At 36.7% G+C, this 1,153,433-nt stretch overlaps 3 protein-coding genes, 1 non-coding gene and 1 pseudogene across 24 annotated transcripts in view; 3 read left to right on the forward strand and 2 right to left on the reverse strand.

Annotated features, from left to right (window-relative positions):
* Positions 1–21,970, forward strand: part of Mecom (MDS1 and EVI1 complex locus) — a 544,883-nt gene extending 522,913 nt beyond the window's left edge. For 10 of the 17 annotated variants that reach the window (XM_071615485.1, XM_071615483.1, XM_071615487.1 and 7 more), the window contains 7 exons: positions 4,759–4,925; positions 6,018–6,095; positions 9,753–9,922; positions 11,931–12,093; positions 15,638–15,874; positions 16,719–16,902; positions 20,538–21,970. In XM_071615485.1, the coding sequence (XP_071471586.1) occupies positions 4,759–4,925; positions 6,018–6,095; positions 9,753–9,922; positions 11,931–12,093; positions 15,638–15,874; positions 16,719–16,902; positions 20,538–20,672 (1,134 nt within the window). In that variant the 3' untranslated portion in view covers positions 20,673–21,970. The remainder of the gene's footprint in view (positions 1–4,758; positions 4,926–6,017; positions 6,096–9,752; positions 9,923–11,930; positions 12,094–15,637; positions 15,875–16,718; positions 16,903–20,537) is intronic. The other 7 variants (XM_071615486.1, XM_071615489.1, XM_071615491.1 and 4 more) reach the window with 2 other exon arrangements.
* A 161,087-nt stretch (positions 21,971–183,057) lies between these two features.
* Positions 183,058–793,811, reverse strand: LOC114098059 (EGF-like and EMI domain-containing protein 1). The gene is made up of 25 exons (XM_071614923.1): positions 793,723–793,811; positions 734,630–734,764; positions 731,864–731,973; positions 730,312–730,416; positions 423,656–423,778; positions 347,086–347,208; positions 293,809–293,928; positions 291,977–292,099; positions 281,398–281,535; positions 277,331–277,453; positions 274,778–274,969; positions 268,777–268,905; positions 267,271–267,399; positions 263,684–263,818; positions 261,906–261,973; positions 259,992–260,123; positions 211,289–211,420; positions 209,071–209,140; positions 206,807–206,935; positions 204,427–204,552; positions 195,401–195,529; positions 192,762–192,890; positions 189,457–189,585; positions 187,505–187,633; positions 183,058–183,209 (listed from the first exon to the last, which is right to left on the reverse strand). Exons 1-25 carry the CDS (start codon positions 793,809–793,811, stop codon positions 183,058–183,060), a joined length of 3,099 nt encoding a protein of 1,032 aa, XP_071471024.1.
* A 77,597-nt stretch (positions 793,812–871,408) lies between these two features.
* LOC114098025 (sodium/myo-inositol cotransporter-like) lies at positions 871,409–873,328 on the reverse strand (annotated as a pseudogene).
* Positions 873,329–981,026: 107,698 nt separating this feature from the next.
* Golim4 (golgi integral membrane protein 4) lies at positions 981,027–1,056,935 on the forward strand. Of its 5 annotated transcripts, none has more exons than XM_071615500.1 (16): positions 981,027–981,862; positions 1,022,305–1,022,379; positions 1,023,648–1,023,697; positions 1,025,297–1,025,350; positions 1,027,275–1,027,425; positions 1,031,979–1,032,061; positions 1,032,563–1,032,646; positions 1,035,933–1,036,097; positions 1,038,222–1,038,551; positions 1,040,682–1,040,923; positions 1,041,388–1,041,470; positions 1,042,879–1,042,988; positions 1,046,019–1,046,186; positions 1,046,509–1,046,577; positions 1,054,763–1,054,843; positions 1,055,173–1,056,935. In XM_071615500.1, exons 1-16 carry the CDS (start codon positions 981,676–981,678, stop codon positions 1,055,320–1,055,322), a joined length of 2,082 nt encoding a protein of 693 aa, XP_071471601.1. In that variant the 5' UTR covers positions 981,027–981,675; the 3' UTR covers positions 1,055,323–1,056,935. The 5 variants fall into 5 exon arrangements, with proteins under 5 accessions (XP_071471601.1, XP_071471602.1, XP_071471603.1 ...); XM_071615501.1 differs by having other exon boundaries at positions 1,041,388–1,041,467; XM_071615502.1 differs by lacking the exon at positions 1,054,763–1,054,843.
* Positions 992,693–992,876, forward strand: LOC114098124 (U2 spliceosomal RNA). Its single transcript, XR_011708442.1, has one exon. It is a non-coding gene; the product is annotated as a U2 spliceosomal RNA (small nuclear RNA).
* Positions 1,056,936–1,153,433: the final 96,498 nt, after the last annotated feature.

Here is a 1,153,433-nt window from a genome sequence, read left to right on the forward strand (position 1 = left end):
AAACTAAATGTTAAAAAATCCTTATCTAACTAGTGAATAGATCTTTTAGCATGGAGTCTCAACTTCTAGTTACTATTTCCAGAAATGGTCAGTTTCAGTAAATGGTATGAGGGAACAGATTTATATTTTTAATGGTAAAGTCATTTAGGGTATAAAGAATCCTGCTTATTAACTTCTCACCTCCAAATACAACCTGGTCAGTGGAAAAAATATATATCTCAAAATTTTCTGTAAGTATATGTACGTTTACTTCTTTACTTAAAATTATGCTAATTTATGAGGAATGGGGAAAATCTTGGAGCATAGTCCAGCTGTCCTTTAAAAGCCACTATATTGTTATTATAAACTGAATTTAGTTGGAGCACTTTCACACTTTAGCACTTACCTATTTCTTCTATCTGGTGTTAGTTTTTTTCTTTACAAGGAATACCTCTAATTTCTCTCTTATGTGTAATATATGACAAATTGTCATTTTTCTTATTCTGGAGGACTTTAAAGGATTAAATTTATTTATTTCAAAAGTATGAACAATTTTTGGAAAGAGGAGAGAGAGAGAGGGAGGGAGGGAGAGAGAGAGAGAGAGAGAGAGAGACTCTGTGTGTGTGTGTGTGTGTGTGTGTGTGTGTGTGTGTGTGTGTTAGTTGTGCAGTCTATGGGCTTGTTCTTTGATTATCCTGGCCTATATCTCCAGGATCCCTCCTCTGTCTTTCCTGGCACGAGTCTGTCCTGAGTGTTATGCCTCATGACCCTCATCTTTTCTAAGGTGTAGTATGACTTTGGCAGTAGCTAAACTGTTAGTTACTTAAAGCTGAAGGTGTTAACCCCCTACACATGTGACCAACTATCAAAACCCATTCAGATTTTAAGTTAGATTCCCTGTTATAATATAAGAGCAAAGCAACTGCCATTGCAATGCTCTGGACAAATTTCCACTCCATCACAGATTTCTCAGGGCTGCGATTCACATCTGTGTTATAAAACAGATACTAGAAGGAAATATTTAAGATATATGCTTATAAATTTTAGGGGTAAAAAATCTCTATGTGATTTCATAATCATGACTGCTGAGTATGATGCATGGTGTGAGATAAACATGAAGTATGAATATTTACTTCTCCCTCAAATGACCATGACTTTGTGATTTCTCAAGATTATCAAGTGAATAAATATAGAAAGCTACCCAATCTACAAACTTTCCCATCATTATGAATAGTTATTTATGAATAGTTAGTTATTTTATGATAAAGACATGTGTAATTTAATTGTGAAACTTTGGGTCACATAATTCATGGTGCCTTTGGACATATCATTTCATATAATCAGGTTGTCATTTTAATAGTTTTAATGAGAAAATTTTTTTATGTCATCAGTTCTTGGCTGCCAGATAATAAATGTTAGGCTGAGTGCTTAGGACTCAGTTGATGATATCTTGCCTGCTGAAATGTTTTTAAAAATACTAGCTTTATTTGACTAGAGATATAGCTACATTTTTGGTAGGAGCTAGGGAATTGTGTCTAAATATTAGTTTGCGTCAGTATGAAGTTAATAGCCTCTTGGGGACTCGAAGGAGGTGAAACAACTTCCTCTTCCAGACATCTGGCTGCAGATACCATCAACAATTATTATATATGTAAATAAAAATTACTGTTCCATAGAAAAAACTGTCATTTACTGATCTAAGATTAGCCTAAGACATCAATGGGTCACATGGTAATTCATTTCGAAAATATATGATCTAAGTTCTCTCCCCTTCAATTTCCCTATGCTCAGCAAATTTCTTATTCATAGTGGTACACATTACATTTTCATTGGATTTTTTTCATAATTAGAAAATATAAGCTAGATCTGTCCCATCCATTCCAATTAATTGATTTTTAAAATACTAGTTAGACTTTAAAATGAAGGTCAAAACTTGTTATATATTCTGTGAGTCAGGCCCGATAGAAGAAAAGTTGGAGTTCTGTCTCATATGTTAGATAAAACCATCTTACCCCAATACCTTGATCTAAGGTATATACTATGGCTGACATTGGTCACAGAGTTGCTAAACTACCCCAACTGGCAGATGCTAAGTCACTTCTGTTTTGGTGGGGACACATTTTTTCCAACTGAGGTCAAGAGCTATAAGAGCAAATCTTAAGATGAAAGGAGTATTCAATGATAGGTTTTATGTCACTTCGGTTGTTGCTAGCTGAGCAGAATGTGTGTGTGTGCGTGTGCATGCACACGTAACTACATGTGGTATTAATAGCTATCCTTAGCTCACTTCCCATCTTCCTCCTCTCCCTTTCCTCCTCCGATTTAATCCTCTCTTCATTTGATATCAGAAGCCAAAGGTGGGGGTAGCTTCTAAGAGAAGCACTAGGCCATCCATATTCTTTCCCCTATTGTCTTTAAGAATGTCATTATTTAGCCATCATGTCCATAATATATTTTCTTGTGTCTTGATGGTTTTCTCAAATTGAAACAGTTTGAGATAAAGTAATCACAGTGATCTTTCTTCAAAGGAGCTAGCTATTAGCAGCTACTAAAGCAAGACACATTTCTCAACAGCCAATTGCTCTCAAATAACTTGAAGGACTTGTAGTTTATGTGTGCTAGAGATGAAAGCTGAGAATAATAGTAGTCATGAGTAAGCTATTTTCCATATAAAAGGGAAAGTGTTTCTATAAGATGTATTGCTGCAGGAATCTGAGTGTGTCAGCGGGACAGACACTCCAGTGATTTAAAACCACTTGATAATGAAACTTTGCCCAAATATTAAATGTACATAAATAAAACATTTATAATCATCACCCATGCACTTACTGTTCTTCCCAATAAATACATGTGATCATGACCCTTACCCTTGCTTGTTACTGCTAATCAGCTTGAAGGCCAGAGGTCATTTTTCACTTAGACAATGTATTCCACCATGGAGGGAATATCAAAATGATTTTCTGCAAGGAACAATTAGAAGGAATAAATGCAAATAAAATAGTATCATAAAATATTTCTGGATTGATTTTTAATAAATAAAATCCAAAGTAGTGTGGAAATGTTAATGCCCTGCCTAGAAGGGGATAATGACTGTATTCTGCAGAGACAGAGTTTCCTCCAACCTCTCTGAGCAACATCATCATTCCATATCTCTGCCCTGTGATCAGTATGTGTCAAAATCCTTCATAGTGACAAATGTGCTGTCCACTTGCATCTGTGGAGAATGTTTTAGCAGCTGAGTGATTATGAATCAAACCCTTGAGCTTATAGCCCTTACCGCCTCCCAATGCGTTCACATTTGTCGTCTGACAAGTAAATGTATCTTGACTTTCCTCTGAGATTTTTTTGCACTGTGTTTGATGAAAGACATTTGGCAAATTGGCAGTGGTACCCTGTACATTGCAATTTGTAGCTAGCATTAGGAGTCCGGGCATGAAATGAGAGGGCAGGTTTCAGGATAAAGAGAAAAGAAAGAGAGCTAACTAGAACATGAATAGGCATTTGAAGAATCAAACATAAAATATTTCCTTCATGAGAAGAGAATTGTGTTAGGGCCATTCTTGTTAGCATTTTGCTCTAGATTAAGAAGTTGATGTAACTTCATATTCCTTTTTTTTTTAGTAGGAAATGCTGTCTTTTATTTTTAACATGAGCTTATAAATTAGATCTCTGTGTCTGTCTTGCTGTCTCATCAAGGAAATAGTTAGCCTCTTGGGTTGACCAGTTGCCTGGATTTGTGGTTATTACCATCTAGTCCTTGTGTGTCCGTGAAAGCATACAGAATGCATTCAGAGCCTTTTAAGTAGGTATTTCCCCAGAGGTGTAAGGAGAACCAAAACTGTAAATAGTAAGTGATTCGATATAACAAGATGGCTTGTCTTCTTAAAAATTTGGTTGTTAACCTAGCTTCCGCATAAAATGCAGGCACTGAGAAAACTTAACATTTTGAGAGGGCTGAAGGAGAGGGGAATGTCCCACTAGCCGTAGACATTAAGGATCAAACTGACCTTAAAATGCCACCCTCTAATTGTGACTCTATCAACTGTGTGTGTAGGTAAACTAAAACTTTATTATTATAAGCAAAATCAATTAGGTTGTTAGAATTAGGCAAAGTTTTTATTCACGTATATTTCTATAAGAGTATGATTATGTGTCCCTCTACCCATCTTATAAAGTGCACATCAAGTTACATGAAAATCTTGATCAATTGTCATTTCAGCTCAAATCTTTATCCAGACAGATTAATATTTCATCAAAATTATTCATATGTGATCCTACTTAAACATTCAGATACTAATTTAACATACTCTTAGGCAATATATCTCTTGTACATTTTCTTTTTTCTTTTTGGATTACACATATTTGACTTAAGCTGAGCCTTTGGTCTCATGATTTTTATTACCTAGGCAAGACATATATCATCTTTCCCTAAAATTCCAGTTTTTTATTGACATCCATAACAGTGCTATTAATTAAATAAAATGTTGATTTGATTTGATTACGTCTTTTAGGTATTTTATCAGATTGTTATAAAACAGTTTAACTAAGGTCTTATGAATAAAGTTCACCTAGCATCATATAATCTTGGTTCTACCTTTATTTCCACAATCAATTATCTTGTGGTTTAATGTTGAGACCATACAATTTTTTTTTCCAGACTCATTTTATTCAGAAAATTTGACCCTTTCCCATTATTAATGGTTTTTATTTGCCAGTGATTAGTACAGAAGGAAAAATGTCTGATCAGACCCTGCATGGTCCTGTGCTTTTGCCTTTCAGATGTCAGCTATTGAAAACATGGCAGAAAAGCTAGAGAGCTTCAGTGCCCTGAAGCCCGAGGCCAGCGAGCTTCTCCAGTCGGTGCCCTCTATGTTCAACTTTAGAGCACCTCCCAATACTCTGCCTGAGAACCTACTGCGGAAGGGAAAAGAGCGTTACACCTGCAGGTAACTGCAAAGTTAATTATGGCTGACTTTCCAAAAATCTCCCCTCTGATTTCAAAAGGCCCTTTTGTTTTTTCTGGAAATTATTCTTGATTGGATGACTAATAGAAACCATGATAGATTTCAGGCACTTCAAAGTGTTCTTTATTTAGTGAGATATAAAAATAGTGGTTTTAAAAAATTATTATTAAATGAGAATTTTAACACAGGCCATTTAGTTGTGATGAATGAGGTTGGAAACAGTCCAACTACTATCTACTTGTCTCACTTTGATATTTATGAATTTTCTTTCACAGTTAATTATTTTCATCCAAAGGTAAAATACTACTGTCCTCCAGTATACATTTATTAATTGTCATGGCAATGGGGAGTAACACCATTCGTGAAGGATGAATAGTTCTTAAGGAAAAAAGAAAACTAGAGAATAAATTTTCTAGTTACTTATGAGTAGAAGAGTAAAGCTTGTCTTTATGTTTCTGTTTTTCTGAATTAAAAAAAATAAATTAGATGCTTATAATTTCTGATTTGTCCTCAGAAAATTGTGCTATCTGACTCAGGCATATCAATTTATCTGCTCTTAGGAAAATGTGTCGCTTTCTTTCCAGAAAGGCTTTTATGGGAACGTACCTTGATGGATGAAGTCTCAGGATCTTGTCTGATCTGATACCACTCAATGTGCAGAGAGTTGTCACTATGGCTGACATGTAAAATGAGTTGAAACCTTTGAAATATGTTTACATCCACCCAGAATCACAAACTCTCGTCATTTTTTTATCCCCTTGTCTGGTTCAGTTTTGTGAATGTAAAGATACGGAGTTAATAAAAGAGGCATATGGGGGTCATCAAAACTAAAGTCTATTTTCATAAACTGCTTACTTATGCACGAGCAAATTCAACCAGATCTCATAGTGCAGCCTTTATTTGTAGAGTTATTTATATCTGTAGAATGGCTTTGTTGCAAATCTTAAATACCAAAGACATGTGAGTTCCATGCAAGATTAATTAAATCAGGAATAAGCATCTGGCTGCTCTGCAGCGCGAGTGAAATAAAGTTGACTGTGCTGACTTTCTCTTATAAACATCTTTTCATAACAGATACTGTGGCAAGATTTTTCCAAGGTCTGCAAACCTAACACGACACTTGAGAACCCACACAGGAGAGCAGCCGTACAGGTCTGACAGTGATTCTTCTAAATATCTTGATAAATAATGTAAAATTCAAACTGCACTCCTAGGCACAAGTTTAAAGGAAGCTACTTTTATCTGTGGCTGAATGAATGTGTACTCAGTGCCGAGTCAAGGAAGAATTGTCTGATTGCTAGGATCTAAATTTAGAAGAGTCCCATATTCTTTAGCCAAGGCTTCCTACCTATCAGTTTAAAAGTTCTGGGTCAGAGTTTACTAAAGAATAAGCATTTAAGAGACGCTAGTCATTTAAAAAATTATTTATTATTACTTCAGTGCTCTTTCTCAATCCCTACTATTTTAGTTGACAAAAATTAAAACATTACATCTTCCATTTCCCAAACCTTGACTCTCTGCTAGGAATTAATAGTCTATACATACTTTGTTTTCCCAGCACAGCAAACCAGTGTCCTCAGGTCCCAATAGGAAGTTTAAAAAAAAAAAATCTTAAGCATCAGGAAGAGGGAAAAAAAAACATATGTAACTGGAGATAAAACAGATAATATAGAGTATATTATAGGAAAAGGGCCAATTCTATCAACAATTTCCTGAAGTACCTATTAGCTCATTCTATTAAATGTCAAAATTAGCAATATGACAAACACATCTAATTTTAATGTTATTGTTTACAAAAGAATGAAAATAAGCAACGTAGTCCCTTCCAGTTTTAAAATAAGACCTACATTTTTTAATGTGAAATTCTTCATGAACAGTATTAGGAACTCATATTTTTTCCAAGAAAGAATGGTATTTATCCCAAGTTATATCATAATTTCATTCTCCTTTGAAATTCTTTTGCATTTCATGTGTTTAAAATTATTTGGATCTGAATACTAACATTTTTTTAAATAAGTAAATTATACAGTTTCAGAGGTTTTTTGTTTGTTTGTTTGTTTTACATGCAAGAATGAGACAATGGGCAGAAGCCAATGCTCATTTGAAGATAATCAAAATTTTAGAACAATAGAAAAACTTAAACTCAAAAACATCACAGTGTTTTATAAATTTCCTTGATATCTTACATATTTTATAAATCACTGATCATACATGATGTTTTTACTTTACACATAATAGGATGTGCTTAGTCAAAAAGATCTTTTAGAGATATTAACAATGGGAAATTTTCGATAATTTCTCCTTAGGAGAAAATTCCATCTTCTGGGGATTCTGATTAAGGAGAAGAAAAGATTTGCGCCTTTATGTTTTGTTTTGGCTGAGGGTACTGGTATGCAATGGTGATACCATGCTCTACTTACTCCTTCTCTGTACCTGAATGCACTAGTTTTAATTTTTTCCTCATAAATTGTAGTATTATACATGTATTTTTAAAAGTACAAAACCCAGCAGAGCTGGAGATCTTAAACAATGATTTTTCCAGCCCTTCCCTCTGTTTTGCAAATAAAGAGAGGGAGGGAGGGAGGGAAGGAGAGGGAGAGAGAGAGAGAAAGCTAGGGTTGGGGGAGGGAAGGAGAAGGAGGGAAGGAGGGAGAGAGGGAGGGGGAAAGAGAGAGGGAACCAGGCAAGAGCTCACTAACTGCCTCTGTGAAGTCTGGTACCAACAGAGTCGAAATTAAAATCTGGGCCCAGAACTCTCACATCTGGGTTTTTCTCTTTCAATCCTCTTGACCACCTTATCTACATCTAATAACCAGGAAGGCCTGATAATATACTACTCATGATTGAATTATTCATTTTAAGAATTTCTGGAACTTTGATCTGATTTGAACTGATTATTTTTTTTAACCACCTATTAATTCATTGGAGTAGAAAGGAATGATTTTTTTAAAATAATTTTTATTTAGAGTGCTTACCTCTCTGGCCAAGATGTTAGCAGAAGAGAGATATAAGGTAACAGCTTATCATAGGATAAAACATCCCTTTGGGCCAATTTTATTAAGATTTGAGAAGATGATGTCTACTAGATTTGGAAGAGCCCCTTTTGCATATAAGCAGGAAGTCGGAAGCATGTCCTAAGACTATATCTCTCTTCCTCATGATTTGTGTAAAAAATGAGTGAAAATTTTTCTAAAATGTTTGATGGGAGTTTAGGTTTTCTCTGTCGGTATTGGCTAAGTCGTTCGGCTTCATACAACATAATCGTGTTCCATGTACCTTGCTTCTATTACAGTGGGCCTTTGAATAAACAAAGCTATTTCAAAGACAGCTGTGATTCCACGTACTTATTTTTCAGAAGTAGAGGCTGAAAGAGTACAACCACCATCAACATGGGGTTCCACACAGTTTATGTTAATATTATAAGCAAGAAAAGTTGAGGAACTTCATGAGGCCAGAACAGTTTTTAAGGGGGAAGAATTAAAGCAGTCCTTAAGTTGGTTTACTCATACTATGCCAAAGCGACTATTCAACAGATTTGTTTTTCCTACTGAACTGCCTAGACTTTTGGTATCACGTAAGGACAGCTGTAGAAGCCCAAGGACCTGGAGTGGAATGGAGTGATTTCTGATTTAGAGCACTTGAACTTGAGTCTGCAATCAGAAGAGGGAAGATAAGGGCCCTTCACACATGGAAGAATGAGTTAAGAATGTTCTGGCCACTGTTAGAAATTTTCACTTAAAAGTCACTTGGAAAAAGTCGGGTTTTTTTTGTTTTTTTTTTAAGCAACACACACACACACACACACATCACAGCACATAAACAAATGATGGACTCTTTATCTTCTAATGCCAGTAGAGAATAACTCCATTAATTACAAAACCCACTTTTCTTCCTCATTGATAAGAACCGGTGGGGATGCTGGGATCTTGCATTTTATATTTTTACTTGATACCAAAAAAATAACTTTAAAATGATTTTATTTTATTTTTTAAATCTAATGGAAGGCAAAAACAATTAACCAACCAATAATAAGTGCTTTCTTGAAAACCTGACCTCCTTTGAATCTGTACTGAGACTGCAAACTCTTGAAGAAACATTGAAATGGAAAATTAGGAGATAGGGAGAGGGAAGCTGATTGAAACCTTTGCTTTCATCTGGAAGAGAGTTAGTGGCAGCTTGACTTGCTTTTGCAGCAGTTTAAAGATTAATAAATGCTTTGGGATTTCCAGTCACCAAAGGTGATGAAAATCACTGTCTTTGGCATCAGACAACACTGTTCTCATTGTCTCCATTTTAAAGGCTTGGAATGTTTATTGCTACTTTGGAGAAGATAAGAAAATGTTTTTAGGATTAGCAACAGATTAGGTGAATTTGCTAATAAACTAATTAATCAGACTCTCCAATTTTGAATGAAGAAGTAATCTTTTACTTCAATGAATACATGAATTTGTTTCATGTTTGTTTAAAAATAATCCAATTGTATTTATGCTAAGCAGAAGATAAAAGATTATTTCATTTCTTGATGTCCTTAGTTTTGTGAGGTTTATTTAAAATATTAGAACTGTGTGCTGTAATAAACTTGGGAGCCATAGAATCACTAGTATATTGGTACTTTTTTTTCATAAAACCATGAAAATATAACCTTCAAAGTCTGTTGGAATTGAAATCTTGACTGTGTGAGTAGTGTTCTTCCCTGTGCCTTTTCTAAACTGACATTTCATGGGTGATAATTTTTTATCTGTGTCTTATGAGTCTTGAGAAATATCTTTTGATTTGCTTGCAAGTATTTTCTCTGTGCTTATTTTTCAGATGCAAATACTGTGACAGATCATTTAGCATATCTTCCAACTTGCAGCGGCATGTTCGCAACATCCACAATAAGGAGAAGCCCTTTAAGTGTCACTTATGTGACAGGTGTTTTGGTCAACAAACCAATTTAGACAGGCACCTAAAGAAACATGAGAATGGGAACATGTCTGGTAAGTATTTGTGTTACAAGAACAAAAATGACTTTATTTTTCACATTTTAAAAGATAATTGTGATCTTCTTTCTTTCCATTTTGATTCCAAAATCAGATCTTACTATAAATTTACAACCAAGAGTCCCTTGAGAATTTGGAATCATGGGAATGGTATGATCATTGGTTAATGCACAGGTCAATGGCCTTATTTGGACTGTTGTTGTTGTTGTTATTATTATTATTATTATTATTATTATTATTATTATTATTATTTTATTCTGCTAGATTCGTTTCAAAGGGGAATCTCAAGCAAAGAGAACCATGATTGTACTCACTGTAGACATCTGAGTGGAGGTTTCCTGAATCACGGGGAACAATCTTTCCACCTGTTGTTCAGAATGTGTCCCTTAAGCATTTCCAGAGGGGCAGCTCCAGAATGCCACACTCTAAATATTAACCTAGAAACTATGGCTGCATTTGCAGGAGGACTGCAGTTCAGGGAACCTCTCTAGGGTAACATTTTTGAAGTTTAGGGATAGAAAACTGTCAACATGATCAGAGCCACCCACAGCAATCCATGGAGGTGTCTTGTTTTTGTCACTAATTCTGATGTAAAATTAAATCAAAAGTAATGAATCAAAAGAAAAAAATAGCTTTCCCTTAAACCTACAAGCATATATTTAGTGGAAAGGACTGTAGGTCCTTTGTCTTTGGCTTCTAAGAGTCAGATACTAACTCAGTAACTAACATTGGCCTGGTGCATATGTGTGCAGAATCCACCAGTGCAGTCACAGGTTCTTTCTAGGATGTTAAGGAATGAGTTAGAAGGTTGAGAACCCTTCTGGGGTTCAGATGGGGCTCAGGAAAAGAGATTTTAGGTGCAAAAAAATATGGATTTACTACTGATATTTATTTAAAGAAATTTGTTTATTATCAATCTTTCATTTATTGATCATGGTTTTAAAATGTGCCTATAAAGGCACATGGTTTATGATTTGAATAGTGTGACTACTTATAGCTACATGCTGTTCATTTCCTGTACTATTCATTTCAAAGTAGGAAAAAAAGAAAGAAAGAAAATCTAACATTCATGGTTTTAAATATTAGATTTTAGTGCAGAAATCTAATCCAGTATCCAAAACAGGCCACACTTTCTAGCCATGTGTACACTTATAGCCTATTCCTGTAATTTTCTAATTAAAGCTATTTTGTAAAAAAAGAAAATCTAATGTGTAAATTTTCAAAGTTTTCATTAGATTAAAGTTCTTTAAATGGAAGGGACATTCTGATCTCTTGTTTTTGTCATATAGACTATTGTGATCAGCTATTAAATTGTAGATACTTTATGGGCAAGATAAACAGCATAAAGCTAATGTTGGTGTAAAGTTTGACCATATAAATAGTGCTTACAATAGTGCCAATGTATGTAAACACTAAAGTAGTCCTATGAGATGGGTATTGTGATTCTAATTTTGTAGGCAAGAAAAGCTGAGGATCACCCTGTAGCAGGCTGATTCAATATTGTTGTCTTCTTATTACATCAGTCCTTGGGCTGCTATGATCTGAGCCTACCCATGGCTTTGCCCAAGTCAAGATGCAGAATAGTCAGTATATTCTCAGTCCCTATTTTGTAACATATTTTAGTACAGCAGTAACAAATATGCATTGATTGTAATCAGGACTGGATACAGTTTCTTCTGTCTGAAACTATTTAAGACCTGTCTTTAATTTGTCTCACCCTATCTCTGCATTAGATGAATGAAAACATTTCCATGTGACAGTGGAGGTGGGGAAAGCTAGTGAAAGAAATGATATCCTTGGAGACTGTAACTCATGACTTTAATGGGTCAGAATATTTTCAAGGGATTTTGATGGGCATGCATATTTTGTTAAATTGGGAAGAATTCAACCTCCTAATGTTACTATTATTCAAAAGGTTGTGTTTTAAGAAACAACACTGATCAAATTAATAAGAAATGACGTTGAAAATAAGTTGCCACATCAATAATAATCTTTGTCACAAAAGGCTTTCTGCTCCATTCAGGTACAGCAACCTCGTCACCTCACTCTGAACTGGAAAGTACAGGTGCGATTCTGGATGATAAAGAAGATGCTTATTTCACAGAAATCCGAAATTTCATTGGGAACAGCAACCATAGTAGCCAGTCTCCCAGGAATGCAGAGGAGAGGTAAAGCTGGTTTTTGCTTTTTAAACTCCTCCTCTAGGTTTCTAGAGGAGGAGGGAGAGAGGAACTTTTTAAACTCTGTGACATCTAAAATGAATGTATTTCTAAATATATTTTCTGGGCTCACTTTTGTGGTACTACTATTACTCCTTCCACCAATGACTAGTATTTATTTAGTGCATATTAAATACTATATACACATAATACTTGACCCTTTGGGATTGTGCATATAATTTTAGCAGTGAAGGAATGGAGACATTCAAGATTAAATGACTTGCTGAGGTCACAGAAGTAATAAATGGGGTTCAACGTGATTTCTCTGGTTCCAGAACCCCTGACTTTACCTCCATTGTGCTTCTCTTGATAGCTAAACAAAATATTTTATCAAAATTTCAAAAGGAAGCTGGATGCGGTGGCACACACCTGTAATCCCAGCGGCTCAGGGGGCTGAAGCAGGAGGATCACGAATTCAAGACCAGCCTCAGCAACAGCGAGTTGCTAAGCAACTCAGTGCGTCCCTGTCTCTAAGTAAAATACAAAATAGAGCTGGAGATGTGGCTCAGTGGTCAAGCACCCCTAAGTTCAATCCTCGGTATGCCCCCCAAAAAAATTTTTCAAAAGGAGAATGGAAAATCCCCAGAGGGATTCAATGGAATCGCAGGTCATTATTAGCTACTATCATAGATCATATATTGTGTGTATTATACATAATTTAAAACTCTGAGTCTCTGTCTCTCTCCTCCCTCCCTCTCTTTCTCTATATATATGTAAATATATATATAGTTGTATATATTGATATGTATTTATATATGAAATACTCATTGAGTGTCCTTAAATATCTGAAATTAATTAAGATTCTATCACTACTTCATGTTCTTTCAGTTGGTGCACATTTAATTCTGGTGGTTTATTTCAGTGGACAAAATCCTTCTTATTTTTAGTGATATGGTATACTTCCTCCCTCTTGTCAATATCAATATCAAACATGTTAAAATAAATTTCCTTTATTTGAGTTAGTTTCTTCATTAAGACGTGCTTTAAATAAACATTTTTACCAAATGTTAATGCTATTTATAAGAACTAACACCTACCACATTACCTTGTATGCAAAGTTCATGAAAATTATTTTGCCAAAACTACTGGATGCAATTTTCCTTATCTATTAGTTATAATCAAGTATCTGAAATTGGGAAATACACTTTTCTGAACCTGACTATCCTGTGACTTTTTAAATTGGGATGCTGTATTGTAAATATTAATATAACATGAGATCTGTTAATGAAAATTCAATTATTTTTCATTACACCAATTCCACTGGGTTAGTATGCTTCATTTTTGATGCTGGTAAACATCAAGGTTAATTATTTTAGGTAGTTTCTTCATTAAAATGTGCTTTAAATAAAAATTTTTACCAAAATATCGCAAAAACATACGACCACTTTTGTTCTCTACCTTGTATAAAAGCATATCCAAGGAAAAAAGGAGGGAAAGATCTTTCTGGGTGTTCAAGACATCTGATAAGAACTATACATTGTGCTGTATCCTTCCTACTACTTGCTCCTTCGTGTGCATGAGTGTGTGTGTGTGTGTGTGTGTATGTGTGTGTGAGAGAGAGAGAGAGAGAGACAGACAGAAGGATACAGCAGATGATCCGAAAAGCAACATAGTAAAAGCAAGTAAGAAGCACAATCTTAAATTTTGATAATGATATTGACAAGATGCAAATTAAAAAAAAAAAAAAAAAAACTGAACAGAAGATACAGTTTGAATTCTGAGATGCCTGTTCAGATTTCCTAGCTCTTAACTGGAGATCTGTGAGTCTGTGTCACAACATCTGGCTTCAACATGTCTAAACAGCACACAAGTAAGAAGGTTGAATCATCCAGCTTTTCCCTCCTCTGCTCCTATCAGGCTACTTTTGATGAATAATTTATCCCCTATAAATTGCCACATTTGAAAGCATAATTAACAAAAAGATTGTCTTAATTATGTTGGCTTTTGTTACTTTTGGTTTTCATCCATGCACTTTTGTTCTTTTACTTATTCTTTCATTTGAAAAAAAAATAACAATTTTGATCTGTTCTAGCTAGCAAGTTGGCAGCGTATCTGGAAACTAATAATTTATGTCTGTGCGAAATATGTTTTCATCATTCTTTGATAAAAGAGGTTAAAAGATTGGTTATATAAAATACTTAATAATAATGATATGACTTTTTCTGGTCAAATGAATTTTTAGTATGTGCATCTGTCATAGCCAAGATTGTTTTATTTATGGATTAATTTTATTCTGGAAATCTAAGTACTAAGCTCTGCTCATTTTTATATGAAAAAATTATGGGGATAAATTACTGATACCCGATCTCCCATAATCTGAAAAATGTTTACATTACTTGTGAAAGTCATACATGACTATAACAGTAATTTAACAGTCTCTCTGAGTTTTCTGAATTAATAAGTAGATAAAAGAGCAAGGCAAAATGGGAAAACTGTGAATGGCCCAGAAGTTAGGATGTCTGGATAGCCATGATGTTTCCATCCCTAACAAGTGTTCTGAACTTGAGCAAAATATTCTCTAGAGCAAACTGTTTACACTTACTTTGTAACCAATTACAATTTATAAATTTCATGTCAAAACTGAAATCCAAATTACCCTTATTTTAATGTTCATTTGAGAGCCTGAGAAGCTTACTATAATTTCATAAATACCCTCAAGTATATTAAATTCCTGGGTAATTAATTTTTTAAATTATTCTTGATCTGCATATTATAACCTGTGTAAGCAAAATCTTGCATACGACTTTTTAATAAAAATACTATATTATTTTGCATCATTATATTAGACCTGCTTCTTAAGGAAAACTTCAGAAATCAGTACAATTCCATTTTTATTCACTTCCTACTTCAGTATTTTCCTGGGAAACAAGGAACTTTTTCACACTCAGACTATTAAGAATGATTTGGAGATATTACAAATAAATGAGGTATCCATCACTTTCAAGGTTGGGTGAAGTGTCCAAGTTAACCACTAATGTCACCTAGGAAGAGTAAATACCAGTTGGTCCTTGGCTGCTAGTTACACGTCTTCTTCGAATTCATAGATTTACTTCAAGTGGATGTGTAGAAGCTATTGTCAGTGTTGCCTGTTGTTATGAATTTTCCCCAGAAATCAACTCTTTTAAGTGGTGGGTACTTAAATGGTGATTAGGTACATTATGTAGAGAAAATATTTTGGGGCTTTTTATATTGTAAATAACAATATCATTTATAAGGCAAAGGTCTGATAAGAAATCAGAGTCTCAGATTGTTCTTCCGGTTCTGCCAGAAACTCCATTTATAATCTGAATAATCATTCAATTATTTCTTTTCTTCATTTTCTTATTTATGGAATTATATCATTTTCCCAAGGTTGCCACAGAACGTAAACAACAAAAATTTCCCTTTGTAAGTTGAGAATCTAAAGTATTGTCAGGGAAAAGATAAGAAAACTAACTACATGTTTAAAAATTAAACCAATGATTGAAGCTTTTTATTCTTATGCTTTTGAAAGAATGAATGGCAGTCACTTTAAGGATGAAAAGGCTTTGGTGACCAGTCAAAATTCAGATTTACTGGATGATGAAGAAGTAGAAGATGAAGTGTTGTTAGATGAGGATGATGAAGACAATGATCTGACTGGGAAACCCAGAAAGGAATCAGTGGCAAGTAATTTACATGAAGGAAACACTGAGGATGACTTTGAAGAAGCCAGTGGTCTGGAGATGAGCTGTAAGACATCCCCAGTGAGGTGAGCACCTTTGGTGACTTCAGAAGCTAAGCCAGAGTAGACCCACACACAGCTGCAACTCCTCCTGCTCTGTTTGTCCCTTAGAACATTTCAGTGAGAAGGAATTTGTGAGTAATGAATTTTAAAAATTAAATTTGAATCAGCAAGGCACACACAGTGTATTGGTTTTACATAGAGGAACATGAGGTGGCCATCAACATAATCTGAAAACATGAGTACATTAATGTTTGTGGAACGCTGGTTAACCCGGTAGGAAGGATAAGTGAAAATTACACAAACATGCAGTCATTTAATTTTAGACTTTACTTTTATGAAACCCAAAGGAAAATAGAGATTTCAGCATTATCTAATTCATTCAGTAATTCGGCATGATCATCAGTCAAGTGTTATTAAGATAAATTTCACTTCATTAGATATATATGTAATTTACATAGATGATAAATTTTTAAATGGAAAAAAATAACCAAACAGTTAAATTGATGGAGATATTATATTTTCATGAAGATAATGTGTGCTGACTGCATATTTTCATATCTAGCTTGGCTTTACATGGAAATTTTAAATGTATGAATTCTGTCTTCACACATGGCTGGCTTAATGTGTCATTGACTTTATGTCAAATATATGCTTGACTTCAGTCATTCAAAATGTTAAGGGAAATATATTTCAAGATATACTTGTAAGTATTTTAAAGAATCCAACCACCACGTGTGCAACTTTATACTGCAAATACAGTACAAAGTTCAACAGCTGTATAGGGTCAAATGAAAGTGATTTGATCAGATGACAAACTGAAAAAGGAAAAAAAAAACTTCTGTGCTTTCCCATTGGTTGTTCATTTTAGGTATAAAGAGGAAGAATATAAAACTGGACTTTCTGCTCTAGATCATATAAGGCACTTCACAGATAGCCTCAAAATGAGGAAAATGGAAGATAATCAATATACTGAAGCTGAGCTGTCTTCTTTTAGTACTTCCCATGTGCCAGAGGAACTTAAACAGCCGTTACACAGAAAGTCCAAATCACAGGTACATGTTTTCCTGTAGTAAAGCATCATGGTGATGTTGTGCATGAAAATGTACATTTCCTTTGATTAGCAAAAAGTTGATAGTCTTTCTTCATAATATTCTTGAATCCAAGCAGGTTCAGATGCTTTATCCCCAGGGTTCCTCGCTGTACACTGTATATGACAAATCCAAAAGAGTTCACCAGTGCAACATTTGACATGGCTACATTCTACACAGAAATTCCTGGGGCACACCTCACCCTACTGCAATCTCTCCTTTACTTTGCAGTCCCCTTCCTTTGGTATAGGTAGTCCGTAAGATTTGTTTTCCACAAACAAATTCTTCAGAACAATTTTCTAATTATTTTGTATTTGAAATTTTAATTTATGATTTTTTTTGTCCACATAATTATGTTGCAAGATTTGGGGAAAACAAATTTTATTTTTTCCCTTTCCTACAGGTAGTAAATTTTTATGTATTTTTCATGAACAATTCATCAGACTATAGAACTTAGGAGTAAACTGAAGATTAGAAATGAAATGAGATGTCAAAGATCTACGCTAACTTAGTGGCAGATCTGGAAATAAAACCTACCAGGTTTTCTTGGATGAATGGATGGTACTTCATTACAGTAACTAAAAGCAAATCTATTGGAGGATCCATAAACATCAACTAAAAGGGCCTCTGTTCTTTTACTAAAGAGTTAAGAAAGCCAATAGTTTCTTTTTGACATCTGTATTCAGCCACTATTCATTCAGGTCAACTAATGGTAAAAAAGAAGTAGAAACATCCTCTTACCATCTTTATTGATCAAATTGATTGGATTGTTTGATCCATTGTGGTCATTTTTGAAGTGACCCAACCTGTCAAACAATGTGACCATTATTAGCTTATATATTTGGAAATGATTTCCCTTTTTGGCTGAGATGTTCCGGGCTCGTCTTAAAAGACAAAACAGTAACATGTCAAGGACAGTGGGAAGGCATTGTGTCAATGTGATAATATAGATCTTCAAATGTTATTCAATTCAATGAAAGGTCCAAGGTATTATGTATGGTGATAGACCAGGTTATGGTTATGACCAAGTTAATGGTCTAACCGTACATATTGAAGTGAAGGCAGCCAGCCTCAACACTAGCGACTTCTATAGCCCACCCCCACTTCCTTGAGAGCATCTCTTAAGGACTATGCATGGGGACAATGTCCTCACTGTATGGGGGGCATATGGGGAAGATATTCCTTTCTTCTTCTTAATGGGGATGAAAGTGAACTTTTCAATTTTTAATATTAAAAGTAAACTAGCAAGAATAGACCTTTCATTTTCACTTGGAGACATGCACAAAGAGGTAGCTAGTATTATTTTAACCCCTTTACTTCCCATTCTTCCTTCTTAGCAGATCAGAGATACCAGGGGGGATTTGTGCTCTCTTTAAATTTCTTTTAGTTATTCTATTCAAAATACTTTTCATTATAATATACAATATCTAAAACTTTCAGAAATTGTCAGATGTTATAGAAAGCAAAAAGGCCTATATTAGAGATAATATATATGATATATATTTATGTACTAGCATTTTGATATCAAATCCCTGCTTATTTAACTCTTATCATCACAAGTAATGCTAGCATTCCGTAAACTAACATTCTGCAATCCTAGCTCATACTTTTCTTCTTACTTGATTATATGATATATATTGATTTATAAACAGTGAGGCTTTATGCAAATTGACTTTGTCTCATGAGACTCTTCATTCATTCATTCATTCATTCTTTTATTCATGGTTTATCAATTGTCAGTTATGTGCTAGACATTGATCCTTGTACATGAAAGTGTTCATTTCTTTTGATTATCAAAAGGTAGATATTCTATATTTGCCATTTTATTAGTATCTGAAGGTTCAGATACTTTATTCAAAACATTTATACATTTACACTCTGTGATTTTTATAGTGATTGAATCCAAAATAGTTGACCAATACTACAATAGCTGCATTCTGCATGGAATCTTCTCTGAAAAACCCTATTCTATAGAAACTAATTTTATGGAAATAGGTACTATCTATATAAGTGCGCTGAACTAAGCTCTTTATGTAAGTTAGAATGTGATTCCTTCATAACCCTTGGAGGCAAGTACTATTATTGTTATTGCCTTTTTGTATGAGGAAAGTAAAACTTCTGAGGTAAAGTAACTTGCCCAAGTTCACACAGCCGGGCAAGTAGAGGCAAGGTAGAATCCAAATTCAAACTCAGTATTCTAAAATTTTCTCTATACTCCCTTTCATCTTTCCCAAATACTGGAAAAAAACAGCTATTAAAACTATTCCAGAATATTCTTTATTATTTTGATCTCTAAAAGTGGGCGCATAATTTGAGTAATTTAAGTTTGATGCTCACTTACCACATACTTTAAACTCTACAAAGGACAAGGGCTCTATATTCTTTCCCTTGATTTCTTAGGGCCTAATACAGTGCCTGGCATTGAATACATACTTAAGCAATATGTGTTAAATGGATACTGTGGTTTTATACAGGTCCAGAAAGCAAATTGCATACATAAAAGTCAAATGTGTACATTCAGAGCAATGACCCAGCAAATCAAAATCAGCCTGTAAGGGCAGATTTCTAACTGAATGGCATGATTACAGAAGAAACCACAGACTGGCCACATGTCTCAGCATGACTCCCAGAGATGAAATTCTGCCTAACAACAGAGGCATTTTGTCTTTGTTTACAGACAGTGGAATGTCTTTGGCAGGACTTTAATGATTCCACTTCAACAGCATTTTGACAAGCAAGTTTAGCAATGGATGAGACCAACAATAGTAAATCAACAGTGAAAAGTTCACTCACAAGTCAAGACCAAACGTTTCATTTGAATATTTCACTTGGCAGTAAATGGGGGATTCTCTGAACAGTTATTTAGAATTTGACATGATAATAGGGAAGAAAGACTACTTCTTTACAGAGCACCTTCATGCACCTTCTGCTTGGCAGGCGCCTGCGCACAAAGCGCTCAGGACGTTGTTAGGTCTCGTGCTTCGTTTTATTTTTCTGGTGGAGCTGATTTGACCCACCCCAACACTCAAGGTCCTTGGGGGTTGGCTGTGACTGTTTCAGGCATGAAGAAAATTGGAGAAAGGACATTGGATTAAAAGTTGGGCAGAAGTCAGTTTTAGTTCTTCTATCTAGTTGAGTGACTTTGGGCAGGTCATTTCCCCTTTGGAGGTCACAGGTACTAGAGTCAGACTGCTCCATCAGACCACAGCTCTGTCAAGGCAGGTCTAGATCTATTAATTAGTGTTTTTAGCTTCAGTCTTAAGTACACAATAATCTCTTTGGTGAGTTGAACATATGTAAGATGGATGACTTTCCTTATGGTTATCCTGAAGGATGAAGTGCTGTTGACCTTTTAGGTAGAATAATTAATTTTTGTTTGGTAAGATGCATCCCATTTGTGACCCCTAGATACTGTAGATCAACAGTGATCCCATGTCATATGTCATTTTTAACAAAAATACATGCCCCCTTTACCAAACACAATCATGAATGATGCTCCTACCCAGGGTCCCCTCCCTTCCCAACATTCACCTACATTCTACAAATCAAAAGTGGTGTTTTTCAAAAGCCATTTACTGGGTCTCTCCTTTTTACTTCAGGCATATGCTATGATGCTGTCATTGTCCGACAAGGAGTCCCTCCATTCTACATCCCACAGTTCTTCCAACGTGTGGCACAGCATGGCAAGGGCTGCTGCGGAATCCAGTGCCATCCAGTCCATCAGCCACGTATGACATTACCAAGGTTGACCAGAGTGGGACCAAGTCCAACAGTAGCATGGCTCTTTCATATAGGACTATGTACAAGACTGCTGAGCAGAATGCCTTATAAACCCGAAGGGTCACTCATTTAAAGTCTGGTGACCTTAAACTGAAATGATTAAAGAAAAAAGAAAGAAAGAAAAAGGAAACTATTTATTCTCAATATTTTGTTTTGCACAGCAAAGGCAGCTGCTGACTTCCGGAGGATCAGTTTGGCTTAAAATGAGTCAAGGAAAACCTTGCTGGGCAGAAGGCACCTTCTAGTTCCCCCTGCCCTAGGGTGTGGATGGGTGAGAGGGGCAGTTGAGCTGGCAGCATTGATACGATGAACACTCCATAGAAACTGAATTCTTGTTTGTACAAGATCACCTGACATGATTGGGAACAGTTGCTTTCAATTACAGATTTTTAAGTTTTTTTTTTCCTTTGTTAAAGTTTTATGTAATTTAACCCTTTGAAGATGGAAGTAGTTGGATGAAATGCACAGTCAATTATTATAGAAATTGATAACAGGGAGAAATTGTTCCACAATTAACTTTTGCCTTCTTAAGTACATTGTTTAAAACTAGGGGAAAAGGGTATGTGTATATTGTAAACTATGGATGTTCATGCTCAAAGAGGTTAAGTCAGTGACCTAACCCATTCATCACCAATACCGCTGTACCACTAATAAAATGTTTGCCAAATCCTTGTAATAACATCTTAATTTTAGACAATCATGTCACTGTTTTTTAATGTTTAAATTTTTTTTGTGTGTGTTGCGTGTATCATGTATTTATTTGTTGGCAAACTCTGTTTGTTGATTAAAATAGCACTGTTTCAGTCAGCCACTATTTTATGATGTCTGAGGCACACCCCTTTCTGAATTTCAAGGACCAAGGTGACTCGACCTGTGTATGGGAGTGCCAAATGGTGTTTGGCTTTTCTTAACATTCCTTTTTTTGTTGTTGTTGTTGTTTGTTTTGTTTTTCATTCTTAATGAACTAAATACGAATAGATGCAACTTAGTTTTTGTAATACTGAAATTGATTCAATTGTATAAACGATTATAATTTCTTTCATGAAAGCATGATTCTTCTGATTAAAAACTGTACCCCCGTATTTTATGCTGGTCGTCTGCAAGCTTGTGCGACGTTATGTTCATGTTAATCCTATTTGTAAAATGAAGTGTTCCTGACATTATGTTAAAAGAGAAAAGTAAATAACAGACTGTATTCAGTTATTTTGCCCTTTATCGAGGAACCAGATTTGTTTTCTTTTTTTGTTTGTAATCTCATTTTGAAATAATCGGCAAGTTGAGGTACTTTCTTCAAATGCTTTGTACAATATAAACTGTTATGCCTTTCAGTGCATTACTATGGGAGGAGCAACTAAAAAAAAATAAAGACTTACAAAAAGGATTATCCTCTCCCACCGTGTGGTGTTTTCCTTCTCATGTGATTTTAGTTCTCCTTTGAGGTCAAGTGATTTAAAGATACAGTGTTTGGAACCTTGATGTCCTAACAAAAACCTGGAATCTGAAGCATGTCTGTGTTGTTTTGCGATGACATACTGATAGCTCTTGACCAGCAATGAGTTGTGTTTGCGGTGCTGAACTTTCCACCACTACCCATGTACCCATTCCTGGGTACTAGCATTCCATGTCCACAGCACCCATTTTCTCTAGGGCAGGAAGCAACTTAGTTTTTCTACTGGATTTTTCTGGATTTTACATGCCAAACCGAGCTTTCTTATTTTTGCGGCTAATAATACCAATACTGTTAACCTAATTCAAGAGGAGGGGAAAATACCTTTAACTTTTCTACATTCCTTTTAAGTTTTGGTCCACATGCAATCTATCTTTTTTTTTTTTATAGCTTGCAATCAGAGTGTAAACATGGTTTTGCATTTTCTTACTTGTGGCAGAAAAAAGAAAGAAAAGAAAATATCACTGCATGCTGCTAAAAATTGTGCAAAATAATCATTTAGTGGTTACTCAATGTTTTCTGTCAAGTTTGATCTACTATAATTTCTCCAAGAATTTTAATTATGTTGAAAATGTAGGTTGTTTTCTGTTTTCACTGGTATAAGCAAGGACATTTCAATTTCCATGAATATACTTTGTTTCTGAGTGTTCACATATGTATACGCAGAGCTGGAGTGTAATGAGCGGAACTTGCAAAGAGAAGTTATCCTGTGGGGGAGCCATTATGAATTTTTTTCTTTGCTCCTTTAATATAATGCCAATTTATTTTAGAATGGTTATTCCAATTTTGGCTGGCTGTAGGGGTTTCGCTTAACAAGTCCTGAAGAACAAATAAAGTTGACATGTGAAAATATATCCAGGGTAATTCCTTCCTTCATTTATTCATTCTTAGTCACAATATAAGAGAATCCCCTTGCATGGCTTCTGAGTGTTGTATAGGAATTAAAAACATGGGATAGATGTATTGATTTTTTTTTTTATTAGAAAGTATAGATAGGAAGAAGTATTCAGAAAATATACTTAAAGCTATAAGTCCATAAATGAAGGAGAATAGGAATCTAGTTTTAGGACATAAGAATAACACATTGGAGAAAGTAGAGATGGGGAAGGTCTACACATTTTTTTTTTTTGGTATTAAAAATATACCTATAAATTTCAAAGCAATTCAAATACTCCCAGCGCTTCTTACTTCTCGTTAGACTTTGATCATGTCATTTCGGTTGTTCCCTAATGCTTATTCCTCCAAATTCCAAAAAGGCTTTCAAGCCTTACATTTCTGCTTTTTTCTTTCTTTTTTTCCATTTATTTTGCCAACAGTTCACCACATGGCCCTGGGGGGAGGCAGTGAGTTGCATCGCAGACAATCTGAGACTTGGAAACGGAAGGCCTGGGTTTGAGTTCTGGCTCTACTGTTTACTGGCTTCAAAGTCTTGGGAAAGTCACATAGCTTCCAAAATCTCATCTGTGAAACCAGGATAATAAGCCCATTTCTGCTACTGCACAGTGTTTCTGTGAATGTTAAAATTCAAAATAAGGTTTTGAAAATATTAGGTCAAGGTTCTGCAAATGCAAGGCATTTTATAATTTTCATGGGAAGAATTAAAGGAATAGAGATATGTGTATGTATAATGTATACAAACACTATGCTAAGAGGAATGTTTTATAATATGAGGAATCTAGATCATGCAAAGGTAGATATGGAAGTTTCTTTAGAAGAATTTTTTTTTTTCTGGTGCTGGGGATTGAACTAAGGGCCTTATTCATATTAAGTACACTCTCTATTGTCAAGCCACATTCCCAGTTCCAAAGAAAGGTTAGCCCTTTGAAAACATGAAATATTCAATACAATTGTTATTCTTCAGTGGATAAATAAAAATGGTATTTATTTATGATGTGCAATATATTTTTATATATGTTGTGGAATGACTAAATCAAATTAATTAATACATGCATTATATCACATAATTTTTGTGGTAAGAAGCCTACTCTCAGCAAAATTTTCAAGTATACACATTATATTGTTAGTAACTCTAGTCACTATTATGTATTTAAATCTCTTGGAAATTTTTCCCATTATAATTCTAGAGAGCTCTCAAAAACCTTCAAGAATAGTCCAGAAAACACATTTGAAGAGTAAACACATTTATAATTTTATTTTCAGATAATGAATGTCTACCAATCTTATTCTGTACAGAATAAATAAAATAATAAATAAATAAAGTGAGTTATTCATTGTTATGGTTTAGATGTGGTGTCTCCCTCAAAAGCTCATGTATAAGGCAACACAAGAGGTTTGCAGAAGAAATGATTGGTTTCTAGCCTTAATATAATTAGTGGATTAATCCCTGATAGGATTAACTGAATAGTGACTGGAGGCAGGTGGGGTGTGGTTGGAGGAAGTGATTCACTGGGGGCATGGCTATGGGGTATATATTTTGCATCTGGAGAATAGAGTCTCTGTTTTCTGATCACCATGTGAGCTGCTTCCCTCTGCCATACTTTTCCGCCATGATGTTCTGCCTCACCCCGAGGCCAGAGGCATGAAGCCGGCTTTTTCTATGGACTAAGACTTCTGAACCTATGAGCCCTCAAATAAATTTTTCTCCTTTATAATTGCTCCGGTGGATTCCTTTAATAACAGCAGCAAAAAAAAAAAAGCGCTACATAAAACATTCATTAAACTGCTTGTTATGTCTATCATGCTGGGAACATGTATATCTATTATTCAATTAATCTTCACAATAGGACTACAGGCAAACAGTTTTATTCCTGTTTACAGAGGAGGACACTGGAGGTCAGAGAGTTTAAGAAATTTGCTCAAAGTAACCCAGCTGGGAAGCGGTTGGCAGAGAATTTCGGGAGGGAGGTACACTCAGTGTTTCAGACCTCCTGGTTCAGGTACAGTAGAACAAAAGCCAAAAAAGAATGTTCCAAAACAGGAAATGTACCCCGTGGAGATCCAGCCTGTTAGAGAGGTAAACATGCCCCTAGACATTTAGGCGACTAAGTTTTGGCTGTGAAGAGCTTGCAAGGTGGGTGCCAAGGTGGTTCCCAGGGTTTTAAAATTCAGGTTATCTCAAGTCAGAACCAACAACACCAGTGCTTTTGAAAGATCCTAATTAATTCCTTAATAAGGGCCTTAGTCATCTTATTTGCAAATTCCTTGCAGGTGGCTTGAATTTCTTTCTTATCCTTTATGAAAAAGAAAGATTTACCCCAAACTTATGTTTTTTAATTCAATAATATGGCATAATTTAAGCCCTTTCTGAAATGGTTAACAGACTCATCATGAGAGAAAGTAAATGCAAAATCAAGTGCAGTTTGGAAGTGTACTTATCAGGTTCAAAGGAATTGCTAATGGGAGAAAGGGAGGGGGAGGGAGAAGAGTGCAAGAAGAAATTTAGCTAACTGATTGGGCCCAGAGCCTTAAGGAGAGTTAAAGGAGCTGGCCAACTCTTTCCCAAGAGATGGGTTAGTATTTAACTGTTTATCATTTTTTTGTAACTATTTGTGAATAGGAGAGACTGTCTTTGGCACTATATATATTTTAAAAAATAAAAGAACTTCTCAGATCCATTAGTTGGTAGGATGGCTACTATTCAAAAAAGAAAATAACTATTGTTGGCACGAGCATGGAGAAATCAGAGCTCTGTGCTGTTGCTGGGAATGTAAAACAGTGCAGCCACTATGAAAAAGTGTGTGGAGGCACCTTAAAAAATTAGGATTCTAACTCTGGGTATATACCCAAAGGAATTAAAATCAGGGTCTGTAAGAGAGATTTATACATCCACGTTTATGGCAGCATTTTTTTCATAGTAGCCAAAAGATGGAGTATTACTTAGTCAGAAAGAAGAATGACTTCATGGCATTTGCAGGTTGATGGCTAGATCTGGAGATTATCATGTTAAGTGAAATAAGTCAGTCCCCAAAAGTCAAAGGTTGAATGATTTCTCTGATATGTGGAAGTTAATCCAAAATAAAGAGGAGGGATGAAAATTAAAAAGAATAGAAGAATGATCAGTGGAGTAGACAAAAGGGAATGAAGGGAGGGGAGGAAAGATGGGATAGGGAATGGAATGACATACCATTCCTGTGTACATATATGAATACACCACAGTGAACCTCAACATCATGTATATTCATCCACAAGACATTAATTTTTTAAAGTAAATAGCAAGTAGATCAGTAGAACAGAGGGAAGAGAACAGAGGGGGGTAGGAGGAATGGAGGGGAAGAGCAAGTGCTGGGGACTAAATTAAAACAAATATTCTGTGCTTTTATAATTATGTCAAAATGAATTCTATTGTCAGGTTTAACTAAAACATACCAATAAATAATAATAGGGGGGAAAGGAAGGAAATTTTGACATGCTGTAATATGGAGAAAACTTGAGAACATTTCATCAAGTGAAAAAGCCAATCACAAAAAGAGAAATAATCCCAAAATGAACCCCAATATTATGTATAACCATAACACACTAATAAAAGTGTAAACAGAGAGAAGTGCTCTGTGATTCCACTTATCGAGGCACCTAGAAAAGTCAGTTCCTAGAGAGAGCAAGTGGAAGGGTGGCTGCCAGGGACTGAGAGGTGAGGAATGAGGAGTTCATAGGTATAGAATTTAGTTTTCTAAGATGAAAAGAGTTTTGGAGGTTGGCTACACAGCAGTATGGACATACCTGTCACTATTGAAGTGTACACTTACAATAGCTGAGATAGTGCATTTTATGTAATGTCCCATTTGACCACTATTAAAAAGGAAAGAAAAATAATCCCTCACTATCTCTGTGGTTCCTCAGACTGAAAGAATCCAATTCTATTCAACTTACTCTGAGAAACAAATTACCAGGTGGAACTGGGTGGGCTCATTACAATTGATGAATAGATACGGAAACTGTGGTATGTATACACAATGGAATATTACAGGGCATTAAAATAGAATAAAATCATGGCATCCAGAGGTAAATGGATGGAGTTGGAGAATATCATGCTAAGCGAATTAAGCCAATCCCCCAAAACACCAAAGTCCGAATGTTTTCTCTGATAAGTGGATGCTGATCCATAACCGGGAGGGAGAGGCATGGGAAAAATGGAGGAACTTTGATTGGCAAAGAGGAGGGAAGGAAGGGGCAGTACATGGAGGCAGGAAATATGGTGGAATGAGATGGACATCATTACCCTAGGTACATGTATGACTGCACATTTGGTGTGACGCTCCATCGTGTACAACCATAGAAATGGAGAGTAGTGCTGCAATTGTGTACAGTAAATCAAAATGCATTCTGCTGTCATATATACCTAATTAAAATAAATAGATAATAAATAAGTAAATAAAGAAGGATCGCTGGGACACAACCCAGAACCAGTGGGTAAGCAATAGCAAGGACAGGTAGGCAGCTTCTTAGATGGTTATCAAGATGAATCTACCATATCATGTTTAATCTTTTATTGCAACTCTGGGTTCAGATTAAAATTCTAGGGTGAGAGCGTGAAATGGGCCCTACTTGAGACTAGGAAGCAGCTGAAGGCCTCACTCACCACAGAGCTGTGGAGGTGTGGCTTCTCTTGTTGCTGCTGCTGCTGCACAGAGGCTATCCTTACTGCTGTTGCTGAAACCCTGATGGCCTTCAGGGACCTTTGGCTACTACCACTCCCATGCCTCAACCTCACCTCACTGGGAACAACCAGCCAACCAGCAAGGGAGAAGTGAGATGGAGTGAGGTTTTGGTTCCTGTGGTCCCATCACATCATATCTGGCCCTAAAGCAGGCATGCATTCTAGAGCAAAGGAGAAATGCTCCCCACTGTGTGGAGTCTGGGACATGGGGTTCTTATTTTTTTTAAAGAGAGAGGGGGGTGGAGAGAGAGAGAGAGAGAGAGAGAGAGAGAGAGAGAGAGAGAGAATTTACTTTTCAGTGGACACAACATCTTTATTTTTATTTTATGTGGTGCTGAGGATCGAACCCAGCGCCCTGCGCATGCCAGGCAAGCGCGCTACCACTTGAGCCACATGCCTGGTTCTTGCTTAACTCTCTAGTGTCTCCTCGCTTGCCTGACTCAGATTTCCTTGGTTGTTATCAATCACTAAGTTCAAGTCTACTTTGGAGGACTTTGCAAGTGATACCCGGTGAACTTGGAGAACTCCCTCTTGTCTTCTTCTCCTAGAACCCCACCACCTCCTAAATATCCCCATAATCTTAGTTGACTAAATAAACTTATTTTTAGATTTTTAACTGATATGTTACTCTTTCAGAGAAGCTTTCCGTGATCTTTTCACTCTTTCCCACCTGTTAGTATTGATTAATTAGTCCTATTTTAGTCTCTCATAGAACCAGTACCACACATTCAACACACCTGTTACAATTGTGATGTTGTGTGTGTGTGTTATTTAGGATCTGCTTTGTTAAAATCTTGGGCTCCGTGAATGCACATACGGTATCTACTTTAATCAGAACTATATTCCTAGGGACAAATTGAGAGCTTATTCTGTAAAGTTTATAATCAATGACTAACTAAATATATTGTCTGAAAGGACACATACCAAACTGTCATCCATGGTTACTTCTAGGAAGTGGGGAGGCAACTTTTTATATTGTATGCTTTTGATTATGTTTTCTATCAGAACAAATTACTCTTATCTTTTAAAAGAACACGTATTTCTTTTTATGAGCATAAGTCATGATAAAGAAACTTTCAGTTTGGGAATTCATCCTAAGAAATTAGCATTACACATTAGGACTTGCATACATCAATGTCTGTTAAAACATTGGTAGTAAGAAATCAATGAAAGAGGCCCATGAATTAAGCCATGCTGTCTGCATGCCCATGTTCAAGAACATGGACAGACAATGTCCAAACATATCATTAACTGAAGAATCAGGTTACAAATATCTGGAAGCTATATATATATATACTATAATGTTTTCCTGGTTGGTGGGATCATGGATGGATTTTGTTTGCTCTATTCTTGTTGCTTATCTACATTTTTTTTACATTATCTAAAAATAAACATGTGTTGCTTTTTTTTAAAGAGAGAGAAAATTTTTTCATATTTATTTTTTATATTTTGGTGGACACAACGTCTTTTTTTAAAAAATTTTTATGTGGTGCTGAGGATCGAACCCAACGCCCCGCGCATGCCAGGCGAGCACGCTACCGCTTGAGTCACATCCGCAGCTCAACATGTGTTGCTTTTTAAATGAGAAAGTTATTATGAAAACACACAGAACAGTTCCTTTCAAATTAGATAAACAGTGCAGAGTGTCCTTTGCCCAAAAAGATACCTTGTCCACAAGAGTGAAAGGTGACTTCTGATCATCAGTTCTGAGAGCTGGATGAGCCCTACCTGCTCACTATGGATGACAGGGAGATTTAGAATGAGGCATGAGGGTTTTGTTCAAGGTCTGAGATCACACAGCTAATTTGTAGTTCAAACCTAAGTTTCTGCTTTCTAAGACACTGCAGTGAGGAGTGAGGGGAAGTCCTGGTGTCCAACAAGGGCACTCAGCCCAAAGGCTTGTATAATGAGCTCAGGAGTTGGAGTACCTTTAAATGTGTCCAAATTGACTATGCCATGGACACTGGACCCTATTTGTTTTATGTGCTATCAACTAAAAGAACACATGCCTTTAAGGCAACAAATTTATTGTTCATATGATAGAAGTAGAGTGCAGTACCCATTTCCCATCTCAATTCATATTGATTTCGTTCCACTTTGGAGTTCTAACTCCTCATCAGAAATGGGCTTCTTTAACCAACTGAATGGTATGAGCTTATAAAAGCATAAGAAAATTGGTAGAAAAAAATATTGTGTAAGGACTGTGACCCGATTTGACATCTCAGAAGGCAAAGCAAACTTTCAGTCCTTTCTCTCCAACATGTCCCTAAAGGATAACAGTCTGGCCTCTTTCAATCATGTCTTATAGGCAGCAGACTCTCTAAATCAGGTTGAATGGAAAGTAAGTAATTGGAGAGCCCCCAACCCCAAAGAAGCCAAGGCAGGAGGCCTGCTGTCTGCAAAGAACTTGTTAAAAAATATCTTCTAGTCACCACCACTGAAGCCGTCCTGGTCTGGGATAGTCAGATTCTCTTCACCTAAAATAATAACATTTCACTCTAGGGAGGGTGACATATTACATGCTTTATGTCAGCATTATTGTGATTTAGCAAATTCAATCATTTTCTCTGTGATAACCAGAGAGGGGAATTTTTTTTTAAACAATCAGAGAAGTGTGAAAATGAATGCAAGGGGACATATTTGAGGCAGCATCTGAATGAGCAAGCCTGGGATGTATGAAGCAGCAGATGGTGGCGGAGCCATCTGAGCATTCTGGTTTCTAGTTGGGAGAAGTTGCCTTGAGAGGGAGAGAAGGTGGCAGACTTTCCTATTGCTTTGCTTGCTCATTTTACTTTTTATGTTTTGGTGAGGAACCGTTCATTCTTCAAAATTCACTTGAAAGTTAAGGACTAAGATCTTCAAGATCTTCCACTTGACAGAAGAAAGAAGACATTATCAGAAGAACAAATTGTAAATATCAGTAAAGGATTTTTTTAAGTCATCTGCTGGGATAGTGTCAATTCAAAGTTTTGTTTTATAAACCTCCACGGACCAAAAATCTCTGACGAAAAGAGAATGATTTCAGTTCGGCACAGTGGCTCACACCTGCAGGCCTGGCTACTCAGGAGGCTGAGGCAGATTCCTGTTAGTCAGCTTTTTACCATGGAGACCAAAATACCTGACAAGAACAACTTAGAAGGAAAGTTGATTTTGGGTTCACGGTTTCCGAGGTCTCTGTCCATGGTCTGCAGACTCCATTGCTATGGGCCAGTGGTGAGGCAGAGCATGAAGGCAGAAGAACTTGGCAGAGGGAAACTGCTCCCCTCATGGGATGAGAAAGGAGAGAAGGAGAGGAAGAGGGAGAGAGGGAGAGAGCACAAGCCAGGGAAAAGATATAATCTCCAAGGGCATGTCCCCAGTAGTCTGCTTCCTCCAGCCACACTCCACCTGCTTACCCAACATGGTAAGTTGTCCCTTTGAATTATTAATCCATCAAATAAATTAATCCATTGATTAGATCACAACTCTCTGATCATTAACAGGATCTTTTGGGTGACACCTCATATCCAAACCATAACAAGGATGATTCTTGAGCTCAGAATTTCAAGGCTAGTCTTGGCCATACAGCAAGACTCCATTTCAATAACAAAACCCTCCAAACCAAACATCAACATCAAAAACCCCAAAAGATGATTTACATTGTTTTAACCTTTGAATTTCTTTATGCAGAAATTAGCATGAACTTTATAGAAAATAATTTCCTTCTTAGTATCACTAATTTAGTGCCAATGTTGTCGCCTTTACTATGCTTTCATGTACTTAAAATCTGTAGTTTCTTGTCTATTTTCTTGCTATAAATATAGTAAATTTTATAGAAGTAACAAAAAAGTGATTGTTGAGTCATTTCAGGTTTTCCTAATATGCCATCCAAACATACAAAAAAATTAAAGAATAATTAGTGGAATTTTCTCTCATTAATTTAGCAGAAGTGACTTGGGGCGATTATATAGGCAACAGCAATGTGGGAAGGGAACAGATGTAGAATCAAAAAAATCTGGAATCTTATTGGTTTTTGCCCCATGACCTCATGCAAGAATAGTGTTTCCCAGATTTTAATTATTTAGTTATTGCTGCAATGTTTGCATCTCTAAACCCCTCAAACCCACCCATATCATAATTTACTTAACATTTCTTTGTCTTCATTCATTGTTTTACATCTTAATAATTTCACTTTAAAAGAATATGCAAATAGAAATCCACCAGCCATAAGTACTATTTCTTCATGGGCATATGCACCATGAGAAACTACGATGCTATTAGATCCTAACTAGACAATGTGATCAGTGCTGTTGCTTTGTGGACATAGTGAAAAGAACACATTTGTGTTAGGGAGATATGTATGACTATCTCTGTCTACAAGACTTCTAAGGAGAAGTCCAGCCTTGCTGGACCAAATAATTTATTTGGCAATGCACAAATTTCTCTATTCTCTTTCCTGAATGTGACAAAAGAAGAAAGCTCTAGGTTTCAGATGATGGAGCTCTAGGAGGGTGCAGCCTCAGCCTTGGTCCCTGAATGACAAGGGCACATACCTGCTTCTATCCTGAACATCCATCCATATAGGGCATAGACCGGGAATAAGAGATAAACTTCTATTCAGTTCAGTCACTGAGACTGTGGATGTGCTTTATATTTTTTCCCTCAGTGAAACCTAAGTTATCCTGCCTCTGACTGTGGGCTTTTGCTATGTTTGCTTTTTGTTGACAAATCTCATCTCAGTCAGAATGGCAATTATCAAGAATACAAACAACAATGAATGTTGACGAGGATGTGGGGGAAAAGGCTCACTCATACATTGCTGCTGGGAATGCAAATTGGTACAACCATTATAGAAAACAGTATGGAGAGTCCTCAGAAAACTTGGAATGGAACCACCATTTGACCCAGCTATCCCATTCTTTGGTTCATACCCAAAGGACTTAAAATCAGCATATTACAGTGATGCAGCCACATCAATGTTTATAGCAGCGCAATTCACAGTAGCTAAGATATGGAACCCACCTAGATGGCCTTCAACAGATGAATGGATAAAGAAAATGTGATATATATATATATATATATATATATATATATATATATATATATATATAAATATGATGGAATATTACTCCGCATTAAAGAAGAATGAAATATGGCATTTGCTGGTAAATGTATAGGGCTGGAGAATATCATGCTAAGTGAAATAAGCCAATCCCCACAAAACCAAAGGTTGAATGTTTTCTTTGATATGAGGATGCTAATTCAAAATAATGCGCCGGGGTTGGGGGGGCCGCACTAGGGAAGAATTAAGGTACTTTGTATTAGACAGAGGGGAGTGAAGGGAAGGTAGGGGATTTGGGGTAGGAAAGTAAACAGTAGAATGAATCAGACATGATTACCCTATATACATATATAACTATACAAGCAGTGGGATTCTATATCATGTACAACCAGAATAATGAGAAATTATATTCCATCTATATATGATGTATCAACGTGTATTCTATTGTCATGTATAGCTAATTAGAATAAATAATAAGTAAATAAAGAAATATTAACACTGCTAAAGAAATATTAACACTGATTGGGGACTTGGTTTTTCAGTATGATAACAAAAATATTTAAAATGAGAACAATTTACTTTCAGGTACTTCACATGTATCCCCATTTCCTTATAACACATTGAGAACAATTAGTGAATTCTTTGATCCTTGGTTCCCTTATCAAAAAAAGTGATAGAAAAAAAATTAACTTTATGTTGATAAGAGAAAAATATATGCAGATGCCATTTATTCAGCATATGATGAAAATTTTTAGTAGGTTGTCTTAAAGTGGCATGAAGTTAAGCAACATAGCAAAATCTTGCTTTGGAAGGCAAATGTTTGTTTAACACTATTTTAGCCTCTTGGGGTTCTAAGAAGCAAAGACGATCCTTTGATTGGGTAAGCCTGTCGGTGCTGAAGTGTTCATGTGGAGGCCTGAATGTTGGAAAGGAATCCACTGTGAATGATCTGGCTAGGGTGTGGCAGGCAGAAGGGAGAGTGTTATAGTCCTCAGAGATCCCCGTGTATGCAAGAGTAGAATTCGGGATATCAGATACTCAGAAAAGGAGTTTCAGAAAAGAAGTGCCTCATTTGTGCCATATGGTTTGGAGGGAGAGCCAGTAGGACTTATTGATGGGTTGACTTGTAGTGTAATCAAATATTACCTAAAGCAGTAGTTATCATTTATTGAATCCTTACCATGTTTATAGCACTGAGGATAATACTTCATTTTATTTTTAACCCTCACAACAATCCTGCCCAGGAGATAGACAATATTATTATTCTCACCTTATGATCTGAGAAATAGAAGCTAAAGAAGTTAACAAATTTACCCAAGATTTCACAGCAGGTTAATAAGAAGAGTTGGGAACCCACTTGGCTATATCTTACTCTGAATTCTGGGCACTTAGTCACTTCCCTTCATCCTGATGATGAGGGATATACTTCATTTTTCCCCAGAATTAACTAGCAGCTCTACTTTTCTGTATCAACTGTGTCCTGCTCCTTGTCTTTCAAATATTTAGAATTTGGTCATGAAGACAGTCTACAATCTATCCATGTGCTTAGAATTTTGCCTGTGTAAACAAAACAGTTTGCAGAGGAATGCAAGGGTTGAGGACTGCGAGAACAGTCCAGTTATGCGGAGTAGGATGGATGCCACTTAACTTTGACCAATTACTCACATATGTCTCGAACATGAAAACTATTTGTTGGTTTCCTACAATTATTCATGGAACTGTGCAAGGTTCTGGGTCATTTCACAGTAGGTGGTTACTTTCCAAACAAAGTCATTTCTGTATGCACTGAGTTTGAGTGAGTGTGGGGGGTGGGTAGAGAGGGAATGTAGAGGGGCTAGTGAAGTGATAGATGGATTGCAAACTTGTCTGTGACTTCATCAAGCTGGCTTTACAGAGAATCTCAGTAAAAATGGCATAACAAGAGGAAGCATGAAATGACATGCTCATGGCTTGACCTAGACACCTCCAGTAAGGATAATGGTTGTTCTTAATGAATACATGACCATAGACAATTTTCTCTCATTAAGTCCCAGTTTCTTTAACTGTAAAATGGGGATAGTAATAACTACCACATTTGGGGACGATTACCAACACTGATGCATATAAAGAATGTGGTACCTAGTCTGTGTTCATTAGGTAGTACTAATAAATGATCAGTGTTGTGTTTTCATGATAATCCAATTTGACTTTAAAAAATCTATTGTTATTCTCATCATCTTTTGGAAAAAGATAATATCTATTAATTTTAAATTTCTGGGTTTAAAGAAAAAAGAGTAATATAAGAGGAAAGAAGAAAAAGCATGCGATCTCATTCACAATAACCTCAAAAAAAAAAAAAAAAAACAACCTTGGGAATCAATCTAATAAAAGAGGTGAAAGACCCACAATGAAAGCTACAGAACATGAAAGAAAGAAATGAAGAAGACCTTAGAAGATGGAAAGATCTCCCATGTTCTTGGATAGGCAGAATTAATATTGTCAAAATGGCTATACTACCAAAAACACTATATAGATTTAATGCAATTCCTATTAAAATCCTTGTGACATTCTTCATAGAAATAGAAAAAGCAGTTATGAAATTCATTTGGAAAAATAAAAGGACCAGATTAGCCAAAACAATTCATAGTGAGAAAAATAAAGCAGGAGACATCTCAATACCAGACCTTAAATTATACTACAGAGCTGTAGTAACAAACCAGCATGGTTTGGGCACCATAGGCATGAAGACCACTAGAACAGAAGACACAAAAACAAACCCACATAAATTGTCATCTCATACTAGACAAAGGCATCATAAATATGCACTGGAGAAAACCTAGCCCATTCAACCGATGGTGCTGGGAAAACTAGAAATCCATATGTAGCAGAATAAAATTTGATCTCTCTCACTCTGCATAAAACTCAACTCAAAGTGGGTCAAATACCTAGGTATTAGAACCGAAATGCACCTACTAGAAGAAAATATAAGCCCAACAGTCCAACATGTTAGCTTAGAAAACAACTTCCTCAATAAGGGGATGGTGTCAAACTAATATCTTCTTCACAGCAAAGAAAACAATCAAGAACATGAAGAGAAAACCTACAGAATGGGAAAACAAAAACAAAAACAAAAACAAATCATTCCTCCCCATACCTCAGCTCAGACAAGGTGTTATTTTCCAGGCTATACAAAGAACTCAAAAAGCTTAATGGCAACGACAAAAATAAATAAAAAGAAAAATACAAAAAAACAAAAAACAAGTAACCCAATCAATAAATGGGCAAAGGGACTAAACAGACTTCTCAAAAGAAGAAATATGAATGGCCAACAAATACATGAGAAAGTGTTCAACATCTCTAGCAGTTAGAGAAGTGCAAATTAAAACCACAATGAGATTTTACTGCACTCTAGTCAGAATGGCAACAATCAAGAGTAAAGGGCTGGGGTCATGGCTCAGTGGTGGATTGCTCGCCTAGCACATGCGAAACCCTGGGTTCCATTCTCAGCACCACATAAATTTAAATAAATAAAATAAAAGGTATTGTGTCCATCTACAACTAAAAAAATATTTTAAAAAAGAGAATTTGAAAAAATAAAGAATACAAGTAACAATAAAGACTGATAAGGCTGTGAGGAAAAGGGTAGACTCATATTGCTGGTAGGACTGCAAATTGGTGTAACCACTCTAGAAAGCAGTATGGAGATTTCTCAAAAAAATAAGAATGAAAACACCATTTGACTGGGTTATACTACTTCTCATTATATAACTAAAGGAGTTAAAAATCAGCATATTACAGTGACACAGTCACATCAATATATATTGAAACACAATTCACAATAGCTAAACTATGGAACCAGCCTAGGTATTCTTCAATAGAAAAAAAGATAAAGATAATATGATATATATATATATATATATATATATATATATATATATATATATATATGAAGAAATATTACTAAGCCATAAATAAGAATGACTTTATGCCATTTGCCAGTAAGTGGATAGATCTGGAGACTATCATACTAAGGGAAATAAGCCAATCCCCCAAAACCAAAGGTCGAATGTTCTCTCTGATATGGGGATGCTTACACACAACAAGGTATGGGGGAGGGGAAGAATAGATGTTCAGTGGATTAGACAAAGTGTAATGAAGGGAGGAGGGAGGGAGGATAGGAATAGGAAAGACAATGGAATGAAACTGACATAAGTTTCCTATGTACATATATGAACACACCACAATGAATCTCCACATCAGGTACATCCGTAAGAATGGGATCCTAATTAGAATAAGATATCCTCCTTTGGATAAATATGTCAAAATTGACTCTCTGTCATATGTAACTTAAAAGAAGTAATGAAAAACTGTAACTCCAAAAACAATTAATAACTGCAATTAAATGCAACAAAATGGATAAATCTCGCCAACACATTTGAAAGTGCAAGATCTTAGATGCAAAAGAATGCACACTGTGTTTTTCAGTTTATGTATTTGAAAAAGGCAATACTAATGTAAAATAGGAATGAGGATAGTGGTTACTTTGGCATAGGAGGGAAGAGTAATGACATAGATGTCATTAAAAGAAATTGTTAGTGTCGATTATGTTCTATTTCTCAGTCTGGTCATGGTCACACAGATGTGTTGACTTTAGGCCTGGAGACTGGGAAGTACAAGACAGGGGTGAGAGCCTTCTTGCTGCATCATTTCATAGAATAAGGGCAAAGAGAAGGGAAAAGAGAGAAAGGCTACCAGACTAATTCTTTTAATTTTATTATTTGTTAGAGATTGAAACCAGGGGTGCTTTACCACTGTGCTACATGCCTAACCCTTTTAAATTTTTATTTTGAGTCAGTGTCTCACCAAATTGTTGAGGGCCTTGCTAAATTGCTGAGGGCCTTGCTAAATTGCGATCCCCCTGCCTCAGCATCCTGTCAATGGTATTACAGGCATGTGCCACCACACCTGGAAAACATGTCCTTTTAGAAGAAACCCAGTCCAAAGTAAAAGAATCTATTACTGAGATAAAGGCGTTAATTCATTCATGAAGGCAGAATCTTCATGGCTTAATCATCTCCCATTGGGCCCCATCTCTCAGTACTGTTGTATTGGGAATAAGTTTCCAGTCTATCCTTCTGGGGTGGACAAAGTCAAACCATAGCACCCCCTAACCTGATAAAAATACCCCAACAACCATGTGGCAGAATAGACTTGAGTTGCAAACTTATGGATTTCTCAGAGTTCTTCTCTAGTATATGATAACTGGATAGATTAACTTCAAGCCCCTACAACACCCCTTGGAGCCACCTATGTTTTCTTCCCATTTCTGTAAACTCTCTGCCAAGAGGAGCTCTGCTGACATATGTGTGTGACAAGCTAGGTTACAGGTTCAAGATCCATCCACACCTGTTTCCCTGTTATGGTTTATTTATAGAATGTCTCCCTAAAAATCTCATGTTTTGAAAGCATGATTCCCCAGTGAAGCAAGATTCAGAGGTGGGGCTTTGAGGCAATGATTAAGGCTCTGACCTCACTAGTGGATTAATCCATTTGCTGGATTAATCCATTGATAGGTGAGTGAACTACTGGGTGGTAATCATAGGCATGCAGGGCATTGCTAGAGGAAGTAGGTCACTGGGGGTATGCCCTTGAGGACTATAACTTGTCCCTGGGTTCTATGCTCTTTCTCTCTCTCTGTCTGCTGTCTGGATGCCATGTGCTGAGAGGCTTTCTTCTGTTATGTCCCTCCACCATGATGTTTCTGCCTTGAAACCCACCGACTGAGGACTAAGACCTCTGAAACTCAGAGTTAAAATAAATTTTCCTCCTCTAAGTTGTTCTTGTCAGGTAATTTGGTCACAACAATGAAAAGCTGACTAGTATACTCTGTCAGCCTCCACCCTAGGCTCCTCCTTGATCTTTAGGTTGTGCTCACTGAAGTAGTGTATTTTGACTTCTAGAGAGCGGATTGGAGGAAAAACCCCTAAAAAATTGAGGATGAAATATATCTTTTCATGCTTGAGGGGGTATCTTTTTCATGCCTTTTTTTTTTTCACAGAGGGGATAGGCTTCCATAGGGAAGAAGGGAAATTATGGATCAATTTGTAAATAGAGCAGGAGTTTAGTATTCTCAGAAGTTTATATTTCACTTCTCTGTAAACTACGAAACTGTCTGGTGAGAGAAAGCAGTTGGGGTTGGGGAATGAGGAGAGTGATTGTGACAAATGCAGGGAATTGCATTTCTTAGGAAAAAAAAAAATCCTTTTCAGTGGTAGGAGAGGTGCTCAGAGATGAGTGGAAGTCCACTACATGGCCTTTAGGATCAAATTGAGTTTGGAGTTAAAAAAAAAAAATGTGGTTGCGACTAATTGTGTGATTGTGGGATTTTTCCTGACTGTGGAGGAATAGGAGACATAATGTTCACTACAAGGTAAATGCAGGATCACACTCAAAGGTGGTTTGGTGAACATTTAGTGGGTAATTACATAATTATTTTTGAGATTTTCCTTTCATATCAAGTCAGAGAAAATACAACTGGAAAAGATCTCCTTCCATTCCCTAAGCAAAATTGCTTGTTATAAGGGTCTCCAAGAATGCATGCCTCATTTCCAAAGTCTTGTTAGGGAAGAGATCTCCACTTCCTTTACGAATTATTTCATAGCCTAACAGTTATTGTAGCCAGGAGACTTATTTTTTCTCCTTTTGATATTTAGTCCAACTTATATTCTTCTTGATTTCAACCTATTATTATTAGTCATTTCCTCATGGTTAGCTTCGGAATCTCTATCCCTTCCTGGTATTTACACCTTCCAAATATTATGTCGACTTATCACCTGGCCTGGCAATAACTGTTTAATAATACACATTTTTGGTTTATGCATAGGATGATGGCTTTACATCCTATAAACACACTCTACATGGATGTCTAGGGACTCAAGAAAATATACTTTTGTGTGAGTGAAAATATGTAGGCCATATATACCTGATATATGTAGTTACAATCTTCATAATCATTCATTTTAGATTTGCCAACTTGCACATGTGGAAATGTTCAATTTGTAATGTGATTATAACACAAAAACAAAGCATGTTTGATACCTGTGGCTTGGTCGTTTCATGGTAAGTGCAGAAATTTCAAAAAACCGTGTTACATTTCATATTCCCGGCCAAGTCAAACTCTGAAAGTAGCTCTATAATGCTTGGGGAATCTCTTTAAGCAGACTTGTGTCAAGGCCAATTAGAATCCAAACAGCCTTTTTCTAATTGGGGTGAGGTATGCAGCTGAATAATTCTGTCATTAAGCAAACCCCTTATAAAGGTTACAACTCCAAGGCAAACCTCAGCCCCAGGCCTGAATAAACATGGGAGGTAGGAGTGCAGCATTCCATGCCTGGCACCTTCGCCCCATGCACCCTGGGGAGGAGGGTGTGGGATTTCTTCCTGTGCTATTGCATACATTTCTCCCTCCATGCCCTGCCATCTCTCATATGTAGCAAAGACATTACAGAATTAAGGGGGCAAATGTAACGTTCCCATTAGCTCTTGCCTTGTCAAGAAGCCATTCTGTATTTCCTTTTTTGGGATAAGAGAATAGTGGAGAATTCTTCAGCACTAGTTCAACTCAATTTTGTGGTAAGTCCATGTCTGCTATGGAATTCATGTCTTATCCCAACTTGAACTCTTCTGTCTTTTTCAGACTTGTTTCTCTCTAACACTCCTCATGACCCCGAACCACTCAGCTACTATCCTCGATGGACTTCTCTTTATGAGCAATCTATCTATCTATCTATCTATCTATCTATCTATCTATCTATCATCTACCTATCTTCTATCTATCTATCTATCTATCTATCTATCATCATATATCTACCTACCTATCAATCATCTAATCTTTGCTCATGTTTGCTACTGATAGCAATATTTGTTCACTGTGCTTCACAGGCTTGACAAGTTGACTGACCTGGCTCAAATCTTGACTGAATAATAGTTAAGGCAGTATGTCATATCAAGTAAAGTGTTAAATTTTTCTAAGCTTTGGCTTCCTCAACTTTACAGGTTTTACTTCAATACTGAACTCACAGTTTATCTTGGAGAGGTTTAATTATATTAACACAAGATAAGTACCCACTACTACTAATAATTAATAATAATCATATCTAATTCTATGGTGTAGGTTGGGATCCCAGAGAAAGAAACTTTGAAATGGAGACTTGTGTGCAGGAACTTTGTTGGGGAAAACCATGAGAATGTAAGAGGTATGATAGAGTGATAGCAAATACCTCAGTCCATTTGTGAAGAACTCTGGAACCAACAGTCTTTAGAGTTAACCAATAGAATAGAAAGAAATAAAAAAAATAATTACCAGAATTAACTAGTCATTGTACGAGGATTGCTTCTGGGTAAGGAGATCTTGGGTAAGGAGACTCTCTTCATCTGAGGGTAGTATCAATAGTTGAAGTTCTGAGCTGTTTAGTGGACAAGGAAAACATGGATAGTGCAACATGTTTCAATAGTATTCAATACAGTTCACTCTTGGTATTGCTTAACTTAAAGGGAGAAAAAAAAAAAAGCTCCATCATAATTCTGGATAATCTTAAAAGAACATGAGGAGGGGAGCTACAGCAACTACTGCTGTAGCTGATCTTGAGGCTGCAACTGACACTCGTCATCGCCCATCCTCTAGCATCCGTTAGTTCCCTTGGTTAACATATGTTCTGAGCTAGGTGACTTACCTTGTGGCTATAACACAGATTTTCATCTTTTAGATATCTGACCTCATGGTTACCATGACTTTCTCATTCTCAGTTCACGGCTACTTCATTTCTTAATTTACCATCGAAATCAGTGAGGGAGTATCAAGAGACACCCAGATGGATCCCATGAATACCAAATATATTCTTTCCTGTCCTCAATTTATAATAGTATCTCTTCATATTTCTGATGATCAGGGTTAACTATCTCTGCTTTTCTTTTCTTTTCTTTCATTCCCTCTATCTCTTTTCTCTTTCTTTCTTCCTTCCTCTCTTTCTATTGTTCTCTTGATACGAGGAGCCCAGGATGACCAGGCACCACTGAAATTTAGTATTATATAATGCTAGTGAAAGCACTTCCCAGGTGTGGGAAGCACAAATTCCCCCAAGTCAGTGGGAGTGATGGTAGTAAGATCACTCCTGTTTCCATTCCTTGGTTCTTGTTCTATGTATTAAAGACAGAGTTCAGTATTATGGTTATTTATTTTGGTTATATACCGCATTGTGAAGGATAAGGTCCCATCCTCATTATTTATCAGCTCTAAGCTGGCCCCTGACTGCATTCTTCCATATTCTATCAGGACAACTGAGAGGAGCATTATGCAAAAATGTTCAATGGATGCAGTGACATGTGCCCACTGCCATATTTGTTTTCTGTACAGTATCGTTTGGATCAATATGATGTTATATGGGGTCCTTTGTTGGAGATCAGACTCTATACATCCTCAGTTGATGGTTCTGGCAGGGTCTTCTAGGAAAGGCAAGTGCATACTTAAAATTCATGTTGATTTAGCTGAAGATAAATTGTTGCCCTTTCATGGGGCCCATTATTGTCAATTTGCCACCAAAACTGTTCTCCTTGAAATATGATGCCACATAAAAAACTCAGATTTGGTCTTTATTCCTGGAGACTTGGATGTTTGATAGTGGCAGCAGCTAGATAGTGTTCCATGAGGGTGAGCAGAGGCTCTTGATCTCATTCAGATCCTCCATTCCTTTCATCAGTCAACTGACTCATTCATTCTTTTTTTTCAGCTTTAATGAGGAATGACTGAAATAAAATTTAATATATTTAATTGTACACTGTGATGATTTGATATATGTCTACATTGTGGAATAATTATCACAATTACATTTATTAACACATTCATCACTTCACATCATAACCTCTTGTGGGTGTGTGGTTTTGAGACCATTTAAGATATACTTTCTCAGAAAATTTCAAATATATGATACACTATTACTAACCATAGTTACCACACATTGCATTTGAACCTCAGAATTTACTTATCTCATAACCAAAAGTTTACACCCTTTGGCCAACATTCCTCCTTTCCCCCATCCCCCGACCTCCAGCCTTAGCAACCATCATGGTATTCTGTATTTCTATGAGTTTATGAATCATTCTTTTTATTTTTTTGAGAGCCTCTTCTGTAACAAATGCTATCTTTAAGTGACATTATGTGACACGAAGATCTTACCCATGCATTAATCTGTCCAAATTCCTTTGTTCTAAACTTCCTTGTACCATCTAATTATTTTTTTCCTTCAGGTTGCAGAGTAAACAGCTTTGAGGCCTTATGCGCAATAAACTGGACTTTTTATTTTCTGTACAAAGTATGTAACATGATGCCAAGGATGACTATGTTCACTGCTCAGAGCTTTTTCCTTTAGGAGAATATCCCATCACTTCTCTTTCTTATTGGCCCAGAATGAGGCTACTGTTTGGTTACAGCTCATTTGTGACCTGCACACCCAGACCAGACCAACTCATCCATGAATGTACCTCAACACTTCCTCCCCTCTGTCTGGTTCCTTCTCCTCGCCATGTGACCATAGGTGTGAACTATGAAAGACAGTCTTGTACAATTGTGCTGAAGGCCACAGGGATCTGAGCCATCAGTGAACATAGACTAAAGGGTAGTTTTCTTAGGGCCTCTGGCCCTACTCACCATAATCCCAGGTATATTGCTTCCATTTTAATATAGATTGCTGCTAGACTCATTCAAATTTATGACTCAGTGACTCTGGAAGAGCCCAGTTTATGATGGGAACTTTTGGCCATGAGGTCACTTGGTAGTCCATGATCATGCTTTTGGTGTATATGATGGCTAGCAGCAAACCAAGAACTAGTATCCAAAAATTATGTAATTCTCATTTGCAATTCTCTGACTTCGCTCCACAACCTAATGATGTTGTGATATTCCATTGGAACTTTCCATAAAAGCCATATAGCATCTTTGCTTTCCACTGATACCTCCTATATCATAGTGTCTCCTGTCATGTGGCACAGTGAGCATGTAACCTAATCCCTAATTGTGTAATATGCTCTCTCCACAACCCAGGGAGACTCACCAGAAACATATTACTTCTTTCTTAGTGATGGGAGTTATTCAGTGCAAGAATTTGTCCTTTATATTGGATGGGATAACTATACTCCAAAGATCTTCAGTGATATGAAATTCTGAATTTTTTATTAGGTTTATTTATACCCACCCCCCACATTTTGAGAATACTTGTGTTTTACTAAGATCTCCAACATCCTTGTCATTTCTTGTTCATTTAGGTTAAATAACAGGCCCTCATCTATATATGGGATTGATATAATTTATGAAGAATATTTATGCAGTGCAGGTCCTTTGTACTATATTATGATAGGGGATGGGAAAGGGAAAATAGACTAGAGGGCAAGATTTTTCCTACTTATTCTTGTCTATCTTAAATAAATGTGAAGCATTCCTGATTTTTCTAATTAGACTATAAAAAATGCATTTACCAGATTAGTGGCTATATATAATCTGTCTGGGACTTCATTAATCTGCTCTAGCAAACATGTCATTTCTGGTTTAGCAACTACAATTGGAGCTGCTATTGAGTTTCTAATAGTCTATTGCCATATTTCAGGGCCTATTCCTCACTCAGTTTCCAGATCAGAGCCTCTATCATTCATTTGGAAAAAGGTAAAAAGCAAACATTTTAATAACTATTAGATATACTCAGAGCTGTCACTCCAACACTGCTGCTCCTGGAAACCATTGTTTCTACCTTACTTCTGTAATTATTCCAGCTTCTATCCCCCACTGCTGTCAGAGAGTTCTGTATAAGTATCTTCTGTTATTAGCTCTGACCTATCTGGGATATTCACCATAGAGGTTCTCAGTGATGCTTCTGTCCTCTGACGTGCAAGCTCCTTACTATCTTGGGAAATTATCTTTTGGCCTTCCTACAAAAAAGTCTAGTGGGCTTTCCAGTCTTATGAAATGTAGGTATTGTACTATGTCCCTTTTTCCTTGGTTTTATAAAGATTCTTTCTTTCTTTCTTGTCTTCCAGAGTACCCTTGTAAGTGTATTTCAGTTATAATGGCATTAATTTCCAACAAACATCCAAGAGTATACTAAAAGCACATTGACACTATCTCCTCGGCTCCTTTGCTGGAGCATTAAAATCCTGTATAGTGATAGAGTGCTCCCATATTAATAAATTCTTCTTTATCCAACATTGTTTCCACCATCCTGTTATTGTTGGTGCATGTTGATTAGACCCTGTTGTGATTTTGAAACATAGACTTGTTCTTTCCTTAGCGGGCCCTGGCCCTTTCCTTACTGGGTTTGTGTGGAGACTCCATTCCAGCTATTATATTAGAAGACCAATTGGGAAGTTAGATCCGGGAAGGGGGATGTTGCTCTATAAAGTAGGGACTTTGCATCATTTTCAGACAAAGGATAAGTATTGGCTTTGAACAGGGAGGGTGGGTCACTTATGCAGATTCAAAGATTTCATGAGAATGTAGGGATTCAAGATGTTTTAAGGGAATTACCCTGATATCCGCAACCTGTCTTGGTGTCTTACTGCTTCACACCTAGGGCTCTGACCCTGGTATTATAGAACTGCCATGTTTGAAAATTGAATTTCTTTTGGGGCTTTGTTACTCATTAAGTTCTTGATCTGGTCCACAGCTTTTTCTGCTCTAAAGCTGCAGGGGCTAAGAGGCTCTTCATTTGTTGTCACTTAGTCTTCAAGTAGTGAATGATTCTGTAAAACCTTTCATTTTCTTTCTCCACTGCATACACAGCTGACATTAGAAGACATAAAATTTGATAGTCTTGATAGTCTTTATCATTAGCACTTCTTCATTATTTCTTCAATGTGATATATTGCACCTTTTAGTATATTCCTTTCCATCAGTATCTATATTTGTTATCTATTATTACATAACAAATTACCGCCCCTCTCAATTTAGTGAATTGAAATAGCAATAAACATTTGTTATCTCTCATAGCTTCCCTGGGTCAGTCATGAGGGAATGGTTGGTTGGGCTGGACAGTTTCTAGTTCAGGGTTTGTCATGGGTTGAGTTACATTTCAACCAGATCTGTGCTCATGAGAAAGGTTTGACTGGAGCTATAATAGCTAGTCTCACATGGCTAGCTTTTGAGTTAGACCTCAGGGTTTCTCTACAGAGAAATAAGGACATTTAAGCTGCTCTTAAATGTCCTTATGACATGGCAGTTAGCAGCACCTGGAGAAAGTGACCTGAGATACTAAGATAGAAATTTCCACGTGTTAATAACCTATCCTCAGAAGTCATACATCATCACTTTGGTAATTTCTATTAAGTATATAGATCACCTTAAGGAGGAAATTGCTCAAGAGCATGCATTCCAGGAGGTGAGGCTAATTGGAGAACATCTTAGGCCTTTCACAGCATCACATTCAAGTTTAGAATTAGTGAAAACTTTAACAGTTGCCCCACTATGCAAGCCAATGATCTTAAATGTTCTCCTTAGACACTCTCCATGAGGTCTCCATTACTAATTGGCCGTCCATGATCTAGCTCCAAAATCCCATTTTGATCCTGCATCCTTTGATCAGTCCTAGTGTTCATGTGCCAGGTTTCCTGGGAAATAGACTCTGGAGATTTTCATGTAAGATGTTTATGAAAGGTGCTGTTAAAATTGACACTGTACAGAGGAGGGGCACAGGAAACAAGATTGAACAGAGGAATAACTGAGCTTTTATGCAGTTGCATCGAAGATGTCAGTGATACAAGAGGAACTCTGGAACTGAAATGCCCCTTTAGAGTAGCCCTGAATTAAGTCAAGGGAGCTGGATATTAACAGCCAGCATCCTATCCAACAGTAATTAAGTAGGTAGGTAGATAGATAGGTTGATGGATCAATCAATCAATCAATCAATCATCTATTTATCTTTATTTCTATCCACACATCAATTCACCTATCTCCTGAATTTGGCTATTTTCACAGCCAATTATTACTCTTGTCCAGGCCACACCACCAATTTATCATGGCCTTTGGTGTCTCTGTCATCTGAACCCCAGCTCCCTGTCCAGCCTCCTCTCTGACCATGCTTCTCCTGGCTTATCCTTCTGTAGCACAAATGTCACCTTAACAGACAGGCCACATCTGCACTCCTCATCGTAAGTGCCACCACCCTGCATTCTCTTCTCCTACTGCTTCTCTGGTCATCATCAGACATCACAACATAGTAGATATGTGATTGCTTATTCACTCTGTTTTCATCTTCCACACAATATTATTTGGTTCACTGCTTAGAACTGTGTCTGATAAACAGTGTGGGTCCTATAAATACTTGTAAAAATGAATACATAAATCCATTATTGACAACTTAGTGTTATCAGATATCACATTGATGACCTGTGTTAAAATATTCCTGGGCCCTGATTGAACCAATACAAACATGATTTTATAATCAGAATTATCATTTTGAGTTAAATTTGGCTTTAATTTTAAGGCAGAAGGCAGCCTTCTTCCTCCTCAGTGGCCTTATTTCTGTCTACACTATTGTACTGTGAACTTCATTCTTGCAGAGTCTATTGTTCAGCTTTGCACCAACATACAATCCCCTAAGAATCAGAATGAAGGGTTAAAAAGGATATCATATCACCCAATTTTCCGTGGCTTCTTTTAAATCTTAGCATCTAGATCCTCAGCATTCCCATGACCAGTCCGACCTGTGAGGACTGTGGAGATGTCTCTGAGGTTTCTCTGTCAACTGGCCTTGTCGTTGCTGTTCATTGTAAATTCTGAGTGTTTCAGGAAATAAAAAAGGGGCAAAATTACTACAATTAATTTATTCCTTGTAAACCTATTTGATGTCTGATATAAGAGCCTTTCTGCTGTTTTGAAATATTTAAGTTAACAAAGTTCAAGTAATATTTACCTATTTAAACATAAATGTCTGTAGTGGTAAATCCACAGAGCTTATATCAACTTCTGCATTTATCAAAGTGCCTCACCTTTGTGTCTTTCTGCAATATCTAGAAGATGTCTTAGAAAATCCATGGGTAGAATTAAAAAAACACTATCATTTGGTAGATCAAATTCAGAAATACTTAAGTGTTTTTATAAAATTTTGGCCAAGTCACAGTGGATATTGTCTCCATTTTTTTTCCTGTGTTTGTGTATTTGATTAGTCTTGCTGTGTTACTAGAATGTAAACATCATGAGAGAAGACATTAGTTTCTATTTTTTTTCAACTTATCTATATCTAAATCATCTAGAACACAGCCTGGCATGTATTAAACTCTTAATATATAACATTTCTTTTAAAAAATTAAGATCTGTTATTTTTTTCTGCTTATATGCATTTGACATCCCTTAATGCCAATATTTAGTTTTACCAACCATAACTTACATTAAGATTTTTGTTGCTTTTATTTTCTGTGGAAAAATAATCTAACCCTTTAAAAAATATGTTCTTGATTTTATAAGTTTTCACAAAGTGTCTTACTTTTCTTAATCATATTTTGAGATCTCAAGAAGTGTAAAGCTCTCATCATCTCTAAAAAAATGTAAGAAAATTAGAATTTTACCTCTTTAGAATGCCTGATATTTGATCTAGGTTGGCCATTAATTCATTCTCTCCCACAAATATGTATTGAGTCATATTTTATGTCAAGCATTAATCTTGCCTTGAAAACAGAAGTTGTCCTCATTGATCCTATACTTTGGAGGGAAAGATAGACACAGGACTAGTGAGTTCACCTGAGATGGATGTTGCAAAAGATTAATAATTATGTGCTATGGGAGCCAACATTGAGCAGGGTGATGTCCCTGAGGAAATAATGCATAATTTAAATGTGACGGCTGAGTTGGCAGCATTCACTGAAAGAGTAGTAGAACAAAATGTTCCTGGTAGAGGAAGTAGCAAGTTCAAAGCTCTTGAGGAGATGGAGAAGTTGTTATTCTAAGAACCAGGATCTATGTGGTATATGATGAGGCCAGAGAAACTGACAAGATCCAAACTATGTAGATTTGATTTTAAAATTAGAGTAAGTGTTGTTTTAAACAGGAAATGTCATGATCAGAGTTGGTTGGAGAAGTTCTTTAGCTTCGGTGTGTAGAATGATGTTAGAATTACCTTTTGCAAACGTTTGAAATATTGTATGTGAGAAAAAATGGTGAATTGGGGCTGAGGTGTCATAAAGAGAGACAAGAAAAATTCCATAGAATAAGGGCTTGTATAGGAGATGGAATTGCCAGGACTTGTTGAATGATGAATTTGGAAAGTGAAGGAAAGGATGGAGTCAACAATGACTTCTGGATTTTTGACTAAATCCATGAGCTGAATGGTGGACACATACACTAAGACGGAAGATACTTAGTTGGGTAAATGTTAGTATGATTGTGATCATATATTTCATATGACCAAAAGGCTTGCAAAAATCTCTCTCCTCCAAATCTATTTACTCTGTTGAAATTTTTAAGATTGAAATATAAAAATGTTGGAAGGGTTTTATAGATAATCTTCCTAATGTATCTCTATTGCCTTCATATAAAAGTACAGTAGGATGATTATTCAGTGTCTATTGACTTCCAGCAAGAAGGAGCTAACTTTTATCTTATAGAGATACTACTGATTATCTCTTCATATTCTCTCCTCCGGTCTCAGTACTAACCTGGAAGTCTTGACCATATTGGTAACTAGTAGACCCAACCTACTTGGCATAAAAAATTGAAGCAAATAGGTTTAACTAGATAATATTCTACTGGGAGAATGTGAACTACAAGACTCTGAAGTAGTGGAGAGATGCTGTTGGGTTTGGGAAAATACAAAAATGGGTATAGAGTTGTTCCTGTGGCTAGACAGAGCTGCATACAAGTTGAAAATATGGAGTCACAGAAGCCTGAAATCTCTCAAAGGATCATGCATTCCTTTGAAGAGAGAAGAATGTAACAGACTTAGAGAAAGGGAGAATAGGTATCTTATGGTTTATGAGAGAACAGGGTAGAGAGGAGGTGCCATATACTATTTTATTTTCCCTGAAGTGTGACTGCACTGACTGCAGTTTACAAGTATTTCCCTTGTCTTTCAATAATCTACTTTAAAAAATATATGCTAGAGCAAGGCTTTCATTGCAACCATTGGGTATCTGTCTCAGACACTGTCATAAAGAAGATTCCCATTTAACAGATGCAGTGAATAGAATTTTATTCCATACATGAAGTCATATCTTTCTTCCTGCAAATTATGTGATTTGGTCCTTGTGATCCATATTGAGTAAGTCCAATTATTCTATTCTATTCTATTGTTCTATTATATTCATGGATGCCTCTCTTCCAGGTCTTCTTTTCTTCACACAAAACATCCATTTTAATTATTCCTAATGCAATTTAATTTTCAGACCTCTACCCCATTCTGTTACACTCATCTGAATAGTTTATTATTTGGCAAACTTCTTAAAATAAGAGGCTCACAATTAAATATAATACTTCATATATGATCAGAATAAAATAATCTATCTCTATCCATTATAACTTTTTAGTAGCTAAATTTTTCTTCAGAAAATTCTTATATTGTGCTTTTACTCTTTAGCATAGAACATTTCCTAGGAAAAATCCCCCCCACACACACACAATTTATTTGGATTAAAACTCTATCACCTAGTAAAATGAAAATACAATTTTAAGTAAGGTAATGCATTTGTTATCACCAGCTACTTATATCTGAAGTAGTGGAAAGATGATGTTGGGTTTGGGAAAATACAGAAATGGGTATAGAGTTGTGGTCCTTCCAGTGGGTCCACTAAAGGATGCTAACTCCTATATTATCTATATTGAGAGAAGAATAAAGATTACTGGGCCAGAATATCCATGAATGTGTAGAAGTGGAGGGATTATGCTTCTAAGTCAATGAGAATATTGGGTAGATTGAATAGATTTGGAAGAAAAGTCAATGTAAGTAAAGAAATTAAATGAAAGGTGATAAGGTATGGTAAGCAAGTCAGTGACGGGCAGCACTTCTCTAATGATGAAGCATTCTCCAGATAGCTGCTTTCTTAAGATCAGTCCAGGAAGTAAAGAATCAAGAGCAAGCAGTTTCTGTTCTTCTGATCATGGGTGGTTGTCTATGACCAGTGAGGGTGATAAGATTAGCAAACATCTTTAAACTGTCATTAATCAGCTGCAGATCTGTTGATCTCTGCCGCCAGGTCCCACAAACTGGCATACCACCCTCAATATATCAGATTAGGTGATACTTTAATATCTGATCCTCATAACTCCTTATAGAAGAGAGTCAATGGTTGATTGTTAAATTTCGTTTTCTTTTTGTGTGTGTGTGAAATTGAGAAGCAAATGTAATAAGGCTTTTTACATAGTTATAGATGACTCCAGGGGCAGAGCCAGGAATAGACACCCCTTCTTTATACAGACTTGGATTTCCAGCCATGCAGAGCCCTGCCAATTGCAAACTGATCCGGTGTGTGCTGGCAATCTGTCCGTGCTCAGTAAGTGATCAAGCGCCACCCTTTCTGCAATAAGGCATTAACATGGACATCTGGCAAAGGTTACTTCTGCCAGGAGAATGCCTCTGCCCAGCTGTGGCTAGAGCTGCAGAAGATGAATTTTCTCACCGTCTCTCTGGGTCAAGTTTGCCTGAGGAGAGAGGCATTCACTCAAAATAAGAAATCAAAGTAAAACATTTTCTTGCACCTTCTCAGGTCTTAGAGATACTCTCTGCAGTGCAGGTTTCAGTTAGCTTTCATAAGATCACAATGCTTAGTCTCATTAAGGTTATCAGTTCTGTCATGTATTATAAACCCTCCAATCAAGGCAGTGGGAACCAGTGTTTCTATTTAATACCCGGAGAAATGGTGGAAGTCAGCGATTGATACCAACACAATGATGGGAAAAAGTGTCCAGAGGTGCTGCTCACATAATCTCATTTTACAACATCTTGAAAATTCAATAGGAAAGGCTCAACTAACAATACCATTACACACCACTGATTATTGTTCTCAAATGTTCCTAAAGCTCTAAAAGCATAACTTAACAATAAAAATGCTCTATAAATACATCCCAACAATGTAGGTAACTGTATTTTTTCCCTTTAAAAACAAAAGCACCCTGTGTTAGTCACAGTCATATAATTTTACTTAGGCAATTTCTTGGCTAAAAGTAGATTATCACTTTAAAAACATCTAAATCTAAATCTAAATAAATGAGCTGTTACTTGACATTATGAAGTATTTCCAAATGATTTAGAAAAGGTAAAGAATATTGTGCATTGTAATAACTGCTACCTATTTAATATGTGATATATATTAGGAGAAATATTTTGTTTATTGTGTATTCTGTCTTATTTGCAAAGATGTTTGTTGAAAATGAATAGAATTTCCTGGCAAAAATCATGTATGGTTTTAAAATTTCCTGCTAGAAATGTGTATATGATTCTTGATTTTTATCTTTGGCTATTAAGACTTTCAAAATACATATATATTTCAAATGAGTTAAAATGGTAGGAAGTTACTATAATATCCTGTCCAAAAAACAAACAGTTGAAAGCTATACATGAAATGCCAGCACTTGAAAAAAAAATTCGAACTCATTTAGAAAAATATATTTTGTGCTTCCTGTCTGTACTCACATCTTGGACCAAAAAAGGAGCAATACCAGTCTATAGGATCAAGGAAAACTTTCAATATTATTTTCCTAAGAATTTTATATTATTTCATTCTGCAATTGAAAGAAATAAGAAATAAATATTTTTTGTTTTAATGCTAAAGCTGTTAAAATTTTAGTTTGGCAAGTCTAAATTTTAAATAATTTGAATACTATTGAAGACCTTAAAAATGATTTTCAAAACCATTGGTGAAATCCATATGCTTTTAAAAATTCATATTTACATCAAAATTCACTTTCAAAGTGTCATATGGAATTCCTTGAAATTTGCTGACACAAAAATTTTAATGCAAATTAAAATATTCACAATAGCAATTTAAAAATGAATGTCCTAAACTGTTTTATATTTTTACATATTGTTAACTTATGGCATTGAGAAACCTGTACATTCTTATTGAAATACATCCAGAAAAATCATTTTCATAACCTATCAGGATAAATTTCAAAACCTGTTTTCTACTAAGAATTCACAAAACTATCAGCTTACATTTTCTTAAAATACTTTTAAAAATGATTATTTGAAGCTATATTCTTAGATGGTAATTTTATGTATTCTGCCAGATTTGTTTACAGTTTTTATAAACAACATTTATTGGAGAATGCAAGATCATCCGAAGAGAAAGTTTTAACTCCTTCAAACATAATAAAATGATCAAACGTTTGGAATAGAAGCAAATTGTAAAAATGTGTCTTAACTGAGACGCTTTGCCCTAAGGAATCATGCCTTTGTGTTTGATGATTCTTCCATAAACCTGAGTTTATTTTTAAAAATTGACCCTTTTAATGCAAGAAGGTTGATGGAGAAAGAATTCCTCTTACGAGTTTTTCCACTAGACACTATAAAACTCCATCATAGCACCTTGCATTTTTGGCATCTGTGGTTGAAACTCACAGCTGAATATTGCCAGACCTTATTTTGAAAAACGGGGTTGTCTGTAGAATGTAAATCATCTGGATGAAAATTCAAGTCAAATAAAACCTGTTTTTTTTTTTTTTTTTTTAATGAGGTTGAGTGGTGAGAAGACCCGAACTATCAGGACTTAAAGCAAATTCTCCAATATTTTAAACAAAATAATTGATTACAGTGTACTAAATGCTTTATGAAAACAACTTTGTAATGTCATGGATTAAAGAATACATTCTTGAAATTAACTTTTAAATTAATGTTTTAAGGGAGAAAAGAGTAAAAAAAGAGAGAGAGAGAGAGGAATGAAGGAAAGGCAAGTGTAAAGGTAAAAAGCAAAGAAAGCTAGGGTTGGCTTAGAAAGAGCCTTGGTCACATGCTTCCTGGTCTGTTGTGGTGTTACCATTTCCCCCACACACTGAGATATCTTGCCCATAGTATGGATTCTATGTGATCATATCAAATATGGAAATATTTGGTATTTGAGTAAATTTTAATTTTTTCCTTGGATAGCTAGTGATTTTTAAATTCTCTTTTCTTTATTGAAGAAACTCAGACTACATTCTTTACTGTTTTTGCATTATATTTATAGCTTCTGTATCAACCCAAATTCTCATTTTACAATGGTTTATATTAATACTCTAATGAACTATGTACTCACTTTACTGAACACTCAATCTAGAAAGTACAAGCATTTATTGAGAAGTCTATTTACATGAAGAAGTGGCTCATGTGGAATTCAGTATTGTATATGTTTTATCTTTCTCAGGACAATAGTTTAAAATAAGTGTTGCAACCAGGAAGAGCAGAGAGGAGTCATAAACTGAGAAATTCTAAATAATTCAAGGATGTGCATGGAAATAATGTTTCAAAACTGAAGTCAGAAGCAGCTGCTGGGGAAAAATTGTTGTGTGTTTTTTTTTTTTTTAAAGAGTCCCAGAAACAACAGTAGTATTATTTCAGGTTAGCTCACACCATTGTGTACATTTACAATGCTACATTTGTATGCTTACATTGATTGTGGAAAGAAAATTTAGACCACTTAAAACACATAAACACAGCAAATATAGAGAATCTTTCTAGTTCTTGCAGACCATACGTGTGACGCTATAGTAAGAAATACTGTTCTACTTGCAGAATCTATTCTAAAATATGATTCTATGTTTTTTAAAGATTTATATTACTTTTATTTGATGATACATAATAAATGTGCAAATTTATGTGATTTAAAATAAGTAGAAGAGAGGATTTAAGATGTTTCACCATGAAAAATGATAAATGTTTGAGGTAATGATTTTATACTTTTAAAAGTAAATCTAAACTTGAATCGTAAGCCAAAGAATCAGCCGTTCTAAAAGAAAGTATAAAAATAAGACGTTATTGTTTTTCTTTTCTCTTTTGTTTATTTCACAAATGTGCTGTATCTTGAGAGGATCAGGAAAAGGGACATTGGAGGTGGTTGACAATAAATGTGAAGCCAGTCATTATCCAGGCAAGTAGTTCCCAATTCTAAAATTGAACAAGATGTGGAAGCAACTTATTTATTACTCATAATCCCTAGGTTTGAAGTGTGAATGGAAAAATAGGAAAAGGAAAGTAATTGAAACCGTATGGGCATAAATATTCAAGTAAAAGAAGATATTCTTCAAGACATCTTTTGGAAAGAAGATAACTGATAATGATACAAGTAGAACCATTCTTAAATTTATTTAAATTGGTTTTAAACAGTTTCCTTTTCATAGCAAGAACTATTCTAGCTCCCTGGACTAATATAAAGATACCACAAATATATTTACCACTATATTTAAGTATTAAAAATCGAAATTTCTCCAATATCTTAAACAAAATAATTGATTACAGTGTGCCAAATGCTTTATGAAAACAACTTTGTAATGTCGTGAATTAAACAATACATTCTTGAAATGAATTTTTAAATTAATGTTTTAAGGTTATTTACAGTTACTTTTTCTTTGAGTGATGGTGATGTTTACCCTATAACTAACTGGGAAAAAACCCCACATCATTCATCTTTAAAATTTGAGAAAGAACAAGCCCTATATCTCCAATAACTTGGTAAATTTCAAATAACATTTCTAAATTTGTAAGCTGGTCTCTCTTCTTACCAGAGTGTACATTTGATCTATTCAAACCATGAGGCTATAAACAGTATATTTTGAGGAATTTTATTTTAGCTATTGGGAAAACTAAAATAATATATAGTATTGAATGCTAAAACATAACAATATTAATTACTCTAATTAAGAGACTTCTTAATTTACATTGCTAGTTAATTTTCAAATACTGATGTTATTTTAATCTGTATATATTTTTATTCATAAGAATGCAAATTAATGGTATTTAAGAAGAAACTTACTTTTTAAATGTATTCCTAAAATGACAGGGTTTTTTTTTTTTCTTTTGATTATCAAATGTATTGTTTCTTGTTTTTATTTGGTATTACTCCAATACCCAAAAAGAACTTTTATGCAGTTGATTCTCATTAAAGCCAAACATTTCACCTGCTATATGATCTCCCATAATCAACTCTTCCATAGAATTCAAATTAAGAACAATACTAAACCATGCCCCATCCCCGTGAATTACAGCTCACAGACAAAAGCTGTAATATGCTAAGACTTGGCCATAGAAACATGGTGAACTGAGTGGCGATGGACTAGATCCTGACTTCGCTGAGCACTTCAAATTTCCATTTTGACAATGCTGTCATTGACTTATTCTGCGTGGATTATCTTATTTAGATTACATGTGCAGGGCACACATGAGTTACTTTCCCTCTCCCTCCATCTTTTGGTCTTGACTTTCAGTACTTTTCAGTCCTGGATGTCTTCTCTGCTCTTTCCTCTGCAGTTTTCTGGAAAGTGTGACATGAATAAGAAGTTCTTTTTTATGTTCCTGTCATGTGAAAAAAAAAATACAATCCAAAACTGCACACTGGTCAAGAAGAGCAAGGAGGTTTCTTCTCCTCTACTATTTTCATCTTTTTGCAGTAGATCCCTGTGGATTCTGTCATGAGGTCTCATGCAGGTCTGAGAAAAAAGTATGCTGTGTTCTAGTGGAGATGTCTAGCCTTGGGCATAGAAGGGAAAAGTTTGTCATCCCAGATCCTGGTGTAAAGTTCAGCAAATGAGCAGCTATGCTTTTCTGAAAATCAGAAAATGATTTTGTGTTATTTATATGCCAATTTCAACTTATTGCTGGCTGGACCTGAGAAAAATAAATATCTAAAAATGGTTAATAATTGATGATAACTTCATTGGGGCTCAGTTATCTACAGTGAGTAATGTCTGAATTGAGGTTTCAGGTTACTGTAGACAAAAGTGTGAAGCCATAGTTAAAAACAAAAAAATTAAGAAAAAGGTTTATTCAGTTAAAAGAATCATTTGTTGGTTAAAATAAATTTTAGAGCATTTTAAGGAAACCCAGAAACTCATGCATATCTTAAAATGTAGTTATGATTGAATACTTTATTCAGTGAGATTGAAATGATTTTTTTTCCAGTTTTTTTCTGGTTAAGGTTCAAATGGGGAGAAAACCTATTGTCTCAGTTTCAAAAGTAAAGAGTTACCTACTTTTTCCCCCACTGTAAAACTTAAGAAATTATCCAGATATTCTGATTATATTTAATGGGTTAGAAACCTTTTCCACTCCAAGTCTGATTGATCTTAAATTGCTGTATAACTTTTTACTTGGAAGCATGGCTAAGCAATAGCCATTGTAGTCACTTTTAAAAAAAAATCTATTTTATAATTATATTCACAAAATGAAGGAGAGATCCTTTCAGAAGAAAAAATATGTAAATTTTGAAGTATGTTTTCATAAATTCCTTCACATGTGTACAGTAACTATTTCTCATCAATAGCATATGTACAGATACATCGGCCCACAAATGTGTCTGATTATTGGGCCATCAATTTCACTCATACTAAATAAAGTAGTTTGACTTTATTATTTACATGATTCTTAAAATATGCAGACCATTGACCACACAAATAAACATGTGCTTTTGGATCAGTATAAAGCCTGGTGTTTATGAACAGGGTTCTTTGTGTTTTTAACAATATCTGGCACACTTAAGCAAAACTCTTTACTGAGACATGGAGCTTGGGTAATTGTGTGCTTCGTGATCTGTGCCCCACAGGGGCCCCAACCTCTGCTCTTCAGGCAGACAAGAGTACAAAAATCTGTTACTACAGTTTGACATTTTCTTTGCATGATTCGGTCAGTTGGTAAATCTCCACTTCACAGTTCTTAGAAGCCCAGATTTCCCGTTATGAAGCAATGTGGTTCTGATTACAGCATTATTGAAATCCAGGCATAGTACCTGTGTTCTGCCAGCAGTTCTACCTCTCATTTCCCACATTAACATGAACAACTTGGGATCTCTGCCTCCTTCTTCTTTGCTGTAGTGGTTTGGGGAGGTTGACAATTCTAGGGGTTGCAGCAGGTGAGGATGAAGACAGTAAGCATCATCTACAATTCAAGTTGTCCTGCAATGATCTTGAAGTGGAGAAGAAAATCATGATGAATGGAACTAAAACTGAAAATGTTTTTTTCTAGGTAGAGCTATGGAGCTAGCACATCTGTTTCGGGCTCTAGTTCTGACTCTTACCAACAAGTTCAGTTTGTGAGACAATATGAATATCTTCCAAAGGAACGCTGCCAAAGACTTCTAGAGGCACCATGAAAAGCCAAGCCCCAATCCTACTTCATATTGCATGATAAACCTGGTACATGGCACCATCTTGGCTCTCCTGATTTATATAGCAGGTTCCGAACTCATCTCCTCTGTCCTTTCATTCTTATCATCCTATAATTATTTCCCCACAGGGGAGGCTGATTTTTCTTTCAAAAATGAGCATAGGTGACATAGTTCACCTCTTGCTGGAATGCTCCAGTGGCTTCTCACTGCACTCTGATCAACATCCAGGATCCTTTCTGTGACATCAAAAGCCAGACACTATCTGGGAGGAACCATTTTTCTGACCTCGTTTCTTACCAGTCTCTCTGTTCCATGCCTTATGGCTCCTTCCTGAAACCTTTGAGATGGCTATTCCTTCATTTTAAAAGGCTCTTTTCCTGCTCCATCTTACTACCATCCTCTCATTCATCCTTAAAGTCTCAGCTGGTCCCTCATGGCAGCTCCTTAGAGAACTCCTCCAGGAGCACTGTATCTAAAGAAATCCCTGAGGGAATCTCCATTCTACCTTATTTTCTTCACTGCACTCATTAATCCCAATATTATTTAGTTGCTTTATTAGTTTACTTGTATTTTTTTTTTTTTGTCTTTCTGTGCATGATGTGTGCTATCTAAGGAAAATGATTTCACCTTATTCCTGTTGGACCATAGCTTACAGAATATAGTCATCCAGTGGATGAAGACCAAATCATTGAGTTTACCTTAGTTTCTTCACTAAGAAGAAAAAGCTCAGGATGGGTTTCAGAGCCTCAGTCTACTACAACTAACACGGAGTTCACTGATTTTCATTCACTTTTCCCATTGCCCTAATTCTTGTCAGAATCCTACATTTATTTATTTATTCCAAGGATTAAACTCAGGGACACTTTACCACTGTCCAACATGCCCAGTCCTTTCTATTGTTTATTTAGAGGCAAGGTCTTGTTAAGTTGCCGAGGGTCTGGCTAAACTGCTGAAGCTGGCCTCAAACTTGCAATCCTCCTGCGTTGGCATCCCAGGTCATGTGCCTCCACATCTGGCAGAACTTTGCATTTATTTAGTTTCTATTACTGCCTAGAAATAGAACCCAAAACAGGTTCCCAGTCAGTATTGAAAAAAAAAATGGAATCTGATTTTTATTTTCAATAAGTTGAACAATCTCATACTTACCATATAACTCATTAACTCTACTAAAATAGCCAAATATTTACATATAAATAGAGAATAATTAGTGATAACACTCCCTCTTCTAACATCAGCAAGACAGAAATGTGAAGGCCATGCAAGCTAAGGAAGGGATAAAAATAATACTTTCAGTTTTTATAGAAACAACTTGTTAACAGTTTTTACCTATTACTGTGTCTGCTCACATAGAATGTCTTTAAGGAAGTGTTCTTACATGTCCCTATTCTAGATGGAGTTCATGTGAAGTGACTCATGCCAAGCAGAGGAAACACCACACGTTTCTGATCCCCACCCTACTCGATCGAGACCTTCTCTCCTTGCCTCCTGTGTCCCTACTTTCTGCCTATTTGCTGTTTGAATTTGTTTGCTCTTTTTTATTTCCCTTGGATTTATTAAAGTTCAAACTTATCCCCTTGTTTTTCATATTTTAAAGCATGCAGAAATGAAAGGTGAGGGAGTGGAAAGAACTGCCATTCAGGGAATGAGAAGGGTAGGAAGAGATTGTGGTAAGCATCGTGGGATCTTCGACAAAGAGAAGTTCAACAAAGCTTTTTAATAAAGAGAGGAAGACCAGTGCAAGGTTAAGTAATTCCTTTTCAAAGTTAGCCAGAGGAAGACTGGAAATGACTAGTGCATTTACTCATCCTTGACGGCAATGCTTTCCTTATTGTGCAACCAGAGCCTTGTGTCCTGTTTCCAAGTCATCCTGGGAGCCCAGCACTTGAGAGCATTTAAAGGCTCTGGCTCTCAAATAAAATTTGATTGGCTGCTAAACACTAGATTTTCAGTTGTGATGGATAAAACAGTGGCATTTACTTCCTTTTCTGCTCTCAAGTCTCAATGACACAATTTTTTTAAAACTTTTCTGGGAAGGATAAAATACATGCTGAAGGGGTGCAGAGTTGCAACCAGTTAATAAGGGTAGCAGGGACACCTGCTCCAATTCCACAAATGGGGAACAAAAAAGTGGATAGCAACTTCAAGGTGCTTTGGACCATCTGTGGTTAAACTATGACTTGTCCATTGGACTGCTTTGCCTTCTATCCACCATCAGAGCCTATCATTTCCCAGAAGCATAAACGGAGGAAAATCTCAGATACCTTTTCCATCTGGAAGGGTTCAGTAATACGAGGAAAACGAGCCCCAAAGTGTGAACAGTTGGGGAAAAGCTATCTTTTCTATTAAGAAAATAGATGCCAGGCTTTTGGAGGCTGCATAGTGTGTGAGATGCTTTCTTAGTTTCAGCAACACCATTTCTGGGCCAAGTATTGAGCCCAAGTTTAACATCTTAAATTGGAGATAATAATACATAGCTTGCAGTGTTGTTTTGAGGTCTAATCTAATAGGAGGTTCATAGGAGACATTTTGGTGGTGGATAACTTTAGAAAATATAGGGATAATTCAAACTCAGCCAAAATTAAATAATTACTGAGATCTTGTGCTAAGAAATGTAATATTCTTTACCAAATATGTAGTAATTGCAAATTCCCTATAAAATGATTTTTTATCATTGTGTAAGCTATCCTCAGCTATACAGAGGCCACATGGAGTAATAAAGGTTCTTTTGAAATATGCTTCATCATACTTGTTACAGATTAAATGTGGACCTGAAAATCTATGAGAATATGGTTCTTTAAAACATTCAGAAAAAAATCAAATAGTTTAAATGCCAGGATGCTGGGTAGCTCATGGGTAAAATGTAAGGAGGTTTTTTGTTGTTGTTGTTGTTGTTTGTTTGTTTGTTTGTTTTTCCCTTGAAATACAAAGGTATTTATGTTATGAAGTATGAAAATCTATTTGAGTGAATTTTTAAAAAATTGCTTATCTGGTTGTATTAGTTTCATTTAGACCCAACTTGATTTACCCTAGTAAATCAAGTTGTTATGTATTTTCTTTCACATTATTAAGAAAATGTGAATGTCACAGATTGTAGTTTATTAATTCATGGTTTCATTGCAACTTGATATATGGGGATTAAGCATCAAACCTCTCACAAATTCACCAAACTAATGTTTAAGATTATGAAGATTATCTGCCAACACAAAAATAGCTTTTTTATGTTTTTACAAATTTTGAAAGCAACATACACTAACTGTTAAAAAACAAAACCAACCTAAAAAAAAAAAAAAAAAAGCAAAAGCAAAACAAAACAAACAAACAAACAAACAAAACAGAAAATGAACTCAGACCTAAAGGAAGTTCTGAAAAAGAAAAACAAACATCTATAAGACCATTACCCAGGCAGACGGCCTTTTTGGTTTATATCATCCAGACATCTTTTAAAGCAGTCCTGGATTCTACCTAGCTGGATTCATACTATATGTGATGTTTTCAACCTCATTTTAAACTAAAATGGGCCGTGGAGTTCAATGTCAATGAACATGTATCTGTAGCATTTGTAATGGCTTTCATGAGAATCCATTTGTATAGGTATACCTTAATTTACTCATTTTCCTTTTTGAGACAATTCAAGTTCTTATTTTCCTAATTCTTCTTACTATTAAAACAAAGACATTTATTTGCCTGGTTGTCTCCATATAATTAATTACTATCAATAAAATTACTAGGTTAAAGGAAATTCACATTTTAAAATTTTTTGATATGAATTTTTAAACTAATTTTTGAAAGTTTTTCCCACTGTGACCTGTGTTTGTGTGTAGCTTTTCTTTCTTGTTATACCCAACATTGTTGTCCTTTTAAATCTGTGCTTATCTAGTAACATAAAATATGCTATTTCAACTTTCTTCTTTTTCTCCTTCTCCTTCTCTTTCTTCTTCTTCTATTGGAGTCTAACTCAGGGGCACTTTACCACTGAGCTACATTCCCAGCCATTTTTTTAAATTTATTTTGAGACACTAATCCTCTTATGTCAGCCTTCCAAACTGCTGGGATTACAGGCATGCATTACCATGCCCAGAAGTTTGCATTTTTTGTTTACTGATTACCATGAACAATTTTTGTCTGTATATTGACTATCATCCTACTTTTGCAAACTGCCTGCTTATTATTTATTATTTTTATGCTGGTCTTTAATGTTTTTCTAGACTAATTTCTAACAGTGTCTCATATATTAAAACTATCTGCTAGTCATTTTGCAAATTTATTATTTTTAAATTATTTTTTAAAATTAATAGCATCCAAGTTCTAAGTAAAAAGTAGCAAAGCTAATATAGGCTAAAAGGAGCAGGGGTGTGGGGCCAGGGTTGTGGCTCAGTGGTAGAGTGCTTGCCTAGCATGTGTGAGGCACTGGGTTTAATCCCCAGCACCACATAAAAATAGAAACAAATAAAATAAAGGTATTGTGTCCATCTATGACTAAAAAAAATGTTTAAAAAAAATGAGCAGGGATGCATAAAGAAATAGGGATGGGCATTAGAGAAAGATTCAGGATGTCCCTAGATATTTTTTTTTTTTTGAATAATGGTTAAATTATAACATGAAGAATAGGATTAGACATTTAAAAAATTCCTAATAGTTAATATTTTAAAAATTTGACTATGCTCTAGAAAGAGTCACAGAAGTCTTCTGGGGTACTTTGTAAATGGGTTACATACCTTTCTGTCAGGCTTGCATAATCCACAGGGATGGGCCAGATGACCTTTCAAGATGTCCCTTTGCTCTGGGTAATTATTTTCTTCTATTTTCACACATGAACTTGATTTTCTAAAAGCTTTGATTCTTTTCACTTAATTTACTCATGTTGTCTATATTTGCCTTCCTAAATAGCTTTTCAAGAAGAAAAAGTAAAGTGAATAAATTCTAAAGTATATTGCTAAATCCAAGAACAAGTATGAGTGGGCTTGTCTTTCAATCCTTCCTAATAGCAGAGAGCACACAGAACAGTGTGACTGTGAGTCATCTTCCTAAGGTTTAATTTCTTACTGCTCTCTTGTGGCCATTCAAATGAACTGTCCAGAGGCATTTTTTTTTTTTTTTTAAAAAAAACAGATCCTATATTAATAGGAAAAAGTTTTCCAAGCAGAGTCATCTGATTTTGTTTATGTAAGAAATTTGGAGTTTTTGACATTTGAACATCAAGGACGTAAAATAATTTATTTTATTATTATGCTCTGGGATGGAATTGCAGAAAAGAAATGCCTGTTAATTTCTTCCTACTTTTTTTTTTTAAATAAAGCCAACTACATTGTTATTCATCTGTGAAGTCATCAAAAGGCTGAAGTTTGAAATATTTCTGGCCATCCTGAAGATAAAATAATGGAATTCCCAGCTTGTTCCCTTACTGTGGTTTTGGGACTATCAGTAGGGTCTAAGTTTAGTCTTCATAATTTAAAACAGCTTCCTCTCAAGGGAAAAAATAATTAAAATACTAGTTATATGTTAGAGTACAAATAAGACATAACTAATACATAAAATTATGTTGTTATATTTTGGTCATCCATGAATACAGAGGACTCAGGAGTTGCATCTTAGCAATCTTAAGACAAACGGAATTGAAATGTTCTATTCTTACAGTTATGTTAGTCATGGAAATTATGATGTACTCTGACAGATTTCTAATTCATTTGTCCTCAATTTCTGGGACCACATGTACTCAATCATGCCAGGATTTAAGCAGAGTTGGTTGATACTGTAATTAGCACACATGTATTTTTGTACCTAACATTCCTGCAGAGATGCACCCAGAGTGCCAAGGGTTAAGTTTCGTGAACCAATGCATCTTGGAGGTGCATCTATATGCCAGATCCTGGTTAAACAGTGGAAATACCCACCCTGTAAGGCGTAGCCTCATTGAGTTTGTGTAGTTGACTATATGAGACAGACACAATCAAAGAATGACAAGAAGGTATGTAAAACTGCAACCATGGTAAGTGCTACAAAGAGGAGAGAGATGAAGATGTTATCAAGTTGAGAAAGTCAGATGAGGTTTTCCTGAGGATGTGATGCCACAGCCAAGATGTCATGATGAGTAGGCAAAGAGGAGAAGAACAGAAGGACCAGCATGTGCAACATCCTTGCTCTGAGAGGGAGCAAGGAGCTTTCAATGAAATGAAGAAGAGTCAAGAACTACGGTTAAGAAAAGTAGAGAAAGTACGGGATGATCTGAAGTTGACATTTGTAGGTTTTGTGAGTTGTCAAGTAGATAGTATGACTTTATTACGAGAGTGAAAGGAAGACATTGGCATGATTTAATCAGGTAATGCTAGGATTTCCTCATGTTTGAAAGGATCATTCTTTTCAATGTGTGGAAAATAGACATAAGTTAGAGCAGTGAGAAGAGAGTTCTTTTAAAGATATTGCATGGGTGTGAAGAATGTGAATCAGAGGATAAAGAATGTCTTATCCTTAGGGCTTGTATTAGATATCAGGGATGGGTGTGACAGAAGTAGTCTGGAAAATTCTTGGCTTAATAGCTTCAACAACACATTGAATGCTGGTTATATTTACTGAGGGGGGAATACCAGAAAGTGACTGCTTTGGGAGAAAAGTTGAGTTGATGTATGGGAGACATTGAAGTGGAGATGTCAAAAAGGCAGTTTGACATGTCAACCAAGAATTCAGAGGAGTAAGCTGTGCTGGAAAGAGAATTTGAATGAATTTAATATTCTAATGTGTGAATTTTGATGAGATTGTTGAGGGGTAGAAAAATGATATAAAGAGTAAACCTTGTAAGTAAAACTTGAAAAACTTAAATATTTATTTGTTAAATAAAAAATAAATAAACGAAGAACAGAGAGGGGGTGGAAATATAGCAAAGGAGAGTGAGAAATACGACTACAGCAGATAGTATAAAATCATGAGTACATGGTCCCAGAGAAATCAATGGACGATTGGAGTTAAAGCATAATGAGATGGGGGCTGGGATTGTGGCTCAGCGGTAGAGTGCTCGCCTAGCATGTGCGTGTGAGGCCCTGGGTTCGATCCTCAGCTCCACATAAAAATAAATAAATAAAGATATTGTGTTCAATGACAACTAAAATTTAAATATTAAGCAAAATAAAAAAGAATAAAGATGATTAATATGTGTGTTAGTCAGCTTTTCATTGCTGTGACAAAATATCTGAGAAATTAACTTAAAAGTTGTAGGGGTTTAAGTTCATGAGCAGTTGGCTGTGTTGTTTCTGGGCCCATGGGGAGGGAGAACATCATGGTTGGGTGCACTTGATGGAGCAAAGCTACTCACCTGGTGGTGGCCAAGAAAAAAGAGATACAGGAAGAAGAGGGGTTGGGGACAAAATATGACCTTCAAAGGCATGCCCCTAAGGATCAACTTCTTCTAATAAGGCATCATCGTCTAAACTTCTAGTACTTCTTAATAGCCCACTTTTTAAATTATAATTCTATCAATAGGTTGATCATTTCAGATCCAAACCATATCAGCATGTCAAACATCTGACAAAGTAATAACAAATAATAATATCTAATACCTATAACATTAATACGAGTCAGTTATTTTCCCAGATCTTTACATGTATGAGTTCATGGAATCCTCCCACCTGTACTATGACGTAGACACTATTGTCATATTGAATTTGGGGGTAGAGCAAGTGAAGCACAGAGAGTTTAAGTACCTTGCTTAAGGATGCACATCTAGAAAGCCAAGTGTGTAAGTCAGCCTTCCACTACTGCAACAAACACCTGAGATAATAGAATTAATACTAAAAAAAAGTTTGGTTTGTTTTATAGTTTTGGAGTTTTCACTGCATGATCAATTGGTTCCATTGCTTTTGGGCCTGTGGGAAGGCAGTACATCATTATGGGAAGAACATGGTTGAATAAAGCTATTCATTTCATAAACGGGACACAAAAAGAGAGACAGAGAGGAGGAAATGGGGGAGTCCATAATCCCCTTCAAGGGCATTCCCCCATCACCTGAAACCTCCCACTGGGCCTCAGCTCTTAAGGGACACTCTATGGAACCAGCATTTAACATGCGTGGCTTTGGGGACACCCAAGACGCGAACTATATCACCCAGGTGGTCTAACCTCAGAGTTCATGCTTTGTTTACCACTATTTTTTTGCCTCATGAAAATCCAAAGATAAAGACAGAAAAATATAGTTTTGACTTCAGTTACACGAAGGTCAACCATGACCTTCCCAGAAGCTGTTTGAGTGGAACAGCAGGGCCAGCAGCCACACTGGAGTGAATTGGAGAAGGGAAGGTAAGGAAATGGACATTGCATTGAGTACAGCTGTACACATAGACTTCAAGAAGTGTCGATCTGAGAAATGTAGCTTGAATCAGGTCCAAAGACAGACATGTGCCAGGAAGACTCCTGTGAGCTCCGGGTAGCGATGGAAGATGCCAAAGATTTGGGTCATCACTCTATGGAAATGAGGGAGCGGTTTAGAAATGTATTGGGCTCTCAGTTCTCATTTCAAATGAGACCAATTTATTGCATTACTTCTGATATTAAATTTTTGAGGTCAAAAACTATTTTACTCATCTCATTATCAATCCTGTTTCCAAACCCAAGTACTTATTACTGTGCTTTATGTGTAACAGAGAGAAATGTGGTGCTGGTGAAAGTCACTCTTCATTGGCTGTGACTTTGGACAAATCCCAATATCCTGGTTCTTTAGCTGTAGAAGAGGGAAAACACCTCCCTGTCAGCATTTTTGGAAGAATGAAGAATAAAAATACTTTGTTAACAACACTATTCCACATAAATGCTAGGTGTTAATATAATAACTGTTATTGAAAAAAACAAAGGAACGTGAAAGGGAGGGAGAGAGCTGTAGGTTTTGAGAGTTTCATTTGACTGGAAGAAACATAAGCCTATCAAAAAATGTGGGCACATAGTAGGTGCTCAATAACTACCAGCTGGTGGATTAATTGGTGTGTCCATTTGGAAAGGGCCAGAAGCAAAATACCCAACCACTGATCAGCCTGGTCTTTGCCTCAGCACCACTCATGTGAGCACCTTGGCCAGCAGAGGGGGCATGTCATGTCAGCAGTACTGATAGAAATGCATTTAACATAAATATTTGCTGATTGATTGATTGAACTGGACACATCATCAACATTGCAGCCCAAAACATTTCGACAAGTGATCTTGTGAGACTTGAGAGGCATAAGCCCGCCAGCACTATGGCAGCCAGACATTTCCTGAATAGTCACATTGTAGCGCCCCAGATGAATTGCCCACCAGCGCCAATTAAACATAGCTGTAGTTAAGCTTTCAGGGTGGTAGAAAATGATCTTCAGGACAGTTTAGGATTCACTGGGGAGCAACCAGTCTGCAATATTCGTTTCATACATAATTTGAGAAGGGAAGTGGAAGAAGATGCAAGGAGTGCTGTGCTGTATCTGCATAGACTAAAGATTCTTCATCCAGATCAAGTCTGAGCATGTTTCAATCTTTAGAAACAATAAGATTTGTGGCTCTTTCAGGCATGACACCATGTCCTCTGAAATTTTTATTCAAGCACGCATATTATTTGTTAAAATACTTTGTAAAAACGTTGACTTTTTAAACAAAACAAATAAGCCATAAGAACAATAGCAAACAGCAAATGAACCAAGGAGAAAAGAGTACATGTCTGTGTTTGAGTCCATAGGACCTGACCCTGTTAATGGGAAGCAAACTACTTAGAAATATTTTCTATGTCTCATCTCTAGAGGAGTCATCATTCCCTATACTAGTACACCCTGGAGCCCCAGCTTCTGTCCTTGACCAAACCAGGGGATGCTGGTAGGATCCGGCACTAAATCAGGTCAAGGTCAAATGCAGACTTCTGTGCAACCTGAAGGAGGGTTGTATCCCTTTTTAAACTTTCTTTTGGAGATGCTGTATTGGTGAGGTCCTTCAGGATAGGTGCTTTTTGGGACCTAGTGTTTCATTTGGTGCAAATTCCACTTTGTGATGAGACTTTCTATCTTTGGACATAAATTATCCCCCCGAATTAATCAAAGCCTGGAGGCCTGAGATTGAAATCTGGATTCTGCAACATAGTTTGAATATAGCATAAATGTTACTTGAAATATAATAGTTTGATTCATTTTAGCAATAAAATTTAAAAGGTCTAGTCTTTTGTTGATGGGTGGGCCATCAAGCCCCTAAATTCTCTTGTAAAAAACCCCACAACTATACCCACTTAAGTCCATGAAAATGGCTTTTGTATCCCTCCTTGCAGTTAACAGAAACTTACCTGGAAATGACATCTGCTGAAACCCACAGGTGGAACGGCTTTACCTCAAGATTGGAGGAATCAATGCAGTCAATTGTGAGCCACACAGAAGGAAAACTCCATTATTCTCCGCTGGTGAAGAATGGAGTTCTTCTCATCCCCAGGATTCCACGTTCCATATTCTCTTCATTTACGTGAAGAGGAAACCCCTCAGACTTCCATTTCTAAAGCCAAATTATCAGGTGATCTGTCACATTCCGTGTTCTGCTCTGCCATAGATTCACAATTTTTTTCCCACTCAAGAAAACATATCAGGTGGAACATAAGGAAATGGTGATATCAATGCTTTATATAGATGGCATTGAATCTAATCAATAAAAACTAATAAATGCTGGTACTTCATCACCAGTGATACACTGCAGTTGCAACTGTTGTTGAGTACTGTTTTCTAAGACAGACACCTAAGAGGAAGGTTTGACTTAGAATTAAGTGTAAAACCATCTGATGTTCACTCTCTCCTCCAAGTTCCCGTTGAGTAGGCCTTCAGGAATCAGATGATGCTACATATAGCAAGAGCTTTTTTTTCTGTGGCTGTACAGGGAAGAACCAGGCAAGAAAAAGAGCTCAGAAGTCACGTTGACTCTGACATTTCCATGACTGTCCTGACATCATTTATTTTAGTTCATTACTTTCAAAAACTCTTCTTGGATTATTTTTGTAAATAAAAATGTTCTCTAGGAAACAAAGTTAACATGTTCATCCTAATAATTATGTCAAGAACTCTTAATTGCAGCTAAATACTCTCATATTACTCTTGTTCTCATTCCAAAATATCCAGCTATACAAATACTAAATGAATATCTAATTAATATGTATTGAGATCTACTACATTCTAAACTCTTTTTATGTTCTACAGATAAAACAGAGAACAAAATAGCTTCTGTCATCACAGAGTTTACATCCTGGATGAGGAAATAAGTAACAAAAAAGCAATTATAACAAGGATTTAGGTCAACAATTATAAATGTTGATGGGTAAACACTAGATGCTAACAGACTAAATAGCAAAAGGCATTTAATCTCATGTTAGAGGGAGGGTTCTGTGCCTGGGGGGCATGATAATTCAGCTGCTGCCTGAGGATTGATGGGGAGTTAGTGACACACTAATCAGGCAGAAGAATCCGAGCTTAAGTAAGAGTTCTAGTCAAATGGAATGCCCTGTGCAAAGTAATCAAGACTAGGGATAAATGGTCTGTGCAAAAAATTCAGAATAAAGTACCTCTGGGAGTTGAAGTTTCATAGTGGAGTGGCAGGATTAAGAAAAATCAGACAATCTAACTCTTCTAAGCCAAGTTAAGACTTTGTGTTATCATAAGGACTGTAGGAAGCCATTGTAAAACTATCTAGGTAGTAGTGTTGTAGATTAGATTTGCATGTCAAAAGATTACTTGGGCATCACTGTAGAGAACAGAGGTACCCTTCACTATCCACATTTTTCAGTAGTAAAAGTTCACAGTGTCCCAACCCAGGAGTGATGAGACTTGAATAAACTTTTAAGTAACACCTGCCCCTAACCTCTTGCAACTTGCCGTACCAAATAGACTTGGATAACTTACTGTCCTGTCCTATCGGAACTCTTTCAGTTCAAGTTGAGGAAGCAGATTCAAAGAATTCCTGATTCAGGGAATGGAGAGTACCTGTAAGTTTCCGTGGGGAAAAGACACTACTGGAGACACTACTTTTCTTCATGGTGCTTTAGCTTTTACCCCAGTGACAGAGAATGTGTTAGATACACCAGGGAAAGAATGCAGAGTGAGAAAAGAAAGGCCAAGTGACCAATCCTAGTGGAACACCAATGTTGAAAGTGTATTTCAGAATCTTCAAAAAGGGGTGAGAACCTGAAGTAGAGGAGGGGATGGGGGGTGTCTTCCTGTGAGCTGGTGAAGATAGTTTCAGGAAGAAGTATGTGGTCATTGTGCCAAATGATACCGAGAGGTCCAATAAGAACAAGAGAAAAAGAGTCTAGGAGATTTAGAGTCAAGAAGGCCATGGAGAGTGAGTTCACTGGGGTGATGCAGTGAAGAGATGGCAGAGAAATGAAGACAAGAAGCCTGCAAATGCAGAGAGCATGTTAAGGAAGTTTAGTGTGGCAGAGCTATAGATGGAAATGAGATTGACAACTAATAATTAACATGTGGATCAGATACTTTTCTAAATGTTTTACATTTAATGTCCCATTCAATCTCCACAAAACCCTATTAAATCACTTCTACTAAGTATATTTCCCAGATAGAGAAACTAAGACAAAAAGAAAGGAAATAGTTGCCCAAGGGCCCACTAGGTTTTGAAGCACCCTTCATCACAGTTGTACTGCAGCTGCTGATCAGTCCAAGGAGGTTATATATGGGTGCCCTTTCTAGATGTATACCACTGGAACCCCTCCTACTTTATATTTGCTGTGTGAGAGTTCAAGTTAATCCTGCCCGCCTGCTCCAAATATTTAACTCCAAGGAAAATCACATTAGTTTTTCTACTTCAACAATTTGTCCCACTTAGCCCTGAAAAATGAAAGACACTTCTGGATTTTGTACATTGGTAGCGATTAGCACCATTTGTTAGTCACACCATGTATTATAGAGTTAACTTGTGGGTTCCTGTGAAACCATTTGGCTTGGATGCCAACATTATTAGGCTCACTTGATTATTTGAAATAAGTATGAAGGGATCTAGCAAATAAGCTAAGACAAGGTAGAAGAAAGTATTTTTTAAAAACATTTTTACTTGTTCTTTTTAGTTATACATGACAGTAGAATGTATTTTGACATATTACACCTACATGGAGTATAACTTCCCATTCTTGTGGTTGTACATTATGTGAAGTTACCCTGGTCATGTATTCATATATGAACGTAGGAAAGTTATATCTGATTCATTCTACTGTCTTTCCCATTCCCATTCCCCCTTCCTTCCCTTCATTCCCCTTTGTCTAATCCAACAAACTTCTAGTCCTCCTCCCACAACCTTATTTTGTATCAGCATCCACATATCAGAGAGAATATTTGGTGTTTGGTTTTTTTTGGATTGGCTTATTTCACTTAGCATGATAGTCTCCAGTTCCATCCATTTACCAGTACATGCCATAATTCATTAGAAGAAAGTATTTCTAAGAAGTGCTGAGAACCCAATGGCGGTTGTAGAGACCACGAATTTACTGTGGTATCTATCTACAAAATTATGTGATTTCCTCCAAATTATGTTCAGTTGCTGAGGTTAATGCACTGAGAAGGGAGTTGGTTGGATTCCTCTTGGCTTGGGCTTCTACCAACAGATGATGGAAAAATAATGAGTAAGGAAGTTAGGATATTAAAAGCAGAATAGTCAAAATAATGGATCATGGGATTTAAGCTGTGTAAGAAAGGAAGTTAGGAGAGACTTGGTCAGAGAGAAAAGAAGGGTCAGAATTTCAATGGAATCACCTTCCTTACCTGAATCACTCTAGAGATCCAATGTCTAGAACATTACCAGGTACCCAAAGGGCTTTCAATAATATGTTAAAGTGACTAAACAAATGAGATTAAGTAATTGGAAAGAACTGAGCAATTGTTAGAGAGAGTAAGAGTTTTATGTTAAGTAATTATAGAATCTTAATTTGAAATTTAAAAACCAGAGCTGTTTCATGAGGCCCATGTGTTGAGAGCCAGGAGTTGGTTTGGGCTGAGCATAAATCTTTTCAGGCCCTCAGGATGATAATAGAACCTGTGGAGAGAGTAGAAATGGAAACTCAGGCACCAAGGCAATCAGAGAGTGAGAGGAATCATCAGGGTGTTGGAAGACAATGCAGAGGGGAGGACACAGGATGGTATAACCAAAGGGCATAGAAGTCAAAGAAAATTATTCCAGTTAATTTCACCCAATAATGTTAATGGTTAATGTGATCATTTCACTTGGCTAAAAATTAGGCAACAATATAGGTTTTGTAGCCTTATTTACCTGTTTTCAAGGACCCAAATGAAACATTGATTGCCTGTCTGGAAAATTGTTTTATTCTGTGCCATAGGACATGAATCTTGTTTCTTTGTTTTTGGTATATGCCAACATTGGTTGAATCTCCAAGGAAAAATTTTATTTGACAGTAATAATCAATCAATACAAGAAAAAAAAAACATTCCAATGAGTTTAAGTTTTTGATAACTATCTTATAATGTTCACAAATTCTTATTATTCACTACTGTTTCTCAATAAGAATTATCTACTTACTCTTGGCTCCCTTTACTATGGTGTGCATGATTTAAAGCAGGGTATGTCAAATACCTTGGGTTGGCCAGGGCCTTTTAATTTTTGCAATTGTATACTGTTTATTTGATAGTGTAGGTTGAAATTTACTTCATTCACATTTGATAATACAGATATTTCATTTTCAGGTGATTTCTTTTTATTTAAATAATATTATGTAAAATGCTAAATGCTTTATTTTATGTCTTAGAACTAAAATTTATCTCAGCTAGAAACAAAGAAAGGTAAGTGGTTCCTTTGTTTCATACTTGGAGGAGAAAATGGAAAATCTCACCAACAATTTCAGGATAAAAAATGACTTGGCTATTTTACTCCAAAGAGTTTTTTTTCACTTGAATTATCTGAATATTTGTCTAATTCTACTCATCCATTTCTGTCAGGGAAAGACAGTGTCTGAATCAGAAACTCAAGAAAAACTTTCTTAGGCTTCAGTTCAAAAATAGGTGAAAATGTTCTGTTTAGGCTGTAATATGTAGAAATTCGAATGCCAAAATATTAACAACAACAACAAAATCTTCTACCTTGATGGCCAATACCTAGAATTTAGGAACAGAATCCAATCAATGAGTAGACCATTTCATAAAAGAGAGCTTTTGTGCTGAACTCCTTCCCCCCCCCTTTTTTTTTTATAAGTTGAAAGTCACCAGGCACTATTTGATAGCTTGTTCTACCATTTCATAGTATTCTTTTCTTTTCACTATTTCAGCTATGCTACTCAAATGAGTTTCCATAGCCTTGTCCTCAAACGTTGTAAAGGGCATGATGGCTTGTTTTGTTTGGCAAAATTCTCTAAAACGTGATTCATTGTCTGCAGGTGATTCATGGTTAGGAAATTAATTCTGAACTCTGCCAGTGATTGCGGTTGATTAAAGTCCAGAAGTCCCTGCCGTCTGTTCACTAGCACTCTTTGTCAACTGGAATATTTCTATAATAAAAAGAGCCGAAAGTCGATGTGCTTGATGCATGGAATTTACATGCATGTTTGCATCTTTTGAAACAGCTACTCAGGCCTACACAATTTTAACACTTGGCATGAAAATCATTCTAAAAGTGTCTGACTGAATGAATCACATTTTACAAATAAATATCTGTCAAATGGTGCAATTACTTCAGATTCAGTCATTAAGCCATAAAATAAAGAAGTAAATAGGATACATCTGCTGCAAAGTGCTATAGAAATGTGAGTTTCCTTCTCAAGTTTCTTGTCTTTAATATTTTAGACTAATTGGTAGAGTGATTCACGAGAAACATCTATCACTCGATCTCATCATGGCACCCCCCACCCCCCCCCAAAAAAAAAAGGAGGGGAAAAGACTTAGGAAGCCTTTTCATAGGAAATGAAAAACAAAATTTCCCTAAGTGAGAAAAGAAAGCAAAAAATGGGGATGGGCATAAAGCTTCCTTTGGTGTGTCACACTAAGGAGATGAACCAGACATCTCCTGAGAAGCACACCAGCAGCTCATGGTGTTAACCCATTTCCTCTCACAGCAGAACATTTAGCTGAGTGCATGCTAATAAAAGTCGAGGTAGAGAGATTGTTCTCTGTGTAAATGAAAAAAAAGTTCTTTATTTCCAGTGGATGGTTTTCTTAAATGAAGAAAGTAAATATACTGGGATGATGTGAACTTCATAATTCTCCATCTCTTTAACTTGGTCAGTGGCGTAGAATTTATATTTGCAGGCAGGTGAGGGATTACAAGTGTTAAGCACATCTGTTGATATATTAATAGACAATATAAAACAGGTAATCTTTCTCCACTTGGCCCCCTTTATGTTAATAAATGTAAAATAAATGGCATTGAGAAGGGAAAAATTTGTGAACATTTAGTTTGGTAAAATATTTAAAATATTTTTCATCGGAATTTGATTATAAAACAGTGCAATTTTATTGTTATTATAACATAAAAGTAGTATGTTATTAGTGTTAGAAAAAATAACAAAAAGAATTGAAAATTACACAGAATACTGCCATCCAGATAACTAATGTTGGAGTCTATGTATCTTGCGGTTTTTCTGTTTTTCAAAGAATAATTGTAAGCCTAGACCTAAAGAGATTTCCCTGTTTCTGATTCCTCTGTATCTCTGACTTGACCATAGAAGAACATACTCAGGCTAGTTTGATTCTCTAAAAGGGATGAAAGACTTCTGGAACATGTAGAGCAGAGCTGTCCCAGCTGACCACAGGCCTACAGTGATGCATGAGTGATGATAACTGTATGAGTGGTAATATGTGATTGTCATTTGGGGTTGACTCAGTATGCAGCAATAGCTAACAGATACAAAGTGTTTACAGATACATTTGTGTATATTAAAGGATATCATGCTTTGGAAGCACAATATCCTTAATCTTTTTTTTTAAGTCACTATATAACCACACTTAGCATAAATAAATATTTCCATTTTTGTCTTCCTGCTAGAATGTGAAGTTGGTGAAAACAGATGCAATTGAATGCCAATATCTGGCCAGGATCTGGCATTCTATAAGAACCTAAAAGGTGCATATAGACCAAATTAAAAATTTCATTAACAGCATTTTAATGGTTGCATTTATTTCATTATATATATATATATATATATATATTATAATGCATCATGATTTCTCTACTTTATTCTTATTAAAATCTTTGTGCAGCCTTTCAGTTCAGTCTCTGTGCACATGTATGATTACTTTCTTGGAAAAAATTCTGAGAAGTATAATTTTGGATCCACAGAAAGGACAGCAATTTAAATAAAAAACAGTTTATTAGCATCTTAGCCATCACAATTTGGCAAATTGTCTTGTTTTTCTTCTACTTCATTTGACTAATAATGTGGTTTTTCTAAGTGAGAAAAAGAATGTTTTCAGATTGTCCCAAGCACAAGGAAGGTATAATATTGGGAATTTTCCCCCCTAAAGATGAAGAAAATAGGCTTTAAGTACTTCTTTTTCTGTCGTTTTCTCTCTCTGCTTCTTATGGTTCCTTTCATTTGTAGTCCATGAAGCTCCTTTGAGGTTGTATGTGAGCAGAACTTTTTTCACCAGTCTCTTCTGTGAAAGGGCTGCTCTCCTCCATGGCACCCCAGCAGGCCTACAGAGTAGGTGAATGCAGAAACTGCAAATCACAGGCTGAAAATTCCAAAGACAGGAACTATCAAGACCAAAGGAGAAGCAGTCTTAACTGCCTTTGTGTACAACTCTATTATCTAGCTTGAGGGAACCTTTTGCACCTTTCAGTCTGGACAGGTTTAAAAGCAAAGGCCAGGAAGTTGACTAGAGGAGGAGAGAACTTATTAGCAACCGGAAGAGAGGTGTGCCCAGTAAAGGTGAGGGCCTTACACCCACAGCATTTGACAGAGCATAGCCTTTCAAATGGGCCATAATTGTGTCTGAGCCTCTTCCTTCCTCATCTCTAGGGATCATTCCACAACATAGACTTCACAGCGAACAAAGACACTAGCTTTACCGCTTTCTGTGTAGTACCTGTTGAAAGTACAATAGGCTTGTCAATCCATGGTAATGCTATTCCCACATTCTGCCAAACACTGTATTTATTATCCAACATAAATGACAGCAGGCTGACAGATTTTGTTAGCACGGACACTAGACGTTAACTATGCCCCATCTATTTTAATTGATGTGTACTACTATAGTTTAAGAAACTTTTGTTGGTTGTTTTCTAAACGAGACTAATTTCTGTTTTAATGCTGATATTATGTTCAGTTCAGGCTGAAGCTAAGGAAATATAATCAGAAGAATTTCATTCTACCTCATAGGTTATATGGTGTGTAAAGATCAGAAAAAAAATAGGGGGTGGGTTTTTTAGTTTCAAATAACTGTAATTTTAGCCCCCTTCTGATATCAGAATTGTCTTGGATGGATTGGAATATAACCCTTTTTAGCAGAGTTTAAACATTGACTCCAGGATCAGAACTCTACTCTGTATGTAGAATAAAAGCTGAAAAGATTTGTGTTTCCAACTGTGCCTCACCCCCAAAACTCACCCACAAAGAAAGCCATGTCTTGTCACTGTTGTAGGAAGTTGTGCTTGTAAGCAGCCTAATTCAAACCATTAAAGTTGAAAGTACCATATTTCAGTAAAGATTTTCCCATTTATCGATGAAGTTCAATTTAATAAAAAAAAAGCCTCTGAATTTTGAAACAAATTAGAAAGAGAGAAATGAAAAATGATACTCTCCATTTATGTTGGAAAATTGGAGACACAATTCAGGGCCTACCCTCACCCTCTCCTCCACAAAAAGACCAGATTTATATGTGTATTCAAAATGATATGAATAATTGGGGCAATTATTCAGATATTTGGACTGGAATATTCAGGAATACTACATAAAAGTGCTTCGATATTTTGGAGTTTGAATTATTTTGATAATGGGACCAATTCACCATTTCACGTTGCCTCTACAAGTATAGCAGTACCTTTATTAATGTCTAGTTTATAGACAATAATTCTCTCTCTCTCTCTCTCTCTCTCTCTCTCTCTCTCTTTCTCTCTCTCTCTACCCACTCCACTGCTCCCACAGGGGCACATTACCATTGAACTACTTCCCCAGAACTTTTTATTTTGAGACAGGGTCTATATTTTAGAGGCTGGCCTCCAATTTGAGATCCTTCTGCCTCAGCCTCCTGAGTCACTGGGATTACAGACATGCTCCACTGTGCCAGGTTCTCCATAGACACTTCAAGAATAGGGCTGTGGGGGGTGTGTCTCAGTGGTAGAGCACTTGCCTAGGATGTGTGAGGCACTGGGTTAGGTTTTCAGCACCAAATATAAATAAGTGAATAAAATAAAGGTCCATTAACATAATAATAATAATAATAATAATAATAATAATAATAATAATAATAAATACTTTATTTCAAATCAGGAGACCTAGGCTTGATTCTTTTTCACCCTTACTAGCCATGTGACCTTGGATGAGCCACTTTCCCTTTACTGTTCCTTAATCTAGATAAAGATTATAAAGCAGACCCTGCACATTCATGAAGTTGAGAAAAAGCTGAATAACTAACGACACAAAGATCTACTGTTCATTGGCCTCCAGTTATCTTATATATGTGATTTCATTTAATTTTCAATCATCACAGTTGTGTAGAAGAATTGATATCTAGAGAAATTAAGAATCCCCCAAATCACCCAGCTAGAACTGCATAGAGCCCATAAACACACCTCAGGCCTGCATGCCTCTCTAATAAGATAACTTTTACACAAACATAAGGGATCATTATTCCTATGATTCTAGGCAGAGCAATGAACCAAGCAACCTACAACAAGTTGAGCAAACTTCCATACTGGTGGATATTTAAAATTTGCAGATTTCTCATCTTTTTTCACCAATGATTCTAGGACACTGCAACAAATGTCTGTTCACGGTGTCACAGTTGGGGCTGTAGCTCCATGTTCATGAAGGACATGTGAAACCTGTTAGTGTTGGCACCATCATCAATAATAACTTTGCCATTTCCCTCAGCATGGGAATCAATCCCTGGGGTTGGATTTGCTAACACCAGCATGAGGTCTCTTATCTAATCAGAGCTAGACTTAGCTATATTTCAGTGCATTTGACAAGGAATGATGTAATGGTCTTAGTTGAAAATGAGATACGCAGTTGACATTTGAATATCACATGGTAATATGATTGTTAACTGAATTACCAATAATAGGCTTAGTAAAAGCGTAGTTTAAAATAGGTAATGGTTTTACTCTAGACTTTTTTTTCCCCTTGGTTACCATGCTACTTAACCACACACATGTACATATGTGTCGACACACATATATATGTACTTATCTACAAAATAATAATGATATGCCTGTGAAACCAGATTGTGTCTGTTTTAAATAAAGAGAAGTCACCATTTTTTCATCATTTAAAATTTTCCCACATATGGATGAGAAAAATAAAAATAAAAATCTTCTTTCTTGGATTCCAGTAGTGAGTTATTTTTTCCCATCTGTTCAGCATCTCTACCCTTCAGATGTTTTGAGGGTAACACAATAGTACATTCCATCCCTCATAAATTTCCACCAAAATTTCCATCAAGCATACTATACAACGAACATGGACTAGGCTGCCTACCACTTGCATAGCTAAAAAGAAGGAATATTTGCAATTAATAAGGAGATGATTTGATCTTTCTAGGAATAATGGATAAGATATAATATATAGCACAACTCCATAAAATATAGAGAGATGACAAATAGACTAATTTTATATTAAACTATTGCTAGGAAAACTGCAAATGGAGGTCAATCTTTGACAGATCTAAAAATACAACCATGTGGATCAAATTTTCCAGTCACAGTTTCATCTCCATAGATTTTCTTTCCTTTGTAAAAGATCTTGCTATTTCTGCAGAGGAGCTGATTAGACTGTCCACTTTAGTGCTGAGCATTGTGTTTCTGAAAATGAACTTCAGCCAACAATGCAGTCTATTTGCTGAGTGTTTTTTTAATCTGTCCAAGACCAGCCTTGTAGGCCCTACACTTCTATTTGACAGTTTGCCTTCGGCACAAAGTCTCTGCTAGTGGCAGATGCTTGAATTTTCACATAAATAGTATCCCAGTTGAAAACTGTACTAAAAGAGACATGTCATTGGAACATAGAATTTTAAGCATCCTCTAATGATTAACATCCATTTCCATGTATTGCTCTCACCAAGTTTTGGCTTGTACCTCAGGAAAAGTAAACAATATTATACATTTTCACCTCAATTCATAAACTTCAGAACAACTGAGCTAGAAGTTGAAATCATTCTTGGAATATTTTATTAAAATATCTCAGATAAATTTGTTTTTTTATGAACGCACTTATTCAACCCTAGGACTTTAATCACAATGGAATTGTTTTGTTTTTCTAGGCCACTTAAATACTGTTGCACAATTCAGTGCTCTAGTAATGCTAAGACATTCTGGGAAAAAGACTTTCACTAGAATGTAAGCTATATCCAAATCATTAAATGATGAAATATCCCAAATAAGTAAATCTAGATAATTGAAGATTATTCCAAAAAGCATCCACATTTTTTTTGTGTGTGTTTAAAATTCATAGTGTTTTGGTAGATTTTTCCCCAGAATGCACTTCATAACAAGCTATGAGCATTTTTTTTTACCTAATTCAGTTGGATGCAAATGCAATAAATATTACTAGTGGTGCCTACCTGTCTCATAACTTATCAGGAAGAAGCTCTATTCCCATTTTGATACTGTGTGAACCTTTCTCATGCATACATTTGATTAGCTTATGAGTAGACTCTGATCTGTGTTGCATAATTAGATTTCTTATTTTCAAATAAGACTAAATGAAGGGGCAGAATCTCAAATTTAGCTCTAGAATGTGATGCTAAGTTACTTCTGTCAGTCATATACCCAGCTTGCAGTAGGAGAACATGACATGGAGAGAGACCAAGGTGAACAGAAAGACAGGAGTCAGTGAGGAAGAGTTGGGGAAGATCAATTTCTTTGTCCATTTATCCTTGAGGCATAACTGTACTTCAGTCCTTCATTTTTTATAATTACAAAAGATAACTGTCAAATAGAGGCATGTATGTATTCAGAATTAGATTATCATTAGTGAATACAAGCTGCAGTCTAGTGTCCTCATGTATCAGAAAGGAAATTTGTTCACCATCAATAAAAGCTCAATATAGTATCTTTTTATTTTCCAATAAATATATACCTCAGCACCAATTATAAAATCTTACTTTTTTGGAAACTAGATATTTCCACCTCTTTGTAATTTTGCAAGATTATCACATGCTTCTGTCATTTCATTATAAATGTTTTTAGTACATTGAATTGGACGTATTTAGGACATTTATAATACTAGGTGTTCTTTCAGAATCATGATGGTCATTTTGATCTGACTCTAATCATTTCAGTTCTCATGCTACATTCTTTTAGTCTGGGAAGTTTTCAACCTTCAGAGAATTGATTTCTCTATGTCATTTACAAAAATTGTTCCATGTTGGAGTGATCCAATATTTTTCTTGATTTCTTTTCTCTCAATATCTTTGAAAACTGAAAAGTTCTTTTGGGTACTCTTTTCCTATATATGTGTGTGGAGTGTTAAGGCTCAGGTTATTTGGGACTTTAATACAATATGTTAATTTAAGCCAACTGTAAAAGTTTGTAGGGACCAGTTTCTGCTGAGACCACTGTTAAGTTGATAATTCACTAGAAGATTCACAGTACTCACTGAAAGCTATTATACTCAAGGTTACAGTTCATTACTAGGGAAGGGCACAGATTAAAATCTGCCAAGGGAGGAAGCACATGGGGCAGATCCAGGAAAGGTACCTGACATGAGGTTCCATTGTCTTCCTGTGGAGTCAGAGATGTGATACTTTTTTGGCACTGATGTTGGATAGTACACAGGGAGTGTTGCCAACTGGGGGAAATGGTCTTAGGCTTCCATGTTTCAGCGTTTTTACTGAGGTTCAATTATATACTGCCCACCTGGCTGCCTTCTTCTGGAGGTTGGACTGATCACTGTGGTCTTGATTCTTTTGAAGGCAAATCTGATGCTGTATGATCCACATACTTTATTATAAATCACATATTTCAGCTCTTTGGTGGCTAAAACCATGAGGCAAACAGACACTCCTATTGGACATGACATTTTTACTGTGGTAAGATGACCAGTAATTGGAATTCTTACTAGACACAGGATCTATGAGTTGATACTGTTCTGCCAGCCTCCAGAAATAGGAGAAATAAATGTTTGTTGTTTAAGTCACTTATTCTGTGTTTTTTTTTTTTTTGTTATAGCAGGGAAAGATTAGTTTAATCAATAGGAAGGGGATGGCATATTTGTTGCTTAGTTGGAAAATATAAAAATTTATTCCTACCTCGTAATGTTGAAAAATTGCAGATGGGTTGAAATGTTTAAAAGGACATAATTTTAAAGTCATAAAATATGTAGAAGAAAAAGATAAAACACTAACTTTGACGATCTCCGTCTCACATTTTAATATAGATGTTCTTGTTCTCACGGAGAACTCTCAGAATTCAATAAAATGTGCAAGCAGTCATACAGTGTGTTCAATATTTCTAATGATGAGTAATGCAACTTATCAGGGAGAAGCTCTATTCCCAATCTTTGGAATTTTGCCTTGAATACACAAAATTTTTGCATAAATCCTACTCCTTTTTATTAAGTAGAACCATATTGAATGCAGAACCATATTGAATGCATCTACACATACATAATTGCTTCAGCTGTATCTCTACTTGACACTTGACTCTCGCTTTGTGAGGAGACAAAATTGGACAAAGGTACAGTTGATGATGGGTCATCCTGAGCTGTGTATGACATGACGATTCTGCAGGCACTTATTGGCACCATATATTTATAAGTTTTGAAAATTAAAGAAGGCATGGAAAAGAGAGTGGGCAACTGATGGTGGCTTTTAAAAGTAAATTGACTTGCCACATGGAATATTTAAATTATGTATTCAAAAGTTAGGCCAATGGTTTAACACTGTTATGTTTAGATGTGGTGTTCCCCAAAAGCTCACGTGTGAGACAATGCATGAATGTTTGGAGGAGAAATGATTGGATTATAACCCTAGCCTAATTAGTGAATTAATACCTGATGGGATTAATTGAAGTGGTAGTGTTGTGGCTGGAGGAGATGGGAACTGGGGCATGGCTTTGGGGTTATATATTTGTATCTCTCTCTACTTCTTGAATCACTGTGATGTGAGCTGCTTCCCTCAGCCAAACACTTCCGCCATGTTCAGTCTTGCCTTCAGCCCCGAGAAATGTAGCCAGCTTTCTATGGACTTGGACGTCTGAAACCATGAGCCCTCAAACAAACTCTTGCTCCTCTACAGTGGTTCTGGTCAGTTCCTTTAGTCACAGCAGCGAGAAAGCTAATACAAACACATAATTTTTAAAGATGCTGTGATTAACCTGAGTGTTTCTGAGGTGAGAAAGCAGATTTGTTTAATTGCTTAATCCTTACTTATTTAATGTAAAATGCACCATGCTAGACTCTGGTTGTCTGGTGATTACTGGGAGGTTCTTCGCCCTTGTGGAGTTTATGATCTAGAAACAGATACAAATTTAAATTTTTCCAAAATATTTCACCATGTCCAATGCCATGACAGATTTTTCTGGTAGCCATGGAAACAAGATAAGTCTAATGGTGCCCAGAAAAAGTGATATCTAGGGTAAGAATTGCAGGATTTATAAGAAACAGTGACATTCATGAGATTGGGACAGAGAAGCATGTTGGGTGAGGAGGGAAAGCAAATTTCCATCAATCCCAGAGGTGAAAGGAAACATACCATATTCCCAAGAAGGCAGTATTCTATGGTGGAAGAGTCCAGAAATAGGATTGAAAGGGTAAGTAGGAAGAGTGTGAGTGGTCTTATTAGCCCATGCAAAATGATCACATTTTACATGATCCTGTGGGCAGTGTGGCACTGCTGGAAGTAAAAGTGACAAATCAGGTTGGAATTAGTGATCACAAAGACGAAGGGAGAGAGGGCCATAACTAGTGGAGGCAGAGCACATGGAGAGAAACGAGATTTCAAGGGTAGAGAAGACAAGACCATTTGCTGTGGATGGTTGAGGGAATTCTGGATTCAAGAGTGCTGTCAAAGGTTCTGACTTGGGTGCATGATGTGACTTAGGAAACCAAACGAACCCCAAAGAATATGTGGAAAAACATATGTTGGCTTGAAGTTGGATGAACTGGACTTAAAAAGCTCCTGAAGCTTCCAAGTAGAGATAGAGCCGAGACGGTTGCATATGTGTAGATGGAGGAAGAGGCATTATAAAAATGATTGATAAAATAGGAGAGAAAGAAACTTGAAAATTATAGGTTATATAATTTGAAATAAAAAATCTTTCTTCTTCAATCCTTAGTATGTGTGTTGTGCATAAGAGGGATTAAGTAAATATTTGTGAGATATAAATTTCAAACAACAAATTTTACCAAATTTGGCATACAATTTGATGATTTTTCCAAAAGTAGACAGTTGTGTAGCCACACGTCAATGCTGATATGTAACATTTTTGTCATTCTCAAAAGTTCCCCTGTGGCCCTCACAGTCCTACTCACCTAATTCCAGTCCATGACACTGATCTTTGTGTCACTGTATTTTTGCCTTTAAAAACTTTCATATAAAGCAAACTGTCCAGTGTGAAGACTATCATATATGGCTTCTTAGTTTTTTCAAAATTTAATTATTTACTTTTATTGATGTATTATAATTATACATAATAGTGGATTCATTATGTCATATTCATATATGCACATAATTTGATTAATCTCATTTCCCAGTGCCTTTCCTTTTTTGTCTCCTCTCTACTTCTGATGTACTTGCTCTACTCTGCTGATTACTGTTTCAAATATTATTGTTTTAATAAATGCAATATGTATGTGTATGAATGCAGAATTCATTGTGATATATTCATACATAGACATAGCATAACTTGGTAGAATTCATTCCCCAGTACTTTGCCATACCTTCCAATCCACCTTCCCTCTCAAACTCCCTCCTCTGCTCTATTGACCTTCCTTCTATTTTTAAAATATTTAATATTTTTAAATATTTAATCATTTTAAAAAATATTTAATATTTTCCTCTCTGTCTTCTGTATATGAGAGATATGCCATGAAAACATATTTTTTTTTAAAAAAACTAAAGTTTGACCCTTGACTTCTTGAATCTGGCTTATTTCACTTAGCATGATGTTCTCCAGTTCCATCCATTTACCAACAAATGATATAATTTCATTCTTTATGGCTGAGTAAAACTCTACTGTGCATATTTATCATATTTTCATTATCCATTTGCTTCTTGGTAGGCACCTGGATTGTTCATGTAACTTGGCTATTGTGAATTGTACTACTATAAATGTAGATATGCATGTATCAATATAGTATGCTGATTTTGATCTTTTGGATGAATATTGAAGAGTGAAATAGCTGGGTTTTGGGGTGGTTCTGTTACTAGCTTGTTGAGGAATCTCCATTCTGCTTTACAAAGTGGTTGTACTAATTTGAAGTCCCACCAACAATGTTTGAATGTACTTTTCCCTACATATTCTTGCCATCAATTATTGTTAATTGTGTTTTTTTATATTTATTTTAGTTGTAGATGAACACAATACCTTTATCGTGTTTATTTAGGTTTGTTTTTGTTTTTTTAATGTGGTGCTGGAGATGGAACCCAGTGCTCCACACATGCTAGGCAAGCTCTCTACCACTGAGCCACAATCCCAGCCCATTAATTGTGTTCTTGATGATTGATGTTCTAATTGGTGTGAGAGAAAATCTCAGAGTAGCTTTGATTTGCATTTCCCTGATTGCTAAAGATATTGAACCTTTTCTCCATGTATTTTTGGCCATTTGTATTTCTTCTTTTGATAAACATTTGTTTAGATCCTTTGCTTATTTATTGATTTACTTTGTTTGGTGTTAAGTGTTTTGAGTTCTTTATATATTCGACCTTCTATCAGAAAAGTAGCCGGCAATGATTTTCTCCTATTCTGTGGCTGATAGTTGTTTTTAAGTCTATAATATTATTTTTTGTCCATTTGTTTGTTCTATCAATTACTGAGAAAAGGGTGTTAAAATCCCTGAATACAATTATAACTTTACTGTTTATCTTTTTAGTTTTCTTTCCTTCAGTTTTTGCTTAATGTATTTTTAAACTCTGTTTCAAGGTACACACACACATTATATATATATATATATATATATATATATATATATATATATATATATATCCACACACCCACATATACATATATATACACATATGTATACATACACACATATGTATATATTTATATATATTTATATGTATGTGTACATGTATCATATATGTATATGTATATATGCTACATGCACACACAAATATAGATATACATGTTTATATATTTGTTCATTATGTCTATGAAACTTCTCTCTTCATTATCAGAAATCTTTCTTATTCTGAGTTCTTTTTTTAATATTAGTATGGTAACTTTAGTTTTTTTTAAAAAAAAATGTTTTCATGGCATATCTATTCTCATCCTTTTATTTTTAACTTATTGCTATATTTATGTTTTATGGTTAATTTTATGTATCAACTTAACAAATCATGATGTGCCCAGATATTTGATTAAGCATTACCCTGGGCAGGTCTGTGAGGGTGTTTTTAGATGAGATTAACATTAGTAAAGCACATTGTCCTCTCCATTGTAGATGGGCCTCATCCAATCCACTGGAGGACTGAGTAGCACAAGAAAGAAGGAGTAAGGGAGAATTCATTTATTTATTTATTTTTGCATGCCTTGAACATGTAGAAAAGCTGGGACATTGGTCTTCTTCTGCATTAGGACTGGAAGTTATTTCTTCCATTCTCTAGATGCTTAGGCACTCAGACTAGATCTATGACACAACCAATCATGGTTCTCTAGTTTGCAATTGTCATATTGTGATACTACTCAGCCTCAAAAATTATATGAACAAATCCATATTGTAATTTCTGTATCTATCTTTCATTGGATATATTTCCTAAGGAATCCTGAGTAATATGATTTTAAGTTGAGTTTTCTGTAAGAGACGATACTTTGGTTTCATTTTAAAAATCCAATGTGAATAGCTCTAAGTTTTTTTGTTTAGTTTTGTCTGACTTTTTTTCTCAATGATTTCTCTATTTCTTTGCTTGAAAAAAAATTATCTAGGTGGAACATTGACTCCTCTCTTCTTTCCTTCCCTCTGTCCCTCTCTTCCTTCCTTCCTTCCTTCCATCCCTTCTTCCTTCCTTCCTTTTTCTTTTTCCTCCTCTTTCTTTCTAGACCTGAAAGATTTTACTTCATTGTCATTTAGCTTGCATAGTTTTAAATAGAGTGTCTGCTGTAATTCTTACATTTGTTCCATAATACGTAATTTTTTTCCAGCATCTTTTAAGACTTTATTACTGTTTTAAAATAATTGATTATGATGTAGCTTTGCATATTACTATTCATTTGTTTTTCCTGAGATTCTTAGTACATATTGTATTGATAAATAGATCATTTAGATAAAATTAGCATTATTTATTCAATTTCTCCTCTCTCTCACTCTCATTCTTCTTTCTTTGAATCAAATAGCACAAATTTTATCAATAGATACTGTCTCATAGGTCAGTGATGCTTTGTTGATATTTTTCAATTATTTTGTGATATTTTGCACTCTAGATAGTTAAACTAAAATGCACCCATATTTTCTAATACAATAATTTTTAATAGTTTCTGTTATTATATTTTCTTTTGCAGTGACCAATAGGCTGCTAATCTCATCCAAATTATTTTATGCACTGTATGTTCTTCATTAGCGTGCTGCTGAGGGCCATTGCTAAGTAAGAATGATGCATGGCATGACCCAGGTCATTTACAGTGTCATTGCATGTAAGGTGACCTTGCTCAAGGACCAGGGCGGATCCGGGTTTAGGGCGGATCGGGGGTTTAGGGCCTTCCCTGGTTTAGGACAATCCGGGTTTAGGGCGGTTCCAGGTTTAAGGTGTACCCTGCTGGGAATAGGGCGTATCCTGCTGCCTCAGGCTGAGTTCCCGTTGAGTTCTCGTGGGATTCAGAGAGTATTTGGGATTTTGCCCAGAACGTGATTGGGGCCCAGAACGTGAATTCCCCCAGAACGTGTGTAGAGTGCCGGTGTGAGTTCGAGAATAAAGAGTTGCTGTTTGAATCTACAAGGTGTGTGGTGGCTCGTGATTTTGTGCCCAGCCAGACTGCGGCAGCGTGCCATTGTTTTTTTTTTTTTTTTTAGGTTTTTTAAAATTTTCCCTTCATTATGCCATTTCATAAATATGTGAATCACTTTTTTTATAACTGTTTCAATGTACTTTGCTGGCAATTCCTTCATCTCTGTCATATCTAGAACTGTTTCTATTGATTCACTTTTCTCCTGTTATAAGTGATATTATCCTGCTTATTTAAAGTATGTCTAGTAATTTGTAAATAAATTCTAAGCATTGTAAAATGTCCCTTATTGGTTGCAGGATCATACTGCATTTCTTTAAATAGTATTAGAATATGTTTTGTTATAGTGTTGTATTATTTGGAATAATTTGGGTCATGTTGAGACTTGCTTTTAAACTTTGAGCAGAAACAAAAGAGCCTTTAGTCTATAATTAATACAGCATCACACAAATGCTTGACTTTTTTGAGTTTTCTACCCTTTATTGTAAGATAAGCTCTTTTTACTTTTGCTTGTGGGAACACAAACTACTCTCTGATTAGCGTGACTATGAGGGATTGTTCTGCCTATTGCCTTCTGTTGATTGTTTCTTTGAACTTGGAAATTATTCTCTCAACATATGCTTATTAATATTAAAAAAAAAAGCTCAAAGTTTTGTCTGCAGATTTTTGGAGCTTTCTGCCTTTTTGTGCAGATTCCTGAAACTCCCTTCTCTCTGGTACTCTTCCTCTAAATTCCATTTGTCTTGACCTCCTGTATGTTTTTATCTCTCTCCTTAACTCTAAAGCACATTTTAAATTTTGTCTTCCTAAAGTGTAGCATGGATACTGCTTTCAGGCATGAAGCTGATACAACTGTATGTATCACCTTTTCTTCCCCTCTCCTCACAGAGATTATAGTTTTATATTGTTTGATTTTTCGATGTCTGAAAATTGTGTGTGTATCAATTTTATTTTTACATTTGTTTTAGATGAGGAGGTAATTCTTTATCTGTTACTCTATTTTGGCCACAAGCATAAGTCAATATATAATTGTTTTTATGATAGAACTGTTCCAATTTGGGAAACATATCTAATAAATGAATTAACCTAGACAGGTTACTTAACTCATGAAAACCTTAATTTCCTAGCACATACAATGTTAATAATAATGCTTCCCATTTTGATACTTGGGTTGTGATTAATATCCCATGTGACAGAGGAGGGATTTTGTAAATCATGAAGCTGTCTGCAAATGGTAAGATTGAGAGTTGTGGTGAGGGTGGTATGATTATAATGATGATGACTGTTCTCTTCCATACTATCTTTAGATAGTAAAACTATGTGTTATAGTTTGGGTATGAAGTATCCCCTAAAACATCCTGTGCTAATAAAGAAATGTTTGGAGGTGAAATGATTGGATTGTGAAAGATGCAAAAAAATATCAGTCCATCCTTGTTTTAATGGATGAACTGGGTTGTGACCGTAGGCAGGTGGAGTGTGGCTGGAGGAGGTAAGTCACTGGGAACATGGCTTGGCAGTTTGCATCTTCCCTGTGGCCCTTTCTCCCTTCATTCTCTCTGCTTCCTGGCTTCCACCATGCCATTCTCTCAGGATGTGGTGCCTCACTTAGGGCCCAGAGCAATGGACTTGGCTGTGATTAACCTGACCATGTGGTTCAGAAGTCTTTTGGAGCTGGCTTATGGGAGGAGTTCAGAAAAGTTTAGGATGCAAGCTGGAAAACCTTTAGAATATTGTAAGCAAAGCTTAATGGGTGACTCTGGTGGACGCTCAGAAGACCAGAATGCTGAATGGAATGTGGACTGTGCTAATGAGGTTCCAGAGGAAATGAGGATTGAATTGGGAATTGGCCATTCGTGTTTGCCCATGTCCCAAGATTTGGTGTGAGGCTGAATTTAAAACTGTTGGGCTAATTAATCTCATAGAGAAAATTTTAAGGCAGCACAGCATTGAGTCAGTGGCATGGACATGGTTGGCAGGTTTTAGCCAGGTTTACTGTGAGAATTGAGAGCAGAAAGCAGAGCTAAAAGATCTTAAAATTGAAGTTTGACCAGAAAAGTGTTTTTAAAACTGGGGGCAAGAAAAGTAAAGTCATTTGATTGTAATTACTAAAAAGATGCTAAATTTGATTATAGCAACACAAAGTTGACTAACACATGATGTTTTAGAAAGATTTACTTAGAAAAATTCTGTGAATAATATCAATAATACTAATAACATTTGTTCTATATCCTAGGTGTGAGGCCCCACATCTAAACTGGTTTTAAGCAAAGAACATATACTGGTTCATGATCTGGGAAGGTCAAATTGTAGGTCAAACCTGCTTGAATCCAGAGGCCAAATGTTGTCAGTATCCTTCTTTTCTCTTTCTGTCTTCAGTACTTTTGCTTCCCTTTCAGACTTTCTCCAGGTGGCAACAAGATGGTCATTGGCAACCCCATATTAGTATTCCAACAGCTTGGAAAAATGAGCAGACAGAAGGAAACTTTCAACAATTGTTTTGGCAGAAAAGTTCTGAATTTTGTTTAGAAGACTTTTCTCTTTTCTGAATCAACCACAGTGACCAGGAGAAAGTGCTATAACAAGGAGCCAGGTCTTGGAAACCAGGGACAATTGCCTAGATACTTGGGATTCAAAGCTCAAATAGGATATCATCTTTGATGTTTCTGAGTTAGTGAACTATTCTGTACAATGAGTCACAATACAGGGTGAGGCCAGTTCTATTCAGCTAGTGATCAGGAAGAAGTTCACAGTGTTTTCTATGTTTAGCACCCTTGCTTGCTACAATGGTACACTTTGATGCTTTGCTATGTGGGTTAATAAGAAAACAGGCAACTGGCAAGCAAGTTCTGAAAACAAAACCCTTCATAGCAACAGAAAAACACGAAACCACTTTAAATTACAGGATTATAAGTGGGAAATAATACTAGTATTGACCCACTCTGTCTTGTTTTACTTTCATATATAATATATTTAAGTGGTATGTTTTGATTATTATTCGATATTGTTGATATTTTTGTTTGTTAATTATTTTTGAGACTAGACAATTAATTACTTAAAGGCAGGAAAAAGACTATCTTTGCTTTATGTTCCCTTGAGGCTCAGGACAGTAGCCTACCCATATTAGAGTCTCTATTAATTATTTGTTGAATGTAAATAAATAACTAATAATGACTATAAATAACTAATGCTTGTTCTACATTTTGGTGTGTGAGATACATCTGAAGGGTTTACATATAATTATTTGTATTTATCTGAAAATCCTGATATGTGTTCTACTTATTTTTCTTTTGCAAATGTAGAAATTCACAAAAAAGAGTTGCTACTTGCACAGAATCTTGTAACTAAGAATGAGGTTTCAAATCCAGGTAACCTGATTCCAGATTATTCTAACATGCACTAAAAAAAGTTGTATTGAATTACTTTACTAGAGAATAGGAAACAAAACAGAAAAATGAATAGTCAATAGCATTTGCCACCCATGAAAGAAACAGAAAGATTATTATTAGCTTTTGTAGAAGTACAAGGAAATTATCCATTAACTAGATGAGTCAAGTGATGATCCAAAGAAAAACCTTCCCTGCTTAACCAATCATTTGGGTGATTGTTAGTATTGTAAGAGGGCTGATTCCCTCTTTGTTCTTACGTAGCCATGTAGAAATAAACAAATTTAAGCAACAGGTTGCTTCAACTATTGGTGATGCAAGAAACCACATTCTGAGTTCTTGTGACATCAAATTACTTGACTCATACAATAAAGCTTAATAAACCTAAACTATTGTAGAAGAAACCCAAGACTTTAGCAATAGCAATGGGAGATGAACCAAGGATTCCTATTTGCAACTGTATTGGAGACCTTTCTATTGATGAATCTCTTGATTTGTGGTGATTGCTATTTGTTTTAACTACAAATTGTGTAAAATCTAAATCAATAATCTTGGCTGGCTCCAGGAAACATTGCAATTTGAGTAAAGTCTCTGTTGTTTCTGTACTCTCCTTTGAGTATTGTCTTAGTAGAGCTTTGTCTTTGAGCAACTGAAATGCAAACTCAAACTAGTTTAAATAATAACAAAATTATCTTAAGTATGTTATAAGAGGTTCAGAAATAGGGCACCCTGGAGTTGACGAATAGCTCACAATGCTATCACAGGTCTGGTTTGTTTTTATCTCTTCATTCTGGTAGCCACAGTGCTAGCTTGTTTCTCAGGCTGTTTGTCCCCTTGGTCTCAAGGTTGTTACCAGTAGCAACTAGCATCCTTTATTTATACATCCTCATTTACATAGACAGGATGAAGGGTCTAGCTACCTGGGACAGCATCTTAAGAAATGGAAAGAACATATCATGTGGAAATAAATGATCAGAGGTCACAAATTTCTTGATACAATACTGATAAAATATTAGGTAAAGTCATGGACCACAAATTGAAAACCCACTTAATTAAAAACTTCAGTGACGTAACTACTGAAATAAGAACTTAGAACATACAAAGCACTGTATTAGCTGTTCATTTTTAAGAATAAAGAGAAAGAAATAATATGAAGAAAAGCTGATATACTTGCTACAATAAAATTTAAGTTATATCTACAGTTAATTTGTTGATAGACAAACATAGTTCCTTTCTAGTTGTAAGTAAAAATACTAGAGTTTTCATGTGATATCCAAAAGTTTATTTTAATTTTTATTTTCCAACCACTATTAACATGAATCATGGAGATATTAGTTAGAATGCTCTTCAGTTTGTTGTAGAAAAATTGCATTGGTTCCCTTAACATTGTAAATACTTTGTTATTAGAGGTTAATTTTCCCCACCAATCATGTGACCCATAAATAATGACTATAGTGTTCCTCCTGACAAATCAGTAGGTAAGAGTTGAACACTCTCTTATTAAGTCGGGGATGTATTTCAAAACATTTCTTCACATAAAGAATGTTCATTGAACAATTAAAGTAAGTGACTATTAACAGATTCATTTAAAAATATAGTACAATGCAAAATCTATGGTTCTGTACTGTGACGCCTTCAGCATGAACTACACACACACACAATTTTAATTCTGTGAGGTAAAAATTGTCATACTTTGTCAGTTTGTTAGTGAAATTTTGGACTAAATGAGATTGCTTTCAGCTCTTAAGTTGTGTTTAAAACTATACAGCTCAAGAGAGAAGCTGTGACTGATACATTCAAAAATTTTGTCATCCTTCTCCAAAAATGATACCCTCCATGAATAGTTGATAATAATGCAAAGCTGCAAGTCATCAATTCTCGATTTTGTGCTGGATATTTTAAGTACTACAGGAGCACCTCTCTAAACCGTTGAAGCTCAAATGGGACTAAGTGTCTCCTTTCGTCTGAAAACTTTTCCACCCAGGAGTGTCACAAAGCCCCTAAAGGAAAATAAACAACTAATTTATGTTGTATTTGACATTTACACTTAAGTTCACAAATGAATAAAGGAAATTTTAAAATTATATATTTAAATTACATCTAATGATGTTAAAAAGGCAGTGATTAGATTAAGGTTGAAAAAAGGAGATATTTAGCTTGTTCTAAAGATATTTATTGTTTGACTCAGTCCTATGAGTTTTATAAAATGAACATAAAATGTGCAAAATTTAAATATAGAATAAATAAAAAATTCCACATTTTAATTTTTTTTATAATTGTAATTCTATATTGGTTCATGCATATGCTGTTGTTTTGTTTGTTTGTTTTTAGGAGACAATAAGGAGAATTTCATACTTCCAGGAAAGAAAACCTCTTTAACTAATAGATTCAAATACTTCAGAACATCAATTAATGATGCTGGGGCTATGGGAGACAGAACAAACAGAACAGAAACTTTTGCTCTCAAAAGTTTATAATATAATGAGGGAGAAAATAATGAGGCTTTCGAACTGCCAGGAAAGCAGTAAGAAAAGGTAAATCACATTTTCTTGTGAAAATGTTTACTATTATAACATGGTTTTCTAAAGTAATTGTTCATGTAATTTGTTTCATTTACCTAATTACAGACACAGGATATCCCTGTGCTTAGGAAACCTTGTATTTGATATTATTTTCTAATGTTTATTTCTTCTCTTAAGTTTAGGAATTAATCCCATATCTAGGATCTGGGGTAAGCTTATAAGTCTTTCTATTGAGATTTCTGAGAAAATTCTTCAGGACATTTTTTATGTACTTGGATCCAGAGATCTTCAATTTCTCTTCACTTAGCCCCTGTTCCCAAGCTTAGAAGGTGAAATATAACCTCTTTTAAATTTTTACTAAGGTTACTCTTGCTTTGCCATTATTTTATAATGTTGCCATAAGGTCTATGGTAGAGCTCAATGATAGAACACTTGCCCAGCATGCAGGAGAACCAAGGTTCAACCCCAGCATAAAAACAAGCAACAACAACAAAACTATAAAATGTTTCTGTGATATAATCTTAAGAGACCCTAAAATAAATAAATATATAAATATAATATATATTTATATATAATACCAGAAAATGAACCCTGGGGCACTTTACTGCTGAGCCACATCCACTGCCCTTTTTGAATATTATTTAGAGACAGAGTCTCACTGAGCTGCTTAGGGCCTTGCTAAATTGTGGAGGCTGGGTTTGAACTCCCAATCCTCCTGCCTCAGTCTTTCAAGTCGCTGGGATTACAGGCATGTGCTACTGCATCCAGGTGCAAAGAATATATATCTCTTACACTTTAATCTCCCCCCAATTTTTAGTTGTCATTTAAAGGAAAGGAGAAAGGATAAATAATAAGCAAAGTGAGCCACCAGGTAAGTGCTTTGGACAGAGAAAAGTCTGTGCTTATGTTTTGGCTTTGTTTTCAAATAACAAAAAGAGAAGAAAAATTATTAGCTCTTCTGCCCAAATTGCATGAAGCCGAAAGCTTGTGGTGGTGGTAAACATAAGACACTTCTGATTCTCTGTCTGTGCTCTAACCACTAGACTGCCATTTCCTGCTTAGTTTTCTGAAATACATCTTATTGATCCTGAACTTGATTGATATATATAAAGTGAACTTAATAAACTTAAGGGTCATATAAAAATAAAATATGATTTATCAGTCGAAAGAATTTCCTGACCAAGGGTGCGCTTAGGAACATACCCCAAACCACAGCATTTCTCTAATGGTGTCTTTTAAAAATTCCTGACCTCCCACCACTTCTGCCCTGACAGATTTTTCCTGTTTTAGCAGTGCACTCTTACGCCATCAGGCAGCTTTCAGCGGCATTATTTATTCAGATAAAAACAACAGGAGTGGAGATGAGGGACTCATCAATTCCAAGGTAGACAGAAAAATGACTAAAATTATCTGGTTTGGAGTTACTTTCTTTTTCACCTCATAAAACATCCCACACATTCATCAGGCATCCACTTTCTGATTACATTTCAACCTGACCATTCTGTTTGTAGGTTCAAATAATTTTCACAGCCCTGTCTCAGTGTTTGTCTGGAGTTGCTGTGGTGCCATGGGTCTTTCTCCTTGGTCTTCTAGCTGTAGTATCAGAAGCTGAGACTTACTTCAAGTTCCTGCACCTCTTTTTACCTCAAGTCAGAAACCTATGAGAAACTCTGGGAGATAAGGGTTTGGGCCCCAAACCCTCAGTGCTAGGCTTTGGGTAAACTGAAAATGTACTTCAAGATTGATGTGTGTGACTCCAAGTGAAGGGGAGACAAAGAAGACACAAGGCAACAGGGGGACAGACCCTGTCTGGGACTGATTTATGTGACCTGAGCTAATTGCCTATCATCTTTGACACCCAATCCTTTCCCCCCACTAAAAGCAATAGCACAGAAACAATAATGTCCACCTTCTTTACCTAACATTCTAGTGATCAGATTTCATGATGGATTGCAGAATCCTTTTAAACTCTTAGCATGTCCCAAATTATTGGAATTTGTTAACACAAATTCCTTGAACTTTGTTACATGTTTCATCCCAGGTGTGTGACTGTGGAGGTAGCTTCATTGAGTCAATTACATGGCCCTCTTTCTCCATCCACTGAACTCTGTGCTAGCTATCTCGAGAGGTAGCACGGGATGACTATGGATATCTGAGAGAAGCAGGTTTCTGTCTAGTGCCCCACACCACATTTCCGGATCAAAACCAAACTCATTTGTTAACATTCCCTAGTTCCTTCACTCTCCTGTCTGTGGAGCGCTTTGTGATAGTTTATTCCTGGTGGTGTACAAAGAGTTATCTCAATGGTGTTTCTTTTACAGGAAAAGAATCAAGACATCAATGGCTGAAGCGCTAATGTAGTCATTGGCAACCTCTCTTCCATTTCCTGGTTGGCTCATTGTTTACCTAATTGCCAGTAATAATATTTCATTGTGTAAAGAATGTTGGCACCAGGGGCCCAGGTTCCAGTTTATTGATGGCTCAGAGTTTATGAATTGATGCCCTCAGCAGGTTGCTGCCCTGATGAATGGCAATTACTGTGGCTCCCACAGAGGCAATTGTAGCTAGAGCATTTACTCCTTTCAAATAATTGCCCCTGAGAAGCTGAACAGGTAATTGTAACATCTGAAAACCATGCTTTTGGCTCAGAATCAAAGAGCATTAATCTCCATAACAGAGGTGTTTTGGAATAACCCAAAAGAGTTGTTAAAGAATGGTCTCTGGAGTGTTTAATTTTAAGATGGCTTGGAGAAACCTTTGCAAGAACTCCCCTCCCCAATGCAAATTAAAATGCTGTAAAGATACCCAGGTAACAGTTAAGGGTGCCACCTTTTTTTTTTTTTTGAAGTTGTTCTATCTTTTGGGTGAGTGGGTGATTTTAGACTTTGTACCTATCTCTACCTCTCCTTTAGTGTGTTTTTAAAGGTTCTGTTCTGGCTACTTTAACCTTCTCATTAAGCACCCCTTCCCCAAAATGTTATGTGCTCATTCTCACCCCCCAGAGTACTTGTTTACACTGTTCTTTACATACATTGATAAATATAGGTCATGAAAAATGACAAATAGAATGATTTCAAATGAACTTTAATTTATACTGTGATTTTGGTGAAGTCAACTAAAATCGCTTTAATATTATAAGTATTGAGAAAATCTTGGAGGCATGCATATGTACTTTACAGAATCAAACAATCACCAGTGTTAAGCCCTCTCTGTTTACTTTGGTGTCCTGGGAGGAAATGGGAAATAGCCACATGGCATAATTTCTTTTTGCAAACTTTATTTTGGAGACAATATGAAGAGGGAGAAAAAAAAACCACAAAGAAACTAATTCATATTTTTTTTAATGGAAAAAAGAAAGTAAAATAGGGGGAAAAATGGTAATGTACAGTCACAGGTACAACTTTGAGGCCTTCTGTGTGAAATCAGGTCCAGACGTCTTTAAAGGATGACATTGGAGGAGAGAGGAAATAAGAAAAAAAGGAAGAAAAAACTATTTTTTTTTCCAAATAGATTAAGGTGTAGAAAGATCATAAACTCATTTCAAATCTGGAATACTTGATGTTTAAACATTTATTCTTCTCAAATTGTTGGAAATAAGGCAGTGTGCTGAAAAGAAAACTGCCAGGTATGTTCAATCAAAGCATCATCATTCAAAGTGCCAGGGCTTTAAAAAGTGTTTTAGTATCATCATATTTCAGACTGATTGGTAATGCCAAGAGCAATGATTGGAAGACTTCAGACTGAGTTATGAGTCAGTTCAGAAACACTCAACAATTAAAACAAAATCTATGAAAAAAGTAATTATGAACTTAGACAGATATGGGATAAAATTATAAACTTAGGTAAAATTAAATATGTAGAAATCCTATAAGCCCACACATGTATGCACAACTAGAAGGATCTAAAGCATGCCAAAATAAAGATAGACTTATCCATGCAACCCTAGACATAAATCATCTCGATCTGCATTTACCTCAAGGCTTCAATACTTGAATCTCTCTCTTATATAATCATGGCCTTGTTCTGCTAATTAGATTATTGGAACTGAGAGGTATGTAGCCTCATGGAACTGGCTGTGAATTTTTAGAGATCATCTGTTCCAGGTGCCTCCCTGAAGGCTGTTAAATACGTGAACTAAGGATGACAAACAGGTATTAACTTAAAGGCCAATTCCAATCCATTTGTAGTTGAGTGTCTAGAGCAACGTGTTGAGGGGAATTCTGAGGAAGAAGGGCCTTGTCTGCTTGTTAATGTCTCCCATGACCATGCAAGAAGCTTTTCCACTGCTCAGGAGCGAGATCCCAGACACATACTGGGGTGGAGGTGGCTTGAGTGTAAAGCACTTGTCCTTATTAGTCAAAGCTATTTAGGTTCAAGAACACCCAATCAAAGGGGTACTTGATGGGATAATTACTACTTAGCCTGGATTACTTTTCCCCACCAAATTGTTTTGGACATATTAGGAGATTCTTTTTTAATTGTTTAGGATATCTTGAAGAATCTGAAAATCATGCTACAAGTTCCTTGCTCTCCATTAGGTCTAAAATAAAAGAGGAAGGGCAAAAGGGACAGAAAGTAAGAGTCAAGAGCATTAAGTGATTGGCATGTACTGTCAATGACTATTCTTTTCCTCATGCTTTTGTCGTTCAGATGGCTATGACAGCCTAGGTCTCTGCCTAGTTCATCATTTTTTCCATAAGTAACTCTACCAAATGCTTGGTTGATCCACGTAACTGTGATGGTAATTGCAGACATTTATCCTAACTGCAAACTATTTATATCTAATAGCCATGCAGCATAAGAATTACTCACATTAAAGATGTGTCAAATTCACTTTGTGGTATGCCTTCAGTTAGCACAGGAATGAACCCTGTTAATTCCAGCTCATTTTTCATGAGGGCTCACCTCTTTGGCATAGTCTCCTGCCACAATTCAAAACAATCAAAGGGTGTTGACATCCTCCATTGATTCCCTCTACCCTGAACTATTTTCATTCTCTCCCAACCGCCTATTCTCTCCTTCCGTGTGTCCTTTCTCCGCTCTTTACCTTCCACCTCTACTCTGAGGCATCCATTCATAAATTCAGCAAATATCCATTGATAATTACCTCGAACCAGTTAACAAATGTGTGTGAGACAGTGCAGTTGGCACTGTCTTAATTCTTCACAGTATTCAAAAGAGTTCAACGTTGCTATACCCATTTTGTGCTTGGACAAGTTGAGGTTCAGAGATGTCAAGTAATTTATTTAACATACCAGAGTTAGAGAACACCTAGCAATTCTCTTTCCAGTGTTTCTCTTTTACTTGCAAATCACTATTTCATATGTGGCATCCATAATGGCAAAACATTATGTAAACTTTTATGGAACTTGTAGAGTAGAAATATACCAAATTAACTGCCTACCTTTTTCAGGTCTACTTCTCCTCAACCTGATGGCTCTGTCCTGTCCCCCATTGCTATTGCTAATATTGATCCTGTCCTTATCATATCATGCTCAGGACTAAAACCTTCTTTCTTAACATTTTTAGACTCTGTGGTACTTTCTTATATGTGATCTTCATGCAGATTGTTATTTCTGCTTAAGGACTTGGAGTGCTATCTTAACTAATTTATAGAGAATCACATGAGTGGGTACAAAAGCAACTATATCATTTATAATATATCCTCTATATCATTTATGAGTCTGTAACATACCCATTTATTCAACGAGTAGTCCTTGAATGTGTGGCTGTTTGTTATTAGGCTCTGTCAGAGGCAGAAGAATCAGACTTGGTCCTTTTGGCCAAAATGCTCTTAGGGAAAAGTGAGAACCCAAGGCTTACACACCAGAGCTATGATGCAAAGTGGGGAAAAAATGTCCTACAGAAAGAGAGGTGCTGTCTGAGAGTTCATGAAAGAAAATAGCTGGATAGAGCAGAAATCATTAAGGGACAGCATTTGGGGTAGACCTTGAGGGAATACATTTCAGGCTCATAGACGTGGAAAGAAGAGAAGAACTCATTGTAAAGACATGGCCAGTGGAACTGTATGGGGTGCGAGGAAATGCAAATTCTGCTCTCTTAGCTTTGGGCTTCTGCTCTGGGACACTCTCAGGTAGGTTAGTACTTCTTTTGGCTTTATAACACCGTTCACCTACTGAACCGTGCTTGTTCAGTTTCTAGAGTTTCCTAAAAATGAATTTCCCCCCTCACTTTTTGCCACACCCCAGGCCTTTTTTATGTTTTAAGCAGTTTGATTCTCTCTGGTCTAGTCAAAGATGCCTCTGTGTCTGTATGCCAATGGTGTCCCAACCAGATTACAGTCTCTCCAAGGCCAGCGATGCATTCTTTCTATGCTCACATAAAACAGAGCACACATCACACTCTCAATAAACACTGGATGCTTTATTAGGTCCTTAGTTATGAGTGAATGAAACTATCCACAGAAAATGTAGTTGAAAATGTCAAATGACTACTTCAGATTAATCTCAAATTGTCAGCTATGGAAAAAAGTATACATCAATTTAAGAAAGGGTACCACCAGATGATTCTTGCCACATTGCTTCTGTTAAAGGTATTTGTTCAATCAAAAACACTCAAGTTGGATGAGTATTGTGGTATGTATCTGGCTTTGAAGATCTATTTTTGGGCAATCTTAGGAAAGAAAAAAAAAACCTTACTTGCTTCAGTTTTAAAACAACATTCTCAAGTGTATGCTGAAATGATTCATATTTATTAACTACTTAGATTGAGATATGTGCTTTTCAACCAGAACTATTTTCTCAAGTATAATGTTTCTTTCTTTTTTCCCCATAGAAATTTGACTTTACTTATTAATGCAGAGTTATCACCAGGTTAAAATGCAGAGTCTAAAACTGATGGATAATTCAAACAAAATTCTATTATTGAAATCTGCCTATGGGGTTGCCATGGCATAATTAAACCCCACTTGTTAAAAAAATCACTTAAAAAAACTGTCAAAAATTTGAGAACCCCAATTATATACATGTACCATGAACATTCACTTTCTTAGTTGACATTGCAGCTGGTAAGTTTCACAAGTCCTACCATATAAGAAATTTAAAGGAAAAACTTATATTATTTTCTTTGGCTTCAACTTGGCCTGAGATTGCTACCACCTCCTAAGTGTATACAGTTCCTTCAGAGAATGATTACCTCTTGCTTCCCATTCTAGCCATTTGCTAAATCTTTTCTCATGTGAGAGAAAAGTCTTACAAACAACACATTTAGTTTTCATCTTTTCCTGTAATTACAGTTTCATGTCTATCTTGTTTTTTCAATTCAGCTATGACTTCTCCTATAGCAAAAGATGGCATTTTTCCTTGTATTTTGATTCTATTACAAGGTATATTGCTTTCGTAGAAGAGAGTACAGAATGAGATATAGAAACTCAACCCATCTTTTACAATTTATTGCTAGAGTCTGGGGGTTAGCTCACTGGTAAGAGCACATGATGAGCTTGTATAAGGCCTTGTGTTTGATACCCAGCACTCAAAATAAGTAACTAAATAAGGTAATAAATTAAATAAATAATATATATTTTAAATAAAAGCAACATTGTTGGTTGTCTATCTAATAACTTAGTCAAACCATTGGCCATTTAGAAATGTGGCCAGGACAAGATAAATCTATATTAAATGACACAAATTCTGGATCATACTAGAGTGTTTACTGCTCAGTTGTTGAACATATATATGCAACTATTGGGCATATGCCTGGATCAAAAATGCTCAGTGAGTTTGGATATTTTTGTTGCAGAGTATTTCCTTTGGTCGGGTAAGTCAGGTTTTCTGAGCACTCTACATATCTGCTTTAAAGTTTTTAGTTGACTGCTGTTCCCATGGCATAACCACATGGATCAGATTTGAAGTGTGCAAGTCACTTATTGTTTTCCCAAACACACTGTTAACCTTGAGCCAAAGCAATTTTGCAAAACTGTTGATTGAGGCTTCTTGGCACTGTCCTTCTATATTTTCCCTTTTGACTTTGTAATTTTGTGACAATCTTTGCCCTCAAACCCTTTCTTCTAAAATACATATATTAGTGTGAATGCATCTTTTCTCACACATTTTGGTTACCACATTTAGTCAAAACTAATTAAATAAACACAGGGTTGCACTCAAAGATGTTTTAAAATATGCTTCATAATGATACCAAACATATTTAAATATGGTTCAACTTTCAAATCACAAACTTAGGGCCAAAAAAAAAAATACCATGTCTTTGTGGAAAACCCTGTGAAGATGTGCTAGGGAGATAGTATACTTTGCATGTGGAATCAGAAACATAGCTCAGTGCCATGAAGGGAGGATTCATTGAGTAAATGATCCAAGGATTAGATATGAGAATAAGCCTGATTTTCCCACTGGGAGAGGGGCAATTTGGGCATAAAGATGAGCATGAACAAAATGTGTGGAGCTCACAGTCAAAGTCAAAAGGATTCAATCCATTGTATTATATATGATGTGGACTAAGAGTTGTGGGAAAACAAGGATGAATAAAAGATGGTACCTACCATCATAATTTAGAGAAAACCCAGTTTAAATAACTTTATTTTGAAAAAAGGTAAATGGAACAAGTGGATAATCATATAATAAAGGAGAACATTATTGTGGACTATAGAAAAGTGAAAGAAAATGACAGTGGGAATAATTTTTTTCACATAAAATGGCATTTGAGGTAGATCTTGAAAGATGAGCAGGAACATGAAAGACAGATTCAGAAGAAAGGGCCTTACTGGGGAAGAAAGTGTGAGTGTGAATTGAAGCATGCATAGGATGCTCATAGACTGTAACATGCCATTTGGACAGGAAAGTGAGACTCTTAGGTTGCAAGGTGGGAAACACAGGTTAGTGAGAGTGAATGCTGAAATAATCATTTATAGTTGATTGGCAGAATTCTGTGATTCATAAGTGGAGGAACTTGGACAGCAGAATGAGGTGAAAGTGTCATGATTTCATTTCTGTCTTGAGTTCAGTAGAGAAGCTAAGTTTAGAGATTTCAGGCATTGTCCCTAAAGAATGGCCAATTGTCACTGTAGGAAGGACATGGTGAAATATTGCGGTTATGTCAGTCGGGGTTTCTTCACTATGACCAAAATATCAAATAAGAACAATACAGAGGAGGAAAAGTTTGTTTTTAGCTGATAGTTTCAGAGGTTCAGCCCTTGGTTGGTAGACTCCATGGCTCTGGGACAGAGATGAGGTGGAGCATCCTGGCAAGAGGGTGTGGTGGAGGAGGCAGAAAGCAGAGAGAGAGAGCAGGAGGAGTCGAGGACAGAATATAGAATCCTCAAGTGACCATCCATCTCCTCCAGTCATGCCCCACTTGCCTGTAATCACCACCCAGTTCCATTCAAATTAAGCCATCAAGCTATCAAATGAATTAGTACTCTGATTAAGTTACAGAACTCAAAATCTAATCATTTCACCTCCTGTGTTAACATAGGGAATTTTGGGGGGGGGCATCTTATCTTCTAAACATAACAGTGTTTATATGAGCACACACGGATGAAGATGGAATTTGTGAAAATCTTTCATATCAATAGAGGAAGGAAATAGAAAAACCAGGAAAAGATTAAGAAAGAGACTACAGGGAGACAGGGAAGAATATTCTGGTGCACAAAATCTTCCATTTTTTCTTTTTCTTTGAGAACACACTCAGACACATCCCCACAGAGCTTGTGGGATTTTACTCTGTTGGACTTCATCAAATACCTGGCTTATATACTCAGCAAACCTTTAAAGTATTGAGATGATAGAGGACAAATCCTACAGTATGTAAAACCCTCAACTCCACTCTTTTTTATTCTGTCCTCCATCATGTAATCCAATCCAAATTCACTTATTCTATGAATCACCCTCTAAAAAAATCCCTATATATATAATTTTGGGACTAAAACCACAGGGATAATTTTGAACTATAATCATGAAAGGTTTTCCTATTGTCGTTTGCTTGTTATACGAGGGGTAAGAAATGACTAGAATGATATTCTGAATAGTCCTAAAAGACTTTTATAGACCCACACAAAATATTAACCCCAAATCTATTCCTTAGGGTACATTAGTATTAAACTAATAATTGATTTAGGACATTGCATTAGTCTACTCTTCACTATGGTTACAAAATACCTGAGATAATCAAATTTAAAAGATTTGAAATTATTTTGGCTCACAGTTTTGGAATTTTTGATCCATGTTTATGGACTCCCTTCCTTTTGGACCTGTGGTGAGTCAGCACATCATGGAAGGAAAATGTGCTGGAGGAGGTTCATTCACCTCATGACTGGGAGTGGAAGAGTAGGGTCAGGGTGGCCCCAATATCCCTTTGGAGGTCATATTCCCATATTGCAGAAAGCCTGCAAGCTAGGCTCCAGCTCTTTAAGGTTCCATCACTTTCCAATGGTGCCACAGGCAGGGGCTAAGCCTTTAACACATGAGCTGTGGCGTGGAATTTATTCAAACCATAACAGACACCATTAGGTAAAGTTTTTCTTCTAAGTATTTGTCCATTTATTGACATAAAGTAGTTTGCACCACTATTTTATTTTCTTTGGCATCACTGTAGGATTGTAGCCATAATACCACTTTCATTCCTGCCATTGGTAATTAATGCCCTCTCTCTCTTTTACTCCCTCTGCATTGATCAGTGTTGCTTATTATTAATCCTGTAGTCTTTTTAAAAATAATTATTTTTGCTTTTGTTAAATTTCTCTCTTGTATTTTTTATTTCATTAATTCCTACTATCGTATTATATTATGATATTTTTAGATTTTGTTGTTTTTTATTTCTTGTTTCTTTTTATTAGCTTTTGATTGGTATTTGATTTTTCATATTTTCTTCTTTATAAATAAATATGTGTATTCCCCAAGAAAGACTTTAGCTGCAACATCTCACAAATTTTGATTGCTATATTTTTATAACCATTAATCTTTTTTTCTAATTTGCCTTGTGATTTCTTCCTTGACCCACAGGTTGTGTAGAATTGTCACAAGTTTCCAAATATATGTAGACTTACAGATATTTTTAAATTATTGTTTTGTCACTTCATGCTCCTATGTCAGGGTAAAATATTTTGAATGATTTCAGCCTTTTACGGATAAAGATGCACTTTGTGGCTCAATATTTGCTCAATTTTGATGAATGTTTCAAGGGTACTTGTAAAGGATATAAATTCTGCAGGTGCTGAATGTGATGTTTTATATATGAACTTGAAATTATGTTCAGAGAATTTATTGCTGAAACAAAAATCAGGAAAGAAAGTGAAGGAAACAAGGAAAATAAGACAGGTTTTCAGAGGGATTGGAGGAGGAAGTTGAAAAGGAAGAGGAACAGAAAGGAGGAAGAGGAGAAGGATGAGGAAGAGGAGGAGGAAGAGGAGGAGTAGGAGGAGGAGGACCAGGAGGAGGAGGAGGAAGAGGACCAGGAGGAGGAGGAGGAGGAGGAGAAAAACCACCACCACCAAGGCAGAGCTGAGACACCATTATATGATCTCCAGATGTGTTTCATCCTGAGGCTACCTCTCTCTGTTTCTGGGGTTTGGGTTTTTTACATCCTGTGTCTTTCTTGTGCCTGTCATTTCTTGTTGCTTCAATCAACCTGTCTGAGAAGTTCATGGTGCACTCTGTCCTGGATGCATCCCACTACCCTTTCCTCAGACTCTTTCTTGGTCCGCACATCTAAGACATCCACTGCCTGCACTGCTTGTATGCATGCCAGCTGGGGCTGAGACTGATCTTTCCCCATTTTTCCTTTCCCACTCCTAACCCTCTTTTAGGCCTTTGTTGGAGTCCTTGGCCATCTGCCTGACATCCAGATTTGCCTCAATCTGACAAGACAGAGTGTCTCACCTAGCTTCAGAACACCATCATTGGTGCCAACCAAAGTAGACCAGATACACCTTCCAAAATGCCTCTCTGTGTTATTCCAAACCCAGGCTGAGGCCAGGAGTTGTTTCAAAAACACATCACTGTAATTTTGTGTTGGGTGTCATTTCCCTACTTGGCAAGCTAGGGCTAGAAAAGTTGGAACAGAGATTTCCTGTTCACATCGCTCATATTCTCTCCTTTCTTTCAGATATACATATCTTTTACTTATACCATCTCTAATAGGACAGAGAGGCCTCAACTTTTACAATGACTCGGTGCATATTAGAAAGCAATGAACAGTCTACATTTTGTCTCCAATCTTCTCTAAATGTTTAAGCCAGACTGTTGTCTCCCAGAACCAAATGTTTTTGTGTGGATAAATAACTACCTGAATCAATATTTATTTTATATTTCTCCTTTCATATTGTCGTTCAGCACTCTGTGTGTGTGTTTTCTCTTTTTCTAGACCTAGGCAATTATACTTATCCTATAGGGTCCTTTCAAATCTTGAAGCCTCTGCTCACTATTGGCCTTTTGATACCATTTGTAAACTAATTACTAAAATAGTTATTATTTTTAACCACTTACTGGGAACAGTTGATAACTTCATTTAACTAACACTATAACACATGATATAAAGATACTTTGCCTCCAGAAATGGTTGGATGGGACCTTCCTTTTTTAAGGAAAAAATTCCTGTCCTTATGATACCTATGTTGGCCCCATGTTTATAGTTCACAAAAAATTGTTACCTGTTTTGTATTGTCTCCTTTAATTCTCGAAGATCAGACTAAGGCAGGATAGTGTTCTTACTCCAATTTTAAAAATGAAGAGGGCTGGTGAGGTAGCTCAGTGATAGAGCACTTGCCCAACATGAATATGGCCCTGGGTTTGATCCCCAGCACAGCAAAACAAGTGAACAAATAAGCAACAACAACAACAACAACAACAGAGATGATGAGCCTAAAATGTAGGGAGAATAAGTGACTTGCTCAAGGTCATGTTCTTACTTGTGAAGAAGGAAGGATCTAACCAAATCTTCTTCCTCTGAGGGCTCTGACTCTTCTACTATAGCATGCTATTTTCTACTTTTTCAATTCCCCTTTGGCCTTTAGCAAAATCTTTCACAAGTCTTAAAAGACTCAACAAACAAAATGATCAAATAGATAAATGCCTTTTTCCTTTCCTCATTTAAATATTTATTCAGAAATAGACCTGGTTAAGATTTTCTTCAGAGTAAAAGAATTCCTCTATGAGTATAGAATATATATGGAAGGACATGGGCATTAATCAATATAAGAAATAACTAGTAATGATTAAAAGTTTCGAGACAGGCTATGGATTCTGGTTTGATGTCAATTTTTCTAAGTTCTAAATCAAGCTGTTCTCAGCACTTGAGTGAATTACTTAAATACAGTCTAACTTCTGATCTCATGCCTTAATCTCATCTTGGATTCACTATTAGGTTCTGTTTCTGTGTGGGCACCCTTATAGATGTCCAAAACACATAGGGATAACAGTCAAACTGATTGCATGATCATCTTCTCTGACCCTGCTCTCTTGGAGACACTGTGAGATATTTTGAGACAGTTCATATTGCAGGATATATATATATATATATATATATATATATTTTTTTTTTTTTTTTTTTTTTTTTTTTTTTTTTTTTTTTTCCAGGCTGGTACCAGATTTCATAGTAATTGGCTTCTCGAATGTCCTGGAAGCTTTTGAAAATGTTAGACTATCTGTACATTGCCTTTCTGACATGTCAGTAGAGATTATGAAGTATTATCATTCACCATTAATTTGCTTTTCTGAGAAAAGTGTACTTTTTTTTTTAAAAAAAAGAGGGAAATCTTAATGATAGGTTCTTGAATGTTAATCAGCATTACTATAAATTAGCTTTTGTGCTAGAACAGCCTGTTTGGTGCCAGGAACAATCCAAAAGCCTTACAATACAAAAAGGTGAGATTTTAACACAATACAGTCTAGACAGAATTGTGTGACAATACAGTCACATCATTACTGTGAAATTTAAAAACAAAATAAAATAAATGATGCAAAATTACTTTTAATTACTTCTTGGTGCCAGATTTTGCACCCTAGGCTGTTTTTTCTTAAACTGATTTTTTTTTTTTTCTGTTTCAGAAGTCTTCCCTGCCTGTACCTTGACCAGTAAATCCCCTGGCCACAGGCACTGATTTAAAATATGAAAGTTGGGGCTGCAATTTTACTTGTGCCCAAATTCTGCTTGGCCATCAGTTCTCAGCTCAGCCTGGCCTTTGCCAGTTCTTTGGTATACCTGTGTTGGGGAATGCAGACCCAGAGCCTTGCCAAGGCCAGGGCTAAGCTGGCAGGCCTGGAGTGCTGCTGCAAGTCAGGACAATGTCCTAGCAACCAAGTGACTCAGCTCTTCAATTATCTCATTATTCTCTTACCCTAAATTGGGAGAAAGCTCATAATTTCCTTCCAATATACTTTTTTGCCACAATCCACTTTCCTTTTTAATTATAGGCAGGAAAAGAGGTTTCCATAGTGTTGGTGAGTTTCTTTTCCTTACCACTTAGTCTTTTAAATGAGAATACATTCTTTGTGAACATATATGCATATATACATGCACACACATATGCATATAAATTAAAACTTCATCTGTTGCTTCCTTTAATCTCTATATTTTTAAAAATATACTTTCTTTTTTCTGTTAGCTTAGGATCAGTTCCAACTTCCAATCCCCAATTTAGATTACATGCTCTGAAACTAACTCCAAACATTTACTGAGTTTGAAGGTCACAGTGCTATTGATTGATTTCTAGTTATAATGTATGTTGTCCTAACATGAATTGTGCTCTTTTTTTTTTCTCTGTAACATTGGGCCGAGTCCAAAAATGCAAGGATCAAAGCATCTGGACTTGTTGCTTTCATGTTTGGCATATAAAGGGGCTGGCAGTCACCAATGTGGTCTTGGCTGGGCCCTCCTTGTTTTCATTCTCTGATGTGAAACAGTTGGGAATCACAGACCCTCCAACAGCTAGAGTGGACTCAATAAAAATTGGCTTAATAATCTGCCAAGCACTTGGAAGTGCCAGTCTCCAGTTTTTCAGGAGTTATTGGCCATGACATGTTCCTTTTTTTTTTTTTTTTAAGAAAAGAATTTCCTGGGAAATTGGTTTTGAGATCAACATGTGATAAAGGTAAACTATTCATCACAGTCAACCAACTTTATCATCTTTGATCTCATTTTCTTCATTATTTCATATGTTCCATTTTCCTTATATGATGGTTCCTTTCATCCATTTGTTTGTCTGCTCCTCTTGAAAAATCAAACCTGATATATAAGAAATAACACAAAGTGCTCCAGCATGTGACAATTCTATTCAGGGTTCACTCATTTTGAAAGATATCTAGTCATTTTAAAGTTTCCAGTTTCTGAGATGTAAAATGTTCTATACTAAATAATTGAAATTTGATTCCACTAAAAATGAACTGAACATAATTATAAAACACTGTCTTCAATGGGAACATCTATTTTCATTAAATGAGCAGGTTGCCTGATCATTTTTTAACATTAAACTCCAGGGAAATGTTATTATTTGTATTGAATTTTGTTATCAGAATTACTACTTAGGTGAAATTGTTATTTAAATTTGCATATATTTTCATTATTTAGAAAATTCCTTGGCTTTAGGTATAGTTTATATATTTATCACTATTTTTGTCTTTCTTTACCACTTTTGTTTTTCACCAAAATATAGTCACCATACACATTCTACGGATTAAGATTTTCCAAGGGAAGGCTGTACTAAGCCAGGTGTGGTGGTGTGTGCCTATGATCCCAGAGATTCCAGAGGCTAAGGCAGAAGGATTATAAGTTCAAGGCCAGCCTTAGCAACTTAGGGAGGCCCTAAGAACTTAGCAAGACCTTGTCTCAAAATAAAAATCAAAAGGGCTGGGTTGTAGCTCAGTAGTAAAGGGTCCCTGGGTTCAATCCCTGGTAGAGAGAGAGAGAGAGAGAGAGAGAGAGAGAGAGAGAGAGAGAGAGAGAGAAGGTTGTAGTAGCTAATGTAAGTTTAATAGTATTAGAAGGGGGATAGGGAGCAAAGTTGGGAGAGCAGATTAATCTGTGTAGTTAAACTGGAGCTCTATTATGAATTTAACTACTGGTTCTTTCCATTACAATTAGACAAAAGAAAATGATAGATAGCTTAAAAATTGGGGAGAAAGAAAATTACTGTTATTTGTTAATAATTATATTGTTCTATGGTGTGCATGTAGAAGTATGTAACAACGAATACCACAATTATTTATAGTTATAATGAGTCACTAAAAGTAGGATATATATAAACACACATACATATAAAGATAAATGTGTATATTTATCTAGAAAGCTCAAGAAAATGAATTAAAGATATCATAAATATAAACACATTTAGTAAATTTGTGGGGGAAATGTTAATATGAAAAAATCCCCTATCATCATATACTTTTTAAAAATGCTAAGAGGCAAAATGGATACCACTTTTTATAAGAGCAATTGAAGTTGAAATATGGAAGAATAAATTTAAAATAAATGCATAGATATATGAAAAGAAAATTATAAAATCCTTCTAAAGAAACAAAATAAGATTTAAATAAGTGCACATAATGTTTTTAACAGGAAGATACAAAACCAGAGTTTTTCCTTAATTAATCTATTTAATATTAAATTTTTAGAAAATAATTTTTTTAGGAAGCAGAATGCTGTTTCTAAAACTTATGTGGAAAAATAAACAAGTAAGCAAGAGCACTTTTGAAAAATGAAAGTATTAATGATGGAGGAAGTCCAATGTTAAACCACACTATAATGCTATAGTAATTAAAACAGTGTGGTGTCAGCATATGACTAGAAAGGCTGATTAATAGACCAAAAAGGCTATAAATAGACACCTAGATACACACACACACACACACACACACACACACAGAGTCATTTAGCATATGGTAAGGTGGCCTTACAAATAAAAGGAAAGGATTTATTTAATAAATATGTTGGAACAACTGTGTAAACATCTGTTAGAAAATGAAGTTAAATCCCTAACTCACATGCTATAGAATGAATCTCAAAATGGATCAGATGTGTAAATCCATAGGGGTATGTTCTTATTTAAATCCACAGGAAAATGTTTTTGTGATTCAATTGTGGGAGTCCTTTGTGAGTCAGTTGTGAATTTAGAAGCCACTTTAAATGAAAGAAACTCAATTGCATAAATGTTGAAGAATTCTGCATGGATTAAGAAACACCTAAAAAACGTAAAAGACAAGTTAGTAAATCCATAAATGGTATAAAAATAAAGGGATCATTTTCTTGGTATTTTAATATTGCCTTTGAGTAATTAGGTAAAATTTAATCCACTGAAATAGAAATGCCAAAATCATATAAAAGGTGACATAAATGGATTTAAAACAAAGGAAAATATTTTAACCACATTTAAAATGAAAGAAATTTTATGCCTTAACATATTGCATTTTGCTGTCATATATGACAAATTAGAATAAAAAATTAAATATATATATAGATGTAAATTTTTAGCTTTCAGTTTAGAAAAGAAAATGTAGGAGTTTGGCATATTATATTAATAAACGTATCTCCTTACCAGCTTTTCATGAATTGATGTCAATAAACTGGAACTTTCTACAACAAGCATTTTTGGAGCACCTAAACTTTTAAAGTGTGTGTACTCTTTGACCAAGAAGTTCCACTTCTAGGATTTTGTCTTGCAAATATGCTTGCTCATGCATAGAATAATATGTATCTGGGTATTTTTTTTTTGCAGAGTTGTTTTTAATGGGAACATTAAAACACCCAACTGGACTTTAATGAGAGTCTAGAAATAAATATATCATCCCCATAAAATAGAATATTACATTACAGTTAAGAGGATGCTGGAAAAGTTAGGAATTTTATTTTCTAACATAAAAGCAGTCTTGTGCTACCCTTGTGATACCATTATACTAGCAAGGAACCAGGTTCTTCTGTCTTTCTTTCATTAATTCTTACCATGTGGTTTGCCACTTACTTATTGCAAGATGCCTGCTCCATTTCCAACATCTTATTGACATTTCAGGTGAAGAAAAGTGGAACTGTACATTCTGTACCCTTTCAGAAAACATTCTTGAAAGCCCCAACAACCAATTTCTGTTTTCTTCCCATTGACCAGAACTGTGTTGAACAACCACCCAAATGGCAAGTTACCTTACCTTCTATTTTAGCTGGGGTGAATTTTTACCCTGAATAGAATGGACTTCCATGATATGGATCTGGTGGTTGCTGGGGAGAAAGGAAATATAGATGTATGTGTCTTTTGAGTATGTTCTTATATGTGAAAAGGGTATCTGTAAGGAGTGCGAAACTGATGTTCTTGGTTTTCTCCTCCAAGGAAAATCAAGAGTTTTGATAGTAAAAAAGTATTTTTTACTGTACTACCTTTGAATTTTATACATACATTACTTGTCCCAAAAATATTTTAATAAAAATTGTACTTCCTTTTAAAATACTTTTTCAAGGAAATTTCTTTAAACATTCTAATGCACATAATTTCTTAATCAAGTGCTCTAATATTAAGGAGATATTTTCTTACCATACATACAATTTGTCCTGTATAGAAACATATTAACTTTCTTTCATGAATTTTGGGTCAAAACTTCAGTTTTGTTAATTATGGGTTGTATGGACTAAGGCAAATTACATCTAATTTCTTTAAATATCAGTTTTTTTCATATGAAACATGGGGGGAAAGATTATTGATATGGCATTAAGCTAGATGAACAAGTGCAGTGCATTTAACATGGTACCAGGCACAGAGTAGTTGTTTCATAAGTGGGGCTGTACCATTTCTGTTTTTTTTAGAATTTTTAATTAATATTTTTAAAAAAATAAATGACAGCAGAATTGTAATGCATTACAATTCTTGTTACATGTATATAGCACAATTTTTCATATCTATGGTTGTATATAAAGTATGTTGACACCAATTTGTGTCTTCATACATGTACTTTGTATAATGATGCCCATCACATTCCGCCATCCTGGCTAATTCCCTGCCCCCTTCCTTTCCCTCCCACCCCTCTGCCCTATCTAAAATTCATCTATTCCTCCCATGCTCCCCCTCCCTACCCAACTATGAGTCAGCCTCCTTATATCAGAGAAAACATTTGGCATTTGTTTTTTGGGGATTGGCTAACTTTTACACTTAGCATTATTTTCTCCAATGCCATCCATTTACCATTTCTATTACAATTACAATAATTATTGTTTCTGACAACATGAACATGAAACCGTTTACTCTCTAAGTAGTATTAAAAAGAATAATAGTGCAAAGATTGCCAGTTCAACCAAATAGTAAGTAGCAGGGAGATCTGTAGTAAAGAATGGTAGCCTGGTATGTCTTAATCAGAGAGTGAGAGCATGACAATTTTATAAGCATCACATTGTGCGATATAAACAGTTGAGTCACCAGGCTCAGTACTGTCAAAGGATATATCCCCTAGATTGAATACTATAAATGGTAGCTTTTGGACACTACAAATGAACAGTCTTGAGCAGGTTTTTGCCAGATTAAAAGGAAATTGAAATTTCTGACCCAGCTATAAATTTGTATCACCCCCAACTTTCATTGGCGACTTGTTGCAAAAAGTGACTATTCAAAAAGTCAGAATGAATCAAAGTGGTAGTAGTTAAGTAAAAGACATATTTGAAAAGTGAACCTGTCAGAAACCTAAGATAATGCAACATGTCCATACTTTAAAATTCACAGTATTTCTAAATGACATTATCAGCATATGACCTACTGAAAACCAAAACCAAAAACAAAAATGAAAGCTAAGCTAAATGGCCCTTTCAGATTGCTAATATTTTTCTAAATAAAATACTAAAATCATTTATTAAGCAGCATGTTTTCTCTTGTGTACTATTTTCCCCAAAGAATCAAAGATTTTTTGTCTTCCATAGAAAGGCTTTGGTGCATATAATGTGAGACAAGAAAATTAGCTAGACAAATAGCTACTGGGTGATGAGCTAATAAGCTCAATCATTTTTCCATCATATCAGCTTTACAAGAAATCCACCCAACTTATTCCTCAGAAATAAAGTAGTAAAATATTCCATGTCCTGATTCTTACGGTTGCCTGCTACAGTGAAATAATTTTAAGTTTTATTTTTGAAATCCTGGGGTCAGATCTACTGCTACAACATGCAATAGTTTACATTTAACACAGCTCAGCATTAAACACAGTTGACTATTTCAGAATATTATGGCTTTCTTTTAAAATTAAACATATGTTGAAATTGAAGAGTTTCCTTCATCGATTGAATATTGTCTATATGCAGAGTTTCAGAAATCTTTGTAAATCAACAACATATTCAAAATTTCCACTTTATTTCAAAGTTGGATATAACATTTGCAATACATAGACAAGGCAACTGGAAAAAGAAAAAAAAAAAATTGATGTAGTCCAGGGCTCCTGAAATGCAAGAGCAACAGCCTTAAATAGTAACCAAGTTGTTAGTCAGTTATTCAAAAAGGTTGTCTTTAACCCTTGGCCAGAATATGCAAGTCTTGCAGTTTTCCAAACCATTAAGTATATCAGTAGCACAGATACACAGAGCAGCATGTTGAAGCCAAAGGAGCTGAATGTGTTCTTTGTGCTCCCTCATCCTGTGTCCTTCACCAGCACGGCTGTGTCTTACACATTTCAGTCTTTGAGATACTCCCTAAACATCTCCCTTCCTTCGCCTCAAAGCTGCTGAGGAGGGTCCTGAGGAGGGAAGGGACTACAGCAACTTGAATGAAGGTGGCACCGGGCCAAATGAAGAAAATGGCCCAATAATTACAGTCAGCCTTATAGAGTTGTATGTTAATACCCCTATTTCTATAGTAAACATTTTGGCATTCATTTCAGAACCTTTGATTAGTTAAACATTTTAAGGTGGGAAGCACGTCTTTCCTCGCCTCTTCAAAGCATCAGCAAATTTTCACATATTATATTTGCACATATAATCTTTACAACTTAAGAGAGGTGCCTCTATGAGGGAGCATATGCAAGACATCGGAAGGGGGCTGGGGAGAGAGAAGGAAAGAAAACAATGTTGGGTTATACAACTCTTGTATCCTTAAAGACAGCTTGGAGACATGGAAACCATATGTGAACTTTTAGCTAATAAAATAAAAATGCCAAAATGTGGTGGCTAAAGCTATTGCACCCAAAATGTAATTGGACATATGCTCATTTACTTTCTTATAATCAAAACATTAAAAAACTGTTTTGAACTCAGGCTAGGTGTAAGTATTGGACTAACTTGATTTATGTAATTATCTCACATGGAAAGAATGCATTGGTGCCATGATGTTATTATTATATTAAGAAAAGTAAACAATGTATAAGCTGGAATAGATAATACTTAAGCAAAACCAAAAAGTTCCTATTGCCCATGTTGAAAAAAGGAAAAAAGCTTATTAATTTCACACTGGAGCTATTTTCCAATGAACGTGCTGTTTGGCTAGTGTTCTCGCTGTAGATTTATCACATTCATGCAAATGAATGTCAGTCTGTTTGGGTAATCAATGCAAATTTCATTTTTTCAATCAAAAATAACAGCTTTTACTAGTCTGCTGAAATTGCCAGCATGTCAGGCTTTGGTTGCTAAACTCAGTTTATGCACTGGGTGAATCTGGATCTCACATGTGAGTTTGAAAATGTCAAGAGTATTGGGCTTCTCCTACCCAAAGGCTCTCTGCAGTTGGTTGATCTATTTATCTTCATTTATTGATTTGTTGGTTGGTTTATTGAACACTGAGCAAAAAGCAGTTGTTTAAAGAAGTGATAGCTCATATACAGCATAGTTAATTATGGCTTAAATATAGGAGAGAGAGCAAAATAAATTAGAAGATTTTTTTTAACTTAAACAATTTTGAAGGAAAATAAATGTGACTTATTAGTAGAAAATTATTGGTATGTTTTAATTATGTCAGATAGCATTTGAGTGGGAACTTGAGAGATTAGCTGTCAGAATTTAAAAAAAAAACTTAAAAATAAATTTTCCTTCCTCAAAACAAGGTAGCATAAAAAACAAAATAAACACAGATTAAATATGTAGAGAATATTTGTAAAGCAACATTTCAAATTATATAAGAGAGCATAATCTAGACATAGTAACATGGCAAGCTCTGACAATACATAAACATCTTGCAGTTAATGGTCTCATATTCTTACTAAAATTCCCAAGCCCTCTGTCTGCTCATACTTAACACTTACTGAATCATCATTCTACACTGAAGACACAAAGAATTATCATAAGGTAAAGTTTTACAGCAGAAGATATTTTGGGGCAAGGTTAATTTGAAGGAAAAATAACAAGAACCCAGATGTGTGATTGACATATAGAGAGTCACAAAGGCCCGGGGAAACAAGGCAAATTGGAAAGACAGACACCAGTGGGCCTGGAGAGAGTTGATCAAGTTAGATGATAATGTTGCTGAAAACTAAGGAACATTGTAAGATGCTTAGAGGGAAAAAAAAAAGTATTAAGTTGATTTAAAATATGCCAATAAAGCTAGTTAAATCAGTACTTTGTGTGTTGAGGTTTTAAAATTAATTCATTGATTTATCATTACTAAATTTGCATAGGCTTCTGGTGATGAAAGATTGGTATGAGGCTCAAAGAAGGAACAAAGAAGGCCCTGTGGTTAATTTGATGGGTTTATATTCAAGACAGATGAGCAGGGGACTACTATCATGACGAAGACCTGGCGTTGGTTTGTGTCCATGAGAATTGAAGAAAGGACTCTCCTGACTGTGTGTAACCACTGAGTCTGAACTCAGCCCTTGCCTGTGTTTTGAGCACAGAAACGCAGCCACTTAGAGTGACTGAAAGAAAGTATCAAAAAAACAAAAAAAAAACCAAAAAACTTTAGAGAAAAAGGAAGCATAGGTCATATCAATATAAGCAAAGTGAAATATGAAATGTGAGGGAATAATAGTGAAAATTAACAATATCTTCATTTACTTTCTCTTTTCTACAAAAGAAAACCAAATCCCAAGGAACAAAGGGAAAATGAAAAAACCCTTACCTCATATAGAGTAATTACAGAGCATTTCTTCAATTTTCTCTGTTTATGCTAAGTATGTAGAGGGAAAGAGATCCTCCTAAATCAGTAATCAGAATAGCTATCAATTCTAACAAATTCTCAAAACTCTCTAATTGTTTAGCAGATGAAGGTTTCTATATCTTGCTCAAAGTTCCAGAAACAAACCTTAAAAACTCATGAGATATATATTCAAATATATAAGTTATATATATAATAAATGAATAAATCTTAAAATATCTAATTATTAAGTGTTCATTATAGGCCAGGCCACATGTCAAGTGACTTTGTGACACCCCTGGTAGCCAAAAGTACAGACATTAGAGTCAAACTGCCTAAGTTCAAACTGTCATTACTAACTTTGTGACTAACTTTGTTAGCTTTGACAAAGTATCCTTTCTTTTAGTTTCCTCATCGTTTGATAATCCAAATAATAGTATTTGCTTCATACCTCATAGGAACACTGTGAAAATTAAATGGAATTTTGCAGGTAATGTGCTTAGAAGAAGGACCAAGCCTACAAGCAGCACACAATATACCTGAACCCTCACCACACTTAAAGGATGTGAAAACTGAAGCTCATGGATTTTAACAATTTTGTCTAAGTTCATGCCTCCAGCTAGCAGAGATTTACTTTCTCTTTTCTACAAAATTTTAACCCACGCTCGCTCCTCTGGCTAATCTGTCTTCACAGTGATTTGTCCCTTCCTATGCACAACGTGGCCCTCTGTCTTACCCTTTACTTGGCCCCCAGGTGTTGTTACCCTGAAAGGATCAGCCTCACAGCTCCATTTCCCTCCTGTCCAAAGACTGTCAGGCATTCCTCACTCTCCCCTGACCTCTGCAGAATTCAGTGAACCTAAGCTACAGATCTCAAAACTTAAATCATTCAAAAAGAAAAAAAAAAACAGTCTTAATTTCTTCAGAAAAGCCAGAATGGCTCTTCCGTTTATTTGTTTGCTTAGGATCGTGTAACTCTCCAAGGAAAACATTTAAGATTCTGGAGAGTAGTTGATTTTCAGTGTTGAAAAAAATGACATGATAACTGGACAGAGTTGGATCCAGAGGGGGCAGCAGCATATAAAATCAAGAGACACTTCAACCATCCTGTTAAAGTTAGAAAAATCCATTACCAAGTTGTAGAAGGAAAACAACTTGCGGAAATATCATCTAGGGCCGACCGTTTCCAATCACTGGTACTCCATTCATTATATGCTTGAGTGGTTCCAGGAACAACAGAAGACCGTGCGCTGCTACAATGCCAAGGACAAGAAAGGCAACCCAGTCTGTCGGGCTGACTTCCCCTCCCTGCAGTCCCAACATTTCAGGCTTCGCTTCCCTTGCCCAGAGGAGTTAGTCACTTGGGAAGTGGACTTGTAGCCAGTCATCCTCCCTGCTCTCTTGTGCACCATCTGCTTCTTCTACAGTCTTCAGGGGCCCAGCACACACACACACACACACACACACACACTCGACTTTAAAGGGGCAAGAATGGCTCCTTGGTGCATGCTCATCCTACCTGCCTTAGGTCCTCATTTTAAGATCTACTGTCTGTTGATGCCATCTTTTTTTTTTCTCCATTGTCTCTTTTTTACACTATGCCTAAAAGATAGTTTCATTTCTAGATGAGGAAATTGATGCTCGTGATATTCAGCTTAAAAGACACTCACTTAATAGACATAGGGGTTGTTCAGTTTTGTTGAGTTCCAAAATCTGTGTTCTTTCAGATGGCAGAGATTAGGATGGTCTGGAAAGATTTAAAAAAATGCAGTCGATAATATAATAACTATACTAGAGTATAAGGAAAAAGACATAAAACTTTTGTTTGAGCAAATTCAGAAAACTGTTCCTTGGAATGAAATGGAAAAATTTGGTGAAGAAAGTATCTGGTATGACATTAAAGAAGAGAATGAGGGCTGGGGATATAGCTCAGTTGGTAGAGTGCTTGCCTCACACGCACAGGCTTTGGGTTTGATCTTCAACACCCCTCCAAAAAAAGAAAAAGAAAGAAAGAAAAGAGAGAGAATGAGTTGTCTAATCAACATTCTGTCATAAGGAATGGGTGGGTGAGAGAAAGTTGAATTTTAGCTTGTTGAATATATTGTCAATGGCCAAAACAAAATATGCAGCTGTACTGGAACACTGTTTTAAAATTTCTTTTGAAGTCCTTGTTCATTTGCATCTCACTCAAACTTATATGCTGAAATGTTTAAATTCTTCCTGAGCCTAAACACATGCATCCTAAACCTACTTTGCAAATGTAGTCAGCAATATGCTTGTTGTTGAAGGCTTAAATGAGACCTTGAACTTGATGGAGAATCTCTAAATATTAACTTTAGATATTGTTTTGAAATTAAGACTCTGATAGTAACACTATATTAAGTCTAGATATTAAAATCATATTAATATATATATAAAGAGCTATCTCCTTCACCTTAACCTTGACGTGACATTATTTGATTCACAAAGCTAGTGATATCTGCTGTCAAACATTGGAGATTGGACCCTGGGGATTCCTTGAAAGGTCTCCCACTAGAGTGTTGCCCAGAGAATCTTTTAGAAACTATGTTTTATCATTGGTTCTGGATTGAACTGTGGCTAATTTATCCCTTAGCTTTTTTTGTTCTGCTTTTAAAAAGGTGTAACTTAAAATAATGAAACTGGCTTCACTGACTAACTTTCTATTTTCCACTCTCTGGAGAGTTTTGTCCTAATATCTTCAGCTCAGGAAAGAATAAATTTATGCAGGGCTTGGGTTGGGGAACAGCTGGTACTGGAAGTGTTTCTCTTCCTTAAGCCCTCTCCCCTCCTTATCCAAACAGAGAAAAGACAGATCTGTTTTCTCCTACTCAGATGGAGTGGAGTGAAATCCAAGTCCTCCAAAAAAAGAGATGGAATGCTGTTCTACCTCACCTTTCACTCCTACTTCAAACTCGACTTTTGGACTCATGTCATTTTTAAAATGGTAAACCATTTTTTTCTAAGACATTAGCCTCCCAGGAGGTAGGTGAGGATTCATTCCAGTTTAAGCAACATTTAAACACATTTTTTTTTAAACACAGCAAAACAAACAATTCAGACACCAACTTCTCTCTTTTTTTTTAGACAATGATGTTTTAACCAACAACACAGAGCGTTTGACACTCTTCAAACTGCATTCTTTGGACCCTCCAGTCCTCCAAAAAGGAGTTTGGGAAGACGTGCACTGTTGAGAAGTTGCCAGTTAAGAAGTCAGTTTGGAAGCCACTTTAAACCAAAGTTGTGTAATCAGAACTGTTGGTCTTAAGTATGTGTTTGAGTAATGTATTAAATGGCATTAACATGGACAGTAAAACTCTTGCATTATTTTCTTCCCTGGGGGCATATAATGCGAAACTTCATTGACTGGAGCCAGTTTGGTAAATGGGGCAGAAAATGCCTGTAGAACTGATGTAATGTTATGAAGAAAGTGGAGCATAAGATGGCATATAAACTCTTAATGGCATTGTTTCCTAGATTCCCCATGTGCAGCAAAGTGGATACTGTTGCTGCCTGTAAGGGAACAGCATTACAATTAAAACAGCAGCGTGTTCATTTCCTGGCACACATATGAACGCGAGGCACAGATTAGAATTTATTTCATCAAGTTTTAATTTCATTTTCAGCCCCTTAAAAGTTCCATATCTCTTAAATATGCTGCCAGCAACCTGTTATCTGGTATAATGAAAAGCAGTGCAGCCACTCACCAAATAAAACCCCACATAAAACCTAAACCTCAGTTTCACTTTTCAAGTCCGGGTTTCATTGCTTCTTCCACCCACCCTTTCTCTCTGCCAGAGCCTCTAATGAGCAGCAACGAGGGCCAAATCCTGCCAAGTGTGAGCAGGTGGGCTTAATGGGATGTGAGAAGTAGTTTGCTTATAACCAGACTGCCATTCACTGGCAAGATCACATGGATACAAGGGTGAGAGAGAAAAAAATTAAGCAAGGTGTTTACAAATATGAATGGAAATAAACCATACTGCTTGGTGTTAATACTTTATTCATTTGAATGATGTTCATCATATGTATGCATATTTAAAGAAAAGTTTCTGAAAACATTTCCCATCTTCTGTTAGATGTGACATAAATGGATTTCCAGTGGGGAGGAACAGATTCCTTACTATTTTCACAAAGCCCCAAGGAACAGAAGCTGTTTGGACCCTATACCCATCCATCCATTCATCCATTCATTCATTCAGTTGTTCTCCCCTCCCACCCCCCAAAATCAAGTTTTCAAACTAATTAATTTTGCTTATTTCTTAGATAAAGCCATGCATGTTACCATGGAGTTCATGAAACAAAACAGAATTATTTTATTGTAACTTTTGACCTGGTTATCTAGAAAAAAATTTTAACAGAAAGATTTTAAATGTTGATAGCCCAGTCCATGTTTGGTTTAAATTATGCTCTATGTATGTTCTGAGAAGGAAAAAATATACTAAAGAAACTCAAGGGTGAATGTGAGGATCAAAACATGATGATGTGGTATGGAAGGCATTTTGAAAGTGGTGAAATATTTTACAGACTTACAAGCTTATTATCTTTAAAGGTAAAATGGTTTAGGGAAAATAGTAGACAATGAGTTAGATTCAAATACAAATTATACAACACTGGTTGTATGAGTCTGCTTAGGTGACTTAGTCTCTTAAACACTTAGTTTCTTATTTAAGTACTTCTCCAACTATGGATAACAAACCATCCATCTAACCCTCAGGCTCACTGAGAGCCAAATGTACTTAAATACACTTTTCAAACTATAAATCACAAAAAGATTTGAAATTGATAAATTTCAGATCAATGCACCATAATTTACATTTGCATTATTCATGAGATTGAGCCTTTCCTAATTTTGTTTGGCAAAATATTACCTATTATGTGAAATTTCTGTTTGTACTTTCTGTCTAGTTTTCTATATGGTAACTGTATTATTGATTTGTGAGTTTTTTTTTTTTTAATTTGAGACAAAATCTTACGTTGGTCACATATTTTGTAAATATCTTCTTTGTGATTTGTTTTTGTCATTTTCTTTTGAGGTACAGAAGTTGTTAGTCAATCTTATTAATCTTTTCTTGTGGTTAATTTTTAAAAATTATTTAAGAAAGTTTCCTTTATCCTAGTTTCAGAGGAATTTATCCTATAGTTTCTTCAAAATTTTTTGATTTTATGTTTCACAGAGAAGACTTTAAAGCATTAACAAATAGCACAGAGCGTTTGACACTTCTCAAACTGCAAGGGAACAACAAGGGTCTAATTTATTTATTTTTTATGGATTGACATTTTTTTTTAGCAATGTTTCCTGGGTAGCCTTTCCTTTCCTCCATGGTCTGCCATGCCACTGTAGACAGTTTCTTCTCTGCCTGAACTTGAATTCTGTCTTATTGATCAATCTGTCTATCCATGTGACAATTATCACTTTCTTAACTACTATGGCTTTACCATAATTCTTAATACCTATTAGGATAAACATTGCTACTGGTTCTTCTTTCTTATGAATATCTTAGCCAATTTTAGCTCTTTTCTATACACATAGTAAGTTTGTATTTAAAAACTGCATATAAAACTCTGAATTTCTACTGCAGCATTAAAACTATAGATCAGTTTGAGGATAGAGCTATTGGTCAATTGAGCTATTGATCAACTTCGAGGACGTTTGATATCTTTCTAACTTTGGTACTCTCTATGTATAAAATATCACTCCATTAATTTAGGCCCTGATTAAATTGTTTGGAAAAAATGTTAAAATTTTGTTTTGTGTGCCTTTTATTAGATTTCCTTTAGTATACTAGAGTTTTTAACACTACTACTAGGTTATTTTTGAAAAATTATATTTTCTCTTTGTTGCTGTTCTATAAAAATGCAAATGATTTTTTGCATATGAATCTAATATTCTGCCAACTTGCTCTATATCCTCATGCTATGCTCAACTACTTGTACTAGATTCTTTGGTGCCGTTTCTTCCTTTCCAAGTTTGCTTTATTTTCTCAGGGTAGTTAGGGTGATGGTGACTTACCATATGGTCTAATATACATGTGATCAAATTTTATAAATATTATTAATCTGTAAAAGCAGAATGTAAATTATATATAGAATTCAATTAGATCAAACATGTAAAAACTTTTCTATATCTATATTAATTTTTCATCTGATTTATCTAGGAATAATTAAAAGATGCAGTTTTAAAATTCCTACTATGAAGAAGGATTTATTAATTTTACCACACTTACATTTCTTGAGATGGGGTCCTTATTGTGTTACTTAGGTTGGTCTCACACACCTGGGTTCCAGTGATCCCCCTACCTCAGTTTCCAGAGTACCTGGGACTAAAGGCATGCACCACCATGTCTGCTTTCATTTTTACTCTCTGTATTTTGAAGTCATTTTATAGGTTAATTCGAATGCTATCTCTATATAAATGGAACATTTATTATTATGAACTGATCCTATTTATATGAACTAGATTTTTTTTTGGGGGGGTACCATGGGTTGAACCCAGTGGCACTTAACCACTGAGCCATATTCCTAGCATCCCCGCTTTTGTTTTTCAGCAGTCACTACTTACTATTTTTTAATTTGTTCTTATTAGTTATACATGACAGTAGATGTATTTTCGGATATCATACATACATGGAGTATAACTTCCCATTTTTGTGGTTGTACATGAGTTGCACTGGTCCTGTATGCATATATAAATATAGGAAAGTTATGTCCAATTTATTCTACTGTCTTTCCCATTCCCACTGCCCTCCCTTACCCACCCTCCCCCATCATATCCAGTGAACTTCTCCACACACCCTCACAAGTTCTGAGTCAGCATCCTCATATCAGACAGAACATTTGGCCTGTGGTGTTTTGGGATTGGCTTATTTCACTTAGCAAGATAGTCTCCAGTTCTGTCCATTTACTGGCAAATGCCATAATTTCTTTCTTCTCTATGGCTGAGTAATATTCCATTGAGTACATGTAACACATATTTGTTAACCATTCATCCATTTAAGGACACCTAGGTTGGTTCCATAGCTTAGCTATTGTGAACTGAGCTATTATGAACATTGATGGGGCTGAGTCACTAGAGTATGCTGATTTTGAGTCCTTTGGATGTATGCCAAGGAGTGTGATAACTGGGTCAAATGGTGGTTCCATTCCAAATTTTCTAAGGAATCTTCATACTGCTTTCCAGACTGGTTGTACCTATGTACAGTCCCACCACCAATATATGAATGTACCTTTTTCCCCGATCCTCTCCAGCACTTATTGTTGTTTGTCTTCATAATAGCTGCCATTCTGACTGGAGTGAGATGAAATCTCAGTGTAGTTTTAATTTGCATTTTTATAATTGCTAGTTGCCGCAGCCCGGCTGGCTGGGCAAAATAACCGGGGGGTGACGAACAACTTGCTTACGTTGATACAGCAGGAGTAGGAGCCGTTTATTGTAGGACAGGAGCAGTATTTATACATTCCACACAGCTTATCTAATTAGCATAAACTAGATACAGCAGTCAACCAATCAGGAATCTCCACACTTAATGGCTCGCTTTTGTTACTTCTCAAACCACTCCCTCTGGCATTTTGCCAGGCACCATCCAGACTTGTTTACGAACTCTAACATTCCCCTGGCTAAATGCCAGGTGTTATTTTGACTTGTTTACAGACTCTAACAGCTAGTTATGTTGAATAATTTTTCATGTATTTTTTGACCATTTGTATTTCTTTTTCTGTGAAGTATCTGTTCAGTTTCTGTACCCATTTATTGATTGGGATATTTGTTGTTCTGTTTGAGTTCTTTATCCTGTTTGAGTTATATATCTTGGAGATTAATGATCTCTCTGTGGTACAGGTGGTAAAGATTTTCTCCCATTCTGTAGGTTCTCTCTTCACATTGAATAGGCTATTTAGTTTAATACCATCCCATTTATTGATTCTTGATTTCACTTCTTGTGCTTTAGGAGTCTTGTTGAGGAATTCAGTTCCTAAGCTGACATAATGAAGACTTGGCCTACGTTTTCTTCTAGTAAACGTAGGGTCTCTGTTCTAATGCCTAAGTCCTTGATCCACTTTAAGTTGAGTTACATGCCAGTTGAGAGATAGGGGTCTAATTTCATTTTATTATATGTGGATTTCCAGTTTTCCCAGCATCATTTGTTGAAGAGGCTATCTTTTCTCCAACGTATGTTTTTGGCACCTTTGTTTAGTATGAGATAACTGTATTTATGTGGGTTTGTCTTTGTGTCTTTTATTCTGTACCATTGGTATTCATGTCTGTTTTGGTGCCAATACCTTGCCTTTATATTATTATTATTATTATTATTATTATTATTATTATTATTATTTTACTATTGCTCTGTAGTATAATTTAAAGTCTGGTATTGTGATTCCTCCTGCTTCACTTTTCTTGCTGAGGATTGTTTTGGCTATTTTGGGTATCTTATTTCTTCAAATGAATTTCATGACTGCTTTTTCTATTTCTATTAAGAACATCATTGGAATTTTAATGGAAATTGCATTAAATCTGTATAGCACTTTTGGTAGTATGGCCATTTTGATAAAATTAATTCTGCCTATCCAAGAACATAGGAAATCTTTCCATCTTCTAAGGTCTTCTTCAATTTCTTTATTTAGTGTTCTGTAGTTTTCATTGTAGAGGTCTTGTCCCTCTTTTGTTAGATTGATTCCTAAGTGGTTTTTTTGAGGCTATTGTGAATGGAATAGTTTTCCCAATTTCTCTTTCAGCTGACTCATCACTGATGTATAGGAACACAATTGATTTATGGGGGTTAATTTTATATCCTGAAACTTTGCTGAATTATCTATGAGTTCTAGAGTTTTTCCTGTGGAGTTTTGGGTCTTCTAAATATAGTATCATGTTGTCAGCAAATAGGAATAATTTGAGTTCTTATTTTCCTATCTGTATCCCTTTAATTTCTTTCTTCTGTCTAATTTCTCTGGCTCAATTTTCTAGGACTATATTGAATAGAAGTGGTAAAAGAAGACATCACTGTCTTGTCCCAGTTTTGAAAGGGAATGCTTCCAATTTTTCTCCATTTAGAATGATGTTTGCCTTGGGTTTAGCATATATACCTTTTACTATGTTGAGGTATGTTCCTCCTATCCCTAGTTTTTCTAGTATTTTGAACATGAATGGATGCTGTATTTTGTCAAAAATACAAAATTTGTATTTTTCTGCATCTATTAAGATAATCATATGGTTCTTGTCTTTAAGTCTATTGATGTGATGAATTATGCTTATTGATTTCCATATGTTGAGCCAACCTTGCATCCCTGAGATGAACCCTACTTGATCATGGTGCACTGTTTTTTAAAGGTGTTTTTGTATGCTTTTTGCCAGTATTTTATTAAGAATTTTTGTGCCTATGTTCATCATGGATATTGGTCTGAAATTTTCTTTTCTTGATGTGTCTTTATTTGGTTTTCATATCAGGGTGATACTAGCATCATAGAATGAGTCTGGAAAGTTTTTCATCCTTTTCTATATCATGGAATAATTTGAGGGGGATTGATGTGAGTTCTTCTCTGAAGGGCTGGTAGAACTCAGCTAGGAATCTATCTGGTCCTGAGCTTTACTTTCTTGGCAGGCTTTTGATACCATCTTCAATTTCATTGTTTGAAATTGATTTTAATTCTATGTCTTCCTAAATCAAAGTCAGTAGGTCTTATATCACTAGAAATTCGTTGATATCTTCAAGATTTCCTGAGGGTATGAATTTTCAAAATATCTTCTGCTTATCATTTGTATTTCAGTAGTGCCCATTGTGATATTTTCTTTTTCACCATGAATTTTAGAAATTTGAGTTTTCTCTTTCCTTTTCTTCACTAGCTAGACTAGAGGTTTATAAATTTTATTGATTTTTCTTCAAAGAACCAACATTTTATTTTGTCATTTTTTGGATTATTTCTTTTGTTTCAATTTCATGATTTAAGCTCTGATTTTAATTATTTCCTTCTTCTGTTATTTTGGTGTTGACTTATTCTTCTTTTTCTAGGGCTTTGAGATGTAATTTTAGGTTATATTATGACTTTCTATTTTTTTAATGAATAACCTCAATGCATTGAACTTTCCTATTAACAATGCCTTCATAGGGTCCCAGAGATTTTGATATGTTGTATTGCTAGTCTCATTTACCTCTAACTATTATTAATCTAAATTATTAATTATGTAATCTAAATTATTAATTGTATTTTAATCCTATAGCTTCTGTTTTTAGTTTCTGTTTGGAGAATCTATCCAGTATTGAGAAAGGTTTGTTAAAGTCACCCAGTATTATTGTGTTGTCGTCTATTTGATTCTTGAAATTGAGAAGGGTTTGTTCGATCCACATTGATACTCCGTTTTTTGGAGCATAAATATTTATGATTGTTATATCTTGTTGATGTATAATTCCCTTAAGTAGTTTGAAATCTCCGTCTTTGTCCCTTCTGATTAACTTTGGCGTGAAGTTCACTTAATCTGATTTGAGGATAGAAACCCCTGTTTGTTTACTAGATCCATGTCAATGATATGTTTTTTCCCCATCCTTTCACTTTCAGCCTGTGAATGTCTTTGCCTATGAGGTGAGTCTCTTGGAGACAGCATGTTATTGGATCTTGTTTTTCAATCCAATCTGCCAGTCTGTGTCTTTTGATGGATGAGTTTAGGCCATTTACGTTCAATGTTATTATTGAGACACGATTTTTATTTCTTGTCATTTATTTATTTCCAGTTTTTAATTTGAATTAGTTTCTCCATTGATTCACTGTTTGTTTTGTTTTTTTGTGTAGTTCCTCCCTCTTCTGGTTTTCACTTTTATTTTTCATTTCTTCTTCATGAAATATCTTATGGTTTGTAGTATGTCATTTTAAACCTCTTAAACCTATCTCTTTGTGCATTAGGAGTGTCTCTTACAAATTATAGATAGCATCATTTCCTCAATTCAATGAAAGATCTGATTTAACTAAAGAATTAAAATTATCATTGACATGTTGATTAATATAAATTTTTACTTTCATGTTGTTTCTCCTTTCTTGTCTTCATATTATTGATTTATTGAGGTTGTTTTTGGCATTTTTTTCTTTATTGTATTGTTTTCTCTACTGCTTTGGCCTTTGTACCACATATTTTATTTTATTTATCTTTATTTAAAAAATATTTATTTTTTAGTTATAGATGGACACAATATCTTTATTTTATTTTTATGTGGTGCTGAGGATTGAACCCAGTGCCTCACATATGCTAGGTGAGCGCTCTACCTCTGAGCCACAACCCCAGCCCTACTTTATTTATCTTAAGTTTAAAGTTAAACAACATATAAATATCCTCAACCAAAAATCTCTTAAAGAATATGTTTCACAAAAATATGAAGATCAGTGGACCAGAATAGAAGACACAGAGATAAACCTACATAAATACAGTTATGCCACATTAGACAAACATGCCAAAAACATACATTGGAGAAAAGATAGCCTTTTCAATAAGTGGTACTGAGAAAACTGATAATCCATATGGAGTAGAATGAATTTGAACCCCTATCTCACACCCTGCATAAAACTCAAAGTGGATCAAGGACCTAGGCATTAGACCAGAGACCCTCTACTTAGTGGAAGAAAAAGTAGGGCCAACCCTCTATCATATTGGCACAAGAAATAAAATCAAGAATCAATAAATGGGATGGTATCAAACTAGATAGCTTATTCATAACAAAGGAAACAATAAAAAATGTGAAGAGAGAGAGCCTACAGAATGGGAGAAAATCTTTACCACCTGTACCTCAGATAGATCATTAAAATCCAGGATGTACCTTAGAAAATTTTGGAATGGAACCACCCTTTGACCCAGTTATCCCACTCCTCAGCATACATCCAAAGGACTTAAAATCAACATACTATAGTGATGCAGTCTCTGCATACATCCAAAGGACTTAAAATCAACATACTATAGTGATGCAGCCTCATCAATGTTCATAGTAGCTCAATTCATAATAGCTAAGCTATGGAACCAACCTAGGTGTCCTTAAATGGATGAATGGTTAACAAATATGTGTTATATATACTCAATGGAATATTACTTAGCCATAGAGAAGAATGAAATTATGGCATTTGCCAGTAAATGGACAGAACTGGAGACTATCTTGCTAAGTGAAATAAGCCAATCCCAAAACACCACAGGCCAAATGTTCTGTCTGATATGAGGATGCTGACTCACAATTGGTGAGGGTGTGTGGGAGGAGTAGATGTTCACTGAATATGACAGGGAGGAGTGTGGGTAAGGGAGGTCAGTGGGAATGTGAAGACAGTAGAATAGACTGGACATAACATTCCTATATTTATATATGAATATAGAACCAGTGTAACTCCATATCATGTAAAACCACAAGAATAGGAGCCTAATTAGAATATGTTATATTCCATGTATTTACAATATGCCAAAATACCCTCTATTGTCATATATATCAAATGAACAAACAAACAAAAAGAATGTACCTTACCCATGGTCTATCTGTTCTATAATATATATTATTTCTTACAAACATTTATCTATGTCTTTAATGAAAACCAATGTCACATTATGTAAATTATTTTGGAAAATAAATCATTACAATCATTATGTTCACTTTTAAGAACAGAAACTATAGCAAGGATTTGAATGAAAAAAAATGTGAGTTCAGGTTCTGGCCCCAGAATTTTTTAACCTTGGATATGTTTCTTATAATCTCTAAACCAAAGATATTTCTGTAAAAAAATAGATGTAACAATATATACCACACAGATATTTATTTATTTATTCTTTAAATTTACTGATTGATTTGTTGGGGAATATTTATTTGAACCAACATGGGACTGATTATGTACCAAATGCTTGCTATATAGTATGATAAACAAAATGTGTTTAGATTCTTCCCTAGTGGTTTTATAGTTTTTGGAATACTATACATTTTTAAAAATCATACATTAGCTGAGACAAATTCTCAGAAGAAAGAAATTGGTGTGAAATAATAGGCTGTTTCAATGATATCATTTATGAAGTATATTGGATATAATAAGTGTATTTATAAAGTGTATTGTACTATATAATACAATAACATAGTAATACAAGCATTTAGAAAGTGTATTGAATATAATATTGCATTTAGTGTTGCATTTAGTAATTTGTGTCCAACTCAATCACTGCAAACTATGACGTCAACTCACCCATTTTAAAGTAAGAGATCAATATGTTTTGTAAGCCAAGGGAAAGAAATCTTTGTGGATATCAAGTAGGAGTTAGAGCTTTAAAGCATTAGAAACTGAATCTGGTTCAGCAATGACCATATTCTTCAGAAATTAAAATTCCCTGGAATACTGAACACTTACCATTTACCAAATTTACCTCTTAAATGGAAAATTACAGGTTGGTCAAATAGTAATTAAATGAACCTAATAAAGTACGAAGAATTACTGGGAAGATAGAATAGATGAGTCCTTGTCAACTTATTGATCCTTTGCCTTTGGATACTTGACAGACATTTTTGCTGTTTGGTTTGCCACGAGTCTGTTCATAAATAAACTGTTTCTTCATGAGATCAGATAGAAATGACACTCTTGCTACAAAAATCTTCAAGTTCTGAAAAAAATAGTAGGATTGGCGATGCAGTGATTTGATATTTAGATCATTTAATTACTATCTTTATTGAATATGTCTACATTTTCATTTATAGTTTTCACTAAAAATGAGAAGGGGGGAATGTTTTTATGGAGTTATGGAGAGCTAAATCTTCTACCACCATTTTTTCCCTTTAAATGAAGTCTTCATTGTAGAAGAAACTGGTGGCTATGAAAATATAGTACTTTTACTTCTTACCAAACTGAAGAACATCAGGAAATAACTACAAACAGACTGGCATTTTTGTTGTTATTGTTTTGGATATTGTTGTTTACTTCTCTTGTACAGTGGACTATATTTCAAATAGTACCTCAAATTATTTGTTAAGTGATAGGTATCCTTCCCCACACTTAAAAAAGAAAAAAAGACAACAATTTTTTTTTTCTTTTTTGGTACTGGGGATTGAACCCATGGGCACTTTACCACTGAGCTATATACCCAGCCCTTTTAATTTTTTCATTATGAGATAAAGGTCTTGCTAAGTTGCTGGCCTTGAACTTGCAATCCTCCTGTCTCAGTCTCCCAAGTTGCTGGGATTCAAAATAATTTTTAATTAAAATGATAATAGTTGTAGAGACAGATATAATTATAGACTCCTTAGGCTGGGATGGGGGAAAATGTAACAACAGAGGCCTGAACAAATGCGTTTCGCGATGACCTGTAATGGATTTGGGGTAATACTTATGATCTCTGAGGTGAGAGAGGTGGTGGAGACTTGCTATTTGTTCACCAAATTGTGTACCTTTTTCTTTCTGGACACAGACTACATTTCCCAGCCTCCCTTTTACTGGAATGTGAATAGATCCAATGTGTGATATTTCCAGAGTTGGCTCATACAGTCTTCTGATGTGAGCCTCCATCTTCTCTCCACTTTGTCATTGAATAATTTTCAGGAAAAAGGCCATGTGAATTGTTGTGACTTTTGAAATATCAAATTTTTCTGTCACAAGACTACATTTGAGGGTAAGGATTGAACTCAAGAAGACCAGTTTGGAAGTTGTATGTGAAATCCAGATGATGGTGGCATGTATAAGCATGGTAGCCAGGGGGACAGAAGTTTGAAAAGCCAAGATGTATTTAGGAGGCAAAATCAATAGGAATGACTGGATCTGAACACTAAGAAAGGAGTGCTTGGAATAAGAGGATGCCCATCCAGATTCAGGATTGAACCATTGGTGTTTACTTTCTTTTTGTATTCCTTATATATTCTTCCTTCTCATAGATAACTCTGAAGACAAGAATTCCTTGTTTTCTAGGGTTTATCACTTGGCCATTTTGAGTTTTGCGGGCCTCTGATGTAAACAGGCAAAGAAGGGAGTTATCATCCTGGTTGGGTGATTGAGCCTAACTACCAAGAGGAGATTGGGCTGTTTTTTCACAATGAAGACAAAGAACAGTATGTCTAGAATATGAGTGATCCCTTAGGGAGTGTCTTAACATCAGACTGTGACTAAAATTAAAGGAAAACTACAACAACCCAATTCAGGCACTAATGGCTACTATTCATGGTTCAAACCATTCGAAATGCAGCTGTGGGTCACCCCACCAGGTAAATAACCACAACTAGCTGTTTGCTGAGATAAAAGGGAATATGAAATTATTAATATAAGAAGAGAGTTATAAATACCAATTGCAACCATGTGAACAGTTACTGAGTGTTTCTTCCTTATTTAGTTATGGGATTCTCTCTCTATACCAAATATCTGTGTTTACTTCCCTCTCTTATTATCTTTTAATGTAACATAAGAACTATTAGCTTTACATCACAGTATTTTAGTCATATGATACCAAGGAAAAGAGTAATTATTATACAATGACTTTGCATCCTATTTTAATGTGGTTTTGGTTAGAAACTGAATGGTTTTTATCATGTAAGACCTGTAATTGACTTCTTTGGAGATTAAATATGGTTTAAAGAAAATGCACATAAGTAATGATTGGACTTGTGATGGTTAATTTTACGCATCAAATCAACTGGGTTATTGTGTCCAGGTATGTGTTCAACCTCATTCTGGATGTTTCTGGGAGGGAGATTTTGGATAAAATTAACATTCAAATTGATTGACTTTGAGTAGATTCCCTCCATGATGTAGGTGGACCTCATCCAATCAGTTGAAGTCCTGAGTATACCAAAAAATAAAAACTTCACTACTCATGAGTAAGAGGAAATTCTGTAGAAAGCATTCAGTAAAATAAGCTCCTTTCTGGATCTCCAGCCTGATGCCCATCAGACTTGATTGGAAACATTGATTTTCTCTGTGTCTATAAGCAACTGACCTATCCCATAGATTTTTTAATTGCCAACTTCCACAATTACATAATTCAATTCCTTAAAAATAAATTTCTTTCTATTATTTACATGGTTCTATTTCCCTGGAGAACCCTGGCTAATATAGAGTCATTGGATGCTTTTGAAGAATGCTGTCTTAGTTATCTGTCTTATACTTAAAAATATAATTACCAATTAGCCATAATAAAGCTGCAGAGAGAACTCAGTTAAATTCAATTTGACAAACATTCACCAAGTACCTTTTGCAATAGTAGAAATTTTAAAATTGTGGGTTCAAATCTTAGTGGATAATTTTGAAGCTGTTATCTTTTGATCTCCAGAATATCATAGTGGAATAGGCTATAAGATAAGCATAGTGTTAACCTCATCAAAAGAAGAATGTGATGAATTTCATATGTGAGATCTTACATGCTATTAGAGTTCAAAGAAGACAAGCTAAATTAGTTTCACAAATGAGGAAGGGCTTTTTAAGTCTACTACTTTCTTTCTTTCTTTATCTTTTCTGCAATGCTTGAGATTGAACCCAGGTCTTCATATATGCTATCTATTGCTTTTCTATAGCTCAGGAAATTCAAGTAGGATTTGAAATTACAAACAATGCTATTTACAGTAGTACCATAAAATACAAAATATTTAGGCATAAATTATATATATATATATATATATATATATATATATATATATATATATATACACACACACACACACACTACATATATGTGAAAAAATATAAAACTCTGATGAAAGAAATCAAAGAAGAACTAAACAACTGGAGAAATAATTCATGTCCATTGATAAGAAGACCACATTGTCAAGATGTCAGTTCCTTCCAAATCGATCAATAGATTCAATGCACCACAGTCAAAAATTCCAGAAACCCATTTTGTAGATGTTGATGAACTGAGTCTAAAGTTTAGATAAAAAGGTAAGGAATCCAAAATGTCTAACACAACATTGCTACAGAAGAACAAAGTTGAAGGACTAATACTGTTTAACTATAAAACTATAGCATCCACGGCTGTGTGAATAAATATATCAATGGAACAGAATAGAGTTTAAAAATAGACTCACCTACAATAAATAGTTAATTAATCTTTGGTGGAGATTCAAAGATGATATGATGGGATATAGTTAGTCTCTACAAAAATGATTCTGGGTTATAGTAAGCTTGGTTGGTAAAGTGCTTGCCTTGCATGCAAAGGCCCTGAGTTCAATTCCCAGCATCACACACACACACACACACACACACACACACACACACACAAATGATTCTGGAGCCAGGTGTAGTGGCACACACCTGTAGTCCCAGCAGCTTGGGAGGTGGAGACAGGAAGATTGCGAGTTCAAAGCCAGCCTCAGGAAAAACAAGGCGCTAAGCACCTCAGTGAGACCCTGTCTCTAAATAAAATACAAAATAGGGCTGGGGATGTGGCTCAGTGGTTGAGTGTCCCTGAGTTCAATCTCCAGTAACCGTCCCCCCAAAAAACAAATGACTCTGTAACAATAAAACATTCACCTGCAATAAATTTATTTAATTGTAGTTCTTACATCCTCCCCAAAAATTAATTTGAAAAGTATCACAGATGTATATGTAAAACAAAACAAAACAAGACAAAAAACTAATAAAACTCCTAGAAGATAACAGGAGAATATCTAGATGAACTAGAATTAGGAAATGACTTTTGAAATACAACACCAAATCCATGCACAAAGCCAGGCACAATCCACAGAAGATAGACTCAACAATGCAGACTTCTTTAAAATTGGAAATGTGAAAATGTTTTTTCTTGGAAAGGCAGAAAAGACATAGCCTGAAAGAAAGTAAAAATCATAGCCTGGAGAGAAAATACTTGCAAAAGACAAATCTGGTAAAGGACTTTTGTCTAAAATATATAAAGAAGTCTTAAAACTCAGCAATAACACAACTCAAAAATGGCCCAAAAACTTTTACAACTCACAAAATATATAGGGATGGCAAATGAGCATATTAAAAGATATTTCACATTATATGTCATTGGGGGATTTCAAGTTGAAAACAATATCACTACATATCTGTCAGAATGGCCCAAATCTAGTACACTACAAACACCAAAAGATAATAAGGATGTGGAGCAGCAAAGACTTTGATGCATCAATGTAAGAATTAATTGCAAAGTGGTATAGGATATAGCTGGAGTATAATATAATTTGAAATATAATTTTGACAGCTTCTTAGAAAACTAAACATATTTTTACTATAAAATCCAACAATTCTTATCCTTGTTATATACCCAAAAATGCTGAAAACACACATCTACACACAAAAAAACTTCACAAAGAGATTTATAGCAGTTTTAGTCATAAGTACATACACTTGAAAGCTACCAAAATGTCTTTCAGTCAGTAAATGGATAAGTAAACTGTGGTGCTTACAGATAATGGATGTTATTCAATGCCAATAAGAAATAAGTTTTCAAGCTAGGAAAAAACATGGAAGATATTTATTTATTTATTTATTTATTTTTTTTTATTTATTTTTTTATTTTATTTTATTTTTTTTTTTATTTTATTTTTTTTATTGTTGGTTGTTCAAAACATTACATAGTTCTTGATATATCATCTTTCACACTTTTCTTCAAGTGGGTTATGAACTCCCATTTTTAGCCCATATACAGATTGCAGAATCACATCAATTACACATCCATTGATTTACATATTGCCATACTAGTGTCTGTTGTATTCTGCTACATTTCCTATCCTCTACTATCCCCCCTCCCCTCCCCTCCCCACCCCTCTTCTCTCTCTACCCCCTCTACTGACCTTCATTTCTCCCCCTTGTATTATTTTTTCCCTCTCCCCTCATTTCCTCTTGTATGTTCTTTTGTATAACCCTGAGGGTCTCCTTCCATTTCCATGCAATTTCCTTTTTCTCTCCCTTTCCCTCCCACCTCTCATCTCTGTTTAATGTTAATCTTCTTCTCATACTCTTCGTCCCTACTCTGTTCTTAGTTACTCTCCTTATATCAAAGAAGACATTTGGCATTTGTTTTTTAGGGATTGGCTAGCTTCACTTAGCATAATCTGCTCTAGTGCCATCCATTTCCCTGCAAATTCTATGATTTTGTCGTTTTTTAATGCAGAGTAATACTCCATTGTGTATAAATGCCACATTTTTTTTATCCATTCGTCTATTGAAGGGCATCTGGGTTGGTTCCACAGTCTTGCTATTGTGAATTGAGCTGCTATGAACATCGATGTAGCAGTGTCCCTGTAGCATGCTCTTTTTAGGTCTTTAAGGAATAGACCAAGAAGGGGAATAGCTGGGTCAAATGGTGGCTCCATTCCCAGCTTTCCAAGAAATCTCCATACTGCTTTCCAAATTGGCTGCACCAATTTGCAGTCCCACCAGCAATGTACAAGTGTACCCTTTTCCCCACATCCTCGCCAGCACTTGTTGTTGTTTGACTTCATAATGGCTGCCAATCTTACTGGAGTGAGATGGTATCTTAGGGTGGTTTTGATTTGCATTTCTCTGACTGCTAGAGATGGTGAGCATTTTTTCATGTACTTGTTGATTGATTGTATGTCCTCCTCTGAGAAGTGTCTATTCAGGTCCTTGGCCCATTTGTTGATTGGGTTGTTAGTTATCTTATTGTCTAATTTTTGGAGTTCTTTGTATACTCTGGATATTAGGGCTCTGTCTGAAGTGTGAGGAGTAAAGATTTGTTCCCAGGATGTAGGCTCTCTATTTACCTCTCTTATTGTTTCTTTAGCTGAGAAAAAACTTTTTAGTTTGAGTAAGTCCCATTTGTTGATTCTAGTTATTAACTTTTGTGCTATGGGTGTCCTATTGAGGAATTTGGAGCCCGACCCCACAGTATGTAGATCGTAGCCAACTTTTTCTTCTATCAGACGGCGTGTCTCTGATTTGATATCAAGCTCCTTGATCCATTTTGAATTAACTTTTGTGCATGGTGAGAGAAAGGGATTCAGTTAAAAAACTAGGGATAACAGGAACATACCTCAATATTGTAAAAGCAATCTATGCTAAGCCTCAGGCTAGCATCATTCTGAATGGAGAAAAATTGAAGGCATTCCCTCTAAAATCTGGAACAAGACAGGGATGCCCTCTCTCACCACTTCTGTTCAACATAGTTCTCGAAACACTGGCCACAGCAATTAGACAGACGAAAGAAATTAAAGGCATAAAAATAGGAAAAGAAGAACTTAAATTATCACTATTTGCAGATGATATGATTCTATACCTAGGAGACCCAAAAGGCTCTACAAAGAAACTATTAGAGCTAATAAATGAATTCAGCAAAGTGGCAGGATATAAAATCAACACTCATAAATCAAAGGCATTCCTGTATATCAGCGACAAATCCTCTGAAATGGAAATGAGGACAACCACTCCATTCACAATATCTTCAAAAAAAATAAAATACTTGGGAATCAACCTAACAAAAGAGGTGAAAGACTTATACAATGAAAACTACAGAACCCTAAAGAGAGAAATAGAAGAAGATCTTAGAAGATGGAAAAATATACCCTGTTCATGGATAGGCAGAACTAACATCATCAAAATGGCGATATTACCAAAAGTTCTCTATAGGTTTAATGCAATGCCAATCAAAATCCCAAAGGCATTTCTTGTAGAAATAGAGAAAGCAATCATGAAATTCATATGGAAAAATAAAAGACCTAGAATAGCAAAAACAATGCTAAGCAGGAAGTGTGAATCAGGCGGTATAGCGATACCAGACTTCAAACTATACTACAGAGCAATAGTAACAAAAACAGCATGGTACTGGTACCAAAACAGGCGGGTAGACCAATGGTACAGAATAGAGGACACAGAAACCAATCCACAAAACTACAACTATCTTATATTCGATAAAGGGGCTAAAAGCATGCAATGGAGGAAGGATAGCATCTTCAACAAATGGTGCTGGGAAAACTGGAAATCCATATGCAACAAAATGGAAGATATTTAAAAGTATATTAGTAAGTGAATTTATCCAATGTGAAAAGGTATATACATTAAATTCTCACTATATGAGAATTTAAAAGTTAAATTATTCTTAAAAGTCATCGGTGATTTCCAGGGAGAAGGAGAGAGGCTTTTAATGCCTGTGAAACTATTCTGTATGATACCATAATGGTGGATACATGTTATTATAAATGTGCTGAAACTCATAGAATGTAAAACACCAAGAATGGTCCTTAATGTGAACTATGGATTCTGGGTTATAATGATGTGTCAATATAGGTTCCTCAATTATAACACATATGTCACTGTGGTGAAGAATGTTGATAATAGCTACGATTGTGCAGGGGCTAGGACTATACGGGAACTCTTTGTATCTTGTGCCAATTTTGCTGTGAACCAAACTGCTCTAAAAGTAAAGTGTTATTTTGATATGGGCAAAAGTCTGGACTCTAAAATATAAACAACATTTTTAGAAGAAAATGAAGACCTAAATAAATCGAGTAATTATAATATGTTCACAAGTTGGAAGACTCAATGTTGTTTAAATTGATGTATACATTCAACATAATTTAAATGAAAATACCACTGGGTATTTTTATAAAAGTAGAAAATGATAAGCTAGTTACAAATCCATGTGGAAAATCAAAGGAGCTAGCCTGCCAAAAGAACATTGTGAAAGAAGAGCAATGCTAGAGAACTTAGAGTACCTGACTTCCAAACTTACCTACTGTAAGGTTATTGTAACTAGAACAGGATGGTATTGGCATGAGAATAGACAATACATTCAATGGAACAAAATAGGTATTCTAAAAATAAACCCACGCATTTATGGTCAATTTATTTTTGACAAAGGTGCCAATGTAATTCAGCAAAGAAAGGTTAGTCTTTTCAACAAAGTATGCCAGAAAATTGGATATTCATATGGGAGAAAGAAAACTGCAAAAAACAAAAACCAACCTCTCTCTTTAACTCAGACACATGTGCAGAATCTCTCAAAATGAATAATATATTTAAATGTAAAAGAAAATCTGATACAAATTTCTAGGGAAAAAAAGCATACACAAAAATCTTAGGCAATAAAATGCACAAATAATAATGTTTGATAAATTTGACTTCCTCAAAGTTAAAAAATAATGGTGATTCTTCAGAAGTCACCATTAAGAAAATCAATAGGTAATCCAAGGGCAGACAAAAGATCTTTCATATGCATATGAGAGATATATTTATATTTGTATATATATATATGTAACATATGTACACATATTCATATATACACACACATACATAGACATGTATGTGTGTGTGTGTGTGTGTGTATATATATATATATATATATATATATATATATATATATATGAAGAATTTATTTTACATGTCATAATAAGAAAACAAACTGAGTTAAAATGGGTAAAACGACTTAAGCAGATTATTTTACCAAAGATATATAAATGGTGAGAAGTCATGAAGAGAAGCCCAAACTCATTACCTCTCATCTGAACACAGATTTAAAGCACAAGAGACACCATTTTGTACCCACTGAAATGGTTAAAATTAAGATAATGCCAGGTAGTGGTGAGGCTGTGCATGTGGAGAACCTAGAACCTCAGAACTGGTGGAATTGTAAAATTGTATGAAGCTTTGGAAACATGTGTACAGTCTCTTATAAAGGTAAATAAATATATACTTACCATCTGACTCTGCACTTCCACCTTATAAGTTTACCTAAAAGAAAAAATATATACTGCCTAAATAAAGCATAGCAACTTACTCAGGTAATGTATAACAGCCATACAAATTAATACTGTGTAACCATAAGGAATAAGTTCTTTCTGCATGCAACAATGTGGATAATTGTGAAAAATGTTTTACCAAGAAAATGGTGCCAAGAACAAACTTCATTCTGAAACTCCAGTGCCTCATGATAGAATTCAAAGCAGAACTATCTGGTTTTGCGAGTAGGGTATAGGTTGGGTAGAATACAAGGAAATAGTTGCAGGCAGTAGAAATGTTCTAAATCTTCATCATGGTGATGGTTATGAGGGGTGTATGTATTTGATGTTGCATGGGAACATTTTTGTCATATGTAGATTATACCTTAATCAAGTTGACTTTTAAGATGCTCTCAGCCTAGTAAGAAAAGAGGCATGCATAAATCACACAGTAAATGCTAATATTGTATTACAACATGCCTCCAAAACCATAGGAGTTACTTATATATTTTATCAACTGTACCCTTGATTTTCTAGTTTCATAATTATTCTTTTCAAAATTCCTTCCAAAAATTATATTGAAAAATACACTAGAATTTTCTTACCACTTTCTCAGACCTCTCACCTTGGTAATGACAAAGTTATTTTTGCTCTTTAGAGGTACACTGGCTTCTGACCTAGTGTTTCATATCTAAATTAACCCAATTTTCAAAATTATTATAAGAGAAATTCAAGAGCTGAGTTCTTCACATCAGCTGTGAGGGGACAAGATGTGCTATTTTCAGCAATGTAGAGGAAAAGGAGTGCTTGGTGAAGCACCCCTGTGAACCACTGCTCTTGGATCTGGAATCAGACAACTGGAAGGAAAAGAAGGGCTCGATTGAGTGGATTCTATTAAAAGTAAACAGGTTTGTTTAAGGACAGTGAGGTGTGAGTTTTGACGGGATCCATAGTGGCAGAAAGTAGGAGTCTATACCTAGTGTGGCATCTGTCTTCCCTTTCACCTAAGTCTTTCAAAACAGGAAGTGAAGATGGCTGAAGTCATCATGAGAAGTATCACTGAGAACACAACAGTCTTCTATCTATTCTTTCATTGTGATAACATGCACTTCATTTTTCATATTCTTTTTAGTGGGGACAGAATACAGAATAAAAATCCCACTGAACCAGAAGTCATCTGCCAATTGATCTCATTTTATGAACCGGTTATTGTGACCTTGTCTTTCTCCTCTCAATAAATTCTCTGGCAAGATTACTACTCATTGTTAGTAATGTGTGCTAACCAGTCCTTACCTCTTCTATAGAAGTATTTTTTAAAATTCAAGGAAATGAAAAATATACAGTCTTCAAGACAAAGTTAGTGATGTTTGGAAATTGGAAAATCATACTTTCGCCATTTCTTATTTCCTATTAGATCCTTAAAAGAATCTTAGGTATTTGTTTTAGTCAGCTTTTTCACTACTGTGACTAAAGGACCCACCAGAACAATTGTGGAGGAGGAAAGGTTTATTTTAGGGCTCACGGTTTCAGAGGCCATAGAAGGCTGTCTGCATTCCTTGGGGCTGGAGGTGAGGCTGATCATTATGGTGGGAGAGTGTAGCAGGGAGAAGCAGCTCACATGGTGATCAGAAGCAGAGAGAAAGACACACACTCCACTCTCCAGATACAAAATGTATACCTATAGCCACGCCCCCAATGAACCACTTCCTCTAGCCTCATCCCACCTGCCTCCAGTTACCACTCGGTTAATTGCATCAGGGACTAATTCTCTGATTAGGGTAAGGTTATCACCCAGTTATTTCTCCTCCAAACCTTCTTGCATTGTCTCACACATGAGCTTTTGGGAGACACCTCACATGCAAGCCAAACATCATTTCTATTGACTGGTACAATCGATGCGTTAGTAATGCAGACTGGAGCACAGGAACCTGAGGAACAAGGTACTTGGGCCAAAAGTTTGAGAATTAGGCAGACAGGTTTACCTCCTGGCTTCCTTGCTTCTGATCTTTTGAAGCCTTCTTCCTCATCTTACAAATAAGAGTTCTAATATCTACCAAGTTATGTTTTGTGAGGATTCAAGGAGATAAGTTATGTAAGCAGTGTCTGCAGTTCCTGGTAAACTGTTCCATGGACAGCAGCTTTGATTTTCACCAGAGATTTTATTAGGAGTTAGGATTCTTGATTTCTGATCTTATGAAGTGTTTTAATAATGGGTAAGTATTAGTGTTTGTGCTCAAGTTTTCTTTTTTTCTAAATTGGAAAATCATACTTTCTCCATTTATTATTTCCTATTAGATCATTAAAAGAATCTTAGGTAAAGGAATTTTGAGAATGACGATGAGCTTATTAAGAACATGCCCAATCTCATTGTGTTTGTAGTAGGAGTAGACAGGTAAAAAGGAAATATAAAAATAACTGATTTTTAATTGGGTGAAAGAACACTTTGGAGAAATGTATATAATTGTGTAAATTATAGAATTTGAGTGGGACAAGAAGGTGAGAAACATGAGTGTAATAAAATCAGAATTGAAAATTGTGGATTATTTGAAAAGTGTAAACAAATGGGAAAAATGTTGGACTCCAAGATATTATTGCTTAAGACTCGTAGGAAGTAAAATTCAGCTTAGTTTTGTTTTTGGCATACTCCAGCACACACACACACACACACACACACACACACACACACAATTCCATGTGATTAAGAGCTTTGTTTTTGTCATTTTCAAGAGTCACTGCTTCCTAGCATTTGGGGAGGCTTTGCAGGATAGGGCTCCCTACTTCTTAAGTGGCCCTCCTTGCATAACTCTGGGTTTTGAAGAGGTACGCCAGAGGCAAAGTGCACATTGTGTCATTTCCAGGATTTATGGAGAACCACATGCTTGAGGAAGAAGTTGCCAAGTACACATTTCATTTTGATTTAAAAGATAGTTAATGTCTAAAATTGAAAAGACACCAGTGATCATTAATAAAACAGGTACCAGGAACAAACAATTTAGAAACAGATCTCTTTGACGCGTAGCAAATTTGCAATTCGGTGGCTAACGCAGGCTCCTAATAAAGCAAGAATCAGTTTTCTGAATGATGGTGTTCTGCGACTGAGGCATTGGGTCCTCTTTGATGATGAAGAGGCAGATGGGGCATGTTGATATGTCACTGGAAATATCATTTTCTCTAGCTGTGCCATAAAGTTCTGTTTATATCCTTGACTTCAATGCCACGATAAGTTGCAAGAAGCTCCAGTGTCTCACAAATGGATGCTTATGGAGGCATTAAATTGTCCAGGCTTAGTTGCCGTCTGGAGAAAATGAAGGGGCTGATGGTTACTGTAAATGTGGACCTTGCCATTGAAGGGTGATATATAAGACTGATGACTAATAAACATACCCTACATGGGAAACTTTTGAGTGATGACATCTTTTTTCTTTCACCCTTTTAACTAGCCACAATAGCTGGGATTGTACTTAAGGAATATATGGGAAACAGACTAAGCCCCAAGGCAGATCATCCTGGCAGCTGTAGAAAGAGAAGGCTATACTTTCCCATGTATGTTATCTGCATTTCTCTATTGTTTCAACATCTGCCAGGGAGAACAGCTTGGTGCCCTGCATGCTGCACATTGAATGTCCAAGTCTGATGGACAACTGTAGCTTCCTGCGTTAAGGAACACGACTCCTTGCTGCGTGGCCATGCTGCTGGGCTCTTTTGATAATCGTGCCTACAAAAATTCTAGGTAATCTTGGGCACAATCGATTTCTACATTACCTCCTTCCTGATGTCCTAAACAAGGAAGAGAGTTGCACTTCTGTGATAATAAAAGGGATATTGTGACAAGTGACAAAAATCATTGTAATTCTTCAAAGCACAAGATATCATATTATTTGGTAATGTCCGTTTAGACCAAAGAAAGAGTCCTTCACACCTTTTCCATGTGACTTATTCTATCTAGTTACCTAATTTTTTTGTCTGCAGATATGCATTTCTGGGTACAAAATTAGCCTGGTTGGCTAATTAGATATTATTGTGTCACTGGACATATTCCTACCCTTCCATCCTATGTTGCTGAGATTTTTCTATTAAGAAGTAAGCAAGTTGCGTAGTCTTATTTCCTCCATTCTTGACCCTGTTAGATAAATTAAAGCCTGTAGACAAATCTCTCCAGTTTGGGGAATACTTTCCATTTCTTGCTTTTCTGTCCCTAGAATCATCTGTTTAGAATGAAGATGAGTATCTGTCTGTATAAGGATCTGATCATTCTAGAATCACCTTACTGGGGACACAGTGGGTAGCATTGATCTCCTCAGCCACAAAATCCCTCAAATCAACATAAATGTCAATCTATGCCTTGATGTCTAGATTAACATCAAGGGTATCTCAAACTGCCTAGGCCTTCCTATATTGCTTGCATTGTAATTTAGATAAAGTAGACCCAAGGGTTTAGACTTTGAGAAGTGAATGGAAGATGTCTGAGGTCAGCATGACCTAACATGAGTAGCAGATAAACAAGACCAGCTTCCAGAGTCAATGCTAATCCTGTGAACAGCTCAAAGAACATTACTGCCCCTTCAATCCTTCCTTTTATCACATTCATTGCTAAGACCAAATGACAAAATATTGCATTTACAGTCTAGATTGCGTTTCTAAGATATGTGGTAAAACAAAGTATAAAGTTATTTAAAGAGCTTTTCGTCCCTACTCTCCTATCTCCACCCCCACTCTGCCCAACCACATAAAAATTAAAACGCTATCTAGACCTCATTGTAAGTTATCGGAAGGCTTACATGTTTCTATTGGCAACCCTGCTCCTTAACATCACTGTGCACCAAGAAACAGGACTGACGAAAACACAAAGGTAAGATTTGTTCTAGATGATTTATTCTGCTGTAATTTCTTCCAAGAGCTCCCTACCCCCAACACACACACACACACACACACACACACCCTTTTTTTCCTTAAATAAATAATGAGCTTTGGAAGTCCTTTAACCTGTTTTTCTTATAGACATCTTTCCAAAAGAAAATAGAGACAGTGTATTCTGGAAGTTTATGTAAGTTCCAAAAAAGGAGTCACTCTGGTGCAGTTTCAACCCTCAACTACAGCAGGTTTCTTTATGGTGACTATGACAAAGGGCAGGCTGTGCTGCGAAAATGCCAGCCATCTCTGTGTTCGAAAACCTTCTATCACTCTTCTTGATTTGACATGAAATATTAAACACCAGTTACCAGCAAAAAGTTATTGAACACAGATGTCCACTATCACTTTCAAATTGCTAAAGTCAATTTAGGTTTATATATTTTCTTTGCTTAAGCATTCACATGCAACGCAAATGTTCTGTGACAGTAATGATTTCACAATATACCCTTTCAATTAGGAAAGGACATCGTATATGTGTTTTCATTTTTAAAATGCCTATTTTTTTTTTCTTTTTTTCATTCAAAAGCTCTCGGTCCCTCACTAAAAATGGGACCTTGGATTGAAAAATAAATAAAAAGAAGAAAGAGCTCCACCTACTGATTCATTCTAAAACCTTTTTTCCCCCCTGTTCTCTTTTTTTTGAATTGAAAATGCTCTTTGGCACAACAGAGACCTTGTGAACGTGTAACTCAAACTGTTTGGTTAAAAAAAAGAAAAAAAGAAAGAAAGAAACAGGAGTTGCCCCCATGGAAAGGAATTGGTTAGAATGGAGCTCTGTCTCTGTAACTAAGAAAGCCCCCTCCTCCTTTCTGTGCCCCTCAGAAGCCCTAATTAATAAGTCTGCTTCAGGTTTAGTGCTCCCCAGGGACGCGGGTTAACTGTGGCATTCCCTTTGGCTGAGTTTAACAGAATCCTGATGGGTCACACATTTTGCTCTATTACAATAATCGTATTCATGTCACTGGCTGCCCCTTCTTACTGAAAGGGTTGGTGGGCGCTCTTTGAAAGGATTTACAGGGCCATTTCTCCCACCAGTGAAGTTGGAATTGTTCGGCACCTACCATACTACTCCCCACCCGCACCACTGGCCAGACTCAAGTGATTTCATAGGGAAGTGAGGAAAAACATCCACTGGGAACCTCCAGGTCCAGGAGGCCAAGAGTAATTACTTGAGGAACTGCCTGGGTTAGTACCCTGAGAGTGATGCTTGAGAGTCCCTCTGGACCAATGGCCCACTGTGACATCTGCCAGGTTTCCCCTGCTACTCTGTCTCTGAGACGCTTTCAGAACCATTTTTAATACCTGCCTTGAAGCTTCTTTTTCAAAAAGCACACTCCTAGGAATCTCTCCCGGTGTGTCAAACCCCAGAGTTTCTTCCTGATGCAGACGCATGTGACTGACTTCCTTGGGACTGGACTCTGGAAGGGTCACCGTGTCCTGGATCTCCCAGCTTCCATCCTGTTTCCTACACTACAGAATTTCTCTTAAGACGAAAGGACACTGGACTCAATTTGTCTCACACATTTGAGCAGGGGGCTATAGAAAATATTAGCAATCAGCAACAAGATGATATCTGGAAACCAACAGTGGAGTGATTTAAAGTTCCCTACCTTTGAACCTGTCTGCTCAGTCACGCATTCTGTAGACATGATTAACTCACCGTAGGACCCAGGTACTCCAAGTCTGAATCGAAAATGTTTATTCTTCCCCCAAATGAATCACACATCACCTATCACGGCAGAGTTGCCAAACTCTATGGTTTTCTTGTCGTACATAAATTCAATAACTGACCACAGCCAGAGACAGAAATTTCTTATAAATCAAATAACTACATACATTAAGAGGGAGAGGGAGGGAATGCACTGCCACATTTCAGTCAATCAAAAATATGTGTAGTGAGGATCTACTGTGTCCAAGGTGCAGTGCTTTGTGTGGTGGGAGTATTTAATAAAATATGACCCAGCCCTAACCTCATGCCAGGAAATACCTACCTTCCAGTGCTGCTCTGAAGATTATATACCATTACCTATCACAGTACCTGGTGTGAAGTTAGTGACAGATAGTCACTATTATCATGACTAGTCATATAATGTCATATCCAGACAATATAAATGATGAAAATAGAAGAGATGCCCAAAATTTACAATTGGTTACAGATACCAATTGTTCTGATGTCAGAAGAAGGGAAGTTCCTGGAATCTCTCCTTGGATAGTTTCATGTAGGTGGTTTCAGTCCCATTATCATTTACCATTTTGGAAAGCTCATTATGTTCAAAGCGCCAGGTAGAGCTCTTGAAGATTTCATCTCTTTTTAATTTTCACTATCAAATGCTGTGAATACTATCAACTCCATTTTACAGATAAGGAAAGGAGGCCCCGAGAGGCCAAGGAACATACTGTGTCACAAAGACTTGACACTGACGCTCAGGGTTTCCCCACTTACTCCAAATGTCTCCACCACAGAGTTATAGACTCTCAGAGTAGAAAGAAAGGCAGAGGCCATCTTGTCCTAATGGCTCACTTGAAAAGTAACAAAGGAAAAAAAGCGACCTGTATGCATTCACATACCCAACCAGTGACATCACTGAAATTAGAAACCCAGGCTTCTGGTTTCAAGTTAGTGACATTTCCAATATTTTCACGTTTTTCCAATAAATCATAAGCCAATAGTCAGTTTCTTGTTGTTGTACAAATGTAAAAAGACCATGATAAGAAAAATCTTAGCGTTCTTTTGTCAATTTTACATCCCCTTTCTTTTGATGAGTAGGCACTTAGTGATTTCCTATTATTGAGAAATCATTTGCTTTACATTCCACTCCCCAACAGGGCATGCACATTCACACCTACAGTATGCATACCCTGTTTTCACGCAGAAGGAAAACACAGGCTAAAATTATATCACAGCATGGGGGAGTTCTATTTCAGCCTAAACTTAGTTGAACCATTCCCTCTTCAAACTCACCTTTCAGCAGAATTTGGAGCTAATCTGTTTCCTAGGAACTCTCCATTTTAGGACAAGTATAACAAATATCCACCAATAGATATTAATAATTGATCACACTGTAGTTTCTTTTTTGGCTCATGAGTGGTCCCCAAATCAGTCAGAATACCAATGAATCAGATTGTCAAGTGAGATCAAAACTTTTCTTCATCATTACCTTTTTCTTGGGTGTACTATATCATTCTGTGTACCTCCTTTTTTTCTGTTATAGTACTCTTCCGATTCTAAAGTCACACCAAGTATAAAATCAAAAGCGGCATATGATATGACCCTGCAGTAAACAGCCTCTTTTAAAAAGATCTATAACACCAACAAAACAAACAAACAAAACAGTAGTTGTTTGCTTTCTCTTATCTTTCAGATCATGAATTCATTTTTTTAAGAATGTCATTATTTGTCACAAAGCAAACACCAGTGTTATTATCATCAAGACCATGGATTAAAATACTCTAAGTGCCCAAAATGACCCTCTGTGCCTTTTGTCAATCATTCTTTCCCTCTCAAAAATTACAATTACCTTGCTGGAATAATTAATATATTATTTTTTCTTTATACCATGTAAACGTGCATTGTCAAGCAATACATTTTTTTCTATTTTCAGTATATACAATATGTGTTTGTGTACCACATATGTACAATATACATATATAAATGTATACATATATATGAAATATATACATATATAATTTTCTTGACTCTTTTCACTCAACATTATATCCATCCATTTATGCATATGCCACAAGTTATTTAACCATTCCCTTGTTAAAGGACATTGGGTTGTTTCCAATTTTGACTATGGTAAACAATGCTGTCATGAACATTTTTGTGCATGCCTCCAGGAATGCATGATCTACATAATTTTGGGTATATATTAAAGAGTAAAATTATAAGTACATACAACATAAGTACAGTTTCAGACTTATTAGATACATCTCTCCAAGGAGTTGTAGCCATATTTAATCCTATTACCTCCTAATATCTATTGTCAATATTTAAAACCAGCCTTTCTTGAAGGTGGCTTTAATTTGCATTTCCTCATTACTAATTAGGTTAACTTTTCATGTATTTAGTATACTTACTACATATGTCAATCATTGTGTGAATGTGTGTATAGTACTTTTCAGTTGTTTTCTTTCTTTTTTTTTTTCTTTCTTCTTTTGGATTGTCTGTTTTTTTCTTGTTCCTATGTGGCAGTTCTTTATGTAATCAGGAAACAAGCTCTTTGCCAGTAATTTGTGTTTAAAGTATTATTTCTCTCTTGGTATTTTGCCTTTTCACTTTGTTGATTTGTATATTTTTTTTTTATTGGTTGTTCAAAACATTACAAAGCTCATGACATATCATCTTTCATACATTTGACTCAAGTGGGTTATGAACTCCCATTTTTACCCCAAATACAAATTGCAGAATCACATTGGTTACACATTCACATTTTTACAAAATGGCATATTAGTGACTGTTGTATTTTGCTACCTTTCCTATCCCCTACTATCCCCCCTCCCCTCCCCTCCCATCTTCCCTCTCTACCTCATCTGCTGTTGTTCAATTCTCTCCCTTGTTCCCCCCCACCTTTCCCCTCACAACCTCTTATATGTAATTTTGTGTAACATTGAGGGTCTCCTACCATTTCCATAGGATTTCCCTTCTCTCTCCCTTTCTCTCCCCCCACTCGTCTCTGTTTAATGTTAATCTTTTCCTCATGCTCTTCCTCCCTGTTCTGTTCTTATTTGCTCTCTTTATATCAAGGAAGACATTTGGCATTTGTTTTTTAAGGATTGGCTAGCTTCGCTTAGCAAAATCTGCTCTAATGCCATCCATTTCCCTGCAAATTCCATGATTTTGTCATTTTTAGTGCTGTATAATACTCCATTGTGTATAAATGCCACATTTTTTTTTATCCATTCTTCTATTGAAGGGCATCTAGGTTAGTTCCACAGTCTAGCTATTGTGAATTGTGCTGCTATGATCATTGATGTGGCAGTATCCCTATAGTACGCTCTTTTAAGATCCTTAGGGAATAGTCCGAGAAGGGCGATAGCTGGGTCAAATGGTGGATCCATTCCCAGCTTTCCCAGGAATCTCCATACTGCTTTCCAAATTGGCTGCACCAATTTGCAGTCCCACCAGCAATGTACAAGTGTACCCTTTTCCCCACATCCTCGCCAGCACTTATTGTTGTTTGACTTCATAATGGCTGCCAATCTTACTGGAGTGAGATGGTATCTTAGGGTGGTTTTGATTTGCATTTCTCTGACTGCTAGAGATGGTGAGCATTTTTTCATGTACTTGTTGATTGATTGTATGTCCTCCTCTGAGAAGTGTCTGTTCAGGTCCTTGGCCCATTTGTTGATTGGGTTATTTGTTATCTTATTGTTTAATTTTTTGAGTTCTTTGTATATTCTGGATATTAGGGCTCTATCTGAAGTGTGAGGGGTAAAAATTTGTTCCCAGGATGTAGGCTCTCTATTTACCTCTCTTATTGTTTCTCTTGCTGAGAAAAAACTTTTTAGTTTAAGTAAGTCCCATTTGTTCATTCTTGTAATTAACTCTTGGCTATGGGTATCCTATTAAGGAATTTGGAGCCCGACCCCACAATATGTAGATCGGAGCCAACTTTTTCTTCTATCAGGTGCAGAGTCTCTGATTTGATATCAAGCTCTTTGATCCATTTTGAGTTAACTTTTGTGCACAGTGAGAGAAAGGGGTTCAGCTTCATTTTGTTGCATATGGATTTCCAGTTTTCCCAGCACCATTTGTTGAAGATGCTATCCTTCCTCCATTGCATGCTTTTAGCCCCTTTATCAAATATAAGAAAGTTGTAATTTTGTGGATTGGTCTCTGTGTCCTCTATTCTGTACCATTGGTCTACCTGCCTGTTTTGGTACCAGTACCATGCTGTTTATTTATTTATTTTTTTACTATTGCTCTGTAGTACAGTTTGAAATCTGGTATCGAAGGAAGAGCAAAACAACAGCAAATGTAGTAGAAGACAAGAAATAATTAAAATCAGAGCAGAAATCAATGAAATTGAAACAACAAAAAAAAAACATTGAAAAAGTTGATAAAACTAAAAGTTGGTTCTTTGAAAAAATAAATAAGATCGACAGGCCCTTAGCCATGCTAACGAAGAGAAGAAGAGAGAGAACTCCATTTACTAACATACGGGATGAAAAAGGCAATATCACAACAGACACTACAGAAATACAGAAGATAATTAGAAAGTATTTTGAAACCCTATATTCCAATAAAATAGAAGATAGTGACGATATTGATAAATTTCTTAAGTCATACGATCTGCCCAGATTGAGTCAGGAAGACACACACAATTTAAACAGACCAATAACAAAGGAAGAAATAGAAGAAGCCATAAAAAGACTATCAACCAAGAAAAGCCCTGGACCGGATGGGTATATAGCAGAGTTTTACAAAACCTTCAAAGAAGAATTAATACCAATACTTTTCAAGCTATTTCAAGAAATAGAAAAAGAAGGAGCTCTTCCAAATTCATTCTATGAGGCCAACATCACCCTGATCCCGAAACCAGACAAAGACACTTCAAAGAAAGAAAACTACAGACCAATATCTCTAATGAACTTGGATGCAAAAATTCTCAATAAAATCCTGGCAAATCGAATACAAAAGCATATCAAAAAAATTGTGCACCATGATCAAGTAGGATTCATCCCTGGGATGCAAGGCTGGTTCAATATACGGAAATCAATAAATGCTATTCACCACATCAATAGACTTAAAGATAAGAACCATATGATCATCTCGATAGATGCAGAAAAAGCATTCGACAAAGTACAGCATCCCTTTATGTTCAAAACACTAGAAAAACTAGGGATAACAGGAACTTACCTCAACATTGTAAAAGCTATATATGCTAAACCTCAGGCTAGCATCATCCTAAATGGAGTAAAACTGAAGGCATTCCCTCTAAAATCTGGAACAAGACAGGGATGCCATCTCTCACCACTTCTATTCAATTTAGTTCTTGAAATACTAGCCAGAGCAATTAGACAGACAAAAGAAATTAAAGGCATAAAAATAGGAAAAGAAGAACTTAAATTATCACTATTTGCGGATGATATGATAATATATCTAACAGACCCAAAAGGGTCTACAAAGAAACTGCTAGAGTTAATAAATGAATTCAGCAAAGTGGCAGGATATAAAATCAACATGCATAAATCAAAGGCATTCCTGTATATCAGCAACAAAACTTCTGAAATGGAAATGAGGAAAACCACTCTATTCACAATATCTCAAAGAAAATAAGATACTTGGGAATCAACCTAACAAAAGAGGTGAAAGATTTATACAATGTAAACTACAGAACCCTAAAGAGAGAGATAGAAGAAGATCTTAGAAGATGGAAAAATGTACCCTGTTCATGGATAGGCAGAACTAACATCATCAAAATGGCGATATTACCCAAAGTTCTCTACAGGTTTAATGCGATGCCAATCAAAATCCCAGGGCATTTCTTGTAGAAATAGATAAAGCAATCATGAAATTCATATGGAAAAACAAAAGACCCAGATTTGTATATTTTGATAAACCAAAATGTTTGATTTTAATATATCACCCAATTTATCAATCTTTCTCTTATGACTAGCACTTTTATTTTCATTTAAGAAGTTTTGTCTATAGTAACATTATGATGATATTCTACTACATTATCTCCTAGATGCTTGTTTTACCTTGCACATCTAAATATACCATAACAATGAATTAATCTCTGTTACACAAAGTAGAGGTTGCCTTTTTAAAATCTTCCTAGGCATACTCAACTTCCACCAAATCATTTGTCGAGAAGAACATTATTTCTCCAATATTATAGTACCACCGTTGTTGTAAATATCATACCTACATATACATCAGTGTGTTGATGAGCTCTTGATTCTACTAATTTTATTTTCTTATGCCTTTATAAACCAATACCACCCTCTTTTAATTGCTATAGCATTTGAGTTTTGATATACAGAAGAACAATGCAAATCATTAATAATTAGTTAGAGAGAGATGAGTCTCTAGCACACACAAAGAAGGAACATCAAAAGAGGAATGAAAATTAAGATATGAATTATCTAGGGCTCAGTCTTTGGACCATTTCTCTTTTTTGCCTACATAGTCCCTAGGTTGTTTCATTATCTCAAGATCTATATGGTAATGGTTCAAAATTTCATATCTCTGGCCCAGAATTCTTCTCTGAACCCTGGACTAAATTCTATCCATGGAGCTACTTGATATATCCAGCTGAAAATCTAACATGGACCTCAAATTTAATGTGTTTAAAACTGACCTCCTCATAGCTTCGTCTCTCCAATAAACTTCTATCTCTTTATGACATCTTTCCCATCTCGGTTAAATAGAACCTCAATTCTTCCGTAAGCCTTGAGGTTATTCTTATTTTTTAATTGCTCCTCTTCTTCTCACACTGCACATTCATTGTATCACCAAATTTTCTTTGTTCTCCATGAAATTATATCCAAAATTAACTTCTTGTTCTCATTCCACTACTGACATTGGCCTAAACCATCATTTTATTACATGCCTGAATTGCAGTAACTACTAAGTGTTCTATGTTCTTCTGTTCTTATTCCCCATAATTTAGTCTCTATGCAAAAACTAATGATATATAATAAAAAATTAAAAATCAAACACAAAAAACTGTTATTTTCATGCTAATTATTCCTTTTGAACAAAGTTTAACAAGAATTTCCACATCATTCAGAGTAAAAAACAAAATTCTCACTATGTTAAATAACCACCTAAATAATCTAGTTCCATAATATTTCTCTGATTTCTTCTCAGTATTTTTCTCCACATTCTCTGTTTCAGTTACCTTGGCTTCAAACATCCCAGGCATGCTCCTTCCTTGGTGCTTTTACCTTAGCTGTTCCCCATGCCTGGAACATCATTTGTTGTCTCCCTAGGGACAGTCACCCATCTGTATTCCTCATTCCCTGTAGTCCTTCAAAATTATCTCCTCTGTTGGTCCATCCCTGGACACACTGCCTAAAGTTCCACATCCATTATTTCATATTTATTTTCCATACTTTATTTTTCTCCTTACCACTTGTCATATCTAACTTACTGTCTGGTATACCCATTTTGCTTATTTTATTGCTTACAGATCAGGAGGAGGATAGGAGAAGCCCACAAAGTGGGTTTATAAATCTAATAGGTTGAGGAGTCCACCTATCAGATGTACTCCGTGGACTGTGCCCCTCATGACTATATGTTATCTCAAAAGGCTTAATTAGGCTGATCATGTTTCTTTAAATCGTGTTTTGAAAAATTCTTTATGATTGATCAGTTTCTGTAATCCATGAACATGTTTGAACATTTTGACTATTAAATATGGTTGAAAGTGGAGAAGACAGAGAGAGAGAGTTGGGAAAATGTGCAAATCAAGTCTAATGTAAGCTCATTTCAAATTAAACATTGTTGTCAATTTTATAAGTAGCTGGTAGGTATGTCTGCTGTTTTAGCTATGATTTTGTCAGTGTAGATGTAATAAAGCCCAAAATCTGATTGGCCTAAGAAAGGGGACTGTTATTACTTAATTCCAAGATACCATGCAGAAAACTCAAGTTCTAGTGTGGAAGATAACAGGAGCTCTATCCAAGTACTACCACTATCACATGAGGCACCCAATGAGTGAAGTTATTATGTGCAACCTTCCCTTAAGTAATGGATGTCTTTTCTCTCTCATTTGTTTGATAATTTTTGTATCTATACAGACTCATGGATATTTATTTTATGCTTTAGGTCATAATTCAATATGAACTTTTTTCTGTTATAATTATATGCATTTCATACTAGAAATTTTCCTCTCAGCCTGCTTTTGCTACATTCCACCACTTTTAATATTTTATTTTTATTTTCCTTCAGTTAAAAATATTTTTAACTACTCTTGAGATGTCTTTGACTTATGTGTTACTTAGAAGTGTGTTCTTTAATTTCCAAATAGGCTGAAAATTTCCAATGGTCTTTCTGTCCTTGATTTCCGGTTTAATTGCATTGTGGTCACAGAATATCCTCATATGATTTCTATAACTTTAAATTTATTGAGATCTATTTTGTGGTCCAGAATATGTTCTGTTTTAGAGAATTTTCCATGTGGTCTTGAAAAGAATGTGTGTTCTATGGCAACATGAGGTATTCCATTGATGCCAGTTAGATTCTGCTGATTGATGGTGAGGTTCATGCCAACTTTATTTGCTTTTTGCCTGTTTGATCTACAAATCACTGATAGAAGTGTGGAGAAATTTTCTATCTTCGGAGTGGATATGTCTGTTTATCCTTGCAGTTCTATCAGGTTTTGCCTCCTGCCTTTTGATTATTGTTACTTGTACACAGGTTAAGAATTGTTCTTTCTTCTAAGATAATTGACAAGTAAGGTTTTCTTCATCTCTAACCGTTTTCCCTGTTCTGAAGGTGGCTCAGCCTGAAATTAATATAACCATTTCAGCTTTCTTTTGTTTAGTGTTATCATGGCATATCTTTCTCCAGCCTTTTTTTTTAACCAATCTGTGTTAATGTAAGTATAATTATTTTCAAGTAAGCAACATATAGTAGTGTCTTTCAAAAAACTAACTAAATAAACTACTCCAACAATCTCTCTTTTAACTGGTATATACAGATCTTTCATCTTTAAAATGTTTATTGATCTAGTTAGATTAGTAGCTACCCTGTTATCATTGTTCTCCATTCTTTGAACTGGTCATTTATTTTTTCATTTTTTAGAGCATCATAATTATACATAGTATTTGGGTTCATTTTGATAGAATAATACCTGCAATGAATTTTATTTCAATTCTGTTATGGTTTGGATGTTAGGTGTCCCCCAAAAGCTTACATGTGAGATGATGCAAGAGGGTTCAGAGGGGAAATGATTGGGTTGTGAAAGCCTTAAACTAATCAGTAAGTCAGTCCCCCTGATGGGATTAACTGAGTGGTAACTGGAGGCAGGTGAGCTATGGCTGGGGGAGGTGGGGGGCGTGGCTTTGGGGTGTATATTTATATTTGGTAGGTAGAGACCTCTCTATCTCTCTCCCTCCCTCCCTCCCTCCCTCCCACCCTCTCTCCTTTCCCCCAACCCCTCCCTCTCCCCCCTCATGCCACTCCTGCTCTCTGATCATTATGAGAGCTTCTTCCCTCTACCACACTCTTCCACCCTGATGTTCATCCTCAATTCAAGCCTGGATGAATGGAGCCTGCAGTCTGTGGACTGAGACTTCTGAAATCGTGAGTCTCCAAATAAATGTTTCCTCCTCGACAGTTGCTCTGGTTGGGTCCTTTAGCAACAGCAGCAAAAAAGTTGACTAAAACAAATTCCCATTCCTCATTCCCCTTTCCCTTCCCTTCTCACTCCACTGTTCTTTCTCCACTTCACTATTGATCTTCCTTCACTATTAATTTATTTATTTTTGATTTGTGTTGTGTGTGTTTGTGTGTGTATATACATATATAGTAAAATTCTTTTGATACATTTTATATGTATGTAACATGCTATTATTATGTTATGTAACATGCTATTATTATGCCATATTTCCACCCTTTTCCTTCTTTCTTCCCTCCCTGCCTTTCATTCTCCCTCTTCTTCTTCTGTACTGATCCACCTAAAGTTTATGATATCCAATCTCCTTTCCTGCCACTTTCTTTCCCTTATTTTGCTGTAGCTTCCATATAGGAGAAAAAATATTTGGCTTTTGATTTTATGAGCTTGGCTTATTTCCACTTAGCATGATTTTCTTCATTTTCATTCATTTATCAACAAATTCCATTATGTCATTCTTCTTTATGGCTGACTAGAACTCCATTGTGTATACCACATTTTCTTGATCGATTCATGTGTTGATGGACATCTGGGTTAATTCCATAATCTGGCTATTGTGAATTGATTATACTGATAATCTAATCCTCCTCTCCTTCTGGTTTGGTTGAGAATTGTATATGATTCCATTTTATCTTCACACTTTTCTAGAATTTGCAATAGACATTTTGAATTAACCTAGATTCTCCTTCAAACACCACTATTTCATATGTAGTGCAGATATCTATAAGTAGTTATTCTCAGTTCTTCATTTCATTTCTAATGATATTGCCTTAATTCATTTAACTTTCCTGTATGTCATGATATGTACCTTATTACATTACTATAATTAGTTATGTATATTTTAGATAAAAAAGAAACAGTTATCTTTTAGGCAAATTAAGACTAAGAAAAGTAAAAGATTTTAATCTTCTCTTAATTAATCCCTTCTCCAATGTTCTTTCCTGATGTTGTCTCAAGTTTCTGACTAACATAATTTTCCTTCTCCCTGAAGAACATCCTTTATCACTTTTTGCCTGGCAGAAGTTGTAGTGATAGATACCTTAAGTTTTATTTGTCTGAGAAATTCTTTATACCTCTTTCACTTTTGAAGGATAATTGTGGTGAATGTAGAATTGGATGTTAGTGGATTTTTTCTCCCAATGCCTTAAAAATTTCATTCTACCTAACTCCTGTTTACATGGCTTTGGGAAGAAAAGATCACTGTGGTTTTTTGTCCTTGTTCCTCCATAAGTAAAATTGTTTTCCCTGCCTCTGACATCTTTTAAGATTATCTCCCTTTGAATATGATCTATAGACTTATATTTGCTATTTATTTATTTAGTGCTAGGGATTGAACCTAAGGTCTCAGGCATCTGAAGACATGCTGTACCACTGAGCAACACTAATCTTATAATTGTCATTATTTATTCTGCTTGATGAATTTGTAGTTTTGTGTCATTAGTTTTGTAAAATTATCAGAAATTTTTACTTCAAGTAGTTCTTCTGCTTACATTTCATTTTTCCTCTCTTCTTCTGGGTATACTAAATATGTGTATGTTTTTAAGTTTTAAAAATTTCTCACCGTTCCTGGATGTTCCTTTTTGGTTTTCTACCCCAACCCTTTTAATCTTCTCTTCATTAATTTCTTCTCTAATGTTCTTTTTTTTTTGCATTTCAGATTGGGAAGTTTCTATTTACCTATCTTGAAGTTCACTAATTTTTTTCCCTTTAACCTCATTTGGTGTATTAATGAGTTCAACAAAGGCATGTTTCTGGTAGTATTTTTAAAGTAATTATTTACACATATTGATGGAATTCACTGTGGGATTTCCATGCACGTATACATCATGCATTAATTGTGTCTCACCATCCTTCTTCAAACATTGAACTCTCCTACCTCTTCCCAGTTCCTTAAAGTCCTTCCTAATTTCTTCCTATCTCCCATGGCTCTTCACCTTTCCCATCTGTAATGATGACTATTCCATTTTGTGCTTCTACTAGGTTGACTTATTTGTTTCTTTTAATAGGTAAGAACATGTGTCACTTGTCCTTCTCTGTCTGGCTTGTTTAACTCAACATAATGTTCTCTAGTTGCATCCGTGTTGCTGAAAATGACTATAGGTTTCCTTTTTTTTTCATGATGGAGTTGTATTCCATTGTATAAATATACCACATTTTTTTTTATGCACACATACACCAAAGGGCATCTAGGCTAATTCCATATTTTGACTATTGTGAATAGTGTAGTGGTTTGGATATTAGGTGTCTTGGTTGGCTGCAGGAGGTAGAATCATGTCCTGGAAAGGTGAATTTCCCTGTGACCCCTTTCGCTCTCAGTTTATCTGCTTCCTGGTATGCATAAGCAGAGCAGTGCTCCTCCACTGTATCCTTCCATCATGATATGCTTCCTAACATTTGGGCCCAGAGCAATGGAGTAAGCCCATCATGGACTAAATCTCTAAAACCAAGAAACAAAATAAACTTCCTCCTCTAAGTTGTTATTTTCAGATATTTTGGTTACATTGATGAAAAGCTAATATAGAAATTGATACCAGAAGTGGGGACATTGTTGTGACAAACCTGACTGTGTGAATCAGAAGTCTTTGGATCTGGTTTGCAGGAGGAGTTTGGAAATATTTGAAGATGAAGGTTGGTGAAGACTTAGAATTTTGTAAGCAGAGCTTAATGGGTGATTCTGGTAGAATCTCAGAAGACCAGAATGCAAGCAAAAAAGACTGTTCTTATGAGGCTTCAGAGGGAAATGAGGATTATGTTATGAATGGGACTAGCTAGAGACACTCATGTTATGTTATGGCAAATAATTTGTGTACATTTTTACCATGCCTGAGATTTTTTGTGAGTCTGAACTTAAAGGTAAGGCACTAAATAATCTGGTGGAAGAGATTTCAAGGCAGCAAAGCATTCAGGCAGCGAATACATGGATATTGCTGGTAGCTTTTAGCCTGGCTCACTGTGATAATGGGGGAGTAGAAGACAGAGCTGAAGGATTTCTAAAACTTTCAGTTTGGCCAGAAAAGTGTGTGTAAAGCTGGAGCCAAGAAAGTTGTGGTTGTTGAAGGGATTATAGCCACTGAATACACTGTAAGTACTTTTCACAGAGACAATAGGAAAGATGACTTGACAGTAACTCAGGAATTTGCAAGGTCACACCCATTTTAGTCTCAAGGGTATAGAAAGGAAAATTCTTTTGAGAAGAAATCATTTTCCTGCCTGTGGAATGATCCATGAGCAGGAAGTTTTTTCACCATGCTCAGCTCAGAGGCCACTGCAGCCACAACCCCAGCCATGGGTGAGCTGGTGGCAGACCTTGGCACCATCCACATGGTGCTGGATCTGTAGGAATGTAGGATGCAGGAGTTAGGGTATCATTAAGGCTTTCACCAAGATTTCCAAAGAAGGCTTGGGAGACTAGACAAAGTATTAGAGTCCTTGCAGGATGCCCCCTGAGAGTGATGTGTGTGAAGCTGCAAAAGCAAAATGTAATTATGGAATGAAGACCCCAGGAATTAAGAGATGCCAGTAAGGTAAACTATTTGAAAAGAAAAGCTGGGGGCCGCAGAGAGAGCTAGGCTAAAAGAGAAGCCTGTGCCCCCCAACTGGCAAGATCAAAGTGGTTGGACTACTCAAATGCATTGGATAATACACCTAATCATGTGTCATAGATGATGTGAGCAGAGCTATGGGATCTGTTTGCTCTGTTGAGTTTCAATCTTGTTTTGGTCTCACCCCTTTTTCTATGCCCCTATTCCTCCTTTTTGGAATGGGAATGTTTACTGTATACCACTGTATATTGGATGTATGTAACTTGCTTTTATTCTTTACAGAGGCTCATAACCAAGACTTTGATTTGAGTCTCAGATGAAACTTTGGACTTGAACTTTTGGTCAATCCTGGAAATATTATATTAATACTATGGAGGCTCTTTGAGATCAACTAAATGCGTTTTGCATTGGGAGATGGACATGAGCTTTTGGGAGCTCATGTCTGTCTCACGATGGGACAATGGGGTGGAATGTTATGGTTTGGATGTTAGGTGTCCACCCAAAACTCCTGTGTTAACATAGGAATATTCAGAGGTGAAAAGATGGGATTCAGAAAGGTGTAACCGAATCAGTCCATCCTAATTTGAATGGACTGACTGGGTGGCAGCTGTAAGCAGGTAGGATATAACTGGAGAAGGTTGGATACTAGGGGCATGCCCGGTAAAAGCTTCCCCCTTCACTGCTTCCTGGCTCCCATGAATGGAGCAGCAGTCTTCCACCACACCCTTCCTCCATGTGCTCCCTCACATTGGGCCCAGAGCAACCGTTGGCCCACTATGGACAAAACCTATGAAGCCATGAGCCAAAATAAAATTTTCTCTTTTTAAGTTGTTCTTCTCAGATATTTTGGTCATAGTAATGAAAAGTCAACTACCCATTAGGGCTGCAACAAATATCAAAGTGCAAGTATCATTTTAGTATAAAGATTTCTACTCCTTTGGGTATATATCCAGTAGAGGAAGTGCTGGATCTACTGGTGGTTCTATTTTGAGCTTTTGGAGGAATCTCTATACTGTTTTCCATAATTGCTACACTAATTTACATGTCTACCAATTGCATGTAAGTGTTCCATTTCTCCACATCCTCACCAGCATTTGTTTTCTTGTCTTTTTGATGATATGAACATTCTATATAGGGTGAGAAGATACTTTGTTATGGTTTTGACTTTCATTTGCCTGATGATTAGTGAGTAGATATATCTTATGTATTTATTGGCCAGTTGTATGTCTTTTTTGGAGAGTTTCTTTTTAATTATTTAGCCCATTTTAATTGTTTTTTTTTCTTTGTTTTTTTATGTTATCTCTTTGAGCTACTTATATATTCTGGATGTCAAAACATTGTTAGATGTACCATTTGCAAATTTTTTCTCCCATTCTGTAGGTTGTCTCTGAAGCCTGTGGAGTGTTTCATTTACTATGCAGAAACATCTTGATTTGATGTAATTCCATTTGCCTCTTTTTACTTCTGGTATTGTTTTCTATTTCTAGGGTTTAATTTTGATTAGTTATTAGACTTTTAGCTCTCTGCCTACTTTACAAATGTATTCCTGGCTGTTATTGACTTTTTTTTTCACTCACACCCTTAGCATATTAGGGATAGTTAATTCAAATTCTCTACTTAATAATTTTAAAAATCTATGCCATATTTGTTACTGATTGTGATGCTCACCTTGTCTTCTCAGACTGTATTTTTTTCTTGCATTTTAGCATGACTTATAATTTAAAAATTTATATAAGGTAATAGAAAGTAAGGTAAATGAGTCTTAGTGTGAGGATTAATGTTCTGCTTAATGTCTGCTATAGCTGTGGGTACCAGAGGCTTAAGATTCCAATAGTCTTGTTTTGTGTCTAAGAATTCCTCTTTGCAAAGAGTCTGCCTCTTTCAGTCCTTCAGCTATAATCCACTGGTTTTATACTGACACACAATGGTGGGGTTGGTGGGGGAAGTTGTAAAATGCTGGAGAGAGGAAGCTTTCTATAATCTTATGATTAAATTTTAGTTCTTTTAGTGAGCCTGTTAAAAGTGTCCTTCACAGGTGTTTCTTAGTTTTTTCATCTTTAGGTGATACAGGAAGTTGTGGAGTGAGTGTGTGCTGGAATTGGAGAAAGGCCATTCTTAGGATGGTTTTAGCAGAGCCATTGGTAGACAATTTTCACCTGAACAGCAGGTTTTTATTATGGAAAACACTGTGGGCATATTTCACAATGGTTACTTTCCCTCTTACATTTCTAGAACCACAAGGGGATATTTCTTGGGTCTTTACAATGAGAACCTGTTATGTTTCCTAGAGATATAACCCATGAAATTATAACTCTCCCCCACTTTAAGAGACCTCCAGAGAAGAGAAACAACCAGTCATAGTTTAAAAACTCCTAGGGTTAATTAGAACAACAACAACAAACTCCTAGGGCCAGGTCAATGGAAAAATAGAGTTTCATTCCCCACCAGGATTCAAAGTTTTATCTGCCTAGAAATTACTTTTTCATTTCAAGAATCTAGTCGGGCTCTTCTTCTGTTGTGTGTTATTGGCTGGCATGTGGTGCTAAGCATCAAACCCAGTGCCTCACATGTGTGAGACAAGTGCTCTACCATAGAACCACAGCTCTAGCCCCATATTTTCTTTAGAAGAGTTTCGGTTTACAACAAAATCTAATGGAAGGCAGGGACTTCTCATATACTCCCTTTCCCCAGCCATGCATAGCATCTCCTACTCTCAACAGTCCACCACAGAATTGCTCACTGTACAACTGATTGATCACATACGTAATATCAGCATGTCATTATCACCCAAAATGTATAGTTTATATCAGGGTTCACACTTGGTACATTCTGTGGGTTTTAGCAAATGTGTGATGACATAAATCCATCATTCTAGTATCATATATAATAGTTTCATTGCCCTAAAATCCTCTATGCTCCTCTGATTCATCCTTCTCTCCTCCCATTTCCTGGCAATCACTGATCCTTTTTGTCTTAATAGTTTTGCCTTTTCCAGAATGTTGTATAACTGTAATCACACAGTATTTGACCTTTCTCAGCTTTTTCCATTCAATATGCATTTAAGTTCCCTCCAAGTCTTATTATACCTTGACAGCTTGTTTCTTTGTAGTGCTCAATTATATTCCATTATATGAATGCACCTTCGTTCATTTATCCACTTACTTCCTGAAGAACATCTTAGTTGTTTCCAAGTTTTGACAATTATGAAGAAAGTTACTGTAAACAACTGTGTGCAGCTTTTTGTGTGAACATGTTTTCGGCTCCTTTGAGTCAATACCAAGGAACTAATTGGCTGCATCGCATGGAAAGATTACTATATATTAAAAGTAATTCTTCATGTCTGGTAGTGTTAGCCCTCCAACTCTGTATTCCTTTAACATTTTGTGTGGGCAAGTCTAACTCTTTTGGCTCTTTATACTTTTGCTTCTTTATACTCAGTTTGTCAATATCCACAGAATGATTTGCTGGAATTTTGACTGGCTTTTTGTTGAGCCTATAAATCAAGTTCGAAAGAAGTGATATTTTGAGAGTCTTTTCTTCCTCTTAACAGGAATACAAAGTATTTCTCCATTTGTTTAGCTCTTTGATGTTTTTCATTACTGCTATTCTTTTCCTCACATAGATCTTGTATATTTTTTTTGTTGTTAAATTTATACCTAAGTACTTCACTTTTGGGATGCTATTATAAATGGTATTTTAAAATTTCAAATTCCACTTGTTTGTTGCTGATCCATAGGAAAGTATTAAACTTTTGTATATTATCCTTGTATCCTAAAACCTTGCTATAATTCTGGGAGTTTGTTAGTTTGTTGATTGATTCTTTCAAGGTTTCTATATAGATCATTAGGTTACTTTAAACAAAGAGTTTTATTTATTCTTCTTTCTTGGTTCAACACTGATCTCTTCTAGTATTTTCCTGTCTCCTTGACTTACTATTTTCAGCAAAATATGTTTTTTTTCCCTCTGAAACTCATCGTGTAGAGCATATCTATTTTATCTGCATTAATAGGTTTTCTCTACCAGAATTTCTTTCCTACACACTCAACATTGAAATAAGTTTAGCCTCCAATTTCAACATCCTAGAGCCAAGTATAGGTTTCAAGGAATCTCACAGTATATTCCCTCAATCTCACACAATTAATATAACTAATGTTAAAAACAATCTACTCAAACCAAAGCCAAGGATGTTTCTGATGAAGAAATGAAAACTTAAAACTTACCATCAGGCACCCATGATCATGTGTCACATTTTGTGGTTCTAAGTACTCAACAGAACAGACTGAACTGTAATTACCTGTATAATTTCAATATACTGAAAGAAGAAAAACTATACCCAGAAGAAAATTAAATTGAAAAATAGCATAAATGAGTTTTATTTGTTTTAATTTTTAAATTGACCATTAAAAGTTGAACATATTTATAGAATACTGTCTGATGATTTAATATATGTATTTATTGTGTAATCAAGATAAGCATGTTTAACTCCTCTAATATTTATCATTTCTTTGTGATAAAAACTTCAAAATAATTTCTTCCGGCTGTGTGTGTGTGTGTGTGTGTGTGTGTGTATATATATATATATCCCGGTGCAGACAAACAAAAATATAGGTAGGTTTTACTAAAAGCATTCCTTTGCTCATATAACCTTTTCCCCTCTCTATTGGAGTATGTATTCTCTGTTCTTTAAAGCCTAAAAATCGTCTGCTGGCTGTAGGGATAAAAAAAACGATTATTAGATATTACAATGGCTTATGACCTGCTAAAGGGTTACATGATTTAAACAGATACAGGGTATACTTATAACATTCCCAAGAAAAACAACTGAAAAAAGTCCCAAAGGGTGAAAAAGGTCAAGGAAACTGCTAGAAAATTATTTCATATGAAATTTCTTCTTATTATTATTATTGTACTGGGGATTGATTCCAGGGGTGTCTGCCACTTGGTTACATCCCCAAACCTTCTTATTTTGTATTTTGGGACAGGGTCTCATTATGTTTTCCAGACTTGCCTGAAACTTTTGATCCTCCTGCATCCACCTCCTAAGTTATTGGGATTACAGGTGTGTGCCACTGTGCCAGCTTCAGATGCAATTTTTTTTTATTGATTCAACTGTGTCCTCCTGCCTCTAAAAAAAAGGAGAGAGATTAAAATCCTAACCTCTAGTACCTCAGAATATGATCTTATTGTAAATTGAATCAATAAGGATATAATTAATTAAGATGAGGTAAAATTTGTTGAGAATCTAATGGGATTATTTTTGTTTAACTAGTGTCCTTATAAAAAGACTGTCACATAATGAGATGGAAACACAGAAAGGATATCACATGATAAATCTACATATCAAGGAATGCCAAAGATTATCAGAAAAGCTAGAAAAAAATATGGTGAAGGATTCACCCCCATAGGTTTCAGAGGCTGCATGGGCCAGCTAGTATCTTTGGACTTTTAGCATATAGAAATGTAAGACACTTATATATTTTTTTAAACCATACAGTTTGTGGTGTTTTGTTATGGCAGCCCTGGGAGACCAATAAACATACTTTCACTAATTTATTCATCTTTGAACATACAAACATTTTTTTTCTCCTCTCCCAGTTGATCTTCTTATCAGTCCATCCCCTTCAGGACAGCTCAGGACATGGTGGAGGCAGTTTCTGTGGTGGCCAATTGGAACTTTCTGAACATCTTAAGTATTATGAGTCAGAAAATGGTAAAGCTTGTGTTTTACACATATTTTTTTTTGTTGTTGTTGTGATTAAAAGATCTGACAAGAACAATTTTAAAGGAGGAAATGTTTACTTGGGGGCACACAGTTTCAGAGGTCTCAGTTGATAGATGGCCGACTCCATTCCTTAGGGCTCAAAGTGAGATAGACCATCATGGTGGAAGAGTGTGGTGGAGAAAAGCAACTCAGGACTCACATCAGAAAGAAGAGAGAGACTCTTTTTGCCAGATACAAAAGTTATACACCAAAGGTACACCACCAATGACCCACCTCCTCCAGCCACACCCTACCCACCTTTGGTTACCCTTACCACTCCCTTAATCCCCATTAGGGGATTAATTCACTGATTGGGTTAAGGCTTTCATAATCCAAACATCTCATCTCTGAATGTTTTTGCATAGTTTCACACATGAGCTTTTGGAGGACTCCTAATACCTAAACCCTAATAGTTTGTGAGTGATATGTAAGGTCATTTAATCTAAGTACTACTTTTTCTTTTTTTTAAATCTGTGTTGAAACTGAATCTCGAATAGGTTAATGAGCTGGATGATTTAGAACAAAAGTTGTACTAAAGTTTGGGGCCCCAGACTACAAGTTTGGTTTTCTTTCCAATATGCTGGTTTTACAGGCAATCTGGACTTAATTTAACTTTATCCACTTCAAGAAAGGCAATTTATTATTTGCCTTACAAGTATTTATTTGATATTATGCCTTTATTATAAATGCATTTCCAAATGTGAAAATAAATCCTTTGTCAGGCTTTTCACACAGATTTTAAAGGATCAGTGTACATGATTATAATACATTTCCTTCTGGTCCAGTTTGTATGCCCTGCATGTTGTATTTAACATCAAATGATTTTTGACAGTGCTAAAAATGAAAAGAGAGTATCTTCTGTGAAATCTTATTTCCAAAATGCATTTCCCTGAATATTCATTTACTCATTTGCTGTTTTAATAATGAATTTTGTCCTTATCCCCAGAGGAGAGAGTCAAATTGACAAGCTCTGTTTAATCCTCTCAATGGGTCAAAAAGAATTCTTTCCAGTTACAAAGAAATCTTACTATGGGAACACAAGATGCTATAAACTCTTCCATTGTTACATGGAGGGTATCATATCCTTTTTAATCACCCAATATGGCCCCTGATTTATGTCTATACTCCTCCTGAGGCAAAACAGAGGTGAGAAAGAGAGAAGTACCTGAGCCTCTCCCAAGATGGCAGCCTGCCATTAACCCTGGTCATACTCAAGTCAGAGGTTCCAGATTTTCCCTTCCAAAGCAGAGTTGCACTCTTCACCTCTTTTCTCAGGTAAAACTAATAAAGCAGTATTATGGAAAAATTCATTTTCATTTTAAAGGAACACAAGACAGCATAATGAATGTGTTATTTTATTCATTCAGCAAATATTTATAGAGAAATGCAATGCACTATGTTTGATCCTAAGGAAACACCACTAGAAAAGCATAAGTAAAAAATATTTTTTACAAAGTTTTTTTTCTAACTTGATGAAGAAGACAGGTGTTGAATAAGAATTGAAAGTGTGCTGAGTCATATGAAAAAGTTTAGGGTGCTATGAGTATATAAAATGTGATCAAGTAGTGGGTTAGTATAATGATAAATTTAGTGCAAAGTAATAGAAGATTTTTTTGAGAAAGCTATATTTAAGCCCAAATCTGCAGGATGCATAGGAGTCAAGTAAACAACTTGAATAAACTTGGGGAGGACTATCATATTATGTGACAAGAGTCCTACTTTGAGTGAGAGTTAGGGTTCCCTTAATTTACAAAGGCAAAGGGAAACTTTAGAAAAGAATTTGAGTAAAGCTAAGACTAGAGCTTAGAATGTTTTTGGAAAATGAGTTGAAAACTCCTTATCCTGAAAATGTATTATGAATAACAAGGGATAACTCAAACTGGGATACTCTCTTCAAAACTCTCATGGAAATAGAAACAGTAAAATGCTTCCATAATGGATACAGCAGTTTACAATAGCCCACCTCCTAGTGCAACTACTAATACGTTGTGGTTGTCAGGATGTTTGCTGCAAAGGAAAAAGGCAATAGTTTTCCAAAATGTGGTGACAGCCTAGTCATAAAAGAACAGCCTGCTTCATCGTTATGAATATATGAATCATTCCAGTGGTTTACTGTGAATATTTTTTTACCATTTACAAGAAAACATCTGTGACAACTAAATGCATGATTAGCTGCAGAGTAGATTGCAATTTTGATTTTAAGGGTTGCTTTCCAAAGTACCCTGAATTCACCCTTCACTTCTTTCAGGTGCATGATGAAGAACATGGGAAGTCTTTTCCAGAACTTTCTGTGTTAGTAGGAACAAATTCTTGAAGACTATCCTAAAATAAAGTTTTTGCTTCTCTCAGAACTTGAGGATTTTGTCAAGATTATCCTATTTTCAAAGAAGTCCACACTCCCTTTCACTCTCTCTCCAACCCCCAGGACATATCTTCAAGGTTAATGTTTAAGTGTTAATTAAGCCTAGCCATCTCTGAAGAGATAAGTAAGTAAACAGGCTGGCCAGGATAACAAGGTTTCCAAGAGTGGACATAAAGGAATGTTAATGCGTCCTTCATAATGGAAACAACACATTTATAATCTCAGACTTAAAGTAACTATGGTTACAAAGCCTCCAGCTGCTTCACCTTCACTTGGTGCCTTTCACTGGGGATCCACCTCTGTCATCAGGAGAGAGTTTCCTTGTGCTAATGGCACTCAGTTTGTCACCATGAGAATACAAAGATTAAATACCTTATGAATAGAGAGTGCAAATTTCTTTATCTGCTTGAGAAGTGTCTTTTCAGGAAAGAAGACTTAGTCAACAAGAGGAAGTGTTCTCAGTTTAAGCTAACTCAATAAGAACCTTGGCTTTCTATTGTAGCTGAAGTGTTTTGTTATCCACGATTACCTGGCAAGTGCTTCAAGTCTTTGTAGGCTTCTTCCTGATGTTGACTGAGTGCTTCAAAAAGAATCTCTGCAGATACTTGGGGTGAAGGGGTCAAGAAGAGACTATCGATGTAGAATTTAGAATACTGGATTTAGGAGAAACTGCTGGAGTTATCTTCTCAAAGATGGTTAAATATGTAGGAAATTGTTCAAACCATAACATCAGAGACAAAGCAGGACTCAAAATTCTTCACATAATCTGTTTTTTTTAAAATGATACTAAACATATAAAAAAGAAAGGAGGCATATGAAAATGTAAACAGTGTTTATCTTAAGGTTGGTTGTAAGAAGGATTCACCACAGTAAACATATACTTCTAAACCAGGAGATATCCAATAAGTTTTATATGAAATGAATTTTAAACTCTATCCACAGTTTTGGCAACTACAAATAGGACTCTGCTAATTTGGAATACTTTCAGGGGTGATTGACAAACAGCCTGGGAACCTGGGAAAACACTAATGATTTTTTTACCTGCACTAGACGGGGTAAGGTAACATGGAAGCTAACTTCAAACATTTAAAGGATTTATTTTCCAAAGACTAGAGATTCTATGAAGAGAACCATTTTCTTAATTAAATAATTTTTTTTTTCTAGCAACAAAGGGACAGAATGATATTCCAGAATTACTGAGGACATTTAATACAAGTTTGAGTGGATATCAGTTTATAAAAATGATTGTTCCACTAGTTGAAAAATAAGATTTGGGGATTTTTAAAGATCCTTAAAAACTGCTGCACACTCCTATAATCCCAACAGCTCAGGAGGCTAAGGCAAGAGGATCACAAGTTCAAAGCCAGCCTCAACAATTTAAGGAGGCCCTAAGCAAATTTGCAAGACCCTGTTTCAAAATAAAAAAAAATTAAAAAGAGCTGGGGGATGTATCAGTTCTTGGTTTTTCTTTTCTTCTTTGTTCTTCTCCCCACCTGACTTCCACCTCCCCACTGCATTGACAGAAAGTGCTGACTTGTGCACTGGGGCAAATTGCCCTTGGATACAATGCTAAAAGAGCAGCAAATTGCTCATAAGAAAGCTTCTGATTAGTGTAGAATCAGAAGCCACAGAAAAGAATGACTTGTCTAATTTGCCCCCATTTGTTAATTATGTACTTTTAGCAGTAGGGAAATGGTCTCTTGGTTTGGGGCTTCCAGGGATGTAAGACAAATCATAGAAAATGGGATGGGCCCAAATAATGACTTATCTGATGGCACACTCCAACATGAGCATGTTGTCCATCCTTTCCTCCAGTTCATCAATTTTCATGCCGTTTTGCTTGGAAAGGGTCAAAGATATTCTTTGAACAACTTTTCCCACACATTCCAGACCCCTAATTATTTTATTTTATTATTTCTTTTGAGACAGAGTCTAGCTAAATTGCCCAGGCTGGTCTTGAATTTGCGATTCTCCTGCCTCAGTTTCCCAAGTCACTGGAATTACTGGCATGTGCCACTGCACTCACATTTCAGTCTCTGAATTCAGGGTGCTCCTAGTGTGATAATGTGTGTGGTACTTACCTCTCAATGGCCCAAGATAGGAAGAAAATATCCTTAACACCATTCATTCAGGAATCAGCTCGAGAGTACCAGAAATTTTCACAAATATCAATGACTATCTTCTAACAGAAAGAATTTAATATAGATGTTCAGAATTTTAGATAATTTGGATATTCAGCAAATTTCTTCCACTCAAAACATAAAACCTGGAGGAATGATTCAGTTATTCAAGTGTATTTCTTTGATAATATTTTTTAAAAAATATTTATTCCTTGGTTGTATATGTACACAATACCTTTATTTATTTTTATGTGGTGCTGAGGATCGAACCCAGGGCCTTGGATGTGCTAGGCAAGCACTCCACCCCTGAGCCACAAACCCAGCCCCTTTCTTTGATAATATTAAAGGTGTAGATAATTTGAACAATTCTAACTTTGATTCTTAGATAGAAGATCATTCTCATGGAAGGGAGACTATAGATGGTTCTGGGGATTGAACCCAAGGATGATCTACCACTGAACTACATCCCCTGCCTTTTTTATTTTTTATTTTGACACAGGGTCTTGCTAAGTTTCTGAGGCTAGCCTGAAACTTGTTATCTTCCTGTCTTAGTGTGCCAAATCAGAACTGAAATTCTGAGTTCTGAATTTTCTAAGTGAGCCTCTAATTTCAAATATTTCATGGTAAACTTTCCTTTATCACACCTTGTGTTCTGACACTTGGTTTGCAAAATACTGTCCCATGTTGAGAGCCACAGCCGAAGGGGCCCCAGCAAACTTTTAGACTGCCAGCTGATGATTGGCTCACAGTGGCCCCAGCAACTTCTAGCTGATTGGCTCCTCTGCGGTGATGCTCACTGGGCTGTTTCCCTGCCCTTTCAGACCACAGAGCTGCTCATTGGGGGACTTTTTTGGCTCCGCCCACACGACACAGCCAATCGGCCTCAAGAGCAGGAGGAGTGGGGGAGGTGGAGAGTCTTGTGGGAAGCCGGTGGTGGCAGTTGGGCTCTGAGGGTTTTTCTTGAGGAGCTGTTTTGTTTGGTGTGTATGGTTCTAAAAATAAAGTTCATTTCTTTTGACAAGTGGTTCCTGAATTGTGCCCAGCCAGACTGCGGCAGTCCCACACAAGTCAGTATTGATACCACACCCTATAAATGAAAGAATATATCAATAGTAACTTCCTCAGGGGCTGCCACAGGTGTTCAGTAGCTAACACACATGCAGTGCATAGAATTACATTCTGAGTTCAGTCATGAAGAGGAGACAAGGTTAGTAAGATCTTTTTCTCACTTATTACAAGTTTCATAACTAAAACTCCTAAAGAAATCAATAAGAGAAAAGCATAAAAAGTTCACTGAACCAAAGTTTTATGGGACACAGGCGTTTCATCAATGAAAACCTAGAAAACCAGTAAAATTATATCTTTTTATAGACTTGTGCAAAGAAAGAGTATGATTAGATAACAAAAGGATATGACCTAATGACAATGAGCTGGGAGGAGCTTAGCAAGGTCTTTTTGTTTAGATTCTTGTTGGACTCTCTGTAACATTTCTTTCCTTCAGGTATAGGGCAGGACACCTATGACATGAGAGTCTTCAGGGGAGGAAGGAGGTCAGAGAGGGACCTTCCTGTTTCTACACTTTTGTCAATTTCCTTTAGCTTAAAACCTGCAGTATGCCAACGTGTCATATTTGGGAATATTTTGTTCTGAACCCAACAGTATGAATGAAAAAAATCTGTGTGCCATTGTTATTGTTGTTAATGGGAAAAGCACATTTGTAGTCCAGATTCTACTGGGATTTGTCAAGCATTTATGTGTTCCAGGTATATAGATGTGCTTTTTGTGTTCATGTAAATTCCTTGCTCACTAGGAGAGAGAAGAATCTTGTTCCTCTTTGTTCATATGAGTAAAATGACATTCAAAGGATCAAGTGGTTGATTCTTTGCTGGAAGGATCAACTGGTTGCTTGAAGCACCTAGCTGCAAAGAGCTAAAAGCACTAACTAAATTCTCATGCCTTCAAAACTGAGGCAAAGCATTTTTATGACACCATCACTTGATTTATGTATAATTACCCAAACAACTTGTATTAATTTAATAATAATAATGTGAAAATGTACATAATCTGTAAGGTGCATACTACATATGACGAAAGATATTCCATCTTGAGTCAGATGTGTTAAACTACCTGCCAAGATCACTTTGTATAGGATAAATGAGGGATCTAAAGTCACATGTCTGGATCCACACTGCAGCGCAGGAGGAGGCTGTGAAGTTTATACCTCTCAAGAAGAACAATGGATCTTAACAACAAGAAGTCCCCAATTCTTGTTTTCAGTTCCTTGGTCTTTACATGATTCACATTATAATTAATTGTTTTGAATATAGAACTTTCTGTAGAAACATTTAATTCCTATGAAGGAGTTTTACTTTCAAAAAAAGAAAAGTATTCAACAAAATGGAAGACCTAAAATTGAGCCAGAAGATGCTGGTCCAAAAAGAAGAAATAACAGGTGTTAGCCCTTATTCCACACTCCTTCAGACTGGAATACAGTAGAGCAACTCTCTTGTTACTGTGAACATGTGCTAAAGAAAACATAAAAATTTGGCCAAGTTGTTCATGAGTCTCATGAATACAGGAAGAAATGTTTACTTGTCTTGAGAATGGAATTCTAGTCCCTGTAGACTGTGAGCCAACTTCTAGAAGGAGGCCAGCATAAGCCTACTTGTATTGTCTAATCATTCTCTCTTCTGGGAACACTCTAATTTATCTAAAACCAGGATTTGGATTTGGTCTCACTATAAATTAAAAGAATACTACATGGCTATGCAGCTCTGCTCAAGAGTTTATTTGCCCTTACATTAAAAAATAACTCAAGTTACTCTCGATGGATTCATTAGAAAACTGATTTTTTCACTTTATAGCTATTTTGCCTGGCAGATGGGATCTGGTTTTTTTCTTATGCTGCATTTTTTTGAACTAAGTATATATGGTGGGATAGCAATATACTCTGTCGCCAACAAAAAAGCCACATGCATATTTCAATAAAATTGCATTATTTTGGCATCTACTGTCCACATATGTTCATTTGGCTTTGGCTAGTCCAAGCCAATTATAGCCACAAGGGGAGTAGGTGTTTGAAATTTAAACAAAGAACTCTAAATTTTTGAAGGGAGAAGAGGCCTTTTGAAAGGTAGATCCATCTCTAACTCATTTTTAATGTAGCTGACAATGCCATAAATCATTTGTTTGTCTCCCATTACTTGTTGGCTTCTGTGCCGTAGAAACCTGAAAAGAAAGCTTCTTTATACTTTGCATAGAGGGCTTAAGTATAAGTGGGACTCTGAATGAGTCTCTGAGAATGAATGGCTTTGCCATGCAGAGAGGAGGGAGCATTTCAAGCAGAGAGAATGGCAGGGAGGTGTGGTGCATTCAGGGGGACAGCAAGTTGTCCTGTGTGGCTGGAGCACACATGGTGGCCTGAATGCAGACAGGATGGTGGGAAGGGCATGACAGGGAAGATGGACGTCCTGATACAGATAGTTGGATGATGACAATTCTATGAATACTGAAAATCAGAACAGTACATTCCCCAAAGCATGACAGGAAACCATGATGTGTCTTCTTCCAAACAAAGAACATCTGCAAATATAGGTTTGAACTTAACCGGACCAGTGACTAGGGGAAAAAATTAGCTAGAAGTATGGTTATAAAACTAAGAAGCAAAATATTCAATACTCTAGACAGATTACCCCATCATTTATAGTCATTCTGATTTTTAGAAATTTGTTTGGGGATTGATAAATAACAGGGTACAGATGGATTTACCATGTGACTATTGGGTTTTGATCTAAATTGAAGGTCACTCAGAGATACCCTTTGTTAAATCACTGCTTATCTATGTGTCAAAAAGAAAAGCCCTAACTAAAATGTAGTGTGTCATATATATTTTGTATGACACAAAATAAATGCAGTTGACAATATGGCTTTGTGCTCCTTTGTAATTAGTATCTGGAGTGTGACCGCATTCTAAGCTCGATTTATCCAGATTTTATACTTCCCAAAACATTTAGCTATGGACTTTTATTCTGTGTGGTAGTGTTTTAGATTTGCATGCATAGTGTAGTCAGGAGTTCAGTCACCAGAACCAAGGAAACCTGAGCTCTGCGCCTCTTAGGAGTCACATGACCTCAGCAAGTTATAAAATTCTTTTAAGTCTCAAGTTTCTCAACTGTTAAAAAGAAAAATCCGATGATTTCTCCTATCTAACAAGTAATTATTGTGAAGATTAAGTAAAAGTGTTTGAAAAATTCTTATTATGGTACCTGGTAGGTACTAATAACCTGATAAATGTCATTAGTCAATTAAATAATTATTATTATCACCCAAAGATAAACATGCATAATCAGTTTGAGAAAAAACATCTGTATAAACAACTTTATCTGCACACTCAAGCCAGTTGATTGAGTACATTTTGCTTGATTAAATTATGATTACAAGGGGTAATGATATTAACAAAATAAAATACTTCAGTGTTTAAGAATAAATAATTGTGTTTTTATAACAACACTATGAATCTTAAAATATAGAATATTCTTATGGATCACAAAGAAAAAAATCAGCATAAAACATTCAAGAAAAAAAATACACACAAATTCATGCCAGAATAGACCAAGGAAATGAAGGGAGAAGGGAAACCTCTCAAAAAGATTAATTTGTCACAACAAATACTTTCAAATAACCAGAGTGGAAAAAACATCATGTCAGCTAGTGAATTGATACTGTCAAATAAAATGATGGGGATCTAAAAATACCAGACTTACTTAACCTTTTTAAAAATAGCTATCTCCTTATTTCTCAAGTTTAACCATTCATCCCCAATGTAATATTTTAGATATGTTTGTGACTTTTAACACACCATATCACAAAGAATGCACATTGTAGATGTAGACACATTCAGTTAAAATAAGCACCATTTTCATAATACCTAGGATTATTTTAAAAGATGTGAATAATTGAGTAAAGCCTCATGTTCTCAATTTTTTTTTTTAAATATAGGGATTAAAATACAGTTGCCATACTTATCTTTTCACCAACAAACTAAAATATAGTCTTTGTAGTAATGGTCCTCAAATTATACAATGATATGATAAAAAACTTGGGAAAAGAATTTGTTCTACTTCAAATTTGAATTTGGCCAATCTTTCTCCAAGTTTACATTTGAATGTATTTTCTTATTTAAGAAAATATTTCTAAGCCAGGCACAACAGTCCATGCCTGTAATCAAATGGATCAGGAGGCTATGGCAGGAGGATTCCAAGTTCAAAGCCATCTTCAGCAAATTAGAGAAGCCCAAGCAAGTTAGAGAGACCCTATCTCTAAATAAAATATAAAAAAGGCTGAAGATGTGGCTCAGTGGTTAAGCACCCTTGGGTTCAATTCCCAGTACCAAAAAGAAAACAATAATATTTTTGATTTAAGAAGATATTGTTAAAATATGTTGGCATATTGAGTATTTTAAAGCAGAAGATATGGAAACGTAATAACATATGTCAAAGAAGATTTTAATTCAAACATTTCACCAATATTTAATATTTTCACCAATAAAACTTAAAAAAAAACCAGTAACCAATAATTGTGACTATACAAATATGGTAAAATATTTTGATGGAATTTCTCAGAAAGTTAACTGCCTGACTGATGATTTACTAAATTTCCATCATCATATGTATTCATGTTTCAGATTTTTTACTACATGTAAAACATATAGTTTCTCTATGTAGTGTCATTTCCAGCTCATATATGATTAAATATTTCAATAATTCACATTCCTCTTTGAGCACCATGATATTCAGAGGTGCTGACTCCTCATCATGTTTGAGAATCACTGCTGCAGTCCGGCTGCAGCAAAATAACCGGGGGGTGACGAAGAACTTGTATACATTGATACAGCAGGAGTGGAAGCCGTTTATTGTAGAACAGGAGGCATATATATACATTCCACACAGCTTATCTAATTAACATAAACTAGATACAGCAGTCAACCAATAAGGAATCTCCACACTTAATGGCTCACTGGCGTTACTTCACAAACCACTCCCTCTGGCAAAATGCCAGGTGCCATCCAGCCTTGTTTACAGACTCTAACATATCACCACTTTAGAAGGGCACACACATCTGGATTATCCATTTCTATGTAATTATTCTAAATTTCTTTGATTATATCTCTGTTGAGTAAGGAAACTATGAGGCAACATACATGGATAGTCACCTCCCTGAGGAATAGTTTCACTGATACTTTCTGGGGTGTCCATCACAAGTGCTCTCACTCTAATGATAAGATGATAAACTTAATGCAACTTTTCCTTATAGTTGCAAAGGGGTATTAACCACTAATGCTTCTCACAGGTTTCTTTAGCCCTTATATAATCAACATAAAGGAGGAATTCATGCTTATATAACATCTTTATGGGGGAATTGTGTTTATCATTCATTACAGGAACTATCAAGTTGAGACAAATGAAGATATTGTTAAAATATGCTGGAAAAAAGTATTTTTAAACAGAAAATATAGAGTTTGAATAATATATTTTAAAGAAGATCTAAAAATATTAAATGTAAAATTACTTTTCTTGGAAGACAATGAAATCATTACAGACCACTATCCTCTCATTGGCTTGAATTCTTTATATCTATATTTAACTGTTCCTCTCAGATGTAGTGTGAATATCTAATAAGTGGCGACATCACAAGCTTGAAATTCAGAAGGATTTTAGTAAAGTAAAGCTCACTGACTCTCCTTGCCAAAATAATTTTTCACATGTCAGAGAGAAGGGACAGATCAAATGTCACAAGATGAGAGAAATCAAGAGAGCAGAGATAAGACTTAGAAAGTCTTGGTTTTATAACTTGTTCATTGTAGGACTTGATCTCTTTGCTTTGCTTTCCTGGACTGTTAAACATAAGAACTGGGGACACCTTAGGTCTCTCCTTTTCTGCACTTCTGTCATTGCAAGCATTCAGGGTTCTCTGCTCTATAAGAAATGATTATCTGTTTTGTTGGGCTAAATAACATAGTATAGCAAAAATCAAAGATGAAGTATCCCAAATTATGAATTCAGGCTGCATTATAGCCTGGTCATGCACAAATTTAGATTAGGTTTATTTATTAATTTATTAATTTTTAAATTCAAGTGGATGTCTATAAAAACCATGTAGAACTAGAGGTATCTTTAAATCAGATTTTGTGAATACAAATGTGTACGTTTATCTAAAATAAATTGCATTTTTCTTTCTTTCCTTTTTTTTGGGGGGGGGTAAGTATTGAACCCAGAATCTCTTTACCTCTGAGCTACATCCCCAGTTCTTTTATTTTTTATTTTGAGATGTCTTACATATATCATGGTAAATATAACTCCCTTCAGAGAACAACATAAATTGTGCTCCGTATGTGTGTTTGGTTGGGGTGTAAGGGATAATTTATGTTAAATATTTTATTTAGTGAGCTGTAAGAAGTTCATGAGCCAATGATACACAGAATCCATATACTTCAATCATGATATGATAACAATTTATGTAACCATTCGGTGATTATAATTATAATCATTCTAGTGAGATATTTTAAACATTGTTTCTTTGGAGTTTTTAATGCATTTAAATAATCATTACAGGTTATTCAAAATATGGTATGTGAAACTGCTATAAAATGCCCAGATGTTAGCAAAAGTTTGGTCTTTTATTTTCTAACAACTTTTTCTAACACCTATTCCTGTATAATTTTAGAATATTCCATATAAATACAACACATTTCACATCTTCATAACAGTCCTTAGTGTTTCAAAAAGTACTTATTCAATTTTTCATATTAATCAGACAAGTAAGAGAGGAAGATTTTCTTAAAAGCCTTCATCAACATTCTGCTTTGTATTTCCAAAGCTCCATTTTGAGAAATATTTACTGGCTTATAGGGGATCCCTGGGAAACTAGACAGGTTTTACTTAAAGAGATGTCTCAGGAATTTACTGGAAACACCATAAAAATGTGTGGTTGGGGTGTCTGGATCAAGGATGTTTCTGGGCTTCACTTAACATTTATCCTTATTTTTGACTAAAAATATTACTTGGGACTCTAGGTTTCCAAAATATTACTCAAAAAAGGAATTTCTGGTTGAAAATTTTGGAATCTTCTTATTGGAAATTCACAGATCACAATAATGCACTTGAGTTCCCAACAGTTACCGCACTAAAATATATTATTTAGCTCTGTTTAAAGAGCATTTCCTCAGTTGTAGGTGCTGGTGTGGTCTATAAGAACCAACCAGATTGTTCCTTTTTTCTTTTTCCCTTTTATTAAATGCTACCAATTTGGAATTCCATCAAATACTCTTCAGGAAACACTGCTCCATTCCCCAAGGAAATCCTCTACATCATAATCTCAGTCTTGTGACTGTTGCAGGCCAGAGTATAGTCCTGGAAACAGGCATTTAGGAAAACAGTAAAATCTTAGCAATCCCTGAGTGTTGTTCAAAATATGATTCCAAGTTCAACTGCTATTTCCTAGGGCACAGTGAGTTGTTTGTTGCATCATGCTTTTCCAGTATGTTCAGAAATACTATAAGTAATGAGCTGTGACAATGATATGTTCACTAAAATGAGTGCTTTCCAGCCCCTGGATTCCCAGAAAATGGATAACTGCTTACCTGGAAAACATGTCTGTGTTGCAGAAATTGCCATAAAATATGGAAAAAATGATAAGAAGTTATACTTTGGTTATATGTTTGAATATAACCAAGCTACAAATAACCAAAATTTTCAATGATTATGAAAAACTTCAGATGAGCAAGCATGACATGGATTGTCCATTCAAGTGGACCAATAACTTGAACTTGAGGCCCTGCTTGAAACTCAATTGTCAAAAAGAAGTTCTTCCTTAATTTAAAAAGAAATCCTTTGTGATAGTAGCACAACAAGGTGTGCTACTATCACAATGGACTTAGTGGCACTGAATGGTACACTGAAAATGGCAAACTTTTTGCTACATGTGTTTTACCACAATTAAAAAAAATGAAATTATGCTTTGAGATACCACTTCAATAGCAATATATTTTTAGATATCTGTTAGAATTATATGCCTTGTAATAAAATCAGATTCCTAAAAGTATCTAAACCTAGCATGATAGAGGAGAGGCTGTCTCACTGGGAAACTCTCATCTCCACCAACAAAGAAGGCAGTAATGGATGTGGGAAAGCACAAACAGTGGTCAGAATTGGGGGGTATATTCTCTGCTTTCACCATTTAAATCCCATTCACATTAGGGCTACAACAGCTTTGAAAGTGAAACTCCCTCCTACATGGCCTTCTGTAAATTTGAAATGTAAAAAAAATGAATTTTTTTAAAAAAGTTATTTCACTTCCTCTAGTAGCATTAAGAGTAAAACTTGCTCTAAGGTTAGGTAGAAAACATTTGATTTATCATAGTGTGCATTAATATAGGAGAATTAACAAATTTGAGACATATTCCTAGGCAAGGATCAGTGAGCTCTAAAAGGATGGAGAATGGTAAAACTGATTGCATAGCCAAGAATATCTAAAACCTTTGTTCATGTTGGCTAAGGTAGTCTCCTGACTGTAAGTTTATGAGGACAGGAAATGTATCCATTCTGTTCAATACTATTTTTTTTTTTCCTGGCTAAAACAGTATCTAGTGTAATACGTACCTAGTAAAGATTTTTAAATGATTTAGTCAATTCATTATAGGGTTAAAATGCAAAAAATAAAAAAAAATAAACTAAAAACCTGCGTTTTTGGTAATGCTTAAAAAGTGACATCAAGTAAATTATTCTCAGTTAATAAATGATTTGAATTATCACCAATTAATCATTTAGATATCTAATCAGTCACAGGTTCCATCATTCACCAAATACTTTCTCAAATTCATTCAAATCTCACATATGGAATTTTATTCATAAGCCAATGACTACATTTCAAGAGACCAATATTGTCAACACTTAAGCACTTCGTATCCAGTTCTTCACATGAATCTTTTTGTCTGTTGGACTATTGTTGAACTTTCCTCATGAAATCTGAGCAATAAAATTACATTTCATAAATGTTTTTGTATCCTTTTAGAAGCATTAATATATAATTTCCTACATATTTTAAGATATTCCATGGAAGAAAAATACTTTAAAATATTAATATTATTTAAATTAATTAATAGTCCTCAAAATTTGAGCTATTTGCATACAAACATTAAAATGAGAAGTGATTAAATGTTTCATGTAATCTTGATATAAGATTTAGAGATGAAAAAAAAAGTACCAATATTTGGAAGAAAATGAAGAGGTGTCCAACTGTTTTTAAATATATATCCCAGATTTCAGTGATTGGTATTGGAGTTTTGGATTTAGAAACACTAAAATGTAAACAGGAAAAGTTGGAACATAGTTTCCACATGATTAGCTAAAAAAGGACAAAACTTTGGAATCGCTTTGAAACCTATTTTAAAAGCTCAGCTACTTTGATTTTTTTTTCTATTACAGAACCATGAAAAGTTATTTCAACTGAATTGCATACATAACTCCTAGAGTGTAGACAGTTGCTATTATTTGTTCACTTCATCAAAATGCTCTTTTAAATTCTTGCTACATCTGTATTACCAGGTCTTGGAGAAACCAAGGTGAAAGAGGCCCAGGAGAGGCCAGACCCTCTTTGCTATTTCTAACAAAGGAAATGCCATTCTTGCCACTAACTCTTGGAATGATTTCCAAGTTCTCTAAAAATAATTTAACCTGTGTCAAATAGCTGTCTCATCTGGAAAACTCAATAAATGAATGTAGAAGTTAGAAAGAGTAGGGAAAGTTAGGTGTTATACTGAAATGGTATATCCCAGGCATGTTGGGTTGGGACTCCAAATTAGCCAACACACTTCCATCCATCTGCTTACTTTTCTTTAAACTTGAACTATATTATTGCAGAAAAGCATAATAATCCCCACTCTGATCTTGTGTTTCAAATAAAAGTGCCTAAAGCATCACGGCACAAGCACTTTTGTAAAGAGGTTAAATATTAAGTGTGGATGAATTTCCTTTGGGGATCAGCAGTTCTATATTAAAGGACAGATTATTCAGAGATGAAAAGTAGGAGAAGCAATTTACAAACTATTCCTATTCAGTGACAAGGATTCAAATTTTGCATTGAACTGTAGCTTAAAGGGTACATACCTAACAATAGATTCTTTACAATTTTGTGCAAATTATTTCTTGGTAACTAAATCACACTTTACTCTACCCAAATAGCTAAACCTCAGGCAAATCCTTATATAATGTGAAAGTGAACAGTATGCTTTATTTGTTCTAAGCATGATGGCTTTATATACTATTTTCTTCTTTTGAAACATTTTTAACATGGCAGTTATTAGAAACCATATTTTAAAATGATGTTATATGATTTTGGAAGGAAATTATATTTTATACATTTTTGGCTATCATATTATTTGAGATTAACATTTATTACACATTCATCTACATGTGAAATATTGCCTCTAATGATTTTCAGAATGTGCTAGTATCCTCAAGCAAGAGAACTGGACTATTTTAGGAAGTCTGACTGCACTGACCATTAATTTTTGCAGGATATCGCTCTGCTGAAGTTTGGAGCCTAAGTTTCTCCCAAAGGTCTTTGTGGTGAAGACTTGGTCTCCGGCATGGCACTATTGGGGAATGATGGAATGTTCAAGAGGAGGGGCCTAGTGGGAGGTCTTCAGGCCATTTGGAGCTTGTCCTTGAAGAGGATAGTAGGTTCCTGACCATCTTCTCTTCTTCTTTCATATAGTGGCCATGAGATAAGCAGGTTTGCTCTACCATGTCCTCCCATGGTGATGTGCTGCCTGCATCCCAAGATGCCCAAAAGCAATAGGCCTAACCAGTCATGGACTGGAATAGTGCAAACTGTGATCCAAAATGAGCCTTTTTTCTTTAAAGTTGATAATCTCAGTTTTTGTTATAGTAATGGAAAGCTGACTAGTACATATACAAAGATAGTTTTTTAAGGTAACCAAAATGACAATGGAAACATTCTGGATTTTAAACATTTTTCTATTTCATTTTTAATATGAAAGAGACAAGTTGTAAAAATTTTTTAAAGAAAAGGGACTGTGGCAACTTTTATATTTGTTCTAGCTGACTATATCAAGATGAAAGTGGAACTCCACTTGTCTAAAGAGTCTTGTGATAGTGCAAATACAGGTTCATGCTATGGCTTTCTTTCTTGCTTTCATAAGTATGTGTGTGTGTGTGTGTGTGTTTGTGTGTGTGTGTGTGCCTGCCCGCTTGCCTCTACATGTGTATGTGCATGTCCAGGGTGGAAAAGATTATGAAATAAGATAATATATGGAATGTCTAACCCTTGCTGAAAACTGGTGCTCAACACTTGGCTTCTGACTTACAAAGAAATAGGATATATATATATATATATATATATATATATATATATATATATGAAAATATAAATATATATAAAAGAAAAATTTTGCCAAAAAAATCCATAATTCTTTTCTTTCTACTAAATCTAGAGTTGCTCTTACGTCTTACTGGAGATTCTCAGGTAAAGAAAAGAAATCTGATTTCTTGTTTTTTACCCTGTTTGAGTTACTGTCTTTAATAACTGCTAAAATAAAAGGAGTACACAGGTGGATATTAGCCCAAGAGAGAATGTTGATTTTATGCTGCTTAGTCTCTCTGTAGGTTAGATAGTTATAGTCGAGAGAAATGGAAAATGTTGACTAAGGAAAGTGGGCAAATGTTCAGAAAAAAACATGTTTTTTAATTGACTCCAACAAATAATTGGAATACTAATTACTATATAAATAGTTAAAATGCATGTAAATGTAAAACTTTAATTCCAAATATTGAATAAAAATTAAAAAGTAAATTGTATCTCTTTTAAGACTAAGCTAAATTATTTATAAAGAATCCCTGAGGAAATGCTCTCTCGTTAGAATCTTTATTTCACTTAATGACATTAATTGTGGCAGGCTTTCCATGCAGGTAGGCTGAAATAGAGGAAGATAAGTTTAAGTAAAGATTAACGACTGTATTGAATTGATAGAAATAAGTATTTTTTATTCATTCTGCCTTCAATTTATCCTGAATCAGTTTTGATTTAAAAGACTCTCTCATCATTTGTATAAATAACATCAAGTCATGTACTTTTGCTATTTTCTATTTTTGAAAAAGCATGAGAAACAGGTAACCTGAGTAACATTTCCAATCAAGAAAGTTATTGTTTGTTAATGTAAATTAGCTAGCAGTCTGAAAATCTAAATGTTTATAAAATATTTGAGAGCAAAAATAAAATTGTATTTATCATTGTGTTTTCTTGGGCTTTTCCCAGGGCCCATTTTATGCTTACAAGTGGCTGTAAAATTATCCTAAATGATGAGCAATTTGAGTCAAGATTACCAATCTGGATTAAGAGTCTAAATCCAATCTGGTCCTAATTTATGGGAAATTCATGTCCCCCAGAGTAGGCTAAGCACTGGCCTTAACCACTTCTATCTGCTTTTTTTTCCTGCCCCCTGGCCAGTGACAGGAAAAACAGCACTAAACATTTTGATGATTCACTGTAAATATGTATGTCATCCTTTTACCCTGATCTTTATGTGGCTAGAATCTTAAGAGTCTGCCACAACAAGAGTCATGTTTGAAATACAATACATTAGCAGTGTGAAGCAGAGTTAGCTGTGAAGCAGGATCCCCAGAATAAATAGATGAAATTCTAGACATTTCTAAAGAGGATCCAGCTCCTTAATGGCCACTGAGGTCTTCACTGAATAGGTGTGAATATTTCAGTGCAGTCCAACCTGAACTGAAAAGCAGTTCTTCCTTCCAAATTTAAATACCTCCTGTGCACATAAAAAAAGAGGTTCTTTTATTAGTCCAAATGTTACTATGGTTCGGATCCTGAAAAAACATTCTCTTATTCTTGGGTTATGTTCTTCAGCAAAGGGAAGTTGGGAAGTTAGGCAAGGGACTGGACTAATGAGTGGAAGTGATAAACTGGAGATGTCCCGTTTTCCCCTCATAACAAGTAAGGCTGGGAAGAAGATGGTTGAGAAAGTACATCTCTCTGCCAAGTTCAGATGATAAACTGTGGGTGAACTTCAACAAAAGTCTATTAGCCAACCAATAATCTGCTGGTATTTGGTTATTGAGGATGGTCCAAACCATTTTCCTCGCAGGTTGGACCCATCCTCCTTGAGGGGCAAGTGCAGTTCCCATTGAGAGGGTTGCAAGTAGCTCCCTGAGCACATTGGCACTCCAGAGCACAGTTCCATCCATACTGGCCTGGCTTGCATTCTGTGAGGGAAAATAAGTAAAAATGACAGCAATTCAAATATGTTTCTCAAGCACAGTTTTCTTCTCACTGTTACTTCTTGGAATATAATAGGATAATGATAGACTTGCAAAAAAAAAAAAAAAACTTTTTGTATCCTGTGGTATCTTTTTCCCATGCTAGAATGTTGTATAATGAAAGCAACTATTTCAAAAGCAACCAGGAGGAGGGTAGGGAGTAAGAAGGAAGTGTGTGACAAAATGGGAAGAGGAGAAGTCAGGACAGCCACTGATATGTTTAAAGTGCTTTCTCAGAATTAGATTATTCAGTAACATTTATAGAAGTAGCATTGTGAGGGACACAGGGAAAATGGATTAGTTGCCTGGAGGTCAGAAAAATGGCAAGATGCACCCTGAATACACAATACCTGAGATTTGTCTTCAGGTTAAAAACACGATTATTTGTGCTTCTGTTGTTGAAAGTGAAATGGCTTTAAATTCAACTCTTTCATCTCTTAAAATATGTCAAAGGGCCATAGATCCCCTGTGTGTCGGCTGCTGCAAAATCCTGCTCTATGCACTGGCACTGAGGGATTCAAACGATCTCTAAGTTGAATCGTACTATACTTACAACCAGTAGGAAAATGAAGGGAAGGAATTAAAAAGTGTTAGCTTTATAAATAACTAAATGTGGAATAAAAGGGAGCAGCCTGGGTGTTTGCTCTTAGTCTGGTATCCAGGAAAGAATTAGCAGAGTAAAAAAAAAAAAGGTTCATTTTTTTAAGGATTGTGAGGATAAGAAAGCCCAGCCCAGCCCACAGGAAAAAAGTAACCTCACATTTCCTGGCCAGTCAGGCAGGACTGGGAAGTCACTCAATTTACCAATGTTTAAGGACCAGAGAGACTTCGCTTTGCTTTCAGGACAATCACCTACTTTTGTCCAGTTAGCAAAGGGGGTTCTTCTTAATACATTATCTTAATTGATTTTAACAAATACCTTTAAGGTGGGCATGGCAGTGAGGTAAGCTCTCCCATTCTAGAGAGAAATAAACTGAGGTTTGATATGGCATAAGTGAACTTCTCAATTGTTACATCCTTGCTGAATGGCAGGGCTGCATTTCTGAATTCTCACCTAGTGTTCTTTCCTCTTCTTGCACTACTACAAAGAAGACATAAGGCATATGTAGAAGAAAGCTCAAAACAAGAAAGTAGCAGGTTGGAAAAAGTAAAAATTTCAGAAATATCATTATAAACATGAGGATATAGGTAGGATCGTTAATTTGAGCCCATGAGCAAAATGTTGTTGAATACATCTTTATTGCCTCAATATCCTCTTTTCTGGATTAGAGATTGGTTCCTCATAAATATTTCATGAGCAGTTGGATGCTTAGTTTTTCAACTCTCTTAAAGGTAGGCTGAGTTGTGGTCTACCTCTCTCATCTTAATCAACTAATTAGATTAATTAGATTTTAAATATGAAGCAAATAGAAACACAAACCAATTTTGTAACTTTTTGTTTTTTTAAACGGGGCTCAATGTTAGCAAACAGCAATTGAATATCTTCCTTCAGAAGAAGTTTTGGAGGCAGAGCAAATGCTGCTTTTAAATGATTCTTTTCTCTAAACCACTGAGCTTTGTGAAAAAAAAAATTAAGAAGTTATATGTTATTTCAAATTTAGCCCCACATGCCCACCTTGGTCCAGTGTACTGCAGGATTACTTAGTTTGGTGGTAAGACCATGTTTTCTTGTTTGAAGGAGAGTTATTAGTCAGGATCTCTCCTGAGCAGTACAGAATCTGATTTTAATTTATAAAAATACCACATTTTCATGTTAATAACGGTGTGTATTTAAGACATCTGTTTGAATGTCTGCAAATGTTAATTTACCAAGGGGGGGAATAATCCAATAAAAAGTTGTTACATTCTTTTATGAATTAATATTATGGCTGTTTAATAGGCCCTTTACCAGAGTTCAAGTTAAAATGAGGTCTTTTATCTTTATGACGACTGCGTAGACACAGCTGCTCACAGTTAATATAGCAGATGAACTGTGCCTAATTGAAAATAAAAATGCAAATAAAAGACCTGGTAGTGCATCTGTGTAGGCTGTGGGCACCTTCATGAGCTCATGACAAGAGGGACCTTGGGGTACCCAGAGATCCACAGTAATGTGGCAATTTGCTTCTGGATGGTGAGAGATATGTGATACAGGAATTTAGACTATAGAAGATAGAGGCTTCTTTAACTTACATCCTGTCCATAAGCTCTCTTGGTTTAGTGATTAGTTTTAAAACACTGCTGGGTGCTATCCAATAAAACATTCTGCAGTGATGGACATGTCCTATACTGTGCTATCCAGATTGGTTGTGAATAGCTTCATGTGTTCATTGGGTGCTTGAAGTATGTCCTGCGTAAGGGAGGAGGTGAATTTTAAGTTTTAAATTTAAATTGATTAGCAATATATGGTTAATGACTATCATATTGGACAGTGCATTTGGATAAGCAAAATCACTTCCTATTCTTTCTGTCCCCTGAGAGGTGATATAATGGGGATGGTGAAAGTTCAGCTCTGAACCCAGACTATCTATTTCACATTCCTAATCTGCCACTTCCTAGCTGTGTAACAGTGGGCAAGGTACTTAGCTGTTTTTTTTTTTATTTCAGCTTCCTCATCTGTAACACGAGAGTGGTGATGACAGGAAGGGCACAGAAAATAAACTAAAATGCACGGTACATAATGTGCACTCAATAAACATCTGTGGTTGTCTTCAGTGTTCAGGTGGGACCACAAATGCTATAAGCATTCTGCTTTTAGTGCCCATTCAATGAATGACGTATGTACTGCAGATATTTGTTCTGATAGATTTAGTTGTGACAAGGTTCAAGTCCTCTGTCCACTCTCACTCCTGAAGAATGCTGAGAAGAGAAGAATCCTTTCCACAAACATTTGCTGAAGCTTATCAAGTGTTAAACTGTGCTCTAAGCTTCTTTTCTGGTAAAAGAAAAATTTAAAAATAATATGGACTGGACTCTCAAAAAGCTTATAGTACACATGGATCAGAAATTTAAATGACACAGTTTTGAAAAAAAAGAAAAGAAAAGAAAGAAGAGGAAGAAAGGGAGGGAGGGAGAAAAGAAAGAGAGAGAGAGATAGAGAAAAAAAGACCCCCCCCCCAGGTTGGAAAAGCCAAAGGATTCCAAATCAATATTCATAACCTCCTGATCATATTAGACAAGTCTATGAAAAATGGAAGAAGAGATAATAAGGAATATAGCATTCTTGAGAGCCATTGGTGGTTTCTTATTCTGGAGTATATGCACACATTCACGTACAGTATTGTCTACGGATAGCCTTGCACAAAGTCTGGAACCAGACAGTCTGGGTTTAAATCTTGGTTCTGCCGCTTGCTAACTTTCTGTGCTCCAGCTTTTTCTTCTGACAAATAGGAATATGACTGACTAGTGACAACCTTGTAGGGTTGTGGTGAGAACAAAATGAACTGAGGCAAAATATTTAGGATAATCCCTGGCATTCAAAGAAAGCAGCTGTATTGCTATTGCTCAGAAGCAAGTGGGATGTACAGAGGTGAAAGCGCTGCTGAATAGCATTTTTTTTTTTTAATGAGCTAGAAGGTTACTGTGGCTTTCTTACCATTATTATAACCCCACGTTACAGGATCATAGATTATTAGTGCAGGAAATGATCTTAGAAATACATAGTCTTAGCCTTTCTCTTTTTGAAGATAATGAAAGTAAATTCTGACATTAAACACACTGTTTTGGGTCATATATGAGACAGGCTCTGTCTTTCAGGACTATTGTGAATTATTTAAAGCCTTTTGATCTGGCGAGCATTCATCGAGTCTAATAATAAATGATTAGTCAGCAATCATCTCAGTCTACTCTATCCTCTTCTTAGGATAGTTCCTGAAGAATTAGAGCTTTTCATTCTGGGTCATTCTTCCTATGATTGGAAAGGAAAATAAAGTATAGATTTCAATTTGCAGAGACTGCCTGGGAGCTTCAGTCTCAAAAATATTTCTGGGACTGTGTATGATAATTACTTTATTCTGTTGAATTCTGTGAATCACCTTTGTTATCAGGTTGACTATGTAGGTACTTACCTTATGCCCTCTGTCAACCAAATTGCCAGGGTGGGTGCCTGTGATGTAAGAATACAAACCTTGATTCATCTTGCTAAGGGCAAGGTGTAAAGCAACAGTGTTCTTTAATAGAATGTTATTTCTAGCATAAAGGTGTCTGCAGATCTCTGTGTGAACATGAATCCGAGGGGAGTTCTGAGGTGCTTTGGCTCATACCAGCTTCACATCGAGCTCCAGTTCTCCCTGGTGGGCAGAGGCATTTCCCAGTTACTGGGTGGCAGTAACTTTTTCCTTCACAGTCACAAAGTTGATGGCAGTTGTCTCCAAACATTCCCAGCAGACACTCTACAAAGGAAAGAGAAACGCTGAAATATGAACCCCTTGAGCTTTCACTGATGGAAATGTGCTATACTGTGCGTGTTTTAGTCAGCTTTTTCACCGCTGTGACTAAAGGATGCAACCAAAACAACTGTATAAAGGAGGAAAAGTTTATTTAAGAGCTCATAGTTTCAGAGGTCTTAGTCCAGAAAAGGCTGGCTCCATTCCTCATGGTGGAAGAATGTAGCAGAGGGAAGCAGGTCACATGGTGAAGAGAAAGCAGAGAGAGGGGTCTCTACTTGCCAGATACAAATATATACCCTAAAGCCATGCCCCAATTCCCACCTCCTCCTGCCACACCCTACCACTTTAGTTACCACTTAGTTAATCCTAATCAGGGGATCAATTCACTGATTGGGTTAAGACTCTTACAACCCAATCATTTCTCCTCTGAACTTTCTTGCATAGTCTCACATGTGTGCTTTTGGGGGATACCTCACATCCAAACCGTAACACTGTGCTTTCCAATATGGTAGTCAATAGATACAACTGGCCACTGAGTACTTGAAATGTGTCATGTGTGACCATGGAGGTGAATTTTAAGTTAAATTAAACAGCAACATTCTGTTAATGACTACCATATTGAACAATAAAACCTTTAAATTGAGATTAATGATAAAATCATCAAGATTGAGTTCCAAATAGCAAAGTGGGATGATAAAATGAGATTTGCTGGTCAGAAGAAGAAAGTTTTAGAATTCTCAGAAATAAGGTCCATTCTCATTTGATATTTAGGATTTAAAATTGACTTACTTTGACACTGGTTTATATTTTTGAGAAAATAAATAAACTGAAGATAGAAATTTAAGGAAGAATACCAAGTCTACTGGCTAAGTGTTATTTTTTAAAACATTTTCCCTCAAAGTGTTATTTATTGTGCATCTTTCTAGAAGATTATAAGTTCCATGTCTTCCATTATATTTCCAGAATTTAACACAGAAACAGGAATATAATAATTATCACTTTATTGAATTACTAAATAATATATGAATAGAGGATGAATAAGAGATAAAGTATGTAAAGCTTTAGTGACATCTGAGAATATGGTATGGGACTAATAGAGATGCTTTTAAAAGGCCACAGACAATAACTTGATTTATCACATAAAGTTAAATTTCTATTATCATTATATTATTAACATCATCATGATTGTTGTAATTCTGTGCATAAGAATGTACATAAAAATAGGTCAAAATGGTACTCCTAGTTGTTAACCCAAAATATGTAGTCTGCCTGGCATTACTTCTAATTGAATTGATCAGTGTCATTAAGGGGTTTCATAATATTTCAAATTGAGTAGCCTAAGTTCTTACCTTTATATTTTCATAAACACTCATAGCTGTGATCACATTCTAGTGATAAGTGCCTAAACACCTCTTTTAATATTTTCGTAGTCTTTGTATTAGTTTCAGTACCATTGAACTCAATATATAAGTCATATCTCTTCAAAAATATTTACTGAAATGTTTCCTTTCATTCAGAGGTAGAATCTTCATCTGTTGAAGACTAACAGCTTCAATTGTGTTCTGAGATGTTAAACAATTTTATTTAAGGGAAAATAACATTTTTGTGCACAAAAGTCAACAACAAATTAGAAGCCACAATGAAGCAGCAAAATCAGAAGGACCCATTAAATTGGTCACTGAGTGAATTCCTGTTACTTTGATGTCAGAAACTATGAGACTGTTACAGAATTTCAGTTTGGGTTTGCATGTCTGCCCCTAGTTGGGAAGATCTCATAGTCACACAGAATATTCATGTTCCGATACTTAAAATGGCTCTGGCTATACCTTTTTCACACTGGCTGCCATGAAAACCTGCTGGACAAATGCACTGTCCACTTCTTATGTCACAGCTGCCTCCATTTTTGCAGTCACAGATGTGAGCACAATTCAAGCCATAAAAACCAGGTGGGCATGCTGGAAAACAGAAATGTCAAAATGCTATTTTAACTCTTAAAAATAAATAAAGGAAAAATTAAAGAATATGCTCCAGATCATTTGTTTCTAAAGACCAAATAAGGAGAAGGAAAAAGAAAATTTGAAAATAAGAAAAAGCTATATGGAGAAGTACATTGACAATAGTTTACTCATGTGAATAAGTGAACATACAGATGCCATTCTCTGAAACTAGTTTAGAAACATCCATAAGATAATTTGAAATATCTTCATGTATGTGGAATTTAGTTGCTCTGATGTGCCATAGTTGGCAAAAACATCACTAAACCCTGTCAAACTATAAACACCTAAAAGAACAGTCTTCAAACTTCAGATTAAAGATAAATTTAATGATAATAATTTTGAATTATTTTTTCATAAGACAGTGTCTGTGGAAGATGATTCATATAGTGTTTTTAAGAGAGAGAGAGAAGAGAGAGAGAGAATTTTGTAATATTTATTTTTCAGTTTTCGGTGGAAACAAAATCTTTATTTTATTTTTATGTGGTGCTGAGGATCGAACCCAGTGCCCTGCGCATGCCAGGCGAGCGTGTTACTGCTTGACCCACATCCCCAGCCCCCCATATAGTTTTTGATATTTAAAATCCTGGGAATGGACAACAGAGGGGGTATGAAGCACAGTGGGAATGGGAATAAAGGAGAGAGAAAGAGGATAAAAAACAAGAAATATGGTGCACATCTTACATGGAAGTTGGAAGTTTTGGGAGGAGGGGTACTGGGGATTGAACTCAGGGGTACTCAACCACTGAGCCTCATCCCCAGTCTTATTTTGTATTTTATTTAGAAACAGGGCCTCACTGAATTGCTTATTGCCTTGCATTTGCTTTGAACTCTAGATCTTCCTGCCCTAGCCTCCTGAGCTGCTGGGATTACAGGTGTGTACCATCTTGCCTGGCCAGAAGTTGGAATTTATAGTCAATGAAATTTAATCATTGAAAATTTTCCTTACATCACCTATTAAATACAATATACAACTGCCTTCTGGTAAGTCCAGCATGTTCTATTTTTCCTCCAGAGTTGAAGATCACTACTTTTGTAAGTTACTTTTTGTAACCATTAGGAGTAATGGTTCACCTTTAGAAACCTTGTATCCAAGCAAATGTGTTTCTTTCTAAGCTAAATTGTTATCTGCCTAAGGAGATGGTCCTCCTGAGGAAGTGTGCCAGAACTAAGCCTGACTAGGACAAAGTATTTCCATTTCTTATCTCCAGGTTTCCCTAGAGATGTGTCTGCCGTCCACCTATGAAACAAAGTTTACTCACCCTTTAATTTCCATTATTTCCCCTTGTCTTTCTTTGTTTCCTTCTTTCCTACTTTCCTTCCATCCATCCATCATCCTTCCTTTCTACTTTTTATCTCTCTCTGTCTCCCCTGGTTCCCTACCCCGTTTGGGGCACACAGAGCTGAGTTTGCCCATGTTGATGGAGTGGACCCTTCTCATGTCTGCATAGAGTTACTCAGGACAGATATATCATTAGGAAAGACAATAATTAAGGAGTAGAAAAAGGAGGCAAACACAAAAGGAAATAACAAGAGAATATATATATATATATATATATATATATATATATATATATATATATATATATATATATATTGTTTTATATATATATATTCCTCCATTTACTGATCTTAAAAACAAACAATAAGTGGAAATCTAGTTCAGATTTTTCTGCTTTTCATTCTTATGAAATTAATTTTGATTGAGACTGCATACAAAAATCAGATTTTTTCTATATTTAATTATGTATAAAACTAGGATCATAAAGGTAGCCTTGCTTGACCTTTTCATTCCCTTAAATAATACTATTCTTCCATGTTTCCTGGTTTGGAAGTTTAGAACCATCTTTGAATTTTTCATTTTCCTTATATCCATGACCACCTCAATCACTAATGCAGTCAATAGTTTTCTCAAAATGTTCATTCATTTCCATTTCATTCCAGTCCAGATTTTTAAAACCCTGGATTATCATTCAAGTTTCCCAAGTGTCCTCCACTGATGAGTCCTTTTCCTAATAATCAATAATGTCCCCACATTCAGAGTTATTTCATCAGAGTGATATTTTTTATTTAATCAAAACCTTCTCTGATATCCCACTGCATGTAGGATAAAATCGATGGGTTTCAAATAAATATTTTTCTTTTTTTATCTTTTATTCCAATTTCAAAAACAAAACAAAGAAAGAAACAAACACCATAAGACATTTTTCCCATAGTCCCTGATCCAAAAAAACAAAACAACAACAACAAAAAAAAAAAACCCAACTTAGAATCATTGCCAGAGTTCTAAATTCTCAAAGGCTTGGTAATATCTGTTCCTATGAAATACATTTGTCAGGATGAAACAAAAAGGAACATAGTTAATATAATTTCAGAGACTTTAGAAAATGTTTTTCATTCTAAATAACTAATATTCACTGAGATTTTGCCAAAGTTCTCAGTGCTAAATGTTTTCAAGGTATCTTCTTACTTGGTCCTCATGACAACCTTAAAAGGCAGCTGGCTATTATTAGCTCCACTCTATAGATGGTGACAGTGGGAGAGGTGGACCACACATGACTAATTCTAGAGCCTAAACTCTCATATTTTAATTTCTTAACTGTCTTTCCAATAGAACTCTCTGATGCCAAAGACAAATTACTCTACATTACTTGCATTCCTAATTTTAGCTGAAAATATAAATTAAGAGACAATATAAATCAACGTGTTCAAAGAGAACTTGAAGGCAGATATTTCAGAGTCAAGTCTAGATTAACATGTCAGAAATAAGTAGCTTCCTCATCTGTTATTGCTTTTGGGCAGCTATCAGAAGAATAATTTTGTTCTGAAGGACTTGTGGTGGCTCTCAGGGCATATTATCTGCCAGTGTCTACTCCAAATAATCATGGGTGCATAGAACAATTTCTTGCAGAGAAGAACCAAAAAGAACTAAAAAGACCAATTTTTTTTCAACATGGCAGTTGTCAACGTGTAGAGATTAAATGTTAACTGTGAAATTAGCTCTAATTGCAAGAATATACACTAAAAGCTTTCTAGTTTGATATAATGTGAATATATTATTTCTATGATTTGAACTTATTTTGAAAGCATAGAAAAGTTACAAATACCATAGTATGACCATTAATTTCTCTGCTTACCATGCTCACAGCTTTGTCCATAATAACCTTGGAGGCATTCACAGCTTCCAGAAAACCTGTTGCAAATTCCATAGTTCTGACATGTGCAATTAAAATGGCAGTTTGGGCCATAATAACCAGGAGAACATTCTGAGAAAGAAACCATGAAGCCATTATTTTTAGTTAACAGACAACTGAATTTAAAAATGAGTTCAAAGGCTGGAAAAAAATGAAAGCACATGAACCATTGGCTAGCTCAACAAATTAAAATAAAGCATGCACATGTACAGAATATTTTTTAAAGGATGGAGGAAATAACCATCAAAAAAGATAAATTTCAAAATTATAACCAAATAGATTTTTTAAATGAAATAGAAAATCTTACAGAAAATGACTTACCAAAATTGTCCTAATTTGAGGCAGAAACCTAGATAAGTCAATTACAATGAAAAAAATATAAAATCGCTCCCATATTAAAAAGGGAAAGCATCAGTACTGGTTTACAGGGAAATTCTATAAATATTTACCAATGAGTTCATCACCTTGCCACTTTAACTATTCCAGTGCATTTAAAGGAAGGAACATTTCAAATATATTTTATTGAGTGATTATAATATCAATTCCAATACTGAACAAAATTGCATAAATAACTTCTGCTCAATTTCTCTTATAAATAACAATACAGATTCGGTTTTAAAGGTATACAGATTCCAAAGGCACAATATGAAATAATGCATTATAACCAAATATTTATTCCTAACATATAAGGTCATTCAAAATTTAAAAATTCATAATATATCATATTTATCAGCCTAAAAGGAAAACTCATATTATTAATTTCATATGTGAAGAAAAGAAAGCTGTAATACATTGAAACAATAAAATATTGAATAAGTTATAAAATTAATTAGTCACATTTTAATATGAATATTATAATATGGCATCATACTGAATAGGGAGCAAAATATCTGAACTAATGGAAAGATATACCATGTCTGTTCTTATAGGATGAGTTTATATAAGAATCTTAACTCTTCCTGAGAGAAAGTAGACAAAGGGACAATAAAACATCTGATTATTTTTTGTTTTGTTTTTCATTTAGATATTTGATTATAAATTTCACTTGGAAGAACAAATGAACAAGAATAGGAAGAAAATTTCTGGATAAGAAGAGCAATTGGAAGGATAGAACTTTCATATTAAACATATCTAATAAAGCCTCCATAAATTAGTGTTGCATTTGTACAAAGAGAGGCCAGTAGAATCTTAGATTTAGAAGGGCTATTGGGTTCTATTCAGCTCCATACTCTCTCACTTTAGGTGGGAAAAGTAGTCCACAGAGAGGCTACCCAAAGACAGCCTGCATGGTATTAGCAGAGTGGTGGTTAGCATATATATATTTATCCATTCAAGTTGCAAGGTGTTCTTTTCTATATATCATGCTGTCAAATTTCAGGACCATTAAATTAGAAGTGATGGATGGTGTATAATCACATTCATTGTGACCTAAAGAGCCATACACTCACAGTTGAAAACATCTAGATAAAAATTAACTGTAAATAAATAAATATACATGCACACACACACACACACACACGTATATTGTTTAAACTTAGGGCCCCCTAAGTTTAGGCTTCCAGCACACTTTCTCACAACAAGAACCATTGTTCTGTATTCTGCCAAAATACAATTTTTCTTCTATAATAGTTGGCTCTAACTGTAGTTAGTAGCTGCTCTCCAGTGATGAACAAAATAATAAATTGTGGTTCAAGAAGAAAGTAACCATTAATATTTATCTTTTTCCATTTAAAAAAATATTTATTTTTTAGTTGTAGTTGGACACAATACCTTTATTTCATACATTCACTTTTTTTTTTTAAATGTGGTGCTGTTGAACCCAGGGTCTCTCAAATGCGAAGCGAGAGCTCTACCACTGAGCCACAACCCCAGCCCAATCTTTTTCCATTTTTATTAATTAAAACTTTTATATATTATATAATATACATATGATAGACAATGTATCAAGAAGTAGAAGAATGTCATTGATAAATCAAAATATTTATACTAAATACATATATAACAATACAGGATTACATTTTTCCTGATGAAGTCAAGTTTGGAGACTTCTGGCAGGTCACTATCACTTCCTTGCATTGGGTCTACTACTAATGTGAACTGTTTTTTTTCAGGCCACACATCCTCCACCCTGCCTGCCTCAAGGCCTCAGTGATGACTGAGGTTCTCCAGTTCTGTGCCTAGACATTGAAGGTTCGGAGGATGAGTTTATATACACAATGGTTTTGAGCTTAAGAACTGGCTGAAGAGAGAATGAAATTTTGGTCTCAGAGGAGCTCTTGCACATTAATAATATTTCAATTACTTAAGAGGTTTAAGAGTTTTCATGTGATATTCCAGTAACAAGATAACAATCAATATTTACATACCTATTTTTATTGGAAATGCTTAAAAAACTTGCATGCACTTAATTGAAAAACAGTTTCTTCACTGGCCTCTATTATAACCAGTGATGATACACGCTAAAGGGTGTGTGTGTGTGTGTGTGTGTGTGTGTGTATATATATGTGTATATATATATATATATATATATATATATATATATATATATATATATGGAAACATAAGGTACTATAACAACTTGCCTTTTTCACAATAATTTCCTGTCCACCCAAGACCACAGGTACAGCTTCCATCCACGATATTACAAAGTCCACCATTTTTACAGTTACAGTTTAATTCACAATTTGTGCCATATCTTGTCTGGGGACATCCTGCAGGAATAAAAGTTTTTAAAATGTCAAACTGAATGAAAGTGTCATATGAGTAAACATCTTTCTTTACTCCAGATAAAGTAGCCATATCTGGACAGCAAAAGCATAACACAATTAAAGAATCCCCCAGATCTATCTGTACGCTCACAAGCACATCACTGTTATTCATTCACTTTTCATTCACCCCATAAATATTTACTGAGCTTGTACTATGTGCCTGGCACACTGTGAACTGCAGGTATCCTAATGAATAATCAGCAATAATTCCCAATTAGAGGAGGGAGTATTTTATATAGTTAGTCTCATAATTGTTGAAGAAGAAAGATGAGCAGTTTGCTCCTTAACATTTGTGTACTGAAATCAAAAGAGCATTTCACCAAAGAGCAGTGAAGAACACAAACTAAAATGCACTGCCAAGGGAAGTTAAGACAAAGGTAAGTGACAAGGACCAGACATAAGGAAAACTGAGACTCTCCTTCATGTGCAGGAGAAGCACCTGAAAGACGGGAAGTGCTACCAATGGGAGAGTGGAGCCCCCTAGCCTGAGAATAATGTTCACATTTAGTTGATTTTGTCATGAGGAATATGGGCCCAATATTGCCAGCTAATAGGATTTTTTTCAGGAAAACTGAAAATCCATATTTTATATGAAATTATCCAAACTTTGAAAGTTGGCAACTAATTAAAATAGTTTTACAGCACGGTGGAAGTCAAACTATGCCAGCCAATTCAAACACATTTGTGGCCAGATTTGGCCAAGAGCCTGCCATTTATGACCTCCAGTTTATAGTATTTTTACATAATGATATTTTCCACATGAATTATCTCATTTAATGCTCACAAATACCCCTGTGATGTGGGTAACAGTATTCTTATTTTACTCTTGGGAAAATCGAAACTCAGAGACAGCCAGTAAGATTAAGAATCAAGACTCAAATTTAGAACATCTGACTTCTAATCAACTATTCTTTCAATTCCAGCTAGCAGGAGAGACATTAGAGATTTCTTTATTTTTTTAATTCCAGCTAGCAGGAAAAACATTAGACAGGTTTTTTTTTTTTTTTTAAACTTGCCCAGAGGCATTGGTTAATACAAAGCAGAGCAGGTATTTGAATTCAATATGCATGACACTTTTCTTTATTTTACTGAATAGCTGCACTTAACTTTAGAACCAAATGAAAGAAGGGTTTTGATTTTGTTAGGTAACAGTTATAGTTGTATGATGAATGGTTGAATCTCCATTGCAATTGTAATAGGCTACCTTAAGTTCACCACCTTTAAGTTAACTTCCCTAAGTTAACGTTTGCCTTTAAGGCAAATTAAACCTTGAAATGCTTTGGTGGAACCCAGGGAACTGTGGAAATATAGAACTCCTACTACCACTACCTCTAACCCATGCTATCCCAAGATAAAAGTGAAGACTTAGAAATGTTTCTGCAGGCCTAAGTCTCAGGACAATATTTAGACAGAATTGTGAATAGAACTTGGCTCTTGTAGAGTTAAGGTGATTGCACAATTCTTTCAAACAGTACATAATAATATATATTATGGGATAAAGCATTCTATCCCTATTCCAGTCTCCCTGATTCTTTTCTTAAATACCACCACCAGGTTTTCTCCATAGCATAGTTTCTCTTCTTTTAATGAGACTTACCCTGTCCACTCTATTGAAATCATTGGTCCACCCCATGCTCTCTGGCCCCAGTCAGTCTCCATTTGTAATCTTACCACATATTTTATGCCCTCTAGAATACATGTAATTCACTTCCTAATTATGTTTATTGTTTATTATCTTCCTTACCCTTTAGGAAGCAATTTGCAAGAATATTGTCTATTTTACACATATTGTTCTGTATGCTTAAACAGGCATTGACTTCAATAAAAATTTGTCAAATTAAGTGGAGGATGACTGAATAGGTTCAGAAGTATTCCACATTAATGAAGTATTTGTAGGTGTATCTATCTTCCTCTTTAACCTTTTTTTTAGCAAAAGGTCAATAGAGATGAATAATAACATAAATTTTGCTTTATTTGATAAATAAAATTCCCCCAAGATTTTTCCTAATTAGCATAGGACTGACCAGTTTTTTAAAAAATAGATAAATAAAATAGGTGCATTGGAATTTATTCCATCACACAGAATTTATATTCCTCACTCCACTATTGATGGACAAGTAGATTATTTAAAATAATTTTAGTATAAACAATGCCATAATAAATATATTATGTGTTTATTCAAATATAACATTATATTGGTAGAGTAAATTACCTGAAGGTTCTTTGGATAAAACAGTATTTGCATTTTAAATCATCATTAACTTTATCAAATTTCTCTACAAAGAGATAAATACTAAGAAGTATTATCATGTGGCTCTATTTCAATGTTTAGTTAATGCAGCATACTATGAAAATCTGATGGGGAAGACAATGGGATGTAAATAGAACTTAAGTTTGAATTTCTCACATTAAGAAAGAGGCTGAACAGCTTTTGATAAGCTCTATTGAGCATGTGGATCCTTTTTTATCTACATATAATGACACTTCTTTATTAAGAAAGTTAGTCCTTTGTTGGTCTTTATTCTTTCAGAGTTTGTTTATCTTTTGATTTTGTGTGTGTGTGTGTGTGTGGTGGGGATATTTTATACTTTGAAGACATTTTTGGTTTCCCTTAAACCCAAAAGACAATGTTATTTCTTTTTCTTTCATGGTTTCAGATTTTTTTTCTCAGCTTTATATATGGTCTCATAATTTCTTTTTAAAGTCCTATGTTAATTCTTGTACCCTCATGGTTTTTGTCAATTATCTTTAAGTACTTTATACAACCGGAAGTAATGTGGAGAACAAAGTTATATAAGATTTCCAACTTTACTTTTATCTAGATTGGTGGTCAATGGTCTTAATGTAACTTCTTACCTAAGTCATATTTTCCCTATTTTACTTCAGTAATTTCTCATTTTCATTTTATTTTATTGTTTTATTGTTCTTTATTTTCATCACTTCTTATATAATAAAGTATTCTAGAAGATAAATTTTCCTCTAATTACTGAATTAGCTTTACCCCAAGGGTTCTAGATTTCATGATTGTTGTTTTTAAATTTCTGGAATACCAATTTTATTTGCTTCTTTTTAAAAAATCTACTAGGTATTTAAGAAGGTTATTTTTAAATGATGTGGTACAGTTTTTTTTTCCTGGAAATAGCATAAGTTTTGTTATTACTGGAATATGTTCTATGGACACTTGAAATAAAATATGTATTCTCTTATTATTGGATGGAGCTGTCCATACATGTTGATTAGATCATTTTGATTGCATTTTTCTATAGCCTTGCTGAATTTCTGTTCTATCAATTATTGACAAAGGGGTGTTGAAATCTCCAACTATAATAATGAATTTGTCTGTTTTTCCCTTTAGAAGTATCAAACTTTTCTTCGTATATTTGGCGGCTGTGATATTTGAAGCAGACACATTTAGGAGTTCAGTGTCTTCTTAAGGAATGAATTCATCCTTATAAAATGGCCCTCTGTCACTGGTAATTTTTCTCTGCTCTGAAGTCTACTTCATCACATGGTATATTGTTTTCCATTCTTCTATTTCCAACTAATCTATATGTATGTTATATTCTCTCTCCTTATATTTATGCATATATAGGTAGACTGAAAGGTAACATTGTATGTTTTTATTGTGTGGAATATGACATTTTGAAGTACATACACATTGCAGAATGGTTAAGAAATCTATCATCTCACATAGATTTTTTGGTAATAGCATATAACATTCCCAGTTTACACTGCTCAAGAACTGCATTTGCTTATTCACTTTAGTTTCCTTGCTGTACAGTAATCTCCTGAGATTCATTCCTCCTCTCTACCTGTAATTATGTACCTGCAACAAATATCTCTCAGGGCTCCCTCCTTCCAGTTTCAGCTACCCAGCCTCTAACAATCAATATAATATAAAATTCATCAATATAAGATGAATTTTTCTGGATTCAGCTTAGGAGTTAGATTATGTGTTGTCTTTCTGTGCTTGGCTTACCGAATGTCCTCTGGGTTTATCCATGTTGTCACGAATGACAGAACATATTTTGATTGGTATATTTAGATGATTTTTTATATTCAATGTAATTGCTAACATTTTAAGTTTGTCATTTTGCTTTTTAGTTTGTTCCATGTTTTTCATTTTCCAACTTCTTTTTAATTACTTTAGCATTTTGAATGCAATCTGATTTATCTATAGCATTTTCCAGCTTATCTTTCCATATAGATTGTTCCTGATTCCTGTAGATGTTACAGTATACATGTGTGACTTGTCATGCTCCACTGTGACATTTTTACCAGTTTGAAAGAAGTGTAGAAACCTCAGATCCTTTATGTGCCTTTACCCTCCCCATTTATAATGCAATTATCTTAAAATTTTCTTCTAAATCCATTGAGAACTACATTTTTGCTTCCTTTGTCAAGCATATTTTAGAAAAGAGAAGGAAAATAAATTTCATGTATCTGTAATTTATTCTTTCCTTTTTTTGCAGTCTAAATTTCCTAATATTCTTCCTCATTTCTTTCAGTTTCAAGATTTTCCTTTAGGTATTTCTTTAAGTTAAGTCTACTGGCAATAAACGTAATTTTCCTTCCTCTGAGGATATGTTTTTCTCCTTTATTCTTGGAGGATGCTTTCAGTGGATATAGGACTCTGGATTCAAAGTTTTTTGATTTTTGATTTTTTTTCTCTCAGCACTTGGGAAATGCTGCATCTCTCCCCAAGGTTTTAATGAGAATTCTTCTGCCATTTGATGTGCGCTTCCTCTTTAGCTGAGGTCTTATCTCTTTCACTGCTTTTCAGATATATATTTTTTTAAATTTTCAGAAGTTAAAATGTGTTTTTAAGATTTCTTTGAGTTTAACCTTTTTGGCAATCACTTATTTTCTTGACTTTGTAGACTTACCTTTTTTTGTTATATTTGAGACATTTTCAGTCATTTTTCCTTCAAATATATGTTTGGCCTTCTCCATTTCTCCTCTCTTCTAGAACTCACTTCTCTTCTTATGACATAAATGTTATATATTTTATTGTAGTCTCAAGGGCTTCTGTGATTCCATTATCTATTTGTTTATTTATTTGGGGGTTGTTTGTTATTTTTTTTCACTCTCTTGTTCAGTTTGGTAATTTCTATGGTTATATCTTAAAGTTCACTAATTTGTGGTTGTGTCCTGTTCATTCTCCTGCTTAATCCATCTCTCGAGCTATTTAAATTTTTGTTATTGCATTTTCCAGTTACAAAATTTCTATTTGGTTCTTCTTCATGTTTCTTATTCTTTGCTGAGTCTTTTATATTTTTATTGGTTTTAATCATGTTTGTTGTTGCTCATTGAATCATATTATGATGACTGGTTTAAAATACTTGTTAGACAAGTCTAATCTTAGTCATTGAGGGCTGATATCTATTGTCTTTTATCAGTTAAGTGGACCTTGTCTGTTGTTGGTATGATGAATCATTTTTATTGAAACCTGGACATTTTGAATATTGTGAAATGAGACTACAGATCTCATTTAAGTCTTCCACTTTTTAAAGCCTCCTATGACATTGTACTGGCAGAGAGAGAGAGAGAGAGAGAGAGAGAGAGAGAAGATTCAGCAAATAGGAGTTAAAGTCAAAGTTTCCTAGTTGGCCTTCAAGTGGGAAATCTGCTTCTTTCCTCCTAGGCCAGTTCAGAATCTTCACTAGGTCTCTGTAGACACCAACTCCCTGAGACGGGCAGAGGTGCTTCCATGTGGCTCTCCAGTGGACCTTCTCTGATACTGCATGGGATAGGCTCTTTGCTGCTTGGTGGTGATGGAAGTCCTACCCCTCCATTAGATCTCCCAGAGGGAAAGGCTGGTGACTCCTTACTGCCTGGTTGGGTGCAGGTTCTCATTCCCTATACTCCACACTGACAGCAAGGATGGGGGACTCATTACTACCTGGGCAGGCTATAAGTCCCAACTCAATTCCACTACCCCAGTGCAGGAGAAGGGTCGCTTTTCACATCCAGATAGGCTCAGGAAAGTGCACTCTTCATTCAGCCTTTACTGATAGAATCATAATTAGGGAAGCCGTTTTATTCTGTAGTGTTTGCAGAAGAAGACCAGTTATTGTCTAAAAGTTTTCTGTCTTGCTGAACTGCCCCTATTCCTAGTCCTTCAACTGGACAAATTATCTCTCTGAGTTGTAGGCTTCTCCGACACTCATTCCGGGATACAAAAGACAAAAAGAAAGGCCAGAAATCTTGCCATCATGTTGTTCCTTAGGTATATGAGGTCGCTAGCCAGTCTGCCTCTTTTTTCCACATTATGGTGATTTTTATGTTTGTTTTGTACATATGGTCTAGAATTTTAACTGTGCTCAGAGGGAAAACAGGGAAAAGTATGTGTATTCTATTATTATCTAAGTGAAAGTCTTATATAATTTTATATAATCTGGAGGATTTTCTTTAGACTGTGCATATAATATTATGTAATATAGTGAATTTCTTATTTAGTACACCTTGACTACACAGTATGAATTGCAAGGGGATTAATATGGTTCTGTTTTCACCTAATTTTTCTCATTTCTCTCCTCGATCTGATTTGAGTTGGCTATATTTTTGTTCTTAAATTCTCAATTACAGCATTCTAAATTCTAGAATTTATACATATAAACATACTTATTGAAGTAACATCTGATACATACTGGTCCTCCCCTACTTGAAAACCTTGAGTGAAGAAAAAAGATCCTTGTACTCCTTCACCTTCTCTGTTTTTCCTGTTTATAAAAGCTTGTTAAAGTTATGTTAAAATTCTGCACTGTTAGAATTTATAATACTTACCTTCTGTCACTTAGTCATATTCCAACCGTTGTTTTAAACTTGGCCCTAATTAAAATACGGTCTTTTAACTACAGAGATTTTCCATTTATTATTTCATTGCTCAAATTTACCTTTCAATTGTTTTCACAAAAATATTTTAAGGCTGTTAGATTTCCAACAACTTTTTATTTTTTTTAAAGTTGTTTATTTGCCACCATGTTATATTTGAGTAACGATTTTAACTGTGAATAAAATACTTGATTTACATTTTTTCCAAGAACTGAATAGGCATTGATTAATCACATGCTAGCAATGAATACTGCTGTGAGTTATAAAGCCAGGCTGATTTTACCCATTTTTAAGTGATCTTATATGTTCCTTTATATCCTCAACAGAGTTGCCCCTGGCCTGCCACCAATCATAACTATTATTTCCCAGAAATATAATAATAGGTAGCATCAGATCTTTTATTTCAGAGAAAAAAAATCTTGAAAATTATATTTGAAGGTTTACCTCTTCCACTTATCATCTCTGTTCTTTTCCATTCTATTACTTCACTTTCCTTATTTTCAGCATACTCTCCGGGTTCCTAGTTGTATCATCAGCAGATTCTGTCCTCCTGTTACCTGCTTCTAATGTGGCCTTCATTTGTATCATGTGAGGTTTAAAATTAATTTTACTTTTTCTCTGAGCTCTGCCAGCTTACTTTTTCATTTCCTTTTGTTGTCTTTTCATTTATTCCATGGACCCTTGTATCTCTGTACTGCACTCACATTTTTATGGAGAACTCTTTTTCATTATGTCCTTTGAATTCTTGGAAGTGATTCTGGGTAATACCTTCATGAGTTCCATAGCAAAATCTTTCTGATCTAGTTTCATCAGCTTTTCGTTTTTCCATCCCTTTTCTCCTTTGTCCTTCTTACAAAATTTGCACTAAAAAATGCAAGCAAAACTTTGAATGGTTTCATCTTTTTTGTTTCTAAAATGAGGGGAATGTTTTATTCACCAGCTTCATGTTTTTAATGCACCAGTTTTAAAAGTGTGGATCCAGGGCTAGGAAACTGACTTCAGCCATTTGGTTAGAATAAAGCTCCATATAATAGAAGTTACAGAATTTGTGTGTGTGTGTATGTGTGTGTGTGTGTGTGTGTGTACACATACATGTGTAGATGTATATGTGTATGTATGTATGCATATGTATATGTTTGTGTATATGTGTATGCTTGTGCAAGTGTGTATCTGAGGATGCATGTGGGTTTGTGTATGTGTATGTGTGTAGGCATGGGTATGTATACATACAGTTAGCCTTCCTTTAGCTACAAGGCTGCTAGTCACCCACATGGCTGCTTATGTTCTTGTCATAATACAGTGTAGAAAACATGATATGTCTGTATATTTCCTGTGCTTTTCTCCCATTTTCCTTCACCCTATGCTATCTCCTGTGACACACCTATTCACCGAGTCCTTGTTTTTCAACGAGGGGTCATTAGTTCTGCCCACCTGTGTGTGCCCAGGAGAAATAGCCGCTTTGCTATCCCCACCTAAGATTGGAGGGGCCCAGTATCCTCTCTACCTGTACTCATTGAACTGAATTTGATACTTCTTCTATTGTTATGATTATTATGATAACAATCAACATTATAATTTATAACAAGAAAGTTTTGTAGTTTTCAACAAAAATCATGTTTTTCTTTGTGTCTCCTGTTTTTCTTACCCTCAGTTGGCTTCTGAGGGTTGAAGAGGATATGCACTTCTTCAGTTCCCATTATTTGACATCTCCAACACAAAATTTTTAGCAATTTTACAAAATTAGCCACAGTTACTTAAACATTCCCTCCCAGTCAAGAAAATTCATAAATTATTCTTTGTTTCTGTTTTCTATTTTTTTAAACCTTATTTTGGACTGTTTCCTAAATAGTGCTACAGGAGTGTGAACCTTCATGTTATTAAAGCAGCATTTAGAGAAGAAAGTGTTGTAAACAATGCCCATGTAATTATATTCCTTGGCACCAAATCTGCTTTAATGGTTTGGCTTAGTGCTTGGATGGACAAGGTAACTCTGCAGTCATTGTTACCTTGCTGACACGTGACTCCCATTTGTCCAGGGGGACACTGGCACCCTCCAGTCACTGGGTCACACTGTCCTGCACCACAGGAACACCTTTGGACACAATCCTGACCATAGTGATCTTCAGGACAAGCTGCAGGAAAAAGCAAGACAAAATCGGACAAAACAAAACCACACTTTTCTTATAAATATCTTGCCAGTTGAGATTTTAAAAAAATGTTTAAATACATGGCCATTTCTCTTGTCAAATGGGATCTACTGTCTAGTTTTCAGTTTGGTTTGTAGTCTAAAAGTTTACTTTGAAAAAAACAGAAGGAGGAACTCTTCAAATGTCACTTACTTTAGTGCTATTTTAGTTGAAATTAGAAACAGAGAACCAAATATCTATTGTCAAAAACTTACATATGACTTTTAAAAATTTGGAATACCAGGCTAGGGATGTAGTTCAGTGGTAAAGCAATTGTCTAGCATGTATAGGGCTCTGGGTTCAATCCCCAATGCTGCAAAAAATAAAATAAACAAAACAAAATAATAAATAAGGAACACCAACTCTTCACAGCATGGATCCGGTCTCACTTTGCCATGTGGCACTGGCTTAGGGTGTGTGTATATGTATATATTTTTGCATTGCATATATATTATATTTGTAATAATCTTGACTATGTTTATTCTTAAAGTCCATTATGGAACCTTAGTTTACAATCCTAAACATCAGTAGAGGACCCATCATGTTTACATTCTCAAATACTGATTTATGTATTTGTACCTATTAATCTAATTAACTATTTATTTTGATTTATTCCAAAAATTCATTACAATCCTTACCAAAATGCAGTTAATACATAAGCAAAAATGACTATCTGTGAGAATCCAGGGAGGGGGAAAAATGGCAGCAACATAAACAGAAACCAACATCATCCATCCTTGACCTTGCATGAGAAGTGGGTTGAAAATTTGGCTCAAGTCTTCATAGTTAAGGCAAACAGAAGTGCTGATATAGGAGATCACAGCTTTCTAAAGACAATGTGTTCCTAATGTTCAGGGAAACCACAGTTTTTGAAAATGCTTTGGCATGAGCCTATTTGTCCATTGATTCTCTGAAGAACAAACACAAAGGAGTCAGCCAGGACCTTCCTTGGGAGATGTTTATGGCTTTGACTCAAAACTGAGCTGGCAGTGGAGACCTCAGAGGCTGTATCCATTAAGTGTCCATTGTCCCCTACCTGGATTCAAGACTTTGTCTTATTTGTTTTTTGTCCTCAGCACAGCAGAAAGAAAAATCAAACAGAGAAGTTACCTTTATACAAAGCAGACAGAACAGCTACCTGCCAGGGAAATACAAACATTTTGGGTATCTTCAGCACAGAATGACTTAGTCCTCTGTCCATGCACAAACTCAGCTTCCAAATAGGATCATGGATAAAGGAGCTTCACAATCCCATCACATAAGTTGAGGTGTGCATGCATGATAAAGCAGCTTTTCTATTTTGAAGATAGTTTCCAATGGTACTTTTGCCCTTTCACTGTGAGGTATGTGATAACAGAACACAGCCCCAAAACATCATGCACAGCTCAATGAATGATCACAAAATGAACATCCTCATCAAAAGCTCCAGGCCCCCAAATCGATAAGGCCAGGACTGACCCCATTACGTGGGCTCCTTCTTGTTGCCTCCTCTATGTTCCAAAAAAGATCATCATGATACTGACTTCAAACACTAGGGTCTCCTTCTGACTCAGAGTCACAGGGGATAAGTACATCCAGAGTTATTTGGGTTAAGCAAAAAACTACCCAAATATTTAGAAAATGAAAGATCTGATAACAATAAAATGTATTTGCTCTCTGTGTGTTCAAACCTGTACCTTTTTAAATGTTCTTCACCTTTCTGTCCCTTAAACTTTATGTCAATAGTTTTTGTAATATGCAGCTAAGGTCTTTGGGTTTTGTGGTGCTATTTACTTTTTGGTGTTTACTTTTTGCTTACTTTGGAGCTAGCAAATTGCTAAGGATAAATGAAACGGTGGGACCTGGACAATGAGGTTGACATTGTGAATGCAGGAACCGCCAGTTTGCTCTGTTCTTGGCAAACAGATTTTCTAATCTTGACTTGGGGCCAGCATGGCTGGAGTGGGAGGGATTATGACCAAAAGGATCTCTTTTGTCACTTTCACCAACTTTAGCTCTCAACCAGTCTTTCGTGAGTATTCCTCAACCATGAATTTAAGTCAGCTTGTGTTTGCTGTTGCTGCAGTAAATTATTAAGTGAATTATAACATTTACTCTTCTAACTGCAGTCCTTAAAAACCTTAGCTTTAGCATATTTGGTACCTGTATCCAGCATGGAACCATCAGTATATCCATTCCATAATAGGTAAGAGTAACTTACTTTGGCTGCAGTCTGCTCCGATGAAGCCAGGAGAGCAGTTACAGGTGCCAATCATGGTATCACAGCTGCCGCCATTTAAGCACTTGCATGTCATTTGACAATATGGGCCATAAGTGCCTTTTGGGCACCCTGTTAAAGAAATCCAAAACCATATGTGGTGGTATAACTTAAAACAGTCAGTGTTCAAACTTGTACCCATAGACATGTGGTTAACTCAGCATTCCAATTATTGTTCTTTGGTATTTTCAATCATTTCAAGCTACTGGTTCAAGGATGTGAGGATATGAGAATATGTAGAGATAGATGGATATCAGTACCTGTTGCTGCTTAAGAAAACATTAGACTTAACTTGAGCTACCTTGGAAATCTACCTCTAAAGAAAGCTTAGAATGGGAGACTTTTCCTAAACAAGAGTATTTCTTTCCAACCTAGATAGATAAATTTATTATTTTGCTTAATGTTTAAATGTTATAGTTTGTCTTCTCTGGAATGATCTAGTCTTCTTTAATAAATGGAGGAATTCCTAAGATACCAAATAAAGAATGCTTTTAATTTTCTGTTGTTTTCAATTGTCTATTTTCATATCCATAGATGTATGCTCTACCAGCAGGATACCTATATAAGAGAAAATTAAGCATTCAAAGAATGTTTTTTTTTTTCTTTTGAGATTCACATTTTTATAATCTCCATCCATGTCTTGTCTACAAACTCATAGTTCTTACCCGGAGTCTTAGATTTTGCTTATAGATTCAAAGAGTGGCTCGGTTTTCCTTCTAGTTTAAAAAAATGAATTCTTCTAGAATGGAAGTGGGAAGCCCAATATCCCAACATTGTTCAGATCAAGGTTTGTTTCTCTGGCATAGCTGTTAAGTTTCTTTATTTCTCTTCTGTGAAAAATGATGGAATCACTCTGCATTCTCTCCTGTCATACTCTCTTTCCAAGGGATATCATTTCTCAAAGCTAACTGACCTTTTTTTTTTTTTTTTTTTTTTTGGTGTAGAGCATCCTTTAGTATTCCCAAGTAGATCTTTATCACCAGCCCTTATAAAAACTTAATAGAGTGTAATACTCACTATAAAATTAATGATTTAAAAATGTGTCTTCTTCTCTTCTCCCATTCACTAAGACAAAAAATTCTTCTGGCACATCCAGCTGGGTTAGTACTGTGAATGTTTATAGTTTTTATCAAGTTACTAATGTAGTCAAATAAATGTATGATGCTGAAAAATAATATTCAGTGACTTGGTTTTAGGAAAAAAGACACACAAGCTGAAAATAGAGAGATGGAAGCCGGGAGTTGTGGTGTGTATTGCTGACATGTTGCTTCTAAAAAAAGAGGCTGAATTAACAACTGTTGATTAGTATGGAAAACTCTGGAGTCACATTACTGTGAAGTGAAAGATGGCATGAATTTCTGTGCAAGTAAAGAAAAGAGCAATCTTTATGAAATGAAACTGATGCTCTTATTTGAGGAAATGTTGAACTGAGGATATAATTCTGAGTAACAAAGAGTCAGTATCTCAGTTGAAAGGAATGAAGGGCTTATATATAAATATTTGATGAATTCAAACAGCTGATACATGTGATGGTCTCAATTTGAAGATAATTTTCACGTAAGTTGAAGTTCCTTGGGAAACATTAATTTCCCTTTGGCATATACCCAACTGCACACTATCTTAATGGTGGCTTTACATTTGATAGCATCATCCCTAAGTATTCCTTTATCATACAAAAAAACAAAAAAACAACAACAAAAAAAAAACCACCTCATTTATGGACTTCGACTTAATTATCCTTTCAAAATTGGGACACTGGATTTGATGAAATTAGCCTACTAATGAGAATGCCATCTTTCAAAGATAGTGTATGTGCTAACCTCTTAGTCCCCCAACTCATTAAATTTATATCAATACCACGGTACATATTTATAAAAGCAGTCTAAACTTTTTTCAAGAATAATTATTTTATTGATAATTCTACTTTCCCATTCAATTCTCTATTTTGTGAAAGTTGAATTTCTGGAATCATGCAAACAGGCTTTGCTCAAATGTTCACTGTATTTAACAAGGAAACACACCCAGGACATAATGATTTCATTTGGCTTTTCTGAGTAAAAGTCAGTCCTCCTCCCTCATCTCCTAATGTTCCATTTTGATCATTACTTGGCCTTTGCTTGATATTTTACAATTATTTCTCCCTGGAAATCTTGTCTCCCTGGCAAAGGGTATTTAGTTATTTTCCATTACAAAGTGATTTTTTTTACCCCATCCTTGCACAATCCCCTTCTCTCGCTTCTTCATTCCAAGAAGGAGCTTGGATTCACATTTACAGTTCTAATTTGTTTAAATATTAAAGATTAAGTTGCTTAGCATGAATGGCAAGTCTCGCTGTTACTGTATGCTCTGTTGCTGTGAATGGAATTTGGTAGTTTCGTTAGAAACCTAGAACAAACAAGACTATTACCAAATCCTTGATAGCTCTCAAGTAAGTAAAAAGCATGCATCAGCTTTCCACAGCCTGTTTTCCTAGTATTTGACCAGGTAATTCACATTAGCCATTGTTACACAGTATTGCTTTATTATTAAAAAGAGATACTAACATGTGATATTGCTGAATATTTATTGCTATGAACAACAACATTACAGCCAAGCATCCATGAATGACTTGATTTCTTCCTCTTGGCCCTGGTAGGCTATTTTGTGGCCCATATTTCTCAAAGCATTCTATACCAAGTGTGAGGCTGTTCTGAATACTTTCAAAAGAACTGACTATGGTTATAGGGGACCCCTTAACTTTTCTTGGGAAGAGTAGATATAAACAGCATGTACAGCAAGTTGCAGAAATAAAAGGTTTTCAGGGTCTGTGCTACTTTAAGACCTCTCATGGGTCATAAAAAAACATAATAGGGTGAGTTTGCCTCTACTGGACAGTTACTGTGTTTTTCCTACCTGTTATCCACATGCTGGGACTGACCTGCCTATGTGAATTAAGAAGTGGTGAGATTCTTACTGCAAGTTTCCCTGCTTCCTCTGACCTCTGCCGAGAGAAAATTTTAATTCTCTACTCTGAACCTGAGAACATGAAAGCCCAGTTGTTCTTGGCTGCGGCAACTTTTGCTTGGGAGCCAGCTACACCTTTTATGGATATTTTCTTGAATCTTTTTTCATAGTCCTGTAATTATAGTGGATGTTGCCAAGGAACCCTCGCAGCCACACTCACCACGTGTTGCTTGGAACTCAGCCCATTCCACCAGGCAGGGGAGTGGCTCCCTGACCCAGCCAGCCTCCTGTCGCAAGGTGAAGCCACCCTCCTTTATCCTGGGCTAGCTCCCCTTCTGAATGAAAGCATAACCTGGGTGTATGCAAACTGATCTTATTTTTATGAAGAGAAAGATGATATCCTGGATATCACGAAGGAAAATTTCTCAAGATAGGCATATTCCTTTTTTCTAGCAGAAGGGTGTTTGAAATTTGCCATAATAGAAAACTCATAGAGATTGATTAATTTTATATTTAAGTTCTTCAGCTTAAGTTTGAATAACTGTAATAGTTCTGGGCCTCCAACAAGATATTAATTGAAAACATTTTTGTGGGTGTTTAATTGTGTTTTTAGCCGGTAATGTTTACAGTTAGGAAAAATCAAGAAGTGACATTCAAAATATATATGTTCTATGGCTTGTAGAAAATTAAATAGCTTGATCATGAGTTTATGCTTAAGTGATATTTGGGGGGAAATAAATCCCCAAATCAGTTGGATTCTTGTAGAATTAGGAAAGGAGAGCTGAGGAATCTGCTATGGGAAGGACTAGGGAAGAAAGACAGTAGTCAGAGCCAAGTGGGGGGTGGGGGTGGAATGAAACTGAGGCCAAATCATTCTATTCTTAAACCAATAAAAAGTACATTATAAATAATTACAAGCTTAAAAATTAAGTAGCTGCCTGAACATTTTTATATGCTCCTTGGGATATTTTTTTTTTCTTGTACATTTTTCAGCAACCATTTTCAATGTTAAAATATCCTAACAAGTCAATATTAAGGTCTTGGTCTAGGGACTATTCTTTTTTATTACACAACAGGGAGCCAACTGGCATTTTGTCATCTAAGCGAGTTATCATTTACATTCCAGAATAAGAATTTGATTCGATTGTTCCTAAGCAGGCCCTGGAACTAACTTACTATATGAATCACTTTAACTACATTGTCATTTACCACATGTTGATTTATAATAATAATAAGTTCATACTTTCTTTTCTTTATCTCCTTCTTTTCTTCTTGGATATTTGTGAAGAACTAGGGTATATTTTGAATAGAAAAGGCAAATAAAGGAATGATTTGCACAAGAAAATATAGGTTTTTCAACTTCAAGGAAGAGATCCCACGGAATTTGGGATGAATTAACTTTTGCCTTTTCATATTCTGAGTGGTGACCCACCCTATTGGTATCCCCTCAGTAAATTACAACTAAGCAGAGCCCACACTTACGGAGATGACAGTGGTTTCCATGGTAGCCAGGCAGACAGGTACATCTCCCTGTGATTGGGTGACACTCTTCATTCTCAGCTGAACACTGACATACCTGGTTACAGTCCTTCCCGTATGTGCCTGGTGGACAAACTAAGGGGAGGAAATGTAAACCCAATGAATTAAATTTGTCTGTGTAAATATAGCTCTAAAAGTGAAAGCAGGGAAAAATTTATTAAATAAGACCATTGCCTACAGAAGTGTGCTGCCCTTCGGGATTTCGGTTTCATTAAATTTACTTGGGGATTACTTCACTGTTTGATTTTGTTTTGTTCAGTCAATTTGTGACCGACTGTCAAGGGCCAGCTGCAATTTTCTTGTCACTGAAAAAAATCATAGGGTGATGTCAGGTAAAATCAACTAAAATAATAGTATAATTCATGAGGGACCGCATATCTGGATAAAGATATTTTTTTCTGGTACAGCTGTTTTAAACTCTCAAGGTTGTTTCTCTCTGTACATTAGCATGTACTATATTTGTGTCACTTGTCAGCTGCTCTGCTCTGTTCTGCTGTTTCTTTTTTACAAACCAAACAGTAAAAGCTTTCCCTCCAACTTTTAAATAAAATAATGCCTTTTTTTTGGAGAAAATAAAAAGGTTTTCTGGGTATATTTCATCTTATAAAATGGAGTCAAGTAGACATTTTGAGTTTCATGGTTGTTTCACAGGAACATTCAGATGGAAAAAGTGGACAAGTTAAGTTGGTCATGAGGTTCTGCATGTCTAAAATTGAATAATAATAATTTCTGGACCAACCTTTCTATTTACTACTGAAAGATCTGGCATCAGGAGTATAAGAAAGAATTAAACTGTTTTGAAAGACCTGTGCTGGAGAAATTTTCGGTTGTGTTATTCTCTCCCTCCACATTTTTGTTTGTGGTTACTGTAAGTCCATACTGTACCTTGTTTTCTTAGCATCCACTTTTCTTAAGAATATGTCATCTTCCAGCTTTCTTTAAGTAACAATGATAGCAAGGATAGAATTTCTAACTATGGGTCAGTGGTTGCTTGCTCAGTACTAACATCAAAGACTGATAAAACTCAGGGTGAGTAACAACAACCACCAAACACACATGTATACACACAAAACACACACACACACACACAAAAAAAAAAAAAAAAAAACAAAATATTCACTAGAGGATTTTTCCTTTGATTTTTGACTGGGAAATTCACAAATGTGAGACCAATAAATGGGATCTGATTCAGCATCTGAACAGCCATTTATGTGCTCTGCTGTTGGTCTGGACATTCTTTTATCTAGAAGTCAATGATTGTTCAAATATCTATCAAAGACACATTTCATCCTGAATTTTCCACATACAATGAGAAGTACATCTGTATTTCCTGTCTAAAAAGCTTATTTAACAGGTTGATAAGCGACTGAATAAGAACTACCAATGATGGTGGTATCTCGGGGGGTGACAGGAGTAGATCTAGGATGTCCTTGCTCCGTTCAGCTCCTATCAGGAAGCACATGAGGGAAGGAACTGCTTAATGGGAGGTTTCTAGCAGGAAATGCTGACCAACAATCAAAACTGTCAAAATGTGTGTCATTAGAGACTTCTGAAAGCTTTAGAACCCCAGAGCTGAAATTACCAAAAATTGTTCCCATCATTGGGAAGAACCATTTTGGTCACAGGGATTGCATGAGCAAAAGCTTCTTCTCCCCACAGCAAATAATCCCACAAAAGAGTCCTCCAAAAAGATTAGTTACACTGAGAGATCCAAGTGGCTAGGCTGAGCACGATAGGGTTTGTGTAATAATTTGCAGTGTCATGATCTTCATACCCATTCCCCATCTGGCACAGGGCTTTGAGGGAAGTGACATTTGGGCTGCTGTGCTATGAGAGAGCCATAAAAAAAAAAAAAAATGTACAGGTCTGAAAGTATCCAGTGAAGAAGGTGTGGTCCAAGGTCAGGTGACCCTATGCTACCATTGACCTTATCTCTGGATTTGAAGAAGTTAGTTAAACTCTAAGACTTTCAATTATGTTTTCCACATAATGAGATTAATGGAATCTATCTCACAGATTGTTATTAGTAACACAGAGGACACAGTAACATATAGTAACATATAACTCTTAGTGCCTAGGCAACATGTATTCCCTCTCTACTAAAACACATTTAAAATCAGAATCAACTGTCCAAAAAAGGTGCTCCATGTAGACAAACCACAGAATAACTCTGCATAATTATGCAGAAACTTTGTCTAGCATTTAAAGACCATCTTTCCATGTATCTGCTATTCAGAGAAAATTATTTCTTAAAAACAATGAAATCACTAGATATGAAGTTTCTGTTACACATATAAATCAAACTTTTCCACATTCTCATTAATTTCTCACTTTTTGGGGGGCTTTATGAAACCATTCACAACTGTTGGCTACTTTTCTATCTTTGGAGAACCCCAGAGACATTTTAAGCTTGGACTATTGAACTCTGGAGAAATCAAATTTTAGAAGATATAAATAATTTGCTCATGAAAAGTTGACCTCTCTGTGCTCTTACAGTCAGTTCTCCAGTGGATGTTTAAACCTCATTAAAGGAATTTACAATTTGTACTGCAAAGTAATAAAATGAAAATGGAAATAAAGAAATGAAAGCAAGAAAAAAAAAGCATTCTAAATGTTATGCAAAAAGAAGTTTTGAGAAATACTATAGCATTTCTTAGGTTATACAGTCACTCTGAAATACATTATCAATTGTCACTTGGCTAAAAAATGTGACCAACTAAAGATTCAGAGGAAATAGAGTGAATGAATGCAAAGCCCCGTAGCCTTTGTTATTGGCAAGAGAAGGTCAAAAGGAACAAAAGCAATTCCTCTTGTTAGTTTATTTTCTTATGCTTCCAGATGTACTTCACTGCAGTGTGTGATTTAGGTCCATCTTTCAAAACCTGCAGAATTCTGGAATCTTCAGAATTTCTTTCAGTCAAGAATTACTTCCTGAATAACCCTATGGGCCAGGTTCTAAATACTGAGCAAAATCAGACATGATTTTTGTACACATCAAGCTCACAATACTGGGAAACAAAAACAATCAAATAGTTATTCAATCAAATATCTAATTTAAACATATTAAAAGAGTACAGGGTGCTATGAGGGGAATAATACCAGGGACCCCAATTTAGACACCAGGTGAGAAATGGGTGTTTGTTTGCAGATATGCTCTCTGAGGAGAGCAAGACTTAACTGAGAGCTGAAACATTAGAGAGTGGGTGTGTAGGGAGAAGTAGAGTGGGAGGAAAGAGTAGGGAGGAGAAGAAATTTCAGAGGGAAAATGCTGGTCATCTGCTGCGAGAACATGGGCAAGAGTATATGTATGAGCGACAATGATCATGCTCTCATCAACTTTGCATAGCCCATGGCTACTGTAACAAGTTTGCATTATAAATTAGTGACTTAAAACAACACAAAATCATTTGTCACTGTTCTGAAGGCCAGAATTCTAAAATCCAGCTGCTGGCAGGGCTTTGTTCTTTTAGAGATGTAAATAGAAATCTACTTCTTTATTTTATCAAGTTTCTGATTTATTTATTTTTATGTGGTGCTGAGGATCGAACCCAGGGCCTCGCTTGTGTGAGGCAAGCACTCTACCGCTGAGCTACAACCTCAGCCCCCTCTTTGCTTTATCAGGTTTCTAGAAGCCACCTGCATTCCTTGGCTTGTGGCACCTCCTTCCATCTTCAACCAGCTTAGGTTCTTACTTCTCTGCTTTATTTGTAAGAACTTTTGTGATGACATTAAGCCCACCCAGATAACCAGAAAACATCTCCCATCTCAAGATGCTTGACTTAATCACGTCAACAAAATCCTTTCACCATGTAAAGTCATGCTTCAGGAATTAGGACATGGGTATTTTGGGGACCATTATTCAGCCTACTGCAACTTCTGTGCTCTGAATAATTTCAGTTAACTTCTGGTTTATTCCATAGAGGCTATGTTATCATACAGGGTCATGTTCTGCATAGTAACCTGATATATAACTCTTTATAAAAATGAATACAAATCTCATATTCAACTATATTAGATTAAAATTTATGTGGAAAAACTATTGTCAATTATTTTAAAAGTAATTCTATTTATGGATCCAAAATAGGGGTTTTAATACAATGCCACATTGAAAATGACTTGGGGGCTGGAGCTATATAGCTCAGTGACAGAGTGCTTGCCTAGCATATGTGAGGCACTGGGTTCAATCCTTAGCACTGCAGAGAAAATAATGCTAAGTGAAGTTAGCCAATCCCCCCAAAACAAATGCCGAATGTTTTCTCTGATATAAGGTGACTGACCCATAATGGGGTAGGGAGGGGAGCATGGGAGGAATAGAGCAACTCTAGATAGGGCAGAGGGGTGGGAGGGGATGGGAAGGGGCAGGGGGTTGGCAATGTTTGTGGAATGTGAGGGACATCATTATACAAAGTACATGTATGAAGACATAAATTGGTGTGAACATACTTTATATACAAAAAGAGATATGAAATTGTGTTCTATATGTGTAATAAGAATTGTAATGCATTCCACTGTCATTTATTTAAAAAATAAAATCAATTAAGTATTAAAAATAAAATAAAAAAATAAAAGCATTCTGTCCATCTACAACTACAAAAAAATTAAGATTAAAAAAATGATGAGAATCTTCAGAGAAGATCAGGATTCAGGAAGAATCTTTGGAATTGACTTGGGATTCCCAAGATATGTAAAAACAGACCCAGGAAGAAGAACTGTACATCAAAAAAATATATATACATGTAATGTTATTATATATTAGATATATTATATAAAAAGATAATAACATTGTTGTGCCATTTAAAAAATATTTTAGGGCTCCCAACTATCTTCAGAACAGCATTTACTTTCTATATAGGTCTCCCTTAAGCCAGCATTATTGTGCACCTAATAAGATAAACTGACATTAAACCATGTGACCAAATGACAAAGCCAATAAGTGGTATACTGAGGAAGAATACCAGGTGTTCTCAAGATGAGCTCTGAGATTCCTCTTTCCCAGGGCTGCTCTTAGGAAATAAGATTAATGTTAATATTATTTAGCCTTGAAGACATCTAGTGTTTTAACTCACTAGATAGGAAAATCAGTCTGAAAATTTTACATTAAAATTTTTTCTTTGGGTGTGCTGGTGCACACCTATAATAATCCCAGCAGCTCAGGGGGCTGAGGCAAGAGGATCACAAAAGGCTGGAGATATTACTTTGTGATTAAATGCCCCTGGTAATAATAATAGTAATAATAATAATAATAATAATAATAATAATAATTCTCATTTACATTTTATTAGCCATTGCAAGAACTGGTCAACCCAGTTTGAGCTAATGTATCTGATGCCTCTTCTTAGTTGAAACATTTGGGCAACCAAGTGACCACAAAAATCTATGGATGGCTTCCACATAGACATATAAACCTACATTTTACTTTTTAAATTGACCAGTGAATATACTCATCAATAAAAATAAATGGTGATTTACTTTAATTTAGTATAACTTAAATCAGTTTGGCCATTGATTAACCTGGATATAGATAGTACCCGAAAGATTTTGGAAGAAGACAATTTGCTATTTTTGATTATGATTTTTATTAAAAATTGAGAAGCCAGCTTTACTAAGATTCAAATTGAGACAAAGTGAATTAGAGAGACAAGTTGGTTAATCCTGACAACCTTATAAACTCTGCACCTCAACTAGTTAGATATTAGGAAACATTTTCTAATTTAACTTTCTGTTTCTGAGGAATAAGAAGTGTCTTCTCAAAGGTAATTATCTACTTTTTCTATAAAATTTAAAGATAAATGAAATATCAACTAGAGTATTTAAAGAATTCGTTCTTATTTATCCGATCTATTGGTTTATATAATTATTGTACTGTCCTTGAGCAATATTTCTGCATGGCAAACATTTTATAAAATGGCATATAGAAACCATACCTATAAGAAAATGTAATTAATTAATTTTTGCTTGTTCAATCATGGCTGTTTGGCACGACATACAGTAACTTCTTTAGTAAAACCCTGTCCAGACTGACAAGAAGATCATTGTGCAACCCTAAGTTCTCAGTCCTTCTACTGTGGCAGTTACAAATTCCATACTATCTCCAGTAGCATAGTGTACCTGACAAGCTAAATAAGCATTGGCAGAAAGAATAGTGTTTTGGATGGTTAAAAGAAGTGCCTTTTACCCTGCCAATTTTAAAATAAAATAGCTTACACTCTCACGGTAGACAGAGAGGTATATTCAAATTTTGTCTAATACTTTGCTTTTCACAAATTGGGATTGACCTTCTGTGGTTTATGACAGCATCTTTTTCTCAGGTCTTTATCAAAGGCCTGGAACCACCAGGGTGATAGATCAGCTGTCATCCACCCGTTCCTCAGAATGTCTTTGTATTAAACTAATGGTCCAGCAGAGCAGCCAGTCTGACAGGAAGGTTATTTACTTGCAATCTGGTAAAAGAACTGACAACTTCATTGTTTTAATTGTTCATTTTTCATGGGTTGATGCATTAGCTCACCGGATCTTTGTGCCTCATTCAGAGAATAAATATATGGGAGTCAGGGCATCAGAATAACTGTGTCCATCTTAAAGTTCAAGAAGCTGAAGCTGTGGATAGCCTTGGCTGGGATGACTTGCAGGCATCTAGCATTATTATTATTATTATTATTTTGGTCTTATCTCTGTTCTGCATCTCTTTCCTCTCTTTCAGGAAGACCTATGATGTCAGCTACTGATCTGATTGTTTTTTGAAACAATGTTCCTGGTTCTCACAGCCTATTAAAGGAGAATGGCAGAAGGGGACTGAGAGTCTCTATAGCTCAATCAGGGTGGGGGGCCTGTCAGACTGTGTCATAAAATCACAGAGGCTCCAAACCTCACATATCATGAAATCATCAAGAATAGATAGAGCTCAGGTCAGAGTTTCTCAGAATCATGGGAAAGCCTTTTGCTAACCTCTATAGCCTGGGATCCTTTAAGAGATTCTAATTCAGTGAATTTTATATGTATAGTAGTATATTATGTATACATTTCATTTTTAAAAATCTAATATGAACTTGTGGTTGAGAACATCTAATCTCTAATCTAGACCAGTATCTTTAATTTATACATAAGGTCTCTGATAGATTGAGCCATTGAATTAGGGCCATATCTAATTAGTAGTAGAGCTAGAACTAGAATCCAGGGACCCAGGCATTCGGATAAATGACCTTTTAATTATCTCCCTCAGATACTATTCTCCACAAACCACTGAAGTAGATTTTGTCAATAGCTGCTGCTAATATGTCAGGGCACAATATGGAGGTGATCATTTGCACTCAAAGCTCAACTCAAAATCTGGCCTTTAGAGAGCAGAGGGCATCTCCACAATTCAGTTACAAACATGGTTTTGTAACTGCTATGCTGACGCCCAAATTATATTATTACTTACTCTTTTCCTTCACATTAAAATTCAGAGCACTTCTAGGGAGATGATATTTCATTATTTTCAACGTGTCTGATACCTCACACAGGATCCAGAACACAGAAGGGGCTCAGTAACTGTTTATGGGAAAAAAGGAAAAAAGGAAAGCAGAGAAAATAACTTTTCTAGCCCAATACTCTCTCTCTCTCTGTGTGTGTGTGTGTGTGTGTATAGGTATATGCAAGCCTACCTATATTGAATGCTTATACATTCAATTGCTTATTGAACAATTATAAACTGGAAGAGGATACTGTGCTTGGCATAGATGCCATAAAATTGAATGTGATTTGTGTCTATTTTCAAGTATTAAACATACCGATTTGGGGGCTGGGGTTGTAGCTCAGTGTTACAGTGCTTGCCTAGCATGTGTGAGGCACTGGATTGGATTCTTGGCACAATATACAAATAAATAAATAAATATGTAAATAAATAAATAAAAGGTCCATTGACAACAATAAAAAAAAACATACTGATTTGGGAAGACAGGTGAAAAACTGATAAAGAAAAATATCTAACTAGTACTATGAATAGAGACATGTAAAAGGAGCTAAGTCACCTAAATAAAAAATAGTCAATCTTATTAGGAGGGAATCAGGGTGTCCTCAGGAGGTAGCACCAGAACTGAGGCTAGAAAAATGAGTAGAAATGCCCTAGTCGAAGGAACGACAGGAAAGACTAGAGTCTTTTAATGAAAGGGATGGTTATTTTTGCTTCATGACTAGAGGACAGGATGTAGGGATAAGTTTGGTGTTAGAGTTGAACTGATCCTCAAAAATGAGGGTTTTTTTTCCCAATATCATGCTGAAGGTTTAATATTAGCCTGATGATAATAAGCATATTGAACTGGAAGATAGGAACCCAGTTTGGGGGACACTGGAGACATCCTAGCAAGAGATAACTGTTTTATTCAGCTTTTTTGCTATTGTGACTAAAAGATCTGACCAGAACAATTTTAGAGGAAGAAAAGTTTATTTGGGGGCTCATGGTTTCAGAGTTCCCAGTCCATCGACAGGTGGCTCCATTCCTTCAGGCTCAAAGTGAGGCAGAACATCATGGCAAAGAGAAGCAGCTCACAAAGTGATCAGAAAGCAGAGAGACTCATTCCCTAGATACAAATACACACCCCCAAGCCATGCCCCAATTCCCACCCCTCCAGCCCTACCACTTCAATTACCACTCAATTAATCCCTATCAGGGTCTTAATTCACTGACTGGGTTAAGACTCTTATAACCCAATCATTTCTCCTCTGAAACTTCTTGCATTGTCTCACATGTAAGCTTTTGGGGGCCACCTCACACCCAAACCATAACAGATACCAAGAACCTGAGCTACTAAACTGGACAGCAAAGGGGATAGGAGCTGCACCAAAAAAAAAAAAAAAAAAAAAAAAATTGAGGTGGAATGGAAAGTACTGGATGAAAGATTGCATGAGAGATCAGAGGATAGCGGATAGCATCTCTCACTTTCTAAACATTTATTCCATTGATTGTGTTTAATGTTTGCTTGCTTTTGCTTTGCAGCTTCTCTAATTTGAAATGGCCCAAGAGTCTTATATTCCAGTTACAAATCGACTTAAAAATATTAAGACATTGGCGTCAGAAGGTGACAGCAAACAAGGAAATCTGAACCGACATGCAAACATTCTGATACTTCTGATAACAGGTCTTGTCAGCTCAGCTTGGCAGTTGGAGCACTGGCTGGAGATGGTACAAGACAGGGTAGAGAAACTGAAGTCTTTAGAATGTGTCTACTCAGTGAGCTCAGGACTGGGAAGCCATATGAGCATGTGCATTTGGAGAGGGATGCTCCTAAGAGAGTAAATCTGAGATAGGTCCTGAAAGCAAGTTTTACTTGGCCCATTCCTTTTAGACTTCCTTTCTGAGTATGTGTTCATACAGGGCACAATTCATAATAAGTGTAAAGCTGATGGATTATATTAATGGCCACAGAACAAGTGCATCCATTCAGAAAACCAAGGGTTAATTTATGCATAACTGTCCTTTAATCTTCTCCTTTGTTTTGGTTAGTGACTAAAAGAAGAAAATAATTAGCACTGTTAAAAATATTTGTGGTTAGGAGACTAGCCTTCAGTAGATATTCAGTACACAGGAACTCAAGGCAGGAGTAATGGCAAATGAAAGAAAATTTTGCAGAGAAATAAGAATGTTAAAAAATGAATTTCATGGAAACTTGAAGAAAGAATCACAATTAAACAGGTGACATTTTCTGAGTACCTATATGTGTCAGACACTATTCGAAGCCTTCTAGCTGTATTATCTCATTTGATAACCAAAGCAACTTCTGAGAGAGCAACTACTATCCTTTTCATTTTATAGGAGAAACTAAGGAAACAGATGTGAAGTCATTTCCCTAGAGGCAGCATTGTTAACTATGATATACTACCTCCCAGCAGTTACTACACTAATGGGTAATATGAACATGCCATATTGGTTCATGGGCCCTTGAAGAAGGATCTGTAATCCATGTCCTTACCTCACTTCACAGAATCAATAAAGTTCAGTGAAAGAGATCTGTGCTGAGTATTGGAAGTTACCTATTCTTGCCTTTTGTTAGCCTGGGAGAGTTACCTCTTCCCTAAGACCCATATTGAATTCTGTAATTTCCATAGTTCCATTCAGTTTAAAATTTCAAATAATTTTTGTTATAAAAATGATCAACAAAGCACTTTTAACAATGAGATTCTGAGATTCTGATGCATTCTGCTTTGATATGAGTATATAATAAGTTGGCTAGACTATATTCATGACCATAGTGATTGTTATATTAGATTAAATCTCATAATTTTCTGTTCCTCTATTTTAAAAAAACCTTAAGCATTGAGTTTGAGATAGAATGTCACCAATGCTTTGAGGAAAGACCTACAGAATTCAGAGGAAAGGAGTTGTATAGAGAAAAAGGACCTCCTTGTCCAATGTGCTAAGTTAGTGGATCTCACCAATTATACTCAATGCAAGAATTGTCCTTTGGAATGGTAATGGAGGATGTACATAATATATATTTAGGACTCAAAGGCTGGATGGTGAGTGATATGATAATTAGACAAAGGACAGGACCAGAGAGAGTGCTGCTTACCCAGTAGGCAAAAATCCCTGGAATCCAAAACACTTGAGTGCCTGTGCTTCTACTCAAGTTCATCAATACAACTTAAAGGAACATGCAAGCGTGGGCCATTTGTTGATTGGGTTATTTGTTTTCTTATTTTTTAATTTTTTTGAGTTCTTTGTATACTCTGGATATTAGGGCTCTATCTGAAGTGTGAGGAGTAAAGATTTGTTCCCAGGATGTAGGCTCCCTATTTACCTCTCTTATTCCCCATTTACCATTGTAAATAAATTAGCAGCAAAAATAGAAATATAGGAATAGAAGTTAAACCAGGTGCAGTGGTGCATGCCTGTAATCCCAGCAGCTCAGGAGTCTGAGGTAGGAGGATTGCAAGTTCAAAACCAGCCTCAAAAATTTAGCAAGGCCCTAAGGAACTTAGTGAGACCTTGTCTTAAAAAATAAAAAGGGCTGAGGATATGGCTCAGTTGTTAAGCACTCAATCACTGATACAAAAAAAAAAAAAAAAAAATAGAAGTTAATTTCACTGCATGATGCAATAAAATGAAAAAACAATAGGAGAGTAAGTAGGTTTTTGTCAGCTTAAACCATAGAGTTGTTATTTTCAGGGCTATGAAATCAAATGCTCTTTTCTTAACACTGATAATTTAAATATGAATATAAACATTCACTCCAAAGCATCCATGATGGCTGAATTCAGTCAACTTGCAAATATTAATTAAAAACTTACTGTGCTATAGGGCAAGGAGGTTACTTGAGAAACACTTAAATTTGAACTGATCTCACCAGAGGTTTTTTTTTTTTTATGTGAGTCACTCATATGAATTTCTTAAGAATAAAAACAAGAAGATGCTTAAAGAAAACTGGCCTCTAACCTTCATAAATTGTGCATCTCTACTTTAGCTACTTTAACTGCCAACTCTCCAAAACAAACTCCAATTCAATTAGTAATAAAATATTACAACTCTCCACGAAGCTCTTTCCTTTCCTGGTGGCAATTTGCTTGGTCCAAAGTAAGGGACTGAAATCACTACTTCATTTTATCACTCTCTCCTTCCATATTGTCCTGAATAAGTCACATTCTTTCTTAATAATTTGAAAGCATTTTCATTTGTGCCCTGGGAATGACTAGAGGAGCTTTTAATATTATTAAGTCTAGATCAAATCAATCTAGTCTAAATAGAGCATGGAACTAATGCTTTCTAACCACACCTCCTTCTTACCAATTATTCATGACTATATTGGTGGCCTTGTTAAAAAATCCTTGACATCTCTGATCAGAGGTTCCAGACACAGGCCACTTTCATACATTTTTGCTGGCAACCTTTGAACCAATCTGCCAAGTCAAAGCTCACCATCCGGTCCTAAAATCCAAGTGGTGATTCATTGTTTACAAACAGAGAGACAGATTACCATTGTTAACTTGACCTTAGCCTCTAACTCCAAGTCACAAACACTTGAAGACCTGGGCATCTTAACTAGAGCAAGTCATAAATCAAATTACCTTCAGCACTACAAAGAAATGAATGGTTGGCATCTTATGAACTGTAAAGTGCTGTGGGTTTTCCCTGGAAGATGAAGTTCAGACTGATGACAAAAGACCCCATTACTTAATTAAGTTTAATAAAATATGGAGGAACAAACTTTGCCGCGGTTCCAAATAGTTTGATGAATCAATAGGCTTGTTCTGAGAATTAACTGCGTAGTTCTGGGGAGCAAAGTTTTTTTTAAGATTATGAACGAGACAACAAAAAGGAAACTATCCTGTGACATGGATAATACTCTCTTAATTTCCTTGCTGCCACCAAAGTAAATTAGTAAATTATATTCTATTAACAGCCTTTGCTTGCAAGCTTTAGAAGCAAGATAAGAGCAGAGAGGAAGGAGTAAAAAGGCTGCTAACAGGGAAACAAGGGGAAAATTTTTGCTCCAGAAAAAGACAAACGACTTTGGTAAAAGCAGAAGGTGTGGTGAGGTTGGTTAGGCGAGAGCTGAGTCCAGGCCAAACATGATCATCAAATAAGAATTTTACAAGTCAATTAAAACTCATCATGTCATGAGTTAGATGGCAATTTTATTAGATGTGGGTTGAACTGAATTGAAGCAGTATGGATCCACAATTGAGGCAAAGAGAGAGTTGGAACTTTAGATAATAATAGGTCATTATTATTCTTGGTTTGTGATATGAACTCTACTTTTTCCACTGAGTTTTGACTAGAAAATAGAGGTAGAAACTAAAATGTTTTTAATGATTTTTAAAAATTGCTGATAAAATTTAATTTTTAAAACCAAAGTCAAAATGGAAAGGTGAAACATGTCTAGTATTGATAAGGAACAACACGGATTCTAATATTTTAGGTTATATTTATTATTTACTTTTCTGCTTCAGATCTGGAAGGGGATAGAACTCCGCTTCCAGTCCGGAGACATGTGACCTGTCAACATTATTGCTCTTGATGTCTCTATAAAAGTATTGGTTTTCCAAAACAAAACCTTTTTGAAAATTGTTCTAGGGGGAAAAAATAGCAAATAAGCCCTGTAGAGTGTTCTTCCCAGAATGCATTGTAATCTAATGTTTCCAACAAAAGATGATACATCCCAGAAACACTGCAGACATTTCTTCTTTTAAGAGTTTGCCAAAGTGTAAGCTCTTGTGACATCTGAAGGTTTAAACATTGGCACAGCTAGTTACTTAGAAACACGAACATTTCTTTTTGCCTCTGGAGAATGCAACCAAATAGAAAGTGGCATTCCCACACCTGATAATGCCAACAGTGCATGTGTCCACCAAAAGTCACGAGCAAGGTGTGTGCACACTGGGGAGACTGATGCATCTGTGCACCTCTTTCTGTCACCTAATCAACCTCTGTCAAAAGTGCTGGTTAAAATATGAACAAGTCAATTACTCACCTGGTTATTTTGCCTATTCTAACTAGTCCAATTTTTTTTCCTTTTAAATTACTGGGCTATTATTCATGTTACAAAGCCAAGCCTATGTTATCTTCAGGGATTGGAAATGTATGGCTCCTTTTTCTATATATGAGTGTGTAAATGTTTTTAAAGGAGACACTTTTGCAAGTTGACTGTAAATAGAATGTAGGACAACTTTTTATTTGTGTGTATTTTTATGAACCAGAATTTCAATCATTTGTAACTGCAGGAATCTTTGGACCAAAAAGGGGTGAGAACTACAAGTGGGGCATCTGCCTGTGTAATAGGAGAATGGCTGTTCTTATGGCCAATGTCAGGGAGGTGTTGGGATATCACGGAGAGAGACTGGTAGTGTCATATGCTTGGTTGACAGTTCAACCCACAGACATCCATGTGATGAAGCTGAAACAGGAAAATAATAAATCAGTTTTCCCTCTGTCTTGTGCCTCTTCTATGAACTGCTCTATTGTCTGGTAAATGTATCAGTACTGTTTCTAGGTTTCTGGACATAAATGTTTCAACCACTGGGAAATCGTTTAATTTTTTAGTCATGTTTAGAAGAATTTGACCCTCTGTAAAATTATTCATTACCTTTCTGACCTGGAGCATGGAGAATTTTATGCATAATATGTGCTATGGAGAATATGCAACAATTTTAAAATATCTAGTCCAAAGGTCATTTTATACAACTGATAAGACATTACTGCACAGCTACAACTTCAGAATCCAAAATCATATTTTTCAACACAGAAAGTTATGGCAAAAGGCAGGAATAAATTCAAATTTATCTACACAAATCTCCTTTCTAGTTTCCATGAACACATTTTTATTAAATTATTATTTTTTTTACAACAACACTCCACTCAGGAATTCATCCCATATACATAACTCATTTTTCACAGACAAAAGCCATATCCATATACTAGCTAATTCATTTTTCCTGATTCATATATATTTTCCTTTTCTCTCAATGCCATATTTTTAGTTCAGAAATTGTCAGTTAATAAAAATCCTGGCTCATTTCACCCCCTTTATTTAATTAGTTAATCATTAGTTAATCACTAGAAATGGAAATTATATAGGACAATTAAAAAATCCAAAATAAGAATATATTAAGCCCTCAGGTTACACTAATTCTTATTTGTAGGGGACACAGTAGAAGAGGAGTATATTTCCTTAGCACCAGAGAAGAACAGAATCCCCAGACCCAGAAAGGCTGGAACATGGATGTAAAACATTCTATTCTTTTTTTTGTTTGTTTGTTTGATACTGGGGATTGAACTAAGGGGCACTCGACCACTGGGCCACATCCCCAGCCCTATTTTATATTTTATTTAGGACAGGGTCTCACTGAGTTGCTTAGCACCTTGCTTTTGCTGAGGCCGGCTTTGAATTCGTGATCCTCTTGTCTCAGCCTCCCAAGCTGCTGGGATTACAGGCATGCGCCACCATGTCCAGCAAACATTCCATTCTTAAGCTTTAGTATAAGTGACAACAAAACTAAGCAATGACAACAAAATGCCCACATAAAAATAAGTCAACCAGTATATTGAAATAGTGATAAGCCTGCCATGGTGGTGCATGCCTGTATTTCCAGCAACTCAGGAGGCTGAGGAAGAAGGATCACAAGTTCAAGCCAGTCTCAGCAATTTGGAGAGACACAGACTCAAAATAAAATAAATAAATAAATAAATAAAGCGGGCTGGGGATGTGGCTCAGTGGTTAAGTACTGCTGGGTTCAATTTTAACGAAGGAAGGAAGGAAGAAAAAAGAAAAAGATGCTCCAGGACACTAATGGCTCTTTGCCATTCAATGCTGCTCCATCTGGGAGCTGGAGCTGCCGCATATTAGGAAGCATAGGAAACACCTATGAAATTCTCCCTGCTTGAATACACCTCTCCTGCTCACCATTCCCTAATGCATCCCCTTGAGTGAGACTTTCCTTTGAGTCTCTGGAATGTCCTTTATTTAATGCTCTGTCCACGTTTTATTAGTTAATCTAACATTGAAGTTCAGGAACCTTCTTCCCTGTTGGGAACTACTTAGACAGAGCTAAACACAGGCAGGTGGTGAGTAGATGGAAGGAGTCAGATGGGGACAATGCTGGGAGGGCAGGTGGCAGCAGACAAGTCTTGCCTTCTTTGTTATTTCTTTAAGGTGGACTTTTCCCTGGAGATGTTATTTTGGGTCATGGAGAATATGCATGGCTATCACACAAAGAGCCAGTTTTCCCTCAAGGGAAAATGAACACATCTGGTACAACAAATAAGCCAACTTTTATAATTTTATAACCTGCTACTTTGGGGGCATAATTAACCTAGTAATAAAAATATTTTGTTAGGGATAAAAATACTTGACATTTCAATTCTGGGCATTTTATTCTTTGCTAAAAACTAAGAGGAAAGGGTGTGTTTGTAGCTGAGAATGGAAAGAATGGGCAAATGATAGTATCCTCTAAGGAGAAAGAAAGAAAGAGCCTTAGAAGGGTAAGTAAATTCAGATTAGAAATGTTGAGATTAATTAATTAATGATGGTGGAATGTGATGATCATTACTCTCCAAAGTACATGGGTGAAGACACGAATTGGTGTGATTATACTGTGTGTACAACCAGAGATATGAAAAATTGTGCTCTATATGTGTAATAAGAATTGTAATGCATTCTGCTGTCATATATAAATAAAAAATTACATAAAAATAAAATAAAAAGGAGGTTATCATAAAAAAGAAATGTTGACATTATTTGTCAAATTTTTAAAAACTGATAATTATAATAGTGATGAAGGAAAAAGTATTGTTTGAAAATTTGGTCTTAACTGTATAATAGAAATGATAATGTCTGACCATGTTATTTTGCAGTTTTCAAAATAATAAAAAATTTTCAAGTGAAATAAAGTATTTGGGGAAATAGTAATCATTTATTTAGATGTACAACTGGTTTTATTATCACTAATGTATGGAAGCCCTGTCAGTTTGCCTGAAGTATCTTTTCTAGTAATCCTGCTTCCACCTCCTGCTAAAATTTGTAAGATAATATTTACAAGTTTAAGACAATTTAAGTGGGACTAGTTAATTTATTGACTGAAGTAAGTTATTAAGGGTCTAGAAAATTTTAAAACTACCTACAAGATATTATTTTTCCTTTAGCAGTTCAGCAAAGATTACAAGGCTTTTATATTTCTAGTGTTTTTCAAGTTCAGGCCTAAAAAGCACTTTCACACACACAGTGTGTGTGTGTGTGTGTGTAAATCAGTGAAAACAACTTCTTGGGGTGGGAAAAATAGACCCAATTTACAAGAGTGATTCTATTTTTAAATAAACATGCCCTGAAATTAAACAGGAAATTTTAACTTCCAGAGAAATTCTCACAACTGTGCAAAGAAATAAATGCAAGAATGTTCACAGCAGCAATGTTTTTAATAGCAAAGTACTGAAAACAATCTACATGTCACCTCTATGGGATTTATTAAAGAAATCATTTTAGAGACAAGCATCAGAATACTCTTCAACCATATGAGAGAAAAGGCAAATCTGTGTACTGAGGTAAAAAGGTGCTTTCAATATATTGTTAAGGCATAAAAACTAAGTCAAACATAATAAGTGTTTAGCGCAATCACATTTTTGGGAAAAAAATATGCTTAGCTTTATTGTGGAAGGCGATGTAGAGCTCTCTCATGTGGTTAGGTGAGAGGGGTGAGCTTGGAGAGGAAATCCACAGAGAAGCTTCTTTCCTCTCTGCACATTTCTATATTTATTTTAGAAAACTTATTATCCCATGTTTGTGATATGTATGAGATATATAAAATAAAGACTTTGAGAGGAAATAATAGCATCTACCTTTTTCTTTTGAGTCTTGGTCCAGACTCCCAGTGAATGTGAGAGCTAGGGCCCTCTAGTGGACAACTTTAGCAATGCACTTCTCTTAAGGCTACTTAATACCACATTCCAGGAAAAGTCTCACCAAAAATCTTACATCAAATAATATCACAAAATTCAATGCTGTTGAATATATTTCTGACTTTAAAATTCCTGGAAATATATTGATAAAATTTGAATTCATGATGTATTTTCTGTGCATAACATGACAGCGTCCGCTTACTCAGTTGCATTTCATGGGAAAGCTCTGAGCACGTCCATTTGCTGTGAGAGTACATTTGTTAGCATTAAAAATGTTTCCATATAGGAAATTCTGACCTCCAGTAATTACCAAAGCTGGTTTCTAATTGAGAAGCAGCCATTGCTTATGCCAATCTCTAAAGTAGAATCTCCATAGGCAGCTGTCACCTCAAGACTGAATCACTTATGTGAATAATGAAGGTGCCTATGTTCATGGGCTAATCTAAAACATTTCTAACAAGAGAAAATATTTCAAAACTATATATGGTTATGTCAACCGCCAAATTCCCTCGGTTGGGTTGAAGGCGTGCGGAGTTTCCTGTCAACTTGCGCTCTGAAGCAGAACAGTCTCCAGCCCGACCACTGTGGTTTGCTCCGTATTAACTATTGGCTACCTTGGAAATGTACCGTCTCTCATTGTAAAACTCCCCAAAGGGCAATTCAAATCACATTTAGAATTTCCTATTTACATTGCAATGGCCATGGCAGAAGTTTGAATGTCACAGTACAAATCTGGTACCAAATGCTGAGCGTGTTCAGCGGATTCGGTTTCAGAATTCACTTCACATGAACATATTTTCATCAAGTAAAAGGGGGAGGGAATGTCATGGGATAAGGTCATGTTATGAACTCTAGATTTAACCCTTTATCATCTAGAACAAGTAAACTCGAGATTTTGCCCAGGCAAAAGAGAATCTACCAGACACATTTATATCATAATCTTGCCTTTTAAACTTGTAAGCAAAAAATGTGATGGAGAACAGGCCACTAATATTTCCAGTTAAACACCAAGTGTGGGAAAGGGAAATTTTGGTTATATTAGCCTAGAAAATAAGAGGTAACTTTCCTGGAAAGGCTAATATTTTTCTAAACAAGTAATAAGGATCCCTAATTATTTCTCTTTCTTAAGCTGTGTCATTTGAAGAGATGTGTATTTGGGCATCATTCTTATCTTCTGATATTTTTTTCCCTAGTAGGTGGATTTTTAGGGTAGATTGCAAAATGAATAAATTGATATTGTTTTTAGAAAGCTTTGTTTTGTGTGCTTTGTTTTGCCCTTTTGTGTTTTTGTTATAACAAATAAGAGGAAAATGTTATTCCACTGGACACAGTTACACACATGCATAGCATCTTAATCTCTAGATTCTTTGGTTCATGCAACTGAGGTGAACTTGAAAGATTTTTGTCCAAACAGAGCAGGTCGGTAACCATGACACTGAGCAGCACTGCTTCATGTCACTATGTAATGACTAGGTGGCTGAGTTCATCTCAGCCCAAAGTTCCCCATTTCAGACATGCACATTTATTTGCAGTAAATGATGATATGCCTACAAATTTATTATAATCCCACATTGAAATAATTTATTCTGACCTGTTTGTTTGAAGTTTGTTTAAAATCAACTGTACCTAAAGGCAATATGTGATTAGTATAGACTTCTAGACTCAAGAAAGAGACATATTATTTGGCTTTTAAATGGTTATAGGAAAATAACAGTCATCCCTTGGCTAAGACTGCCTTTAAACAGTCCTGACTTGGAAGACTTAAATTGCTGCCTTAATTTTAAAACTGATAGAACCCATTTGGGGCTTGGATTATGTGTGTTACCATCACATGAAGGAAAAGAATACATAAAGGCACACAGAGAAAGAAAGACCTGTCAGCATATGGCATATTCTCAAGAAAATAAGACATAGTTTGTTATTCAAAATCCATGGGGGTAGAAATTTGTTTTTCTTTCAAGATTTTGAATTTGTTAAAAATGCTTGGAACCAGTCACTTATACTGGGTTTTGATAATAAATTGCCATAACACATTACCATATTAGACTGACACTTATACTTTCTTAAAGAAGCAGAATAGATCTTTTTGGAGACTCAAAATTCACCCCATAAATTTTGGATCATTTCATGTATCAACTCAAATGAGAAAGGAGTAATGCAGTTCTTGTCAAAGAAGACAGAAACTGGATACTTAGAATATCATATAAATTAAAATAATTATGATTTTAGAAAATCTTAATGTGGCCTTAATGCAACCCTCAATGTCATTTTGTTGAAGCATATTATCTTAATCCTCATTGACAGCTAGTTTTAAAAATTCTATGACATCCTTACTACACTCAATGGACACTACAGTATAATGAAAAATGAAGGATTGAAGGAATATGGCTCTATTTTAGCTCTGCAAAATGAAGGTGACAGTATTTACACTTTGCACCATCAGGTGTTAGAGATAAAGCATAAAGATCAGCTGAGCCAGGGCCTGGCATACAACAGAAATGGGAGGCTTTATTCCTGAATGACAAGTGGGTAAACTAAGGGACAAAGGTCAAGAGCAGCTAGAACTCAAAATTCTTATCAAGTACTTAACTTTAACTGTTCATTCAAGCTCAAAGTTTCCCTATCTTCCTTGATGTTCTATTACGGGATAATCATATTCCCCCAAAGGAAGGAAAACCTTAGCCAAGTTGCTCATTCTGTAGAAACTACAGCAGGGAAGCACTTACTGTGAGTGGTCCTTTTATAACATAAGCCAGATCATGTCACTCTGCTCAAAGCCTTTCAGTGGTTCCCCCCAACTCAGTCTACTAAAAGCAGAAGTCTTGCACCGGCCCCTAAGGTGCTATAAAATAGGCCCTTCCTCCTGCTTTTCTGGCTTCATCACTTTAGCTCTTTCTGTTTCTCCACTCCTGACCCATGAGCCTTAGTTGTTCTTAACTTCCTCACCTTGACTTCTGTCTGGCCTTCTGTTGACCCCTGTGAACTCTGTTGCCTGCTCTGCACTCCTGATCCCTTTTGCTCTATTCTGCTTGTATTTGTCCAATAGCACTTACCTTCTATTGTGCTACCAAAGGTACTAGTTTGTTATGTTGATTGCCTATTGCATGTTTTCTCTTGCTAGACTGTAAGCTCTAGGAGGACAGTGCTCTTTGTTTCCTTCATGGGTACAACCTAGCTAATCCCAAGATTATTGCTTGCATATAAAATATGGGTTTAGGATGTTAACCAGCAATTCCTGGAACACTCCATGTGAAGAGACCATATAAAAGAAGGTGCCAAGCCACACCAGTAATCAGAAAAATAAAAAATATATCTTTTAAAATCTGATGCAAGGTAGACACACAGTAGATAACCTGCTTTGGCTGCGGTTGTGGCTCAGTGTTAAGTTAGCAAAGTTGATGAAGGAGTCAGTTTTTTGTCTATTCAGCAAATACCCGCGGATTACAAACCCCAAAGAAACGCTGAGACATGCACAAGCATATATGTAGAGAGATTTTTGTAAACTAAGCAGCCCAAATGGCCTTTGTCTTCCCTTTAGAAGAATGGAAAACAAAGTTGTAGCTCCTTCACATAACAGTGAGCTTTTACACACATAAAAGAAATGGGACACATTCAACATTCATCATTCCAAATGAACTCCTAAAGTAATGCTGAGTGAAACGACAAGTTTTCAGGTTGAGAGTCACAATATGATGCTATTGGTTCACCGGTGATTTCAAGCTTGCTTAATGATGCTACATGTTGTAAGCGGAACACGATTTGAGCTCCCTGCCTGCGGTGCTCTATGGAGCATCCAGTTCTGCCACAGGCTGTGCACACTCTTGCTCACACCAAGCACACCCTCTCACCCTGTTTCTGATTCTGCTCCAATTTTGAATGAAGTTCAGTGATTCTGCCCCAAGTACAAAGAATAGCAAGTTGTGCCCCTGAACTGTTTCCACCTAAACAGGCTTGTTTTAGTTTGACTATAGGGAGGGCTGTCCCCAATCTCAAAAGTTACGCAGAATGTTTGCATTAAATGATCTAGGTCCTGAGAGGTCAGCCATGACTTTTCTCGAGGGCTATTTTCATAGGCTTTATCTTGTTCCATGTGACATATCTCCAGCAATAGACCATTTGAGTTACTATTTGTAGACGTAGCTCTTGATTTTGAGGGAAATAGAACTATTGTGTGGTTTCCAAATGGAAGATTATCAGAAAGATACCAAGTTTTTAAGATACAATCTAAATTTGCAAAATTTTAAGAATATAAACAGTTAACTCATGCATTTTCTACAATGCCAGCAACATCATTTATTATTTGAAACAGGGCAAAACAGCATATCATTTTCTAAATGCTCAAGAAAGAAGACTTTTCCCCTGCTTTTGAAACATTCCAATTTTTCACTAAATGCTTTACTTAGGATGGAAATGACCTAGAAGATTCCTGGCTCACAGCAAGAATTCTTCTTTTTCAATGTGAGCATGTCTTTTTTTATGGTAAACATTGACAGGATGAGATTAGGCTGGTCCTGGACAAAATTCATCAGAGGAATCTATATGCTTCAACTTCACCTGAAAGCCTTTCTTGCTGTAACTCCTGGTAACAATGATTCTTATCTGACTTTCCATAAGTCAACTCTGTTTCAGGGGCTACTAGCTTGAGACCATGAGTTATTCACAGGAGTTTTGTGACCTCTCTGAAACTGTTAGCAAAAATGAATGCGGGGGCTGCGACTGTGGCTCAGTGGTAGAGGGCTCGCCTAGCATGCCTGAGGCACTGGGTTCAAGTCTCAGCACCACATATAAATAAATGAATAAAATAAAGGTCCGTCAACATCTAAAAAATACTAAAAAAGAAAAAGAATGGGCACATACATTTTCTAGAAAGAACCAGCATGGTTTTGAGCAGTTCCTCTAACATTCAGAGAACCACCCCCCAAGAAACAAAAAGTTTGAAAAATGATGTTTTAAGCACTGGGGGCATGGCTGCCAGCAGTGTTCTTTCACAGAGTGCTTAAGTTGCTGATTCCTTTGTTCAATCTTCAAGAAAGTCTGATTTAGTTGATCTGTGGTAAAGATCTGCCATTTTTATCATGTACCTATCAGATCCCGATCATGCAAGAGCCTACAGATACAAAAGATCACACCATTCCAAGGAATAAAATCACAGTTAAGTGTTGACTTCAAGGTCTTTGCCTCTAACCAATCTCTCTAGTCTTACTTCTTCTACTACTCTCGCTGCCCTACATAGAGACAAATAGTTCTTTTGCTCATTTATTCCTGAATTCAAAGAATAACTATTGAATTCATTATAGGAACCTGTGCTAGGTTTCAAAAGCAGAATGATTTTAGTTAACCCGAGTCAACCTCAGTTTGAAACTATTAACTGAAGAATTTCAGAAATAAACAATTATGAAGTTTTTAATAACTTTTATTGCTGTATCTATTATAATCGTTCCACTTTACTATTATCTATTATTGCTAATCTCTTACTATACCTATGTATAAATTAAACTTTATCATAGTTATGTACATAGAGAAAAAAACCTGTGAGCATGTGTGTGTGTGTGTGTGTGTGTTTGGTAGTATCTGCAGTTTCATCTATCCATTGGGGTCTTGGGTTGTAGGATAAGGGGTACTACTGTATCAGCTTCTTTTAGGGCTTCACTTTTATCTATTCCCCTTCACTGGGTAAAGGACTATTAATCCTGGGGTACTCAGTCTCAATATTAACCACTCTGTGTAGCCAACCTAGATCCCTTGGAACAGATTTATGATTGTTTCTTTTTCCCCGTAGACCCCAGATATTTTTTGTTTTGTTTTTCCACCACCCATTTGTTATGTTTTGGTTTCGGGTTTCTGGGCTCTTCCTGGCCAGAAACCATGTAAAAGTCTTAATTAGGCTGCCTCTAGTGCTAATGCTAGATTCCCAATATTTGCTGGACAGATGAAGAAATCACCATGTGTTAATCTCTACCAGTGAAATACTTCTGAAATTTAGGCATCCAGGAGGAGGATCCCCATGGTCAGGATCCTAAGCACAATGATGACTCTAGGACGTAGTAATTTGGTTAGAATCTCTTCACTTAATCTGGCAGTGTCTGAAGAATGAGCTTCCCCCGCCCCCCCCCCAAAAAAAAAAAAAAAAAAAACAGTTGCACAGATGGATGGGAACACATCCAGGCCGTGACCCCTCAGTGACCAAGGTGATTTTCAGCTCAGTGTGAGCCCCACAGCCTACCTATTTTATTCAGCTTTTTTGGCTCCTGTGACCAAAAGACCAGACAAGAACAATTTTAGGAGAGGAAATGTTTATTTGGGGGCTCACAGTTTTAGAGGTCTCAGTCCATAGATGGCCGGCTCCATCCCTCAGGGCTTTAGATAAGAAAAAATACTATGGTGGAAAAGTGTGATGGAGGGAAGCAGCTCAAGACATCACACCTGGAAGCAGAGAGAGCTCTGCTCAACAAGCACAAAATATAAACCCCAAAGTCACGCCCCCAGGGACCCACTTCCTCCAGCCACATCCTTCCTGCCTATAGTTACTACTAGTTAATCCCTGTCAGTGGATTAACACACTGATTGCGTTAAAACTCTTCTAACCCAAGCATTTTGCCTCTATGCGTTCTTGCATTGTCTCACACAAAAGCTTTTGGGGGACACCTCACAGCTAAACTATAACACTACCCTAGAGTTAAGTCCCTCTTTAGATGATCTCAAAAGGTATCAGTCAGTGCACAGTCAGACCAGACTAGGAAAGAAACCACAGAGCAAATCAAGAGTCCATCTAAAGTTGGCTTTACCTTTAAAGTCTTCCCAGAAAACTTAAAATTTGCAGTAAAATAAAATAGCATTTCCTGAATCTTGAATGCAGTGAGGACAGAGAGGGTCAAACCACAGTGAGCATGCCTGGCGAAGAAAACTTACTGGGTAACACCTGACTAGTGTTTATGCTATTAGTTCTGCAGCCATTTATTAAGCACTCCCTTCATAGCCAAGGATAAAATAAATTGATTAAAATATGATTTTCCCCCTCCAAATGAGTGCCTTAAATTTATTTTTGAGCTTAATATTTTTGAAGTATTTTATATATCTTTAAGAATAAGCTACACTACAAGTAATTTAGATAGCATCTGTATTTTTATTCTATATGTGTTGTGAAATTAGTAAGATTTTAAAATGTCATGAAAGCACATTTCACTTTAATAGAAATATCACGCTTCCCCCCCCCCCCCCCCCGCAAACATGGTACTTTGTGAACTCAAGTACCTTTTTTTGAACTCAAGTACCTTTCAGATTCTTGAACTCTGTTCAGGTTATTGCTGAACACGATAGCTTCCTTCATGTGTTGAGATGCTGGGAGCCTGTGCTTTGCATATAGATATTTACACATAGGGAGATGAGAACACGTGGATACAATTTGTTTCAGTACAAGACCTGTGAGGTTGATACACAAGTTTTAGTAGCTGTCCATTCCAGAAAGCACAACCAGAGGACAGTGGACAGAATCAAATTTATTTTTCAAATGAAACCTTCACTGAAAATTGAATTCACACTTACAAATGGAATATTTCACATGAAACCTGTGAGTTTTAGTTTTTTCATCTTAGTCATGTCAGGAATCCTGATTATAGGGCCATCCTTCCTGTATGGCTAGACTACAGACGGGAAAGATGGGAAGTAGTTTAATGAACAGTCCCTGTGACAGAAGAGGGGATTGTCAATTCATTCCACCCTCTATTCCAAATATTTTTCTAAAGCCTAGAGGTCTTTCACATTTTTAGTTTTCTTTCTCAAAACCATATTTTAATGTCTGATGTGTAATATTTGGTCATAATTGACTCCTGCTTCAATAATCCCAAAAGTCTGAAAGATTTATTCCCGATTGAGTGCAACAAATCTCTGAGGTGGAGTTAGAGAGGGAAGAGTTGGCACAGCCTTTAATGGGAATGAAAACACTCACAGGTACTCTGCTTCCCAAGGAGGGCTTTAGGTTGCTGGATGACCCAATTGAGGGCAATGGGGACCCTTGTCTTCCTTTTTCCTGTGCCCTCTTCAGTGGCCAGGAGCAGGGGGCCAAATTTAGCACTACCTAGGGAAGTATGTGTTTATCTACCCCAAGAAGGTGTGCTAGTCCATAACCATCATTCTGCAGCTTCAACTAGCACCAGTATCACCGGGAAGACTGTTAAAACACAGATTTCAGGGCATTACCTCTGAAGTTTTTGATTAGGTAGGTGAAATGGAGCTGGAAATTTTATATTTCTAACAAATTCACCCAGGGTGATGATGTGTTGCTGTGTGAACTGGCCAATGCCTAATAATAGAATTTTTCTAGATTTTCTAGACACTGGAAGTGTTCAGTTTATATAGAAAAAGTTAATTAAGGCAGCGTCTTTTAGCAAATGTCCTGATGGCATTCACTGGAAAGAAACTGAATTCATGAAGCCCATATTTCGAGCTCTTTTAAGGTCTCCTCTGCTCTACCTTCTGAAATAATCCATGCACTCTATGTGCCATTATAACACAGGGTAAACAACAAAAATAGCTAAAAATACTTGAATTATTATTTTTTGTTCTTTCTTTTTCTTTTCCTTTCTTTTTTCTTTTCTTTCTTTCTTTCTTTTTTTTTTTTTTGGTGAGACCATTTCTTTGATTTTCTTTTAATTGAAAAGATTCTTTAAAACCACACGGTGGCAGTGTAATCACATGAGTGGCAGTCTCAGGATTCCAGAACTGGGTCTCTGAACCCACTATAAATTAAGAGATAATTCTGAAAGCTAAGCATCTGCAATTTTGGCATAACAATTATTGGCCCATAAAGTATAAATGACAAGTTGTAGCTAGATACCTTTACAAAAACTTCAGTCAGAGCTTTCAATATTTTTACAATGCCTGAGACAGAATGCATTCTTCTCTGCCGTTTCACAGTGTGAAAACAACTTCACAAGAGCAAGCAACAGATCATTTTTTGCATGAGCCATGTAACAAATTCAATCCAAAATAACTCCCGCTTCAGTTTAGCAGATTACTGTGTGATAGCAAATTCACTTCTACACTTAAATCATTTTTGAAAAGTGAATTCTTTTCTCTAGCATTTTTAATTTTAGATATTTACATGCCTCTATGTTTCTTGCAAAAAGTAAAATTCAGCTTTTGATTTTTTTTTTTTTACTAAATTATCTACTTGGGTCCTTCGTATCTCTAAGTGAGATTTTAAGATGGCATTGAGTCTTTAGTGTTCTGATTTACTAAATTGCTGTTAAGGTAGACGCTATAATCCGTGCAACTGTAAGATAAGCACAGAATTCTTAGATCAGGGTACTGTCAAAGTGAAGTTAGAGAGGGAAGAGTTGGCACAGCCTTTGATAGGAGATTACATTTAGCGATTCCAATTCCTGTCCTATAACAGAATATTTGGTACTATTAGCAGAAATGGTAGTTTCCTGGAGTTGGTGGGCTGGCTTAAAATGCCAACTTCTTTGTAATTGCATCTTGATATAGTTCTTTGATCACCCAAGCAACACAAAAACCAAATAATACCGGTGCAAGTACCAATAGATAAGCATGTCAACAGAAGAGAACAACGGACCTAGAAGTTTGCTTTGCAATCCGGAATTCAAAATCTACCTTTGCCAAAGATAAAAGGACCCCCAAACACCCAGGCTAATAGCAACAACAAACAAAAACCAAACATCAGATGAAAAGAAAACAAAGGAAAAATGCAGAAAAGAGGGACATAAGGTGTCCCTCTCCATCCTCCTGAATATGTAGAGACTTCTCACATCACCACTGACATGGATTCTGGTTCTTGATGCTGAACTTACATTTTGGATCAAAGTTTCCTTCTGGGCATTCTGAGTCAGACAAAGTACTCTGGGAATACATGGAGACATATTTCCCCAAATGCAGAGATCTGAGGAGTAAAGTCTATTAACCTAGAAAAAGAGAAGACTTGAGGTCTGAAATCATCACCTCCGATGCAGATTAGAGATGTCATTACAATGTTATTTTGGGGATGGAGCTATTGCTCTGACATGGGTACTGTGTGCTGCACTTTATTGCCACGTGAGTTAGGTGGAATGGGCCTTCAGAGAGCCCGTGGGCACTGCAGTGCTCCACAGTACAGCAGCTGTGGCTACGGTCACAGAGGTTACAACTCCCCAGATCCTCATTGCAATTGATGGGCTGCACACAGTACTCAGAATTTCTTATTTACCCCACATTATCCAAGTTTGTCACCTGTTCTCCTGGTTGATCTATTACATATTCAGTTTGCTTACTGCATAGAGGTGTCCAGTTTTATTTTCTTCCAAATCTTGAAATCAAGTCTGTAAAGGGTGGGTATTAAAGTTTTTAATTACACTCTGCATAAAATCTGTATCATGTATACATTCAGCCATTTATAGCATCAAGCTTATATGAGGTAGATATTATTATCCCCATTTCAGATATAAAGCAACTGAATCTTAAGAAGATCATGTAACTTGCCCAAGACTACACAGTAGCAAAGCTGGGATTCCTGTGCAGGTAGGTCTAATAACTATAAATCCTTGTACATAGTTATCAACAGCATTTAAATCTGCTTTCTGTCATTTCACTCCTCACCTTCGAGATGGTTATTCCTTCCCTTCTATGTACTCTTTCCATAGGAGAAAGATATTTTCACATCCAGACAATGTTTCCTGAAAAGGAACACGCTATCTTTCTTTATCCAAATATATATTACATTCAGTTTATAAAAAGTCGGCTCTTTCTCTATGTAAATGCTACTTATTTTGAATACAGATGCATATGTTAACATTTAAAGAATATTCTATGTAATATTTATATGCATAATATGTATTAGCAATATGATGTTGGACAGTTATAATTTTATCAAAGCATAATTACTAAGATTACTATAGGCACTATAATTCTTTTTGACAATTCAATCAGGCTTCAAAATTCAAGAGAGGTTTAACTTGCCTCATTGATTGATTTATTCATTATTTAGCTCTATTTTAAAAATGATTAAAATAATTTACACAAGAAGGAGAGACCCATAAAATAGAATCTTTAAAGCATGTATAGAAGAACAATAGCCATGTAATAAAAGGAAAAAGAGAACAGTATCCAATAGTGTTTTTTTTTTCCACAGAAAACTGCTAAAATCATATGTGATTTAGTTGTATTTCTAGTCGCAAAAGAAAACAAATAAACAAATAAAAATCCAATTCTCTAACTAAAAGAATGCTAATTTTTAAGAAAAGACAAATATCTTTGACTTTTGTGTGGTATGAGGTAAGGGTTAAGAGAAATATCTTCCTCTGTATGAATATTCATTGGCCCCAGAACCATTAATTGAAAATACCTTCACATATTTACAGCACTGTAGGGTAATCTCTGTCATAAATCAACTAACTTATTAGTGGGTCATTTTCTCTAGTTTTTATTATCTTCTAGTAGTACATTTGACTCAACAGCAAATTATCTTAATCACTAAAGAATCTTACAGTAGTGTAATTTTGGTGGCTCTATTCTTATTCTTCAAAATTGTCTTGGCTCTTTTCGAAACTTTTCCTTTCCAAATACATTTTAGAGTGAGCTTGTTGATTCCAAAATACTGTGGGGATCTTGATTATGTTTGAGTTGGAGCTATAAATCACTTTGGATCAAATCTTCCAACCTATAACTATGGTATATGCTTCCATTTTCTTAGGGTTTCTTTCATGTCTTTCACTAATATAGTGTATTTTCAAGTTAGAGGCATTATGAATCTTGTATCTATTTTTTGACATTTGTTATTCTCTAATGTGATTATAAGTGGTATCTTAAAAAACCCCTTCTACCCATTTCTGATGTACAAATATTAGACTGTTTATTGACACAGTATCCAATGACCTTGCTAAAGTTACCAATTGGTTCTAATAATAAGTAGTTTCTTTTAGATTTCCTAGACAAATAATAATGTCATCTAAGAATAATGGTAGTTTTACATCTTCCTTTCCTGTAGGTCTCTTTTGTGACTTGCTCCACTAGATGTAGCACTGATGACCATACAATGGTGAAAAGAAGTGTTGGAAGCAGTCTCCCTGTCCTGTTCCCATTGTCTCAAGGAATGGTTTCAGCATTTTATTGCCAGTGTTTGCTGTATGTATGTTCACAGGATTTTTAAAATCAGAATTTTGTCCTCTAACAATGTGTTTTTTATTTGACTTGAATTTTATGAAATTTATCTATAAAAATCAGATTTATGAAGCTCTTTTCCTAATTTGCTGAGAGAATATATATGTGCATGCATGTATGGCTGTGTTTTATTATAATGAGTATTGAATTTTATCACATACTTTTCTGCACCTATTAATATGATCATATAATTTTGTCCTTTCCCCCCTAATAATGTAGTACTCTGCACTGATTGGTTTTTAATTGCAAGACCACATTTGAATTCCTATTATAAACCCTCTGAGGCAAGACATACTATCCTTCATATATGCAGTTCGATGGATGGTAGATGTAAATGTGAAAGGTAAGACATTATAACTTCTAGAAGAAAACATAAGCAAATGTGTTCTTTATCTTAAATAAGCAAAAGATTCTCAACAAAGCTCAAAATTTAAACCCAAAGAGAAAAGAAAAAACAATGATAATTTGGACCATATTATAACTAAGAACTTTTGTTCATCAAAAGATATGATTAACAAAGTGAAATGTGAGGACCATAATCAGAACATAGGAAGAACCTCTGTAGACCAATAATAAAAAATGGGCAGCCTACTGTAAACATGCTACTAGAATAGGGATTTCACAAAACAGAAAACACAAATGACATACACAAAAAAATTATCAGAGGAGTACAAATTGAAATCACAATGTGATACCGTTATAAAATCCCCATCCCCAGAATAGCCAGAATGAAAAATACACACAATATCAAATGTTTTCAAGGATGGAACAAGTTGTTTGTAAACCTATACATTTATAAAAGCACTTTTCTAAATCTCTTTGGTAGCGTCTTACTAAAGGTAGATTCTGTATAACATATGATGCAGGAATTTCACTATTAGGTACAGACCTAACAGAAATGCAGAATGTATTTATGGAATGTATGTAAAGGAATGTTCAAGGCAGCATTATTTATATCGGCCAAAAAACAAAATCTACTCTAAAGCCTCATGGTAAACCACATCATGAGAAGCCCTATGAAGAGGCCCAAGTGAAGCTGAAGCCTCTGGCCAACACCATAAGAGTGAAGCACATTGCCTCAGGCAAATCTTCAGAGACCGAGCCTGGTTGGTAACTTAAACATGATCTCATGAGAGACTGTGAACCAGAACCCCTATGGACCAAGCCATTCACCCACTCCTGACACTTAGAAGCTGTGTGAGATAATGTTCATTCTTTGAACAAATTTTGTCTCAAACTTGGGATACTTTGTTATGCAGCAATAGGTAACTAGTATTTTCACGAACAACAGAATGGAGCATTGTGGGAAAATCATAAGATGAAACACTAAATAGCAATGGAAATGAATAAATTACCACCACATGTGACATTATAGATAAATCTGACAAGGATGTTTAGTGAAAAAACCTGAACACTATAGAGCATATCATTATATACTAATTTACAGGGATCCAAATGAGGATGGTGGTGATCCTTGCATGAGGCCCGTGGGGCTTCTAGGAGTATTAGTAATGTTCTGTTTGTTGATCTGAGTGCTGGTGACACAGATGTTTTCATTTTGAAAATAAATTATCATGCTGTATGCTTCTGATTCATTCATCTTCTATATGTATGATATGATTCATTAAGCAGTTTATTTAGGTTGGAAAAAAAACTATTGAGAATTTTTGAGGGCCTCTGAATAACACAGTGAACTACTATTTTAGTTTCTTAAAAGCACAGATTCACTTTATATGTTGCCCTTTCTTATGCTGATTCTTTTTGTTTGTTTGTTTGTTTTCTTATACTGGTTCTTGATTTTAAAAAATCAAGTACAAAATAGTGAATCATTGTGCCATGAAGATAATTCTCTAAGGAATTAAATTAATGAGGACCCACTATTTAGTTTCCCAATAATTAATTAATTTTGCAATAAGCTTAGCAGTGTTTCTTGAACTTTAATATGTATGTGAAATACCTAGGGGATTGACTTAAAATGGGGAAACTCTGCCTCTACTCCCAGGGACTCTGATTCAGCAGGACTGTTAACAGGCCAAGAATATGTATTTTCAACAGGTATTCTGGGGATAATAATTTGTAAAACAAAGGAATAAAACCGCGGATAGGGCTGGGATTGTGGCTCAGTGGTAGAGCGCTTGTCTAGCATGTGTGAGACACTGGGTGCAATTCTTAGCACCGCATAGAAATAAATAAATAAACTCCACTGACTACTAAAAAATATTTTAAAAAATGCAGATACTTTTTGCAAGCTGGATAAATACTTTTGCTTTTGGATTCCAAATGGAAATCACAGTTTAATTGCATACACATAGGATATTTGGTGCTTTTATTAACTTCTCTTAAAATGGGCCAAACAAATAAAACTTAAATATAGAAGCTCTTATTTTAACTATCTTTAGAAAATAAAAATAAAGACTATAGTTTGCTGCCTTCAGCATATAACTTCTGCTGCAGGAAGAAGCGACACATCTATAGAAAACATAGCATATACGCTTGTTGCCCAATTAAATGTCATTCTAATGAAAACATGTCCCCTCCACACCCATGTACTTAAATCAGAGTCCAAATAGTCAATTTCAAATCCTCCAAGAACAGTACGCAAGTTTTAAAAATAAGGCAACAAAACAAATCCCAGTAAGATCACATTGGTTTCTTAGAACTTTATCTGTTTCTATGTTGCATCCCTGGGTACAGTTGGTTCGCAAATCTTCACTTGGTGTGGAAATGACTACAGCATGGAAAACATGATTCTGAGTTGGAGGGAAGAATAAGCAAGCGCTCTCAAAGGACAGATCTCCACATAACCTGTTTCCATGCAAATATACTCATAACAAACAGAGCAAGGCAAAAGGAATCCTGAAGACATAGACATATAGGCAGAATTATTTATAAACTGTATTATTCTGAAACTGCCCAAGAGGCATCAGCAAGTCTTTAAAGGTCCCTTATGATCACTGTTATAAGTACTGCCGGAAATAACATACAGCAGTAATAAACCACGGGTAGCTACAGAAGCAGGCATACCATTTACTTTACCAAATGGGGTTTATTTTTCCTCTGTAGTCTCCTCTTAATAATATGAGCCCCAAAGTGAAGTCTGTGTCTGGATTTATGAAGTAAGTAAACACAGGGAGGTCCCAGCTCTTTGCACACACCAGCAGCCCTGTAATCACACAGCAGCTTGCTGGGCAGAGGATGTGGCTACCTGTGTTCTGTGCATTAGGTAGGCCTGTGGGTGCTCATTAAATTCTTAATGGAGATGACAACACTCCACCCGATGAAGGATTATAAATGCAGCTACCCCAGGTGCAAAATTATGGGCCAGATTTCGAGTCCCCTAATGCTGAGGCACTGAAATTTCCCTAGGAACTACCACATGAACAGATGTGTGAACATACTTATCAACATCGCCACCTAGATTTCTCCTTTGTAAAATAACTAGCTGGCCCCTGTGAGGTAGGAAGCATGTCCTCCTCTGGGCAGAGACACCTTTAGAGTAATCAGCATCCTCAGAATATAACCATAATTTGGTAGTTCAGGGGACCAAAGAATAACAAAGACACTGGAGTGCTGGCAGAAGTGAACTAGAAAAATGGATATTATATAGACAGGTACATCCATATACTTAAAACACAAATGCATCTGTATATATCTATATATCTCTCTATATAATACACACATCCAATCACATATGCAAATATAAACACATGTATATGAAAGAAAATAGACAAGAAAAAACACTTTCAGAATATGCTATTATAAAAATCAAAGTTACATGAAATAGGAAAACCACAACTACTTTAAACCAAATGTTGCAAAAGTGTTTTAATTTGTGCAAAACAACAATATGAAGTTGTCTATTAATTTTTCTCAAAAGCAAATAGAATAATTCACTGAAGTTTAGAGATCATTCCAAACCTCACGTCTCACTTTTGACCCATGAAGCTTACCAAGAGTGTATTGGCAAGATTTGGTATTTGAAGGGCCAACAATACTGCTTTTCATAATCTGGGAAGCAATTGGGAAAATTGACTATAAAACTGGCCTCAATCCTCCATCCAGCCTTGTAATCCTTCCCTTTGAAATGTAACTTTTCAGCTCTTCCCTTGAAGTGCTGGAGTTTATTTCCCTACCCCTTGATCCTGAGATGGCTGACTTGCTTTGGCCAGTAGACCATGGCAGAAGTAACTGTGGGCCAATTCTGAGATAGGCCTTAGGAGGCCACTATGGTTCAGGCAACTACAGCCAACCTGCCAGCTGACTGCAGACATGAGAGAGTTGAAATGATCCAGGTCTACACCAACACAACTACCTAGTCTATCCATGTTCTCTTGAGAAATTACAGCTAGTATTTCATTGCATTACATTTTGGGGCAGTGTGAGACACAGTAATAGCTACAGTTCTTGCTTACTCTTATGGTGAGTCACCTATCTAAGAAAAGGATGTTTTTCACATTCTTTTTAAAATTCTGTATTATTGCCATCATTATCATTTTTGCTATATCATGTGATATGCAGTTCTTAGTACCCTGAACAATTACGATAAGTAATGGCTTTAGAAATCCAGGTTTCTGGTGTAGCCCTTTACCTAAATGAGAGGTCTGCTTCTAACCACAGAGACACTAGTTTCTAGCTGTTGACCCTCTGCATTAGAAACAGTAGTTCAAAGGAGCAGCAGTCAGTACAGAAAAGCAGTGGGAAGATTAAAAGTGATCTAGCATGGGATCCAGATGAAAAATGGGTTGCATCATGAATAGGCAAACCTCTATTCACCATTTCATCCTCAACTGGTACTTTGAACTGAAATCAATGTCAAAAGCTCAAAATGAATTGTGTTCAGAAAAATATGACTAGCATCTTTCAATCATCATGGTTAGGGACCAACTGTGATCACTTGTCTTACAACTTAAGTGAACAAAGACAGACACCTAATAGTCTTTCTCCCTGAAAAACCAAACTTTAATTGCTAAGCAAACAGACCTTTCACAAGCAAAGAAATCTGAAAATAACCTGGTATACAATCTATTACATATTTGAATTCAAATGATATAATGTTAAACATGGGCTCTCTAAAAACACTGGTGCTCACAACATATTGGAAAATCTACAACTTGGAAGAGATTGTAAAATATCATCAAGACAAAAAAAAAATAAACATTTCTATTCCCTTGACTCCTGCAGATTTACTGCTTTGGCTCAAGGGTAGCTTCCGCATGAAATCCTCGTCATGGAGACAAGCAACAGTGGGAAGGGTCACAGCTATTACTGCTTTTAAGCACTGTCACATGTGTTTCCATAGCCCAGTCCCCAAATACCAGCATCACTAGTTGCAAAGAAACATAAAATTTAAATGAGAATGAATTTCACACTTGAGGCAACAGGCAGCTTTACATTTGGATATGACATTCAGAGCTATGTAAAAATACTACTTTGCATACAGATTATTGAATGCTTTGCCTTGGAAACCAATTTATGTGCTGTATGCCAGGACCAAGGGAAAACAGGCGATGCTGACTGGCAGACTCCTTAATTCAAGTTCCAGGATTCCAAGAAGGAAGTGTAATTTCCCCCAAAGCATTATTTTATGTGTATATATATATATATATATATATATATATATATATATATATATTTAATGCCAAAAATAAACCAGTAAACCTTTCTGGACAGATGCATAAGCACCTACGATAAAAGAAATATACCCTTTGAAAGGCAGAGAAACTATAATTTCCTCCAAATTGGAAGTGAAGACAACTTCAGGAATTTACATAATCATGCTAAACCAAATAGTATAGTTCACTAGATTATCCTTTTTTAAAACTTAAAAGATCTTGGAAAATCATATCTAGATATTTAGAAAATTAAATGTCATTAACAGTTACTAGTTTTTGAGGATCTACTGTGCCAAACTTCTTTTTAGATAGTAACCCTGGTCCTCACAACAATTCATCAACACAGGTAGTATGGTTATGTTGATTTGAAAGATGAGGGAAATGTTATATAATTTACCAGAGATCACATTTGAAATACATTAATGATTTAAACAAAAAAACAAGAAAATAATTTAAATGTATCTCTTCTACTTCTTTCTGTTACCCACAGCCTAGCCCAGGGACTGCCTGGATTGGGGCTATTGGGATTGGGCTACCCGCCTACACAGGAAATAGACAAAAGATGGAAAAATGAATAGTGAACTTCAGGCAGTTTGATCAAACTGGGGAGAAGCAGTCCAGCTGCTTCTCCCTACTGGTCCCACAGAAGCGGTTACAATTTATAGCAACAAAAGCCAAATGATACATGTGTGTAGATTTTGTTGGCCTGAAAAAGGGCAAAATTAGAGAAGGCAGGAAATATACATAAGCAGATTTAGGTACCCTGTGTTAGGAGAATGGGCCATCTCCTTTCCCATCTTCTTGGGTGCCTCTCAGTGTGGGGGTACCAGCCCATTAGCTTCCTTCTCTTGGCAGGAAAAATGTGTTCCCAATTGGGAGGATGGGGCAAATTCAGTCCGTTTCACTTCCACATTTATCATTATTTTTTTGGTGGCTGTATGAACACATCCAAGTCAGAATTATCTAAGAATCAAAAAACTTCTCTGGACTTTCTTCTCATTCCCATTTCTCTTGCCCAGTTCCTTATGATTCTCAAAACTCCTCTATTCTTTATTTAGATATCTATTTTTAAATTTATCTTCTTATTCCCAGACTCTTGCTCAACTTACTTTCACGGTCACACATCATGACAGCCTTGCACAGATTTAGACTAAAGGCTTCTCAACTGACATGACTTCTGAGTGACCCTTGATTTACCCAACTAAGTTACATAAGGTTAAGGAGTGAACCTTGAAAGCATTCCTCCATACCAAAATTCTTTACCTGTATGCATCTTGCCATCATGTTTTTCATTTGTGAAAAAGTATTGAGTTAATGTTTCTGTGTGTGTGTGTGTGTGTGTGTGTGTGTTCTTAAGAATTTAGGGTTATGAGGAAGGCAGACAGCCTTGTACTATGTATTCTTATTAGAGCAGATGTATGCTAATTCAGATAACCAAAAACCACTCAAACTCTGTGACCTCAAATATGACATGCAATTAACCACTAATTAATATTAATTAATATTAATATTCTTTGCATAGTTTTAAAAGGGCTTGCCATGGACTCATAAAATTATTAAAATTTGAAAAATTATCCCTGAACAGGTGAGTGTCCTATTTTACTGTCTTGTCAGGAGTGTAATGTGCTTGAATATCAAGTATGTGAGAATGTGCAACTCTGTAAAGAGTAGCTTTTCAAATGTTTGCATGGCACTCAGTCTTGGAGCTATTCATGATCTAATACATAGTCTTTTCATGTTTTCAATTGATTTGTCTTATTTTAAATTTCCCAACACCTAGAAGAAGAAAAATGTATGAAATCCAAGATATGAAATCTTAAGACTGCACATTAGTTACCAGAGAGAACACATAATTCAAGATTGATGGAAATAATAAAGCATTTCAATAGTACTATAACACTGAAGTGGGCATTGTTGTTTTCCTTAGAAAAAAAAATTCCATGTTTGAACAAAATAATAGATGTGAAAATGTTTTGTAAAGTCTGAAGTATCAAACAATTCTTTACCTTGGTATGATTATAGAGATGTATATCAGACTGCTTAATCTTGGTTTAAATTGTAGACATCCTTTAATACCATGCAAACTTCTATGGATGCTACATATGAACGGGTTAGCATTCTCATTTTGCATTCTCTTAAATTTAAATTAATAATGAGCAACCTACAGTTGAAATAGGTAATGGGTATATTTCAGATTTTATCATATAATAAAATGTAATTTTCTGATGATAGCTCACACACATTATCCCTGAGGGAATATATCAGCAATTTCAATGACATGGCAGAGCTGCTTCTTCAAGATTTGAAAAGTTGCAGGGTGAGCTTCCAAAACACATTAATTATGTGGATACTCTCACAAAGGTAGACAAGCAGGAAGTCGGAGCACTTTGCCACTGCGCTAAAGGAAGGCACATTAAGTGGTCTGCAGGCTTCCTTCCCTTTCTTCTCCATATTCAGACAATTGATTAATGATGGCACAAAAACACAGTAAGATCGACAGCATCTTAAAATAGCAGAAGGATATTTTTTTCCAGTTTCTTGGACCTGTCATTTTTATTATAGAGGGGGAAAAAAAAAGCAAATACAGATATCTTAGACTGAGTATCACTATTGTCTCTGAAGCCAACAAGCAGTTATTTATTTCAACTTGAAAATAACTACTATGATCAATCAGGCATTTAAAATTGAGCCACTTCAAACTGTTTGAAAATTGATTAAATACACATACTTCAACTGATTTTCCCTTCACGTTCTATCTCCCTCTGGGCCCAGGAGATTGAAATTATTTGTAATGTAGTCATAAACACTTTCCTTCAAGGTATTCCTAGAAAATGGATTATATTGCTATCAGTTGTAAGACATTCTTTAATTTTAGAGACATTAAAATGACCAAAAGTTGTTACTTAGAATGCCTAATGTAAATATGACATGTGTGTATGCAGGGAGCAAATGGGGGGGGGGTGGGTATATTAAATGTGACATGGGGAGAAAAGTTCAATGGGTTGAAAATTATTTCTAGACATATCCATCAGTAGAATTATTTGAATATTTTCTTTGCAAGCTTCATGTAGAAAGAAATTTTTGAATATTTGACTTTATTTTAGCACTAATAACTCTCATGGCTTCTGAAACCTTCTGTCTATGATGACCTTCTAAACAAGAGAGATCCAGACTGAATAAGATTCATCAGTAGATAAGTGATGTATGCTGATGACCAGGAGGGATAATGTATCTTGTAGAGAAAAGAAAATTTTAAGCATTTTGTTAGTAGAGGAAAAAAAAAAAAGAATCAACCATTTTTATGGTTCACTATCAAACTTTCTGAAAGCGTAGTCTATTGGCGCTATTTTTATCTCTTTACTTTCCATTCATTCTTTAATCCCAACCTGCATTTCATGTTGTGTCTTTTGTTGTTGTTGTTCTTTTTTCGAAAACTACTATGTACTAAATCTCAAGTTCTTCACTTGTTCTTCTTTTTTCTTTTCTTTTTTTAAGCAATATGTGAGACTGTGATTGTAGTTTTTTCTTGAAAGGATTTCTTCTCTGGAATCACATCTCTGAGTTTTTCTATTTCCTCTTCCCTTTTTCTAAAGCAGGAACCACAAACACAGGTCCCAGGGGCCAAGTAACACATAGGAGTCAGCAGGGGAGTCTCAGCCTGTGAACCTGCCAGAGCACCTAGGGACTACCCCACCTGGAGAGTGCCCACCCCTAAACAGCTGGTTGAAAGGAGCTATTCACGCCCACCCAGGGATGAGGCCCAGTGTTCATACATCTTCTGATCTTAAAATAATGAGTCACCTATTTAAAAGGAATTTGCCTGCCATTTATAACACACCTGCAAGCCAAATTTGGCTTTTAGTTTCTTCTGCTCTAAGTAAATCTTAGTTTCATTCACTGGTCTCCCTTTCTGAGCATCATCTCAAATTTAGGAAGTCACTGAGATGGTGCTCACAGTCCTCTTGACTTCCCCTTAGAATTTTCTGCTTAGTCATCCCATCAAGCCCATCTCCATGTGGATAGTTCTCCTACCCTTACTTCTTGTTCTGTCTTTTCTTTCAAATTCTTAGGTTCTGATTTTTCCAACAAAATATTGTTCATACATGTCCTGTTAAGCATAACTCAAACTACATTAACCAAATATTTTTCATTTTTGGTCTTTAACATCACCTTCTTTGTTTGTTGTATGGCTTAACATTTTAGTCATTTTTCATCTTCTGTATGTATTCATTTAACTTTGTTTTTTCTCTCTTTCTCTCTCTCTCTGAATTTATAGGGTTTTTTTGATAGGTAATATTTCATAATAGTTAAAATTAGTCATTGGAATCAAACTGTTGGGTTTCAATCCCAACTTTCTTACTTACTTACCAAGTAGCCTCCCTGTGCCTCATTTCCCTTACCTGGAAATGACATCACAATATTATCTACTTTATGAGATTATAATGAAGAATTAAAAAGTAATGACTAGATGGCAGGCTAAAAAATGAAATTTTCTTTGGGCCCAGATTTGCATAAGAGACTTAATGTGTGACAGATCATTTATTTGGGTCTTACTAAGAAGAGCTAATCTAGTATTTTCTTTTCTATTTTTTTTGTGTCTAAATTATGTGCTAAATGCTCTTCCAAGGGTACAACATATATTAACCTATTTGATCTTTATGAGAATCTGATAAGTGCTTTATTAATTCCATTTTATGGATGAGGAAATTAAGACAAATTAAGTAATTCCCTAATGAAACAGCTGAAGTAGAGAAGCCAGGGTATAAGAGGTTAGGAAGTCTGGTTTCTAGGTGCAGGTGTTCATTACCATGCCAAATAGCATCATTCAGTTGTCCAAGGATTGCTACCTTCCTTCTCCGCTCTCCACACAGTACTTTCTTCTTGCCTTAAGCCAGGTGCAGAGGGTTTTGAGAAAACCACTTTGAAAACTTGGTCTATGCCTTCTGGAAACTGGGAGATCCATGAGCTGATATATAACTTTCATTTGAAGAGGACAGACTACAGAGTGTCACTTCTATCAACCACAGAACATTTTTAAAAAAATATATTTATTCACAATACCTTTATTTCACTCATTTATTTTTTACATGGTGCTGAGGATTGAACCCAGGGTCCTGTGCGTGCGAGACAAGCGCTCTACCGCTGAGCCACAATCCCAGCCCCCCACAGAACATTTTCTATAGGACAAATGTCACCAAAAAGGGTAGAGAACAAGAACAGTGAGAGGATAGAGTAAAGAGCCCCACCATTTCCCTTTCTCACTTCTGAGTATGCATTAGGCTTGCACTAGACAAGGAATAAGCTTTAAGTTAGATTTGAAATTAAAGTTTTGATCGCATAGTGGTAGGTAGGTAGTGAACCATGAACTGGTGAATGGGGAAAGTGAAGGAAGGGTGACTGAAAACCACAGGGAGCCTTATGGGACAGGCAAGTACCTGGAAGATGGGGTCCTGGTATGTCAAAATCTTCCCCAGCCATAATCAATTACATCCCCTTAAGAAAAACTATTGTTTCAACTTTATATCCCACCTTTCAGGTGGTCAGGATGCTCCATTATCACAATAATTATGTCAAAACCACCCCCAACCACTCTTTGAGTGATATCTCAGACCCTTATCAATAAAAAAAAAAAATAAAAAAAAGGTTTGCTGAGGGCTATTCAAAGGGCAATATATAGATTGAGGGTCTTTGAGAAATCAAGGCAATAAAAATGAGACCTAGAAATCCTTAAAAACCCCTGACTTGCCCTCCTCTCTGAGAATGTCCTCTTTCTCCCTTTTCTTATGTCTTCTAATAAACTGCTATTCTTTTACTAAGTGTCCTGTTTTGCGTGGAATCCTGTTGGCAAGACCACAAGGATCCAGAGTGGGGACCTCTGAGCTGCTTCCCTCAGGCTCCCTCAGCATGTCCCCTCTACAGCAAGAGAATTATGCTTTTTAATTACACAATCACAATTGAGAATTACTAGCAAAGTCTTGGTATCTTTCTGGATACTCATTCAGAAGTAGAGAAAAACGAATCCACATGGAGACCGGGTGGAGCAGATACACAAAGACAGGCTGCACACTACAACTTGAGGTAATATTGATTTATTTCTCCAAAGCTTTAGATTTTCCTTATTACTTCCTTAATTGCTCAGCACACTCAAACTTAGATCCTATCTTACTCTAACATCTGTATTATTTAACACCACTTGGTCTGTGCTCTTAGGACTGCCTGAGATGAACTTTATATTTGCCCACACTTCAAGGGTTTTTTTGGGGATATCAACTAAACCATAAACCTTTTCAAGAAAGACTCAGGTAGGATTGATCATAGCCTTCTATCACACATTTATTATCTTATCCTCTTTTACAGTACAATTAAAATTAGTAATTTATATATCTTTCTTATTCACTAAATTCTGCATAAATTCCTTGGGGGTAAGAAGATGTCTTATTGTTTTTAGTAATCCATATAGCACCAAGCAAACTACATGGATACAGAAGTCTCAATAGACAATCATAAAATTAAACCTTAATGAATATTATGACCAGAGACTTTATTCACTTTCAATGCATTCTGCAAAATTCTCCACCATATGGACCTTGTTAAAAATCTCTGCTTGCAAAAGAAACAATGATACTTGGATACAGTGGCAACAACAGCAAAACGAAAATCAAATTACAGAGAAAGAACTTTCCTCTAACGTTAGACTGGTCCTTATATATTTGCATACTAAGGAATTATAGCACAAGAATGAATACAAGCCAAAGAAGTAAAAATGAATATTCAGCCCCAAGTAGATAAAAATTGCAAGACAAAGTAGACCATGAGCCCAACTAAGAACACATAAAGGGTTTGTGCCTATACCCCTATGAAAGGTGTGTGCATTAGAGGGTAAAACTTCTGGATGACTCAGAACTTATTTTATACTCTGCCAGATATTCAACACAGGTCTCTGGAAGCCAGAAGCAAGAGTAATCATGGATTACTGGAGGCAGCTAGCCAACACTATTTACCAACACACAAAGAGAATTTTAAACACAGTTAAGATAAAAACAAAGAGAATCGGGACCACTCAGCATCTGCAGAATGTGGAGAAAATTCCTCAGGTAGTTATTTATGCTAGATGAAGAACAGGATTTATGATCAGCTCCTGATTTACAGCATCTGTCATCAGTCTGGGCCCAGTTGGACAGGCAGGTACACTGGCTGGCATCATGGTCCCTCTGAGAAGTGTCATTACCAGTGAGGTACAGTAGCAACTTTGGCTGTAGAAATAGATTGGGCATGCTGCATACAGACAAACAAAAGACCTCTCTCCTTCAGTAAACTGAGAACACTCTCTTGGCCCTTGACATTCCAACAATGCTCTGGACTGTGTCAACTTTTGGCAGCCTACATATGTGGGGTTCAAAAGAGAAAAACATTTGTTGAACTTCTTGACTACTCTGGTTTTTCTATGGAATATTTTCATGAAAATTTTTCTTTTCCTCTAAAATTCCCAAGCAGGTAGCTACAATATCACATGTTATTTCATTGCACAAATGTGTCATGTCCATATGTGCTTCTCTGATTCTCTAGTTCAGAATTACTAATTATATTATTGCAGCAAAGTCACTTAATGTTCCCTTGATTTGGATTCCTCATTCATAAAATGAGGGTAGATGAATGCCAAATTCAGATGCCTGTTCTGAGGATTAAGTGAGAAATCTAATGGAAAACACCCAGCACCATAGATAACAGAGTTGGAGCTCAGTTAACAAGAGCTTTGAGTAACGTATCATCACTATGCTACATGAGTTTCTGTTGACCATATAGTGTTATTATTTACTACACATTGAACTATATATTATATATATATTTTTACCTAACTGAAACTTTCCTTTCCTTTCTCTTCACTAAGAGCCAGAGACATTTATTCATTTGTCTAAGATGGCTATTTTATTTTAAAGAAGAGAATGCATACACTGAAGGTGTGTATAGAAGGAAATAAGTCAAGAATCTTCAGAGAAAAGCTAAGGGATCATAAAAACTTGACCACAAGCTGGGTGCAGTGGTACACACCTACAATCCCAGTGGCTCAGGAGGCTGAGACGGGAGGATTGCAAGTTCAAAGCCAGCCTCAGCAACTTAATGGGACCCTGTCTTAAATAAATAAATAAATAAATAAATAAATAAATAAATAAATAAATAAATAAATAAAAACGGGTTGAGGATGTAGCTCTGTGGTAAAGTGCCCCTGGGTTCAATCCCCAGTATAAAACAAAACACAACAAAAACAAACATCACCCTTGTCTGATATTGTAAGTCTTCTAAAACATTGAAAAAGCTTCTGCAATTAAAGAAAGGAAGTTGAATTCAGTGGAGCTGTGGTGCTGGGCATAAGCTACAACTTCCTTCTCCTCTCTCCCCTTTAACCATCTTAACAGGTCTAATAATTCAACCTAGGACATGTGATATCCAGAAGTACAGTAATCTCGGTGTTTCTCAGGTCTCCTTTGTATGGGATGAGTTATTTCTATGAAACTTAAAGCCCAACCTTCTTTACTAAGTTGTTAAGGATGTTCTTAATTGAATCAAGCCCATCAAATGAAGCATCTCATGTACAGAGAGAGCTGAAGATTATAAAAAAAATGAATGATAGCCTTCATCATGCACAAACAGACAACTAATTATCAGGCACTATGATCAGTGATGTTATGGAAGAAAGAAATTTCATGGTTTGGTTTGTTTGCACAGGACTAAAAAATAAAAATCCTTGAAGAAATTTAGCTAGCAATTATAATGGAAAAAAAGATATTTAGTAAAGAACAATGAACTATGGTACTATATTTTAAATGTACATGGTGTTTGGGGGGAATTCAGGGCTGAAGTATGAGGGTCATCTCTGGAAGCACAGTGGTGGGTCCTATGATTGAATAGGTGGGTTCTATGTGAGAGTGGTCAATGTGAGGTGAGGGACAGGTTGATGATGAGCCTTTAACATTATGGTATTGTCACTTCTTGTGTATAGTATAAGTCAATGAGGGTTATTAAGGAATGCCAAGATGAACTTTGTTCTTAATGATCTAACAGACAGGATGGAAGTTCATCCAGTAGGGGTGAGACTGCTCTTAGGTTGCATTCAATGTGTATATGTTAAAAAGGCAAGCTAATTTGAATATTAACTTTTTAAAAATACAGATATAAAGACAAATCTCCTCGAGACCAGCTCTACCACCCCTCAACTTAATGTCTGCACATCAGCTGCTCCAGGACTCCCTTCTCTGCCTCTTGATGATGGGGAGATGAACGCCTTGGTAATGACATACCCATCCGTCCTCAACCACATCCCTATTTCAAAACCGAATTTGTACAATAGCTTCTTGAAAGGCCTGTCACTGCTTCAGTGTCGCCTCTGTCGCACTTCTCTGTGGGAGCTGACATTTTGCTGATACTTCATCAGGCTGGCCCGCCTGCTGAGAACCAGATTGGTAAGGGAAATGCATCTCACTGCAGGAAAGGATGGGCGATGTATTATTTAAATACAATTTATTTTACGGCAACTTTAAAAATCAGATTTGCAATGGCTTCAGAGAAGGAGAGGCTTTTTGTTTCATCTCACTTCTTTGTTTTTGGAGGTACTGAGGACTTATAATTGTTCTTCTTAAGTTTTTCTTTTTATTCATCTACTTCTTTTCTTGATTTTACATATAATATTTTCTTTTTCTTGTACTTTAGATAACTGTCCTTTCTTTCTTCTTTTTTTAATAACAATGTGTCATAAAGAAAACGCCAGCCCTGGTTTGTGGTGGGTGTAGTAGAAATTGAAAATAGCTTATAGGTGGTTAAAAGAAACAAACGATCCCTCTAGATCAGAATTTTACATGAATTCTAGAAAAAAGGATAAATAAGGCTCTGTTTCCAGCTCAATATTTTTTTGGTCAGTTTTTTGAATCTTGTATGGGTTCAAACAATTGATTTTTGTCTTAAAAATAAACTAGACTGGCTAAATAGCCAATTTTTTTTTTTGTTGGTTGGAGCTATTTGTTGGTTAATTCAACCAGAAAGGTCAAACTGGTTAGCTGTTTAGAAAGAGCAATGTAAAACCACTACCTGAAAAGTAATCATTTCTTAATATCGAAGGAGAAAGTAAAGGTCATGAAATCATTTTGTGTATTCAGAACACAATGTTTGTCAGCCAGTGGTTTGTTGGAGCCATTACTACCAGCTTGGGACACCAACCGTTAAATTTTCAGGAATTTTGTAAGCCATTTGACATCACATTGGTTGCTTGAAATGACCACGGTGGGAGTATTACGCCATGGAAATAGGCGAACGCTACAACCCAGGTTTTTTATATTTCAGACGGCCAGTTGTTAAATATTTACCAGCTTTCCACTGGGAACTTAGACCTGTGTTCAATATGATTTCCATGAAGTTTTATTTAGTGGTGTTGGAAACATGGTTGTATTTGTTATTAGAATCTCCCTCCTTATATCTTTTCCCTATTCTCTGTCACTCCACTTTAGTAGTTCAGAGGCCTATTTTATAAAGGTTTATGAAAAACATGACAAAAATCAGAGATATATTAGCAAAATGACTAATAGATAGAAAATCGAATTTCTGAAGAAAGGCAAAGGAAACAAATGTTCAGGGACATACTACTAAGGTTTTTTTTTTAAGTTTTGGTAGTATTGATGGACTGTGTTCAACATTCACAACAAAACAGAGAAAATTGAACTTCAATTAAAAGAGCAAGTTCAGTGAGACTGGTATTCACTGTCATGGGAACAGTGAAGATTCTCAAAGGCTACTTTAAGTAACGACAAAAATTGGGCACTGGTATTCACTACCTTACTACTTTTTACATTAACAACTTTTCCAAGGAAAAATTGTAAGGCAGTAGATATGGAAAGGACAGAAACGTATAAAGGAGAAAAATACTCACCCACAGCCACTGTTAACAACAGCTGTCCTTTCTACTACAATTTTCCACGGGTTCGTGTTCTCATAAATTTGGATCATTCTCTATATACAGCATTTAACGTCAATTCTCCTGACAATAAGCATTTATCAAAAAACACGAATCCTAACTGCCTAAGAATAGTCCACAGATGTATTATATAATGGTTTGATCATTCTCCCCTTGGATGGATATTTAGGCTGTTTCCATTTTGTACTTTTGCTATGAGAAATAACGTCAGGATAAAGAAAAAGCTAGGACCACTTCTCTGAATATTTGATAAAAGGCCTGATAGAAAGCTACAGTGCCCTTCCCAGAGGTGGCACTTTTCCCAAGGTGTGAGGGCCTGGGAAGCCATCCACCTCCCTGTGCCTCACACACCATGCAGGAAGAAGAAAAAAACCCCACAAAACCCACACATTTGCATAAAACATTAACCAGCATAAGACATAATCTAGAGGGTTTCCTACCAGTAAAATAAAATATTTTTTTAAAAGAAAAAATTTCTCAAGTATGTGTATTTATAACTTCCAAACAATGGAATTTTTACAAAGCCAATAACTTTAGAAATAGCTTTTTGGTCTCTCCTGTCTATAAAAAATATTACTTTGTATCGCCTGTAAGTGTTTTTACAGTTCATTATGCAGAGTAAGTAGGTTTTAAAATTCTGTGAGCACCATACCAGGGTATTTAGAGATATGTTGTATGTTTTTCTTCAAATACAAGCCTTTTAAAAAATGCCATACATAGTCTTTGTGAAGTATGTGTGAAGCATTTTTTATGAGTTCTATCATTCAGTTTCACTCATTTTCCTAAATAACTTATTACCGTGATTATATAATACGTGTTTGTGTTTCTGTGATTAAAATCAGATAATAGCATGTCTCACTAAAACTTAACTGGACCAGGAGTTAGGGCACTTTTTGTCTAGTCAATTCAGTACATGTATCATAATCAGCTTGCCAATACAATTTAAACAACCATTGCTTTTCACCACAAATTTCTCAGGACTATCATAAAATATTCTCTTGGGGTTTGAAATACTAGGATGGAAGCATTATAACACAGCAGGACTATTAAAATTAATATTTGAGAGAATGAGCAGTTTATCTTTTCCTTGTTTTTAAATAATCTATTTATATCACCTGACAATTGAAACAATGTAAATTTTATTACTATCTGCTTAATAATAACTCCATTAATGTTGAGTTAGACAAGAGAAAATGTCACTGCGCTGTGGAAAGAGCAAGAAACTACCTTTTGAATATGTAAATTCTTACCTTTAAATCTTTTTTTTTTTTTTTTAAGCAAACAAGTAGGTTAGGGATAGTCAACTGCTGCTCTGGTAAACTTCTAGACTATTTGAGATGATTGTCAACAGTGCCAGAATGATGGTGCTGAAATAAAAACTGTCTAGATATATACAGAAAAACTGTCAGGCAAAGACCTGTCCTGTCACTTCTGCTTGAGGGTTATCCTTAGGGGTAGTAATGTATTTCCCCAAATGATCAGATGATTAGCTCTGTGCTAAATACTCTCCTGTACTATATTTTATATTTACAGTTTATATTTCTGGTTTTAATTGTTTATTTATAGAAAGTCCTAAGCACTCAGAACTCATTCAGATACAGCCCACACTTTATCAAATGATAGCTAATCACAAACAATAGAGTTTTGCTAATCTTTATTAGACAAAGTTGCAATAGTAATGTGGAAAACGCCATCATTATCATCCAGTCCACAGCTTTTCTCCAGCTACTCTGTTTCACTGCGGATGGGGCAGAGAAGATAAGGCAGTGGGGGTTAGCTTAGGTGTAGGTAAGAATCACAATCAGAAGAGGGTATGGCAGGATAGTAGTTCTATCCGACTCTTTTAAACAGGTTCAATTTAGTTAATCACTTTTTAGCAGTTTATAATCTGCTCCCATTCTGTCAAGAATGATAATCCTAGTCTAGAATTTCTTAAAATGCATTTCAGTATAACATTAACTACTATACTCTGGGAGATTGGTTCCCCGAATGACTGCAACCTTCTCTCCCAGTTTGCAAGTCTTTGGCAATGAAATTTTGCTACTCCTCTGCATCAGGAGTTAGAACCTCTTTCTCCTCCCCCTAACTCTGGCTTGCCTCATGATTTGCTTTAAACAGTGGAATGCGGTGGAAATAATAATGTGTGGCTTCTGTGGCTACACTTTGAGACATCTGTAGCTTCTGCTCTCACGCTTTCTGTATGCTCCTTCTTGGAGTGTTGTCCTGACACTGCTGTGTGAGGAGGAAGTCCAATGGAACCTCATAGAAATGCTATGCAGAGTTGAGAAGCCCAATTGTTCCCAGCTGATCAACTTCCTGAAATAGCCACAGGAGTGATGCATGAGCGACTAGCAGTGAGAGCCATCTCATCAACCCACAGGATCAAGAGAAATGATAAATTATTGTTTTAAGCCACAAAGTATTGGGGTGGGTTGTTGTACAATGATAGCTGGAACAGCTATCTAACAGCAACACCTTGTATAGCAGTCAATAAGAAAAGCATTTATAAAGCCAACAATTTTATTGACTCTGTTGGGTCTCCTTTCTAGGTTTATTACTTACACATTGTGCAGGATTTTCCCATGTAACCAGGAGCACAGGTACAGTTTCCAGTTTCTTTGTCACACTGACCTCCATTTTCACAGGGTCCACAGGAGAACCTGCATTCTGGTCCCCAGAGGCCATCAGGGCAGGCTTGTAAAATAGAGAGAGAAAGAAAGGAGCTCAGACTTGCAATAAAGCTCAAGATGGTCCCAGATTTCCACTGTTGCCTAAGTGAGTTGGCAAATGTGTGCATGTGTGTCTGTGTGCTTGTGTGTGCGCACGCGTGCATGTGTCTGAGCTGCAAAGAAAGAAACATTCTAGTAGCCTCTGAGGATTTATAGCACTTCCAAAAATATTCCCTGAAGAAATCAACATGATGCTCTATCTTGTCACTTTGGAAACACAGATACAGTGGTTGGCTTTTTGCTGAAAATGTAGTTTTTCAGACAGTAACAATGGAAGCAATTTTGATATATATCTTTGGAGGCAGTTGCACAGAACAAAACATGAAAATGAGATGTAATTTGTAAAGGAGGCATGGTGCTCAGGAAGTTGCCCCCAAATGCTTGCCTCAATCCTTTGCTCCCAGTCTTTGCTTTTTTTTTTTCCCCTAAGTCAGAATAATCACACCAAAGGTTTGCAAATTGTGGATTTTATGAAAGTATACAATGCACTAAAGAGAAATTGTGTGCTTCTTTGTTGAATGTCCTTTGAACTAGAAAAGGACAGTTGAAGCTGTATCAACACTGAGACTCAGAGGTCTCAGCATATGCTCTACCATCAAAATCACTGGAATTAGAAACCTAGTGGGAAGCATTCTTTTAACACAGGGGAAAATGGTGAAATTTTCCAAAACATATGGTAATTATAGAAAGTCACAGCAATTGAAATCGAATCATGAAGTATCTTCTGAACTGGGCAGAGTGAATTATTTTCTGGGATGTTAGTACCTGATCTGTTGATCGCTTACTCTGCACCAAGCACTTTATGTAAATTAGCTTATATTTCCACAAAAATTTCCCCATGGTCACTTTATTTTATTTTTACATGAGAGATTAAGTGACCTACTCCTTTACCAAGCTAGAAAGTAGCAAAGGCAGGATTTGAACCCAGACCATCTGGCTTCTGAAACTGGAGCCATCAGCTACTGCAGTCAGCTTTCCCAGCTATATTAAGTACTCAGGACCTTCAGAGTCAATTAATCTGCCCTTAGAGTTCAAATTTCAAAGTTCATCTAATGTGGAACTACTTTAACAATAATCTGTCATTCTTATTATGACATGAAGGTTTTTATGGACCACCTTAAATGGACTTAAGGGAATTGCTGGCCCAGAGGGTCCTCTACAGGTAGCTGGGGTCCAAAATATCCCAGGCTATAAACTAATGAACATACAAGCCAAATACATTGGCTGCTTTTAAAAAAGTACCTTTTTCCTTTCTTTTCTTTTTTTGGTATTTCTTTTTTGGGTATTTCACAGGTTAGTTGAAGAAACCAGCTCCTCTGTTCTTAGAAGTCACTGCTGATAAGCTAAATAAGGACCGGTGTTGATTGTGGAGAATACTGTTCATTAGTGCCATTGAAACAATTTGAAATCTTTAATTAACTATTCATCTGCAATCTAGACACAGGTCTGGAGTTAAGATTTTTAAGGATCTGTCTGGCTCTAGGAGCACTTGGGCTACTTCACTCTTTTAAAAAGGAAAAAGAAAAACAACAGGCCTGATTTTCATCATGCACAACTCTTAAAGAGCTCTTTTTGCCTTGATTTCAGCTGTCAATCATGGCAAGCCCATTCACCCGCTCCAGTCTGATTCATAATTTCATTTTGTGGTTAGACAAAAATATCAGAATTGGACAAAGTTATCTGATTGAAAAATAATATGTTTTCCAGAGATTATGGTGACCTCTCTATTTTGCTGATTTACATATACTTTCAACTCATTTTCTTTCACAGTGGGAATCTCAGAAGCATTTTCCAATAAAGCATATTCAGCAGCTGCTTTAAGAAAATGTTATCAGAATAAATCAAATTTACCCAGGTGTGTGGATATGGTATTATCTCCTTGGGCATTAGCTTCCAGGGCATGACATCTCCAGTGGGGAAAGAAAGAAGGGGCCAAGTCTGGGTTTAAAAATCAGTTGAGGCAAGAGATTTAGAGAGTGACACAAGACCCACTTATACCATTTTAAACACGTTCATGTGATATGTGATATCCCCAGGTTCCTTTCCCCATTACCTAGAAACTCACAATCCAGCTATCTAAAGAGTTCACTCTCCACAAAATTCAGATGGACATTACTGCTCACATGCTTCAGTTCCACAGGCACAGAATAACCCAGAATAAAGTCACACTCCCCTTCTCATTCAGCTCCAGAAAAGCCTTTTAGACTCTCTGAAGATTGCAGTATAAGGAGCAGTTGAGGATACAAGAGGGTCAAGAACAACTGTCAATCTCAGTGCTTCCCTTTGTAAGTGAACTTGGTACATGATGGCTTCCTTTCAAACCCATTATCTTCTCCCAATTTTAAGCAACATTGCCTTTTGGGTCCTGAAAAGGCAAAAAGTATCACAACTTGTCATTAGTTATGATAATTGTATTTGTGGTATGGTCAGTATTTTGTATGAAAGAGAAAAAATGCTGTGATAATTTCCTCTGAATAAAATAGTAACTAGGGCTTTATCCACCATATAAGAAAAATGAATAAAAGATAAAAAATAACTATGCATATTTATGTATTAATTTAAGAAATCATTTAATGGGAAACATCTCTATGTCAGGACTGTTCTAGGAGATTAGGGATACTGGCATAAAATTGCACATACTCTTCCCACATGGGGTTCAGATTTTAGCAGGGAAGGACAGGCAATATATATTAGACAATATATAATTAGAATATGTGGTCTATTAGAATATGATAAGCATGAGAGAGAAAGAAAAATGTTCAGGGAAACTTGCAGGTTGCAATGTTAGGTAGGGTGGGACTGATAAAATTCGGTGCAAAGGTGACATGAGGCTTTGAAAACACATAAAAAAAATGCCCTGAAAAACCTGAGGAGGAGCATTCCGTGTGTGAGTCCACAAGCCAGAAACAAAATCGCTGACATCTTGGGACCCTGTCTTCCAAATTTTCATGCAAATACACACACACACACACACACACATACACACACATGAATATATTACTTATAATTGAAATTACGCTATACACAAACCTTTCTATTTGTAGTTTAAATTTAAAAGTTATGTAATATCTAAAAATTTGAGAAAGGACAATACTGATAGCCATTTTAAATTTTCCACAATTAAGTATCTTTGCATTTTGTTTGTTTGAGTGACCCATTTTTAGATATAGAGAGAATAACTCTTTAATTCAGGAAGCCAGCAGTGTTCTTGGTTGGTTAGTTCAGTTCAAAGAAGTGGACACAAGGAACTCTCATCTTTTTTTCTGGACAAGATACTATATAATGTGATGTTTCCTCCCTTCTCAAGTCAGTAAGGGGATTGCTTATAACAGAATCTGAGAAGATAAGGTTAAATAACTTTATTGTCCTGTGTCTCAGTTTCCTCACCTGCAAATAGGGGATTAATAAAGCATACCACACCACCTGAGGACACTGGTGGATTAACTAATTAATGATCATATGATGCTGAACAAAGGCTGAGCGTTATTATTAGAGAAGAAAGAAAAATCTATCATCAGATTGTACCTTTCTGGCATCTGTTGCCTTGGTAACCAGATTTGCAGGTGCAACTACCATTTTTGGCACTGCATTCCAGGGTGTTCTCCTCCACACACTGACATTCCAAAGAGCAGCCAGCTCCGTAGGCCCCCTTGGGACAGTCTGCGAGCAGATTGAAGCAAAACGGTCACCTGAAAACCACGCTTTGTTTATTTTAAATTGTTAGTGCACAGGCATGTCGTTCTGTGGGGCCTGATTATGAGGAAAACAGGGGATCATCCTGACTGCCAAAATAAAATAAGGAAACAAATGTCTTTCAAATCAGACAATTCATTTGCTTTTTGGCAACTGGACATGAACAGTGAAGCCTAAACTACTTAAAAGGCTTTGGTGCTTCCAGGAGAGAAATTGCTTCTCAATGTGCTCCACTGGTGCCCATAGTTAATATTCTCCAAAGACTGCTGCGGCTGCCAGGACCCATAGCCATCCTGCCGCAGCATGGAGATGATGGACAAGCATTTATGTGAAGGCTTGCCATTGTTTTCACTCCCCTTTATTATATGGTAATCAGAAAAAAAATTTACATCATGCAGATAGCACAGAGCTTTCACAGTGACAGTAGCGTAATCTTGACCACATCTTTGGCAAATGGTGCTTGCCCTCATGTCATATTATCTTCCCCCTGCCATTAAGCTTTAGGGATGGTCGTCAGCATTGGAATCCCAATTGGAAAAAGTCTCATTTTTGCATTTAAGAAAACATACCTGTAGTTCCCTTTCTGAGGAGTTACTAGAATAATTCATTTCCCTTTCCAAAATGTTTCTCTGACATCGTTTCTTCCCTATTACAGATGTTCAAGGGACTTATCAAATGAGAGATCCTTTCAAGTGCCCTCCAGGCTCAAGGCAATTGTTTTGTGTGTCTTTATGGGCTTTGCTACAGAAAGTTGCTTGCAGAAAATAAAACACACCACTCCACTTTGTGGTAGATGGAGAGGGACAAGTAGAGATCATTCAAAGCAGTGGTTATAAAGGTACCACCTAGGATGATCCTAGTGCCACTTGCCAGGGACACTCAATTACCACTGAGGCAAAACAAAATTATTAACAGAAGTTTGTTCTCAAAATTGTTCATGATTCTCCTGTCACATTTTCAATGACGTTCAAGTCTGTAATTCTTTCTCAGACCCTCCAAGCCCCAGGGTTTCTCAGACTTCAGTCTGCCCTGATATAAGTCTCTTTTTGTCATCTCAGAATACTCACCCTAGATTGACTTTCATGTATTACTCTACCTGATTCAGCATATAGATTTGTGGCTCCGGGGACAACTCAGGCACAGTGGAATGCATAAATTTGACATTTGGGTATATTAAGAACATATAATTGTAGCAATACGTTTGCAAAAAAAGAGAAAGTAGAAGTAACCTGTATTGGCAACCAAGTGCCTATTCAGGTATCTTCCAAAAATTCATATGTTGAAGTCCTAATTCTCTGGATCTTAGAATGTGACCTTATTTGGAAATTGCAGAGTAATTGGTGAAGTTATGATAAGGTCATAGTAGAATAAGATGGCCTTTAATTCAAGGTGACTAGTATGTTTATAAATGGAGAAATCTGTCCACAGAGACATGCACATGGGGAGAAGAGCATATGAAGACTGGGTTATGCTGCTGCAGGACGAGGATCTACTAGAAGCTGGGAGGTCTAGATCCTTCCCTAGCCTCTTCAGAGGGATCATAACCCTGCTAAAACCCTGAAATTGGACTTCAACCAACTTGAAGATGGTCACATTCAAAATGCTAACCACCACCAGTAACAACAAACCTGATAGCATGAAAAGGAATAAAAATATGCTACGTTGATATTTAAAACTAAAACTTCAATTTTAGATGTTTCTGACAAATTAGCTCTGAAAGTTTTCACTCAGATGTTTTATGATTAATTTTTGTGCCCAAACATCTGATATTATCTTGTCAAATATTCAAAAGCTATTACTAGCCAGGCACAATGGTACCTGCCTGTAATCCTAGCAGCTCAGGAGACTGAGGCAGGAGGATTTCAAATTCAAAGCCAGATTCAGAACTTACTGATGCCCTAATCAACTTAGTGAGACCCTGTCTCAAAATACAAAAAAAAAAAAAGCTGAGGATGTGGTTCGGTGGTTAAGCAATTCCCAAGTATTAAAAAACCCTGTTACTAAATATGGGGTTACATATCTTGCTACATTTCAGAAACAATAATAGAAACAGACTATCTTTGTTTCTAGGCCTGTCTTCACTGGGCATGAGATATATGATATTCTGGAACACAACATCACCATTGCTCACATTTACCCATGCTTTACCCCTGTCTCTTATATGTTGCTTATTTAAGATTAACCATTCCTCATGATCCAAGTTGAGTTTCCTATGATCCCTCCATTGGCTTTCATATTGGAGTATTCACCACTGACTCTATTTTCCAGGTACATACCTTTTATAAATAGATAAGACTCATGGATATTGAACTTAAGATAGACTATAAAACTCTAAAAGCTGTCTGTTATTAAGAGGTAGTAATGATACTGTCCTGTGCAATGGTATGTATGTCTGTATCCTCCTAAAATTCATACGTTGAAACCTACCCACAGGGATGGTGGGTGGGAGTGGGGTCTTGAAGGTGAGTTATGAGTGGGGGATTCCTGCTCTTATAGAATGAGGAATCCCCTCATGAGTGGGATTCCTTCTCTTATAGAAGAGGCCCACAAGCCAATTTTCTTTTCCTGCCATATGAGGACACAGCAAATGGCATTGACCATGAACCAGAAAGCAGCCTTCAGGAGATGGAGACCTGGAATCCACAGTGCTTTGTGGTGGGACTGCCCAACCTCCAGTACTAAGTACATTTCTGTTGTATGCAAGCTTTCTGGTTTACACTATTCTGTTATAACAGTCCAAACAGACTGAGACACTGACATTCAGTCAGAAGAAATTTCTGGAGAAGTGGGTCCTTCAAGAGAAAGAGGAGGGAAATGGAATAGGTGGAGGAGTGGAGCTGAGATCACTCCAGCCCAGGGATTCCTGAACACAGCTCTAGGGCGGGCTGGTGAACATCCAGAGTTATCCTGCTGGGAGAAAGTCTAAAAGACCCTGAGGGGGCCCCTATCTAGATATATATTTTAGTGCTTGTGTTTTCTTGCACCTTTTGAAAAATGTGATCAATAGGGAGGATGGAAAATGAAGAGCTTGTTTTAGAAACTTGAGGGAATAAATGTTTGGGGCTAGAACCCAGAAAGAGACTCATTCTTGGCCCTTGATATTAAACTCCTTAAAGTGTCACATGTCCTCTTAACCAAATTATTAACTATCCTTTCTCAATACTTGAGAGAAATATTAACTAGAAAAAAATGTAAAAAATTAAAAATAATTTAGGGAAATATTAATTAGAATAAAAGTTAAGATCAGAAATATTTTCATTTATCTAGATTCTATAAAGAAATTCAATAAAAGCTAGAACACAATCATACAAACACACACACACACACACTATGTTCTTACTCCTCTTTGTCTGATATATTCCCCATACATTTTGAGCCACCATGCTTCGCATAGAAAGCAACTGGCGTTTGTGACTTACTCAGATGACAAAATCTCCCATAGCGCCCTGCCTCACACATACAGGAACCAAACATCCTGTGGCAATGGCCGTTGTTGGCACAGTTACATTTTCTTCTGCAGTTTTTCCCAAAGAACCCTTTTGGGCATCCTGGAGGGTGAAAGGACAAACAAAGAAAACATTAACCCATATGCAAACCCTGCTAGAGCTGTTGCTGTATGAAATTGAGACACTGAAGACATTTCCAAGCTGGCTGGACTGAGGCTAGAGAGAGATTTTGAAAATCACGGACATGATGCTGCATTCTCTGCTTAAAACCCTGCGGCGACTTGCCACTGCTACAGGTTCAAAACCCGACTCAGCACTGCAAGCCCTGTGCTGGGGGAGCTCAAGTTGCACTACTATCTCCTCAACTGCCTTTGCTCCTCCTTCTTGGGGTTCTGCAGTGCATTGCACATCTTCCTGGCTTGGTCTAGAAAGCTACCCCCTTGCTCTTCTCTTGTCTCCTCCATTCATTCTGCAGACTTGTGCTTAAGTATTACTTCTCCAGAAGTCTCTTCCATCATACACAGTCAGCCTGTCCTCATGGTCTCACTTCCAGCCATGCATTAATAAATTTGTAATATCTATGTTTGTCTTGGACAAGACTACAGGCTCCACATGGAGGGACCAGGAACTTTCCTTTTCCCTTTTTGTTATCATATCATATAGTACCAGGCACAGTTCTTTGCAACCACTTAGTATATTTTTAAAATAGACAAACAAACATGGCTCACAGGGATATGCAAGTGGAATGCCAGCAGAAGCCTTCCTGTACCTCTGAAAGTGAAGTAAATTTGGTTTCCGTCTTCCCAGTTCTGTGGTCTGTGAGAATCTAATAAACTCCCCATGATTTCTGGCAATCCCTGGAGACGTACATCCTCGCTGACTCTCTGCCTTCAGCTCTTGTGTCTGTACAAGCAGTGTCTTTATTTTTGTGCTTCATCAACCCATGTAGGAAATGTGGCCTTTTCACTGGTTTCCATGAAAAATCCGTACACAGCACTCATTGGCATTTTGTGAGATTTGTATCCATTTCTCCTTTCCTCTCTCCCTCCTCTCCTTTCTTTCCCTGACTTTCATCTCTCTCCCTCCCTGTTTGCCTTGGAAATCACATTGCTCTTTCTTTCACTATGTAAAGCAAATCAAGTCTTCCCAGGTTCTACATCCAAAACATAGTGTGTTATATTATAGTATAAAACACACACACACACACACACACATATGGACACAAACTCAACTTTTTGCTCAGCAGGAAAAAAAAATGCTTTCTGTGTCTCAAGATTCATCCTGCTTAGATCACAGTTGGCAATTTAATTATCAATTATGTTGTTCCGTTACACATGGCATCAGTCAAAGCCATTGCATCTTGTATGTATAGACACAGCCTTTGACTTCATCAGTAAAGGCTGTCTTGAAAAATGCAGATGAAACTTTGACTCAGTTTATTTCCATTAGAAACCTCAAGACTGGCACAGACATTCCTACCATCTTCACAAGTCTTCCCATGAACCCCTGGGGGGCACTGGCACTGTCCAGTCAGAAGATCACAGGTGCCTCCATTCTGACACTTGCAGATGCTGTCACACTCTTTCCCATTTGTCCCTGGGGCACAAGCTGTGAAAAAAATAGAAAGACAAACAAGGGGTGTAACATACCTCTTGCATTACAAATGGAGGGGAAGAAAAAGTTCATCTATTATGATAGATACCAAGTAATTACAATCTCACTAGTTTGCAGACCCAGGAAAAAATCTCCAGCATATTCCTAGTTCATATGGCATAATCATTCCTGGGGGAATTACTGATGCAGCTAGTTAAAATAATGATGAGTGAAAGAAATGCTAACAAGGTTCAAATGTGAAATTTACCTCTTTCCTTAAACTCTAGCTCTCCATTTCCAGAGCTGCCCAGACACCTTTGCTGAACCACTCCAACTAACCTTAATGAGAAACAAACCTATCTTCTATTTTGAAAAATGGAAAGAAAACACATTAAAAAGTGTCATTTAGTTTTTAACCAGAAATGAATGCAGCTAAGGTTCTCTTGAGGGTCCCAAGGTACTTGGCATAGTCAAAGATTGATGAAGTTAAGCAAACAATAGTTTTGTGTGGTTTGTTGATTTTGGAGGAAAGTGTTTAATATTTGAATAAAAAAATACTTTGAGAAAAATGTCTGGTTTTATTTGAACTTGAGTAAATACAGTTGTTGAGGTAATTTTAGCAATCATTTTAATTGAAATTTTACCAAAATAGGTTAAATATTACAAAACTACATTTAATTATTTCCTCCACCCACCCCTCCCCCACTATTCCAGATGCCAATGTGGAACTCAGCTTCTTATTCAACTTTTTTTTTGCTTTCAAGCCACAATCTACTATAAAAGGGCAAGGATAAAAAAAAAAAAAAGAAGAGAGGAAAACAAAGGAAGAGAAGACACAGAGACTAGAAATGAACAATTCATTGAGTTCTACATTATTAATCTGTATGTAATAAGTGTCTGAATTCTCACACCAACTATAGAAGGGACAGTTTAAAAAAATACACCTGTGAAATGAAGCTGAAGAATTCTCAGTAGGTTCCACAGCGTCTGGATTATAGCAAGTCATCAATACAGGCAAACCTACGCTATTATCTGGCACTGCCCCATGAAGCAGAATATTATATAATAAAATACAAGGATTTGCCAAATATTTCATTAGCACCCAATAGAACAAAGATCTGGAGAAAAGAATTGGAAGATGTGTCCCTAACCATAGCTGGATGATTTGGAAGACATAAACCTTCCCTTCCATCTAGTCCATTCATCTGCCATATGAAATGATTCTTTTCTTCCCTAACCACAAAGTAATCTCACAATAATAAATGCTTTCAGCATGAAATTTCTTCAGAAGGAACAGGGTTCTAAAAATATGCTATTAAAATTAAATATGTGATAGTTTTAAAAATGTTTCATTATAATTACTTAGAGAAATTCCTGAGAAGCCAAAATAGATATTTTCATAATAGAACAATAAAGATATTGGGTCAGAAGATCTAATCTATAGGAAAGCCTACTTTCTAGATCCCTGATGAATGCTTTTTTTTTTTGTTTCCCTTGCTGTGTTTTCAAAGCTGATAATCTTAAAAAAATATGGGTAATGATTGATTGATCAACTCTATTTATTATAATTTATAGGAATTTTTAATATCCCCAAACCCTCTTATTATTAATGAATTAGTGAATCTTTTTTTTTCATTACTGATAGATGGATTTGGATGGTTTTGTTTTCATTTTTTCAAGAATGATGAAAGAGGATGAAGATAAAATGCTAATAAGTCATAGGTTTCTTTCATAAGTAGACTCCCCTTTTTAGGACCTCATGAGTATACAGAAGATGCTCAAGGTTTCCAAAGCCAAAGGGGCCATCCTATCTTTATTTTAATCAGCCAGCTTAATTGTAATATTTCTATATTCAATTTATTTTGGAAATGTTTTATTTTGATGTATTTGGCACGGAAATTCTGTTTTATTTATCATGCTACCATGTTAGGGATCAAGTGTTCTGAAGATGCATATTTATTAACACAGCTTATGATATAAGGTAAGTGCTCACTTCTTAAAAATCATGCAAAAACATTTTCTTAATTCCAATTTTATATAATTGAGCATGTCCAATTACAGTTCAACATAGCTGTATAGCTGGGTGTCCCAATATCAATTTTTTAAAAATTTGTTTGTTTTTGTCATTTGTTCACTTTAGTAGTGGGCGCTCACGATATGGAGCAACTTACAACAAATTTACAGGAATAGGACCTGGACAAGGAGTCCACAGCCTAGTAAGTGAGTTTAAACCAATGTAGACAGTGAGTTTAATCCACTGGAAAGATAAATAGTTGTGTTAAGACTGGGGCCACCATCTAGGACTTCATGCCATAGGCAGCATGGACCATCAAAGAAGGCCGTTTGACAAAAGGCACAAAGCTGCAAAGTCCAGGGAAGCAAGTAGCAGGTGTTTTAGTTTGCTGGAAATAATAGGCTGGGCAAAGAGTCGTGCCTAGGATAAAAACAAAAGGGATTTATGGGAGCCTGATTTTAGATGGTTACCAGTGTCTGAACAAGAAGCACTGCACACCTTTCTACAGGCAATAGGGCCCTCTTAATTAAAGCTTCAGAGCAGCAGAGAAACATGATCAGAGGCTGCTTGAGAAAGATGCCCAAAATCCTAATGAGTAATCTTGGCTACACCACTTCACTGTGCCATGGCTCATGTTTTGCATCTATATCAGGTAATAGAAAAAAAATATCTGTGCTCTTTTTTTTTGTGTGTGTGTGTGTGTGTGCAGGAGGTTCAGAAGAAAATCTGCTTATACCATCTTCCATGCCAATCACAAAGATTAAGACAAACCCTTCCAGGAAATGATGTGTATGCTAGATTTTTAAAAAGAAAACAAAGATAGTCAATATACTTTATTTTATCACAGGGTAGTTTTAACTGCAGAAAGCATATCTCCCTTTAAAATATGAAGAGAAAAAGATTTTCCAGTGATACCAACCCCAAATCTTTGTTATTTTCTCATAAGAAACTTGTTAAACACAATTAAACCAATGTAAATGGCTCTGTTAGCATATATAAAAATAGAGAAAAAGAAAAGAAAAAAGAACACAGAAACAAAAAACAGGCAGCAAGAAGTCAAGCAATTTCATTTAGTTTGCACTTTGTACCACAAATCCTTTCCTTTCCTCTCACCTCCCCTCATTAGGAATAGTTTGCCACAATCTGATGATTTATTTAAATGGAGGGATTTTAGAAGTCTAAAATATTAGGATCCTTTATTAACTTTTACATTTTATGGAGAAAAAAGAGACAAATCACCTGCTTTCCCAGGAAACACAAAATCTCCTCTTGTGCTCACAAGTTCTGTTTAAACCCTCAGCATTCATAGGCCTTCTGTATGCATAGCAAATGACTTGGTTTTTCACCCACATCAATTCTTTATTTTATTTCAACATTTTAGAGAGCACGACTTAAAGATAAAAAAAGCTGGTCTCAATGGTGCATGCCTGTAATCCCAGCAGCTCAGGAGGCTGAGGGAGGAGGATGGAGAGTTCAAAGCCAGCCCCAGCAACTTAGTGAGGCTCTGAGCAACTTGGTGAGACCTCTGTCTCTAAGTAAAATATATAAAAGGCCTGATTAAGCACCCCTGGATTAAATCCCTGGTACCAAAAAAAGAGAGAACTTGTCCCCAGTAGCTAGTGGCCTGTACCATTTCTCAGGCTACTACTTAATTTCATTGCAAAGAAGGGCAGGAGCCCTGGGTCCTTCCCTCCAGGTATGTCTCTGTTCATGCAGTCCTCAGGGCTCAGGATGCAAGGCTGTCCCAAGGTGTGACCTAAATGACTGCAACATGATACTATCTTAGTTGGTTCCTGTCTACAATACGAAATGGAAAGGAACTCCTTCTTTACTGAAAGAAAACCAGGATTCTTTTTTTTTTTTTTTTAGAGAGAGAGAGAGAGAATTTTTAATATTTATTTATTTTTTTTAGTTTTGGGCGGACACAACATCTTTGTATGTGGTGCTGAGGATCGAACCCGGGCCGCACGCATGCCAGGCGAGCGCACTACTGCTTGAGCCACATCCCCAGCCCCAAGGATTCTTGACAGCATACATTCTAGAGAGTCCCAGGAAAAGACCACAACAAAGAGATAGCTTTAAAATAGAACTCATTTTATTTTTTTCCCACAATTATATTAGAATACGTTCCCTAGAGAATATCTAGAGTCTTTAGAAAAAATAAAAAAAGAAATCACTCTTAATTCCAGAATACAATAATAACAAATATCCTAGGTAGTTTAGTAGTTTTCTTTCCAGGTTTTATGTGCATGGCATTTTTAGAAATAATTTTTTATCAAAAATTAGTACATATGCAAAAAGTAGACAGATCCCAAGTGTATACTTCAAGAAATTTTTTTAATGATGTAAACAACTTATATGCATGTCACTCAGGTCAAGATAATGGATATTACCAGCTACCTAAAATCTCAAAGGTGACTTGATGAGTGTGTCATTAACCTCACAAATTAAGCACAATCCTGATTTCTAACACCAGAGATTATCTTCTCTTATTTCTGAATGTTATATAATGGGATTATGCAGTATGTGCTCTTTGGTATGAAGCTTCTTTCATTAATATAATGTTTGTAAGATTCATTTACATTATGTGTATATTCCATTCCAAAAATATACCAAATGAATTTATTTCTCCATTCTGTACTTGAGGGAGATTACTTCAATTTGAATAAGTATGGATAGACTTTCACTCCTTTAAGGTCCATTCCTTTTAAGTTTTTTTTTTTTTTAATTTTTTTTTTAAGGGTGAGGTCTTTCAGATAAAATGATTTAAAAAGTTGCCATTTCCAACAAGGCCTCTCTACTTTGGCAGACCCTGAGCTACCACTTTTCCTCCCTTATCATCACTGTACTGCTGAGAGCTGTGCCTTGCTCCTTATCCTCTTAGCAGCTGTCTTTTGGATTTCCAGGCACAGTCCATATATTGGAAAATAGATGGAGGAGGGGGACACAGCAAGAGATGTATCTGTTTCCCTTCTTTACAAAACTTACTCAGGTTAATCAAGTTCTGACTGCCTGTTGCCCTGAATTACTTCCATTCTGATTTGAGTAGCCAAAGAAGCTTCGTTAACAAACATTAAAATATTCCTCTTTTCATGCAGAACCCTTTAATGATATTATTATGATGATTTTTCCATAACCTAAAATATTTCTGTTCTTTTACTTTATGCCTTATATAGCAGTCATCAAGCTTTTATATTGTTAAAAAACAACAAACAGAAGTAGAGCAAAATGAGTAGCTCTGTTTAACAAAGAAAGGGAAAAAAACCCAGTTTTTGACTGGCTGTGCACAGTTAGTTTTGATAGAGGTTGTGCTAATTTATTTTGATCAGAAATGATTTAATGCTTGAGCTCTGTTGCTTGGATATGGGAGAAAAACTGCTCACATTTTGAAGATATTTTCTTAGTCTACTTGGGCATATTAAACAACTGGTTCTCTATTTTAAAATCTAGAAAAGCAGCTATATTTTAAGGCTCTTCAAGGTAGATTTTAATTATATAAAATGACTTCTAATAAAATTTATAATAATTATAAGAATTTAAAATCCTGGTTCTTTCCCCCTTTTATGCAAATTTAAAGATTTTTCCAGTTCTTTTTCTCTGTATAACATAGCAAGGGCACCTCTTCACCCTGCATCCTGATTTTTGCAAATACTTATACAGTGCCCCTTTATTGTGCAGGAGGAAGAAAGGCAAAAGGTGGTAAATTTGATAGAAGCTGTAAAGAAGTGATCTTGCTCCAAACCTTTTTTGCAACCTTCATGTTAAAACATTTGATGGCATTAAATATTGATAATGATACTGCTCAACAGAATATATGTGAGCTACCTAAAAATAAGGAGAGGCCAGTTTATTGAGGTCAATTATTTTACTCACCAACTTTGTGCAAAGCAGTTAATTCCTGGAAATCCTCTTCCTCTTCTCCCTCATCTTCCTCATCTTCATTAGAGGCAACCAGGGCGGTAGCAACATAATGACCCAGCTGAGGTGGGCTCTGGAGTTGAAGTCCTGGAAACCTCACAATTTCTAATTCCTCTTCTTCACCCTCCAGCTCGTCATCATCTAAAGCTAAGACCATAGAGGAAATGCTGGGTTTCACATGTGGATTGGAAAGGGAAACACTGATCAAGTGTGGACAGAGCAGTGAGGATTTGAACCAAGCAGCCCAGGGGAGGTCACCAACAGGCAAAGCACTTTGAGATTGCTAGTTCAAATGTCTATTGTAAAGGAAGGGGAAGCTACTGGGAGTTGAAAGTGAGGGAGAGAGAACAAAAGGGGAAGAGAGAGAGAGAGGGACAGGGAGAGGAAGAGAGCAAGAGGGAGAGGTAGAGAGGAAAAAGGAGGTAGAGAAGGAAGGGAGGGAGGGAGAGAAGAAGGGAGGGAGGAAGGAAGGGAGGAAGGAAGGAAGGAAGGAAGGAAAGGAGGGAGGGAGGAAGGAAGGGGGAAAGAAACACAAACAGGAAGCAGGAAGGAAAGAAGGGGTAGGGAAGAAGGAGGGAGGGAGGGAGATCTCAGATTATGAAGATAGAAAGGGGAAGACACTGAGTTGAGGAATGTGTGGTTTTTGTTGCTCTTGAAAGCAAGGTGAGGGTAGAGGCAGTTTAGAAAAGACAAAAGAAAATTCTTTAGTGACTCACAGATGCAAGTTTTCCTGTCACTTCCAATTCTATAGCCTTCAGCACAGGTGCAGTCGTAGGTTCCCACAGAATTGATACATAGTTGGTCACAGACTATGCTGATATCCAGACACTCATCCACATCTAGGAGGATGTAAACAACATCTGCTTTTTGTGTTGTTTTTGTGGCCTTCATTAGCCAATAACAGCACACTGCCATCTAGAAAGCAGGCATAGCCCCCCGATTTTTTCTCCACTGTACCCCGCCAATTCTTTTTTTCTTTGCTTATTTCCAAGCTTACCATAGCTTATCTATATAAGTAAGGTCTTTCTGAGACCTTGATTATGAGAGTTAGATAAAGAACATAAAACTTAAATTCCATGATTTTAGGCTCTGCACCATTTTGGAGGATGTTCATTCACTCTTGAATTCAAATATCGGATAGAACACTTAACCCTATGCGTATATCTGCACAAGGATTGTAGAGAATTTTAGAGATGAAAGAACTCTAGTCTCTGACCTCATATGACTTAGTGATTTATGACCAATCTGAGTCCAGACTTTGGTCAATGTGTACAAGATACTAAAAATTCACCAATGAAGCTGTATTTCTAGGCTTTGCCTGAGATTACAGATAGATTTTCCATTTGGATACGTGTACGCAAGTATGTACATTCATGCCATACAATCATTTCTTGGCTCACTCTGCTGAAGAGCAGATGGTACATAAAATTCAAAATTTTTTGTTGGCTCTGTTAATTGGCTACAATGTGGTAAATGGTAATATACTCTAGTATGTGTAGTATATATAGACTTCAGAGTTGTGTGGTTTTTGCTGTTATCTATACTGCAAGGCTGCGGGGGTGGGGGGGCTTGCTATCTATATGGAAAAAAATCTCAACAGAATTCAGGTAATTGTTTCTTTAAGAAAAGAAACATTATTTTCTCTGAGACATTGAAGCCATGTATTTGACCTGTTATTTGCGTAAAGATCAACATTCTGATCTTTGCTTTGATTTCAAGAAAAATATAGTTTGGAGTAATAGTGATTAAAAATGAAAACTTAAAGATTATACATTAAAGGGTAACTTTTTTAAAAAATCAAGCAATGACTTATGTGACCTAATTTTAATTGAATAAAGTTAACTGATTCTACTCACTATAGTCAAAGGCCCCTATATCAAAAAACAGACAAGAAAACATAAGCTAGAAATCACCTGGAAATTAAGTTAGAAAACTGTAAGATGATTTATCTTAAAACATACATCAGCTATATATTAATATCAGATATACACAAGGGATTCTGGTACAGAATTATCATGAACTGATAATTGCTTTGCTATTGATACTCTTGTCATTGGTTAAAATGACTTTCAGTCAAGTTTGCTGTGGATGATTCCTATGGCACTGGGCTGTAACCTTCCAGAATCTCTTAATTGCTTATGTGTGTATATGCATGTATATGTGTATGTGTGTGAGATGGAGTGAAGGGTATCATGCACTAATGAATATGATGATAACAATAGCTACTTTTAGCTGAGTGATTTCTGTATGCCAACCATTGTACTTTCATTTATTACTTTTAAAAATTTACTTCACTAATTCTAATACTGCCTTCATTTTAAAGATGAGAATCTGAGGTTCACAGAAGTTGGAGCTGCCTAAGCCAACACCATAGTTTAATGGTAGAACCACATAGAAATCCAATCTCTTTTTAGTGTCTCAGCGCTCTACCTTAGAGTAGAGGTAGAGTCGTCTTTCACTGATGGCCCCATCACATCCATTATTGCATGTTAGATCTCAGAAATTTACCATCACATCCACAACCGTCCAGACTGATCTGAAAGCCTTCCTGACAATGGCATTCGTAGCCTCCTAAATAGTTGGTGCAGAGCTGGGCACAGCAGGCCTCTCCGTTCTCACACTCATCGAGATCTGCAGGGAAAAAGACACTCCTGTTATTGCAGAGATAGGAGTTTAGCCAACCTAAGGAAGCTCTGAGAAGCCTCATTTACAAATTAAAACAGTGTTGCTACTGTTTTCTCTTTCTCAGGTCATATAGTACAAACACCGAAGAAACTGTAACACAAAGATAATAAGACCTACTTCTGGCTTAGGTTTCTAGCATGTTTCTTCTATGCCTGTTATTTATTTTAGAACAATGTAAATAAACTTGAAATGCATTTATAAGAACAAGAGAAGAAATCTCTGCTATTTTTTCTAATTCAAACAGCAATTCGAATGAATAAACCTGAAGAAACAAAAAACAGCTTGAAAAAGATGAGACAAAGAATTCAATTTAGTAGCATTTGACAGCTACAGAAAGGAGACTATCTTAAACTCCACAATGTGCTTGTTCTTCTAGAACTTCAGATCTCAAAGTGCTCTCCAGCAAAAGTTCCTTTCTCACACAACTGGGAAGAGAAGTGGTAATATACTCCTGAGAGAGGACAGAATGTTTATTTAACATATTGTGTTTTAACACATAGAATAGTTCAGAACATTTGTTTGAACATTTAGGTGATGCTTGACTAGGATGAGTGAAGTCTGGGTTTCTTTTGTTACAACTATGACATTGTTGCCTTGTCATGCCCAGCCCAATGAGCAGTTTTCTAAATGATGATCTTTAAGTCTCCTGCAGTAAAATTATTCTAGAATTCCAGAAGCCTGAATGTTTCTTCCTAAAACACAATTGCCCTGGGGAAAATAGAAACATACCAGAAGATGTCAAACTGAACCCCTCAGCCAAAGAGTAATCTCTTTTGCCTTTGAAGTGCTCCTTTTTAATATAATGACCAAAGAGGAGCAACAAAAACCTGCTTCTGCTTTCCTTAAGCTGGGCTCCTGGGAATTGTGTGGTCAAGGTGTTTGGCTTTAAGCCCTTGGTTCAATTCAGCTCTCTCTGTTAAGTTGGGTGGTCTGTCACTGCTGAGTTTACAAAATCCCATTGCTCCATAACTACATGAGCAGCCACAGATAAAAAAGGGTCAGTGTCTCAATTAACCTGGGAAAAGGTACCGAACAACGCAAGGAAATGAAGACAAGAGACAGAAAGGAAAGAAAATGCAATCAGTCAATCAAGGTGAGGGGTCAACATAAAATATCTAAATGAAGGTCATTTGGAGACAAAACATGCTTTCTCCTGTAAAATATGATAAGCACTTTCACTTTAGATGAGTTTTTATTGGTGCATTGTAATTGTACATAACAGTGGGATTCATTGTTACATATTTGTACATGCACACAACAGAAAGTATAATTTACTCAATTTCATTTATTAAAACTTCTGCCTTTTAGACAAAATAGCATGAACTTGGAGGATTAAAAAAGTTCAAAAATATAATTGTTTTATTTCATCTAAAATATTACCCTTTATTTTAATTTTATTTATTTATTTTTTAATTTCCAGATTTTTAAAGAAGACTTCTTAGCTACCACCAGAGCCTCCAAACATACAGGTCTCAAATAGCAAGATGCTTAATTGCCTCTTATAATTGGAAAATAATCCCCTTGTTCTGACTGTTATTTTATGATTCATTTTGGATTCTTCTTCCATTATCATTCCTCAGGAGCTATTTCTAGATTCTTTCATATATACCATTTTCAATTCTAAATTCATCTGTAGCCCCATTCTTCCTCTACCACAAACCTTTCTTAGACTGCCCTGGTACTTCAGCTTTACATCCCTGGTTTTCTAAATTTCTTGATTTCTTTTCAGATTACATTTGCTGATATCTTCACTGACTCATTTTTCCTTTTAATTTTCCTCCCTTATGATGATCATATTTTATCTAAATTGGACAATGTTATCAGATATTGTCTCACTATGGACACATACTGCACCAGTTACCCGTACAGAAAAATTTAGCTCTAATTAAAAGTAGAGCACCAATTGTAGCCAGGCAAAATAATTAAACATTTCAGTTCTGACTTCTGAAAAGCATCATCTTCTTTATCTAATTTACAGTTACTTGTTAAAGCTCAGTAAGTTAGAATTAAAAACATATTTTCTAATAACTGGATAATTGTTAAATTCATTAAGTTTGTTGCTGGTTGGATGCTTGCATGTTATAAATAGTAGTCTTTCAAATTGTGTTACAACTCTATCTAGGTTGTAGCACTGATAAGTTTTCCTATTCTGGCAAGACTGGTTGACCATTTGCATATTGGCTGAATTATTTTCACATTTCTTTGTACATTCACAATTAAAAAAAATACTTGATACTAAAATAAGCTAAAAATTCTTTCATTTCCTTCATGCATAAATGTTTTTACAAAGCATCCATGACTTTAATCTGTTCCCAGGCAAATAAGCAAAGTATGTATATATGCACTCCAAATGAATCACTGCCTTTTACACTAAGTGAATATTTGTCTTTATAAATAAGTATTTTTTATCATTGGAAAATGAAATAAATTTGAAATACCATAAAGAATGTAACACTATCATGTTGACTGCTGAAATCTCATAAATATGCAATTTTCTGCATTTTGACCCTGGCAGATGCTATTTTTTTCTAACTGTAAATAAGAACTTTACTGAATTGTACTTTTCAAAGAATAAAGAAAGACATCAATTATAATTTGCAAAGACAAGATTTAGTAAAATTTCAGTTTCCCTTATCTAGTACTCAAATGAGGAATACAGATGGAAGGAAGGAAGGGAGGAAGAAAGGAAGAATGGAGGAAAGAAGGAAGGAAGGAAGGAAGTCAGATAGTCATTAATTTTCCATAAATATGAACATTGCATGGTAGGAAAAAAAAAAAAAACATGATTTTTTTTTTCATTATACAAAAAGAGACAAGGAAAACAGTTGATTTCCATAAGGTAACCACTACCGACTCAGACAGCAATGTAAAAGGCAAGGTTGGATCAAGAAATATAAGTAATGTCAATGTTTTTCTTAAATAATTTATGAAACCAGATTACTGCAAAATATCTTGAGATTCATCCTCTCCCATCAATCAACCAAGATTTAAAAAAAATAAAATAAAACCTGCAGTTCTTAAATCATAGAATTTTACTTGTTTATTTATACTTCAGATTGTCTCTCACCCTAGTGAATAGCATGAAGTGGACCAAAGATTTTTTTATCATTTACATTATAATTTTAAAAAGAGCATCAAAAAAGAAGAGAAACAGATACAGTATCTTGACAAGTGATGGCAAATCACTGTTTAGGGGCTTGAAAGTGTCCTCAGAACCAAAGCCCATACTAATGTGATTTGATGCTCTGTCTTTACAAAAGATATTCCTTCTCCCCACTGCCCTCCCCTCCAAAATAAAGGTCTTGATTAAATATTTCATTATGATGGAAGGACAGGGTGGAATATATTCTTATCATTGTCTCAAATGATATAAATTCTAATAATATGTCAGGAGAGCTTAGCCATTAAGAATAGGTTTGGGATTGGGATGTTTAAAATGATTATCTTCCAAAGTTTTCTTTTGTAACATAGTAACCTGCTGTTTTAAAGTTGAATATTCATCTAAATCTTTACTAACTTGAAAACCAGTACATTTGATTTAGTTTCTGTTTGAGGCATGGGACACATGATAGCATCTGTTGTTGGAATATGAATCACATGAAATGGTTAGGTAGACCTTGGGATATTTTCCTGAATTAAATTATTAAGCCCATATATATTGTTAAAATGCTTTTAATCTCCTTAATTTCAAGGCAATATCTAATTGTAATGATATCTTCTGCCAAGAGATCTTTCCTTCACATTTATTTTGTAGCCAGAGACACTATCCAATCTAGTTCTCCTTGAAGTTTGAGAGATGTGTCTCACTTTACAGCAATGAGCATCAAGATGAATGAATTAAATGAATCCAGGGCAACTTTTGAATGAAGATGGCATTGACCAAACATTACCTATGCACGTTTTCTCATCCAAATCAAGCTGGTGTCCATGGTTACAGGAACAAAGGGGCCCACCAATTGCATGTTCACAGTGATGGGAACAGCCACCATTGTTCTTTTCACAGCTATTGACAATTTCCAATTCAATTCCTTTCCAAAACAAGCAAAAGATGATCATTAACATAACAAAATAGAAACCTGAATATATGTCAACAATGAGCACACTTTCTCTGTTGAGAGGATGACAAACTTTATTGGAAATTTATCAACACTCTGTACATTTAAAAGTAAATGTCTGGGAGCTATTTAGCATTGTAAATATCTATACTATATTGAAATACTAATAAAGCTATAAATAATGTTAAGTTGACCAGATGATGCAGAAAGATGAAGATAAGCCCATCAGTGATTATTAAACACATAAGTAAGGTAACTTAGGGAATTCTCAGTATCTTCAGGATACAAAAGTACACGTATTGAATCAACAACCAGAAAGCAAATAAGTTGTTTTCCAGCTGACATTTCTTTCTCAGCTAATTGTATGTTATTATCTGTCCTTTTTTAGGGTCTACAAGTACATGAAACTACTGTTAAAAATAGCCTTGGGACAAAAGTATGTAAGTAACACCAGTGAATTAGCTGATCACATGTAAGTAGTGTCAAGTGGGTATATTAGTCAGCTTTGATGTATATGACTCATTTGTAATGTTAACATACTATTACTTTGAAAACCAATTTGCCAATCCTGGAAGAGGCTACTAATTGGGGACATACTAGTGAGCACTGGCTTCAGCATATGGATGTCAACTGTCCTGAGCATGCAGGTATTACAGCCTGAATTTCTAAGTGAGGAGATGAGAAATAAGAAAAGATTTACCATGTTACCAATATGGAGTTTAGATAGTCTGACTGCTGTTTTTTAACTATTAGAGTCCATGTTCCTTCATCTGTGTTGTGTGGACACAGCTTTTCTACTGAGTGTCTATACTGATTCATTCCCTTCCCATCTAAACTGATGAATCCTTTGGAAGAAGATAGGGGGAAAAGAACAGGATAAGAGTATAGGATTGTGATACTTCTCGAAAGCACAAATCATCAACTGCCTAGATATTGGCTAGAATTTCAGAGATCAACCTTGACGATCCTTGATCCACAGCTTCAAGTTCTGGGCAGACAGTAGCCCTGCACGCTCCCAAAGCATCCGGTGCACATCCCTGTCATTGTGTTCAATCCACTGTGCCATCATCATCTTGCATTACCCAGCTCATAACAGATGTTCAAAATGGGTTTTGAATGATTGAATAAACTAAAGACAGATTATGCTAATCAATTATTGTTGAAAGCAAGAATCCTTTGGGGTTTAGAAACAACTAAACTAGTTGTTTTGTCCGAAGAAAATCGGACAGCCAAAAGAAAGATTAAAATTGTAAAGGAAACTGATTTTTTCAAATATTTTAAAATATACATTTGGGATCTATATTTTAACTTATGGGTCTGGTAGTGAAGGTAGGTATACACATCTCTATGAAACAGAATTGGGATTTTTTTTCTTCCTTTTTACAAATGACTTCTATTGTCATTCTTACACTATTTTAAAGTATTTAAAAATCATATTAGATATCTGACTGTTCATCAAGTCTCACTCCAATCAGAATGGCAGCTATTATGAATATGAACAACAGTAAATGTTGGTGAGGATGTGGGGGAAAAGACACACTCTTACACTGCTGGTGGGACTGCAAATTGGTGCAGACAATATGGAAAGCAGTATGGGGATTCCTTGGAAAATTGGGAATGGAACCATCATTTCACCCAGCTATCCCACTCCTTGGTGTATACCCAAAGAACTTAAAAACAGCATATTACAGAGACACAGCCATATTAATGTTTATAGCAGCACAATTCACAATAGCTAAACTGTGGAACCAACCTAGATGCCCTTTGATAGATGAATGGATAAAAAAAAATGTGGCATATATACACAATGGAATATTACTCAGCAATAAAAGAGAATAAAATCATAGCATTTGCAGGTAAGTGGATGGAGTTAGAGAATATAAAGCTAAGTGAAGTTAGCCAATCCCCCAAACCCAAATGCCAAATGTTTTCTCTGATATAAGGAGGCTGATTCACAGTGGAGTAGGGAGAGGGAGCATGGGAGAAATAGAGGAACTCTAGATAGGGCAGGGGGGTGAGTGGGGCAGGGAGGGGGCATGGGGTCAGAAATGATGGTGGAATGTGATGGACACCATTATCCAAATACATGTATGAAGACACGAATTGGTGGGAACATACTGTGTATACAACCAGAGATATGAAAAATTTGTGCTCTATATGTGTAATACGAATTGTAATGCATTCCACTGTCATATGTAAATAAAAAGATTGATATAAAAAAAAGGAAATGTTGATTGCTAAGAACATTTAGAGAATTGCTGGTATTAGAAGTTAGGTCTCCCAGGACAGTTTTACTAATATATAATGTTATCTTTCCCAGATTGCTTTCATGTAGTTAGAGTTTAGATAAATACTTGTTTTAAAATTTCATTTTTTTTGAATTATACTATTAAAGTTAAATGATTTATTATATTTATTTGAATAGTTAAACAATGTAAATTAAGACTTAAAAATAACATCAAAACTTTTGTTTACAGATGAGAAATATGAGGTTCAGGAAGCATTAAGAAAACAGAGTTAATAAGAAGGAGAGTCTTCCATTTCAGAAGGGTTTTCCTTTGTCATATTGAAGCTAGAATTAGAGAGGCAGTCAGTGTAGATAGGTAAACTGAGTCAGGTCGGATCAAGGAGGCCAATTTGAGTGAGTCTGGGAAGTTGAAGACTGTCCCCTGAGGGATCTTATAAAGAACCTGCCCCTGCTGCAAACTGCTGCCAAGGTAACCTGTCGCAGGATTTCTCCTCCCTACAGGGAGCTATAAGGTTGTTACTGTGTCTTTGGCTACTCCATCCTGCTCTTCCCTCTTCAGCCCACCTTTCCCACCTTTTGGCCATCCCAAAGAGCATTCCTGGGCTTAGTGGCCTACACATGAAGGAGAAAGGGGTAGGAGGCAGGAGAACAAAGCAAGCATAGGACATATAAAAAGGGCAGAACACCTAGCTTCTTGGGATACCATGATACCAGCTATGGCCCCCTTCTCCCTCCTGGAAGAAGCCTCTGTTACCCCTTTAAAAATAAACCCTGCTTTATATGCTTGCTCAGCGTGCTTCTCTAATATTCAGACTTAAACATGTGGGGAAGCAGGACTCATCACTGGTAACGGGCGGTATCAATATGTGTTAACAGAAAATGATTTGAGTAGCAGGGCAACCTATTTCACTGAAAGGTATTAATAGTTCTAAGGGAGGTAGTATGAAAGTAGAAAGAACACAATATTTAAAGTCAAAAGACCTGGCATTTGCAGGGTGTACAAGAAGTTTGCACTCCTGTAATCCTAGTAGTCGGGGAGGCTGAGGTAGAAGGATCTCAAGTTCAAAGCCAGCCTCAGCAAGAGTGAGATGATAAGCAACTCAGTGAGAAAGATCCTGTCTCTAAATAAAATACAAAATAGGGCTGGGGATGTGGCTTTGTGGCCCAGTGCCCCTGAGTTCAATCCCTGGTACCCAAAAAACAAATAAACAAACAAAAACCTGGTACTTTAAGGCTCTGCAATAATAGCAAATTATTTTTTTAATCTCTCATTCTCAACTTTTACCAATTATTAACATAGGGATTGGGTTATGTCAATGTTTGAAAACTAGTGGTCTGCAGAGAGAAAGAATTTGACCCCTAAGATGTTTTAAAAATTGAGAAAATTTTCATAAAATTCTGAATGTTTATATTTTTTTTTCTCCTTTCCTTCCACCTTCCCTCCCTCCTTCCTTCCCTCTCTCTCTTCTTCCCTTTCTTTTTTTTAAACTAGAAATTGAATCCAGGGCACTTAACTACTTAGCCATATTGCCAGCCTTTTTTATTTTCAGTTTCACTAAGTTGCAGAGGTGAGATTTGAACTTGGGATCCTCTTCCTTAGCTTCCTGTGATGCTGGGTTTACAGGTATACCTTACAGAGCCTGGTTTACCTTTTCATAAAAAATGAAAAGTCTTCTATTTTAAAAAATAAATTAAAAAGCTAATAACCTATATTACAGTTATTCCAAAAAATAATTTTGCACTTTCATATAAATTTAAATACACTCTTATCTTATTACTTTGCAATTCTAGTCCTGGGGTATGTTTATGCAAGAAACCATATAAAAATACTTACAGCAGTTTTCTTCATAAATTACCAAAAAAACTGAAAAAAAAAAACTTCAATGTCCTTGAAAGGGTGCATAATAACCTAGCTATGGTATATCCATATAATAGCCTACTACGCACCCCCAAATAGAACTCTTTGGTGAGCAGCAACTTAGCTGACAATCAAAGGCCTTATGCTGGATGAAAGGTTCTATACCTTGTGACTCCATTTATCTGACATTACTGAAAAAACAAAAAGCCAGTGATGGAGAACAGATCCGTGGTTGCCAAACGTTAGGGGTAGGGAACAGAGAGCAAGCCACAAATAGCTCAGGGAGTTTTCTGGGATTGATGAAAATGTACTTAATTCTGATTGCAAATAGTAGTTAAGTAAATCTATGCCTGTGGTAAAATGGATAGAACTATATAATAAAAAAGAAAATTTTACCATCTGCTAATTTAAAAGATTCAATTAGGAGAGAAGATAATCCTGTCTGGATCCCAGAGCTTTCTCCAGTGGACCTCACACTGCCTGATTTCCAGCAGTACTTGGTATCTTTGGCCAAGTTCTTCCTTCTACCTTTTCTTAGATTGCCTTTCAGGAAATCATACTTTTCAGGTTTTCCTCATACTTTCCTGGACATTTCAGCCTTTCCTGACCTTCTGTCATATTCTAGTTGCCAGGTGCAGAGGTCACCAGCCTCAGTTCTCTGTCCATGCCTCCAGATGCTCTCACTTGGTAGGTGATCCCATTCTTGCTTATGGCCTAACTACTACTAACCAGCCTTGCCTTTTATAAACTTCTAGATTGTTCTATCTAGATAGAATATAGGCAGAAACTGCCCACTTCTCAGATCTATTTGATCTCTCAAACTTCACACAATGAAGACAGAATTCATGATTTCCAAATATACCACATCTCACCATCCAATACTCTTTTTCCATGGAACTCCACATTTTGGAAGTAGTCATTCCCATTCACCTCCTTCCGGAAGCCCCAAACCCAAGGGTCTTTGTTGACTCCTCTTTTCTTTACATTTTATTAGTAATACTCAGTTTCACTTACAAAATAAATCTCAAATCTGTCCTTGCCATCTCTGCTGCTATTTCTCAATTCAATCCACCACATAGCTATACTGGATGCCTAAAATAGAACTTTTACATACCCACACACACCCACTGTCAGCTCCCTGAAGTGTAGTTATACTATTGGTACATTGATAATTGTACACAATAGTGTGATTCATTGTGAGATGTTTGTACATGCATATGACATCATTTGGTCAATTTCATTCCCTAGTACATTCCCTTTCCTTTCCCTTCTTTCTTCCTTGATACTCTTCCTCTGCTCTACACTTATCCTTTTTATTTTCATGAGATCCCTTTTATCTCTGTAGCTTCTACATATCAAAGAAAACATATCACCCTTGACTTTCTGAGACTGGCTTGTTTTGCTTAACATGAAGTGTTCTAACTCCATCCATTTTTCTGCAAGCAACATAATTCCTTTATTCTTTTTGGCTAAAGTCACATGGACCTTTTTTTAAAAAATGAATATCATAGCACCTTACTGCTTATTCACAACTACCCCTAATGCCTCCTCATCCCATTTAGAATAAAGTCCTAATTCTTGCTAACTTTTGCCCTGGCTCAATGGCCTTGTATGATGTGCCTCCTCCTACTCCCTGCCTACCATTCTGATTTCATTGCTTATTTATCTCCTTATTCACCACTTCTAGCCCATACTGGCTTCTGACCAGTTTCCTGAACCCACTAAGCTCAGCCCTACCTTAGAGTTTTAGTTCTCACTGTTCTTGCTTCTTGGATCTTCTTTTCATTACAAACAGGCTGAATATCCCTTATCTGAAATGTGTGGGACCAAAATGTCTTCCATTTTAAACTTTTCAACTTGTAGAATATATACTTATATATAATGAGATATCTTGCAGATGAGACACAAGTTTCAACACGAAAATCATTTGTTTCCTAGCCACTTTATATGTGTGGCCTGAAGGTAATTTTACGCAATATTTGTAGTGCACCTGCACTTTGATTGCATCCCACCACATGGGGTCAGGTGTGGAATTTTCCACTGTGCCATCATGTCAGGGCTCAGAAAGTTTCATATTTTGGAGCATTTGGGAGTTTGAATTTTTGAATTAGAAAGAGACAACCTGTATTATCAATATGTGTTGTGACAGAACATATTTATTTGATAGCTCTTCCATTTTCTATCTCTTCTGTATGAATTTACATTCTACAAAAGGAATGTCTGACTTGTTGATCATTGTGTCTCTAGGCTGAGAACAGTGTCTGGCGCATGGTGGGTGTTCACAAAGCACTTGGTTAGTTGAGTCGGAGAATTCAGACACATTGACAGAGTGCTTGCTCCTTTTGGGCAACACTTAATACGAAGTAAGTAGTAAGTACAGTTCCCATAGCTCTTTATTTCCTCATACTCAGCCTTCTTTACACATTTCTATTTAGTCTTGTGCTGGTCCCTGGAGTAGATTCTACTTAAAGTACCAGAACCTACAATACATTTTCCAATATGTATCAGAGTTTCAGGAGGGAAATCAGAAGTATCCATCTGAAGAATTGAATGTGGACTCATTTCATTCTTGCTGGTTTCCTGTGATATTGCATCAGTACAGTTCTATGTCTTCTGATGGTAATTTAGTACAAATTAATGATAGTATAGTAACCTCTTTAAAAAAAATCTGGGACTAAGCCAGGCATGGTCATGCACACCAGTAATTCCAGCTAATTGGGAAGCTAAGGCAGGAGGATTGCTGCCTTGGTAACTTAGTGATATTTTTTCTCAAGATAAAAACTATAAAGGTCTAGAGATGTGGCTTTGTGGTAGATCATCCCTGGGTCTAATCCTCATTGCAGAACAAAAAATATATATATGTACAAATATATGTACACACACACATACATGTGCATATATGTATACATATGATTATGCATGTGCATTTGTATATATATGCACATGAATAATCTGCTTTATACATATATGTGTATATGTGCATAGATGTATATGTATATATGTGTATATATGTATCAATATGACTAAAACAAGTTCAAACTCGTATCTATAGCGGCCTACTAGAAGTAATTGACATTTTGAGTTCTTGATCCACATGACAAATATGGCTTAATATCATACTGTTGTTTTTTTTTAAATCATACTAAAAAATGATCCTCACAGATTCCCATAGGTAGCAAATACATTATTTGTAATAAGTATTCATAAAACTCAATTTAAACAGTATTATGCATGTTTTTGAAGGAAGGCTTGTCTAACCATGCTATGTCTGGAACTTTCCAATTTCTAATTGGAAATCAGTGAGAGGTACTTCATAGCTCAGTGTGAGGATATAATGGCTATACTATAAAATGTTTTGAGACCCTCCTCAAGAAATTACATCAATATAAAACATTGTTTTCTAGGCAAAAGGTAAAGTAAGTCCCCTAAAATACGCTTGTTAGATGATGGGCAATAATTCATTATTAAATATTACTATGCTCTGGAAAGATTTCCTCTGCATATAGGTTTTGAAACACCTCATAATACAAGTTTTCACCAAGAAAGCTTTATATGTGAGTAAATACTGAGGTCTGGTGATGACTTTGGGAAGAACTTAGCCAAATAGTCACATAAGGGAAATGAAAATTAAAATATATTTCTATTAAATGTAGTCAAGTATAGGGCAAATTGCTTTCCCAACTAAATTCTACAGAATGTCTATTATTCATAAATCATTACCAATAATTATCCCCTCTTTTATGATAACTGAGAATGCACCACTCAGACTACAGAAGGTTTATTTCATACATTTGTAAATATATTCACCCACTCAAACTGTGTCCATATTTAAAAACCAAATATTAAAAATAAAGGAAAACCCATCAACATTTTTCTCTTCCTGAAAGGATTCCTTAGGGTATTCAGGAAAAGACTGACTTTAGAAGTTGTATCTTAATCAGTAGTCAGTTTTTCCTTGCCATCTTATTTAGTTTGTTCTTTAAAAGGCAAATATCACCTTAGCAAAAACTTCAGTCTACAGACAGTAGAAATATACCAGAAGACTTGAAGGCCACACTGGCAAACCAAGAACCACAGAATTTTATGCAGTGGAGACTAATGAATTCAGTGACCTTAATAATATCTCTTCAGGAGGGAGCTCAGTTAAAAATGCTAAAATACATATTCTATTAATCACCATATCTATGCCTCTTCTTGGTTAACAACAATAAAGAGGCATGTAATGTATATAAACAGATGATGAAGTTGAAAGGGTAGTATATATAGAACTGAAAGACCCTCTTTCAAACCCAAGTTCTGTCACTTGCTGATTTTGTGTTATTGGGTTTTTGGCTTTAGTGTTGAATGGATAGTTTACAAAGATGGGAAAAAACGGAGAAGAACAACTCTGGGAGGTAGACTTGTAAGCAGCAGTTTGGTTTTGGCTCTATCAATTTTGGTTTTAGAAGTCATACAAATGAAGACATTGAGTATATAGTTAATTATATTCATATGTAGTTTAAACAAGAGAGACGTTGGAAATATTTGACATTGAAATAGAACACAGATGGAGAGGAAAGTATATTACTGCAGAAAGGAAATGAGAAATTTAAGAAGACTGAAGGTAGTCCACTGTGTTGAAAGATGCTGAGAGGCAAAGGAGTATAAAGCCAGAGAAACTGCCATTTAATCTGGCAACATGGAGGTCTTGCCTGACCATGGAGGGGTAGAGATGGAATCCTGATTAGTATGGGCTGTAAGATGAGAAAAGAGAGACACTGATCATGGTCATTAAAAATTTTGCTGTGAAAGTTCTACTGGGATGTGGGCCCATACATGTGAACATACTTTCAAGATAGAAAACACTTGACCATGTTTCTAGGTTGATGAGAACATTCCAGAGGCAGAAATGACTATTCAGAAAAGAGGGAGATAATTGCAAAAGCAAAGCTATGGCGATGTTAAGAGATAATGGAATCTAAACAAGATGGCTTTTGATAGAAATAGGGCCAACTCTTTCATACTAATAGGAGTGAAGGCTTCCCCATGTGATTCTAGGGGAGACTGGGAGATTGTTGGTAGGATAGATTGCCTACATTTTTGGATGAGGTCAGAGATAAGATGGAATAAAGGCAAAAGTATGGAAAGATTGTCAAAAAAAGATTTGGAAGAGGAAAGAGGGTGAAAGTGATATAATCTGGCATGATTTGTGGGTCCTGCCATGCTGCTTAATCATCTGAGTGTTACAGCATGAAGTTTAAAACAAAACCAGTTAGCACGTCTATGCTTTCAACACAGCAAAACTCACCTGCTAGGGTACAGATATGGAATAGAGAAAGCAGGGAAGAGGGCATTCAGAGAAGGTAGGATCAGAATATGGAAAATTTTATTGTGGATGGATGAAGACTACCTAAGAGGTAGAGATGAAGAAATCTGTCATAAACAAGAGAAAAACGTCTGTCATTTGAAAAAGAGGGTGGAAAAAAGTAGAGATGAATAAGGATGGGAAATACTGAGGAAGAAAACTTGAGGAATTTGTATCAGATAGTTCTAAGCTAAGTGAAATAGGAAATGTATTCATCCACAGATGAAAACCAGGAGGGAAACCACGGTTTCCAACCAACAGCAGCTACTACAGTGAGCTCAGCCCACTAACATGGCAACATATCCCTAATAAGGGGCATATTAAATTGTGTAACTGGACCTAGATAAGGAATAAGTTAAGGTCAGAGGACATGGATCAGATTTATTTGAAGAGAAGAGGTAGAGGGAAGAGTGAGAAAGACGGGAAAGTAGGATGAGCTGCTTAACCAGGCAAGCTGAGTGGAGATGGGGGAAGGAGGAAAAAAGCCAGTGTGGAAGACAGGCACCTGGTCCCCCACTGAGTCGAGCATGATACTGCAGCCTAGCATGTCTCCTGCAGGATGGTTCCTTCACTCCTTCTAGTTCCTTTGCCTTCAGTTTTACATTGAGTTTTGTAGTGATTAATAAATAATGCATGGCAGCAGTGATAAAGAAAGGCACTACTTCACAAAGAAGAGCTCTCAAGCCCAAGAGTCCCAAGTCAGAAACCTTGAGGGCTTAGTTCTTGCTCACCCACATGGCAGATCATTACACCAACCATTTTCTTCTGACTCTGAGCCCCTCTTTCTTTATCCGTAAAATGGAGGGAGATGGACTTCTTAGCCCTCACCCTGATCCTACCCCAGGGGGAAATTGTCAGGAGATTCTGCTTTGGCAAGATATGCAGTATTGTTCTTCTGTTTACTGCATTTATTTAGTACCAGTCAAACATACTTATTTCCTGAGCAGCAGTTGTGGCCACTTACTGTAACACTGATGTCCATCAGCTCCCAGCTCAAAGCCAGGGTCGCAGGCACAAGTGAAAGACCCCACTGAATTCACACAGCGATGACCACAGTGAGCAAGCCCTTCGGTGCACTCATTTATATCTGTAGAGAGAGAGACAATAGCCATGTCTTAGCAGCTCTAATTAAGACTTCTTTGTAAACTATAAAAATAAACTACCCTTCCCCCTCCATTTATCCCCTAGCATACAATGAAGGGTCAAATACCATATGGGCTCCATATTAGTATGAAGAGGGCATTTATAAAAACCAACTTTCTCTTACTTCTACCTTTGGTCTTATGCTCATAAACACTTCTAGCTAGTAGAACCTACAATTATCTATTATTTTTTTTTAAAAAAAGAAAAGAAAAAAAAATAGGTCCCTCAATAATACAGGTAGAAGTTAGTTATTAAAATTTGCCTTTAGGAATATATATCACACTGTTAATCAAAAACAGCACTGCTCTGGTTTAAATTAGACAATATGTGTGGCTGCTGGCAAGGCAGGTTTGGGGCTTTTATATGTAGCAATCCATGGTTTATGTTGTGCAAGGGAATGTTACAGGCAGGCCATGTGAACTCTGGAACCTTCGCTCTTGGTGTTGACCATTAATTCTATTCAGTGTGACTTCAGTTTTGAGGCGCAGGTAATTTCTGCTCCTTCCTCTTAAAGTGTCAGGTCTCATAATGATTTTTTTTTTTACTAGTATTTCCTCTTTCCACTGTCCTACATGTTTCAAACCAGGGCACAGAGAGGAATACTCATTCTTTTAATATGTTCATAAAAATCTAAATAGGCAGTAGTTTCAAGGATATATTTTATGGTTATAATGTATCAGATCTTAAAAGGTTGAAAAAGATGGTAGAGATGTATGTATGTATGTATGTATGTGTATATATATGAATCTGTCTGCCTGCCTATTCATATTCATCAATTTTCAACTATTTAATAAGACCCTATTCTGTTCCAGGTGCAGATCTGTGGAAAGAGAAGTCTAAAGCAAAATGTTTTCCTTAGAATAGTAGGCTAACCGAATCCATAAAAACATTTTATCTTAGTTTTGGCTTAAAGGAATAAAGCAAACTTAACACTAATTTCTATGTCTAATTATTTTTTCAATTTCACAAAATGTTTATCAGTTCTGTAAGTCAGGAAACATTTTTGTATTTTCATAATTAATCTAAATAAGCTGTTTCTCATTACACGAAAATGTCATGATAAAAATGAAGGATTCTGCGATTTCTCAGAAGTTATTAAAACAAAGACTGTCCCACAGGAATGATTTCCTTTATCAGTCCTGGTCATGGAATAATTTATCACTTTCATCTTTGAATTGAAGTATGACTGTTTTGCTATTTCTGAGAAACAGAAATGTGTAACCTTGTATTTACAGTTTCTTTCTTTTTTATTTTAATTATTCCTACCTTCTGAGAACATTCATTTGCACACACTTGCTTTTCAAAGGTTATCCCCACCTTCTGCAGTCTATAATAAAAATCTCCCTGTGTGGTTATGAAAGGTTTTGAAATATTAATTCTAGAAGTCATTTCAGAATAAAAAAAAACCCAGAAAACAAAAAGCATTAATTCTGAAGCTACACAAGGTCTTTTTTCTTAATTGTAACTAAGAATTTCACTTAGTTTTATAGCATTATAAAAATACCTTTCAGAGTGATCAAATAAGAATTTAAATGTTCCCTTTTACGCAGAAATGAAAACACCTTTGCTCCTAGCTGTTCTGCCTATTCAAAACTGAGCTACCACAAAATTTCAAACAATTACACAATTAAGCCATCAGCTTCCGCTTCCTACCTGCACAGGCCTTTTTGTCTTCAGACAGCTGGTACCCTGGGTGGCAGGCACACCTGGCCACGCCATTCTCACTCTGACACATGTGAGCACATCCATTCCCACCTATGCAGGGGTCCATCTCTGAAAGCAATTAAGCAGTGAGAGTTTACAATTCATTCAGTTTAGAAAGATGAGCAGAGTAGAAGGGCAGACAAAGAAGAACCAAGCAGCCATAGAGCCCCTGGATTTCCCATGGAAAGATGGAAAGGACTCCGCAAAGACATTTCCCCATTTCCCATGGAACTTGTTCAACAAAAGCATTCCCATTTTGTGATCTGAACCTCAAACTCAGACTAATCTAAATGTAGATTAAGGCCAAAGAAGAATTAATTCATCGTCACCCTTCCACAAAGTATGCCTCCTGCTCTCTGGTATCTGAATTGAAGAACCAGCAGAGACTCCTTCAGATACCTCTTGACCTTCCCTCTGGCTCTTTCCACCTTTTCTGTTTCTATGAGTAAGCAGGCTCATCCTTAAGTAAAGCCTATTTCTTCTACTAGGTCTGCTGCCTTTGAACAAGTAGTCATGGGGTCAGGAGACTGCGGTCTGGAGAGATGGAGGGAGAGTCCTAGCTCTAGAAGGCGTCCAGGTAGCCCTGAAGAAGCTGAAATGCCTCCACTGGAATTAAATCAGCTGGCCTCCTTCTCTGCTTCACTTGCTCCTATTTTAATCATTCTTAGTCATATTATCTGGAAATTCAAAGCAATGGGAAGCCACAGGACCTATCAGGAGTCTGCACAGAGCTTATTTGTCAGTTTTTGTTTAGTGACTCTGGCCTGAATCTATGAATATAGCCTTGCCTTGTCTTACAGGCTGCTGGAATGGGACCTCAGAATGTCCACTCCTGCCCCTGCCTGCTCCATGTGAAGCCAAGGCTTTATGAAAATATAAATAACACATACAGAACAATATACATTGTACTGCTTCTTAATTTTTGGATATAGAGGTATTGAGGTGAAATGTCGATGAATTTGGGGAGTATTACCATTTGAACAATATCTTCTGAAGTATGAGCATGTTTTTCCTTTTATTTAGACCTTCAACATTATTATTTATTTATTTATTTCAACATTTCATAGTTTTCAGTATGTACATTTGCACTTCTTTGTTAAATTTGTTCCTATGTGTCTTATTATTTTTGATGCTGTTGTAAACGGAATTGTTTTGCAATTTCATGTCTGGATTGTTCATTGATAGTATATTGAAATTCAATTTATTTTAATGTGTCAATCTGGTATTCTGCAGCTCTATTGAATTCCTTTATCAGTGTTAATGGGATTTTAAATGTACTTATAAGGGTTGTCTTTTTAAGAATTTTTTTTTTTGTTTTTTATTTTACTATTTAATTGCACAAATATACTGGGTACAGTGTGATTAGAACTTTCTCTAGAGAATATGATATGCTATGTGGAAAAAAATATTTTGCTTTTCTTCCTTCCCAAACTGGATGCTATTTATTTTGTTCTTACCTTATTGCTTTAGCTGAAACCTTCAGTATGATGCTGAATAGACATACCATCTGAATGAGCTGACACCTTGGCTTATTCCTTATCTTAGAAGGAAAGCTTTTTTGCTATTTCACAATTACAAAATTATTATGAATGATTATATCTATGTTTTTTAAAATAAACTCCCTTCACTGGAATGAGGAATTTTCATTCTATTACAAATTTGTTAGGTAATTTTATTGTGAAACAATATTAAAAATTTTAAATTCTTTTTTTCACCCATTATTGATATGATCACGAGGTTTTTGTCCTTTACTTGTATGGTTTATTACAATAATTAATTTTTAGATATTTTATTAATCTCTTTTCCTGAAATAATTCTCACTTTGGTATACTGCATAACACTTCTATATGTTGTTGGATTTGATTTCTTTGTATTTTGTTGAGGATTTACATATCTATACTCATAGGGGATATCAGTCTACAATTTCTTTCTTGCAATATCCTTGGTTTTGTTATCAAGGTGATATCATGGTATGAATGTGAAGTGTTTCCTCCTTTTCTATATTTTGGAAACATTTGTGAATAATTTGACTTTGAAGAGGAAATACTGGGAACCTGACCCCTTCCTCTCACTTTTGCTTCCCAGCCACCATGAGTGACTTCCTCAGCCAAATGCTCCTGCCATAATATGCTGCCTTGCCACAGGCCCAAAGCAATAGGACCCATAAGACTGGAACCTGAGAAACTATGAGCCAAAGCAAGCATTTCTTCTTTTTTTTTTAAGTTGATTTATCACAGATACTTATTACAGCAATTGAAAGCTAATACATACCCATGTTCCTACACATACACAGCCCAGAGTGGGACAAGTTTTCTAAATTGGTGAATCTGCATGAACACATCATAGTTTAGCATTTACCTTTGGTAATACACACCCTGTGGGTGGAACAAATGTATAAAGCATATATCTACCATTATAATATCATACAGAGAATTTTCACTGCTACAAAAATTCTTTTTCTTCTGCTTATTCATCCCTTTCCTCACAGCAATTCCGGGCAACCACTGATCTTTTTATTATTGCCACAATTTTGTCTTTTGAAGAATGTAATGTAGCTTGAATCACATACTATGTAGCTTTTTCGTAGTGGCTTTTTTCTTTGTATTAATTATTATTATCAACATACATTAATTGTACAAATTAGTGGGATTCATTGTGACATTTACATCCATGCATGTACATCATGCTTTGATCATGTCAATCCACCCTTTTTCTATTCTCATTCCTTATACTCTACAGGCGTTCTTCCCATTTCACAGTAATCCCTCTCTTTCTTTTAGGTAATTTTTGTTTTCAGTTTCCATTTTCATGAAACAGCATGTCTTTTGTGATACTTGTCTTTCTGTGTCTGATTTATTTTCTTGATATGTCCTCCAGTTCCATCCATTTTGCTGCAAATGAGAGGATTTCATTCTTCTTTATGGCTGAATGAATACACCATTTTGTATATATCTGAGTTTTATATCTGTTGGTAGGCACCTAATTGTTCTAGCTAAAATTACTTAGCTATTGTGAATTGAGCCCAGTAAATATGGGCATGTCTCTTTTATAGGCTGACTTCCTTTCCTTCAAGTATATACCCAGGTATATGATAGCTGCATTATATGGTAGATTTATTTGCAGTCTTTAAAGACTCTACATGTGACTTCCATAGTATTGTACTAATTTAAATTCTCACCAACAGTGTACAAGCATTTTTTTTTTTGTAAACTTCACATCCTTGCTGAAATTAAAAAAAAATTAATTGGAGTGTGCTGGTACCTTGCTATAGTTTTTATTTGCATTTCCTTGATTGCTTATGATATTGAACCTTTTTCACATATTTATTGGCCATTCATCTTACTTCTTTTGAGAAGTATCTAGTCAGATCATTTAGCCATTTTAATACTTTTGTTTGTTTGTTTCAGGACTAAGAATTGAACTCAGGGCCTCTCTCACATGTGAGGCGACCATTATACCACTGAAGTATATCTCTGATTTTTGCTTTTGTTTTCTCTACTTCTGAAATCCTCTAGAAAAAAATTATTATTTGTGCCAACATTTTGAAGTGTTTCCTTTATGTTTTTCTTAATTAGTTTAAGGTCTTATATTAAGGTTCTTGATCCATTTTTAATTGCAATTTTTACAGGGTGAGATATAGAAGGTCAGGTTTTGATCTTCTGTATGTGGATATCCAGCACCATTTGTTGAAGAGATTGTCTTTTGTCCTGTGGAAAGTTTTTGGCAGCTTTGTTGAGAATCAGTTGGATGTAGTTGTGTGGATTTATTCTGTGGTTCTCTATTCTGTTCCTTCAGTCTATGTGTTCATTTTTATGCCAATACCATGCTGGTTTTATTACTATGGCTCTGTAGTATGTCTTGAAATCAGGTATTGTGATGCCTCTCGCTTTGCTCTTTTTGCTTAAGATTGCTTTGACTCTTTGGAGTCTTTTGTGCTTCCATATGAATTTTAGGATTTTTTTCTAGTTCTGTGAAGAATGTCATTGGTGTTTTCATGGGGATTGCACTGAATCTGCAGATTGCTTTTTGTAATATAGCCAATTTAACAATATTAATTTTCTCAATATATAAACACAGGAGGTTTTTCCACCTTTTAATGTCTTTCAATTTCTTTCTTCAGTATTTTGTAATATTTACTGTAGTTTTCACTTTCTCAGTTAAGTTTATTCCTGTGTATTTTATTTTATTTTTGTGGTTATTGTGAATGGAATTCCTTTTACTATTTCTTTCTCAGAAAATTATTAGCATATAAAAAAGCTGTTCATTTTGCATATTGATTTTCTGTTCTGCTACTTTACTGAATTCACTTATTAGTTCTAAGAGGCTGTTGGTGAAATCTTTGTGTGTGTGTGTGTGTGTGTGTGTGTGTGTGTGTAGAATCATATCATTTACAAACAGGGATACTTTTGACTTCTTTCTTTGCTATTTGGATGCCTTTTATTTTGTTTTTCTTGCCTAGTTGTTCTACCTAAAATTTTCTAGCATTATTTTGAATAGGAGTCATGAATAGTTTAGAAAATATTGGTGTTAGTTCTTCTTTAAATGTTTGAGAAATTCAGCAGTGACACCATCTGATCCTGGGCTTTTTTTTTAATTGGGATACTTTTTTGTTACTAATTCAGTTTCATTTGTCTATTCAGGTTTTGTTTAAATCCTCTTAATTTAATTATGCTAGGTCACATGTCTCCAGAAATTTGTCAAGTTCTTCCAGATTTTCCAATTTGTTACATAAAATTTTTTCAAAATAATTCCCAAATATCGTTTGAATTTCTGTGATATTAGTAGTTATGTCTCCTTTTTCTTTAATTTTATCTATTTGAGTCCTCTCTTTCTCCTTTCTCTCTCTCGCTCTCTCTCGCCTCTCTAAAGATTCGTCAGTTTTGCTTCTCTTTCCAAAGAGCCAACTCTTTATTTCATTGTTCTTTTGTATCACTTTTAGACCCTATTTATTTCTGCTCTGATCTTTATAATTTATTTCCATTTAGTAATTTTATTTTTTTCCCTTTTACAAATTTATTCTTGATTTTCTAAGACCTTGAGATGCTAGGGTTTTTTTTTTAAATCTAAGACCCTTTTTTTTTTTCTTTTTCTTTCTTTAAATGTAGCATTCATTGCTATAAACTTTTCTCTTTCTTAATACTGTTTTTTTTTTTCTGTATTTCACAGGTTTTGGTATGTTTTGTTTCCATTTTCATTTGTTTTAAGGAATTTTTAAACTCCCATTATGATTTCCTCAATGACTCACTGTCATTCAAAATTGTGTTGGTCAGTCTTCACACATTACTATAACTTTCTCAAGTTTTTCTTGCTGTTGATTTCTAGTTTCATTCTATGTGATCAGAAAAGATATAGGACATGTTTATAATTTTTTAAAATTCATTAAGACTTGATTTGTGGCTTAATATATGGTCCATTCTAAAGAAAGTTCCATGTGCTAATGAAAAGAATGTATATTGTACAGCTTTTGTACAACATGTTCTGTAGATGTAGTGTAGTTTAACACTGATGTTTCTTTGTTGAATTCTTCTTTGTCTGGTGAGAATGGAGTATTGAAATCTCCCAATATTATTGTATTGGAACTTATCTTGCCCTTTAGGTATAATATTGTTTGGCTTATAAAATTGGGTGTTCCAATATTAGGTCCATATTGATTTATAATTGTCATTTCTTCTCTGTAAATTGATTCCTTGATCATTATATGGTGGCATCCTTGTCTCTTCATACTACTCTTGTCTTAAAGCCTATTTTTTAAAGTATAAATGTAGCTACTTCTGATTAATTTTCAATTCCATGTGATTGGAAATTCATTTTCCATACTTTCACTTTCAATCTGTGCCTATAATCAGTTGCTTATTTGCAGCACACTATAGGGTTTTGTGTTTTACTCTATTCAGCCAATCTGAATATTTTAATATTTTAACTGGATAATCAACAGCATTTACATTCAGAGTTATTGGAATTGTACCTGTATTTTGTTCTAGTTGTTTTTTAATATATTTTTGTTCATTTTTCCTCTCATTCATCTTTGAACTTTGATGGTTTAATATATTGATAATATTTGATGTTTGATTCTTTTTTAAAATTTCTCATGTGTATACCTCCTCTTCTAATGGGATTCATATATTCACATAATTTCATGATGGTAATTATTTTTTTTTTCTCCTTTTCTTTGTAGGACTGCATTAAAATCATCTTTTGTAGTGCTGGTCTGGTAGTCTTAAATTTCCTTATCATTTATTTACCTTGGAAGGTCTTTATTTCTTCTTTGATTCAGTAGGGTAGACTTGTTGGGTATAATATGTTTGGTTGGCAATTATTTTCTTTAAGACTTGAAATATATTGTTTCTTGCCTTCCTAGCTTGAAAGTTTTTTTTTTTTTTTTCTGAGAACTCTGGTATTGATCTAATAGGGTTGCCCTTAAATATGATTTCGCAGTTTTTTTCTTACATATTTTAAAGTACTTCTTTGTCCTGTAGACTTGACATTTTGACTATAATATCTAGCAGTGAGGATTTTTTCTGGTTATGTCTACATTGGGTTCCATTGAGTTTCTATATCTGAATGTCAATATCTTTTCCAAGATTGGAGTAGTTTTCTGCTATTATTCCATTGAATAGGTATTCTATGCCCTTAATCTTTACTTTTCCCTTTTAGGTATGCCAATGATATGAACATTTAATTTTTTAATAATGTTCCAAATATCTTGCATACTCTCTTTATTCTTATTTTCCCCTTATTTTTGTCTAATTATGGTATTTTGAAATACCTGTCTTCAAGTTCTGATATTTTGATTTACTTTGTCTATTCTGTTGTTGAGGCTTTCAATACTTTTTCTTAAAAGTCTGACTCATTAGGCTCTTCAGTTCCAAGATTTTGAATTGTTTTTTTTTTTTCAGAATATCTTTGTTATATTTCATTTATATCCTGCATTGTCTTTCTAATTTTATTTAACTGTTTATCTGCATTCTTTTGGAATTTATTGAGTTTTTAAAATACATCTTTTGAGTTATTTACTAGTCATTTCATCCACTTGAATATTTTAGGAATCTATTACTTAGAGAGTTTTGATCTTTCAGCAGTGTCATATTTCCTTATTTTTCACATCTCTTGTATTTCTTCATTAATGTTTGCACATTTGGTGAAATGGATACCTTACCATTTTTGTGGGTTGGCTTTCTTAGTAAGTGGCTTTCTCCTGAAGATGTTTTGGGGTATTAATTTATTAGGCAATGTTAAGTTTATTTCCAGCTCGAGTGCCCTAATATAATCTACCTGTAGCTCCTTTAGCTATAATTAGTCAGTTTAGGCACAGTTTGTACCATATTAGAGTTAGACCCACTGTTTCTATTCATTGTGTAAAAATGGGAGTATTCCAGTAGATATGTGCAAACACAAGAGAGTGTACTCTGTGTAGTTTCTCCTATATAGAAGTGGAGTGGCCCCTGTCAGGTGATGGGGGTTCCTCATGTACTGTTAATATTGGCTGTGCCACTTGAATGGAACTGTGGCATTGGCTACTCCAGTACGGGTCAGGGGTCTGAAGCATTTATCTTCAAATCAGATACTGCTGTGGGTACAAATCCTTTTCATGGAATCATAGAGTCCCCTCTGTGACATTTCTACTCATTCTTATCAGTAGTGCATGATTAGACAAATGTGGGGCCAGCTGAATCAGGGGGGCCATATAGGTTTCAGTAGTAACAAAAGTTGTGTTATTCCTCTTTGTTGCTACCATGGACAAGCCTTCCCACCTCAAAATCCCTGAGCTGGGCAGGCCTGGTTATGGAGTGATGGATGACTTTTCTTCCCCTGATTTTTTTTTTTCAGTTGTAGTGCCCTTCAGGGATTGAGTAGGAGTGGGTCGTGGCTGGAGCTGAAGTGCTTATAGGTTCAAGCAAGAGCATAACATGGCCAACACTAAGTGGTTTCTCTCCAGATCTTCTTAGATTATAAACACCTAGGGCTACAATTGGAGCCATGGTGATGTGGCTGAAGACTTCCCAGCATGCCTCTGTTGGCAAGGAAACAGCAGAAATTCAGAGTTCTCTCTATGACTTGTTAGTGACAGGTGTCCATCTGCAACACGGAGAGAGGATTGGTGGAAATCAACTGGATAATTACCTTTAGTCCTGAAACTCATGTGAAATCACACATGACTTGTTGCGTCCCTAGTCTCAAAGGGCAAGCTCCCTGATTCCCTGGTTTTTGGAGGCAGCAATCTCAAACATTCTCCACATTGAAGCATACATTTTCCACTGTGTGGCATCATCAGTGGGTTTGCATTAGACTACTGCCCCCCCAGCCACGCCCCTGCCACACCTAGTCAAGCCTGGATTATGAGTCTGCTACCCACTGAGCCAATGCAGTAGAATGTCTGTTGGGTCTCAGATATGGGAACACACAGGGGTGTCTGACTGCTACAGCAGTCCAAACTCAGTTATCTCAAGGTGGCTTTTGGCTATAGCACCCTAGGGGCAGAGGTTATTGGGAGATGATGTGAATTCTTTTTTCACAGAGACTGGATTTTTTTCACTTAGCAATATGTATCTGCATCTCTTATTTTTCAGAACTTGATAGACCATTTATTTTTAGTACTAAATAATATTCTATTGTTTGGATGTAGCAAAGCTTATATATTCACCTACTGAAAGATGTCCTGGTAGCTTCCAAGCTTTGACAATTATGATTAAGGCTGCTATAAACATCTCTGTGCCGGTTTTTCTCTGGATATAAATTTTCAATTTCTTTGGGCAAATTCTAATACTCATTCCTGCTGGACTGTATAGTAAAAATGTCTCTTTTTGTAAGAATCTGCATCTTAAAAAGTGTCTGTACTATTTTGTATAAGGAATCAGAGTTCCAGTGGCTCCACATCCTCATAAAATTTTGGTGCTATGAGCATTCTTGATTTTGACAATTTTAATTAGTATGTGATGGTTATCTCCTTGACACTTTAACCTGAGTTTACCTAATGACCCATGATGTGGAACATGTTTTCACGTGCTCACTTGCTGTCTGTATATTTTCTTTGGTCCAATGCCTGTTAAGGTCCTTGGACCACTTATTTTAATTGTGTGTATGTGTGTGTTTACTATTGAGCTTTAAGAGTTCTTTTCATATTTTGAGTAATAGTCTATTATCATATGTCTTTTGCAATTTTTTTCTCCTTCTCTGTGACTTGTCTTCTCAGGATCTTGACATTGTCTTTAATAAAACAGAAAATCTTAATTTGAATGAAATCCAATTTATTAATTATTTCTGGAGCATGTACTTGGTGTTCAATCTAAAAATTGACTAACAAACCTGAGATGATCTAGACTTTCTAGATTTTCTCCTATGTTTTCATATAGGAGTTTCAATGTATGTTTGTGTATGTGTGTGGTGCTGGGGATGGAACCCAGATTTATTTTTTTGTGATGATTACATTAATTGATTTTAAAATACTGAATCAATCTTTTATATCTGAGCTAAATCCCACTTGGTCCTAGTGTCTTCTTGTAGTCACTGTTGAATTTAATTTACTTCTATTTTGTAGAGGAGTTTTGTTTATGAGAAATACTGGTTTTGTCTAATTTTATTTTCTGGTAACGTCTTTTACTTTGATTTGGGTATTAGGGTGATTCTGACATTGTAAAATGAATTAGGAAGTATTTCTTCTGATTCTCCCTTTTGAAAAATACCAAATCTTTTTTTTAACTTATTACTTATGTATTTGTTAGAGTCTACTAGTGATCTTGTCTAGTTGTTTCTATTTTGGAAGATTATTAAGAATTGATTCAATTTTGTTACTTGATATAAGACTTCAGAGTCTATATTTCTTCTTGTATGAGTTTTGGCAGACTGTGTCTTTCAAGGAATTGAACAATTTCATCTATGTTATGAGGAGAAGTATACAAACTCATATAAATAGTTGGATATTTCAACAATCCTCTACCTTTAATCAATAAAAAAATGACAGAATAATAGTAAGCATATAGGCATAGCTTAAATAACTATAAATTAATTGATATGTATAGCAATGTTAGTCAACAATTGCAGAACATACATTTTCAAGTGCAAATAGAACATTGAACAAGATACTCCATATTCTGAGTAAAAAAATAAAATCTTAATAAATATAAATCATTATAGTTATAAGAAATATATTTTGAAAAAAAATGGAATTTAACTAGAACATGAAATCAAAATAACATCTGAAAATTCCCCTAATGCTAAGAAATTAAATAACAGAATTCTGTTTTCCATGACTCAATCTTTCCAGGGGAAATTAGGAAATAATTATAAGCAAAGAAATATTTATCAAAATGCACAGGGGAAAAACATAGTGTTAGGAAATGTATCAGTTTAAGTACTTACATAAGAATATAAATGAAGCTGGAATTTAGAAACTACAGATAAAGAAACAAATTAACTCAAAATTAATAAAAAGTAATAAATATGAATTTTTAAATCTCTTCCTTGATATCTTTTGCAAACCATTGTTTATTCAAAAGCATATTATTTTATCTCCAGGTGTTGGAGTAGTTTTTTTTTTTTAATTTTTTAGTTTTTTTATTTGTTTTAATTAGTTACACATGACAGTACAATGACTTTGATATATCATACATTTGAATCAGATGGGATATAATTTCTCATTTTTCTGAGTATACAGGTTGCAGAATCATATTGGTCATGCAGTCACATCTATACACACAGTAATAATGATGTCTGTTTCATTCTACTATCCTTCCTATCCCCCCATCCCCTCTCCTCCCCTCCCCTCACTTCTCTCTACCTGATCTAAGGTAAGGCTATTTTTTTCCTCTCACATCTTCATACATGTATTTTATATAACAATGAACAATTTCATCTATGTTATGATGAAATTGTTCCTTCCACCATCCATGCAATTCCCCTTCTCCCTCCCATTCCCTCCCGCCTCTCTTCCCTATCTAGAGGTAATCTTCTTTCCATGCTCTTCCTCCCTACCCCATTTTGAGTCACCCCCCACCTTATATCAGAGAAGATATTCGGCATTTGTTTTTTGGGGGGGATTGGCTAACTTCACCTAGCATAATCTGTTCTAATGCCATCCAGTTCCCTGCAAATGCCATGATCTTATTATTTTTTTTGTGTTGAGTAATATTCCATTGTGTAGTTTTTAATTTTTATTTTATCATTGATTTCTAATTTCACTCCATTATGATCTGATAGAATGCAGGGTAGTATCTCTACTTTTTTGTATTTATTAAGAGTTGCTTTATGGCAAATATATTACGATAGCTAAACTGTGGAACCAACTTAGATGCCCTTCAGTAGATGAATGGATAAAGAAAATGTGATGTATATACACAATGGAATATTACTCAGCATTAAAAGAGAATAAAATCATGGCATTTGAAGGTAAATGGATGAAGCTGGAGAATATAATGCTAAGTGAAATTAGCCAATCCCCCAAAACCAAAGGCCAAGCTGAATGTTTTCTCTGATATAAGGAGGCTGATTCATAATGGGGTTGGGTGGGGGAGCATGGGAGGAATAGAGGAACAGATAGGGCAGAGGGGTGGGAGGGAAAGGGAGTGGGGGTTAGAAATGGGGTTAGAAATGATGGTGGAATGTGATGGACATCATTATCTAAAGTACATCTATGAAGACAACCAGAGATAAAAAATTGTGCTCTATATGCATAATATGAATTACACATATGTAATTTATACACATATGTAACATAATGTAATGCATTCCACTGTCATATATAACAAATTAGAATAAAAAATTAAAAAGTAATAAATATGAGTGAAATCAGTGAAAAAAACTAAAATCATAAATAAAATCGAAGATTATTTTAAAAGCATCAATGAAATTGTCAAAGATATAGTTAAACTGATAAAAATATAACATTATGAATAATTTTACATGACTTTGTCTGAATATTTATATAAAATAGGCAAATACCTTTCAAAGAATAATTTAATATAATTTATCAAGACTGACTCAAGAAGTAATGAAACCCTTTAAAAGGAGCTTTATTTCTTTTTTAAAAATGGAATTCCAAAATGATTTTTTTCCCAAGGAAAATACTTGATCATAATGTCTTCACTGGTAAATTGTCTTAAACACTTAAAAATTATTCTAATCCCACACACACTCTTATAGAAAACAGTTGGGAAGCAATGCCTTTCAAGTTCCTTTATTAAGCCTACTGAACTAAACCAGATACACATTGCAAAACATTGAATTATAGAAAATAATCTGAATTAACACAGATGCAGAAACTCCACATAACATCTTGACTAATAATTCTAAGCTTTGGCAGTGGGATAGAGCTCCTTCAACCCTTGTACACTGGGAGGAAATTTAAAGTTGGTCAACTCTAGAGGATAATTTGGCACTATTTCATAAGGATAAATACTTACTTACCATATATTCTACTCTTGCTTATTTACTCTGTAATAAAATGTTGTTTAGTAATAAAAGGCATGAACTACTAATATGTGCAGAAACCTAGATGAATTTTGAAAGAAATTTCTGCTGAGCAAAAGAAACCAGACACAAATAATCACAGAGAATTATACTATTTATCTGATACTCCAGAATATACACATCTAATCTATAGTGACACACAGCAGATCATTGATTACTGGGATTGACAGTATAAAGATTGTATGAAAAAAATTTCATAAAGTAAACTTCGGAGGTGATAGAAATGTTCATCTTTATTGTGGTGATAGTTACATGGTATATATCTTTTAATATATAAAATTAAAAATTATTGTACTTTGTTGAATATAAATTATACTAGTAAAAAGTTGAATCCAAAAGGTAAACAACAATAATAAAAAGTAAGGGCTATTTTTGTTTGATTGCCTGTGATTTACATTAAATCAGAGCAATTGATATATATCAGTCTTTCCACATGTTCCAGTGAATTTTGTGGCCTCATTCAGGGCAAGTACCATGTCTTATTTATTTTTCTATTCTAAAGACACTCAAATATACTCAATAAATGAACATTAATGTTTTAAATGGCAATGTGAATAAATGACATGCTTCTTAATTTATTTCTAAAGAAAACAGTTGTCATAAACTATTTTATATTCTACTGGTTAGTCATTGTCCTCACTATCTGATTGACTAAGATCTGTTCTTTTTCCAAGACTGAATTCTAGCTACAACCTCCCTGCAAGGACACCTTTCTCCATTGTTCTCAGTGACCACTCTCATGATTGAAAGGAGCCTGCTTTTCTCAAATTGGATCCCTTACAATAGTACTTTTGGGGGATATTAATAAATACTGTATGATAAAAGTTCCAACATCAAAAAAAGCTTGTGAATGAGAAAAAAAACAACTGTTCTCTGTGAATGTCTCAGAACCTTTAATATGGAATGCATTATGGTCACCCAAAAATGATGAGATACTAACTTTGCACACAAATATGACTATGATAGCTTTACTATAAACTATCCAATTAACAAATCTTTCATTGAGCAGATATGAGAAATAATGATTGAAGACATACATTTAATTCTTTTACTACCTTTTCTATCTTAAACTTTAAGAAGCAGCACATTCTGTACTTTTGAATAAGTTATAATTCCTTAAAGGCAGCCATAATACTCATTCCTATACCTTGATATACCAATATATGGTTCAACCTACAAAGAAGATACGTGATACTCTGGTTTAATGGAAAGAGGATTTAGCTGTCAGAAATCTGATTTCAGATATTGGTTTGGCAGTTGCTAGAAAAATCAAATGTTGTTTTGAATTACACTCAATAGATGCAACGTGACAGACTTTAGGCACATTGTATTGAATAGGATCATCTCCCTGCCCTCTTAGAGCATCTAATTAGTGTGTGAGATAAACAGTACCTGAGTAAACCAGTAAGAAAAAAAATCATCACAGTTTATTGTGACTGATAAAAAAAGAAATAGGAAGATGTACAAACAGTAGCTAGAGCATAAAGCCTTAAAGAAGAAGGGAATAAAGCTTCCCTCTCAAAAGAAAAACTGTGGGCAAAGGTCTAGAGACACTAAGATAGGATAGGCTTAGCTTATTGTCATAGTCTGTTTTCTGTTGCTATCACAAAATGCCCAAGGCTAAGTTGTGCATAAAGAGAACAATTTTATTTAACTGACAGTTTTGGAAGCTGAAATTTAAAAACTGTGTGGCCCCATTGGGTCATCCGCTACTGAGGACCTTGTGGCAGATGGCATTGTGATGGTCAAAGTACACATGTGGAAGATAGCACATGACAAGACAGGAAGCCAGAGATTTAAGGTCAGGCTTGCATTTTTGTAACTGATCACTCTAGAACTAATTCCATCAATCCCATATTAATCCATTCCTGAGGGTGATACTCCAAATGATCTAATTTTGCCACTGATTAGGTCCCACCTCTAAATGTCTTCCTCCCTCCCAACACTGCCATACTCAGGACCACGTTTCAACATATATAAACACTTAGAGAACTCACTCCAACATATCCAAACCACATCCAAACTGTAGCACATGTTCAATGAACAAAAATGAAACCTCTTTAGCTGCATATGTCAGATATTACGGCTCAAGGTAATGATTTTGTAATGAATTCAATAGAAGTCATTAAAGATTATAAACAGAGAAGTAGTAGGGTTTTAAGTAAAATTCCCAGGTGTTCTGGGTTCAATAATCTCTTTTTATTATATTATCTTAAATACACATATTTTATTAAGAAAATGCCTATTCCACAATGGTAATTCTTAAGTCACATAGTAGGCCACTCACTGCATTCTTAAATCACTCCATAGCTTTCACACTTACACACAGTTAATGCATTTTTAAATTCAAAAGAAATTGTTGTTTCCTTTGCACTTCCTACATGACTTGGATAATATAAATAAGAAGGTAATTTGGACAGATGACTTGGCAAGGATTTCACTAAATACATTAGTTTAACATTAGTTTAAAATAATGCATTGCAATTTATCTTGAACAGCTCAAACCTGGCTAGAAATCACTTTAAGGACTAAATTATTAGTCACAATTTTGGAAGATGCTTAAGTTAAAAAAAATCATTTTATTTTATGTATTCCCAAATTCTAACTATTTCTTTAGGTAAGAACTATGGGATAAAATATATAAAATTAAAAAATTGGAAAATGACATCACCAAGATAGCAATGTAAGATTTTCCAGTAGTAGTAGGCTCAAAGAAACATCAATTTGAACAACCAGTCACACATGAAAACACCTTCACAAGAGCTAAAAAAATCAAGGTGTGAGATTATAGCATTTGATTGTAGGACAGAAATAAGAAAGATGCTCTGAGTTAGTAGGAAGGACAGTTTTACATTGCCCATATCACCTTACTCTATGTCCTGACAGCAAAAGAGGATGATACCCTCTGACAGTATGGAGAGAGATACCTTCTGCACAAGTGAAGGAGAATGAATTAGTCTCATAATTTTGCCATGGATGTCATCACTAGTTCTTCCCAGCGAAACCCAGGACCAGGCCAAATCCTGGTCCCAGGCTTTAGACCTGACAAAGCCTACATGTTTATCCCAATTCTAGGTTGGACCCTGGGACCCCAGGCTCCTGGATGGCCCCATGGCCCTAAGCTTCAGACCTTTACCAGCAGTCCCAGACCCCAGGCTGGCATCCACAAACCCAGGCTCCAGCCCTATCCTGGAACCCTAAGCTCCAGATCACCCAGCGTCCAGGCTCATTACAGTAGAACTTAGCATCAGGCTGGTCCTTGCAGTCCAGAGAGTGCCAGGATTACCCTCCTCATCAAGATCCAGATTGGCCAAAGTGCTTACATGGACCCTACGGACTTAGGCTCCAGGTCTGCCCTGGTGAGCCAGATACCAAGCGAGGCTCACTGTACTTTAGCTTTATGCCAGTCCCACAGACTCAGGACTAGGTCTGTCATTGTGCAAGGAGGCACCAGCACTATCCAAATGTCAAGCCAGACCTTGTTGACTCAGACTCAAATAGCGTTCTATTGCCAGGTAACCCCTGTGCACCTTGGCTCCTGGTACAACCCTGTGAACCCAAGCTCCAGTACTTGCCTTAGAGTCTCAGTTGACAGGCCTGTTCTCAATGGAGTCTTGGGATTATCCTGTGAACCCAGGTGTTAGTTAGGACTGCCAGGCACAGAAAGACAAATATTAAATTATACTACCTTTATGTGCAATCTAGAAATGTAGAATTCTTAGAACCAGAGAGTAGAGTGATCTTTGCCAGGGGACCTGGAGGAAGGTGCAAGGGAGAAAGGGGAAGATGTAAGTTAAAGGGCATAAAATTTCAGTTAGATAGAGTAAGTTCTGCAGAGTTATTACACAACATGGTGTGTTATTCAGCTTCGCATCACTGTGACCAAATATCTGACACAAACAACTCAGAAGAGGAAAAGTTTATTTGGGCTCACAGCTTCAGATGTTTAGTCCATGATCAGCTGATTCCATTGCTCTGAGCCTGAGGTGAGGGAGAACATTGTGGTCAATGAGCACAGAGGAGGAGGGCTAGTCAGGAAGCAGAGAGAGGGGTAGGAGCCAGAGGGAGCAGATATAATTGTCAAGAGTGTACCCCCAGTGACCCTCCACCTCTGGCCACTCCCCACTAACCCAGAGTTATCATAGGATATATTGCACAAAAAGCTGGAGAGGGATTCTTGAATGATCGAATGAACCATTCATCTACTTTGCAAACTATTATAGCCAATTTATATCTCTGAAAGTTTGAGGAAAACCTCTTTTAGAATATATGCAAATATACCCTAAAGCAGTTAAATGTTATTTTCCTATGATCAGTGACACAAAGTTTAAGAGTAAGCCCCCAATTTTTTTTTCCTAAAAGATTCTATATAATATTTTCTTGTGTTTTCCAGTGAACAGATTTTTTTCAAAGTTAAAGACAAAAGGATTACTGATGCTTTGGAAAGGATCTACCTAATTCTGACCTCAGATCTGATCTCTGATCTGTCTACCTCCTAATACACTCGTGGAACACTCTTGTGGAACAAAATGCATATCCCCATAGGCCCCAGTGTATTTGCTTAGGTATTTCACTAGTAGAGAGATTTCACCTATATCTGGATTCTTATTCCTGACTTTCAAAAAGGCCTTAGCCAGTGATTCTATTCAAAGGGTGGAGATATCCATGTTTAACAAAGCACAGCTTGTTTGAACAATGTGCATTTTCCTGTAAGAAGATACAGTGACATCTTACTGGGAAACATGTTTTAGCCTCAAGAAATGGTTCCTAAGGAAAAAAAGTTGGTTATATTGCAAATAGAAATAAATATCCACTCTAAAACCCCAATAACTTCCTCAATTGTTGATATTTGAAATATAACGTGTTCCTTCCTTATCTGTGCAGAAAATCTGTCACAGGAGAGCTATCTGGGACAGCTTTCTTTGGACTAATTTCTATTCCTCCCGTAAAACGATTTAGTTCCCTTAATACACTATAAACATCTATACCATTGTGTTACCACACTCCCTCTTTAAGCATTTGACTTCCCCACTAGAAAGGAACTTTCTGAGGGCAGAGACCATTGTTTTTTGTGTGAAAGAGCTCCTCAGTACAGCTCCAGTGCCTGGCCCATAATAGGAACTTGAAAATGTCTCTTCATGAAGGAAATGAAAGACAAAGCAACACGTGAGAGGATGGTGAAGAAAGTAAGCAGATTTTCCATCTGGTGAAATACTAAATGACTATTCCAAGCCTGTGGGAAGGAATCCTCAAAGCAAAAGTGAGATAAAACAATCATTTGGTACATGCTCTTTAAAAAAGAGACTGAAAACTTTCTAAACCTTTAGATTTTCCTTTCAAGTTCCGCTCATTACTAATATTATTCATTTCATATACTCTATCTGTTCAAGTCCCTCAGAGTCAAGGCTTATTTCTAGCACAGTATTATGGATTTCTTTCATCTAGTCCTAGATAAAATGCAAGAAATCTATTTAGTTCATGGAGAGAAGTGCCGTTGCAGTGGAGCTACTATAAGCTTAATGAACTGCATGTTCACTTTAAAGGCTAATCCAAACCAACTCAAGTTAGGGCCATTACGAGGCATACAAGGGTGCACACACACGAAATGCTCACTAAGAATCTAACTGGGATTCATAATTGACAGCGTCTCGGTTTATGGAACAGTAAGACCGTATTCATCGCGGTATAATGTAAGACTTTGTATTGACTGAGCAGTGAAACTAGCCACATCTTCCTATGCAGCTGTAGTTTAGTCTAGCTGTCAATTTGGCAGTTCCTGGGTTACAAATTGTGGATACTATTGCTTAGCATTCATGTCTGGTTCACATCCCAGCAGCAGCAGTTCACCATCTACAATCACGTTTCCCAACTGCAGTCCAGCCCAGCTGGGGAGCCAATTTCCAACACAATTGCAACCAGCCCAGACAAGAGGTCTGGTAGTCAAATGCCACATTCTCTGAGTCCTGGGAGACTGTTTTGTAAAGTATTAATAGATGTAGTAAAAAAGAAATGGATTAGGACTAGATCTTTTTTAAAGTTAAGGCATATTATGGAAAAAGATTCTATTCCTCAGAATTTCTATGCTAATTGTTGTCTAGAATATTCATGCTGACATTCAATACATTAAAACCTTGAAAAAGACAGAGAAAAGATCAAAGAGACATGAATTTATAGCCTGAGTCTGTCAAGGCCACTATATCTGGGACCTTGGGATAATCATGTGACTTTTTGGATCCTTAAGTCCCTTATCTGTAAAACAAATAAATAATAACTATTTCATAGGAACATGTGAATGTTAAGTGAAATAATTTATGTAAAGCAGCTAAGACAGTATCAGGAATATTATAGGCACTCAATGAATGTTAGGCATTACTAGTGTAAGTGCAATAAACAGGAGGAATTAAAATGGACAGAAGGATAATAGCTAGCATCAGAAAGAGATATCTTACCATTTAAGTTATTCAAGTAAAACAACCATGATGGTATGAAAATCCAGAGCATAATTTAGACTTTTATATAAGTAAACAAAATGGAATTGATGAAATTTTAAAATAATCCTTATGCAGTAAGTGAACAGAATCAAGACAAATACCACAGTTAACAAAGGAAGCAGAATACAACTGACACTAGGATTGCTGTATGTATACACATGGATATATAACCAATGTGATCCTGCAATCTGTACACGTGGAAAAATGAGAATTCATACCCTATTTGAATCTAATGTATGATATGTCAAGATCATTGTATTGTCTTGAGCAACTAATAAAAAAAAGTTTTCTCAATTCTTATTATTTTAAAGATACTGATAGAGAAAGATAAAATGATATTCCCACTGCCTTCAGGGAGCTCACACCACATAGAGAAAGGAACATGTACACTGGGAAAGAGGTGAAGAAGGAAATGTTCAAGTATTAGAAGACAAAAACAAAGAGAGGCAGGAAAGAATAGAATCTCAAAATCCAAAGGAAGAGATTTTCAAGAAAATAAAGGGCTACTGGAGCAAATCTTGAGAGGTTAGGAGTCAACAAAAAGGATTCATTTTGTGAGTGCTTTTCTGTGCTAAGTGTAGTTTCAGGATCTTCACACATATTTGTTCGATACATCATTCAAGGAAGGTCCATTTATTGGGTGGTAACAGGGAATAAGAATATGAATTTGGAAGAAACCACTGAGTTCCATTTCAAATTTTTTTTTTAACAGAGAACATTAACGACAATATTATGCAAATTTTTATAGCATTCACTATGTTCAAGACACAATTGCAAGTGCTTTGCATGTATGCATTTGATCTTTGAAACAACTCAGGGAGGTACATGCAATTTTATTTCACTTATTTTTTTATCAGAGCATTATAGTTATACATAGTAATTGGGTTCATCTCAACAAAATCATACATGGATAGAATTAGGTTCACATTCTTCCCCTTTTCCCTCCCCTCTTCCATCCACCATTCTCCTTCCTCTACTGATCTTCCTTTTGCTCATTATTTATTTTTAACTTTTTTTTCCTACTTATACCTAAAAGTGAAGTCCCCTGTGGTATACTTAAATATTCACATAACAGGATTTAAAAAAAATTATTCTGCATTTCCTCCCCTTTTCTGACCCTCTTCCCCCAGCCCTTCATCTTCTACTCCATTGTTCTTCCCTTTACTTTATGATATCTAATACTCCCCTCCCTCTTTTCCTTATTTTGCTTTAGCTTTCACATATGAGAGAAAACATTTAACCCCTGATTTTTTGAGATTGCCTTATTTCACTTAGTATGATAGAGTTGATTTCTATCCATTTACTAGCAAATGCCATACTTTTGTTCTTCTTTATGGCTGAATAAAAGTCCATTGGGCATATGTACCACAATTTCTTAATTCATTCATCTTTTGATGGGCATCAGTGGTGGGAGCTCTCTGAAGGCAGTGGGAATATCATTTTATCTTTCTCTATCAGTATCTTTAAAATAATAAGAATTGAGAAAACTTTGTTAATTGTGGTATTTGTCTTGATTCTGTTCACTTACTGCATAAGGATTATTTTAAAATTTCATCAATTCCATTTTGTTTACTTATATAAAAGCCTAAATATGCTCTGGATTTTCATTTGATTCCACAAATTGGCTATTGTGAATTGTACTGTTATAAACACTGAGGTGGCTGCATCACTACAGTATGCTGATTTTAGTTCTTTTGGATAAATACCAAGGAGTGACATAGCTGGGTCCTATGGTTCCATTCCTAGTTTTTTGATGAGTCTCCATACCACTTTCCAAAGTGGTTGTTCTAGTGGATGTTCTAGTCATTGTACTCTGCAGTCCCACCAGTTGTTTATGTACCTATATTTTATTTACTTATTTATTTGTGGTGCTGAGAATAGAACCCAGTGCCTCACACATGGTAGGCAAGTGCTCTATCACTGAGCTACAACTCCACCCCAATACATATAATTTTAATCTCTGTTTATCAGACAAGGAAATTAGAGCAGTGAATGTTTTCAAAGTCCCCCAGCTAAAAAGTGATTGAACTGGCATTTGTGGAAATAGAACACTTCAAACTCAGATAGTTTGGCTGCAATGGATATTTTCGCACTCTTTTGATGTTGAAAGGCCTGAGTTCTCTTATGACAGATATGGACATGGGATGCTGAGAAAGATAAATTATAAGGCATGGAATAAACCAAGCTGATGATAGCTTTTTGAAAGATAAGTGGAAAAGAGAACCAAAGTATGATATTAATGATGGATAAGGGATACAGGATAGCTAAAGGGGGAAAATGCATCAGGAGATGGTAGGAAGTGTAAGACATATTTGACAATATATGGGAACTTATTCCTAAAACTCAGCATTGAAGCATTGAAACCCATCAAGAAGAGGCCCAGCAAAGGTTGTGATGGATAGTGTATGTAAATTTTGAGCATCGGATATGGTGATGTCATGAGCCTGGGTTCCAACCTTGACTCTGCCAAGAAACAGTTTTGTCACCATCTAGTTCCGCGCTTTATATTTCTAAGCAAATTAACATGATTGAGGCAACCAACTAAACACTATATATGCATTATCTTATTTAACCTTCACTTGTAACCTTATGATGTATGTGCTATTGTTATCCTCAAGTCTCAAAAGAAATAGACCAATGAGTATAAGAAACTCAACGACACTCCTCAACATCACAGTGAGTGGGGGAGCTAGGACTCCAACCAGACCTATTTGATCCCAGATCAGTATGCCATACTACATCTCTAATGACCCAATGCTGCCAGTGAGAAAAAAACAAAAACAACAAGTTTTATAATTTTATACCCAACCCACAAATATGGACCATAGATAGGAAGGCAGGAGGCTAAGAACAATGATAGCAGGGGCAATTGGAAATCCCTTCTTTGAAATTATCTGTGTGCGTAGACAAACCCCAAGAACCCAGGTGGAGTGCTGAATAGGGAAAACTTATTCTCTTGTTTGAGCAATCTTTCTACAGAGGATGTTCATAGGGTAGGTGATAGAGGCAAGGGAGAGGATTTGAAGATAATCTGATAACATCAACTCATTTCAACAATGAGAGAAACAATGGAAATTAATCTTCAGGAAATTATTTATCAAAAAGCTATTTTTTAAAATGTATTTTTAGTTGTAGATAGAGACAATTTTTATTTTATTTTATTTATATTTATGTGATGCTGGGGATCAAACCCAGTGCTTCACATATGCAAGGCAAGCACTCTACCACTGAGCTACAATCTCAGCCCTATTGAAAAGTTATATTTTGGGGGCTGGGGTTGTGGCTGAAGCGGTAGCGCGCTCGCTTGGCATGCGTGCGGCCTGGGTTCCATCCTCAGCACCACATACAAATAAAGATGTTGTGTCCGCTGAAAACTAAAAAATAAAAAAAAAGAAAAGTTATTTTTTAATGGTGCACAGAGAAATGTTGGCATACTGGTGTGCAACTTAGGAACTATATTTTTCAAGAAAAGTCAAATTTTCAAGTTCATGTATTGATGAGCCTTTTAATTTGGGGCTTAAATAATATTAAAGTGAAAAAAGTTCCAATTGTTTCAAAGTGCTACTATAGTTTAAAATCATGTCACAGCAATTTCTAGTTATAAAAGACATTTCCAGACACAATAACATTGGAAACAAGCCTAGTAGCAAATTCCACTAAATGGTAAATATAATTATTTAATGTAAAGTGCATAATAGGTCACTGAAAGTCATTTAACCTTAATCCTTTATCAGGTCTTTATTCAATTTCTGTAATTATTTAAGAATTCAGGTGACTATTTTGTCAGGACAAATATCACAAAAATAAGAAACACAGAGCACTTTCCCAATCTGGACAAATCAGTCACCAATCCCCTAATGAGGATTCATTACATATTCACGAAATCTTTCTAAGTATCAAATTTTGCCTTAAAATACTTCCTAAAATCCCTGTCTTAACATTTACCAAAGTTGAATTCATATCAAACATATTTTATATTTCCAAAATATTTCTTAATTCCAAGGCAAGAAAAATATTATTAGACTTTTTTCTCACAAGATACACAGTGGTGATATGATTCACTGAAAGTCAGAAAAGGATTTGAATTTAATGCTCTATTATTTCCAGTTTTCAGCCTACAGTTGCTAGACTGAACTGCATTTAGATTTAAGTTTGCATAAAAATTTAATAACATAAATTGTGCAAATAACTATTGGGCTCTACAGCTTTAATCACTAGAATTTATCTTAAGGAAATCAGCAGGAACAAGAGCAAAAATTTATTAACAATAATCTGTTGTAATTTTCTTTAAAATAATAAGAATGTGCAAATTCAAGTAGCCAACATTAAGAAATTGTTATTGTGAAATTATTGAAAACAATGGCATGCTATGCATTATACAGCCAAGTTGAAAAAACTGGAGTTTCAAAGTTATAGTTCCTGGGTTAAATCAAGCTTTGGCCAGTTATATACTATGAAATTTGGGGCCAATTATCAAATCTCTACTGTGCTCCATTTCCTCTTTTATAAGATGGGAATAGCAGAAGTGACCATCTTGCATGGTTTTTGTGAAATCTTAATGAGACAATGCATAAAAATATACTTTTCAGTACTGAGAGGCTCAAAGAAAATTCTATATATGTTGTCATTACAATGTCATCATTAAGAAAACAGTAGAGAATGATATCAATTAATTTGCGAAAATATTTTAATAAATCAAATTGTAAAATAGAATTTAAAGTCTTGTTTTACAGAGGAGTGTTTATTTATGCACATAAAATACTAAAAAAGGTATATACTGGGCTGGGGCTGTAGCTCAGTGGTAGAGCGCTTGCCTTGCAGGTGTGAGGCACTGGGTTCAATCCTCAGCACCACATAAAAATAAATAAATAAAGATATATTTTAAAAAAAGATTTTAAAAAAGATATATACCAATATGTTAATCATTTTTACTTCCATATGGTGGGATTGCAAGTGATTTTATTATTCTTCATTTGTGTTATTTTATTATCCTTCCCTCCCCAAAATTTCTTTCCATGAACACATATTACTTTTATAATGGAAAGTGTAAAGCCTTGGAAATAAATCGCATGGCATGTATTGATCCCTGACAAAGTTTAAAGGATCTCAGTAGAAGTTGCTGTTATCAGTCTGTCAATAGTTCCTGAGGCAAGAGATGCTAATGAACCCAAAAAGACCACAGGGAGAGGGAAGGTGTGGGGGGAGATTCGAGTATTCAATATAAAGTAATAGCATTTGAGGTTGATGACATTCAGACCAAAAGTCAATGTCTACAGAAAACACAAAAGTTGTGACTTTTACATTAAGTCCACTACTGTTGAAGTAGAGGATGTTTCTAATTAGCTGGAAATCTAGTAATTTCACCTTGAGTTAAATATGTAAGGTGATGATTAAATTTGTGAATTTCTTTATGCTTTGGGATCATTTTTATGTTTAAGTCCAGTAGTAGATATCATTTCAGGGTCTGGGCAGGTTCATTCCCAGTGGAAGCCTGGGGACACCATTTTGGGATGATTTGTGAGCTAAGACACTGCTGAACCAGGACCAGTTACACCTCACTTTGCATTTGTATACCTGCTTGTGTGGAGGTTATGATCAATATCTGTTTTCTCTCTTTGTTCATTCTTACTCATTGCTGGACTTCCAATTCCTATTTCAGTGTGAATAAAGTGAGTTTAAACAAATCACCTAATCTCCTGGAGACTCACTATTTTATAATTTTTAAGTTTAGGATTTAGGACTAAACTACTGGTTTTCAAATCTTTTAATGCCATAGTAACTATTTTTTTTTAACTTAAAAAAATTAACTTGTTTATTTTAATTAGATATATATGACAGCAGAATGCATTTTGATTCATTGTACACAACTGCAGTACAACTTTTCATTTCTCTGGTTATACATGACAAAAATCCAATATACTAGTAAATTAAATATAGAGTCTTTCTGATTAAATAGTGGATATAAAACCTAGAACAGTTCTACATGTCATGGACTGAATATTTGTAGCTCCCCAGAATTCATAGTTTGAAGCCCAAACCACTAATGTGATGGTGTTTAAAAGTGGGACTTGTGGGAGCTAATCACATTTAGATGAGGTCATGAGGGTGGAAGCCCGTGATGGGATTAGTGTCCTTACAAGAAGAGACCATAATTCCCTCCCTACTATGTGAGGACACAGGGGAGAAGGTGATTGTCTTCAAGTCAAGAAAAGTGCTCTTACCAAGAACTAAATCTTCCAGCACCTTAATCTTCTGAGCTCCCAGAACTATGAGAAATAAATGCAATGTTGTTTCAGTGACTCAGTCTATAGTATTTAGTCACAACTGTCCAAGGTCACTAAGGTCACATCTATATTTTCCTCTCTCCACAGGTGTGCACGCACCACACACACACACACACACACACACACACACACACACACACTCACACAGTATTTTCTCTGACTTACCTTCTACAACCTTTTAAATCTATTTTAAGTTTCTGGGAGCACTTAATTTGAAAACTATTGAACTATGCAACCTCTAAAATTTTTTCTATGAATTGGGGCCTTTCAATAAAGGTTGTCCAGCTGTTCTCTTTTCTGCTTTCCAGTCTCTCATCCAATTAGCATGACCTAACGTTCCAGTTTTGGGAATACTCAGCCCGTTAGCCTATTTGTCCCACTCCTTGGTTTGTAATGCCAGAAGGGCAAGCATGATATTTCTTGATGATTTTTCAGGCACAGCATGGAGATACTCTTGAGCTCTCTCCTCTGCCTTGCCCGTGTTTTTCCCTATTTGGCTTGAAAAGGTCCCTCCACACTGTTGCTCTCCCTACTTCCCTCACTGATCATCATCTTAAACTCATCAGTCCAATAGCTTTCTCACTGCCATGTTCCCAATCGTCCTATTACTGCTATCTCTTACTCCCAAACAGGAAATCCTAAAATTCTTTTCTCTTTAATTTTTCACCACATCCATCAGTTTCTTCCTCAATTGAGTTTTAACCCTTCCTATACATCTTTGCTGGAACTTGCTTAATCATTGCTGAATCATTGCAAATCATTTCTGAATCACTGATTTTCCTAAAATGTCACCTTTACTCATGTCACTTCTAAATTGAAAACAGATACAGACTACCCTGGCACTTTTTTCCCTTCATTGTCAACTCTAAACCCTGAAATCTCCTAAAATTAGACTCCTCTACTCTCCCTATCAATTATTAACATTCAAGTTACATATAAAGCTATTTTTAACTACCTACAAAGATAAACAAGAATGACATTACCCAATGTTGGTAGATTTGGAAGAACCATCCGTCTTATATACTGGTGGAAGTATAAATTGGTTCCTTTTTCTTTTTTCTTTTTTAATTATAAGTGGACACAATACCTATATTTTGTTTATTTATTTTTATGCAGTGCTGAGGATCGAACCCAGTGCCTCATACATGCTAGCTAAGTGTTCTACCACTGAGCTACAATCCCAGCCCTGGTTCCTTTTTCTTAAGGACAGGTTAGTAAATTGTATTCAAAAGCCTAAAACACTACACATTATATGCTTCATATGTAGAAATTTATCTTAAGGAAATAATCTGACCAGTGTCCAAAATTTATGCATTAGCACATTAATTTAAGCTTCCATTGATTGGGGACTAGACAAAAAATGATGGCAATTTGTACAATGGAACACTATCTAAACATAAAACATCAAGAAAACTTTATACTTTTATATTTCAATAATGGAGATTTCACACATTTGAAATGTGAAAGCTTTCCACACTTGAAAGTTTTCCACATTTTATTAATCTTAAAATTCATATTTTGGTGAATGTATTTTAGAGTAAAATATTTTAGATAGAAATTCTACTTGGGGAAAACATTACACAAAAGAAAAAAATTTCAGAATGACAAGAATCTCTTTCATAAATGATGTAAAAATCAAATAACAAATTAGGAAAAATATTTAAATATATATTTTTGCTTAAGTATTCATTAATATTGAGATTATATAATAAATATATAATAAATTCCTACATATGTATTTGAAGAAAAAGACACTGCCCATAGAAAAGTGACCAAATGGCATGAAGCTGTGACACAATACAAAATGTGTTCTAATTGCTAAATAATCCATAAGCAAATTTCAACTTCATGTATTAAAAAGCAAAGGGCTAACAGGAATAATGACAGGAAATACTGTGCCTTTCAACTGGTGAACCTAAGAATAAATGGGTTTTCTTACTCCTGGTGGAATGAAACACAGCTTCATAATTGTAGTTGGGCTACATATCAAAACTCATAATATTTGAACCCAAAATTACACTTTTAAGAGTTTCACCTATGAAGACATTAAGAATGTTAAAACATAGTTACAATAGTGTTCACTGAAGCATTGTTCTTAATAGCAAGAGTAAAAAAATATAGTTGTTTTCTGTTAATGAAAAATAATTAAGGACATTCACTACATTCATTCAATGGAAAATTATACAGCTGTTAGAAATTATATAGCACAGGTTGAGTCACTTATTTGAAATAATTTGGATCAGAAGTGTTTCAGATATCACATTTTTTCAGTGTTTGTAATTTTACATGTACATAATAAAATATCTTGGAAATGGGACTGAAGTCTAAACAAATATCCATTTATGTTTCATATATACCTTATGTGCTTGGCCTGAAGGTAACATTATGCAATATTTTTAGTGTGCTTGCATTTTCACTGCAAACTGTCATATGAGGTCAGATGTGGGATTACTCGTGGTATCATGTTAGTGCTCAAAAAATTTCAGATTTGGTCATTAAGGCTGTTCAATCTGTATAAATATTTTAACTGACTTTGAAATATATTCATAAAATATGAGGTAAGGAAAAAAAAACATGTTAGGTGACAAAAATATACAATCACTGTGATTCCAGAACTGCCCCCCCAAAAACCAAAACAAAACAAAAAGAACACATATAAGTTCTGGAAGAATGAATAACATGATAAAAGGCAAATCCACTGGTGTTGAGGTTGTAGGATTAAGGGTGAAGTTCTTTTTTTTTTTTCATTCATTGGGGTTTTGTTTATTTATTTGTTTATTTGGGTTTTTTTGTTTTGTTTTTAGTTCATCCTCAACAAACACTTATTGTTTTCTTAAGAAAGGGAAGAAAAAGCTAAAACAAAATGGTAGGGACATGAGATGTATCTCCTATAAATAATAACTGAATGAAGGCACACATGGGCAGAAGTTTTCTGAAGAGGGTTTCTGGAGGCGATTGGTGGTGTGTTTTCCTGTGTGTGTGTGTGTGTGTGTGTGTGTGTGTGTGCGCGCGCGCGCGCCTGAAGGGCCATGTCTGTTGACATTGATGTTTGCTAGCTCCTTACTCTCATGATCTGATGGCCATTCACTTGCCCCAGGGGAATCTAAGCAAGTCGTTGTGATCCTGGTCTTTTCTATTTAATTCTTCCCATCCTAGCCTCAGTATCTTCTTCCCCAACTTAGCTTTGAGCTTATATGTCTCTACTGTTTCCTATTTACAGTTAAAGAAGATAATTTTAGGACAAGTTTATAAGAAGAAACCGAGGTACAACGCATGGTTAAATCAGAGAACACAGAAAATACAAGAGATGTAGAGAAAGAAAAGCCAGCATATCTGTTCTTTTCCCATGCTTTATTATGAACCTCAAGTGATGAGCAGATACTACTCCCGATTCATGAACAGCTGGAATTGCTTTGCTCATCAAGCCTCACATGCATTCCTCTAAAGCCAGTGTCTTTGTATGCTCATTAATGGGGACTTTTCCCTCAAGTTGTTACCTCTGCTACCAGATAGTAGCTCAACTATTTCAGTATTGGTTTCCTTTATTTATCTTTAGCTTTCATTTTTTGGGGAGGGGGGAATCTCATTTATGAATGATGCCAAATTGTTTGGTAATTTCTACTGCTGGCCTCTGAGATGTTGTGCTTCTAATCTCAATCTCGTTATATTCTCTCCACTTCTATAGGCAGTGACAAAATGCCAGCAAGATCACAGCCCTGTGTATATGAGCATTGCAAATGTCCTTTCAACTGACACAATGATTTTTTGTGGGTGGGACTGGATAAGAATTAAGGTGCACCATGATTCATCTCAGAGGGCTGAATGTTTTCTAAAATCAACTTCTTCAGCACAATTGCATGTTTTCACACTTCTATTTAAAATTAGACAAATCAATATAATTAAATCAATGAATTCTCATTTGACTTCGTAATTGGAAAAACATAGCTCTTGATAGAAAAATAAAATATGTAACAGCAAAGTCCCAATCAGTGAATTGAAATAAAATGTTCAAATATCAGTGAGATGATCTAAGTTAGAAGTTGAAAAATGGTCATGCTTCCCCATCAGTCTATTCAGTACTCCATGATTGGTTTCTAGGTACAGGGGTACTGCTACCAAACCTCAGTTCACAGCTGAATTAACATTTCAACTGAATTTATAATGAATCCTTCTCAGGGGCAGAGCAATCACTCTTAAGTCCACTGCTAGACTAAAAGGAGGTGATCTACAAATATTTGTTGAACAAATGAAGGAGACTGTTTTTTGTCAGATTAGGATTAGATGACTGTAGACAGAAATCTGATTATATCAACACTGGATTTAGTTAAACAGAGTAATGACTAACGTCTGTGGGACCTATAAGACCATGTCCCTTGGGGACTCTTGCAGTTTCCTGCTACATGTACCAGGATACCAGAAGAAAAAAGACTGAGTCCTTGATGTTATCCAAAATGCAGCAAAATCACAGTCATGGGAAGTTTGTGTACACTATATAATACATTATGTTAGTCATCTACATAATTCTGAAAGCAAGAACTCTTAAGCATTAATCATTTTCTTCCTCCTACTTCTTTCCAATATTGCTGTCTGATGATGGTGAACTGAAAATACAGGTGATGGATATCAGCTACCAAATGTTTATGAACTTTAGCGTTGTCAATTCAGACAACAGGTGGGATAAGGCTCAGAAAAATGGCCTTTGCTACTTCCCATTGCTTACTCTGAAAAACTACAGCAGAATCATCCAAAACTCAAACCATACATTTGATTTGATAAAACATACATAATTTCAGTTGGAAATAAGGGGTTTTTTTTTTTTTTTGGTCCACCATGTGAAAAAATAGCTAGGGTAGTTTTTCTTTCTGTATATAACCAGTCTTTTCCGAACCCCATCACCTTGCAATATTACACTCAATCCCAACTGTCCTCTCTCTTTTGCTTAGGAAAGTCCATTCCAGATTGCATGAAAATCTGTCATTCTTTTGGACAATGCCAAGTGACCTAGAAATGATTCCTCATCAAAGAACTCCTAAAATGTAGTGTCTCTCTTTGATCATGAGAAGGTGCAAGGAAGGAGCAGCAATGATTCAAAAGTACGGTACAAAGGGAGGTTGATTAGGAGAGCTTTATGGCCTAGTTGGAGATTCGCTGATGAGAAAACTAGGAGAGGGGGAAACATTCAAAAGGTAGGGAAATGAAAAGAAACCCAAAGATGTATTAGAAAAAAAGCTGTAAGCATCTGGGGAATGAACACTGGTAGTTTTATACAGAAGGAGCTTAAAAAAAGTGTTTTGAAGAAAGAGAAGACTTGAGCCTTCATTTTCATGGCAAGTACACTGTTTAGATTGCATGTTAGAGATGAATAAGAATTTCAGAAATTCAAAGGATGATTTTCTTTAACTGTTACTTAAGTAACTGAGAAAAGTATCTTGCCATACTGAAGAATGTGCAAATATACCCATTTGGGTTTTGCCCAAGGAGCAGAGGGAGATGATGGATGAAGGCTGAAGCTTCCTCGATTTCTTCCCACCTCTACTGAAGAATTGAGCTAGCATTCCAAACTTCCAAGTCATTTCAGAGAATTTTAATTCATTAAATAAAAAAAAAAAAGAAACCAGACTTTTATGTCTTACCTACACGCATGCACAAGAGGCAGACTTTTGTCAAAAACACTACTATGAACAAATACTAGGGAGTCGACAGTAACAAAATATGTAATGGAAAATAAAAGCCCTCACCCATCTGGCTTAGTTTGCGCTTTTAAGCATTCTCCAGAAATCTTTGTTTTGGGATTTCTTATAAACTCAATGGGATACTTAACATCACTTTAAATTCCTGAATCCTATCACAGCTCACCACCATGAATCACACAGCTATAGCTGGCTGCCCTTCTTCAAAGAGAATGAATATGAACCTAGAGCTACAAATAGTTTGAGAGACAAAAAAGTAAAAACTCAAAAAGTAGCAGCTGTTTATGGCAAGCAATGTGTGAAGTAGATTGTAGAGGGAAAAAAATTATATGAAAGACACAATGTTGCAAAATGGTACACAGTGCCAGAAAAGTTGTATTGCTCTCTACACGTTGTTCCCTTGCAGCAGGTAATATGTGCTCACTGTGACTTCCTATCACAGTGTTTGCCATTTCATTTCAGCTGGTGGTGGGGAAAGCACCAGTGCCTGTAGTGTTCATCAGTGATGTGAATATACTCCAGCTCACAGTCCCCATTGTTAACAGAGCAGGAGCTGACAGCTTGAATACTGGAAAAAGCAAGAAACAAAATAAAACAGATGTCAAAAGAATCCTGTGCTTGTTTGGGCATAACTAGCATGCTGGGGAAATCAATTGCCAAAGGGAATATATTTCTGTCTATTTCCTACCTACTCCTGAGGGTTTGGGGCTAATATATTTTGATATAACCCCCTTCCCCAAAGAAAACCATCACATATGCATTAATCCCAAACTCAAGACAAATCACATAATCATTATCTACAACATTCTCATTCTAATAAGATGCATTTCTTTCCTAGTGACAGTGCTTCTCACATTGGGAGGACAATATCCTTTCAGGATGTCAGAGTAATGAGAGAAAAATTTCCAGCTGCTACTACAATCCATAGCACATACGTGCCCACTATTGATATGAAATTCCCTCCATAAAGAGCCTTTGTATTGCTTTATTGAAAAATATATTTGTAAAGATTATAATAATCTTCTGGATTTTATCATTACTTAGTTCATAGAAACATGTCCTGCAAACAATTATTATTTAAAATTTCTCCTAGGGACTGGGGCTGTAGCTCAGTGGCAAAGTGTGTGCCCAGCACATGTGAGGCACTGGGTTCGATCCTTAGCACCACATAAAAATAAATAAATTAAATAAAGGCATTCTGTCCATCAACAACTACAAAAATATATTTTTAAAAAATTCTCCTAAATGAGTATTAAGGAAATGAAAGATGAAAAACTATCCTGGGGTTTGGGAATGAACATGAAGAAATCAAATTTCCAAACCCAATTCTGAATTAGAGAAGATAAAGAACTCTCGAAGAAATATATTGTTATTCTTCTGTCCTCACATAATATTAATTCAGTGAGTTCCATGTTGGACAAGTAACCACAGGAGTTTCTCAGCTCCAGGACCTCAGTGACCAGCACATTGTATATAGGTTATGTTCAGACAGGGGCCAACTTCAAGGACCTTCAACCTACACAACTGCAAACACTGTTTTGAATGCTTTGCTATTGCCAGCTTAAAAACTCTTTTTCAAAAAATATTTTTAGTTGTAGAAGGACACAATGCTTTTATTTAATTTATTTGTTATTTTTATGTGATGCTCAGGATCAAAACTAGTGTCTCAGATGTGTGAGGCAATAACTCTACCACTGAGCTACAACCCAGCCCCCTTGAAATTCTTAATACACTTTTTGAATAAAGGACACCACCTTTCATGTTTGTATTTGTAAGTTGTGTAGCTGGTCTTTCACTCAGTAAATATATGGAACGAATAAAAATAAACTGATAAAAGCAGCCACTATCTAACATTTTCATTCTATGGAGTTCCAAAACTTTCAGCTGTGTTTGGAGCTCTTCAAATTCAGGCTCTATAACATTCTTGAAAGTTAACCCAGCTTAAATGGCATTCAGATAAGTACTTTTAAAAATTCATTCCACAACTAAATTGTGTGAAGAACCAGATATCCAAATTATAAATATTAAGAGCCTCATGAATGAAATCTCTTTAGAAAAAAGAAAGAAAAGTACATATCTATATGTCATTTCAGTGAATTGCAATGTAACCACTGTTTTCACACTTTCCTACCACATTGTGAGGTATTCTGGAAATGGCTTGTAACTTAGAGAAATCAAGAGCCATAGAGACGACACATAGAGGAAATGATGATCTTATTCATCCAACACTCAATTAATAGATATTTATGTTGTATTATATGCTGAGTCCTGGGATAGAAAGTACGAGTAATTTGAAAAGAAACACGCAGTTCAATGGCTATTTGAAAAGACTGACAACCCACAAGGGGGGGGGGGGGAGAAGTGGGGATCATGAAGGACAAGAGTGTGACACTTCCAAACAGCATCTGAACATCTGTCAAGTGGTTAAGTGTATAGACCAGATGGTCAGAAATGAAAAAATATAGATGTTTCCATATAGGCAAAATGGTATAGACTTTTTGTTTCTAATATTATCATAGTAATCTACCCCTGTATTGATAAACCTTGGTGGCTTAGATTAACTGGGCTATATGCCACAAATTATAGTAATTTAGGCAATGTGTTTTAGAAATAAATATAAACAGATTAGTTGAGGTGTAGAATATTACATCAAAACCTGGCACATAAAAGAACTTAATACATTGGGTAAAAACAAAAATCACTGAATATGAGAATTATTATTCAAATGTGGTGTTGGGATAATTGTTGGAATATTGTAACTGGGAAACACACACATACACACATAATTTAAGTCCTTGCCTTTCACCATGCACCAAAGTAAATTCTCTAAAGATCAAACATTTATGCTGGGCATGGTGGTGCATGCCTGTAATCCCACCAGCTTGGGAGGCTGAGACAGGAGGATCATGAGTTCAGAGCCAGCCTCAGTAATTTAGAGAGGACCTAAGCAAATCAGTGAGACTCTGTCTCTAAATAAAATACAAAATCAGGCTGGGGATGTGGCTCATTGATCAAATAAACCTGAGTTCAATCCCTGGTACCAAACAAACAAACAAACAAACAACAACAACAAAAAAAAACCCAAAACAACAACAACAAAAGATCAAGCATTTGAATTTAGCAAATATAGGATTTTTAAAGCTATGGAAGAAAGCGATAGAAAACAAAAAGAAATGCACTACATAAAACTCCAACATACATATATAAAAGAAGATAATTGAAAAACAGAAAATATCTGCAACAGATATAAGAAAAAAGGAAATGAAATAAATATTAGCTACATAAAAATGGAAGAAAGATATAATTAAAAGAAAAAATGCATATTATTAATTAGCATATGAAATGATCCATAGTAATAATGAAATGTCATCCAAAATCACTGTCCTAGATTCTAGTCCATTTTAGGAGTCATATGCACATTCTCAGCTGCTGGAGTTCAGGCAACTCATAGATTTCAGCTGAGTCTTTCTCTAGGAAGTGATACTCACTGACAAGAGTCATGATGCTCAAGTTCACATCCACCACCTTATAGCAATCAGTAGCCAGCAGCCAACATCTAATGACTGGTCCAATGCAATAATATAAAGTCTTGCCACCTGACACAAAGGTGGGCCAATCTGAAAAGCTATCTCAGCTCTGAAAGTCCTACATAATTGGCCAAGGCCCATTGCAACTGTATCTCCATTTTAACTCATCCCTCTGCCCAATTAGACTTCTCTCACCCTTCACCTTTATTGTTCCTCAGGGTGTGCTTCAACAAGCATCCTATATACACATCTCAGAGTTTGTTTTTCCACAGAGCCTTATCAACCATAGTCCGTAATGGAAGTAGGGTAAGAGAATTCTAGAACTGTAAGGAGAAGTGGTCTCAGTTGCAACCCCAAGACCAGTTGCTGGAACAGGGACTATGGTTCATTTCATTAATCTTCCTCTTGTAAATCCTGAAAAAGAAGCCAACCAAAATCCTGGGGGAACCATTTCCACTAATTACTGCACTGTGCAAGTGGACCATTGCAGAGGCTCTGGCTTACCACCCAGAACAATACACATTCCTCAATGGTTAGCATTGTAAGCACACAGCTTCTGGCAAAATCCTCCATGAGTTGTCCTCAGGTGAATGAGCCTCCTCATCCAAGGTCACAACTATCCCACTGCAGGCTTCAGGTTGTTACAAGGGTTTCAAATCCCAGTTTCCTGGGCAAGATGATTTTTTTTTTCTTTTCTTTTTTTTTGATACTGGGGATTGAACCCAACGGGCACTGACCCACATCCTCTGCCCTTGTATTTTTTTTTTAATATTTTATTTTGAGACAGGGTCATGCTAAATTGCTAAGGGCTTCTCTAAATTGCTGAATCTGGCCTCAAACTTGCAAACCTCCTGCCTCAGCCTCCTAAATGGCTGGAGTTACAGGAGAATGCCAATACACCTGGCTAAGGCAAGATGATGTTGAAGAAACACCCCAGCTCTGGAGTTCTCTCTAAAGATTGATAAAGCACTAGTTGAAATTGTGTTTCCATTTGACTTCTCCCAGTGCCTTATACCGGTCCCAATCCCTCACTTGCATAGTTCCCGATAAACCTCATGCAAAAAAGCTTACAGTCTGTATTTTAGGAATCCAGCCTTTGACACTTATCATATTAGGGGAAATGATAAAACAAAAGAAAATACATAAATTTTATGTAGGTATTATGAAAAAATTAAGTTTTTCCAATGTGTTGTAGATATAAATTTAAATTGATATCTTTCTGAAGAAAAATTTCATAATAAACGTCACTTTTGTGGTAGTAATTCTATTTGTGCTGATTTATTTTAAGGGAATAACCCTGGAGATATTTAAAGATTTGGCTACACATGTACTCATATGGCAGTATTCAATACATAAAGAAGAGAGAGAAAACAGAATAAAATCCATAAGGAGCTAAATCATTAATAAATTAAATATCATAAAATAATACTTATTAAAATGATTTTATAAAATATACATGGATGAGAATATATATATTTAAAAGTCTCTAAAATTCATATAAAGTATGATTTCATTTATGTTAGGAAAGGAAAAGAAGTATGTATTCACTTACACTCAAGACTCCAAATCTGCTGTCTTTTCTCCTTGTAGGAGGCAGATGACTGGCAGACTGAGGACACTGTGTCAAGACTTTTGTGTCTGCTCTTAAGAAATTGTTTTCCTAGCTGCAGTAATGATAGGAAATTCCACATCACTTAGTCCTTTTTGAAAGTTAATAACCACACTTGTGTAACTGTTGTCCTAAGAACTTCCTCTTTAAATGGATGTTTTTAGGCTCTTTTAAATATGTATGCCTCTTTACATAATATCAAGGAAATGACTACCTACTAATGTCCCAACATTTAAAAATAAAAATTTAAATTGATGTCACCATGGGCCCTACTTTTTTTTTTGCCTTGAATAAAACCATATAAGAATTCAGAATTTATTTCCATCTGAAGAGTTATTTGGTTGTCTCTGTGTTTACCAGCCCTGGGACCCTGGGAAGAATCTCACACCCAGGACAGCTATGTCAGGGACTGTGAAATGTGGTCTTGTTGGGACAGGGGACTGGATCCCTTTGATGAGTTTCCCTTGGAGTCTTCTATTTCCCATTTAATTACAATCCAGAGAAGGGAGGTACTGTTTCATCTGCTAAGGAAAGAGGGAAGGCAGCCCTAGTTCAAAAGCTTCTAAAGCCGTAAAGAAGATTGGTTGATGACAGCTAGCTAGGAGCTAGATAAAACAAAACAAAACAAAAAACAAGGAAGCCATTACCCTGAGGTTGTTTCACTTAGATCTCTTATGTGAAGAAATCAAAACTAAACTTGGACAATTTTACAATTATTTTGTAATTGACTAAAACAAAGCAAAAAAAAAAAAAAATGCAAAAGAACCCTGAGCCTTAGCCAACTAGATCTGATTAGTTATATAGCTACTTCCCACTGAACCACATCCAAAGAGGGGGGGAGGCCTGGATGTCACAGTCAAGCCATTTCTCCACTTTGCTTCATGTTCAGCCTATAAAAGCTGACTGCTCATGCTCCTAGAATGCACCCCATCTCCTTTCAGTTTGATGTTTCTTGATTCATGAATTATTTCTGGCTCAAATAAATTCTCAAACTTTATATTAAGCTTTTATTCTCACAACATTTAGATAAATATATAGACTGTAAAAACACAATAGGTACATAGTATATTTATTAGATTTATCTTTACATTTGTCCCAAAGACCTATCCAGGCCCCAGTATGTAAGTGAAAAGACAATAGTTAACTGGTGATGAGGTTGATGATTTGTAACTTTATATATATATATATATATATATATATATATATATATATATATATATATATATCTTTTCATTCACATATATATCTGAATATAGGTACACAACATGTGTATGTGTGTATATATCTTGCTTTTATGCTGAAATTATAGCTTAAATACAGTGTGCTATTAAAATAGTTAACTATGGCAACATTTATAACAAGGATGACAAAAAATTATGCTTGCTTTATAAGACAATCTATGCATATGATATTTTAAGATGAAATTCACAATAGGCAAAGTAAAATTTAATTAAAAAGGTGAAAAATATCAAATTTTACTTAGCAAATTAGTGAAGAATAAAAAGGAAAGTAAAATTCAATGTCAATGATATTAAGACGGGAACTATTAACTGAGTGGTAATGAATCAGTAAGTTGCATTAAAATTTGGGAAACAGTTTGACAAATGGAATCAAGAATTTTTTAAAATGACCAGTGTTTTAACTACTTTTATTTAATCCCCATGATAGAAATCTGACAAAGAAAACAACAGAATTTCTAGGAAACCACTTATTCAAATATATATTAATATCAGCCTATTAGTTGGAAGAGAAAAATCACAATATATATGTTTATATCCATATGTACTGAAAAGTATTTGCCACCATTAAAATGAAGTTAACAAACATTTTAACTTAATAAATATCGGGATGGGTGTGTATGTGTTCTAGCGCTTTTTAAAATATAAATATATAACGAAAAATAGCATGCTCTCGATTATAAAGGAAAAAATACATATAAAATAGATTGGAATGAAATAAGTCCAGATGTTAACAATGGTTACCCTTGAGTGGTGAGATTATGGTTGCTTTATTCTTTCCTTATTTACATTATTTTGTACTTCCAATTTTTTTGAACACTAAGGATATAAACTTTTGGATAAAAAACAAATGAAGTAGTCAAATAACATATAACAAAAAAAAAATCTGAGCTTTTCACAAAACCTTTCATTAAGTGTGTATTATTAAACTAAGAAAGGTATTATATGGTAATTAGCTCAATAGACTATTAATTAAAATATCTGGGTTTTAATCCTTGCTCTGACAGTTCCTAGCAGCATGACTTTGTTCTCACCTATTTGCTGATTGTTTGATAATAGGGGATTTATTTAATTCCTGTAAGCTTCAGTTTTCACATCTTTAAAAAGATTATAATGAGTATTTGGCAGGATTGTTGAAGGGATTAAATAACTAAAAGAGAAAGAGACAAGCAATGTGCCTGACACCCTCTAGGTGTTCCATCAATGTTTGTTGAAGGTAAAACAGCTGGGTGGTTCCACTGTTGGAAATCACATTATTTTTTTTAAACATGTAAAAACAGCCTTACTTCACAGTTCAGGGTCACACTCCTCTATGCAGACAAAAAGAGTATCCTAAAAATACCTGAGCCTCCGGTAGTAACTAACTCCTCAGAGCAATGCAGTGAGAATATTAGTCCTATCTCTGAAACCTTTGTCTCCTTTTTATTTTCTTTTGTTCTGCATGTTCTTTGGGCCATTTTGTTGTTATTGTTTGTTTTATTGTCCAGAGGGGATGATTATTTATCCTGAATTATGTAGCCTAAATTAGCAACCTTTTAATTTTTTTACATATTAATTCATTCTATACTTGGAATGATATCATTTTATACGTTGAATTCATATAAAATGTTTTTTCTTCTAAAAGGAAGAATAAAAAAAAATAGAAAAGGAGGACCATCTGTATTCGATTCTGGAGAATGATGGACATTTTAGACATGGTAGTTCCAAAGGACTGCAAAGCAGAAATTAATCCCACTGCCTGTGGAGTTCTGAGGATGAGCAGGGCAGCAGATCTCATTTAGAATCCTCCTTTGCCATCTATTAAGAAGTGAGCATGGCAGAGCTGGCCATGGGGGAGGCTTTTTGATTCTCAATTCCTCTGAACATTGTCAGTGTTTAATCAATAGCTAGTCCGGGCATCATTAAACATGTGCTCTTGGTTCAAGGTCCTCTGATCGGGATGGTTGAGGGAATTGCTCAGTTTTTCTGTAAAGTGCAAAAAAAGAGGGTGCCCACATTCAGGTTAGCCTACTTAAAAGAGATACAATTTTAATCTGTATTGCATTAAATGAGACCTGTTTTAATGGGTCACATGGAATATCAATTATTCTTGATATCCTAATTTTTGCTTCAAATGCAAGATGTATCCTACTGAATTTGAGATTCTGCACTTATTAATTTATGCTTGCTACAAGGAGAAGGGTTAGCAAATATGTCAGTCACTGGAATGAAGGAAACCTATTCTTCCACATCTTAAATTTTGTAGTTCAATGATTCCATACAAGTTTAAATTCCTTGTACCATGGGCTTAATCAACTGTGTAACAAAGGCAGGACAGTCTGTTTCAACATTCTGAGTGGGGCTATAGAGGTTTAATATACAATTTTTTCTTCCTAGTTTTAATCCATTGTTCTGATATGTATGTGATATGGCACTTAGCAAAACCTTCACTGGTCTCATGGATATACTAAGAGATGAAATAGTGTAGTTCTTACACCACAGGGTCTCATAAAAGTTATAATGAGAAATAAGGAAGATTATTAAATCATTTTCTTTTGGAAATAAGACCAGGTTGAAATTAGACTGTTTTCTAACCTAAAGAACTTAAAAATGTGAGTTGTAAGAATCAGAACATTCTCCACAGAGGAAAGAGGACTAATTAATCAGAGAGGTATGAAAATAAATTTACATTTTTGTACCCTGAATCCAGGAGAAATGTTGAAATCTTGCACATTTTTTTCCAATGTGCAATATAGAAAATGTTGGAGGCAGAAAATCAATCAAACCATTCCACTGCAATTATTAAAAGCTTGAGTCATATACTATATTCACTTCTAAAATAAATGAGTGCGGGCACTGAGATACTATAAAGCAGAACAGGAATGGCATTCTTCATGCTATTGTTTTATAATCTATGAATCTCATTTAGTAGGGACCAACATGATGAAGGTTTCTAGTAAATTTGAAACCACACAGTATAAATCCTTCAAATCAAATTTCCAACAGTTCAAACAAGAATAAGTCATGGAATGCCCTTCTTTTTATTACAAGACATTGGGTTATTATTAAACAATCCAGCAAAGTTTTAGAACTTGATGCAAATCCATGTACTTAGAATGCATATTCAAATGATTATATTGACTTTGATAAAGCTAATTTTAAAACTTTGTGAAAACTCCAACTATAAAATTTTATGGAGTTTGTATGATACTATATTTTGTAAAATAAAATATATACAACTAAGAATCCATAGGAAAAAAGACAACTGCTTCCTGCCATTCATTTTCTTCACTATCATAATATTCCAAAATTCCAGATTCTTCAATCCATTCTTTACCCAATAATCTCTTTACCAGGTTTTTCAATCCCATAAGTGACTAACCCATTTTCCATAAAACACTGTGATGTGAGCCCTTCACATTTCAATTACTGACGTCTCCTTCCTTAAAAAGCTTTAATAAAACCCCAGCACCTTACTTTTGTATAGACACAGTTTTGGTTTGATTTTGTACAACTGGATTCAGTGGGTCAGCTATACCCAAATAACATGGACTGGATCTCCTTCTTACAACAGGGTGACTTTTTCAAGTTGCTTCAACTTTCTAAGTCTCATTTTTTACAATAGTGAAACAGGACAACAATAGTGCCTACTTCACAGGGATTTTTATGAGCGTTTTTTCACACCAGACACTGGATGAACCAGTGGATGTAAAGTACTTAACACTGTGCCCCATGCTAACAAGTGTTTCATAAACATCAGACATTGTTATCATTCAACAACATGTCCACGTCCACACAGCTTGTAGGCACAAAGCTGGGATTTTCACTTAGAGCGTCTTAGTGCCAAGGCTTATGAGCTTTCTGCTGTGTACTCTTTATATCAGATGTCTTAGGGGAGATTTGGATGGATGCTGGATCCCATTCAATTCATAGTCAAATCCTCCAACATGGGACTAGAGCACAGAATTTCTACTCTGGTGATTGAAGTGAGAACCATAAGATTTAGACACCAGACACTGGGGAGGCAAGGTTGATATTCTGTTGAGAAAGCTTAAGATACTGACTTGAACAAACAGAAGGCCAACCCACTGAAGTCCAAGTGTGTCTATGGAATGAGTCAACTTTGTACTTGCCAAGAGGGAACATAGAGAATCTTCTTAAACTCTAAAACTTGAGATGAAATAAAACTCTAAATTGCCATACTGCATTGACTGGAAGAGAGAATTCATTATAAAGATTACACGGCAGATGTATTTAACAATATTCCCATCTCCTTCTTCCCCTTTTTACGTTGTAAAGCACATCTCCATTCACTTCCCTAAGGTGATCTAAAAGAGGTAATCTGTAGAGATGTAAACCTGAGTCTGAGATTCCAAAACTTCTATGATACTCACCTCTGAGAACCCCAGTTCCAGTACTTTAAAATTCAAGATAATAACATTTGCCTGTTATGGTTGTTGAGAAGATTAGACATAATATTTTTAAATCATAGTAATTATTATTACTAACGCACATGGCCAAAATGACCTACAAACTACAATTATCTGGATTCTAGTATTAATTACTAGTTTCATTAAAATGTCTGAAGCTGAGTACTAGACCACGCTTGGTGAGACAGGGTCTCAGTAGGTTGCTTAGGGTCTCACTAAATCACTAAGGCTGACCTCAAACTTGGAATCCTTCTGTCTCAGCCTCCCAAGTTGCTGGGATTACAGGTGTGCACCACCATGCCAGGATTGCTCAGCTTCTTCATATCATGCAAGCCACAGGACTGATTCTTGAGGAGAGCTGCTTTCCTAGGTAAGGTTCCATCTCCCAGCAGCCTGGCTCCACCCACACCCGCCAGCCTGTGGGCCAGAAGACACAGGTCTTGATGGTCAGGTCCGTAGTTAGTCTTGTTCTGTGATTACTGAAGGAAAGTTTCCTGAAAAACTTTCAGAGTCAGAATTCACAATTTATTTGCTGAATACCTCCTTATTTTGTCTCAAATTTTAACCCTAACTTGGATGTTAACCCTAACTTGGGTCATTGCTTGTTTAACAATACTTTCACCTCAGATTTCCATCTCTCATTTTCAGAATTTCTATGTACCAGCTTATAATTCAGCCTGAGTTTCTAGATGGTGACTTCAGCCCTTTCACCTGTGTCTGGTTTCTTACTCCTTGCTCTGTCCTGAGGTTAGAAATGACAGCTCAGACTCAAATCAAGCCTTGCTGTTGACCATCATTGGTAACCACACATGTCTTTATTAAGTGGCCACCGGACACCAGGCTCTAGGTCTGTCTAGGTATCCTTCCCACTCTTGTGGTGTGGAGCCAGTGCTTGTCCTACTGACATGCTCTCCCTCACTTGTCCTGGCAAAGGCAGCAATATCCAGGATTTTAGAGGACCAATATGCACACCATCCAGCTGAATGACAGGTTCATATCGCTGGTACAGCTGGGTTTTAAAACATTGTCCATGATGTCACTCATTCATTTTTGTGAGGATCCAGGTAACAAACGTAGGCTTAGATTTAGTATTTTAAAATTACATTTATATTTTGCTGACTTCCAAAGATGATTTGAGGTAGTGAACGGAGTAAAACACATTTATAATAGAACTACTAACACTAAGGTTTAAAAGGAGAGGGAAAAAAAAGTACAAAAATAATGGTTGCAGAAAATAAGCACCATGTTATGAAGTAGGGTAGAGAAAGCTAAATTAAGAATATAGGTTAAATAGGGTCCCTGCAATTAAACCTTCAACTTAGTGTCGGGTTTCCTAGGAGGCAAAGTCATGCATTATAAAATTATTCTTATCTAATTAAAAAGAGATGATCATGAGGGAGACAAAATGTTCCTACTTCTAAACAAAGCATAACTTATGGCAAGGATCTTTATATTTTGAACACTGAATTCATACAGAGTCATGAAATAACATTAAACACTTTATTTCAGGCACATACTAGAAACTGAGGACACAGAAGTAATATCAGAGGGATAGACAAACAAGTGAACCTTTTAGAGTTTGTTGTGAGAGGTTCCATATTAGAGTAGTGCTCTTGTTCTATGTGATAGTATAAAATAACACTTTAGAAGTCCAATCTTGACCCAGTTTTGAAAACATGACTGAAATCTCTTGGTTCCCCTTCACAGGAGTTAGCTAAGCCTGTAGGTTGGATACTTCTCCTATTAGGCTGTAATATTTCTGGGTTATAATGCATATGTCCAATTACAAGTCTAAATGTCAGGGTCCCCCAGACACTTAATACCCAAGAGTAGCCCCTTCTTCCTTTGATTTGTAGAATTTTTCAAAATAACTAGTCTGCATGAAGATGAGGAGACTTAGCCTATCAGCATCCTGCTTACATATGCAAGCAGTTCTCTACCTTTCCAACTTGCTGTTACCCTGCCCAGGGACAACCCAGAGTGCAGCCCTGCTCAGCAGTGCTCTCTCATTCAAGGCTGTAGGTAACAAGTTCTGAGTTTCATTTAACTGAGTGTCTTTAGGTTATGTCCTGCCATCAGAAGAATCTTTAAACTGCTGACGTGTTGTATTTGCTTTATGAATATGGGAGTCTTCATAGAGTCTTCATAGAGGAAGTGACTTTAAACTAAGGGCAGACAAACAAAACTAAAATAATAATTTAAAAACAAGGTAGAGAAGAGGAGAACATGAGGAGAAGAGAAGTGTTGTCATGCATCCAAACTAAGGGAGAAGCAGGCACCGAGGCAGGGGAAGTGTGGCAGATAGAACACTAAGGGAAAGGAATAAGATGGGATCTTCCTGGGTCAATTAGGGAATTGCAACTTTTCTTTGTGTCTGATGCTGGAGTCTGAAGCATACAGTAGAAATATGAGGCAAGACATTAGTAAATAGAAGTCAAAGCCTGAAGCATCTCTTTTTTTAAAAAAAAATTTTTTTAGTCATAGTTGGACACAATATCCTTATTTTATTTATTCATTTTTATGTGGTGCTGAGGATCAAACCCAATGCCTTATAATTGCTAGGTGAGTGCTCTCCCTCTGAGCCTCAACCCCAGCCTCAAAGCATCTCTTAAGCCACTGCAGGGTTTGGGATTAATTCTGAACACTAGGTAGAAATGAAAAGGGGTTTTAAGCATGGCAAAATAAATTTTTATCTACCTACTTATTTATTTATTTATTTATATTTGTGGTACTGGGGATTGAACCCAGGGATATTCTACCATTGAGCTACATCCGCAGCCTTTTTAATTTTATTTATTTATTTATTTATTTTTTATTTTTGAGACAGACTCTCCCTAAGTGGCTGAGGCTGGCCTCAGACTTGAGATCCTCCTGCCTCAGCTTCCCCAGTAGCTGGGATTATAGGTGTGTATCATGGTGCTTGGCTTAATTTTTAAATTAGATGTTAAAAGGATTGCTCTGGCAGTACTTAAGATAATGGATTAAAAGGGACATGTATACTGGATAGCAGTTCAGATAAATTGCAAAAACCTTTCTGAAATTATAAGGGCCTTAATTAGAGCAGTCATAGTGGAGGAATGCTATGGTGGTGGTGCCCATTTGCATTACTGGGGAATTAGATGTGTAGAATCAGAGACAGGAAGCCATGAATAGGCTATGCTATCCTGGCCTGGAGAAAGGGTGACCTGAAGTCCTGACTCTCAAAAAGGTGAATACAAGGGAAGAGTTGGTTGGGTGGGGAAGGAAGACTCAGTCTTAGACCCACCCTACTGGTAATGCAAGGGGACATCCTCTAGGAGAAAGGGACTCAGGCAGTAGCCAAATCTATGGGTGGAGGTAACAAGGCGAGTGAGCTCCTCTAGGGATACTGACTTGGGCATCATTCCCCTCTAACTAATTGAGGTAGGTAAAACATTGTAAGTGAAAACAATCACAGTTGGCAAAGAAGAAAGTGACAAAATTTGAACTCTGAAGATCGTGAGGACTTCATGGTGGATAGAAATAAAAGACTCCATGAAAGAAGTTATGGAATCATTCTAGGGAAGAGAATCAAGTGAAAATTGTGACCTACAATCCAAGAGAAGAGAAATCAAGAAGGAAGGAAAGGTAATTACTTTCAAGATATTAAGCAAAATAAGGAATTAAAAGTGATCCTTGAACTTAACAGTGAATTATTTATTAATAACCATGGCAAATGTTTTAGGGAGGAGTTTTTTTTTGTTTTTTAACATGGAGAGAAAGAAGCTGGTAAAAGAGGAGAGAGAAGATTCTAAGGAGGAGGTCAGGATGGGTTCTCAGATATGAGGAAATTAGTTTTAAAACACAGTTGAGCACCTTTTTCTTCTGACGTAAGAGCAAAGCAGACAGAGATGAGGGTTAATTCTTGGGTTTCTGGGTGGAATTACAATTTTGGAAGCCCCTTGGCTAAGGATTTGTTTTCTCTGTAAAATAAAAGACATAGGTTATGAAATCACTAAATTCTCCCAACCCACCAAAAAAATGTCTCTATGATTGTTGTTTCAGAAAATTCAAAGTATGAAGCCATGTGGTCTCTTTTTCTCAGTAGCTGGAAGCTGTACAGTGATACTAGGTTTGGATTTAAGTTTTATGTTTCTAGCTGGTATTTGCAAGCACTTATTCCTCCTGATTTTTTGAGAGGCAGGAAGTACTATTTTATGTTCAGTGTCTTTTTGCATTTTGTGCCCTGTAAAAACGCATAAGCTTGCCTGATGCTCTCTGCCCCCAGTGCTTTTGGAAACATTGAGTATAAATCTGCAACCTCCTGATAAATGAGAATGGGAGAATTCCATCATATAGTCAAAATATAGTTGTGAACATTGCTCTAAAAATAAAAAAAAATAAAAATGCAAAAATGGAGAAGGTGTTAAAAGGATGAATATATATTTTAAAAATCGATTGTCTTAGTCCATTGGGCAGCTATGACAAAATACCATAGATTGGGTAGCTCGTAAATAACAAAAAACTTATTTCTCATAATTCTGGAGGCTGAAATCCAAGATCAAGGCACCAGTTGATTATTATTGTCTGGTAAGGGTCAATTCTTTATAGACTGTGCCTTCTGTCTGCATGCTCATGTGGTGGAAGGAGCAAATAAATTCTCATGGGCCTCTTTAAATAAGAGTACTAACCCCATTCAGAAGGGCTGTACCCTGATCATCGAATCACTTCCCCAAAGGCCCTACCTCCTAATACTATCATTGATGGATTAGGATTTCAACATGCGAATTTGGAGAGAACACACATTCTTACTATTGTACCTACCAACAAAGATGCACAATGGAAGCTATCTGATCCCCAAAGCAAGTTTGTACCTATGGCATCTGACCCTCCATAATTTTGTTTAGTACCATGATTTATGGCCAACTGCAGGAATTAGCTGATGTATACTGAGTGCTTGCTCAGTGTCAGGAAAAGAATCAAGGATTTAATTTATACTGTCACATTCGTTACTGCACCCAACATAGAGACTACTGGCTAGATCAAAGCTACACACAGTGTGTGTATATTTAAACTACATGATGAAGTTAATATTATCATCCCAAAGAGGAGTCAAAAATTATTCCCAAGATGTACCACTCTCATATTAGCACTATTTTTTTTCTCACAATCCTAAATGCCATGATATATTTTCATAAATGTGTAATTTAAAGCTAACCTCTAGGATTCTTATTTGTACATATTGAAGAATCTCCCATTCTCAGTATCTCTGCATTGAATGAGTGCTCTGATTGTGGGAAAATAATGTAGGAGTAGATACATTATGGTTATAAATTATTGATCTAGGCCACTATTTATTGGGCATTCATTGTGTGCCAGTTACTATTTTAATCTCTTCACATTTGAGTTCATCCCACAGTGGGTATCTATCCTACAATGCATTATGAAGTCAGTGAAGAAACACAGGAAACCAAAATTAATTACTGCTTAACATTAGGATTTTATTATTCGATATAATATGTACTATAAAATATTTTCTAAATATTTTATAAGTGGAACTAGAAAAAAATCCTAAAAGTTATCCCAAAGGGTGGCATGTTAAAATATTTCCCACAGAGAGATAAAGAAGAAAAAGCATTTACCAAATATGAAGACCATTGTGCTAGCATTTCATTGTTTTATCTTCTTTGTGTTTACTCTAACCTCGGGTACAAAGAGTGGAATTTATCACAGTGAGTCATTCAAGGGACTTTCTCATCACACTCTGGTCCTTGGAAAAGTTTCTCATTTACTCTCAGCCTCATGGGTAACCATTGTTGTGTGTTAAGACGTACTTCTATAAGATATGTGCTCTTGTGCAATGTATAATACTGAACATTGTAAATTATTTTCCTGGTTTTATTAGCTAAAGATACAAATATAGAGACAGATGACATAGCCTCTGAAAATTGGAGGGACTGAGTAACTGGGCCAAGATCACATAATTCTTACTTGATGTAGTCAGAATTCAAACTTCAATCTGTGTCTATCTAAAACTGCAAGTCTTATCTTCCTGAGCCTACAATCTGTAGAAAAATTGAAGGAAAAAAGAGAAAATTCTAAGTGTGTTCCTGAAATTCAAGTGGATAAAAAAAGTTTATTGAATTGAGTTTAATATTCAAAACTCTGTTTGAAAATTTGAGAAGCTCATCATTTTCCACAGAGCCACAGAATGGGGACAAGGTGGGCAGAGGGGAAGTGTTCTTTAAATTCAGTTTTCAAGAGTTAAATTTAACCATCTACCACACAAAAATGCTTAATATTTCAAGGGTGATGAATTTGATAATGACAGAGAGATGCCATCAATCTGACAAACTAAACAAATTTTTTAACCTGACATAGCCTTATTCAAGACATCAGCTGTCATCTGAAGTGAATTCTGTTTCTAATTTGTCTTCATAAATAATGCAACTAATTGAAAGGTAGTTACAATGAAAGTCTTTAACCTTTTTCATCTCCAATTTGAGGGAAATCTCGTGCATTTCCTCGAAAGTACCTTCTTCTCCTCTTATCAAATAAAACTTAGACATCATTGATGACAATATTGAGTGCAAAAACAAAAGAATCCATTGTGTGAAGACCAGCACTTCTAATGGTTTTCTCAGCTTTATATTTTTAAAGTTAGCATTATCTTAAAATATAAAACTCATGAAAATCTGATATAAGGAAATTTATTCAAGCTCCAAGTTTCACTGAGAATATCATTATTTTAATCAACCTTCTCAGTTATACCTTCTTGCCACCCAACTTCTGCTTACTTGTAATTAAAGTATAACACTGACTTCACCATGTTATATACTTACCAACACAGAAAAATCTTTAAATTTTAGTTCTGGGTAACCTTTCATTTTTTCTTCTCATTTAGTAAGAATAAAAAGGGGCCACTGAAAAAAAAAGACCATTCCAAGCAACTGGAAATGAAGAATTCTTGTGTTAGAGATTGAAAGTAATTAAAATCTCCTCTACCTAAATTTTCTCTATGTATACATAAGTGATTCCATTTGTTTATTTGTGAAAACGTGTGTTAATAGACCTATGTGCCAAAGGTGTGAAAGAGAGGAAAGAGAACTAGGCAAGCATTAAAATATTCAATCATTTCATAATTTCACCCCTCTGAGAAGGCCAATTTCAGCAAATACATCAGAGGGAGGACATGATTCTGAATGAAGATTTGAGCTGGTCATCTTTCACAAGATTGTTATATATCTATATAGTCATGAAAGCAACACAAATGACATGGTGTTTCTTAAAGAAAAAAAAGAATATCTTCAGCTGGAGTATTCAGAGAAAGCTTAACAGGACAGATGACATTTAACATGGACCATTTGATAGAGACGGTGGTGGTGGAGTGTGAGATATATTGTAATTTAAGAGTAAAGTAAGTCATTAAAGTAGAGTGACTTAAGAGAACAGAGAGCAGCCAGGGTATTTTGGAGCCTATTACCAAAATATAGGAGAGAAATATTAAGTATAAGTTTATAGGTTGATGACATAAGGTTAGTTTCTGTTATTGATAGCTATTGTGAAAATATATTGTTTTAAGTTTTAGCTCCATTTTCTATAACAGAATGTGAGAATTTCATCTAGTAGTGTCTTTATGATTTTCCTGGTCTATCTTTAAAAATATATATCAGATATTATTTGAAGGCATTGGATCAGGAGTGGTATTAGCTAGGTTTTCCTGAAACTGTTTTTCTTTCTCAGAGTGAAAGTTCCTTATCTCTTTGGCTCTGAGTCTTCTTATCTCTAAGAAAGGAGTTGGGGCTGGATTATTCCTTGAATTCCTTCTAGATATGCTTCTATGATATGGAAAACAGTGCAAAAGCACCACCCACTGAATATTTTTTTTTCAATAAAACGTTTCTTACCCACTGATTTTTATTAAATTGGAATGTCAGTTTCTCACTTTTTAAAAATAAACTAGATCATGGAATCTTCACTCTGTTTCTATGCTTGATCTTTGTAAAGTCTTAGTTCTTTAAACTTTTTTTTTCAAATTTAATTACAGCTCTATAAGAGAGTTATTATGCACAATCCAATAGCTTTACTTAGTAGATGCTATGTAATGATTTAGTGATTTTGAAAATTCTGTAAAATTACAACACTTCAGAGTGGAAGTAATTTTAAGAAAACTTTATCTGATTTCTACATTTTACACACAGGGAAAGTGGGATGTAGAGAGACTCAATGACTTTCTGGAATTCACTTGCCAATTCGAATTCCACTGTACCATTGTCCCTAATCTACATGGATGAGATTGAATGGGCAAATGATATGAACATAAACATCTCTGACTTTCTAAAAATTGCTAAAATGTAGTTTTTGTTTGTTGTTAATTGCAGTACTAGGTATTGAACTCAAGCCTTTCACAGGTTAGGCAAGTACTCTACCACTGAGCTATATATCCCCAATCCTTTTTATTTTAACTTAAGACAGGGTCTAGCTAAATTGCTTAGGCTGGCCTCAAACTTTCAGCTCTTCTGCCTTAGCCTCTTGCGTAGCTTGGGTTACAGGCATGCACCACTACACCCAGGCTAGTTTTCCTTTTTTAAGTTGTTGATCTCCAACTGTTAATCTTGGTAACATCCGTGTTAAGGCAGAACACTGAAAATCTGGCGAGGGTTCCACTTGTCTGCTTCCCTATGCTGCGCTTGCGCTGTGCCACCAACCAATGGCAATTGTTTTCACTTGCTGTGATGTTCCTCACCTGAGGGACATCTCCTCCGACTAGCTTTCCTGATGCTGCCTTTCAGGACCACGATAGTGAGCCAGGTGCCATGCTATTCAAGGGCAGGAATGGAGGCCTTTGGCCTGAAATCTTATTGAATGTAGGCAGAAGTAGTCACTGACAACTTGGCCTCAGCCCATATGGCAGTATCATAAGTCAGTGTCATAAGGTAAGTGTCATGAGACTCTCCCATGTACACGTCTTTTTAAGAAGTGCCTTCAAAAAGACAAAAGGATTTATGGGATATTTGGGGGTACCACAGACTTAAGAATCTTAGAGAAATTATAAGCCCTTCCCTCCAAAAAATTACATGCATTCCAAAACTTTGCAGATAAATTTGTTATATGAAACTGAGACCACAAGGCCAAAATCATAAATTTTCATAGCTCCATCTTCTCTTCTGTGACTCTACCATTGGTCATAACAAATTTCTAACATAATCTCCTAATACACATCAACCATTGTTCTCAGTTTTCTGTCAATTAAAATATCCCAAAGGAAAAGTGAGACAATTCAGTTTTCCTGTATTAAAAAAATAACTGAACCTTCCTACAATCTAATCCAAAATAGACTAATGTAACACTTAGTTCTCTATAGTAAAGCCTTTCTTTTAAAATAAATAAACAAACAAACAGTTGCCCTCAAGGTCATATTATTAAACTTTGAATACAAAGTGCTGAAATTCTTCTTGAACTCCTTTTAACAAGACTGAGGTAATTATAAACTGTGTCAGATGTGTCTCTTGAGAGGACTTTTGAAACAAATACTTCTATGTGTGCATGTGACAATAGTATAAAATTCTTCATGAAGGTCAAGAGCTGGGTTTTAAGTCCAGTACTTCCTGTGGAATGGAATCCAAGGAGTTAAAGTCTTTGAAATAATTACACTCATGAATTTCCTACTTCTCATTAGCTTAATTTACTCATCATATATATACTTGAATCAATTTAATTTGTATACTATGTTGAAATTCTGCATAAAGAAATCAGTTTATGGAGTTGCAAATAAGCTATTATCATAGTGTCCATGTACACACACAATAAGAATTGGCTTTTAAGAAATGGGAATATAAAGATAAACCATAATATCCTTATCCAACTCAACTTTTGACCTGATGTCATTAAAACAAAAATTGGAAAATTCAAGGGCAGTGATGGTAAGGAATAAAGAGAGCTTAATGATTTTACTCAGAAATAGCTAATAACTTCCAGGGTTTAGAGAAGTAATTATTCTTGTAAACACAATTTAATTGGTAACTAGAGTGTTTATTTTGCCTTATCACAAAGACCAGATATCATTGATTCATATAAATCACTACTTTGCAAAATATTTTGAATATCAGATACAAAAATTCACCAGCTTAGCTTTTACTGATAAATACCTCATCTGCAAGTATCAATAATCCTGCTGCTGCTAAATATTTTGTGACTCAGAGAATTGATAGAGGCAGCTTAAGGATGCTACCAGTGGAAGACTTACAAGGTTAGGATTGGGGCTGGGAAAAGGAATCTCATTGCTAAGATTATTAATCCTTCCAAAAGAAGAGGGTGTTTTGATTAAATAAATGTGCATGTGCTCTGTTCCACAGCTTGTGTTTGCAGTAGATAGAATCATTATGATATTGGGCTCCCTAGATATTAGTACAATTACTTGACCTTGACTTAGGAGAAGTATTTTTTTTTTTTGCTAACATACTTTCATAACTTGTTTCTCATACCAAAATCAGATTTTTGACCAGGATGTCTTCACCTGTTTACCTTGGTCTTCTCTTACTTCATATAATACATAATAAAATATAGAAAGAAGGAGAAAATGTTAAGAAACTAGGGGAAACTGACTGACTTCTATTACAAGTTTTGTGTAGAATAAATTATAAGATGCCTATAATCTTGGGTGGGTAGACTAGTTAACACATTCTATCTAAATAAAGCCAGATACACTAAGTGCTACTTTTTAAAGTGATGGCTAGTTTTAAAGGGCCTCTGGATTTAAAAGTGTAATATACCATTACATCATCTTAGGATCATGACTTAATTAAAAAATACATTTATGTACATGACTTCAGTGAAAACAACAAGGAACATTTACACATTGTAAGTCTAAGACTGTTATTAAAGTTTATTCTATTTCTTCTCTTTATAGAAGTAGTATACACTCATTTTAAGAAATTCATAAAAATTTAGAAACATACAAAGAAGATAAAAAGTAATAATCCCATCACACAAAAGTTATATTTAGGAACAGTGTGATGCAAATAAATTTATTATAATGTAGATGCAATGTGTGCAGTTTTAATTGTGCTTGAGTAACCCTAAGGTCTTTGACATATAATCTGTTATAATATTTATGAGGACTGAATTTTAATCATGACTCTGATTTTGAATCCGGTTCTAAGCCCCGGTTGAAATGAGAAACTTATAGCTAATAATTACAACGGCTCAGCATCCTCACTTCATTGTGGCTCTGTGCTGTACTTGCTGTACATAAGCAATAACCAACAAATTATACTTCTCTGAATACAACAGAAATTATATGCTATGGAAATACTCCCACATTTAGAGATTCAAGCTTTGCTTTTGAATGTTAATTTCTATATTTCTTTCCCCATGTTTCTTTTCTTTCAGTCTTTTAATAGCATTTTTTTTTTTTATTCTACAGGACAGAATTGTGCTTGAGAACTATCAGCTTCTATAGATATTTCCACAATAGGAAAACCTTTTCTTCCTGTCCCCACATGGGCAGGTCGATTTTCATTGAAAATGGCTTCAAGCTGGTTCTAATATTTACTCACTTATGCAGGTGCGTGCATCAGCATGGAGTCTGTATCCCGTATCACATTCACAGTGGAAGGTGCCCAGAGTGTTAATACAGCGCTGCTGGCAGCCTCCATTCACCACCGCACATTCATCGACATCTAGAGGAGGAAGACAGATGGCCAGGATTACAATGTCATTCCAATGTCAGCTTCGGAGAAGTGGCACAATATTTCTGTGATACACAGTATGTGTTATATTGTACAAAGGCAACATCTCTGTTGCCACAAATCTTTACCTGTTTGATCCACTTTGCTCTACTATGTAAACAAGAAAATGTAGGTAGAAACTTTATTGAGCTTTTTGAAGCCCAGAAACAATGAGCCTAGGAATTGTCTCACAGTTTTCTATTCTTCACACAGTAGATAATTAGACAGGTCCAAGATATATAGATATTTCCTTGTGGAAGAAAAACTGGAGAGAACAATTACAATGAGCTACTCTATCTGGAGCAGCACAAACTAGTAGATAAACACCTATTATTGGTCTGACACTGTTGAATAAAACCAGTAATGGAGTTAAGACCTTGAATCTCCTTCTCATATGCTGCAGTAGACGTCAGGGCAAAGACAGATAAATTCAAATAAAACCATGGTTTGGTGTCCTTAAAAACATATCAACACATTTGTTCCACTGATTCAGCTTCTTCCTTCTCATTCAAGCTGCCATTTTCTGAATCACCATGTTGATATGAAAGGTTACTTTATTTTTAGAAAAACCGGGTAGAGGTCAAGACTTATGATATTTTATGATATAATATTAATTTTTCATTAGGAAAAAATCAGTTCATCTCTGTGAACCTGTAGTTCCTTGTGCACTGTGTAATCAGTATATATATATATATATATATATATATATATATATATATATATATATATATATATCATATAAAATACATATATAATCATAAAAAGAAAATATCCATAAAGCATAAGGCTATGGAGGGATTTTCAGGTAATCAGAGGACGAAGAACTTCTAAATGTTCTTGTTTCAGAATTTAAAAAAATAAAAATCTATGTCTTTGGCAAGTTCCAAAGAAAAAAATCATCTTCCAGTACAGGGTGGAGATTTAGCCTGGGGAAGTACAAGTCTCATGCAGAGAATGTCCTCATTTTTCCTGCTCTTCATCCCAGATTTTGCAGCAAAGAATGTTGGGTGTGAATATTCTTCACCAAAATATAAATCATGGTACAAGACAATTATCAGGATAAAATACATTGAGTGACATTCATTCCACAAGGCAAGTTCCTTATTCAAGAAGACATCAACATGGAGGATGAATACTATTGCAATGACTCACAATAACTGACATGCAAAGATCTCATGATATGTAATGAATGTTTTATATTAAAATAAAGATGCAAGATATGAGTGAAGGGAAACAAAAGAGCTTTCTTTTACCTGGCATTGCTTTTTGTTGTTTTTTTTTAATATAAAAAGAAAGAATTAAGAAGAACATATTAAGTCCTACACTTTAAAACCAGGAGATCACTATATCTTGCACAATTTAGTATTTTCCTTCAAAAATAAGTTAGTTTGGAGTAATCCCTGATATTTTAAAGAAATTTTATTTTAGATATGAGAATTACTGACTTTTCAAAGAACTAGAATTTTTATTACATTTTGAGTCTATGATAACCAAACCTCTAGGTCTTTTTTTCATATAAACTAATATTAAACCAGAACTCTCCATTTGTTGCCTATATTTTATGCAGGACTTAATATTTATGCAGGCTAAACTTTTATCTTTCTATCTTTAGGGCATTATTCTGCAGAGTTGAGATATAATTTTGAATCTTAACTCCATCAACCTGTGACTTAGATATCTTTCCCAGTTTTTTTTTTTTTTTTTTTGGACATATAAATGAAACTCTTAATTCCCAAGAGTATTTCATTTCACATGATAAGTGACTTTGCCACCATTGAGAATTATATTGCACACTATTTATATGTTCTTGAGCACACTGAAAAATATTTTAAAGTATGTTCACAGATATAAATAATTGACTGCTACTGAGAATAGGGAGTCTGAGATGGGCATATTGGAATTGAATGACAAAAAGATTTTTGTTTATTTTTGTCAAATGTATAGTGTTCTAATTTTTTCAAGAAAAAGTTGTCCTTGTGTTACTTTCATAACAACAACAACAACAAAAAAAACAATTTTGAAGAGGTGGGAGGGAAAGGGAGAGAGAAGAGAAATTGCATGGAAATGGAAGGAGACCCTCATTGTTATACAAAATTACATGTAAGAGGAAGTGAGGGGAAAGGGAAAAAAAACAAGGGGGAGAAATGAATTACAGTAGATGGAGTAGAGAGAGAAGATGGGAGGGGAGGGAAAGGGAGGGGGGATAGTAGAGGATAGGAAAGGCAGCAGAACACATCAGACAGTAGTATGGCAATATGTAAAAAAGTGGATGTGTAACCGATGTGATTCTTCAATCTGTATACGGGGTAAAAATGGGAGTTCATAACCCACTTGAATCAAATGTGTGAAATATGATATGTCAAGAACTATGTAATGTTTTGAACAACCAATAATAAAAATTTTAAAAAAAGAAAGAAGTATAATCTGACCACCCTGACCACCTCCTCCTGACTCACCCATGAAGTTTTAATAGCTTTTCATCAAAGACACAAAGTTAGTAAAAATAAGAAAATCTCTGCGTTCATTCCAAAGACAAGAGTGGGCATAGATTTTGAGAACGAAATTTCTCTCAGTATGTTTTCGTGTTTCCACATCATTAATCAACACCAGAGTTATAATTAAATACTATATTCTGTTTGAAACACAAACACAGGCTCATGTACCCACACACCCAAAGACCATCTAAATTTCTCTGTACTTTTAGACAGATGGTCACAGGAAAAATAGTTGAATTATTGAATCTTACATACTTGTCACCTGGCCTACCTGAGACTCAATTTTCTCACCTATAATGGGAACAATGATAGTCACATGTACTATGCTATGATTTTCTTCTCTATTCATATTTAAGATTTTGATGTAGATTGTTAATTCTTGATTACATAGAGAAATTAAACAACAGGTAATTTTACTTCACTAAATGGTAGATCTTACATAAGACCATAAAAGAAGAGACGTGAGCCATATGGGAATTAGGGGAGGTATTCATTTTTCTTAGGGTGAGAAGGGAATGCTCAAGGCGAAAAATGAGAACTGAGTGCTTAGAGAAGTGAGTGGACAATCCATAGATGCAGTGGTTAAAATGTGCACAGTGTATAAAATTCATCATTTCGATCTGTCAGGCTGGAGAATAGGGTTGGTAAAAGGAAGTAGTTGAGAAACAAACATATAACCTTTTTTAATTAATTGGGATAGTAAAGCATTCCTCTTCTTGATTAACAATACAATACACTTCTGGGCAGTTGGAGCCGTAATAGGCTGTGTTCACACAGTAGCAAAGCAAACTTATTAAAAGTTAAAAAAAAATCAATCATTTATAGAGTGGTACCAAATGCTAAGTAATTGGTTTGACTTTTTTTGTTGTTGTTGTTTCAGAATATACTGAATTAGCTGATTATTTGGGCATTGTTTAATCGATAGTTCTCAAACCTGGTAGCTCATTAGAATAACTTGGTGAGCATTTAGAAAATACAGAGGTTGTTCAATCCCTAGTACTATTAAAAAAGAAAGAAAGAAAGAAAGGGTTACATTCTTACAGGGTCTGATTTAATTGATCTGGGTATAAGCCTGGGAATCAAAACATTTTACAAGTACTCTAAGTGATTGTAATGTGTAGCCATAGCCAAAATCACATTGTGTAGATAGGACTTCAATTACCAGTGTATTTTATTAAAAATGCAGATGCTGATTCTGTAGATCTGGTGTAGTCCTGAGAATCTGCATTTCCCACTTGATTCAAGATAAATCTGATGCTATCGATATGTGGACCATATTACAATTGGCAAGAGTAAAGATAGTCTTCTATTTAGCCATAACTGTCACGAGAATATGATGGTTGGCTCAACTTCTTAGTTGCTTGACTGACTCAGACCAGTTCAGTCCAAATAAATTCTCAATCAAAATACTTAAATATATAAAAATGTACATATTAGAATAAATAAAATTATAAAATATTTCAACTATTTACCACAAACCTCCAAAATAAGCTATCAATATTTTCCACAACATTCTTTCTAATAATTAATAACTTTAAGACAATTTTGGCATTATCTGTTGTGAGAAATGATTCACTTCTGTAAGTGAAGTAAAACATGAAGGAAACTTTGCTTCTTTTTTGATAGAGTACCTCTGATATAGGATAAAACCGGGTTAAATTGCTATGATATTAGATACTCAGGCTGAAGCTGTCACAAGTGATTTTCTTTTTCATCAAGATTCTGCTCCACAGAGTTAAAAACCAGAAATGTCAATATTACATTAAAATGTTATTATCAAGTATACTTCATGTGAAGAAACAATTTCTTGAAAAATTCTCTGAGTTATATCTTCATGTTAGATGCCTCCAGAAAGCCCTGCCCTTAGAATTGGAACTCCAGGACACTGCTGGGAATAATGACAAAGTGATTAGAATTTTTTCAGTATTATCACTATGATACGGACCTAGGATTTCAGAATATAAAAAAGACTGTCAAAAATCAACTATGTTTGCTATTTTTCTTTTTAATATCTTTTTGGCTATATTTATCTCCCCAAATATTTCCCCAGATGGGCACAGAATTTAATAGCTTAAAGGAATTCACTTTATTATCAAAATGTATTTTGCACATAAAAGCTCCCTGAGACAACAATGATCCACTGTTGTTACCAAACAACCAAAGTTGGATCATATTATTTTTCTTAGATTTTGTGACTGTTTACACGAGAACCACAGTAAGACAAATTATGCTTCCATTTGCATTTTAATATACTGTTCTCAGAGAGCTGCTCATTGAAAAATAAGTATTCTTGGGTTTGCTTATGTTAGAGATTGCATGGTATAAGAGTTAGATATGGAGGAAATATCAAATGGTATGGTAAAGACACCATTATGTTTCCTATGTGGCCTTACTTTTACTAAGTGGCAATTACTCCAAATATCAAAACTTCTGATGTTTACTTATAATTCCATAGTGTGTGATAGGAAAAATACCTTGAAGTCAAATATCCTTTTGTAGCAAGCATTTATGGCATGGACTAATCACTCTAAAAATGTTCTATGAATGAATGAATGAATGAATGAATGAGTGGCTTGAGAATCATGCACAACACTCAATCTTCCTATCTTCCCCTATTCATCAATGAGATTTCTCAGAATTGGGCTCTTTGGATCTCTTTACTCTTTCTTCACTCCTACAGCAGACACTTGATGTTTGCTTCTGATTATTCAAAAGTAGCTTTTAAAATACAGGATACAATACAACTCCTAAGTTGCTGATGAACACATTTAAACTGTGCCTGTAGTGAAGACTGATTGGTTACCTGCTTGGGATTTTCCAGTCTTCTCTTTCCAAATAACCTTCAGGTTTTCCTTTGGAAATTCCATCTTTAACTTTAAATATGTCATGTAGTTTATATGGAATTGGTGAACACAGTCACTCTCCAAAGTCCAGGTGGACTTGCTATAATCTCATCTCCATTAATCACAACAATTGGATTGGTTTTATCTGTCTTAGCATGGCTTTCTTGCAAATTGTGAACAAATTCAGATGTGAACCAATCAACATGAAGCTCAATATATAGGTTGGGAATCCTAGGACATAGATATTCTCTTGCTCTGGAAATTGTAAAGTATATGTGTGAGACATTTTGCAGTAGCCACTTGGCTACATTAATGAAGCAACATCAAAGATGAAGTCAACAAGTGGGATGGAATGGAAGGACTCAACAGAGGACTGGAGTTGGATCCCTGATTGAATAATATCTAAAGTCCTCACTACCTCTGAACTTGTTGGTCAAGTGACTCAATAACCCTCTTTTGTTATTTAAGCATCTTGATTCTGATGCTCATAAGTAAAATCATCCTTTACATACATGTGGGTAAAGCCAAGTGTGCCAAGGGAAGCCACTTAGTGCTGCTCAAAAGTAGATTTTATCATCTACTTTTTGAAGAGATTTTTTTAAAAATTTTTTTTAGTTGTTGATGGACCTTTATTTTATTTATTTGTATGTGGTGCTGAGTCACGCATGCTAGGCAAGCCACTACCACTGAGCCGCAACTCTGGCCCCCAAAGAGATGCTTTTAATCAGTAAAATGTTTCAAAATGTGCTTCATCAAGGGTCTAAAAAAGTTATGCTTTTTATTTATTCTGTGTAGTATCTATTGGGGAAATTATATTCTATCAAGGTTTTAATGAATTTGGGAATTTGGGAGAATCTTGGTTCTTCTGTATTACATATGTTAAGGGTGTATCAAATTGCCTATACCAAGTCATGGTACATCTCATAATGCCAGGATTGGTGAAATGCCTCCTTGAGTCATTTCCTCCCACTCTCCCTGTATATAATCCATCTGTATATAACCCCCACCCCTGCCCCGCTACTCTTTGCCCTCAATTTTTTCCTTTTTTCTTTTCTGGGCAGCTACAATCTGTGGTAGTTTGACTCCCTGATCCTACTTGGTAGGAAATGAATAAATGCTGATAACTTTGTGGATACTATTATTTCCCTAATTCGTCCTCAGTTTTCTAACCCAGAACTTCACTAAGGAATAAAGCATAAAGCACTTAATTCAGAAAAGAGGCAAATAGGACTCTTGAGGAGAATGTCAGTAATAAAGTGAGGCTGATTCATCATTTTTCCAAAATCCAGATGAAGGATGACGAAGACTTGACTTAAGGTACTAGTAGTAGAAATAGAGAGATATGGGCAGATAAAAAATAACTTAGATGAAATGGACATGCAGTAGCTATTAAGCGGAAGTGATGGAGAGAAATATTTCAAGGCTAATTGCCTTGAGCAATTGGGGGGATGGTTATGGCATTTGCTAAAATAGCATGATTTGGGAAATATTAGATATGAAGAGGAATAGTTCAGTTGTGAACTTAAATTACTTGATGGGCAAGTGAGATGGAAAGTTGGGGATATCTATTAGGCAACTGAGAATGTAGATTAAGATCAGGAGAAAAATATCTGTGGGGCATTCAGCTACCATCCATTGACATGTACATCATTGATTCCTATTGATAATTCCCTTACCTTCACTCATATTCAATCTCATGTCAGATTGTACTGCATCAGATTTACTTAATACATGTCAAATCTATTCTCATCTTCACTGTAACCACACTAATTTAACCTTTGAGGATGGTTAAAATGGGCTAAGAATAGCTCTCTCCACGTCTATCATTGGGCTTTCCAATACTTTCTCCATGCTCTATCACAGTGATGTGTTAAGAATAAAAATGTGATCAACTCCCTCACCCTTCACTCCTGCTGTGGTTTTATACCCTCTGATCACTTCTCATTGCTCTTAGGGTTAGACTGAACACCAGTGTAGTCTGCAAGTTCTTGCATGGTCTGATCTACATTTTACAATGTTTTAGCAACACTAATGTTCTTTAAGTTCCTTGAAGGCTGTATAGCCACTTCTACTTCATCTTCACATATTTTACATAGTTAGTACCTATGTACCCTATAGATGTTCACCCAAACACCACCACTTCAGAGAGGCCTGACATTTTCTTTGACTCTAGGTCAGATTTGACTTCTGTGTTACACTTTCTTGGTACTGCCTTCCCTTTGGAGCTATTAACTCATCTGCTGAGATAGATTCTTAGGTGTGAGTTAAGATATGCCTTCTTGTAAGTTTGACTACTAAGGAGAAGGTTTGTCATTGAACAGGAAATTGTGATGGTGAGACAGAGTTTTTAACTCAGATTACTTATGACAGTATTTGCAGAAATATTGATACTCATGCAGAGGGACCAACAGAGTTAATTTAAAGATATATAAAAGAGAGATAGGGGATTCTCAAATCATTGAGAACCTCAAATTACATTAATATATGCCAATAGAAGGTAGATGTGAGGAGAAAATCTGACACAGACTCTATACATTCTGGCTGGGTATGCTAAGAATGTATGGCCCTGATCACTCTTTACCCAAGCCAGTTTTTAGGTCTGTATTTGCACGGAGAAATGAGCTAACATCTCCCTTGAGAAAAAGAACAGCCTTGTTTCCACTAATATAAAAGAAGTAGATACCCCAAGCTCAGTGTTTCCCCGACACAAGGTAGCCAATTGCACACATAGGCATCCATAATAGGCCCTTCGTGCCACTGCTGTGGGATTTGGGGAAACATGGGGAATTGACACAAACCAATGAAACCCTGGCTACTGCTTTTGCCATGAATAATGAAGTCCTTTGCCTTTGACCTAGGAATCTCAAGTCTTCTGTCAGCATCCGTGAAACAGTAACAACTTATTAGCATGAAAGTAGTGTAAAATCCCAGACCCTATGTATTTCTTGATAGTATGCAGAATAAAAACCACACACAGGATCTTCTTCTATTCTGGATTAGAGTAGTGTGTTGCAGAATTAAAGAATCTGGGGACCCACAGAGGATGTTCCTGTCTTCACGCTGTTCTACTGATGCCTGTTGATTGCTTACAGCCCTGAAATTATTAGTAAAGCATGATCCAGGATAGATTCCTGTTCTGTCTGAGCCGGATTTGAAAATCTGATTCTTTGTGTTAGCTTAGAAGAGAGGAAGGAAGAGATGTCATACCGCTATGCCTTCATGTGATTTTAAGGAACAGCAGGGAAACAAATACCCAAACCAGGAAACCAGTAACTTTACTGTTATCTCTCTGAAATATATTTTGCTTCCCACTTTATTTCTAGTATCTATTTTAGTGTGTGTTTCATAGTAGTTGCATAATAAATATCTCGAGAGCTTCCAATCACTCCTGCAAGGTAGGCGGGCCTGCGACCCACTGGCAGAAGAGGAGCAGCGGCCTGCTGAGAGGCAGTGTCGCCCCCTCCCCCTGTGCCGGCAAGGTAGACGGAACTGTGACCACCCACAGAGCAGGCCCAGCGGCCTGCTGAGGGGCAGAGCCGCCCCCCACCCCCCGCGCCTGCCAGGTAAGCGGAACTGTGACCACCGACAGAGAAGGCCCAGTGGCCCGCGGAGGGGCAGAGTTTCCAATCACTCCTGCAAGGTAGGCGGGCCTGCGACCCACCAGCAGAAGAGGAGCAGCGGCCTGCTGAGAGGCAGAGCCGCCCCCTCCCCCCGCGCCTGAAAGGTAGACGGAACTGTGACCACCATCAGAACAGGCCAGACCTGCAACCGACAGACAGAACAGGCCCAGTGGCCTGAGGAAGGGTAGAGCCGCCCCGCCCCCCGCGCCTGCAAGGTAGGCGGACCTGCGACCCACTGGCAGAACAGCCCCAGAGGCCTGCAGAGGGGCAGTGCCGCTGCCTGCGCCTGCAAAGTAGGCAGAACTGCGACCACCGACAGAACAAGCCTAGCGGCCCGCAGAGGGACAGAGCCGCCGCCCGCGCCTGCAAGGTAGCCGGACCTGCTACCGACCGGCAGAGCAGGCCCAGTGGCCTGCCGGCATGGTAGGCACATTGCCCAATTGGAGGAGGGGCAGAGCCGCCGCCCGCACCTGCGAGGGAGACTTTGCAACTATACAAGACCAATATAAATATATAGGGGGAAAATTCAATAGCACAACAGTTTCACCAAGTAGAAAGGAACGCGAACAGTATGAAGAGACAAGGAAAGAAAGGACCACAAACAATGCAGGTCAACTCAACGTTAGAAGAGGTAATAGCTGCAGCAGATGGAATGTCAGATAAAGAATTCAGGATATACATGCTTCAGATGATCTGGAGTCTCAAGGAAGACATCAGACAGCAAAATCAGACAATGAAAGATCACTTCAACAATGAATTACATAAACAAATCCAAGAAGCAAAAGATCAACTATACAGGGAGATAGAGATTATAAAAAACAAACAAACAGAAATCCTAGAAATGCAGGAAACAATAAACCAACTTAAAAACTCAATTGAGAATACTACCAGCAGAGTAGAACACTTAGAAGATAGAACATCAGACAATGAAGATAAAGTATTTCAACTTGAAAAGAACATAGACAGCTCAGCAAGACTGTTAAGAAACCATGAGCAGAACATCCAAGAAATATGGGATAACATCAAGAGACCAAATTTAAGAGTCATTGGGATACAGGAAGGGACAGAGTTTCAAACAAAAGGAATGAGCAATCTATTCAATGAAATAATACGAGAAAACTTCCCAGACTTGAAGAATGAGACAGAATCCCAAATCCTAGAAGCCTACAGGACGCCGAATGTGCAAAATCATAAGAGACCCACACCTAGACACATTATAATGAAGATGCCCAACATACAGAATAAGGAGAGAATTTTAAAAGCTACAAGAGAAAGGAAGCAGATCACATTTAGGGGTAAGCCAATCAGGATAACAGCTGATCTTTCAACACAGACTCTGAAAGCTAGAAGATCCTGGAATAACATATTTCAAACACTGAAAGAAAATGGGTTCCAACCAAGAATTGTGTTTCCAGCGAAATTAAGCTTCAGGATGGAAGATTAAATTAAAACCTTCCACGATAAACAAAAGTTAAAAGAATTTGCAGCTAGAAAACCATCTCTTCTAAACATCCTTGGCAAAACATTACAGGAAGAGGAAATGGAAAATAACAATGAAAACCAACAGTGGGAGGTAGGACAGTAAAGGGGGGAAAATAATCAAAGAGGAAAACAAACCATGTTTAGTAACATAAATAAACAAATATGGCTGGAAGAACAACCCATATCTCAATAATAACCCTAAATGTTAATGGCTTAAACTCACCAATCAAGAGAAACAGGCTAGTAGAATGGATCACAAAACAAGACCCAACAATATGCTGCCTACAGGAGACGCATTTGATAGGAAAAGACATACATAGGCTGAAGGTGAAAGGTTGGGAAAAATCATATCACTCATATGGACTTCGGAAACAAGCAGGAGTGTCCATACTCATATCAAATAAAATAGATTTCAAGCCAAAGTTAATCAAAAGGGATAAAGAGGGACACTACATACTGCTTAAGGGAACCATACACCAACAAGACATAACAATCATACATATTTATGCCCCAAACAATGGTGCAGCTATGTTCATCAAACAAACTCTTCTCAAGTTCAAGAGTCTAATAGACCACCATACCATAATCATGGGAGACTTCAACACACCTCTCTCGCCACTGGACAGATCTTCCAAACAAAAGTTGAATAAGGAAACTATAGAACTCAATAACACAATTAATAACCTAGACTTAATTGACATATATAGAATATACCACCCAACATCAAGCAGTTACACTTTTTTCTCAGCAGCACAGGGATCCTTCTCAAAAATAGATCATATATTATGTCACAGGGAAATTCTTAGACAATACAAAGGAGTAGAGATAATACCATGCATCCTATCTGATCATAATGGAATGAAACTGAAAATCAACGATAAAAGAAGGAAGGAAAAAGAATACATCACTTGGAGAATGAACAATAGGTTACTGAATGATCAATGGGTTATAGAAGACATCAAGGAGGAAATTAAAAAATTCTTAGAGATTAATGAAAACACTGACACAACATATCGGAATCTATGGGACACATTGAAAGCAGTTCTAAGAGGAAAATTCATTGCTTGGAGTTCATTCCTTAAAAAAAGAAAAAACCAACAAATAAATGATGTCATACTTCATCTCAAAATCCTAGAAAAAGAAGAGCAAAACAACAGCAAAAGAAGTAGAAGGCAAGAAATAATTAAAATCAGAGCTGAAATTAATGAAATCGAAACAAAAGAAACAATTGAAAAAATTGACAAAACTAAAAGTTGGTTCTTTGAAAAAATAAACAAAATCGACAGACCCTTAGCGATGCTAGCGAAGAGAAGAAGAGAGAGAACTCAAATTACTAGCATACGGGATGAAAAAGGCAATATCACAACAGACACCTCAGATATACAGAAGATAATCAAAAATTATTTTGAATCCTTATACTCCAATAAATTTGAAGATAGTGAAGGCATCGATAAATTTCTTAAGTCATATGATCTGCCCAGATTGAGTCAGGAGGATATAGACAACCTAAACAGACCAATATCAATTGAGGAAATAGAAGAAACCATCAAAAGACTACCAACTAAGAAAAGCCCAGGACCGGATGGGTATACAGCAGTATTTTACAAAACCTTTAAAGAGGAACTAATACCAATACTTTTCAAGCTACTTCAGGAAATAGAAAAAGAGGGAGAACTTCCAAATTCATTCTACGAGGCCAACATCACCCTGATACCTAAACCAGACAAAGACACTTCAAAGAAAGAAAACTACAGACCAATATCTCTAATGAACCTAGATGCAAAAATCCTCAATAAAATTCTGGCGAATCGGATACAAAAACATATCAAAAAAATTGTGCACCATGATCAAGTAGGATTCATCCCTGGGATGCAAGGCTGGTTCAATATACGGAAATCAATAAATGTTATTCACCACATCAATAGACTTAAAAATAAGAACCATATGATCATCTCGATAGATGCGGAAAAAGCATTCGAAAAAGTACAGCATCCCTTTATGTTCAAAACTCTAGAAAAACTAGGGATAACAGGAACATACCTCAATATTGTAAAAGCAATCTATGCTAAGCCTCAGGCTAGCATCATTCTGAATGGAGAAAAACTGAAGGCATTCCCTCTAAAATCTGGAACAAGACAGGGATGCCCTCTCTCTCCACTTCTGTTCAACATAGTTCTCAAAACACTGGCCAGAGCAATTAGACAGACGAAAGAAATTAAAGGCATCAAAATAGGAAAAGAAGAACTTAAATTATCACTATTTGCAGATGACATGATTCTATACCTAGCAGACCCAAAAGGGTCTACAAAGAAACTATTAGAGCTAATAAATGAATTCAGCAAAGTGGCAGGCTATAAAATCAACATGCATAAATCAAAGGCATTCCTGTATATCAGCGACAAATCCTCTGAAATGGAAATGAGGACAACCACTCCATTCACAATATCTTCAAAAAAAATAAAATACTTGGGAATCAACCTAACAAAAGAGGTGAAAGACTTATACAATGAAAACTACAGAACCCTAAAGAGAGAAATAGAAGAAGATCTTAGAAGATGGAAAAATATACCCTGTTCATGGATAGGCAGAACTAACATCATCAAAATGGCGATATTACCAAAAGTTCTCTATAGGTTTAATGCAATGCCAATCAAAATCCCAACGGCATTTCTTGTAGAAATAGAGAAAGCAATCATGAAATTCATATGGAAAAATAAAAGACCCAGAATAGCAAAAACAATGCTAAGCAGGAAGTGTGAATCAGGCGGTATAGCGATACCAGACTTCAAACTATACTACAGAGCAATAGTAACAAAAACAGCATGGTACTGGTACCAAAACAGGCGGGTGGACCAATGGTACAGAATAGAGGACACAGAAACCAATCCACAAAACTACAACTACCTTATATTTGATAAAGGGGCTAAAAGCATGCAATGGAGGAAGGATAGCATCTTCAACAAATGGTGCTGGGAAAACTGGAAATCCATATGCAACAAAATGAAACTGAATCCCTTTCTCTCGCCATGCACAAAAGTGAATTCAAAATGGATCGAGGAGCTTGATATCAAATCAGAGACGAGCAGTATGATAGAAGAAAAAGTTGGCTACGATCTATAGTCGGTGGGGTCGGGCTCCAAATTCCTCAATAGGACACCCATAGCACAAAAGTTAATAACTAGAATCAACAAATGGGACTTAATCAAACTAAAAAGTTTTTTCTCAGCAAAAGAAACAATGAGAGGTAAATAGAGAGCCTACATCCTGGGAACAAATCTTTACTCCTCACACTTCAGATAGAGCCCTAATATCCAGAGTATACAAAGAACTCAAAAAATTAGACAATAAGAAAACAAACAATCCAATCAACAAATGGGCCAAGGACCTGAACAGACACTTCTCAGAGGAGGACATACAATCAATCAACAAGTACATGAAAAAATGCTCAACATCTCTAGCTGTCAGAGAAATGCAAATCAAAACCACCCTAAGATACCATCTCACTCCAGTTAGATTGGCAGCCATTATGAAGTCAAACAACAACAAGTGCTGGCGAGGATGTGGGGAAAAGGGTACACTTGTACATTGCTGGTGGGACTGCAAATTGGTGCAGCCAATTTGGAAAGCAGTATGGAGATTTCTTGGAAAGCTGGGAATGGAGCCACCATTTGACCCAGCTATTCCCCTTCTGGGTCTATTCCCTAAAGACCTAAAAAGAGCATGCTACAGGGACACTGCTACATCGATGTTCATAGCAGCACAATTCACAATAGCAAGACTGTGGAACCAACCTAGATGCCCTTCATTAGATGAATGGATAAAAAAAAATGTGGCATTTATACACAATGGAGTATTGCTCTGCATTAAAAAATGACAAAATCATAGAATTTACAGGGAAATGGATGGCATTAGAGCAGATTATGCTAAGTGAAGCTAGCCAATCCCTAAAAAACAAATGCCAAATGTCTTCTTTGATATAAAGAGAGTAACTAAGAACAGAGTAGGGTCGAAGAGCATGAGAAGAAGATTAACATTAAACAGGGATGAGAGGTGGGAGGGAAAGGGAGAGAGAAGGGAAATTGCATGGAAATGGAAGGAGACTCTTGGAGTTATACAAAAGTACATACAAGAGGAAGTGAGGGGAAAGGGAAAAATAATACAAGGGGGACAAATGAATGCCAGTAGAGGGGGCAGAGAGAGAAGAGGGGAGGGGAGGGGAGGGGAGGGGAGGGGAGGGGAGGGGAGGGGGGATACTAGAGGATAGGAAAGGCAGCAGAACACAACAGACACTAGTATGGCAATATGTAAATCAATGGATGTGTAACTGATGTAATTCTGCAATCTGTATATGGGGTAAAAATGGGAGCTCATAACCCACTTGAATCAAAGTGTGAAATATGATATATCAAGAACTATGTAATGTTTTGAACAGCCAACAATAAAAAATTTAAAAAAAAAGAAAGAAAAGGAAAGTTTTCCTTACATTGTAAATGTTTAATTTTACAATCTCTGAGCTGGTCAAAGAATGTTGGCTTCTATATCAAAAAAAAAAAAAAAAGAAAAAATTGATTGATAACCAAATTGACCAAAGAAGAAAGTCAAATTAAAAGAAGATGAGATTAAGAAAGAGGAGTGAGAGAAGGTAGGAGAATAGGTTGGCACCCAAGGAGGGGAGTCTTCAGAAAAGAGAAGGAACAATTGTTTTAATATTGCTAAAAATTGTTTTATTACTGCTAAAATAAAATGGGAATGGCAAATAATCTGGTTAAATTTGGCAATGATAAGATCTTTCTGCTGCCATGCAGAATGTGAGTAGTAAGTTAAACATTTTGGGGACCTCTAATTCTTTAATTATTTTTCCAAGCCCAGAATGACCTATTCTTTATTCCTTATTGAAAATGATTCTGGCAACATCATGTTTTCATGGAACTGTTATGTTTCTGCCTCATCTATAACATGATTCAATATCATCCATGATGACCACAGTGTGACAAAGCTGTGTTATATTGTGATACAATATAATCATTAGACTTTTTCTGTGCATGGCAACAGAAAACAATGAAAATAAAGCATGTTCACAGAGACTACTAGAAATAAAGCATGTTAACAGAGGCTACTAGACATATATTTAATGATACACAAAGTTATTTTGAGTTTCTTGATTAAGCAAAAGAAGGTGGGTGGGCCAATAAAACTTAGGATGAACACATATTCATATAACTGTTTTGGCCTAGCCAATTGCCTCTACTTTTATGTTTACTCTGTCCAAAATACATTGATTGTCTTCCAGTTTTCAAAGAAAATCCAAATACTCTGGGAGATGTGGGGAGTTAAGAACTAAAGATAATATTTCCAGGAATAAATGAGTTAAGGTTTTCAGAAGCATAAACCTTGAACCAAACTCATATCTCACTCACTCCCTAGGAAAATGAATGGTGTGTTCCTCTGAGATTTTAATTGTTGGATAGTGACTGTTTCCCTCTGTGTATAACATGACTTTAGCTTTCAGATGATGATTAGAAGGCATTTCCCAAAGGAATGGGGAATAGAGACATATCTAGACAGGAAGAAGAGAAACCGCAGGAGATAGGAAAACCAATATGGGTTTGAAAATTGAAGACAGATAATAAATAATGTCTGTCTGGTTGACTACTTGCTTGACTGAATAAACTGCATTGATCTAGATATTACTCAAACACCCTTCTGAAAGCCTTGAATAACTTAACTCAAGTAGTCTTAGGTTAGGGAAAGACATCTGGAGCCCTGGGTATTTAAGAAGTCATTGCTTGGAGGGTTCAACTTTTCCTAGGTATAGACAGAGTGCACACTGGAGTCTATAATAGAAAAGTATAAGGGAAGCTCCCAGGGCCAAACCTCTTTCTTACTGATTATTTGTGTCAACAGGAAAACTCTTCTAGGAAAGTGAATGTATGACTAACATTCTCCTTTCATTGGCTGTGTTGATTAGGTTTTATCTCCACATGGCTGAGATGCAGGGAAGAGGAAGATCTCTAATGGAAATGAGGGAGGGAAAGACAGATGAGCAGGGATAGCCTCAGGGCCTGGGAAAGCTCAAGGTCACTGGGCATCTGGGGTAGCAGGACAAGAGTCCACAGGCTGGCAATTAAGACTCAGAAAAGGAGTTCAGGAACCAACTTCTCTGTTCGGTAACCTCCAACGGACCCTTTATAACTGACCATATTCCATATCCCAATCAAAAGGGTCAAGTTAGCTTATCTGAACTAATTCCTTTTATAATATCCCAAAACTTCACAATTCATCCCATGGAAGGCAGTTTGAATGTAATAATAATCATTGTAATAATGATTCATCAATATTGACTTTGAAAGTCTCTTGTGGATACTTTCATCCACACAGAGCTTTTTCTTTTTCTCTTTTACTTTCTTTCTTTCTTGTGGGCGGGGATAAAGTGAGCCTGTTCCCACCTTTCTGCCCCATGTTCACCACCACTAAACCATAAGGTAGGCACAGGACCTATGCGACAAGTTGAGGACTCCATCTCCCTATCCACAGTGAGAAGTTCAAGGATGGGCATGTGACTCAAGCTAAATGATGCAGAATCCTGACAAGGACCTTTGATAAGTCCAGTTTCCTAATTGGAAATGCTATCTTTTCCATGGATCGGCAATTATAAATACAGGGAAAGCTTACAGATTTCAAGGGATGTATTTTCCACCATGGGGAGAACAGACAGCCTTCTAAGAGAGTGTTTAAGTGCCCATATACAACTCTGCCTGATGTCTTATGTTCTATCACACAGAGCACAGTTGAATGTTTCAGTTACTTATTATAACACCCCCCCCTGCAATTAAATGGCAATAATAGCAAGTCAGTGTGATGTGGATCTCTCTCAGGTGCAACCAGATCAATCTTGATTAATTCATGGAGTATCTCAAAATGAGGCCACTATTTTGGATGTAAGAACATCTCTAGAGAAAAGCATCTGCTATTCCATATCCCTGACAGGAAACTGTTTTGTCATTGCTTTGTCTCTTGAATCCCTATGAGATAGGAATTGTTATTCTCAGGATATATCTGTCATTATTCATGTTTATCATTATATGCTTTAAATAATATTTGGGGGAGTATCAAACAGTATGGAATAATAAAAATATTTGCCAGAAAAGGTAAAGATTTTGACTGTGACTCTGTCAAGCCTGTCCATAGACTCTTTTGTAGCCAACAGTTCTATATTCTGGATTCATCTAATAAAAGGCAGTGGCAGAAGGGGAGCTGGCACATGTAGGTTCCCATAATATGCTGCACACCTTAACTATTTTACCACCTTTTGTCTTTCCTGAAACTTCTTTGAGATAGGAATTATTATGAATTTTAAAGATGAAGCTAAAATTCTAAGAAATTAAGCAATTTACTGAAGTCTTACTACTGACACATCTAGGATTCAAATTCAGATTTTTAAAAAATCAGATAATTTTGGGTCTGACACCAAAACTCTTTTAAATAAACTTTCTGTTCATATTATCATTGGTGGTTTAATAATTTTTGCTCTGCAGAAAGGAGAATAAGATGAATGGTTAGATGATAGAATGTTTAGTGTAAACTCTGTTAACAATTACCTTTTGAGAGAATCCCTCTTCTTCCATTTTCCCCAACAAATATCCACTTTGTTATCTCATTATTGTCACTTACCAGTCAGCTGTTATGAGAAACTCAGGTTTGTAGCTGGATAGGGCTATATGAAATAACAATGGTAGACCTATCCACAAAATTTTATTTATATACTTAGATATTTACTTGTATATTTTGAGTTGGTATTTTTATGAAAACAAAAACAAAAAACTTCCCTGTGTCTCAGAGCAAATAGAATGGTTCTTAATTTGCTAGGCTAATTCCATGATGTTTTATATTCTATCACATTCCTCACCTAAGATTGTCCCCCTTGGGATATCAAATTATAATTGATAGCAGAGAGATTATAAACTGTGGAAGAGAAAATTGTTCTGTGAGAGGTTCTCTAGAGGTCCATAGATACCTGTCCAACTTATGCTCAAGAACTTGACTACTTAAATTTCTATTTTACATCTTAAAATATTTACTTTATTATTACCGCTTAGGATACAATCTGCTTCTCTCTCTCTCTCTCTCTCTCTCTCTCTCTCTCTCTCTCTCTCTCTCTCTCTCTCTCTCCCCCCTTCTCTGTCTCTTCCCCGCCCCTACCTCCTGCCACCTTTCCTGCCTTCCTCTACAGTGTTTGGTGACTTTTATCCAAACCTCCATTTCAGGAAAGTGTAATCATTAATTAGATATTTTTACAAATACAATTGCAAATAATAGGTTAGTATTCTGTATATGCCTGCTAACATAGTATTAGGGGGGAAATCTTTAAGATCTCTCCAATTGTCTCCCCATAATGTAAAGTTTCTTGTTTTCTTGGCAAATGAGATGACACGATTTTCAGGAAGGAGTAGGCCATATTAAACCACCTATATTTTCCCTGTGGAGATAGCAAGAACTTTGATTATCATGTTTAGAAACAACAATAAAATCTTGCTGCTTTTCCTCCACCCCCAGGTTCAAAAATTATCTCAGTTTTGATTGACTGGTTTTCCTCTTCATGGTGAGTCATACTTTGACGCATCCTGAGCTACTAATGTTTTAACTGGATTCCAGATGCCATGAACTTTATATTGTTGAGTGCTGGACAGCTTCATATTCCTCCAAATATTATTGAACTTTGCTCATCAATATAACTTAGTTATTCAGAAACAGTCTGGTCCTTGTAGGCCTTGCTTTTCAGACTTGTTATGTGACAGGAGCAGCATTTAGTTGAGGGCTAAAAATACTCCAATACTGAGAGGAGATATTGATTATTCATTTCAGGGCTTTGTCATTATGAAGTTTTCCAGGCTGGCCGCTGAGAAGAGGCACTATTTCTACCTGTTGTGCTAACACCATAGGGTACTGTTTCTTTCCTCAAATACTTGGGTTCTCCATCCTGAACCTGTGCAGCTCCCTCACATGCATATGTGGGTCAGTCCTCCACTACATACTGTCCCTGTTTCGGCTGCCCACAGGTGTAGGTGTGAACTTGTTTTCAGGCTAAAATGCCTTAAAAATGAGATTGTCACCTTATTCCTCTATTCACTCTTAGGTAATTTTTTTTAAGAGAGAGAGAGAGAGAATTTTTAATATTTATTTTTTAGTTTTCGGCAGACATGACATCTTTGTTTGTATGTGGTGCTGAGGATCGACCCGGGGCGCACGCATGCCAGGCGAGCGCGCTACTGCTTGAGCCACATCCCCAGCCCCTCTTAGGTAATTTTTAAAAAACAATACACATGCAAATATCAAGTTTATGGTTATCTATAATAGGCTTATTCTAATTGTAGCTTACTCAGCCATTCTAAAAATACGCCTTCCTTCCTGAAGTTACCACAAATATTCCTTCTATCACATTCCCAAATACATAGAATGTAGTTATGTATAAGAGCACCAATAAAGTAGTTGTATACCAATTACAATATATAAAGTCACAAAAGTAGGACAAGGAATTAAAAATTAAATTCATATCCTGTTTCTCTTAGCACAAACGTTTGTCTCCTTAAATCATTTAAAGACTGCCCATTGTTTACTCTTCGTAAAATAATTTTAAAGAATTTAAATATACATAAATCCCTTAACAGAGGACAGCAGAGTAGAGCAAGTGGATCAGAGGGAGGGAAGAAGGGAAGGAAAGGGAAGTAATGAGGAATAAGATTGATCAAATTTTGTCATGGGCATATATGAATGTGGCTTAATGAATCCTACTGTTATATATAATTATAATGCACATATAAAAATATTCCTTATTAAAGGACCTGATTCAATGAGATACATTCTGTGATGGAGGTTCCTGGAAACTGTGACTTCTGGCATGCCCGCCCTCCTTGTTCCCTTCTTTTAATTTTGAAGTCATGCCCCTATGTTGAGGGTGGTGGTACCTGGCACAGAGTCATCTTATTATGTGAGTTTCAGCCCACTTTCTAGCCAATGCCCACTGGACACCTTACTTCCACAGTTTCATACTCACTGGGCTCTGTCTCCATCTCACTCCAGTCTCCAGCTCCCCAACCATTCTGGAGCACTGTCAACCAAAACTGTTCCCACTTTCAATTCTCAACCTGTTTGTATTTCTCACTCAGCAATTTATCCTTCCAACACAGTCTCTCCCTTGCCAATATTATCTATAATTTTGCCACATTATATTTCTCTTACAAATACCTAGGAAATGGTGGTCCTCAAATAATCCACTCTTTTTCAACTTCTGTAGTTTGTTGTTGAGTTTTGCTGGAGAGTATCATGTAGCCATGATGAATTGTGTCTCTGCAAGTGCTTTTTCTCCAACATCTGCTGGAATCCCCAGTGCTCAGTAGCAAGCATCTCCCATCAACCTCAACAGTGATTGTACACCCTATTTATTCTCTGCAATTTACTCTCAAATTTCACATCTTTTGCTCTCAGTGACTCTAAGAGAAAATATCAGTTAGAATAGTTCATGTTTACCTTATTACAATCCCAAGTAAGACTTTCATTTATGATATGTATATGTCATAAAATATAAATATATATTTACCTTTATTTTTATTTATCCATTTTTTCAATATCTCTCTATATATTTATTTATTATTTATCTATCTATCTATACACATACACAAATATCTATATTTCTCTATCTCAAATCTTCGCAAAAAGAGTTAGCTAAAAACACCTATGTTTTTATTTTCCAAATCTTTATAGCTGAAAATTTCAAACCCAAAAAGTTGAAAAAATTGTTAATGAACATTCTCATACTCTTCTTATTGCCAAATTTTATTATTTTACTTCTATTTATCCTTTTATCATCTACCTGTATGTTTAAGTTATTTTGTATAAACCTTTGAAAATAACTTTTTAAGTTATTTTCATGAATAATTTAATATTTCTCTCTTTGGGAAAAAATTCTCCTACATGACTATATTACCTGAACACAGCCAAGAAATTTAAAATGGATAAAATAATGTTATCAAATGTATGTGTGAATATTATTATATCATAATTTGAGTGTGCATAAATACATATAATATATTCATAGGATATATTATTATATTATTTCTTATTTCTATTCCCTGAAAGGACCTTAAAGCAATGAATGCCAATTGAGAACAAATAAAGACATCTGGATCCCAGAACTTAATTTTTTTTCTTCTTTTTTTTTTCCTTCCTATTTTTTTTTTGGTGTGTGTGTGTGTGTGTGTGTGTGTGTGTGTGTGTGTTATGGTACAAACCCAGGACCTTGCACATGCTAGGACTAAGGTGTCCAATGGGCATTGGCTACTCTACCACCAAGCTATATCCTTAGTTATCTAGGACTTATTATTTTTTACTAAAGGAAACAGAGTTCTTGGATAAATAGCTGATTCCAGGACTGAAGCAAGGGAAGTATAAATTAAATCTAGAACATCTTTTGGTACTACAGATCTAGAAAGTACTCAGTCTTACAAATCCACTTATATTTGGAATTTAATTGTTTTTAACTTATCAAGAAATTGACACAGCAAATTCTTTGTATCTTTAATATTCTCTTCTCCATACCCTATCCAACTTACTATCTTCTTGTTTTCATTCAAAATTGTCCCACTATCTTCATTTACTCATTGCTCATTCCCTCCTTGATCCATTGATTTTGGGTTATTAAGACATTAATTCTTTGAAAATGCTTTGGGACAATCACAAAGAAACTTTTAGTCAAATCCAATGAGCATTTCTTGCCCTCATTTCATTCCACCTCTCCATCATTAAACATTGTTGAACATTCTTGACTCACTCTTTTGTCTTGGCTTCCTCAACGCCACTGTCTCCTAATTCTCCTATTCTTCCTGGAGGCCCTTCATGGGATCCTCTTTCTTTACTTTCATTTGGGTGTAGTGTTCTTCTGAGTCCCTTCCCTCTCCTCCAAACACCTTACCATGGTGTGCAAAGTCCTGCATCTCTTCCACTGCCAAGAAAACTAGTAACTCATTTGGATGGGTAATCAGACTTTTTCTTTTTAAAATTTGTTCTTTTATTACCATAATTTCTATGTAAACTCTGGTCATATTTTTTTTTTTGCCCTTGGACAGATGAGTTAAGATGTCTTTATGCCCTTCATCTTCTTCAATAGGGAGTGGGCTATATTACCTTTCCCACAGAATGACTGTGAGAAATAATAAAAAAAAGATGATTAGTCTAACATAATTTCTCAAATGTTCAGGAAATAATAGTTACTTTTATTAACAGGAAAAACAACATTCACTAGATATTCTTGAGCACTGGATAATAAGGAGGTATTTTTCTAAGCACTCTACTTAATCCTCCAAATACATAAGTGGACACTAAGAAGAGCCCCATATTACAAATGGGGAAACTGAGGTACGTGGAATTTAAGACATGGGTCCATATTCATGTGTCTACTATCAGTACTACATCTGGATCCTGCTGCTATAACACCAGCATTAGGTTGTCCTCAGTCTTACTTGTACTGCAGTGTGTCTCTAGGTTTTATTCTCTCTCATAGAACAAGGCTCTTCCTGGAATGCATTTCTGTGCCCATTCTTTTTCTGGTTAACATATCATTTAGGACTCAGTTCAAGTGGAGAGTTGATGTGCACCGATTTAGGTGGCTTCCACATACACTCTTGGATATGTCTCTACTATTGCACTTGTCAAATGATGTCATCATTGTTGATTCCATGAGATGCTGTCTTTCATTTCTTCTCTAACAGTAGTTTGGACTGTGTTCATTTTCAAGAAATATTTGTTAAATGAAAATGAACTACTGATTACACAATTGACTTAAATAAATTGGTTCATTTTGTCACTGTTTGGTTATTATCTAATCAGGGCCTCTCAGATTTTAACGTGTGTGCAAAATACTTCGGGATCATGGTAAAAAGAACAACCTGATTCTCTAGGTGTGAGGCAGGGCCCAAGATTCTGTATTACTAACAAACTCCAAGCCATAAAACAGTGCTGCTGCTCCTGGGTCACATTTTCAGTTTCAAACATCACTTAAACCAAATTTATTAAAATGAAGATTTCTAGAACTCTGAGATTTCTGATATTCTCATTCAGCAAGTCTCAGTACAAGCCTCAGAACTTGCCTTTTAGCAAGCTCTACAGGTGTTTTATTCCAAAGACTACACTTTCTGAAACATAGACCTAAAATTTAAGATTTAAAGTAACTTATCCAACACAAGAGCCCCCAAATAATTAAGAAATAATTAGTTTATTCCTTTACCTAGTAAATCATGTACAGCTAACATTTAATGACAGAATGGTATCCAATTGCTCCTTATGTATATCACAAAATCTTCAGTTTTCTTCATAGTTTTTGAAAACCGATAAGCTGCTTGTCCCTCTTTTTCTCTTCTAGTAATGGATATGGGAGAAACCCCTGATTTATCCAATTGTAGACTTTAAGAGGATCTTAAAAGATGAAGTATTCTGGACTCCTGCACACTATAGGAGTCCCTTCTTTAACATGTTTAACCAATGGCAACACAGACTCTAATTAAACACTTTGAGTTATGGGGAACTCACCAGCTAATCCTTGTTAAGTCTCTCTGTCTCTCCTGCTGTGGCATCTTCTTCTTCCCCTTGTTATTTTAAGGGAGGAAAATTCACAATTATGCATCTATTCCATCAGGAAAAAACGAAATATTTTAAAACATTAAAAATATTATAAATAAGATATACAAATAAAATTATGGATATTTTGCCAATTTATTTAGCAAATTTGGTAACTTCTTTAAGTTTATACTTTATTTCTATTGAGAATAAATGCTTTATGTTGGTTCACAAGTTATACTTCCTTTTTGGTGAAATTTTTTACTTATTGTTTAATGATATTCTTTTGTTCTTTCCCTGTACCTTTTCTTCTCTATTGTTTATAAAACTAAAACCAGAATTTTTTTATTTAGTTTTCCTTTCTTTTCCAACAGCTTTCAACCAAGCTTCCAAGAAAGATCAATTTAATTTAAAGTGCACCTCTAAACTATCTAGGACTTAGGTACTTAATTATAAATCCATTAAAATAATTGTATTCCCTTTTAATGTAGTCACTTAACCTGTAGTTAAAAGTGACTTCTATTATTATAAAATAGCTCATATATAATCTGATGCTCTATTGCTTAAAATTATCTCAGAAATATTAACACTTGTAAGTTAAATATAAATGTGCTGGATTCAAAACCCTGAAGATGAGCTGGGGATGTGGCTCAAGCGGTAGCGCGCTCGCCTGGCATGCGTGCGGCCCGGGTTCGATCCTCAGCACCACATACAAACAAAGATGTTGTGTCCGCTGAAAACTAAAAAATAAATATTAAAAGAAATTCTCTCTCTCTCTCTCTCTCTTAAAAAAAAAAAAACCCTAAAGTTACTCTTCACAAAATATATTTAACTATCCCAATTGAAAGAAACCAATATTTCTCTCTATATTTAAAAAAAAAAACTCAGTCAAATAAATTGGAAGTGGGAGAAAAATAATTCAAGAATATTTCCCTCTCAAAATTCTTTTTGGTCTAGAATTTATTTCCTAGAGACTGCTTCTTTTTTTTTCTTTCTTTCTTTTTTTTTTTAGACAGAGAGAGAATTTTTTAATATTTATTTTTTAGTTTTCGGTGGACACAACATCTTTATTTTATTAGTATGTGGTGCTGAGGATCGGACCCAGCCCCAGTGCATGCCAGGCGAGCGTGCTACCACTTGAGCCACATCCCCAGCCCGAGACTTACTTCTTGATTACAATATGTGGCACATATGACAAAGCAAATTAATAAAATTAAACATAAAATAAAATAGTCAAATGATACATAACTGGCCTCTCAATAAAAGAATTAAATCTCTTATTTTCTGAAAACTTTAACAACATAAGACCTAAACTAGTTCTCAATCTGTCCCCAAGCTCCCATTTGTTTATTACCCCATTCCTCTGACTACCATAATACTTATATTATTATAAGTCCCACATATGTTTCAATATCTTAAAATCAAGAGAAAAATAAGCTTTGAGATTAAAAATATATTTTCATATGTAATACTAACATATTTGTCTTTATGCCAAGGCAGTCATAAAATATACATTTTGAATTTTTTTTTTCTTCTAGAGAAAGGGGTCTACTATAGGAAAAGTACCCATGGCCCATAAAACCCATAAATGTGGCTCTGTTATCCACTCACTCCCCTTTATCCCTAAAAACACTAACCAAGTAATGCATTATTGAAGATACTATTACTTATTATTCTATGTTGATACTTTTTTGAATTCTGCAGTGATTACTCTAAGTTTTGTATGTTTTTCACACACACACACACACACACACACACACACACACACTCAGTGTTGACTTCACAGTGTAATCACAAGGGTGTCTAACTAGAAGGGCCTTGTTATGGTTCAGATATGGGGTGTTTCCTCCAAAAGCTCATGTGTTAATGCAGGAATGTTCAGAGATAAATGAATAGATTATGAGAGGTATGACCTAATCAGCGGATTAATCAATTTGATGGCTTAATAATTTGAATGGACTACAGTGTTGGGTGGTACTGAGCAGCTTTCCTTCACCATACCCTTCTGCCATAATGTTGTGCCTCCCTTCAGGACCAGAGCAATGGAGTTGGTTGACCATGGACTGAGTCTCTGAAACTGTGAGCCCAAAATATACTTTTCCATCTGTAAGTTGTTCTTGTCAGATATTTTGGTCTCAGCAAGGAAAAGGTAACACAGGCTTCATGCCTGGTGCTACACCTCAAAACCGCTAGTAATTTTAACATGGAATTTGCATTTTGTAAGCGAGGTGGACAATGGAGCATGTATTAGGGACTTGGAGCCTTATCTCACATATAGTTCCACCTCCTACTGGTGTGCCTGTTTGCTGTTGCCCAGTATCCTACTGCAGTTCTAGCCAGCGGCCACCACCTCTCTCTGTTCCCGCCCTTTGTGGGTCCCTGAACATATTTGGGAGAGCGTCAGGTAGTGCAGAATCTTCATGGTATCATAACAGGTGATAGCCACAGGCAGCTCTACCCAAGACTGGTAGCACCACAGCGCAGTTGTAGGGTGACTTAGTAGGGTTGAGCTTCAAGCAATCCAGTATTCTGAGAGTCCTAATGTAGTGGCTGCATTCACTTGGCATTTATCTATCTGTTGTGGAAAGGGGCACAAGCTGATGGGAAGTGGGCACTGACTTTCCTGCCCCATGTAAGGGCATGTATCCCTAGAGCATACATGTGCTGAATTATGGGGCTAGCCTTCCTGCAACCTGGGTGTATCCACCACCCACCTTCTACTTCAAGTATCTTCATGGCCAAGGAGCACAGAGCATAAGAGCAAATGGAAAATACAATGATAGCAAGGGAGGGAGGAAAAAAGGGGGGGCACGAAATAAATTTTTATATCTTAATATCTTTAACAACACTCTTCTCCCTAATTTTTGAATAAAGGACCAAATGTGTTCATTTTTCACTGGGTCCTGTACTCCTCGCTTCTCAGGACCTATTCTCCTTTTATTTTATTGTGACCCTAAGCTAGTTAATGACTGCTCTCTTAACTTGTTTCTGTCACAAAATGCCTTTTGTCCACTCTTCTTCCCCTTCTTCCTATGGATTCAAAATAAATTCTGCTACAGGATACCCTCCATCTGTTTCTATTTCCATTCCCCAGGCTTCATAACATCAGTTATCCCCTTCAGCTTCAATCTCCTCTTTCCCTTACCATTGGTTATTTATCCCTATCTTCCATTTTTGCACATTCTGTCCCCACCCCACACACCATTCTACTACCCCTCCTACTCCAAAAGCCAGTGGTCTAAAAATTATAGTCTCTGATTCATTGTCATCCCATCTGGTACTTTGATCATCTTGCCCTTCATGCTGCTAAAATTGCTTGGTCAAAGGTTACCTGCACTTCTGTTCCATCAAAAAAAAAATATCCCTGTCAAAGAGTTTCATGATTTAATAACTAAAATGTGTTGTTTATTTATTAAAAGTTTTGGGTATCTTGGTAAATTCAAAAATGAATTTTGATGACTCCTGGCTGTCACTCAAACCCCTGCACTGGGAGTGAACTTTTCATTTTCTACATACCAAAATTCACTGTCTCTCTGGTCCTATGAAGACTTTTTTTTGTTTGTTTGTTTCTTCAAGTAGAAATGGATTTAAGTTCTCAGGAAAACGACTATATTTTCTGCCCTTCTTTCTTATGGACAGTCTACCTTGCCTGTAACTATTTGTAAATATTTGTATTGTCTTCCATTGAAATATAAGTTTATTAGGAATAGGAAACATGGATGACTAATTTTCTATAGTTATCATGCACATTACTCAATTTCAGAGTGATTTGGCATTCACTTAATTCTTGTGAAGTCAGTGAGAAGTGTTTTATCAGCTCCATTTGAGATACAAATGGAAACTGAAGCAGAGGTAGTTTAAGTAATTTGGGCAAGGTCAGACCGCAACTAAATGGCTGAGACAGGATCCAAACCCACAGTTTCTGATGATAAATCTAGTACTCTTCATACTATACTATCTATAATCATTTTTATATGATAGAAAGAGAAATGAGCCCCAGTGCTTAGCATATTATCTCGGGTATAGTAGACACCCAAGAGAGATATATCAGTTAAAAAATAAATAATGTACACAAAGTACTTAGAAGCAAAACAACCTGCTTAATTGACATAAAAGAGATGTAATAAAACAGCTCACTTATCAAGAGACCCATCTTCCATCTGAAAGAGTCGGTGGTACCAAGAATATATTTAGCCAAAGTTAGAACTATTCCAACAAATGTTGCCGAACAGACACAGATTTAAGTCGATCATAATTTTAGAGAGTGGAACTAATTCAAAAAGGGAGAACGCTGTTAGCACCTGATGTGTCAGTGTAAGAAAAATACATTTCCAGGTTTATCATTTAAGATTCCAACTGCAGGCCAACAAACATAGATGAGGTTCTCAGTGAGAATTGAACAAGGAGGAGAAATTTGTAGGGCCTGAAGTGCTTTAGCAAAGAAAACATGCGTCTAGCCCCTGTGCTCTTTCTTCCACTACTGTTCTGAACGTGATTTTGTGGCTTCACAAAGGCAGCACAAATGAAAGAGATGGAAAAGTACAGGCTAGTAACATTCAAAGGGAAGCAAAAGCTGTCTGGATTCAAGCTGATAACGCTGAACTTGTCTAGGGATGGATTCTCTTGAAATTCGCACTTGATGCTCAAGAGGCTGTACCAAGAATTATCAGCTATAAGAAGGCACTCTAATTTAGCTTATGAAGCAGTTATTGCTCTGGTTGAATGGACATTGATTAGAAATTGGAAGAATGTGCTGTAGTGGGTCAGGATTTTATAATGCATGTCTCAAAAAACGGGAAGTTTAACCCAACATATAAACTTTATTTAAAGGTAGACTTTAATTTATAGGATTTGCACTTATTTATGAATAACCTGGTATTTGCTATTATGTATCACATAATGTTGTAGCAGAACCTGTCTTCTCAAAAGGAGAGAAAGCCAGAGAAGAAGCTGCCTACAGAAAAGGAACATATGGAAGAGATGGATATAAAAATATTTTTAAACAATACAATAGAAGATTTATTTTAGAATTAGCATTCCAGCCTTAAAAACATTTAGACAAGGATATTATTTAGAGTGGAAGGAAAAGTACTAGGGAATGAGGTTGATCAGATTATGTTATATATATGTATGAATATAGCGTAAATATTTCTACCATTACAGAAAATTACAGTGTACCAGTAAAAAATAAATTTAAAAAAGAATATTTGAACTTTTACAAAAATTTAAGCATCAAATAATAGAGAGCAATGTTTTCACTCCTTTTATCCTCATATTTTAATCTTTTTCATGTTGCATTTCTGTTTTATTTAGAAGGGAATAAATAAAATAATACAAAATTATCCATCTATTTAACAAAATAAATGAACTATAACAAATCAAATGAATATATGTTCAACGAACACATATATATGTTTTAGCATGATTATGTAAAAATAGTAAATTTACCCTACGGAATATTATGCAACAGTTTTAAAAGAAAAAGCTGTATTTAAATGTGCAGACAAAGAAAATTTCTATGTCATAATTCTAAGTTGGAGGGTAAGATAAATTTATGAATAATGCACATGTCATGCTATGGATATATGAATCTCTCTCTCTCTGCCTCAAAATTTCTAAATTCTAAGTAAATACTCAGAATCTACACACACATGTACTTTGCATGTGCACATACATGTGTTTTTGCAAATACTTAGATGGAGACAACTAACAATGCACACAGAACTGATACACAGTGATTAAGTAAAGGAAGTGTAAGCACAAAATGTAAAAATGGTTACTAAAGTTATTTTAGATTTCTCTTTATTATTTATATATATTCTAATAATAATGGATAACTTCTACATGTTTTAAATTACATGCATTTTGTCTTCAAAGTGGTGAACTGAAGTCACTGATGGAACCTGGCAGTAGCTAATCACTATTTGTCAGATAGTGCACATATTACATAGTCTACATATAATTCCTAGTTATCAACTGTGCTTCTTTTGCTTTAACATCCTCAGTAACTAAAGATGGATTACAAGCAAATATTACTGCTCATATTTAAAAATCAGAACTTAAGTGGAAAAAAAACTTCAATATTTATCACAGAAGAGTTTTCACAAATTTGGTATGATCAGAGAACAGGTGTTCCTTTGCAACTTTTAATGTATGCTCAAATAACTACTATTAACAGATGACAGAATATGTTACAGCTAATCTCAATAATGATATGGCAGGGTATGGGGGAGAGGGAAGTGATCATTATTCTTATTAAGGTATACTCACAAACTCTAAAGAAAATATAAAGCCCAAAAGAAATTATTACATATAATTCAAAACTGATTATTCTTGCTTTAGTTTTTCTTTTACATCTGAATCACATTTGATAGTGGCTGGTGGAACATTCTTTTAGCTACTCCACAGACAGTAATTATCTTCCTTCTATTCTAAATCTTTTATGCAAACCATATGGCACATTTAGAAATTTTGCAGGCTCTAATTAAAAGTGTCCATTCAAATTAAACAAGGTCACCAAAGAAACTATATTCAGACCTACTATTATATTTTTAGGGGAACTATCCATAAGGAGAAACATACAGACCCATTGTCAGTTGAATCTATTGCCATCTTCATGTGGATTTATAACAAAATATCAGAAGACACAGGCACATAGTAGTTGGTCTCCGAAACATTCAAAGAAAACCCAAGGGCTGGGGTTGTGTCCAAGTGGTAGAGCACTTGCCTCATACATGTGAGGCCCTGGGTTTGATCCTCAGCACCACATAAAAAAATAAATTGGGCTGAGGTTGTAGCTCAGTGGTGGGAGGGCTTGCCTAGCATGTGTGAGGCACTGGGTTCGATTCTCAGCACCACACATAAATAAATAAAAGTTCTATCAACAACTTAAAATTTTTTAAAAAGTCTTAAAAATAAATAAGTAAATAAAAATAAAGATATTGTATTCATCTACAATTAAAAAATATTTTCTAAAAAAGAAAACTAAATATCAGGGAGGCAAAGAAGTAGGCAAAGCACACAATACATGCTTCATCATTTTGTGTGACATAGCTCTGTTTCTCTACCAAACAGCTTGGTTTAACTCCTTGAATGTACTCTGCTTTTGGTGGGTGCTACCTGATCGGTCACCCTAATGTCCCATAAGGACTGGAGTGATCATTTGCCAGGTGCCAGGAGCACTGTACTCCACAGATCCCTAGCTGTTACCTCTCCTGGGGAGCTGTCTTTGCTCACCAGGGCCTCTTTATTCCAGTACTTGTTCCCTTCTGGACTGGCCCATGTCCAGTGACTTGCCAGATGGAGTTTAAAAGCCTGACCTCTGGCTTCAAGTGAGGACAACTCATAAAGACCACCTGAGCCTCAAACTTGCCATGAGATGCAGAAGATTTTGTGTCATAGCTCCATACTCCATTTTCTCCTGCCTGTTCCTTTTTTTTTTTTTCTACTCCCCTACAGCTGGAGATCCTAAGTGTATCTCCCAAATAATACATTTGCTGGTTAATCTCATGTCAGAGTCTGCTTCTTGTGACTGCTAATCTAAAAACTCAGGTTAAAAATCAAATTCAAAACAGAATAATTCACAAGAAAAAAAAATTAAAAATACAGTAAAACGTTGGAAATGATTTGGTTTCCATATTTCTGTGAACGTATATTTCTGATCATGTAACATATTTCTTTGAAACAACACTTTGCTATTAATTTTTAAGAGGGAGTCCATTGGCGAAACTTGAACTTCCTTTCTGAAGCATCTGTGAGTCAAAGCAAAAAACGTTCATGATGAAGGGAGATAAAAGCATGCTAGAGACTAGATGTTTATTTAATCTAAATAAAATTAATGAAAGGTCAATAATTTCTTTCGTCTGTCTAATTGCTCTGGCCAGTGTTTCGAGAACTCTGTTGAACAGAAGTGGTGAGAGAGGGCATCCCTGTCTTGTTCCAGATTTTAGAGGGAATGCCTTCAATTTTTCTCCATTCAGAATGATGCTAGCCTGAGGCTTAGCATAGATTGCTTTTACAATATTGAGGTATGTTCCTGTTATCCCTAGTTTTTCTAGAGTTTTGAACATAAAGGGATGCTGTACTTTGTCGAATGCTTTTTCCGCATCTATCGAGATGATCATATGGTTCTTATTTTTAAGTCTATTGATGTGGTGAATAACATTTATTGATTTCCGTATATTGAACCAGCCTTGCATCCCAGGGATGAATCCTACTTGATCATGGTGCACAATTTTTTTGATATGTTTTTGTATCCGATTCGCCAGAATTTTATTGAGGATTTTTGCATCTAGGTTCATTAGAGATATTGGTCTGTAGTTTTCTTTCTTTGAAGTGTCTTTGTCTGGTTTAGGAATCAGGGTGATGTTGGCCTCGTAGAATGAATTTGGAAGTTCTCCCTCTTTTTCTATTTCCTGAAGTAGCTTGAAAAGTATTGGTATTAGTTCCTCTTTAAAGGTTTTGTAAAACTCTGCTGTATACCCATCCGGTCCTGGGCTTTTCTTAGTTGGTAGTTGGGGATAGTAGAGGATAGGAAAGGCAGCAGAATACAACAGACACTAGTATGGCAATATGTAAATCAATGGATGTGTAACTGATGTGATTCTGCAATCTGTATATGGGGTAAAAATGGGAGTTCATAACCCACTTGAATCAAAGTGTGAAATATGATATATCAAGAACTATGTAATGTTTTGAACAACCAACAATAAAAAAATTTAAAAAAAAAGGAAAAAAAAGGTCAATTATTTTGGGAAATAAATGAAAGGTCACCTGAGACGGAAACCCACCTTCAGAACCTAGACAGAGCACCCTGACACTGTTACTGCAGAAGACAATGCAGCCAGCACAGGAGTGACACATTCTCAACCAAGAGTCACATAACAACCTGTAGAGAAGAGTCTTTCTAACAGGAAGAGCTGATAAAAAATCCAAACTGTAAATTATTTTGACATGCTTTTTGAAAATAACAAAGCAGATACATTTCTGGTTAAATCAGTAAACTACAAATAATGACTTATAATATACCTGTGTGAGATAATAGGAAAGACAAAGAACACTCATCCTCAGCCCACATGGAAACCTTAAAATGCACTTTCTAAAACTTCCCTAAGACAAGACTTTTCTCAAAGAAAAAAACCCTACTTTTTTTTTTTTTAATTTGATAGTTGTATGTACACTTTGAATGGAGGCTGGAACATTTTTAGCCAACTGGAAAGAGGAAGATACTCTTCTTCAATTCATCTAATTGTTAATTTATGCTACAAAGAGAACTCTACTTTTTTGTTAGAATCACCTTTATTACTACAAATGCTTGAAAATTTTATACAAACCACCCACTATGAAAGTTCAACTATAATTTTAATTAATTCTGAACACAATATTATCTCAATGTGTGTGTGTGTGTGTGTGTGTGTGTGTGTGTGTATAACCAGAGATTGAACCTAGGGGTATTTAACGACTGAGTTACAACCCTAGCCTTTCTTTTATGTTTTATTTAGAGACATGGTCTCCCTAAATTGCTGAAGTTGCCTTTGAATTTTTGATCCTCTTGCCTCAGCTTCCTGAGCTGCTGGGATTACAGGGGTGTGCCACAGTGCCTGGATCTCTCAAAATATTCTTGAAATAAGAATAACAATTGGTATAAGAAAAAAAATTACAGCATATGGATATCAAAGCTTTGTTTTAAAAATATATCATGTGAAAATAAACTTCAACATTCAGTGCTTTTTCCCCCTTATTAAAAATCTAAAAATAGAGCTTTACCAAGTTAATTGTTCATAAATATTTTAACCTAGAAAAATACCTTAGATTATTCCTAAAGATTCCTACATCAAATGTATGTCTAATATTCTCATGAATATTTTTACAGATATTTAATACACATCTATCCAATTTAAATCACACATTATCAAAATGTCATCACAAAAGTAATATGCTGAATCTATTACCAATCTTTGAAAGCTTTTCTTCTAAAAGGAACTTGAATATTAAAAAGCTACTGTTTTTTCCTTACACCAAACTCACAAAGTTCAAGACCTTAATTTTTTTTTCAATTAATATGGAAAAAAAAGAAGAAATCTAATACCTGGTTTTTAGAACATTTCTAAGCATAGATTGGACGAAGCGAATGAGTTTTCAATATAATGAATACAGTCTAGCATGCTCATTAGCATCTGATCCAAACTTCTTAGAATATTTTATTAAAAACCATGACAATTTTCTTAGGAGATAGAGATAATGAGCCCTTTTATATAGTTATCTCCTGAGATGTTAAAGAACAGCAGAAAGGGTTAATTTACTCTCCACTTCCCCTAAATTGAAAGACAAAGATGACTAGAGCTGATGAATTCTTGGGTGGTTCCAGCTTCCTAAAATTCTTTCTTATGTTTTTGGTAATACTTGTTCACTTTAAAATATATTACTCTTTTCAAATATGTCAATGAGTTCAACAGGAGAATAAAGAATTGAAGAAGACCAAGATTACAGGTGGGATTCCAGGATAAAAATTTAAAAATTACCCATAAGAATTGACTGAGGGGAGGCCATTTACAATCTTGGACTTTTAGGCAGATCCTATGCATGGGTATTTTTGTTAAAATTTTTTTAAAAAGGAGAAATGTGAATAACATGATGCACATCACAATGAAAAACCAAAAACTCATTTAACACATATTATGTATCAGTCTTAATTACATCTCTTCTCTACATAAATAATTAGCTAACTGGCTAAGGAAATAGGTTTCTTATTAAAGACTTATTAATATGCTTATTATGCTCTTGCATAAAACACTTAAAATATTTTTAGGGTCATAAAAGTCACATATTGCTATGGTGACAAGTGGATACTATGGTAAATCATTTTTAGAAAGAAAATTAAATATTCCATGAAGCCACTATTGATAGAAGTTTGTTAACATTTTGGTGTATTTCTCTCTAGTCTTCACATATCTCATGTGTATCTGTATTTCTATCTTTATAAATTTATTTCCCAGACTCCATATCACTGTCTGCATCAATTCCTACTTCTATTTCTGCTTTATTTATTTTTCAATCTCTCTGTACGTACATCAATCTATCAGGTGATCCGCAAATGGTAGTTATCCTTCCATTTCATTGTCTCTTCTTTCAAGGCCATTCAAGGTACCTTTGTCGGAAATTTCTAGATTGTTTCATTTCTTTTCTCTTTAGGAAAAATAAAAAGCAAATCTTTATCTGATGCTAATCACCTTTCATACCTCAACCTAGAACAGCTCTATCACTAGGTAACTAGAATTTCTCAAGCCCGTTTCAATCTGGTTTGTGGCGCAAATTATGATATCTTCTAAATAAATTTTACTAGTAAAGAGTTCAGATCAAGCTGTGTCTATATTTGGATTTTTCGCTGACTTGCATATCATTAACATTTTCTGTAAATGTAAACGTACATTTACATTCTGTAAATGTAATTTTTAAATTGTTAATTAATATTTCAGGGTATTTATATATTTTTTAAGACAGAGAGAATTTTTAATATTTACATTTTTTTTTTTTAGTTTTTGGCAGACACAACATTTTTTTTTTTTTTTGTATGTGGTACTGAGGATCGAACCCGGGCCGCACGCATGCCAGGCAAGCGCACTACTGCTTGAGCCACATCCCCAGCCCAATATTTTTATATTTTTAATGAACTTTATAACCTACAAGTAAGTCCATAGCTAAATAAGAGGAGCAGATTGGAAACCAAGAATACTGCTACCTACCTGTAGCACTAGGAAATGACAGTAAGAATGAAGATGGGATGGGAAATTATATAAAGCAGACAAAATACTTCTAAATATCAGAGTGTTACATTACATTGTTTGGGAAGGGTAAATATAATGCATGCATGTATGTAAAGTTCATCAGTGGGCAAAGTTAAATCAAATCCACATACTTTTATTAGAGATACAATGTATTCCACACCAAAGAGGAAATAAATGCCACTATATTTATGAAGAAATAAATTCTATTTTTTTATAAGAGGTAAAGAAATTAACTTTTCCTTCCTTTTTAATTTTTTTCCCCTAAACAAAATGTTATCTGTGCTGATTTCCATTTAACAGAAAATTTAATCTTCATCCTTTGGCTGGGAAAAGCAGCATCTCTTCCCAGACTCTTGGACAGGGTCCTGGCAGGGTCCTCTCTTTAGTTCATAAGAGCCTCTCACATACAGGGCTGGCTCTCCAGACCCCTTGACAGGTTGCACCTCTGGCAAGCACAGCACTGGAATGGGCCCTTTGGCCCAGATCTTCACACCTAGAGGCTATTTCTTTGTGACATTGTCAGGTCATGTTCTAGACTCCTGGGGTCACAGCAACAATGGGACACGGCCCTGTTCTTATGAGATCCAGCATTATGTCCATCTCCCCTCCCACAACTCCCAAGCAACTTCTCCCTGCTTAAAATTCAGGTTGCTTCTACCTCTTTAACCCTTTTATATTTTCCTGAATTCTCTCCACAATCTAGTGTCCAGCAAAATCCCTTCATGTTGTTTAATACTTCAATATCTGACACATGGTGACTATTTTATGAGGCCAGTGGACAAAAAAAAAAAAAAAAAAGAAAAAAGATGGAATTGTCCACACAGATGGTAGAATACACTAATGATTTGGGTTAAATCAGACCTTTCTTAATAAACCTAAATAAAATAGTGTTAATAAAACTAGCTTACTTCTGTAGCACATTTTACAACACTTTCAAATACACCCTGTTTGGTTGTACGTGTTTCTGGAATGAGACTCAGTGTATAAGTTATTAGTAAATAAGGGAACTAGGTCAATTTTTTTCAAATGGTAATTTCTTATTTTTTTAATTGATTTTTAAAAAATAAATGACAGTAGAATGTATTAAATTTCTTATTACACATATAGAGCACAATTTTTCATATCTCTGGTTGTTTATAAAGTATGTTCACACTAATTCCTGTCTTCATACGTGTACTTTGGATAATGATGTCCATCACATTCCACCATCATTTCTAACCCCATGTCCTCTCCCTTCCCCTCCCACCCCTCTGCCCTATCTAGAGTTCATCTTTTCCTCCCATGCTCCCTGACCCTACCCGACTAATGAGTCAATCACCATATATCAGAGAAAACATTCAGCATTTGGATTTTTGGGACTGGCTAACTTCACTTAGCATTATCTTCTCCAACTTCATCCATTTACCTACAAATGCCATGATTTTATTCTCTTTTATTGCTGAGTAATATTCCATTGTGTATATATGCCATTTTTTTTATCCATTCATCTACTGTAGGGCATCTAGGTTGGTTCCACAGTTTAGCTATTGTGAATTGGGCTGCTATAAACATTGATGTGGCTGTGTTCCTGTAGTATCCTGTTTTTAAGAACTATGTAAATTTAATGTAATGGTTCAGATTTGAATTTTTCCCAGCATATTAGGTCTTACTCCAGCCAATATATCTACATATACACTGCACAACTGAACACAGCAAGTGTTTAGAGCTATATATTATGCCTCCCATATTCTTTTTTATTAATTAATTAATTTTAATTAGGTATATATGACAGTAGAATGCATTTTTATTCATTGTACACAATCACAGCACAACTTTTCATTTCTCTGATTGTATACAATGTAGCATTGCACCATATGTCAGCAGCCATACATGTAATTAAGGTAATGGTGTCCAACTCATTCCACCATCTTTCTTGCCTCCATACCCACTCCCATATTCATCTTCTTTGCTTGAGTCAGCCAAATTCTCACTTGAAGCACATATATTCTTGCACTCAGCATACTTTTATCTGTCTTCATAGCCTCTCTTCTTCCTTACACCCCTCTTATGAAGTGGGTGCCCCCCCACATACACACACGCTAAAGGTAAAGTCATATATTTACTGGACAATTTCTTCATTTGGAATTTATGTGTTTCAAAATTCATGTTTATATTGTTTTGATCACTTTGAGAGACAGCTTTGGTTATAAAGTTACATTTGTTTGTAATTTTGTGTTAGTGCCGTGAGGTTCTGTAAGAACTCATATTACATTTGAAATACTTGTAACTTGATTTTTTGAGTCTCTTAATAAAGGTAGGTAATTTTTCTTATTTTTCTTTTCTTCATGTTGTAGGTGAAAAAGCATGGGCCCAGAGAGCTGAATGGTTTGTCTGTCAGTATATGGCAAGTGAATCACAGAAAAGAGATTGGAAACCTGATCTGCTGACTGATATTCTAGGCCTCCTAACATAGTAACAAACTCAATGTCTTTAACAACAATCTATTATAGTTTGGATTTTAAATATTCACCAAAGTCCCAGGTGTTAAAAAGACTTGGTCCCCCGGCTGGCACTATTAGAGTGTTCTGGAAACTTTAAGAGGTGGGGCCTAATGGGAGGGCTTTAGATCACTGGGAATTCCCATTCCCTTGAAGGGACTATGAGATACCAGTCACCTCCTCATTCTCTCTGCTTCCTTGCTGTGAGGTAAGTGGTTTTGTTCTGCCACATGTTCCTGCCAAGGTGTGCCACCATAGTTTCAACGCAATGGGTTCAATTTATCATGATCTGAAATCTTCAAATCTGTGAGCCAAAATAAGTCTTTTCTCTTTATAAATTAATGGTCTCAGGTGTTTTGTTATAGTGATGAGAAGATAATATACTATCTGCATGCATTATTTTATTAATACTGATCAACTTTATAATTTAACTTTTTACTGCTTTAGATTAATATTGAAAACTCTGAGGCTTATTTGCATGCACATAATTTGTCTGCCTGGCTACTCTTTTTTTTTTGTGACTCCCTGAATACCTAGAATATAGTAAAGCCTTCTCATTCCACTCTCCATCCCCAGCCTGTCAAAATATAAACATAGTCATCCAGGTGAACTGCTTAGGGATTGAGGTCTTAAGAAGAATATGTGAATGCATAAATGAAAATCCCATCCTTACACATTGGTCCTGGTGTCTCAGAAGACTGATGTTTGCTGCAAATGAATAACAGACCTTCCTACCCAAGAAAAGAGAAAACATCTGGTTAAAATGGGCAAGTGAATTATTGGATCATCTTGCCATAGAGCAACATGAGATGATTTATTATAGATTTATCCATGACCATACAGTGTAAATTTACTGAGCACCTTCCTTGTATCAGATACATTTTTTTAGGCACTGAAATACAGAAACAAACATCCTATACTCTGGCAAAAACCAAAAAGGACCCTCATCAAAAGTTTACCTGGAAAGTACAAATTAGCAGAATGGTTCTCAAATTGTAGGGCACTAGGCATCCAATTTACTTGGAGAGTTGTTCTTATGCATTGCTAGCCTCTGCCCTCTAAGTTCCAAGTTCATAGGTCTGGGGTGGGGCCTGATCATCTGGGGTCTTAACAAATTCTTAGGTTAAGTAACCAGCAACCTCAGCAGGACCTAACTAGGCTTTTATCATCTGTAAAAATGGAGCTCAGTAATAGTGCCTAACCCCAAAGGGTTGTTTTGAGGTTGAGAAGATCAATAGCCCAGAGCTTGGTACATGGTGAGAAGTCAACAAGGTTAGCTTCTATGATTATTTTTATGATTTTCATTATTATTAAGGGGTTTCAGGAGAATCCTTTCAAATGCTCTCTCTCTCCTACTTCACGATGTCTGAAATCCCTTGAACCAAAGACAAACTGATAAAAATTAAATAAAATTCCCTGAAAGGGTTTACTTCTAGTAATACCAGGGATTAAATCAGCAATCTCATATCCTTCTCATATTGTGCTTTTGATAAGATGAAGACCACTGGGGCTTTAATAGGAGTTGACAAAGGTGAAAGTGCTATCCCGAGGAGAACACAGAGGCAACAACACAAAAGAGCTGAAAGCAACTAAGTGAACTGAGACATTCTCCTGAGGTCTGCCCTGTTCCCTCTTAACTCCCATGCACGCCTATCCAGCCAGTGGAGTCCCTCCACACTCCACTGGCCTCCCTACACCACTTTATTATTATAATAGCTGAATCATTAAAGAAGAAAATGTCGGACTCCTTTTTTCAGCTGAAAGTCTGCTGTTTCAAAACTCAAGCTGTGTCCAGCTCTGTTATGTGACAGGCCCCCTGAACACTGCCTCAGCTGGACATGACACATGTTGAAAATAAGGTTTGAATAAGGAATACAGAAAATAATGATTGATCTCCCATGGAAAATAGCTGCTTCTCGTTAGCAGTTAAATGAATGCCCTCTCACAGGGCTTTGCAGAGTCCTCCTGAGAGATGCCAACAAAGACGTTGACAGTCCGAATGGAATAGAGCAAGTGCTCTCCATCAAGATCATTACTTTTTTTTTTTTTAAAGAGAGAGAGAGAAATATTTTAATATTTATTTTTCAGTTTTCAGTGGACACAACATCTTTATTTTATGTTTATGTGGTGCTGAGGATCGAACCCAGCGCTCCGCGCATGCCAGGCAAGCATGTTACTGCTTGAGCCACATCCCCAGCCCCAAGATCATTTCTTTTAAACTTAAAAGGTATTAAACTCTCTAAACCCAAAAGGTGACGTCTGCAGTAAGGCCTTCAAAAAATGAAACATCTCTTACACATAGGACAATGTAGGAAAAAGAAAAAATAAACAAAAAATCATATAACATTAGGTAACTAAGGCAAGCAAACTAATGAAGTAGACTTGTGATAAACTATTTTTTTTTTTACTTCTTGCTAAAGATGTGACGTCCTATTCAGTTTATGAAGAATATACTTTTAATGAACTTGCCAATGAATGTTTAAATTTCTTTGTAGATACTCTAGGGTTAAAAAATCAGCATTTTTGTGAATAAAAATGTACATAATGTGGACACATATTTTAACTCCTGGGTGAGATTTTAACCATTGTCCCTAGGGGGAATACCAGGCAAGGTTTTTGGAACTGAGAAATAATGAGGATTGACTAAAAAGCACCATTTTAAAGAGACTGCTTCATTTTTTTCCTAGATTTTACTATGATAAATCATCTTCCATTTTAAGTATTCTATCTTTTCTGTCTTGTTGTTTTTAAAAACTTCTTTGTTCTTGATGTCCTAAAATCTTCCTTAGAAAGTATGACTTTAATTTTAATTACGTTTGCCACAGTTAATGTCTACTTCCAACCTAATTCTGGAATTCTCTGTCCTCTTTTCAGACATTGCTTCTCTGCCATTTCTCTTCTATATCTGGGACTCCTAATATACCTGTATTAGAACCTCTGGCTGTCACTTGTATATCTTAACTTGTTGCGTATGTAATTTCTTCATGTCATCGACCTGAATGCTAAAAGAAATCTCCCAGCCCTTTCAGTTCACTAATTCCTTCTTAAAGTAACTAGATCCATAATTTCAGCTAGTTTTATTTTGTGCCCCTTGCTTTTGATTTATATCTGACAGGTTTTATTTCCCTATTTTCTTTCTGTATTCCTTCCTTTGCCTCTTTGAGGATCTTGACCATACTTATGTAAAAGCCATTTATGACAATTTCAATATGTGCTGTTGATAGAACCAAATTCATCTAACTCTTTAAGTTCTGCTCTTTCTTTCCTCTGCATGGATATTTTTCTATGTACTTTAAAATTTTAGTTTGCATGAAAATATATTTTCTTTCTCTGTGCTCTCTGAACTCATTCATCCCTTTCTATCAGTTTTGCAGTTGCCTTCATCTGGGCCATACAGAAAAGGTATTGCTGTAGGGGACAACCATACTTTTAACGGGGCTAATGCAGACACAGTCTAAACAAGCAGATAATCTGGCTTAGTTTTAACTCCCTCACCATCTGTGTTACCCAAATTAGAACAAATGCCTTAAGTCAGCCTCCTTTCAAAGCTAGGGAAATTCTGTCCTGGCCTCTGGTTTCCTGCAGTGAGTTTGGCCCTGGTATCCTGATACTATGGGTTCAAGTGTACCCCCCAGGCCCTTCCCATTTCATACACTGAAGCTCTAACCTCTAGGACCTCAGATGTGACCTTATTTAGAAACAAGATTGTTGCAGATGTGATTAGATAAAATGAGGTCACACTGGAGTAGGGTAGGCATCTAATTTGATATGACTAGTGTCTTTATAAGAATACCATATGAAGGGAAGGCACGCCCATAAGGAGAGCAGCATGTGAAAACAAAAGCAGAGATTGGGGTTGATGCTGACCAGGTAGATTGCTAGAAAATTACCAGAAGCCAAGAGAGACAGCTAGAGCATACTTTTCCTGTCTGCAGAAGCATGATCCTGCCAGTTCTTGGTCGTCAGACTTCAAGCCACCAGAGCTATGAAACAATAAATTTCTGCTATTTAAATCCCATCATTTATGTTAATTTGTAGCACTAGCAAATCCACCACAGGTAGGGTTCTTTTAGTCTTTGATATGAGTCTAATTCCCAGTGACTTGCCTCTTTCCAAACTTGGAGCCCCAAAGGTTTGTGACTTTAGCTAACTCCATCCATACCCACTGATGACTTGGCAATTCTGTTTCTTTTTTTGCTGTATGAAAAAGTTTATACATTTTAATCTTAATTTTTTAGTGTAGTTCTTCTCAATTTTAAAAATATAGTTTATTTCCCTATTTTCTTTCTGTATTCCTTCCTCTGCCTCTTTGAGCATCTTGACCATACTTATGTAAAAGTCACTTATGACAATTTTAATATGTGCTTTTTGATAGAACCAAATTCATCTAACTCTTCTGCTCTTTCTTTCCTCTGCACTGATATTTTTCTATGTACTTTAAAATTTTAGGAGGCAAGTTCAATTTGCATGAAAGTATATTTTCTTTCTCTGTGTTCTCTGAACTCACTCATCCCTTTCTATCTGGAGAGGATGAAGAGAGTTTAATAGATAAACTCATATGCCACCTTTTTCTAAGTATTCCATAAAGACATATATTCTTTTATAATAGTAAAAGACATTTTAAGGCAAAGGGAGTCATTTAACAATGTATAGTCTGATCTATGGTCTTAACAATATTTTACAAAGGAAAATGAAAAATTGTGAAGAGAGAGAAAGTTAAGAGGCAAAGGAAAGACATCAACATTCCTCTCAGAGCATGAATTAAGATTTCTTCACACACAGACTCCAGGGAACAGGCAAAAGTCGTACCCCATCAGTAATCAAAATCTATTGTCATTTCCACTTGCCTTTGAATTACTTTCATATTTTCTAATCCACTGTTCTAGACCCAAAGTTTCCCTTAATTCCTCCACTAGCTGGCTCTTAACCCACATGTCTGTTTAAGGAAGAAAAAAAAAGTAATAAAAAAAAAGTAATATGTTAAATTGGGTCCTGTAAGAAATGAGAGTGCCAAGCTTCCTAGGCCTTCAGGGAAGCCGGGCATGAAGACATACTCTGCTACACAGAAACTAACATCCATATGCATTTGTGCTATTTTCATTGATGAACAGCTTGAGAAGGACTCGTTAATAAAACCTCGCAATGATTCCAGATTCAGAATGTCTGCAAACATCAGCCATGGCCCAGAAACAAATCAAACAACCTAGAAAATTTTAAATAGACTTGAATTCAGTGTGAAACATGCATTAAAAAAATCCAATAAAACTGAGATCTAGGTCATATACATAAAAGATAGAGAATAAATACAATTAATATATAATGGTATTATCCCCTATAAAATTCGTATCAAAATTTTATTGTTTTTAAAAGGAAACATTTCTGAGCGATTTACTAACATTTTCAGCTTAAATACTTCATTAGAGGGATTATGAATATCTTTACACAATATGTACATGGGGGCAGTTGGCACTGGGGAAGAAGTACTAGATTTGGAGTAAAAAAAATGTTGATTCCTCAATTTCCTCAATCAGAGAATTTTCTCAATCATGAGAAAACTGTAATGGTTTTGAGCCTTACTTTCTTGATAAGTAGAAATAGAAATACTAACGCCTTCCACTTTACATGGTAGATTATGTGACTAACAAAGTGTTAGTCAACAGTAAGCCTTTATTTACATTGTCATAAAATTCTGGGGGAAAAACTGAGAACAAAAATAAGATTCAGCATAGACTCATGATCTCTTTGAGAAGCAAAGAAATGTGATGGCATTGCTATTTCAACTTGTTAAAAGGTGTATGTGTATCTAGTCAGAAACTCCAGGAAGACTTAAGTGAATAGATGGCACTCAGATAGATTGGCCCTGACCTTTCTGCCTCATGTTCTGACTCAGCATGGTGGAGGTAGTGGTTTGAATGCTTTGGTTCACAGGGAGGGTTTGAGAGACCATGCACACATAAATTTATCTGACTTCCTATTTGTGGATATATTAGTGGCTTAATAACCTGGACTGTTCTTCACAGTGAATCACGCTCCCAGGGAGTAAGGCTATTCAGGAATCCAAATTATAGATGAGAAAGTAGCCTTGTCACTATGAACAAAGAAAGTCACAGGCCTTTAACAGTTATAGCCACTGAGGTGAACAAACCCAGTGAATTTCTTTATTATATATTATTTCTCCTTTTTAAAAGCAGGATGGGCAGAAAAGAAAATTCTTCCTTCGGCAGAGTCAGAAACATTTGGTTAGCCAACATTTATTTTTTTTTAATTCACTAATAAGCTAGGCTGTTACAGATACAGACATACATGTATATTAGGGGAGCTGTATTCAAGAAGTTTTGAACCTAATAAGACAGACAAACACTAACTATAATAAAGATAGGATGAAGTGAGTCCTATGTAAGTTTTATGAAAATATGCAGCAAGAGGTGAAAAAAGAAACAGAAGCCAGCTACCATTGGGGCATGTAGGGTGACAGGAGAGTAGGCACTCTCCACACACTCTCCCATCCCATTTAACCTTCTCACAACTCTATGAGGTACAGATATAACCCATATATTAGCTACAGTCACCTCGTCCTCTATAAATCTGGAGAAGATTGGCTCCGATAGTCCTTTTGCTATAGCATGCAATCGGTTGACAGGGTCAGTGGACAGTGGGGTTCATGTGTAGGAGGCTGAGAAGACCTGCCACAAGCGAGGGCTTAGAACAGTGTGAGTGTCCTTGCTGCACTGATATTTTAATTTATTACAAGTGATAAATCACGAATACTGTTTATGGAATGTAACATTGCTTTATGTTTCAATACTTATAATGATAAAACTTTCATAATTTAAGCATTTCTTATCCTATCTGTATTCTCCAAACTGTCCTAGTTTAAGCAATAAATGTAATGATTTTCCTACTCTGTGATCCTGATACTTACTTGGCCTTGTGCATCTGGGCAGCAGCATATGGAGTTACTCTTGGATTCATCATGACTGTCCTTGAACTTCCACCCAGCCATAGAAAGCAGGGTTTTCTTTACTGATATTTATGTAGAGTAGATAATTGCCTACTATTTCACCAAACCTGAACTAGATCCAGTGCAGCTTTCAATGCTTAGCCAGAACAAGAAGCTCTAAGTGGCTACTGGTAAGCTCAACATGTCATTCTATTAACCTCACCATAACAAGGAAGAATTTTATGTCACTGAATTTCCAGAATTCTTGCATTGTGATTATATTTCATATATAATCATATATATGATTTCATGTATATATTTAATATATAATATTTCATATATACTTGCCAGAGAGGGAAACATAAAGATTCTATTTTCTGAGCTGAATTTTTGGACATATTGATAAATGGTATTTTATTTATAAATTCATTCATATAAAGTGTCATAAAATCAACATATATTTAGTAACATCCCTAAAAAATTGCCTTTATTAAAAAGGAATAGCGAGGGGGAAAAAAAAAGGAGTAGCTCTTAGTAAATCAGGACATTTCTACAAAATTTGAGTAACATGCTCATTTATATGAAACAAAAAATAATGCCTAAAATAGTGGTTCCAATTTATAAGTCAGGTAATGGATCCTCTTGAATGATCCTAAATTATTCTTTCACTAGCATTAGGAAAAAAAAAAACAACCAAAAACCTACATCTGAAAATAAATCCCCCAATTATCCTAATGCCTCATTAACATTAAAGGGAGTGTTTCTGACTCTTCATGTTAAAAATACCAAACTAAAATTAGCATGAGCTCAGCAACAAAATTGAAAAATAAGAAGATATTGTAGATTTAATCATATAGAATATCATCAACATAACAAGAGGAAGTGGGGCCAAAAAACGTAATTTCAAAAGCCAGGTCTCCTTGGCACATAGAGACATAATCTAAGCTAGTGTTTGAAATACTGCATTAGCAGTGACAGCCCAGGAGTGACATTCAGAAAAGCACACGGATACATCAAAGTGAAAAACAAATCCTGTAAGTATTACCTTTCATAGGGAAGCAGGGGGGCTCCCCTCTTTCTATGAGCCAAGTGAGCAGTTCTTTCAAGGAGACCAATTCTCTTTGCAGGGCAGTGAAAACTGTCACTTATTGAATTGGACCCAGGAGCCCAGGATGTTAATTTATCTCATTTTGTCCTTCTGGTCTCATGCCAGATTAGGTAATCATTAGGGATGAAACAATGAGGACAGCCAATCAAACTAGAGGGAGAAATGATTTCAAATATGATATATTTTGTGATTTTGACCTACCTCTAGCCTCATGGTCTTTGGGAATTTAAAATAGTTTGGATAAATAATAAGAAATAAATAGATTCATGAATTAGACATATGTGATTTGGACACTAATAAAAATGAACAAGAAAAAATGACTAATGTTAATTTTAGTCCTGTAACTCCAAATCTTAATATATGATCTAAATTTAGTTTGTTTAAGTGACATAGTAAAAACTGTGTTGCCTTCTAATGCCAAAGTGATAACAGATGTCTAAGTTGTGCAATAAAGCATAAACATGAACCAAAATTCCACTATTATGCTCAGTATGATTACTAGCAAGTATGTAAAGTCTCTGTGTTATTATTTTTAAAGATCTGCTATGAGTGCTAGTAGTCTAATAAGCACAACCTGGATTTTTTTTCTTTGAAGCTAATGATAAATAAAAACATTCTTGCACATTTTTAACAAACTTACATTTCATTATTTTTGTTTGTATGAATATTTTTATCGGATGTAAAATATGCTAACATATAGGGAAACAGAATGGTTCATTTTGAATATATTTTTCATTGCAAAAGTGTTACATGCTCAAGAAAATGAAAATACTGCAGAGATAAAACAGTTTAAACTTAAATTCTTTCTTCCTTTAGACCACCCCCTTAAATACTCCCTAACTCACATGTCACACTGTTAATAATTTACTTTAAATTCATTCCAGACACTTTCAATACCAATTCTAACACATACATACATGCAGATATACAAGGATTAATATAGTGCAGATAATTTTTCATTTCAACATAGATTACTCTCTCATTCTCTCTGATGATTGCCTCATGTTTTAATTTTCTAGTGTTTTTGATTAAGGCAGGAAAGTCTAAGTAAATAAATATTTTTGTAAATAGGTCTAGAGACAGATAGATACCTTCCCAGATAGAGAATCCGAGGAAAAAACAATTATATATAAAATACAATCACACTGATGAATTTGCTAACTGATTATCTTTTCTGCAAACATTAGGTGAGGCAGAGGTTGTGGATTTTTATTTTATATAATATCATCAATTGAGGAATTGCTCTGTGAGCAAAATGTCAATCATAAAACATTTGTGTTTTAACAAGCTGAGAGGTGTTTTTGCTTTAATCAACTCTTTCTTCTCATGCAGAATCACTTAGAAATGTTGGCATTTTCAATGAACTACATATTTGAGGAAATGAATGCAAGTCTGTACTTTGAAAATAAGAACAAAATGCAATTTTGTTTGTTAAATTACTCTAAATAGCAATATAACTGGATTTTTAAATAATTGAGCTTCCTGTCCCTTCAGCTACTAGTCTTTCAATATTAAACAACCCACCAACATTTTGCAGATAATCATGCCTAAAGTAATGCTTAAAATTGAGCTGCTAATGAGAGGGCTGGCAGATCTGAGCTTCTTGTGAAATCCATTATGGATTGTTTTAAAACTTTATTAAGGGTATATCAGATGGGTCCATAAAATACAGGGATGTTTCAATACAGATTGTGACTTTTATTAGTCCTCTTGTGAAAAATGGCATTGGTTTGATTTGAGATGGCAATAAAAAATATAGAGCCTGTTCTGGGGAACTCCATTTTCCCTGATCTTGAGATTTGTGATTAGTAGGCAAAGAATTTATATCACATAGCAGGCAAGGTAATGGACAAAGTAAGATTTACCTCACCAAACATTCCCATTGAAAGTCAAATAGGAACAGCCAGGCTGATATGGTATTCTTCCTAATATTTCCTTTAAGCATATTCAAAATTTATACATTCTCTTTTGTCATGCTAAAGATGAAGAGTTAGATGACCTATTTATGGATATTAATAGTTATGTCTGTTCGAACTACCAGAAAATGTTGAGAGCCCCACACTACCTTCATATATATTTAAAAAAGGAAATCAATGCCATTATTTTAATTTATAATATGTTCCATCCACACACTTTTATAAAATTTCATTTACAGAGTAATTACAATGTTCTGTATGCTATGACAAAGTTTCCTACACTTTTAGATTTACATAAACCGTATACCTCTCTGACTTTCATAATATCTCCTTTCATACACCATTCCACTCTGAAACTACATTCCTTTGTCAAAGAAAATTGTTACTTTTGGAGCAAAATATCTTAGTGGGTTAAAGACTATATTAAAGAAATACATGAATTTAAAGATAGGAACTCAGACATTAGAAATTAATCATATTTTCTAGATTATCCTTGAGAAATATTTGTGCCAAGTCTATGCACTACTTTTCAAATCAAATTGTAATATAACATTTGCTTTGTATAGCATCCTGAAAATAGTTCCTTAACATTAAGAAGTACAATGCTTCATTTAAAGTTTACTAAATTTTTTCTCTTTCAATAACTTTAATCTGTTTGCTAACTTTTTATCCCTTCTAGTATTTATGGAGAATACATTCCAAGTCCTGTGTAAGGCATCAGTCAGGGATATTAGTATATTATGACATAATTTTTACATTTAAGGCATCCATAATCTGGTGAAAGAAATAGATATAAAATACCATGTTATATTCTAACAGAGCATTTGCCCAAATGGCCATGGATTCACGGAGAAATAAAGGAACTGAACATTCACTATAAAGTAAGAAAGGAATATCATGCCAAGGATAGTTCAGTGATTATATTCCTGCCATTTTGGTCTCCTCCTGCCACTAACCCTCTGTCCTACCAATTCTCACCCTTCCTTTTATTAGTGCTAATACCATATAATTATGAAAGCACTCTCCCATAGTAAATTTCCGTACTTCTTGGCCACATACTTTTGTCATGAGATTGGGAAATAGGATCTTCCTGATAGGTGAAATTATAATCAGGTTATTAACCACTTCAGAAGAATAAGAAATTACATTTCTATCTACCTCTACCTTTAGGGTCTATCTCAATATCTTCTGGTATTTTTTTTTTCCTTTGTAGTAGGCTATGTTTTGAAGATTACTCTTGTAATTATGTCAACCCAGGAAAACATTAACACACCATTAATTAATTACATCATGGTATCAATATCTTCCATATTTGAAAATATCTTTAACATGAACATGTTCTTTTCATTGAAATGCTCATTAAATTTTCAAAAAAAACCACATGAATAAAGCAGACAGACATTATTATCCACATTTTAGACATGAAAAAAGTGAGATTTTGTAAGTATAAGCAGAGACTGGACTGAATATATGGCTTTTTTCTGCCTTCTTTTGATGTCTTTCATGCACTTCCTCAAATTAAATGCATTCTAGTAATGATTATTATTTCATAAACAGTGTTTTAAAGTCCTAATCAATATTTTTAAAAAAATATTTATAGGAAGTAATAGTCCTAGCACTCAAGTAAACACATTGATTTTACTCAAGTAAACACATTGATATAGGAAATAATAGTCCTAGCACTCAAGTAAAAACATTAATTTTTGAGACATATATTTATATACATGTTAATATTTGACCCATGTATTTAAATATTCAGTGATCATAACAAGTGAATTATTATTTCCAATTTTAATTTAAAAATGTGTTAAATAGCAGCATGATTTGTCAGCAGAAAAAGGCTGAAATATCTAGCCTCAACCTGCAGTGTGTGTATTTGTGTGTGTGTTTAGAGAATGTTTTGAGATTACCAAAAGTAATAATAGTTAAAATAGCAATGTATAAAGAGATCAGTTACAATAAATATTATTACAATGAATTAGAAAATGATTTTCACTTAACAAATCATTGAAGATAAAGAAAGCTTATGTGAATATGAAGTGGGTTTGTGTTGTCAGAGTATAGTAACAGTTAAAGAATTTATAAACATTGTTAATCAAAGATTTCCTCCACAAAAAGTTTTGTAGAAGTCAGCCAAGTCTCATTAAGAATAGTAAGTTATTCAAAGATAAGTCACAATCCAGTATCCCAAATGATTTGAGGACATTTTATGAAGCCCAGATGAGATAAGGTAAGCAATATGTTAGCAGCAGGTCACCACAACTGGCAAAGAGAGAAGAGTTCAGGAATGGGGAAAGGCTGTTGAGATTGATCTTTCCATCTCTAACTTTCTATCCAAGGAGTTATACTCAAGCAAGACTAGATGCCATCTGAGAAGTGTTGGCTAGTGGCTTCTTGATATTTCTTCCAAAATGACACTACTATGATGAATTTCCCTCAATCCAAGGCTATGTCACTTTGTTGGATTTCCAATTGCTTCAGGTGAATATATAAAATCCAAAAAAAAAATTGAATGGTTTACACAACAGTTTAAATGACAAGATCATGGTAAGCCAAATAAATCACAAAGTTGTTTGACATCAAGCATGGAAACTGCATTAATCAGCTTTTGTTGTAATAACAAAAAATCTCATGGATATATAGCCACCAATATCTTTTCCTTGTTTAGGCAGCTGAGATTGGCTATGGCTCTATTCAGCTTTGTACCTCATACTGGTACTTAGACAAAAGGGTAGCCCTTCTTGAGACCTGCTTATTTTCATGGCAGAGGGCAAAGAATGCAACATACCAGGCTGAACTGTGCATTCACATTTAAAACTTCTGACACTTCTCAGAGGAGGACATACAGTCAATCAACAAGTACATGAAAAAATGCTCAACATCTCTAGCTGTCAGAGAAATGCAAATCAAAACCACCCTAAGATACCATCTCACTCCAGTTAGATTGGCAGCCATTAAGAAGTCAAACAACAACAAGTGCTGGCGAGGATGTGGGGAAAAAGGTACACTTGTACATTGCTGGTGGGACTGCAGATCGGTGCAGCCAATTTGGAAAGCAGTATGGAGATTTCTTGGAAAGTTGGGAATGGAGCCACCATTTGACCCAGCTATTCCCCTTCTTGGTCTATTCCCTAAAGACCTAAAAAGGGCATGCTACAGGGACACTGCTACATCGATGTTCATAGCAGCACAGTTCACAATAGCAAGACTGTGGAACCAACCTAGATGCCCTTCAATAGACGAATGGATAAAAAAAATGTGGCATTTATACACAATGGAGTATTACTCTGCATTAAAAAATGACAAAATCATAGAATTTACAGGGAAATGGATGGCATTAGAGCAGATTATGCTAAGTGAAGCTAGCCAATCCCTAAAAAACAAATGCCAAATGTCTTCTTTGATATAAGGAGAGTAACTAAGAACAGAGTAGGGATGAAGAGCAGGAGAAGAAGATTAACATTTAACAGGGATGAGAGGTGGGAGGGAAAGGGAGAGAGAAGGGAAATTGCATGGTAATGGAAGGAGACCCTCAGGGTTATACAGTGGAGGAGGTAGAGAGAGAGGAGGGGAGGGGAGGGGAGAGGTGGGGAGGGGGGAGGGGGGAGGACGGGAAAGGCAGCGGAGCACAACAGACACTAGTATGGCAATTTGTAAATCAATGGATGTGTAACTGATGTGATTCTGCAATCTGGGTATGGGGTGAAGGTGGGAGTTCATAACCCACTTGAATCAAAGTGTGGAATATGATATGTCAAGAAATTTGTAATGTTTTGAACAACCCACAATAAAAAATTAAAAAAAAAAAGAAATGATAAACATTTAAGGAAATGGATATAGTAATTACCTTGATTTGATCATGACATAATATACCTGTATTGAAACATTACATTGTACCCCATAGATATGTACAATTATTATGAGTCATTCTAAAATAAAAATAAACCAAGAAAAAAAAAAAAAACAAACTTCTGCTCAGAACCAACACTTATTCACGTCTGTTCACATGCTATGGACCCAAGCAAATCACATGACCAAGTTAGCCAATGGGTAGAAGAAATATCTTTGCCTTAGAGTGAGAAAAATTTATATGGCAAAGATCATGCATTTTACTAATTCTTTTGTTGGGTAGGGGAAGAATAACTGGGAACCATACTACTGTACATATGTAGCCTCTTAGCTCCAAATTCACTCTTTTTGCCTTCTCTGTGAAAATGGTTCTGAGCCCTTCAAATAATATCCTTTTGTAATTGGGCATGACATTAAGTCTTGCAAACAGAGAGCACTGGAGAGATATTGTACAGTAAGAAGTCATCCTTTGAGGCTGAATAAGACCAAGAATAGCCAAAGCAATTCTAAGCCAAAAAAGCACCTGTCTTCAAATTATTCTACAAAGCTATAGAAACAAAAACTGCATGGTATAGGCATGAAAACAGACCATTGGACCAATGGTACAGAACAGAAGACACAGAGACAAACCCACACATCTAGATCTTTGAAAAAGATGCCAGAAACATACATTGGAGAAAAGACAGCCTTTTTAACATATGGTGCTGGGAAAACTGGTTATCCATGTAGAGAAGAATGAATCTAGACCTTTATTTCTCACCCTGCACAAACATCAACTCAAAATGGATCAAAGACCTATGAATTAAACCAGAAACCATGAAACTTCTGGAAAAATATATAGGGTCAACACTCGAGCTTATAGGCACAGGCAAAGACTTTATCGATAGGACTCCTAAAGCTCAGGAAATAATGCCAATATTTAATAAATGGGATGGCATCCAATTAAAAAGCTTCTGCACAGCAAAGTAAACAGTGTACTCCTCTAGTCAGGCTCCTGGTAGGACTTTTCCAGTGGCTGGCTCACCTGGAGAAGGTACTCTTCCATCTGGCTCCTGGAATCTGTACATCTTTTTCAGCACCTAGCTTTATGGTGTGCCCATCTTCCCCAGCACCTAGAGTCTATAATGCAGCCTGTTTCTCCAGCATTGCCCTTCTCTAGCATGATTGGCATCTAAGATTTGCAATTAGACAGTTGCATTGTACACAGCTTCTCCAGTGCTAGTTTCTCCAGTGCACACAGCTTCTCTGGTATGAGCTTCTTCAAATCTGACTCCTGCAGTGACTGGTGGCCAGTAGTACCCAAAGATCAGCATTTCCCCTTGTTCATCCCTTCAGCAATGTTGTACTGAAAAGATACCTCTCCATGACCACTTTTCTCTGGAATCCTTGAGAGCAGATTTCTAGCAAATTCCAGAAGCCATATTTCCAAGTTTTGCTAGTGTGGCAACACAGTGACCTCTCTGCTAGTCACTAAACAATGGATGTGTCTTTACCAACAGGGTCTGGATCTCAGCTCTCTGGGATCCTTTTTGGGTAAAATGGAGTCAGTTCATCCCTGGAAGGAGGTTGTTGAAGCTCTATATTCCTTATAAAGGAATAATTCCTTATATTCTCTTTATTTCTTATTATTCAATTCCTTATTACATCATCCTCCTATCACAGGTAATAGTTCTTTATGTTAAACTTCCTGTGTTCAAATTAGTGTTTTTTTTTTTTCTCTCCTGATTGAACCCAAATTGATATAGGAATCATATTATAAGCTATCACAGAGATCTAACAAATGGAATCATTTAGATGAAACTTGCTCAATGGGATAAATCAGCCTAAATTATTCACTTGCACATAGAACTGGGATTCTCTAAATTTGTTGGTTAATGCTCCATCATTCTTGGGCATGCTTGGATGTATTTTTCTCTTTATACATATCTTGCTTGTCAAATTCTTTCTTAAGCTCTGTCAGTAGTTAAGGTTATTGTCAGGCTCTTCAACCCTCTCTGAGAACAGATTTAATTCTCCAGATTTTTGCTGTACTTGATTTTGACTTTCAGAGGACATTAATTTTCTTCATCTATCCAAATTGTTGTGCTTGGCCTCATCAGACCCTTCACTTAGGCTAATATCATATACACATTTACATTTACATTTTAAAAGGCACCACCTCCTTAAAGCTATAATTGCTACCTTTCATTTCTGATAAGTTTGTTAATGTATGATAACTATGAATTACATTATGTGAGTACATATAATGTATATCCAAAAAACACAAATAAAAATTTATACTTATGTTTTATTAAGAATCATACAGCTCTTTAAAATTTATTTTTTTTTCTATGAAGCAGTATAGCACATATCAAGTATTCTGTTGGACACAAAAGAACTCAGCTCATACTTTTTATGAATATGTGCATATAATTTTTGCAGAAATATTTATAGAAACTATAGCTATTCCTCTCAGTTGAAAAAAATGAGCAATTCAAAGAATTGTTTGAGAAATGATATTGTGTTTTATTTTCTTGTCTGAAATCTCCTCCAGACTACCAAGGTGAATAATTGATGGCAATAAGATCAACATGAATATGTTGAACACAGGGTAGATGTCTAATAATGGGCTTGAGCTGTGGGAATCTAAGATTTGTTATTATTATTATTTTGAGAGACTCAGAAACAACTCTTAAATGGAAAACAAACTTACCTTAAAGCAATGCCTAAAGGACCAGGCAGAATTTGTGGCTACTCTAATCTCTGATACAGTTTAATTCTGTGTATGCCTTGCTCTTTTCCACTCTCTAAATTGATATAATCTCAGATCTTACTAGATATCTTAGGTTCTCTTTGTAGCTGTAAGCTTCAGGGAAGCCGTTTTATATTGCTATTATCACCTCTAGAAATCTCTTCCTGACCTCTTTCACAGAATTCGAGCTTTTGGACGAATGTCTAAAGTTTTAAGTTGCTGCTTGTGAAATATGGAATTTACAGCCTGGAAGAAGATGCTGACATTTTTTCATTCAAAATTCCTCATTTTACAAATAAGGAAAGTAAGACACAAAGAAGAAAATAGACACATTCCCTGTTGTGTAGAGAGTGGATCTGAAGCCATCATGGAAGTCTCTTGAAGCCCCATTGAGTGATCCCACAGTTTGAGCTCAGGTGGGCAAAACAGGTGGATCATTATCAGAATCAAAGTGCACTCCTTGTGAAGACAAGAGATTTAAATTACTACAGCTGAAGAAAGAGGGCTAGCCAAAGGGCACTTCAGAGATTTAAATTCTAAGGATAAGTGTTGTCTCAGAACCCATTTCAATTTTATGGGGAGTAATCGGGGGCGTCTACACATCATATGTCATGCTAACAATGTGAGGAGCTTAGAGATCTTTATTTTTACATCAGTTAGGGATCTTTACTTTTATTTGTTATATTTACTCTGATAGAAACAATATAGTTAACACTATGAGATTCTGAGAGAATTATATGTGGTTTAAGCAAAAATTTTTTTTTTCCAGGCAAATCTCTTTGTTTACTTGCTTATTTGTACATAAAGAATTGTTTTTCAAAGTTCTTGCCCAATTGTCTTTCCAAACCATCTGGCAATTCCATTTTTCATTGACATCTAACAAAAGGGAAATGGTAAATACAGCAACAGGAACAAAAGTATAGATAGGTCATCTCATCAAAGAGAACTTATTTACAACCAGATTGAAGCAGTGCTAAATATTATGCCCTGACAACATAATTAATAATAACATGCAGGGGAAGTCTCCATCTTTTATCTTACTTCTAATTAATTTGAAACTGACTTAACTTAGGATTTAATGGACAAAAATAGGAATTAGCATAAAAAGAAAGCCGAGGTTCATAATGAAGATAATAAGCAGATTCTGCCAGATGGTAATATCAAAACCTATGGCAGAGTCATGCATGGAAACCAAGTGCTGATTTTAAAATGAGAAATGATGAAGAAATCGTTTGGAATTGTTTTTTATAATGGTAGAAAAACTTATACAGATTTTCTAACAAATCTAGTTGGGATGTGTTTAGTGTGTCTAAAAATACACTTATTTTGTCATGCTGTATTTGGCATTTCTGTTACCAATAATTTATTCCACATTATTTATAATCTTATTTTCAAAGAATTTTTTTTTACTGTTTTGTGTGATGCTGGGGATTGAACCCAGGGCCTTGTGCATGCAAGGCAAGCACTCTACAAACTGAGATATATTCCCCAGCCCTCAAAGAATTTTATATTTCCCATTTTCCCTGGGTTCAGTGTGTCATAAAAACTCACTGAACATTCTTTCCTTACACAACTTATAGATGTCAATAGATGAACCATTTCATTGGTCTATAAATTCTTCTCTTGTCACTTCCATATCTTTCATGTTTGCCTATATCATTTTAAATATCAAGCCATTAGAAACTTTCAGAAATCACATTTACATTCTATCATTGCTCTACTCAAATATCTCACTTGGAAAATTGGTCCTTTACCCAGTTATCTATAGGGTTTACCTTTTGAGTTATTACCGTCTGTCTAGCCCCCACATATCATGCATTTATTTCTTGAACATATTTTCTGCCCATTGCCATAGGTATTGTCTCTATCTTCAGAGCATGAATTAAGCCATTTTTCAGAACACGTTTTACAAAATACTAAATCCTTGAGTTGTAAATATTTTACTTTCCAAAGTTTTAAACCTGTTTGGGAAACCTGTGTTTTGTGCAACTTTGTGTAGTTAAATGCTGTCTTCTTTTTTAAAATATATTTTTGTTGTTGATAGACCTTATTTATTTATATGTGGTGCCAAGAATTGAACCCAGTGTCTCACACATGCCAGAACAAGTGCTCTACCACTGAGCCACAGCCCCTAAATACTCTTTTGTGCCTGGTTTTCCTTATGAGAACTTTAGGATGCAGTGTTCTGCAAAATCATTGGACAATGGACCCCTTTTACATGAATGTAGTTGTTGATATAAATATATTCATACACATACACATATTGATCTCTACATTTTAAAATAGTTTGACTTATCTAAATTTAAAACTCCAGAAATATTAAATGTAGAGTTACCATAGAGCCAAGAAATTCAACTCCTAGGTAGATACCCAAAAGAAATTAAACTTATGAACACAGAAATAATTACACATGAATGTTTTTATCAGCACTGGTCATAATGACCAATAGCTGAAGACATCCCAAATGTTCATCAACTGACAAATGCATAAACAGAAAGTGGTATGTCTATACAATGAAATGTTATTTGGCCATAAAAAGGAATCGAGTACTGCTATATGCTACAATGAGGATGAACCTTAAAAACATTATGCTAAATAAAACAAGCCAGTCATAAAATATTACATATTAGGTGATTCTAGTTATGTATCAGTCCAGAATAAGGAGGTTTATGGTGACTAAAGGCAAAATTGCTTAGAGCCAGGGGAGTGATGGAAGAATAAGAAGGTGATACTAAAAGGAACAGGTTTTCCTGTTAAGGTGATAAAAATGTTCCAAAATTGACTGTGGTTATGACTGCATGTATTTGTGAATATACAAAAATAAAACCAAAAACCATTGAATCAATACTTTAGAAGGAAGAACTGCAGGGTATGTAATATTAGCCATTTTTAAAAAAGGTCTAGAGACCATATTTCAAACTATTTTGTACTATCTAAACATATTATAATTAGTAAATGCTTAATAATTATCTGACAAACTGACCAAGAGAAAAAGCTAGGAAAAGACTTTCTACTTCGTGTGTTCTGTGGAGCAACAGCATTGTATCTCCTGGGAGCCTGTTAGTAATGTGGATTCTCAGGCCCATTCCACATCTGCTGAATTGGAGTCTGAATTTTAACAAGTTCTAAGGTGATTCACACACACACTAAAGTTTAGAAATCCTGTACTGCAGTATTAACTGTGGTATCTTCTCCATAAGCACATCATACTTATGGAGCTATTTTACTTTCTCAAGCCTTAGGGCTTATTGTGGGGATTAAATCAATTCACTTTTAATAAGGACAGCATCTAATGAATTACAATTAACCTCATTTTCTTGGCTGCAGTTTTAATGTGTTTTTCAGCACTCAGTCAGGCCTCCAAAGTGTGATGATTATTTAAATATCGGAAGCAGAGAAAAGGTAATTTTTGCAGACCCCCATTGGATGGTATGTGTTGAGAGCCACAGCCGAAGGGGCCCCAGCAAACTTCCAGCTGCCAGCAATCCAGCTGCCGGCTGATGATTGGCTCACAGCGGCCCCAGCAACATCTAGCTGATTGGCTCCTCGGCCCCAGCAACATCTAGCTGATTGGCTCCTCTGCGGTGATGCTCATTGGACTGTTTCCCTGCCCTTTCAGACCACGGAGCTGCTCATTGGGGGACTTTTTGGCTCTGCCCACGTGACCCAGCCAATCGGCCTCAAGAGCAGGAGGATTGTGGGGAAAGAGAGAAGCTTGTGGGGGGAGAGTGAGGCTTGTGAAAAGCCGATGGTGGCAGTTGGGCTCTGAGGGGTTTTTCCTGAGAGGCTGTTTGTTTGGCGTGTTTGGTTCTAAAAATAAAGTTAGTTTCTTTTGACAAGTGGCTTCTGATTGTGCCCAGCCAGACTGCGGCATCTGGTGGCTCGCACGGGGAGCGACTGAGGGTAAGTGAACTGCTCGCCCCTGAGGGCAGGGCGAGAGGATGGGTAGCCATTTTAAGATTCTTCTTTTGTTATTTTGTTTCACTTTTGTTTTAAGTTGCCTGTCCCTGGAGATGAGTGAGACGGAAGAAAAACCGCTCACATCTGAGGAAAAACTATTTACGTCTGAGGAACAGATAGGGAGAAAGGACGGATGCACATGTCAGGAGGATAGAAAGGCTATAATGACTTTTTGTTGTTCCCTTTTTATTTCATTCTGTCTCGGTTTTGTTTGGCGTCATCTTGTTGGGTTGTATTATAGTAGAAATACGGGATCAGAAATTAGTAAAAAACAAACTGAAAGAGTGTTAAGTAAATTGTTAGAGGAAGGAGGCATCCCAGTAAAATCAATAGCAGTCAGGGCATACGTTGATACAATACAAAAATGTAGCCCATGGCTTTTTAAGGAGGAGTTGTTAAATATATCACAATGGAACCATCATGGTGAAGATTTAAAAAGAATAGAAAAGAAAAGCCCAGGGACTCTGCCAGTTGGCACATTGCCATTGTGGACGTTCGTATCTTGTTTGCTTAGTCCAAAGCCTTCAGTTCAGACAATGGTAGAGGAAGGAGAAGACATAATGATTCAAGTAAAAGAGAAGGTCTCTCAAGTTAGTCAGACAGAGGAAAAGATTCAAGTAAAAAAGAAGGTCTCTCAAGTTAGTCAGACAGAGGAAAAGATTCAAGTAAAAGAGAAGGCCTCTCAAGTTAGTCAGACAGAGAAAGAAAGTGTAAAACAGAAAAAGCCATCAGGGGGAAAGTTACAACAGGAGATTGCTACTAACACCTTTCTATCACCAGAGGGTGTAAGTGTCCAACCAACAGCATCACCTCTACAGGAGACTGCTACTAACACCTTTCTATCACCAGAGGACGTAAGTGTCCAACTAACAAGGCCACCTCCATATGCTGGGAGGTCCCCAACCCCCGCAGTTGATAGTTGGGATCCTGAGACAAGATCTCAAATATTAACATGCCCTGTATTTGAGGCAGGAGGGCAGCGATTTTACCAAGTTTTAAATTTCAAAACAGTGAAGCAGCTAAAAGAGGCTGTAACAACCTATGGTCCTCAAGCACCCTTCACTGTAAGCTTGGTCGAATCCATTAACAACTTGAACATGACGCCAGCAGATTGGGCTAATATGTGTAAAGCTGTGCTAAATGGAGGACAATACCTGTTATGGAAGGTTGCCAATGAGGAATTTTGCAAGGAGACGGCTAGGCGAAATGCAGCAGCTGGTTATCCTCAGAGAAATCTAGATATGTTGTTAGGAAAGGGACCTTATGAGGATCAGCAGCAACAAATTGCATATGATCCTGGCGTATACGCACAAATTGCTGCAGATGCAATTAAGGCATGGAAGACTTTACAAGGACATGGAGGTTTACAAGGTCAATTATCTAAGGTAATACAAGGAGCTAATGAACCTTATGCTGAATTTGTAGATAGGCTTATTCAAACAGCTACCAGAGTTTTTGGGAATACAGAACAAGCAATGCCATTACTAAAACACCTGGCTTATGAGCAAGCGAATCGTTGGTGCAGAGATATCATTAGACCATGGAAACATGAAGATTTAAACACATATATTAAATTATGTAGAGACATTAATGAACAAGAGCAAGTCGTGGCAGCTGCAGTAAAACAGGCTTTAGATGCCAGAGACATTAATGAACAAGGGCAAATTGTGGCAGCTGCAGTAAAACAGGCTTTAGATGCCAGGCCAAGAACATGCTACAATTGTGAACAAACAGGACATTTTAAAAGGAATTGCCCCATTGGAGGAGGGTTTAACAAAACTAGGTATCCAAGGAGTAGAATACCAGGTATTTGCCCACGATGCCGTAGAGGGAGACATTGGGCTAATGAATGCCGGTCTCAAACCACCATAGAGGGTACTCCATTATCAAAAAACGAACAAGGACCAGGTGTTTATCCACGATATCGTGGAGAAAGGCATCAGGCTCCATTGCCAAAAAATGGACAAGGGGGCCCAATGCTCCGGGGCCCAAAACCACAAATATACGGAGCACTGGAGGAACCCAGCAACCCCATCAGGGTAGTGCCCAGGACACATTGTCCATCAGATCCCTCATCAGACAAACCAGAGGGAGCGCAGGGTTGGACATCTGCGCCTCCGCCAGAGCAGTACTAACTCCAGAGATGGGAGTTCAAATCATTCCCACAGGGGTGAAAGGACCTCTTCCCAAAGGAACAGTAGGCTTATTATTGGGACGCAGCTCTTCTACTCTAAAAGGACTTATGATAAGTCCTGGGGTAATTGATCCCGATTATGAAGGTGAAATAAAAATTATAGCCAGTTCTCCAAAGGGTATATCAGTAATTTCACCAGGAGATAGAATAGCACAGTTGTTAATAATACCCAGCCTACATGATAAATTTTCCAGTCGTACTGTAGAAAGAGGTTCCAAGGGATTAGGTTCCACAGGTGTAGATTGGGCTATGCTTTCTTTAAATTTAGATTCTCGCCCCATGCTAAAACTAAATATTCAAGGACATGAATTTAATGGGCTACTGGATACAGGTGCAGACCTTAGCATCATCTCTCGTCAAGAATGGCCAAAACATTGGCCATTACAACAAGCCACTCAAACGCTTCGAGGCCTAGGAGTGGCGACTAATCCCCATAGAAGTGCAATGGTATTAGATTGGAAGGATCCTGAAGGATGTGAAGGAACTATACAGCCATATGTATTGGATCATCTTCCCGTAAATTTATGGGGACGAGATGTCCTAGATCAATTAGGTTTGACATTAACAAATAACATCAACCAAAATGCACCCACTATTATGACTAGACAAGGTTTTAGGAAAGGAAAAAGATTAGAAAAACAAGAACAAGGTATAGCAGCACCAATACAAATAGATCAAGGAACAGACAGACATGGGTTGGATTTTCAGAAAGGGCCACTGAGACAATAAAAATTACTTGGAAATCAGAAAGACCAGTGTGGGTTCCTCAGTGGCCCCTGACTAAAGAAAAGATACAAGCAGCCCATGACCTGGTCAAACAACAATTAGCAGAAGGACATATACAACCTTCTGTATCTCCCCATAATACTCCCATTTTTGTCATCAAAAAGAAATCTGGTAAATGGAGATTATTGCAAGATTTAAGAGCCATTAATAATGAGATGGTTATTATGGGACCTGCTCAATCAGGGATTCCTCAGTTGTCTGCTTTGCCAAAAACCTGGTATGTTTTAGTTATAGATATTAAAGATTGTTTTTTTTCAATTCCAATTCATCCTGAGGATAGTCCACGTTTTGCATTTACTATCCCTGCACTGAATCATGAAGGTCCTGATCAGAGATATGAATGGAAAGTACTCCCTCAAGGGATGGCTAACAGCCCAACTATGTGTCAAATTTATGTTAACAAAGCAATCCAGCCACTTAGAAATCAAAATTCTGAACTACAAATATTTCACTATATGGATGATGTATTATTAGCACACAAAGATAAAAACACATTGCTAGAATGTTATGCCACACTTACAAACTTATTAAAAAATTATAATCTAGAGATAGCAATAGATAAAGTACAATTAAATTTTCCAATTAATTATTTAGGAGTTCTATTATCCTCAACCATGGTCCGTCCACCAAAAATTCAAATACGAGTAGATCAACTCAAATCACTTAATGACTTTCAAAAGTTATTAGGAGACATAAATTGGATAAGGCCTTATTTAGGTATACCAACAGGAGAGTTGGGACCTTTATTTGATATCCTAAAAGGTCCATCAGATCCAAATTCACCCCGAATGTTAACGCCTGAAGCAAGAAAGGCATTAAAAATCATTGAAACATATATGGAAAATATGCATTTGGATAGAATTGATATAAGTTTGCCTTTATTATTTATTGTACTACCAACAAAAAATATTCCTACAGGAGTATTTTGGCAAGAAGGTCCATTATTATGGATACATTTATCTTATTCTCCTAATACTATTCTTACTAGGTATCCTGAGGCTGTAGGACAATTAATACTCAAAGGAATAAAAGCAGCAAAGGGAGTGTTTGGAATTTCTCCCAATAAAATTATTACTCCATACACTATGAATCAAATTGATGAGTTAGCTAATGAGTTAAATACTTGGGCAATAATCATGTGCAAATCTAATGTTTCATTTGATAACCACTTACCATCTAATCCTTTATTGTCTTTTTGGTCATTGCATCCTGTAATTTTTCCAAAAATGACAAGAAAAACACCTATCATGAATGCTCCAAATATATTCACTGATGGGTCAAATAATGGTACAGCAGCAGTAGTTACCCCTGATCAAACTTTTACATTTTTAGTACCCAAACAATCAGCTCAAAAGGTAGAGCTTAATGCAGTTTTACAAGCTTTTGTGATGTTTAAAGATTCTGTATTTAATTTATTTTCTGATAGTCAGTATGTAGTTAATGCTATAGTATCTCTTGAAGATGCTGGTAGGATTTCCCCTTCTTCTACTGTTTTCTCTTTGCTTTCCACTATACAAAGTCTAATCTGGGACAGAAAAGATCCATTCTTTATAGGACATATCAGGGCACATACAGGATTGCCTGGAGCCCTTAGTTTGGGCAATGATTTAGCAGATAAAACTACACATGACATACATATTTTCTCTACACTAGAAGAAGCTATAAATTTTCATAAAATGTTCCATGTCAATGCTAATACTTTACAAAAGCGTTTTAAAATAACTAAGGAACAAGCTAGACAAATAATAAAACAATGTCAAAATTGTGTGACCTTTTTACCACAAGTTAATCTTGGAGTCAATCCTAGAGGATTGATACCTAACCATATTTGGCAGATGGACGTCACACACTTGCCAGAATTTGGAAAATTAAAATATTTGCATGTTACAGTTGATACTTCTTCTGGATTTTTGATGGGCTCCCTTCATGCCGGAGAAAAAACTAAAGATGTTATAGCTCACTGCTTACAAAATTTTGCCACTGTGGGTGTTCCAAAACAGTTAAAAACAGATAATGCCCCTGGTTATACTTCTACCTCTTTTAAACAATTTTGCTCAACATTTGGCATTACTCATATAACAGGAATCCCATACAATCCACAGGGACAAGGCATAGTTGAAAGAGCTCATCAAACTATTAAAATGTACTTATTAAAGCAAAAAGAAGGAATTGGGAAGGGGTATATATTCCCCAAAGATAAACTTAAAATAACCCTTTTTACTCTAAACTTTTTAAATTTGGATTCATCAGGACTTAGTGCTGCGGAAAGGCATATGTGTCCAAAAAATGTACATAAGCCCAAGGTACTTTGGAAGGATATTCTAACAGGACAATGGAAAGGTCCTGACCCAGTGATTGTCTGGAGTCGGGGGTCTGTTTATGTGTTTCCACAGGGAGAACAGCAGCCGATTTGGATTCCAGAAAGATTAACTAAAGCGATTTCTACAGACCAAAAAGAAGATGATTTGGCTCAAATCCATAACAACTGATATCCAAAACTCCAGTTTGGCTATTCTTACATCTGCAACAGAACCAGGATGCTTTTTTCAATATCTATTTTATTATTGCCCTTTGCCATATCATGAAGTTCTATTTTGTTTTTTGAGCTCATACAGACCTAGGTTAATGTTTTGCTGATCAGTTCTATTTTTTGACTATAGAGTTTTTAAACATTGCAATGGAGATTTCACCTGTAAAAAGTTATAAGGCCTTTACTATAATGTTATGTGTTGTATGTATTATGTTATGTGTGCACACTTGTGTTTTGTGTTATATGTTTGAATGTCCATATATTATATGATGAGCGCTCATGATAAAATGGATCCAAATATTTTTTTTTTTTCACGTGATTTATATGGTTTAATTTAAATTGGGTAAACAACTGTTGAGGATTGTTTTAATATGTAAACAAAAAAGAAGGTTAACAGATCTGTTTGTTTACTTTCACCTTTCCTTTTCATTATATTTAATAATTCTCTTAAAGATAATGTAAATTGTTAAGAAAATTGTTTTCTTTTAGTGCCTTCTGTAATGTTACATAATTTTTTCTTTAGCCATTATTGCCAGAATTCCTATCTTCATCCCAGTGCTGGTGAAGTCAAAGATAAAACCAATCTACACCTTCTACAATAGCCATCACTGAATTGCTTGCAGAACTTGCCTGGACACATTGTGAGCTCACCTGTATGCATTTTGAACTATCTGTTGGTGCAGCGACTTGTGGTAGTGTTGGGGTATTTTTGCTGATGATGTCACCGGTGGTACAATTTTTCAAAGGAGCCCTCAATTGGCTTAATGTCATGACATTTTGCATCCTCCTCTACTAGTGATGGTCTAAAATTTGGGGGCCAACAGAGGTGAGGCAAAGAACCTCACCCCCCCACTGGTGCAAAGGCCTATCCACAAGTATGGCTGTATGCTGGACCGGTAGTCAGTGACGGGTATGATCCAATTGCAGTGGTACCAACCTAAGACAGGAGGCTGACGCCTAGAGGTCAGTTCATCCGATGACGGGTAAGGACCATATGTTGAATTGGACTGCCTAACAGGCACGGTCCCTAAGCCACATGCTTGTTGTTTAAACAGAGAGGGGGAGATGTTGAGAGCCACAGCCGAAGGGGCCCCAGCAAACTTCCAGCTGCCAGCAATCCAGCTGCCGGCTGATGATTGGCTCACAGCGGCCCCAGCAACATCTAGCTGATTGGCTCCTCGGCCCCAGCAACATCTAGCTGATTGGCTCCTCTGCGGTGATGCTCATTGGACTGTTTCCCTGCCCTTTCAGACCACGGAGCTGCTCATTGGGGGACTTTTTGGCTCTGCCCACGTGACCCAGCCAATCGGCCTCAAGAGCAGGAGGATTGTGGGGAAAGAGAGAAGCTTGTGGGGGGAGAGTGAGGCTTGTGAAAAGCCGATGGTGGCAGTTGGGCTCTGAGGGGTTTTTCCTGAGAGGCTGTTTGTTTGGCGTGTTTGGTTCTAAAAATAAAGTTAGTTTCTTTTGACAAGTGGCTTCTGATTGTGCCCAGCCAGACTGCGGCAGGTATGTGCTATTGGTGGGAGTGCTCTAAGATCTGAAGCATCCCACTTTTCTGAGGTTGTTGGAACTAGAGAACTTTGTAAGTTAGAATTGTGTGCATTAACTATACATAAAATTGTATTCCTTTTTACTGATTATTCTAATTTCTCCTGTCTATGGCCCCTCTCTCTGACCTCTCATGCCCACATAAAGAAACTTGAGGCTTCTTGGTTCTGTTCTTCTCCATACCAACTGGGGGTTAGTGGGACCCTGTGATATGCTGAATCAACCAAAGCTAATGTCTTTCATGGGTCTACTTCTAGCCAACAAGGGCCTTCTACAGTAAGCAGTGCCCCTCTGTATCATCAGATGGCCCTATGATTGGAATAGCATCAAAAGGTTTTACAATATACCACTGCATTTCTCAGTCTGCTACCTATAACATTATACTTCAAAAATAGTTATTGATTTATAATCAATTATCCTCAATATTTTGGTAAACAATCATAGAAGTCTATGCTTCTTTAAATGACAGAGGCCTACCACCCACTTTGTTAAAATGAGAACAACACATTTTAGGAAGATGTTCTAGATCCTTTAAATATGCTCTTCCTATTTATGGGAAATGTGAAATATGTGAATGTTTAGTTTGTAATAGCATGAAGTTCCCTACACATTTATAGTACTTACTACTTTTAGGAATATACTTTTAACCAGTGGGACATCTGTATGGAAGATACAAAGTAAAAAGACAAATAAATATGCTTACTCTCAGGTGTTTGGTTTTTCTGGTGATGCATGTGGAACATATCCATGAAATTCATCCACTGGGACAAGTAAAATGAGTGACATCCATTTATTTTGATATTAGTTATATTGAAGAATATATAACGTAGTCTGTTAATCAGTTATTAACTAGAATAAATAATAAAAAGAGAAACTTAGCCTGAATTTATAAACTAAGATATATAGTTCTTTCAGAAATAAGTGGCTTCATTTCTTTCTATGAGATCCTGTGCTGAGAGTGAATAGTTTGGAGAAGGTCACTAAAAACACAGACACATGAAAGCCAATAGCAAAATAACAAATCAATTTAAACTAGCATGTTTTCTGATTAAAAATCACATCTATGTATTCATATCTCCCTTTCAATATGTCTTTATTGAAAAAAAATGTTTCCATTATTTAGAAATTGATAAAGGAATATCTCATAGCAAGAATATTAAAAAATCAGTCAGTCATCCATGACTACTTTTTATGATAGCAATAGAAAGTAATATGGATTTTGCAAGGACAGGAACCAACCCTCAACATTTCAGAAGTCTAAAAGGGACCAGTCTTTAGAGTATGAACCAAACCGATGTTTTGATAGGTGGGATTCCATAATCTAACAAAATATCTGCAGGGTAGACACACATCTGAGGAATTCAAGACAGTGTACTTCAATTTGAAAATATTCTTGGAAACAAATTTTAAAAATATGATAATATGGGCTGGGGTCTTGGCTCAGTGGCAGAGTGCTTTCCTAGCAAGAGTGAGTCACTGGGTTCAATCCTCAGCACCACACAAAAATAAACAAATAAAATAAAGGCATTGTCTTCATCTATAACTAAAAAAAATATTTTTAAAATATGATAATATGATTTTTTAAAATAAGTTCATTTAAAAAAATATTGGGCAGAGAAACTAATGATTGTGAATGAAAATGAAAGGTCTGTTTTTCAGAATATAAAACCTATGTTATGTTTCCTGAAATAGGATAAAATTTAAGGAGCATAAAACAAACGTTGGGAAGGAGAACCCCTTGCTACCCATCACTCCCAGACATCCCCATGCAGCCTTTTGCCCTGAATGGCTGCTTCTGTTTTGTTCTTTTGCAAAGGGGCATGGATTGCTAACTGAGGCAGTCCATTGTCCTGTGCTAACATTTTTTCCTGTTGTATTCATGATAAGAGGCCTCAGTGAGGGATGCCCTGTTTGTCAACCACAGACTTCTGAGGCTTATTTATTAAGTCTGTCTCTTTTGGTACTCCCTGGGAAAGCTGAAAGAACCATACATCTGCATGTCCCTAATGACACTGGGAAAGTGAGCCACCTCATTTCAGGGAATTTGTATCAGTTAAGGTCTCTTCCAGTTTGACTCACTACCAAATAAATTGTTGACTACAATGAGTGCTAGCTGAAAGCTGAGGTGTTAAGATGACTGCTCTGAATTACTAGGGGGTGAATGATGGGCTTTATTTTAAAAAATTGGTTTAAAAAGAAATAAAGTAGATTTTTACTTTGATAGCAGAGTTTCAGATTTAAAGGGTATGTGTTTTCTTTCTAGTCTAAAAGACCCAGAGGCTTAATACCTTCAGAGTTTCTGCAAAGGATGGATGCCTTTGGTGTGGCAGTGGCAGCTTTGTTGTTAGAATCTCAGATGCCTTCCAGTGTCAATCAGGAGAGAAGAAAGCAACAGTAGGACCAGTGGTCCTAGGTATAACTCTGATAGGGAACTTGATTAAGGAAGTGAAGGAAATGAAGCAGGGTTTTTCAGTCCCAGGACTAAGTGATTAGTGTCTGTCCTTGTTCTTTGCAGCTCATTTCGATTCAACGGTGGGTTATCTCTTTCTCTTCTTAAGTCCCATAGCACTATGCCTGTGTCTTATATTTACTCTTGCTATCTTAGACTATAGTTGCTTGTGTATCCATCTTATCTCCTTTATTGAACTGGAAGCCCCTTGGAGAGAGAAAGATAACACTGGACATAGTTTTATCTTCAACAACAAATAGCAAAGGAGAGAATTAAAAAAAAAAAAAAAAAAAAAAAAAAACGAACAAACAAACAAACAACAACAAAAAAAAACGTGGACAGAAGTAAAATTTCCTAAGCATCTACTATGAAATAGGCCAATGTAACATGCTGGTACTTTCAAAGGATCCAGTAACAAGTTTATGTTGCTTGCCTGACTTTTGAATTAATAGAGATCTATCTATCTAATCCAAAATAGGCAGATAGAGACAATATATCAGCTTTATTTGTGTTAAAATTATAACTGGAGGATAGGATTAATGGGTGCAGCAGTTGGGATTTCTAGGCAAACTATCCCACCTGGACACAGGTGTTGCTGTAAAATCTCAGTCTTTTCCATGGGGTGCCCTGCTCAAAGTGTACATAACAGCAGAGTAGTCCAGAATGGGCACTTTTTGCAGACATTCATAGATCCTAAAGAGAATACAGGAAGGTGGGTGGAACCACAGCCTACTTTCTTTCCCAAAACTCACCAGTGAGGTAATTCGTGAGGTAATTCACTCTTCCTCCCTGGGGAAGAGTAGACTAAGTGAGTAAGGGGACAAAGAGACACCAGGAATGTTATGCTAACAAACATTCATCTCTCTTCATATGGCCATGAAACTGGGTCTTCCCACCATCAAAGTGTTTTCCTACAACATCTCATTGAATCATCAATATCAGTTTAAGTATTGTTATCCTGGTTTTATAGACGAAGAATAGGAAGCACATATGCTAAGCAACATGCTCTAAATTTAACTGTTTGTAAATGTCAGAGGCAATGTTTGAAACCAAAGTGCATAAGAGAGAATTTTTGTTTTAAGGAGGATAGAAGTAAAATTTGTGTGCTCTCTGTTTGACCATGCACTGTACACAGATTCATGTTTGGTGAATGAATGAATGAATGAATGAATGAGTAGAGAGAAAAATTCTGCATGTATCTACATAACTCCGGTATGTGTCTGTAATTTTAACTGACTCAACCTTTTTAAACACAATGAGTTTTGTATTGTAAGTGAGTCTTAATAAATTAAAAAAGGATAACTCTTTCTTTTGTACATGAAGGTAGACTGTCTGGGAATGTTCCGAATTTTTTTCTGCAGTATGTATCAGTCTTCATCAGGGAACTGCTTCAACCTTGACATTCTGTTACAGCACAAGTTTAGGAGTTACTTCATAAATGACAAAGAAAAAAAAATACACAAAATTAGACATTCCTTCATAATGTTTTCAAGTTATTTTTATGAAGGCAAAAACAATGGTGTGTATGGGCATTGAATATATACACATAATAGTGTTTTCTTCAATTACCAAAAGCCTTTAGTGTTTGGCAAAAATTCATGTTTTTCCTTAGTTGAAATGGTACACAGAAACATTCCAACATTCTCTAAATGTAGGAAGAATTATCATAAAAGAGGATTCTGATCAGTTACATTTTCTGAACAAAAAAATTAAATAAACAAATAAGTAAAGTCAAAGAGGTTTTAAATTGCCAGGTGTGTGTATGCCTGTTAATTCTAGCTACTCAAGAGCTGAGGAAGGAGGATCACAAGTTTGAGGTCCTGTTTCAAGATTTTAAAAATAAATAAATAAAAAGAGCTGGGTATGCAGATCAGTGGTAAAATGCACCCCTGGTTCAATTTCGAGCAACACATACATACTCACATACATTCAGGTGTCTGCACACACACAGATGGTTTAAACTTTAGCAAGAACAATACAGACTACATATAGGCAAGGCTTTCCTGATATGATCGTAAGGTTATTAAGCAGATAACCCCACCTTGGAAATCTCTCATCAGCATAAATAACCAACTGCTTTAGATAAAATGCTTCTGTTGAGTACGGAGTTGGCCTTGGTGAACTTGCAAAGCATATGAAATAATTATTTGTCTTCTGTTTTTTCACTTAAGGTTTCACACAGTAATTTTATGCCCAGGATGCTTAATGATACTCTAGCCAGTCCTGGTTCTTTCTATAGCTACATATTTCTACCTCCTCAGTTGGCAGCATCTTTGAGGGGACCAGAGAAAGCCCAGCACCTCCTAGAATGAACCAAAGAGTTAACTGGATCCCATTAGAGGAATTTGCAAGACTAGCCTGTCAAACAATCTCTTGGAAGCCCAGGAACACAGCTACAGGGGCAGAGATAATTATTTACTATTTCTGGATCTCAAAGATGTTCTTATGGAAACTAAAGCTTTTTTTGTCCTCTCTCTCACTGCATTTCCCGCGCCCCCACCCCTGTGCCAAAAATTTGAGGATTAAATTATGATCAATAGTAGTGACACAAGTCTTTGTCACACTTCCTCTCATTCTACTGGTCATTCTTGATGCTCACAGAGGGCTCCTTGCTTCCTAGATGGATATCACTGCCTCTATGGAATCCCCTCTTTTCTTTTTTAAGAAAAGGGATCTTACTGTGTTGCCTAGACTAGACCCAAACTTCTGGGCTCAACCAGTCTTTCGGCCTCAGCCACCAGGTAACTAGGATTGTAGGCATGCACCGTTGTGCTGGCCTACTTTTTCTATTTCCTGTTTAGATTCCTTCCCTGCCCCTCCTCTTCTCTCTCTGCATCAATGAGAGAAACTCCATGATGAAACAAAACATAATTTGTATTACTCTGGTATTCTCAAATACCCAACTACATCTAGTAGTTACCGAGAAGATATTACTGGCCAGGTTGATGGATCAATTGAGAAGAGTGACAAATGGAAAAGGGGAACTAGATTGTATTTCTACTTCTAAAATGAATTGTTTGAAACTTGGAGGAAATTGGTCATTCTCTCCAGGTCTTAATTTCTGTCCTTGGTTGATCATGGCCTCTATGAGTTGAGGGCCCTGGGCCAATGCAGCACTGTGACTCTGTGGTTCTGATTAACCTGCTCTGTATCTAGTGTATGCTGCTTATTAACCACATCCAAGGGAAAGGACACTGGAAAGGATACATAGTGAACAGGAAAGCATGGCATATAGTGCCACTTTGTTTACGAACTGACTTTATGAACTGGTGCAAGACATTTAATTTCTCTGAGATTTCATCTATAGAAGCTTTTTTTTTTCAGTTCAAATATCCTATAACTTACAACAATGGCATTCTGAATTAGAATTTCTGTTTATTCACATTATCCCATCCAATGTGTTTTTGGGGAAATATCACTCTAAAATATCAATAAAATTACTTTAAAATATTTTAACAATCAGTTAATAAAATTGCATGCCTTTATGAATGGATAATGTATGTTCATTTATTTCTCTCAAGTAGAAGAATTTGTCTCAAGTGTCTAATCAATGTTTATTAGCTTTGTTAGTTAACTTATTAAAATGTACAGTAATTATTCAAAAAAGTTTCCTGACTCCACGGGACTACTAGTCTCATTAGTTATGCTGCTGCACCAATGGTTTAGATAAGCCACATGAAGAAAGAGTTCAGAAAGTTCATAGTTTTACTTATTCTCTAGAAATAAAAATGTGCTGTGCCCTTTCAAATATATCAGATTTATTTTGAGCAAATATTCACAGTAAGACCTACTGATAACCCAATGGCTTAACTGGTAAACTTTCAAATGACAACACCAACATGATTGGGATTTGTAGATAAGAAAATTAATGAAAGGTGTATTGACTGGGTGCTTGCATGTATTCACATTGAAAGGATGGGTGTTCATCCAACCATTCATTCAATGAATATTTATGGAATTCTACTCTGAGCTGGGATTGGAAAAGTGGAAAGACAAGATCCTTTAACTTGGGAATCCTTTTCCCAAGATTCCCAGTCTAATTAATAACAGTAGGAACCTGTAAATAGTTACAGTGCTCTACTAGAAGTTCTACACCATGGTATACACAAAAGGAAAGGAAAGGCAATGCAAAAACACTTTGTAAATAATGCCTAGAAATAAGAACCAATAGATTTAGACTCCTCACAAGGACCACAGATGTTGAATAAGATTCAGAATATAGAATGGCTATATGTGAAATAGTAAAAGGAAAATATACAATGATAAAAATGAGTATACATATAGAAAGGAACCTATGGATTTGAGAATAAGAAATATAAGACATCTAAAAATGTAAATTGTTGAAATCTAAAACTCAATAGACTGGTTGAGCATATGCAGTAAAGATAGAAAAGAAAATATAATATATTAAAGAGACAAGGAGGCTAGCATGGGAAGGTCTAATCAGAGCCATAGAAGAGGATGCTGGGAAGAATCCTAGCCTCTACCCCACATGTCAGCAGCACTCACTCTTCTCAGTTGTGCAAATGAATACACTCACATGTCTTTGGGGGACCAAACCATTTCAGGGAAGAACCACTGTCATAAAGAACATGTGAGAAACAAAAATCACTGTTCTATTTCATTCATGGTTGTGGGAACCAAAAATCATATAGCAATGGAAAACTGAATTTAAAAGCAAATAAAATGCTAAGATCCCATTGGATTGTCACTTGAAATGCAAAGATAGTTGCGTACTTGAAAATCTGTAAATGTCATAATGTTAACACACTAATAAATTAAAGAAGAAAAATCTTGTCCTTTGAGTGCATGTATACATATATGTACATATATTAAAATATCCACAGCATCCAGCGACAGGCAGTGCCTTCCCTCATTTGCTCCTTTGATCTGTTCCTTGTAAGAATCCATGTGAACTATGAATCAGAAAACATGCTTTAGGTTCAGTACTGTGCCTGAGATCAGGGGATACCAGTGCAACTGAGCTAATCAGAATCTTCTGCTTCTCCACAGGTTTATATCTCTTTAGAGGAATAAGTTAAAGAAAAAGATTAGCTAACAAGGCCATTTGCAAATGTTTCAATCCCATTTAAGAGCAGACTCTATATTTATTTTAATAGCACCACAAATGTCCACTAAAATGTTGATTTGTACTTAAAAAGCAATTCAAATATATATTAATGCCAAGAAAAAGTCTTTTAAAATGACTGCTTAATTCTATGGCTGTAGCATTCAACACAATGTTGTTTGAAACCAACTGACCTTTACCGTTTCGAGCTAGTGAAAGAACACGGATGACTCATTAGTGCACTCACATGAAGTTTTTGCGTAGTGGCTGGCACAATGCTCATTTGCTGTGACTTTAGAATGCACTGGATTGCAAAAGAACCTCTATTATTTTTTATTTAACTATGTATATAAATAAATCTGAGATCATGGTATGGACAACAATTGAACAAGCTGAATCTCTAACATTACTATCTCCACCAAATAGTAGCTTACAGAAACAAGGAAAAGATGCTAAAATGAATGAGACTGAGGGAAGGGTCCTTTGCGGGCAATGGGCTCCAATCCATGCTACTACCTGCGGTTCTACATTCTGGGAAGGGGCATGTCAATGTTACCTCATTATCAAACTCTTGAGTCTCACCAATACTGACCTCACTTTTACACAGTCTGTACAAGAAGACTTCAATTTAATGAAGCCATGGAAAGCTCTTTTCTCAATATTTTAACATTTATATGAGCCACCAAGAGTAACTAACTTCAATTAAAATAGGATATGAATGAAATTAAATGAGCTAGGGGGTATAAAGTCTAACATGCTTTATCAACCTAACAGCTATTATAAAATAATAATAAAAACTGTTATACCTAACAATGGCTAATTACTGCACTAATCACTGGGAATGTATCCATAATAATGACAATGATGATCATAATAACACCCAACTAAAGAGAAACAGTAAGTTACTGCCTCGCAGACAAGGGAAATGTCGTGAAAAATGATATTCTCATTTTACAAGACTGCATTGTCTTTAGTGGCCATCACCACCCTGGTCCAGACTCCTCCTCTTCCCTGTCATTGAATCCATACTGAGAACACTACCACCAAATAATCACATCCAGAAACAAGCATTATTACACTTGACGAAAAAGAGCCTGGATGAATTTAGGACTTGCCTTTATGAATTTCTACCTTTCCAGGCAGAGGACCCTGTCTGAGGTGAAGCCTGTCTCAGGAAGGCTCTGATTCCCTTGTCCTTGAACACATCCAAAGTGTTTCCTGTTGCTGCCTGTCCAAGCCTGCTGGAAGATACTAATGAAAGGAACTGGACATGAACAGAAAATTTACAAAATAAAAAAAATATAGAAGGATCAATAAAAAAAAATCAAATTCCACTTCCAAGTGAACTAAAATAGGTCTAAATATAGATGAATTGGCTGTATGTATCCACTTGTAATTCCAAATATAAATTTAGGTATATCAATAACTTCATTGTATTAATGTGAACTAGTAAAAATCTTAGGTGAAGTTTGATGGTTAAATTTTGGAAATAGCAACAAATGTAGTCCACTTGATTGTTCCTTTGTTGTTAAGATTATATTTAAATGTGTATCTTTGATATTTTTTTTTTTTTTACTGTATTCACCTTTTTCAACACTTCTGGATTAATACTCTGGAGGAATTAGCTAAATATAATCTAAACCATAGAATAAATTATAACTCTTCTGAAAAAAATTAATTAATTAATTAATTAATTTAAAAAAAAAAAAAGAAAGGAACTGGATCAAAGATCCAAACTCGGCAGTCCCCACACCCAGAGTCCCAGCCCCAGGCATCCTCTGTAGGGACATCTTTTGTCTATTCTTTCTCCTACCAACTTACTCACATGGGCCCCCCATTAGGAGTAGATGTCATTAGGAAGAAAAAAAAATAGTGTGATTTTGTAAGGCCAATGGTAAAACACAATTAGGACCAATGCTTTTATACTGTGAAATTAAACTAATAAACAACAATCCTGAATATATAAAATGTTTGGGCATTTTAGCAACATGAATAGACAGGGGGAAAGTCAAAATAGTTATAAGGCATGGCACAAGTGCTCCCTTTAGTCTAAGATTTCTCTTCTTAAAGCTTAAGAAAAGGAAGCACTCTCTGGCTCCCATTCCGTTCCTGTAAGAGCAGCAACTGAGTTAATATTCAAAGGTACAATGCTCCTACTTTGTGCTAGTCACTATGCTAAGTGCTTACGTGCATTATCTTATTTAATTCTCATAGCAAATTTTGTGACTTTTTGATAACTAGCATTATCCTAAGTTTTACGATTAAGAGAGTCTTAGAATGTTGAAATACCTTGCCCAAGGTTACACAAATGGTAAGTGACACAGCTAGAACTCAAATTCTAGTTCACTTAACCCCATGCTATAATGTCTTCAAACATCATTTTATAAGGTTTGGGCAAATGTTTCAATCTTTCCTACTAATCAATGAACTCCTTCAGGGAAGAATTTATTCCTCATTAATTTTTATATTTCCAGAGCATGAAATAATGCCTAATACAGAGCAGAAATTCAGCGAGTGTCAAATGAATAAGATGACAAATCAATAAACAAAGGAAGGAAGGAATTAATTTTAAAAGGAGACAGAGCATTGAAGTTTATGCAAAAAGTTAATTCTGCACTAAGAATACTATTCCTGTGGTTAGTTTTGTGCCTCTGCCTTTCTATTGTAGCAACATATGAGTATTTTATGATAAGCACCATTTTTACTTTAGAATTAAATGAAATGCTTTCAAAAATATGTACTTTACCCAGGGATTTAAATGAATGATTGAAATTCCATAATCAGAACATGACACAACCAAACCAGCATATAATCATATGTTTCCTATAATAAGCTACTTGAAGTGTTCTAATGGGTTACAATTTTGTAATCTAGGCATGAGAGGAAGATCTGTGCTCTTGACAATATTCAACACAAGCACTTCAACTGGCTCTGGATAAAAGAGAAACCCCTCTTTTGCATTGCATACATGCTCTCTTTTTTCCTTATCAGTAAGCAGACAGTCTTAACTGTTACCTTCACATCCTCTGCCATCTTCTTCCAGCTGCTGGCCAGCTTGACATTTGCAATAATAACTGCCAATTGTATTACAGCACTGGTCCTGACAGCCACCATTGTCAATAGTACATTCATTTATATCTGCAATTGAATAGTTAAACAGAATCAATCTCCTGAAACTAAACACACAGAAAGAAATTTCAGTGGCTCTCCTAAAAATGAACCAGCACCGTGACATCATCCTTTGACCGCAGATTAAATGAAATAGACTGGCATCTCATTTTAGTTAGAGCCTATGCACTCTAGGTTTGATGTAAAGAAAGAGACACATTATAATCTTTGGTATCTGAAATGCTACTTTTGAACAGTGAACTGAGGACATGGTGTGGCTTTTCATGTTGTGACATGGATTTTGGAGACTTACAGTACAGATCCAGATATTTCACATCCAAGTCATTGTTTGAGGATGAGTCTGAGAACAGAGACAGAGATTAGAGTCAGGACACTAGGTCACCTATTTGTTGTTATCAGTTCCTCAAATAAATAACTGCTGAGCATCTCCTCTTGCATATTCTGCCATGTGCCAGACAATGGGAGGAAGGAGAGCCGGTCGTTCTGTAGTTTCCAAAGGTTGACACCTAGCTGGGACTGAGGACTAACCAAGTGTGATATGTTGTGTTCATGGATTGGATATTCCCATTTCTAATCCTGTGACTAGACTTCATATTTCAGACAGAGCTGAATTTTATGTATTCCTACTATCCAACTGTAGCTTACAAATATTCCAACCTCTCTGCAACTTTGACAGTGGCCTGTGAGGTGACTTGTTACCAAGGTTCCAAGGTTCCTTTTTTTTTTTCCTTGACTGGGGATTTAGCCCAAGGGCTCTTTACCACTGAGCTATATATATCCCAAGCCTTTTAAAATTTATATTTTAAGACAAAATCTAACTAAGTTGCTGAGGTTGACCTTGAACTTGCAATCCTTCCTGCGTCCAGAATTGCTGAGATTATGTGTGCAGCATTGCTCCCAGCTGATTTGCTACTGAAGTTATACTCAAAATGGGCACCTCTACTTCATGTTGACAAGCTGACTTGGATAGATCTTTTCCCATGAGATGAGTGTGCCCGGAAGAGACAGTGGGTGGAAAGTGCAGAGAAAGTGCATAGGTGAAGGTGGGAGAGAGTGTTAGAAGACCTAGAGAGAAAGAGAATGAGTTAGTCAGGAACAGCAGAAGAAAAATGAAAGCAAGACAGAGGAGCTGTGCCATCATAATGTAGCCTGCAGAGAAGGGAACAACTGGATGCAGGAGCAACAAGGTACCAGGCAGAGGGATCTTGACTGTGCCTCTTGACTGGATACCATTGATTTTGTCTGCCCCTCAATGTGCTGCTGTTGAGACTGCTTTTACTCATTGTTAGTTAACTTTTCATTGAAACTGTGTCTTATATATAAAAAAGTATACAATTCCTAACTACACACTTTAAAGATTTTGCAGAAATAAAAATATATCAATGCATTTTTTTTTCTTTATCATGTGTGTGTGTGTGTGTGTTGCTGGGGATCAAACTCAGGGCCTTGTGCATGCTAGGAAAGTGCTCTACCACTGAGCTACATCTTAGCTCACCAGTGCAATCTTAACACACCACTAGATCATGACTAACACCCAAGAAAAACTCTATCTTACTTAAGGTAACTATCTTGATAATGTATATATAGAATCATACCATAAATAATTTGTGTGTGTGTGTGTGGCTTCTTTTGTCTGTAATTCCCGTTTATAACACATATCATGTTGTTGCAAATACTTATAGTTCATCCATTCTTATTACTGTATATTATTCTGTTCTACAAATATACCACAATACTTGTTTATCCATTTCACTGATGATGGACAATTGGCTATTTTTTGATTTGTTTGTTTTTGGCTACTGTGAAAAGTGTTGCTGGTAACATTTCCATACATATCTTCAATGAACTTACATATGCATTCCTGTTGGGTAATATATCTGAGACTGGCTTTTCTTGGCCAAAAGGTATGACATGTTCTACTTTAGTAGTTATAGCCAAATCGCCTTCTAAAGAGATTATTCTGATTTACACTCACACCAGCTGTGTATTGGGGACCAGATGCCACTCATTTTTGCCAACATTTGGGATTTTCTGTTTTTTCATTTCAGCTCTTCTGAGGAGTTTATAATAGCATCATGTTGCAAATTTAATTTGCATTTTCCTGATTATTAATTAGGTTAAGCACATTTTCATGTTATTGGCCATTTGGATGACATCTTGTTGAAATGCTTATTCAAATATTTTGTCCATTTGTTCAATTCTTAAAATATTGGTTCTTTTACTTGTTGGTTTACAAGTGCAATGTTAAATAGAAGTGATGGCAATGGTCATCTTTGTCTTCCTTCAGATCTTAGAAGGATAGTTTTTAATATTTCCTAGTAGGTTAATGTGTGCTGTAAGTTTGGAGATACATCTATATTTCTATTTCCATCTCCATCTATCTATCTAAAGAGATTAGTTTTATCAATTAAAAATTATTTCCACTTCTTGTTTTCTACATATTTGTATCATAGATGGTAAATTTTATTTACTGCTTTTTGCGAATCTATAATCATATGATCTTTCTTATAAATTCTGTAATGTAATGAATAACATTGCTTGATCATTGCATCTCTGAAATAAACTTGATCATGATACACTAATTTTTATATATGGGTGTGTGTGTGTGTATATATATATATATATATATATATATATATATATATATATATATATATCAGTCAGTCAGCCAGCTAATATTTTGTTGAGAATTTTGTGATTAAGTTCATGGGAGACATTTGTCTGTACTTTTTGTATAATATTCTTATAGTACTAGGTTTAGGTGCCCATGTTGTACTGGATATGTAAAACAAATTGGAAGCTCTTTCTCTTTGTCTCGTCTCTGAAGAAACTGTATAATATTGGTGTCATTTCTTACTTAAATGTTTGGATGAGTCCATTTATGATGCTATCTGGGGCCTGGGATTGTGTGTTTGTGTGAGTAAACTTATTAATAAATTTAATTTATTCAAAGGGGAACAAAGGGAAGGGAAGTGGGATGGAAAAAGGAAAGACAGTGGAATGAATCTGGCATAACTTTCCTATGTACATACGTGAATAGACCACAGGGAACCTCACTATCATGTATATCCACAAGAAATTTTTTTTAAAATATGGGTAAATGACAGAAAGATCAGCAGAGAAGGGGGAAGGGGTGGGAGTAGGGGAGGAGAAGGGGACATACTCGGGACCTAATTAGAACAAGATACATTCAATGCTTTCATAATTATGTCAAAATGAGTCTACTGTCATGTATAACTAAGAAGAACCAATGGAAAAGATTTTTAAAATCAATTTGTTGACTATATATGATATTTAGTTTTTAATTTAATCATGTTAGAAAAGTTATGTTTTGAGAAATTTATCCATTTAATATAAATGTTCCAGTGCACTGTTGTTAAACTCTTTATAATATTCTCTTACTCTCTTTTGAATGAGTGTCCAACTTGTAGTTAGGCCCCCTTCCCTACAGTTGAAATTCATAATATGTGCATCCTTTCTCCTCCTCCTTCTTCTTCATATTAGAAATTGAATCCAGGGGTGCTAAACCACTTAGCCATATCCTCAGCATCCCCTCCCCGCATTTTTTAAATTTTTCTTTGAGACAGTCTTACTAAGTTGCTGAGGCTGGCTTTGAACTTGTGGTCCTGCTGCCTCAGGTCCTGAGCTGCTGGGATTACAGACATGTGATACTATGCATGGCTCTTTTTTCTCCTTGACCAGTTTTATAAGGGAGTTATCAATTTTATCTTCCCATCTATCATCTCTCTATTCTGTCACAGCGCTCTATCTTAGCTTCTCCCTCAGCTCTATATGATCTGTCTGTTTTAGTCTTTCCAAGAAGAAGATGTTTTTTGGCTTTATTAGTCTTTCAGTATTGCATATTTTCCCACTTAATTCATCTGTGCTACAATCTTTACTATGGCTTTTCTTCTACTTTGGGTTTCTCACAAGAGGGAGATTTAAATAGTTGCTTAGTTTTTCTTCTTTTAAAAATATTTCTGGTTATCTATCAACATGCGTCTAGCTACCCCAAAAGCAAATGATTTAAAAAGACAATTGATTGTTACTATTTTTCTCATTTCTGGGGATTGAAGGCTTAGCTGGTTGGTCCTCACTTGTGGTCCCACAGGTAGCGGAATCAGTGGCAGATGAGACTGTACTTATAGACAGGCTTTTCATTTACATGCTGGGATAGGGCGGCAGTGGTTGGGACATGCGTGTGGCTGGTAGAGTGTTTCCCTCTCTCTCCATGCAGCCTCCCTGCTTAATGGTCTCGAGAGTTCAGATGTATTTTATGGTAACTATCATTCCCCTGAAGGACCATTCCCAGAGATCCAAACAGATGCTACATGCTTCTTAGGATCTAGAAGTCAGACAGAATCACTCCTCAGGTATTTATTGACTAAGTTAGTCACAGGACAGCTGAGAATTCAGGAACAGGAGCAATACCTCCTCTGAACATAGCCTTGCTGAACCCAGTGTATTGCACCAATGTGTTCATTTGATGTGATATATTTTCCTATAAATAGAGTATTAGCTATATCCCACAATTTTTGATATGTTTTATTTTAATTATCATTCAACTCAAAATATTGCATAATCTACACTGACATTTCTTTCTATGACTATTTAAAGTGTATGTTGGGTGTTTTTCAAATCTTTGAGGATATTCTAATCATCTTGTTATTATTAAATGCTAGATTAGTACCATGAACAGAGAATATACTCTGTGTAAGTTCAATTCTTCAAAATTTTCTAAAGCTTGATCATGCGAAATTAACACATGATCAATTTTGGCTAAAAAAGTATATTTATTGGAAAAAATTGTATATTCTGCAATTGCCAGATGTGTTTCTTGTATGTAGACATGGGCAAATATATACAAATAAACAAAACATATACATACACACATATTTATATGTATATATTAAATACATATGAAAATACATATGAAAATCCATTAATTACACTTTTAACTACATTAATTTCATTATTTATGGATTATCTTTTATGTTTATTTTATAGTTAGTGAAAGAAGCATAGTAAAATCTTTCTGATTTTTACATTTGTCCTTTCATAAACACAATTTTTGTTTTGTCTAATTTGAAGCTTTATTTTGAGGTGCATACAAATTTAGACCGCAACAGCATTCTAGTAGATAAAACCCTTTGTTATTATAAAATGTACCTCTTTGGATTTACCAATGTTTCTTTCATTAAAATTTACTTTTTGTGATGTTGCTATTGTTGTATAAGTTTTCTTTGGGTTAGTGTTTGCCTGAAATTTCATTTTTTTTTAAGTTTACTTTGAACCATTTTCTGTATTCATATATTTGAGAATTTTCTCTCAAAATTTTCTATAAATTTTATTTTAACATGTTAAAATGTTATTTTAATATATTCTATGTCTTTTATTAGACAAAGTAGAATTATAACATAGACTTTCAATGTAATTACTGACATGTTTGTATTAAATTTACCAGTTTACTATTTTTCTAACTTTCTCATATATTTTATGTTGCTTTTACCTCCATTATTCTTTCTCTTTAAATCTATTTTTTAGTGTTCTATTTGCCCTCTGTTTAGATTGTCAGCCATACATTGCTTTATTATTTTTTCAGTAGTTACCCTGGATATTACAATCTCTATTATGAAAGTCTAATATAATTTGTATTTTAACCACTTCCAGATAATGCTAGAATCCACACTTCAACTCCCTTAATCTTGAACTTCTTATATTATTGTTATCATGTATTTTAATTTTATATATTTAGATAACATGGACTTTATTATTGCTATTTTGAATAACTGGTAGCCACTGTGGTTTATCTACATATGTATATTTTCTGGTACTTATTGCTTTCTGGATTTCTGTGCTTCCTTCTGGAATAATGATTCTTTTGTCTAAAAATTGTCTTAGTCTTTTCATATGTATCAGCTGGCAAAAATTCTTCTTCAGGTTTCTTTTTTGTCAAGAAATGATATTTTTTAAACTGAATTTTAAAATACAATTTTTATTTTAGAACATTTTTAGATTCACAGAGAAGTTGCAAACATAGTGAAAAATTGCTCTGTACCCCTTGTATCCCATATTCTATTATTAGAAATATCTTACTTTATTATGGTCTATTCATTATAACTAATGAGTCACTATTGACATTTATTATTAAATCGTTCACACTGTATTCAGATTTCCTTAGTTTTTACAGTTCCCTTTTTTCTGTCCCAAGATTCCCCTCTGAATGTGATATTACATATACTTGTCATATTTCTGTAGATTCCTCTTGGTTTTAAGTTTCTCAGGCTTTCTCTGTTTATGATAACCTTGCACCTTAAGGAAGACTGTTCATCTTGTAGAATTACTCTCAACTTGAGTCTTTTTAATGACTTTTTCTTATTTTATACTGGTATTATGTGTTTCAAAGAGGAAGATCAGAGAGGTGAAGTGCTGGTTTCATGTCAACATGAAAACACTGTTAATGTTGACCTTGACCCCCCTGGCTGATATAGTATTTGTCAGTTTCTCCACTTTATAATAATAAAATTATTCAATTTTTCCCCCTTTTAAATTGTAAGTTTTGGAACAAAGTCATGCACAGCTCACACTTCAGGAGTGGAGAATTAAGCTCCCCTTCTCCAGAGTGGGTATCTACATAAATGATTTAAAATTCTTCCATAACAAATTTGCCTGCATTTAATTTATTGTAAATTAAGTTTTGCAGAATATGTTGAAGGGGACAGGACTCTAGATTGGCAGTTGGATACTTTAAACAGTAAAAGTCATTCCATTATCATTTAAATATCCTTTTGAAAATCATGCGACTGGTTTTTGTCTACTTTTGAAATTTTCTCTTTGTTTTTGTTCTTTATATAGTTGACTAGTATATGCCTTGCTATATTTTCTTTGTGGTTTTCCTCCATGGAATTTGTAATGCCTCCTGATTTTGTAGTTCAGGTCTTTCAGTTTTAAAGAAATCGCTCCCACTATTACCTGCTCAAATATTGCTTTTGCCTTATTTCTCTGTACTTCCATACTCATGTTTTTGAGCTCTGTTATCTATATATCATTTGTCTTATGCTATTTTCTGTTTTAATATATTATGTACATATTTTTGTTCCTGGTTTCAGTCTAGATACTGCCTAGTGACCTGTCTTCCAGGTTATCAATTCTGTCATCAGCTGCTTATAATACCAATTAATCTCATCTATTTACTATACACTATCTTTTTCCTTTCCATTATTTGAAGTTTTTTTAAATATATATATTTATATATATTATCATTCTCAGGTGAAATTTTCCATGTTGTTATCAATGTTCTTACACTCTTCTTCGCATTGTTTTATGACAATGGAATTGAACTTTGTAGACATTTCTTTCTTGCCATCTGGTCAATGTTGAGCCTTCTTAGTAGAGTGCATTGGAGGAAGGCGGCAGGAGGAAGCCTGCTCACTTTGGTGCCAATGATTTATGTTTTTCAGACTTCTGTGTTGCACCTGTGATCAGGCTGCTGCTTTGTCAGTGAGAAGCATCTTTACCAGTAAGCAGTAACCCTGCTGGTGGTGAGTTGGGAGTTTAGTGGTACCTAACTTCCATCCAGTCTCACCAGTGCTCCAGCAAGCAGCTTCCAATGAATCTTTCCACCTACCACAATAGGCAGATTCCTGCCACACCCTCTCTCCTGTGAGAGCTTACTTTCATCCTGGTTTGGGAATTCCATTCTTGGGTGTTCTTGAGTCCTAGACACAGTGGCTACTATATATATGCCATTCCTGTATCCTTCAATGCTCTCTTTACCACTCTTAGTACTTCATATCTAGCTTCTAATGAATAATTCTTTATGATTTTTTTCTCTGACCAACTCCCTGCTGTTATTTTAGTCACTTGCAGGACTTTGAATGATATGCCTTTCCTCCAGTACCATGATCCTTCAAATTTTAGCTTTATGCTAGTTTTGAATTCATTTTTGGCTTCCATGTTCATTTTAAACTCATTTGTTTTCATACCAATGAGGCCGCAGACTTTTCAGCCTACTTGTTCTGCTTATTTATAGAAATTTTATTTTCATATCTTTCAGCCTTTTCACTATGTCACTTATGAATTGATCCCTCCAGGTTTGGGAAGCTCACCTCATGAATTTCCTTGGCTGCAATGATATTCTCTGATGTCTTCCAATGAATGATTCTGATTTTAGATCTAACTGTTCTTGTTGTTCTCAGTAAGAGAATCAGTTTGCTACTATTTAGCTAGGAAGAGAATGCCTATTTATATTATTTCTCAATCCTTGTGTTAGTCAGAATTTCATCCTGATGACCAAAATACCTGACAAGAGCAACATAAAGTTGGAAACATTTATTTGAGTCATGGTTTTCAAAGTTTTAGTCTATGGTTGGCTAACTCCAATGCTTTGGCCTAAGGTAAGAAAGAATGTGATAATGGAAGGGTATGGCTGAAGAAGGCAGGGGCTAGAGAACAAGATAGAGATTTCAGAGGCATGTCCCCCAGCGACATACTTACATCAACCATGCCTCACCAGCCCACAGTTTCCATTTAGTAGCCCACTCAAATTATTAATCCATCAAATGGATTAATCCACTGGTAACGTTAAAGCCCTCGTGATCCAATCAATTCCTAAAAGCCTTGCCTTTGCACATTGCTATATTGGAGACCAAGACTTTAAGTACATGAACCTTTGGGGGATATTCCAAATCTAAACCATAATAACTCTCCTTACTTTTACTTAAGATTATTCCAAAGAAAATGTCATTTACTGAGACTTATGTAGTTGTTTATCTTTCTTACATATGATTCATTCAAGAAGCCAGGATTTCGTGACTCATAAACATAACATAATTAACAATGAATATAAGACTTTATAATTAGGTCTTGTGCTTTGTGTTGCAGAATATCATCATAGAGAAAAAGATTAATGAAGGTTGACTTTCCAAGGAACATCAGGGTATATGTTTAAAAATAAATTTGTGTATAACTTGCCAAGCTTAGTTTTCTGAGAAAGAGGAGATATGTTGTGATATCTCAGGTATCAAGAGTCTCATGATGCCATTTTTAAAAATTTATCTAAAAATATATTCAAAATGATGTAACATTTAAACAAAGTTAGTCACCTTTCCTATATAATATTTTGCAGATATAATGAACTAATGAGACTATATGAAATTATGTTTATTCAGAAAAGTATGGTCACCAAAAAGAACACTAAAGATCATATGCTTTATGTGTGTGTGTGTGAAGTAAAAATGTTTGCAGCAATTTAAATGTTCATCCATATGGGAAAAATAATTAAGTAAATTGAATGTATCCATCAATGCAGTCTCCATCAGTGATTTTTTTTTCAAAAACTGCTACATTTTTTTTCTATCAATTTCTTACTAATGTTGACCAGTACTAAAATATAACACCTAATGTAAAACCATGCTCTAGCAAAATTACTTCACTGGAAAACTAAGTGAATGTGGCTCATTCAACTTGCTTCTGCTTGGTTTTACTTGAATTATAGAGTTTTTAAAAAGTAATATTTGGTTTTCATGGTTCTGAACAGAGTTTTCTTGAAAAATAATTTATACTTTTGGATCAAATACATGCATTTCACATCCACACAGCCTATTCTTTCACACTGAGCAACCTCATTTATTCGTTTGACTGACTCTATGATATAAAAGGCTTGGCTTCATGTCCATAAGGACCCACAGAGCTGCTTCAGGAAAGGTCTGGGCAGGGAGCAAAGAGGCTGAGGGGGAGGATACCCTAGCAAATCAAATCCAGTCCATGAGTGAAAGCTGCTCTAATCCACTGTGCACATCAGGTAGCTCTCTACTTAAAATATATCTGAATAAAGTGACTGCTTTTCTATTAAAAAACATTTGAAAAATTTCTTCCCTTAAACTGTCATATCTGATTATAGGGGAGATGAATGCAATGCCTATTACTCATAATGTATATGAATATGTATATATCTGTAAGATAACATGAGAGAGAACTATTAATAAAGATGCTCAGCTTTAAGTCTGAAATATTAAAATAATAAATATTATGTGCAGGGGACCCTTTCTGTAGGTTTATTTACCTTAAAGCTAATAATTATGCACATTATTAACAAATGCAAAACTAAATTGGCCCCTTGCCTTTAGAAAACTCACAAACTGCTAATATTAAACTTGCACATTGGCAGGGGTTAAGAAATAAAAGATAATTAGAGGTTTTGTTGATCAAAGTAATTAGTGTATAAAAATGATACAGAAAGGACTTAAAGTCTCTTTCTTTTGCATGAAGAAAATTTTAGTAACACAAAACTGCTAAAAATATTTCACACATATATTTGGTATTTTTGGAACTAGAATAACACCAGGAATAGAAAACAAATGGAAAGGATAATCAATATGTGCATAGAAACTTTAAAATTTCCCTTTCAGAGTGTTCAAAATTCAAAGACAAATGAGAAACGAAGATAACAACATTGGCACAAATAAGGCAAAGGTAAAAAACATTTACAATTATAAATAAATTTACATTTATTTAATATATATTACATATATCATTATATTAAATGGGAAAATATGAACATTCCCAAACAGAAATTTGTTCTTATGAAATAAAATAAGTTCAAAAAAAAGTCAAACTTACAAATGTCCAATGTCAAATGCTGTTCAGTTGCATTAGTAACCAAAAAAATTAAGAGTAAAATAAAGTCAATACTACTCTTCCATTATTGGATTTATAAATATTAAAATCAGTGCTATTACTCATGGGTGGTCAGGGTGTAGCATAAAGACGTACCATATTTTGCTATTAAAAGCACAAGTTAGGAATAACAGAGATTAAAGTGGCTACAAATATCAGAATATGCATGTACTTTTCTCCCCAGCAAATCCACTTTAAAGAACAAATCCTAAGGATATAATCACACTGTGCATAATGGTTTACATATTTTTAATACCACAGGAGGAAAAGTAGAAACTACCTGGATAGCAAACAATAGAACTTTAAGAAAATTATAATGTATCAAAGTCAAGGACTACCATGCAGTAATTAATATAATTTTTCTTAATAACATTTATTTACATTTGCAATTTTTTTCCATATAAAGGGTGTTTTTACTTATATTTACATACAAGTTATTCCCATATGTATCTATATCTCTAAACTATTTGTGCTTTGAAACACATAGTCAAACATGCTAACTTTGAATGAAATGATTATAGATGGTTTCTTGTCTTTTTTTTTTTTTTTTACTATAATCATTATATAATGATTATAGATGGTTTGGGTTCTGTACTTGCTTGATTCCCAATTTCTTTGTGATAAGTATTCTTTCAGAAAACAACAACAACAACAACAACAAAAAAAACAAGAAAACAGCAAATGAACAGTAAAAATTTATTTAAAATTAAAACTAAAAGATTCCTTCTATCTTCCTTCCTTTTGTTTATATTCTCTGCCGTGGTGTTCAATTATATTAATTTTATTTCAAATTCTGTATTTACTTATGTTTTAGAATATTTAACAGAATATGCAGTGTGAATTTTTAAAAATAAATAATCTTCAAGACAGTGTGTGTGTGTCTGTGTGGGTGTTACTGGGGACTGAACCCAAAAGCTTTCTGCACTGAATTACATCCCAGACTTTTTAATTTTATTTTGAGATGGGACCTCACTAAATTGCTGAGGCTGGTCCTGAACTTGCCATGTTCCTGCCTCAGCCTCCCAAGTATCTGGGATTACAGGCTTGGGCCAGCATGCATGGCAATCTCCAAGATTTTGATTAAATTGTTTCCTAAAGAACCAAAAGCTGCTCAGTGGTACAGAAAGCCTGCATTCTTTTCAGTCAATTTTGATGGCCAAGGCTGTATCATCCTGGATATCCAGTTGGATGCTCCACACTTGAGACAGCAGCAAGGCATATGAATGCTTTTGTGCTCTGGAAGACTCTCCAGATGCAAATGATGATGCCAACGTTCTAGAATATCCTCAGTGGAAGGCATGTAAGACACTATGTATTCCCCTGAGAACTCAAGCCACACTTATATGCTAAAGATTTGATAAAACAAAAAGATGTCACACCATCTATACCACAAACATCCTGTCAGGGCTAAAGCAGAACCCTTTAAGGACTACTAATTTTAACAGGCAGGCAACCTTCCTGAGTAGGTGCAAACTTCTAATGGAATGACTCTTGTCTAACTTCAGTTGGATCTTGATCTGTCAGGGCACAAATGAGTACAAGAGTCAACACCTTTGTGAAAGGTTTCTCTCTAACTTCATACATCTTAAAATTGTCATATTTATGGTAGAAAAACAAAGAAAGAAAGCACTTATAGGGCTATTGTGAGAATCAAATGATACATGTTAAAAATGCTTAGCATAGTTTCTTGAATAGAAAATACCTTATAAATTGTAGCTATTATTATCATTAGCTAAACATTACTATTATTATTTTCCTACTTAAAAATGCAAGTCCAGTTCATAGAAGGTACTCAGTTGCTTTCTTATTTAATTTTTATTGAACATGAATTCAATTTCAATATGCATAGAATTATGAATTCATAGGAAAATATATAATACTTCTTGATACATAACATGTAAAACTCAAAATTAATATGTCTTTTCCTCCGATATTATTATTGTCATGCAATTATGCTATATGTATGTATAATTTAAATATTTTAAAATATTGTCTGAATAAGCCAGCCGGAAGTTAGACTCCTTGTTCACTGGTCAGTTACATATTGACATTAATAAATGAGAAGTATATACACAAATCTCCCATTCTGTTGTTTTCCACTTTGCTTTTAAAAGTAAATAAAAACATGGCACACATTTGGTGGAATTGTGTACTCAGAAATAAATAAATGAAAATATAAAGTTGTTGTTATCAGATGAAAATCAGTGTTCATAAGTTAAAAATTTGAAAGCCATTGGCTTTGAAGATAGTTCTGAAAACAGGGTCAATACTTAGGATTTAAATTGCACTTTTATAAGATACTCATGGTATGATGGATTTCAGGCTGTTTCATGTGTCCAATGTCATTCAAGGTTGCAAATAAATTTGGTCTTTCAAAAGCAAGATGAATGACAAAAATTCTCTGACATATAGCAAATCTTCCAGGTTAGTCATGACAAAAGTTCAATGATATCATCAAGGCTATCAATCCATCTGTAATGACATACTACAGGCTCTTCAAGAATTAAATATGATGTTTGCAAGAGCAGTGTTGCATTTCTGCTTATAGGACAAAAATATACAATAGAACTGCAAATAAATATAAGGTCTCTAAAATTAGCTACACAAATTAGCTTTATTTTTCTACCTTTAAAGAAAATTCTGAGAGTGGGGTTCCTTATATTTGATTGTTTTCCTAAAACAGGCTTCTATTTTAAGTTGTGTGCTCCATTCAGTATGTGCTGTATAGTCTTAGTGATATTTTATATTGCATTCAAAATCTTGGCAAATAAAGTGAACAGAGGGGACCACAACACAGAGAAAAAAAGCAAAATGAGAAATGTTTTAATTCAAACCAAATATATTTGACCCAACTTAGTATGTGTATTTTTGCTTTATTTTCAAAGAATTTTTGTTTGCTTTTTGAAAATTATCTGGAAGTGTATAGCATCTTGCTTATCACAGTCATTTTCAAATCAATAGGTTCATGAAGTGAGAACCTAAGCTTCTTATTGCAATTAGCATTTACATCAAGTCAGTCAATTTTTCTTAGGTACCACACTTAATGTCATTCTCTTTAGGTTAAAGTAAGCTATGGCATTCATTTACATCACTGGAAAATTCACAAATGCCCCAATGTCCTGTAACTTTATAACCTCATTGTTGAAACTATAGATGTATATATAAAATGTACTAAAAAAGGTCTATCTGAACAACTTAGACAATGCCAATGGAATAACTTCAATACATAGCTTTAATTCTAGGATTTTCATTAAAATGATGCAGATGTGGTCCAGTTCAAGACTGGTGTAGCTCACTCTATTTCAGTCATTAAAGGACAAAAAGAAACTCAAAACAAAAATCTTGACCTTCATAGTCTCCTGAGGCCCCACCAAGTTTCTTCCTACACTATTCATTACAGATGGTGGAGATAAAGAAAGGAAAAATGAACAATCACAGCCATCAGACAACAGAATATCAAAAACTTCAGGCTCTGAAAACTAGGTTTGACTCTCTCTTCTACCATTTCTGTGAAATACTGTATACAATTTGCCTTGCACTATGAGGCTTTTCTTATTCATTTGCAAAAGAGAATGATGATACTTTCTAGAAATATTGATATGCATAAATGTGATAAAACCTATGAAAATGGCTTATATATTTTGAAATACAAACTAAGTGCACTCTCTGGTATGAAATACAAATGGTTTATTTTTTTTCTTTCATATCTCTACTAGCAGACTTTTTAAAAAGATTCAGCAGAAATTCACCTAATAAAAGGAATTGTGGAAAAAAGCAAGATACTTTTGGGTAGAAAAGATCTTATATTAAAATATGCTGCTTCAAATAAGACATCAGAGCTTTGAAAACAGAGCCATTATATGAGTGCATCCATGTAATGCGGCCTACATTGCTACTAGGGATATATTTACTTTTTAAGAAGACATCAAAAGGTAAAGGAAATGCTAAAACTAAAATTATACTGATTTTAAAGTTATGTTATTGCTCACAAAACTTGTGATGAATCCGTAAACATCCCTAAAATTATTCACCTTCTTACCATAGTCTTTATCTGTTAATAATTAGGGCATATTTAAAATATTTGAGATTTTATCTCATTTAAAATTTTTAACCTACATTTTCAGTTAAAATTAATAATCACATAATAACTGTAGTGACATGGTCAAGGCTCTGAGGTTTGGGCTGAATCTGAATCTCAGATTCTCTGTTATTTGGTTAATTCACTTATCCCAATATTCTTCAGTGTCCTCATCTGTAAAATAAGTGATACAAATGAATCATTACATGTAAAAAGAACAGTTTTATAGTAAAGGTTCAATAAATATAATATTATTACTATTATCATTACTTCTCAAATGGTAATTACATATAAAATGTATTCTTTCTCTCTCTCTGACTCCCCCCACCTTTTCCTCCTCTCTCTTTCTTTTTTTTTCTTTTTTTTTTTTGGTTCTATTTATAGTAATGTAACCTTCCAAAGGAAATTGCCTATAGTTAAAATGCTTCTTGCAGTTTATAAATAATTTCCATCAAGAAGCTGCACAAAAATTGCTCCATTATGTGATATGATGAAAGGTCTGAAGTTTGTATAACACATAATCTTTTTTTGGGCAGGGGGATACCGGGAGATTAGACTCAGGGGCACTCAACCACTGCCACATCCTCAACCCTATTTTGTATTTTATTTAGAGACAGGGTCTCGCTGGGTTGCTTAGTGCCTTGATATTGCTGAGGCTGGCTTTAAACTCATAATTCTCCTGCCTCAGCCTCCAGAGCTGCTGGAATTACAGGTGTGTGCATATAGTCTTACTATAAGATTTTCTTCATGAAGACAAAAAGTCACATGCAAAGTCTACAACACAGAAAAAATCTGAGAAGACAATAAAAATAATTTTATCTTTGGTCTATATTTCCTTTTGTTTATATTTCCTTTGTCTACATTTTCCTTAAATTATTATATAAAATAATAATTTTCCTTAAATTACTATATAAAATAATAATTTTCCTTAAATTACTATATAAAATAATAATTTTATTATTAACATTGTTTAGTCATGATGAATAATTAAAATTAGTAAACATATATTGTTTTACATAATCAGCAGTTGCACATCTGCACTATAGTTTCACATTCATTTGAACTTCATGATCAGGGAGGTAGAATATACCTTCTTATTAATAGTGTTAAAATACAACGTTCTGATCATGCTAGGCATGGTTGAGAAACTTATCCCAGAAGGGTAGTAAGAAATCACATGAACCTCGGTAGCCTGAAGTAAAATGAAATATCCTAAATCTATCTTTTTGCTGGATTCTTGCGCTCCTTCATTCATGCATCATTACAGGACAATGGAAGGAACAGATGTCACATTAGTGTTAATAGTGTTTGCTTTACACATAACATTGATCTACCCTCTAGCATGTCAAGGAGATAAATTTTAAATGTAACTATTCATTTATTTATGAAACGCAGGCCCTTCATGACCTAGAAAGTCCCCTAGACCAGTCTGACAAATGCTGATGATTTCTGGATTGCAAACTCAACTACTGATTTACATTTCAGAATAAGGAAACTGAGGCTCTAAGGGAGTATCATCATTTGTTCCTTACTAAATATATAGAGAGTGTCTTCTCTATGCTGAGCACAGGGAATCCAAGGATAAACCCCATAATTTTTTTTTAGAAGATAACCCCTCATTCCCATGCTGATAATTTACTGGCTAGTATAGGAGATGCCATTTAACAAGTTGCTGTAAAATTAATCAAAGGAAAGGCTGAAGTTCAAGCTCATGAAAATCCAAGTTTTCTGTCTTCATTATTTTCTAATCTGAGGTGCTATATCAGAACTTATTGTCTCACTGAAAGAATTTACCAGTCCCACCTCTATCTAAATTTTCATATCATTTGAATACAGATCAAAGTCATTACCTTGATGATGCAACATATATCTTCCCAATCACTGGAAATCAACTTTTACAATTGTGACAGCTGATGTATTTATGAGCTCCTTAAACCTTCTCTTTTGCTTCCTTTGTTTAATTTTCAACCATAAAAGAAAAAATCTCACTCTGTAAAAATATTTCCTGCTCCTCAGAATGTTGATTTGAAGAAGAGATAATGTAAAACACAGGTTTTATTGAAACCTGGAGGAATATTCATAAAACTCAAGTAACTCTTGAGTCAGACTTCAGATTCTGGCTCTACTGCTTATTAGCTCTGTGAATGCTTCTGTTAATCTTGCTGTGTAACAAATGATCCTAAAATTTAGTGACTGAAAATAACCATTATTTTGTTATTTTATAGACTCTGTCTTTGGGAATTTGGAAAGGCTTGTCTGGGCAACCCTGACCCCATATCTCTTATGGTTGCAGTCAGGTAGTGGCTGGAGCTGGAATGTCAGTGAAGAACCAGAAATGTTGGGGATTGGCCAATTATCCCTCTCTTTCTCTCTCCCCTTCTTTGTAATCTCCAGCTTCCTCTCGTGGTCTCACTTGGGCTACTTTGGGCTTCATCAGAGCATGACAGCCAGGTGCAGCTGGGCTAGCAGCATGGCAGCTCAGGGTTCCGGCACATTTTTGGATGTGTTCCAGTGACTTAGGTGGATGTCTATCTTCTTTCTGACCTAAGTCCGTCTGCTACTTCCTGTTAGTTTCACACAAGTCCCAAACCAATTTGGATACAAGTAGAGGAATTAAGCTACCCCCTTAACGTGGTAATGGCAAAGCTTTTGAAGAACACAGAGAGAGGAAGATATCATTACAGCTATCTTTGGTAAAGAAAATCCTCCAGTGACCTTTATCAAACTTCCTAACTTCTTCAGGTGTCAGTTCCCCTATTTAAATAGGGACATTCTATGTAGCTCCTCATAAGATTTTCTTGAGACTTTCTTGAGACTTTTAAGAAGGTAATATACTTTAAGTTCCTACTGTACCTGACATGCACACTATCACCCCATAAATTTTAGTTATAATTTATATCCTTAAGTCTCAGTGCAACTATCACCTCTGTTGGGAAGACTTCCCCGTTTTTCTCACTGAGTTTTCACCCTCTTCAAACATACCATGGCTGTGAAGTTGCCTGCTATCTAACAGAACTTTTAGATTTTATTGTAATTATGCAGAGCACATATCACTGTGCCTCCATCCTCCAGTGATCTGTGAACTTCTCAGGATCAGGAATCAAAATAGTTGTCCCATAATATAGGTGTTATTTGGGAGGCAGGAGATGATTCACTCTACAGGACATATACAAATAGCAGTAATGAAAATGCAAATTATGGATAATGGTAAAAGCAAGGCAGGACAACACAAAGTAAAGAAGGTAGTGAATAAGCAGGTAATTCCTAACACTATAAGGAATGTTTGGCTTCCAGTTAGGTTTGCTCCTCTATCAACACTTTAAAGGTTATAATCACCTTAATGAGGAGTACCAAGAGACCAGATCTCCAGATGAGACAACATTGCTGTGAATTGGAAAACTCTGGTCCTGAAATAACACCTAGAAAGTAGGTTAAATTTGTTGTAATAGACTACCTCAAATTTGCTAGCATTCTTATCCTGGTAATTTAGCATTTAAAGTGTCCACAATTAAAAAAAATTTTTTTTGCTTATGTCAGCTGCATTTAAGAATGAACAAAAGCTTTGAACCTGTAAATAATGTAAAACCACAGCATTTCATTCCTTTTAGAAGGGAAATCAACATTAATGTCAATCTAATGCAACAGAAATATCTGTTCTCGGGTATCATATAAAAATGTATGAGACCTTTATCAACAAGAAAGACTGCTGGCTCCTTTTACTAACAGGAATGTACTTGTAAATCAGAGGACAGCCCTGAAAAACTATGAGCAGAATTTGGTTTCCTGATCTAAGAATAATCATTTGAATTCAATAAAAAAGAAAATCATAGCACATTAAAATTTCAAAAAGCCATTTGCGAATAATACAACCCTAGAATTTTCATTTTTCCCCCAGAGCCCAGAGATGTTTAAAATGAATTTTGCAGTTGAACTCTAGGAATGTCAGTTTTCAGAAACAACAGACGAAGAAACTCTAATTAGCTGTGATGAACGTTGATTATAGACCACGGATATAACAATGATTACAAAGAGAAAAAAAGAGGTGATGCAGCGGCCTACATATCAAGTGTGGTTGTGTAATTAGAGAAATTTAATCACAGCAGGCAAATGTGATGTATTTGTATTTGTACCATTTTGTGGATTCGCAGGCAGAACTGTCTTCAGAAAATACAAAAGGGATAAAAGCATGCCAGTCTTACATGCTTCCTCTCTAAACAATTTAATTGTTGAAAATAAACTGCTCTCTACACCCCACAGAAAGCCCATTTGTTTCTTAAAAAAAAAAAAAAAAAGGAGTGCTGTTACCTTATCAGAGTGTTCAAAATGGCCCTAGTTCATTAGGATCAATGGAAGATACACATGTGCTCATGGGGAAAAGTGGATGCTGTTTTTATCTGAAATATTTGATTTTAAAGGTCTGATTCCTCATTTGAATTTCTGAAAGGGAATAGAATAGCTGTACCTAAAAATGAAGCCACAAACACATTAATACTCTCAAGCTCTGTAAGATCAGTCAGAGTTTTGCTGGCTCATGAATAAATTCCCTAATATAAGAAGTCACTTGGCCAGCTGAAGATTCAGTAACCTGTTAAGAGGTCACAGGGTTTATCTTGAACAAGAGTCTGGCTTGCCGCTTGCTGTCTTTTGATTTCCTGATGAAGTGATAGATGAGAGGAAGAGGTCACTCAGGCACTACAAATCCAAACCAAACCAAACCAAAACAAAAATCCTCATAGAAACCTTAGCTGGCCCACATTATTCCCAGCAAGAAAGTTCTGTTTTGCTCTGATTACTTATAAAGCCTTTTCCCTGAGCAATTTTTTGTTTTGCTACTATTGTTCTATAATTAGGTGTTTGTGCTGGAATTAGAAGCAAATATGAAAAAGATGTCCTTTCATTACATTTGTAAAAGGTATTTAAATTATCATTGGTGAAGTTGGATTAACTGTATAATTTATCATTATGACAATGTATCTTCGTTTGCCCTGGAAACTTCACTTAAGTATAATAAAATAGAGAAATAGCATGAATCATTAAAAAGTTATACCATATTTTACACACTAATATTTTGTGTAGTTTCTTGAGTATCTCTATATAGCATTCTTAAAATTTCAACCAATACTATGCAAATCCATTCACCCATATGATAAACTCACTTAAGCTAGTCATGCAGGATTCCATCATCCTACCTACAATTTAAACTACAGAATAGTTTCTCTGATAGAAAGTGAATTTTGGTACAGGCATATTATGAAAATGGGAAGAAAACACACTCCGTTTTCACTTACATGCACTAAAGATCCTCTATCAAAACAGATTTCCCCATTCCTTTTTTTGTGCATACTCATAAGAAAAATTAAGTACCATTTTTCCATTCTTCTAACACATACATAAACCAAATCTATTTGAATGAACTTATATACCTGATGGGAGTTCCAAGACACTGGAGACAAATGATCAGTCGACACTGTGAGTGGTGAACAAGGTGAATAAGATTTTCCATAAGAAGAAAGCTGGTTTGTGATTGTCTGATATCTTTTGCTGTGTTAAGATAATCAGTAAATTTCATATGAACTCTCTCAATGTTTAAATGTTAACACAGATGGGCATGGTGGCATATGCCTGCAATCCTACATTTCAGGAGGCTGAGGCAGAAGGATCACAAGTTCAAACCCAGCCTCAGAAACTTAGTGAGGGCCTATGCAACTTAGTGAGTCCCTGTCTCAAAATAAAAAGGACTGGGGATGTGGCCTAGTGGTTGAGTGGCCCTTGGTCCAATCCCTGGTATCAAAAAGAAAAAAAAAATGTTAACACAATTTATATGGACCAAACATGACATTCTTGGGGCTTATTTGCCCCACCAGTTGCCAATTTGCATACTCTTCTGTTCTATGCTGCTGCCAAGATTATCGAGTGTAGGATGAAGTTTAGTGATGAGTTTTTGCCAGAGGGAGCAACAGAGGGTCACAGAGCTGGATCAGGCTGATTATACCCACCAGAGACAAACAACGCTTATAATTTAAGAGTTGACATAAATTACTGTGCGGGAACATGGCAATTTAAATATGCGAAAGTCTTCTCTAATAACCCACAATTACCCACTTTACTAGTATCCCCTGGATGTTTAAACATGAGGATGAAAATTAAAGCCCTCAGTTTTATATTAGTGTCTTTCAGAATTTTCACCTTTGGCTAAAGGAAGATGGCATGCACAACAGAGAAATGGGACAAAACTCACTTGGCCACCTTTAGATCAACCCACTAAATGAAAAGAACATCCTTTCTACAACTCGGGAACGTTTCTCAAACCCAGAGTTTCACTGCCTTGACACTGAGAAAGCTGGAGAAGCCCACTTGAACAAGGACAAATGCTCAAAAGCAGGTGTAGCACGAGGTCTCCAGGAAGATGGGCTGAGCAGAGCTATCATAATCCACTTAGAAGGTAACCGGGGCCCAAACCAACAGGGCCAACACCAAGGTAAGAGAAAATGAGACTCCATTCCTTGAAAGAATCTGCCATTTAGAGAGTGAAGGAGAAGCGACTACTTGGATTGGAAGCAAGGTCAGGCTGATGAAAGCAGTAAATAGAAATTGTCACTCTGCCTAAAAAATAGCACCTAGACTTCAATCCAAATGAAGGGTAAATTCCAATGCTACCCTGCAAAGCCTGAACTACAAAGAATCACATTCCCGTGGCCCTTCTCTAGCTTGCTTTCATTTGCTTCCACAGTTCCAGCATAATATGGTTTTAAGAATTAATGATATTCAAAGCACTGTTTGCGCAAGGACTCATGCTTTCCTCAGTATAATCCCACCAGGGTGTTATGGTCTAGATATTCCAAAAGGGAAAATGAAGCTCTGTGAAGTGATGTGCTCATGGCCACGGAGCTGGGAAGCAGAAAAATCAGGATGAAAACTTGATAAGTCTTTAGATACTTAGTGTAATGACATAGTAAATGCACTTCTGTTTTTGAGCTGTGTATGCATATCCTCTCTCAGGGTCCCTCGGACTCTTTGTTAGGTGCTTCATCCTGTTCAGCATCAGTCTGAGTCCTCTGATCCTGCTGTTCTTAGGCAATTGTCCCTCACTCTGTCCAAAGAACCTCATGCAACATAATTCACTCACCCTGTTATTATAGGGTGAAATTACAATGAACTATGAAGAGTTTTGCTGTCATGCTCAGCAAAAGGTACAGGACAGAGACAAAGACAATAGAAACAACAATACCAAAAAAAAAAAAAAAAGAAAAGAAAGAAAAAAAGGAAATGTGATACTGCTACAACAACAGGACTAGAGAAAGCCGGGGGGAGAGAGGCTATGAGCTTCTCACTGAAGACCATAAAAGATAAAGGATGGGCTTTCCAATTTGAATGAAACCAGTGAAATTCAGAGAAAGGGAGAAAGACATGCATATGACAAAAATTAATTTCCATTTACTGTCTCATATGTCCCTAAAGGAGCATCAGGGAGAAGAAGTAATTTGGCAAATGCATGTTTTGTGTTTAAACATCATTTTGATTTGTGATAGATACTTGTCTTTCAAATATTACATTTGCCATAACTAGAAAAAAAAACTGAGAAAATAAACCCTCTAAACTGTAGATGCGTTAAATCCTATTCTGTCTTTGAAAATAGAGAATTTCCGTAACCAAGAATTTCAGTAACAGTGATAATCTGTGACAAAAGGGAAATATAGCTTCATATGCTTTAAGAACCAGGGGCATAACTGTCTAGAATTTGGCATATCATAGATCCAAATTTAGAGGAGCTTCAATAAAAAGAAATAAGTGAACAAGAGAAATGTGAACCTGGAAAACACCACACACACACACACACACATACACACACATACATACACACACACACACACACACACACACGGAGCTTCAGTGCAGCAGGCTAAATATTGGAGAAGACACTTACTTTCCAGAAGCTTGTGAATTGAGAAGTGCCTCTCACCTTTTACCTGCAGCCTCATCTCCCAAATGACAAAGCTGCTATTGATCATGATCAGCTGCCTAGTGCCTGAAAGCTAAAACCCAAGTAATTACTGCTGGTGGTTGAAGGGTTTTGTTTGGGTGAAAGGAGGGAGCTGGATTGAGATCATTATCCAACAATTTACGACTCTATAAACGACTGGTCAACCTGCATGTCTTTGAAACTAAACATCTAAAGCATTTTAATTACAGACAAACTTTTGGTAGAAAACTCAGCTCCCAGTATGAAGGCAAATTAATTCATGTCTGCACACACTGTAAGTATCCTCCCCTTCAAATCTTCTTCCTTCTCTCCTCTCTCCCTCCCTCCACCAGCCATTGATACTGTGATTTCCTTTCCTGCTGGGGACAGCTGTGACTATAAAATGTGATTCATGGAAATATTAATGAACATTCTATTTTCCCTTTGTAATTTTCTTTTGTTTTCTTTATACAAACCAAGAACTGGCAGCCTCCTGCTTTTGAAAGAGACATCAAAGGATCTCCTACTTATGGCCCTTGTGAAACATCTGTCACTTGGGAAAGTGGACTCATTGACAAGGTTTATCCTCAGTAAATCAAACCATTTGCCGAATCCCAAAATATAAGCTATATTTGCATATCTACTGCTCCCCAGGCATGGGGGCAACCTGGTTGGAGATCTGAGTTCTTAAGACCTCTGCACTCAGCGATTTGAATTATCCCTCAAAGTCACCAATTTTACAGCAGACACCTACTCATCATCACTGGGTATCACTCCTGTGTTATACCAAATCGCTCATGACTTTAGCATATTAGAAATAGTATTGCTTCTTCCTGTGTCTATTTTCCCATTTTTCTCTATTTCCTGCATCAGACCTCATTCTCTATACCTATTGTATCTCTCTATATTTACAGAAACTTTCCCTTCAAATTCCCCTCAAGTTACAGTTGGTTCCATAATTTTCTGGAAAAAAAAAGTATCCTTAAAGTTACCAAGGGTCTCCTCATTGTAGGACAATGGCCTTTTCTCCACTGTAATTTGCCTTGAGCCATACCAGGTAGAAAGAAAATTTCCTGAGTTGACGCTAGGTTCTCCAGGATATGAGCACTGTCTCTTTGTCTCCATTTTTTCAATCTGGCATGCCTATTTGATTCCTGTTTCCAGACTAATTGTCCTTTAAAGGCATTTACATCTTATTATTTGGTAGCTCTCAGACTATCAGTGGCTCTACCTCTATTATTGCATTAGATCTCTATGGCTCCCCTGGCCTTGCTGGTCCTTCATCAGATGTGCACAACAGTTATTTGTTGATAGCCAAATTTAAGCAAGATTAATCTGGCATCTTGTATGCTACAGCCATTTCCCATAAAGAATAAGAATCTATAGGATATAAAATGGAAGTGAAATTCCTAATTCGATTTCAGCTGTACTCATTTTAATCTCCAATTTCAGACTATCACACATTAGAATTTCAGTCCTTATGAGAAAAAATAAATAAAGTGAAAAAAAAGGGTTGAGAGAGCTGAGGAGTTAATAATCTCATTCTGTGAAGTTATTAATTATAGTTTTTCCCAGCTGCTTTATTTTTAGAAATGTATCGATGGCATTCCTAAGAGTGATCAGATGCAAAGCTCAACACTACTCACACATAAGTCTACAGTTATCACATGTAACATAGGGAAATGGTGACTATTATGAATTCAATCTATTTGTTAATACTTCATTAATTGCATGTTAATAATTCTTCCTTGAAGCCTAACCCACAGAGAATTTCATTACCACTACTATTCAGGTGTCAAATCTCTTTTTAAACCAAAACAAAGAAAAATCTTTTATAAAAATGGATCTTTAGTTTTGTAGACAATAGGAACTGTGAAAAAAGAAGATTAAATCTCCATCAGTTTAACTCACAAAGCAAATGCATAGGGAAATAGCATTATTCACCATTTAAACTGCCTAATTAGTCTTGGGAATTTTTTTAAGTCTGTCCAAAGTAAAGGAATTCTACACCCAGTTATAATAATGCTAAATTTCTAAATAGTAGGTTTAAGTAAATCCTCCACTGAAAGAAATAAATCACTTCTGTGCTGAGGAAGCTCTATTAAGATAGCATCTGAAAGATCTATCGAGCCCTGAAGTGAAATATATACATTTTTAAACGGATAAACATTGGGGAAAATGTCCGCTATGTTTTATAGTGAATATAGTCAGCCAAATATTCCAGGGCTCCCTGATTTATTCTCGAGTAACAACCTTGACTCTTTAAACATTGTTTATGGTGGTCAGATGAAAACATATACAGCATTTTAATACAAGCTATCTGCCTCGTAGGTTTCCTTTTGAGAGTAAAACACCCTTAAAGCATCATTTACTTTCACAAACAGCATATGCTCACCATGTGGCACCATTCTTGTTAACACCAAACTAGCAATTTGAGCTTAACAGCTTGGGAGCTCTGTTTATAATAATAATAGTATGCGATGTCAAGTCCTCAGAGTCTCAGATGTCAAAGGTGATCATGAACATAAATGCAAATTCTCAAAATCTGTTCTTCCGGGAAAATGATTCTTGTCAAGGCCAAAGAAGCCAGTAGACACAAATACTTGGTCTCCAGCCTCTAATAAGCCCAGGAATTGTCTTTCCAATTTCCCTGCTTCACCTTCATCTGGTTCTAATGTACATGCATGTCTAGTGAATTAGTTTCCCTTGGAGGAAATTTTTGTTGCCTTAAGAGTTTGCGATTTTCAATGAAGTGTCTCTGATCTGATACAAATTGTTGAAAGTTTTATATTTTCACTCTTCTTTTTTTATATGAGCTAACTGTTTACTTTTGGGGTGCCTTCGAACCTTCTAGCATTTCAGAATAATTTTTAAAACATAGCATTATCAAGAAACCTTAAGATTACAGCTGTGAAAACAGACCTATGTCATTATAATCAGTGAGAAAGTCCCTTAACTGGGATTTCAGAATATAAAAGGAGCCCATGCAGAGAATTGGCAGGGTAAGAATCAAAAAGAGAAAAGAGAAATAAAAAGGAGAAAAAAATCTATCAAGCAAAGAAAAGGGGTGTTTCTATTCTTGACAGCTCATTTGAAAAAAATAAAGTGATTCGGTATTTGGGTAAAAGACTTTTTTTAGGAAGGGGGCTATTGTTACTGCACTGGCTTGCATAATCGCTTTAAGTATTGTATCTATTATTTTCTATTTTAGATGGTTATTAGCCTATCTTTATCCTAGAGAGTATGCCTTTTCAAGCACACAACCATGTCGTATGTATCTGCCAAAACAGCACCCAAGACACAGCAGATCTTCACTACTTATAACCGAATAGATGAGGGAGACTAGAAAAAGTACAGAAAACACATTTTTGATCAGACTAAGATGCAGAAATGGGAAGGTCTGTGAGGAAGGAAATCCACATAAGCATTGCAATGAGGAAAACAAATGTTCAATATGCATTGACATACTATGGTAAACTGGCCACAGAGAGTAAGCAGATACTGTCACACTCGTCCAGGGGAACCTCTTCCCTCAAGATGGCCTGGGTGTACCCCAGTGTATGATTTTCCCAGGCAAGAAACTCCCTGGTTGCAGAAGCAGAGCAGGCCTACAATGCAGTTATTCATGTGATTTGGTTTTACAGAATGGGATCTTAATAAGTAAGGTTGATGAGACACTCAGAAATCTTCCTGAAAGAGTAGTTCAGATAAGCCAAAATGAGTGAGAGAGGGAAAAGATTTCAAAAGGGGGTTGACAGACAGAGGGACAGAGAAAGTGGAGTCCAGTTGTAGCTGGCCCCCAGGTACTGCCTCTCACACCTCTTTCTCTGTCCTCCTTTGTTAAGCCTCTCTAGTTAGAGTCTATAAGGAATCTTCATTTTCTCCCCAAGTTCTGTAAACAATGTCTGTTCCTCTAACTTTTCATCTCTTCCACCCTGGAGAGGAAAAAAAAAAAAGCCCTCTTGTTGTTTTATTTTTATTGAGACATTATTGGGTCCCATTTTTCCCTTTTAATTCAAATTTCTTTTACTTTTCTACCCACTGGACCACCTCCATTGCCTTCCAGACTGCTCTCACTGAGGTCACCAATGACCCCTAACTGCAAAATCTATGGACACTTTATGTTCACTGTAATGGATAACTGCTGCATTTGATATGATTGGCCTCCCTTAATTGTTGAACAAAACAAGACAGTAATATGCAAGTTATGAACACTAATATAAGTGCTTAGCACAGTTTTTTGCATATTATAAGTTCTAAAAATGTTCGCTAGCATTGTGCTATAACTTTTTCAGTTGCCTTTGTGATTCATCTCTTTGTGATTTCATCTTTTTGTGTCCATTTTTAAACACAGGCATAACCTTTTAAGTATAGGCATAACCCTCCAAATGCCCAATATATTCTTGCTGGATAACTCTAGTTACCTTTTACCTTTAACAATTATTGGGTTAAGACTACCACATCTATATCTGCAGCTCAGTGTTCAATTAACTGTCCATACATGGAATGTGGAAATTTCCTCTCTGCCCTCTGTTATTTCAGTTAAATGAACTGAAAATAGATACAAATTAATGAGAAAAAAATTACCCAGATTTATTATGTGCAAAAGGTACCCTAGGAAGGTAATTACCCAATTAGATTCTATAAATTATATATACCCTTCTTCATAGGAGAGAGGAAAATGTAGGTAATTTTGTGGGGTAGTAAATGATCTTCAGGGGAACTGAATGTGCCCAAAGAACAACAGATTGTGACAAGGTCTGTCTAGGTGTAATGACATTCCAGAGTCTTCCTTACTGACATATGAGTTTAATCATCCTTGATTAATGGAATCCATGGGGTATGGGAGTGGGATCAAAGGTAATTTTCTCCCTTCTGGCGGATCAAGTCTTTACTTCAATAGGTAAATTTCAGAGGAAAGTCCCTTCTTTCACTGGGGCACATGGGAGGAATCAGGGAAAGTTCGAAAGAGATCTTGATTCTATGGCAGCTTTCAAAGCCTTCCAATTTCCTTTAATTCAAAGTCCTCAGAATTTCAACACATTCTACCTAGGTGTGTCCTTGTCTAAGTACCAATAGTATCTAACTCTTTGATGGACGCCCATATCATGACTGTTTCCTGGATCATGGTAAAGTATTCCCTGCTGAGAAGCACTAGGGAGCTCATACCTTTTTATCTGCTTCTTACATTGGGTGGGTGGCTGTATCCTTCCTATGAGCCCACACAATGTCATATTCATCCCTATGTTACCCAGACATAGTACAGAGCCACACTCACTGAATCAAAAATCCAAGGTTCAATTCTCAATTTAGAAGACCTATTCTAATGGGAAATTATGTGTGTGTGTGTGTGTGTGTGTGTGTGTGTGTGTATCTTCCCTGTTAAATTTGGTCTCAAGTTTTTTTAAAAAAGGGAAGCATCTGTAATATTTCAATAATGAGAAAAATACATGTTAAGGGGATGGTGACTGAAATTTCAAGATAAGAGCATGATTTAAATTTAGAAGTCAGATGAATCTTTGTTTCCAAAAATGTTTGAATAATAATATAATCTATTAAAAGAATGATTTACTATTTTGTCTTCAAATATTTTTTAGTTGTCAATTGATCTTTTATTTTATTTATTAATTTTAATATGGTGCTGAGGATCAAACCCAGGGCCTCATACATGCCAGGCAACTGCTCTACCACAAAGCCACAACACCAGCCCCTACTATTTTTAATATCTCAAGAAAACAGGAACTTCTAATAATTCCACAGTATTCTAAGTCTAAGAAGAAAAAAAAAAAGTTAACTATCAGGGCCTATATGTCAGATGCCATCACGTCTATGGCTCCGTGTCAATTCATAATGGTAAATGTGCCACAGAAACAAATTTGTCATGGACATTTTCACAGCAATAAATATCACATTGTGGTGGCAATAGATAGAGTTATGACCACAGCCTCACATGTGTAATACTTAGGGAATATGACGTATGAAATGTACATTTGCTTGGACTTTCAAGTCTTTTCATGTTTAAAATGCTATGAACTGAGGAACATATTAGCTATAACACAGTAAGTAGTCCCCATAAACCATACCCTAGCTGACTCTAGAAGACAAATGATCTAAATGAAATCAGATAGTCAACCCTAAGTGATAAGGCTGGGCATGGTGTTAAGACACCTGTAGTCCTAGCTATTGGATAGGCGGAGGCAGAAGGAGCATGAATTCTAGGCCAGACTGTGCAACATAGTGAGACCCTGTCTCAGAAAAAGAAAAAGAATGTGATAGAACGGAAATGAGGATCAGTATATATTTTGAGACAGGGTTTCACTGTGTTGTCCAAGTTCGCTCTAAACTCCTGGGCTCAAGAAATCCTCCCTCCTGCTTTCTCCTTCTTAGAAGCTGGGACAGCAGGCATGAAACACCTCGCCTGGCTGAAGATCAATATTAAAATCATTTGATCCTGTTAATCAAAATGGTCTCCATTGCTTGAAGGCATGAAACTATTTAAATGATTTGATTTGCTAAAAACATCAATTAAAAGATAAAGTATTAGAATCACCACATTCCAAAAGTAGTATATTATTAGTTGACTTCTAACTTAAAAACTTTATAATTGTAGCTCTTTTCTAACATTTCTCCTGCTTCTTCCTCTTGGCTTATTTTCCCTATACTCTCTCCCGACAAAAAAAGAAATCATGATTACTCTGTCTTCTTTCTTTCACAATTCTTTTCTTTTTCTTTTATGTTATTAATTAAACAAATATTCATATTCTACACAACAGGTCATATACCACTAGAGCATTCTGATTCTAATAGTCTTATCTTTATGGAATTAATCATCTGTTATTGATAAACGTAAGTGCAAAAATTATTATAAAACCTGGTAGAATTTAAAAGTAGTATAAGGGAGGAAAGGGCCATGAGAGGCTTCAGACTAAGGAGATAACACCTCTGACAGGAGGACACCAGGAGTCTTAAAGAGGGAGCCATCTAAGCCAACGTGATATATTGCAAGTATCAAGTGGCTAGGGATATACAGTCAACCTTTGGTTGTGAATACACAGAATTGGTTCCAGAAATCCCTGTAGACACCCATCTGCATATGCTCAAGTCCCTTATATAAAATGATATAGTATCTGCACAGAACCTACATATACATTCCATATGCTCTAAATCATGTCTAGATTATGTATAATACCTAATACACTGTAAATGCTATGTAAATAGGGGTTATGCTGTATTGTCTAGGGAGTAGGGGCAAGAAAACACAGTGCACGCATATTCAATACAGAAGCAATTTTTTGAAAAATATTTTTGATTCTTGATTGGTTAATGCCTAACCGTGGATATCGAAAGTCAACTATATTAAGGAAAACATCATTTTTAACTTATATGAAAACAGAAAACACATGGTGTTTGACTCAGTAAATGTTCTGGTTTAGATGTGAGGTGGCCCCCAAAAGCTCATGTGTGAGATAATGCACGAAGGTCTGGAAGAGAAATGATTGGGTTATAACCTTAGCCTAATCAGTTAATTGATCCCTGATGGGATTAACAGGGTAGTGACTGGAGACAGGTGGGGTATGTGGCTGGAGGAAGTGGTTCATTGTGGGTGTGGCTATGGGGTGTATATTTTGTATCTGAAGAGTAGAACCACTGCTTCCTGATCATGACGCAAGCTGCTTCCCTCTGCCACACTCTTTCACCATGATGTTCAACCTCACCTTGACTCCTGAGGAAAGGAACCAACATTCTAGGGACTAAGACATCTGAAGCCGTGAGCCCTCAAATAAATTTTTTGTCCCTACAATTGTTCTGGTTGGGATATTTTAGTCACAGCAGTGAAAAAGCAGACCCAAACAGTAAATATACAGCAAACATTAATTTTCTTTCTTCCTGTAGTGGTGTTATGGGCTAAACTGAGTCTCTTCCCCAAATTCATAAGTTGAAGCCTTTGGTTCCCTGTGCCTCAGAATGTGTCTGTATTTAGCTATAGCGCGTTTACAGAGGTAACAAGGCAGAATGAGGGTACATGGGTAGATCCTAACAAGATGACTGGTGTCCCTGTCAGATCAGGAGATTAGGACACAGACACGGAGGAAAGACCAAGTGAAGACACAACAGAAGGCAGCAATCTGCAAGCCAAAGAGAGAGGCCTAAGAAGAAACCAATCCTGTTAGTAGCTTAGGCTTGGACCTATAGTCTCCAGAACACTGAGGAAATCAATTTCTGTTGATGAAAGCCACCCACCCAGTCTCTTTACTTCAAATCTCTATAGTTAAAGAGCTGATCATTGGGGACTTGATCAGTCAATGGGAAATTGAATTTAAAATGTCCTGATGATCTGGGTATAAATGGAAAGGTTTGGCTTTTTTGTTTGAAGTGGAGTCATGGGCAGAAGAATTTGGAAGATGGTTTTGGAGAGTACTGCATCACTGGATCAGATCAAATATAACACAATGGTGACCCAGACTGGCTCATTGACAGTGAGAAAGAGATTAACATAAAGTGTATTTAACTTAGACACTGATGATATAACCTAGAGCCAGAGATCCGGAAGGTTCAATAGTACTGAGCATTTAGCACAGTGAAGACATTTAACAGCAATAACAATGTTAGTATAACTTTCAAAATGTTAAAAACTTCACTTTCCTGCAAACAGAGGATTTTGTTCAACTTATTAATTAACAAGGAAACCAATAATACACATACACACAGAGGCAATCAGGAATGCTGAAATTAATTTGCTAATAAATGCCCAAATGGTTATTATTGTAAAATTATTTGGGTCATTTTTTTTTCATAATGCAGAAATACAGTGTGTCTCAATGGGACAAAATATCTTTGAATTGCTGTGAAGAAGACTCATTTCCACAACTATCAGATTTATTTCTACAATTTAACTTTTATGCCTTCAGATTTATAAAATAACCCAGTCAATGGAAAGACAATCATAGGTGTATACTCTTCTAGGACTAGATAATTTGTTATGGTATAGGTGTGAGGTGTCCCCCAAAAGCTCATATGTGAGACAATGAAAGAAGGTTTACAAGAGAGATGATTGGGTTATGAGAGTCTTGACCCAATCAATAAATAAATCCCCTGAGTGGTAACTGAAGGGAGGTAGGGTGTGCCTGGAAGAGGTGAGTCCCGGGGTGTGCCTTTTGGGTATATATTTTTTACCCGGCTAGTGAAGCTTCTCTCTGCTTTCTGATCATCATGTGAGCTGCTTCCCTCCACCACTCTCTTCCACCATGATTTCTGCATCACCTCCAGCCCTGAGTAATGGAGCCCGCTGTCTATGGACTGAGACCTCTGAAACTGTGAGTCCTAAAGTAAAGTTTTCTTCCCTTAAAATTGTTCTGGTCAGGTCTTTTAGTCACAGCAGAGAAGAAAGCATAATCCCTAGATGATTCTCTAAATGACATTCAGCACTCCAGTGAGAGGACGGACACCCTGTATCCTCTTTGGCTCATTTCCAATCCTGAACTATTTTTTCTGACAGTCAATGCAAGAGACACTTATTTTTCATTTTAGATATGTTAAATATGCGATGCCAAAGAAACACTTGGGAAAAAGTCCGGTATGCAATCAGAAATGTGAAGCTGCCTATCAGTAGAGTGACAAGTGGGAAGACATTTCTCAGCTCTGCTTGCTCTTTCTATATCTATAGGGTATTGATTTAACATTCTAGCAGCCCTCTTACAAGTTTTGCTTTCTTATACTTTCTCTTACCCAAACTCCTCCCTCCCGCATTAGTGACCTACCCCTTGGTACCATAACCCTAAGCCAATCCCAGAAGGACATGACTCCTTGACTCTGGAAAGCCCCATGGTGCCAATCCCATGCTCTTCCCCGCCCACCTAGCTCTGATGCAAGGACCTGGAGCCTATCCCATAGTAACACAACTACAACTCCAAACCCCTACCCCACAAAAGCTGAATACTGGAACATCTCAGGGCCTCTCTCAGCTCTGACAAATAAAGTCTCCAGTGTATCTCTGCCTGGTCTCCATCTTTCATTTCTCGCTCGCCCGTCTCCTGGTTCCTCGCTTTCCTTTCAATATCCCTCATCAGTGAGTTCATGAAACTGAGACTGGTGCTAGGCTGAAACCTGAGGAAACTGTTCAAGACTCCTCCTGTCCTCTGTCTTCCTCATTACCAATCTTCTTCACTGCGATCAGATGCCCCTAACAGGCTTTCATATCTTGGCTTTGTGTTCTTGGTATGGATTCTCTCCTTTGTTCTTGGTTCTGGTTGGTTATCCTTAGCTTTTCTTTTTGGCTAGCCTAGCACCTCAGACCCAGATTTCACCTAAAAGTTCTGGCAGGATATACTGGTACCAATCTAGACCTAAAAATGAAGAACCCAAATTCATTTGGCTGGTGCTCAGGTGAGTCCTGCCCAAAAAGAGGGGCCAGAAAAATGGATTCGTGTCACCTGCACAGAGATGAAAATTTTTCCCATTAATAAATGTGATTTCTAACTTTCACTCTGGCCTTCCATGTCTTCTGTTGTCACTAGCACTGGTCTCTTTTCCTCTGTCCTGAGTAATTGTCATGTGATTTGTAATTATCTCTGGTAACCGCTAAGTAAAGCATTCATTCATTCACCTATCCATAGTTTCACTCATTCATTTGCTTGCCAAAAAATTACTAAATGCCTTTTGTCTGTTCAGGACTGTGCTGGGTGCTGGAAGGTATATAGACAAATAAAATATATCCTTGTCATCCAAAATTTGAACCACCGAGGGCTATAAAGCAATGAACATTTGACCTTTTCTAGTGCATTCCAGGTCTGCACATGTCTGCTCAGAGGCCTGCACATAAAGGAGTCATCTGTCAAAACAGACTAGACTGTAACCCTGAAGGGCTGGGAAGCAGAAATGAAACTCAAGGAGTTCTCCTAAGTCAAATCTAACTGTCATCCTCGGGATTTTGACAGTCATCACAGAGATTCTTGCTAATCCAAAATATCCCACAGTTTTACCTCAAATACATACACAAAAAATAAAGATGGCACATTAACGAATCTATAAGCTACTTTTTTTTAGTTTTACAATGATTTGACTGTATCTGTGACAAACTTAAATGTTAACAGTCCACAAAAATATCAATAGTTTTATTTCTCAGCAATGTTGGTTTAATTACCAGTCATCTAAAACTATTCAATCTAAATCTCATGTTTATCTTATAATTTCAAACTACCTTTCGTAAGAATACACTTATTCTTATTTTAAAGAAGTTTATTTGATCAAAGATGTGTTGGGCAATATCATGAAACTAATGAGGAAATTAATGCAAGAGACAACAGCAGAGATGATCCTGCATATTTGATATAAGTTAATTGAAGGGATATGAATTTCTTTTCCATGATGATAATTGATGTGCTTCAATTAATGTGAAGAATTAAAAGCCCGAATTCCATAGGAAATAGGTTGGATACTGTGGCCAGTGAAGCTGCTTATAAGTAATTTAGATTATGTGAACAATTAATGATCTCCACTTCTCCAGGACTGGAAGAGATTAGAGATGCCCAAGAGCTCCTTCCTACACACACTTATTTCTTGCAGAATTCTGTCAATTCTTGATGAGCAATGAATACCAGACTGCAGCAGGGTAGGACCATGAGTGTGCTTTTCTCACCCACAATCCCTTTGTGAAGAAAGAAATAACTACAAATAAGGCTCAACAGGTAGGCAGGCAGGTAGGTAGTAGGTAGGTAGGTAGACACATGTTGTTTAAGGTCTAATCAGCCTGAGGAGAATAAATTAAGGGAAGAAACAAACTTCTCCTCCCCAAAGTGACAAAGAATAGAGATGATAATCCAAATACTAGCTAAGGAGAGACACATCCATTTGTGTCTTATTTACATGTATATATGTATAAAAAGTTTCCTTTGTACATCTGGGGATAAGCCTGTCAAAAACTTCAGATAAGTAACTCAACTTATCATTACAAAAACTCCAATAATAAAATAATGTTAATATTGATACAAAATAATTTTGTAACCATTTCTAATAATGTAGACTTTAGGGAATGGTCACAAAAGTGGAAAAGAACCAAAAATGTTTATATTTATGTTGAACATTGTCCTTTGCCTCTTTCCCTAGTAAGCACTTTTAACTCTTACACAATTACTTCTTGTTATGGATGTAACAACATATCATTATGAGACACCTACATTTTCAGAATTTTATTTTTAAAATTATCTCCAAGTAATGGGGTTGCATGGATGTCATGCTGTCCCTTAGTATGCCCAAAGAACTAGTAGGTTAGCTTTGAAAAAATAAAGATACATAAAAGGGGTGCATTTTCAAATTTACCAAGGTCATTAATGCACCAAATGTAAATGGTCTCCCATTTATCAAATGCCCTGGAGAAATCAGGAGATAATTGAAATGATAGATGAAGAGATGAAACTCTAGGCTAATGGACTGTATATCAATGAATCAATGTCACATTTATGTAAGCTTTTGGAAAATGATTCCTATTCTTTGCTTATTTTTTAAACCCCAGGAAGGTAAGTAATGGGAGGATTAAAACTGAATTAGAAAGAGACCCCAACAGTCCATTAAAAATATTTCTGCTAAGACTTTTATCCTAATATTTTTGCATTCCCCTGTACTAATTTTAGCAGAATTTATCATTATTTCCACCTTTTTTTGGTGTATGCACTGCCTTTCTTTTTACTTTTGTGAAATCATCAGTTCATGAATTAGAGATCAATTCTCCTACTTCTCCCAATGACAAAGTTACAGGGAACTCATGTAAAGAAAAATTAAGGATTGGTGTGCTAAATAAATAAATAAATGTTTTTTTTTTTTAAAAAAAAGATATTAAAGTGAAAAATTCTTTAAATATGATATAAATGGATTCTATATTGTCTAAAAGTAACTGATATATATTTTGAGTGACTTACATTTAAACCCCCCAAAGCAAAAACTTATTTCATAGAGCGGGGTTATTTAAGGTCTAATCAGCCTGAGGAGAATAAATTAAGGGCAGAAATAAACTTCTCCTCCCCAAAGTGACAAAGAATAGAGATAAAAATCCAAATACTTGCTAAGGAGAGATATGTTAAATTACAAATGTAAATCAAGTCATTAATAAATTTAAGGAACAACAGAGGTCTTCCCAGGGCAAGTAGGATTTTCTGTACATTGAACAGATGTGTCTTGATACCTTTAATTGACAGTTTCAAAAGGTGCCTGTGAAGTGTCATGTTTCTCTGAGTCAGGCCCAGGTGTTGGGGCCCCACATGTCTACCAGAAGAGCAGCACCGGTAGGGGATCACAGGCACAGGCAAGGGGTCTCAGAGGAGGGGTTCTAGAAAGGACAGCAGCAGTCCTAGGTCAGGGTCACTACCTTGACAGTTGTTTCCATCAGAACACACAGGAAATGATCTTCCTGATGATCTTAACCAGCCAATGGAAACTTCCTCTCAGGACTTGAGCTGAGAAGCATGGGCTACCAAGTTCAGTCAAAAGAGTAGGACCCAAAGGAAAGGGATTGCAGGAAATGCCTGAAAGAAATCTCATGAAATCAAAAAAGCTCAGATCCTAAACTCTGAATCACATTTGGGAATCTGAACTCTTGGTCATATATCCCCTAATTAATTCCCTGGAAGGACTTTGGTTGTTGATATGCATTCTGACTGTTAAAATATTATGTATTTCCATACCAGTTATAAAATAATCTCTGAACTGATCCCCAAGTACCCATCACTTTTTGGACTGCCTCTTTCCCTCCTTCCCAGGACTTCCCAGCCTGCTTTCAGTCCAGAAAAGAAGTCACCAGTGCCTTGTGGCAGGGGGCTTCCAGGATAGTCTATACTGGGATAGTATATACTTTTAATATCACCATTGTATAAATTCCACACTCAAGGTGAAGCACTAGATATTTTATTTTCTGAAGCTGGGTTGGCCAGGCTGACCTCAAACTCAAGATCCTCCTACCGTGGCCTCCCAAGTAGCTGGGGTGACAAGCAAACACCACTGCTCCCAGTGCACTTACATTGTGGTGTTGTTTTTCATTCCAACATCACTACATCAGCCCTACCTTTCATACTAGTCTTCCATATTCTTCACAGAAAAGTAAGATATTTCCCCCACCATCACCCTTATCTATATGGTTAACAGAAAAGAATATTAATATAACTGTTTGGCATTGAATTCAAAGCTTCAATTACTGTTTCCAATTTCAGTGGTCCTTCCCAAGACTGGCACAGCATGAGATAAAGTGAATATGAGACGTCACTAATAAAGTGATAAAACTGATTTTCCCGTGTGGCTCATAGGATTTCCCCGATCACACTTTAGTTACGTCTTTTGTATTGACAGTAGATGAAAACTAGCTTTCTGACCAAGAGAACTTCTTACATACACCAAATAAAATATGCATTCTCTTCTTCATGTACATGAAGCCTTTTTATAATAGGAAGATTTTGTGTTTCTAGAGAATTCCAGAGTTTAATCAGTCCTCCCACCCCCACCACACTTTTTCTTTTCTGGCATTGTTGACATAGTTTGCTCTAGGAGCAGGACACAGAATTTTATCTGGTATAAGATAATGTGATCCATGTCACGAAAAAATGGCCTGTAAATCCAAAATGACTAAAATATAAAAACCACACTGGGTACACCATTTTTATGGGGATAGAATTTTCAAAGGAGGACAAGCAAATTATATTCAGTGGCTTGGTCCTGTTAGCACCAATTACATAATTCTTCAGACAGTGGCCATAAGGTACATGTGAACATGTCAAAGGGGCCACAAAAATGTTTGCATGGGTAGTTCAGGATAGCCGCTTATCCCAAGGTTTTATTCATCAGGATCCTGCTTTTATTTTTCTTATATAGATCTCAGGAATTAAAATCATGGTATTTTGGGGTGTTGGGAAGGATGCTGACTGAATGCTCTTGAATTTTTTTTTTTCATTGAATTCTGTTAATGGCAAAGGAAAAGAAGGACGGGGAGGGGAGTAATGTCAGTGCCAGTTTCATTTTCTTATCTGAACAAAAACGCAGTATCCACAGAAAGTGTTTTTATGTCATTGAGCCAACCTCCTTAAAGTAATTTCACTTAATACCAATTGTCTACTTATAGTAAGGAATCAGAGAGAAACAAGGAAAGAACCAGAGCAGAGAGCTGCTTAATCCTAGTGTGTTTATGTAGACACGTCCTAGATCCACATGAAGACAGTGAGCTAATCTTCATTATTTTGTGTTGGATATCTTTCAAATATTTTTTGCTCTGACTTCTATAGCAAAAAAAAGCAAAAATTGAATATGTAATTCTATATACATATAGTTTTACTAATATTGGGCCACACTGTACTTTCTTTTTTTTTTTTTTTTAATCAGCTACTATATATTTTTTTAAACTTAGTAATATTCCATGAACATTTTCAAGCTATGGCCATTCTATAATCAGGTTTTTGTTGTTATTTTTCGTAATGTGGATTGGACCCCTGCACACTTTATCACTGAGATAAATAACCAGTTCTTTTTTATATTTTTTATTTTGAGACAGGATCTCACTAAGTTGCTGAAGGCCTATATAAGTTGCTCTGACGGGACTTGGACTTGAGATCCTCCTGCTTCTAAGTCGACAATCAGTTTTAATATTTCTATGGAAGTGCCATGATTTGTATAGAGAATTTCTTGTTAAAGAAATTTAGTTTACTTCTTTTTTTTTACTACTATAATGCTACTATTAACATCCTTCTAGCTAAATAGTTATGCTAAGTATACATGCTTATAATTTGAGTCCTTAATGTTGCTGAAAACAACTGTGCACAAATGAAGCTAACCTGTCATTTGTATGCTGTTCTGAAAGTTCTACATACAAAGGAAATTTTGCAAGAGAACTCTGCATTTAATGTGATAATAGCGATTTCAATATTCTTCTCTCCTCAGAGACCTATTTCAAAGTGTCTGCTATGTGTACCCTGAAAATGAAAATGAATGTCACAATAATTTGCATTTTTAAAAAATGGGTTTTGATTTTTAAATTTTCAACTTAATATTTTGGACCAGAAACAGGGTATTTTATATGAAATTTGAATCATATTTGTAGAATATGAATCACAATTTATAATAAAAAGAAAATTATTCAATGAATTATGTTTAAATAAAGGATTGTCAATCTTGGGGAAAATCCATTTAGAGCCTCACCTCACATCATTTATCAAAATAGGTTTGAGTGGGCTAGAGTTATATGTGTTTTAAAACCTGTGAAATAACTAAAATGGGATACTTATCAAATACCTGAAGAGGGAAATAATTTTTTATAATTAAAAGAACAAAAATATGAAGAAAATAATCATTATGTTTGTAAAATTATTTTCAAAACTTACATGTCATAAAAACAGAAAAAAGGAAAGAATGAACCATAATGTTTGAAAATATATCAAAATATTAGTTTACCATCCTTATGAAAGACAGTATACTTATTAATAAGTAAATTACTAAATAGATTTGTAAGAAAAATCTGTACAAGGGCTATTCCCACCTTTAAAAAAACATTTTAAAAACATCATTCTCACTAGAAATAAAGTGAAAGTAAATTAGTACAATAATAATGCAGCACCTCCTTTTTTTTTTTTTTTTTTTTTTGTACCATGGTTGCTTAATGACTGGGCCACATCCCCAGCCTGTTTTTATTTATTTTTTTTTTAATTTTGAGATGGGGTCTCGCTAAGTTGCTGAGGCTGATTTTGAACTTGCGATCCTCCTGCCTCAGCCTCTTGAGCCACTGAGATTACAGGTGTGTGCCACTGCATCAGGCTGTAGCATGTTTTTAACCTATAAAATATAACTGTATTTCAAATTATGAAATAAGATACAATAAGATCATGTTTGTTCTTTTAGGAATTATAGAATAGCATGTAGGCATCTAAACTTTTGGAAAGAATTATGTCAATATGAAGTAAAATGCTGTACAATTGTGCCTTTCATTCATTGAAAATTTGATAATAACATGGAACCATTAATTGTGTAGATTTGTATCCATTAATGCTGAAAGAGGCTTAAAAAACCATGAAAACATATATACGCATGTAAAAAAAAAAGTCACACAGTGTAAAATCTCTGTTCCCATAATAAAGGAGCATAGTGTGTCCCCCAGGTAGAACATGCATGAATATCTGTTCAATGAGTACAATATAAATGTATAGGATTCTCCCACCAAAAAGAGGAAGAAGGAGACTGGGAGGAAAAGCAGCCAATGCCAGAGCATTTGTACTAATACAGTGCAATTCTGAATAATTATTTTTCATGTTCCTGCTATCCTCCTACTACTATCTTTTACTTAAATGGATTTTAATTAAAATTATAATTACAATAATATATTTCAGACTTTGTCCTAGAACAGTATAAACACTTCCAACTTGTTCTGTTTAATGCTGTGGTTAGTTGTAACCCTGAGACTGCTCCTTGTGGAAGCATTTTAGGAAATTAGGTTTTATGACATATTTCTTTTGCTTCTTCAGGAAATGAATCCCTAATCTTACTTTGGTGGGAGGAAAAAATACAAAAAAAAAGGGCGGGGGGTTATGGAAAAAAATCACGGAAGAGATTATGTCTGAGAGTTGGCTAACATTTCCAAATTTCTGTAAAATTCTTGTATTGGTTGTTACTTGGGTGCAATTACCTGGAATACTTAAGCATGCAATCACCAGAGCAGCCACATCAAAGCCCAGAGATGCAAATGCATCAATGGTATCAATGACAGGCTTGCTAGAGTTTGTGCAAGATATTTGGTGGAAATCCAAATTGAGGGGGCTCCATGAAATTTGATGAGCACATGAGAAGCTATTGGGCTCATTTGAGCAAGGGAATTACAGGAGCTCAAAGCCAAGGCATTTGATAGTATTCTCACCTCCACTCAGAGGTTGCCTTCATCTCACTGTGTTGAAGGCTCTCTACTATTCTCAGCCCTTTCCACCCACAGCTTTTAAGACATAATTGATTTCTATTTTATTCCCTTGGTACTCCTCTCTCTGCCATGTAACAGCAGGTTATTCTGTCCTGATGTGTCAATAAGATTCCCCTTTCACATAACAAGTGCATTTTAACAAAGGCCTTCTGGGGATAATACCTAAATCATGAAGGACAGAGAGATTTTATGTGCCAGCTCTGATGGATTGGATGTGGCTTCCTAAGTGTTGTGTCAAGACAGAATCTGACGTCATAGTCACTCTCAGCAGTAAGAATTACTGTGAATAGTAAGTTTGCCATTGAAATAAAATGGGGTCAACAATGGCATGGGTATGGTGTTTGCCAACATGGCCTTAACCCTCAAACAAGACAATTATTTCACACAATGGAAGAGAAATAATTCACCACACATAACAAATCATACCAAATACATGGCTGCAGTGGGCATGAGACACAACAGCTACCAAACAAACAGGAATGTTTCATGCTTATAGAAGATTGGGGGGAAGGGACATGGACAAGAAGAAGCAAATCCCAAATATTCCAAAATCCTTCACACCATTCCACAAACATCCTTCCCTCAACTGATATTAATCTGAGAAGTTTTTACACTCATTTGTGCCAAATTTTTAAAAAATAGAAAAGCATGTCCCCTCACCCCAGTAAAGGTTAACTTTTCTTCAACTTAAGAACTTTTTAAAAATTCTAAAATTAGATGGTTCCTTTTCCTTTTGGGGGGGCTAAAACAGCTTCCTATATGAAATTATGCTGATAGATAAATTTCCCCCCAATATCCTCACATGAGAGGGTCCTCATTAAAAAAAAAAAAAGGCAAAGTCTATCTTGGAACTTTTCTTTAGTCAGTAGTGTATCCAAGGTGACCTATTAATTTGCTTCCTCATCACAAGTTCAACTATGAACACATAGAAAATCTTTCTGCCATGTCATCTTTACTAGAAAAACCAAAGACGGATCGTAGTTTTCCTCTTCATGAGAACACAGAGGCCACTGAAGGCTCATTTATTATACTCTACTGTAACCATAAGCAGCTTCTTGTGTCTACTTTAAATGAACCCAGGCACCTTGTGTGTTGAATAGTTCTATAGGATTATTCTCCTCATGTTTCTTTCTTATCCATGAGTTTTGGTTTATCCACTGTGAGTGTTCTCTGTTGGAACTTGCCAGAATAATATTATCCTGGTCACTTTCTCTCCCTGAAATGATTCTAGTCAGAATTGGGAACATGCTTGATAGATTAAAGTTCATCACTTTAAGTGTTTGTCCATTGAAACATCTAACTTGGTTTAGGGGGAAAAAAAAAACGTGATTATTTTGTGATTCTAAGTTGTGCTCTACTGAGATATGTGGAAGTTACCAGAGTCAGATCCACTTGACTCCCATTGCTAATCCCTGTTTTTCTTCTGTAGAGGCCTAAATCTCTCTTACAGCTGGTGGTGGCCAGTGTGACAGAGTGGCAGTTTACTGGAATGTAAACAGAAGTCTGTAGAGGGCTTCCAGGGGTCTTCCTAATACAGATGCGGACATATTCTATTCCCTGCTTCGAACTTTGTAGGTGTAAATGAAGGCCTGGAGATGGAAAAAGCCATTGTAAAACCATAGATGGAAAGTCTGAAATAAAAGTGAGCATTCTTTGGATGCTGGGGTGGATAAATTAAAATAGCTGGGGTTCTTTGAGGTATTCTTGAGCTTTGTTGTCAGCCCTGCATGTCTTCCCCAGATCACTTATAATAGGAGACAAATATACTACTGACTGTTTAAGCTTCTCTTAGTTATTCACAGTTGAATATAGTCTATACCACACCTGAGTATCATATACTTGGTATCTCAAGAGGCAGATGACATGGAATTTGTTCTGTCTTTAAATATTCCTCAAGGATATTATGGAATTGCAAAATATGGTCAAGAGGAATTCAAAATTGCTGAAGACAGTTTCACATAAACCAAGGAAATATATATATCCAAAGCACATTACGGCCCACCCGAATTTTCTTTTGAAGACTGAGAAGCGTCCATAAGCAAGTATTTCTAGAGCTTCAAGTCAAAAGAGCTTTGTTTTAGTACAAAATGATTCATTCCTGTTCTCTTACTCTCTCAAAGTCAAACCAATAAAGTAAACTTCCTGATGCCAAAATGAATGTGGATATATTTTGGAAATTTCTCTTCTTTTATATCCTTCACTGAATGGCAATTCATCTATTATGGGAAAAAGTTGTCAATAAGTATCAGAAAACTCAGAGGCAGTTGTTCTGCAGTCAAGAGCGTGAGGAATTTAAGCAAGTAGCAGAGATCCTCACAATGGATTTAATAACCAACAATTTGGTGCAAATTGAAATCAAATGTGTTCCATCTACAGGATGTTTATCATTGATTTTTTTCCTCTTTCATTTCAATAATAAGATGTTAAAATTCTGTGTGAAATAACTTTAGACATGAAGAGCTCATCTGTGGGTTTTTTTTAAGAGCTCATGTAAATGAAATAAAACAGAAATGTTTGTGTCAGCTTCTCTTCATTTTGCATTTTATCACCTGATCACTCATGGACAGCACAAAAAGCTATGTTGCAATTCTATGTATTCTGACTTCACAAATATTTGCAGTTTGTACTAAAATTCTCCAGTTTGATCAGTGAAGGTCTGGACAGGAGTATCCTTGGCTAATTGGAAGAATTCCCACATCCCTCAGAGCAAGGCCATCTGCCTTGGGTGAAAAAGGTGGGTCTTGTTTATCATAAGTAATATTAACAAGTCTAGCTCAATTAAAAGCCTCAATCTGAATTCAAAGAGGATAGTAGTTTTTTTTTTTTTTAATTCCTTGGTCTTTATTTAGCAAAAATACCTTTAAAGTACTACTAAAATTATCAAATAACCACATCATTTTAAAAATTAGAAAATAAAACAAAAACAACCATGCATAAACCCTCAAACCTAAACAAAAAAATACTAATAGAATTTTTGTATTTTCCTGTGGGAAATGTCCTTAGTTTCTTTTGTCATTTACAAATTCATTATATATATTGATTTTATATTCTGCTTATGAGAACTTTTTCTCATTGGGATTTTCATATTGCTGCAAGCTTTCTAATCCTTTTTTTTTCTTTCAAATGACATAATCTGTTTTATAAGGGCACTAATGTCATTCATGAGGACTGAGCCCAACTCACGTAATCACCTCCCCAAAGTTCATACTTTTTAATGTTATCACATGGGGGTCAGGATTTCACCCCAAATATTTGAGAGGGGACACAAACACACAGGCCATAGACCTTACTCACCTGTTTATTAGAGATTCGCTTTACACAGAAAATTCTGTGCTATCCTGTCAAAAAGGCAACTGTTTAAATTTGTTTGTCCAAGTTTCCCAAACATACCTCCCACTGAGTTTCCCCCCTTTTTCTAGCACTTGGTCTCATCTTTTCTTGGAAACATGCTCTAATGAACATGCCTTAAAAATAGATGATGTCCACAATCTATGTAGTTAAGAAGCATCCAGGAATACCCTTCCCAAAATCTCAGTCTTTTGTAGAAAATTTTTGCTGCCAAATGATGAGAGGACTAGTCTAAGGTAACTTTAGAAGAGTTTACACATAAAAAGCTCAGGATTAGCCCAAATTTAGACTGTCTGGCTCCAAGTTTTCAGGTTCCCACAGGAAAGTGGGGAGGGCTAGAAAAGGAAGAATTACATGTTATCTCCAGCTAGCTGATATCTGCTCACAAATGAATTCTTCTCCCTTTATTTCTTTTTTCTCTCCTGATTTGTTTAAATCATTCCTGATTTATCCGATTCTTTTTTTGCAATGAAGCTGCTGCAGTATCACAAATAAAAACATAATCACAGAAAAAAGAGAATCTCTAGGGTAACAGCAACTCTGATAGAATATTCCACATGAACTTGACACCTAGTGAATAACACTGCATGTCAACACTTGTTATTAATAGCAGTGTCAACTACACTTGTTCCTGATTAATGAAAGGGTTAAACACTTCCCTTAAGAGATAAATTGGCAGTTTCTTAGAATTTTCTTTCCATTTGATATTACCCCAACATCAGATAAATACCATTTTCAGGTAGTAATCTTAAATCACTTAACAAAAAGTCTTTGAGGCATATAACACAAATAGACACAAGGCACTTCATAAAAGGCAATGGAAGGAACTATAATGAACAAAAACATACAGACAAGTCATAGGCCACTAAGAGTAGAAAATAGAAAATGGGAACAGGACCAACAACCCTGAGCTCATACAGAAAAACAAAACAGAAGATTCACTATATAAACAACTGCTATTATTCACGAGGTTTATAATTTGTTCTACATGAAACTCTGCAACTCTGATATATGACATAACTTTCAAACCTAAAGTAAAGGTTTCCTGGCCCATCTGAAGGATACTGTCTACAAATATTATTTGGCAATGTAAATAAAAAACCTATCCTTAAAAAATTCAATTTTATCATTTTACTCTCTGATAAATAATCTAAAAATTCATAGAAAAGGACTGAGTCTAAATATTTCAAAGCAATATTAGTAGTTAAAAGTGAAAAGTCATACACTACAAAGACCTGTATTCAATTCTGATCCCCCACATGAAAATGTCAGATTTTGTGAAAAAGACTTGCTTGAGCATTCAAGATCGCTTCTTGAAAGGGTTTTTGTGAGAATTAAATAAGATAATGAAGGCGAAATATTTAGCATGATGCCTATTACTAATTAAAGCATTATGAATTTTATTTGGGAGGCTGACTGACAAGATACAGGAATGATTTGGAATGAGACCTCACCTTACATTTTGTGCTGAAGCCCAGAGAAATGGAGTAACTTTCTGCACTGGTAGAATCCAAGAGTTTTAATTCTTAATCTGGAGTCACCTGACATGATTTAACACTCTCATGCCTTTGGGTTTTGGAACCACATTAGAAGTGACTTCTATCCACAGGAGCAATTTCATCAATGTCATCTCAGAGCCATTCTTAAGACAGCAAGGCTGGATCACCAATGTATAATAAGATCTTTAATGAAATCAGTCCTCCAGGATTAAAGTGTTATTTCTCAATTTTCTCACACCAGACTTAAGTTGAGAAGGGACTACCACACAATAGTAAAGGAAAAGTTGGCATAATGAGCTTGTGGGGAGGTATAGCTAAAGAAGTGACAGTATCTTACTAAGAAGACTAAAGATTTTTTTTTTCTTTTTAGTTTTTGAATTTTGGCACTTGTGATACAAAAGTTAAAGCAGATTTTAGCCTACATTAGCTAATTTTCCTTTACAAGCATTTCCCCTATGTTTAAAACTGTATCAGAAGGAAGCTGGCTGTAGTGGCGTAAAACTGTAATCTGATTTGAAGTCTTCCCCAGGAGGATCCCAAGTTCAAGTTTAGGCTCAGTAACTTAGCAAGGCCTCATCTCAATATATAAATAAATACAAAGTGCCAAGGCTGAGGGTGTAGCTCAGTGGTAGAGTACCCCCGGGTTCAATCACCAGTACTGCAAACAAACAAAAAAAAAGAAAGAAAAAAATTTTTGAGGGGAAGGGAAGAATGAAGGCCATATTGTTTAGAGTTTTAAATCAGTAAACATAAGACAAAGTACCAGATCTTTCTTCCACATGAGTTTTGAGATAAACAAATGAAAGCATATCATTTCAAGGGTAATGGTATTGGGGGACAGAGACTCCTGAAAAGTTGGCTATGTCTAACCACACCCAAGATCAGGAGGGCATTATAAAAAATCTGCATCCCATTTCCTGAGATGGCACCGCTAATGGTCCATTTCTGCTATTAATGTGATGACATGGAAACTAATCTACTGGGTTTGTTTTTCCATCTGTCCTAGAAAATAAAAATAGAGATGCAAATAGTGAAGCAGTAATTTAGGAAGAGTTCACTGCATCATTCATCTGGAGTTCAGATTTTTAAGACATGGGACCAGGAATATAGGAACTAGTGACTAGTTTCACAACTTTACTGTCTCAACTTTTTTTCTGCCTTTGAATCTAATAAACTTCTTACAAAATACCTACTCTTACAGCATATTTTGTGGAGTCAAACCATAAGTATAGGCTTGGAAAACTTTGATGAACTAACCTTTATCTAAGTTGTTCTGTATCAAGTATCCATGGGAATTACAAAAATGTCAATAATTAAAAGTGAGTTTCAAGGGCTGGGGTTGTAGCTCAGTGGAAGAACACTTGCCTAGCAGGTGTGAAGAACTGAGTTCGATTCTCAGCATCACATACAAATAAATGAAATAAAGGTCCATCAAAACTAAAAAATGTTTAAAAAATATTTTTTTAAATAGTGAGTTTCAAATATGGGAGTGAAAGGTGAACACAGGGATGAGGAAATAAATCAGATATGCAGGACTCAAACAAGGTATGTGCTTATTGAGCATGGGAGGATAGAACATTGAGAGAACCTCTGAAGATAAAAGACTACAATGAGTAGCCTTGGTCTCAAACTAAGGGGCACATATATTGGTAACAAGTTCATAGGGAATGTTTCCCTTTCCTAGAATTGATGACAAGCCTCAAAGCTGAGACCAAATAGACATTGATTATCTTGTGTTCTACAAAGAGCTGCCAACAATTATGTCAGGGCTAATTAAGAGATAGGCATGTAAGTATTGCTGCACTTGCCACCCCAAATCTTATAATCAGAAGGCTGAGGGTAGCCAGAAGTAGCCTGTATTCCTCTCACTTTGCAGGGCAATAATGTGAGAGCTGAGAGACTTCCCAGAAATAGCATCCTGGTTGTCTTGCAAGTGCCTTCCTACTACTGTGGGCCGCCAGTAAGAGCAGACCCTAGTTATGGGGTTGACCAGTTGGCAGGAAGTAAGGGAACTATGAAAGAATGTCAAAACTGTCAAGGAGGAGCCACATTCTACACTGGGGACTATACTTTGAGGACTTCCCACAGAAACCTCTCTAAGGACACATCTGTTTGTTTTATGAGAAAGCTAAGCATGGGCTCCTGCCATATGGATCCTGTGTCTCTGCCTAAGACCCACCATGTCAATCTCAACTGTGTGTCAGAAGACCCAAATCTGGCCTGCTCATGGGACTCTTGCCTTTTATTCCTGATCCTAAGTGTCTGACTCAACTTCAGAGAGGATAAGAAAAGAGCTCACCTTTCTCTTCAAAGCAGTTCCCTCAAATTTAGGGTCAAAACTGAACTGGGAGAGAAGATACAAGATGAGAGTTTCAGGAGATGTTAAGTATTCAGTAACTGAGCATAACTGAAAGAAACATGGAATTGACTGAGATAACAATATAGCTGATATGAAAGCGAGGAACCAGGAGATGGGCTAGCGAGAAATGAAAACCCAGAGACCAGGCAGAGAGATACACAGGAGAGCTTATTTGTCAAAGCTGACACATCTCTCCATAAATGGAGAGAGGCAAAACAGACTTGGGATTCCAAACTTTTATGGGGCAGGGTCAGGGATTAGAGCTGAATGGGTCCTAATGTGGGTAGTTAAGGGTGGGGTTGGTATGAGGGAGTGGTGAGCCTTTCTCAGAAAGCCCCTTGAGCAGGAAAGCAACATTTTTCTTAAAATGGCGGCTGTCATTTAAGATGGCCCACCAGATGCTAAGCAAGGACCTTACCATAGTGAATGCCTGCTGAGTGTTCACTATGTACAAGGCTCAGTTTCAATTGGTATAAATAATCTCTTATATCTTCACCACAGTCCTTTGAAGTACAAACACTGTCATTCCCATTTGGTAGATGTCGAATGATACACAAAGGGTTAAGTATGTTTCCTGGGGTGACATGAGATGACCATCTCCTGTTAGAACCAGGTGGCTCAGGTACTCACTACTGACACCACATTCTTCAAACTATAGCAATTAGAAACTGTAAGGGAGGCACAAAAATGCAGTTTAAAAAGACATTTGGAAAAGCAGAGCCATTTCCTATTACTCTCCCACTGAGTTCAACTGCTCAATAAACTGGTTGCATATACATATGAGAGGCATGATAAATGTTTATTGAAATGAGTTAATTCTGAAGAGACCAGGAATCTATTACACCATGTTGAGATGCTCTGATATTTCCAGATACTAGAAAACAATATCACTAGCCTTATGCTTTGTATTGTACTACTTGAAAATATAAAGAAAAATGTAAACAGGCTCATTTCCTCTTTAACTTAAAGTACAGTAATTTCCTAAAAAGAAGTCAAGTTAATTTACCTAATTTCCTATTGACAAACCAGTGTTCATTACTAATTAAAACATGACTGCTTGACTTGTGAAGAAATGGTCCAGTTTCTATGTATGAAAGTGTGTTTAAAATATGTATTGTTGGCCAGGCATGGTGGCACACACCCATAATCCCAGGTCTTGGGAGGCTGACGCAGGAGGACCGCAAGTTTGAGGTCAGCCTGGGCAACTTAGTGAGACCCTGTCTCAAAATTTTAAAAAAATGAAAGGGGCTAGGGAGGTGGCTCAGTGGTAAAGTGCCCCTGGGTTCAGTTCCCAGTACAAAAAAAAAAGGTATTACTTCTATTTATTTCCATGCTATTTCCAATACTTGAAATTAGGTACAATGACTTCATTTCCAGGACTCTGATGTAGAAGGGAGGCATCCCAAAAGGCCTCTGAATACTAATTCACAGAATTCTGTCCAACCCCCAGTGGCTCAGGAACAGAATCACAGAAAGGCAGAGTCTCTCAGAAGTCATGTCAGTGGTCACTGCAGGTAATCTCTCTATTGAATTTAGCTAGGATGAGTGAAGTTTTAATTGCTTGGTCTTTCCTTTAATCACCATTTCTGAGCCTCAATTTGTGGCTTGTATTCAGTCTCTTATTGTTGATGCTTGTCCCTCCCCACCACCCCCCCCATAAACTAAAAGCAAATAGATATAAAACCTGAAGCTTCTCCATCTCGGGTTATTTGTTTCCCCTCTTATTAACTGGGGAGCTTGTACTTCCTTTTGCCTTGCTCATGTTTCAAATGTGTTATGAAAGGTTTTTCTTTCTCCTTGGTGACCTGCTCTAATTGGAACTCATTTTGTGTCTTGGCCTTTCTGACCGCCCCGCAGGCTTCTGCTGTTCCCTTACTCTCGTCCTTGCTGATCTGCCCTTGTTCTATTCAGCAGATAATTGCTTTTGCATTTCAGATCTTAAAAAACAGACTAGGCTTTGCAGATGGTGGACTCCTATGGTTTCCTTATCTTGCTTTTCATCTGTGAGGTTATCCCTATGCTTCGCCTTTCATAGGCTCTTATTTTTTTTTCACTTTTAAAATAATTCCCAGAACTCGCTTGCACCACTTTTCCTCTGAGAGTCGGTGTCTGCCAGATAGACCCTCAAACATGCTAAGCCCAATTGTGGGTCTGTTTCATCCCTCTCTGAATTCTGTTTCTTTGCTCCTTCTCCTTCCTTAGTATTCTGTCATTTCCCCAGCACGAGGGACGGAGTACTATAATTACTCTACTTGCCAGGTATTGAATTACTGGTTTCCTTGTTGCCTCTTTCATCTCAGACTATTGCTATAACTTCAAACAAATATCATTCCCATTGTGACAAGCCTAAGAAAATAAACCTAGAGCTATATAATCCAGAACATTCTTTCCCCAATGGCTGCATTTTTTTTTTTTTTTGGTCCGGTTATTTCCTCACATAAAGGTTCTTTTATAAGAAAGAACCTCCTGTCTTTCTTCTAGTTCAGCTAATCATTTTATTTTTATTTACATATTTATAAGGAACTTCAGGCATACAGCATTTTCAGAGCAATAAAGAGAACCAAAATCAAAACATGGTCTTTGCCCCAAGAGCTTACAATCTATTTTCATATTTTCGGTATTTTTCAGAACTGCCCTAAATGAGTCCTTTAGGAGAAAGCTTGAATACACAATAGTAATTGCAATATCTGCAGAACCCAGACAACTCAGAAATAAATTTATTTTATCCCAGACACAGCTATCAGGGTTGTGAATATGTAAATAGGTTCCGGCCTTTCACACCTGAATGAATGGATTATAGCCTGCAGAAAACCGGTTGGTTTGAGAGATTTAATTAAGACAGGAATGCAAGAGTTTTCTTGGGACAAACTGGATTATAGCATTTCATAGATAATATGCAAGAACTTATGAACATGCCATGTCACCCAAGTTAACATTAGTTGCTTGGATTTTGTTGCTATGTCTCCATGACTTTTTGAATATAGCATTAAGCAAAAATTGTAACAGTGCTGAAATTCTTTGCAGATAGGAATGGTTAGCAGATGAATCAGGAATCTTTAAATAAACAAGCAATCAGAGGCAAGGGGTTACATACCCAGTTTTATTACCAGAAAATTTCACTGAAGCTTCTCAGAACTAAAAATATCTTCAAAGATGATTGCCTAAAAACATATGAATTAAAACTAAGATAAATAAGAACTGAAAGCTCCCTGAAGGTAGGGAATATTTTCTGTTTCAGTGTAAACTATGTTTTGGTCACTGTTTGATGTCTCTTCCTCTGGCCTCCCATGTGGTTTTGTAATTGTGACCCCGTGGATAACTGGCACCACTTGCCAGCCTTATGTGCTCCAGACCCCCTTGTAATTCCTAGCATGAAACTCGGGCTGCCCTGGGGTACTGCAATTACATCTCTGTCTTTACCACAAGACTATGAATTCTTTGATGGTGTCTTTGATCCCTGTGTCCCCAAGGCATTGCACAGAGCCTGACACAAAATAGGTTTTTCAATAAATGTGGGTTGATTGAATAAATGAATTAAGGGATAGATAGATAGATGGAATTAATTGAACTGAACTAATCATAAATGGTAATTTTATGTTCTAAGCTTAATCACTGTTCACTCCAACTCTCTCAGGAAATCTATTCATGTTCCTCATTTCTTTTCTCCCTAAATACACAGGCATCAATTGAATGATTCTAAAGGGTGCTGCACTGATTAGAAATCCTATTTTTGCTCCCCCAAATAGAAGTTTTTTAAAGTGTTTCTGTGTCTGTGTCGCCAAATATTTTATTGAACACTGTGCACCACTGCCTCGCTACTCAAGATTAAAAATAAATAGACGGGCAACTTCAGTATTTGATTTTGTAGTGATTTTGCAGATAGCCTTACTGTCTTTCATAGGAACATGACTTTCATCAAAAGAGAATCATTTTTCAAATCACTCTGAAACATCTTAAAGTATTTCAGATGCGAAACAGGGCTCATTTCATTCCATTTTGCATTCAGAGAATTTTAATTTTGTTTGTATTAACAGTAAGTTTATTAATAGCATTTTTCAATGGCCCATATCAGTTATTGTGCCAGGTGTGAGATTAAAGAGCAAAATTACAAAGAGGGAGGTTCTAACCTCATAGAACAAATTCAGTGGTCCTGAATGGCTCCAAGTGGTCCTTATGGTCCCCAGTCAGGAGCAGGAGAGCATCATTCCTTCTGTTCCCTGTGCCTCCTTACTGACTGCCTCTGACTCATCTTTCCTGAGCTCTGCACTCTACATGAGACACCACTTCCAGACTACTGCCCTCTGCGCCACACCAAGTCTTGCATAAAAGGGAAAATTAAGCTCTCATTCAATAACGAACTATTGAGTAACTGTTGAGATAAGATGCAGCATGCTAGAGGCATAGGCAGTTTTTCATCAGTCTTTTAATGTCTTCCTGTCAAGTTACAGGATGAGAAGGCAGGAGTGGGGAGATCAGGAAATAGGAGCTTGTCATGAAGAACACAGCTGAAGTCAGAAACCAGAATCAACTATTAAAAACAATTAAATCACAATGTTTTGTTACAAAGAAAATCATTCATGCTTTGCCTTTCCTGAAAAGAATAATCACAATAGAATCACAAATTTATGCTAAGACAGAGATAGATGGTAAAAGAAAGACATGCTTTCCATTTTTTCCCCTCAGGGCATACATATGAATTTCCTTGTCCAAAGCTAGTGGCATTCAGAAAGTAGCAACTCAGTTTTAAGGGCACAATTCTGATTTACAAATGGAGGCCATTATGGAAATACAAAGGCATTTGTTGGCTAATCTTCTGGATAACTGAATCATAGTTAAATCTATCTTTATCTATGTCTTATAATATATACACCTCCCCTTTACTCACCAACTATAATTTTCTTCTCTGCTGTCTTCTTGGTCATTAAGAAATTAAAACTTACAGATGTGATCTTGGTTCTGCAAAGGCAAGTCACCAAAAGTCTTGAAGGCATGAAGCAGACCTGTGCTAAAGTGTCAGGCTTTAACACAAGACCCAGTTGCCATAATAGGGAGACCCACCTTGCTTTAAACCATAGATTTTCATAGATTTATTCTCACTAAAATGTGTTCCACAACACCTCTGAGCCCTTTTGTGGGAATAGCAACTCAAATGAAAAGAGTTACCAACTTTATTTAACTAAATTTCTAAAACTTAAAAAAAAAATGAGATTTGGGGGGTCTGCTCTGACTTTAAACACAATGTATAAGAAGTGAGGGGTGGGGAAGCTTCATTTGAAACTTCCAAACTACAAGATGAGAGGCTCGCAAATTCAGTGATGACACTGCAACTTTCCCCAGAAGGTTCTGGTTGGAATCCTGCCCAACACATCAGCTGTTGGAATTGCTACCAAGGCAGGAAGACAACTATGGAAAATAATCATCTCATACATTACTAAATGATTGGCACAATCAGCAATCTGAATGACAAGGAGAGTCAACATGGGGCCTTAGAAGAAATTAATCTTTCAAAAATTATTTCCTTTTAAATATTCCATGATGGTAGGACAGTATCAGGATGCTGCACATATCAAGTGATAATTTAAATCTAATATTTCTATTTATAGGTGTGAGTTTGACCACCTAAGGAAAACACTTATTTCTCATGTCACAAAACACACACACACACACACACACACACACACACACACACACTGGTTTCTTTGGGTCAATTAAACAAAAAAGATACTTCACACACACACCTATCTTAAATGAGGAAAGTCACCAAGACAATACGTTTAAATAAATAAATAACATTAAAAAACCCCTGAGAAGTTCTGGGTTAGAGAAGATACTTCCAGATATGGTAATCAAATACAATTTTAATAATGTGATAAAATTTGTGTTGGGCTTTCAACAGATCAGAACTGCACCATTTGAGGATATAGGGAATGGAGAATAAAGGAGTTATTCTAGGAGAAGTTTATGAAATAGGACAAAAATGATAGATATCTTCATTCCTCATTCTCCTATTTCTTCACTGACTTTATCCCTCTTCAGATTCTGTCTCTTCTCCCAAGCTCTAAGGAGGACTGCCCACTGGAAGATGCTAAGCTAACTTAATAGAAAGGAGAGAAGAGAAATGACAGGTAAATTCCAGAAACACTAGTAGTAGAGAAGCACTCTTTTCCAGAGGCCTTGAACTGGGAGTAAGGCAGTGTGAAGCTGTGGGTGGGAGGCTATGGTCTCACCACAAGTCCTGAGATAGTTGCCATTTTATACAACAGCAATCAAAGTTGAGGTCAAGCAGCTGGTGAGCAACAGGACCCAAGAACAGGTTGATCTGATCCAGCCCCAAGATCCTCCCTACACCAAATCCCCCTCATGTGTGTGGGAAGGGCCTAGGTGAGTCTTGTAGCTGGAGCATGAAGTGAGAGGGGAGCTAGAGTGTGACTGAGAAGGGGTCGGCAGTAGAGGGCTACAACATCTTAGTAGGAGCACAGGAAGGAAGTATCCAGGGATAAGTGAAGTAACAGCTTCCTTCAGCATCCTTGGAAAGGAAGAAAGAGATTAAGATGCTCAGAATTTAGCAACAGGAAATGGTATCCAAAAATGGTGTACATGTAAGTCATACAATGCAGGACTCAAAGGGAGATTCCTGGGACTTTATTGGCTTGTAAGTCTTTTGGATTCACATGGAAAAGCTGGGTATAAATGTACTATGGTATGTCATCCTAGGCTCCAGCGTTGCTGGTTCTCAGATGCAGACTCTACTGCCTGGAGAGGTCCCAGGGCCATCAATTTGGGGCCTGCTTGTCCAGTTAAAAACAGGAGAATAGCACCTGCCCAGTGTAGGAGCAGCAAATGTAACAGACACATTAGTGCCAGAATGAAGCTTTCTCTTTTATGCAATCAGGAGAATCAGGGAAGGAGGTGGAGGTGGAAGAAGGCACCAAAAAAGAGAAAGCTCAAGATAACTATCACTATGAGTATCTGAAACACTTTGTAAAAGATATGAATAAAAGCCATAATATACCTAAGATATTTCCCCCTAGTATTTTTAGGGAATTTTAAAACTATCTCTTAGGAATCTGAAATGGCCTTTGCCATAAAACTGCCTCATTTCCATATCAACAATTATTGTCTCTCTAATAAGAGAGGAAAATATTCTAGCATGTTCTGGTCATGTTTATTTCTTTTTTCTTTACCTGTCATCTTCAAGCTTATCTCTGGCGATTAAATGATTTAACTCTGCTTATGGCAAAGGCTTGATGTGCCTTTTATTTAAACTGAGAATTCAGTGCTTAAAAAGAGACCTAAGCAAAACATTTTACAGACTATTCCTGAGAGAGCTCAGAATTAAATTGTTAAATGTTCTACTATAATGAAATTTTGTGTAATCAGCAGGGAAGTAGCTGTTGGCCATTTATCAGTTTTTCTAGCTGCATTTTTTATGCATGGGAAGCATAATTAGAAGCCTCCACAGGTGGAAAGCCTTATATAATAATTGCACATTTTATCAGAATGGTGCTCTTTAACTTGGAAATTTTAGAGCATTTTACAGTGATGGTCTATTAAGTATAATAGCTATCACGTTTTCATATATTTTAATCTAAACTGGATGTAGAAGAGAGAAGGCACTTACAGAATTAACTTGACTTACCTAGATGTTATACTCACGATCTCAATTGCTTCTAAATATGTGTAAATAGAGCAACAATTAGATTTTATGTACTACAGAATATTCCAGGGATAGAAACATGTTCACTGTATAAAGTATCAGGAATAATTAAAGCTTCTTTGTGTCTTCAAAGTGCTTTTATGATCTACAAAGATGTTTATGTATGGTCCACTTTTGGTCCTTACAGCAGTCCCCTCCCCATTTTAGAGATGAGGCTAGTTGCACTCAGAGGACCAGTAAGTACTTTGCCTGAGATTTCCTATTTGGGGACTGTCACTTAACCTTCTGAGTCCTGGGGCAGTTCCCATGGGGCTTCCCATGGAATTTCTGAGGATGGAAAAGTTCTTGGTTTTGAGTCACAGTTTTCCTCATCTTTAAATGAGGCTGAAACTAATTCACTTTAAGCTAAACTCTAAAAAATCATCTGAATTCCACTCTAATCAGGAGAAAAAGAGCCAGAGTTGGAACTTAAGCAATATTGGTGCTTTGTGAGACAAAAGAATTAGGACTTTTATGGAAAGTCTTATCATTTTCTAAAAGACTGACATCCTGAAGAGGGATTGAACCTTTGCTCTTCTCACATCTTCCCTTCTCCTACCTCCTTCATGCTTCTTGTTAGTTTTTTAATTCAAAAGGCAGAGAAAGAAATCTGACTCTTCCCATAGTGTTTGGGAGCATCATATTTATGTTAGAGTAGTGTTATTTAAACTTGATCACGCTCGCCTGGCATGCGTGCGGCCCAGGTTTGATCCTCAGCACCACATACAAACAAAGATGTTGTGTCCGCCGAAAACTAAAAAATAAATATTAAAATTCTCTCTCTCTCTCTCTCTCTCTCTCTCTCTCTCTCTCTCTTTAAAAAAAATAAACTTGATCATAACCTATTGTGGCTTATGAAAATAATTTAGTGGCCTGTACTAAGCATTTCAAAAAAAAAATGAAATAGAATAAAACATGATAAAATGTAACAAAATATAAAAAGGAATCCTGATTTTTTTAAAAAAAGTCAATAAATTTGGAAGAAATAAGTAAAACGTTGGGCAGAAGGTCTTTTAATATTATGTGGGCATTATTGGCCCAACCAAGAATTATTTAGGGAAATGAACTTAGTTTGAATTCTTGCTAACAAAGAGTCACAGATCTAGTGAAGTTACATATTAAATTGTACATTTTTATCTAGCAGAACTGCAAATCATTATGAAGAGCAAATTTATTATAGTAATTGGCTCATGAGACTATAGAGCCTGAGTAGTCCCATGATTGCTATGTACAACCTGGAGAAGCACAGGGGCCACAGGTGTAATTCAGCCTAAATTCATAGCCTGAGATTAGGGGCAGTCAGGGTAGGAGAAGGGCTATACTGGTGTAAGCCCTGGAGTCTGAAGGTTTCAGAACGGAGAGCTCTGTCACTCAGGAGAAGATGGATATCCAGCTCTAGAAGAGAGAGAAATTGGGGGGGACCCATGCTTCCTACTCGTTTTTCTCCTAGCAGCACTCTCTAAAGACTGGGGGAATGATGTCTGCCTACCTTGGCAGATCCACTCAAGAATGGATCTTCTTGAATCTACTGAGTTGTCTACTGATTCAAATGCTAATTTATTCCAGAAAGAGTCTCACACACACCAGGCATACTTTTCTACTTACTGAGGCACCCCTGACCCAGTCAAATCAAATCATACAATTAACCATAATATTTAAGAATCATATATTTAACTTTTTTAAAAAAGTATATTTTGATAATCCTATGTAATAAGGACAAGTATTATTTTATACAACTTTGGTTCAGAGTATGAATATAATGTCACACTGTAAACTGCATTCATTATTATGGATCTTGTACAAAAGAGTTTGAGAATCATTGAGAATTTATCCAATGACCTCTTGAAATAGCCTCTGCTTCTCCATCTCAAATGATCTTGCTTTATGCTTCTATTTTTAAGCTTAAGCTACAACCAAACAATATTTTCTTTGATGTCTCTTTAAAAATTACCTTCAAGAAGTCCAAATCCTAGGAGTAATTTTTAAACTAACCAAAGTGTCAGAGGACTGATAGCAAATCTCTTCCTGGGGTGGAGAGTCCCCTGGGGTGTGAATTGGTAGTTAGGCCTGCAGCAGCAGCCTGTCAGTTGCTGAAAGGAAGCTCTGCTTCGTGGCCAGCTGATTTGCAGGGAAAGACTTGGAAAATGTCAGAAAAAGGGTAAAAGCACAGATATTACAAACCCAAAATAAATACAGGGGTGGCATGAGGCATTTATTGACTTAGCACAAAATATCATGTGGCATTTCACAATAACAGCAAGATAACTACATGGGAATCCAATTCATAAATAACTGGAATCCCAGTAATAAGGACAGCAAAATCAGGGTACAGCCGGGTTACATTAAAGCCACAGCAAGAGGCCTGGCTCAGAATTTTCTCATTCAGACATGGTTTCCATCTGCCTGTTGGCATCATTTTAACTCTGGCTTCTACATAAGGCCTTCGTTGTGGCTTCTCCACTGGGAACACAGTTTCACTTCTTTGATTCTCTACCAAAACAAGAGGGAATCCAAAAGGTTCGTGAAATTTTGATTGGCAAAAACATGAAACTGTGTGGCTTTTTAAACTATAATTTCATTTTGAGAATCTGCAATAGTAGTAGTTGCATTGTTCTCTGGAAGGAGGGAACAAAAAAGAAAAGCTAACAGAGAGGGCTGGAGCTGTGGCTCAGTGGTAGAGTGCTTGCCTAGCATGTACGAGGCACTGGGTTTGATTCTCAGCACCACATAAAAAAATAAATAAAATAAAGACAGTGTGTCCATCTAGAATAATGGAAAGAATTATGACTGGTGATATAGTGGATGCTTTAGAATGCTCTGGGGAAGTGATAAAACAGTGTTGTTTTTGTATTTAGATGACATTTCAATTGAAATATTTTGTTGCTGTTCAAGAAAATGTCTTGATTCACATTTTTCAAGTAGTAGCATAGAATGTCTTACCCATAACAGGGCAGATTCCAAACATGAAAACTTGGCAATGGGTTAAATGGTCAGATACTCTCACTCCAGATGTGGTTGAATGTCACTAACAAGTTGTATGGTCTTTCATTGGTCAAATCACCCTCCTCAGTCCAACTTCCTCAATTCAGGAAAACTGTATTAAATTCCATAAAGAAGCAAATAATAATGAAAAGTAGTGAGATAATAGAGTAATGTGTTCTAAAGATTACAATATGCTGGGCTGGGGATGTGGCTCAAGCGGTAGTGTGCTCCCCTGGCATGCGTGGGGCGCTGGGTTTGATTCTCAGCACCACATAAAAGTAAAATAAAGATGTTGTGTCCACCGAAAACTAAAAAATAAATATTAAAAAAATTCTCTCTCTCTCTCTCTCTAAAAAAAGTTACAATGTGCTAAAAAAAAGAAACATTTTAATGCATTATATTTTAAAAATTGCTACTTCTCAGTATTCAATGTTTTAATTTATGACATAAAATTAACTTCCAATATTATAAAGGATATCCATGGAAATGTTATTAATATGACAACATTATATAAAAGTTCAGCCATGCCTGGCATTGTGATGCATGCCTGTGATCCCAGAGGCTCTGGAGGCTGAGATAGGAGAATCACGAGTTCAAGGCCAGCCTCAGCAACGGCAAGGTGCTAAGCAACTCAGTGAGACCCTGTCTCTAAATAAAATACAAAATAGGGCTGGGGATGTGGCTCAGTGGCCAAGTGCCTCTGAGTTCAATCCCCGGTACCAGTCTCCCCCCAAAAAGTTCAGCTAAATTCTTGATTTCTCAAAATCCATTAAAAATTGCACTATTATTAAGGAATGAAAAAGACTTAAAGGACGGTTTAATAAAATGCAAATCAAGCAAAAAAAAAAAAAAAAACTGTGTAGGATTTCCGAAAACTCAAACATTCTATCTAATGGAGGAAACTTATAAACCTGGTGGCAAAATGGAATCTCTCTTGAAAACCAGGAGTTTTTGCAGTTTTTACAGGTCAGAAAACATGAGATTGTGTGAAATGTCTGAAGAACATTTGAGTGCACAGAATTAAAATAATCTCTCATTATAAAAAAATGAAAATTACACATTATATCCAATTTATTACCTAATGGCTTGGGGAAGAGACATGGACAGTTAGCCCTCTGAAAAGTCACTCCTTAACTATGGAAACAACCAATATAATGGAATTAATGCTCTCAGGTGGCAAGCAATGGCTTGGAACTTTATAACCTACAGAAACAACCAATTTTCTCCTTCTATGAAGACAAAGATTCCATTAGGTCAGCAAAGCATGACTTCTACAGATGCCCTACAACTCTGCTCTAATCAGATGGTATCTGCCACATATTGATGTATGGATTGTGGAATGCTTCCATATAGAAATAGGTGCCTGGAAAATATGGAATTTTACATGTTGTGGTGTGAACTGATAAATACAATCAATAAGAGTGTAATTTATAGGTTATAGATTAGTAAAAAATATATATATTATAGATATAAGATTTTGATAAGTGAGATAAGACAAAGATAAAGCAAGAACTGTCATAGGCCTAAGACTCCATTTTGCTGCTTTCTATTAAAAAAAGTTACAAGAGCTGTTTCTAAGAAACTGAAATGAAAGCTGTTTTCTTATGATATATTGTTTTCTATACTTTGTATCCCACAAAATGTACTCAACCCAGGATATGGTGGTCTTGGTGACCCAAGACTTTGAAGTAGATTCTCGCCCCTGCTAACCACCTGCTCAAACTCAGCATATGGTTGCTAACACCTGCTCATACCCAATATGCAATTGTCTAAGTTGCTGTGCTAATTGTTGTCTTACCTTCTATGATTGGCTTGCTTACATGATACTGAGGAAAGTCCCTGAGCTTGGCTTTTGTCCTTAAATTCCCAAGACACAGGCCAGGAAATTGCTGTTCTCCCACAGAGCTTCAGTCTCTATGGGTGGATGATAGTCACTGACCAGGTAAATAAAGCTCTCTTTGATTTGAATTCAGACTTACAGTGTTTTCTGAAGCAGCTCCCCATAACAGGAAGAGTGACTCAGATTCTGGTTCTCAGGTTTGCCATGGATTAATAGTTTCCAAGGAGTGAATAACCTCACTCTATCAAGTTTTAAAATGAGCAACACTGACCTATAATGATTAAAAATAGATAAAAAACATATACATTAATACACTTGCAGATGGTGGTTTGATCTAAATGGGGTTAAAGTGCCAAGAAGAAAAAATCATTTATATTAAAAAAAAAAAAACTCTAAGAAATTAATGTTGTAAACATGCCTATGAACAAAGTGGTGCTTCAAAGAACAATTCTGGCAACATTGGCTACAACACTTTGAAAAAAAATAATTGATATACTATTAACAAGCAGGCTTTATTTGTTTCTTAAAGCAGAACAGACAATTTTCTTTCAGAATAAAAGAGCATTTTTCTTTCATTTTTTTCTCTTTATACAGATAAGAACCAAACCATATTTCTTTAAAGGTATCTCATGATAATTAATAATGTTTATGTAATTCCTTATGCATGACTGAGGAGAAGCCTTACAACAAAGAACTCTATGAAGTGCATACTACATATGCATTTATCTATTTTACATCTAGAATAATAAGAATGCTTTATCTACTTTATATATGTCAAAAGTAAAAATTCCAAAAGGTGGACCTGGCTTCCCTAAGATCATTTAGCTTATAACTACTGGAACCAACAATCCAGCTCAAATTTCATTCAACACTGAATAAGCTTTCATTTAGAAAAGACTTTTGTACATATCAATCTGAATTGCTAAAGGCGCACTATATTTGATGCAACTGATATTTCAGGGACACAGTGATATCTAAACTTACTTATTTTCAGACATTTTTATGCTACTTCAAAGGCAGAATATGCCTGTTTCCATGGCAGAAATATTTGAAAATACCACACCAAATTTGATTATTAACCCCAGTGAGACAAAGAGTTCCTACAATTATATAAGAATGTGTCAGTGGTCAGATGTGCCCAAAAGGAAACCTTAATTTAATGACAATCAGCTTCTTCCAGTTTATTTGTCTCTGAAGATAGAAGAAAGGTCTTTCTTGTTTCATTGTTCCCCTTCGACAATAACCAGAAAGGATATCAATTATTTTTGCCAGACAGGCTGTCACTGCCCCTGGTAAGTAAATACGATTTTAGAAGGTTTCATCTGAAAGGAGGTAAAATATATGTCACTTTCCTAATCAGCTGTCAGGCATCTTTTATTCTAACATGTTTTCAGAGAGGAGGATAGAATTGCCATTTCAGAAAGGTGATGGAAACTTTGAGTGTTCTCTGAGAAAATTATCTAAGCAAGGATGGTCTTCAAACATGTGGCAATTGTCACAAAATATTCTCCCTCCCCCAAAGAAGAATGAAAGGAAACAAAGTTACTTAAAGGAAGTGTCTAATTTTACTCTAAGATGTGAAACAGGCAGTAAGTGGTAAGTTGTTAAGCACCTGTGATTTGGTGAATAAATAAGTGAGCACCAAGAGGTCTTAATAAAAGGCTATTGTGCAGTTAACAACTGTGTGGGTAACACATGGTAGCCTATGGTTTGGATCTGAGCAGTTTTAGTCAGCAAAGACAGTCTTGAGTCAGACCCTTGAAGGTCTTTCAAGCCCTGCTAGAGTAAAGAAAAATCAGATAAAAATCACAAAGTTCTAAATATTTTACTCTATTATTTTTATGTTTAAGAATGAAATAAATGAATGGATGTTCCTAAAAGGATAAAAAAAAAAATGTGACATATGTGTATCTCTCTCTCCCTCTCTCTCTCTCTCTCTCTCTCTCTCTCTCTCTCTCTCTCTCACACACACACACACACACACACACACACACACTGGAGTTTTTTTCATTCATAAAAGAAAATGAAATTATGCCATTTGTAGGAAAATGGATGGAACTTAAGAATTTAACATTGTTAAGTGAAATAAATCAAACTCAGAAAGTCAAGGAGAGTATATTTTCTCTCATCTATGGAAGCTAGAAAGGAAAATGGCAAAGAAAGGTGGGGGGAGGAATCTCATGAATATTGAAGGGAGATCAGTAGAGGAAAGGGACCAGGGGAAGGGAGGAGGAAGGGGAGAGGGAAAATACTGGGGAATAATTTTGGCCAAACTATATTGTTATATTGTGTGCATGTATGAATATGTGACAATAAGTCCCATCTTACATATAACATATTAATTAAAAATATAGAAAAAAAGGATACTATACTGAGACCCAGAGATCACCCCCAAAAGCAGAATAAACACAGAAACTCATTGAATTATTTCTTTCGCTCAGTCTTATTAAGGGAATAGAAAATGAGACTTGACAAATATTGTTACTAAACAGTGTTTGGGGCTCCCACTGCGTTTGGTGTTTCATCATGTATTTAACAGAAAACCCTCCCCGAGTTTTGGTCAATTCTTGTCAACACAAAAAATAAGAAGCAAATGCAAAAAAGGAAAAGAAGAAGAAGGGTTAATGTGAAATTTATAAGCAGTTTTATCATAATCTGATTTCCATTCATACTTTGCTTGTCTATTAAATGAAACTCAAAGTTTATGATGATCTTGGTTTCTTCCCATTTTCATGTAACTTAAACTATTTTAATAGCAGACTAATTTCTTATACTAAATGATTATACTTATGAAACTGCAGAATATTTGTTCTTTCTCTGATCCGAATCCTTGCATGGCAGTAAGAAGCTGATAAGTGGCTAGAATCCAAACCTCTCAGGAAAGTGGGCTGCAGACAAATGTAATCATTTTACTTTGACATATTTATTTCTAAAACGAGAATTAATTTTTTTTCTTTGCTATGGCAGGTTGGTTTTCTTGGATTTACCCAGTTTAATCATTGATTCTGTTCTATTCTTGACAGTCACAGCTGTCAAAAATACTCTTAAAATTGTCAATCTTGGGTCAAGATGAAAATCTGAAGATTAGTAAAAAAAAATTAAACTATGTTTTTAAGTGGAGAGAAGAAATTATGAATATTATGGGATCATGTTGTCAATATATTTAAATGACATTATATTCTTAGTAGAATCCAACAAGAAAAAGAGAATACAACCTCATAACTAGGCTGAATTTTTTTTCAGGAAAAAAAAAATCTCTTCCCATGCTTCAAAGAGCTAATAATACACATATACACCTATCCACATCAACATACTAATCCATTAACTTCATAACAGGCATTAAAATAAAGATTAGAGTAAAATACTTTGATAAATAAAGCTTGCAATAATATTATTGAAAATTCCTTTTTAAAAAATGCTTCCTCTTAATTGACATTTTACCCAGTTTGGCTTATCAACTAACTGTATGAAATCAAATGAGGATTAAAAGGAGTGGGACTGACAATTCTATTGCAGATTAAGAATTTATATTGCTGTTTTCAGGAAGCTGATGACAATAGCTAATTGTGCAGCTTGGCATACTCGTCCCCACTATGGCTCACAAATGGGCCATAAATAGCCAGTGGGATTATGATTTCATGTTGCCAATTATGTTAGGATGCTGACCGTTCAGGAGACTTCCGATTGCAGGATTCTTCCGTGAAGGCAACAATGCCTTCTAATCTAGCCTACTAGCTGAACACAAATAACAGTAAGTACTAAGTAATACCACAATACATTCTGCCACTAACCGTGCACATTCAAGTGATGAAACACCTTCTTATTTTATTCAGCACATTCAGTGGGAAGGCTGGTTTTGAGTTTCATTAGCATTTTCAAAGCTTACACCAAGTTGCACTAATGGCAAATTGATGATTGTGTGTGATGGAGACTGCCTATAATTATATTTTAATCAGTAAATAACATTTAGCAGCATTTTCTAACCCCATAAAAGATCTTCTGTTGGGTGAGGAAATCTTCACAGACAAGCTCACTGAAAGAGCACTTAGCAACAGCAAATCAAATGCAGCCCTTCAATGAAGTTGTTAGATACACAACATCAGCAACCGCTGCCACACCGAGGGCTTGTTAAAAATCGATTCATTCTGGTGATCAAAGCTGAAAAATCGTTCCACAGCCTGCTTCATATCAATAGACAATTTTGTGCAGTACATCACACACACAAAAATAAGGTCTAGCAGCAGTACAGAGCGTCAGAAATCTGGCTTCCAAAACAATATTTAAAATGGATTTCTGTCAGATGATAAAGAATGGGCTTAAATAGAACTCAGTGTCAAATAGAAAGGTTGGGCCTTTTAACAAAATAAAAGCAATTGAAGAAGCTTCTTTTCTAGTTTCAATATGTAAAAATGAAACAAAAAAATAGAAAAAGAAAAGGAAAGAAAAGAAAAAGGAGGGAGGATGTGACACGGACTTTGATAAGTCTTTAAAACTGTCTTATCAAGGAATACTTTGCTTCTGCTGTCACATGTTTGTGTGTGTGTGTGACTACATGTGAACAGGTGGGGAGGTGCTCGAACTTATACATTTGATATCAATAATTATTTCGTGGCTGACATGTATCTTTTTAAAAATAAGAAATAAAGTTCTTTGTTTAAACTACATAGCCATAACCATAAAATAAACAAATTCTTTTCTACAAGCTGGTAAAGAGAAATATATCAGGTATCCAGACCTGTCATGTTAATTCTATAAGGTAAAAATAGGTATCATGCACATTTATGTGAAAAAGACTCCCTAGTTATTATTGTAAAAGCTCTAACTAAAATTAAACCACACATACTATTTTCAATAAGAATTGAGCAATCAGTCATAATTACAGCCGAAATAAATGAATTGGAAAATAGCTGATTTAAAGAGGTCATACATAGTCTGAGTTTTAATTTGAAATTAATAATAGCATGACTTGTGCCTGGTAACAATTCCTTGTTGAAAATGAATTTAAAAAGCAGTGCCTGTCTGGAAGTAAATGTTTCCTATCTCACAGTTCCTTCCTCCTGATCATTAGAAAAGATCTGAAGGGATGGGCAACAAGATTATGGTCCTTCATGGCCCTTTCCAATTACAGGATAAGAGAAACTGTAGAGGTAGATAATGGTATGGTAAGCGGTAGAGAGATCTTGAGGTTGCTAACACTGGTATGCTGTATGCAGTTATCTCTCCCACCCAGGAGATCCTGTCTACAGATAGGTACATGCTGAAGTCCCCATCATTTCAAAGCTTAGATATGAGTAGTTACAATCTCTCTGGGAATACTTGAGGGAAGTCTACCCTTTGGAAAACACTTGTCCCCCTCTAAACCAAGAGACATCTGAGCCCCTTGCCCTATGAGGTATTATCTGTACATTAAAGTGCATACCTTATTGAATATATATCAGACCTCGAGCTGGTATATTCAATATCAAACACTGCTTCATTACCTATTATTTATTTATTGTATTTCTCCAAATAGGAATGAATTCTAGCCATAATTAACTCTTCCTTTCAGAGCTTCACTTCTAATATTCCTTATGACTATATATCCAAAACATGATTTGGAATTATATGCCATGGATTAATCTTAGATTGGATGTAATCATATGACCTTCTAATAATAATTTTTCAAATTTCTGATTAATTTAAAAGCTAATGAGCATCCACTCTGTAAGATATTAACCCATAATATGGGTTATATAGTTTTCCCTTTTAGTTTGAGCAGTTAATTACTTCTAAATTGTGATGTATTCTATTTGGCACTTCCTGTGTTACATTTCTATTCTGTTGGTTGTTTGATTTGCTTAGTCTGACTCTTTGCCAATGTCATGAGCAAATGGAAGACAGACCATGTATCTTACTGGTCTTAATAGTAGTAGTATCCAGGGTAGAGTTTACTCACACAAGGTGCTCAGGAAATATCTACTGGATTAATGCAGGTATTAATGCATAATATTGCCTTCTCAACCAGATGTTCACAATACAAAAGAAAAGTTGACACATTTTTCTCTGGTTGTTCAAAATAATTCCCCCTTCTCTTGATGCTCTACCAGTTGTCTCTGGGATTCTCCAGACCGGAACCTCGTTGGGAGCATCCACTTATATTTTCTGCCTTTCACTCTAACTTATCAGTAACTTATCCCGAGTTACTCATGGCTACTTCATATTATACCCCTACATGTATTCATCTCTGTTCTGTCTAGAAATCATACTGAAATAATGATAATAAAACCTATCACAAAAAGATTATAGAGCAGGAGTTATGTCTGAATAAGAGATCTCATTACAAACCTGGAAATCCCTTTGGCGCAGATAAAAAAAAATGTAAAAGCGAAATGGATGTTGAACTTAGAGTGATCATAAAAAGCTGAGTTGCCTGATTAAACAACAACAACAACAACACAACAAAGATATTTAGTACTTATAGAATCAGAGTGGATGACTGAGACAGGATATGAGGCTCAAAGTTGGGGGGAAATTTTGAATATTGGATATTGAAACCTTGAACATTGAGACATTGTCAGTAGAACTATTGATCCCCTGCTCCACTTAACCAAAAAATAGATGTACAGGGACAGGGTAGAAAACAGTATAAGATCTTGGGGGTCATCTGATACATCTTCCCCATTTTTGTAGATGACCTTGGAAATTAGCAAGTTCATACACCATGTTATCACCTGTGTTGGGCAGGGAGTGGGGAGCTCTGACTTCCATTCTCATGCTCTCCCCAGCTCCCCTGGACCCCTGGACATCCTGTTATAGGTTCTACCAGGCCTCACGGCCTATCATTTTCCTGAAGAATGATGAAAGGAAGGATTTTGACAGTCTCCTTGCTAGAGGGACAATTCTTGTCAGATAAAAAAGAAGCTACCTCCTACTTGTGTGAAGAGCTTCTTAAATAATTGTGGTTTAAAAGACTGTTCTCAAAAGGCCCTTCTAAAACTTTAAAGAAGTAAGGGGAAATACTGCTTATTAAGTAGCAAGGTAAGTAATGTTTTTAAATGAACACATCATTTTCTAGACATTGGCATGACATATTAGAAAGTATACTAAATGGGCTACTTGGGACAATGTGGTAACTTCCCTGAGTTGTAGTTTCCTTAAATAAACTGAGAACCATGCTACTGAAAGCATTATTGAGGATTAATAGTGAAAACCCACATAAAACATTTAAAGACGTCCTTAATACATAGTGTGCTCTGAAAATTTTAGTTTCTGTTTCCAAATGAATATGTATTACTTTATAGTACTCTGGGGCTCATTATAGAAGGAGCTTATTTGGTAGATTAAGTCTCACCTTATTAGATTTTTTTTCTTAAAGAGACTATGAATTTTTATATCAGTTTTATTAGCATGAAAACTTTTTTTTGCTTGGATCGAAGCAAAAAATATTAAATCTTAAATGTTCCATGTTATCTAGTGCCACTCACTCCCCTACTACAAAGAAAAATTCCTCAGGAAGTAAAGGGATTTATCTAATATGATATAGTCAATAAGGCGTGGAACTAGGACTTGAACTTAATCTTCAAAGTTCAAGTGGGAAGCTCTACATTGCCTTCATTAAGTTAACTAGGTCTCAGGCTTTTTCCTGTGAAAAGAAAAGAAAAAAAAGAAGAAGAAGAAGGAAAAGAAAAGAGTCTACACCAAGCTTCTTTCTGGCGTGAAAATTCTGCTTCAACAGAAGGTGGAAGGAAGAAAAAGAACAAACATTTCCAAGTACCCACCAAGTACCAGGTACTGTGTTGGATGATCCGGAGGATAATTTTACTCGTGTTGATCCTATGCTAAAATTTGTTAGGAATGTAACAATACATATTTCCTACAAGAAACTTGAGTTGTTTTTAAACCTATCTAAATCATACCATTAAAATGATAACGAGAATTACAATGTAACAACATGAAAAATGCTGATGCTACTACATCAAGAGAAAAACTGGTATATAAAATTGCATATTCTGTATAATTACAACTTTGAGTACTAGCTTTAGAGTTTGTTGGGTGCAGAATCAAGTCTTCATTCTGGGTTCTGTAGGCTAATGCCTAGTCCGAGAAGTATATGTTGAGTTAAATAGCACTAAGTTAAAGCAAAGAAAACTATAAAGCTGTACCCAGTAAAAGACTGAATTAATACACAAAAATGATAGTGACTGCTGCTGGGTTATCACAATAGGTTATGAATGAATCTTTCTTCTATTAATTTTTCACTAAATTGGAGGAATAAGAGTTCCCTTAATTTCTTACTCTGAGTTCAATCCACTGAAGGGTTGAAAAGAATAAGGTGTGATGTTATCTACTCCATATTTCCTTATAGAGAATATGTCAGTTTTCCTTAACTTTCTAACTGTGGAGGAAGATGCGTGCAGAGTCTATGCTTTTCTGATATGTCCTTCTTTCCTATTCAATATTATTGTGCATCAGCCTGTACTTCTTTTTCCAAGAATCACAAGTGTCAATCAGGAAGGGATACAGTCAGTTGAGGAAGATGTTGTCCCATAGAAAATGGAATGAAGCATTCATTAAAATGGTCACAGTGACAGATAATACATGTTTCAACATTTCTTCACCATTTATTTTTAGAATTTAAAAGATTCAAAAGTAAGACAGCAACCATAGAATGAATGAGAGGGACAAAAATTGTGAAAACATAGCAGAGCTCTAGCCTACCTCACTATATCTACTTCCCCTAGGTAGAATCAGAAAATATAAAAACCTTGGATTGCATGACAAGTCTCTTTGCATTGTTAAAAAAAATATATCTAAAATTTGGAAATAAGGCAAAAGGATGACAGTAGGGTCTTCCATACTGGAGCATTAGCAGGACAGCACAAGGTTCATTAAATTCTCTAGGGTACAGGTTTCCAACTTGAGAACTACTGAGATTAAAGTGGGATGATACTTTCTTGGGTGAGTGGAGAAAGGCAGGGAGGGCTGTTTTGTGCATTGGAGGACGATTAACAGGATGGCTGGACTCACTGGATGCACTAGCACCTTCCAGATTGCAAGAATAAAAATGTTTCCAGAATTTGCCAAATATACCCTGGGGGACAAAATCTCCTGTATTCCCAGGAACACTGCTCTTGGAAAATATATAATTGTTTGTTTGTGACTTACAATTGGTTAAGTACCCAGAGTCCGTCAAATTACTTTTAAATTGTAGATTTCTATCTAGTAGAAAAAAAAAAGTACTCAAATGTTATGTTTTATTGCCCTGTTGAACATTAATTGGCAGTTTCTCTAACTTAGCAAACTCATATCATTACACCTTTCCCAAACAACAAGGTAAATGTCTGCTCCTTGAAGGTTCTTTAGACCCCTTCATCATCCTAAGGGCTCTCATTAATGAGTTAGATAAACTGTGACCTATCTCCTTGATATTTGTATCAGTCATGTTTTAAAGATTTTTAAAACCATACTTTGACAACATTTTTTTTTTCATCTTTTAAGCGGAAAACGCATGTCATTCTTTCCCTCTGGTCAACCAGTTCTACGGGCCACAGGGTTACTTACATACTCCTGACTGCCCTGCCATCTACATAGTTTATTCCTTTACTTCATGAATTATAAGTATTGCATGTTTATACAGGGGAGATAATCTATCCAAATTCCACTTAATTAACATTTTAAAAGATAAGATTATTTTATTATACAATTACTTTCTCTCATTAAGAGGAGCAACCAATATTCAAATGAGCTTTGATTCAAAGAAGAAAACAAAACAACAAAAAAACTTACACAATTATTAAACAATTGGAAAAGCAACCATCATTCACTATCCCCCTCCACCAACCAACACAGATCAACAAATTCACACAGATGTGTGTATGGGCTGGTACAGAGATAAGCCAATTTCTTCCTTAAGCAGTCACAGAACAGCCACAGGGGGATCAAGGAGAGCCAGTAAGTTCAGCAATTGGATTTTGTAAATCACACAGTTTTAAAACTGGAAATTAAGGAATGGACTGTCTTTATAATAAGGTAAGACTACTATACCTAACATTTTCTGCCACTTACTTATCTTTTTTATAAAAAAGAAAACAGACCCCTGGCCTAAGCAAAATGTCTGCCTGAGAATTAAAAGCGAAGTTTAGTTTTTATCTTTCAGGGTTTTTTTCCTAGTTTTACTTATAATAAATTATTCTGGCTTTCCATTTTCCTTGTAATAGATTTAAATTTAAAGGAAAATCCAAATATGAAAGCAGTAGTATAGGTGGTAGAAGGATATGGCAAAAATCATGAATGTATTGAGTGAAATGTTCTGCTAGATAATATATACTTAAAATAGAACTTGGTTTATAATTGGTTGACCCCAAGGTATCTTCTTGGTGAGTTTTAAGCATTCTTTAAGAATTCTTATAGGCAAATTAGTGCAAAAGACTAAAGATGGGGGTAGGTCAGGAGACCTTCATTCAAATACTGGACCTCTCACTAGCTGGTTGTGAACTTTTAATGATTAAGCTGGCTAAACTTCAAGGTTATCATCTCTAAATCTCAGAACAAGTGACTTCTATGGGTCTTTTTGACTTTAAAATACAGAGATCAGCTACCATGATCCACGCTGATTTCTCTTTCTTCTATACACCTATATCCATAATAGAACTTGGCACTGATTTATTTTTAGTTATTTCATGCCTTCTAGTTTTGTCTTTCCAGCAAGACTGTATTATTGCTGAGGAGAGGAATCACCTCAAATTCTTTTTTTTTTTTTTTTAATAAACTAAAGAGTAGTTTTTAAAATGCGGGCCAAATAGTTGCACTAAGTGACCATGTGATCATTCCTTGATAATTGGCCAGCTTTTAGCTTTCAACAAAAATCCAAAGGATATTTTTATTAAAATTTAAGTGGCGTACCTATAAATATTTCAAAACGTGGAAAGTTGTTTAAGTTCACTCTCTTTTTAGGATATTTTATTGTCTAAAGATGTTATGGCTTGGATGTTGTGAATGAGGTTTTATGAATGCAATTAGTGTCCTTATAAAAGCCACCCAGAAGAGTTGCTTGCCCCTTGCATTAGGTGGGAACACCACAGAAGGCTCTCTGTATGAACCAGGAAACTGGCAGCCACCAAACACAGAATATGCATGTGTCTTGACTATGAACTTCTCAGCTTCTAGGTCTGATGAACTAAGTCTACTCTAAAATATAAGAAGCTACCAACTCAAGCCTACCAAATTCATAAGGGAATTGATAAGGATAAATTTGGTGAATTTCTAACCTAGATAAATTGTCCAAGTGACTAAAGTACTTTAGAACTTTGCTGGATGATGTACTAGGCACTAACTATGTGCAGCGACATAAATTAATTCCTGAATCTTATTACTCAAATTTTCAGTATCCTGTGGCTAAAGGCTACAAAATTGGCATAGATTATAGTTCATATCTATGTCACTGCAAAAAAAAATTATCTATTGTACTTCTCTAGAATGTCCTGGAAAGTTCTTTAATACAAGATAAAGGTTCGAGGAAACTGCATTTTTCCAAATCATTTACCAACAAAGGAAGTTTGGACAAAGATTTTGTTAAGTATCAGAGCCTAACAAAAATGGGGATATATCATTAGTTAATTTTACTTATTTTTACATTAAAAGACCTTACCTGGAATAAAGAAATACCATGTATAAATAGGAAAGATTATATTAAAAATATGAAAGTCAAGTAAGAAAATAAAAAATAACTCTTCATTGGAAATGAGTGTCATATTTTTCCAAGGGAGTCTACCAAAACCCATGGCCAGGAGCTATGTAATATATACTTGGCAGAACTTGCCTTTCTGGTGTGATTTTCTGTGCCAAAGATCTGGGCCTACAGATCTTTGGTCGAGAAATAAAAGGTCATTGTGAATGGCTCTTCTGGCCTAAGGGGTAACAATACATATCAATACCACCATGCCCCATGCTTCCCCAGCAAAACTAAATTATAGTATAATAAAGAAAAAAAAAACTTAACAAAAAGTGGTTTAATAAATAAAGTACATAAATGAATTATCAGCAAAGATACAACACGTGCAATAAAGTATTTAACAATATATATTTTATTTACCTCAGTTTCTTTACTTCTCTTCATCTTACCAGATGGGTTATTTGAAATAACTCCAATCTCCTACACAGAAAAGTGGGATTCTGGCAGATCTTTAACTAGAGACTTTTTTTTTTTTTTTTTGGCCCTATAGGCAAGCATATGTGAGTAAGGCTGGGTGTGGGGGAAAAATGTGGTTAGAAAAAGAGTTGGTAGGTGCCCAAGCATAAAAGAAGGCCTCAGCAAAATCCACACTCTTGCCCTGCATCTGTGTCTGTCCACTGAGGAGTTAGCCCAGGACCATGAGCAAAATGACCACCCCAGCTGGAGAAGTTGGAGGAGAAGAGGAAGAAACTTCAGATTTGCAAAATGTTGTCAAATCCTTAACAGAGGCATCCAGTCATTGTGCTGCAAAAAGGTTTCAAATCATCTGGAAAGGTCAAAATAATCCTTTTGGAACATGAATTTTATCTGTTTCTCTTTTGCTTCTATCTGTACTCACACAGGTTTGTCCTGATGTTTTTCTTTTCTGGAAGTCCCAAATAAACATAAATAGGATTCCTTCAAAACGCAGGTATTCTCACAGCCTCTGAAACCAAGTATGGGTCGCCTTCCCGCTTGCAACAGGTCTCACCCACGCTTGATTTCACCGGCCACGAGAGCACATCTGGCAGGTATAATGAACATCTGCAGTTAGGAGCAGCTGCAGAAGGCCAAAATGATAAATAAAGCAAGTGAAGGTGCTCTGAAATCCTGAAATAAATATCATTTTAGAAAAGAGCTGGTAAAAATGGCTCAGAGGAAGACATTTCAGGTGCAATTTTCCATTCAGATTATCTGTACTGCCTCCAAGATAATTTGTAGTGACAGGCAAACATTCAACAACTCTTTTAAAATTTGTTTTGTATATATTTCTTTATGGTCTACTTTATATCATCTGGAAAATTCAACTACATAGTCTCATCCAATGTACTCTACACCAATCATTCTGAACCTAGATGTCTAACTTTTTCCATCATCAGATTGTATTTACAAAGCGTGCACTTCCATAGAGTCCTTCTAGCGTGGGTGTACATTTTTATGAGACATCAAGAGAAAAAGATATATAAATACAATCTAAGATATATTGCCAATACATAAATCCACTGAATTCCTTCACGGTACCTAAAACTTCATGTGACATATTTGGTTTTAGAAAAATGTAGTGTTTAAAAAAAAAGTAGACTGTATAATTTTAAAAAATTTTAAAGACTTGAGTTATGTTGTCTGTTCATTTGGGGTATTATAATTGTGTATCATAATCTTTCAATATGAAAACCAGAAGCTAAGTAACAGACGAAAAGCACACTGACATCCTTCTAAATTTGCAAAATGCAATTATAGTTCAGATAAGCTTATTAAATGAAACATAAAAAATCCCTGAGTCATAGCACAATAGAACTGAAAGATACCTTAGAAATAAGATCCTAGACCAACCCTGATTATTTAGAAATGGTATTGCAGATGTCACTGTCCTTCTCTTTTATCTGAGTTTGGAAATGTGACACTTGAGGTTTCTAAAATCTGTGACCCACACAGGTCCAACTTGCCTGAGTTCCATGCCTCTATGTACCCTCCAAAAAAGAATGACAACTGACAACATTTCATGACTGATCCTAAAGAATGGCTTAGAAACTTCCCTGCTCCATTCTTTCCCTTTTCCTATTTGGTTCCATTTCTACCTGGCTCCCTATCAACTTCATTTCATTGTCATCTGCTCTTGCACCAATATTTAAACTTGATATTTGCATTTTGGATCTCTCTAAAGTGCTCTCTAAAAAACTGCCTTATATTACTGTCTTTGGTTTTTACTTTTCTGTTTTGCTGAGATTGGAAGACCCGTCTCGTCTGGGTCTCTCCCCTCCACTATTATTACCACCAACACTCCTTCCTCCTCCCCATCAGCTCTGTCCCTCATGTGAACACTGCACCTCTCAAGTGTGCCAGCCTGGAGACAGCCCCTTAGTTAACAATTTCTAGTTTTAAAGTTACTGGATTTAACTTCTCAAGGCACTGTGCTTTCATTCCCAAGTGTCATTTTTACCAACAAAACTTCTTTGTAGAAAGTTTCATGTCAGGATAGCATTTTCTCAAAGGGCACTGAAAACAGGGATCTTCCAGAGGGCCAGCATTAATTCGTGATGTGGGATGTACTGTAATACATGATGTGGGATGTATCTGTGTAAGTGGAGACAGAGAAGATAAAAGGGATTTTCTAAGTGGACAATCAAAATAGAAAGGACATCTGAAGAAAAGAGAGAAAGGTGAGCAAAGAGAAGAGACAGGGGTTATTCAGGAACTTCCAGAAGTTCATTATCACCAGAGGACAAGGGGGAGACCCAGTGACAGATGCAGAAAAGTGATGAAAGTTTGGACTTGAAGAAACACACCGCCAAAGACCCTGAATGCACTGCGAGGGAATATGGATGCTTTCCCCGGAAGTGATGTCATACTAGAGACTAATTAGAAAGCTCATGCAATTTTCAGGTGAAAAATGACGAGGATATAAAATCAGACCGTGGTAGTGAAGATAGGAAAAGAATATTGAATCTCAGTACACTTGAAAACTGGATATTGGGTGGAGGGAGCATTTTTCTCATGATGATATCTGAGTTTCCAGCTTGTCTGATCATGGATACTGGAATGCCATTTACTCAGGAAAAAAAAAATGCATTAAGAGATGTAAAGAAGACAGAAAAGTAGCTCAATTTTAAACATGATGAATTTGAAATACTAGACTTGAGAATCATAAGTTTTAAGACCCAGGAAACAGAAACAAAAGAATGGTCAGGACATTCTAAGGACAGCATATAGAGAAAGTGTAATGACAGAGGACAAAAAACCAGGGACCCCAAATGGAAGGGGAGAGAGTAAGATGGAAAAAGAAAAAAAAAGTGCATACTAAATTTTATACAGGCCATAGAGAGTCATATTATCATCCTAGAGAAATTTAAAGCTTTTAAAGTTTTTTGTATTATTTTTATCCAATCTCAGATTTTAACCATATTTGACATTAACATAGAAGGTATTTACTTTTTTGTTATTTTGAATGTAAATTTCAGCCGAGATTATTACAAGATTGGACATATTTCTACCATGCACATGCAGGTTCATAAGTGAAATAAATGCTTCATATAGCATTTATATTGATTTCCATGTAGTACAATTACCTTGAGGACCTCTAATAGTCATTTACTTTACCTTATACTAAAGCTTCTTATAAAAATTGCTTTTTCATACTAACCCAGGAAGATTCCTCCTTGAAATCAATTAGGAAAATAGATCTGTAAAGTTCATTTAAGCATACATATCACAGAAAAAGAAGGTTCTTACTTGTTCTTATTTGCTCATTGTCTTTTGTTCAGCACTCTGTTGAGAGTCAGAATTAAGCTTCAATATAATTCTTAATAAATACAACAACTGAGCATATATCTTAACTTGTGCAGGGGCTCCGACCTCCTAGCCTCATTGCTATGGACCAAATGCTCAGTTTAGTTGCAGATCAGCCCCATCAATTCCTGCACTCTTGCACTTTGCTTTGGACCCCTAATATCATTTTCCAAGAAAGTTTCATACAACCCTTTTTAAGAGCAGGTGGCCACCATACAGAAAGACAGAGCTTTAATATAATCTCCTCCATCCATATAAAAGACACCACAGGGAGCTGTCAGTAGGTGATAAGTAATCAGTCACATAATCTTTATTAAACACAGCACTCACCTCACCTCAAAGGACTGGGTATCCTTAAGCAGAAAGGGCCTATTGTTCCAGATTACTTTAGATTTAGCCTCAGGATCAAAGGAGTAATTTTATTTAATTTTTTTTTAATCCTAAGCTTTTACATTGAGCATTTTCCTTGGGTGAAATTTTTTTATCTTAATACTGATTTTTCTATCATAAAGGCTTGGGTTGAAGCAAATAGTCTCAACATGCAGAGATGGTTGCATTGAAACATTTTTTTGGGATCCTGTAGTATAAATCAATTTTTTATAACTGTAACTCCAAAGATTTCATGTCATGTTAAATCTTTAGATGCCTGTGTGTATTTTTTTATTCCACCAGTAATTACTTTTTTAAGGAGAAAAAACAAGAAATATTACCTACTCTATGGTTTCACCCAGTCTGAGACATTAATCTTTCACTTCAGGTACAGTATCAGATTACTCTTCCACTCACAATCAGGTCTTGATTGTGATTGAATCAAGTTTAGGGATCACAGTGTTGGGCCATCAAGACTTTGTTTTTAGTCACTTCTGAGGGTCAACAGATGAAGAGTTCCATTATATTATTTTAGTCCATTATAAGTAGATTTGATGCAAATACTTGTTTTTTTTACTATGGAAACTATTACTGAAAAAGGACCTTTGGTATAATAAACTAAACTATAGTGGCACCAATATGCAAGCTATATTTCTATTCATCTCAGCTTACTCTAGGGCCTTGTAAATTTCCCAACTATGGTGGCTAACAGTTTCCCCCTATATACAGCCATGCAACTGGACAAATGTGAATTTAATCAGATGTGGTTTTCCATTTCCTGGAGGTAACATATTTAAAAATGATTACAATAATGTAGCATAGCCTCTTGCTCTTTTGAAAAGCCTCACTATCTTTTAAATAATATACTTTCAACTCTAGTTATAAGTGAGTGTGTTCTCTTAGGTAGAAAATATAAAAATGCATTTGATATTTGAAAATATTTTACCATTATTTTATGTCTAGCCAGCTTTCTATCAGAGTGGTATAATTACATACATTGGCTCAAAATAATGTGTTGTCACTGATGCTGTTTTGCTCTCTGCAAATGTATTTCAAAAATTAGGAGCCCCATCAAAAAATTAGGACATTTTCCCCCTGTCCAATTGAATAGAAAGGTTAATAATTTCTCCACCTTGAAACATGGACAACTTATCAGCTATGGCTGGAGGCCACTGTCTAAGCTCAACCTTTTACCACTCTATCCAGGAACCCTGTTATTTCAAAACATTCCTCCAAATCTCTGATCCTTAAAGAGAGAATAGTCCTAAATTCTGGCTGCACATTAGACTCTCCTGGGAAGCTTTTTTCCAGAAACTGTGATGACATTGGGCTGGGGCAGGACTTGAACATCAACATTTTCACAAGCAGCTCAGGTGAGCTAAGTTCAGCCAGGTTGAGAACCACCACCTATAGCAATTTCCTGGTTGTTCCCATCATCCATTTTCACTTCCAGTTTTACCAAGTTTTAGATCTAATCACTTTCCCTTCTCAAACACATAGAACCAGAAATCAAATCAATCTGGTTTGCAATATCTTCTTATCAAATAATTTGCATAATCTCACAGTGTTTTCTACATTCAGAGTACTATATTTTGGATATTCAAAAAATATTTGAAAGTGGCGAAAAAGACAATACTATTTAAGTAATTTGCTTTTCCCAACCAAATTTCCACAATTCTCTCTACCACCATGCCTACATTTCCCCACCTTCAGTCATCATTGATTTAAAAATAAATGACAAACACAGAGACCCACATTGTCTAGGTAAAGATAAAAAAAAAAAATGTGGAGACCATGTACATCGGAGATGAGTAGCAGATGATTACACTAGTAGCCCTCATTTACCACACTGCCATGTATCCACATCTTTCTCAATGTAACTTGATCATTCCTCCTATGAGAAGTGGATTCTATTTTTCCACCCTTTGAAAGTGAGTGGTTCTTGTAAGTAATTTCACCAAGAAAATTCAATGGAAGTACCATTGTGTGTATTCTCAGGTTAGGCTTACCAGACCTGCAGCTGCTGTTTTTACCCTCTCAAAACGCTCCTATCATCATTTGAAGAAAGCTTGCTTCCAGCCTATTGGAAAATGAGATGCAAGACAGAAAAGAGGTGCCACAGCCAGCTGCCAGATTCTGCCCTGTGTGAGTGAGATCTTTTGACCACCCAGCTCCAGCTGAGTTGTTACACTTCTACAGCTGCATCAATGTTGTCTACAGGCATCAGCAGCAGGACCAGGAAAAGAACCCACCAGGTAACCTCAACTTAAACTGCAGAATGATGAACGAATACATGGTTTCTGTTTTAATCTAGTAAGTATTGGGGTGGTTTATCATGCACTAAGAGATAATTGGTATAAAGGTTAATGTAATATTCAAAAGAATTGGCTGTTTTGCTTGCTTTGCTATATGTATATTATACATAACTTAGTAGTTAATTTTTGAAGTTGCAACTTCATACAGTGTTTTGCAGTTCAACCTCTCCCCAATAAGTTCCATTAAAGTCATACATGTACATCTCATTTTCTTCCATGAATACTTTTAAAAAGAAGAGATAAGTGCCATAGCCATCTCTTAAAAATCCAGGAAATAAATTAGCCTGAAGTTTCTTTATAATTGCTATGTTATATAATTCACTTCATTTTCCTCTAGAGAACACAGTATAAAAAGGAAAATTCCTGGAGGGATTAAAACAAAATTGTTCTCTTGCTGAACCTCAGGATATTTCTAAGCTTGGCTACCTTTGATAACTTTTACAAACCATTTCACTAAATATTCCTCCTAATGAAAAACCTCCTCAGGAATCTTTCCACAAAAATAGGGACAGTTGGAATAAGTTTGCAAATAATCTAACAGACTTTTCCTTCAGCATGAATCTTGGTTATGGCTGAAGAGAAATAAAGATTTGTGACTTTATTTTTGTATTTTGGGTTCTGAAGTGACTTGGGGATAACTGGCTATATTAGTTTTGTATTGCTGCTATAACAAATTACACTTAACACAAATTTTCCCTCTCACTGTTGTGGAAGTCAGAAGTCTGAAATCTGCTTCACTAATATAAAAGTAAGGTGTGGGAGAAACCATACTTTTTCTAGAAATCCAGAAGAGAATCAATCCTTTTGCTTTCCTTTTCCAGTTTCCTGGGTAGCATTCCTTTCTTTCATCTCTTGGCTCATGTACCCTTCCCATCTTTAAAACTACCAGCAGAATTTTCAAACCTCTCTGCTTCCATCTGCACATCATCTTGTAGGTCAGAAGCATTATCTCTGTTTGTCAATCCCTTCTCAGAACACTTGGGTCATCTGAAAAACACAGGATAATTTTCCCATTGCCAAGTCCTTAGTTTAATCGCATCTATGAAGTCCCTTTTGCCATATAAGGTAGCATAATCACGGATTAGGAGGTTAGGATATGGATGGAGGGAAATATCATTTAGCCTACCATACTGCCTTGGGTTCTTTACTAGGGTCAAGATTCCTCAAGTAATTTCTGTGTTGAATTAACTCCAATTAGGAAAAGCACCAAAAACCCGAGTTTACTATCCTACATGTACATGCTAAAATTTCTGTTTAAATCAAACCACAAGGAAACCACCCATTAAGCTCAGCTTAAGTCAAAATTTGGTTTAAAAAATAGCAAAAGTGGTCATTGAGGTGAAACTGTTCATTTTCCCAGAAATTTGTTCTATTTAAGAATATGAATATCATCATTTGTTTGCCAAGTTCAATAAAAACTTCATTGGAATGGTTGCTTCAAGGAGTTCTGGGTAAATATTGCCTTTTGTTTAAATTTGAACACAAACACAATTTAGTGGCTGCCTATTTAACTTTAACTATCATTTTTAATGTATTCTTACCTAACACAGTTTCATTTTATTAGCAGCATAAAAACAAACTTGAACCATAATTCTTCCACTGACAATGTTGCCTACTTGAAGGCATCATAAAGTTATAAGCACAGATTTATAATTCATACATTATTTAAAACAAAGAGACCCTTAATACATTTTATCTGCAAAAGAAAGTAATATATTTCAATTGACAATTATGTTAGTAGAGAGAATGATTCAAGCATGTATGCAGAAGTATTCAGACCATATAACTGAAATATAATATTTACATGTATGAAATCTCATTGACTCAGAAAATAAGTAATACACTATTTCTAATCTCTAGTAAAACAAATATTTTATAAGGTGAATCAGATAAAGAAAACAAAGCACTAAATGCAAATACCTGTGAGGTTGACAGAGAATCAGATGTGCATTAAAACATTATTATTAGACTAGATAAGACAAGCTTAAGAATATAATCTAAATACAACATTCAAAAGCAACAGTGTGCAAATTAACTGATTTTATGGGAACTCAGACTATTTATTTTTCAGGTTATAAAAATAAATGATAAATGATTTTAATGGTTTTGCAAGTTTGGGAAAGTAATGTCCAAAGCTAAAACACTGTTAACCAAAGGTCAGAATTGATAAATAAATCAATAGCAATTTACTATACAGTACAGTTTGTATTTAAAAGGCAAATATTGTGCAGTTTTTACTAACAGACTTTTCCTTCAGCATGAATCTTGGTTATGGCTGAAGAGAAATACAGATTTGTGACTTTAGGAGAAAAGAAACCCTCATAATTTTTATTCCATTCCCTCCCTAAACCTCACTAAAATGAAAATAAGAAATCAGATATAAACAGCAGTGTACACAGAACAGGAAGGAGATGGGACATCAGGGGACAGGCAACAGTAGCTGGGTTTTGGAAAGAGGAATGCAGATGGAAGAGGTGGTCAGTGAGCTGAACAGGAAGTCACTGCCTGAATAGAGGAAGTGGACTTGCCAGGAGGATGAAGCCTGGTTAACGGGCACAATCCTTTTTAGGTTAGCGGTCAGTCACTAGGGACCTCTGAAGTCCAGGGAACACAGAGTGACTGGGAGCAGAAGAATTGTTTCCAAGTCTCTGTAAGGAAATCCAGACTCTCAGATCCCATGGGCAGACATATACCTGCTTTTTCCTCATGTGAAGTTTATGTTGAGATTCAGGGGTACCAGATGAGGGTGAGGGTGAAGTAATACACTGAAAAGAGAGGTCAAATATACTGTCCACATTGAGTGGCACCAGGGAATTATTTTCTGAGGAAACTGGCCCAAGAAAAAAGACCTATGGATTCTGATTAACATTCTGATGTCTCTCTCCAAAAAACAATCTAACAAAAATATAACTGGTCCCTGTTCATTAACCCTAAGATGACTCTCTTCCTATACAAACACTGCCTAGACACACATCATAAGATTTTCAGTCAGTCTTTTGTGTCCTTTGCTTTCAAATGTAAATGGTTAGTCAAAGTTATATTTAAGGGAAAAAAAGAAAGACAAAAATAAACAGTAATTTAAAAATACAAAACCTTAAGAGAAATAGTACATTTCATAAGAAAGAAACTAAATTGATAGTTGTCTGTGTTTTTATTTACATGTATTTTCAGATATAAAATAAAAAATACTGCTGGTATTGTACTTATGTAATATAATCAAGAAAGTATACATGGAAACATTTAGAAAACAGAATAAAACTCCTAGAAATTAAAATAATGGTTGTCCAAAAATTATCAAAAAAAGTTGAGGAAATCTCTCAGAATATAAAAATAAAACAAATGGATGGAAAATAGGTGACTAAGCATACAATGGAGAATCAATATTGATTAGTTAGGTTTCCAGAAAGAGAAATCAAAAAGATCAGACATGACCTAATAAATAATAGAGGATGATCTTCAGGTGGGGAAGGATGTGCTTTCTGGATTTAAAGAGTCAGCCAAATTCATAGCACAAATAATTGACAAAAGGCCCACACTAGGACACAATATAGTGAAATTGCAGAATACCTGGTAGAAAGAAAAATTGTAAAAATCTAAAAAAACCAAAAAACCACCAGTCAGATACAATACATGGAGAGCCTGAAGGTTATCAGATGATCAAACTGGAAGTTTGTTTAGAACAGAATGGAGTGCTGCCTTCCAAATTTAGAAGGGTAACTTTTTTCAGCCTAGAATTCTATAACCAGCCATATAATCAATCATATGTACGTGAAGGTTTAAGAAAGACTAGTTGAGACAGGTTTGATTTCAAGAAATTTACCCCTGTCAGTCTTTCTCAAGATGCTACTGAAAGCTGTTCACTATAAGAAATAACTGGATATGAAGACTGAATGTGAGAGAGGCAGAGGCAACTCCTGGAGTGAGAAGGTAGAGATGTCTCACACCAGCACTGTGCTGCAGACAAAGGCAGCCAACCTCACTGCAGCAGCATCTGCTGGCTCCCAGGGAAGCCATCTTTAAAGAGAAAATAGGACACTTAGGTTCCTTCATGGGTTTGATCCCTTTCTATAACTCTCCAAGAACATTTGCTGTGAATCAAAGACAGAGAGAAAAATATATGAGGAAAAATGAAGCAATTACTGACTCCTCCCAAAAATGTTAGAAAAGAAATGTAATCATAGTACATGGAATGCCTTATTTATGATCAATATTCATATGGCTATATAAATAATAATAATTAAATAAAAATAAGTGGTGTAAGTAGGAAGATGGCAGAGAGAGAAAATGTATATAATAAGGGGGAGAGACAGACACAAAGAGAGTTAAGTCCTCATTTTCTACAGTACAAAGATCATAACTAGAACAGATATATCAGAAAGCAACAATAAAGTCACATGTAGGAAGACAGAAATACACATGGGAAGAAACAACTATAAAAAGATTGATATAAGGTATAAGGTTTAGTCTAGTTAAGAGAGTAGGAGTGGTAAGGAGAGAGCTCCTCCCACAAAAAAAATAATTAACCTTGTGTTATTCTTTCTTTGACTTTAAAAACTATGAACACTGTCTCTTTCACTAGATACAAATATAAGTTTATTGGAACCACACATCTAACAAAAATCTTTTAATCCATTAAAGTCTAGCCCTTTTCTATTTTTGTGTTCAAGGAAGTAATCCAAACATGTTTTGACACTGCGTACCAAATGTCACTGGACTCATTTGATTCCTAGCATTTCTATGACTCCAACTGCAATTTGCAGTGGCTTCAAGATGGCTCTAAGATAATTCCAAAGCTTTCAGCATAAATTGGTCCTCTTAAACACTGTGCATAATTTTTTTTCTCAGGCTCCAGCTGACCAAATGGCAATCAAAATGAAACACAAACATGATGTTAATATTGCCTTATTGCTCACTGAGCATGGGAAAACACAAAGCAAAACACAACCGCCACTCACACCCTTTGGGGAAGCAGTTATTCATTGAGATGATTATATGTTGTCAAAGCATTAATTCAAGTGAAGGGGAAAAATGCTTATATCTATTATTTCTAGGTACTGTGCCAGGTAAACAGGAAATAAAAATATGCAGAAGAAACAGTCACATCATTCAAGAAATTTATAATCAAGGAAATTAAAACACTGGCATGTTCTTAACTGACCTCCATTTATCTGACTTCCTGAACTAATCTTCATTCACCATTTCTTCTTTTAAACACAATGACATGACTGAGGTATGTTGGACACTTAAGGGAGTGACTATGCTTTCATAATGAGCTAATGAGCTTCTTCACCCAATTGAACTGTATACCTACAGCGAGACAGTGATGTTTGTTCCCAAAACATCTATTCTTTGCACTTTTAATTTTAATTATGTAAATTTGATTTTATTTTATAGAAAAAAAATCTGAGTGTTAAATTATACAGAACTAGTTGGAAGTTTGGGGAAAGCTTGCTAATTGTAAAACACTGAAAAAGTATGATTGGATTAGGCATGGAAAAAATCATTAAATCCCGAAAGGATTTTTCACAGATAAATATTTTGCAACCATCTTTACATTTTCACTTCTTGTTCAAGAAAATAATACTGGATATTGAAATGGTATGTAATGAATATGGTTTATGCTAAAAATACAGTACTAAACATCTGAGAGAGGATCCATATTCAAAGAAAAAAATCTGATTATCAAAAGATTGGTCATTGAAAGTATATTTATACATTTTAAGTTGAAATAAATGCTTTAGGTTATCATGTACGAATTTGGAGTCCATACTGCAACCAACATGTTCATAAATAAGCCAATTTCTGATCCTAATTATACTCAATAAGAGGGCTTTTTACAATTGCTGTAGTCACTTGGGACCTTTTTCATTGCTTTAACCAAAGCTGTTAGTGGAAAAACATTATTTGGTGCTCATAGTTTCAGAGATCTTAGTCTGTAGATGGCCAATTCATTGCTCTGGGTCTAAGGTGAGATAGAACATCAAGGCAGTAGGGTGCAGTGGAGGAAAGCAACTCAGGACCTGGCCATCAGGAAGCAGAGAGAGCTCTGCTCAGCAGGGACAAAATAACACCCCAAAGGCAGGCCCTGGTAGCCTACCTTCTCTAGCCATACCCTACCTGCCTGTGGTTACTACCCAGTTAATCCATTCAACTGGATTAATGTACTGATTAGGTTAAAACTCTTATAACCCAAAACTCTCATTCACCTCTAAATTTTCTTGCATTGTCTAACACATGAACTTTGGGAAGATACCTCATATCTTAGCCATAACAGGTCCCAAGGAATGTATTTATAATAGCATCTTTTAGTGTGGAGACGGGCATGTTGTCTGATCACATTATCCACTCAATGTCAATTTTACTGTGGTCAGTAGACTAACTAATCATTCACATTTCCAATGTGGCTGGCTACACTTAGCAAAACAAACTGATCTAATTTTAGGTATTTCACATAGAACTCAACCTATTGACAACTATTTTTATACTATTGAGCTATTAACATCATAAAGTTTTATTAAAGAAAAAATAATTACTGCAAGTTCTCAAAAAAAGAATTATAATTAGAAGGGAATTTTAGAAGCTCAGGTTGAAAAGGACCTGAGATGTCATATCACCTGACCACCTATATAATTTGTTAAAAATGGGGATACACTTGGAGCTTCAGGAGACCAGGAGATCACAGTTATAAGTGACCATGTCAGTACTAATTACCTTCTGATGGCAATAGAAAATACACTACCTTAAAAATCTTGTCTATTAAGTTTGAGGTATTAATTTTATCCATCATGAAGAGAGGTTTCAAGCTATAGTATATTCCACAAAACAACTTGGTTTTCTTTGAAATGATGTGAACTAAAAATTAAAAGACAAAAATTATGGCAGTTACTTTCTTTGAATCCTACTTAATTGGGCTTAGTTAAATTAGAATGTGTTGACTCAAATAACTTTCATTAATTATGTTTTAGGAATGCCACAAGCCAGTAGCACAAGATAAAACAAAATCATTCAATGCTATAGAATATTTATCAAAGGTATATATTACTACACTGTGACAAAAAAAATGATAGGTCAACTTTAAATTATGTGTTGAAGTACTTTGACAGTTGTCATCTAAGGGTATGTGTGGCTTTGTGAGAGCTGGAAAATTTGGCTTAATAGTTTACCTCACTTTTTTAAAAATCAGATTTATTTTAATTGATATATCAAACACAAAAATGATACATATTAATGAGGTAACATGATATTTTGATCTAAGTACACACTGTATGATGTTTACATCAAGTTAAATATAACTATCTTCTTAAATATTTATGAAATCTTAATGGTGAAAACTTTCAAAATCACTCCTTCTACTTTTTTGAAATTTACACTATATTATCTGCAGTTACCTTACTTCAGTAGCAAACCATAACTTACTCCCATCTACCTGTACCTTATTACATCCCCATCCTCCTCTTCTCGTCCTCCTGTGCCTGGCTTACTTCACTTAACATCATGATCTCCAGTTCCATCCAAGTTGTCACAAATGACAGGATTTTATTTTTTTTCCTATCTGAATCATATTCCATTGTGCCTATGTACCACATATCCTTGCATCCGGTAAATGGCCAACAGGTAAATAAAAGAATATTCAATATCATCAATTATCAATCATCAGTAGAGTCAGTTTCTACACATTGTTGTACATGCTCGTCCAGTATCTGAAAACTCATCTGCTCCATTGGTCATTACTCTCTTCTTAGAGATCTAGATTCCTCTGGACTCACACCCACTAGTTCTAGGTTTTGCTCTCTATTTTTCCCTTCAAAGGTGGTTAAGAAGAGTTCATAAGCAATATCACCATTCCCCCAATGTGGGATCACATGAAATAGTCATTTCTAAACCTTCTTAAGTTTGAGAAGATGCATTAAGTAAGAATACATACACATACATATTATAAAAATTCTATGGATTTGATTAGAATATAATAGAGATAACAATTTTCTTTAAATTAGAAAAGTTTATGTTTCATAACTTAAGTTAGTTGGTTCTAAAAAATTAAATCCTCATTAAAAATAATTTTTTGGAGTTCCAGAAAATAAAAAATTTCATGACAACTCAGAGTATAAGGAAATTTAAAAATCATCTAGTGCTATCACTCATGCTTGAGAACCTTTACTTCTCTCAGCAAGAAGGTGTTCATTGACTTCCACATTTCCCAGAAATAAGAAATTCTACCTTCTGATGCAGCCCATTCTATTTTTTACAAAAACTGTAGCAGAGTAATTGTGAGAGAAGAAATCTGTCATTTTATTCTTTCTTTTGATCCCTACCCAGAGATCACTTGTATCTTAAGCCAAGGTTCAAAAATTCAAGTTCAGGTCATTAAGTATGATATTTTTTGGTCAATCTTCTGTATTCCCACCCTTGTCTTTTCCATTGTTTGACCCATTTAGAGAAAGAAGCAAGAGACTTCCAACTGTGCTCACCAAATCTTCTGTTTTCAACCTAAGTTTTGAGAAATACCAAAGATTTTTTGAATTTCTGGATGACATTTAGTGTTACTAGCCCTACTACATAAAACATGCATCTCAGCAAGTTCTATCTCATAATATGTTAGCTTCTCTTTTCCTGGGCATGTAATTATCATTAGACAGTTCTTTTCTGCACTCATGTCTTTCATTCAAAAGAGAATCTCTAATTACAAGAATCTCTCACCAGTTTTGAGAGGAAGAAATAAGGTATGACAGTGACGAGCTTTTGAGTTCTGGAGCACGCCACTAGAAATTTGGCAGTTGATTTTTTTTTTACAAGAAGCAATACAAAAGCAAAGAAATAAGTCAATCTAATATTCTGTATCATAAAATCAGCAAAGATGGCTACCAAGGCAAGTGATTATTAACAAAGCTGATATTGTAATAGAAACCATTCTAATAAACAGGTGCTCCTAGAGAAAGGGAATTAGCTTTATAACAGTTACAATTTCTTTTATTCATCAACTGGCCAGTTTTACATTAAAATTTTCTGAAGTTCCAGGTCAACAATTAAGTCCCAAATATTAGGACCTTACCAAACTTCAGCCCTCCATTTTAGTAGTCTCATCTTACTTTAAATAAAGGCAAGCAAAGTTTTATTTTAAGGGAAAGAAAACTCTGTCACTTTTCTACCTTACAACAGCAATATTCTAGTAACTGGTTTCCAAAGTGTAAAATATTTAACAGCAATTTCTGTTAGTATAATTAATTTCTCTCAAAATCAATCTCTCCCATTGAAGGCTAGTCCATCTGACATATCTGAGTGACTTTGTTTTATAGGTAGATTCAGTTTGCATTTAAATCTCCACCCTAGTAAAGTCCAAATAAACAGAATCTGTTTATTGAAAGTTCAAGTACAGCAACTTGTTCTCCAGATTTTGTACAGGTTTTGTCATGATTAATTTGCTTCAGTTTCTTTGCTTTGTTTAGTTTTGCTGATTTGGCTTTGCCTTCTAATTCTTACCTCTTCAGACTGCACCCTGTTCTGTCCTTTGTGGATCGATTTACAGAAACGCACAGCCTAGCAACTGCTCAGATTTTCACCTCCCAATGCACAAATTGTTGAAGCAAAACATGAATAGGTTGGAAATTTGATGGGAAAAAAAAATACTTATATTTTTCCTCTCATCCATAAAATAAGAAAAGATGTTTTCAGCCAGATGTACTCCAAAGTAACCACACCAGGTAGAAGCACAAAAAATATCTCTCATTATAGGAAAAGTGATAAAACCTATCTGAGAGTGTTCCCTATCACCTGCTGTACAGATGTGTTAGTGGCCCATTGAGCAAGCAGAGTGTGTATAACTATGGTCACAGAGGACCTGGAACTCTGTCCAAAAATGAATGAAATTATGTTAATATATGAATAAAGCTTTGGCTAGTCTTTAGTATCTTTGAATTTTTCTACCTGAACTTTTCATTCAATTGAAATGTGTTGTTACATCATGATAGAAATTTCCAGTTGGAGCTGAGCATAAAACCCATATATCATAATAAATTTCATATTTTCAAAGTTTAGAAATTTGTTATTACTTAAAAACATTTGGATTATCCTATGAATTAATATCTTTGGGTTGTTTTTGAAAATTATTTCCTTACTTAAGTGTGGATCTGACATTTGCAGCTTTACTGTTAAGAGACATGATTCAACAGCCCCTTTTAGGAGGCTTTAAGAAAAAATGAATATGCAAATATGGTTCTGCTCTCACTTAAAATGTAGGAAGAAGAATCTACTTCAAATATATATATATATATATGTGTGTGTGTGTGTGTGTGTGTGTGTGTGTGTGTGTGTGTATAAAAGATGCTTATGCTGTGTAGCACATAGAGAAAAAAATAATACATTAGTCTATTGGCATATGGACCAAGCTACTAGAAATAAGTGATAAAATTCACACTACAGAAGCAGAATGTATAGTTTGGTGGCCAAAGATGGGCTTTGCATTCATACAGACCTGAATTTGAATTCCATATCTGCCTCACCCTTGTATGTTAAATTCAGACAAGTCACCTCTCTAATTTTTCCCATTAGGCACAGGAGATGGCAATATATCAGGTTACGGTGAAGACTTTGTAATACCATTCATTCAATTTTCATTCAATTAATATGTTTTATGAAATATATCAGGCAGCATTCGATGCAATAGGAATATAGCAACAGAATTAAATTTTAAAAATTTATATAAAGGACAAAGACATACCACTGAGGAAAGGACATTCTTGTTGAGGTAGAAAGGGGTGAGATGAAACCATCCAAGCAAAGTGCCTTTTAGGGAGAGTCAAATAAGTTCAAAGGCTGTTTCAGAAGGAGTTTGAGAAGACAGGGATATAGAGAGGAGGTCAGTATGGCTGGTAAATGGTAGAGAGTGAGGAAGACAATTTGGGGGAGGCAGGCAAGGAAAATCTTAAAGGCCTCTATTCGTTGCTTGCTTGTAATTGACTAGAACCTGAATGTTTACTGGCAAACAACAAGTTAATTCCTTTCAAATGTGAAAATTAATATCATTTTAAATGTAACTATCAAAGCCATCCTCTTTATTTGATCATCACATTTTTGTTCTCCCTCCAGAGCTAAGAGAACTTGACCCTTGGTATCAATTCTACCTTAATTTGTAAAATCAACCTTGAAATCTAACAAGGGATGTGAAACTGTGTATAATATAGAACTTTAACACAAGTAACACACTGGGCATGGTAATGCACACCTGTAAGTCCACCGTTAAATTCAGCAACTCAGGAGACTGATGCAGGGGGATCACAAGTTTGAGGATAGCTTCATCGATTTAGTGAGACCCTTGGCAACTTAACAACATCCTGTCTCCAAAAATAGGAAGGATTAAGGATGTAGCTCAGTGGTAAGGTGCCCCTGATTGAATCCCCAATTTTTGAAAAATCCAGGTAAAAAAGGAAGAAAAGAAAGGGAGGGAGGGAGGAAGGGAGGGAGGAGATGAAAGGAGATGCTTTGTTGGGGTAATAGATTATACCAGTCAGACCTCACAGGTTCCAGCCCCGGGAGCATATCAGACAAGTCACACTATTGCTAGAAACGTACCCTCCACAAGAGACAAAGCCATATAAATCCTGCCAAAGAGAAGCAAAGCCAGGATGGGCGTATCTGAAGGACTGAATCTTTTCCTATGGTATTTAATCATCCAAAAGAGATTATTTAAATTGAAAGTATCACTGATGCTCTAAACTGACAAATTTAAAGTTTATTTTCTCACTTTATGCTTAGTAGGATGAGAGCTCATTGGTTCTTGAAAATAAAATCAGAAACAGTATTCTATTTATAAATTTGCTGATAATTCCTTTCCAATACATACATAAGACAAAGACACATTTTAATATGTGTGCACATTATATACCAAAATGAAAATGTCATATATGTGTGATTAAACTGAATTCTATGTCGATAATTCAAAACAAAGAAGCCAATGCATGTTAAAGCACTACATGCAGATCATCTGAATTAGGTTTTTCGATCAAATTTGAATTTCAGCTTCTTATTTTTAACAAAAAGGTCTCAAAATCACTTACGTTTATAATACAAAAATAACTGATGATTTAATGATAAATGCTATAACATATAAAAATAGGATAAAATAGTTTTTAAAGAACAAAGTATTTATTTCAGTTGATTTCTCTAACCAATCGAACATTCTTTCTTCTCCCATCTCTAATGTTGATATTATAATTGTTTCACTTATTATTTTCATTTTTGTAGCTCTTTCCTCTGAAGTAATCCTTGTCTGGGAGAAGAAAGATAACCTAATAGATTTTTCTATCTTTAATTTTGTAGGCTCTGTGAATTTTTAATGCTAATGCTTTAAAGAATTCTTCTTATTTAAATAAGATATTTGATAAAAAGTATTCTAGATAATCTTTCCACTAAATCTTTAACAGCAAAGCTTTAAAAAAAAGAGAGTTATTACCATATGCTCTTTAATGTCTAAAGCAAAGATCTAGTACGGAATTGAGAATCATAATGAGGTCAATCTCAATTCCATCAATGTTATGTTCTATTAAAATCAAATCCAATCACATTCCTCATTTCAACCCAGCGTGGCTTGGCTTTGAGGTATGTTCAGAAATGCACTTAAATTAGAAGAGAAACATTAACATTTTATCATATGAATGCCACTAATGGCTCGGAAGATTAGCAGTAACACATTCTGGAGACTTCTACTGAAAATACACTCTTAATAATATTCCCACACACCTAACTGCAACTGTGAGAGTTGTGGTTTCCCCTAACAAAGCTCAGAGTTCTTGGTTTAAAAAAAAGAAGAAGAAGAAGAAGAAGAAAATACAGCCTCACTGTCAATGAAAATCACTGAACAAAAAAAATCCAGTTTTATTTGACATTTTCCCAGAAAATGATTTTTCATTTACTTCACCCCCAATTAATAAATATAAAGTAGGATCATTCTGAGGTGAGTAACCAATCATCCTAGGTAAATAATCTATAGATTAAATTAATTTTCATATTTTTAGAAAGATTTTTTAATGGAAGAAGAGGTAGGTCTTCTCCATTGCCAGCAGGAAATTATATAAATTCATCACAATTCCAATACTCTTCTCCACATGTTATCTGTAGACACACAGCTCACAGGATCAAACATCCAGTTATGACAGTCTTTCAATTTGGAGCCAGAGGAAGACTAGTCTCACCATAAACAGCTTCCCAGTTAACCCTATTCTGTACACCAACAGTACATTACTGAGAGCAATGAGGAGGTGAAAGATAATCCTTAATTTATGGCAGAAGTGTATTCCTTAATACTTTATTTCCTTTGAATGAATTAAATTTCTTGAGTGCCTCAATTATACAGCCAGCACTGTTCTAGATATGTCAGATACAGAAGCCATGCCTCATGGAGACTGATATCAGTATTCAGAAATGCATAGAACTGAAGACCTTTTAAGCTGTAAATTGTCTTAAAGATCATGAAGAATGAATCATTTTACCTTTGAAGGAACTAAACTAAAGCCCAGAGAGTTAAAGAGCCTTTGCTAAAACCACAAGGCTAATTAATATTCTGCTGGGACTAGAATTCAGAAAGCTGACTCTCACCCATTGCTCATTTGAACTTGAAAAGAGAAAAGCTACAGGTAGATGGGTGTTATGATATAAAGGATATATACATCTGTTAAAAGATACACTTGGCACATTAAAATTTAAGCATTTATTTAAACAGACAATGTGTTGGGCAGGTCCAAGTGGGCATATTTTGGGATTCTGCTGAAGGGGCATCAAGAGTCTGCTATTATAGAGAATAACAGAAGAAGAGCAAATAAATCACTTGATTGTTAAATTTTGAAGGACTGCCTTATTTGTATTACCTTGGGAGTGGGGGAGTTCTGACAATATAGGTAATGTCTACTTGACTATGATTAGCTGAGCTTAATTTTCATTTTATTTCCAATTCTGAGTTATGTTTTGATTTCTTTAAGTAGGAACCCAAGACATTAGAGACACCTCAGCCCAGTATTTTAACATGTCAATTTTAACATGTCAATGCTATGAAAAACCAAAATGTGGAAAATACTCAGGAAATGGCCATCCTTCAACTCTGAATTTCAATCACTGCTAAAATCACCTGTTCCTGACCTTAAATCTGTTATGACCAGGAAAGGTCCATTATTCAAAAATGCATGGAAATATGGGTTCTACTCATGCATATGAATTCTTCACAAGCTTGAAAAAGTTGATATTATCCTTAAGCCCTCTGGAGCTAAAAGCTCAGCACTGAAATGGACCCTTCTGAAACACATGATCTTCAGTTTTAACAGATGCCACGTGATTTCCATGCATCAAATCTGAAACCCTTCTTAGGAATTTGCTCTCACATGAGATATAGCATCAGATGGTCTCCCATTTGCCTTGAAGCTCCACATCTGCTTTCTCCTCTGGCAAGAAGTGAAAGCGTCTAAAGAGAAGGCAGTAGGAAGAGGAAGAGGAAGAGGAAGAAAGTGAGACTTAGGGAACTCTAGTGATGGAAGACATTTCAGATGTTGACCAAAAAGTTTAGTATCTACAACAAATTTTTTAAAATATTTGTAAACCATTAGTTCACTGCTATAAGAGTTTTTCTTTAGTATACATATAATAAAGCTAATGTGTGCCTAGCACAATTAAAAATTTTCTAAAACTATCATTTTTAAGAGCTTTAGAAGTAAATTGCTTTATTTTTATTACTATACAAGTGGTATACAAAATTCTGCCAGGAGTTCTCTATTTTAAATCCAAGCATCAAATACATATGATTTAATTTTTAAATGCTTGGTCAGTAATTATAAAAAAGGGTTCAAACATTCTTAATGCCTAGTCTTTACATTTGGGAACAATTAGAATAAGAATTGTGATTCTTATTGAATATAATGAAAGGCAGAGAGTAAGAGAATTTCTTTCCTCACTCTTGAGAGATCTGTATGTCTGTATATCCATCTATCTATCTAGAGAGAGAGAAAGAAAGGACACAGGACACACACATACACACACACACACACACAAACACAAACACAATGAGAGAGAGAGAGAGAGAGAGAGAGAGAGAGAGAGAGAGAGAGAGCGCGCAGACCTGTAGATTTAGAAGCATGCTTAGGTTATGCTTAGGAAAAAGCCATGTCTGAGATTCATGTCACAGGTCTTTGGAAAAAGCCTGTGGCAAAGGTCAACAATTCAGGGAGATTCAATCAGAACACATTAAACTTTGAATTGGTGACTGGTAAATGGAAATTCTTAAATATAGTAAAAATTTGTACTAATTTTAAGGCCTACAAAATTGGACTAATGTGATATATACTTAGTGTGTGCCTTAATTGCTTTATTTTAATGCTCATAAAATATTTATGTAAGAGCATTCGGTGGTTTATTCCCTATCTCTATCTCCCAATCCTATTTTTTCTCATTAGATTTCAAATAACTTAAGCTCTAAGTCAGCTACTTGAGAGTTTTCAGGAACCTAGTCATTAGGACAAATAAATTTCATGCAATTTCTGCTTTGTAATTATCATTATTTTATCATTATTCTCTTTGTTAAATCATCTCTGAAATCCAAATATCCTGTAAAATTTTCCCTGATGAATTAATTTAAAAATAGCTATTTTCGTTCCCCAATTAAGAAACTCCCATGTCTTACCTTCACTTGCCACCATCTCAGAAACACTCATTTTGCAATATTTTTTTATCAAATAGAGCACTTATAATCCTTGTTATTTCCTCAATTTCATATGTAGCCCGTGCATATTTTTGAAATGGCACCATATTTTTTGGCTTATTTAGGGAAGCCTTTGTTAACCTACTTAGGTTGATAATTTCCAAGTAAATGTCATAAAATATATAATTACCAGCACTTTTTAATTCCAATGAACAGGTTTCTAGCCATCAGTGTCAAAAAAGCTACATAGTTCATGCTCTGTTTTACTTTTTTCCTATTGGTTTTAGTTCAATAACATCTATTACAATAGCTGCTTTCAAAATATTTTAAGACCAAGACTGAAATCTCTTGTTAAAGATGTCCTGAATCTCCATGTTTTCAAAGCTCCATGCTTTGTCATTGTTCATGTCATCCAGCTTAGATTTACAATCTAAGAAAAGTGTTCATGGGGTAAGATCAAGAAAGTATATAGTCTTTAATGATACACTTTTAAGAAACTAAATGTAAAATGGATCAGGTAAGATAAATATACAAATAGTAATGTTCAACTGTCAATGGTGAAGTTTACTCAAGATCATATAAGCAACTGGCTGGCGGGAATTAGAAGAAAAGCCATACAGTTGAAACCATAAAGAATGCATCTTTCAGATGGTTTTGTTCACATACAAATATGCATTTAATTTTCCTCCATAACTTTTCATGGCTGGACAGCTAGTTTCTTTTTAATGCTGAACAACTAGTTTCTTTTTAATGCTGAACAACACATATTGTATGTATTGGGCTATATCCTGCATGATTCCTACTATATGACATTCAGGAAAAGGCAAAACTATAGAGAAAGTAAAATGGTCAGTTGCCAGGATGTAGGTGAGAATGAGAAATGAATAGGTAGAGCACAAAGGATTTTTTAGGACAGCGAAACCACCCTGTATAGTACTATAAAGGTTGATACATGACATATATTTGTAAAAATGAACATCAAAAGTGAGCTCTAATATAAAATTTGAACTTAAGGTGGTAACAATGTCCATATGGGTTCTTCACTTACAATAAGGGTACAACTCTAGTGGGGGATATTAATAATGGGGGAGGCTATGCATGTGAGGTGGCAGGAGATATAAGAGAAATCTCTGTATCTTCTGCTTAATTTTTCTGTGAATCTAAAACTGCCCTCAAAATGTAATCTATCAAACAAAAATATGTGTGTGTTATGAAAATAGAAACGGAGGAAATGATACCCATCACAAGTTTTCTAAATCTCCAAATGCATGGTCTACACCCCAAAATGGTACAGAAACATATACACACATATACACCCACTCCTGCATGATGCATTATATTCTTTTCTTATTAATTAAATGTCTCTTATGCTCATATTATAACATACTGTGTTTGGGATGGAAGGTGGAATAGAACCCTTTAATACAATAAGCCATTCTTTACTGGTGTCACTCTAGGTAACACCTAAGTCTTCAGAAAACCACAGATCTTTGCAAATTTAATCGATTTCTTTGATTGATGTAAATTGCTAGTGACTGTATATTGTGTCAGGCAATTCTCAAGTGGTTCTAGCTGACTCTGCAATGAGCCACTACATGGTCCAAAGTACTGTGAGGAATATATCACATCTTTAACCTCAAACAATAGAGCTCAATTTGCCTTGTTTAAAATTAAATATACCCTAAGTAATTGTACTCAAGATTCTGAAAGTTTTTGCTTCCTTAAACAGCATGAGCATGCACTAATAGCATTGCCTTTTATAATTTCGAGAATAAAAACCATTTTGGGGACCTGAGAAGAAAGGTAGCCTTCAAGGTATAGGCCTCAAAGCAAGGAATGAAAACATAAAAGCTGCTATGGTCTGCTTTAGACATCTTAGAATAGAGAATAATGGTCTCAGCTCCTGCCCTCATTCCTCCTGTGATCAGAGCTCCATTTGCAGTTAATGGGGACACCTTCTATAGGAAGCCTTTTAGAGGATGTGTGGATTGTGAACAGAATCACAGAACTGAAAAGTTCCACTGAATGTAGCCTCTGGGTTTCTCACCACTCACAGGTTCATAGACAAAGGAGAAAAGAGAAATGATACAATCAGCAGGTATTCCAAGAAGCAAGCAGTCCTGAGATGGCATCCAAGTGGCACTCCACAACACAGAAAAAATACGATCCTTATCATAAGGTTCAAATCCTAGCTACCTTGCTTGAACTTGAGAAAATTTCTTAGTCTTGCTGAGCCTTGTGTGTGTGGTTTTTTTCCCCTAAAAAAATATGATGATGATAATTCCTGCATTGCATGACTATGCTGATAGTTGTGTGAGATAGTCTCTAAGATACCACAGACAGTGTCAGGATCCTCAAGAGTGCTCAGGAAAAGGTGGCTGTAAGATGATGATGGTGGCAATGACAATGAGGAGGATACTCACTGGCCACCACCATTATTATTAGGACCATTTGTAGCTTGATGTGGTGTGCTGCTTCTTGCGTTGAAGTCTTCACATGCTATTTCCTATCCTTTTCATTAAAGAATACTTCGTCCTTATGAAGAATTAGCCTCAGAACTGATGCCTCTAGAAAGATTTCCCAAATCCATCTGGTTTGGCTCCCTTCCTCGGCTCTTCATATGCAGCAGAGCAAAGGGTAGGTGGCTGGGTCAAAAAACCCTGGAGGCCTGGAGCAGCTGAGTTCTAATGTTGGATTTAATGATGCTTGAGTTCTCATGCTGCAGACACTGTGCTAAGGGATGACAATAGATGGAGGAACAAATGAGATGTGGTTCCAGGCCATATAATTGCTTCCATTGTAGACTGAGAGCTTACACCAAAATTATGGCAAAAGCTGTAACAGAAGTATGTATAAAATTTTGTGAGAACACAGGAGGGAGAAATTAATTAAATCATGGGAAGACAGAAGGAGAAGTTTTATGGAACATTTTAGTTATAAAATAACATCTGAGTTGGACCTTAAAGGGAGAGTACAAAAAGTTCCCTGAAAGGATCTCACCACAACAGCTTGTCATATTTATACAGGCAAACTACCTCTAAGGACTAAAGGGATTGTAGACAGCTCCAACAGAAATGGCAATAGATTATTCTACTTCTGAGCAACTAAGGACAGAAAATAGAAGAAAGTAGCTTATACTTACACTTTTTTTTCCCTTTGGTCCAAGGGGGATTTTTAATCAAAGCGAGGCTCGATAATGTGAGCACAGAGGCAATTTGGGGTGCTAATGCTAGCTCAGGTGGTGGTAGGGTCACATTTGCTTCTCAGTGCTGGGATTGCAAGGTGGTTAAATGAATTGATGATTGCAAATTGCTTTGGAAATACACAATGCTGAATAAATGCCATGAATACTGTTGTTCAATATACTCAGGAGACAAACTTGTCTCCAAACAGAAAGGTCTCTGAAAGATGGACTATGTTTAAAGACCTTTAGGAGCTTTCTTTTTCACACCGAGGATGAAATTTTTAGCTAGATTTATTCTAAAGCCATAATAATGCCTAAGGATAATCTTTTTAAAATGCCATTATAACAGAATAAATCTGAAATTGCTCATAAATGCCACTTACAGGAAACTTGAAGGAAAAAAAATGCATTAAACTAAAACAGTTTTGCCATCTCACTTAAAAATGTATTTTAAGACAAAGAAAGCTTCCCATGGGAATGGTAGCTGTAATCGCTGACAGCAAATAAAAAGAAACAAATTAAAGCTATCTAACCCATATAAACATATAGACAGGGTTCTTTTGAAAAGAGAGTGAAAGAAAGTACTCAAAGAAATTCCAATAGTCAATCATTCCTTGCTTCAAATTGTTTTAGGCAAGGTTTGGAAGTCTCCTCCAACACATACAAATAATTAAAGGGAAGTACAATTAGTCATATAATGGAAATGATATTGCTATCACATTTCCTAGTTTATGCAGTAAATTTAATTACCTATTTTAATACTCAAAACATTGTGAAGTGGATAGAACAGGTGTTATCATTTTTAAAAGAAATTAAAACAAGCAGTTGAGGCTAAGAAAGTTTACATGACTAGAAAGATTTGAATCTCAGAGCTGGTAGGCATCAGAATCTAAGTGACAAGTTCTACAAATGTCTAGATTAGTGACCTAGTGACATTATTTTTAAACACCGAGAAAACTCTTTAAAATCTTTATTCAAATAATAGAGTTTTATGATAAGCTTTAAAAGAAGTGGTCAAAACATAAATCTTTTTTGACATAACAACAGAATTAATATTCATAGTATATAATTTTTAAATGAAGGCAATTATTTTGATAAAAAAATTCATTTGCATAATAAAACAGAGAGGTAACAATGTATTAGGCCAGCCTTTCCAAAAATGTGTTCTTTAGAACCCTCAAGATGCTGCCAAGTGCTCTGTATGAAAATTTTATATGCTAACATATGTTTGGGGGATGCTTAGTTGGTTGTCCCCTATTTATTCACTCTCAGTCTATATTAATGCACCAAAATTTTTGCAATTTTGCAGCAAGAACCTGTCTGACTGATCATATTGCCTCCAAAATTGGCATTTCCTATCCTTGTGCTTCTTGGACTACAATATACATTTGAACAAGTTAGGAGTAGACAATTATAGGGCAGAAATACCCCAAATTCCAAACTAAAGAATGGGCTATAGCTCTGGAATGACCACTTTAATAGCTAAAGACTAAAAGATGGAAAACAGTACTTTTGATGAAAACAAAGAAAAAGTTATTACTTCAAAGCACTTTGCTTATGGGATGCTGCTCCACCCTACCTCACCCCAGGCACCTAGGAATGAGTACAGTTCCTTCTGCCATGCAGAGAACTTTAGTGGAAATATTGAGAAGTGGGATCTCAAACAGACAATTGCTCTTTCCAACATTTCAAGCAAGTTACATATTTTGTTAGGTTTGGATTATCAGTTAAATATAAAAAGAAAGAACAAGAGAAAAACATTCCTAAAGTAACACACAAGCTTGTTTCCTTACTCTATCTTCTGTAGAAACAACACATTTTAACTGTCTGTGGCTGCCAACTGCAGCCCTACTCATCTAGATCAAAAGGAGTTCAAGGTATGAATCTTTTCCATCTGTTTTAGGGTGGGCAATTTTGTCAGTTTGTAACTTGCTTAGAGCAGATTGGAGATGAATTAGCAACTGTATTGAAAAGAAGTTCTCATAATTCCTGAATAAATTAATAATTAATCTAAATAGTTAGAACCATGGATCTCTGCTGAAGAAAAGACTGGATGACTTTGTTTTAGAAATTGCAGAGAGGTTGCAAATTGTATAAAGAGGTTCTGCAAGGCTCCAGTTGGAAAGATTTGAAGCTGGGGCTGTCTTGAACTAACATGTTGAAAGAAAAGAAAATGAAAACGATGCCCTAAATGGAGGTCCAGAGAATTGCACCCTGCTGCCTACTTTGCCATAAGCTAGCTGTCATTTAACTTGCTGAACCTCAGTTTCTTTAGCTGAAACCTGAAAATATTTGCCAACAGAATTTTCCAGCACATTCTATCCCTAATGTTTTTGATTGGGAGGGGTTTGGAGTCAGACAGGATCAAACCCTGGCCCCTATGTTTTCCTTTCAAACCTGACTTAAACTATTTTAGGACTCCGTTTCTTCTCATGCTGAAATGGGGATGATAATGGAACTTTCTTCATGATGTTTTTGTGAGTAATTTAATAAATTTAATGAAAAAACATATAAAATGCTTTGTCTGGCACATTCAAAGTGTGCAAGCTGTTATCGTCATTAGAATTTAAGAAATCTTAATATGTCATCTGCTTCTCATAGTAAAGAGGGGAAAATTCTATAAACAGGTATAGGAATAATTGTTGATTTGGTAAAAAAAAACATAGTTTCTATTATACACTGTCACAGAATTATAGTTCCTGCTTATATCTATTAAATGGAATAAGAGTACCATACGAGACCTTAACTAAGACATGTTTTTGCTAATTGATGATCTCTTTCAAATCAGTTAATTTAAGTAATTCATTCCCATACTACTGTCTTGATATCTTCTGAAGATCTAATATCTAATAATGAAAATGACAGATACTCTCAACTGGGCTTTTGCTAATGGTCAACTTCTTTAGATCTTCTGAGTTTTAATTGCTGTGAGATTACACTCCCATTACAGCATCTTGACACTTAGTATGTACTATTTCAAAGTATAACACTTCATTCAGTCTAATTCATTTGATACCATTATTATCCATTCAAGACTTCTATAGAGAGTTGTACGGATATGTGTCTGATTTCTCTCATCAACAAATGAAGATTTCATCACAGAATATTGGACGTTTCCTTTTTTCTTTTTTGATACTGGGGATTTTACCAGTGGCACTCTACCTCTGAGCTACATTCCCAACACTTTTTCAAATTTCATTTTGAGATAGGGTCTTCCAGGCTAGCCTTCACTTGAGATCCTCCTGCTTCAGTCTCCTGAATGGCTAAAATTACAGGCATGAACCATATGCCAGTCTATTGGGAAGTTCTAAAAAACAAAAAGTCTTTTCAAAAAGGCTGGCAAACAGGCACATACAAACCTAAGTTCAGAATGAAAGACACAATTGAGAGACATATTAAAACTCACAGTTCTTCTAAAATGTGACCCTCATGAGTGGTATTTCACACATAGTAGGTCCACAATAACAAACTACTAATAGAACCAATATGGTAAGGGAGAGACACATATTTCTAAAAGAAGTACCAAATCAAAAGGCTAAAGAAGTGGTAGTTGGAAGATATAAAAAAAAGGCTAATAAAAAATTAATGCACATAGAGATTCGAAAAAAGTGAATTGGGGGCTGATAATTATTGATAGGGAGACAGAAAGAACACTGAGACATTTTGAGCAAATGTGTGGTATGAAACTTCACACACAAGAAGAGCCTTAAGACCCTCAGTCAGTCTGAAAGGGATTCTTTAATATTAATAAATTCACAAATGTAGTAATTAAAAGGAGGAAGCAATTCTTATTTTAAGAAACATAAAGAGCTCATCAGAGAGGAAGGCAGGGGATTTATTTTCCCACAATTTCTTTTGTACTGCTTGAACTTTTACCATGCATGAGAATTTATTTTCCTTTTATTTTTCACTTTCCTTTCCTTTCTTATCTTACTTTCTTTTTAGTTATTTTTAAAACTAAAAATCAGATTAGCTAGCTGCTAATAAAAACAGATTTAAAAAAACATAAAAAGATTTTTGGGCTATTGCTGTTCTAGTTAACTGATTTCCTTAAACACATACATTTCCTTTGATAAACTTAGAAAATAATAAATTGGGTGAAGTCTGTCATAAATGTTCCAAAACTGAATTCAAATTAGTTTCTTTCACAAAAGAACTGACATGATAGGTTAGGAAAAAAATAATAACATTGGTGCCTTACTGCAAGAGTTTGAGCCAACTTCTTAGGAATTTGGTGAGTGAAAAGTTAGACCAATTATAAGATTGTGGATTCCCAAATCTGTGCTTAAAATAAATAATTTGCTAGGAGGACTTGAAGAAATCATGGAAAGCTATTAGATTTACAGTTATAGTTTATAACAGAGCAAGATACAGACTGAAATTGGCCAAAGGGGTAAGGGAAGAATCTAGGGAAGTACCAATATCGAGCTTCCATTGTCTTCTTGCCATCCTATGAGGCCATGTCACTTTCATGGCATTGACGTGTGACAATACACACAGATAATTGACCCTAAGGGTACTTCTCCCAAACTTTAATATTCTCTGTTTTTATTGGAGCTCAATTACATAGTAGGATTGCTTGATTTTCCATATGGTGGATCCAGTCTGCAGGCTAATCGATATTATGCATCTCAAAGCTCCTAGCCTAAGTCATTTGTCCTCAAATCACAGTTACAATAAAAAAAAAAAAATTAAACACAAAATATAAAATTACTTCATGATGCCTTAATTGCACTACAAATAAAATTTAGTAGTAGCTTTCTTTCTACAGGCTTTCATTAAAAAAAAAAAAAAAAAAAACCTCAAAGAAATTTACCACCAAAAAAAAGAAGAATGATAAAGGTATAATATAGTACAAACATATTTTAAAATGCAGAAATTATTTTAAATCAATTATTTATGGTACCTTGCCAGTCTTACAATGGAGTGTTAATGTTTAATGTTAATTAATAAATAAAAATTGTTAATAAAATGTATTATGACATGATATAAAATAACAAAAATTATTTTTATATCTAGTACAGTACACTTAAGGTCCAAAGAAAAACTAATGTAAATGTTTAGGACATAACAAATTTGGCATAGACACAATTTGAATATCGGTCCCCTCCAAAACAAATGTTGAAATTTAATTGCCACTATAACAGTACTAAGAGGTGAGGCCCTTAAGTGGTAATTAAGCCATATGGTGAGGCTCGGTGAGACTGAAACTGTTAAAAAAAAAAAAGGTGATTTTTTGACCCCTTCTATATTTCTCTTGCCTTTCTTCCCTTCACCATGAGATGATGCAGCAAGAAGAACTTCATTCGAAGATAGCACATTAATTTTGGCCTTTTTAGTCTCCAGAACTGTGAAGAAATACATTTCTTTCCTTAATAAATTACCCAATCTCAGATACTTAAGCTATATCACACAACTGGGCTAAGATAAGCACCTACCATATCTTCTAAATTTACCAGGAGGCTAACTTTGACTATACACACTCCTTTTTCCTTAAAAATTTAAAGCCACCTTTAGACCTTCAGACTTGTATAGGACATATGAATTTAGCATTACTATGGTTTGAATATTTGACCCCTCCAAAATCATGTTGAAATTGAATTGCCATTTTAACAGTACTAAGAGGTGAGACCCTGAAGAGGTGATTAATATTCCCAGCAATATCTTCCTTTTTGTTAAGTATGCTAGAAGAGGTTTCTTATGCTGGCAATCAGGGTCCTGACTAAAACAGTTTCTGTATCAGTGCTGGCATATTTGGTTGAGGACCTGTCAATTTGACTAATGCAATTTTTACATGCACTACACAAGAACCTCAATTCTGTAAGAGATCTATCAAGTATATGACAACATGGTCAGTTAATTTTAAATATAGTTGGGGAGACAGAAATCACAAAAGAGAAATGATTACAGAACTATGCATAACTGAACACCAAGGGAAAAAATATTCATTTTTCTGTGCAATAACAGGTCTGGAAAGGAGAGAACAAAATAGAACGTCAGAGACTTTCTTGAAGAACTGCAGGATTGAATATAGAACAAAATCTCAACAAATGGTCCCTGTAGTAAGGAGTGTAAGTTCATAAAAGTCAATAAAGAAAAATACCAGTACATTCACTTAAACAAGAGTAATAAAATCCCACAATGAACAGCTTTGGACAGATTTTGATGTGAGAAGAATCAAGATTTTTGCTGATAAAATATACATTAGTAATGGAGTCAGCAGAACTTGAGTTTGTGAAAACAAGTTCCACACAAATAGTCAGTCCTACCTCTGCTCATAATCAGACACACCTTGTTCACAAGGCTCCGCCCATTCTTCAGAAACTAGATGAGTTCCAGCAAGATAAGCATAGAAAAGTTACAGTACAGGTCCACAGGAATAGAAGATGGAAGAGAGGACCTACAAGAGAAAAGTGAGAGTGAGAGGCTTGTCAAATATAAGGAAGAAAAAAGAGTTACAAGAAGCACAACAAAGGTTTAGAAAAGTAGTATTTCAAAGATTTCAGAACTGAGATATTTGCCACTGATGTAAAATACCAAGTAAAAAGTAATAACCAATGAAAACAATATTTCTGTGAACAACTACTTCTTGATTTTTTAAAGTAAGCCAGGTCCCTTAATTTTCCAAGTGGTTTTGTTTGTTTGTTTTAAGGTTCTTTTTAGACATACATCTCTCTGACTTCAGAATTTTCGATATGGCTTTGACAGGAGTGAGCCACATACTGAGGCATCAATCTACAGAGGTTAAAAACAGGACGATTCATGTAGGGAGACTAAGAAAGTTTTACTTACCACACTTCCTCTAGAGTTAAGTAATTGAATATAGTTCTAAAAACATACATTGATAAGTAGGGTGTTGTAGTCAGCTTTTTCACCTCTCTGAACAAAATACCTGACAGGAACAATTAGAGGAGGAAAAATTTATTTGGGGGCTTACAATTTCAGAGGTCTCAGTCCATAGACATTTGGCTTCATTCCTTGGGGCCTAAGGTGAGGTAGAACATCATTGCAGAAGTATGGGGCAATGGAATGCAGCTCAGGATGTGATGATCAGGAAGCAGGGAGCTTCTCCACTCATTCACTCACCATGTATAAAATCTACACGCCAAAGGTACACCCCAGTGAACCACCTCCAGCAGCCACACCTTACTTGGCTATAGTTACCATCCAGTTAATCCCTATCAGGGGATTAATGCACAGATTAGGTTAATGTTCATAACCCAATCATTTCACCACTTTTTGTGTTGTCTCACACATGAGCTTTTGGGGGACACCTAATATCTACACCATTCCATAAGGTGGTTATAATTTATCATTCAAATTGGGACTCTTTTGAGAGTTATGAGGGGTGTTGCTAATAATTGTGTTAAGGCACAAACCACACAGATATATAGCTACTTAATTAACAAGCCTCTCAAGAAATGTAGGGGAATAAAAGCCCTTTATCATATTCCCTCAAGAATAAAAGTAGTTAGAGCAGGTTTTGTTGTTATTTTTTTCTCCTCTTAAGCTGAATATCAGGATACTCTGAGGCCAGTGCTGCCCAGAACAATTGCCAGTGAGAAGAAAAAAAAAAAAGAAAGAAAGAAACAAACAAACAAAACAACTCTTCTCTTGTAGCCAGTGCTCTCATCCAGCCTGATTCCTGCAGCCTTCCCTGTCTAAACAGGTTGAACATATATTTTAAGAGTATAAATCTTGGAGGGACACAAAAAAATTGTTAGTTTGAATTTACAATATCAAAAATATACAGTGACTACTTAGGAGGAGTTCTAGAAACACTAGAGACTCTTTTCTCTAAATTTCCTATCTGCCTAACTGAGCTTTCCTTTTCCTCACAAATATAGCATTTTTCCCCTGAAAACCTTCCCCAGAAAGATTTTATCAGAAGTGTCACACCCTTCTTTCATTAGGATCCCTAAATTCTAAAGCTACAGAAGAAAGCCCCTTATATATGCAGAGCTATCCCAAGCAAGGAGCCTCCTGGAGATTCTTTATGTTAACAAAAGGCAGCCTTTGATAGTTATCTGGTTCAAACAACCAGCAAACAGGGAGGGAACAGGACAGATGTAGGGAGTGGGCAGCTGAACCACCCAGTTTGATTCCATTTAGCCCCTGATACCAGGTAATTTCCAAACCACGACTGGAGTTGTTCATTCTAGATTTAGCCAGAGACAAAGACATTATGTGTGGAAACATGTAATTCACCCCACAGAAAGAGGCCCTAAAGGTCAATTCCACAGCCAAAGAAATTTGTGAAGAGAAGGCAGAAAACCCTCTGGGATCTAAAGCAAGGAAGAGATCACCCTGTGATAAAGAGATTAAGATGTGATGAGATTTGGGTTTCTCATCTGTCCCCTGTGAAGAGCAAGGCAAATGAGTTGTAATAGGAGGGTGCCTGACCATTAGGGTGGTGAGCACCTGAACAGTAAGCAAAAAGCCTGCTCCCAAGTGCTCCCAATAGGAAGAAGGCACCTGACAGGGGTGCGCCAGGAGCCTTCAATTTCACTAACTAATAGCTATAGAAAATCCAAGTCAGGAATCATAGAGGTCGGGTTGCTGACTTGTGCCCTCCCTCAGTGAAGGCTCTGGGCAATTTTACCATCCAGCTGTTCTGTTTTTCAAAACTAAAGTAATTGGAATTGAACTACAGAGCTTTGCTAAAACCCTAGCAATTAACAGTGCGGTTTCCCAAATTGCACTGTAATGGGAAAGTGTCCATCAATCAACCCAGTGAAATAACACATTTTCTCACCAGATGTGAGATTTAATATCTTCATAACTCCCTGGATTTACCACTTATGAATTGTCAGCCTTGCCTCAAGCTCTGAGAATTAATGGACTACATCCCTGCTATGCAAGGATGGTTTACAGTTGTAAAATATCCCCACCTTCATTTTAGATATATGTACCAAAATGTTCTTCGAAAGATATAATCAGAAAACATGCTAGATGGGAAAATTTCAATTGTATTTACTATGTTATGTATTATCATTGTCTAGGTAAATATAGTTCCCAGCATCTTAGCACGGAACATTTTTTTTTTTCAACAGGAATAACCAGTTTATCACTGGCAGTGAACAATAAATTACAGTGTGAAGATGCAACAACTTTAAGTTTTACACTTCAGGATATCCTCTGCAATTTTCTGGACAAAGTATGAAAATATCCTAAGTTTCTAATTCTGTATCTATATACAAGTTTCACTGTTCATCTTGGATTAAGAAAAGAATTCAAAGAATCCCACATATGTTCATTCTGTCACTACAGTTATCAGGTACATCAGTTCTCATTTTAATGTTCACTCCAATCTCAAACATATGAGCCATAGCCAGTATGAAGTTGCCTCCTGACAACAGCCCAGATAGTTCTCCTGCTGCCAGGACTACAAACTTTGCAGGTTTGGAGCCTGGCTTCCACCCGTGGGGAGGGAATATTGTGTCAGTGAAGATCACTCCACAGGCCTCAGAAGCCCAAGGGTACAAAGAGGAGAGGCCAGAAAAAATTGTAGGAGATTTGGGCATGGAGTTTCTGATGGCATTTAGACAAGGTTCCCCAAAGGACATTATGTCTTAAGATTATCTTCACATCACAAGGGAATGTGTTATCAGACCTTGAGATCATCTAAATTATTATAGTTGGTTATTTCAGAAAAAAAAAATGTCAAAGAACTTCAGCACTATAAGAAAACTTAGAGATCATCTATTTCATTTCCTGATTTCATAATTTCATAAAATATTCAACAAAAACTGTCAATCACACTACTGCTTCATCTGATACAACTCATTTGGCATAGCACATGTTATCTGAAATAGTCTGTCATTCATTCTCAACTGGTACCAATTAATTCTCCATGCCCATTAATATGGCTGTAGGAGATGACACTTTGAGATGAAGGGTAAAAGAGTACATTAGAGGACACAAAGAGATCACCTTGTCTACACAATAAAGAAATTTGATACATCTCTGTCTGATTTGCTATATTAAAGATTAAACTGGCAAAGCAATAATTATGTATTACAAAGAAGTTCAAAGCCCATAACACCAGGCTGATAAAATATAATTGAGAATGGTAAAATCAATTCAAATGATTATGCGAATCCCCAACAACAGAGAAATAAATTACTATTTAATAAGTAGTGTTGGGCCAATCAGTATAGAAAAATTACCTTAGAGTCATTTCTTATACCACATACTATACTGAATTACAGAAGAGTCAGAGTTAAACATTTTATTGAAAACTAGAGGTAAAAAGAGCAGTTCCTCTCCAGCGGTGGCAAAGAGATACATTCCTAATACCAAAGAAGTAGAGTATAGGAGGATTTCATCAGAGGCAAGATGGGAAAGCACAGTTGTGTACAACTAAAACTTCCATGTAACAAAAAGAAAGCAACATGATACAACAATGTAATAAATATGTCTGAAAAAGATACACATGTATATATGCAAACACATACATTTTTGCCTCCCATTTCTGTAACTTTATGTTCTCTGTCCTGGAGGTATTCCTTCCAGAGGGAAGAATGCTTCCATGAGAACACACAAAAGTGATCCTGTTGACCTGGAAGGTAGGACTGCACCAGGCCACTTTGGGCTCCTTGCGCCTGGATCAAGTGGCAAAGAAGTGAGTTTTGGTGTTGACAGGGGTGAGGGATCTTGACTACCAAAGGATTACCAATTAGACTACTACTTCACAATGGGGGTCCAGAAGACTGTGTCTGGAATACAGGAGCTTTCTTAGAACAACTCTTAGTATTATTGTGCTCTATGATAACAATGGAAAATTAAAACAACTCAATCAATGCAGAACTAATAATAGCTAAGACCGTTCAGGAATGATGGTTTAGGTCACTCTACCAGGGTGCTTGTTGAAGGCAAAAGGAACACAGCATGGGTATTAGAAGATGGTAGTTACAAATACAGAAACAAGAATTTTCATGTGTATTTATTTCTTCTTTATTTGCTATGACCATGATTTGTTACATATATTTTTTTAAATTTATTTCTTTATTCTCTTATTGCGTGACATGTGATTTATTTCCATGTCATGGAATTTAGCATTACTAAGTTTTTAGAAAAAATGAAGGAGAAGAATAAACTTCATTAGGGACTTTCTTTTGAAAAAGAGATCAGCATGTTTTGGGTTGTAGGGAGAATAGTTCTTTCACATTGTGCACAATAGGGCCTTGTTATTGTCATTATTTGGGGATCAGTATGTCTTAAAGAGATGTGCATGGGTGCATAGTTGACAAATTAATTTTATGTGTCAATTTGGCCATAGAGTGCTCAGATTAAACCTTATTTATGGATATGTCTGAAGAGTGTTTCTGGATGAGATTAGCATTCAAATTGTTGGGCTCAGTGAAGTCAACTCTCCTCCCGGGAAGTGGGTGGCATCATCCAACTCCCTAACACCCTAAATAGAATCAAAGGCAGAGGAAGAAGTCATTCAGCCCTCTCTGCCTGCAGGCTTGCACTCCAACATTTCATCTCATTTTCTCTGGCCTCTGACTGGGATTTTCACCTCTGGCTCCTCTAGTTCTCCACAGGCAGACTTGGATTGGAACTATATCACCACCTTTTTTGGGCCTTCAATTTCCAGTCAGCATACTCCCTGATTTCTCAAGCCCCCATAATCACATGAGCCAATTCCTTATAATACATCTCCTTCTATGTTAATCCTGTTGATTCTGTTTCTTTGGAGAACATGAATGATACACACTCTTACTGATATGGTAGATAAAATGCAAAATGGTAAGGCGTGATGTGGAACTTTGGGGAGGTGGAATACAAACCTAAAATGTCACCAACTGCAGGACTGCTTTAGGGCTGGCCACTAAACTGTGCACTTTATATTTATTTATTCATTTACACATACAACTTTCTTAGTGACACAAAAAATTATCTGTTTTGCTAACAGGATGGTTGGGAGTCAGAAAGGTTATTTTGCCTACACAATATTACAAAACACTTGGAATATATTGCAGATTCTTAAAAGTTGTTTGATTTCATACAAAACCTGGATTTCTAGTCTCCATAAACATGGAAGGTTCTATACTAACAATGGGTCTTCATTTTTACAAAGCAACAAGCAGGCCTAAATGAGCAACCACTTCCTGTTGTCACACACCTGATCAACTACACTCAATCATCTTAAAGTGTGGAGAACTTATGTAGGATGTGAGTTTGGGATCTATCATTTATATATTGTTGAAACCATTAAACAGTTTTTGTTCTTCTTAAACAGAAGTTTGGAAATATTTAGCAACAATGAAAAAGTTATTAATGTTTGGGGACTTTATTTCAAAGAAAACCAACATTTACCCCTTCATCTCCAGCACCTCTCCCCACCCAAAAAATATTCACCCATAGTAGACAAAAAGGCAGGGGAAATCTAAACACCTAACAGTATATGGATACCTAGGTAACTGAAGACATAGTAACAGGAGAAATTTCCATGTAGCTATAATCAGTGAAGGTATACAATGAATGAGTGTGCAAAAGTCATATGATATAAGAAAAGTCATATCAAATAACACCAACTGTTTAAAGATCTAGGGCTTTACACCAACACTGATCCAAAGTGAATGTGCAATGGAGTTAAGCTTTGCATTTATTAAATACCTTTCATATAAAAGTGTTTACAATCATAACAAAAATTTCTAAAAGGAGATACCTGTGCAGCTACTTGTGTTCTTTTATGGGGTTGACCCATAAAATTCTTTTTAAAAAAGCTGGTTTTGACTATGAATTTTTTTTCTTTTTGTACCAGGGATTGAACCCAGAAGTCCTACATACATCTTAAAAAAAAAAAAAAAAAAAAAAAAAAAAAAAAAATTGAAATAGGGTCTTGCTAAGTTGCTTAGGGCCTCATTAATTTGCTGAGGCCGGTTTTAAACTTTCCATCCTCCTGCCTCAGCCTTCCAAACCATTAGGATTACAGGAATATACTACCACCCACAACCTTGACTATGCAATTATTGAAACACCTATTTCTGAATCTATATTAGGTCCCTATTTTGCTTTTCCCATATTTCCAGACTCTGAGGATCAAGAACTTTCTATATCAAATAAAATCTTTTTAGTTCATTGAAAATGTATTTTTTCAAGTTCTTAATATTTGAAAGGGTGGAACAACTGATTAGACAAATTCTAATATTCTATGTCCCTACAAATTAGGGAGGTAGGATTGTGTACATAAAGTGGGTAAAGACAAAAGTTTGGAATAAGCCACACCTGGTTTAAATCTTACCTAGAAATCTAAGCCATTAGCCTTTCTGATTCTCAGCCATCCTGTTAACAAAGATGATAATCATCTTTTTCTCATTAGCAACATTGGAAGTATAAATGAACTAATAAATGTAAAGTGCATAGCTTAGCGTCCAGCCCTTAACAAGCTATTATGGCAGTTCCTATTATCTTTATTAAATAATGCAAGCATTAGGCTTGCTCTCTTATGAACGTTCTGATGTAAGTCTACATCAGTTTTCTTCCTAATGTACTATTTTTTTTTCTCTTGTTAGTGCCTTCTCTGGATTTTTTTCTTCCTTCCTTCTAAATGTAATTTTTGTTGTAGGTTGGTAAGTATTATCTTCCAACATAGTGATGGCATTCTAAAAAGTGAGGGAAATACTCTATGAAAGGCTACCGTAACCTTCAGCTATTAGCCTTAAGAAACCATAAAGTTTGATTCTATGGTTGCCAAAAGAAAATATAAGTATTGGAAATTATTCTAAAACAAGAGTTTGCCAACAGAGGATCATTATCAACTCATTAACAAATCAAATACATTATAATTTTACCCACATACACTTCACACCTCAATTTTTTGAAATATTTTGGTAACTAGGAAGTATGTGATACAGGTTAAACCTGTAAGAGCAGAATTGTCACAAAATTCCATTTTTTTTTCTTTGCCATTTATCATTCCAAGTCCAAATAGCCTCACATTGTTCTCTAATATTTTAATAAGTAATAAACATTGCCTTTCATCTAGTGTATCGATTTTTTTATTTGAAGAAATATTAAATGTTTATAGATATTCCAGTTGAAGTTTGCTCAAGATGGCAAGAATATAGTTGTGATATTTCATATTGCTAAAAAAAGGTAAGGAAACTCAATGCTCTTCAAAGGCAGATATGCTTCTGACTCACAGACAAATAAAAATATCCTAGTGATTTCTTTACAATCTGAAGGTCTATCCATTTAACATTTAAAGTAATGACAGAAACAAAAGGGGGTGGTATTCTGGTTCTTTTTAGATCATCTTCAGTTTTGTTTTAAATAGTCTATATTCCATGCAGATTTTAAGAGGAGTTTTTGAAGGTCAATATGAGCTTTGCTGCATTTGGGAGTGAGAATGGGGATAAATATATTCCCCTAATACCTAAACTATGGACTTACCTACAGAGGAGGTAAAATGAACCCCATTGGTACTGAGGAATATACATGATAGAGTGTTTTAAAAATATCTGAAATCAGCTATATTAACTCCATAAGCCAGTAATATATTTGTTCTGTGTATTAAAAATAATACATGTATTTAATATTTATTGGTGTATAATAATTACAGACAATAGTGGGCTTCATTGTGACATATTTGGATAGGACATAATTTGATCAATTTCATCCTGATTACTTTCCCTTTCGCTCCTCCTCTGTATTCCTCCAGGCCCATACATTTGTTTGTCAATTAAAGGGGGGAAAGAAAAAGGGTGGGGTGGGGGGGACAATGAGTGCCATCTTGTGGAGGGACATACACCTACAGTATCTGTGATATCTTTGCCTTAAGCTTTTCTTTTCTTTTCCTAGACAAAGCCTATGAAAGTTCAAAGGTTTTCCCAGACTTCGCCCACTTACCTTTACTTGCCCTTCTTAGTATAAAGGAAATATTTTATTTTGCCAATGGAGAGTACATTGCAGGTTGGATCAAAACCAAGGGATATTCCAGGAAAAATCAATACTGTTGTCCAGTCCAAGTAAGAAGGGAGTATTAATTATAAGATGTGCTGACAGTTTACAACCTAGTGGGCAATTACCAAAGGAGAAATATTCACTTGAAAAAGAGCAGGTCCCACAGGTCATTAAATAACTTATGGATTTGAGACCTTCAAAATTCCCATCTGTTCTGAGAAACTGAGGCAATTTACCAGATTTAGCATTTCCACGTTTCATAACCATGAGTACATAATTCATAGCCCCATTGATTTATTTTATAATGAAGTCAGGCACCGTGGTGACTTCTATCATCCAAGCAATTCCAGATGCTGAAGCAGGAGGATTGCAAGTTCCAAAATAAATTTTTTAATTGGATATATTTAACCTGTCATCATCATTAGAAAGGAGTTTGCTTTCGGTATATTTATAAAGGATCACCTAAATCAGAGAGGAATGATAACCACTAATTGCTTGTATTGGTAATACTGCTAATGTTAATAATAATACTAACTATGCTTTATTGAGCACAGCATGACAACAGATACTTTAGGTAACAAGAACCTTTTTTTCTTTTTTCCTGGTACTAGGGATCTAATCCAGTGATGCCTTACCACTGAGCTACATTCCCAGTCCTTTTAACAGGGTCTCACTAAGTTGCTGAGGGTCTCTTACTGAGTTGCTGAGGCTGACCTCAAATTTAGGATCCTCTTGCCTCAGCCTCCCATGGCACCTAGTCTCCCTATCCCCCCACCCAACCCAGTACTAGGGTTGAATCCTGGGGCACTCTACCAGTGACTGCACTCCAGCTCTTTGTATTTTTTATTTTGAGACAAGGACTCTCCAACTTGCTCAGGTTGTGCTTAAACTTTGAATCTTCATGCCTCAGACTCCAAAATCACCGGGATTATAGACCATTTTGTGCATGCTGGGCATAAGAACCTTCTTAACAACCTGTAAGGTAGGTATTACATTATTTTTCGGCTAGGAAGTTGAGTGATGGAGAGGTTAAGTTACTCAAAATCAAAGAACTAAATATGAAAATTGGAATATGAATCAGAAATCATGACTTTCCTTGATACCAAGTTTACTCTCAGGTCTGAAATTTTTGAGACTTTGAAAGTAACTTCAGTCATAAATATAACCATCTTGAAAAATGAAATCCTTCCAAAATATGGCCTTAAATCCCATTTTAATTATTCTGGCTATGTGCCATTTTCCCAACATCCCAGCCAGGACTAGAATTATGAAAATCACTGTATGCTCCACTGAAAGACAATTTCATTAGCATAGAATTCAATCTAGTTGTTCTTCAGTAGGGAACAAAAATTACCCTCAATTGTAAACTTGTTACCTAGAGGCTTGCTTTTTAGTTTGCTATAACTTTTCAGCATTTGATAGATGCTAATTAACTGTAAACCATGAAATGATTCCATACTAACCCCCACCCTGAAGAGAATTTTCCAGTTTTCAAGTTTTGTATCTGATCATGAAACTTTTTAAAAAAGAATAGAGACATTTCTTCCTTAAATTAAAATATTTAAATAGAATTTCAATAATATAAATTGAAAATGCACTCTAGTATAGTTATTTCACCTTTGCTAGAAATGTATATGAGAACTATTTTTTATTGTTTTTGTCATGGTATCTTTTTTTCTTTTTAATTCCAATTATCTACCTTATCTATTTTTAGTAACAGATCACATGTCTAGGTAATTAGCAATGGAAAATGTAAAAATCACAAACATCATTTATGGTAGCAGCATATTTTCTGTTGTTTTTTTACATTAGTGCAAGATAGTAGGATCACATCCAAAAAAATGTAAATTTTAGGAAAATGGTAATCCAAAAGCAGACAGATGAATTTCCATCTTTTGGGGTGTTTTTCCAATTTGTTTCATAGTTATAAATAAAGACAAATTAGATAATAGATATTTCTTTATTCACAGTTCCTTTCCTTGTGTATTTAAATTTCTGACCCTACACATGATTAATTCAGGGACCCCTTTGGGGTTCACATTCCTCCTCTGATTGGAATAGTGATTTTTTTTTTCAAATTTTAGAGCAGTGGCTTCCAACTTGTGAGTTACAGATCACTACAGATATGTGGGAAGATTGTAAGAATTCTAGGAAATCCTATGTGCAAAAATATTTTATAAGTTGGACACACCATAGGCCATGAATTCTCAATTCTCATATACGTAGATTAATACATCATTTATCAAATGTATGTTTTTGTTTTTAATTAACATAGTGCTAACTCATTTTACAGTTTATTGTCCCCATTGTCATTATTCTGCTTAATCTTATGTAACTAAGATATTTATGCAACTATCACAGATGGGATCAGGTTGAAAAATATTGTTCAGAGGAGATGCTTACATCTCAGTGTCACTGAGCACAGCAGATGCATGGAACTGCCCAACTGCAGCTTTACAGAAAGGTGAGAGAAAGAAAAGGGAATGTCATGTAGTATCAATCAACAGTGGCCCTTGCCTTCTCTATTTTTCTATTGCTTCTTCTAAGATGATACTAAGGTCTGCCAGCTCAAATATCAGAATGCAGGTAACTGAATGTGGACCAAAACCAAAAAAATAAAAAATATAAAATAATTAATTAATTATGACACTCAACCTCCTCCTTCTTCACCCTTCCTTGGAAATTACAGACTTTGGATTGATTTTTGCCCTTATTCAGGAATAATCTGTGAAAATGCACAGGAAGGACCAGAGCAGTGGCTTCACTGAGATTCTGGAAGGAAAGCAGAGCCCTGCAACCCTGGCTTCCTCAGCAGAGAGGTGCAGAGACCACTGAGCTTTCTTCTACCATGTGGAACTTCAAAAAGAATCATTTCAACGTAAAAGTTCAGCTGGTTGCTCTGTAGTGAAATAAATTATTTCAGCAGCTCCATTTTTGAAGTAACTCTATCAGAATTTTAAATCCTTTTCCATACATCCCCTAAGGGTGTGTGAGCTGAACCAAGCCTCCTTTCTGTTTTATGATTTCTTGGCTGACAGGAGTTCACAGCAAAAATAACTTCCGAACATCAATCAAGCTCTGTCCGTGTGCTCTTTTATTTGACATCCATCCCTTTCATGGTGATAATATACTCTTTTTCGCATTTAAAACATGACATTCAATACAAATCATTCATTTAGAAGAATTTCATATGAAATACAAACCTTATCAAATGTAGGAAAATTAATAGAAATCACGGAGGAAAAAAATGAAAGAACATAATAAAAATTTAGTGGAATCATCTTTCATTGTACTTAAAGAAACAAAAATACAATTGCATGATGCACTGACTGTGCCTGCACCCTTATTTGAAGTGCATGTATGTTGTGTGCTGTTGACCAGTGTGAAAGGGGGAAGGCAACATATGGCCAAAGAGAATGATCTGCTGTGAAAATGGAAAATACTAAAGAAGTTCATAAATCTTAAGATTTTTCTAGGTGTTTCATAAAAATTCCTTAAACTGTGGCTGGCAAGGAGTTAAAAGTGAAGTGGTTGTTTCTTGAAACAAAGTGTTTATCCAACTGCAGGTTGTAGCCCATTAGTGGGTTGTGAAATCAATTTGGCAGCATTGGTTGATGAAATCGAATAGAATAAAACAGATCAGAAAATACAGGGGGACACTGCATATAGCAAAGGTAAGGCTTTTTTTTTTATTTAAGTTAAGAATACCTGTGTGCTAGCTAGCAATATAAATATATGACTTCCTGTGTACCAGATCAAAATGTTCAAAAACTGCACTAGTATATTTTATATCACCATAAAAGTATATAGCAAGTCAGGTCCTAGTGACAAAGCAATACCTGCAGTTTCTCTCTTTAGGCTCAGAGGATTGTGGTTTGCAAAGATGTTTGGAATACTTCTGTAGAAATATTATTACAAAGGTTGCATGGAGTATATTACTTAATCCAAAGAAAATGTGCAAAACCTATCAGGGTATTTTTGGAAGCACACTAGTCAAGGATCATGACTCTTTACTTGTATTTTAGGTAATAAATGTCTGCTTATTAAATATATAAATCAGTGTTGCCAACAGATTTAATTAAGATCATGTTCAATATGGAAAGGACAACATAGCATCTTTTAAAAGGCACAAGCACACTTCCAATCTCTGTATATTCTGAACACTAACTAGTAAGGGATTGCCAGTACTCCAGTATGGAAGAGTTTTATCTATTTTGCAGGGGGAGCCAGTTAACAATCGCCTCCAGACCAATCATGTTTCTCACTATGCACGAATGTTTATGCACTTTGATTTTTACCAAAATATTTGTTCAATGAGGATGATTATGAAATGATACAACTAAATGAAAAATGGCTGCATTTGTTGGGTAGCTGCTGTAGGTCTAGGTGTTATTAATGTATGCCATGTAATTTTCAGAACAACTCAATAAGATATATTTCTTACTCTTATTTTGTGAGAAAAATAGAACTCAGAAAGATTGAATAATTAGTTGGAATGTCTCAAGATTTAAACTCAAAAGCCAAATTTCATCTCATTGCCTCTCAGGATAATGAGAACTAACTCCAAAGTTTTTCCTATCTTGAATATTAATATTTCAGGTTCTTAGTACCTGAGAGAGGAGGAAGGAAGGAAAGAAGTGAAGAGATTCAAGATTAATTTTATGAAGCTAAGGTAATATGTTAGAACTTGAAGTTATGTACTTTTTATGATAAGTTACGGAAACAATAAATACATGATTTTTAAATGCTGTCAATCTATTTAAGTATAGATCTTGGTAAATGGCACACAAGTGTATATATCCACAAGATGATAAATGTACATTCATGGATATCCCTAGAAAATAGGGGAAGAAAAAGAGAATGGCTGAGAGAAAGGGAAAGGCTGGTCAAATAGCTGCCTCGACAGAGGTCCCCACCTGCTGTTGCCACACCTGACCTCCAGCTTGTGGCCTGAACTACCACATGTGAAGCCACTCCTCTGAATTAAAGATTTACTTCCTGTGAACTAAAAGGTAAAAGGTCACCTGGTATAAAGAAGACTGTGCATGCTGAGGGGTGAGACAGTGCTGGGTTCTCAACCCAGATCTATTCTTTCCCAGCCATGAGATTTCAGTAGAATAAACTGCACGTGGATTCAAGGCAGTAATTTATGAGGACGGACCTTGATCATTATTTGGGACTTCATGAGCACTCACAAAGAGATGGCAGCGGTTACTAGTTAAAAATATTTCCTAGCTCATTCCCCACTATAAATGTGCTAACTTCTAATATCTAATCTAAGTATTAGTCAATTATGACTTATAAAACAATACTTCCCATCTCTTCTTATTCTTAACCTCACTGTCATATAGGTCAATCCAAGTATCTCCTATACTATGGTTTTCTAAATATTTTTCTTTAAAACAACATTATTTCTACTGAATTAATTTTTTTACAACAATTGGCAAACTGGACATAAAAAACATGAGATACTTATCTAAATAAACAAGTTATCATTAAAATAAAAAAAACAAATTGTTCATCTACATTACTGCCTTAAATCACAAAAAAACACAGTTTGGAAGATTCAATTTAGCAGATTCAGAAAGAGAAGCCTTGATGGAATTAGAAAAGCAACTTGGTTCAATAAAGGATGTTCAAACAACTCTGCACACACATGCAAAAGGGTTGATTTGGACACCCACCTCACATTGTGTGAAAAATTAACTCAAAGTGGACTAAAGACCTAAATTTAAAAACTAAAACTATAAAACTCTTAGAAGAAAAATCTCTTAGAAGAAAAATCCCACTGCTGATGAGATTGTTAAATGGCATGTCCACTGTTGAAAACATTTTGATAGCTGTTTAAAAGTTAAATAGAGCAAGGCACAGTGATGCATGCTTGTTATCCTAGCAGCTTGGGAGGCTGAGGCAGGAGGATATCAAATTCAAATGTAGCCTCAGCAGCTTATCAAGGCCCTAGGCAACCTGACTCAAAATAAAAACTAAAAAAGGGTTAGAGATGTGGCTCAGTGGTTAAGTGCCACTGGACTCAATCTCTGGTATCCCTCGCCCCAAAAAAGAGAAAAAAAAGTAAAACAGTTATATGATCCAACAGTTTCACAACTGTGCATCTAGTCAAGAGAATTAAAAACATGTTCATAAAAATCTTGTACATAAATGTCCATAGAAGCATTATAATAATCACAAAGTGAAAACAGGGCTGGGCTGTAGCTCAGTGGCAGAGCACTTGCCTAGAATGTGTGAGGCACTGGGTCCAAACCTTAGCACCACATAAAAATAAGCAAATAAAACAAAGGCATTCTGTCCATCTACAAGTAAAAAAAAATTAAGTGAAAATAACTCAAATGAGCATAAATGAATGAATAAGCAAAATGTGTTATGCCCATACAATGGAACATTATTCAGCATAAAAAGGAGGCAGTACTAGCACAAGCTGCAAAGGGATAAACCTCGAAAACATTATGCTCAGTGAAAGGAGTCAGGCATAAGAATGCCTTAAATCATATGACTATATTTACATGAAATGCTCAGAATAACAAATCCACAAACTCCTACTAGACTACTAGTTGCCTGGACCTGAAGGGAGGTTAAGAGTGCGGAGCTGTCCAGAGTGGTTGCTTTCTGGAAAGATGAAGAGATTCTGAATGCAGATCTCAGTATTTTTAAAAAAAGCATAGTTAGGAAGAGTAGGATGGGAATAAAAAGGGAATCTTAGCAATGAAAATGATTTGAACATGAGGATACAGTGTCCATTCATCCATTCAACAAATATTTATTGAACACCTACTATGTGCCAGGTGTTTTGATAGTAACTGAGGATACTGAACAAGTTCACCAAGTAATTATCAAGAAACTTTAGTGCTGTTGTAGAGTTTCTGAAATTTAAAAGTATAATGTTTGTTGGCTGACAAATATAATTTGAAGATCATAATAAGGAAGTTACAGAAATAGATAATACTTATATACTAATTTTGCTTGGGGATTATGAGGATATTTGCTTTAAAAAAAAACAATATGGTGAGATCATGATTAATATTTTCTTTTTAGAAGTTCATTATTATTCTTTGTCATTTTTACAAGATTTTTAGGAAATTGAATCAAGTTTATACAACATCCCTCAGCATTCACCTCACCACGCTTTGACTTGTTCCTTTTTTCATGTTGAACCTCAATGCTCTGAGAGGAATGGAATCAAAGTCTGAGGATCCATGACCTTTCTGTTGCATCTCGCACATTTTCTCAAAGGAACTACTACCTCGCAGGGCACATGAACTGTTGTGCCCTGGAAGTGGCCAGTTGGTAGAATGTGTGTGAATATTCTAATATTTGAAACTTTTCCCTTAGTTGTCAATTGGGAATGTTTGTCTCACTTCCTTAGTTGGCATTTTTCCTTTCCCTCTTAAGGAATTTTTTCTCAGCGTGTGAAAAATATGGATCATTTTATTTCCTGTTGCTTGGCTTCAGGAACACCGTGTTATACTAGGAGCATTTAGCTACGCACAACCCATGGGAAAGCATCTGCGTGCACTGATCAGCAATTCCTAATAACCAGAGTCATTGTTGTCCTACAGAAAAAAGTATGTCTCCCCCAAAATCCACAATCCACAATTCTCTGCTGAAGTGTATCCATGCAATAGTTCATAAATGGACTGTTGGGAGAATGAAAGCCTTAATGCAATAGACCTCTTTAAAAATGGTCTTGTTTCCAAATCCACATCCAAAGATAGTCTAAATCACCATCATCATCACCATCACCATTATCGTCATCATCTTTTTAAGGGAGATCTATCTACCTACAGATACTGATTCAGAGTTGACTAACAAGAGGAGACCACTGAAGTTACACACAAGGGAAAGCCAATCTGTCACGTTATGCTCACAGTAAAAATAATGAGAGCAGAAAAACGAAAGTCTAGTCTGAGGCCAAGCTCAAACCACCTATGGGGTTAATAGAACATTTTTGTGATACCCAGACCACTATTAAAGCAAAAACAAACAAAATAAAAAAAGACATAATCAGATGTAAGCTACTGCCAGATTTGTATGATTGCTTTATTAATAGAAGTAATTTCATTTTTATTTAACTTCTAGGATGCTTAGACTTACACTGATTAATTGAAATGCATATAATTATGATTTTTCCATTTGTAGTGTCACAAAGCAAGAAAAAATAGAATGCTTCAATTCTTTTTTCCCCCAGGAAATACATATAGTGTTAAATCATGAGGAGAAGAAATAATGTTAACATAAGGATTATGGAAGGAGTGGAAAGTGTAATTCACCCTAAATCAGAAAATCTGAAGTTCAAGGTCAACTCTACCACTGGCTTTGCTATAAGGATGTCCTCACATATAGAAGAGATGAAGTATAATCATGTCCTCAAAATGTTGCTAGAAAAATTTAATTAGGTTAAGTTATATGAAAAATGCAATAACACAAACAAGCAAATATATGCTACTGGTCATAGTGGGCATGTGATACTAATATGAGGGAAATCTGTCTTCATGTTTTAATTGTGGAATTTATGTTTGATGAGGGCAGGGACTTCTGTGTTGTCTGTTCATCACTGTGTTCCCACCACTTAGAATGGTTCCTGGCATAGACCACGCACTCAGTGATGTGCTGATATAATTAATGAATTCATATGTAATCTCTGCATTATTTTTCCTGAAAATTACATGATTAAAAAGTATCCTATATTTCTACTTCTGCTGCTTATACAGAATAAAACATATGTTGTTTCATTTCACCAATTACCTGAAAGCAAAAAAATAGCACATGCAATGCCATGTATGAGTCAGTACTGAGTACATGTTACATGAGTAAGAAAGAAGAATTTGAGATATTTCCTAATAATTTCTCCTGATTTTGTATTAAAGTTGACAGTAGACCTCAAGTCAGCAAGCAGGGAGTAGCAGAACATGGTAATATCTGCAATCTCTGAATCCACAGTCCATTCCTCAGAGAACCTGGACTGCTTTTTCTGACAGCTTATTAGAATCACACAAGATAGGTATAACCAGGGTCACTAAACTTTCTAAAAAATGCTTTCCCAAAAAGAGGGACTTCTGTGAAAGAATTAGAATAGCACACATCTTTCTAGACAAAGGGGGACATATTTATTAAAAAAAACAATAATGGAAATGTATTGGTAAGCATCCTCATGCACCAAATACATTTCAAGAGTTTTTCATGTTAACACCTTTCAAAATTGTATCAGGTAGGCACTTCATTTTCATTTTATCGAGAGGATGACAGAGTGACTAATTGTCCAACCTCCATAACTAGAAATCAAAAGCGATGAAGCCAAGTTTCAATTCAGTATTTTGCCCCCATCTCTTATGTTCCTTCCTCTGCATATCACTGTTTATTCACGGGGTAAGAGAATCAGAGCAACTTACCAAGTCACAGCCACCTTGAGAATTCCCCTATCTTCCTGCAAGTTAGGAATCGTGACTGGACATCATAAATTTCATGAGTCAATGAAGAACCTGCATGATTTTGGAACTGAGAGCCAGCTACATGGGGTAAAACTTGGTACATAAACTTGCTGTAGTGGTATAGATTGCTGGTCAGCATCTGTAGGTGATTTTGAGTCAAATATGACATGATGGTTCTCAAAAATTGCTCCTGGCCTGGTGTGGAGTCATTCTGTTCCCAGGATATGGAACTGAGTGGTTATCAACAGAAAAAGAGATTTCAGGACATGAACAAGTAATTTAAAATTAAGTGCTATAAGAAATCAAGGGCAGCTGCAAAACCCTCTTTTTGGTAATTGAGTAACAGAACCAAGGATTTAAGCCAGAAATTGTATCCATGAATACAGCAGTATACACAACCACATTTCATTAGCCTATAATTGATGCAGAGAGAAAAGAGGAGGGGCAGGGAAGGAATTAAAACAGGAAATAGAAAAAGTAGGCCAGCACTACAATGCATGCCTATAGTCCTGGTTACCTGGAGGCTGAGGCAGAAACATTGGTTGAGCCCAGAAGTTTGGGTCTAGCCTGGGCAACACAGTAAGATCCCCTTTCTTAAGAAAGAAAAGAAGGGATTCCATAGAGGCAGTGATATCCATCTAGGAAGCAAGGAGCCCTCTGTGAGCATCAAGAAAGACAAGTAGAATGAGAGGAAGTATGACAAAGACTTGTATCACTACTATTGATCATGATTTAACCCTCAAATTTTGGGCATGGGGGTAGGGGAAATGCAATGAGAGAGAGGACACAAAAAGCTTCAGTTTCCATAAGAACATCTTTGAGATCCAGAAATAGTAAATAATTATCTTTATCCCTGTTGCTGTGTTCCTGGTCTTCCAAGAGATTATTTGATGGGTTGGTCTTGCAAATTCCTCAAATGGGATCCAGTTAACTCTTTGGTTCATTCTAGTAGGTCCTGGGCTTTCTCTGGTCCTCTCACAGATGCTGCCAACTGAGGAGGTAGAAATATGTAGCTATAGAAAGAACCAGGACTGGCTAGAGTTTAGATCTTGGCTCCTGACTTTGCTGTCTGACCTGAATCACCTCAGTCAGCCTCTGAAGCATCCTGCTAAGAGAGTGATAGTAGCAATACACATGTCTCTGCAGATCAAGAGTAGAAAGAGAATGATGCCTACAATGGATTTGAGGCAGTATTTCTCACACAAAAGGCATGTTCCATATACAGTATCTTCTTTGTTCACCTCCATTATTAAAAACTATCAATAGCTTTCAACCATGGCTGCATAATAAAATTATATGGGACAGAGTATAAATAATCCTAATAACCTGGTACCATTCCAAATAGTCTGGGTGGACATCTGTAAAAATGGTGCCAGACAAGGTTTTGTTTAAACATTCCCCAAGTGATTCTAACATTCAGTCCTGTTCCATCTTGGGTCAATGCCTTACCTTCTTCCTACAGCTCTTACTCCCTCTGGGATGACCTAGCCTTTAAACCTAGTACTTCTGATAGTTTTCCAATTTCTGCCTCTGACTTGAAATATTAATCCTTACATTACTCCTGCACCAATAAGTTCTCACACATCTGGAAATTCCATGAATCCACAATCATATACCCCACAGAAGGGTGTGTGTCCTCTAAAGTGGATTAAATCCACTGTTTAATAAACATTATTTATTACAGTTTAAGTTTGGGTTCTGAGGAAGAATTAATGTGCCTATTTTTAACCACTTTGGTAAGTGATTAAATTTCAAATTAAGTGTATGTGTGCTGTGGGGTAGGAGGGGGAAAATAATTTAATTCTCACCTTCTGAAAGAAGTCTATAGATATTGCCCAAATTAATAAATAAAATAGAAACCAAGCAAATTGTTAGTTAGAAAGACACACACACACACACAACACACACATATTTCTGAAAAAATGGAAATGGGGACAGTAAGACTAAGGAGAACTATCTTAACATTGTATAACCAAGTGACTCTTCTTTTAATTTACGTGCATGTAGACCCTTGATAAAATCTGTAGTAATCAAAATTTTGTAAAGGTAATAAGGACACATACTCAGAGGCAGGTTTACCAGGAAGCTTCTAAAACTTTTGCTTCAGGCTCTCTCAGTTCTATAAACCCCTTCCAAAGGTGTGGACCTAGTTTTGTAGACTTTGGAATTTCATATTAATTTTTGTTACATGGAGTCTCAAGCATCATACTGGTTTAAGTCTCTGTGAAATCTGTTCAAACTTGTTCCAAATTTCCTTTGAAGTAAGCCACCTGCACAAGTTGGTTGTACCTCAAATGCTTAACTTGAACCTGGACTGAATCTACTGTTCAAACTTGGCATTGACTGGGCTGTTTATTCACCCTTGCTTGAATATAAGAAGAGTTGACATTAGCTTGAATTCTTATTAGCTCTCACACAATCCTTTCTCTCTTTAAATTTATTCTTCTAGTCTTCTTATTTTTAGCCTGACAAACAGCTGGCCCAGCTGGAGGAACTACATCAACCACCAGCTGAGAGCTAACCTGGTCACATTGTATTTGTAGATTATACCCCCAGCAGTGGCCTGGGATCATTTGGAGGACATTTGTAGCAAACTGACTACCACTTCCCTTCCCTGCCCTGCCCCCAGAATTCAGATTATGAACAAACATTACCTAAAAATAAAACTGCTCAATGGTCTCTAATCCAGCATTTTATTTTCTTATCCCATCGAATAAAAATAACTATAATTCTTTGTTTTATAAGTAATTTTCTTTCAGTATCTACCTAGAATCAAAACCAATCCCATTTCTCTCAATCTCCTGTTCCCAGAGAAGCTTAATTATTTCATTGCCAATAATGTTACTGAAAGAAAGATCTACCTCAAATTTATTATGTGAACTGTATATATGCTTATTTCATAAATGCCATTTTGAAAGAGACGCTGTTCTTACTGTTCTTCCTGAATCTGAGTTTTATCTGTGTAGAAAGTAATGTTTTTTAGTATGATCTTCTGAGAAGAAGAAAACAAAACCTCATCACCTAAATTATTCCGTTATATCAAAGGCTGACAGTTCAATTCTCTGTAGAGAGATGTAGGGTCAAGCTTCAAGAGCAAAAGTAGCAGATTTCAACATAACATAATTTGGTGGGGACAGAAGGAAAGAGAGGCAGCAAATCATTCCACCGGCTTCCATGGGGACAAACATGTTTGTCTGCTGATGCCTTGAATTGTGTCCCCCACCACACCTCTCCCCCTGCTCCCAACAAGGATACAAACATCCATTAGATGAGAGGATCATTTTACTTTGGAAGTAAAAATTAATAAGCTGAAATATAGGAAACCTAAGAGATGGAATCCAGAACAGGTAAGAGTTAATAGTGACAAAGAGTTAGGGAAATATGAACACAGGCCAAAGACATCCTGGTGAAGACAGTACTGGGAAAGCAAGGGAGCAGGCCCCATTAGGTGGTCGTGGGACTAGTGCCAGTATAAATATTTCTGTATTTTTTTTCTGGAACAGAAATACATTTTGATGAAGTTGTTTAAAAAAAAAACAGGCAGTAATTTTAAAAGTATAAAACTTTAAAAATATATATTTTAAGGTGATTCCTCAAATGTCACTTTAAGTGGATGTCTTGAGTTTTACTAATTCACCATTCTCTATTTAAACACTTGGAGAGATATCAATCCATGCAATAAGCATGCTTGTTATTTCTTAATGAACTCTCATCATTTAGCAACAAGTAAATCAGACTTAGACCTTGAAATATAAAATAAAAAGGTTTACCAACTCAAATTCCATTTATCATCTCTCACACCTTCTTTTCTCCAGAATATATCTTTTTCAACAATACTCATTTCAATATTTTGGTTTTATTTGTTATCTTCTTCTGACCTTCCTTTAATTAATAGTGTTGCTGTCTCTTTGTCTTAGAAGCTTTGATACCTGGGGAGCTGCTAAAGGTCACAGACAATATCTGATTGTCCATGCCTAAGAAAAAATGTGAGTGTGTTTTTAGGAAGTGACATTCTGAGTTTTGCTGAGTCTTGCTGAGATCTGCTGAGTTATTTAATTGGCAAACAAATGTCTTCATCTACTTTGAAAGGCCTAATTGACAGAGTTGCAAAATTAGCTCAGTAAAAATAGGATACTTTTTTGCAAAATTTCCTTTTGTAGCTCTTTGCTGTTTATCACCAGGTGACAAAATTATGCACTTACGTGAGGAAGTAGTTTAAATACGGTGCCAGCTGTGGCATATGACTGCCTGGGGCAGTTGGAAATGTTTCCACTGATACCTCTGAGAGAGAAAATCATCACTCAATCTAACCATAAAAGCTACATAGAGACAAAAATCAATCATTCTAAAAGAGCAAAGAAAAATATCATGTATCATAAATATACACTGGCAGCTCTACATTAATAATAGGTACATATTTATTTTTCAGATTTATAAAGTATCATGTCTCCGAAGAACATGCATATATGTGCATATGATGAAGATAAGTGTTAACCAATAACAAAACATTCTAATATCCAAGCATAAAATAATTATTAAAAAAAAGTAGAATTGTGTATTTTAAACTCTCTTGCAGATGAGAATAGCAGACTTGGAGGCATACAAAGTTGGTGCTTAAATGCATATCATTATAGCATACCGTGTGTGAGTCTGCATTTTAATAAGATCACTGAAGACTCAGAAATGTTTTGCAAATTGGCTGCAGTCCACAAATCTTTAAAATTTATGGTCATATTCACTTTATTCTATGTACCCAGGTACCATTTCAACTTTCTAGGTGTTTGTTCTTCTCCAGAGGATACAGATTTCAATTTCTCCAAAGTTATACTTGCTTAAAACTAAACTTCCATTTCTGCCACCTTGTAAATCATAACTCAGCTCTCAAAAATATTTTTAAACTTAAATAAAAACATTAAGTAGTTCCAAATCTGTACTTCCTCAATTGTAAATTTCAACAACACCAAATCTCTCTTTTCTTTCTTGTATTGGATATTTTAAATCCTCAATCACTATTCTGCAATTTAAGAACTGCTAAATGCAAATAAACAGAATAAGTGTTGCTAATCATGACAAAGGAAATCACACTGCATAGTAAAAAGTCATCCTTGAGTGAGCAACATGAAGAGGGATAGAAAATACATACGCAGGTATGTATATTTTGTAGATAATAAAAATTTTTAGCACATACCCCCCCATTATTCAAAATCTAAGTTTTGTTTTCTTATGTCAATTATGCAGTAAATAAGCAACAGCAATAAAAATGGAACAGATCATTGTTTTCAGACAAGGTTGACCTTTTTCCTACTTAGAGTTATCCAGAAAGGTGTAAACACCTGGAGAAGCTGTAAGATCAGAATGATCTGTTTTCCTAAAGATAGACTATGCAGACATTTTATCAAGCTTGATAAAATCTGCCCTCAAAAGCACTTCCATGGGTAGGGTCTCCCCCCCCAACCCTTGTGATCTTCACACAATTAACATTCTGCACAGCTGAAAGAGGAAAATGAATTGAGGATGCAGAGATACAAGATCATTCTAGGTGAGTTTTTCTGCCCTAAAATTAGATATTTTTAAAGCTGCCCTACATGGGCTCTAAAAGGGGTGGTCACCCCTTATTTTTGGAGAGGAAAAGGGCAAATTGAAAACTTCCTATCTTAAAGATAAAATATTTTCTTAGTTTCAATATTGTCTTGGACACACACACACACACACACACACACACACACACACACACACCCCTAACATTGAAAATCTTCCAACAAAGTTAACTTCTCTTCAGAGAAGTCTATACCAAGGGGAAGTAGATGTGTCCATAATTTTCAGTGATTAGAAATATTCACTTCTGCAGAAGAGCAAAGAAAATGCAGAGTCACCTCCCCTGTGGTCAGTACTGCTTGCTCCTTGGCGTCGGCCCTGGGTGTGCTTTCTGGTTGCTACCATTCTCTATTTCCTTATCTATTAAGTATGGTTATTTAGTGATAACCTGAAAAAATGCTCCATTCAAACCTTTCCCCAGAAGACATGCAAGATTTATAGCTTTGGTATTCCTCTGCTCTACACCTCCCACATGCTGACCTCGTCCGCCTCCCCTGCCATCTCAGTGCCCAGTAATTCATGGGAGGAAATGGATGCAATGGAGCAGGAACATTTTCCACCTTTCCATCACTATACATGCTAGTCTCTGCATCTATACCCACTCATTGCCTTCCTTCTGTGGAAGGCACATCCTGTCCCTGTTCAATAAAAGGTTGAGCCCTTTACTTGAGCTCCAGCTCTCTCTCCAACTTATCATTCCAGGACATGACTGCTACAATTATCCCATCTCTCTTCTGCATTTCCCCTTTCAGCTAGAATTTTCCCATTAACATAAAGACTATGCTTAAGCACTCTTCTCCAGAAAATGTATTTCTAGTCCCCTCATTCTTTCTTATTGATCACTGTCCTTTTCTGCTCCAATTTCTCACTGAAACATATCAAAAGGGTATTGAGCCTGGTGTTTGTATTTCATTGCCTCCCATTCATTTTTTAAAATCTTTTAAAATTTATTTATTTTTATTGTGTTTGACTGGTTCTTCTTAGTTATACATGACAGTAGAATCCATTTCTATAAAATTACACAAGCATAGAATACATCTTAGTATAATTAGGACCCCATTTGTGTTGGGTGGGCATTGTGGTGGGATTCACTTAGGTGTTTTCATATGTACACATAGGAAAATAATGTTAGATTTATACAATCTTTCCTATCTCTATCCTCCTCCCTTCCTTTCATTCCTCTTTATCTAATCTACTGAACTTCACTTTTCCCTTCCCCCCTTTTATTGTGATTTAACTTCCACATATCAGCGAAAACATAAGAACTTTGTTTTTTTTTGGCTTAGCTTATTTCACTTAGCATGATAGTCTCCAGATCCATCCACTGACTGGCAAATGTATTAAAGTCATTTTTATTCATGGCTGAGTAACATTCCATTGTGTACTACCTTAATTGCTTTCTCCACTCAACTGTTGATAGGCATCTAGGTTGGTTCAATAGCTAGGCTATTGTGAACTATGCTGCTATAAACATTGATGTGGCTCTATCACTGTAGTATGCTGATTTTACATCCTTTGGATATATGCTGAGGAGTGGATACCCGGGTCAAATGCTGCTTCCATTTCAAGTTTTCTGAGTAATCTCCATACTTCTTTCCAGAGTGGCTGCACCATTCTGCAGTTCCACCAGCACTGTATAAGTGTATTCCCCCCCCACACACACACACACATCCTTTCCCACATGTATTGTTACTTGTATTCTTGATAATTGCCATTCTGAATAAAGTAGATGAAATCTCAGTGTCGTTTTAATTTGCATATCTCTAATTGCTAGAGAAGTTGAACATTTTTTCATGTACTTGTTGATCATTCATATTTCTTCTTTTGAGAAGGATCTGTTCAGTTCCTTTGCCTATTTATTGATTGGGTTATTTGTGTCTTTTTGGTGTTAGGCACTTTCAATTCTTTGTATATCCTGGAAATTCATGCCCTATCTGAAGTGCAGGTGGCAAAGATTTTCTCCCATTTTATAGGTTCTCTCTTCGTGAGCTCTTCATTGTTTCTTTTGCTGTGAAACCCTGAACCTGCTAGAAGAAAAGGTAGGCCCAACACTCCAACATATTGGCACAGAAACTGATTTTCCTGACAAGAAATAAACTAAAAATCAATTAATGAAATGGCATCAAACTAAAAAGCTTCTCCTATTCATTTTTGGCAATCTGGTTCCAGTCCCCTCCCTTCTCCTGAAACTGCTCTCACTAAGACCGCCAAGGACCTTCAGTTACCAGCGCCCACTGTTCAGCAGCAGTCAGTCTCTTGACCATTATCTCCTTTTGAAATCTCTCCCACCCCCATTGTTACGATCTGTAACAGCACAATCTTCTGTTTCTTCTCCTAGATCACAGCTTAATGAAATGTCATCCTTAGGCATCCTATACCATGAGTGGGGAGTGGAGAAAAACATATGTGGTCAGACCTTTGCTGAACTCTCCTCTTCTATCAGAAATTTAGGTATCAGGCCGTTCTTAGGCTTGGTTCCAAGTCTTGTTCTTTCTTTTAATTATGATGGCAACAAATCCCACAGTATAAATCAATATCCCTTCTTTTGTGATTCCCAGATTCATGACTCCAAATTAGACTTCTTTCCTTCAGTTCCACATTAAGCCCAGTAGGGTACTTGCATCTTCATAAGCAAACATTTGGATTCTTTCTGGAAAACACTATCCCCACAAACTTTCATTTTTTATCATACCCTCCTAATAGCCAGACTTCTGCTCAAGTTAGAAATCAATGAGTATCTTTTCTGCTCACCTACTAATTCTATCAACAATTCCTATCAGATATACTTCCAAAATATATTTCAAGCCACTCCCCTCTCTAGCTCCAGTATGACCACCCTAGTACAAAAATCTCAGTCTAGTTCCTGACAATGAATTTTCTACTAACTTCACACATATTCCTTTTAAAATGCATCGTCCATATCAGTCAAGGTGATCTTTTGAAAACAGAAATTAAATCACATCACTTAGCTACTTAAATTTTTCAATGGCTTTGTAGTCCTCCTTCAGTAATATCAATACTTTTTTTTTTTTTTTTTTTGGTACTGAGGCTTGAACCCAGGGGCAAAACACATACCCAGTCCTGTTTTTAAGTAATTTTTAAATTTTGAGACAGGATCTTGCTAACTTTCTAGGGCTCACTAAGTTGCTGAGGTTGACATTGAACTGGCAATCCTCCTGCCTCAGCTGCTGGGAATACTGGCATGTGCCACTGTACTCCACGATGCTTCTAGGAAACTTCTCTACCCTTCTTTCCTGGCACTTACCTTATCACTTACTGCGCTTCAGCCTCAGTTGGTCTTTCTTATCCTTTTTGGACATTCTGAACTTGTTCTCACATTGGGCAGTTGAACTCTCTCTTCTCTTTGTCCTGAAAGATCTCCCAGAAATTACATAATGCTTCCTTCTTATTGTTCAGTTCTCTCCTTGCTTGCCACCTCCTTGGAGAGGTTTTCTGTGCCCACCTTCTTGAATACTGTGCTCCCTGTTGCACCTGGCACTCATAAGCACACTGCCCCTTCAAGCTTTAATATATTAATTACTTGCAAAATGATTTTCTTTACCTAGTTGCTGACTGGTTTACTGTCTTTTCCCATTGACTAGACTTTAAGATTCATGAGAAACTCAAGGGTCTTTTCCACAGTTCTGATTCCCAGCACTTTAGGACACTCTCCAGCAACTTGTAGGTACAAAGACAACAGTGATAACAACAATTGAATATGTGACTGACTCAGCAGAGAAGTTTTTGTGTGATATCTGTCCATAGGCATGTGCTCTATACCAAGGCATACAGAGTATCCAGAACCATCTGGAACTTGGTTGTTATTTTATACAGGTGCTACAGAACATCATGAAATCCATGTTGATAAACATTTCTGAAGGGAAACAACATTGTCAGTTTCTAAAATGTTGCAAGGTAATTATGGTTATTTGCATTTTTGTTTGCATTAACTAAACCCATCACTCTTTAATAATAGGTTTCATCTTGCTTCTTTATAGACTTCATCTTGATAAATGGCACCACTCTATACCTAACTATTCAATCCAGAAATGTGGACTGCATTCTTGACCTCTCTTCTTATTTACACCATATAATCCACCACCAAGTTTCACTGATTGCACCTTAAATCACACTTTTTCTTCATGTTTGCTGTGAAATCTAAGCCATAATTTTAATTTCCTCAGAACAATTTAATATCATGACATTTTTCATACTCTTACCAAAACCAAATTCTCCAACTAATAATAATGGTATTCCTCCTGAATCTCAGTTCCTTCAATAACTCAAGCTTTTCCTCCATTCGTGACCTTCACCCATAATGCTTACCTATCTGCAAGGCCCTTCTTCACCATTTTCATCCTGCTATTGCTTTCTCCTTCTCAGGGGATTGTTATAATTATGGTGGCTGATCTAGCTTGCTAACCAGATTCCTTTTCAGACGTGAATTATCCTTATATTGAGGAGAGCCACTTTACCTGAGGCCATGTCCTTACCCAGTGACTGTATGTTGTGAGTGTGTGGGAAGTGCTGTACAAGGGCTAAGTCAGGACGAGCTGCTTCAAGCGAGGAACAACTCAGAAGGACCACCACAGCTTCAGACATCTCAGTGGGAATAGCCAGGCCTCTGCTGCAACTACATCACAGCTCAATCTTTGTCAATTCTCACTCCTTAAATGTCATTCTCAAAAGTAGCCCTGGTCAGACTCTTGATAGCAAATCTCAGAGTCTGTTCCCCAGGAACCCAATTTATGATGACATCTGTTCAAAAAGTTCTTCTCTAATATCTGAAAACCAAGTAAAACATCCCTCATCTTCAACCATCCTCCTTAACTCTATTATTTTCTCTCATTGCTACCCATTCTTTTCCTTCATAAACCCGAATCCTAATGTGAAATTCTGCAGCATTCTGCAGGACAGGAACCTATCTAATAGGTGTAGGATATGTGGTTATTAAGTGTGAACACTTCACTCATTTTCATGGTAGATATTAATAAAGCATCTGTGCTGGTGTGAACTTTGAGATCCAGATGACCCAGAGGTTCTAAGGTATCGCTGTTATTATGAAGCAAAGGGCATCATAGCCATAGCAATTTGAACCCAAGTAGAACACTACAAAGACAGCCTTCACCGTTGCAAAGTCATCAGCTTAATAAAGCTATTTCCTTCATATTTCCACAAATTGGACCAATATTCAAGATAACTAAGATGTAAAGGTCTATATAAATACAGATCTACTTTGGCTCTGATACTTCAGAAGATAGGTCATATAGACTTCCTAAAAATGTAAATTAGTTTTCATTTTAGTTTCTTAAAAAGATAGAAGGAAATTAAAAACACAAAGTATCTCTAGGCAAAATATTTAGTGAATGTCCTTTCTGATTCCAGTTACAAAGGTAATATTCTGGCTCAGCAAAGTAATTTTATTCCTGACCTTGATCCAAGCTTTAAATCTCACCCAATGCTACTGATGAATTGCATTTCAAAAGTTTTCCAGGGTAATTATTATTGCCATTTTAGGAGTCATCTTAAAGAACAATATCTTATTAGGATAAGAGCTTGATTTTCCCTTTCTTTAGAGAATTTCCTAGATAAAGGTCATTTGGGTCCACTTTTTATAATTATCACATAATCACTGGAACTATGAATAGCATCCTCTATTCAAGTGTCTCAAATGCCTTATCCTCATTAAGTTTAATCAACTGAGATATTTAGACCTTGACCCTGAACTTAAAATGTGCTTCCAATATGAGTAAGTGAATATATGTGTGTGTATGCATGAGCCGGTTTAGTGAATTTTTTGTAAAGCACACATATCTTGGAAAAGGAAATGAAGATTGAGGATTTTTACTTGTGAAAATTTAAAATAATGATGGAAATTAAACCAACAAGAATATAAACTAATACAAGTTAGAAAACACCAAAATTTGAATAGAATTAAGCTTGTCTCAAGGTCAATTCAAAATAAAACTGTGAAAAAAGGCCTGACTTGTAAATTTTTCATTAATAAAGTTCACTTTAAAGTGACCATTTTTCGTTTTGTTCCTTACAAACACAATAAAAAACCCAAAGGCCCAGTGTTTTGTTTGATATGCAGATGCTGATTCACAATAGATGGGATAGAGAAGAATGTAATTCCTGTGGACAAGGCTGAGGGGAGTGAAGGGAAGAGAGGGGTATAGGGTAGGAAGGATGGTGGAATGAATCCAACATTATTACCTTATGTACATATATGACTATGTGACCCATATGATTCTATATCATGTACAACCAGAAGAATGAGAAATTACACTCCATTTATGTATGATATGTCAAAATACATTCTGTGGAGTACAACTAATTAGAACAGATAAAAAAATCTCAATTTAGAAATATTCTTCCACAATTGGCAAGAAAATAAAAACTACTTTAACAATCAGTTCTCACAAAGTTCTGCCAATTATTTGTTCCTGAAAAATAAATATTAAAACATCTAAAAACTCCAGGAAAACATAAATAATTATGTGAAACTCTTAAGTAATCATTTCATTTAATACTACATTATACTTTCAGCAGGAAAATGTAAATATTTATAAAATATTTATAATGTATATATATAAGCAAAACACCAAGAGGAAATCATGCCATTTAGGTATATGCTATAACTCACTTATTGCATAAGCCATTGATCAAAAATACTTATAGTTACACTGGAAAACATGTGGGTCCCTTAAGTGCATCTAAATACAGTTGTTCCTGCTTTTTATGGATCATAACATATATAGTACACTATATATGCAGAGACTTAAATCTGAAAGACTATGCACTAAAATATTAAAGATTATTACCATGGAATGGAACTTTATCTTTGAAGAATTTATAGCATAATCAAGCATCCCTTTTGCAAGCAGGAAAAAATAATAACGAAGGATTTTTAGAAATGAATAATCTAAACTGTTCAGATATTCTTTGGCTAAGAAATCTGCATAAATTCTCTGTTAGTATTTGATGCAAAATCTTTCTTTAATTTTTTTTTCTTATAGAGTATGGTGTGATTTTGTGGTATTTGAGGTAAGGTTTTATTAAGATCTCATTTTCATCAAGGATACATTCATCTGAAGGAAAACCTGCCAACCAAAAGGAAAACCCTGAAAGATAACATTGCCAAAGTCAAAGAGCATATGTGAGGCATGTATTCTCCAGCCAAGCTGAACTCGATCCAAGCTATGTTCTTTGTCATAGTTATATCACAGCAGAAAAACTTGAGATGTAAAGATGTTCTCTAGTTTCCTATTTCTTCTGGAATCAAATCAGAGATTCCCTGCCAACCCTCACCAAAACAGTAAAGGTAGCAACAAAACAGTTAAAAAATTAGTAATGTAAGAGTGCCTATTACCATATTAACAGTCAAGACTTTATATATATATATATATATATATATATATATATATATATATATATATATATATATATATATCACAGAGACCAAAACCTCAGAAAGATGAACCTTTCCCTTTTTTAAAACTAATATCATAATCAGCTACAATGTTGAGACCTGAATTTTGCAGGATTCAAAGTATATTTTTACATCACTTTCATTTTTTTTATTTGGAAGATCTAGTTTCACTCTTCTTTCTTTCAATATTAGTTGCTATAAAGGAATCAATAAAAAGAAATCCTATCACAAGTAAGGGATTTGTGGTATGGTAAAATTAAGAAAATTTGTGAAGTATTTATACATTTATTTCTTGATTTAACAAATATGAATTGGGCTAATCATATATTCTATGCATGCAGTGAGTGATAAGCATATGAAAACAGAGTCTTAGAAGGCAACCTCTAGAAAAGGGTCACTTTCAGGAATGAATGACAATTCACCAAGTGGGAAAAGAGGTCATTGCTGCAGAAATTCAATGTCCAAAAGCAAGGAATGGAGAAATAGCAACCCTTATAAAAGAAATTGGACATATTTATGCTGAAGCATAGGAAAATGCTATCTGATAGCTTAAAGATCATAGAATATTTACAATTTTAGAAGGCTCCTCTTCATAGTTGGAATGCTTCATGTAGAGTATGCACCTTGAGGTAGAATGAGGAGCCAGAGGCACAGGAAATAACAATTATATTGAGTTGTATTTGACATGCTTAGAGATTTGGACTTAACCATCAGTCTACATCCCTGTTTCTCACCTGTTACATGCATAAGAATCATTGGGCATTCTACTGTCTTCTATAACTAATTAGAACAAAACAAAACAAAAAAAGAATCACTGGGGCATGTGCTAAAATATAGATCCTGTTTCAGTAGATGTGGTTAGATCCCAAGATTCTACATTTCTAACCAGTTCCCCAAAGATGCCCATTCTTCGGGTCCTAGGATTATACTTAATGTAACAAGGTCACTGGGCAGTAAATCTTGAAATTTCTGGTATGAATCACCTGGGAAACAGATAAGAATGTACACTGGTGGGCATTTTACTGATTTTATAGAATCTGGAGTAGGTCTAAGAACCCACAATTTTTTGTGAGTACTCCAAGTGATACTGAAGTAGAGGAGGTGGGCCTTCACTTACTGATGCACTGACAAAAATGAAAGGTAGGAAGGTGTTCATTCTGGCATTTTGAAAAGCCAAAGCAATGTCAAGATGAAGGGAGGGTGAAGAATACTGGTGACTTTTTTAAAAGGGAAGAAATATCTAAAGATCATTTAGAAAAGTACAAAGAGACCTTTAAATTTAAAAAAAAAATGCTCAGAATAATAAGAGATTAATGACTCTGGACTGGATCAGTAACTGACTTGATTTTAAGTGCAAATAATTTCAGGATTCTTCCTTATGGCTGAATCTTTGCCCACAAAATGAATATACCAGCTTATACTTTAAGACTGGTCTAGTGATCTATGCCAAAGATTCCGCTACTAATTATAGCTCATAGTTCTTGGAAAGAAAATATGAGTTAAGTGTAAATTTACCTATGATAAAATGAAGGCCCAGATGCTTCCTTTGCCTGCATTTAGTACTGCTGAGTGTGCTCTCACCAAAGATGAATGCTCCTGAGAGTCACATAAACTATCTATATATTCTGTGTACTGTACACTCATTTTAGGTTGCCTAAATGAGTTTAGGTTACTCAGTGGATATTATAAATATGCTGAATAAAAAACCTTTATGGTACTCTTTTTTAACTGTGTGTGATCATTTGTAACTTGAAAATAATACCATTTTGCTTCTAAAAACTGAATCTAAATGTCTCCCTCTGAAAAGTTCCCTAACATTACCATGCCTATGAAAGTCTTAAATCCAGGCAGGTGTGAACAAATACCTCTTACCATACAGACCTGGTGGCTGGGCTAGTCATGTTGGACAAAGAATTAATGGGGACTTCATTTAAGATGGTAGCTATCAAGGGATCATGTCAAGTAAAGGTTTGAACAGATTCAGCTTTTTTGTGTTACTTTTTTTTAAGTATGTATATACAAAATGTGGGACTTATACTGACCAACCTTCCAAATCCTAAATTTTACATAAAATAGTGGAACTTGTTCTGTTGAAGAGGGACTAGAAAGGAAAATATAGTATCATAAAGGCCCATTGCCATTTTTGATTTCATAATTTTTTAATTTAGCAATGTACCTTTATCATTACAAAGTTTTTTATTTTAATGAATATACATTTTTACAGTCAGAGGTAGGAATCACAGGCTGGTAATTTTTAAAAGTCTATCTTATGAATTAAAAAATAATGGGAACAAACCACACCTAGGGCTATTTTCTTGACATTTTTTATTAATGTTACAGTTCAGCCTAAAATGACTTTAAAAGGGTCCATAACACTCTGACGAATTGTATTTTCCAAAGATAACCACAACAATAGTTCATACTTCACTTGCTTTTCTCCAGGGTCATCTTGACACTCCACCAACAAGAGGCAGAGTCCAATTCCCTGCTCCTGTGTCTGGGTTGCCTTACTGACTTGCTTTGAATAGAATGTGGCAGGAGTAATGCCTTAGAATTTCTAAGGGGAGGCATGTTAATTAGCTTTTTGTTGTTGTGACCAATATGCCCAACAAAAACAATTTAGAAGAGCAAAAGTTTATTTTGGCTCATGGTTTCAGAGGTTCAGTCCATGAGTGGCTGACTCTATTGCTTGGGGCCTGAAGTGAGGTGGAACATCGTGGGGGAAGGGGGAAAGCTGAGGAAAGCTGCTCATCTGGTGGCTGGGAAGCAGGCTGGGGGTGCTGCAGGGAACACATCCCCAGTGATCTGCCTCCTCCAGCCATGCACTGCCTACCTAGAGTTACTACCTAGTTACTACACTCAAAGTAGGATGGATTGATCAGGCTACAGCTCTCACAATCCAATCAGTTCACCTCTGAATATTCCTGTATTAATACAAATGCTTTGCAGGAACCTCTCATATCCAAACTATAACACTAGCCTTGTAGCTTCCACTTGGGCCTCTTGCAAAATTCACTCTGAGAAGGCCAAGCCCTGTGGACAGGCAACATGTTAAGGGGCTCCAGTTGACTTCCCAAGCTGGTAACTAATATCCAACCCCTCTCCTCAATCTATCTTCCCCTGGGGTTTTGAAAAGCAATAATGAGCAGACCCTCATCTCCCGGTCAGTTAAATCATGAAGAACTTTATGAAATAATTCCCAAGTGATTATGATTGTGATTTTTATTTCAAGGTTGAAAACCACTGGTGCATAGGAAAACTAGCAGGTGACAATAATCAACTTCCTTATATTCTTTCTGGGCTTTAAACCTGAAAAGTGAGATCACACCCAAGTAGATATTAGTACGTTGAATAAGCAGTTGTCCCATTCTTTAATTAAATATCTAGAAAATAGGGTTCAAATAATATTCCTTGAGTCATGCATTTTTATTTGATGTGGTTGTCCAAATAAAAAGAACCTATTATGCAAAGAACAGCAGCTAAAGACATAATAGAAATTCCAAGAGACATACTTCTCTTTCCATCAGACTATTCCATAGTTCATAATTAATGAGGAGTGATATATGTGATGTAAATAAGTATTTGGAATATCAAGCAAAAAAACAAAACAAAAACAAACAAACAAACAAAAAAAGTGGTTCCCAACAGAAAAACCAGTTATCTTCAGGATGACTTGATGGAATCAGTATGGCTACAAATGGGTTTAGTGTTCTGTGGTCACCATCTTGAGATTCCTACTCATTTTATCTTCATGTTTGTGCTAAGTAAATGGAGAACAACAAGCCAATAGAGCATGCATCAGAAACTTGGGGTTATTACAAGGTGTCCTGCCTCTCCTGGACCTGTTCTCCCCTCTTCTAGTGCCATCCCTGGCCAAATGCCACTGTCACTCTGTGTATGGAGTGGTGGCAACTGGGTCTGGTCACTAGAGTAAAGGCCTGGGTGAGAGCACAGGAAGGTTAATCAGGCATGCACCAAGCCTCAGGTAGCTGCCAGCACTACAATGCACTAAGCTATCAACTCTTGCCCACCCCAAATTCTGGCATCTAGTGCCAGAGGTTGCAGTCCCTTGGAGGTCACCCATTCACTGCCTGTGGGAAGAGATTGACTTTCTTAGCTCCCAGTGGAAGGCTGCATTTTTTTGACACCTAGTCCCACAACTGATATAGATTGCCCTAGTCATCTTCATTTCAGAAGGAGTGATGCTTACACCAGCTGTGTGATAAATGACAGAGGTACAAACTCAGGCAAGTCTATATGCAGTAGCATTTTGTCACAATTACGTAAGTGTGATGTGTTAGATAAGAGCATAAAATTGGACTAATCACTCAACCACATTTCTCAACCCAGGATGAAACAAAACGAATGTGCATGAACTGCATGACAGACAGGTGACAAGAAAGTGGAAGTCAGGCAGGAGGAAGGAGAGTCAAGAAATAACTTCTTCTGGTGGGAAACTCCTCAATTCTTGCAAATGAGAATTTGACCTTTATTTGCTTGTAGGCCAAAAAATAAAAATAATAATAATTCTAGTAAAAAAAATAGTTGTAAGACTGGGGTCATGGTTTTAAAATTCATTTTTTTTTATGATTTACAGATTCTTTTAGAATCTTGTAATTTAAAAATCTGTTATCACAGTATTAAAATTTGCCATCTAATTTCTAATTTTAAGAATATCTACCTTATGACAAATGATCCAGTTACTAGAAGATTCCTGAATATTTACATTTACCAAAGGTCAATAAAAACTTTGATCTCACAACTAAAGTGAGATTGATCTTTGACAGGGAGACTGTTAAGTATTTGGAGTTATTTATATGATTTACTCCAAGATTAAATTTGGTATTATAAAACTACAATTATCTTTGGAAACATTTCAAGAGTTTTTGTGACTTAAAGTTACTCATTACAAGACAGTTTCACTTACCAGGCCAGTGTTAAATTGAGGTTTCAGCATACCAAAATATTTCATTAACATTATATCACAGAAGTCTGGGATTGGATGATATTTTTTTCCAGTTCCTTTGACAAGTTCCCACTTTTTAAATGGTTGCCATTTGTGGTATTAATTTGGAAAGGAAAATATAGCAGAAAAAAAAAAGCTAAGAAACATAAGTTGCATGTTTCTCAGTATCACAGCCAATAAACTGTCTCTAAAACAGACTGGCAGACATTCTGAAGTGCTACTAAAACAGGAGGCCGAGGAACATGAGAAGCCATGCAAAAGGATGCTGAAACCCTCAGAAGAGGAGAAACCACTTACTGCTTTTCTCACTCACTCCTCAATGTGAACGGCAAGTAAAGAAAGATAAATGCCTTCTGGGACACATCCTCTAATGTGTAACAGAAAACTATCAGTCCCTAAGCAAAGAGATGGCTGCCCTTGTCTTTGATTAATTAGGTTATAAATCCTGGGAGGATAACCTGTATATTCAAGGACTGCAGAGGACTACAGGAAAGAGTATAGGAAAAGTTCAGGGAATATAAGATTCCAAAAACAGAATGCAAAGAGACTTAAAGGTCCTCTCCTTATCTTCACATGAAATATGAGCATCAGAAAGACTCAAAGCTGGAAGATATTCCCAAGGTTATTCTCCCTACCCAGTGCCACAGAGATGGCTTCCTTTAACCTGAATAATTATTCTTCCTAAAAATTGGAGCCAGACAGCAAAAGTTTTTAGAATTCTTTGGCCTTTAGAGAGGGTATCATACTCTGTAAAATTTAAGTTGCTGCTGGACATACAATATATTTTTATTTTATTTGTCTTTCAGAAAAATAAAACTGCCAGTATATTCATAAGACATATTAATAATAAGACCCAGCCCAGTTTGAAAGTGTTAAATTGTGAAAAAAAATGTTCATTTCAGAATAGGTGGCATATGAGGTTTCATGTTTCTAAAGCACAACTGCTTTACCTGTAGTATGTGGACAGCAGTTAATTTAAATTACTGAGAATTTGCTGTAATAAAGTAGATTGCTCCACAAATGGAATCATAACATTTCAATCACGTTTAACTAGTATTATTATTTTTTATGAATCTACTTGGATAAATGTCTTAAAGAATCTGTGCAATAGGTGAGGAAGGATCAAATCCTCACCTAGGATTATCATCAACTAGTTACAATTTTGTGAAAATTTCCACTTGAAATCCAGTGAACATACATAATCTTTTCAAGAAGGCAGGTTGGTGGAGTTGTTGGAATGCAGTGTCACAAACAGAATCACCAGACGTGCTGCTGGCCACCTCTTGGCTCTCCCACAGGGTCCTCCTTTAAAAAGGCAGCCAGCTGAGCCCCTCTCAGGGGCTCTAAGATGATCATAGCCAAAGGGAATATGGCTGCAAGTCATGATTAATATTGATCCTTTCTTTTTCTATGTGCTATGATTGTTCTATATGTTCTTTATATGAAAATCTTCTCTTTTCACTTGTGTATAGGGTGAAAAAAGGGAATATGAGGAGGGGCTCAAAATGCATGTACTTTTATGATTTTTTTAAAAATGTTGGCTAGCAGTCACATTAAATCAGCTAAGTGAACCTATATTGCAGGTACACAGGAGAGAGCCAGTGTTATTTTCCTGAGCGCAACACCAGAGGCTCAATGCCTTTGAAATGCACTTGTAAGAATTGTGATTGGTATCAGCTGTGAGGACAGAGTGACCAATACAGAAATAATGAGAAGGAGAGGCCTGCAGGCAGAAACACCAGAAGAGTATGATGAGTATGTGCATGACTGAAGATCAATATGTTCAGAAGATGATGGAATGGGTTTCAATGAGGGGAAAAAAATTGATTCAGATAGCTCAAGTGCGTGCAGGAAGACCAAGGAGGACTGACAACCTGACACCTGCTGACACCAACATGAATGACATGGTGGCCTTCACCTTATGTGTTGGCTACTTTTCTGTGCAAGGGAAAGATGGAGCTAAGGTGTGGGTATGAATAAATAAATGTGTTCTTATTTTCAGAAGCCCAAAATGCATCTTTGGAGTTGTTTTCAAACATAGGAGTCAACTTTGGTCAAGTCAGTTCTAGGAAGATGGCAAATTTGCACAAAGCACATAGTATGTAATGGAGCCTTGGAAACAATGATTAAGCTTTCCATCTCTTGATCCAAAAATATACGGACTGGATCTGAACTCTGTACAACTCTGTCATCACCTTTGCAACTTTATCTTTATTATCATAGGTCTCAGGTCTTAACCGAGAGAAGCTCCAGGCTGATGCTTTCACTTTAGATCACTAGAGGGGTGAGCATCACTCCTTACAGCAATGAACTTGGAGACCTACCTGCAAAAACTTTTTTTATCCAAATATTCAAAAACTAGAAACTAGTTATGTAGACTGGTCAAGTATCCAACTCATTTTATGACATGGTAGGAATCCCTCTCTTGTATTCTCCCCTCTTTTTCGCCCTAATTGCACTTTATATTCCTTCTTAAAACAGCATTTGTGCTAAAACAAATTAAAAATCATCAGGAAACTTGTATAGTTTTCTTTATCTTTCATATTTGTATAAAGCAAACATAGGTTCTTAAATCCATCATATAATAACGTTCAAGATTGCTTTTGAAAGTAATTGTTATCAATAGTTAAAGAAAACATCAACTTCCTAAAAGAAGTTTCTAAATACATTTTAATACTTCAAAATTATAAAAGTAAGTTAAGCAGAGCATTTTCAGACTTGAGGAATGTTCTTATGATTCTGCAAATATCAACTCTTAAGTTTCTACTTTAAACTTTTCAGGGAAGAGCTGTTTTCATTGAAAGAGGTTTTATTTACACCGTAGAAAACAGACAAGTGTTGGTATCTGCAGGGAAGATCTGATGTAGTTTTTAGAAAATATATGACTCCTGACTTCATAGAGTTTAAAATCTAGAGGCTGTTACAAATAAATACCCTCAACAAATTAAATACAGTAAAATAAAAGCTGTGATACTGGATGCTTACAGCAATATGTTGGAAGAAACATTTTGAAGACACATATTGAAAATTGTTGTTAGTTTTCTGTTATTGTAGCAAACACCTGAAATAAATCAACTTAAAAAGAGAGAAGGTTTACTTTGGCTCACAGTTTGAGAGGTTTTAGGCCATATTCAATTAGCTCCATTGCTTTGGGTTCTATTGTAGCACAATATGCCGTGGCAGAGTGAGTGAGTAGCAGCAGAAGCCAATTGATCTCCTGGCTGGGAATTTCAAGAAAACAAGAGATGGGGTCCCATAATCTCTTTTGAAGACCTGCCAATAACATGAAACCTCCTTGTAGGCCCCATCTGTTTAACATTTTGCCATACCCCAACAGCACCATGCTGAGGACCTAGCCTTTAACACATGGGCCTTTTGGGGACATTTGAGGTCTAAACTATAGCAGGCACCTTAACTAGAGTAGCATTTTAAGAAAAACCTCTCAGAAATATCCTCTAAACTGAGGCTTGAAATAATCATGGAATGAAGAACATGAGCCTTCCAAAGTACCACTTTTGCACAATAAGGCAGAGGGGTGGGCTAGGGAAGAACAGAGGTACTTTGGATTAGACAGAGAGGAGTGAAGGGAGAAGAGGAGGTATGGGAATAGGAAAGATAGAATTAATTGGACATTATTACCTTATGGCATATGAGATTACACAACCAGTATGATTCTACATCCTGTACATCCAGAAAAATGATTTATGTATGATGTATCAAAATGCATCCTACTATCATGTATAACTAACTAGAAAAAAACATTTTTAAATACCACATTTTTTTTCTGGGTTTCCAGATTATTCATTGTATAATCCACTTCCCGATCACTTAGGGAAAAGGTAACCCCAAGACATCAGCTAATATTCTACATTTATCCTTTGCTCATGTCTTATTCATCATGGTTTTACTTAAAAGCAATAGCATCACTTCAACCTTGTGCAAGAAGAGGGAAATGCCCAAGTAAAATAATGGGATCATCACAAAACCTGGGGGATGAGAAAAATGTCAGAAGGAGCTCAAAGCAGGACCAGCAAAGCCAGCAGGAATGTGGGCTGCCTCTGCCTCATTCTGCCCCTTCCTACCTCTCCACCCCCACCCTATGTCTGTCCTTGCTTCCTCTCTCCCCCTACTCTTTGACAGATTCTCACTGCTGTTATGAATGTGCACATAGCACATTCAGAACCTGAGCTTATAAATCCTCATTTCTTGTCACCACAGAAATAATTGACAAGTTTTTCAAGCTCAATGGGAAATTTCTAGAGGAGAGATTCTGATTTTCCTAGCTTGAGTCTGATGCTGTTGCAGGATACAATTATATAGGAGAAAAGGGGTTTCCTAGACTTAACAGAGGTTGAATGAGCACATCTCACAGATGAAGCTGTGACCTTACAAACTCTTCAAATATGTCTGCTGCACCCTCCTCTTCAGGTTATCCAGGTTTTCAACCCACTTTGAGCACTCTAGACAAGTTATCCCATTATTGCACACCCAGGTGACATGTCATTTATGCCTCAAACTCCAATGCAAACATTTTTGAACAAGTCTCTTTTTAAATATTTTTTCTCTGTTTCTGTATTAGTCAAGGAATCTAACATTGCAATATAATGTATTTGTTACTGTGGAATCCTTTTAGTATCCTAAAACTTCCTCTCACTTGAGTATTGAGACCCTGTGTTCTACTCTTCCCTTCCTTTTATTTTCCCCACTACTGTGATGTAGGTATCTCTTAAAGCTTGGTCCTTGACTTCAAGCTATTTGCTCTTGCAAAAAAATGCACTCCATTCAACGGTATTAAATACCGGATTCTATGTTTCAGTCAATGATTCCTCTGTGTTCTTTGTCCCCACTCTTGAAAGCTTATCATTGTCTTTATCTCATTCCTGAATAACTAAAACTTACAGTTATCTTCCTGGTATTTATGCTTTCTTCTCTTCTATGATCATTCTTAAAATATATTCATGTATTTCTCTGGCTCAAGAATTTAAAACAACAGTTTATCACATCTCAAAAGACAATTTCTAAAGAAAGTCCTACTTATTGATCTATTTTAACAAAGAAACTATCCTCAATTTGGTCCCTAATTTAGCAAAACCTGCCTCTGGACATCTCAACATTCTGTTTTTCACTATTCCTTCTGTTGATAGTCTTATTGTGCCCAATCAAGATATTTTTTAAATTCCTTTTTGCTAGTCTATGTCCATCATTTTTTTATATTTATTTTGCTTCATCCTACAGTGATCATTCCCTTCGTCCCTACACAGTGCTCTGTGTACTGTTGTTCAAATATTGCTTTAAGGACATTCTTAAGTGTTTACTTTCTCAATTAGATTTTAAAACCATGAGTACAGATACATGATACTCTGCATGGTCAGGTATGCAATAGACCAGTGGCTGTCAACAGGCAGCCTGGAAGTCAAGATGGACCTACGGAGATACTTTGTACCTCATAGCTTTAAAGAAGTAATAATTCATTTTGAATATTGAAATATCCAGATATTTCACTTAAAATTGAGAATTCCAGATATCTTAAAAATGAAAATACATTCTGTGATTGGCAGAATAGCTCCCCCCAAATGCTTATACCTTAACCCATAGATCTGTGAATATGGGTCAATATAACTTTGCCAAGGGATGCCCATATAGTTAGCAAGAACTTATTTCTGGCTGTCTCTGTGATTATGTTTTGGAAGCAATTAGCATGTCCAGCAGCCAACTGAGTAAAGGATTGTTCTGACTCTCACCAGTGTGAGTGAGCATTATGCAATACTTTGAGGGCCTCAATAAATCAAAAAAGTAGAGAAAGCATGAATTGACTCTCTTTGCTTGAGATGGGGCATTCGTCACCTCCTGCCTTTAGCCATCAGTGCTCCTGTTTCTCAGGCTCTCAGAGTTAGACAAGGACTTACATCATCAGCACTCTGATTCAAATAAGATCTTCGAACTTGAACTAGATAACACCATCAGCTTTCTTGGTTCTCTAGCATGCAGACACCAAGATTTTTCAGGCAGGAAATGAGATTATGCTTATAATAAACATACTGTTACATATGTCTATACCTATCAGTCTGTCTGTCTATCTATCTATCTATCTATCTATCTATCTGTCTATCATCTACTTTCAGTCTATGTCTTATTAATTTCATTTCTCTGGTGAAACTTCACTAATACACATGGTAAGGTTGAATCAAGACTACAGATGGAATTTACTAGTGAATTTATATTACACTAAAGATATTACCCTAATCATCCAGTTGGATCTGATGTAACATCACAGGGGTCCAACCCTGCCAATGCCTTGGCTTTAGTTTAGTGAGACCCCTTTTACTTTAAAACTGTGAGATCATAAATGGGTCTTGCTTTTAGCCCCAAGGTGGTGCCAACTTGTCATAGCAGTCACAGAAAACAAATACATATGCACCCATTAGGCCCCTGTTATTGCCTGATAACAACTCACAGGAGCTTAGTGGCAGTTGCACCCTTTATAGTTGAACACAGTTAGCACCCCTTCCTATCCTTGATATCTTCAGCATTTGACTTCATCAAATTTAAAACAGCCATTCGATGACTAAATGACTAAAATAAAAATTAAATCTACTAGGTCATATTAAAGCCTATCTTTTACAAATAAAAATAATAGGAAAATGTGCTCACAATTGAATGTGGGTCATACAGTATGATGTCCTCAAATTTTATGTACAGCCCCAAAATTGTAGTTTTAGGTATGGCTATATCACTTTACATGATAATCTTGTTGCTGAGTAGAAAGATTTTGATGGACCACAGCAGGATTTCAGTCAGGCTAGATTGTATTAGTACATAATTGTAAGTCAGGCTAATTGTATTAAAATATAATGTTCAAGCATTATATACTATAGCAGGTTTCAGAGAGAATTTTGAAGGCATCCTAAACTTGAAATGGAAAGAAAAGTCGAGCATCAACACAGTTATCCACAAACAATTGAGCTAATTAAGCATGTGTTCTTCATCCTGTTATTTAAGAACATCTGATAGCTAGTATTCTGCAAAATGAACAACTCCATATGTCTAATACTATCCATTTCTATGTGCTATACAAGTCTGAAAAGATATTACACAGTGCTCTTTTCCAAGACCAAACTCAGATGTTTAAAGCTTTTTACAATCATAGAACTGCTTTGTTTTTATCCTGAAAGCTTTTGGAGAACTTTTTCCCCCCGCCTGGCTAGTGAAATGATCATTCCAGAATTATTGTGACTTAGAAATAGGTACAAGGAGTTCCAGGCTGCAATGATTTGAGAATGAAATAGATTAAAAGAGATAAGATTCTTATTTTGTAAGCTGAATGAAACCTCTAGATTCATGTGGCTCCAAGAAAATACCCTTATATCTGTGTCCCAGTTGGTGGGGATGTGCTGCTGGAGACATAGCTGAGCCCATGTGCTGCTATCACCCAACTTTTTGGATAAAGATTACAGTCACAATCATCATTCTGGTGATTCCAAATTGTTTAAAGGTGAACTGCATTTCAGAGGGTATATTGGTACAACACCCCAGATAAGGAAATTTCATAAAGCCGTTTTAGCATTCCCTTTTCCCTACAACAATTATTTTTTTTTTTTGAAAAGAGATCCACAATGTTTTTTTCCTGTGGTACTGATCGTGGAAGTCAAATAGATGTCACGATGACGAAATCCCAACCTAATTTCCTTATTCAAAAGTTCAGTCTTTTAATTGCCACAGACTTGTTATTCTACCTCTGAATCTCTCCCTCAGAATGGCTGTCAATCAAGCTAACCCACGGAATATGAAGTTTCTAGGCTGAAAACTCAACTTGTTCTCTAGCTAAAAGAATCTCTGCACTTGTGAACTTATCAAAGTCAAAAATGAACCCAAACAAATGATAGAAATTTGAAAACTCACTGTTCCACGGCCCTTTGGTATTAAATTGAATAAATTAGCCCAGGACCCCGTTCATGGAGTTCTGTGAAGGAATAACTGCTTGAGCTTTTCTCCCTGCTGTGAATTCACTCTCTAAAATGGCTACTTTTGAAGCCATTAGCCTTTCCAATAATTAAATTTGAATCACCAAGGGAGATTCCAAATTCAAGTACAGAGCTAATATTCATTGAATCATTGCTATTTGGCAAGCCTTTTTCTAGGCACTTTAAATATTGCTTTTTTTTTAACAGCTTTAATAGGTATTTATTCTTATTTTCTCCAATTTGCAGATTAGAAAACCAAGGTCCAAAGAGGTCACACAGGCCAACAAGGTAAACAGAAAGCCATTCTGACTCCCTGTTCTTCCCATTACCACCAGCCGAAACCCCCAGAATGCCTGCTTTTACATTAACACTGCTGCAAAGGACCTTGGCCAATTCTAGTGCCTGGAACTTTTAGCTAAAATTGCCTTAATTTCCACAATTTCTGGTTAGTTCATGAAATATTTTACATTATAAGCATTTTATATTGCAAACACTTTAAAACACAATTTTATACACAATAATGCATTCTAGTTGATTACCTCCAAATAATTGCAATGCCATTTTCAGCATAAGAAGCCATCATCATTATAGATTCAATTAATTTGTAAGCTTCCATACACATTGCTCAGGTTTCTACCTTTTTCCCCCCAAATACATGCTCATGGTCACTATATGATTCTCTCTTCAGTATAGTTTTATTTTATAAAGGTTCCTAGAATGCTCAATTCAGAGCTATGTAATATGGTTGAGTAATTGATTAGAAATATACTGAAGTAAGCTTTTTCCAGTTTCTAATTTCCTTTTGTTCAAAAGCCTGAACTTCTTAGATAGGCACATATTCTTAAAAGCTTAGGGTTTTTTTATTATTTTCTTATAATTTCTTATGATTCATATTTATTAAAGATAATAGAATGAATGAAAAAATAAAAATTTTAAATCACATAGCTGTGCTATGATTTTTATATGTGTGTGTGTCTTTATTCTTTCATATGGAGAAATTTAAAAAATAATAATAATATTGTTCTATATTATCCTATTTCATTTAATTCCCTGGAGACAATTTTACATGTAATTAAATATTATTTTACATCACCATTTAAATGCCTACTTAGTATTCCATCATTTGAATAAGGCATAATTCAATTAATCTGCTATTGTTGAAGATAAAGTTGGTTCGCAACTTTTTGCCATTATAAAATGCAATTGCTAGGTAGAAGTATCATATTTCACATAAAAGATTCTCTCCTGACAGCACCTGCATAACCAATTAATATAACCACACTCAAACAAAGTTGAGGTGTTACATGTTTTTAAAAATATTTGTCAGTATGGGTTTTTATTTATTTAAGTCGCTTGTCCCACAAACACTCCTCCTGCTGACTTACACTGCCAAAACTGACCTACACTTCAGATCAACAAAAGTGATTTGTGGTGAATCATTACCAAAACACATTTATCAGCCCTTCCCAGTGCTCAGAGTGGAGTGATAATGGGCCTAGTAAGCCTGCTGACTCAATGAGGTGGACGGATTAAAAGAAAAAAAAAAAAAGCACTTAGAAAAACAGATACTTTAGGGGGAAAGGACGCACACATGGCTAAGTGCACACCATGCAGCCATCTCACTCTCCTTTCTTTTACTGAATGGTGCTTTTACTGAATTGACAAAGAGGGCACTGGGTTCATAAATAGACTCTAACAGCACTTTCAGAGCACTTCAGTTCAATTATCATGAATTAACTTTAAAAACAGCATTAACTTTTCAGCATATACAATGTGCCCAAGAAAAAACAACATACTTAAAAGTACGTTCTCTATTATTAAACTTTTTCCTCATTTTTGCTTGAAACCAGAACGCAGCCTTCAAGAAAAGGTTTCCAGTTCAACTGATGGGATGTTACTTAGTCTCCAAAATTGTGTGCCTCTGGTTTAAGAGGGTTGGTTGATCGGACAACTAGCCCTTCTGATGAAAGAGCACAGTCCATTCCTGAAGTAACACAGACAAAAATATGTGAGAAAAATTAGTTCCCTGGCCATTCCACTGTAATGCTTTGGGTCCTCAGGTATACAGCTCTGAATCTTAATAGCTCACCTGAACACAGTCAATGATTAATTAATGATTCACAATAATAATGAGGCAATTTATACTTTTAATTTCCAGAGCCAGAAAAATTGTACATTTCATTCACAAACCCACTGCCTGCTTTTAATTTGCTTCGAAAACTTGAAATTACGTTAAGTCATTTCTTAGAGGGAATCATATCAGAATCAGCTGAGAGTTGTTTTTCAAACTATATATCTCTATATTTTCCACTACATTACCTAGACTTTCTAGCATCACACAGGTACCGCTGGTACATGTCTCTGTTACCAGGATAATTTGATGTGGTCCCCTGTTGATGCAGTGAGATACGTAGAGAGGTTTATCACAGGATCATAGCAAAGGGAACTAAGTTGTTCAGTGTATCATTCCAAATAGACTTTAGGAAGAAGCAATGTCAATAAATAATTATTGAACACCTACTATGTACAGATAATTTATTAGTATAGGTAATTTAATTTATTCCTCACAACTAGTCTGGGATAGTATCATTAATCTTGCTTGAAAGGTGGGGATAGAGGAAACAGCTTAGCAATATTCCCAAGGATAGATGATTAACAAGTGACAAGGTGGTACCCAAGGCATGTCTCCTGACTTTAAAATCAAGTATTAAATGTATTTTATAATATACAATATACTTTTCTGGTTACCTCCCCTTTATATCCCTTACATAGGAAAGTCTTCTCAACTTTATTCTAAATTAATTCTTTCCTATCTATGAGTTTCTAATATTACTTATTATCAGTCAAACAAAACACACATTATTTTAATATTACCCTGAGATCAATGAGAAATCTTATACTGATAGTATTTTAGTTAATATCCAGAAGATTTTCTACTCTTTTTACTCTGAGATTTAAAGGATGCCAGGTTATTCTATGAGTTCATCAGCAACATATGCATAACCTTTCCTCTTAGATGCCAAATATATCTGCCAATGCAAATATCATTCATTTCAATTGATTCTTATTAAATTTATTTTTATCAGGTGATAATTTTTAACCAAGTCCATAAATTTCACAGGCACATCTACATTGCCTAAACACTCAAATTTCCAAGAAAGCTCTCATTATTAAATTTCTCTTTAATCTGTGCTCTACATTTTAAATTGGAAGATACACTATTTCTGATTTTTTAAATTCTATCTAAAAGCAATGTCCCTTTTGATCAAATAACGGTAGGAAGGGCAGAGTGAGAATCACCAATCCCTGCACAAATTCATTCAACAACTGATGTACACAACTATAGAGATTTTTTAAAAAGTGAGAGTGTAAATTAATAATTGACTATGGTTCATAATCCTATAATTCACTAAATTTTGTCACTAGTTTAGGAAAAGTCAAAATTAATTTCTCAGCTACTTTATTTTATTCGTTTTTATAATTTATCACATGTCAGTCAAGACAGAGATCCCAAACAACTGTATTTAGGATATTTTACCAGCCTACATTAGATTTTGGGGCTCTGGTGAATAAGACAAGCCAGAAGCCCTTTATCTTTTAAAATGAAAGATTTCTCCTTGGAAGCACATCTTAATAAAACAGAGATTTTTTTTTTTTTTTTTTTTTTTTAGATTCTAATGATCATTACTAAGAACAGGTCTCAGTAGTCCTGGGGAAACATCTGTCCTACTAATGAGTAGGACAGGACTCATTTATTACACGAACTACCACATGAGACCTGGGGCTCAGTAAAATGAGCATAAGAAATTTCCAAACCTGTTTAAAAAATGGTCATGGGCAAAGTTTACAAGTTTACTGTAATTAATTACGATACTAAAATGTAAGACAGAACTCTGTAAAGTAAGAACACTACATATATAGTCTCCCAAACTCAATGATCACAGTAACAGCCTGGAAACTATTTAAAATGACACTTGGATTTTACTAAACTCTTTCAGGGTACACACAATGTTTCCTCCTTTGTGAATAGATACAGAGTTTTTAATTTCAGTGAATTTTGGCTCCTTCACATTAACTATGTTTACTTGCAGCCTTGCCGACAGGTTTCAGAAATGTCCAAGCTGAGACGCAACTTTCTTCATACTGGACTTCTTTTTTAAAAAATATTTATTTTTTAGTTTTCAGCAGACACAACATCTTTGTTTGTATGTGGTGGCTGAGGATCGAACCCAGGCCACACGCATGCCAGGCTAGCGTGCTACCACTTGAGCCACATCCCCAGCCCTTCATACTGGACTTCTGACCTTCCAACATTAGATATCAAATTGTTTTTTCATATTTTTTTTCCCTACAACTCAGAGCAGGATAGTTTAGATCAGGAAATTACATCTACAGCCTCTTGAATTCTGTGTTCAAAGTTTGTGTAAATGAGTTGGACACAGCTCACTCACTTAACTAGACTTCCTTCATGGAGGGGAGAATCTGTCCTCTGCACCAAGAGTTGGACGTGATAAGAATTAGACATGGAAGATGAGGAGTGTCTATTCCTGGGCAGTGGAGTCTGATGTTTAATATCCAGCGCCATTCTTTCCCATCTTCCCAGGTCAAGCCTTCTCAACACTCAACTCATTGCTTACTGCACATGTCATTCCAGATCTTGCTGCTCTCAAGAAGTTCAATGGGTTTTGACAGCAGGGAGCATGCTCTATGGATCTTGGAAACATAGGTGCCCTAAAATTATTTCTTTGAATCTGTGGTTTTTGTTGTTGTTGACATTGTTGTTGAGGTCCTGGGGATGAAAACCAGGGTCTCCTGCATGCTAGGCCAGCACACTACCACCGAGCTGCATCCCCATTCCTGAATATAGTGGGATTATTTTTTCTCAGATATTTTCTCATAAAAAGAAGAACAACAACAAAACTCACGGATGTTGCTTAATGAGCAAGCTTTGTGGGAAGATGGGAAACTATCAGGAAAAATTAAGAAAGGCTTTGAAAAGGGCAGAAAGGTTGCTGAACATCTTGTCTGGTGTGCTTTTCTTGGTCACCTCTGCCTCTATTTGTCATTTAACTATTAAATAACACTGCAAATTGAAGAAAACTAACACAGATGGGTCTTATCTATAGAAATTCAAATTAGTTGACTTCTTATGAATGCTATTCATTTCTGCCTGCTAGACAGAGAAGTTTAGCATCAACTTATACATTTGTGTTACCTTTCCTTTTTTGCTTCTATCTCTCTAATTTTTTTTATTTTTAAATGTCCTTCAAACCAGCTGTACCATCTTCCTGGTTTTCTCATTAACTAATGAATCAAATCTTTGACATATATTCATTTTATATTTGTATGAGCCATTAATTTGTCTTTTAAGAAATTATCTTTTAACATTTCTTATAAATGTTTCTCTTGGCTGACCATTTAAGTGTTTCTATAAACTTCATAGGTAGTCTTAGAGACTTTATTTGCCTTTTCAGAGAATAGTGAATATATTTTCTGACCGGAGGCACTGAGGTAAGATTATTATTTAATATAAACTTAGAAAGCAAATTTATAAAATAATGAAATAAATGGTCTTTTAAAAATGCATCCTTTAACTACAAGTAAGAACCTAGGAATCAGTGTTTTTAAAATACATCCACAATTAAGAAAAGTTTTTACTCCTATCCATGCTTACTGAAAGGATATTTTCCAGATTCATCTCTACTGATCCATCTAATCTCTAAACAGTAAACAAACTTGTACATTGTTCCCTTTTTATTTATCTTCTAAATTAAGAAGGCTTGAAAATTTTTCTGCTAGAAACTGATTTAGTGAAGGACTGATAATTTTTCTGCTAGAAACTGATTTAGTAAAGAAAATTAGGATTCTCACTGTACAGTACTAATGATCTAGCTGTGAAAATCTGTGTATTGAGAAAAACTCAGGAAGATAAGGGATGAATCTATCTTTTAGAGATCTTATCCCATAAAAAATGATAATCATTAGAATCACAAACCATTCTCCATTAATATAATAGGCACTGTTGCTTAGAAGATCCTTTTTGGGTCCCCTCAACATAGTCTACAGAATGTATTAGTGTATTTGTGTGTGTGTGTGTGTGTGTGTGTGTGTGAGAGAGAGAGAGAGAGAGAGAGAGAGAGAGAGATTCATGTATTTATTCTCTCAGGTCCAATTTTGTCACATTGAAAATAAACCCTTTGTTAAAAATTGCTTAAAATTGGAACATACCTTGCAACTCTTATAAAGCACCCAGAGCACAGAAAAGGTATTGCACAAAACTTTTTCCAAGTTGCTTCATTAAGCCAATAAATTCCGAGTCCTTCAGGAGATATCAAACTTTATTGGACAGAGTCCATGAGACCAAAGACTAGAGGGGCTTATGAGCAAGTGTACAGTATTTTCACTTGGCAAATACCTACAAAAAGTTTTCAAATTTATGTAAAGCTTCTAGCACAGACACATAAATATTAAGCCACAGAATGAGCTGCTTCTTCCTTTTAGTACTTCTTTCATCCGAAGGAGTTCTTGAAGGTCTCTTTATCTAATCCCTAGACAATGAAATTACCACAATTAATCTTTACGCTAATAAACTGTTTCAATGCATATTTGCGAATGGCCTAGGGAACCATAATTTAAAAAATAAATTTGATGAATGGATTATGCTTTTAAACAGCTCATGATTAAAGCCAATTGGTAGTATACCTGTTTCTTTGTTTAACAAGATGTATTAGACTAAAAACATGAGAAAATAACCCTGAAGGAAGACCATAAAATATTAGGTGAATAATCTTATCTCCACACAGCATTTCTAAGCAAAAAGAAAAAAAAATGTTCTTTCTCACCATAAGGTGGGAAAGGAGTCTCATTATCTTAGTTTGTTTTAGATGGACAATCTCTCAGAACAGCTAAGAATCATGAGGCATTTCAAAGAGGCAGATGACCTCATTATCTAAAACTTAGAGGAGGCGATAATGACTCAAGAGATGAATGAAGCTGGCTTCATTTCCTGGGATTATCAACTTTAATTAACAGAAATTATCCAGCAGAACAAATAGCTACCTAATGCATAAGAATGCACCTAGAAAAAAATTCAAGACCACAAATGCACCCCTTTCCAATAATTACAAAGTGGAGACTAGGATTATGGTTTTTCGCCTAATATATTTACTCTATAAAAATGGACACATTCTCAACTAATTAATATAGGCAGATGCAATACTGTATTACCAAAATTATGTGAATTTTCATGGAAACCAGACACTTTGACTTGTTTGCTATGTGTTTGACAGAAAAAATAAACAGCATATAGAATCTGTCCAAACATAATTAAATAAAAATCCTATTCTTATTTTAAAAGATGTCTTTTGTTTGAGTTCAGAAGTTGTGTATGCTGATCTGTACCTCCACTGGAGGTAGACTGTCTTTTCTGGTCAATAAGAAGTGACATCAAACAGCATAGAAGATTCAGAGAAAAAAATAGGACTTAAAATTAACTATTCCTTTTTTGATCCTGTAGTTTCTTGATAATTATCAAATAAGAGGGCACAGGCACTTTGTTCTTATAACAAAGAGAACCACTTATAAAAGTCAGAAAAAGCATGGGTAAGTTACATCTGAAAGCAAAAGTGGAACATGAAATTTAAAAAAGGTTGGCATTTCAACTGATGGAAGGAAAGAAGAGTCCAAGGGCAATAACATTCTGTGAGAAGTTTCAAAACACCTAGAATGAATCTAAAGATCATGGTGTGATAGGCATCTTTCTAATCATTATTTTTAGAACATTTATGAAAGTTGTTTTAATGTTTATAGACAATATATGTCTGAACTGAATCTCAGTATCCAAAATATTGCTTATAAGTATTCCAAAATATAACCCAAGGGAAAATTACTTTTGTAAAGAGAACTAAAAATCAAAATAAATGTCTCCAAAGGGTTTTGGTAAAGGAGAAGAAATGATAAAGGTCTCCCTAGATATCTATACTAAGAAATAGTAGCTTCAACCATGTATAATGGTTTTTGTAAAATATAATGAAAGTACTAAAGTCTAATTTTAAAAAAGACAATGAAATCAACAATAGTTTCAATACTATAAAGGGAATATTTATCACATTATTTAGAGATATATTTTCATTCACAGGGACCCTGTAAAACTTCTTAATTGACTTCTTGGCATTTCTAATTGGAATATTCCATTTATAAGCTCAATCCATTTAATTATTTTTTTACTTAAAATTGAATTAAAGTTTCTACCATAGTCAAAGGGAATTGAGTTTAAATCTAACTCAACTTGAACTCTGTTGGTATGCATGATTAATTGGCTCAAAAATTACAGTTGAGATGATTACTAAAATCCGAGATAAGAAATGCTATCACAAATGATAATATAAAGATAAAGTAATTTTGTTAATGTTAAAAACTTGGTTATCTCAGAGCCCATGCCATAGAATGATTCATGGCTTTGTCCTTTAAAAAGTATTCATTTGGTAGTTCAGTAATTAACCCCAGTTGGACAGACCCCTCTTCTCTATACCCCCAAAGAAAACTTATAAAACAACCAAAAAGAATCTCCTCTCAATTTCCAAACAGCATAGAGTCAATAATATTCTTATTTAATTGGAGGGGAAAAGGAGATTCAATATTTTTGTAACTTTTAGGAATTTTGGGCTTTATCCACCCTAATTGGCATAAATTCCAACTGAGATTTTTATAAATGTATCCATCATCTACTAATAGAAATATCTAGTTTTTATCCAAAATGAGAAATTTTTATTTAAAATGAAACTCTGTCAGTTCAGTGGCATTCAAGCCATTGATAAGCTATCTTGGCAAAGAATTATATTATCATTTTCAATAAATGAAGGTAAATAAACTTCATCATAGGCTTCTTAAAAGTATCTCATTATAAATACACATTCAATATAGTCATTTTGAAAAGTATAAACATTTTTAAAAAGGTACCATCTCATTATCCAGAGAGCATCACTAAATATATGACCACTGAAAAATGTAACTTAAATTACTTCATTTTTTTATAACACCATTTTGGAGATTGTAAACAGCTTCAGAATTTTGGGGTAGAAAGGTAAATGTCCCTTAAGGCAATTTTCTTTCTTAAAGAGTCATTTTTGCAAACCGTGTGGTTAATCAGGCATTCAGTTGGCATTTTTCCATTACTTTGTTGAATATTACAGGGACAACATACAACAAAGCATTGTGGGTTTTGGTAGTGTTATAGAGCAGTTCTATTAGCAGAGTTGTACCTTTGCAGAGTTGGAAAATACTTTGCCTCCTAAGTCCACATTTGGATTATCCTATGATAACATTTATCATTATTCTTTAGTGCATGGTATACTCTCATACAAACATTTGATCACAAAGAAATGGGAAGACTGAATCATGGCAGAGGACACATCACCCTAATCAGAGAATGTCTGACTTTATTCTCCATAGGCTAATCACCTTGTTTAGACTGAGTCCATTGAAATGTTATTTAAGATCAAATAATCTGAACTTTGGGAAATCTAGTAGGAATACAGTGATAATGACGGGTTGTGCAAATCAATGCATCCTCCTTATGAGAATAAATTTATTTTGCAGGAAATAAATGTTTTTATCTTTAGTCATCCTGGGTCAGAAAATTCAGAGGGGGTGGACTTTATGGGAAATGCCTTCTTCTCTCTGTTGCTACAGCACTTAGGCCATGACTCTAGATGTGGATCTTTTTAGAAATTCCTATTTCTGGAAGTTAAACTTGTGTATGGAGACTTTCTGCAAAGACCAGATATGAGGTTTCAATTAGACTGTAAATTCTATAAATCATTACTTATAAAGCAAATTTGAACTCTTCTTCTGTTGTTCCCATGCCTTTAGCAAAACTTTGAATAATTGTGTTGTGGGTTTTAGGGAGAAAGTGGTTCCTACTGCAAGACTGGAGCAGCAATGTTGGTTGGCCAGTGGATAGTAGCCAGTCCCATCAGAGTGGAAATCTCACAAGGTCCTTCAATAGTTAGTTTAAGACTTGAGGCCAGAGCAAAGGCCAGAGAGGGATTTATTATAAAGCATGAATAGATCCACCCTGTGAAAACCTGTCAGAGATAACTGAGGGAACTTCAAGGGCCCTGCTTTTTGACAGGGTGGCTAGTGTGCAGAAATAGCACATGACCCCAAGCAGGTGAGTTTGATGGTTTAGGAAATGCATCTATAATTGTGTCATCATATCTGCTCCCCAAAATTATATTCTACTTTTGCTTTTAATAGCATAACATGAGCTTTCATACATGCAATTGAATTGTCATTGAATATAATTGTTATATATATTATAATATGAATATATGAATGTGTAAAACAATATATTTATGAATTCATAACTGATAAATATGTCATTTCACTTATAATATTTTTATGAATACTACTACTTAATTATTTATCTTTACTGATGATTTAAGTTATTTTCCTTTAACTTGGCCACATACATAATTTTCCATATTTGGGATAATTTCTTTATTACATGAATCAGCATTACTGATTCTATACCTAGGACAGGAGATACTGCTACTCAAGAAGAATAAAGGAAATGGAAGCAGTCTTTACTGGATCTGGGGGGGGGGGGACAAACATCAAGGCTACTCCTTTCTCTCTGAAACCACAGAGAAGTCTCTTATTTCAGTTTCTCGCTTCCTGTCTATTGCACTCTTCTGAATTTCTTTGCAGTGCCAGTTGATCTGCTTCTGTATGATTCTTACTTCCACCAAACTCAGTGTGTGATTTTAGCCTCCTCGCAGCAATTCGGTTCCTCTATTAAAACCAAGCTTCTTCTCCTTCTGCCTAACTTATAGTTTCTATATTATGTAGTCAAAAGCTCCCACTAGTTGGGTGTGGTGACACACCCCTGTAATCCCAGCCACTTGGGATGCTGAGGCAGGATGATCACAAGTTCAAAGCCAGCCTCAGCAACTTAATGAAGCCCTAAGCATAGTGAGACCCTGTCTCAAAATGAAAAAAAATAAAAAATAAAAATGGCTGGGGATGTGGCTCAGTGGTTAAGCATCCCTGGGTTCAATTCCTAGTACCAAACAAACAAACAAAAAACTCATACTAAAATATTTAGTTAGAATACCAAGCACAGTACTGGTATTATCTGAGTTTGCCATCAGTCTAATCATTCATGGAGAGAAAGTGAGAGATGCAAGGTCTTGTATTTTTTAAGGTTCTTCTTACCAGTTTCTCTGACTCATTCTGGTTCCGATAAAAAATAAAATTGGATAGAATGTTGACAAAGTTCTGTCTTCAATATAAGAACATCTTTTGACTCCATATAAAAATTACAAAAAAAATTGCTGAAAAATATGACTGTATATTTACTAGGGCTATTTCTAGATTTTTTTCTTGTTGATATCTTCTAACATTTTTATTACTAGTATACAGTAATATTTATCTTAGGATTTACTACTTTCTTAAACTCCCTTATTCCAATTCTAAGAATTTTTATATCATTCTATAAAACTTTATGGACAAACAACACTTATCTTCATATAATGATAATCTTATAATGTCCTTCCAATAATTTTATCTCTCTTCTTGCCTCTGACCTGAGTTCCAGAATTGGATAAACAACTGGCCACTTGAGTCTCCAATTGAGTATTTAATAAGCATGTTAGTCTTCAACCACTGTTCTCCATTCCTGCTCCACACAAACATTTTCTTCCTTATTTAATGATATCACTTCCTACCTTATTTCTTAGGCCAAAAACCCAGGAGTTACTTTTGTTTCATCTTTTATTTCTCATGTCTTACTTCCAATCCATCTTTCTGACCTGTCAGTTATCTTTCATATACTTGAATATTCCCACCCTTTGTATTCTGACCTTCCAACCCCAAGTCTTGTTGCTTCTCACCTGAATAATCATCATGAGCTCCTAACTTGCTCTCCTCTCTTCCCATCCCCATCTTCCCACATTCAAACTTGGCAGCCAAGGTGATCTTCCTAAAATGTAAACCATATCAAGACACACTCCTGCTTGACAATCTTAACAAATATCTCCTTAAAACAAGAATCTTCATTTAAAAATTAGATTTTTTTTTCCACATAGGAACTACAAAAAGAATTCTAATGCTCACCAAGCAACAAAGTTATGAACTTTGAAGAACCGGATGTGTACTGTGTGGGAAACTCACCTTAGGAGAAGAAATTCCTCAGTCAAAGAAGAGAGAGGGGTTATGGAGAGAGTTCTGCTATGATTTTGGTGTACTCACTCCTATTTTGGATAGCAGACATCTCCCTTCCTTTACTTAATGAAGTTACTTAGGATAATAAATTCTTCACTTCTGCCTGAGCTACTCTAATTGGGTTTCTTTTACTTGTAATGGGGTTTTTAACTATTTCAATTAATGTGTAATGTTCCAGGATGAATTTTAAAACACAAAGCCCCTTCCTTAGGTCCTCTTGGGTACTTTCTAACTGGCATGTGTATACAAAGAACAATAGAGATGTTTTCTAGAAGGACAGTGGAGGAGGAAGCACCAGGAATCTGTCCCTTTATCTAGGCAATAATTGCATTGACCAAATCTCCCTGATACTTGGGGTCTGGCCTCAACTGAAGGCTTGCAAATTTCAGGCAAAGGCTTGGATGGGAGATTGAGGTGAATTTAGGTTTATCTCAGCTCTTACCATGTAGTCGTTATTCAGCTCCCTTCCCTGAGCCCTGTGTTGTGCATTTGTGCCAAGAATAGCTTGAGCATGGACTGGAGAAGCCAGAGTGGGGAAAAAAAGGATCCTGTCCACTAAAGACCAGAGATCTGTATTTTGATCATAGAGGTAGAGACAATGAGCAGTAGCCATTGTTGTTGCACCTGCTCCATTGTATCAAGATACACCCCCTCTGGTTGAGATGATTTCCAAGAAATTGAAAGGACAGGCACTTTTTTTCTCCTCTTTTATTTTTATCTCCTTCCAAGAGCCAGATATTGAAGACTACAGCATTCAAAAATAAATGCACAAACCAGGAAATTCAGAAAGTCTTGGCACATGCTCAGGGGGAATAGTGGGCTCAGAAAATATCTGAGATGACCTTCAGATTTCACATCGGGGTGATCCTTAGCATAGAGACAGCCTACAACAATCAAAAACACAGTGACAACAAAAACCAGCAAAATTTGGGGACGAGGGAGATTCTAATATGCAGAGTCTCCACATTATTAGATGTAAATGCCTATTTTTTAATATTTATTTTTAGTTGTAGTTGCACAAAACACTTATATTTATTTATTTTTATGTGGTTCTGAGGATGGAACCCAGGACTTTGCATGAGTTAAGTGAGTCGTCTACTACTGAGCCACAACCCCAGCCCCAGTAAATGTCTATTTTTTAACAACAACAACAACAACAAAAAAATCAAACCATGCAAAGAAGCAGGGATATATGGCATACTCAAAGAAAAAAATAAACTGAAACTTTCCCTGATAAAGACCTGGAGGCAACTCTGCTACACAAAAATGTCAAAAGAGCTGTCTTAAAGATGCTTGGAGAACTAAAGAATGATGTGAGGGAAAAGTCAAGAAAATGATATATGAATCAAATGGAAATATCAATAAATAGAAGTAAAACATAAAAAAATTCTGCAGCACAATAACTGAACTGACAAACTCATTAGAGGAATTTAAAGACGTATTTGAGTAGGCAGAAGAAAGAATTGGTGAGCTTAATAAGAGAAGAATGGGGGCCTGGGATTGTAGTTCAGTGGTAAAGTGCTTGCCCAGCACATGTGAAGCCCTGGGATCAATCATTAGCACCACATAAAAACAAATAAATAAAATAAAGGTATTGTGTTCATCTACAACTAAAAATATATAAAAAGAAAATAGGAGAATGGAAAATATAGAGTCTGAGAAAAAGAAAGAAAAAAGTATCAAGGAAAAGTGAACAAAACCTAGAGGATCTGTGAGGCTCACCCAATGGACAAACATACTTAGTGTGGAAGTCCCAGAAGAAGAATGTGGAGAGAAAGGGCAAGAGAGAAAACTGGGAAAAGGACCAAAATATTCTGTAATTTGGTCAAAGACCTGAATATAAATATCCAAAAAGGTCAATGAGCTATATAATAAAATGATCAGAGAATCACTGACTGTAGTCAAACTTTAAATAAAGACAGCTATGAAAGGAGCAGAGAGAAAAATCTTATCACATATAAGAAAATCTCCAGATTTATTAGCAGGTTACTCATAAGATACTCAGGAGATCAGAAGGCAATGGGATAATAGAAAACAAATTTGTCAGGCAAGATTACAGTACCTAGCAAAAATTTCCCTCCAAAATTAGGGACAAATTAAGACCTTCCTGGACAATCAAAAGCTGAAGGAGTTATTACCAATATACCTGCCCCTTACAAAATGCCAAAGGTAGTGTGGAAAGTTTAAATGAAAGGACTCTAGATAGTACTTAGAAGCCATACAAAGAAATAAAGATCTTAGGAAAGCTCAATTCTAAGGCTCCACATAGTTTATTGATTTCCACTTCTTTCATATAACTATCTGGTGCTGTGGTTTGGATTTGGATGTGGTTTATGCCCTAAGAGTTGTGTTCTGGAAGCTTGGTCACTAGCATGTTGATGACTTTTTGTTTTGTTTTTGTTCTGTGCTGTTGGAGGTAGAATCCCAGAACCTGGCAATGATGACAGCATCTGAGGCAACAGTTATAACAGGGGTTAAAGAAGAAAGAAAAATAAATAGTTTTAGCATGAGGCATGTGCTCTACCACTGACTATTTGCACCCTCAGCCCTCTGTGGGTGATATAAAGAGGCCGCAGGCCCTTTAAGACATGGGGATTAGTAGGAGGTTATTACTGGCCCCTCCCCTCCCTTGAGCTTCTTATCTCACTATGTGATCCATCCTCCTTACCACATAATCTTACCATTGTCATGCTATCCAGTGCCAGGTCCTCACTAAAGCCAACCTGATATGGTACCATATTCTAGTACCTCTAACTGAAAGATAAGTACATTTCTTTTCTTTAAAATGTTACCCAGCCTCAGGTATTTTGTTGTTGTTCTTTTAATAAAAAACTGACTAATACATAAACTGGATGGCATAAGTATAGAAATAGCAATAAACTACCATAATAGCAAACACCTGCGATAATAAGCTTATTGGCTCACAATTTTGAAGGTTTCAGTCCATGATCAGTTGGTCCCAGGGATTTTGCCCTGTGGTGGCACTCTGAGGCAGGAACACATGAAGAAGTAAATCTGCATACCTCAGGACTGGCAAGTAAAAGAGGAAAAAGAAGGTCCTGGGGTCTCTCTGACCCTTTCAAAGCACACTCAAGGACCTTCCAATAGTCCCCAGCTCTTAAAGGCTCCACTACCTCCCAATAGTGCCAAGCCATAGACCATGCCCTTAACACCTGGGCCTTGGGGGACATTCCCCATCCAAGTTATAGCAATGAGCTATCAAGGCTTTTCAGGACTGGCAGCAGGGACGGCTAATGGTATGGTGAGGATAATGACAGTATTTGGGGCAAAAATAACTGGGGCAAAAGAAGAAAGAAAAATGAATAGTTTTAGAGCTTGAGCAGACATGAAGGATTAGAACCTGAACCAGAGGGCTCAGGAAGGTGACCAAAGTAAAAAAAAAAGGTTTAGACTGAATTGGATGAAAAGCATAGGACTCTGAATGGAATGGCTTAATGACCTTGAATTTTAATTCCCACAAAAAAAAATTACTGACATTCTCTAAAGTTCCAACTAGGTAAATTAAAGTTCTGGTGAAATGGTTTCCATAAGAACAAATGCTTTTATATTCGCTTCTACACATTTGTGCTATTAATAATAGAATTCAGAGGACTTAACAATTTCACCCACAGGAAACAAAGAATAACAATGTATGCACCACAAAAAATAACATTAATATGTTTTTGAGACAAGTTAACATATTCAGAGCCACCTCGTAGAAATTCCTTCTTTATGAATATTAGAAGTATTAAATACTAAAATTTAATCACTATTAATAAGGGTCCCAGTTCTGGACTTTTTATAATTAGGATGGCTTGACTGATGCAAAACAGCCTGGATGGTAATTATTGTGTCCTTTGATGTTGTATTCACAGATTAATTCTATGAGGCTGTTCATCTGATTCTTGGGCTTAGATGACAACAAAAAGAATTTAGGCTAATGATGAAAAAATCTTTTTTGACAGTTCAAGTTATTAAACACTGAAATAAGTTATAAAAGAGATTATTGAATCATTTTCTCTCAAAGCCTAAAAGAAAGCATAGATTCCCATCTCACTGAGATGACTTAATAATAGCAGCTTTTATTGGAGGCAGATGGAGGGCTGAATAACTGCCAAATTCTTTCAAATTTGATGATTCAAATCCTATACAGTTCGAAAAATACTTTGAATTGTGTGACAAAGTTCTTAGTGGCACCAGAAGTCTATGTCTGAATGCCACCACAGGGTACTGGTACTCATCACTTCTGTATTTTCATTTCTAACTCAAAGCTATATTTGTGGTAAGAAGAAATAAGGAAGCAGAAAGGCGGAAAAGAAGAAATAAAAGGATATTTATTATGTGTTTGGGATTTATCTACTTGGAATGATATAGAGTCTGAACTGGAACTAGCATTTCATGAGCACAAATTACATATGGGTTTCTACCACTCTGCCTGTGGCACAGGCTCTCATTCACCATATTCTTCTATCTAAAGTACTATGATCATAACAAAATTCTACTTTGAATTACATAATAAAGAATCCATTTCTCATCTGGGGAAGAGGAGAGGGAGCTCTACAAATAAATGCCAAAGAAATTAAGATCTCTCACCTGACATTTTAGTATAGCTATGTCTAGGTTTCAGGTTCAATGCCAGGAACATGGCTTGAGCAAAATCATCTAAGGCTACATTCTAAGAAAGTTTTAAGTATTTTAATAAGGCTCTGCCATAAATGTTTACCAAAAGCATTTTTTAAGAATTCCATGTATCCTTTTGAAATGAAGAGAGATGTTTCATTAGTTTGTAGAGAGCTTTAGATTCTTTTATTAACTTTTGTTCTCATATTATTGTTTTTTTTTTTTCCACATACTAAGTGCATAGAAAACTTTTTAAAGAGAAAACACATCATTCGCTGAGCTTTTGACCTAATCAATTTATTGACTTGGATGAAGAAAGAAAAAAAAAAAAACTCCAAGCTTCATAATACCACAATAATAATACCACGGAAAACATTGCTGGAAAAAAGATGTGAATCCTTTGAGACTTAAATATTAAATTGGACACAGAGACAACATAAATGCAAAGGCAAAAGCTGGAAGAACAGGGATTTCTTACAAAAATGATTTCAGGTTCTCAACAAAGTTATCTAATGAATTATGAAAGACATAATGCTTTTTGGGGAAAAAATGAAAGAAGGAAAGAGAGAAGGGAGACAGGGAGAGGGGAAAAAGAAGGAGAAAAGGAAGGTGCACCTTGCATCGAATGAAGTTTTAGGCAGAAAAACATAATTTGTTTAGTGACTTTAATATACACTGCTGTCTCTGATGGCTTCTTGGTAGCAAACAAATGGCTTATAAATCTTAAGTACACCGAGCTGCTTGTGAACATGCAATTGTGGTGACAATACATAAAGCACGGCAGAGTAAATGGTGCACCACTCTGATTCAACGCTTGCTGTCATTTTCGCAGAGATACACACACAACCATAGGCCATGTCTGAGTGACTCTGAAGGATATTGAAGAGGCGCCGAGCAAACACACACAGCTATATAAATCCACTCTCATCCGTGGATAATTTAGAAGCAGAAATAAACCATGTTATTATAACACAATGTAGCCACTCTCAGTACCATAAAGACAATAAACATCAAAAAGACACTTTGAATGCTCCTATGAAGTCATAATGGAAATGGCTTTCATATGGAAAATGCTCAAGCACTGTTTTCAAAGATTAATTCACTTGAAATTGATTTATTTAAAACCATTTTCAACTCCTGCAACCTGACATGCTTGGTTCTTGGTCATTAAGCAATGAGCCCCTTTTGATGTTAGCCCACATAATCACATTAGTAAAACTGAAATGTACAGCAAAGAATTTTATTAAAAAGTATAACTGCCAAGAGAAGATGGAAATTAAAAGCATTTCCACCCAATCACTGAAAATTGTATTCTCAGTAATTTCCTGGGTTAAAATGCCTGAAACTACAATATCTCTGTACCAGTATTTAAAGTGAAACAAACAGCATTTTATTACCTCTAGCTACTCATACATGCGGAAGCTTATTGTTAAGTGAGAGAGATTGGTTATTATGAATCAAGTTGATTTAGTTCTCTGGATTATTATCTCAGAATTATAGCAATGACCAAGAGTAAGGTCAGGCCACTGGAGATATCATTTTTTTTGCTCCTTCCCCATTGTATGACTTCCTGGAAAAGTTACAGAATTGCTTTGAAATGTTAAATTATCTCATCACAAAAACGGGAGATGGTTCTTGCACTACAGCATAGGTTAGCCATAGGAAATAAAAACAATAATAGATGGACCAGGCACCTGTACTCTGTGTAACAGCCCCCGTGTTAGGCACTCATCTGTTATCTCATTTCATCTTTGAAGCCATCTGATGAGATATTTATTTCCTGCCTAAGGAGCATCCAAGTAGGGAAATGGGGATTTTAAACACATGCCTCATTTTCTATCCCATGATGCCTCCAGCAGAGAACTATAAACTCAAGAACTGTATCAGAGGAATTTTTGAAAGTCACAAGCCTTACATCCCATACCCCAGAGACTAATCACTCCTTAAATGTAGTCAGCATTAAGAGTTTTGTACAAACAACTACTTTCAGACTGTAAAGGAAAACTTAATTTATAAAAGTACTGCATACCAGGAAGAGATGATTTTTGACAGCAGTAACAAGGAGAGGTAGAAGGGGTATACTGGAACAGTGTTCCATCAGAGAAGCATCCAAGAAGTATGGTCCACAATGTGTAAGAATCACTCGCTATGCCTGCCAGGGCAGAATTGCAAAAAAAAGCTAGTCTACCTAATGTTATATTTCTCCTTCTCCTTCTCCTTCCCCCAGTCCCTTCCTCTTTCTGGTACTGGGGATCAAATGAAGGGCCTTCTCTGTACTATACAAGTGCTCTACCCCTTAGCTATATCTCCAGCTCACAATACCTTCATTTTGGACAAGGGACCAGATGCGATACTGTAGGAGCAGCACATTTTGAGAATAAATGCCCTGGAGACATAATATGGATTGTAAAATGTTGACCATCATATATTTACTCAATTTAATGCTGACACTCCATTCTTCACACTATACAATGCAAATGAACCTTCAGACCAAATCTCATTTCCATGTCACCATATTGGTACTTGCATATGAATTTGACTTGTCTGTTGAGGTAGGTATAATTTGCCCCCTCAAAAAATAAATTGACCCACAAATCATTAATGCAACTTTCTTTGGAAAAGAAAACTTGAAGACATAATAGTTAGAGGGCATAATGGTAGATGGGAAAGAATATTATTATCATTTTGTTTGGGAAAAACAGGGGTGAGTACAAATATTGACTAACATTTTATGTTAAATAGAAAATACCAGTTTAAATATGTGTGTAAAATTTTTGAGGATAACAATTAATAATAAAAGTGGGATGAATAAAATCCAAAAGACATGAAAGAAAATGTAAAATATTAAAAACTTGATCAATTTTTTGAAAAACAGAAATAAACAAAGAAATCAAGCAAGAAAAATGAAGAGACAACTAGAAAATATAAAATAATAGAATACCAAATCAATAGGAACTAAATTAATTAATCTGATCATGTATTGGTTGTAACTCCTATCTCTCACTATGCACAAAACTCAACACAAAATGGATCAAGAACCTAGGAATTAAACCAGAGACTCTCCATCTAATAGAAGAAAAAGCAGGCCCTAATCTTCATCATGTGGGATTAGGCCCAACTTCCTTAATAAGACTCCTATAGCACAAGAATCAATAAATGGGATGGAATCAAACTAAAAAGTTTCTTCTCAGCAAAAGAAACAATCTGTGAGGTGAACAGACAGTCTACATCCTGGGAGAAAATTTTTATCCCTCATGTATCAGAGAGAGCACTAATCTCTAGGGTATATAAAGAACTCAAAAAACTAAGCACCAAAACAAACAAACAAACAAACAAACAACCCAGTGAACAAATGGGCCTAGGACCTGAACAGACACTTCTCAGAAGAGGATATATGATCAATCAACAAATATGTGAAAAATGTTCATCTTCTCAAGCATTTAGAGAAATGCAAATCCAAACATCATCTCACTCCAGTCAGAATGGCAGCTATTATGAAGACAGACAACAATAAGAGTTGGCAAAGATGTGTGAAAAAGGCACACTCATACATTGCTGGTGGGACTGCAAATTGGTTCAGCCAATATGGAAAGCAGTTTGGAGATTCTTTGGAAATCTGGGAATGGAACCACCATTTGACCCAGTTATCCCTCTCCTTGATCTATACCCAAAAGACTTAAAAACAGCATACTACAGGGACACAGCTACATCAATGTTTATAGCAGCACAATTCACAATAGCTAAACTGTGGAGCCAACCTAGATGCCCTTCAGTGGATGAATAGATAAAAAAAAATGTGGCATATTTACACAATGGAATTTTACTCAGCAATAAAAGAGAATAAAATCATTGTATTTGCAGGTAAATGGTGGGTGTCCTTGGAGAAGATAATGCTAAGTGAAATTAGCCAATCCCCCAAAAACAAATGCCGAATATTTTCTCTGATATAAGGAGGCTGACTCATAGTGGGGTAGGGAGGGGGAGCATGGGAGGAATAGATAAATTCTAGATAGGGAAGAGGGGTGGGAGGGAAAGGGAGGGAACAGGGGGTTAGCAAGGATGGTGGAATGTGATAGACATTATCATCCAAAATACATGTATGAAGACACAAATTGGTGTCAACATACTTTATATACAAACAGAGATATGAAAAAATATGCTGTATATGTGTAATAAGAATTGTAATGCATTCTGCTGTCATTTATTTTTTAAAAAAATCGATAAAAAATAGCTCAGAAATGTTGACATACAGGGCTAGGAAGAGTGCATTAGGCAAATGTGAAAATAATAAAAAAAATAAGTATAGTAATACTAACATCAATTAAATTCAAGAGCAAGAAGTCATATGTGATAACTAAATTTATAATCTACCAAAATATATGTCATTAACCTTCATACATTAATAATGTAGACCAAAAATAGATAATATTTCTAGTAAATACAGAGTAAATTTCTAGTAAATATACAATATTTCTATAAAACAAAACCAGAAATAAAAGAAGAGTGCTATATCTACAATAAAATTGGAGAATTGTATCCCAGGCCTGTCAGAAAGCAAGAGCTTAAGTAAATAGAAAATAGACAAAATATAAGAATATGTGATGGACTAACAAATGATTGAACATAAACACTGGCATGCACACATTCTTCTCCACTCCTTCCTTTGAGATTAGGAAATGTAATTTCACAAAATGCTCACCAAAAAAATCATTATGTATTTGGCCATTAAAATATCAAATAAGCATCAGAGAAGACATTCACCTTCTGTTTTTTTTTTTTTTTTTGGGGGGGGGGGTTTGACTTATTTCACTTAGCATGATATTCTCCAGCTCCATCCATTTACCTGCAAATGCCAATATTTCACTCTTCTTTAAGGCTGAGTAATATTCCATTGTGTATATACACCACATTTTCTTTATCATTTATCTGTAGAAGTACACCTGATTTAGTTCCACAGTTTAGTTACTGTGAGTTGAGCTGCTATAAATATTAATGTGTCTGCATCATTGTGATATGCTGATTTATAAGTCCTTTGGGTATAAACTGAGGAGTAGGATAGCTGGGTCAAATGGTGGTTCCATTCACAATAAAGTGGTGGGTGGGGAGAAATATAGTTACTTTCAATTAGGCAGAAGGGAGTAAAGGGAGGGGAGGGGGTATAGGGGTAGGAAAGTTAGTGGAATGAATCGGACATTATCACTCTATGTGCATATAAGACTACACAACCAGTGTGATTCTACATCATGTACAACTAGAAGAATCAGAAATTATACTCCATTTATGTATGATGTGTCAAAGTGCATTCTACTGTCATGTATAACTAATTAGAACAAATTTTAAAAAATAAATAATTTCCCAAAGTAGAAAACTATCAAACCTTAATCCTCAATGAAAAAAATAAGATTTTTTTTTTTAGAAAAAGAATAACCCAAATAGGACTACCCAAAAGAAAACGAAAGAAACAAATACTACTAAATTAAGAGCTCTTAAAAAGGAAGAGAACACAAGTATTATGGGATGTAGTAAGAGATATACTCAGAGGGAAACATGCAAACTCAAGCTCATTTATTGGGTGAAATAAAGATTCACAACATATGTCTTGTATAAATTGGGAACTGACTTTAAAATATATTTTGAATCTGTTCACTTAAATATTCAAAATAAGCATCTGAATGATGTATTAAATATATGATCTATCCAGATATCCCTTATATAGTCAGTGATAAAGAATATCAGGCTGAGAGCCTAGACCCCTTGAATCTAGACCTGATAACTACTAATACTTTGGTTTATAAGATTTTGAACTTATTATCTTGTGTATATTTCAGATTCCATACTTGCAAAGGAGGGATGTTTGAAGTAGATATTTTTATAACATAAACATCTATATTCTGTATTGTCTTTCTCAATATCACTACTAAATACTTTATTAAAATATGCCTATGACACTGTTCGACATTGGTTCCATATAACAAAGTAGAACTCAATCTGTGTTTGCGGATGTGTGTGCAAAAATGCTTTTTCTGACATCAGATTTTAAGTCTGCAATTTCAAAAGTTAATCATAGGGTAGAATAACTAAAAAAATGAAAAAATGGCATTTTTCATTCCTATGATTTTAAATCTCTCTGTGATCTGAGAGAAACCTAAACCATAAGAATAAAAAGCCTTCCCTTTCAGTGTTCATTTGAATCATCTAGAGCTGCCCAAACACATTTGCTGTGACTATGACAAAGCAGACAAATGCATTTCTGAAACAAACCATGTAAGTTTTCCTCCTTTTCAAACTCATTAGGTAATCTGATTTTCCAATTAATGATACCTCTGGAATCTGTCTGGGTCACTCATTAGTAAGCAGTTCAGATTAGTTGGATGCATTTTTCTTCAGTTCACTTTCTCCATGGGAAAGTGAAGTTCTTTCCCAACATGCAGTAAATACCTCCTAATAATTTCCAAACTGCCCATCTGTTTCCAGTGCAAACTAGCTCTGTTTATCAAGTACCTCTTGCTCCATAGCCAGAATCAGCTTCTGTCTTTCTTGTGATAACCAGCAATCTACCTTCATGCTGACTTCTGTAAAACTTCAACTTCCACCTCAAATTCTGACCACCAACACTACTATTTTCTGTCCCTACCCAACCCCCCACCTCAGGAAGAGGGAAGATGGGAACTAAAGAGAATCAAAAACCCTATCTTGGAAATTACTGTGGTGGACAGATTCAGAAGAATGAGAGTTCTTCCAGGCACAAATACCAAAAAAAACACCTCTATACTGAAATATAAAATTCTTTTTTTTTTCTTTTTTGGTACTAGGGATTTAACCAAGGACGGCACTTTATCATTGAAATATGCCTCCATTCCTTTCAATATTTTGTTTTGAGATAAGGTCTCACTAAGTTACTTAGGGCTTCACTAAGTTGCTGAGGCTGGCCTTGAACTTTTGATCCTCCTGCCTCTGCCTCCAGAAGCACGGAGATTAAAGGCATGCAGCACAGAACCTGACAAAATATATAATTCTATTTAATCCTTGAATGGCTGTAATATTTTCATTATTACTATTTAAGTTGATAAAATAAGAAATATAAACTTAAAAGTTTCATTTCAGTATGGCCATGCCTAATTTATCAATTCAAATGAGTTTATTTGCATCAATTATACATGTCAATCAAGTATAATTATGCAATCTTTTCAAAAGCATCATCAAATACAAATAAAAAATCACTGCTGTTCAAGTCAAATATCACTAGACATCTTGAAAATGTAGTATAGTTCTAGTAAGAAATATTTAATAAGATGCAGAGAAAGCTGTATCATATCTTCTTTTAGTTTGCTAATAATAATAAAGCAATTATACTACAGTCATTAATTTAATTAGAGCTTAGGGTTTCCATATTCAGCACTGGTATTCACTGACTACTTAATAATATCAGGAAAATAATAAAACTAATGCCACAATAGCAGAAAAGCTATTAAACTGTATTAGGAAAATGTTTTAAATCTATATTTTAATTTTTTAATCAAATCTAAATTAGTTTTGCAAGGATGCACAAATAAAAGCGAATGCTGCTGGGAATATTTTATTATGGGTGGGATATTCAAGAGAGTGCCAGCTCTATGTTATTCTTTATGTTAAAGATATCTCTTGCCGTTTTATTCTACCTGACTCATTTATCCAGCAAACATTCATCAAAAGACTTAAGAGAATGTGTTGGGAAGATCACTATGTCAGTAGCTTTCTAAGGTTTTTAGCTGTGAATCCATTTTTATAGATCAATATATGCATACTCTGGTTTCTCTTCAGATTGTATAAATCTTTCGCCTTTTTCAATATATGCAAACAATAATATTGGAACTCTAACCCTAAGACCAGGACAACTGGACCCCTGCAGAGTGTCAGTGTGAATCCTTAGGACTCCAAGGAAGACAGCTTACAAAACTTCCAGAAAATATCCGATAAGGAAAAATATTAATATTAGTATAATCTCCTAACTGACTCATCTGTTCATTCAAGAAATATATTTAAAGTGCTTCTTCCTGATATATAACAATTATTCCTGTTGTGAAGCAATCGTAGTAAACTAAACAAAGTCCTTGCAACAATGGTATTTTCATGGCAATGAATGAGGAGAGATCAAAAAAAAAAAAAGGAAAAAGAAAAGAAAAAAAGAAGGAAAGAGAGAGAATGATATGTCAAACAGTGACGAGAGAGATGAAGAAAATTAAAGAAAGTCAAAGGGAAATGAATGAAGCAGGAGGTTTGCTTTGAATTAGGTCCCTACTGACCTTGGAGCACCGCTTTCGCTGAAGAAGATGATGAACCACTTGGACAGTAGGAAGAGCAGTCCAGGTGGAGTACACTGTGTAGAAGCCCTGATGCAACAGTCTACATGCCACAGTCCAAGACAGCCAGGATGTATGAAGTGAGAGAGCAAAGGAGAAGGGGAAGAAATCAAGTCAGAAATACAGGCAAGGGCTGATCCATGACAGGATGATAAAGTGCAAGGGTAAATCCAGGCAACTTTCACTCTCTCCCTCCTGAGTCAGAAGTGAATACATTTAGATAGCAAAAATAACAGTTCCTAGTCTAAGCTAATTGGGATGGGAACCCATTGGAATCTTGAGAGCAGGAGAGGGAGATGGTCTGATAAGCCTAACACTTTCTAAGATTAGCTCAGCTAATGATCTCGATAATCTAAAAGGCCCTATTTGACCCCTGTTTTGTAAGATGAGAGGAAGAGTAATTTGCCTCAAGACACAGAACCATTGAGTTAAATGAAAAGTTCAGTCCCAGAGTTCAACCTCTGAAATGCTCAGACACCCAAATTAGAACAACTGAACTGTGCAAGATGCTTTATTGAATATGCACGTAGAGTTTATTGGGAGGAAATGGTGCTCCATTGTACCTGAGATTCCAGGTAGTAAAACCTCCCAAGGTATCTAATTTTTATTTATTTTATTTCATTTCTTGGTCATCCATAGAGAATGAGCAGGAATTCTTTGGGGAAAAAGGAGAAAAAAAGAGCATTTTTGTAGAGGAGGCTGTGTGAATGGAGTCGCAGAAGTGTACCCAGCCTGATATACTGGAGATGAGACTCATCATTCTCTGGGGTCTGACCATGTGATTCAAGACTGGGGACAGACACAGATGAGGCAGGCAGGTGAGCTCAGGAGGCCCCGAAGGTCACTGCAGTGTTTGGAATCAGGTGCAAGTCATGCAACTCTCTGGAGAGTTTAGAAAGGCAGCATCACAGGTAAAATTGTTTACAATTATCACTCTGACCTGGCTAGGATGCAGATGGAGTGAGGCGGCCAGGGAACCACTACAAGGGAGTTATTAAAAAAGGTAGGGCTAGGGTTGTAGCACAGTGGTGGAGCGCATGCCTAGCTGCACTGGGTTCAAGCCTCAGCACCACATTAAAAACAAAGACATAAAAAATAAAGATTAAATTCTTAAAGAGAGGAAAAAAAAAGGTAGACCACAAGAAATAAAGAGAGCGGAGCGCACAACTGTAATCCCAACAGCTCCAGAGGCTGAGGCAGGAGGATTACGAGTTCAAAGCCAGCCTCAGCAAGAGCAAGGCACTAAGCAACTCAGTGAGACCCTGTCTCTAAATAAAATACAAAATAGGGCTGGGGATGTGGCTCAGTTGTCGAGTGCCCCCGAGTTCAATCCCAGGTACCCCAAAACAAAATGAATAAAGAGAATCTGAACAAAGGCAGTCGAAGAAGAAAGAATAACACTAACACTGAGCAAATAATTTTGTGTCTCTTTTATCTAATTAATATAATGTCAATAATATTAGCTTTCAGACCATAGTGTTGTATTATGATTAACATGAATAACCACCATCTATTAACTGGTTACCAAGAATAAGATTAGACCTTGTGCATACATTATCTTGGGTGGTGACCTGAATGATGATACCAATATCCACGTAAGAACTAGACAAGGAGAATTACATTGCAGGGAAAAGGACAGGACTGGTTTACTTTTAGGTGTGATGAATCTATGGAGATATTTGGTAGGTGATAGGCAAATATATGGACCGGGATATAGGACTACAAGATAGGGATACGTGAAAGGTAAAGAGAGCATGAAGCACAGGAGGAGAAACAGGCAAGGCAAAACCCTGCGGGACACCCTCATTTTGGTATATGTGAAAGAGGTTCACAAAGGAATGACCAGGAAGGTCAGAGCAATACCAGAAAATAAGCATGTCCCAGAAACTAAAAGAGTAGGGAGTCTTATAGGAAGATTCCAATAGGGAAATTCAAGTAGAAAAAGGGTATCTACACGGTACACCCCAGAGATAGGTCAAGTGCAGTGAGATTAGGTAATTGAGAGCAGAAGTATAATTTGGGGAGGCTGAACAGTAAAAAGCAGCTGGAAGAAGAAAAGAGCTGTAAATGGGTCTCCCAATGTGGATGCCTGAGAGGGAAAAGCAGAGTGGGATAGGGTAGTATCCAGAGGGAGTTGCAGGGTTGAAGAACTCAGAGACGTGAGCATGGGATAGGTTGGAGAGAGCGAGCTGGCCCTTAATGGAGTGAAAAATGCAGGCAGGGGAGAAAAAAAGAAGCTTTGGCACATGTCTTAGATCCCAGGAGAGAAGGTAGGTGCAGGGATGGAGAAGGGAGACCTTCCCAGAAGTCAACCTTGAAAGGCAGAAGGAACAAGTCTCCTGAGATTGCTGGGACTGCAAAAGACTTAACCATGTCTTCTCCCAATGAAAATCTTAGACTGTGTTTGCTTTCTTCTTGCAACGTTGCGATGTAATACCATTTATTATAGAGTAAGCTATAGTTATAATTACTTATAATAAATACATTTATTATAAGTAAGTCAAGAAAAAGGCTTTGGTGTCAGAAATGAAATCATATGTAGTCCTTTCCACTTGCTTGTTTTGAATCCATAAATAGGTTCCATGAGCCTCAGTTTCTTCATCTATAAAATGGAGCCAATAATACCTACCTCTCAGGACCATTGTACTAATGAGTGACATTACAAGGAGAACATATGGACTTAAATATAGTGGACACTCAGTAAGTGGAGCTAATGTCACTTCAGCCTTCATGATGACAACCTGTGAGCTAGCATTCAGGGGAAACTGAAGCACAAAGAGCTCAAGTGACCTTCCTGGGGTCATTCAGTTGATAAATGGTAACCAGAAGTCAGATCCAGCCACCCAATATCAGAGTCCTCTCTCCATCAGTTCTTGTCATGACAAGAACTCCCTCCTTGACCAAACTCTCCCCAGGATGTGCGTAAACCTCTTCTCAAGTAAACCGTGACTGCTGTCTCATCCTTGGCCTCCTGAAGACAGTTGTAACAAAGAATTATATTCAGTTGATTTATCAAGAATCCCATCCTTGATATTGAACCAAGTTCCTCTTAGTATATGTACATCTACTGACCCTGCACTCTGTGCATTGGCTATAACTTCTCGGCTGTCTTTGCTATATTCACAGTTGAGCTCAACCTCTCCCCATCACAACAGTCTTAAATAAGGTCTTCCTTGCCATTTTAAATTAATATATGGTATATATTTTTTTCTTAAATAATCAACATGCTGTATCATCTGTGAAATGTAATTAAACAGAAATTTAGTAGTAATAAATTAAATCCAGAAGAAATGCAGCATAACATGACAGTTGGGGTGAGGCTGTCAGAGCAGGACTTCTAGGTTGGGATGTGGCTCTGCTACTTACTACATTGTGATCTTAGAAAAATTGCCTATTGTTAGGGTCTGTAAATAAGTCAAGATGGCGCCTGGCATTTTGCCAGAGGGAGTGGTTTGTGAAGTAACGCCAGTGAGCCATTAAGTGTGGAGATTCCTTATTGGTTGACTGCTGTATCTAGTTTATGTTAATTAAGATAAGCTGTGTGTATTCAGTAATGTATATATACCCCTCCTGTCCTACAATAAACGGCTCCCAGTCCTGCTGTATCAATCTTCACAAGTTCCTTGTCACCCCCCGGTTAGTTTGCTGCAGCCAGACTGCGGCAGCCTATGCTCTCTGCTTTGATGGCCTCATCTGTAAAGCAGAGATGGTGATAATAGTACCTACTTCACAGGTATTTTTAATGAAAATTAACTGGAAGCAGCACAATTTAGGTCTTAAAATTGCTATTTTTAATGATTAAAAAATATGGAACTGGGATTGTAGCTCAGTGGTAGATCACTTGCCTTGCATGAGGCACTGGGTTCAAATCTCAGTACCACATATAAATAAATAAATAAATAAATAAATAGTGACCATCTAATGATTAAGAAATGTGTGTGTGTATGTGTGTATGTATATATATATATGTGTGTGTGTGTATGTGTATATATGTATATATATATATATATATATATATCAAACACTGATCCATTTCATTATGCAAACCCTCCTGTCCAGGCACCTGCAAATCCCCATTATCCTAGTATGTTTTTCTTCTGTAGCATTTTTACCTCATGTGCTATATGACTTACTCATTAATTATGTTTACTGTTTATGTTTTGTCTCCTTTTCTAAAATGCATATTTCTCAACAGAAAGAATTTGCTCTGGGTGACTTATGGGAGGCATTTAAACATTATTCGTTGGATGAATTAAATATTGATGTTCAAGGAGGGCAGCTGAGAAAAAGCAGAGAGGAACGAATGGACATGCCGAAGAATACTCAGGCTGTCAAGGCTAAAGCAACAGTTCTGTGGTTTTCTTCTCCCTGGGCAGAGAAGTGTCAGGTGTAGGGTTATTTTCTGACTTAAAAGTAGAACAAAGAGTGAATCAAAATAACAAGTAAAAGGAGGTAGGAAGGTTCATCTGAGACAAGCAAGAGGGAGTGGGCAGGAGTGCAGAGGCTACTTGTGGCTAGATTACATTTGGAGTGTTCAAACAAGAAGGAAGCCAGGGAATGGTGGAGAGCTCTCAGGTAGAAGAGTTCCCATGACTACTGCCAGGTCCATGATCAGCTGTCACAGTGCCTAGAAGTCACAGAAGTGGAAGAGAATATACCAGGGCACGAGGGCATAATTTAGCAAGTGGCCCCCCTGATAACAAATCAGCAAAAACAGAGCAGTGTTTCTCAGCTTTGTTTTTTCATTACCACCCACTACAGAGCCAAGTTAGACCTTTTTTTCCCCTTAATCGTGCCCACGTCTAGCCTTATGAAATTCTAACATCATAGATACGTTGTGTATCTTTCATGGTGTTGGGTAAGGTTGAACTTTAGAGGGTCACACATGATTATAATGCTTAAGATTTTTTTCACCCACAAAGAACCAATTTTTGCACCATTGAAAATAACACTGCCCTGATTAAGAAAGCATGGTTCAGAGCCACAGATTTTTTTTTTTTTTTTTTTAACACTGAACCATTTGTTTTAATGTTTCTATAAATGGTACCTGGGTTTCTCAACCTCGGGAGTGTTGATACTTTGGGTCCAATAATTTTTTCATGCAGCAGTTGCCCTATGGATGGTAGGACGTTGGGCAGTATTCCCGGCCTCTATGCACTATATGCTAGTAGCACTCCCTTCGAGTCCAGTAAGCAAAAAATGTTCCCAAATACGGCCAAATGCCCCTTTTAGAGACAAAGGGAGGGGAAATTGCTCCTGGTTGAGAATTCCCAGGTTACAGAAACAGACATTTATTTACATTTCAAACTACATAGTTCAGAAAGAACAATAAATATTGGACCATTTATAGCAAATATTTCAGAGAAGTGATTTATCTTATGAAATGATCATTTTCTCAAAAGCTAATAATGTTCAATTTTATAATCCAGTACAAATGTATCCTCCTGCTGCTCTCATGAATTTTATTCTGAATACCTGACCTGGCTTTTATTAAAAAGGTCCCATGGTGTTGTATAGTTTTTACTGTTTTTGCACAATCTTCCATTTATATGAATGTCTTTAATGTCACATATATAAAACTACCAGGATTTAAATATACTAAATATGCAAAAAATTAAACATTGTGTTCAGAGAAAGCAAATGTGCAAAAACAAAGAGAATTTACAGTAGCCATGATATGTAAGAAAACAAATCTAGAAAGACAGCTAATGATTATTCATTGCTGCATATTATGTTATAGATTTTTTATCACATTTTATAATTATATACAGCTTTGTGATTAACTATTATTATCTCTGTTTCACAGGAGGGAAAATCACTATAGAGATGCTAGAATAAATAATCTAAATCCTGTTCCACAGATGGTGGCAGGACCTTGATTGAATTCAGCCTCATTTCTGCTCAGTCCATATCAGGCTTTTTGATTCACTTTTCTTAAGTAAATATATGAATGTTTTCTACACTGTGATAAATTTTACAGATGATGCACAAGAATTTCTCTTAACCTGGAAAAGATGTTTTGAGAAGCTGAAATCTCCTTTCAACATGAGAGAGGTCAGTTTATCGAAGCTTTAGTGGGATCCCTCTCATGTTAGAGCTGCTAAAGCAACACAAAAGGCAAAGACCAACTTATCTCCATCAACAATGGGTCTCCAGGGCAGTCTTGTGTAACTTTTGATGTTTAATATTAAAGAAAAACAGGGACTATGTCTTTCACAAGATCTGCAGGTCCAAAGAACTCTTAGAATTGGCACCATGAAGAAGATTACATCATATGGTCACCACATACATGGCACAAGTTTTAAGGCCCTGTCCCAACTCTTCAGTGATTATTAGTGTGGTGCTGAGCAGCAGACTTCTGTACCTGGCCACAAGTGGAGACCTGGAATTTCAGTTGATTGACAGATCTGATGCCTTGTCAAAGGCCAGCTGAAGCCTAAGAGAAACTGGAAAATCAAGTCTTTTAAAAGATAGTTATTTTTAATGTTTTTCTCTATAGAAAATGAGGTAGAGTCTAGGATTTGGGCTTTTAGGCTGAGCTTGGGAAAAAATAAACCTCTGTACTAGTTATGCAGAGGTTCACTTCCAAGTGAGAATTCTATGATTTGAGATTTTAGCCTTTAAATTTATGTTTTAACTATAGGGATGAGAATAAAAATAGATTAGTTTAAGGCAGTGTATATTTATAAGTCTAAATTTTGTGGTATTAATTTTATGATTTAAAGCCTTACTAGTGTATGGTGGTTCCCAGGCTTATTAGAAATAACTACCACAGAACTGCTAAAACAGAATCTGACATGTAACAAGAACTCCAATTTCTTATGTTCATACATGAATATATGAGCTGCGAAACTCCACATCATGTACAACCATAAGAATGGGATCCTAACTAGAATAAGTTATGCTCCATGTATGTATAATGTGTCAAAATACACTCTACTATTATGTATATCTAAAAAGAACAAATTAAAAAAAAGAAAAATGAGGCTTTTCTATAAATATTTTCTAAAAATAACCTCTAAATACAGCAGAACATTATATTATCTCCCCCATTCATTTAAAAACATTATTGAATGCCTTCTTTTTACTAAGTGCAGTATTAGGAATTTAAATATGATACAAAAGGGTCAGTCTCTATCTTCACATGAGTTGTTGTTGTAGGTAGGACAAATGTACAAGGCCCATATAGAGAGAAATGTACTGATGCGGTGAATGCTAAATACCTGACCTTGCTAAGGGGCAGGTGAAATTTTATGAAAGAGGTAATGTCCAGGCTGATATATAAATCTGAAGAGATATTAGGACAGTGAAAAATCTCATAATATTCCATTATCTTAGGTCAATCAATTACTATTTAGATTAATGTATTTGCTGACTAGTATGATATATTAATATATGGTATATATATATATATATATATATATATATATATATATCATATAGCATAATATCTAAATATGCATTTAATATTAGTACCCAAAAAAGAAGAACTCCAGGTAATCTGTATGCACATTAAAGTTTGAAAAGCCACATCAGAAATAGTATTTTTCCACAAGGATGGACTGCCCCTGTGGGCGCTTAATGGAGATGCAGATACGAGGGCCCTCAACAGACTCCCTAATTCAGAGTGCCAGTTTTGAAGTTGAGAACCATCATTGTTAATATGGAGCCCAGTTAGTTCTCACCCATGTAAAAGTTGAAAAACACCATTTAACATAGCTCAGAGATCCGGGATTCTCTTCGTAACTTAAAAGACACACAAAAAAGCTAGGGTTTTAAAACAGAATATTGAATATTGGAATATTGCTTTCAAAGTTGAAGAGAGCTAGGGCAAATTAGAGCTAATTATCAACAACAAGCAATTAAGCAGAGGTTAGCTGCAGGGGGAAATGGTTGGCTAGATCACATAGATACCATGTGTCCCAGAAGTTAGCAGGAAGGACTCCCAGGGGAGAGATAAAAGGCAGTTTTTCAACTTGAGACAAGGGAGATAGGACCACTGAAGGAAACTTTGCAGTGGCCAGAGTTATATTTATCTTCCTGCCTAAGGCACTCACCAATTATGTGTCCTATAAATGCAAGTTGGCCTTCCTGCTGTAAGAGAAGGCACAAGGGTCAAGGAGTGCCCTCTATATCCTGGTTTACTAGAAAGGGATGAGCTCTTAGAAAACCTTGTGAGCAAAAACCCACAAGCAAAGCAGAAAAGAAAAAGACTCTAGGAAGGTTTCATGGAATGAAAACTTAGCATCGAAGCTCTGAGAGTGGGAAGAATACAGCAAAGTGGGAAAGAAAGAAATATTACATGCTCACTACCCTGGTGTGGCCCATGAACCAGCAGCAGCTCTTTGTCCTTGAGACTGGTTAAAAATGAAGATTCATAGGCCATAAAAGGACTCAGCAAGACCCCCAGGGGATCTGCATGTGCACTAAGATTTAACCAGCTCAGTGGTTCTCAAGATTGACTGCACATTAAAATCACCTGGAGAAACTTTCCCCAAAATACTGCCCTCCAGGACGAGTGGGAATGGATGCAAGCCCACAGCTTTTCTCAAAAGCTCTCTATATGTATTTGGTTGAATACCACTGCTCGGTATCCTTAAGAGTTCTGAAGTTACAACAGGGGTATTAGACTCTAACATTTTTCAAAGAAGATGGCCAGTATTTTTTTTTTTTAATTAAGCCAGAGCTTTCTATGTGCCCTAAAATTTTAAGGACTAGTAGATGGACAGAATTCTGGGTGCTGATTTGGTGCACTGCTGTTAAACGCAAGGAAGGCACTGTATAATTGATATATATCAAGAGCTAATAGAGAGGCATGCTCTCTTCCTGCCCAAATGCACCGAACCTCATCAATTCAGCTAATCCTCTGAGAATAGTGGAAAAGCCGAACGAAATCTAAAATACCCCTCTAATGACTTAAGTGTTTGTGAGAACAAGTGGTATTTGCATCTCTTCTTGCAGTTAAAGGTCATGACATTATAAGAGAACTGAGGATTTGAGATGTGAGTGTGTTTTAATAATCAGATAATCTTGAGTCTAAGGTGAAAGGTCTTTGTTCGAATCCATAACACACATGTATTAACTACTTCTGCTATGAACCTACACCGCCACTTTTACATGCTGAAAGCATCTTTTAAATGTATAAATTCTTATGGTAATTTTAGTGTCTTCTTATTGTGAAAGCAACTTAAAGTCAAAGAAAAACATGAGATCACAAAATAGAAACTCAGCAGGATCTTTTAAAACTGAAATGTAGAAAAGGAGAGAGAAAATGCTAAAATAAAGACTAAACTATTGGTCATCACCTAAAGTCTCAAAAGAATACCTTGGTGGAAGAATCCATAAATCCTCCATCATAGCTAACTTGAAAGATTATCAGGTATAATACTTAAAATTTAGGAAAACAGAAATGTATATAATAAGAATAACCAGTAAAATTAGATTGAAAACCTCATATGATTAGTAAACAAATTCTCATTAGTTTCCCTAACACATTAATTAGAACTCACAAATCAATGAAGCAATAAAAAAGTGCTCACCTTGTACAAAATGCTGCATGAGATGTAGAAGATATTCACTAAAATCTCAAACCTGAGGTCAGAACATGGATGTATTTGAGGATGAAGAGAAAAACAGGGGAATCTTATGATAGAGGAAATTAGTCTGGAATCAGTCATTTATTGTATTATTCAACAAAAATTCATTGCAAAATCATTTATTAAACAATATACTATACAGTTGAAGGGTGGATAGCTAGTAGCTCATAGATATTTAGGTTTCCTGATGGTAAAGAGAACTCAGAGGTGATGTCAAGGAGAGAAAGCCTTCACCTAGCTGGCACGGCAAAGAGTAGAGAATATGGTAAAAGTTTTACTTATTTAACTCCCAACTATCTCTCAGGAGGGTGAAAAGTAATGAGAAGTACCCCTCCCAACACTATTCTGACTCAATGGAAGAAATAATGGATTAAGAAAATCATGGAGGCCTGGGAAAATAATGACACATTTCGTTGATGTATACAGCACCTGTAATACTTATTGTAATACTTATAATCCCTGAAATTCAGGAAAGTTAAAAGTTTTCAAAGAAAAAAAACAGAGGTTAAAAAAAGGTAAAGATTTCAAGGATTTCTAGATTATATCTCCAGTAACAAAATAATGGGTGTACTTCAGTAATAAAAGAGATGATGTGTTGATTACAGGTGCACATGACTCCAATTCCAGTGGGTCAGGAAGCTGAGACAGGAGGATTGCAAGTTCAAAGCCAGCCTCAGGAACTTAGTGAGGACCTAAGCAACTTGATGAGATCCTGTTTCAAATAAAAAAGGACTGAGGATGTGGTTTAGTGGTTAAGTGCCCCTAGGTTCAATCCCCAGGGCCAAAAAGGAAGGAAAAAGGGAAGGGGGTGGGGGATGAAAAATAGCACAAAACTGGTAACATATAGGACAAGAAATCCAATAAACAGACTAAATGCTCAAATTAGACAACTAAAATTTGATGCAGGAACAGAACCTAGCCAAAAAAAGTTCATGAGACATTAGGTATGATAATGTATATCATGGTGACAATGTGGGACAAACAACAGAAGCAAGTAACTATTTATGGATTCTGTATTTTATATATTGTGAGCAAACTGTCCTTAATATGTAAAGCTATTTTTTCTTTCTTTCAGGGCTGGGGATCAAGCCTAGGGCCTTGTGTGTGCCAGGTAAGTGCTCTATCACCAAACTATATCCCCAGCCCCCCTGATCAAAATTCTTAAGGGACTCATCATCTCAAAATCCCTTCCTTCCAGAAACTATGGATATTTGGATACTTGACTTTCTGTGAATATGTTGTGATTTCAGCTCTACTCTCTTCAAAAGAAATTGGAGCCTATCATACTTCAGTATGAGATGCACCTTCATCCAAAAATGTTCAATAATCTTGTTTTAAGGAGAGTCTCTTTTTAACTACCCATATTTTGATTAACCTGCAAGAGCCAATCTATAATTTGGGTTTTTTTTCCAATAATCTTTTATATGCACTTTAGAAAATATTTTGTGAAATGCTTAGACTCAGAGCTACTGTAAGAGATGGATGAAACCTGGCATTTTAAATTCAGGTACAATTGAAATATGAAAATAGATTGAACTTATATTAACTTCTAAAAATGTAGAATAGAGACAGTGAGTTTTTACAGCTTTCATTTGAAAGGAATAACACATTGAGTTGTCATTCCTCAAAATTATTCACTCAGCTGTCTGTGGCCATTCATATGATTTGGCAATATATATTGAGCCATCTAAATTTTAATATCCTTTAAAGTGTGACACTTCATATTCAGGTTTAAATAGCCATTTTTCATCCCAATTTAATAGAAAAAGTTAAAAAAAAAGTTCTCTGGAATATGTAGGGATCTCACAGTAGTGGTAAGTGAAATGCCAATTTTTAGATACCATGGATCAATTTTGAAGTGTGGATGATGATGAAATGATAAAAAGCACAGTGTCATGGTTTGACTTCAGTAGTGTCCAGTGACACTTGGAAAATCTTTTAATATTATTTTCAATCATGCATCCCCAAATTTCACCCCAAATTAATTTAAACTTCAAAAACATTAGGCTGACCAATGTTCTTTTCGAGCAACAAAATTTACTTCTGAGTCTGTTAACATGAATAATTATTCGAATTGGAAAATTAAGTCAATCTCTAAATCAACTAAATCCCACACTCTTTCTATTACTGTCAATATGAAAATATATAGGAATCTTCCTTTAAGAGAAAATAAGATTCTTAAGAATATCTAAAATGGCAAGAGGGAAAAGGCATGTCATTGCTCACACATTTTTATTTTAGACTCTACCTGAACTAGTGTTATTTTCAAAGCTCAGCTATCATAACCTCTATTCATAATAAACCATGTCCACTAAATAATAACTTAAAAAAACTAAATAAGTGGAATTTTAAAAGATTTTTAAAAATATACATAATTTAATCTCTATCTACCCAATTTTTAAACTTATGTAGAACATGGCAAATAATTCAAATGTCTTCAGTGGTAAAATCAAGTAAATTTTGACAGACAATTATTCCTCCAAAAGTAATCAATATTAAGCAAATGGAAACATTTAAAAACTCCCACACATACATTTAAAAATCTATTCCATTCTTCTTAAAATCCATTTGTTTTTGTCTGTTTTCTTTATTTTCCCCACTTTTGATAGACATAGGTAAAAATACTTCCCTCTTATATCCTCTGTAAGAAAAAATGTAGCACAAGTACAATAAATATGGCCTAGGAATATAATCAGGTAGATTAAGGAGAATAGAAATATGGGAAACTTGCTACAGATGTTATATAAAGGGGACACCTACAATATAGCTTTAGCCAACTGTTTCCTAGAAAGAATTGGGAAGTGTTGTTATTAAATCCTCCATTTAAAAAAAAAGAAAAGAAATTCCAATCTTTGTGTTCACTTCTGAATTCCAAATTTTGCAACTGATTGTTATGGGCGTCTCCTGGGTACATGCTGGGACAGCACTGTCTGGCCCCCTAGTGGCTGTACTGGGTCGTGCAACTAGATCTGTATGCCAGCTTTTAGCTTTGAGTTCATGACTTTCCTAAACTCTTTCCTCTCTGCTATGGCTACTAATATTCAAGATAGCCTCTGCTTTTTCAAGCCAGGTTCAGAGTGAAGACTATTTAGTGTAACTGTCCTCTCATGATAAATGTGTCACATGAGTGAGAGATAAAACTTTGTTATTTTGAACTGGTAAGATATACATGGGTGTGGAGTTGTGTGTGGTGTTGTAAAAAGCTTATCCTGGCTGATTACAGCTACTAACTCCATTAAAAACATAAATACAACACTAAGTGGGATAACCCACACACCACACCATGTGGATTGAATTTCTCGTGGACCATTGGTTTGCAGTCTAAATCACCTTGAGTGTGTTTAACAAGAGGGCTTGTGTACATTGTACTCAATAAAAAATTAAACTAAAATCTTAGGTTGCTACACATAGCATATAACCCTGGCATTAATTTTTAAAGAGGAGGGAGAAAGGAGTAGGAGAAGAAGAAAGGAAGAAGAGGAAGAATAAGAGAATAACAATGAACAGAATGAAATGAGATGCACAAAATTAAGGTGTTCAGAACCAGTTAATATTCTCCAATAGTGAAGTCTGTACAGAAGTCCACTGTGCATCTATTGTACTTTCCAAATTCCCTTTTCTAAATATGTCTAGAGCCTTTCTTAAGCCTTCTTGATCTCACAGCCTGGGTTTTAAGCCTTTCTGTCCCTCTACTAAACGTGTCAGGCTCAGTTCCTCTCTGGGAAAACCAGTCCGCTCTCAATGAGGATTTTATCTTGCTTAGAGTTCATGTCTTCATTGCTATCAATATATTGTTCCTTGTTACTGTAGTATATTCATCTTTAAAATTCAGGCTGTCTGTATGAATTCTTCATTTGAAGAGGTAGATGTTTATAATTCAGCATAGTGGAGCCAGTTTATCTGAGTTCAAATAATTGGGAAAGTAATTGATATGTTACTTTGCCTTTGTCTCCTTATCTGCAAATTAAGGATAATAAGATTAGCTTTCCTATCAGATTTTTAAGTACTTTGAACAGTGCCTGGCACATGGTAATTGCCATATATGTAAGTGTTTGTTAAATAAAGGAGCAAATAATTATATGCATGTTGGGAATATTAGGCTTCAGATTGCTGAGAAATATTGCCTGGCAGTTGGCAGAGTGGGGGATTTGAGGTGGGGGTTGAGGTAATTATCAACATCCTTCAAGTCCCACAGTATACTACTTTTCATTCCTGATATTCAACACACTCATTATTGTCAACAATAAGAATCCGCGTTGCCGCCGCCACTGCTGTTTAATCTTTGTGAATATTCCTACATCAGGCATACACGATTGGTGGTAAGAACTGAATTGCTGACAGTCATTTTTGTTATGTTACAACAGGTAGGAAACAGCATTTAACAATAATACAAAAAAGAGAGAGAAACCTACTCAGAAGCTAAATAAGACATCTGTCTCTTGCTATTGTCAATATATTTGAAAAGCTCTAACCCAACTCTTTGAAAACCTTATCTCAGAGCTTAAACTCCAGTGCAAAGGGAAAAATGTGTCATTTTAATAAGCCTTTGCTCTTAACTTGGAAAATGACTTGGCTTTTCAGTTTATCTCTTTTTATATAGTCAAGCATAAAATTTATGGGATGCATTCCATCAAAAGACTGCTACCTCATAAAATTTCTTTCCCAGTGTGTTCTGTATTCATATGCTACTCCATAAAAGTACAAGTGATGTGTTGGCTCTGTTTCTATACCCAGTTGTATTTACAGACTTCCGTTAGACAACCAACAAAAGCAACTGGGGCAGCTGCTGCTTGGACCCTCGCCCTCCACCAACCCCACATTGTTTTGGGGTGTGCTTGTTGTTCACGCTGCTGCTTATTGTCATTTTGTACTGTGACAACCCACAGAGGATGGTTATATAACTCTGGGCATTCAAATCCTACCTTCTCCTGGTTCTCTCCCTTTCAAGCAGAGCCTGAGGAGGTGTACATGGGAACATAGAAGAATGCTTGCTTTTTCCAACAGACTTAGACTTTTTTGATTTCTCTAAGCTTACAGGTATCTGGATGGTAGTTTCAAGAAACATTTACAAATAATGAAGAAAACAACTCTCAAGCCACATGTAGAAAATTTCCAGAATTTGAAATTACTTCATAAAGTCAAAGGGAAATCTCTGAAAGAGACTACCATATAGTCACTGAGTGCATTACACTTAATGCAGATGTCTCTTGTCTCCATCTGTGAATCTTATTTATCTCCTGGGATAAACAATGTCTCATTATGAAAGTTGCTACTTTCTATTCTTTGCTTTCATGTCCTCCCAACTTGACCTTATTGGCAATCTCTAAGGAAATTTCTGATTGAAAATCTATTCATATTCCTTCAGACCTACTGTATTTGAAACTAAAAACAATTCTGTGTGGCAAATACATTCAATCCTTATGATACCACTGTTTTCTCCCTTCACTTTATTTTTTTTCAATATCTTTATTTTATTTATTTATTTTATGTGGTGCTAAGGATTGAACCCAGGGCCTTGTACATGGTAGGCAAGTGCTCTACCGCTGAGCCACAACCCCAGCCCCTCTCCCTTCACTTTATGAAAAAGTTTTCGAATGTCTTTAAATCAAATGTCCAACTTCTGAGAGATTAAAAAAACAACAACTCACGAGCAATGTAGCTTTTGATGATGAACTCAAATTACAAACTCACCAACATAATTGTTTATTTTGTCTATTATTTGTCAAATTACAAAATCACCAATATAATTGGGCTTTTTGTCTATCAAAAAAGCTAAAAACTTTTCTTAAGTTCTTTTTCTTTACTTCTTCATGTTAATCAATGCCAAAATACGAGGTGTTTTGAATCTACTAATCACAAGTCAAATGACAAAAAAAAAAGAAAGCTTTGAAAATTTTGTTGATTAAGAGATTTGACATCAGCTATATTTCTGGAATTAGACATCATCAATATTTTCATACAGTATTTTACATTTTATGTGTACAGCAAAAGCTTCTTTTTGTCTAACATGTATTCATTCTCCATTTCAATATTCAACAAGACAGCCTTATTAATTCTTCCTCCAAATTGCAAATATATTCATTTGAACAAGAGGAATCATGAGTCCCACAGGGACACTACAATAAAAGCTATTTTCTTTTCAACAGAAGCAGATGTTTAAAGAAGTGATTCTAGAACTGTGTGTGGGACAAGAGGTGTGCATGGGTTGAATTACCTTATCACCCCCAGCCCCATCCTTTAAAAAAAAATCTAACTAGTAAATTCAGCTGTTTCAAAGGGAGAATCAGAAGGAAGTTACAGAAAGCTGTAAAACTATTTGGACTTTTCTTTAGTTGTTAAGCAATAGCTATTACAAAAGCAAATGTTTCATTTCCCATTATATCCATTTGCAAAGAAAATCACCTGCAGGGCCGTATAGAATAATAAGGTTTCAGCTTGAAGGCTAGATACACATAAGTCCTTCACAAGCCATACAGTGGCCTTGTGGCCTTTGTGTACCCATCTAGGAAGCCAACCTTGCCAAATCTGAGGCAAAATAGCAATAATAATTGTGAGTACTGGAAAGAAAAGCAAGCTAGCAGCTAGCAGCAAAGTAGTGTTAAAATAAGGCCAACAGAATCGAGGATGGCCAGTCCTGCGTATTAAGTGCTTATACTGTCACTTGGCTGCTTTTGGCTTGGAAGAAGTTGAGACCAATAAAATAGAGAATCAGTAACATAAAACCTGAATGTAGAGTGCAGAGATGACAAAGATAAAACAGACTTTGTTCTATACCTCAATAACTAAGAGTCACTTGAGATAGTCAGACCAGTCAAGGGACACCTAAAACATAGCCCAATGAAAATTATGGTGAAAGAAAGTAAAGTGTAAGATTCACTTTCGTTTCATATCCAACAAAGATTACAGAAAATTCTCCCCAAAGAATAGAGATATCTCAAAAAACTAAGAGATAATAATTATATTTTATAATATGTATTTCTTTATTTGTTCATCTCACACACACACACACACACACACACACACAAAGAAAAATTGTAGCAGAATTTCCCAGACCACAAAGGAACCTGAAGACAGGACTACTGGTATGGTTTGGATGTGAGGTGTCCCCCAAAAGCTCACGTGTGAGACAATGCAAGAAGGTTCAGAAGAGAAATGATAGGCTTATGATAGTCTTAACATCAGTGACTTAATTCCTGATAGGATTAACTGGAAGCAGGTGGGGTGTTGCTGGAGGAAGTGGTTCTTTGGGGGTGTGGCTATGAGGTATATATTTTGTATCTGAGAGTGGAGTCTCTCTCTCTCTAGCTGCTTCTTGATCACCAGGATACGAGCTGCTTCCCTCCACCACACTCTCCCACCATGATGTTCAGATTCACCTCAAGCCCCAAGGAATGGAGCCTGCCTTCTCTGGACTAAGACCTCTGAAACCGTGAGCCCTCAAATAAACTTTTCCTCCCCTACAATTGAGCTGGTCAGATCCTTTAGTCACAGCAGCGAAAAAGGTGACAACTACCTAGGTAGAGGTAACTGACATGAAGGTGTGAAGTTGAAAATACCCACAGCTTATCTGAAGATGTTGAAAGATTTTGGTGTGTCTGCACTCAGGATGAAAACAGTCGAAGAAGTTCAAGAGATGGTTAGGGTTAGATCCCAAAAGGTTTGATATACCTAGCCCAGGAATTTGCATTTTATTCTGCGGATGAGGAAACAATGAGCAATTGTGGGCACAGGAATGATATTTACAGATTTCTGCTTCAGAGCAGTCCTTCTGGCAACCTCAGGAAGAATGAAAGAGGAGGAAGAAGGTCATCTACTGAAGGGCAAGTTAAGAGGCTACTGTACAGAGTCTTGAGAGCTTAAAAGGCAATGACAGTGAAAGAGTAGAGATGAAGGGACAGATTCATGATATGTTCAGGAGACTGAATCAATAAGACTTGTGATGGATTGTATAAGGGAAGGAACAAGCCTCACATGTCTATTGGATTTCTTATTAGGTTGTGTCATTCACCTTGTTAGAATATATAGGAGGAGGAGCATACTGGAATAGACAGGAATAGAAGTTAAATTTAGAAGTCCCTGTGAGATATTCAAAAAGATCTATTTAATATCCAACATCTGGATATAGAGATTGAAAGTCCAGAGAGGTAGTCTAAGTTGCAGCATGTGTGAAACTGAAAACATGCTAAATGAAAAGTGCCAGCCTCATAGTGTATAATTCCATTTATACATCAATGCCTGGAGTAGCCAAACCTACAGACATGGAAAGTATTACATGCTTGCTGGTTTGGGGGATAAAGAAAGTGAGTGGTGATGGTTAAAGGTTATGGTTAAAGGTATAGGGTTCCTTTGTGAGGTGATGAAAATATTCCAAAACTGATTATGATGATTTTGGCAGAATGCTATAAATACACTAAAAGCTATTGAATTGAATACTTTGAGTAAGAGTTGTATGGTATATAAATTGAATATATACCCTTGAAAACACAGATATTTCAATAAATAGATTTCAGTCAATAGATTCAAAGTTATTAACATCTCACTGGAAATTTCTTTGTAGAAAGTAAATGTTTCCACTGAAATAAACAGTTGAAAACATCAACAATATATACATGTATTAGTCAGCTTTTCATCACTGTGAAGAAAATACCTGACAAGCAGAACTTAGAAGAGAAAAAATTTATTTTGAGCTCAGTTTCAGAGTTTTCAGTCCGCAGTCAGCCAACTCAATTGCTCTGGGCCCAAGATGAGGCAGAATTTCATGGTAGAAGGGTATGGAGGAGGAAAGCTGCTTAGCTCATGGCAGCCAGAAAGGAGAGAGAGAGAGAGAGAGAGAGAGAGAGAGAGAGAGAGAGAGAGAGAGAGAAGGAGGATCCATGAACAAAATATATAATCCCCAAGGCATGCCTCCAGTAATCTCCCTCCTCCCGCCATGCCCCATCTGTCTACAGTTACCACCCAATAATCCACCAAGTGGATTGATTCACTGATTAGGTTATGGCTGTCATAATTTAATCATTTCACCTCCTGCGTCAACTCAGGAGCTTTTGGGGAACACCCCTTATCTAAACCATGACATTAAGTATTAGAATAAATACTATTCAGTCTAATAAAGAGTCCTCACTTGTTAGGTGAAAGGAAAGGTCAAAATGTAGGCAAGGGGTATCTTATAACTGCATCTGAGTAGTTAAATACAGTTTTTTAATTTTTTTTTTTTTAGGGCAGAGGAGTTAGCAGGGAAGTTAAATACATTTTAACCCATTTAGGTTACTTCATGCACAATTGTAGAGCATTTCATGCGATGGCTTTTGCACTTTTGTACCTATTACTTGTGTGCAGAGAAGCCACACAAGGAGACCATGCACTACCTAAGTTCTGCTTCTCTGCTTCCTTCACTACTGTAAGCAATGAGAAAACAAGCACCAATTCAGAGTAAAAAAGATCTACTTTATACACTTCTCAAGTTTTCCATAAGGAATAAGGAATATTTTGAAGAATTTAATAGAATTGCCATATATATAAATTTTTTTGTAGTGGTAGGGGTGTCTGTCTAGTAGCCTCACTTTTCACCCAAAGGGCCTTGTTGGTCCTTACACTTTTTGTATGTTCTTCATGATATCTGTCTGGCACAATGCTGCCAAAGGACACGTGACATGTCTGTTGGCTGCAGAAAACAAAACAAAAATTTAAGGACTCATTAATGTTTTTAAATTATTTTTCAAATGTGTTAAAAATAACTTACAAATGTATCAGAATGCATTATTTCTCTGAACTTAATAAAAATTGCTGAACTCTTACTGTGTGCTGAGATTTTGCCAAGTTCTGTATACTTTACCTAATTAATTTTTTGTCGCTTAACAGTCCTATGAGGTGGTTACTCTTTTATCTCCCCTTTGCAGATAAAAAAAATTGTTTAAGCAATTTATCTAAGCTCACAAAGATTTCCCCACATTAAATGCAATAAATCTGTTAGAATATTTGTTTTTTGACCTTTAATTGATCAAAAGACTCCTAATGAAATACTTGAAGGTAGAATGGCTCAGAGTCAGAAAGACCTGTTTAAATCCTGAACTCTCAGAATCACAATTTACTCAAACACACAAGAAGGCCAATAATAGCTGAGTCCTGATTCACAGGGTCATAAGAAATTAATGCAAGTGAAAGTTACCAGGCACAGCAGGAAAATAATATTACTTTTTTTGTTCTTAACCTACTTGAATTATAAATGTTTCCCGAAGTCTACCATTACTTTTGGAAGGAACCATCTCAGCAATTCCAGAGGAGTGAGGCATTTTCCAATATATTAGTGTAAATGTACATTTGCTTATGATTAGAAGCTTTCCTTCAAATTGATGATGAGGTCATCCCAATCATTCCATCTTGTTCTTGTTAAAAGCCAGTTGTAGATTCTACCAGTCTTATTAAAGTCTGTTCCTTAATGGCTCCTACATAAAGAGTGCACCTCAATTAACTCAGAAAATAACCCCCAAAATGGGAACCTGCAAGTGACAAGGAAAGCTAAAGTATGTAGAAGTTATTTTGAGAGTGTATGGATCTGTGTCTTGTATGTGTGCCAGTACACATTCAGTAGTGATGAGGGATGGGATAAAGTAGAATGAGGGAACAAAGATATCAATCTAAAACAGTTCTTTGAGGCATACCTCTTTGGAATTGCACTCTTATACATATAGGAAATATCCGTCACCACCTGATTTCTATAGCCATTTATTCTCCTTTGGAAAAACAAAAACGCCTGACCTACAAATGATGTATAAGGCATGAATAATGGTTATTTTTTCAAAATATAATTAGGTGCACGGAGCAGTGACAGTTAAATGCATTCAACTATGTGCATAATCAGCCAGCTCTCTCATTGCATCTAGGATGGTGCTCTGGCTGAAATATGGGCAGAGCTCCAGTATCTCCTAGAACAGACTACAAACTGCACCATGGTTCACAGAGGGATACTCTGCATGAGTGCCTGCACTGTTTTCTTAGGGACCAGGACAATTCTGCTGGTGATATACATAAGAAGTGAGTTTTATTTTCAGTAAACATTCAATAAATAGGTTCAATAAATATTTATTGATCAACCATTAGGCCACCATGTAACAGCACTGTGAGGATACAGACGAACATGGAAGAAATCTGCTTTCTTCATGAAAGTTGTACTTGAAAAAATAATCAGGTGGCCAAATAATTCAGTACCCAAAACAGACACTTTGAAAGTGCAAAGAGGCTCCATTAACAATTTGGTGTGGACGTGAGTGTTTGGTAGGGGCAAGTTAGAATATGGATTTGTTCATGCATTTACCCTATAGAGAAGGAAATAATTACAACAATTTTATTCAAAAAGATGACAAAATCAGGATGTAGTCAGTTAAGAAAACATAGTCATTTCTTTGCATGAGTCTTCTTAAACTTTTGCCTCTCAGGCAGTGAATAAAGTTTTAGCAGGTCTCATTACTTCTCTTTCTTTAGAGACACACACACAGACACACACACACACACACACTCACACACACACAAATTAGTAATTTGAATATCCTGTCCAATACGATAATTAAACTACAAACTGAATATCCATTATAACAGTGGTTCTCAATTTGGGTAGTGAGGTGATAAAAGAGGAGAGGTATTCTTCCCCAAGAGTCTTCCAGGAATATCTGGAGACATATATTTTTGGCACAACTGGGAAAGAGAGGAAGCCACCTGAACCTAGTGAGTTGAACAGGGACACTGCTAATCATCCTACAAAGAATCATCTGTTCCAAAATCTCAATAATGCTAAGCTTAATAGACCCTGCCTTAAAAACATATCTCTCTGGCTCAGAGTCTACTGTAGACCTTAAATTCTGCACAGGTGACAAGAGAATGATATGATGCTTCATTCTCCCTGAGATTCCCTCCTTTACCCCATCTCACAATAGCTTCTATTCCTCCTATTTGGGCCCAAAGGAATAAAGATTAGGGATCAAGGGCATATTCTTACAGCTGTTATTTATAATCTGGAAGTTTTCTCTTTTGGATGTAGAAGATACACAATTGCTAGGTGTTAGTGTTGGTGGTTATGTTGTTTTAAACAATCAGGGAATAGTTAACAGGACATAATTCCTCTCCCAGGGTAAAGGTCGGGAGCATTGATTAAATTTAGTAAAGCATAAGTTCTTGATGACCTGAGCTGAAAACATGTAAAGGGTGAGAGTTGTGAGCAGAAGTGACTTTATAGGCTCCTGCTCTTAGATAGACAGCCCAGGAGGCACAGAGCAAGGAAGAAGGGAAACGAGGGTGCGGGGCTGGGGCTGGTTCTTAGGAGATCTGTGAATGAGTTTAAGTGGAAATGGCCAGAGAAGACGGGATGGAGATTCAGACACACACAGGTAAGGGGAGGGAGGGAGAGAGGGAGATAGGAGGCAGGGCGGAGGGGGAGAGGGAGAGAAGTGTGGAAAGGATGACAATTTTGATAAAGCATAATCCTTGAACAAAAAGGATAAGGAAAGGATAGGATTCACGCACATGTGTGCTAGACTGGGGTATAGGAGGTCTCCTTCATAGCTTGTTATGACCTGGAGAAGAATTGGATTCATTCTGCTTTATTTATACCTTTGAGCCTGGTGGTTCTTTGACTTAAGTCAATGAGACAGCTGCCTAATCCAAGAGGAAAATGACCTGAAGATGTGTCAGTAGAATAACCCTGTGATGCTTCAAGGCTTTGCCTTCTGAAGGCTCTCTATTAAAATGGAAATAAGTTACCTGAAAAGTCATCATCTGAAAATCAATTAACATATTTAGAAGGGTGAGTTTATCAATTCCTTGGTCAAGGGCTGGGGCCAGGCAAGTCCATTATGGCATATATTGACAGCATGGCACTTGCACGCAAGACACACCCAGACTTTTGTAATAGAGAAATATATGGTAGAACAGACAAGGAAACAAGATCTGGAACACAAATCACAGTCTGAGACGACTGGGTCGGGAAGAGCATAAAGTTACCGATAACCTGGAGAGGAGACAAAAAGCTCCCTAATAAGACATTTATGCCATCAAGCCCAAATTCTGGCCCTTGAGAACTGCTCCCCAGATGCCACTCACTTTATATACAACTCTTCATGAGAAAAGTAAAAGCAAAAGTGCCAGGGTCCACCAGAGTCAGTGGCCTGTGTCCCTGGACTCAGTGTCCCTTGCAGGATGACATCTTCAAGAAATCATCAGGATGTTCCACATTCACCAAAACTTTTCATGGGCTATCTGAGCATAGACCATAGTCTGCCTGCAGCACTAAGTGCCTCCCTGAGTCAGCTGGAGGCCTTGGCCACCATGACACTTAAACCATGAAATCAAACGATGCCACCATACCTCAACCCAAGTCCCTGCAGTCCTGTTGCTGTAACACCGTCTGACCCCTCCTACGCATTCACCATGTGTCAGCTGCCTACATGTGCCAGGGGTAGGGCCTTCTTTGCAATACAGATTTCATAGTCGTCTCATTTCTGATATTTTATGTTCACTAAGATTTGGGAGAAACTAAGTGTCTTTGTCAGCTATAACAAAATACCATAGACCGGAGTGGCTTCAACAACAGGAATATACTCTCTCATAATCATGGAGACTAGGAAGTCTGACTGATTTCGCAGTCCCCTGAGTGATTCAGTTTCTGGTGAAGGTTCTCTGACTGGCTTCTTCTTGTGTCCTCCTTGAGAGAGGTCTTTCTTTTTTATTAGGATACTAATCCTTTCATATTAGAAACCCCATTCATTTAAACTTAGTTGCCTTCTAAAAATTTCATCTCCAAACACAGTCATGTTGGGGGTTATAGGTTCAACATTTGAATTGGGTGGGGCATAACATGATATTCTAGGCCCCCACAATTCATGCTCTTGCCTGCAAAGTAAATTCAGCCCACCCCACATCCTCAAAAGTCTTAACTCATTTCAGTATCACTTCTAACTCTAAAGTCCAAGGTTTCATCAAAAATCTTAAAATCAGGTATGAGCAAGTTGAAGTATGATTCATCTTCAGGCCAGATTCCTTTCTGGCTATAAGTCTGTGAAACGAGACAAATTATATGCTTCCAAAATACAATGGTAGGATAGGCTTAGGATTCCTATTCCTGTTCCAAAAGGAGAAAGTCCAGAAGAAAGAAAGGAGCAACAGGACCCAAGCAAGTCCAAAATCTAACAAGACATATTTCATTAGATCTAAAGACTCAAAACTAATCCTCTGTGGCTTGATGTTCCACCTTTACTGGGTTGGTGGCTCTGTCTTCTGGACCCACTAGGACAGTGAGTCCTGCCCTGATGGCCTTGCCAGGTTGGGTCACACTCCCACAGCTCCAGGCAATCACATCCTTGTGGTTTCCGCAGGAAGCATATGACCTTGAAAACAAGCCAGGTTTGCAATCACCTGAATTGCATATGGATTATTCTTTTATTGACAAGCAGCACACTTTTGTAGGTGAACAGCATTTTCACCCTGTCTTACAGGATCCAAGAAGTCTGACAGCCTTCCTCTATTTCATTCCATCTTTGCTTCCTTTGGTTAAAACTGGCAGTGTTTCTGTTCATATAAACCATCAATTCCTTTACCAAGTGACAGTCCAGCCACACCCTTGGTCTTCTGTTCTGAATATGCTTTCTCATTTTTAATGACATGGACAGGCAAGAATTTTCCCAAATCGTTTAGGTTTCTAGCTCCATTTTGCTTAACAATTTCTTCCTCAGTTCATTCTCTCTTCTTTTGCATTTTACTATGAACAGTAAGGAAGAGCCAAGCCATATTTCCAATACTCTGTTAACTGTGCAATTTCATCATTCATATGTTCTACTTACCACAAAATACTAGATCAAAATTTACTCAAGTCCCTTGCCCTTGATAACAAAGATCACCTTTCCTCCAGTTTCCAATACCTGTTCCTCATTTCTATCTAAGACCTCATCGCAATGACCTCTAATTCCATATTTCTACTCACATTTCATCATGATTATTTGTGTTCTATAACAGGATGCAGACTTCCTCTCCAGTTCTCTTCTTTTCTTTCTGAATCTTTACCAGTATCACCTTTTTTTTTGGGGGGGGGGGGGGTGGTACCAGGGGCATTTAGCCACTAAGCCACATCCTTAGCCCTATTTTGTATTTTAGAGACAGGGTCTTACTGAGTTGCTTAGCATCTATCTTTTGCTGAGGCTGGCTTTGAACTCACAATTCTACTCCCTTCAGCCTCTCGATCTGCTGGGATTGTAGGTGTGTACCACCATGCCTGGCCAGAATCACCTTTAATATCTACATTTCTAACATGCACCTCAAAACTCTTTCAGCCTCTACTCATTACCCAGTTCCAGTGTTGCTTCTACATTCTAAAACTTTTGTTAAAGAAGCATCTCCACCTCTTGGCACCAAAATCTTTCTCCTTAAGCTTGGGATGTCATAACAAAATAGCCTGGATGACTTAACAATAGAAATCAAATCTCTCACAGTTTTGGAGGTTGAAATCCATTCCAAGATGCCAGAGTGGTCAGGTTTCAGTGTGACTTGTAAACAGCCACTTTCTCACGTGTTTCCATGTGACCTTTCCCCAGTGTGTGCACATGGAGAAAGAGAGAGGGAGAGAGAGGGTGGGGGAAGGCAGAGAGATATCTTCTTCTTCCTATAAGGCCATCAACCCTATAATCTTATTGGAATTAGAATCCCACATTTGTGAATTCATTTCACCATTTTTACCTCCTAAAAGCCCTAACAACAAATGTAATCCCATGGGAGGCTGGGATTTCACTATATGAATTGGAGGGGGTCACAGGCACAATTTGGGCCATCACACCAAGAGATCTGCACTTTTAGTCAACATCTGAGGTGAGCTTCATATACACAGCCCGGGGACCAGGCTTTGAAAGACCCTGCTTTAGAACATGTCCTCATTCCTCTTTTTGAAAAAACACACAAACTAAGTTGTAACTGAATAAAATTCTAAAAAAAAACATAACATTATACCTTACAAATAACTTCAACTGCATGTCAGTGCTGGTACAAATATCATTGAGTACAAGCCCTCGGAGAGACAAGAAAATGGGAAGCTATCATGATGAGTTTAAAAATATTTTTCTTGAATAAGATTTTTAGATGACCTTGAGAAGTATTGAGGGATAGCAATATCTTTTAAAAGTTACTAAAAATGACAAGCACATACCAAACATTTACTTAAAAGAAACATTACAGTGGATAAAACCCAGTAGAAACTGTTGCTAAATAAATACAAATAGTCGGTTAGTGTGTAGGGCAATTATCTCTTACTCAAAACATTACATATGGAATACTGCATGCATCATTTCCTTCATGAAGGAAAACAAATTCTCTTAAATCCACCAGCAAGTTTTCCAACACAAATGGTCCAAACCTTTTGCCAATGGGATGAGAGCCAGCTGACATATTTCCACCCACACCACGCAATCATCCACATTAGTTACTCTGCACAATGTGCTCGAGCATTATCACAAATGCTTGGGTTACCCAATTAACAATGGCATCGTATGTTTCCTTCTTCTCTATGAATATATTACCAAGCACACAATTTAACACATGAGTGGATTTTCTTTTCTTCAGACAAGCCTGAATGGTGGTGTCTGAGCAGCTTCAGACACAAGGAGCATGGCAGGTTGGAATGCTGTTTGCAGAGCTGTCTGCACTGCAGTGACAGGTCCAACGGCTGATGAAATCGACTTCTGAGGACTTAGCTTGCCACCAAAGTGTGAATCTGTGAAGCCCTCAGGGAAGAAGGCTATCTCTATGCAAAGAAATTGTGTTAATACACACATTTTTTAAAAGTGACCATCTAACTCAAATTAAACCAAACACTGTGTGCCAGTGGAGACTTCCTGTTAGGGAGAAATAAAATCTTTCTGGTACTGTGGATTCTTCAAGAAGGAAGTAATTTTTTACCTGGAAAGTGTTAGAGATGAAGACCTTCCAAATAAAATGACTTACATTAACTATGAGAGCATGCTTCTCAAAATGTGACACCTCTTCCACCTTTACTAGATATGATTGGGGAACTTTAAAAAATACATTTGAAGATCCTTCCCCTTTACTGGACCCCCAAATTTCCAAGTCCTGGACTGAGCATTTTCTAACCAGCCCTTCAACTCACTCTTGGGCACATGAGAGTTTTACTCAGCCAGGGTGGAGGTGGGAGATGAAAAAAGCATATATTATCATCTTCCTCTACCATGTTGTCCATAATCCTGCAGCACAAGAAGACCTGAGAGAAGTGAACAAAGCATATGAGTCCTAACAAAAATAAGATTTTTTAAAGTTATATTCTCTATCTAGCTACCACACCACTTACATCCAAATTTCTTTTCTGTCTAGGACCCTGAGATGACTCTTGTTCACTACAAAGCAAAAAATCCTTTTCAAAGCTAGGTCCTAGCTCCTTATTAGTCTCTCTAAATGATTTGAGTATCAACCCCAGGAGCTTCTTCTCAAAGCACAAAACAGAATCAGTCTGCCTGTCTCTTTCTCCCTCTTTCCTATTATAGTTTGGGTGTTAGGGGTCCCCCAAAAGTTCTCATGTGAGACAACACAAGAAGGTTCAGAGGAGAAATGATTGGGTTGTGAGAGTCTCAACCCAATCAGTGAATTAATCCCCTGATAGGGATTAACTATGGTAACTGAAGGTGGATAGGGTATGGCTGGAGGAGGTGGGGCATTGGGGGTGTGGCTTTGGGTATATATTTTGTAGCTGGCTAGTGGAGCTTCTCTGTGCTTTCTGATCATCATGTGAGTTGCTGCCTTCTGCCACACTCTTCCACCATGATGTTCAGCCTCAAGGTCTGAGAAATGGAGTCTGCTGTCTATGGACTGAAACATCTATTGTGCTGGTCAGGTCTTTTAGTCACAACAGTGAAAAAGCCGATTAAGGCTATTCATCTCTTTCGCTCTCTCGCTCTCTCTCTCTCTCTCTCTCTCTCTCTCTCACTCTCTCTCTCTCAGAAGAGAATGAAGCACAGTCTCATCAACTATAATTTTTACCTGTGACTATGGGATGATTACTAGTTGATTGGTGAATTGCTGAAATAACTAAAAGTAACTGATCAACAGAATTACTTGGCAATCCATTCAGTATCTATGTATGTGGCCTCTCATTGCCTTTCAACATTCAATGCCTGTCAATATTACACAGCTCTCTCACACACACACACACAACTTTTACTCCTATTCTAAGATGCACATTTTAATACATCTGAAATCAGGTGCATCTATTAATTAAAAGCATCTTACAAATGTTTGGTCTTTTCTGACAGCTGGGAACTGTGCCGTCACTATTCCCCAACCCTTCTCCCCAGTGAGGAGAGAGCTGTTCGTATTTTCTGTCCTTCTCTTTCTAAAATCAAAGAACCCCTAGACTATACACTGGGAGGTTTTTCACCAAGCAATCATGCTGTAGGAAGCACTAGATTTCTTTGCACCATTGCTTGGCTCTGATATCTGCCAGCTGAGGTAAAATAGCAAGGGAAAAAATGTACTCTTCTTTGTTTTAAGTTGTTTAAAACAGAGGGAGGAAACTCATCTAGCACTTAGAGAGCTCTATTGATGCATATGATGATGAAGCCTTAGTTCTCTCAGTACAGTTTTCTTTATCAACTATATCTAAAATAATCATGTGTCTTAAATTTAATGACATGTTAGGTTTGATAAAATTTAGGGGAATGTGACAAAGTTTATATATGGAAAACTGAATCTATGGGTTGGAGGAGCAAAGGACCTTTGGCCCTTTTTAATGGGCTATGGCAAAAAATAGATATTTAAGATCCTTACATTGAAATATTTCTTGTGCCTCTATTGCTTTAGTACCTGAGTGCTCCCACACAATCTATTGCCACTCTCTACCTCTTGGGTCCTCTTTTGTAAGGCATTATTCCCTTTAATGGAGACACAAATTCTGACCATCACACAAGTGTCCCAGAAAAGTAGAAAAATACATGAGTCTTACCGAGTATTTGCCTATTATATTTAATTATTTACCTTCTGTTTTCTCCTCTAGACTATAGGCTAAAAACCAGTTTGTTACTACTCATCTGTTATCTTCTCAATATCCAGTAAATTCCTGACTCTCCATTGCCTATGCATAGTCTACCAAACATATTAATAGATGGCTATTGTTAATGATCACTAAAGCATGGACCATTAGAGTTAGGGGTGATGTGTTTTTTAGGACAAAATCCTATTGAAAAAAATCAGAGGACTGTATTCGAAAAGCTAGACAACTTTCTCATGATCACATCATTCATAAATAGCAGAACCACAGACTAGGTCTACTGATGACAGTTATTCAGCTCTTTGCAGCATGAAATGCTGATCGGCATATTATCATTTTGACAAGCTACACCTATAAATGAGTGTATTAAAGGAATACATCTGTTACCTCTTCATTCTGCAGTAATTATGAATCAGGTGATAAAAGGCCCAAGAGTTTTCTCCCATGAGCTATGAGAAGCAAAACATGAGGTTAACGCTTTGCAGTCATTGGTAGTATAACAAAGCAAATGCATCACTTTTTAAAGTTCTTGTCTAAGTAAGAAACAGTTGACACATACAAAACTCAAGTGAGCTTAAACTTCATCTCTTTTGTCCCATACCTCTTAAGTAAAGGGTCACAGTTCCTAAATCCAACATATTTAGCTGGAGAGAAACCTATGAAGAATGAGGTAACAATACCCACCTATCATCCAGTGGCAGAGATCCTTGTCAGGTTTACAATGGGATGTGGTGGCGGTAATTCTGGATGCTGAAGCTAAATGCCAGCTTGTGCAATAAAGGTTTATATAGTCTCGGTATCAACTTCTAAATATCACCATCATTTTATTATAATTGCAAATAGTAAAACTACAAATAGTGATGCCCATAATTTTCAATTATTGTACAACTGGGGGGAAAAAAAAAGACCTCTTCCCTACATATAAGAACATTTCCCCCTGAGGTTTCTTCTAGCAAAGAGTTAAAATAAACTGCTGATAGTTATGTATTCTATAACTGGCTGCTACTCTCATAGTAGGAAACCTTCAAAATGTAGCTCCACTGTCTGTGCCCCACATTCACCTGATTTCTCCTCAAGGCACCAGTTGAAATTATCTGAAAGTACTGATGGGGGGAAGAATGAGGGTGGACAGCAGAACTTTATGGTTTATAGTGCTAACATCAATTCCTAACCTCTCCAAAACTGCATAAGACACTGATTTCTTTGCAAAATAAAATGTGCAAAGGCATATGAGAATCATTCATTTCAGTTTCATTACTGGTAATTGATCACATTGCCCAGAGGAAATCAGTCCATTTGTTTTTCATGAGCTAGCCTGGACAGAGGTCAGTATTCACATCTCTCCTTTATAATGAACTAATTATCAAAACAATGGGTACTTAATGAAAAGCATGGCCAAGGAAACATGTTTATTCTCATTCTTTTGAACTCTCAACTTAAAGAGATAAAGGACTCAGCTATATATATATATATATTTTTGCTGATCCTTTTTACAATGAAATTTGGTTTTTCATCTTCATTCCAAATTCCCTTCCAAAAATTGATAATAAAATTGTGGATTCCCCTCTCTGAGATATAATAGATGCCCATTACAAACATTAAAAGAAGTGTCCACCCCCTCAAAAATGTTATCAGGCAGTCTCCCTCTAATTGGTTTGTATGCCTTGCAAAGAAAAATGTGAGCATACCTATAAACAGACTGACAGGTTGTCTGGTTCCACTGTGACTCTTACAAGTCCCTCTGTTCAGGGAGCTTCCAGAAAGTCCTCAGGCAATGCTCATTAGCAAAACACAGCTGATACTCACTCTTCCAAAGGTAATTGGCTGGGGGTAGAGTGAGAGAGAAAGGGTATTTCTTTCCTCTTACTGGGTCCCAAAGTCCAATGATTTTAAAATACTATATATACCTCAACATTAAAACACCTAAAATCATCATTTTTTTTAAGGCAGAAACTTGTCTCCATTAAGGAGTTTGGCAATCTGGTTCACACCCTTCAGCTAAAGTTTCAGATCTCATTTCCTGCCTTGAGTCATATCAAAGATAAGGACCAAGACCTATTGGCACTATTCAAGGTACTGACTACAGATATTAACCCATAGTCAATGATGACCTTTTTTGACAGATTTTAATATACTGATTTCTTACAGACTTTACACAGTCTTAATATCTATCTATTACCCTATCCCCCAAAGGTTGTGATTCATTTAGTTACAACCACTTTAAAACGAATCCAGTCTATATTGCAATATGTTCAGAAGTGGCTTATGGCACCAGGGAGCATATAATTATTCCCTCCCAGCTATTCAGTTTTGCTGACAGCAGATAATAATTGTGTAGACCTACACCCTACATAACCCTGGGGGGCTTCTCAAAGCAACAAATTTTGAAAAAAAAAATTAATGAAAAATATTCTGAAAATGGCAGCAGGCAAAGCCAAGCACAGAACACTTACACTACAATATGGGGGCTGGACATGTTGGCATGCACCTGTATTTTCAGCTACTAGGGTGGCTGAGGCAGTAGAATCCCTTGATCCCAGGAATTCTGGACAATATAGTGAGATCTCTTCTCAAAAAGAAAAAAGATGAGGAAAAAGAAACAGAAAAGAAAGAAAAAATGCAATTTAAATTGCCAAGAGGCATATCAAATAGAATAGAGAAAAATAAAGAGTGGGGTGGGGTATGTATGTTATTGATTAGGATAATTTTTCTTATGATGAGTCTCTGAATTCCTATTTTAAATTCTAAAAATTTACTTCCTTTTGTAAAGAATGTTAATGATCATAAAATTTCACTTAGAAAAAGAAAGATGGTATATATTAGACTGAGATTACTTAGCTCTCTTTTTCTCAGGTACCTTCTGGAAGGGTGACCACCAAGGTTACAAACAAGTCTACAGAAATGTCTAGAAACCTGTACCACAATTCCCCAGAGAACATTCTCAGCTGTGATTCTCACTCTGGCTTTCCTTGCTAGGAGGATTTGATAAACAGTTCACTCTTGTGAACCCTGGTTTCATATTTTGGAAATACATTTGCCATATCAAAAATAATAATCCACAAAAAAATAATCTAAGCTGTGTCATAAAGATCATTGGGACAAATCATCTAAGAGCAGCAGCCTCAGAGGGAACTCTTGGGCCTTACCAAAGAGGTGCCTGGAGAGGAAAAGAAAAGAAAGAGATAGCAAGAAACCTATCAGAAGGGGCTAATAAAGATGAATAAAAGATGGTACAGAAAAAAAAAAAAAGATTTCAGCCCATAAACCTCCCATGCACAAAGGCAGTACTGACAAGATCCCAACCTCTCCTTATCACTGTGGTCATACATCTTCATACATGCGGGTGCTACAGCAATCTCCATTATGTCTGTGCCTTACAAAGTACGGCTTAATGCCATTTTCTTCCTTGTCTGTGACACTCCCTTTAATGATCAAGCAGGATGTGTCTGAATGGAAATATTCCAAGGTAAAACTATCATGTGAGTCCTTGTGTCAGCAGTCCAGGTGAGAAGCCTCCAACACCACCAAGGGGGAGGTGAGGGTGGTAGGAACACTTCATGTGTTGGAGAAAGGGTGACTTAGAGTAATGCTTTCTCTCATTGGCCCAGATAACATTACCTTATTTTATTATCTCAATTTCCTTTAATTCTCTTTACCTTTCTGGGTCTCTGCAACTATTTCCTCTCTTTATGACCTGGTTCTTGTCCTGTTATCATTATTTTTATATTTCTCCTTCTCCTTCTTCTTCTTCTTCTTCTTCTTTTTTTTTTTTTTTTTTTCAGCACCAGGAATTGAAACCAGGGACACTTAACCACTGAACCACATCCCTATTCCTTATTTACTTATTTTCTTATTTTAATATACGGTCATGCTAAATTGCTTAGGGCCTCACTAAGTTGCTGAGGCTAGCTTTGAACCTGCAATTCTCCTGCCTCAGCCTCCCCAATCACTAAGATTACAGGCAGCATGTGCCACTCTACCTGGCTCATTATTTTTATGTATCTATTTCTGTCCTTACTTGTCTGTTGGATTGAGGCAAGGTATAAAATCATGGATTAATTTGTTACCAAGTGAAGTTAAGAAATTTTACAAACAAAAAATAAGTCTATTCTACTCTACACTTATAGTACATAAGCACAGCATACAGTTCTATGCTTCCTAGTGGCCAACGTAAAATAGGAAATATGACAAATTACTTGACTGTTTATGTAATGTGTGCAATAATTGGCATATCACATCATGTGCATAATAATATGCAAGTACCATTTCATTAGTGTCATGAACTGAATGTGTTCCTTCAAAATTCATACATTGAATATTAACCCACAACTTGATGATATTAGGAGATGGGGCCCTTGGGAAGTGATTAGGTCATGAGGGTAGAACTCTCCTGAATGGTATTATGCCCTTATAAGAGGAAATACAAGAACTTGTTCTTGCTCTCTGTCTCTGCATTGCGAGGATACAATGATAATATGACCATCTGCAAACCAGTAAGAAGACTCTCACTAAAATGGATCTGTTGGAGCCCTGATCTTGGATTTCCAAGCCTCAAAACTATGAAAAATGAACCTCTTTTATAAAGTTCCCCAAGTCTATGGTACCTGGCCTAAATTAAGACAATTAAGGAAGATAAATTTTACCCAGTAAAATATTCTAAGAAGAATCTGTCATGTGACTCTTTCTATAATGATGATCAAAATAATAACAATGATCATAATAGGATCATATAAAGCTAACAAAGGCTGCAGAAATTTTATTATGGACAGAACTTAATCTAACTCTCAGTAAAGTAAAAAATATGATGTGAAAACGTAGAGTAACCAGAGCATGATGGCTCATATCTATAATCCCAGCAGCTCAGGAGGCTGAGGCAGGAGTATTGCAAGTTCAAGGCCAGCCTCAGCAACTTAGCAAGCCCCTAAGCAACTTAGCAAGATACTGTCTCAAAAAATAAAAATAAAAAAGGGCTGGTGATGAAGCTCAGTGGTTAAAGTGCCCCTGGGGGCTTCAATCTCTAGTACCAAAAGTAAATAAATAAAATAAAAAACAGTAAAATCTCCTCTGTGAGGCTCTATGGCTACCTGGTGGTCTGACTTTACCTAGGCTTGAGAATTTGGAAGAATGATTAGTTGACATTTCCACATTCACATTCAAAAAAAGTCCAAATGTAGTACAGATTGCCCACAAGTAAATGTCTCAGAAGTAAAACCACCCAGCCCTTCAAAGTGAGATTATTAATAGCTAATCTGAAATTATCATTAGATCTCTTCAGAGAAATGTGGAGAAAGCCAAGATCAAGTGACTGGATGAACATATGTATCTGTTCAGAGTCAAAAATAATGAAGTTGAATGGATTCAGACAAGCAAGGGTTAATACTAAAAAACAAGCAAATGTATCAGATAATTAATGGAATTGATTAATGAAAGGAGACCCCAGAGAAAGGGTACACATTATGGTCAATCACCTAAGCCATTCATTTTATTTTAGCTTCATAGCATCTTTCTAGACTGACAAGGCAACTATCATTTAGTAATTTTGGAGTAAAAACCCAAAGAACAGAAAAATTTGGACTAAAATCACAGGGAGTAAATGTTTGCATCACACATTATTCAGAATGTACCTAAGATAGCCTTTTCCATAGAGTCCAGATCTACAATTGGCAAAGATGACATTTTCTTTTGAAAATTAGAGCATGTTGTGTATTCTTACCCAGAAATCAGTAAACAATCCAGAAAGTGTTTGGAACATTGTAGTGGTGTTAAAAACCAATGTCACAGAATATCTGTATCAGTTTCCCAGTATGACCTCTCAGAGGTCACATGGGGCCATGGAAGGTGGTCTCCACAAGGGCTTGGTAGAGGAGACGAGTGGAAACTGAAACCTATTCGTGGGTCTCTGTTTCAGGATTATTAGTGCTCTGGTGAAAGAGAGTGCCTTTTATTTATTATAAATGTTGTACACTAGCTGACAGGGACTCTGGGGACTGCCACAGGAGAGCCAAGTCAGATTCAGGCAGAGGTGGGGGTGTTGCAGGAAGCGAGGAAGTGATCTACCTGGGCAGATATGTTAAATGAAAAATTCCCACAAAAGCCAGCCGTAGGTGCAGAACTGCACAGTTCAGGACTTGAGAAAGAAGCCACATTGGTGGCACTATAACTTTGCATGTAGCACCATTCCCAAATGAAAACTGAAACTATGGATTAGAGGAGGGAGGGGGCTCTTAGTAGCCTCTAGAGACTAAACTGTCCCAGTGATTGCGCATAGAAATACCGAAGTTACAATACTGTTTGTTAATATCACATGAGGAATATTATAATAGTGATAAACAGTAAATTATAGAAGGCACTTAACAAGGGCTGTTTTACTTGTAGCCTACAATACTGTTAACAGCATTTGTGATAACAATGTGCTCACTAAGAATTGAGAACATTCAAACCTAGAAGAGACAAAGAATTGGAAAAAAAATAACTCACAGAGTGTTTGAAAGCTTGAATAGACACAGGTGTGATAACTGGAAGTCAATTCTAACTGAAGAAAGAATGGTTGATAACTGCTAAGGATGTCAAGGATATTTCAGAAATGTGTACAAGATTCCTCAAAAGCTCTCCTTATAAAAACACTCTCTCAGTCCTCAGAACCTGCTGGCTGCTAGACTGATGAAAGTGATAATCAAGCAAAAAATACTCAGAACGAGATATTGACAGAGAACTGAAAATGCCCATTAGGTTTCAAAGATTCAGTATAAAAATTTTATGAATAAGGGCTGGGAGCAGTCAGATCTTAGTTTAAATCCTGCCTTTGTCTTTGGTAAGATATAGCTTTGGGCAAGTCCCTTAACATCTAATAATAATAAGAGAAACTGTAGAACTATTAGGTATTCCTTTATATTTTTAAAAATTATTGAAGAACACATAATTTTTATATATGGGGGTTTATATCTATCACTATCCACCATATGAGCAATTTAAACTGAGAATTAAAAAAAATATTTACTCATCAATTTATTTAAATGGAAACAATAATAATAGATAGGGCAGAGGGGTGGGAGGGGAAGGGAGGGGGTAGGGGATTAGCAAGGATGGTGGAATGTGATGGACATCATTATCCAAAGTACATGTATGAAGACACAAATTGCAACCAGAGATATGAAAAGTTGTACTGTATATGTGTGATAAGAACTGTAATGCATTCCACTGTCATTTAGTTTTTAAAAATCAATTTTAAAAATTAATAATAATGATAATAAATATATTAGCATATTTATACAAATAACCCTATTTTCAAAATAGAATAAGGTCACATTTTATATTTTTGCAAATCTCTGTGGTTCTGACTAATAGAAAACAGCTGGATTCTCACAGCTGCCTGTGCATTCAATCTGTTGAAATAGGTTATTATGGTTGAAGTATAGGAAGAAAATCCAGCTACAAAGAGATATGTTGCTGGGGAAGTAAGGAATATTTCAATTATCTTTTAAGATAATAATGGATGTTCTCCTCTGAGAGTATACTGAAATTTGACAAGTGGTAGTTTCTTAAAGGTTAGTTGCAATGAGGTATCTGAAACCAAATAAGTGAATTTTGTGTTGTCTTTTACACTAAAGTTCATTACTCTGCCTTGCATGTGAAATGGATTGATGGATCTTTTACCAATGCAGCAGAAGTGATTTTTTGCAAACATCGCAGTATTAACTCAAAGAATATTTTTAAAAATATGTATGCAAGTGTCATAATTTAATATAGTTAATCCTTTTTCTGTTTCAACACAGATTTTTAAGTCAAACTGGCAATTTTTTTTTTAAATCTAAGTGTGTGGCAATGAAGAGTACAATGATTATGAGCCCAGGCATGGTGGTGTGTCTCTATAATACCAATGGCTTAGGAGGCTAAGGCAGAAGGATCTCAAGTTTGAGGCCAACCTTAGCAGATTAGGGAGATACTGCCTCAAAATTAAAAAAAAAAAAAAATCAAAAGGGGCTGGGGATGAAGCTCCATGGTAAAGTACTTCTAGATTCAATCCACAGCAGAATAAAGGGATGGGGAAGGGGGAGAAGGAGGACTAGTGAAAGGAGAAGGAGGAGGAGAAAAGGAAGAAGGAGGAGGAAAAAGAGGAAGAGGAGGAGGAGAGGAAAGCATAGAAGAAGAGTACAATGATCATGTATATGATACGTGATTTAGGACCACTGCCCTCATTTGCGTTAAGGTTTATTTTTACCCACTATTGCTTCGTATAATCAGTACAATTATCACCACAGTGAAAAAATGATAATGGAATAATCTGCATTCACAGAATGCCTGAAAGTATCTTGGAAACACCTCGGGATCCAAAGACCTACACTTGGAGAACTGCTGCTGTTACTCAGAAACATCAAAGATTCTGCAGACACTGAGAAAAAACAATCTGTGTATTGGTTCTATAAGAAATACAGTTCTATATTTTTATTTTATTTTATTTATTTTTTCCAATTTTATATTCTTTTATTTTACCTGTAAAAACATTGGGCACAATAAATTATGGTATTCTTTTAAGTTTTCCATTAGCCTTTCATATGTCAAGTGCTCAGACCTGTAGATGGATTGAAAGAAATAATATTTAACTTCTGTTTTTTTCTTACTCATTCACATTTGCTGTAAAACTCAAAACAGTTTTCATTTTCTCCTCAATGTAAAATAAAGACAAATTTTCTCTCTAAAACCTAAAATTATGAAGGTGACATTAGCAAGATGACTAGAGGTACCTGGTGTGTTTCACTCAACAAAGGCCCCAAACAAAAGGAAAAAAAAACAGAAGAAGAAAAATCCCAGCTATTTTAGGGGAGAGTGTAAGCCAGGATGTTGACTTGCAGGGGGAATACGGCAGAGACACGTAGAATGTGGAGATGTGACTTCATAAGAAGGGAACTGAGCACACACCATCTATCATTTCACCTCTGGAGATCAACCCTGAACTAAGAGGGATTTTGTTCTATGGGAAGAAGGGGGTGCAGAAGAACCTACTCATGCCACAGGTACTAAAAAATTTCCTGTGGGAGAACCCTGCACCCCTATAGGCCCTGAGCCCAGTTTATGGGGCTGCTGGGCTACCATACAGCAAATGGCCCTGAATAAAAAAAAATCCTAATCTATATTTTACCTTTGTCCCACCCAGGTTTTTAATACATGGGTTGATTAGAAGACAAACTTTTCCTCACAGGTCCTGTGAAAAAGCTGGACAGGTGCCCTTAGAAGGTCTGCTGACCCAGTCCTGTTAGTGAGTCAGGAGGTCCTACTCATCTTTCCACAGCTTGGATGGTCCACACTGAGTATCTTGGCCTGTAAGTTTCCCAGGGAATAGACTACCTTTTGGGTAACCCAAAAGCAACCAAATGGTTCACTCATTATATCCTTCGCCCCACAAAGCAGACAGTCAACAATCTCTGAGCAGCTAAGGCTGCCACACATCCCAGGAAGCAGCCAGGTGCCCTTGCCCACTCTACTGCTGCCTTTGGAAACAGCCATGTGGTTGTAATGCTGATTAAAACTGATGAAGCTACAGGGACCCTAAAGAATCACCTGATTCTGAGGCATATTAGAGTCAAATCGTCAAAAGGATAAGATAGAGCTGGGATGTAGCTCAGTGGTAGAGTGCTTGCCTAGCATGCATGAGGCCCTGAGTTCAATCCCAGTACTAAAAAAAGTATAAGACAGAGAATTATTAAATTAGCAAGAGAATACATTAAACCACATATAGGTGAATCCTTATAAGAATAACAGCAGACTTCTAAATAAAAACCTTTTAGGTCAGAAGGGGATGGGAGGATATATTCAAAGTTGTGAAAGAAAAAACTGCCAATCAAGAACACTATACTCAGCAAAGATATCCAATAGGAATTAAGGAGAAATACTTTCCAAAATAAGCAAACACCAAGGGACTAATCACATTGAGGCTGGCCTGAAGAAATGCTTAAAAGGAGTTCTACACTAGAAAGAAAAGGATAAGAATTATTATGAGAACATGTGAAGTATAAAACTTGGCATTAGAACCTATAAACAGAAGAGAAAGAGAATCAAACTCATCCATTACAAAACCCCAGAAAGATACCAAAATGAAAAACTAGAGAGGAAGGAACAAAGGGTATACAAAATAACCAGAATGACCAGAAAAATAATAGAATGATAGGAATGTCTTTACTTACCAATAATAACCTTGCATATAAACATATTAAATCCCCCCATTAAAAGATACAGAGTGGCTAAATGGGATAAACAAAACACAAACTAGACTCAGTGATATAGTATCTATAAGAAATGCACTTGAGCAATAAAGATAAACACACACGAACTGAAAGTGAAGATATGAAAAAAGATAGACACTAGCATTGCTGTATGTATATACGGGTCTGTATAACCAATGTGATTCTGCAACCTGTACACTTGAAAAAATGAGAAATTATACCCCATTTGATTCAAATATATGATATGTCAAGATCATTGTATTGTCATGCACAACTAATAAAAAGAAGAAAAAGATATAACATACAAATTCATTTGTATGTTATATCTATATTTTTAAAAGTCATATTTTCCCTATTTTTAAATAACTTGCAATGAAGTTATATTGGTGTAACAGACACACAATGATAATTTCAACCTGGCATATGACAACTGCTATCACACTGTCAAGAAGTATACATGGAGGAAAGAATAGAGGCAGGCCTCTCCTCTCATGGAATTTGTCTTAAATTTTTTAAATTTATTAATGCAAAATAATATATTTATTATAAAAAATATTTGTAAAACTACAAAGAAGAAAATATAATCAATTTGACCTGCTCAAATTGGTACAGACAATAGTTTGATATTTTTGATTCTTGTTTTCTTATATTATTTCTTATACAATATTCTTTGCAGATTTGTGATAATCTCAAATATATGCAACTTTTGTGCATTTTTACCTTGACATTATATTATAAAGAATATTCACAAAACTGGAAGAAATTTCAGAAACATGACTTTTAATAATATCATGACATTATTGAATAGGTAAGTCACAATCCACTTAACCATCCTCCTATATTGGATTTTTGGCATTATGTGGTGTTCTCATAATTCAATACAAACATAAATTTATTTCTGCATGTCATTTTATTTCCTTCAGGATGTGTTCCCTGAGGGTAAAATTATCTTAGGCTCTTACCAGTTAAAGCCAAGTTTAGTTCAGGTAAGGCTATATTTGTGCACTTTAAGTCATATAACAAACATATCTTATTTCTTTCTCTCACAAGTTTGCATTAAAAAATCGTAATAGTTATGGAAAAAAGAAACTATAATATTTTTAATATGGAGGAAAAGATGTCAACAAATTTCATATATTTGAAAAATTCCTGAAACACAAAAATCAGATGTAACCTGATCATAGAAAATAACAGCAAGAGAAACTCCAGCCCCCAACACCATTGCTTATTAACAGGGTTCTCCCAAAAGAGCTTTCTAGAAGCTTCCAGTTCAAAGTCAGTGAGTACAAGCACAGAAAGGACCCAGGATGCATCATGTAAGCACATCAATTAAAGCATTATATTTAGAATAGTTAGACCAGGTAAGCTCTCCTCTTCCTTTGCACATAGAGGCTAGTGACTTTTTTCCTCAGGACTAGGCCCGGAGAACTTTTCTCCTTAGATAATGGATCATCTTCTAGTGGAGAGTTCTGGTATGAGTGTCAAAGACTCAGAGAAAAAAGCAGAACAGGGATTTAAGAAATTTGAACCTCTATAATATATGACAGCAGAGTGAGCATACATCATCTGACCAAGAAAAGTAATTCACTGAAATCCCTCACTCCCCAAGCAAGTGCTCATTACTTGGTGTTGGAGAGCACCAGGGACAGCACACTCCTGGCCCATCAACACCACTGTGCAGAGCCTCCATCACTAAGCTGCACCCTTTACAGTTTCCAAATGAGAAACTCATATGTCAGGGAGTTTGGGAAAAAAAGACCTATTGCACTGCACAAAAATCCCAAATAAGCTACCTACACCAGTTCAACTAGTGCTTTATTCACAAACATAAAGAAATATCACCAGATATTGGAAGAATATTAATAGCATAAGAATAAGGAATCAAAACAAAGAAACAAATTAATAAACCCTATAGAAAATGGAGTCATATCAGTGGGGAAAATGGTTCTTCAAGATATTCTATTCAGTATCTTCAGAGAGAGCCAAGAGGATATTATGTTCATAAATCAAGATGCGCCTTCAATGACAAGTCAGTAATTCAAGGACAAAAAAAGAGGGCTTGGAATTTTTTAAACAAAACTAATTAATTATGGGCTAAGTCAATTGTTTTGAAACCATTTTGATTAATAAGCATATAACACTGAATACATATATCCATATTATACATATGTGAAAATATACAGATAAATAAATATATGTATATATTCCAACAAATTATGCTTCTCCTCACAGCCATGCATTCTCTGTGATAATTCTACTCATTTTTTAAAAGGGCTCATTAAATGTATTTCATGACTCATTGATAAGCTGTGATCCAGAGCACAAAAACAGTTGATTTAATCATAGAATAAAACAACTGAACCCCGAGGAGTGGTTTATAGATCAAAATAAGGAAGTCTCAAAGAAAGAAAAGACCAGAAATGGGTTAAAAAAGTGGAAAGTCAGAAATCACATATGAAATATCCAGGAAGTACAAGATCCAAGCAGTAAGAAAGAAACAAAGAAGAGAAAGGAATAAACAAAATAATAAAACTAAACAGAAATATATGTTTTGTGGGAATAGTTTAAATAAGGTTGAGCAAGATTATTAAAATTTAAAAATAAAACCAACACATACGTACATCCATGAATGTAATGTCGAAATTTCAGAATTCTAAGATTAAAAAAGACTCTGAAGGCTTCCAGAGAAAACAAATTACACACAATGCAAAAAGGACCTGTGCACGCCTGACGTCACACTCCTTGTCTCCATTCCCAGTCACATTGTGCTTAGGGGAAAATCAAAGAGTGTCGATTTTCAATCTTAAAGGAAAATATTGAATTTAAAATGTTATACCCTGCCAAATGAAATTAGAGGGGAAACAGAAATCATTTCTGCAAATGCAAGTAAACAGAAGTTTTCCGCTCACACATTCTATGTGGGAAAAAAATTATTAAATCTGATTTTCCATCCAAACCAAGAAAACTCCAAGAGTAATGAGGACATGGAGTATAAAACACTAGACAGTTGAAAGAAAAAGTAGGAAAAGGTAAGAAAAATGGGAAAGAAATAAAATCAATGACAACCTGTGCCAGGAGGAGTAATACTTGAAGCAACAAAGTTATGGAGACATATAACTTTTCCACAGGTCCAATGACAGTGTGGCTTTACAATGATATTTACATGCAAAATCAAAACATTTTAATAATGTTATTGGGCTTTTAGCTTTTTAAAAATCAATCTGTAGGAAAAGCACACAATAAATGTAGTGCCAGAAGATAATTTAAATATTATAAAATTTGACAATGTAATAACAATGTGGCAAGTTATATAAAATAGAGGATGAAAGAAAAGAGGAATGGTAATGAAATCTATTGACTCCCTTGAACTGTGATAAGTTACATATTATACACACACACGTACATGCATATACATTGGTAATAAATTACGAAACCTAGAAGAATTGAAAATATAAAAGCGTATAAAGACTGGCACGAAGTTGTTTTAAGCCACTAATTTTTGAAAATAGCAGACTATAAATATTATAGTTGATAATAATATTTGATTATCAAGTTGACAAACAAAGGTATTCGGCTTTAAGATTCTTATAATGCTTGCCAAAAAAGCCAAAAAATACTGAAAATACAAGTTTTCTCTAGCGACTGGGACTAGCAGGAAGGTGGAATGTAGAATTTTATCTTTACTTTTTACCTCTCTATACTGTGTGAATCTTTAATCACGTATATATGTGTATATGTGGGGGAATATGTGTGGATGTTTTTTAAAGGAAGTTCTTATCACTTCACTTATCCTTTCTGAAAACTGTTATTTAAAAATATTTTTGTTCAATTGATACGAGAAAAAATAACATTTCATTTTCTTTTTTTTTTAATATGTTGATTTTTTTTTAAATTTTTTATTGTTGGTTGTTCAAAACATTACATAGTTCTTGACGTATCATATTTCACACTTTGATTCAAGTGGGTTATGAACTCCCATTTTTACCCCATATACAGATTGCAGAATCACATCAGTTACACATCCATTGGAGGGGGGATAGTAGAGGATAGGAAAGGCAGCAGAACACAACAGACACTAGTATGGCAATATGTAAAACATTTCATTTTCTCATGAGAAATTTTAAATAACTGTAACTCCATTTTTAATCTTGTTTGTTAAATATATTCTTATACCATGAAATCATAAGGATTTACTTTTACTGATTTACATGAGTATTTTTAAAACACATTAATACAATCAAACCCTTTTCTTATCTTGTTTATGACAAACACAGTCCCTGACTCCTCGTGTATCTTATAAAATTATTTCTAGGACATTTTTCTTTTTTACCTTAAGAAAGTGTTTCTGTAAATGTATACTAAGCTTTTGCCTTGGCACGTACAACTTTTATGCGCCCTGCACTTTCATGTATCATGAAAGAATGTCATGCCCTTTAAATACGTTTCCTATACTCGAATCTGCATTTTACATGGTAGGTGATTAAGGGTGATTTTGAACCATTTTGTGGATCTAGGATAAAAAATCTATGCCCCCTGATGAGATAACTCAAATTTGTAGAGGACTTTCAGGTGTTAAAACAAAACAAAAGCAAAAACCCTGTACCCTGTACCATGTCATGTAACATGTAACATGTGCATCTGTGTTTGTGTGCAGGTATATGTATCTGTATGTATGTGCACATGCTGTATTTTCTCAGTTTACAGATTCCAAGAGGAGATTCTAAAAGTGATTAAGCAGGTCAGTCATGTGTCATCAGTGATCCAGGCTCTTTTATCTGCCCTACATCATCTATAACTACAGGCAAAGACTTTCATTTTTTTTTCCATTCAACACCTCATGTTTGTAAAATGGCAGCTGATGCTCCAGAAAACACAAAAAGCCTTTTCTTTTTTTTTTTTTTTTTTTTCTGTGCGATTCTCCTGTTAGGATATCTATTCAGTTTTCCCTACTCCTCTCTTGCAGAGTTTCCCACAGTTCCATTCCAAAACCTCTGCAATCAGCCAAATGTAGTCTCTAACAGGGCTGGGAAAGTGAATGGCTGGAAAACAGAAACATGAAAGTTAGACTAATCATGATTTTCAAGTTAGACCATTCCAACCTTGGGTTGGAAGACTGAATCCGAAACAAAGAAGATGAAGATCTTATTAGCAAGGAAAAAATGGAGTGGAGAAGGTTCAAGCATAAAATTAATAAAGTAAGGTACCATAGCTATGTTTTTCAGAAGTATAGCCTTTTTGTGCTAAAATTCACTATATATAATAACCAAAATTGATGCTGCTTTTCTGAAATGGGCTGTGCAATATTCTAAATTTTCTATGTTATGCAATGTTATGTGTACATATCTCTAAACATCTATAAGAACTCAGGTAAAATCTGATTTCAGAAACTTATGAACAATCTGACTTTAATTTTGTTTTCTTGTTCGGATTGGTCTAACATTTGACTTCTTCTAGAATAAATTTTTGCAACTTGTATATTTTCTTTTCAGAAAAGTTTAATTTCATTTATGGTTTCAAATTTAATAGCTTGTAGTTTAGTATAATATCATTTAAAATATTTTTAAGACTTCACTCATAATATCTGTATGATCTCTAGTTTTCAATGTTAGTTTTGTTATCTCTCATTCTCATTAATTTTAATAGTATGTTCTATAAAATCAGGTCGTATGTTTGCTTTTTTTCTCTTTTATGAATTTCTGCCTTCAGTTCTATTATTTTTCACCAAATTTTTTAATGCTTGGATTTTTATTTTTTGACTTTGTAGAATTAATTCTTGTCTATCAAAATGAAAGGATGTGAAGCTAAGAGTTTTTCCCTTACTTTCTGTTTTAGCTGCACTGCTTAAGATAATCATTCTCATTCCCATACTCCAGTTATAGTTTATTGGTACTGAAGAATATTTTTCACTAAAAAAGTTCATTAAATTCTAGTCTATTTGCTTTCCTTAACTGTTTATTGATGAGTATGTATGTTATCAAAGAGTGTACCCTATATAATTTTAATTTTGAAGGGATTTTGTAAAGCAATGTTTCCCAATTTTTAAAAAGGATATGGTCTTTGAAATGTACAAATTTCAATTTTATGTATATTATTTTAACCTGGTCAAATTTTACTAGTGGTATTATTTGATTTTACTTCATCTTTCATTGGCTGAATGAAATAGTAAATTCCTCTTGAACATTTATATTTGTCTATTCTACTTTTATTGCTAATAGTATCTGCCACATTCATTTCCTCTTACCCTGTCAGTGAGATTATAACTTTCCTTTAAATCAAAGAAAAATAAATTCTTCCTGAAAAAAATTGCCTAAAATTAACTCCTTTGGTTTCCTTTCTGTTTGTAACTGTCTGAATAGTGTCCTAACCATTTATTCTTTTGAAATTCTCTGTCCTTGGGAAAGCAGTTTTTAATCAAGTGTGAAAGACTTACATGTTAACAGAGCAGTTTATTTTAATTGGAAGAATAGGAGTTTATTTTAATTCACAGAACTGTTATATTTGATCTTCAATTTTATAAGTTTATGCTGCTTTATAATACTTTGATTTATAACTGTTAATACTTTTATATTCTCCAGTAATTTGCATACTGTACAGAATATTTTAATTCCACTAATAGTTATCTTTAAAATTACAAATTTCAAAGTCTTAATTTATCCTAAAGTCCTAAATTATCAATAACCAAATAAAATTATAACTTTTTCTCTGTAGGTAATAAAGATAAGGGCACTTTGGCTGTCCTTACCCTCTACCACATTCTTTCAGGTTTTTAGTTAATATAAATTCAATCAATTTTTAATGATGTGATTGTTCACATTTCCCATCATACTTTAAGAATTTAACTCTTCCACTGAATTTTATTAACAAATGTAAAACAATTATTTATTTATTTATTTATTGTACTATCTCAAGCTGATCTCATTTTTTCATACAAAGATTTCATTTTTAACATCTCAATTTTCAGTTGCCTCAATTGGCAGAAGTACTCCTTAAAATAATCAATTTTCAACACACTTTTTATTTGTCTTTTCAATTAAATTTTTAACCTAATGAATAGCTAGAAATATATATCTTTTCAAAAATGTTGTGAATTGTGTGGAATCCTACCCAAGTTAATCCTCTTATTTTTTCACTTTAGTAATTATCATAAATTGCTCCTCATATTCCAGCAATAGACTAATTGTACGTCTTGGCATTTAACATTCTGAGTTTTCCCCCCCTCTGTGTCCTAGTGGGAATTATAATGATAATTCAGGTACTGCTCCTAAGATAATGTTTTACCCCAGATCTTGAATATTGTTCTTTGAAAACCTATCCTATTGTTGAACATTTGCTTTTTATAAATAAATCTCAGAAGAAAGAATAAAGTAATGTAGAAAGCAAGTAAGAACTACTAAGGGAAGGAATCAAACTTTATTTGAATTTGGATGGCAATTCGATTATATAGAAATCCAAAGAGCATGAATAGCATGTGTGGTTTATGATCATGAATAGGAAGGACACTACAGAGTTACCCATTTGTTGGCTTGGAAAATGTTTCAGCCCAGTAGCTTATACTGGGGCAAATTAAAGTTTCTAAGATAAAAGAGCCTAAAATGTCACCCACACAATCCAAAGTCCAACTTCCAATCCCCGAAAGCTCTGCTTAGTGAGTGTACTCATAAAAACATGTGCAACTTACTCTATCCTCATTTCAAAAGTTAACTCAAACTAACCTGGTCACTAACAGAAACTCTGTGTCCTTCTCTTGGGGTCTAACAGAGTCTAAGCTTGCTGGTTGCCATGGTCTATTTAATAAATTTTCCTAAGCTGTGGGGATAATAAGATAAGATATTTGGGAGAATTAAAATGTTAATTATGTGTACAGTTGGTAAATACGCTCAGTGATTTGAACGGATTCATTATATGAGCTTAAATTATTATTACAACAGTGAATGTCAAGCATTCATGATACATTACCCTCATTACAAAATATTGACAACCAAATTCAACCGTGTGCTCTCCAAAAATTAATGACTACTATAAAATTACTCTCAATTTGCTCTTAAATAATTCCAGAAAAGTTCTTCTGACACTGGAAGCATTTACCCAAAATACTTACCTGTGCCTTCTCTCTAAGGAACTCAAGAGAGCTGCCAATAATAACACAGCATAGGAGCTCAGCGACATTATTCGACCATGATCACACAGCCAAGATGTGGCAGAAAGAAAATTCAAAACAGGTGTACCTGACACAAACCTGTGATGATGATGACTACCTCTTCCACAAATAATAATAGCTATCATGTATGGAACATTCATCTTACGTACAAAGACCTTTGTAAACAGGCTTTATTTTTCTCCATTTTATCAAGAGGAAATAGAGGCTCAGAAAATTTTAAATATGTTGTATTAGCACTTCATGAAAGAACAAAAAAAAAAGAAAAGAAAATGTGTATCTCATCAAGTCACTACACCTGTGGATAGTCCAGATAACAAGCATGAAATCTGATGGAACCATCTTTGAAGAACAGTATTATTGTTTAGAGAGTTTGGCATATAAATAATCAAGTTAGAATTCTTATTTCAGAAGGCAAAAAAATGGGAAGAGAGCTCTTCTGGTGACAGGGACCAAGCCAGGACAGGGACATGGACACGCTTACGTGGATTATTCTGGTGTGGCTCACTCATTTTGCAGCAGGGTGGTACCCAGCAGCAATTCAGCACTTCCCATTTATAAATACTGTAAATCATTCTTCTCTCTGGTTGTCTTCGCAGCTGCCCTCAGCATTTTGGGAAGGGGAAGGTCCCAGTGATCCAGTTATCGTTTTGCTCAGGGCTAAGTATGAGCTCTTTATAGCCCTATGTGCTTGTCCACTGCCTATGATGTGTGCCAGCTTTGCTCATGTGAAACACAAACAACTCCCATGATTCAATTAAAGAGCAGCCCCTAAAACAGAAGATGAGATTAAAGTCATACCATTATAGGGAGTGAATCAGCCAGGAACTGCCACATCTTTTACTGGGTATGAGGGAAATAACAATACTAATCTAACAAAAGGGTAGAATATGCCCATCTTTTCTAAAAGATATATGTTCTAATATATAACTTTCTAGGTTAATTTTAAATGCATATGTGGGATACTGAGTGTTGAATCCATACACATCAATTTTTAGTGCTAGGTTTTCTAAATAAGTTTCTAGTTAATCAGATATGAGGCTGGCCTTACACAAACATCTGCTCACCTCCTGATTACCAAGTTTGATTTTAGCTGACCAGGGAGAATGAAATAGCATTCTCTTCCATTTTAGCTGATGGCAGAAGCCAATCATCATTCTATCAAATATTGTATACTTATTTGACACTCTCATTTATTTTATGTTGTATTCAACTTCATTTCCAAGATAGGTAACAAGCTCTGTTAACACTGAAACCTAATCTAAACAAAACCATATAATCTATTTCATTGCCACTAACTATATGAAGACAGAAACTCTATACCTGCCATAACATATATTATGGACACAATCTCTCTTGTCTAAAATCCTTTTAACGATACTGAAGTGGTATCTTAACCTCCCAATACATTAATAGAAATTAAAACAATTATTAACCAATCCTTGCTATCTGCAGAGGATAGCAAGACACCATGTGAAGCACACCTAAAGATATAAGCAGAATACTATATAGCACATAAAAATAAAAATTTTTGGAACCAACATAAAGACTCAATAAGAGATAGTCTTCTAAATATTAGTACAGTTTCATTATGGGTTATTTTTATAATAATTATATAATTTATAATTGTAAAAATACTTATAATATGTGTAAACTCTTTTGCACATCACAATATGCTACTAATATTCCTGTTATTTAATAAAATTATTTGAATAAAAATAAAGCTAAGAAAGTCTATTTTCTATAGATACAGCAATTTAGCTCATTTCCACAGGAGTTCCAGTTTATTATTAACCTAGGATTAAATAAAGTCCTATTATTATTTTTTTAATATTTATTTTTTAGTTGTATCTTTATTTAACTTTTATGTGGTGCTGAGGATTGAGCCCACGCATGCTAGGCAAGCACTCTACCACTGAGCCACAACCCCAGTCCTAAAGTGCTATTATTGTAATAATGCAACTTGAGACATCAAAACATTAATAAATATCAAGCACAAGTTAAGTATAATCTAAAATAAATGTTTGGGTAATAATTGGGCATTAGCATATAATTCTGACAAAATTACAGCATTTAATAAAAGCTGTTTAAACATGAATTTATTTATGCAAGTGTGATAGTCAAGATTATCTAGTGAGCACTATGTGTTAGGGGTTTATTTTCTTTTTCTGTCTTTTTTTCCAGTGATGAATATTAACCCCAGGGCCTTGTGCATGCTAGGCACATGCTCTGCCACTGAGCTAAATCCTCAACCCCCAGTGACTTATTTCCTTAAAGTAGGTATTCCAATTCAAAGAACTCTTCATTACCTAATAATTGCTATGTATGTATTTGCAGTGCTGGGGATTGAACCTAGGACCTCACAAATGCTAGGAAGTGAGTGTTTAGCACGAAGCTACACATCCATCCCTGAAAATTTTAAATATAACTCAAGTTCACTAAAAAAAAATAGCAAGAACTCAAGATTGAGTTATTATTCATAATACCAAATAATTTAAGATACTGGCTTACAAAATATTATTTCTGTAGAAGATGTATATTAAATATTTTGGTGCAACAAATGAGTAATTTGAAAACTAAAGTCAGAAGAATACTAGAATGCATTTCAAATATTTGTTCAACGAGATATTACTCAAGTGGAAGTAAGCGAGTCAATGTATGAGAGGTAATTCTTGACCTCATTCTCAAAATTTGACTTATTCATATAACTACAATCATAGGTACATAGTAAGGTAAATACTGAAACTATTAATTTATTTTTAAGGCATCAGAAATTATGTATGTGTGTTTGTTATGTGCACATATTTGATATTTTTATTATAAATAATAATAAACATGTTCCAAGTGCCTGCTTCCATTGGTCAAATTGAGGTAAGAAAGAAGCTTGAGCAATTCTGAGTTGCATTCTTATTACTTTTCCATAAAGGGATGTGAACCTTGCCTAAGATCAGAAGCCTAATAAACGTGAAAGTAAAAAGAGAAAAAAAGTAAAAGTCAGCCTGAAGTCAAATCCTTACGTCTACTCTTACCACACAACTGTTGAAATAACTGCATATAATATGAGATAAACATCTTCAGACTGTCCTCCACACCCCTGCAAAAAGAAATCCCTCATGGGAAATAAAGGATTTGATAAATAATGAAAACTCTATCAACAATCCTAAGGTAACAGGTTTTTTTTCCCCACATTTTAACATCTCTGAACTTGAAAGATACATCTTAAAATTGATAACACATTTAATAATTAATAATATCATATCTTTGGTGAAGGACTACTATTTTTTTTAATTTACCCCTCATTCTTTCCAATTATTTTCCTGTTATAATAGTTTGGAACAACATTTTCAATAGCACCCTGTTTGAGCCAATGAAATACTGTGATAGCCACTATTTTCTTTTGTTGCTTGTTTTAAACTTATTATTATAACTGGGACATAGAAATACAAAAATTGTACCTACCAAAGGGGTAATGTGGTGTTTTGACTCATATATGTTTTTTTTAATGACTAAAGCAGTTTAAACATATCTCCTCAAATATTTATCATTTCTTTACGATAAAAACTTTAAAATTTCCTTTCCTATACTTTTTGAAGTGTACAGCACAAGGTCCGTATTGGTAGTCACCCTACTGTACAATTGCACACTAGAATTTCTTGCTCCTACTAACCATGACTTAGTAGTACTCATGGACTGAACTTTCCCATCCCTTCTTCTCCTCACTCTCCCACATCTCTTATAAATCTATCCTTCTAGTCTCAATTTCCATGGATCAACTTTTTTTTTATATTCTATATATGAGTGAGGTCATGCAATACTTGTTTTTCTGTGCCTCGCTTATTTCATTTAACAAAGTGATCTCTAATTCCATCCATGTTGTCAAATGACAAGATTTAATTTTCACGGCTGAAAAGTATTCCATTGTGTATATGTACATTTTCTTTATCAATCAGTTGATGGACATTTAGGTTGTTTCCAGTTTATAGCTATTATGAATAGTGCTTATTGCATATAATTTTGAATTTTGATTAATTAATATATTTTCTTAGAGTAGGCCAACTGGTAAAATCAAATATTTTACTTTTTTGCCAGAAATATTAAATGTCTGAAGGCAAGAATCAAGAAGAATAAAAATAAAGATATTACATCCACTGGAAATGTCTGTCAAATTAAATATTTCTTGCTTTCAAGGACAGTCGCTTAATATCCTAATATTCTGTGTTACTTTGGTCCTTAAGTTTTTTGCCACTGGTGAAAAATTTGCTTCTTTTTTATAGTAAAACTTATATATGATAAAAATTTGTCACTCCATAAAAGTAAAATAAAATATACATACCCATCACCTTACCAAAATTTTATAATGAATACATAATTCAAAACATCACACCACACACACCCCACATACACACATACACGTACATATACACTCATCATCAGTTAAAATAAATAATTAATAAACTGTAATTGATGTTCTCAGCCTAATGATAAAATCTGAATAATGTACAGCATAAGAAACATCTCACTTTGTGCTATACAACCCCATAAAAAATAAAAGATCCTGCAAGTATAAGTATGAAATAATAAATTAGATAGGAAATGTAGTTAGGAACAAGGAAGGAAATAGATTAATAACATAAGTCTAGGTCAAAACCAAGTCTGGCTTATTAATTATGAGGACTTTCAGTTTAAATTCTTCTATTATGCATTTTACACGAAAAATTGCTTTGCATAAGAAAAGTTTCAAAATACTATGCAGTTTCTCTCTGTTAAAATAGTTCAGGACTCAAACTCTGAAGTGAATGGAGATTCTTCCTCAAAGAATCTTATTGCTCACTGCAGTAGTCCCAGTGTGCTCTGAAAATGTCCAATCCATATTTGTTGACTTATGAATGAATGATATATAGAGGCATCTTCAAAAAGGAAAGAATACACTATACCCCCAATTGCAGCTTTTCTGTACGAATGTGATTTGCACCAATTACAAACAAATAAAATAATTCACACCTCCCAATCCACAGAGGTACAACAGGAAAAAGCAAATGACAATCCAATTCTGGCAATTTGATCAAAACAAAGATGGCTTTCCCTATAGCATATCTCCCACCACATTAGACTATAAAACTGAATAATAAATTCTTCTATCCATTAGAAAAGACACATTGATGGGTCTGACTGGCCAGTAGGAATCTCAGCTATAGCTACAATATAGTGTAACTCACAGCTAGGAATGTGCTCTGGAGCCTCATTATTTAATTAAGGGTAGGAATTACAAGAGCACTAAATGCAATGAAGCAGCACAATTTGCAAGGGTTCCAAATTTATGGTTTTCATTAATTAACATAAAGTAGTGTAGGCAAGTGAAATCAAGTGATCTGCTCAGCTATTAGAATTTTGAGAGTTAATTAATATAACAGCACAGATCATTGAGCTTAGAAATTATGAGTAACATATAGAATTTTAAGGAGTATCATGATGTTTTATAATTATAAGATATCCCTCTGTTCCTTCAAATTGTCTTCTTTTAAAGCTTAGTTCCCCTAGCTTAATTCAAGATCAGATGTGGCTACATCCACATGAAGAAAAAAAAACAGTTTAAAAATTTGTGAATTCAATTTTGCAAACACTTATAATACATTATTTGCTTATTTACTTAACTGTAATGATTACCGACCATTAGTGGCCATTAATAAATAAAACTGTTTGCATTTCGCAGTGTGTTTGGATTTCAGACTTCTCAAATTTCTCACTAGCAAAGGAAACAAAATGATTTATTCTTATGACCACAGTTTTGAATGCAAATGAGTAAATCCTCATTTTTCCCCTGGAATTGAGGCAAAACAGGAGTGGAATTGGAGGCTGGTTGAATTGCCACAACTGCCATTATACACACTCTCAATAACCTGTGCTCCTCCTTGGGCTTCTCCTAATTTAAAAGCTATGGAGCATTGAGGGCTATTGTTCTTTTCATCTGCATGAAGAGCTGTGTAAGCAGAAGTCAAGTCTTGCCATTCCCATTCAAATTTAATTCTAATTCGTTAAAAATAGACATGCCTTGTAAACTGAATAGCATTTTCTATGATGTCTTTATAGATTCCTATTACATCGTACACTTAAAATTGTAGGAGAAAAAACCCTGAAGTTATTATAGTTGAGACACCAATGATCTGAAATATTTTTCTCTGCCTGAGCTTAGATTCATATATTTATTTCACAATTACAATAATTATCATCTATTGAGTACCTAAAATATGTCAGATGCTTTACTAGTTGCTTTGCATAGATTGTCTCATTTTTGTGCAAAAAAAAAAAAGAATCTTGAAGGGTAGGTTCTCATTTTATTTTATTTATTTTTTAAAAAGCTGTTAGCAGTTGAATAGTATCCTCCTAAAATTCAAATACTGAAGTCCTAATCCTTAGTGCCTCAGAATGTGATGCATCTGGAAATAGGGCCTTTAAAGAAGTAATTAAGGTAAAGTGACCTTATATGTGTGGGCTGTAATCAATATAAACTGTGTCCTTACAAAAAAAGGAAATCAAGACAGACAACACACATCAAGGGGTAGCCCCAGGAAGACAGCCATCTGCAATCATGGAGAAAAGCCACAAGAGAAGCCAAACTTGCGGACCTCTTGATTCCAGACTTCCAGACTCCACAACAGTGAGACAATAAATTTCTATGGTTTAAGCCGCCCATTCTGTGTTATTTTATGTTTGCTTAGCAAACTAATAAACAATAGTGTAGATGTAGGAACTCTCAACAATGCCTTTTCCACTAAGTCTGGCTAACCAATGTTACTAACATGCATGGGAAAGATGTAAACTCCTGCCCCTCTGCTCAAACAACAGTTCTTTCTAGTAATTTTAAAATACAGAGAAAATAGTTGACAAGAAGAACTTACTTACACAAAACTATGATATTAAAACAGATAAAAATAATTTTATTTGAAAGAAATACAAACAAACATCAGGGACCCCTGGCCTTATTGGCTGAGCCATTGACATTTGAGATGGCCAAACTGGCCCTCCCGCCATGGTGGAGCAAAAGAAAAACCTGGTTAAAAAACCGCTACAGGATACATGGTGACGTCTCTCTCAGGAGTTGAACCATGTTCCTAGATTTGAGTTTTAAAATACTAAATAGTTCTACAATAACCTATCTATTCAGTCCAATCAATGACAACATTAGAAGAAACTAGTCAGTATACTCAAGACCCTTCTAACAATAAGCTGCCCACAATTGCAGTACCCTCCAGTTAAGGGATGAGGTTCCTGGTCAAGCAGCACAGATTGGATGACAGACCACAGGGAACATCATTGGTGAGTGAGTCAAGGTCTCTTCTGGGCTAGAGATGAAAAACTGGAGTTTTTGACTTCTGTGGTACTACGGAGTTACTTCCAAATATGAAGATGGAGTAAACAGAGAGTAGCAGCCTGGTATGAAGCGACACTGATCAGGCATCTTCATGCATTTTACTCTTGGCTGAAATTGTGTATCTGCTAGATATCCCCAGATAGTTGGCAAAGGGCAACATGAAAACCCTCCAAAGTGACTTACTGAGGTAAAATGGATAGATAGAAAACAGCACACCTTTAAAATATACAATTTGATAAGTACTGATGTAGGTATATGCCCATGACACTACCACCAAAATCAGCGTCATGAACATATTCATTACCCCCCAAAGCTTCCACTTTCTCCCTCCAACCTTCCTCCAGTTTCCCTCCCCCTGAGCACCACTAGGCAAAAACTGATCTATTTTCTCTGCCTAAACACTAATTTACATTTCCTATAATTATATAAAATGCAACTACATTGTGTCCTTTTTCTCTAGCTTCATTCATTCAACATGATTATTTTGAGATTCATTCATAATGTGCATATAAATAGTTCACTCCTTTTTATTGCTAAGTAGTGTTCCATTGTATGGTCACATCACAGTATAGATTCACCTGTTGATAAATATTAGATTCTTTTTCCCCAGATATGGCTATTACATATAAATATATGTAATATATGTATATATAAGTACATTTTTTTTTTGGTCTGAACATATACATTCACTTCTCTTGGGTAAATAAATACCTAAGAGAGGAAGCCTGAGTGACATGAGAGTTATACATTTTAATTTTGTAAGAATTTGTCAAATTATTTGCAAAGTGATCATACCATTTTTATATTTCCACCTGTAGAGCATGAAAGTTCCAGATTTTGCACATTTTTGCCAACATGGTCAGTCTTTTTAATTGTAGACATGCTACTAACTGTGTAGCTATATTTCCTTGTGGTTTTAATTTGCATCTCTCAAATGACTTACAATGTTGAACATCTTTTCATATACTATTTGCCATCTGTATATCATCCTTGATGATATAAATTTTTTGCCAACTTTTTTCTAAATTAAGTTGTTTCTTGTTGAGTTTGGATAATGCTGTCTGTATCCAGGACAAACATCCCTTATCAGATACATGTGTTGATTAAGTAATCTCACATTTTTGGATTATCTTTTCATATTCTCGACAGTGTACTTCTAAGAACATAAGCTTTTAAGTTTGATGAAGTACAACTTATCAATTTGATTTCTTAAAGCATTGAACTTTTGGTATTATAACTAAGAAATATTTTCTCTTACGTGTCCTTTAAGAAAATATATAGTCTTTGTTTTATATTTTAGATCTGTAATTCGTTTTGAATTAGTTTTTTTTTCTGTTCTGTTCTTTCTTGTTGCATATGGATATCCAATAATTCCAGCACCATTTGGTGAAAAAAAGGGAAAAAAAAAGTATCCCTTATCCACTGAATTGGCTTTGCAGCTTTGTAGAAGATCAGCTGTCTGTGTGTGTATGTGTGGGACTATTTCTGGGCTCTCCTCTTCTGTTCCATTGATATATTTGTCTATCCTTATGCCAATACCATACTGTCTTGACTATTGAAAATTTCAAAGTCTTTGATTTCAGGTAATGTTAATTCTCTAACTTGTCTTCTATTGCAAAGTTGTTTGGGCTATTTGACTACTTTAAATTTCCATATGAATTGTAAATTACGTTACTCACTTTCTACCAACAAAATAAAAGATCTTTTGGGATTTTGATTAAAATTATATAGACTCTATACATCATCCTGGGGTGTACTGACTTTTAACAGTATTGTGTATTTTGATAAATCAACATGATATATCTCCCTTGTTTACTTAGGTTTTCTTTAATTTCTGTTAGCAGTGTTTTACAACTTCATATAGTTCTTTTATATATTTTCATTTATTTACTTGTTTATTTTTTTTCCATGGTGCTGGGAATTGAACCCAGGGCTTGGTGTACCAGGCAAGCACTACCACTGAGCTCTACCCTCAGGCTTCATCTTTTTATCTCTTTTGTCTCAATTAATCCAAATAATTTCGTACTTTTTAAAAATTTTATTGTAAACAGTATTACTTTGTTACTTGAATATATGACTCACTGCTAATATATACAGTAAACACATAATATTTCAATATGTATCTTGCATCCTGCAACCTTGCTAAACTTACTTCTTAGTAGTAGAAAATACTTTTCATAGGTTTTTATCAGATTTCCTACATAAAAAACCTCCTGTGCAAATAAGTCCAGTTTTGCTTCTTTTCTAATCACGACATCTTTCTTTTGCTTGCCTAATTGTACTGGCTAGAATTTTTACACAATGTTGAACAATGGTGAGGGTGTGTATTCTTATACTCCGCCTTCCTAGGAAAGCATGCAGTGTTGTTATTGTTGTGGGTTTTTTTGACCGCTAATTTTGATAGAAGCTGTAGAATTTTTTGTGGCTACTCTTTTTCAGGTTCAGGAGCTTCTTTTCTTTTCCTACTTTGTTCAGAGATTTTTGTTTCATTTTGTTTTTCCTGTGCTGGGGATCTAACCAAGAGCCCCAACCCACGGCAGGCAAGCTCTGTACAGTGGCCTGGAAACAGAAGATCTTCTAAGGCCTTAAACTGGGTCAATCATAGGCAACACCTTGTTTGATTTCTGTCTCTGAGATGAGTGTCTTTCATGGCCTGATGCCTCATGATTTGAAAAACACTGTTTCACGTATTTTATCTGTTTTGAGAGAGTTCTTTGGACAGAACCTATTTCCAGTTTCTGCCACTCTATTGTGATCAGAAGTCGAAATCTCCCGCAATTAACATTTTAAATAGTGTAAAATGCATTTACTTCCTAGGAGAGTTGTCTATAATACCGTGTTATTTAGTGTATGGACAGCACTGAGGAGTTTTCAATTTGATAGACAAAAGCAAGTGAGAAAGGATTATTGTAAGGTTGAGGCATGCAGTCTCAGAAAGCACTTAACTATGAACTCTACCTGTTTTTCAACTGAGCTACATTTTAAGCAGTTAAGAGCTTATAGGCAGTTTTGTCAACTGAAGAAAACAACAAAATTTCAGATTATTTTCAATATGTTCCCATTTTTTAAAAAACTTAAAATTCTGGGAGTGTGAGTAAGGGGAAAGATTGTAAACTGTTGGACAAAAGACAGTAACAAGAGATAAAAGAAACAGAGAAGCAAGAGAAATAGTTTTACCTACTATCTCTATGAATTATTAAAAATCAAGTTCACATTACTTTTGCCATATCACAGTCTATCAAAACCACTGTTAGGACATCAATTAAAATCTGGAAGTTTGCAAATATCACCATCCAGGGCCTTCTAGCCTCCCTGACCTGTCTAATACATACTTCATTATTGAATCTCTTTGTCTTCTGTATTTATGTCACATCATCTCTTTGGTCAGGAAAGGAAAATGAAAGGATTAATAAAAAATATACAAACTTATAACTTGGATAGAAAAAAACAGAGGGTCTAGCAGCCTGATCTTTTAACTTTCTACATATTTATTCTAGCTTTCTTAATATTTACAAGTAAAATGTACTACTTATAGATATTCTTACCAAAAATAAACTTTTATTTTCTTATTTCTGACATGCTTTTGGATTATCAAGGGTTGATATTTTTTAAAGTGACATTATGTAATTATTTACACACCTGCTGAAAAATCATCGCTGAGAATTCTTTATGGGAAAATAGCAAATCATTGCATTTTTCCATGTTCTTCTATCTATTAAAAAATTACTTGGGATTGAGAACCAAAAAAGAGCCGATCTTTCTTACCAATGTGAATATCTTTTTATTAGATAATTAAAATAACTCCCCATTTCAATGCTTTCCCTCTGCAGCTGGAAGCTCAGAACCAGTATAATAGTTAATGGACGAAAAGCATGGACTTGTGCCACCCCACCTGCTCCTCCTCTAGACATCATTAATCAAGCATGACAGGACTTCCCAGTTGAACCCAACTGGACTCAAAATCTTTCTCAACATTATATTCTAGGTATCCATGACCAATTGAGCAGAACTTGCACATGACATGAAATGGCTTTAACCAGCCTACATGACAGCTCTATCAGCTACCCCTCCTGCAAATGATTTCTTAAAAATTTCTCATTATATATGTGTTAGTTTTATTGACATGTCTTTTCATCATAAGTATAATCATATTTTTGAAAATTAAAAGATCCTAAAGCTCTCATGATTGCCAAAGGTTTTAAGTACACTTGTGAATGTAAATGAAGTGGTCCCTGAGGATAATTAGTAAAAAGAAAGAAAAAAAAAGAGAAAAGATGACTCGCAGAAAATTCAAACACAATGAAATTTATAATGTCATTGTTAATCATAAAAAAGAATTTTAAGAAATGATCAGAACTGCCGAGTGGTGCATTCCTGTAATCCCAGCAGCTTGGGAGGCTAAGACAGGAGGATTGTGAGTTCAAATCCAGCCTCAGCAACTTAGTGAGGCCCTAAGCAACTCAGCAAAACACTGTCTCTAAATAAAATACAAAAAGGGCCAGGGATGTGACTCAGTGGTTAAGAGCCCCTGGGTTCAATCCCTGGTACAAAAGAGAGAGAGAGAAAGAGAGAGAGATAGAGAGAGAGAGAGAGAGAGAGAGAGAGAGAGAGAGATATGAAGAAATGATTAGAACTTATTTTTTTAAAGTTAAAACTAAAAATCGTGATCATAAATTTACATAAATATACACCTTTAAGTACATATATGCATAACTGTTTCTTATTTCTAATATGCTCTTGGATATTTAAGGTATATATAATATATGGTGCATGTATCTATCTATCCACATAGATATACGTATGGATACACATACATATCATACCATATTTTTTATAATAATATTTGTGCATAATTTTTGAGGCAAACAAAGACTGGATGCAGTAACCCTGCCAAAGTGTGAGGATAGTATCATTTTTTCAAATAAGATTGATTGTTAAAATTATACAGCTTGATTTAGGGTTTCACAAATTCTGAACTGAGGACTGGTACAAGTATATAAATTATTTTTCCTGGTCTACAACAAGATATAAATATAAGTGAGAGTGTTGAGAAACTTACAGCAATTGCTATGACATTTCTGCTGTACTTTGCAAAAGTATGAGACTGGGTTTGACTATGAAGAAAAAAAAACAAAAAACCCAGGTCCTTCATCACCAAAAGCCTGAAAAACACTGGCATTCTTTAAGCTCTTCAAAACAACATCATAACAGGTCATATTGCAAAAACACTTAAATAACACCCTAATTTGGAGGAAATCATCAAAACCCTCATGCCTAAAGTGTTTCATCTATAACACCAAGATAAGAAAGGCACCTACCTAGAAGGATAATAATAAAATAATTGCTCAGGGACACAGCCTGTTGGCAGTCACTGGCACATACAGCCCCCAAAATTAAATACTGCACTTCCCCTATCATTTCAGCTAGATGTGGCCAAATGATTAAGTGCTCATCAATGGAATAAAATCAAAAGTGATAAGTGTAACTTCTAGCTTTGATCACTAAAGGGAAGAAAACTATAACCAAGAGAAATGCAAAAGCCTGGGTCTCTGAGCATGTTGCTGAGAAAAGGCATTGTATCTGTTCAGGCTTTTACAATTAAAAACATACACTTCCAGTTTATCTGAACCTCCTGTTATTGTGACATTTTGCCACACTTAACAAACAATATCCCAATTGAGTTTACATGTAAAGGCCTTGGAACAGTACTTGACATATGGTAGGCATTAAATAATTGATGACTATCTTTATTATTATTATTAGCTTCTTACATTCACAAGACTTTCACTTCAGAAGCACCATCTCTGACAATCCATGATGTTTATTTTTCTCTCCATCAAATGGCAACTAGTATCACTCTGCTAGACTCTTATTTATTGATAATTTTGAGTAGTTTGAAGAACCATTTAACTACTATTCTGTTGACTTTATTAAATCTCAACTTCTCTTCCTTTCTTTTCTTTCTTTCTTTTTTTTTTTTTTTTTTTTTAGTACTGTGGATTGAACCTGGGAGTGCTCTCCTACTGAGCTATATCCCCAATCCTTTTCATTTTCTTGAGACAGGGTCTTGCTACTTTACCTGATGGGCCTTGAACTTACCATCCTTCTGCCTCAACCTCCCAAATTGCTGGGATTATAGGCTGTGCCTCCCATCATCATTTGGAAATGATTTGCATGTTATTGCTTAATATATGCACATCTAACACACTGATCAAGAAAGCGTGTTATACTATATATTGATACTCTGGTTCAGAAAAGGTGCAACACCATGGGATGGAACCAGAATGGGTATTTGAACAATGGGACGTCAGAGAGGGATACAGAGGTTGGTTCATCAGTGGATTGTTCAAAGTGTGACCCCCGCTCTATTGACTCATGTACTTTAATAAAGAGAACATACTTCATACCAACTATCTGACTATCCTGAGATATAGTCATTTGCTTGAGAAAAACATGGTAAGTTAATTCTATTCCTTTATTTACCAGTTTTCAAAATTCTACTTAATGATAGCATATTCATTAAACTGAATGCAGACACCCTTGAACCTTGGGCTTCTAATTTCACCTAGGTTCCTCATAACATAAGACTTGCTCTGCCAAAATTTTAAAAAAATCTGTCAGAGCAGAAATTACAAGTTCCAAAATGATAGTGACACCTGTCAGCCTGAGCAGGTCTTTCTCGGCAGAGAGCTGAAGAACAGAACACAGACAGGTTCTCAACTCCGATTGTATAAAACATTCTCCCACCACAGTGACTTTTTGTTATTCCTAGGCTATTTTCCTCCCTGTTGAAAGTATCCACTTTGTTTATAATTACTGTAACATCTGTTCCACGGTAGTTGATCCACTCACGAGAAACTAACTCAGTCATTATCAAAATGTCTTTGTTAGGTTTGGTATTTGAGCCTTGGTGACAACAACCCAAGGATCATCATCATCTTCCTGTTAAAATGTGAGCAAGATTATGTCATTTCTCTGCTCATTCTCTCTAGTGACTTCCATCTCAGGATAGAAACTAAGTTCTTATAACAGCTTCTATGACAAGCCCACCATAGGTGTTCTTCCACCCTTCTACCCACCCCATCTATCTGCCCCTTATCTTCACTTTCTGCAAGTCTGGGCTGGTGCTAAGGCACCCCAGATACATTCCTGCCTCTGAGCCTTTGCCTTGGCCATTCTTTCTTCCTGGAATGTTCTCCAGGAATGTTCTTCCTGGAATGTACCCTCTCTGGGTGTCTTACCCAATTCTACTACCTCAGTGATATATTTTCTGACTACCATTATCCAAAGTGCAAACTTTCACACACCCTTACCTGTATTCCTACTGTCCTGGCCAATTTTGGTTTTCTCCATAACACTTATCTCCTACACTAGAAAAATCTTATCAACTGATATTTATTATTGGTTTTTCCACACTCCTTCAGGCCAGGACTTCCTGTGCTTTGTTCCCTGCTGCATGACCAGCTCCTACATTAGCACTTGTCTCATCAGAGCTGAACTCAACCTATGGGTTCCAACTCCCCATAGGACTTGGATCAACACTGATACAGCAGCCCTGTTTGGTTTCTGGGGTTAAAATTGTAGATAAAAGACATGATTCTACATAATTAGCTCAAAAACAAGACAGTGTGGGAAATGTAAGGAACAGAAAATAAAAACCAATTGTAGTGTTTCTCTGCCTTTGATTTCAATTTTATACAGCATTTTCAAAATAAAGGTTTATTTAATCTTTCTCAATGCCTAGATTATGACAGGAAAATAAATGCAAATAACCCCCAAACAACAACAAACAACTTTGCAAAGATTAATTATCTTTAAGAACAAATTAGAACAACTCCTCATGTCTCTGACACTCCTGTTTTTGGTAATATCACAAATCCAAAATAAACTCACAGAGCTGAAGGCCAACAAAGAACACTGTCAGCTCTCAGCCTAGAGAAAACTGCTTAGTAAGAAACAGACGTTTTTCCATTCAAGAACGTGTTCCTCAAAATAATTTGCGTAGAATCTTGAGATATTGACAGAAGATAAAGAAGAAGGGACTCAGGTATCAAATGGTAATTTAACAAGGTTCTTTAAAACTTTTTGGAGATGTGTGTGTGTGTGTGTGTGTGTTTTTCCATACAGAGAGAGACAAAACAGACAGAACAACAGAAAATGAATTTGCCAAAGGAGTTATACTGTAGGCAGCTTTTCCCAAACCATTTTTGACCATAAATACCATCACCACTAACACTATTTTTTTTTTTTTAACAGAGCACCTATGTTCAAATATACTTTGAGAAACCAAGGACTCTCAGACCTGAGTCCCTGGACTTAGAACTGTATATGAAAGTCAATAACTGACTTCACAAACTTTGTTTTGTTTTTCTCTCCTGGGAAACCTTCAATCCTTTTTAAAGTACAACAACTGCATAAACACAAAGAGCAAGAAAAAAGGAAAAGTATGTAAAGAAACATAAGGAATAAGACAGGAAGGCAAAACACCCAGTAGGAAGAGCAGGGTTATCTTGTTTAGTTTTTTAAAAGGGCAAAGCAAGTCCAGTGAACCTCTGTGGCCCCTGAAGATGATGGCAAACATTCATATCCATTTTATTCATTATGGAAGAGGCTACATTGAGATGACCATGTGATTCAGCTTCCTTGAGCTTCTACAACAAATGTGCCACAAACTGAGTGGCTTCAAAGAACAAAAACTTATTTTTCCACAGTTCTGGAAGTAGAAGTCCAAAATCAAGGTATTTGTAAGGCTAGTTCCTTCTTGAGGCTCTGAGGAACAATGAGTGTCTCCTATGCCTCTGATGACTGCAAGTAACCAGTGAAGGCCCACAGAGAACACTGTCAGCTCTTGGCCTAGAGAAAACTGCTTAGCAAGAAACAGACATTTTTTTCCATTTAAGACAGTGTTCCTCAAAATAATTTGGCTTATTAATAATTCTTCTCTCTTTGTGTCTATTTCCAAATTTCTCAGTTATAAGAATGCCAGTCTTTGGATTAGGGCCCAGTCTACTCCAGTATGACCACATCTTAACCTAAATACAACTATGGAGGCCTTATTTCCAATAAGTTCACAGGTTTCAGGTAGACATAAATTTTGGAAGAGCACTACTCAACTCATTACAGAATGTAAAGAATATGCCAACTATTTCTACCAAAGTAATTATCTTTTGTAAAGCATTTTTCAGTGAAAGAATAAACAATTTAACAAGGCATGTGGTTCATGTCCATTCACTTCCACTTCATGTGATTCACTTCCATTTAGCAATTTAGGAAGTTGAGGAAGGAGGATCACAAGTTCAAAGCCAGCCTCAACAAATTAATGAGACCCTATCTCAAAATAAATGTGCTGGGGATGTAGCTCAGTGCCCCTGTGTTCAATCCTCAGTCCTAAAAGAGGGGGCAATACATATGGGCTTTGGACATCTGTACAATTGCTGTTTCTCAGTATAGACTTCTCAGTCAGTGGTAGAAATTCTGGAGTGAAATTGAAGTCACCTGGATCACAGGCCTCTGTAATCACTGTGAGAGAAGCCACAAGAATTTGGCCATGTTCAGCTCCAGTTGGGATGGGAAAATCATTTCTGCCCCTCACCATGAATTATGGTGAGAAGAATCTGCCAAACACAGAGGGTCTCAGGTACCCGATAGCCAATACAATGACACATGTGAGTGTAAAAAAACCCAGTTATTTTCTCATAACATGCAGCTCAGGGGAAGGGAGTTAAGGGATAGAACAGTGACTCAACAATGTCACAAGTCATGTCTGGGTAGCATGACTTGTTGCCTCAAGGGTCCCAGATGGCACCCTAGCCAAAAGGTCCAGCTTCAAGTCAGAAAGAAGGGGGTCAGAGCTCTGCCAACTTCCCTTTTATTGAAAAGGCCAAAGCTTTTTCAGAAAAACTCAACAGACATTTGCACATGTCTCTTTAACAGGAATTGGGTCATAAAGCCCACCCTGGAAATGATGGAAACTGGGAAGTTATTTAGTTGGGTAGATTGCTCCATCCTTCCCCAAACTGGAACTCTGTTACAACAAAAAGAAGAAGTGGAGATAGGATGAGCAATGAGCATTGTCTGCTTCAATTAGCACTGGGCCTGAAAGGGTGGTCAGAATCAGCCAGCTCCTCCCCATGCCATCTCCCCAGAGAACCTGTATTAGCCTGCTTCCTCTTGCTCTAACAAAATACAAAGAATGGTTACTTTATAAAAAGACATTTATTTAGCTCAGAATCCAAGATTTGGATGCCCCTGCAACTGACCTATGGTGAGGGTCATCACAATATGGTGAAGGGCATCATGGTGGGAGAACATGCAAGGGGTAGATACTGCATGGTCAGAAAACTGGGTAGGGACGAGTATTGTCTTTTTTTTTTACAACTCACTCTCATAAGAACTAATGAGAGACCATGAGAAGTTCATTACTCCTTTCTGAAGGCCTCACCCCCTGTGACCAAATAACCTCACACTAGGCCCCACCTCTTAGGTTCTACCACCTCAACACTAACACACTGAGGACCAAGCCTCCAGCCTATGAACCTCTGGGGGACAAACCACATCACTTCATCACAAGCTCCAACAAAGCCAACATCATAAGAGCAGGATGTCCCTGTTCACAACATGTGTATATGTGGGGGTGCTGAAGGTTGCTCTCAGAAGTCACTGGAAACAGACAGAGCCCCCATTCTGGAATCTCTGTGATGTCATACTTGATACTTCTTTCCTTCCCTGCTGTTGTCATGGCACTCTGGGTGGCAACTCAGAAGAAGTCCCTGGTGGCTTCATTTTGCTCAGAAGAGGAGGCCTAGTCATGGCATTCTCCAATGACTTGAAGCCCCCCACCAACATCCAGTTGGACATGCTTGGATTTTCCCTGGTCGTTTTGCCACTTTCAACGTGCTGTGGCTGGTGAATGTCAGTGCTGTGTTCTTTGCCTTTCCGTGAGTCCCCATGCAGGCTGTCAGGTTTCTTACAAAGAGAAATAAGGGAAAATAGACAGTGATAGTGCAGAGGCAGGGAAGTGGAGAGAGAGTGTCTGGAGGGGAAGAAGGATATATAGTCAGAAGCACAGAGGTCTAGAGTGCCTGATGCATTTAGGGAACTGTGGGAGGCTGATAATCCTGGTGATATTTGATGGAGTCTTCATGGTCTGTCCCTAGCCTGGATATTTAGATCCATCCTTGAGGTCTGTGAGTCCGACCTCAGTGAGCCAGTCCTCGTGGGGAGCCCTGGGTTGCCCCAGACTAGAACTGAGTCTGTCTCTGGTTTCAGATGCAGGTGGCTTGTCCTGAATGGGGAATGGGGCTTTGCCCTGGTTACTGGCCTCCTCTTTCTGGTCACCTTCAGCAGCCTGGTGTCCCTGAGCTTCTCTGATCCCAGCATCTTACACCGAGGTAAGGCCTCAGATCTCTTGGAGAAGGAGGTGGCACTCAAGTGCTGAGGCTTACAGAGGTGACTTCTAAAGTGCTGACCCCACCTATGGCTCAGGATCCCTTCTCTCCATGTCATCATTACTTAGGCCTGGCACTTCTTTTCCCAAGCCATGGAGGTGTAAAGAAACAGAATCCTGGAGGGTTTCCAGTTGCTTTGGAAGGGAGGACTGGGCAGGCTGGCAAGAGAGGCCAGCAGGCTCTTCCCAACCACACCGCTCACTCTTCCTCATTCCTATTTCACACAGGACTTCAAGCACTGATCAGTATTCCAATGGGTGGAGCCCTATAGCTAGCTCTTTTGGCTGGAAACCCCCTTCTCTTTGACTTCCAGCCCATCAGCATGGTCAGCTTGCTCAACAGGTGCTTATATTCCCTGCCCACCACCTCCCCACCCTTCTTGTTGCCCAGTGATGCTATAGGGCTGTCCTGAGTAGCCACATGATGGAAGGGCCTCCTACCACTGCCCAAACCTCTTCCCATGCCAGGCTCCTTTGAGCAGGATCCTGAGGCAGCATATATCACATGGATGTACCAAAAGGCATTTCAGATGGCCTGCTTCCCCTATTGTTCCTTCCACCGCCCACCTAAGTCCTTCCACTGTGAATATTATAACATCTGTGTGGAGGTGATACTCCTCTTCCCTGTCCATCCACCAACCCATCAAGGGGCACCTGGCCAGTACTGGGAACCTCACAGCATAAGTGGGCCAGGAGTGGGTAAAAGTATGTCCTGCCCTTGTGTTGTTAAGTAACCTGAGATCAGAATAACACTGGCAGACACCCACGTACACTCTGAGAGGGGGTCAGTCCTCAGTGGTGTAGCAGACTAGAAGAATCTGAACTTGGTGAGGCCCGCATTATAGAGTAGGACATGCCACTCCATGGGTCCTAGGTGTGATTGTACAGAGGCAGAGGACAAGAGGGCACTGCCTGTGAGAGGCTCACCCATGCAAATAAGGCACAGAAACTGAAAGTAGAATGTTAGTGAAATGATGAGGATGCGGCTCTAATTCAATTACAAGGTAGCATGAGCAATGAAGTTGACCCTGTGAGGGTCAAGATTAACAAGTTTGGGTGAAGTAAAAACCTGGGAGTCATGGTAGGATTTTTTTTAAAAAGTCGTTTATTGAGTAATAATTATATACAGTAAAATTCACCCTATTGGGTCTATGATCTAGGATTTTTACAAATGGATACCGTCCTGCACTCTCCACCATTATCAAGGTTAGACCAATTTCATTACCCCAGAAAACGCTTTCATCATCTTCTGTTGTCAGTTTCTCTCTATATATCCTTCTGGTTTTTCTTTGTCCAGAATCATGTATAAATGGAATCTTTGCTTATTTAGCCTGGCTTCATTCTTTTAGTACAATGCATTTGAGATTCATCTTGTGTTGCTCCTCTCAGTTATTTGCTTCCTCTTAGTATTATATGGATGCCCTTCAGTTATTTATACAACCACCAACTAAAGGATTTTTATACTGTATCTAGTTTTTCTGTAGTATTTCTGTTTTGTTTTGTTTATACCAGTGATTGAACCCAGGGATCCTTAATCACAAAGCTATATCCCCCGGCCACCTGCTCTCTATAATTTCTTTAAAAAAGTTTTCTTTTTCATTTCGTCTCTCACTAAGTTGTTTAGGGCTTCCCTAGGTTGCTGAGGATGGCTTTGAACTTGCAGTCCTCCAGCCTCAGCCTCAAAATCCACTGGGATTCAGGTGCAGGTCACTGTGCTAACCTAGTTTTTGGCAGGCATAAAGAAAACTGCTACAAATATTGGTGTACAGGTATGTGAACATAAGTTTTCATTTCTGTTGGATAAATTCTTAGGGGCAGTGTTACTGAGTCATAAAGTAACCATTGGTGGAACTTTATAGGAAATTTCCAAATTTGTCTCCCAAAATCATTCCTAATTTCTACCAGCAATGCCTACGAATTCCAGTTGCTCCACATCCTCACCAATAGTCGACACTGTCATTTTTTGTTATTGTGCTTTGTCTTTTCATTGTAGCCTTTATAATAAATGAGTAGTGGCAACTCATTAAGCTTCCAATATGTGTTTTCCTAATAAATAATGATGTTGAGCACATTTTCATGTCTTCTTGGCCATCAGTATGTCTTTAGTAAAGTGTTTGCTCCAATCTTTTGCCTATTAAAAACAATTAGTTGTTTTCTTACTGAGTTCTCTATACTTGATTCAGATCTATGTTTTGCAAATCATTTCTTGCAATCTGTGGCTTGTCACTTCATTTTCTTCTTAGCATCTTCCAAAGAAGCTGAAGTTCTATCTTTTGTTGTTTTTCCAGTACTGGAGATTGAATGAGGGATGTCTCTACCACTGAGTGCTGTTCATTCTACATGGAGAATCATGTCCTCTGTGAAGAAGAATTTTATCACCTCCTTTCCAATCTGTGTGTCTTTATTTTTTTTTCTTTTCAGTGTTGAATAGGAATGATAGGAGTGGGCATCTTTGCCCTGGGATTCCTTTAGTATGACAATCACTTGACCAAAGGCTCTTTCAGGAAGACTGGTGGGCAGCATCAAAGGAGGAGGGGGAAGCTGCAGACCCTGAGACAGCTGAACAGACACAGGAGCCTCTCTGCTCCTCACCTCCCATCCTTTTAGTCACCACCTCTCCACTGCCATATCTGGTGCCCCTCCCACCTGTGACTCCTGTGCTTGGCCCTTATCCATCAGCCCTGTGGTCTGCCTGTCCTCTCCTCTCTCCAGCTTCACTCCATCATTGAGTTTGCCTGGCAGCCTTTTCCCTCCCTCCATCCTTTGGTTCTTTCAGCCCCAGATTAGGCCACAGGCCATTGTCCTTCCTCCTCTGCTCAGAATGAGACCCTCTAAGTCCAGGATCCCCAGTCTTAAGGGACTTAAATGTGGCCTGCCTCTGGGATTCACCAGGCAGGGCTCCTGTCCATTACTTGCACTACCCACTTCAGATACTGATTACAAGCTCCCACTTTCATTCCCTCCCTACCCCATTCCCTGACTGTAACTTCTCCTGGAGCCACTTGCTTGGTGGTTGGTAGCAAGGACTCTGGAGCCAGACCACATAAGTCCAAATCACAGCTCTACAACATACCAGCAGGGAGACCTGGGGTTAGCCACCTGGTCACTCAGTTACCCTGGTCACTCAGTTACCCTATCTGTAAAAGAGGGAAGCATGGGTTTATCGGAAAAAGACATATAGAACAGTGGCTTATACCAGAAAGTGCCCTATGTGCTCCTGTTACTATTATTACAATTCCTTCCCATGGTCATTTCCACATGTTTGTGCCTCATCTTAAAAGCCAAGCAAGCCCTTCCCTTAGTGTTCCAGGCCTCCATTCCTCCTCTGTTCCCATGCTGTCAGGATGATATGTTTATCAATGGCCAAAGCCAGCAGACATTGTTCAGACTACTCTTTCTATACTGGACACAGCCTCTGAAAACAGAAGTAGCTGAAACACCATCTTGTATTTCTAATTGTGAAATACTCTGGGCTTATAATCTGCATGTGCCTGGGTGCTGTGGGCTGGGTTGCCTACTCTTTTCCCATGACACCCTCTCTCTGCACTACCCTGGACACTCCCACAGAGCTCAGGGCCTTGTGTTGCTCTGCCCTCACCACCCTGAAAATAGGCTGGCCATCCTGTTTGCAGTGGGCTTTCAACCTCCAGTGCAGTGACTGGGCTCTATGGTTTTGCTACTGGGTATGGAAACCATGGGCCCTTAAATACCAAGCTACACCCCCAGTCCCTTCTATTTTATATTTTGAAACATGTTCTCACTAAGTTGCCGAGGTGGGCTCAAACTTGCCATCCTCCTGCCTCAGTCTTCCAAGTCACTTGGATCTTAGGCATTCATCACCATCCCCAGCTTAACTAAAGCATCTTTAATGCTCTGAAATATTTCTGGCTGAGGGGTGTATCTGAGTGGTAAAGTGTGTGCTTAGCATGTGCAAGGCCCTGGGTTCTTCAATCCCCAGCAGGGAAAGAAAAGAAACCTGAATAAATGAATGAAACAACAAACAAAATAATCAACGTGTGGGGATAGAAGAAGAGAGAAAGGAACAGAAAGAAGCCTGATGCCCTGATACCCCGGGATAAGGGGAAGAAGGTGAGGCAGCAGGAAGCTGGGCAGATGATGGGGCAAGAGGGAGATGCCACTTGATTTTGGTCCTGTGGAGTGTGAAGGCGTTTGAGACATGGAGTTGGAGCCAGAGCCCCAGGAGTAGAGTCGGTGAGAGAAGCTGGTCTGGGTGCTTCAGAGCTGTTGGATTCTATTTGTGTCTGATAGGAGTCCACGTGGGCAGAGGAAGTTATTCAAATTTACTGCTCAGTTCCTAAAAAATAATATTATCATTCCTTTAAGGATTTTTCTATACCTTATGTACAATCAACATTTTCTATACTTTATAAATATCGAATCATAAATTCTTTCTCCACATTTAAAAATTCTGCAATTTCTTTTTTTATATATATTCTGTTAACTAATTTTTTCTGGTAATTTGGATTGAACCCAGGAGTGCTTTACCACTGAAGCTGCATCCCCAATCTTAGGTATATTTTGTTTTGAGAAAGGGTCTTACTAAGCTTCTGAGGCTGGCCTTGAACTTGCAACCCTCCTGCCTCAGCCTCCCAAGTAACTGGGACTACAGGCATGCCCCACTGCACCTGGCAGTTTCTTAAGTGTTGTGAATACCTTAAAGGAGGCAGAGTCTCATAGAGCACAATGGTTCATATACTGCTTTTTAGACATGGAGGGATATTCCAGAGCTGTAATGATGTGGAATCCCAGCTCCTTCTAATGAAGAATAGTGGTGAAGATCAAAGTCTTCATGCTTGGGCCGTGGGAGAGTTAGGGTAGAGAGAGATGCTGCTGGGCCTCTTCCCATTGTGACAGAATGTTCACTAGCTAAACCTCTTGAAGCTGTGGTGAGACTCAAAGTGGTCTGGCAGGGAGGAATGGGTGAGGTGAATGAATGGAGTTGGGGAAAAGTCAGTCAGTGTTTAGGGGAGAACTTGATCTTTGATCTTGACCTTGACTTCTCTGTTTACTTCAGCTGAGATTTTTCCTGGGCCATGTTATTTTTGTTGTTGTTGTTGTTACTCATTTATTTATTTTTTTAGTTGTCAATGGACCTTTATTTATATGTGGTGCTAAGAATCGAACTCAGGGCCTCACACATCCTAGGCAAGCACTCTACCACTGAGCCACAACCCCAGCCCCTGCACCATGTAATTTTTGACGAGGAAAATATGACTGGCTCCAGAGAGAGGAGGGGACTAAGTGGGAGCCCATGACAGCCCTGCTCTCACCCAGGAACTCCCCACCACACTATCCCAGAAGTTCTTGGGCCTAACTCTGAACCTGTTGATTTTGACTCAGATGGGCAGGGCCCCTCAGGGAGTGGCAAGGCTCCAGCTACCTAAGAGGTGAGGAGTACAGGGTGTGCATTGGGAGAGGAGTGTCTGTGGGTTGCACATGCGTTGGGGGAAGACCCTGAGGTGGGGCTGGCCCTGGATTATGAACCTGGAAGGTATAGGGTTCAGATAATAGGGCTTCAGAGCACACCCAGGTGACCCTGGATAAAAAGACTGCACTGCTAACTAGATGGTTGGCCTTGGGCCTATCCCTAAACTTTCTGGACCTTGGTTTCCTCTGTTGTTAATGAGGACTGAGACTAGTCCAGTAGTTTATGTTTTAAAGGAGAATTTTTTTTTTATTGGAAACTTTTACTTGAAGTCCCATGTGAAGCCTACAGAGTGGAGCATCAGGAGTGCAGTGGGGTGGCTAACCCACAGTCTCTCCCAAGGGCCCTTGTAGTAACTTTTGGTGCCAGCCCTCTCCTTTGTCTGTCCTCCAGGGGTCCAGGGCCTTGCCTGTGAGCTGTGAGGTGGAGGTTAGGGAGAGACCCCCATTTCTGACTCTATGTTTATCTTCCCATCAACCTAGGGCTGCAGCAGGAGACCCCCATACCACCCAGTGATGCCAGGATGTGGGCCCCACATGGAGGCCTCTGGGGCCTGAGCCCTCGCTTACTCCCCTGTGGGGAGTGCCCTGCCCCCATGACAGTTTAATCTTTATAAATATTTTTTGTTGGTTTTTATGGCTGCCCTGCATGTTGGTTCTAGGTTCAGATAAGTGTGTTTCCTGGGGTGTGGGGGAGGTTCTGAGGGGCTGGGACAAATGCCTCCTGGGAGGGAAGAGCATTGCTCTCTGGAGACCCAAGCTCAGGAATCAACACTGTCAGGCTCTTTGACCTTGGGCAAGACACTCAGCATTTCTCTCATCCTTAAAATGTGGCAAGAGTGATAATCAACAGCACCTGACCTGGCTGGCTTCCTGGCAAGGGCTGGAGATGAGAGGAGAGAAAACTGACCATCCAGGATAATATCAAACTATTCCACAAATTGAAATGATAGTTATAGTTGTGTGTGCACATGTGTGTATTCTTTAGGGAGGGGGGGAGAGAGCGGGGCAGGGAGAGAGAGAGAGAGAGATATTGATTGTCTATGATACTGAGGATCAAATGAACCCTAGGGCCTTATGCGTGGTAGGCAAACTACCACTGTGCTACACCCCCAGACCACTTTTATTTTCCGACATGGTCTCACTAAATTAACCAGGCTAGCCTCCCAAGGTGTTCACGAGTTCACTGCCATAACTGCCTTAGGGTGTTCTATATGCACGATCTTGCCATGTGCAAATAGATAGTTTTTCTTCTTTCTTTCTCAAATGGATATTTAATTTTTTTTTCTTGCCTAATTACTGTGGCTGTAACTTTTAATAAATATGATGTTAGATTTTTCATGAATGTCCTTCATCAGGATGACGAAGTTTCCTTTTATCTTTGTTGTGTGTGTGTGTGTGTGTGTGTGTGTGTGTGTGTGTGTTTAATTATGGAAAGGTATTAGATTTTGTCAAATGCTTCTTCCTCAAATGATCATGTTGATTTTTTTTCCTTCACTATTAATGTAGTGTATTACTTAACTGACATAATTCCAAGATTTGGTGTTCAAGAATCTGTGTGAAAGCACATTCTATAAACTAACTAGATGGTATGTGATAAGAATGCACATTATTGTATAAAACCTTTGTACACATAGTAGTTAGCTGCAAGAAACCATTCTCAGTGTAGGAAAGTTGTGTTCCAGATTTCAGTATAAACTACTAGCAACCTTCAACTCTTTTGTTTTTGTTTTTGTTTTGTTTCTGTTTTCAAACTCTTCCACCCCAGCCTGAGTTATGAGGTCTGGAGTGTTTTCCTCCAATTGTCAGTATGATTACCAATATTGTCAATTCTTGCAATGATCTGATGAGATGTTGTATGACATGTATCTTGCATTCATTACAGAAGCATGTGCCCACCAAGGTGATATCCTGCATGATGTTAGAGTCAGTTCTGGCCATCTCCTCAGTTCCCAGTTTAGCGATGATGTCTCAGATTATCAATTACATGACATTTTGGGGAGAATGGGGTATACTACAGATTTTACCCAGGGATGCTTTGCCACTGAGTTTCATCCCCAGTCCTTATTATTTTTAACTAAGTCATGTCTCATTAAATTGCTGAGAATCTGACGAAGTTGTTGAGGCTGACCTACAACTTGCAATCCTCCTGTCTCAGCCTCCAGAGTCACTGGAATTATAGGCATCCACCTCCATGCCCAGCTACACTCCATTTTTATATGTTGAATCATTCTGCAATCCTAGGATTAATTCCAATGATGCTGACTGGGTTGTTAGGTTTTTTTTAAAAGGATATTTGTGTCTATACTCATAAAGGGTATTAGTCTTAGTTTTTCGCTGTGATATCTTTGTCTGGCTTTGGTATCAGGGTAATATTGATCTGTAAAATGAGTTGGGATTTGTTCCCTCCTCTTCTACTTCTTGGTAGAGTTAGAGAAGGAGTGGTGTCTATTTTTAAAGGCTTGTTGGAATTTATCTGAGCACAGGAGATAGTTGAATGACAAGTGCATTTAATGGTTCTGATTGGCCTATAGTATCATGGCCTATAATTGCCTTACCTCACAGCAAAATTTTAAAAATATATAAAAAATATCAAATGAAAATCATTACTAGGAAAATAAATCAAATGAAATATCTATAATTTGTAATAAGAAAATGATCACCAACCAGGCACAGTGGGGCACACCCTGGAATCCCAGCACCTTGGCAGGCTGAAGCAGGAGGATCACAAGTTCAAACAACTGGAATTATAGGCATCCACCTCCATGCCCAACTACACTGGTCTCAGCAACTTAGTGAGACCCTGTCTCAAAATAAAAAAAGTAAAAGTGCTGGGGATGTAGCTCAGTGGCTAAGAATCCTGGTTCTTATTTTTGGTACCAGGTACCAAAAATAGGGTGGAGGGAGGAAAAGGATTACCACATGAGCAGTCAGAGAGGTAATCTCACCTAAATTGGAAACTCTTATTTCTTATTAAGTTGGAATTGTAAGTTCAGGTATAAACACTCATTACCTCTGCTTCGAGCCTATAGTAATGAAATACACATATTTATGTAGTTATGTTACATTTCATATATATATATGTAATAATTTAAAAACATAAATCATGTAATAATTTATTCAGAAACAAGATACATATCTTGGACCAAAAGTGAAACAGGATGAGTAACTTGGTAGGCTTCTGGACTGGACCACATAGAAAATTTTAAGGAGGGGTGACACTGACTCCACCTATGTCAAGGGACAGGGACCAGACTCAGGCCATTACAAGGAGAGAATGAGCTTGGTTCTCCTGAATTCATGAAAGGAGCCTCAACAAAATGGTGACCGAGACCACATTAAACTGTAGTCAGGGCAGTGGTAGTGAGTGGGACCCTAGAATATTTCTCATCCTGCCTTTGGTCAAGCATTCCCTGATTCAGCAGAAAGATTTTTGATCATATCAAGATTCTTGCAGGAGAACCAAAATGTCAGTGCATGATCTAAATTTAAATATAGAATAACTTGATACAAGTAATGGAAAATAGGTCAGTCAGGAAGATACATAAGCTCAAGGAGAAGAGATTAAAAAAAAAACAAAATAACACTTCTCGTTTGTATTCTTAATAGCTGCCATTCTGACTGGAGTGAGATGAAATCTTAGAGTAGTTTTGATTTGCATTTCTCTAACTGCTAGAGATGATGAACATTTTTTCATATATTTGTTGATTGATTGTGTATCACCTTCTGAAAAGTGTCTGTTCAGTTCCTTGGCCCATTCATTGATATGGTTATTTGGTATTTTTTTTTTGGAGTTAAGCTTAGCTTTTTCAGTTCTTTATATACCCTAGAGATCATTCACCTCACTGATTGTTTCCTTTGCTGAGAAAAAGCTTTTTAGTTTGAATCCATCCCATTTATTGATTCTTGATTTTAATTCTTGTGTTATAGGAGTCTAACTAAGGAAGTTGGGGCCTACTTTTTCTTCTATTAGACACAGGGTCTCTGGTTTAATCCCTAGGTCCTTGATTCACTTTGAGTTGAGTTTTGTGCATGATGAGAGATAAGGGCTTAATTTCATTTTGTTGCACATGGATTTCCAGTTTTCCCAGCACTATTTGTTGAAGAGACTATCTTTTCTCCAATATATGTTTGTGGCACCTCTGTCTAGTATGTGATAATTGTGTTTATGTGGGTTTGTCTCTGTATCTTCTATTCTGTACCATTGATCTACGAGTCTATTTTGGTGCCAATACCATGCCATTTTTTGTTACTATTGCTCTGTGGTATAGTTTAAGGTCTGGTATAGTGATGTCACTCACTTTACTCTTCTTGCTAAGGATTGCCTTTGGCTATTCTGGGTCTTAACCCAGCTATCCCACTCCAAAAATCTTAAAAATAGCCTACTACAGTGATGCAGCCACATCAATGTTCATAGCAGCACAATTCACAATAGCTACATTGTGGAACCCCAACCTACATGCCCTTCAATAGATGAGTAGATAAAGAAACTGTGGTATATACAAACAATGGAATATTACTTAGCATTAAAAGAGAATGAAATCATGACATTTGCAAGTAAATGGATGGAGTTGGAGAATATCATCCTAAGTGAAATAAGCCAATCACAAAAAAACCAAAGACCAGATATTTTCTCTGATTTGTGGATACTGATCCATAATGGGGGTGGGGGGAAGCATGGGAGGAAAGATGGTGGAATGACATGGACATCATTACCCTAGGTATGTGTATAAAGACATGAATGGTGTGAATTCTACTTTGTGTAAAACCAGAGAAACTAAAAATTGTACTATATATGTGGACTATGAATTGAAATGCATTCTGCTGTCATGTATAACAAATTAGAATAGGTAAATTTATATAAAAAACAGCAACAAGAACAACACAAAAAGACTCATAATCGAAATGAATTCACAGAGAAAACTTTCATAACACATGGGAAAACTATCAAGAAAGACCGCTGGCATCCTAAACAATGAGGAGAATTCACTTGGGGGGAATGCAAACAATAAACTCTCTAAAATTTATTTACAAATGAATATGTTTAGAATACTTGGATAAATAAATGAATAGCATAATTCAAGTATAAAAAAATTATAAATAATTACAAATCCACATCATAGGATTATGATGAAGACAAATAAATGTAAAAAAAAAGTAAAGTCACTGGAATGGGCATTTTTAAAAAGGAACTAATCATGACTGTAATACAGCTACAGAAATAATTATTCAACTGAAATATTGTTTCAAGGAAATGAATAAAAACCATGACAAAAATATTGGAAGACTTGAGAGGCTACTTTATTCAGGAAGAATAAGCTACACTGCAGAAACAAATATCTTCTTATCCTCCAAATCTCAGTGGCTCAATCTAAGTTTATATAATCACTCACTCATGGCCCTCTTCCATACCTGCTGAAGCCGAAGAAAATAACTGGACAGCCACACAAGGGCTTCTGCCCATATTTTATAGGCAATAATTAGTTACCATGATTTTGCTTAACTGCAAGGAGCTAAGAGGTAGAGCTCTTACAAATGCCCTTGAAGAAATAAACATTCAAATTGGTGAGCACTAGTGATGTCACTCTGCTCCCACACTGCAAATAGAAGTTTCAGAAGCAATAAGTCAAGAGAATGGGGAAGAACCAATACTGAAAAAAAGGAATCAACAATGCCTGAGAATTTTCAAAACTTAAGAAAATGTTTTCTCACAGAGAAAGTGGAAATTGGAAGAAAGAAAGATCAAATATAAATTCACATTTAGAGTTATCATAACAAGAGTAGTACACTTAAAGGATAAAGTGAAAACTTTCAAAGCTTCCTAAAACTATATATAATATTATTATATATAATGACTAGGCTGACAGCCATCTTCTCATCAACTACAATTGAGATCAGAATATTCCAAAATGCTGAAAGGAAATACCTATCAATCTAAAATTATATGCTCAGCTCAAACTAACCTTTAACAGTGATGATATCTTCCAGACATTCAAGGACAAGGAAGAGCACCATCAACAGACACTTTCTACAAAATTACTAAAGGATATATTTCTGAAAGAAGAAAGAAAGAATGGAATGTATAAAGTAGTGACAAAAGTAACTATTAAATATATTTGCAATTATAATTAAACCGAGTATAAAAATTAATTTAGAAGTCTTTAAAAACTTCAGGCATTAGAAAGATAACAGGAAACAGGGGATAGATAGATAGATTGGGGCAGAATTCTTTGCCATGCTCTAGAGGAGGAATTAAATGAATTTAGATGTTACTAGGAAAAAGCATAGTTAAATTTAATTTTTAATTGAAAGCTTTTATGCATTAATATCCTCCAAATCCTATTTTGGGGGTTTTCTATAATAAAAACAACGAAACAAAAACAAATGTTGTTGTTGTGATAGTTTCTTTTTTGTTTAATCATTATGAAGTGTCTAAGGACGGATTTGGCTAATTTAAAAAGAATATTCAATTCGAGGTGCTGAAAAGGGAAAAGTGAGTAAGATTCTATTTTCAGTGACAGCGTTTGTAAAGTTAGTATCACAAGGCAGTCTAGAGAGTAATGGAAATGGTGCATCGAATGTCAAGAAGGAGACAACATCCTGGGGCCTAGTGGTGCAAGTACTATCTGAGGCTGGAGAGGCAGTGCACACACAGACAGCAGGTAGGGTGAGGGAAAACAGAGAGAGGAAAGTCACTAATCAGGGCAGTGGTATACAGTGTGGGACCAAGGATCAGCCTACCCTTGGCACAGACAATCAAGAGCTTCTTTGCCTATACATCATACAAAACCATTCATAAGGCTGACTAAATGGATGGTCACCTTCTGATCATCACTATTCACCTGTTATTCTGTAAATATCAATGACAAAATATCTTAAAAACAATATTGTGTTCTAATTGATCTAAATAATTGCACAGATATTATTGAGTTTCATAAAAAGAGCCATATACATATTTGTTTCAAACTGGCACTTCTTAAATGAATCTTTTCATTAACATTGTATTCTGCAGAGAAGTTCAGAAAACAACCAATAAACAACTAATGCCTACTGACACAAGTAATTCCTAATAGATGAAGACTAAGCTACACACATTCATCTCCAGTGTGATTTTTTTTTTTTTTTGATAGTTCAGCACCGTTCAGTTTCCCTTCAGGTGCAATGTCTTCAACAGATGTAGTACTGTCTGTTCCTACATTTAATCAGTAGATTGTAAATGAGTGACAGTAGCACAGTCTTGTACAGAACAAACGGAACTTGAAGTACTTTAATCCTGTCATTCTATGTGACTACTTGGAATTTTTATGTGTGTTTAAAATTTAAACAGTGAAGCAGTACAAACTATAACATGTAACACTTTCATTTGCTAATACAAATTCCACTGTATTTGCGGAATGTTTTATAGTATTTGAATTAAACCTTGAAGTTAAAATATATTTTAATTTCAATGTTGCTTTCAACCTAAAGAACAAATCAAGAAAATAATAGCATTACTGATTATCCTGTGACTATTACCAGAAAATAATCTTGTTATGTAGTGTAAAAGAAAAAAATCTGCTCCGGGTGTTAAACATGCTAAATATGCAAGCTAGGAAGTATGTAAGGTAGGAAGTCCTGGCTATACGAGGTACAGCGAGTTATATTTACTTCAAATAAAAGCTTTGTAGTAAATATGAAATAGAATGAGGTACAGCGAATTATAGAGTATCTACATAAAATAAAAGAAATGATCTGAATAAATGAGAAGTGTTGTATTTACTCTTGCGGTCATCTCAGTAAATTTATAGAGTCCTAGTTTCGCAAAACAGTCTATAGATTATAATAATTCCTCTATCAGATTCCTTGAAATTCCTCCATCATGGTGATCATATAGGAAGCCTGCTAAAGGTAATATCTCTGGGCCTCATTGGAAAACAAGTCACCCATGGCTGGGGTGCTCTCCAGCCATCCCACTACCTGCTTTCCAAATTCTGCCACTTTGTCCTAGTCCAAGCCCATATTCCCTTTCCTCCTACCTCTTCCATCTCTCTTCTAACCACCCATCATATAAGTGCTTTCCTTCTATCACAATCTCTGATGTAAGAAGAATTTTACTGCTGGCCAAACTATAGTGGCTCTTGTGCCTATTCTCCACCCATGGACGACTGACCATAGACCAAAAGAGACATGCTTTTTATTACATTTAGGCTACATTTGGGCACCCAGAGTTCATTCAACTGACAGTAACTTTCCCCTTACTTTCTTGTGCTCAACTCTTCCTTGCTCCTTAAGAAAATAATAGCATTTATTTCTGTTATAAAGCCTTCCCAATTTATCTAGTAATAACTCCTCAACCCATTCGTCCCCACAGACTGTTTCTTACTAGGTAAATGTATTAGTGCAAATAGTGTCTTTTAGCCTTGGATTTGTAATCTACAAAATGGACCTAACAATGAATCATGTAGAATCCTGAGGGTAAAACGAGGTGAGGAAGTGCATTTCAACTACCTGACATGAATGTTTTAGTTCTTCCATCTCTTAATTCTTATGTGCACAGAAGCTAACAAATATCCCCCTCGAGGCACAGGACTATCTATTTATATCCCCTTCTTCCAGACTCTTACCTCTCTTCACCAGTACTGTGTGGCCTATGAGAGGAAATCAACTTTTTTTTCTCATTCTTTTTAGTTATACATAATAGTAAAATCCATTTTGGCATAATTATAAAAGCAGGGAATATATCTTGTTCTAATTCAGTCTCGGGTACCTCTCCTTCTCCTTCCCTCCCACCACCTCCTGCTCCCTTCCCTCTACAGATCTTTCTGACATTCACTTATAGTATTTTTAAAATTAATTTCTTATAGATATACACAATGGCAAGATTCACTGTGGTACATTCATATATGTACATAGGAAATTATGTCAGATTCTTTTCATTTTCTTTCCTTTCCCATCCCTCCTCCCTTTCTTTCATTCCTCTTTTTCTAATCCACCTTTTATTGTGGGTTAATTTCCATATATCAGAGAAAACATTCAACTTTATAATGAAAAATAAAACATAGTTCCTTGGACTACCAGATTTCTCAAAATCTAATTATTCAATGTTTCCCCAATAAATTAAAAATTACTGTTCCTCCCTCTCTCAAATATAAGTTTTAGAAGCACAAGGTCAAAAAACTAGGAAGCAACTTCCTAAAAAAAGGTTGAAGCTGCCTGTCAAAATTCCCCCAAATTTACCTGTCGCAATTGTCTGAAATATGACTAGCTCTTTAGCTTTCCAATTCTTAGTGTTTATCCACTATTGCTGCTTTACATTTAATTCCTTCCTGAGTTCTACAAAGACTGAGTACAGATTGAGAGCAAAATGTTTGCAATAACAAGCACTGATTATCATGAAAAAAGTTAAATCCAAAACTGCCTGTCCCAAATATGAAAACTAAGTCCAGATTCTAAAATTAGCAAGCAACATGTCTCAATGTGCAATTATGACAAAGTGGAAGAGAGTGACATATGAGAGAATACCTCCCTAGATGTCAAACAAATAAGCATTCAAGTTCCCACCAACACCCAACCTGCCATGTGACCTTGAACAAAGACTTAACCTTCTTCAAGTCCCTATTCCTCCTCAGCAACTGGGGATAATCAGCATCTCAGAATTGGTGTGATCACTAAATAACCTAATGTAATTCAAACACTTAGAGCCATAGCTAACACAGGAGATGAGTTCTATAAGTGAGCACCATTATCATTGTAGTAATTCTGAATGATGTTGAAAAATAATTTTCTTGATTTGTGTTTCTTTTGTATTTGTAAAAGATAATAACTTAATTTACTTTACAATGTAATTCTCTCTTTTTAACTTTTTCAATTGAAAGAATGATACACAAACCATCAATATACAGCTTGATAAATTTCCACAGCTTGGCACATCATGTAAATTTTACCCAGATGACATTGCTAATGGCCCAGGAGCCCCTGCTTTTCCTCACATTCAGGTCCAAACTCAAGGGAATCAATACTACTAATTTCTTAGACCATGCACTAGTTTTGCCTATTTTTGAACTTTACAAGAATTATAGTGCACATAGTTTGCTGGGTCTGAGTTTCCTTCACTCAACAATTATATCCAAGATCTACCCATGTTGTTGTGGGCAAATGAGTAAGTTTTCCAATTATATACTTACAAAACTAAAATTTTTTAAATAGCCCTCAGAAAATAAAGTCATAGCTCTATATTACTTATCCTTACCTGCTTGATTAATAAGCTACAAATACAGTCCAAAAACATCAGGTATATAGTGGCACTCGTTGACTTTCATATAAAGTAGTTTTTAAAAAATAATTTCTGGCACCGCCTCTTACTGCTTTTCATATTCAGTATCCTGCACACAGAGACCATCTAAGAGAAGACGGAAGCTCATGAAACAGGAGAACACCACAAGGAGATCCATATGAACAGTAATTACTGTTCAAGTACATCTGAACTGTCATGAACAATAAGACCTTTGGGTTTTGTTCTGCCAGGCATAACAAGTACCTCCAATGTCACCCGTTTCCAAATTTGACTCCGACATGGGACAGAGGAGACTGGTGACAGATGGGCAAAATTTAGCATGCAGCTTGGACGGTCTTTGGGATGGAAGTCTTGTTATCTCTAACTTGCTGCCAAGTCCTGCATGTTGCTTTATAACAGACACCACTGGGAAACTGTGTAGCCTCAGCCAAAATCACAGACTTGAAAGAACCAGATCTCCTCGCTGTTGGTGTCTGTAACATCTCACCCACATCGGGCTCCGCTGCAGTAATGAAATAGTCACCAGTAGGCACTGGAATGTGAAAAAGCATTTTGACACACCAGACTGGATTTTTTTTAGACTTAGGACAGGGGCTTATTGGATAGGAAATTCGTCATTTCTAAATCAGTTCTTCTTTGTTTTACTGAAGTATTTCAAATTCATTGGTCTTAAGGACAGATCTTACTACAAATATAGATGCTTTTAAACAACAATATAGATGCTTAAAGTTGAATATCAAAAACTAGTGAACACATTTTAGGTATACCAAATCTAAACAGAAGGAAATAATTTTTAGAATACTGGCTACTACCTATTGAGTTATATAGAATTAATTATTAATAATTCATGAATAAATTAAGCATACAACTACAGTCTTCAGGCCCTTCTGGTCAGTTTATAGCAACTAAATGTGCTATAAAGTATTTCCTGATTGACACATAGAAACATACACATTTCAAAATGAACATTTTGGATTACATACCCTCTATATATAAATATAATTTGCCTATATTTGAGTTAGTTCCATAGTTAAGAGTTTTTTCCTAAATCTTGATTAAGAATCTGCTTTTAGGGGGAAAAAAGGCAGGAAAATATTTTAGCTATGATTTTTATTAATAAAACATAAAATGATGTTAGAATAGACTCTCATTTAAAAAAAAAGTCTTTTATGGATTTAATGACCTCCTCTCCACTAGGCTAGAAAATAGTTATCTACTTCAAACAATCTATTCTCTATATCATCCTTCAGTGTTCTCCCTCCTCAAAATATATATCCATTACTACACTCATAGTAGGCAAGCTCTCTACAACTGAGCTATCTGCAGTATATTTAGCTGCAAATAACATAAAATAGTACTTTAACAAATATAACCAATGCTCAGATGTAGACATTTTAACTATTAGTCAGCTACTAAATAGAGACACCTGGGATCTGGGTATTTCTTTGTTTATGCCCTGCCTTTTTAGGTATATAAACCTGTGACCAATAAGATCTGAGAGTGAGTCAGGGCTGGACACAGTGGTGGCCTCCTGATGCAGCCTCCTATTCTGGAGGCTGAGGCAAGAAGATCACTTGAGTCCAGGCATTAAGGCAAACCTGGACAATATGGCAAGACCTGATCTCAAAAACAAAATCAACAAAAATGAAAACAAATGAGAGTCTAAAACAAAAATAAAACGAAGGTAGTCATGTCGAGCTTTATTCTTAGCTGAAGAAAGGATGTAATACTTAGAGGTGTAACAGCCACCTTGCAACCATGATTCAGAAATGCCTTAAATAACTGAGTTTATTTTCCACAACCAGAAGTATAAGGTAATTCTACACTAGTCCAACTTCTAAATGAGGCAACAAGCAAAAAAAATGAAAGCTAAAATACCAAGGGCGGATAAGCCAAGGGTGGGTGCTCCCTTTTATGAAGAAAGTAAAGGCTTTTTCAAGAGCTACCTTGCTCTGCTTGCTCTTAGATCTCACTGGTAAGATGGGATCACATGGCTGGGAAAGCAGGGAAAGTCAATGCCACACAGGACTGACATTGTCTTGGGCTAAATAAGAAAGAAAGGAAATGGTGGGTACAAGTAGCATGTTTGTCACAAAATCCTTCTGAATATTTTTGCACAGCAGAACTACTAATTGTGAGATCCAAACTGTCCCTTTAAAACCATACCTGCCATGATAACAATGCTAAAGTAGATCATGTAAACCCAATTCACTATAACATCATAGCAGCCTAGTTTGAACATGAATATCTTATGTATATGTCAGTGTATTTCACTACATGTCAGACCAGCATTTTATAAACATTTTGCATTTACCATTATCAGTCTGAGCTCACTAATGTGGCAATACCAGAAGAGCTCACTATATATTATCCCAGAGTTCACATTTCAGAGGATCCTAGAATTACTTCCACCATCCCAAGTTCTCTCTGAATCCCGAGGGTCAACTCAGAGGAGAAAGAATCTTTAAAATGTCTCTTGAGCCTGCTGCATTCTTATGCCCACACCCCGAAGGCAGTTCAAAAGGTCCCTGAAGTTAACTCTGAGTTCAGTGGCAACCAGCCAGTGAAAGCTGTCGTGTGATGCTGGTAGCTCCCTGCATTCTCTGGAGATGGCTCGATTGACATGAATCTACTACCTGCTAGAATAATCTAATTATACCTAAAGGTTTCAACTGAAAAGGCTTTATTCCAGGTCCCTGTCACTTTCCCTGTGGGTGAAGTCAGCTATCCAGTGACTTTCAAACACTCTCTGCATGTGGCTTTGTAACACATGAAGAAGTTCCTGAAATGTCAATCCTAAGGGACAAGTGTTCGTGTCACTGAAGCAATACATCATAACCTCTGCACTTTATGGATCTTTCAGACAAAAGCCAAAAGCTATGAAGGCCACGATGAAATTATTCCCGCTACCCAAGAGCTGATATTTCCAAAGAGAAGTGTATGTATGTTAGCAGTTGTGGGGATGAATTTGCACTATAGTAGCTCCTACAAAGCCTGTCCTATGAATAAAAAGCCCTCAGTTTCTAAAGCCTGAGAAATCTGGTAACATTCAGAGCATATGGATATTCATTTAAATAAGAAAAAAAAGTTAAAAGTGTGATATTTCTTTTAACCCACAATTTTACAGCTGGAAGAAATCTTTTCCACTCTTAGATGGCATAATGTGACAATCTAAGCAACCATGCTTAAGGTCTGTAAATTCACCACTTTTCTTCTACTACCAAATTCCAAGATTTATTAAACATCTCCTTTCACACTACTCTGGGTTTTATGAGCCAACCAGATTTGACCTTTAAAATGATAGAAGCATCTGGATTATTTCAATTGATTTTCCTACTAGCATTTTTTTAGTTCCCTATTATAATTATAATTTCTATATGGCTCAAGACATAAAATATGGGTTCAGGGACACCAGAAAGATGCCTATTTCCATTTTCTAATTCATTAAGATATATTTAAAACTCTAGACCCATAAGTACTGGTGCATTATCAATAGTACTGGTGCTAGATATCACACAGATATCTTTCATACCTAGCTCCTGAATTAATCCCTCTAGTGCTGATTTTAATTCACAATTCTCAATCTTCATCTCTCTCAGAAATTCTCTTTCATACCCTAGACACTGTTCTAAGTGCTAACACCATTCTGGCCCAAACTCAAAATTATTAAAATCGAAGATATAGAAAGGAAAGCATGACTTGGGCCCCTTGCTATATAACTTTTAATCATACACACTCAGAGTTTTTATCTCAAAATCTCAAAGGGAATCTTCTTAATGGGGTTCTGTAATCACAACAGGTCAACAAAGTGTAAAAGAGTCCCAAGGCACAGTTGGAAGGTTCATTTCAGGGTCATAAGACCATCTCGTCTCTGAGTAGATGGAGTAACACCGTAACTTTCCTTGTGAACACTCACATTTACTGGATTTGCTAAAAATTGATTTGCAATCCCAGGTCATCTGTTTTCTCCTAGTCCCACATGTTCTGAATATAAAATAGGAAAACTAATGGTAACGGTTCCAGTACTTGGGATTCTTGCTGTGAACAAGTAAAAAAATAATAATTGTTTCACATTTTGTAAAGTCACTATAATGCAACATGTCCCCATGTATTTGTGTCATTGCAGGAAACAGGATGAGAAAATTATGAGAAAACACCAACATGTAGGCAATCTGGATTCTGGCCTCTTTTCAACCATTTACTAATGTTGGCTTAAGCAAGATGTTGTCTATTCAGTAAGGACAGATGATTTTGTAGAATCCTTTTCCTTCATTGGGTCACTCGACCATTTCTCTAACCTTTCAGCAAACATGTAGCATTGTGTTCAGTATTGTGCTGAGTAATGAGGATACAAGAGGTAAAATGGTTCCACTGTGCCGTGGTCCTCTGCCAGCAGAGAATCTCAGAGTGTTACCAGGGACAGTGGCACACATCTGTAGTCCCAGTGACTTGGGAGGCTGATGCAGGAGTATTACAAGTTCAAGTATAGCCTGGGCAACATAGCAAGACCCTGTTTAATTTTTTTTTTTTTTTTTTTTTTTAAGCAAGGTAGTGGGAGGAGCTGGGGCTGTAGCTCAGTGGTAGAGTGCCCCTGGGTTCAATCCCCAGAAGAGAAAAAAAAAAAAAAAGAATCTCAGTGTTGTTCTTGACAAGAACATAACTAGGATAGACAGAAAATATATTAATTTTATCAATATCACCAAGTTCTCTTATTTCTCCTATAAAACAAAGACAAATGCACTTTACCTAATATGAGAATAATTAGTATAGGCAAATTATCTATATTTATAGTACATAAATAATGACTAATATTTATTTTGAGCTCATTATATTTTGAAACATCCATTTAAATGCCTTATATGCATTATCTCGTTCAGTCATAACAGTTTAAGATGTAAAGTAGTATTTTTATCTCATTTCTTGGATTTATCCAGATTTGTTAGCTTACGCAAGTGTTACCAAAATTTGTAGCTAGAGGCCTGCCTGACTCCAAAGCCCAGTTTTTTGAACTTGTATGTAATGTAATTTCTAACTTCCTGTATTTCTCAGAAAAACCTGTTTCATTATTTGTACACATTCATGTTAGTATTTAAAGAATCGATTTTGAAGGCAGAGAATTTTGCAGAATTGGAAGAGATTTTAGAAACCATCTAGTCCAATCTATTCATTTATAGTGAAAACACAGGCCTTGAAATTAGGGTTATAAATACATGCTGAATGAAAAGTTAAAAGGAATAAAGAGAAAAGCTGAATAGGGAAAAGGAAATGAGGAATCTTGCATTATTCCTTTTCATATTCCCAGTACTTACTACAGTTCTTGGTAAACAGTGAAAACTCAATATATGTTTGGTCAATTGGACTTGTTCCATTCTACAGATTTTTAAACTAGAGTCTCTCAATGGTCAAGAGAGGCCTGGAGCACTTCACCTGCTTGAGGCTTGCAATCTATGAAAAATGGAAGAATGACACAACTATGATATGTATTTAAATGTTTAATCCTGCCAGTTGATCTTTGTAAATTTAATGTATGGGTTTCCAGCTAATGTGTGATAACGTGTTACTCTACAATACCATCTCCTGTCAGCCTAGCCACAACTTTATGGACTTGGTATATTATAATATCCAATTATAAAAAACAAAGAACTTAGGCAACTTCTGCCATGTTCATACAGTTTAAAGTGATACAACATTTTGTATCTGATCTCCTTAGACATCAAAAAAATCTGAAAGAGTGTTTATGCAAGAAATGTTTGTTACCAAATGCAAAAATCACACAAATTTCAGAGAGATAAAATTATTAAATTGGCAGTGTAGAGAACCAATGAAATGTAAAATAAAAGGTAAAACAAAATAAAATTCTCTCCTATTGTGTTCTACTGTTTGCCAATTTAATCAACATATTTGGAGACATTGTGAAGATTGTCCTTTTAAAATACAGTTAATAGAAATAGTACTAAATTATGTGGATGCTTAGAGATTCCTCATGTGTTGATTACCCAGATGCATGTTAGATTTTGCAGGAATTAGATTTGATATTATCTCCTTATTATGCAAAACCATGGAAAACATTTAATTAAAACTTAATTAAAATCTCCATGATGCTTCAACCCCATGGAGTCCATTTTCAACAACAAGCAGGAAAGAAAGCCTCCAGGACAAACTGGTTTTGAAAAATGCAGCATTGGAATTCGCTTTTCTCAGTACCTGTATCATTCTAACAGATTTTACAACTTCACATTTTTTCCATTTTTCATCAGCCTTTAAATAAGCAACTGACTAATATTAGAATCATTCATTATAAGTAAGTGTATAGATTTGGACCAGTAACTAATGCCTCCTTTCTTTGACAGCTTTTCGTATCATTTGAAAACCGTGAAAAAATTCATATACTACTATGTCTGTCACACAGTAGGGCGCCAAAGAATTAGAGATTTCATAAAATTAATAAATATTAGATGTATATTAACAATGCTAAGACCCTGATACAATTTTTATCCCAAAATATGGGCACTGTCAGCTGTCATTATGATGAGAATATTTTTATCAAGAAATACCTTCAGTGATAGGATATAGTATAGTTGTAATTGGTCTACATGGAGGAGAAAAATCCTTTAAATGAAGCCTTAGCCAAATAATAGATGAGAATATGTTCAACATTATTAGCAATTAAGGAAATGCAAATCAAAACAATACTGAGATTTCAACTCACACCAGTCAGAATGGCAGTCATCAAGAATACAAATAATAATAAATTCTGGAGAGGATGTGATGAAAAAGGAACGCTTTTACATCATTGGTGGGATGGAAAATTAGTACAATAACTATGGAATTTGGTCTGTAGTTTCTCAAAAGACTAGGCATGGAACCACCATCTGACCCAGCAAAACTACTCCTCAGTATTTATCCGGAAGAATTAAAGTCATCATACTACAGTGATACATGAATGCCCATGTTTACACCTTCACAATTAACAATAGCCAAACTATGGAACCAGTCTAGGTGTCCATAAATGGATGAATTTAAAAAAAATGTACTTATATGCAATGGAATTCAACCATTAAAGAAATGAAATTGTAGCATTTTCAGAAAAATGGACAGAACTAGTGTTCATTATGTTAAGTGAAATAGGTCAAACTCAGAAGATCAAGGTTGAATGTTTTGTCTCATATGCAGAAGGCAGATAGGAAAAAGGAAAAGAAAGGTGGGGGTGGATCTTCTCAAACTCAGCAGAGAAAAGGGACCAAAAGTAGGGAGGGAGGGGGAGAAATGCTGGGGAAGTGATACTGGCCAAATTATGTTGTTATATTCTGTGAATGTATGAATATATAACAACAAATCCCATCAATATGTACAAATATAATGTAACAATAAAAAATGTTAAAGGTGGAGCCTAGTGGGAGGTCTTTGGGTCCACTGGGGGTGTGGCTTCAGTCAAAATTTTTGAAGCCCAGCCTCTCTAGCCCCATGAGATGAGATGGTCTACATTTGACAGGCTGTATGTTACACAGATACATGCAACTTTCCAAACCTACGGAACTGTACACTTAGGATCTGTGTGTTTGACTGTGTGTAAATTTTACTGCATGTTTTAAAGAATTAGTATGTGTATCACATACAATTCCTCTTGAGGAGATTCATCCTCGGAATACTATGTGTCTGTTGCACAGAGGTTCTGATACTTCTTTTATAGAACTATATTTAGCCACCACAACACATTTCTCTGGTATAGATGGCAGAAATTTCCTACAAGTGAAATTAACTTTCAGAAATACTCAGCACCATTCAGGGTCAAATCTGCACACACAAATGGTTAAGCTGGAAAAGAACTGTTTTAGTTATCCTGGTGGAGCAGTGGCTAATTCAATGAGGCTGATTTTTCTCACAAACTGATTACTCACACACAAATACACACACAAGCAACCCCAAAACTGATTGATGTGATTAATCCAATTTAAGCATTCCAAAACCTTCTTGGGTAAATATGGAATCCTTTGGTTATATGTGGTTTAAAAGTGTCCAAGCCATTCTGTGTCAATTCTTTAAAGGGAGCAACTTCAATCATGTTTGGAAGGAATGGCAAAGTATAATTGCACTGATAAGATAATTACACCTATTTTGTGACACACATACACACACACTATGGTTTAAAATAGATCTATACTGGGGAAGAAATATCTCATATTTTTGTCTGATTTAATATCTCAGAGACAGATATTCTCAGATGAAATTTTAATTTGCAATTATGCTCACATTTAATCCCTCCTAATAGAAAGAGGTCTTCTCTATTAAAATTTATTTACCATCTAATATGTATAATACAGCCATCACATTTGTCTCCCTATTGTCTCTCTACAACCAGACTAAAACACAATAGAATTAAACTTTAACTTGCTAAAGGTTATATGGGATAGCATTATATGGGATAGCATTATATGGGATAGCATTCTCCACTATCAGTGTCTTGTTTTTTTTCCATTAATGGGTTGGAAAGGATAGATTCTCTTGTCACATAGCCTATGTTAGCAAAAGAAAAGAAGTAGACCATCAGCAAGATGTCTGACAAGAAATGTCTGGTATGCTTTCCCCCAACAAAAAGAACCAAAACAAAGAAAAAGCTCCACCCCTACTGCAGTGTTTGAGACAGAACACAAGACTGTAGGGGATGGGATGGAGATGTTTGAAGCACAGAGACTCCTGATGACCTTATAAAAATGGGAACTAAGAACACAGCATCTACTGTTCTGTCTCTCCAGTGAAGATCAACTAAACCAAACTGGACTTCACACAGTGGAGAAAGGATAAGCAGAAGGACCTTAGCAGTACTTGCTAACACCACAGACAACTGAAGTATTTGCTGCTCAGGAAGTCTGCAGAACTCACAGATCACCCCTAAGCCCACCTTAGGGAGTTGCTGGGAAATCTGCACTGCTGTATGCCCCAGAAAAAGAGCTTAACCCATGCTGTGCCCTTCCCAACCTGGGCTCCTGCTGGACAGGGTCATCTTGAGATCCTGACCATTCAGAGGCCTATGAAGCAGCTGGAAGAGTGCCCCCAAAAGCTCAAGCTACAGGGTCCTCTGAAATATCCATGTAGCTATCCTTACCCTCCTGTGTCCTGGGAAGAGGCCAGGCAGTCTTTCCTGAGTGGCTTATCTACAGGGCATCCAGGAGGTAGCTGTGCAACCCACCCTGAGCAGTTTGTCCTGCCAAGGCCTCCAGAAGGCAGCTAAGTGATCCTGTACACACACCCTTAGACCCAGGTTATACCTGGGGAGTGTACTTTTAGATTTGATTCTTAGGACCCTGAGAAGACACTTGCACAAGTCTCCAACACGGTTAGACCCACTGGTACAATCTGGTCCCCATGTGGCTCTCAGACATTGACAGGAACCTGGCCTCCACTACCTGGCACAATGTGCCATGCTGGCTGGACCCACTCAAGGAAACTAAAGGGTTTTCACCCCCCACTCAAGGAAACTAACGGGTACCCTGAAGGTCACAGGTGACTTGTCACAGGACAAATACAGAGCCGCTGGTAAATTAGCCCTACCCGACAGAGCTACACCCCCATTGTTTGCCCAATCTCACAAACCTCAGCAGCCTTGGCTACTGAGACATGCAGAGACATCACCAATGATGATTACAGCTGAAACAGCTACAAAAATACATCATTCCACATGGAACCACAGCCAACACAGCCTACCCAACACAACACCCTGGGACAAGGCTCCAGGATGAAATCTTCACTATGAAAGCTGACCTATAAATTTGGCAGGGGAAACGGATCTGCCAGATGTGCAAATATCAATGTAATGACACAAAATGCATGAAAAAGCAAAGTGACATGACACCTCCAAAGTAACATAGTAACTCTTTAGCAACAGAACCCAAAGTAAAGAAAAATTGATGAACTGCCTGAAAAACTCTGCAAAAGAATTTGAAATAACCATTTTAAGGAAAGTTATTGATACTCAAGAGAATACAAGTCAACAAAATTAGGAAAACAATTTGTGATCAGAATGAAAAATTCAGCAAAGACATAGAGATCATAAAAGAACATATTTTGGAGCTGAAGAACTCAATAAATGAAATAAAAAATGCAATTGAGAACCTCAAGACTAATTCAGACAGGAGCAATCATCTCTGAACCTAATGACATACTATTTTTCCAAAATTACTCACAGAAAAGAACAACAAGAAAACACTAAAAAGTATGAAAAAAGCCAACAAGATTCATGGGATGCAACTAAGTAAACAAATAGTTGTATTATTGGTGTTTTCAGAAGAAGAGAGGGGAACAGCATAGAAAAGCTATTCAAAACAAAATAATGACTGTAAACTTTCCAAACACTAGGAAGGATACAAACATTCAGGTGTAGGAAGCTCAAAGATTCCAAGTAATTTTGTCCTAAAAAGGACTTTTGAGGTATATCTAGCCAGACTGTCAAAAGTACAAGACAAAGAATTCACATAGAAAAGAATTTCCATTAGACAGATCTCTCAGTATAAACCTTACAGTTCAGGAGAGAAGGACATGATGTGTTCAAATTCCCCCCCCAAAAATAAAATAAAATAAAAACCTGCCAACCTAAGATATTTTACCCAGCAAACTATTCTTCAGAAATGAAGGAAAAATTAAATCTTTCCAAGACAAGCAAAAGCTGAAGGAATGCATCACCCATAGAATGAACCTTACACATATATTTAAGGAATCCTACATTAGAATTACAAGAACAATAACTGCCATCATAAAAACATATGGAAATATAAAACTCACTAATATAACAGATATATAAAATAGAAAGAGAAAAGAATCAAATCTTACCAATACAGAATACTACCAAATCCCAAAGATAAACAATAACACAGGAAGAAAGGAACAAAGAATATACAAAACAACCACTGGAATCAACAAAAGACAAAAGCATGTCCTTATTTATATATAATAACTGTGACTACAAATGAATTTAAATCCCAACAAAAATATTAAGACTGAATGGATTTAAGAAAAAGGACCCAATAATATCTTACCACAAAGAAATTCCCTTCACCAGTAAAATACACATAGACTGCAAATGAAAGGGTGGGAAAAGGTATTCCATGAAAAAGAAAACCAAATGGAGCAGGAGTAGCTATATTTATATCAGATAAAATACATGTTGAGGTAGAAACTATAAAGACGGATAAAGAGGGCTTGAGGTAGAATGCTTGCCTAGCATGCAGGAGGCCCTGGATTCAATCCAAGAATGAAAGAACAAAAGAGAGAGAGAGGGAGGAAAGGAGGGAGGGGCGGAGGGAGGGAGGGAAGAAGAAGAAGAAAGAAAAGGAGGGGAAAAAAGGAAGGAAAAGAGGGAGGGGAAATAACTGTAAATACATATGCAGTCAACATCGGAACTCTAAATTACATGAAGGAAACACTATTTGATTCAAAGGGAGCTATATACTCCAATACAATAATAATTCTGAACTTTGACATCCAACTTTCAACAATGGACAGATCATCCAGATAGAAAAAATTTTAAACTTTTGGACATATACTGCATTTCAGACCCAATAAAGCTGGCAGATATTCACAGAACACTTCATCCAATAGCTATAAAAGACACTTTTTTTCTCATCTACACCTGGAACATCTCCAGGCTAGACAATATGTTAGGTAGCAAAATAAATCTCAACAAATTTTTAAAAAATCAAAATCATATCATTAATCTTTCTCTGATTACAATGGAATAAAACTAGAATTCATCAATAAGAGAAACTTTAGAAATTGTACAACTATATGGAAATTAAACAATGTGGTTATTTATGATGACAAATATGTCAATGAATAAATCAAAAGGGAAATTAAAATGTTAAAACTAATGAAAATGCCTATGCAACATACTAAACCCTATGGTGCACAGCAAAATGTGCTAAGGGGGAAGTTTATAAAATGCTTGATTTTACTACAACAAAACCATAAACAAAAAACAACTTTTAAATAAAAGCATAACAATACAACTCAAGGAATTAGAGAAGAAAAAACAAGCTAAATCTAAAATTAGCAGAACAATGAAATAAAAAAATCAACACAGAAATAAAACAGAAACTAAAAGAAAATTCCAAAAGATCAATCAAAAGTTGACTTTTTGAAAAGATAAGGAAAATCAACAAACTTTTTGCTAGATTAACCAAAAACAAAAAAGAGCTGGGCATGATGGCACATGCCTGTAATCCCAGCAACTCTGGAGGCTGAGGCAGGAGAATTAAAAGTTTGAGGCTAGCCTCAATAACTTAAGGAGGCCCTAAGCAATTTAGCAAGCAAGATTCAATCTCAAAATACAGGGCTGGGGATTTTGCTCAGTGGTTAAGTACCACTGGGTTCAATTACCTGGTACAAAAAAAAAAAAAAAAAGAAAAAAGACTTAAATATCCAAAATCAGAGATAAGAAAAGGATGCTGATATCACAGAAATACAAAGGACAAAGGATCATAGGGAAATATTATGAACAACCATATAGCAATAAATTGGAAAATGTAGGGAAACAGATAAATTCCTGGGTATACAAAACCTACTGAAATTGAACAATGAAGATGTAGAAAACTTGAACAGACCAACAATAATGAATGAAAAAAAGAAGTAATGAAAATGACTCAGTAATAAAAAGTCTCACAAGAAAGAAAAACCAGGACAGAATGGTTTCAATGTTGAATTTGACCAAACTTTTAAGGAAGAACTAACAATTCTTCTCAAAACTGAAACTAATAATTCTTCCAGAAAATTGAATGGGTGGAACATTTCCAAATAATTCTACACATCCTGATATTTAACCAAAAAAGAACATAATAAGAAATAAAACCACAAACCAATAACTCTAATGAACACAGATATAAAGATTCTCAACTAACAAACACACTCAAAAGGCACATCAAAAAAGATTATATACCACAATCAATTACTTACCTCAGGGATGCAAAGGTGATTCAGCATACACAAACAATGAACAATATACCACATCAACGGAATGAATGACAAAAAACAATGTCATCTCAATAGATGCAGAAAAAGCATTTGATAAATTTCAACATTCTTCATGGATACCCTTCAATGAATGGGAACATAACTTGGTGCAATAATAGCTGTATAGGACAAAGTCACAGCAAGCTTCACACTGAAATACAGAAAAACTGTATTTATTTCCCTCTAAATTCAGAAAGAAAACAAGATGTCCACTTTCACTACTTTTATTCAACATAGAAGTGTGTTAGAGAAGTAAAACAAATGAAGAAAGAAAGAAAATACAAGTAGAAAAGGCAGGAATCAAATTATCCCTGTTTGCAGATGACATAATTTCATATATAGAAAAACCCAGACTTCTACCAAAAACTGTAAGAACTGATATACAAATTCAGTAAAGTTACAGAATACAAAATCAACATACAAAAAAATCAATAGCATTTTATACATCAATTATGAACTTGATGAATAAATCAAGAAAGGAAGCCCATTTATGATTAGCTACAAATATACATACTTAGGAATAAATTTAACCAAGGAAATAAAATATCTCTAAAATGAAAATCACAGAATCCTGGTGAACAAAAATTGAAGGGGACTCACAAAAAAAATAGACATTCCATGTTTATGGGTCATATTTAATATTGTTAAAATGTCCATACTACTCAAAGAAATCTAAGATTTGATGCAGCCCACAACAAAATACCAATTTACATTCTTCACAGAACTGGAGGAAAAACAATTCTCAAACTCATATGAAGCCACAAAAGAGCCTGACTAGCTAAAGTAATCTTAAGCAAAATGATCAAAGCTGGAAGCATCACAATACCTGACCTTGGAACATAGTACAAAACTAGAGTGGCCTGCACAGATTTGCACAGGCATAAAAACTGACACAGGGATCACTGGAAGAGAATAGAGAATCCAGAAATAAATCCACACATTTATAGTCCATTGACTTTGACAAAGGTCCCAGAAACATACATTGGTAAATGACAGTCTTAATAAATGGCACTGGGAAACCTGGATATTCATATGCAGAAGAATGGAACTATAGACCCTCATCTCTCTCCAGTTACAAATTCAGCTCAAAATGGATCAAATACCTAAATGCAACACCAAAAACTATGTAACTGCTAGAAAAAAAAGCATAGGGAAGCACTTCAAGATATTGGCATATGCAATTTTTAAAATATGACCTCAAAAGCACAAGTAACCAAAAAATAGGCAAAGAGATTATATCAGACCATTAACAGTGATTAGATAACCTATAAAGTTAAAGAAACTACTTGAGAACTATTCATCCAACAAGGAGTTGATGTTGAGAATATATAAGAAACACACAAACACAACCCTGATTATAAAATAGACCAATGATCTGAATACACATTTCTTAAAAGTAGATATATAGATGGCCAACAGGTACATAAAAAAAAAAAATGTTCAACATCACTAATCATCTGGGAAATGTAAATCTAAACCACAACCAGGTATCATCTCACCCCAGTTAAAATGACTATTAAAAAAAAAAAAGACAAAAATAATGCTGACAAGGATGTGGAGCAAGGGAAACCCTTGCACATTATTTGTATGAATGTAAGTTAGTACAACCATTATGGAAATTAGTAGGAAGGTTGCTCAAAAAACTCAAATAGAACTACTATAATACAACCCAGGTATCTCAACATTGGATAAATATCCCAAGGAAGTGAATTCAGTATGTGGGAGTTATACCTGCACTCTTGTTGTTTGACAACAGTATCCAAATAGACAAGAGACAGAATCAATTGTCATGTCTACTGATGAATGAATGAATGAATGGAAAAGATATTTATGTATACAGAATGGAATAATACTGAGCCATAAAATGGATTAAATACTGTGATTTATAGGGATGGAACTGGAAGACAATATGTTAAGTGAAACAAGCCAGGTTTCAGAACTAGCTTACAGAACGTGTAAGACAAATACATGTTCTCAATCATACATGGAAGCTAAAAATATTGATTTCATAATAGTTGATAATAGAAATCATTAGAGGTTAAGAAGTCGGGGGGGCGGGGAGAAGGTGGACATGATGGAATTGAATACCAGGCAGCAAAATACAATGACACAATGAATAAACTGTAGCATTCTGCAACACAGTAGGGTTGCTACAGTTCATAATTTTATATTCTAGAAAGAACTAGATAGGAAGCATTTAAGGTTCCCATGAAAAAGAAATATTAAATGTTTAAGGAGATGGGAATTCTAATTGCACTGGTTTGATCATTATATATTGCATTTATGTATCAAATAAATCACACTGTATCCCATAAGTATGTACAATTCTTATGTGTCAATTAGATAAGGAAGGAAGGAAAGGAGGGAAGGAGGGAGGAAGGCAGGAAGGAAGGAAGGAAAAGGGGGAGGGAGGAAAGGAAGAAGGGAGGAAATGAAAGATGCAGCTATCAGAATGACCAGAGTATGGTCCTTAAAAAGAATTGGATATATAAACATAAATGGGTTTTATGCAATAATAAAGCCTTTGGTAAAATAGATCTTGGAAACCTGAGTTTACCTTCTTATGATCAATTTGGTTCAGGCTAAAAAACAAAACAAAACCCTCTAATTTTAAAAGTTAAGTTTTTCAAAATAAACAACCTACTTGAAGTTCTAGTTATCTATTAGGGGGCACTGGTACCAAAGTCAGAGTTCCAGTTTCTCTGTGCTAAATATGAAAGGTTTGAACTAGGTATCCTTCAAAGTTCCTGAAGATGCTGTTGTCATATTCTTCTATTTGTCTCCTTGATCTAAGTAAAACAGTAACCTAAAACCAATTAAAATTGCCAGTTATTGCCTTAAGTCAGTGCCACACAACATAAGCAAATGACAGTGCAATGTAGATAGATAATCTTGAGATGCCTCTACACAAAATCTGTACAGAGATCTTCAGAGATTAGATAAATACATCCTAGGGATTTTAAAAGAACTTTAGGATAATTGTCTGCTTCTGACCACTGTAGTTACAACTTTATTTTCAAAAAGTTCTGCTTTCCTATTTCACCATCCAGTGCTGCCTAATGATAATAATTCAATCTAAACTGCAACCACTCATTGTCAATAAGTTACTTTTTATGTCAAAGATAAAGAATGTTGTCCATCAATCTCCTTTTAGTGGAGTTAACAATCCCACATGGTTTTTCCTGTGGGTATTCTTTTCAAATAACTTCTCAAACAGCGTCCTGTTTTAATCTTTGTGCTCACTCTCCAAGTCTGTAAGACCAGAAACCACAGACTAAAGAGCACCCAGCCAAGGAGGTGACAAACTACAACCCCCCAGGTCAAAGCTGCTTGTTTTTCTAAATAAAGTTTTATTGGAGCACAGCCACAGTGATTCCTGTATGTATTTATGTGCTGTCTAAAGGGACTTTATTGCTTGCAATGGGGACTACATCGACTGCAAAGCATATATATTTAGCTTTTTTATAGAACAATTTGTAGACCCCTGACCCAGTTAATGAAAGGTTAGGTTTCATTTTACTTATAAGCAAACAGGCCTGAGTAGTTTTATCCTATGTTTTTTTCAATATTTTCAGACTTCCCTCTCTAGTCTAAGTTGGAATTTATTAAATCTGGGATAATATAACATCCTAAAATTTGGGGGATGGCAAATGCTTCAGGATGTCTTATAAGGTGTACAATGCAAGTTGGTAATCAATTTCCAGAAAAAAAAATTAAGTAACAAGTGATAAATATTCTTCCATAATCAGGGTACACATAGGAACAGAAAGAGCCTTAGGATTCACTAAAGAAAGGCATACTGAGGTCCTGAATTCCTAATATTAGGTAACCTCTCTGTGAACTGATCCATTCTGCTTGCTAGCTGAAGGGTACACTGTGCATCCCTGAGGATACTACATCAACACTCCCAGTGCAGGAACAGTATACATGTGAGCAGTGCTGGCTGGTATGAGACTGCCAGGTAGGGCCTCTGGAGAACCTGACCCCAGCGGCTGCCCAAATGTATTAGCATTGACCTGCTCCAGGTGGCTGCTGTGCAGTAGTGTGGGCTTAGAGTAATAGGTCTTCAGATATTTTCTAGGGAAACTGAAAGCTGGGCCACAAATATCTCAGTACACAGTAAGAGTCAACACTATGGACCAAAACCTGCACCTGTGTCCATTAAGGTTGGAAAAATCTCTAAGATGTATTTGTCAATTGAGATATGTATACTGAGGAGTTTTGGCCTTAATAAAGCTCTTATTCTGGAAATAAGAGGCTTATTGAGAAACTAAGGCTTTGAAAGATTAAATTATCATCTGTACTGATTGTAACTTGTGTAGAGTTATAGTTCTAGTCAGTGGTATTTTCAACATACCCAACACATGCTTGTTCATTAAGGAGGATTTGAGGGACGCACAGAAAACCTAATAAAAGTTAAGGATGCTTTGGGACAAAAATTTACGTAAGTGAAAACTCACCAAAAGTTCACTTACAACTTAAAGGATTTCATACAATCATGAAGTTGATTCATGCAATCCCCTCCTCCAGGGTGCATGAACACCTGATTTAGTATTTTTTGATGCTTTAATATGAAGAATCCATAATACTCCACTTATGTCCTAGAACACTAATCAGAACAAATTCCAAAAAGGCTTCATTTACTACTTTTATCCATTTATTTGACCATAATGTCACCTTGTTATACTAAAGCAAATTTGTCAGACAGAACATGTCCATAAATTCCTAACAGTGGTTCTATAATAGTCATTGTTGTGATTTTAAATTATCAGTGTGTTGTTCAAATAAACTAAGTTTTCACTTGACTTCAACCATGATAGGAAGAAAAATCTCCCCCTGGACACACTGATTTGCACATTATTTTCAAAAGCATCTTGTTAACCAGTTTCTTCCAGACAAAGAAAGTGCCCCCCCCCCCGACCTCAGAACACTTGGTACACTGCCCTAAATGTTGGGGGATGTTTTGCTTGTGTATCCCTCCAATTATACTGTTAGGCACTTGAAGATGATGTAGTAACTTAAGTTCCTGAGCACAGTGCCTGCCACAAATAAGCACTCTATTTAAGGCTGGATGAGTTAACATCATCCACACAAGACATTTCACCAGGTTAATTTGAAGGTTTTGTTCAGTCATTTGTGTTCAGAGGCTGAAGCAGGAGGAACATAAGTTCAAGGCCAGCCTAGACAACTTAGTGAGACATTTCCCAAAAAGTTAAAAAAGAAAAAAGTGTGTGTGTGGGGGGGGTGGATGTCGGGAGTATATTTTGTAGAAAGGCTCCACCAAGTTTGAATCTGGAGGGGGGGGGGGGGAGGGAAGGGGGAAGAGGAGGGAGAGGGGAAGGGGGAGGGAAGGGGGAGGGGGAGGAGGAATAATAATGAACAAAAATGACAGAAAGAAAGAAAGAAAGAATGAATGAATGAAAGAAAGAAAGAAAGAGAAAGAAAGACAGACTAACAAAAAAATGTGTCAAAATATATTCAAGATAAAAGCCAGGAGCTGTGGTGGCACATACCTATAAACCCAGGGACTCTGGAGACTGAGGCAAGGGGATGGCAAGTTCAAGGCCAGGCTCAGCAATTTGGTGAGACCCTATCTCAAAATAAAAAAAATAAAAATGGCTGGGGATATAGCTCAGTGGTAGAGCCCACTGAACCCACTGGGTTCAATAGCCAGTACTGGGAGAAAAAAAAATAGATAACATTCAAGATGTGAACAGTATTTTTGCATTTGGTATTTTGTCTATTTTTAATCTTTTAAAAATTTTTATAAGAAAATAAGAGGTAAATGTTGACTATTTTAAAAAACATTTATCTATATAAGAAGTTGGAGAATTAGCACAGAGGGGAAAATGTTCTAAACCAGTTCCAAAGGAGGGTATGGCAGAAGAGAATTAATTGTGGAAGAAAATTTCTACTGTTATTCATCTAGCACAGTTTCCCAGCTTCTCTCGGGATGGACAAATGGCTAGGTAACACAAAAAACAATTTGTCTGAATCTTATTTCAAACAACACAGTTGAACTCTCATTCTAAATTTTGAAAATTATCTAACATTACATAAAATAAATAATATATATAAAACAAACTGTTTATAAAGGAAAAAAAGCCTAATACAATTTGATTGAATTTTATTCAATCATGATCATTTCAATAGAAAAATAATTAAACAGTTTTGTATATTTCCTTTATTTTGCATTCTAGAAAAGTTTATTTTGAAGGCAAATTGTATAGAAGCCTAAGGTGAAAATTTTCAGAGGAAACACTTCATGGATTATTAACAAAATCAATGTAGTTACTAAACATCTATAATTGGTAAAGTTCTTTCCTATAGAGAATATAAACAGTATCTTCCTACGTGAGGGAGGCAAAGAAGAATAGGATCTCACAGGAGTCACCTTAAAAGGGCTACCACAGGACAAATCTGGGATAAGCTGAGCATTAAAATAAATAATGAGATTAAAGGATTATAACTCAGTGGATAAGCATCCATTAAGTCTACCGTGATACAAATAAATAAGCAAATAAGAAAAAAAATCTTCCTTATAACATAACTAATAAATGCAGAAGAAGTAATTAAATTAGAAAAATCAGCATTTGGCAAGAATTATCAATAGACACTAAAATCAATAGGTAAAAGTCTGAGAAGTATCAGACGAGTTCCATTGTCCCAATATATCTCTCCACTAAAATGCCTACTAATGACAAAAGGAAAAAAATAGTACCTTTACAGTGGTGAGTCCTGGTAGACACCACCTTAGCCAAGAGACAGTCCACAGCACCACCATGGGACTTGAACTCCTATGCCTCTTGATGCACTGAAAGCACTTCATTTTTATCATCCTCCTACCAGAACATGGGACCCAAATCCTACATAAGGAATCACCTGCCAAACCCCAAATGGGGGACTTTCTACCAAATTTTGGTTCATATTAATTAAAAATATTCATAACTTATTTTTACTTTTTATATATTGGGGGTACTGGGAATTGAACCCAGGGGCACTTTACATCCCCAGCCCTTTTTATTTTCACATTTTGAGAAAGGGCTTGGCTAAGTTGCTGAGGACCTCACTAAACCGCTGAAGCTGGCCTTGAACTTGCAATCTTCTTGCCTCAGTCTCCCAAATTGCTAGGATTACAGGCACACTCCACCACATGAAGCTAAAAATATCCATATCTCAAAATACAAAGAAACTTTTTCCAGATCAGTGAGGGACTGTCCATATTACAAAGACAAAAAAATAAATAAATAAATAAAAAGAAGAAGAAAATTTGGCCAATGACATTTTGTTGAAATCTGACTAAGGTTTATAGATTATAAAATAGGTTTGAATACATGATAATGTACATATTTTGAAAAACCTCCTATAGTTACATAAAATAATTTGTTCTATTAAGTGTTAAGGGGCATCAGGCCTGAAACTGACTCAACAGTGAAAGGTATTAAATAAAATATATGAACATAATACATATGTGTATCTGTGTGTGTACATGTATGTGTGTACACATAACTATTTAAGTTTTAATCAGTAGTTACTTTTGATCCTCGATTGATTTGTAGTAAAGCATAAAAAGACTTTTTGTGCTTTCCCTGTCTCCCTCTTATTAGCAATTTAAAAGGCATGGGCAAGAAAACGAACAATTCAAGCATAATTCCCACCAGCCATTCTGTGTCCACAGTACTGCAGATAATCCTGAGTTAATACAAGCAGACAGTAAATTCTGTTTGTGTCAAATTTTCCCCATTTTTCCATTTTAACCCGCAGCTCTTTTTCTGTAAGAAAAAAAAAATCTATATACTACACAAATAGATGAAGATATATAGATATTTTAAACCCATTTACAAAGGCAAGAACCTTTATCCCTCACTCTACCAATCTTTCCAAGTAAAGCAAAACTGCAAGCAATAAAAATACTAAACATTGATCATTTTGATTGCATCCAACCCTGCCCCCAATTTCCCGTGAACACTTTGGTCTCTCTTTGGAGGAAATTGTCTATTGGGTATCATCTTGGCAGCGAACCTACTTCATACTGTTGCCTCCCACCAAGGACAGAAAGGGGCAGTTTTCCAATACCATTCCCTGCTCACCCATGGAGCACTTGCTCTGGCAGCCTGAATCTTGAAGAAGGAAGACTTAACAGTCTGGAGGCCAGACTCCCTGCAGCAGCAATACCATGCACAAACCAGATAGTGGTTCCCACTCCCCCCAGAACTCCCTGGTTGCTGTAAACTTTTTGCATCAGCCTTTCTACCTTTCCACTGATTTGTGCACCCCTCTCCTCCCCACTCATCTTCCAGTGAAATCCTTTTTGGGCTTAAAATAAACAGCCAGCTTCTGTTGCTTGGAACCAAGAATCCCAACTGACAAAAAACTTATTAGAATTTCTAAAATCACAATTTAAAATAAGTTTCTGCTACGTCTACTAATGGGAACCCGATAGGAGTCTGTTTACATGTGAGCAAATCTCTTTGGGCCACTTGCAAGTGTGGAGAGAAGATTGGCTTCACATTTGGGCATGGCCTCTCTGGCTATTTAGAGATAGGCTTCCACACAGATTAATTCCTACAAGAGGCAATTAAAGCTAAATTCTTTTGATGTGCTGGAAGTTGAGATAAAGATGAAAAACTATCCGACTCTCTCTAAATTTGCTAAAACATTTTAATTGAACATGTGGCCGTTTCCAGAGACTGTCCACTTGGTAGATGCTTTCTTTACCTGGAAATTTGCAATCACTACTGGCAACCTACAAACTATCTCTAAAAGATCATCCTCCAACGCTTCCTACAAAAATAAAATTTCTTCCACTAGGGACTATTTTTTTCTACCACAAAGAAAAGCCTTTATTTTCACAAGGCAAGTGGATTTCATAATAAAAAAAAAAGTTATATTTTGTTATGAATGTGCATTTAAAAAACCACTGAAATGCTACTAATTTTAAAAGTTTAATAATTTTTATGAATGTGCATTCAAGAAACCATTGAAATGCTACTAATTTTAAAAGTTTATTGATTTCCTTTTTGCAACAAATAATATAAAATATGTTGAATGATCAGGAAGTGCAGTAATAACGAGTCTATTGTGATGGTAAACAAGAACATCATATCAGCAGTACAAAACTCCTAAAATTGTGATATAGTCCAAAGGCACTTATTTTGTTTTGGTCACACAAGCCCTTGTTCAAGCTCAGATGTGTAAACATAGCTGTGTCTATAATTTCGGCCTAAATTAATTTCAGTTACAGCCTGTCCAGGGTAGTACTGTTTTAGGGTAATTATGTTGTAAGAAAAATTATTCTCTGTAACCATCAATACATTTGAAGAGTTCATCATATATATATATATATATATATATATATATATATATATATATATATATATATGAGCTTTTCCTTTCTAAAATACTAATCATCAAGTCAACACTTGTGTAAACTTTTAATGAGTTACTACTGCCCAGAAATAAATGCAGACACCTAATACTCTGTTTGCCATTAATCTGTGCATGTCATTCTCTCATCCTTTCACTCGCTACACTCTTGAATCCCTCACTCACAGATCTTCATAAGCTGCTCTCACATTTTGGAACACTGGTATACTCTCTTCCAGCTCCCTGAACTCCTTTTCCATCCTTCTGTTTTAAGTCTACCCACAAGTCAAGATACAACTCTTTTGCTAATGTGCCCAAGAAGTACAGAGGAGGACCAATGGTGAAAGTGGAAATTTATCAACAATAAGCTGTAAATTAATGAGAAAGATGATTGGAATATGGTGTGTACAAAACACTATTCCAGGCTGGGAACAGGACATTGAACAAAACTTTAAAAAGTTCCTGCCTTCCTAGAGGTGGCATTCTGGTAGGTGACAACAAAAAATAAATACATTGTATAGTCTGCTAGAAAGTTCCAGTCAAGAAGAAAATAAATAAACAAACAGGATAAGGAGGATGGAAGATGCCAGGAAAACTGTTGGAGCCCAGCACACAGAAGCCAGTGTGGTGGAAAAGGAAAGTGGGCAGAGAGAAAGCTGGAAGATGTGTGTTTGGCATGAAAATGATCATGAGGGCAGATCATGTGGCTTCACATGCATTCAGTCAGTGGGGAGCCATTGCAGCACGTAGTCAATGGTATAGCATGGTCTGACCATGCCTTTGCCAGGATCACTCAACTTGCTTTGTAAGAAAAGAAAGGAGAGCAGGGACTCAGCTATGAGGCTATTACACCAATCAAAGCAAGAGAGGATGGTAGTTTGGATGAGGGTAGCAATGCAGATGGTGAAAAGTGACACCTTCTAGACATAATCTGAATACAGGAACAAAAGGATTGCTGGAAGGATTGGGCATGGGTTATCAAAGAAAAGCATGGGTTATCAAAGTAAAAAAAAACACAAGAATGACACTTTCAAATTTTTGGTCTTAGCAATTTAAAAAAAAAAAAAATCGTGTTAACCATCAAGGGGGAAGCTCTGGGAGTAGTAAGTTCCGGAGAAGAAAGGTGCTCAGTTCTGGACATGGCCTCATCCTCTTTAAAATGCCAGGAGATGCTCTAGAAATACTTAGTCCTGAGAAATTGCTAAATACCAACCCTCCCAATTTTCAAAGAGCTTACCACCCATGGTGACACACTTCATACAATTAGAAGAGTTCAAGAATCAGACTCCGAGCGAGCAGTATATAAATAAGGCACTATGTTGGATATCAAAGCCTATGACACCAATAAGTTTCACAGATGTTGGGAAGTAAAACACCACTAACTTATCTAAGGGTAGAAAATTTTCAAGTTACCTCCTCCACTCATGTACATGAAATGTAGGACTTCTCATTCTAAAAAAATCATTTAGGTTCCAACAGAAAATATGATTCAGATCAGTTCACAGTAAACTTTTTTGACAATTCTATCCTATATCATTTAGTAATGTGACATCCATGAGCAAATAGGGGAGCCCAGAGACACTTTGCCAGAATAGAGCATAGTTTGGGTGACAAATAAATATTAGATTTCAGACATAAATAGCTGTATCACACATTTTATACTTGTTTTCTGCCCAGCTAAGCTATTTACACCTGGGTTAAAGATGGACTCCTTGGACAATGTCTATCTACTTGCCTGTCAATCAAGAAAGCTGACATTACCTAAAAAGTCAAAACTTACAATTACTTATTGGAGAAGCCCTCCAAATGGCAAATTATCATAAATGTAATATATTCTGATTTTTCCAAACCTCTAGGTATGTTTTATGGTTAAACATTTAATATGAAAAAATATTTGCCCATAAAGATTTAGGGAATATAAATAAAACTTGTATGCCAATGCATATGTAGTACCCTACCTTTCAAATGTTGTCAGTCCAGGAGTCATGTAGAGGGTGGAAACTAGTTGACTATGTTATTAGTAAGCAAAATTACTACTATAGTTTGACCTTACAAAGCCTTGAATTTCACCCAACCCATTTGAACTTCAAATTTTAGAGTCCAAGCCCCATTAGGAGGAGCAAAATAACTTAGTACATGAAAATATTCCAATTTGCATCCAATTTAAATAAGAACATAAATGAGCTATTTTAGTTGATACCAACTGTTGCCACTCCTCCCTCATCAACACACACACACAAACCACACACACCCCTCTGCAATCTCTGGTTGAATGGATCAGGAAGCATATGGGAAGGGCTTCCCATGAATCTGCTGAAACTGCCATAGCCAATAAAAAATTAAAATATGTGTCCCCCAGGACTGAAAGGCAGAAAGAGGACTGGAAAGATATCATTATTAATGCAAAGAGCAAAGCACAAAACCAGATTTGAGGTGGGTTCCTTTTTAATATAAAGTGACATTTCGTATAACCTCTGGACCAAGAGTCTGCACGTCTGATGTAGATAATTTCTTCAGAAATTGAGAACACCAAATTTGTGTGGGATAGCAGTAAATTGGGGTCGAAAATGACAGACAGTTTCAAGTTCCTGTTTGTCTCTGAATCAGTTCTGCAATGTTCTGATTTTATTTTCATGCATTGGCCTATAGTTGGGTATTAATAGGATTTTTTGACAATTATGTGTAAAGGATGCAAAAGCAGCACCCATATTCTGGCTGATGAATATTGTCTTTTCAAACTCTGTCAGCTTTCCTAAGCTTGGAAACAGCACAAGATTACTGTGAAGGAAAACAGATTCAGGTCAGCAACCCTGAATACAAAAGCTCCACTTGCAATATATTTGTAATAGTGAGAAAAGCAATTGCCCATGAATTCTTGGTGAACCAAAAGCAATTAGATTTACAAAAAAAGGAAACCGTTAGAAATAAGTTTTCCATAAAAAAAAAATAGCATAGACACTATTCTCATTACTGAAGTCCATCAGAACTGATGGTGTTTGTATCAGAATATTCCAAACTTGTTAAAAATAAATGGCATCATTTTTACTCAAGGTGACTAAGAAATAAAGTTGGTGCTTTCAACTTTGTTGATACCGTGACTGGGGCCTGTAGGATGCATTTAAGAGGTGAATTCAAAATCTGTCAGACATGGTAGGGTTTAAATCTCTCCACAAAACAAAATCTAATACAGTTCCTTTAATGCAAGCTGGGAAAGAGAGTGTGAGTAACAGTTTAATCAACCCCCAACAGCTAAATGGATAGATGAGAGCAGATAGGGGAAGCCGAGCTGCCAAGCACAGAGAAGAATGGGAAGAGAAAGAACGAGGAATATCTTGTATTATAGATAGTGCTTTTCTTAGAGGCTCACAACACTGTACTGACTTCTCTAATTAATCCCTAAAACATCTAATGGGAGATTTGTGTATGCAGGGAGGTAGTTTATTGCCTATCACATATAAGGAAACAAAGAATAAATCCCAGCCTGCTCAAGGTCATACAGGTGAAAAAGCCAGAAACAAAACTCAGATTTCCCAGTTCTTCCTTCTGCATTCAAACTGCACCTGATCTGTGCATTCCTGTGTTCTTTGGACTGGGGCTTTGGGACGAGAGGATAATTCAAATATAACCCCAAACACAATCAACCAAAAGGACTTCAAAGGGGCTTTTTCTCTTGAATCATATTTTTCTATTGTTAAAAATTTTATTTCATTTTATTAACACATAATACTTTAAAAGACAGGTAAATCCTTATTTGAACTATTGTTTTGATTTATTGCTTAACAACAATACAGGAAAAATTCCCTTAACATTTTTGAACTCTACGCTACATGTGAAGGGAGCTACGATTCAGTCAGCTAGTGTTACCCACACTTGAAAAAATAAATAAATAAAAAATTAAAAAGCCCAAAGCTCAAAATGTATTTATTGAATCACACAAAGAAATTAAGAAAATGATTACCAATTATCTTGACAAGAATTCCTTAATTAATTGCCAGCACTAATACCATGCTATCTTCCCCATTATTAAAACAATTCGACTTCTATTAAAAACTATTCATTAAAGATTCATTCGTTTCTTATTGCATCCTGCTGTTTCATATCTTATGCAGCTAAAGGGCTGCTTCCTAGAGTATGAAGCACTGCTGTGCAGAGAAGCAACACCAACTATGGAATTTATGTGAGACACATTATGCTTCTGAATGTTCTCTCTAGAAAATCATAAGTATATTATTTATAAAAGCAAACAGAAATAATGCATAGAGGTTGGGGGCAGGGTTCTGGGTGTGCACACACCCACAAACGCTAAGCTGTTGATATTTCTGCAAGGAATCCATTCTCTTGGGAATGTTAAGCACAAGAACTGTCTTCCTCATAGAATGGTAATGGGACAGCAACCAAGAGTTGGTAACAATGAGAAATTTGTTGCATTCCGAAAGTCACTTGCATATCTTCCTCTCACAGATTTATAGCAGTGCTTTCCATGAGGGTTGATTCTTCACCCTCCCTTCAAAGGATTTCTAGCAAAATCTAGAGACATTTCATTCTTCCCCATTAGGAGCGGGTACTCCTAGCATTCCACACACAGAGACCAGAGATGCTGCTCAGTGTCTTTTAATGCACAGGATAGCCCCACAGCAGAGAATCAACCAGCCCACATATCAAGAGCACTGTTGAGAAACCTTGAGTTAGAGGGAAAATATTTGAGTTCAGCTACCAATAGCCACTGTTGCTCTTAGAAGGCTCAGTCATGGCTAGGACCAGATCTAAGTTGGTACTTAAAATAATCCTACTAAGACAATTAGAACCTAAATATTCTTTTCTACATTTTTCCCCATGTATGAGCCAAATAAAGAGTGGAGTATTTAGCTAACTAAGGATTTCTATAATTACCACCTAATGCCCCCACCCTCAACCTCACCCTAAAACCTACCCCTAATGCTAAGAATGGCTAACATTTTAAATTAGAAAGAATAAAAATCCCGTGTGTCTGACACATCTGAATCGAAGCCAACGAGACAAACCAAACCTTAGTCTGCAACCTCCCTTGGGAAATCTTTGTTCATTTTAATACTTGTTCAGTCAGCTGTCTGACTGAATGACAAGGTTTTTATCTCTAATGTGAGTGGCTTTGAAGGCTACTTGCATTATCCATTCCTCAGCAACTGCTGCTGAAACCACAAAAAACGTTGCAAACTGATAATTAAATCCAGCTGCCTCTACTATGAATTCAATCATATCAACATTAGTAGCAATCTTAGTGGTTGTTGGTGGGTTTCTTCTTCCATTTCTAGACAACATAATTAACTTCACTAGCCTTCTTAGATTAAATGAAACTCAGAGCTAAAGAATACTATGAATTAAGCTACTATAAATACTATTCATGCAAAGGAATGCAGTGGATCATTAGAATGCTGAGTCTGTGCCAGAACATCACTTATTTGTGTCTGGCCATTTGACCTAATACACATTAATATTGTGTTCAACATATAGACATAGTTTTAGGTTTCACTTGCAAAATCTCCTGTTAACTGACAATTTATGGCTCATGAAAAATTAACTCCAGAGCCTATAAACAAGACATGGTTCATAATGTAAAAGAGCCAACTTGTCAAACATTGTACCCACTGAAACAATATCAAAGTGCTCTCATAGCTGTGGGTGAGTGTGTGTTAGTGTGTGTGTGTGTGTGTGTGCACCTGTATGCACTCACGTGCTTTCTACTTGATGGTAAGAGAGTATGTCACAGTTTAAATATTCTAAAATCACATGTTTTTTAAATTATGATGGCACCCAGAGTAGTACATAGCCCACAATGCACTATGATGCAAGCCATTTAATGAGCACTTGACATTATTTGCAAGAAAAATTTCCATGATAGTAACACATTTCCTTGCATAAGTCTAATAATAGTTGTTTCATTTTTACACACCAAAAGTTTCAAAATAAATAAATACTACCGTTTCTTTATAAATATGGCTTATTCAACAGCCAGTGGCTGTATTAATTTTTTATTGCTGCTGTAGCAAATTACCACAAACTTAATGGCTTAAAAGAACAAAAATATATTCTTTCATAGTTCTGTTGTCAGAAATCCTACATAGGTCTCACTGGGCTAAAATCAAGTTGTGAACTGGGCAGGGTTCCTTGGAGAAGCTCAAGAGAATTTGTTTCTTTGCTTTTTTCAGTTGTTAAGAGTTTGTCTGAGTTCACTGACTAACTGCCCTCCTTCCTCCCTCTTCTAAGCCAACATCACAGCATCTTCATATTATTCTCTCTGATCACAGCTGGGTAAAGTTATCCACTCTGAAGAATTGTTGTGATTAGAGAACCCATCCAGACAAACCTAGAAGTTTCCATATCTCAAGGTTCTTAATCATATCTGCAAAGTATTCACAGGTTCTTAGGACACAGACATTTTGGGGGAGCAATTATTCTACCTACATGAGTGTTTACACGATTACATTAATACATGATACATATTATCAGAATTAAAGATAAATGTCCCTGAATTAAGTAAGTTTGCTTTTAAGAATTCAATATCCTTTTTCTTTTAATCACATATTATGATGGCAAAATATTACCTTTCATCAGAAAAAAAATTGACAATGATGTTTAAAGTCCTAAGAGCGTAAATGAGATGAATTTAATATCATAGAATAAGGTGGCTGATAAAGAAATCCTAACAGCCATGAGTTTGATCAGAGTACAAAAGGATTGTCTGCTTCACATTCTTCTACCATCCTAAGTGTTGAGCCCTAAGGACTTACAGAATAAATAAACAGATGTCGCCAACCTCAGAATGGTTGATGACAAGCCTCGTGTCCAGAAATCATTCTCTTACCTACTTAGGGGGTAACCTATGACTTTAGAAGTTGATTTTTCACACTTCACCACGTGAAACCAATACAGTTTGTAACTGTGCATACATTTTCAGGGTAGGTTCAAACAATTCTTTTTAGTCACCGTTTGGTGAGAAGGGCCTTTATCTTCACCATTTGGTGAGAAGGGCCTTTATCTTGGAATAGGCCTTTGCCTGTTCTGGACACTCAAACCTACGTGATGGATATCAGGGTTCTGGTCCACCAGTTAACATATTTCTGCTCAACAATTTGTGGGCTCCAGACTAGACCTAATGAGAATTACTAATTCTAATTGGTGAAGACTATCAACAGTTTACTTAAATGACAGACATAATAGCTAAAATTTATGCAAATATAGTGTGACATAGTTTACTGAGTGCCTATGTCCGAGCCATTCTTCTAAGCATTGAGATATTAGCAGTGAACAAAACAGACAAAAAGTCCCATCCTTAATAAAAGATCATGCTATTGAGGTATACAGTCAATAATAAAGGTAGATAGTGTAAAAGACAGTGTTAAATAGGAGAAAAATGAGTTGTATGGAGGACAAGAAGTGTAAGCAGGGACAGGATGTGGATGTAAAGACCAGGCCAAGCCTCACAGAGAAGGCAGCAGTGTACAGGTGTGGAAGCAGGTGTCACCTCATTAAGCAGGACTAGCTCAGAGGAAACTCTTCTTCCTGGGATCTACCCTAATTCCTAATAGTCTATTAGCATTTTGGTCAAGTGTCACCTGCAGGTGGTCTTCTGAATCCCACACTGTAATAAGTACCATATTCATCTGGGAGGTTTTTATCACTAATTTATAGGACGTCTCCCTTCGTATGAACAGTTTTTGAAAGCTCAGGCTGCCAAGTCCACTGTGTATCTTCGTCTATCTCTGTGCTTATTTACCAAAACAGATACACACAAGTCTAGGCATTTTAAGGAGGCGACTCTCCTCCACTGCATGCATTTCACACCTAGAATCTCTTCAGATTCTTTTCTTGGCAAAGGGAAGGCTACATTTTAACAGCATGGGGCATCGTATTTATATTTACTCTAAATCACAGGAAGAGTGGCCACTGTTTCTGAATGGCAGCACATGACACTAAGGATGGTGCTCTAAAAATACGTGTTGAGGATGGAGGTGTTTGTGTGCAGCATAATCCTCACCTTACAAGGTGAAACTTATGGTCCCCATTTTACATGTGACAAAACATGCTGAGAAAGGTTAAATAATCTTCCAAAGGTTGCATAGCTGATAGGCACAAAGGCAAGACTCTGCCTGAGCGAGCTCCCCCCGTGCAGCTGGAAGGCAGTTTCAGCCACCCTCTCACCTCTCATCACAGCCTCACTGAAATGCTCCTTTTTCCACCACAGTGGCTGTGGCATAAATCATGCCCTCCTGTCTTCCAGCATATTTTTTTTTGTGATCTAACTAATTAATCTATGCTGTAACTGGATGTTAAAATGGTACCACATTAAGATAAAAAAGCAAAATGAGCATTATTTGGAATCCTCTGGGAGTGAATCAGTCTATGTTTCAATTTTTTTTCCCTAAATAGTTAAAGTCTAAACTTTCATGCCCTAAATGTAACTTGTCTTTTTAATAAAAGAAAATATATCGTGTCTTGAGACCCATTCATAAGACCCTGAATAAACATGACATAATATCATCACTATTTAGGATCATAATTGGGCCATTAATTATTCAGTATGTTCAATATGTCCTTCTAGATATAGATCCACTTATAGTTTGTCCTATGAGCATAGCCAGGTCTAGCAAAAGGCCACACAACCCTATAACTCTGTGATTGACTCGTCCCTTTCACCTAAAAGCAAATGAAGAACATACCTGGCTGCTAGACACTGTAGCATGGCTACTTCTCTGCCAAATGAGTTTAATCATTCAATAAAAATATCAGGTAAGAACTGTTCCTCTTTTTCATTTTGTAGATGACGTCATGAAGGTACAGAGAGAATAATAGCCCTTCCCAGGTTACCAAATAGAAATCTGCAGAACTCGGCTAAAACATCATAAAGTCTAATTTCAGAATACTTTTAACCACTACACCCTATTGCCACAAATTAGAGGACAGAGCAGCCATTATGTGGGATGCTATCCTTCCAGAAAATAATCATCCTTACTGATGCCGGCTGTTCACCACCACTCAGAGCAACAGAGAACATTAGCTAACGTTGACTAGCTAATGAAACCAATCAAAGACAAGCCCTCTGGGGCATGTACTCACCTGGAGAAGCTTATAGAGCAGCTCTGCAGAACTTGGACTCTGGAGTTGGGTTGCTTGAAATCAAATCCATGCTTTTTTATTAATTAGCTGTGACCTTAGCAAAGTTACATAACTACCCTGTGTCCCAGCTTTAAGTAGTGATAATGAATATCTACTTCATAGAGATATTTCCAGGATTAAAAAAAAAAAAAAAAGCAGTTTGCATGTAAAAGGCTTGCAACAGTGCCTGGCTAATATCAGGTGCTCAGTAAATGAACTAGTAGAGTTTCATCTGCATTAGTAAAGGTGAAAACACTCCACCATTTAAAATACTCATGCAGTAATAGAACAGGGATACTTTTCATCATCAATTCAGCAGCTGCAAAATTCCAGCAGAATGGAAAGAAAAAAGAATACAGCTTATGGGAATTCTAGGAATTCTAGGAAACTTCAAGTCAAGCAATCTGGGGTCCAGTCTGAGCTCTGCCAGTACCCAGAATCACAGCTGACACTCAAATATGCCAAGAGATATTGAGGTGTTCAATGGGCTTGCCCCAGTGTCTTGGGCACATGGTCCAGTCTGAAAACTAGCAAATATTAGCATTCAACAAATTAGTATGTCTCTCTGCCAACTGCTCAGAATAGTTAATGAAATATGTATTCTAGGCTATTTAATTTTATGTTAAAGCTTTTATTTCAACTATTTATAAAACTTCCAAAATTGATTACATAGTTTCCTGAGTTAGTAAGCAAAATATGGTGAGGATCTGATCACAAATAAACTATGAACTTGTCAGTGTCAAGCATGAACTGTAAGGAAAGCCAAAACACATAATAAATATGGTCTTGAGCTCAAATAGTTTATGTGTACTTTGGGACAAGATGCAGACCACAGCAGAGGAAATGTATTAGCCAGCTTGGGCTGCCATAACAAAGAAAACCACAGACCAAGTAGCTTAAGCAAGAGGTATTTACATCTCACAGTTCTAGAAGCTGAGAGGTCCAAGGTCAAGGTGCCAGAAGGTAGGATCCATTCTGAGGCTTCTTCTCTTGGTTTGCAAAGATTCTAATCCTGTTCTGTCCTGATCCTGCCCTTATAAATTCATTTGCTTTACCTCCTTATAGGCTCTAAGTCCAAAGAGTCACAATGGGGCGTTAGGAATTCAACCTATGAATCTGAAAGGGGCATAATGAAGTTCATAACAGGAAATGTTCAGGACCAGAAATATTTGAAAGAAATAAAAATGTGATCAGAATTAAGACAAGAAATTATAATGAGTTGGTGAAACCAGAGTAGATTTTACAAAAAAAAAAAAAAAAAAAAATTAAACTAAGGTCTAAAAAGCTCACAAGCTATAAACTTGAACTCATTCTACAATCCCAAAATGTAATTTCCTTTCCCATATTTCAGCTCCTGTTGATAGTGGCTTTGTGGAAGTCCATGAAGAATGGGCTTCAGGATGATTCTTCAGAAATGACTAAAGAAGAGACTCCATGGAAAGGATTCTATAATTTGCCTAACGTTTGCTATGAGAAGAGGAAACAGGCATGAGAAAGTCCACTCCTCCCCTTCTGACTAGTGCTGCTTACTTCCACACTTCTACATTCTATTCCTCCCTAGGTCCACTAACTACTGGCCTCTTTGTCCTCATTCTCCAGCTCTTCTCACTTTTGTGTTTTCCTAAACAATATATCCCATTCAACTGTGAAGACTCAGTTTTGTTTTGTTTTGTTTAATTAGTAGCAAGGATTGAACACAGGGGCACTTAACCACTGAGTCATTTTACTTTGAGACAGGGCCTCATTAAGTTGCTGAGGCTGGCTTTGAATATATGATCCTCCTGTCTCAGCCTCCAGAGTCCATGGATTACAGGTGTGAGCCACCACACCCAGATAAAGACTCAAGCATTCTTTAGCAGCCTGTTTGTTCTATTTAAGAACCCAGCTGTTAGCCAGCAACTCTGGAGGTTGAGGCAGAGGATCCCATTCAAAACCAACCTCAAAAGCTTAGTAAGACCCCATCTCAAAAAGAAAAGGGATGGGAATATGTAGCTGAGTGGTAAGAGTGCTCCTGGACAATTTCTGATATTCACCCTCCCCTGCGTCCCCCCCAAAATCCCAGCTGTTTATCATTATGGCCTCTAGAATACCTACTATTTAGATTCACTTAGGATAAATTCTCAAAACGATAAGAAGAATATGAAGGTTGCTGGTGCTGAGAGGGTAAGATGCCTGTAGGAATGCCTGCCTCTCTCAGACCACAGAATCCACAGAATATGAGAGCAGTAAGAGAACTTAGAAATTGGGTTTAATACCTTCTTCATATGAAGAATTATAACAAAGCCCAGAAAATTAATTCACTTTCCCAGGGAAAACACAAAGATTTTATAACATAAAGAAGGCCAGAATCTAGTCATTCTAAGCTCGTGATCTTTTCAAGAATTGGTCTACTTCTCCCCTCCCCTAAACACTGTCTGCAAGAAGACAAGTCATCTTGCTGGTCTAAATGGTTGAAATTTCTTCTGTCTTCTTGTTCCCTCACTCCCACTTTAGATATCTGCTAGAAGGTTCTTAATGTGCAGTCTTATATAAACTGGAGTCCATTTCTTAGTGCTTCCTAAACCACTAATATATTTTTGCCTAAATATTACATAGCACATGTGCCTACTCTGTGGCTCCTAAGCACCTGGCATGTGGCAGATTGAACTAATGGTCACAGATTCTTAAAAAAATAATAAATAAATCTACTATCTTCTATACAATGCAGCATAACATGTTATATTTCAGAGATCCATAAAACCAATCTACCAATGTTCTGTGTATAATGACAGCTGGTATTTTCATTAATTGACACAAGTAATTTCAAAGTAGTGCTTGTTGCATCTAATTAATACTGATATTTGTTAGAGAATCCTAAGACTAATAATACACACCATTTATTAGGTTACTTACCATCTGCCTGGCACTTGAGGTAGGTACTACTGATACATGATTTTATTGATCCTTTAATAACCCTGAAACTAAGCATTAGTGCCTTCATTATATAGATGAAAGCAAAGTAGAAGCAATCCAATCATTGGAGTGATTTTGTGAATGAAGTTACAGATTTTTGAAACTCATTCAAATGAATCCATACCAGAAATTACTCATTGTTTATTCCATGCACAATATACCATGCTGCTTGGGTTCATGGGTTTAAAATTTAAAAAGAACAAGAAGCCTCTCCCTTTTAAAATGTATATAATACCAAGTTCAACCCTTTTGTGATACAAAGGAGGCAAACCACCATGCCATTCAGATTTTCTGAGAAATGGTTTGATTTTTATGTCCCCAGACTCCTCATGACCAAAGAAGCCCAAAAGGCTGCAGGATGTGCTATGAGATGCTTCTTGGGCCATGCTAAAGTCTTCTCTGTGGATGAAACACATTGGCCCAGACTCTGGTTTAACCTATAACCCAGTGTTTCATTAGAACTGGCTTCTAACTAGCTAACTGTCTCAGACAGATTTACATAATGACATGAATGCTGAATATATACTTGAAAAGCCTTCAAAGAAAACAGTTTATTCTCTATAAACATCAGTTTTCACACCTCCAAACCATTTCCGAGACCCTTTATTCCAAATAAAAATTGCCTGAAAAATGTATACAGGACACTTAAGTGGTTCTTGTTGAGGCTTGTGATGGGATGTTTATGCCTATTTATAAACTTCTGCCATCAGAAATCCCGGTGCCGCTCTGGTATCTCACTCAGTCCCTCTCTTCCATTTTGATTAGGAGAAAAATGCAAACTACTCTCCTTTCTGCTCCACTTTTGCAAGGTTAGCCAGCACTTTGAGCCAGTAGCAATTGAAAGCTAGTAGCTAGAAAGTAATTTACTTCTTTGAGTCTCACTCTTCAGAGCCAGTACAATCTGAGCACATTTTTGCACCAAAGACATTAAGGGAGAATTCCTTTTCAAGTGGTTATTCTTGAATTCATTTACTTTTGACACACACAATGAAATCCCAATTCTCCTGCAGGCTGCCGTGGCTTTGTTTGCTATTTTGTGCACTGTCTATCTCCCTGCATCTTTGAAGGAACAGCTGCAGAAGTTTCAGAAACTTGTGAGTGCTTCTTCAAGATGGACTATTACCAGCAGAACTTAACTGGCTGATGATTTTCCAATCACCATTTTGCTGTTTCCTTTTTAAGGAGCGTGGAAAAATGACAGGAGAGCCTCACTTTTAAACAGGTTCCATAAAGCATCTGAAGCTGTGGCAAGTGCACTTTCAAGCAATAAAACTGTTTCTGATGAATGGGACTATGATTTATAATGTGATAAAAACCTACAACATTGCTTTGAATCCACAGAAGAGAATCCTGTTGGCCAGGAGTTATCTTAACAGGCAAGAGAAAGGGGATTCTGCATTTCCCAGTTAAACTACAGGGTCTCTAACACAATGTGTGACAAGAGTCATACAAGGCAGGAAACAGCAGTGTCAGCTGCAAACACTGATTGACACAGTATCACAGTAAGGGACAGAATAAAGTTGAGATTGCTGGCTCTTCATTTGAGTTTCATTACACGTGCTGACCTTGGGCAATTTACTGACTTTTGTTTATTGACTGCCCTTTGCCTCTCTCTTCTCATCTCTAAAATGGGGATGATAATAAAATACATCTTTCAGAGAGCTGCTGTGGGGAGTCAATGCACTGATATCTGAGTCAGTATATCTCTTCTATTTTAATTTGGAAAAAATGCCAAGTGCTCTCGTACATAATAAGTGACAGTACTGTGAGGCACAAAGCAAATGCCTGATATATTTTAACTATTACACATGAAATTGGAGGTCACCTAGAGGTTTAGATTAAAAATGAACTATAGCACTGAACTGGTCCTATTATATCCAATCTTTGCTTGTGCCTGGTTACCCGTCCATTTCAATACAGAAAATATAAAGCCAGTCAGCATGATTAATCAATCCTTTTGCAACTGTGACCAGCCAGGAGATATGCCTTTGAAGAAGTACAAACAAAATCAGCAGACATTTCCCCCTCTTACATTCTACAAACTTTTTCAAATAAATCTCTCATCCTTCCTTTTAATTTCAAATATTTTACCTTCAAACATATCGGTTTCCCTCTTGTTTTCAAATAAAGATTTTATTTTCAGTATGGGAAAAGTGATGTTTTATGATTGACTGTAACAAAGCCAGACGATTTTCTTCTATTTAACATGTATCTTAGTGCTTTAGAGAGTCTGACTAATCATATCTCAGTATTCGGCATTCACCTTTTAACCTAAAAAATGTCAGGATATACAGTAATGTCATTACACTATAGGAATACACCAATTACAGAACTTTGGTATGCATTTACATTGCTGAGAGTAACTAGCAACTGTTTTGTACCTATGCCTCTTTGAAGAGAGACCTCCTAAAGGGACAGAGCTGAAGATAACAGATGCTGCCTGGTGACCAGGGCAGAAATGCTTTCCAGAGGTTTATGCCTAAAGGTATTGACATGCACACTCAATACATGCAAGCTTTAGTAAGTGATTATCAAGCAGGGTGTCTGATAGACTAGACCCCCCCAAGTCAAGCCAGCACACGAAATGAAAATGTCTCCCACATCCCAGTGTGCCAGAAGACAGAATGTGAAAGAGGCACATCTAGTCTATGAAACAACAACATCAAAGGCAAATTTATACTAAGAAGATTAGATAGGCAGATTTGCATCCCACTAGTTTCGGTCTGAAATAAGCCAATATGGAAAAAAAAAACTTATTTTCAAATGTCCATTGCAATTTCATCTAAGTACCAAGATCACCTCTGGAGGAATATAAAAGAATCATAAGCCATAAATGCATCTTCTCTTCTTTTAACCCAATAGTTTCTCTATAAAATCAGGGAAGAGAAATTAGGAAAGCAACTGAGAGTCTCGCTCTCATTTATTCAATAATAAATACACACTGAGTTCCTATCACAGGGGAGCAATCATCCAGAATTATTGCTTAGTAATCCACTCCCATCTTCATTTTAAAACTTATATTCTGCTTAAATGTTTATAGGCAAAAGGAAGATGAGACTTATTCTTTTAAAAAGCGTTTGGCTTAATACTGTCTTTGACAACTGCTATAAAGCTGCAAGAATTGTTTAAAAGATTCAATTCAATGCAAAGTAACTTCACAACTGCTGGTTCCAAGAGGTTAGGAATTAGGCAAGAGAAACAGGTCAAGTGGAGTGAGAAGGCTAACACAGGGGAGTCCTGCCAGAGAAGCCACAGGAATGCTTCTCTAGCCCTGCTCCCAGGTGCTGAAGCCAGGCACTTGGTGTCAAAAAAAGCCTTTTCTTTCTCCTTGTGATGAAAAAAAAAAAAAGTTGCAGAGTAGACAAAGAAACAAGACAACGAAATTGGAAGTCTTCCGATGGCAAATTATTAATGCCTTCTCTTTGAGAAATTGCAAGCAGGCAGAAAAAGGTCTAACCTAAAGAGAAGGATCAAAGACTAAAATAAAAGCTTTGATGCCCAAGTTGCTCTGTAGCCCCAAAGCACTGTGGAGCCATGAGTGCAGCTGAGAAGACTGTTAACTCCAAACAAATTTTGGGATGGATTGGTTACTTAATCCCTGGGAGGACACAGGACTGGGTTTAGGTAGTGATTAGTTACCTCCGAAATCTAATGATGACATTTGTTTGAAGAAAAATATTTACATTTCTTTGGGTATTTATTTATTTGCTCTGGAGGTTTTTCATCCTTGAAAACACATGCTGATGTGAATGATTGGTTCATATGAATATTTTATTTGATCAAAAGTTTATTTCTTTAAAAATCATGTTATTTATTGGAATATGCGGCATGATATGAGACTAAGGAAGGAGGGTCTTTGGGAAAGCCCAGCTGAACAGATCAGACAGCCACAGCCCTGCAGCATTTTTCATTCTGAGACAATGACCCAAGCCACTGACATAATGACTCAAAGAAAAATAAACTGCCTTTAAGCCTAACTTTGCAGTCTCAGATTTAAAGCTGCACAACCATCGGTGGCAAGTTAAATGAAATTCGGATTAAGCCATTAATTCACTCATTCAACACATGTATTTCGAGCTCAATTTGATTCGCATTGTCCCTTGCTGGGGGCCAGATACAAAGAAGCTAAGATTCATTCAGTCCTTGCTTCAAAATCACCATCCAGAGATAACACAACATGAGAGTTTAAAGTGGCCTTAAGCATCTTTGGTTTTTTTTCCTAGACCATTCATTTTAACTTTGCAATCTCTTCTTTGTAAATACTACCCAGCTGTACATCTTCAATGAGAGGAAATTTTCTAAAGTTCTTCCTTAAAAAAAAAATGTACAGATAAAATAGGGATTGATGTTATGTCCAAAAACAAACAAAATGAAGAATTAGCCATATTAACTAAGCCTCTGAAATTAGATTTCATGTATTTTCTATTTTATCTTTGCTTAGTGGAAATGTTTGTGTAACTAGGTAAATAGCACATATATAAGAAGGATGTTAATGGACAGATATCAAAAGACTGTCTTTTAAGTAAAAAGCTATTTAGCATCACAATGTTGAGCCTCACCTATTGATCCCTGGCTGATTCTCAGAGGCAACACTTTTGTGAAGAAAGATAAGTAAAACCAAGGGGACTGGATGCAGTTTAAAGCCACAAAGAAATATGGAAACTTGTCTTTTGTCCAACCAGATTAATTATTCTAGGACTCAACATGGCCAAGAGAGAGGACATACTGCATTTCTATACAACAGGTAGGGATATACAACAATTTTTAAACATGAGAGAAAATTTTGAATATATTAATAATGAACCTTTGGGTACAATGTGGACCACTTTTCCATGAAGTTTGAAAGATTGTTTGGTGGTTGTGTTGCCATAATTCAATCTTTACTATTCTGTAGTAAAATACAATTGATCCAGAATACTTGAAGAATGTTCTTATTCTCCAGAAAATTATGATTACCTTAAGGTCACATACATTTCATTATATTTAATAAGTCAATGAAAGTATTTATTATTAGTTTATGCTAAACAAAATATTGCTTACACTTTTAGAAAGAACTCACCTATTTCTCTTAACCACACCAAGAAAATTTCTTAACCATTGAGAGCCTTTCACTTTTATAATCAGATGATATATAGCCAAGTGTCTGCACAGTGATTTGTTGAATTAATAAATGAATGAGTATATAACATCTTCAATACAGTAACAGAGATACCCTTTGATTTTTATTTCTACATTATTGCTTTCCTTATATCCTTTTCCACAGGACACCTTCTGTATGTACCATCAGTATTTATACACCAATCTAAGTTAACAGTGAATTTACCATTGAGCTTTCCTGATGATCAGGATCATCTCTAACCCACCGCCAATCATACTTTTTTATAGTCAAAATGGTTCAGCTTTTAATTGTATGTTTTTGTTTCTGGATAAGTATAAATCATCACAGCTAGTGTCTTACCTGAATATTTCCTCCTTTGTATATATGAATAACCCAAGGGATACAGCCATGTGATTTTTCTATTCTACTTTACCCACTTTAGGACCAAGAGAACACTACTCATCCCTCAGTATCCATAGGAGATTGGTTCTAACTGTCTTCCCCCAGGATACCAAAATCCATATGCTCAGGTCCCTTATGTAATAGGCCACAGAATTTGTTTATTGGCTTTGCACATCTTTCCCTAAAGTAATCTCTAGATTACTTAAAATACCTAATGCTCTACACAAACCACTATTATACTACATTGTGTAGGGAATAATGACAAGAAAAAATGACTGTCCGTGTTCATAATTTTTCTTCAAATGTTTTCAATCTACAATTGGCTGAATCTGAGGAACATGTTGATACAGAGAACCAACAATTTTTCTCTAGTAAATACCAGGTTGATGAAAGAAGAGGCACGTCTACTTGGATATGGGCTGTAAGGAAAAGTAGTCTGTCTTGTGGTTCTCTTCAGGTATTCCTGACACGCTCTTCAGCCAGCTGTAATATATTCTTACTTAATTCACAGATTTCATTTGACCCTTCTCCAAGGTTAGATGTAATATAAGCATCTCAACATCAAAGCAATTGCAGTATCCCGGAGAAGATTATTTGTGATAAATGAAAGCTAAGCAGGGGTCACGAGAACTTGTAACACAACAAAACATATCATCTTTTCTGTCAAAATGGGAAAAAAATAGCCTTTAGTTAAGTTATTTAAGTAAATATCCAGTTGCTAAATATTATTTAACATATAGTTTTAAAAACCATTTTTAAACCATTATGATGACTTCAAGTAATGTTCACTCAAAATTCAGGCCGGTTCTTGAAACTTCAGGTTCTCCTGTACTTTATTCTTCCACTCCCCCATATACCCTTGTCTCCAGCATTGTTCAGAACTAACAGATTATAATAACGTTATTTTTGCACTTGCCTTCTGTGGTTTGCCATCTGATTCAATAAATGGGTGTGTTAAGCCATTACTTTCAACCCACTTAGGCAGTCCAGACACTATTGTTCTTCACCAATGACGAGAAAGCCCCCATTCAGTGCCATCCTGCACAGCTGAGCAGCCAGAGTGCTCCTTAATTTTCTCTGCATCCCACACTCACAAAGAAGTAGAACAGAAGCCAAAACTTTTCTTATTCTTGAAGAAAGAAAATAGATTTCCATTCTGTGAGAGTTTGGGTCAACTGAGAAATTTGAGGGAACAATCTCCACCAGAGACCATCCTTCACTTCTGACACCAACTGCAAGTTCGGTAGGAAGGTCCAAAAACCATCCCAACATTCCATAATTTGTTAGAAGGACTCACAGAAGTCAGTAAAAGCTATTGAATTGAAATCAACCAAGGGAAGAAGTGCATAGGAGAGTCTGGCAAGACACCAAAAGGATCTTCCATTGCCCTCTCCCCATGTGGCTAAAATGAGTTCATTTCCTCTTACCCATATGTGAAATTATGGCATTGACTAATGCCAACCAGAAAAACTATTCAATCTCCAGAGTTCAGGGTACTTGCTGCCTCTCCATTAGATAAGTATGTTTGATTTTGACTGTCCATGGGATTGATTCTAGTCTCTAATTCAGTTCCTCTGGGCTTCACCCAAATCCCCTATCCTTTGTTGGACATACTGGTGTGGTAAAAACCCTAACTTGACAATGTAGGTGTGCCTAGCCCCACTTTAAGTTACATGGTTAGCCTAACTGTTGACTTAAGATCTCCAGGGAAAGAGGAGCCTTCCAGGTATTCATATGCCAAGGGCTAGAGAATATCTCCCAGAAGCTGAGGTCAAAGACAGAACTCTCTTCTAGTAGTTAATATTTTTACTACAAACTTTCATTGTCTCTTAAGACTTTTGATTTTGGGCATGTGTCTCTATATTATACATACTCATTATCATTGTAAGAATGGCATTTTGAAAGTCAAGGGAGATTCATTTAATAAAACAGAGGGTACAAAAGTCAGGTTACATGAGACTATATGGAGGCAAGGGAAGGAGTGTTTGGGGTGGAATGCAGTGTGATGCTTGCTCAGAAACCCAGACTATGCATTATGTGCTTGGAGCAAATCTGACAGGAAGTCTTACACATGGGCAATAATAAAGGAACAAACTACCACCAATATCTAGCACTTGCCTGGGAGGGGAAAGACACAGCCTGTTCCACAACTCAGAATGAAAACAACATGAACAGCAGCCTTCATAGCACATTTAGGGGGATTCCTCAAAGCTCCTCTACATACCTGCTGACTAACAGATCTATCACCATTTAGGTTTCCTGTCCTCTGGAGCCCCTATTAAAATGCAAATATGGTAAATCAGCAGTGTCCACAAATTCGTTAGTTTGAAGGTGTTTATTGAAAGAAGCAATTGAACTAAATTCTGATGGGCAAAGAAACGGAAATAGAAAAAAAATATATTTATAAAAACTGCAAGAGGGCCCAAAGGAAAAGGATGAGAAAGGAGCCCTCAGCCACACTCGGCCTCATCCAGTGCACAGCGCAGCAAAAGAAAGAGCACGTAGGACCACCGCAAGCCCTGCTTAACCCAGTAGCTCTGGGGCAATACCATAAAACTTTAGGGTTTAACATCTGGGCTGAAGTCTTGGCTCTGTTACTCACAAGCTGTGACTTGGGCAAATCAATTATGCTTTCTGGGTCTTTGTCACCTCAACTCTAATTTGGGAATAATATGAACTCTTTCACAGAGTGGGTGTGAGCTTAAATGAGGTAACATATGGGAAAGTACCTTGTTAAATGTGTCTTCTTCCCACTACTATACAAATGTGTTATTATTAGTTGAACAGATTGGAAAAATAACTTTTACTTTTTTATTATATGTGTGTGTGTGTGTGTACACCCCCCAAAATAATAATGCTTCAAGTCAAGATACCCCCATTAAAAGGGCTTTAAAAGGTACATGGGTTTAAATACACCAGAATCAATACACTATTGTGTGGGAGTCACAATACAAATTAGCACATTGAAGACTCTGGAAAAGTCCTACAGAAAGGAACACTATTTAAGGTTATATAATGCAGCATTTCCCAAACATATTTAAACACAGAAACTTAATTTCATGTAATACTTCTTAAAATACAATGAGAACAGTGATCCAGAGAATAAATTTTGAGAAACAGAGTACGTTAAGCAGATTATTCATGTCTAAAAACACAATAATAATTCATTATGTTATTCATATTCAGTGTTTTCCTATGCTTGACCGATAAGTAAGAGGGTGTCCACCACAAATGCTCCTGTTAAGAACAGTGTCCTAACCTGTGCAGCTAAATGTGCACCTACAATATCATTTAGCTTCTCAAATCTCCTCTCACTGCTCTCTTCTCTTTACATTATGATAAAGGATTCAACTTTGGGCTGTCTTCTCCAGTCTCCTGATCTCTCTCAGGAAATACACTATTAAATCAAAAGAGCTAATACCTAGGTGAACTGGGTTCCCAGGACCCCAGGGCACCCTCCTGTCTGGAGAACACCTCTGAGGTGACAGGACCACCAGGTGCTTGCTCCCATCCCTACCTTTCAATGCCAGACTCACCAGAAATTCTTGAATGCAGAGAATCTTGGAAGTTTCATTTTTCTTTACTCAACATAAGATACCCTAATCATGTAAGAGGATTTTAATGATTGCTTATTATACTTAAAGTTCATAACAATGACCAGCCTAAACTCTAGGAGAGAGGAATGGAATGTGCCATTCCATATACCAACATTACTAGAAGGCTTTTATGGTAGAATAAGGAACTGATGGTCTCAAATATAACTAAGTGAAACTGCCAAACCAAATTATGCTGTTAGTGCATTTCCAGCTCAGTATACCCAAAAATAAATAAGGTTCTGTAAAATCTCACTACACACATACGCACATGCATGCACATATCACATACTTCAAATTCAAACGACAAGAACTTAGCTATACTATTCCAAAACATAGTGAATGCAGAATATTGATTTCTTAATAAAGCGTGTTCCCTTTTCTTACTCAAGATCCCTTCTTTCACACTATGTTCATCATGTTCCCTAAGAAAAAATACGATTTAAACTCAAGTCAATAATCTAAAAAAGTCATTTTAAAGTCTTACTTTGTGCCTGAAAGAATAAGAGAAATTTGATTTAAAACAACAATAACATACATACATACATACATACACACACACACACACACACACACACACACACAATGACCATATAAGATCTGACCATTGCAATGGTACATTTTCTTTTCCTTTGGGATTTCACCATATTTCCATAGTATTGTAACTACATTTTAAAAATATACCTTTACACACACAATGAATGCCCCATCTTAAAATCTTCAGTGTAATTGCTCATCCAGAGTTGAGATCCAAGATATTTACCATGACAATAATCTGTGCTGTAGCATAAACTTTCAGTCTTATTTACCACAACTCCCATCAGGACGTGGTTCCTGTGGCAATTTGAATTATTTCTGAGAATGCTATTTATCATAGTATAAGGATTTGATTTCCTACTTCCATAACCAGAACGTGGGCTTTCACTAGCAAAGCTTTTATGTATTCCCCAGGTCCTAAAAAGTCACTCAATACATGTATGTGTAGTGAGCAAACTTTTAAATGAAGATAATAATTTAGCTCATACTTAATAAATGAATATTGTTTCTTAAGCACAGGTTTGAACATTAAAAATAAATCCTCTATAACTCTTTCAAGGGAATTATATCAAGTATATTTTAATTAATAGAATGTTCTTCCATTTTAAAGAAAGAGCATTACATAGTGGTAAAAAAGATGAACTTGGGAGCCAGTAGGATCTCTGGAAAATTGCTTTACTTCTTATTTCCACTGTATTGCAAGGGTTTGAATATGGCTTTTTCCCTCTGAAACTCATGTTGAAATTTAATCCTTATTATGAGATATTAAAAGGCCCCATGTGGGGCCTTTGAGAGGTGGTAAGGATTCTGCCCTTACAAATGGATTGACCCAATCATGCAATTAATAAACCAATGGATCAATGGATTAATGGATTATCTCAAGAGCAGGTCTCCTGTAAAACACAGTTTGGCCAAGTCTCAGGCTTGCTGCTTTTCTCTCGCCCTGTGAAGTCCTGTACCACCTAGAGACTGTCAGATATGGCCCCTCAGCCTTGGACCAGAATCAGAAGCCAAAATAAATCCCTTTTTTCTATAATTTATCCAGTTTGTGGTATTGTATTATTAACAATAGGAAACAGGCTAAGAAATATGTCATCTCTAAAAGGGGCCTATTAATGGCACTTGTCTTATAGGATTATTGTGAATCTTAAATAAGCAACACATGCAGAGCACTTAGGAGAGCTCCCAGTGTATAAAATACGTGCTTTATGAGTTAACTATAATTATCATTATTATCCACATTCAACATGTTCTAGTTCATCACTAATTATACCATGTAGAATCAAATAACCCTGGATGGTGTTAGGTCATTCTCCTCTGAGTCTGTTGTATTTGCAAATATCAAATGATTATTATGCAGTCATTTTTTAGACTACATTTTAAAATTGCATTTAAAGAGTGCTAACAATGGCCACGCAAACCATATTTAAAAGGGAATGTTAACGAAAACATCTCTAAAACTTCAATTTTTCAGATCAGTGTCAGGATAGTAAATCTTCTGCATGGGTTCCCAACAGCCGGATTTTCTTTTTCTGGGTACACAGGAAGGGGTCAGATATTTCCTGTTTGAATATCCTCATAAATGGTCCATCATACTTCAACATACTGGTTCCAAAACCTATCAATATTGTCATAATCTCTGTCAAGTTATATAAAGAGAATAAAGTCACCTTAATATGGACTTGCTAGAACCTTGCTGACGGTTTAGGCTCTCATACAATGCATCTTTGTGTGACAAACAAAATAATTATAGATTTTAACACTGTTGGTTCATGCTAAGAATGCATATCAATTTACCTCCGCAATATAACCTGCATTTCATTTCATAATATTTCCTAACAATGCTCATTTTCAATTGCATTATTAAGTGTCATCAATTAATGATTTTTGCACGTTTTCCAAATAAATTGCCTTTCCAGACTAATTTTATAATTCAATTAAAATAAGCCATCAAGTTTTCTTAGCATGACTTGCTCTTTATAAACCCCCTGCCACTTTTTCCCCATTTTCATTGTTTCAATAGGCCAACTGCTGAAATGAAGCTGTGGATAAAGCGACAATGTTTTCTAAATTTCCTATGCTGGCTTGCTAGTGTTGCTGTAACAGAGTACCACACTGAGTGGCTTAAGAATGAAATCTTGTTGTTTCACATTTCTGGAGGCAGGAAGTCTGAAATCAAGGTGTCAGCAGGGTTGCTTCTTTCTGAGGGCTGTGAGTAACAGTACTTTCCATGCCTCTCACTTAGCTTCAGGTAATTCTCTGGAAATCTGGTGTACCTAGGCTTGTATCAGATGCATCATTCTGATCTCCAACTTCATTTTCTCATGGTATTCTCCCTGCATGCATGCGTACCTCTGTGTTCTAATTCTCCCTTTTCATAAGGGCAACAGTCTTATTGGATTCAATCAAGCTCCATATGTTACAGTATGACCTCATCTTAACTAATAATTATATCTGCAACAATCCTATACCCAAATAAGATTACTTTCCTAGATCTTCAATATATAAATTTGGGGTGAGGGAGGTAGGGGAACCATAAACTTCCCCCAAAAAATGCTCTTAAGGAAATGCCAATTTTATATAATCCTTTGATTCAAACTCCTATCCAAGCAGAAAAGATGGATCATACAGAGTCCACTAGACTCCTTGACTACAATCTACCCAATGGCCCAATGTTCAAGATTTGCTCAGATTTCCCACAGGATGGGAAACAAAGCAACAGTAAGAGCATTTCCTTTCTCACTTTGAGCTCTTCCCTTATGATTCTCAAAGAATCAGTAAAAGGATGCACTGCTTAGATAATACTTTCCAAATCATGTGTGTTATCTCATAGAACTCTTCACAAGTAACTCCCTGGAAGATACATAATTATACTAAATATTATTAAAAAGCCATCATTGTTTGGAAGTTTACAGGCTCTGGAGCCAGAATGCATGTATTTGGACCCATGTTTTCTGTTTTCTGGTTGTCTGACCTTCAACAAATTTGTATGCCTAGCTGGGTATGAAAGTGGGACAAGTAAGAATATTCACATAATAGACCTGTAAATATTAATAATGTAATTCATTTAAAATGTTTAGAATAATGCCTGATGCTTGGCAGATGCTAAGGAAAATTAAAGCTGTTTTTCTACAAATGATAACATTGAGGCAAGGAATATAAAATGCCTTCTCCAAGATAATGCATGCAGCTAATGGTGAGACCCAACCTCAACTTCAGAACTCTTGAGGACTTTTCCATGTCACTGCCTAACATTCCAGAAACAAGAATTTTTTGTGTGCCTAAACATCATACACCACACTTTGAAGTAATGCAGACAGTTGGGAACTCCTCCATAAGCACATGAGAATGAGTACCAATCAGTATTACCATAAGTTCAAGACACCAACTGTAGGACCACCTGGACAGAGAATGAACTGGGGAAAGGTAAGTCTTGGCAGAATCCCTTTACACAGTCACTTGTGTATAAGGTTCTAAAATAGTTGGTTTGTACCAAAAAAGAATAAGGAATTGCTGACCTTGACCTTGGGAGGGTTGGGGAGGAAAGCCATATTTTGGCATGCTCCATGTATATTTCTTACTGCAGGCAAAAGAACTACTACTTTCATTATTATTGTTGTTCATTGAACTTGCAGTACTCTTTCATGTCTCTGGGTAATGCACTATTCACTCTGCTAAATTTCATATTATTCTGCTTATCTTTGAGAATAAGTAGTATTTTTATTTTCCAGTATTTTGAGAAAACTCCCTTACCTCCATTGCATGACATAGATAAACCCTCTCCTATTTCCTTTAGGACAAAAACATCCTTCATCACAGTACTTGTGAGCTGTATTCTAATCATTCGCTTCCTGGTCTCTATTTCCTACCACACTAATAATAGCCTAATTGTTTTGGTGTCTGAAATACCTAGCATACAGTCTGTTATGCCAATATTTACTAACTGGAACATGGAATGAATGAATATATGAATAAAAGAAAGAGACCTCAGAGACTTATGTTAAACCAGAGGGGTATTTTTATTTAACTTGACTTCTGACCAAGGAAGTCTTCTTGACTTCTGAGAAAAGGAAGATGGAATAAGTAGTGAGGAAAATAGGTGTAACTTTGTGCGTGATAATAAATCAGTTAATGAATCTCCAAGTTGTTCTGCCTGAATCCATAAAATTAAAAAGAGTGAAAGAATTTCACTACCAGCTATCTAGCCTGATTTGCATGTGTTCAAATCTTCAAAGTATTCCTTTTGATTCCTTTAATCAATAGCTATTTTAGAAAGCTCTTCATTACTTCCTAATTGTCCAAATTCATTTTCTTCATTTTTCCTTATTAGAGGCAGATTTTTCAAATGAGTTAAGTAGATCAGCAATTTTAGAATCATTATTAACTTCAAGCATTTTTCTCAGTTATTAGCATGTCCCTTCTCTCTCGAAGACTAGAGTCTTTTCTCCATTTTAAAAAAGCCATCTGGTTTATTTTTAAAACTTCTTTTTTTCCATATATCTCATATAAAGTCAACTTTACCCTATATTAGCAATCCATGTTTACAATAATCCTGCTCACAGATACTGTATCACATTGCTGGTTTTGGATGCAGATGCAGGGAAAACTTGGTATATGTCAAAAAAGGAAGGAAATAACTAGGATTCAACTAGACTATATAATCCATTCTAAAAAATAAATTGGTAAAGCCATTTCTGAGGCACAAAAAAAAAGAGAAAAATTTACAAATAATTTAAAGAAATATTTTTATTCTTAAGCACATTGAAATTTTAAAACAGCTGGGCACAGTGGCACTCATGTATAATCCCAGAGGTTCGGAATACTGAGGCAAGAGAATCATGAGTTCAAATCCAGCCTCAGCAACTCAGCCAAGCCCTAAGCAATTCAGTGAGACTCTACCTCTAATAAAATACAAAAAGGGGATGGGAATGTGGCTCAGTGGTTAAGTGTCTCTGGGTTCAATTCCCTGTATCCAAAAAAAACTTTTTTTTTTTAAAATATACATTGACATCATCAACCATTCCACTATAGGGACTCTGTCCCACAAAATTTAAAACACCATATTACTGAAGCACTGATTATTGTGTAAAAAAATAAAGAAGTTTAAGTTGAAACAAATGAACGTTTACAATAAAATAACTAGTTGCAAATTTCTGGTGAATTGGTATCAAAGAATATTATTCACCTATTTGTATATGACAACATGAGTTAAGAGAAAGATAGAAAGGAGTATTCAGCCAGTTGTTACTCGGTAGGGGAGAGTATGTTGGATGGGGAGAGAAGAAAAGGCAAAGGAAAAGAAGAGCACTCATGACAAAACAGTATATAAGATATGGGTAAGAATAAATGTGCCTAAGAGGATGACCACCATCACTTTCTAAAGGTAGGAGTACTGTGCAGTGTTATTAACTGGACTTTTTCCCCCTAAAATATATCTGTTTTATTTGAAATCTTGTATACATTATCTTCCATGGTGATCAGTTTCTTAGGCTTTCAAAGTTGAAAGCTAAAAGTCAATCTTTTACAATTAGGATTTCCTGAACACAGGCATCCTCCTTAAGCAGAATTCCTCAAACATAAAATATAGCTTAATGCTTGGTGGTCAAATAATAGATAAGAAAATAAAACAAAACCCAAACTTAGAAAATATCAATGGGACACTCATAAGTTTAACAGAAGTAATAAAATGTTGAAGGAAGTATCTGATACCAAAAATCAGGTCAGAACCACTAAGAACTAACTTGGCATTTTTTAAATTTGAAATTTTTCAATTTGTTTTCATTTGAGTTATTATTTATATAATTTGAAAAACATCACTACAATTATTTTATTGTGAGATTTATATTATTTATATAATTTGGAAAACATCACTATAATTATTTTATTGTAAGAGAGAGAGAGAGAATGAGAGCACATCAAGCAGCCCAAGGGTTCTAAGCTCATAACCCAGAACTTAAATACAATCACAGGATAAGGACTGTGTTAGAAAATCTTTTGCGAGACTCTAATCATTCTCCTTGATAGACTATATGTTTTATCAAGTACATTCCTTTTAAAGATAGTCTTTGCTGATTTTAATTTTTAATCTTCCTTCAAGTCTCAGCTAATGCCATTTCTTCTTAATTGGTTCTTAACTTCTTTCCCAAATTTGATTGATTTCCTAGAAAGTCTTCAAAATGCCTGCCTAAAACTCCCTTAAATTCACATAGTTTTTGTATCTCCTTTTATTTTGATAGATGAAAAGTAATACCATGTAGCAAATGTGTGAGCTCCCACCATTTCAGGTTGAATAACTCTCAGGGTTTACCAATTCCTTTTAAAATTCTACAGGAGTTATCATGTTGGGAGAAGGAACAGTGTTAAAAATCTAAAGGGGAGCACACTTGGACAATGATACTGAAAAATGCAATGGAGACTAGAAAGGTACTTTGTAAGGTTGGGGTTCTCATGACTACTAAACTTTATGGTCCATAAACCTGTGGGAAAGGCAAGATGATTTTCGCCAACCAAAAATTGAAGAAAAAAAAAAAAGAATCTACCTACATAAACTTAAGAAAGCATATTAATTATTTTGGTGTATAAAAGTTGTTAAGATGCTAGAATAATCAAAATATCCAAGTACTGATATGAAAAATAAAGAATAAATTAACTCAGGTATGATTTCCAGATCATTATCATTACCATATGTCTCCTTCATTACCTTTCTCCTATGGGACTTAATGTTTTGCAAGATTTGCTTCTACCAAAACAAAAGCATTTATAAAGTAATAATTAATTTTTAAAAATTCTTAATGAATCAATGATATGTTCAATTAGCCGTCACAGTTACTGATCGAGATAAGGAAACCAGTGCTGTACACGCAGCTAAAACAATTCATTTAGAGACAAATACTCTGTTATCCTGGATCGATGTAGAATTTCTGCTACTTCTTTAAAATCATGAAATAGCTGAAGATACATCCTGTAGCTCTAAAGCATCCACTGACCTCTATTTCAGAATCAGTGTTCCATAGTCAAAGAATAAATTGGGGTTAAAAAGCAGTTTTATTTTAATTTTAATTAAAAAAATCAACTCAGAAGAGAGTATCAGGATTAATTTACAAGAAGAATAGCTTTGAGGTGACCCATGAAAAACAGGAGCCTTCACCTTTTGCCAAGGGCAGCAGGAACACATGGACATGAATGATGAACTCTTAGCAATCTTCCAATTTCATTTATAAAGATCCAAATAGTAGAGAAAGAAGAAACCCATATCAGTAGAAGACAATAAATGCAGAATTTTGGATAACTCTTTACATCTGTCCCGTCAACTTCTTTCAGCTAGGTTTTGTTTTGTTTTTCCTCCTCTAAAAAGCTAACTGTAGGTGCACCCATATCCTTTGGAGACTAGAATCAAATGATCAAGTCAAAGCAAATCCTTTTGAAACTATCCCATCTCATGGCTGATGCAGTTAAGGACCAATAATTGACCATTCTGAAATTTTCCTGTACTACAGGAAACATCTTAAATATACTGAAATTGACAGTTGATAAAATACCAACCTCGAAAACCAGATTGCCAAGCAAGTATTGAAACTGAGAATCATGTAAGTTTTGAGTTTTTATTTTTGAACTTTTCAAATTAAGGGCATGAAAGTATTAAGTACCACAATACAATGAATTCATGTTAATCCCACTTTGTTCATTCATAAACCACAGAGATCTCACAGAAGAATACTGTACCAGCAATTTCAAAGCAAGGCTCTGTGAAAGATTTAACATCTGAGGTCAGGATGAGGTTTTCTTATTAAGCTGCCATTTCCTTTACAAAGTGGACTATTTTGTACTTACTGCTACCCTTTGAACTCTTATAGTGAATAATTAAAACTAAACTACAAAGCATATTTTGTGAGGCTGATTACACTTTAGGTTGTAGGTTTCTGCTTAGTGGCTCATTTTAAACGCTCACCAATCCCCAAAGGGATAACCCTGCCATTAGTTTGCATTGACATAACTGGCTGTCCCTTAAAAGCAAAGCAGACAGTTCCAACTCATAATAAATGGTCTTGTTGGTGACTCACCATATTGACAGTGGGGTCCGTGAAATCCCTGTGAACACTGGCAGTTCTGGACTTCACCATCTGAGCATTTCCTACTGTTGAAATGAGTTCCCATAGCAGAGATAGCTAAAAGGAGGGCAATCAAGCAGGGTGGGAGAATGGAGTTGAGAGAAAGAAAGAAAATCATGAATATGGGCTCCATATTGTTAATATAACATATTCTAGACATTTCTCTTAGCCCCTTCAAAGCATGGATAAAGAGTGTTTTCATTACAAGTTAAGGCCTTACTGTCCAAAGCTTTAAAGAATTCCTTGTGTAGGAATATTCCCATCACCTGAAAGCTTGCAGAAATGCAGAATTCCAGGCTCCATCCCAGGTCCACTGAATCAGATTCGTATTTCAACAAGACACCAGGTGATCCACATTCACATTCAAATTTGATAAGCACTAATCTAAAAAGTCTGCATGGATAAGACGATTGTGTGGTCAAAATGCATGGATAAGATGATTGTGTGGTCAAAACAATCTAAAAATCAAATGAATTACTGATTCTTAATCAGAGGCAAAGGACTGTGATAGGTACCTTACCACAAACATAAAGAATTCATCTCATAGTTGTTAATTTCCAGAAATTCATAACATAGTGAAATAGTATGTTGGGCAGTTCTTTTCGATGATCTTAAACCAGTCAGCTGCAGTGGCCTTGCGCTTCATGTAAATAGACAGTGACCCTTGCTGCACCACTCAATGCTAAGCCTGCTTAATATGGGAAGCCCGCGGCAACCTCACAAAGACATTTCAAGAGCAGAAAGCACACTAGGGAAGGAAGCAGGATGCCAACAAAAATCCCTCAGGTACAGCAGAGCAGGAGAGATGAATTGTTGTGCTGTGGCGCTGCATTGATTGCAACACACGGAAGCATTTTAAGGGATTTCACAATAACCATAAACACATAATGTAGGTAAAGGAGCCGCTAAATGGAACCATTTCTCCTGGCAAGAATGAACTACAGAATGCCACTAGTTCTGCTGCCCAAGTGCTGTCAAACATACCTGAAAGATTCTGAAACACCCGCACCAGAGGCTTGTAAGAGGACTGCATACCTCATCTTAAAAAGTAAACTGCCTCCAGAGTTCTGCAATTAATCATGACAAGCACAAGTGGAGAAATCCCATTTAGATTTAGTACAGTGATTTCCCTCTGGACTTCTGAATCAACTGTGGATTACAAATTTGATGATATGGGAAAGGGGCAAACAGAAAAGAGAAATGGAAGTCAAGGTAGAACCCGTCTGGCTTTAAATCAACTGTCTTTTAAATAAAGAGACAGAATATAAAGCAGCACTTCCATAGGTCCTGAGTCGTGACCTATCATTAGAAACGCTTAACAGAAAGGCTTTTTGTGCATTTTTGCACATGTCATGTGTGAATATTCAGTCCAAAGAGATGCTGTGAACTGTGGTGCTTCTAAAGATGCCGAAAACTTGACAGGCATAAGATGATTGAAGTCAAACACAGAGCAAAACCATTCTTTCTAATGACAGAAAGTTAGACAGGAAGAATTATAACTTACAGTGTAGGCAGCCGGGTTCATCATCCCATCGGCTCCAACCAGGGCAGCACCTGTAGACTGTCTGCTGCTCCCTGTTGTATACCTGCCTGTAGATGGTATAGTACCGAGTCCTAAGGAACACAAGAATCTGGATCAGGGGAATGTAATGCTTCCTTTTAAGGCAAAGTTTTCACACTCAAAAAAAAAAAAAAATCCCTCTCTCCAATTCAAATCCTATCATATATAACAAGACAGAAACATAGATGATAGATATAGAGATACATGTATATATGTTTATATATATGTACATGTGCATATAATCTCAATATATTATACACATATACCTCTTTACATAGGCAACCAAAATAAATTATAAGTATAGGTAATAAAAATTAAGAAGGACCCTATGTGCTGTAGTAAAAAATACCCTGAGGATCACTCAAGCTATCAAGAATTAAACTCAGGGCTGGAGCTGGAGCTCAGGGACTACATGTGCTTGCCTACCATGTGTGAGGCACTAGGTTCGATCCACAGCACCACATTAAAAAAATAACAAGTAAAATAAAGGCATTCTGTCCATTTACAACTATAAAATTGAGGGGTGGGAGAGAGAATTAAACCCAAAATTATAAAGAGAATCAAGAAACCCTGAAAGATTATGGATACATGCTTTTCAATGTGACATTGAAGATCCCCGGGTATTGGTTCCACTACAGCACACAATCTCAACCATGGTGCTGTCACGTGCAGGGTGGCGACAGTTAGTCTTTAGTTCAAGGGAAAATGAAAATAATCAACTAATTCAATGGTGTGTGGCCCCCAAAGGAGCATAGCACATAAATAGATATAAAATATACATGCGATGCTAAAGTCTCACAGGGAGGGGGAAATTGTGGGAAAGAAAAGCTTAAAAAGGCTCCTTAGGGAAGATACCAGGAACAACACTGAAGTATTTGCGCTGACCTACCAATAGAGTATTATACCAATATCTCCAGTCTGATTTCCTTTCTGTCAGATCAATGTTATATTCATTATTTTTCCCCAAAGCACTATCATATTCTGTCCCCTTCAGACACCTTCCCCCCACATTCCAGCCTAAATTCCCTCATTGTTCAAGGTCAATTTTACTTTTTACTTCTTCCAATTTCTCTTTCTCCCCTGGCAATGAATATGCTCTTTCTCTTCTCTCAAAAATAGGGTTTATTGGCCATACCATAGCATTTTTTTTTTTACCACCTGGAAGTATAACCTAATATTTCAGAGTGTCTCTCTCTGATTAGAATATAAGTATAGGGTTGTATAGTAATGTACAAAGCCCCAAGCATCTTTCAATGCTGCCACCACTCTGAACCCAGAGTCATACACGGAATGTCTAAAACTACTAAGCTCTTGAGAATATAAATATAAAATCTGTTTTACTTATTTATATTTCCTTTTCCCAATTCTGCATATCTATAAGGAATAGGTATTTCTTTCTTTGGCTCAGACTAATACCAACAATGATTAAACCTCATGTGAGCAGTAGAGAAAATCTAAATGAAAAACCATTTACAAAACAAGTACTCTGATGAATAAATCATATGCCCTGTAAGTATGGTTTCCATTCTAATTTATTTTAAAATAAATTTTTCTGCCACAGCATTATACTACCTAAAATATATTGGGTCCCTATCATGTACCAAGCATTGTGCCACATGTGCTAAATATATTTTCAGTTAATTCTCATAATACCCATGCATGGCATTATTTTTCCAACTTTACAGACTAAGGCACAGAACAATCTAGGATTTTTGTGTAAGACCACAGAGCAAGTAGAAGTCAGGGAAATTTTTCTGATCTAAATGTCAATTAAATATGCTTAGTTTGGACCAAAAATAAGAGTATTCACCTAAAGGTTGAACACACATGTGCACACACACACACACACACACACACACGTGCACAACACAGTATATGTAAATATCCCCAATCATAAACTGTTTAGTCTTATCATACTGTACATAGTTCTATATTGTAAGTGTTCTGATATTTCTCTACCATGGCAAACCCAGCTATTTATAAATGTCCCCAACTTTCCACTGGCAATAATAGTATCAATACTAAATTCTTCATTAACCTGAAACTACACTTTTTTTTAAGGTTAAGTATCTTGAGTTCAGATTCAGTTGACTGATTTACATAAAACTCAATCCCTCAGCAACAGTTTGTATCAATAGGTTCTTAGATGTTTTTAAAAACTATTTTAAAACTTTGAGAAAAAAAAAAATATCTGCAGGAAGCCCTGGCTCCCAGAAAGCATTGTGGACACTGGCTTTTCTCTCCTCTTCCAGCCTGCCGAGTTAATCCTAATTCAAAGGCCATAATAAAGTTAAAGAAGCTCTAGGTTTCAAAGTGCTACAAGAGTACAAGGGCAGGTCAGAGGATGGTTCACAACTGTAGATCCCCTGGATCCAAGTCGTGCTAAATTTAGCACACCGACACAATATTCCTTGTTTCTGTCAGGCTTCTGATCTTTGGCTTTCAATGGTGTATCATGTCATGAGGTAAAATTAGTGGCATCTAGCCTAAAATACTTCACACATAAATGAAGCCCAAGTGAAGTGATCGTACATTCTGTCTCCGAAGAAAATACATTATTCTGAAAGTTCTTGGTGAGTGTACCTTACGCTCATTTACTTAAGCATGCAATTATTTCCCCAAATTTATTGGATGAAATATTTAGAAGCAAATGAGGCTTCTGGTTTTCATTAGTCATAATCACATGAAAAGAGGAGAAAGCACCCTCACCTTCTTTCATAACCCATGCACCAGGGTGGGCCGGTACAGCCTTGTTTCCAGAGCCTGACGGTGTGTGTGAAGGCCCGAACACAGGGGTGCGCCAGTCCCACCACAGTCACCAGCTGTTCTTCACAAACATTGGGCCTTGAAAAAAGAACAGCAGTACTGTGTCAGAAATATATATGTTTTATATATAAAGCACAAATCATTTATTTTTCTATTTAACATAAAAAGTTCATGGCTTAAAAAATATATTAAGAGAAAAATACAGGCAATCTAAAAAAAAAATTAAGCAGGTCAATTAAATGTAAAATTAAAAAATCCAGTACCAGGAAAAAAAAAAAATCAGACTAGATTTTAAAGACCAGGAAAAAATTTAAAAGGCAAATATACAAGTCATAACTTCCCACATGGGTAGAAAAATTGAGCCGCCAATTAAGTTCTGAGTTCTTTAGTAGCCAAAATTTTGAAAAAGAACAGTATGTTAGAAATTTCAATACCCATGAAGAAAAAGCAAGCCAATTCATCAAAAGAAGTTAAATTTTTCCTGGAAATTATTTCTGAACAATATTTTCCATCTGAACATTTAATTGGATTTCACATATAATGCTTGTTTAAACACAAATATTTTTCAACCAGCATCATAGTAATATCCCCTTATAAAAAGTTAATACCATTTTACAGGATTTTAGACCAGCCATCTTTAATTTTTAAATGAGTAGGGCTAGATTATACTGGAAGCCTGGAGTATCAGAATTATTATTTTAAAATAATCTCCTTTTGTAGTTTGAGGAACTCTTAATGATGAATTATTTGCTAGTTCACATCATTTTGCATTGGAGAATACTACTCATTATAATAGCAAGGTAGTCCAACCACTCCTACTTCTTATACATTCCAGTCAAGCCAAGCATTGATGCCACTGAGAATGTGAAAAATGATTCAGACTTAAAGCTTCCTGACTTCAGGAAGGTCACAGTCTGACTGAGTCTCCCACACCTATAATTTGCTGAAAACCAATGAGCTCTGGGTCAGGAGCTCTAGTCAGCATCCCCCAAAAATACAAAACTGTGAACTTGTCCAGTGACACAATAATAATGTTGATGAATGTCCAATAGTGCCTCCCACACCATTTATCAGTTACATCATCAAGTGTGATTGCAGTTTCGTTTGGTTATCACTTTTTTCCTGTGGCTCTAAATCTCACCATCTGATTTCACTTACAGCCCAATTCTCACTTCCAGATGTATTTCTAAAAGGCGATTGTTTGGACTGTTAAACTCACTTAAATTGAATAAATTTCATGATGAACTTTATTTATGAGTTTGCATAGCACACTTTAATATTTTAGGTAAATATTGTAATAAAACCAGGAAGTGTAAAAACTGCACATAAACCAGGCATCTATAAAATCTTCAAGAATTGGGCAGCAAGCCTAAAGAAAATCTTAGCTTTTAAAAATTCCATATTAGACTTTTTTGTAAACTGCCATGCATACACCTTTATGTGGCCTTACATGCTTTTTGTGAGCCAACTATCCCTAATTAGAATGTGCTCACAGCACCTGTATTTTTGTCAACAGTTTGAAACCTTACACATCATCCCACCTTGACCTCCCCTTTGAATCTCTTTTTTATCTATCTGCTCACTCATCCATCCATGCATTCAAAAAATACTTATTGTGTAATTATATGTTTCAAAAGCATTGCTCCAAATAAGGACTTGGATATAAGTAGTTTTCTTAGGAGATACATAAAACACTGATCAACAAGTGATAAAATGAGACACAGAAGAACAGCCAGCCAATAAAAGATGCATCATGGAGCCAGACATTGTCTCTCCAACAGGGTGAGGGACCCTAAGCATTTATACACTAATTCCTATTGGTGTTTGGTCCAGGGATACTTCCTCCATGGAATTTCAGGCCCAAAGTGGTACAAGAGTTAGCATCTAGAAACCAAAGTGAGTCCTCAAAGCCAAGAAATGTATACTGGCAGTTGAGAGCCTGGGAAGTGCACAGGGGTGAAGGAGAAGGTATCTGTGTGTGGCACTGCATTTCAGCTGTAAATATTACAAACAAAACAAAGTCCACATTCTCTGCATATTTATCAATAATCAGAAAAGAAAGTAAAAGGCACCCAAGTAGATACAAAAATGTTACACGTTAGGGTAAAAATATCTGGGAGCTGAGCTGGAATTGAGGGAAGCATATTAGAGCTCATTAATGAGGAGAGACTGTGCTGAAGAGGTGAACAATGAAGAGAAGACAGCCAGGGAAAAGAGCCAGAGAATGCCATTCAGGCAGAAGGAGGAGAGTGAGTAGGGGTGCTGTAAGAAAAAATGCTTGTCTTCCTAAGGCTATGAAAGAAGACCAAAATGGCTCAAATGATGGGGTACTTGGTGAACTGGGCAGACCTTCCAGGCCAAAGACTTTGGATTTTATTCTCAGTGCACAGGAATGCACACAGACTTCCAGAGCTCTGATTTTTGTATACATTTCTATAGCTGGGATGTGGAGCTGGGCTTGTGATACTCTGTCAGGCATTAGCTACAGCTTTTCTATAGCAAAACTTTCCAAGAGTTAGTTAGCCTCTGTTCTTCCCAACTCCAGCCAGGGAGGTTACTCACCTTAGGTACCTGGACATTCCAAAAAAAATCTGTCTAAATGAGCCCCATCAAATAGCCCCTTGTTAAGGGGTACATAAATTCTCTGTTCTGTGACCTATTCCCTATAGGATACTCACACATGTGTGTGAAACAAACTTTTCTCCTATTAATTTGTAACAATTAATTCACACACCACTCAGATCTTGGTCTATAGCAGAATGGTTTTTCCTTCCTCCAACACACAGAAAAACTGAGTATTAAATTAAATTTTTATACATGACTGTCAAAGACTGTCATGTATGGTATTAATTCTTCAAAATCTATGAGTATAAAAATATCTACCACCAATTAGTACTTTGAAACAATCAAGTCCTTTTCTGTTTAAATGTATTTAAATGTTGTGCATACATGTGTACTTAACACTATGCATTCTTTGGTAACAGAAACATGGACATATATGTTTGTAACCGCCCCCCACACACACAAACACAGACCCCTACATTCAAGCTGGTATGGTTTTTCTTGATGAGTCTCTCACACTTAATAAATGCTTTCTTCTGCTTTGTTTTGGATATTTATTGAGATTCCCCATGAGTTATTTTGGATACTACATGTGATTTTGATAGTTCTCTACATATTCTAAGCTATTTTGTTGAAGATAAACAAGGTCATGATTATTGGATATACTTAGTAAATGGTTCCTTTCATTACACAGTGTTTCTCCTAACTCATGATGACATGTTTTGCATTGCTTTGATTTATCTTAAATCTGTCTGTCTGATGTTAACATTTTTATTCTGGCTTTCATTTGATTAACATTTTCTTAGTTATATCTAGCTCTGTTACTTTAGGTATTACATACATTATTTTATCAGTTTATAGCTGCATTTAAATTTTTAATTTGTTAATTTCTGTCTTTTAATAGGTAAAGTAAATATAGTTACACACATTTTCATTACAAGTGTAAATGGACTAGTGTCATCTCCCTCTGTGGCTCCTATCTACCAGCAGTGTGCATTAACTCTTTCCCTCTCTCTTATGTCTTTGGGATGAAAAATGTTTCCTATGTTCTGTTTTGCACAATTTCTTTGACATAGTTCTATATTATAATTCTAATATTTTAGTGGCTTCTTTTACATTTTATACATATTATATGCCTTCTCTGTGATAGAATTGAACATTATTCCTTGTGATATAAGGAAGAATTTATCTGATCTTCATCCTAAATTCCTGATAAGGGGCTTCTAAAACTCTTGAAAATGCCTTGTGATAGGAGTATCTTTCTAATGCTAATGAAGTGACTTATGGGAAACTAGGTAGCTTCAGGATGAGGGCTGGTCACCAGAAAATCCAACCACAAGATCAGAGGGTAAAAACTTTTAGCTGCCTGGCCTCTGGGAAGGGGCCAGAAGAGGGTCTAGAACTTGGGTTAAATCACTGACCAACAATGCAACCCATCTGACTACCTGTGTAATGAAACCCCAGTAGAAACCCTGGACACTGAAGCTTGGCATATAATAACAACTACAATGCCTGAGTGCTATGAGTTATTATAGCAAACTACCATATTGACCCTGAGGAGGTCATGCAAAACACTATATTTGTAGCTGATAAGAAGCAAGGGCAGCCTGGGGACCTCCTGAGACTTGTCACTTTTAGTGAAGGCAGTTGTGTGGAGGGTCATGTCCTTAACCCAAGGGGTCTGTGCTAATGCCAGATAAATGTCAGAATTGAATAACAGCACAGCCAGGTAGTGTCTGATAGGTTTGCTGAAACACAGTAGTCATTGTACATTCCTTCAAACAAGAAAAAAATATAGCAACTTTTAACTACCAAATTACACACTAAAACGGAGATCTTTATTTATTTGTTTGTTTATTTATTTATTTATTTTATACTGGGGATTGGACCCAGTATCAGTGGCACTTAACCACTGAGCTACATGCCCCAACCTTTTATTATTTTTATTTTGAGACAGGGTCTCACTAAGTTGCTTAGGGCTTCACTAAGTTGCTAAAGCTGGTTCTTGAACTTGCAATCCCCTTGCCTAAGCTTCCCAAAGTCACTGAGATCATAAGTGTGTGCCACTATACCCAGATTGAAAGGGAGACTTTAACAGTTAGTAATTGATTAAATCACCAAACTATCTTGCCAAGTCCCAAGCTCAGCTATCTTTCTTATAACGTACACATCTCATATTTAATATAGGTATACTTGGCTTTATTCCTTACAGGATTTAACACTTAATAATTTGACATTTTTCATAATTTTGAGTTATTTTTATTTCTGCAGGAATTGGTAGTCTGGTGATTTTGACAGCTGCCTTCCTTGGAATTAGTTTCTTTATTCCTTTTAGACTAGTTTACTAGTTTGCAGGCTTGTCTTGATTGAAAAGTTATTTTCTCTCTCCTCACCTATCAAGGGCAAAAGGATTTTTAGGAGACATTTTCTTACTGTCTTAGAATTGTGACCAGGGACAAGAGCTAAAAGCAAAAGGCACTAAATGTCCCCACATTCCAGAGAATGACACTGAAAACTTGTAAGACACCTCTCTGTGTGAAGTTCTTAAAGACTGGAAAACTAGACTCACTGTTACTTATCAACATCTACTCCCCCTTTTCTCTTTTCCCCTTACAATAAAAGACTGAGAAATGGGGGGAAAGGAATAAAGTTGTTGACCTTGAGCCAGAAGAGAACCCAGCCTCTTTGCCCTGGCTGATCTTTGCTGATCTTTGTTTAGAGCCTTCAGCTCTAAACTGAAAAAGTGCAAAGTAATAGGCCCATTCTTGCAATTCTTTTGCAAGGGTTCCCTGGTGTTTGGAGTCCAGGTAAATGAGTGACAATTTTGGGTTTACAGATTTGTTAATTAAAGTTAGGAGACCTTGTTGATAAAAGAGCTAATGAAATAGGATTTACAGAGCTGTAGTAAGCTCTCACCCCATCTCAGTTCCCCCAGCCTTAGGAGGGTTCCTTTGGATTCATGTACTAGACATAGAGATTAGGAGAAGAAGCAGTCAGACTTCACAGGGCTGCTGCATCAAGGGATCACACATTCAACCAAAGAAGAGCTGAGCATGTGGACCACTGCTGGCAGCCAAAGAAGCACCGGGCTGCCCACTCTGCAATGACCCTTAGAGGTAGACTGGGTTGTTTGTACACACTTCTTCCAAGAACACTGGGTATATATACCACCTAAAATGGAGGGCACCAACCTCAGACCACAGCCAAGTAACGTCAGGCACCATCTCCACCATTAGCAGAAAGTCTACATCCTTAACCTGTTCTCCCTGCCCCTCCTAACCCAGGAGGACCTAGGGTCATTAGAAAAACAATGGGAGAAAAACGAGATGCCTGGGACCCAGACCACAAGCAACTCTTGCCCTAGCCCTTGATAATTCCTTCAAGCTACAAGGGCTACACTTCTAGCTTATGATGTCAGAAAGGAGAAGCCAGGTTCTGAAATTTGAATTTTAAATTGAATCTTAAACTAAGTTAGAATAAGCTAATAACTCAAAGGGACTATCCAGCTTTGAAATTAGCTAGTGATATGTTGTAAAAAATGGGGAAAAGGAACCAAGCAATGTAATTTAATAATTAGAAAAACAATAATAAAAATAAATACAGTCCTGTGTCACATTCCAGCACACTGAAACTTCTTCCAAACCAGCAGCCCTGGCAGATTGGTATAGTTCCCTCCAACTGTCACCCTGGGTGTCCCAATCCAGAACGAGCTGTCAGCTTCAGGAAAATCACTGTCCCAAACAGCAGTGGCAGGGAGGAGAGACAACAGGAAAAGACAGTTCCTCATTTCATGTTGTGAGTTTGGCTTTGAGATACTATTGTTCTCTGGCACCTGGCCACTAAAATCGGAGCTACCTCTGCCTGTTTTCCAGACCCAGAGCTTAAGGAGCCTACTACACTGCTGCTTAGCATTTCCATACCTTTTCAAATTCCTCTAGAGATTTAATTTCAGGTTTTCACATAATACTGTTTTTACCACTATTATGTTAAAAATATTTTATATAGCTTTGATAGATTTTAATAAGTGAAGCCTCAAAATATGAATTTATGATACCGTTTTCACCTGAAGTCCTAAGTTACCTTTTTAAGTTCATAAATAGGATCATTTTACTCCTCTAAAATATAGGTGCTTCCAGCCTAGTCCAATGGCTGCCTGGAAAGTTATTTAATGAGGTATTCACCCTGAATAAGGGAACGTGTGACTTTGCCTGAGCAAGACACCAGTAATGAAGATAATATGAATCAGTTAAGACATAGAAAGCATTCAGAATAGAACCTGACACGTGAAATGTGCTTAGGAAATATTAGTTTTATGTCTTTTTAGCTCATAAAGAAATTCAGAAGCTAAATTTCTCAAAGAAATATTATCTATAGTATCTTAACTTCAATCACTACTGATCTGTAGTACAGTAAAATAAGTAAAAGCAGATAGTGTGTCATTTTTTTAAAGAATCACAACTCAATATGACACTTCCTAATGAAAACACTAATTAAAATTAATACTGGCCACTGCTGCTGTCCGACCCTCTATCCCCTTAGGTGGGCATAAACTTGTACTGGCCAGTGTTAGGATAGAATTTGAAGCACAGGTACCAACTTTCCTGCTCCCTAAGCTATTGGTATAATATTCTGGTATCAACAAAAGTACAATGACCTGAGGGGCATCTTAAGGTATAGAGAAATCAAAATGAGGGGTAAAAAATGAATCCACCCTCGTATTTTGAAAGTTTATTACCAAACGCCACTTCCCTCTTTGTTTTAATGTGCTAGATCCCTCCACAGCTGCAAATTAATTTTCTCTGCTCCCTAAATGAATTACACGTAACCGTTTCTAAAAATGACTACAGACATGAAAGTCATTTTCACTTAATAACTAACTATTAATCTCATATTTCTTGGTGTCACTTTAGTATGAAGTGCAAACGAAAATTATGCTAAATATTGCAAATTTATGGCAAACACCAGCCCTTGATTTATATTATTATAGATGGTTTATCACCAGAAGCAATCTAAACAAAACTCCATCAGATAGATGTTACAATTTGTATTTATTTCTCCCAGCACTAAATGGTTCTTCAATTTCAGAACCATCATTAATATCTTATAAATGCAAATCTTTATTTCTTATTTTAATCTACAATGATTTCTCTAAGTCTTCAGAAGATTAGCTTTTACATAAAATATTCAAATAACAATTATAAATGATACTTTGTTTTCCCTGGGCAATCTATTAGCGTTGATGCATAAACTATTTAAAAGGAATTGGGTGGTCTATATTGATCTGGGATATAATGGGCTAATAATGTGCCTCTTTTTCTTTTAAATGATCACCTTGCAATTTCAAATCAAATCATTGAAAAATAAACCTTTTAAATGTTTTGCCTACCTCCACAATCATCCAATTTTATTATATTTCCTTTCAGAATCTCTGGGAAGACCGAAGAAGCCACTATATTGATCTTAATCAAGAGAAAACTGCAACTACTTAGATTTCTCTTATTTTTTTATTGCCATCTTAGTTATGACTTTTAACCTGACCACACATACTGAAGAGCAAAGGAGACAACTAATCCTGACCACCCAGGCTGAGCTCCAGGATCAGAGGCCACTGTGTCTCTTCTTGTTGGTCCTCCCTAACCTGACCTTCTAAAGCTTCACCAACATTTTTTTGACTCAAGAACTTCATTAATAGAAATTCTCCACCATGTAAAAACTCCCAGAATGTCTCCTTGAAAAAATTAGAAGCTAGAACAACAATAGCTACAGAATTCCAAGCAGCCAACCCTGCATCTCCTTTGCCAGATGTGTCCAGCTGGCATCTCTTTGGCCTGAATGATTCTGCACCATTTTGTCTTCACTGCTCATCTCCTGAGCCTATGACAGAAAGCCCCTTATGAATATGTTATTGATTCTACAGAGAAAAAAACTGATTGATTTAGATTGTGTGCTTTCTTTATCTAAAAAAGGTTCATAGTGCTAATGTATGTTCAACCTCAAGTCATACATAGTGACATCAAGTAATTCACAAATAATGGAAAGCACACTGCTTTGAAGATACTGTGATGAAGAATTCATGAATTCACTCTACAAGATTCCCCTGAGCATTTACAAGGTATCAACAATTGTGTCAGGGGCCCATAATATAATCAGAAATGAATTGTCTTTGAAGTTAATGAAATAACACTTGTTACAGCCCTGAAAGAAGTTGAAAAATGTTTTCATATTAGTACATGTTTCTGTAAACTTTGAAATACAGGATATAATTTTATTCTTTGAACGGATGGCCTCATATTATTATAAGCCTCATGTTCCATAAAATGACTTTTAACCTGACCACACATACTGAAGAGCAGAGGAGACAACTGATTAAAGCCAACTGAGACTGACTTTAATCAGGAGGCAAAAGACCCATATACTGAAAACTATAAAACACTGATGAGAAAAAATGAGGAAGAAATAAAAAGGTAATCCATAATCATTGATTTAGAAGAAACAGTATTCTTAAAATGCTCATAGTACTGAAGGCAGTGTATAGATTTAATGCAATCCCTACCAAAATTCCAATGACATTTTTCACAGGAACAGGGAAAAAAATTCTAAAATTCACATGGAACCGCAAACAAATCCAGATAGGTAAGGCAATCTGCAAGGAAAAGAACAGAGCTTGAGGCATCATCATACCTGATTGCACCATATGCTGCAAAGCTATAACAAATAAAACAGCATGACACTGGCTTAAAAAGAGACACACAGACCACTGGAACAGAATAAAGAGCCCAGAAATAAATCCAAGTATTTAGAGTCAATTTTCTACAAAGACACTAAGCGCACACTATGGTGAAAGACCATCTCTTTTAATAAATGATGCTGGGACAACTGGATATCTACATGCAGAAGAATAAAGCTAGACCCTGACTCACATCACATATAAAAATCAGCTCCAAACAGATTAAAGAACTAAATGTAAGATTTCCTACACAGAGTAAAGAAAACATAAGAGTAAAGCTCTACACATAACAGGCCTGGGAAATGCATTTTTGGACACGAAGCCAAAAGCACAGGCAACAAAAGCAAAAATAGGAAAATTAATTTATATCGAACTAAAAATCTTCTACACAACCAAGGAAACAATCAACAAAGTGACAAGACAATCTACAGGGTGAGAGAGAAAAATTGTGATCTATATATCTGATAAGAGGTTAATATCCAATATAAGGACCTCAAACAACTTGACAGTAAGAACACAACCCAATTAAAAAATGAGCAAACGATCTGAATATAGACAGTTTTCCAAAAAACACACTCAAATGGCCAACAAGTACATGAAAAAATCCTCAATACCACGAATCATCAGAGAAATGCAAATTACAACCATAATGAGATATCATCTCACTTCTATTAAAATGACTATTATCAGAATGATGAAAGATAAGTGTTAAAGAGGATGTGGAGAAAAGGGAGCCCTTGTGCACTATTGCTTGGAATGTAAATTAGTACAGCCACTATGGAGAAAAGTGTGGGCATTCCTCAAAAAAAAAAATTAAAAAAACAAAACTACTATATCATCCAGTAATCCCACTTCTGAGTATATATCCAAATGAAATGAAATCACTATGCTAAAGACCTCTGCCCTTCTGTGTTCTTTACAGCATTATTCACAATAGCTAAGACAGAAAATCAACCTGAGTGTCCCATCAGTGGACTAATGAATAAAGAAAATGTGAGACACACACATAAACACACAAAACAGAACACTCTCCAGCCTTAAAAAGAAAAGAGAGAAAATCTTGTCATTTGCAACAATCGATGAGACTGGAGGACATTAAGTTGATTGAAATAAGCCAAGCACAGAATGACAAGTGTTATATGATCTCACTTACAAATGGAATCTAAAAAGTTGAACTCAGAGCCAGTCATGATGGTACACGCCTATAATCCCAGTGACTTGGGAGACTAAAGCAGGAGGCTCATAAGTTCAAAGCTGGCCTCAGCAACTTAGGAAGCCCTGAGCAACTCAACAAGACCCTGTCTCTAAATAAAATATAAAAAAAGGGCTGGGGCTGGGGTTTAGTGGTTGAGCACACCTGGGTTCAATCCCCTGTATAAACTCAAAAGTAGAGACTAAAATAACCAGAGGTTGAGTAAGTAGGGAAGATATTGGGATATTGGTCCAAGGAAACAAAATTTCAGTTAGACAGGAAGAATTTGTTCAAGAGATTATTGTACACCACAGTGACTATAGTTAATAACAGTGGAGAGCATTCTTGAAAATTATCAAGATGATAGATTTTTAACTCTTCACATCACAAAAAATATCAAAAGGATGTAAGATAATGCATATGCTAATCAGCGGTTCAGTCATTCCACAATGTGTATGTATTTCCAAAGGACATGTTGTACCTAGTAAACATGCAAATTTTATTTATCAATTAAAATGATTTTTAATATGAAAAAAATTTAAATCCTGAGATTTATCCCTGATATCTGAGGAAAGGTTGTACATCTATTCTACATACACAGTATAATAACATCCATTAATTATTAACTGGAAGACACAATTGGCGATATGGGAATCTCTAATATAAAGCTTTATACTTGAAAGAGTCATGCTATATTAAAGTCACTTCTGCCTGTCATGTTTGGGTCAAAGAATCTTCCTTCCAGGAAGGTAAATGTCTTCTGTTACATCTTTCTTGTGCAGGTTAAAAGAATTTAGCCTTCTTTCATCAAAGATAATTGCCCTTACTCTTCAACATCATTTTTTTTCACCAAAATTAAATTAAGGACTGTAGGAAGGTACTAAAATAATACATTGCTTGTACTGGAGACAAGAGTGGGAGAGAATAGAGAAGACTGATAATTGTCTTCAATTACCATATAATATCACCTTTCCAAGGCCAAAGTGTCTGAGATAAAGATAAGGTAAGTTTCAGGAAAAGGCTTTATAATAGATGTGTTTTTTCCACTGAAAAAATACTTGAATAAGTTATTGGGAAATCTCTTGTCTCCTCTGAAAACACTTAAAAAGATTTTTTAATCTTCCACAGAAACATAGGTATTCAGAATGAGAATCCATTCCTCAACATATTTTTTTTTCAAATTTACTTTTTAAGACAGTAATAACCAGTTCTTACACAGGGAATCTCCTAAAATCTATGGTTCACAAAGTGCCATCCCTGGACTGGCAGCATCAGCACCATCTCAGAACTTTTCAAACATGCCAATGCTTGGTTCCACCTGGATGGACAAAATCAGAAATTCTGGAGGAGTCATCTAGCAGTCTGGGTTTTAGACACTTCTGGGTGATTCTATGTTATAGTTTGAAAACTATACCCTAGAGATCTATCAACTGGGTCAGAAGCTCCCACATCTCTCCAAGCAGTCTTAAGTCAACCCTGACCACACCACCATCTTGCCTCTACTATCACAAAGTGTGGAGAGAGCAGGGGGAGGGATGATGACAGGGGAGAAAAAGAGGAGACATTAAGTAGAAAGGAGATAAGGGGGAAAAGAGAACCAGAAAAGGGGAAGAGAACTAGATGATTTCCATAAATTTCAACTTTTTTCACTTTAAAAAGGCCAAAATTCAGATCCACTTTTGTCTCTAGTGGCAGACTCACTGTTGTACAGTTTTCCATCATGAGATGTGTATTTATTCCAACTGAGGTGTGTCCAGAGACAGTCTTCAGTCATAGCTCCAAATCAAGAATGATACTTGAATTGTGATAAGCACCTGATCATCTGGGAGGCTTATCAAATATTCCAATACCAAATATTAAATATTATCAAATATTCCAATGCCCTCCTTCTATTGAAGTCAGAAAACCGTTGCTCAGTGAGTTCCTCCCATTTCCGAGCCTCAAGAGCTGGTGCTACAATCCTGAAACCTGATCTTAAAACCATTTAGAGGAATAATAAAACTGGAAACTTCTAAGTTGACTTCCTGGTTTATTGGATTATAAATTAAATTGAATGTTGAATTAAGAAAAAAAAACAGGATATCAAAAGGACTATTCCAACAAAAGCCCATTGTAACAATGGAGGGGAAAATAGTCATGTACCATGTATTTGCTCAGATTTTTTTTTCTTTTTTTATTGATTTTATTTTTTAAATACATGACAGCGCAATGCATTACAATTCTTATTAAGCATATAGAGAACAATTTTTCATATTTCTGTATATAAAGTATGTTCACACCAATTCATGTCTTCACATATGTACTTTGGATAATGAAGTCCAACATTATCCATCATACATTGCAGGTGGGACTGCGAATGGGTACAGCCAATATAGAAAGCTGTGTGGAGATTCCTTGGAAAACTGGAAATGAAACCACCTTTTGACCCAGCTATCCTTCTCCTCAGTATATACCCAAAGGACTTAAAAATAGCATACTACAGGGACACTGCCACGTCAATGTTTATAGCAGCATAATTCACAATAGCTAAACTGTGGAACCAACGTAGATACCCTTCAGTAGAGGAATGGATAAAAATAATGTTGCTCAGATTTTAACACACAATTGATAGCATGAGATGTTCTGCATGATACAAGTTATTTATAAAATTCAGTTTTTGATTAAAAGTTATATTACGTAGGCAAACATAATATGTGATTATCCAACAATCGTTCACTAGGAACTACTCATTTCAACCCCCATGACTGGACAAACAACATGAACCTACCACTTCTAATACTTATATTCATCTCTATAAAGCTACATGTCTATATATTCTTTGTGAAGATTACTATTTCTTTAGGTCTTTAATCCACAGTATTCTTCACAGTATAAAGCACACTCTGGTTGATGCTTAATAAATATATATTGAATAAAGGAGTATTTTTAGTCAATCATCCAACATAAAAGGACATGGGTTTCCAGGACCTCATGAGTCTAGGGACATTGCATGGCATCCTTGGTTAGTTTAGATAATAAGGTCTTCCCTCAAATAATGTTCCAAGGTTCCCCTGAACTCAGGAAGGTTCTTGAATTCCAAATAAATAGTCAGTAAGGGTACCAAGGGATGATTGCAAAAAGAAGCCTTTAATCCTCCTCCCTACAATTTCTACCACAGCCTCCAGAAACACTCCAGATAATTACATATAAGCAGACCAAAACAGTTCAAGGATAAACATCTTGTGTCTCCCTTTTCAAACATATTGTTCTAACCCTTCAAATACAGATTGCTCTGGGTCAGACATAGATACATGCAGGCACCTTAATATCCAGAGAGTTTCAGTAAGAAAGAAAGATTATTGAAAGTCAAAGTCCTCCATCTACACATATTCTTGGCATTTCTCCTCTCCTCTTGCCTGTTGGTGGTCCATCACCTTTGGGTCATATCAGGTCCTAACCCATTGTTCTATTTGCGCACAAATCTCAGGACACATACCAGTTTGCTCAAATTGCTTCCTATTTTTGACCCCATCCACTCAGCCATTCAAGAACCTTTGTACCAACCAGCTGTGGTGACCTCTTTCAGACTGAGCACCTGCTCCCAACTGTCCCCCTCCTAGGCGCAGTGTAGCTCCCCCTAGCCAGCCTCTAGCTTCCATACTTGGGGGCAATGCGGGAGGAAAGGGCCCTTAGCATGGAGTGTTCAACCAGACTCATAGATGCCTTTTCTCTGAGGCCACTTTAGGAATGTGCTGAGAGTTAATAGTGATTGTTCACTGTCACACTAGAAAATACATAACTAAATCCAAACAGTACGATCCCAAGCAAACATGTAATACCTACGTTATGAATAAGCACAAACAAGACAAGAAGAATTTGGAAGCAAATGCTAACAAGCTTTTTTTTTCAGCCTATTAGAACTACAAGTCTTTTATTGTTTGTTTTTAAACTTCCTTTATTTATTTTACAGATTTTCTATGGTGAGAGTACATCCTTATTTAATTGAGAAAATTATCATTAAAAAAAAATGCACAGAGAGACTGACTTGATTTTGATCTTCAATTAAGTAAGTAAGAGTCAGACTGGTCATGATGACTTTTTATCTGCTTTAAAATGATTAAAAACAAGAAGTGGAAAGAAGTTTATATTATAGAATTTGTTTTGAGGATCAAACCCAGGGCCTCATGAATGTTATGCAAGAGTTCTACCATTGAGCTACATCCTAAGCCCTATAGAATATCTTTTAATAAATAACTGTCTTAGATACTTAATAGCATATGTGGTTTGCCATAAATGCATATGTATTTTTTATACATTTAAACTGATTTTTTCCATTAAGTTATATATTTATTTATTTGCTTTTCCTCCACATTTTTACTGGTAAATAATGATGGGATTTGTGGTATATAGTCATACATGCAAACAATGTAACAATTTAATTTGATCATTATCACTCCCCAGCACTTGCCCCCTACCTTCCCTCCTTTCATGCCCTGGTCCCTTTTCCTCTATTCTACTGATCTCCCTTCAATTTTCATGAGATTCCCCTGGGCACACTTTTCTGTTCCTTTTCCTCTCTAGTCTCCACATCTGAGAGTAAATTTAACCTTTGTCCTTCTGAGTTTGATTTATTTTGCTTAACATAATGCTCTCAAGTTCCATCTATTTTCATGCAAACAACATAATTTTGTTTTTCTTTATGACTGAATAAAAATCCATTATGTTATATATATCCACATTTTCTTTATTCATTCATATGTTGAGGGACACCTATGCTGGTTCCATAGTTTGACTATTGTGAGTTTTGCTCTATAAATGTAAGTATGCATGTATCACTATAGTATGACTTTAGTTCTTTAAGATAAATACTAAGGAGTGGTATATCTGGGTTATATGGTGGTTCCATGCCTAGTCTTGAGGAACCTCCACACTGATTTCTATAGTTGTTCTACTAATTTACAATTCTGTCAACAAACATATACTGACTTTTAATGACTTTCACTGTCATCTTTCCTTCGATGAGTTGAGAGCTAATAATAACTGACCCAATCGCTGTATTATTGACATGTTGGCAGAAATAGGCTACTGAAAATAATATTTCTTACAATGTGCAACCTTCTGTCTTTTAAATTTCTTATTATTATAAATATTAATTGTACAAAAAATGGGTTTCGACATTCTCATACAAGCATATAATATACTTTGATCGTATCTGTCCTCTGCGTTACTCCCTCATGTCCCCTCAAGCCTTTTCTTTGTGACTTTCTTCTTCCCTCATAGACCTCCTTCTATTTTCCTGTCATCATTTTTTTTAATTTCTAGATGCTATTGATGAGAAAAAACATGTGATACTTGCTTTTCTAAAAGTATTTTCCAATTCCATCCATTTTCCTATCAATAACATAACTCTATTCTTCTTTATGATTGAATAATATTCCATTGTGTATATATACCACATTTTCTTTACCTGTTCATCCACTGATAAGCATATAGATTGATTCCATGACTTGGCTATCATGGACAGTGCTGCGGTAAACATGGATATGCAGGTATCTCTATTGAATGCTAACTTCAATTCCTTCAGGTATATACCCAGGAGGGATATAGCTGAATCATATGGTAGTCTATTTTTAGTTTTTTTAGGATCCTGCATACTGATTTCCATAGTGGTTGTACTAGTTTACATTCCAACAGTGCACAACAGTTCATATAAAACAACAAAGACCCCAAATAGCCAAATAATCCTGAGCAAAAAGAACAATGCTGGAATCAACACAACACCTGAGTTTAAAATATGCTACAGAGCCAGGCATGGTGGCACACACCAGTAATCCCAGCACCTAGGGAGGCTGAGACAGGAGACCCACGAGTTCAAAACAATGGCAAAGTGCTAAGCAACTCAGTGAGACCCTGTCTCTAAATAAAAATACAAAATAGGGCTGGCAATGTGGCTCAGTGGTCAAGTGCTCCTGAGTTCTGGCAAAGTGGCTCAGTGGTCAAATTCTCCTGGTACCCACTCCACCCCAAAAAATATACTACAGAACAACCATAACAAAAGCAGCATAGTATTAGCACTAGAATAGAAACATAGACCAAATGGAACAGAAGACAGGATCCAGCATAAACCCACACTTCTACAGTCATGATTCTGAACAAAGAATCTCTTCAAACAAAGGAAAATCTCTCCAACAAATGGTGCTGGGAAAACTGAATATCCATGAGTAGAAGACTAAAACTAGATCCTCATCTCCTGTCTTGAACAAAAGTTAACTCTAAATGGATCAGAGATCTTAAAGTAGGACCTGAAAATTTAAAACTACTAGAGGAAAACACTGGAAAAGCATTTCAAGATGCTGGAACAGGCAATGATTTCCTGAATAGCTCAGGAAATAGCAAGAACTGGCAAATGGAATTACATCAAATTAAACAACTTCTGCACAGCAGAGGAAACAATCAACAGAGTGAAAAGACGACCTAAAAAATGGGAGAAAAATCTCTGCCAGCTATATATAAAGAACTCAAAAAAAATTAACAAAAGAACAAGGAATCCAAATCCAATCAATAATTGGGAAAATGAGCTGAACAGACACTTCTCAAAAGAAGTACAAATGGCTAATAATTATGTGAAAAAAAATGTTCACCATCTTTAGCCATCAGGGAAATGCAAATCAAAATTACACTGAGATTTCATCTCATCCAAGATCAGAATTGCTATTATCAAGAAAAGGAAAAATAACAAATACTGGCAAGGGTGCCGTGGAAGAAAAAGTCTTTTCCTTTTTTGTGAAGTCCCCTGCCCTGTGGATTTTTCTCCTTCCTGGTCTCCATCATGAAGGGCTCATGTAGAAGGAAGAGTTGCATGCTTATAAAATGCCTAGTGTGCTCCAACAGTGTGTTAGGTATTTTAGATACAGGATTCTGTGTTAAAGTATTTAGAGGAATCTAGATAGGAGGTGTAATGACTCTTACAGGGAACCTCCCTAACAGCTGGCTTCACCACACTTCCTTCTTCTATTTTTTAATGTCAAAATACTTTTAGTTTCTTTTTACCAAGTGTACCTGATTCAATGTCTTAGCTGTACCAGCAGAAAAAAAAAAAAAAGAAAAGAAAAGAAAGAAAGAAATTAAATAAGAAAGGGAAGAAGGGAGGAGTCAGAAAGACAGGAAGGGAAACATCTGTGATGCCTTATTTTGTGTGTACACACAAAACATATATATACACATACATGTGCATTGACATGCCAATTAAATGCATGTATTAGATTAATATATTAATTGCATACATAGACTTGTTATTCTATTTATTTGTTTAACAAGGTTTAGAGAATGAAAAGTGACTCCATTCAAAGACCAATTTCTACTTGCAAATGAGATTCCTGGCCACTCTTCTTTTATAGAGTAATTGCTAAGCTAAAAAAAAAAAAAATACTGGTATTGTCATCTTATTCCTTATGAAACCTTCTAAAATTCTCACCCACAGGGACCACCTACTTTTCTATATCCTGTTTCACTTAAGGCCCTCCTTCTATCACTTAGCCATCAAGTATGTACTATTCTTGGCTTTTCTTCCTCTTTTGTATTTTCATGTGTTTTAATGTTATCCCTCCTACAATAATAGCAGTCATTAAGGACAGGGTCACATCAGTATCTTCCATCATGCATAACCCGTGGGCACCTACCTAGGTTCTGAATGAACTGCTCTTACAATCCTTTCCCTTTCTCTAAAGCCCTATAGCACACTGCTTTCTCCCATTATTGTCACATATGTAATGCTGGGCTTGGGTGTCAGTTGTTCACACTGTAAGAGCAGAGCCAAGCCAGGCACACAGACTTGGGAAGCTAAGATCAGAGGATCACAAGTTCAAGGCTGGCCTCAGAAACTTAGCAAGATCCTCAGCAACTTAGTGAGAGTCTGTCTCAAAATTTTTTTAAAAAAATTATAAACTGAGGACTGGGGCTGTAGCTCAGTGGTAAAGTGCCTCTGGGTTCAATCAGATATATATACATACAAAATTTTAAAATGGGCAAAGACAATGCCTCATCTATCTCTGCATCCTCTTTAGGGATTTGTAATGGAACTGGTACATCATAGGTACTAACATCTGTGCATTAGTTTAAAATTATTAAAAATGGAATTCTGGCATATCATTAAGTCATCTAAGTGTAAGCATGGTTTTATAAGGACCAAGGGGAGGTCAGGAGAATGATCATCCCTTTACATGGATATTTTTAACATTAATATAGATTTTAAAAAGTCCCCATAGCTTGATGGAAAAGTACAAATGCTGGAGTCCCACAATACCAGTTAAGGGACAGCTGCTACCACTCTCCACTTGGATGTTTTTGTTTTCAGATGTTTACTTTAGCAGCAAAAGTCTTTTCTTGATCTTCAAATTTGCAATTATCCAAGCAACACATGAATTGGAGATTTAAACAATATGAAAAATAACTGAACAAAACCTGAATATCCTTCTAAACAATATAAGAAATTACTAAAGAAAACTTTCTGCTTTGTACTTCTCTCTGCTCAGCCACCTCAAAATAACCACTACCTGCCACCTGCTGTGCTCAACTCTGATTCTTTCTATCTACATTTACATATGTGTGCATAGAGTGATCCCCATTCATCCAAGTGGGATGAAGTCCAAGATCCCCAGTAGCTTTCTGAAACCACAGGTAATACCAAATGCTATACTATTTTTTTTCTGGACATGTATACCTATGATTAAAGTTTAATTTATAAATTTGGCACAGCAAGAAATTAACAGCTAATACTCTTAACAAAATAGAACAATTATAGCAATACACTTTGATAAAAGTGATATAAATGTGAATGTGATCTCTTTCTCTTTCCTTCTCTTTCAAAATATCTTTTTGTACTGTACTCAACCCTTTCCTTCTTGTGGATGAGAGATGATAAAATACGTATGAAAAGACAAAGTCTTGGTGAATGACATAGGCTTTTTGACACAGTGTTTAGACTACTATGTAGGAGTTATTTGACCATCAGCACTGCAATATTATGACAGTCAATCTAATAACCAGGACAGCTACTAAGTGAATAAACAGGCAGGTAACATATATATTGTGGATACACTGGACAAATGGTTGATTTACAAACTGAGCAGGACAGAGTAGAATGGCAGGAAATTTCATCACTATATTCAGAATGGGGCACAAATTAAAACTTATAATTGTTCATTTCTGGAATTTCCATTTAATAATTTGATTGTGTTTAACTAAATTGATTGTGTTTAATTAAATCATGGAAAGTCAAACCTCAGACATGGAGGGAGTATTTTTTTTCATATTTGTCCCATTTTTTAATACTAGTTCAATGGCAATTAAATTTCAACATGAGTGTTGGAGGTGGCATTCAAACCACAGCACTTATGAAAACAGGAAGACACTGGGGTTCCATGGAAACCTGGATTTGCTTATGGTGCCTCTGTTCTCTGAAAGCTGCAGAAGTATAAAGATGAAGAGAAATATGTCCCTCCTAATTGCCTTGCAGGGTATCGGCAGTGTGAATTTACTTTTTCACATCCCCAGCTTCAACCAGAGCCAAATATATAAAGACCTGTTCACAGACATGACCACCTGACATTAAATTGTGACAAAAAACAATACCCACCTGGGCTCCAGCCTACAGCTGATCTCTTTGCCACATCCGCCTTCCTGCTACAAAAAGTGATACACCACATGTCTATCAATTCTGTATTTAAGACAGCGTCTCAAGACATATATTTTAAATCAGACCTGAAATGCTGATCAAAACTGTTTGAAGTTTTCCAGATGCAAGTACATTTATCTACAGCACTTCTAAAAATAAGAGGGAGAAAAGCCCAAAGCCTGTCAAAGTTAATTAGATTCATACAAAAAGCTTAACAGTCCTATGCAATGTTTTTACTCTGTTACATATAAATGCACAATAATTCCGTGAACACTAGGTTTAATTGCTCATAATATTTTAATTAAGGTTATGCTTTGTATAAATATCAACTCATCATTTACTGTGACTACAGTCCTATTTAAATGATGAAGTCAATTTGACAGTACATTCATGAAAAGAGAGCCTTTTAAGAGTTTTGCTCTTATGTGGTCTAGAATACTAATGGAGGTTAATTGTCAAAACAAGCCTAGTACAGACTTCAGAAGTATCTTCACATTTTAGTGATAGAGCAATGTAACCACGTTTTCGTGTGACCTGCTGACCTAATGCCATGAATAACTTGAGGGCTATTACAAGTCTACATGTCTGCCTCCTGAAAACCAGAGTGCTTCTTTTTAATATTTACATTTTAAGGCTGCCCTTTCAACAGATACCCTTTAACTACTGTATTTGCGATTCAGATGATCAGATAATTAGATGTAAGATTAGATGCGCCAGAAGAGATGGCTGCCTCAATTAATCTTACAGTCTGCGCCTCTGCAAATCACTACTTGGTGTGTAACAGAAAATATCAAATTAAGTTTTCAGAGGCAGGGAAATTTCAAGTCTGAAGTCATTTTAATTCCATCTGAGGCAAGGATATAATTTATTACCATATTCTGAATTCATGTTCTCTTTTTCCAAAACACCAACTTTAATTAGAGAACTGAGCCTCGAAAGAGTGAAAATATGGGGGAAAAAATGTCGTCAAGTACCCCACCGGGATCACTGCTGAAGACAGTAACTCGAGTGAAGTCCGTGGGTGCCCCAAGTGAGAATCAGGAGATCAGATGCCATAGGGAGGCTTCCCTGTCAAGGGGCTCTCACCCCTGGCCTTGGAAAGAGCAGCAAGGCATCTTCCTTCTGGCAAATACTCTGACTGCTTTCCTCCCTTGGCTTTTAGATTTCACATTCAAATTTCACAAATCACTATGTCTTCCAAAATGATCAAGTAATTTGTCTCATAAAGCAAAAGGAGATGCAAACATATTTCATATTGCCAGCTATATGTACTTTTTTTATAAATAGAATTGAATTTTTAACAGAATAGAAACATTAAATAAAAATAGACCTAGAAACTAGAAAACAGATGGCAACAAAAGATACCGGTATTTGTTCCTGGGTGCTATTAAGAGAGAAGTGCAAAATAACCAGCCCATTTAGATTCTTTTAGGATATTTGAAAGCTGCAGTCCAAGAATAAAGTCTTATAGCTTCTACTGAAATGTCCGAGCCTTTAAAGAAAGGAAGTGTGTAGGGTAGTTGTTTAAATATTCTAGTTCACAACTCCCAGATGTGAAATCTGAAGCTTGAATCCTATGCTAAGTTACTATAAGGACAAATCCGACTCTGAAATCATTTGCAGACTTTGCTTCATCAAGGAATGCTTTATTTGAAAGTTGGGGTTCAGTTAATTGGAAAAGTCACCCTATTCACTAGCTCAACAGAAAAAAAAATTTGAAAGGCAGAAAAGCTTTCAAAAAAGAAGCATCTGCAAAATAATTCCTAGGGGTAAGGAATCTTAATAAATAACAAGAGGGCAGGAATCGCTTGTCGCAAACTTATTTAATATTCCTCTGATCTCTGGATATGAGGGTGACAACACATGAAGACATGCTAACAACTTCAAGAACACCTGAAAGAGAAATCTGTTAATAGCAAACTGGAACAAGAATTGGTGAGCTTGACCTCATTTACTACCTGATACACCACTGAAAGAGTATGCTTTGCATATTTGCACCTTAAAGATTAGCTTCTGCAGGACGGAGTCCCCAACACCTCATTTTTCTCCTTTGAATTCACACAGTGGTTATACTGTCTATAACGGTGGGTGCTCTTTCATATGTATGGATAGATCCTACTCCCCAAACTAGATGGTAGACATTTAAAGGTCAGAGGGATATTTTTTCTATGATTTTATTTCCTTTCATTACCTTATCTTGCACAGAGATAAGTACCAACTAGGAACTGGATAGGATGGAAGGAGGAATGGGAAGGAAAAAAAAGGAGTCAGAAGATAAGCAAGCTCTGAGTCCAAGGGCCTGCTTTTCGGTATCCTTTTCTTCTCTTCTGTTTTTCAGTGGTCTCAGCATTGACCAATCATTCTGCTGTCTCAGTGTATATGAGTTCTCCCATTTCACCCATCCAAGCCTTCCTTCCCAAATTCTTTCATGAGCTTTCATTTTCATTTTCTAAGTTGTTCACCTAGGATGAGCAGATGTCCTCTCTCAGCTGCTGAACTGGTCTTTTGGTCTTCTCATCTCCCAAGGTCATCTCCTAAACCTCCAATGGTGCCCTTTCCTCCTCAAAACCTTTTTACAAAACAGTTAGCACATCACACATACCAGCTTCTATGCACTACTGCACTACCATCTACGTTCTCTGTGCCCAAGACCTCTGCCTCTCCACCTGCCCATCTCCATCAGTCAAAAGCCCCATATCCCCCCCCGCCCTTCAAGGTTCAGCCCAAAGGCCCTCCCTCCAGGAAGGCCTTAAATGTCCTCTATGGTCCAAAGTTACTGTTGCCTGCTATGTCTTCTCAGGAGTCACTGTGCATTTCCCATGCAAACTTCACCAGATCTGTTACCATCAAATCCCCTGTAAATATTACAAGTTCCTTTTTAAAAAAAAATACCATGTCTTGTCAAAATACCTTATATCCCATGATTTTTCCAAGAGTGGTTGCTTAGTAAATTTGTTTACTCATTATCATTGCACTGGGAACCTTGTAACACACACACACACACACACACACACACACACACACACACAGCAACAATCAATCTCAAATCATCAGGAAATCGTAAGAGTTGATTTTTGGAGACCATTGATTTTTATCCTTCATTCTGAAAGCATATAAACATCTCAGTCAATTGAGAGTCTATCACTATTTAATACTCTTCTAGATAGTAATTCAAAATGTTTTAAATAAAATAGATATTTACGTTTTATTCATATTTTCCACCCGCCTAATGGAAACATTTCTACCATCACATACCTCCTATAAACAACACAAGCTCACATTTGAAGTCTCCTCCCTTTCTATGTTTTTCACAGGGTGCTTTCTTGTCTAGACAGTGCCTTCGGTGACTGTTCCCTGTTTTCATAAGCATCAGCACTTCCCTCTTCCACTGTCCCTGAAAGGCCTCCACCCCGACCTTCTTGGCCTAGGTGTGGTTTTTTGCTATTCCTCATACATTCTAATAAGGCTCCACACAATTTTCTGTAGCCATGACTTTCCAGCCACTTTTCATATAACCTTTGCCAAGAGCTTTCTAAAGACTGCAATGCATGCAGAACCTCTGGTGACTGCACCGCTGCCTCCCACCTTTGGGCTTGAACAGTCTCTCTCCTTTCCAAAGTTTTAACAATCCTACCGCAATGTGACTCCTGTAACCCACCTAAAATTTTTCACACTGCAAGCTAAAAACACTGTTCTCTCCTTTTCTATTGCTAGGCATGAAGCATAACACTGTTCTTCAGTATAATTTGTCGGGGGAGGACTTTCAAGGTATGTCCCAAGAAACTCTTGACACTATTTTGGTTTTCTTTTGGATGATATTGTCTTTTATATTATTTATTCATTAGAAAACAAGAGTACATACACTTTTGTCTCCGTCAGTGACATCTTATTTCTTTTATCCTTCCAGCACAGTTATCTTTTCTAAGCTGATATCTTGTTTCAAAAGCCTATGAAGGATTGAAAGATTTGGCTTTAAGCCTGGAAACTTACAGTTGCTAATCCAGCCTTTCACACAATATGGTGGTGTGACCAGCTTCCCTTAAGATTTCACCTTCCGCAGGGAAATCCAAAAAGCTCACTAGTCCAGGAAACTTACACGTATTAGCAGAACACTTGAACTGTCCAACTAATATCATGTTCTCATATTCCATACCAACCTTAATAAAGACACTGTACAGACCTCATGAAATGTGCACATGAGACAGAGAAGTACATAAAAGGACCATGGATCATCTATCACCAGGTAGAGAAGCCTTCTTGCCTTATGTGCCTTAAGCATGACATGGTTACGAAAGGATCCTTCTAGAATGCTGAACTAATCAATTCTCTTTCTTTAATTTGGAGGAAAAGAAAAAGTGATCTGAAGCTGGTACTTTTCTCAATAGGACATTTAGAATAGAGTGAGAAGAAACTTTGCTGATGACTCATAAAGTCCTACTTATAACTCCTGAGATCCATTAAAATGGAGTACATGTTTTACTCACTTGCTGTGTCTTGATCACACTAGCCCTCTGAGGATGAGCCCTCTAATCACCTATCCATCTTCTGAATAAAGAACAATGCCAGTTTGATAGACTTAAGCCCCTGAAAAATAATCTGATTTATATTCTACAACTGAGCAAAGGCATGATTCCCCAGGTGATGTTCCTCTCACCCAATCAAAGTGCCCAACCATCCTATTTGGAATATCCATTTAAGTGAGAAGCCCTGATGTTCACACCACTTCACACACTCTGCCTGATTGGTACTTAAGTCCAAAGTACCAATTCAACACTAATTGAGGTGCCAATTCCCTCTAACTTTTTATGTTTTCATAACCAACCCCAAACACATTGAATGTCATTTCATAAAAACAGTAAAAGATAAAAATAAAAGATCTCATGATTTCTCCAAAGTTAATAAAGCAAAAGGCATCTCAATGATGTAATTATTTTCTATTTACTTGCCACACAGCAAATCAGTATATCTGGAAGAAACTATACACACATACTCAAACATAACACATATATATATTTTTTTAGATTTCAGGTATTGTTGTCATAAATGTTACAGAAGAGAAATAAAATCTAATATATTGCTGGTGGTATTTTAATTGACACACTTTTGCAGAAGGACAATGTGAATACACAAATATACATTCACAGACACAGACATGCATACCAAAACCCCTGAAAACTTGACTCATTAATTCACTAACATAAATTCATCCTCAAGAAATCTTGAGCTCAAAAACTGAAGTACAAAGTCATTTATCACATCTTAAAAGAGTCAAAATTTAGAAATGACTCAAAATATTAATAATTAGGTAACATTACTAAATTATAGTACAACTTTAAGATAAAATACTTTGCAGCCCTAAAAGAGAGTATTTTCAAATAACATTTGACATGGGTAAATACTCATGATTAAAAGTTAAATAAAAGCAACAGATACAAAACAGTAATTAAATATAATCTTCATTTTTTAAAAAATAGAAAAAGATACCTTTTTCTAGTTCACATATAAAGATTCTAGTTAAAAATTCACTCACCCAAAAATTAATAATGATCATTACAAATTAGGTTCATAGGTTATTTGTGTTTTCTTACTTATATTTTTATATATTCCAACTAGCCAAAAGGGAATGTTTCATTTTATTAATTTATAATCAACCATTTTCCCATGTTCCTAACCCCTTATACACTGAGCTCCCTGTATCTATTTACTTGCAGACTATACATGAGGTTTCCCAGGAAATACCCTTTCTTCTTGCCACCTGCCCTGACATTAACCATGTCCATCCTTCTGGATTACAAATAAATTTAATGGTGGTCATATTCTAATTGAATTGTAGGATTAGAAACGTAAGTTCCTGGAAGGGTAAAGGACCCTCAAATCCATGACATGTCTTCTTCAGTCTCAAAATACTTTAAAGTTCTATTTTCGACTATAGGGGAGAGATGGAAATAAAGGCCTTATTATTTACTGATAATTTGCCCTTTCAATATAGATTAAAGTCACCTTTTTATGTACCTTAAATTGCACTGATGCTACAGACAGAAACTAGCTATGACCTAAGCTGTTTGATATCAATATGGAAATCCCATTATTGACTATTTTTGCAAAACTTGCATTTTTATGCACTGGAATAATCAAGGTTATCAAAACAGAACAAATGAGCTCCACTTGCTTGGAGCATAACTATGTTTTAGTGTCTTAAGTTTGTCATAAATAATTAGATGAACTGGAAGCATTCTCCATTTCCACAGAAATTAGAAAAATAATTATTCTTCTGTATGCTCATATAAGGTTTTATTTTTTTTCCTACATTGGTCTCAAAATATAATTTGTTCTCTTTTCTAGCCAAAGTAAAAAAAAATAATGGATTATGGATTTATGAATTAGTATTAATTACTCTAAAGCTAAAATCAATGTATTTGAAAATTTTTCTTCAAACGGCAAATGGTATCTATTTATTTATTTGTTTGCTTATTTTCCTATTCTTAAAAATATATACTGCAACTAAAGCACCGGGCTAGATCTTCAGGAAAGGTTCTTATTAAAACAAACCAATCTGTGAGAATTTAATGTGGATTTTTTTACTGCTATAAGAAATGAGACCAAAATCACTATAGCCATTCAATATGACAATAGTTCGCAAACATTCCTAAGCAAAATGACCTCTTTTATTCTTTGCCATACTAAGTCTTCTGCAAAACCCCAACATGTAAAAATGGACAAAACCGAGCTGCTTAATCTCACATTCCTCACACTTTCCTTTTCCCCAGAAGCCAAGCACCCCAACACACCCCTAATGAAATACTTTCTGGTTTTCCTGATAGGAAACTGATTTTACTAGCTTCCTAGTTGATTTCTAAAGCATGCTAGTCCAGCTAAAACTCCCAAACTAGAATACTCCTACTTTTCTTACTTCTCGAATTAGAATCTGTAACCCAGCTCTAAGTTCTTGCCAAGAGAAGTGACTAGAAGAACACTACTGTATACAGAGTGAATGGTTTGGTACTCCAAACTACACAAGGATCAAGCATGACCTCATGAAGTTTCTGTGCTCAGGTCATATTAGTTTATTCTTCACCAAGAGTGTCTTTACTGAACTGATACTTAATGATAACCTTTACACTTTTCCCCCAAGGTTACTTTAAAAGAGAACATTTGCTTTAACAATTTTGTTGAAGGAATTGCCTGTGAAATCAGTGCTCATCATCTTTGGTCCCATGTGATTAATCTCTATTAAAAATCTGCACAAGGAAGAATTAACTCCTGAGAAACTATCTTGCTTTCCTCTTTAGAGAACAGTAAAGCAACTAATCACTTCTTCCTTGTCATCTTGGCTTTCAAGATCCTTAGGGTTAAATCTGAAGTTCAATGGTAGCAAGTATATGAGATTTTAGGATGTCACAGCTTGGTTTTTCCACTCCGTAGTGACAATTTTCTACTTTTTTTTCTTTTTTTGGTTGTTATTATTAGTATTCTTACTATAAATGCCTTTGAATTCCTGATAGAACAAAAATTCTTCATGACTCATGAGCTAGCACTGTAATTGTATTAGTCTAAATCTGTAAATCCAGCTAACAGTATTACAATCAAGTCAATACTGCTCCATCATGTACACAATGCTATTATTAGGCTTTGCTGTATGGCTCTTGAAAATATCATTCATTGCTTGCCTAACTTCAGAAATATCTCAAAGCTTCCATACAGATTGCCAAAAATGGTTCTATTATAACATATGCACATTATCTCAGTAATCTGGAATGTAATTAGTCTAAGACTAGAAAGCTTTGCATCGGGGCTTTCTTATTATCTCTTGACATCTTGAGCTTCAATTCCCTCTCACTTGCTGCTCTACTCTTTCCAGACTACAGATCATCTTCTTCTTTTCATAACTGTAAATCTAACCCAATAACAATAACCCAATTAAGTGCTTACTATGTACAGACACTGTTCTAAATTTCTTATATGTAACACTTGATTAAATTTTCACAACCATTATTACCCAACTTTAGAGAAGACAATACCATGGCTAAGTGAAGTTAACTTCACAAATGGGAAGTGGCAAAGTCACAATCTGAACCCAGAGGTCAAGCCCCAGAATTCATGCCCATCACTCCATAGCACGTTCCGTAGTGCCACCCTTGAATAGGATATTCTGCCACAAGAGATTAAGTAAAATACTAATAAGAAAACTGCCATGATTTAGCATATTTTTAAAGGAGGATAGTAGCAAAAGTTTTGAAAATAATTTCAACAGCTTCCAAAATAGGCCAGCATTTCATTTTCTTGAGCTGTCTTAAGTGAGAGGCCACTTGAAGATAAGAATGGAGAGATATTCTAAAGGTTCCTTCCTGCTCTGTCACTCTAAATTTTTATGCTTCTGGATAAAAAGAGTTTTATGCAAATGATGGGCAACTCCGTTTCTTTAATTCCAGTTCTGTGTAATTTTTGCAACTAAATCAGTATGGTTACTATTGCAGATTATAAAATATTATTACTGTTCAGATACTGTTTCTGTAGAGGGTGCTGCAGCAACAATAAAAAGCAATACGGAGGAGGGACATTCTCAAGAGATACAAATTCTTTTGAACACATTTTCTGCAATCAGGGAAGATATACCAGCACCCAAAGGAATATAGGAAACTTGACACTACATTTAAGCACAAGCACATTCTCTACTTCTTCATTTAAAAAAAAGGAAAAAAAAAACAGCATTAAAATGCGCATACCAATAAACAGGCCATTTATCTACTTCTACTAATTAACATCTCCCCAGATCTCCTGAGTCTCTTCACATCTCCAAGCCCTCTCTCAAAGGATGTTCTCCTGGCAGGACCGCCAGCGATTCACAACTTGCTGAGTCCAGAGGGAGAAATGTCAGAGAAGAAAAGACACCCTAAAAACAAACATGTTAATTGAAAACATGAGATAAACACCAGCATCTTGCACCTCTATCCATTACACCTAATAGGCCAGGGGCAATAGTTTCTCTGCTTAAAATGTTTAAAAGCCAAATTAGTGTGAACCCTCTAGAAACAGTTAACTTTGCTCCACACAGTCATTACCTTCAGGAAAGACAACTCACAAACAAGAGTTCAAGAGCAGGAGCAGCAATTTCCAATTGTCCAAATTTAAAATATTATGAGACTCAATGCACATCACCACCAAAAGAGGGTCTGCATATTCCCTTGGCTACTTCCAGTAGCCTCAATCGAGAACCTGAAAGGGCAGGGGGCTTCCAAGAGGCAATGGTCAAGGTTGAGAGAGGACAGTCCAGAACTGAGGCAGAGAGTTGATTATAATCATCACTCAAATTAGTCTTAATAGAAATATCATTCCATTTAATCGAAAACTGAAAGTATGGAGAAGATGTACAAGATAGGAGAGGGAAGGGAAGAATAAATGAAGAAGAAACAAAATAATAAAGTATTAAAAAGCCGAACAAAATAAGTCAAAGAAAAATATTTGAATGGTGGATTCTGGATTTTCCTTATAAAATATATTTATATTTTCAATGCAGAAGCAATTCTGTGAGTTCAATATTATGTTAAAGGCATGGGGTTTAGAAGCAGACACGCTGGGATCAGGCCAAGCCTCCAGTCAATCAAAGATTAGCCGCGCTGAACTTTGGTCCTCTCATCTATAGAATGTTGATCATAAGAGCCAACAAGTGATTACTATTTTTCCCTAAATCTCCTTTCATATACATATTTATGGCAAAATATGACAGTAGGTTATCTATAATTTTATCTACAAAAAACAAATTTCACTTATCACATATCAAAGCAATTTTCATGCTGCAGAGAATTTGTAAGTAAAATTTTCAACGCCTGCAAAAACTCTACCAATTGGATACATCGTGTCCTACATCACCATCACTATACACAGTTAGTTTTCCCATATTGGACAGTGCCTTTGATGGGAAAAGCATCCCTAAGAAGGAACACTGACTTGATACAGGGCTTGGGCGTTGCCCTTCCCTTTTAACCACAAGGGAAAAGAGCAGAAATTTAGTTCTGTCTTTACTAAGCCAGGATGGCAGATAAAGCCAGCATTACTATTTAACTATGATCTATAAATAATGTCTCAGTTTATGTTATTTTACAATCTGAATAGAGGTTGCTATACTCTCCAAAAATTATCTTAACTAAATTCCAGATGCCAGATCAATAGTTACTTCATGAACCTTCCTAGCACTCTCACCTTGCTTCACAGATAAACCTACCTGCACAGACACTGGTAAGGATAGAATTTCTCTAGAGAACTATTTTCAAACCCTATCTGCAATCACTAGACTGTCCAATCAATATGAAATGAAAAACTGCAGCCCAGTGTATTGAGCTAAAATTCAACTATGAGATGTCTGTTCATGGCAGCTTGTATATTATTTAATCGAGATCTTGATGACAACTTTTTCCATTGTGGTTTGTGATAAATGCAATCAATCAACAAATATACACAGATCAATCATCTAACCACTTTGGATTGTCTGGAAACTTGGATGAAGTGCAAAGAAAAATTAGAACTATAATCAATGAAACTGTAATGCTGGAGGGAAACCAGACTCAGTTGATTTAAATATGCAGGTGTGGAACAGGACTTTGTAGCTGGTCTTTACTGTCCCCGAAGGCTTATTGTATTAACTTTAAGTCAAAAGTTCACTTGATGTTTTTTGAAGAAGCTGTCATTTTTCATATTAATATCTGCTACTTCATATTACTAGCATCCATGTGCAAAGATTACATTTACCCTCTATCATATATAAATCTCATGCTAATAGCTTCTTGGGAAAATAGCATTGGGAGTATGTTACTTTGGGTTTAACCACAAGCCTTTGAAAGGTCATGATATTCAAGACAGCTCAAATGATGAACATAAAAACATTTTCTAGAATTATAAAATTGTTGCATGCATCTGGATTTTGTATAAGATTATTCTAAAGCACTTCAAGTTATTCAGTGAAATAGAGGAAAGATCAGTAAAATATAAAACGTGGCTTAACGTGCATTCCATGATCTTATTAAGTGATAAGCCAAAGCATGTTGTAGAAAAATATGAAACAAACAATAAAAAACTCATTTTTTTGTATATAGCAAGAATAGAGACTATACAACAGAGCCTACATTATCTTATTGATGAAAAAGTTTAATATTATGGAAAGAACATGATATAGTGGGAAATAAACAGAATTTAGAATCAAAATATTTTAGTTCTGCATGTAGTCTCCACAATTTAACTGAGTGACATGTTTCAGATCAAAGTTGACCTAGCTGACAGTGATGGCACATGCCTATAATCCCAGACAGTGAAGACGCTGAGGCAGGAGGATCACAAGGCCAGCCTCAGCAATTTAGCAAGGCCCTAAGCAACTTAGCAGGATCTTGTTTCAAAAGATAAAAAGGGCTGGGGATGTGACTCAGTGGTTAAGAGCCCCTGGGTTCAATTCCTGGTACCAAAAATAAATAAACAAACAAACAAACAATAAAATTTCACCTAACCTGTTTGAAGATTCTTCATCTGTAAAAATAAGATAGTCTCCTCTCCTCTCTCTTTCTATCTCATTGAGTTTTGTAATAATTAAACAATATTTGTGAAGACACTTGGTAAATTTTAAAGCAATTTGTGGATCCTAATTATGAATCATGTTTCTTTGACTTTTTCCAAATGTCATCAGCTCTTCCACTTCAGAAATCAATTTTCCTATATCTTGTCACTGTCCAGCTTTGAATAGATGGTTCGCAAACGCAATTTTCCTTTGCTATCCAACTCCTTGATGCAATTAGAGATTAAGAGACACTACAGTTTCATCCATGCCGCAAATGTTTTCTAAAGATTCATAGCTTAAATTGTAGATTCTTCCTGTGGACTTGTTTCCTCAACAAACATTTTCAGAGGTACTGGGCACAGAGATAATCAAGACCAAAAAAAAAAAAAACTCTCTTTCAAGGTCTCCTCTAATCTGATAAAGGAGTGATCTAAATAATCATACACTTATACAAAATCTGATAGGAATATGGACGTGAGAACTATGAGTATACAGAAAAGAAAGCATTAAAGCTTTGCCTGTGGACCAGGAGCCTTCACAAAGAGGACTCTAGAAAGATGAGTCCCTACTGCTCTCATTCATGATGACCTTGACACAATACCTCAGAATATTTAATGATGAGAAAGAATCATACGAATTTATGCAATCTCTTCTTCTCTGCCTCTAGGACCATTAGGAAAAAAGCAAATAGGTGTTTGTAAGAGTTAAACACTCCTCCCAATAAACAAGTAATGTAGCATCTGATATTGTACATGCAAAGGACTGGACAAGTCCAGCCTTAACTTTCTAACCTGCAGATCATATCATCTTGGGAAACTCATGTTAGCTCACCAAAACCTGTATTTTCTCATCAGAAAAATAGAAGAGTATTGGTTAGGAACCTAGCAAGCTTTCGTAGATGGTGGCTAAATTTGTGTCCCTTTGTTCCCAAGATACTGAGTTTTCTTGTCTCACTGCACTTATTGCCATGTCCTGTAGTTAACTGACTCCTTTCTTGAAAGTGGACTCCCCACAGATGGGAGTGGGCATTCCACTGGTGTTAGGGATGATGGATCCTAGTTGGTGATTAATATATCATTAACTCTTGAATAGGCACAGAACAGCTAGTCCTAGAAGAAACAGACACCACTATGCAAAGCAGTATACAACAATTAAATTCATCTATTTATTCAGCAAGTAATTTATTAGCAACTACTATATACTAGCTTTTTTTAATGTTGGGATACAACAATGGACAAAAGTAATAAAGAGAAAATAAATAAATTAAATAAGCAAAGCATATTATGATGTGATTATTTCAAGTGCTATGGGAAGAAAATGAAATAGGGAAGAGAGAAAGGGAAGAGTAAGGTTTTGGGGGAATTGGAAGCTTCCCTTCAAAAGTGGCATTAGAGCAAGAACCTGAAGAAGATGAGACAGAGTAAGCACATGTCCAGAGGGAAAGCTGTCCAAGGTGGAAGAAACAGCAAGCTCCAAAGCCCTGAGACAGGAGAATTCCTCACCAGAAGTTGCGTGTGCCTCAAGTAGGGTGAACCTGGAGGACAGTGGTCAGAGAGGAAGGCAGAGACATGGGTTATTGGGGGGGGATTGGGGTGGTGTGGGTACTTTACCACACAAGGCCTGTGGGACACAGTGAAAACATTGGCTTTTAATCTGAGTCACATGAGAACCAAATGGAGGGTTTTGTGATAGACAAACACACACACACACACACACACACACACACACACACTAAAAATACTGACATTTTAACAGAAGAACTTTAGGACTAGGTTAAAGAAAATAGGAAGAGGCTTAAAGCAAGAGGTTGGCTAAGAGGTTATAATAATTCAGATAGGAAATGCAGATGGTTTGGACCAGATGACCAAAAGGAAGATGTCAAGGAGTGGTCAGAGGCTGGATCTTTTATTTCATGTAGTGTTTGTGGAGTGCAAAACAAAACTGAGTCAAGGACTGAAGACAAAAAAAAAAAAAAAACAAACTAATATCATGAAACATGTTCCTTGGAGTTATGTAAACTAAAATGCAGGTAAGCAACTTCTGCAGAACAAAGGAAGACTGCCAGGTAAGAAGTGAATGGGCCAAACAGCAAACACCACGGAGGAAAAAAATCCTTTGACCATAAGGCATAAAAATGTACAAGATGGAGGGTGTGTTTGGGAGAGGTAGTGACATCCTACTCCAAGGGAGGCTGAAACAAGACCCTCATCCTCCAATGAGGAACAGTATCAGGGTGGGGGAGGGTGATGCAGGGAGCAGGGTGTGAAGGGGAGAGTGACAGCAGAAGGGGGAACATTGCAAAGCCATCAGAGAAGTGCAACTCTGAGTTCCCTGTATTCCTGGACACAGAAGTCCTTGGGAGGGAAGGCAGGAAGATGCTATGTCCTCATCCTTGCAATGATAACCAGTGACTCCTGACTTGGGGAATAAAAAGTTTTACATTGTTTTAGAATAAACTCAGGGAAACTGGTGTCCATACCTACCTATTCAAACCCCTTACACCAACACAGCACTCCAGAGGGGAAAACCATGACATTGTTCAAAATCAATCAAATGGCCCAAAGTCCCCATACAGGGTGAGAAACGTGTGTGTGTGTGTGTGTGTGTGTGAGAGAGAGAGAGAGAGAGAGAGAGAGAGAGAACCTATTTATCCCTGTGACTGTGAGAAAATCATTCATTTTACATTAAAAAGGAAACTGGAAAGAATTGTCACCACATCAAAGTAACCTCCTGTCTCCCTCAGCACTGTAGTTAGTGTGTGCCTACAAGTGCAACAATGGGGACACCCAATAAATCTGAATAAATGAGTGAAAGGAGTGTCACATCACACACTCCCTAATTCGCTTACCAAAAATGTATGTTTCACTAGATGGGGGAAAAAAAAAAAGGTTCTATAGGTCCTGCTCCTTCACACACACGCACTCACATGCACACAAACGGTGTTGCGGTCTCCAGGGACCCGAAATATACTAATTTTCAGAATTTGATAATTTAGTTCCCATGGCAACCATAAATCAGTCCTTTGAAGGGCACAATAGGAAGGATGTTCTGGTTGGAAACATTATTCTCTGACTACTGAGAAAAATGAAACCAAAGCCAAATCCGAGTAGCCCAACACAGCATTGTTTTAAAGGCCCAAGTTTCCTCTCTGACAGTATCGGTGCTAACCAGGCAGCGGCCTCGTCCCAGGCTAAGGAAACCTTGAATTCCCAGGAGAGCTGGGAGAGGCGGGGGCGCGGTGCGGCTCCCGCAGCGCCCCTGATTACCTATCGATTCCAGGCCGCCCCGCCCAGCTCGCACCAGGCAGATCAAGGATGAATTTGTACCAGGCATTGGCTGTGCTCTTTTGGGCAAACCCATTTCCTGACAAACACGCGCGGTGCATTTTCACGGGAATCTTTCGCGTCTTTCAGAACTCAAACGCACATCAATAGAGCCAAATTTCCACACATTTCCACTTCAAATAATTGCTGAAAAGCCTTCACATAAGAATCCAATCTTCTCTGAGTTTGCCCCAATAAAACTGTGCTAAGGAATAAAAAGGTGCTGCTACCCCATACAGAATATTGGAAACTTCAAAAAATTAATATCAAAACTAGCAAAATAAATAAACTATAAAAATGCTAAAAAAAAAAAAAAGCAACGTCTATAATTTGCCAAGTATACTGTGACAGGTCAGCAACAGACACTTTTTAGTTCTTTGTTGTTAAATCGAGACTTGATCCAATTAACCAGATTGGAAAGATCATTTATCAAAGGAAAGTTAGAACTAAATCCAAGTTAGAGTTAAACCTGTTTTGTTCCAAACTCTTTTGTTGTTGTTGTTATTTGATTGGTCTATTGGTTTGGGGATGTGGGTACTGGGGATCAAACTCAGGGCCTCCTGAGTGCTAGGCAAGCACTTTACCACTGACCTATAGTCTCTGTCCCATCAAAAGGCTTTCTTTTAAAATTCCTGAACCCAAATTCATGGAGTTCTCTAGTGTGGTACCTTTTGTGTCTCTTTACTGGCTCTCCAGATCCTGTCCCTTTCCCTGTCTACTCTAAAACTTCTCCTTTAGAAAACTCTGTCCATTTCCATCACAGATGATCCCTCTCAAATGACCCACCTTCCAGGAATTCTCAAGTTAATTGTGCAGCTGGCTCTCAACTAGATCTTCTCCCAGAACACTCCTTTCTCCATCCACATTTCTGGCACAGTCATCTCAGGAGTTGGTAGCTTCCCTACAGATCTCTTTGATTATTGTTTCTCCCTTGCCCTCCCTGCACCCCAGTGCACCCTGAGCTATGGTCCTCTGAGTAATTCTCCAACATTTCTGCATTCATTCTAAGAACAGCACCCTGCAAGGGTTTCCTTCCACCTACTTTTGGCTATAGAGAAGAGACAGAAGATCAGGGTTGCTGTTGCCCAGTATCACTTAACCAGTAAGAGAAAGCAATTCTTCATATTCCCGCCTAACACAACTTTTCTCAGGCCCAGGAAATAGGGGACCCTTTTCATAATGTTAATGACGCCACACGTACTGTTTCCTCCACCTGGAAACTCTTAATCCCCCGTCCCCTGCACCTGGCTAATCCCAGCCTAAACTCCTAGCTCTCAGCTTTTCAATCAATCACTTTTACTGCAAGATGAATCTGGCCTCTCTGGACAGACCTGGTGACCTCTGTCCTGCCCACAGAGTATGGTTGCTTATTAATTGCTGGTCTCCCTCACTGGAATGCAAGTTCTTTTTGACAGGTGCCCTACTTGTCCTGACCCGGTTGTCCAGCCAACCCACAGCACATTGTCAGGTATACAGTATGTACTCAAAGCACATTTTGAAATGAATGAGTAACCGAACTGAAACAGATTTTCTGCTATCTAATTTCATGTTCTTTCCAATATACTGCTCTGCCTTTGAAAGTCAAAGTACTCATATGAAAAGTATGGCCAGAAGTTACAGAGCCACAGATTGGTCAGCACTACTACAGAGTAGCCAGCATGAAGGGCAGTTCTCTTTTCTAGGAGGCTCCTTGAACTGTGATCTGACCTGTGGGAGAAGTGACTGAGATGTCCTCATATGCCAGCACCCAATGATCCTGCCACCCTGAATCAAAACAACAGTCTCACAGGAGCATCTCAGCCACAAGGAAGCAGAAGCCCCTCTGCTAACATTACAGTTCACCAGAACATAAGAACAGGAGAGTGAGGACCATCTATCCCCACACCTCCCTCATGTATCTACTTAGCTAGACACAGGATATAGTGACAAATTTTGATAAATGAATGAGTGGTTTTTCTTACGCATGGCCTGTTTCTCTTCCCTGCACTGGCTCTTACCTCACTTTCTCAAAATGTTTCCGATTATCTTATACAACCACAACTGCTCTCCCTCTCACCACTGTCCCCACTCTTTGGCTTCTGTTCTGCCTATTCTTGCTCACTCCACTCTCTCCTCCTATTCATTTCTTAGACCACTGAATCAGGAACCCAGCCACATCCCACCCAGGGCACCAGAAAACCTCCTAATTAAAAAGAAAGGACATCTATTTGCTCTTGCTTCGCTTGTCCTTCCTGCAACATTTAATACCTTTCACCTTTCTTCTCAAAATTCTGCCTTCATTGTTAGGACTCTGCTCACAAAGTTCCCCTATGATCTTTGACAACACACATTCTGTATTCTTCACTGGTTTTCTCCCTTCCTCTCTCTCTCTCCAAATTCCCCTTGTATATATTTTAACAATATAGTAAAGCTTTATCTATTCAACTTTTTTTTTTTACCAGGAGCCAACCCTATTATGTATACTTTAAAGTTTTAACTCATTTGTTTTACAACCACCCTTTGACTCAATTATGTGTCATGGCCATGTTATAGAATAGAAACTGAAGAACAAGGGAACTATGCTTATTTCCAGGACCACTGCTCACTCTACTCAGTGGTGGAACTAGGATTTGAACCCAAATAGAGCCCTTAACTACTATTCTCTATTAATCCTCAAATTATAGTGGTTCTCAAGGGTACCTCTGAACCCACATAAATATGACCTGAGTGATCCTTCTCCCTTTCTTGGGTTTCATACTTGTACATCCAGATAACCCCAGATCATTGTTCTAGACATTGCTCTCTCAGCCCAAGTTCCATACATCCAACTGCCTGCTGAACACATCCAAAACAAACTCGTCACCTTTGTAATATCCTTGCAATTTGCTTTCCTTGGAGCCTTCTTTGCTTGCAGAGGTCATCATCATGCACCCAGTCACCTAACTCTCAGATAATGATGTTGCTTTTTCTGCACCCTTACCTCCCACATCCAGCAATTGGTGATTTCATCAGTTCAGCTTCTTCCTCTGTATCACCTTTGTTCAGATCTCAGTCTTATTCCAACTTGGGGCCCCTTCTCACAACAGCCAGAATGATTTCTCTAAATCACAATTGGTCTCTTCTTGCTCCACTGACAATATTTCCAGTGACTGGAATAGACTACAGCTATTTCTCAAGCCTTGTTGCACCTCATATCCTAATCTCGGTGACCTTAGCACTGCATGCTCATTCTTCTAGCCCCCAAACTCTGTCCTTGCAGCCCTCTCCTTCCATCACTCTCCTTCCCCTTCCCACATACCCATTTTCTTTGGCTCCCTCTAACTCTGCCTATTTACTTGAGCATCTCTATAGCCTAAGAAACTTTCCTACTTCCCACATCCTCCTATAGCCCTCTGCACTCACTTCACTCTATGGACCCACCATACCAATTTTTAATTACCTGTTTATTTGTCTTTTATGACTAGACTGGACTTTTTGGAATACAAAGGGCATGTCTTACACCTTTCCACTACATAAGCACCTAACACAAGATCCACACAAAGTTGGAGCCCAATAAATCTTTGTCAAATGAAATAGCAAATGCAAACATAGCTTTTGGAAGTTGGCCCTGCCTTTCCTCCTGAATTAAGTAGGCTGATGGATACACAGCTAACTGCATTTCAAGTGAGAGAAGCAGATGGCTTTAAATCACATCAGCTCCAGCCAGGGAATATATACTCTTTTCCTTTCAAAACACCCTTAAATTGTCACTCTCAGTATTGATCTTTTTTCTTAAAATAAATAAATAAAAGATATGGGGGGGCTTTCTTTTAAATATTTAATGTAAATACAGGAAAATAATGAGAATTCTATGGCATGAACATAACTAAGATACAGTGGTGCCTCACTGATATACATTATTAAGAAATGAACTGATTCACATCAAATGATTTTCTGGATTAATGTGTATTTTTCCTTAAAGCACGTTTTTATGTTTTTATAGATAATGGAAAAAAATCATTCCCAAATGTTTTATATATTTCTCTATTTTAATAATCAAATATACTTTAAAATATACTCAAGAATAGTAAATGGATATGATCTTTTAAAATTAAAGCACAGTTTCATGTTTGTTTAAACATTAACATACATTTTTGTATTTACATTTATATTTCTCTTTTGTCATTCTTCCAAAATGTTAATAGTGGATGACTCTGCTAGTGAAATTGAAAGATATTTTTGTTTTGTCATTTTTCTCTCACTTCTATTTTCTAATCTTCCTACAATAAAATGTAAAAATTCCATAATAAAAATATAAATTTTAAAAAAATTAGAACTACATTGACTTGACTTTTATTTTTATTAATAACTTAAATCTATACCATGATTCAACTCCATGTTTATTATACTGATACAGTTAGAACCTAATAAAGTGAGCAAGATGCCTTGACCTAACCAACCTAGAAGGTCACAGCTAGAGTTCCTGGGAATGTATTCTGGGTTTTTCAACCCATCTCACCATCACTGTTCAGCCAAATCTTACTTTTGCTATCAATTCCTACTTTTAGAAGCTCCTTCTTCCTCTTTCGAAAGATGTTATTTGAAAATTTGCCAAAAGCAGTTGTAAAATAGAGGGATCCTTTCTTTGGATCTTGAAATATAAAGTGTGCCATTTTTAGAGCACAGACTTTGTGAGATCCATTTACACATACAATTTCCTGTAATAGTTGAGAGTGTGTTTGGACTTCAGAATGTGGTTCAGTTTTTAGATCCATGGTAACGAGCTATGTGACCTTGGACAAGCTACTTGACTTCTCTGAGGCTACATTTTCTCATTTATAAATAGGGAAAGCAATAAATATTGCATAGGGTTGTGATGATAAATAAGATAATGAGCAAAGTCCTACTCATTAAGTTTAAAACAATAGCAAGTACTCAATAGGTAACTCTTGTTATTTATTGCTATGGTTTGGATCTGGAATGTCTCTCAAAGTCTCATGCAACCCCAATGAAGCACTGTCCAGAGGTGGGGCTTTGGGGAAGTAACTGGAATGAGGGTTCTGACCCAATCAGTACATTAATCCACTAAGGGCTGAATAGACTACTCGGAAGTGGGACCTAGAAGTAGCTCACTGGGTAGGCCCTGGAATGGTTTATTTTCCAGGCCCTTTTCTTTCTCTCTTCCCCCACCACTCTACTTCCTGGATGTCATGAGCTGAACTTATTTCCTCCAACAAGCCCCTCCACCATGATGTTCTTCCTCACCTGCGGCCCTGGGCAATGGAGTTGGCCAACCATGGACAGAGACCTCTGAAACCATGAGTCAAAATAAGATGTTCCTCCCCTAAGTTGTTCTTTTTTGGGTATTTTTTTATCACAACAATGAAAAGCTGACCATCACATTTATGCTGCTATTGTTATTCACTTCCTGGTTCTTAATTATTTTTCAGATATAGAGACTGCCAGATAATTTGAGTTCAAGATAAGCAAACTATTTCTATATGTAAGCAACTTGTTTCAGAAGTAAGTGTCACCTAAAAAGCCAAGTCACCTTAAAGTTTGAGTGGCATTTTTGAATGGAATTTTGAGAGAGAAAAAAAAATAAGGGGGGGAAGGCAAAAGACTGTAACCCTGAATCACCTACTTTCAGTCTGAAGAAGCCATGTCCCTGGCCTACTTGGTTCTGAATATGCATGCATCAGTTAACATAGCACAAGGTGGTATGGCCCCCTCATCCTGCCTCCTCTGTGATGCTTCAACAGCCTTCAAATATAGGAAATTGCCTTTATCCTATATTTGACCATTGCAGTAAGAGCAACCCAGATGGAGAATACATGATGACATATTATTACTGAACTACAAATGAACCAGAAAGGTTCTTTTGTGTATAATAGAATATTCAATATAATAATATAAAGGTTCTTTTATATAATAAAATTTTTTGCCACTGGTGGCTTAAAAGTGGTTTCTGACAGAGTTGTCTTCAAGTGGCTGTGGTTGGTAATACGTTATGGGTTGGAAAATAATTTCAGAGGCAGATAAAAATTTTAAAGTACTTTTTCTAACAAAAAGCAATAGATGTTCATTATAGAAAAGTTGGCAAAAACTGAGAACTGTATGTGAGGAAATAAAAATTATCCATAATTCACAACGAAGAGATAAGTACTATTAAAATATTTTGATCCATGTTCCTCCTTTTGTGCTTACTGTCTTTATATTTATACATTTGTATATAAAATCATGCTGTTATAGGCATTTGTATCCTGCCTCTTTTTTGACTTATTATAATGTAAGCATTTTATAGGGCATTAAAATTCCTCATAAGCAATGTTTTTAATAGCTGCATAAATGTTCTATTGTAAGAATATCCCATAATTTACCTAACTGTTTCTACATTCTTGGACATTTAGGCTCCTTCTTTTTATTTTTTTTCTTTTAAGCTAAAACACTGAAATTTTAAAGATGGTTTTTAAGAGAAAGCAAGAAGTTTACTTCGTCCACAAATGAAGTACTCAAGGAAACAGACAGTGATGATGTGTTAGTGTAATGGATTCACTGCTAGCCTCAGGTTCAATCAGAATAGGCATTTATCTTTCCTTCAAGCAATAATTCATTTTAATTCAGACTTTCCATTCCTAGCTGCTTCCTCACAAACGTATTTTCCATCTCACACAATTGCAACGACTCCACCATAAAGCTCACTTTTTTGACAGGTGGCATTTAATTTGTCTGTAGGTCAAAAGCCCTACTATCTCTTGTTGCCACACTGAACAGAGGCAGGAAGCCTCACTTACAATCCTCCTCATGTGAAACCCTCCTCCTTTGTGAGAATATTTACCTCTTCTTCAAGCTCAATCCCTGGCCAGTCTCTCTGATGCAGAAGTGCCTTCCCTGGGCTTCCAAGGTCCTCCAGAGTTAACTTTTTTACCTATGTCCTGAGCTCTCTTAAAATTATCTGTCTTCCTGGGCACCAGAGCTCCTCACCATAAGAAAGGATTCTGCCCCACCATAAGAAAGACACTATTTCTTTAGAACAGGACTCTTTCCTTTACACTAGAAATTCATGCTAGAAACATAAATGTTCTACCTGTGTCATCATATGAAAAGCTTAAACATTGGGATAATTGAAGTAGCCACAGCAAGAAGCAAAGCCTTTGGGAGGTGATTAATAATGCAACATGTGGTCATAAAGACTCCACATACAAAAGAGAATATTTATAAGCACGTTGAATATAAAATGCAAGGCTCCAGCAAAGTGAATTCAGCATTTCACTTGACTTTCCTTGAACCTCGTAGTTTACCAGAGTCTAAACATCTATAGATCTATCATGAATGCAATCTAAATTAAAAATATAACACCTTGTTAGGGTCAAATAGGGACATCACAAGACAAAGAGAATAAAATTTATGAAAAGATGAAATAGGAAAGTCTGAAGAGCAGAGAAGAGCAAATACTTCAGTGTCCACTTTTATTAATATTAAAACTGGTGCTTGGGGTACAGCAGCCTGATCCCGACCAGATCACCTTACCCTTCAAAAGACCAGCACACTCTATGGAATTGGATACTACCCAAAGTAACCAATAGTGAGACCAATCAGCATTTATCCCTATAGCACAGAAAACAAAATTGGATTGAATAAAGTATCCAAATTACACAAAATGGTATTTTTTTTAAATCTTATCCTTTTATCCCTAAATAATGGCTAAGTACAGTGCACATTGCTTTTCATTCAGATGAAATAATATGAAAAGTCCTTGCTATGTTGCCTGGAATGGAGATGCTATAGATGTCAACTGGCTGTTTCTTCTATACAGAAGCAATGAGTAGACTTAATAAAATGATAACAAAACTCCTTTTCATGCATTGCCCTTAATGGATCATCTAAACTCTACTTTTTTTTATCATGAATGGGAACATCTTTAAATGATAAGATTCAATTACTTTTATTTTTTAAGCTTTTGACAGAGTATGTTATAAAATCTGGGGATAGTTGATGAAAACATCCATTAATATATGATGAAAGCTCCCCCCACCACTTTGGAACACATGGAGCTGAACCTTCCATGCTTCTTATCAATCCAAAATCATACAAACAAAAGTAGTTGGACACTTCTTGGCTTTAAAGCAATTCCTTGTTATAAAACCTGTTCCAATAAGCAAACTTTTAAAAGTCCAAATTACTGTTTGAAAAGCAATATGTTCTTTAAACACTAAAGACAAATACAGATTAGAATTATCTAGAATTCTTGGGGCTAAATTGATTGGAATTCAGAAGTTTCAGATCTTAGAAAACCAATGTAGTACATACATGCCCAGACATGTCTAGAGAGCCACACCTCAACCAAATACATTAATATTTCTTCGGGGAAACTTAAGGGACCTCATATAGATATGAATGAAGTCCATAATTAGATTCATGACAGCTCAGTGTAGGTTTTGCCACCTAATTGATTTGTGACAAACAACAGTAGCAACAACAAAAAAATGGTACCTGCCAGTGTTAGGATTTCAGGATTACGGATAAGGGATTGCAAAATTACTTTTGATTTTAGTGTGCACTGTCAGGTATACTAGTCTACTGTGTAAATTAAAGGAGAATGAAAAATTTAAGAAATTAATAGAGACACTTTATGCTCATTTCATGTAGGAAAAAATACCACTGGAAATAGAAAAAGCTTTTATGAAAATCACAAGATAAAAGAGCTAGTGACAAATGACTGATAAATACATGCAGTAAAGCAGGTTTTAATTAGCTTGATTTAGCCTTTCCACAATGTACACATATTTGAAAACATCACATTGTTCACCATAAACATGTACAATCTTGTGAATCAGAATTTTCTAAATAAGAAATGTTTATAAAGTTGTGAACAATTAAAACTCTGTAGCTTGCTGTGAGAATGTAAAATAGTGCAGCTGCTATGGAAGACAGTACATAGGTTCCTTTAAAAATTAAAAGTAGAACTACCATATGATCCAACAATCCCACTTTTGATTATGTAGCCAGAATAATTAAAAAAAAATGAAAGTGGGATCTGGAAAAGATATTTGCATACCCGTGTTCATAGCAGCACCATTCATAATAACAAAGAGATATAAGGCAAGCAATGTCCATCAAGTGATGATAAAAAAAAAATGGTATTTACTTTCAAAAGAATATTATCCAGCTTGAAAAGGAAGAAAATCTTGCCACGTGCTACAACAGGAATGAACCTTCAGGACATTGTGCCATGTGAAATAAATCAGTGATAGGAAAGCAACTCCCACGTATGATTGCACTTCTAACGTGGCTCAACTCATAGAAATAGAATCTAGAATGGAATGTCAGGGGCTGAGTTTAATGGGCAGAGGTAAATAGGGTATGGAGTTTAATGGGCATAGAGTTTCCATCTTGTAAGATGAAAATATTCTCAAGACCCATGATAGAACAAAACGAACAGTCAACATTAGCAATTTACAAATAGTTAAAATAGTATATTCTATGTTTCTACCACAATTAAGAATTTTTTTTTTTTGTTTTACAAAAAGACAGTGAAACTGAAGTATACATCCCTTAAACCAAAAATTAATTTAAAAAGCTTCTAGTGATGATTCAGCCTGTAAAAGCACCATCTTGGTATGATACTTAAAAATCTATCCTAATCGGCCTTTGCTACTATCAACCGAAACCTTCTGGAGATGAGTCCAAAGACTTATTTTAAAGACAAAGAAGAGCACTTGGAAATGGAACACACACTATGGTCAAAACCCACAGGAGCCAGTTCCAGAAATTGACAAGGACACAAACATATTTCACTTCGGTTTTTTGTTGTTGTTGTTGTTGTATTAAGAATTGAACCCAGGTGTACTTAACCACTAAGTTATATTGTTTGTTTGTTTTGAGACAGATTCTCACTAAATTGCTTAAAGCCTTGCCAAGTTGCCAAGTCTAGCCTCCAACTTGTGATCCTCTTGCCTCATTCAGACACCAGAGTTGCTGGGATTACAGGCATGTACTACCAGGCCCAGCTTCACTTCATTCTTCAGGCTTATAAATATATAGAAAACACATTATTTTAAAAAGGGATAGGTGATCACATATTCCCAGTTATTACTATTTTTATATAATCTGCATCTTATTAGAATTATAATTAAAAATAGATTCTTAGCACCCAAATAGTAATTTATTATAGCCTGATGATCTTGGGTCTTACTGGCTTTAATGCACTTTGCTGATATAAGGCTTTTTGATCAATTTGACCTTAGTCTTTACCTCTTTCCATCTCATTCTACCCACAAAAAACTAACATTTTTCTCTATACACAAATTCTAGGTTTTTGTTATTATTAATAATAAATGTTAATATTATTAATAAGATATATTAATAAGAAATATTGAGGACAAAAACACATACTTTACCTTTTATTAGGGAGGGCTTAACATAAAGCTGGAGTCAAACAAAAAGCTACGGTTTGGGGCAGACATTCCTCTCCACTGAAATGACCAATGTTAAATAACTAAATATAACAAATCACATTAGTAACATTTTAAGACTAGTTAATCATCAGAGCACATATATCTTACAACCAAAAAAAAAAAAAGTCTTGAAACGTATATCAATTTAAATTTTGGGTATATATTTTTATTGGGGGGCAGTATGGGAGGTAGAGAAACATAGATTGAAAGTAGATTATCAGTGACTAGTTTTAATATGACAATTATTGGTTTTACTTAGCCCTCAAAGAAATTGAAACCTAGCTGTAGAAATAATGTAGACAATGAAATAATAATTGACAGAAAGTGCTGACAGGGACATTAAGAGACTCTAGGATTCAGATGAGGGAGACAGCTTTCTGACCGAACTGAAACAGGGCAATATATTACAAAAAAAAAAAAAAAATCCACCTTCATGCATCCTTGGCTACTACAAAAAAGTTCTCAGTTGTTCAATGAACATCCCCCCACCAAAAAATGTACAGCCTTTACAACCAACACTAGGTCATTAGAATAGACTATGAACTCTCTGGTCCCTTAAATTTTAATGAACCTGAGCCCTTTAAAGGTGGCACTGAGAGCAACTTTAGCTGTGAAACAATTAAAATGTTAATGGGGTTTCTACTGTAAATAGATTTATGAAAGAAGGAGAATGCTGACTGAGCTGTTTTCTGGCCCACACTTGTTACTGTCAGTTGAATTCAAGCAAGATTTGCTTCACAGGAAGATGTAAGGGATGCATCCGTATGATGGAATGGCTGGTTGCCTGTGGTGCTTCCTACATCAGAATTCATTTCAGTATTACATATACATGCCTAAAGCCCAACACAAATGCTATTCTGTTATCACATAATTGGCTAATGTGCATTGCTGTGTCTTGCGTTTCTACTTCTTTTATTTTACATTTGGCATTCCAGTACATTTAAAGGAAACCCATGTTCATTTTTGTTCATCCCAATACACAGAGAGTTCAAAAGTTCAAAAGATAAGAAGTGGTTCTCAGCATGAGTAAACTGTGAAATGCGTTGGAAAATAAATTTTTGATGTCAAGATACATTCCCCGTTTATTCATGCTGAGAATTGTTTTCTTATCTTTTGGACTTTGAAAGCTGGGATAGACAAAATTTGTTTAAATTCCGTAATAAATAAAGATGCAATACAATTTGACTATTATTTTATTATGATATTCTTTCGCCCAGCTCTTATTGAGGCCTGACTGACAAATAAAATCATATAAATTGAAAGTGCACAATGTGATGATTTGATACATATGTATTCTGAAATGATTACCACAATCCATTTACTTAACAAATCTATCACCTTACCTATTACCTTTTCTCTGTGTGTGATAAAACCATTTAAGATCTATTAGCAAATTTCAAGTATGCAATAAAGCATCACTAACTATGGGCACCATGCTGTAAATTAGATCCTCATTTTTTTTTTTTATTAACTAAACCCTTCAAAGTATTAGAAAAAAAAATCTGCAGGTTCTGCCACTGAATACTAGTGCTTTGAGTTCCAGAAGGAAAAACTATTCAAAATTAGGTTGATTCTCCCCTGGTCAGCATCTACTACACCAAACTGTGAAAATAGTTTTCTTAATAATTCAGAGAAAGTACAGCTCAAGTCTCCTGGGGAGAGTCTCTTCTTTCAAGAGTAAAATCCACTAAAGCTCAGAATTACTGTCAATTCCTAATTAACCATATCAATGAGGAGGAACATTAAACACCACTGAAAACTGTCCTCTGAGGAGTGACAAAACATTTTCCAGATCACAAGTTGACAAGCCACATAATTTATACACAAGGAACCAAATTTACACAAAGTCTGCTAGAAGCATCTTTATTAATTCCAAACATGTCCTCATCATTGTCACATAGTTATTCAATTAGATTTAAGAAAATGGAGACATCCAGGTAACTATGTCAAATAAAAAAAAAAAATGTCAGTTTAGGTTGCTGAGACAGACAGACAGACAATGACTCCTGTGTGAGGGACCTGTGATAGAAGAGACATTTTGCTGGACCTTAGAGATTGGCCTGGAAGAGGAAGAGTTCATTCATCAAGTTCACCAAGAACAAAGGCCCCAGGGCACCCAAATGTGGCATATGTTTGGGGATCCTGGAATGCCCTGTTATGTGCATGAGGACACCACTCACCTAGAGTGGACGCTATCCCCAGAAGTTTCTGCTCTGCCTCCAACACCTTGTCCTGCCAGCTCTGCTGTCTTCCTGCCATGAATGCTCTTCTAATCCCAATCCCACCTCAGCTTCCAGAGCTGCCACAAAGCTTCTCGTGAGTCTGGCTTCACCTTGCTTCTCAATACAGGAATGCTTTGGTCCTACTCCTTTATGATTCCAGACTATCCTACAACAAGGAACACTAAAGTTGACTATGGGGGAGAGACTCAATTTTACCCATCTTTGTAATATTTGCAGGTGCAAGGAAAATGCCTTGGTGACTGTGAATTGATGCTGATTCGTGCCCCATTGGTGATTAATTCTGCTGGATTAGTCCTGAAAGAAGTTCATTCTCTTGGCACTTTTGGCCATGGAATAATGAGCTGAAAATGACGGCAGATACCAATTAAATGTTTAGTCAGGGCTGGGGATGTGGATCAAGCGGTAACGCGCTCACCTGGCATGCACAGGGCGCTAGGTTCGATCCTCAGTGCCACATAAAATAAAGATGCTGTGTCCACTGAAAACTGAAAAATAAATATTAAAAAATTCTCCCTACCCCCCCCCCTTTTAAAAAAAGTCAGGGTAGAAGGTACATGAGGCTCCTCTGTCAGAGTTTTCACGTCTCCATGGCCATGACCAACAGTGATGGCTCTGAGAGTTACATTCTCAATGAAAACAATATTCTTCCATTTGGGTATGATTAGGGAACCTCAGGAGTGTCACTGATCACTTTCCAAGATCCTACTTCATGTAACTTCCCTGGGGCCTTCTGTTGCACTTACCTCTCCTCCTTAGGCTCTTTTTCATCTGTCCTCCTCTTGTATATTCAGATTTCTAGATTTCCTTTCACTTACTTATCTTTTTCACTTACTTATCTCCTATAACATCAGCATCAAGATAGAGCTCTGGCCCAGACCACTCTCCTGAGACTCAAACACTTAGAGGGAGCTTCTCTAGAAAGTCTTCAACTGAAATTCCACAAAAACATAAATGAATACCCACATGGTCCCTGCCAAATTCATCCTCACATTCCTCCTTTCTCTGTTTCCAATTTTCTCCATTTTCTTGAGGCTACCCTCAACTCTTTCTCTCACTGCCTCACCCCCCCCCACACACATTAACTTCTCTTATTATTAATCTTGAAGATCTCTCCCTTCCTTTCATCACCAGCACTATTTCCTTTGTTTGTAAGACTCACACTACTTCTCCCTAGACTACTGATAGAACCTCCAAATAGGACCTTCTGTCCCTCTGGTTTCATTCCTCCACGACTCATTCTGTATTTAAAAACATAAATATGATTAGGTTACTCCTCTGCTTTTAGTCAGTATCCTCCTAGCTCACCATTTATTATAACGTCCAAAGTCTTGATATTCAAAAGACCCTTCCTGAGCTGTCCCACCTAAGCTGCCCTAATCTCATTTTTTGCAGTAGTTCCATAGATTCTTCCCTGCAGATAGACTGTTAAGCAAATGAGTTATGATTTTCATAAAGGGGATATCTTGCCTTCTTGCTCTTCTCACCACCCAGAAACTACCACCATCACCACTCATTTAATCTCCACAAAAGAGTCAACCTCAGAAAAATAAGCTCTGGAAAAACCTACCCAGAAGTCCTGTATTTTCTTCCTTCCAGCTGGGTTGGAATATTGTGTAGGGAGGCTTTGGTCTATTTGTTTGCTCCCTCTAGGTCTATGAGTTGCTTAAGGAAAGGGAATTGCCTTATTCCTCTCTGAATCCTCATTGCCTAACAAAGTACTCGACACTGAATAAATGTTTGTTGAATGATGTAACAAGAAAAGAAATCAGCCACATATTAAGCAACTGGGTTAGAGATTTGATTTCAATGTCAAAGGAGAAAAAAACAAATACTAGGGATTTGAAAACAACCCCTTGGGTAAGCTCACTAAACCTGTGTTCATCTAGTCCCAATGTGTTTCTACCTGCTAAAAAGAATTGGGAAGGTCGAGCGCCGAATTGAACAAAAGGGAGCAAAACTAGATTTAACCTCAGAAAAAAAAACATACTGATAGAAATGGGAAGGAAAATGCTAGGGACGTTAGGTGATATTTCTTTAAGGTCTCCTGCATTTCTTACAAAAATAATTGACATCAAACTGGGGACAGAGCTCAGTGGTAGAGCACTTGCCTAGCATGCATCAGGCCCTGGGTTTCATCCCAGCACTGGAGGTAAGAAAAGCATTAAGAGTTTGCTTATTTTATGAAAGGATATTTATATAGCAAACAGCCTAGGAAGGTAGAGAAAGGATCTCTTGCTAGGGATAAGGACAGTGTTTTTTCCTAAGCATAATAATATAATTCTCTAAGAACAGATGTTATGCAGTTTTGCTAGTCGGCTTCTTGTGAGATTAGAGGTTTTCTTACATTCCAGGTTTCTCATCTATGACTGTGTGCACAGGATCCATTTGAGTCACTCCTCACTGCTCCTAGGAAACCTAGGTGGGATAGAGGTGCAAAGTAAGCCAAAGCAAACATGGCATGCATGCCACCTGCTGTGAACTAAAGGATGAATAAAGTCATCTGACTCAGGAATCTCATGTCTTCCTTGAGCAGCTATGAGCTGTGGCAGACTAACTTGTTCCCACACAATGGAGCAAAATCTTAGACTCTTCACAGGGTGACAGGACTAAAGACAGAAAAAAAAAAAAAGAAGAGGTGATCAATCAATGTTTATAAAATTGAATAATGCCAGAAAATAAGACTCTGATACTAAATAGTAGTTAGAGAAAAGACTTTACCGTCAGTATAGGTTCATAACCTAACTCTTCCACTTATTAGCTATATGACCCCTCTCTGAGCTTTATACCCTCATAAGCAGTTTCTCCAGAAAACCTTACCTTCCCTAGATTTCAAAGTCTTCATCATTAAATAGAAATACTAACATTACATTCTGTTATAGTTGTTGTGAGAATTAAATGAACCAAAATATGCAAAAGGCTTAAATTGTTCTTGGCATAAAAAGACTGATATTTAAGAAGTGCATTCTGATGCTTGAACTTCATTCCATAATCAGTTTTGAAGAAAGGAAATAACATTACTAGGTATTTACCAATTTACTTTAGAAACAAACCTTGACAAAAATTAAATGGTATATACACATATATGTTTATAGGCATATGTGTGTGTATTTCAACCATTAAAAATAATGAAATCTGGGCTGGGGATGTGGCTCAAGCGGTAGCGCGCTTGCCTGGCATGCGTGCGGCCCGGGTTCTATCCTCAGCACCACATAAAAACAAAGATGTTGTGTCCGCCGAAAATTTAAAATAAATAAATAAATATTTTTAAAAAATAATAATAATGAAATCTGGCCTTTGCAACAATATGAATGGAACTGGAAATAATTATGTTAAGCCAAATAAGCCAGGCACAGAAGGGCAGATACCACATGATGTCACTCATATGAGGAATCTAAAAGGGTTCATTTCAAGAAGTTGAGATTAGAATGGTGGTAGTAATTAGAGGATGTGGATACTGAAGGAAGGGATAGGGAAGAAGTATGGCAAAAGGTTGATTAATGTGTACTAAGTTACAGGAGCAAGAAGTTCTTTTCTACAGCATAGTAAAGTGATTATAGATAATGATAATATTCTGTATGGGGGCGCTATTGGGAGGTGGTGGAAACTTCTAATGATAATATTCTGTATGTTTTTTCTAAAAAGTGAAAAAAGGAATTTGAACATTTTCAACATAAAAAATGCTGTAAGTTTGAGCCCATAGATAGGATTACCCTAATGTATACATGTATCAAAATATCACATTATATCAGATGTACATATTTATGTTTATGTACCAGTTAAAAATTAAAACTTAAAACATTTAAAAATTATTATATGGTACATATAATAAAAATAAAGAGAATTGAGAGGATATGAAAGAGAGGATCCACCAAGAGATAGCTGTAATAGAATAGGAGTAAAAACATCATAACAGGGCTTTATGTGTCAACAACAGAAATTAAATATAATTCAAGAAATATTTTATTGCTGGTACTTACAGGATTTAGCAAATGACAGAAATATAAACATTAACTTATATTTATACAATTGCTATATAAAAGGCCTTTTTATATACCTGAGGCTTATAATATGAGTAAACTCAGAGAAAAGTAACAGATGTAAGACAGTAAACGTAATAAAGGGAAAATAGGCAAAGTGCCTAAAAAGATGTAGGAAACAATGATGACTATAGAGGCCTATGGATATTCTGAGTCTGAAACCCTGTAAGTTTATAGTTGTGATAGCTTTCCATTGCTATGACAAAATATCTGAGGAAAAAAAATGACTTAAGAGAGGCAAGATTTACTTTGACTCATGGCTTCAGAGGTTTTAGTCCACAGTTATTTGGCCCCATTGCTGTGAGCTTGAGGTAAGGAAAACCATCATTGTAGGGATATAGTGTGGTGAAGCTAAGCTGCTCACCTTTTGGCTGTCAAGAAGTGGGAGTGGTGGGTCAGGAGACAAAATGAATTTTTCAAATTCATGCCCCCCAGTGAACTACTTCCTCCAACTAGGCCCCATTTTCTGAAGTTTCCACCACCTCCCAATAGCGCCCCCATCTGGCACTATTCAACACATGAACATGCAGAGGACATTCTAGATCCAAACTGTAACATTCCTTCTCTGGCCTCCAAAGGCTCATTCCCATCTCAAAAACAAACAAACAAACAAACAAAAACCATTCAGTCCATCTCCAAAAGGTCCATATAGTCTTAACAGTTCCAGCATTGCTCAAAAGTCCCAGCTAGAAAAACTTCAAACCCTGAAGCTCCATGCCTAGCATCCAGGTGCATGGTGGCATGATGTGAGCTTCAAAAGGCTTGGCAGGCCCAACCCGGTAGCCTTACTGGCTGTAGTTAGTTCACATGGCCTTCCCCATGGGCTGGCTCTGCTTGCTGCCTGAAGCTTCTCTCAGCAGATGTTCCACATTCCTGGCACTGCTAACTTCCACAAATCTCCATTGTCCCTTCAGATTCACACATTACTCTCACTGGCTACCCGCAGGAATTCTGACTCTGCCATACAAGCTTGGATTCTCAGGCCTTCTTTGGAAATCTTAATGGAAGCCTCCATGACCCTTCTAACGCCTGCATTCTGCATGCCTGCAAAACCAGCATCATGTGAATGATGCCAAGATCTGCCAGCAGTCTTCTGAGTTCACACAAGAATCATACATTAAACTCTGTTTACAACATTCTAGGGATTCTCCAGTCTGAACCTCCAAGCCTTCTGAAACTTCTCCCACAAACCAATTCCAAACGTTTCTGAACCACATGAATAGGCATACTCCCAGCAACAATCCTACCTTTTGGTACCGATTTTCTGTTAGTCAGCTTTCTGTTGCTGTGACAAAATACATGAGAAAGGTAATTTAAAGGAGTTAAGATTTATTTTAGCCCATAGTTTCAGAGGTTTCAATCCACACCTACTTGGTCTCATCACTGTGGACTTGAAATAAGGCAGAACATCACAGCAGGAAGAGGGGTGCAGTGAAGCAAAGCTGCTCACCTCATAGCTACCACAAAGAAGGGGGAGGGGGCTAGTAATATAATAAATTCTTCAAAGGCATGCCCCAGTGAACTATTTCCTCCAATCAGGATCCACTTCCTCAATTTTCTATTACCTCCAAATAGCACCATCAGCTGGGACCAAGCCTTCAACATGTAAATCTTCAGGGGACATTCCAAATCCAAACCATAACACCAGTTGAAAATGCCAAGTCTGTGCTCCAAAGAGGTTGAGCTACGTGCACATCTGGGTCCCATCAGAACAGAAAATATGATGAAATCGTATGTGGTGGTGGTGGGGGGAGATGAACAGGGTAGCGTGTAAAGAATAGGGAAAGAAACAGAGATAGAAAGTAGAATGTAGTGGCCAGTGGAAGAGAGCTACAACTAATACTAACTGTCCCCAGGAAAAGCATAAGTAAAGATGTGGGAGAGTGGAAAACAGGAATAGCTGGTAATGTCATGTGCTACAAAAAAAAAAAAAAAAAAAAAAAACAATAATGGGGCAAGTTCTGAAAAGATAATCTCAGAGGCAGCCAGGCTGCAATGGGTTAATTTATCAATTATTAGAAAGCAGGTAGAAAGGAGAGTAAACAGTAGAAAGGAAAGAGTTGGAAATAAAAGAAAATAGATGACTTGGAGAAATTATTCCAAAGATGGAATCTGGAACAACTAGGGAAAGGATTACCTTGAAACAAGAATAGGAAATTTATTCCCATGAGACAAAAAAGAAAGAAGTAAAGATACAGGAAAAAATATTGAAATGGAGGACAGGGACATTGAGAAAATGCCTATAATGTCAATTTATCAATACAGTATGAATTGCTGAAACTACAAATCAAAGGTTTGGGTATAACTAGGAGAAAAGGAGAAAGAACACCTATGACTACATATAAGTAAATAGACCCAACAAAGTAAAAAGATCAGAGAGTCTGATAGTTCAAGAGTGTACAACAGAGTGGTCAAGAGTCAAGGGACCCCCAGAGTATGGTGATTAGGGACAAGGTCCTAGAGTTAGTCAGGTTAGGTCCAAAACTCATCCTGCTGCTTCTCAGATATGAAACTTCAGGCAAATTACCTAACCTCTCTATGCCTCATCTGAAGATAATATGATGATATTATCCACTTTGTGTGATTGTCATTTGGATCAAAGATTCTAATAAAATACAAATTGCTAATAATAGAGTTTCTCTCAGAGTGCACACAGCTTTGTTTTTTGAATTCATTATATGTTCATTAATGTGGTTGACCCACAAGAAAGAAACAAATTTTTGAAATAATTTACACTAATGAATAAATGACAGACCACAAATCATGCTTTAAAGTGGACTGTTACTAGTCCCAGACATCTCTAGTTTGCTCATGCTATGGTCTGAATATTTGTTCCCTTTTAAAATAACCTCAAGGTGGCGGTTATCACCCTTTGGAAGGTGATTAGATCCTCAGGGTAGAACTCTCTTGAAAGAGAGTAGTGCTCTTTTAAAATAGATCCAAGGGAACTCATTTGACTCTTTGATCCTAGGAGGACATAGCTGGATTTAAAAACCATTAAACAAGCCCTGCCAAACACCAACCAACTAGACCTATCAATGCCTTGGATTATGGCTTTCAGTTCCAGAACTGTGAGAAATAAATATTTATTCTTTATAAGCTATTCAATTTATGATATTTTTGTTATAGTATTTTGAACAAACTAAGATAGGTCAATTTCAGGCTTTGTCATAAGTAAAAAAAAAAAAAAAAAAAAAATTCCAGCATAGTATGTGGGACAAGAGACAACTTTCAACTTCCTTTTACCACCAAGATTATTATCATAGCTTCTTGACAAATTCTATTTCTAAATCCATGGATTCTTTGTAAAATCTAAATCTCTGCCACTCCCATTCCGACCCCTGAGTTTCTACATCAGCTATAGAAAGCTGAAATAAAACATACTTCTATACATGAGTGTTGAACAATATCACATTTAGCACACTTCAAATTTGTATGTCAAAACTGCCTATGTTGGGGTGGGGTTGTGGCTCAGTGACAGAGTGCTTGACAAACATGTGTGAGGCCCTGGGTTTGATTCTCAGCACCACATATAAATAAAAAAAATAAAGTTCCATTGACAACTAAAAAAACTATTAAAAAAAAACAAACCTGCCTATATTGGATATCCTCATTAGGGATGGATGTGAGAAGTCCTGCACAACTTAGAAGACTGCTGAGCCACAAAGTACCACACCTTCTTAAAATTCCCTCCACATATCAGAGAAATCCATGTATCCCAAGTTCCAGGGGATTAAGCCACTGGTTCTGCCTTTATTCATTTCTGTCTGGCATGATAGCTCCAACCCCTCCATGTTTACTACTTCTCATCATGTTACTATGCAAGTATTTACAAGAGTATATTACAAAGGATAAATTTTAATAGAATGCATTACAGCTAGTCATTTTCCTTGATGTCTCAAAGATCTGGGTAGAGTTTATTTCCTCCTACTTAATCCTTCACAAAACATTTACAGAGCACCATTAACATAAGTAAACTCTTCAATATCCCTTTATCAAAATGCCATCACCAGTTACAACTCTGGATTTCATAATGCACTTGCCAAGGATACCTTTCCCCACCCTACACATCCCATTTAAGCCTAGTTCATCATTTTAGTACTTAAGTGCCTACAAGCATGAAGGAGTCTCCATGAGGCAAGAGAACTCACACCCATTGTAGGATAACCATCTTTTCCAAACTAGCATCAAAAGCCAATATAACCCTATAGCTACTTCAACCATCAAAAAAGACCCCAAAGGTTTCAGTTCCATTCCCATTGAAAATGCTTGCTTTAAGAAGTTCTTAAAAATGGCCTGGGGGGCTGGGGATATAGCTCAGTTGGTAGCTTCTTGACAAATTATAAGTCCATGGATTCTTTGTAAGACCTAAATCTCTGCCACTCCCATTCTGACCCCTGAATTTCTACATTAGCTATAGAAAGCTTCTATATACTTCTATACATTCATGCCTTGCATGCATAAGGCCCTAGGTTCAATCCCCAGCACAACCAAAAGAAAAAAGGAAAAAAAAAAAAACTAGGCTGGGGTTGGATGTTCTAAAATAGGGCATATGTTAAGAACCCCAGCTCTGGACTCAGACTGCCTGGATTCAGATATTCTGAATTTTTGGAGTCTGAACTTAAACTTACTATGTCTCTTCTTCATCATAAAATGGAAATAATAATGCCTATCTCTAGGGCTATTTCCAAGATTAAATGAAATAGTACATGAAAAGTATCTAGAAATTTGTCCAGCATCTAAGAAAAAATTCAAATAGATTAGGTCTGGGATTTCAAAAGCCTGCTTACATAGTGGGTACTTAAGCACTCTTTAGAGAATACTGATTTTATGAATCTGCCTAAACTTAAGTTATGCAAGGTTTCCTAAATACAACAAGATCATTGCACAAATCAATTATCATTAGAACTGGAAAATCCATATGCCATACATCTCTTTGTTTCATTAATAAAATATCTTTTGAAAATTAGTTTACTAAAAAAGTAAATAAATAAATAAAATAAAAAGTGTTTACTTTCTGAGGACTACACCATGAATTAAATACATTATGTTTAAACTGACCGCTAGTTAGCTGAACATTCATTTCCTAATTTCCCTTGTCTCTCTAGCTCCCCAAATCTGCACAAGTACAAGATCAGCTACATAAAACTCTTACCTGTGTTAATGACCTATAAATGCCAGTCAGTAAGATGATGCATTCTCATTAGTGGTCTTCACCTCATTAGAAGCCTGCTTTCACTGATAATGGACCTCAGAGGTCAATAAAAAAAAAAATCTAGGAAAGAACTCTCTTTAATTTAACAGATGGACAGGTATTTGGAAGCCAAGAGCTGTACATGGTTGCATTCCACATGCCTACGAAAATTGCAAAGACATCTGCAGAAACCTAGCACTAAATCCCAACATGGTTCCTACTGAAGAAGCCACCATTAACTCTAATACAAGAGAGGACAAAACATAAATTTGATTGGATTTCCCCATTTAGTTTTCTGAAAGTACTAAGAGTCATCAGAGTGATCTCAATAGCTCCCTGGAAAACACATCTCTATTAAACAATCAAAAATTTATATTGTTTTTAATATCTGATTTCATCTCATCTGATAAATAAATGAACTGCAGGAGCAGCCTCCTTAAAAAAAAAAAAAAAGTGCAAAGTCATCCCCCCAGCCTTTTCAACCAAAGAACCACTATTGAAACACGAGTTACAATAGTTAAGTAATGTTAAAAAAAAAAAAAAAAGTGGTTTATTTCTGTTGTTCCTCAAAGCCTCCATTCCTTTCTCCAAAGGGATTATTCAGTCTCAATGTGCCTGGGTGATTCTGTGACTACCTAATAAGGCAAACTGGGATTCACTTAAATAAGGGCACTTGTGAAGGTAAGAGCAGGGCTACTGGGCAAGCTTGCTAAAAAGCAATTTCTACGATATGAAGGCTTATGCATGCACAAGTTATCCAAAGTGAGATGTTCTCAGAGATAAGCTGAAAAGTCTAAAGCAACCTCTTCAAAATAAACAAGGCAAATCTTATCAATTCAAGAGAAATCACATTCACAAGAACTCCTTGCATTTCTGCCAAATATGTATTTACAAACTATGCAGGAAAGAACTTGTGTGATACCACTGATATCCTGGCCAAGTCTCAAGATTTATAGTTAGTGACATTTGCAGTAACCAGGTAGCAAATTGAATCTCACAGGAAAGGGATGAAATATGGAAATGTAAAGTGAGTCCAAAAATAGTATTTTTCTTACCCGAAAAAGTGAAGCCTGGGAAATGTATGGATGGCTTTGTGTACTTATCTAAATCCCCTTTTCTATCATAAAATATTCACATTTCAGAAAAGCAAAATGAAGCAAAGAAGTAGCAAAGTAGAAAAAAATATTCAAATGTTCAAAATACTGTCTGTTCACAACTGCTCCAGAGCAGAAAATGAAAAGCAGAATTTGATCTGGCTTTTCTTTCAGACCTTTCAATGATGATCCCGCTGACGCCACCGAATTCCGTAAAAACTTATCCAGACAGTCAAGGAGACCTTACAATTTGCAAAGACTTGCCACAAGCATGTAGCTACACTTCACACAATGATCAAGACTTAATATTTCCTATCCTTCACCTTTGCTGACTTGTCAAAAAAAAAAAAAAAAAAAAAAAACATGTCCCATCCTCAGATGATGCTTTCCAGTCATGTTCAGAACTCTTCAATTCTCTACTAAAAGGAGCAAGCATCTAAGCAGCTTCGCAAGTAGCTCATTCAGTGGTTGACACACTCATCTCTCACTTAGCCTCTCTCAAACCTGTGGAATAATCCATTCCTTGGACTTAATGATACCTCTTTTAAAAAATGTACAGGAGCTCATTGGTTTTTGTAAAGACAATGTCGAGAAACTCGCAATTCGATAGGATTTCATTTAAAATCCTTTTAGAAAGTGGCATCTGTAATAGCTAATTACTCCTAAACAGGAAATTAACTGAAACACACACACACACACACACACACACCAATCACACACACACATCAAGCACACGTGCACAACACTCAAACTGGAGGGGTGGGGGGAATCGGTCAGGCGCTTAGAAAGTATGAGTTAGGTAAAAGGCACACGGCCCTGGGTCGTGGTTTCTGCTCCAGAGCTGACGCTCCCAGAGGACACGCTGGTGACAGCGTTCCCGCGGCGCTCCGCCAGGGACAACCCAAAGATCCCTCTTGGTGCCTGCCGGCATATCATCCCTCCTTCCCTTCTCGGAGCGAAGGGCTCCGCCCGCGGTGACCGCAGCAGGTCAGAGTGGGGCGGGGGCGCACGGGCGCCGGCTCTCTCCACTCGTTCGGGAGCACGCGGGCGCCACTTACATGCCTGGCTGGAGCTGTAGGGCGCTTCCTGGCGGCCAGCTGGCGGCCACCCAAGCGCAGAAGCACCAGAGCCACAGTCGCGAGGTCATCTCAGCGAGGCCAAGCCGCTCCGGCCACCGCCCGAACTGCGCGCTGCGCGCCGCTCGGAATCCGCCGAGTCCGAACCCGGCGCAGAAGTTGGGCTCGCCGGGCAGAAGTTGGAGTGCAGGGCTTGCGGGCCGGCGAGGTGCGTCTCCCTGAGGAGGGCGCGGCAGCGGCTCGGCCCCACCGGGCGTCACAGGCGATTGGGAGCCCAGGAGGAGCGGCCAGAGGAGCCCCCGAGGCGCGGTGGCCGGCGAGCTGCACGGTCCTGCTCCGCCGGGAGCGACTGGAGCAGAGTGAGCCCAGCGGCCCCGCAGCCCCCGCAGCCTGGGTGCCATGGAAACGCGCTCGCCGCCCTCCCGCCCCGGCCCCTCCGGAGCGCTTAAAGAGACAGCCCTGCTGCCACCGCGGGCTCGACGCGTTGTTGGGCGTCCCCCACCCCCCAGCGCCCTCCTCACCCCCTCCTCTCCACGCCAGCGCTGCGGGGACTAGAAGCAGCGGGGGCTGGGCAGTGGGGGCAGTGGAAGAAGCAGCTGGGACGCAAAATCAGGGGTTTCGCTGAATACTCAGCCTGACTCTACTCCCAACCTCTTCCGATCCACCCTCTAAGCACACACACCCCAAAGCCCGCTAAAGACGCTAAGCTGCTCCTGTTTTCAGCCTCACACACCAACCTGCTCAGAACCAACCAGCTGTGCATCTGCTACAAGCAGAGACCAAAAGAAGGCTGACTTTTGATTCACTCTCCTTCAGCTCACTCCCTACCTCTAGTCTGGGGAGTGGGTCCGAACACTAGACATGGGGAGGTGTGTTTGAAGTGAAAACCAAATGGTAGTTGATTGAGTCAAATCTCTTGCCAAATCGACAGTTGCAGGACACATCTTCAGCTCATCCAGAAATCCTACTCAAAATGAGATAATCTCCCTTCATTTTATTTGGCCACCGTCTCACCCAATTTAGGCACCAGAGTTATAGGAAGGAGCCAACCGTTCTATAAAACTACTCCATCCTTCCCTGCAAACCAACTCCCTTTCCCTAAAAATATACGGAGAAGCCGTCAGTTGCGAGCCCCCACGGCCCTTCCAGAAGGGAACAGCGTCTGCTCTGAACGGGAATCTTGGGTTGCGGTGCTGGCTAGCGCTGCCCGGGACGCACAGCCAAGAGTAGCGCGGTCGCCAAGCAGCTCCGGCCTGAGGCAGTGCCTGTGCTCGGCGCCAGCTGCTGTCTGGAAGGCCGCAAACCTCTGGAGTCTGTTTCGTGAAAATAAAAATCTATGGTGCATCGTGCCCTCCAACAAGGACAGCCCAAGCTCTGGAGCCAACGTCTGCAGTTTAACCCTGCAGAAAATGGAACCGTCTGCAGTGAAACAACTTTTTTCCTTTATTACTAAACTTACCAAAAGTGTCTATCCAAGGACTCATTCATAATCAGACACTAAAAGCGATACACCTGATTTCCACAGTCCTAGGACCCCTAAAATGATTTTTCTCAGAAGGTGTTTTTGGACTCCCTCTTGCCCTTCATAGTTGAATTAACCATCTGGCTTTTAATTTCAGTCTTCTAAGCCTTTGTTCCCTTTTTTTCTCTTTCTGTGACTAAAGAAGCAATTGGGCATTTACAGGAGGGACGGAGGAGCACACTTTTGGGGGGTTTCTGAAAAGGAATAAAAAGATGAGAGTGGGAGAGAACCACACTCCTGAATTTTTTAGCATTCTGTGACTTTGCTCTCCTTGTTTATTTAAGTTTGAAATTCATGCTAACTTGCAATGTTTTCTATTCCTCTTAGACTTGTCTGTATAATTTTAACTTTTTAAAATCAAGTTTACAGTGAAAAATTCTGTGAAAACACAACTAGATGATATCTTTATCTTTTGGCAAGTATCTTGAACACAGAATTTTAGAGCTGTTTACACAATAGAAATCATTATCTGACCCCTGTGTTTCATGAAAGAGGAATTCATTCTTACTTCCCTTTCTAAACACCAGTTATACATGAACCAGGCCTTCTCCAAACCCAAGAGATAGTGGACTTGGTACTGACACCAGCTGTGGAGATGGATTTTCCTGTGGCTAACTCTCAATTAGTTCTGCTAACAATAGGCCCAGCACAGGTTAGTAAAATACACTGGTAATTTTAAAATTTATTTTTAACTGTTAATTCTAAATTCTCCTCAACAGAATTGATTACTTAATTTAACCTCCTCTTCTTTTTCCTCTCCCTCTTCTAGGGAAGCACTATTGAACAGTAAAATGACCAAAGGCAGGTGGGGTACTATAAGGATGAATTAAGAAACTGGATAAGCCATAATGATTACAGCTTCTGAACTAGTGTAATGATTGTATAGTGTATGTGTACAGGTACAAAGATTAACCCTCTCCATGGATTCAGTTTTCTAGTTTGTCCTTTGGATGAAACTTAAAGGTTCCAGTTTGTTTCAATACTGTTTGATCTTAATTGTTTTGATGAAAATTTATAGTGTACCTAAAGATGATGATATAGATTAACTGTTCCCTGAAATTTCCTGTGACTTGCTAAGCCTTTCTTTGCTTCTGGACTAGTTTTAACTCTGCAGGAGTCTATCTTGAACTAATCTCATTCCCTTTGGGTATGTAAAAAGTTTCTATACAATTTTCTTTATATTAAAGAAAGACAAATTTTGTATAAAGTCATGGCTGAAAAGAGCTATTTTAAGAGCTAAATAATACAAAAATATATGTGAATTATTTGATTGCATGGTTGTTTAGTAAAGGACAGTTTAGGTACATGGAAAGTAAATCACAAATTAGAAAAATTTCCTTCCATGATTTTGAAGGCACTTTATTGTAGATGAACATTTAAAATAGTATGGATGTGACAGGCTAAATATTAGTGTACATTTCATAAAGTAATGTTGATTTTATATTATTCTAGTATGGCTTATAACATGAAAACAATGCCATGTAAGCAATTATCCTTAAATGAAAAAGCAAATGCATTAAAGTTTTTACCATAAACTGACATGAATCCAGCACTTCCTTTGTAATTTGTGCATACAGTTTAAAAATAACTGGTTATGTGGTTTGATTGGCTGGTTATGCCATATCTTTAAAACAGGAGAGCATTATGAAACCTGTTGGCTACAGTCTTACAGATTAAAATAGCAATAGTTTGGTGGTTTCAGGGTTCTATGAACACATAAAATGAGGCTAGATACAGAAGAAAAAGAAAAGAAAATACCAGTTAATTATACCTTTATTGCCCAGAGTGAAAGACATTAAATTAACAAAGAAAGAGAATGAGCCAGGTACACAAAGAATCAGTTTTAAAAATTAAGAGAAGTGTTATGCTAATAATACCCCTTGCTCAGACATAAATTTCATGGGGTACAAAAACCAGATTCATCATGAATTGGCTTTACTTTTGTGAATGATCTTTTACACTTGCCTACCTAGATAGGCTCTTAAAAATAGATTTGACAAAGTAGATGAATGTTCTCTCTGAGAGGAGTCCAGAAGATTAGGAGAGGAGGGCGATCTCCAGTGGGCATGCCACATACCATTCTCTCTCCCTCCATACCTGCATCTAAGGCATAATAAATCTAACGAGCTTCTTCCTTGTTAGGAGGTGGAGTAAGCCAATTTCATGCTTTATGTATGCTGGTTGTAAAAAGGAATGCTTACCTAGAAAGAAATAGATTCCGACCAGATGTTCTCAAAATCTTCCTCAGCTGCTGCTTGAAGCTTTACAGTCACCAAATACTTTATCTTCTCGTCTATCTTCTTCTAATTGAGAAATTGTTGATCCATGCAGTACGACAAGCAGGCTGCTGCAAAAACCTTCCTGCCAAAGCTTTTCAGCCCTGCTCTCCTTCTGCACAAAAACTTCTCCGTGTCTATACGGGGACAGAAAAAAAGAGCAGGCCACTTCATCCGGCAGGTGTTGTGGGTTGAAAGAGGAGGAGGTCAGAAAGCAATTCTTCAAAGGATAGCTTCTGTCACCTGAAAGTGTAATAAATTGCCATTACAGAAATGCCTACAAGCACTAATGAGCCATGTACATTGAAATCTTGATGTCAGGGAAAAAATAGAATGAAATTCACCCAGGAACCAACTGGGATCGTCACACCAAGATGTGAATAATCATTCTTGCTTTGATTTCATCTGCCACTAAATTTTGTTCTTACAGACCTATATTCCTCTCTCTCTTTAAAGGGATTAAAAATTCAACATAAAACTCCTAAGATGTTTGTCTAGTGATTTATACATAATTACTCAGTGCTGTGATACTTATTGGTCATAATGACTTACAAATCATATGTAAGTGATAATGGAATTACTAGCTCTGAAATTACATATGCTTATTGGAACCTAATTAGAAGCTTAGCCCAGACATACATTTGTGCTTTTTTCTGAAACTATACTATGCATTTGCATAGCTGATGCTTTTCGGTATATATGGAATAAGACACATGTAACATTAAATTTCCAATCTTCACCATTCTTAACTGTACAGTTCAGTAGGGTTGTGTATATCCACATTGTTGTGCAACAGATCTCTAGAATGTCTTCATTTTGCAAAACTGAAGCTCTATACCCATTAATATAATAAATTCTCCCTCCTTCTCTCTAGCCCTTAGCAGTCACCTTTCTACTTTTTCTTTCTATGTTGACCACTTTAGATATTTCACAGGAGAATCATAAAGTATTTGTTTTAGTTTTTTGTGAAAGGCTTAGTATATTTAGTGTCTTTTCATTATTTTGATAAGAGGCATTCTAACAGGTGTGAGGTGAGATCTCATTTGATTTTAATTTGCATTTCCCTGATGATTAGAGATATCCAGCAACTTTTTATGCATCTGTTGGCTACTTTTATGTCTTTGGAAAATGTGTGTTTGGATTCTCCTCCCATTTTTTAATTGGGTTATTTGTTTTCTTGCCCTTAAATTGTTTGATTTTCTTACATTGTTTGGATATTAATCCTTCATCAGAGGTATGGTTGGCAAATATTTTCTTCTATTTTTAGTTGTCCCTTCACTTGTTGATTATTTCCTTTGCTGTAAACATGTTCTTTAGTTTAATGTAATTCTATTTGTCTATTTTTGCTTTTGTTGTCTATGCTTTGGGATTCCTAAGCAAAAAAATTGTTGCCCAGAACCAATAATATGGCACTTTCCCTCTGTGTTTTATCTCACTAGTTTTACAGTTTTTAAAGTTTTGTTCTTTAAGTCTTTACACCATTTAGAGATGATTTTTAAATCTAGCGTGGGATAAGGGTCTAATATCATTATTCATTAATAAATGGCATTTGTCCCAATGCCATTTATTAAAAAGATCATCTTTTTTCCCCATTGTGTGTTCTTGGTATCTTTGTAGGAAATCAGCTGATTCTAAATGCTTGGATCTATTTATTGACTCTCTATTTTGTTCCATTGGTCTGTGTCTGTTTTTATGATGACCTTACTGTTTTGATCACAATACTTTTGTAGTATATGTTGAATCCAGGTATTGGGAGGCATCCAGCTTCATTCTTTTTGCTCAATGTTGCTTTAATTGTTGTTCCATATGAATTTTGGGATTAATTTTTCTATTCTGTGAAAAATGTTATTGGAATTTTGATAGAAAGCACATGCAAAATGTCCATGTTGCCTAACATATCTCATGTTAGGCAACATGGACATTTTGGCAATATGAATTTTCAGTGCATGATCATGAGATATCTTTCCAATTATTGTTGTCTGTTCAGTTTCTTTCATCTGTGTTTCATTAAGTTCATTATAGAGATCTTTCACCTCCTTCGTTAAATTTATTTCTAAGTGTTTTGTTTGGGGAGCTATTATTTGTTTTCTTGATTTCTTTTTTAGATACCTCATAGTATATGTTCAGTTTATATTTTGCAACTTTACTGACTTTTTTAGTTCTAAGAGTTTGGGGGAGGAGTCATTAGAGTTTTCTACATCGCAGAACATGTCATCTGCAAACAGTGACAATTTTACTTCTTTTCCATTATGGAAAGCCTTTTAGTTCCTTTTTTTGCCAAATTGTTCTGGACCTAACTTTCAGTACTATGTTCTGTAGAAGTGATGAGATTGTGCATCCTTGTCTTTCTGATCTTAGATAAAAAAGATTTAAACTTTTTATTATTGAATATTCTATTAGTTGTGGGCTTGTAACATATGACCTCCATTATAATGAGATTCATTTTTATATACCTAGCTTGCTGAGTGTTTTTATTATGAAAGCTCCTTGAATATTTTCAAATGCTTCTTCTACATCTATTGATATAGGAGAGGATCATAAAACTTTTTGTCCTTCATTCTGTTGATTGACTGATTTTCCTATATTAGTCCAACCTTATGTTCCTAGGATAAGTCTCACTTGATTTTGGTAAATGATCTTACATTGTGCAGATGAATTCTGTTTGGTAGTACTTGTTTAGTATTTTCATATGAATATTCATTGAGAATATTGGCCTCTAATTTTCTTTTCTTATAGTACTTTCATCTGGCTTTGGTGTCAAAGTAATGATGACCTTGTAAAGTGAGTTTGGAAGAAGTCCTTCCTTTTCAATTTTTGGAAGAATTTGACAATGATCCATATTAGTTTGTTTTTAAGTTTGTTGGAATTCAGAAGTGGAGCCTAGGCTTATCTTTGATGGGAAATTTTTTTATTACTGATTTAGTCTTCTTTACTCATTATTGGCCTGTTCAGATTTTCTCTCTCTCTCTCTCTCTCTCTCACTTTTGTTATATAGTCTTGATAGATTATCTGTTTCTAGAAATTCACTTGACTCTTCTAGGTTATCCAGCTTATCACCACAGAATTTTTCATAGGTATTGACTTATGATCCCTTGTATTTCTGTGGTATCAATTGTAATGTCTCCTCTATTATTTCTGAATTTACATATTTGAGTCTTCTCTCTTTCTAAGCCTAGATAAAGATTTGTCAATTTTGTTTATATTTTAAGTGAACCAATTATTATTTTCTTTTATAAAAATTTTTTTTTATTTATTTAGTTTTCCGTGGACACAACATCTTTGTTTGTATGTGGTGCTGAGGATCCAACCCGGGCCACACGCATGCCAGGCGAGCATGCTACCGCTTGAGCCACATCCCAGCCCCCCAATTATTATTTTCATTGATTTTTTTCCATTGTTTTTCTAGACTTTATTTCATTTATTTCCCTCCCTTCTGCTAACTGAATTTATTTTTGTCATTTCTTTTCTTTTTTTTTTTTTAATATACCATTGCATTGTTTATCTGGGACCTTTTTTCTTTTTTGATGTAGGCATTTATTACTATAAATTTCACTCTCAAAACAGCTTTTGTTGCAAACCACAGGTTTTGATGTATTGTGTATTCATTTTCATTTGTCTCAAGATATTTTTAATCTTTTAGTTTCTTCAGTGACCTAATGTTTATTCAAAAGCATGTTGCTTAATTTCCATATATTTGCAAATTTTATGAAATTACTCATTATTGACTTCTAGTTTCATACCATTGTGTTTGGAAAAGATATTTGATTTGATTTTAATAATCTATCCTGGTGAATGTTTCAGATGTGCTTGAGAAAAATGTATATTCTGCTACTATTGGATAGAATATTTATATATATCTATTAGGTCTATTTGGTCTAAAGTATAGTTCAAGGCCAATATCTCCTCAATTGATTTTCTGTCTGTGTAATATATCCATTGATGAAAGTGGAGTTTTGTTGTCCCTTACTATTTTTCTGTTTCAGGCTGTCAACATATTGAAGTCCACTACTTTGTGGGATTTTTTTTTTTTTTTTTTTTGGTTATTAATAACAGGCAAATTTTAGTCCAATTCTTTGTGTCTTACTACCTCAGATAATTGATCGTATTCAAACAGCCACTACAAATGCCTCTACACATAACCATACTAAATAAGTTTTTAATAAATCTGATTATAAAGAAGCATATAAGGGATCAACACAGTCTAATATGTGCTTGATATTGGAGATTCTCTGACCTAGTTATTTAAGAAATAGCTGCAAAAGATACTACTACTATACCATTAGCTCACTTTTGCAAAATAAACATTCATATTTAGGAATGATCAAAACCAAACCTCCATAATGTAGTTTTCTATTTCTTTTCCAACTTGATAAGGATAATTTAGAAGAGAATTTTATAGAAGTACACCAATGAGGGAAATAGTAATTAATGAAACCCAGTGTAAATAAGTAAAAATATCCACTTAAAAATATCCACTTGAAAAAAAGATCAATCCAGATGGCATATTCAAGCCCAAATCATGACTAAGGCCATAATTTAAATTACAGAGATACGAACATTGTAATTTATGTATCATAAAACTCAACATTTTAAAGTGCAAAATTCAGTGTTCTTTAATATTTTAATAAGGCTGTAAAAATTACACCCCTATGTAATTCTTTAGCACAAATTTAGGGTACTTGAAAATTATTAACATAAATTTATATACAAACATACTACACATTTGCACCTGAAATATTTTTTTTATAAATATACATTTTAATTTACTTGGGTAAATTTCTCTAGGCATGGATTTTCTGGGTTATATGACAACTTATTTATAACATGTTTTTTCAGATTTTTTTTTCACATTTTTGCACTGGAAATATTTCTATGGTTTTGTATGTGTGTTTTATGTAGCAGATGAGATGGGTAGCTTCAGCTCTATAGCTATGGAAACTGATGTCCAAAATACAGTCAACATATTGTCAAGAAAGTGAAAAGAAAACCAACAGAATAAAATGAAATATTTATGAGTCATATCTGAGGTAGGTTTAGTATCCAGCATATAGAAAGAATGCTAACAGGGAGTTTAAAATATGGCAGAATAGAGGGGATTCACCTTCCTGGCTGCTCCATGACATGAAACCAAGAAAGCATATAGGCAGCTTCTCAGCAAGATGGGCAAAAGAGATCAGTGGACTTTGCTGGAATTTAAAACTGGACATTCAGGGCTGGGGATGTGGCTCAAGCGGTAGCGCACTCGCCTGGCATGCGTGTGGCCCGGGTTCGATCCTCAGCACCACATACCAACAAAGATGTTGTGTCTGCCGAAAACTAAAAAAAATAAATATTTAAAAAATTTGCGCTCTCTCTCTCTCTCTCTCTCTCTCTCACTCTTAAAAAAAAATAAATAAAACTGGACATTCAAAGCAGATCGGGGACTCAGGAAGTTGGGTATAATAAAATAAGGAAAAACGTCACCCTAGTGGCATAGCCGCTGCCATGGCTGGGTCAAAAACACCAGCCAGAGTGCTCCCTCAGCCAGCAAAGTAAAGGGATAAGGGATTTAAAGGAACCCACATTTTTTAAAATATCTTTATTCCATTCATTTATTTTTATGTGATGCTGAGGAGCGAACCCAGGGCCCAGCACATGCTAGGTGAGCACTCTATCACTGAGCCACAACCCCAGCCCCAAGGAACCTGAACTTTTAGGAGGCCTGAGGCATGTCTGGGTATGGAGCCTTTAGAGATCAAGGACATTGCCAACTAAACTGAAAGACGAGCTACACAATATCCTTGTGGGGAAAGAAGCCACCATCTCTCCAGGCAACCTGTGAAGGACAAAGGAAGGAATCATTTTGCAGCCACAGTGCAGGAGCTGGCAGCTGAGAGAGTGAATTCCTGGCAAACTGGAGTTTGGCCTGAAATACAGACCAAGTAAACACACACTGCACAACATGGAGTGTGCTTAAGTGGTCAGAAAAAAAATCAAACATGGAGAGAGGTTTACACAGGAGACAACTGGTCATGGAAACCCACCCAGCTCTACCCCTATCCCTTCAACCCGGCTGCTTGCAAGAATGGAAGGAGGGATGCATCTGTCCAGCAATTCAGAAAGGCAGGGGCAGAAGAGAAGGAATTTGGAGACTGAACCCAAGAACAGGAAACATGCAGTCCACAGGTGATATAGGATACTAAGAATTGGCTCCTCTACCATATGAGTGGAATCCAGAGGAGATCCCTAGGGCACAGTCTTCCAGCATGGACCAGCAAGTAATGGGTCCTGGAGGTTCAGTGACTTAAAATTTCCAGACCAATTGGCATTCAGCAAACAGCCTAGAACCCACCTAAGCCTAAACCCTGCCTCCAGGAATTTGGCCTATGGGATTAACTCTTTCACTCCAGTAATCTGGAGGGTGCTCCAGAGGACCCCAACTAAAACTGCTGAGAAGAGAAGCTGAGAAATTTTGAACTCCAATGAAAAGAATTCTTTAACTTTTCATCAAGATTTTTTTTCTTTTCTTTTTAAAATTCTTTTTCTCTGTTTAATTGTGACCTTAATGGTACATGGACGTTTATACTTATTCATATTTTTTTCATTTCTAACATTTTTGAAGCCAGTTATTTTTCAAGGATTAGATTTTTTTGTGAACTAGGATGTTTGGTTAGTATATTTTAGTTTTGTTTTTTATTTTTTATTTTTAATTTATACTATATATATATTTTTTTGTCCTACCTACTTCCTTTGATACTCTTTTTTTTCTTTCTACTAACAACCAAATTTCTATTGTTCTTTCTTTCACTGTTTCTTGAAATTTTACTTCTATCTTCTCTCCTCTTCCCTCATAATCATCATGTTCTAATATCAATTCTGTTATCTCCATGTCCTCCATTTGAAATTGTAAACCCTTTTACAAATTTGCTCTTTTTATTGTAGGCAATAACTGATCATATCTTTTCTGTTATTGTGATAATTAATATAATAGACTTCATAGCAGAAACTATTTGGTTTAATGCAGTATATATTTTTTAATGCAGTATATTGTTTGCATTTGTTGTTGTTATTATTTGTCTCTCCTTAAATAGTGAGGTACTGGAAACCTTCAGGGAAACTATAAATCCACAGGGTAGAAACTCAATTGCCCCAGATCCATAATGTTGGATGGGTAGTCACAAAATCTAAGTGAAAAACCAAGGGAACAAATCACCCCAAACAAACCAAGATACTCCAATGACAGAATCCACCGACAACACAATATAAGAAATGTCAGAGAAAGAGTTAAGAATGTACATAGTTAAATTTATCTGCAAAGTAAGGAGTGAAATTACAAGATAAAGTAAGTGAAAGATGACTTCAACAAAGAGACACAGATTCTGAAAAATCAAAAAAAAAAAAAAGCAGAAATCCTCAAAATAAAGGAATCAATAAACCAAATTAAAAATTCAATTGAAAGAATCACCAACAGACTAGATCACTTGGAAGACAGAGTTTCAGTCAATGAAGACAAAATATATAATCTTGTAAACAAAGATGACTGTGGAGAAAAGATATTAAGAGACCATGAACAAAATTTCCAAGAAATATGGGATATTCTGAAAAGAGCAAATTTAAGATTATACTGGGATAGATGAAGTCTCAATGATACAAACAAAGCAATGAATAATATTTTCAAAGAGATAATATCAGAAAATTTCCCAAACCTAAAGATTGAAGTGAAAAATCAAATACAGGAGGTTTATAGGACCCCAAATAAGCAAAATTACAAAGGACCCACACAAAAGTACATTATTATGAAAATGCCTAACATAAAGAATAAGAATACAATTTTAAAGGCCTCCAGAGAAAACAACAGGAACATTTAGAAGGAAACCAATCCAGATCTCAGTTGATCTCTCAACCCAGACCCACAGAGTTAGGAGTTCTTGGAATAATATATACCAAACTCTGAAAGAAAATGGATTCCAGCCAAGAATACTATTTTCAGCAAAATTAAGCTTCAGAATTGATATTGAAATAAAAACTTTCCATGATAAACAAAAGTTAAAAGAATTCATAACTAGAAAGCTTGCACTATTAAAACATACCCAGAGTAAGGTTTTCTTCAAGAAGAAATGAAAAATAAAAGTGAAAACCAGCAAAGGGAGGAACTACACTAAAAGAAAGTGAATCAATCTAATTCAAATTAAAACCAGAATAAATCAATATAACAGGGCACAAAAAGCATATCTTAATAATAACCTTGAATGTAAATGGCCTAAATTCATCAATCATTAAAAGATATAGACTGGCAGATCAGATTAAAAAACAGGACCCAACAATATGCTGTCTCCAAGAAACTCGCCTTATAGGAAAGAAATTCACAGACCAAAGGTAAAAGGATGGGGAAAAATATATCATTCACATGGATCTCATAAACAAGCAGGAGTTTCTATCCTCATATCAGACAAAGTGGGCTTCAAGCCATATTTAATCAGAAGGGACAAAGAAGGACATTTCATACTGCTTAATGGAATTATATACCAATAAGTCATAATAATCAGAAATATTTATGTCCCCCCCAATGGAGCATCTACGTAGATCAGACAACCCCTTCTCAACTTTAAGAATCAAATAAATCACAACACAATAATACTGGGTGACTTTAACACACATCTCTCACCACTGGATAAATCCTCCAAACAAAAACAAAGAAGCTATAGAACAAAGAAATACAATTAATAACTTAGACTTAACAGATGTACATAAAATATTTCATTCATCAATGACTGAATACACCTTCTTCTCATCTTTCTCATCATATCTTAGACAACAAAGCAACTCTTAGCAAATAAAAAAATAGAGATAATACCTTGCATTCTATAAGATCATAATGGAATAAAATTAGAAATCAACAATAAAATTTTTAAAAAGTTACTCTAAAACGTGGAGATTGAATAATGCATTACTGAATGATGAATGGATAGCAGAAGAAATCAGGAATAAATTAAAAAAACACTTAGAGGTAAAAGAGAATAGCAATACAACATATCAAAATCTCTGGAACACTATGAAGCAGTTGTAAGAGGAAAGTTCATTGCATTGAACTGATTAATTAAAAGAATAGAAAGTCATCAAATAAAAGACCTAACATTACATCTCAAAGCCCCAGAAAAAGAACAAAACAACACCAAAAGCAGTAAAAGATAGGAAATAATTAAAATCAGAGATGGAAATCAATGAAATTGGAACAAAAGAAACAATTTTAAAGTTGGTTCTTCAAAAAAATAAATAAAATTGATAAACCCTTAGCCATGCTAACAAAGAGAAAGAGAGACAAAACTCAAAATTACTAACATCTGCAATGAAAACAGAAATATCACAATGGACACTACTGAAATACAGATGATAATCAGATCTATTTTGAAAATTTACACTTGAATGAAATAAAAAATCTTGAAGAGATCAACAAAATTCTAGAGACATGTAACTTACCCACATTGAATCAGGAGGACATAGAAAATTTAAACAGATCAATTTCAAGCAATGAAACTGAAGATGCCATCAAAAACTTACCAAAAAAAAAAGCCCAGGAGCAGACAGATTCTCAGCTGAGTTCTACCAGACTTTCAAAGAAGAGCAAATACCAATCTTCCTCAAAATATTCCATGAAATAGAAAAGAAGCTAACCCTTCCAAATTCATTCTATGAAGCTAATATGACCCTGATACAAAAACCAGACAAAGACATGTTAAGGAAAAAAAAAATTCAGACCAATATTCCCATTGAGCATAGATGCAAAAATTCGTAATAGCAGCTTATTGCATACAAAAACATATTAAAAATATAGTGCACCAAAATCAAGAGGGGTTCACCCCAAGGATGTAAGGGTTGATTCAACATACGGAAATCAATAAACATAATCCATTGTGTCAATAGACTTAAAGACAAGAATCACATGATCATCTCAATAGATGCAGAGAAAGCATTTGACAAAACACAGCACCCATTCATGTTCAAAACACTAGAAAAACTAGGGATAGTAGGAACATACCTCAACATGGTAAAAGCTATATATGCTAAATCCAAGGCCAGCATCATTCTAAATGGAGAAAAATTTAAAACATTCCCCTTAAAAACTGGAAAAAAGACAGAGATCCCCTCTTTCACCACTTCTATTCAACATAGTCCTGGAAACTCTAGCCAGAGCAATTATACAGAAGAAAGAAATTCAATGGATACAAAGAGGGAAAGAAAAATTTAAATTATCCTATTTGCTGACAACACGATTCTATATTTAGAGTAGCCAAAAAATTCCACCAGAAAATTTCTAGAACTCATAAATGAATTCAGCAAAGTAGCAGGATATGAAATTAACACCCATAAATCAATTGCATTCCTATGCATCAGTGATGATTCGATTGAAAGAGAAATTAGGAAAACTATCCCATTCAAAAAAGCCTCAAATAAATAAAATATTTGGTACTCAACCTAACAACAGAGGTGAGAGACCTCTACAATGAAAGCTACAAAACACTAAAGAAAAAAAATTGAAAAAGACATTAGAGGTTGGAAAGATCTCCCAACTTTTATAGGCAGAATTAATATTGTCAAGATGGCCATACTACCATTTACAGATTTAATGCAATTTCTATGAAGGTTCTGATGACATTCTACGTAGAAATAGAAAAAGCAGTCAGGAAGCTCATTTGGAAAAATAAGCGACCTAGAACAGTGAAAGCAATCCTCAGCAAGAAAAGTAAAGCAGGAGGCATCACAATACTAGACTTTAAATTATATTACAGAGCTATAGTAAACAAAAACAACATGGTATTGGCACCAAAACAGACATGAAGACCAATGGTACAGATTAGAAGATACAGACAAACCCACATAATACAATTATCTCATACTAGACAAAGGGGCCAAAAACATACATTGGAGAAAAGGTAACATCTTCAACAAATTATGCTTGGAAAACTGGAAATGTATATGTAATAAAATGAATTTAGATCTCTCTCTCTCTCACCCTGCATAAAACTCAACCCAAAGTGAAACAAGAACTTAGGCATTAGACCAGAGATCCTATACCTACTAGAAGAAAAAGTAGGCTCAAATCTCAATCATTTCAGCTTAGGAACCAACTTCTTCCTCAATGAGACTCCTAAAGTATATGAAGTAAAATCAAAAATCAATAAATGGGATGGTATCAAACTAAAATGAAACTAAAAATTCTCATAGCAAAGGAAATGTCAAAAACATGGAGAGCCTACAGAATGGGAGAAAAATCTTTGCCACCGCACCTCCAAGATATATAGAGAGATATATAAAGAACTAAAAAAACTTAACACCAAAATAAAATAAAATAACACATCAATAGATGGGCAAAGGAATGAACAGACACTTCACAGAAGAAATATGAATGTTCAACAAATATATGGAAAAATGTTCAATATCTCTAGTGATTAGAGAAATGCAAATTAAAACTAGACTAGATTTCATCTCACTCCAGTCAGAATGGAAATTATAAAGAACACAAATAACAATAAATGTTGTGAAGATGTGGGGGGAAAGGTATACTCATACATTGCTGGTGGGACTGCAAATTGATGTAATCACTTTGGAAAGCAGTATGGAGATTCCTTAGGAAATTTGGAATGAAACCACCTTTTTCCCACTCCTTAGCATATACCCAAAGTATTGAAAATCAGCATATTGTATTGACATAGCCACATCAATATTCATAACATCTCAATTCACAATAGCTAAGCTGTGGAACCAACCTAGGTTCTCTTCAATAGATGAATGGATAAAGAAAATGTGGTACTTATACACAATGGACTATTACTTAGCCATAAAAAGAATGAAATATGGCATTTGTTGGTAAATTGATGGAACTGGAGACTCTCGTGTTAGTGAAATAAGCCAATCCCCCAAAACCAAATGCTGAATATTCTCTCTGATGTGTTGATGCTGACTCACAACAGGTGCATGAAGGGGAGGTGTGGAGGTACACTGGATTGGACAGGGGAAGGGAGGGAGGATGGGAATGGGAAAGACAGTAGAATGAATCAGACATAACTTTCCTAAGTTGATATGTAAATATACATCCAGGGAAACTCCACATCATGTAAAACCACAAGAATAAGAAGTTATACTCCATGTATGTATGATATGTCAAAATACATTCTACAGTCACATATAACTAAAAAGAACAAATTTTTTAAAAAGCTAACAACAATAAAAAGAAAAATGGGGAAATAATTTAAATAGACATTTCTCCAAAAGGAATGTATATCATCTTTAGTCATTAGGTAAATGCAATTCAAACCCTGATGAGATGCTACTTCACACCTACTACACATAATGGAGAAAATGGAGATTTCACACATTGTGGTAGGAACATTAAATGGTACAGCCACTTTGAAAAACAGTTTGGCCTTTCTTTTCAACATTTGACATGGAGTTACCATATGATTCAGAATTTCCATTGTTAGGTCAAGAGAATTTAAAGCATATGTCCACACAAACACTCAGGCAGGAATACTCATAGCAACATTATTTATAATAGCCCAAAGTGTAAAGTATCTACATGTTCATCATTTGATGGCTACATAAACAAAATGTGGCATACAGTGCAAGAGAATATTTTTGAGCAATAAGTAATCAGTATTGATATATGATAGAATATGGGTAAACCTTGAAAATAATATGCTATTGAAACAAATCAGACACAAGAGGCTACATATTGAGTTATGACTATGTTTATACACAAGTTCCTTAGTAGATAAGTAGTAGATAAGTCCATATAGACAACAAGTATATTAGTAGTTTTCGGGAACCAGAGGCAGGAAGAAATTAGTAGTGATTGGTAGTGATTTGGGGGTGTTGAAATCATTTTGGATTAGATATTGTGATGGTTGCACCACTTTGTGAAAATACAAAAAAAAAAAGGAATTGTAAACTTTAAAAGGGTTGAATTTTACAGTATGTGAACTATATTCTCATTTTTAAAAAAGTAAGTCTTCATACTATTGTCAAAGTGCAAGGTGTTTTCATACTGGTCCCTGGTGGTATGAGGGATGAAAAGAGGATTATGCCTGAATGAAAGTAGATTATATCACTATACATCCTATTTATTTCATCTGACTTTTTTTTTTAATAGCAAGGCATTTCAATAGAGTAAGCCATCTATTGACTTTCACTCTGAGGTAAGTTCTGTATCATCCTTGGGACCAGCTAATGAAGAGTTCACGATTGACTATTTTGAGTAAATCAACATGACTGACTGCAGGGGTGTACCTGTCACTAAGTATGTGATCCACTTATGAATGAATTAAGGCATTCAGCATTTTTAAGAGAGATCATTTCAAACTTGTGTTCTACCTCTTGAATGTACATGAAAATAATTTTTTTCCATTCATTATTTCTTTATGTATCAGGAAGGGGGAGGTAGATGAAGAGCAGAAAGAGGAAGAGGAAGACAGGAAGTAGAGGAGAAGAGGAAGCAGAGGAGAAGGAAGAATAATGTAAATAAACACTAAGGCAGATGCTACTGTGCAAAGAGTTCACTCAACTCTATGGAAGTCAGACATTTGATTTGTTCAATGCGATTAGTATACTGAAAGAAGAAGGTATAAACAATAGAAGAAGGGTTATTTTGTCTCAAGATAAGCTTCTCCTTGGATCATGAATGTTTCATGGGAATTATATGACATGTGACATAAAGGATGAATAGGACTAGTCATCTTTATGTGAATATGAAGGAATAGAATCAGACTTAATTTAACTAAAATTACATAGATAGACAGATAGTTTGTCAAAGTGTAGTCCCCAAACTAGCATCATCAGTATTTTTTGTGGCCTTATTAGAAATAATTCTTCCCCTAACTACTGAATTCTTCCCCTAACTACTGAATCAGACAGTCTGATAGTAAGCAAAACAATTTGTGTTTTAACAAGCCCTTGAAGTGATTCTGATGCACACTAAAATTTTTACAACCACTGTTTTCAATAAATATGGCAAGTAGTTTCAAAAATAGATGTTTAGTCTTAAAAGAAAAAAAATAAATCCTAGAGAGGGTTCTGGTTTAGCAGAAGAAATTGACCACATTATCCTATGTCTTTCCCCTTCCCAAATCTCATTAAATGAAGAATAATGTTTTAAGTTATTATCCAATTAAGACAAACAAAAGAAGAGACAAACATGGGCCAACTACTTCAGGAATAGTTCAGAAGACACAAGAATCCTGATAAGGATTCTCAACTGCCTTGGTAGATAGAATTCACGAAAGTCAAGGGGCAAGATGATGCCTGAGGGAAGTGAGAGAAGAGTAAGTCCAGGAACCTAGTGCTTAAAGGCCCAAGCATCCTGAAAGGTGGGAGTGATGTATGAGCCTAACTGAGGATCTGGTTATAAACTATGTACACTAGGTTGACTCCCAGATGTCCCCTTCTCCTTAGGAGACAGGGGATGATTTATCTGGAGAAACTGAACTTCAGTAGCCCACCCTTAACAGGGAGGAGGCAGAGCACTCAGCTTAAGAGGATTAGATGGTAGTCTACCTTATGAGCTGATGGGCCCCCATAGTTACTTTCATTTGCAACTCCCAGAAAAACTGATCAAAGTATATTTCTTACTTATGCAAGAGGTTGGAGGATTGTTTTCTGGAAACCCTGATGAAAACGCCAGTGATGTGTCACCTTCCTTCCAGTGACGTCTACCATTCAGCTATTCCCACACAAAAAAACAGCTTCCTTCCAGTAACTTTTTGGTGCTTACTCTTAACTACAAAGGGCTACCAGATGTCAAAAAGACTTTCAGTATATAGGGACATACATGAAAAGAATTTATTTATTTATATTTTTATTATTTTAAATTTATATGACAGCAGAATGCATTACAATTCTTATTACACATATACAGCACAATTTTTCATATCTCTGGTTGAATACAAAGTATATTCACACCAATTTGTGTCTTTATACATGTAATTTGGATAATAATGTCCATCACATTCCATCATCATTTATAATCCCATGCCCCCTCCTCCTTTTCCCCTCCCACTCCTTTACCTTATCTAGAGTTCGTCTATTCCTCCCATGCTCCCCTCCCTATCCCACTATGAATCAGCCTCCTTATATCAGAGAAAACATTCAGCATTTGGTTTTTGGGGATTGGCTAACTTCACTTAGCATTATCTTCTCTAACTCCATCCATTTACCTGCAAATGCCATGATTTTATTCTCTTTTATTGCATGAAAGAAATTAAAAAAAAAAATTTCTAATTTAAAAAAAAATCTGAGAGAAGAGGGGAAATATTCTCCCCTCCAAAAACATATATCTTCAGGAAGAGAAGAGATTATATTGCATTCATAGGAACAAACATATTTAGCTATAAAAATACCCAGAACATGAGAAATAGGTTTTTGAGATGAAGAATAAGATAACAAAAATGAAAAAAGTCAATAAAAAGATTAGTAATAAATCAAAGAAATCTTCCAGAAAGGAGAAGGAGCAAGGGAGAGAGAGATTAGGAAAGAAAGAAAATAAAATAAAATGAGTAAATTAATCCAGAAGAACCAGGCAAAGAAGAAAGAGAAAACAAAGTGGAAGAAATTGTAAGTAAATAACTCAAGAACTGAAAGACGTATCTCCAGACTGAAAAATGAAAACGTTGACAGAGTATCTGGAGAAACAAAGACTCACATTAATGCACATCATTGTGAAATTTCCAGACACCTGGGACAGGGAGAAAACCCTACAAGGGACAGAGATGGTGTGCACAGAAGATTATATCATTCAGAATGATATTGTGCTCCAGAAAAGTAACACCAAAATGACATAGAACAGAAGAGGGAAATAATTTTTCATACTCAACTGAACTATCAACCCAGCATAAAACAAGACATTTTCAAACATACCATACTTAGAAAATGGACCTTCCAAACACCTCTTAGGAAGCTACTGGAGGAAATGCCTCAGTAAAATGGGGAAGTGAATTAAGAGAGGAAAATACAATCAGAAAATCAGGCTTCCGGCAACTAAGAGGCAGAGAGAATTTCCAGGGAGGTAAATTTCATAGGAGATTTCCAAAGGAAAATTTTACAGCCCAAGCTGTGGGTCAGAACTAAGAAGCCTCCTTTATGATGGGAATAAGTAGGGAGTATCTGATGAAAACCTCCAGGGGATAAAATGGGAAGGAGTCATTTAGTGTATTTGAGAGTCATAGAAATTATTTCTAGGTATTAAGAGCATTAGGGAGGAAAATTAACTACTTATTTTGAGGAAAAAATGCGAGAAAGTTATTAACTGTAGAAAAAAACCAATTTGTATGAGAAAGAAAATATTCTAGGACATTATGTGACTTAGTTGTAAACAATATTCCCCTTTTAAAATGAGGTAAATATTTATACAGATTTATGACATAACCATACTGAAAACATAAGGAGGGGTTGGGAAGTGGCAGTTTAACAGATCCAAAACAGGAAGGAAGCCAATTAGTATACTTAATACTAATAAATTAAGAAATAGAAGAATGGGATATTCTATCAGATTGTGGTCTATGTGCAGAAAAGAAAGCAATGCTATAAGAATGAGAAGGGAGAGGCAGGCTTTTTGATAGTGTGATCAGGGCTTCTCTTAGCAGATACAGAATTCTTAGAAGGAATAGGCAGGAACCAGTCATGCCACATCTGGGGTACATATGTTCCAGGTGGAAGTGAGAGCAAGGTGCTAAGATTTTGAGGCAAGAATTAACTTAGTGTGTTCTAGAGAGAACAAGACCAGTAAGCATTGAGCAAAGTCAGCAACAAGGGGAAGAGAACAGACAAATCCAAATGGGAGAAAAAAAAAATGTTTAGCTTCAAGATTGCACTATAAACCAGGCATGGTGGTGATCACATGTAATCCCAGGGACTCAGGAATCTGAGGCAGGAGGATGGCAAGTTCAAGGCCAGCCTCAGCAACTTAGTGAGATCCTGCCTCAAAATAAAAAAATAAAAAGGGCTGGGGATGTAGCTCAGTGGTAAAGTGATCCTGGATTCTATCCCCAGAACCAAAGGGGGCATGGGAAATAGGTTGCATTATAACTTAAACGATTCAATGATTCAAAGAAAAGAAAAGCACTACCAAATTTGTATACTTTATTCTATGGATTTCTCTTCCCTGTGTTATTCTATTGTACCTTCTTCAGCATTTTAGTACCATCGACCATTAACAACACAGGGCCCTATATTAGAGTAAACACTCAGAAAAAAAGTTCTTTGACTCATATATCTGAATCTATTGCATGTCGGGGAATTAGTTCATTACCACATAAATCATGCTCCATCCCATTTCTAGCTTCTCCACTCCATTCTGCATTTCTCTATGTAATCTTCTTCATCCTGATTTCCTATCTGCATTTTAAACAGTAGTGACTTATAATATGTCACATTTTCTGAAAATACAAGACTCTTGTGTAGAAATTGTAATTAGGCTGGCTGGGCAATGTGCTATTATTAGTAAGAATTGTGATTTTTTAGAGTTTGTGGGTTAATTGCTAATAACTGTATGCAGTGTTTTCCCTCAAGATGTTTTCTATTACAGTAATTAACTGAGCAGCTGGGAGAGCAGACATTAACCATTTGTCTTCACAGTAGCCCTCACTGGGGACTCTCCCCAAACCTTTGCACATGGCTTTATTTGTTGTTTGATAGGTAGTCTAAGAGAAACCTAAAACATATTGGAGTCTCACACTTTGTAGTGGATATAAAGTTTAAAGTATTTCTTTTTCTCTTTGGAAGGATTCTTGCTCACATAGGTGATGAATAGATTCTGGGAAACATAGAATGTCTTTTAGATAAATGGACTTATTTGGCTAGTTTTTATGTGCATATTTCTTAGTATCCTCACATAATGAAATCTGTCACAGTGATTGTGTCAGAAGCCTGAGTGCCCAGAAGGCACCAAAGGTTTATCTGTTTACAAATCAGATTGGACCAGTAAAAAACTGTCTATACCAAAGAAAACTGTTCAGTGAAACTTAAGAAACTACCTTGCTTGATAGCCTTATTTTTCCCCAATATCCCAATATCTGAATTCCCATTTGACTTTTAATTCAGGTCTGCCCCTTGATTTTAGAATCCTGAATTTCCTTCTTGGTGATTCCTTTTATGAATTACTATGTGCCACTGTGACTCCATTCTCAAGACTACATAGCAAAATATGATGCTTGACCCAAGGTCTCCTTGCCAACACTGCTATTCATAGCCTCCAATCTCTGTCAAGTTGTTTTCTAGAGCATGCAAAGAACAATGCCTTTTGCTAATGCATAGACATTCATTTTCTTTTTCAAGGAACATTTTTATTTAACACAATTTTAAAAAAAATGCCCAAACTACAAACAGAAACTAAGTACAGAAAGAATTTTGAAAATGAAGGTAGACTTTTAGGAAATTTTTAGGAATGTAACATTTATTTTTAATCCTCCCACCTATTGAATAAAATCATAAACCTACTACTGTTAAGATCTCATGCTTTTTCTAACTCTGACTTTCCAGAGGCAATAATTTTCTTTCCTCTTAAGATTACTCCTTTTTCCTTAAATCCAGAAAAGCTCTGGGTTTACACTGTCTAAGTATTAGTTGTTAAAGTCTCAAAAACAAGAATGCTATCTGATTTACTGTAATTCCTCAGAAGCCACATACACAGGGGCTCTGGCAAATAAGGCAGGTTGCAGCTTTCTTTCCCTCTTCAAAAAGATGTTGGGAATCTGATCTCTGGGCTACGGTGGGTGGTGGCTTAGCACAACTCCTTAGGCCACCCACATGGTATCAGTGGTCAAAAGGGAGATACACCCAGCTGAGAAAGACCATGCTGAGACACACCATGCTTGGTCTGCCGGGTGAATAGCAGATAGACCTTCAGAAAGAGAGAAGGCCAAGGGGATTTGAAGACAAATGAGGCTGTATATGAGGAAAACCCTCCATATACGTTAAATACTAGAAAACTCACCAAGAACCTGGAACAACCATGGAAAGAAGTTGACAAGACAATCAGAATCAGGTAGAACATTCAGTGTGGTGTATTTACATTCAACACAAGTTTTGATGCAGTTAGTGGAAAGATGTCACAGAGAAGTGTAATATAATGGCCTATCGAGTCAGAGAGAGATTCAAAAAAAAAGTAAACCAACAACCTGGATGTTTTTATGGGAAAGAAGTTTCTCAGACCATTAGTTGTGGAGGAGGAAGCTCTGAAACCTGCTCCTTCATTTAGAAACCTTGACCCCATATGCTTAGTCTTCCTGTACAACATTCAGACCTAAGTAATGCTTTCTGCTTAATTTTAAATAAATGGTGTTTTGGAGGGAAATTTTTTAATGAATACTTTTTTATTGACTGATTGCTGAATTGATTTCAGAAATACTCTGCAAAGCATTTATCAAAATATACATTGAATTAGAAAATATTAGTTTGCATATTCCAAAAGAAGATATACTCTTCTTAACCTGCCCTCACAATTTTCCCTCCTGAGAAACCCCTTTTCAATATACTCCTAGCAATAACTAATATTGGAAAGTTAAAAAAAATATGGTAACATTTTCTATCCACTTAATGAACTTCATGTAAAAGAATTACATGAAATTTATTGTCTCAAGTTAATAGCCAAACATTTTAATTTATGGTCTGATTCCCCCATTCAATTTTATTTGAGTCCCTTAAGACAGGAAACGTGTCTTTTACACTCATTTATATCATCCAAAGCATTTGACAATATTTGATGAAGTCATATAGAATGATTGAAATTTTTTAATTAAAACTAAATTTTTAACTTAGAAAACTATTTAGCAAGTGAGCTTCTTAAACTATTATCAATATCTTGGACAACATAAAAAGAAAGATAATAACAATGCTTCTTTGGGTTAAAATACAAATACTGTCCCACCAAAGAAATGAGAACCAAGGACAAGTTTTGGCACTTGGTGAGTCCTTAATAAGCAGGAAAACACATAAGGTTGTATTTTAATTCAAGAGCCACTCTTGTCAGTCCTTTAAAGAGAGTAGAAATTAAGCTATATCAAAGCTTGTCTTGGCCCAATTATAGAATGAGAATGAGGTATCTATGGAATGGTTCCAGAATAAGTTTCAAATCAGTTTGAATCCAGCTATTTGGTCCTTATTAGGACTTCAGGGGACAGCCAAGAATTACATTTAATTCATTATCTTGTTCTGAAAATGCTACAGTGGCTGCTACACAAATTGAAAGCAGCATTTACACAAGCTAATACCTATGGTATCTTTCCAATTTATCTTTTGGGCATTATCACCTCCCAGTGTACCTTCTTGAATGTTTGACATGTGGTCTGAATTCTCATTTTGTAGGATGATAGCTATTCACCTCAGAGAACATTGGAGAAAATGGCCCTGCATTAAAGTGCTAAGAATGTTACCTGAAATACATTTTAAAAGATTTTAAAATAGCTACAGTCTTGTGGCAGAAATTGTGTTATGATCGTGCCTTTTAGGTAGTCCATTCTCTCTAAACTGAAGCTGCCACATTATTGAGTTAATTCATTTCTGTTTGACTTGTGTGTCCAGCAATGTGGGGTAAATTCACAATGGAATTGTTGTCCCCCTTTGTGAAGCACACATGACTACTGATTTTTGTGTACCATTGTCCTTGAAAAGAGAGAAAATTTAAACAATATGTTTGTCTTTGTGATATGAAGGGTAAATAAAAAATAAAATAAATAAAACTTGACACTCAAGATAGGAAAATGTTTCTCTAGGAAACTGAGAGGGATGATACAGGAAGAAATGTTGCCCACATACAGAGTGACTTCTAATAGTTTATTGGTCTCACTGCTTAGCATCCCCTTTTATAGTGGGTTTTAACAAAAACCCTGTGTGCATATGAAATTGACAGTATAATCCTAGAATGTTTTATTTAACTGGAGATTAGCAATAGCAAACACTGTATTGACTCTCAGATTTCAAGCAATGATACTCCAAGTGACTCATATTAATGCTTTATTTTGATATAAAGCCTTTCTTCCTCAAAGTACAAAGCACTTTCTTAAAATTGCCTTATTGGGATTTGTAACAACTTGAAGATGCCTAGAATCTGAGACCATAGAGTGTTAAGCTGAGATAATACCTTAAGGTTCCTGATTTCCAATCTAGCATTTCAAACGTTAATCATTACCTGTCCTTTCAGCTTCCAAAAATGCCAAAAATTATCCATTCGATATAAGATTTGAAAAAGGTTATATTTTAGAGGAGATTCTTTTAGAGTCTATAAACCATTAAGTAAAAGTTTAAAAATCAATTGTGTGAGAATTCAAGTAACTTTCTTTTTCAGCTAAGAATTTAAGTCCATTTTTCCATTCTATAGGAGAATAACATGAATGTTAAGGAAACGTCAATAAAATAGATATTTTTCAGTAACTACACAAAATATTCTAAGAATTAAACACACTTTTTACTAATTCAAAATGTTTGGCTAACCATTCACTGCAGAAAACCTTCACCAGTCTTTAAAAGTGATATCATTAGGAAATACTCAGGATCATTTGGAAGATATAGCAAATGGAAGGGAATTCTTTTGGAAGAAAATTATGTCTTACTTTCTTATATTATTGTTTCTAGTTTCTGACTAAACAACATGTGGTGTCTAAATTATCAATTCTGCCATGTGATGAATGTATCCAGAAATGAGCCTAAATCAAGACTCTGTAGAGGTACCAGGTAAAGTGAGGTTTATGGTCCAAATGCAAGTCAAAGCCTTGGTTAGTATTTGGCCTTCCTGTTTTGTTGAGTTTAAAGTGATAAGCTAAGGCCTAACTCAGTGTTTTACCCTATGTTCTTTTTAGGACACATCTTCCCTTACATTACTCTTAATTGGTTGGTCCTTTGAAGTTGTATAAATCAATGGGGAGGAAAATCCTTTCCTACAGCAAGCGGCCCACAGCATCTCATTGAAATTTCACAAGGAGGATCAGTGAGCATGTATTTTTTCCTCCAGTTTTGATAAGATGCACAATAACTTTACTCCAAACCACCATTGCAATTTTAATTGAATTAAAATATTACAAAGGAGAAAAATGCATACATTTCATTCAGTTTTAAATGATCTCACACTAGCAAAATCATGGGTCATCTTTGCCTTTTTCTGGATTCCATATACTTTCTCTTTCGATGGAGCAATAGTGTGTTTGGTTAATAGCCTCACTGTTTTCTGCTGTTAAGGGAACTGAAGTGCCATTAACACATATTAAAGTATCATTGATTCCATTAGTGCCGACAAGCACTAAATCCCAATTTCTTTTTAAATAAGCATTAAGACAAATGCAGATGTCCTTTATTAACAAGTAACATGCTGAGAAACTCTTATTGCAATTGTTTAATATATGAAAGATGTCTTAAAAGACTAAGTTAGAATCTTAAGGAGCTGAAATGCCAGAACTTGGGGATAATGATGGACACACGTGTAAAGGAATAAAAATGCATTTTCTCCATGCAGGATCCTATCCAAAATGCCATTTTACTCTGTCAGATTAAAATCACAATCATTTTTCATCTTTATAGGCCTCCAGATTCATATATTGTAACACGTAATTCCACATCAGTGCAGAGATAAAATTTGTAGAGCTATGATAAACAGTACAATGATAAACAATACAATGATGAACAGGGAACTTAGATCCCAGAGGTGGATGTGGATTGTTGAACTTCTACCCCAGGGCTTCTACATGTGGTCCACATGATCAGATATTCCCATGGAATAGAGGAACATTTGCCTTAGAATCAAATGTATGGAGAAGATAAACATGTACGTGGGCATCTGGCCTTCTTAAGAAAAATTCTTAAAAATTGTAGAGATCTTTGTTATGCCATAGGAACTTAGAAAATTTTAAACCTTAGAGCCAAATTTGTGACAAAATACAAGTATGTTTCATATACTTTATTAGACTCTTCCCTGAGCACTATTTAATTTCTTTACCTTTTATCTTCCTTATTTTCCATCTCTTATTTTTTTGCCTATTTCTAGTTTGCATTTTGCTCTTTGTAGATTTCCTTATAATGTGTTTTTAGTAACTTTTAAATAAAATTAGTTATTAAAAGACAAAAATGAGAGACTAGCTTGTTTTGTTTGCTACTGTATTTGCAGAGCCTAGAATAGTATCTGTTATATAGGAGGCATTCAGGAAATATTTGGTGAGTAAAGGAAAAGATGGTAGATGACAGAAGGAGGTAGTTGTGTAGATAGTCTATAGAAAGTTATAAATAGTAATGAAAGGAAGGAAGGAAGGGGAATAATTTGAAAGAAAAAGAAAATGGAAAGGAAGAGATGAGAGAAATATTGACATCCCCATAAGAAAATAATTAGAGTTGTAATGATATTTATCCTAAAGGTGCTCAAATAATGTAAGATCACTTTTGAACAAATCAATCAAATGTATATCAGATACTTATTATATTCCCAACCCTGCTAAGTGCTGGGAGGATTTAAAAGTACATAGCATGATCTCAACCCTCAAGAGTCTTATAGTAAATTTGGACAATCATAAAGTCTTAGAAATGTGGAATTTTTTCTCTACTTAAGGAAGTTTGAGCAGAGGAAGGCTGGAAGCCATTGAACTCCAACTGTACAAACTAATGCATAACCTGCTAGTTCCATGATTACTAACAGAAGACATAAGATTCTTTGTCAGAAGCAAAGAACTGAATTTCAGCAAAAACAATAGCAGAAGTGCCAGCATATTTGAGCTCCTATAGTCCTTTCACAGAACCATGTGGAAGTCCAGGAAGAACGTGAGCGCAGTGTAGTGTGTGCTACTGGAGAACCGTGAGCTGAGGGAATCTGCCACTCTTATAGCAAACATTAAGCAATCCTTGTTCTTGATCTGGAAGGTGAATAGGTTCATCTTCTCAGACTCATGATTTTTCATCTTGTTTCCCAGCATTGTCACTTTGGGGAAGCCTGTCAAGGAAAATGAAAGGGCAAAGGCCTGGTTGCTGGGGTTGTGGCTCAGTGGTAGAGCAGTTGCCTCATACATGTGAGGCACTGGGTTTGAACTCCAGTACCACATAAAAATAAATAAATAAACAAATGTATAAAAATAAAAAAGGAGCAAGGGCCTGATGTAGGATACATCTGTTATAGTATACATACATCTGAGATACAACTGTGTATTGAGCTACAATGTTTAATTAAAAGATAAGCTGTAACTGTACACACTATGGCAGCCCACAGACATACTGAGAAGTGAGTGGAAAAACAGAAGAGTCATGGCAGAAAGTGATCGTCACACATAATAGCATGAGTCAAGTCGGAATAGATGGTAATGACCCCACCTCCACAAAAATGTCTATTATGGATATTTTGCCCATGTATAAGCACACATATACAAGTCACTGGAGAATTATGTAGGGAGTGTGACAAGATATGTGAAACTGGATTTGCAGGGAGGGGTTCTGGAGAGAAAATCTGATAAGTTACTTTGTTGATATAACTTATAGCTAAAGTGGAGCTTATTTCCTGGGTCTCCAAGACATGTTCCCATTGTAAAAGGTTAGGAGAATAAGGCTAAAGGTTTAGTGTCTATGTCCATATACAATGTCCTGCAACCAAACCTCCCAGGTGACATGATTTGGGTGGGCAGCCTTTGCAGTGTTCTCTACTAAGTCTAGCTCCAGACGCTCACTGTAAGACCAACAAGGTCAGAATCTGTCTGCCTTCTTAAACACCTTTGAAAACTTTTTCAGTATGTTCTCTTTAGGGAAAAAAAAATGTGGCTCATTATATTTGGTTTGCACACGTAGGAACTTTCTGAAAAATTTTGTTGTCGGACAGCAGGGAGGTTGGAAACAGAAGGACACTAATGAAATTTGAAAAGAACATCTTTTTATCTCTCAGGGTTTTAGCTATTCTGGTTACTTGTTTATCTCCCAAAATTCTAACTTCCTCTTTTGATATAGAAATCTTCACTTCAATTCTCTGCAATATCAAAAGCAAAACAGCAAACATGATCTTTTAGATGAGGAATAAGCAGCAGGCTAAATGAACTCCTCTGCAAAATGTTTTAATGTTGTAACAGTTTATAGTCAATAACTCATTAGTCATTTTACTCTAAAAAATTACAGCTTTACATAGAAATTCAGGTGGAAGAACCACAAAATCTTGCTACAAATCACCAGGATTTGTTTTTCTGCACAGTTATTTCCAGGTCATAATGTTTTTATGAATATTTTTTTTTTCATTTTTTAGAGGTGTGTTTATCATTGCATCCATCCATATGCACAGGGGGATGACCTACATGAGTTCTAAGGGTCTAATCTGGATTGTGCTATCTCCTGTTCATTGCTGCCAATAGCTTATTAGAGTTGCATAAACTGTGAAATTGTTCAGGTTTGATTTTTACAGTAAAATAATTATAAATCTCCAAGATACTCCATAGACATAATTTGATAAGTATGTCAGTATTTGTTAACAAGATGTTAGAAGATTCTGTTCATTTAGCTGTAAATAAATAAATCTAAGAATAAACATTTCAAAAAGAAGGAAACAAGAAGTTAAATATCATAAGCATAAAATTAGACTTCTTCAAACTCTTAATAAGTTTGCTTTATCCTAAATCTCACTCAAAACAGTTTTGACTGTCATAACAGGGTGCTTCTTGGTGATAATTCTAGTGGGCATCCATCTACTCCTTACTACTTAGCCTGGAGCCATGGGGTCTGGAATTACCTTCATTTGCTTAAGGTTCAGAACACCTTTTTTCTTTAGTCCTCCAACTAAAACACTCTGAAATAAAATGTCTGGACCAACAGACTGAACACCTTCAAAAAGTGTGTAACATAATAAAATAGTGAGCATTGCATATATTTGTCATTCATACTTTTTCTCTATTATTGTTAAATAACAAGGTCAGATGATAACTATAATAAGCTATGAAAAACTTTGCTCCATACTTACTAAGATAGCTGTGACATAATTTGTTCTTCTTAATTTCACTTGTTGAAGGAGATTGGTTGACATTTATTTCTGGTTCTACCTACCAGTAAATGCTCATTCCCATTCCCATTCTGGGAATTGAACCCAGGGCTTTGCACATGCTGGGAGAGTGCTCTACCTCTGAGCTACATTCTCATCCCTATGTATTTATTCATTTATTTATAATTTTTTTCAGTTGTAGATGGACACTATATTTTTGTTTTATTTATTTATTTTATGTGGTGCTAAGAATCAAACCCAGTGCCTCACGCATGCAAGGGAAGCACTCAACCACTAAGCTACAACCCCAGGCCTTATTTATTTTTATTTTGAGACAAATTTTCACTAAGTTTCCCCAACTGGCCTTGAATTTGAGATCCTCCTGTCTCAGCCTCCTGAGTAGATGGGATTACAGGCATGTGCCACCATTTATCATCTTTGGTTGAAAGAAACATATCTGCAAGTATAGAGACTTAGTACTTACTGCATGCCCCAGGTAGTTGTCTACTTTCTTTGTTTAATATAATTTCAATTTTTTCCTTCTTGTTAAAATTGTCAATATTATTATAAAGGGTCAACTTTTTTGATAACAATGAAATAAAAAAGAAGAGACCCCTGAAATATTAAAAATGAAACAACAGTATGATTCATCAATACCACTTTTGGGTATTATCCAGAGGATATGAAATCAATTTGTTAAAGACCACATTCAGGGGCTGGGGATGTGGTTCAAGTGGTAGCGTGCTCACCTGGCATGTGTGAGGCACTGGGTTCGATTCTCAGCACCACATAAAAATAAAAATAAAGATATTGTGTCCACCTAAAACTAATATATATATCACATTCATTAGAACATTTTTCACAATATCCAAGATATAGAATCAGTCTAATCATCTATCACCTGATGAATAAAGAAAATGTAATATACAGTCTTGTGTCACTTAAAGATAGTGGTATATTCTGAAAAATATATTAGGCATTTTTTATCCTGTACAAATATTATAGAGTATAATTACAGAAACTAAGATAGCTACATTCAGCAAATTATATTGCTCATTAGGCAAAATAGTCTTAGAATTGCCATATATGCTGTCTGTTGTTGATGGAAATGTCTTTATGTAGCTCATGACTGAATATAATGATGGAATACTATTAGGCCTCAAAAACAAAGGAAAGAGGGGAAATACTTACTTTGATTTCAAAACATTAGACTTACAATTTTGTTTCTAATAAATGTTACTATTGCACTTAACACGCCAGTCTCTTCAGATTCACCTGACAGAATTGTAAGTTTTGTCACAACAAACTAGAAATAGGCCTTTTGTAGTCTTAAAAGGTTACTTGGTTTCCAATACAGTTAAAATAAATTTCATCTCTGAACAATAGCCCTGCAAATGCTGATGGCATTGGGTACTGACACCCAACAGTTGTAGATAAAAGATGCAGAAGGCAAGAAAGATGAAATTAGTTCTCTTTGCAGTTTTTCCAATCAGGGCCTGCTTCTATTCCTCATTGTTTTTTACCTGGAAACTCAGTATTATATATACCAAAAATTAGAATTGTAAGATTTTCTCCCTGAGAGAAGATCCAAGGATACTCATTAAGCTTTAACTGTAAAAGATGTTAAAGGAAACTAATATTAGCATCAGTACTCTATGGTGACAAAGAGGAATAAAATCTGAGGCAAAGATTAACACTGATCATGCTCCATAAAGTGGATAGTATATCTAAGTGTATCTATGTGGCCTGACTGCCATAATTAAATAGTTACACAGACATGCACATTAATTGATTGATATAATTATAAGACTCAACTTTAATGGCATTTACATTCTTATGCTAACACAGTTGCTTGATACATATGTCTCAGGCATTTATCAACATTAAGAGAGATATTACCAAATATATAAGGATCAGAAAATAGGGCCATTGTAAATTCAGAGAAAAAAATCAAAAGGCATGGGGATCTGGCTTGTTGACAGCATCCTGCAAGACCTATGACTAGTAATGAGTCCTTTGTACAAAGGAAAGAAACAAAAAAAGTGCCAAAGAAACAAACAAAAAAAAGTGCCTTCAATGTGTGTTTTGTGAATTAAATGAAAATAAGTCATTAATACTGATCTAAGTGGGCACTTGCCTTTGTTTAGAAGAATGCAATATCAAATAGAATAGAACCTGAACTAAAATTTAGGAATCTTTAGCTTATAACCTACCTTTTGTCAATAGCTTTGATCTTCAAAGAACCATTTAACTTTTCTGCCCCTTGGTTTCCTCCTCTGTACAAGAACAGTTGGAGACAATAAACTCTGAGGGTCCTTCCCACCTCTAAAATGTGATGAGTTTTCCTAAGAAACAATACCTGTTCAAGTGGACCTCTGCTATTTTTGCCCCAAAAGTTCCATTCTGGTGAAACCTGTGGGGTTTTCCTTCCTTCTTTCTACTATGTGCTTTAGATGGAGCTGACTACACTTGGCTTCATAGTGGGGAATGTTGTCAGTGCTGACCATTGATTCTCTGGCCTAAGAGATATAAAAGCCATTGTTATATGATCCAGAAAACTCCAATAAGAAGCAGTGATAGTTTGAACTGCTGGGACAATCAATCCTAAGGATGTTATGAAACTAGGACTCCTGGGGCTGACTTATAAATCCAATCAGAGGGTTGGGCAAATAGAAAGAGAAATTACATGATAACATTATTTGATCCCCTGAATCAAACCACACCCAAAATCAAGGTAACCTGAAAACTTCCATTGTATGAATCAATGAGTTCCTTTTAAAGTTTATGTTTGTTAAGGTGAATTTCGGGTCAATGGAAATGAGAATGTCCTTTTACTACTGCACATGCCCTATTGAGTGTTTTAAAACCATTTGCTACCCATGAATCTTTCACTGTTCCATAGAGAGACCAATAGATCACCCATCCCATTTGCCCACTACTACAAAAATGAGGCCCCTATAACATGAAAAGAAAACCCCCTCCCTTCAATGTGTGTTTTGTGAATTAAATGAAAACAAGTCATTAATACTGATCTAAGTTAAAAGTCATGATATACTTGGTGTCTAACTGCTAGATATTTAAAGACCACCAAGATCAACTAAATAAAAGTTGACCTTAAAAAGAAAAAGAAAAAAAGAATCCACCAGTTTCCCTATTGATACTCTTCTCTGTTCTGTCTTTCCAGACACAATTCAAGAAAATCTGTCTTTTTCAGCAAGTGATATGCCATTATTTTCCAATCTGCACACTTGGAAGCAGTAATTTATGAAATGATTCATGTGTGTTTTCTTCACCGTATCAAAGAAATCTGGGAACCAAACTCCGTTTTCACAATGCTTTGACTAACACAAAGGTCTTCAAATGGATCCCTCTCTGGGAAATTTACATGACTATTGGTATATCCAAAATCTCTGATTAGTCTTATTTCTCATCATTTAATGAAGCATTTCCCAAACTACTTAGTTAAAAGTCATTTCATGCCCCACCCATAATACCTACAAAAGAGGCTGGCACTCCACACAATCTATTTTGGGAGACACCCATTTGTCTCACATTCTCAGAGCCCTGTAAAAAAGTTCTGAGTACAATTGGAATTCAGAGCCAAGTGTTTAAGCTTTTCTTTTAATTGGAATTATATCTTGTCCACCTGGAAGATTCCTTGGTAAATGGAACCAAGTAAAATTATCCATATTTGATGCTTTTTGAACCACATCTGAGCTCTTTCTCCTGTGCACTGGGTCTCTTCCTTTTGCCCCTTCAGCTCCACTACCCTTCTCCACCCTCCTCTACCATAATCTACATTTATGGTCTTCAGGTTGGGTTTACTTAATGAAAGTCACTGGGATATGGCAGGCAGAAATTTGGGAGGTCAGGGATCTGTTGCCCTAACTTTCTCCTTGCCTCAAGATACCTTGGTTTATAAACAAGGCCACATTCTCAGTGGGCCTTCATTTTCTCAATGCTTTTTCTTAATCTTGACACTACTGGCTTCTTGGGCCTAAAAATTCTGTACTGTAGGCATCTGTCTAAATCCATCCCTGACTTCTACCTACTGGGTGCCAATAGCATCCCCAAAAGTATCCCCTTAGTTATGACAGTCCAAAATGTTCCCAGACATTTCCAGATGCCCCCTGTGGGGCAAAATCTCCTTCTATTCCCTACCCCACCCACATCATTGAGAACAAGGGACAGCTACTTTCTCCAGGTTTGTTAGTAATTCCTTCCCTTGGCTCTTTCAGGCCTATTAATGGAACCCTCAGAGGTAGTAATGGAACCCTTGTTGCTAGCACTGCAGTGTTTCTCTAACCCTAGCCAGTTCCTTTTGCTTTTATAAATAATCCTCTTATTAAAATTCTCCTCAGTTTTCTCATTTGCTTGTGCTATAGGTTGTTTTCCATCTTCATCCTTCCCCAATCCCACCAAATTGCTGTCTACCACTTAAAATCTTAATCTCTTTCTTTGAGTCCGGACACAAGTCATTCTTATAAGAAGATGAAGCATTAACTGAGAGCTCACCACATGTCAAGTCTGGTGACTGACACTTACATATTGTGGTAAATATCTTAGTGGTTGGCTGCATTCCACACCCACCTCAGCAACCATTTTTCTCTCCTCAAATCACCTTAATTTGGTTTCAGATAATGCCCCCGCCACACACACATAGCCTATCCTCTTCAAGCAGAGTTTCCCCTACTGCTAATTGATTACTCTAAATGTTACCCTATTTTTCCTTGCATGTGATTGGTTTAGAAGCCCAAATATGGACTATGCAGTAAAAGATATCACTTAAATCACAAGACTTTGGCTCACAAATAGGCATTGGGTATGATTTGATGAATAAAGAGAGAGGTTTGATGGATATTCTGAGAAAGATGTTTCTTCATTCCAAAGACTAAGTCACCTAAAGCCTCTCTTTCTCTGAATTTCTTTCTTTCCCTTTCCTCCTTCCCTCCATCCATCCCTTCCCTTTCCTTCCTTCCTTCCTTCCTTCCTTCCTTCCTTCTCTCCCTCCCTCCCTGTACTGGGGATTGAACTCAGGAGCACTTGACCACTGACTCTCATCCCCAGTCTTATTTTGTATTTTATTTAGAAACTGGGTTTCACTGAGTTGCTTAGCACCTCGATTTTACTGAGGCTGGTTTTGAACTTGCAATTCTCCTGCCTCAGCCTCCCAAGCTGCTGGGATTACAAGCATGCACCATTATGCCCAGCTTCTTTCTCTGAATTTTCTTTGTACATTATAAGTCCTACAACTCTTGTAGCCATCTCAGTACTAGTGTGGGGAAGAAGTTGGCATAGGCAGGAAGGCAAAATGGAATAACTTACAGAGAAATAAAGTCACAGTTCAAACCATACCTGGTCACTGCCAAACATCTGAACTTTCTCAATTATATTATTCAATATATTCCTTCATTTTATCAAGAGTCTGAGTTTGGATTTCTGTTACTACTTATAATTAAAAGTTTCCTAGCAGAGCCATTCATACAATTTATTCAACAGTTGTGTGTTTTGTGCTTACTGTGAACTAGACTGTATTAGGCACTGAAGCTACTGCAATTACCCATAGAGACCAAACCAGTAAGCAGGGTTATGTAGTACAGGTTTTACGTCAACTTTAAGAGCTAGATGTAAATGTCTGGGGCTGAACAGATTCTCAGCTCTGAGATGCTAAGTGATTTGTTAAGGAACTCCAACTAGAAATTGCTGGAACTAGACTAGGTCTGTCTGACAACACAGAATTCCTATTGCATCCTTCTCTATTTGAATCAGCCATATTAAATCATCCATCTGTCACTTAATCTAGGCCAGTGTCCACATAGGAAAGACATAAAGCAGGAATGGTTTGATAAGAAGAAAGTAGTTAGATAATCCAGGAGCCTAGAGTCACTTCCATTCGAATAAAGGAAAACACAAATAGATACGGAGTTGCCCTCCCCTGACAATTTGGCCCTACCCTGGCTCTTGCTGATTCCATAGAACTCTCAGAGTCTCCTCCACATTCTCCACCCCGTAGCCTCAGAGAAATCTCATTGACCCTCAACTGAGCTACCTTTGCTTTCCTCATGGAGCCAAGAGATCTCTTCTATATCCTTTTGCAAAACCATGTCCTGGGCCTACTTTTTAATCTATGCCTGTGTTCCCACAGGAGTCAGTGTACAGATCTGCTTTCAATTGTCCCTCAAAACGATCACCACTCCTGTAGATGCCCTCATCCTAGTGTTTTAATTCTAGGGAACAAAAATCATGAAAAGTTTTAGTCAGCTTTCTCTGCAGATGAAAGGATCTGACCAGAATAATTTTAGAGGAGGAAAAGTTTATTTAAGGGACTCACATTTTCAGAGGTCTTAGTCCATCCATAGAAATCCAGCTCTATTCCTTGGGGCTCAAGATGAGGCAGAACATCATGGCACAAGAGTGTGGCAGAGGGAAGCAACCCACATGGTGATCAGAAAGCAGAGACAGAGAGACAGGCAGACAGACTACACTTCCCAGATACAAATATATATCCAAAGCAACACCCCAATTCCCACTTCCTCCAGCCACACCCTATCACCTCAGTTACCACTCAGTTAATCCTATCAGGGGATTAAATCACTCTTTGGGTTAAGACTCTTATAATCCAATCATTTCTCCTCTGAACCTTCTTGCATTGTCTCACACATGAGCTTTTGGGGGACATCACATCTAAAGCATAACACACACATACCTGACCCCTCACTTTCTAGCCCCATTCTTCTTCCCACTGAGGTGGAAGGGGTGGGCTTCACACTTCTTCACATTTTCACACCATTGACTGTGACCTCTTGCTGGGTACTTAAAATGGACTGGAACAGAGGCAAATGCCATTTTATTGATAACATTCCTCACAAAGCTTTCCAGAAATCGTTCCTCCATTTCATTACACACTGACTATGTGGGGTCATTTTGAGAATTAAATGAAATGACTTGAAAATTATTGATAAATGTAGTTGGGTGTGGGGGCGCATGCCTGTAATCCTAGTGGCTTGGGAGACTCTCAAGTTCAAAGCCAGCCTCAGCAAAAGTGAGGTGCTAAGCAATTCATTGAGACCCTGTCTCTAAATAAAATACAAAATAGGGCTGGGGATGTGACTCAGTGGTTGAGTGTCCCTGAGTTCAATTCCTGGAACAACAACAACAAAAAAAGTTGTTGATAAATGTAAAGGACCTTACAAATTTAACTTATCAGATACTACTAAGTCATAAGAAAATAATTCATTTTTCCTATATTCTGATTCTAATGTACTGTCATTTTGAAATTAAATTGCACAATTAAATGAAATATGCAATTATATACTGATATACTATAGAGCAAGATACTAATGAATAAGTTGCTGTTAGTAAGTGGTTAGCAAAACTTAAGACTCATAAAATAACATTTTAGAGTGAAATAAACTTATTGATTCTCAATCGGTGGATCTCAGTCCTGGTTGAACAATAGAATCACATGGAAAACACTAAAATAATAATGATGTCCAGGCCCTACATTTAAACTGACTAAATTTTTTTTTTCTTAAGGAGAATGAAATTACGTGAACAAAGCAAAACAAACTATGAGTTATTAATATAAAAATTTGAACTTTTTAAAGTTGAGAGCACCCCGGGAAATCAAGGCCTCTGTATGTGAGTAAACTAATGTAAAAAAGCAGACGGCTCAGCCAGTCTATAATAGTATTTTCAAGGGCTAAAGAAATAAAAGGTGATTCTATCTGTCGTCGTTTCATTATTAGACAGAGAAACATGATGCATTTGCCAGATTTCTCCAGTTTTCCTGCTTCGAAGGTCCAGAATTACACCCAGGTTCTCGGAAACCGCAATAGCATTTCCTTCTAGAGTCCCTGCCCTTTGGCTCTGGCTTCGCGGCATCAGCATCACTTCTCTGCCTATCTACCAAGTGGCAGCACAACTTTAGAGAAATGTGAAGTACTTCTTCCTCACTCTTAGACTGGTCTAAAACACCAGCTGGATCAGAAACCAGATGTCTGAGATAGAAATAGTCTTGTGTCGCTGGCTCTCAGGTTCCCAAGACAAATGGGTGGGGGCCAGAGCAGTGAAGGAGGTGCTTCTGGAGACAGCATTGCAGTGGCAAAGTGAATCATTGCTGCCATTCAAAATGCATCCAAAAGAAACTAGAGCTTAGGGGGAGAAGAAGGGGTTTTTTTGGTTGCTTTTTTTTTTTTTCGTGCGACTCTACAAGGATAGTGGTGACAGCAGCTGTGCCTCCCCCCCTTAGAAAGTCATTTTAGCGTTAGATTTTCCCTAAGGAGGAAGCAGATGGAGAGAAGCTTGACTTGCACATATGTGGCTGCTGCTGGCATTCTGCTGCTGCTACTGACCCTGGATTATCTGGAGAAATAGGACTTGGGAGGAGGGAGAGGATGATTATTCAAGAGGATCTTTGCAAACCTGCTGACCTAAAGCCCCAAGGGTGCATTCATATCAGGGGTCTTTAAAATTCTTCTAAGATGGTGACAACAGGCTATCATTTTGGGTAAAATTGTGACACCTCCCTGATCCCCTAGTAACTATGACAGGCACTGTAGGTGACAGCCAAGGTAGCTACATAGATCAATAGGAATAGCACCGAATTCCTGGCCATGGACTGGTTATAGTCAAGTCTTCCAGCAGCAAGGTGAATTGAATCCCAGGCTGTGTTTTGACATAATCACCAACATATTTTCCTTTTGCAGACAGTGTACTTCCTACCTTCATGTCAACCTACAGAGAAGCACCTGCTCCATGCTGGCTACGTTACCCAGGAGAGTAACATAATTGGGTGAAAGCAAAGAGGAAGGGAAAAAAAAGAAAACCCAATCTGCCTTCTTCCTGACTTTGCTTCCAAAGATTTAAGCCTTGAGGACACAGTGAATTCATATAATGGATAAAACATTTGCTTGAAAGATAAAGACTCTCCTTTTCTGAAGCAAGGAGGAAAGATGAAAAGGGAGAGGATGAGAGCAGAGAGTTTAATGAAAAAGGGAAGAGAGGGTCAAAGCTGTTAAAACCATGCAAATGAAAAATATTTTCAGCCAAGAAACCATAACATTGTTCAACCATCTAGGAGCTGAATAGAAGCTGAATTCTCATCCTCAAGCTAACTACCAGGCCTGCAGAAACATTGCATGCACCCAAGTTTCTCCCAGTAGCTCCTCCCATTGGTGACTGCAACTTCAGAGGATTTCCCTTTGTGAGCAGCCAGCATTCTGTCAAGAGACCACCCAGCTATTGACAACTGTCCCAACCCTGGCACGTGGCTTTTGCCCTTCTGTGTACCTCAGATGCACATACTGTCACTACATCCAGAAGAATGAGAGTGGGCACTGATATCTGGGAAGCCTACTTCCTACTCTTAAGTAATCCTGAGGAGAACAAAATAAAACTGGTTAAGAATATCCCTGAGCAAAGAAACTGGTAAGACATACCTCTTTACAGATGTTATAGAGGGGACGATATAAGCACAAATAGAGTAGAATAGAAATGAAAAAAGAAGGGTGTTTTTATTTTGGAGACAAGAAAAGGATTGCTTTCATTGAGGAGATAGGTTGTTGGGGGCTCTTTCCAGGTAGAGTTGCAATGAGAAAAGCAGAGCATCCAGAGAACTAGCACATCCAGGAACTTTTGGCAACATGAATCTACTAGAAGAGGCATATAGTATAGTAGTGGTGGTCAAGGACATCAAATGCAACAGAAACTTTCTAAGATTCTGATGGACATCAGAAGTGCCCATTGGACTTAGCTTTTGGGAGAATGTTGGTGTCTCTGGTTAGAGCCATGCCCATGATGGTGAGATTGGAGGAAAGATTGTGTTAGGAGGGTGAACTGGAGGACAGGAAGTGAGAAGTACATTTGAAAGGCAATGGTTCTCAAAGTGTGCTCCCTGGACCAGTGGCATCAGTGTTATGTAGTGATGTGTTGGAAATGCAAATCTCACCTCCTCTCACCACACTCTCAGATGTACTGAATCAGAGCACAGAAATGAGCCAGCATGTGGGTTTTCACTTTTCAAGTCTTCCAATTGAATTCAGGGGCACTTAACCACTGAGCCACATCCCTACTCCCTTTAACTTTTTATTTTGAGACAGGGTCTCACTAAGTTGCTTAGGGCCTTGCTAAATTGCTGAGGTTGGCTTTGAACTTGCCATCCTCCTGCCTCAACCTCCAGAATTACTGAGGTTACAGGTAATTGTGTAACCTGATACATCTGATAGATGTATACAATGTATAATGATCAAATCAAGGTCATTAGCATTTCTCTGTCTTTAAGAATTTGTCACTTATTTGTATTGGGAAGTTTTGAACTCTGTTCTTTGATCTGGCTCATGGGTCTCCATTTATACTTTTGTCCCAAGTCCCATAAAAGGTAGGGTGAGCCTGATAATACCAAAGATAGTAAATCATAAATACCATGATAAAAATTATTTTGTGTTATAAAATAATACATCAACCATCTCATTTATAAATCCATCTCTGGAAAATTTCCTGCTTTTAACCACTTCCTTGGCATCCTATCAACTGAGTTTCCTACTCCTGTTTTTGAGAATTGGACCTAAACCACAGAGACCACATCAAGACCAAGGCACTTCTGTGCTCTGCCTAAGTGCCTGATGACCTTCTGGATGACATCAGAATCCTGTCCATAAGGAAGGTAAGAAAGAACAGAAAATAGGAATAAACCACAGAAGAGCTGAAGCCAAATATTAAGCCAAATATTAAATCTCCTTTTTAACTCATACAAAAGAAAAATGCCAGGCATTACTCAGCCTCATTTTAAAGGTTTAAAATTAATGGCAGAAAAACAAAAGATCTGATGCATCAGTTTGGAAGAAATGCTGTTATCAAGTACTAAGTGTCCCTTAAGTAAAGTTATGGAAAATTGGAATAGAAATTCAATCTATTGCAAAATAGAAAATTATTTGGGAGACATAAAAGGAATGTGTTGGAAACTACGTAAACTCTAAAAATTAGGAATATCCTACCGAAACCATTTCTAGAGTTCTTACTGGAGACCACTTAAAGTGACTAAAGCTGACAGCCTTGGGGAACTGTGGTACAGCTGAAGCCAAGTGTATGTGGAAGGGCCCCAGGGCTGGAGGCAGGTGGTAACAGAGATCAGTGACAGCTCCCACCTTCAGGGGCAGACATTCTGCCCTGCTCTCTGCTGGGAACTCTGAAAACTGGGACTGTTTTTAATGGGTATTGCTTATTACAAAGATAGACAATTTTAATTTCTTCCAAATTTGAAAGAAAGTACTGAGAATTTAGAACATGTCAGAATAGTATGTTCATCTCTGGCACACACAGCTTGAAAACACACTTTTTTCCATTTGAGCTAAAAATCACAAAGAATATTTTAGACTATGGCTCAGTTTCTTGTAGATAAATATTTGAGCACTCATGGCTGCATTGAAGAAATACTATCCATAATTATTGACTCTATTTTTTTCAAAGATTCCCAAATATTATCTACCCTATCCTTTGCCAATTTCATCTGAAGGAGCCAGTAAAGAGTAGAACAGAAAACAAAGTAATGAATGGGAAGGGAAAACAATGTTTAGACAATAGAGTAACACTATTACTATCTCAGGTTTAGATAAAAAACACTTTCCTCTTGAAAGAACTTTTTATATAATTGTTATTTGTTTGTTATAACTAGCCCATGAGGTTGGTATTACCACATTCACTTTATTGAAGAATAAAAATTGAAGGTCTAAAATTAAAAGTACTTGTCCAAGGTCACAAAGAACAGCTGTGAGGATTGGGCCAGAAAGAATGAAATAATTCCTAGTCTGTAGTTGTAAGATAAATGATTGTATTAGTGCTGCTGCTATTGTTATATGTTATAGCATTATACCATTTAATCCTATAAGCCAATAAGATAGGAATAGTTATTGTCTCTATTTCACCAACACATGGATAGAAGCTCAGTAACCTGGCCAAGTCATAGCAGGTTGCACAGTGTCAAGCCATATTTGGCAGCTTATCTTTTGGTTTTCAAATATAATGAAGGAAGGAGCCATGATTATCTTTTTCTATTCCTTTGTTGTTTTGTGCTTCACTTTCTTCATTCTAAACAGCCAACCTCAATTAAAAAAAAAAAGATAAAAAAACAACTCTTATTGGTTGTTCAAAACATTATAAAGCTCTTGACATATCATATTTCATACATTAGATTCAAGTTGGTTATGAACTCTCAATTTTACCCCAAATACAGATTGCAGAATCACATCGGTTACACATCCACATTTTTACATAATGCCCTATTAGTAACTGTTGTATTCTGCTAAAGATTCAATTAATTAAAAAAAAATAAAATAAAAAATAATTTTCATAAAAAAAAAAAAAAACAACTCTTAGTTCCCTTGGGCCAATATAAAATTGTCCACATCCCCAAGTAGAATTTTCAACCATCCTTCTTCCATTGATCTACATTTCCCTCCAATATATTTTCTTTATATCCTAAGTAGTCAAATTGAATCTCTTAAAAGTGTACCTTCTTATTCCCCTCCACATGTACTGTCTGAGATGCCAGTGTGGGATACAGTCTGCCAGTTACCTAACAATACCTAGTCTCCTCTTCTTGCATGAGATGGATATCATTACTCTAAGTACATGTAAGAAGGCACAAATGGTGTGAGTCTACATTGTAAAGAACCAGAGATATGAAAAATTGTGTTATATATGTGTAATATGAATTGAAATGCATTCTGCTGTCATATATAACAAATTAGAATAAATTTTAAAAAACCTGAAGTTTGGTTTTGTGCCAGTCAAAAACTGGTCCTCAAGTAGAATAATCATCAGGTACAGTTCTGGATAGCAAAATGGAAGCAGAAGATGACTGAGAATATCTGGGAAGTTTTGCTTTCTTGGAAAGGACACAATCTCCTCTCCCTGTTGCTTGTTTTCTTCTTTTACCTGCGATGCTCAGGGAAGGCTAGAGATAGAGAATCTTGGATTCATAATTTCCATATGAATGAAAAATCATATGCCAAAAATAGAGGAGCAGAAGGAGAAAAATTGTCTAGACTCAGATGAGACCAAGAGCCACTGTAACTGTCTTACATGGCTGATCCCTGAGGTATTCTCAGAGCATAAACCCTTAGGAGAATAATCAACTATGAAATATTTCATGTAGTTAAAAAAATTCTTATCTACCACAGTGTGCTAATGCTAAGGTAAGAGAATAATCAAATACATTAGCAAAACAACAAGGACAAATCTGCTATCAACAAAACCATCAATAATTACAGCAGAACAGTACACACTGAGGTTTCTGGGGTGTGCGTTTATACCCTTCAAAATGAGAAATCGAAGCAGATTCTCATGGGCTCTTGCAAAAGAGAGACATTTATTGAAAAGAGATACAATCAATAGAGAAAGCAAAGGGACATTAAATGAAAATACAGCATAGAAATGATATTAAATGTTTATTTTATTAATTTGTAATTTTCTATGTATGCTTAACACTTTATTGTATTAAAGCAAATAAATTCTCCAGGTACCACTCTACCTAAAAGAAAAATTGTGAATTTGGGAAATGCTTTCTTCAAGTCCCCATATATTTTTGCTATTTCCCTACTGAACTCTAACACCTTCAGATCCTACTAAGTCCTCATGGCTTCTGATGTAGTGCCTCATATATGTGAAACTCTGGACTGGTTAAAACAGCCCCAATACTCATTTGCCCTGTTTTTCAAATTTTTAAGACATTTTTAATCATAATAGATTAATAAGAAAATATGCTTCCCCCTTTATATAAAATACTCATGAAAAATGAACACAATTACAATAGACCTTTAAGGTATGACTGATCCCAGGATCTTTGCATACCATGGCACCTCAATGGGTCTTCTAATTCCCCTTAAATGACCATCTGTAGGGAGCTGACCTGTTCCTTTTGCAGAGCCAGATCTGTCCCAGGTGAGGAAATCATCTCACAGGTGATGGTTAGATAAAATAATGCTCATCACTGACCTGTGTTCCATAGACATATTCCTCTAGGATACTTCAAAGTACCTTTTTCTAAATTCCAACAGAACTCCACAGTGTTCTTCAGTAGGCATGGTGTTAAGTCCCAAACTACCTTACTTTGATTTTATAGCTTCTAATCCTACACTTAGAAAGCAAACAGCTTCTTTAATTTAATTTACCATTTTCTTGCACAAACTTTTACATTGTGTTATTACATTTGTTTATCTAGTCCCTTAGGACACATGGATTAAAATGGCTATTAGAGGAACTTTCATTTCTATTTAATTGAAAGTTACTGGTCAGAGAACTGTTCTATGTAATTGTTCACATGGGATGTTAAAGAAAAAAATCCATATTGTATTTTCCCAGACCCAAGCAGATCCACATGATTTTCTTAACTTTGATATGCACTTCTTTTCCAAACACACACTGAACTAAAAGCCCTAACTGGTCTAGCTTAAAGATCCAACTGTGAAAAGAATTTTTGTTGTTGAGATTCTTTTGTGGCTCTAAGCCTTTCTTTTTGGATTGATTAGTGGATGAGAAATTTGAACATTCAAGTCTTTATGATGGATGATTTTTAAAAATCAGATAATTCTAATTCCATATGGTTTTTCATAATAACTTTTTATAATGGTATCAATTTTACCCATTGTTCCCACTCGTTCCCCATTTTAGAGAATGAAATTCAGCATTTGCTGAAACGAAGTACCCAATGAACAATTACACTTAATGTGTATTTTCTCTTTTTCTGTCTCATAGTGTATTGAAGTTATGGATTCAGACAGAATCTCTTTGCAAATATGGACAGCAGACTGCACTCTGTCTTTTCATGCTGTCATATTCCTTTGTTGATATCTCTGTTTTAAGATGAGTTTGCCCCATGCATCACCAATTGTCTTTTGTTTTCACGCTGCAGGGAAGACTGGGCTAATCCATATGTCACTATGAAACTTCAGGCCTCTCTGTTTGACAGGTAGCAAGCCTGACAGCAATCTATTGAAAATGCATTTTAGAGAGCAATCTATTGAAAATGCATTTTAGACTATCATTTTTTCCAGTCTAATTTACTCTTAATAAAATGACTCTGAAGACAAGGGGTCCACTCTGTGTTGGTTTACTTCTTTCAGATAATTGCATTTTGAGAAAGACACACTGACAGTTTTCACAAATACAAAAATGATAAAATTCCCTTGGGAATAAAATGAGATCGCTTCACAATAAATAGCATATTTTAGCCTAAGTGATCCCAAAACACCTTGGTAACTGTGGACATTCAGATGACTCCCCAGGGGTAGGGAAGCAGCCAGACACTCATCCAAACCCTAGAGCAAGACACATTCTATTATGTGCAGTGGAAAAATCCAAGCACTCCCCTCCTTGCACACACATAAACACCTTTATAAAACATGGAACATTAATATACTGTATGTATGTGTATGCTGAAATTCCTGGCAAAATATTATAAAAATATATGCATACAAAGTATTATAAAATGTGTATGCAAAACTAATAGCATCAACCTATTTCTTAATTAGGCATCATTTTTTTACATTCACTTCATGCTATGTATTTTCTCATAGATCTTTTATTTCTTCCTTCTCCAAAGAAGAAAAAAAATAATAAATGTTAATATCGACTTTTTCTTCCTTCATATCCTGTTACCCTGTCAAAATCATTGGTCAAATTTCCAAATTTGAAAGAACAACTTCTTATAAACTTTTCCTCACATGAAATTTTGATCAAATTTTGCCCAAATGGATGCCTGATTACCCAGAAAAATGTGTTGATTTATCAGATGTTGATTTATCATCTGAGGAAAGATGTTATTCTTTCAACCATTACAATATTGCTGACACTTTAAAAACCCTCAGTTTCTTAAACTATATCATCAGCACCATCAACTGTTAATTATGTTGATTGAACCAATTTTTTTTTTCCTGTGGGAAGAACATAATACAAGAAGATGAATTTTATAAACCGTCTTAATAATTTAAGTGGTCATCAATGCTATCTTTGTTATACCAATGATAATTAAATTCTAAGATGGAAGAAAAATAATAATTATATTTTTGAATGAAAAAAATAGTTAATTTTACTCCTATATTTACCTAGGATGTTGGATGCCGATTTATTTTCAATTGTAAAAATTACATATTTTGGCAAAAAGGAAGCTATTGTATTTCTATCCTTGACAAAACAAAGTTCTGTAACTGAGCTTCTGCACCAAGAAAAGGACAAGCAAGCAGACCCAGAGTAAAAATGACAGGTTCCCTGGGAATATTCATGTCCCTCACTTTGTAATGTCCATCATCGTCCTTGGTCTGAGTCAAAAGAAGGAAATAATAAAGATCTATTCCTGAGAAATGTTCCACACCACCTCAATGGATAAATCCAACATCACATATTTTGTGAAAATTTAAACTCATGTTGAACCTGCATCTGGGACTCTGTTTCGTAACCTCAAAATACTGGAAGGTTTTAATCTTTTCTCTTAAAAAGTGTAGTGAGGCATTAACACTTGGAATATAATGTTTTGGTGCCATCTGGTGTATAATTTCCAGATTTGCAGCTTCACTTAAGGATCTAATGAAAAGTTTCTGAGGAAAGAAGGTCCTTCTGGACCTGAGGAAGGAAGGGAAAAAATTATTAATCTTCACAAGTCATGAACAATGTGGCACCAACCACAAGGTGTACTGGGAATTTTGTAAGGAGGTGAAGAAGATGGGTGTGGGACGACCAGGAGGGTGGGAGAAAGTGCCGATGAAACTGAACTAGCAAGAACTCCAGCAAGGATAGAGGGTAGCAGGATGACCAAATCAGTGTTGGAAGTGGTCACACATTTAGGTCTGAGTTAAGATTGCAAACCCAAAACACCTGGGCCAGGTGAAGTCTAATCTGGGCAGTTGTGCTTGTTCTGGGACCTGTGGGAGGGAGAGGTCAACAGTCATGTCCAGTAAACGTCTCTGGATGACAGCAATTGGCTGTCTGGGTTTTTGAAGATTTCTTTACCTCCACAGGAAAAGAACTGAGCCCGGAATGGAAAATCAGAGGTAAGGTGGAGGCAGAAACTGTGTTAAAGAGTCAAAGCTACAACTTAAAAAACTGGAGGACTCTCAGGTGCTACAAGGTGAAATTCATGGCCTGCCCTACCACCATCATCTATCTCAACCTTCAACAAACTAACAACTAATTATTCCTACTTTTCCTTTGTCAGTATTGGAAAGCCATATAGTTTCCAAGCTGAAACACAGAGCCACTATTATTTCTCATGTTCCAGATGTTGCTAATCCCAAAGTCTTGTTGATTTCTCCCCTTATCTCTTGAATCTGCCCCTCTCTCTTCAACACTGTCACCACCTGGTTCAAGCAACTACTCTCTCACCTGGTTGACTGGACAGGCTCCTGACTCATCTACCACCTTCCACTTCTCTCAGTCCCAATCTGCTTTACACATTGGAGACAAGGCTATATGCATTTTAAAAATGCAGTATTTATCATGGGGCCATCCTTGCTTAAACTCCTTTTGTCAGAACCCTAGCCCTAACTTAACGACCACATCCCAACATAAATTGCAAGTCTCTATATGATCATCTTTGCAGCATTACTCTGCACCCTAACCCCTGTGTGCACTCGGCTTTTCCACTTTTGCTTTCTTTACAGCCAACTCTTCCAATAACCTGACTTTTGCATTTGCTGCTCTCTTTGCCTGAGCAATTCTGCGTTCCCATGTCATCTGGTGAACTCTCATTCATATTTCATTGTTTGAATTCAACTGATTCTCCCCTGGCCTTTTGCAGTCAAAACCCCTGTTTTTTTTTTTTTTTTTTCTTTTTTTAGTATTTATTTTCTAGTTTTAGGTGGACAGAATATCTTTATTTTATTTTTATGTGATGCTGAGGATCAAACCCACAGTGCCTCACGCATGCTAGGTGAGCGCTCTACCACATAAGCCACAACCCCAGCCCCTACCAACCCCTGTTTTTAATGTCTAGGAGCTCCAAATTACTCTTATTTGAATAAAAATCACACTTGCAATTTTATTTTGGAAATTCTTAGAATATCTATCTTCCCTGATAGAATATTATTCCTATGAGAACAGAGCCTGTCTGTTTGTTGATTCACCATTGTACACCCAAGGACTAACACATTATTTAGATTAATAAATATTTGGTAAAGGAAGAAGGAAGAGAGGGAGAAAGTAAACAAGGAAAGAAGGAGCATAGTTATTATAGTAAAGACTTAGAGTTTTTTAAAAAAATGCATAAATAAAAGTTTAATTAAGCTGACCAATAGAACCTTCTTTATCATCCAATGTATACTGTGAATACCCTTCTCTAATTCTAATAGCAAAGGGTTCCACATAATGTAGTAGTTAGGATGCTATTCATTTCCAACCTTGGCTTGGAAAACACAGTCAATGACCTTCCCCCTCTATAATTCGGTTGCTGTAAGCATGAAAAGGGGATTCCAATAGTACCTGCCTCACTGAGTTGAGAAAATCAGGTAGCTCAAATGAAGTTCTCAGTAATCCCTCTAAAAAATAGTAGGTTTTATCATCAGCTTTAAGTGAACTCTGTTGCAACACACTGTTACCCATAGGTGTCAAGCTCAGACACATTCCATTTGCTTCTGCTTTCCCACTTCTTCCCCATTTCTTACTATCTGGGCCTATCTTGGTATTCTGCTTTCTACCATTATAACAAAATGCCTGAGATAAAATTTGTGAGATAATTAACTTATAAAAAAATATTTATTTAGATCATACTTTTGAAGGTTTCAGTCTGTGATTGAGTGATCCCATTACTTTGGGATTCTAATATCAGGGTAAAAACGTGGCAGAATAAGCTGCAGGGGCTCAGACCCTGGGAAACACATTCAGGATATCTCAGCAGGTGAAAGAAGATGAAATAGTAGATACGCTTTATTCAGAGGTGGTGACAGCCTTCAGCAAGTGACATAAGTGAATGCATGCTCACTAACAAATGTTTATTACCTTGAGTACACATGCTGCATTAGGGTGTTTATGACCTTGACTGTAGTTGGCCAGAAGTCTCAGTGAGAGAGCCTTACTATAGCCATCCTGGACCTGCCCTACACAGAGCAAACTGTTTACCTCATGAGCCAGAAGCAAAGAATGAAAGAGGAAGAGACCACAGAGTCCCACAATCTGCTTAGAGGGCACACTCCCAATGATGCAAGGACCTTCTGTAAAACATCACCTCCTAAAAGTCCATAGTACCTCCCAATAGCACCACCCTGGGGACCCCTGAGGAGCATTCAACAACCAAACTAAAACACTTGGAAAAAACTCTCCCTCCTCCCCTGAAAGACTTAATTCAAATGCTACCTTCCAGGAAATCTTTCATGCCCCCTTCATCAAAACCCACATATATTTAGTTAATGACACCTATGGGGCCCCATGCACACTTGAGGAGCTCATATGACACTTACAATAAGTATATATATCCAGCAGCATATGGTCAAATTTTCTACTTATAACATTTTTATGTAACAAAAAGTGTTTAAGGGCTGGATATATAGCTTAGTGGTACAGTGCTTGCCTAACATGCATGAAGCTCTGGCTTCAGTCCCCAGTACTACCCAAACTATAAAACATGAAAACAAAACACTTAAACATTTCAGGGTCCTAATTTGGAGATAGATTGTGTCTTTGAGTTATCTTCTCAACCAGTTACTTTGAACTATAGTAATAATAATGGCACTTATTTTGTTCTTGCCATGTGGTAGCATGGAGCTGTTTTAAAACCTAGGGGACTGCAGAGTTAATAGGATAGCCAGTAATAGAGTCTGTATACTGTGACACCAGCGGAAAGAAGAAGAAGACAAGGACTGAGGAGGAAGTGGCCAGCTACAGGACAACATTTTGCTCTAATCAGTAGGAGATTCTGAGTAGGGACCTCTGAAAGATATAATAATGGCAAGAGAATAGTCAATTTCAGTCGCCTGCCAGCCCTGGATGTCTTGTAATTATACCCCAAATGTAGGAACTTTTCATTCCTTCCCTTCCCATTGATGGAAAATTCAGAGAGGAGAGAAGAGAAATTCTAAGTTTAAATAAAATCTGGAATTTTCATTATTTTATGAAATCAGACTTTATTTTCAGAATCAAGAAAGTATTTTCAACCTTGATTATCTGGAAAAAAAGACCTTTTAAATACATAAAATGTAGCAGAAAATTCATCAGTTAACCTATTTCCAATCAACCCTTTGGGAAAGATTTCCTTGCTGAATAAAATCTAAAAGAACAATGGGAGGTAAAACAAAGATTCTTTCTGATATGTCCCATGAGAACTACTTGTTTAATATACTAGTTTTGCACATAGTACTTAATTCTCATAGTAGTATAAGATATGTCCTAGTATTTTTGAGTTATTTTATGATTTTAAAGAACAGTAAACTAAGATACAGAGAGATAAGTTTTCTAAAGACATAAAACATACAGCCAGTTAACTCAGGATTCATGATATTTGAATTCCAAATTTTGGTATTTAAGACAGTTTATATTTAATCTTGCTGCTGCAGGTAACTCAATATAATGTTATCATATGCAAGTACATTCAAAATCCCAAATTTATTCTTCTCATCCCTAGAAGTGGGGTTCTCACCAAAGCTCATCTTATTCACTCACTCATTCTCCTCTGGAAACCCCAGTGCTTGGAAGCCCTCTTCCGCAGAACACTAGGAAGCTAGCCCTGCCCTCTGCAACCCATGAAAGGGCTTCAAGGAAGTTTGGGGTAGAGATTACTTCTTCTTTAGAACCCACAAAATAACCTTCTTTTCTGAACCTTGAAAAATCTTTTTTTTTTTTTCACTCTGGGGGAAATTATCTCTCCCTTTGATCTTTTCCTCTAACTAGGTTGAGACCAGAGATTTTATATATTAAAAAGGTGAATTTCCAGATTCCTTTAAAAAATTGGAAGTCCGACCTCCCTGGGTTAACATCCCATAGAACAAAGGCTGGGACAGAGTGGCAGCTGCCACCTTTTTAATCAAGCCACACACCCTGCAGTTATCACAGACCTCTCCAGCCCACTCCCCCCATCACTTTAACTGCCAAGGCCCTCTAAAAGTTTGGATTTGAAGCCTTGACTTAGGGCTTTGGAAACAAAAGCCAGGAAGGGTTGCTGGAACTTATTTGGCAAGTGTCATATTCTTCCCTGACTGAATGAAGCAGAGTAAGCTACATGCCATTCTGGATGACAGGAGCAAAAATTCAAAGCAAGTGTGTGGGGGGAAAGTATCAAAATGTGATTCATCTGCTAACTTTGCATAGTGAAGAAAATTGACTTGTATTGTTGTACACCTGAGTTTTTAGTCTGAAATGCACACCTGCTCCCACTGAAGTGTAATGATGTGTTCAACATTCTGCATTGTACAGAACAGGCCTTCCATAAATATTTACTCAATCAGGTTGTCTTACTGTTCCAAAGTATGTTAGTCAAGAATATTTAAGATCAGCATCTGCGCCTAAACACAAATGAGAGAATGTTATAGAAATGTAGAGTGTATCAGTCTTATGTATACTAACAAGTTTGCCTGCTCCCATTGTTTGGAAATGCAATGTGTACAGTTGAGAAAGACATATTTGATTGATGGCTTAATAATTAGTTCCCTGGGCCTTCAAACATTTTTAAAAAGGGAGTCATTAGAAAGCTGTCCTTTTATCTTGGATATGCCATCTATACAGATCAAATTTCCACAAAATAACAAAGGATTCTGGAGAGTTACCTGGGTAAATTCAGTAACCTGGTATTTTCTCTGGGTAACAATGCTCTTGAATTGTCAATAAAAGAAAGGTTTGTGCTCTTTGGATAAATTTTGAAAGTAATTGAATGCATGTATATCTGACCCAAGAAAGAATAAACAACTCTTCTTAACTGTATAAGACCAATTCCCATAATACAAACACAGTACTTTACCCTCAAGACCTCAAATTATTTCTACAACAATCCTCTGAGGTAGAGTTTGGAAATAGTTCCATTTTACAGGCAAAGAAACTAGGAATTAGGAAAGTTGAGTCACTTTTATATAATCACATAGCATAAGTACTTGTACATTCTGTGCTCAAATATAGTTCTGAAAGATTCTTATCTATAGATGAAAGGGAGAAACTTCAAAATGAAATTGACCACATTATGCTATGTACACATATGAATATACTGCAACAAATTCCACCTTTAGTATATCTGTAATTAAAAGAACAATGAATAATTAAAATGAAGTCCCACAGAGGAAGGAAGACAGGGAAATGAATAAAAGGAAGTACTGGGGACTGAAATGGAGCAAATTATATTCCATTCATGTATGATTATTAAAAAATGAGTCCCACACTCTTATCTATAAATGTAACACACTAATAAAAACATTTTTAAAAGATTAATTTCCTTCTGAAATAATTTTTTCCTTCTCTAAATTTCATTTCTCACCCTAACCATGTTATCACTGCTAAAATTTCACCATCCAGAATTATTTTCTTGGGGCGGGGAGAGGGACAGCTAATCAAAATATCAGAATTCTCCTGTTTCATTAAAACACTTATGTATAGGACATGCTAGGTGTCAGTTCTTCAAACCTTAATGTGGCTCACTGTAGTCAGTGGGTCCTGTCAGACATGCTGAACTAAATCCTAGGAGAGAGCCTCAACAGGGCAGAGGTGTGGTTGGGAAACACTGATATACTCAGATGCGCAAGGCTGGGGTGGGGCTGGGGGCAGTGCGGAATAAAGTGTTATTCCTGGGAATAATTTGACATTCCTGAGTGCCAAGGGTCCAGGGAAATGGGCTTCCCAGAGATGAGAATATTAATATATAAATGTGAACCCTAATATTTGCCTAGAGTTGGTCATGGTTGCCTTAAAATAATATTGTAATTCAAACATATAGTGAAAACACTTGGGCTTGAGGACCAAATTCTGCCACATGCCAGTTGGTTGAACATGGCTGAAATCTGTCCCTGTTGTTGGAAACATTTCCTTCTAGTCATGCTTCTTAAGATCTGGGGTCACTGCCAGTACTATTAAGAGAGTTCATGATTCCATAATTTATAGGACACCATTGGAGTAAATGGCCCCATATTGAGTCTAACTCATCAAAGGAGATTTTAATTGTCATTTATTATAAGCCACCATTCTTTCAACCCTATCTTTTGTAACTGCCTAATATTATCTCTTCTATGTCTCTGCCAGTTGCCATATCCAAAAATAGACACCAGTGGGAGAGACTTCTGCTACTGCCTTTGATAACCTCATCTTTTTGACCTTCACAGTATACAATATTTACAAAAAACAAATCATAGCCTACAAGCAGTCACATATTTTTCAAGTTATTTAATTTTTATATAAGATACAGGAAACTTGATTTTCTCCAAGGACCATAAACAACATGGCTAAGGAAAATAACAGAATGTAGCAGTATTATTCTACAGGATTAACAGAGCACATAGAAAAGCTCAGGTTATAAGGTCATCTGGTCTGGGTTGAACCCCACTCTACTATTGACTAGATACATGACCTTGTGCAAATTAATATCCCTAAGGCTTAGATTTCACATTTGAGTTTAATGCACCCATCACTCAGGGTAATGATTGAATAAGTTAATGTGCATAAAACATTTATTTTAAAGCCTACCACAGAGTAAAAGCTCAACAAATGGTGGCTAATATTAAGAAAAATGTCAAAGGATAAACATCAGTGTGTCTTTCTCCTACCCCTCCCAGAGTTAAATATATTTAATCACTTACCAGGAAGAATTATGGAATACTTACAATAGTCTCATTTCTCTACAATTTCTTTTTACAAAATCTCCAGTAATAAAATGATTCATTTAGAAAAAGGAGAGAGAATAGGAAAAAAATTATACCAGCAAACCCACCTAATCTTCCTCAAGTTCCTCCTCCATAAAGAGAAGTGAGAAAAATCTATCAAAGTTGGGTAGATAAAACTTGCTCATATATGTAAAAATGTTTTATATACTCTATGTGCAGTTTAAGCTTATAATATTATTATTTCTTATTTGGGATAGAAATGACTGAAGATGGAGTGTTAAATAGAAGAAAGAACACTCAATAACTGCCTCATCAAAAGTATCATTTCTGTCTAATTTTAATCCTTATTGCTGGAGGTCAATGTATACTGGCGTTTTTATTATCAATAGCAATGATGAATTATGAGATTAAAAATATATTAACTGCTGGGAAAGAAGAAACCGTTACCATTACAGGGTCTCATTTCTTTGTAATATAGTTTCCCAGGTAAGTCAGATGAAAAGGAAATCACCTAAACTGCCATAGGGGCTTGTCTTCTGGCCCTGCATTTACCATTCTGGAACCATTCTGAAGCAAACATTTGTCCGGCGTTCATTTTCCAGAGCAGACTACAGGGTATTCTAGAATCAGTGTTTAAAATAACCTTGCTTGGCATTCTATATTGGATGGAGACAATTCCATTTGAGAGGCCTTTTTCAAGAACGAATGTAAATTTTCATTTAATTAGGGTTTGCATATATGGTGAAACCTGGCAAAGTGAACATATTCATAGAGGAATGATTTCTATCCTATGTTGCTCCTAGATATGCACACACATATACATCATTCCTAAGCATTGTTCCAGAAAGGCAAAATTTTCAGGTATGTGTACAATTTAAGTGGTTTGTCTGAGCGAGTCTTAGATAGGACTCACTTTGCCAGGCTGATGATTCTCTTTCAGCTGATGATTTTGGCTGATGATTCACATTTTAGCCTCTCCTTAAGACTTGAATGTGCACATATCATAAGTTTATTTATTGAAGTGGGTAAAATATTTTTAAACTAACTCTCTCTTCAGAGAGGGAAAAATTTTCCTTGGAAAGAAAGAATATTATTAGCATGAAAATTAGAAGGTGTATTGATTTTAAAAAGGAGCAGGCTCTGAGATCACACTGCCTGGGTTTAAATCCTGCTCTGCATGTGGCAGCTCTGTGACTCTGGGCATGTCTCTTTATTACTCTCCACTTCAGCTCTCTCATCTTTAAGCTTGTTGCATGGACACAAAACTCATCAAATGTTGTGGACTTAGTCATTAGGCTGAGTGAGTGAAGATAAAGAACCCTAAGGGCAACAATAACACCAAATACAAGAAATCATACATTTATGTGCATAAAGGCTACCAGGTTGTGTGGTGTGTTTCCTTTCCTGTAAGAAGGCCATAGCTTACTTTATTTTTATCAATGTGGGTTTTTCAGGTAGTGCCTAATTTTAGTACTAGAATAATTTCTTTTAGGAGTGAAGCTAAAGTTAACACCCAGGGTGACATGTTCAGTTTATCAGTATGTTTGTGAACAAAGTGAAGATTGCTACAAGTGAGTTCTAAAAGCAAATCTTAATCAGAGTACCTCATCCTTCCATGTGGTGATTTTCTTCTTCACCATTAATAAATGCTGTAAGTCTAAATGATTTCAATGGTTGATATTCTTTCTCAATCATTCCTTTATAAAGGAACAAAGTCCTTGTCTTCTTGATTTCAAGAACATCCACACTCAATGAAATATAAACATCTATGTATTGGATTCTGTGAGCCCTGTAGGCTGCATTTCCAGGAAATCCTTCCTTTAAGATAATAACAGTCTAGTTCAGGAGTGCACAACTCCTATTTATGGGCCAAATCTGTTCCACTGCCTGTTTTTGTCCAGCCTTTAAGCTAAGAATGTTTTTTACTAAATGGTTAGAAAAAAAATCAAGAGTAGTGTTTTATGATACATGAAACTCATATTGTACTTTCCATTAATAAGGTGTTATTGGAACACAGCCACACACACACTCGTTTTCATGTTGTCTAGTTGGTTTTTATATTACAACAGCAGAAATGAGTGGTGTAAGGAAATCATAAGAACCACAAGGTCTGAAATATTGAGTATCTGGGCCTTTAAGAAAATGTTGCTGACTCTCTGTCTAGCCTACCTGTATCCTCGAAAAGAAGGAACATTGATATTCTAATAAGATCATAGCCAAGATTCTACTAGACAGAATATGCTGGTATTTATCTGATGATTAAAAAATAGTTTTCCACTTTAAGGCCGGATAGAAGAAAAAAAGTTCTTTGCCAAATAAGAAACTCCACTTAATGATTTCTCATCATAAGAATTCCCCCCAGATTGTCTTATAGTGGTAGTCTGACCCTAACCATATGAAGTGGAGACTGATTTTGGTTATTCCATTTTATTTTATTTTTAAATTTTTTTTAGATTTATATATGACAGCAGAATGCATTACAATTCTTGTTACATATATAGAGCACAATTTTTCATATTTCTGGTTGTACACATAGTATATTCACAACAATTTGTGTCTTCATACATGTACTTTGGATAGTAATGATCATCACATTTCACCGTCATTAATTACCTCATGCCCCCTCCCTTCCCCTTTCAACCCCTCTGCCCTATTTAGAGTTTGTCTATTCCTCCCATGCTCCCGCTCCCTATCCCACTATGAATCAGCCTCCTTATATCAAAGAAAACATTTGGCATTTGTTTAGGGGGATTGGCTAACTTCACTTAGAATTTTCTTCTCTTAACTCCATCCATTTACCTGCAAATGCCATGATTTTATTCTCTTTTATTGCTGAGTAATATTCCATTGTGTATATATGCCACATTTTTTAATCTATTCATCTATTCAAGGGAACAGATAGAACACTAATCACTGGTGTATATAAAGAACTCAAAAAGCTAAACACCAAAAAAACAAATAACCCAATCAATAAATGGGCCAAGGACCTGAAGAGACACTTCTCAGAGGATGATGTACAATCAATCAACAAATACATGAAAAAATGTTCATTATCACTAGAAATTCGAGAAATGCAAATCAAAACCACTCTAAGATTTCATCTCACTCCAGTCAGATTGGCAGCAATAAGTCTTGGTGAGGATGTGGGGGAAAAGGCACACTCATACACTGCTGATGGGACTGCAAATTGGTGCAGCCAATATGGAAAGCAGTATGGAGATTTCTTTGAAAATTGGGAATGGAACCACCATTTGACCCAGCTATCCCTCTCCTCAGTCTATACCCAAAGGACTTAAAAACAGCATACTCCAGGGACACAGCCACATCAATGTTTATAATAGCACGATTCACAATAGCTAAACTGTGGAACCAATCTAGATGCCCTTCAATAGATGAATGGTTATTCTATTTTAAATATTAAATGGACAGTAAGTCAGAATTTCTGGGAATGAAACCAAACTCCAAACCCACCCTCTGTCCTGGGTAGTTGGTGACATGTTAATATCTGCCGTGCCAGCACCCTTTCTGGGAAAGTGGGGTAGAAGCTCCTCTTGCCGAATTGGGTGGCAGTTAACATCCATTGAACCAAACAAATCCTACTCTACTCCAGGCACTATTCTCAGTTCTGGGGATCCAGAGATGAGCTGGAAAGCCAGGCCCCTGGGTCTCAGGGAACTTAAAACATAGTAGAAAACACAAACAATAGAAAATGAATACACAAGAAAATTACCATAAAACACAGGGTGTTAACATATGATTCCATTTATATGAGGTATCTGGAGTGGTCATATTTCTAGAGACAGCAGAGATAGGAGTTACTAGGGGGTAAGGGAAGAGAAGAGTTATTATTTAAAAGGTGTAGAGTAGTTTCAGTTTTTCAAAGCTTATAGAGATGGATGGTGGTGATAGTTGAACAATGGCAATTTAGTTAACATCATTAATCTGTATGCTTAAAAAGAGTTAAGATGGCAACTGTTGCATTATATGTACATTATCACAATAAAAAGTAAAAAAAAAATCTACAAGGAATAATATGTGGTACTAAAAGCCTTCTCTAAAAGGGAGGAAAAAAATACAGGTAATCTACCAAAAGGAGAAAAAAATAAGTGCACCTGATACCTTATCAGGAACATTAGATACTAGAAAACTGTATTCAAATTCTGTGCTAAAATTGCTTTAAATTTATATTTCTATACCCCAAATATTAACTCACTGTAAAGGTAGAATAAAAATTTTCAAACAAAATAGAATATAAACACACACACACACAAAAAAAAAAAAAAAACATAAAAATGGTGGCTAACTGAGCGGCTATGGTTTATGTAAATGCACTTTCATCTTAAAAAATATTTTGAATAGGTTATTCATTCACATGGTTTTAAAATCAAAATATCCAAAATATATAAGGGTAAAACTGCCTTCTGCTTCTCACCTCCATATTCTCAGTTTGGTCCCACTGCACCACATAAAAATAAATAAATAGGGCTGGGGTTGTGGCTCAGCAGTAGAGTGCTCGCCTAGCACTTGCAAGGCTCTAGGTTCAATCCCCAGTGCCACATAAAAATAAGTAAAATAAAATAAAGGCATTGGGTCCAACTACAACTAAAAAATAAATATTAAAAAATAAACAAATAAATACAGGTATTTTGTCCATCTACAATTAAAAAATATTTTTTAAAAACCCTAACAACCCAAAGTCAGCAGCATATTAAAAGATTATTTATCATTGTCACTGAGATTAATCTCAGGAATGCAAGAATAATTCAACATATAAAAATGGAGTGTAACTGGGCATGGAGGCATACACCTATAATTCCAGTGACTCTGGAGGCTGAGACAGGAAGATTGCAAGTTCCATGCCAGCCTCAGCAACTTAGTCAGGTCCTCAGCAATTTAATGAGACCCTGACTCAATTAAAAATAATAAGGACTGGGGATGAACTCAGTGGTAAAGCATCCCTGGGTTAAATCCCCAGTACACCTGACCCTCCAATAGGTGATAGATCACCAAACTGGGAACTGGGGAGATGACCAAGACTGACTCCAACATCATGTAGGACCTCACCTTGGTGGGCACATGCTCCTGCAATGAATGCAAAATACATGTCAGACAATATCTCATCAGATCTTTGCAAGAATTGACAATATTGGTAATCACACCCGTGATTGGAGAAAAACATTCCAGACCTCATAACTCAGGCTGGGGTGGAAGAGTTTGAAAACAGAAATAAGATTGCCATACAAAAGAGTTGAAGGTGCCTAGTAGTTTACACTGAAATCTAGAATACCATTTTCCTAAGCTAAGAATGGTTTTTAGCAGTTAATTACTATGCGTAGAAAGGTTTTACGTTAAAATGTGCATTCTTATTATATACTACGTAGCTAGTCTATACAGTGATTCCCCCTGAAGTTTTGTGAACATAGCATCTTCATATATTGGACCTGGTCAGCCATGCTATGAATTATTAAACATAAAACTTGGAATAATATTAACTATTATTATTAACTATTAATTTATTATCATTATTTAATAATTATTATTATTCACATTAATAGTGAAGGAAAAAACTGACATGGTCATTTGATTCACATAGAACATTTGACAAAATATAATACTTTTCCATAAGTAAAAAAGAAACACACACACATCCAAACAAAGGTAAAAGGAAACTTCCTCAACCTGATGAAGGGCATTTATAAAAAATAGAACATCATATTTATTAAAAGTTATAGCCACAGAAATTATGCAATAAAAAATTTAAATATCCAGTTGAGAAAGAATGAAGAAAAACTATCTATTTGCAGAAGGTTCCCAGAGTGCCCTGGAGAAATCTCCAAAGGAAATGAACAGTGAGTGTCAGGCCTGAGAGCTGGGGTAAGGGACCAGGGAAGAAGACCCAGCTTCATCCCACCCCACCTGCCCCAGGGTCCACCACTTGAGCCTCTGGTTTACCAACTCACTTGGGTCCCAGGGGTGCACACAGGGTGATGTAACAGTTCCTGGCATAGCCCTGGTTGAAGGGGTTGTTCCCCTGAAGTAATTGTCCCTGGAGGGAGATGGGCATGGGAAGAGGAGCTCAGAACCAGCAGGACTGGGCAAGGCCATCTCCCAGTAACTTTCCCAAAGATGGTCAGCTAAGTCAGGGCTCAACTCAGGCCTAGAGCAAGACTCCAAGGCCAGGGAAGCCCAAGAGTGACCCAGAGCATCCTGCCTTCCTGGGATTCTAGGAAGTGTGTCCTCCCCCAACATATTTGAGAGCAGCTCTCCCCAGACACTGCTGACTCTGCACCCACCCTTTCTTCCTTCTCAGAGCTCCTCATCCTCTTGTGTCTCCCTGTGCAGCATCCTTGCCCTGTCTCCATTGGCCACACTTGTCCTCCCACCACGTCCTTCCAGATGCCTTATAAGCTCTTCCTTGTGCTGCTTCACAACTGCTCCAAAGATAGTGTCATCACACTGCTCCCACTTTACTTTCCCACCTCTCATTTTTTCCTAAACACGTGCTTTCATTGAATTTCACTATCTGGGAGAGCAGTGGCTGTGGGAATGCCAAATCACATTTTCCTAGTCAAAATCACATGGTCCAGGAAAATCTGGGCTGAAGTAAACAAAGAAGTAAAGATCAAGCTCAAGGTCAAGCTGACTGGCTTCTTCTCTTCCTAATTTCACTTTCTCCTTCCTCCGACTCCATCTACCTCACCCATTCCTCCCCACAAGACCAGGTTGAGGCTGACCACAGATTCAAGAGTTTTAGCTAGTGAATATTCTGTCACCATGAGAAGTGGCCCAGCAGTACCTCTCTCCACACCAAACCCTCCCATGGTACATGCATGAAGACTTTGATCTTCAACACTATTCTCCACTAGAGAAAACTAGGATTCCACATCAGGCCAGCTCTGGAATATCCCAGCATGTCCAAGAAGCAACATGAACCACTATGCTCTGTGAGGCTCTGCCTTCTTTTATGTGTTCACAGTGCTTAAGAAACTAGTATCCTGCAAGGTGCAGTGGTGCACGTCTGTAGTCCCAGTGACTTGGGAGGCTGAGGTGGGAGGATTACAAGTTCAAGGCCAGCCTCAGCAACTTAGCGAGGCCCTCAGCAACTTAGTGAGACCCTATCTCAAAACAAAATGTGCCAAGGATTGGGGATGCAGCTTCAGTGGTGAAGCACCCCTGGGTTTAATTCTTACTACCAGAAAAAAATTAGTTAATAGCAGAGTATAAAAAAGTTGCAGCATTTTTAAATCTGGTGGAAAATTTTTTGATTAGATGTTTATAAAGTATAGAAAATGTTGATTATACATAAGGTATAGAAAAATCCTTAAAGGAATAATAACTAAAAAATTTTTAAACACTGAGCAGTAAATTTGAATACCTTCCTCTCTCCACAGGGACTCCTATCAGACACAAACAGAATTCAACAGCTCTGAAGCACCCAGACCAGCTTCTCTCACTGACTCCACTCCTGGGGCTCCTGCTCCAACTCTGTGTCTCAAACATCCTCACACTCCACAGGACCAAAATAAGGTGGCATCTTCCTCTTGTCCCATCTTCTACCCAACTTCCTGCTGCCTCTCCTTCTTCCCCTTATCCCGAGGGATCAGGGCATCAGGCTTCTTTCTTTTCTTCTCTTTTCTTTTCTTCTATCCCTACATGTTGATTGTTTCTTTTCTTTGTGTTCTGGGGATTGAAGAATGCAGGGTCTTGCACATGTTAAGCACATGCTTTACCACTCAGACACACCCCCATATAGAAATATTTCAGGGCATCAAAGATGCCTCAGTCAATCTGGGCATGGTGGTGCAAGCCTGAGAACCCAGTGACTTGGGAAACTGAGGCAGGAAGATGGTAAGTTTGAGACCAGCCTTGGCAACTTAGTGAGAATGTATTTCAAAATATAAAATAGAAAGGAATGGGGTGTAGCTAAGTGCTTACGGGCCTGTGGGTTCAATAACCAATAGCAAAAAATAAATAAATAAATAAAGACCAGTTATTGCATTAGGGGTTGAAAGCACACTGCAAATAGTATGGCCAGCCTACTTTCAGGGTTGTGAGGGCAGCAGCAACACAATGCCCTGAGCTCTTTAGGGAGTGGCCAGGGTGGTACAGAGAGGGTGTCATGGAAAAAGAGTAGGCAACCAAGCCCACAGCATTCAGATACATGCAGAGTAGAAATCCAGAGACTTACACAATAAGAAATGCAAGAGGGTTATTTCAGCTACTTCTGTTTTCAGAGACTGTCCAGTCCAAGAGTAATAGTCTGAAGAATGACTGATGGCTTTGAGAGCATCATCATGATAGCAAGGGCTGGGGCTGAGCTGATAGAGGCCAGGAAGTGAAGGGTGGAGCTAATGAGCAGGGTCAACTCTTTCATGGAATAAGGCACAAAGGGTGAGAATGGGGAGTGGAGGCCTGGGAAGATAAGGGTGGGGTTTGCTTGGCTTTTAAGATGAGGCACAACCATGGGAAGGAATGGTAATAATAGTTATTGTCATACTAAAGGAATCCCATGGCAAAGATGCCAACTCTTATCATTCCGATTCAACACTAAAAAGAAATAAAATAAAGACACACAGTTTGGAACAAAGGTAATGGAACAGTTCTTCACAGAGGACATGATTTTCCACGTAGAATGAACAACACCACTCAACAGTAGAATACTCCTGATTGAATCACCAGTATTGAAACAACAACAGTAATAACTTCAGCTTTTTGGAAAATGCTAAGAAGAAAATGAAGTGACAAGACACAGATTGCAAGAAAAAATTTACAAAGTATAGATCTGAATCCAGTATAGATAACTCATAAAACTCAGTAAGGAAACAACCCATTTTTTTTAAAGTGGGCAAAAGATTGAACCAAAACTTTACCAAAGACATACTTAAGGCCAAGAAGACATGAAAATATGCTCAACATACATAATTACTCATTAGGAAAACACACCTGGAGCTTTAATGAGGTACTACTCATTTATTACACAGGCTGTAACAAAAAGACAAAACAAAAACAACTGACAGTGTCAAATGTTGGTGAGAATGTAGAGCAAATGGAAATCTCATGCATTTTTGCTGTTAAAAATTAAGAATGGGTACAATGGTTTCAGAGGACAAATTTGTCAATTTCCTATAAAGTTCCACACATGGTTATCATAAGACTCAGCAATGGCACCCCTAAGAATTTGCCCAACAGAAATGAAAACTTATGTTCACAATGTCTCTACACCAATGTTGGTAGCAACTTTATAACTGTGAAAAACTAGGTTGACAAAGTGGCCCACACTTGAATCCCAGTTGTTGGGAGTCTGAGATTGGAGGACTGCAAGTTCAAAGCCAGCCTCAACAACTTAGAGAGGCCCTCAGTAACATAGTGAGACCCTGACTGAAAAACAATAACAACAACAAAAATTAAAGAAAAAAATAAAGAGGGCAGAGGGTGGGGGATGTAGTTTTGCAGTTAAGCACCCTGGATTCAATCTCTGGTAGAAACAAAACAAAACAACAACACTGAAAAAACTAGATGCAATGTAAATAAAAATCCTTCAACTGGTTAATGTATAAATAATGTGCAGGGTATAGTACTACACTGCAATAAAAGGAAATAAATAATATTTATTTATGAGATATGAGAAACACATGGATGAATCTCAAATGCATTGTACTAAATTAATAAAGCCAGACTAAACACTCAAAGACTCCATTTACATATGATTCTGGATAAAGAAAAAACAGAAAGATGTAGGGAGAGAAAATGACAATAGAAGATGATGAAATGATTTTCTGGGGTAATGATCGTGGTGGAGAGTGCAAGACGGTATCCATTTGTCAAAATCCTTGACCATAGACCAAAAAGGGTGAATTTTACTGTGTGTAATTATTCCTCAATAAATGACTTTTAAAAAAAATCCTACCATGGCTCCCAGGAGTTTACTTCATCCAAACTAAACTCCATGCTTGAATCTCTGAGCCTTGTTGATCTTGACCCTCACAGGGTCAATTTCATTGCCCATGCCACCTTGTGCTTGAATGAGAGCCGTATCCTCATCAATCCCTTAACATCTTACTTTCAGGTTTCTGTGCCTTTTTGCACTGTGTGCCTCTCACAGGCAATGTCCTCCTGTCCTCTCCCTCTGCACAATCACACCTAGGTCCCTAGAGTGGCATGTTCTACTCTACAGTGTAGGCCTCACCAAACTTAGTTTCTTTCAGTCTGCTATACCTACTCCCTCTCAGAGTGCAAGATCCCCAGAACAGGGTAGCATCTGGCCAAAGGGTCTGGGTATCTAGTATCAGAAAACCAAGGGATGGGAGAGGTGGCGCTGCCTTTTCTCCACATGACTCCACCAAGATGAGCACAAATGTGATGCCCTTTGCATGTCAGCACCTATGGAAACAGGGCCATTCTCTCAGGCCAGGTGCAGAAACAGAGGTGATAACAGATGTAAGTGACCAAGAGCGGCTAAAAAGCCACTTTTAGCAATATGGGAAGATGGTCTCATACCCAGCCCTGGCCCACTTATGCTGTGAGGCTCCTGGTATGACCAGGTGCCCAGTGATGGGTTAGTGAGTGAACAGGGAGGAGGAGTACTCACTTGTACATAGATGTTACAATATTCACCGTGGAAGGTTCTGGGTGGGCAACGGATGGAACAAAGGGGCATCTAGGTGATGTATGCTGCCTCAGGGTCCTGCTCAAAGGAGCCTAGCATGGGAAGAGGTTTGGGCAGTGGCAGGAGGCCTTTCCATCATGTGTCTACTCAGGACAATCCCATAGCATCACTGGGCAACAAGAAAGGTGGGGAGGAGTTAGGCAGAGGAATCCCTGTCCCTGTTGAGCAAGCTGTTCAATGGCTGGCAGTCAAAGATAAGAGGGTTTCCAGCCATAAGAGCTCTCTATAGGGCTCCCCACTTTGGAATAGTGATCAGTGCTTGAAGTTGGGTGTGAAATGGGAAGGAGGAAGAGGGAGCTATGTGGTTTGGAAGAGCCTGCTGGCCTCTCTGCCAGCCTGCCCAGTCCTCCCTTCTAAAGCAACTGGAAAACCTCCAGGATTCTGTTCTTCTCACCTCAGTGGCTTGGGAAATGAAGTGCCAGGCCTAAGTAATGGTGACATGGAGAGAAGGGATCCTGAGCCATAGGTGGGGTCAGCACTTTAGAAATCACTCCTATAGGCCTCAGCACTTGGGGTGCTACCTGCTTCTCCATCAGTGTAAGATGTTGAAGTTAGAGAAGCTCAGGGACACCAGGCTGCCAAAGGTGACCAGAAAGTGGAGGCCAGTAACCAGGCCAAAGACTCCACTCCCCATTCAAAGCAAACCACCTGCATCTGAAATCAGAGGCCAACTCAGTTCTAGTCTGGGGTAACCCAGAGCTCCCCATGAGGCCTGACTCACCTGAGGTCAGACTCACAAACCTCAAGGACAGATCTAAATATCCAGGTTAGAGACAGACCTTGGAGACACCACCCAATGTCACCAGCATTACCAGCCTCCCACAGTTCCCCCTAAATGCATCAGGCACTCTAGACCTCTGTGCTTCCTAACTATATATCCTTCTTCCCCTCCTGACCCTCTCTCTCCACTTCCCTGCCTCTGCACTATCACTGTCTATTTTCCCTTCTATCTCTTTGTAAGAAACCTGACAGCTTGCAGGGAGACTCACAGAAAGGCAGAGAACCCAGCACAACATTCAGCAGCAACACCTCGTTGAAAGTACAAAAAGACTGGAGATAACCCAAGCATGTCCAACTGGATGTTGGTGGGGGGCTTCAAGTCATTGGAGAATGCCATGACTAGGCCTCCTCTTCTGAGCAAAATGAAGCCACCAGTGACCTCTTCTGAGTTGACACCCAGAGTGCCATGACAACAGCAGGGAAGGAAAGAATATCAAGTGTGACATCACAGAGATTCCAGAATGAGAGCTCTGTCTGCTTCCAGTGACTTCTGAGAGCAACCTTCCCCACCCCCACATACACACATGTTGTGGATAGGAAATCCTGCTCTTATGGTGTTGGCTTTGTTGGAGTTTGTGATGGTGTGATGTGGTTTGTCCCCCAAAGGTTCATAGGCTAAGCCTTGGTCCTCAGTGTGACAGTGTTGAGGTGGTAGAACTTGTAAGACACATGACCTAGTGGGAGTTAATTCGGTCACTGGGCATCATGGCCTCAGAAGGGAGTAATATACTTCTCATGGTCCTGTGATAGTGGGTGAGTTATATAAAGGACAAAACTTATCCCTACCCAGGTTTCAGGTCATGCAATCTCTACCCCTTACATGTCCTGCCACCATGATGCCATTCACCATGTTATGATGACCTTCATCAAAGGTCAATCATAGGGCCTGCCAAATATTGGACTCTGAGGTAAATAATCATCATCTCTATACAAAGTATGCATTCTGGGGTATTATGTTAGAGCAACAGGAAGCAGGCTAATACAGGTTCTCTGGGGAGATGACATGGGGAGGAGCCGGCTAATTCTTACCAGGCCCAGTGCTAATTGAAGCAGACAGAGCTCATTGCTCATCCTATCTCCCCTTATTCCTTTTTGTTGTAACACAGTTCCAATTTGAGGAAGGATATAGCAATCTTCCCAACTAAATAGCTTCCCAGTTTCTCTCATTTCCAGGGTGGGCTTTATGACACAATTCCAGTTAAAGAGACATGTGCCAGTGTCTACTGAGGTTTTCTGGAAAAGCTTTTGCCTTTTCAATAAAAGGGAAGATGATGCAGTTGGCAGAGCTCTGCCTACCTTCTGTCTTGAAGCTACACCTGGTGCCTGGGGTGCCATGTGGGACCCTTGAGGCAACAAGTCATGCTACCCCGACATAACTTGTGACATTGTTGAATCCCTGTCCTATCCCTCAACTACCTCCCCCTGCGCTGCATATTAGGAGAAAATAACTGAGTTTCTGTTACACTGAATGTGTCATTATATTGGTCACTGAGCACCCGAAACCCTCTGTGTTTGTCAGATTCTGCTCACCATAGTTTTGGTGGGTGGCAGAAACCATTTTCCCATCTCAATTAGAGCTGAAAATGTCCCAATACTTGTGGCTTCTCTGGCAGTGATTAGTGAGGCCTGTGACCCAGGTGACATCAATTTCACTCTAGAACTGATACCACCAACTGAGAAGTCTGTGCTGAGATGCAGAAATTGTACAAATGTTCAAAGCCCATATGAAGAGCCCCTTCCCTTTTGGGGGGTTGGGAATTGAACCCAGGATCACTGAGCCTCATCCCCTGCCCTTTTATTTTGGGACAGGGTCTTACTAAGTTGCCAAGGCTGGCTTTGAACCTATGATCTTCCTGCCTCAGCCTCTCAAAACACTGGGATTACAGGTTGTGCCAAGGAAATTAAATTGATTAAAAATGGATCAGTACTGGTGGTATTGAGGCCTGGGGAAAGGACAGTCAGCTTAGATAATGAATGATCGGTTCAAGAAGATGGGGGCTGATTCAAAAGGAAATAAAATGTTGATATCTTCAGAGGACTTCTCCCTTTTCCAACATTTTGCCAAGGTTGCCTGCCTCTAGGGAATTATTCCTTCCAGCAAGGACTTGTTCATGAGTACCCCCTGGGTGGCTCCCTTCCTGCCTTTCTGGGCTGATGTGGAAAATAGGGAGAGGAACCAGGAGAGCTCTCTTCCTTCCTTTTGGCCACATAGGCTGGAGGGGAGGAGGGGAACAGGAAAAGAAAGAAAACCTGAAATCTATAAAAGGTGCATGACACCCCCACTTTCTCAGACAGCAGCTCTGGATTCCCTCCTCTTCAGTGTGTAACAGTGGTACAACTTTATGCTTTGCATATATATGCTCTGTCACTCAACTGATTTTTAAAATAAATATGATTCTTTCACTTCCTCTCTCCCTGTTCCTCTGTAATTTCTCTTCCTCCCTCATCTCAGGGAAAATGGGATTACCTTTCTTCTCCATTTTAGACAGATTTATCTGTCCTTGAGTACAAATCCACTATAGGAACAAAGTAATGCAGACCTTGGGAATGGTACCAGAAAAATCTCAGAAGTGATATCTTCCAAATTAACAAGTGAATCACAACTCCCACAGGAAACTCATGGAATGTAGCCTTTGAGTCACCTCTTTTATAGTCCCCTGTTTCTGCTGATGAGCAGAATCACAGGCTTATGGATAAGAGTCTCCTGTGTTTCTCTTGCAACAAATTTGGCATCCTCCAGATGGGACCCAAGAGCAGGCCTTGCTTAAGTTTTCTTGGGCAGGCCAGGCTCTCAAGGAAACCCACTCCATGATGAGGATTCAAGGTGCAAGTGAACTTGTTGACAGCAACTGCAGGAGTGTTGGGAGATAGATGAGTGAGTTTGCCTTGGGTTGAACCAGAGGAGCTATTCTTGTGAGTAAAGGGAGGGACTGAGGGACCATCCCTGCAACTGCTGAAACTCCTTTTGCTTTGGGAAACTAATTCTGCCTTCTCTCCCCGAATGGTATAGGTTGCTCCATCATGGTCCACTTTGAGAAAAAGGAAACTACACTCAGTAAGGTCACAACACCCTTCGCCATTCTGATAGGTCCCCCAGTGTACACACTGAGACCCTTGATTCTACACATCTGGTTTCCACTTTGTGGGAACATCTGGTCCCTCTTCGTGTAGACATCTGTGGCACTGGTTAAGTAGGAGTTGTCAAAGTGGATCAAAGAATTAGACACCAGAACAGAAAACCTATGCCTAATAGAAGAAAAAGTAGGCCCATATCTTCCCCATGTTGGCTTAGGACCTGACTGCCTTAACAAGACACCTAAAGTATAAGAAGTAAAATCAAGAATCAATAAATGGGATTAATTCAAACTCAAAAGCTTCTTCTCAGCAAAGGAAACAACATTGTGAAAAGAGAACATGCAGAATGGGAGAAAATCTTTACCACATGCACCTCAGATAGAGCACTAATCTCCAGGATATATATAGAACTCAAAAGCTTAACACCAGAAAAAAAAAAAAAACCCAATCAATAAGTGGCTAAGGAACTGAACAGACACTTCACAGACTAAATACAATTGGTTAATAAATATACAAAAATTGTTCACTATCTCTAGCAATGAAAGAAATGAAAATCAAAACCACTCTAAGATTTCATCTCACTCCAGTCAGAATGGCAATTATCAAGGATACAAGCAACAATAAATGTTGGTGAGGATATGGGGGAAAAAGTACACTCATACATTGCTGATGGGACTGAAAATTGGTGTAATCACTTTGGAAAGCAGTATGGAGATTCCTCAGAAAACTTGGAAGGTAACCACCATTTGATCCAGCCATCCCATTTGTTGGTTTATACCCAAAAGGCTTAAAATAAGCATAATACAGTGACACAGCCACATTAATGTTTATAGCCACTCAATTCACAATAGCTAAACCGTGGAACCAACCCAGATGCCTTTCAAGAGATAAAAGTATAAGGAAAGTGTGGTATATATTCACAGTGAAATATTTTAAAGAAGAATGAAATTATGGCATTTGCTGGTAATTGGATGGAACTGGAGACCCTCATGCTAAGTGAAATAAGCTAACTCCCCCCAAAACAAAAGATGAATGTTCTCTCTAATATGCTGATATTGACTCACAATAGGCAGATAGGTTGGGGGGAAGGGAAATTCCCCTGATTGAACAGGGCAGAGTTTGGGGTAAGCAGGATGGGAGTGGGAAAGACAGTAGAATGAATCAGACATATCTGTCCTATGGTTCATATATGAATACACGACCAGTGTAACTCCACATAATGTACAAAAAAATGGGAATTGTATATATGTGTATATGATATATCAAAATATATTCCATGGTCATGTTTAACTAAAAAGAACAAATAAAAGAATCAGGAACAACAAAGCACTGTGTATCAAAAAAAAAAAAAAAAAAAAAAAAAAAGCTAGAAGAAACGATTGGAATGTTTTCACCACCAACTAATGATACATCTTTAAGAAGATGGATATGCTTACCCTGATTTGCCTATTACACAGTGCATGCATGTCTTAAAACATCACAGAAAGGCCATTTGTATACAATTTTTATGTGTTAATTTAAAAAGTTATAAAAGTCATCACAATGCTCATAGTTGAGTGAATGAGGAAGGGAACAACAGGAGAAAAGGTAGAAAGGGAGGAAGAGGCAGGTGATTCACCCTAGAATATTAGTTGATAAATGTTCAACCCTGTCTTCATTGAGAAACTGTCATGATAGGCTTCATAAGCCTATGATAGTTAAATCTCAGAAACAGCACTGGATTGACCACCACCAGGTCCAGGAAATGGTCAGCTAAGGAAAGTGACCATCCCTAACTCTGAACACTCCCACCACTTTTCAAGTTTCCCCTGGTTGTTCACTTGCCCCCTTGAAGTCAACAAAGGAGACCAAATGTGCCTAAGACAAGATATAAAGTCTCTGGTTTCCAAAGGCCCCACCTTAATAGAATGCTTCCCCATCAGAGCCTGTGTTTCCTCTTTTTTTTTTTACTACTGTTTTTTTTTTTTTTATTGGTCCATGTTATTTATGCAGAATGGTGGGTTTCATTGTGACGTTTTGATATAATTACATTTTATGTATAGGCGAATATGAATATGACTATGTGCTTTCTCTCTCTCTCTCTCTCTCTCTCTTTTTTTTTTTCTATCAGCCTTGCTCTGATTTCTACCACCTTAGAATTGCTATGGAGATTGATGACAGATGGGTCTCTTTGCCCCGTTTATAAATATACTACCTTTGCTAATTTTGTCTCTGACACAGTTTTATCTTTGACATCATGAAACGTTTACACCTTTTGCCTAAGAATAGAGTGCCACCTTATTCCAAGAAGGACAAGTGGAGGGAGAAATCAGCAAATGCTATTTTCATTTATTTATTTTGGGTACCTTCCATGCTTCCTAAATTCTGTCTCCCAATATTATTCCAAATACAACTCTAAAGTTGGCATTTAGAGGAATTTGGTTTTTCCCCCAACAAAAGACCTCTATATTGTCCAAAATATATGTATACATAAATTTATGCAACTTTCAATGCCTTAAATAGTTTTCTCATGTGGTTTCCATAAAGCAATATTATGGCTCAGAATGCATATTTAGAGAGTTATGATGATTTTTGAAAAAATTCTAATTATAGTTTAAATGACCTAATTGCTATTCAAAATCAGACACATGATATGTAATTCAATATATTTCTTTAAAATGTTATGCCAAGGATTAAAGTAAATTATAGTGTATTGTGCATAATTTCACCTTAATTATGTATTTCTGTGATTGGTTTCCAGATTTACTATTTCTGTTATCATTGTCAACCACCTTCCTCCTCCATAATTTTTTTTGCTTATACGGGCATAATGCTGAAATGATGAAACTCTGAATTTTTTTTAATGGTCTTAAAAACAAGTGCATAGTTAAAAGAAAGTTTAAAACAATCTGAAAATGGATAAAGGAAGAGGTGAAATCTGTCCTGCTCATTTTACTTCTGTGAAGTAATCAAGATATAATGTGTGTGTGCGTGCATGTGAGCATGTATGTGTTTTTAAAAAGTTAGGAAGGAGGTTTTGTGAGAAGTTTACACAAATGTGAATTTAAAGGGCACCCAGTCCACACAAGATGGCGCTCACTCTGACAACCAACTTCCTGGGGACCCCCAAACCACTCTTAGATTCAATAATTGTCTAGAAGGACTCTGAATTCACTGAAAACTATTATACTAATGATTATGTTTTATTACAGGAAAAAGATGTAGTTTAAAATCAGCCAGGGAATGAATGATGCATATAGAAAGGAGTCCAGGAAAGTACTAAACATGGAGCTTTCTCTCCCTGGATTCAGGGTGAATTACTTTCCTGGCATAGATGTTTGTCAATACACATGGAGTATTGCAACTTGGAAAATTCCTTGGAGCCTCACTGCTTAGAGTTTGTATTGAGACTCCACCGCATCAACACTATATGCCGCATTCTGGCTGGGCACAATTCAGGAGCCACTTGTCAAAAGAAACTAACTTTATTTTTAGAACCACACACACCACACCACACAGCTCCTCAGGAAAAACCCTCAGAGCCCAAATGCCACCAACAGCTTCCCACAAGCCTCTCAACCTCCCCCACTCCTCCTGCTCTTGAGGCAGATTGGCAGGGTCGCGTGGGCGGAGCCAAAAAAAGTCCCCCAATGAGCAGCTCCATAGTCTGAAAGGGCAGGGAAACAGCCCAATGAGCATCACCGCAGAGGAGCCAATCAGCTAGAAGTTGCTGGGGCCGCTGTGAGCCAATCATCAGCTGCAGTCTGAAAGTTTGCTGGGGCCCCTTCGGCTGTGGCTCTCAACAACTATAGGTAGATTTGTTTGCCTACACGATTGCTCTTGGTTTCCAGCCTGTCTGACACCACATAGCCCAAATCCCCTACCTTAAATAAAACTGGTTGTTGTCCTGGTGTAATCACATCCCATCCAAAGCCTACCTGTGTGTGTGGTTGTCTCTCACCATATATTATTTTGTTAGATTATCTGGTGAACCAAGGCCCAGGCAAACAATCAATCTACTTTCAGACCTATCAGACATTAAAGATACATTCCAGAAGGCAAGATCAAAGGCCAGGTCTCTTTTGGGGCAAGGTTGAATTCTTTACTACACAGGTTCCTAAGTGAAGAAACCATTAAAGGAGTAAAAACATTCATCCTGATTATTTTCAATTGATTTCAGACATCATTCCATGAAGTTCTTTAGAAGAAGGAATCAGTACTTTTTACCATTGGAGCATCTGCAAATGATGGGAGAAAATGGATGCTGTTCAATTTTTTGTTTGTCACAGCAGGTCTTTACTTCACTTGATTCCTGTTCTCTCCTACTTGTTCACTCCTTTGAGTCTGATTACTTGAAGGCTGGCCTGAATTAGAAATAACCTGTACAAATACCCACAGAAGCAGGCATGGGAGTGAGCCTTCCATTTGACATTTGTGCAACATGAATGTGTTTCACTTGCAGAATTACCACTTAACAGTGACTTCGTTGCTCAGTTTAAGTGTTTATGGGTATCCTGTATATGGGATGCCAGGACATAATAGATTCAATACAAAAGATAATATTTCTTTTCCACAAAGAAAATATATTTCACTCCTTCTCTCTTGATTCCACTTTTCTCCTTCAAATATACAGACCTTGGAAATTATCCTGTTTTCTCACTTTTGATGGAAAATAAGAAGAAATCTCTGCTGTAGTCACATTAAGAGTTTGGGAGTATAGTAACTGGATCTGATTTCCTAGTCTCTGAGTCAAATAAGCCATCAAGAATGCTGGGGATTGTTGTGCCCCAAAGTGCATCTTCTCATCTAAATGGTTAGTGACTCCTTAGCTTTAGTGGACAGTTTCATGATGAGAATGAAAAAAAAAAAAAAAAATAGAAAATCTGAAATTCGTCCATTCCTTCATTGATTCAGGTGAAATTCACACAGCATTAGATTAATCATTGTGAAATGACCGCCTCAGTAGCATCTGATATATTCAAATTGTTGTGTAATCACCACTTCTGTCAATTGCAAAACACTTCTCAAAGTAAAACTGTACCCACTATGCAGTTTTTTCCCTTTCCCACCTCTGGCAACCATGCTAGGTTTTATTTCTATGAATTTATCTGTTTTGGATATTTCATACAAATATAATTTTATCAAAAGATGGTGTTTTGTGTCTGGCTTCAGGAATCACTCAATTTTAAATGTGTTCACAATGTTAAAACAACACCGACACCATCACTGGGATAAACAGACATATTTTAAGGTGGGTATGGCCTGCTGGCTGTTAGTTAATAGCTTCTTTCCTAGTTGAAAGAGTGGTAGAAGAGGCTACAGCTGGAACCTTAGTGAAAAGGAAGGGTCCTGGTGAAGATATTCTTTAGGAGATCAAGGAGTAGAGACAAGCCATCATTGATCCATAAATCCAGGGAGGACACAGAATCCTGTAGAAATATTACCACGGAATCACAGTTTCCATACACAAGCCAAATCGATATTCTAGAAAGTCCTCGAAAGTAGAGAATAGAGAAAAGTACTTTAACTTAAGCAATCAAGTAGACTCCAGACTCAAAATGCATGGAAGAAGAAAAGAAGGTTATAAGGTAAAACAGAAACATTAAAGATGACACCACTTGAAACTCAAAGCATAATTCTTCTTTGATGCTTTTGCTTCTCCATCAGAAAAATGAGTATAAATATCCACCAGGCTGGATGGTTGTTAGAGTAATCAGTATTGTTTATAAAACGACTGGCACAAAGATAAGAGTCATTAAGGAGGAATTATAGAAATGAGGCCAATATCTATGGAGTGTTAACCACTAATCTTGGGGTAGGCATTTTCCCTTTATTTACTTTCCTGTTCCCTGTGGAGTGGGGTAGAACACTGTGTTCAGGCTCAGCAGGCACTGGGTTAGTGGATCCACCTTCAAAACCAGCATTGCCATGAGTTTGGAGGGAGTTTGGTTGTGGGTTATTAAATGGATTCCACAGTAATTTTACTCATTGGAAAGGATGGCAGATGGACAGTGTGACCCTCTATAATCTTTTGTAGTTGTAGAAATGGCAGTTAGTGGAGGGATTAGGCCTTTTTGATATTGCATTGCCAACTGGAAATCTCTCAAATTTAGAAGGACATCTTCTGTATCAGACTAAGAAGGTCAATTTTTTGTGCCTTTTCCATGAAATGCTCTCTGCCAAGCAGGAGGTGAAGATTCAGGGTCATTTGTTGGTTAGATAAAATTTATGTTTATCAAGTATTTTTAGCATCTATCTCAACTTTAAAAAGTAATACCAAATAAGTCAACATTCCATAATACAAACAATATTTTGAGGTATTTGAAATAAATTTTACATCATAAAGAGATTTAAAGGCCTGAGACCAAGTCTTAAATATGACATAATCTGAAACAATGTCCATATTTTTTAATGCAATGAGCTGCACATACTGCACTAAGGAAAGGTAGGACCATTTCTTCCTCCATTAATTTTTGTTTTCTGAATAGCTTTATGTATATTTATGATTAAAATTTTATGTGCTTTCTAGAAATTAATCTTCTAATTAACCAATGTTAGTTGAAGGGAAAAAACAATTTGAAATTCAATATAACAAAGCAAATCAAGTCTGAAACTCACTTTCTATTAAAAGACAAAATGCATGGTTTGCCACATGAAGTCCTTTCCTGGGGTTTTTGGTGATCCTTGACTTGAGTGGCATTTTGTGTGATATTGGTAAGAAGGATGTGAAGCCTACTGGATATATTTGTATACTATCATTTCAGGGGGTAGGAGACGAGAGATGAGGTGGGTTCTGTTAGATTCCTTCTTTTTGGAAAGTAGAGGCTACTGACAAGGGGAAGGGTAGGAAAAAAATTGTGGGGAAGGAAGCCCCAGTTTTGGACTGATTCGCTGACTGATTGCTTGGTTAGGCTAGAATTTGGAAAGCAAACAGGGAGCAGAAATCATTTAAACCACTATTTCCAAAAATAGTTACTACTTTGGTGGTAAAATGATAACATTAGGTCAAATACACATTTTCTATTGATGTTTTTAAGCACCTTCTCTGTGATAAGTGATGCTGATTTTACATTTACATTGGTGATATGTTGTTCTATTTTACATAATTTGGTTAGATGAAAAAAAATTTAATTCAAAAACAAATAAAGGTAAAGTTCTATATAATATGCCAAAAATTATGAAGGTTGTATAAGAAAAATTTGTGATTTCTGGAATATTAATTTCAATGAAAAAAATCAGACAAATTCCTTAAATACATCTAGTCCTAAAATGCACTGGTCATGTGAGTTGACATTCTAAGACTCCTGGACCTATTTGAAGAACTAGATTTGGGGAGTCTTCAGATTTTTTTTTGTACAGAGACATAATTAGGTACGATGGGTATCAGAAAACTGAGGCTCCTGGGCCAAATCTTATGTACCACCTGGTTTTGTAAAGTTTTTCTGGAACACAGCCATATTCCAGAGAACATGCTTCTCCATTATAAGCAGAACTGAGTAGTTGCACAGAAACTACGTGGACTTCAAAAATATTTATTGATCTCACCTTTACCAAAAAATGTTTTGCCAATCCTCAATTTCCACTATAAAGTATCTAAGAGGTTTTTTTTTAATTGTAAAAGGAGAAGCATAGCTTTTTTAGCCATTAAATCAATATTGAAACTCAACTTGAAGCATAATTCTTCTTTGATGCTTTTGCTTCTCCATCAGAAAAATGAGTATAAATATCCACTGGGATATTTAATTTATTAAGTCTATCAATATTGATTTAAATGTTTATAAATATTGATACCTTTCACTATTAATGTTCCCATGTTAATAGGTTAACAGAGATAGGTTATATTATAAATTTCAGTTTGCCAAAGTTCATCTCTTATATAAATAAATTACTATAATTCTATAACTACTTAAAATGTTAGTATAAAAAGGTCTATCCTCTGTAGGCCCAGATTTAAAATAAACCCATTACCTTACAGCTATTCCTTCTACCTTTGAAGGTGCACCATATTAATCATTAATTTCAGAGGAAAAGCAAACTCTCAATAAAGGACATTTTCTTCTGCTCAGTCTTAAGTAAAGCTCAACAGCAACTGTCAGGTAATGGGTTTAGAGCAATACACTGAAAGAAATGGAGAACACTATCAATAAAGCCTCTTTAAAAAATCTATCCACTTGGGATTTAGAGATGGCATGAAATGAAAGTGAAGGGAGGGAGTTTCAGTGATGACTCCTAGGAAGCTAAATTTAAAGCCTACTTTATTCCCTGCTACACTCCTTGATCTAAAGAGTAGATCTGATGGTCAGTTGCATAGTCAGTTTCTCTCTCCAGAGAACCAGGAAGAGATGGCTTGTTGGTGCTGAGGCAAAAAATGGCGGCTCCCTAGGAAGGAGACTTGAGCTGGGCTGCTTGTGAGACACCTGGAGCTATGAAACTGATGCCTGGTGCTAGACTTCCCATAGATCCTGTGAAATTCTCCACATTTCCATAATTCCTACTACTTGCATTGAAAAGAACTTTAATTAATTAACCCAGATAGTATTTTTCAAATATTTGTGGATCCGCTATCATATCTTCCCTGACTTTTCTTCTTCACATGAAATGTAACTATTTTAGAAAATGTCTCCTCAAAAAAAATTTTCTTTACTGAAAGAGAAAAATCTTAATAATATAAACAAATCAATTTTAAAAACTGGAGTTTAATCCCAAACCCAGTGATGTGACCAGCACAGCGTAGACAAAGGGCTCTCATCTCTCTTGCTCTAAACACTTGTACTAAATCATTCATAGATCATATGTAGTTGTTAGTGTTTTTAAATGATACATCATACCATTAACCTTGTATTTAATTAATTCAATAGTGTTTTTATAATTAAAGCTGACAGCAATCATTTTTTTGTAGGGGGGTTCTGATCATCAGCAACATTTATTTTACTTCCCCTCATGATCATTTGGTAATACAATTTTAATATGTAACTGTATAAACAGATTTCATGATCATTATATGGTTCATTAAACTTCAGTGGAAGTAGGAAAAAACAGGTGGTGGTGGGGGAAGAATGGGATCAAATCCTCACTCCCAACATTCCACATACAGATGGTACAAAAATACCTACAAGATAACATTCTTCCTCTCTTTTGGCAATCAGAATCCACAGACTCACACATAAAAAATTAACCTGGCAAACTAACCTGTCTTGAAATGCATACCACACATTAGCATTTCAGAACATAATTGATTGTACAACATGTGAGAATTAAGTTATTGTATTTTAAAAAGGTAGTGTGAATTACAGAGACAGAAAAAAGAAATAAATAAATCTTCTACTTCAGCATTAATATCTCCCAAGACTTGGGAGAGAAGACAATATCTTATTCATGATACCTTAACATATATTCTGCTCTAAGATATCTGAGAATAATTGGTCTCTCCTTACTTTGGTATGGAAATTTTTAAACCACATTTTTTAACTTTTCAAGTCTGTTTTGCTTCGTTTAAAAGTTGAAGATTTAGTTTAATCCATCTCTGGGAAAATAAAGTCTTGCAAATAGATGATTTTCTGCTAAGTAAAATTTGGCTAAAACCTACAGTGTAAAAAATACCTAAGAGATGCAACAGTTACATAATTTTTTTTCCCAAAGACTAGTGTTTTCTCATTATATGGAGAAATAAACAAACATGAAAAATCCAAGAGAACACACAGCAAGAAGTCCAATATTTAGTATGACTTTAACTTGTGGAGTCTCTTCTAACATTTGTAAACAGACATCTTCCTCTTCCATCAAGTCTCTGAGACTCCTTTTGCTGATGCTTTTATTACTTTTAAATCCACAAAACCAGTCTCTGAACTTCCATTACTGGCTTCCATTCTCCATTTCTTTCTTTTTCTTTTTCTCACCCATGAAAGCCACTTGCCCATTGGAATAAGTATCTACTGGTATTTCTGCCTCCAAATGACCCAAGGAAGCCACCGGGTTGCCCTCCTCTCTGCAGGTCACCAAAAGATTGACATCTTCAGGCTGAAATCTCTTAATTCTACCTTCAGATTTCCCCTTGGGAATGACATAAATGATGTCCTCACTGATCTCACTGCATTGCAGAATGCTTTTCTCCTGTATCTTTTATGGTTCATCTTTCTGAGAGCAGCTTTCCTTCATTCCAGCCTTCCACCATAGAAAGCCCCTTGTTCATTGCAACACTTCCAGAAAATTGCCAAAAGGAACAGGGTCATAACTAGGGAGGTCAGGTAATCTGCTATCTCCTGAATATAAAGGTTCAGCTGGCCTCCATGCATCTCCATAGTGATTGATACCCACGCTATGCTGATCACCACCATAAAAGCCACAAATCCTCCCCACAAATATTAGGCTGGGAGCTTACACTCTCAAGGATGAGTTTACATCAAGAGTGAATTTGGTACTGGCATTGATAAATATAGAGTCCAAGTTACTCATTAGAGCTGCAATGATGATGGCCATCATCAAGCTCCAAGGAACAAGCTTCATCACCAGCGTGGGTAAGCCATATTGGAGCGCCCAGCTTGGCTTTCACACTTCACTTGCATGCAGTGTGCTCTGTGTTGATGCAAGCTATGTCATCAGTAAATAGTATCCTGGAAATCGTTCCTGGGACAACTATCATAAACATTGACAGAAGCTTCAAGAAGCCAGCCTTTGGCGTAAGCAATGTTTTTGGCTACCAAAAGTTGCAAGTACAGTGACTTAGTTGGTCAGCCCACCAGTACCACTGAAGGTGGGGTCTACACAAGAATGAATCTAGGCCATGGAACAACATTGAAAACTTCTGTCAGGAATTACAATCACTATCTGTCATCATTTTTAGGGATTCTCTCTTAGGGTAGACGTTACAAGAATTTGTGTTTAAAAAGTTGTATGCCAACAAGATGAAAGGGATATTAAGTGAGGCCGACATATACTTTCTCTTAACTTTCTCACCTACCAATCTCCATAATCATAAGTGTGAGCTCCCCAACAATCATGAGCAGAGCCTGCAGAGTGTCTGTGTAGATCACTGCAACAAGGCCTCCGGTGACAGTCAGCAAAGCAGTCATGCTCATCCAATGAGCAGGATGACAGACTTATGGAAGTTCCAACCCAAAGACTCCTGGATAAAGAAGGCACCCAAATACAGATCCATGGAGAGCTTGGTGAAGATAAAGAGATTCAGAGACAAGACTGCCAAGTAGACCTGAATCCTATGGCCACCAAATCTCTTGGACAAGTATTCAGGCATGATGTATACCCCTGACTGGATGTAAATTGGGATGAAAACCCATCCCAGAATTTGCAAATGCAGTAAGGCATTGAATTCCCATGTGCCCACTGCAAATTCACTCACAGCTCCAGATCCTGCTAGCCCAATGAAGGGCTCACTCCCAATATTGCTCACAGAGAGGCACCAATTGCTACCCAGGTCATAGAGCTACTCACCATGAAGTATCCACGTAAGGTGCTTCTATTAGATTTCCACCTGGAAAAACAAAAAACAATGCACATCACCAGGATAAAATGCAGGGCCACTGTGGCCATGTCTGCTATCTCCAGAACAGCCCTCATTGTGGTAAATTGTGAATAAAAGCATCCAAATGACAGAAGTGTCCAACTTTTTATTTACTTATTAGTAACCTCAGCCAAGTCTGTAAACCATTCATGAACTGGATTGTACAGAGCAATACAGCAGGTCAAAGTCTTTGTCCTTTGGTTTCCTGTCTTGATGATAAACTCTGAAGGAGACAGTTTAAATTTCCCTCCATTTCTTAATTGGGATTTGAGAATTTAGCTTGTACTCTTAATCCACACTCTGAAAGACCATCAGCATTTACTCAGGTGCTGAAGGAGCTATTCTGAGTTGCAGCTAAGTTTGATGAAGCCTACTGTACCAACCCTGGTGGAAAGGGCCGAGTGCGTACATCACACACTATGTTACCAAATTCTCCAAAGAATGGGGATTTCAGCAAGGACTTGCTGAATGCCTGACCCAGAGCAGAGAAGGAACAGCTAGCTGCCTCCGAGGCAGGGAACTGAAGGGGAACCTGGCAGGGAAGTCCTGGCATTTGGGCCCAGGGTCTCCCAGGAAGCGAAAGCACCCAAATCATGTTTTCATTTCTAGACCCAGGTATATAAATTATACTTATCCCTAGCACGACATGATCCTATTAATTGACTCAGATTTCAAGTTTGCCAAAATTCATTTATGTTCATAATAATTAAATGCATAGCTCCTGTGTGCTAGAGAACAATTTGCACACTTTTTTATTTCATTTTTCATGATAATACCATCAGAAGTATGTTTCTTTGTCCCCAACTTCTTTCACTTCCCCCTCTACACCTCCAAATCTTTCATTAAAGTTCATTTCTTGATGGAAGTAAATAGCAATCTTGGCATGATAGAATTATATAAATAACTGTGTAAAGGGAAAGAAAAATTAAGATACATCATGGGAAAAAAATGTGTTTGTCTCCACCGTGTACAAATAAGAAAAGGCTTATGTAGAAAGAGCAAAATGAAAATGATAATGAAATGGAGAGAGATTGGTTACTTGATCAAAGTTAAGAGAACCAGCAAGTAATGGGGCTGCTTTTAAAACCAAACCCCATGAAACTAACCAATATGTTCCATTGTCTACAAACTTTAACCAGACAAATGCCTCCTAAAACTCAATCTTCTTGATCATCAAGTTTTTTAAACATATTTTCTCGTCTTTATTCACATCAACAATTTAAAAAAAGAAACACTGTATAGAAAATATAGTCCAGAATACAGGATAGCAGCTGCTAAAAACCTGTTTAAACTTTTATCTTTATATTTATCAGCACCCCTTTGGCTATGTTAAATCCACTTTATTGAGCTATTATTTCCTTTGCATTTCTAAAACTTTTTCTTAAAAATAAAGTAAGTCTTTATCAGCTTATTTAAAAAAAATCCAGCTACATTATGCCCATAGTTCCCACTGATAAAGCAGTCAAATTAATGTGTCAAAAAGAAGTTGTAGCCAAGCATAGTGGCACATGCCTGTAATCCCAGTGACTGGGGAAGTTGAGGCAGGAGGACTGCAATTTCAAAGCCAGCATCAGTAACTTAGTAAGGCCCTGAGCAACTTAGTGAGACCCTGTCTCAAATGAAAAATAGAAATTAAAAATAAAAAAGAGTTGGGGATATGGCTCAGTAGTTAAATGCTGCTGGGTTCAATCCCTAGTACAGAAGAAGAAGGAGGAGGAAGTGGAGGAGGAAGAGAAAATTATTGAATAACCCTTCTGGAAAAGAGTGAAGAAATCTATACCAAAGTTCACAAAAATATTCTTATTCAACCATCTCACAAAATCTCCCTTCAGGAATATAACCAAGAAAAATAATACAACTTTCTAAACATAAATATTTTTATGAACTTTACATTTTTAGCATTGTCCTATTTCTGTGTTCCTTATTGTTTAGAAAGGCAAACACATAAACATACTGAAAATAGAATTATGAATAAGCTACAGCTCTTAGTGAACTGATACATTAACTTAATGATGTTTCTGAGAAATACATGTAGATATATATGAGCATTGCAAAATGCTCATATAAATCAAATGAATCATAAGGTACAAATGCATAAGTGTGATATTTTTATTGCTCTATTTAACATGGGTCTCTGATGTATATTATATGTATGTGTAATAAGTAACTAGACTCCTATGCTGTGTTCTCCTGGTCTACCTTTTTGAACATTGCAAACTTCTGTCAGGAATTACAATCACTATCTGTCATCAGATGCTATTTCTAGGTGACTAATAATGCTCCAAAGAAAGCTCTCAAAATCACCAAAAGATAATAAGTTCTGCTTCTCCTAGAGTTTTCCAGATATCTGTTTTCAACCTTTCATGATGACTTGCTAATTATCTGGAACCTATAGTTAAGTCTACTGAGCACCAAATCACTGAACACAAAAAATTTCCTTAACCAACGGAAATTTGTTATGGAAATGCCAGTGAGTTTACAAACTATATTTTCTCAGGGTTTCTATTTACCACCTGCTTGGGCACTGAGTATCTCACATATTATGGATATTCCAACAAGGAACAATATAGAATTTATATTTTCAAGACATTTATTCACATGTCTCCAAGATATTGCCTCATATGGCTATCTCATGCCAATAAAGGTGTTCTTCCAAATAATCCACAATGCAAATCATTTTTTTCTATGAACTGTTCATTGGAAGGTAGCAGGAATCAATAAGATTGTCTAATTTTTCTATGGTTTAGTTTTGAAGGTAGCAGGAATCACTAAGAATTTTTAGGATGTGTCCCAAAAGCTCATATATGAGACAATGCAAGAAAGTTTAGAAGTAAAATGATTGGGTTATGAGAGCCTTAACCTCATTGGTGAATAAATCTCCTTGAATGGATTACCCAAGTGGCAGCTGTAGGCAAGTGGGGAGTGGTTGCAGAAGGTAGGTCACTGGGATGTGCCTTTAGGGTAGATATTTTGTTACTAGTGAGCTCTCTTTGCTTTCTGATGGCCATGTCCTGAGCTGCTTTCCTCCTTCACATCCTTCTGCTATTATGTTCTGCCTCACCTGGGGCCCAGAGCAATGGAGTCGCCTGCCTATGGACTGACCTCTGAAACTGTGAGCACCACATAACCTTTTTGTCCTCTAAAATTGCTCTTGTCAGGTCTTTTGGTCACAGTGATATAAAAGATAACTAAAATGAGGTCTTTTCAGTTGTGGTGGAGCCCACAGCAATGAAAACCACAATCTTGACCTTTTGTATTTTTTCTTAGCCTTAGAGATGCAATATATTATTCTTCTGGTATATTTGTATAGATTGTATACTGCTTGATGGTATAGCAGCTAAAGAGGGGGGATTTCTACCTTTTCCTCACCACAGATTTGTATAAAATGTTTTATTATAAATAGATCATTACATTATGGGAGTGATTGATTATACATTGTTTTTGGAAGTGCAATATTTCATATAAAGGGTTAAATGTGTCTAATTTTCAAAGACATTATATGGACATCTAGAAGGTGTAGATCTGATAGTTGTCACTTTTCCAACACTGAATGGGTTCTAGTTAACATTTAAATAATTAGGAGAAGCTGAGTTGATTTTGAATGACCTGCACTAGTCAAAAGTCAGAAAGGGAAAGGAAGAAAAAGAGAACTGCTTTTCAGAGTTGGGAATTGAAGACTGGGACTCGAGAAAAAGTAAGTGTTGGAAGTCTAGAGGGTTAAATTCTTGAGAGTGAATGAGATTGACCAAACCGATGAAGTGCATGTGAAGCAAAAATATACTCAAGTCTAAGAAAATTGAAAACCAGCCCTGCTCAAACAGAAAAGGGAAAATTTAGTTAAAAGTACAGAAAAGGGGCTGGGGTTGTGGCTCAGCAGTAGAGCACTCACCTAGCACATGCAGGGTGCTAGGTTTGAACCTCAGCACCACATAAAAATAAAATAAAGATATTGTGTCCAACTACAACTAAAACAAAATATTTTTTTAAAAAGTACAGATAAAATTGTCATATTATTATATTAATTAACAGAATCAATACAATCGAGAGGGAAAACAAGTCAAGGAGAATGAGAATTCGAATACAAGACTCTCATTACCTTCAACAACAGTTAATTCTAGGGAGGGATTGGGCATGGAAATCAGACTGTCATAGTTGAAGAGAGAATAGAAGGTGAGTAACTAAAGATAATAAACATAAACTTTCTTAAGAAATCTTGTTTTGGATGAAGAAAGATTATTATTTGAAGTATAATTTCTTATAGCAAAAATATGTTACCTTAGAGGGTAATAACCTAGGTCAGCCAAGAGCACTTATTTAGTCCATAATGAAAACCAGAAACTGTAGCTTGATGATTAAAAATAGAGGAAAATGGAAGATTCAAGAGAGAGTGGTTGCATCATGGAAAATGTTATTGTTTGATGGGAGGAAAAATTCTGTTATCTTATAGAAGGGCAAATGTAAATTAAAGGTAATATATTATATATCTCAAAATTTGTTATGAAAAATGAATTGAAAGGTACTTATCCAAAATATAATAAAAATTAAAGTAACAGATATGTTAATTTCCCTGAATTAATTACTACCTATCATGATGTGCCCAATAAATACAAATATTATGCATCAATCAAAAATTTAAAACTTTTTAAAATATTCAAATTACACAACAAAACATCTTATGCCACTAAGCAACAGTTTTAAAATTATTTTTGGAGAAAAAACTAGAGAAGAGAAATGCTATTGCAACACTTATAATTTAAAAAAAACCTAGAAGACAGTGCATTTAATGCATCATAATGCTTTATGTCTTGAATGCTAGTATGTGATGAAAATAGATTTAATGAAAGGATTATAAACTGGAATGTAATTTTCATGTAAGGATTATGATGTGGCATTCCAGAAATTTTTAGTCTTAATCTTTCCTTTGTGTATAATTTCACTTCTAAAAAATAATTATGTTGTCCTTTTATTCTTCTCCATCAATGGCATTATTTTCATAGTTTCCAACCCTGCTGTGAGTTTTTTAGGTATTTATAAAAAAAAAAAAAAAGAGGAGGAGAGATAAAAAAAAGTCATAGTAAAAAAGTATAAAAAGAAGCCAGTCTCAATTTTTAGTGTGGAGAAAAGAAGTTTTGTGGTTCAACAGCAGTTATCTTTTAAAGTACATTCATTTAAAAAATATATATATATATATATATATATATATATATATATATATATATATATATATTTATTTTTTGTTGTATCCAAGATGATCAAAAACATAGACACTTGAAGTGTCTATATTCCAATATTTACTTAAAATGAAAAGGGAAAAATTGTGAGAGAGGCTCAAAGTTCCAAAAAGTCAATAATGAAGGAAGAATGAGAATAAAAGGGAAGCATTCAATTGACCAAGAAATTAAATAAATTTTCTCAATGAGTTTCCTGAGTTCTTTCCTTACTAATATATAATAAAATACTTCAGTTTTCCATTGAGTGAAATGAAGAATGATGAAACTATACTCATCTATATCATCAAGGAGAGAAAATTCAACTGTCAAGGGGAAATTTCTTATTGTACCATAATGGCTTCTCAGCCACAGGAAAACTAAATTTATTGGACAAGTGTGGTAGTATTTGGAAGTTCATGTATGTGAGGAATTATAAAGGAAAATAAAAATGGACCTAAGTGTTTGCTTAAAATTTTCAAAAACTTTACCGCTATGCATATCTCAACCTGAAAGAATTTAATGGGCCTGAAAATGTTAACCTTAACCATTGCTATGGGTTAAATATGAAGAAATATTTAAGATAACAACTCAAGAGAGTCTGCCTTTTTCCCCCTAACCCCCACACCCCCTTCCATCTCCCACCCCCCTGATAAACTGAAAAATGACCCTCTCAGGTTCACATTCCTTCAATATTGAATTCTACAACTGTTTAAGGAATGAATAATACAAGTTCTATGCAAATTCTGAAAAAAATAAAGGAGGAAGAAATATTTAACTTATTTTATAAGATCAGCATACTCTAGTCCTAAAACCATACACATAAAACAAAAATCACACATCACTATTCTTTGTGAAAAGAAGATATAAAAATATTTAATAAAATCTTGACAAATGAGAAAAAGAAGGATATATATATATATATATATATATATATATATACACACACACACACACTATATTCAGATAATTGGTGTGTAGAATAAAAGTGCATGATATTAAACTAAAGGATAAAAAACATGACCATATCAATGGATTAAAAATCATTTTATATAATTTAAACTTGTTCTTAATAAACAAGTGAAATTTTTGACCAAATAAGAATTCAGAGAGCTTTCTTAATATAACATAGTACCAAATGGTGAAATATTACATGTTTTTTTTCTTAAGATTGGGAACAAGAAAAGAATATTTCATGCTACACTCAAAGTCCTAGAAAATATGAATGCTATTTTTATTTAGCAATTTTATTTTCAATTTTTCCTTGATAATAACTGATATATTCATTGATCCTACATTCTTTGATAAGAGTTTCTAATGCAATAGCATTGCAAGCCCTGAAATATGTGGAGATACTTTTAAAAATAATGAATAGACATGCATATTAACAATTACAAACATAGCTTACAGAAAATAAATAACATCTTAGAGAATGGAGCAGATATACCATGTTCATTGATTAGAAATTTCAATAATGTTAAAATAATTTGTGCCCAACTGTTCTGTGAGTTTAACCTAACCTCAAACAAAATCATAGCAGGCCACTTGCTATTGAAATTAAAAAGTTGATTCTATAAATAATATAGAAATTCAATGGGAACAAAGTTAGAGGACTTTTACTGGTGTAACAATAGAAATGGAAATCAATAGAACAGATGGAGTCCATAAATTGACCCACTTATGTATAAATAATTGATGTTTCTTAAATAATTAAAGACAATCCAATACTGGTAAAAATAAAATATTCAATAATTGATGCTAGAACAATTAACTAGCCATAGACAAAATACGAACCTTGTTATTTCACAGCATACATAAAAAATGTAAAATGTATTATAATCTCAAACATGATTAACAAACTTCTAGAAGAAAACATAAGATAAAATGTTTGAGGAATTAATTTAGACAAATATTTCCTACTCAAACCAAAAAGATGAAAAAGAAATGTGTGTCACATGGATCATGCTACATGAATAAAACTAGACACAGAAAGACAAATACTGTGTGTTCTCACTCCTTTGTGAAAGCTAAAAATAATTTATCTCATAGAAGAGGGTAGAGTAGCAATGTCTATAGAGAATGAGAAAAGTTAGATAGGTGGAATTAGTTCTGGTGTTCTAGAACACAGTAGAACAACTGTAGTAGACAGCAATGTATGACATTTTAAAATAATTAGAAGGTTGGGGTTGTGGCTCAGTGGCAGAGTGCTTGCCTCGCACATGTGAGGTACTGGGTTCAATCACATAAAAATAAACAAAATAAAGATATTGTATCTATCTATAAAGATGTTGAGAGCCACAGCCGAAGGGGCCCCAGCAAACTTCCAGCTGCCAGCAAAACTTCCAGCTGCCAGCTGATGATTGGCTCACAGTGGCCCCAGCAAACTTCTAGCTGCCAACTGATTGGCTCCTCTGCGGTGATGCTCATTGGGCTGTTTCCCCACACTTTCAGACCAGGAAGCTACTCATTGGGGGACTTTTTTTGGCTCTGCCCACACGACCCAGCCAATCAGCCTCAAGAGAAGGAGGAGTGGGGGAGGTGGAGAGGCTTCGGGGAAGTCCGTGGTGGCAGTTGGGCTCTGAAGGTTTTCCTGAGGAGCTGTTTTGTTTGGTGTGTGTGGTTCTAAAAATAAAGTTCGTTTCTTTTGACAAGTGGCTCCTGAATTGTGCCCAGCCAGACTGCGGCAGATAGTGTATCTATCTATAACTTAAAAAAAAAAAATAGAAATGAGAGTCCAAGCATTCTCAGCACATAGAAATGACACATGTTTGAGGATGTAGAAATTATCCTGTTTTGATTTTATTTGTTGAACATATATGTTGAATTATCATAGAATATCCCATAAATATATATATATATATATATATATATATATATATATATATATATATATATATATTATTTGCCTGTTAAAAATAAATACATACATACATAAACTTTTTTTTTTTTGGTACCAGGGATTGAACCCAGGGATTCTTAACCACTGAGTCTCATCCCTACCCCTTTTCATTTTGAGCCAGGGTCTTAAGGTCAGCTGAGGCTGAACTTGTGATTCTCCTACCTCAGCCTCCCAAGTATCTGGAATTATAGACACAGGCCACTGCACATTGCTGGCTTCAACTTTTGCTTTATAAAAAAATTTAAAAAAGGTAAACTTCTTGTCAAGACAAAATAGCATGGACTTATTTCTCCTTGCCCCCCCACCCCTAAATAAAAGTATAATTCCTGAAATAACACAAGAGGAAACTAAAGGAGAATTTCAAAAGGTGGTAAGAGGAACTGGGACAGGAGCACAGAACAGAACAACAGAGGAGGGCAACTCAGACCTACCTGGTGGTTCCCAACCCCTAACTTAGCAACAGAAATCAGTCCAGTAGGCCTGTTGCTCCTACACAGAGTTGCCCTGACAACTCTAGATGAGCCGGACACCACCAGCAAAAGGTTTGGATCCTAGAGTCCTACAGCCAGGAAAGTTCTCTGCTCCCCCTCCAGGCATGGAACTTTCTACCTTTGTCTTGTAGGAAACACCAGCAAGAAAAAAACCTGCCTCAACAAGTTGACCATCTCAGGAATCCTCATTGCCCTCATAGACCTCATAGACCTAAGACTACTCTTCTTCACCAAGAGACAACAGGCTGCCATCCTCGGAAACATTTCTACCTCCCAGCACAAACAGGCCAGTGGGAATCCCAGAAAAAAATAAAGGAAAAGTGAATAACACCATACATCTCTAAAAATTAAGTTAGGATTCACATGCCCACAAAAATAAGTTAAGATTCACATGCCAAATCTAAATGGTATATGCCTGCTGAAAAAAATCTCAAAGGAAAATAAAAATATACAGAGAATTGGGTGAAAATACAACATGCCAAAATATGTAGAATGCAACTAAAATGGTCCTGAAGGGACATTTATTCCACTAAATATTAGAAACTTCTCAAATCAGTAATCAAAGTTCCTACCTAAAAAAAACAAAAACAAAAACAAAAACAAAACCACAAAACCACCAAGACTGAAACAAACCCAAAGATGAAAGTTAGGAAATAGAAAAATTTGAGCAGAAATCAATGAAATTGGTAATAGGAGGGAATCAGGTGAGAAAATCAGCGAAATAAAAGCTTGTTCTCTGAAACAGTCTTTAAAATTGGTAAACCTTTAACAAGACTGACAATAGTGGGGGGAAAAAAACACACAAAAAAACAAAAAACAGGCCACAGTTACCAGTTCTGAAACAGAAGATATTACTACAGGTTCTATTGCCATTATAAAGCATAATAAGGCAATACTACAAACAATGTAGCACCCATACATTTAAAAACTTAGAAAAGATTAACTAATTCCTCAAATACCAGATACTACAAAAATTCCAACTAAAGGAACCAGATAATTTAATTTTCCTTAAATAATTAATTTATCATTAGAGAAGTTGAATTTGTACTTCCACCACACCCCCCCCCCCCCCGCAAAAAAAAAAGAAAAAAGAAAAAAAAAATCTCCAGGCCCAAATTGTTTCACTGTAGATTTATATCAATTATTTAAAGAAGAACTAACACCAAATTTATATAATTTTTCCAGAAAATGAAAAAAGGAACATTTTCCAGCCTAGTCTACAAAAATTTATGATAAATTTTAAAATAACTAGACAAAAAGAGATCCATATTACCCTAATACCAACACCAAATAGAGACTATAAAAGAAAACTGCAGATCAGAATTTCCCATGAATTTAGGTGGAAAAAATTCCTCATCCATAGATTAATAAACCAAGTGCAATAATGTATAAGAATAATCATATACCATAACCAAAATTTATGGGAAATTCTGGTCTGCAGTTTTCTTTTATAGTATTAAAGCTTAGTTCAATGTTTGTAATTCAATCTATATATTTAAATCAATTAATTCAGAGAAAGCATTTGATAAAATACAACATGAAATGTTAAAACCCCTCATCAAATTAGGAATAAAGCAGAATTACTTCAAGGGCATCTACAAATAATCTATAGCTGATATCTTGAAATGTAAAAAGTGAAAAATTTGGTGCTTATTCACTTTTTTGGGGGACTTTTTACTGGGGCACTCAACCACTGAGCCACATCCCCAGCCCTATTTCATATTTTAATTAGAGCAAGGTCTCACTCAGTTGCTTAGTGCCTTGCTTTTTGCTGAGGCTGGCCTTGAACTTTCGATCCTCCTACCTCAGCTTCCTGGAATTACAGGTGTGCCACCACGCCTTGCACTTTTTCACTTGACCACTCTTATTCAATATACTACTTGAAGTTTTAAGCACTGAAGTAAGGCAAGGAGAAGAAATAAAAGTTATACAGATTGGAAAGGAAGAAATTTAACTTCTCTTATTTGAATTTGTATTGATTGGAAGATTGAATACAGTACAGTATGTCATTCTCCTCAAAATAAGATTGAATAGAGTACAGTAAGGCATTCTCAAAATTCTAGCACACTTTTTTTGTGAGTATAGATAAAACTATTCTAAAATTGATATAGGGGGCTGTCATTGTGGCCCAGTGGTAGAGTACTTGACTAATGTATTTGAGGCACTGGGTTAGATCCTCAGTACCACATAAAATAAATAAATAAAATAAAGGTATTGTGTCCAACTACAAATAAAACATAAATATTATTTTTAAAAAAATTATATGGAAAGGCTCAAGCTTTAGAATGGCTAAAACAATCTTGACAAGAGTAAAATGAAAAGAGCCATTTACCCAACATTAGATCCTACCATATAGCCATGGTAATCATGGCAGTGAAGCCTTGTGGATGGATAGGTGCTTGCATCTCTTGGAACACAATAAAGAAACCAGAAATAGATCCACACAAACTTAAATGACTTCTGACAAAGGAAAGCTAAATGTAGCAAAGACAGGCTTTTCAACAAATAGTGATGAAGCAATTGGATATTCATAGGCAAAAATTAAAGAAAAGAGGGAAATTAAGAAAAAGAAAAAAGTCATTTCAAACTAAACCTCACAGCTTATAAAAAGATTTAACTCAAAAGGGATCATTGACTTAAATGTAAAGCATAAAACTTAGAAAATAAATAGGATAAAATCTTTGGGACTTGGCAAGAACTTCTTAGAAGACACCAAAGCATAATCCATGCAAGAAGAAATTCATGAATTATACTTCAACAAGATTAAAAACTTCTATTTAGTATGTGAAGAAGGTGACATCATGCCAATTAAAAGAGATCTAAGCTTCACTCTTTCTTTAGGTCCACTTGACCTCGTATCATTTACATAAAATTGTTGCATATCTCTTTGCCTACCACAAATCAACACTTCTTTTCCACCAAAGATATTGCTTCAAATTCCAAAATTTCTTTTTGCATTTTACTCTTTCGGAATTTAACATATGCTACCTGTTTGTGATACATTCATACAAAATTGGATGGCTCATCTTCCCAACTAGGCTGTAGATAAGTCCAAACATCCCTTGATGATTATCAGAATGAATCTGCCAAGGAGCAATCTGGTAAATCTAACTCAAGGAAACATTTTCTTATATTTTTGTCCCCAATTTATTTAATTTTTAAAGGTAGATTTTAGTTTTAGAAATTTTAGATATATGAAAATATTGAGGGGAGATCCAAGATGGTGGGCCAGAGGGAGGCAGTATTCTGTGTCTCTCTCTGACCTGGGACTCAGTGGTGAGAATACTGCTTCTCTGTGAGTTATAGAGGACACCCCACAGCTGCTCCTGTGCAGGAATCACAGCCACTGTGACCATGCAGGACTCCAGGCCTTAGCATCAATGTAGGTCTCCCAACTACTCACCCATGCAGGACTACCGGATGCCCAATTGGGACCACCAGTATCAGGACCTGCACAGAAATTTTGGCCACCCACCCCAGCAGAAATCCCAGACAGCACTCCCACACAGGACACCCAGCAGCTACCCACATACAGGAAACTCTGGCCACCAGTCTTGTGTGGACCCCCATCTACCAATGTAGGGCTCCCCTGGTTGCCTTCATCTTGGGACTCTGCAGCAACTGAGAGAGTCCCCTACACGCAGTAGTCTGCCTGCACTAGGGGACATGGCACAGTCTCTGAAGTCAGCTGACAGCCACTTACTGCACAACACAGAGCTCATCTCTGAACACATCTGCCGCAGTCTGGCTGGGCACAAATGCCGCAGTCTGGCTGGGCACACAATCACGAGCCACCACACAGCTTGTAGATTCAAACAGCAACTCTTTATTCCCGAACTCACACCAGCCGTCTACAATCACGTTCTGGGGAAATCCACGTTCTCTGCCCTAATCCATATCCACTGGGCTTCTGTCTCCCAAAAAATACTGTCTGAATCCTGTGAGAACTCAAGGGGAACTCAGGCAGCAGGATACGCCCTATTCCCAGCAGGAATAACCTTAAACCTTAAACCTGGAACCTAAACCGGGAATGCGCTAAACCCGATTATCCTAAACCAGGAACACCCTAAACCCGGATCCGCCCTGGTCCTTGAGCAAGGTCACCTACATGCAATGTCACTGCAAAATGTCCTATTTCCACGAGTCCTTCCACTAAGCAACATGGGGTACGCTGGCAAGGAAATTGTCATACCTACTTGGCTAATGGCTCCCAGCACACATCATCCAACACCATCGCCCAGCTGCCCCCACCCTACCTGACAATCAACTCTGAAAACCGCTGCCTCCATCTTGGATCACCTTCTCACCATCTTTACTGGGGGCAACTCCCAGTTTGGAACTCTGGCCAGGTACCCATAGTTTCTAACTCTCCCCTTCTCCCCAGCAGCTGTTAACCCGGCACAGTGACTGCCCAATACAAAATAGTTCTCAGCAGCAGGTGCAGCAGGTGCAGCAGGTGTGCAGTGCTCAAATGCAACACATAAGACCCCCTGGAGAGAAAGATCCCATATTAGGAAGTAGAAAGGGAAAGGGTGAGTGTGATACAGTTTAAAGACTAACATAGAGACCAGGAACTGGGAGGACCTCAGGCAAGATAAGGAGATAAGACCAGGTGCCCACATCACACCAGCAGGCCCCAAAGGATATCCTTGAGGTGCAGTCTCCCTTCGGAGGCTGGCAGGTGCCACATCCAACTTCCAGGTTCCCTCTACCCAAGACCAACCCTCCCACCCTGGTTACCTTTACGATCCTCAGGGTGGAGATACCAGCCAACAACAGATGACCCCACCTATTGGATGAGAAGGGAAGCAGGAAAGATACTGATCTCTAACCAAAACAATCCTTGTTTCTTCCTTCGAGATTTTTCTTTTTTTTTTTTTTTTTTTCCTTCTCCCTCTCTTATTTTCCCACTCTCACATCTGCAACCTATGTGATACTTCACATGAATTAGGACACTGAGGACTGGGATGTCGGAATAGTATATTATAATTGTGTTGTATATTATTTTTTTTCTTTCTCCAATTTTTATAATTTTAACATTTTTATTAATATATATGTGTGCTTGTTTTATATACTCTACCGTCTTCTCATTCACTTGTCTACCCCAAATTACTTCGTGTCTCTTCTCCTGCTACTAACCTTCTTCTTTAAATTTTGCTTTCACACTTCCTAAGATATAATATCTCTATATCCTCACCTCCTACTTCCTCAGCATATCATTCTACACCTCATCCCTGGTCCTTTGTTCATCATCAGAAGCTGTAAACCCTTTTGCAAACCTACTGATTATATTATAGATAATAATTGAATTCACCATTTCTGTACATTGTGACCGAACTATAAACATCTTAATAGAAACTATTTGATTTAAGGTTGTATATTGTTTATATTGGGATCTGTTAACATTATCCTTCACTTCAAAGGAGAGGTATTGGAGCCCTATAGGGGAATTAGGAGCTTATAGGGTAAAAATGATAACACCTCAGATCCAAAGTGTTAGAAGGGAAGATACACAACCAATATGAAAAGACAAGAGAAGAAAGTGCCTCAAACATATCAAGATACCACATTATTAGAATCCATGGCCAGCATAGCAGAAGAAATTATAGAGAAGGAGTTCAGGATGTACATAATTAAAATGTTCTGTGAATTAAAGGACAATATAAGAGAGCAAAACAGGAGCAAAAGATTATTTCGACAAAGAGCTTCATCAACAAATAAAGGAAGCAAATGATTACTTCAATAGGGAGATAGAGGTTCTTATAAAAACCAAAGAGAAATTCTTGAAATGAAAAAATCAATAAACCAAATTAAATGTTCAATTGAAAGCATCACTAACAGAATAGACCACTTGGAAGACCGGACCTCAGACAATGAAAACAAAATACATAATCTTGAAAAGAATATAGAGCACACAGTGAAAATAATAAGAAACCATGAGCAGAACATTCAAAAAATATGGGATAGCATAAAAAAGACCACATTTAAGAATTATTGGGATAGAGGAAGGCCTAGAGTTCCAAACCTAAGGAATGAACAATCTATTCAATGAAATAATTTTCCAAACATGAAGAATAAATTGGAAAATCAAATACAAGAGACTTATAGGATGCTAAATGTACAAAAATCACAACAGATCCACACCAAGGCACATTATAATGAAAATACCTACATACAGAATAAGGAGAGAATTTTAAAAGTAAGGAGAGAAGGGAATTAAATTACATATAGGGGGAACCAATTAGGTTATGTGCTGATTTCCCTGAAAGCTAGAAGATCCTATATAACAACATATATCAAGCTCTGAAAAAAAAGGGGGATGCCAACCAAGAATATCATATCCAGCAAAATTAAGCTTTAATTTGATGATAAAATAAAAACCTTCCATGATAAACAAATGTTAAAAGAATTTACAACTAGAAAACCTGCACTACAGAACATCCTCAGCAAAATATTCCATGAAAAGGAAATGAAAAACAACAATGAAAATGAGCATGGGGAGGTATTACACTAAAGGAAAAACTAATCAAAGGAGAACCCAAGTCAAGTTAAATACCAAAAATAATCAAAAGGCCTGGGAATACAAATCATGTCTCAATAATAACCCTGAATGTTAATGGCCTAAACTCACCAATCAAAAGACACAGACTGGAAGCTTGGATTAAAAAAAAAAAGACCCAATGCTGCCTCTAAGAGACTCATCTCATAGGAAAAGACATCCACAGACTGAAGGTGAAAGGTTGGGAAAAATCATATCACTCCTATGGACTGTGGAAGCAAGCAGGAGTGTCCATCTTCATCAAATAAAGTAGATTTCAAGCCAAAATTAATCAAAAGGGATAAAGAAGGACATTTCTTATTGCATAAGGGAACCATACATAAACAAGATATAACAATAATAGATTTATATGCCCCAAACAATGGAGCTTCTACATTCATCAAACAAACTCTTCTCAAGTTCAACAGTCAAATAGACCAAAACACAATAATTCTGGGTGACTTTAACACACCTCGTTTACCTCTGTATAGATCTTCCAAACAAAAGCTAAACCTTTGTTCAGCTCAATTATAGAACTCAGTAATACAATCAATAATTTAGACGTAACTGACATATATAGAATATTTCATCCTTCAATGAATGAATACACTTTCTACTCAGCAGCACTTGTATACTTCTCTAAAGTAGACCATATATTATACCACAAAGCAACTCTTAGCAAATTCAGCAAAGTAGAGATATACCTGTATTCTATCAGATCATAATGGAATGAAATTTGAAATCAATGATAAAATAAAAAATAAAACTACTCCAACACCTGGAGACTAAATAATATGCTACTGAATGAACAACGCATTGCAGAAGACATCAAAGAGGAGATTAAAAAACTTTTAGAGGTAAATGAGAACACTGATACCACATATTGAAATCTCTGGGACACTATGAAGGCAGTAAGTACTAAAAGAAAATTTCATTTCATGGAGTTCATTCCTAAAAGAAGAAAAAGTCAACAAATAAATGACTGAACATTACTTCTCAAAGCCCTAGAAAAAGAAGAACAAATAAACATCAATAGCAGTAGAAGATAGAAAATAATTAAGATCAGAGCTGAAATCAATGAAATTAACCCTTAGCCATGCTAAAGAAGAGGAGATATAAAACTCAAATTACTAACATTCATGAAAAAGGAAATATCACTACAGAAATACAGAAGATAATTAGAAATAATTTTGAAAACTTGTACTCAAATAAAATGGAACATATAGAAGGCATCAACAACTTTCTAGAGTCATATGATTTGCCCAAGTTGAATCAGGATGATATACACAATTTAAACAGATCATTTTCAAGTGATGAGATAGAAGACACCATCAGAAGACTACCAAGCAAGAAAAGCTTAGGACCGTATGGATACACAGCTGAGTTCTACAACACCTTTAAAGAAGAACTAATATCAATATCTTCAAATTATTTCATGAAATAGAAAAACAGGGAGCACTTACAAACTCATTCTATGAGGCCGGTATCATCCTGATTCCAAAACTAGGCAAAGACACATCAAAAATAGAAAACTTCAGACCAATATCTCTAGTGAACATAGGTGCAAAAATTCTCAATAAAATTCTGGCAAATTGAATAGAAAAAGATAGCGCACCACCATCAAGTGGGGTTCATCCCAGAGATGGAAGGTTAGTTCAACATATGGAAATCAATAAATGTAATTCATCACATCAATAGGCTTTTAAAGATAAGAATCATATGATCATCTCAATAGGTGCAAAAAAGTATTTGACAAAATACAGTGCATCTTTATGTTCAAACTACCAGAAAAACTAGGGATAACAGGAACATATGTCAACATCATAAAGGCTATCTATGCTAAGCCCCAGTCCAACCTCATTCTAAATGGAGAAATATTGAAAGCATTCTCTCTAAAAATTGGAACAAGACAGGGATGCCCCCTTTTACCACTTCAATTTAACATAGTTCTTGAAACACTGGCCAGAGCAATTAGACAGATGAAAGAAATTAAAGGGATACACATAGGAAAAGAAGAACTCAAAACATCACTATTTCCCAATATGATTCATACCTAGAAGACTGAAAAAATTCCACCAGAAAATTTCTAGAACTAGTAAATGAACTCAGCAAATAACAGGATATAAAACCAACACCCATAAATCAAAGGCATTTCTGTATATCAGTTACAAATCCTCTGAAAGGGAAATGAGGAAAATTACCCCATTTACAATAGCCTCAAGTAAATAAATAAATAAATTAAATACGTGGGAATCAACTTAATGAAAGAGGTGAAAGACCTTTACAATAAAAACTACAGAATGATAAAAAAAAAAGAAATTAAAGAAGACCTTCGAAGATGGAAAGATCTCCCTTGTTCTTAGATAGGCAAAATTAATATTGTCAAAATGACCACTACCAAAAGCACTATACAGATTTAATGAAATTCCAATGACGTTCCTCATAGAAATAGAAAAAGCAGTCATGAAATTCATCTGGAAAAATAAGAGACCTAGAATAGCTAAAACAATCTTTAGCAAGAGGAGTGAAGCAGGTGGCATCACTATACCAGAGCTTAAATTATACTACAGAGCAATAGTAACAAAAAGAGCATGGTATTGGCACAAAAACAAATTGGTAGACCAGTGAGTGGTACAGAATAGAGGACAAAGTGACTAACTCATTATCTTACATTAGACAAAGATGCCCAAAAGATACATTGGAGAAAAGATAGCCTCTTCAACAAATGGTCTTGGGAAAACTGGAAGTTCATATGCAATAAAATGAAATTAAGCCCCTATCTCTCACCATGCACAAACTCAACTCAAAGTGGATCAAGGACCTAGGAGTTAAACCAGAGACCCTGCATCTAATAGAAGAAAAAGTAGGCCCAAATCTCCATCAGGTGGGATTAGGCCCAACTTCATTAATAAGACTCCTATGGCACAAGAATTAATACCAAGAATCAATAAATGACATGGATTCGAACTAAATAGCTTCTTCTCAACAACAGAAACAATCAGTGAGGTGAATAGAAAGCCTACAGTTTTGGAGTAAATTTTTACCACATGCACATCACATAGAGCACTAATCTCTAGAGTATATTAAGAATCAAAAATCTATACACCAAAAAACAAAATAACCCAATCACTAAATGGCCAAGGAAATGAACAGACACTTCTCAGAAGATGATACACAATCATTCAACAAATATATGAAAAAAATGTTCTACATCTCTAGCAATTAGAGACATGCAAATCAAAACTACTCTAAGATTTCATCTCACTCCAGTCAGAAAGGCAGCTATTAAGAATACAAACAATAATAAGTATGGGCAAGGATATGGGGGAAAAGGCATACTCATACATTGCTGGTGGGACTGCAAATTGGTACAGCCAATATGGAAAGCAGCATGGAGAATCCTTGGAAAACTTAGAATGGAATCACCATTTGACCCAGCTTATCCCACTCCTCGGTCTATACCCAAAGGACTTAAAAACAGCATACTACAGGGACACGGCCACATCAATGTTTATAACAACACAATTCACAATAGCTAAACTGTGGAACCAACCTAGGTGTCCTTCAAAAGATGAATGGATAAAGAAAATGTTTATATATATATATATATATATATATATATATATATATATATATATATATATATATACACATACATATACACACACACACACATACATACATACACATATATATACATACACACACAATGGAATATTACTCAGCATTAAAAGAGAATAAAATCATGGCATTTGCAGGTAAATGGATAGAGTTGGAGAATATAATGCTAAGAGAATTAGCCAACCCCCAAAACCCAAATGCTGAATGTTTTCTCTGATATAAGGAGGCTGAATCATAATGGGGTTGGTGTGAGGAGCATGGATGGATTAGACAAAATCTAGATAGGGCAAAGGGGTGGGAGAGGATGGAAGGGCCCATGGGGGTAGAAAAATGGGAGAGGATGGAAGGGCACATGGGGGTAGAAAAAATGGTGGAATGAGATGGACATCATTACCCTAAGCTCATGTATGAAGACATGAATGGTGACTATACTTTGTATACAACCAGAGATATGAAAAATTGTGCTCTATAGGTGTAATATGAATTGTAATGCATTCATATATACTGTCATATATAACAAATTAGAATTTAAAACATTGAGAAGGTAGTAAAGGTATTTCTGGTGTACTCTACAGCCAGTTTCCCCTGGTATTTAAATCTCATATTAGATAACATTTGAATAAATATTGTTATGTTATTATTAAGTAAAAGCCCATAATTTTTTGGACTTCTTTAGTTTTCAAGTAATGTCCTTTTCCTATTCAAGGATCACATCCAGGATGTATTATAACTGTGTTTACTAGTCATGCTTACCCATTATGTCTCTTTAGACTCTTTAATGTGACTGTTTTAGACTTTCTCAAGAAAAACGCTTTTCAGAAATTTAATCAGGAGATAATTTTTCTCATAAGAATCATTTAAGATATGTATTTTCTTTTTCTAAAGACATTTTATGTTTGTTGACTCTATGATAATTTCAAGGGGGGAAAAACTGAAGAAACTCACATCACCCATCTGACTACACCTGGCTCGTCAAATTCAGAAATATTTGAAACTAGCAAGTAGAAATCTATTTCCAGACATGTTTTCAAGGATATTGACTTGACGCTCCATTTCAATGCTTAGGGTCACCATATTTGGAAAGGCAGATTGTTTACTACCCAAGACACCTGGCCAAGTTTGGGATAAATCCCAGACCACTCTACTCCACAAACTGTACACCCATGGATTGTCTCTTTCTCTAGGAACTGCTTTTGTCATATTTGCACAATGATGATATTTGGACTGAGTGTGGTTGGTGTTTCCAAGTCCAATCAGTTGTACTAACACAATTGTTTCTTAAATTACAATTCTCCAGTGTCCAACTCAGTATCATAGTACCCCTTACCTATACCACTGTAGCCACTTACTAACTGCAATATGTGCAAAATCCTTTAGCATACCATATAAAATCTTTTGCTGTATGGCCTCAACTTAGCTAATTGGCCTCAGCTACCTTTACTAGTCAAAATGTAGCCTGTGATCTAGCCATGTGAGGTGATTTGAACATACACTCTTTTATGCCTCTAGAAAATGGAGCAAAAGATGCCCAAGAGAGATCTGGAGAATTCGAGGCCAAAATGACATGAAACTAAGGGAAGTTTCAAGACAGTTTTTATGGGTAATCATTGTGTCTGCAGTAAACAGCAGTAGAATGTTGCAGAAGGTGACGGAAATATCTGAGAATGATGTAAACTCAAAGAAACTCTGTGCTTAGAAATAAGAGCTGATTCATCATGACTTATGAGAGCCAACGTTCAAAGAGCAGACAGAAACAAAAAGCATCTCAGCTGAAGACTATATAAAGATAGCACTGCAGGAAGCTAGATGAACCCTCCCTTGTGCAGCTGCCTCGCCATCATCAACCCCCCCGGACTCAGACCTCACCAGGCCATGGGGCATAGGAGTTCTTTAGTAACTGAGATTAAATTTTTACCACCAATAAAACAGAGGTTTAATATAAATATTAATTATGTCAGAAAAAATAATAAAGTTAGAATTTCGGGGACATCTGGGTTCATGGACTCAACTACAAATCATTACTAAGTCCCAATACTCATTAATGTGCCTGTTACATAGAAGTTCGCAGTGGATATTTATTTAAAGAGTGAAGAAAGCTCCTAATAATTATTTCAAGCCTTCCACAGCATCTGAAATCCTCATCATTTTATTTTCTGTGGAATCCTCCAGAGGCCCACTAGGTGGCGTCCGCCATCCGAAGTTCCTTCTTTCTTGGGCTGTTCAGATTTTTCTCCCCAGTGACCCATGGTTTCCTGTGTGCGGTTGGCAAAAGTCTTTTTGAATATTTCACTAGGCTTTTATATTTTCTTCCTATGCGATACTCCGGGATATTTCCCTGCTAATCTTCCCAAGCTGCCTCAGTAACTGCTGAAGGGGGGAAAAATAGACTGAAGAAACTTGGTGCAGCTCGTTTAAATACCAGAATAGCTACAGTAAAAACATGCATTTTCCTCTCTTAAAAATACTTTTTCGTCATGGATTTTGTTATATTTTGCTTGCCTTTGCGAGCCTGTCATATTTTATGCTTCCCACTCTCATTTCTCCATCAGAAGTGATATTAACATTTTAAAGTAAATATTTTTGAAAGTTTTCTGTTTAGAATTGTCCAGATTTGGGGCAGAAACATAAGAAAGTGGATATGAATGGTTCCTAAACAACTAGAAACATTTACTTAGGAAACTAACTTCTCGAAATGTAATTTAAAAAATTTGGACTAAATCTATTATTTGAAGGTAAACAAGGGACTAGAAAGATCAGTTAAACACAAGGTACTCAACAGGGATTTGGTGAGATCATCTGCATATTCTCCCAGAGTCCAAACCAAAAGGACTCAATGCTTTAGAGCCGTTCACTCCCCTATTTCCAGATTTTTTTTTTAAGAGAGAGAGAGAATTTTTTAATACTTATTTTTTAGTTTTCGGCGAACACAACATCTTTGTTTGTATGTGGTGCTAAGGATTGAACCCGGGCCACACGCATGCCAGGCGAGCACGCTACTGCTTGAGCCACATCCCCAGCCCGCCAGAATATTTTTAATATTTATTTTTTTAGCTGTAGTTGGATGCAATACCTTTATTTCACTTATTTATTTTTATGTGGTGCTGAGGGTCTAATCCAGGGTCTCGCATGTGCAAGGGGAACACTCTTACCGCTGAGCCACATGTTTTAACTGATCTTTCTATGTATTTTGTTGTTTCTGGGGATTCTTGTCCTCATCTGGTCTACACCTTCTGCTGAGGCATCGTCCTGGCAGTTCTTGTCACCACAAATTCCAATCCTAAAAATACTGCTCCCTATCCCACCCTTGGTATATATCCAAAGAAGTTAAAATTGGGATACTACAGTGACACAGCTACATTTATCCATTTATTTGTTATGTATCTACATTATATATGAATATAGACAGATGAATATATATTCATCTGTTTTATTTAGTGGTAAATACTGTACCGAGCCCTACTCACTACCCATAATACCTTTAGCAATAAATGAATGAAAAGGCAAGGTATGAATTATCAAAAGTTTCTTACCACTTAATCAGAGAAGCACTGTCCTAAAATTTTGTAAACATTATCTCATTTAATTCTCTAAATATCCAACAAGGTAAATTCTAAAATTATTCTTTTGTACAATGTATTTCATAACTTACCTATAAACATATGCAAAATCAGTATGTGCATATGAAGGGCTCAGATCCTTTGCTTAGTATGCTTGACCAAAGCTCAATTTCTTAACCGCAAACCTGTGCTGCTTCCCCACAGACTGAATATGAGGAAACATTTTTTTGACTTTCAAACAAATTTTTTTTAAAAAAAGATAACTATAGGTCCTATAAGCTATTTCTGTGGGTTTAATACTTATTCCAGAAGGAAAGAAGGAAAAAAAAAAGAGTGACCTCTCGAGCATGATTTGTATTTAGTAAAAGGATGATTTGTCTTAAGACCAAGCAAACCCAAACCAACCTCACCCTATTCTGAGCAGAAGGATGACTTTACTAGAAACCCAGGGAAGTATATCACTGGTATATAAGGTCCAGCATACCTTCCTGCCCTGCTACACCATGAAGCATCTTGCCATTTTGGGTGTTGATCCCAGTTTCAGGGGTGAGTACTGTTTTGTCTAAATCAGTGTTTCTCCAAGCACTGGTGCATAGAAATGCAATTCATAGTGTTTGGTGAAAACTGATTTCCAGTGCCCATGACTAGTAGATCTAGAGGGCCAGTAATTTGCATCCAGGTGAATCTAGTAGAGATGGGCTGGAGTCACATTTCAGAAATGTGTAACTTTCAAAAATTACGAGTAACCATCATTTTGCCAGGAGCCTTAGCTTAAGCCACTGGGCATCAAGTATTATCTTGACAATGGTGACTGGTCCAAATAGAGGTGCTAGGTTGACCCACCATCTCTGTGTGCCCAAGATGTTCTTGGTTTAAGCACGGCAAGTTCCATGTCTCAGGAAGCCCCTCACTCCTAAGCAAATCAGGAATGACTAGGACCTAGTAGGTGTCCTAATTAAACTGAAAGAATAATCTTCCATCTGTACTTTCCTTCCTGTCTTCCCTGAACACCAACAAGGAATTATGCTACCCTTACTGCTGCACAGTAAGCCCAACTTACAACCACAAAGTTGACCTGAGGAAAACACATGGGAGAAAGTATCGCCCACCTACAAGCAAAGTCACATCCATGGTTGTACCATGCCTGGGCCCTCCCAACCTCTATGCAGTAATAAATGTTCTGTTTGTTCCAGGTTGATTTACCATTCCAGCTTTACAGGCAAAAATATCCTAACCAAGGTGGTTTGGAAGCTCAGGAGCTGCCAAAGAGGACAGAGTTTCTCTTAGACTAAATGAAGATGTAGACTTAAAAACAGGATGGTGGTTGGGTAAATGCATTATTTTGTTGTGGAGAAAGAATTTCTCTAGGTTCTCTTCTTGAAAGTATGGAAAAAGGTTTGTGAGAACCCGAATCACTATATAATATATTCACCCAAAGCTGTCCCATTAGCCTAAATCAACAAGGTGAAATTATTAGACATAAACGTAAAGCCCTACTTCTAGGCCCCAAACAGTCATTAACTTCACAAGTGTAAGATGGTAAGAGGCATGGCTTAAGAGGAGTGTGTGTGAAAGATTTAGGGATTTTGTTTGACTATAAGCTCAATATATGCCAACGGTATGATGTGGTTGCCAAAAATGCTAATGCAATTGTGGTCTGCCTTACCAGAACTGAAACAAAGATTTCCCCTGAGCCACACCAGCCACAGTAAGCTTTAAAACAGGGGATTTATTCTTTTGTAGTCAACTGTGTTCTCCTGTTCAGTCCATGGGAATTCTAGGTACCTTTCTCTACCTTCTGGGAATTCTTTGGGGTTGTCTTATTATGACCTCGTCCTTCTGTTTTCCATTTTCTCAGCCCTGGGTTTATTTAGCTGTCTGCATTCTACATTCTGACATCCAAACACTAAACACTAAAGAAAAGCAGATAAATGGGAGTGGTACAAACTACCTTCACCATTCTCAGCAAGGACTTCTAACCTGTGCAGTAATCTTTCATCTTTCCCAAACAGGGCTCTGTCCCATTCTCCAGTTATTTAGAGCCATCTCCTAAAGATGTCCATCCTACTTTACACTGTAGAAACATGCCTCTTTTTCCATGAAAATGTAATGTGAATTGGTATAGCCCTCACCCTTAGGATGGCAGTCTGTGACTTCATGGGCGTCTGCATGGAGAATCCATTCCAAATTAAGAGACACCAATACCATAGAGACCAACACCATCTCCAGCTTTGTATCCCTGAGCACCTCCTTATTTTTCACACATGCCTGTGCCACTGCAGTTTGAGGATTCCAAAGTGCCAGGGTCCTCCAGATGCCAGATAGGGCTTTGTTCCAACAACTCTTACCTAGAGTCGGATATCTCAGAGAAATCAGGAAATGGGAGGGGAGTGCCCAAATGTCTCAGGGAATATAAATCTTACAGCTTTTTTTGTGTGTGTGGCTTCCTTTTGGAGGGGCTATAAGTAAACATCTTATCCCTTCCCCCACTACAATTAAAAAATAAATATATAAAAATATATTTTTATATATAAAATTTTAAATATATATAAATATATAAATATAAATATATAAAAATATATATTTATTTTTTAGTTGTAGTTGTCAATACCTTAATTTTTAAATTTATTTTTATGTGGTGCTGAGGATCGAACCCAGGGCCTTGCACGTGCTAGATGAGCGCTCTACTGCTGAGCCACAACTCCAGCCCCCCTTTTCCCACTTTTATTCCCAACAAAAATCTCTGTCTTCTTTCTCATTTTACAGAACAATAAAGCTATTCTGGAAACTGACTTATATAACTGATGACTCTGGAGCCTGTTTCTCCAGTTTACCCACTGTGCCCAGGTATGCCTGTAGCCCTACCAAGGATGCATCTCAGGGCCAAGATAAGTCTTCTTCATGTGAAATAACTAGAGACCAACAAACAGGAAGTCAGATTCCTTACTTTTCACATTTGACTCTGACTTCTCTGCTCTTTCAAATCAGTGGAAAGAGCTTTTTCCTCCAGTCTTCGCCACAGCTTACATGTGACATCTGCTGACATCAGCCACTTCTTCTGAGATCATTCCTTTCTAGAATCTCCAGACTCTTTCTTTTCAAGATTTTTTTTTGGGGGGATACACACACACACACACACACACACACACACACACACCTTTTAAAAAATAATATAACAAGAAATTTTTTAAAAATCATGGGCCAGTGATATAACTAATAGAAATGTGACCCAGTATATGAACTCTCCTCTATAAATGAATTCACACCTTTCTTTCCATTTTCAGTATTATAAACTATAAATGAGATTGGTCAAGCAAGGACAGACTTTTCTCTCCTCCTCCTCCTCCTCCTCCTCCTCCTCCTCCTCCTCCTCCTCCTCTTCTTCTTCTTCTTCTTCTTTCTCTCTCTCTCTCTCTCTCTCTCTCTCTCTCTCTCTCTCTCTCCTGTCCCACTCTTTGAGGGGTTTCATGTGAAGAGTACAGTGCTTCCGGGAATAGAGATTGAAAACAATTGTATATTTTCCTTTCTTTTTACATATTGAGGTTGAATTGCACATGAATAGAATATAGAGTCAGTTTTCTGTTCCTGAGACTCTCACAAATCCTTACAAGGTGCTCAAAGTCACTACAACCTGCTACAAGACCATACCACAGTGAGGGCTCTGAGTAAGCAGAGGAGAGACAGCAGGTCCAGTGCCTTCCTGTGGCCATGTAGCTCTGGCACATCTTTGTTCTCTTTCCTTCCAGCTCCTGGACCTCCACAGAAAGGCTGTCCCCAGCCCCAGCATGCAAGGTGTGCAAGCTAAGTCACAACTTCTCTGCTGTCAATCTAGTATTGCCATGTTTCCACATGGAGCCTTCACCTTCTGAGCTTTTCTCCAGCTTCCCCATGTCCCCTCCTTTCCTCTCTTTAATCAACACCATGTGACTTCCCCTCCCTACCTGCTCCACAGTGACATCTCTCACTAAGGTCACCAGAATCCATTGTGTTGCTGAATGCAATGAACATTCTTGTTCCTTCATAACTTGGATTCTTTACAACATTCATTGCTAATTTTTACCTTTTCTTGAAACTTTCTTCCTTGGTTTCCATGAAATCACTTGTTTTAGCCTCTCTTTCTGTCTCACAGGCCATTTAATCTCAGTCTTCTTAGCTGCCATCTCTTTAAGTAATAGTGTTCCCTAAGATTCTGATCTTCCTCCTCTTCTCACTCTTCACCTCATCCTCAAGTGGAATTGTACGCACTCCTGTGGTCTTAATGACTACCTGTAGACTAACAATTTCACCTATAGACTAACAATTTACAAAGCTGATCTGTCTTTAATATTGATCTCTCTTTTGAGTTGCAAACTCTTGTCCCCTAAATATATGTTGGATGTCCAGTAAAAGACTTCCAATCCAACATGTTCACAACTGAACCCATTATCACTTCCCTCCAACCCAGCCTGTGGTTAGTATCTCTGTAAACAGCACCAAGCACACATAGCTCAGGGCTACCTTAATCTTCTGCATTTCCACTATTCTCCCACATCTTTCCTAGAAGTCATAGCCTTGCATCTTCTACATATGCTTAACTTTCAGAAGATCTACTCCAGGTCTCTATTATCATCTATGTGATGGTAATACCCTCCTGAAAGTTCTCCCTACCTCTAAAGCTCTACCCCTCTCTACAACCTGTTATCCTCATTATTACCAAATATTTTTTCTAATAACATGCAAGTCTTATTTCCTTGCTCAAAATCCATTAACAATGGCTTCTCACAGACTTCAAGACAAATATTAAATCTCTTAGCATGAACTATAGGACCATTATTACTTTTTTTTAGCTCCCTTCCTAGAACTGTCCAACTCGCTACCGAGAGTGACATGTATAGATCACAGGCTGTCCTGGCACTGAGAAAGAAAACCTATATGATTAAAGGGGAGGTAGCAAAGCCTTTTCTGTCTTTAAAATATTAGTAATTACTTGTGTGCTTGTGTATTTCTCCCAAAACTAGATTGTAGGGTCCCCAAAAGCAGTAATGGATTTTTTCCATATTTATATTTTAAATATTTAGTTTTGTTCCTTTTCTATTACATTGTTTAATAAGTGAATGGAAGCAAAGAGGAAAAGAAAAAAAAGATGAGGCAGAAATGGCAATACCAAGCGGGAGAGAGAAAAAGACACTACAGAGATAAAAGGAAGAAAGGAAAGTCAGCCTTTAATGACACTGTTTTACTGTGACTGTCAAACTTTGTTCTGCTCTTGGCTTGTCTCCATGTTGCAAACATGCAGCCCCTAAAGCTTGCTATATAATTTTTTAATCAAGTAACCTAATAAAAGAATTTTTATTTGAGAGACAGAAAGAATATTTGCCCCAAAACATCTAAGAATCTTGTTGGAGAGCAAACATCTAAGCATCTGAAGACAGCTGGGGATTTTTTTAAAGAAAAAGAGAAATGTTAGGAATTGAGCAGAATTATTCACTTGAATCTCATTAATATTTAATCTTAGGTATGTCTTTAGCAAGCTGGAGAGAGAATATTAAAGTTAGCCTATCTTCTAATTGAATATTCTAAGTATGCTAGACAACCGACCAAGAAAAAATCAGGCCTGGAGTAATAACTGCTGAAGGAGTCAGCAGTGTTAGAGCCCTTTCTTCCTGTCTCCAGATACATATGACACACCATGTGACAGGTCTTGACTTTTGTCTCAGGTGCTTCATCTTTTCCCCAGCTGGTAAGGTGGAATATAGATATTCTGGATAATGTCCCAGTTGGGTAAGGCTGAACATGGAAAAGGGATTACAAGTACCAAGGCTTTCAGGAAAAAGCCCCAGATAGTAAAGGGCTATCATAAGATTCTGTCAGCTCACGTGACAATCAGAGCAACTTGTCAGTTCCCAGGACGCATTTTCACTGACTAAGGTAAAAAACCTTGGTATCAAGATGGCATTCTTTCTTTTTCTTTCCATTACTTCCTCCTTCCTTCTCAGTAGCAGTTGCACACATTAGGAACTCAGGCTAATGTTGAAGGGGAAAATATTATATATTTTGACCTTTAAAACCCTTGGCCAAAAATGAAAAAAATGTTTAACATCCCTAGAAATCAGGGAAATGAAAATCAAAACTGCTTTGAGATTTCATCTCACTCCAGTTAAAATCGTAACCAGCAAGAATACAGGTAATCATAAATGCTGGGGAGGATGTGGAGGGAAAGGAATACTTAAATACTATTGAGATTGTACATTAATACAACCACTATGGAAATCAGCTCAGAGGTCACTCAAAAGACTAAACATGGAACCACCACATGATCTAGCTATATGGCTTCTGAGTGTTTATCTGAAAGAATTAAAGTCAGCATGCCCTAGTGATGTATACATACTCTTGTTTATAGCAGCACAATTCAAGTTATAAAACCAGACTGTATGTCTCTCATAAATGAATAGATAAGGAAAATGTGGTGTATATATACAATAGGGCTTTGTGTAGCCATAAAGAAGGATGAAATTATTTCATTTTCAGGACAATAAATGGAACTGGAGAACATTCATGTTGAGTAAAATAAGCCATAAAGTCAAAGGTCATATGTGCTCTCTCCTATGTGGAGGCTAGAGAGAAAAAAAAATATTTTAAAAGGGACCCATGAAAATAGAAAGGAGACCAGTAGAACAGAGGACAGTGACCAGGGAGATGGAAGAGAGGAAGAAAAGGTGAGGTCCTGGGGGATAAAATTGATCAAATTATGTTGTGTGCATGTATGAATATGTCACAACCAATCCCACTATTATGTATAATGGTAATGCACCAATGTAGAGAAACTTGGCCAGAAATATATACTTTCAAGAGGGTTGATAGATTGCATTCTTATCGCTAGCCTGAGGAAGAAACTCAGAGGTAATATCTCATGAATGACTCAAATGAATTGCACTCCGCATAGTGGAGCAAGTTTGCAAACAGCATGTGAGTGACTGAAGTCAAGGAGGGGAAGGGTTAGCAGGAGCCAGGTATCATCATTATGATGGTAAATATTTTAGACTTGACCTTGTAGGCAATGATAATACATTAATGTAAACATTTTAAGCTAAAAACTGAAACAGATTTGATTTTAGAAGATGATTCTGGCAGCAGGTAGAATAGAGAAGATGAAGGGGAAATCAGAAAGTTTTTGCAGTAATCCAAGGCAGATATGAAAGGGTTCCAATATAGGCAGCAGAAATGAAGAGTAGTGGTCAAAAGGCCAGGGAGAGAAAGGGAGAAACTAGGGGAAGTAGAGAGTAGCCTGGAAGACACTCGCCTCTAGTCATGTGACTTCAATTCCAGGTTGTTGTCTGGTTACACCAGTTGCTCCACAACATGGCAAGTTGACAAGTTTTAGGGAAGACATCTTTCATACTCTTGCAAATCTGGGCATTCAAAGGAGAACTTCTGGGCTGGGGATGTAGCTCACAGATAGAGCACTTGCTAGCATGTGCCTGCCCTGGGCTTGATACACACACACACACAAACACACACACACACACACAGAGTGTCTCATCAGCACTACCCATTGGCAGTACATATGGAGCATCCATGATCCCTGGGCTTTGTGCCAGACTCTCCTTGTTGCAGTTCTGTTAGTTACTCCTGATTAACAAAATCACTGCTGTAAAATGAAATCACTTCAATAAATACATGCTCCAAACATTGAAAACACAAGCATTTTTTAACTCTTGCATTTTTAAAAAGTCCAACATAAAAAATAAGCAGCATATTTGCCAGCTCAAATATTTGAAATGCACTTCTTGTTTTATTTATAATGTTCACTAACAGCTTACAACACATTTTCCTCTGGATATAAATGAAAGAATAAGTGAAGAAAAATGAATATCATGAATCTGAAAGATTAAGAAAATTACTTCAGATAAAATCATACACTTACCCTGTTTTTCTCAAACCTAATGTCCATGATAATTATATCTGGTGAATGTTAAATATTTACCTTCTAGATTCCAACTCTAGAGTTTCTTATTTGGTGGATTCAAGAAGGAATCAGAATCTGAATTTTATTTAGTTTCCCCAGGAAATTTTAATGTGGGTGATCCCCCCAAGCCAATATTTGAGAAACAGGAACTGTCTCACTTGTATATGGCCCATAGAGTATCAGCAAAACGTATCACATTTCTACCTCATTTACAAAGACTTTTGCCTAATCTCTCACTGAATCCAGGTCTCCTCATTAGTTGTGAAATCAGGTTCATCAAAATGGTGAAATAAAATCTTCTTATATTTTATTTACTTTGAGGAAAATCATGACACTGTATACTGTGGAAAGGGGGGTATACTAGAGATCAGGAAGTCCTGCCCTCAGTCTGGCCTCCCAGACTATGGACTGGAATTTGTGTAAGAAGTTTTCCATGCTTATGGGGGTCACAAGAATGTGGCATTTGATGTGAGATATAGTTCAAAATTGTGTAAGTAGCAAGTATGACTCTAGTGTAAAAACCTGGGTCAGGAACTAGATGAAATAGAAGATCCAGACAATGAAGCAGGAAACCTGGCACAGGAGTGCTCTAACGACCTTGATCTCACATTAATTCTCCAGTTGATTCTGTGTGAAGCTGAGATAGAGATCCACTCCTCTGAAAAGTTCTTCTGATGATGTTTATTGGCTCAGTTGCAAATGAAAAGGCTCAATTTCTAGTACCTTTTGGAAGTACTATTGATCTTTCTGAACTCAGCTCCAATATCACATCCTTAAGGAAGTCTCTTCTGGTCCTCACCCCACTCTCCTTTTGTCTGTGATCTCTACTCTGCAGTCTTCACTCCTTTCAGACCATCCACTTGTTTGAGCAGTGATCCATTTTATATGTTTGGGGACCCTCACCTTAAAAGACATCTTGAAAACTGTAGAAAGAAGATGTTTTCCCTTCCTTAGGTTGGGAAAGAAAATATGTGACTCACAGTCTAAAAAACAGAAAGACATAATGGTTTTATCATGGCCCTGATAAATTTCAAGAACTTATTATTTGTCTCCTCCACTAGGTTCTCCAAGGGCATGATTTATTTGTGTTTGTATCCCCATCTCATTTGGCATGTCGTCTGGCAGGTGACAGGCCCTCAGTAAATGCTTATTGAATTCTCAAGAATTCATAAATATTTATTTATTCTTAAATACATATTTAACCATCTTATAACTCATTTTCAACACTTACAAAAGGAAGATTGAACTATATTTTCTCTAAATCCCTTTGAGATCTAAAATTCAGGGTTTTTTTTTCCTCTTTGTAGCATGCAAAAATAATATATATTAAAGAAGTTATATATATGTGTATATATACATATATATGTATATATAATACACACACACTATGTATATATATAATCCTAAAATTTAATGTGTATTCTGTACATATGCAGATCTTGTTAGAATGCAAATTATAATTTGATAAGCCTGGGTATGAACCTGAGATTGTGCATTGAATATAAGCTCCCAGGTCCTACTGGTTCATCTGGTCAAGGATGACATTTTGAGTAGCGTTATTTTAGGAGATGGAGCTGATACTATCCCTGACTAAGGTCATGTCATACAATTTAAGGTAGTTAAAGTCATAGTACAAGATTTCTTTGTTCAGATCCCAGCTCTGACAGTTCAGAGGAATAGTGGACAAGTCATATTTGTGCCTCAGTGTCCTCTTCTGTAACATTATCCTCATGGATAATGATAGGCTTTCATGACATGAACAAGTTAGTTCACATACAATTCTTCTACTGGTGCTCACACTTAGTAAGTACCTTAGACATGAGCTCTACAGTTTCACTCTTTTACAGTCTGCTTGCTTTAGCAGTAATCCATATTTTTTATGTTTAGAAACACTCACATTAAACAACAACAACAACAACAAAACCTGAAAACCATAGAGAGAAGATATTTTCCCTTTCTTAGGTTTGGAAAGTAAATACAGAATCCATATTTCAAGAAACAAAATTAGAAGAGGAAAAAGAATTAACTCATCTTTTGTCCAGTGACAATATTCTCTCCCTTTCATCTCATAACTTCCCAATGGTAACAGTGAAAACATGTACTTTTATCTCTTTCAGAAAAGGTAAAATGCAGGAACTGCAATCTATAATAAAAAGAAATTCCAGGGTCTGGGGTTGTGGCTCAGTGGTAGAGGACTTGCCTTGCGTACACAAGGCACTGGGTTCAATCCCAGCACCACATATTAAAAATAAACAAATAAATAAAATGAAGATGTTGTGTCCACCTACAAATACAACTAAAAAAAAAGAAAGAAAGAAAAAGAAAAGAAATTCCATCCAAAATATGAGTTGAAAATCAGTATAGCATAAAGGTTAACAGAAACAAAACAAAACCAAAAAACCCATACACAAAATAAAATCTACTACGATACAAGGGTGATTTCCTAACATTAAAATAACAGTTCTTCAGCAAGCCAACTGTTTTTCAATTGTGGGGACAAGTGCATGGAGTAATGCATACATGGCATACCTTAAGGGTGTCTGAGTGGCAGGCTACTCCCCTCGTGCTAGGCCTATGAGAGGCAGGCTGCTTACCTGTAGGCACAGTCCTGGGCATGAGGCCATGTGTTGCAGTTCCTGTGCTTGCTCTATAGCCCGCTCCTTGATTGGTCACTGCAAGGGCAGTTTGCAGAATTGCATTGGCGGCTGCCTATAATTTGCTTAGCTTCTGCCTGAGTATATACACATGGTAACTGCACGATAAAATCAGACCTGCTTCCTGCTTGGTCTCCAGAGGTCTTGATTAGTGTCTCCACAGCCACACTCTCCTCTATGGACCTGTTCCATGGACCTCCTTGCTGGACGAGAGGGAGCCCATGCATTCAATGACAGATGTCTAACTCATAAGGGGTTATTATAATGCAAGAAGGCCATTCCAACATGAAATAATTTAATAGAAAACAGAGTATTCATTTTCAAGAAAGGAGAAAAAGATAAGAGTCAGAGTGCCACACGGAAAGAAAAACACTCAGAGAATCTGCTATTATCAAGAGTCTTGTATTCCCATTAAGGAGGAGGGAGGGAAAAAGACAAAAGGGATTCAAAACAAATATTACTGAGAACCCACTGTATGCCAAGTTCTTCATTCTGAGTCCTAAACATCCTAAACAGTTATGATCCCTGTTCACAGTGTTTCAAACCTCCTTTTAAAGATGAAGAATCTTGTCTCTGACTCTCCTGACACTACCAAGAGTCAGAAGCTTATACTTGCCAGAACAAAGTTTGGCACAGCTGGGATCTTAGTCATAGTGGATTCTTTAAGACTCTAACTACTCCCCTTGCTTCACTTTGCAGGAACCTCTAGATTTGCACTTTCTCAAGATTAAAACAAGTTTAAGGTCATATATTAAGTGGAAAGCCAAGACAAAATGAAGTGGAAATGAATATATATATTCAATATATATCACAATATATATTGTGCTAAAGATTCATTCCATCTTTGAATTTTGGAAAAGTAAATTCTGGGGCCGAAAAAGGTTGCAAGGCTGGTTAACAGTCCTGTCCGCTGGGTTTAGACTTTCCCTGGATTTCAGACAGAAGCAATAGGGTATGTGGGCTTGCCTTCTTTTAGTTTAACACACATGTAGAGAAGAGTATCTGCCTCAGTTTTAAGCAGTGCCAGATACAAACCCCACAGGTTCATGAATTGTGCCCTGTCTTAACTTTGGTTGCTTGGGTTGCCAGTGCTCTTTGGATTAGTGTAAGATCCACTGGACCTCTGAACCATTGTTAAGTGATGGAGGTTAACCCGAGGAAGGGGGCAAGTGAATCCATGGCCCTAAAAGATGCTTGGTTACACCCAGAGATTAGATAAGTCTTTACTTATAAATAAAATAGAACACAAAATAGAAAACCTGGGCTGTTGGTTAAATTTATATCTCATTATGCCATAAAATTCTTTTTTATATTTTGATGTATATGCTGTCACTTTTAATGCTGAACCTAATCCATCCCTTTTGTTTGGACTATACACACACACACACACACACACACACACACACACACGCAAATCAGTCTCTTTTTCACACTTAGAAAATTTCACCCTACATCATGTACAACCACAAAAATGAGATTCTAATTAGAATAAGTTATATTCCATGTATGTATAATGTCAAAATACACTTTACTGTCATGTATATCTAAAAAGAACAAATAAAAAAGTAAAAAATAAAATATATAGGAAATTCAATAGTGGGATTTAAAAATTAATGAAGGGCTTGAATAAAAATTTCTAAAAATAGAACATAGTAATGGGAAAAAAGAGAAAATTCCAATTATTCAAATTTAAGTTCCTATTTAGAAGAAAGAAAATCTTTACTAATTATACTCTTAAGAGAATCAAATAACTTAGCAATGTTTCATCACTGTGAGCTTCCTGAAACAGAAAGATATATAAATATTGTAATTCTACCTTCATGTTTTCAAAGAATCAATGAATAAAAGGAAAGTAAAAATTGCATCCTGTGTGCAGGAATTTTTGACAGGTTTTAAAGAAGATTGAAAACTGAAAAAAGATTGCAATCCTATTTTTCTTAACATAGCTTAGAATAAGATGTTCTAATAAAGAATGAATTAACATTCACATAGTGTTTAGATTAAATATTTACAAAGAATGGCCATTTCCTGGACACTGAAGTAACCTGAAAAATATAATTTAATGTTTCTTTGCTACATCAGAAGGTATTAACAATGTTAAACATTTTGAGTGCCACAAAAATAACATCATCTAACAGAATTTATCTTGCTACTGCCCACATACAGACACCTTTAATGGGAGAATTACCAGGTTAATACAGCAACCAGTGTTTCACTAAAATAATATGTATCATTTGGGAAGATATATTCCCCCTTTTGTATTATATTTAAAATATAGTATTGAGAAATAGCTGTTTTAGGATTCATAAACTCTACATTCTCTTGCTAATCAAAATGTAATTGCACATGATTTCTGCTTCTACTTGTTGTTATTATAACATGGATTTTGTTGTGATAGACATATTCCTCTCCAAAATCCCTATGTGACACACAGAGCTAAATAACTTAAGAGCCTGTTTTAAATACATGAGAGCAAATCTAAGAGATCTAATGTTTTCTCCTAAATCAATTCTCAGTCTTTTTAAACAGAGGAAACTTCCCATTCAACTTACAATTGTTATAAATTGACCAATTTTTCCATATAAGCTAGAAACAAAAAGCAGACTTGCTTTTGAAATTATTTGAAGTTTTTATGAGTCTTGAGAGTTATGTACTTCTGCAATATTACAAAATGAACATTAACGTTTTCATTTTGGAGATTTGGAAGATTTATCTAGTAATTAATATTGATATATTGACTATAAAGAACAGCTGTTTTATAAATGGACCTCACTAATGCAATCAATAGCATTTATTGAACGCATTAAACAGCAGCCAAGCGTTAAAACAGAAATACAGACTGGAAACTGTGCATCCATTATGTTCATAATAAAAACTGACACACTCCTAATGTTTTTGCCATAGAGAAATGTCTAAAATGTTCATTTCCTTCATAATAAAAATAACTGGGTAGGAATCTAATTTGAGGATGGGGAAGAATAAGGACATTCTGCATCTCAAGAACATCAAAGGGGAAAACTCTTGAAAACTACAGCTTCTTAGTTACAAAACAAAGATAACAAAAGTCAGAACTCTGAAAAATCATGGGAGAACTATACAACCAGCTGTCTGGGAAGTAGTTCTATAACTTCTCTGCAGCATCTCTATGGTGGACAGCTATGGTTCCCTCAACCCACTGTCACAGAAGCCACACATTTCATCTTGATTTTCTAAATCCTGCCCTTAAAAATTAAATTTAAAAAAAAATTAATAATTTTATTTATATTTTTTAATGTGGTGCTGAGGATCAAACGAGTGCCTCATATGTGCTAGGCAAGTGCTCTACCACGGAGCCACAGCTCCAGTCCGAGAATATATTTTTATTAAAGTATATATTTAAAATAATCTTTTAAGTGTATAATAATGCCCATGTAATCAGTTTGAAAAGATATATTAGTTAATATTAAAAAAAACTGAAATAAAAAATGTACTAATATTACCATTTTTATTATTTTCCTGCTCTTAATAGTAATTCATTCATAGAGTACAAAATTCAGAAGCTAATAATATTTTACAAAGTTTGATATATTGTTGAGAGACATGACTGTGCCCTAAGCAGTTCTAAAAATAGTCAATTGCCATTAATATCACATTTTGTTCCTCGTCCATATCCTGATATGATATTTCAGCCCTTTAGTTTTAACACTGTATGTGCACCTTCAATATTCTAAGACATTGCTTCAACCAAGAATGCAGAACATCATTAGGGTATAATTCATAAAGTAGGAAGTATTTAGATTTATATATACATATAGGCTTATGCCAACTCTTTATTTTAATGTCTTATCTCTCTCCTACTCAATAAAATGGCTACTAAAATAAGTTGTTTCTCCATCTTGTGTGGGAAATAGGAATAAGGAATATAATATAAAATAATGTAACATAGGGTTTGTTGCAAAAGGTCTACTAGCATTGAGAAGTATGCCCAGTTTTAAGATTCTTATAACAATAACACAATTTTTTTTTATTTTAAAAAATTTTAAACAAAAATTTATGATGAAAAGCTAATGTGAAAAACCTAGCATATGGTCCAAATTCACACTGTTATAGATCAAGAGACTTAGGCCCAGGGAAATTAAGCAGCTTGCTCAAGATCGTATATCTAACGAATGACACATCTGAGACCAGAATCCAGTCTCTGGTCCCTGAATCTTGATCTCATTTTGCAGCTAAAATTATTTCCACTGATGCACATTGCCTTTGAATGTCCTGCCAAGATAGTACATATTCAAATATGTTCAATAGGGTGTTCCCTTAGATCTTGTCGGAATAAATTAATAAATAGAATAATAAAGGAATAAGAGAAATTCATAGGCAATTTACTCATAATAATTTTGAAATTAAAATTAGACTGTTTGTAGGTTATTATCAAAATTGTCACCCAGAGAGGCCCTCTTTATCTTATTGAAACCAAACTCTCTAAAATGATGGCCACACCCAAGAAATTGACCTCAGGATTAACTGTTCTTCTAGGCTGTCTAGCCCACCCCCTGTCCCGTGTCTTGGCCATCTTTTTTAATGCTTTTTTTGGCTTTATTCCCTCTCTGCTTTCATAATTACAGCCTTCCCCACCCCCACCCCTTTTTGGTACTAGGGATTGAATCCAGGGGTGCTTAACCTCCGAGCCACATCCCCAGCCCTTTCTATGTTTTATTTTGAGACAGTTTCTTGCTAAGTTACTTAGAGCTTCACTAAGTTGCTGAGCCTCACTTTGAACTCATGATTCTCATGTCTCAGCTTCTTGAGCCACTGGGTTTATAGATATGCACCACCATGCCCAGTTATAGCCTTTCTTTAAGTCCTATTGCTACTCTCTTTTTCTCTCACTGTGATATGACCATTTGCACAATTAATTCTCTATAAATGGTCCCAAATTTCCTTCCTCTGTTCTTTTGTTGATCTTCACCTAGGGTTAGATTTCTCACTGCCCAAAGAAAATCTCCTTTTGAGTATCTTAAGCAAGTACCTCAAATTCAACCTGCTTAATAATGAATTTCTTTCTCCACCTAAAAAAGTCCCTCGATTGAATTTCATGCTTTTTATGTTCTTTTGATAAAGAAGGATCACAACTTTGGAGTCTCCTTTGGTTTTCAACACGTGTGCCATCACTAGACTTTGTAACCTTTTTGTGTAATTTAGCTCTTAACCTCTCTTTATCCTACTCCAGTTGCCTCTTTCTTGTCTTTATTACATAATTTGGGACTATTTCATAAAACTTTTAATTTTTTTCTTTTTGTCTCTGCTTTTCATCCTCTAGCTTGACTAATAGACCCATTCTTCAGATGAATCTTTATAGAAGGTGAATCACTTGTATTCTCTTAGGATCCATCAAATCCACTTACTCTTTACCCAACACTTTTTTTTCATGGTATCTGATTTTGTTTTTGACAATCTTATGATCATATAATTTCTAAAGTTGTTCTGATTATATATATATATATATATATATATATATATATATATATATATATACTATATCATATTCTTTATTCTTCTTGTTTTGGTATTGGGAATTGAACCCAGGGACACTTTACCACTGAACTGCATTCCCAGCTCTATTTCTTATTTTAAGACAGGGGGGCTCTCTTATTTTAAAACAGGAGTTCTCGGAGTTGTTTAGACCTTGCTAAATTACTGAGGCTGGCCTCAAACTTAGGATCCCCCTGCCTCAGCTTCCCAAGTCACTGGGATTACAGGCCTGAGCCACTGTGACTGGCTATACTTTATCTTTCTAATGGATCAACAAAAGCACCAACCACATACCTACAAGTGTGCATGTATGCACATACACACACATGCATTTTGCCATTGTTGTGGTTTGGATGTGGTGTCCCCCAAAAGCTCACGTGTGAGACAATGCAAGAAGGTTCAGAGAAGAAATTATTGGGTTATTGGGTTATGACAGCCTTAACCCAATCAGTGAATTAATCAAATGATGAAATTAATTGAGTGGTAGCTGAAGGCAGTTGAGTGTGGCTGGAGGAGGTGAGGTATTAGGGGTGTGGCTTTGGAGTATATACTTGTATCTGGCAAGTGTAGATCTCTCTCTCTCTCTCTCTCTCTCTCTCTCTCTCTCTCTCTCTCTCTCTCTCTCCTTTCTGATCATCACATGAGCTGCTTTCCTGGGCCATATTTTTCTGCTGTGATGTCCTGCCTCACACCTTGAGCCCAGAGGAATAGCTATCTATGGATTGAGACCTCTAAAACCATGAGCCCCCAAAATAAACTTTTCTTACTCTACACTTGTTCTGGTCTGGTCTTTTAGTTGCAACAGTGAAAAAGCTGATTAAGAAGCAGCCATCTTGAATGTTTCTGTTTAAAAACAATCCTGAATTAAAATTTAGTCTGACTTGGATGGTAAAGAATTTTAAAATAATGTTTAATTTGTTATTGTATCTTGTCATGTTGATTTTCAAAAGCATTGTAATTTATAGGTCATGTATAAAATGTGATTTGCATTATCTATAAGCCATGCTAAAAATTACTTTAAATAAGTAAAAGATAGCATTTTAGATACAGGGAAATATAATTAGATTGGCATAGTTAGGGCCAAAAATGTAAAGTAGACATTGCTTCCTTATCTTCAGCCATTCCACGAACAGGCTAATGAACACAATTTGAAACAGAAGAAAATCTTGCTCAGTTTTGAGACAATGAAGGGATTTCCCCAGTATTCAAACATGTCAATATAAACAGTTACATAAGTTTAATGTAAGACCAGTAAGATTTGAAATGACATTCCTCAGCTTTGTGAAATGTTGAGCAATACCCGTCTAGTCCTATCATATTTTTAGAAGAGGAAAACAGTACTTGCTGAACCAGAATTACAATGAAAATTAACAACAAATGACAAGATATATCCATTTAGCCACAAGCCAAACTTACTTAAATCAGAACTGTCCATCAAAACTAATTCTATCAGCCATTTCTGATCTGAAATCTGGTGTTTGTAATCAATTAAATTATAATATACATGAAAAGACATGAGGCACTTCTATTTTGTAGTAAGGTGGGCAGTGCCCAAGTATTACTCTTTAATAGATGTTTTAAGATAAACTATTAAGTCTACCGCTACTGCCTTCTTTTTAATGCCAGTGATCATTTTTGTTGCAGGGATGTATTTTCTAGGATTTTTCCGAAAAACTCCATCAGTGGCTCCTCTCCCTGGCATTGAGAGAAACCAAGGGCCTGACCTGCATTCCACCCAAACAGCCTCATCTTCTGATTGCCGTTCTTTTCTGCAGTGTAGCATTGGGCACCCTCCTGAATGAAAATCTTCTTGCCTTTCTCAGCATTACCCATTTCTAATTTACTTTTTCGTCATTCCCCCTGCTAAGGTTGACTTTAGGAAGTGGAACATCCCACTCACAAAGATCAAGAACCTAAAGGTCTGTATTCAAAGTCTTTATCTTGGCATCCAAGTCCATACATAGCCCACTATGGCCTCATCTTCCCTAAAAACTTGAGCTTTAAGGCCTGCCCCACACATCAAAGTGCCCCTGTAAAAGATTTGGTTCTAAACATCTTACTTTGACTTGTCTCAATTGACTGACTGTAACCTGCTTTTGGTCCTTATAGTATTTGCCTTTAGAATTAAAGTTCCCTGGTCTGATACCCCTGATCATTCCTCTGCTGTTCAACTCTTCAAACCCTTCTCTTTAAACTTCTCTCCCTGACTGCTACTATTTTTTAATCATCTTGTTTGTTACCGTGACCAAAAGACCCAACAAGAACAATGTAGAGGAGGAAAAGTTTATTTTAGCTCAGTTTCAGAGATTCAGTCCATGGTTGACCAACTTCACAGCTCAGAGCCTGAGATGAGGCAGAACATAATGGTGGAAGAATATGGTGGAGGAAAGCAGCTCAGGACATGAAAACCAGGAAGAAGAGGGAGAGCTAAGATCACCAGAGACAAAATATAACCCCCAAAAGCACTCCCCCAGTACTTCTTCTACCACACCCTACCTGCCCACAGTTACCACTTAGTTAATTAATATCAGTGAATTGATCCACTTATTAGTGAAGTTTTTAATAACCTAATTGTTTCATTTGTGAACATTCTTTCATTGTCTCATACATGAGCTTTGGGGGAACTCAGATCTAAACCATAGCAGTTACCATTAGTTATGCAAGAAAAACACTCTTCTTTTTTCTGGCACATTAAACATTGCCAAAATACTTCCACGCTCTTCTCCCCACCCCATACCTACTCTAGAGGTTGCTCTGTGTACACTCAAATACTTTCTAGACAACTATTGTCCATGACTGTTTGCTCCCAGACAGACAGATCTAATCAATGCCTCCTATGAATTATCAAGCATATGCATCTTGATTTTTGTTAGCACTGGTCTAAATTGTCTCCTCCAGCTTTCTTTGTTGATCTCATGTCCACCTCGCTCAGTGCCCATCAAAATTACTTAAGCATTCCCCACAAAGAATACTTCCTCTGAAATCACATAGCAGCCAGGTTACAAAGAGGTATCATGGGCTGGGGTTGTGGCTCAGTGGTAGAGCACTTGCCTAGCATGTGTGAGGCTCTGGGTTTGATTCTCAGCACCACATTAAAAAAAAAGAAAAAAAGAAAGGTATTGTGTACAACTACAATAAAAAAATAAAAATACTTTTAAAAAAGTATCATGTAAGTCCCATATATATATGAAACATATTTAATTAAAAAAATTTCTCGCATGCACAAGGCCCTGAGTTCAATCCTCAGCAATCCCCCCCCCACCAAAAAAATTAGTAGGCTCATTACAAAAGTAAAAAAAAAAATGGATGAAATTAATTTTATGTTTAATTTTACTCAACATACCCAAAATTTCATCACTTAAACATAAAACACTGAATTATTGAGATATTTTCACATTCTCAAAATTTTTCATTCTAAGTCATCAAAATCTGGTGTGCAGGGTTGCTGTGGCTCAGTGGTGGCGCACTTGCCTGGCATGTGTGAGGCACTGGGTTTGATTCTCAGAACCTCATATAAATACTTAAATAAAATAAAGGTCTATCAACAACTAAAAAAAAATATTTTAAAAAGACTGGTGTGCATTTAGGGGGTTGGGGGATACTGGGGATTGAGCTCGGGGCCACTTTACCACTGAGTTACATCCCCAATCCTTTTCCCAGATAAGTTGTTTAGGACCTCACTAAGTTTCTGAGGCTCTCCTCGAACTTGTGATCCTCCTGGATCAGTCTCCCTAGTCATGGGATCAAAGGCATGTGCCACCATGCCTGCCTTTGGTGTGTATTTTGTAGTTATAGAAAATTTCAATTCACATTAGTCATATTTCAGATGCCTAATAGAAACATGTGCTTTGTGGCTGCCGTAATGGACAGCACAAGTCTATCATAGTTGCTAATTTGTTTGGTATTTAGCATATGCTAGTGTGAAAAGTTAGTTACTAGGTTCTAGATTGTCAGCTCCTAGGGCTTGGGAATAGCCAGTGCCAGATTATAAGTACCCAGTGCTGGGGCACAAACCTGATAGGAAACAAGCACCAAGTAAAGAGGCCAATATAACACACTGTGTAAGAGCTAAAGTGAGATGAAGCTCAGTGCTGGGTGCTCCATGCCTCCTCTATACCTTTCAGACCTGCCTCCACTAAGGTCCACTCAAGGAAGGAAGTAACGTACTAGCCAAATAATTTTTTAAATGATTAATAATTATAAATATGCTATGTTCTATAAAGCAGAGAGGTGCCAAGAATCTCAGAACTAAGGAAAACTCACCTAGTATTCAAATAAAATTTAAAATGAGAACCGAAAGGCATGTAAGACCCAAAGGAACAGGGAGAGAAAGTGGTTCTGGGCAAAACCAATGTCCCGGGTGAAGGCCTTGAGGTAGGAAGAGGTTGAGAAAGGATCCTGAGAGGTTCCCTAGAACCTAAGTCCTGATGTGCTCTTGGCATACTAATCAGGTTTCCTTAAAAACTTGAAGGAAATCCAGACGGGCTCGCAGCCACTGCAACTCTGTAATCCCAGGGGCTCCAAAGGCTGAGAGGGAAGAACAGTGAGTTCCAAGCCACCCTCAGCAAAAAGAGAGGCACTGATCGATTGAATATCTTCTTCTGAGAAGTGTCTGTTCAGGTCCTTGGCCCATTTAGATTGGGTTATTTGTTTTTTTGGTGTTTAGCTTTTTGATTTCTTTATATACCCTAGTGATTATTGCTCTATCTTATGTGTGAGGGGTAAAGATTTGCTCCCATGATGTAGGCTCTCTGTTCACCTCACAGATTATTTCTTTTGCTAATAATAAACTTTTTAGTTTGAGTCCATCCCATTTATTGATTCTTGATTTTAATTCTTGTACCACAGGAGTCATCTTAAGGAAGTTGGGGCCTAATCCCACATGATGGAGATTAGGGCCTACTTTTTCTTCTGTTAGACGCAGGGTCTCTGGTTTTATTCCTGAGTCCTTGATCCATGTTGAATTGAGTTTTGTGCATGGTGAGAGATAGGGGTTTAATTTCATTTTGTTGCATATGGATTTCCAGTTTTCCCAGCACCATTTGTTGAAGAGGCTATCTTTTGTCCAATGCATGTTTTTGGCACCTTTGTCTAATATAAGATAATCAACAAATATATGAAAAAATGTTTATCATCACTAGCAATTAGAGAAATGCAAATCAAAACCATTTTAAGATTTCATCTCACTCCAGTCAGAATAGCAGCTATTGTGAAGACAAACAACAATAAGTGTTGGCAAGGATGTGTGGAAAAAGGTACACTCCTACACTGCTGGTGGGACTGCAAATTGGTGCAGACAATAAGGAAAGCAGTATGGAGACTTCTTGGAAAATTGGGAATGGAGCCACCATTTGACCCAGCTATCTCACTCCTCGGTCTATACCCAAAGGACTTAAAAACAGCATACTACAGGAACATAGTCACATAAATGTTTATAGCAACACAATTCACAATAGCTAACCTGTGGAACCAACCTAGATGCCCTTCAATAGATGAATGGATAAAAAAAAATGTGGCATATATACACAACGGAATATTACTCAGCAATAAAAGAAAATAAAATCATGCCATTTGCAGATAAATTGATGGAGTTAGAGAAGATAATGCTAAGTGAAGTTAGCCAATCCCAAAAAAACAAATGCTGAATGTTTTCTTTGATATAAGGAGGCTGATTCATGGTGTGATAGGGAGCGGGAGCATGGGAGGAATAGATGAACTCTAGATAGGGCAGAGGGGTGGGAAAGAAAAGGATGGGGCATGGGGTTAGAAATGATGGTGGAATGTGATGGACATTAATATCCAAAGTACATGTATGATGACACAAATTGGTGTGAATATACGTTGTATACAACCAGAGACTTGAAAAATTGTGCTCTATATGTGTAATAAGAATTGTAATGCATTCTGCTGTTATACATAAATTTTTTAAAAAGTGCTAAGCAACTCAGTGAGACCCTGTCTCTAAATAAAATACAAAATAGGGCTGGGGAAGTGGCTCAGTGGTTTAGTTCATTTTTAAATAGATTTTTATGTATGTTGTAAGAAGAGGGCCCAATTTCATGATATGTGAATAGTGATCTTCCCAACACAATTGCTGAAGACACCATTATTTCTCCATTGTGTCTTCTTGATGGCCTTATTGGAATGTAGCTAACAACATATGCTTGGGTCCATTCCTGGGCTCTCTGTGCTATCCCATTGGTCTGCATGTCTGTTGTTCTGACACTTTCATACTGTTCTGATTAATATACCTTTGTAATGTAATTTGAAATTGGAAGAGATGTCTCCAACTTGTTTTTTTTTTTTTTCTTCTCTAGATTGTTTTGACTATCCAGGATCTTTTGTGATTCCACATATTTAAAATTTATATTTCTGTAAAAAATACTATTTCAGTTTTGAGAACAATTGTATTGAATGTATATAATGCTTCGAATGGTATGGACATTAATTCCCATTATCTATCAATACATATTTTTTATTTTATTTGCATCTTCTTGCACTTTTTTCATCAATGTTTTATTTTTTTTGGTGTTCAAATGTTTCACTTTCTTGATTAAATTAATTACTAACTATTTTATTTTTGTTGTTGCTTTTCATGGGATTATTTTTCTGATTTTTCAAATAGATCTGAAATATAAAGAATGCAACTGATTTGGGATGTTAATATTATATCCTGCTGTTTTACTGAATTCATCTACTAGTTCTAAAAGGATTTTTGTAGGATCTTTGAGGTTTTTTTTAAATATAAAATCATGTTATCTGCAAACAGAGATAATTTAATGAATTACTTTCCAATTCGGATACCTTTTCTTTCTTCTTCTTAACTGCTTGCTCTTGCTAATACTTCCAGTCCTGTGTTGAATACAAGTGACAAAAGTGAGCCTCCTTGCCTTGGACCAGATCTAAGAAGAAAAGTTTTCAGTTTTTCCTCATAGGCTACATTATCTATGGGCTCTTCATAAATGGCCTTTGTTAGGTCGAGGAAATTTTTTTCTATACCTATTCTGTTGAGAATTATTATCAAGAAAGAATGTTGAATTGCATCAAACTAAGAAACTTCTGCAGATCAAAGGGGAAAAAAATCAACACAGTGAAAAGTTAGTCTGTGGATTGAGAGAAAATATTTGCAAACCATGTATGTGATAAGGAACTCACAAAATGTATAAGGAACTCACAAAATTTAACAGATGAATGACCAATGAGGAAAAAAAAAAGACACAAAACCCCAATTTAAGAAATGGTCAAAGGACCTGAATACATGACGAGGCGTTTTTCTAAAGAGGACAAAAATGGCTAACACTTGTATAAAAAGGTGTTGGACATTACTAATAATCAGGAAAATATAAATCAAACTCACAATGAGATATCACCTTCTACCAGTTAAGATTGCTATTATCAAAAAAGCAAAAGATAAGTATTGGTGAGGGCAAGGAGAAAAGAAAGAGAACCTTTGTACACTGTTGGTGGGAATGTAAATTGGTGCAGTCATTATGAAAAACAGTATGCAGTTTCCTCAAAAATAAAAATAGAATTATTATATGAGCCAGCAATCCCTCTGCTGGGCATGTATCCAAAGGAAATGAAATTAGCACATCATAGAGATAATCAGCACTCCTGTGTTTATTATAGCACTATTCATGAAAACCAGATTGTAGAAATCATCTAAGGGTTCATCAACAAATGAATGAAGAATTTGTGAGATGTAGTGTGTGTGTGTGTGTGTGTGTGTGTTTGTTTGTTCAGCCTTAAGAAGAGATAGATACTTCCATTTAGGACAATATAGAGGAAACTAGAGGATGCTATCTTAAGTAACATAAGTCAAATGAAGGGAAATATTGCATAATCTAATTTACACATGGAACATAAAAAATAAGTTAAATACATAAAAACAGGGAGTAGAATTGTAGTTACCAGGGTGGGGAGAGGGAGAAAGTGGGGACCTGTGGTTCAAAAGCATACAAAGTTGCTGTTATATAAGGATGAATAAGTCTGGAGATCTAATGTATAGCACTAATGATATTATTGTGAATAATATTGTATACTGAAAGTTTGCTAAGAGAGTATATTTTATCACACCAAAAGAAAAATAAGAAACAAAAGCTAACTATGGAAAGGGACATATATGTTAATTACCTTACTTGTAACATTATTTTACTACATGTATTTATCAAAAACAACATATTTCATACCTTAAATATATACCATTAAAAAATGAGCTTCTATCAAGGAGCTCTTGTGGGTGGTCACACCACAAATTTAGGGACAGAGTTTTAACAAGACTTTGGGTCCCATCAAAATGAGTTTTCTTCAGGTTTTAGACCCAATTTCATAATCTTTGGGACAGAGAACAGAACCAAAACTTCTGCATTCTGTCCCCAAAAGTAGAATTTTATGGGATGACCCTGAGAGAAAGTGGTCACTCAGACCCATTGGATTGATGTTTGAGAAAACAGGTGTCCTACAGTATCTTGTTAAATCATGAGCAACTCTTCAATTACTTGTCTTGGTGTTAAGCATTAAAGAAAAAAAAAAAAAAAAAACTGTGAAGGGCCGCTAGTCCTATATCCCAGAATCCACCTATTAAATATAAACAGGAAGCCTATGAATAGAATGAAAGACAAAGCAGCTAAATCAAAGTTCTACTTTCCCCCAACTTCTGTTTAATTAAATGTGACAGAAAGTCATGACAATGCTGCTAAAATTATTTGTTTTTAATTGGCATCTCCTACACTCCCAAAATCAATGGGCGGGGGGGGGGGGGGGGGGGTGGGATCTCTGGCGGCTGTACTGGTGTGATCACAGCATAAAGCTCTTTCTATTTTTGAGTTCCTGCTTCCTATTATTCAAATGCACTTTGGAATTTTTCCTCCACAATTGAAGCATTGGTTGTTGCCCTGTTACTTAGTCAACATTGTAGGATTTTAATTGAGCATGGCTGTATCTAGGAGGAAAAGGGCAGCAAGATTGCAAAGCAAACATCTTATCAGCATGGCCCAAGTCTTGTTAGTTGTTTTCCGTCTGATTTAAGATTTCTACACATGCTCGGAACTTTGCCACATTGCTGAATCAAAGTCTCCATTAAAACACTCTATTTATCAAGCCAAATCAATAAGATACGCAGTAAAGTTGGTACTTTTTTCCCCCAACATAATAAATCAATGGAATATCTTGAAATAATATATTTAATTCCTCATTCAATTGTATTTTGAGTTTATTCAGCAATTGCATAATCAGTCAATGAGCCTACTATTCTGGGTCGAGAACTCCTGGGACATTCTCCAACACATTTTTCTCCTCCATCAAGATAAATTATTACTAATATGTTATATAACCTAAGAGCCTAAGTAATTATTAAACAACATTTTTTTCCAATGGAATTTAAAACCTACAAAGTTTTAAAACTTTTTGCATAAAGACAAGAAGCCAGCACTAGCCACAACTGTAACCCAGTGGACAATAACCATAGTTGACAATGGAGTATGTATTGAGTACTACTGGACATGCTGTTCTTCAAACACCTTTTTCTCATTCTTTTCCAACAGAACCCCATTTTTTTACTTGAAAATGAACTTTCCTAACTCCCTTGCAAGCTGATGATGACCATGTATTCTTGGCAATAAATTCTTGGTGAGTTTTCCAGGAGAGCTATTGTTTCCTGAAGAGAGAGAGAGAGAGAGAGAGAGAAGAAAAAAACTTTTCCTTTTTTACTGCCTGGAGCTCATAACTGGTTATAAAGTAGCCATTTTGCAAAATTGAGGTGAAACCTTCCTGGCACAGGAGGTAGAACACAGAAACAAGATGATCTATATCCCTGATGGTACCTTTTGAGCAACTGCACATCAGTTCAAGGCTGCCACCTCTAATATTTCTAACTATTTAAGAAGAAGAAACCCCCTTTGGTCAAGGAAGAATGATCATAATTTGTGACATGTAGCTGAAAGAAACCCAACTGATAGATGTTCTATGCATCCAGTGCAGTTGATATGCTAGTACAGCAAACCTTGTGGGGGTTGTTCTCCTACAACCAAGTGTCCCCGTAGCTGCCCAACACCAAGTGTGTTTGGGGGGTTCAGAGGTGAAAGAACAAGAGATTCTACCTTTCAGAAGCCTAAAATCTAATAGTTGAGACAAGTTTGTAAAAAGATCATTACAATATAGTGGTACTTATAAAGCCAGGGTTTCATAACAGTATTGCCTAGGACAATATTGAAGTTATAAAATCATCTGTTATCATGCTTACCATATATTTTATGATATACTCTGGCAATCTGGAGGCTCTGAGGAGTCCTTCACCAAGGCTACCTAACTTTCTTTTATCTGCTATTTCTTTATATTATCTTAAAATAAAACCTTTATCCCCCCCACCATTGACAGTACCTCTTAATGTTCAAAGAAACATTTTGGGAGCAGGGCGTTGTACTAGGGTTTGGACCCAGGAGTACTTAACCACTGAGCCACATCCCCAGCACTTTAAAAAATTTTAAGATTTTGAGACAGGGTCTCCCTGACTTGATGAGGCTGGCTGTGACTTAGGATTACAAGCATGTGCCATCACAACAAGCCCAAGAAACATTTTTTTTAGGGAATAGTGTACTAAGACATTTAATAAAATTATAATATCAATGCTTTGACAAATGTTAGCAGTAGAAATAATTCAGCCATATTTCAATTATTCACATATTAGTACTTTTTATTGGTTCTTTTTAGTTATACATGACAATAGAATTTATTTAGACGTGATTATAAAAGCATGGAATGTAATTTGTTCTAATTAAGTCTACAGTACTTCGCTCCCTTCCATCCACTCTTGTTCCCTTCCCTTTACTCTATTAATCTTTCTGTTATATACTTATAGTTTTTTTTTTTTAAATTAGTGTCTTATGGATGTACATGATAGTGAGATTCACTGTGGTATATTCATGCATATACATAGGAAAGTTAAGTCAGATTTATTCCACTATCTTTCCCTATCCCATCCTTCCTCCCTTCCCTTCATTCCCATTTGTCTACTCTACTGATCTTTCTTCTATTCTTCTTTATTAATCCCCATATTTTACTTTGGATTATCTCCCACATATCAGATAAAAAAAAACATTTGACTTTTGATTTGTGGGGATTAGCTTATTTCACTGAGCATGATAGACTGCAGATCCATCTATTTACCAACAAAGACTCTAAAGTCATTCCTCTTTATGGCTGAGTAACACTCCATTGTGCATATATACCACATTTTATTTATCCATTCACCTATTGAAGGGCATTGGTTCCATAGCTCCATAACTGGGATAACTGGGTCAAATGATGGTTCCATTCCTAGTTGTTTGAATAATCTCCATATTGTTTTCCAGTATGGTTGCACCAATTTGCAGTCCCCCCAACAATTTTTGTATGAGCATACCCTTTTCATAACATCCTTGCCAATATTTATTATTACTTGTGTTCTTGATAACTACCATTCTGACTGAAGTGAGATGAAGTTTTAATTTTCATTTCTCTAATTGCTAGAGATGTTGAACATTTTTCACATATTTGTTGCATTCATATTTCTTCTTTTGAGAAGTCCCTCTTTAGTTCCTTTGTCCATTTATCAACTGGGTTATTTGCTTTAGGTTATTTTTGTTGTGTTATTTTTTTTAGTTCTTCATATATCCTGAATATTAATGCCCTATCTATGAAGCAAATGGCAAAGAATTTCTCTCATTCTGTAGGCTGTCTCTTCATGCTCTTCTTTTCTTTGCTGCAAAGAAGCTTTCTAATTTGATAACATCCATTTATTGATTTTTTTATTTCCTTCTTGGCCTTGGGTTTGTTATATATAGAATTTATTTACAATGTTGAGTATGTTAAGAAAGTCAGTTTCTGAGACAACATGATGGATTGTTGAACCTACATTTTCTTCTAGCAGGTGCAGGGTTTCTGTTATAACTGCTAGATCTTTGATCCACTTTGAGTTGAGTTTTAAAGCAGGGTGACAGGGTTAAATTTCATTATACTACATATGGATTTTCAGTTTTCATTGTAATACATATGGATTTTCCAGCACCATTAGTTAAAAAGGCTATCTTTTCTCCAACAGATGTTTTTGGCAATTTTGTCAAGTATGAGATTATTGTATTTATATGGGTTTGTCATATCTATCCTATTCCATTTGTCACTTCTATCCTATTCCATTGGTCTTTATTTCTGTTTTGGTGCCAGTTAGCTCTGTAGTATAATTTAAAGTCTGGGATTGTGATGCCTCCAGCTTCACTTTTCTCACTAAGGATTTCTTTGGCTATTCTATGCCTCTTATTTTTCCAAATAAATTTCATGACTGCTTTTTCTATTTCTATGAAGAATGTCATGGAAATAGAATTTCAATAGGAATTACATTGAATCTGTGTACCACTTTTAGTAGTGTTGCCATTTTGACAATATTAATTCTGCCTATGTAAGAACATGGGAGGTTTTTCCTTCTTCTACAACTTATTTCGTATTATATAGTTTTCATTATAGAGGTCCTTAACCTCTTATTAGATTGACTCTCAAGGGTTAGTTTTATTTGTTTGTGTTTTTGAGGCTGTTTGAATGAGATAGTTTGCCTAATTTCTTTTTCAGCAGGTTCATCCTTGGAGTATAGAAATGTGATTGATTTATAGGGGTTGATTTTGTATCTTGGTATTTTGATGAATTCATTTATGAGCTCTATAAGGCTTGTGGCCAAGATTTTGGGGTCTTCTAAATATAGGTTCATGTCATTGGCAGACAGAGATAATATCCCTTTAATTTCCTAATTTTCCTAGCCCTTTAATTTCCTTCGCTTGCCTAATTGCTCTGGCTAGAGTTTCAAGAACTACATTGAATAGGAGTAGTGAAAGTGGGCATCCTGTCTTATTTCTGGTTTTAGTGGAAATGCTTCCTGTTTTTCTCCATTTAGAATAATGTTGGCCTTGGGTTCCTTATATATAGCCTTTACATTGTTAAGCTATGTTTTTTCTATCCTCAGGTTTTCTAGTGTTTTAAACATGAATGGATGCTGTTGGCAAATGATTTTCCTGCATCTATTGAGACAATAATGTGATTCTGTCTTAAAGTCTATTTATGTGGTGAATTCTATTTTCTGTAAATCAGACCAATCAACCAACCTTTGCATCCCTGGGATGAAACCCACTTGAGCTTTGTGCAGTATCATTTTAATGTGTTTTTGCATGTGGTTTGCCAATATTTTACTAATATTTCAATTATTCACATATTAGTAGTTTAAAAACAAACATTTATTGTGGGTTGAATTGTGTCCTTGCAAAAGATATACTGACGTTATAATCCCTGATTCTTATTTGTAAATAAGATCTTTGCCTATGTACTTAAACTGTAAGTAAATATGAGACAATGATAGATTAGTGAAGTCTCTAAAACAATCCCTTGTAAAAAATGACAATGGTATCCTGTAAGAACAGAGGACACACAGACACACAAAGCAGAAGGCCATGTGAAGACAGAGGCATAGGGCTGTGGTGTATGTCAGTGGTAGAGCACTTGCTTAGCATGCATGAGGACCTGGGTTCAATCCCCAGCACACACACACAAAAATAATAATTAAAAAAAGACAGAGGACAAAAGCAGAAATTAGAGAGTTGCAGCAGCAAGCCAAGGAATGCAGAATTGCTGGTAACATACTCTAAGTTAGACAAAAACCATAGAAGAAATTCTTCCTCTGGGCTTCCAAGAAAGAACCACGGGACTGGCACCTTGATTTAAGCTTGTGGCCTCCAGAACTATAAAAGAATATATTTCTATTGTTCTAAACCACCAACCTTCATGGCACACAGGAAAGTAATACATCATTGTACTTCCTGTTGGACTTCTACCAGTTCTATTTGTTCTTGAAATTTCTCTGGTTACTCTGTCTCCAGTCTAGCAACTGCAGGATGGGAAAGGAAAGTCTGGAAGAGTTTGAGCCCTGACTTAGACTATTTTCAACTCTTTGAATTTAGGCAAGTTACTCCGAGTCTATCTTCCCGATTATAACATAGAGATAAAATTTTTTATTCATAATATCATCCATTCATTTGACAAGTACTGACTGAGCAGTAACTGTGTGTCAAGCACTGAGCAAGTCACACAGATAATAAATAGGCAATTAATAAATCTTATGTCCTATAAAGGAAAAGCAGTTGCTACAACAAGGTATATCCTGACCATCTAAGCTAGTCTCAGAGGTATTTCTGAGGATTAATTCAGATGTATATGAATGTGCTTTATAATCCTTACCTCAAAATACAAATATATTAGAAATAGGATCAGATGAGTCAATGAAAATGAATGTCTCTATTTCCTCTGGTGAAACTCATATACATAAAGAAAAAAAGAACAAAATCAGAAACAAAGAACCATTCCTGGGGTTTTTGAAGGACTGGCAGGAGACAGCCTTGTAGGGATCATAAAAGGAGATAGGATATCAGGAATTCATGAATTTATTCAGCACTCATTCAACCAAGCAGAGTTAGTCAAGCTCCTCACAGAGTTTAGCTGAACCCCATTCATCATGTACTGTAACTAAATAAGATGATTGATAATTGTTCCTTTTTCCTTCCAAAAAAAAGATAAAATGAACAGTCATGTTTATTCACTATGAGGTACACATAGGAAATATTACTGGTATGCCAATAAAAGGAAGGCAAAGTAGTTACCCCTGTTACTTGGGCAAAACCTATAAGAGAAGAGCACAAGTTGTTTTAAATGAAACATCTTTGAAGTTATGGAGCTGAGTTTTGAAAGTTCAAGTTATTGATATCTGTCTGTGCATAGAAGAAGATATAAAAATAATCTTCCTCAACAAACCTAGTCAGGGGTCATCTTCTGAGTTCTTTGGGGATTACCCAGACTTTGGAAAGACAATCTCCTCAAGCATTCAGAGGACTTGATTTTCCAATCCTCATGAATTGAGCAGTCAAGAGTTTTCCATGCAAAGATAACTATTGTCTTTTGCAAATGTTATAAGGTGGTAAAAGACCTCTTCTTCCAGAAATTAGTCATGCAGCAATTCTGAATATGAATTTCCAAAGGTACATTATTGCTTATCCCTCTAAATAAAACTGCATTGGAGTACAAAGGAGTCAAGAGAGGGTGAGCTCTGGACAAATGTGTTGAGCAACTGGATGTACCCACCCAACTCTTGTACCTCTCAGTTTCATGATGCTAGTTTGGATCTGAAATGTCCCCTGAAGGCCTATGTGTTAGAGATTTGTGCCCCAGGGAGGTACAATTGGGAGATGATAGAAACTTCAAGAGGTGGCACCTAGTGAGAGGTCTTCCAATCACTGGGACATGCCCTGAAAGGGACCATGTGAACCTGGTCTCTTTTTCTTTCTTTCACATCCCAGCCACGAGGCGAGTAATTTGCTTCACCCCGTGAACCCTGCCAGGATGTGCTGCTTCATCATAGGCCCGAAGTAACAAGGCCAAATAATAATAATAGCCCGAAACATCGAAAATTGTGAACCTAAATAAACCTGGCCTCTTTATAACTTGATTATTTCAGGTGTTTATTATGGTAATGGAAAGCTGAACAACATACAAAGGTCTATAAATTCCCTTACCAATTTCTTCCTGAAATTTAAAAAAATAAAGAAAAAGAATAAAGAAAAAAAATGATAGTATGTGTTGTATAAGTAAACACACAAAGCTTTGGGGTTATTTTAAAAAATATGTTTATAATTTTAAAAAAACACGTCTTACAGTTTCAGGACTTCATATGTTAAGGCTTTGATATCAAAACCAACTTTTTGTCATAAATTTGATTTTTAAGAATCTCAAATTGGATATATTTCATCCATTCAATATTCAAAGAAGAGTGGCCATAACTCCAAACCTTGCCAGCAGTAATTCAAAATCAAATACCTAATCAGCAAAAGGAGAGTTGTTTCATCAACTGTGAGGGAATCGTGGCAAACAAGACTCATGTGTTCAATCAGCATCAAGAGATTGTGAGGATAATGGAGTGCATGAGTAGTATTTGAGTTGTAATTACATCTACTCTCTGAACCACTTACAATTATGTCCATAAATTTTCCTAAAACAATCTACTCCTCTGGAGATGTGCTGCCATCACACCCTGAGCTCCAGATTCCTTCTCTTTGACACTTCCACGGTTGTGGAGCTGAGAGATTCAGCTGAAATGGAAGTACATTCACATGATTTGAATATGGAAAATGTTAGATTGAGCAGTAAGAGACAATTTATGAGGCAATTTGATACTCTTAATGATGACAGAGGTAAGTTAAGGACTAACCAAGGACATCTAGAAAAAGCATGAGTAATTACAACAGGATCTAGAAAGAATCTTAGGCATGCGCGCGCACACACACACACACACACACACACACACCTACATTCAAGCCAAGAGGACATGTAAATATAGTATCCATTTGTTTGTCTCAAATTCATAACTTCAACTTTAAAATGTTAGTTTTGAAAAAGACATAAGAGGTCATCTGACATCTCATTTTACAGGTGAGTGGATAAGGGAAGTAAAAGCAAGATTCCTTAGTCAAGGACAGAGTGTGCAAAGTTGGCTGGAATCGGGCAGGCTAGACCTGATGCTGAGGCAAGGATGGGAACCTGGACATGAGTGAGCTGGAAGAAGAGGAATCTGACCTGGAAAGCATATGCTCCTGGAGGAAGTCCTGCTCCTATCCTTTGCTCCCTCCGGGGGTCTGGGTACTCACCTGCTGCAAATCAATGGCCACTTAGGTTCCTTCCACAATGCTCTTTTTGAGGATCCATGGGTGCTATGTTTTTTTCAACTGAAAACCAGCATCTCAACTAACACTAAACCCCAGTAAATCTGTATTCTTCTGTGTACCTCTAAGTTGTAATTATATCTACTCTCTGAACCATTTACAATTATGTCCATAAAAGATGTGCTCCTTTAATTTACAGTATCTGATTGCTCAATGAGAATCCAGAGTTTCTCATTATGCTTTTATTAGTTTTGTTTCCTCTTTACACTTAAAATTCTGCATTTTTCAAGAGAAAATGCAATGAAACGGGTACATAAAGCAAAGTGTTGGTTTATATGTCACCATTAAGGGATTTCCCCCCCTACCTGTTGCTCATAGCTTTAAAAAAAAAGTCATTTTGAACTTACAAGGACACAGGCAGAGGACTGACGTGTTTTGTGGCCCCTTGGCCTGAGAGGTGTCTTGTCTTACTTTCTTTCCCCAGGCTTGAGCTTTGAAGAGAACAAAGCAGTTCTGGAGCTTCTCTCCCTTCCCCAGAGTTATTATTATCTGAAGAGCAAAGAAAATAAAGCAGAATGTCGCTTCACTGAAATACTTCTCAATCTTTCATGCTTGTTTCATCTTGTGGTAGTGGTGGCAATGTTCCAGGCTAGGAGGAAAATAGGCTCTTACATGGGGGTGCTTAAGCAAAGAGTAATTTATTAATGCTAATACAGATGAGTACATAGGAACTAAAATAAATAAACAGGAGGAATAATCCCTTTAGGCATGCTCACAACAATAAGGCCACTATTCCCTTAGGAACCACTCCTTAGAAATAGCATTCTCTCTCAGTCCCCTTGTCTCTAAAACTTTGCACTCTCAATTGCTTTTTTTCACAGCCCCAGTTTATTCCTAGAACTGCTTTTTCTCTGGTAAATTCTACAGATTAAAAACAGAAGTGTGTATTATTGACTAAATTAATGTCAGATATAATTGCTTTGTGGAGATTATTAAAATTGAAACAGGTTTATCTGTTCAGGTTTGCAATATGAATTCAAAGTAGAAATGTCAGTGATTTTTATTTAGCCAATAACCAAGGAGAAAAACTTTGCAACAGCTCTATTTTTTTTCTGAGTTACAAAAATATGTAGGCAATCACCCTTCTTACACAGAACTTGTTTTTCTAAAAAAGTGAAATTAAATTAATAGTAAGTGAAAATCTTCCTAAATGCATAACAAGATTCCTCGACTCTACCAGTAAAGCAAACAAAATATAACTTAATTCTTTACGAATCTCGGGATTATCAAGTGAGTTCTAATCTTCCAGATTAAGAGAGTTTCTTTGTCACAGAGCAACATGGTTTCTCCTAAGTGATTGGGACCAGTTGGGCAGCTGCTAGGCAGAAGGGACTCCTCCAAACCTCTGAGCAACTGGTCATCAGATACTTGACATCGTGACAGTCAAATGAGTCCCTGCCATGATTGTTCTCAGAAGTTCTGGGAAAGAGTCCTATTTAACTCCTCCAGAGTAGAGTTTTGGCATGTGACCACAGCTACACCCAGAATTCCAGATGGGCCTGTCTCAGGAGTCTGTGGGGTGTTTGCTTCTTTATTTGGCTTTGTGCTGAATTGTATGTCATTTTCTGCCCACAACTTGGTGAAAGAGAACATCTCTGGGTTCCCTCCTAAGCATGTGCTCCCAGTGCAAAAACAAGGCTTCCAAGTGCCAATCATAACTGAATAAAGGACAAAGAAATAAGAAAATTTATTCTCTCAAGTTACTTAAGTATTACTATCCAAAGAATGCACTCTACTTTCAATCCTATGGGTATTTCATGAAAATATAATAATTCCCACCCTTGAATTAAGTGGAGAGTTAAGGTTATTAAATGTTTTAGAGTAACAAAGTAATTCAAACTCAGCTATAGCAACACTTGCTTTATAGATTTGAGCAAAATATTAATCTTTGAAAAATACAGATATAATAAATAATTAGAATCCTCACCAGACAACTACTAATTTAAACTCTTTCACATTCTTGTTCACTTGAAATATTTAAGAAAACACTATGAACAAAAAGAGATTTAAAGATCTTATGATTCATACTATCGAATGTTCCTTTCCCCAATTCTTGGATTATATACTGGTGCCAATTTTCTTCTTTTTATACTGAGTGCAATTTTACAATACTTTGATCCATCTCAAAATCCTATTACGGCTTCCTGTTTTCTAAAAAACAAAGCCCACGTGCGTTTATATCTTAGTGTTTTTAAGCTTAAGCACTCTGGCCTAACTTATTGCTAGTTTACTTTCTATTTCTATACAAAATACTTCCATACTATTAGATCTTTCATCATTCCTTGAAAAAGCTTTGCATTGTCCTCGGGCCACTTCTACTATCAATTTCTACAGGAAGCCTCTGTGATCCTTCCAGATATCTTTTATCCAAATCTACTTTTTTTTTTTTTTTGTACATGCCATGTGGCATTTATCATATATCAAGCTGTGCTATTATCTTCACATATTTTATCTCATTTACTAGATTATAAGTAACTTGATGGCAGAATATAGGTTATCTTCCCCATATTGGTGTTACTCATAACACCAAAAATGGGTTTTGCATATACAAAATGAAGATAATAGAATAATATTACATAATTATGAGTAAGGTCCCATTCAGTTGCAAAATAACTGAAACTCACTTTGTTTCTAAAAGAAGAATTCACTGGATCATATAAATGGGCAGTCCTAGCATACACCTGACCTGGAGTATAAAAAGATTGAAGAGAATATCATTTTAGTTTTCTCTCTCAGTCTCGCTACTCTTTTTGTGATTATATGACTTCATTTTTAATGGAGATGGTGGTCAAGAGAAGGACAAGCAGCCTCAGAGCGCACACTCCAAGGAAGACCATCCTTGGCTCAGCTGGGGTTTCAGATAGTCACATCACAGAATGAGGGCACTCACAGGCAAATGATAAAAATATTTAACAAAATTACACTACAAATTTCAAATTGAGTGAGCTTTTTAGGAATTTTTCAGATTGCCATGAGGGTTAACTCAATAATTTTAAAATTTTAGTGAAAATATCACATGAATAAGCATGAACTTGTATTATTTTTAAGGAATACAAATGATATAAAAGCCAAAGTTACAATCACCAAGGAATCATAGTCTAGTAGGTAGTTGATAAAATTTGAGGTTCGACAAACAAAAGATTATAAAACATGGTATTAACTAAAAGTTAAATATTGAGCACACATTATAACCTTAGTAATAACTTAGGATGATTGTGGAATAGATTAGTCACTGAAGATTTTTTGGAGGTGGTGAGGAACACCTTATTAACAAAAGATGGATTGTTTTTTAATTGTTGGGATAGGTTAAGAAAGAATAAGATGGAAAGACAAAGATCAAAATTTCAAAGTAGACACTCTATTTGTAGAGACTTATTTATAGACTCACTTATAATGGAGAATTTATGTTGAAAATTGGGCCAGATGGTTATAGTGAAGTTAACTTAAAGAAGATTGTGAGTACTAGGTTTGTGAGTTCAAAGATAGAGTTATTAGAATTTCACTACATGTAGGTTTCTAGATGAATGGAAATGGCAACCCAGCTGCAGGTTATGATACAAGAAGTTGGAATATTTCTGTTGTGACTTCCACTTATGTTTATGCAGGTCGTGCAGTGTAGAACTTGTGTGGACATCAATCTCATTTCAGAGGGAATGGTGGTTCTTGGCACTACACTATTCTTATTATGCTGCATGGCTCATCTAGATGCCTTTTAGGAAACAAAGAACACACAAAATTTAAGCCAGGAGGAAGATAACTAGATACAAAGTATAAGTTAGAAGGTTGAAGAGAAAAGTAGAGACTACATTATGGAGTTCTCTGGATGTGAGGCTAAGAAATTCAGAATTTATCCTGTATTTAGTACAGGGGATAGACTGGGGAGGTCTGGGCAGAGCCACCCCTGAGCTATTTGAGAAGTCTTCTCTCAGCCTTGAGCCAAGGAGATTTTGGTTTGGCATTGCAAGCTCTTTTGTGGCTCCTCTCACTTAATGAATTGCACAATGACCTCTGTCTTCCCTTGGCTAGGAAGACTGATCTCCTAGCTCTGGAGTTGGGAGTGACCCACTGGGAACTGGACAGCCCACCTCCTACCTTATTTGGAGAAGAACATTCTGTAGAAAGCCTTTGAAGTTCCTCCATAGAAATAAAGCAAATGCAAGCTCTCACTCTCTTTTTCTGGTGTGGAAGTTGACCCCTAAGGTTGATTAGCCATCCTGCCCTCACTTTCTAGAATTACTTTCTTTGTAGTGTGGTTTTTTTTCACCACCTTCTTTTCTTAGCTATATTTCATAGCCAGCCTGCTTCACACAGAGGAACCCCAAATTCTATCACCTGGGCAGGGGGGTGTGGGTAAGAGAGGTCACTGAAGGATTTTGAATAGAATAATGGAAATGCAATGAGTGATTTAGGAAAGTTAAATTTAAGTTACAGTGTTCAAGATAGATCCAAGGGACAGAAATTGATAAAAATAGATAATCTTTAAAGGATTGTTAGAAACCAAGTGCAATGGCCCAGGCCTATAATCCCAGTGGCCTGGGGGTCTGAGACAGGAAGATTGCAGGTTCAAAGCCAGCCTCAGCAACTACCCCCCCTCAAAAAATCATTAGACGAATGAAGAAGAAAGCAGACAACTGAACCATAGAATAGAAAGCAAAGGCATGATTTAGTAGGTATTTTGAAAATTAACAAAAAAGAATGAAAAACCAAAAAGGGAATTTGTGAATCTTTTGCCAAAGAAAACAAAATATATCCTGGGATATATTTTAGGTAGACATAAAAGACAAAATTGCAATTTTTTGAAGTCACTCCCACCAGTGGTTATATTCCTGGCAGTTATAATAGCTCTTTTCAGTTTGTAGTTTGCATAGCGCTTTCAAATTTTTTTTTTCCCATTTAGATATAGATATTTTTTGAAATCATGGAATTAGGTAAGATCCTAAGCCTAGGTCACATAGCTAAAAAATAGAAATTGTTATTTATCACCTATAACAGAATGCAATTTAATAATGTAATGACAAACTTTCCTATGTTTAACTAGACCAGAAAATCATAAACAGACAGGGATCCCAGCACGTCCAAAATGGTCTTGTGTTCTGGTTTCCATTATTTTATGGCTCCAGGGACCGTTGTTTCCTATCTTTCCTCTTCCTATTACTTATCTTCCTTTCAACATTTTAGAAAAATAAAAATTCTTTGACCCTATTTCCATCTACATCACTTTACTTCCTCATCCATCTAAGCTGCTGACACAGTAGTATATGTCTCTGTCTTCTCTGCAGTAAGTTACTTCTTAATCCATTCCACCTCTGCAATTGTTCTCCTTGAAGATAATAAGAACCTTCTCCTGGTCATTTCTATTGGAAATTTAACAGTATTTGTTGTGTTTAACCTCTCTGCAGTGGATGATATAATTTAACTTTCCTTTATTTTGGAAATTTCTGCCTTACTTTTCTGCTCTCATTCAGACTTATTTATTTTGCCTCTATACCTTTAACTTTCTTCTGTCCTTTCAGGTTCAAAATCCTCCAGGGCTTCATCTTTCACTTTCTATTCTTCTCATTATGTACACTTTCTTTGGGGCATTCCATTCGCTCCCTCTAAAGCTTCTGTACTGATGGCTATATTTATTATTACATTTCCAATTGAGATTCAAAGCCATATATTTATAACTGAGTGTCCAATATAGGCTTTATAAAACATGCCTAGCACTGCATTTCTTACCTGTCCTTCACCTGCATCCTTCCTTCCCTATTGTCTTCAGAATTTATTGACCCACAATTCATAAAAGAATCTAAGGTAGAAAACATGAAGGATCTTTGATTCCTTTCTTTTCTTTTATCTTCCATGGAGTAATTAATTTTACATGCCAACTTGACTAGGCCACAAGTAACCCAGATATTTGGTTAAACATTTTCCTGGGTATATCTGTGAGGGTATTTTGAGATGAGATTAATATTTGAATCAGTAGGCCTGAAAAGCAGGTTGCCATCTCAAGTGGCCTCATTCAACATATGGGAGGCCTGAATAGAATAAAAAGCTGAGTAAGAAAGAATTCTCTTTAAAAAAAATTTTTAGTTGTATATGAACAAAATACCTCTATTTTATTTTATTTTTTTTATATGGTGCTGAGGATGATCAAACCCAGTGCCCCACACATGCGAGGCAAGCCCTCAGCCACTGAATCACAATCTCTCAGCCCAGAAATAATTCTGTCAATTGTGTTAAAACAGAAAATTCAGTCTTCTGCCTTCAGACTTGAACTTAGAATGGAGCTTCTTCTCTTTGCCTTCCTGATTCTCAAACATTTGGACTCACACTATACTAAAATTTCTCTTATGCTTCATCTTTCAGACTAAAATCTTGGACTTCGTGGACTCCATAATTGTGTAAGCCAATTCTTTAAGGTGAATTTATTTCTATAAGATATATATATATATATATATATATATATATATATATATATATATATCTCCTCATTTCTATTTTTCTGGAGTGTGTGTGTGTGTGTGTGTGTATATATATATATATATATATATATATATATATATATACAAATTTTAGTGTCAAGAGTGGGTCTAGAGGAATATATCTCTAAAGATTGGTTCTGTGGTTGCTGGAAGTAGATTTTGCTATGGTCTTAGTACTAATACACTGAGAATTTGGTGTTCTTCTGAAATAGTTTTGTTGAAACTTAATTCTCAGTGTGATAGTATTAAGAGGTGAGGTCTTTGAGAAGTGACTAAGTCAGGGGGGCTCTTTCCTCATAATTGGTGACCTTATAAAAGATACATGTTTTCCCTTTCTGCATGTGAAGATGTGGCAAGAAGGTGCCATTATGAACCAGAGAACAATTTCCCACCAGATACTGAACCCACTAGGGCCTTGATCTTGCACTTCCCAGCCTCCCAGAAACATGAGGAATAAATTTCTATTGTATATAAATTATCCAGTCTGAGTTATTTTTTGTAGCTGCCTGGATGAATTAAGACAGCTCTCTGATCTGATTAGATGTAGAGATACCAATGACTGTTTCTAATAGTAAAGGGATAATGATAGTCCATCAAATGATCTGGCAATAGGGGTAAGCAAAATATCTCTTTTGGATACTCATCAAACACTTACAAAAAGCAAGCAGCTAGGTGACTGTGTAGATGATACTTCCAAACACTTTTGGAAATATAACAAATATAAAAAGGTTGACTGCTCCTAATGGAGCTGGAAAGAGTAATGAAAGAAAATGATAAGCTTAGAGATGTAAATTCCCAGTTCAAACATCTCATAAATGATCTGAAAGCTTCCATATGTGCCCTAAGGAGATTCTTCTCTTTTGTAGCCGCAAGGATGAAAATGCTGAAAAAAACAAATGCATAATCTAATCCTGCAATTTCCTGAATCAGAACACAAACTAAACTCACAGTCCTGAACATTGCCTACTGTTAAAGTGAGGATACTGATTAGGAAAGTTAGGGTCCATAAGTTTAAGGGGGACATATGAGGAGATTATAATGAAACTGAGGACACTGAGGCTCTGGATTCTGATGAGTTTTCTTTGCCAAAGGAATCCACCTCTTCCTGTAGTACAAAAACTGGTCTCCCCATCTCCAGTGGTCATAGCTACCCACACCTAGTGTTAACTGGCCTCTCCACCCTCATCTAATGGGATTAACCCTGCATTACCTGAGGAATCCACAATGGCCATCCCTGAGACAACTACCATACAAGACAATATAGACTCTTCTCAGGACGCCCCACCACCTCACTTTTATACCTATAACTAGTCTCAAGTCCCAGTAGGAAGTACACAGTGGGTTAAACTCTGAAAAAAAATAATTTATATGTACACAGGCAGAAATCAGGGAACATGTGGGAATGTACATTGTAGATATGGTGGTAGGAATGTAGAGTTGAATCAATCCGAATTTATTAATATGGGCTCACAAAGCCGAGATCCTATATAGTGTTGCAGCTTTGGAAATTAGGAAGGGTTCTACCATCTTGTTTATTTCTTTCAAATATGAATGAAAAGTTGACCTACCATGAATGAATTATAATTGCCAGACATGCTTTGGTTTAACATAAATGAAGAGATTCAAAGGCTTTGGGAGAAATTATGAATATTAGATTGTACTTATCATTTATTTCTAACTCATCCACTCTGGGAGAATCCAAAGTACATAATTTTCACCACAACTTTAAGAAATAAGTTTGTAATGGGGGCCCTAACAACCTTGAAGAGCTCTGTGATTACTCTTCTCTTTAGGCCAGAGCTCATAGTGGAGACTGAGTCACTGAATTGAAAAACCTAAATGCAATGACAATAATTAGATCTCAGGGTGGCAGGCCAACTAGCAGCACTCAGTCATCAAAGGCAAGGTGGACCTGGGTACTGTAATAGACAGCAGACTCAAAGTAACAATCGTAATAGTCTGACTCAAGATGGATACACAACTTAGAGGTAGAGCACTTGCTAGCATGCTCAAGGCCCTGGGTTCGATCTCCCTCACAGAGGAGAAAAACAACAACAAAAGAATAGTCTGACCCATGAAGTCTCATACATGTGGCTAGTTTAACTTAATATTCCCATTAGTGAAACAAATGGAATGCCTACTAAATTCTTACATGATCTGTATAAGCAGAGAAGTTCTAGGTCAAGTTACTGAAGTCAAACTAAGTCATAAAATAAAATTGATTCGTAGTCCCGTCATCAATTCCCAAACTCCAGTCAGTTTATAAACATGGTTTATAGACTCTTTCAAATACAAGGAGCCAGTTTCCCTTGAAGAAGAACCCCAGTACAGTGCCAAAAAATCTATTCTGTTCATTTTTCTTCCAGCTTCCCTAAAACGGACCTAAAGCCTTTAGCCAGAGTAAATATGCATTGGAGAGAAGGAAATAATAAAACTTTTCAAGGACTATCAGACTCTGGCTCTGATTGATAGTATTCCAGGAGACTGCAAATATTACTGTGTCCCATCAGTCATTAGAGTCTAGTGCATTTCAGGTGATCAGTGAAGTCTGAGCTCAGGTCTGTCTTACATTAGAGCAGCAAGTCTCTGCTATGGTCTGAATGTTTGTGTCCCCTCTAATAATTCTTATGTTGAAATCCTCACCCATAAGGTGATGATATTTAGAGGTAGAACCTTTGGGAACTTATTAGGCCAAGATGATGGATCCCTTATAAGTGGCATTAATTCCTTTATAAAAGAAACTCCAGAGAGAAGCCTCACCCTTTCCATCATGTGAGATCACAGTCCAAAGGTACCTTCTATGTACCAGAAAATGGGCTCTCACTAGTGTCTCAAAGTTAGTGACACTTTAGCCTTCAATTTCTCAGCCTCTAAAACTATGCAGAATAAATTTCCATTAGTTATAAACAATCCAGATTATGATATTTTGTTATAGCGGCCTGAATGGACTAATATAGCTGCCAAACCCATTCTATGGTTATTTTCCCCCTTCAGAGTGCATAACTGGAATAGATTACAATGATCGATTTTTAGTATCAACTTGACTGAATTAAGGGATATCCAGATAGCTTATAAAGAATTATGAATTCTCAATCATTGTATTAATTATTCTCAGTGCTTCAATAGGCACTGAGCAAGTCCTACTGTGAAAGGGAAAGCCAGTGCTTCAGCATTTGATTAGAATGACTGGGCTATACCAGGTGTTCTTGTGAGGGTGTTTCCAGAAGAGTTTAGTCTGTAAAGTCAATGGACTGACTGGGGAAGATCTACCCTCAGTATGGATTGGCATCGTCCAATAGGCAGAATTCCCGAATGAAACAAACAAAATAAGGCAGATGGAGAAATTATTTCACTCTCTCCTGAATCCAGGATGCCCTTTTTCTTCTTCCTGCAGACATCAGAACTTTGGGTTTTTCAACTTTTGGATTCCAGGACTTGGGCCAGTGACTGTCTGGGTACTTGGGCCTTTAGCCTCAAAGTAAGAGTTACACCATCAGCTCTTCTGGTTTTGAGGGCATCAGACTTGATAAGCTATTCTTCCAATTTCCCTGGATCTCCAGGTTGCAGATGATCTCGTAGAACTTCTCAGCCTCCATAATTGAGTGACATCTGAGCCAGTTCCCTTCATAGATCTTTTCTGATATCTCTCTCCCTTTCCCCCCAACAAACATCTTATTGATTCTGTCTAGAGAAACCTGACTAAAACACAGATATACTTAGCAGCTGGCAGAATCCCCATATTGATTTAACTGACCTGTGGAAGGAGAAATATTATGAGAAAGGGCAAATAATTTATGGAAGCCATTTCCACCCATGGATTCCTGAGCCTATGAATCTGGACTATGGGATAAACAGTGCCATGTATTATCAAATGCTGATTCCGAGCATATAAACCTTTTGACCAGGCCTTAAAGGTCCTACCACCTGGCTAGTACTGTTTCTCATTTTTCAAAAGACCGTTCTAGTGTTCTGACAAATCATCTTCTGCAGATGTTGTGGGAAGCGTGTTAAGAACAGTAGACTCCATGAGCATTGGTTCCTTGCAACACTTTATTTGCTGTGAAGTGTTTTCCTTGATCAGAAGCAATGCTGTGTGAAATAACCATGATGATGGATAAGGCATAATGTGATGCCACAGATGGCAATTTTGGCAGACGTTTTGTGTGTAGGCAAGACAAATCTTTATCCAGAGTGTTTTCTGCAGTGACTAGCTAGTTCTTTTCCACTACTATAATGAAATAGCTGAGGCTGGAAAACTTAAAGAGGAGGTTTATTTAGCTCAGAGTTTTGGAGACCCAACCTGCAAGCAGCTTAGCCTCTGGCTGCTCCACCTCAGGGTGGGTAGTGGCACTGTGGGCATGTGGGAGAGGAAGAGATCATGTAGTGAGAGGAGAGGAAGAGGAAGGGCAAGGGTTGGGGCCAGGCTTGCTCTTTTATACCATTTTCACCAGAACTAAAGCAGAGAACTACCTTAATCCATTCTGAGGGCATCCACCCCAAGGACATCTTACCAGGCTTCACCTCTAAAGGTTCCACCACCTCTCACACCACCACATTGGGGACCAACCTCCCAATACATGAACTGTGGGGAATAAATCACATTGAACCACAGCTCTAGCTTTGCAATGATCATCTTTGCATGTAAAAATGTTTTGCTGTGTCCCACATTATTTTTTACGGATGGATTCCTAGAAGGGAAAACATTAAATCAAAGGGCCTGAATATTTTATGGTATTTGAGCCATATTGCCAACTTGCTCTTCAGAAAACATGTAGTAATTCAGAGTTCCCTTTCAAGATCCCTTTAAAAAAAATGTTACTGCATCAAACAAATCTTAACAGGAACTTTAAAAAATATGTTTACTGATTTTATAGTGATAAAAGATTACTAGTATTATTTTCATTACTTTGATTACTAATGAAATTGAATAGTTTGCTACATATTTTCTGGTTGTTTCTCTTATGAATTATCTGTTTATGAGTTTTGTGACTTTTTATTAATTATCTCTGTTTTAAACAACTTACTTAAAATCATATGATTTAAAGTTAAATCTGTGATTTAGAAAATCTACTTAATCTATACAAATATTTTCTCTGTGTATTTAAAATTTTAGCGTTTGAAATGTGATCATTTTAATTATCAAGTAGTCAATCTATTTAGTTGTTATTTCTTCTAATGCTTCTCTACTTAAAAGCATGTTTTATATTTAAAATTAGATTAATTTTATCTCACATTTTCCTGCAGAATTTTTTTTTCTTTTCTTTCTCCCTCTGACATTTTTCTTGTGAACTTCTTTGATTTTTTTAAATTTTATTTTGATATACATCAGGGATGAAAAGTAGATTCCATCTTTCGATAAAAATTCATTCAATCAATATTTATTTATTCAATAAAAATGAATTCAGGGCTAACTATGGATCAGGCACAGTGTTAGATATGATTAGTGGAGGCAAATGTTGATATGGATATCTTAGTCACATTTGAGATCTGTGGGAAAGGCCACCTGACTGATTATTATCATGGGAAAGGGGAATGTGGAAATGTGTGCAAAGGTAACTCCACATGCTAAGGATCCTGCTCCTTTTGTATAGTGTGATATCACTCACTCCATGAAGAATCATATCTTATGATGAGGGATGTGCTCAACAATGTTAAAAACTGCAAAGGAGCATAAAGCATCATTTTTCCTAAGAACAACGGATTGTCATAAGTTATTGATAATATTCACCCTTTGTTCTCTTTGTCTAATTACTTAAAAGTAGGAAGGTATAAAAGTAAGTTAATCTGAAGGCTATAAAGGAAGAGTTCTTGTGTGGGAGTATCTAATAATAGTGATAACAAAGGACTGTAGAGTCGCAAGTTTGTCCTGAATCTGTTTGAGCCTGATCTCATAGTCCTACAAATCTTCCTAATCTCCTAAATAGATTAACTCCATCTGCTTTTCACGGGTATACTTATGAGTTACTGTCTTTATGGTTTTTAGATAATGGCTGATATACAACTTACTTTTGTGCTAATTGTTTACAAAAACGTAATGCTTTCCTGTCTTGTTCATTGTTGTCTTAGTATGATCCCTGACCTACGTATACCTTGTCTGGTCCCCCACCAACTGCCACAATGGACCTCTAGACTGAATACCCTTATGAATGTGTCTTATAGTCCTTACCTCAAAATACAAATATATTAGAAATAGGGGGCTGGGGATGTGGCTCAAGCGGTAGCGTGCTCTCCTGGCATGCGTGCGGCCCGGGTTCGATCCTCAGCACCACATACAAAACAAAGATGTTGTGTCCGCCGAAAACTAAAAAATAAATATTAAAAATTCTCTCTCTCTCTCTCTCTCTCTCTCTCTCTCTCTCTCTCTCTCTCTCCCTCCCTCCCTCTCTCTTTAAAAAAAAGAAATAGGATCAGATGAATCAATGAAAATGAATGTCCCTATTTTCTCATAAACATAAAGAAAAAAAAGAACAAAATCAGAAATAAATAACTGTTCCTAGGGTTTTTGAAGGAATGGCAGGAGAAACCCTTGTAGGATCATAAAAGACATAGGATATGAGGGAATTGTGAATTTATTCAGCACTAATTCAACCAAGCAGAGTTGGTCATGCTCCTCACAGAGTTTAGCTATCCCATTCATTGTGTACTGTAATTAAGATGGTTGATAACTATTCTATTTTCCTTCCAAAATGAAGGAATACAAGAGGCTTTGCACACATCCTGAAGAAAGATCTCTGAGGAATCTCATCTGACTCTTAAGAATAAATAGGAACAATATCAGTTTTGACCAACTTGGTCTTAAAACACCTGGAAGGAGAGTATAGCCTAAGCACAGTTCTATATGGACATTTAAAAGGGAAAAATCAATGTTTTTTTTTTTTAATGTAACTTAAGACATACAATCATGTCAGCCCTCCCAAAAGTAAGTAAAGCTAGAGGCTATAAAGGAAGGGTTCTTGTGTGAGAATGCTTAATAGTAATGATTGCAAAGGGCTCTAGAGTCACAAATATATTTTGAGTTAATTTGAGTCTGATCTCATAGACCTATAAATATTTCTAATTTCCTACATTGATAAGCTTAATCAGTTTTTCACTGATAAGATTATGTGTTACTGTCCTCATGGTTTTCACAGACTGGCTAAAATAATAATTGCTTTTGTGCTAATTGTTTACAGAAATTAATGCTTTACTGTCTGTTTATTGCTGTCTTAGTATGATTTCTACCCTCTGTATGCCTTGTTCAGTCACCTGCATCTGTCACTGTGGACCTCGGGACTGCTCTGATGCTGAATACCCTAAAATGCCCACCCCCCCTCCCACACACGCACAGGCACCTGATAGAGAACAAGCACTTTGAGTTACTCCCCCCAACTTCACTCTCTTTCAGCAGAGATGTTGTCATCCATTTTTCCATAGATATGGAATGTAGAAATTGACAGTGGGGAAATGTATCAGTGGAACACTTCATGCTTTTGGATATAGCCCTTGCTGCTCTGCCCCTGCAATGGATTTTTAAAAATGGATATATTTGTTTCTCTTCCTCTCTCCCACTCCTCTTTAATGTCTCCTCCTCCCTAATCTCAGGGAAAACAGGATTACCGTTCTTTCCCATTTTAAGCAGATTCATCTGTCCTTGAGTACATAGGTACCCTAGGAAGGAAGTAATCAGACTTTGGGGATGGTACCAGAAAATCTCAGAAATGACTATCTGCCAAATTAACAAGTGAATTATAACTCCAACAGAGAACGCATGGAATGTAGCCTTGGGATCACCTCTTTTATAACCCGTTCCTACTGATGGGCAGAATCAGTTTTTGGAACAGGAGTCCCCTGTTCTCCTTTATTAGTAAAGCAATGATCATTTTTCCTTTTTTTCAAAACTGTGTCCGTGGGCTGGGGTTGTGGATCAGTGGCAGAATGCTCACCTAGCATGTGTGAGGCACTGGGTTCAATCCTCAGCACCACATAAAAATGAAATAAAGATACTTGTGTGTCCACCTACAACTAAAACATAAGTATTCAAAAAAACCACAACAATACAAAACTGTCCTTATTGTTGAATTGGCATTGAGGACAAGGATGAAGCTTTCAGAAAGAGAGTATAAGGGCCTTGCTTAGCATCTGGACAGCCATCTTAAGTAACAGCCACCATTTTAAGGAAAAAGTTTCACTTTCCTGCCCAAGGACCTTTCTGAGAAAGGCTCATTACTCCCTCATGGGAACCCAACCCTTAACCACCTGCAAAAGACCCGCCCAGCTCTGATCACTGAGCCTCCCCCATAAAAGTCCCAAAACTCTTACCTCTCTCACCTATAGAGTGATGACCTTTATTTGTCAGCTCTGACAAATAACTCTCATGTGTATCTCTGCCAGGTCTCTGTTTACCCGTCTCCTGTTCCTTGCTTTCCCTTCATTTTGATGCCAAAACCTGGGATCAGGTTCCCCAGTGTGCCCGTCCCCTTTTGGAGGGTCACTGAGCATCCTCTGGCCCAGATCTGAATTCCATCGTGGGACCAGGCTCTTCATTCTGTTGAACGCCTTCTCTGCACCCACCACTGGACATTTCTCTGGTCTACCTAAATGAGTATGGGTCTAGGATAGTGGACTGTTGATCATCAGGCACTCCCAGGGTTCTCATGTGGTCAGGTGCACCCCCAGCCACAGCTGATCCCTACAGCTCATCCCTACTGTCAATCAAGTACATAGGTGGTTTTTTATTTGGGTCCTAGGTTTTGAGAAAAAAACACCGAGGATGATTGGGAGTTGTTCCTGGTAAGACTACCTCTCAGCCTTGGGTTAATCTCTATGGACTTCTGCCCTTTCTACAAACTTCAACTCATATTACATAGTCCTAGCTGGGTGCCCAAGTTCCTCTAAGGGCTTCTGCCTCAATGCTTACCCAGTGGTGTTGACAACCCCAAGTGTAACTGTCCTCTAGACTAGGTGATACTAGAGACCAGGGGACACCCCACCTCTAAACTCACCTCCTACATCTCACGATGGGCAGCTCCTCACTCATTCCCTCCCATAGTCCCCCCTAGGCTGCCTCCTGGATAACCTAAGTTCTCTTTCTCTTCCCCCAGACCTTACCCCCTTCAAAACTTATCCTCTTGTGCAATCAGATCTGGCCTCAATATCCTTTGGATAACGACTCTAAATGGCTGCTTAATGCCACTCCAGATTCCAATATTATCAAGGATCTTTTCAACTATTGTGAGCATTCAGGAAAATGGAAAGAGATATCGTACGTTCAGGCCTTATCCTTTCTATGTTCTAAGCAATGTCTCTACAACTCTTGCTCTCCTGCACAAGTCCTCTTAGCTCTCACTTCCCCTATGCCTGCTTCCAAAGGGACAGAAGATCCTACCTAGGACTCCTTCTCCTTTGACCCAGTGGATGAGCCCCACCACACCACAATTCTCTTTCAAGTGAAGCCTCCACAGCAACTGTCCCTTTGGCCCCTCCACCCATCTCTCCTCCTGTCACACATTCACAGGCTGCTGCTGCCCAACCCAAATCTCTGTGTCCTCTATGAAAGGTGGCTGGGGTAGATGGTGCAATTTGGGTGCATTTCTCTTTGTCAGATGTTTCACAGATAGAAAAGTGGCTTGGGTCCTGTACTTTGATATACCGCATATATCAAAGAGTTTCAATATATGACTCAATCATAGAATTTGACTTTCCACAATGTCCATATGATCTTATCTGCCACAGTCTGGCTGGGCACAAATGCCGCAGTCTGGCTGGGCACACAATCACGAGCCACCACACAGCTTGTAGATTCAAACAGCAACTCTTTATTCCCGGACTCACACCAGCCGTCTACAATCACGTTCTGGGGAAATCCACGTTCTCTGCCAAAATCCCCGTTCTCTGCCCAAATCCACCTCCACTGGGCTTCTATCTCCAAAATATACTGTCTGAATCCCGTGAGAACTCAAGGGGAACTCAGGCAGCAAGATACGCCCTATTCCCAGCAGGAATAATCTTAAACCTTAAACCTGGAACCTAAACCGGGAACGCCCTAATCCGCCTTGGTCCTTGAGCAAGGTCACCTACATTCAATGTCACTGCAACATGGGGTACGCTGGCAAGGAAATTGTCATACCTACTTGGCTAATGGCTCCCAGCATCTCCCCCCTTCTGATTAATTAAACAACAAGCAATGTGGCTTAAGGACCGTGCCTGGTAGGTTGTCCAATTCAACATATGGTTCTTACCCGTCATCGGAAAACTGACCTTTAGGCGTCAGCCTCCTGTCTTAGGTTGATACCACTGCAATTGGATCATACCCGTCACTGACTACCGGTCCAGCATAAGCCATTGGCCCCCAAATTTTAGACCATCACTAGCAGAAGGGAGGAGGATACAGAAATGCCACGACACCAAGCCAATTGACGGCTCCTTGGGAAAAATTGCATCACTGGTGACACCATCAGCAAAGATATGTCAGCACTACCACAATCAACATGGGGTACGCTGGCAAGGAAATTGTCATACCTACTTGGCTAATGGCTCCCAGCACTTATCTAACACCCTCCTATCCAAAGAGCTCAGGCGAGTTTGGAAGAAGCTAGAAATTATGCTGTTGAGGTACATCAGATCTCCCCTGCCCATCCGATTGACAATGAAGCAGTTCTTAATGGGAACCCCAGTTGGGATTATAATTTGCCTAGAGGAGGAACTAGCAGAAACCAATTCATTACCTGCCTCATGGCAGGATTTAGAAAGGCAGCCCATAAGGCTATCAATTATGAAAGGCTCCAGGAAATCTTCCAAGATAAGATTGGAAACACTTCAGCATTTTTAGATCGCCTGGCCAAGGCTTTATTACAATATACTAACCTGGACCCTGAGACTCCAGGTGGGAGACAACTACTAATGACCTATTTTTTCTCCCAGAGTTTCCCTGATATTAAGGCCAAACTAAGGTGCCTCGAGAGGGGACCCTTAACTCGCTGAGGTTCTGGAAGTGGCCTTTAAGGTGTATAACAAGAGAGATGAGAAGGCCCAGAAACAGAAATATCAGATTCTTGCTCAAGCCATTGGTCCAGCCTTAGCCTCTGTCCCTGGTTCTGCTGGCCCATGGAAGGGTCCCTTGAGACTGCCCAGACCCTGTTTTAAATGTGGTCATATGGGTCACTGGGCTCATATATATGTCCTTGCAAGCCTTGCAAGCCTCTGGGCCCTTGTCCTAAATGCCATCAGAAGGGACACTGAACCATTGACTGTCCCCCAGTCTATAGTGGCCCCCAGCCACCCTGCCCTTCTGGTTCCCCTTTTCAACTCTTAGGACTGGCTGCAGAGGACTGACAAGGCTCAAGTCCCCATCACCCGACCACTACCATCACTCCACGGGAACCCAGGGTAACTCGGCATATTTCTGGTAGGCATATCTCCTTCCTCCTAGACACTGGGGCTATATCTTCAGTCCTCAAGGAGTTCTGGGGCCTACTATTTGTTCTATAACCTCTATTGTTGGAGTAGAAGGTAAACCTTACCAACCCTTACAAACACCTACTCTTGTTTGTACTTTTGGCTCTCTAATTTTTACTCACTCCTTTTTGGTCATTCCACAGTGCCATGTTCCCCTTATGGGGAATTACACTTTCCTTCTCCCCTCATATACACTTCCATCCAGACTCACCTGCTGCTCCCCTGATCCTCACCCTTACCTTAGGGCCATACCGTATTCTATCTGCCAGTGCCTTCCCATTACCCTCTTCTGAGGTGGACCCTACTGTCTGGCAAGTTTCAACTCCTTCTATTGCCTCACACCATAAGTCCATTCTCATCCCTCTCAAAGACCCCCTCCATTTTCTAGCCCAATCACAATACCCGCTCTCCCGACAAAAACTCCAGGGCTTACAGCCTATCATTTACAAGACCTCTTGTGAAAGAGAGTCCTTAGACCTACTCATTCCCCTTATAACACCCCATATTGGCAGTAAAAAAGCCTAATGGTTCCTACTGCTTTGTCCAAGACCTCTGTTCTATCAACTCTGTGGTCATCCCAATCCATCCAATCTGCAGTGGTAACCAACCCTTATACACTTCTCTCCACCATTTCTTCTGGGACCTCTTAATTCTCAGTACTAGACCTGAAAGATCCCCCTTTTTCTATTCCCCTCCATTTGACTCTCAAGACATTTTTTCCTTTACATGGACAGACCCTGAGCCCTATAACTCCACTCAGCTGACATGAACAATTCTCCCCCCAAGGGTTCCCAGACAGCTTTCATATCTTTGGACAAGCCTTGGCTAAGAACCTAGCATCCGTACATCTCAACCTATGGTGCTAGAGTATATTGATAACCCCCTTATTTGCAGTCCCTCCTTTGAAGTCAGTCATCAGGACACCTGTAAACTTCTTAAATTTCTTTCTCCCTGTGACTATAGGGTTTCTCCATCCAAAGTACAGCTTTCCTTGGCAATGGTAACATACCTAGGCCTCCTCCTGACTCCTACACACAAAGCCATTACAGTTAATATAAAGGACTTTATCTCTAATATACCCATGCCTTCTGCTAAAGAAGAAATTCTTTCCTTTCTATGTATGGCAGGATTCCTCAGAACTTGGATTCTTAACTAGTCTATATTGGCTAAGCTTCTATATAATGTGGCTCAGGGCACACTCTCTGAACCCCTATTGCACTCTGTTATAAAGCCCTTGACCCATGCTCCAGCAGGCCCTCCTCCAGGCCCCTGCTCTCCATCTCCCTGATCTCACACGCCCATTTCACCTTTAAGTGGCTGAAAAGCAGGAATTTGCTCTAAGGTCCTCCGACACATGCTGAGGCCAACCTTTGTCCCTGTGGCTTATCTATAAAAGGGTATTGACCTTCCTATTTGGGGATGGGCCCCTTGCCTACTAATGTTGGCCACAGCCTCTCAACTCATTAACAAGTCAAAGGAACTCACCTTTGGGGCCCAACTCACCATCCTGGCTCCCATCACCTAAAGGAATTCCTTACCTACAAGGGCTTACATTCCTTATCTCCTTGCTGCCTTTTATCTTTACAGGTTTCCCTGATGGAAGATTCCAGTCTTACTTTTCACATGTGCTCACCTTTAAACCCTACTACTCTCTTCCCTGCTCCTCAGGACTCTTCCACCTCTTCTCCTCTTACCCATTATGCACTGAAACTCTGGAGGAGCTTCTTCCACATCCCTCCCACATACAGGAAGGCTCCTTGCTCCAGGCAACATACACATAGAGGGAGTTTGTCAGACAGAGTATACTATAGTCTCTCTAACCTTGGTTGTAGAGGCAGCTCCCCTCCCAATAATACATCCAAATCATCAGGCTGAACTTGTTGCCCTCATAAGAGATTTCACTTTGGAAGGGAGCCTCCCTCAATGTCTACACTGATCTTCCTGCTCAGCTCACCACCCTCTGATTCTTCACTACCCTGTGGCTCCTTATCTTTTCTGGCCCCTTCTTGCATACATTAGGTACCTTCTTCGGCCATACAGTAATGCTGTTCTGGCGAAGCCTAGTTCTGCCTCTTCCCCTTCTCCAACTCTGTCTCCTAGCTACCTGGTACTTTTTAACCCTCCCTACAGCCCCCCCCCTCCCCTCAACTCTCTGCAAAATGGAATGAACCTTATCAGGTCTTTCTCACCACTCCCTCAGCAGCCCGCCTTGAGGCATCCCATATTGTTCATAACAACCATTTAAAATGGTTTTCTCTGCCCTTTAATTCAGTGACATCCAGAGGCCCTCTCAAGATACATTTCTCCAAGGCCAGAACCCCCAACCTTCCTTCAGTTTCTGAGCTGCTGTGGTTCTGCAGAATCAAAGGGATCTTGATATTTTTAAGGCCAAAAAAGGCAGACTTTGTATCTACATAAAGAATGCTATTTTTATGTCAATCAATCTGGTATAGTAAAGGATAAGATAAAACAACTCCAACAGGACCTTAAACATTGGAAACAACAGCTCTCCTCTACTGAAGAATGGCAGCTAAGTTACCCCCTTTTCTCCAGTGAGCACTTCTTTTTCTGACCCCTCTCCTTATCATAAGCCTTCTGTTAATGCTTACCCCCTGTGTCATTAAATTGGTTCAATACCAGATCCAAAAAATCTCTAATCAAACTCTAAACCAGCTTTTGTTACAGAAATACCAATCCCTTATCAAAAATTGGGGCACTGGGGACAGCATTCCACCACCACTCAATCTGTGCGACATCCCATGCCCCTAATGAGGGATTCAAATGCCACCCCTTTCCAGCAGGAAGCAGTTATAGAAGATTGACCTAGTCACTGTTCCCTAAGGGTCCCAATAAAAAACAAAAAGGGGGGGGGGGAATATAAGGTCCTTGATTAGCATCTGGATGGCCATCTTAAGTGACAGCCACTATTTTAAGGAAAAAGTTTCACTTTCCCACTCAAGGGCCTTTCTGAGAAAGGCTCACCACTCCCTCATACCAACCCAACCCTTAACCACCCACACTAGGATCCACCCATCTCGATTCCTGAGCCTCCCCCATAAAAGTCCCAGCACTCAAGCCTGCTTTGCCTCTCTCTCCTATAGAGAGATGGACTTTATTTGTCAGCTCTGACAAATAAACTCATATGTATCTCTGCCTGGTCTCCATCTTCCATTTCTCACTTATACGTCTCTCATTTCTCGCTATCCCTTCAAAGAGGTCTCTCTCTCTCTTTCTATCTCTCTCTCCTACCTTTAAATAAAACTTTTTGCTTGCTCTTGCCTTGGCATTTTTTGGGTGCTGAATGTTCAACAGTGAAGAGAATAGGACATTATCCTGATTTTCAAGACCAGTTTCAGATGGGGGCTCTGTAGAGATCATCATCAGAGTAAGCTCCTCCATACCCCTATGTCTTTCTGTATTTTTTCTGGAGGACAGTAATGCCCACCCATCAGCTAATTAGAAGTAGTTAGTACAAGCTACCCATCTACAAGACTTGGGTGCCAAGATTAACAGTCAAGGTGGCTTCTAATCACCTGTTCTGTAGGTTAGGCATGTTGGCTTCTGCCACTAGTAAATTCTTCCAAACCTTTAAACAATAGATACCACTCCATCTCAATCTCTATCAAGAAGTAGAAGAGTAAGGAACAAATCCCAACTTATATTACTCTGATACCAAAGCCAGACAAAGATACGACAGGAAAAAACTTAAGACTAATACCCTTTATGGGTATAGATGCAAATGTCCTTAAAAAAAACGAAACCAAAGTCAGAAGCATATTTAAAAATTACATATCATTGTTTTGGGGTGTGTGGAAGACTCAATTTAAATTTTCCATTCATGAAAACATCATGTAATCCCTTACCCCTCTCCTCTTCTTTGAAGGGCTCCAAATTCAAAAGTTTTCTTGACCAATCCCATGGGACACAGTGTCCACTCACTGTTCCTGAATCACCCTGCCAATCAGCACCTGCCACATTAACTACACAACCCTTCTTTTTTTTTTTTTTTTTTTTTTTAATATTTATTTTTTAGTTTTCGGCGGACACAACATCTTTGTTTGTATGTGGTGCTGAGGATCGAACCCGGGCCGCACGCATGCCAGGCGAGCGCGCTACCGCTTAAGCCAAAGCTTGCAAGCTCATGCTCTTTCCCTCTTCCTCTTTTTTCCCTTTCTCTCTGTTCTCTTCCTCTCCCTTTCCCTCTCTGTCCTCCATCTCTCCTCTCTCTGCTCTCTGCCTCTCCTTTTCTTCCCCTTTGAGCAGCCCCCCAATAAAATCTCTTGGTTGAATCTCCATCTTGGGTGAGAACTCGCCTTTCAATTGTCACTGGGATTAACCCCAGGAATGCAAGAATGATTCAACATACAAAATGGAGTAGGTATTCAAGATGGTGGGCCAGAGGGAGGCAGCATTTTGTGTTGCTCCATGACCTGGGACTCAAGTTGTGAGAATACTGCTTCTCTGCAAGGGAAATCCCTGCTTCTGCATGAGAATCACAGTCACCATGCCCCTCCAGGGCTCCAGGCCTCAACATCAGAGTAGATCTCCCAAATATTCACCCATTCAGGACTATTGGTACCCAAGCAGGCACCATCAACACCTAAGCAGAACTTTTGGCCACCCACCTGAGTAGAAATTACTGACGCCACTCCCACAGAGAATATCAGGCAGCTTCCCACCTGCAGGAGCTCCATCCATCACTTCTCTATAGACCCCCATCTATTAACATGGGGGTCCCCTGGTTGTGGTCATCTTGGGACTCTGCAGCAGCAGATAGTCCCCTACACACAGTAGCCTGCCTGCACTCAAGAACTTCACACAGGCTCTGAAGTCAGCTGACAGCCACACTGTACAAGCTTGTCTTTGAACTCATCATCCAACACCATTGCTTGGCTCCCCCCACAGGACCTGATGGCCCACCGCTGAAAGCAGGCACCTCCATCTTGGGCCACCTTCATCACCATCTTCAGTGGGGGCAACTCCCAGGTTTGGAATTCCGGTTGGCCAGGTACCCAGTTTCTGACTTCCCCATCTCCCCAGCAGCCGCTACCCTGGCATAGTGACACTCTGATTACCTTCACTATGCTGAGGGTGGAGATACCAGCTAACAACAGATGATCCCACCTATTGGATAAGAAAGGAAGCAGGAAAGACATGGATTTTCAACCAAAACAATCCTGTTTCTTCCTTCAAGATTTTTTCCCCTCTCCCTCTCTGTTCTCTCACACTCACATCCCTAACATATGTGAAACCAAGTACTCTGCATGAATTAGAATTTTGAAGATTGGGACACCTGAATAGTACATTATAGCTATTAGATATATATTCTTTTATCCCACCAATTTCTACTATTTTAACATTTTTTATTTTACTCAATATATATGTGTTGTTTTTTTTTTATGTACTCTACTGTCTTCCCACTTACTTGCCTACCCAAAATTACTTCCTCTCCCTTCTCCTGCTACTAATCTTCCTCTTTAGATTTCTCTTTCATGGTTCCTAAGATACAACAACACTACCTCCTTAGCATATCATCCTACACCTCACCCCTGGTTCTTTGTCCACCATCAGAAACTGTACAACCTACTGAATATATTATAGATAATAATTGAATTTACCATTTCTCTACATTGTGACCAAACTGTAAACATCTTAAAAGCAAACATTTGTTTTTAAGGTGTATATTGTTTATATTGGGATCTGATAACATTGTCCTTTACCTCCATGAAGAGGTATTGAATCCCTTCAGGGGCACTATAAGCCTATAGGGTAAAAACGATAATGCCTTGGGCCCACAGTGCTAGAAGGGAAGTCATACAAGCAGTATGAAAATACAAGGGAAGAAAGTGCCCCAAACATATCAAGATGCCACATTATTAGAATCCATGACCAGCACAGCAGAAGAAATTACAGAGAAGGAGTTCAGGATATACATGATTAAAATGTTATATGAATTAAAGGATGATATAAGAGAGCAAATACAGCCAGCAAAATATCATTTTGACAAAGAATTACATAAACAAATACAGAAAGCAAAATATTACTTCAATAGGGAGATAGAGGTTCTAAAAAAATAAGAGAGAGAAATTCTTGAAATGAAAGAAACACTAAACCAAATTAAAATTTCAATTGAAACCATCACCAACAGATAAGACCATTTGTAAGACAGGACCCTTAGACAATGAAGACAAAATGTTTAATCTTGAAAAGAATGTAGACAACACAGTGAAAAGGGTGAGAAACCATGAGCAGAACTTTCAAGAAATATGAGATAGCATAAAAAGATCAAATTTAAGATTTATTGGGATAGAGGAGGGCATAGAGTTCCAACCCAAAGGAATGAGCATTCAATGAAACAATATCAAAAAATTTTCCAAATATGGAAAATGAATTGGAAAGCCAAATTCAAGAGGCTTATCAGATGTCAAATGTACAAAATCATAATAGATCCACACGCACATTATAATGAAAATGACTAACATACAGAATAAGGAGAGAATTTTTAAAAGCCAGAGAGAAAGGAATCAGATTACTTATAGGGGAAATCAATTAGATTATATGCAGGTATTCCAACCCAGACCCCAAAAGCTAGAAGAGATCCTGGAACAACATATATCAAGCTCTGAAAGAAAATGGATGCCAACCAAGAATCTTATATCCAGCAAAACTAAGCTTCAGATTTGATGATGAAATAAAAACCTACCATGATAAACAAAAGTTAAAAGAATTTACAACTCAAAAACCTGCACTACAGAACATACTCAGCAATATATTCCATGAAGAGGAATTGAAAAACAACAATGAAAATCAGCACAGCGAAGTGTTACACTAATGGAAAAACTAATCAAAGGAGAAATCAAGTCAAGTTAAACAACAACAAAAAAACAAAAAACAAAAAACAAAACAAAACAAAACAAAAAAAAAACCAAATGACTGGGAATAAAAATTATGTCTCAATAATAACCCTGAATGTTAATGGCCTAAACTCACCAATCAAAAGACCTAGACTGGCAGATTAGATTTAAAAAAAAAAAACCAAAAAAACAAAAAACAGATTCAACAATATGCTGCCTCCAAGAGACTCAACTCATAGGAAAAGATATCCACACACTGAAGGTAAAAGGTTGGGAAAAATCATACCATGCACATGGACTGCAGAAACAAGCAGGGGTTTCCATCCTCATATCAAATAAAATAGACTTCAAGCCAAAGTTAATGAAAAGGTATAAAGTAGGATATTTCATACTGCTCAAGGGAATCATACATCAACAATAAATAACAATTATAAATATGTATGCCCCAAACAATGGAGCATCTATGTTCATCAAACAAACTCTTCTCAAGTTCAAGAGTCAAATAGACCATAACAAATAATTTTGGGTGACTTTAACACACCCTTTTACCACTGAATAGATCTTCCAAACAAAAGCTTAACAAAGAAACTATAGAACTCAATAATACAATCAATAACTTAGACGTAACTGACATATATAGAATATGTCATCCTTCAACGAGCAAATACACTTTCTTCTCAGCAGCACATGGATCCTTCTCTAAAATAGACCATATATTATGCCACAAAGCAACTCTTAACAAATACAGCACAGTAGAAATATTACCCTGCTTTCTATCAGATCATAATGGAATGAAATTTGAAATCAATGATAAAATAAAAATTAAAGGCTACTCCAACACCTGGAGACTAAACAATATGCTACCATGTTGGGGATGCAAATCAAGTCAAGATGGCACCTGGCACTTTGCCAGGAGGAGTGGTTTGTGAAGCAATGCCAGCGAGCCGTTAAGATGATGAGGATTCCTTAATGACTGACTGCTGTATCTAGATGATGTTAATAAGTTAAGCTGTGTGTCATTAGTTGGGTATATGTACCTCTGCTGTCCTGCAGAGAAGCGGCTCCTGCTGCCTTGGGTGCCTGCTACTTTGAGTTCTCGCTCAGTTCCTGCTGAGTTCACTCGCAATAAACTAGTTCCCGTTTCAAACTTCAAGTTGCTTGTCACCTCCCGGTTATTTGCCCAGCCAGACTGTGGCACTACCAAATGAACAAAGGATTGCAAAAGACATCAAAAGGAGGAGATTAAAAAATTTTAGAGGTGAATGAGAACACAGATACAACATATCAAAATCTCTTGGACACTATGAAAGCAGTTCTAAAAGGAAAGTTTATTGCATGGAGTTCATTCCTTAAAAGAAGAAAAAGACAACAAATAAATGACCTTACACTACATCTCAAAGCCCTAGGAAAATAAGAACAAATCAACACCAAAAAGCAGCCAAAGACAGGAAATAATTAAAATCAGAACTGAAATCAATGAAATGGAAACAAAAGAAACAATTGAAAAAATTTACAAAACAAAAAGTTGGATCTTTGACAAAATAAATAAAATTGATAAACACTTAGCAATGCTAATGGAGAGAAGGAATGAGGAAACTGAAATTACTAACATGTGATGAAAAAGAAAATATCATAACAGACACTACAGAAATACAGAAGATAATTAGAAATTATTTTGAAAACTTTTACTCCAATAAAATAGAAAATATTGAAGGCAAATTTCTAGAGTCATATATGTTATACCCAAACTGAATCAAGATAAAATACACAATTTAAACAGATCAATTTCAAGTGATGAAATAGAAGACACCATCAGAAGACTACCAACCAAGAAAAGCCCAGGACTGAATGGATACACAGCTGAGTTCTACAAAAACCTTTAAAGAAGAACTAATACCAATATTCTTCAATTTATTTCGGGAAATAGAAAAGGAGGGAGCACTTCCAGACTCATTCTATAAGGCTAATATCACCCTGATTCCAAAACCAGGCAAAGACACATCAAAGAAAAAAATAATAAACCTTCAGACTAGTATCTCTAATGAACATGGATGCAAAATTTCTCAATAAAATTCTGGCAAATTGAATACAAAAACATAGTTCACCATCATCAAGTGGGGTTCATCCCAGGGATGCAAGGTTGGTTCAACATACAGAAATCAATAAATGTAATTCATCCCATCAATAGATATAAAGAATTATATGATAAACTCAATAGATGCAGAAAAAAACATTTGACAAAATACAGTACCCCTTCATGTTCAAAACACTAGGAAAACTAGGGATAACAGGAACATATCTCAACATTGTAAAAGCAATCTTTTAAGCTCCAGGTCAACATCATTGTAAATGGAGACAAATTGAAAGCATACTCTCTAAAAACTGGAATAAGACAGAGTTGCCCTCTTTCACCACTTCTATTTAACATAGTTCTTGAAACACTGCCCAGAGCAATTAGACAGATGAAAAAAATTAAAGAGTTACAGATAGGAAAAGAAGAACTCAAGTTAGCACTATTTGCCGACAATATGATTTTATAACTAGAAAACCTCAACATTAAGGAGGACTTCACTTTGGTGGGCACATACTCCTGCAATGAATGCAAGATACATGTCAGACCACGTCTCATCATATCATTGCAAGAATTGACAATATTGGTAATCACACCCATGATTAGAGAAAAACACTATAGATGGTAACTCAGGCTGGAGTGGAAGAGTTTGTAAACAAAAATAAGACTGCCACACAAAAGAGCTGAAGGTTGCTAATAGATTACACTGAAATCTGGAATATCATTTTCCTAAGCTAACAATGGTTTTTAGCAGTTAACTACTAGGTGTAGAAAAGTTTTATATGATTATGCACATTCTTATCACATACTATGAAGTTAGTTTATAGAGTGACCCCCCCTCCGCCCCAGTTTTGTAAACAATAGTAGCTTCACGTCTTGGACCTGGAAGGTCATGCTATTAAGTATTAAACAATAAAAATGGATTAATGTTAATTATGTAGTACACCACATTAATAGTGAAGAAAAAAATCAACATGATCATTTGGTGCATAAAAAGCATTTGGCAAAATCTAATACATTTCTATAATTAAAAAAGATACACACACACAAACACACACACACAACAACAGCAGCAACAAATATAAAAGGAAACTTCCTCAAACTCATGAAAGGCATCTATTAAGAATCTAAATTATATTTATTATTTATTGAAGGTTAGAACCACAGAAATTAGGCAAGAAAAATTTTTGAAGTATCCACTTGAGAAAGAAAGACAAAAAAACCCTGTCTATTTGCTGATGGTAAGATCTTGTATATAGAAAACACAAACTGGATATGGCAGTGAACTCATGTAAGATCTTGGAGGCTATATAAGAGGCTGAAACAGAAGGAACACAAGAAGGGTGTCAGCCTGTCAATTGGTCAGAACATGTCTGAATATAAGAAAGGGCTGGGGATGTAGCTCACTGGTAAAGTGCTTGCCTACTATGCATAAGGCACTGGGTTTGATTTGATTGCCCAGTACCACACACATTATCTCTCTCTCTCTCTCTCTCTCTCTCTCTCTCTCTCTCTCTCTCTTCCTTTCTCTCTCTCTCTCTCTCTCTCTCTCTCTCTCACACACACACACACACACACACACCTAAAGAATATACACAAGTGCACACACAATTAGAACTGATAATAAATAAGTTCCCATTCTATTTTGTGAAATAGTTTGAGGGACACTTGGTATTATCCTGGATGGTCAGTTTTCTCTCCTCTCATCTCCAGCCCTTGCCAGGAAGCCAGCCAGGTCAGGTGCTGTGATTATCGGTCTTGCCACATTTTAAGGATGAGAGAATTGCTAAGTGTCTTGCCCAAGGTCAAGGAGCCAGAAGGTGTTGCTTCCTGAGCTTGGGTCTCCAGAGAGCAATGCTCTTCCCTTCCAGGAGACCAGCCCCTCAGTGTGTCCCCCACACCCCCAGAAAACACACTTATCTGAACCTAGAACAAACAGGCAGGACAGCCATAAAAAACCAACAAAAAATGTTTCTAAGAATTAAACTGTCATGGGGGCAGGGCACTCCCAACAGGGGAGTCAGTGAGGGCTCAGGCCCAAGAGGCCTCCATTTGGGGCTCACATCCTGGCATCACTGGGTGGGATGGGACCTCCTGCTTCAGCACTGGGCAGATGGGAAGATAAACACAGAGTCAGTACATGGGGCTCTCCCTCACCTCCACCCCACAGCTCACAGGCAAGTCCCTGGACCCCTGGAGCCAGGAAAAAGGAGAGGGCTGGCACCAAAAGTTACTGTAAGAGTACCTGAGGGGCACTGAGGGTTACCTACCCCATTGCACTCTTAATGCTCCACTCTGTATGTTTCATATAAAACTTCAAGTAACCTTTAAAACATCATAAACTAGTGGACTAGTCTTAGTTCTCATTAATAGCTGAGGAAACTGAGGCCCAAGCTGGAGACCCAAGCTCAGGAAGCAACACTGTCTGAAAGATAAAGGGACTGGCCCAAGACGAACCAGCTAGTTAGCAGTGCAGTCTTATCTCTTCATCTTTCTGGGGACTGTCACTGAAACTCTGTGATGTGAACCCTGTGCCTTCCAGGTCCACAATCCTGCTTTTTAAACTCCAAGTGCTTCAGCTTGAGGGCCAGCCCCACATCAAGGGCCTCCCTCAACATATGTGCAAACCTCAGAGAGCCCTCTCCCAATGCACACCTGCTACTCCTCACCTCCTAAATACCTTCAGCTTTTCCACTCCATTGGCGGGGGGCCCTGTGTACCTGAGTTGAAATCAATAGGTTCAGAGTTGGGCCCATGGAGGACTGTGGGATGGTGTGGTGGGGAGAACCTGAGTGGGAGCAGGGCTGCCATGAGCTCTCTCAGTCCCCTCCTCCCTCTGGAGCCACACAATTTCCAATGTGTACCTGGGGAGTGACAGGCCAAATGCAAGGGGTCAATACCCAACTTGGCCTGGACTCCCTGACCACCCTAACCCTCAACTTGGAAAGCACAGAGCCCAAGGTTCCTCATCCAGGCTGCAGTTCCCCTTTACCACATTTCTTGAGGCAAGAATCTAGAAAGCCAAGAAGAGGAAAGTTCCCAGGATGCCCTGGAGAATAACCCCAAAGGAAATAGACAGTGAGTGTCAGGGCCTGGGTGTTGAGAGCCACAGCCGAAGGGGCCCCAGCAAACTTCCAGCTGCCAGAAAACTTCCAGCTGCCAGCTGATGATTGGCTCACAGTGGCCCCAGCAAACTTCTAGCTGCCAACTGATTGGCTCCTCTGCGGTGATGCTCATTGGGCTGTTTCCCCGCACTTTCAGACCATGGAGCTGCTCATTGGGGGACTTTCTCCCTGTGGAAACACACAAACAGACCCCCGACTCCAGAAAATTACTGGGTCAGGACCTTTCCATTGTCGTGTTAGAATATCCTTCCAAAGTACCTTGGGCTTATGAACATTTTTTGGACACATATGCCTTTCTGCAGCACTAAGCCCTGATGAATCCAAATTTAAAAAGTTTAGAGTAAAAAGGGTTATTTTAAGTTTATCTTTGGGGAATATATACCCCTTCCCAATTCCTTCTTTTTGCTTTAATAAGTACATTTTAATAGTTTTATGAGCTCTTTCAACTATGCCTTGTCCCTGTGGATTGTATGGGATTCCTGTTATATGAGTAATGCCAAATGTTGAGCAAAATTGTTTAAAAGAGGTAGAAGTATAACCAGGGGCATTATCTGTTTTTAACTGTTTTGGAACACCCACAGTGGCAAAATTTTGTAAGCAATGAACTATAATGTCTTTAGTTTTTTTCTCCGGCATGAAGGGAGCCCATCAAAAATCCAGAAGAAGTATCAACTGTAACATGCAAATATTTTAATTTTTCAAATTCTGGCAAGTGTGTGATGTCCATCTGCTAAATATGGTTAGGTATCAATCCTCTAGTCAATCCTCTAGGATTGACTCCAAGATTAACTTGTGGTAAAAAGGTCACACAATTTTGACATTGTTTTTTTATTTGTCTAGCTTGTTCCTTGGTTATTTTAAAATGCTTTTGTAAAGTATTAGCATTGACATGGAACTTTTTATGAAAATTCATAGCTTCTTCTAGTGTAGAGAAAATATGTATGTCAGGTGTAGTTTTATCTGCTAAATCATTGCCCAAACTAAGGGCTCCAGGCAATCCTGTATGTGCCCTGATATGTCCTATAAAGAATGGATCTTTTCTCTCCCAGATTAGACTTTGTATAGTGGAAAGCAAAGAGAAAACAGTAAAGAAAGGGGAAATCCTACCAGCATCTTCAAGGGATACTATAGCATTAACTATATACTGACTATTGGAAAATAAATACAGAATCTTTAAACATCACAAAAGCTTGTAATACTGCATTAAGCTCTACCTTTTGAGCTGATTGTTTGGGTACTAAAAATGTAAAAGTTTGATCAGGTGTAACTATTGCTGCTGTACCTTTATTTGACCCATCAGTGAATATATTTGGAGCATTCATGATAGGTGTTATTCTTTTGGAAAAATTACAGGATGCGATGACCAAAAAGACAATCAAGGATTAGATGGTAAGTGGTTATCAAATGAAACATTAGATTTGCACATGATTATTGCCCAAGTATTTAACTCATTAGCTAACTCATCAGTCTGATTCATAGTATATGGAGTAATAATTTTATTGGGAGAAATTCCAAACACTCCCTTTGCTGCTTTTATTCCTTTGAGTATTAATTGTCCTACAGCCTCAGGATACCTAATAAGAATAGTGTTAAGAGAATAAAATAAATGTATCCATAATAATGGACCTTCTTGCCAAAATACTCCTGTAGGAATGTTTTTTGTTGGTAGTACAATAAATAATAAAGGCAAACATATCAATTCTATCTAAATGCATATTTTGCATATATGTTTCAATGATTTTTAATGCCTTTCTTGCTTCAGGCGTTAACATTCGGGGTGAATTTGGATCTGATGGACCTTTTAGGATATCAAATAAAGGTCCCAACTCTCCTGTTGGTATACCTAGATAAGGCCTTATCCAATTTATGTCTCCTAATAACTTTTGAAAGTCATTAAGTGATTTGAGTTGATCTACTCGTATTTGAATTTTTGGTGGACGGACCATGGTTGAGGATAATAGAACTCCTAAATAATTAATTGGAAAATTTAATTGTACTTTATCTATTGCTATCTCTAGATTATAATTTTTTAATAAGTTTGTAAGTGTGGCATAACATTCTAGAAATGTGTTTTTAGCTTTGTGTGCTAATAAAACATCATCCATATAGTGAAATATTTGTAGTTCAGGATTTTGATTTCTAAGTGGCTGGATTACTTTGTTAACATAAATTTGACACATAGTTTGGCTGTTAGCCATCCCTTGAGGGAGTACTTTCCATTCATATCTCTGATCAGGACCTTCATGATTCAGTGCAGGGATAGTAAATGCAAAACGTGGACTATCCTCAGGATGAATTGGAATTGAAAAAAAAAAACAATCTTTAATATCTATAACTAAAACATACCAAGTTTTTAGCAAAGCAGACAATTGAGGAATCCCCGATTGAGCAGGTCCCATAATAACCATCTCATTATTAATGGCTCTTAAATCTTGCAATAATCTCCATTTACCAGATTTCTTTTTGATGACAAAAATGGGAGTATTATGGGGAGATACAGAAGTTGTATATGTCCTTCCGCTAATTGTTGTTTGACCAGGTCATGGGCTGCTTGTATCTTTTCTTTAGTCAGGGGCCACTGAGGAACCCATACTGGTCTTTCTGATTTCCAAGTAATTTTTATTGTCTCAGTGGCCCTTTCTGAAAATCCAACCCATGTCTGTCCGTTCCTTGATCTATTTGTATTGGTGCTGCTATACCTTGTTCTTGTTTTTCTAATCTTTTTCCTTTCCTAAAACCTTGTCTATTCATAATAGCGGGTGCATTTTGGTTGATGTTATTTTTTAATGTCAAACCTAATTGATCTAGGACATCTCGTCCCCATAAATTTACAGCAAGATGATCCAATACATATGGCTGTATAGTTCCTTCACATCCTTCAGGATCCTTCCAATCTAATACCATTGCACTTCTATGGGGATTAGTTGCCACTCCTAGGCCTCGAAGCATTTGAGTGGCTTGTTGTAATGGCCAATGTTTTGGCCATTCTTGATGAGAGATGATGCTAAGGTCTGCACCTGTATCCAGTAGCCCATTAAATTCGTGTCCTTGAATATTTAGTTTTAGCATGGGGCGAGAATCTAAATTTAAAGAAAGCATAGCCCAATCTACACCTGTGGAGCCTAATCCCTTGGAACCTCTTTCTACAGTACGACTGGAAAATTTATCATGTAGGCTGGGTATTATTAGTAACTGTGCTATTCTATCTCCTGGTGAAATTACTGATATACCCTTTGGAGAACTGGCTATAATTTTTATTTCACCTTCATAATCGGGATCAATTACCCCAGGACTTATCATAAGTCCTTTTAGAGTAGAAGAGCTGCGTCCCAATAATAAGCCTACTGTTCCCTGGGGAAGAGGTCCTTTTACTCCTGTGGGAATGATTTGAACTCCCATCTCTGGAGTTAGTACTGATCTGGTGGAGGCGCAGATGTCCAACCCTGTGCTCCCTCTGGTTTGTCTGATGAGGGATCTGATGGACAATGTGTCCTGGGCACTACCCTGATGGGGTTGCTGGGTTCCTCCAGTGCTCCATATATTTGTGGTTTTGGGCCCCGGAGCATTGGGCCCCTGTCCATTTTTTTGGCAATGGAGCCTGATGCCTTTCTCCATGATATCGTGGATAAACACCTGGTTCTTGTTCGTTTTTTGATAATGGAGTATCCTCTATGGTGGTTTGAGAACGGCATTCATTAGCCCAATGTCTCCCTCTACTGCATCGTGGGCAAATACCTGGTATTCTACTCCTTTGATACCTAGTTTTGTTAAACCCTCCTCCTATGGGGCAATTCCTTTTAAAATGTCCTGTTTGTTCACAATTGTAGCATTTTCTTGGCCTGGCATCTAAAGCCTATTTTACTGCAGCTGCCACGACTTGCCCTTGTTCATTAATGTCTCTGGCATCTAAAGCCTGTTTTATTGCAGCTGCCACGACTTGCTTTTGTTCATTAATGTCTCTACATAATTTAATATATGTGTTTAAATCTTCATGTTTCCATGGTCTAATGATATCTCTGCACCAACGATTCGCTTGCTCATAAGCCAGTTGTTTTATTAATGGCATTGCTTGTTCTATATTCCCAAAAACTCTGGTAGCTGTTTGAATAAGCCTATCTACAAATTCAGCATAAGGTTCATTAGCTCCTTGTATTACCTTAGATAATTGACCTTGTAAACCTCCATGTCCTTGTAAAGTCTTCCACGCCTTAACCACATCTGCAGCAATTTGTGCGTATACACCAGGATCATATGCAATTTGTTGCTGTTGATCCTCATAAGGTCCCTTTCCTAACAAAATATCTAGATTTCTCTGAGGATAACCAGCTGCTGCATTTTGCCTAGCCATCTCCTTGCAAAATTCCTCATTGGCAACCTTCCATAACAGGTATTGACCTCCATTTAGCACAGCTTTACACATATTAGTCCAATCTGCTGCCGTCATGTTCAAATTGTTAATGGATTCGACCATGCTTACAGTGAAGGGTGCTTGAGGACCATAGGTTGTTACAGCCTCTTTTAGCTGCTTCACTGTTTTGAAATTTAAAGCATGGTGAATTCGCTGCCCTCCTGCCTCAAATACAGGGCATGTTAATATTTGAGATCTTGTCTCAGGATCCCAACCATCAACTGCGGGGGTTGGGGGCCTCCCAGCATATGGAGGTGGCCTTGTTAGTTGGACACTTACGTCCTCTGGTGATAGAAAGGTGTTAGTAGCAGTCTCCTGTAGAGGTGGTGCTGTTGGTTGGACACTTAAGCCCTCTGGTGATAGAAAGGTGTTAGTAGCAGTCTCCTGTTGTAACTTTCTACCTGATGGCTTTTTCTGCTCTACACTTTCTTTCTCTGTCTGACTAGCTTGAGAGGCCTTCTCTTTTACTTGAATTTTTTCCTCTGTCTGACTAGTTTGAGAGACCTTCTCTTTTACTTGAATTTTTTCCTCTGTCTGACTAGCTCGAGAGGCCTTCTCTTTTACTTGATTTTTTTCCTCTGTCTGACTAGCTCGAGAGGCCTTCTTTTTTACTTGAATTTTTTTCTCTGTCTGACTAGCTCGAGAGACCTTCTCTTTTACTTGAATTTTTCTACTATAACTATAATACAACCCAAGAAGATAATGCCAAACAAAACTGAAACAGAGTGAAACAAAATTGGAACAACAAAAAATCATTATAGCCTTTCTATCCTCCTGAAATGTCCATCCGTCCTTTCTCCCTATCTGTTCCTCAGATGTGAGCGGTTTTTCTTCCATCATACACATCTCCAGGGACAGGCAACTTAAAACAAAAGTGAAGCAAAACAAAAGAAGAATCTTAAAATGGCTACCCATCCTCTCGCCCTGCCCTCAGGGGCAAGCAGTTTACCTTATCACTTACCCTCAGTCATTCCCGTGCGAGCCACCAAATGCCGCAGTCTGGCTGGGCACAATTCAGGAGCCACTTGTCAAAAGAAAGAAACTTTATTTTTAGAACCACACACGCCAAACAAAACAGCTCCTCAGGAAAAACCTTCAGAGCCCAACTGCCACCACCAGCTTCCCACCAGCCTCTCCACCTCCCCCACTCCTCCTGCTCTTGAGGCTGATTGGCTGGGTTGCATGGGCGGAGCCAAAAAAAAGTCCCCCAATGAGCAGCTCCATGCTCTGAAAGGGCAGGGAAACAGCCCAATGAGCATCACCGCAGAGGAGCCAATTAGTTGGCAGCTGGAAGTTTGCTGGGGCCCCTTCGGCTGTGGCTCTCAACACCTGGGAGCTGGGGTAAGGGATCAGGGAAGAAGATCCAGTTTTACCCCACACCACCAGCCCCAGGGTCCACCACTTTAAGCCTCTGGTTTACCAACTCAATTTGTTTCCAGGGGTGCACAGCGGGTGATCTAACAGTTCCTGGCACTGCCCTGATCAAAGGGGTTGTCCCCTTGAAGGAATTGTCCCTGGAGGGAGATGGGGATGGAGAAAGGAGCTCAGAACCAGCAGACTGGGAAGGCAATCTCCTAGTGACCCTCCTTAAATTGTTCAGGGCTCAACCCAAGCCTGGAGTAAGACTCCAAGGACAGGGAAACCCAAATGGCCCTAGGCCTCAAGCCTTCCAGGACTCCTAGGAAGTGTGTCCTCCCTCAACCCACTTGTGAGCAGCTCTCTCCAGATAGTGCTGACACTGCACCTTCTCCTGCCTTCTCAGGGTTCCCTCATCACCTTACTCTGTCTCCACTGGCCATACATGTCCTCCCATCACATCCTTCCAGATATCTTATAAGCTCTTCCTTATGCTGCTTCACAACTGCTCCAAAGACACCAACCCTGCTTCCCTTCACTTTCTCACCTCTCATTTTCCCTAATATGTGCCTTCATTTCACTATCTAGGAGAGCAGTGACAGTGGAAATGCTCAAACATATTGTCCTAGTCAAAAATCACATGGCCCAGGAAAATCTGGGTTGAAGTAAACTAAACAGTAAACATCAAGCTCAAAGGTCACTGCCCTGGACACATTGACTGGCTTCTTCTTTGCTGTATTAAACTTTCTCCTTCACTCACTCCATTCATCCACCTCACCCATTCCTCTGCACCAGACCATACTGAGTCTCACCACAGCTTCAATAGCTTTAGCTAGTGAATATTCTCTCATCATGGGAAGTGGCCCAGCAATATCTCTCTCCACCCTAAACTCTCCCATGGCCAAAGCATAAAGACTTTGATCTTCACCACTATTCTCCACTAGAAGGAACTAGGATTCCACATCAGGGCAGCTCTGGAATATCTCACCATGTTCAAAAAGCAAATGAACCATTGTGCTCTAGGAGGCTCTGCCTCCTTTAATGTGTTCACAGCACATAAGAAACTAGTATTCTGCAAGGAGCAGTGGTGCATGCCTGAAATCCCAGTGACTTGGGAGGCTGAGGCAGGAGGATTGCAAGTTCAAGGCCAGTCTCAGCAACTTAGCAAGGCCCTTAGTGAGGCCCTATCTCAAAACAAAATATACCAAGGATTAGGGATGCAGCTTCAGTGGTTCAATGCAGCATCCCTGAGTTCAATCCATACTATCAGAAAAAATTAATTAACAGCAGAGTATTAAAAAACTTGCAGAATTTTTAAATTTGGAGAAAGAGTTTTTGATTAGATGTTTAAAAAATATAGAAAATGTTGGTTGCACATAAGGTATAGAAAAAAATCCTTAAAGGAATGATAATTTAAAAAATGTTTAAAAGAGCTGAGCAGTAAATTTGAATTCCTTCCTTTGCTCACATGGAACCCTATCAGACACAAATACAATCCAGCAGCTCTGAAGAACCCAGACCAGCTTCTCTCAGTGGCTCTACTCCTGGGGCTCCTGCTCCAATTCTGCGTATCAAATGCCTTCACACTTCACAGAACCAAAATAAGATGGAATCATCTTCTTGCCCCATCTTCTGCCCAACTTCCTGCTGCCTCTCCTTCTTCCCTTATCCCAGAGAGATCAGGGCATCAGGCTTCTTGCTATTCCTTTCTCTCTTTTCTTCTATTCCCACATATTGATTCTTTTGTTTGTTGTTTCACTCATTTATTCAAATTCATTTTCTTTGTGTGCTGAGGATTGAAGAACTCAGAGCCATACATATGCTAAGCATATGCTCTACCACTCATATGCCCCACCAGAAATATTTCAGGGCATCAAAGATGCCTCAGTCAAGCCAGGCATGGTTGTGCAAGATCCCAGCAACTAGGAAGACTGAAGCAGGAGGATGGCAAGGTAGAGACCAGCCAGAGCCACTTAGTGAGAACATGTTTCAAAATATAAAAAAAAGGGACTGGGGTGTAGCTTGGTGCTTAAAGGCCTGAGGGTTCAATACCCAGTAGCAAAAACATAAAGCCCAGTCACTGCATGGGGGTTAAAGCACACTGTAAACAGCACAGCCAGCCTACTTTCAGGTTGGCGAGGGCAGCAGCAACACAAGGCCCTGAGCTCTGTGGAAACTGGCCAGGTTAGTGCAGAGAGAGAATATCATGGCCCAGGAAAATCTGGGTTGAAGTAAACTAAACAGTAAAGGTCAAGCACAAAGGTCACACAGGGTGTAGTTTGGTGCTTAGGCAACCCAGTTCACAGCACCCAGGAACATGCAGAGGAGAAGCCCAGAGAATTACACAATAAGAAACAAAAGAGGGTTATTTCAGCTACTTCTGGTTTCAGAGGCTGTGTCAATTCAGAGAGAGTAGTCTAAAGAATGTCTGCTGGTTTTGGCCATTGATGAGAGCATCATGGTGACAACAAGGGCTGGGGCTGGGCTGTTGTGGGCCAGGAAATGAAGGGTGGAGCTTAGTGAGCAGGGTCAACTCTTTCAAGGAGTAAAACACAGAGAGTACAACAGCAGATATTAGGGTGAGGCTTGCTTGGCTTTTAAAATGAGGAGAAATGTGTTAATATCCATGAGAAGCAATGGTAATAATAGTAACAGCAGCACATAGGGCACTTTATGGTCCAAGCCACTGTTCTGTGTGTTGTTTTTGAATTAACCCATGCTTCCCTCTTTTACAGATAGGAAAACAGAGTGATCAAGTGGCTAAGTAGCATACACAAGGTCTGTCTGCTGGTATGTTGTAGAGCTGTGATTTAGACTTCTGTGGTCTGGCTCCAGAGTCCTTGCTACCAAGCAACAAACAAGTGGCTCCAGGAGGAGTTGCAGTCAGGGAACGGAGTGAGGAGGGAATGAAAGTTGGAGCATGTAATCAGTGCCTGAAGTGGGTGCTGCAACTAATGGAAAGGAGCCCTGTCTGGTGAATCCCAGAGGGCAGGCCACACTTAGGTTTCTTGAGACTAGGGATCCTGGACTTAGAGGGCCTCATTCTGAGCAGAGGAGGAAGGGCAATGGCTTATGGCCTAATCTGGGGCTGGAAGAACCACAGGATGGGGGAAGGGAAAAGGCTTCCAGGCAAACTCAATGATGGAGTGAAGCTGGAGAGAGGAGAAGACAGGCAGACCACAGGGCTGATGGATAAGGGCCAAGCACAGGAGTCACAGGTGGGAGGGGGACCAGATATGGCAGTGGAGAGGTGGTGACTAAAAGGATGGGAGGTGATGAGCAGAGAGGCTCCTCTGTCTGTTCAGCTGTCTCAGGGTCTGCAGCCTCCCCCTCCCCCACTGAAGCTGCCCACAGACTTCCTGAAAGACCCTTTAGTCAAGTGATTGTCATACTAAAGGAATCCCAGGGCAAAGATGCCCACTCCTATCATTCCTATTCAACACTGAAAAGAAAAAGAAATAAAGACACACAGATTGGAAAGGAGGTGATAAAACAGTTTTTCACAGAGGACATGATTTTCCACGTACAATGAGCAACACTACTCAGCAGTAGAGCACCCCTGATTCAATCACCAGTGTTGGAAAAAGAACAAAACTAAGAACTTCTACCAAAACTTTACCAAAGACATACCAATGGCCAAGAAGGCTTGAAAATATGCCCAACGTCATTACTCATTAGGAAAACACAAACGGAAGCCTTAATAAAATGCCAATACTCATATATTAGCCAGGTTACAATGAAATTACAAAATAAAATAACAACAAATGACAGTGTCAACTGTGGTAGGGATGTGAAGCAACTGGAATTCTCATGCATTGCTGGTAGAAATTAGGAATGTTACAGTATTTTGGAAGACAAACAGCAATTTCCTATAAAGTTCCACACATGGTTGCTTTATGACTCAGCAATGCCACACCTAAGAATTGACCCAATAGAAATGAAAATTTATGTTCACATGCCTGCACACTAATGTTGGTGGCAGCTTTATTTATAACTGTCAAAAACTATGTTACATAGTGACCCACACCTGAATCCCAGTGTAAGGGAGGCTGAGACTGGAGGACTGCAAGTTCAAAGCCAGCCTCAATAACTTAGCAAGTCCCTCAGCAACTTAGTGAAACCCTGATTTAAAAAGAAAAAACTAATTTTAAAAAGGTGGGTATAGGGAGGCCAGGGATGTAGCTTTGCAGTTAAGCATCCCTGGGTTCAATCCCTGGTACAAACAAAACAAAACAGAGACACTGCAGAAAAACTAGACACAGTGTAAAAACCCTTCAATTGGCAAATGGATAAATAATGTGTAGGGCATTCATATAATACTCTATAGCAATAAAAGGAAATAAAGAACTGATAGGAGCAATACAAGGATGAATCCCAAATGCATTGTACTAAATGAATGCAGCCAGGCTAAATAGGCAAAGACTCCCTTTATACAGATTCTGGAGAAAGAAAACCAGAAGAATGTAGGGAGAGAAATTGACAACAGAAGATGATGAAAGGATTTTTTGGAGTAGTGAAATTGGTCTAGCCTTGATCATGGTTGAGAGCGCAGGACAGTATCCATTTGTCAAAATCCTTGACCATAGACCAAATAGGGTGAATTTTACTGTGTATAAATATGCCTCAATAAATGACTTTAAAAAAAATCCTACATGGCTCCCAGGTTTTTATTTCATCCAAACTAAATTCTATAGTTGACTTTCTGGGCCTTGTTAATCTTGATCCCCACAGGGTCAACTTCATCGCCCATGCCACCTTAATCTTAAATTAGAGCCATATCTTTATCATTCCAATATCATCCTTCTTTTGAGTTTCAGTGCCTTTTGCACAGGTGTGTCTCTCATAGGCAATGCCCTCCTGTCCTCTGCCTCTCCACAATCACACCTAGGTCCCTAGAATGGCTACAGTGTGGGCCTTGCCAAACTCTCAGTTTCTTCCAGTCTGTTACACTATTGAGGACTGACACCCCCTCAGAGTGCTCCTGGGTGTCTGCTTGGTGATATTCTGATTGAAGGATGCTTATCAACCCAAGTGCAGGATGTACTTACTCACCTCTATACTCATCCCTCAAATAACAGATAGCCTAGCACACAGTAGGCTCTGGAAGCAATACACCTAAGGAAGGAGAATGACCAGCGAGCTCCAGGGGGAGGAGAGATCTGAGCTGCATCTTAAGGTGGGTCTGGAAGGACTAATGAGGCACAATTAGAGCCAAGGGCAGTGGAGAAGACACAGAAAGTGCCAGGTGGCAGAGGTGCACAACCGGGTATCCCAGCACAGGCACTGGGCCCCACTTACCTGTCTAGTTGAGAATCTAGGCCCTCGTAGGGGCGCGTGACGGTGCTCACTGCTAAAGCCTGGCTCAGCAGCCCCAAGATGAGTGGCAGCAGGGTGCAGGTGGCAGGGAGAGCCACTATGAAGCTGTGAGTTGGCTAAGAAGTCAAGCCTGGGGACAGTTCCTCCCTGGACCTGCTCCTTGACACGACTCCACTCTTACTGGACCTGCCACCTACTCTTCCTCCCTGGGCTGGACTGTTAGTCCAGTAAAACCAAGGGAAACCTCACTCTACCACGCTGTCCTCCTTCCTGTCCCTTTTCAACCTTCATTACCCTTCTCTATGACCCACTAGATTCTTAACTGCACAGTCCATCCTACCCACCCCCCCATCTCCCTGACCCGACTCACCTTCAACATGTCATTGATAGGTCCTCCCAAGAGGCTTTTCCCTCTACTCCACCCACAACATCCCCCGCCCCCACTTATACCACCCCTTGGCTCTCTGCCCCTTCCTCCCCACAACCCATGCTGTTCCCATCTGTGCCCTTGGGACTGTGTGGATATGCCATGGCTTTGTCCAAGAAGAATGGCATCTCTCTGGTGCACACCAAGAACATGATGCACCTCACCAGCATGGCACCCAGGTAAAGGCAAAGGGACCCAAGTAGCAGCAGGAACAGCTGGCTATTACAGTGCCCCACATAGTTGTTCACCCACGTACAGTGGTGGTCAAACTCCTAGGGGAGAGGAGGCAGGCCTCGAGGGTCTATCTGGCCTGGCCTCCATCACCTTCCAATGCTCAGGCTTCCACCAAAGTGGCCCTCTAGGCCTACACGTGGGCTCCCATATCAGGGTGAACCTGGCATTTCCACTGTTAGAGCACAGTTAGGACTCCATGGCTCATCAGGTCATTTCACATGAATGAGGTCTTTAGGGACTAGATTCTCCTGGTGTCACTCAGAGCAGGATATAGAATAACTCTGGGCCTCTGTTTTCTCAGATTCTAGATAAGCATGGAAAGAACTCCCTGGCCCAGCCAGCCTTCTTCATTTGGAAACCCATGCAGGGTGTGCACATGAGAGAGGAGCACTCAGAAACCAGTAAAGACTCCAACTTGGACACCCAGAGGAAGACAGGCAAAGACCCCCAGGAACACAGCAGCAGCTGGCCTAAGGGTCTGGGTATCTAGTATCAGCAAACCAGTGGATGGGACAGGTGCTGCCTTTACTCCCCCTGACTCCACCAGGCTCCATACAGATGTGATAGTCTTTTGCATGTCAGCACCTGTGCAAACAGGGCTAGACTCTCAGGCCAGGTGCAGATACAGAGGTGATAAGAAACATAAGCAACCGAGAGTAGCTGGGAGCCACTTTTAGCAGTGTGGAAAGATGGTCTCTTACCCACTCCTGGCCCACTTATGCTGTGAGGTTCCCAGTATTGGCCAGGTGCCCCTTGATGGGTTGGTGAGTGGACAGGGAAGAAGAGTATCACCTCCACACAGATGTTACAATATTCACAGTGGAAGGTCCTGGGTGGGCAGTGGAAGGAGCAATGGGGACACCAGGGTATCCGAAAAGCCTTTTGATACATCCACGCGATGTATGCTGCCTCAGGGTCCTGCTCAAGGGAGCCTGGCATGGGAAGAGGTTTGGGCAGTGGCAAAAGGCCTTTCCATCATGTGGCTACTCAGGACAGCCCCATAGCATCACTGGGCAACAAGAAGGGTGGGGAGGAGGTGGGCAGTGGAATCCCAGTCCCTGTTGAGCAAGCTGTCCAATCCCATGGGCTGGCAGTCCAAGATAAGAGGGTTTCCAGCCACAAGAGCTCTCTATAGGGCTCCCCACTTTGGAATAGTGATCAGTGCTTGAAGTTGGGTATGAAATGAGAAGGAGAAAGCGGGAACTGTGTGGTTTGGAAGAACCTGCTGGCCTCTCTGCCAGTCCTCCCTTCTAAAGCAACTGGAAAACCTCCAGGATCCTGTTTCTTCTCACCTCCATGGCTTGGGAAATGAAGTGCCAGGGCCTAAGTGATGATGACATGGGGAGAAGGGATCCTGAGCCATAGATGGGACCAGCACTTTAGAAATCACCCCTGTAGGCCTTAGCACTTGGGTTGCCACCTCCTTCTCCCAGGGGTCTGAGGCCTTACCTCGGTGTAAGATACCTGGGTTAGAGAAGTTCAGGGACACCAGGCTGCCAAAGGTGACCAGAAAGAGGAAGGCAATAACCTGGGCAAAGCCCCACTCCCCATTCAGAGCAAACCATCTTAAATCAGAGGCAGACTCAGTTCTAGTCTGGGGCAACCCAGAGCTCCCCATGAGATCTGGCTCACCTGAGGTTGGACTCACAGACCACAAGGACATATCTAAATATCCAGGTTAGACACAGACGGTGGAGAAACCACCAAATGTCACCAGCATTACCAGCCTCCCACAGTTCCCTAAATGCAGCAGGCACTCTAGACCTCTGTGCTTCTAACTATATATCCTTCTTCCCCTCCTGATCCTCTCTCTCCACTTCCCTGCCTCTGCACTATCACTGACTATTTTCCCTTCTATCTCTTTGTAAGAAACCTGACAGCTTGCAGGGAGACTCACGGAAAGGCAGAGAACACAGCATGACATTCAGCAGCAACACCTCATTGAAAGTAGCAAAAAGACTGGGGATAATCCAAGCATGTCCAACTGGACGTTGGTGGGGGGCTTCAAGTCATTGGAGAATGCCACGACTAGGCCTCCTCTTCTGAGCAAAATGAAGCCACCAATGACTTCTTCTGAGTTGACACCCAGAGTGCCATGACAACAGCAGGGAAGGAAAGAATATCAAGTGTGACATCACAGAGATTCCAGAATGAGAGCTCTGTCTGCTTCCAGTGACTTCTGAGAGCAACCTTTCCTCACCCCCATATATACATGTTGTGAACAGGGACATCCTGCTCTTATGATGTTGGAGGTTATAAAAGGAAGGATTCTTGTGTGGGAGTGCCTAATAATTATGATCGCAAAGGACTCTAGAGTCACAAATATATCCTGAGTTAATTTGAGTCTGATCTCATGGACCTACAAATCTTCCTAAACTTCTTATATTGATAAACTTGATCTGTTTTTCACTGATAAGATTATGAGTTAACCGTCTTCATGCTTTTCAGAGACTGGCTGAAATATAATTGCTTTTTGCTAATTGTTTACAAAATAAGGTTTTGCTGTCTTGTTTATTGTTGTGAATACATAGAAGCTTATAAGACCTTCGTCCTTCAAACAAGTTTCTTGTTCAATTTGCCAGGCAATTTCTTCGATTTTCTTCTTTCAAATAACCCTTGAAAGGATTTATTCAATAACTTATGAAGCCTCTCATATGGAAAATGAACTAAAAGAGGGTATTGCCTTAAGAAATAATGTTCCATACATGCTAATGTCTAAAACGTAGCCTTCTTTGCTTCTTAGAATCTATGTTTAAATATAGCACCTTACATCTTACATCAATTCCACTCCCCTTTCAAGCACTAATAAATATGTGCCACACCAAAAAGCCAAAAACCAAAACTGAAACAAAACCCCTCAAATAAACCTTCTTTCAACAAGTTTCTTCCTGAAGCCACACCTGGTTTTATCTCCCTTCTCAGCCAAACACGTCGTCAAAAGCAGAGTCCATCCTGAATGTGGCTCTTCACTTATTTACCTCTTACCTATTTATTTCCCAACTGATTGCGATCTTCTACCTCTGCCCCTGCTGTTAACTGCATGGCCTTTTTTAGGCTTTTCTTCCTTGCCTTCTGTTTAGTCCAGTCAGTAACACTCCCCATTCTTCTAAAGAATTCTCTTCTCAATTCCTTTGGTTTTCTGGTAATTTCTCTCCCCTTTTCTGGACCCCGATTCCTTGATTTCTCCTTTTACCTCACTAGTAATTTCAATGTGTGGTAGAAGAACTTAGTTCCACTTAACCAACTCACTGAGTTGGGTATGGTTTTCCTCTCCTTAAAGTCAAGCTGTCAGACAGATACCACTTGCCTCTCTCCTTCATCTCCCAGGGCTGAGAACTCGTGGCACAGAAACTAATCTGTATTAAGCCTTGCATGTCTACTGATCTGTATGCTTAGTAGAAACAAGCATTTTTTCTAAAAACAGATTGTATTTGCTATTTTAATTATGCAACTTAATCAAATATTATGTAAACTTAGAAATATGAGAGTGGATTAAAAAAAAAGAGTTGTTTCTATGAAAATTAAGAGAGTGCTTTGGGAACGCTTCATAGAGCTTGGTGGCTTAAATAAAAATTACAGTCAAATTAGGTGAAAAATAAGACCAAAAAAAAAAAGAATCCTCAAAAGCTAATTGTATTTTACTTTGAGATTACCTTACCATGCACCTCTCACTGATGGTCTGACTGAAATCTGTAAATGATGATGCTCTGTGGCTTAAAAGGCAAAGCTGAGGGCTGGGGTTGTAGTTCAGTGGTACAGCGTTTGCCTCACATGCATGCATAAGGCACTGGGTTTGACCCTCAGCACCCCCATAAAAATAAATAAAATAAGGATATTGTGTCCATCTTAAAAAAAAAAAAAAAAGGCAAAGCTAAAGCTGAGCTCTAACCAACAGCAGCCAAAAACAACCAACCAACCTCTAACAACAACCAAAAACACTGGTGCTACATTAAAAGACAATTTAATCAAAGTACACTTTGAGGTTTTAAGGTGACTATGCATCAGTTTTATAATTCCCAGCTTTAACTGATTCTACTAAAGCCAGGTTCTCCCATGATTGCATAAGAAGGCATCTTCCTTCCCTGTTTTGCCCGCTCTGTGTGCAATTAAATTTCCAACCACAGCTTCAATACAGCTTTTAAACAAGTACCAAATCTGCATGCTCTTTGCATCAAGGATCACTGGTGCCTTCATCCCTGCATCCGCCACCTGCACTTTTGTCCTTGCACTGTGCCTTGTATGTGGTAACTATTTTTTTTTAAACTGAGATTTAAAGTGTATTGAAAACATTAGTCTGCAAATGGTAACCCAAGAATTAGAAGTTGGGCTTCAAGGAAAGTCTCTCTCTCTCTCTCTCTCTCTCTCTCTCTCTCTCTCTCTCTCTCTCACATACACACACACACACACACACACACACACACACACACTCACACACACACACACACATATCCCTTTGTTTTGAAGTCATAACATACTCCTACTCAACAATGAAAATTCTCCATTAATAATTATAATAGGAAAATTATCATTTTAAGTTGGGTAGCTGAAGCTTAATTAAAAAAATCATATGTCATTTTTCAAAGCATATAGACAACATCAAGTACATTCATTTCATTTGAAAGTCTAAAGTTTCACTTCTCTCTTGAGCCCTGTGAACAGATTTCCTGTGAACCAGACAGGACAAATGTGATTATCCTTTCCCTTTTACAGATGAAAGAACTAATGGTCCTAACCGTTACTCACTTACTCAGGATTGAACCCAGAGGCACTTAACCACTGAGCCATATCTCCAGCCCTTTTTACTTTTTATTTTGAAACAGGGTTTCCTTACATTGCTTAGGGCCATGCTGAGATGAAGAGACCAGCTTTCAATTTGTGATCCTTCTGCCTCAGCCTCCTGAGTCACTGGGATTACAGATATGTGCCACACCCCTGGCATTCACTTCCTCTTGACCTCACAGATAGTTTGTGACTCAAATGGGCTTTGTACCATGACACTATGCATATCAAGACATCTGTTTTTTGGGGGGTGGAGGATACTGGGGATTGAACTCAGAGGCACTCCACCACTGAGCCACATCACCAGTCCTATTTTACATTTTATTTAGAGACAGGGTCTCACTGAGTTGCCTAGCACCTCGCTTTTACTGAGGCAGGCTTTGAACTCACTATCCTCCTGTCTCAACCTACCAAGCTACTGGTATTACAGGCGCTCGCCACCATGCCAGCTCACATCATGTATTAAATGCTCTTTTATAATTGGGCTGAAGCATCAAGGATCAGATAATGAAAAGTCAAACCTTGAGATCCAGGGCTGGGGTTGTAGCTCAATGGAAGAGCACTTGCCTAGCATGTGTGAGTCACTGGGTTCAATTCTCAGCACCACATTAAAAAAAAAAAAAAAAAAAAAAGTCCATTGACAACTAAAAAAATACTTTAAAAAAAAAAACCCTTTAGATCCATAGTCTTTGCTCAGAAGGAAAAATAAATTAATAATTCATTTAAAATATCTTCCTATTAATTAACATATCCAATTTGCTTTCCTTTGATTAATAGTTATTTCAAGAAAAGAAACTGACAGTGATGGGAGTTTTGCCAAAGGGTTATTTTAGATTAGCCTACTTTGTCTTCGAGAAGGAAAGTCCAGTGTGTATGCATGTGGGTGAAGTGAGGCTGTGAGAGAAGGGCATTGTCATTGTGAAAGCTCTGGAAAATTAAAAGCGGTTACTAAAATATTGTTTCCAGGGGTTGAAGAGTGGAATTACAGAATAAAATGGGAAACAGCAGTGTGATCCCAGATATTGTTTCTATCTCATAATTTTAATTTGGGCTGAATTTAATATTGTAATAACTTGATTCTTATTATATTTTATTAGACAAGTTATTTTATTTTTAAGTAATGCTATTGATAACTCCTTTGTTATGACTTAAAATATTCTTGGAAAATATAGCATAAAGAATGCTTATGGGGGCTGGGGTTGTGCTTCAGTGGTAGAGTGCTTTGCCTAGCACATGTGAGGCACTGGGTTCAATCCTTAGCACCACATTAAATAAATAAAATAAAGGTATTGTGTTCATCTACAACTAATGAATTTTTTTTAAAAAGAATACTTATGAAACAGATTATTATTTCCTTTAGGTAGATTTTAAAATAAATGGTGACTATCTTACTCAAGAGTTAGCATTGGATACATCAGAAATATGACCAGTTATGTCTCATGACAATTAACTATATATCATATAACATTAATTATTAATATTTATCATATAACATTAAAATTATAATACCAATGGGGAGGGAAAGAAATAATATTGGCCAAATTACGTTATATTGTGTGCATGTACACATATTTAACAACAAATCCCACCATTATGTACAACCATAATGCACCAGTAAAAATATGGAAGAAATTGTACCAGTTTTATAAAAGTCACAGAAAAGCCAAGTGTATCCTTTAGACAAAGAAATCCAACAACCTACATTTGAGTATGTGTGTGGAGGGGGGACATTAAAAATATTATGTTTTGAGGCTGGTAATGCAGCTCAATGGTAGAATGCTTGCCTAGCATGCAAGAGGCCCAGGGTCCAATTCCTAGCTACACACACACACACACACACACACACACACAGATTATGTTTTATGTTTTCCTGGATACCGATATTTCCTGTGGTCTCTGTTGTCTCTGAGTTACTAAAAGCTGTGCTATAGTGAAAAGCCAAATGAGCCATTGGAAGACTTTGAAAGTTTACTTCTGAGGCTCACAGATGGTTCCCTTCTGTACATTCTAAAGTTCTATAAAACTAAACTTCCCCCCCTAAAAGTACTGTGCTAGTTAGCTCATTATATACTAATTATTATAAGCACTAAGCAATAAACTCATAATTTCATGTGCTGTCTTGAATTTCAGAATTTAGGGTGTGCTTGATGGTCCCGTTTTAGAATATTGTCAAATATTGTCCAAGAAATTTGAAACAATAGTTCCTGCTTCTTCAGTCAGGTTATATATCTTGTGGCAGTAGGGCATCCTAAATAATTTTCTCCATTACCAAAGTACTGTGCTTTAGAAATGTTCACAGTTTTTTTTTTTTTTTTTACTTATGAAAGGTCATCATCTACCTCCCTCTTTACCTTTGCCTGACTCCTTAAATAGCTGAAAGCTGCAAAGGTAGAGGTTAGTAACAGACCACAGCAAGGCACCCAGAAACAGTGAGTGGAGTGCAGCTACCCAGCCATGCTTTTAGCCACCAGCTACTTTTTTTTCTTGGCTAATGTGCTGACAATTACCATCAGGTCCTGAGCAACATCCTGTGAAAAAGGAGTTATAACACATCTCTTACACAATCCTCAAAAACACAGAATACCTTGAATGTAGCTTCCATTACCTGCTGAAGGTTCCTGGTAAAGGTGGCAAGCAGCAAAGCAAGTGTGTTAATTAGATGACAACAAGTGGATGAAGTGGCAAAAAGACAATTTTAAATAGAGTGGAAGTCTTGTAAAGGATGAAAGATACACGATTTCTGTAATTATTAAAAGGTTGAAACAATTGTTCATTGATACTAGCAAGCTGTTTTATTTTTTTTTTTATTTGGTGCATGATAATTATACATGCTGGTAATGTTTGTTGTTACATATTCATGCAAGGACACAGACTGGTACCCTCCTTTCTCTCCCTTCCAATCCCTCCTGGTCTCCTTCATCTACTCCCTGGTCTCCTTTTTATTCATGATATGCTGTCTGTGCCCCCCGCACCCCACCCCTTCCCCCCTTTATCTCTCTAGCTTTCACGTGAGAAAAAATATATGATCCTTGACTTTTTTTACTTTAAAAAGCCATTTTTAAATTTCCCGTATTCATCTGTTTTAGGTGTTGATTTCCTTTGCAAATTAAAATACTGAATTCCATTTGTAGTAAAGAGATTTAAATAAAAATTTCAGACAATGGAAATTATTTACTCTATGATCCCAAACATTATTAATTTAGAACCATCTTTTTATTTTAAAGTATACATCCATTTTCTTTCCCAACTTTATTTTTCTCAATCTCCCCCAATTTGAAAATGAACATATTTGTTTAAAATGACAAATTCTCTTAAGCCAGAGAGAATGCTAAAGTTCCCAAATGTTAACTTAGCCCTTCTTGAATATAAGGTTTTGAGTCTCTTTAATTTCTTCCTAATTAGAAATAAAGTAATGTCAGTAAAATTCCTCAGGGTTTACAATTTTCAAATATTAAGCATATATTTTTAACTGTGTCAAATTATATTCATGTAGAAATATAATATTTTTTTAAAATAATAAGGAAACAAAAAATAAAAGTAACAATAGACCTTCCAAGAGCAGTATAAGTAGCTCATATATTAAAAGCTCTACTCAAAGGCAATGTTATGTAAATTCAATAATAGATCCTGGATTCCTTTGTGTTAGCTATTCAACTCTGTACTGATATCTTCAAGAGACTAGCAGAATACTTCACCTTGGAAATGTAACATTTTAAAGACACTGCCATTAGTGATTTTATGTACTTTTACACACTCTTCTTTTTTAAAAAAAAATTTATATTTTAGTTGGACACAATATCTTTATTTATTTATTTTTATGTGGTGCTGAAGATCGAACCCAGGGCCTTTCTTGTGCTAGGCGAGTGCTCTACCGCTGAGCCACAACCCCAGCCCCTACACACTCTTCTTGAATTTGAAATAATGGATAAGTTCAGATAATAATTTTTTCTCCATTTCAAATTTTATGACTAAAATATTGAGTTGTGTTTTATAGTCTACATTCATTATATTCTGTAAAGTCAGACAGGAGCTTTAGGCAAAGAATACCTTTAGAGTCTGGAATTCGATATGAAGCAATCAGAAGTTTAAAATGAATAATCATGTATTCAAGAAGCATAAGAATTTCCCAAAGATCCTGAAATACAACTAAATACTGCATACTGAGTGATAGATGAGCAATAGTTTGCCAATGCTCTGTAAAATTTCTTTTCCTTTTGTGGCCAAGAAAATTTTCAATTCAAGTGTAGGCCAGAATAATTATTATAAACTTAATTAAGCCCTCCAAAGCAGTTTGGGTAGTGTTATGGATATTTGTATAGCAACTTTTACACTGAAAAACAGAAGGAATTTTTAGGTATGAGGAATTCTACAGGGATCCCAGTAATTAACCAGTCTCAATGTCTAAAACAGAAAGAGGGAAATTTAAAGTGTCAAATAGCAAGTAAAGTCACATACTATTTACACAGAACAAGACTCCAAAAATACTTTAGACCATTTTCTTCTCAAATTAGGTACTTCTCATCATAATGAACCAAATACAATTTCTTAATATTACATGTTTAAAAAGAATGTGAACTTGGTTTCTATAGAAGAGAGATGGAAAGAGGAGGATGCTGATCTAGATTCCAGTCTTGCTGAGCAACTAACTTTCTGCAAGACCTGGAAGTTTCTAATGCTATCAGTCACTTTGGTAAAATATGGCTTATTTAGCAACATGTTCAATACCCTGTTTTAATAAGTAAGACAGTGTACTTGTAAGTGAAAGCATTTTGAACAATATAATGTGTTATTCTTCATTAGCAAAAAGGACATATCAGGCACATTTAATCTCTGCAGTAGTATAAATGTCAAAGGCTAGCTTGGTTGTAAATTGGTTCACTTTTATGGCTCTTGGAAACTTATAATTTCAGAGTCCACCTAAAAAATTCAGCAACAGGGACTATGTTTAGATTGTATTGGCTAAATAGATCTACTCCTATCCTGAGCACTCCCCATTATTGATGGTGACAACTAAAGTTCAGTTAGAATACATATGCACCACATTATTGTGGCATTTGAAAAATAATTTACTTACCTTAGAATTCTGATCAAGAGAAGAAATAATGATCATTTATGCGTAAAGTAAATCCCCCCTCCAAGTACATAAAAAGAACGCACTATTGATTTCTCTGCCGCGATTTGGGATTATACATTTATTTTATTTTATTTTCCTTTTGACAAAGGGAACTGTTGTTGGCCTTTAAAATGTAATTTGCAAATGTAACTGATGTACTTTTTGCCACCAATAAAACAAATACATATGACAAAAAGAATGCAAACTCATTTCAGCCTGTAAGATTTGTTTTTAAATTATTCTATTTACAGCCAGGGGAAATACATGAGATCATGTCTTTTTCTCTGCCAACAGCAAATTGATTTCCCCACCCCACGTGGACAGTTGAGCAGTACTAGTCTAGCAAGCTTAAAGTCTCCCAACTCCTGTCATACCATCTGTGACCACGCAAGCGTCTTGGTTAGTAAATTGGATGGGGCAAGACAGTCCACAGGGCATCTCCTGTTCAACTAAGGAGACTGTGCTGACTTTGTGGCTATCCTCTGTGGCTGCCGCATCACACAGAAGAGTGAAAGAAAAAAAAAGTGGAGGGAGTACTCAGCAGGGTGCACGCGGTTTCTGCCATCCACGTCTTCATCTGTGCAAATACTGTACTACTCCCCACGTGCCTTCCAAGAGCGCCCCCCCCCCGCACGCGCACACACACACACACACACACACACACAGACGCACGCACACGGAACCTCACCCAGATTCAGGCCCAGACTTGTCCCCCGCCCACCCAGAGTCTCCCGCTCCTCCACCTCTCCCCGACCCGCCCGGGCTCCACGTGGGCGCACCCCGGCGCCAGGCAATCGCGCGGCCCACGGAGCCCTGAGCCGGCCCCGATCTGGGAGGGAAGGCGCGGCCCGGGGTCGGACGGACAAAGCGTGTGTCCAATCGAGCCTAGCACTGCCTCCCCGAAGGGAGGGAGCGGCGGCTCGGACCGGCCCAATGAGCGGGAAGCCCGAGTGGGACTTCCTCCCGGAATCCCGTTGGCCAGAATAGCGGGGCTGTGGGTGACACGTAAGTTGGGTGGGAGGTGGCGGCGGCCGAGGCTCCAGCAGCCGGGTCAGTGACATTGTACCACCGTTCCCCAAACCCGGCCAAAGCAACCTGCCCCCCCCACCTATCCACCCACCCGGCTAGCCAAGCGCGGGGGCGCCGCCCGGAGCCCACTCCCTTTGTTGGGCTAGCACCCTCTCTTTTAGTGGCAACAAAGTCGTGCAGTGGGAGCCGGCGCGAGGGGGCGGGGAGCAGCCGGGGCGGGACTCCCGAGAGCCGCCGGGGACAGCGAGGCCAAAAAGTGGGGAGGAGGAAAAAAGCAGGCGGTGTCTGGGGACTGGCGCTAGGGCAGCCAGTTCTAAAGTATGCGGAGGGCCCCCTCCTGGGCCCGGGCACTCGCTGAGAGCGAGCCTCGCAGAAGTTTGGCGGCCCCTGCCCTGGCGGCGTTGATGGCTGTGCGCCCCGCGGCGCGCGGGGGCTGAGCGGGCGCCACTTCCCCTCCAGCCCCGCTTTTGTGTCTCGCGTCTCCTTATGCGGCGCCCGGCCACCTCCTGCGGTGGCCGCTGCTGAACGCACGCTCGGACGGAGGAGAGGAGGCGACCGGTACCGCCGCAGCGCAGGGTTTAGGCGGGACTATGGGAAACGGGATGTGCTCCCGAAAACAGAAGCGGATCTTCCAGACGTTGCTGCTGCTGACCGTGGTATTTGGCTTTCTCTATGGCGCGATGCTCTATTACGAGCTGCAGACACAGCTGCGGAAAGCCGAGGCGGTGGCGCTCAAGTACCAGCAGCACCAGGAGTCCCTCTCTGCCCAGTTACAAGGTACAGTGGACGCGCGCGGCCCTTGGCCGACTTTGCCCTGTGCTTTCAGCGAGGCTGGAAAAGTGACGTTTATTAGCCTTTGACACAGAGGCTGTCACCTCTGACCTTCGGGGACATCAGAATGAGCGGTGCAGGGCTCCCCCCGCCCCGTCCCCCGCCCAAGTGTCAGGGAAGATGACATCCCCATTCTCTTCCTTCCTTTCAGCGGTTTCCTTTGAAATCTGTAGCACCAGTCCATCTTGCAGCGGGGCGTTTGGTGGGCGGGTGATTAGGGACTACTTTAACCCAGCACTTGTCAAAGGCCCAGCTACAGTCTAAGCAGGCATACTGGTAACTCTCCAGGCGCTTCTACCAGCCTATCCCAGAGAGGTATGGTTCCGTGGTTTCTAGGTGTTTGCTTTCCAGTTGACTTTACCAATCGCCTAAGAAATGAGGAGTTGAGCAGAGATTTCTCAAACTGATGTTTTTCAAGGAAAAATAATAGCCCCAACTAGTATCAGTTGAATGGGACCTAAACCTGCTAGTTTTTTTTTTTTAAATTGATACTTTAATAGGGTGATTTGAGAGCTGTTGGGTGTGTGGGAAAAGCCCACACTACCTAACTGTTCACTATGCTGCAGGTATTTTGTCTTAAAAAAAAAAAAAAAAAGATTTGTCTTCCTGAGTAGCATTTAATTCATCAGAGAGCTGTGTGTGTGTGTGTGTGTGTGTGTGTGTGTGTGTGTCTGTCTGTCTCTTACAGTTAGTCTTGGGAACTCAAAGGGCAGAAACAGTTTTTCACGTTGTCAGGCACAGCAAACATAATGTGCAAAATCTGTAGAAAGAATTAAAGCTTGTGTCCTTCTAGTTTGGAATATCATTTAATGTAAATTTCAACATAAATGATACATGACTGTACCATGTGGTCTTGTTAAGGACATAGTCATCACATATATGTATATATTTTTTGAAAGCTTTTAGCTTTCACCTCTACTTGTGGTTTGTTTTCAACACATATGCCATCCTCCAACATCCCCCAAGTGATAAATAGTGAAATGCTGACAGTCTTAGCTGATAATGCAAATATAGCTTATTTTATAGTATTAGGCAGAAGCAAGCTGGAGGGTCCTTTTTGTTTGTGTGTGTGAATACAAATATGAAACAGATGCCTTTTCCTTGCTCCAGCTATTCCGGGTGTTTTCTAGTAAAAACTTTAAGATGAGAGAAAATGATACACAGCTGATTGCTTGGACTCATTTGTTCTTCCCAACTTAGAAAAAGGAAAGTATTTTTAGCCCACTGAGCTTTCATAGCCACAGGCAATGAAAATATGTGGCTGGGCTTGGCTCAAAAGGAAAACCTGTTTTGACATACTCTTAGGTTAAAAATTTTTCTTTTAGTATGTTCAGATTTACCCATGAGTTGTTGGTATGAGGAGGGTAAGGCAGGTGGGCATTATTTATTTAGAAGTTACCAGCAGTTTCCCTGTGAATTTTAGTGCACCAGGACCAACAGAAGAACTTGCTGTCTGCTAGTTCATGGGGTTGAGGGGAGACACAGGGACTGGACAACAACGAGGACTGGATTTTCACAGAGGTGTGGCAGGGGCATGCATTGTGAGGTTGTGTGCCTTAGTTTCTTATTTAGGAGACCCAGGAAGGCAGGGCTTCATTTTCTCCATTACATCCTTGGTACTGTGTAGTACCTGATGCTCAAAAGGAGAATCCATATGTATTAATTTAAACAACCAACAGGAATTATTCTGAACTGTGGTGAGAAGTTGATCCCAGGCACTTCTGTCTGCTTTATTAGGCTTTGCTTCTGTGTCTCTGCTTTTTGAAAAATCAAACTAAACAACAAAATATTTTGCCCAAGTAGCTCTCTTGCCTTAACTGCCAAAGCTGGAACTTGTTGACAGAGGCCCTGGTTTCTAAATCACAGCTTTTTTCGCACTATTCCACTTGAAAATCAATCTCAATTTCTTTTCTTTTTTAATTTGTCTTCCTTCTGTGGGGTTGTAGGGAGAGGGGTGGAAAATGGTAATAGGGGATCATTAACATGCACAACTTTTGCTTTGTAGCAGGAGACGAAAATATTTCTACCTAGTTTGAATGGGTGGCTTTAAAGTTCATTTCCTAATTTACTCTCTTGCCACTTCCTCTTGGATTATAGTGATGCAACACTTAAAATATGACTATGTAGGAAGAATTATTTCACAAGCAGATTAAAGTGTCTTCTTTTTTTTTTAATGGATTCACTCTTCTGTAACATTTTGAATTTCACGTTTGCAGGCCATTTAATGAACATTTTCTGATGGCATGCAACTTTTTCTTTCTTTTTGCAATGACAGATGATATTTTTTAGCATTTTCATGTACTACCTGCATAGATGGGTTTTTAGAGCATCAGACTCTCCCTTCTTAAGACTTGTTAGTGAGGTAAGATCTCTTGACCTGGCTTGGATTAGAATCAGAGTTAATTCTGAGCGGCCTTCTTTTAAAAAACCTGACTCTTGAAAAAATTCAAGTACTTTGGTCTGATAATATACATTTTTTAAATGAGCATAGTTAGCTCATCTTCACATGAAGAGTAGGCTATACTCTAGAGATTCCTTTGAAAGTAGGTTACTTTTTACCCTGAGTACATTTTGTGGTGGAATAGTCCTATAAACAGGAGACAGTGAGAGGTGATATGGGAAAAGTTGAGAGACTAGCCTACCCTCTCCACTAAAAACCATGTCTGTGTCTGACTCTGTCATTCATTCAAACAATCAATCATCTGTCTATCCATCCATCCATCCATCCATCCATCCATCCATCCATCCATCCATCATCAATGTTTCTAGCTCCCATACTGGCACCTTAGTTACACTGAGGAGTAGTGCATAGGTCACATGCTGGTAGCAGAGTAGTGACAACCTTTGAACAGCACAGTATTTACTTTACACTTAATTTTTTTTTTCCACTGCTTTTCAAGTGCACCATTCTATGTACCTATCAGTGGTGTTTCTTGGGCTTGACTGCCCATTAGAATCACTTAGCAGCTCCCAGACCAATTAAATCACAATCTGCAAGGGGTGGAACCCAAGCCCCAGTAGTCTTTAAAGCTCCCCAGGTAATTCCAGTGTGCAGCCATGGTTGAGGAACACAGCTTTATAATCTTAAAACTGAGCCACTTCATACATTTATTTTACTTGGTTAGGCCCCAGAGACATTTGCATCTTATCCTGAGCATGTGATTTAAAGCCAGACAGGTTTTTGGATTATGATTCAAATTCTAGTTCTGCGACTTTTTGTATGAACTTTGGCCTCATTTTTCTTATTTATAAAATGGAAGTTAGGATGACTCATTTTGCAGGGGTGTTTTGGGGATTAAATAAAATAATTCACATAGAACTGTTAGCGCATACCTGGCACACAGCTGCTCTTTAAAGACCAGCTGTTATTATTATTATCAGAGTTTGAGTTGGTTTGTCTCTTTTTCTCTTCCCAGGTTTGTACAAATTTTGAAATTGACAGAATTTGTTTTTGTAGTTAGCCACGTACTTTGGATATTTCTAAATGAACATCAAGGAGAATAGACAGATAGGCATAAATCCAGGGGACTTTACTCTGGAAAAGGATTCTTCCTTGATGTTTAAATATAGAATGAAGAGTATGGTTACTGATGGACTCTCTTCTGGATCATCCCAGATTAGGAGAGGGGTGCAACTTTAAGTGAAATACCATGTGCATTAAGATCTGGGAGAAAGATAACTGTGAAACAGTTTTATAAATAGTCTTTAGTGGCAAGGAGCCCCATGTTCCTAAAACAACACTGGGTTACAGTACTACGGTGCCTTTTATCTTCCATATGATGACCAAAAAAAAAAAAAAAAAACATTGAAAAAGGTTTACATAATGTTTTAAATGTTCCTATTTCAGAAAAGTGTATTATGGATAATTAAAATAAAAGAATTGGGTGCTTTTAAGAGTCACATTTGTTTAAGTTTATTGTCCTTTGTATTATGCTCTCTGACACTTACTATGGCCCACTAGTCTAAACATGAAGACTTTTTGTTGAAATTGGATACATGTTGATTTTCCACTTTGGCTGAATCTTCTTTCAAAACAGAAAAATCTCTTCAGTCAGGATCAAGGGTTTTTTTTTTTTTAATTCCTTCATCTTCCACTGCCTTGTACCTGGCCTACAGTAGGTACTCAGTAAATAGTAGGTCTGTATCTATCTAGTCTTCTCTCTGCCTAAGAATGTGCTTATTTATGGAGGGAAGTGAGGTGTAGTAGATGTAGTAGCTCAGGTCTGAGCACATAGGCTTAACTCTCTGCTATCCTTTTTACTGTGATATTTGGCAAGGGAGTGAACTTCCCTGTGACTCAGTTTCTTCATGTGTAATAATCGGGATAATAGGATTTATAATAGGCTATCATGATCATTAGTGTTTGAACTTGCATTTGGTCTATTGGGGAGACTCAAGTGCAACAGAGAGGTTCACAGACTTCTAATATAGGTGTCAAGTCTGGGCAATGTTATGGTAGATGTAGTCGAAATCAAGGGCAAAGTTGGGATTTATTAATATCAATTAGACATTGTTGGTGAAATAGCTTCACTAATGCGCATCATACAGTTTGAAAGTAGGTTTTTATCAAGCTGTTGTTTAAAAGAATGCTCTTTAAATTCAGTAGGTTTTTACATATACATTCATTCCCCAATTAAAAGATAAAAAGCTCTAGTTACTTTTAAAAACTGATTCAGTTTGCATATGATTCATACAAAAATATATAACCAGTTTTATACATGATGTGTGTCTTAGTCATCCCTGTAAAATGGAACATGCCAACTCTGTAATGAGAATAACTGGTTGACCATGTAAGAGAATTGTGTATTATGAAAGCACTTTTAGTGTGCATTCCAAAACCTTACCTCCACTTTTTAAATTTTTTTTCCTGACTCAGCAAGGACAGTTTCCTGTAGGGTTGGGATACAAGACTGCATTTCAGTGGCTGAAGGAATAAGTGAATTGAAGTTGGGAAAATGAAGACTGAAGATGGAGCACCCAAAAGCAAAATAATGGAGAGAAACCAGAAGAGGGGAGGGAGAAAAAAGGGGATTGATATCAACTGATGACTTTTCAAGCACTGAGGAAGGTTCTTATTCATATCTTCTAAAAAAGACAGTAGAGAATAGTGAAGGGAGAGCTCCTTCGGGCAGCAAAGGTGGTGGCGTTTACCAATAGGTTGATCTCAAGTAGACTGGGGACCTCTGTGGATTTCAGTTTCTTCACATTTGGATTAGGGCTAAGGAGGTCTGTCTTGCACTCTTGTAGGAATTACAAATACTATATCTAAAGTGACTAGCATGAGTCCTGGAGCACATTATTCCTACCGTGTATAAGATGACCAGGACTACTGCTGCTGCTGCTGGGTTAGTACTGGGCTTGCTTGTATTGGGCCTGTCCTTTGCTATATGTAATAGGTACTGGTGTTATTAGTTGTGGTCTAAATGTGGCTGTTTTCAGAGCTATGTGCCCATGAAACTTTAAGACACACATTCTCTGTCTTTTCTACCCTTTTTACCTTTTTTTTTTTGGCAGGGGTGGGGGGAAGAAAACCTGAAAACACTTTACAGAACAGCAGATAAGAGTTGCTGTTTTTCAGTTTGGCAACCAAATGTTCCTGTTTTATCATGAAGGACAAAATGTGTTGGCCAGTAGGTGATTTGTGAATTTTCTAGCTTTCTTTAGAAATGAAAGGTATATATGAATGTAGCTTACTGTGAAGGAAAAATGGTAATATGTATTTCCCTTTGGAGCCAGTGATAATGTGGAGTAAATTTTTCATGGTAGGATTTAGAAGATTTATCTGAAGAGATTGAATTATTTTTAATACACATTTATTGAGTGCCTACCATGTTCAAGTACTCTGCTAAGCATGTTACATGCATGATACTGTTAATCAGCGACACTTTCATGTGACTGATCAACAACTCTGTGGCTTAGGTTAATTAACCTGGCAGTGAAGAGATGTGATCTAATGAAACTGAGCTTAGAACCCTAATGTGACTTTATAGCCTGTGTTTTTTCCATAACAAACCATTGCCCTCAAAATTATTTTAGTATCTCTCATGATGATATTAATGGCTGGAGAAAGTAGGTTAAGTGGGTCATCTGAGAATTCAAGATAAAATTAAGAGTTGAAAGTAACAGTTGTGATTATCTGAGGCACCATCTCCAGGGTGTAGGACATTTGCTGCGGCTGTGGAAGATGACTTTGGTTGGCAGTGGAATTGATTTTAGGTGGATGCAGATACTTCCTGAAATTGAATCATATGATGAAAAACTTATAATTCCTTTTTAGTACTTTCTTGACAAGGATAAACTCGGTTTGATGCTAGAATGTCTTTGCTAGATATGACTGCTCACCTGTTTTTCCAAAGAAAAACAGACTGTGGGTAGACAACAGACTGACAGCTAGAACTTAATAATTGTTTTGTCTTATGTTATGTAATTTTAACTTAAATGATCTATTGATCACCATCCATTAATGCTATGTAAATCAGATTTTTAATTGATGAGACAGTGGTGTCAAGTTTTCTTTCCAGAAGTTTATTTTAGGGGAAAGTGAATCTTTGTTAACTAAGTATCCTATAGGTTTTATATCGGTGTGATAAAAACTCATATAAGGAAGGGAAGGGGAATGGGCAAGGAAAGACAGTAGAATGAATTGGATATTATTCTCCTATGTTCATATATGAATACATGATCAGTGTAACTCCACCTCCTTATGTACAACCACAAGAATGGGAAGTTATACTCCATGTATTTATATTTCAAAATACATTCTACCATCATATATAAGTAAAAGGAACAAATAAGAATTTTTTTAAAAAAGAACCCATGTGAGAGGTCTGAAGTTTAGAAATGTACTAACTGATCAAACCTTACACAAACACTGAATTTTACAGTTAATAAACTAAATCTGAGATGGGTAAGTCATTTGCCATGTGTCTGAAGTTAAGCCCAGACTCGCAAACAAGACACTGTTCCTTCACTTCCCTGTTCTGTCTTTACAGACCCAACAACACCCTTTCCTTAGCTTGAATAGCAATAGGCACAGCTATTTTTAAACAATGCTGTGTATTTCTGAATGGTGTATTTGTGTTCTTTGTTTTTATTGGCCCATGAGTGCTTACACTGAGGACATGTCTGTCAGTCATTGCCTTCACTAATAAGCTTCACTAAACAGGCCCATGGCCTAGGGGGACATGGGTATGAAATAAATTGTTCTCTGTAAGAGTCTGACATTTAAAAAATATTGCTTTAACTATTTCTCATATATAAAATGTCACAATATGATAGATAGCGAACAGAGAAGTAAAAGATGTGCTGTCATTCTGAAGGATAGGTATTGTGGAACATTTGAATGATATCATTTGCTTTTTTTTGAGAATAAGTGAATTAATATTATAATCATTTTAGGGGAATCAAACATTCCATTTTTCAGTTCACATTTAATTCAAAATTTCTTCCTTAATTGAAAATTTGTAAGAAATAACAAAAATTTCAAATGAAGATATTTGAGAGGGCTTTGACATTGCTTATGTGCTGTCTTGACGATAGCTGTAATGCTAAAATTAATGATAAACAGGTTTAAATTGGCTAGGTGATAATTATTCGATTACTTAATTTGGTTTAAATAGAGTAATTAATCAAGTTTTACATTGGCCAGATTTAATGTTATAAATCTGTAATTTTTGTTATACTGTCTCAATATCACAACCTTTTAATAAGCTGAGAGGGAATTTTTAAAAGGACTTTGCATTCTGTTCAGAGGTTTGGATGCTCTAAAACAAGTTAAATAATACTGTCAAACATCACTTTTTAATTTTTTTTTGTAGATGGACACAATACCTTTATTTAATTAATTAATTAGTTGTTTTTTTCTTTTTTAATGTGGTGCTGAGGATCAAACCCAGTGCCTCAAAAGTGCTAGGCAAATGCTCTACCACTGAGCTACAACCCCAGCCCCAAACATCACTTCTGTTAGAACATGAAAACTAAATCCTCTTTACTATATCAGCTCAAAATCTGAAAGTCATCCAGGTTTGATCCAAGTGTGGTGAGCTTTCTTGGATATAATTCCTTATGTGTAATTCTTCAAATACAGTTTCTCTTTATCTGTGAAACTAAACCGTCCAATTATCTGCCTTTAACATAGACTACCTATGCTGCTTTTCGGTTCAAAAAAGGCTGAAAATGTAAAGTAGGTAGGAGTCACTGGTCCTTAGCAATTCTAAAATCCAAGCTGGCAACTGCTCTTGATTAGATCTTGAGGCCTGGCGATAATTTTCAATGTCTCTTGACACTACCTTTGGGCAAAGAGTGCTAACCTTTGAGTAATTCTGCCTTTTTAAATGAAAGGTAGAAGAATATGTTTGCAGCTGAGTATTTTTTCAGATTTTCTGCCAGTAGAATTTTGGAGATCCGTGGCTTCTTTTTTCACTTCAGACTCATATTGGCATTGTTTCTCCTGATACAGCCCTCTCAAAAATTTTGTGGGCTCTCTGCAAAACTTCCTGAAGTTTTTTTTTTTTTTTTCCCATTAGACAGAAGCCACACCCACCTTTCTCTTGGAGATTTGTTCTTCTCTACTTTGGTGTATGCTGAAACTGGTGAGGGACAAGGCCCTTAAACTTCTTGAAGATCTGTTTAGAGGATCTGAGACATTCTTTGGAGGTCCTGTGGTGGGACTGAATGTACCTCAAGACGTTCCTTTTAATCCTCCAAATTTGTAATAAAGAGAGTTATGACCATACTCTCAGCTTTTGTCCTGAGATCATGTTTCTATGATAGTGTCCTGGTGGTGCCATATTTTCCTGTGGTGCCTTTCTTAATTTTAGCATGATTTTCTGTCTAGAGAGGCTGCGAATTTCCGAAACCATCAAATTCTGGCTTCTGGCTTTGTTTTTTGTTTAGCCCTTTTCCCCTCATTTGACCTTTTCCCTGTAGTTTGGTATTAAATAGTAAGAAGAAACCAAAGTGACATCTGTAACATTTTCTAGGAAGTCTTAACTGTTTATCTGTCAATTTTTACTTCCTATATAAGTGCATATGATTGGGTCACATAACTATACATAATGGTGTGTATTACTAAACTTTCGGGTATTCCATACTTTTTGCTTTCTGATAAATTTTTCTCATGTTTGCTTAAATCCTTCCATCTGTTTTCTTGAAGTCCAAACTTGTGTGTGCTATGTTCCCAAATTCTTACATTCTCAAAATACTCTTCTTACAGTCCACTACACAATTCCAAATCCACTTCTACTTCTCTAAAAGCTATATTATCTCAAAATGAATTGACTTAGATCAACAAACATTATCTCCTAACATCTTTGGGAAAGAAATCTGGGCTTAGCTGGGTGTCTCAAAGTCTCTCATGAAGTTGCAGTCAAGTTGCTGACCAGAGTTGAATTCCTCTCAGCACTGGACTGGAATTGAAGGGACTGATTCAGAGTTCACTCCTGGGGTTGTTGGCAGGTCTGGGAAGATCCACCTCCAACTTGCTTCAGCTCTGCAGGGCCCTTCACAGGAATGCCTCACAACATGGTGTCTGGCTGTGCTTAGGGCAAGAGATCCAAGAAAGCAAGAGGGATGCAAGCACTGAAAGAAAGTGAAAGTATTTTAATAATCTTGGAAGTGATATTCCATCACTTCTGCCATGTTTGGTTCCTTAGAATCGAATCACCAAGTTCAACCCAGACTCAAAGGAAGAGGGTTTGTGAGGATATGAAGAACAGAAGGTTGGAACCATTGGGGACTACCTCAGTCCCTGCCTACCATGAGGCAAGGATCCTTATTTGAATGTTATGCTGTCACTGTGGCCACATCATCATTACCAAAGTCATTGCATCCAGTTAGTACTTGCTATGTGCAGGCTGTGTTCTCAGTTATTTTCTTGGATTATTTACTTAATAATTTTGTAAAAATACATATTAAAATGTGATTCGCTATAAAGTTCATAGTATATTAGCAAGAAGTGGCATTTGAAATCATGGCACTTGGAAGGAAAATCATCTGGTGCTTAACTATCTGACCTGGAAAAATTAAAATTCCATGAGACTTTCTGAAATATAAAGCAGCTAGTAGACTGTTGACAGAAATAACAAAGTGGAAGGTACCCTGTCATTGGGGGAGTTTCCAAACCCGTAGATAATAGGTTAAAATTTCCTCCTCCTAACAGGGACTGCATTTCCTTGGCAAGTAAATAGAAAGGGAGAATAGTGTGTCTCTTCAAGCAACATTTTTCACCTGCTTCTGACTTCATAGACTGGAGTCCTTGCTGAAGTCCTTGTTTTTTGTGTGTGTGTGTGTTTTTTTTTTTGTAGTTGTAGATGGACAGAATGCCTTTATTTTGTTTGTTTATTTTTATGTGATCATAAGGATCAAACCTAGTGCCTCACACAAGCTAGGCAAGTGCTCTGCCACTGATCTAAAGCCACAGCTCGAAGTCCTTGTTTTTTACTTTTTTTTCCCCACAAAGTTTTACTGGTCTTGGATACCTTTGAAGCATTAATTGCATGACTGATAATTTTAATTTTTTTATTGACCCCTACTTTGAAAGTCAAGATTAAAAAAATTATGATATATGAATAGTATTATGTAGTATTAATAAAATAAAATCAAAAGTAAAGTATAAGAGCACATTATGAAAAAGTCATTAAGTATGTCTGGACAGTTGTAATTCTAAGTTCAGAGTATGTCCTCATTCTCATAAACATGTTTTAGTCATTAGAAATACTTAAGATAATTATATCTATTTTAAATTTGACTTTCTTTGAACTTTCTGAAATGTATTTCATTGCTTTTCAGTCTTTTGGCTAAGATCAAGTATAATATCTGTCATCAGCTTAATATCTGATACATCTTCTATCTGAAACGTCTCTATTTTCATGTGAGATTGGATTTGGAAATGAAAATATTTTATCAACATTCGTTTGCATCCATGCTCCATTTGAGCTTTGAGGCAAGGTCTGCTCTTGTCACTGAGAAGTTGCTGTTGAGTTTCTATAGCATCAGCCATCTCCCCCCCCATCCCCACCCCTACATCCCCCATCATTGCTGTGTGTGTGGCTGCCAGGTTGCTGCTGCGATACTCACTGGCACTGTGGGGCCTGTGGCCTTCTGCTCATGGTGGTATTTCCATGGATACCTTAAGACCCTTATGACATGATCTCTTTTCTATTCTCTGTTCCAAAAGCCAAAATGAATACAACCCCCACCTGTTCTGAAATGTATTGATGATGTGCATATGGTTCTTAAGGAGACTTACATATTATATTTTTCTTATATGATTTTCCTTTTGTTTTCTGAGTTTGGCTAGGATTCCTAGGGGCTGAACTGGAGGATACTTCCTCCTGTTGACACTGGCCAAGGAATCAGTGGCTGCCAGTTAGCTAGAATGATGGTATTTGTGAGTCTGTCTAAGACCCTTTGTATAGGGTCTAAGAACTCTCCTGAGGGGCCTACAGTAGCAATATTTTGAATAGGGTAGAACATTTATAAAGTCTTTTCTTTTTCTTATTCTTGGCCTCCAGCTGTTTCCAAGACAGCCTCCTATTTAGCAGCTACTCTTTGCCTAAGACCATATTGAGAGTTTTGTCTGTGACCCTCTCTTTCTTACAGGTAACATTTTCAGTTTGGGATCCATGGGGGTCCTTAAACCAATTTCCTAAAAACACGTCATTTCTGTGTATGTGTCTTTTTCCAAGATGGAAACCTAGTTTTAATCAGATTCTCAAAGCATCAGTGACCTGAAAAAGGTTAGGAACTACTGCTTCAGGGTACATTCTTCCTTTTGAGGTCCTTTTAAGTTCATATTGGAATGTGAGCTCCTCTGGTCTCACCCCATGAACCTTTAGACATGGCTGCAAGGTACTTGAGTGTGAAATGGGGTTGTCAGTGCTTGTCACTCTCCTCCTGAATCCATAACCACTGTTTCCTGCCCCCAATTGGAATAAGTCTCTAATCAGAGACTTAAATGGCATTTTAAAAATTGCATTCCTAGAATCCACTAGCAGTTGCTTAGTAAATTTAATAAAAAGTCTTGAAATTATGAGAAATTTATACTTCCGGATTGCTTAATATTTATATCATTTGGTCTGAAAACAACCCTGTGTTATAGAGTAAAGCAATATGCTTCATTATTACTATTTTAATTTTGAGAAACAAGTCACCCAGAAAGACGGTGGCATGTTTTGGAATTAATGCTCAAGTTACTTGAATCCTAACTCATGGCTTTTGCTATTATCCCAGTTTGCAAGGCTTCCTTACCCTGGAACTAAAATGAGGTGTTATAGTATTCACAAAAACTTTCCACTTTATCTCCTTTGAAGCTATGAATTCAGATTCTTCCTGTTAAGAATACTCCCAGGTGGTGACTCACCTGGACTTTAAGAACTGGTGGCCTCAGAGTTCAACTGCCACTTGCCACCCCTCTTCATCTCTGTCCTCTGTGTACATGGAAGGTCCTGATGGCTCCCCAAACTACTAATCCCTCTTGCCCCTCTGCTTTCCACTCTCAGCTTACCTTGTTCCTTCAGGCAGGGCCCAGGCAGGCTCCCTAGGATCTGGGTTCCAGGGTTTTGAGGGAGATAGTCACTGTGGGGAACTTGGCTCTACCACCTTTTCTGTTTTTGGCACATTGTTTTTAATCCAGAATTGGAGACTTAGGCTGTCTGCTTTAGCATGATTCCGTTTCAGACTCCTCTGCATCCCGGTGCGTAGAAAGAGCTTAAGCTCACCCTAGAGTTCCGACATTCACCGCAGACTACCAGGCAACTCAGACTTCACCTTGACTTCACAGAGGGGCTTTCAAGCTCACCACTCAGCCAGTTATCCAGCTGTGTGTTTTAGCTTCTAGATGTGGAAGTCATACCACTCCTCTAAATAAATCATAGATTGGTAGAGCAGGGAAAGTTAGAGCCCCTGTTGCAAATATCAGCATATGGACATGTTTTGGTTTTGCCCATGCAGTGCTCTGAAAAATTTCATAGTAGTGTCTACATGGAAAAATGAAAAAAAAAAAGAGGTTTTAGGTAAACATCCAGATTTCCAGCTTTGTTGGAAAAGTCATGAGGTCCCATAAGATGGGACCAACATTCCTGTTTGGAATAGGATACGAAGGGGGCATTAGTTGGCTAAAATGCCAATTTAATTGCCTTGATCATTCATATTACTAGCCCAGCCTCTGTAAGCACTTATGTTTGAAATTCTTTATCTCAAATAACTGTTTTATTTGTATCCATGAAGTGTATCCATGAAGAAAATTACCCTCAGATAAATGGAATGACTTTACAGTTGTGCTGCCCAATACAGTAGTATCAGTGTGGCGGTAACACTAGAAGTATTAGTGTGACCAAGGAACTGAATCTCAAATTTTGTTAAATTTAAGTTCAAATATTAAAAGTAGAGCACTGTGAATTTTTTTTTGTTAAATATAACTTTATTTTACTTGGTACTGGTGGTGCTTTATCACTGACCTATATCTACAGTGTCATTTTATTTTTCATTTTGATACAGGGTCTCCCTAAATTGCCTAAGATGTCCTTGAATTTGTAATCCTCCTGCTGAATTAGCTGGGATTATAGGCAGGTGCCACCACACCCAGCTTCTGTAAAACATAACTTTCTTGTTTTTGTGGAACTGCATTTCAGTTTAACTGTTGTGATAAACAGATTATTATTGCAGTCTTATACTGCACATATGCTTTCTGTGTTTTCACATGTGGCTATTGGAAATTTTAAAAATCATAACTGCTCAAAGAGCATTTCCTATGAATAGTGCTGACCTGAGGTGGGCACACAGCTTGTGGATGGCAGGCCTGGGATTGTCACAGATCTCTACCTGCCATGTGTTTCTTTTACTACTAAAGTACTGCGCGACTTTTCTTCTACTTCTCAAAACCTTTTCATTATAACATCTAATCTCACCAGTGATTTGTTTTTCCTCATTTTTACATGGTATGCAATACAAAAATGATTTTATATAAAATATAAAAAGAGCACTGTGGATTTTTTTTTGTTGTTGTTAAATATAACTTTATTTTACCTGGTACTTGTAGTGAAAATTTAGAATGTGTATTATCAACAATGATAAGTTCAATATTAACAATTTTGAAATTAGTATTGTGACATACAGATACTACTTTTTAATCATTTTTTTTCATTGTAGGTAACACAGACCATTACATTAAAATTTGAGATCTTAGTGACTTATAGTAGCAAAGTTATAATAACAAACATAATCATGTTCCAGGTCTGTGGTTTGGCCATTATGGGCTGGGTTGGGACTGGGCCTGAACAACAGGTTTTTTGGTGGATTTCAGGTTGTCTCCTCATACCTCTAATCTATACCTGGAGCTGAAAGGATTGTGACCTGGGGATGATCTTCTCATGGGAGATCACAGGAGCAGAAGAGGGTGAGTGTTAACACCTTGCAGGCGGCTCACTGTCAGTTCCATTTACATTCTGTGGATCAAACAGATCTCACAGACAAGTTCAACATAAATGGGAAGGTGAAGAGCACTCTGCCTATAGTGATGAGCACTACAGAGTGCATAGCAGGATGTGGATGTATAACTCCAGCATGAGGGAGGAAACATTTGGAATGATGGCCCCATGAACCACAGTCTGTTTCAAGATAGGGTACAGTGTGGAATCATAAAGCTCCTTTGTTTGGGCTGAGATTATAGCTCAGAGGTAGAGCCCTCGTAAGATAATCTTTCATAATTTTTTTAGTTGCATATGGACACAGTATTTTTATTTTCTTTGTTTATTTATTTATTTTTTAATGTAGTGCTGAGACTCAAACCTAGTGCCTCACATGCGCTCTACCTCTGAGCCACAACCCCAGCCCCTCTGTAAAATAACCTTAATAACAGTTTGTGTTTTGCATTTTAAATCTTGATTTTTTTTCATGTCTGTCAGTCTAATAATGTTAGAAGCTGAAAATTCGTCTCTAGGTAAACAAATGTAGACTTGATTTATAAATGGATATTTCTTGTGAGTCATCTTGACATGCTTTTTGTGCATATAATAGAAGAAGCAGTAAGAAGAGGCAGACCTTTTTTGACAGGATCATTTGTGTACTTTTTGTGAATAGTGCCTCCTTAGAAAATTTTCAGTGAGGACATGTAGATTCTTGTTAAGCCTTAATAATTGAAACTCTAAATGCTTTATGAAACTAGTGAATAGTCTGCCAGTTCCCAGTATATTTATTCTCTAACTTAAAGAAATACTTCTTGTTATTAATGTCATTCCTTTGGAAATATGTTGATATGAAAAAAAAAAACCACAAAACTTGGCTTTATTTTTGGTCTTCCTCATCTCTGTTTTGTTACTTAATTCTTTTTTCCTTCACTAGTTTTTGCTTAAACAGTCTGGTTGGCACCAGTCAAAACAGACACCAAAAGTTCTACTGATTACTTAGTTCTTTTATAAATGGAAAGGTCTTTGTTTCTAGGCCCCATAGATTTTTTGTGTTTTTTTAATATTTATTTTTTAGTTGCAGTTGGACACAATACCTTTATTTTATTTATTTATTTTTATGTGGTGCTGAGGATTGAACCCACGGCCTCACACGAGCTAGGTAAGCACTCTACCCCTGAGCCACAACCCCAGCACATAGGCCCCATAGTTTTAATAACAAGAGATAATGATTTTTTAAAAAATACCTTTATTTATTTATTTATTTATTATGTGGTGCTAAGGATTGAACCCAGGGCCTTGCACGTGCTAGGCAAGCACACTACTGCTGAACTATAACCCCAGGCAAGATAATGATTTTTAACGACCATACAAATGATTTTTTATTTTTTATTTTGAGTTACCCTAGATCACTAGATCACATTTAATGTTGCCACTGTCTAAATCTATTTGGGTGCTGTGTCACTCAAAAACCAGAACCTGTTGGAATGCTATAGTTTACATGGATATGTTTTTCATTCAGTTGTGTTCACTCTACTTTTAAAATATGGATGTGTCTTTCATCTAACCAAGCCATGTTTTTATTTCTAACATCCTACTCTGAGTTACTGGAAATGATACGCATCACCACTTGGACTGGACGAGTAGAAGGCTTCCACTTGGTTTTCTTGCTGGTAGTCTTCATTCCCACAAGGTAGCCCAGTATTTTACAAAGATTATCATTTATAAAATGTAGATTAGGTAATGTTGCTTTCCATCTCTTTGAAGGATGTTTTAGCCCTTTTCTTCCAGCTTTCTTGTATGCCACTAACATACCTAATGCCATGAGGGCATTTTAGCTGTTTCAGGAACATTCCAAGTTCACATCTGTCTTAGCATCTTCATGGGGCTACTATTCCGTCTGGAAAGTTCTTCCTAAGATCTATTAATCACTAGTTATTCTTAATTCAGGTCTCTGCTCAGACTTCAGCTACTTAGGCCTCTTCCTGAAAAAGAATAACAAATTGCTCTAAGATGTAATACCCTTAAGCAACAAAACCTTGGATATTTGTTATTTCATGTGGTTTCCTGAGGGTGCTCAGCTGGGTGGTTGGTTCTGCCTCAGAGTTTTTCTTAAGGTTGTAATCATGCTGTTAACAGGGGCTGCAGTCTTCGAGGAGAATCCACATTTGACTCACGTGGCTCTTCCTCACTGTTGGCCAGGGACCTCAGTTTCTTACCATGTGTGCCCTTCCATAGAGTGTCGGCATGTCCTCGTGACATGGCAGCTGGCTTCCCACAGAGTAAGGGATCCAACAGAGGAGGAGCCTAATGTGGAAGCCACGGTCTCTTATAACCATCTCTTGTGCTGTGTGCTAGTTGTCACACAGACCAACCCTGTACTGTGTGGGAGGGAAGTGTACAAGAAGTGTTCAAGTACCAAGAGGTGGGGATCACTGGGGACAATGTCGGAGGCTGGCATGCTGTCCATGGAGATTTCACTGTCGCTTTTGAAGCTGCACATTTGTGGTTTTACCTCTGAGGATTCTGTAGAGGTCCTAACTACATCTCTTCTTTGACATGTTAAGAGGAAGACCTATATAAGCCATAAGAGAAATGCTTACAGAGGACTGTCTTCATCACTTCTCCAAATTCTGCCTAACCTATCAGCCTACATTAGTTTCTTATTTGAAATTATAATGACCTGAAATCTCATTTGTATGTCACCTTGGATGTTGCCTACTTTGTCTGTCTTTCTACTATAAGATTATAAGGACTTCCCATGCAGAGAACTAGTATCTTCTGTCCACTGTTAACAGTCTTTGAGCTGAGGACAAGGTCTGAACTACAGTACGTAATCACTTGTTTATTTATGGATAAGTAAGTTTGCCTTTTCAAGCCCTGGAAGTTTTATTTTAACCATTTATATGAAATCATTTCTGCATGCATGCCTGTATGGCAACATTGAATATGTGAACAAAATTTAATGGCCTTAACTAATATTTACTCTGTGTATGTACAAGGTACTGTGCTAGATACTGTGAAGTTGCCAACACAAATAAAACATGGTCCTTGTTCTCAAGCAGTCCTGTTAGTAGAGAAAGGCACACAATGATATGGGTCACATGAGGACAAATAAAATGAAGAGAGAAAAAATTTCAGAACTGGAGGAAGTATGAGAATTGGAGGCGGCTCTGAGATGGAGCACCCTCTTGATGTCTCTATGGGTGTTATTTTGTTCTGTTATTAATACTGTGTTTCTTTTTAACATCCTCAGAATATAAGAAAGAAACAAACTATACTATCTGAACGAAAAAAATTAGAAAAGTTAAGTAAAAAAAAAAGTTAAGAAAACCTCAGTATGTTATTCATGACTAAAAATACATGAAAGTCTGTTTCACTATTCATGCTCATCATACAAAGAACAGTTTGCTCATATGTTAAATAGTCCTGTGCTGTATATGTGTAATAAGAATTGTAATGCATTCCGCTATCATTTATATTTAAAAAATCGATAAAAAAAGAAAATATGTTATGAATGGGGATAGGTGTATTAATTAGGTTGATTATGGCAATAATTTTACAAAGCATGCATATATACATTTGTGTGTATATATGTATATATATATATATATACATATATATATATATACACTTAAAGTTCTATACTTTAAATATGTACAGTTTTTATTGCTCAGTTATATTTCAGTGAAGTTGGAAAAAATGTAAAAAACTATACATTTAGTAGTATATACAGAAATAAAATTATCTTACAACTTAAAAAAAAATAGTCCTGGATCAGGGCACCTTTAGTATAAGTTCTGAGTCGTGATTTTTTTTTTTTAATAGTACTCCTTGCTGTTGTCGGTTTCTTAGGGTAGTTATTGAATCTCCCTCTTTAAATTTGTTTCATCTGACTTTGCTGTGGGCTTGAAATCCAAATAACCAATCCTGGTAGGACTATATAGAATTATATTTAAGGACTTAAGGCTACATATCCCCAATTTTTCTTTCAAGGAATTAAGTGTTAAGTGAGATTTTATTTTTAGTTTAGCTCTTTTTGGTCCACTTTTGCGTGTGTCTGGGACTCACCTATTTTTTATTTTTTTTAAAACTTCTTATATTTTACTTAGGGTTTTCTATTTAACTTTTTGACAGTGATGAATGTATCTTAGCTGGCTTTGAAGTAAGACTGCCGCATAACTCGGCCAAGTTTTAGTTTTTGGTCATGAAGCAAGGGTTGAATCTTTCTGAGCCTCATTGAAAACAAACACATTTTCCTTACGGAGTTGGTGTTAAGTGGTAAATGAGTACGTTAAGGGCAGAATGTTACTCTTTAACAGTGTTTCCTTCCCGTCATTGCTCAACCGGGTTGAACTAGATTCAAGCTCTGTTACTTTGTGCCCAGTGACAAACACCTTGGTAAGCAGCATCCACATTGCCTGCCCTTTGTTTTCTAGATATCCTTCAGAGATTTGATACCCAGAAGCAGTTTTTACTGCTGCGTGGTATTTCACACCCTCCCTGGGGCTTAAAACCATGGAACTCAGTCACAGGCATCTCAGCCATGATGTTTCACGGGAGGATGTGCCAGTCACTCCAGTCACTGTAAATACCCAAAGTAAGAATAACATTCAGAGAGAGGAATTTTTAAATTAAAATTCTACAACCTCCATTAATTACCTGTGTTTTCCTACTCCTTCACATATTTTCTGAGGTTACCCACCCTTGTGATTTATTCAGTAGCAGAAACAGTGAAGTCAGCATTTCTCTTTGTCATCAAGCAAAACCGGGTCATCAGCTTGGCCTCATGGACTATCTTGTCTGCCCCAGAACATCTCATTTGAGTTCTGACTTCTTCCTGCTGCTCACTGCTTTGTTTTCCCCCTTGGGCCAGCTTCTGGCTTGCACCAGCTCCTTCACTCTGGGTTGCTAACTCCAGAATGTTGCATGTCTTTTATCCATTCGTCATTCAGCCTTGGGACAAGTGCTGGGACTCTGCTCTTGTCTTATTTTAAAGTCAGCTGAATTTCACTGAGTACTTGTTATGTGCCATACACTGAATTAGGCCCTTATCCTTGACATTATGGATTTAATGAATGAGGCTCAGAAAGGTTATGTGTCCAAATGACAAAGGGAATGAAATATAGAAGTAAGTTCAATGCAAGTCTGCTGACACCAAATGCATTTTTTTTTCTTTCCAATTTAGTACAACTCTCCTTTCCTCCAGGAGTGCTGGAGTTGAGGCTCACTGACGATGTGGGCTGGGGGCCTGGTTAGGTCATGTTTGAGTCTTCTGCTGGCTCCAGTGGCTGCCCTATGCAGTGTGCCCCAGGCACCTGTCTCTGGTCCACTCTGGCTCTGTGAGGAGAGCCCTGGTCTGTGGGATAGGGAGAAAGCTGTCACCTTCACTGTGGACATCAAAAGGACTGGGCTTAGAAGAGATTTAACACCTTAGGATAGAAAATGACCGCTCACTGAGAAAATTGAACTTACTCTAAAAAAAGTATAAAATTGGGGAACTTCTGTCTGACTTCAGTTTTTTTTTTTTTTTTTTTTTTTTTTTTTCAGAATATAGGATTTCATTTCTAATCTGAAAAGTGTTAATTGAACCAATAAGCTTTCCCTTCAGGGTATAAAGCCATGTGCCTCATCTTGGCAAGTCACAGAAATGAATGGTTTTAAGTAACTCATTTAAGAACCTGTTAATAAAAATTAATGTGGTTTCCCTGGGTTGAAAAACAAAAGACAATTATTGGTTAATTAATGATCTATTAATTGGAGAATAGTAAAAATAATTTATTTTGGATTTATCATTTTTCTTTTTTCTTTTGGTTCTAGGGATTGAACCCAGGTATGCTTTATCACTGAGCTAGATCTGCAGTTGCTCTGCTTACAGGTGGGCACCACTGTGCCCCACTTCATCATGAATTTTTATACTACTTTGCTTTTAAATCTGTTTGGTGAGGTAGACAATTACTTCAGAGACTTTATGGAGGCCACAGTGTGAGTAGCCTGCTCAGAAACTGATGAAACAGCTATGCACTTGCCCAAATTTGGAATGAATGTAGACCTGAGTTCAAATCTGGACTCCAGTTAAATACCTGCATGACCTTGGTAAGTTACACAGCCACTTAGCCTGTACCATTGCCTGTTAAAATAAAGAGTATTTTGGTTATCAGGATTGTGAGAGCATTGACATGTGCCTGGTCATGGTAAACATCTTGAAAAAGTGAATCAGCCCCACCCGCCATTTATAGGTAACAAACTACAGCATCTGAAAAAACAAGTACTTACCTAATGGGGAGTTAGCAACTTCATCTTCCTATATACAAAGGCTCCAGAGTTGGAAACAAACCACATTAGACCAAAGATCTAAAGTGACACTAACTTAGAAAATAAAAATAGAGATCACATAAAGCTCTGATGACCCACTATAAGGTCTCTAGTAAGGAATGTAAGTGGAGCATATTATAATACATGCTATATTTAGCAGGCATTTTTATTTCTCTCACACTATATATCTTTGAAAGGCTGTCGTTACCATTGTTCATTCATTTTATTCAGACTATGAACATCAAAGCAGCAAAACTCAATTAGGTGGAATAGTCAGGAAATGGAATATTCTGGTGAATTTAGTTGTCAGTGTTAAATAGAAAACATTATCTTCTCTACTTGTATGGATTCTGGCCTCTATTTAAAATCATTCTATTGCATTTGAGTTTGTATTTTTTCCTCTCGAAAAGGAAGAGAAATCGGTTAAAAGAAAATCCTTTTAGTTTCAAGTTATATTATTGAAAAGCATTCCAAACAATTACTTGCTTTATTTCAGTAGTAAGAATGAGGATCACCAAAATATCAATTATCATTCTGTATTGGTGACATAGATATGAAGAATCAGCCACATGTGTATCAGTCCTTGGATAAAGAACCAGCTGTCCTTATGAGTAGAGTTGATCTTTCTCATCTATATTTCTACCTATTTATTTATTTAGTTTAGTTTTCTTTTTCGGTAGTGCTGGGGATCAAACCCAGGTGCTTTACCACTGAGCTACATCCCCAGCTCCTGTTTTTTCCCTTCTAAAAATTGATCCCATAACGAAAAAAATCCTACTATGTGGAGTTATAGTAAAACAAGCATTGTCATAATTCATTAATATGAAGTTAAAATACCAGTTTATGATTGTGTCAGTGTTTGAAAAGTGCAGAAAATTTTGAGAAGCAAAAGATGCCAACATTCATAGTGATGTTCCTCATCAAAGGAAACATCTGTAAAATTTTATTTTCATCTTTATTTACCAAGTCAAAGCAAATGGAAGCACAGTTCTTTTTCTTAATCTAAGTTGGTGTTTTGCCTTATGTATTCTTATTTCCAATTGGAATTTTAGAGAATGATAAGGAAAAAAATAGATGAAAAAAAACAAATGAAGCATCTCTTCATGTTTTATAATATCTATACTTAATACTATAATGTTTTATTTAGTATATAGGAAAAAGAACATTGTTTTAAAAAACTTTTTATTCTGTAAGAAATTGATATGTAAAAAAAATCATATACTTGTTTTCAAGACTCAGGGGAAAAATTGCTCTGATAATGTAACTACTTAGAGGCCAAATTTTAAGAAAAAATAATTTTTTTTTGCTTTTTTCCTTAGAGTGTTAAATGATCAGTTTCTAATCATAGTCTTTTTGTTGTTGTTGTTGTTGTTGTTGGTTTCACTTTTTTTTCATCATGGTAAGGAAAGTAAATCTGACAGAAAAATGCACCCATAATATCAGCATTTGTTTTATCTTGCATAAATTAATTAATTCTTACTCATTAACATTCTAAGTAAAATCTGTGAAAGTTATTTTCATTGTATAGTGTAGTATATTGGATACATATTTTCACCAGATAGTGATATTTTATAAATATATTAAAGTTAAGAATGAGAAATTAGGGGCTGGGGTTATGGCTCAGCGGTAGAGCACTCACCTAGTGCGAGCGAGGCCCTGAGTTCAGTCCTCAGCACCACATAAAAACAAACAAATAAAATAAAGGTTTGTGTCCAACTACAACTAAAAACTAATTTAAAAAAAATGAGAAATTAGGGCTGGGACTGTGGCTCAGTGGCAGAGCACTTGCCTTGCACTTGTGAGGCACTGGGTTCAATCCTCAGCACCACATAAAAATAAATAAATAAAATAAAGGCATGCTATCCATCTACAAATACAGAAAAAATTAAAAAAAGAATGAGAAATTTAACTCATAATGTCCTTTATTTCTGAGTTCTGAAGTTAAAAGAACTATAAAATTATTTTTTTATATAATCAGAGAAACACCAGGCTAGAAAATATTAATTTATAATTTATTCTTGTTAGGTTTCATTTATATTCTTTTCAGAGCCACAAAACTTTTAAAAGAATGTTGTAAATACTTGATTTCTATCCCATACATAAATGTTTTATATATATATATATATATATATATATATATATATATATATATATATACACACACACATACACACACACACACACACATTCTGCATATTGATAATGTAGAATTTGTTCTTTTGCCTTTCAGGAAATATTTATAAGTCTTGGCTTTTTTATTTTTCAAATGTTTGTGTTATATTTTCCAGTGCGTTTGATGGGTATGATTTACTGAGTTCAGTCAGTATTTTAGCAACTACTTTCAAATCAGAAGGTGTCTTTCATATGTTTTGTGCTGCTATGACAGGGTTCATGAAAGTGGAGAATTTGTAAAGAACACAAATTTATTTCTGTTCTGGATCTGGGAACTCCAGGGTTGAAAGGCTCACTTCTAGTGTGGACCCCTTTGCTGCTTTGTCCCATGGTGGAAGACAGAAGGGCGAGAATGTGAGAGAGTGAGAGAACTTACCAGAGTGTGGAAGGAAGAGATTGAACTGAAAGCCTCAAGCTCTTTTATAATCAGTATTAATCCATTCATGAGGGAATGATTAGACCATGAGGGCTCAACCCTCATGAATGGATTAATACTGGATCTTTTAATAGTGGATCTTTGACCATGTCAAAATTTTGACATGGTCAAAGATCCACCAAAATTTTTCTTAGTATGTTCTCAAGAATCTAAAATAAAGATGAAAGAATGAAGCATTGCTGGGCATGGTGGGTACATGCGTGTAATCCCAGAGGCTAGGGAAGCTGAGGCAGGAGGATTGCAAGTTCAAAGCCAGCCTCAGCAAAAGCAAGGCATTAAGCAACTCCGAGAGACCCTGTTTCTAAATAAAATACAAAATAGGGCTGGGATGTGGCTCAGTGGTCAAGTACCCCTGAGTTCAATCCCGGTACAAAAAAAAAAAAAAAGAAGAAGAAGAATGAAGTGTGAATATTAACTAAAAATTACCCTAATTCTCTTACTTCCTTGTATTCATGCAGATTTGAAGGGGAGCATATGTTGCATGAACATGTGAAGGTAAATTAGAAGATAATAGTCTCTTTTCTTTCTCACAGATTCATGAATGACACAAAATTACCATATTAAGTAGTTTCCTTTCCTTATGAAGTAACTCTTCAGGATTCAGAACAATGAAAGATCATACTACAGACCATACTACATCACCAAAATGTATAATGCATTTTAAGTAAATGCATTTTTCAGTACTGTACACAAAAGATGAGCTATTGGTTAAAGAAAGGTCACTCTATCCCTGATGACTAGACAGAGTAATTTCTAATTAGTACCTTACTTGTTCACCCACAGATTATATATGAATTGGATATAAAACCTCTCGGTATATAACCTGTAAAGGACCATAAAAGCATCGTTTATCATGATTGCTACTAAAGTGTATTTTAAAGGACTTCTTTTCCTCAAAAACACTCATTCTCAAATACATTTAACCTCTTAGTGACAGGTTTCTCTACAAGGTGATAAAGGATAGAACCCTGATATTTAATGGAATGACTGTTCTTCCTGAGAAATTCTAATTTACATTTTTTTCAATGGGAAAATAACATGAAGGTGAAATGTCTAGTATGCTAATGAGTCTTGGTTTAAGTACTATGATTATAATTAGTTTAACTCTTAGTGCTTGAAAATGAATATATAGTATAATAATGAATATCAGCTATTGAATTGGTACAATCTGGAACTACTGAGGTTATTCTGTGCTTGAACTTCCTGTTTTTACCTACCTCCAAATTACTTGCAGCTGTCAAAACAATTTTAATCATTTTCAGATACTTTGCAGAAGAAAAAGGGCCATAAGCCCATCAGCTCCAGTTTTAGCCTTTCAGCCCCAAAGATGTTGTTTCTTGTGTTCTTGTCTTTTTTTTAATATCCTCACTGGGTTCTCTTTTCTGTTAGGACAGTGTTCTTTTTGAACACACACCATTCTTAGGCTCTCAGATCTTAAACATTTATCCAGGTCATTTCATAATTCTGATTGTATGTCCTTGCCTACTAAACCAGATTGGAGAACCAGAGAATATTAAAGAATGAAGAGACCTTGTTTGTAAATCATTTGCTAAATGAAGTCTGAGGCATTAAATACTCTTCAGATTAAAAATTAAATCAATTTCTGGGCTTCTAACCCCTGGCCCATTTCACCATGACAGGTGGCCTGCAGAAACACATAAGCAGATGTGTGCAGAGCCCTGTGTATTCCGTGGAGGAACCTAACATTCTCCTACCTGAGCCAAGGTGGTCCCCACACATACTTGGTTATCTCCCAGGACATATAAAAGTTTTTACTGGAGGATTAAATAGAAACTCATACATAAAATGGGGGAAATCTAAGCAGCCTCACACTTTAGATCCTCTTGTAGTCAGAGCAGTTGTGTTTGTATGCACCTGCTGCTATTATTGTTCATTCAATGTCAGAATAAGATAATGTGATTGCATTTGTCAATCATACATATAGAAAAGGAGAGCCCCTCTATTGGACAACTTAAGCATGTTATAGGGTCTTAGTTCACATGTAATAGTTTTCAAGTCATTGAAAATTTTAAGTGACAGAGTCGTCTTTTGTAAAATCCTTTTCCTTAAAAATTAGAGCCTTTACCAGCATTCTGCTAAACTGAATCTTTTTCTTTCTTATTCAAATTTAAGTCATTCAGAGTATTCAAAAGCAATTTGAAATGAATCATATATTGCTGATACTACTGTAGATGCTTCTCGACTCACTGTGGGGTTGTATCCCAGTAAACTCACCATGATTTGAAATTGACTTGACTCACAGCCAAGTTGGAAATGCATTAAGTGCACCTAACCTATGCACCATCCTGGCTTAGCACAACAGCACGCTTAAAGACCAGTTGCTTCTCCTCTGATCCCATGGCTGCCTGGGTGCTTCAGCTCTCTGCCCCCAGAGAGTATTGTATGGCTTATTTCTATCCTGAGGAAAACAATCAAAATGAAACATTCAAAGTATGGTTTCTGCTAAACATACAACACTTCCACACAGTTATGAAGTTGAACAACTGCAAGTGGAGGTGTTGAAGTCGAGGACCCTCTGTACATTTTCCCTTTACTATAAATGTGCATCTTTAAAATCACAGAATTTTCACATGGGTAGGATCTTGATGACTCAGCTCTTCAGCTACTTCATTCTACTGCTGAGGAATCAAAAACGTGAAGATTCTGACTCAGGGGACAGAACCGGATTTGTCAGTCAGATAGTTGCTGAGGAATCTTGGCTCTGGCTAGCATTATTTTCCTCAAACTACTATAAAATCCTCATTAAGTTATCTCTTGGCATTATCTGCTTCTGTTTGTTTTTCTGTTTATTTTTCCTTTATCTTTTTTTTTTCCTCCCAAGCTAATTTATCCCAGTCTCATTTAAGTTATTTTCAGTAGATTTTATCTGAATTCTGATTATGGCATGGGGTGGAATAGAAAAATTCAAAGTCTAATCAGAATGCTGATATCAAATATTTTTTCTTGCTTTTAGCATCTGCTTCTCTCCCTCTCCATAGAGCCTGGCTATTGATTGATTTTTTTACTGTGCTTCCAAAACTCTCAATATGCTTTGTTAAATGTAGATATATTTTCTACCTTTCATATAAAAACTTTAGAGGTTGCCAGTGAATTCCTGTGCTTATAATGGTACAAATCAGCTGTATTGAAATTAAAGTTTCTTAAAACTGGCCTCTTAGCAGTCTTGCTTCAAATGTAACCATTTACATTTTTCATGTAAATATTTATATTCATGTATTTTTTGTGAAATAACATTTGATAGAAAGACTACAGTGGTAACGTCACGACTTTCTGCGTTAGATGCATTTATTCTTTGGTTTGCAAAAATCAGTCATTTAAGGAACAGCATGTACTGGTGTTGTACCAGACTCAAGGCTAGGACACAGGTTTAAAAAGAGGTCAGTTTTCTCATAAGTAATCCCACAATGCAGTGGGAATGACAGATGTATACATAAACATTTTAAAGAGACTATGGACTGCTGGGTGCGGTGGCACATGCCTATAATCCCAGTGGCTTGGGAGGCTGAGACAAGAGGATGGCGAGTTCAAAGCCAGCCTCAGCAAAACTGAGGCACTAAGCAACTCAGTGAGCCCCTGTCTGAAAATAAAATACAAAATAGGACTGGGGGTGTGGCTTAGTGGTTGAGTGACCCTGGGTTCAATCCCCAGTACCAAAAAAAAAAAAAAAAAAAGACTATAGATAAGAGGTACTGAGGTTCCTAGGGAAGAAGAGGATGGATATCATCAGCCCAGGGAGGCCTCTGAGGTCTTGCCTTTACCAACTCAGTTGACTCTTCAACATGATGCAGGACAGACCTGCCCACCAGAAAAGCTTTGTTTTATAAAACCTTCCACATCCTCCCGTCCTCATCAAAGGTCTCCCACTATCCACTCTAAAACCCACATCTTCTTTAAGTACTGTGTCCTCTCCTAAAGAATGAAGGAGGAGTAACTCTTCAGTTTGACCTGGAGGGTCTCACATGGTGATCTCAGCTTCAACTGTTAAGGGCTTTTACACGCTGTGCAGTGATTACTGATTAAAATTCCCACCCCAGGGCTGGGGTTGTAGCTCAGTGGTTAAGCGCTTGCCTCACATGCATGAGGCACTGGGTTTGATCTTCAGTACCACATTAAAAAAATAAATAAATGAAGATATTGTTTTTGTCTACAACTAAAAAAATATTAAAAAATAAAATAAATAATGAAGTGCCCATCCCCTTCCCCTCATGTAGCAGTACCCAGTATCTTAGGGCAGAAGATACTCATGTTCAGGGCCACATGTGTTTTTAAACCCTCAGGAAAGTATTCATTTTCTGTAGCAAATATGAGAAAAGGAAAAAATTAAATGGGAAGGGTGGCATAAGGAAATCTCTGACCTTTTATTTCAATTTTGTTGTGAACCTAAAACTTTTTTTTTTTTGAAGTCTGCAAATTTTTAGATTGTTGTCCTAAAGGAGAGCTTCAAGTTGCCAAAAATGAGAATACAGGATTTTCACTGAGAATCCCAGTCAAGCTGGTGAAGCAGGTTTTTAGATATATACTGTCAACTTTGTCTCCCCAGTGAAGACTTTTTATAGTTTCTTATAACTCAGTTCTAAGATTCCTCAGTGGTAAACAGAAGCAGTTGAGCAGCTGGTAGTGGTGGACATCGACATCGGATGCCAGGATGTTTTAGGTGGCTGTGGAGGAAACAGGGATATACTCCAGGGGGTCCGGTGTTGGTTTTAGTCATGTTAGTGGTGGGGAACATAGACCTTCCTCATAGTGGCCTTTCAGCTGCCAGTAGCCTGCACATTACTTAGATTAGTGTCCATGCTCCTCTGTGCTACCTTGATATTCCCATTCAACATGAAACACATCTAAAATGGAACGAATGATGTACTTTCTCCTCATCTTCCTTGATCTTTGGTCCACATTTCACCCATCCTTGAATCTGTTTTTGTAGTGTACTTTTGAATCAGTCACTTTTGCGTTTTAAATCAGTATCCTAAACATATTTTGCTCCTGTTCATTCCCCTTCCTCTGTCAATGATTACTGTATATGTGCACATAACAAGTGAGTTTCCTTTCTCTTTGCAAAATCCCCCCTCAAAAAAGAAGGCATCTCATACTGGAATCAGCACAAAGCCTCCGCTATTACTGGCTGCTTTCTTCACTGCTTTATTTCAAACAGCAGAGCACTGTGTGAGGAAGACACATTAGCCCAAAATGACCTTGTTTAATGTGGTTAGATATTTCTGGAGGGCACCTGACAAAATCTTTTTTTAAAGACTGCAGTATTGTTTAAAATAATGTGGGTATTTATTCCCAAGATTGTGTCCTCACAATTGCAAATGCAAAATGTCTTTGTAAGCAAGGCTTTTTACAACAACAAGCAAACAAAAAACAAAATCAATACATTCAGGAGCTGGTGATAGAAAAAGCATGAATATGCCCCCATGGAACAAATGGAAATGGCAATCATCCTGGTTTTCATCACATCATCAGGCAGAAGTCCCCCAAATGCCTTATCTCAAGCATAGAGAAGTGTGCTCTAGAAAATGGTCAAAGAAGGAAAAAAAATGACTTAAGTTGATGTGTACATAGATTTTAACCATATGAAGAATTTAATAAATTTTTTTAAAAGATATATAGAAAAAAGGGACCTATCTAAATGTGTTTTATATTACATTTCACAGATAATTTTATTTATGTAACTAAAAATAACAAATGCCATGACTTTATATAGAGGTAGCTATATCATAAATCTCTTGAATTTTTGGCAAATTATCAAATCATACATTTATAGAAGTACATAAATCAGCAGCGTACAGCTCAGTGAGTTTTTACAAGGCAGACAGCATAGTCAGTGCTCACACCAAGAATCAAAACACCACCACTGCCCCAAAATGTTCCCTCTTGCTGTCTTCCCGTCATTGCCTGGGCCTCCGCCACATGCACAGCATAAACAGTAGCTTGTCTTCTGTCACCATAAATGAGGTTTGCTTGTTTTCTAACTTTTCATAAATAGAATCCTTGAGTAAGTCGCACTCTGCTGTCTGGCTTTTCTCCTTGAGGTTTCGTTGGTGGGATTCATCTAGGTGGTTACAGTGCATTTGTTCACCTGGCTGGGTGGTGTTTCAGGTTTTGAACAGCTTCAACGGATTCATTATACTGTGATAGGTACTTGGGGTGGTTCCAGTTGGGGACTGTTGTAAACACTGCTGCTATTAAAACTCTCCTATGTGACTTTTGGTGAATCAATGTCAAGTGTTCGGTTGAGTGGATGCCTGGGAGTGGGATTTATGAGTCAAGGTGTGCCCTCAGCAGCTCTGAAAAACACTTGCAAACAGTTTTCTGTAATGGTGAGAACAGTTTACATTCGTCAGCAAGGCATGAGCTTCCTCCTGCACGTTCTTGCTCTCAGTTTGTTTTCTGTCACTTTTATATTTTGATGAGAAAATAGTGGTATTGCACCGCGATTGCAGTTGGCATTTCTCTGATGACTAATTGAAACTTTCATACATTTGATGGCCATTAAAATATCTTTTAAAAAACATTTATTAAAATATACCTGTTCATCTTCTTTGTCCCACTTTTTTTTTCACTTCCCTAAAGTTTTGTATATTCTGTTTAGAAAAAAAAAATCAACATTTTTACAAGAGTGTGTCATTGGCATGTTGGCAAAACTGAAGATCTTCTTATATTTGGGCAAAAGGAAATTTAACCTTCCTTTGGGCTTATTTTTATTTTATCTTTTGCATTGTGGCAACCCTCCTAATTATTTTGTGAAACTGTGTTCTCTCTTAGATTCTCTGCTCTGTCTTCTACACACTTAGAGCTCTTTTTGATAATCACATAGATCCAGTTAAGTCATTTTTAGCACCAACTCATTGGTTCTGCCCCTGACTGTGTCACCACCTTCCTGTCAGCTCTGTGGTAAACTCTGTGCTGACTCCAGTGTTGGCAGAATTCCCCTGTAAATGTCCACAGCAGTGGGTGCAGCATACTTGCTAAACACTCAAGAGTGCTGGGCCTTCTTTCTGGAAATTTGGATGCAGTTGATTTGGGTTGAGGCCCAGGAGCTTATGATTTCAGCAGATATTGCAGATTATACTCATCTTCAGGAAGGTCTGAAGAATTTTGTTTTGGTCTTGGTGCTCTTACACATTTTCCCCGCTGTCTAGGTTTTCCCGTCCTTCCTCTAGTGTCATCGTTTCTCTGGGAGTCTAACTTGACATTTCCAGACTGAGTTCATCACTGAATAATAAATAAGTTCTTATTCCTGATCTTCCTCACAAACCTGTGGTACCAGCAACCTTCTCCATGTCAGCCGAGAATGCTCAGTGAACTGCTCTTCAGTGCCCATGTAGAACCTGAGCTTGTCATCACCTCCCCTCTGGTCCTGCTGCGACCTTTCCTCAGGCTGGACCCTTGTAGAGGGCCCCTCCTAATTACTTTCCCTGTTAGCACCTTGGACCCATTCAGTCGAACTGATCACTGTGAAGTCAGCATTGCATTTCTGCTCAGGACTCTGCAAGAGTTCTCCATTTCTCTGCAAGTCAGAGCCCAAGTCATCACAAGCCCCGCAAGACCCACAGATACCTGCCCTTTCCCCTCCTTCACCCTGTGCTTTGGAAGGTGGCTCTGCCCCAGGCACACTGACCCCACTGACCTCACTGCTTCTCTTGGAACATCCCAGGAATGCTGGTGCTGTAGGGCCTCTGCGTGGGCTGCTCCCTCTCCCTGGAGCACTTGTCTCCTCGCTGCCTGTGAAACCAGCTGCTTCACTTTTTCAGGTTTGGCTCAAATGTCTCTTCAGTGAGACCTGCCCTCGCCATCTATTTAAAAATGAAACCTGGTTCACCCTCTCCATACCTCCCGTCTCCTTCTGTGTCTTTTATATTTTTTTCTCCCCCACTACCCGTGGCACCAATTACATTCTTATATATTATTTGTTGTTTATTCGTTATAATCTGTTTCTCTCTGTCAGTATATAAACTCTTCAAAAACTGCTTTTTTTTAAATGCCCGGACATACTGAGTGCTCACTTAAATATTTGATTTGTTAAATGAAATATTCAGGATGTAATAGAGATAAAAGACCTTAAATAGTATCTCTTTATAAGCCAGAATTTTATGAAAACCTTTTCCAAGATATGTTGCCCGTTTTCACATGTTGAAGTAAAAACTTGAAATTGAAGGTGATGAAGGCGATGAAGGTGGGAATGCTTGTTTACTGCTGCATTGATTTGATGGAAAATCCAGGGGTAGCCAGGTTCATTCTGACCTGCATGTGGGTGTTCTCTGCAATACAATAGAAAAATCATTTAAGGGTTGATACTTGAGCACTAAATTTTAGGATGTTCCCTCCTTGCTAGCATTTCTTAAAGTATTCTTAGAAGTAGGTTTCCATGGGGGGGAGGAATATCAGATGACTAATGAAAATTAAATGTCCTTTTTTGTTTGATTCAAGCATATCAGTTTTGAAGAATATATGCATAAATTCATAGATGCATTGTAAAGATAGTGTGCCTTTGCATATTTAGCTCATCCTAAGGGTATTCTTAACACACCCTTGTGTCAGTCTGTGGGACCAGGAAACTTCCTTCTGTCTCTTCCCCCTCTCCATTTCCTCTCCTTTCTCTCCTGCATTTGTTCCTGAAATACTATAGGCTCTTCAGATAAAATCTGACCTCTGCCACACAGGTCTATTGATAATATCTAACCTTAGAATAACTGGCTGTTATTACTCTGTGTCCCTGCCTTCCTAACCTGTATATACCTATGCAGTCCTGCACGACTTGAAGTATAGCTTTGCTTTCTAGAGTGAAGCATTGTCATGGGACAGGAGCATATTTTCCCCTCAGCACTCTAACAGATTCAGTTAGTAAAATGTGCTGGCTCAGCCAACCATTGCTTCGTCCCAGCCTGCCTAACCTTTGGTGATCTCTATAATCATCTTCTGTCTTACCTGTCTTAGCCTCTTCTGACAACTTAAATTGATTGATTGTAAGCCTTTGTAAGAGTAACTCCTACACCTTGGTGTTTCCCAGGGTGTCTGGAACATGTTGGGCTGTAATACAGTAGCTCTGTGCTGTTGAGAGAAGAATCCTTTCCCCAGAGTGAATAGATTGTGTCTGAAAATCAGAATGATTATTAGTGGCTCAGCACTTGAAAGAATGCCAGAAAGAAAACTAGTGCAACAAATATATCCTAAGTCAGCTAGTACAGCCCTTGCTGGAAAAATCCGAATCTCAATTAGAGAGTGCATGGGGGAAAAGCCCAAGTATATTTTTATTTAAAATAGAAGAGGCAGTTAAGCACCAATTCAAATCATGGTTAAAATTTCCCCTTAAACTAGTTCATAGACTGTATGCATTAGCAAACTTAAAAATAGACATTTGTGTGAACTATTATAGGAACTTTATTGTGCAGTTTAAAAAAAAAAATTACTGCAATTGCCATGCAGTAGAGAAGTATCTAATCAGACTGTTCTTTTTTTTTTTTTTCTTTCAACATTCTGAAAGCATCTATATTTCAGGGCTGTGATTTAAGTAATGCTAATCTTATGAGCCTATACATCAACAGATGAATTTATATTTAATCTCTATTTTGTTATCTGTCTGTTCTCTGGGATGTATGAGTACTAATGAGCCAGGCAGTGTAGGAATTCAGTTAGGAATGCTGGGGCATAAATGATGGCAGACACAGGAAGGAAAGAACAAACAGTCTTCAAAATACATTTGTTCATTGAATAAATATTATTGAATACCATTAGCTATTAAGAACTGAGGGATGGGGACTGATGCAGTAATGGGGACCTGACATACAAAGGAGAAGAAAAGGAGTCAGCCAGTCCCAGGCTACAAGGCTGGTAGTTTTTTCATTTATTCTCTCTCTCATTCATTCATTCATCCATCCAACATCTATAGAATGCCTGTGATCTAGTAGTGCACCAGGGGTATCAAAATGAAATTGAGCAAATGAGAAGCTTTTGTTTCAGTCTCAAGCTTCTTTTCTAGTGGGATAAGCATACAACAAATAAGCAAAATATGTAGTAGATAGTAATCAGTGTTAGAAAAATTAAGTAGGAAAAGAGATTGGAAATTTTGAAGGTGGGAGGCAGGTTGCAATATTGGAGAGGTGGTCCTCAGCAGGAAGATGTCTTTTTAGTAAAAATTTGACAGAAGTGAGGAATCTAGTCTTTTAGATACCTGGAGAAGACATAGTGGAAACCCAAGGAAAAGGCAGTATGGGCAGTGATTTCTGGCATGTTCAGGGAGTAAGGAGGCCGTGGAGCCAGAACAGGATGAACAGTGGGTAAAGCCTTGTGAAGGCTTTTGGTTTCACTCAGCATATGGATTGGGAGGGGTTGCCCCATCCTGGCCTTGAACATGAAGTGTTGTTAATAATTGAATTCAGCTATAAATTGTGAAGGAAATTGGAAAGGTTGTGTGTGTCAGTTAACTTTCTGTCACTACAACAAAGTACTTGAGGTAATTAACTTGTAAAAACGAAAGGTTTATTTTGGTTCACAGTCTGGGAGGTTCCCATTCATAATTCATTCTTTGGTTCCATTTTTTTGGGAATGTGACAGGGCAGCCCATTGTGGTGGCAGTGCATGGCAGAAGAAAATTGCTTACAACATGAGATAGAGAACAGCAGAAAAAAAGGAAAGGGGTGGTGGGTGAGGTCCCAAAATCTTCTTTGAAGACATATCGCCAGTGACCTAAGAAGCTCTTGGTAGGCCTTGCCTTCTAGTGGTTCCACCACCTCCAAGTAGCACCACCCTGGGAACTAAGCCTTTCACATAACCTTTAGGGTACATTCCAGATCCAGAGTATAGCATTGTGAGACAGGACTGAGTGAGAAGTAAAAGCTGGACTTAATAAAGTTTGGAGTCATCTGTGAAGGACCACAGTGAGCCATGAAGAGGGTGCAGAGCAGGCTGTGCCTTAGGATCCCCTTCCTTCCCTACCGCCGGGGGCTGCAGGAAGAACCTAGTATGAGCCTTGAAATGGCAATACTTGTCTGCTTCCTTTTTTCTTTTATTTATTTGTTTTATTTTTTTTTTTTCTAAGGCGATCTCCTGTCTTCTTTCTTAGACTTGAAGTAAAATTATGAAAGGAAGAAAAGATAGATGGAAAAAAATGTATCTGTTTTGTTGTCTTTATGTTGAATCACCAGCACACTGTTCTGTGGAGGAGGGGTGGACCTGTGCCTGGCTTCCACCCCACTTCCGGCTACCAGAACCATAACCCAAAGTTTTTCTTAAAGACTGTAACAAATATCTAGGCCTTTAGGCCTAATAAACCTCCAAAACCTAAAATTGTTGGGTTCTGGGAACTGTGTGTATTGATTTCCTTTATGTGCCTTTTTTATTTTTTTCTTTTTAGTTTGGGAGGGAGGGGTCATCCTTCTTGCTCTGGTACTTTCCTCAGCCAGAGTTCTCCAAAGCACAGATGGGTTTGTTTTAACTTTGATCACACAGAGATGATAAAGTTGCTTCCAGATCTTGATGTGACTTTGATGCCAAGCCTGGGTCACTTGTTTGCTTTGTAAAGATAAAAACATCAGATTGTAGTCTGAACTGAAAGCAAAGTTCCATGGGTTGTCACTGCCGCTAAAGAAACATTGCGGTCCCTTGGCTTCAGGTGTTAAGGGACTTAGCAGTGATTTCTGCCTAATTTTGGAATGTCACATTCTAATTCTGAATTGGAGCACTTTGCTCTGAACTGGCATAAATGCCTATTTTGCCCGCAAGTGAATATATACAGCTAATTTCTTTTGTGGCTTTCAGATGGAAGTCAGAGCTAAAATGGAAAATTGCTGCAGGAAGCTGGCATGTTTTTAAAACTCCTGAGTGTTTTTTAAGAGGAAATAAAACCTCTTTCCATTCTTCACTGCATGGAAAAAATTATATTCATTTTTCAGTAAGCAGGGGAGGAAATGAGTATTATGGATTTTCATATTTTTCTTATAAATGCTTGTGTTTCAGATCCTATTCCTGTTGCAGTCTAACTTTGCATTAAATAACTTGAACACTGAGATTGAGCCATTGTTTTTATACTTATTTTTCCTTAGGCTCGTTCAGTGCTGTGAGAATACTCATTATATACCATTTTTTTGTCGTAGAGTATCTAGCAGCATTAGTTCATCTTGACTGATGCCCTTGACTCCATAGTATAAATAGAAAAACAGAGATCGGTGACAAGGATTGATTAGCAATCCTCCTTCTAAGTGCAACAGTAAACCTAGCTAGATAAATTGCCACTCTAAAAGCCTGAAAAATGTTAGTAAAAGAAATTAAGGGTGTGCGTGTGAGCGTGTGTGTTTAAATAGTGAAATTTTCTAGAAGTACTATAAGGACACAAAGATTCTATTTGGTCTGTTTTACTCTCCAGTTTTTATTTAAAAAAAAAAAAGGCTTAATGAGCTATGGGGATGTTTATTTGCTTCTCTATTTACAGGGGAATTTTTGTAAGTAAAAGAAAACAGAACCATATTATTGCCATTCAAGTCAGTGTATATATGGTAATATGTGTGTGTTCTTTGTTTTTTATTAAACTTATAAATATAAGATGGGAAGGACTTATGAGAGATTGTTTGATTCCTTCTCTTGTACATTTTTTTCTTTTCTTTTTTTTTTGGTACCCAAGATTTAACCCAGGGGACCCCTACCATTGAACTACATCCCCATCCCTTTTTATTTTTTTATTTTGAGACAGGGTTTGTGTTGCTGAGGGCCTTGCTGAGTTGCTGAGGCTGGCCTCAAACTTGGAATTGTCCTGCCCCAGCCTCCAGAGTACCATTGTGACCTGCATTCTCTTGCACTTTTAAGCCAATAGATAGGTTAAAAAACTTCAGCATTTTATATTGTTCACTGTGTGTCAGGCAGTGTTCTGTGCACTTAATATATGAGTGTTCCCCCATGTATGATAGGGTTATGTCCTGATAAACTAATAAGTTGAAAGTATTATAAGTTGAAAAGGCATTTCATACAGCTAACCTTCTGAAATTCATAAATTGGCAGCAGGGTACACTGCAGAGTGTGGGTTGTTCAGTCACTTGGCTGGCTGAGCTGCCGCTTTCCACCTCTGCCCAGCATTGCAAGAGAATGTTCAGTCACCTATCACCAGTCACTGTATAAATAAAAATTCAAAGTACTGTCTGCACTAAGTGTATATTGCTTTGTACCATTATGAGGTCAAAGAATCAGAAGTTGAGGACTTCCTGCATATTCACTTATTTAACTCTAGTATGCATTTGAAGAAACAGGTAATGTTATTATCCCTATAGACCCTAAAAGGAAACTCGGATGCTAAGAAATTCAGCAGCTCACCCCATAAAAAATGAATCTGGGATTTGAACTCAGGCACAGGTCTGTGCTCTTAGCCATTACATTACCACCTGCCTCTCCCCTCTGTGCTCCGCTTCCCCCTTCTTTCTAGACTTTTTAACCCGGGGTTGGTTTCCACTCTGCTACCCTTTACCTAATGTGCCTTCCTCAGCTTATAGTTTAAGGCCTCTTTTTCTATTTCTCTTTCTCCTGAGAGTGATGAAGAACAGTGCGTCTCCACATTTCCATCACTCTTTGCTGCTGTGCTCTTTCCTCTTCCTGCAGTGTGGTATCCTCCAACCCTCAAGCCAAGTCTGACTTCTTAAGTTATATTACATCAGGACCAGAAGCTGCTGCTGAAATAATGGCTTGGCCAGTTCTGAGCGAGACATTATTAATAGTGCAATTACCTCATGGTTTCTTCATATATTCTTCATTCCTGTTTACCACATCTTTTTTTTTTCCTTCCATATTTGCAAAAATCACATTTGTCTGGCCTTAGACCTTATAATTAGTGATGTGACTGTGTAGTCATGCATGTGTTTCAGATTTCCCAGGATCTTTGAATCTTTACCAGAGTGCCCAAACACGCCTCCATGGGGGGTGGGGGGGCATTGCACAGGCTTTATGTGAGTTATTTATGACAGTTTTTAAGTAAGTATCCTAGAGTCTCCTGGCTCTCCAGACACACTGCTGCTAATATGTTGAATGTGTAAATTCCCATTGAGAATGAGACTGTCAGAGACAGTTGTATGGTTCAACTTGATAAATGGGTCCTTCGGACCTAGGTTGCACATTATCTTTTTGACTGAATTCCAGGGAAGAGAATACAGACTGAAACGCCATCTCCTACCTCTCTGCAGCACACTCCACCTGAATCCCCCGTGCTCCCTCTCTGCTTGATCCAATCTGGTGGACTCTATTCTCTTTGACGATGAAGTCACACTGATGAGTTATCTGCTTCCTCAGTCAAAAATCGTCACTACCTGGTTCCCTGGAACCACACTTTGCTGCCTTATTTTACTAAGTAAATAACTTCACTAGATTTTAAATTCAGTTTTTTCTCTATCCTTAGCTTTCCATAATAATGTTAGAACCCGAGGTTGCTGGGGGTGGGTGATGAGCACCCCAGCCCTCACATATGCCTCTTGACTGTCCTGCTCTTTATCATCATCGCCATCATCATGGTATTGCTGTGCTGGGGCTGTTTCCCCCTTAATGGGTGACCCTCCATTCAGAAGCCCCTAGACTTGGGACCCATTGCTTCTGCTTCAGCTGTTTCAGCAAGATCTTGCCTGTTTTGTCCTTTAAAAATGAAGCACATGCTTGCTGAAGTCCAGTCTGTAATGTCACCTACTATACCCAGATTCCCTTTTCTTTCCAGAACTGGGACTAGAACTCAGGTCCTGGCACATACTAGGCAAATGCTCTAACACTGATCAACATCCCCAGTCCTTTTTTATTTATTTTGAGATAAGGTCTTGCTAAGTTGCCCGGGTTGGTCTTGAACTTCTGACATTCCTGCCTCGGCCTCCCAGTAGCTGGACTTACATGGGTGTGCCTCAGTGCTTGGCTTCAGATTCCCTTTTCACCTTCATGCTTATGTTCCTACAGCCTTCTACCCAGACCATAAGACCTTTGGCCAGTGGATTAGGAGAGACGCAGTGTTTTTGTGCCCAGCTGGGCAGCTTAGGTGTTTCTGTAGCAGCCTACTCTTGCCTCTGTTGTATCATGATAGTATTTTAATTTAGTATTTAATTCCCCTTATGTTCCCTGTCGTGGAATGAGCGCACAGTTTAGGGCTTGGCTTACTGAACCTGTATAGTGTTAATCTTTATCCTTTGTCTGTTTATCCACCAAATCATTCAAGATGAGGATATTAGTAGCAATCCAGGAAATCTTTGGATTTCAACAGGCTTTTGGAATTGACCCAGGACCACACATATACATGTTTGAAAAAATGTGGTTTCCCAACACTGGAATTTTAGTCCAGGTAGGGACCCCATACATGTGGGGTTGTATTGAATCCCTTTGTAGTAATAATGAGGGAAAAGGATGTCTTGTGAATCAAATAGGCAGCCTGGTAAAGGACGGAAATGGGGCAGGGCTTATTTTGGTGATTGGCTGAGGATCCATGCCATCAGGAGACTGCATCAGGCCAGTTTGTGTGGTCACAGGAGTCCCAGGTGTTTTGGCAGAGATGTTAGCAGGGGTGCTAGTAGGCACAGGGTCTGTGACAGCTGCATGTGGAACCCCAGGAAAGGGAGGCTTATGTGGGACGACAGGACGAGATGCAGTGTGGGAGAAGGTGGAGGATCCAGGAGATGGTGGCTGTGGTGGAAAAAGAGTGGCAGTTGCTGGGAAATGGCAGCTGAGATCGAGGGAAAAGGGCAGGAGAATCCCTTTAGCAGCACAAGCGGAGAGTAGGGCTGGGGAGGCGAATTGCTGGGACCATGATGACTTTGGCAGCAGCCGGTAGCATTGGGGAAGTTGTGTGTATCATACCTGTCATCTGGTGATTGATGGTGAAATCATGGAATGCCATGGAGCTCGGGTCTGGTAAAAGAATGGAGTAACGGGTTTGGCCTCACATGCCAGGGAATGAGATCATACTTACACAATGCTGAACAAACAGGATCCAAGGGTACATCAGAAATGTAATCCATCCTCTCCCCATGTCCCCTCATTGCCTGTTCCAACCACTCAGGCCGCCAAGTTTTCTGTTCATGGGTGAAGCCTAAGACAGACTTAGCTGCTGCTTCTGCTTTTCTCAGATTCGAAAAAACAAAACATAACATTCAGTGGCTTATACCCACACAGTGTCCGTTTGGCAGTTTTTCTGTCTGGTCCCGTGTCATTAAAAACACTTGGTTCATTCAAAGTTGGGCTTTTCCCTCTCTCGCAGCTTCTGCTTCCTGCAGTCATGAAGCCTGCAGCAGGGAAGAAAGCTGGGTTCAGTTTCTCCCTGGTTCCCCCAACACACTGCCTGTGCTCACCGGCATCCCTGGCCTCTGCAGAGTAGATGGGTGGGCGGAGAGGACAGAGGGTCTTACAGAACTGACCTCTGTTGCCATTGACTTCTTTGGGCCTTGGCAGCTGGTAGACCTGACTCATTCTTTTGTGGGCTCTTTTATGGGTTCTTTGGAGAGTCCCTCCCCACTCCAGCTCTGTGCTTCTCTTACCTGTTTGCCTTGACTTAGGCCAGGGTGGGATTGCACCCTCTCTTTCACCCCAGTGGCGTGCTGCCAAGGTTTCCTGACAAGGTTGGTCCAGGCAGTCTCTGCTCAGATGAAGATCATGTTGGTTTTGTAGTACTGAGGAGAGATCTGGGTGGAAATATAGTGGCTAACACAGGTGAGAGCAGGAAATAAAAATGTGGGGACAGCTGATCTGCAGGTGGTGGTTGAGGGTAAGAAGGTGGACATTGTTGGCCAGAAAGAGATAGTTGAACCTCACAGAGATAACCTGCATTTGAAGACAGGGGAAGAAACAGTTTCTGGCAAAGAAAGCAGATGTATCAGAGTATTTACTCTAGAAAAGGGGACACTGTCTGGGAGTCAGCCAATAATTATGTATCTTAATATGTTTATCCCTTATCAAGAAAATAGAACGTATAATGCATTTGTTTTTATTATAATTGTGTAAGGGCCCTACACTGCTTTCTTCCTGTTTTGAACAGATGTCATTATTATGGTAGAATTTCTAATTCTTTGAAGAAAAACTTTTAACTCTTCTCTTTGCAGTTGTGTACGAACATAGATCAAGATTAGAGAAATCCTTGCAAAAGGAAAGACTTGAACATAAGAAAGCAAAGGAGGGTAAGTAAATTGCGCCATGTGTCTTCTGTACTTTTCGTACAATTTTAAAGCATCATGGGCTTGATTATGACTTTTATTTATTTATTTTTTGGCTGAAATATTTTTCAAATCAACTTGAAATCAGTGTTCTAGATAGTCAGAGAAAGAGATATGCTAAGCATTGTGCAGCTATTCCTGCTTGAGATTACATTTGGAATCTTTCGTTTTGTTTGTGCCACCTCAAGGTAGTTTATATATTGGTTATGTGTATTATTTCAGAAGTAAATGACTTTTTATCTGAATGTTACATAGATATATTACCAACACCTGGAACTTCTGTCCCAGATGGTGGGGGACAGCAAGCCTTATTCAGTAGATGACACTTTTGAGAGACATACAGATACCCATGTATAATACAATGAATCGATCACACTATCTGCTGTCTTTTGAATTAAATATTTCTTTTTTAATCCCTGAAACCCTTTATTGGCACAGCTGATTGGTTCGGTTTGAAAAAGTAACGTTGTATGCAGGTTTTAGGCAATGCTGTTGATTTTTGTTAGGATTTTCCTATAATGCACAGCCCTCATTCAGCTCATGGCTTGAAGTTAAAGTACAGTCTTATTTTTAGTTATTCATGTTTTGTGATAAATCTTGAAAACAGAGTCAGTATTCTGTCTGAACCCTTGGTAGGGTAGAAAGGCGAGCTGGGAGGTTTGAATTGGTTGGGAGCTTGGCTGACCTTTCAGTTGGGCCTATGTGAAGAACAGAAGTTAACATCATTACAGTGCTCTGAGAGGATTGAGTCTTCTTGTCTTCAAATGCAGAGTGATTTTATAGAGCCATCTAGTGGATAATAAAGTTTTCAGAGCACTAAAGATGGCTTGGATGGCTTGATTTCTCTTTTTAGGGCTTGAAGAATTTTAGTATGCCATCTAGAGGGTAGCCATAAATCACCCTTGTCTTCAGATGTGCAAGTATTTCCCCCCTCAATTTCAAAACAAATTAACCACAGAGAGATTCTAAGTGCACTTTTAATCAATTGGTTTTAATGTGAATTTTGTTGATGCAGGATTTACAACTACAAGGTAAGGAAGAAGACTGTAATGTTTTCTTTAAAATTTTCTAAAGCATTCAGAGGGTAGTATAAAGTATATAAATCATCAAGTAGATTGATTTAAACCTAAAACATTTTTGCAAGTCTGAGTGGTTTGCCTTTATTCTTCTAGATGTTTTACAGTTCCACAGTGAATGAGTTTATACTCTATTTTCTCCATTTTGTCTCCTAGATTTCCTTGTTTATAAATTAGAAGCACAAGAAACACTAAATAAAGGAAGGGTAAGTGTTTTTTGTTTGCTTGCTTTTGTTTTTTCTTCCCTTAATTTGTTTTCATGAAACTTGAAGGAAAGAGAAATACAATTGCAAAATATTTCATTCTGTTGATCACTAGGATTGTAGGATTGACAGAATTTTTTTTTTTCTTTTACTATCCAAAAAACTCTAAGAGGAAGTTCTTAAAATATGTTTTTTTTTAAAATTTACCTTTACTTATCACATTATTGATGATAGTGGTAAACTGAGAATAGCTTCAATGTTTAACAATGCAGAGAAGATTATTTTTGTTCACTCATTTATTTGTTTATTGGGTCTCTTGTTATAGGATGTCATGCTTTGCTTAGGTTTTGCAAGTGTAATCTAACACAAGACCTGGCCTAGAGTTGGCATTTAAACACAATTGTGCAATGAATAAAGGAAGGAAGGAATGATATTGGCATTTAAAAATATTGGTAAAGTCCAAATTTACTAGAGAAAAGCAAGTCATTCTCTTACTCCAGGAAAAATATACAAGCCTTAGTTGAATAAAACGCTAGTGTTTGGGGGTATTAAAACTGAGAAAAGTCAGTTCTTTGAATTGCCTAGGAGGCCTTCAGCTTTCAATTCTTACTTGATTTTAAAACCTTAGCCAAGACCATGTGCAATCTATTCTACATTTTGTAATGTGATTTTCTTTATAAGTTAAAGTCATAAAGCAGTGAAATAAAATGATAAAGCAAAAATGTAGCTTATTTTAGAAGCTGTGAGCATAAGAAAAAACATACTTAAAAATATACTTGTGTTGGTGATGGAGAAAAGCAGGGGTGTGTTGGGTATAGGTAAATCATAATAGTGAGGGGAGGGAACATTCCAGGTGTCTTTTGTATACTGACTAGATGTGGCTGCCCAGGATGGTGGCAGTGTGTGAGGCCCCTACATGCAGATGCTCCACTGGACCCCAGAGCTGCGCCCCTGAAACATGGACCTGAACATGCAGATGAGCCACAGGCTTAAGCTCAGGTTCTGGCCCTGACTCTACTGCTTAATGAAGCATTTGCCCTGGGCCTGGTCCTTGGCCTATCTCCATTTCCCATTCTGTGGTAAAATCCATCTATGTTGAGTTTCTTACCCACCAAAAATGAGAGAAGGAAGGTATCTGTTCTCTTCCCTCCCTTAAGTCATGCTGAGCTTGTGAGACCTGGGGTGCAGTTGACATGTCCCCTTTCCCCCCTTCCCTGCAGCACCCAGCGCAAGGTATTAGCCATGTGCAGTCATCATGTGTCTCACCAGTTCCTCCCTGTGTCTGGGCCTTGCTTGGTTCTTCAGACTATGAGAGGCAGAGCTCAATTATCTCTTTAAGGGCCCTGTCATCCTTTCATTTTATGATTCAGTGTCCCACATTTTCTTCTCTAAAATCTAGCAAACCTATGAGAATATAAAAATTTTATTTCTGCTATTAAATAGAGAGGTAGCCCTAGAGACATCCGGTTTCAAGCATAGAATACGTTTTATCTTATACATGTGAAATAAATGAAAATCTTTTATTAGGACCTTGAAGCTGTCTTTAGCAAGAGAACCAGATTAGTTTCCTTTTGTTGACTTTTTTTTTTTTCCAATTTACAGCAAGATTCCAATAGCAGATACAGTGCATTGAATGTCCAACATCAGATGTTGAAAGTGAGTAATTTAAAGTTGTTCTTCATGAATAAATGAAAGGATTAGTTAATATTTGGATCAATGATCTTAAAAGTGATTAAAGAAAGTTTACAGAGGGTTGGTTGTGTTATAGTATGTTAAAGCCATATTTAGTTAAAAATTACATATAGTTGTAGTATCCCAACATACTATTCACGAAGAACATGTTTGATGTATCACCTGATTTCTTTTACAACAGGCTCTTTGGTTCCCTCATTTCCTATTTTGCTGGGTTTTTTAAAATATTTTTTTAGTTGTAGATGGACACAACCTTTATTTTATTTATTTATTTTTACGAGGTGCTGAGGATCGAACCCAGTGCCTCACGCATGCGAGGTAAGCACTGTACCACTGAGCCACAACTCCAGTCCTATTTTGCTGTTTTTATTGTTAAAATTGTTTATTTAATTTCTCAGTCATTTTCCTCAGGCATTTTCTTTTATCTAAGACAGACTGGAGACTGTAGAACTCTTAAAATGCTTCCTTTGTGTTACCAATATTTAATAAATGTACTTTTACCTACCACAGGAACATAGTTTACTATTTAAACATTTTCCTTCCTTGGTCCTCGGGTAAAATTCATTACTGTGGATCAGGAAGACCAAAGGAAAAAACTCATTGTTTCTGTTAAGCTAGAAGAGATGAGCATCACGTCATTCCACAGGGCGTGGGCAAATCCTGCCATCCACTCCGTCCCGCCAGCTCTTTGTTTTGTGTTTTCTTTTCCCCATATCAGTAGGGCACAGGCTTTTTATTGAAACCAGAACCTTTCCCATTGTCATGAGTGTAGTACACAACTTAAAGTTGACTGTCATTTCACAATAATCATTTGGAGGCTGTGGCATTTAACTGAACTATGATTTCATATTGGGTTATAATAAAAATAAGGTAAATAGAAATCAATTCTATTGACTTATTACCTCCTGAAAAAGGAAAAGAGTCTGATTTGTTTATTTTTTCTCTTTATTAAACTGATTTACTTGAAAGGCTGAAAACCAAAGAAGAGAAATTTGGCCCTGTGTATCTATGGGTTCTGCATCCATGTATTTAACCAGCCTGCATGTTTCTGGAATATTTGGGGAAAATTGAATCTGTAATGAACACATACAACTGTTGGCCTTAGCATTATTCCCTTAGCAATATAATAGTGATTTAAGTAGCATTTACCTTGTATTAAGTATATAATAAGCAATCTAGAGATGATTTAAAATATGGGTTGGGGGAGCTCTGCAGAGGTTATACACAAATACTGTGCTATTAAGAGACTTGAGTGTCTGTGGCTTTTGCCATCCAAGGGGTGTCCTGGACCCAATCCTCCATGAATACTGAGGGAGAATTGGGTGTTGCTGGGAAATTAACAGATTGAAAAGAAGAAAGTTATAATATTTGTGGAGGGTAATTAGCTTTATTTCATTTCCACAGTAATTTGAGTCCCTCAGACTTTCTCTAAATCCTTCTCTTTTCCATCTTTCATGCTAACTTCTTGTTGTTCCCAATGATGCTAAAAATTAAGGGAAAAATTATTTTTGGCCTTGATCTAAACTATTCATTTGAAATATGGGGGAAATGGGGGATTGCTGCACAAAGGAACACCAAGCTGAGGAAAACAAAGCCAATGTCTGCATTTCTTCCTACTTCATCCAAGAAAAAGTCAGGCAATGGGTTGTTATGCTAGGTGTGGTGGTGCATGCCTGTAACTCCAGGGACTGGGGAGGATCACAAGTTCAAGACCAGCCTGGGCAATGTAGCAAGACCCTGTCTTAAAAAGGGAAGGGGATGTATCTCCATCGTGTTCAGGTGTCCCAGGTTCAGTCCCCAGTACCACGATAAAAAAAAGAAAGAAAAGAAAAAAGGGTGTTATATGATTTAGAGAATGTATATCTCTGCTCAAGTTTTTGTCTTGCAGAGTCAACATGAGGAGCTGAAGAAACAGCACAGTGACTTGGAAGAGGAACATCGTAAACAAGGAGAAGACTTCAGTAGAACATTCAATGACCACAAGCAGAAATACTTGCAACTTCAGGAAGAAAAGGAACAAGAACTTTCTAAGCTAAAAGGTATTTTGAAAATCAAATTAGCCAGATGATATGTAAATAAGTAGTCATGTGAATGTTTCTGTAGAATAATACATTTTCATCTTGTTTGTTTTTGTGTGGTGATTGATTTCCATGTATCTTGTGTGCCTTTACCAGCTACTTGCTTCTTTGTAACTTTTCGTATTTATCTTAATGGATTTGTATAGGGAAGCAAAATAAATGACTCAGCCTATTCTATTCTATTTCAATGGGGCATATGGCCAATTTGGGCAAGACAGTTCTCTGAATGTGTGTTTTGAAACATTTAGCATCTTAGATTCCCTACCTGCTACATGTCTTCTGTGTTCCTTAGTTACTGTCATGATCAAAAATTGTTCCATACAGTTCCAAAACTCCCCAGGGTTTGCAGGGAGACCTCTGGTTGACAACTGAGAGGAGCTACAAAAAATTCAGTCTCTAGTTGCAGACTGCTGTGAACCTGGGCTTTTTCAAAGACTAATGTGATAATGGGCAAGTTGTGTTATCACCAAAGACTCCATTGCCCTTATCTGTTAAATAAGGATGACCATAAATGTATACACCTGGTAGGGTATGGTGTGAGCAGGTAGAATAGTGATCAGCAGACAGCGCATTCACTTCACTAACACCAGGGGCAGATGTTTTCATAGTAATAGGGAACAAAAGGCATTACTTCTTTGAGTATGAATGAGTTCAGGAAACAAGTGCATTCTGCAGTCCAATGCATTAGCACTAAGTAAGTTTGGAGTGTGAATAGTGGTTTTAAAAGATACTTGGTACATGCAAAACCAGTTGTGAAATCTGAATAAGGCTATAATCTTTTGTACTATGCAAACAAGTGGTATGGTTTAGATGAAGTATCCCCCAAAAGCTCATGTGTGAGAAGTAGGCCACATTTACTAAGATTCATGGAGGAAAGCTGGGTGATGGGCACATATGGCCTCTCTATACTTTTATTTTGTCTATAAATATCCCTCCCTCCCCCCCCCCAAAAAAAAGAACAAGCTATAACAAAAGCCCTGTAGAAATAGGTAAGCTATGACTGAGGCAATCGTAGGAAGGGTTAAGGTGGTCTTGCTAGTTGGGCCAGTGTTAGCAGGTGGTACCCAAGACAGTGAATGTGTCCTTGGCATGTCAATCGTAGTGGGCAGGTGGTGAGGATTTATTGGATACGGAAAACAAGAAAGACTAAACACTGGAAGCATTCACAAAAGGTGGCATAAAGGAAGAGAAAACCAGAGGATTCTAGTGTCTGGGAAAGTCACAGCTTTGTGTGGAGGGGCAAGAGATATTAGCTTGTGGATACACTATTTAGTGTTTGCTAACTTATGTAAATTCATTAAAATATATGGATAATACGTAGATCCAATAAGAAATGAGAAATAAAATTTTCTAGAGGCCTGATTTATACTTCGGTACATTCAACTTCAGCAATAACCCTGAAAGACAGGTTTTTTTAGGTCTTTTTACCCCTTACTCTTAAAATTCTTTTTAGTTATACTTGACAGTCTACTTTGACATATTTATACAAACATGGAGTATATCTTATTCTAATTAGGATCCCTGTCTTGTGGATGTACATGATGTGGAGATTCACTGTGGTATAGTAATATATGTTCATAGGAAAATCATGTCAGATTCATTTCCTTTTTGCCACCTTTTGTGAATGCTTCCAGTGTTTAGTCTTTCTTGTTTAACCACCTTAACCCTTTCCTATTCCCAACCCCTCCCTTCCCTTCATTCCCCTTTGTCTAAACTACTGAATTTCTTAACTTTATTGTTTTAGTTGTGCTTTTTGTCACTATGACCAAAATACCTGTCAAGAACAATTTTAGAAGAGAAAAAGTCTATTTGGGGTCATGATTTCAGAGGTCTCAATATGTAGACAGCTGACTCCACTGCTCTGGGCCTGAGGGGAGGAAGGACATCATGGCAGAAGAATGTGGTGGAGGATAGTGGCTTAGGACATGACACCAGGAAGTGGAGAGACTGAGAGAGCTTTCCTCACCATGGACAAAATATAAACCCCAAAGGCATGTATCCCCAGTAACCCACCTCCTCTACCCACACCCTGCCTTCCTACCATCTCTACCCAGTTAGTTCCTATCAGTGGATTAATGCACTGGTTAGGTTATGGCTTTCATAACCCAGTCATTTTACCTCTCAACTCTCTTGCATTGTCTCACACATGAGCTTTTGGGGGACACTTCATCTAAACCATACCACTTACACAGAGCAGAAAGCAGAACCGAGGAAAATAGTAGGACACGTAGGTGGGTTCTGAGAACTGAGTCTCATAATCTGATCTGAACTTCCTGGCACCCAGGACAAAAGGGGAAATACAGTAAGTATTGGGGGTTCAGTCATCAGAAAGAGAACATACCGGTGAGTTAGGAGAACAAAGACAGCAATACTTCTGATACCAATTTTAAAAGAAACTTTTCTGGAGACCTGAAACAACCGAGTGTGGACAGTGACTTTGACACTTTCACAGACAGTGTTCACACTAGCACCTTTGTTTGATTATGACTCTTGACAAAACCACAGGACAGTAAGTTAAAGCACCTTGTGATCAGTGCAGGTCAGTGGTGGCCAACTAAGTTGTGGAGTCCAAGCAGTCTCCGGTAGTTGAATGTGATACAAGGAGAGAACTTGGGACTCCTAGCAAGGTGAGCCCATAGCACAAAGCTAAGATAATCACCCTTCATTATCATCATTCTGATCGCCAGCACGGAACCAAGTGAACCTCTTCATGTGGATGATCTCATTTAACATAACAGCCACTTAGGTGTGTTTGTTGCTCAGCCTCATTCAACAAATGAAGAAGTAGAGGCCTGCTCTAGTTAAACAGCTAGCTTAGGGGAGCCCAGCAAAGGCCCAGGGGCCACCACCATTAAGTTTATAGCCTGAAATTTCTTCAAACACTAGCACAGTTTTGGTATTTCAAATGTGTGTTGTGTTAGACTGAAGGCCACCATCCGATGGCACACACCATAGAGTCCTCTTAGATTGCCAGTGGTATCCAGTTTTTACTCTTGAGAAAATCCATTTTTACATGTAGGTGTGCTACCCAGTTACTAGCCACAATTCCCACCTGATTCCTGATCTCTCCCCCAAACCCAATCACAAATCCAATGTCCAGGGATCAGGAAGGGTCTATAAGGGAGTAAAAATGGCAAGAGCTTTATGAGAGCTGGTGATTAATACTTTCCTTCTGTACTAAGCATACATGGTGAGTTAGAGCCTTGGCTGAAGGAGATGGCTATTATTTAGGGACAGTTTGCCCCAGGACAGTCCAGATTCATACCTGCTGTCCCAACTAGGTGATCACAGAACCCACTTTACATCTCCAAAGCATCTCTCATTGGAAAATGATTATATAGCCACTATACTAACACTCAGTTTCTGCACAGTGTTTTGAACATGAGAATTGGTCCAGTGTTGCTGGATTTTGTCAGAATCAGTTTCTTTATTTTGAAATGGTGGCGATGTGAGAAATACTATAAAGGCCAGCATTTCAGGGGTCAGATGATATTTGTGGCTTGAATTTGGCTCAGCAACTGTCAGTTCTTAATCTGCAATGCCCAGATACAGGAAGTGATGAAAATCCACCAAGGTGATAAAAGAGATGGATCTAGAATCTTTAAGTGGAAAGTTTTCCCTGAACAGTAGTGCTTGGGAGAAGAGGACTTCATTCTGACTGCTACAGTCTTACATTGTTGCTCTGAAAACAAACAAACAAACAAAAATAACTGTCATATAGCTATTAGAAGTTGAGCCTGGATTAATTAAGAATTCAAGGGTAAGAAAAAGAAAACATCTAGTTTTTTCACAGATAAATAGGATTTCTCCTTGTTTGTCTGTAATTTTGTGAGCTGCCTTTGTAATTGAAGTACCTTTAGAGGACTATGCAAATTACACCGTGAGAAATAGAGTCTGTACTTGCTGATAACTTTAATTTGTGAAAAGACTCAAATCTGAGACCATTCCTGCCCTTTACATTTTATTCCTAAGGGCTTGCTTATTAACATAAATATTTCATTTTTAATTCATGTTTAGTTAAAAAATTTTTAAATTTTCATCTACAACACATAGCTTGTGTAAAAGTAAACCACTGAGCCAGGTCCAGAGAAATCCCCGTTGTATCCCAATATCATGTCGTTTTTGTTGATTTGGATTGTTATCCTATCAAAGTTCAAAGCAAATCCTAAAAATAAGTTATATAAGGCCAGACATGGTGTTATATGCCTGTAATCTCAGCCACTTGGGAGGCTGAAGCAGGAGAATCATAATTTTGAAGCTAGCCTCCACAATTTTAGTGGGACTTTGTCTCAAAAATAAAAAGAATATAAATGGCTGGAGATGTAGCTTAGTGGTATATCACCCCTGGGTTCAGTTTCCAGTACTGGGGCAGTGTGTGTGTGTGTGTGTGTGTGTGTGTGTGTGTGTATAGGGGGTGGAGGGAAGATAGAGGCTTCAGATTTAATAAAATCAAAAACCTGAGAATTTCAAGGCTTTATGTGTGTGTGGTTTTTCTTTTCTTTTTTCTAAAATAGAAACTGTGTACCATTTGAGAGAAGAGAATAGACAACTAAGGAAAGCTCACCAAGACATACATACACAGCTTCAAGATGTCAAGGTAAAATTTAACCAGACATTTGCCTTTTGGGTGTTTGCCTGCCATACTGTGTAGAATGACTTTAAAAGTCATCCCCTAATTGACCTGCTTTACAAATCCAGACTGTGACTGTGGGCTTTGCATAACTGGAATGTACCTGATACGTTCACCCTTTAGTATTGTAAGCTAAAGGTGGTCCGAAAATTGAAATATTTTCATTAATACTGAAATTATTCTTTTGTCAGATGGTTGCATATTAACAAGATTTTTATTGGCAAAGTCTTAAAAATAAAGAGATATTTGCTGCTTTGGTTTTGATTTCATTGTAAATGGTTATAGTTGGGTAGCACATTTGAGATTTTGGAATACCACAAAAATCATAGTCTTCTCTCTCCAATAATTTTTAAACGAAACAATTGCTGCCACAACAAAAAAACAAGCAGGTAACATTGGGGTGGTCATACCAAAGAAGAACTTGTCTTATAATATAAAGTTCAATGTGTAAAATTCTCTTTTGTATAGCAACAGCATAAGAATTTACTCTCCGAGCATGAACAACTTGTAGTGACTTTGGAAGACCACAAGAGTGCACTAGCTGCTGCACAGGTTAGAAGGGTAGCAGCCTCTGTGGGTTCTTTTTACAGTCTGCTTAATATTTCTGAATTCCTTTATGCATGTGGACTCTGACAAGCCAGTGAGTTACTTAGGACAGAGCTATCCTAATCCTGAGCACAGTGCATGCTTTTAAAATTCACTCCAGAGAATATTAAATAAATTCTTGATGATTTTTTTTTGCACTGGTGACATGGTGCATCTGACTATTTCTACTTCTACCAGATCCTACATGCAATTATCTAATATTTATTTAAGTCACAGATTTTTGTCCTGTACATATGGCCTTTCACAACTAATCTGATCTGTGTCAACTCTTGGCATAGAATCTGTAGGATTTTATGATGCTAGCCACCTAAATAAATCATTGTCAGACTTTCTTCTATCCCTTCCTCATTCCAGCCTGCACACACTCCTTTTGGGACAAGGCTTATGTGGTATTGGTCAAAGTACAGAAAAGCAGAAGGGTCAATAGAGAAGGAAAAACAAGAGTCATAATCTCCATTTGTTCAAAGCCTGGAACAACTCCTGGTACAGGCAGGCAGGCCCTCGGCATATATTTACTAAATGAACAAGAACAAATACAATTGTTGCAGAGCTTATTAAAGTGCTGCTGTGTGGAGTGCTTCTGGTAGAAGCAAAGAAACAGGAATGGCTTGTTTAGTCACTGTGTTCAGCCAGGTCTTCACTTTTCTTCCAATTGAAGGAGTCACAAGAAAAGGGCAAAAGGAAACCACCTATCTCGGCTTATCAAGAGGCTGTGCATTATTTTTGTCTTTATAAAATTTTTAAGTAGTATACTATATTAGACCCTGACCCAGCTCAGAGGCTGTAGCTTCTATCTTTTGTTTTTTAAAAGATGGTCATTAACTGGTTATCTCTACTAAACTGTTGCTGTGTGGTAATTTTTAACATGTATGTAAATATAAATTGACTTTAGAGGAGATTATTTCTTTCCAAGCCTTCTTTGTAAACTTTTATCAAGTGTTATTTTATGTGAAGCAGTTCTTTATACTGTAAAATGTGGCAAACAGATTTGAACACTGTGTGTAAAATATTAGACTAAGCCACAATCTGAAAATCCATGCAAATATAAATGAAACAGTTGATTTAATAGCCAAAAACAAATTCTATAATATATACACTGTCCGTATTAACTTTGTATTTTTTGTAAGAGAAGCAATATTTTATGTGTAGTTGTCTATTTTCCTTTGTTGGGAGGGTGCTCCAAGTTTTTCCTATTCTTTTTTAAATAGTTATATAACTAGGTACAATAGTTAAATTAAAGCCATATGTCTTAGTTTGAGCTGTTGCCATGAAACACCATAGACTGTGGCTTATAAACAACATAAATTTATTTCTCATAGTTCTGGAGGCTGGAAGTCCTAGGTGAGGATGCCAGCATGATCAGTTCTTATGAAGTCATCTTCCAGGTTGTAGACACTTGACTTCTCTGTGCATCCTCACAAAGCAGAAAGAGACAGAAAAAGCTATCAGAAACCCTATCATAGGCACTGATCCAATGGTGAGGGCTCTGTCCTCATGACCTAATTGACTTCCAAAATCCCCACCTTCTGATACCCTCACATGTGGGGTTAGGATTTCAGTATGTGCATTTTGGAAAGATACAAAGAATCAGTCCATAACCATGTTAGAACTTTCCTCAAATCTCTTCAGAGGGGGGCAGAAATATACTGTTTCAGGCATGTGCATTTCTCATGTAAATCATCTTAGGAGATTCTGTCTTGATAACTTGATTTTAAAGTATAGTTAAGAATTTTAGGGGCTCCGGATGTGGCCTCTCCTGGCATGCGTGAGGCACTAGGTTCTAAGTTCGATCCTCAGCACCACATAAAAGAAAACAAAGATATGTGTTCAACTAAAACTAAAAAATATTAAAAAAAGAATTTTATTTATTCTTCATAATCTAGTGAGGCATGTAATATTTTATAACTAAAAAACTGAGGCCAAAAGGGAAGCCAAGTGGCTGACCCAAGATTAGTGACCAGGAGTCAGACTTGAAGCTCAGGTCTTCCTGGTATTGAAGTGAGACCCCAACCCCCATCAGCCCCTTCAAATCATCATTTCTAGGGTGAGACCCCAGGGATTTCCACCGGCCAGGTAGTGGTGCACTGTTATACAAATTTTATGATGGTGCTCCTTTGACATAGATTTAGCAAGCTAACTTCTTTACTTTTAAGTTTTTAAAAAAGCAGAAAGACACCTCTTCCTAGGGGAAGAAAACTGTGGGCAGTGTGTGCAGGGTTGTGGCCACAGAGGCCTGGCTGGCCATGGCTCCATGTATCTGCTCTGCACTCTCCAATGAGGGAAGCAGCCTTGCCTGGGGATTTTGTTTAAGATTTCTGTGTTCTTTGTATGTGTTTATGTCAGTGCGTGTTTACACACACAGCATTTCTGCTTGCATGATAACAAAGTGGATATATATGATGAGTTATATATACACAGTGTCTGTTGATTTATTTTCTACCTTTCCAGCTCCTAGTATTAAAAACATTACAAACACACGCACATGTATCCCCCCAACAATTCCCACAGCATAAATCACACAGATTCTCCTATATGAGTGTATTCCAGTTCTATCCTATAGCTGCATCACTACCTTTGTCACTTTGAAAGAAAAGGACATTCAGAATTGAGGAACAAAAATCCAGCTTTATTTCTTGCCTATTTCTCTCTGCTTTCAAAAACAAAACAAACAAACAAAAACAGAACACAGCATCAGAAGTGTTTTAGCAAGGCAGGAACCCTGTTTGAGCCCAAACTAACTAGCAACTTGGGTAGTGAGAGAAGCTTGCTTGAACAATTATGTTACACACACATATACATGCATATATTTCTTTTCACTGAAAAATGTTACTCATACCATATTGGTAAAAGATATCTGCACTTGTATTTGTATAACTGTCGATTTTTAATAGATGTTTGAATGTGATAAAACTTGGATTGCATAGCTGTCTTACTTTTCATAATTATAGAGGAAAGTTATTTACAGAAGTTCTCTCTTTGTTTCATGTAGCATAAAACTAACATTTGTCTTGAATACTTTTTCTGTTTCCTTTAACTCTAATTTGCATGTGCTCAAAAATGGTTAAGCATGTCTAAGGAAGAATAGTAATGCATGAAAATAATCCACGTATTTGTATTTAGGTATAATATTTTTGTCTAGTCCTCCAGTGAACCTAAATGCTCATCTATGATTGATATTTTTTTCCCTCCTCAAATTGTGCAATTTACATTCAATTGTGCAATTTATATGCAGACTCAAGTTGCAGAATATAAGCAACTGAAAGATACTCTGAATAGGATCCCAAGCTTTCGAAATCCTGACATAGCAGAGCCGCAGAATGCTACCCTTACCCAGGTGGCACGTTCTCCACGAGGTTACAATGCAGCAAGGGAGCAGCCAACCAGAGAGCCACAAGAGGTGAGAGGCAAAACTGGTGATAACTAGATCACTTTCCTTGTCAGGCTGTCACGGGGTGAACCACTCTCAATATTGCCCACTACAGAGAAGTGTTCAGAGAAGTTTTAGTGTATATCAGAATCCTCCATAGGGATTATTAAAGCTCAGACTGCTGAGCCTCAGCCCCACAGTTTCCTTAACTTACAAATTGAGTTATTTTGGGGTGAGGCCTGAGGATTTGCATTTCTAATTCAGATTCAGCTGGTCTGGAGAGAAGTTTGAGAGCTGTTATTGTAGTGTTTTCTGGAAAAGATTTTCCTGGCTTTGTCTTTTTCATGTGGATTTGTCTTAAAGGAATTGTAGTGTCTGAGTTTTTCAAGGTCAGTGGATATTTTTCCCTCTTTAAGATAGTGTGAGAAGGTCAAATGATCATGAGGATATTATGTGACAGCCCACCCAGGTATTAAAGTTAATATATTTGACCTTAGTGCAGTACTGGGTCCATACAAAGCCGGTCAAAATTTGCATTAAAACACTGCCTGGTGTATGAGTGCTAGTCCCATAATGCACTTTATTCTTATTTTTCATGAAAATTAAACCTGGATTAAGACTATTTCATAAGGGGGACATCAAAAGTATTGTCCTCCTTATCATTAATTCTTACATAGTTGTTTTTCAATCATGTATTTAATGAAAAATGAGAAATATTGTTATCTTCCCCCTGACAAAGTTATTTTCAACAATAAATGTTTGAGAAGACCTTCCTGCTTGTGGAAATAATGGAGTTGATGTGACTGGTTAACAGGCAGGCTCAGTGTCCTCATGATTCTCGTTCTCTCTCCCTAGACCCTATGTTAGCTGCTAACTTAAGAGAGTGTGGCCAGATCACTGGCCTGGCATTTGATTCTGTTCTTTCCTAGTGTGATTCTGTTCTAGTTTACTAGATTCATCTTCTGATGCTTCAGAGTTTTAGTTTGTCCATCTGTGCATTGGAGATGGTAGTTATTTGCTCTAACCTCCTTCACAGGGATATTGCAAAGATAAATGACAGGTATTTCAGAGAACTTAGAGCCCTTGAGAGAAGTATTTGCAATAAAGCCAGGGCAGTGTTATGTCAAACTTTCCAGATAGTTGAGGGCCTTGGTAAAATGTACACCTATGAAAGTTGCCTAAGAAAGGGTTTTTCTCTCCTGTGTGTTATTTATGTAGCCCAGCTTTTCAAGCTTGGTAATTATATCTCTGCTTGTCTGTGAATAGTGTTTTCACAATTATTTCAATTTGAGAGAGTAATCTCACTTGAAGAAGTTATTTATTTCCTGATGAAAAAGATTGAGGGTAAAGGGCATGACATACTCTCCTATCAGTGCTGTATCACTTTCCCCACAGCTTCCTGTAACTCAGATCACATAGAGATGTCTGAAAGTTAAAGTAAAAACTGATTTGAACCAATCAGTGAGAAGTATTCTTCAAAAAAAAAGACATTTATTTTTATTTCTTTCTATTCTGAGTTTTCTATGTTGACAATACAAAATATGTACAAAAGACCCTTTGTGGTTACAATTTTTTTAAATGCATTAAAAATATTAAGAATATTTTATTGTATCTTGTTTAACAGGCATTTTTAAAACAACAGAGATATCCATTAGTAATGGTGATCTCTTTTAATTACTAGTAAAACAAACTAATAAAAAATAAACCCAATTCCTCTTCATTTGCATCTTTATTCTTCTCTTTTCAAGTAATTAATTGCAAATTAAATTTACATTGAAAAAATTGTGCAAACATTTCATCACTTCAAGTTCAAGGTTTTTTCCTTTTTTATTCCGAGGGAAAGTAGGAGAGTTAGGTTGCTTTTTTGGGAAAGGTTTACTTCTGAGATGTGGCTACTTAGAGGATTCACTGCCCTGGTTATTGACTATATTCTTTTGAGATGAAAGTTTGCCCGTATTCTCTCCATTTTATAGGTGAAATTATACAGTGGAATTTAAGTAGCTCCATTGCTCCTATCTTTTTAAGTCAGGAGACTATGTATATTTTTCAAGACTCCAGAATTTTTCTTATGTTGTACCTCCAAGGACATGCTAATGAATGATATCACTGCTTTTGAAAAGGACGAGCAACATTTCCTATGGTTTGCTTGCCTAGGTGTCTCGATACAGCAATGTATGGCAGAAACATGAAGCAATGCCGAGAAGAACAGAAGACGCAAAACCTTATTTTCCCACCCAGAAAGAGGCACATTTTCAGACTGTGGCCCAGCCTAAACAACAAGTGGTACCCCCAGAGCCAGAGGCACATCAGGTGGAAGAGGAGCACAGAAAAGCCCTGGAAGAGGAGGAGATGGAGCAGGTTGGGCAGGCAGAACGTCTGGAGGAAGAACATGATCCCTCACCAGAGGAGCAGGACCGAGAGTGGAAAGAACAGCAGGAACGAAATCAGGCTGCCAACCTCCTGGAGGGGCACGCTCAGGCTGAGGTGTGTGGTCACCCACCCACGTCCACTGGGATGGGGAACAAAAATAAAGTGGATCTTAAGGCTTTTTTTTTTTTAAAAAAAGGGCCAGACTGGGGCTGTAGCTCAGTGGCAGAGCACTTGCCTAGCATGCCTAAGGCACTGGGTATGATCCTCAGCAACACATAAAAATAAATAAAATAAAGGCATTCTGCCCATCTACAAGTACAGAAAGAATTTTTTAAAAATATATATGTATAAAAAAAGAAAAATCTCTACAAAAATAGGTGATTTCACTAACCATCATGTGCACATATTTAAGTTGTCTTGTAATATTAATAGCACAGCTCTTACCTAGCTCAGAAAGATGGCTGGTGACAGGAGCAGTTGCTGCTGGTGTGTAGATGTGTCCTTGTTGTCAGTGGTGCAAGTAAGAGACTCATCCTCACATTATCGACAGGGTGGATACGGGACCACCTGGTGGACACTTTCCCAAGATGGGGTCAAGTCCTGTCTTGAGCAGCTTGAGGCAGACAAAGGCTTCATTTTTCTGTGATCCATAGTCCCCCTCCTTCTGTTTAGTTTCGCCAGTTGGTGAGTTGGCTTTTGCCTGTTCTCTGTCAAGGATGAATCAAAAAGCTCTGTGACAAGCTGCTTTACCACTTAGGGACAGTGCACTAGGTGAGTGTGTTGAACAAGTTTTTGCTGAGACCCTGCTTCCTGCCCACACTCTTCTACATAAGTACACTTTTCCCTTTCTTAATAAAACAGCCATTATTGTAAGTAAAACTTTAAAAGAACTTGAAATCTATCCACACTGAGGGCAACTAGGTACCTTTCTTCTGCTAGCTCTACACTGATATCCAGCCACAGGGCCACTGGCCTTTACCTGGATGTAATTACCTGTGTATTCTTTTGTTTTCGTTTTGTACCAGGGATTGAAGGCTGGGGCTCTTAACCACTGAGCCACGTCCCAAGCCCTTTTTATTTTTATTTTGAAACAGGGCCTTGCCAGGTTGCTGGGCTGGCTTTGAACTCGTGATCCTCCTGCCTCAGCCTCCCAAGCCTCTGTGATAGTGGTCACCGTTGTACCCAGCTGATCACCTGTTTATAACCCTGAAGCTTCAGGCTGAAACCTGAGGCTTCCTGAGGCTTCAGACTGGGTAGGTGTGGCAGCCTTTGTAAGTGCCACCTTAGCCTGAGAAGCTCTGCCACTTTATGCCCTTCCGTAAGAGTTCTCCACTTGGTTCAGTTCCCCTCCATACTTTGCTTTCTTTCTGTAGCAGAGATTTTGTGTTTATGTTAGTCAAGGAGGGGAGGGGAAGATGAGGAAAAACTTGATGGAAGTGGAGTTTTAAATATTGCTGAATCTGCCAGGTGCAGTTGCATGTGCCTGTAATCCAACCAGCTGGGGAGGCTGAAGCAGGAGGATCAAGAGTTTAAAGCCAGCCTTAGCAACTTAGAGAGTCCCTAAGCAACTCAGTAAGACTCTGTCTCTAAATAAAATATTTAAAAAGGCTGGAGATGTGGCTCAGTAGCTAAGCATCCCTGGGTTTAATCCCTGGTACCAAAAGAAAAAAAAAATTGCTGGATCTGATTTTTCTTTAATCAGACAATACTGTCTCTTCACCTATTCTTAGTTTCTTTGAAGGAACTCAGTTCCTGCTTTTTCACAGTAATCTGGAATTTGACATTATTATTTTGGCTGTGCTTAGCCTGTGATGGGCATATACATTGCTGAAGTTAGTATCCCTAGATCTTTTAACTCTTCATGGAGAAACCCTTAGCTTCACATATTGCCCAATTAGTGTGAGGTTACCACATGCCTGCTTGCGTCAGAGCCTTGTAAATACAAACTTAATTATGGTCCAAAACTGATTTCTTGTGTTGTGCCCTGTGCTCCATTTGAGCAGGGAGCATATTGAAAGTCTGCCTTAGTGCCAGCAAATTGGGAAGAACAGTCACTAGACAAAGCCAAGGGCAATTCAGAGATAGCAGGAAAATAGGAGTTTCTGGGCTTTATTTATAATCACAGTTCACATGACAAATAGGTTAATAAACCAGCCTGTCTCCTGAGTTTGTCATGGGAACAAAGGGAGAGAAACCCCTGGGGAGCCGAGCCCTCTTGTTCAGCATCAACTGTCTTTGCCCCAGGTATACCCTTCAGCCAAGCCGGGCACCAGGGCCCGGTCCCCATATGAGGAGCAGTTGGAACAGCAGAGATTGGCGGCAAGGAGGGATGAGGAGGCCCAGCGGCTGCGAGAACACCAGGAAGCTTTGCACCAGCAGAGGCTGCAGGGACACTTGTTACGGCAGCAGCAGCAGCAGCAGCAGCTTCTGGCCCAGGAGATGGCCCAGCAGAGGCAAGACCAGCAGCGGCGCCAGGAGCAGCTACGGTAGCCTGCCCCTTCTCGATGGGCATAGAAGCCCCTCTCCCACTGCAAGCAGTTTTGTGTATTTGTGATCCAGGAACAGGAGGGGCTCATGTTGCTCATGTAGTCCAGGAAGAGCTGAGAATTGAGAATTAAAGGGCAAATCTTTAATTTTAAAAATAATCAGGTTTTCTTTTTTTCTTCTCTAAAGCGATAGAGTAAGTCTCAAAGTAGCTTAGAAGACTTTGTGCTAACTTTTTATTTTTATCATTGAACGGTGCTTTACCTTTTTAATGTATCTGTTGGAAGCATATCTAGAACTTTCATCATACTTTATCATGTACCTAAAAGTTAAAAAAAAGAATTTATGGCTTTTTAAAAGATGTTGAGAAATCTTGTTTATTACTACCTTAAAAGATAAATGACTTGTGTCAAACTGTGCCACTTAATTTGTATCCCTGAATATATAATGTTTGTGTCCCGGGCAGGCAGCAAGCTCATTATAATGCTATGGATAATGATATCGTTCAGGGAGCAGAGGACCAGGGAATCCAGGAAGAGGAAGGAGGTGGTAAGACTTCTCAGATGATGAATGTTTTAATAACATTACCTGGTTATATCAAACAATATCAGTGAGCCAGTGTTCCCTAACATCAACAAGCCAAATGCATACTTGAGTGAGGTCAAAGAAGTCATGCCTCTGTTGTCACTTCTTGAGTCTTAATCCTTGCCATAGTGCTCCATAGTTGTCCTGAGTTTGATCTGCAGTACCACAAAAAGAAAAGAGAACTGGTCAAGATAATCTCTCTTGTCTCCACTATTCTCCCCATCATTTAAGCTTCTTACATATCAAATAGTTATTTCTGACAAATTATCACAGGATTATTATGCTTTGAGAAATTCTACATTTTCTCCTGACCTTGGAAGTCTTTACATCATTGCCTTAAAACTTTTTCAGATTAAATCAGCAATGGCTTTCTCTCATGATAAGCGCCTAGTCATGCATTCCTTGCTGTGATGATAGAATTGGAAGGCAACTCTCCTTTTCTAGAGAGAGTCTAAAGTAAGATGACAACACCTCCCTCAACAGCTTGTTGTGCAGTTGGTTGCCCTGAGAGTGAAGAGCCTATTCCCTTTTGTCCCCTGTGGTGACTTTGAGCTTTTTGTTTCTGTTATCAGTAAAACTGTTGAGCAACAGTTTTTCCCCTTCTTTATTTAATTAACCCCTTTATGAACTTGTAGCCTAATAGTGAGCTACTCTTTGTCTTTATATTAAATTAAATGCTCTCCATACTCTTAAACCTTTCCTCTTGTATCTGACTTTAAAAAAGTGATTCGCTCTTCTCCTGTGTGCTCTTAAAATTCTCTTCATCTAAGTATTTTTTAAAAAACTTTCCAGTTTTATGTGTGAGCATAACCGTGTGATGGCCTGTATTGTTGTGGTATCCTTGTTGCCATAGTAGCATCCATGACAGGCTCTGTTTGTTTTTGAATTACACAATTGAGATTATTTTGTCTTTCATTTCCTAATGACACCCCCCAGTGTACCTTCACTGGAAATTTGCCATTACCTTTAATATTATCCAAAAATTAATTGATTATTTTAGCAATGTCCAATGGTCTGGACTTTTCTTTTATGAAGGAAGTTTGATTTGTGGTCCTTTTCCTGCCGAAGGGGGAAATGCAGCTTGTTAGAAACATTCTGCTGTCGTGTGTAACTGATTAGAACAAATAAAAAAAAAATAGCTTTGGGAAATTAGAACAGCAACACTTCCCCCCGCACCCCCACCCAACCTCTTAGACACAGTCTGGGAAAAGGACAAAACTACGCAAGAAAGCTGTTGAGTTAACCGAGGCATGGGAAAGAGTGGGTGACTTGGACTCGGTCTCCAGAGGCCTCCTGGAGGCTCTCCTTTGAGTTGAAAGGGAGGAATCCTGCTTGATTCTTTCAGCTGATTGTAGTTCCTTTGATTTGCTAGCCTATGAAAGAGACAACCAGCACCAAGATGAAGCAGAAGGAGACCCAGGAAATGGACAGGAGCCTCACGGACAAGGGCCCCCCGAAGCTGACCCGGAATCAGAGGCAGATGTAAGTATCCTCACCCCTGGATCTGCCACTTGGAAACGCACAGGCAGAAAGAAACCTTAAGCATTTGTCTGACTCTGGTGTGTCCAGCCCCAGATGTGCATGTCATTTCATCAGCACACAGAGGGCTTTGAATAATTACCTATAAGCAGCATAGTTCACCCTCAACCAGGATGTAGGGGGTGTGAGATGAGACGGGGTTAAAGGCTGTTTTGGGAAAAAATAATGTTGAAAGGTTTTCCCTTTGACACTTTTTAACTTAATAAAATTAAAACCTAGAAAAGTAAAATTTAGAGGCATTGAAATATGAGGTAACGCTGAAAGATGGAGGGGACGGGGCAGGCCAACAAGGAAGTTAGAGAAGTTACCCTTTCCTGAGCCTGTCCAGTGGCTTGCCAGGGTATGTGGCATGTGACTCTGTCACCTCCCAATAGTCCAGGGGCCATTTTAATAAATATGTTGGTGAAATATGTGGTTTCACTCATGAAAAGAAGTGCTCGAGTACCACAAGGGAGGAGAACATTTAAGTAGACATCTAATAACTGGCATTATTCTGTGTTTTCCAAAAAAGGAATGAGACCCCTGATTCACTTGGGTTGTCTAGGGCTTTGACCTTGCTCATAAGGGAGGTAAGCCAACATTCAGTGAGTGATCATGTGTTGTGTGTAGATGACGTTCACAACTTATTTTAATTTCCTATCACCTTTTTTGTTGTTGTTGTTGTTAGGGATTGGACCCAAAAGCTCTTGATCACTGAGCCGCATCCCCAGCTCTTTTTGTATTTGATTTTGAGACAGAGTCTCACTAAGTTGCTTAGGTCCTCACTAAGTTGCTGAGGTTGGCCTTGAACTGTGTGATCCTTCTGCCTTAGTGTCCTGAGCTTCTGGAATTATAGGCATGCACCACTGCTCCTGGCTTCTTATTACCTTTTGCTGCTATCATCTTTTGTTCTAGTAAAGCAACCCCCTGTGCTTATAATATTCAATCCCTACTGCCATGTGGATCCAGTTTATATTGATCCAGGGAATTGAAAAGAAGATCCATGTCCTTCCTTGATAATCACGGAGAGAGTCCTTCTGCTGGCCACTTTCAGCCCTTTTATGGAAATGGCTTTTCCACTTGACTCACAGAGCAGGTTTTTCTGCTGTACCCTCACTGGTATATAGGAAAGCATGCAGCAGGGACACAGCCCTGAAATATTGTCATGATAGAGCAAGGGTTAGAGAATGAGAGAGTGAGAGGCTGTCCCACGAGAGCAAGGAAGCAAGTGTGCATGGAGAGTGAAGGACAGTCACTTTGCTGGGAGTGGCTGGAGGCTGACTACTTGCCAGTGACCCTTTACTCTTCTTATCTCTCCACATTTTGGAGACATATGGGGAACACTGGTCTTTCTGTCATGCCTTCTTTTAATTAGAAGTTGTCAGCCCATTTGTCCCTCTTTGTCTTAGCTGTTTTATTTGAATATAACTGTTTGTGCCTGTGAGCCCTCACTTATTACTTGGTCAGTCTTAGAACCATTGTGCACATTTTTAAGAACTATAGCAAGACATACTTAGTGGTTTTTTTTTTTTTTTTTTTTTCTGAAGAGAGGGTGCTGCTCTTTTCCTCTGTTCCCATACAGATTATTGCCAACAATGAAGGAAATCTGTATGACAGGAGCTTATGGAGTAATTAGAAATTAGTGTAAAGGTGAGGATTTGTCACTGTATTCCTGAGAAGAGTGTTATTTGCACTTGAATGAAGTTTATGGCCAGGGGTGTACAGAAAATAGATCAGCTGAGAGCAATGAGCTCTTGAACACGTTCAGGGTTCTTCAGCAAAGTGAAGTACAATCTTGTCTGGAGAACACCAGGAGAGACTGAATCTTACTGCGTAGCTTCAGTGTCTCTCCAAAGCAATTGCCACTTCAGTAAGTGTCCCATAGATGACCTGGGAGGGATTGGGGACGCTCACAGCAAACATCACCATTTCTGCCCTTCTCTGTTCCTAAAAGCTGAATTTTTGTTATGATGTGTGTTATTTGGAAGGTGCCTTGGGAACTTAAGTGGGAAATTGAAATAATTCTAAAGTTGATTGTTTGAAGGACATTTGTTATCCCACAGTAACTGAGAACCACTCAACGGTGGGTCTGGAGGTATATTTTTTTGTAATATGTTGCCAAAGATTTTCTCCTATCCCTCGCTAGTGTAGTCTCTCTCAGTTTCATAGTGGTGTTTCTTAAGGAAGAAATAGTTCAGCCAGGTGCTGTGGAGCACACCTGTAATCCCAATGATTTAGGGAGCTGAGGCAGGAGGATCACAAGGTTGAGGTCACCCTTGGCAACTTGGTGAGAACCTGTCTCAAAATACAAGATGAAAAGGGCTGGGGATATATAGCTCAGTAGTAGAGCACCCTAGGGTTCGATCCCCAGTACCAAAAATATAAAAAATGAATGAATGAATGAATGAATGAGAAAGAAGGAAGGAAGGAACATGGTCCACACTACAAATATACCATTTTCTGTAGAGTTAGTCCTTTTCTTGGCTTGGGTCTTCTCAGAGGTAGAGATCTTCCTTCCCATCAGCTGCTTTGCACTTACTTACATGTTTAAAATCGCATAAAAGGGAGATTTGTATAAAAATCAACATCACCATGAAAAGAATTACCACTTCACCTATCTAAGTCTTCGGTATACATTAGCATTGATTTGTTTTCCTCCCACTTGGTTTTCCAACTTATTAGCTGTTTTGCTGGTTGTCTGTGTAGTTTTGTTCACATTTCTTGGTTTGCTAGCGTTTGGAAGACTGTTGGAATTACTTGGCAGAAAGGAAGCACCGTTTATCCTTCCTTCTGATTCCTCAGCCTCTCACAAGTGAAGCAGGAGTTCTACCTTGTGACAGTGGGGTGCTTGGTACTTGTGAGCGCTGGCAGGGACAGGGATGAACGATGCAGTGAAGGGTTATTTCATTTTCTGCCAGTGTGTGGCCTTTCAAATGAAATTAAACTTGATCCTCTGTTTTGAAGTGGCGGTTGGTTTTTATTAAAATTTTACAGCGGGCAGCTGTAGAGGATATAAACCCAGCAGATGACCCCAATAATCAAGGCGAAGATGAATTTGAGGAAGCCGAACAAGTGAGAGAAGAAAATTTGCCAGATGAAAACGAAGAGCCAAAACAAAGCGATCGAAAGCCAGAGAACGCAGACATGGAGGAGCATTTGGTGGTAAGCAGATGCCACTACCAAGGGTGGATTTAACCGGAGCACTTTAGTAAATGCCTGGTTTATGTGAAAGGTTAGTCCTAATCTGCACTGAGAGAAGGTTTGCCACTCTAGTGGTTTCGAGGTCATTATGTGAAAAGACATGCCTGCACTCAGGGTAACAGACACCCTGTGCTTTGTGTTAGCAATGATTATTCATCATTTCCTGGCCACCAGTGCATTGTGAGTGCACTGTTCATGGTGGCATGCTTCTTCTTTGTCCCCAAGTATTATACAAGGCATCTCCAATGTACAGTAACATGAGCCTCCCCTTTTGTTTCAACAGATGGCAGGAAATCCAGACCAGCAGGAGGATAATGTTGATGAACAGTACCAGGAAGAGGGAGAGGAGGAGGTAGGACCTAGATTGAATGCAGGAGGCTGATCCAGTTGTTTGGTCTGTCACACCAACCGTAAACAAACCCTGGCAGTATTGACTCTGACATTCCTTCCAGAGAAATGTTCAGAGAGACTTAGGCAGGGTACGAAAGGGTGGCTTAAGAGGAAATGAACCATGGCAGTGGAGACTTTTGATTCAGAAATTTCAAATAAAGCTGACTTTCCAGGAACGGCAGACAGATTTATGTGATCTTCATGAGAACATTTTCTCATGTCTCTTTCCATCACAAATGAGAGCACAAAGCTCTGCACCTTTGAGGGAGTATGGATTGACCCTGTCACTTTCTCTGGGGACATGTCCCCTGAGTCTGCCTCACAGGGATACCCCACAATGTCAGCTGGAATCCATGTTAACACCTGCCAGACATTTTTATTAGTTTTATAATCTTTCCCTCTGACCCCTTCCCTCATAAGACCTTTAGCATCTTAATTAAGTTCAACCAAAACAAGGTCTGGGAAGGCAACCAGACCTTGAGGAAGCCGAACAAGTGAGAGAAGAAAATTTGCCAGATGAAAGAGGAGAGCCAAAACAAAGCAATAGAAAGCCAGAGAGCGCAGACATGGAGGAGCATTTGTCACTGTTCTCCGTGACAGAATACTTACCTGGTATACATGGGGGCCTGGATTCAATTTCCAGCACCACAAAAACAGTGAAGAGAAGGGGAAGTATTGGAACTGTTTTGAATAAAATGCTTTTAGGTAGGATTTCTTAATAACTTAATTTTAGCTTGTAAGCATCTGGCATATTATCATTAGTTAGCATCTATGGTGATGCCACATTCCTGTGCTCAATCAACTGGCGAAGGCTATTTGCTGCAGCCTTTTTTGCCATGGCTTTCTCCTACCTGGACACTTGCAGTACTTGGGAATATGATGGAACATGATATGAATCAGGCCTTGACCCCACGTTTAGTCTCACTCAGGACCAGTAAGTAATTCCTGGATGAAATGCCTGGTTCAGAGCCACTCATCAGCCAGGTGTCTTGCAAATGCATGGCTTTATCCCTAAGGGAACCTCTGGGGAGGTTGACCATGACCCACTGAAGAAACACGCCCACCACTGGACATCCTGTTCAGGAAGCATGTGCTCAGCATGCACTCAGTTCCCTGGCCTGGGTCTGCGTTCTTATTTTTACTGCTATTTGCAGCTTCACGGAACTAATGCTAAAATCTGTGCTGATGCCAGGAAAACAGAAAAGAGTGTTGCCCTTTAATGGCCAGTGGCAACATCTCAAGTTATGTTCTGTCTAACAGGCTTGATCTTTCTATTCTCTATCTTTTTTCATCCTGCTTTTCATCTTAATCAAGAATCTGAGCTGTCTTATCAGAAAGAGAGCATTAGAGAAGCCGCAGCCTTGAATATTAAGACATTTAGCAAGAAGAAGATATTCATCTGGGCTTCTCTGGTAACAGGATGTCTAGACTAATATTACTTTGTTTCATTATGTCAGATACCAGGAATCTTTGAGGGATTAAGAGAGAAAAGGGTTCACCTTGACTTCTTTTTAAAAATTCAGAAGGGTAAACATAAAAATTTAATCAGTATTTACTGATTCTTTTTCACTTTTGTATTATGATCAGGTAAGGTGGAAGAGAGAAATGGGGAGCAGGGCAGAAAAACAGGAATCACCAAGGCAAGGGGCAGGAGAGGGTGACAAGGCAAAGGAGGCTGTGCACCCGGAGGTTCAGCAGCCCCTCCCGCCAGGTCGGCCGAATTGACAGGGCTGTTTTCCTCTTGTTGCACCAGCCCAGGTTCTAATTCTTTTGCTTTGTTTATTCCTTGCCCAGAATTCTTATAATAGTGTTTGTCCCAGCTTTCTAAGCCTTCTTGCATAGGCTGCAGGTTGCCACCCTTCATTCAAGACTATTCCCAGGTGAATGTTCCAAGGAGGCCCTGTGAACCTTTCTACTTCCCAGTGTCACTTTCCTCCTGTCCCCTGAACATCCCTTGTTCAGGAGGAGTTGTATTTTTCTGGTCTTTCCTGACATGATTAGTTTTTGCATCTTTCCATCATTCCTAGGTCATATTCTGTAGAGGGGGGAGAAAGATGGTTGCCAAATACCATTTGAGCCCTAGTGATAATTCATAGCTGAAGCACTCAGCAAACTGTGGTTAAAATGAGAAAAATGAATTAGAAGCACCCATGGTATTGTTTATAATTGTATGTGAATCTGGGACAATATTTTCGGAAGCACTTTGAAAGCCATTTAATGCTGAGTGACTGCATGGTTCTCATCTCCAGTAAACCTGGCCACAGGGCTGTAGGGCTGCAGCGGCCTTCAGTTTCCTTCCCTCCCAGCCTGCAGCCAAACTTTAGCTGCCAGCATTTGCTCCTCAGGAGGAACTGTATCTTGCCAGTGGGGAACCTGTTCAGAGGAGGAGCCATCAGACTCACAAATCTGAATGACGAGTAGATCACCCAAAACAAGTGTGCTTTTAGGAAATTTGCACTATCCTTGTTTGTTTTTGTTTCTTTTGTTGTTGTTGTTGTTGGTATTTAAATCTTAGTGCAGCAGCATTGTCTAAGACATAAAAATTATGATTATTGACCAGCAATCCTGATTTATTTGTTTGATGTCAGGGTAAAGGGCATACCCACCATAATGTTCTCTTCATACTGCTTACATCCTGTATATTTTATCTACTTTTCAGCAAATAGGACAAGTTATCACATAGGCAAAAAGTGCTGTGTTATACTTCAGAATTATCTGAATGCTAAAATACATACATATATATATATAGATAGAGTGAATGCTTGAAAACTTGGAATGCTTTCATTGCTCAAACGTAGCAGAAAACAGATTACTCTGAACACTCAGGAAAGAGCAAGTCCAAAGTTATTTGCTCACCTTCAGTGACCAGCTATGTATACGTACCAACCCAGACCATGGCCTGGGACTCCCTAAGTTAAGAAGCTTCTGATGGGTGGAAACTCTTCCATTTAGCATGGCCTCTCAGGCAGTGGTGTCCTTCATTCTAGCCGACTTTGCCAAAGACTTCCTTGTCACATGCTGCCTGCCTCATTGGATCCTAGCATTCTTGACTGCTCAGAGTTTAGCCAGCTAGTGCCTGGCTCATCCCACAGTGTCTTCTGTATGTAAACAAAGGTGTCAGCACACTTGGCCGGGACCCAGTAACTAGTGAAAGCACATTTTAGATGTAGTGATTTGGTTTGTTTTGTTTTGGCCATTTACTAAACTTTTCCTTATCACATAAGGTTCATTTCTCAAATGTCTAAAACGTTAGATTCCAGTGGAGGAACATGAGTAATGAGGACCCCTATGGGAAATCTTCAACAGAGTCGCTGCCTCAGCCTCATCAGGATTCTAAAGAGGGTTCGGTATAGCAGACGTCATTGCTGCATCTACGCTATCAGACAGTAACACAGGGTGCCTCTGGTTTTGTCAAAGGGTATTTTAAAGGTCAATTAGAAATGCCACGCCATTCTTTTCAGTGATGCCTTTAAGATGAGTTTGAATTACTTTTACCCCAAACATTTAGAATATCTTATTAAAATAATGTGAATATAAGACTCTGTTTTTATATACTTGTATATGGCTGGAAAATTACAGTGTTCATTTGTGGATGGATTCCCTAAATTAAAGAGTAAATTAAATCAGTGGTTCTCAAGAATATACTAATAACTGGTAAACAGGCTAAGTGTTTTATAATAGGTGCCGAGAATGAGAAAACAGGCTTCAGAGAAGGAAGATTATTCCCCAAGCTGGAGACATTCTTAACCCAGCATCTTAAGGAAATAGTTCTCTGTCTTCTACTATGACCAAGAACCACCTTTTTTTTTTTTTTGGTACCAAGGTTTGAACCCAGAATTGCTTTACCATTGAGCCACATCCCATCTTTTTAACTTTTTTATTTTGAGACAGGATCTTGCTAAGTTGCTTAGGACCTTGCTAAATTGCTGAGGCTGGCTTTGAACTCACCATCCTCCTGCCTCAGGCTCCTGAGCTGCTGCTGGGATTATAGGTGTATGCTATGGTGCCTAACCCAAGAATCATAGTGAAGAGTTTGTGAAAAATACAAATCCCTGGATTAAACCCTGCTCTAGGAAATTTTGGATCTTCTCTCTTGTGGGGCTTGGAATCAGTTCTTCAGAAGTCCCTTCCCCACCCCCAAGATGATGCTCATGTTTCAGGAACACCTTATTTAGAGGCAGACAATGGTGGAGGAATTGGGGAAGTGTAACCCCCTGAACATTTATGCAGAATGCTGTGTCTAAGCACATTTGCTAAAGCATTTTTTGTTTCAGTCTTAAAAGCATCTATTGTTGTGGGGCAGGTCACTCAGAAAACATACCAAGTCCCAATTTTGTCCAAATTGAAGAGTCTTTATATAGCCAGCCAGCCAGCGACTGCTCCCCGCAGGACCCATAACTGTCTCTGCAAGGAACAGCCCCAAGCCTGAGCATTTTAGGATATTTAAAGGCAAAAACTATATCTGGGTTGACGTAGCTATAAGCAAACACATACAGAAGCTGGATTGGGCAAGTAGCAAGACAATGCAATGGATACATTGGTATTTTCCACTGGACTTTCCAGGTTGGCATAGCAGCAAGCAAGCAGAATGGAAGTGGGTCAAAATGACCCTAATTCAGTACAAGTTAGAGAATGGTTACTAACATCTAGGTACATTGCCCAAGAAAAATGGAAAGCAAAGAGAACAATTTTACATTGCATAAAAATTATTATTTTGTGTTGCCAAGTATGTTATGCTAGGTAACTATTAATGGGTACAGAGGTGGGGCTTTCTCACAGGAAAAGCATTTCTTACATGATATGGGGTCTCAGGGTAAAATGGAGTCTGTTTGGTCATTGCCCATATCACTATGATTCTCAAACCCTATACCCAACCCTTTTATTTTATACATAAGATATTTTGACCTTCAGAGAAGTTAGTTGAATTTTTCAAGGTCCCACAGCTTGTTATTTTGTTGTTAGAATCATACTTGAAGCCGCACCCCCCCCACCCCCGCAGGTCTAACTTCAAGGGATGTCATTTTTAAGTGCACCAGGCATGATAAGTGTATAGTTAATGTGGGAGAGTTCTGTATTAAATTGGTAGATGCAGAAAGAAGGATGAAACTAGAAACTTGGTATCTTTGTAACCCCTATTTAAAGCCATTGATTTAATCATTAATCATCAATGATGTTACTATATAAACAACGTACTTTATCAGGGACAGATCAGACAGTCACCATGTGAGCTCACTGACCAACCTCAGCCTTACTAAAAGTAGGACAGACATTATGTGTTTCCTGATGTGATGAAAATGTGAAATATTCAGCATCTTGAATTCTGACTAACTCATATTCAAGTTAAGTTTGATTTATAGAAAATATGGGGACTAGAGGAATGAGTGAAGTGATAACCATACAGAAGCAAATGAATCCAAAATGTGGGTGCTTCTATAGAACAAGTCAATAGCATCAAGATAAAAATAATGGAGGGAAGCCCATGTTATGTGTGGACTTTGGATCATGATTAGAACAAATCAAGTGTAAATAGGCATTATTGAGACAATCAGAAGAGTGTCATCAGATGATGCCACAGAATTATTGACTTTATCATGTGATTTTAGCATTATGTTTGTATAAAAAGGCGTCCATTTCTTTTAAAGGTGCATACCTTGACATGTAAGGGTAAAATTACATGATATCTAGAAATCTTAAGAATTAATAATTGAAAAAATAGAAAAGTGATAGACTGTGGAAGTGTGGCAATATTGAGACAGTTGGAGCCTTGGAAGTATTTATAAAACTTATATTGAATGATTATTTGCATGCGCTTGAAGATTTTCATAATAGAAAGTTGAACTTACTGGGTTTTTTTTAATTATTATTTTTTTAAATTGTTGTATATAGACACAATACCTTTTTTTTTATTCATTTATTTTTATATGGTGCTAAGGATCGAACCCAGTGCCTCACCCTTGCTAGGCAAGCACTCTACCACTGAGGCTTTGGTGCAGGTCTGTCTGTCTTCACAGAGTATGTTAGGAGGTAGCAAATGCAGGCTGCAGCCTATTTTGTAAATAAAGTTTTATGGAGCACAGCCTTGCCTCTTTGTTGACACCTTGTTTATAGCTGTTTTTGTACTATACTGGTGGAGTTGTGCAGTTGTGACAGAACTTATGGCCCAGAAAGACTAAATAATTACTGTCTGGACTTCGCTGCCCCAGATTTATGTACTCTTTCCACCATACAGCATAATTTTGAGGCAATTCTTTCCTACTCTCAACTACACCATGTTTAGTGTTCACAAATTGAACTTTCATTATTACCCACATAGAAGACATCTTTGTTCATCAAAATAGACAAGGACGCTTAAGCAATTTAACGTTTCAATTAGACCTTAATGAAGTCTGAAATAGGTGCTTCATTGTCTTCATTTCAATGTCCTGTGGGACATTGCTGTGAGGTTCTGTGACAAATGGCAGAAGAGATGTCATTGGACTACTGATTGAGCCATAGGGTGAGACAAGGGTATCCCTAGCTTACTTCATCAGGAAATGTGAATATAGAGATGCTCTGTGCCTCTTTCTTCAAACTGTATTATTTGAAACCAGTTTCATTTAGGGGATGACTTCTATATGTCATCCCCATTAGCCAAATGTCTTCTAATCAGTACCGGGGGCTGATTAGAAGAGATTCACGAAGAGTTGGCTCTGTCTAGGGCATCTTTGAAGAGTCACCTTTGTAGGCTTCCGAAAGTCCACACTGTATCCAAAGAGCTGGGAGTCCAGCTACCTTGAGGCAGCACTTGATTTGCTCCTGCTTAATTATAGTATCTGCTTACTTTCCATCCCTTGCCCATTTCTCAGATTTTCAACAACCACTACTCAACTCTTCCCCAAAAAACATGTATTTTTTTTTTTTTTAACCCCAGAGGACTTTTATACCCATACCATGATCCTGGTCTGTACCAGGACACTACTTTATGCCTAACTTGTATTCAGCAGTTTTTTTAAAAAAAATTAGAATGACCTAGACCTTTTGGTATATGTGTGGTTTTCAAACTAGTTAGCAAGTTAGAAAATACTTTATCTTGTATTTCTATGAGATATGGTTATTAAAGAGAGATTATTCAGTAAAAATTTAGATCCTTTCTTTGATTTGCATTTTGAGAATAAACAGTTAGGATCAATGAAACAGTAATAGTGGTATGCATAAAGGAAAACTATTTAAAACGGATGCTGTGTTAAAACACTAAATGGAGATAGGGATTTAAACTAGTTTATTAGACTACTTCATACAGAAATTGAAATGATTGTGTTCTGTTTTCTGGGTATTTAAACGTGAGAGGTTTGTTCTTTTTTTTTTTTTTTTTTTTTTGGTATATTTGCCATTTTTATTAGTATTTGACAAATTACATGAAGAGAATCAGAATTTTTGTCCATGAATAACTCAAGCATCTCAAGAGAACCTGACTTCTATATGTCATCCCCATTAGCCAAAAGGGTGAACTTATTTTCAAATTGGAATACATTGAAATATAAAAAAAAAAAAAGAAAGAAAGCTGAACCAAGGGCACTATGTCCCATGTTCTGTCACTGATATGCCCAGAGAACAGACCCATCAATTTTCTATTACTTTGAATATAGACAGTGGTATCTTTTTTTGTGCTTTTATGGGGATAGTTTTTACATTGGTTTATTCAGTAACTCACTCAACGATATTTATTAAGCATTTCAATGTGCCTTTTGTGCATCAGATTACTGAAGACCATGCATTCTATTAGAAGGTTCCTGCCTTCATACAACTTACTTTCTGTCAGAGCTTTCAGAGTTCCACAGTTCTCTCATTTTGCAAAGAGGGACCTAGACTTTTATAAGCTGGAATTTCTTCAGGTGTTATCCTTGAAGAGTTAACTCTTATTTAGAGAAATCAGAAACTCAAACAAAAGGTCAGACTGAGAATCTATCACATTGATCTTCGTGATAGGTATATTAAATATTTCCTCATCCTTAATAGACAATTCAGACTTTTGACTTATTTTTTTTTCAAATTTACTTCTAGTGTAATTATGTTCCTGCTATTTCAAATGAACTTTTTGGAAATCAAAACATGTTGCTTTAGGTGTTGAAATGATGAAAGCATCACATATTCTTTGTGGTTTGCTTTAGGTTCAGGAAGATTTGACTGAAGAGAAAAAAAGGGAACTGGAGCGTAATGCTGAGGAGACCTATGGTGAAAATGATGAAAACGTATGTTCAGGAAAATATATTTCTACTGAGTATATATGAGTGTGTGTATGTACACGCATGCGCTAGGTAGGAGGTATGTAGGTGTAGTTGGGACAGACACCAGTGGAGGATACCTGTAAGGTGCCCCTGAATTGAAGAGGTCGGCCTAGAATTAGGAGACTGATCACATGCCGATCAGGAGAGGCTGTAGCACTGTTGCCTATAGGATCATTTTTCCTCCCTTTCTCCCAAACTGAATGAATTCGCACCTTGTTTGTTTTAGAGAGAAATTGTCGATCACTTGCTCTATTCCCTATTTCTTAGTTTTTCTTTTTTCTTTTAATGTTAAGGCTGATGATAAGAACAACGATGGAGAAGAGCAAGAAGTTAGAGAGGACAACCGCCCCAAAGGTAGAGAGGAACACTATGAGGAAGAGGAGGAAGAGGAGGAAGATGGGGCTGCCGTTGCTGAGAAATCCCATCGAAGAGCTGAAATGTAGCTGTGCCCAACTTCCGGACAGTGCTCGGCCAACAAATTTTTTTCAAGCTGCTTCGGAATCTGCCTACTGAACTCTAGGATATTTAATTACAAAAAATAAAGAATTTAGACTTTTTTTAACTTTTGTATTAGAAATGCTCATACATTTATATGAATATATTTTGATAACGTAGGGTAGAACTTTTATATACAGGCTAATCATGACCAAGAAGAAAAACAGTAAAGCGTACCTTAGGCTCTGATTCTCATTTCTCTCAAATCTGTGATGTTGGAAAGAGCACTGCTTTGGTGTTTGTTTCAACTTGTTACCTTCCTGTCTTCTAGTTTCCCAGGTGTTCTTTCATATAATACAGAATTGAAAAAACAAGACCTATTGCAAAAGTGCTGTGTAAACTCTAAGGTGAATGGCTAGTTTTACTGATTGCTGCTCTTCTGAGGCTCTTGTGTATAGTTCTGGTAGAGTTTTCACCAGACTGTGTATCTCTGGAATGAGAGCTCTATACAGAGTGACATACAGATTTCAAAATGGAAAGCCATTTGTTGTTGTTGTTGTTGTTGTTGCAGGGTAAATGTACCATTTTTCAAGCATTTCAGATCAGTTAAGAAAATGTTTGGTGTTACTTCAAATCACAACTGTTCTGCTTGAGGGAAATCAAGCTTCAAAGTGAGATGCTATTAAGACTTGTATGGCAGCATCATGTACTTAATTTGGTATTTCAGTGTTCAAACAAGGTGTAACAGACACATCATTGTATCCACAATTTTGAAAGACAAAACTTGCCTAAAAAGAAAATTGATGTGTGTGTGTGTTGTTTTATACATAAGCACCTGTTCACGATATTTTTTTCTGAAGTCACCTAATGATATCTGTCTTTCAGTATCTAGTTCCTCACCACAGTATGTATTTCTCCCTTAAGCTCTGTGCCTCAATATACAATCACTTTGATGCCAATTATGAATATGAAGGCATACCAAACTGTACAACTTCATAGGATTATTTTTCAAAATTATGTGGTGAAATATATACACAGTGATAAGATAGGCCCTTGTGGCTTTTCTACTTGCTGGGCACCAGCATGCTTTTTGCTAGTTTAATGACTATGAATTATAAAAAATCCCATAAAATAAGGAAATTAAAAGTCAAAAACTTCCCCTGAAATAACATATTTCAGTTACAAGCATAAATATTTTTTAAATGTATAGAACTAGGTTATATAATTCATGTGTGTGGTTTTAAAATAATACTTTCAAAGTAATAAAAACAAATTTCATTTTCTACCACTATTATATGAATGTAATTTTATTTTTAATAACCACACTCATGTATGGTTTTGATTATCCCAGCTGAGCAATTGTGTATGTATGCATAGGAATGTTTTGTTCAAATGTATTTTGGATTTCCAATGATGATGAATCAAATCTTACCTTTATGTATAGAAACCCTTTTATGTAATGTAAAATGTATAATATTGTACATAATATTCAGAATACAATTATTTTGGTAAATTAGTTTGTATTTTTAATGTCCCAGTTGCAGTATTTAATTATTTGAAACATATTGAAACAGGTAATAGTCAATAAAGCTCTAAAAAGCAAGTGCTAAATCTTTTAAAATGTGTGATTTCTTATTAGTTTCTGATCTAACATTTTTCAGTTCTTTTTCATAAAAAATATATTTAGAGATACTGATATGAATTAATGAGTTCTAAAATGCCTTCTTCCCCCCATTTATATTTTCCTTATCTTTTTCTATTTGGATTGACAGTTGGATTTTTTCCCCCTTACATTAAAAATAGAGCTCAAATTTTATTGTATCAAGTTAGTTCTGGGAGGAAAAAAAAAAAAAAAGAAATGGACAGAAAATATATGGTTGTGTCATGTGAACATACACAATTTAAAAAAAAAAAAAAAACAACTATTAAATCCCCCCAAGAAAGTAGCAGTCAGAACCTTTCTGATCAACGTATGGCGCCATGTTGGGGGCCCTTGTAACCAATGTTTACAGGAGAACTAAGCCTGAGCTGACCTGTATTAATAGCTGAACAGAAGTAAAATACCACTTGTATTTATCCTGCCAATTAATCTGTGACTTTGGTGCAACTGAAAGTCAAAGGATTTGGTATCAGTGACAATCAGCAGAAGGGGGGAAAACAACAACAACCTCTGTTCAAACATAATAACCATTATCTTAGCCACGGATACCAGTGACTCATTCTTATGAAGGAAAATTATTTGAATGCGTTGAATGTCTTCATAGTACAAGGAGTGTGTGAAGTGCTAGCAAACCAGGCTGATAATATACACTGTTTCACTGCCTTTGTCAAGCACATTCTAACATCTTGGTAAACAACCTTGACCCTAGCTTCTGGTTGGAAAAATTGACTTAACCAAAGCCAATAATTGGACTTCATCTCTCTGAAAAGAAGTACATGATCAGTTTAGGCACTTGATCCCAGACACATCAATTTGATTTCCTTCTCTGGTATTGCTGGAAGGCAATCTGTAGTATTCCTACACACTGTAGGACAATTCTTATCCTGGACTACCTTAAAAGACCCTTGCATAGCAATCCTCATTGGAAGCTAAAGACATTTCCCTCTGTGTCAAAGAGCAGATTGATTCTCTGATTTGGATAAAGAAGATGATGTCTCCCTTCAGTACAAAACCTGAATAGATTTGCTAGCATTTCACTTTATGAAAGTGAAGGTTTCCTAAGATCTGGGATCCTCAGCTTCGACACAAGCCCATTGTGTTTAACATCCTCTTATCCCCATGACACTTGTAAACCAAAGGAACTGATGTGAACACGAAGCCTATGCTACCTGCGGTATCATGAGCAAAAAATCCTCTGTTTGCCTGAACAGCCTAGTGACTTCTGCTAACATTTGGAAACTAACAGGCTAACTCATTCAATTGCTAGGTGGGTAAAACATCACCCTCACAATGCTTTGTATTCTTACAGGCTAGAACAAATAGAAAATAGCCCCTCATATTTCCTCTCCAATGGAAAAGCTATTGTTTCATGAATCTAGCTTCCAGTGCTCATTTACTTAATTGTATGGAGAAAACAGTCAACAAGTGAAGTAGAGGAAAAAACCTAACCCATGAAAAGAAGCAAAAGGTAGAAGCAGAGATAAAAGAGTTGCAGCATTTTTCCAATCCCAGATCTCTCTATAACTAATGCCATCGCAGTCTACTTATAGGTTGTTTTATGTTATGGTTTGGATATGAGGTATCCCAACCAAAGCTCCTGTTCATGAAGGAAATTCGATGGTAAAATTATTAGATTATGACACCTGTAAACTAATCAGTCCATTCTCATTTGACTGGACGAATTGGGTCATAAGTGTAGACAGGTGGGGCATAGTTAGAAGAGGAGGGTCACTAGATGTTTGCCCTGGAAGGTTCATCTTCCTGGCAGCCCCTTCCCCATTTCTTTCTCTGCTTCCTAACCCCGCCATGAGGTGGGAGACTTTCCTCTGCGAGCCCTTCCCCTGGGATGTGCTGCCTCTCTTTGGGCCCAGATGGGGTCGGGTCGGCCATCTATGGACTAAGACCTCTAATACCATGAGCCCCAAATAAACCTCACCTCTTCTAAGTTGTTCTTTTCAGGGATTTTGGTCACAGTGATGAAAAAACTAACTAAAACAGTTGATGAGCAAAACACTTTACTTCATACTTTGACCAGTTACAAATGAATTTCTGTTACTTGCTACCTGAAGATTCCTGACTGATACCCAGATAATATTTAGCTCCTTCAAATCATGCTCATTTGTATCATGGTACATCTGAAAAATAATGTCCCCCAGAAACACTGTTCATCCCTTTATTCACTCTTTGCTGCTTTGCCTGGCTGATTGCTTTGGTTTCATATAGTGATTCCTCTGGGAAGAGGGGAATTCAACTCACTCGGATGTCCAGGTTGAATCCCTGCTCTGTCTTCCTATAGTATTTGCACATCCATTTCATATCACAGGGTATGAAAGCAGCCTATAAACTTGTCTATTTTCTCCAAGCCATATATGATTTGAGAGGGTCAAGACATACTGTTCATTGCTGATGTACAGCAGATCTTCAATGAATGTTTATTTAATTGAATGTCTTATACTTCTTCTCTAAGTACAATTTTGAATGCTTCAATAGCATACAACAAATTAGTGGCAGAGCTAAGAATTCTTTCCAGGTAAATCTGATTCTGCCTTTAATTCCAAATATATGCAGGGTCATTTGGATTATTGTTCTGTGTCACATTCTGAGATTCATGTGTTAAGAAGGTGTGCTTTAAATTTTACAGTAACAAATCTTTAGAGAGTCAAAAATAAGGGAAATCTCAACCGCAGAGTCTTGAGGAGGAACTAAGAAACTGGAATAAGTTGATCAGAGAAAGGGAGAATCAGAGCAATTTGTAGCATTGTATGTCTGTCCTTGAAGCTCAATTGAAGGACGAAAAATAAATCATTCCTTGAGAAACAGGTGATGAAGCTATGAAATCAAGATAGGTTTTCAAATCAGAATATATTTAATAATCAATTATGTGTCAGGAGAGGCCTGCGAAAGTTGAAGAAGAGGTGCAACATCTTCTTTGAAATTCCTTTGACTCTTTTTAGTGCATTATGGTTACACATAACAGTGGGGTTCATTATGACATTCATACACATAGAACAATCTTCTCTATTTCCTAGTAATAGCTCCTTCCTTCCACTCCTCCCTCCACCTGATTCCCTTCCTCTACTCCACTGATCTGGATGAGAGAAATACCCTTTGGCTGCTTGGATTGTGGCATGAAGCAAACACATCCCGAGCTGTCAAAAGTCCATACTTTTTATTTATTAATTTATTTTTTTATTAATTTACTTTTAACTGATGCATTGCAGTTATATATATACAATTGGAGTGCATTATGATATATTCATACATGCACATAGAATAATTTGGTCCACTTTATTGCCCATTTCTTCGCAGTTGTCTCCACTCCACCCTTCACCTTCGTCCTCTGCTCCTAATCTACTGTTCTATTTTCTCAAGGTCTCTGTTTTTTATTATTTCTTTGTACTCTTCAACTTCCATATATGAGAGAAGACATTTAACCCTTGATTTTCCAAGTCTCCCTTTGACTCTTGTGCTATGAAAAGGCCGTTGTATATGGGGAATGAGCTCTGTGCTTTTGTCTGCACACCACCTGCTTTTCTGTTCTTTATTTGTAGCAGATCCTGGTACCACAGGAGTGAGCCTGAGACCTGAGCTAGACCAAACTTTTGCACCCCTTATACGAGGTCATAGGAAAGGAGGGATAAATCCCCAAATAGCCTTGCAGCCTCTCACTTTGGGATTTCTTTATAAACCTGGATGAGAGAAATACCCTCCGGCTGCTTGGATTGTGGCATGAAGCAAACACATCCGGAGCTGTCAAGAGTCCATACTTTTCTTCTCATAGAGAAAACCCAATTGCAGTAGGAAAACATTAGGCCAGAACAGAAAAAGGAGCAGGAATGTGGAAAAGGAGGAGGAGAAAAACATGGTAGGAAAATGAGAAAGCCAAGAGACACAAGAAAGCGAATCGTGTTCAGATTCCCAGGGTCTGACTTCATTTGACTATTTGCCAATAAATTCCCAGCTCCCCCTCCCCACCCCACCCCTTTTTTTCTGAAGCTAGTTTGAGATTCTTAAACAGACTAAAGAAAATTAAGTTCAGCACTATTTTTTTTTATGAGGAAGAATAATATTAGCCTGACAAAGGAAATACTTTTGACTAACTTTTAGTCATATTAACCCAAACATAGCAAATTTAAGTAAATGATTGCATGCCTTAAAAACAAACAAACATGATTTTCCTCTTTGATCTGCCTTTGCAGCCCAGAGAATATGTAATAAAAGCTTAGGGATTATCCTAATGAAGTTAGGAATACTCATGTATCCCCATTCACTAATCTACACCAAAGATTGACAATTTGCGGGGACCAGGTAGTAACTCTGTTAGTCTGTTCAGGCCATAGGTCTTCTCTTGAACTTAACTCAGATCTACTGTTGTACAATGAAAACTACCCAAAACAACACACAAGGGAGTGAGCGTGGCTATGTTCCAATAAAACTTTATTTACATAAACAGAAAAAAAAACTGGATTTGACCTGCAGACTATATGGTCCAAATGCTTGCTGTAAAAACAATTATTTCCATAGAATATAGAGGATTTTGAGACATTCAGGTATTAAAGCTTTCTGGTTCTTTGCTCTGATCCCTTCTATTTTCATTTGGCAAGCGCTCAACATTATCTTAGCTTCTACATTTGTACACTATTTTAAGTAATTGGAAATGAAATACTTTTGTCCTTTACCATCTTGTCTGACCTTGTTCTCTCCATTCCCTGTATGTTACTAATGGAGCTTGAAATTAAATGTCATTTCTGTTTATCTGTTAACACATTTCTGTTTATCCATTAACACATACATAGCATTCCCCATAAAATACATGTCTTCTAAAGAACTGGTTCATTGGAAAACATGGGCTTGAACAAGATGAGATGACATCTTTTGATCTGCTGTGTTCTTTCTTCTTTTAAGATCCAATTACAATGGGTGACCATTAATATATTAGAGTCAAATCTGTGGTCTCAGCTTTAAGAGGTTTTTTGTTAGTTTTTTTTTCTTGCTGTTTTTTTTTTTTTTTTGTAAGTATCTGATTCCTTTTAAATTCATATACCCCAGCAGATTTACTCTTTTTTCCCACAATGATGATCAAAACACCTTTTATGTTCCCTTACCCTTGCTACTTATCATTTATGATGGTTTTCATAGTCTTCCCTTTAAGAGGTTGAGACTATTCCCCTTCCCTTGAATGTGGACTAAGTCACTCACCTCCAACAAATAAATTTAATCAAAGTAACTGTGGGACTCAGAGATTTGATTGTATAATAAAATTGTGTCTTCTGTGCTGTGTCTCTTGGATCACTCACTCTGGAAGAAGCCAGGGACCATGTCATGAGAATATCCCAACAGCCTTATGATGATACTAACATCTATGTGGCAAGGAATTGAGGACTCTGTCCAGCAACCAGGGAGGAACTGAGGCCTCCTGCTAGTAGGAGTGAGCTTGGAGCAAGCCTTCAGATGATTGCAACCTGATTGTAGCCTCATGAAAAACTCTGAGCAAGAACTACTTAGATAAGTCATCCCAGATTCCTGGCCCACACAGAACACCAGACGATGAAGTTTACTTTTTTAAGTGTTGCAATAATTGGGTACGCAGCAATAGATAACTACAACATCTTCTAAGCAGTGCTTATGACTTAAAAGGGAGATGTCAGCTATAAAGATGATGTGCAGCTGCCTGGTGTACCTGGGCATCTGGCCAGCTGCTCTGCTGGAAGCCAGGCTTAGGTGTGTTGGTGATGGAAGACAGAATTCAACCTAATGAAACGAATAAGCCAATATATTTGTTAAGATTTTAGATGATTTTTAAAAGATATTATTAGTACACTCTCCACCTTGATTATTCATGTGAAAAGGTTTAAAATAGGGATGCCTAGGACTCAATCCCAGAGTTGCTGGATCAATTGCTTTGGGAGTGCAGTCTGGGCATTAGGAATTTTAAATTTCCTTAGATGACTCTAAGATATGGCCAAGGCTGGGAGCTACTGCTTTATAAGAAGTTGAAAGGACTAATGTTCCCACCTCACCATCTCTCCTTCAGATGATCATTAAATAAAACCAAATCTCAAACCAAATCTGCAAAGAAAATATTCACAGGCCAGTGGAAAAAGACATCTAAACTCTTATGAAAGTCACAATACCCTGTTTTGGGGGGGCATTCTAGAAATCATTAGTCATGAAGGATTTGCTCAGGACAGATCCTATAATATTCCAGGAACAAAGTTCTGCAAGATTTCTGGTCATACCCTATGTCTTTGTCTGCCCTTCTGCAAGAGTGCTGGACACACTAGATCCTCACCCCACTTGGTGAGAGGGTGGTGGTACCTGTACAATGCTCCCTCCAGCTCACCCACTATGTTGAACACAATCCTCCCCGTCCCAGGCCTATAAGACAATGTCCAGTGAGACAATGCTAATTTGAGATGGAGAGTGGGGAAGTGCCTGTGGCAGCTGCTTCTTGAATCTGAACTCTGGTGAGAGCCCCAGTTTCTCAATCCTGCTTGCATATCAGAATCACTGGGAAAACTTTTGCAAAAGATCCCAGCCTCCGTTCCAGTTTATCTAAGAAGCTATAAGGGCAGAATTTGGGCATGGACATTTTTCAAAAGCTTCCCCCAAATCATGCTTGCCAAGGGAAGGGGTTATGGGGACATTTTGATTTGGAAAGGGTAGAACACACAAAGGAGTTTGGGAGAGCTACTTTCTGATTGTGAGGGTACTTATATAAATCTATGCATCTATTAAGACTCACAAAACTGCACAGTAAATGAGAATAAAGGGTTCATTTTATTGTATGATAATTTGTAAAGTAAAATAATATAACCATTAAATTTTTTATAAAAGCCCTCAGATGATTTTAGTGTTCTGCCAGGGTTGAGTCACTGATTTGCTCCATCAAGGATTGATCAACCATTCCTAGGGGGTGAATTCATAATTAGGGTACTTTCCATGTCGACTTCCTGAGTGAACTAACCTCCTCTATCCACACCAACACCCACATCCTTGTATATAATACTTCAGTCTATGCAAAGTATCTTAAAATAAATTACAAATGCTGTAAAAGTGAGATATTGCTGTCTTTCACACATTCTCACTGGAGATTTCAGAATATTGCAGTGGGGAATTGCACGAGTCAGTAGTTCTATTAATCTCTTGCTCTTTGAGAAAAAAAAAATCATAATGGGATTGCTTTGCCTCTAAACAATGTTTCTCGAACCTATACACTGTGGCTTTTATAGAATAACAAAGAATCCCCAAAGGAGAGCATTTTGGCAGTTTAATTAGTTTCGATTGTGACTAGAACTACAGGAAGAAATAAATATACCATGACTCAGTGTATAAGAATATGTGTATATATTATATAAATGAACTAAAATTTCAAGAAACAATGCTCAGTCATGGGTCAGAATATGGCGATGCACTAGGGTAAACAAATCATGGTTGTTGTGCTCTAATAGTAGTATCAGGTATCTGTGTTTCTTCCTGATGTGGCAAGGAGACACCTTTGGATCCCTGGCAACACAATGCACTAGCTTTCCAAAGGTCTAAGTCTGAAGATGCCCCTCTGTGTTCTCTAGTAAAATGGGAATAACCTAAGCAATGTTCATGCTAGAGCTGGGGTCCCTGAATCTTCATCTGACTCATTCGACTCTCAGGTTTCTCTTCCCTCCTTCCACATCAAGTCTCATTGAGCAAGAGGATGGGTGTGGAACAGAAGCCATAAACTATTTCTTAGCTTAGAGGCCAGAAGAAAACCTGGTTTCGTCATCATCTCCCCACCCCCCCACCCTCTGCCCACCGCCTTTTTTTTCTTCTTGCAGTACTGAGGATTGAATCCAGTGTTATTTTACCACTGAGCTACATTCCCAGTACTTTTATCAATTTTTTAAATTTTTATTTTGAGACAGAATCTCATTATGTTGTTGAGGCTGGCCTCAAAATTGCAATCCTCCTGTCTGAGCCTCTTGATTAGCTGGGGTTATAGGCATGGGCTACCACACCTAGCCATCTTCTTCCTTTGAATGATATTATGTAGTAGCAGGGCCTTATCAGAGCTTTAAATAAACGAAATATTTAAAGATCTCCAGAGCAGTATAAATTCTTTAATCTCCATTGATTTGAAACACACCAACTAGAGGCAGAAGAATAAATTAATTAGTCTAGCCAAAGAAAACAGAATAATAATCTAAGTTGATCTGCCTCATCTACCACTTACTTTTAAATAATCAAGCAGATTTCACTTTCATAGATTCCACTTAAAGAAAATAAATAGCATATTAGGGAAAATAAAATGACCATCCAAGGTAAATAAAGTGTCATGCAAACACTCTCTATAGAAGGACATGTCCGCACAACCCTGGTTGAATTCTCGACTTCTCACTCACATCCAAGGTATCCCAGGCAAATCTGGACCTAACAACTCAGCAATTATTGATTTTTCACTAGGGCACTTCATGAAAATTAATAGAGGCATGGAAAAACTATGCTCTACTTACATAAATATAAACCATGCAAAATGCAGATGAAACCAAGAAGTATCATGGTAATGCAAAAGCAGCCACTTAGTTCAGGCTTTGGTTTCTGGTATTTATTTAGTTATTATTTATTGTTTCTGCTATCCTGGGCAGGGTCAGGGAAAAGATGTTGTCCCACAGCAGCCATGTCTGCTATTTGCTCATAGTGTGGACAATACAGTTCAAAATCACAAATGTGCTGTTAAGCCAAGTGTCTATTGAAGACCAGAAGAAGCTGCTTTGTTGAGATGGCTAAAGAGCACTCATTCATACATATTTAATAAGAACAAAACTAGTTTGGAAGAAAAATCACCTATAGCATAAACATAGAAAGGAAAAAATGTCAGTATCTAACCTGAAAATAATACTTTTAAAAAATATTTTTTGTTGTTGTAGATAGACACAATGACTTTATTTTGTTTATTTATTTTTATGCGCTGCTGAGGAACCCAGTGTCTCACACATGCTAGGCAAGTGCTCTATCACTGAGCCACAACCTCAGCTTTGAAACCAATACATTTAATCTACCTGGGGACAATGGAATGAACTGCAAAATGAAATATGGGTTTTTCACCTAGAAAATACATTTGTATTTAATGCGCACACACACACATTACTTTGTGCTTTTTTTTTTTTTTTGAAACACCAGTTAGTTACACAACAATAGGATAGCCATGATCAGAAGCCCTATATCTGAATGCCCTGGGAACCTTTTCCTGGCCCTGCATGCTCTATCCACAAGGTTGTAATAAATACCGATGAATTATAATAACAGACTACTCATTTTTTTTCCTTTTCCCTAACAAGTTTAGTAATATTTGAAATTTTCCTTAACTAAGACCTGAAGACTTGAAGTCCTCAATTGGAGATGAGTAGATTGGAACAGGTTTCTGTATGAATGAGGTAGGTTACCCACCTCCAAAGTCTGGGGTAGCTAAAATGACTATTGATGAATCCTGGTGATTTGGGGCTGGGGCATCACTAGGTAAAATCCAGAGGGTTCTGATTGCCCCTAAGAGGCAGAATGAAAATGGAGAAAGGCAGACCAACTTGTCTAAAGCCTACCCACCCTGTTTGCCTTTAGATCTGAATAGTGTAATAAAAATATTTTGCACTAAAGTTCAAAGATTATGTCCTTTGCAAAGTATAGTTGCTTTCATCCCAACAGATTGCTGATCCCTTTTCTTTTTTTGTTTCTTTTTTTTTTTTTTTTTTTCGCCAGGAATTGAGCCCAGGGGTGTTCAGTCACTGAGCCACATCCCCAGCCCTTTATTTGTTTATTTATTTAGCCCTTTGTTTTTTTATTTTGAGACAGTGTTTCACTAAGTTGCTTAGGACCTTGCTATGTTGCAAGGTCTTGAACCTGCAATCCTCCTGCCTCAGTTTCTCAAGCTGCTGGGATTACACCCATGTACCACCACACCAGGCTGATCCTGATTTATTAGGTAGTTTTATTCTGCACCTCTACTTTGGAGTGGATAGAGCAGTTCCTAAGCCTCTCTGTTCTCTCAGTTCACAGCCTCTTGGCTTCCATTTCCTTATCGCTTAAGACGGCACCCAGGCACATTGAGGGTAATGGAATGGAGACTGTGATGCCAATGATTTTGTCTCCATTTTCCTCCTTCAGCTCCATGTCTACAAATGTCCCTGGTTTGGGGGGACAGAAGACCTAAATTAATAAATACCTTTGTATCTGCACATGATACAAGGTGCATATGTGAGTTTTAATCCTTTTTGGTATTCCTCTGTTTTTTATTCTCAGCTCTTAAAGTGACATCTTCTCCCTCCATATAGTCAGGGTTGGCTTTGGCCACCTGCTTCCCCACCTGACCATCCCTTCTCTTAACGCTATCACACCGGTTTACCAGGCTGGATTCAAGATATTGTGAACCAAGTCTCAGGGTGGAGGACCAGCTGGCCACGGGTCAGCATCCTATGGTTTCCTGACTTTTTTTTCTTTTTAAATTGATATCATAAGAGTACCAAATAAAGAAAAGTCTAACACTAAGCCGGGGACTGACTTCTTTTTCTGTTTTTAGATAGCTTAGAAAAGCAAACATTGTATGGCTTGATGCCACTAGTAATTTTTATATTTGTTATTGAGAATTACCTTATATAGAAATTTCAATTACCATTCAAGATTGCCATAGACATTAATAAATATATTCCATGAGAACTAAATAGTACTGTATTGATTTGGCATGTAGCTGAGGATCCCGTATGAACTCAGGACCTGTTTAAATGAAAAGGTAACTCAGCATCTTTGTATCTTTGATGAATGAAGTTGGAGTGCAACATCTATTTGTATATATTCTCTAGCCTAAAGTTTGAAGGGAAATCATTTGATTATTATACTGCCTCTCCAAGTGCCTTTTTCTCTACTGAGAAACTATAGTCATATGTTTATCTTGCATATGAAAAATTAATGAACTGTCAATTATATTTTCATGGCTAGAATAAAGAACTAGTCATCACCTTCACCTCACACTCTTCTCTCATTTCTTTCTCAGTTGTTTCTCCAGGGATACAATTCCAGAGCTACTTGAAGGCTGTAGCAACCAAACTCTTCTAGTGATTCAAGTACTTAAGTCCCCAATGTAAAATTTGAAAAAAGTTCAAACTGTAAATATTACTTTTATAACAAATTAAAATCACATATTTCTCCCTCCTGATGCTGGGAAATACACTTAGCCTCTTAAGTCTTATTAGAAAATCACGAAACTGTTAAAGTAAGAAAAAACTTGGTAGCACTAGGTTCCAATTAACATCACCATTATATTTTAAGTATAATTAATTGAGTTATATTTTCAGAGTTTAATATAGTTGCCAAGTGGCACCAAAGGCAAATTATAAACATGAAATTTTTCTCATTCCTTTTATTCCAAACTGAAGATCCTACTGTAAAAAGGGAGGGACTTACATGAGGAAATAAAACAAAGGGTTAAAACATTTTTGTAGAATTACAAAATAGCTTCATAGAATCAGAACTGACTTGAGCAGGTTTTTAAATTTTGGCTACTTAAAAAATAGTTACCAGATTTATTATTCAGTAATTTCAAATTTAATTAATGGATTAAATATAACATTAGAAATTACTTCCAAAACCGTTTATGATACTTGGAATTATTTTCAAAACTCTTGTCTGATCTTTACCTTCTATGAAGGCAAGGTCATTGTTTTGAAAAGACAATGGTAATAGGTCTGACTTGCCCTTAACCAAAAGTCCTATGAAATTAATTGTACAATATGAGAAGCATTATATGTCAGATAGGAATGAAACAATTCATACTGATGCTATTGGAGAAAATATAATACTAGCTTCACATCACTTTATAGTGACAAATAACTGCAGAGATTAAGCTTACTCAAAGGCTGAAATATTTAAATATTGCTTCAAAAAGTGGCCATTTTAGATAAATTAAGACCATATTTGTTTAAAATAGGAATAGTGATGTTTATCATTTTTTTCTTGCTAATGTCCAAACAACTGATGTATTAGAAAATTTCTAAGAAAGAACAAATTTTAAAAATCAACATTAGTGTCTATATTCCTTTCCTAGAGCTGCCATGCAACAATGCAAACTGGGGGTCTTAGAAAATAGAAACAATCTTCTAACAGTGATGCAGGATAGAGGTCTGAAATCTAGGTGTCAGCAAGCTTCTTCCCTGCAGAGATTTGATGGGAAGATCTGCAGCACACCTCTCCTGGAGATTACTGGCAGCACCTGATGCTCCTTGGCTTGTAGCTGCATTGCCTCAGTCTCTGTTTCTGTGTCTCTCTGGTGGCACATAGTCTTTTTTTGGGGGGGTGTGTGGGGGTCCTGGGATTAAACTCAAGGGCACTCCACTACTGAGCCATATCCCCAGCCCTATTTTATGTTTTATTTAGAGACAGGGTCTCACTCAGCTGCTTAGCACATAGCTTTTGCTGAGGCTGGCTTTGAACTCACCATCCTTCTGCCTCAGCCTCCTGAGTCACTGAGATTATAGGCATGCTCCATGACTTCCGACTAGTTTTTTTTTTTTTTTTTAATAAAACTGCAGTCATTTGCAGTCCTACCAGCAATGTATGAGTGTGCCTTTTCCCCCACATCCTGGCCAACACTTATTGTTGTTTTATAATGCCAGATTCGTGGGACCCCAATAGACCTCCAGGAGCTGAATCCGACGCAATCACATAAGAGTCTTTATTGCAAGCTTGAGCCTGGACTCACACCGTTCCTGATGCAGCGGTCCCAGGGAGTGAGTCTTGGTCCTTTGTTCAGTGAGATTTTATAGGTTTGGGGGGGATATCTATGCGTCACAACATCACACAGCAAATCATTCCATACCATGGGAAAATCAAACAACAACTCTTAACATTGACTAGCACATTCACTGATGGGAACAAGTTGGTAGGGGTGATTGGCTAGTATAAGAGGGGATTTCTTTGAATTGATTGTTTTAAGCCACGAGGGGTGTACGTGCTAAACTACATGGTTTCCCAACATGTTATCAACCACCATAAACTACTGGGGGGTCATCTGGCAACCCAGGTATTTTCCCTGTCTAATGCTGATTGGCGGTTGCTAGGGCATTGCTATGGGTCTTCACCTAACCTAACCGAGTCAGGGACACCTGGTGCTGCAGATCTCTCCTGTTATTTGCAGACAAACAACTCAGCAGGGTGGGTATGTGTCTAGAAAGGCTCTGTGGGTTTTTCCAAAGACAAGGGTCAAGCCCCATTCCTTAGGACAGGCCTTGAGGTAGGAGCTGGTGTTATTTATTTATTTTCAAAAATGGAGTCACATCAGTTTCGCAGTTTGTATTCTTGATAGCTGCCAATCTGACTGGAGTGAGATGAAATCTTAGAGTAGTTTCAATTTGCATTTCTCTAATTGCTAGAGATGATGAACATTTTTTTCATAAATTTGTTAATTAATTGTATATCTTCTTCTTAGAAGTGTCTGTTCAGGTCCTTGACCCATTTATTGATTGGGTTATTTGTTTTTTTGGTGCTTAGATTTTTGAGTCCTTTATAAACCCTAGAGATTAGTGCTCTATCTGATGTGTGAGGGGTAAAGATTTGCTCCCAAGATGTATGCTTTCTGTTCACATCACAGATTGTTACTTTTGCTGAGAAGAAAACTTTTGGTTTGAAACCATCCTATTTATTGATTCTTGATTTTAATTCTTGTGCTATAGGAGTCTTATTAAAGAAGTTGGGGCCTAATCCCACATGATGAAGATTAGGGCCTACTTTCTTCTATTAGACACAGGGTCTCTCGTTTAATTCCTAGGTCCTTGATCCACTTTGAGTTTTGTGCATAGTTAGGAGTTTAATTTCATTTTGTTTCATATGAATTTCCAGTTTTCCAGCACCATTTGTAAAAAGGCTATCTTTTCTCCAATGTATGTTTTTGGCACCTTTGTCTATTATAAGATAATTGTAATTTTGTGGGTTAGTCTCTGTGTCTTCTATTTTGTACCAATGGTCTACTGTATGGAGATTCCTTGGAAAACTGGGAATGGAACCACCATTTGACCCAGCTATCCCTCTCCTTGCTCTATATCCAAAGGACTTAAAAACAGCATACTACAGGGACACAGCCACATCAATGTTTATAGCAGCACAATTCACAATAGCTAAACTGTGGAGTCAACCTAGATGCCCTTCAATAGATGAATGGATAAAAAAATGTGGTATATATACACAATGGAATATTTCTCAGCAGTAAAAGAGAATAAAATCATGGCATTTGCAGGTAAGTGGATGAAGTTGGAGAATATAATGCTAATTGAAGTTAGTCAATCCCCAAAAAACAAATGCCAAAATGTTTTCTCTGATATAAGGAGACTGATTCATAGTGGGGTAAGGAGGGGGAGCATGAGAGGAATAGAGGAACTCTAGATAGGGTAGAAAAGTGGAGGGGAAGGGAGGGGGCAAGGGATAGAAATGACGGTGGAATATGATGACCATCATTATCCAAAGTACACGTATGAAGACACAAATTAATGTGAATATAGTTTATTTACAACCAGAGATATGAAAAAAATGTGCTGTACATGTGTAATATGAATTGTAATGCATTCCACTCTTGTATATATGTAAAAGCCATTAAAAACTAAATCACACTGATATTTACAAAAATAAATAAAATTTAAAAGAAGGGGGATCCAACATGGCGGCCGGCAAGGAAGCAATACTTTCAGTATCTCCACATTAACCGGATCAGAAATACCCATTAAAACAGCTACATTCTACCTACTGAGGAACTTCTAGCAAAATTCCACTGAAAAGAGACCTGCCAGGAATTAGTAAGTTTATTAGAGGTGACAGTTTGCCCCAGACAAGTGAATCTTGGCCGGCCATGCAGGCGCAGAGGTCCAATCCTGCAGCCACCGCCTGACCGGCTCTGCAAGCGGCCCCCGGCGGCCAGGGGCAGCGAGAAGGGTCCCCGCCTGGCCCTGCAGACGCCCCCCGCCATCCAGGCTCTCCTGGCGGCCCTGCTCGCTCTGTGATCTGGCCACCCCGCCCGCCAGCTCTTAGCCACGAGGCCGCTGCCTACCAGGTTCTACAAGCAGCCCCCAGCGGCCAGCGGGCGAGAAGGGTCCCCACCTGGCCTGGCAAACGGCCTGCGCCCTCCTGGCTCTGCAAACAGCCCCGCCCACCCGGCAAACGGCCCCCCGCCCTCTGGGCTCTGCTGGCGCCCCGCCCACGGCCAGCGCCAGCCCGGCTCTGCAGGCGGCCCCCGGCGGCCCCGCGCAGCGAGAAGGGTCCCCGCCTGGCCCGGCAGACGGACCATGCCCTCCCGGCTCTGCTAACGGCCCCGCCCCCACTGCGAACGGCCCCGCCCACCCGGCAAACGGCTCCCCCCCAGACGACGTGAAGGGAATCTAACCAAGCCTTTATGAAATAGCGAACTAAAACCAGAGATTGTGTCAGACCAGAGACAAGCCAGTTCCACCCCTCCCTTCGGACACTCCAGCAAGGAGGCAGGGGCCCGCCATAGCAGAGAGGGGAAGTCACCAAAGTTCGGCCAAAGAGATTCCTTCCCAGCGGAATCTACTTTAGCAGGTGTGTGACTCCCACCCGCATCAGATACAAACAACCGGGAAACTTCAAAATCTCTCCATGGGCGTGACCGTAAGGGCCAAAGGACTCTCGACCCCCAACTCCCAATACTGCCAGTGACGTGGGCATGACTGTAGGGGCGGAGGGAAGCAGAGAAGACTCCCCACCCCCAACTCCCCCAACCGCCAACTGAGAGGGCGTGACAGTAGGGGCGGAGGGAAACAGAGGACACTCCAGACCCCCAACTCCTCCTACCGCCAGCGGAGTGGTCGTGATTGTAGGGGCTGAGGGAAGCAGAGGGGATCCTCGACCCCCAACTCCCATTACCACCAGTGGCGACACCAATGGTCTTAGCCGCCAGATTCTGAAGGTGTGCCCACCAAAGGGGTTCGGAAAAATTAAACTATTGACTCCCAGAACACAGCTCCACAGCACTGGGGCTTAGATGAATGACAGAGAGAGTGCTCAGTCGTTAGGGAAATAGAGCACTCAGAGGGGCTGAAAGTGTAACCAAATCCTTGGAGAACCTCCTCCGGTGCACAGGACCTGGCTGGCTGGCAGGAGGAAGGGGAGGAGGGGCCGTAGAAGTGAAACAGCTCTGGACCAATAGGATTGAGAGGCTCCCAGGAGCCGCCTTACAGGGATTGCTGTTGACACATTGAGGGCAAATCTCAGCCCAGAGGGCACAGCTTTGCCTACGGGAAGAGAAGAAAATGGATCTCTAAGACCTAATTTTATTTCTTATTTTATTTTATTTTTTCTCTCCCTTTTTCCCTCTTTCTCTCCCCTTCCAAGTTTTATTGTTCTTTCCATTCTCCTCTATGCTATCTAACTCCCCCTCCTTCTTTCTTTTCAAGAGCACCTTCCTTCCCCTTCCCCCCAACTTTCATCCCAAGCATTACATCCTCCATTTCGTGTAACTGTCTAAATGCAAACAGGTGAATGTTTTGAGGCCATCTATAGTGCTCCTAAATACCTAGCTACTACCAACACCCTGATCCAATTGACAGTTAGCATCCCCCTTCAGTAGAGCAATCTTCTAAAGTAGCCAAGACATACTAACCCTTATACCTTCATAGCACCTAACCTAAAGTCCTAAGAACAAAAAACAAATCACTATATGCATACAAAATCCGGAAGCCCTTTATAAATTGAATGAATCAGCTCTAAAGTACAATAAAGCCCAACATCTATAGGCATAATCTCCCACCACAAAGGAGAGACAACAGGGATAAACAAAGCCAACACAAATGTATAGGAGAAAGCAGTTACAAAGCAGTCAAACAGAGCTGGAAAGTAACGTGAACAACATGAAAAAACCAGGGAAAAAAGGAGTACAGATAATGCAGGACAACTTAAATCTACAGGAGGACCTAGAAGCATCAGAAACATGGACAGGGAAAGAAATCAAGGCATACCTAACTCAGATGGAATGGAATTTTAGAGAAGACATGAGACAGCAAATCCAAGAATTGAAAGTATATTTTGAAAACCAACTAAACAAACAAATTCAAACTGCAAAGAACGAGCTTTACCAGGAGATAGAGATCTTAAAAAAAAACCAAACAGTGATTTTAGAAATGCAAGAAACCATAAACCAGATTAAAAATGCTAACGAGAATATTACAAATAGACTAGATCAAGTAAAAGTCAGAACATCAGATAATGAAGACAAAGTTTATCAACTTGAAAAGAATATAGTCAATACTGAAAAGATGCTTAAATCTCACGAGCAATCTATCCAAGAGATATGGGATCTCATCAAAAAACCAAATTTGAGAGTCATCGGGATAGAAGAAGGCACAGAGGTTCAAGCCAAAGGAATGGACAACCTATTGAATGAAATAATCCTAGAAAACTTCCCAGAGATGAAAGAGGGAATGGATTGCCAAATCCTGGAAGCCTACAGGACCCCAAACATCCAAAACTGTAATAGGCCAACTCCAAGACATATAATTATGAAGATAGCCAACATACAGAACAAGGAGAGAATATTAAAAGCTACGAGGGAAAGGAGGCAGATTACATTCGGGGGTAAACCAATTAGGTTAACGGCTGATTTTTCATCACAGACTTTGAAAGCGAGAAGATCCTGGAACAATGTATTTCAAATGCTGAAAAATAATGGATTCCAACCAAGAATACTGTATCCAGCAAAATTAAGCTTCAGATTTGACAATGAAATTAAAATCTTTCAGGATAAACAAAAGCTAAAAGATTTCGCAGCCAGAAAACCAGCACTGCAAAGCATTTTGGGCAAAATTCTACAAGAAGAGGAATGGAAAAACAGTGCCCAAAACCAACAGCGGGAGGTATCTCAGTAAAGGGGGAGGAAAACAACCAAAAAGTAAAAACTAGCCAAACTAAAATAAATAAATAAATAAACATGACTGGAAGTACAAATCATATTTCAATTGTAACCTTAAATGTTAATGGACTAAACTCACCAATCAAGAGACACAGGCTGGTAACCTGGATCAAAAAAACAAATCCAACAATATGCTGCCTTCAGGAGACTCATATGATAGGAAAAGACATACACAGGCTGAAGGTGAAAGGTTGGGAAAAATCATACCACTCACATGGCCCTCGGAAGCAAGCAGGAGTGGCCATACTCATCGAATAAAATCAACTTCAAACCTAAGTTAATCAAAAGGGATAAAGAAGGACACTATATCCTGTTAAAAGGAACTATTCACCAACAAGACATAACAATTATCAACTTATATGCACCAAATAATGGTGCAGCAACGTTCATAAAACAAACTCTCCTTAAGTTCAAGAGTCAAATTGACCACAACACAATAATTATGGGTGACTTCAACACACCGCTCTCGCCATTAGACAGATCCTCCAGACAAAAGCTGAATAAAGAAACTATAGAACTCAATGACACAATCAATAACCTAGACTTAACCGACATATATAGAATATATCAACCATCATCAAGTGGATACACGTTCTTCTCAGCAGCACATGGATCTTACTCAAAGATAGACCATATATTATGCCATAGGGCAACTCTTAGTAAATATAAAGGAGTGGAGATAATACCATGCACCATATCTGATCATAATGGAATGAAACTGGAAATCAATGAAAAAAGAAGGAAGGAAAAATCCTGCATCACATGGAAAATAAACAATATGTTACTGAATGATCAATGGGTTACAGAAGACATAAAGGAGGAAATCAAAAAATTCTTAGAGATAAAAATGACAATTCAGACACAACATACCGGAATCTATGGGACACAATGAAAGCAGTTTTAAGAGGGAAATTCATTTCCTGGAGTTCATTCCTCAAAAAAAGAAAAAACCAACAAATAAACGAACTCACACTACATCTCAAAACCCTAGAAAAGGAAGAGCAAAACAACAGCAAATATAGCAGAAGACAAGAAATAATTAAAATCAGAGCAGAAATCAACGAAATTGAAACAAAACCATTGAAAAAATTGATAAAACTAAAAGTTGGTTCTTTGAAAAAATAAATAAGATCGACAGACCCTTAGCCATGCTAACGAAGAGAAGAAGAGAGAAAACTCAAATCACTAACATACGGGATGAAAAAGGCAATATCACAACAGACACTACAGAAATACAGAAGATAATTAGAAAGTATTTTGAAACCCTATATTCTAATAAAATAGAAGACAGTGAAGACATCGATAAATTTCTTAAGTCATATGAGCTGCCCAGATTGAGTCAGGAAGACACACACAATTTAAACAGACCAATAACAAAGGAAGAAATAGAAGAAGCCATCAAAAGACTACCAACCAAGAAAAGCCCTGGACCAGATGGGTATACAGTGGAGTTTTACAAAACCTTCAAACAAGAATTAATACCAATACTTTTCAAGCTATTTCAAGAAATAGAAAAAGAAGGAGCTCTTCCAAATTCATTCTATGAGGCCAATATCACCCTGATCCCGAAACCAGACAAAGACACTTCAAAGAAAGAAAACTACAGACCAATATCTCTAATGAACATAGATGCAAAAATTCTCAATAAAATCCTGGCGAATCAAATACAAAAGCATATCAAAAACATTGTGCACCATGATCAAGTAGGATTCATCCCTGGAATGCAAGGTTGGTTCAATATACGGAAATCAATAAATATTATTCACCACATCAATAGACTTAAAGATAAGAACCATATGATCGTCTCGATAGATGCAGAAAAAGCATTCGACAAAGTACAGCATCCTTTTATGTTCAAAACACTAGAAAAACTGGGGATAACAGGAACTTACCTCAACATTGTAAAAGCTATATATGCTAAGCCTCAGGCTAGCATCATTCTAAATGGAGAAAAACTGAAGGCATTCCCGCTAAAATCTGGAACAAGACAGGGATGCCCTCTCTCACCACTTCTATTTAATTTAGTCCTTGAAATACTAGCCAGAGCGATTAGACAGACAAAAGAAATTAAAGGCATAAAAATAGGAAAAGAAGAACTTAAAATATCACTATTTGCGGAAGATATGATCCTATACTTAGAAGACCCAAAAGGGTCTACAAAGAAACTACTAGAACTAATAAATGAATTCAGCAAAGTGGCAGGATATAAAATCAACACACATAAATCAAAGGTATTCCTGTATATCAGTAACAAAACTTCTGAAATGGAAATGAGGAAAACCACCCCATTCACAATATCCTCAAAAAAAATAAAATACTTGGGAATCAACCTAACAAAAGAGGTGAAAGATTTATACAATGAAAACTACAGAACCCTAAAGAGAGAGATAGAAGATCTTAGAAGATGGAAAAAATGTACCCTGTTCATGGATAGGCAGAACCAACATCATCAAAATGGCGATATTACCCAAAGTTCTCTACAGGTTCAACGTAATGCCAATCAAAATCCCAACAGCATTTCTGGTAGAAATAGATAAAGCTATCATGAAATTCATATGGAAAAACAAAAGACCCAGAATAGCAAAAGCAATTCTAAGCAGGAAGTGTGAATCGGGAGGTATAGCGATACCAGATTTCAAACTGTACTACAGAGCAATAGTAACAAAAACAGCATGGTACTGGTACCAAAACAGGCAGGTGGACCAATGGTACAGAATAGAGGACACAGAGACCAATCCACAAAATTACAACTTTCTTATATTTGATAAAGGCGCTAAAAGCATGCAATGGAGAAAGGATAGCATTTTCAACAAATGGTGCTGGGAAAACTGGAAATCCATATGCAACAAAATGAAGCTGAACCCCTTTCTCTCGCCATGCACAAAAGTTAATTCAAAATGGATCAAGGAGCTAGATATCAAATCAGAGACTCTGCACCTGATAGAAGAAAAAGTTGGCTCCGATCTACACATTGTGGGGTCGGGCTCCAAATTCCTCAATAGGACGCCCATAGCACAAAAGTTAATAACTAGAATCAACAAATGGGACTTACTCAAACTAAAAAGTTTTTTCTCAGCAAGAGAAACAATAAGAGAGGTAAATAGGGAACCTACATCCTGGGAACAAATTTTTACTCCTCACACTTCAGATAGAGCCCTAATATCCAGAATATACAAAGAACTCAAAAAATTAAACAACAGGATAACAAACAACCCTATCAACAAATGGGCCAAGGACCTGAACAGACACTTCTCAGAGGAGGACATACAATCTATCAATAAGTACATGAAAAAATGCTCACCATCTCTAGCAGTCAGAGAAATGCAAATCAAAACCACCCTAAGATACCATCTCACTCCAGTAAGATTGGCAGCCATTATGAAGTCAAGCAACAATAAGTGCTGGCAAGGATGTGGGGAAAAGGGTACACTTGTACATTGCTGGTGGAACTGCAAACTGGTGCGGCCAATATGGAAAGCAGTATGGAGATTCCTAGGAAAGCTGGGAATGGAACCACCATTTGACCCAGCTATCGCCCTTCTCGGTCTATTCCCTGAGGACCTTAAAAGAGCATACTATAGGGATACTGCCACATCAATGATCATGGCAGCACAATTCACAATAGCTAGACTTTAGAATCAACCTAGATGCCCTTCAATAGATGAATGGATTAAAAAACTGTGGCATTTATACACAATGGAGTATTACGCAGCACTAAAAAATGACAAAATCATGGATTTTGCAGGGAAATGGATGGCATTAGAGCAGATTATGCTAAGTGAAGCTAGCCAATCCTTAAAAAAACAAATGCCAAATGTCTTCTTTGATATAAAGAGAGCAACTAAGATCAGAACAGGGAAGAAGAGCATGAGGAAAAGATTAACATTAAACAGAGACGAGTGGGGGGAGAGAAAGGGAGAGAGAAGGGAAACTATGGAAATGGAAGGAGACCCTCATTGTTACACAAAATTACATATAAGAGTTTGTGAGGGGAAAGGGGAAAAAAAAAACAAGGGAGAGAATTAAACAACAGCAGATGGGGTAGAGAGGGACGATGAGAGGGAAGGGGAGGGGGGATAGTAGGGGATAGGAAAGGTAGCAGAATACAACAGTCATTAATATGGTATTATGTAAAAATGTGGATGTGTAACCGATGTGATTCTGCAACTTGTATTTGGGGTAAACCCACTTGAATCAAATGTATGGAAGATGATATGTCATGAGCTTTGTAATGTTTTGAACAACCAATAAAAAAAAATTTAAAAGAAAAAGAAAAAGGAAAAAAGACTGAAGTCATTGGATATAGAGCTTAATTTAACCCGATATGACTTTATCTTAACTTAATCATTTACTTGTGCAAAGACCCTATTTCCAAGTAAGGTTATATTCTAGGTGTCTGGTGAGACGTGAATTTTAAGGGAAAACTATTTAACCCAATACAGTGTCTTAACCTGTGCAAGGAGACAATTGAGAGTTCAAAAAAGCTGCTCAAACCGGGTGCAGTGTCGCACACCTGTAATCCCTGCGGCTCAGGAGGCTGAGACAGGAGGATCACGAGTTCAAAGAAAGCCTCAGCAATTTAGCAAGGCCCTTAGCAACTCAGTGAGACCCTGTCTCTAATAAAATACAAAATAGGGCTGGAGATGTAGCTCAGTGTTTGAGTACCCCTGAGTTCCATCCCTGGTACTCCCTCCCCCCCAAAAAAAATAGCTGTTCAAAATATACTTTTAGTGTTCATATATATTTATTTAGGAAGAAATGTTGTTTAATGTTGTTTTTAGTATATCAAAATATACTTTTTAGTGTTCATATATATTTATTTAGGAAGAAATATTGTTTATTTTTTTAGTGTTTTTATTAGTGCATTATAGTTATACATTGATAATGGAGTTCATTTGGACATAACCACACATGTATTGAATATAATTTCAGTTGCTTAATTGTTATTTAATTTTATAGACTACAGAATTAGAAAATAACTCAGTATTTACTATTTTTAGGAAATGTTGGTATAGTCTTTGTATACTTTAGCAGAAACAAATTCACCAAATATTTAGTAAATCCTTAATCTGTCTGACACATATGCATAGAACATTGGTCTTTCATTTATCTGAAACAATTACTAGTGATTAAAATATTTATCATATCCTTCACTTCTTGCAGCATCTAAAGAAAGCCATGAGATATTGGAAATAAACGTAAAAGACAGTACTTCTCCTCAAAAGCTTTCACATAAAGATACAGTATATTATAAAAAGAAAGAGAGGTAGTTGGTGAGGACATTACTAGCTGCTACTTACCAGAGAGGTAATCATGGGTAGGTTAGTAAACTCCGAGTCTGTTTCCTCATGTGTAAATGGGATTGGTAATATTTGTATCTATCTCAGAAGATCATTGTGCAGATTTTATTAATTAGCTTTTTTTTCACTGTGATCAAAATATCCAAAAGAACAATATAGAAGAGGAAAAGTTTATTTGGGCTCATGATATCAGAGGTTCAGTCTATGTCAATCAACTCCATAGCTCTGGGATTGAGATGAGACAGAACATCATGGTGGAAGGGCGTGGTGGAGGAAAGTAGTTCACAATAGCCAGGGGAAAAGTGAGAGACCCTAAGAGCGAAGGAGTGAGAAGGAGAATGAGGCACATCCAAAGTGACCTAACTCTCCTGTCATGCAGTTAATCCATTAATTCACCAGTAGGTTACAGCTCTCATAATCTGATAATTTTTACCTCTGAACATTTTTTTTTGCATTGTGTCACAAATGAACTTTGAGGGAACACCTCATATCTAAACTGTACAAGGATTAAGTGAACAGATCCTTGGAAAGTGCTTAGAATGGCGCCTGAACACATGAAATATATGTATAGATGTTAGCTATTTTTATAAGAAAAAAATACTGCATATGAATATTTAAAAATGGTGTGGGAGAGTATTGCAAAGTCTTTTGGGGACCCAGATAGTCCCCAGAAAATGGCTTCCATAGAACACTGGGTATGTTGTAGTTAGAAACAAATTTTTTGAAATTGCAATTGATTTTCTTATTGGCAGGAATCCTGTGTCTATTTCAATGTAATGAGTATTTTTTGCCTGGATAGTATAATGATTTATTTTTTTATGTGAATTTGCTGTTAAAAGGGAGTCAAGTGGAAAAAGTATATATTTGAAGAAAATTAAAGGCATGGGTGTGTTTTTAATATACGTAGATTTGAATGATCTCCTTTGTGAAGTCCTGTAACAATGGTGATAATAAAAATCTGAACTCCCTCTCATATTCCATAAAAAGTAATACTGGTCCAAACAAAATGACACAGTCACTTTGAATGCACCTTAGTTACAGGTTTCTGTTTCTAAAGAGGATTCCTCTTCTGCTATGGACCTCTCAGGTCAGCCATATTTCTTTCAATATTTGCTGTCCCAGACAAAAGGCTACCTCCCCAGAGCAGCTGGATTCCTCTGATATTGATTGTTTCTTCCCCCAAACTCAGTCAAAGCTGGTGTGGACACTGAATGGACACTGAGTGATCACAAAGCTCCTAGCAGTTCAACTCCACCCTGGCCACTGGGGCAGTGTATTTTTGTTGGTTCATTTGTTTTGATCACCAATATTCAAGGGGGATAATAGGTGACAGGTGGTGGAAAGGAGAGAGTTTGGGGACTAACGAGGGACATGCAATACCTGCTGCTACAAATCCCAGCTATAATCCACTTACTGTGGTACAGCTGAGTTGGTACTACCCTGCTAAGAAGGAGGACAGACCAGATGTCCCCCAGCTACAATTTAGCAAGTGTTCTACCTGAAAAAGAAGCTGTGGATTGCAACCTTCTCTCACAAGCTTCAATGTGCCTTCATTTCTTCTACCACATCTGTTTCCTGCAACTGAATTTTATGGTTACTGCTAAGAGAAGGACAGGAATAAATTCTCATAAAATTAAACTAATGACAGATACTATCTTAAGTATTAATTAGGAAAGCTATAAAATAGAATTTACCAATGAGGTTGATAAGTGCTACAGGATAAACAGCTTCCTTGGTAAAATAAGGTTGGGAACATTAGGTTACTCTATGGCAAACTAAAATTGTTACAGTGACCATATAACTTACTGTCAAAAGTAGAATACATGTGTGAGAGAAAGGGAACACTATTATAATTCTGCGGGAACAAAGTTTAAGTAAATAAAAAATTGGGCAAATACAAATATATAGTTACCCAATTTATTGCATGTCATTTGAGAATCTTCAGGATGATTAGCAAATGATTGCTTAGGAAAGAAATAGTATATAGCATTTCCCAAAACTATGTTTGAAACATGTTAAGATCTGGGATGAACAGTTTGTGAATGTTGGTTGTAGTTGGTTGTATTTAGAAGCAATAGATTCTTCACACTCTCACTTCAAAGTCAAAAAGAAACTACATAAAACAAAAAGAGGGCATTATCATTTTCATATCAGTTTAAATGCCTCTGGATGAAACTCCTTAATGAGGACTTTAATTGTGTAACATAAATCCTTGGGATTAAATATTTCTAAGGATGGTTGATGTCTTATTAGCTTTCTAATAATGTAATAATACCCCAGGAGGAAATTGGTCTGTCCCTAAGATCCTTAGAGCAGTGTATCTACTTTGCTTAAACTTTCATCATGGTGACTTTTGATTTTAAGAGTCTTTAACAGTTGTTTCGGGAAAATGCCTTATTTTAAGTCCTTTTCGTTTATGGACATAAGATCATTTAAGTGCAGATTCCTTGTTGCTGAAACTCTCTCTCTCTTATAATTCTAGAAAATGTTTCCAACTTTATAAAATGATAATGAGAGTTTAATGATTATCTTTACCCTCAAGGAAAAATATTTTCTAGCACATTAGAGATATAGACTTTACTTTCCCTGAAAAACAAAACAAAACAACAAAAAAAAAACACGAAGTTAGTTCTCAAGTTTCAATTCTCCAATGGTTAATTGGATATTATTTCTTAGCATGTTTCAATCTGTTTTCAGGGGGTCCCAAACTAAGTGATTAAAATTAACTGGAGGAAGGAAAGAGGAAAGAATCACTGTTTGAAGTGTGAAGAAGGCAGGGCACTGAAGTTTAAAATAAAATTAACAGTCTTTCAAATAAATGAACAGTATGAACGGACTTGTGTTGTTCGGTAACCTGGTTTAACCCTAAAGAACTGGGTTAAACCAGGAAGGTAAAGGAAGATCTAGAGAGTGCTAAGAATCAGTATGATGGGAAAATGTACTGGTTGCTTGTGAGGAGTAACAGTAACAGGGAAAGCTCAGCTTGCCTTAGAATAACATCTGGAATATTGTACACTCAACAAACAGATCAGCATTCAGTGAATATTTGTTAAATGAATGAATGGCTCACAGAAATTAGGTCTTTCTCAGTGTTAATGCTAATACCTGGGTTAAAAAGTCATTTGAATATAGAGATTTAAGGATAATTTAGAACCATGTTTCTGATTCTTTTGAAATCATGAAACAGAGGAGGAAAAAGTGTGCTTATCCTTCACTTTTCACTTGAGTAAATAATTGAGATTCAAATTTTTTCCAATTTGATAAAATATTTGGTTTACCTTTCTCAACTGACTATTTAAGAATAAAATGATATAACTGATATGAACGTATTAAGCAAGCATTCTGGATTATTACTCTTTAAGGGAATATCAATGATTTCCTTTGCATCAAATATATATAGATAGAGAAGCTGTAATGCAGAGATGCATGGCTGCTGCATGTATATATGCAATTAATACATAGCATGGATAAATGTTTCAGAATTTCTCAATGTGCTTTAGATTTACCTGGGCAGTTTTTATAACACATCCATGTCTGTGCCTTGCTCCAAGAAATTCTGATTTAATTAGTCTGGATGAGGCCAAGGCATTTGGTATGTGTTTAATGCTCCCCAGATGATTCTATATGTAAGTGGAACTGAATGCTATTGTAAGACAAAGTTGGGTGTGGGGAGAAGCAAAAAAGAAAACAGGAAGCTAGAGCACAAAATTTTTTTCTATATTAATTCAGCAATTATTTACCAAATGTCTATTATATGCCAGGCACTGTTCTGGGCACTGGGCACATATTTATGATCAATATAGAAAGTCTCTACCTTCTTTGAGTTTGTAATTTATTTAGAAAGGCAGACAATAAAAACATACATATCTCACTGACTTTCAGTTTTTTAAAAATTTAAATAAAAAATCACATTTATTTATGATATAAAACAGAATGTTTTGTATATGTTCACACACACACACACACACACGGGGCAATGATTAAATGAATTAACAGAGTCAGCATCTCACATACTTACTCTTTGTTGGGCTAAGAACGTTTATGATCTGCACAGCAATATTCAACTATATAACACATTATCTTAACCATCATGCTATACAATAGATCTTCAGAACTTATTGCTCTTATGTGACTAAAACTTTATATAGCTTTTGACCAACATCTCACCATTGAATGGCAAAACCCATTCTATTCCCTGCTTATATGAGTTTAAATTCTTTGGATTTCCTATAGAAGTGAGAACATGTCTTTCTGTGTTGGGCTTAATTCACTTTCTGTGGTTGACTAAATGTGTAGTTTATATTAGTAATGCTATTATGTACAAATTTATACATATATCATTATATATTTATTTATATATTACCTTGAACATTATATATATATGTATGTATGTATGTATGTGTATATATATATATATATATATATATATATATATATATATATATATAATCTTTATCCATTTATTCATTGATGGACACATTGTTTCATTTCTTGGCTATTGTGAATTGCAATGCAAAGAATGTGGTGTTCAGATATGTCTTTGACACACCGGTATCATTTCCTTTGGATATATACCCAGAAGAGGAATTGATGGATTACCTGCTGGTTCTATTTTATATCTTTTAGGAACTTCCAGATTATTTTCCATCATGAATATATTTATTTCCATTACCACCATCAGTGTACAGGAGTTCATTCTTCTGCACATACTGGTAGTAGACATACATATGATATCTCATTGTGTTTTTAATTTGCATTTCACTGATGACTAATGAGACTGAGTATTTTTTTAGATGTCTATTTGCCATTCGTATTTCTTCTTTTATATCTTATTGATCTTAAGACACACTTTTTCCATGATTAAATATCTCTAAAATCATTATACATTTTACAGTGGATGTGATAAGAAACACTGGATCATAGTTATTATGTTTTTTCTTAATGGTAAACAAAATAATGGTGCATCTTATAATCTAAATTGTAGATTCAATGAAGCACAATAAAATAATTTCAGATAAAGTCAAGGAAATCAACTTTCCACAATCAACAAAATTTCAAGTCACATAATACAAACTTAAAAATTTCAGCTAACAAAGCAGTCATTAAGGGATTATTTACCAGGCTAAACACCATAATCCTTTTGTGAAGGTCGTACATTCCCAAACCAACATTGTAGCCCTTCTGTAGATCCCACATATTTTGCTAAACAAATACTGTGAATTTTTAAAATGGATGTTACACATTTTGGACACAATTCTCCATGAATCTCTCATGTTTCTCCACATTTTGAGAATTGGCAAACTGACTGCCTTTTGTTTCAGCTATCTTTATAAGGGTGTCTGTTTAGCAAACAGTTTTGAAAGATGGAAATAATGTTTCCTGTAAAGCAAGGGGCAGGCATGCTTATTGGCCATTATGAAAGATTCATTCCCTAATCTCAAGAGTGTATCTCCTGTGGTTTCCTAGAATATATTCTGCTGCATGTTCAGGTATCATCTCATCTTTGCATTGGCTTTTGGGAACTGGAGCTTGGGGAACCAGCACAAAATATACCAATACTCTGGTTAGTACTGCTATTGCTCTGAATAATAAACTATGCTGTGTCTCTGATCCATAAGTCTTATGTCATCTATAGGCATTCATGAAATTTTGGTGGTTTAACTTGTTAGCTTGTGAATAAATTAAAATCTTAGAACTTTTACAGTTCATGTCAATCAATATTCCATTTAAATAACCTTTTTAAAATTTTGCTAATTTAGGAATACATCAATCTATAAAGATGATTACTAGAATACAGTATTTTAAGAATTAAGATGGATGGAAGTCAACATAGACATTTTCAACATAAACAGCTAAAATAAGTCAAAGATAGTCCAAACACTTGGGTCAGCTTCCCCTCAAAAATTCATGATTCTTTCCCTAGTTTCCAGAAATTAGCTAATTTTATAACCTAGAATCCGCTTAATGAAGGAAAGTTGAATTCCCTTAAGGCAAAGAAGGACATAGTAACAATTACCAGTCCTTTCGCAAAGCACATCTAAAGTAGCAATATAATGTCCCGTTGTGATTTGATATGGGGTCCCCCAAGAGCTCACCTGTGAGAAAATGCAAGGTTTGGAGGGAACAGGATTCACTGGTTAACCTTATCAGTGAACTAATCCCTGATGGGATTAACTGAGTGGTGACTGGAGGCTGGTGGGGCGTGGCTGGAGGAAGTGGTTCATTGGGGGGCGTGGCTATGGGGTATATATTTGCATCTAGCAGGTGGAGTCTCTCTCTGCGCTTCTGAATGGCGGAGTGAGCTGCTTCTCTCTGCCTCCCTCTTCCATCAGGATGTTCAGCCTCACCTCAAGCCCGGAGGAATGGAGCCGGCCTTCTATGGACAAGACCTCTGAAACTGTGAGTCTGCAAATAAGCTTTTCCTCCTCTATAGTTGCTCTGGTGGGGTCTTTAAGTCACAGAAGGGAAAAAGCGGACTAGAACATGTCTCTTGTTAGGGGGTGGTGGGGTGCCACTTCGTGTTCTGGAGGAAGTACTTTCCACAGTTGGAAAATGATTCTCACTCATTTATCAGGGGACACCAAAGGTTGCCCGCATTGAGTGAAACGTGGCACAGAAAAGGTTTCTGCAATATAAATCTGTGGTACAAGGAGCTCTGCTGCTTGAGCGACGTGGCCCAGAAACCTCTTTGGCATCCTGTAAGTATCATTGGGGCGGGGGAAAAAGAATGCATGAGTTTCTGGGAACCTTCTCTAGGGAAAAACTTCTTAAAAGAAGAAGGAAAAACAAACAAATAAAAAAGAATGCTAGGAGGGAGAATAAGATCAGGGGGAAGAATAAAAGAAGAAGATTTAAAGAGCTTCCTTGCACTTAGATGGTTCTCACAGTATTATCTTAACTAATTTAAAACAACTTTAAAGCAGTTTAAATGCCATTGAAAAGAATAGTTAAGCAAATTGCAGCATATTCAGACTCTGGAACACTATTGCAAACTGACAGTATTCAGAGAAAATGTTCATGTGTGTATGAGAGCATGTCAATAGGTACAAAACAAATCGTCAGCATCATCATCTATTCATGATAATAGCAGAAATATCAACCATCTATTCATTCTAATAGATAATTTACTGAGAGCACAGTGCCTGGATGCTAACAATGTTGATATGGTGTCCAAGAGAGCAGGGATTTTTCTTGTTCATTTCCATATTCCCCAAACCTAGAATAATTCTTGCACAGTTTTTTATTTCAATAAAAATTATTAATCATTGAATTTTCGCAACAGCATATGAGATAGTTTTTAATTATCCCTAGTTGTCTTTAAAGTATTTTATCATAGATATTTGTATGCTAGTTTTTATTTATAACACAAAGACATTTCATCAACAATTCAAGTATTCTAATGAAGAAATATTCATTTTGGAGATGATTAGTTGAAATTCGAAAGTCATCAATCAGGAATCCATATGCCAGAGGGTTTATATCAGTGTTTCAAATATCACTATGTGATTTTTCACTAAATATTAGCATAAGAAACATTTAGTTGTGATTTCTTATTGGCGAAATGAGTGATGTTCCAAATATGTTGATCAGCTAGAAATACTTCATAGATACCTACAAACTTGCTTGAGTGTTATATTTGGATCTGGAAAACCCTGTGGCCTAATAGCTCTGAGTTTGTACATAAGATTTCATCATCTATTCTAGCTAGAAGGATCCTCTTAGAAGGATCTTAAAATATTGCTAATATCTTTGTTTCTGAGTGAGAATTTTGAAGAATATTACTGTGAAGTTATCTGAAGATACTGAGTTAGCATTCCTGACACCAATGGAATGTTTGTATGATGGTAGAAATCAGCTTGAGCCTTGCTATCTTTCATGGCAGCAGGTTCTCTAGCAAAGAGAGAGTTTAAGAAAGAGTCCTGATTATGGCAGGTACCATCTTCCACCTAAAGAATGTGACAATTGTGAGAACCGTATATGCTTAAGTCAGATTGCAACAGAGAAATATCAATATCATCTCCATTTTATAGATGAGTAACTTATAGTTTAGAGAAAAAAGTGTCAAAAACTAGTTAGAGGTAGAGCCAGGATGGAAATCTAGGTACCATTCTAACATTCTTTTCCCTGAATTTAAAGCAGGATAAAAACAACAACAAAATAACCATGGGAGAAAAACAGCACCAAACCAAAAATTGTGCATTAAAAAAACCTAAAAGAAGGGGCTGAGATTGTGGCTCACCGGTAGAGTGCTCACCTAGCATGTGCAGGGTGCTGGGTTGGATCCTCAGCACCATGTATAAACAAACAAACAAACAACTTAAATTAAGGTATTGTTCAAACTACAACTAAAAAATTTATTTTTTTTAAAACCTAAAAGAAATTAACTAATATATTACTAATAGTGGGATTATAGCTGCTCTGTTTTCTTTCTACTTTTTAATACTACATAACTACACAAAATTCCTACAGCTAACATTAGAAAGACAAAAAGGAAGGAAGGAAGGAAGGAAGGAAGGAAGGAAGGAAGAAAGAAAGAAAAAACTAAACTTTTTTTTTGTTTGTTTCCTTTTTAAAAGACATTCCTGGTTAAAGTAAATTTTCTTTCAGTATTCCTCAAAATAGGATTTATAGAGATTACAATATATTCAAAGGCCAAACAGTTCTTTTTATGTCATAGTTTTAAAATATGTTTGTGCTGTAGATACAAAATTTTTAAAATACAAAGAACTCAGCCAATGCATCATTTTCTATTATTTTAATTTTTTAAATAATTCCTTTCTTAAAAATAGAATATTGGTTTTATTGACTAAAATAAAATGTTATCATTATTTCAAAGCCATATCAGAAGAAATGTTGAAAATGAATAGGAATAAATAAAAACTTTATGTTCTACTTTAAATTTCCTTTTGCATAGTTTATGTGAATATAATAATAAAATGCATTGCAAATCTTGCTAAGCATACCCTGGATGAAACAGGAGGTGGTATTTATGTTTCCTTGTTGTTGTTAATAATGGGAAAGCTCTAGTGTGCTTCACTTATATACTGTCTGAGTTTTTAATGCTGATGAATTAGAACATGATAAATATGCATCTGACTGGCTTTATGGATAAATAACTCTAGTATAGCAACACTTAGTCCTAAAATGGTTTTCAGTAGAGCAGTTGTTCACTGAGCTTTGCAGTAAGTTACTTTTCAATGTGTGAGATATTTTAAAACGTTGGCTTTTGGTTAAGTTAAGAAAAATATGTCAGCTAATGTGTAAAATTCTGCAAAGGATCATGGAACAACAGCCTCTCTGATTCTTCTCTCTATACTCCAGTATGTATATAGTTATTCATGTTTGTTTGTATGTGTGTGACTGGTGCAAGGTTTAAATTAATTTAATTTATTCTAATCTCACTAACAAAAAATGTTATATATGCCAACTGCTGGAACTGCACTATGTTACTTATGCATTGCCCTCTACACTATTTCTATTTCTTCAATAGAAAAGTAAATTAATGCATTGATTATATCTTCAACCTAATATGTTAATGGGACTATGAACAACTATTTTTATGGTTGTGCTTATAAAATATATAGCAGCTCATTTAAGACTAATGACGAAATTAATTAAATTGCTTTTTGGCTCTTCCAGGGAAAGAGGCTGTGGCCTCTTGTGGGCTAGAAAGGTAGCTCTGGCCAAGTTGGATCATTCATTCTTCACCAGAGTTTAGATGGCAAAGATTTTAAAGCCACTTGTTCTGAAACCATAGGAATACTAGCCAGGTGAAAGCAGTCTTTTATCTGTTTGAGTCTAAAGTATCCACTGATTGCTCAGGATGATAAATAGCTTCTGATCATTTAACTGAAGTGGACTCCTTTGAAAATTTTCCACATAAAGTTAACATTATCTTATAGATAAGATAATGGACTTGGGTGTCCATTAAAAACAGCTTAATGCTTAACCTGTCTTAAAAACAAAACAAAAAGAAGTTTTATGCTATAATGAAAATTTTTCTTAAATAAATATTGAATAAAGTCCCTTGATATTTAGATATAAGTTTATCTGATTAGTTATCAAACTAACAGTAATAAATACCTTGTTTCCTGTTTTATTAAAATTGGAAGAACTTTCAAAATTATAATTAATTTGCACCTTGGGTTCTCTTTTAGTAAAGTTAAAAACACTGTCTTGAAAATGTGTTATAAGTTTTGCTAGTTTGCTTTCAAGATAGCTTTTGTGTATGTGTGTATCGCATTATTTGTTTTAAATTAAGATTAATCTCCTATTCTCCAAGCATGTCTTAAACTGTGATTGTGTTGCAATTATGTTTCTTAAACTGTGTTGTGTTGCATATTCTTTCTGAGTAGATTATGAATTCCTTGAGGGGAGAGATTATTTCTGAGAATTTCAACCTCTGTCCTACAGGGATAGAGTTCTGAACATTTTGAAGCTGGACTTCAAAAAACACCCATTAAATTAATTAAATTTACACATTTAAAAAGAAAGAAAGGACTAGAGGAGATCCATGATGATGTGCTAGAGGGAAGCAGCATTCTGTGTAATTCCAAGTAGTGGGAATAATGTGATTCAAGTAGTGGGAATAATGCTTCACTGGGAGTGATAGAAGACTCCCACATAGGAATCGCAGCCGCTGTGCCCGCTCAGGGCTCCAGGCCTCAGTGTCCCTGAAGGACCCCCAACTACGCATCCACACAAGGTTCCCGGGTGCCCAAGGGGGACAACTGACATCAGCACCCTATAGGACTCCTGGCCGTCCACCTGCACAATATTCCCAGAGGCCATTGCTACACAGGACACCTGGCCGCTACTCATGCCACTCCCATATGAACTCCCATTTACCAATGTGGGGCTCCCCCATAGCCACCATCTTGGGACCCTGCAGCCACTGCCATAGTCCCCTATGCATTGTAGCCTGCCTGCACCTGGAGACATCCCACAGGCTCTGAAGGAGCATACACTGCATCTCTGAACACATTGTCCAACTCCATCGCCTGGTCCCCTCCCCACCGGATTCGACTCCCCATTACTGAAAGCAGTCACCTCCATCTTGGATCACTATCCTCATTGTCTTTACTTGGGGCAACTCCCAGTTTGGAACATCTGCTGGGCAGGTACCTAAAATCCCCAACACCCTCCTCTCCTTGCAGCCACTAACCCCACACAGAGACTTCCCAATAGAAAACTGCTCTTCAAGACAGGTGTGCCTCCCCCAGAACGCAACCCACAAGCCTTCTGGAGAGAAAGGTTCCCATTTGGAAGTAGAAAGGGAGAGGGTGAGTGAGATACAGTTTAGAGACTAATTTAGAGACCAGGAATTGTGAGGTTTACAGTGATATAAGGAAATCAGACCAGGAGCCTGTATCACATTAGTGGGCCCCAAAGGAGATCCTTGGGGTGCAGTCTCCCATCAGGGACCGGCAAGTGCCATACCCAACTTCCAAGTGCCCTGCACCCAAGACCAACCCTCCCACCTTGCTTACCTTCACCATCCTGAGGGTGGAGATACCAGCTAACAACAGATGCCCCCACCTATTGAATGAGAAAGGAAGCAGGAAAGATACTGATCTCCAACCAAAACAGTCCTTGTTTCTTCATTTGAGGCTTTTGTTTTGTTTTGTTTTCTTCTTTTTTTCCTCCCTCTGTATTCTCCCACCCTCACATCCACAACATATATGAAACTAAGTACTTTGTATGAATTAGGATATGAGGACTGGAATGTCGGAATAGTATATTACAGTTGTGCAGTCTCTCTTCTCATATTTTTACATTTGTAAAATTTTTCTCATTATTTATGTGTTTTTTTTATGAACTCTGCTGTCTTCCCACTTACTTGTTTAACCCAAATCACTTTCTCTCTCTTCTCCTTCTACTAACCATCTTCTTTAGATTCCTCTTTCACACTTCCTAAGATCTACTAACTCTATATCCTCAGCTCCTACCCCCTCAACATCTCATCCTATACTTCATCCCCGGTTCTTTGTCCACCATCAGAAACAGCAAACTCTTTTGCAAACCTACTGATTATTGTAGATAATAATTGAACTCACCATTTCTGTATATTGTGACCAAACTATAATGTCTTAATAGCAACTATTTGGTTTAAGGTTGTATATTGTTTGTATTGGGATCTGTTAACATTGTTCTTCCCCTCAAAGGAGAGGTATTGGAATCCTGCAGGGACACTATAAGCCTATAGGGTAAATATAGTAATTCCTCAGATCCACAGTACTAAAAGGGAAAACAAACAACCAACATGAAAAAACAAGGAAAGAAAGTGCCCCCCCTTCCCTCCCCCCCCCCAAAAAAAGAGTCCATGGCCAGCACAGCAGAAGAAATTACAGAGAAGGAGTTCAGGATGTACATAATTAAAATGTTCTATGAATTAAAAGATGATAAAAGAGAGTAAATACAGGCAACAAAAGATCATTTTGATATTCATAAGCAAATACAGGAAGCAAAAGATTACTTCAAAAAGGAGATAGAGATTTGGGGAAAAAAACAAACAAATCCTTGAAATGAAAGAAACAATAAATCAAAAGTTCAATTGAAAGCATTATCAACAGATTAGACTACTTGGAAGACATGACCTCAGACAATGAAGACAAAATATATATTCTTGAAAAGAATGTAGACCTCGTAGTAAAGATGGTATGAAACCTTGAGCAGAACATTCATGAAATATGGGATAGAAACACACACACACACACACACACACACACACACACACCAAATTTAGAGTTATTGGGTTAGAGGAAGGTACAGAATTCCAAACCAAAGGAATGAATGATCTATTCAATGAAATAATATCAGAAAAATTTTCAACATGAGGAATGAATTGGAAAACCAACTATAAGAGGCTTACAGGACACCAATTGTATGAAATCACAACAGATCCACACCAAGGCACATTATAATGAAAATTCCTAGCATACAAAATAAGGAGAGAATTTTAAAAGCCACAAGAGAAAGGAATCAGATTACATATATGGGGAAACCAATTAGAATATCTGCAGATTTCTTAACCCAGACCCTGAAAGCTAGAAGATCCTGGAACAACATATACCAACCTCTAAAAGCAAATGGATGCCAATCAAAAATCTTATATCCAGCAAAATTAAGCTTTAAATTTGATGATGAAATAAAAACCTTCCATGATAAACAAATGTTAAAAGAATTTACAACTAGAAAACCTGCACTACAGAACATTCTCAATGAAATATTCCAGGAGGAGGAAATGAAAAACAACAATAAAAATGAGCAGAGGGAGGTATCACCCTAAAAAAACAAACAAAAAAACTAATCAAATTATAAACCAAGTCAAGTTAAATACCAAACAAACAAACAAACAAAAAAACTAATCAAATTAGAAACTAAGTCAAATTAAATACCAAAAATAAACAAAAATTACCTGGGAATACAAATCATGTCTCAGTAATAACCCTGAAAGTTAATGGCCTAAACTCACCAATAAAAAGACATAGACTGTCAGATTGGATTTTTAAAAAAGGCTCAACAATAAGACTTATCTCATAGGAAAAGACACTCACAAACTGAAGGTGAAAGGATGGGAAAAATAATACCACTCACATGAACTGCGGAAGCAAGCATGGTTTTCCATCCTCATATCAAATAAAATAGACTTCAAACTAAAGTCAATCAAAAAGGATACAGAAGGACACTACATACTGTTCAAGGGAACCATACACCAACAAGACATAACAATTATAATTATATATGCTCCAAATAATGGAGCATCTACATTCATCAAACAAACTCTTCTCAAGTTTAATAGTCAAATAGACCACAACACAATAATTCTGGATGACTTTAACACAATACTTTTACCACTGGATAGAGTTTCCAAACAAAAGCTGAACAAAGAAATTATAGAACTAAATAATACAATCAATAACTTAGACTTAACTAACATATATAGAATATTTTATCCTTCAATGAGCAAATACACTTTTTCTCAGCAGCACATGGATCCTCTAAAATAGACCATATATTATACCAAAAAGCAACTCTTAGCAAACACAAAAAAGTAGAGCTACTACCCTGCATTCTATCAGATCATAATGGAATGAAATTAGAAATTAATGATAAAATAAAAAATAAAAGCTACTCCAACATCTGGAGACTAAATAATATAGTATTGAATGAACAAAAGGTTGCAGAGGACAGCAAATAATAGATTAAAAAATTCTTAGAGGTAAATGAGAACACTGATACAACATATTAAAATTTCTGGGACACTATGAAGGCAGGACTAAGAGGTAAGTTCATTGCATGGAGTTCATTCCTTAAAAGAAGAAAAAGTCAACAAATAAATAAATAATAAATGATAACATTACATCTCAAAGCCCTAGAAAAAGGAGAAAAAATCAACACCCCAAACAGTAGGAGACAGGAAATAATTAAAATCAGAGATGAAATCGAAACAATTGAAGAAATTGACAAAAGAAAAAGTTGGTTTGTTGAAAAAATAAAATTGATAAATCCTTAGCCATGCTAACAAAGAGAGAGAGAAAACTCGAATTACTATCATATGTAATGAAAAAGGAAATATCACAACAGACACTGCAGAAATACAGATGATTATTAGAAAATATTTTGAAAATTTGTACTCCAATAAAATAGAAAATATTGAAGGCATTGACAAATTTCTAAAGTCATATGATGTGCCAAAACTGAATCAGGGTGATTTACATAATTTAAACAAATCAATTTCAAGTAATGAAATAGAAGACTGAATCAGAAGCCTACCAAGCAATAAAAGCCCAGGACTGGGTGGATACACAGCTGATTTCTACAAGACCTTTAAAGAAGAACTAATACAAATACTCTTAAAATTATTTCATGAAATAGAAAAAGAGGGAACACTTCCAAACTCATTCTATGAGATAAATATCATTCTGATTCCAAAACCAGGCAAAGACACATCAATGACAAAAACCCTTCAATATCTCTAATGAACATAGATGCAAAAATTCTCAATAAAATTCTGGGAAATTGAATACAAAAAATATCAAAAAGATAGTACACCACAAGCAAGTGGGGTTCACCCAAGGGAGGTAAGTTTGTTTCTACATATGGAAATCAAAAAATGTAATTCATTACATCAACAGACTTAAAGATAAGAATTATATGATCATCTCAATAGATGCAGAGAAAGCATTTGACAAAATACAGTACTCCTTCATGTTCAAAACACTAGAAAAACTAGGGATAACGATATATTTCAACATTGTGAAAGCTATCTATGCTAAGTCCTGGGTCAACATCATTCTAAATGGAGAAAAATTGAAAGCATTCCCTCTAAAAGTGGGAACAAGCAAGGATGCCCTCTTTCACCACTTCTAGTGTTCTTGAACACTAGCTACAGCAATTAGACAGATGAAAGAAATTAAAGGGATACAGATAGGAAAAGAAGAACTCAAATTAGCACTATTTGCTGATGATATGATTCTATACCTAGAAAACCCAAAAAATTCCATCAGAGAACTTCTAGAACTAGTAAATGAATTCAGAAAAGTAGCTGGATATAAAGTCAATACTCATAAATCAAAGGCATTTCTGTATGTCAGTGACAAATTCTCTGAAAGGGAAATGAGGAACACTACCCCATTTACAGTATCATAAAATAAAATAAAATACTTGGGAATCAACAAAAAAGGTGAAAGACCTCTACAATGAAATCTACAGAACACTAAAGAAAGAAATTAAAGAAGACCTTAGAAGATGGAAAGATCTCCCTTGTTCTTGGATAGGCAGAATTAATATTATCAAAAAGGTCATACAACCAAAAGCACTATATAGATTTAATGCAATTCCAATCAAAATGACATTCCTCATAGAAACAGAAAAAGTAGTCATGAAATTCATCTGGGAAAAATAAGAGACCCAGAACAGTTAAAGCAATCCTTAGCAAGAAGAGTGAAGCAGGTGGCATCACAATACCAGAACTTAAATCATACTACAGAATAATAGTAACAAAAACAGCATGGTATTGGCACCAAAATAGACTTGTAGACCAATGATACAGAATAGAGGACACAGAGACAAACCCACATAATTACAGTTATATTAGACAAAGGTGCCAAAAACATATATTGGAGTAAAGATAGCCCTTTCAACAAATGGTACTGGGAAAACTGGAAATCCATATACAACAAAATAAAATTAAATCCCTATCTCTCACCATACACAAAACTCAACTCAAAGTGGATGAAGGACCTAAGAATTAAATAAGAGACTCTGTGCTTCTAGAAGAAAAAATAGGCCCAAATCTCAATCATGTTGGATTAGGCCCTGACTTCCTTAATAAGACTCCTATAGTTCAAGAATTAAAATCAAGAATCAATAAAGGAGATGGATTAAAAAAAAAGGCTTGTTCTCAGCAAAAGACACAATCAGCGAGGTGAATAGAGAGCCTACAGAATGAGTGCATTTTTTTTGCAAATGCATATCAGATTAAGCACTAATTTCTAGAATATATAAAGATCTCAAAAACCTTAACACCAAAAAACCAAATAACCCAATCAATAAATGGGCCAAGGAACAGAATAGACACTTTTCAGAAGGCGATATATAATCAATCAACAAATATATGAAAAAATGTTCAACATCTCTAGCAATTAGAGAAATGCAAATCAAAACCACTCTTAAGATTTCATCTTACTCCAATCAGAATGGAAGTTATGAAGAATACAAACAACAATAAGTGTTGGCAAGGATGTGGAGAAAAAAGTCACACTCATACATTGCTGATGGGACTGCAAATTGATGCAGCCAATCTGGAAAGCAGTATGCAGACTCCTTGGAAAACTGGGAATGGAACCACCATTTGACCCAGCTATCCTACTCCTTGGTGTATACCCAAAGGACTTAAAAACAGTATACTACAGGGACACAGCCACATCAATGTTTATAGCAGCACAATTCACAATTGCTAAACTGTGGAACCAACCTAGATGTCCTTCAGTAGATGGATGGATAAAGAAAATGTGAGATACACACACACACACACACACAATGGAATATTACTCAGCATTAGAAGAGAATAGAATCATGGCATTTGCAGGTAAATGGATGGAGTTGGAGAGTATGATGCTAAGTGAAGTAAGGCAATTTCAAAAAACCAAACGCCAAGTGTTTCTCTGATATATGGATGCTGATTTATAATGGGGATTGGGGGAGCATAGGAGGAATAGATGAAATCTAGATAGGGCACAGGGGAGGAGGGGAAAGGAGGGGGTATGGGAGTAAGAAAGGCAGTGGAATGAGATAGACATCATCACTCTCTCTATATGAAGACATGAATGGTGTGACTCTATGTTGTGTACAACCAGAGATACGAAAAATTGTGCTATATGTGTGTAATATGAATTGGAATGCATTCTTCTGTCAGATACAGCAAATTAGCATAAATTTTAAAAAAGGAAGAATGGAAAAAGAGAGAAGGGGGTTCAGAAAGGCAGGGAAAAGTAATGAAAATATTTAATAGAGAGGGGAATGTTATTTTAGAAAAGATCAAAGGGTTGGATTATTTTGTTATTTGAAGAAATAACCATGTGTTATGGTTTCACATGTAAAAAAAATAAATGAAAGTAAAAGACAGGATTCCAGTATAGAGGCAAAATTGACCTAAGATACAGAGAAATTGCTAAAATATAACAAAATAAACAAAATATCTTTGTGCTCTGAAAGGGAAATGAGGAGAACTACCCCATTTACAGTACCCTGTAAATTGTCTAGGAAAAGGAATGGACTGGATGCTAGAGGAGTTGTTTCATATGTGGGGAGCATGGGGACAGGAAGGGTTCATAGAGAAGGAGCATTAAAATGGGATTTGAAGAGTACTATGGGTTTGCGATCTCAAAGGAGAAGAAGGGAAAAGAGAAGGCATTGGAGGAAGAAGGATCTGCAGGAGCAATGGTACAGGTTTGAATCGGGAACAACTGATTCATAAGAGAGCGAAGATTTGAACCCAGGTCTGGATTTGAACCTAAGTTTTGTTAGAGGAATATTTCTTCTATTTCAAAACATCAAACTTTGCCTTTAGCTGCCTATACATGAGCTACGAGATGGTTTTCCTGGGCCTTTAGAGTCAAAATATGAAGGATAAATAGAAATTTCTTTGTATAGAATTTCTAAATGGATAGAAAAGATAGAGAGGGAAAGTTCATGGTAGAGCCTCTCAGGAATGTAACTGTATTAGAAATCATCTGTTCCCCCCACTTCCTTTTATCTATCTATCTATCTATCTATCTATCTATCTATCTATCTATCTATCGGTGCTGGTGATTCAATCCAGGGCCTTGTGCATGCAAGGCAAGCACTCTACCAACTGAGCTATATCCCTAGCCCATCCACCCCTGACTTCTTTTTAAAGTGTGTCAGTTAGCTGGGTGTGGTGGTACATGCCTATAATTCCAGTGGCTCTGGAGGCTGAGGCAGGAGTATTATGGTTCAAAGCCAGCCTCAGCAACTTGGCAAGGCCCTAAGCAACTCAACAAGACCCTGTTTCTAAATAAAATACAAAGAAGTGCTGGAGATGTGGCTCAGTGTTTAGGCACCCCTGGGTTCAATCCCTAGTACCAAAAATCAAAAAACAAACCCCCAAACCCCAAACCAAATGTGTTCCAATTAAAGTTCAGAGAGGTTAGACAAATTTATCCATAGCAATAGAGGGTTAGTAACAAAGCTAAGCCCAGACCCTGCTCCTCCTGCTACGTGGTCCAGATATCTTTCTTGAGGGAGATGTAGAGCATTACACTGGGAAGATCCCAGACTGTGGAAGGCAGGCAGGGCTAGGTTCAAACCCTGTCTCTATACTCATTCCAGTATGAACTAGGAAATTGCACTGAGTTGGAGTCATCTCTTTAAAGATGGAGATAAGTTTATTTGAGTGTTTTGGGGGGATAAAATACTATAGTATAGTAGCTAAGAACATGATGAAGTTTTTTAAAATTCCTAAATGTTCTGTGCTTATTTCTCATAGGAAAGTAATAGTATCTACTCATAGAACTGTTGTAAGGATTTAATTGGTTAAGCCCTCCAAGAAAGATTGATCAATGTAAGTGTTTAGGACAGTGACTGAACATACTAGAACCATTATCTTTTAATGAGGCAGGACCTAGGGTTTGAATCTTCCTTTCCTTTCACCTTATCTGTGTGACTCTGGTGAACTTCTCTGTGCCTCAGTTACCCCATGTGTATAATGCTGATAATAAAAATATCAGCTTAATAGAGTTATTAAATAAGCAAATGAATAAACAAATAATTAACTTAGGACATGCTTGATATGTACTAAGCACTCTAAAACAAGTACCTGCTTTTTAATTATCTGAAACCACCAAAAAGTTGTTTCATCATTTTCTTTCCAAGTGATATAATTTTATGGAATCTATAAAACCTTACAAAGTCAGGTTTAGAATAAGTTTTGTTGTAAATACTGAATGAACTGAAAATAAACACTGAACCCACAACAATCAAAATGAGGAACAATGCAAATTTCAGTTATTACCCACGTATAGAGAGATGATAATTTTGAAAATGTTAAATTGATATCATTCAATTCTAGTTATCAGTAATTGCTTTTTCTACAGAACTAAGAATTGCTTCCTTTTTGCCTTAAGCCTCTTCTCTCATTAAAACTGAAGCAATTGTATTTTTAGGGAGAAGAAAGAAAATCCAGTGAACAAAGAAGTAATTTCTCAGCTTAGAAAAAAATTTATATTATTATAAAAAAATTTTGTTTTTATAATTTTAAGGGACAGGGTAGATTTAAAACATAAAACAAATGTATTTCGAGATAAAAAGTACATTTATGGATATGTATAGGTTCTGCAGTCAGAAGGCTCAAAATTCAAGAAGTATTAAAGAATATTTGGTGGAAATTCTCTCTGCCTCTTCTTTTCCAAATCCATCTATTTCCTACCCATACCTACCTATCTGCTTTCCACTCTGACAACTAATGTTTCTGGTTTTGGTCTAACCTTCCAGGTATATATTTTACAAATCAGTGCACAACGAGCCACTTCATTATTTTCATACTTTTATAGTATTCCATCATGTGGATTTAGGATAATTTTTATTAGCTAGTCTTTTATTAATGGGCATGAATGTAGTATTCAATCTTTTACTACTTCAATCCCACAATGAATAACCTCTTAAAAAGGGCATTCTGTGAGAGCATGATTGTTGCTAGAGTATCAATTTCTAAAGGTAGAATTGCTGCTCAAGTTCAAGTATATTTAAAACTTATTAAATATTGCAAAATTACCCCCCCATAGAGGTGTTACTAATTTAAACTCCAACTGGAAATATATGAGAATTCTTCACAACAGATGTTTAAAATAAATCTACAGCAAACATCATTTTGGGGGCTTTCCCAACTCTGAAAATTTTGAAAGAGTGGGGTGGAATGATCACTGAAATAAGGTCTAAAGACTGATGCTCCCTTGCCCAGCATTTCCTGCTGAGGTGACAAGGCTTCATAGTACCCAGCTTGAAGTGGCTTAGCATTCTACATGGCATTAGTGGCAGGGTCAGGGAAAGATTCTATGGCCATGGGTCTGAGGGCAACTTTGAAGGGAGAAAGAAGCCCATGAGGGTTTCTGGAACCCCCTTAAACTTTGGTAATACTGAGGGTACAGTGGAAGAGAAGAGGACTGGGTTTGGGACCAGGAAGGCCATAGAGAACAGAGACCCTTAATCAGCAGTGATAGTCTGGTCTGAAGATATCAGGGACACCACAAGACTTGATGGGACCTGAAAGGTGGCTGTGTAGAAAGCATTCTCCTGGGCCAGGCGAGGAAGACAGAGGATGTAGCAGGGGAAGATTCTTAGGCAGAGACCAACTAAGGCCTAACATCCATTATGACAGAATAGTACATAAACTCCCATCACACTGATGTAGGAGTACTACAGATATTTCTCAGATATTTCTTTCTCAATTTGCCCAATACCTTTACCATGGCTCTCTTACTTTACGGCTTCCTTAGGTAATGTATTCCTATTTGCACATCACAAAATCTACTTCAGCAAATGTAAACATAAAGAGACTCACAAAACTGTATAAGGAAACTCACAGGAACTCCAAGTTTCCTGAGCCCTAAGCTAAAATGTAAAACCAGTAGGGATGCAGCCAGCAGAAAAGCTCAGAAGAGACCAGTTAGGACTGATCACCACTGGGTTCCTGATGCTGGGAAAGCAAGCTAGGAGCTTCCGGACAGCTGTTCTAGAAGACCCAAGCACCTCTGCGACTCCACCTGCCTGTGTGAAAGTGACTTCTTCCCATAACTGGCAGCTGCCTCTTGTTGCCCACTTTAATCTCCAAATCTTGTTGGAACGGGGCCACACACCAGGGAAGTTTTGTTAGAGTTCCAGGGCCACCATACAAGAAGACAAGCAAATAGGCGTTGAAGTGGGTGTTGCATGAACCCAGTGATTGCATCTACCTCACCCCATCTTTCAACCCTGATCTTTATGTTGAAGAGTTTCATATTTACATGCATTTGAATGTCAGATCTGCATTTTCAACTTCCTGGCTGAGAAAAAGACTTGTTCCCAGTGCAGAAGCAACACTTCTTTCTGATGTGAAAATAAGGGGATTTAAAAAAAAATTTATTTGTTTAATTAGTTACACATGACAGTACAATGGCCTTGACATATCATACATTTGAATCAGATGGGATATAATTTCTCATTATTCTGAGTGTACAGGTTGCAGAATCACATTGGTCATGCAGTCACCTATATACACACAGCAATAATAATGTCTATTTCATTCTACCGTCCTTCCTTTCCTCCCTTCCCCTCCCCTTCCCTCCCCTCCTATCACTTCTCTCTACCCAATCTAAGGTGATACAATTCTTTTTTTTTTTAAGTGATTCTTTATCTTAAAGCTAACCTTGCCATCTACATTTAGCATCTTTAGATAAGGTCTCTTGGGACATATTCTCACCACCTTGTTGTCTGAGTTTTTGTTTTGAACAGGTCTCCTGAGGCAGCAGCATGGTTATCATGTTTCATTTGGAAATGGGTTTTTAAAAAACAATTATTTTTAAAGATAAGATGTTCTGATTCTGATCTAACACACTAAACATAATTAATTAACCATTTAGTTTTTTTCTGCATACTACTTATATAGAATGGTGGGTTTCATTGTGGGATGTCCCTATGTACATAAAAATGTAATTTGACCAATTTCACTACCCAATATCCTCTCCCTCCCCTAATCCTCATTCTATACCCAATTGGTCTCACTTCCAATTTCATGGCTCTTTTCTCCTTCCCTGTCTCCTTCTCCTTCTCCTTCTTCCCTGTTTTCAATCTAGCTTCCACATATGAAAGAAAACAAGATAATTTTTCTCTGTGTCATAGTTCAGATGTGAGACTTCACCCAAAAGTTCATGTCAGACAATGCAGGAATGTTCAGAGATGAAATGATTAGATCATAAGAGCTGTGACCTGATTGGTAGATTAATCCACTTGATGGATTAATAATTCAAATGGATTAATCCACAGGTGATAATTGTAGGCAGGTGGGGTGTAACTAGAGGAAACCAGTCATTGAGAGTGTGCCCTTGGGGCTTATATTTTTTGTCCCTGGCTCCTCTCTTGCTCTCTCTGCATCTGGTTGCCATGAACTAACAGCTTTCTTTTGCCGAGCCTTTCCCCCATCACGATGTTGTGCCACATCTTGGGCCTTGAGCAATAGAGCTGGCTGACCATGGAATGACCCTCTGAAATCATGAGCCAAAATAAACTTTTGCTCTTTTAAGTTGTTCTTGTCAAATATTTTGGTCTAGACGATGAAAATATGACTAACACACTCTGCATCTGACTTATTTTACTCAAAAACTTCCCACTAAACAAAGACTTATTTATTTATTGCTGTGGTGTTTCTGCGTAGGTGATTTGACCTGAAAGTTTTGATAGCGTTCCCAGCAATGGTTCTCGCCAGATCTGACCACATTTCCAGAATTCCCTGTTCATAGTCTCATTCTATCAGTCATTTCATGGTTTGTCATATAACTTTACTTCTTGTTCTATAGTTTCCTGCAGTAAAAGGAAACTCGTAAGATATGTGAGTTAAAGAGAACTCTGTCCTGAGGGGTGGACAGCAGATTTTCAATGTGCCAAAAATGTGGTTTTCAGAACCAACAGCCAGGCATGGTGGTGTACACTCCTGTAATCCCAGCAACTCAGAAGGCTGAGGCAGGAGGATTGTGCATTCAACTTAGAGACACCCTGTCTCAAAGGGACCAGGGATATAGCTCGGTGGTAAAGCACCCAGGGTTCAATCCCCACAACTACAAACAACAACAGCAAACACCAACAGAGAGGACTTTAAGCGTTATGGAAGTGTTTTAGATGAAGAATAAACATAGAACATTGTGTTAGCTTTGACTTTTTAATTATAATAAATATTATAGTCTTTCAAGATACCAAGAGGGTTCAGAGACTTGGAGCACACAGCCTAAAGGCCACTGGTGGTTGTAAAATGCTTTGTCCCCTTTGCATTTCACTTTATTTCCTTTAAGGTAAACTGAGCACCTTTTCTTTAATCTCTTTCCTGTAGCTTTTGAAAAGCTTATTCTATCTGACAACTCTGTTGGCATTTTGCCTGTTAAAGTCTTCAAGTAAAATAATAGTTTATGAAAGGAAGACACACACTCTCTGCTTTTTAAGTTTTCTTGGCTAAAATGTGCTTTTAAAAATCTACTTGGTAAACTTTGTGAGGAATTATTTTAAGGCTTTGGGCACTAGGTTTGGTGCATTAATTATTTCATGTTCATGAAACAAGTCTTTTAAAAGAATGGACCATGAGTAATTTCTGCTTCTCATTATTTTGTAAAGCTTCGCTAGAAGATGCCCTTTTCTCCTTAGGCACAGAAGCTTATTGTTTAAAGCTACAAGGGTGAATGATTTTGTTTTCTCTATAGGATTGCTCCTGCAAAAGCCAGATATCGATTCTTTTGTTAGCACTACAGCAAAGTAATTTAAAAAAACTTGTTCCTTCTTTTTCCTTAAAGATGAACATTTTAAATGCATGCTCCTGCTCTTTCTGATAAATCAATGCCTAATTTAAGTTCTCCACATCATTTCATACTCTTTTTTTCTGATTGTGGCAATAATAAGATATAAATTTGGAAAAGTGAATATAAAAATATTTCTCATGTGAAGTCTTATGATTTTTCTCCTTAAGAGTTTCAAGAGAAACCATTTTATACAAAGCACTAGAAGTGAGAATTAAGTTGCGCAAGAGACTTGTAGTTGAAGAAGGCTTTCACTTAATGATCTGATGCCATACTGTGTCTACCCTATGTTTATTGAGGAAGAATAGAAAAACAATCTCTCTGTAACACAGACTTTATATTAGCTGAATGATAAAATGGCTATCCCTTAATTATAAATGTTTATTTTATATACCACTGATGGAGTGCAAATTGGAACACTTTCAATTGGAGGATAATATGATATTCTTCACTAAAATTTTAATTTTTTTGTTTTATATGCAACAATTCCACTTTCAGAAATTTACTCTGCATATATGTGCTTCATGTGCAACATGACCAATGAACAAAGTAATTGCTGAATGCTGTCTCTCCATCAGGTTGAAAAACAATCTACATGTTCATATGTTGGTTTAAATTTAAAAAAATATGGTGTACACATTTAACAGATGTCCTTGCAGCCACTTAAAACTAGATGAGGAAATGCTGTATGCACCAATGATGAAGTGATCTAAATGAAAAACCGAGGAGTAGAACAGCAATGTATAAAATGTTACTATTGCTGGGCATGGTGGCACATGCCTGTAATGCTAGCAGCTTGGGAGATTGAGGCAGGAGGATCAGGAGTTCAAAGCCATCCTCAGCAACTTAGTGAAGTCCTAAGGAGCTTAGTGAGACTCTAGGCATGTGGCTCAGTGGTTAAATGCCCCTGGGTTCAATTTCCAGTATCAAAAAAAAAAAAAAAAAAAAAAAAAAAAGAAAGAAAGAAAAAGAAAAAAGAAAAAAAAGAAAGTTACTATTTGTGTATTTGTGTCATAGAAGGATAAATGTATGTGTATATTTATATATTGCTTATTTATGCTCAAAATATGTTTGTAAATGTATCTCAGTAATCCCAAATAATAGTAGTTGCTAGTGGAGGGCAAAATTAGGAAGCCAGGGGTAAGAAATGGGGATAAGAACCATAGGGTTCTGGTAGATGTTTAATAACTAGCTGGAGTGAGGGGAGACTTGATTTGTAGCACCTGCCAATCTCTGTCGTGTAAATATGCCACAATGTCTATTTTCAAGATACCAGTGTGATGCCACTGAAAGCAGAGTTGGGAGAAGCTGTGCACAGTGGCTCTTATGAGCCTGTGCGAGCCAGCTCCAGCAAAACACTCTCTCTGTCTTCATTTACCATGTCACAGATGTTGGATTTTGAGCTATGTGAATGTATTAGTCATTTAAAAAATATGTAAAACACAAAATATATGATCATGCTCAACTATTTGCAATTTAATAACCAGAGAATTTAAAGTTCAAAACCAAGGTATCTTAGTAGGAATCAAGAAACAGACCTAGGAAAAAATAAGTATCATTTTTGCTCAACATCAACTATTACTACTAGTGCTACCAAAAATATCAAAAATAAATAAATAAATAAAATCATCATACTTTTGGAAAGTTTGTGAGGATTCTGGTTTCACCAGTGTTTGACATTTTAAACAATCACTGCACAAATACAGAAAATTATCTTAGTAGGTCAATCAATAAGGAATCCTTTCATCTGTTTTTTCTTTCCTTTTTCAGGCCTGGAGATTGGCACTATGTAAAACTTGACTACTAGTTTTACATAGTAAAACTATGTACTTTCACCATTTCCAAAGTTATTGATTCTCAGCCCCACATACAGGGGAAAAAAGCATATTTAGGGGGTCTTTCCAAGCATGATTTCCTCCTCTTCAACCTATACTTGGTGGGGCTCCTTGCTAGCTTAATGGTACAAGCATGGTGAGGTCTGTCAGTTTTATTAGTGTTTTATTCCTCTGCATGCCTCATATAATAGATTTCCAACAGATTCAATATCCCTTTCTATTCCACAAATCAATCCAGAACCCCAAGAGCTCACTCAATCCAAAGAAGCCACTCTTGCTTCTGAAGGCTCAATAGAAAAAACATTTGAAAGTGACCAACCCATTTGGCTGTAGTTGGGGCTGTAGCTTCTGTTGCCACAAGTTAACTAGTGTTGAAATTAGTTTTAGTATATCCTTGGCCACTCACACAATAATTATGCTAATCAGACCTTTGCTTAACCTAGAGTTGTACTAGATTTGCACTTCCAAGATTAATCTATATCTTGAAGTGTCCCAGATAACCTTTAAAAGGTCAGTAAACCCATGCCACAGCTGTTATAAATGTTGGTTCTTAAGAGATCACAACTGCAGCCTTGTTTAAATAGTGACCCTGGAAACACAGGTGCCTCTTGTCCAGGCACCCTCAAACACCTGGAGCAACCCACAGCAAATTGCTAACTGATTGGGATAAAGATTGCCAGTCTCCTTAACTTGCCAGTCCATCCAAAGATGGACTGACTCTGGAGCTAGCACAAAGCCTAAAGCATAGTAGAGATTCAGTAATATGTGTTAAACAATTGAATAAATAGATAAATACTTGGATATATGTTGCAGTGTATAGATAGTCAATGTTTTATGAAGACAATATGTCAATATTTTCTTCTTTGGTGTCTAAGTTGCAAACATGGTTAACAGAGATCTTCCCACCTTATAAAGAACTTTGTTCATGACTTCTTCAAGTGTTTGTAAGATTTCTAACAATCAGTTAAGAATTGAATTTTTATTACTGTGGATCATACAGATCACCACTGTACCACTACATATTTATATTTAAACTATTCTCTCCTTCATATTGGAAGCCAACTTTAGCAAAACTTAAGTAGAGGCGAAGACACTTCTTCCCCCACTGGAGGTGGAGTGGGATAGTTGCTGGCGCCAGCAGATATATGTCATCTTGCATTAAAAATTCCTTCAGAGCTGGATGTGGTGGCGCACACCTGTAATCCTAGCAGCTCGGGAGATTGAGACAGGAGGATCACAAGTTCAAAGCCAGCCTCACACCCTGCCTCAAAATAAAAAAAATGTTAGGGATGTGGTTTAGTGGTTAAGAATCCCTGAGTTAAGCAACAGAAGTCTAAAACTATCTCAAATATGAAAGGAGAGAGACTACAAAGTAGGAACTTTCTCAGGTAGCGGGAATAGCATTATATACAGGGGAGGGATGTGCTAGGATATCTGAGAAGCCAAAAGAAGGTCAAAGCTTTAGTGAACTAAGATTATGAGATAAATCCTGTAGATCCAAACAGATCAAATCATACACACCCAAACCATGGAAAACTAAGTTATAGAAGTGACATGAGCCTATGTGAATCTTGTAAATATAACTTTGTAAATATAGCTTTGTAAAGAATGAACTGCAGAGAGAAGAAATAAAGGACCAAACTGGGCAAGTGGCAGTGGGAATAGAGAATGATTGGAAGAGATAAATTGCCAAGACTTGACAATCCATTGGTTAATGGGAATGAGATAGAAGGAATAAAGGACGACTAAGATATTGGTTGAAAAAAAGAAGGTGGATGGAGTTGCACTATGAGAGGAAAGTTGGTGAGAACAATTTGGGGCACATGATGTTTTGGGGGTCTGTAGGGTAACCAGGCAATCTGGAGAGAGTGGCTATAATTAAGAGAGGATAAAAGGAAAGATAGAAAAAAGAAAGGGAGTCATATACATTGGTATTCCCCTTTGGTAGCAATGGGGTGGGACCCCAGAGGGTGAATATAGAGGAACGTCTTCCAACAGATTCTAGTAGATCTTTCATAAGCAATTATGAACTGGAATTTCTGTGCCTTATTTCTAATGTAAGTAACTGAGACGGTTCTGAATATTTATTTTCCAGCTTTCTAATTTAAACAGAAAGGATAAATAATTATTTTATGGAGCTTACAGTTTGCAACATAACTAGAAATTAAATAGTATACTTATGAGATGTAGATCTTTTATTTTGAAAAATGCAGAAAGTAGATCAGATAGAATAAATATTGCTATAAATAAGCACATACAATAAGCAATCCAAAAGCATCCTGATTTTGTAAATCAAGCCATCAACCATCTAATACTTTTGGCAGGCAGAGAGGAGTTTGCAGCCAAATGAGAATTGTAAAGAACAGATGGCTGTCCTCAGGTGACAAATATTTAACATGAGCCATAGCAAGAATTCCTCAGTAGGCTAGAAATATCTTAATGACCTAAAATCTATTTTAACTTTCTCTGCTTCAGTGAAAGGGGGCACCAAGCTCCCCAGCACCTTCAGGCAGTTGATTGTGATGTCTGTGCCTTTGAAGACAAACATCCATCAGAGCTTTATTGACAAGGTGGAAGAAGCTGTAGGACAGTGCTTACAGAACTTTTTTCATCACGGGGACTTTAGTGTTTCTGTGAGGTTGTTTTTCACAGCATCATTAGGCCAAAGAAATATCTAACAATTCATTATATTAAGTAGTTAAGTCCAAACAAGTATTCATGTCCTAGAAATTTAGTAGCCATTTGAAAAAAATAATACCCATACATTGAAAAATATTTTATATCAATCTTCAATAATCACAATTATGTCCTAATGGGATGTGTGCCCTCATTGGGCCCTGCATTTCTCAAACCTCAGAAACAAATTAGATACCACTAGCCATACTTCCTGTTCCACATTTATTTTTCTATATTCCTTGCTTTTTGTCATGTCAACTGTAAAAAACTCAGCTCCTAAGAGGTGTGATGGCATTAAAAGAAATGTTACAAAAGCTGTGAATTACCTTGAGACTATAATTAATTCACAGGACCTCTCACAGATAAGTATGACTATATTCCCCTTAAAAATATAAAATATCTCATGCCCCCTATGAACATTCTATATCACCTTGAGGTAACTTGGCACATAGTTGTAGAATGAAGCTTTAGAGAATTTGAGGGAAATCAGAAATAAAACTATGATCTGGGACCAGGAAAACATTTAGGAGATTATCTCTTTGGATGCCCAATTGGTTTCCTCTCTAAACTAAGATGCATGGAATTCATAGAAGACTTTATAATTTATTCCCAGTTATGCATCAGTTTGAGTTCACATAACTTTTTTTCTAAGGAATATAATAAGTTTTCAACATAAAGCAATAACCTTTTATCCTAAAATCCTGTCAGAATTCTTAAGTAAAAAAAAAATAAAGGTCAGACTATGTTACTATTTCAATGGGCAGAATCCAGGAATCATGTAATTCTGACAAGGTGTGATTTGTTTTCCTCGTGGAGTATATTGAGCTATTTCTTTGGCACTTGGTTAAAGGACACAGTGTCAGAGCTATTATCTATTAGAGGGGATGGAAAATGATTCTGCATCTAATCACAAGCAAGCCTAGAGATATTTTATTAGATGAATGAAACGTTAGCCTCCTGTATCACCTTAATTGTGTTCCAAATTGGATCCCAAAATTAAATCCTTGTTCTTGCTTCTTATTGCTTAACTTGCTTTATATATTTTTTTTACTGCTGTGACAACATATTCATTGTAAGTTATAATTTATCAGCTAACCTATATAATCATTAGGTAGACCAGGACAACTTCTAGCTCAAAGACAATTATGAAGAAAACAGATCTTCCTTTCACCAGTTTATTCATCATCAACCTAATTTTAAATTACATCATTTGTGAAGGAAAGAAGAGAAGGAAACAATTACGATTTCTTTTTCACATCTCTATACTCTACAATGCATTTTACCTTCTTTAAAGAATGTAGAACTTACAAGAATGCCATTAGTTAGATAAAGCAGTCTCTGAGTAAAATGTTCCTAAGAATTACTATTCAAACAGTCCCATCCATGTTCTGTTTACTATATACCATCTCTTTCTCCCTGCTAGCACACTTGAACAAGGCAGTCAGACAGTGCAAAGCAATGTCTGATCTGCATCCCTCCATTCTGGGATGATGGTCCCAGGACTAAGCTAAGTTAGGGTCAAGGTCATGCCCCCAGGTCAGAATTTAGTGTCCCAACATGCAGTGTACAGAGAACACATTCGTGTTGTGCTTCCTTAGATTCCTGTGTTGAACTCAGGAGGGTACTTAGAAACTTCACTAAAGAATCCAAAGAATCATAAGCCACCATTTGAAATTAGAGCTAGGTTCAGAACTCTGGTCTCTAATACCAGTCTGGAGTTCCTTCTACTGTGTGTGTGTGTGTGTGTGTGTGTGTGTTCATTTTTTCTCATTTTTTATGCACACACACCATATACATTTTTAAAACATGATTCAGTTATGTTTGGTTGGTACTAATACTTTTAGTTAATATTTTTAAGCCCCTTTTCATGTAAACAAACATATCCATATCATAATTATGGATGTAATAGTATAATGTGATGTAAAAAATGATTTGTTGTGGATATTTTTAGTCTTCCTAATTTGTTACTATTATAGATAATATTTTCACAAACTCATAATTATATTTTGTATCTATATCTATATAATCTTTTTGCATATAGTTTGATTAATCTCTCAGACTATATTCCTAGAAGTACATCTCTAGGGGGAAGTATGTTTATTAGGGTTCCCTAGAGAAATAGAACCAATAGGATACATACATATAATATATGCATACACATGATGTGTGTATGCCCATGATGTGAAGGTGTGATACATGTGTTATGTGTGTATATAAAGATATTTACAATAATAGTATATATGATGCATATACATGTATAATGTGTGTGTGTGGGGGGGGTCAAGGTCAAAAAAAGAGTAGAGGGAGATTTGGCTGGTGAGTCAACAAGCTGGAAACACAGGGGAAACAATGCTATAACTTCCTGCTCAAGTCCAAAAACCTAAGAACCAGGAAGGCCTGTGAAGTTTCAGTCTAAATGTCGCAGACTTGAGACCCAAGAAGAGTGAATGTTTCAGTTTGGTTCCAAAGGATGGAAAAAACCAGTTTCTCAATTTGCAGGCACCAGGACAGAAGGAATGCTCCCTCAGTGGACAGTCAGCATTTTGGTTCTCTTTAGGCCTTCAACTAATTGGAAGAGGCTCATTCACACCAGGGACAGTAATCTGCTTAGTCTACCAATTTAAATGTTAATCTCACCCCCAAAACACCCTCATTGAAATAACCAGAACAATGTCTATCTAAAAATCTCAGCAACCCCATTACCCAAATTGACAATAAAATTAACTATCACAGCCTGTGATCATTTTTAAGGTTTCTGATTCATATTTCCTAGGTTGGCCTCTTAATATTCTGTACTTAGAGGAAAGTCACACTCTACCAGTGAAAGATGTCTACTGTCCCCCATCCTTGTTGATCCTAGTCTTATCATTCTTTTGAAATTTTTATCAATATAGAATCAATATTCATTATTCATGAATTGGCCTACTCATTAAAATGTACTTTTAACTCCAAAATCAATACTCCAGACATTTTCCTGTCATTCATGAACATGAGCTGAGTGGCAAAAAAAATTGAGTTTTCCATTCCTAGCTAAGGTCAAACAAGGTCAGACAAGGCAGCACTCCACCTTCATATTTTAACTCTTATTCTACAAACCAATATCTTTTTCATGGTCAACTTGGTGCCACAGTTTTTGCACTTTTGTATTTTTGTGGGTGGTTTTGCTGCTCATGATGGCCTCCAAGCATAGCAGTGAAATGATGTCTGTCTGGTATTCCCATGAGTAAGAAAGCTGTGATGTGTCTTCTGAAGAAAATGCCATGAGTCAGATGAGCTTCATTCAGGCTCGAGTTATAATGCTGCTGGAAATGGGTTCAATGTTATAAATCAACAATATGGTGAATCCAGAACAGGAAGAGGAAATTTGCTGATCTGTTCTTGAAGACACTGAAGTACATCTGTAGTCCATGATGATGTTATTGGCAAAGATGAAAGAGCAGAAAAATTGTGGATTCATGAGATGATGACCAATAAATAATGAAAAGTGGAGATATGATTCTGCAATCTGTATACGGGGTAAAAATGGGAGTTCATAACCCACTTGAATCAAAGTGTGAAATATGATATATCAAGAACTATGTAATGTTTTGAACAACCAACAATAAAAAATTAAAAAAAAAAAGAAAAGTGGAAAGCCTGTTGTGAGGCTGAAAGCCAATAAAATTTATGGCATATTACCCAGGGTTAAGAAAATGACAAACCCTTCCTGGCTAGTGTTTTATTATAAATAGAAAATGCAGGGCTGGGATTGTAGCTCATTGGTAGAGTGCTTACTTAGTATGTCTGAGGCACTGGGTTCTATGCTCAGAATCACATAAAAATAAATAAATAAAGGTATTGCGTTCATCTACAACTAAAAATATTTTTAAAAGATAATGCATATAATTAAAGTCATATACAAATATTTGATAAAAATGTGAGTAACAAATTCATAAGAAACTTATCCTATGTTCCTTTAAACAGTGGCTCAGTATTTGCTAGTTCCATCATCTAGGAACTTTGGAAAACATTACCACCTTGAATAACAAGAATCAACTGTGTGTACAGTGTTCTCCTCTTATTGAGCTAGATATCCTTAATTATCACTGAGCTAAGACTTTTCATGTTTATTAATCATACATATTTCTTATTTATCAAGAGACATGATATCTCATTCATTCATCAGTTGTTATCAAAAATCTGTTTTAAAAATTTTCTGGTTGTTCTTACTTCCTGAATTTTTTCTTTTTTCATATATAAAGTGAACATATGATCATTTTTAAATTTTAATATTTTTGGTTTTATCAGCTATAAAATGAAGGTGTTATATCCTGAATCCCCTCTGAATTTATTACCATCATGTACATTTTTGGAATCAATGACTGTTACAGTCTTTCTCAGGCAAAACATAATTAATGAGTTGCTATATTGAGAACTTGAGTTGCTATCTTAAGATCTATTACTCTGTCTTGAAGGATTGATGGGTCTGAAGAATTTTGAAGTGAAAATATTCCTGGAAGTCCTTATATAGATATATAAATAAATACTTGGATTGTTGGGCTAGACTTATTTATTGGTGTTAGGTTGATTCAGATTAGATAAAACCAGGACCCTTCTACCATCCTGTAACTATTCCAATTTTTGTTCTGTATTATAGAATGGATTTTAACTTGTTTTTCTTGTGTTCTTTATGTCTTTCCCTATTTCTAATTATGCATAGATGATTACCCTGGAGGCAAATTGATGTGCTTACCTCTCAATTTAGTTGACTGTCACAAAATCACTGCTAATAAGTAACATCATTTATGGTAATTCTAGCTAAAAAAATATAATCATCAAGATTTGTACTTAAGATCCCCAATTTCCAACTAAAATAAAAATAATCTTTAGTTCATAGCATGTAGAAGAGATAAAGTTAACAGTAGGAAGCCATTCTTATGCCAGAATCTTTAAATATTTTCCAGAGTTGTTTACTTAAAAAAAAAATCTGAACTTCTGACATTTCAGTATAACAAAATGTTTTCTATCCCTTCTCAGCTTTTGTTCAAATGGGCTTACTTATATTTCAGCTCCAAATCTACACTCATATTCCTTTGAATAGATCTTGCTTAGGTATTTCTAGTCCACCAGGATGTATAATATGTTTTCAGAAGTTGCCAATTCAGAATTATAACATTTTCTCTCTTTTAAAAGAATTATCAGTGATGTTCATATATCAATAAGGAAAACATGCATTCTAGGAAAGGAACTGTTATGTTGGTGTGTCCTGTATAGTTATTACTGTGGATGACCACAGGGAAATCTGGAAAACTCACTTGAAAAAAAATATTATTTTAAAAAATGTTTTATTTGTACTTTTTAGGTATACATTACAGTAGAATGTATTTTGACATATTATACATACATGGAGTATAACTTATTCTAATTAGGATCTCATTCCTGTGGTTGTACATGATGAGTTATGCTGGTCATATATTCATATACGAACATAGGAAAGTTATGTCAGATTCATTCTACTGTCAGAAAGTCTTATCACCGTACCCATTTCTTCATTCCCCTTTGTCTAATCTAATGAACTTCATTGGATTAGGAAAATTCACTTTTCTAGACCTCTTTTCTCCTAAGCCAAGGGAATGGAATATAATAGCTTTGTTCATTCATGCTGTGAAAGATTGATCCAGAAGTGAACAACATGAGTATGTAGCATCCATTTTATTTTTTTCTGGAATGGTTCATATCCATGATGTGCAACTTTCAGCCACAGGAATTTCTTTATTGTGTTAATTTTCTGTCTTCTCTTGGATGTTCACCACTTGATATTCATTAGCCCACCTAGTGAAACTATGAGTTCTTCAATATCCTTTAACAAGTTTTTTCTCTACTTAGATTAGGCAGACTGTATCTTGCTGTTTGAAAATTAATTGAAAATATTCTGATGTTTTGTCAAAATAATATGTGCAGTTTTTTAAAAGTTATAATAAACATGAGAAACTTCTCTTTTTTCACTTCAAGTCTACAACCAGCGACATTTGTTTTCAACAGCTTTAGTTGATTCTTCTTTCCAAATATAAATTATGAGTATGTTACTTTTTCTTGACTTATCACATTTAGATATTTCTTGAAGATATACATTTCTCTTTACCAAACTCAGTTCTCCTCCCTTCCTTTATCTTCCAAATATCTTTATAAAATATTTGCTTAAGTCATTGGTCAGTGTTTACTATGTAGATATTGTTTATTAATAAGCCAAGTATATATTATTATGATTACATTTTACTTTTATTCAGTCTTTTACTTTTCTTGAATTAATAATTGCCTTGTTCCCAGTCTTGTTAGATTTTCAATACATCTTTTCAAATTCTCTCTCAGATCACTCATATACCCACTGCTAATATTTTTCAAATGTTCCAAAAAATGTGATGATTTACTAACTTTTTGCTGTAAACTGAATGTTTGTATCTTCCCAAAATGAAGCTTAATTCCAATGTGGGGTAATTTGGAGGTGGGGCCTTTGAAAGATGATTGGATCACGAGGCAGAGGAATTCTTCCTGCATGGGATTAATGCCTATATAAAACATTCCAGAGAATTTCCTCACCCTTTCCACCATATAAGGTTAGTCAGTGTGAATGGAAGTGGGCCCTCACAGACACCGAATCAGTCAGTGCCTTGCCTGTGAACTTCCCAGCCTCCAAAACAGTGAGAAATAGATTTCTGTTGTTCATAAGCAACATAGGCTATGGTAATTTTGCAGCCCACATGAACTAAGAGCCTTTGTTCTTCCCACTTACATCTGAACTGTCACTTTGGTAGCTTTCATGTGTTTGCTCCTCCATCATCTGGGCAACCGTCCATTTCTTTCTTATTTTAGTAGCACATTTTGATGGAACACATCTTACAGTAGCTTCCTGAAAATGTAGATATGAAATTTTGAGTTCCTATTCTTTTTCAAATTCTCTGTTCAATCCCCCCACTTCATCATTTGGGTATAAAATTAAGAATTTTTTTTTCTCACAGCACTTTTCTAACAGGAGCAATTCTCTTTTTCATAAGAAAAACCAAATTTCTCAATAATTTTTAAAAATTTCACTTTATGAACTTATTGCTATTAAAACAGTAAGGATAACTGCAATCTGTATTTTTGGGTGGGCATTTTTGCATCTAAATATATTTTGGTATCACTAAAGGAGTTAAATATTTTACAATGTTAAAATTGTGAAATACCCTGTATACATTACAAACAGTGACTTTTGTTAATTTATAGGTTTTCAGTCATCTACTTTAAGGCCCAAGAAAATTTAGTAAGCTATAGGATATTCACTTCCAGTTGCAAGGATTAGAACAGTTTTGAATATTATTATTTCTAACAGATCTGCCAGATAAATACCAAGATTCACAGGTGTTGTAATGACTTCTTTTATGCTTCTGTTCACTGACAGAAATCCTGGATTTTCCCATTAATCCAAAGACCTTTTGAAATGAAAATCCAAAAGCAGGGAAATTCAGTTCTAAATGTTGGGATGGAGAAAAAATGACATAAAAAGTGTTAGATAAAACTTAAGAGGTATTTCTATGAAAGCGAGCTAAAATTCTCTATTAAACTTCAAAGTTATATATGCTTCCCTATGAAAAATTAAGTCACTAATATTTTATTTATATATGATGTCAGTTCTGTATTCTGACATATCCCTTTGCCATAGTGTACACACAGGAAGTACTCAATAATTACGTGTAATATATTAATTAATAAGAGATGAAGCGAGAACTTAAACAAGAAAACTTACAGCTTTGTAGTGGAACACATGAAATTATGTAAATCTGGCATAATGGTAAATTAGAAAGTTTCTCTATTCTAAAGATTTCTTTTTCCTCCTCTATTTTTTCTCAACATCTTACTTATCACTAAATTGTATGTTGTGTTACCAACTCTTCTACTAGATTGTGAACTTTAGGAGAATTGGGTCTGTGATAACTCATCTTTGTATTTACCCCAATAGCCACCATTTTGCTTTGCACACAGAAGATGTTCAATCAATGTCTTTATAATGAAGTCATTAAGTGAATCTTTAGTTGACTACCTATAGGTTTCAAAAATATGGTGGTGCCTTTCCAACAAGGGAATAAATTGGAAGTTGCCTGGAAAAAGATTAATGCAAAAAAAATCATGAGATATTAATGGACAGAGAAAATGGATAAGTATAAGAACACATCATTTAATAATTTCACAATAATTTAACATCTTTTGAGGTTTTCTGCACTTTCATTTTATGTTTTTTTTAAATTTTTTGGTTTAAGGATTGAACCCAAGGGTGCTTAACCAAATCCCCAGCCCTTTTTAAGAAATATATATTTTATTTAGAGACAGGGTCTTGCTGAGTTGCTAAGTGCCTTGCTAAGTTGCTGAGACTGGCATTGAACTTGAGATCTTCCTGTCTCAGCCTCCCCACTGATATTACAGGTGTGCATCACTTCTCTGCTCTGGTTTAGGCAAACACTTTTAAAGATTATTTTTTTTTAACCAAGAAAAGACTTGATTACTGTCCTATTCTTGTTAGAATTAAAACCATACCTTAAACTCAAAGAATTGTCTTTTTCCAAAAGAAATAGAACTTTTGAAGTCCATTTATGAAAATACTTAAGTAGGCCCCTCACAGGCCTTCCTTCATTAGGAAGTTGGAAAGGTAACCTTTTTTAATGGAGGAAAGATGGTGGTGGGGGTGGGAGGGATGTATGAAGGAATCTAAATAGATCTAGATATGTTAATTTGTGGGGAGAAAGTTAAAAATCAGAATTCAGAAAGATGGTCTAGGTCTTGGATTCAGCTCAGATTCAGCTTGGCAAAGGGATTCAGTTCATCTGGATGACCCAGTGAGATCTGACAGCTCCCTTAACTATCCTATTGTGTTTGTCAGCTATCAAAGCTACTGGGTCATTATAGTTCTTAAAATAATACTGAGAAGAAGCATCATGAAATTCAACTCCAGACACAATGCCTACTCAGATCACTGCCTTTTTTATTTTTTATTTTTTAAACTAAAATTAGTTTTAACTAATAAATAAAAACATAAAATTATACATATTAATGGGGTACATACACACACACACACATATACTTTGAGTAATGGCTAAATAAGTTTAAACATTTCCTCAAACATTTGTCATATATTTTTGTAAAAACATTCAAAATCGTTTTCTGTTTTTTTTTTTTTTTTTCGAAATGTACAGTATGTTGTCATTATCTACTGTCTCTCTATTGTGAAATACCACAGGAGGATTTATTTCTCCTAATTATAACTTAGTACCCATTGATCAACTCTTATCAACCTCACCCCTTCCCACTCCTCCCCACAGCTTCTGATGACCACCATTCTACTTTCAACCTCTATGAGATCAACTTTAGATTCCATATGTAAGTAGTACTTTTCTTTATGTTCCTGGCTTATTTCACTTAGAACAGTGATTTCCAGTTCCATCCATGTTGTTATAAATGACAGAATTTCTTTCTTTTTATGAGTATTTTTTTATCCATTAATCAGTTGATTAACACTTAGCCATATCTTCGCTATTTTGAAGGGCGCTGCAAAACATGGGAGTGCGGATGTCTCCTCAACATACTGATTTAATTTCTTTTGGATACATATCCAGGAGTGGGACAGCTGGATCATACGGTAGTTCTATTTTTAATTTTATGGGGAACCTCCACACTGTTTTCCATAGTGACTGTACTAATTTCCATTCTTATCAGCAGTGTGCAAGTGTTCCTTCTTCAACACACCCTCACCAGCTCTTGTTATTATTACTCTTTCTAATGGTAACCATTCTCACTGAGGGGAGGTGATATCTCATCGTGGTTGGATTTGCATTTCCCTGATGACTGGTGATGTTTAACATGTTTCTTTCTTTTTTTTTTTTCATATACCTGTTGGCCATTTGTATGTCTTTCTTTAAGAAATGTTTATTTAGAATTTATAGTTTTTATAGTGTATTTTTAAATTGGGTCATTTGGGTTTATTGTTATTTGTTTATTGCTCTTTAGTTTTTTGAGTTCTCTGTATATTGTGGATATCAACAGCTTTTTAGATGTATAGTTGTAAATAGCTTGTCAGAGCCTAGTTTGAAGATATCTTCTCCTGTTCTATAGGTTTTCTCTGTGCTGTTATTTCCTTTGCTGTGCAGAAGGTTCTTAGATGGCTATAATTTCATTTGTCTATTTTTGGTTTTTGAAGTCTTCTCCAAAAAATCTTTGACCATTCCAACATCCTGACACACTGCCCCTGTTTTATTCTGGTAGTTTCTTCTCTTACATTTTTAGTCTTTAATACATTTTAAATTGTTTTTGTGTGTTAACTGGTGAGAAACAGGGTCTATTCCATTGATTACTATGTCTATTTTAATGCCAGTACTATGCTGTTTTAATTGCTGTACCCATGTGGTATAGTTTGAAATCAAGTAATCTGATGCATCCATCTTTGTTTGGTTTACTGAGACACTCAGAATTTTTTGTGGTTCCACATGAATATTAAGATTGTTTTTTCTATTTTTGTGAAAAATGACATTGGAACTTTGTTTGGGATTGTTGCATTGAATCTATAGATCACTTTGAATAATATGAGTATTTTAACAATGTTAATCCTCCCTATTTTTGAACACTGGTTATTTTTATTTTTATTTGTGTCTTCTTCAATTTCTTTCATTTTATTTTATTTATTTATTTTTATTTTTATTTTTTTGTGGTGCTGGGGATTGAATCCAGGGCCTTGTGCCTGTGAGGCAAGCCCTCTACTAAGTGAGCTATATCCCCAGCCCTCTTTTAATTTTTTTAAAAACAATGGTTATTATAATTGTGTTTATTTATGGGGTGCAGTTTGGTAATTTGATAGATTATAGGAGTATAATGATTATATTATAATATAACATTTCAGTATGTATACAATGTATGTTAATAAAATCAGGATAATTAATGTTTCTATCTCCTTATCATTGTATTTGGAGTCTTCAAGCCCCACTTCTATTTACTTGTAAAATATACAGTAGGAAATTGAACTGTTGTCCACCCACTGTACAGTATAATATTAGAACTTCTTCCTTCTATCTAATTGGCTTTGAGTACCTGTTAATCATCCTCTCTTTCGCCTCCCTGCCCACCACCCTTTCTAACCTCTGATAGTCACTATTCTATAATCAAATCAACTTTTTTACATTACCACGTACAGAAGAGCACACGGGACATTTGTCTTTCTGAGCTTGATTTATTTTATTTAACAATGTCCTCCATTTCCATTCAATTTGGTGTAAACCGTATTGGTCTCCCAGCTCCTTGGTAAATTAACTTCTAAGTATTTTATTTTTCTGAAGCTATTAGAAATGGAATTGTTTTCTTGATTTCTTTTTTGGTTAGATTGTTATTAGTGTAAAGAAATGAAAGTGATTTTTGCATGTTAGTTATGTATGCTGCTACTTTTCTGAATTCAGTTATTAATTTTAATATGTTTTTAAAATGGATTCTTTAGGATTTTACATGTAGGATCATGTCATCTATAAACAGGAATGATTTTATTTCTTTTTATCCTATTGGGATCCCCTTAATATCTTTTTTGTTTATTTGTTTGTGAAGGGTATGCATTCTATTATTTGAGAGAATATTCTTTATATTTGTTAGGGTTATATGGTCTAAAGTGTTCTTCTAGTCCAAAATTTCCTTATTAATTTTCTGTCTAGATGATCTGGCTAGTGTGAAAATTTGGGGATTTAAGTGTCATACTATTATTGTATTATAACCTATCACTTCCTCCTGATTGTTTGATATTTGTTTTCTATATTTCAGTGGTCCTATATTGTACACATATATATTTACAATTATTATATCTTGCTGAATAGACCCCTTTACCATTAAATACCACCATTCTTTGTAGTTTTTTACAGTTTTGCCTTAAGTGCATATTGTCTGGCATAAATATAGCTAACCTTACCCTTTTGGTTTCCATTTGCATTGAATATTTTTTTCCATCCCTCACTTTTTGTCTACATGTCTTAAAAAATGGAGTGACTTGTCAACAACATGGAATTGAATCTTGCTTTCTTACCCATGCTCTTTCTCACTCGATGCTATTTTCATTGGAAGATTTAATTCATTTACATTCAAGATAATTATTGGTAGATAAGTACTTATCACTTACGTTTTCTTCATTGTTTTTCTGATCTTCTGAACATTTTGTAAGCACTTCCTTTTGGGGGTTTTCTTCTTTCTTGTTCTCTTCCTTTTTGATTTGATGGTTTTCTACAGTGGTGTGCTTTTAATACTTTTTATTTATATTTCATGTGTCCACTATGGATGTTTAATTTGTGGTTAACACGAGGCTTACATACAATATTTCATTCTTATGACAGCCTTTTTCAAACTGAAAACAACTTAGCTTTGTCTATATACAATAGCTCTACACTTTTACTGCCTCATCTCATTTTTTTTAATGTCAGAATTGACATCATTTTGTAATATGTATTGCTTGATGACTTATTTTAGTTGTGGACATTTTTTTTCTTTTATCCTCTTTCTAGAGATATAATTGTTTTATATACTACTGTTACAGTATTAGAATATTCTAAAAATGGCTTTGTATTACTTATGCCATTGATTTTTTGAGCTTCAGTATGCATTATGTTATAATTTAGTGGCCTGTTGTTTTAGTTTTAGTAACCCTAGAAAAACAGGTTATATATATATATATATATATATATATATATATATATGCACACATACATACACACACACACACACATACATACAGGGATTGAACCCAGGGGCTCTTAACCTCTGAGCCACACCCCAGCCCTTTTTTAAACTTTATTTTGAGACAGGGTCTCACTGAGTTGCTTAGGGCCTTGCTAAGTTGCTGAGGTTGGCCTCGAATTCATGATCCTCCTGCCTCAGTCTCCCAGATGTGCACCATTGCACCTTCCTCATACTTCTTAAAAGTAGATTTTCTGGGTAAAGATTTCTTGTTTCTCTTTTTAATTTTTCTATCAGCATTTTTAATATATCTTCCTACTCTTTTCTTCCTGCAGAGAAATCTGCTGATAATTGTATCAGGACCCAACTGTCTATGATATATCTCTTATATTTTTGCTACTCTTGGACTTTTTTCTTTGTCTTTGTTTTTGATACTCTGACTATTATATGTCTTGGTGAACTCTTCTTTGGATTGAATTTTATTGGAGACTTCTGCAATTTCCGTACCTGGATATTGGCATCTTCAAATTTTGCAAGTTTTATATCTTCAAAAATATTTCCTGACCTTTGTATTCCTTTATTCTGTAACTCATAACTCCTATTATTGAATGTTGGGTTTTTGATCATGTTTCTTACTTGTCATAGACTTTCCTCACATTTTTTCTTTCTGTTGTGTTTTTGCTCCTCTGGATAATTTCAAGTATTCTGTCATGGAGTTTCCTGAGGCTTTCTTCTACTTATTCAAGTCTACTATTGAAACCTTCTATTGAATTTTCAGTGCAGTTATGTATTCTTCATCTCTAGAATTTCTATTTTTTTTATTTGTTGTCAAACTTTTTATCCCATTCTGATGAGGACCACAACTAAGTCAAGATGGCGCCTGGCACTTTGCCAGAAGGAGTGGTTTGAGAAGCCAACGCCAGCGAGCCATTAAGGTGAGGATTCCTTATTGGTTGACTGCTGTATCTAGTTTATGTTAATTAAGTTAAGCTGTGTATTCAGTTATGTATATATACCTCTCTGTCCCAGAATAAAGTGGCTCCCACTCCTGCTGTATCAACCTTCACAAGTTGCTCATCACCCCCCGGTTAGTTTGCTGCAGCCAGACTAACCGTTATAAATAACATGTTATTTTCCAAATTTCATTCAGTTTTCTTTTTGTTTTTCTTGTAGTTCACTGAACTTCTTTAATATTATTCTGAATTCCTTGTCAGTTATTTCAGAGATCTCCATTTCTCTTGGGTCCATTGGTGGAGCTTTACTAGTTGACTTTTGAGATGTCATGATTGTCTGATTCTTTGTAATCCCTGAGTCCTTTTATTATTGTCTGTGCTGTTGACAAGACAGACTTTCACTATGTAATCTAGCCTGTGATTCTGGAAGGTCCAGCTAGTAATGACCCTAAGCAGGTTGAGATTGTTGTGGGTTCTCCAGTTGGGTGCATTATTCCCTTTGCTTCAATGTCAGGTGTACTGGCTAGTCACTGTGATGACCTTGAGTGAGCTTGTCACAGGATGTATTCCCTGTGACCAGCATTTCCACCATTTGGGCTCTGAATTTGGGCAAGTCTGTCGGATAAGCTCTGATATTATATTACTCCCTGCTTGCAATATACAAGACCCAGAAACTATGCTCTGTTGAAATGTAGAATTGAGGACTGCCTCCCTTCCTGTCTTTATTTGTTATTTTTGTTGAGTTATTCTTTAGACTCTTGAGTAGAATAGCCCTATTTCTTCAGATTTGCACAGAGGTGGGTATCTTCCTGCCTGGGAACTACTACAGGTTGAACTTCTGCTGAGTTGAGCTGTTATCTATCCTCCCATATTAAATAAATACAGTCCCTACACTTCTCCAAAATGTATAGGCATCTCTCTTCTTTCGCAGAGCCTGGGGGTTGGCTCTGAAGCTGGGGGATGGAGGCTAGCCTTCAGGACTAAAGCTAGACTGAATGTCCCATCTCTGAGAGTGATGAGCTCACCATTATGGATGGGCTCTGCAGCTTATTCTCCTATTGGGTTCCACAACTGCCAGAAATCCAGAGCTATGACCAGGATCTGCCTACTAAGTCACTATGAACACTGTCTTCTTGTTTTAACCTGATCCTGGGCAGGCTAGCCATGCTGTTCTCCCTGGGTACCCTGTGAGGTAAGACTAGAGTAGCCTTCCTGAGCAGCAACTCAGAAAGCTAGGAAGTCTGGATATGTGCCTCCAGTTCTCTTGTCCTTCTGTAGAAATGGGTTCAGGGTCCCCTCTATTGGTGTACTGGCTTGAAAGGAGGTAAAGGGGTGGAATAGTAGAAGTGGGACCATTCCTTTTATCCTTCTAAGGTAACTTTCATTCAGTTCTACGTACCATGTGGGTGTCTCAAGCTTCTTCCCAGGTATGGAGTTTTTCATAAACATTTTCTTGTCTGTGGATAACTAGGAACTAGTCAAACTCTCTATGGGGAATTGGAGTGAAGACCGAGACTTCCTTTTTTTGTCATCTAAGTCAAGCTTAACCTTCTTTGTATAACATTTTTTTGTGTGGAGTAATTCATATATATATACATATATATATATATATATATATATACATATATATATATATACATATACACATACATACATATATATTTAAATTTTTTATTAAAATAAATATTTTAAGAGCCTATCATTATAATTTAGAAAATACCTTCTAGACATTTAAGTAATAACTGCCTCAGCAAGTCATGACATATCTATAAGGAGAATCTTGAAACATTTCTCTTAATTGCAAAGAACAAAAGCAAGCAATGCTCACTAATAAAGATGTAACAAAATCAATTAAGGGTCTACATTAGTCAGAACTTAATGCAGTCAACAAATATTTATCAAGAACCTTCTATAGGTAGGAATTTTCCTGAGCACTTAGATTTGGCAGAAAACAAAAAATATTCTTATCAAAGTGAATAATAAACACAACAAATTAAGAAATTATATAGCAGAAGGTGAGAAGTGCTATACCACCAATAAAAGAATAAGGTAGAAACACATGTGCTATGGTTTGGATATGGTTTGTCTCTTCCAAAAGTTATTTTGAATCTTAACCCTATAATAAAATAATAACAGGTGAGACCATGTGGGACCTTTAATGGATGACTAGGTCTCTGCCTTCTTGAATCTACTAATGTGAGTAACAGGTAAATGGATTAATGAATTGGTGGGTTTTCTTGGGATTGAGTCTGCTATAAGAGTCAATTTGGCTAGGTCTTCAGAGCTCTCTGTCTCTTGCCATGGCACACTCTGTGTTACCTTGGGTATGATATTCTGATACCTGCCAGCAAGAAAGCCATCACTAGAATGGGATCCTTTAGCCTTGTTGGCCAAGATAAACCTTTTTTCTTTACAACATACCCAGTCTGCTTCTTAGAAAAAGGACTAAGAAGAGCCTCAAAATATGTCCACAATGTATTTTTAAGCAAAACAAATTTAAAAAGTTTCATACAAATAGCTCAGTTCCCCCTTTACATATAAATATACCCCCCAACACACACTCATCCACATCCACAACTATGCCTGTGTAGACTTAGGAAAGCATCTACAAAGACAGGCCTCAAACTGTTGACGTAGTTTCCTGTATGAGATGGGGTTGGGAAGAGAGCAAACATCGGTGATCTATATACTGATGGATGTGTAGGCTGCTTCTTTGTATACTTTCAGTATTTTTCAAATTAAATCATTGTAACACTGTTCAGATAACACTTTGATGGACCTTTTTTTCAAAAATTATTTAAATAAATATCAGAAATTATTTATTGAAATAATCTCATGAATCTAATATTTTGGAAGGACATAATTCATTGAGAATTGAAGTAAAGCACTGGAGATTCTAATAAGAAACTTACACACACCAAATTTATGGGCATTAATTGATTATTTGAAGCCTATCTAGTTTAGAAAATGCTGCTATGGAGAATACATTGTTTTTTAAGACAGACAAATTAACTCCACAGCTTTTCTATTTATGTTTAATTGAGCCCATCTAAATAATTACATTTAATAAGTATATGGTCATATATATGTATGTACGTATATGTGTGTGTGTGTATATATATATATTTGGAGATAATAATTTAAAAAATGTCTATCCGTGTGGTAAATCAGTCTCTAGCTCTCTCTTTCTTGGTACCTGGAGATGTGCTCTATATTAGCATTCTGATATCAGGATTTGGCCTGGGTTTGATTTACTGATATGCCGTTTTGCTTGGCTAATAATGCATTTCAAATGTGATGTGCATATAAATTATTAAGATAAAAGCAATATATTAATAAAATAACCATGTATGTCAGCATTTCTTTTGATAATAAGCTAAGATGCTTTGTTTGATAATGCATAAAACTTCCTTCCAAAAATTAGTAATATGGAAGAATTTCCTTAGTATTCAAAGTGTAAAAGGCAAAATGAAATTACTTACTGCAATAAGTAAGAAAGGACTTCTGTCTAAGATGAGGAGACGCAAGGCTTTAGGGAAATTTGAAAATTATTTTCTTTGGAAATGCCAGTATCAAAAGTTATCAGAGGCAGGTGTCTGATGCCTCTTCGTTGATGATTTTCTCAAAATTTTGTCTTAATCCCTTCAAAGTAGTCACACAGCTTAATGACAGCCTGTAGCTGAGATGAGCTAACATTAAACTCTTTGGCCCATTTTAGATGGGTGACTTTATTCTGATTGGCTTCATTTGTATACTTCATGAATACCACCTTGGCTCTGTTAGTTGACAGAAGTATTTCAGTTTTACAGTTAATATATAAAAATTTAAATGCCACATTCAGGGGACATTAATAAGAGTGCTCCCTACTGTCTATATCATTTCCCACCCATCATCAAAACTTGACAGGTAGGCTTGTGATGAATACTTTAAAGGACTGAAAGCCTTATCTTTCACTGAGAAATGCCACCATCAAGATGAATCAGATTTTGAACAAAAGCCAAAGCTTTAACAATGAAAAATCCCATTCTTATCTCAGTTATGCCAAAATATTCTGGTTAGCATTATTAATGAAAAATGTGCTACTATGGATTTACTGGAGAATATTCTGATTTCTTTTCATATATTTTGATCTGATTGCAATGACAATATGACTAATAGTGATATGAAAGCTAAATTAAGTATGTACTACACAAAATACTCTCAAATGTTTTATCAGGTCCTTTTATTTGATAAAGATACGTTGTCTTTTGAAGTAGATAATGCTATTGTTTATTTATTTATTTATTTGAGAAAAAGGAAAAAGAAGGTTTACTGCTGTGCTAGTGAAGGAGAAACACAGGGGACTCCTGTCCCTGAGGCTGAGATTCTGCCTATCAGCAGGAACAGGGGCTTTAAAAGAAGTCATACAAAGGCCATATTCCACATGTTCTCTGTGGGAGTTGTAATTCACTTGTTAACTTGGAAGATATCACTTCTGAGATCTTCTAGTACCATCCCCAAAGCCTGGATTACTTCTTTCCTATGGTGGATGAGTACACACAGACAGAAAAATATGCCAAAAATGGGGGAGAAAGGTAATCCTGTTTCCCCTGAGATTAAGGAGAGGGAGAGATTAGGTAGGAGAGTGGCAGAGCACACATATTCAAACCGTAAAGTCACAGCCTGTTACACTCTGGAGGGGGTCCAGAGCTAGAGACCAGAGCTAGTGCCTGATAGAGTGAGGATGTCCTGCACCTTTTATGGATTTCAGGTTTCCTTTCTTCTCATGTCCCCCTCCTCCCATCCTGCCAAAAGGCTGGAAGAGAGCCATCTTACTATCTCTCCCTATTTTCCATATTTTCCCAGAAAGTCAGGGAGGGAGGTACCCAGAGGGTACTCATTAACAACAAGTCCTTGGAGGCAGGCAACCCTGGCAAAAAGTTGGAGGAGGAGGATGTGCTATTTCCTTTTGAATCAGCCACCTTCATCCTGACACCATCATTTATTATCTACACTGACCTTTTGCCCCCATCTCAGTGCCATCAGACCTGATCTATTTTTAATCAATTTAATTTACATGGCCAGGCATGGTGGCACATGCCTGTAATCCCAGTGGCTTAGAAGGCTAAGGCAGGAGGATCACAAGTTCTAAGCCAGCATCTGTGAGGGCCCCTGAGAAGCACATTACTCTGTTTGGAGGGCAATATCCCTAGTGACCAAATTACCTCACACTAGGCCCCACTTCTTAGGTCCTATCACCTCCACACTGCCACACCGAGGGCCAAGCCTCTGGCCTATAAACCTCTGGGGGACAAACCACATCACATCATCACAAGCTCCAACAAAGCCAACATCATAAGAGCAGGATGTCCCTGTTCACAACATGTGGGTATGTGGGGGTGAGGAAGGTTGCTCTCAGAAGTCACTGGAAGCAGACAGAGCCCCCATTCTGGAATCTCTGTGATGTCACACTTGGTATTCTTTCCTTCCCTGCTGTTGTCATGACACTATGGGTGTCAACTCAGAAGAAGTCATTGGTGGCTTCATTTTGCTCAGAAGAGGAGGCCTGGTCATGGCATTCTCCAATGACTTGAAGCCCCCCCACCAACATCCAGTTGGACATGCTTGGATTATCTCCAGTCTTTTTGCCACTTTCAACATGCTGTGGCTGCTGAATGTCAGTGGCGTGTTCTTTGCCTTTCCGTGAGTCTCCCTGCAAGCTGTCAGGTTTCTTACAAAGAGAAAGAAGGGAAAATAGACAGTGATATAGTGCAGAGGCAGGGAAGTGGAAAGAGAGGGTCTGGAGGGGAAGAACGATATATAGTTAGAAGCACCGAGGTCTAGAGTGCCTGCTGCATTTAGGGAACTGTGGGAGGCTGGTAATGCTGGTGACATTTGGTGATGTCTCCACGGTCTGGCTCTAGTCTGGATATTTAGATCTGTCCTTGAGGTCTGTGAGTCTGACCTCAGAAGATCCAGTCCTCATGAGGAGCTCTGGGTTGCCCCAGAGTAGAACTGAGTCTACCTCTGATTTCAGATCACAAAAGACTCATAAAACAGTGGCTTGTACCAGAAAGTGCCCTATGTGCTGCTGTTAGTATTATTACCGTTGGTTCTCATGGTCATTTACAAATATTGTGCCTCATGTTAAAAGCCAAGCAAGCACCACCCTTAATGTCTCAGGCCTCCACTCCCCTGTTGAACCCTCTGTGCCTTATTCCATGAAAAAGTTGACCCTGCTCACTAGTTCCATCCTTTACTTCCTGGCCCACATCAGCCCAGCCCCAGTCCTTAACTGTCACAGTGATACTGTCATGAATGGCCCAAGCCAGCAGACATTCTTCAGACTACTCTTTCTGGACTGGACATAGCCTCCCAAACCAGAAGTAGCTGAAATATCCCTCTTTTGTGTCTTATTGTTTAATTCTCTGGGTTTCTACTCCATGTACCTAGTTGTTGTGGGCTGGGTTGCCTACTCTTTTCCCGTGATACCCTCTCTCTACACTATCCTGGCCACTCCCCAGGGAGCTCAGGGCTTTGTTGTACCAGTGACATCACCATCCTGAAAGTAGTCTGGCTGTGCTGTTTGCAGTGTGCTTTCAAACCCCAGTGCAGGGACTTTATTTATTTATTTAGCTACTGGTTCTTGAGCCCAGGGGCACTTTAGCACAGATGCTTCATCCCCAGTCCCTTCTATTTTTTATTTTGAAACACACCTCACTAAATTTCTGAGGCTGGTTTCAAATTTGCCATCTTCCTGCCTCAGTCTCCTTAGTCTCTGAGATATCAGGAGTGCACCACATTGTTTGGCTGGAGTGAGGCATCCTTGATGCCCTGTCTGGCTGGGGGTGTATCTGAGTGGTAGAACATGTGTTTACCATGCACAAGGCCCGGGGTTCTTCAATCTCCAACACACAAAGAAAATGAATCTGAATAAATGAGTGAAACAACAAACAAAAGAATCAACATTTGCTGCCGCAGTCTGGCTGGGCACAATCAGGAGCCACTTGTCAAAAGAAACTAACTTTATTTTTAGAACCACACACGCCAAACAAAACAGCCTCTCAGGAAAAACCCTCAGAGCCTCAACTGCCACCACCGGCTTTCCACAAGCCTCTCTCTCCCACAAGCTTCTCTCCACCTCCCACAATCCTCCTGCTCTTGAGGCCGATTGGCTGGGTCACGTGGGCGGAGCCAAAAAAGTCCCCCAATGAGCAGCTCCGTGGTCTGAAAGGGCAGGGAAACAGCCCAATGAGCATCACCGCAGAGGAGCCAATCAGCTAGATGTTGCTGGGGCCGCTGTGAGCCAATCATCAGCCGGCAGCTGGAAGTTTGCTGGGGCCCCTTCGGCTGTGGCTCTCAACATCTCCCCCTCTCTGTTTAAACAAAAAGCATGTGGCTTAGGGACCGTGCCTGCCTTAGGTTGTCCAATAGTACATATGGTCCTTACCCGTTAGGTTGGTACCATTGCAATTGGATCTTACCCGTCATTGACTACCAGTCCAATATACAGCCACACCTGTGGAGAGGTCTTTGTACCAGCGGGGGGGTGAGGTTCTTTGCCTCACCTCTGTTGGCCCCCAAATTTTAGCTGGACAATCATGACAAGCAGAAGGGAGGAAGATACACCAAGCCAATTGACGGCTCCTTTTGGAAAAATTGTACCACCGATGACATCATCAGCAAAAATACCCCAACACTACCACAAGTCGCTGCACCAACAGATAGTTCACAATGCATACAGGTGAGTTCACAATGTATCCAGGCAAGTTCTGCAAGCAGTTCAGTGATGGCTATTGCAGAAGCTGTAGATTGGTTTTATCTTTGACTTCACCAGCACTGGGATGAAGATAGGAATTCTGGCAATAATAGCTAAAGAAAAAATTATGTAACATTCCAGAAGGCACTAAAAGAAAACAATTTTCTTAACAATTTACATTATCTTTAAGAGAATTATTAAATATAATGAAAAGGAAAGGTGAAAGTAAACAAACAGATCTGTTAACCTTCTTTTTTGTTTACATATTAAAACAATCCTCAACAGTTGTTTACCCAATTTAAATTAAACCATATAAATCACGTGAAAAAAAAATATTTGGATCCATTTTATCATGAGCGCTCATCATATATATGGACATACATACATTCAAACATATAACACAAAACACAAGTGTGCACACATAATATAATACATACAACACATAACATTATAGTAAAGGCCTTATAACTTTTTACAGGTGAAATCTCCATTGCAATGTTTAAAAACTCTATAGTCAAAAAATAGAACTGATCAGCAAAACATTAACCTAGGTCTGTATGAGCTCAAAAAACAAAATAGAACTTCATGATATGGCAAGGGGCAATAATAAAATAGATATTGAAAAAAGCATCCTGGTTCTGTTGCAGATGTAAGAATAGCCAAACTGGAGTTTTGGATATCAGTTGTTATGGATTTGAGCCAAATCATCTTCTTTTTGGTCTGCAGAAATCGCTTTAGTTAATCTTTCTGGAATCCAAATCGGCTGCTGTTCTCCCTGTGGAAACACATAAACAGACCCCCGACTCCAGACAATCACTGGGTCAGGACCTTGGTTAATCTCTCTGGAATCCAAATCGGCTGCTGTTCTCCCTGTGGAAACACACAAACAGACCCCCGACTCCAGACAATTACTGGGTCAGGACCTTTCCATTGTCCTGTTAGAATATCCTTCCAAAGTACCTTGGGCTTATGTACATTTTTTGAACACATATGCCTTTCCGCAGCACTAAGTCCTGATGAATCCAAATTTAAAAAGTTTAGAGTAAAAAGGGTTATTTTAAGTTTATCTTTGGGGAATATATACCCCTTCCCAATTCCTTCTTTTTGCTTTAATAAGTACATTTTAATAGTTTTATGAGCTCTTTCAACTATGCCTTGTCCCTGTGGATTGTATGGGATTCCTGTTATATGAGTAATGCCAAATGTTGAGCAAAATTGTTTAAAAGAGGTAGAAGTATAACCAGGGGCATTATCTGTTTTTAACTGTTTTGGAACACCCACAGTGGCAAAATTTTGTAAGCAATGAGCTATAACATCTTTAGTTTTTTCTCCGGCATGAAGGGAGCCCATCAAAAATCCAGAAGAAGTATCAACTGTAACATGCAAATATTTTAATTTTCCAAATTGTGGCAAGTGTGTGACGTCCATCTGCCAAATATGGTTAGGTATCAATCCTCTAGGATTGACTCCAAGATTAACTTGTGGTAAAAAGGTCACACAATTTTGACATTGTTTTATTATTTGTCTAGCTTGTTCCTTAGTTATTTTAAAATGCTTTTGTAAAGTATCAGCATTGACATGGAACTTTTTATGAAGATTTATAGCTTCTTCTAGTGTAGAGAAAATATGTATGTCATGTGTAGTTTTATCTGCTAAATCATTGCCCAAACTAAGGGCTCCAGGCAATCCTGTATGTGCCCTGATATGTCCTATAAAGAATGGATCTTTTCTGTCCCAGATTAGACTTTGTATAGTGGAAAGCAAAGAGAAAACAGTAGAAGAAGGGGAAATCCTACCAGCATCTTCAAGAGATACTATAGCATTAACTACATACTGACTATCAGAAAATAAATTAAATACAGAATCTTTAAACATCACAAAAGCTTGTAAAACTGTATTAAGCTCTACCTTTTGAGCGGATTGTTTGGGTACTAAAAATGTAAAAATTTGATCAGGGGTAACTACTGCTGCTGTACCATTATTTGACCCATCAGTGAATATATTTGGAGCATTCATGATAGGTGTTTTTCTTGTCATTTTTGGAAAAATTACAGGATGCAATGACCAAAAAGACAATAAAGGATTAGATGGTAAGTGGTTATCAAATGAAACATTAGATTTGCACATGATTATTGCCCAAGTATTTAACTCATTAGCTAACTCATCAATTTGATTCATAGTATATGGAGTAATAATTTTATTGGGAGAAATTCCAAACACTCCCTTTGCTGCTTTTATTCCTTTGAGTATTAATTGTCCTACAGCCTCAGGATACCTAGTAAGAATAGTGTTAGGAGAATAAGATAAATGTATCCATAATAATGGACCTTCTTGCCAAAATACTCCTGTAGGAATATTTTTTGTTGGTAGTACAATAAATAATAAAGGCAAACTTATATCAATTCTATCCAAATGCATATTTTCCATATATGTTTCAATGATTTTTAATGCCTTTCTTGCTTCAGGCGTTAACATTCGGGGTGAATTTGGATCTGATGGACCTTTTAGGATATCAAATAAAGGTCCCAACTCTCCTGTTGGTATACCTAAATAAGGCCTTATCCAATTTATGTCTCCTAATAACTTTTGGAAGTCATTAAGTGATTTGAGTTGATCTACTCGTATTTGAATTTTTGGTGGACGGACCATGGTTGAGGATAATAGAACTCCTAAATAATTAATTGGAAAATTTAATTGTACTTTATCTATTGCTATCTCTAGATTATAATTTTTTAATAAGTTTGTGAGTGTGGCATAACATTCTAGCAATGTGTTTTTATCTTTGTGTGCTAATAATATATCATCCATATAGTGAAATATTTGTAGTTCAGGATTTTGATTTCTAAGTGGCTGGATTACTTTGTTAACATAAATTTGACACATAGTTGGGCTGTTAGCCATCCCTTGAGGGAGTACTTTCCATTCATATCTCTGATCAGGACCTTCATGATTTAGTGCAGGGATAGTAAATGCAAAACGTGGACTATCCTCAGGATGAATTGGAATTGAAAAAAAAAACAATCTTTAATATCTATAACTAAAACATACCAGGTTTTTGGCAAAGCAGACAATTGAGGAATCCCTGATTGAGCAGGTCCCATAATAACCATCTCATTATTAATGGCTCTTAAATCTTGCAATAATCTCCATTTACCAGATTTCTTTTTGATGACAAAAATGGGAGTATTATGGGGAGATACAGAAGGTTGTATATGTCCTTCTGCTAATTGTTGTTTGACCAGGTCATGGGCTGCTTGTATCTTTTCTTTAGTCAGGGGCCACTGAGGAACCCATACTGGTCTTTCTGATTTCCAAGTAATTTTTATTGTCTCAGTGGCCCTTTCTGAAAATCCAACCCATGTCTGTCTGTTCCTTGATCTATTTGTATTGGTGCTGCTATACCTTGTTCTTATTTTTCTAATCTTTTTCCTTTCCTAAAACCTTGTCTAGTCATAATAGTGGGTGCATTTTTGTTGATGTTATTTGTTAATGTCAAACCTAATTGATCTAGGACATCTCGTCCCCATAAATTTACAGGAAGATGATCCAATACATATGGCTGTATAGTTCCTTCACATCCTTCAGGATCCTTCCAATCTAATACCATTGCACTTCTATGGGGATTAGTTGCCACTCCTAGGCCTCGAAGCGTTTGAGTGGCTTGTTGTAATGGCCAATGTTTTGGCCATTCTTGATGAGAGATGATGCTAAGGTCTGCACCTGTATCCAGTAGCCCATTAAATTCATGTCCTTGAATATTTAGTTTTAGCATGGGGCGAGAATCTAAATTTAAAGAAAGCATAGCCCAATCTACACCTGTGGAGCCTAATCCCTTGGAACCTCTTTCTACAGTACAACTGGAAAATTTATCATGTAGGCTGGGTATTATTAGTAACTGTGCTATTCTATCTCCTGGTGAAATTACTGATATACCCTTTGGAGAACTGGCTATAATTTTTATTTCACCTTCATAATCGGGATCAATTACCCCAGGACTTATCATAAGTCCTTTTAGAGTAGAAGATCTGCGTCCCAATAATAAGCCTACTGTTCCTTTGGGAAGAGGTCCTTTCACCCCTGTGGGAATGATTTGAACTCCTATCTCTGGAGTTAGTACTGCTCTGGCGGAGGCGCAGATGTCCAACCCTGCGCTCCCTCTGGTTTGTCTGATGAGGGATCTGATGGACAATGTGTCCTGGGCACTACCCTGATGGGGTTGCTGGGTTCCTCCAGTGCTCCGTATATTTGTGGTTTTGGGCCCCGGAGCATTGGGCCCCCCTGTCCATTTTTTGGCAATGGAGCCCGATGCCTTTCTCCACGATATCGTGGATAAACACCTGGTCCTTGTTCGTTTTTTGATAATGGAGTACCCTCTATGGTGGTTTGAGAACGGCATTCATTAGCCCAATGTCTCCCTCTATGGCATCGTGGGCAAATACCTGGTATTCTACTCCTTTGATACCTAGTTTTGTTAAACCCTCCTCCAATGGGGCAATTCCTTTTAAAATGTCCTGTTTGTTCACAATTGTAGCATGTTCTTGGCCTGGCATCTAAAGCCTGTTTTACTGCAGCTGCCACAATTTGCCCTTGTTCATTAATGTCTCTGGCATCTAAAGCCTGTTTTACTGCAGCTGCCACGACTTGCTCTTGTTCATTAATGTCTCTACATAATTTAATATATGTGTTTAAATCTTCATGTTTCCATGGTCTAATGATATCTCTGCACCAACGATTCGCTTGCTCATAAGCCAGGTGTTTTAGTAATGGCATTGCTTGTTCTGTATTCCCAAAAACTCTGGTAGCTGTTTGAATAAGCCTATCTACAAATTCAGCATAAGGTTCATTAGCTCCTTGTATTACCTTAGATAACTGACCTTGTAAACCTCCATGTCCTTGTAAAGTCTTCCATGCCTTAATTGCATCTACAGCAATTTGTGCATATACACCAGGATCATATGCAATTTGTTGCTTCTGATCCTCATAAGGTCCCTTTCCTAACAACATATCTAGATTTCTCTGAGGATAACCAGCTGCTGCATTTTGCCTAGCCGTCTCCTTGCAAAATTCCTCATTGGCAACCTTCCATAACAGGTATTGTCCTCCATTTAGCACAGCTTTACACATATTAGCCCAATCTGCTGGCATCATGTTCAAGTTGTTAATGGATTCGACCATGCTTACAGTGAAGGGTGCTTGAGGACCATAGGTTGTTACAGCTTCTTTTAGCTGCTTCACTGTTTTGAAATTTAAAACTTGGTAAAATCGCTGCCCTCCTGCCTCAAATACAGGGCATGTTAATATTTGAGATCTTGTCTCAGGATCCCAACTATCAACTGCGGGGGTTGGGGACCTCCCAGCATATGGAGGTGGCCTTGTTAGTTGGACACTTACGTCCTCTGGTGATAGAAAGGTGTTAGTAGCAGTCTCCTGTAGAGGTGGTGCTGTTGGTTGGACACTTACACCCTCTGGTGATAGAAAGGTGTTAGTAGCAGTCTCCTGTTGTAACTTTCCCCCTGATGGCTTTTTCTGTTTTACACTTTCTTTCTCTGTCTGACTAACTTGAGAGGCCTTCTCTTTTACTTGAATCTTTTCCTCTGTCTGACTAGCTTGAGAGGCCTTCTCTTTTACTTGAATCTTTTCCTCTGTCTGACTAGCTTGAGAGGCCTTCTCTTTTACTTGAATCATTATGTCTTCTCCTTCCTCTACCATTGTCTGAACTGAAGGCTTTGGACTAAGCAAACAAGATATGAACGTCCACAATGGCAATGTGCCAACTGGCAGAGTCCCTGGGCTTTTCTTTTCTATTCTTTTTAAATCTTCACCATGATGGTTCCATTGTGATATATTTAACAACTCCTCCTTAAAAAGCCATGGGCTACATTTTTGTATTGTATCAACGTATGCCCTGATTGTTCTTGATTTTACTGAGATGCCTCCTTCCTCTAACAATTTACTTAACACTCTTTCAGTTTGTTTTTTACTAATTTCTGATCCCGTATTTCTACTATAATACAACCCAACAAGATAACGCCTAACAAAACTGAAACAGAGTGAAACAAAATTGGAACAACACAAAATCATTATAATAGCCTCCTGAAATGTCCATCCGTCCTTTCTCCCTATCTGTTCCTCAGATGTGAGCAGTTTTTCTTCCATCTTACACATCTCCAGGGACAGGCAACTTAAAACAAAAGTGAAACAAAATAACAAAAGAGGAATCTTAAAATGGCTACCCATCCTCTTGCCCTGCCCTCAGGGGCGAGCAGTTTCACTTACCCTCAGTCGCTCCCTGTGCGGCCCACCAAATGCCGCAGTCTGGCTGGGCACAATCAGGAGCCACTTGTCAAAAGAAACTAACTTTATTTTTAGAACCACACACGCCAAACAAAACAGCCTCTCAGGAAAAACCCTCAGAGCCTCAACTGCCACCACCGGCTTTCCACAAGCCTCTCTCTCCCACAAGCTTCTCTCCACCTCCCACAATCCTCCTGCTCTTGAGGCCGATTGGCTGGGTCACGTGGGCGGAGCCAAAAAAGTCCCCCAATGAGCAGCTCCGTGGTCTGAAAGGGCAGGGAAACAGCCCAATGAGCATCACCGCAGAGGAGCCAATCAGCTAGATGTTGCTGGGGCCGCTGTGAGCCAATCATCAGCCGGCAGCTGGAAGTTTGCTGGGGCCCCTTCGGCTGTGGCTCTCAACAATTTGCAGACAGAAGAGAGAAAGAAACAGAGAGAAGCCTGTTGCCCTGATCTCCCTGGGATAAGGGGAAGAATGAGGGGCAGCAGGAAGTTGGGCAGAAGGTGGAGCAAGAGGAAGATGCCACTTGATTTTGGTCCTGTGGAGTGTGAGAGCCTATGAGAAGAGAATTGGAGCAGGAGCCCCAGGAGGAAGCCAATGAAAGAAGCTGGTCTGGGTGCTTCAGAGCTGCTGTTGTCTATTCATGTCTGATAGGGTTTCATGTGGGGAGAGGAAGGTATTCAAATTTACTGCTCAGTTCCTAAAAAATTATTAATTATCATTCCTTTAAAGTTTTTTCTATACCTTATGTACAATCAACGTTTTCTACATTTTGTAAACATCTAATCAAAAATTCTTTCTCCAAATTTAAAAATTCCACGTTTTCTATATTTTGCTGTTAACTGATTTTTTTCTGATAGTATGTATTGAACCCAGGGGTGCTTTACCATTGAAGCTGCATCCCCAATCCTTGGTATATTTTGTTTTGAGATAGGGTCTCACTAAGTTGCTAAGAGCCTTGCTAAGTTGCTGAGACCGGCCTTGAACTTGCATTCCTCCTGCCTCAGCCTCCCAAGTCACTGGGACTACACGTGTGCACCACTGCACCTGGCTGGATACTAGTTTCTTAAGTGCCGTGAACACATGAAAGGAGGCAGACTCATAGAGCACAGTGGTTCATGTTGCTTTTTGGACATGGCGGGATATTCCAGAGCTGCCCTGATGAGGAATCCTACTTTCTTTCTAGTGGAGAATAGTGGTGAAGATCAAAGTCTTCATGCTTGGGCCATGGGAGAGTTTAGGGTGGAGAGAGGTGCTGCTGGGCCACTTCCTATTGTGACAGAATATTCACTAGCTAAAGCTGTTGAAGCTGTGGGCAGCCTCAACCTGGTCTGGTGGGGAGGTGCTGGGAGCCATTAGCCAAGTAGGTATGACAATTTCCTTGCCAGCGTACCCCATGTTGCTGACATGTTGCAGCGACATTGAATGTAGGTGACCTTGCTCAAGGACCAAGGCAGATTAGGGTGTTCCCGGTTTTAAGATAATCCTGTTTAGGGCGTTCCCAGTTTAGGTTCCAGGTTTAAGGTTTAAGATTATTCCTGCTGGGAATAGGGCGTATCCTGCTGCCTGAGTTCCCCTTGAGTTCTCACGGGATTCAGACAGTATATTTTGGAGATAGAAGCCCAGTGGAGGTGGATTTGGGCAGAGAACGTGGATTTGGGCAGAGAACGTGGATTTCCCCAGAACGTGATTGTAGACGGCTGGTGTGAGTTCGGGAATAAAGAGTTGCTGTTTGAATCTACAAGCTGTGTGGTGGCTCGTGATTGTGTGCCCAGCCAGACTGCGGCATTTGTGCCCAGCCAGACTGCGGCATTTGGCGTCCCGTGCGGGGAACTTCTGAAGCTTAAAGGTAAGTGAAATTTCTCACCCCTGAGGAAGAGCGAAAGAATGGGTGACCAATTCAAAAAACAATGTGTTATTGTTTTGATTTATTTTGTTTTTATTTCAAGTTGCCTGTTCCTAGAACTTTCTCAGGCAAACTGGGGAAAATGGTTGACTCAAGGTTTGAAGTTGTTCGCCTCCGAGCAAGATAAATTGTTAGAGGAAGGAGGCACCCCAGTAAGACCAAGAACAGTTAGGACATATGTTGATACAATACAAAAATGTAGCCCATGGCTTTTTAAAGACAAGTTATTAAGTATATCAATGGGACCATCATGGTATCCTGTAGAAGGATTTTTCTTCAAGAAAGAGATGACTAGTTCTGTTTACTACATTTGTCTAAGATCTTGGTTTTTACAGACATCTGATTAATTTACAAAGGTAAAGTGTTAAATCAACCACTAAATATGAAATCAAATACTCTTTACTTATTAAGTTCCATAAGGTAATATATTTAAACATTATGTGTGTTTTCATAAATTGGTAAATGGAAAAAGGTTTAATATTGCTTTGTGTCTGTGTCTTTGCTAAAACAAGGTTACTAAGAGTTAAGATTCTATCGTGTAATTTATATACAAAGAGTAGAAAAATTTTCAGTTGGGTTTCAATTATAGTATTATAGTATCATAAAAAACATGAAAGTCTTTCATCTTATTAAAGTGGAGTAATTTGTCTAAATCAGAAATTTTATAAGAGTTGTTTCAGAATGTAAATTTATAAAAAGGGTTAACAGTTAAAAAAGAGATATAAAAAGATTCAAGATGTGGAAATATATTTTAATATAAAAGGTTAAAGGAAAAAGAAATGTTTCTAGATGAGATAATCTGTGTGGTAAAGTAAAAAGTTGTAAAATGCCATTTAAAAAGATTTTGAGGAAACTAGACTTACTTTAAAAGCTTGAGAAAGGAAGAAAGAAGAAAAAGGTATTTGTACATGGCAGATTGAGACAAAGCTTCTCAATGGAGTTTAAAAAAAAAAAAGCCCTTGGTTGAAGGGCAGCCATGTAAACTAACATTAAAGAGATTTAAACAGAATCTAAGCCTCGTTTAAAAGAGTGAAGTTGTAGGTGGTGAAAAAGTACATTTAAAAGTACAGTATAGATGATAATTAAAAGGCTTTAAAAGGTTAAATTGAAGGTGGTCGAGATACCTTCATGGCGGAAAAAAGATTGCTTTATTGCATCATTCGAAGCCTAGTTAATCTTAAAGGCATTACTTTAAAAAAATGGGAAGATAATAGGATAAAAGATATTTAGATAAAGAAGATTAAAAATTTAAAGTGAAAAACTTTAAAGACAGAAGTATAGAAAGTTAAAAACAAAAAAAGATAGAAAAGATGTAGAAAGATAAAAAAATGTAGGAAGACAAAAATTTTAAACCCACAAAATAGGAAGAAAAAAAAAAACTAGGAGGAAAATAAGCAACTAAGGGTAAATATACAAACCTTAAAAAAAAAACAAACTAGAAGATAGAAATAAGAAAAAATGGTTGAAAATGTCAAGTAAAGGTATTTCAGATAGAAAATGTAAGAAGCTAAGACAACTATTAGATACAGACATATACTTATTAAGCAAAAAGAGGGAATTGGAAAGGGGTATATATCCCCCAAAGATAAACTTAAAATAACGCTTTTTACTCTAAACTTTTTAAATTTGGATTCATGAGGACTTAGTGCTGCAGAAAGACATATGTATCCAAAAAATGTACATAAGCCTAAAGTACTTTGGAAAGATATTCTAACAGGACAATGGAAAGGTCCTGACCCAGTGATTGTCTGGAGTCGGGGGTCTGTTTGTGTTTTTCCACAGGGAGAACAGCAGCCCATTTGGATTCCAGAAAGATTAACTAAAACAGTCTCTACAGATTGAAAAGAAGATGATTTGACTCAAATCCATAACAGCTGATATCCAGAACTCCAGCTTGGCCATTCTTACATCTGTGACAGTGATTAACCAGGATGCTTTTTTCAATAGCTATTTTATTATTGCATTTTTCCACATCATAAGGTTCTATTTTTATTTTTTGAGCTCATACAAACCTAGGTTAATGTTTTTCTGATCAGTTTTATATTTTGACTGTGGAGTTTTTAAACATTGCAATGGAGATTTCACCTAGGTAAAGCTACAAGGCCTTTACTATTTTCTTATGTGTTGTACGTTTATGTACACTCTTGTGTTTTGTGTTGTATGTCTGTATGTGCGTATGTCCATATTTCTTATATGAGGAGCGCTCATGAAAAAATGGATCCGAATTATTATTATTTTTTTTATTCACGTGATTTAAATGGTTTAATTTAAATTAGGTAAACAGCTGTTAAGGATTGTTTTTAAAGGTGGTTAACAGATCTGTTTGTTTACTAGTTTAAATTAGGTAAAAGGCTGTTAAGGATTGTTTTTAAAGTAGGTTAACAGATCTGTTTGTTTACTTTCACCTTTCCTTTTCATTATATTTAATAATTCTTTTCAGGATAATGTCTCTTTAGCATCATTGCCAGAATTCCTATCTCCATCCCAGTGCCGGTGAAGAACTCAACAAGTAATGCTCAATCAAAGAGTCAACTTACTTTGGGAGGAAACTTACTTTGGGAGGAAATGGACATATTGATAGATTCCTCCGCTTTGAACTGCTTGCAGAACTTGCCTGGACTATGTAACTATCGTTTGGTGCAGCGAATTGTGGTAATGCTGGCATATCTTTGCTGATGGTGTCACTAGTGATGCAATTTTTATTTCCTTGCCAGCGCACCCCATGTTAATTGTGGTAGTGCTGACATATCTTTGCTGATGGTGTCACCAGTGATGCAATTTTTTCCCAAGGAGCCGTCAATTGGCTTGGTGTCGTGGCATTTCTGTATCCTCCTCCCTTCTGCTAGTGATGGTCTAAAATTTGGGGGCCAATGGCTTATGCTGGACCGGTAGTCAGTGACGGGTATGATCCAATTGCAGTGGTATCAACCTAAGACAGGAGGCTGACGCCTAAAGGTCAGTTTTCCGATGACGGGTAAGAACCATATGTTGAATTGGACAACCTACCAGGCACGGTCCATAAGCCACATTAACCTCACTCCCCCACTGGCACCAAGGCCAAATTTGGGGGCCAACAGAGGTGAGGCAAAGAACCTCACCCCCCCACTGGTGCATAGACCTATCCACAAGTATGGCTGTATGCTGGACCGGTAGTCAGTGACGGGTATGATTCAATTGCAGTGGTATCAACCTAAGACAGGAGGCTGACGCCTAAAGGTCAGTTTTCCGATGACGGGTAAGAACCATATGTTGAATTGGACAACCTACCAGGCACGGTCCTTAAGCCACATTGCTTGTTGTTTAATTAATCAGAAGGGGGGAGATGCTGGGAGCCATTAGCCAAGTAGGTATGACAATTTCCTTGCCAGCGTACCCCATGTTGCTGACATGTTGCAGCGACATTGAATGTAGGTGACCTTGCTCAAGGACCAAGGCAGATTAGGGTGTTCCCGGTTTTAAGATAATCGTGTTTAGGGCGTTCCCAGTTTAGGTTCCAGGTTTAAGGTTTAAGATTATTCCTCCCGGGAATAGGGCGTATCCTGCTGCCTGAGTTCCCCTTGAGTTCTCACGGGATTCAGACAGTATATTTTGGAGATAGAAGCCCAGTGGAGGTGGATTTGGGCAGAGAACGTGGATTTGGGCAGAGAACGTGGATTTCCCCAGAACGTGATTGTAGACGGCTGGTGTGAGTTCGGGAATAAAGAGTTGCTGTTTGAATCTACAAGCTGTGTGGTGGCTCGTGATTGTGTGCCCAGCCAGACTGCGGCATTTGTGCCCAGCCAGACTGCGGCAGGGAGGAATGGGTGAATGCATGGAGTAGGGGAAAGGAGAAAGTGGAATAAGGGAGAGAAGAGGCCAATGTCCAATGGAGGAGTTGACCTTTAAAGTTGCCCTTACTGCTTTGATTACTACAGGCCTTTAGCTCAGGATTCCTGAACCAAGGTTTTTTGACTAGGAAAAGATGACTGGGCATTCTCGCTGCCCTTTCTCTTCCAGATAGTGAAATTCAGTGAAGGCACATGTTTAAGAAAAAAAGAGAGGTGGGAAAGTAAAGTGGGAGCAGTGTGATGACACTGTCTTTGGAGCAGTTGTGAAGCAGCACAAGGAAGAGCTTATAAAGCATCTGGAAGGACGTGGTGGGAGGACAGGTGTGGCCAATGGAGACAGGGCAAGGATGCTGCACAGGGAGGCACAAGGGGATGAAGAGCCCTGAGAAGGCAGGAGGGGGTGGGTGCAGAGTCAGCAGTGTCTGGGGAGAGCTGCTCTCAAATATGTTGGGGGAAGACACACTTCCTAGAATCCCAGGAAGGCAGGATGTTCTGGGTCACTCTTGGGCTTCCCTGGCCTTGGAGTCTTGCTCTAGGCCTGGGTTTGAGCCCTGGCTTAGCTGACCAACTTATGGAGGGTCACTTGGAGATGGCCTTGTCCAGTCCTGCTGGTTCTGAGCTCCTCTTCCCATGCCCATCTCCCTCCAGGGACAATTCCTTCATGAGGACAACCTCTTCAACCAGGGCTGTGCCCAGAACTGTTACATCACCCTGTGTGCACCCCTGAGACCCAAGTGAGTTGGTAAACCAGAGGCTCAAGTGGTGGACCCTGGGGCAGGTGGAGTGGGGTGAAGCTGGGTCTTCTTCCCTGGTCCCCTACCCCAGCTCCCAGGCCCTGACACTCTGTTCCTTTTCTTTGGTGTTATTCTCTAGAGCACCCTGAGAGCCTCTGGGAATGTCCCTCTTTTTTCCTTTGTAGGTTTTTGCCCCAAGAAATGAGGTAGAGGGGAACTGCAGCCTGGATGAGGCTCCTGGCTGGGAGCCCTGGGCTCTGTGTTTTCCAAGATGAAGGGTGAGGGTGGTCAGGGAGACCAGGCCAAGGTGGATATTGATCCCTTTTATGCATTTGGCCTGTCACTCCCCAGGTACATTTTGGAAGCTGTGTAGCTCCAGGGAAGGAGGAGACTGAGTGGGAGCCCATGGCAGCCCTGCTCTCACCCAGGTTCTCCCCACCATGCCATCCAACAGACCTCCCTGGGACCAACCATTGATTTTGATTCAGGTGGGCAGGGCCCCCCACGGAGTGGTGAGCATGAAGCTCTCTAGGAGGTGAGGAGTGGTGAGTGTGCATTGGGAGAGAGGTGTCTGTGGGTTGCACATGTGTTAAAGAAACCCTTGAGGTGGCATTAGCCTTGAAGCTGAAGCATTTGGAGCTTAAGAAGCAGGATTATAGACCTGGAAGATGTAGGGTCCAGGTCACAGGGCTTCAGAACACACCCAGTTGTCCCTGAACAGACAAAGAGAAAAGACTGTATCGCTAACTAGCTGGTTGACCTTGGGCCAGTCTTACCTTTCTATTCCTTAGTTTCCTCAGCTGGTAATGAGGACTGAGACTAGTCTAGTAATTTATAATGGTTTTATTTTTTATTTTTTTAAATATTTACTTGAAGTTCAATGTGAAATCTATAGAGTGGAGCATTAAGAGTACAGTGGGATGGGCAACCCACACTGCCACCCAAGAGCCTTTTTAGTGACTTATTGTGCCAGCCCTCTCCTTTGTCCTGCCTCCAGAGGCCCAGTGACTTGACTGTGAGCTTTGGGGTGGAGGTTAGGGAGAGCCCCATGTACTGACCCTGTGTTTATCTTCCCATCCACCCAGTGCTGCAGCAGGAGGCCCCATCCCACCCAGGATGTGAGCCCCACATGAAGGCCTCTTGGACTTGAGCCCTCACTCACTCACTCACTCCCCTGTTGGGAGTGCCTTGACCCCCATGACTATTTAATTCTTAGAAACATTTTTTGTTGGTTTTTATGGCTGCCCTGCCAGCCTGTTCCATGTTCAGAGAACCATATTTCTGCAGTTGTGGGGGAGGCTCTGAGGGGCTGGGACCAATGCCTCCTGGGAGGGAAGAGCCTTGCTCTCTGGAGACCCAAGCTCAGGAACCAACACTATCTGGCTCTTTGACCCTGGGCAAGACACTTAGCATTTCTCTCATCCTTAAAATGTGGCAAGACCAATAATCACAGCACCTGACCTGGCTGGCTTCCTGGCAAGGGCTGGAGGTGAGAGGAGAGAAAACTGACCATCCAGGATAATACCAAGTGTCTCTCAAACTATTCCACAAGAGAAACTAGGAAAGGGAACTTATTTTTTATTATTTTGAATTGTGTGAATTCTTTAGAATTGTGTGTGTGTGTGTGTGTGTGTGTGTGTGAGAGAGAGAGAGAGAGAGAGAGAGAGAGAGAGAGAGAGAGAGAGAGAGATTGAGATTGGGTGTGATACTGGGAATCAAATGAAACCCAGGGCCTGTGCATGATAGGCAAGCACTCTACTACTTAGCTACATCCACAGCCGATTTTTATAATCAGTTGTGGTCTCACTAAATTGACCAGGCTGGCCTCCAACTAGTGGTCCTCCGCCTCAGCCTCCCTCTTAGCCTCCGAAAATGTTACAGGAGTTCACTGCCATATCTGGCTTAGTTTTTTTCTGTATGCAAGATTTTCTTGTTTCTTTATGAGGTGGATATATTTTTTTTTTGCCTAATTTCTGTGGCTGTAACTTTTAATAAATATTATGTTAGATTTTTCATAAATGCCCTTATCAAAATGAGGAAGTTTTTTTAAAATTTTTGGTTTGTGTGTGTGTTAGAGAGGAGGGGGGAGGGAGGGGAGAGAGAGAGAGAGAGAGAGAGAGAGAGAGAGAGAGAGAGAGAGAGAGAGAGAGAGAGAGAGATTGTGTGTCTTTTTCAGTTATGGTAAAGTATTAATTTGCCAAAAGCTTTTTCTGCATCAAATGATTGTGTTGATTTTTTCCTTCCTCTTAATGTGATGCGCTACATAATTGACATTTTAACAAGTTTCAGTGTTTGATAATTAATAGCATGACTGAACAGGTCCAAAAGAGGAAGATACTCTGTTGAAGAAACTGGTGAAAAAATTATTCTCTAAACTAACTATAATAGTATATGATAAGAATTCACATTATAATATAAAACCTTTCTACATATAGTAGTTAGCTGAAAGAAACCATTCTTAGTTTAGGAAAATGGTGTCCCAGATTTCATTGTAAAGTACTAGTAACCTTCAACTCTTTTGTGTGGCAATATCTTATTTATTTTGAAACTTCCACCATAGCCTGAGTTATAAAGTCTAAAGTATTTTTCTCCAATCATGGATGTGATTACCAATATTGTCAATTCTTGTAATGATCTGACGTGATCTGACATGTATCTTGCATTCATTGCAGGAGCATGTGCCCACCAAAGTGAGATCCTACATAATATTGGGGTCAGTCTTAGCCATCTCCCCAGTTTCCAGGTTTGTTGATAATGTCTTAGACTACCATCTATATGACATTTTTTTGGAGGGAGATGTTACTGGGGGTTTAACCCAGCATGCTTTACCACTGAGTTTCATCACCATTCCTTTTATTTTTAATTGAGCTATGGTCTCATTAAGTTGCTGAGGACCTAAACTGCTGAGGCTGGCCTCGAACTTGCAATCCTCCTGTCTGGGCCTCCTCCAGAGTTCTTGGAATTATAGGCGTGCACTTCCATGCCCAGCTGTACTCTATTTTTATGTGTTGAATTATTCTTGCATTCCTGGGATAAATCCCAGTGGCAATGATCAAGCTCGGATTAACTCATGACATATTTGCCCCTCTAGGTCTCCTTTGTGATTGTTATTATTAGTCACTCACACACAAGGTCCCTTCCCTTATATCCTCCAGCTTTACTTACTTTGGGTAGGTCTAACACAAGTGTACATCAGCTGAGATTGTGTGTATGAAGCCTCTTGGCTCCTTTAGCTTTCCTCTTGTAGTAGTGCCATATGTCAGGATGGGTCATGGTATTGCTTACCATATGTGGCTTCTCTTGGCAGCATCAGGGACATTTCTGTTATCAGCAACCCCAGGATGTGCACTGATTTTCTTCCTGTTCTCTAGGGTCCTTTCAGTCTCCCTGATCAGCAGATCAGTTTCACTGGAGATGCAGAGTTCAGAGAAGGGTCCCATCATTCTTTGGATGGCTAAACTTGGAGGACAAGGGCCAAATGTTGACTGCTTTTTCCTTGACCCTTTACTTCCTTGACTGCAGTCTCCAAGTTTTTGGTTTTAAACACCAGGCAAGCCAGTTTCATTAGTCTTGAAGTAGGAGTAACAGGTCATAACTTTAATATCTATAATTTTATGGTTATCCCTTCCATTTAATTGGGGTTAGTATTAGTACTAGAAGTCAGCATTATATACTGTCCATCTCATAGGTGACGGCTTATTATCTCAAGTTATTTTAGTAGATGAAGTACCTCAGCAAACTCCAACAGACAACAGTTATAAAGTTTACAAAGAAAATACAAAATGAAATGAACACAGCAATAACATATTCAGTTTGTATAAAGGCTATAAACCAAGAAAAATTATTTTATAATCTCAAATCTTCACTTTATGTATTATATACTCTGTTTATTTTGAGATCACAGTGATCTTTACAGCAAAAATCGATCTTTGGAACACAACTTAAAATAAGCTCAAGTCTAGCTTATTTTGGGGCCATTATAACATGAAATAAGGTGTAATGCGGGACTCTTGACATAACAATACATTACATCTGAAACATGAATCTAACAAAGGCTTTCCTTTTGTGGAAAATGTGGCAAAATGTTTTTGTGTATTATGATGTCACCTTTAAACAGATCAGGCTGTCTATATTACCTTCCAAAAATACATTTAAATTCCAATTCCAGTGGGTAGAGTAACACAAAATTGTATATATATAACTTACTGACAACATTTTGTTTTATTCAGCTATAAAACATCAAATGACATGAATAAATACCAACCAAATTTGTTATTTCTATACAAATCTGAGGCTATTGCTACAGGTAATTTTAGTTTGGAGAACTAAATATTGGTAAAGTGCTCTCCCCTATGCTTTACATTTTACTGTTTATCTTTTAAAGTACAATTTAGAACCCATAGGATATAGTCACAATAATCACAGGTCTGCATGGGTTAGCAGTACCAGCAAAAATGAAAGGATAGCCTTAAATCTCTTAAATATTTATTAAACAGTATTAATGATCAGATATAGACTTAGTCAAAATAAACAGATATATGACAGGTCTTTAAATGACGGTGTGGCCCTTCTATGTCAGATACTATGCATAAAAGAGAGAAGTTACTATTTATCTTGCCAATTAACCTATATAAACTCATTTTATAAACATGCATAACACTTAGACAAAGCTCAGATAGATATAGTTCTCAGATGTATACTTATATCTAGTCACATGTACTTATGGTTTCAACTGCATTGTTGCAACCTAAAATAATATTTTTTGTCTAACGAGTTACAAAGCAATAATTTAAAATTATTTAAAATTGGTATAAACCCTAAGACTTAGTTTCCCTAAGTAATAAAATCCAAGAGATACAAGAAAATTTTCTTGATAAAAGCAGACCAATGTTTCAGACTTTGCTTCATATCAGTACATTAAACTTCAAATAACTTTGTGCTAAATATAGCCATTTTAATCACAAACTCAAACTTTTTGAGATTTACCTTCCACAAACCTTCTGTAACTTAAACACTCAAAACTTCTTTACATCTTTAGTTTTGTCCTCTTTCATCTTGGACTTTAGCACAAGACTATTACTTTACCAGACAAAATTCTTTCTCATCCAGAAACATTTCTTTTACCTTTTAATTTTCTGTACTAAAATATATTTCCATACTTAAAACTTTCTTTTATCTTTTCTAGTTTTGGACCCTTTCTTAAATTCATATTCTTAAACAATCCTTATGAATGCTATCTGTGCATCGAATCTACACAACAAATTTTATACCAGGGAGGGTTGAACAATCTGCCATTTACAAAAACTGTGCCTTAATCTTTTTTCTCCCAGGTTGCATTTAAGGATATTTTTGAGTCTGACCTGTCTCCATCATCATTATCACAATGCTATCAACTTTGAATTCTCCACTGTCAGTTGTATCCTAGGGCTTCTTTGGGGCCTTTTTCTTATACTAGGCATATTGGTATGCAATGGAGGAGGCCCTTTCCATCCTTTATGTTGAGAGCCACAGCTGAAAGGGGCCCCAGCAAACTTCCAGCTGCCAGCTGATGATTGGCTCACAGCGGCCCCAGCAAACTTCTAGCTGCCAACTGATTGGCTCCTCTGCGGTGATGCTCATTGGGCTGTTTCCCTGCCCTTTCAGACTGCTCATTGGGGGACTTTTTTGGCTCCGCCCACGCGACCCAGCCAATCGGCCTCAAGAGCAGGAGGAGTCGGGGAGGTTGAGAGGCTTGTGGGAAGCTGGTGGTGGCAGTTGGGCCCTGAGGGTTTTTCCTGAGGAGCTGTGTGGTGCGGTGTGTGTGTTCTAAAAATAAAGTTAGTTTCTTTTGACAAGTGGCTCCTGAATTGTGCCCAGCCAGACTGCAGAACTTTACATCAGGCTTCCTTGAAGATCCCTTTGCAGAGACTGTCAATAAAACATGGATTGGCTTTAGTTTCTGTCTTTTTTCTTTTCTGATTGCAGTTATTTATTCTACCATTCTTCCCAGGTATTTAGTTTGATGGGATGCAGTTATATCAAGAATTGCTTTGCCCCACTGATGAATATCCCCTGGCCAAATGGGGTATCCTGTCAGATCATAAAAGGGGAGACTCTTCCTGTTCCCCAGGTCATAAAGTGACAGTGCTAGAACCTACTGTCACATCCTTGGTGGCCAGCAGCCTCCACCCCCCCAGGGGCAAAAGGGGGCTATAAGGTAGGGTATGGACCAGGTTCTCTTTGGCCATTTTTCTACAGCCCAGGCAGCTTTTCTGGGATTCCCCCCCCCACCACCACCAGTTTAGGTCTGGTGTTCTTGACCCACAGTGAGATGATCTGTGTCTGCTTGGTGCCAGGCTGAGAAAGAGGGCTGGGAGCACCAGCACTGGGTTTAAAAGATTGAGTCTTTTTTTTATTTCTTTCTTCTGGTGTCCTGCTATCCTTGCACACCAGATGCAGTTCCTTTTGACACCTTCAAATTAGTTTCTGACCATTCAGACTCTTTATCATGCAACTGCATAAATGTCTATGCATGTAGAATCTCTTTCATATACTTTACCTCTGAAGATCAACTTCAACTACAAGCTAGCGTACTAATCCAGAATAACCATTCAAAGGTCAGATTGGGTTACAGTAAACCAACTTTCTCTTAGACAGGCTTACACCCATAGGTGGCCCATTCAGCCAAGATTTCTCTGCTCAAAAGACTACCAGTAAGATCAAAGCAGCATGGCCCATGTCTTAAAGAGCCAGTTATTTTTATTTTATATGTGAGGAAATTGACACTCTGTTGTTACTTTTCTGTTTATATCAAAGCACCAAAAATACATTTAAATTCCAATTCCAGTGGGTAGAGTAACACAAAATTGTATATATATAACTTACTGACAACATTTTGCTTTATTCAGCTATAAAACATCAAATGACATGAATAAATACCAACCAAATTTGCAGATTAAAAAAGTCCCATTTATTAGCTCACAGTTATTCTGTAGACAAGAAGCCCAGGCAGAATTCTGTGGTTTGGTTCTCTGCTCAGAGTCTTAACAGAGCTAAAACCAAGGGGCGGTATCAGTTAGACTGCCTTCTTAGGTGAGCCTCTGGAGAAGAATCCACTTTCAAGTTTATTCAGGATATTGGTAGAATCTAGTTCCTTGAGACTATGGAATTAGTTATCTTGCTAGTTTTCCATCTGGGGAGTCACTCTTAGTTCCTAGAAGCTGTTCACATCCTTTCCCATGTGGAACCCTCCATCTTTACTCAAGACAATGGGCCTTGTCTCACATCTCTATCTTCTGCGTCTCTGATCTCTGCATCCAGACTTAAAAAGTTGTGTAGATAGGTCAGTTCATCCTTTCTTAAAGACATCTATGCCAAGGCCCTGCTTATTAATTTAAAGGTACAGAATAAATAGAGAACATCTGGTCACTATGTTATTATTGAATGATTCCCCAAGTGTTCTGGAACCACCCTTTTTAGACTACACAATTTCTTGTCTCATTCTGAACCCATAGGTTTCAAAGTTTAAATTTTATTACTGTGATACATATATTTAGTTTAAAAAGTGAGAGGATACCATGAAACTTATTTTTCTTTTTATTTTGGAATAAATTTAACTTAAAGAAAAGTTGCAGAACTTACACAGCCCATATGCCTATCATCCACATTCCTCAATTAACATTGCGCTATACTTAATCATTTTCTCTGTATATGCATATGTTATTTATTAGCAGTTTTATTGCAATATAATTTACATGCTATAAAATTCACCTATTAAGAATTTACCATTCAGTGAGTCTCAGTGTATTTATTGAATTATACAACCATTACCCTAATCCAAGTTTAAATCACTTTCATCATGCCTGAAAGGAACTTCATACCCACCTGAAAGGATCTTCGTTTCCATCATCAGTTATTTTTCTTTTTCCCCACATAACCCTAGTCATCTACTCCTCAACTTTCTGTCTCTATAGATTTGTTAATTCTGAGCATCTTACATAGATTGAATCATACAGTATCCAGCAATTTGTGACTGGCTTCCTTCATTGAACATGATGTTTGGGATTTCATCCATCTGTAGTACCTATCCATACTTCAGTCCTTTTATTTTTATTTTTTATGAACACTATTTATTTATTTATTTGGTGCAGAGGATTGAACTCAGTGCCTCCCGCATGCTAGGTAAGTACTCTACCACTGAGCCACAACCTCAGCTCTCTTCAGTCCTTTTAAAATCCAGATCATATGTCATTGTGTAGATACACTAGATTTTGTTTGTCTATTTGTCCACCAGTGGAAATTTGGGGCTGTCCTACCTTTTGGCTATTATTAATATTCCATTCACGTTGGTATGAACATATATTTTTGTTTGGGGGAAGGTAGATATATAGAGGTAGAATTTCTGGGTCATGTGATAATTCTATGTTTAAAAGTTTAAGAATGTGAATCAGTTTTCCAAAGCAGATGTATTGTTTTCACCCCCACTAAGCAATGTATGAGGATTCCAGTTTTTCCATATTATCACCAACACTTGTTTTTGCCTCTCTTTTTGATTGTAGCTTTCCTAGTGTGTGTAAATTTGTATCCCAATGGAGAATGCTCTGTTGCATGTCCCTAATGAGTAGTGATGCCCAGCCTCTGTTCATGCTCTTATTGACAACTTGAACATCTTCTTTGGAGAAAAGTGTATTCACAGCCTTTGCACATTTTAAAATTGTGCCATTTGTACTTGAGTTATAAGGTCTTAATATATGCAACTGTTTCTTGTGTATCAATAGGGTCCTTTGAAGCACAGTTTAAAATTTTGATTAAGTTTAATTTCTTTCTCTTTTTTTTTTCTTGGTTGCTTGGGTTTTAGGTGCCATGCATCAGAAAACATTATCTAAAGTCATAAGATTCATACCTTCAAAGAATATTATAGTTTAGCTGTTACCATTAGGTCTCTGATCTATTGTAAGTTAATTCTTATTTATTATGTGAAGTAAAAATACAAATTTACAGTATGTGGATATTTAGTTGTCTAAGAAACATGCTGAAAAGATTGTTCTTTAACTCGTTAATTTGCCATACACCTTTGTTGAAAATCAATTGCCCACAAATGTAAGGGTTTATTTCTTGACTCTAATTGTTATTCTATTGATCTATAAAGTATGTTTATCTTTGTGGTAGAACCACACAATCTTGATCACTGCAGTTTTATAGTGAGTTCTGAAATTAGGACATGTGAATCTTCTTTGTTCTTTTCCAAGATTGTTTTGACCATTTTGAGTTCCTTTTATTTCCAAGGAATTTTAAGATTAATTTGTCAATTGTTGCAAAAAGAGCAACCAGCTGTGATTTTGATAGTTATCAAATCTGTAGATCAATTTGGAGAGTGTTGCCATCTTAAGTCTTGTAGACATGGAAATGCTTTTCATTTATTAGGTGCTCTTTAACTGCTTTCAATAATGTTTTATAGTTTTCGGTGTACAAGTCTTGCACTTCTTTTGTTACTATTTCCCCTCAGTAAATTTATTCCTTTCGCTACTATTGTAATTGAAATTGTTTTCTTAATTTCCCATTTTCAGATTGTTAGTTGATACTATATATAGAAATACAAACGATATTTTGGATGTTTATCTGGCATATTTTAACCTTGCTGAAAGTCATATGTTAGCTCTAACACCTTTTTGCTGGATTTCTTAGGATTTTTTAGATAAAAGATAATTTTTTTTCTTTTTTTAAAATTTTAATTTGTTATATATGACAGCAGAATGAATTACAACTCATATTGAACACATAGGGAACAATTTTTCATATCTCTGGTTGTTCAGAAAGTAGAGTCACACCATTCGTGTCTTCATACATGTACTTAGGGTAATGATGTCCATCTCATTCTACTGTCTTTCCTATCCCCATGCCCCCTCCTTTCCCCTCCCTCCCCTTTGCCCTATTTAGAGTTCATCTAATCCCCCCATCTCCCCATACCACATTATAAATCAGTATCCTTAAATCAGAGAAGACATTTGACATTTTATTTTTTGGGATTGGCTAACTTCACTTAGCACTATATTCTCCAACTCCATCCATTTACCTGCAAATGCCATGATTTTATTCTCTTTTATTGCTGAGTAATATTCCATTGTGTATATATACCACATTTTCTTTATACATTCATCTACTGAAGGGCATCTAGGTTGGTTCCACAGTTTAGCTATTGTGAATTGTGCGGCTGTAAACATTGATGTGGCTGTGTCCCTGTAGTATGCTGTTTTTAAGTCCTAGGGCTGGGGATGTAGCTCAGTTGTAGAGCATTTGCCTAGCATGTATAAAGTTCTGGGTTCAATCCCTGGCATAGCAAAAATAAATATATGAATGAATAAGTAAGTCAATAAATAAAGATTATTTTAGCTTTTTAAATCAGCTTTTCATCTGGAAAAGGCTAATTGACCTGAACTAAATGACCAATTGATCTGTCTTCCAATAATGCTTTTTTTTTTTTTTAAGCAAACATTTTTTTTTCTTCTGGTCCAAGATTTAATTTAGAA

Source organism: Marmota flaviventris, chromosome 8, assembly GCF_047511675.1.
Source record: "Marmota flaviventris isolate mMarFla1 chromosome 8, mMarFla1.hap1, whole genome shotgun sequence".
In the NCBI taxonomy this organism is placed as follows: Eukaryota; Metazoa; Chordata; class Mammalia; order Rodentia; family Sciuridae; genus Marmota; species Marmota flaviventris.

What these genes read in the sequence shown, in the direction of transcription:
- Golim4 (XM_071615500.1), top strand. Translation starts at nt 981,676, where the DNA reads ATGGGAAACGGGATGTGCTCCCGAAAACAGAAGCGGATCTTCCAGACG. An exon ending in ACATAAGAAAGCAAAGGAGG is followed by an intron (nt 1,022,380 to 1,023,647) that starts GTAAGTAAATTG and finishes TTTGTCTCCTAG; the next exon opens with ATTTCCTTGTTTATAAATTA. An exon ending in AGGAAGAGGGAGAGGAGGAG is followed by an intron (nt 1,046,578 to 1,054,762) that starts GTAGGACCTAGA and finishes GGTTTGCTTTAG; the next exon opens with GTTCAGGAAGATTTGACTGA.
- LOC114098059 (XM_071614923.1), bottom strand. Translation starts at nt 793,811, where the DNA reads ATGACCTCGCGACTGTGGCTCTGGTGCTTCTGCGCTTGGGTGGCCGCC. An exon ending in CTACAGCTCCAGCCAGGCAT is followed by an intron (nt 734,765 to 793,722) that starts GTAAGTGGCGCC and finishes TCTTTTTTCAAG; the next exon opens with GCCCAATGTTTGTGAAGAAC. An exon ending in AGATGGCAGAGGATGTGAAG is followed by an intron (nt 347,209 to 423,655) that starts GTAACAGTTAAG and finishes TTCCTCCTCTAG; the next exon opens with ATGTCGATGAATGTGCGGTG.